Source organism: Pristiophorus japonicus, chromosome 12, assembly GCF_044704955.1.
Source record: "Pristiophorus japonicus isolate sPriJap1 chromosome 12, sPriJap1.hap1, whole genome shotgun sequence".
Classification (NCBI taxonomy): domain Eukaryota; kingdom Metazoa; phylum Chordata; class Chondrichthyes; family Pristiophoridae; genus Pristiophorus; species Pristiophorus japonicus.
In genome coordinates, this window is record NC_091988.1 from 81,228,551 (window position 1) to 82,315,930 (window position 1,087,380).

At 45.2% G+C, this 1,087,380-nt stretch overlaps 2 protein-coding genes across 3 annotated transcripts; one reads left to right on the forward strand and one right to left on the reverse strand.

The window, feature by feature from the left end:
* Positions 1-70,339: 70,339 nt before the first annotated feature.
* Positions 70,340-84,639, reverse strand: borcs6 (BLOC-1 related complex subunit 6). Of its 2 annotated transcripts, XM_070895718.1 has the most exons (5): positions 83,861-84,639; positions 80,029-80,183; positions 78,759-78,842; positions 71,897-71,979; positions 71,149-71,232 (listed from the first exon to the last, which is right to left on the reverse strand). In XM_070895718.1, the coding sequence occupies exons 1-4, from the start codon at positions 84,396-84,398 to the stop codon at positions 71,920-71,922; spliced, it is 837 nt and encodes a 278-aa protein (XP_070751819.1). In that variant the 5' UTR covers positions 84,399-84,639; the 3' UTR covers positions 71,149-71,232; positions 71,897-71,919. The 2 variants fall into 2 exon arrangements, with proteins under 2 accessions (XP_070751818.1, XP_070751819.1); XM_070895717.1 differs by lacking the exon at positions 71,897-71,979 and having other exon boundaries at positions 70,340-71,232; positions 83,861-84,638.
* Positions 84,640-197,565: 112,926 nt separating this feature from the next.
* LOC139276790 (protein bassoon-like) lies at positions 197,566-843,759 on the forward strand. The gene is made up of 13 exons (XM_070894795.1): positions 197,566-197,912; positions 265,156-266,052; positions 714,431-714,940; positions 745,105-745,582; positions 745,622-745,807; positions 745,859-752,460; positions 810,557-812,693; positions 813,106-814,115; positions 823,543-823,621; positions 829,323-829,421; positions 839,188-839,243; positions 841,886-841,992; positions 843,610-843,759. The coding sequence occupies exons 1-11, from the start codon at positions 197,607-197,609 to the stop codon at positions 839,226-839,228; spliced, it is 12,345 nt and encodes a 4,114-aa protein (XP_070750896.1). The 5' UTR covers positions 197,566-197,606; the 3' UTR covers positions 839,229-839,243; positions 841,886-841,992; positions 843,610-843,759.
* The last annotated feature ends 243,621 nt before the right edge of the window (positions 843,760-1,087,380 follow it).

The window sequence follows — 1,087,380 nt, forward strand, 5'->3', positions numbered from 1 at the left end:
ATTGCTGTTTGTGGGATCCTGCTGTGTGCAAATTAGCTGATGTGTTTCCTACATTACATCAGGGACTACAGTTCAAAGGTACTTAATTGGCTGTAAAGCACTTTGGGATGTCCAGAGCTATATAAGCGCTATATAAATGCAAGTTCTTTTTTTTCTTTCTATACAATAAGCACCTTGTCCACTTCAGCAGCCATCAAACTGTGGTTCGAGTGCTGGGCTGCATCTTTGCTTGCTTAGTTCATGCCTGCACCCGAGTTTCCTTTCACTTCATGTCTGTTTAATCGTAGCCCTCTCTTTCAACCTTGACAAAGCCTGCCAATGAGTTGAAATGTCTTCTGAGTCTTCACTGAGGGTGCAAGGAGTTTGTCCCCTATTTTGCCAATCCCCTTCAATTGTCCAAATCCCTTAAATTTCACCTGCACTGCAATTTTCCACACTACTGTTAGTGTACTCCTTGCACATGTCCAAACATCTGAAGGCATTCATAAATATGATAAATGAACTGACCACAGCAAATGGGGTGAAAGCAGCACACTTCATGTCATGTGACTGCAAGACATGTTTCAACCTTTGGGTGTAAACTTCACGAATATCTTCCCACTATGTATTGCACTTCAATCAATCTGTGCATTATCCTGCATGTAATATCTGTGTACTCTGTACTATCCTCCATGTATTATCCTCAGACTACTGACTGTGCATTATTCTTTGTGTAAACCCGCTCCAACTGAATGATTATTTCAAAAATAACATTCACTCAGACATCAGTTGCTGAATATATTGAATCATGCAATACTGTAGGAATCATGGCTAACCATTTTAATGAAACGTTTCACAGTTTATACATTAACGTTGTACAATGCAAATGTTAAAAGCAAAGAAAAACATTGTTTTTGCTTCCTCGAGACATTTATGAAATTTGATATAATGAGAAAAGTGTCTTGAATCTCATTTATCTGCAGTCAGCAGTGCCTTTACCCAGCACCTTAAAATCTAGCAGCCTGGTTACCTAGCAACCCATTTCTTATTTACATGCAGAGCAAATCCTTCTTCCTACAATGAGACCTCAAATTTGCTGCAAATTAAGTGTCTTTCTCACACCAACCCTTTTTGTGCATAATCATTTATAAATAGAGAAGTTGATTTGGAAAAAAAATATTCCCATTAGGAGATACGTATTGATGAGGGAAATCTTGTCTTTGGCTTGTGGGAAGCTCAGTATATTTGTACAATTAAATGAAGGTTCCCACTGGCATTGAAAACCTTTACATCAGAAGATACAATTTGTGTTAATATGAGGAAAATCAATTATGAGTGGTTTATAGCACATTCTGTAGTATTTGTACAGAGTACGATAAGCAACGCTTGTGAATTATAGGAACAATTGTGTCCTGATATCCCATTAATTATATATGTATCAACAGTAACAGTCCAAGAACATTCTGCAATCATTTGAAAACTGGAGCGTTACATAAAAGAACTGGGTGGTTCAGTGATGAGAGACTAGCCACTCAACCCCACGGGTTCAAATCCAGCCCAGACTAATAGGATGAAAATCTGCTCCGCTGGCTGTAAAGGTCCTGTGTGAAATGAGTTAAAGCAATGCAGTTCCCAGTGGGCATGACCCACAGCACAGAACGGCTTGTAATTTGGCAATAATTGGCAATTTTACTCAAGAGAGGCCACGGGCTGGCTGGGTGTGGAAAATGGAGTGTGTTATACTAATGCAATAGTGTAGCTTAATATTTACAAGGTTAAAATGAAAAGCATTCAATTCCCCAACACTGTCACCTTTGTGAACACAATCATGCACATTGAAAGAAAAGCCCAGGATATTACAGGTATACGAAAAAAGATGGTGCAGGAAAGGATATTAAGAATGACAAAATCAGCAATTTTCAATGCCTATGTAAGTTAGTGTTGTATATCCAACGGAAATTGTGTGAAAGTATTATACTGCTGTACTATTTAGCAAAATATTGTAACTATAGTTTTTTAGGTTTTATGTTCCCTCACTGTTATACCCCTTCTGGCCCTGGAAAAACTATCCCAATTCCCTCACATTGCATCTCTAACTCACAATTCTTCTCCTCTCACTCATTACCCGCACTAATATCTGTATCTCCCTCTATCTGTTCAATAACTGGCTTCCCTCTATCTTCAATGCCATAATCCCCAGCAGATCCCCAACAGTATTGCAACCCCACCACTGCCCCTGGTACAAAAGCCACTTCCGTGATCTCAAGTCCTTGGGCACGGATAAGACTTGGCATATGCTGTCTAATGCCTGGTCTGGTTTCATCACCTCAAGCAGTTCCACTCTGTCCCTCCCAAGCCAAAACCACCTTACTCCCAGAGCATCTTGGAAGCCAAAGACAGCCCCAAGCTTCTCCACTATTTCTAAAATTGTGAGAAGTTCAAAATAGCGGCATCCACTGTGCCACCTGTCCTTTTTTCTCCTCTGAACTCCAATTCCTCTAAGCTCCTCTTTCAATCCAGCCTCCTCCACACTGTGGTGTGTCCACTTTGTCCTTCCACATGAGCTCCTCACCATCCACTCTTCTGTTTCTGGCTCTATACACGCTGACATTGTCAACTTGCAGTTTGTTTAGATATTATTCTCACACATTTTAAATATATATTTCTCTTCTCTTTAAAAAGCCCATCTTTGAGCCTTCAGGCCTTGCAAACTACCACCTTTTCTCTCCAAGATCCTAGAACACGTTATTTCAATGCAACTATGTGCTTGTGACAAAAACGTTATTATTTTTGTTTGTCTAGTTTGCTTTGGTGGTTGTTCCTTTAAGTCATGATACATAAGCTGTTGAAAAACATCTTGAAATGCAGACTTTTGAGCTAAGTGTAACTTGTCATATTCCAAATTTTGTTGATTACAGATTGTGCAATTGGTTCGATTTGCACAAGAGTGACAGTTCCTTTTTAAATTTGACTGGTCCATTATTCAAAATCCAGGAAGCTTCAGTAACTTTTAGCTGGAATATAAAAAGAGCAGTACTGTCTGAAAAATGTAAAGAATCAATTTAAAATCTCTGAGAGAAGGAACGATGTTGAAATCTGTACTTAGAAAATGAGTAAATTAGGATAACTTGACAGGAGCGGAAAGCATGATGGGTAAATTAAGTTAGCCTAAGTGAATACACACAGCTTTCTGAACTCAACACAGATTTCTACTGACAGGAAGAGGCATCTTTGCGTATTCAGGCTGAGAGAGATCAGACAAGAAAGATCATCAAAAAAAGGGAGATCCTCTGAAGACACAAGTCCAGTCGCTAAAAATAATTACAAGGCAGTGATTTATTTTTTGTTGTCCCAGTTGCGTTACTGAAAGCTACCTAGATCTCAAGGCTAGGATAAATACTTACCAAGGTATGAGAAGTTAGCATTTGCCTAACAAAATGATCTAAGATACAAGATCTGAAATAATTTATAGAAAACGGGGTAGAAAAGACTCAAAAGCATAACAGTCCTAACCTCTCCCACTATTCGCTGTTCAAGACCCTATAAACAAGTTGCCAGTCAACTCGTACAACTAAGTCCAGCCTGGGCAAAGTCAGCTGTATGATTGAGCACCCAACTTGCTGTTCCTCCTCAGTCTCTTGCACCGCCTCACTTAAATGATCCACTTTCAAGGCCCCCAAGATCTCACTATTCCACTGTTACCTGTGTCACAGCAAATTGACTCCAAGATTCTTGACCTCATTTTCAAATCCCTGAATGGCCTCGCTTCGCCTCACTTGGGTCATTTCCTAAGCTGTACGGGGGCCTCAACAAAAAAAAGGTGTCATAGATAGAGCATATATCCCATCATTCAATAAATCAACATGTTAGTTCATCAACTTAATGCATGACTGAACCCCTTCCTACTTCATTTTGAAGGTATGGAGAATAAAATTAAATGCAATAGTTTTCTTGTTTGCGACAAGCACATTTTTTTGACTAGACATTAAATACTATTAAAGGGCTTATGCGAATCAATTTATTCTGGCTAAAGGTGTAGGAATCTTAAGGGATCATTATTATAACAAGTAAGAACTCACCCTGCAATGTCCAACAGGGGCTGATGTGATAGGTTCATTGGGCTCAAGTTTCGGCCTGAGATGCTCCTTTTTTGGAGCAACTAGTTTAGAATGGAGTATCTTAGAAATTGCAATTCTCGGCATTTAGTTTGCTCCAGTTCTAGTGAGTTAGAATAGTTTCATTTTAGAACAGATTTTTTTTTTCAAAAGGGGGCCTGTCCAGCCACTATCAAGAAAGACTGGATCAACTGGGCTTGTATTCACTGGAGTTCAGAAGAATGAGAGGGGACCTCATAAAAACATATAAAATTCTGATGGGGTTAGACAGGTTAGATGCAGGAAGAATGTTCCCAATGTTGGGGAAGTCCAGAACCAGGGGTCACAGTCTAAGGATAAGGGGTAAGCCATTTAGGACCGAGATGCGGAGGAACTTCTTCACCCAGAGAGTGGTGAACCTGTGGAATTCTCTACCACAGAAAGTTGTTGAGGCCAATTCACTAAATATATTCAAAAAGGAGTTAGATGAGGTCCTTACTGCTAGGGGGATCAAGGGGTATGGCGAGAAAGCAGGAATGGGGTACTGAAGTTGAATGTTCAGCCATGAACTCATTGAATGGCGGTGCAGGCTAGAAGGGCCGAATGGCCTACTCCTGCACCTATTTTCTATGTTTCTATGTTTCTACACCTGTTTTGCAAGTTTAGGCAGCGAAAAGTTACTCCAAACTAACTTAGAATGGAGTAAGTGTAGATTTTTATATGCTCAGAAAAACCTTGCCTGAACTTATAAATCAGGCGTAGGGAATGAGAGATGGGGGGGGGGAGGGAAGTTTACAAACATTAAACACTTTTACAAATAAAGAGCCATCATCAATAATAAATGATAAATAAATCAATAAATCAACCAATAAATTAATCACCAAAAAAAAAAAATCAATCAATAAATAAAAAATTAAGTTTCTACTCACCTACTGCAGCACTGGGAGCCCTCCAACAGCGTACTGGGACCCCCCAGTGTCTGTCTCACTCTCTCTGTCTCTGTCAGTGTCTCTCTATGTTTCTGACAGCGAGGGGTGAGAGGAGGGAAGGGCTGAACAGGAGGGGGTTGTGGCTGAACGGGAAGGCGGGGAGGCTGAACGGGAAGGAGGGGTAGGGAGGCTGAACGGGAAGGAGGGGTGGGGAGGCTGAACGGGAGGGATGGGGGGGGAGGCTGAACGGGAGGGAAGCCCGAGACCCGATCTTCAATGCCCGGGGAGCCCATTCGGCCAGGGCTAGGGATGGCGTTCTTCGGGCCCCTCCCACTCAGCTGCGAGGAGCAGAGGTCCCGACACCATTTTCAGCACCGAGAACTGGCTCCGCCCCCGACCCCTTGCTGCTGCGCCACACCGAGGCCGATGTCAACCTGAGGAGCTCGCAGAATCACCAGGTAAGCTTTCGATGCCCTTATGGAGGTGCACCGTTTTTAGAGGGCGGAAACTTGGGCGCATAATGTCTATATCTGCTCCAAAACAACAATGGGGTCTGCTTCCCCAAAGTCCACGTGCCAACAAAGAGGAACAAAAGAGAATGTAAAAAAGATGCTTGAAAAATATGCCATATATGCACATGCTAAAAAGTCTTAGTTAGAGAGTGACCTCCATTCATAGCCATTCAGTCTTGGACAATGGATTCCAATATTCACGAAAGTGAAAGGGTAACCACTGAATTATTTTCTAAAGATTTTTTTTTTTAAGGAATAATTTATAATACATTCTAACAATACATGGAAATGCCTTTTTTGGACCCACCCCTGTCCTGGAACTAATATATTGCAGTACTCAAGTTCTACTCCATACTTCCCCAGATAGTTACAAAATTAAAGTGCAGCTGAAACCTATTCATTTAAGTTCTTATTTAACAAATTGTTCCCATTAAAGTAAATCCCAGTCTAAATTACCAACGTAATCACTTCAAATTCAGGCAAGCCTCAAAAAGTTTTAGAATCCTGAATATATATCGTAGACTAAATTGTTAACTGCATATTGTTACCCTTCATGAGATTGGGTGGTGCAGTAGGTTGGCACACTGCTATTATATTTCTGGAGCCTGAGTGCCAATGCTGCCCAGAGGGGCGTCACCTATATTTGTCAGCTGTAAGAGTACAAAGTGAATCATGTTTGTGTAATCTCAGCCCAGTTCTTTGTAAGGGGGAACCTGCAGAACAAAATAAATTCAGAGCAGTTAACCTCACTCTTCACCACCCCCAAAGCTTTCTTCCCTTTTCTCTTCTCCTGCCTGAAGGAGGCCCTGGACTATGGTTCCATTGACTCCAGCGCCTCTCCATTCTTCATATGAGCTGAGATAATGGGTGTGGCAGGCTGTTTCACCATGGACAGGAGTATCACAGCTGAGCTTGATTCTGTGCTCACTTAACATCCAGATATTTTCCAGCAGGGCTTACTGGATAATGATCAGGGGCAGTAACTTTGGATAATCTTTCCCTGCAAAGCCCAAGGTGGTCCTCTGCTAGCATCAGCTAACCCAATAAAAACTTGCACCTCTCTTCTGTTGGGATCCATAACCACACATTCTGGTTTCATTACCCAGTTGGCTATCAGAGCAGAGGGCATTTATTCTGCAGTCTCATACAGAGAAGACAGACGTGCAGGAAACAAGACCTTTCCCCACAGTTTGTTACTTCCCCCCCCCAACCCCCAACCTGGACAGATTATCTTCTCTCATGTCTAATGCTGTCCCCCAGCCTGAACTTGGCCAGTTCTTTTATTCCCAAGTGTGACTGGTGTTCAACGTATAGTGGAAGACATACACAACAGTATATGCATTGTAGCTTTAAGAATTATATGCTGACCTGCCTGATGACCTTTCATCTGTAACATTTTACAGTTCTGATGAAGCAGGTTTTAAGCAAGTACAGAGGCAGGGAAAGGGCAGGGGGAGGTGGTGGGGGAGCGGTAGAATGGAGGAGAGAGGAGGAAAGAACAAAAGAATAGATCTGGAAGGCAGAAGTGATTAAATGACAAGAGGGATGATGGTGCAAGGCAAAAGGGGGCGATAATGGGACAAAGAAAGAAACAAACGATGGATCTGTAAATGGCAACAGCAAAATCATTACCAGCACCTGTATCTGAAAAAAATGGATGCGGTGCTTATGATCTGAAATTGTTGAACTCGATGTTGAGTCGGGAAAGTTGTAAAATGCCTAATCGAAAGATGAGGTGCTGTTCTGCAAGCTTCCGTTGAGCTTCATTGGAACAGTGTAAGAGGCCAAGGACAGAGAGATCAGAGTGTGAGTGAAGCAGAGAATTAAAATGACAGGCGACCTAAGCTTAGATCACACTTACAGACTGAATGGAGGTGTTCAGCAAACTGATCACCCAATCTGCCTTTGCTCTCCGCAATGTAGAGGAGATCCCATTGTGAGCAGAAAATACAGTATGCTAAGTTGAAAGAAGTATAAGTAAATTGCTGGAAGGGGTGTTTGGGATCTTGCCGGTGGGAAAGCAGGAGGTGAAACGGCAGTTGTTGCATCTCCTGTGCTTGCATGGAAAGGTGCCACGGGAAAGGGAACGGGTGTTTGGGTGATGGAAGAGTGGATGGAATGGTCCCATTGGAAAGTTTAAAGGGGAAGGGAGGGGAAGATATGTTTGGTGGTGGCATCGTGTTGGAGGTGGCGTAAATGGCGGATGATGATCCGTTGAATGTGGAGGCTGTGGCGGAGTAGAGGGTGAAGACAAGGGGAACCCTATCGTGGTTCTGGAAAAGAGGGGAAAGGGTGAGGGCAGAAGTATGGGAAATGGGGTGGACAGGGTCGAGGGCCCCGTCAACCACGGTGGAGGGGACTCCTCGATTGAGGAAAAAGGAAGACATGTCGGAAGCACTGGAAGTTGGCATTGTTAGAACAGATACAACGAAGACAGGGAAACTGGGAGAATGGAATAGAGTCCTTACAGGAGGCAGGGTGGGAGGACGTATAGTCCAGGTAGCTGTGGGAGTCAGTGGGCTTATAATGGATGTTTGTCAATAGCCCATCCCCAGAAATGGAGATAGAGTCAGAGAAACACCATGTGAAGGCGAGGGAAGGGTGGAAACATAAAATTAGTTGTGTTGCACCAATGGTTGTGTAACCCAAGACTATCTTGGACTAGGTTCACGCAAGAAGAATAGAGACTTAAGCAAGGGGCTGGAATACCATCTGTTGCTGTATCATTGACCTTTAACACAAGTTACCACTGTAAAGAGAAGAGCCAAAAGAATGTAACGCTTCTTCATACCAATCACATATAGGTCATAACTGGTAAGGATGACGGCTTTCCTTCCCTAAAGGACATCAGGGAACCAGTTGGGTTTTTACAACAAGTTACTGACACTAGCTTTTTATTCCAGATTTATTTAATTAACTGAATTTAAATTTCCCAGCTGCCGTGATGGAATTTGAACTCATGTTTCCGGATCATTAGGCCAGGCCTCTGGATTAATACTCCAATAGTTGTGCCTGAACCTGTTGGGGATGGGAAACCCAATATGTAGCCATCATTGTCTAGGCTTACAAATGAAGAATGAAGACTTGATTGAGGTACTGGTTGGTGGCCAGCAGCTGTGGAACTGTTTCTCAGAAAAGTCAATGCCTTTTAGTGAGGGGGGAGGGGAAGGAAGAGGGGGAGGGGGGTAAGAGAAAGCAAATGGAAAAAAATAATTGATTGACAGAATAAAATTTGGAAACAGGTTGAATGAATTCTTCAAGATAGCTCTGGCAGTCTGGTGAGATTAAGATAAAACCTGATCCCTGGATGCATCTGCCTCAGCAGCATTGCTGTTTCCCATCTTGAAGAGAAGCTTAAAAACTGTCACTTCTCTGCTTCAATCAACAGCTTGTCTTTCCCTTTCCCCAAGACTCCTGCTGGCTTTATTTCAGATCTCTTCTTTTCAAACAACACCCCTCCCTTGTCACAATTACTTCATGATCCTATCTATAGACACACATGGGCTAATATGAATTGATATCTAAACAAAAACCATTTAAGGTCATTAGTTAAATAAGGGGAACTGGAACGAGATCCATTACTTCTGGAACATTGAATTGGGACAAATTAGTTTCCCCATTCACTGTGCACCAAACTGGCTTACTCTTTCAGATACAGTACCAGCAATTGCCAATTATATCAACCAATAAACCTGTAAATTAACAAAAACGTTTCAAGGAACCTTAATAATTCAAATTAAAATGTTATTCCTGGTTGTCATGATGCACTTTAGTCCCTCTGGTGTCCACCGGTCTGGCTTAAAGGTGAAGTCTATATGGCAAATTTGTCACTAAATATTAAAGGAATTATTAGAGACACCAACTTCTTTCAGCTGCCCCTCGTTAGCCTGTTTCAGACTTCCGAACTGACCCCCGTCCGGACAGAATTCCTCATCGGCGCCAAACCCCAGAACCTCCCTCGGGGGCCGGCGCCTCACAACTTGAGCCGCCTCGGGGAAATCCCCTCCGTGCCTTTCAGTTCTGCGCGGAGGGGTTTCCTGTACGGGCTGCTCCTGCACACTCTCAACCTTGCCATCCTCGTCTGCCGTCTGGACACACCATGGCGTACCATCTTGCCGTCCGGAGGAGGCGGGGGTCCCCGATGGAGTGCACTCTACGCGGGAGAGTCCTCCCATTATTTATCAGGAACTTGGCCTGGAGGGTGGTGCATGGAGCAGTCCAGTGCAATAAATTTTTAAGCCGGTTCACAGGCTCCCAGGCCGCCTGCAATTTCTGCGGTCTGGAAGAGTCCGTGTTCCACGTTTTTATGGAGTGTGTGAGGTTGCAGCCCCTGTTCCAATATTTAAAGAGGCTGCTCCTCAATTTCTGATTGCACTTCAGTCCCACACTCCTGATCTTTGGGCACCCTGTGCGGAGGGGAGCAGGTAGGTCCGAAGGCCTCCTTGTAGGACTGCTCCTGGGCACGGCCAAGGGTGCCATCAGCCGGTCCAAGCAGCTAGAGGTCGAAGGGGTCGTTCAGCCCGACTGCCTGCCTCTCTTCCGCGCCTACATCCGGGCCAGAGTGTCCTTAGAGATGGAGCACGCGGTGTCCACCGGTATGCTCGTGGCCTTCCGCGAGAGCTGGGCGCCGGAGGGACTGGAGTGCATTATTATCCCCGGCAACCAAATTTTAATTTGATTTTATAGGTTTTGAAGTTTCATTTGTTTTAAATGCTGGTTTTAGTGTCCCCCTCCCCTTTTATAGGGGGCACTTGTAAAATTTATGATTTTAATGCCCCCCAAAAAAAATAAAAAATAAAAACACAAAACAAAAAAAAACCCCAAAAAAACATTAAAAAGGGCAGTGGAAAAGTGTCTGGAGTGTCCCCCAGATCGGGCGGCACTTGAACTAATGTTAATTTGTCTCCTTTAAAAGAGTTGTGTTTCAGACTTCCAAACTGACCCCCGTCCGGACGGAATTCCTCATCGGCGCCAAACCCCGGAACCTCCCTCGGGAGCCGACGCCTCACAACTTGAGCCGCCTCGGGGAAATCCCCTCCGTGCCTTTCAGTTCTGCGCGGAAGGGTTTCCTGTACGGGCTGCTCCTGCACACTCTCCACCTCGCCAGCCTCGTCTGCCGTCCGGACACGCCATGGCGTACCATCTTGCCGTCCGGAGCAGGCGGTGGTCCCCGATGGAGTGCACTCTACGCGGGAGTCCTCCCAGTATTTATCGGGGACTTGGCCTGGAGGGTGGTGCACGGAGCAGTCCCGTGCAATAAATTTTTAAGCCGGTTCACGGGCTCCCAGGCCGCCTGCAATTTCTGCGGTCTGGAAGAGTCCGTGTTCCACGTTTTTATGGAGTGTGCAAGGTTGCAGCCCCTGTTTCATTATTTAAAGGGGTTGCTCCTCAATTTCTGGCTGCACTTCAGTCCCACACTTCTGATCTTTGGGCACCCTATGTGGAGGGGAGCGGGTAGGTCCGAGGGCCTTCTCATAGGACTGCTCCTGGGCACGGCCAAGGGTGCCATCAGCCGGTCCAGGCAGCGGGCAGTCGAGGTGGTCGTTCAGCCCGACTGCCTGCCTCTCTTCCGTGCATACATCCGAGCCAGGGTGTCCTTGGAGATGGAGCACGCGGTGTCCACCGGTACGCTCGCGGCCTTCCGCGAGAGGTGGGCGCCGGATGGACTGGAGTGCATTATTACCCCCGGCAACCAAATTTTAATTTGATTTTATATGTTTTAAAGTTTAATTTGTTTTAACTGCCGGGTTTTAGTGTCCCCCTCTCCTTTTATAGGGGGCACTTGTAAAATGTATGATTTTAGTGCCCAAAAAACCCCACAAAAAACAAAAAAAAAAAAAAAAAAAAGGAAAAAAGGGCCTTGAAAAATGTTTGGAGTGTCCCCCAGATTGGAGGGCACTTGACTTAACTGTTTTATTTTTATCCAACCAAAAGAGTTGTGTTTCAGACTTCTGGTTAGATGCAGTCAGAATTTTGTGTGGCACTCTCCTTCATGCAGTAACAGCACCTTGTAACAATTAGGAATATATTTTAATGATGCTTTTATTTATTTTGCAACATCTTCCTTTTTCTCTCATTCATCTCCATTGGATCTTCTGTTTCTCTCCTCATCAGTTGCCCAACCGACAGAACACTTCTTAATTATACAAACCTGTTCAATCTTGCAGTTCTGGACTGCCTCACAGCTAGCACTGCTCTCAACTGTTCATTTCACATCACTTTATTTAGAATGTTACCCAGAATGTGCTGAATCGCAATCCAGTGTCTTAGCTGCCTGTCTGTTTTACAGCAGCATGAGATATGTCTTTGCAATCCATCTCCTGCTGCTTCCTAAAATTAATAAATACAAAGCTTTATTTTTAGCAGCACAATATGCTCCCATGCTTGAGGAGGTTGTGATAAATCATACAGGATTGCAGAGAGGGTGTTTGATGTGTTTCTGTAAGAATGGGCGAGCCTTAACCAATCAACCTATACATGACAGCAATATGTGTCAATGTTTCTACTGTCAAAATACATTACTGTAGTGTAAGTAACATAAGTCAAACAGTCATCAATCTGAAGTAACTCTGGGGCTGGGGATGGATAATTCACTAGTATGTCAACATTTTTTTTTTAACTTTCATCAACTTTCTCCCTCTTCCGTTCCTGTTGGGCGTATGTATACACCAGTTGGTAATAGACCCAAGTGGATATATGTGAGCCTAGATACCGAGCCCTACATTTTCCAATTGTCATTTGTTTTAAATGAATTAATCATTGGTTTTACCACTATCCTTAACAGCAGCATTAACATAATGCCGAGTGGAAAAATGAAGTTTGAGCATTACCAGAATTGAGAGATCATGATCACTGCTGATCCCAATCCTGTCACCCAACATTCACACACACTTTCCAGCAGAAAGTACTGAATAACAATCAGGAGCAAGAGCCCTGGCTGATTTGTTTCTCTCTGTCTGACCCAGGGGTATTGAGACGAGTTGCAATGCCTCTATTGCCACGTGACTAAAGTCAGCTAATTTGGGAATTGGATCTGGAACATATATGACTAAACTCCATACTTTCTTTACCAATTGAGCTGTTAGGAGAGCTTCAAATATACATTTATTATCCTTTGAGCAGTTCAACATCTCCTTTTACAGAAAGAAACGTTCACTGAATCGGAAGCACCAGCGGTACTGGCAGGACAAAAAGGAGAGAATGGAGGAACAGCGCGGACCTAATCGGAGGCACCAGCAGCAGCGGCATATTTTTTTAACACACAAGGAGTGACGTCACAGGACAGCAGGTAGATGATTTGTTGGTGAGTATTAAGGGTTTTTTCCCCCTCTAAATTGGGACAGAGGTTTTGTGAAGGAATTCTACCTTATAACTTCTTTAAAAATTCTACCTTGTAACTTCTTTAAAAAAAGGGCAGATTGAATTTGACAATCCTAGCCATAGAAGAATTCCAGCCTTCAAGGCCTGACCCTGAATAAGTTAATGTATTAATCTTTTAAAACAGGACGATTGTTGAAATAAGCAGTTACTTTGAATGGCCTAATCTGAATTGTTCATCATAAACAAATGGCAACTGCCCTCTTGGCTACAGATGACAACCCGAACAATGAATACATGGTTAGTTCAGTTGAATTAGCAAAAAGTCAATTACCTCACATAAACAAGACTAAGGTCCTAGTATCAGAAATACATTTTTCAATAACCTCGTAAGAATGACACAACATGAGCAAAACATCTCAAGTGTCCAGCGCAAAAACATAGAAACATAGAAACATAGAAAATAGGTGCAGGAGTAGGCCATTCGGCCCTTCTAGCCTGCACCGCCATTCAATGAGATCATGGCTGAACATTCAACTTCAGTACCCCATTCCTGCTTTCTCGCCATACCCCTTGATCCCCCTAGTAGTAAGGACCTCATCTAACTCCTTTTTGAATATATTTAGTGAATTGGCCTCAACAACTTTCTGTGGTAGAGAATTCCACAGGTTCACCACTCTCTGGGTGAAGAAGTTTCTCCGCATCTCGGTCCTAAATGGCTTACCCCTTATCCTTAGACTGTGACCCCTGGTTCTGGACTTCCCCAACATTGGGAACATTCTTCCTGCATCAAACCTGTCTAACCCCGTCAGAATTTTAAACGTTTCTATGAGATCCCCTCTCATTCTTCTGAACTCCAGTGAATACAAGCCCAGTTGATCCAGTCTTTCTTGATAGGTCAGTCCCGCCATCCCGGGAATCAGTCTGGTGAACCTTCGCTGCACTCCCTCAATAGCAAGAATGTTCTTCCTCAGGTTAGGAGACCAAAACTGTACACTATACTCCAGGTGTGGCCTCACCAATGCCCTGTACAACTGTAGCAACACCTCCCTGCCCCTGTACTCAAATCCCCTTGCTATGAAGGCCAACATGCCATCTGCTTTCTTAACCGCCTGCTGCACCTGCATGCCAACCTTCAATGACTGATGTACCATGACACCCAGGTCTCTTTGCACCTCCCCTTTTCCTAATCTGTCACCATTCAGATAATAGTCTGTCTCTCTGTTTTTACCACCAAAGTGGATAACCTCACATTTATCCACATTATACTTCATCTGCCATGCATTTGCCCACTCACCTAACCTACCCAAGTCGCTCTGCAGCCTCACAGCATTCTCCTCGCAGCTCACACTGCCACCCAACTTAGTGTCATCCGCAAATTTGGAGATACTACATTTAATCCCCTCATCTAAATCATTAATGTACAGTGTAAACAGCTGGGGCCCCAGCACAGAACCTTGCGGTACCCCACTAGTCACTGCCTGCCATTCTGAAAAGTACCCATTTACTCCTACTCTTTGCTTCCTGTCTGACAACCAGTTCTCAATCCATGTCAGCACACTACCCCCAATCCCATGTGCTCTAACTTTACACATCAATCTCTTGTGTGGGACCTTGTCGAAAGCCTTCTGAAAGTCCAAATATACCACATCAGCTGGTTCTCCCTTGTCCACTCTACTGGAAACATCCTCAAAAAATTCCAGAAGATTTCTCAAGCATGATTTCCCTTTCACAAATCCATGCTGACTTGGACCTATCATGTCACCTCTTTCCAAATGCACTGCTATGACATCCTTAATAATTGATTCCATCATTTTACCCACTACCGATGTCAGGCTGACCGGTCTATAATTCCCTGTTTTCTCTCTCCCTCCTTTTTTAAAAAGTGGGGTTACATTGGCTACCCTCCACTCTATAGGAACTGATCCAGAGTCAATGGAATGTTGGAAAATGACTGTCAATGCATCCACTATTTCCAAGGCCACCTCCTTAAGTACTCTGGGATGCAGTCCATCAGGCCCTGGGGATTTATCGGCCTTCAATCCCATCAATTTCCCCAACACAATTTCCCGGCTAATAAGGATTTCCCTCAGTTCCTCCTCCTTACTAGATCCCCCGACCCCTTTTATAACCGGAAGGTTGTTTGTGTCCTCCTTCGTGAATACCGAACCAAAGTACTTGTTCAATTGGTCCGCCATTTCTTTGTTCCCCGTTATGACTTCCCCTGATTCTGACTGCAGGGGACCTACGTTTGTCTTTACTAACCTTTTTCTCTTTACATATCTATAGAAAGTTTTGCAATCTGTCTTAATGTTCCCTGCAAGCTTCTTCTCATACTCTATTTTCCCTGCCCTAATCAAACCCTTTGTCCTCCTCTGCTGAGTTCTAAATTTCTCCCAGTCCCCAGGTTCGCTGCTATTTCTGGCCAATTTGTATGCCACTTCCTTGGCTTTAATACTATCCCCGATTTCCCTTGATAGCCATGGTTGAGCCACCTTCCCTTTTTTATTTTTATGCCAGACAGGAATGTACAATTGTTGTAGTTCATCCATGCGGTCTCTAAATGTCTGCCATTGCCCATCCACAGTCAACCCCTTAAGTATCATTCGCCAATCCATCCCAGCCAATTCACGCCTCATACCTTCAAAGTTAGCCTTCTTTAAGTTCTGGACCTGGTCTCTGAATTAACTGTTTTATTCTCCATCCTAAATCAGAATTTCACCATATTATGGTCACTCTTCCCCAAGGGGCCTCGCACAACGAGATTGCTAATTAATCCTCTCTCATTACAAGTCTAAGATGGCCTCCCCCCTAGTTGGTTCCTCGATATATTGGTCTAAAAAACCATCCCTTATGCACTCCAGGAAATCCTCCTCCACCATATTGCTTCCAGTTTGGTTAGCCCAATCTATGTGCATATTAAAGTCACCCATTATAACTGCTGCACCTTTATTGCATGCACCCCTAATTTCCTGTTTGATGCCCTCCCGAACATCACTACTACTGTTTGGAGGTCTGTACAAACAAATGACAAGCGCTATTTAAACATAATAGTTTACTCACAATAGCCATGTATTGATAGTAATGCAAGGCAGAAAGAAGATAACTGATGATGATTAACTTAAAGATCTAATGAAACAGGGCAGAAAATGGTATAATATTGAAAGCTTGAATAAGAAAGTTAGACTTGCTTCAATGAGTAAAGGCGTGTCTCGACTACAGAGTAAGGCAGAAGGCAGCATGCTTTTTGCTCTGTAGTCCCTTACTTCTCGGGGATTGAAGGTAACTGCTACCTTGATAATTGATAGATAGCCTGCTTAAACAATTTTAAGAATTGTAATACTGTAACGAAATTTAGATTTATAAGTAAGATTCTCTACTAGAAATAAGATTGTATTTTTCATCTCTTTCTTAGAATTGTTAATGTTGCGATTGACTGACTCACTAATTGTAAATTGCATATCGGTTCTTTGAATAAATCTCTATATATTTTTGAATAGTCTCACATAGTCTACTAATAACTCGCAAACCATGTCTCAAGTACACTCTTTTGATAAAGAGGTATATTACTGAGGAGAGACCCCCCCCGCCCCCCAGATCCTTATAACATCCGGGATAATTACAATCTGGCTAAAACTTACTAAAAAGTGCTATCTGGAGGACGGTTACATTCTCGGGTTATTCCTTTTAGGGAGAGATAGTCTGGGCCTTTAGACCCAGTTAGCATCTTTAGGATTTGGCTACCTCAACCTTAAGTTGATGAGTATGCCTGATCCGGGATAGCCCCAAGGGGCTAGGATTGGGAATATTTCCTTTCAGTTTAAACTTGGACCAGCAAACTATAACGTACTGTATTAAATGTATAGCTTAACTAGTTAAACTAATTAATATAACTATAAATAATTATTGAATAAAGACTTTAACTAATTAAATACATAAAATAAGGCTAGTGTAAGATATGGCAGAGCAGGTTGTATGTCTGGACTGCAGTATGTGGGAGTTTGTGGATGGCGACACTGTCCCGCGCGCAAACGTCTGCAGCAGATGTCTCCCATCTCGAATCTCTCCGGCTCAGAGTCATTGAGCTAGAGTGCGAGTTGGAGACACTTTAACACATAAGGGAGGGGGAGGAATTTCTCGACAGTTTTATCGAGAATACAGTCACACCCCAGAGGAAAGCACAAGTTTAGGAAAGAGAGGGTGTGACTTTTCGGGAGCCAGGTAGTGGGGATTTAGGAGAGGTTGAAAAGGAGGTCTTGCAGTAACTGGTTGGTCCTGTCCAACAGGACCAATGTACTCGCTACCAGTGAGGACAAGGAGAAAGCCACAATGCAGACCAAGGCTCAGAAAGCTGTCCGGGGGGAGGGGAGGTGGAAGTGGCAGTAATCCTCTGCAGCCATATATAGAATAGCTGGACTCACGGCGTGAACTAGTAAGACGGGGGAAGAGATCTACAACAAACGTAAGCAGCCTAAATATAAACAAAACAGGAAAAGAGAGCATAGGAAATAATAAAGTAAAGGAGGACATTGATGGTAAGGGAATAAATAGAGTTATAGAACAGGAGTCTAAAAAGATAGTTAAACATAAAGTGAGAAGAAATCCTATTAAATCAGTTAAACTGTCTTTAAAGCAATGCACACAGTGTCCGTAATAAATCAGGGGAGCAGGAGGCAAACATGCATTGTGAGGAACCAGACATAGTAGGGATTACTGAGACATGGCTGCAGAAAAATTAGGACTGGTAATTAAATATTGCAGGGTATAACATATTTAGAAAAGATGGAGAGGGAAAAAGGGGAGGTGGAGTAGCTGTACTTTATTAGGGATAACATAATGGCAGTAGAAAAAAGGGACGTAGTTATCAGCAAGATAAAAATAGAATCCAAATGGATAGAGATAATAAAGGATCAATCACACTAATAGGAGTAGTCTACAGACCACCTAATAGTGGAAGGGAAGTAGAGGAAGAAATATACTGACAAATTAGGGAAATGAGTAAAACTGTAATAATAATCATGGGGGATTTCAACTACCCCAATATTAATTGGACAGAACAGGTAATAAGAAAGACTTGGATTTGTATAGCGCCTTTCAAGACCATCAGATGTCTCAAAGCGCTTTACAGCCAATGAAGTACTTTTGGAGTGTCGTCACTATTGTGATGTGGGAAACACAGCAGCCAATTTGCGCACAAGCAAGCTCCCACAAACAGCAATGTGATAATGACCAGATAATCTGATTTTGTTATGTTGATTGAAGGATAAATATTGGCCAGGACATCAGGGATAAATCCCCTGCTCTTCTTCGAAATAGTGCCATGGGATCTTTTATCTCCACTTGAGAGAGCAGACGGGGCCTCAGAAAGATGGCACCTCCAACAATGCAGCGCTCCCTCAGCATTGCACTAGAGTGTCAGCTGAGATTTTTGTGCTCAAATCCCTGGAGTGGGACTTGAACCCACAACCTTCTGACTCAGAGCTGAGAGTGCTACCCACTGAACCACAGCTAACACCTGGTAGGTAAAGAGGATAAGGGAATGGAGTTTCTACAATGTGTGCAGGACTTCTTTCTAGCCCAAGATGTAAAAATACCAACAACCCAATATGTAAAAAGCCCAGCAAGGGAAGATTTGCTATTGGATCTAGTAATGGGGAACGAACCAGAGCAGATAAGAGAAGTAAATGTAGGTGAACATCTAGGCAATAGTGACCATAATATAATATGCTTTACGATGATAATAGAGAAGGACATAAGTATGATGAAAACCAGGTTAATAGATTGGAGAAAAGCTGATTTTAAGGGGTTGAGAATAGAACTTGGAAAATAAAATGGGCAACAATATTGGCAAACAACGATGTAGAACAACAATGGGAAACATTTAAAACTGTGTTCAACAGAGTGCAGGAAAAATATATTCCGCTAAAAGGAAAAAAACAAACTAAACACTAATGGGACTCCATGGATGAATAAAAATATAAGGGACTAATTGAGGTTAAGGAAAGAGGCAAATACTAAATACATAGACAGCAGGGGAGTGCATGATAAGGGAGACTATGAAGAGATTAGGAGACAAGTCAAAAATAATAAGGAAAGCAAAGAGGAACTATGAAATAAAATTATCAAGGAACATAAAACAAAATAGTAAAGTATTTTACAGGCACATCAATGAAAAAAGAAAGGTTGGGATGGGAATAAGGCCATTAAGAGATAGGCAAAATAATACCACAGGTCACAATAGGGAGATGGCAGAAATATTAAATAATTTTTTCGCTTCGGTATTTACCAGGCCGATAGAACAGGTGGACATGACATTGGATGATAAGATTAGTAATGAGATAAGTGCATTTTAAAATAAAAAAGGAATATATTAAATAAACTAATCAAACTCAAAATACATTAAATCCCTGGATTTCATCCATGCATTTTAAAAGAATCTAGGGAAGAGATAGCAGAGGCATTTCTACACATATTTATTAATTCGTTAGAAAAAGGTGTAGTGCCAGAGGACTGGCAGATAGCTAACATAATGCCTATATTTAAGAAGGGGGATAGAACAAGTCCAGGGAATTCTAGACCAGTCAGCTTAACATCAGTCATAGGAAAAATATGGAATCCCTACTAGAGGAGAGAATACAAAATCTAGAAATGAAAAATATAATAATGAATAGTCAGCATGGATTTCAAAAAGGAAAATCTTGCTTGACCAACCTTATTGAATTTTTTGAAGAGGTAACAGAGAGAGTAGACAATGGTAATTTATCTAGATTTTCAAAAGGCCTTCGATAAGGTATCCCATAATAGACTGATGAACGAGGTCAGAGAAAGCGGAGTCAAGGGAAAAGTAGCAGAATGGACAGCTAGCTGGCTTCAAGACAGAAAGCAGTGAGTGGGACTAAAGGGTAGCTAATCACAGTGGCAGAAGGTGGGTAGTGGTATTCCACAAGAATCAGAGCTGAGACCACTGCTGTTCATAATTTACATTAACAATTTAGATTTTGGAATCAAAAACACAATTTCAAAATGTGCGGAATACACCAAATTGGGAGGGAAAGTCAATACAGAGGAGGACTGCAACAAATTACAGGAGGACATTAATAAACGTAAAGAATGGGCAAATAATTGGCAAATGAAGTTCAACACCGATAAATGTGAGGTAGTACATTTTGGGAGGAAGAATAGGGAGGTCACTTATTACTTGGAAAGTGCGAGTCTAGGTGGGGTAAAGGAACAAAGGGATCTCGGAGTACAAATTCACCAATCAATAAAAATTGCGACACAGGCTAGCAAGGCCATAAAAAAGCAAACCAAGCACTAGGGTTTATTTCTAGAGATATAGAATTGAAACGTAGGGAAGTTATGCTAAACCTGTATCGAACCTTGGTTAGACCACACTTCGAGTACTGCGTGCAGTTCTGGTCGCCATGTTATAAAAAGCATATAGAGACACTGGAGAGGGTGCAGAGAAGATTTACAAGAATTATATCAGAAATGCGAGGGTATACATATCAGGAACAGATGAACAGACTGGATCTCTTTGCCCTTGAAAAAAGAAGTCTGAGGGTGACCTAATAGAGGTCTTTAAAATGATGAAAGGTTTTGATAGAGTGGATCCAGAGAGAATGTTTCCACTTGTGGGGAAGAGCATAACTAGAGGCCATCAATATAACATAGTCACCAAGAAATCCAATAGGGAATTCAAAATAATCTTCTTTACCCAAAGAGTGCTAAGAATGTGGAACTCGCTACCACAGAGAGTGGTTGAAGCGAATAGAATAGGTGCATTTAAGGGGAGGCTAGACAAGCATATGAGGGAGAAAGGAATAGAGGGTTACATTGATAGATTTAGATGAGGAAAGACTGGAGGAGGCTCGAGTGGAGCAAAAATGCGGGCATGGACTGGTTGGGCCGAATGGCCTGTTTCTGTGCCATATATCTTATGTAACTAAATGTTGCTGTTACCAGACACCGTTGCACAGGTTAAATGTTGATATTGATCTCAACAGTATATTTTTTCAAAACCTTCAACTCCAATACTGCAAAGTTCTCAATAGGTTTTAACTAACATTTGTATGACATTTATTTTTTTCTCCTTTATATCTCTCTTGTTTTCCTGTGGACACACACAGTCCTTGGCTGCAGGGGCATGCAAGTGGCCTGCTCTCAGATATACATGCCTGTATCTGACTACTGGAAGATTCTTAAGAGCCTCCTAGTGTAATGGCCTCCTCAATTTTTCTTGTCCTCTCTATGAGGAAGGGGCTGGCTTCGATTTGGCATTTCCCCACCATGGTACAATCTATGATAGTGAATTCATATTGTGATACATCATGGGTACATCCCTGCCACTCCATTCGAGAGAAAACTGTAAATAATATGCCATATCAGAGCCCATTACACAGAGGAACATATGCCCTCCATGGTCTCACCCCACCCTATCTCTGTAACTTCATCTGGCCCTACAACCCTCCGAGATCTCTGCACTCCTCCAATTCTAGCCTCTTGCACATTCCTGATTTTCATCACTCCACCATTGGCAGCTATGCTTTCAGCTGCCTAGGCCCTAAGTTCTGGAATTCCCTCCCTGAACCTCTCTGCCTCTTCAATCTCCTTTGAGATGGACCTTATAAAACCTACCTTTATGACTAAGCTTTTGTTCACCTGCCCTAATTTTGTCTGATAACAGACCCGTGGAACGTTTTACAATGTTAAAGATGCTACATCAATGCAAGTTATTGTTGGCTCGTGGTTTAATTTCTAACATTTCTTTAGTGGGTGTATTTGGATAAGTTTCCAATTTGTTTGCTCCTGGCTTTACCCCTGCAGCCAAGAGAGCAGGCACACAGCCGACTGTCACTGTTACCCATAGCTAACCACCAGGAGGCATGTCCCTTCTCCCAACAGTTCCCTCCCTCCTTGTTGGAAAACTCTGCAGCCTTTGTTGCCACCTCACTCCTCAGCATGACTCAGTTCAGGAATGGTGAAGATAGAAATTTTAACTTGTAGTCTGCCATGCTCTGTGGCATGAATGCTAATGCCTAATGCTCATAACTACTGCAGCAGACATAGCAAAAGTATTTTATGCTTTCTTTGCTGGCATCCTATCCCACACCAAGTGCCGCTTACCCATTACACCCACTACATTGGCTCCCAGTCCCCAGCACCTTAATTTAAAATTCTCATCCTTGTATTGAAATCCCTTCATGGTCTCACTCTTGCTCCACCCCCACAACACCCCTCCCCTCCATTTCTCTGACTGGCCTTTTGTACATTCCCTTTCTTTTCGCTTCCAACATTGGCGGCCGTGCCTTCAGTCATCTAGGCCCCACACCTTGGCATTCCTTTCCAAAATATCTCCACCACTTCACCTCCCCCTTTAGGGCCTTCTTAACGCCCACCTTTGACTATGCCCCTCCTAATGCCCTTCTTTGGTTCGGCATCCATTTTTAAATTATGTCTCTGAAGCGCTTTGGGATATTTTTCTTCATTCAGTTGCTCTATAAGTGTCAGTTGCAATCGTTATTTTTTCATGAGAGCCATAAACAATGCATGTTATATTAGAAGTTGTGGCATACAAAGTGTTTTTGGGGGTGGGGGGTTTGCTGATAAGTATGATAGAAAATGTGTTATGCTTGCATTTTTGCACCAAAGTAAATTATAGATCTTCTACATGGGGACAATTTCCAATACGCTCTTGGCTTACTAAGAAGAAGGAATTAATCTGTGAATGTGATTGTTCCTTTAACGCACTATGCCTCAGAGTAGTTTTCCCACACTGGGAGTTCCTCATCTCATCAATACCATTAAAAGGAATTGCTGAATGACTTGCAGAAGGTTTTGCTTGAGGAACAAGGAAAGTCAGATTGCGAATCACCTTAAACCATTCTTGCACATTTCCGTGTGTGCTCCGAGGTGCTGATTTAGGAGGAGCACCTGCTTCCCCAGTCACCATCAGCATAGGTGTCATGTATGTAGACCATGTATACTAACTGTATAGTCAAATAAGGTGTGCCACCAGAGGGCACTGCAGTGGGTCACCTGAGGGTCACTTGCATAGGTATGCAGGGCCCAGTATAAAAGGCTGCCCACCATGCTTGTGCCTCACTCTGGAGTTACAACAAATGGGACTATGGTCACAACAGCTCAAGTACAATACTAGACCTCGTGGAGTAATTTATAAGAGTATTAAAGACATGACAACTGGCGACGAGATTACAAACTTTCATGCAAAAATGACTAATGTTGGTGCATTAGAAAATTTCTCAGAGGGTGAAGATTGGGAAACCTTTATGGAGCGGCTCAACCAATATTTTGTAGCAAACGACCTGGTAGGTGATGATCCAGCCACGCTGGCAGATAAGCGCAGAACTATCCTGTTGACCAGTTGTGGACCCGCGGTCTACGGCCTCGTCAGGGACTTGCTTGCACGAGAGAAAACAACGACCAAGTCATACGAGGAGCTGAAAATGCTAATTCGGGACCAACTCAAACCAAAGGGGAGCATCCTCACGGCCAGGCATTGATTTCATACACACCGCCGTCCCGAGGGCCAGGAAGTCGCGAAGTACGCTGCTGACCTCGAGGCTGGCAGCACCGTGTGAATTCGACGCATCCCTCGCCGATGCGTTGCGGGACATCTTCGTAATTGGCATCGGTCATAAGGCCCTTTTTCCCAGAAAGAAGTGTATGGAGTATATACCTGCACCACAGATTGTCCTCCAGTGATAATGGAAGTCGAGATAAATGGCGTTCCAGTCTTCATGGAAGTGAACACGGGGGCGAGTCAGTTATTAATGAGCCAGGAAGCCTTTGAGAGGCTATGGAACAATCAAGCTGAACGACCCAAGCTGGTCCCGGTTCAGCAAAACTGCGCACCTACACCAAGGAACTGATATCAGTTGTTGGCAATGTGGATGTATGTGTATCCCATGATGGCACGGTGCACAATTTACCACTGTGGATTGTTTCAGGTGATGGACCAAAGCTACTTGGAAGAAGATGGATGGGGAAGATTCATTGGAACTGGGAAGACTTCATCCCTCCAGCAATCGATGTCCCCCGTGTTCAGAGGCAGAGCAAGCCCCCACCTTCGGTTGGACCAGGCACCTGAGAGCAGATCTGCGCAGTCCCCGAGGCACAGACCGCTCATCACGACTGTGTGGCGATGATCCAGCCAAGACGACCCGAATGCACCTTCCCGGTTTCAGTGGCAGGACTCCTGAGGAGGAAGATTGGATCCAAGGGCGCCTTCCCAGCTTCAGTAGCAGAATCCCTGGGAAAGAAGATCGCGGCAGTCGACATCATAGACAGGGAAAAGATGGCGTCCAAACCACTAGGTGCAGCGCTAATGGAGCAACGACACGTGGTTCCACACAAGGAAGACGATTAGATTAAAAGTAGTAAGGCCATTTTAAAGGAGGCCAGCAACCCGCCATTTTTGAATGAACTGCTTGAAATTGGTAGCCAATGTAAAAGTCCAGCTGTAACGAGCAAAATGTTGTTGAGCGCAGTCGGGTACAAATTGCAATCAGCCAATGTAGCGGGCGAACACCTAACGGTCGTATACAGGTCCAGCGGGCTACCCAATGCTGTAGCCTGCAAGCCCGGGGCCAGAACGATGTATCACAAAGTGTCCCCACAGCTGACAGAAGTAGACAAGCTGCAGAGTAAACGATCCCCGAAGAGCAGAGGCACCGGTAGCAACACCCTGCCTCAGATCGGTTTAATATTGCAGGCACCCGATGGCATGAACTGCCACGGGCCAGAAACAGTAAACTGTGCCTATACTCGCAGTCGGCTACCGTCGCCCACCAGCCGGGTGGAAAAGGCGCAGCCCACAAACCCACTCGCCACCACAGCAATGCCCAAGATCGAAGGGTCACCCGCAACGGCTCCTCCGAATGGGACCTGGACCAGCCAGGATCCCAAACTAGAGAGTGCTCACAATGGTGCCCTCAAGGAAAGTGAGTCAGCAGTCCCCTGCGAACTGCTAGACAAGACGAGGCAGTCCCACCGTCGCTTAGACGAAACGCTCACTCGGTCAGATCACTTCCCAGGGAGCAGCAGCGACACTGTGCAAACGAAAAGGACAGGGAGGTCACAGACACATCAGCTGTCTTTGGGCCTGCCCAACACTAGGAGTAACGGCAAGAGCCCTGAGCTCCGGCAACTCGAGCAAAATGAGCTCACCTCGCCCACAGACCCACTAGCATGGGGCACTGCGTTGTCACCAGACGACCCGGATCTCATCCGGCCATGCTGGAACTAGACTGTCCTTGTGTACCTGTACTGATATACCTGTACTAATCATGTAAATGAACCACTCAAAAAAAAATGCAACTGTAATCCACCCAACAAATGTACTAAGATGTAAATGTAAAACCCATGTGATGAACTTGAATGCAACTTGCATGTAACGGCCCATTAGCATGATCTCTGTGTGGGGGGGAGAATGGAGTAGTCATGGACTCACAACCAGAAACCACGGGGACCTTCATTGGCAACAAATCTCACTACCAACTCATCCAGGCTAGAAGCGACCCTCCAATGGTCAACCAGGAAGAGCAAAGCCCAGGTCACCGTCAATGAACGAGTCAATTTGCATTAAAGACTTGGGGGGAAGTGATGTCATGTATGTAGACCAAGTATACGAACTGTATAGTCACATAAGGTGTGCCACCAGAGGACACTGCAGTGGGTCACCTGAGGGTCACCTGCATAGGTGTGCAGGGCCCAGTATAAAAGGCTGCCCACCATGCTTGTGCCTCACTCTGGAGTGACAACAAATGGGACTAAGATCACAACAGCTCAAGTACAATACTAGACCTCGTGGAGTCATTTGTAAGATTATTAAAGACATAACAATAGGCAGTCCCTTGAAATCGAGGAGGAAGACTTGCGTCCACTCTAAAAGTGAGTTCTTAGATGACTGAACAGTCCAATACAGGAATTCCAGTCTCTGTCACAGGTGGGACTGACAGTCGTTGAAGGAAAGGGTGGGTGTGGAGCCTGGTTTGCCACACGTTCCTTCCACTGCCTGCGCTTGTTTTCTGCATGCTCTCGGCGACGACACTCAAGGTGCTCAGCGTCCAGTAGGATTACCTTTGTCCCTAATATGTCTCTATTTATCTGTAGAATAACGCCACAAGGCCTAGTGCTGTGCTTGAACTGCTGTGACCTTAGTCTCTTTATTGTAACCGCAGAGTGAGGCAGCAACATGGTGAACAGCCTTTCATACAGCTCCTGCCTGGGCTTCCCACAGTTGCACCCTCTAGTGGTACCAGTATAGTATATACAGAGTAAACATATATGACAAAATTCACCCCCCCCCCCCAAAGTCTTTGATGCGAGTTAGTTACAGGTTGAGGCGATCTGGAACTCTGCGCTCCCTGGTTGATCGTCTGAGTGTCACTTCTGGCATGGGTGAGTTGGTCGGGTCACTGCTTTCTTGCAGCGCTGTTGGTCTGACTGGACTGTTGGAGATGGTGGAATCATCTTCGTGGTTGACAGCTAGGTCTGTTGCTGATTGGGTGCGTGTAGGTGGATCGCTGAAGTTAAGGTTCACTCCTGGTAGTTCCTGGTTACCTGTAAATCGCAATTTGGTCTGGTCCAAATGCTTTCTGCACATTTGTCTGTTAAGCAGTTTGACAACAAACACTCTATTCCCCTCCTTGGTGAAAACAGTGCCAGTGACCCATTTTGGGACATGACCGTGATTCAGCACAAACATCGGATTGTTTACAGTGATGTCGCGTGATACAGCCGCGTGATCATGGTACATGTTTTGCTGATAACGCTTGGTTTCCACCTGATCGTTGAGGTCAGGGTGGACTAAGGAGAGCCTGGTTTTGAGTGCACATTTCATTAGTAACTCCGCAGGGGGGACCCCAGTAAGCGAGTGGGGTCGTGTCCTGTAATTGATCAGCACCCGGGATAGGCGGGTTTGTAAGGAGCCTTCCGTGATGCGTTTCAAGCTCTGCTTTATGGTTTGGACTGCCTGCTCTGCTTGGCTGTTGGATGCGGGCTTGAACGGGGCAGACCTGACCTGCTTGATGCCATTGCGTGTCATGAATTCATTGAATTCTGAGCTGGTGAAACATGGACCATTGTCGCTGACCAGAATGTCGGGCAAGCCATGGGTGGCGAACATGGCCCTGAGGCTTTCAATGGTGGCGGTGGACATGCTGGATGCCATTATTACACATTCGATCCACTACAATGAAGAACATTTTTCCTAAAAAGGTGCCGCATAATCTACGTGGATCCTGGACCATGGTTTTGAGGGCCAGGACCACGGTTTTGAGGGCCAGGACCACAGACTAAGTGGAGCCTCCCTGGGGGCATTGTTCAATTGTGAGCAAGTGTTACACTGACGCATGCACGACTCCAAGTCCGAGTCCATGCCAGGCCACCAGACGAGGGACATGGCGATAGCCTTCATCATGACCATGCCTGGGTGGGCACTGTGTAGTTGCGTATGAAGGTTGCCCTGCCTTTTTTGGCAGGACGATGCGGTTGCCCCATTAGAGGCAATCCGATTGGATGGACATTTCGGCTTTATGACGGTGAAACGGCTTTATCTCGTCTTGCATTTCTCTTGGGACTGCAGACCAGCCCCCATTGAGGACACAACTTTTTACAAGAGATAACACGGGGTCCTGGTTGGTCCAGGTCCTGATCTGGCGGGCCGTTACGGGTGAACCTTCACTTTCGAAGACGACCATGACCAGGCACAGGTCTGCGGGCTGCGCCATTTCCACCTCGGTGGTGGGCAACAGTAGTCGGCTGAGGGCATTGGCGCAGTTCTCAGTGCCTGGCCTGCGGCGGATTGTATAATTGTTGGCCGACAGTGTTAGTGCCCATCTTTGGATTCGCAACGAAGCATTGGTGTTTATGCCTTTGCTTTCTAAAAACAGTGAGATTAGGGGCTTGTGGTCGGTTTCTAATTCAAACCTGAGTCCGAACAAATACTGGTGCATTTTTTTTACCCCCATAGACACAGGCCAAAGCCTCCTTCCCGACTATACTGTAGGCTCTTTCGGCCTTGGATAGACTTCTAGATGCATATGCAACCGGTTGGAGTTTGCCCACGACATTTGCTTGCTGTAAAACACACCCGACACCGTACGATGACGCGTCACACTAGACGTTTGCCTGGGTCATACAATACAAGCAACTTGTTCGAACACAGCAAGTTTCTGCCCTGTTTTGAAGGCGGCCTCTTGATCTTGACCCCAAACCCAGTCATCTCCCTTGCGTAGCAACTTCTGCAACGGTTCGAGCAAGGTGCTCAACCCTGGAAGAAAGTTACCGAAATAGTTGAGAAGTCCCAGGAACGAGCGCAACTCCGTTACATTTCGTGGTTTGGGTGCATTCTTGATGGCCTCTGTCTTCAAGTCCATGGGCCTGATGCCGTCTGCCGCAATCTTCCTCCTCAGAAATTCTACCTCTGGTGCCAGGAAGACACACTTGAATCGTTTCAATCGGAGTCCGACGCTGTTTAGTCGACTTAAAACCTCTTGCAGGTTGTGCAGGTATTCGGTGGTGTCGCGACCAGTGATTAGGATGTCATCCTGAAATACAACGTTGCGTGGAACCGATTTCAACAGACTCACCTTTGGAAGATGGCTGCAGCCGAGCAGATCCTGAACGGGCACCTGTGATACAAAAACAGTCCCTTGTGTGTGTTAATGCACATTAATTTTTTCGACGACTCAGCCAGCTCCTGGGTCATGTAAGCGGAGGTTTGATCCAGCTTGGTGAACGCCTTTCCCCCTGCTAATGTCGCAAAGGGATCATCAGCTTTGGGTAGCGGGTACTGGTCCTGTAATGACACTCGGTTGATCGTTACCTTGTAGTCGCCGCAGATTCTGACCATTCTCTCTTAAGTACCGGAACAATCGGGCTGGCCCACTCGTTGAATTCGACTGGTAATTTGATTCCCTCACGTTGAAGTCTGTCCAATTCAATCTCCACTTTCTCCCTCATCATGTAAGGGACCGCCCGAGCCTTGTGATGAACAGGCCATGCTTCGGGGACCAAGTGGATCTGCACTTTGATGCCTGTGAAGTTGCCGATGCCTGGTTCAAATCGGGATAGGAACTTGCTCAGCACTTGAGCACAGGAAGCATCGTCCACTGAAGATAGTGTTTTGACATCTTCCCAGTTCCACCGAATCTTCCCCATCCAGCTTCTGCCAAGCAGCGTTGGCCCGTCGCCTGGTACAAACCACAGTGGCAATTCGTGTATCTCTCCATCATAGGATACCTTTACGTTCGCACTGCCAATAACTGGGATAAATTCCTTGGTGTAAGTGTGCAGCTTTGTCTGAATGGACTCAGCTTGGGTCTTTGTTCTTTGTTGCCCACAACCTCTCAAATGCCTTCTGGCTCATAAGTGACTGACTTACCTCCGTGTCCAACTCCATGGAAACAGGAATGCCATTTACCATGACTTTCATCATCATGGGGGACTTTTGGTAGTGAAGGTATGCACCCCATGTACTGCTTCCTCAGGCTGATCTACCACCAAGCTCATGGTCTACATGGCTGTAGTAATACCCGCCCTCCTGTATGGATCTGAGGCATGGACGATGTATAGAAGGCACCTCAAGTCGCTGGAGATATATCATCAACGATGTCTCCGCAAGATCCTGTAAATCACCTGGGAGGACAGGTGCACCAACATCAGTGTCCTCATCCAGACTAACATCCCCAGTATTGAAGCACTGACCACACTCGATCAGCTTCGCTGGGCAGGCCACATAGTTCGCATGCCAGATACGAGACTCCCTAAGCAAATGCTTTATGCGGAGCTCCTTCATGGTAAACGAGCCAAAGATGGGCAGTGGAAACGTTATAAGAATACCCTCAAAGCCTCCCTGGTAAAGTGCGACATCACCACTGACACCTGGGAGACCCTGGCCGAAAACCACCCGAGGTGGAGAAAGTGCATCCGGGAGGGCGTTGAGCTCTTCGAGTCTCAACGCAAAGAACGTGAAGAGGTCAAGCGCAGGCAGCGGAAGGAGCACACGGAAAACCAGTCCCACCCACCCCTTTCCTCGACGAATGTCTGTCCCATTTGTAACAGGGTCTGTGGCTCTCGTATCGGATTGGTCAGCCATCAAAGAACTCACTTTGGGAGTGGAAGCAAGTCTTTCTCGATTCCGAGGGACTGCCTATGGCGATAACTAAAAAAGTTTAAAATTTTTGCGATATGGCAAGCCATCCAATCTCTCTCACACTGACAGCCCCATCTCTCTCTCTCTCTCTCTCTCACACACACACTTACAGCAGGACAAGGGAAATTTGATCCACCGACTTTAATCTGGGCATGTGCCTCAGCTGAACCAAGTTGCATTCAGTCTTGCTCAGTCTTGCTTCAGTCTTGCTCCTGCCAGTGTTAAGTGCAACTCAGAGCCTATTGGTCTGAGGGGTCGAAATTTGGCTGATAACACTAGTGTTGGGTGTTAACTGGGAGTTAGGCAGTTGGGAGTGGTACTGGGTGCTGTTGACGCCTGAAATTCAGTTGTCATATTTTAAGGGCTTTAAAACGTTATATCCCACCGGCTAAAGCCATGGAAATCATAATGTTAGTTCGTGGGAAACACCTCCTTGGCGCCCTTCTCGCCACATTCATTTTTGCCACTTCACTTAATGGTTGGCGTCGTTGATACCTGAAAAAGTTGGACTGCACATGGCGGAGAAATTAATCCGGGGCATTATTTAAAGGGACTTGCAGCCAGGGCTCAGGTCTTGGTCAGTGCTGCATTTGATGCTCGCACAGAGAGTAGAGTGTTGGTGTCGTACTGCTGTTGATTCATCAGATTGATTATTAGTATCTCGGACACATTGGGTTCCATAACGGGAAAATGTGACATTTCCATTTTGCTGTGACCTGTGCCAAGTGATGAGGGTAGTGATCGCACACCACGTCATCCTGTGGCGCTGACTTGAAAGGCATCAGCTGCAGAGACAGCTTAGGCCAAATGTAGATCCTCCCCAGAAGAGGGGCCCCAGACGACAGAGCAGGAGGTCGTAAACACGCAGGGTTTACCGCGCGCATTACTCTTATCTTGAGATGTCCGAGGAGCAGTGTTTAAGAAGGCTACGGTTCCGCAAGAAAGTGGTGATGGAGCTTTGCAACCGTTTGCAGACATACCTGGCAGCTGACATCGGCACCAGGACCTTACTGTCAGCGGCAATGAAAGTGACCGTAACACTCCACTTCTGTGTTACTGGCTCCTTCCAGTCTCCTGTCGGCAATATGTGCAACATCTCGCAGTTTGCAGTACAGTGCTGCATTCGGCAGGTGACTGATGCTCTTTACGGCAAACAAATGGATTACGTCGTTCAACATGTCAAGAGAAGTCCAGGATGAGCGCACCCGTGGCTTTGCCAGGATAGCGGGCTTCCCCAGGGTTCAAGGACCTATTGATTGTATGCATGTGGCATTGAGGGCCCCGTCCCATAATGGAGAAATCTTTCGGAATCGCAAGGGACTCCACTCCCTCAATGTACAGCTGGTCTGTGATCACAGGCCAGCAATGCCCAATATCCTGGCAGCTGCCACAATGTCTTCATCCTACGGGAGACCACTGTGCCATGATTCTTCAAGCCACTGCATGAAGGCCGTGGCTGGCTCCTGGGTGACAAAGGATATGGTGTGGGCCCTGGCTGATGACACCCTCCGCAATCCCACCACCCCTGCTGAGCAGCGCTACAACACCAGCCATACCACAACCCGGGCCATTATCAAGCAACCTATCGGGTTCTGAAGCAGTGTTGACCACTCTGGAGGGGCATTCCAATACTCACCTGATAGAGTCTCTATGATCACCGCTGTCTGCTGCATGCTGCACAACCTGGTCATTATGAGGGGCCAGCCATTACCACCAGGGATGGATGATCCACCTCAGGAGGAGGACAACGGGAGGGGGAAGATGAGGAGCCTCAACCAAGGAGGAGGCAGCCTGATACTGCTGCAGCTAGAAGGGCTGCTCGTCAGAGACTCATCGCTCATCGATTACAATGAATGACTCTTGATATGCCGAATGGTCAGCTTACACATGTGGGCATCAACTCAACATATTGCTACACATCCTGCAGCCCTCCATCTTTAATAATCAGTGCATCATTGTGTGAACAATCCAAACTTGGTTTATTGCAAACATAAATCATGTGTGCTGAAAACAAGCACAAGACGACAACTTCATCCCCAGCACATCAACATATCCCTTCAAATATTCTCATAGACATCTAGGTGCAACTATCAACATCAGTTCATTTTGTAACAAGATAGCCATCTCTGGCGAGTGCCAAACAATTGTTGCATCGTTCATCCAAGTGCAACAATTTACCATAGTCAACAGAGATGGCTAGGTTGTTGCAATATCATCATCATCATCATAGGCAGTCTCTCGGAATTGAGGAAGACTTGCTTCCACTCCTGAAGTGAGTTCTTTGGTGGCTGAACAGTCCAATACGAGAACCACAGGCTCTGTCATAGGTGGGACAGATAGCCATTGAGGGACTGGTTGGCCGCACGCTCTTTCCGCTATCTGAGTGTTTGGTGGGTCATACAAGTGCAACTAGTTTTAAAAGCTCATATCTTCACAAGGTGAGCATATGTGGCCACCTTCCCACAGGTGTTAACTTTGTTCTAATGAGGGCATTGCCACCCTTCCCTTCTCCCGTCTCCCATGCTGACTGCTCCTCCTCAATGGGGCCTCAGGGCCAGCAGCAAGGCTGGTAGTCGGTTGCTAACTTGGATCCGCAGCCACACATGATGGCCAAGCAGGGTGTCCCTGGCCAGCTCAGGCCCTGGAATACCCGGCTGCAGACTGCATAACCTCAGCATGGGGGGGAAGCACTCTGCTGTGGATGGGCTGCAGAGTGCGGCAACTGCGAAGGCAGAATGATGTTGTCCTGAGAAACAAAATCATGTTTCAATTGGCCCAACAGGCTGATACATCCCCCAGGACAAACTATAATCATCTGCAGAAATCTGGTTGTGGTCAGATTCCAGCCCTGGTTCGGCGAGGTTAGGTCCCCGTTGAACTGATAGGGCCCCAGACTGGATGGCAGCGGTCAGTGTGTCCGTTAAATCTATTTGCCTCTTCATCAAGAGGGTCCACGACTGCATTACTCTTCTCTTCTTCTTAGACAGTCCCTAGGAGTTAAGGATGACTTGCTTCCATACCAATATGAGTTCTCGGGTATCATGAGGGTCCTGACGTTCCAGGTCCTGAACTTCATTTTAAAGGGTGGCAGATGCCTGTGCGTGATTTTTTTATACCAGACTCTGACTCTAGACACCATGCACTGTTGACATTTGAGTATTGGAGCCTACAATAGCATTGGTCTGGTGCTCACTGGCCACTGCAACATCAGCCATAGCCCGTGCCACCACGTCTGGGACCCCATGGTAACTATTTGCATCCAGCATCCTTTGGTATCCACCAATGATGGGCTCAGTGGGTTGCTGAGAGGCATGAGCAATAGTTGAGGGGGACTGCTCCATCCTCACAGCTAGTACATCGAGACTCTGGGGCACTCTTGCTATTGCACCCAGCAGATCGGGTGTGCAACTGTGGGGATTGTCCTGCGACAACCTCTAGGTCGGGCTCCTTGTCAGAGTGTCGCTGAGCATCACTCCGGCACGCATGCACCCTTCAGGCCCCGGGCTTCCCCTCCCCCATGGCGTTGCTGGAGGCCACTGGGTCCCAGAGCATCACCCATCTTCCGCCACCCCCACCACACTTTGGTCAACAGTGCTGCTGGCCCCGCTCTCAGACAGCGCAGCCTCCTGCATGAGGTCGAAGGAGGTGTCGTCCTCCTGCTCCTCCTCGTTCTCTTCGTTGTCGCCACTATCTGCACCCATGGAAGGCAACCAAGAAAGCCCTGGTGCATTTAGCTGATCATCTGAAAGCACAAACACAGAACAGCGGTTACCTGCCGGGTAGAGGGCCAGGAGCGGGAAAGACATTCGTGAGTGCCAGTCTCATGGAAATAGCTACACGTTGATGGTGTGAGGGCCATGTGTCCTGCAAGTCACTGCAAAGGAACGCAACATACCGTCATTGACCCGAGGGGGGTCGGCCGCACCCACCACCATCACAGCAACTTGGACGCCCATCAGGACAGCTATCTGTTCCTCCAGTGGAGTGAGCACTTGGAGGTTTGGCTCCCCTCCACCAGTCTTCATTTGCTCCCGCCGGTTGAGGACAAACTTCAACTGTAACTTTAAAGAGAAAGTCGGAGTTAGAGGCCTTCTATCAGTGTGTCCCAAGTGCATTACATACTTTAGTACATTTTACTCCATGACAATCTTCACAGTTCGATGTAAGTACCATTTGCTGCGTGGACTTGCTGTGGTAATGATGGGATTAGGGTGCCAGGACCTAACAGTAACGGGGAGGCTATTGTCTTCAAAATGCGTATGAAGACTGAGGAGTCAGCAACATGGGGCGGGGGCTGCAGAACCAAGTAGCAAGGTTAGCAGCCCATGCAGGCCCTTTCAGTGGGTGAGGCTGCAAATGGCCTCACCCACTTAGAGCATGGATTATGAAACACTACATTGAACAGAGAGTGCACATTGAGGTCAGATCATAGCATGTTGAAGTTTGAAATTAAAGATACTCACCCTCACTATCAGTATCAGGTCATTCCACTTTTTTCGGCATTGTATTGCTGTCCTTGGCACCGTGTCACTCGCAGACACTTGCTCTGCTATTTCCCTCCTTAGCATTCGGTACGTTTGGGGTTGGGGTCTCCTCCCAGCCTCTGTCCTCAGCACCTGCCAACGCCTCACCAGGGCATCAAGGAGTGCATCCAGTGCGGCGTCCATGAACCGATGGGCACGCTGACGAGCTGCTGCTGCAAGGTCTGCCATGCTCACCGTCTGAGTGAGTGCATAGGAAGCAAATAAATCCACAAGGGGTTGAGGCGCCCAATCAATGCCTCAATTAAATCTAGGTGGCACCATTTATGTCTAACACCCGGATGTTGAGCCCACGCTTAATGGCTCACTTGGCGCAGTGTAGCGCCTCCAGGTAAGTGTGCAACATCATGATTTTACGCTGCTATCAATTCTTTAGGTGTCAACACTGAATTTCGCGTTTGGGGGCTGCGCTGAAGCGAAGCGTTAAACAGTTATCTCATGCGGTGGCACCGCCTCAAAAATTGAGGTACCGAATTTCAACTCGAGTGTTTAAAAGTAACATTAGCAGAGGTCTGGTACTGCATCAATAGTGTGTCCTGTCAACCGAATTATCGTACTTTACTCAGGCAGCCTTACACTAAGCAGAGCAACAAGTAAAAAAGGCAAAAAGTTAATTGAGAAATTGAGTTACACCATCCCTCCTGTAGAAACTTAATGTTAGCTATGCTGAGGTATCTGATCTTAGTCAGTGCAGTTCTGAGTTCTAATTGGTTGAGTTCAAAGGCATGATCTGTAATCTTGCTCCCGATTGTTAACCAGTGTCCCTTGCTGGAATGTGTGTGCGTAAATGCTGGGCAAAACAAGATCCAGCATGGTTATGATCTCCCGCAGCTGATTCCTGCACAGTCACATGGTCTGCTGGCACCATTGCCATTCCACTGAGTCACTGCCTTTAGGTGAGGAGTAGTCAGAGTTGGAGAAGGAAAAACCCCACAGAAAATTAGGGCCACTTTCTCCCTAGAATGAATGTTTTGCAAACCATTTATCCTTTTTATACAAACACATGTGCTGCAGATCACACTGAAATACATTGGTGTGGGACTACCTTGTAGTAACAATAGCGGTTAAGTTGTGTGCCCCTTATCAAACAAAAGAAAGATCTGCCAGAGGCTTTTTCATGAAGATGGTGCCTCTTTAAATATGAATTGTTCCTATTTTTAAAGTTTATAAAATGTAATCCAGTATTTAACATTAATAGTACATTTAGGGTAGTAGTAAGTTTTCCCTCCGAGTAATCTATGGGGCAGTTACTGCTATCCTAATCTTTGGGAAATACAAAAGGCTTGTGTGCTTGAGATTAATGTCCATTTCTTTATTCTAATGACTCAGTGGAATGGCAAGGGTGCCAGCCTAGACAATGTTTGCTAGCAGACCACGTGACTGTGCAGGAACATCTTTCCCTCCCCACCCACCCCCACCCCCACCCTTCCTTTTAACAATGTGAGAATGTTGTTTCAGTTGGAAACTCGCTGTTAAATTTGAATTCATACTGTAGTACTGTAAGACTTACTTTTTTGTTCATTACAAATCTACCACACCTTTGCTTTGAACTCATCAGGTGAATGGACTTAATCACTGTTACCTGTGTCTATTGGAGATACAGATTGACAGGTGTGGTTCCTTGCTTTGTCTCCTGGGATTCAGTTGTTGCACAGATTAATCCTTGCTGCACACTCTCCATTTCTGACATCTCATCTCAGCTTTACACCAGTGATGTTTTACTGCTGTCATTACTGTGCCCCTCTTATAACCGTCTTATTAATCTGATGCCTAACAATCAGTCAGTAACATTATTGAGGGATGTTACTAGATTCCCAGCGGTGTTTTCAGAGGTTTTCCAGGGATACTGCTAAAGATTATCTACAGTTTTGTTGCTCCAGGAGGCAGGAGGTTCCAAATTTCTGAGAATTTGTCTGCAGTCTGCATTCAACAGCACCCTCAGCTGGTGCATAGTGACACATTGTCAATTCCCCCTCCCATCTTGGCTATTGTATTCCAGTTTCTGCACATCAATGGTGCTCTCTGCTGGTTTGTCGTGAGAATTCCAGGTTATATTAAAATAAGTGGCCTGTTATGCCCTACAGGCTGGTAATGTGGTATAAGTAAGATTCATGGGCTAGAAATTCAGTAGGTTAGTGCCTCCCATTAGCGCCTGGGAGGGGGTCGCTAACTGGGTGCTAAGGGGTTAGCGACCGAGCGCGGCGAATGCAGCGACACCCACAAACTTCACCACCGCTTAGTGCTGGCACTAACTCATAGTGCCTGGGCCTCTTGCACTTCGCAAATCGTGACGTCATAACATGCGCACCACGTTATCGCCTCGGTGTAAACTTGACTCTCGTCTCCTGCTGTATCGCCTCGCGCCGACAACGCCAGCAAGAGGAGACGTTGTGAACTTGGCTGGCCACTTGTGAGCGGTCATCTTCTTCTTTCGTATGGTAGTAACAAATCAAATATCAATATCTAAGTTGGATATCCAGGCTAAAGCTTCTGGTGTAACAGTGTGAATATCTTGTAGGCTGCTTGCAAATTTCCTCTGAGGGCAGTGCTGAATGACGTACTCCAGGGTCAGATTAGGAGCTCCACAGTCGCACAATGGAGATACTTTAACGCCCCAATTACACATATGGAGAAGGTGGTAGCATCTACCATGACCAGTTCTGAGGCGGTTGACGGTTGTCCACTGTTTGCGAAGGAGGTTTGATCCTTCAGGGAGCGGTAATTAAAGGGAATGGTTTTCAGCTAGCACTACCTTGATCTGGTGCCTGCGCAAAGTTTTTCATGTTTCACTGGTGCAAGATGTCCAAACCATCGACTTTGTGACAGTTGCGCAGGTCACCTTTCAAAACAGAGCTGCCGACAACTGGTGTGTGCAGCATCATTGGCCCTTCCCTTTTAAGTGAGGGAAGCAACCTTTCATGCCTTTACCACAGCGCTCAAAATTGCTTAGCGCTGTGCCGCTAATGCCCCATTCTCGGACTTTAGTGCCCCAAGAGAAGTGGTTAGCGCTTCATTTAGCGCCTTACTTCCCTCGCTGGAGGAGAGAATGATTAGCACCTGGCGCTAATGCACCAATTGGAGTACTACTGAATTTCTAGTCCATTAATGACTCGAAACACAACGTCCAATGACCACGTTAATACAATGTACTCTATTTAACAAGAATTCTAAAATGAGCAAGGTTTGCCTATACATAAAATGTTGCCCTTTCAAAAACATTCTTTTTCCCCATTATTGTGCACAGCTGCTCCCCCCCTCGGGATTATCTGCCCTTTCCTAACTCATTCCCAGTGTTGTTCTTGTTCTGCTCTCCCCGCCCCCACCAACTCCACCCCTGAGAGATGCCCAAGAACAGCACACTGCCACACAGCACTGAGGAACCACCATCTGGTCTTGACTTGGCATACACTCACCCTGACTTCAGATGATTGAACTCCTATACATCACGCCTGATTAATCATTGAGTTTTGTAGTATCCCCGTTTAAATGTGATCAGCCACTCTTATTTTAATCCAAGTATAGCCGCTGAGCTTTTATGTTGCTTAATGAAGAACAAAGCAGTCAAGATCACTGTCACATTCCGAACATCTGAGATTTGCTGTAGAACAATTGAATGCAGCAAATCTCTTGCCCCCAATCTCTTGTAGGAAACTGGTGACTCATGATGTGGTCTCCTCTACATGAGGAGACTAAACGAAAACTGAAGAAGAGCGCCTATGAGGACTCTAAGAATAATAATGAAAAAAAACTAAAGAAGAATATTAGAAAATAAGAAGAGAGTTTAAGCCTAGAGGGAGTATGAGGATTTTTTTTAAATCAAAAGGAACTGTAAAGTATGTTGCAAATGCATCAGTGAAAAGGGAATTGTAAAAGTGAAGTAGGATTGTGAAGAGGAAAGCAGTATCCAATTTTTAGATAATGATCAAAAAACGCAGAGGTATTCAATAAGTACCCAATATCTGTTTTTATTAAAGAGGATATTGGGAAGGAGATGAATCCTGACGTGGTTGACAGTGAGATGAGCAATATTATGAAGCACGAAAGGAAAAGTTTTAATAATTTTTAGCACCAGGACCAGACAAGATACATTCTAGGATCCTAAGAAAAATATGGGTGAAAATTGCAACGGCCCTAGAAATTAAAGCCCGTATTTTACGGTCAGTGGTGAACGAACAGCGCTTGCCGTTCATCACGCTTACAGCTGCCCACGGACCTTTTGTAGGATTTGAGCAGCAATTTACGGTATTTAGAGATCCTTTCCAGCGCAGCGCCCTCTTCAGGGAATCTATGGCGTGTGTAAGGAGTAAAGCAGCAGCAAGTTTAGTCAATCGGATTGACGAGTCCTCATTGAGACATGCAGGCCGCGATTTCCCCTACCGAGGCAGGAATGAGGTGGGCGACGTCGGTAGTGGGTTCTGAACCTGCTGCTGGCTCCAGCCCACTATGTAGAAGTGATTTTACGTTGATTGGGCTTGTTAAGCCTGCCCAGCGCGGTTCCCGGCAAATTAAAAGGAACCGGGTCTGATGACTACAATTGATGACGCGTCATTAACCGGTTTACTTAAAGGGACCATGTCCACATTGATTTTGACAGTTGTGCTGTCAGTGTTTTAGAATTAGTGTTATGTTGCAAACACTGACAAGCAATGCACAGAGGTGCAGGGCTGCACCCAGGCTCTCCCATGACATTCTCCATATGCAGGGAGGTTCTCTTCCCTTCCAATGGATGGAAGAGACCTCCCCAAGAGACCAATGCAGCCTGGTTGCACATTGCACAGGAGAGCACAAGCAGGGATGTCATCAGGAGAACCTGGCTGCAGTGGCGCAAACCTTTCAGTCAGGCAGAGTCAGCATGGATTAATGAAAGGAAAATCATGTTTGACAAATTTGCTGGAATTCTTTGAGGATGTAATGAACAGGGTGGATAAAGGGGAACCAGTGGATGTGGTGTATTTGGATTTCCAGAAGGCATTTGGCAAGGTGCCACTTAAAAGGTTATTGGACAAGATAAAAGTTCATGGGGTTGGGGGTAATATATTAGCATGGTTAGAGGATTGGCTAACTACAAAGAGTCGGGATAAATAGTTCATTCTCGGGTTGGCAATCAGTAACTAGTGGGGTGCCGCAGGGATCAGTGCTGGGACCCCAACTACTTACAACCTATATTAATGACTTGGAAGAAGGGACCGAATGTAACGTAGCCAAGTTTGCTGACGATAAAAAGATGGGAGGAAAAGCAATGTGTGAGGAGGACACACAAAATTTGCAAAAGAACATAGACAGGCTAAGTGAGTGGGCAAAAATTTGGCAGATGGAGTATAATATTGCAATGTGTGAGGTTATACACTTTGGCAGAAAAAAATCAAAGAGCAAATTATTATTTAAATGGAGAAAAATTGCAAAGTACAGCAGGACCTAGAGGTACTTGTGCATGAAACACAACAGGTTGTGTTATGTATTTAAACCCTTGTAACCTGTATGGCACCTGACCACCAGAGGGCCCACCTGTTGGAATCCAAAGGGATCCCAGCATCCCTTGGGAGCATGGTATATAAGCAGGTCACCCACAAGGTACCTGCACTCTGAAGTCTTATTAAAGGAGCTAAGGTCACACTTGCTCATTGTACACAGTTCTCAGTTTCATCCTTTATTATAAGTGTACCAATTGGCGACGAGGTAACGAACAACCGCGAAAATGCAAAGAACACTTGGTATCCTGGAGAAGTTCTCAGACAGGGACGATTGGGAGGCCTTCGTGAAGAGACTTGACCAATACTTCATGGCCAATGAGCTGGAAGGGGACGAGAATGCTACCAAATGAAGGGCGATCCTCCTAACTGTCTGTGGGGCAACAACCTATGGCCTCATGAAGAATCTCCCGGCTCTGGCAAAACCAACAGAGAAATTCTATGAAGAATTGTGTACACTGGTCCAGGAGCACCTAAATCCTAAGGAAAGCGTTTTGATGGCGAGATATCGGTTCTACAAGTGTCAACGATCATAGGGCCAGGAAGTGGCGAGCTATGTCGCCAAACTAAGGCGCCTCTCAGGACACTGTGAGTTTGAGGGATTCCTAGAACAAATGCTCAGAGACTTTTTTGTACTGGGCATTGGACATGAGACAATCCTTCACAAACTGTTGAATGTAGAAACTCCGAATCTAAGTAAAGCCATAACGATAGCTCAGGCATTTATGTCCACCAGCGACAACACCAAACAGATTTCGCAGAGTAAAGAAGTTTCGGCCAGTACTGTGCATAAAGTAATGTCGGTTTCGAGCAAAAATGTACATGGCAGAACATACATGCCAGCTGCTGCCCGACCTCCATTGACCCAGAGTCCGCTATCAATCGTTAATGCAAGGCAGTTAACACTTTGTTGGCATTGTGGAGGTGATCATCAGCCCCATCAATGCCGCTTCAAGCACTATGCGTGCAACGGTTGCAGAGAAATGGGACACCTTCAGCGAATGTGCAGGCGAGCTGCAAACCCTGCAAACCACCACGTTGCAGAGGAAGATCAATCCACTGTGGATCAGGCTGAATTGGAGACTCGTACCGAGGAGGCAGAAGTGTATGGGGTACACACATTCACTACGAAATGTCCACCAATAATGTTGAAAGTTGAACTGAACGGCATTCCAGCATCTATGGAATTGGACACGGGTGCAAGTCAGTCCATAATGAGTAACAAGGCCTTTAACAGGCTGTGGGGCAAAAAGGCACACTGGCCCAAGCTCAGTCCCATTCACACCAAACTAAGGACTTACACCAAGGAACTAATCCCTGTAATTGGCAGTGTAGAAGTCAAAGTCTCCTATGACAGAGCAGTACACGAACTCCCGCTGTGGATTGTGCCGGGGATGGCCCCACGTTGTTTAGCAGAAGCTGGCTGGGGAAAATCTGTTGGAACTGGGATGACATCCGAGCACTTTTGTCTGTTGATGACTCCTCATGTGCCCAGGTTCTGAGCAAGTTCCCATCGTTGTTAGAGCCAGGCATTGGAAGCTTCTTGGGGGTGAAAGTGCAGATCCATTTGGTTCCTGGTACATGACCCATCTACCACAAGGCACAGGCGGTAATGTACATGATGCGTGAAAAAGTGGAAGTGGAGCTGGACAGGCTGCAGCGAGAAGGCAACATCGCGCCGGTGGAATTCAACGACTGGGCTAGTCCGATTGTCCCGGTACTTAGAGGACAGCATGGTTAGAATTTGTGGGGACTCATCATCATAGGCAGCCCCTCGGAATCGAGGAAGACTTGCTTCCACTCCTGAAGTGAGTTCTTTGGGGGCTGAACAGTCCAATACGAGAGCCACAGACTCTGTTACAAGTGGAACAGGTAATCGTTGAGGGAAGGGATGGGTGGGACTGGTTTGCCGCACGCTCTTTCCGCTGTCTGCGCTTGATTTCTGCAGGCTCTCGGCGTTGAGACTCAAGGTGCTCAGCGCCCTCTCAGATGAACTTCCTCCACTTAGGACGGTCTTGGGCCAGGGACTCCCAGGGGTCAGTGGGGATGTTGCACTTTATCAGGGAGGCTTTGAGGGTGTCCTTGTAGCGTTTCCGCTGCCCACCTTTGGCTCGTTTGCCATGAAGGAGCTCAGAATAGAGCACTTGCTTCAGGAGTCTCGTGTCTGGTATGCGGTCTATGTGCCTGCCCAGCGGAGCTGATCGAGTGTGGTCAGTGCTTCAATACTGGAGATGTTAGCCTGAATGAGGACGCTGATGTTGGTGTGCCTGTCCTCCCAGGGGATTTGTAGGATCTTGCGGAGACATCGTTGGTGATATTCCTCCAGCAACTTGAGATGTCTACTGTACATGGTCCATGTCTCTGAGCCATACAGGACCATAAAGTAACGATTAACCATTTTTTGCTGCAGGACCAGTACCCGCTACCCAAGGCAGACGACCTATTTGCGACCCTGGCTGGAGGGAAGACGTTCACCAAGCTGGACCTGACCTCTGCCTACATGACGCAGGAGCTGGAGGAGTCTTTGAAAGGCCTTACCTGAATCAACACGCACAAAGATCTGTTCATCTATAACTGGTGCCCGTTCGGGATTTGGTCGACTGCGGCTATCTTCCAGCGGAACATGGCGAGCCTGCTAAAGTCGGTTCCTTGCACCATGGTTTTCCAGGACAGCATACTGGTTACAGGTCGGGACACCATTGAGCACTTGAAGAATCTGGAAGAGGTTCTTAATCGGTTGGATCGCGTGAAGCTCAGGTTCAAAGTGTGTTTTCCTGGCACAGGACGTCGAGTTTTTGGGAAGAAGAATTACAGCAGGCAGCATCAGACCCACCGACGCCAAGACGGAGGCCATTAAGAACGCACCGAGACCACAGAACGTGACGGAGCTGCTAGGACTCCTTAACTATTTCGGTAGTTTCCTACCTGGGTTAAGCACCCTGCTAGAACCCCTACATGTGTTACTGCGCAAGGGAGACGACTGTCTGTGGGGGAATTCACAATAGGCTGCCTTTAAGAAAGCCAGAAATCTGTTCTGTTCAAACAAGCTGCTTGTACTGTATAACCTTTTGTAAGATTCCAAATTTTGTGGAACCCCCCCCCCCCCAGTGTTTGAACTCACTGAAAAGGAAATTCGACTTGGGCCTATTAATCTGAAAGTTTGGGATACTAAAATGCATATGGAAGAAATCTACGAGTTTTAACCAAGTTTGGGATTTTAAAAGGCATGTTTGGGCCTGTGGGGAAAGCTGCAGAGACAGAGGGGCGGGTTCAACCTTTAGCTACAATATCCAAATTCTAAAGGTAATCAGTTTGTCTGGGGGAGCTGTTTAACCATAGTCAGGCTCCCAGAAAACATTAGTATTTAAACAATCAACCACGGAAGAAACATTATCCACCCCACCCACCCGACCCAATTATCACATACATATTCCAACACCTTTTTCAACATGCATAGAAATATCTGGCTCAGCCCAGACTTCCCGAAGATAAAGCAATGCTATCACAATGGACAAGAGTCCATCAGCTCATAAATAAGGGTAATCGCAATCCCAAGGTCTATCAACGCCAGATTAAAACATTTAATCAAGTTTCAGTTAGCTAACCCGCCAAAACTTATACAAAGAAGACCACTTAAAATCAATTGGGCAGCAAAACTCAAACAAAAGAAATGTTAGATTTGGCGCAAAGATTAAGCAGCCTCTCAGAGTATAATTGAGGGCTTATCGTACCAAGAGAACTACTTCTATTCTGACCATCACAGGAAGCACTAGTTCTGACCATCACAGGAAAACTTTTCTGACCAAGCACTTTGGAACATCAAGATCGAGAGCACACGGCGAGAAACCACAGGAAGAAACATCGCGACATCGGGGAAAAGAACGTCAAAAACCAATCAGTGGAACATCAATACCAACTGGTAGGCCTAGACTATCCAGCGGGTAAAAATTACCTAAAGAACTTAAAACCCTATTGCTAACAAAGGAAATTGGGTACTCACCATAGATAAATCCAAAACGCGTCTAACCGCATCAGCGGACTCAACCCAACTGGCTTCAATACGCAGCAGAGGTCTTCTACCACATCCGGGGTACGGCAAGGCAAACTGGCTATAACCAAGGAACCCAGAAACCGTGAAACAGCCCTAGCTGTCAGAGGAAGGATTTGTTGAGCATGAATCCCTGCAGCCCTAGAGTTTGACCTAGTTAGAGTGTAAGTGGGAGGTATTTCTATTGTGTTTATTACCAGTAATAAACTATTCCCCATTGTTTAGAACCTTTTTGTAAGATTTTACAGTTTTATTGGAGTGTATTTGTGTTATTTGCTTTCTTGAATAAAACCCATACCACCTTGCTGTACTTTATCACACCCTGATTAATAAATCCAAGCTCGAGAACCAGGGAGTGGAAGCGACTCGCAACGGCTCTGGTCAGGAAGGCAGGCTGACAGACCCACCACCCCCTACACCTTGTAAACGATTAGTGCTAGCTTGCGATGCGTCGTCATATGGGGTCGGGTGTATGTTACAATAGGCTAACGAATCGGGGATTTTGCAACCGGTCGCTTATGTGTCCAGGAGTTTGTCCAAGGTCGAAAAGGCATGCAGCATGATTGAAAAAGAGGCTCTGGCATGCGTTTACGGGGTGAAAAAAATGCATCAGTACTTATTTGACCTCAAGTTTGAGCTTGAAACTGACCACAAGCCGCTCATATCATTGTTCTCTGACAGCAAAGGGATTAATACCAATGCCTCTGCCCGCATCCAAATATGGGCGCTCACGCTGTCGGCATACAACTATGTTATCCACCACAGACCGTGCACAGAGAACTGCGCAGATGCTATCAGTCGGCTGCCATTGCCCACCACCGGGGTGGAAATGGAACAGCCAGCGGACTTGCTCATGGTCATGGAGGCATTCAAGAATGAGAAGTCTCCCGTTACGGCCTGCCAGATCAGGACCTGGACCAGCCAGAATCCTTTACTGTGTATGGGTAAAAAACTGTGCCCTCCATGGGAGCTGGTCCGGTGTCCCAGCGGGGATGCAGGAGTCAAATAAGTCATTCCACAGACGCAAAGACTAGTTATCCCTGCAGGCGGACTGTCTATTGTGGGGCAATCACGTGGTCTTGCCCAAGAAAGACAAGTTACGTTCATACGTGAACTGCACAGCACCCACCCAGCCATTGTAATGATGAAAGCCATAGTCAGAACCCATGTGTGGTGACCTGGCATCGACTCAGATTTAAAGTCATGCGTACGCCAGTGCAACATTTGCTTTCAACTGAGCAATGCACCCAGAGAGGCACCGCTAAGCTTGTGGTCGTGGCCCTCCAAACCGTGGTTGAGGATCCATGTGGACTATGCGGGCCCATTTCTAGGCAAAATGTTTTTGGTTGTCGTGGATGCTTACTCAAAATGGATTGAATGTGCAATAGAAACATAGAAACATAGAAAATAGGTGCAGGAGTAGGCCATTCAGCCCTTCTAGCCTGCACCGCCATTCAATGAGTTCATGGCTGAACATGAAACTTCAGTACCCCCTTCCTGCTTTCTCGCCATACCCCTTGATCCCCCGAGTAGTAAGGACTTCATCTAACTCCCTTTTGAATATATTTAGTGAATTGGCCTCAACTACTTTCTGTGGTAGAGAATTCCACAGGTTCACCACTCTCTGGGTGAAGAAGTTTCTCCTCATCTCGGTCCTAAATGGCTTACCCCTTATCCTTAGACTGTGACCCCGGTTCTGGACTTCCCCAACATTGGGAACATTCTTCCTGCATCTAACCTGTCTAAACCTGTCAGAATTTTAAACGTTTCTATGAGGTCCCTCTCATTCTTCTGAACTCCAGTGAATACAAGCCCAGTTGATCCAGTCTTTCTTGATAGGTCAGTCCCACCATCCCGGGAATCAGTCTGGTGAATCTTCGCTGCACTCCCTCAATAGCAAGAATGTCCTTCCTCAAGTTAGGAGAACAAAACTGTACACAATACTCCAGGTGTGGCCTCACCAAGGCCCTGTACAACTGTAGCAACACCTCCCTGCCCCTGTACTCAAATCCCCTCGCTATGAAGGCCAACATGCCATTTGCTTTCTTAACCGCCTGCTGCACCTGCATGCCAACCTTCAATGACTGATGTACCATGACACCCAGGTCTCGTTGCACCTTCCCTTTTCCTAATCTGTCACCATTCAGATAATAGTCTGTCTCTCTGTTTTACCACCAAAATGGATAACCTCACATTTATCCACATTGTACTTCATCTGCCATTCATTTGCCCACTCACCTAACCTATCCAAGTCACTCTGCAGCCTCATAGCATCCTCCTCGCAGCTCACACTGCCACCCAACTTAGTGTCATCCGCAGATTTGGAGATACTACATTTAATCCCCTCGTCTAAATCATTAATGTACAATGTAAACAGCTGGGGCCCCAGCACAGAACCTTGCGGTACCCCACTAGTCACTGCCTGCCATTCTGAATAGTACCCATTTACTCCTACTCTTTGCTTCCTGTCTGACAACCAGTTCTCAATCCACGTCAGCACACTACCCCCAATCCCATGTGCTTTAACTTTGCACATTAATCTCTTGTGTGGGACCTTGTCGAAAGCCTTCTGAAAGTCCAAATATACTACATCAACTGGTTCTCCTTTGTCCACTTTACTGGAAACATCCTCAAAAAATTCCAGAAGATTTGTCAAGCATGATTTCCCTTTCACAAATCCATGCTGACTTGGACCTATCATGTCACCATTTTCCAAATGCGCTGCTATGACATCCTTAATAATTGATTCCATCATTTTACCCACGACTGAGATCAGGCTGACCGGTCTATAATTCCCTGTTTTCTCTCTCCCTCCTTTTTTAAAAAGTGGGGTTACATTGGCTACCCTCCACTCGATAGGAACTGATCCAGAGTCAATGGAATGTTGGAAAATGACTGTCAATGCATCCGCTATTTCCAAGGCCACCTCATTAAGTACTCTGGGATGCAGTCCATCAGGCCCTGGGGATTTATCGGCCTTCAATCCCATCAATTTCCCCAACACAATTTCCCGACTAATAAAGATTTCCCTCAGTTCCTCCTCCTTACTAGACCCTCTGACCCCTTTTATATCTGGAAGGTTGTTTGTGTCCTCCTCAGTGAATACCAAACCAAAGTACTTGTTCAATTGGTCTGCCATTTCTTTGTTCCCCGTTATGACTTCCACTGATTCTGACTGCAGGGGACCTACGTTTGTCTTTACTAACCTTTTTCTCTTTACATACCTATAGAAACTTTTGTAATCCGCCTTAATGTTCCCTGCAAGCTTCTTCTCGTACTCCATTTTCCCTGCCCTAATCAAACCCTTTGTCCTCCTCTGCTGAGTTCTAAATTTCTCCCAGTCCCCGGGTTCGCTGCTATTTCTGGCCAATTTGTATGCCACTTCCTTGGCTTTAATACTATCCCTGATTTCCCTAGATAGCCACGGTTGAGCCACCTTCCCTTTTTTATTTTTACGCCAGACAGGAATGTACAATTGTTGTAATTCATCCATGCAGTCTCTAAATGTCTGCCATTGCCCATCCACAGTCAACCCCTTAAGTATCATTCGCCAATCTATCCTAGCCAATTCACGCCTCATACCTTCAAAGTTACCCTTCTTAAAGTTCTGGACCATGGTCTCTGAATTAACTGTTTCATTCTCCATCCTAATGCAGAATTCCACCATATTATGGTCACTCTTCCCCAAGGGGCCTCGCACAATGAGATTGCTAATTAATCCTCTCTCATTACACAACACCCAGTCTAAGATGGCCTCCCCCCTAGTTGGTTCCTCGACATATTGGTCTAGAAAACCATCCCTTATGCACTCCAGGAAATCCTCCTCCACCGTATTGCTTCCAGTTTAGCTAGCCCAATCCATGTGCATATTAAAGTCACCCATTATGTCTGTAAGCACGTCCACGGCCACTATTGAAAGCCTACGAGCCATGTTTGCCACGCACGGCTTGCCTGATGTCCTAGTCAGCGACAATGGGCCGTGCTTCACCAGTGCTGAATTCAAGGAATTCATGACCCGCAATGGGATCAAATACGTCACATCTGCCCCTTTCAAGTCCGCATCCAACAGCCAGGCAGAACGGGCAGTTCAGATCATCAAGCAAAGCTTGAAACGTGTGTCGGAAGGCTCCCTGTAGACCCGGCTGTCCCGAGTGCTGCTCAGCTACCGCACCAGACCCCACTCACTCACCGGGGTTCCCCCAACCGAGCTGCTCATGAAAAGGGCGCTAAAAACAAGGCTCTCTCTTATCCACCCTGATCTCCATGATCACGTGGAGGGCAAGCGGCATCAATAAAGTGTGTACCATGACTGCGCAAATTTATCACGTGATATTGAGATCAATGATCCTGTGTTTGTGCTCAAATATGGACACGGTCCCAAATGGCTCGCTGGCACGGTCACAGCCAAAGAGGGAAGTAGGGTGTTTCAGGTCAAATTGGCTAATGGACAAACGTACAGAAAACATTTGGACCAAATCAAATTGCGGCTCAACAACAGCTACGAACAACCCGAAGAAGACACCACCAACTTTGACCCTCCAACACATACACAAGTGACAACTGACATCATGGTCGACCACGAAACCGAACTCATCGTCCCCAGCAGGCCAGCAAGGCCGGCTGCCCAACAGCCCAGTGAGGAACTGACCAACTCACCCACACCAGCATTTGTACCGAGACGATTGACAAGGGAGCGAAAAGCCCCAGATCGTCTCACCTTGTAAATAAGTGCACTGTTGACTTCACGGGGGAGTGATATTATGTATTTAATCCCTTGTAACCTGTATGACACCTGATCACCAGAGGGCCCACCTGTTAGAGTCCCAAGGGATCCCAGCATCCCTTGGGAGCATGGTATATAAGCAGGCCACCTACTAGGTACCTGCAATCTGGAGTCTTATTAAAGGAGCTAAGGTCACACTTGCTCATTGTACACAGTACTCAGTTTCATCCTTTATTATGAGTGTACCAGGTTAGTATGCAGGTACAACAAGTGATCAGGAAGGCCAATGGAATCTTGGCCTTTATTGCAAAGGGAATGGAGTATAAAAGCAGGGAAGTCTTGCTACAGTTATATAGGGTATTGGTGAGGCCACACCTGGAATGCTGCGTACAATTTTTAGGTTTCCATATTTAAGAAAGTATATATGTGCTTTGGAGACAGTTCAGAGAAGGTTTACTAGGTTAATTGCAGAGATGAGGGGATTGACTTATGAGGAAAGGTTGAGTAGGTTGGGCCTCTACTCATAGGAGTTCAGAAGAATGAGAGGTGATCTTATCGAAACATATAAGATTATGAGGGGGCTTGACAAGGTGAATGCAGGGAGGATGTTTCCACTGATGGGGGAGATTAGAACTAGAGGGCATAATCTTAGAGTAAGGAGTCGCTCATTTAAAATTGAGATGAGGAGGAATTTCTTCTCTCAGAGGGTTGTAAATCTGTTGAATTCGCTGCCTCAGAGAGCTGTAGAAGCTGGAACATCGAATAAATTTAAGTTAGAGATAGACAGTTTCTTAACCGATAAGGGAATAAGAAGTTATGGGGAGCCGGCAGGCTAGTGGACCTGAGACCATGATCGGATCAGCCATGATCGTAATAAATGGTGGAGCAGGCTCGAGGGGCCGTATGGTCTACTCCTACTTCTTATATTCTTATGTTCTTATGTTATTTCAATGATCTCCGTAGATCACAAAACGTTACTGCAAAACCATAATCAACCTCATCCTGTTGTGCCACTCATCACATCCCCATCACTCTGCCTTCCTTATCCTGCTCCTGCACATGCTTACTCACACCAACTTACCTTGCACCTCCACCCATCCCTCTCTCTCTTTACATTATCACACCCCCATTTCACTAGCCACCCCTCACACTCACCCTCATCCTATTGCATGCATACCAACTAATAACACACACAAGGATAGGCACTTGGGTGTTCTCGCCAATGTTCAAGTAAAGTTTCTGTTAATGTGTTGTCAAACATTGAAATCTTTATTTTCAACACTTTACCTTCTTGGACAGATTTGTGTGCACCTTTGGAAGTGGTTTAGTGAGTTGCAGTGAATTGTGAAACATATGGTACCCCGCCCCCCCCTCCCCTCAGCAATGGTGATGAGTGTGAAAGGAATGGAATTGTAAGGCTGCTTTATGGTGTTGTTGTGGGATGATGCCAAGCTGGCGCATCATGTGGCAGCCAAGGTATACCGCATCAAGTGAAGGAAATCTAGCCATGGTGAGGCCATCCCTAGTGTCCCGGGCAGCAATGTGGTCAAGTGCTGATATCCTGTGTCCTGTGCAGCATCAGTTAATCGCAGAAAAGGTTGGTGTTGTAGTGGTGCTGCTGGTGATGGTGCTGACTGTGGTGAGATTCTGAGGAACAAGGTAAGATTTTTTCAAGGGCACTGATGCTGATGTAATAGATGGCAGGTGAACTTGAGATGACAGAAGCGATCTGTCAGTGGTGAGAGAGGTTGTTCCAATGAGGTGATACTGGATAGAGAGATTGCGCCAAAGACTTGCAACCTGCATAAAGGCCAATGTGACTTCCAAAAGCAGTAAGCAATAGGTTCTGATCTTGGAAAGTGAACAGCTGTGAGATGGGAGCTTTTATAGCATATTTGCAGCTGTCTGGTAAAAAAATGAATTCATGTTGACACAACTCCCGGTGTTCTGACCTGACATGATCTCCGAGCAGCGGGAACCTAGTGGGAAACCTGGAAAAATGGTAAGTTGAGCTCAACATTGTGTTTACTAGCCTCTTAACAAGGACTGAATCACCTAAATTGCCTCCCCCGCTGCTGCATGTCAGGTCTATTCAGCGTTGACAGACCCAACACCTGGTAAAGTAATGAGGAGGTGAGTTGACATCTGGGTCACAATCATTTTGAATTTGACAGCTGACCCACCTCCTATCCTGTCCCCTCAGCACCGGCAAAATTCCAGCCATGGAGTCTAAATCAGGAAGTATAAATTAGAATATTTAATTCAATGTAAAATCATATACAGTAAGCAAAATAAAGAGAGGGAAAGAAAGATGCGATTGAGAGATCAGAGACAGTAAAAAAATATATTTGATTAAATCTCCAAAAATAATAAAATTCTGAAGGAATGAGACTTCGCACTTGTAGAATTAAATTAATTAGATTAACCAGAGAGGTTGTTTGACAGTAATTAAGACTTAACATGCCATTAAAAAATCATTTACACTTGAATGCATCAACCCTAACTTTTTCTGACGTGTTTAATGGATAAATATAGCAATTTCACACCTTTCATGCGTTGAATGCCAAGTCTATCGGCGAGGTATCGGTGTAACAAAGCTTCTGGAGGAACATGGCAAATCAGACATTGATTTCCGTGTTTAAATGTGCATGTGTGGACGCTAGAAGTTGCTGTCCAATTTACTCCATAATAACGGTAAGCGCTGATAGCGTCACCATTATTTCTAACGCAAAATCCAGGCCAATATTTCAGGGCTGTATTGAGTGTGTCAGAGAATTAGAGATTAGCCACTTTTAAAAATGGAGATAGAGCTAATCTGGCCAGTTAGCTTAACATCTGTGGTAGGGAAAATGTTAAGAGTATTTAGTTAAGGATGAAATTATTGTGTATCTAAATTTAAATTAAAAAAAATATTTATAAGTAGCCAGCAGAGATTTCAAAAGAGACGACAATACTTGACAAACCTCATAATTCTTTGAGGTAACAGACATGGTAGATGGAAAAAATACAAGAAAGTCATGTTTATGGGATTTAGGAAAACCTTTGTTAAAGTGCCATTTAGGAGATTACGAGAGAAGATTCTTTTTAAAAATTTGTTCCAGGATGTGGGCGTCACTCGCAAGGCCAGCATTTATTGCCCATTCCTAATTGCCTTTGAGAAGCTGGTGGTGAGCTGCAGGCCATGTGGTGAAGTTACTTCAACAGTGCTGTTAGGGAGTTCCAGGCTTTTGACCCGACGACAATGAAGGAACGGCGATATACTTCCAAGTCAGATGGTATGTAAATTGGAGGGGAACTTGCAGGTGATGGTGCTTGCATGCGCCTGCTGCCCTTGTCCTTCTAGGTGGTAGAGATCGCGGGTTTGGGAGGTGCTGCCGAAAAAATCACAGTGCGCCGATGGTGGAGGGAATGAATGTTGAAGGTGGTGGATGGGGTGCCAATCAAGCGGGCTGCTTTATCCTGGAATGGTGTCGAGCTTCTCGAGTGTTGTTGGAGCTGCACTCATCCAGGCAAGTGGAGAGTATTCCATCACACTCCTGACTTGTGCCTTGTAGCTGGTGGAAAGACTTTGGGGAGTCATGAGGTGAGACATTCGCCACCACTACACCCAGCCTCTGACCCGATCTTGTTGCCACAGTATTTATATGGCTCATCCAGTTAACTTTCTGGTCAATGGTGACCCCCAGGATTGTGATAATGGGGGATTCGGTGATGGTAATACCATTGAATATCAATGGGAGGTGGTTAGATTCTCGCTTGTTGGAGATAGTCATTGCCTGGCACTTGTGTGGCGTGAATGTTACTTGCTACTTATCAGCCCCAGCCTGAATGTCGTGCTGCATGCAGGCATTGACTGCTTCATTTTTTGTTGCGAATGGAACTGAACACTGTGCAAGCACCAGCCAACATACTCACTTCTGATCTTATGATTGAGGGAAGGTCATTGATGAAGCAGCTGAAGATGGTTGAGCCTAGAAAACTGCCCTGAGGAACTCCTGCAGCGATGACACCTAGGGCTGAGATGATTGACCTCCAACAACCACCTTCCTTTGTGCTAGGTATGATTTCAGCCAGTGGAAAGTTTTATCCTGATTTCCATTGGCTTCAATTTTACTAGGGCTCCTTGATGGCTCCTTGATGTCATACTCAGTCAAATGCTGCCAGGATGTCAAGGGCAGTCACTCTCACCTCACCTCTGGAATTCAGTTATTTTTTCTATGCTTAGACCAAGGCTGTAATGAGGTCTGGAGCTGAGTAGTCCTGGCAGAATCCAAACTGAACATTGGTAAGTGTTGCTTGATGGCAGTTGACAACACCTTCCATCACTTTGCTGATGATTGAGAATAGACTGATGGTGGTGGGGGGTGGGGGGGTTGTAATTGACCGGATTGGATTTGTCCTGCTTTTTGTGGACAGGATATACCTGGACAGTTTTCCACATTTTCGGGTAGATGCCCATGTAGTAGCTGTACTGGAACAACTTGGCGAGAGGTGCGGATAGTTCTGGAGCACAAATTTTCAGCACGACAGCCAGGATACTGTCGGGGTCCACAGCCTTTGCTGTACCCAGTGCACTCAGCCATTTCTTGCTATCACATGGAGTGAATCAAATTGGCTGAAGACTGGCTTCTGTAAGAAGTCGGCAAAAACATCGACAGCAAAAGCATAAAGTTTCGGATATTGCTTTTAACTTTGCTGTTACCGCAAAAGGGCAGACAGCATGATGTAGGATAGGTCTAAACATGTCCCACAGGAATACACATCAGGTGGGCAGGAATGGATCAATGGCTGAAATGGCAGGAAGATGGTTGATGGGGGGCCCTTTGTCATGTAATGGGAACCCATCAGTGAGAGAACAAGATGATTGGTCGGTGCTCAAGACACAAAGGAAGCTTTTTGGCCACCCAGACTTATTGGAGCCTTGTCCCTAGGAACAGGACAGTTGACAAAGACACCGTCCGAAGAGATGGGTTTGTTTGCTCTTTCAGTTGTACTGCCTCAGGCAAAGGGCTAACTTTTGGCGTGAGAAGCAGCATTTTTTCAGGTATGAGGGGCAGTTTTGGGTGCCATCTCTCTCCTCTTCTATGCTTGCTTGCTTCGTTCAACACACTCAAAGATCGGGCACTCCATCTGGGATGGAGAGAAGAAACCACCATCTAAGAACTAAGAGAGCCTCACTATTTTGACTGGGAAGCTGACCTTGAGACTGGACTTGAATACCAGAGATTGGTACAGAACCAGAAGATATACCTCATCGGGAGAATCAGCAAGTAAGTCAGAGGGGTAATTGATGAGCATTTATCCCAGCCCACACATCTTTAAGACCACTGCATAGTGTGAAGGGGTGTCGTATCTCCCAACCAAGCCATAAGGGTTCAGTGGGGAGGTGCGTGCAGTTTTGGTTTCCATATTTACGAAAGGATATCGTTGCTTTGGAGGCATTTCAGAGAAGGTTCACGAGGTTGATTCCGGGGATGAGGGGGTTGACTTATGAGGAAAGGTTGAGTAGGTTGGGCCTCTACTCATTGGAATTGAGAAGAATAAGAGGTGATCTTATCGAAACGTATAAGATTATGAGGGGGCTTTACAAGGTGGATGAGAGAGGATGTTTCCACTGATGGGGGAGACTAGAACTAGAGGGCATGATTTTAGAATACGGGCCGCCCACTTAAAACAGAGATGAGGAGAAATTTCTTCTCTCAGAAGGTTGTTAATCTGTGGGATTTGCTGCCTCAGAGAGCTGTGAATGCTGGGACATTGAATAAATTTAAGACAGAAATAGAGTTTCTTAAACGATGAGGGGTAAAGGGTTATGGGGAGCGGGCAGGGAAGTGTAGCTCAGTCTATGATCAGATCAGCCATTATCTTATTAAATGGCGGAGCAGGCTCGAGGGGCCGTACGGCCTACTCCTGTTCCTATTTCTTACGTTTTCTGCACGGATCATAGGCGTACGCACATTCTGTTGGACAGATTTGGTGGTGCCCTATCGAACCAAGCAGGGATATTTTAGTCGTGGGTACTTCACGTTAGGGTCCTGTTCAGACGGGCCAGGGTTGTGTGTTGTACTGTGTTTGTTTTACACTACCAGGGTGTGTTTTAACTTGAATAAAAGCATTGCGACAGCTGAGACCTAAAGATTTGGCTATAACTGTGTATTTCTGTTCACTACTATAATTCCGGTGTCTAGAACTGTTGTAAGGGGGATAATTCGAAACCACCAAGGGTAAAACCACTTACACTTCTGTGATGGTGGGGAACTCAGAAGGATGCCAATATGGCTAAAGATGGTTGCACTTGTTTGCTGGACTCCGCTATCATTGAGAATGGAGATATTCATGAAGCCTCCTCCTCCCTTTACTTGTACACCACCATTCATGACTGGATGTGGTAGGACTGCAGAGCTTTGAGCTGATTTGTTGATTGTGGGATCACTTAGCTCTGTTTATCACATGCTGCTTCCACTGTTTTGCATGTATGTAGTCATGTGTTGCAGCTTCCCCAGGTTGGTACCTCATTTTTCAGTACGCCTGGTGCTGTTCCTGGCATGCTCTTCTTCAGAGAGAAGATACTATCGAAGTATGAAATTAGGGAGAGGATAGAAAACTGGATTAAAAATTCATTGGAAGGGACAAAAATGGAGTAAGAGTTAAGGGCAGTTTTTCACTGATTGAAAGTGGTAGACGTGTCTCACATGATTCAGTTCAGGGGGCTATTTCTGTTCACTGTATATATGATGGCTTAGATATAGGCATTTTGTTGCGGATGATACCAAATTAGCAGGGTTAGTTAATTCTTAAGATCAAATAAATTTGCAAAAGGAAATGATAAGATCAGGGATGGGTTAATAAGTGGCAGATGGATTTCAATTTCAGTGCAAGGTAAATATATTTTGGTTTTCACTTTGCAGTTCTCTTTAAACATTGATTTTACAAATCTCGGACAATAGCTGCCTTCCCATTTCCCTGCCCCTCTCTCTCCCATCCAACTTGCATTGCCGTTCTGTTAAATACAAACGCTATTACAGGTGAAGAAAGAGTAGGGCCTATTAGAGACCATAAAAGGTAATGTGTGTGTGGAGGCGGAAGACGTGGGTATGGTTCTTAATGAATATTTGCAACTGTTTTCTCAAAAGAGAGGGGCGATGCAGACATTGCAATCAGGGAGGAGTGTGAAATATTAGATGAAATAAACATAGTGAGAGAAGTAGTATTAAAGGATTTAGCAGCTTTGAAAAAGGATAAATCCCAAGGCCCGGATGAAATGTATCCCAGGCTGTTAAGAGAAGCAAAAAAAGAAATACCAGAGGCTCTGACCATCATTTTCCAATCCTTTCTGGCTACAGGTGTGATGACGGAGAACTGGTAATGTGGTATCTTTATTTAAAAAGGGAGCAAGGGATAGACTGATTAATTACAGGCCAGTCAGCCTAACCTCGGTGGTGGGAAAATTATTGGAAAAAAATTGAGGGAGGATAAATCTTCATTTAGAAAGACACAGATTAATCAAGGAAAGTCAGCATAGATTTGTTAAGAGAAGGTCATGTCTGACTAACTTGATTGAATTTTTTGAGGAGGTAGCAAGAAGGGTTGATGAGGGTAGTGCATTTGATGCAGTGTATATGGATTTTAGCAAGGGCTTTGATAAGGTCCCACATGGTAGACTGCTCACGAAAGTAAAAACCCTTGAAATCCGGGGCAAAGTAGCAAGTTGGATCCAAAATTGGCTCAGAGGCAGGAAACAAAGGGTAATGGATGATAGGTGCTTCTGTGACTGGAAGGCTATTTCCAGTGGGGTTCCGCAGGGCTTTTTGTGGTATATATCAATGATTTAGACTTGAATGTAGGAGGTATGATTAAGAAGTTTGTAGATGATACAAAAATTGGTTGTGTGGTTGATAATGAAGAAGAAAGCTGTAGACTACGGCAAGATATTAATGAATTGGTCAGGTGGACAGAACAGTGGCAAATGGAATTCAATCTGGAGAAGTGTGAGGTAATGCATTTGGGGAGGGCAAACAAGGCAAGGGAATACTCATTAAATGGTTGGACACTTGAAGTGTAGAGGAATAAAGGAACCTTGGAGTGCAGGTCCACAGATCCCTAAAGGTAGCAGGCCAGGTAGATAAGGTGGTTAAGAAGGCATACTTGGCTTTTTTAGCTGAGGCATAGAATACAAGAGCAAGGTGGTTATGCTTGAACTGTATAAAATACTAGTTAGGCCACAGCTAGAGTACTGCGTGCAGTTCTGGTCACCACAATACAGGATGATATGATTACACTAGAGGGTACTGAGGAGATTTATGAGGATGTTGCCTGGACAGGAGAGTTTTGGCTATGAGGAAAGATTGGATAGGCTGGGTTTGTTTTCTTTGAAACAGAGGCGGCTGATGAGACCTTATGGAGATGTATAAAATTATGAGGGGCCAAGATAGAGTGGATAGGGATATTTCTCTTAGCAGAGGAATCAACAACCAGGGGGCATAGATTTAAAGTAATTGGTAGGTTTAGAGGGGAAATTTCTTCACCCAGAGGGTGCTGGGGGGTCTGTAACTCACTGCCTGAAATGGTGGTAGAGGCAAAAACCCTCACCACATTTAAAAAGTACTTGAATGTGCACTTGAAGTGCCGTAACCTACAGGGCTGCAGACCAAGAGCTGGAAAGTTGGATTAAGCTGGATAGCTATTTGTTGGCCTGCACTGACATAATGGGCTGAAATAGCCTCCTTCTGCGCTGTAATTTTTTATGATTCTACGATTTCTTGTGCCTTTTTACTGTATAACTGCAATAATCTCTTTATATCGAGCACTTTAAAAAAAAAAACTTTTTGCAGCTTTTTCCTACAAAAGCCAAATACTGTGGATGCTGGAAATCAAATAAAAACAGAAAATGCTGGAAATACTCAGGTCAGGCATCATCTGTGGAAGTAGAAGCAGCGTTAACAGTCAGAACTGGAAAAAGTTAGAAAATGTAATAGATTTTTAGCAAGTGCACGGGCAGGGAAAGGAGGGAGGGGAGGAAAGAACAAAAGGGTAGGTCTGTGATAGGGTGGAAGGCAGGAGTAATTAAATGACAAATGGCATGATAGTACAAAGCAAAAGGAGATGGTAATGAGACAAGGAAGAAAAGACAAGTCTAAAAGAGGTGTAAATTTGAATAGCAGAATCACCTTGTGAAAAAATAGGGGCAGATATTATGGTCTGAAATTATTGAACTCAATGTGGAGCCTAGAAGGCTGTAAAGTGCCGAATCGAAAGATGAAGTGTTGTTCCTCGAGCTTGCGTTTAGCATCATTGGAACAATGCAAGAGACCGAGGACTGAGGGGTCAGAGTGAAAGTGGAGCAGAGAATTAAAGTAACAGGCGATCAGAAGCTCAGGGTCACGTTTACGGACTGAATGGAGGCGTTCTGCAAAGCGGTCACCCAATCTGCATTTGGTCTCCCCAATGTAGAGGAGACTGAATCGAGAGCAGTGAATACAGTATACTAAATTGCAAGAAGTAGAGTAAATCGCTATTTCACCTGGAAAGAATGTTTGGGGCCCTGGACAGTGGGAAGAGAGGAGGTAAAAGGACAGGTGTTGCATCTCCTGTGTGGGAAGCGGAGAGGGTGATTGAGGACTGGACCAAGGTATCGCAGAGAGCGGTGCCTTCTCAATGCTGAAAGCAGGGGAGGGGGAAGATGTGATTGGTGGTGAGATCATGCTGAAAGTGGTGGAAATGGTAGAGAATGATCTGTTGAATGTGGAGGCTGGTGTGGTAAGAGGTAAGGGCAAGGGGAACCCTATCATGGTCTGGGAGGGAGGGAGGGAGGGAAGGAATGAAAGCAGAAGTACAGGAAATGGGCCATGTCAATCACGGTAGAGGGGAATCCTCGGTTGAGTAAAAAGGACTGTTATGGAAGGAGGCATCATCAGCACAGATGCACCGGAGATGGAGAAACTGAGAGAATGGAATAAAGTCGTTTCAGAAAGCAGGATGGGAGGAAGTGTAGTTCACGTAGCTGTGGGCTTTTAGTGAATGTTGACTTTTCCCTATATGGATAGGCAACAAAAAAATGTAGATTCTGAAAAAACAGAAAATACTGAAAATACTCTGCCAGACAGCATCTGCGGACAGAATTAGACAAATTAACATTTCGGATTCAGGTTCCAATGAAGTTCCACGTAAGCTCTTGCAACAACACTGTATTTATGATGCATTTTGCAGTCTGCTAGCTTTAATATTGATTTTAATAACTTCAGAAAGAAAGACTTGATTTATACAGCACCTTTCATGACCACCAGACATCTCAAAGCGCTTTACAGCCAATAAAGTACTTTTGGAGTGTAATCACTATTCCAATGTAGGAAGCACGGCAGCCAATTTGCGCACAAGCAAGCTCCCACAAACAGCAATGTGATTATGAACAGATAATGTTTTTTTTATTGTGTTGATTGAGGCATAAATATTGGCTAGGATACCAGGGATAACTCCCCTGCTCTTCTTCGCAATAGTGCCATGGGATCATTTACATCCACTTGCGAGAGCAGACGGGGCCTCGGTTTAACATCTTATCCAAAAGAAAGCACCTCCCTCTCAGCACTGCACTGGAGTGCCAGCCTAGATTTTTTTTTTATGCTGAAGTCCCTGGAGTGGTAATTGAACTCAGAACCTTCTGACTCAAGAGGTGAGAGTGCTACCCACTGACCTACAGCTGACACCTAAAGTATAGCTCCCACTGTCTCTCGAGGTGGAAATGCTGACATTTCTGGGTAGGGGAGGGAAAGAGAATAGCTTGGAGAGTCTGACAGAACACCATGCTGACAAGATAGTCTGCATCCTTGCTGTCATTCTACTTTTTTCTTCTACAAAGGCACCTGGAACCTACCAGTTTTTTTGTCCTTACATTTCAACCTGCCTCATCCCAACTCCTTCAGCCTTTATCGTTGTCTTGTATGTCTTTTATTTATTTGATTTCTCTCATTATCCTTTCTATTGTTTTATGCTAACATAATTTCTGCCATTTAGCCACCCCTTGCTTTCCACAAGCACTTTACAGGTCATTCGGTTTATTTTCCCAGCTATTTTTTTTCCTCATTCCTTTTGTTCCATTCCTGTTAAAATACGGTTCATCTGTAATATCTTCTAATTTTGACAAAGAAATCACACCTGATGTGTTAATTTTGCTGCTCTCTCCAGATGCCACCTGACCTGCTGACTGTTCCCAGTATTTTCTGTTACTTTTCTTTGACTTTTACTTGTTCCACTATCCTTGCATTCTTTTATTCAGTCCTCATCTTCCAAATCGGACAACAGGTTGCTTTACAAAATGTTATCTTTGCTCTTTTCAGATGCTGACAGACTGGTTCATATTGCCAACATTTGTTTCTATTTTGAATTTCCATTTAAAAAACATCTCAACGTAGTTACATAGAAACATAGAAATTTACAGCGCAGAAGGCGGCCATTTCGGCCCATTGTGTCCGCGCCGGCAGACAAAGAGCCGCCCAGCCCTTGGTTAGCAGCCCTAAAGATTACATATAAACCTATGAACAATGACAGAAAGGCAAAGAGCATCCAGCCCAACCAGTCCGCCTCACACAACGGCGACACCCCTTATAGTGAAACATTCTACACACTGCCCCAACCGGAGCCATGTGATCTCCTGAGAGGCACAATAACCAGATAAAAACCCAGGCCAATTTAGGGAGAAAAAATCTGGGAAAATTCCTCTCCGATCGATCCACGCGATCAAAACTAGTCCAGGAGATCACCCTGGCTGTATTCTATTCCCTGCAGTACTTACCATTACATCTGCACCGTCCAACAAAAGGTCATCCAGTTTAATCCCAATTACCAGCTCTAGGTCCATAACCCTGCAGGTTGCTGCACTTCAAGTGCCCATCCAACCATCTCTTAAAAGTGGTGAGTGTTTCTGCATCCACCACTCTTCCAGGCAGCAAGTTCCAGATCCCCACAACCCTCTGCATAAAGTCGTCCCCCCCCTCCCCTCAAGTCCCCTCTAAACCTTCCACCAACCACTTTAAAACTATGCCCCCTGGTAATAGGCCCCTCCACCAATGGAAATAGACCCTTACTATCCACTATGTCCAGGCACCTCAATGTTTTGTACACCTCAATGAGGTCTCCTCTCAACCTCCTCTGTTCCAATGAGAACAAACCCAGCCTATCCAATCTATCCTCATAACGAAGATTCTCCATTCCAGGCAGCATCCTAGTAAATCTACTCTGCACCCTCTCTAATGCAATCACGTCCTTCCTATAATACGGCAACCAGAACTGCATGCATTACTCTAGCTGTGGCCTAACCAAAGTATTATACAATTTAAGCATAACCTCCCTGCTCTTAGATTCTATGCCTCGGCCAATAAAGGCAAGCATTCCATATGCCTTCTTAACCACCTTATCCTAGCTCTATATGGACTCCAAGAAGATATATCCACAAACCCCATTCAGTAACATGGTGCTGGTGGGCCTTGGCTTATATGGCAATCTGGGTATTGTGCGCATCGAAAGGTATGTGTGCTATGTTAAAGTCTGAAATCCCTCAAGGTAGAAAAATAAACTATTCCTCCACCACTTACTTCAAGCCATTCAGCTGGAGCACTGCTCCTCCCACCCTGTCCAGTAACTGGAACAAAGGCCCTATGCGACGGTCCTGCCTGGGCCTCATTAACAGCACTGTGGCCGTCTGAACAAAAAAGTGGTCACAATCTTAATTGTGTCTAAGAGCATAAAATTGATCAATGATCACCTGTGTGCTTTTTATATTATAGATAGGGTTGATGGATCAAGAGTTGATGAAAGCAAAAGGCTTGTTCTAGACAATGCAGGATAGTGTCAATCCAATTGCCCAGGAATCAAAGGCTGGGTTGCCTTGTTAATTTGGTTGTTGTCATTCACCAATGATGGTCTTGTGGCTAAACCGTAGGTTAAGCCAGTCTGTAACCAGTATTGGAGAAGATGGTGTGGCGAGGAAACCTGTTCTGGTGTGGGAGACAATAGGTCTGATCCCAGAAATGGAGAAAAGTACTTAAGTTATCTCTCAAATTGAAAGATCATCCAGAGCAGATTTTCTTAAAATGAGGCAGTATTGGAAATTGATTCTCCAATCCATGATAAGTCAATGCCTATGTGCAGATAAAAGCTGATCAAATGACAAATCTTACCTGGGTGATATGTGACAAAAATTAAGTATTTTTGTTTCGCTTTCATTAGGCACTCGTTCCTTAAAATTATAGTACAAAAGAATTTTTAAAGCAAATTACAGTTCAAACTCTTGTACTGTGCCTATCTTGATACAATGGTGCTTGTTTTGGTCAGACTTGAGGAATAATTAGAATTTTAATACTGCTGTGTTGATTGGTTCAGTTTATATTTGACCAATAGTTCCGTTTTCAATTTGAGTGGTCAATTATTCAAAACCCGAGAAATCCTGATAACTTTTCCAGTATATAAAAGTTGAAACTTGAAGGGAGAAACAAAATTGGTCTGAAACTGGCAATAGTTTAGATTAGTACAGGCTCCTACAGTAGAGAAATTTACTTACAAGGGCTTAGCTTTACTTAAAAGTTGCAGCCTTTGTATTGTTTTTCCATTCAAGTCAGGTGGAAGAAATTTCCCTGTAAATACATGACTACTATGACCATTACTCATTCACTGTCATCTTTTGTTAAATTAATTTACTTAAAGGGTTGACGGTGGATAGGCAATGGCAAGCATTTAAAGATCACATGGATGAACTTCAACAATTGTACATCAATGTCTGGAGTAAAAATAAAATGGGGAAGGTGGCTCAACCGTGGCTAACATGGCAAATTAAGGATATAGTGTTAAATCCAAGGAAGAGGCATATAAATTGGCCAGAAAAAACAGCAAACCTGAGGACTGGGAGAAATTTAGAATTCAGCAGAGGACAAAGGGTTTAATTAGGAGGGGGAAAATAAAGTATGAAAGGAAACTTGCTGGGAACATAAAAACTGACTGCAAAAGCTTCTTTAGATATGTGAAGAGAAAAAGATTAGTGAGGACAAACGTAGGTCCCTTGCATTCAGAATCAGGTGAATTTATAATGGGGAACAAAGAAATGGCAGACCAGTTAAAAAAATACTTTGGTTCTGTCTTCATGAAGGAAGACACAAATAACCTTCCAGAAATACTAGGGGACCAAGGGTCTAGTGAGAAGGTGGATCTGAAGGAAATCCTTATTAGTCGGGAAATTGTGTTAGGTAAATCCCCAGGGCCTGATAAGTACTCTGGGATGCAGACTATGGAAGTGGCCCTAGAAATAGTGGATGCATTAGAGATCATTTTCCAATAGTCTATCGACTCTGGATCAGTTCCTATGGACTGGAGGGTAGCTAATGTAACACCACTTTTAAAAAAAGGAGCGAGAGAGAAAACAGTGAATTATAGACCGGTTAGCCTGACATCAGTAGTGGGGAAAATGTTGGAATCAATTATTAAAGATGAAATAGCAGCGCATTTGGAAAGCAGTGACAGGATTGATCCAATCAGCATGGATTTATGAAAGGGAAATCATGCTCGACAAATCTTCTGGAATTTTTTGAGGATTTAACTAGTAGAGTGGACAAGGGAGAACCAGTGGATGTGGTGTATTGACAAGGTCCCACACAAGAGATTGGCGTGCAAAATTAAAGCACGATATTGGGGGTAATGTACTGACGTGGATAGAGAACTGGTTGGCAGGCAAGAAGCAAAGTCCGGATAAACGGGCCTTTTTCAGAGTGGTAGGCAGTGACTAGTGGGGTGTCGTAGGACTCAGTGCTGGGACCCCAGCTCTTTACAATATACATCAATGATTTAGATGAAGGAATTGTGTGTAATATCTCCAAGTTTGCAGATGACACTCAGCTGGGTGGCGGTGTGAGCTGTGAGGAGGACGCTAAGAGGCTGCAGGGTGGCTTAGACAGGTTAGGTGAGTGGGCAAATGCATGGCAGATGCCGTATACTGTGGATCAATGTGAGGTTATCCACTTTGGGGACAAAAACACGAAGGCAGATTATCTGAATGGCGGCAGATTAGGAAACGGGGAGGTGCAACGAGACCTGGGTGTCATGGTACATCAGTCATTGAAAGCTGGCATGCAGGTACAGTAGGCGATGAAGGCAGCAAATGTATGTTGGCCTTCATAGCTAGGGGATTTGAGTATAGGAGCAGAGAGGTCTTACTGCAGTTGTACAGGGCCTTGATGGAGCCTCACTTGGAATAGTGTGTTCAGTTTTGGTCTCCTAATCTGAGGAAGGACATTCTTGCTATTGAGGGAGTGCAGCGAAGAGTCACCAGACTGATTCCCGGGATGGCAGGACTGACATATGAGGAGAGACTGGATCTGTATTCACAGGAGTTTTGAAGGATGAGAGGGGATCTCATAGAAACATAAAATTCTGACGGGAGTGGACAGGTTAGATGCAGGAAGAATGTTCCCGATGTTGGGGAAGTCCAAAATCAAGGGACACAGTCTAAGGATAAGAAGGATAAGGAGTAAGCCATTTAGGACCGAGACGAGGAGAAACTTCTTCACTCAGAGTTGTTAACCTGTGGAATTCTCTACCGCAGAGAGTTGTTGATGCCAGTTCGTTGGATATATTCAAGAGGGAGTTAGATATGGCCCTTACGGCTAAAGGGATAAGGGGTATGAGAGAAAGCAGGAAAGGGGTAGTGAGGTGAATAATCAGCCATGATCTTATTGAATGGTGGTGCAGGCTTGAAGGGCCGAATGGCCTACTCCTGCATCTATTTTCTGTTTCATGGCTTAAATGTAAAACAAGGTCTGTAGTTGCAATGCTCCATTTACTCATCGAAGACAAGAGGTGTCCAGTAGTAAAAAATAATTACTGAACAGCTTTTTAAATTATCCCAGGTATGCTACTCAACCCGTACCTGGATTGCAAGGTTAGAGTAAGACACAAGGAGTTGAATTATGCAGTGATCCAAAATAGGAAAATAGACTCCAAAATGCAACTGTCTACAAAACAGACCTATTGATATCAAGAAAATTGAACTGAACATGAACAACTTGTATTTATATAGCACCTTAAATGTAGTGAAACGTCCCAAGGTGCTTCACAGGAGTATTGCAGGATAAAACGATTTGGCACCGAGCCACATAAGTAGAAATTAGCATAGGTGACCAAAAGCTTGGTCAGAGATAGATTTTAAGGAGAGTCTTGGAGGAGGAAAGAGAGGTAGAGAGGTTTAGGCAGGGAGTTCCAGAGCTTGGGGCCTAGTCAACAGAAGGCGTGGCCACCAATGGTTGAGCAATTATAATCAGGGATGCTCAAGAGAACAGAATTAAAAGGAGCGCAGACATCTCTGCGGGGTTGTGGGATTGGAGGAGATTAGAGATCAGGAGGGGCAAGGCCATGGAGCGATTTGAATACAAGGGTGAGAATTTTTTTTAAATCGAGGCACTGCTTAACCGGAAGCCAATGCAGCACAGGGATCATGGGTGAGCGGGACTTGGTGCTAATTAGGACACGGGCAGCCGAGTTTTGAATCACCTGTAGTACTAACTGCTCTCTGTATTAGCTTCTTGCATTTAGCCTCATGAATACCATGTAAATCAGGGTCCTATGATGTAATTTCGACACATCTCAACATACGAATTTCATCTGAGGACCCACCATCATGCAATGCATCCCTCCCAAGCAGTAACGCAGACATTGGCACCCTGGAGGCATAGTGAGTTAGAGTGGCCTGCATCTGGTGAAGCAGCACGTGAGCAGGAACTAATGACAGTGACAGCAAAAGAGACAACCCCTAGCTCTCCTGAACAGGTGATGCGGACCTCTGGGGCCCAGCCCTTAAAAAATTACGCAATGCACATGAGCGATTAAGGTATTGGTCCAGAAATTACAGTCAGAGGCTTCCAGTGGGCAGATGCCTCTGACCGCAATAATTTCTACGAAAGTACCTGGTGGTCCTGGAGGTTCGGAGACTTGTGGTCCTGGGACTCGATGCAAAGGCCAGCATAGGGGCTCACGTATCTCAGGGACTTGCGCGGTTTGTTCGGATCTCTGGGATCACGTGGGCCAGCCCAACCTATCAGAGTAGGGGGATCCCCATTCATACTTGAGAGTTCCATATGTACGGAGCTGCTACAAGTATGAATGGGAATACCCACCATAACACACACTGAAAATATATCTTAAAACACACATTACACACTTAAAATGAATTAAGATGCAATTTCATTTACTATTTTATACAAAATTATTTTAAAACTTTTTAAAATGTTTTAACAGGGCTAAAAATAAAACAGCTTAATGGACAGGGTGTTAGCATTTTATTTTTCTATCTTTTACAACTCTTACACTGGTATAAGAGTATGAAGGACATTCACTAGGCAGGGTTTGGACTATCCACCCGTGGATGCCCTTTTCCTTCGCATGTATGCGATCTGTCAAGAGATTTCACCTAAACCCAGAACTTGCGGGGACTCCATTGGCACATGCGCATTCCGTGGGAGCGCGATTTCTGGCCCATTGTAAAATTGTGATGAGGGAAGTGACGCAGGAGTGGCGATTGGTCTGATTGATGGAAGTGGGAAGGGACTGAAGGTGGTGCAGTGCGAGATGGGGAAGGGAGAAGCTGTGCTGACCTTTCCTGATCTCGTATATCTCTAGCGGCACTGTGTCCAGGTCCTCGGGGTGATGCTCCTGCTAACTTCCTGTCACCTCCAACCAGGCATTCCTGGTGACTTTGACTTCCTCTTGCCACTTTGAGATCATCACTTCCCACCTGCAAGCATCACCTCTAGGGAGGGGCCAGAAAACCTGGCGTCAACCATAACTCTCTTTGCAGTTTCTTCTAGAAGCAGAAAATGAATTGCGAAAGCCAAAAGCAAGGTTTACATTAGTGTGCATTCGCCTTTTAAAACGTGGCCCAGGATTCCCAATGGAAATAATGAGGTGGCCCGCTGCCGACGCGATCGGCCAATCTGCCCACTAATCAAATGTAAATGAGCTCGGGCTGTTAAAATTGTCTGAGCCATGCCAGCTTTCACACTTCCGGTTATTTCGAGCCTTCCAAACACCAATCCTGCCTATAGTTAAAATCGAAGCCTACAATGAAGTTGTCATCTATGCAAAAGGATTGAAGTGGCTGGTGGTAAATTAAAGAGACGGGGACCACAGAACACAACAGTGTGAACATGTCTTTCAAGCAATTATTTTTGTAGTTCACAAGAGGTCTAGAATCTTGTATTTTCTGTTGGCTGACAGAAGCTAGGACTCTTGAATTACCGGTAAAGTTGAGCTAAAGTTTCAGTGACACTCAAATTGCTGGTAAAGTCTTCAGCTTCACTGATCTTAAAAATTAGTCCTTCCAGATCAAACTGCCAAAGGGTTAGATTCAATGCGGCACAGTCCAAGGAACTTAGAACATCTATTTTCGCTTGTTCTTTAGCTTGGTAGCAAACATCAAGTATTTCAAATTCTGTACTGTCCAGTGATATTAGTGACAGGCTAACCTGCAAAGCACATACCTGCTTTGGAGAAATAGAATCATTCTGGGTTTGCTTTGCACAAAACAACCAATCCCTTGACCTGTAATTGCTATCTATACATTTAATTGGTTGACAGTGTGCCCATAGGCTGTCGGCTTTTCCTCATACAGCACGCGAGACGATAGCAAGCATTGTAGCAAAACTTTGAAAACACTGCCACCAACAGTTCTTACCGACTTAATTGAGTAGGTCGGTAATATATTACCTAAATGGTTCTACAGCAGGAGTTACAATATCCATTCTTTGAATACAAACTTAAATCTAGTCATCATCATCATAGGCAGTCCCTCGAAACGAGGATGACTTGCTCCCAAGCCAAAAAGGGATGAGTTCACAGGTGTTTCAATGATATTCCAGGTCCCGAACTACATCTTGAATGGTGGAAGATGCCTGTGCGTGGATTTAAAAAAAAAAAACATGTGGTGGCCGTTGCACCCCAGCCACCACATGGGCTTGACAGAGCTAGGTCTTGGTCCAGTGGCAAGGATTAACCAAGACGACTGGAGACCTGCTCTGCTGCACAGACCTAGTGCGCACTGGCCCCTCGCCTTTTCTGGGCTCTGAACTCTTGCCTCTCCTGGGCCCCGATCACATCCCTCTACAAACTCTTACTGCTCCTTCGTCCCGACCTCGCCGATCCTGCTGTACCTGCCCGCACTGTAGTCAGTATTGTACTTGGGAAAGTATTGTACTTGGGAAAGTACTTATTCATAGTCTATTTTTTAAATTAAAAAACCCAACTAAAATTAACATTTATACCACTCCATCAATCGATTATCCCACTCCTGCAATTAGTTAAGCCCCAGACAGGTCTTCTGTTTTCTCTACTAGAAGTGGAGTGATCTTTCAGATTTGTACATGGATCATAATGTCAACAATCTAGAAGCAGATTGAGTTTTTCCTCCTCTTTCAATTAATTTTATTCTTTGCTGTGGAAAAAATAGGCACATGACTACCTAAAAAGAAGTTGACTGCAAATCCTTACTCTATCAAATCAAAAAGAATGCAAAATATATTGAATTCATCTTCAATTTAACAGATCATCAAAACAAATAGTGAAAAGGCAAGACAGATCCATAATAAATTATTTTCTAATGTCAGGAAAACAAGCATCAGCTAGTCTACCTTTATCTACCAAAATGTTAACTGAATAGCTGCAGGAACCCATTGTTGTGTGTGATATAGTCAGGGATTCAAAATAATCATCTGGAATGCTCATAGCAAATATATTTCCAGTTCGATTTTTTAATTCTTTTCTAAATTACTTTCATCTGGTCTGCAACAAGAGGCTGGCTGATCAGAATGCAGGGCAGTCACAGTGAATGTTCTCTACTGCACAAAGGTCAAGATGAAAATGAGACCGATCAATCTGTTTAATTCTCCTTTGAGTGGGAATAACCTATTCCCTTGAAGGAGAGAGGGCTAGAAGGACAATAGACAACGGTCTGGAGTGTTATACAGTATTGAGGTTAGACTCCATGATTTCCTGTCTTGAGGTCAAAAACTTCTGCTTCCAATTTGAGCTGTTAATTACTCTGCAAATAGCAGAGGTCAAAACGTATCACTAAAATGGCACGTTAAAAAACAGGATCCCATCCTCCCTTATGATCCGTTTCAAGTTCCAATCGAGCACAATTCTGGAATCCCCATAAGTAAAACCACAGCCCTACAAACCAATTCAAAATTCTGACAACTCACCCAGTATTTTTCTCCAGTTAAGATTAATGTACGATATTGTACATTATTACAAGTATTTATAATTTAAAATATCTTATTTAGACACAGATGTGGACAATTGTCATCCCTTATGTGCTGAAGGAAACCTGGTTTACATACAGTATGCGGGAGTCACAGTACAACATTGTAAAGAGTAAAATGCTGCCTTTGCAAAACACCATGGACTTTCTTTATAAACCCGAAAGACTAGTGTATTTGTAAAGACATGCATGGAATGAAGGACATGTTTTGGTTAAAATTATCTTTCAAACTGACTGATTTTCAGAATTGACTTAAACCCAGTAAATTTGTGCGGATTTGGTGAAACATTTTAAAATTTGAACTGATCAATCTGAAAACAGAGCAAATACACAGATCACTACTGAGTCATGCATTTGCTCCATGCTGATCCTATTAGCTGATAACACCAGTCTTTTTTCCTGCAGGAAATAAACATCTTTTGGGTCCTATTTCGAAGCTCTAATAGTTTTTTTGAATAGACAATATAGCAATAATTACAACACAAAACACTCCTAGCAGCGGTTGCATTCCTGTAGTTTCCTTCTCTTCACATCAGTAACAATCAACAGGTTCAAAGAACATGGAAAGACGGATTGCATTTACACACCTTTCACAGCTTCAGGATGTTCCAAAGCATTTAACAGACAACAAATTATTTGAAGTACAGTCATTGTTGTTATAGGGGCAAACACAGTAGCCAATTAGATCAATGAACAGTTCATCTGGCCAGGATCCCAGGAAAATTCCCCGCTTTTCTTCAAATAAAGTGCCATTGGATCTTTTATATACACCTGACAGACAGACAGGGCCGCAGTTTAACATCTCATTCAAAGGACGGCGTTTCCAACAATGCAATACTTCCTTAGTACGGCACTGAAGTGTCATTCTATATTAGGTGCTCTCATCCTGAAGCAGGGCTTGAACTCACAATCTTCTAACTCTGGTAAGAGTGCTACTACTGAACCAAGCTGACACTCATGATGCACAGCATCATTCTGGTTTTATACTTCCAACTTGTGGTTTATGAGGTCTTTTCACACAGGTTGTATTAATTAGCGATGGCTTTTAAATTGGTTACCAGATCCAAAGAGAAGCCATATGGCTAATAGGACCAGTATGTACCCGAAAATTGTTTGATAGCAAAGCTACCAAGGCTTTAAATTTGACCACACTGGCTGTGTGGTCAAATCTAAATCTAGAGCAGAGTTTCAGCCTTAGCATAGATTCTAGACACTATATTTTCTTTTAATAAACAGGCAGTTACAAAACAAATTTCATGTAATTTCAATTTGAATCAAGCATGATTTATCTTTGCCTGGTACTGATTAACTACCATCTCCATATCCAAGTAGTTTTTGTAAATATTCTTGTAACTTCAACAAATAGGACTATGTTTCAAGGCAGTTACATGACTGAGTTTAAAAGCTTTCAGTGCAAGTCCTCATTACGTTACTGCTTTGTCACATACCGTTTGTCGTTTCTCCCTACAAATATAAGTGCATTTTATGATATTACATTTTCCCAGACTTTGTGCTTCCCAGTCAGTAGATAGACAGGTTAACGGCGATTTCCATTTGCACCGTTATTCAAGACCTGTTGTCCTGAAATGTGCTGCTCCTTCCAACTTTGACTCAGAAAATGTGGGTCGGTTAATCCAACTTGCTAGCTCAGTCAATCCAAAAACAGCAGGCCTTCACTTTGAAGAAGGAAAAAGGGTAATGAGTTATGTACTGCTTCCATGTAAATCTCCTTCTGCTTGGTCACAATGTAAACCTCAAGGTGCTTGTAAACAAATTTGCTAAGTCAACTGCATTGAGTTTTGTTCATCAGCATAACAATCAGGCTTTGAAGGATTTGCAGATGCCATTACCAGAGTCCCAAGTGCTGCTAATTGTGGGAATTCAATAGGCTTGTTTTTCTATGCATTTCTGTCTCCTTGCCCTCAGTGTTGGATTGTTCTTCTCGTACAGCAGTTCATGACATTCTACAAGTCAGCAAAAATATTTCAACAAAAAAAGCTCAATTATTATACCATATCAGCAGAGCCAGTTATTTGCAGAGTGTTTCAAACATTTCCAGAGTTCTTTTCACCTCACGTATCTGTTTAGACAGCACAAGAATGGGCTGCATAGATCTGTCCAGCTCTTCACAGCGGGCCATTAGGGTATACATGCCCTGAGAACAAAATCAAAATAGTGTTAGGCTAATGGTGATGAAAAATAATGCAAGAGCCTTCAATAATACAGATTACCTCCACGATTATAAATGGTCCTACTTAGCCCAAGGACCACTAACTATTGTTTACAGGATCATCATCATAGGCGGTCCCTCGAACGAGGATGACTTGCTTCCACGAGAGTTCACAGATGTTTCAATGAAAGACCCAATGTCCCAGTCCTGAACTCCAGTTGAGGGGGTGGAAGATGCCTGTGCGTGGATTTTTTTTAACGTGTGGTGACCGTTGCACATCAGCCACCACATGGACTTGACAGAGCTAGGCCTTTATCCAGTGGCAAGGATTAACCAGGACAACTGGAGACCTGCTCTGCTGCACGGTCCTAGTGCGCACACATATTGCAGTGTGGGCAGCTCCCTGCTGCCCCTGGGCCTTTGGCTCTTCTAGGCCCCGCACCCTCATTCGCCGCACCTCCGCCACGATGTTCCAGGGCCCAGTGCTCCAGCTCTATTTATAGCCCCAACCTGTGGTGGTGTTCTCACAGGTCGGGGCAGCACACGATGTTCCAGGGCCTGGCACTTCAGCTCTATTTATAGTGCATAAATGAATGCTTCACATCTCAAAATACATTGATATCTCTTTAAAAGGACGGGATCAACTTACATGGAAGCTTGCTGCATTATCTTCTAATTGTTTGTTACTCTAGCAAATGGCACCATCAGCCTTTTGCCAATAATGAATGCTCCCTAATATAACACAGGAAAACAACAATGCACACGATAAAAGGGATTTGACTGGCAAGAAGCATTCCGTTCAATGGAACGTAGAAACAACGCATCACTAAGTATTTTTTTTTTTTTACAGACTGAGCCGGATTAAATGTGTTTCATAATCGATAGGTGCCACCAGTAGTAGACATCCAGTCTTCCAATCACTGAAAGTGTTGTAACTCTATGAAGGAGGCAACTCTACACTTATTGGCCCAAGTTTCGGGCCGCGTCTTTCGCGCCACAAAGTGCGCCTAAAAAAAATTCTGTATTCTCCGGCTCTCGGCTGGTCCTCTTGAGCCGGGCGTAGCGCAGCACGAGCTGTAGGGGGCGGAGCTAGGTCCCTGCGCTGAAAACAGTGCCGGGACCTCTGCACATGCGCGCTACAGTGGGCGTGCATGTGCAGTAGCTCCAGGCGCCCAAAACTGTGTGGGAGGGGCCCGAAGCACGCAGCCCCTAGCCCTGGTCGAATGGCCTCACTGGAGCTGCGTGCGTAAGGCTGCCTCCCACGCCCAGCTCCTGCTTCCTCCCGACCCGACTCCCGCTTCCCCCCCCCCACCGAACCGAACCGACCTCCCTCCCACCACCCCCCCGACCCGACCCCCCCCGGACCGGACCCGACCCAACCTGACCTCCCTCCCCCCCGCCCCCGACACAAACCGACCGGCGCTTCCTCCCTACCCGAACCAACCCCGCCCTCCATCCTCCCTCCCACCCGGACCCGACCTGCGCCCCCCCCGACCCCACGCCACCTACCTGTAAATCTGATGCTGGGTACGGGCCCTGCCCGAAGTCTTGGGCCCGGCCCGTTCAGCCTCCCCCCCTCCCCCCCCTCTTCTCCTCTCTTCCCCCCCCCCCTTCTTCTCCTCTCTTCCCCCCCCCCTCTTCTCCTCTCTTCCCCCCCCCTCCTTCTCATCTCCTCTTTCCTCTCTCCCCCCACCCCCTTCCTTCTCCTCTCCCCACCTCCTCCTCCTCCTCTCCTCCCCACCTCCTCCTCCTCCCCCTCCTCCTCCTCCTCCTCCTCCCCACCTCAGAAACACAGACACTGACAGACAGAGTGAGAGACACACAGAGATAGAGACACTGACAGAAACACACTGGGGGGGGCATCCCAGCACGCTGTTGGAGGGCTCCCGGTGCTGCAGTCGGCAAGTAGAAAATGTTTTATTTATTGATTTAAAAAAAAAAATTATTTCTTATTAATTTTGATTGATTTATTGGTTGATTTATAGATGTTTTTATCATTTATTATTGATGATGGCTCTTTATTTGTAAAACTGAAGTGTTTAATGTTTGTAAACTTCCCTTTAAACCCCCCCCCCCCGCCCCCTATTCCCTACGCCTGATTTTCTCAAGTGTAGACAAGGTTTTTTCGAGCGTACAAAAATCTTCACTTACTCCATTCTAAGTTAGTTTGGAGTAAGTTTCACTGCCGAAACTTTGAAAACAGGCGTAAGTGGCCGGACACGCCCCCTTTTGAAATAAAAATTCTGTTCAAAAGTGAAACTGTTCTAACTGACTAGAACTGGAGCAAACTAAATGCCGAGAATTTGAATTTCTAAGATACTCTGTTCTACACCAGTTGCTCCAAAAAATCAGGAGCAACTGAGGCCGAAACTTGGGCCCATTGTGTCTCGAAACTGATGTTTCAAAGATCCCAACAGTAACTGACTGAGGCATAGAAAATGCAGGGCACCTTCCTCATCGCACTCTAATGTTAGTCAGTACCGAATGCGATGCTGGCAAAGTAAAAAGCAGAGGGCCTCACTCGGAGCTCGCACGTGTCTTTTAGCACTTCATTCTCGACAGTCAACATCTTTTATTTTGAGTGCTAGACTGTGACTTGGATGTTCTGTTTATAAAATCTGAGGCATTCAGTGGATGGTGGAGGGAATCCAGAGATAAACCATATTTTTGGCATCTTCAAACATTCACATACAATAAAGATATTTTAAAATATCTATTAAAAATGGAATGTTAATGGCAATATTCCGTGAGATATCTATAATAGAGGTAGGTGGCACTGAAATAGTTCATTTCAATTTATATATCATGTTATTCCCAATTACTGAAAGACATTGCAGCAAGATCTTTCATACAGTTAATAAGTAGATGCATTCTTTTTCTGGCTACTTTAATTCATAAGCATAGCCTCTTTTATAAATGTTTAGTGCTGAACAACATGCACCTTTTTAGGGAACTGTAAAAATTACAATTCTGGGAATTAGGGCTCTTGTGTCCCAGTGAACAGATTTGACATATTTTACCACTGTTAATTGTACTTCTACCCGATAAAAAAAGACTTAACATCCTTCCCCTTTTTACTTCCTCTATTTTATTGATGGCTTTGTTTCTCAAAATTTCTTCCGAATGTTTCTACTTAGTATTCAAATTTTCTCTTTGCTCAACTTTTACTGTTGCCATTCAACTCTTTTCTTACTTCCATACCAATTTTTAAAAAAAGAGTGCCACTGATACCATTATCAAACAATATTAAACTTCTCTGAACCAGCCACATAAATACTGTGGCTACAAGAGCAGGTCAGAGGCCGGGTATTCTGTGGCGAGTGACTCGCCACTTGATCAACGTTTCCTCCAAGCCACATAGCCACACAGATATTTGCTGGTCCCGCGCAGCCCAGGACCGGCTTTCCCCAATGCTAAGTTTTGCACATTTGCAAAACTGTGAATGAGCCACGCAGTCCCTTAAAGGGGCCGTTCAACCAAAATAGAAATTAAGGGGAACATTGCTCCTGACTCTCAAACCTTTCCACAATCTACATAGCACAAGTCAGTGCGATGGAATAGTTTCCACTTGCCTGGCTGAGTGCAGCTCCAATAACACTCAAAAAGGTCGACACCATCCAGGACAAAGCAGCCTGTTTGGCACCTCATCCACCACCTTAAACATTCACCATCTCCACCACTGGCGCACCATGGTTGCAGTGTGTACCATCTACAAGAAGCAGTGCAGAAACGCGCTAAGACTTCTTCGACAGCACTTTCCAAACTCGCAACCTCTCGTACCTAGAAGGACAAAGGCAGCAGGTGTATGGGACATCACCACCGCCACACACCAAACTGACTTGGAAATATATTGCCATTCCTTCATTGTTGCTGTGTCAAAATCCTGGAACTCCCTCCTTAACAGACTGTAGAAGTTTAAGAAAGTGGCACACCACCACCTTCGAGGACAATTAGGGATGGGCAGTAAATGCTTGTCTTGCTAGCGACGCCCACATTCCGTGAATGAATTAAAAAAAGAACCACACAATTTCTGGAATTACTACATTCATTTCACAATGTCACCCAAAATCTAGATATCAGTGTGTCACTATTTTTATTTTTCCCCTTCTTCCCCAATTCTGGGTTTAGCCAGCCGAGAGATTTGCTCTGAGCAAGGTGCTCCATTTCAGTTTCTCATCTGGCTAGCTCACTCTCTTAGACTGAAGGGTGGGGAGGAACTACTCGTCAGTTTTCAAGGTATTCCTTAAACTGCACTTTCTGATCCACTCCTGTAAAGTGAAACGTATTTTTTACTGCCACATTATTAATCTTCCTATAGAAGTTAACTTACCACGTAGTACTCTACCCCAACTAAATCAAACTACTGATGGGGGCTGAAGCAAGCCTCGGCTACGCTTACTCGTTTTCTTTATTTGTTCTTGGGATGTGGACAACACTGGTAAGGCAGTATTTATTGCCCATCACTAGTTGCCCCAAGGGCATTAACATTCAATCACATTGTGTAGAACTGTAAACCAGATCAACTAGCGGTGGTAGGTTTCTGTACATGAAGTACATTAGTGAACCAGTTGGAGTTAGAAACATAGAAAATAGGTGCAGGAGTAGGCCATTCGGCCCTTCGAGCCTGCATCACCATTCAATAAGATCATGGCTGATCATCACCTCAGTACCCCTTTCCTGCTTTCTCTCCATACCTCTTGATCCCTTTAGCCGTAAGGGCCATATCTAACTCCCTCTTGAATGAATCCAACGAACTGGCATCAACAACACTCTGCGGTAGAGAATTCCACAGGTTAACAACTCTCTGAGTGAAGAAGTTTCTCCTCATCTCAGTCCTAAATGGCTTACCCCTTATCCTTAGACTGTGTCCCCTGGTTCTGGACTTCCCCAACATCGGGAACATTCTTCCTGCATCTAACCTGTCCAGTCCCGTCAGTATTTTATATGTTTCTATGAGATCCCCTCTCATTCTTCTAAACTTCAGTGAATACAGACCCAATCGATCCAACCTCTCTTCATATGTCAGTCCTGCCATCCCGGGAATCAGTCTGGTGAACCTTCACTTCACTCCCCAGTAGCAAGAACGTTCTTCCTCAGATTAAGAGACCAAAACTGAACACAATATTCCAGGTGATGCCTCACTAATGCCTTGTACAACTGCAGTAAGACCTCCCTGCTCCTATACTCAAATCCCCTAGCTATGAAGGCCAACATGCCATTTGCCTTCTTCACCGCCTGCTTTACAATAATCTTGACAGCTTTCTTTGCCATTTTTTGGTGCTTGCCTATAATTTACCAGATTTATTGAATTCAGTTTTACAATTTGTCTGGGTTGCTAATACAGTATCATAACCACTAGGCCATCATATCCATAAAAGTTGGTTTAGAGTTTCCACATAAATTACATTAAATCTTCAGAAAAATGTTCCTCTGCTAAACAAGCACAACTATTATGATTTTAACAAACATACTGATGCCACCACTACAAAGAGGAATGCTGCTGTTCAAACAGTCATTGATCAGTCTCGAATATAAAAGTAGGAAAGTGCTTCAGAGCTATAAACGTGCCACATCATCTGAAATTAGCATCTCTCGTTGCAGTGGACTGGCATACTGTATACTGCTGGGCAACTGCTCTAAAACGAGAAGGCACCAACACACCCATCTCCACTTTGCCCAAGGCCAACTTCCCTTCTCTGTATTTCAAAACAAGCGCTCTACTTGGAGCTTTGACATGGCAAGCGAGCCCCAGGTGGGCAGAGGAAATGCTTCAAGAACACCCTCAAAGCCTCCTTGAAAAAGTGCAACATCCGCACCAACACCTGGGAATCCCTGGCCCAGGACCGCTCAAAGTGGAGGAAAAGCATCTGGGAAGGTGCCGAATACCTCGATTCTCTTCGCCAGGAGCAAGCTGAAGCCAAGCATAAACAGCAGAAAGAGCGCACGGCAATCCAAGTACCCCACCCACCCGTTCCTTCAACCACTGTCACCCCACCTGTGACAGAGACTGTAGGTCCCACATTGGACTCATCAGCCACCCGAGAACTCATTTTTAGTGTGGAAGCAAGTCATCCTCAACTCCGAGGGACTGCCCAAGAAGATTGGGCCACTAAAATAAAAGGGCCTAAACAAAATGAGAAAAAAAAATCAGCATTTCCATGGGCAAGTCCATTGTCTTATTTATGCTACTTGGCCTCTAAATGCCGCCACCCCCCCCCCCGCCCTCTCCAAAAAAAGATAAAACCTTCTTTCTTCTTTATCCTCTTATTCCTGAAATGGAAGGCACTGACCCCTATTCAGACACTCCATATTTATGCTGGGAGTAGCAAGACTCCCAATTTCACAGCAAAATGTTCTCCTACTATAAATGTGATATCAGTAACATATTATACTAATATCTAATGATAATAGCCAGAAAAAGCATCCAAGATATAGGATAAAATATAATTTTAAAACATGTACTATTATTGACAATTGCTACATTGAGTCCTGTAGTTTTGCAATATTACAGGCATTACATTTCCATCCAACCCACACATTTGTCTTCTCTCCAGAAGGCACTGATTCTGTGCTGAGGCGCGGTTCCAATAGCACTAATCGCCCTCCATCACCTTATCCAATTGATTACTATTTGTCAGAGTGGCTGCTTGAACTGAGGGCAAGGGCGAGGGAGGGAAGACATCACAGGCAAATATATTTCTGTCCTCACCCAATGTTTACAGATACTCTGAGCAAGACTTGTTGGATAGCAATGAAGAGCAGGAGCCTTCCTTGATTTCCCTTTCAACAGCCCAGTAACAACCTTGCAGCACTCCAGGTTATCATCTAACTCAACCAACAAGATGCAGCATGCCAGGCCAATGGTGAAGGAGTAAGCTCCTGCATTGTTAAATGCAATTTTAAAATGATTTGCACACTTCAAGCTGTGTTACACAAATCACAATTTTTTCTGAAATTCGTGCGTTACTTGTTCTTGTTAAGGATTAGACTGCCTACAAACATACTCGGACTGTTTTTGGCTAGCCAGTTAGGGGGTGTCTGAAGTGATGCTGATGGAGTCAAGCTTTCTGTCCCCATTTCAGATTGGCACACCTATTTTAGGGGTTTTGGATGCAAAACTGGATGAGACTAGGATTCAAATTCAGGTGTTAATTTAGCATTCAATAATCTATTATAGGAACTACAGGGATACTACAGGGATACCCAACATTTGTGCCCAACTTTTATACTGGCATGTCACACAGTCACTTATTTGCCAGGAGAACATAATAAAGTCAGTCTATAGCAATTATTACAACTGTAAAGCAAATGTTTAAAAAAGTAAAAAGGGAACGATTACAAAATTAGACTGGAATAAAGAAACTAACTTGAATATTAATATACATGTACAATAATATAAAGTTAAGATTCTGACTGCAGTTAAACAATTGTTAATCGGTACCAGAAAATAAAACTGTAATAGAATAATCAGTATAGAGCTAAACCATTAGCTATTGTTTTTGTTCCCTCACCTTTATACTCATATCCACCGACTCTCCGAGACTGTCTACTGAATCTCGATAAGTTTGAATGTAGCCCACACTTAGTGCTGTCATCTGGATTTTAAAAAAATCGTAAGTCAGTACTAGACATATCGTGGTGATCTCTTGCATTTAAATATTCGACTAACAATTGAGCTACACAGAGAAGTAAATTATTGAGTGGACTGGAATGGTTGACTACTTACTTTGAAGATGCAAAGCAGTACCCAATGCTAAGTGACAAAATTAGATCATACAATACTGTCATGTAGTTTCATGTGAACCCAGGCTTTGTACTAAATCGGGTTCATATCACTTTCACTGAGTAATTCAACGTGTGCACGTCGACATCAGGTGATCTGGATCCGGGCTTCAGATTAGACTGAATCTTTTAATGAAGTACTGCAGACTCATTTCAACATCTCAAGTGTATATATAAAGCAATATCTAAGTTTCATTTTGAAGATATTGTAACGGTCCAACAGTTTTCTCAAATTGTATTTTACAATCCATAAAACCGAATCCCAAATGCCACAGTAGGTCAATTTCCCACAGCTTCCCACCCATATCGCTTGGGAGGTTAACATTCAAATTGCAGAAGGTACACACTTGGGGAAAAATATAAATCAGGATATCATTGGGTAAGTTCATTGTGCATAGCATTAATTAGACTAGTTAGAATATTAGGTCCAGTTTTGGGAACCTTGCTTTCAGAAAGATATCAAGGACATGGAGAAAGTACAGAAGAGATTTACTAAGGTGATATCAGGGATGAGGTGCTTTAAGTAAGAGAAAAAAATGAGAGAAACTAGGGCTTGTTTTACTGAGATCTGATACAGATGCTCACAATTACAAGGGGTTTTGATAATGTTGTGGAAAACCTATTTCCAGTGGTCAGCAAGTTGGTCACTGGAGGGCATAGATTTATCATCTCCAAAAGAATAAATATGTTTAGAGAATTAGTTCTATTTACTTTACACAGAGCATTATTAAGACATGGAATGCCCTAACAGAAGAGGAATCCAAAATAGCTTTTAAAAATGGAAGTTGATTACTATCTCAAAATGAAAAATTTAAGAATATGGGGAAAGTGGACAACTCTTTCAAAGAGCCAGTGCATACATGAGCCAAATGGAATCCTTCCGTGCTGTAAAATTCCTTCAGTATTGAAAGTTATAAACATTCATCCAATGATTTCAGCATGATTAGAAATCAACCGTCATGGTTAAATCCAGATCATTAGGCACTAATTCATACGTACGTTCTGGATGGTAGCATTTAGGCTTTTCATCATCTGATCGACTTTCTGTGCCACCTCCTTTGCGTCTCTCTCCAGATCTAGCAGTACACCAGGATCTATTGGAGGAATGTCCGATCTTAACCTCTGCATACTTCTGGTTTTCACGCTGCTTCCAGCTGGAAAAGATAAAAGAAAACTGCTAAGTCTCCACTACCTGACTGAATTTCTTTTAAATGACCAGTTTGCCACAGCAACTGTAAAACAGTTTATTCACTTAATCAAGTTTGAATGGAACCTGTACTAACATTCGTAAGAGCAGATTTTGTGTAATAGAAACATAGAAAATAGGTGCAGGAATAGGCCATTCGGCCCTTCGAGCCTGTACCGCCATTCAATGAGCTCATGGCTGAACATGCAACTTCATACCCCATTCCTGCTTTCTCGCCATACCCCTTGATCCCCCTAGTAGTAAGGACTACATCTAACTCCTTTTTGAATATATTTAGTGAATTGGCCTCAACAACTTTCTGTGGTAGAGAATTCCACAGGTTCACCACTCTCTGGGTGAAGAAGTTTCTCCTCATCTTGGTCCTAAATGGTTTACCCCTTATCCTTAGACTGTGACCCCTGGTTCTGGACTTCCCCAACATTAAGAAGAACATTCTACTTACTATTAAACAGACTTAAAAAAAAGTCAAATATCTCACTTCCCAGAGACCTAAAATGCTCGGCTGCTTTGGTGAAATGGGGGCCATAATTTTAGACTCAACCTGGAGCGGCCCAAACCTAGTAAAACATGCTATTTGCGAAACAGAATATAACATATCTTTTCAAATATATACATCTTTCCTTGTATTGGTAAAAAATAAATACAATATGCATCTGGCTTTTGGGGTTTTCCAATTCAAACAATGTTACATCTGCAAGAAGTTAAAATGATTCCCATCATATATCTACCTGTATAATTGGCGAAGAACCAATAAAAGATTACATTAACTTCCCTGTCTGACCACATTTAAGAAACAATTCCCCTGTCCCAAATCAGAGCTCAATTGTTTCCTGTGTTTTTCTGCTCTCATCGTCACCTAGTTCCACCATTAGGAGCTCTTATTTACTTGGTCTTGCTCATTTCAGTCTATTTCCTGCCAGCCAGTTCCCACACTCATTTTTTTAAGGCAGTCCATTCCAGCCAAACCCACCCCCAACCACCACACTGCAAGTAACATCCCAATTCATGTCTGTGACGAATGCCATGAGTTGTGGTAGGGCTATTCACACTGCTTCAAAAATAGAAAACTGGGAGAATAACTGATAAAAGACTTACATAAATGGATTCTATTTAAAAAATGAGGACACAAGGGATGGATCTTAATGCTAACATTACCCACTGAACAGGTAACACATCAATGACTGAACATTACAAAAGAAAATCATGCAAGTTGGAAAGGACAGTACACGCTTGGCACTGAGCTTGCATTCTTCAAAACCCCCCTCCCCCAGTCTAAATGGCTGAGCAATTAAAATTATTCTGCTGGGTAGTAGTTATTTTTTCATGCACATTCATGCAATGTATACAACCTGGAGTACACCCAAGCGAACCCAATTAAACATTTAAAAAAAGTTAGATACTGAAAATAAGGTTCAGTTAATTAAGGCTATAGGGAAAGCTCAATTATCCACCACTATGGAGATGATTCTTACCTCTTCCAGATGATAGATAATTCAGTGTCATAATGCACACTATGAATTGATATTCTGCATTTCCAATTCACCTCAGCATTCTCCAGCAACACTTACCTCCATTACTTGAGTCAGCAAAATCAGCTGGTGCTGGAGCAGTTGATTTGCTGGCCCACAACTCCCCAAACACCTGACCAGGACTGCAACTACTGAAACTGCCAAGCAACAACATTCCCTCAATGCCAACCACTGACCCCCAGCTTGAGTTAAGTGCTAAAGACATTATACTGTTCCATTCAGTGGTCCTGCTGACATTCTCACAGCACTGATCTATGCAAACTTGCCTGCATTAAAATCAATACTGATACATGGTTGGGTCTCCAAATAAGCTGGATTTTCTCCTCTTGAGATACTGAAATTGCAGGCCTCCAAATTCAATTGGAAACAGGAAGAACAGAAATTGAGTGATGCACAGGGAGGTCATATACCTGTATCCCCATTTAAATACTCCTCCTCTGGAATGCTCTATGTAATAGAAAAAGGACCTTACAATAAACTCTACTATACCAGTGCGATATTCCTATTTTCCCACATTAGTTAACCTCATAGCTGTCTGATGCCCCATTTTATAATACACATGTTGCATCTGACAGCAAGACTGCTGAGTGAGGCAACACTGTAGTACCTGTATAAACAAATTACTGGTCACAACATTGAAGACACTTCTACCCACTTTCTCAGGATCGGAAGTTCTACGCACAGCTACAGTGGTCTCCCATTGTGCCAGAGCCCTATTTTAGGCCACAGGTGGTCTAACCCCTCACCCCATCTGTAAAGAGGTTCCAGTCTCAGCTAAAAGACAATTGGTATAAACGGCACATGGGAGAATTCCTCCTGCAGGAAAAAGTGCAACAATTCTAGCAGCAAGTGAAACTTTTCAAGGGGGGGGGGGGGAATTCTAATTACAGGAGTCAACTGAGCCAGTGGCATTGAAAAAAAATACATACCCGTCACAAAAGGCTGCTGCAAATTCCAGACTTTTGATATATTGGGGCTGAATTTGCGGTCCCTGTGGGCGCATACGCGCCCGTAGGGGCACCTCAAATTCCTCGACAGATCGTGCCTATTTGCCCAACTTCTGCCCAGCGAATGCCCGTGAAATTCTTACATCCGATAAAAGCTTTTATCAGTGCAAGACTTTTATAGGACAGAAAAAAAAAATGTTCAATAATTTAAACATTTAAAAACCTGTGAAATAAGGCAAGTTTACTTTTAGACCCTTTAAAATTTAAACTTAATTTCCAAAAAATAAAATTTGTTTTAAATAATGTAAATAATTAATTAAATTCAATTTTGATTAATTTTAAATATGTGACGTTTTTTTAAATTATTTTAAGTGTGTATTTTTTGGGGTATTCCCATTCATACTTATGGTGATTCCGTACATACGGAACTCACAATTATGAATGGGAATACCCCTACTTTGATTGGCTGTGCCGGCTCACGGGATCCCAGGGATGCTTGCGAAACGCCTGTGCCCTGCTATACGTGCCAGGACCACAAGTCGCCGAACCTCCCGGCGCACCAGGTAAGTTCATAGCTAGTTTTTTCCATGTCGAGGCTTCCGCATATGGGAAGCCTCCCACCACAATTTCTGCACCAATACAAGTGTAAGGAGCATAAAAAGACTTGCATTTATATAGCACCTTTCACAATCTTAAGTCGTTTCATGAGACTATACAGCCAATTTTAGAGGGGAGGGGGGAGTGCAGTCACTGGTAATGTGGGAAACACAGCAGCTACATTGCACACATCAAGCTTCCACAAACAGCAATGTGATAATGACCAGATGTTGGTTGACAGATAAATATTGGACCGAACTGGAGGGCAATCCTCTTAGGGGAAAAAAGTGCCATGGGATCTTTTACATCTCATCCTGACAGTGCAACGCTCCCTCAGTTACTGGGCCATCCTTGGTAAGCTCCTAATGTTGCCAAGCCAACTAGAACTGGCATACAGCTTGCAAACCCCATGAGTGCAGGCTGCTCGCCCCATGGGACGCTAACTTGCTGCTGCATCGTGCAAGTCCCTGGGCTGTTGTGCCAAAACAAAACCGGAGACATGCAACGCCCGGCGCAAGAGGCCGTGCGATGAGGAAGCTCCCGGTACTCACAGTCCTGCTCCAGACTCTGCCTCGAACTCATCTTGATCTTATGCTGCAGATTGTTCGCCACGTAGTGGGTGAGGTCGCCGTCGTGGCTGACCGTGCCCTCCAGCTCAAGTGCACTGGAAATGGTGGCCCTCCGCCCCTCCAGCTTGCCGTCCCGGCCTCGGAGGCCGCCCAGCACCTCGCTGATGCCGTCCAGGCTTTTGCTGTCCTGCAGGCGGCCGCACACCCGCTCGCGGGCTGCCGGGTTAACCGCCGGTCTGCTGCTGCCGCCCAAACTGGGCAGCTGCCGGGGTGCGGAGGGCGGCGCTGGCCCTTCGGCGCCGCTCTCCGAGGTGTCGGAAGACGGATTTCCAACCGTCGCTTCCACATCGGCCTCCGCCATGGCGGGGTGGGTGGAGCCGCTGGCTCCAGCCGCGCTCGCTCCGGCCCTTAGCAACCCAGCCGCGCCTCGCGCAGCATCCGTTGGCCGACGCACGCGCACTGACTCGCCCCGCGGCAGAGCGACCCCACGTGACCCCCGAACTGAAGCCGGTGCCGCCATTTTGAGTGCGGGCAGAGACGCGCTGAGCGAGTTTTGCCTTCCACTCTCTCTCTCGGTTCCCCCTCGCTTTCAGTTCTGAAAGAGCAGGAAACCATTCCACCGGCCGGCAACGAAGGAGAGATTGGGAAATAAAACCGCCGCCTGCGAGCGCGGGAGGCGCTCTCGGATGAGAAAGTTTGTCGAAGAGTAAAGTGAAAGGAGAAAGCCGCGAGCGCTACCTACCCTCCGCCATGGGCAGAGCCGCCAACTTGGATGTGAGCACAAACTCCCGGTCAGCCAATCAGATGGCTGGCTGCACAGCGGTTCCTCCCGCTTTCACAGGGAGGGGCGGGGGATCTTTCTTGCGGAGTGCAAACACACGACAGACCGGCTGACTATTTCCAGGAGGTTTTGTTTCCGTTTCACACAAATCTGTGTGTAACGGATCTTTCTGTGGTATTTGCTCTCCCAGGTTTGGAGGATACGCTGTTTCGTAGCAACAAGCTCTGTAATGCAGCCTGTTGGTGTTATCAGGGCCACTGATGAATGGTGACTCAGTCGGGTGAAATTGTGTGACATTTTTTTTTGTTGTATTGATAATATTCTGGGAATGTTAACTGTTTTGGGGGGTAAATTTTGTGAGCAACTGTATATTGCTGCGATAAAAACAAAAACATGCTGGGAATACTCAGCAGCATCTGTGGAGAGAGAAATCGAGTGTTTATTTTGTTGCGTACACTATTTACTTTGACTATTTTTAAAGCAGAGAACACACAACAAGGCACGGTTTTGCAGGCAGGTAGGCATGTAATGGGTTTGCGAGTCCTGGAGTGATGGTAGCAGCATAGGGGTGGTTCTGGGTTTGGCTGGGGTGGAGCTTGGTGTATGGAAGTACATTGTTGGGGGAGGAGAATGAAGGATGTGGGCTTTTATGAATGGACCCTTCCCTGAATTTTGGGTGAATAAGCATAAAATATAGTTTCGGAGTTGGTCTTTGGCAGCACTTGGGAATGGTGGTGCTGTGATTTTCCAGGATGGGAATGGGTCCTGGAGTGTGGGAGCATTGGGGATGGCGGTATTGGTGTGGTAGTAATGGGGTTACTGCAGATTGGCAGCATTGATGGGGGAGTACTCTGGGGTCAGGGAGTATTGGGCAGAGGATGCTGTGATCGGTCCGACTAAGCAATCTTCAGGTCTGTGGTACAAGTCGCTGGAGAAATACCACCAACAATGTCTTCGCAAGATCCTACAAATCCTTGGACAGATGCGCCAACATCCCTAGCATCGAAGCACTGACCACATTTGATCAGCTCCGCTGGGCAGGTCACATAGTTCGCATGCCAGACACAAGACTCCCAAAGCAAGCGCTCTATTCTGAACTCCTTCACGGCAAACGAGCCAAAGGTGGGCAGTGGAAACATTACAAGGACACCCTCAAAGCCTCCCTGATAAAGGGAAACACCCGGGAGACCTTGGCCAAAGACCGTCCTAAGTGGAGAAAGTGCATCCGGGAGGGCGCTGAGCACCTCGAATCTCGTCATCGAGAGCGTGCAGAAATCAAGCGCAGGAAGCGGAAAGAGCGTGCGGAAAACCAGTCCCACCCACCCCTTCCCTCAACGACTATCTGCCTCACCTGTGACACTGGCTCTCGTATTGGACTGTACAGCCACCTAAGAAATCATGTTAAGAGTGGAAGCAAGTCTTCCTCGACTCCGAGGGACTGCCTATGATGATGGTGGTACTGTATGAGGTTGTGGGTTTTGGCATGATTAAGAGGTCCTAGATTTGGGTATCATGGGTTTGCTTAGGGTTTTGCATTCAGTAGCACTGGGTTGGAGGTGCTGGACATTATCAACACTGTAGTGAGATTTTTAAAGAGTCCTGGAGTTTAGAAGTAAGACCATTGAAGATGACTCTGGTATGTGTGTTAGCAAGGGGCAAGGCATTTCCAGAGTATGCAGGGATGTCTAACATGCAGGCCCAAATGCACCCCTGAACCCTGTCAATTCAACACTTGAGGTCTTAGTTGCTGGCTTGTCCTGTTTTAATTTTGTGGGCCTGGAGGTTTGGAAAATGCTACTTCGAACACAAAATCTGCAACGGAACTTCCGCAATCTTTTAATATCAGAAATTGAGATATATTGAAAAATGACGGAACTTTGGGGCCAAAATTCATCACTCACTTCCCACTGCTGCCAACACTGCTCTTCTTGATCTGCTCAGTGCCACTTTCGAGGTGGCGGGCAGGAGGGGAGAGCCGCCGGCAACTGCCCGCTGACGTCAGCGGACGACGGAGTGGCACAACTGAACTCCCACCCGCCGAGCTCCCAGATTCCTGCGGGCGGGACTCGGCGGCAGAACGGGGGTGGACTGCGTGGAGGCTGGTCTGTCTCCGACGGTGAGTATGAAGATCCTAAAAAAAAAGTAAGTGAACATTTTTTTTTAATTTCCACGGCGACTTACCTGCATGGGGTCTTCTGGAGGTCCTCTGATAGTTTTAAAAAATTTTTATTGCTGCATTTTTTTTGTCCAGCTCTTCGACCCTCCGTGGGCCCGACTCCATCCTCGGCGACACTTGGGTGGCAAGTGCCTCTGCCACTGAGAATGAGACCTCCTGCCCATTGCTGCCTAGATTGGCAGCGTACGTCATCTATTTGCCCCTCTGACCCTCAAGGGACCTCGGCGGCACTTTGGCGGGTGGAGGCCTTGATGAAAATCGGCCTCTTTTGTGGCTTGTGATATGCAACTTTAAAGCCCACAAAGACAAAAGTTTGGACACGTGTATAAATATTTTCTATGATGTGTATTCAAATTTTTTTAATTCATTCTCTAGATGTGAAGGTTGCTAACAAGATTGTCCATCCCTACTTGCCCTGAGAAAGAAAGAAAGACTGCATGACCACCGGACGTCCCAAAGTGCTCCACAATGAAGCACTCCTTGAAGTGCAGTCACCACTGTGGGAAACATGGCAGCTAATTTGCGCACAGCAAGCTTCCACAAGTAGCAATGTGACAATGACCAGACAATCTGCCCCTGCCATGTTGATTGAAGGACAAACATTGGCCAGGACACCAGGGACAACTGCTCCGCTCGTTCTCAACAGCGCCATGGGAGAGCAGACAGGACCCTGGCTTAACGTCTCATCCGAAAGACAGCACCTCTGACAGTGCAGTGCTCCCTCAGCGTCAGCTCAGATTTATGTGCTCAAGTCCCTGGAGTGGGACTTGAACCTACCACCCTCTGACCCAGAGGCAAATGTGCTACCCACTGAGCCACAGCTGATGCTGTGAAGGATTGGATTGTTTGCCATGGGAACAATGGATCAGGATTTGTAAATAAGTCACCAGTAATCCACTCACAAAGAAAAGCAGTTTGCAATGCAGAAAAACTAAAAATTCCTGCCAGATAGATTGGACTCTCAAAGAAAATAGACGAGCCAATGGAATAGATAACCTCATTCATAAAAGTTGAAAAAAGAAATGGGAAATTTGGAATTTGTTACAACCTCAGAGACCGAATACAAGATCAGTTCTTTGCAAGACAATTTACAATTAGTCCATTTAGAAAACCAAAAAGCATTCAACATTCGGCTATTAAGAATATTTCAAGCTTCCAAGTCATGAAGAAGATAGAGCAAAATTCTCCGATGCTAAATATTTTAGTAACTTAGAAGTATGTACAGGTTTCCAGGAACTGGAACAGAACAAAAGAATTTATGTACTTTCAGTACTCTTTGTAGTACATACAGATTCTTAAAGCTTCCTTTGGTATTGCGCCAGACCTAAAAGTGCGTTGCAAAACCTTAGTGTCAATGCATCAATGAACGATACAATACTATGAGATTTGTCTGAATAAGATAAATTCAGAAAGGACTTGCACTTTACTAGAAGTGTCTATCTTAAAGAGACGGCCCCGAAAATCTGCGATTGAGTGCATTATTGCCGAGAAGACAGTAATTTTCGCCGCTGGCCCTGGTTGAATTTCTGAGTCAGGAAAAGGCTCCTCCAATATCCTGCATGTGGTGGGTGTCCATACTACTGGGGGTGATGTTGGCCTGCCGATAAGGCTTAAAATGCTGACCTCTCTCCGCCCCAATGTTGAAATTGTTGCCCCTTTGTAAAGGGGGCTGCTTTATTTTTTTTAATCTTTGGGGTTCAAGCTTCCGCAGGTGGTCCCCACATTCATCACTCCACCGACACTGCGCCAGACCCTAGAGGACCAGGAAAGTGGGAACTCCCAATGTTGAGTCCCCTCCCCCTCTTACGCTGATGGCCATGTTTGGGAAGGTGCTTGTTGCCAGACCTGCTGAGTATTTACAGCATTTTCTGTCTTCTCAGAGACCTTCCATTACTATCCGAGGACTTGCAAGTGTCCAGAAGCACTCCCTACACACTGTATTACAGCAAACCACTGCTGCAGTTTTTTAAAATCCGGTCCAAAAGCTTAAGAACATAAGAAATAGGAGCAGGAGTAGGCCATATGGCCCCTCGAGCTTGCTCCGCCATTTAATACGATCTTGGCTGATCCGATCATGGACTCAGGTCCACTTTCCTGTCCAGAACCCCTTATTCCTTTATCGGTTAAGAAACTGTCTATCTCTGTCTTAAATTTATTCAATGTTCCAGCTTCCATACCTCTCTGAGGCAGTGAATTCCACAGATTTACAGCCTTCTGAGAAGATAAATTTCTCCTCATATTTTTAAATGGGCGGCCCCTTATTCTAAGATTATGCCCCCTAGTTCTAGTCTCCCCTATCAGTGGAAACATCCTCTCTGTATCCACCTTGTCAAGCCCCCTCATAATCTTATATGTTTCGATAAGATCACCTCTCATTCTTCTGAATTTCAATAAGTAGAGGCCTAACCTACTCAATCTTTCCTCATAAGTTAACCCCCTCAACTCCGGAATCAACCTAGTGAACCTTCTTTGAACTGCCTCCAAAGAAAGTATATCCTTTCGTAAATATGGAAACCATTCGTAAATATGCACGCAGTATTCCAGGTGTGGCCTCACCAATACCCTGTATAACTGTAGCAAGACTTCCCTGCTTTTATACTCCATTCCCTTTGCAATAAAGGCCAAGTTTCCATTGGCCTTCCGATCACTTGCTGTACCTGCATACTAACCTTTGTGTTTCGTGCACAAGTACCTCCAGGTCCTGCTACAGCACTTTGCAATCTTTCTCCATTCAAATAATAATTTGCTCTTTGATGTTTTTTTGCCAAAGTGCATGACCTCACACTTTCCAACATTATACACCTTCTGCCAAATTTTTTCCCACACACTTAGCCTGTTTATGTCCTTTTGAAGAATTTTTGTGTCCTCGGCACCCCAATAGTTACTGGTTGCCAACCAGAGAATGAACCATTTATCCCGACTCTCTCTCTCTCTCTCTTAGTTAGCCAATCCCTCCATCCATGCTAATATATTACCCCAACCCCATGAACTTTTATCTTGTGCAGTAACCTTTTATGTGGTACCTTGTCAAATGCCTTCTGGAAGTCCAAATACACCACATCCACTGGTTCCCCTTTATCCACCCTGTTCGTTACATCCTCAAAGAATTCCAGCAAATTTATCCAACATGACTTCCCCTTCATAAATCCATGCTGACTGCCTGACTGAATTATACTTTTCCAAATGTCCTGCTACTGCTTCTTTAATAATGGACTCCAACATTTTCCCAACCACGGAAAGATGTGTGTGCCCTTTTAAGAGATGCTGACAGCGTCTCTTGAGAGTCTGCCGAACGCTGGGTTTACATGGTGAGCTTAGGACTCAGCGCTAAAGTTCAAGTTCGCTGAGGTTACGTTAAGTCGGCGTGGCATCACCTCTCCCTAATTTTAAATTTGCAGAGTCATCGCTCTTACCGGCAACGCTGCCAGACCTCGGAAAATGGCGGACGCCATGGGACCTGCCACCAGCTGGCAGAAGCAGCTGCCGTCCTCTCTTCGCTATATTTTGACAGTAACTTTATGTATATGTGTAAGACTTGCTACCAGGGGGCGCACCTGTGGGAGACCTAGGGGTCACCACACCCTGGGCAAGCAGGTATAAAAGGCAGTCTACCAGGCTGCCTCCTCTGGAGTTACAATAAAAAAAAACAAGGTCACAGCAGTTTGAGCTTAAGATGTACAGTCTTGTGGAGTTATTCTAAACATAACAATTGGCGACGAGTAACAGATCACGAAGTTTCACGCAGTTATGGCTGCTGTTGGTATTCTTGAGATTTGTTCGGGGTGATGATTGAAAAGCCTTCGGTGAGCGTCTTGACCAGTACTTCGTGGCCAACGAGCTGGAAAAGGAAGAAACCGTGGTCAAGCGCAGGGTGATTCTCCTCACTGTTTGTGGGTCCACAATATACGACCTCATTAAAATTCTGCTGGCACCGACGAAACCAATGGAGAAGATATATGAAGAGTTGTGCACGCTGGTTTGGGAACACCTCAAGCCGAAGGAGAGCATCTTGATCGCAAGGTATTGCATTTATACGCACCACCGCTCTGAGGGCCAGGACATGGCGAGCTATGTCGCCGACCTAAGACGCCTTACGGGACCGTGCGTATTTGCTGGATTTTTGGGGGAAGTGTTGTGGGACTTTTCCGTGCTTGGAATCAGCCACTAGGTCATTCTTCGCAAACTGCTGTCTGCCGAATCCCTAGATCTGAGCAAGGCCATCACGATAGCCCAGGCTTTTATGTCCACGAACGATAACACAAAACAGATATCATTGCAGCATCGGAACTCACCGGCAAGTACTGTGCATAAAATAATGCCTTCAGCAGGCAGAACTGTACATGGCAGGGCCTACACGCCCACAGAGGCCAGACCTAGGATAACTCTGAACCCGCCGTGGGGCGTGAATGCGAATCCATTCGCACCATGTTGGCGCTGCGGGGGTAATCATCGAGCCCATCAATGTTGATTCAAGCACTACGTGTGCAAGGGCTGTGGAACAATGGCGTACCTCCAGCGAATGTGCAGACGTGCTGCGACTCACCATGTGGCAGAGTCGCCAGAAGATGACCGATCCGGCGCGGATCACGCTGAACGAGTAAGAGAGTCAACTCAACCCGAGGCTGAAGAGGAAGTGTATGGGGTACACACCTTCACCACCAAAAGCCCTCCGATAATGTTAAAAGTCAAATTAAGTGGCATTCCAGTTTCCATAGAATTGCACACGGGGGCAAATCAGTCAATTATGAGCCAGAAGACTTTTGAGAAACTGTGGGGCAACAAGACACAAAGGCCAAAACTAAGCCCGATCCACACCAAGCTGCGCACTTACACCAAAGAGCTCATACCAATCATTGGCAGTGCGGCAGTGAAGGTATCATACAATGGAGCTGTGCATGATTTACCACTATACATTGTACCAGGCGATGGCCCAACGCTGTTCGGCAGAAGCTGGCTAGGAAAGATCAGATGGAACTGGAACGACATCAAAGTACTGTCTTCAGAGGATAACACCTCCTGCGCCCAAGTGCTAAACAAATTCCCGTCGTTATTCGAGCCAGGCATCGGCAACTTCACAGGCACCAAAGTGCAGATCCGTCTAGTCCCTGATGCATGACCCGTTCATCATAAGGCCCGAGCGGTTCCATACATGATGTGAGAGAAAGTCGAGATCGAGCTGGACAGACTTCAATGAGAGGGGATCATATCGGCAGTCGAGTTCAACAAGTGGGCCAATCCAATCGTGCCAGTGTTGAAGAGCAACGGGACGGTCAGAATCTGCGGGGACTACAAGATAACGATCAACCAGTACCAGTACCCACTAACCAAAGCAGATGACCTGTTTGCAACACTAGTAGGGGAGAAGTCATTCACCAAGCTGGATCTAACCTCTGCTTACATGACACAGGACCTGGCTGAACCTTCAAAAAATTGACATGCATCAACACGCACAGAGGACTGTTCATATACTACAGATGCCCCTTTGGGATTCACTCGGCAGCGGCCATCTTCCAGAGGAACATGGAGAGTCTGCTGAAATCGGTTCCGTGCACCATGGTGTTCCAAGACGACACCTTGATCACTGGCCGCAACACCACCGAACATTTGCACAACCTAGAAGAAGTTCTCAAGCGACCGGACAGAGTGGGACTCAGGCTGAAACACTCCAAGTGTGTTTTCCTGGCGTCACAGGTCGAATTTCTGGGGAGAAAGATTGCGGCGGACAGTATCAGACCCATGGACTCCAAGACGGAGGCCATCAAGAATGCACCCAGACCACAGAATGTGACGAAGCTGCGTTCATTCCTGGGACTCCTCAACTATTTTGGTAACTTTCTACAGGGGTTGAACACTTTGCTGGAACCATTGCATTTATTGCTACGCAAGGGTGACGACTGGGTTTGGGGCAAATCTCAAGAGACAGCCTTTAACAAGGCCAGAAACCTGCTATATTCTGACAAGTTACTTGTATTGTATGACCCATGTAAACATTTAGTACGAGCTTGTGATGCATCTTCGTATGAGGTCGGTTGTGTGTTACAGCAAGCCAATGGGTCAGGCAAACTGCAACCGATTGTATATGTGTCCAGAAGCTTATCTAAGGCTGAAAGAGCCGATAGTATGGTTGAGAAAGAAGCATTAGCATGCATATACGGGGTTAAGAAAATGCACCAATACCTATATGGGCTCCGATTCGAACTCGAAACCGACCATTTAATTGTTCTCAGAAAGCAAAGGTATTAACACAAATGCTTCGTCCTGCATCCAAAAATGGGCACTAACGTTATTTGCGTATTATGTAATCCACCACAGACCAGGCACTGAGAACTGCGCGGATGCCCTTAATCGGTTACCATTACTTACCACCGGGGTGGAAATGGCGCAACCCGCAGACGTGCTTCTTGTAATGGATGCTTTTGAGAGCGAGGGGTCACCCGTCACGGCTCGCTAGATCAGAACCTGGACTAGCCAGGTCCCGGTGCTATCACTAGTAAAAAGCTGCGTCCTCAATGGGAGCCGGTCGGCGGTCCCAGGGGAAATGCAAGACGGAATGAAGCTGTTCCACCGCGCAAGGACGAAATGTCCATCCATTCGGACTGCCTTCTATGGGGGAATCGTGTAATTTTGCCAAAAAAAGGCAGGGAAACGTTTATACACGACCTTCACAGAACCCACCCAGGCATAGTCATGATAAAGGCTATCGCCAGGTTGCACATTTGGTGACCTGGCATTGATTCGGAATTGGAGTCATGCGTACACCAATGTAACACTTGCTCACAGTTGAGCAACACACCAAGGGAGGCCCCACTGAGCCCGTGATCATGGCCCTCCAAACCGTGGTCAAGGGTCCACATAGATTTCGCTGGCCGCTTTCCAGGAAAGATGTTCTGAGTAACAGTGGGCGCTTACTCAAAATGGATTGAATGTATAATAATGTCACCATGTACGTCCACTGCCACCATTGAAAGCCTCCGGGCCATGTTCGTCACCCATGGTTTGCCCAACGTCCTTGTTAGTGACAATGGACCATGCTTCAGCTCGGAATTCAACGTGTCCTTGACCTGCAATGGCATCAAGCATGTCAGGTCTGCGCCGTTTAAGCCCGCATCCAATGGTCAAGCGGAACAGGCAGTCCAAACCATCAAACAGAGCTTGAAACGCGTGACAGACGGTTCCCTGCAGACCCGTTTATCTCGGATTCTGTTCAGCTACCGCACGCGACCCCACTCGCTTACCGGGGTTTCCCCTGCAAAATTGCTAATGAAGAGAGCATTCAAAACCAGGCTCTCCTTAGTCCACCCGGATCTCAATGATCATGTAGAAACCCGGCGTCACTGGCATAACGTACCATGATCGCGTGGCTGTATCACGTGACATTGAGGTCAATGACCCTGTATTTGTTCTTAATTATGGTCATGGTCCCAAATAGGTTGCTGGCGCTTTGTTAGCCAAGAAGGGGAATAGAGTGTAGTCAAACTTTTGAATGGACAAACATGCAGAAAGCACTTGGATCAAACCAAACTGCGGTTCACTGACTACCAAGAATAGTTTGAAAAGGACATTACCATCATTGATCCACCCAGACACACCCAACCAGCAATCGACCTCGCGGTCAACCACGAGGATGAACCCACCATGCCCGACAGTCCGATCAGACCAGTTACACCGCAGTGCAGTAATGATCCGACCGACTCACCCATGCCAGGACTTCAACTCGGGCGATTAACCCGGGAAAGCAGAGCCCCGGATCACCTCAACTTGTAAATAACTTGTACATAAGACTTTGGGGGGGAATGATGTTATGTATGTAAACACTACCAATGTTTAAGACTTGCCACTGGGGGGCGCACCTGTGGGAGACCCAAGGGTCACCTGCATACCCTGACCAAGCAGGTATAAACTCCTCACTCTGGAGTTACAATAAAGAGACCAAGGTCACAACAGTTTGAACTTAAGATGTACAGTATTGTGGAGTTATTTTATACGTAACAGTAACGGGTGGCATAAAGCCCCCAAATTTTTAGCCCATTGTTTGTCCATGGCAGTGCCACTGATCATCAACTGTAATAGTGAGCATTTATTATATGTTAATCATTTATTCTTTACTTTTTTTAAAAAACGCGCATTATATGATGATAAACTTTAATTGTGGTTATTCACATCCAAGAGTTAAAATCAAAACCTCTGTTGCCTCTATAAATAAATCACAATCAGAACTAATCGATTGTAATCCTGTGCTCTTATTGGGACCCAAACAAAATGCTTGTATTTGGTTGTCTTTGTACTTATCCTTATATCCTAATCTGTTTTGTCACAAGCTATTCACCCAGCTTCTTTGAAAGAAGTTATTTATCAGAAAACCAACTACTTCTGATGTGAGTCTGTTCTACATGTCTACTGCCCTATGAACAAAAAAGGGCGTTGTGTTCTACATCTTTACAAAGACTTGAAAAGGAAACACGACTCCTCAGTAGAATTGCCTAAAGCATTTAGCGCTCCCAGCAACCACCAGCTTCAAATTTTCAAACCTTCCTTGTTGGAGCTGTGTCAAGTTATGCCCGACAATACCTAATCTACAAAAAAGAAAATGTCCAAGTCAAAAAATTCTGCTTACCACCCTTCAGGAATAATGTTGAGGCCTTGGAGGGGGTGGTAAATGATACCACTGAGGAGGGACTTCAGTTATGTCGAGAGACTCGAGAAGCTGGGATTGTTCTCATGTGAGAAGAAAAGGTTAAATGGAGAGGTGTTCAAAATCATAAGAGGTTTTCATAGAATCATAGAAATTTACAGCACAGAAGAAGGCCATTTTGGCCTATCGTGTTCATGCTGGCCAACAAACAGTTTTCCAACCGAATTCCACTTTCCAGCTCTTGGTCCGTAGCCTTGCAGGTTACAGCACTTCAAGTGCATATCCAAGTATTTTTTAAATGTGAGGGTTTCTGCCTCTACCATCCTTTCAGACAGTGAGTTCCAGTCCCCCAGCACCCACTGAGTGAAGAAATTTCCCCTTTAAACCTCCTACCAATTACTTACTAATCAATTACTTTAACCAATTTTGATAGAGTAGATGGGAGAAACTGTTTCCACAGCAGGAGGGTTGGTAACCAGGGAACACACCTTTTAGATAATTGGAAAAAAGTCCAGGGGGGGAAATGAGAATTGTTTTTACGCGCCGAGTTGTTATGATCTGGAATGCACTGCTTGACTAGATGGTGGAAAGTGATTCACTAGTAACTTTCAAAAGGAAGTTGGATATATATTTGAAAAGGAAAATTTGCAGGGCTAATGGTTAAGGGTGGGACAAATTGGTCTTTCAAAGAGCGGCACACGTATGATGAGCCAAATGGCCTCCTCCTGTGCTATACGATTCTATGATTTTAAGTAGCAGTCACTTTGAGAACAGCTGAAATGGTTGTTCATTAGTAATTGTTTATTGCCCCAAGGGTCTGTTATAAATTATTCACAGCAGAATTATCCAGGGAACAATTTGTTTTTCAATCAGCCAGCAATTTTTTTTAAAGTACTGAGCTAATTTCTAGGCAGCATATGTGTAAAGTTTGTCTGGGGCAGTGGAAGGGTGTTCTGTTCTTGAGGAAGAAAAACCTTTTAGCTCCCTTTTAATTTTCTCCCAGAAAAACACAATTATGACAACACCCAAGTGAATATTTAACTTTTTTTTTAAACCGAGCAGTAACATATCCCTCTCAGCCTGCACAATGTTCCTTGCTCTCCATGCTTCCAGATTCACTTAGCCTCATTTTACTTGCCTTACCTGCATTCCTATAGAAAAATTCGAGTGCGTCTGATCCTTGAGATCCATGAGATCTTGCAAAGCTCATGAATATCTCATGAAGCTTTTTTGTTTATTTTTGTTTGTTGAAAATTTACATTCAGAAAACCAAAAAGTAAAAGGCTGAAAAGGAAGACTATTTCATCAATTGCTTGATGTTACAGTAAACCGGTTGGAGTTGTTCAGAGATGGCCATGGGAAAGATGTCAGTTTTCGTCCCATATGCTTTGAAGGTAGAGTGAAGGATGGTTTGCTCCTTACTGGAAGACCAAACCCTGCCTCAATACCAGAGGCTTCAGCTGCCTGGGACAGGATAGCCCAACAAATTGAGCTGTTTTCCAATGAGTTATTTCCATGACATCATAGTGCCAAGCAAAATCTAATTACTGAGGCATGCATTCAAACTCATCTTTCACATACTCATCTTGGCACCAATGTAATTGTCCATTGGTTGTATCCACTTGGAGTACAGTTATAAAGGTTCCGCACTGTTTGATCCTTTTACACTACCCATCTCCATTCTACTAAAGCTGCATAGCACATTAATATAAAGGTACAGACTTCTGTGCACAAATCTCGGGTAAAACAGGATGCATATTACTGGGTGAAATCTGGGCTGCACAGTAAGTACTGAATTTACAAGGATGCTTTTTCCACTGCTCATTCATAGACGAACATATGCATCAATATACAATGTTTATAGGACAAAGCTTCCCAAAACCATAAGAAAAGAACAAAAGGTAGCTCAGCCATAATTATGCAGCTGACCACCTACAAGGAAACGACACATGTGACCAGAGTGCATTGGATGCAGCTAGTTTGGGCTGGAGGTGGTACCACCCATCAAGTATCCTCCATTTGTTACGATCCTATTGTCACTGCCTTGCCCAATCCTCACAGCAGAGCCTACACATATCACTCACGCATATGGAGCAATTAAGTAAACTTGCCTGTCTTGCAAGCCATTGTCTGGGTATTACATTCTAAATATTACTCCTTTTCCTGTAGGACCTTCTGAAAATAAGCCCACCACCCTGCACCAAGAGTGTCTAAGCCACAACCATCAGAACAGTCATGCAGCTCCCCAGACTAATTTACCTTAACAATCACCCTTCATCCCACCAACCTCCAAATTCAACGAATCATCCTCTGCCATTTCCGCCACCTCCAGCGTGATCCCACCACCAAAGACATCTTCCCTTCCCTCCCCTTTCAGCATTCTGAAGGGACCGTTCCCTCTGCAACAGCCTGGTCCACTCCTCAATAATCTCCAACAGTCTGTCCCTTCCACACTGCATCTTCCCATGCAAGCGCAGGAGATGCAACACCTGCCCTTTTGCCTCCTCCCTACTGTCCAGGGCCCCAAACGCACTTTCCAGGTGAACCAGCGATTTACTTGTACTTCTTGCAATTTAGTATACTGTATTCACTGCTCACGATGCGGTCTCCTCTGCATTGGGGAAACCAAACGCAGATTGGTGACCACTTTGCAGAACACCTCTGTTCAGTCTGTAAGGGTGATCCTGAGCTTCTGGTCACCCGTCACTTTAATTTCCCGCTATACTCCAACTCTGATCTCTCCATTCTCGGCCTCTTACACTGTTCCAACGAAGCTCAACATAAGCTCGAGGAACAGCACCTTATCTTTTGATTAGGCACTTTACAGCCTTCTGGACTCAACATCGAGTTCAACAATTTCAGACCATAACCTCTGTTAATTTTTCAGGCGGCAGCTGTTTATGATTCTGCCATCCCCGTTTGCAACATTTAACCACCTCTGCCTTCCACCCAATCACAGACTGTCCCTTTTGTTCTTTCCTAAAAAATTTATTACTGATATTTCTTCATTACTTTCCTCTGCACCGAACAAATTCTCATCCTCAGTGATTTCAACCTCCATCTAAATTCATCATGCTTTCTCTCTCAGTTCACTAGTCTCCAACCCTCCCTTAATCTCTTCCTCCATGTAAACTCAACAACCCATACTCACAGTCACCCCCTTGACCTTGCCATCGCTTGTTGCCTCGCTACTCCCATCATGTCAATCACAGATAAGGCCATGTCTGACAACTTCCTTGCAAAGGCACGGTGGGGTAGGGCCACAGTCTAAAACCCTTCCGCCACGGAAAACCCGGGGGCAGAAATCAGCACCAAACTCCCTCGGGCTGTATTTGTATTTGTATTTGTAATTTACACTTTGTGTACATAGAGCACCAAACCTGTAAACATCAATGTAGTGCCATGTACAATGTAAGGTGTGTTATGAAATGCAAGTTTGAAAAGAAAAAATGTAAATGTACCATCACCCATTCCGGGCTCTGCATTGTAACACATGAAATGTAATTTGTGTAAATGTACCACAATGTACCCTGTTTATTGTACTGAATCGCAGTTGAACAGAAAAACGAGAAATGTAACGAACGAAACTGCCGTCGGCACCCAGATGTATTGTATGGGATTGCTGACCGCAGCGAAATGTAATGAAATGCCATTGAATGTACTGTACAGATTCTTTTTATGAATAAAGTATATTTTGAAAAAAAAACTTCCTTGTATCACTCTCCACTCACATTCCCCTTCCACCCCCACCCCCGACAACCCTACTCCTTCTGCCCCTGGAAAAAAAACTCGACTCTGACAACTGCACTTATGAACTACCAACTGTCCAGCCTTTGGTCTTCCATTCACCACATGACATTTCTGCAGCTACTGATATGCTCAATCACACTCTCACCACCACCATTGATGCCCTAGTCCCTGTTAAAACAATTACTCTCGCTCGCCTAGGCTGTTCCCCCTGGTACAGCCCTGATCTTTGCTTCCTTAAGTCCAAGGGATGTAGACTTGAACGGATATGGCTTAGCCTGGTTTAGCCATTCCCCACCAGATCTGGCTTTACCGCATAAAGCACTATAGGGTCCTGCTCTCGTCTGCCAAAATTGCTCATTATTCCAGAATCATTCTGGAATGTAAAGATAAACCCCGATTTCTATTCTCCAATGCAAACTGCCTTTTTAAACCCCTCTCCCCAGTCACCTCCCTGACCTCTGTCAATAAGCTCATGGACTTCTTTGTCTTTAAGATTGAGACTTAATCAGCTGCCTCTTCCCTTCTTTCCCTTAGCTCACCAGGCCAAACTTCCTCTGAGGATCCCTCCAGCCATAGCCCTGACCTCATATCTTTCTCCAACTTCTCTCCGATCTCCCCTCATGACCTTTCCGAGCTCATCCTGTCTATGAGACCCACTTCCTGCTCCCTTGACCCTATTCCCACCAAACTGCTGACCACCCAACTTCCTTTTCTGGTTTCCATGTTAGCTGATGTTAACAGTTCTTTCTTCTCCAGTACTGTCCCCCTCTCCCTTAAATCTGGTGTCATCACCCCTCCTCAAAAAACCAACCCTCGACCCCTCCATCCTTGAAAACAACCATCCCATCTCCTACCTCTCCTCTCCAAAGTCATTGAACTGTTGTCGCCTCCCAAATCTCTGCCCATCTTTCCCGCAATTCCATGTTTGAATCCTCCAATCCGGATTCCGTGCCTGCCACAGTACCGAAACGGCTCTCATCAAAGTCACAAAGGACATCCTTTCATCCTTTGTGACTGACAAAGGTAACCTGACCCTCCTCGTCCTTCTTGACTTGTCTGCAGCCTTTTACATGGTTGACCACTCTTTCCTTCTCAAAAGCCTCTCCACTTTCATCCAGCTGAGTGGGACTGCACTTGCCTGGTTCCATTCTTACCTATCTAACCGTAGCCAGAGCATCACCTGCAACGGCTTCTCTTCCCGCCCCCTCATCGTTTCCTCTGATGTCCCCCAAGGATCTATCGTTGGCCCCCTCCTATTTCTCATCTATATGTTGCCCCTTGGCACAGTGTCAGTTTCCACATGTACGCTGATGACACTCAGCTCTTCCTCAGTACCACTTCTCTCAACCCCTCCATGGTCTCTAAATTGTTAGACTGTTGTCCGACATCCAGTTCTAGATGAGCATAAATTTTCTCCAATAGAATATTGGGAGACCGAAGCCAATGTTTTCAGTCCCCACAACAAACTCCACTCCCTAGCCACTAACTCCATCCCTCTCCTCAACCTCAGAGTCTGAACCAGGCTGTTCACAACCTTGGTGCCACATTTTAACCTGAAATTAGCTTTTGACCACATTAAGACAGCCTATTTCCACCTCCGTAACATCGCCCATCTCTGCCCTTGCCTCAGCTTATCCGCTGTTGAAACCCTCATCCATGCATTTGTTACTCTAGATTTGACTATTCCAATGCACTCCTGGCTGGCCTCCCATATTCTACCCTACGTAAATAGAGGTGATCCAAAACTTGGTTACCCGTGTCCTAACTCGCACCAAGTCCTGTGCTCGCTGACCTACAATGGCTCCCGGTTAAGCAAGGCCTCGCTTTCAAAATTCTCATCCTTATTTTCAAATCCCTCCATGGCCTCACCCCTTCCTATCTCTGTAATCTCCTCCAGCCCCACAATCCCCCGAGATGTCTGCGTTCCTCAAATTCTGCACACTTGAGCATCCCTGATTATAATCGCTCAACCATTGGCGGCCGTGCCTTCTGCTGTCTAGGCCCCAAGCTCTGGAGCTCCCTGCCTAAACCTCTCTACCTCTCTTTCCTCCCTTTCCTCATTCAAGATGCTCCTTAAAACCTACATCTTTGACCAAGCTTTTGGTCACCTGTGCTAATTTCTACTTATGCGGCTTGATGCCAGATTGTTTTATCTCATAATACTCCTGTGAAACGCCTTGGGATGTTTCACTATGTTAAAGGTGCTACATAAATACAAGTTGTTGTTGTTCCTCCATTCCCCCTTTCCCTGCATCTGCACCTGGTTAAAATCTGTTACATCTCTAACTTTTCCAGTTCTGACAAAGGGTTACAGACCTGAAACATTAACTCTGTTTCTCTCTCCACGGATGCTGCATGGCCTGCTGAGTGTTTCCAGCATTTTCTGTTTTTCTTTCGGATTCCAGCATCCACAGTATTTTGTTATATTGCCTCTACAATTGTTTATCTCAATCGGGGAGCACTTTGTAACAATCTTTTAAGATAGAACAAACACACTTTATAAGGATACTAAAGAGTAGCAAGGGCATAGGTTTTGAAGACTATTGGGGATTGTGGGAAGACAGCAATAGGTTCATTTTAATACCTAGTTGCACATGCTGTGCTTTTTGGGGGTGCTGTTGAAAAAGTATTTAAAGATAGTGTAGGCAAGGCAGGCTTGGGTAAATCAGTCTGAGCGGATGGAATTTGTGCCATTATCATGCAGGTTGAAATGTGTGTGCTTTCATTGTTGACCCACTGTTACACAAAGCCAAAGGTTGCCCTTCACTGAAAATAATTGGCAATCAAGGAGTTTCATTGCACTCAGCCTGCCTGAACATCAGCTTGCTCAGTGAGGAGGCACAATAAGTTGTGTAGATGGGAGCTGGAAGTTACAAAGGGACATAGACAGATTAAGTGAGTGGACAAAAGGGCCAATGGAGATCAATGTGGAGTAGTAAGGAGCCAAGAAAGGCAAATCATATTTTTTAATTGCGAGAGACAAGGAACTGTGGAGGAGCAAAGCGATTTGGGTGTCCTTGTGCACATCACTAAAGCTAGTGCACAGATAAGAAAAGTAATCAAAAAAGCTAATGGAATGTTGGCCTTTAACTCAAGGGGCTTGAATACAAAGGGGAGGAAGTTATGCTTTAGTTGTATCGGTCAGACCCCATCTGCCTTGGTCAGACCCCATCTGGAATAATGTGTTTAGTTTTGGGCACCGCACCTCAGGAAGGATATACTGGTCCTGGAGGGGGTATGATGCAGATTTACTAGAATGATGCCAGGGCTTAAAGCATTAAATTATGAGGACATGTTCCATAAACCTAGCTTGTATTCACTTTAGTTTAGAAGGTTGAGATGTTTAAAATAATAAAAGGATTTGATAAAATAGCTATAGAGAAGCTATTTCCTCTGGTGGGGAAATCCTGAACAAAGGAGTATAATCTTAAAATTAGAGCTAGCCATTTCGGAGTGAAATCTGGAAGTACTTTTTCACAAAGGGTAGTGGAAATCCTGGAATTCCTGCCCCAACAGGCTGTATTTACTGGGTCAATTGAAATTTCAAGACTAAGGTTGTCATCTTTTTATTAGATAACAGTCAGGGATATGGATCAAATGCAGGTAAATGGAATTGAGGTACAGATTAACAGTGACTGATTGAATGGTGAAACAGGCTCCAGGGGCTAAATGACCTTCTCCGATTACTATGTTCCTTCTAAGTATTCAGCTTCCTCCTCCTCTTCCTCCTCCTGGGAGGCATTAGATCTCTGGTCATCCTCTGTCAATACTAACATTGATGGTGGCATGAGGCTCACTGTGGGTGTGTGCGGATTATCAATTGATGCTGTGAGCCAGGACAGTAAAACTTAGCTATGGTCTAAAAGCCAACCCTTTAATGTTCAGGGCACCTCTGGGAAATTATAATAATTTTTTTTAAATTATATTTCTCTGATTACTAAACACCTGCACAGTTATAGAGTGGAAACCATTCTTGTTCATGAAAACATTCTAATGTGGAGCTCTGATGGCCACCTCAGTCCTACCAATGACACCCTAAAGTTATAGAACCCCTCCTAACACAAAAAAAAATGTTGCCCCTTTCAAACTGTTGAGTCCTTTCCCCTTGGAAATTGATGAAGGCACTGCCCCTGGCAAACAAGATGCCTGTGATTTAATTGATGTCATTTTCAAACAGATGCACCTAATTTGTATGGACAAGTAGCTCACAGTTTAAAAATCCAATGTGCCTCTCACTTACATAATTTCCTTGTGCAAACAAAGTTTCCATAGGCCTACAGCGAGGCCCACTTTCTCGTGGTTAAAAACGGCATTGAACACTGGAAGAATTCAGGATTAAGTCTGTGTTTGAGGTCAGTTGGCAAATCTTCTGACCTTGAAATGTGTAACTATTGCATGTGACCTCACTTGATACTTTGAACCAGGGAAACAGTTTAGGCGAAGATGGTTGGAGAAGGACATGTGCTGCTTTTGATCTCTGTGTTTACTCATCACAGGCAGTGAAGGCATGAATTTCTTTTTCCATGTCAACTTTCTTCCAACTGCTCCTCCCCCAAAGGCATGACTCCTTGCTGGTCAACTATTTATGGCCACCAATTTCATAAGTGCCTATTATTCATGTGCAAGGCTTAGCAGTGTCCCACCCAATCAATTGCAGGAGGCATCGCAGCTGAGCCTGGTCCTGCCCTAACCCAGCATCGACACAAGCATTCTTTTAGCAGGAGTCGATGACAAACAATCAGGAGTGGGAATCCGGAAAGATTTTCCTCTATCTAATGCAGGATCCTGATACCAAGATGCTGAGGTGAAATGTGGTGTGTTCTGCTGCCCTAGTTGACATAAGCAAATTCAGTACAGCCTGGGGGTTAAACCTGGGGCAATCCTGACCTGTATAGCTCAGTTGCACTAAATTCACTGAGCCGTCAGGTAAATAAAAGCATAAATTTTCACAGGTGAAATATACTGTAGTATATACTCAGTTTATATCTACTTATGAAAAGTGGGATATATTTTTGTAGAATAGTCCTTCAACGGAAATGATTTATTCAAAGTTTTCAAAGTATTTTTCTGTTTGTTACAAGGATTATACAGCTTCTCAAAAGTTTTTTTCTTTTGAATAAAATTTGGCAAACCAACTGTTTTTCATTTATTGGCAGTATTGTGAATGGTTTATGTTTTATTGTATGGTGTTGATCATACTTTACTCATTGTGTGACAGCACCCTCTTTTGGCCACGGAGATAAGAGGATTCAGAAAGCTACTGTTTGCACCCCGCAACAATGTCATGATCATTAGCACGGTTGATTGCAACATCTAACAGTGAATCATAGAATGGTTACAGCACGGTTTCTGCAAGAGCACCTCAGCCAGTCCCACTCTCCCGCCTTTTCCTAGTAGCCCTGCAACTTTTTTTTCTTTTGAGATACTTAACCAACTCCCTTTTAGAAAGCCTTGATTAAGTCTGCCTCCACCATCCTTTCAGTCAGTGCATTCCAGATCCGAACCACTCGCTGTGTAAAAAAAGTTTTTCTTATGTCGCCTTTGGTTCTTTTGCCAATCACCTAAAATCTGTGTCCTCTGGTTCTCGACCCTTCTGCCAATGGGAACAGTTTATCTCGACTCTGTCAAGACCTCTCATGATTTTGAACACCTCTCTCAAATCTCCTCTCAATCTTCTTTGCTCGAAAGAGAACAACCCCAGCTTCTTCAGTCTATCCACACAACTGAAGTCCCTCATCTCTGGAATAATTCTTGTAAATCTTTTCTGCACCCTCTCTAAGGCCTTCACATCCTTCCTAAAGTGCAATGCACAGAATTTGACACAATACTCCAGTTGAAGCCGAACCAATGTTTTATAAAGATTCATCATAACTTCCTTGCTTTTGTACTTATCCCCCGTATTCTGAGACTATGCTCCCTAGCTTTAGTTTCCCCTCTGCATCCACCTTGTCAAGCCCCCTCATTATCTTGTATGTTTCTTCTGAACTCCAATGAGTATAGGCCCAACCTACTCAACCTATCTTCATAAGTCAACCCCCTCATCTCCGGAATCCTCTCTGAACAGCCTCCAATGCAATTATATCCTTCCTTAAATACGGAGACCAAAATTGTACGCAGTACTCTAGGTGTGGCCTCACCAAGACCCTGTATAGTTGGAGCAGGATTTCTGACTTTTATACCCCATCCCCCTTGCAATAAAGGCCAATATCCCATTTGTCTTCCTGATTACATGCTGTACCTGCATACTAACTTTTTGTGTTTTATGCACAAGGACCCCCAGGTCCCTCTGTACTGCAGCACTTTGCAATTTTTCTGCAATAACAATTTGCTTTTCTATTTTTTCTGCCAAAGTGGATAACCTCACATTTTCTGCCAAAATTTTGCCCATTCGCTTAGCCTGTCTATATCCCTTTGCAGATTTCTAGCATCCTCCTCACAATTTGCTCTCCCATCCATCTTTGTATCATCAGCAAACTTGGCAATATTACACTCAGTCCCTTCATCAAGTCATTAATATAGATTGTAAATAGTTGAGGCCCCAACACCGACCCCTGCGGCACCTCACTCGTTATTGTTTGCCAACCGGAAAATGACCCATTTATCCCGACTCTGTCTTCTGTTAGTTAGCCAATCCTCTATCCATGCTAATATATTACCCCCAACCCCGTGAACTTTTATCTTGTGCAGTAACCTTTTATGTGGCACCTTATCGAATGCCTTCTGGAAATCCAAATACACCACATCCACTGGTTCCTTCTTATCCACCCTGCTTATCCACCCTGTTTTAACTGCATTCTCAACCTGCCCTGCCACTTTCAACATTTTGTGCACATATAACCTTAGGCGTCTCTGTTCATACACCCCCTTTAGGATTGTACCCTCTAGTTTATATTTCCTCTCCTCATTCTACCAACATGTATGACTTCACACTTTTCTGCATTAAATTTCATCTGCCCTGTGTGCGCATTCCACCAGCCTGTCTATATCCTCTTGAAGTCTATCATTATCCTCTTCACTGTTCACTATACTTCCAACTTTTGTGTCATCTGCAAATTTTGAAATTGAGCCCTGTACATCCACATCCAATTCATTAATATATATCAAGAAAAGCAATGATTTTAGTACCGACCCCTGGGAAACATCACTGTATGCCTTCCTCCAGTCCAAAAAACAACAGTTCAACACTACTCTCTGTTTCCTGTCACGTAACCAATTTAGTATTAATGCTGTCACTGTCCCGTTTATTCCATGGGCTTCAACTTTGCTGACACGTCTATTATGTGGCTTTATCAAAAGCCTGTTGGAAGTCCATGTACACTTCATCAACCGCATTGCCCTCATCAACCCTCTCTGTTACCTCATCAAAAAACTCGATCAAGTTGGTTAAACACGATTTGCCTTTAACAAATCCGTGCTGGCTTTCTTTAATTAATCCACACTTGTCCAAGTGACTGGTAACTTTATCCCTGATTATTGTTTCTAAAAGCTTCCCCACTACTGACGTGAAACTCACTGACCTATAGTTTAGCTGTGCGCCCTTTTTTGAACAAGGGTGTAATATTTGAAATTCTCCAGTCTTCTGGCACTACCCCCGTTTCTAAGGAGGTTTGGAAGATCATGACCAGTATTTCTGCGATTTCTTCCTTCATTTCCCTCCACATCTTAGGATGCATCCCATCTAGTCCTGGCGACTTTTCTACTTTAGGTACGGCCAGCCTTTCTAGTACCTCCTCTATCAATTCTTATCCCATCCAGTATTTTCTCTACTTCCTCCTTTACTTTGTCAATGGCAGCATCTTCTTCCTTGGTGAAGACAAATGCACAGTACACATTTAATCCCTCAGCCATACCCTCTGCCTCCATGCATAGGTCTCCTTTGTGGTCCCTAATCGGCCCCACCCCTCCTCTTACTACTTGTTTACTATTTATTTATATGCTTATAGAAGTCTTTTGGATTATGTTAACTGCCATTCTATTCTCATACCCTCTCTTTGCCCCACTTATTTTTTTTTCACTTCTTCTCTGAACTTTCTATCTTTAGCCTGATTTTCAGATGTATTCTCAACCTGACATCTGTCATACGCCCCCTTTTTCTGCTTCATCTTATACTCTCTCATCTCTTTTGTCACTCAGGGAGCTGTAACTTTAATTGCTCTACCTTTCCCCCTAGTGGGAATGTACCTCGACTGTACCCAAACTACTCCTCTTTAAAGGTAGCACATTGTTCCACTACAGTTTTGCCTGCCAATCTTTGATTCCAATTTACCCAGGCCAGATCCACTCACATCCCAATGAAATTTGCACCCTGTCCTTTTCCATAGCTAATCGAAATCTTCTGATGTTATGATCAGTATATTCTCTAAATATTCAGCTACTGACACTTACTCCACTTGACCTACCTCATTCCTCAGAACCAGATCCAGCAATGCCTCCTTCCTTGTTGGGCCGGAAACATACTGATCAAGAAAGTTCTCCTGAACACACTTCAGAAATTCTTCCCTTCTCTGCCCTTTACACTATTATTATCACAGTCTATAATATGATAGCTAAACTCCCTCTTTATCACTACTCGATAGTTCTTGCATATCTCTGTAATTTCTCTGCAAATTTGCTCCTCCATATTTTTCCCACTAGTTAGTGGCCTAGAGAAAACATCTAGTAGTGTAATGGATCCTCTATTATTTCTTAACTCTAGCCATATAGACTCTGTCCTTGATCCCTCCAGGACATCCTCTCTCTGCAGCACTGTAACATTCTCCTTAACCAATACTGTCACACCACCTGCTATCTTTCCTTCCCTATCTTTCCTGAACACCCTATATCCAGGAATACTTAATACCCAATCCCCTTCCCTTTTTTGAGCCAGGTCTCCATTATTGCCACAACATCATAGTCCCATGTGGCTATTTGTGCCTGCAGCTCATCAACCCTGTTTACTGTGCTTCATGCATTCACATACACACACTGTAAACCTATCTTAGACCATCCTGTGTTATCTTTTAGTCTGACCCCACTAAATAGCTTTCGATTTCTTGCTTTAGTGCTATCCATCTCTCCCAATCCTTTGTGCCCTTTGTTTCTCCTTCTATATCCTGATGCCCATCCTTCTGACAATTTAGTTTAAACCCTCCCCAACAGCACAAGTAAACCTCCCCACGAGGATATTGAGACTGGTTCTGTAGAGGTGCAACCCGTCCGGCTTGTGCAGGTTCCATCTCTCCCAGAACTGGCCCTAATGCCCCAGGAATCTGAAGCCCACCCTCCTGCACCATCTCTCCAGCCATGCATTCATCTGCTCTATCCTTCTATTTCTATACTCACTCACATGTGGTACTGGGAGTATTCCAGAGATTACTACCTTTGAGGTCCTGCTTTTTAATCTCTTTCCTAGCTCCCTAAAATCTTCCTGCAGGACCTCATCCCTCTTTCTCTATGTCGTTGGTACCAATGTGGTCCATGACCTCTGGCTGTTCTCCCTCCCCTTCAGAATGTTATGCAGCTGTTCAATTACATCCATAACCCTGGCACCAGGGAGGCAGCATACTGTAAGAGGGTAAAAAGTATATTTAAAAATGAAATAAGGGTATGGTATGAAATTAGGTTAAAGGGCATAGCTCGTGCCTGTGTGCTTATCTTTAAAAACTGCAGAACAAGCTTAAAAATCCAGAACAAGGTTGAAACTGCACAGCAACACATTCTAGTAGACTGAGGTCAGCTCCGCATGAGCTGGAGAGAGGAAGATGCTGTGGAACAGCCCATTCATCAGCCTATCTGATGAGGGTTAACAAATCAATGTAGCTCCGCTGATAAGCTGCAGGCCAACCGGTGGTCATGGAAGGCTTTGCACGAGGGTCGCACACCTCGGAAGATGTATAACTGTGTGTAGAACCATTACTCGAGGAAGGTCCTTTCTTAGGCGGCTAAGACTGATGCTTCCCCTGCATATGCTTGAACAAAGATCGTAAAAGTGAATCCAAGGTTTTGTCTGTTTGATTCCGTGGTCATTATAAGGGCAGGTGTCGATTCCTTATTTCAGGAAATCCACCTTGAAGAAGAGAAGCCTTTTTACCCCAACAATACCATCCTGGAGTCATGTCTGTGGCCTCAGAAACTCCTGTCTGCTCCCCTAACTATCGAATCCCCAACCACGATTGCTTTCCATGTCTTCCACCTCCCCCTCTGTACAGCGGAGACATCCATGGTGCCATAGATTTGGCTCTGGCTGTACTCTCCAGAGGAACCATCACCCTCACCAGTACTCACAACAGAATATTGGTTGGAGAGCGAGATGCACTCAGGGAACACCTGCACTATCTGCCTGGTCCTCCTCTTCTGTCTGGCAGTCACCCATTCCCTCTTTGCCTGCGCACTCCTTAGCTGCGGGATGACCACCTCCTGAAATGTGCTATCCACGAAGCTCTAAGCCTCGCAGATGCACTGCAGTGAGGCCAGCTGCTGCCCAACCTCCGAAACCTGGCGTTCGGGTTCCTCCAGCTCCAGCATTGAAACTAAGGGAATTGAGAGGTCGAAGTTCCGTGTGAGATGGGGAATAGTGAAACTCAGATGACTGCAGATTCAAATGAAAATATTTCTGGAGGATTGGGAAGCGCAGGGAGGAGATGGGGTCATAATCACAATGGGGGGCACAAAAGGAAATGCTGGGTCAAAGCTAGTGGAAGAAGAGCTCAGCATCATTTCAAGTTAGAAATGTGTTGATGCAGGGGCTTGGAATGGAGCTGTCCCTTAATGGTAATAAATTGCTCTGAGTCCAATGTTGCAAAGGATAGTGAAAATCTGGGGGGAAAGTGTCTGAAGAGAAGTGGGATTAGAAAGAAAGATTGATCCAGAAGAAAGTGAAGGGGGAAATAACTCTGGGTCCACCGGGATTCAGAAGATGCTTCAGCTCCTGGTCCTTGTAATTGGAAAGAAAAATAAATTTGTTGAAACTGTTAAAACAAAAGATGATGTGAGCCTTGGGACTTGGTAGAAAGGGTGGGTTGCATAAAAGGGTGGGAGCAATATTTAGAGTAGCTTTGAATCTAATTTATTGGTGATCATGGCCTGAAAGGAGAAAGGTGAAAGTTCACCTGGAATCCATCAGGAATGAGTCAGAACCTGATCCAGGTGCTGAAAAAAGAAACATGGCAATCGCAATCAAGAAAGAAAGACTTATGACCGTGAACAGGACAAAAGAGGTAACATCACCAAGGCTGGCATTCCAACAAGAAAAAGTGGCAATGAGTCATCTAATAAAAAGAAACAAAAATTCAAATTATGGAAATATGAAATAAAATAGAAGATGCTGAAAATACACAGGAGGTCTCAGCATCTGAAGAGAGAAAAGAAAAGTTACCATTTTGGGGTATAAACCATTTGTTTGAACCTGTTGTTTCTTTTCAGATGTGTGTTTCCAGCATTTCTGTTTCTTGCTTGTATACTGCTCAGTGTTTCTGCATCAAAGAATGTTTCGTTTTGTACAGTCTCGATCTCAAAGTACATCAACAAAGAGATTTGTTACAGTTGAGACCAATAAATACTTTTCTGTGTCATGATCTTTAAGAGGACTTGCTTTTCATTGAAACATGAGTGTTGGGTGAGGGGTCGGTCTTATATTCTACATATGGGGAAGAATATCAAAATTTGTAAAGAATACACAAATAAGCAGGGTAAATTGTGTAGATATAAATTAAATTTTACGTGTGGTGATACATTTTAGGAGGGAGAATAATGACAGGACATACAGTTAAATGGTAAAACATAAAAAAGTAGAGGAGCAGAGAGACTTGGGGTTCAGATACATAAATCTTTAAAAGTGAGATGATAAGTTGATATAGCTCTGAAAAAAACATATTGGCAAAAATTTTGCGACAGAATTAACCGTGAGGCTACTCTTATTAAAGAGTAAATCAGACAGGAACTTCCAGCGTCCGCACATGCACAGTTAAATGGGGAAATCGGGAAGTTACAGTCCGAGTTGCCCTGCTCCTCCGAAAGCTTTGTTATAATAGTATCTCGCTGAGAGACTCAGACTTCAAATATATGGAAGGGCGTGAAGTTGGGGTATTCATGTGATATATACCCAATAAACATGCCAGAAAAAGTTAGGCAAGTCTTAGGTGAATTCTTAATGGAGTGTTAACATCTTAATTACTGCCAAACAACTTCTCTGGCACTGCATATTTAAATTTCTCATCTATATGCTGCCCCTCAGCGACACCATCCGAAAGCATAGGGTTAGTTTCCACATGTACACTGACGACACCAAGCGATATCTCACCACCACTTCTCTCAACCCCTCCAATGTCTCTAAATTGGCAGTCTGCTTGTGTGACATTCAATACTGGATGAGCACAAATTTCCTCCAACTAAATATTAGGAAGACTGAAGCCATTAATTGGTCCCAGCCACAAACTCTGTTCCTTAGCCACTGCCTCTCTAGTATCTGTCTGAGGCTGAACCAGACTGTTCGCAATCTTGGTACCATATTTGACCCTGAAATGAGCTTCTGACCACATATCCATGCTATAACTAAGACTGCCTATTTTCCCTTCCGTAACCGCTCAACTCCACCTCTGCCTCAGCTCATCTGCTGATGAAACCCTTATCCAAGCCTTTATTACTTCTAGATTGACTATTACAATGCATTCCTGGCTGGCCTCCCACATTCTACCCTATGTAAATTTGAAGTCATCCAAAGCTCTGCTGTCCATATCCTATCTCGAACCAAGTCCTGTTTACCCATCACCCCTGTGCGCGCAGACCTACATTGGCTCCTGGTTAAGCAACGCCTCGATTTTACATTTCTCATTTTTGTTTTCAAATCCCTCCATGGTCTCACCCCTCCCTATCTCGGTAATCTCCTGCAGCCCCACAACCCTCTGCAATATCTGCGCTCCTCCAATTCTGGCCTCTTGAGCATCCCTGATTTTAATTGCTCAAACATCGGTGGCCGTGCCATCTGCTGCGTCGGCCTAAGTTCTGGAACTCCCTCCCTAAATCTCTCCGCCTCTGTATCTCTCTTTCCTCCTTTAAGATAGAAACATAGAAATTTACAGTGCAGAAGGAGGCCATTCCGGCCCATCGTGTCCGCACCGGCTGACAAAGAGCCACACGGCCCTTGGTCAGCAGCCCTAAAGATTACACATAAACCTATGAACAATGACGGAAAGGCAACGAGCACCCAGCCCAACCAATCCACCTCACCACAACTGCGACACCCCTTATACTAAAACATTCTACACTCCACCCCAACTGGAGCCATGTGATCTCCTGGGAAAGGCAAAAACCAGATAAAAACCCAGGCCAATTTAGGGAGAAAAAATCTGGGAAAATTTCTCTCCGAACCATCCAGGCGATCAAAACTAGTCCAGGAGATCACCCTGGCCATATTCTATTCCCTGCAGTACTTACCATCATATCTGCTCCATCCAACAAAAGGTCATCCAGTCTAATTCCAATTACTAGCTCTAAGTCCGTAACCCTGCAGGTTATTGCACTTCCCATCCAACCATCTCTTAAAAGTGATGAGGGTTTCTGCATCCACTACTCTTCCATGCTCATTGAAATCCTACCTCTTTGACCAAGCTTTTCCTCATCTGCCGTAATTTTTTCTTATGTGGCTTGGTGTCAAATTTTTTGTCTCATAATACTCCTGTGAACCATCTTGGGACATTTCATTACATTAAAGGTGTTAAATACAAGTTGTTGTTGTTGCTCAACCATCGGTGGCCTTGCTTTCAGCTGACCAAGGATCTAAGCTCTGGAATTCCGTTCCTAAACCTCTCCACCTCTCCACCTCTTTTTCCTCCTTTAAGATACTCCTTAAAACCTATCTTTTTGACCAAGCTTTTGGTCATCTGTCCTAATATCTCCTGATATTGCTCAATGTCAAATTTTGTTTATAACGCTCCTCTGAAGTGCCTTTACTATGTCAAACACACTATATAAATACAAATGTTGTTTTACAAGTGTGGAGTCTCATTCCTTCAGATTTCAATTATTGTTGGAGAGTTTTTTAAATTCATCATGAAAAGGACAAAGGGAGAGGTTAGGAGATGTTTTTTAGGCAGAGGGTTGTTGGGATATGGGATGCTTTGACAGAAACGGTGATGGAAGAAGAATTCGTGATCACTTTTAAAAGGGAAATGAAAAAATTTTTGAAAAAGAAACATTTTAAATGTCAAGGGAATGTACAAAGTAGCTAGCTCCTTCAAAGACCTAGCGCAAGCATGGTTGGCTGACTAGCTTCTTTCTGTGCTGTAAAGTTTTCCGACTGCTGCCCACTGCCGCCGACATTCCTCTTGAAGTTGCGCCCAGTGCCACTTTCCATTTGGTGTGGAGCAGGCGGGAGTGGAGAACCGCTGGGAACCGCCCACTGACGTCAGCGGACAGCCGAGTGGCGCAATTGACCATATTGATGCGGGCGGACAGCTGGCTGGCAGCTGTTCTATCCCCCGACAGTGAGTATGAAGAGCTGAAAAAAAAGATTAGTTAAAATTTTTAACATTTTTACTTCACAGCGACTTACCTGGATGGGGTCCCCTGAAGGTGTTCCGATGGGATTTTTTTTTTTTAATGATTTTTCTTTTCAGGTCTTCGACCCTCCATGGGCCCGACTCCATCCTCGGCTGCACTTTGGTAGGCAAGTGCCTTTGCAGCCGAGATTGCGAGCTCCCACCGGCTGCCGCCCAGATTGGCAGCGTAAGTCCCTCTTTTGCCGCCCATCGCCGTTTCAAGGACCTTTTTGATGAAAACCCTGCTCAAAGTACTGTCGAGTACCTCAGCAGCCATCAGCGATCCTTTGGGCGGCATTTGGGCGGGCAGGGGCCTTCATCAATTTCGCCCCCTATAACCCTACAATAATTAAATATTTAGATGTGCTGGCTTGTTCATAAAATATACATCTTCAATGCTTATTCAGTGGAAGTGCAAACCAACTGAAGATGTCAAATCTTTTAAACAGTGGGCAGCATTTTTGTGGCACAACCAGTGGGCATGTTATGATTAACTCGCCTTCTGCTTTTAACTCTATCTCTTGTTTGTCTCTGCAACATTGAAACTCAGGCAAGGAGAGGGGTGAGTGAGTTATAGACAATGAGGTCATTCAGAAATGTTACCTGCTCTTCTTCAAATAGTGCCAATGGATCTTTTAGTCCTCGTGGAAGAGTGGTCGAGACCTCAGTTTAACATTTCATCCAAAAGGCGGCACTTCTGACAATGTAGTATTCCCTCAGTATTGCACTGAAATATCAGCCTAGATTATATGGTAGGATATCAATATGTTTTTACACTACTTTTGTTTTTGATAGAGACAAAACTGTACATCAGTCATTGAAGGTTGGCATGCAGGTACAGCAGGCGGTTAAGAAAGCAAATGGCATGTTGGCCTTCATAGCGAGGGGATTTGAGTACAGGGGCAGGGAGGTGTTGCTACAGTTGTACAGGGCCTTGGTGAGGCCACACCTGGAGTACTGTGTACAGTTTTGGTCTCCTAACTTGAGGAAGGACATTCTTGCTATTGAGGGAGTGCAGCGAAGATTCACCGGACTGATTCCCGGGATGGTGGGACTGACCTATCAAGAGAGATTGGATCAACTGGGCTTGTATTCGCTGGAGTTCAGAAGAGTGAGAGGGGACCTCATAGAAATGTTTAAAATTCTGACGGGTTTGGACAGGTTGGATGCAGGAAGAATGTTCCCAATGTTGGGGAAGTCCAGAACCAGGGGTCACAGTCTAAGGATAAGGGGTAAGCCATTTAGGACCGAGATGAGGAGAAACTTCTTCACCCAGAGAGTGGTGAACCTGTGGAATTCTCTACCACAGAAAGTAGTTGAGGCCAATTCACTAAATATATTCAAAAGGGAGTTAGATGAAGTCCTTACTACTCGGGGGATCAAGGGGTATGGCGAGAAAGCAGGAAGTGGGTACTGAAGTTTCATGTTCAGCCATGAACTCATTGAATGGCGGTGCAGGCTAGAAGGGCTGAATGGCCTGCTCCTGCACCTATTTTCTATTTTTCTATGTTTCTATGTGGGTAGGATTGTTTCAAATCGTGTTCTCAAAAAGCCTGTCTTTTTCTGTCATGTTCTCAAAAACTCTTCTCGACACTCCTCGATAAGCTTTTGAAACACAGGCTTTTCATCACAGCATATATCAAAGGGTTGTTTACAAAAGAGCATTTCTTGGGAGACCAATAACAGGAAGTAACAGTTTGGTGTGAAAGGGCATCTCTGTTCGGCAAACTATTAAAACAACTGAAACAAGCAAAATACTGCAGATGCTATAAATGTGAAAAATAAACAGAAAATGCTGGAAATGCTCAGCAGGTCAGGCAGCATCTGTGGAGCAGGAAACAGAGTTCACGTTCGGTTCAACTGGAACTGGAAGATGTTACAGATTTAGCAGGGTTTAAGCAAATACTGAGGCGGTGGGGGGGGTGGGGGTGGGGGGGTGGGGGGAGGGGGTGTAGGAAGGGGGAGGTAAGAACAGAAGGAACGGTCTGTGATATGGTGGAAGGCAGAAGTGTTTAAATGACAAAAGGGATGATGGAGCAAGACAAAACAAGAACAACAACTTGTATTTACGTAACACCTTTAACGTAGTAAAACTTCCCAATGCGTTTCACAGGAGAGTTACCAAACAAGATTTGACACCGAGCCACATAAGGAGATATTAGGGCAGATGACCAAAAGCTTGGCCAAAGAGGTAGGTTTTAAGGAGCGTCTTAAAGGAGAAAAGGGAGGTAGAGAGGGGAAGAGGTTTAGGGAGGGAGTTCCACAACTAAGGTTCTTGGCAGCTGAAGACACGGCCACCAATGGTGGAGTGATTAAAATTGGGGATGCTCAAGAGGCCAGAATTGGGGGAGTGGAGATATATCCGAGGGTTGTAGAGCTGGAGGAGATTACAGAGATAGGGAGAGGAGAGGCCATGGACGGATTTGAAAACAAGGATGAGAATTTTAAAATTGAGGTGTTGCTTAACCAGGAGCCAATGTAAGTCAGCGACCACAAGGATGATGGGTGAGTGGGATTTGGTGCAAGTTAGTTAAGCTTACGGAGGGTGGAAGATGGGAGGTAATGGGATATGTAAAGAAACAAAAGATGGGTCTAGAGGAGCTGTAAATGGCAACAGCCAAACCTTTACCAGCACATGCAGTCTGAAAAAATGGGAGCGGTGGTGTGACTCTTTCCTTCCCTTCCTCAACTTCTTTATCTCTATTTCTGGGGATAGGCTACCAACCAATAACTACTATAAGCCCACTGACTCTCACAACTACCTTTATTACACTTGCCCCCACCCATCTTCCTGTAAGTAATCTATTCCTTTCTCGCTGTTTTTCCCGCAATTCCATGTTTGAATCCCTCCAATCTGGATTCCGTGCTTGCCACAGTACCGAAACAGCTCTCATCAAAGTCACAAAGGACATCCTTTCATCCTTTGTGACTGACAAAGGTATCCTGTCCCTCATCATCCTTCTTGACTTGTCTGTAGCCTTTGACATGGTTGACCACTCTATCCTTCTCAAATACCTCTCCACTTTCGTCCAGCTGGGTGGGACTGCACTTGCCTGGTTCCATTCTTATCTATCTAACCATAGCCAGTGAATCACCTACAACAGCTTCTCTTCCCGCCCCCTCATCGTTACCTCTGGTGTCCCCCAAGGATCTATCCTTGGTCCCCTCCTATTTCTCATCTACATGATGCCCTTTGGCGACATCATCAGAAAACACAGCATCAGTTTCCACATGTAGGCTGATGACACCCAGTTCTACCTCAATACCACTTCTCGCCACTCCTTCACAGTCTATTCCTTTCTCACTGTATTTCCATCTTCACCGCATCTGTTCTAACGATGCCACGTGTGCCTCGTGTTTGTGGATTAAAAGCTCCTTTCAACTATGGGGGCAGGATGTGTCTATAGTAGAAAGATTAGACAGTGGTCAACACCATCTGTGGGCCAAAATTCCTCCTGCTAATAAATTTATTGGAAAAGTAGATATTTGTAAAAGGAGAGGCCCAGTATTGATCCTTGCACTGTATTGAGTTATCTAATCTTAGGTGGGGCACTACAAATCGTGTCAGGATTAATATATATGTATATATATATCTTTTTTCCTTCAACAGAACCTCCCAAACCCATGACCTCTACCACCTAGAAGGACAAGGGCAGCAGGCGCATGGTAACACCACCACCTCCAAGTTTCCCTCCAAATCACACACCACCCTGACGGAAATATATTGCCGTACCTTCATTGTTGGTAGGTCAACATTCTGGAATTCCCTACCTAACTGCGCTGTGGGAGCACCTTCATCACACAGACTGCAGCAGTTCAAGAAGGTGGCTCACCACCACCTTCTCGACGACAATTAGGGATGGTCAATAAATGCTATTTTTGCCAGCGATGCCCACATCCTATAAATGAATAAAGAAAAATCTTTATAAAATGCAAATTTACATTCTTGAGAACATAAATAAAAAAAGCAATGTTAATGATATAGAAAGGGGCTCTTGTGCAATTCCACAGTTTTTTCACAAATAATGGGCCATGCGCTCAGATCAGCCATTTTAAATAGGTAATCAGAGCCAGGCTCATTCTGGTCTGACAGGAAGTCAGTGTTTAAAGAGAAATTAGCTTATTTGGATCATATATGAAAGTGGGCTTCAACAGAATTGTTCAATGTTTGTGTTGTTTTGAAACCTTCATTAAAGATTTTGCCTCAGATTTTTGCCGGTAACATTTACCACTGCCAGAATCAAAGTTCTGTAGTTTTAGATAATTTTTGCATAATAAAACTGACACTGGGTTAAGACTAAATTTTGTGCCACATGTTGTCCTTTTTCCCTATAAGTCCCGAGGTCAAAGAATCAGGGGAGAGTGTAAAACAAACACTTGCTGAGTATTTCCAGCATTTTGTGTTTTTATTTCAGATTTCCAGCATCCGTAGTATTTTGCTTTTGTATATGTATCCAGCAAGTCGCTGATGGTATTGTTTGCCAGGATAAGTACTTTCCCCTTGAAAATGCAGTAAGAGGGTTCTGCAACTATTTCATACTGCAAGATTCCCTCAGGTCCAGTGCATTATTGCTGTGTACCCACGTAACCATCCAGGCTCCTGCACATAAGGTTCTATCTAACCATGCCGAATATGAACTACATAGGGTTCTTCTGCTCAATCAGTATACAGGTGGTCGGTCAGTAACTAGCAACATGGAGGTGAATGCCTACTTCCTAGGCAGTAATCATGATGCCTTCATCTTAAGACAATCCACCATGTCAGGGCAATTTGAAAGTGAAGGCAAATAGGAAAGAAGGCTACAGACTTCAGTTCAGGCTAAAGCAGCCACGAACAGCAACAAAACAAAGATGCATGTATTTGCAGCCACCAGATCATAATCAAACAAACTACCTGGATCTTGAAGTGGTGCTTCAGATGCCTGGACAAAGCAGGGTTCATCTTAAAATATAACCCCACATAGGGGTCTCCAAAATGATTGTGTTCTGTCCCTACTTTGTCATCCAGAAAGGCCAACAGTGGAGCAGGTGGAGGAGGGAGAGAAGGGTGGAGCAAGACACTGATGATTAGCCTGGACATATCACTTTTGAAACACTTACAGGTGCAAGAGCTGGATCCCAAACAAAGTGTCTATAAACCACACTAATCTCAAGATCTCAGTGAGGAGCTTTGCGTGAGAAGAGTAAGGTTCATCAAAGAGTTTATGGATGAACTCCATCATCTTCTGCATGAAAACTTGCAGCCAAGATCATCTGTATGAACAGCTCTGCTAGAGGCTGACAAAGCAACCATTGTACTTAATTTCTTTTGCCACCAGCTCCTTTCAAACAGCCATGGGGGACCGTTAAAACATAACCCAGGGTGCTGTCTGGGCATGCATTTGCTAGGTACAGATACAATTTTGCTGGAAGTTTGAAGAGCACGTACAGTGAGACTCAAGTGTTCACCTTTTTTCCCATTCTGTTTGAGAGTCAGTGAACATACATCATGTCAGGTAGGTTGCTTTGTTTCATCTTTCTAAATGGTAATGCACCAACTGTTCCACTTTGAAGTGGCAGCAATAAAGTGTTGTGCTGCTGTATGGCCATGCATGTGTAGCTTAGACAGAGCTGTTTTTGTAAGGCTTAGCATGCAGCCTCAACCTGCAGCCTCGGTCAAGATTTGACAGGGTGTGCACAAACTCTTTGTGGTATTTATAATTTGCCCATCTGCCTGAAATAATGAAATACAGTTTAGCCTTACCCTGAAGTATTCCTGAGACTATTAACTTTTTTTCCTCATCTACGTCCATATTCTATTTGGACGTAGATGTTTGGACATTTGTTTGGACATCTGACATTTTATTTGGAAGAGCATTTACTATTCATGCATCCTCTTGCTAACCAGAGAGTATCATTCTCCTGTGGAGAGGATGCCCTGAGGTCTGAAACAAAGCCGTCCTACTTTGCTACAGTTCTTCATTTCCAAAGCAACATTAAAAATAGAGATACTCTGAAAAATTATCCAATCAGTTCCCGTTTTCTGCTCAGCAACAATGAAGTAGCTGTTTAAATAACAATTGCAACATTTAAAACTTGCCCACCAATCGAAGCTGGGAGCTTGCTGAGCAAATAAAATGAAACCAAGCATGAGAAATCCCATGAGGTCAGCCCGGTGTGATGTCGGTGAGTACTAAACTCATTGTACTCCAGTGGCAATGCTGAAATAGTGGGGCTGACAAATTGGCCCTCAAATCTATGTTGGCTGTAAGAGTGCTTCCTGACATTAGAGAATGAGAGACTGCTTTTAAAATGGAAATAATAATTCCTTCCTTTGCTGTTTTGCTAAGTGCTGAAATAAATCCAACTGCGTGGAGAGGCTTTTGAGCTCACAGATTAATTTGTTCTTGTGCTTAAAATTGTCCATTTTGATCTTTCATTTACACAACTTAAAACAAACTCTAATTCAAAAAATTAAAAGGTTCAGTAACTCTCTTTATTGGATGATACACTGTGCATTTTAAAATTTTATTTCTGTTTGAGGCTTTAATTAAATGATTTAAAATAGTAGGTGTGTGCTGAATTAAATGAACGTTACAGGAAAACCACACAGTGGGAATTAAGCCCAGTCCTATTTAATTGCCAAGATGAAAGGCCACCAGCAGTGACAATTTACAAGTCATGCCTTTCAAATAGTGTGCGCACAACAATGGATAAGTGTTTTGTCAAAAAGTGTGAGTCTCAATCCAAAAAGTAAAACTAAACAGGCTTACTACTAGCATTTGGATTCACCTACAAACCACAGACTCGATGGTGTGGAGTTTTGGCTGCACCATTCCCAATAAATCAGGGTGAATGGGGGTGGGGGGAGGGCGATGATAATATTCAACTTTGCTGAGGGCACAGAATGGGCAGTAGTAGATCAGCTGTCTGTTATACCACCTCCCTCATTTTCCTTTCCACTGACTCCAAGTCAAATTGGGTGGGGTATATAAGGGGTGATCAATCTGTTAGCCTGTTTTACACACCCGCCAAAATTGAACTTCACCTCAAGAAGTTTAAATATGGGTGAAGATCACTAACATAAGAACATAAGAACATAAGAACATAAGAATTAGGAACAGGAGTAGGCCATCTAGCCCCTTGAGCCTGCTCCGCCATTCAACAAGATCATGGCTGATCTGGCCGTGGACTCAGCTCCACTTACCCGCCCACTCCCCGTAACCCTTAATTCCCTTATTGGTTAAAAATCTATCTATCTGTGACTTGAATACATTCAATGAGCTAGCCTCAACTGCTTCCTTGGGCAGAGAATTCCACAGATTCACAACCCTCTGGGAGAAGAAATTCCTTCTCAACTCGGTTTTAAATTGGCTCCCCCGTATTTTGAGGCTGTGCCCCCTAGTTCTAGTCTCCCCGACCAATGGAAACAATCTCTCTGCCTCTATCTTGTCTATCCCTTTCATTATTTAAAATGTTTCTATAAGATCACCCCTCATCCTTCTGAACTCCAACGAGTAAAGACCCAGAAGGTAACCCCCTCATCTCTGGAATCAGCCTAGTGAATCGTCTCTGTATCCCCTCCAAAGCCAGTATATCCTTCCTTAAGTAAGGTGACCAAAACTGCACGCAGTAGTCCAGGTGCGGCCTCACCAATACACTATACAGTTGCAGCAGGACCTCCCTGCTTTTGTACTCCATCCCTCTCGCAATGAAGGCCAACATTCCATTCGCCTTCCTGATTACCTGCTGCACCTGCAAACTAACTTTTTGGGATTCATGCACAAGGACCAATTGTGGAGCAGTAGAGGCGTGTCCTGCTCAGTAGGAACTGTGAGCAGTGAGGGAAGCAGCTACCAACCTGAGCTCCTGCCTGGGGAGCCCTGAGACCAGCCCAGGAACAGAAGGAAGGAAGGGGCTTCACCATCACTCTAACCAGAGGGAGAGGAGGAGAACAGAAAACTTTTACAACTTTATCATTCTGCAAAGAGTTGGAGAGAGGGGGAAAAACCACCAACAACATCCAGTGTGGAAGGAGGGAGACTCAACTACTCTACAGGTGGGTGTGGGTGCATTTCCCCAAACAGACTTTGTTGTATCGGTGGGGGGAGGAAAGAAGACCACTGAGGGCCGGAACATCGCGGGGGGTGTGTGTGTGTGTGGTAGTGTGTGTGGGGGCCTTGCTTACAACTAGGCCCCCCCCACAATTGGAACCCCCCCCACCCCCCACATTTGCCTAGCCTGGGATAGCTGGAGCTACCAGGCTGAGGATTGTTGTTTTTCTTAAAACTCCCAATTAAAGATCGTTGGGAGTGCCTGGTGGCTCCAGCTACCCCAGGTGAAGACATCTTCTCCCCCCACCTGAAGACCACCCCAAGGACTTTTGTGTTTTTGCCATCTGGGGAGTGCACCCACCCACAGCTGCGAGGGGAGACCTGCCCTCGCAGTCCCCCCCACCCCTTCCCACCCCCCTCTCTCTTTCTCTGCTACTCTGTTTCTCCCCTCTCTCTCTGAGGCCTCTTCCTTCCAAATTTGCAAAAAAAAACCAATTAAGACAACTGAGCAGAGGGAGCAAGGCCTCTCCCCAATTGTCAACGAGGGGAGAGGTACCTCGTTAAGAGCTCCTCTGCTCAGTTAATTTACGAGGCCAATTAAGACCTTTAAGGCCTGTGACTTTGGGGTGGGTGTAGCCCTTAAAGGGACCCCGTGATGGCGACCCCATCCACGCCGGTGGCAGGGCCAGCAAGGACGTATGCGCAGGTGGCAACCGCTTCCACGGCCCCTCCTGCGCCACCCGCTGCCCTGCCACCATTTAGATTAATTACTAGAAAACACGGGGTCAAGAGCTACACTCACCCCACAATGACCATCGAGGAGTGCGTGCGGGCGATGGCTGGGGTAGTCGGCCCCTCGGCCATTGTCGCAGCCTCCAAGATGTCTGGGAAGGCCGTGTTCTTCCTGGGGTCGGAGCGGGCGGTGTCCCTGGCCCTCGAAAGGGGGCTCACGGTGGGCGGGACGTTCCTGCCGGTGGATCCTCTCGAGGCCACCGCGCAGAGGGTCATCGTGTCGAACGTCCCGCCCTTTGTTCCCGCTGAGCTCCTCCTCCCTCACCTACAACAACTGGGGGAGGTAAGGTCGGGGATCAACCCCATACCGCTCGGCCTCAGGGAGAACAGCCTGCGCCACGTGTTCTCCTTCCGCCGCCAGCTCTTTGTCCGGCTGGCGCGGGAGGACACGACGGAGGGAGATTTTAATGTGGTGCACGAGGGGACTGCCTACCGCGTCTTCTGGACGTCGGACGGCGCGCGGTGCCATGCCTGCAGGGAGGTGGGGCACGTTCGCAAGAACTGCCCCGCCTCCAAGGCCGCCAAACCATCGAAGGCGGCCAAGGCTGGCGCCGCCGCCACCCCTCCCCCAAGTTGCGTCCGCGTGCCGGGAGCCGTAGGTGCGCGGGCATCGTCGGAGGCCTTTGTTTTCAGGGCCTCCGGCGGGGGGGAGGGAGAGCGTCCGAGCGGAAAGAAGGCGCGGAACAAGAAGAAACATCTAGAGGCGGGTCCCCTCAGTGCGCCAGAAGGATTGACCACCGCGCTCGGCCCAACCCAGCCACCGGCGAGCGCGGGGTGCCCCGAGCCCGTGCCCGAGCCCTTGACCAATACCGCAGAGGGGCCCGGGCGCGGGCAAGAAAAGGAAAAGGGGGGGGCGGAGCGGGAGGCCTCGGCAGACATGGAGGTCTCCCTGACTCCGCGCGCCCCCAGGAACAAAAAGAGGCACCGCCCCAATGACGCGGAGGGGGAACAACATCCCTCCGCGGAGGAGTCGGTGCCCGCCGCGTGTCCCGCGTCCCCCACCAGCGCCCCCAAATTGCGCTGCAGGCGCGAGGAGTCTTTCCCCGGGGAGGGTGAGACAGTTGAGGCTGCCCAGCCTCTGCCTCCCGGGGATGGAGTGGAAGATCTGCCTGTCGTGGGGGGCGTGGGGACCGCGGAGCAATGCGTAGCCGCCGGGCCGGGCGTCCCGGGGACTGAGGCGGGCGAGGCCGAAAAGGCCGAACCTGAGCCCGCCCAGCCAATACCCAACTTCCCCCGGGAGACGCTCGACCCGGCAGAAACACAATTTACTGTTTTTAATGAAACTGTAGATGCTGGGCCGGGGGGTGGCAGCGGGGAGGGGGAGGAACACCCACCCTCGCCCCTTACTTTGGAGCTGGAGCACTTGGAGGGCCTGGGGATTTCCTATGGCCGGGTCTCTCCTTGTTCTCCGGTTCCTGGGGCGGAGGGGGAACCCCTTCCGCTGTCATTTCCCGACCCGGCACCATTTTTAAAAGAGCCCAGTGGGGACTCCTCTGCCGACGATCCTGGGGGTGGGATCGGGGCAGTGCCAGGGCCGGTTGGAGCGGCCGGTTCATTTGCCGTACCTTGTGCGGTCGATGGGCCGGCTGCTGGCGGCCACCTCCCGGAGGAGGACGGGGACTCGGTGGGGGACGCGGGTGAAGACCTAGAGACCACCGCCAGGGAGGCGGTGGATCTGCTCGCGGCCGCCGCTGAGGCCCTCCTCGTTCCTGCAAAGGAACTCCGGGACTTTTTGGCCCAGAGCCGGGGTCGCCGCGACCAAGCCCGACTGGCCCTGGAAAAATGGTCCGAGCCGGAGCTGATCAAGGGGTCCGTCCGCGCCGCCGTTAAAACCTTGGCCGCGGGCGGGCCCTTGACAAAGGAGCAGCACCTTGAGCTGCGCGAGCTCGAGGGACTCCTCGCTGGGCTGCGGAGGGAGCGGAGTTCAACAAAAGACTTCGCTCCCTCCCCCACAATAGGTTAAGGTAGAGGTTGCACTATGCTTTTGCCATGAAGATAACCATAGCCAGCCTCAACATCAACGGCGGCAGAGGGGCACGCCGTAGATTTGACAATTTTTCGCTCCTGCGGGAGGGGAAATATGCGGTGTGCTTCCTGCAAGAAACCCACACCGTTCCGGGAGACGAAGCCACGTGGCTCCTGGAATGGCAAGGAGAGGTCCGCATGAGCCACCTCACCGCCATTTCAAGTGGGGTGGCCATCTTGCTGGGCCCGCATTTTCAGCCGGAGATCTTGGGGGTCGAGGAGCCCGTGCCAGGCCGCTTGCTGCACGTAACGGTTCGCCTGGGGGACGTGCCGCTCCATCTCGTGAACGTGTACGCCCCTCATCCCGGCCCGCAGCAGACGCGCTTCTTTGAAGAGGTGTCCGCTCTTCTTGGCTCCGTCGACGTCGGCGACTGCATTGTCCTCGGGGGGGATTTTAACTGCACCCTCGAGGCGAGGGACCGCTCCGGTGCCCCGCAGTGCATGACGGCGATGGAGAAGTTGAGGGACCTGGTCGGGTCCTTCGACTTGGTGGACGTCTGGCGAAATCTCCACCCCGACTCCAGCGCCTTTACTTGGGTGAGGCCTGGAGTTGGATGGTCTAGAGTCGACCGCCTTTACGTGTCTCGGGCGTACGTTTCCTGCGTCCCGGCGGCCTCCATGCGGCCGGTGCCGTGCTCGGACCACCACCTGGTGTGGGCGGAGCTCGCTTCGCTCCGCGCGAGGACGGGGTCCGCGTACTGGCACTTTAACAACCGGCTGCTGGAGGACGTGCGGTTCCAGGACTCGTTCCGTCGATTCTGGTCCGACTGGAGAAGGAAGCAGGGGGGCTTCCCCTCCTTGAGGCTATGGTGGGACGTGGGCAAGGCTCACGTCCGCGTCTTCTGTCAAGAGTACGCGAGGGGGTCGACCAAGAGGCGGGCGGCCAGAGTCGGGCGCCTAGAAAAAGAGGTGCTCGACCTGGAAGCCCGTCTCGGTCAAGTCGTCCAGGACCCGGCCCTGCGGACGGTGTACGAAGCGAAGAAGGCCGCGCTGAAGGACCTGCAGCTCGTCGGGTCCCGAGGCGCGTTCGTGAGGTCGCGGATCCGGTTCCTGCGGGATCTGGACCGCGGCTCCCCCTTCTTCTACTCGCTGGAAAAAAGGCAGAGTGTCCGTAAGCAGCTCTTGACGCTGCTGGCCGACGACGGCTCTCTCGTCTCGGATCCGGAGGGCGTCAACAACAGGGTCCGTGAATATTACGGGGCTCTGTTCTCTCCGGATCCGTCCAGCGAGGAAGCGCGTAGAGTTTTGTGGGAGGACCTGCCGAAGGTCGGCCCGGAGGGCGCCGAAAATCTGGAAGCTCCGCTAAGCCTGGCGGAGCTGACCGGTGCCCTCGCCCGGCTCTCGAGGGGAAAATCCCCGGGGCTGGACGGGCTGACCGTGGAGTTCCACAGGGCGTTCTGGGACGTCCTGGGGGGCGACTACGCGCGGGTCCTGGGGGAAAGTCTGGCGACCGGGGAGATGCCCCTCTCTTGGCGCAGGGCAGTCATCGTCCTGCTGCCTAAGAAGGGCGATCTCCGCCTCCTTAAGAACTGGCGCCCGGTCTCCCTCCTCAGCACGGACTACAAAATCTTCGCCAGGGCGATGTCTGCTCGCCTTGGTGCCGTGCTGGACCACATGATCCACCCCGACCAGTCATACACGGTCCCGGGCCGGACAATCCACGACAACATCCATCTGGTCCGGGACCTCATCCATTGCTCCCAGGAGGCTGGTCTGTCGGTCGCCTTCCTATCCCTCGACCAAGAGAAGGCGTTCGACAGGGTGGATCACGACTATCTGCTCGGAACTCTGCGCGCTTTCGGGTTCGGGACGCATTTCGTCGCCCGGATCCGACTTTTGTACGCCGCCGCGGAGTGTCTGATTAAGGTTAACGGGTCCTTGACGGCGCCCCTTCGCTTTAGGAGAGGGGTGCGCCAGGGATGCCCCATGTCCGGCCAGTTATACGCCGTTTGCGTGGAGCCTTTCCTGCGCCTCTTGCGGACGAGGTTGACGGGACTGGCTCTGCAAGGGCCGGGCGTGGAGGTCGTCCTCTCGGCTTACGCCGATGACGTGCTCCTCGCGGTAGAGGATCCCGCTGACCTGCGGAGGATGCGTGAGTGCCAGGAGATTTACTCGGCCGCGTCCTCCGCCAGGATCAACTGGGAGAAATGTTCCGGACTCCTGGTGGGTCAGTGGCGGGTGGACTCCCTGCCGGAGGAGCTCAGGCCTTTTGCCTGGAGCACGACCCATCTCCTCTATCTGGGAGTCTACCTTAGCCCCGACGAGGAAGCCTGGCCGGCGAACTGGCAGGAGCTGGAGGCCAAGGTCGCCGCTCGCCTAGGGCGCTGGACAGGACTGCTCCGAGTGCTGTCCTACAGGGGTCGAGCGCTAGTCATAAACCAGCTGGTGGCCGCAATGCTGTGGTACCGGCTGGTCACTTTGACCCCTCCCCCTGCGTTTGTCGCCAAGATACAGAAGAAGCTGGTGGACTTCTTCTGGAACAACAGGAAGCACTGGGTCTCTGTCGCGGTCTTGAGTCTCCCGCTTGAGGAGGGCGGTCAGTCGTTGGTGTGCGTCAGCGCCCAGCTCGCGACTTTCCGTCTTCAGACCCTGCAGAGATACCTTTACGTCGAGCCCCCTCCTAGGTGGTGTGCTCTGGCGAGGTATTTCTTCCGCCAGCAGCTCGACCTCAATTATGACACGCAGCTCCTGTTTGTGAACTTGGGGGGTGCCAGGACCGCCCTCCGGGAGCTGCCTGTCTTTTACAGGGAACTCATCAGGGTCTGGAACAAAGTCTCCACCAAGCGCAGCTCTCCGCCGGCTGGAGTGGCGGCCGTCCTGCAGGAACCGCTGCTCGGGAATCCGTACCTCCACGGCCGAGGCTTCATGTGGCGGTCGGAAGAGAGGGCTGTGGCTGGTGAGGTGACCAGGGTCAGGGACCTGCTCGATGGCGGAGGAGCGGGCTGGATGGCGCCAGTCACGCTGGCGCGGCGCCTAAATTCTGCCAACGTCCGCCGCGCGGCCGATGCCATCGAGTCGCTAAAAACAGCTCTGGGCCCTGACTCCGTTAGGTGTATCGAGGAGGCTCAAGCACGTGGGGAGATCCCGTCCGAACTGACCCCCGTCCGGACGGAATTCCTCATCGGCGCCAAACCCCGGAACCTCCCTCGGGGGCCGGCGCCTCACAACTTGAGCCGCCTCGGGGAAATCCCCTCCGTGCCTTTCAGTTCCGCGCGGAGGGGTTTCCTGTACGGGCTGCTCCTGCACACCCTCAACTTTGCCATCCTCGCCGGCCGTCCGGACACGCCATGGCGTACCATCTTGCCGTCCGGAGGAGGCGGGGGTCCCCGATGGAGGGCCCTCTACGCAGGGGTCCTCCCACTATTCATCGGGGACTTGGCCTGGAGGGTGGTGCACGGAGCAGTGCCGTGCAACAAATTTTTAAGCCGGTTCACGGACTCCCAGGCCGCCTGCAATTTCTGCGGTCTGGAGGAGTCCGTGTTCCATGTTTTTATGGAATGCACGAGGTTGCAGCCCCTGTTTTATTATTTGAAGGGGCTGCTCCTGAAATTCTGGCTGCACTTCAGTCCCACTCTCCTGATCTTTGGGCACCCTGTGCGGAGGGGAGCGGGTAGGTCCGAAGGCCTCCTCGTAGGACTGCTCCTGGGCACGGCCAAGGGTGCCATCAGCCGGTCCAGGCAGCGGGCGGTCGAGGGGGTCGTTCAACCTGACTGCCTGCCTCTCTTCCGCTCTTACATCCGGTCCAGGGTGTCCTTGGAGATGGAGCACGCGGTGTCCACCGGTACGCTCGCGGCCTTCCGCGAGAGGTGGGCACCGGAGGGACTGGAGTGCATCATCACGCCCGGCAACCAAATTTTAATTTGATTTTACGTTTTTAAGTTTAATTTGTTTTAATTGCCGGTGCTTTTAGTGTCCCCCTTCCCTTTTATAGGGGGCACTGGGGAAAATTGTGATTTTAGTGCCCAAAAAAAAAAAAAAAAAAAAAAAAAAAAAAAAAAAAAAAAAAAAAAAAAAAAAAAAAAACACAAAAAAAAACACAAAAAAAAGGGGGGGAAAAAAAAAAAAAGGGCCTTGTAAATGTCTGGAGTGTCACCCAGGTCGGGTGGCACCGTTTAATGTTTTATGTTTTCACAGATAAACTCAAAAGAGTTTCATGCACAAGGACCAATTGTGGAGCAGTAGAGGCGTGTCCTGCTCAGTAGGAACTGTGAGCAGTGAGGGAAGCAGCTACCAACCTGAGCTCCTGCCTGGGGAGCCCTGAGACCAGCCCAGGAACAGAAGGAAGGAAGGGGCTTCACCATCACTCTAACCAGAGGGAGAGGAGGAGAACAGAAAACTTTTACAACTTTATCATTCTGCAAAGAGTTGGAGAGAGGGGGAAAAACCACCAACAACATCCAGTGTGGAAGGAGGGAGACTCAACTACTCTACAGGTGGGTGTGGGTGCATTTCCCCAAACAGACTTTGTTGTATCGGTGGGGGGAGGAAAGAAGACCACTGAGGGCCGGAACATCGCGGGGGGTGTGTGTGTGTGTGGTAGTGTGTGTGGGGGCCTTGCTTACAACTAGGCCCCCCCCACAATTGGAACCCCCCCCACCCCCCACATTTGCCTAGCCTGGGATAGCTGGAGCTACCAGGCTGAGGATTGTTGTTTTTCTTAAAACTCCCAATTAAAGATCGTTGGGAGTGCCTGGTGGCTCCAGCTACCCCAGGTGAAGACATCTTCTCCCCCCACCTGAAGACCACCCCAAGGACTTTTGTGTTTTTGCCATCTGGGGAGTGCACCCACCCACAGCTGCGAGGGGAGACCTGCCCTCGCAGTCCCCCCCACCCCTTCCCACCCCCCTCTCTCTTTCTCTGCTACTCTGTTTCTCCCCTCTCTCTCTGAGGCCTCTTCCTTCCAAATTTGCAAAAAAAAACCAATTAAGACAACTGAGCAGAGGGAGCAAGGCCTCTCCCCAATTGTCAACGAGGGGAGAGGTACCTCGTTAAGAGCTCCTCTGCTCAGTTAATTTACGAGGCCAATTAAGACCTTTAAGGCCTGTGACTTTGGGGTGGGTGTAGCCCTTAAAGGGACCCCGTGATGGCGACCCCATCCACGCCGGTGGCAGGGCCAGCAAGGTCGTATGCGCAGGCGGTGTCCACATCCACGGCACCTCCTGCGCCAGCCGCTGCCCTGCCACCTTTCAGACTAATAACAAAAAAACACGGGGTCAAGAGCTACACTCACCCCACAATGAGCATCGAGGAGTGCGTGCGGGCAATGGCTGGGGTAGTCGGCCCCTCGGCCATTGTCGCAGCCTCCAAGATGTCTGGGAAGGCCGTGTTCTTCCTGGGGTCGGAGCGGGCGGTGTCCCTGGCCCTTGAAAAGGGGCTCACGGTGGGCGGGACGTTCCTGCCGGTGGACCCTCTCGAGGCCACCGCGCAGAGGGTCATCATTTCAAACGTCCCGCCCTTTGTTCCCGCTGAGCTCCTCCTCCCTCACCTACACCAACTGGGGGAGGTAAGGTCGGGGATCAACCCCATACCGCTCGGCCTCAGGGAGAACAGCCTGCGCCACGTGTTCTCCTTCCGCCGCCAGCTCTTTGTCCGGCTGGCGCGGGAGGAGACGACGGAGGGGAACTTTAATGTGGTGCACGAGGGGACTGCCTACCGCGTCTTCTGGACGTCGGACGGCGTGCGGTGCCATGCCTGTAGGGAGGTGGGGCATGTTCGTAAGAACTGCCCCGCCTCCAAGGCCGCCAAACCACCGAAGGCGGCCAAGGCTGGCGCCGCCGCCACCCCTCCCCCTAGTTGCGTCCGCGTGCCGGGAGCCATGGGTGCGCGGGCATCGTCGGAGGCCTTTGTTTTCAGGGCCTCCGGCGGGGGGGAGGGAGAGCGTTCGACCGGAAAGAAGGCGCGGAAGAAGGAGAAACATCTCGAGGCGGGTCCCCTCAGTGCGCCGGAAAGTCTGACCACCGCGCTCAGCCCAACCCAGTCACCGGCGAGCGCGGGGTGCCCCGAGCCCGTGCCCGGGCCCTTGAATACCACCACAGAGGGGCCCAGGCGCGGGCAAGAAAAGGAAAAGGGGGGGGCGGAGCGGGAGGCCTCGGCAGACATGGAGGTCTCCCTGACTCCGCGCGCCCCCAGGAACAAAAAGAGGCACCGCCCCAATGAGGCGGAGGGGGAACAACATCCCTCCGCGGAGGAGGCGGTGCCCGCCGCGTGTCCCGCGTCCCCCACCAGCGCCCCCAAATTGCGCTGCAGGCGCGAGGAGTCTTTCCCCGGGGAGGGTGAGACAGTTGAGGCTGCCCAGCCTCTGCCTCCCGGGGATGGAGTGGAAGATCTGCCTGTCGTGGGGGGCGTGGGAACCGCGGAGGAATGCGTAGCCGCCGGGCCGGGCGTCCCGGGGACTGAGGCGGGCGAGGCCGAAAAGGCCGAACCTGAGCCCGCCCAGCTATTATCCAACTTCCCCCGGGAGTCGCTCGACCCGGCAGAAAAACAATTAAATAATTATGACACTGTAGATGCTGGGCCGGGGGGTGGCAGCGGGGAGGGGGAGGAACACCCACCCTCGCCCCTTACTTTGGAGCTGGAGCACTTGGAGGGCCTGGGGATTTCCTATGGCCGGGTCTCTCCTTGTTCTCCGGTTCCTGGGGCGGAGGGGGAACCCCTTCCGCTGTCATTTCCCGACCCAGCACCATTTTTAAAAGAGCCCAGTGGGGACTCCTCTGCCGACGATCCTGGGGGTGGGATCGGGGCAGTGCCAGGGCCGGTTGGAGCGGCCGGTTCATTTGCCGTACCTTGTGCGGTCGATGGGCCGGCTGCTGGCGGCCACCTCCCGGAGGAGGACGGGGACTCGGTGGGGGACGCGGGTGAAGACCTAGAGACCACCGCCAGGGAGGCGGTGGATCTGCTCGCGGCCGCCGCTGAGGCCCTCCTCGTTCCTGCAAAGGAACTCCGGGACTTTTTGGCCCAGAGCCGGGGTCGCCGCGACCAAGCCCGACTGGCCCTGGAAAAATGGTCCGAGCCGGAGCTGATCAAGGGGTCCGTCCGCGCCGCCGTTAAAACCTTGGCCGCGGGCGGGCCCTTGACAAAGGAGCAGCACCTTGAGCTGCGCGAGCTCGAGGGACTCCTCGCTGGGCTGCGGAGGGAGCGGAGTTCAACAAAAGACTCCGCTCCCTCCCCCACAATAGGTTAAGGTAGAGGTTGCACTATGCTTTTGTCATGAAGATAACCATAGCCAGCCTCAACATCAACGGCGGCAGAGGGGCACGCCGTAGATTTGACAATTTTTCGCTCCTGCGGGAGGGGAAATATGCGGTGTGCTTCCTGCAAGAAACCCACACCGTTCCGGGAGACGAAGCCACGTGGCTCCTGGAATGGCAAGGAGAGGTCCGCATGAGCCACCTCACCGCCATTTCTAGTGGGGTGGCCATCTTGCTGGGCCCGCATTTTCAGCCGGAGATCTTGGGGGTCGAGGAGCCCGTGCCAGGCCGCTTGCTGCACGTAACGGTTCGCCTGGGGGACGTGCCGCTCCATCTCGTGAACGTGTACGCCCCTCATCCCGGCCCGCAGCAAACGCGCTTCTTTGAAGAGGTGTCCGCTCTTCTTGGCTCCGTCGACGTCGGCGACTGCATTGTCCTCGGGGGGGATTTTAACTGCACCCTCGAGGCGAGGGACCGCTCCGGTGCCCCGCAGTGCATGACGGCGATGGAGAAGTTGAGGGACCTGGTCGGGTCCTTCGACTTGGTGGACGTCTGGCGAAATCTCCACCCCGACTCCAGCGCCTTTACTTGGGTGAGGCCTGGAGTTGGATGGTCTAGAGTCGACCGCCTTTACGTGTCTCGGGCGTACGTTTCCTGCGTCCCGGCGGCCTCCATGCGGCCGGTGCCGTGTTCGGACCACCACCTGGTGTGGGCGGAGCTCGCTTCGCTCCGCGCGAGGACGGGGTCCGCGTACTGGCACTTTAACAACCGGCTGCTGGAGGACGTGCGGTTCCAGGACTCGTTCCGTCGATTCTGGTCCGACTGGAGAAGGAAGCAGGGGGGCTTCCCCTCCTTGAGGCTATGGTGGGACGTGGGCAAGGCTCACGTCCGCGTCTTCTGTCAAGAGTACGCGAGGGGGTCGACCAAGAGGCGGGCGGCCAGAGTCGGGCGCCTAGAAAAAGAGGTGCTCGACCTGGAAGCCCGTCTCGGTCAAGTCGTCCAGGGCCCGGCCCTGCGGACGGTGTACGAAGCGAAGAAGGCCGCGCTGAAGGACCTGCAGCTCGTCGGGTCCCGAGGCGCGTTCGTGAGGTCGCGGATCCGGTTCCTGCGGGATCTGGACCGCGGCTCCCCCTTCTTCTACTCGCTGGAAAAAAGGCAGAGTGTCCGTAAGCAGCTCTTGACGCTGCTGGCCGACGACGGCTCTCTCGTCTCGGATCCGGAGGGCGTCAACAACAGGGTCCGTGAATATTACGGGGCTCTGTTCTCTCCGGATCCGTCCAGCGAGGAAGCGCGTAGAGTTTTGTGGGAGGACCTGCCGAAGGTCAGCCCGGAGGGCGCCGAAAATCTGGAAGCTCCGCTAAGCCTGGCGGAGCTGACCGGTGCCCTCGCCCGGCTCTCGAGGGGAAAATCCCCGGGGCTGGACGGGCTGACCGTGGAGTTCCACAGGGCGTTCTGGGACGTCCTGGGGAGCGACTACGCGCGGGTCCTGGGGGAAAGTCTGGCGACCGGGGAGATGCCCCTCTCTTGGCGCAGGGCAGTCATCGTCCTGCTGCCTAAGAAGGGCGATCTCCGCCTCCTTAAGAACTGGCGCCCGGTCTCCCTCCTCAGCACGGACTACAAAATCTTCGCCAGGGCGATGTCTGCTCGCCTTGGTGCCGTGCTGGACCACATGATTCACCCCGACCAGTCATACACGGTCCCGGGCCGGACGATCCACGACAACATCCATCTGGTCCGGGACCTCATCCATTGCTCCCAGGAGGCTGGTCTGTCGGTCGCCTTCCTATCCCTCGACCAAGAGAAGGCGTTCGACAGGGTGGATCACGACTATCTGCTCGGAACTCTGCGCGCTTTCGGGTTCGGGACGCATTTCGTCGCCCGGATCCGACTTTTGTACGCCGCCGCGGAGTGTCTGATTAAGGTTAACGGGTCCTTGACGGCGCCCCTTCGCTTTAGGAGAGGGGTGCGCCAGGGATGCCCCATGTCCGGCCAGTTATACGCCGTTTGCGTGGAGCCTTTCCTGCGCCTCTTGCGGACGAGGTTGACGGGACTGGCTCTGCAAGGGCCGGGCGTGGAGGTCGTCCTCTCGGCTTACGCCGATGACGTGCTCCTCGCGGTAGAGGATCCCGCTGACCTGCGGAGGATGCGTGAGTGCCAGGAGATTTACTCGGCCGCGTCCTCCGCCAGGATCAACTGGGAGAAATGTTCCGGACTCCTGGTGGGTCAGTGGCGGGTGGACTCCCTGCCGGAGGAGCTCAGGCCTTTTGCCTGGAGCACGACCCATCTCCTCTATCTGGGAGTCTACCTTAGCCCCGACGAGGAAGCCTGGCCGGCGAACTGGCAGGAGCTGGAGGCCAAGGTCGCCGCTCGCCTAGGGCGCTGGACAGGACTGCTCCGAGTGCTGTCCTACAGGGGTCGAGCGCTAGTTATAAACCAGCTGGTGGCCGCAATGCTGTGGTACCGGCTGGTCACTTTGACCCCTCCCCCTGCGTTTGTCGCCAAGATACAGAAGAAGCTGGTGGACTTCTTCTGGAACAACAGGAAGCACTGGGTCTCTGTCGCGGTCTTGAGTCTCCCGCTTGAGGAGGGCGGTCAGTCGTTGGTGTGCGTCAGCGCCCAGCTCGCGACTTTCCGTCTTCAGACCCTGCAGAGATACCTTTACGTCGAGCCCCCTCCTAGGTGGTGTGCTCTGGCGAGGTATTTCTTCCGCCAGCAGCTCGACCTCAATTATGACACGCAGCTCCTGTTTGTGAACTTGGGGGGTGCCAGGACCGCCCTCCGGGAGCTGCCTGTCTTTTACAGGGAACTCATCAGGGTCTGGAACAAAGTCTCCACCAAGCGCAGCTCTCCGCCGGCTGGAGTGGCGGCCGTCCTGCAGGAACCGCTGCTCGGGAATCCGTACCTCCACGGCCGAGGCTTCATGTGGCGGTCGGAAGAGAGGGCTGTGGCTGGTGAGGTGACCAGGGTCAGGGACCTGCTCGATGGCGGAGGAGCGGGCTGGATGGCGCCAGTCACGCTGGCGCGGCGCCTAAATTCTGCCAACGTCCGCCGCGCGGCCGATGCCATCGAGTCGCTAAAAACAGCTCTGGGCCCTGACTCCGTTAGGTGTATCGAGGAGGCTCAAGCACGTGGGGAGATCCCGTCCGAACTGACCCCCGTCCGGACGGAATTCCTCATCGGCGCCAAACCCCGGAACCTCCCTCGGGGGCCGGCGCCTCACAACTTGAGCCGCCTCGGGGAAATCCCCTCCGTGCCTTTCAGTTCCGCGCGGAGGGGTTTCCTGTACGGGCTGCTCCTGCACACCCTCAACTTTGCCATCCTCGCCGGCCGTCCGGACACGCCATGGCGTACCATCTTGCCGTCCGGAGGAGGCGGGGGTCCCCGATGGAGGGCACTCTACGCAGGGGTCCTCCCACTATTCATCGGGGACTTGGCCTGGAGGGTGGTGCACGGAGCAGTGCCGTGCAACAAATTTTTAAGCCGGTTCACGGACTCCCAGGCCGCCTGCAATTTCTGCGGTCTGGAGGAGTCCGTGTTCCATGTTTTTATTGAATGCACAAGGTTGCAGCCCCTGTTCCACTATTTGAAGGGGCTGCTCCTGAAATTCTGGCTGCACTTCAGTCCCACTCTCCTGATCTTTGGGCACCCTGTGCGGAGGGGAGCGGGTAGGTCCGAGGGCCTCCTCGTAGGACTGCTCCTGGGCACGGCCAAGGGTGCCATCAGCCGGTCCAGGCAGCGGGCGGTCGAGGGGGTCGTTCAACCTGACTGCCTGCCTCTCTTCCGCTCTTACATCCGATCCAGGGTGTCCTTGGAGATGGAGCACGCGGTGTCCACCGGTACGCTCGCGGCCTTCCGCGAGAGGTGGGCACCGGAGGGACTGGAGTGCATCATCACGCCCGGCAACCAAATTTTAATTTGATTTTACGTTTTAAAGTTAATTTGTTTTAATTGCCGGTGCTTTTAGTGTCCCCTTCCCTTTTATAGGGGGCACTGGGGAAAAATTGTGATTTTAGTGCCCAAAAAAAAACAAAAAAAAAAAGAAAAAACAAAAAAAAAACACAAAAAAGGGGGGAAAAAAAAAAATGGGCCTTGTAAATGTCTGGAGTGTCACCCAGGTCGGGTGGCACAGTTTAATGTTTATGTTTTCGCAGGTAGACTCTAAAAGAGTTTCATGCACAAGGACCAATTGTGGAGCAGTAGAGGCGTGTCCTGCTCAGTAGGAACTGTGAGCAGTGAGGGAAGCAGCTACCAACCTGAGCTCCTGCCTGGGGAGCCCTGAGACCAGCCCAGGAACAGAAGGAAGGAAGGGGCTTCACCATCACTCTAACCAGAGGGAGAGGAGGAGAACAGAAAACTTTTTCATCAACTTTACCATTTCTGCAAGGAGTTGGAGAGAGGGGGAAAAACCACAACAACCATCCAGTGTGGAAGGAGGGAGACTCTACATTTCTACAGGTGGGTGTGGGTGCATTTCCCCAAACAGACTTTGTTGTATCGGTGGGGGGAGGAAAGAAGACCACTGAGGGCCGGAACATCGCGGGGGGTGTGTGTGTGTGTGTGTGGTAGTGTGCGTGGGGGCCGTGCTTACAACTGGGCCCCCCCCACAATTGGAACCCCCCCCACCCCCCACATTTGCCTAGCCTGGGATAGCTGGAGCTACCAGGCTGAAGATTGTCATCAATCACCCAATTAAAGATCGTTAGGAGTGCCTGGTGGCTCCAGCTACCCCAGGTGAAGACATCTTCTCCCCCCACCTGAAGACCACCCCAAAGACTTTTGTGTTTTGCCATCTGGGGAGTGCACCCACCCACAGCTGCGAGGGGAGACCTGCCCTCGCAGCCCCCCCCCCTTCCCACCCCCCTCTCTCTTTCTCCGTTACCCTCTGTTTCTCCCCTCTCTCTCTGAGAACCCTTTCCTTCCAAATTAATAAAAAAAACCCAATTAAGACAACTGAGCAGAGGGAGCAAGGCCTCTCCCCAATTGTCAACGAGGGGAGAGGTGCCTCGTTAAGGGCTCCTCTGCTCAGTTAACATAAGAGGCCATTAAAGACCATTAAGGCCTGTGACTTTGGGGTGGGTGTAGCCCTTAAAGGGACCCCGTGATGGCGACCCCATCCACGCCGGTGGCAGGGCCAGCAAGGACGTATGCGCAGGCGGTGTCCACATCCACGGCACCTCCTGCGCCACCCGCTGCCCTGCCACCATTCAGACTTATAACCAGGAAACACGGGGTCAGGAGCTACACTCACCCCACAATGAGCATTGAGGAGTGCGTGCGGGCGATGGCTGGGGTAGTCGGCCCCTCGGCCATTGTCGCAGCCTCCAAGATGTCTGGGAAGGCCGTGTTCTTCCTGGGGTCGGAGCGGGCGGTGTCCCTGGCCCTTGAAAAGGGGCTCACGGTGGGCGGGACGTTCCTGCCGGTGGACCCTCTCGAGGCCACCGCGCAGAGGGTCATCGTTTCAAACGTCCCGCCCTTTGTTTCCGCTGAGCTCCTCCTCCCTCACCTACAACAACTGGGGGAGGTAAGGTCAGGGATCAACCCCATACCGCTCGGCCTCAGGGAGAACAGCCTGCGCCACGTGTTCTCCTTCCGCCGCCAGCTCTTTGTCCGGCTGGCGCGGGAGGAGACGACGGAAGGTCATTTTAATGTGGTGCACGAGGGGACTGCCTACCGCGTCTTCTGGACGTCGGACGGCGTGCGGTGCCATGCCTGCAGGGAGGTGGGGCACGTTCGCAAGAACTGCCCCGCCTCCAAGGCCGCCAAACCACCGAAGGCGGCCAAGGCTGGCGCCGCCGCCACCCCTCCCCCTAGTTGCGTCCGCGTGCCGGGAGCCATGGGTGCGCGGGCATCGTCGGAGGCCTTTGTTTTCAGGGCCTCCGGCGGGGGGGAGGGAGAGCGTCCGACCGGAAAGAAGGCGCGGAGGAAGACAAAACATCAAGAGGCGGGTCCCCTCAGTGCGCCGGATAATTTGACCACCGCGCTCAGCCCAACCCCGTCACCGGCGAGCGCGGGGTGCCCCGAGCCCGTGCCCGAGCCCTTGAATACCACCACAGAGGGGCCCAGGCGCGGGCAAGAAAAGGAAAAGGGGGGGGCGGAGCGGGAGGCCTCGGCAGACATGGAGGTCTCCCTGACTCCGCGCGCCCCCAGGAACAAAAAGAGGCACCGCCCCAATGAGGCGGAGGGGGAACAACATCCCTCCGCGGAGGAGTCGGTGCCCGCCGCGTGTCCCGCGTCCCCCACCAGCGCCCCCAAATTGCGCTGCAGGCGCGAGGAGTCTTTCCCCGGGGAGGGTGAGACAGTTGAGGCTGCCCAGCCTCTGCCTCCCGGGGATGGAGTGGAAGATCTGCCTGTCGTGGGGGGCGTGGGGACCGCGGAGGAATGCGTAGCCGCCGGGCCGGGCGTCCCGGGGACTGAGGCGGGCGAGGCCGAAAAGGCCGAACCTGAGCCCGCCCAGCTATTACCCAACTTCCCCCGGGATTTGCTCGACCCGGCAGAGAATGAAACAAATAATTATGACACTGTAGATGCTGGGCCGGGGGGTGGCAGCGGGGAGGGGGAGGAACACCCACCCTCGCCCCTTACTTTGGAGCTGGAGCACTTGGAGGGCCTAGGGATTTCCTATGGCCGGGTCTCTCCTTGTTCTCCGGTTCCTGGGGCGGAGGGGGAACCCCTTCCGCTGTCATTTCCCGACCCAGCACCATTTTTAAAAGAGCCCAGTGGGGACTCCTCTGCCGACGATCCTGGGGGTGGGATCGGGGCAGTGCCAGGGCCGGTTGGAGCGGCCGGTTCATTTGCCGTACCTTGTGCGGTCGATGGGCCGGCTGCTGGCGGCCACCTCCCGGAGGAGGACGGGGACTCGGTGGGGGACGCGGGTGAAGACCTAGAGACCACCGCCAGTGAGGCGGTGGATCTGCTCGCGGCCGCCGCTGAGGCCCTCCTCGTTCCTGCAAAGGAACTCCGGGACTTTTTGGCCCAGAGCCGGGGTCGCCGCGACCAAGCCCGACTGGCCCTGGAAAAATGGTCCGAGCCGGAGCTGATCAAGGGGTCCGTCCGCGCCGCCGTTAAAACCTTGGCCGCGGGCGGGCCCTTGACAAAGGAGCAGCACCTTGAGCTGCGCGAGCTCGAGGGACTCCTCGCTGGGCTGCGGAGGGAGCGGAGTTCAACAAAAGACTCCGCTCCCTCCCCCACAATAGGTTAAGGTAGAGGTTGCACTATGCTTTTGCCATGAAGATAACCATAGCCAGCCTCAACATCAACGGCGGCAGAGGGGCACGCCGTAGATTTGACAATTTTTCGCTCCTGCGGGAGGGGAAATATGCGGTGTGCTTCCTGCAAGAAACCCACACCGTTCCGGGAGACGAAGCCACGTGGCTCCTGGAGTGGCAAGGAGAGGTCCGCATGAGCCACCTCACCGCCATTTCTAGTGGGGTGGCCATCTTGCTGGGCCCGCATTTTCAGCCGGAGATCTTGGGGGTCGAGGAGCCCGTGCCAGGCCGCTTGCTGCACGTAACGGTTCGCCTGGGGGACGTGCCGCTCCATCTCGTGAACGTGTACGCCCCTCATCCCGGCCCGCAGCAAACGCGCTTCTTTGAAGAGGTGTCCGCTCTTCTTGGCTCCGTCGACGTCGGCGACTGCATTGTCCTCGGGGGGGATTTTAACTGCACCCTCGAGGCGAGGGACCGCTCCGGTGCCCCGCAGTGCATGACGGCGATGGAGAAGTTGAGGGACCTGGTCGGGTCCTTCGACTTGGTGGACGTCTGGCGAAATCTCCACCCCGACTCCAGCGCCTTTACTTGGGTGAGGCCTGGAGTTGGATGGTCTAGGGTCGACCGCCTTTACGTGTCTCGGGCGTACGTTTCCTGCGTCCCGGCGGCCTCCATGCGGCCGGTGCCGTGTTCGGACCACCACCTGGTGTGGGCGGAGCTCGCTTCGCTCCGCGCGAGGACGGGGTCCGCGTACTGGCACTTTAACAACCGGCTGCTGGAGGACGTGCGGTTCCAGGACTCGTTCCGTCGATTCTGGTCCGACTGGAGAAGGAAGCAGGGGGGCTTCCCCTCCTTGAGGCTATGGTGGGACGTGGGCAAGGCTCACGTCCGCGTCTTCTGTCAAGAGTACGCGAGGGGGTCGACCAAGAGGCGGGCGGCCAGAGTCGGGCGCCTAGAAAAAGAGGTGCTCGACCTGGAAGCCCGTCTCGGTCAAGTCGTCCAGGACCCGGCCCTGCGGACGGTGTACGAAGCGAAGAAGGCCGCGCTGAAGGACCTGCAGCTCGTCGGGTCCCGAGGCGCGTTCGTGAGGTCGCGGATCCGGTTCCTGCGGGATCTGGACCGCGGCTCCCCCTTCTTCTACTCGCTGGAAAAAAGGCAGAGTGTCCGTAAGCAGCTCTTGACGCTGCTGGCCGACGACGGCTCTCTCGTCTCGGATCCGGAGGGCGTCAACAACAGGGTCCGTGAATATTACGGGGCTCTGTTCTCTCCGGATCCGTCCAGCGAGGAAGCGCGTAGAGTTTTGTGGGAGGACCTGCCGAAGGTCGGCCCGGAGGGCGCCGAAAATCTGGAAGCTCCGCTAAGCCTGGCGGAGCTGACCGGTGCCCTCGCCCGGCTCTCGAGGGGAAAATCCCCGGGGCTGGACGGGCTGACCGTGGAGTTCCACAGGGCGTTCTGGGACGTCCTGGGGAGCGACTACGCGCGGGTCCTGGGGGAAAGTCTGGCGACCGGGGAGATGCCCCTCTCTTGGCGCAGGGCAGTCATCGTCCTGCTGCCTAAGAAGGGCGATCTCCGCCTCCTTAAGAACTGGCGCCCGGTCTCCCTCCTCAGCACGGACTACAAAATCTTCGCCAGGGCGATGTCTGCTCGCCTTGGTGCCGTGCTGGACCACATGATCCACCCCGACCAGTCATACACGGTCCCGGGCCGGACAATCCACGACAACATCCATCTGGTCCGGGACCTCATCCATTGCTCCCAGGAGGCTGGTCTGTCGGTCGCCTTCCTATCCCTCGACCAAGAGAAGGCGTTCGACAGGGTGGATCACGACTATCTGCTCGGAACTCTGCGCGCTTTCGGGTTCGGGACGCATTTCGTCGCCCGGATCCGACTTTTGTACGCCGCCGCGGAGTGTCTGATTAAGGTTAACGGGTCCTTGACGGCGCCCCTTCGCTTTCGGAGAGGGGTGCGCCAGGGATGCCCCATGTCCGGCCAGTTATACGCCGTTTGCGTGGAGCCTTTCCTGCGCCTCTTGCGGACGAGGTTGACGGGACTGGCTCTGCAAGGGCCGGGCGTGGAGGTCGTCCTCTCGGCTTACGCCGATGACGTGCTCCTCGCGGTAGAGGATCCCGCTGACCTGCGGAGGATGCGTGAGTGCCAGGAGATTTACTCGGCCGCGTCCTCCGCCAGGATCAACTGGGAGAAATGTTCCGGACTCCTGGTGGGTCAGTGGCGGGTGGACTCCCTTCCGGAGGAGCTCAGGCCTTTTGCCTGGAGCACGACCCATCTCCTCTATCTGGGAGTCTACCTTAGCCCCGACGAGGAAGCCTGGCCGGCGAACTGGCAGGAGCTGGAGGCCAAGGTCGCCGCTCGCCTAGGGCGCTGGACAGGACTGCTCCGAGTGCTGTCCTACAGGGGTCGAGCGCTAGTCATAAACCAGCTGGTGGCCGCAATGCTGTGGTACCGGCTGGTCACTTTGACCCCTCCCCCTGCGTTTGTCGCCAAGATACAGAAGAAGCTGGTGGACTTCTTCTGGAACAACAGGAAGCACTGGGTCTCTGCCGCGGTCTTGAGTCTCCCGCTTGAGGAGGGCGGTCAGTCGTTGGTGTGCGTCAGCGCCCAGCTCGCGACTTTCCGTCTTCAGACCCTGCAGAGATACCTTTACGTCGAGCCCCCTCCTAGGTGGTGTGCTCTGGCGAGGTATTTCTTCCGCCAGCAGCTCGACCTCAATTATGACACGCAGCTCCTGTTTGTGAACTTGGGGGGTGCCAGGACCGCCCTCCGGGAGCTGCCTGTCTTTTACAGGGAACTCATCAGGGTCTGGAACAAAGTCTCCACCAAGCGCAGCTCTCCGCCGGCTGGAGTGGCAGCCGTCCTGCAGGAACCGCTGCTCGGGAATCCGTACCTCCACGGCCGAGGCTTCATGTGGCGGTCGGAAGAGAGGGCTGTGGCTGGTGAGGTGACCAGGGTCAGGGACCTGCTCGATGGCGGAGGAGCGGGCTGGATGGCGCCAGTCACGCTGGCGCGGCGCCTAAATTCTGCCAACGTCCGCCGCGCGGCCGATGCCATCGAGTCGCTAAAAACAGCTCTGGGCCCTGACTCCGTTAGGTGTATCGAGGAGGCTCAAGCACGTGGGGAGATCCCGTCCGAACTGACCCCCGTCCGGACGGAATTCCTCATCGGCGCCAAACCCCGGAACCTCCCTCGGGGGCCGGCGCCTCACAACTTGAGCCGCCTCGGGGAAATCCCCTCCGTGCCTTTCAGTTCCGCACGGAGGGGTTTCCTGTACGGGCTGCTCCTGCACACCCTCAACTTTGCCATCCTCGCCGGCCGTCCGGACACGCCATGGCGCACCATCTTGCCGTCCGGAGGAGGCGGGGGTCCCCGATGGAGGGCACTCTACGCAGGGGTCCTCCCACTATTCATCGGGGACTTGGCCTGGAGGGTGGTGCACGGAGCAGTGCCGTGCAACAAATTTTTAAGCCGGTTCACGGACTCCCAGGCCGCCTGCAATTTCTGCGGTCTGGAGGAGTCCGTGTTCCATGTTTTTATGGAATGCACGAGGTTGCAGCCCCTGTTTTATTATTTGAAGGGGCTGCTCCTGAAATTCTGGCTGCACTTCAGTCCCACTCTCCTGATCTTTGGGCACCCTGTGCGGAGGGGAGCGGGTAGGTCCGAAGGCCTCCTCGTAGGACTGCTCCTGGGCACGGCCAAGGGTGCCATCAGCCGGTCCAGGCAGCGGGCGGTCGAGGGGGTCGTTCAACCTGACTGCCTGCCTCTCTTCCGCTCTTACATCCGGTCCAGGGTGTCCTTGGAGATGGAGCACGCGGTGTCCACCGGTACGCTCGCGGCCTTCCGCGAGAGGTGGGCACCGGAGGGACTGGAGTGCATCATCACGCCCGGCAACCAAATTTTAATTTGATTTTACGTTTTAAAGTTTAATTTGTTTTAATTGCCGGTGCTTTTAGTGTCCCCCTTCCCTTTTATAGGGGGCACTGGGGAAAATTGTGATTTTAGTGCCCAAAAAAAAAAAACCAAAAAAAAAGAAAAACACAAAAAAAAAAAGGGGGGAGAAAAAAGGGCCTTGAAAATGTCTGGAGTGTCACCCAGGTCGGGTGGCACCGTTTATTGTTTTTATGTTTTCACAGGTGAACTCAAAAGAGTTTCATGCACAAGGACCAATTGTGGAGCAGTAGAGGCGTGTCCTGCTCAGTAGGAACTGTGAGCAGTGAGGGAAGCAGCTACCAACCTGAGCTCCTGCCTGGGGAGCCCTGAGACCAGCCCAGGAACAGAAGGAAGGAAGGGGCTTCACCATCACTCTAACCAGAGGGAGAGGAGGAGAACAGAAAACTTTTTCATCAACTTTACCATTTCTGCAAGGAGTTGGAGAGAGGGGGAAAAACCACAACAACCATCCAGTGTGGAAGGAGGGAGACTCTACTATCTCTACAGGTGGGTGTGGGTGCATTTCCCCAAACAGACTTTGTTGTATCGGTGGGGGGAGGAAAGAAGACCACTGAGGGCCGGAACATCGCGGGGGGTGTGTGTGTGTGTGTGTGGTAGTGTGCGTGGGGGCTGTGCTTACAACTGGGCCCCCCCCACAATTGGAACCCCCCCCACCCCCCCCACATTTGCCTAGCCTGGGATAGCTGGAGCTACCAGGCTGAAGAGTCATTAATCACCCTATTGAGGATCGTTGGGAGTGCCTGGTGGCTCCAGCTACCCCAGGTGAAGACATCTTCTCCCCCCACCTGAAGACCACCCCAAAGACTTTTGTGTTTTGCCATCTGGGGAGTGCACCCACCCACAGCTGCGAGGGGAGACCTGCCCTCGCAGCCCCCCCCCCTTCCCACCCCTCTCTCTCTTTCTCCGTTACCCTCTGTTTCTCCCCTCTCTCTCTGAGAACCCTTTCCTTCCAAATTAATAAAAAAAACCCAATTAAGACAACTGAGCAGAGGGAGCAAGGCCTCTCCCCAATTGTCAACGAGGGGAGAGGTGCCTCGTTAAGGGCTCCTCTGCTCAGTTAACATAAGAGGCCATTAAAGACCATTAAGGCCTGTGACTTTGGGGTGGGTGTAGCCCTTAAAGGGACCCCGTGATGGCGACCCCATCCACGCCGGTGGCAGGGCCAGCAAGGACGTATGCGCAGGCGGTGTCCACATCCACGGCACCTCCTGCGCCACCCGCTGCCCTGCCACCATTCAGACTTATAACCAGGAAACACGGGGTCAAGAGCTACACTCACCCCACAATGAGCATTGAGGAGTGCGTGCGGGCGATGGCTGGGGTAGTCGGCCCCTCGGCCATTGTCGCGGCCTCCAAGATGTCTGGGAAGGCCGTGTTCTTCCTGGGGTCGGAGCGGGCGGTGTCCTTGGCCCTTGAAAAGGGGCTCACGGTGGGCGGGACGTTCCTGCCGGTGGACCCTCTCGAGGCCACCGCGCAGAGGGTCATCGTTTCAAACGTCCCGCCCTTTGTTTCCGCTGAGCTCCTCCTCCCTCACCTACAACAACTGGGGGAGGTAAGGTCAGGGATCAACCCCATACCGCTCGGCCTCAGGGAGAACAGCCTGCGCCACGTGTTCTCCTTCCGCCGCCAGCTCTTTGTCCGGCTGGCGCGGGAGGAGACGACGGAAGGTCATTTTAATGTGGTGCACGAGGGAACTGCCTACCGCGTCTTCTGGACGTCGGACGGCGTGCGGTGCCATGCCTGCAGGGAGGTGGGGCACGTTCGCAAGAACTGCCCCGCCTCCAAGGCCGCCAAACCACCGAAGGCGGCCAAGGCTGGCGCCGCCGCCAACCCTCCCCCTAGTTGCGTCCGCGTGCCGGGAGCCATGGGTGCGCGGGCATCGTCGGAGGCCTTTGTTTTCAGGGCCTCCGGCGGGGGGGAGGGAGAGCGTCCGACCGGAAAGAGGGCGCGGAAGAAGACAAAACATCAAGAGGCGGGTCCCCTCAGTGCGCCGGATAATTTGACCACCGCGCTCAGCCCAACCCCGTCACCGGCGAGCGCGGGGTGCCCCGAGCCCGTGCCCGAGCCCTTGAACAACACCACAGAGGGGCCCGGGCGCGGGCAAGAAAAGGAAAAGGGGGGGGCGGAGCGGGAGGCCTCGGCAGACATGGAGGTCTCCCTGACTCCGCGCGCCCCCAGGAACAAAAAGAGGCACCGCCCCAATGACGCGGAGGGGGAACAACATCCCTCCGCGGAGGAGTCGGTGCCCGCCGCGTGTCCCGCGTCCCCCACCAGCGCCCCCAAATTGCGCTGCAGGCGCGAGGAGTCTTTCCCCGGGGAGGGTGAGACAGTTGAGGCTGCCCAGCCTCTGCCTCCCGGGGATGGAGTGGAAGATCTGCCTGTCGTGGGGGGCGTGGGGACCGCGGAGGAATGCGTAGCCGCCGGGCCGGGCGTCCCGGGGACTGAGGCGGGCGAGGCCGAAAAGGCCGAACCTGAGCCCGCCCAGCTATTATCCAACTTCCCCCGGGAGTCGCTCGACCCGGCAGAAAAACAATTAAATAATTATGACACTGTAGATGCTGGGCCGGGGGGTGGCAGCGGGGAGGGGGAGGAACACCCACCCTCGCCCCTTACTTTGGAGCTGGAGCACTTGGAGGGCCTGGGGATTTCCTATGGCCGGGTCTCTCCTTGTTCTCCGGTTCCTGGGGCGGAGGGGGAACCCCTTCCGCTGTCATTTCCCGACCCAGCACCATTTTTAAAAGAGCCCAGTGGGGACTCCTCTGCCGACGATCCTGGGGGTGGGATCGGGGCAGTGCCAGGGCCGGTTGGAGCGGCCGGTTCATTTGCCGTACCTTGTGCGGTCGATGGGCCGGCTGCTGGCGGCCACCTCCCGGAGGAGGACGGGGACTCGGTGGGGGACGCGGGTGAAGACCTAGAGACCACCGCCAGGGAGGCGGTGGATCTGCTCGCGGCCGCCGCTGAGGCCCTCCTCGTTCCTGCAAAGGAACTCCGGGACTTTTTGGCCCAGAGCCGGGGTCGCCGCGACCAAGCCCGACTGGCCCTGGAAAAATGGTCCGTCCGCGCCGCCGTTAAAACCTTGGCCGCGGGCGGGCCCTTGACAAAGGAGCAGCACCTTGAGCTGCGCGAGCTCGAGGGACTCCTCGCTGGGCTGCGGAGGGAGCGGAGTTCAACAAAAGACTCCGCTCCCTCCCCCACAATAGGTTAAGGTAGAGGTTGCACTATGCTTTTGTCATGAAGATAACCATAGCCAGCCTCAACATCAACGGCGGCAGAGGGGCACGCCGTAGATTTGACAATTTTTCGCTCCTGCGGGAGGGGAAATATGCGGTGTGCTTCCTGCAAGAAACCCACACCGTTCCGGGAGACGAAGCCACGTGGCTCCTGGAATGGCAAGGAGAGGTCCGCATGAGCCACCTCACCGCCATTTCTAGTGGGGTGGCCATCTTGCTGGGCCCGCATTTTCAGCCGGAGATCTTGGGGGTCGAGGAGCCCGTGCCAGGCCGCTTGCTGCACGTAACGGTTCGCCTGGGGGACGTGCCGCTCCATCTCGTGAACGTGTACGCCCCTCATCCCGGCCCGCAGCAAACGCGCTTCTTTGAAGAGGTGTCCGCTCTTCTTGGCTCCGTCGACGTCGGCGACTGCATTGTCCTCGGGGGGGATTTTAACTGCACCCTCGAGGCGAGGGACCGCTCCGGTGCCCCGCAGTGCATGACGGCGATGGAGAAGTTGAGGGACCTGGTCGGGTCCTTCGACTTGGTGGACGTCTGGCGAAATCTCCACCCCGACTCCAGCGCCTTTACTTGGGTGAGGCCTGGAGTTGGATGGTCTAGAGTCGACCGCCTTTACGTGTCTCGGGCGTACGTTTCCTGCGTCCCGGCGGCCTCCATGCGGCCGGTGCCGTGTTCGGACCACCACCTGGTGTGGGCGGAGCTCGCTTCGCTCCGCGCGAGGACGGGGTCCGCGTACTGGCACTTTAACAACCGGCTGCTGGAGGACGTGCGGTTCCAGGACTCGTTCCGTCGATTCTGGTCCGACTGGAGAAGGAAGCAGGGGGGCTTCCCCTCCTTGAGGCTATGGTGGGACGTGGGCAAGGCTCACGTCCGCGTCTTCTGTCAAGAGTACGCGAGGGGGTCGACCAAGAGGCGGGCGGCCAGAGTCGGGCGCCTAGAAAAAGAGGTGCTCGACCTGGAAGCCCGTCTCGGTCAAGTCGTCCAGGACCCGGCCCTGCGGACGGTGTACGAAGCGAAGAAGGCCGCGCTGAAGGACCTGCAGCTCGTCGGGTCCCGAGGCGCGTTCGTGAGGTCGCGGATCCGGTTCCTGCGGGATCTGGACCGCGGCTCCCCCTTCTTCTACTCGCTGGAAAAAAGGCAGAGTGTCCGTAAGCAGCTCTTGACGCTGCTGGCCGACGACGGCTCTCTCGTCTCGGATCCGGAGGGCGTCAACAACAGGGTCCGTGAATATTACGGGGCTCTGTTCTCTCCGGATCCGTCCAGCGAGGAAGCGCGTAGAGTTTTGTGGGAGGACCTGCCGAAGGTCAGCCCGGAGGGCGCCGAAAATCTGGAAGCTCCGCTAAGCCTGGCGGAGCTGACCGGTGCCCTCGCCCGGCTCTCGAGGGGAAAATCCCCGGGGCTGGACGGGCTGACCGTGGAGTTCCACAGGGCGTTCTGGGACGTCCTGGGGAGCGACTACGCGCGGGTCCTGGGGGAAAGTCTGGCGACCGGGGAGATGCCCCTCTCTTGGCGCAGGGCAGTCATCGTCCTGCTGCCTAAGAAGGGCGATCTCCGCCTCCTTAAGAACTGGCGCCCGGTCTCCCTCCTCAGCACGGACTACAAAATCTTCGCCAGGGCGATGTCTGCTCGCCTTGGTGCCGTGCTGGACCACATGATCCACCCCGACCAGTCATACACGGTCCCGGGCCGGACAATCCACGATAACATCCATCTGGTCCGGGACCTCATCCATTGTTCCCAGGAGGCTGGTCTGTCGGTCGCCTTCCTATCCCTCGACCAAGAGAAGGCGTTCGACAGGGTGGATCACGACTATCTGCTCGGAACTCTGCGCGCTTTCGGGTTCGGGACGCATTTCGTCGCCCGGATCCGACTTTTGTACGCCGCCGCGGAGTGTCTGATTAAGGTTAACGGGTCCTTGACGGCGCCCCTTCGCTTTAGGAGAGGGGTGCGCCAGGGATGCCCCATGTCCGGCCAGTTATACGCCGTTTGCGTGGAGCCTTTCCTGCGCCTCTTGCGGACGAGGTTGACAGGACTGGCTCTGCAAGGGCCGGGCGTGGAGGTCGTCCTCTCGGCTTACGCCGATGACGTGCTCCTCGCGGTAGAGGATCCCGCTGACCTGCGGAGGATGCGTGAGTGCCAGGAGATTTACTCGGCCGCGTCCTCCGCCAGGATCAACTGGGAGAAATGTTCCGGACTCCTGGTGGGTCAGTGGCGGGTGGACTCCCTGCCGGAGGAGCTCAGGCCTTTTGCCTGGAGCACGACCCATCTCCTCTATCTGGGAGTCTACCTTAGCCCCGACGAGGAAGCCTGGCCGGCGAACTGGCAGGAGCTGGAGGCCAAGGTCGCCGCTCGCCTAGGGCGCTGGACAGGACTGCTCCGAGTGCTGTCCTACAGGGGTCGAGCGCTAGTCATAAACCAGCTGGTGGCCGCAATGCTGTGGTACCGGCTGGTCACTTTGACCCCTCCCCCTGCGTTTGTCGCCAAGATACAGAAGAAGCTGGTGGACTTCTTCTGGAACAACAGGAAGCACTGGGTCTCTGTCGCGGTCTTGAGTCTCCCGCTTGAGGAGGGCGGTCAGTCGTTGGTGTGCGTCAGCGCCCAGCTCGCGACTTTCCGTCTTCAGACCCTGCAGAGATACCTTTACGTCGAGCCCCCTCCTAGGTGGTGTGCTCTGGCGAGGTATTTCTTCCGCCAGCAGCTCGACCTCAATTATGACACGCAGCTCCTGTTTGTGAACTTGGGGGGTGCCAGGACCGCCCTCCGGGAGCTGCCTGTCTTTTACAGGGAACTCATCAGGGTCTGGAACAAAGTCTCCACCAAGCGCAGCTCTCCGCCGGCTGGAGTGGCGGCCGTCCTGCAGGAGCCGCTGCTCGGGAATCCGTACCTCCACGGCCGAGGCTTCATGTGGCGGTCGGAAGAGAGGGCTGTGGCTGGTGAGGTGACCAGGGTCAGGGACCTGCTCGATGGCGGAGGAGCGGGCTGGATGGCGCCAGTCACGCTGGCGCGGCGCCTAAATTCTGCCAACGTCCGCCGCGCGGCCGATGCCATCGAGTCGCTAAAAACAGCTCTGGGCCCTGACTCCGTTAGGTGCATCGAGGAGGCTCAAGCACGTGGGGAGATCCCGTCCGAACTGACCCCCGTCCGGACGGAATTCCTCATCGGCGCCAAACCCCGGAACCTCCCTCGGGGGCCGGCGCCTCACAACTTGAGCCGCCTCGGGGAAATCCCCTCCGTGCCTTTCAGTTCCGCGCGGAGGGGTTTCCTGTACGGGCTGCTCATGCACACCCTCAACTTTGCCATCCTCGCCGGCCGTCCGGACACGCCATGGCGTACCATCTTGCCGTCCGGAGGAGGCGGGGGTCCCCGATGGAGGGCACTCTACGCGGGGGTCCTCCCACTATTCATCGGGGACTTGGCCTGGAGGGTGGTGCACGGAGCAGTGCCGTGCAACAAATTTTTAAGCCGGTTCACGGACTCCCAGGCCGCCTGCAATTTCTGCGGTCTGGAGGAGTCCGTGTTCCATGTTTTTATTGAGTGCACAAGGTTGCAGCCCCTGTTCCATTATTTGAAGGGGCTGCTCCTGAAATTCTGGCTGCACTTCAGTCCCACTCTCCTGATCTTTGGGCACCCTGTGCGGAGGGGAGCGGGTAGGTCCGAAGGCCTCCTCGTAGGACTGCTCCTGGGCACGGCCAAGGGTGCCATCAGCCGGTCCAGGCAGCGGGCGGTCGAGGGGGTCGTTCAACCTGACTGCCTGCCTCTCTTCCGCTCTTACATCCGGGCCAGGGTGTCCTTGGAGATGGAGCACGCGGTGTCCACCGGTACGCTCGCGGCCTTCCGCGAGAGGTGGGCACCGGAGGGACTGGAGTGCATCATCACGCCCGGCAACCAAATTTTAATTTGATTTTACGTTTTAAAGTTAATTTGTTTTAATTGCCGGTGCTTTTAGTGTCCCCTTCCCTTTTATAGGGGGCACTGGGGAAAAATTGTGATTTTAGTGCCCAAAAAAAAAACAAAAAAAAAAAGAAAAAACACAAAAAAAAAAACACAAAAAAGGGGGAAAAAAAAAATGGGCCTTGTAAATGTCTGGAGTGTCACCCAGGTCGGGTGGCACCGTTTAATGTTTTATGTTTTCACAGATAAACTCAAAAGAGTTTCATGCACAAGGACCAATTGTGGAGCAGTAGAGGCGTGTCCTGCTCAGTAGGAACTGTGAGCAGTGAGGGAAGCAGCTACCAACCTGAGCTCCTGCCTGGGGAGCCCTGAGACCAGCCCAGGAACAGAAGGAAGGAAGGGGCTTCACCATCACTCTAACCAGAGGGAGAGGAGGAGAACAGAAAACTTTTTCATCAACTTTACCATTTCTGCAAGGAGTTGGAGAGAGGGGGAAAAACCACAACAACCATCCAGTGTGGAAGGAGGGAGACTCTACTATCTCTACAGGTGGGTGTGGGTGCATTTCCCCAAACAGACTTTGTTGTATCGGTGGGGGGAGGAAAGAAGACCACTGAGGGCCGGAACATCGCGGGGGGTGTGTGTGTGTGTGTGTGGTAGTGTGCGTGGGGGCTGTGCTTACAACTGGGCCCCCCCCACAATTGGAACCCCCCCCACCCCCCCCACATTTGCCTAGCCTGGGATAGCTGGAGCTACCAGGCTGAAGAGTCATTAATCACCCTATTGAGGATCGTTGGGAGTGCCTGGTGGCTCCAGCTACCCCAGGTGAAGACATCTTCTCCCCCCACCTGAAGACCACCCCAAAGACTTTTGTGTTTTGCCATCTGGGGAGTGCACCCACCCACAGCTGCGAGGGGAGACCTGCCCTCGCAGCCCCCCCCCCCTTCCCACCCCTCTCTCTCTTTCTCCGTTACCCTCTGTTTCTCCCCTCTCTCTCTGAGAACCCTTTCCTTCCAAATTAATAAAAAAAACCCAATTAAGACAACTGAGCAGAGGGAGCAAGGCCTCTCCCCAATTGTCAACGAGGGGAGAGGTGCCTCGTTAAGGGCTCCTCTGCTCAGTTAACATAAGAGGCCATTAAAGACCATTAAGGCCTGTGACTTTGGGGTGGGTGTAGCCCTTAAAGGGACCCCGTGATGGCGACCCCATCCACGCCGGTGGCAGGGCCAGCAAGGACGTATGCGCAGGCGGTGTCCACATCCACGGCACCTCCTGCGCCACCCGCTGCCCTGCCACCATTCAGACTTATAACCAGGAAACACGGGGTCAAGAGCTACACTCACCCCACAATGAGCATTGAGGAGTGCGTGCGGGCGATGGCTGGGGTAGTCGGCCCCTCGGCCATTGTCGCGGCCTCCAAGATGTCTGGGAAGGCCGTGTTCTTCCTGGGGTCGGAGCGGGCGGTGTCCCTGGCCCTTGAAAAGGGGCTCACGGTGGGCGGGACGTTCCTGCCGGTGGACCCTCTCGAGGCCACCGCGCAGAGGGTCATCGTTTCAAACGTCCCGCCCTTTGTTTCCGCTGAGCTCCTCCTCCCTCACCTACAACAACTGGGGGAGGTAAGGTCAGGGATCAACCCCATACCGCTCGGCCTCAGGGAGAACAGCCTGCGCCACGTGTTCTCCTTCCGCCGCCAGCTCTTTGTCCGGCTGGCGCGGGAGGAGACGACGGAAGGTCATTTTAATGTGGTGCACGAGGGGACTGCCTACCGCGTCTTCTGGACGTCGGACGGCGTGCGGTGCCATGCCTGCAGGGAGGTGGGGCACGTTCGCAAGAACTGCCCCGCCTCCAAGGCCGCCAAACCACCGAAGGTGGCCAAGGCTGGCGCCGCCGCCAACCCTCCCCCTAGTTGCGTCCGCGTGCCGGGAGCCATGGGTGCGCGGGCATCGTCGGAGGCCTTTGTTTTCAGGGCCTCCGGCGGGGGGGAGGGAGAGCGTCCGACCGGAAAGAGGGCGCGGAAGAAGACAAAACATCAAGAGGCGGGTCCCCTCAGTGCGCCGGATAATTTGACCACCGCGCTCAGCCCAACCCCGTCACCGGCGAGCGCGGGGTGCCCCGAGCCCGTGCCCGAGCCCTTGAACAACACCACAGAGGGGCCCGGGCGCGGGCAAGAAAAGGAAAAGGGGGGGGCGGAGCGGGAGGCCTCGGCAGACATGGAGGTCTCCCTGACTCCGCGCGCCCCCAGGAACAAAAAGAGGCACCGCCCCAATGACGCGGAGGGGGAACAACATCCCTCCGCGGAGGAGTCGGTGCCCGCCGCGTGTCCCGCGTCCCCCACCAGCGCCCCCAAATTGCGCTGCAGGCGCGAGGAGTCTTTCCCCGGGGAGGGTGAGACAGTTGAGGCTGCCCAGCCTCTGCCTCCCGGGGATGGAGTGGAAGATCTGCCTGTCGTGGGGGGCGTGGGGACCGCGGAGGAATGCGTAGCCGCCGGGCCGGGCGTCCCGGGGACTGAGGCGGGCGAGGCCGAAAAGGCCGAACCTGAGCCCGCCCAGCTATTATCCAACTTCCCCCGGGAGTCGCTCGACCCGGCAGAAAAACAATTAAATAATTATGACACTGTAGATGCTGGGCCGGGGGGTGGCAGCGGGGAGGGGGAGGAACACCCACCCTCGCCCCTTACTTTGGAGCTGGAGCACTTGGAGGGCCTGGGGATTTCCTATGGCCGGGTCTCTCCTTGTTCTCCGGTTCCTGGGGCGGAGGGGGAACCCCTTCCGCTGTCATTTCCCGACCCAGCACCATTTTTAAAAGAGCCCAGTGGGGACTCCTCTGCCGACGATCCTGGGGGTGGGATCGGGGCAGTGCCAGGGCCGGTTGGAGCGGCCGGTTCATTTGCCGTACCTTGTGCGGTCGATGGGCCGGCTGCTGGCGGCCACCTCCCGGAGGAGGACGGGGACTCGGTGGGGGACGCGGGTGAAGACCTAGAGACCACCGCCAGGGAGGCGGTGGATCTGCTCGCGGCCGCCGCTGAGGCCCTCCTCGTTCCTGCAAAGGAACTCCGGGACTTTTTGGCCCAGAGCCGGGGTCGCCGCGACCAAGCCCGACTGGCCCTGGAAAAATGGTCCGAGCCGGAGCTGATCAAGGGGTCCGTCCGCGCCGCCGTTAAAACCTTGGCCGCGGGCGGGCCCTTGACAAAGGAGCAGCACCTTGAGCTGCGCGAGCTCGAGGGACTCCTCGCTGGGCTGCGGAGGGAGCGGAGTTCAACAAAAGACTCCGCTCCCTCCCCCACAATAGGTTAAGGTAGAGGTTGCACTATGCTTTTGTCATGAAGATAACCATAGCCAGCCTCAACATCAACGGCGGCAGAGGGGCACGCCGTAGATTTGACAATTTTTCGCTCCTGCGGGAGGGGAAATATGCGGTGTGCTTCCTGCAAGAAACCCACACCGTTCCGGGAGACGAAGCCACGTGGCTCCTGGAATGGCAAGGAGAGGTCCGCATGAGCCACCTCACCGCCATTTCTAGTGGGGTGGCCATCTTGCTGGGCCCGCATTTTCAGCCGGAGATCTTGGGGGTCGAGGAGCCCGTGCCAGGCCGCTTGCTGCACGTAACGGTTCGCCTGGGGGACGTGCCGCTCCATCTCGTGAACGTGTACGCCCCTCATCCCGGCCCGCAGCAAACGCGCTTCTTTGAAGAGGTGTCCGCTCTTCTTGGCTCCGTCGACGTCGGCGACTGCATTGTCCTCGGGGGGGATTTTAACTGCACCCTCGAGGCGAGGGACCGCTCCGGTGCCCCGCAGTGCATGACGGCGATGGAGAAGTTGAGGGACCTGGTCGGGTCCTTCGACTTGGTGGACGTCTGGCGAAATCTCCACCCCGACTCCAGCGCCTTTACTTGGGTGAGGCCTGGAGTTGGATGGTCTAGAGTCGACCGCCTTTACGTGTCTCGGGCGTACGTTTCCTGCGTCCCGGCGGCCTCCATGCGGCCGGTGCCGTGTTCGGACCACCACCTGGTGTGGGCGGAGCTCGCTTCGCTCCGCGCGAGGACGGGGTCCGCGTACTGGCACTTTAACAACCGGCTGCTGGAGGACGTGCGGTTCCAGGACTCGTTCCGTCGATTCTGGTCCGACTGGAGAAGGAAGCAGGGGGGCTTCCCCTCCTTGAGGCTATGGTGGGACGTGGGCAAGGCTCACGTCTGCGTCTTCTGTCAAGAGTACGCGAGGGGGTCGACCAAGAGGCGGGCGGCCAGAGTCGGGCGCCTAGAAAAAGAGGTGCTCGACCTGGAAGCCCGTCTCGGTCAAGTCGTCCAGGACCCGGCCCTGCGGACGGTGTACGAAGCGAAGAAGGCCGCGCTGAAGGACCTGCAGCTCGTCGGGTCCCGAGGCGCGTTCGTGAGGTCGCGGATCCGGTTCCTGCGGGATCTGGACCGCGGCTCCCCCTTCTTCTACTCGCTGGAAAAAAGGCAGAGTGTCCGTAAGCAGCTCTTGACGCTGCTGGCCGACGACGGCTCTCTCGTCTCGGATCCGGAGGGCGTCAACAACAGGGTCCGTGAATATTACGGGGCTCTGTTCTCTCCGGATCCGTCCAGCGAGGAAGCGCGTAGAGTTTTGTGGGAGGACCTGCCGAAGGTCAGCCCGGAGGGCGCCGAAAATCTGGAAGCTCCGCTAAGCCTGGCGGAGCTGACCGGTGCCCTCGCCCGGCTCTCGAGGGGAAAATCCCCGGGGCTGGACGGGCTGACCGTGGAGTTCCACAGGGCGTTCTGGGACGTCCTGGGGAGCGACTACGCGCGGGTCCTGGGGGAAAGTCTGGCGACCGGGGAGATGCCCCTCTCTTGGCGCAGGGCAGTCATCGTCCTGCTGCCTAAGAAGGGCGATCTCCGCCTCCTTAAGAACTGGCGCCCGGTCTCCCTCCTCAGCACGGACTACAAAATCTTCGCCAGGGCGATGTCTGCTCGCCTTGGTGCCGTGCTGGACCACATGATCCACCCCGACCAGTCATACACGGTCCCGGGCCGGACGATCCACGACAACATCCATCTGGTCCGGGACCTCATCCATTGCTCCCAGGAGGCTGGTCTGTCGGTCGCCTTCCTATCCCTCGACCAAGAGAAGGCGTTCGACAGGGTGGATCACGACTATCTGCTCGGAACTCTGCGCGCTTTCGGGTTCGGGACGCATTTCGTCGCCCGGATCCGACTTTTGTACGCCGCCGCGGAGTGTCTGATTAAGGTTAACGGGTCCTTGACGGCGCCCCTTCGCTTTAGGAGAGGGGTGCGCCAGGGATGCCCCATGTCCGGCCAGTTATACGCCGTTTGCGTGGAGCCTTTCCTGCGCCTCTTGCGGACGAGGTTGACGGGACTGGCTCTGCAAGGGCCGGGCGTGGAGGTCGTCCTCTCGGCTTACGCCGATGACGTGCTCCTCGCGGTAGAGGATCCCGCTGACCTGCGGAGGATGCGTGAGTGCCAGGAGATTTACTCGGCCGCGTCCTCCGCCAGGATCAACTGGGAGAAATGTTCCGGACTCCTGGTGGGTCAGTGGCGGGTGGACTCCCTGCCGGAGGAGCTCAGGCCTTTTGCCTGGAGCACGACCCATCTCCTCTATCTGGGAGTCTACCTTAGCCCCGACGAGGAAGCCTGGCCGGCGAACTGGCAGGAGCTGGAGGCCAAGGTCGCCGCTCGCCTAGGGCGCTGGACAGGACTGCTCCGAGTGCTGTCCTACAGGGGTCGAGCGCTAGTCATAAACCAGCTGGTGGCCGCAATGCTGTGGTACCGGCTGGTCACTTTGACCCCTCCCCCTGCGTTTGTCGCCAAGATACAGAAGAAGCTGGTGGACTTCTTCTGGAACAACAGGAAGCACTGGGTCTCTGTCGCGGTCTTGAGTCTCCCGCTTGAGGAGGGCGGTCAGTCGTTGGTGTGCGTCAGCGCCCAGCTCGCGACTTTCCGTCTTCAGACCCTGCAGAGATACCTTTACGTCGAGCCCCCTCCTAGGTGGTGTGCTCTGGCGAGGTATTTCTTCCGCCAGCAGCTCGACCTCAATTATGACACGCAGCTCCTGTTTGTGAACTTGGGGGGTGCCAGGACCGCCCTCCGGGAGCTGCCTGTCTTTTACAGGGAACTCATCAGGGTCTGGAACAAAGTCTCCACCAAGCGCAGCTCTCCGCCGGCTGGAGTGGCGGCCGTCCTGCAGGAACCGCTGCTCGGGAATCCGTACCTCCACGGCCGAGGCTTCATGTGGCGGTCGGAAGAGAGGGCTGTGGCTGGTGAGGTGACCAGGGTCAGGGACCTGCTCGATGGCGGAGGAGCGGGCTGGATGGCGCCAGTCACGCTGGCGCGGCGCCTAAATTCTGCCAACGTCCGCCGCGCGGCCGATGCCATCGAGTCGCTAAAAACAGCTCTGGGCCCTGACTCCGTTAGGTGTATCGAGGAGGCTCAAGCACGTGGGGAGATCCCGTCCGAACTGACCCCCGTCCGGACGGAATTCCTCATCGGCGCCAAACCCCGGAACCTCCCTCGGGGGCCGGCGCCTCACAACTTGAGCCGCCTCGGGGAAATCCCCTCCGTGCCTTTCAGTTCCGCGCGGAGGGGTTTCCTGTACGGGCTGCTCCTGCACACCCTCAACTTTGCCATCCTCGCCGGCCGTCCGGACACGCCATGGCGTACCATCTTGCCGTCCGGAGGAGGCGGGGGTCCCCGATGGAGGGCACTCTACGCAGGGGTCCTCCCACTATTCATCGGGGACTTGGCCTGGAGGGTGGTGCACGGAGCAGTGCCGTGCAACAAATTTTTAAGCCGGTTCACGGACTCCCAAGCCGCCTGCAATTTCTGCGGTCTGGAGGAGTCCGTGTTCCATGTTTTTATTGAATGCACAAGGTTGCAGCCCCTGTTCCACTATTTGAAGGGGCTGCTCCTGAAATTCTGGCTGCACTTCAGTCCCACTCTCCTGATCTTTGGGCACCCTGTGCGGAGGGGAGCGGGTAGGTCCGAGGGCCTCCTCGTAGGACTGCTCCTGGGCACGGCCAAGGGTGCCATCAGCCGGTCCAGGCAGCGGGCGGTCGAGGGGGTCGTTCAACCTGACTGCCTGCCTCTCTTCCGCTCTTACATCCGATCCAGGGTGTCCTTGGAGATGGAGCACGCGGTGTCCACCGGTACGCTCGCGGCCTTCCGCGAGAGGTGGGCACCGGAGGGACTGGAGTGCATCATCACGCCCGGCAACCAAATTTTAATTTGATTTTACGTTTTAAAGTTTAATTTGTTTTAATTGCCGGTGTTTTTAGTGTCCCCCTCTCCTTTTATAGGGGGCACTGGAAAAATTTGATTTTAGCGCCCCAAAAAAAAAAAACCAAAAACCAAAAAAAAAAAAGGGGCTTGAAAATGTCTGCTGTGTCACCCAGGTCGGGTGGCACAGTTTAATATTGTTTATGTTTTGCAGGTAGACTCCTAAAAGAGTTTCATGCACAAGGATGCCGGCGCCTCACAACTTGAGCCGCCTCGGGGAAATCCCCTCCGTGCCTTTCAGTTCCGCGCGGAGGGGTTTCCTGTACGGGCTGCTCCTGCACACCCTCAACTTTGCCATCCTCGCCGGCCGTCCGGACACGCCATGGCGTACCATCTTGCCGTCCGGAGGAGGCGGGGGTCCCCGATGGAGGGCACTCTACGCAGGGGTCCTCCCACTATTCATCGGGGACTTGGCCTGGAGGGTGGTGCACGGAGCAGTGCCGTGCAACAAATTTTTAAGCCGGTTCACAGACTCCCAGGCCGCCTGCAATTTCTGCGGTCTGGAGGAGTCCGTGTTCCATGTTTTTATTGAATGCACAAGGTTGCAGCCCCTGTTCCACTATTTGAAGGGGCTGCTCCTGAAATTCTGGCTGCACTTCAGTCCCACTCTCCTGATCTTTGGGCACCCTGTGCGGAGGGGAGCGGGTAGGTCCGAAGGCCTCCTCGTAGGACTGCTCCTGGGCACGGCCAAGGGTGCCATCAGCCGGTCCAGGCAGCGGGCGGTCGAGGGGGTCGTTCAACCTGACTGCCTGCCTCTCTTCCGCTCTTACATCCGGTCCAGGGTGTCCTTGGAGATGGAGCACGCGGTGTCCACCGGTACGCTCGCGGCCTTCCGCGAGAGGTGGGCACCGGAGGGACTGGAGTGCATCATCACGCCCGGCAACCAAATTTTAATTTGATTTTACGTTTTAAAGTTAATTTGTTTTAATTGCCGGTGCTTTTAGTGTCCCCTTCCCTTTTATAGGGGGCACTGGGGAAAAATTGTGATTTTAGTGCCCAAAAAAAAAAAGAAAAAAAAAAAGAAAAAAAAAGGGGGGGGGGGAAAAAAAGGGCCTTGTAAATGTCTGGAGTGTCACCCAGGTCGGGTGGCACCGTTTAATGTCTTTATGTTTTGCAGGTGAACTCCAAAAAGAAGAGATGGGAACCTCGTTACAATATTATAATTGACTGGGAGTGATGTAATTTAGACTCTTAAGGCTAAAATTTGCATTGCATTTCCGCCCAGTTTCTCGGCAGTATTGGTCAGTTTGGGCGAAAACCTGGTTGGTGAAAATTTGCATAAAGAGTTCCGCCAGTGGTTTCGAAATACCCCTGGGGAGCGGACCGCCAGCGTAGCCCTGCAAAAAACGGTAAGTTCATGGGTTTTTAATAATTATTGTTAAATTCTTTTACAGTGATTAAGTTGAAAAGGGTCCTGGAATGTTTTCTGATTTTTTATTTTATGTTTTTTGGAGGAAATATTTTTTGTGTTTTCCACCTCCTGGGCCCAAACCACAGCCTCAGTCTAAATTTTAGTAATTACCGCCCATTTTGTTTAAGAATCGCTCAATCAGGCCAAGATTACGTTTTCCACCGAGAATCAGGGTGTAAGGTCCATTTTTTTTGCTGGGTGGAATTATTTCCTTTTTTTGCCCGCGGTAATTTTAAAATCTTACCGCTATTTTGGGCGGCAATCCAGCGCTGGCGGATTTTTTGGAAATTCTAGCTCTAGTTCTCATCTTTTACTTTGGAAATACATTGGGAGTAAGATTTGCTGGGGTGTACAACAGATGACTGATCTGCCACCAGCAGTTTTGCACCCTCGCTAAAGCTGAACTTTTACCCTCACTTTTTCTTAATTTGGTCCATATAAATTACACATCCAGGGTTGCTAGGCTGTGGCTTTCCAGGAACAGGCAGCAAGTTAAGTTTATGCTTTTACGTTGTTTTTTTCAATTCTTTTTGCTAATTTTTAGTATTTTTTTTCTCTCGGCTCTAGGCTGAAAAGTACTTGTCCCACTGCTTTGTAACAATCAGCCTTGCTCTGAAATTCCAGGTAATTGTCATCTTGCAGGCAAGCACCAATGCTGCCCTGTGGGTCATGTGCTCTGGAATGGCAGCACTACATCCGCTTCATCAGCCATCAAACGGGGGCTCTTGAGTGTTATACCACTCCATGCCATGGCCCTGGTTTCCCATCTCCATGTTTACTGTGACAGCCACTTGGCTATCCGAACAGCCTTTGTAAAGACAGAAATATATATACGAAAGACTACCAATATTTTGAACCCATAAGAAGCCACTCACCTTTTGTCCCTACAAGTAGCCAATTACTTTTAAGTTGCCACATTGCATTAATTTTACTCAGCACTTCCGCCCCCCGCCCATTAGAAGCCCTTTTTGGGCTGCTTACAGCTGTTCCCTGTGCTCCTCATCCCTAATAACAGGCTCAATATTGGTTGGGAGCTCAACTGAATTATGGAAACAATTCTGACACCACAAAATCAGGTGGGGGTTGCCGTGGGTACTAATAAGACACCACTTTGGACTAACATCCAATTGGAAGATGGATTGAAAATCAATCCCTGTATTTTCACAGGCTCAAAATTTGAATTATTCTATCCCACAGGGCTCTGGATTGGTGTCAGGGACTGTATTCTATAGGATTCTGATCTCTTGATTCAGATTACGACTTGTATAATCCACAAAGCTCATAACTGATTGTAGAAACTGTATATGTTGCCACTGCTCAACCCTGTGGGCAGTATCCAGTTCGAGCCTCATCAGCAGCTACCATGCAAGCTCTCAGCATGCGTGCCTGGATGGGTATCCAAACTGTGACCCTAGGGCCACATGTGGCCCTCAACCTTAATTCAAGGAACTGAAGCCCAGATAACTCAATCCTATTTGTGCTTGTATTTCTTATTCACTGGTTTCCTCAGCTTGAATTTTGTAGACTCGGAAGTTTGAAAGGGCTGTTTAATGCCATTCGCTCATTGGTGGATTAATCAGAATAGTAAAATCTGTTAGTATCAGTAACTTGGGATATATGCATATTAATAGGAGCATGGATTTAAACTTTATTTGTGCCCCCTCACCAAGGCTGTATGATATTACACCCATGTGGCCCGCAAAGATAAAAGTGTCGGGATCCCTACTTTAAACTAATTGAGCATTTCCTGCTGATAATCATTCATAGGATTGCCAGTAGATGGCACTGCAGCATAGGATACACATTGTTCGGCTGCAAAGACTCACACGTTGCTATCAAATGCCTCAGCCTCAGCCTCATGTAATTGATAAATATGAAACCAATTGTTCTAACAGAGCTTATAGGTGCAGTAAAAAAAATATAAGAAACAACATCTCCTCTTGCAGGTTACATGTGAGAAAATAGAAATGTATTTATCTTTTAATTTCAAAAGTGATACTGCAGTGATCTCTCAGTTTTGGTAGTTCCTTCACTCACCTGCCTTCGGTTCAGGCTCTGTGACAGGTGTATTAATGAGTCTGCCATTGGCTGAGTCACATGCTGCTTAGGAAATGGGGTCAGATTTGAGATGGGTGGGAAAGTAATCTCTGCAGTTCTTTGAGCCCCAGCCGCCTGAACACACTGAAAATCACAGCCCTAGTGGTGTAACAGGAACATTGTTAAAATACGCATCTTTTTTAAACTGCTTTATTTTGGCAGAGACCTAGCAGTAGACTTTGCCGTTCCGCTTTCAAGACAATTCAATTGTGGGATATCTCTCCTTTAAACGAGGCAGCAGTAAATATGGGGAAGTCCATAGATCTGCAGTCTACTGGGTTCAAAGTTTTCAACTGGCTTGTCCAAAATCCTAAATGTTCTAAAGGACATTAAATTAGCGCATTATACTTAGTAGTGTTTCTCAGTTCTTCCTGAGTCCTGCATTTGATACTTTCCATCTGCTAGTCAGAGGCAGCTTGAAAGCAATATTTTATACAGAATTCCCTCTTAATTGGCACCATGAAGTTATTTTCCAAGTCACATTATGAACTGAGAGTACCACTCACAGTACTCTATCACCATCATGATCTCATTTAGACTTAAGTCAGGCTTTATTTAAAATTTGAACCAATATAATCCCCACCATGAAAATAATACGTTTTAGACATGTGGTTGAAATGTGGACCACTTTGAAATCCAGCTCTAACATGAACTATAACTGACATGGATTTGTGACATGACCTATAACAACTTGGAATGTACTGGGACTGGTGCCACACTGATCCTGACAGCAGTAAGGTAAGTATATATCCACTAAGGTTGAAAATAGATCCTTTCCATGCTATTCTCATTGTAAGAAGTCATTATTTTCTCATTGTACTCTAATAGATAGGGGTGACATCATAAAGCAGGAGAACGAAGCTCAAGAAGTTTTTCAATGTCATCTGAATCCCAAGATATGTTACAGTTTTCAAGTAGACTTCTAAATATTTGATGTTCCTCATGAGTGATAGAAAATAAGAACATTGACTTTCCAAAGGAATTTAGAAGTAAGAGTGATGAGGGATAAGTTTAAACATATTCAGAATCACACTACATAGTACTAATAACTAGGTGCCTCAAATTGAAGCAATTGTGGTACCACATGACACACATTGCAGTGATATGACATTTTGTTTCACTGCTGTGTATGATGTGTAGCACACAAGCTAGAATACATTACAAGGTCGTCCAACATTAAAAGCTTCAGATGAAACCTAAAACCTCAAGCAGTTTATTGTCTTCTGAAGTTCTCATTATATTATGATCTTGAACATGCTACAATGTGTGCTATTATTTATGATACATATAAACAGGTATTGGTGGGGGTAGCAGTACTTTGTTTTGAATCACTTGTTTTTCCACCATCAGGTGTCCTGATGGTGGTTGATTGATAACTAACTCATGAGGATTGAATCAGGTGATTTGCACAGATCAGCTATTATACCATGTGATTTGAACTGCAGTCATATCATATTTTAATTCATTGCGTGTTACAGGGAAATAGCCGACTCCACATATATATTACGGGAGAATAACGCATTTTTTTCCCCCAAGTGCAATAGGTTGAAATTATTTCCAAAGGAAAACAAATTGTTTTTAATCCAAGAAATCATTACAATCTATTGCTCTTACCAAACCACAATACTTAGTTTCTGCTGGTTTCAGCACAGATGCAACATGATTTCAGGAGCAAGAACAGGAGACTGCTTTTGTGTCATATAGGCTCTATTTCCCTACCCCTTAATTCCTCCCCATAATGAAGAAAATAATATTGCAGATCTGCAGAGTTCCAGCCAAAATCACAAAATTTAAACAATTTGTAAAAAAAGGGTCTGAAGTCTTTCATTGGTTCCAGGATTGTGGCATGGTGATATTCTGTAATATTGCTTGAACATGCTGTGCTGTAGAGTAGAGCTGGAATGTCTATACCTGTCACTTTCTTAAATGGCAAGTTGCTGACATCAGCTATGCCATCTGTTGAAGTGCTATAGGCGCATTGAAACACATCTCAAGAGTGAGAGATGGAAAATTTGTGAATGAATGACCCCAAAGTCCTGTCATGTCCCTCTCTGTGTGGGCTCATGTTTGCAAAAGCCCATAGATTAAGCAGTTGGTGACAAGTAAACCTGATATGTAGCATTGGACTTGAATGTTTAAAACATCAAGATGTCTGGCATATTGCAAGTTGTCCTGTGCAGGTCTTTCCAGCATACTGAAGTCAAATATCTGGTGAGCAAATTCTAAAAATGTGGGATGACATGTAGTGAACTAGGTTCCGTGTCTACTTTGATTGGGTTGTATAGAAGTAGGTAGTTGCTCCAGAATCTCTGCACTTCACCCTTTTGATTGAGTATGGTATGTGTCCATGCTATGATCAGGACACAGTGGAAATACATTCACACTTTTTATGGAGGAGATAGGCAGCACCTGTTTGGTGCCGAGTGGGTCCAAAATAAAATGCCTGCTCTGTAGTACACTTGGGAAATGATACCTGAACCAAGAGGTCGACAGTATTCCAGGGTATTGATGATTGGCAACCTGATTCATCTATGGCACCTGGAGGGGTATACCGTTTATTGGGGGCTGTCATTGGCACCACATAACTTTGCAAGCCAATTCCCTCATTTTTTAGCTGGACAAGCAGTGTAAATTGTATCCAGTGCTCTGTGTTGGTAAGATATGGAGTCTTAACTGGTTAAAGTTCAGTAGTACCCCATCACATACGCGAACGTCCTTAACATTGGAGCTTGCCAACCTGCATCTATGTTCACTGGATTAGGTGACTAGGATTAACACAAAAAAGGTTACTGCAGAAGATAAAGGTACGCGGAGTCAGAGGAAATGTATTAGCATGGATAGAGAATTGGCTAACTAACAGAAAGCAGAGAGTCGGGATAAATGGGTCCTTTTCAGGTTGGCAATCGGTGGTTAGTGGTGTGCCATAGGAATCGGTGCTGGGACCACAACTATTTACAATATACATAGATGACCTGGAAGAGGGAACAGAGTGTAGTGTAACAAAATTTGCAGATGACACAAAGATTAGTGGGAAAGTGGGTTGTGTAGAGGACACAGAGAGGCTGAAAAGAGATTTAGATAGGCTAAGTGAATGGGCTAAGGTTTGGCAGATGGAATACAATGTCGGAAAATGTGAGGTCATCCACCTTGGGGAAAAAAAGCAGTAAAAGGGAATATTATTTGAATGGGGAGAAATTACAACATGCAGCAGTGCAGAGGGACCTGGGGGTCCTTGTGCATGAAACTCTTTTAGAGTCTACCTGCAAAACATAAAACATGTATCCGTGCCACCCGACCTGGATGACACACCAGACATTTACAAGGCCCTTTTTTTCTTTTTTGTTTTTTTTTGTTTTTTGTTTTTTGTTTTGGTTTTTTTTTGGGCACTAAAATCAAATGTTTTCCTTTTTCCAGTGCCCCCTATAAAAGGAGAGGGGGACACTAAAAGCACCGGCAATTAAAACAAAATAAACTTTAAAACGTAAAATCAAATTAAAATTTGGTTGCCGGGCGTGATGATGCACTCCAGTCCCTCCGGTGCCCACCTCTCGCGGAAGGCCGCGAGCGTACCGGTGGACACCACGTGCTCCATCTCCAAGGACACCCTGGACCGGATGTAAGAGCGGAAGAGAGGCAGGCAGTCAGGTTGAACGACCCCCTCGACCGCCCGCTGCCTGGATCGGCTGATGGCACCCTTGGCCGTGCCCAGGAGCAGTCCTACGAGGAGGCCTTCGGACCTACCCGCTCCCCTCCGCACAGGGTGCCCAAAGATCAGGAGAGTGGGACTGAAGTGCAGCCAGAATTTCAGGAGCAGCCCCTTCAAATAATGGAACAGGGGCTGCAACCTCGTGCACTCAATAAAAACATGGAACACGGACTCCTCCAGACCGCAGAAATTGCAGGCGGCCTGGGAGTCCGTGAACCGGCTTAAAAATTTATTGCACGGCACTGCTCCGTGCACCACCCTCCAGGCCAAGTCCCCGATGAATAGTGGGAGGACCCCCCTGTAGAGTGCCCTCCATCGGGGACCCCCGCCTCCTCCGGACGGCAAGATGGTACGCCATGGCGTGTCCGGACGGCCGGCGAGGATGGCAAAGTTGAGAGTGTGCAGGAGCAGCCCGTACAGGAAACCCCTCCGCGCGGAACTGAAAGGCACGGAGGGGATTTCCCCGAGGCGGCTCAAGTTGTGAGGCGCCGGCCCCCGAGGGAGGTTCCGGGGTTTGGCGCCGATGAGGAACTCCGTCCGGACGGGGGTCAGTTCGGACGGGATCTCCCCACGTGCTTGAGCCTCCTCGATGCACCTAACGGAGTCAGGGCCCAGAGCTGTTTTTAGCGACTCGATGGCATCGGCCGCGTGGCGGACGTTGGCAGAGTTTAGGCGCCGCGCCAGCGTGTCTGGCGCCATCCAGCCCGCTCCTCCGCCATCGAGCAGGTCCCTGACCCTGGTCACCTCACCAGCCACAGCCCTCTCTTCCGACCGCCACATAAAACCTCGGTCGTGGAGGTACGGATTCCCGAGCAGCGGCTCCTGCAGGACGGCCGCCACTCCAGCCGGCGGAGAGCTGCGCTTGGTGGAGACTTTGTTCCAGACCCTGATGAGTTCCCTGTAAAAGACAGGCAGCTCCCGGAGGGTGGTCCTGGCACCCCCCAATCCTTGTGCATGAAACTCTTTTGAGTTTACCTGAAAATAAACATAAACATTAAAACCATGCCACCCGCCTGGGTGACACAGCAGACATTTTCAAGGCCCCTTTTTTTTTTCTTTTTTTTTTCTTTTTTTTTGGTTTTTTTTTGGGGCGCTAAAATCAAATTTTTCCAGTGCCCCCTATAAAAGGGGAGGGGGACACTAAAAGCACCGGCAATGAAAACAAATTAAACTTTAAAACGTAAAATCAAATTAAAATTTGGTTGCCGAGCGTGATGATGCACTCCAGTCCCTCCGGTGCCCACCTCTCGCGGAAGGCCGCGAGCGTACTGGTGGACACCGTGTGCTCCATCTCCAAGAACACCCTGGACCGGATGTAAGAGCGGAAGAGAGGCAGGCAGTCAGGTTGAACGACCCCCTCGACCGCCCGCTGCCTGGACCGGCTGATGGCACCCTTGGCCGTGCCCAGGAGCAGTCCTACGAGGAGGCCTTCGGACCTACCCGCTCCCCTCCGCACAGGGTGCCCAAAGATCAGGAGAGTGGGACTGAAGTGCAGCCAGAATTTCAGGAGCAGCCCCTTCAAATAATAAAACAGGGGCTGCAACCTTGTGCATTCCATAAAAACATGGAACACGGACTCTTCCAGACCGCAGAAATTGCAGGTGGCATGGGAGTCCGTGAACCGGCTTAAAAATTTGTTGCACGGCACTGCTCCGTGCACCACCCTCCAGGCCAAGTCCCCGATGAATAGTGGGAGGACCCCTGCGTAGAGTGCCCTCCATCGGGGACCCCTGCCTCCTCCGGACGGCAAGATGGTACGCCATGGCGTGTCCGGACGGCTGGCGAGGATGGCAAAGTTGAGAGTGTGCAGGAGCAGCCCGTACAGGAAACCCCTCCGCGCGGAACTGAAAGGCACGGAGGGGATTTCCCCGAGGCGGCTCAAGTTGTGAGGCGCCGGCCCCCGAGGGAGGTTCCGGGGTTTGGCGCCGATGAGGAACTCCGTCCGGACGGGGGTCAGTTCGGACGGGATCTCCCCACGTGCTTGAGCCTCCTCGATGCACCTAACGGAGTCAGGGCCCAGAGCTGTTTTTAGCGACTCGATGGCATCGGCCGCGTGGCGGACGTTGGCAGAGTTTAGGCGCCGCGCCAGCGTGTCTGGCGCCATCCAGCCCGCTCCTCCGCCATCGAGCAGGTCCCTGACCCTGGTCACCTCACCAGCCACAGCCCTCTCTTCCGACCGCCACATAAAACCTCAGTCGTGGAGGTACGGATTCCCGAGCAGCGGCTCCTGCAGGACGGCCGCCACTCCAGCCGGCGGAGAGCTGCGCTTGGTGGAGACTTTGTTCCAGACCCTGATGAGTTCCCTGTAAAAGACAGGCAGCTCCCGGAGGGCGGTCCTGGCACCCCCCAATCCTTGTGCATGAAACTCTTTTGAGTTTATCTGTGAAAACATAAAACATTAAACGGTGCCACCCGACCTGGGTGACACTCCAGACATTTACAAGGCCCTTTTTTTTTTTTCCCCCTTTTTTGTGTTTTTTTTTTTTTTTTTGTGTTTTTTCTTTTTTTTTTTGTTTTTTTTTTGGGCACTAAAATCACAATTTTTCCCCAGTGCCCCCTATAAAAGGGAAGGGGGACACTAAAAGCACCGGCAATTAAAACAAATTAAACTTAAAAACGTAAAATCAAATTAAAATTTGGTTGCCGGGCGTGATGATGCACTCCAGTCCCTCCGGTGCCCACCTCTCGCGGAAGGCCGCGAGCGTACCGGTGGACACCGCGTGCTCCATCTCCAAGGACACCCTGGACCGGATGTAAGAGCGGAAGAGAGGCAGGCAGTCAGGTTGAACGACCCCCTCGACCGCCCGCTGCCTGGACCGGCTGATGGCACCCTTGGCCGTGCCCAGGAGCAGTCCTACGAGGAGGCCTTCGGACCTACCCGCTCCCCTCCGCACAGGGTGCCCAAAGATCAGGAGAGTGGGACTGAAGTGCAGCCAGAATTTCAGGAGCAGCCCCTTCAAATAATGGAACAGGGGCTGCAACCTTGTGCACTCCATAAAAACATGGAACACGGACTCCTCCAGACCGCAGAAATTGCAGGCGGCCCGGGAGTCCGTGAACCGGCTTAAAAATTTGTTGCACGGCACTGCTCCGTGCACCACCCTCCAGGCCAAGTCCCCGATGAATAGTGGGAGGACCCCTGCGTAGAGTGCCCTCCATCGGGGACCCCCGCCTCCTCCGGACGGCAAGATGGTACGCCATGGCGTGTCCGGACGGCCGGCGAGGATGGCAAAGTTGAGGGTGTGCAGGAGCAGCCCGTACAGGAAACCCCTCCACGCGGAACTGAAAGGCACGGAGGGGATTTCCCCGAGGCGGCTCAAGTTGTGAGGCGCCGGCCCCCGAGGGAGGTTCCGGGGTTTGGCGCCGATGAGGAATTCCGTCCGGACGGGGGTCAGTTCGGACGGGATCTCCCCACGTGCTTGAGCCTCCTCGATGCACCTAACGGAGTCAGGGCCCAGAGCTGTTTTTAGCGACTCGATGGCATCGGCCGCGTGGCGGACGTTGGCAGAGTTTAGGCGCCGCGCCAGCGTGTCTGGCGCCATCCAGCCCGCTCCTCCGCCATCGAGCAGGTCCCTGACCCTGGTCACCTCACCAGCCACAGCCCTCTCTTCCGACCGCCACATGAAGCCTCGGCCGTGGAGGTACGGATTCCCGAGCAGCGGCTCCTGCAGGACGGCCGCCACTCCAGCCGGCGGAGAGCTGCGCTTGGTGGAGACTTTGTTCCAGACCCTGATGAGTTCCCTGTAAAAGACAGGCAGCTCCCGGAGGGCGGTCCTGGCACCCCCCAATCCTTGTGCATGAATCCCAAAAAGTTAGTTTGCAGGTGCAGCAGGTAATCAGGAAGGCAAATGGAATGTTGGCCTTCATTGCGAGAGGGATGGAGTACAAAAGCAGGGAGGTCCTGCTGCAACTGTGCAGAGTATTGGTGAGGCCGCACCTGGAGTACTGTATGCAGTTTTGGTCACCTTACTTAAGGAAGGATATACTAGCTTTGGAGAGGGTACAGAGACGATTCACTAGGCTGATTCCAGAGAAGAGGGGGTTACCTTATGATGATAGATTGAGTGGAGCTGAGTCCACGGCCAGATCAGCCATGATCTTGTTGAATGGCAGAGCAGGCTCGAGGAGCTAGATGGCCTACTCCTGTTCCTAATTCTTATGTTCTTATGTTCTAACTCCTATAGGAAAAGTATGCACATTCCATATTCAGTAAACAGAACTCTACTTATGTGGCCTTCTCTGATTTGGCTTGCAAGTTTTTAAGCAGTGCTACAGTCTGATTTTTTTAAATTGGTGGTTCAATAGAGATTAGCATTGGCCCCTTGCTGGAAGCAGGTTGTTCTCTCATCTGAGGAATGATGGATGGGATGGGATGAGAGAGGAGGAGATAAATGTGTTCAAAAAAAGACCAAAGCAAAAACATTTTTTTTGAATAGACATCTATCTTTTGCTGCTTTATTAATTAAAAAAAATGTTCAATTACTTTTATTACAGAATACCAGAATAGTGTAAAAAGATCAGAAACAAGTCTATTTTAAGTGCAGAATGAAATTTCCAAGAATAGAGTAAGGCTGATAATTCACAAGGGATGAAGTAGTGAGTCAGGTCTAACAAAATGCAATTAGAAATTATTTTCCATTATTTCACAGTGCATTCTTTTCTCGCAATTGTATCAGCCATTTTGTAATATATATTTTATTAAATAAATCATAATTTCTCTGTTTAAAGCACAACCTTTTTTGAAAAATTCTTTAAATAATGAAAATTGAAAAATAATGCAGTTTTGGTTTTATTTGGCTTTCTGTTTCCCAGTCACAAAATGTTATGTGAACTTAGCCAATAGGAGCAGAAATTACCAGCTTGTGGAAGTTTTAGGCTTGTAGGGTTTAAAAAATGGTGGAAATGTGAGGGAGGATGGGCCATATAAGGATATCATCAACTCTCTGAATGACTTGTAACCTCGAACACTCCTCTAGAAAGGTTCTACAATTGTTGGATCATGAAACATTTTTCCAATAATAATTTGAAATCTGCCCCTTTCCAACTTCCTCATCGTGATCTTATGTATTTCCTACAGCCAGAGGCAGATAGGCAATCAATGCCACTGTCCAAATGCTGCTAATAAGTGCATGAAAGTAGCGTGGATGCAGCTTTGCCTCTTCCCATGAGGAAGCACCTGGCCTTCGCTTGCCACCACTCAGTAGTATGGCTGAGAATAGGGGTTTGGTGGAATTGGGGAACCACCTGGCATCTCTCCACTCCCAATTGTTAGTGTTCCTATATGCTGTATCAGCAGACCGACAAACACTTTTAAACTGGGTTGTAGGGATACCTCTGAATATGTAATATAGGGCCTCATCTTTAGATTCAAAGTTGTTTGCATTTACTGATTTGGGTGCTTTACATTTGTTGTTTTTGATAGATTTTATTTTATTTTGATGGGCTATTGTAACCCCATTTAGCATCTGACTTAGTACAACCCAAAGGTATTAAAACCAGATAAGTGGATAAGGATGATCTTGCATCATGTCCATGCCTAGCTTCTGTGACAGCAGCAAGATATGGTTGAGTTCTTAATCTTCAACAATATTATGACCAAATGCTGGCATTTAAGACATACTTGCATATTTAGGCTAGTGGCATAGCCTCCAGGGTCTGCATCTCAGTGTTCTCTATCAATTGAACAACTCCGCATGGAATGTATGTGGTGAAGCTTTGCACGCCACTTCTATCTATGGAATTCTCTCTTACAGCACCTGAAATTCTATCCCCTGTCAGTGAAATCCAAATTCAGTACTCGCCACTGTTTACTGAACAATTATTTTGGGTGAAAATGTTAGGCTGTAGAAAACTTCTGGCTTGTTCATTGGCAACTTGGTGCAAATTATTCAGCCATTTCTGTGCCTCCACATCCACTACAGTGAATTTTGTTTGTCCTCTATCCTCATTACAGTTGTCTCTTTCTGAATCCTATTAAGCAATCTAATTTTCAAAATAAAAATTAATGTAACTTGTTGACAACATTAACATCCATTTATTTACAAAATAAAAAGAGTCATCAAGTTTAACTGTATTCCTTATCTTAGGAGTTTAGGGAATTTTGAAGAAATTAAGACAAACTAATATTTTGAGCTTGAAGAGTGAGACACTTTGTATCTTCTCTGTTCATACAATATATTGGGTGCTTACACACCTCAGATGTCTATTTTAACATTCCAATTTTGAGACAGGAGTTATTTCAGCAGCAACTCCTGGGGAAAACTCTGCAGCAGAACTTTATCTTATGTCAGGGAAGCTTTACAATTGAGAAGTTGGAGAGTACCCGGTACATTGCCTGTAAAAGCTCGAAACAACTAACAATGCTTGATTGAAAAATCCCTGTAATCCTCTGGGGCATCAAGGTACACAGTGCATTATCTTGGTACCAATCAGAAAGCTCTGAATTAGCAAGTTTTGGGTTCAAACTCCATTTGAGTGCAGTACTGAGGGAATGCTGCATTGTTGGAGATAATAGGCCAGATTTTGCTGCAAAAATAACAGTGAGGCTTACAGCGCTTGCTGTTATTTATGTGCAAATCAGATTTATTATCAAATATATTGAACAGTGTGGAGTTCCTGCAGTTACCTCTCAGATACGGACTAAATTCACCAGAAAAAGTTAGGGCTTATCCATTCCAGTGTAAGTACCCTTTTAATGGCATGGTAAGTCTTAATTACTGCCATACAACCTCTCTGGCACTGAAAATTAATGTTTACAAGTGTGGAGTCTCATTCCTTCAGATTTTAATTATTGTTGGAGATTTTTTAAAAAAAACAATTGTTTGGAACTTTTTCTTTCTATGTCTTTTATCTCTTTTAATCCAATCTTTATTTTGATTTCTTTACCTGATTTGGCATTTTATTCAATATTCTAATTTGCACTTCCTGAGCAGATTCTGTGCTACTTATTAATGATTCTTCAATCTGATTGGATAAGGAGATACACCCTGTTCACACAAGTCCAAGATGCCCTCTGGAGGGTGTTGTACTTTTTGGCTGGTTGGCTCTGGACAATTGCAAGTTTCACCAACGGTTAGTGCCGTTCGTTTTTCACTCAGAGCATAATCCGGCCCAACGTCTATTAAACTGAAGCCCTCTCTGTCACTCTTTTCAAAAGCAATGAGATATCTGAGTGTCCAACACCATCTTAAGAGCAGTGAGTTTCTTAAGTATTTTGTCAATCATATCTGTTGTATTCAAAAACAGATTAACTGATTATTCATCTAATTTTCTGTTTGCTATGTACACATCGGCTGCTTAAAATATGAATTTGATATGACGAGCTTTGAGACATACTCCGAAATGTGATAAGGTACCACATAAATTCTTTCTCAGCCATTTGCCAATGTACGCATCTATAAAGCTATTTCCAAACTTCACCTCCAAGACCGTTTAATAAAAGAACTGTGCTATTTTGGAAGAGAAATAGAAAAAAAGAATAGATCTTAAATGAATAGATCTTCGTGCTGCAAATAATTAGATGTGACACTTGCTGTACTCAAGGAATAGCAGTTTGTAAAAATGCAGGAATACTTCTTGCACAGGCAATCCAGTTCGAAACGGGATGGATGGTTATGAGAATAACTACATCTAAAAATAATTACATATTGCATGATGACACATGGAAGTTCCTGAGCTGCTGGAGCCATGGAAATGGCATGTTAATAAAGGGATGCATTATGACTCGTGTATTTGAGGTGTTCTGGAATTCTATTTGATTTATCGTTGGTAGGAGGCATTGAACCATCAGGGGAAATTAAGTGGATTGCGTGGAGTCTATGATAATCTATTCATTCACAAGAACCGGCGGAGAGAAGCTGATTCCTGCGCATGTGCACTGTTGTCCAGCGGTGGCAGGAGCGAGTTGCTGCGTTGTGCATGCTCAGTGCACCGGCGGCGGGCTGGTCCGCGGGAGGCGGCGGGTGGCGACGCAGGCGCGCTGGTCCGCGGTTGGCGGCGCAGGCGCGGTGCCGCCTCTCGGGAGCAGAGCAGAAGATGGTGTTGATGGCGGAGGGGGAGCTTCGCTGAGCGACAGCCTCGCCGACATGGGCAACGAGAACAGCCTGGAGACAGGCGAGCTGGGCCCGATCGCTGCACCGGGACCCGACGGCGCTGCGCAACCCTTGAAAACACCCGCGGCCCCCAACGGAGCACCCGGAGGACGAGCGTCGGCGGCAGCGGCAGCAGCACCCAGCAGGTTAGCTAGCGAGGCCGAGAAACGGTCGAGCCCGGAGAGGCGGGGGGGGGGCGGGAGAGCCCGGGAGGGGACAGTAACCAGGGCCCGGGGACACTGGCAGCCACGGCAACCCCCCCATAGCAACCGAGTCCCGGAAATCAGGTGCCGGCGCCACCATGGTGACCTGAGCTGGCGGAGGTGAGCAACCAGGCCCGGACTGTCAAGCAGCAAGCAGGGCAGCTGAGTACAACAGGGCAGGTTTGCAATCACACTCACAAATGCAACCAGATTTTTTTTTTAAATAGCTGGAAAAGTAAGCGAAGGATTGTGGTGAAGCGGGGGGGGGGGGGGGGGGTGAGACACTATGTTGCTGGTCCTCAAGTCATTTCGCGGACTTAAAATGCAACCCGGAAAGATTCTCCCCGATAGAAACGAAGACTTCCACCTCGGTGGATGCACAAGCACCTTTAGTGCCCATAAACCACACGCATCGTTAACAGTCATAGGCGACGAGCAAAGAGGGCATGCAATTGACCAGGCAGATGAATTCACAAACCGGGCTCCAGAACAACGTAAATCGTAGGGGCATCGGCTCATAATTTTTAAAATGCCAGCAATTCAGAGAGTGAGGGGATGGCAGCACTGTGATATGTGTTTTCAATGAAATGCAACAAGAAGCTGTTAGCTAGCAGGGAAGTCAAAGGGCGAGACGAGAGGTGCACGAATAGTAAACCAGGAAAGGGGATCCTAGAGCGGGCAGGCGCTGTAGTCTGTTGTAGGAAGGACAGATCAGCATTTGTTCTTGGTCGCCTCGTTAAGTGCTCGAGAAATGTGTGTTGGTTTGTAGTTTCCATCTGAGTTTGGCGGTCAGGATATATCTTGAACGAGTAACGGTTAAATTCAAAGTGATAGGGGCTGAAGAGAATGTATAGGAATGTTGTGTTGAGAGATATATTAGGATGAATTTAGAATGAATTTTGCATTTGCCTGAAGTAGACTGCGTTATTCCTACCAAAGGCGAGTGACAATCGTATCTTGAAGGTTCCTCTGGTCTTTTACATACTGGTGACGGAGCAATGAAAGTCCCACATAGTACAAGATTGCATGTTTAAAGACCAAAGAGGTAAAAGTACCTCTAAAATGTATCTATGGAACTAACGTACCAGGTTCTTGCTGAGCAGCAAGACTGCTGGCGAATTGGCGTCAGAAGTAGCTGTCCGTTCAGAACCGCACACCATCGATTAGGCAGTCGGCATAAAGAAAGACTTACATTTATATAGCGCCTTTCGCGACCACCGGACGTCTCAAAGCGCTTTACGGTGTAGTCACTTGGAATGTGGGAAATAGTTCACTTTTTGCTGCTCATTATCAAGCAATCGGAATCTGCAGATATTTCCGTATTCAAGTCATTCTTTTTAAAATTCAGATTTTGCATATTAAACAGCCATATCAATCAAATATTAGTTCTAGATGTTCTTGCTGTAAGATGGTTTTGTGCTAAAATTTATAAGGGGACTACAAATTAAGTCTACAGATTTGTGTTTGGCCGCTGCTATTAATATCAGAGAAGCGAAGCACAGTATCAGAGGGGAGGAGGGTGAGGGTGGGTGAATGAAGAATCGGTAAAGCGTATAATTTTCATTAACGGCTGTCTCTGCGTTACATATGCTGGGCTGCTTAATTGAATCAACGATGATCAGAAATAATTGCTAGCTTCACTGTTTAGCCGAATGCAGTCAGTCAGTACGTCTCTGCAGAATGCTTAGGTTGCTTTTGCCAACAATATTCGATAGTTAGAGTTGTTCCTTCTGATATATCTATTCCCGATTCACATTGTGTTCTATGATCAGTAATTGATGCTTTGTTTCTTTTTAATATATCGCGAATCGATATGTTTAAGAGCTCCGTGATAGCCCGCTATGATCGTTTGGTATAGTCCTTGTCAGCACTATTTCCCCAAGCAGCGTGTGGCCTGTATTCGGAACTGTCTCTTTCAATACTGCTCAATAATAGCACTTTGTTTCCCTGTATGGTGCTCAAGCGTGACACGCTTTGCTAATGGGAGCTGTCTATTTCAGAACCACGTGTGTGTATTTTAATCAACCAAAAACCTATGTATGTATAGCAGCACCGTTATCTGTTTCAGCACCACCTTTCCTGCATTAGAACAGTCCCTAGAAGCTGTACGTTTGAGAGTTTAGTGTTTGTGTTCGATGGGAGCTGTCCGTTTCAGTTTCTGTTCCGCGTTTATGATCGACCTCGACATTTGTCGAAGTCCGTACAGTCTCCGCGCTATGAGCATTGACGATGGGAGCTGTCCATTTCAGCACCATTTTCTGAATCTTTTCACAAGCAATTTTCGAAATTCGCTTTTTTTGCGATTTAGAATATTTAACAGCAAATATCGTACAATTTTTTTGAATAATTTAATAACGTTTGGATTTTATGGCGACACCAGTAACATTTAAAAATAAAACACTGAATCAAATAGAGAGTTTCAGACGTTTGAGTAGGTTAGACCAGGTTGACGAGCCCTAAATTAATGTGGGATATAGAAACATAGAAAATAGGTGCAGGAGTAGGCCATTTGGCTCTTCGAGCCTGCACCACCATTCAATAAGATCATGGCTGATCACTCACCTCAGTACCCCTTTCCTGCTTTCTCTCCATACCCCTTGATCCCTTTAGCCGTCAGGGCCATATCTAACTCCATCTTGAATACTTCTAATGAACTGGCATCAACAACTCTCTGCGGTAGAGAATTCCACAGGTTAACAACTCTCTGAGTGAAGAAGTTTCTCCTCACCTCGGTCTTAAATGGCTTACTCCTTATCCTTCTTCGACTGTGACCCCCTGGTTCTGGACTTCCCCAACATCGGGAACATTCTTCCTGCATCTAACCTGTCCAGTCCCATCAGAATTTTATATGTTTCTATGAGATCCCCTCTCATTCTTCTAAACTCCAGTGAATACAGGCCCAGTTGATCCAGTCTCTCCTCATATGTCAGTCCTGCCATCCCGAGAATCAGTCCGGTGAACCTTCGCTGCACTCCCTCAATAGCAAGAACGTCCTTCCTCAGATTAGGAGACCAAAACTGAACACAATATTCCAGTTGAGGCCTTACCAAAGCCCTGTACAACTGCATTAAGACCTCCCTGCTCCTATACGCAAATCCCCTAGCTATGAAGGCCAACATGCCATTTCCCGCCTTCACCACCTGCTGTACCTGCATGCCAACTTTCAATGACTGATGTACCATGACACCCAGGTCTCGTTGCACCTCCCCTTTTCCTAATCTGCCACCATTCAGATAATATTCTGCCTTCATGTTTTTGCCACCAAAGTGGATAACCTCACATTTATCCACATTATACCGCATCTGCCATGCATTTGCCCACTCACCTAACCTGTCCAAGTCACCCTGCAGCCTCTTAGCATCCTCCTCACAGCTCACATCGCCACCCAGCTTAGTGTCATCTGCAAACTTGGAGATATTACACTCAATTCCTTCATCTAAATCATTGATGTATATTGTAAATAGCTGGGGTCCCAGCACTGAGCCCTGCGGCACCCCACTAGTCACGGCCTGCCATTCTGAGAAGGACCCGTTTATCCCTACTCTCTGCTTCCTGTCTGTCAACCAGTTCTCTATCCACGTCAATACATTACCCCCAATACTATGTACTTTAATTTTGTACACCAATCTCTTGTGTGGGACCTTGTCAAAAGCCTTTTGAAAGTCCAAATACACCACATCCACTGGTTCTCCCTTGTCCAATCTACTAGTTACATCCTCAAAAAATTCTAGAAGATTTCAAGCATGATTTCCCTTTCATAAATCCGTGGTGACTTGGACTGATCCTGTCACTGCTTTCCAAATGCGCTGCTATTTCATCTTTAATAATTGATTTCAACATTTTCCCCACTACTGATGTCAGGCTAACCGGTCTATAGTTCCCCGTTTTCTCTCTTTTTTTTAAAAGTGGTGTAACATTAGCTACCCTCCAGTCCATAGGAACTAATCCAGAGTCGATGGGCCCAAGTTTCGAGATGCGCCTAGAATGGCACAGTCCCGACCTGGACACCCGTTTTTCGCGCCACAAAGTGCGCCTAAAAAAAACTTCCAGATTCTCCAGCTCCCTGCAGGTCCTCTGGCCCTCGGCGCAGCGCAGCACGAGCTGTAGGGGGCGGAGTCAGGTCCCTGCGCTGAAAACAGTGCCGGGACCTCTGCACATGTGCGCTACAGTGGGGGTGCATGTGCAGTAGCTCCAGGCGCCCAAAACTGTGTGGGAGGGGCCGAAGCACACAGACCCTAGCCCTGGCCGAATGGCCTCACTGGGGCTGCGTGAATAAGGCTCCTCCCACGGCCAGCTCCTGCTTCTCCCCGACTCGACTCCCGCTTCCCGCCCCCTGCCTCCGGACCCGACACCGACCCGACTCCCGCTTCCCCCCCCCCCCCCCCCTGCTCCTGGACTGGACCCGACACCGACCCGACTCCCGCTTCACCCCCGCCCCCGGACCGGACCCGACCCCCCGGACTGGACCTGACCGGACTCCCGCTTCCCCCTCCACCCCCCACCCCCCACCCCCAGACTGGACCCGACCTGAGCTCACTCCCCCTCCCGACCTGACCTCCCTCTCCCTCCCTCCCCCCGAACCGAACCGACCTCCCTCCCAACCCCCCCCCCCGACCCGCGCTCCCCCTGACCCGACCCAACGCCACCTACCTGTAAATCTGGTGCTGGGGACGGGTCCTGCCCAAAGTCTTGGGCCCTGCCCGAAGTCTCGGGCCCGGCCGGGCCCGGCCCGTTCAACCTCCCTCCCCCATCTCCTTTTCCCCCCCCCCATCTCCTTCCCCCCCCCCCCCCACCCCATCTCCTTTCTCCTTTCACCCACCACCCCATCTCCATCTCCACCCCCCACCCCATCTCCTTCACCCACCACCCCATCTCCTTTCCCCCCCCACCCCATCTCCTTTCCCCCCCACCCCATCCCCTTCCCCCCCCCCCCATCTCCTTCCCCCCCCATCCCATCTCCTTTCCCCCCCCACCCCATCTCCTTTTCCCCCCCCACCCCATCTCCTTTCCCCCCCCCCACCCCATCTCCTTTCCCCCCCCCACCCCATCTCCTTTCCCCCCCCCCACCCCATCTCCTTTTCCCCCCCCACCCCATCTCCTTTTCCCCCCCCACCCCATCTCCTTTTCCCCCCACCCCATCTCCTTTTCCCCCCACCCCATCTCCTTTTCCCCCCCACCCCATCTCCTTTTCCCCCCCACCCCATCTCCTTTTCCCCCCCACCCCATCTCCTTTTCCCCCCCACCCCATCTCCTTTTCCCCCCCACCCCATCTCCTTTTCCCCCCCACCCCATCTCCTTTTCCCCCCCACCCCATCTCCTTTCCCCCCCACCCCATCTCCTTTCCCCCCCACCCCATCTCCTTCCTTCCCCCCCACCCCATCTCCTTCCTTCCCCCCCACCCCATCTCCTTCCTTCCCCCCACCCCATCTCCTTCCTTCCCCCCCACCCCATCTCCTTCCTTCCCCCCCACCCCATCTCCTTCCTTCCCCCCCACCCCATCTCCTTCCTTCCCCCCCACCCCATCTCCTTCCTTCCCCCCCACCCCATCTCCTTCCTTCCCCCCCACCCCATCTCCTTCCTTCCCCCCCACCCCATCTCCTTCCTTCCCCCCCCACCCCATCTCCTTCCCCCCCACCCCATCTCCTTCCCCCCCACCCCATCTCCTTCCCCCCCCACCCCATCTCCTTCCCCCCCCACCCCATCTCCTTCCCCCCCACCCCATCTCCTTCCCCCCCACCCCATCTCCTTCCCCCCCCACCCCATCTCCTTCCCCCCCCACCCCATCTCCTTCCCCCCCCACCCCATCTCCTTCCCCCCCCACCCCATCTCCTTCCCCCCCCACCCCATTCTCCTTCCCCCTCACCCCATCTCCTTCCCCCCCACCCCATCTCCTTCCCCCCCACCCCATCTCCTTCCCCCCCACCCCATCTCCTCCCCCCTACCCCATCTCCTCCCCCCCCACCCCATCTCCTTCCCCCCCCACCCCATCTCCTTCCCCCCCCACCCCATCTCCTTCCCCCCCCACCCCATCTCCTTCCCCCCCCACCCCATCTCCTTCCCCCCCACCCCATCTCCTTCCCCCCCCACCCCATCTCCTTCCCCCCCCCACCCCATCTCCTTCCCCCCCACCCCATCTCCTTCCCCCCCCACCCCATCTCCTTCCCCCCCCACCCCATCTCCTCCCCCCCCACCCCATCTCCTTCCCCCCCCACCCCATCTCCTTCCCCCCACCCCATCTCCTTCCCCCCCCACCCCATCTCCTTCCCCCCCACCCCATCTCCTTCCCCCCCCACCCCATCTCCTTCCCCCCCCACCCCATCTCCTTCCCCCCCCACCCCATCTCCTTCCCCCCCCACCCCATCTCCTTCCCCCCCCACCCCATCTCCTTCCCCCCCCACCCCATCTCCTTCCCCCCCACCCCATCTCCTTCCCCCCCCACCCCATCTCCTTCCCCCCCCACCTCATCTCCTCCCCCCCCACCCCATCTCCTCCCCCCCCCACCCCATCTCCTCCCCCCCACCCCATCTCCTCCCCCCCCCACCCCATCTCCTCCCCCCCCCACCCCATCTCCTTCCCCCCCCCACCCCATCTCCTTCCCCCCCCACCCCATCTCCTTCCCCCCCCACCCCATCTCCTTCCCCCCCCACCCCATCTCCTTCCCCCCCCCACCCCATCTCCTTTCCCCCCCACCCCATCTCCTTTCCCCCCCACCCCATCTCCTTTCCCCCCCACCCCATCTTCTTTCCCCCACACCCGATCTCCTTTCCCCCCCACCCCATCTCCTTTCCCCCCCCATTTCCTTCCCCCCATCTCCTTACCTCACCTCCCCCTCCTCCCCTTCTCCTCCTCCCCCCCTTCTCCCCCTCCCCCTTCTCCCCCCCTCCCCCTTCTCCCCTTCTCCCCCTTCTCCCCTTCTCCCCCCTCCCCCTTCTCCCCCTCTCTCCCTCTACGCCCCCTCCTCCCCCTCCCCTCGCTGTCAGAAACACATACACTGACAGACAGAGAATGAGAGACACACACAGACAGACAGAGAGATAGAGACACTGACAGATTCACACTGGGGGGGCATCCCAGCACGCTGTTGGAGGGCTCTCGGTGCTGCAGTCGGTAAGTATAAAACGTTTTATTTATTGATTTAAAAAAAAAATTATTTCTTATTAATTTTTTTTGATTGATTTATTGGTTGATTTATTGTTGTTTTTATCATTTATTATTGATGATGGCTCTTTATTTGTAAAACTGAAGTGTTTAATGTTTGTAAACTTCCCTTTAAACCCCCCCCACCCATTCCCTACACCTGATTTGTAACCTACGCCTGATTTTCTAAAGTGTAGACAAGGTTTTTTCGAGCGTACAAAAATATTCACTTACTCCATTCTAAGTTAATTTGAAAACAGGCGTAAGTGGCCGGACACACCCCCTTTTTGAAAAAAAAATTCTGTTCCAAAGTGAAACTGTTCTAACTGAGTAGAACTGGAGCAAACTAAATGGCGAGAATTCCGATTTCTAAGATACTCCGTTCTACACCAGTTGCTCCAAAAAATCAGGAGCAAATCATGGCGAAACTTGGGGCCGATAAACTGTTGGAAAATGATCACCAATTCATCCACTATTTCTCGGGCCACTTCCTTAAGTACTCTGGGATGCAGACTATCAGGCCCTGGGGATTTATCGGCCTTCAATCCCATCAATTTCCCTAACACAATTTCCTGACTAAAAAGGACTAATTTTCTGACTAATTTACTGACTAATATGTAGAATAAAGTCAGTAATAATGGGTCCAAGTTTCCACAGGATAAAAAACGGGCGCCCCTCCGAGCTGGGCGCCCGTTTTTCGTGCCTAAAACGGCGCCAGAAAAAAACGCGCTATTCTCGAGCGCTTTGCAGCTCCTTGTCTGTTTGGCGCGGCGCCCGGGGGGGCGGAGCCTACACTCGCGCTGATTTTGTAAGTGGGAGGGGGCGGGTACTATTTAAATTAGTTTTTTTCCTGCTGGCAACGCTGCGCGTGCGCGTTGGAGCGTTCGCGCATGCTCAGTGTGAAAAAAACATTGGCACTCGGCCATTTTTGTAGTTCTTTGTAGCTGCTTAATTTTTGAAATTTTTTTAATAAAAGCACATTGCCATCAGCACTGAGGCTTCTTGCAGCCTTCTCACTATCTCCTTCCCCTCCCCACCCTCCACGGCAACAAACGGCGGTTTCCTCCCCCTCCCTCCCCTCCGCGGTGGCAACAAACCGCTGTCTCCTTCCCCTCCCTCCCCTCCGCGGCGGCAACAAACCGCTGTCTCCTTCCCCTCCCTCTCCTCCGCGGCGGCAACAAACCGCTGTCTCCTTCCCCTCCATCTCCTCCGCGGCGGCAACAAACCGCTGTCTCCTTCCCCTCCCTCCCCTCCGCGGCGGCAACAAACCACTGTCTCCTTCCCCTCCCTCCCCTCCACGGCAACAAACCCCTGTCTCCTTCCCCTCCCTCCCCTCCGCGGTGGCAAACGGCAATTTCCTTCCCCACCCCCAGCGGCAACGAACGATGGCTGAAGCACTTTCACACAGGTAGGAAGATGGTTTATTTAATCTTTTCTTTGCTTATAAATGTTTATTCAGGTTGGATTTATTTGTATAATATTTGTAGAAGTATAAATAAGGATTGATTGTAGAATTTAATGACTTCCCTTCCCCCCCCCCCCCCCCCCCACCCACCTTGTTCTGGACGCCTAATTTGTAACCTGCGCCTGATTTTTTAATGTGTAGAACAGGTTTTTTCAGTTCTACAAAAATCTTCACTTGCTCCATTCTACTTTAGTTTGGAGTACGTTTTCACTGTGGAAACTTTGAAATCAGGCGTCAGTGGCCGGACAAAGAAAAAATTCTGTTCCAAAGTAGAACTGTTCTACCTGACTAGAACTGCAGAAGAAAAAATGTGGAGAATTGCGATTTCTAAGATAGTCCGTTCTCCACCAGTTGCTCCTAAAAATCAGGCGCAAATCATGTGGAAACTTGGGCCCAATATATTTAAGTCAGTTTAACAGCCCGAGCATGACGTGACTGGATTCCTTTTGTCAATTATTTCTGCAATAATCACGAAAATTCTGAGATTTTGCTATGAGTGCCATTTTTAAAACACATTTTGATTATAACTTTATAGAATGGTCTTGAATTCTTGCATCTGACTCCTGCAACAAGAACATGCCAATCTGCATGTAAAAAGTAAGAATAGATGGGACGTGGCAGGAAGATAATTACATCAGGACTGTTATTTTTTGTATGCTTGAATTAGTGTATAATGGCAAATACATGTAGCTCTTATCGATGTTGTTTGTGACTCCTTGGTCATTGCAGCTACTTTTGACTTGTTGGAAGAATTTTCATGTTAGCTTGAGCCATTTATTAAATCACCATCCAAGAAATTTCCACCAGTGCAAATGGTGCAAAACTGGATCTGTTGATGCTTCAATGCAATTTGTAAAGGAACCTAAGTTCATGCAAGTGATAAGTAGATTTCAAATAATTTAAGAATTGTTCTGGGAAGAGGAGGCAGAGGGACACTGTGCTTATAGCAGCAGCTCGAGATACCCCTTTGGTTAACTAGATTCTAGTTACAGAATTTGGTGCTATTTCTTTCAGTCAAATCTGGTTTTAGATTTCAACATATCTAGAATGGCGACAGATTTCTTTCCTGTTTTATTAGGGTATGCATCACTTTGTGGCATATTCGTTTCAGATTTCTGTGCAAATGTGCAGCTTCACTGTTCAAGGAGGAACCGAAAAGTATAGCAGCACGGTCGTGCTGAAGACAGCAAGGAATCTGTCTTTTTTTATACAACACTAATTCATGCTTTTTTGAAAAGGATGAAATCTAACTCATAGTATATTGTTGACTTTCAGAATTTCTTTATTTTGTGCTGGATAAGGGAAGATAGATTGTAGCAGATGCTGAAATGTTATCCAACACATTACCACTTGGCAGCATTACACTTTACTGTACAAAGTCGGTAATTATACAAAATACGCACTATGTCCCTGCCAGTGGCTCAGTGGGTAGTAGCACACTCGCCTCTGAGTCAGAGATTGTGGGTTCAAGCCCCACTCAAGGGACTTAAGCGCACAAATCTAGGCTGACACTCCAGTGCAGTGCTGAGGGAGTGCTGCACTGTTGGAGGTGCTGTCTTTTGGATGAGACATTAAACCGAGGTCCCGTCTGCTCTCTCAGGTGGACATAAAAGATCCTCTGCCACTCTTTGGAAGAAGAGCAGGGGGGTTATTGCTGGTGTCCTGGCCAATATTTATCCCTCATTCAACATAGCAAAAATAGATTATCTGGTTGTTATCACATTGCTGTTTTGTGGGAGCTTGCTGTGCGCAAATTAACTGCCGCGTTTCCCACATTACAACAGTGACTACACTCCAAAAAAGTACTTAATTGGTTGTAAAGCGCTATGAGATGTCCAGTGGTCATGAAAAGCGCTTTATAATTGTGAGTCTTTTTAAATGTATTTTACTAAGTAATTGAGGAATTAAAGTGTACAATTTAGGTACAAAAATATTTAAAGGAACAAATTTATTGAAATAAAGTTCAGTGGACTTTTTCTACATTAATATTGTTGTATATTGTTTTTCCAATTTTCTCGCCTTTTGAGAGAGGGCGCTGTGCCTGGGTGTCAGGTGACATACACTGATGACCATCTGGTAATTCAGCCAAGCGATCATTCTTCATGTGTATCATAAGAACATAAGAAATAGGAGCAGGAGTAGGCACCTGGCCCCTCGAGCCTGCTCCACCATTTAATCAGATCATGGCTGATCTGATCATGGACTCAGCTCCGCTTCCCTGCCCTCTCCTCATAACTGATTTTTTCCCCATATCGCTCAAAAATCAGTCTATCTCTGCCTTAAATATATTCAATGACCCAGCCTCCACAGCTCTCTGGGGAAGAGAATTCCATAGATTTACAACCCTCTGAGAGAAGAAATTCCTCCTTGTCTCAGGTTTAAATGGGCTGCCCCTTATTCTGAGACTATGTCCCCTAGTTTTAGTTTCCCCTATGAGTGGAAATATCCTCCATGCATCCACCTTGTCGAGCCCCCTCATTATCTTATATGTTTCTATAAAATCACACCTCATTCTTCTGAACTCCAATGAGTATAGCTCCAACCTACTCAACCTATCTTCATAAGTCAACTCCCTCATCTCCGGAATCAACCTAATGAACCTTCTCTGAACAGCCTCCAATGCAAGTATATCCTTCTTTTAAATACGGAGACCAAAACTGTACGCCCTACTCCAGGTGTGGCCTTACCAGTACCCTGTACAGTTGTAGCAGGACTTCTCTGCTTTTATACTCTATCCCTCCTTGCAATAAAGGCCAACATTCCATTTGCCTTCCTGATTACTTGCTGTACCTGCATACTCACTTTTTGTGTTTCGTGCGCAAGGACCCCTGGGTCCCTCTGTACTGCAGCACTTTGCAATTTTCCTCCATTTGAATTATAATTTGCTTTTCTATTTTTTCTGCCAAAGTGGATAACCTCACATTTTCCCACATTATACTCCATTTGCCAAATTTTTGCCCACTCACTTAGCCTGTCTATATCCCTTTGCAGATTTTTTGTGTCCTCCTCAAAATTTGCTTTCCCATCCATTTTTGTATCATCAGCAAACTTGGCAACATTACACTCAGTCCTTTCATCTAAGTCATTAATATAGATTGTAAATAGTTGAGGTCCCAGCACCGATCCCTGCTGCGGCACCCCACACTAGTTGCTGTTTGCCAACTGGAAAATGACCCATTTATCCTGACTCTCTGTTTTCTGTTAGTTAGCTAATCCTTTATACATGCTAATATATTACCCTCAACCCCGTGAGCTTTTATCTTGTGCAGTAACCTTTTATGTGGCACCTTATCGAATGCCTTCTGGAAATCCAAATACACCACACCCACTGGTTTCCCCTCATCCACCCTGCTCATTACATCCTCAAAGAAATCTAGCAAATTTGTCAACAATGATTTCCCTTTCAGAAAACCATGCTGAATCTGCTCAGTTGAATTTCCTCATATCCCACTACTGCTTCCTTAATAATGGACTCCAGCATTTTCCCAACGACAGATGTTAGACTAACTGTCTATAGTTTCCTTCTTTTTGTCTGCCTCCTTTTTTAAATAGAGGCATTACATTTGCAGTTTTCCAATCCGCTGGGACCGCCCCAGAACCCAGGGAATTTTGGTAGATCACAACCAATGCATCCATTAACTCCGCAGCCACTTCTTTTAAGACCCTAGGATGTAAGCCATCAGGTGCAGGGAACTTGTCTGCCTTTAGTCCCATTATTTTACCGAGTACTACTTCTTTAGTGATAGTGATTGTATTAAGTTCCTCCCTCCCTATAGCCCCTTGATTATCCACTATTGGGATGTTTTTAGTGTCTTCTACCGTGAAGACTGATACAAAATATTTGTTCAACGTCCCTGCCATTTCCCTGTTCTCCATTATTAATTCCCCAGTCTCATCCTCTAGGGGATCAACATTTACTTTAGCCACTCTTTTCCTTTTTATGCACCTGTAGAAACTCTTACTATCTGTCTTTATATTTCGTGCTAGTTTACTCTCATAATCTATCTTCCCTCTCTATCATTTTTTAGTCATTCTTTGCTGGTTTTTAAAAGTTTCCCAATCGTCTAGTCTCCCACTAGTTTTGGCCACCTTGTATGCCTTTGTTTTAAATTTGATACCATCCCTTAGTTAGCCACGTATGATTATCCCTTCTCTTACAGTCTTTCCTTCTCATTGGGATATATTTTTGCTGCGAGTTATGAAATATCTCCTTAAATGTCTGCATCTGCTCATCAACTGTCCCATACTTTAATCTATTTTCACAGTCCACTTTAGCCAGCTCTGCCCTCATACCTTTGTAGTCTCCTTTATTTAAGCTTAGGATACTAGTTTGAGATCCAACTTTCTCACCCTCCAACTGAGTTTGGAATTCAACCATGTTATGGTCACTCATTCCCAGATGATCCTTTACTTGGAGATCATTTATTAATCCTGTCTCATTACACAGTACCAAATAGCCTGCTCCCTGGTTGGTTCCGCAACATTTGTTCAAGGAAACTATCCCAGATACACTCTATGAACTCTTCCTCAAGGCTAATCTGGCCAATTTGCTTTGTCCAATCAATATGAAGGTTAAAATCGCCCATGATTATTGCCGTTCCTTTTTTACAAGCCTCCATTATTTCTTGATTTATACTCCGTCCAACAGTGTAGCTACTGTTAGGGGCCTATAGACTACACCCACCATCGACTTTTCCCCCTTATTATTCCTTATCTCCACCCAAACTGATTCAACATCTTGATCTTCTGAGCCACTACCGTTTCTCACTAACGCACTGATCTCATCCTTTATTAACAGTGCTACCCCACCTCCTTTTCCTTTCTGTCTGTCCTTCCGAGTTGTCAAATTATTTGATTGTGGTGCATCTCACGGCTGAACCTTACACTATTATTGCCTGATAAACATATTCCAGGGATGGTCACTGGATAATCAGGCGCTGATTTTTTTTTCCCTCTCCTTTCTCTTCTTGCCCAGGAACAGTGAGAACACTTGTGTTCCTTCTTCTCTAGATAAGATTACCACATGTGATGAAACTGGGACTTTTCTGGTCTGTATCATTCAATACCATACCCACTCTCCCATTGATCCATATTTACATTTTTGGTATGAAACCATGTTTGCTTTGAATAAAAACAGAAAATGCTGGTACTCTCAGAGGGTGAGGCAGCATCTGTGGAGAGAAAAATAGATTTAACGTTTCAGGTCAATGACACTTCGTCAGAACTTTGAATGGCTATGCTGTTGGAATTAAAGTGATGTAATTTACACACATCTTTGGAAAATAACAAGTTCATATAAATATGCCCTTAATATTCTAGTCATGTCAGTTAGATGTAAATGTTCACAGCTGCTGCAGCAATTTCAACAGCATTTTTCTTTCCCAAACTATAAATGCACTTCAAAGCAAAAAAACACAAGATTCTACTTTGTAACTTGCTCCTAACACTTTAGTTTACAAGTCATATTCGGCCAAGTTACTTTTTTATTCTGCCGATGAAAGGTTTAGAACAATAGCAGAATAAGCATGGCACAATGGGAGTGTGGTTGCTGTTCAAGTCCTTTCCTAGATTTTATCATTATTCATGGATGCAATAGTGACTGGTTATGTTACTAGCAATCAAGTGTTACTCGTGATCTGTTCCCTGGAGTTATGGGACTAGTAATCCAACGTTTGGACTAATAATTCAGAGAACATGAGTTCAAATCCCAACATGGCAGTTTGTGAAATTGAATTCAGTTTTAAAAACCTAAAATAAATCTGGAGTAAAAAACTGGCACCAGAAACCGTGACAATGAAGCTATCTGATTGACGTAAAAACCCAACTGGTTCATTAATATCCATCAGGGAAAGAAATCTCCTGAGCTTACCCAGTCTGGACAACACCAGACTGGTGTCCCACACCAGTGTAGTTGACTCTTGGCTGACCTCTGAAATGGCCTAGTAAGCGACTCCATTTTATCAAACCGCTAATAATGGTGGTTTCGGCAATGACAAAAGCACACCCAGCCCAGTCGTCCCTGTAAACTCCTCATTGTTAAAATCTGGGGACTGGTGTCAAAGTTGGGAGGCTGGTCAAGCAAATAGCCAGACATGGTCATGCTTACAGAATCATGGCTATTAGCAAACATCCCACCAGAGTTAGGGGGCACAGTTGGGTGAGAGTAGCCCTGGGCAACGTTCCCACGTGATCATGTAGCTCTCTCCTCGTCTCACATAGCCTGGGACCAGCTTTTTCAATGTTAAGTTTCGTGCATGTGCAAAACTGAATGGGCCACGCAGCCCCTTAAAGGGACCATGCACCCCCAAAAATTAGGGCGAACATTGGCCCTGGGAATCCTAAACATTGATTCTTGACCAATGTTCCCTATTTGCTGTGCATCTGCGCAGCTCTCTGCAAGTCCCACGCAGCCGGTGATCAGGTTTTTGAATAGAAAAACTGCATGAGCGGAACTTGGCCGCGTGGGCCAGAATAAAATTAGAAAGTACATTGCTCCTGACCCCATGAAGTGTCAAGGCTTCAAGTCAAACAATGAAGTTTCCTGCTGATTACCGCCCTCCATCAGCTGATGAATCCGTGCTTCTGATGTTGAGCGCCACTTGGGGTGGCAAGAGCACTCAATATACTCTGGGAGGGGAATATTACTGTCTTGGACATATATCGCCATTGTGGCTGGGTCAAAATTCTGTAACTCATTACCTAACAGCATTGTGAGAGTACAATTATTGCGTGAACTGCAACAGTCCAAGAAGGTGGCTCACCACTGCCTTCTCAACGGCAACTAGGGATGGGAAATAAATGTTGACTGTGGCAGTGACGCTCATATTCCGGTAATTAATTAAAAAAAAAAATCTTCGCTGGTTTGCACAAACAGGTATTTTAATAATTTTACAATGTCAAAGGTTTCACATTCTTGATCCTGAGAAGCTGTTTATAAACACTACGGCCGTGAGTTTTAAGTGTATATTGCGTTCAGCGCAACTTGAATTTCTGTGCTCTTTTGCACTAGTTTTAAAATACCGCGCTATAAGCGGGCCCTGCGACAAAACTGGCCACATTCAAGGTTGAATTAATCACCATTGGGTAGTTCCGCTAATTGTGCTCGTTTGCAGGCCTTCGAAGAGACTCCAAAAATTAAGCTGGATCTTTTGGGCACAAGGACACTAATGGGTATATTTTAAATGTTTAAAATTTTTTTTAATGAAGGAACTGACTACAGTTCCCCAATCTAACTAGAAAATAGTTTTGTACATTTTTTAAAGTCATATTCAGTAATATAAAATTGAGTTACCAACAGATGGTGGTTTGACAGTGTGATTTAATACGCATAATTTTGTGATAAACCGATTCTCCAAGTTACCACTCTTAGATATATCAAGGAATAATTTTTTAAGGCAACATTTTTAAAATAACTTTAAAAAATGCTGTCCGATTGCGCTGGATCAAGGCAGATTTTGTGTTCGGCAATACGCAAGTGAATTTGAGCAGAAAATTGTGGGGGGGCGGGGTGGGTGGAAGGAAATAAACACACTTCTAAATGTGTGCAATTTGCGTTGGAATCATCAATTGCGGCCAAAGTGGAAACTCTAGCCCCATTAATTGCGTAAGATTTGTTCTTTTCATGTGGTTTGAATACAGTACAAGAAGGCAGTCAGCTAGATATTTCAGAGGAAATTGGAAATTGAGCTCACCATCCAGTTGGAAAATGTTCATTATCACAAATGATTTTTCACTATCTTCTGACATGAAAGCTTGGAAGATTGTAGATTGTTAGAAATGGGAAAAAAATGTAATGTCAATAATATGTTAGACATCATAGGCACCACACACCTAATATTTTATATGTTCCAAAAATTATATGCTGTTCCTAAAATACATCATCAAATTCTTTACACTTTATCTAAGCTTGCCTGATCCCTGCCTCAAACACCAACCAATATGAGTTTTGAAATTTTCTTAGGGTTCCTTCTACCAGCCTGTGAAGGTGGAGCAAGGAGAGAGGTCTAAAATGGAGACTTGTTGAGCGGGAGATTTGTATCCGAAATGGAGACTTGGTTGACATTCTTTTCTGTTATATTGGGCCAGGGATAGATTTTCTACACTGGTTGTTTTTAATCATTATGTATTTAGAGTTTTCACATGCTTATGACTTCTGCCATTGTATGTCTTTTGTTTAAAATTAGAAAGCCGGCAATGAGTTGAACAGTAAATCTGGAAGTCATGATTTTATGGTAACCCAAATTTTGAAGTACAAGCACAACATTGAAATATGCTCCATTAGTAAAAATATTTTTAAATCAATCATCAAAACTTTTAACACGTATGGCCTACACCTGCTATTTCTTATATAACACTAAAATGTAAAGCAGAAGTAAAGCTAATCTGCTGCTGAAACCCTCAGCCATGCCGTTGTTACCTTGACTCGACTATTCTGGTGCTTTACTGGCCGACCTGCCACCTTCCATGCTTTGTAAACTTGAGCTCATCAAAAACACTGCTGCCCATATCCTAACTCGCACCGTCCCGTGGACCTATCTTCCTGTGCTTGTTGACCTACATTGCCTCCAAGTCCCGAAACACCTCAATTCTCAACCTTGTGTTTAAATCCCTCCATGTCCTCACCCTTCCCTATCTCTGTAACTTCCTCTTGCCCTACAACCCTCCGAGATCTCTCCACTCCTCCAATTCTGGCCACTTGTGCATCCCCGATTTTCATCGTTTCACCATTGGCAGCCGTGCCTTCAGCTGCCTGGATCCTAAGCTCTGGAATTCCCTCACTAAATCTCTGTGCCTCTTTACTTCTCTCTTTTAAGTCGCTAATTAAAACCTACCTCTTGACCAAGCTTTTGGTCACCTGCCGTAACACTCTTTGTGGCTCGGTGTCAAATTTTATTAAGGCTCTTGTGAAGTGCCTTGGGGAGTTTTAACTATGTTAAATGCACTATATAGATGCAAGTTATTGTTGTTTGTAAAGATCGATGTTTGTGTATATTTATGAAGCGCATACTGGTTGAGTGGTTTGACTTATAATTGTTTATATTTTGAAAGAGATGCAATTTAAGATGGTTTAATTAGAGGCACAGTGATCTGCTCCCTGGAGTTAGCTATCTTTATTAATCATACTGTCTGCTTTATTATGAATAGAATCTGGGAAACTGTTCATTCTTAACTAACTTTAACCGTAACATGAGCTGCCATATTTGCTTGAAAATGGTTAAATAGAAGTTTACTAGTAATTTTGTAATTTGCAAGAAATTGAAACTACTTTCTCCAATTTTTGATTAAAGAAAAAACTTACTCCCCTTCCCAACCCCGCCCGAATCTAATCATGATTATCATTCTCTCTTTCACTCCTCTGATCTAAGTAATTGGGTGTATTCAGAATTGAGTTCTGCCTGTTATGTCTTTTTTATCTCAGTTAATTTTAATATTTCTTTGCTCCCCTCGCAGATTGGTAGGATATTCAACCACTCCCTCAATGTGCAGCTGGTGTGTGACCACCAGTGTAGAATCCTGGCAGTTGATGCCAGGTATCCAGGCAGCAGCAATGATTAATTAATTCTGTGCCAGACCAGTGTGCCCGCCCTCTTCACCGGGCCAAATCAGGATTGTGGATGACTGCTTGACTGTTGACTCCAATACGGAACCCCAGGACAGTGGTCGAGCATGCCTACAATCATGCTCATTCTGGCACCAGGTGCATCATCGAGCACTTGCATTGGGATCCTCAAACAGAGGTTTCATTGCCTGGACTCGTCTGGTGGCGCCTTGCAGTACTATCCTCAATGGGTCTCAATATTAGTGGTGATCTGCAGCATGCTGCACAACATGGCCCTCATGAGGGGCCAGTCGTGGAGGTCAAGTCAGCAGTACCACTTGATGAGGAGGAGGAGGCGGTTTTAAGAAGGCCAGGAAGCAGCTGGCTCGTTGTCTTCACATTAGCACAATACTGACTTTCTCCGTGGTGATCCTGCTGCAATCAAGAGACCCACATCGCTGCAAAGTGCTGTTTACAGCCGCTCCTTAGCGCAGGCCACCATTTTTTTTTGCTGAATTTGGATTGGGGGCCCGCTACAAAAATTTTGGCGGTGATGGTTTGAAAAAGTTGGGAGGTGCACCAGCTTTCTGGCGAACCTGAATTTCGGCCCCCATAAGTCATGTCCTTTTTCCTTGAAACCTAAATATAACCTCATTCTGGTGAAAAGATTAATATTTATTTTGTCATTCCTGTGAAAAGATGGTCAGAATAATTCTGTTTTTACAGTTTGAGGTGCAAGAGTCCTATTGAGTGTGATGTGGTGAGTTTGACTGGAATTGATGGTGGCTGTGCCATGTATTCTGATATAACAGACTGCCCGAGGAATGTGCTAATTGTACTATTTTTCTTAAATTAAGTAGATTAACTGCAAAGTTAATTAAATTAGCTGGATTGTGTTTGAAAAGTTGGTGTTTTTGAGAGCTGAGTGAGCCATCGTTAGTATTACATAAATTTATGCAAACAAAGCTTTTTGAGCTCTGAATGGCTGACAGATGCTCATGATGAGAAGGTAAGGAAGCGAGTTTGGATTGAAAAGGATCCAACACACTGTGGGCCAGACTTTTCTAGAACAGGAAAATAAGTGAGAATTAGATACATGTACATTAAATCTAGGGAACCATAGAAGTTAGGGGTATATTAATGGCATGATCTGGAGCTGGCCTAATGATTTGTTGCGGCATGTAAGGGAAATTATAGTCTTGCCTCTGTTGTAGGTAAATCTTTAGAGCCCATAATATGGGATGAAATTAGCAAATATTTCAAAAGACATGGGCTAATTGGGGACAGTCAGCATGGTCATGCTTGAGTAATTTTACATTTTTGAGAAATTCGCTGTGTATAAATATGTATATTTGTATTTTGTATCTGTTGTAAATTTTGCCTTTTGGAAGGCACTTGTTAAGGTACCAAATAAGTAGCTTTTTAATGAAAATTAAGGCACATGGAGTTGAAAGGAATATAACTATATGGATAAATGGGCAGCTGACAGGTAACAAAGAGTACTAATAGATAGAGGTTGGTGCGATATTGTTAGTGGCCTACCCCAAGTATTTCTGCTGTGACCTCTTGATTTCCATTTATATGAATGATTTGTACATAAGCATGAAGAATAATGGCCCGGAAATTCCGGCCTCGCTGGGTCCATACGAAGTGCGCACGGAACCGGCAAGGCCTCACAAAAGCCGGTTTTCGGGGCGCGATGCACATGCGCCGAAACCAGCTTTTCCAATCTGTCAAGATTTCTCCGTATCCCCGGGAGAAGGGCATCCGCGCGGGAGAGGTTGGGCATTTGCCCAGCTCATGCCCAGCGAATGTCCTTCAAACTTTTATGGGCTAGAATTTCCCCAAAGCCCGCCAGTGCCCGAATGCCGCCCAAAAAAACGCTAAGGCTGGGAAGATTATCGCCAGTGAAAACTTCCCGAAAAGAAAATCCGGCCAGCGAAAAATATGGGCCTTGCAACCCCAATCTGGGCGGAAAAGTACAATTTCGGCTAGATTGGGCGGTGCCTAAAGAAAATGGGACGAAAAATAAAAAAATCTATAAAAAATTTACACCGAGCCTGCAGTTTGGGCCGAACACCAAAAAAAGAATAAAAAATAATTTTTCAAAAAATCTAACTAAAAGATCCAAAAAACATTCCCAAGACACTTTAAAATTAAATCATCCCAATAGATTTTGAAAATAAATAGTAAAAAACCAATCACTTACCTTTTTCTTGCAGACCTACTTACCTACCGCCCAGCTCTGCTGTTTAAAATTTATTTTTTTATACTTGCCAATGGGTTCCTGCTCAGTCATGAATGTTGCATGCTGGTGGTTCGCACCCCAGCGGTACTTCGAAACCACCGGCGTGCCTCAGCTGGGGAATTTTTCTCCAACCTGGTTCTCGCCCAAAATAGCTAATACCACTGAGAAACCTGGAGGTGAAAGAGTGCAAATTCTATCCCTATGCCTGGTAAAAGCAGGTGCATAACTTACTTCTACCAGTGTAAGAGTTTCAAAACATATAAAAATTAAATTTAAACACTCATTTTTATGTTAAAAACCCTGTCCATTAAGGTAAGTTAATTTTAACACTATTAAAACAGATTTTAAAAAGTTCCCCAAAATATGTATTTTTTTCTAAAACATTTAATTACATTTAATTTCAATTTTAAATATATGAGGTCTTTTATTTATTTATTATGCTGTGTTTTGGTTTGTCTCATTGATAATGATGGGAATCCGTACAAACACAGCTCCCATTTTTATCAATGAGAATACTGCATTGGTGGTCCAGGCCCACGTGACTCCAGCTTATACATATGTACCTGAAAGGCATCTTTCTATGCGCTGTGCAACGAATCTAGGCCTCCGACCAGGATCTCCACGTTCCTCCGGGACCACCAGGTACTTTTGTAGATTTTTTACGGGTCGGATGCGTTCATACGAAGAAAGCCTCTGACCGCAATTTTCCCCCCAATATTGAAGTTTTTTGATGATCCCAAAGTAGGGTTCATGGCAAACTGATGAAGAATGCAGGAGCTTGCAGGAGAGCATAGCATATTTTGGTAAGATAGGTGGTAGCTGCGGTCAGTTTAATGCCAAAAAAACTGAAGTATGTTTTGGGAAGTATGGTTTGAAAGGAAGTATAATTTAAATGGCGAGGTAAATAACAGTAGTGTAATAGTTATTTTGGGTACAGCGATGGGGGAAAAAAAATAAGAAAAATTGATATTCTGGATTTTAAACATAGGAAAATTGAATATAAAAGCAAGGAAGTAATGTTTGAGAAAGTAGCAAATACTGTTTAGGCCACCAGTGGAGTTGGCACATGCTGCTTTGGAAAAGATGTTGGCGTGGAAGGGGCATAGCAATGATTTAGTAGAATGAGAGGTTATGGTTATTAATACAATCTAAAAGAGGTTTTCAAAAGTCAACAGTTTTGAGAAAGATTGCGCCAAAAATTGCAGTCGGAGGCTTCGCCCGAAATTTATTTTACAAAAGTACCTGGTGGTCCCGGAAGAACGAACACTTCAGGTCCCAGGCCCAGATGCGCAGCCCAGCGCAGAGCCCATGCATCCCAGAAGCTTAAGTGCTTCCGGGATCACGTGGGCCTGCACCACCAATCACAATATAGCATTCTCATTCATAGTAATGGGAGCTCTGAGCTCCCATTACTATCAATGAGAATACCCCTAAATACAGAAAATGCACACATAAATAAAAAGAACGCATCACTTTTTAAAAAAAGTAATAGAAATTCAATCTCAATGTTTTATAAAAAAAAAATTTTTTTTTTTGAAATATTAAAAAAAAAAGATGGTTTAATAATGTTAAATATAAATTTACCTCCCTGGGCAGGATTTTTAATATAAAAATAAGTAATAACATTTATTTTTTCTATCGTTTAGAACTCTTACGCTAGTGAAAGCAGGCCTTACCCCTGCTTTTACCAGGCATAAGAGTTTGAAGGACATTCGCTGGGCAAGAATTGGGCAAATAGCCGAAATTTTCACCCGCGAAGGCCCTTCTCCCGGGGAGTCGTGCGATCTGTCAAACCGCAAGTGCCGGGTTTAGGTGCATGCGCTTCGTGGCCTAAACCCGGAACTTGCGGGACCGCTTCGGGTGTGTATGCATCCGGAGAGGCTGCAATTTATGGCCCATTATTTCAGTTGACTGGAAAACAGCAACTTGGAGGCAGAGACCGAGGATTATCATGAGAAGGATGAAGAGAAATTAGAATAAATCTTTCTCGCATCGAAGGTAATTGAGACATAGAATGCTTTAGCACAGGCGCAGACTAATGTAAAATGGAACTGAATTGGTATTTGAAAAGTAAGAATATAAAAGGATATATATGGAGAAAGGACAGAGATGAAATTGGAGTATTCAGCTCCAGCTGAAGAATGAGCACCAGCATGGGTACAGTGGACTAAATTCCTCCTTCTGTACTGTAATTTTTATACTCGGCAGATGTATCAGAATATTATCCTTGTTTCAAATCCAGTTGGAAATACATACATACTAGTGGTCCTATGTGTTGCAATTATATAGACTGCATACCAAATACATTAAAAAAAAAATCACTTTCACATTCTGATATGAGACTATGGCCTGGTATATTCCATTGTGTAAAGTACATTGTCACTGTTGGCTTTTTACAGTGAACCATTCATGCAGTATTTCAAGAAAATGTTCAAATTGATGGCATACATTGGGATTTTTTTGTTCTTTCACAGCAGTGAATTTAATATGAGGAATGTATGCCTTTTGAATTAACCATTCCAAGGGAAGAGGAGGTGAGGAAGATGGTGTTAGCCTCTTAGACAACACCGATCAGATAGTTATGCAGTGATGTTGAAATCTTTGGAGCTGGTTTAAATATTTTTTTTCTTAATTGGAGAAAATATTAATTGGCACAGGGACCCTAAAGAAGCGGTGGGGGCGGGGGCGGGGTGAATAATGTGAATACAAATGAGAGAAATTACAATGTGAATACAAATGGTAGAAAATAGTTAGGTACTAAAGACTGAAAAACATTTCTGCACACTTGAAATATGTGCTTAACTTTAAAACTATACCATGTTTCATAATATGTTTTAAATCAAAATGTTAATGAGTTTTATTTCTGCATAATAACTGACAAAGCAGAGGTACATGGTTAACAGTTAAATAAAAGATGGACTGAAAACATTAAATGATCATTACAAATTGAGGTTTATTTTGAACTTTAAATAGAATTTGAGTTTTTTCAAATCAAAAATCCAAAGCTGGTGCGTATAATGTAGTCACCTGCTTTGGGGTTTTCTTCCTTTCCTTTTCCTGAGACAGTAATTTATGTTAAGTATTCAGTAAATGGTGATAAATATTGTGCTGTGTCTAAACAACCTTTCTTTGTGTGAGTTTACTTACCTTTATTTTCCATGATATTTGACAGTGGGAGCATCACAACTAAGGTCAGCCCTTTACTGATGCCATTTTTGATGGCCATTTAGAGATGCATGACCAAGATCCTGGAGATTCGTCAGATATATTCGCTCTTAGTCTGGGCAAAAATGCCAGGCTTTGGTGTGAGTTTCCATTTGACATCACCATAAAAATTCCAGCGGGAGTCACTGGTTAATAATTGCATGTGGGAATGTTAGCCAACTTTGCCACCTCCCTGCCCAGTGGTATTGTCTTAACTTCACAGCAGCCCTAGCTGAGAATGGCTAGCTAGTCACAGGCCAGGGATTGAAGTCAAGACTACCAAGATTTACATCCTTGATTGCCTAACATAAGCTCACAGTCCTGATGCTGATATTGGATTGAGGCCAAGAGCAAGACCAGGGACTTTGTTCCCACTGTGGGAAATCATATGGTGAATCTCCTGACTTGTGCTTCAGCTGACTGGCTCAAGAATGATATTTGCAGAGCAGGGTGTAAGCTACACATCCAAAAGAATCATAGAATGATACAACCCAGAGGGAGGCCAATCGGCCCATCGTGATTGTGTCGGCTCTTTAGTAGAACTATCCAACTAGTCCCTGTTTCCCAAAAAAGGGAAAGAAAATTAACAGTGGCCAAGGAGCAGTTACTACAGACAGATCCATATTTTCAGCCTTTGGTGAACTTCTGCATTTATGCCCCTGAAATCAAATATGGTCGATATCACTGAGATGAGGACATTTATAGAATAGTTTCTACATAGTCAATTTGCTTAATATAATTTTGGCCTTGAAATAGCTTATTTAATAGTACCTAGAGTATTGTACCATTCCTTTTTCCAAATTTCAATGGTAGAATTAAGTGAGTGAGTTTTTATTTTTCTTAAATGGAATCTCCTCAAAGTAAGTATGCAATAGAATACAATCATTTGATATTAATTCTTAAACTCAATTGTTTTCAAAAGTGCATATGTGCAACCTATATCGAGGATAGCCATTTTAAGTCACAAGAAAAATGCTCTTTATCCAAATAGAGAACAAGTTCAAAATGATTTTTTTCTTCTTACTGAGCTGCTTATTTTATAGTCTGAATGACAGTAGTAATTAAACTGAGACCTGTCTTCCATTTTATAGCGCAAGACCATACCAGAGTGATCATCTCGGTCAACCTGATGCAAAGATTGAGACCCTCCGACAGACAATTCCCAATAATGAAAGCGCAAGAAGAATGCAGAACCAAGGTCGCTCTACACAACAGAACTTGCAGCAAGAACAGAGGAGGACACTCCAAGTTGACACAAGTACAAAAAGAGCAGAAAGATCCCATTCTGCATCCCCAGATAGAGGCAGTGCTCCAACATCCCCTTATTCAGTACCACAGATAGCTCCACTGCCCAGCAGTACTCTATGTCCTATTTGTGCAACTACAGAGCTGAACTCTTCTCCAAAACAGCCAAACTTCAACACTTGTACTCGGTGTCGATCAGTAGTGTGCAAGCAGTGTGGATTTAACCCTAATCCTCACATTACAGAGGTGAGTTTTTATTCTTACTGAGCCTGTGTGAGTTTTACATGAAGATTTAATGTGCCACGTAAGCAATGTTGATGACAATACCTTCTTTATTAGAATAGATGTGAAATGGGTTATTTAAACCTCATTCATCTTAAACCACTTTCGGGCACAAACAGTGCTGGATGTCTTGTTACTTTTTCCCTAGATTTTTACAAAATGATCAAGTCACATGAAAACCCAACTCATATGCTTAGTTATATATATTTAGACTACTATGTTATTTAGACACAGAATTTAATATTATTAAAAATTGAACTGAGTAAATATTTGAAAAGGAAGAATGTAAAGGAATGCAGGGCAAAGCAAGAAAATGGGATGAAAGTAGATGGCTCAAGTTGAAGAGCTAGTTTAGGTGCAAAGGACTTTTTCTGTGCTGTCATTATATGATTCTACACTATATGCAAGAAAAATATTTGTCTTGTTTCTAGTAAGAAGTAATGATTTGATTTACTTGCCAATGAAAATCCTTGGGTCATTGTTAAAACAATTACTTCTGATTTAAAATGAACTGTCAAATGAGTAATGTGGAATAAATTAGCAGGATGCTTTGCATCAGGCTTGTTGAAGAAAGATTTATTAATGCAGTCAGATTAGATACATTATATCATTGAAATTCTTCTGGTAGGCATGTATCAATATTTCTCCCTCACCAAACACTGCCAAAAAAGTATGACTGATCATTTGTTCTATTGCTGTCTATAGGATTTTGGTGCATACCAAGAAGCTGTCATATTTACCTACATAACGGTGACTGCACTCAAAGTAACTCATGTGAAGTGCTTTGGTATGTTTCTGATGTCTGATAAGGCACTATATAAATGTAAGTTGTTTTCTTTACAGTCAAATGGAAAGACAACCTGCTCAATGTCTCTTACAGTGGCATCAGCCAGTAGGAAAGATGCAACATCCCCAAGATGCAGTAGCTCATTTTTGCATGCTACTCTTGCACAGTGACTTAGTCCATCTGAGACAAAAGATCTGGACTACGAACTCATGGCTTTATGGTTGGAATTTAATTGCTTATCTCATTGACATACCATGCACTGTGACACCAGTCTCCATCTTTTAATGGGAAAATTCAAAGATTTTGGTCTAGAAAAATGTGCACTTTTGCCAAAGGACCATTTGGAGCTATTGCCGATAGCCATTCTTTAGTTAATCCTGTAAATTTCAGATGCATTGGCAACCAAAATAGTGTAAATGCAGGGATATCAAGTTATGTCCAGCATCTGATCTAAAAAGCTCTCAATCTCCACAACTTTAGGTTTTTAAATTGAGTGCAGATAGTTTTTGAAAAATAGAAGCTCCAAATTCAAATCCTAATTTGTTTTCCCACATCCCTCACTCAGAAGTTGGTAGGATATGGTTACACAGGTCCTGAATACCTCTCTGCCACTTTGACCAAATGGTCATTAATAGGTGAGCTCAAATGTTAAGTGTCAACAGGCTAGCTGAGCTTGATGCCATCCTCACCTGACAATAAACATGCGCAAATCTTAAGTGGGGTGGGGGGTCACTGGATTGTGATGAAGAATGGAAACTCTGGCTGTGTTTAGCTATTAGCCTGGGTTACTGAGAATAATTTTAGTTCCCACCACAACTACAATTGAGATTAACTTACTGGATAAAGACTCAAGGATTAAATCTGAACCCTTCCTTGTCAGTATGAATTAATGCCACGTCGGATGGTGTCCTTAAACACTGAACAATTGGGTGAAGACTGGGTTAATTTCCGCCCCCGCCTTACCCCTTGTGTCTCAGCCTGTCTTCTTAGAATCATAGAATCTTACAACTATCGTGCCCGTGCAAACTCTTTGAAAGAGCTATCCAATTAGTTCCACTCCCCTGCTCTTTCCCCGTAGCATTGTAATTTTTTTCTCTTGCAAGTATTTATCCAATTCCATTTTGAAAGTTATGATTGAATCTGATTTCACTACCCTTTCAGGCAGAGTGCATTCCAGATCATAATCTTTCTTAAAGCTCTGGAACTGTAACTCTTTGACAGTGCAACTGATTTTAGACAAGTAGTACCATTGAGAATATTAGCCTACATTTCTAACAGCCCTGTATCTTTTTTTTCTGAAAAGAATAAACATCAGTAAAAAATTTAATAATGAGAATTGGTAAAAGACTTGAGCATCATTTGAAGAACTTAATGTGCAAAATTTACTATTCTGAAAGTGAAACCTGGCAGAGCAAACAGTTAATGGAGAAGTAAACTTTCCCATCTCAATAGCTAGATTCAGGGTAATGTATGTAAGAGTAATGTGACTGTCTTGATTGTGTTGCATGGCCTGAGGCTAAAGTTACTTTTGCTGCTGACAATCATGGTACTGAAAAAGATTAGCTCTTAACATGTAATTAAGATATCCTTATATTAGAATATGAAGGATAAGTGAAGGGATCAATGTCCTGAAGGCACATTCAGTTTGGGTTTCGCACAGTATATGCATGAGTGGTAATACCACACTATTTAGTAATTCATCCTCAGGCGATCATTTATCGACTCACCATCAGACTCTCACTTAACCCCTAGGTATTTTTTTAAATTAAAATAAAATTGAAGAACCTATTTTTATTTTGGCTCTAACCACTCACTATGGTGGTAGAATATTAAAAATTGAAGATTATGCACAGGAGAACAGTTGTGATCTTACATTTGGAAGCATTTAGTGTGACCTGAGTCAGCCTTTCGTGGATGACTTCAGTCTTCAGGGGACTTTATTGTGGTAACTGTATCAGTGCACTGCTGTTCTTTATCCATACCTAATTAGGAATAAACAACTGGCATTTGATGTAGTTTAAATAATATCATCCTCACAGCAGTATTGAAAGATAATTCAGGTCTTTCCTTTAAGAAATAATCCAGATTACACAGCCCCTATTTCTTTTCCTATGAAAAATAGGGTCGAGATATGTCCAACTGTGATGCTAACATGATATATATACAGCAAACAACCTGTGTGTTGACATCACAGATGTACACTTAATTTTTGTTAAGCGAACAATGGGAAGTTTCATTGCCCGCCCCCACTGCCCCCCACTTCTCAAATTAAGGATTTTTTTTTGATGATTGACCACAAAAAAAATCCGAATCTTTCGGTGGAATTCAATCAAAATTGATTTTACTGGGCCTATTCACGTGCTTCTTTCAGTTGTGCATGAGCCAGCGCTCACAGAACACTATCATTTTTAATCTGAAGCAAGATTAAAAGAAAAAATATATAACCAGTAAAAGATTCTAAATAAAAGCTTGAATTTTTTTTGTGGGAGATCTTCGATCCCCTTTCCCCAGCCCTGATTTGATTTTTAATTTTTAAAGAATTGAAAAGTTGAGCACAAAATATAAATACCATTTTCTCTTTACCTTGCTTTTGTATTTTAAGGATTAACAATTAAGGATGTATTTTCACCATGTAGACCATTGTACAAAACTCATCGGTAAGGCTGGCATGGTTCGTGTTTTGCAGCTGGCAAGCTTGGCAACCTACTAAACATCGTCCAGTATTATGGATTCTAAATAGCTGTACCGGCTTCATGAAATTAGTCATTCATATCAAAATGGCCCAAAACATGTTATTTACTTCATTATTTATCCATTTTCCATTTGTTTGTACCTCCATTTCCACAGTGGGGATTTTGACGATTATGTTGAGTGTTTTCTGGTAAGGGGGAGATGCTAAGAAATAATGCAGTAATGTGCTAACAGTGTTTTTAATATTCTCCATTTAAAACGTAGTCAGAATTAAATCTTGATGAATTGCTACCCTGGTTACCCAACAAAATTGGCTCTATCTAAGGCAGAGATCACCCAATTGAAAGACTATTCTTCCTGGGAATGGATTTTAAGAACATAAGTACATAATAAATAGGAGCAGGAGTGGGCTATACAGCTCCTCAAGCCTGCTCCACTAGTCAATAAGATCATGGCTGATATGATCTTGGCCTCAACTCCACTTTCCTGCCTGTTCCCCATAACTTTGACTCCCCTATAGTTCAAGAATCTGTCTATCTTGGCCTTGAATATATTCAATGACTCAGCTTCCACAGCTTTCTGGGGCAGAGAATTCCAAAGATTCACGACCCTTTGAGAAGAAATTCCTCCTCATCTCCATCTTAAATGGGCGACCCCTTATTCTGAAACTATGCCCCCTAGTTCTAGATTCCCCCACGAGGGATAACATCCTCTCAGCATCAACCCTGTCAAGCCTGCTCAGAATCTTCTAAGTTTCAATAAGATCACCTCTCATTCTTCTAAACTCCAATGAGTACAGGTCCAACCTGCTTAACCTTTCCTCATAAGACAACCTCTTCATCCCAGGAATCAACAGAGTGAACCTTCTCTGAACTGCCTCCAATGCAAGTATATCCCTCCTTAAATAAGGAGACCAAAACAGTACGCAGTACTCTAGGTGTGGTTAGATGTGCTGGCAACTGAGCTCCTGGCTCTCATAAATGTGATTTTTATGATTGGTGGATTTCCCTTGGCACTAGTAAGATACACAACCAGAATGAAGTTCACCTGTTCATCATGTTAGTAACTGCATGCACAAGATTTGCAGAAGTTCAGTTGCTTTGGTGTTGGTCAGTCTGCCCCACAGGATAAACTGTGCAGAACTGTTTTTATTGGAAATGTAAATCAAGATATTAAAAAAAGCAACTTCAAGCTTTTTCTGCAAATCAAATGGATACCAGAAAATGGGGGGCCTTCAAAGAGGAGATAGTTCAGGTATAGACCAGACACATTTCCATGAAGGGGAAATGAAGGGCATCCAAAATTTGAGTTCCCAAGATGACTAAAGCTACAGAGATTAAAATGAAACAGAAAAAGGAGGCATATGATAAATGTCAGGCTCATAATACAGTAGAAAACCAAGCAAAGTACAGAAGAAAACTGAAAAAGGAAATAACGGGAAAAATGAGTGTATGAGAATAGGTTAGTGGGTAAACATAAAAGGGAACCCCAAAATTTTTTATAAACATGTAAATAGTAAAAAAGTAGTCAAAGGAAGGGTGTGACTGATGAGAGACCAAAAAGGGGATCATCTTGTGGAGGCAGAGGGCATGGCTGACGTAATAAATAAGTACTTTGCATCTGTCCTCACGAATGAAGAGGATGTTGCCAATGTAATTGTAAAGGAGGAGGTAGTAAAGAAATTGGATAGAATAAAATAGATAAATAGGAGGTACTTAAAAGGTTACCAGTACGCAAAGTAGAAAAGTCACCTGGTCCTGATGGGATGCAGGTTGCTGAGGGGAAGTATGAGTGGAGATAGCGGAGGCTCTGGTCACAAACTTCCTATCCTCCTTTGATATGGGAGTTGTGCCAGAGGACTGAAGGATTGCAATTGTTAACCCCGTTCAAAAAAAGAGAGAGGGATGAACCCGACAACTACATGCCAGCCAGTCTAATGTCGGTAGTGTCGAAACTGTTCGAGACTTTCGTCCGGGACTAAATTAATTATCACTTGAAAAAATAAGGGTTAATAAATGACAGCCAGCACAGATTGGTTAAAGGCAATTAGTGTTTGACTAACTTGATTGAGTTATTTGATGCAATAAAGGAAAGGATTGATGAAGGTAGTGCAGTTGTTGTGAATATCGGCTTTCAGAAGACATTTGATAAAGTAGCATATAATAGACGTGAGCAGAATTAGAGCCCATGGAATTAAAGGGGTATGCATGGTGGATACAAAATTGGCTAAGGTACAGAAAGCAGAGTGTCGTGGTGAATGGTTGCAGGGAAGTATACAGCAATGTTCCTCATATTCGGACCACTGCTCTTTTTGATATGTCAATGACTTTGGTATAAAGCGCATCATTTCAATGTTTGCAGGTGGCATGAAACTTGGAAGTCTAGTAAACAATGAAGAAGATAGTAACAGACTTCAGGAGGACATAGACAGAGTGGTGAAATGGGCAAATACATGACAGATGAAATTTAATGCAGAGAACTGTGAAGTGATGCATTTTTGGAGAGGCAATATAAACTAAAAGGTACAATTTTAAATGTGGTGCAGGAACAGAGTAACCTGGGGGTGTATGTACACAAATCTTTGAACATTGGAAAGGCTGTTACAGATCCTTGGCTTCATAAGGAGAGGCATAGAGTATAAAAGCAAGGAAAATTATACTAAACCTTTATAAATCACCTGGTGCCAACTGGAGTATATTGTCCAATTCTGGGCAGCACATTTCAGAAAGGATGGAAAGGCCTTGGCGAGGTTGCAGAGGAGATTTCAGTACCTTAGCCAATTTTGTATCCACCATGCATACCCCTTTAATTCCATGGGCTCTAATTCTGCTCACTTCTATTATATGCTACTTTATCAAATGTCTTCTGAAAGTCGATATTCACAACAACTGCACTACCTTCATCAATCCTTTCCTTTATTGCATCAAATAACTCAATCAAGTTAGTCAAACACTAATTGCCTTTAACCAATCTGTGCTGGCTGTCATTTATTAACCCTTATTTTTTCAAGTGATAATTAATTTAGTCCCGGACGAAAGTCTCGAACAGTTTCGACACTACCGACATTAGACTGGCTGGCATGTAGTTGTCGGGTTTATCCCTCTCTCTTTTTTTGAATGGAGGTATTCAAAATCATGAAGGATTTTATTCAAGTAAATAAGGAGAAACTATTTTCACTGGTTGAAGGTTCTAAATTGGGGGAAGGCCAATTTTAGTAGGCTGAAAAGTGATTTGGCAAAAATGGACTGGAAACAGTTAACAGAAGGTAAATCGGTGCCAGAGCAGTGGGAGGCATTCAAGAGGGAGTTCAGGGTAAACATGTTCCCACAAAGAAAAAGGGTAGAACTGCCAAATTTAGAGCTCCTTGGATGATGAGGTGCATACAGGGTAAGATAAGGCAAAAAAGGGAAGCCTATATCAAATATCATGAGCTCATACTGTAGAAAGCCTAGAAGAGTGTAGAAAGTGCAGGGGTGAAATTAAAAAAGGAAATTAGGAAAGCAAAAAGAGGGCAGGAAAAAATACTGGCAAGTAGAATCAAAGAAAACCCAGCGATGTTTTACAATTACATAAAGAGCAAGAGGATAACAAAGGAAAGAGTAGGGCCTATTAGGGACCAGAATGGTGATCTATGTGTAGAGGCGAAGGATGTGGGTAATGTACCACATGAATACTTCGCAGCTGTCTTCACAAAAGGGGGGTTGATGCTGACATTGAAGTTCAGGAGGAAGATAGTGAAATATTAGATGGGATAAACATAGTAAGAGGGGAAGTACTAAGGGCTTTAGCATCCTTGAAATTAGATAAATCACCAGGACCGGGTGAAATATATCCGAGGCTATTAAAAGAAACAAGGGAGGAAATTGCAGAGATTCTAACCATTACTTTTCAATTCTCCCTGGCTACAGGAGTTGTGCCAGAAGATTGGAATCAGTTCTGAGGGACAGTATAAACCTCCATTTAGAAAACCTTTCATTCTGGATGGATTTATTCAGGGAAGGTCATGTCTGACTTGAAAACAGAAAATGCTGGAAATCTCAGCGGGTCAGGCAGCATCTGTGGAGAGAAAAAAAACAGTTAATGTTTCAGGTCAATAAACTGGCGAATGTTCGAAAAGAACAGATTCTTAACAAGCACTGAAAGGGGGAGGGGAAGAAAGAACAAAAGGGAAGGTCTGTGATGGGGTGGAAAGCAGGAGAGATTAGAGAGACAAAAGGGATGATGGGCCGAACTGAAATGGTAATGTCTAGATAGGGTGTGAATGGCAGAATAAAGACCAGCTACCATTGGAGACAGAGGGAAAAAAAAAGATCCCGGGGGTGGGGGGGGCGGGGGGGGGGTGGAGGGAGAGAGGGGGGAGAAAGGGAGCCAAAAATGGGCAGAGGTTATGTTCTGAAATTGTTGAACTCGATGTTGAGTCCAGAAGGCTGTAAAGTGCCTAAACGAAAGATGAGGTGCTGTTCCTCGAGCATGCGTTGAGCTTCATTGGAGGCCAAGGACAGAGATGTTAGAGTGGGAGTGGAGCGGGGAATTAAAGTGACAGGCGACCGGAAGCTCAGGGTCATGCTTACGGACTGAATGGAGGTGATCTGCAAAGTGATCACCCAATCTGCGTTTGGTCTCAGGCGTTTCTGACTTACTTGATTGAGTTCTTTGAGGAGGTAACAAGGAGGGTTGATGAGGGCAGTGTATTTGTTGTCGTTTACATGGCTTTTAGCAAGGCTTTTGACAAGGTCCACATGGTAGGCTGATCAGAAAAGGATAAGCCCATGGGATTCAAGGGAGGGTGGCAAATTGGATCCAAAATTGGCTCATCGGCAGGAAGCAAAGGATAATGGTTGAGGTGAGTTTTTGTGACTGAATGACTGTTTCCAGTGGGGTAGAGGAGACCACATCGTGAGCAGCGAATACAGTATACTAAATTGAGAGAAGTACAAGTAAATCACTGATTCACCTGGAAGGAGTATTTGGGTCCCTGGATATTGGGAAGGGAGGAGGTAAAAGGGCAAGTGTTGCATCTCCTGCGTTTGTACAGGAAGGTGCAGTGGGAAGGGAAGGGCTGCTGGGGGTGACTGCGGAATGGACCAGGGTGTCGCGGAGGGAGCGATCCCTTCGGAATGTTGGGAGGGGTGAGGAAGATCTGATTGGTGGTGGCGGAAATGGTGGAGGTTGATCCATTGAAAGTGGAGGCTGGCGGGGTGAAAGTTGAGGACAAGAGGAACCCTGTCATGGTTCCGAGAGGGCAGGGAAGGGGTGAGAGCAGAGGTGCGGGAAATAGAACGGACACGGTCGAGGGCCATGTTAACTACGGCGGAGGGGAATCTTTGGCTGAGGAAAAAGGAAGACCTGTCAGAGGCACTAGTGTGAAAGGTGGCATCGTTAGAGCAGATGCGACAGAGACGGAGAAACTTGGAGAATGGAATGGAGTCCTTACAGGATGTAAGGAAGTGTAGTCCAGGTAGCTGTGGGAGTCAGTGGACTTATGGTGGATATTAGGTGATGGCCTATCCCCAGAAATGGAGACGGAGAAGTCGAGGAAGGGAAGAGAAGAGTCGGAGATGGACCATGTGAAGGTGAGGGAATGATGGAAATTGGATGCAAAGTGAATAAAATTTTCTAGTTCAGGATGAGAGCAGGAAATGGCACTGATACAGTCATCAGTGTACCGGAAAAAGAGACGAGGGAGGGGACCCGAGTTGGACTGGAACAAAGAATGTTCCAATATCCCACGAAAAGGCAGGCATAGATAGGACCCATGCGGGTTCCCATAGCAACACCTTTAATTTGGAGAAAGTGAGTGGAGTTAAAGGAGAAGTTGTTCAATGTGAGAACAAGTTCAGCGAGGAGGAGGAGGAGGAGGGTGGTGGTGGTGGATAATGGGGATTGTTTGGTCCTCTGCGCGAGGAAGAAGTGGATGCCCTCAGGCGTTTCTGACTTACTTGATTGAGTTCTTTGAGGAGGTAACAAGGAGGGTTGATGAGGGCAGTGTATTTGTTGTCGTTTACATGGATTTTAGCAAGGCTTTTGACAAGGTCCACATGGTAGGCTGATCAGAAAAGGATAAGCCCATGGGATTCAAGGGAGGGTGGCAAATTGGATCCAAAATTGGCTCAGTGGCAGGAAGCAAAGGATAATGGTTGAGGTGAGTTTTTGTGACTGGAAGACTGTTTCCAGTGGGGTTCCACAGGGCTCAGTAATCAGTCCCTTGCTTTTTGTAGTATATATTAATGATTTAGACTTAAATGTAAGGGGCATGATAAAGACATTTGCAGATGATACAAAAATTGGCCATGTGGTTGACAGTGAGGAGGAAAGCTCTTGACTATAGGAAGATATTGATGAACTGGTCAGTTTGGCAGAAAAGTGGCAAATGGAATTCAATTCAGAAAAGTATGAGGTAATGCATTTGGGGAAGGGCAACAAGGCAAGGGAATACACAATAAATGGGAGGATACTGAGAGGTGTGGAGGAACAGAGGGACCTTGGCATTTATGTTCACAGATCCTTTAAAGGTAGTAGGACACATTGATAAGGTGGTTAAAAAGGCATACAGAATGCTTTCCTTTATTAGCTGAGACATAGAATACAAAAGCAGGAAAGTTATGCTAGAACTATATACAACACTAGTTTGGTCACAGCTTGAGTACTGCATGCATTTCTGGTCACCACATTTCAGTTTGATTGCACTGGAAAGGGTGCAGAGGAGATTTACGAGGCTGTTGCCAGGACTGGAAAACTTTAGCTATGAGGAAAGATTGGGTAGACTGGGGTTGTTTTCCTTGGAACAGAGGAAGGAGGCTGAGGGGAGATTTAATTGAGGTGTATAAAATTGAGAGGCCTAGATAGAGTGAATAGGAAAGACCTATTTCCCTTAGCAGAGGGGTCAACAACCAGGGAGCATAAATTTAAAGTAGTTGGTAGAAGGATTAGAGGGAAGATGAGGAAACATTTCTTCACCCAGAGGGTGCTAGGTGTCTGGAACTCGCTGCCTGAAAGGGTGGTAGAGGTAGAAACCTTCATCACTTTTAAAAAGTACTTGGATGCGCACTTAAAAAGCTGTAATCTACAGGGCTGCGGACCTAGTGCTGGAAGGTGGGATTAGGCTGGGTAGCTCTTTTTCGACCAGCACGGACATGATGGGCCAAATGGCCTCCTTCTGTGTCGTAATTTTTCAATGATTCTAAGGGTCAGTAGCCGGAGGTCACAGATTTAAGGTATTGGCTAACGAATTAGGCAAGATGAGGAGAATTCTTTTCACGCAGCGAGTTGTTATGATCTGGAATATACTAACTAAAAGGATGCTGGAAGCACATTCAATAATAACTTTCAAAAGGAAATTGGATAAATACTTTAAAAGGAAAACATTGCAGGACGATGTGGCAAGAGCAGGGGAATAGCATTAATTGGATAGCTCTTTCAAAGAGCTAGCACAGGCATGATGGGCCAAATGGCCTCCTATTCTGTATGTTTCTATGTAATATCAGATCTTCTCAACTTTATACTCATATTAGGACATTCTCACAGCTGAAGTAAACTGAGGATTTTTCTAAGTGTAATTATCGAATATATACAATGTACCATCTGAAAACTTCACACCTTTTGAAGTGACCAGGTTGTATCTTTTAGAAGTGCTAGCAAGAGGGCTCTTGCAGTAACCAGCATCATATATTACATTTTCCCCAAGCTGCACTGGTGACTGAACCATGTTGTCACTCAAATAGAATTAAACTGAACGACACGCAGTTCAGGTCATATGCTATCAGCTAAGATATATTAAATGCCTTTTAGCATTTACTGTGATTTGCAGCTCTAAATTCTTGTTACAATTGAAACACAAGTCTAGTAAATCATACTGGTGAGGATTTCCCTTGCCCACCAGTTCAGATGAGTCATTTGGAAGGTTCAAGCCTTGTTTCCTGAATTGCCAAATAAAAAGCATGATGCTATCCACAGAATCAGTAGGTCCATTTCTCAAATTATGAGTACATTGTGAATTAGGGGAGCGGAAGGAATGATAAAATGGAGACAGTGAAATAAATCTGAGGAAGTTGTACATTGCAAACAACTTGTTTGCAAATAATGAGTTGTCTGATGCTTTTTCAGAGGATTTTAAAAAATTGGAATGTTATCTCTTTCAACTACTGATACAAACATGTTTGTTTAACCTGTAAGACTGACTTTACCTTACTTTACTGTGCCAATTTTGAGGTGAGTGGCGTTATACAAGCCTCTTGCAGTCACTCTTCCGCATTTATTTTTCTGCTCAGTGCCTTTCTCCATCGGGCAGAGGTGGAACAGGCAATGGTTCTGAAGAGCCACAAAAAAGTGGATCTCTACTGTAGTAGAAATAAAGTATAACTGGTTACAATGCCAAGAGGATGTTCCAGCTGCACTTTTACAATATAAACCTCCTTTATTTGGTGATTTGTATTGCATACTTTATGTTGAGTTTTTTAGTGTATATTGGGCAATGTACTGAGGGCACATGTCTCTCAATAAATGCTGGTGGTTGCTTTGAGCATAGAAGACTTGGGTATTTGTCAGAGTGGCGGGGTAAGTGCAAGTTCAGCCTTACACAGACTAATGGATTACTGCCCAGGTATGTCCTGTCCACAAAAAGCAGAACAAATCCAATCAGGCCAAGTATCCCATCAGTATACTCTCAACCATTAGCAAAGTGATGGAAGGTGTCGTCAACAGTGCTATCAAGCGATTGGGAATTGGGGGAAAACTGGTTGTGGTGTGTTGGAGGTCAATCATCAAAGCCCCAGGACATCACTGCAGCAGTTCCTCAGGGCAGTGTCCTAAGCCCAACCATCTTCAGCTGCTTCATCAATGACCTTCCCTCCATTGGGCTCAATTTTCCCCAAAGCATTTTTTTGGCGTACTTGAAGAGTTACGCCCGATCTTTGGGGGCCCAAGTGCACTTAAAAAAAAGTGTAGTCAGCTTCCCTGTTGTATCTCTTTATTTTGGCCAAAAGGATCAGGCTGCCATGGTAACCAGGGACACAATGGGAGCTCAGGCTGCAAAGTGAAGCATAGAGCCACCTTAACACATTAAAAGAATTGAAAAACACGTAGCACCACCTTACCTCCAATTAATACATTCATTTTCACACACGCACACACACACACACACACACACACACACACACACACTTCCTGTGTGTAAACCGGGGACCGGCATGGAATCGGAAAGCCTTCCTATGTGTATGAACCGGACAGCCTTCGGGTGGGGTTGGAGGTAAGTTGCTGCTATGTGTTTTTCAATTCTTTCAATGTGTCCGGGCATTTGCTGCACCGCTTTCCTTACCTGCACTGATTTCCTTAACTCTAGGGAAGGTTTTTCAGGACAGGCCACATACGCTGGCCTAATCAGAACTGGAGTAACCCTCAGCTGGTCAAACTTCCCTAAATGGCCAGAAGTAGCGTCGGAGGCTGGTTACGCCCCCTTTGGCTTAAAAAAACACGGACTTAAAAAATTCGTAACTAACTGAGTTACGCTGGTGCAAATTGATTGGGGAAACTGGGGATTTTTAGGTTAGGCCAGAAAAAGCAGTCTGCTCCAAAAAAAACGGCGCAAATACTGGGGAAAATTGAGCCCATTATAAGGTCAGAAGTGGGGATGTTCACTGATGATTGTACAGTGTTCAGTGCCATTCACAACTCCTCAGATAATGGGCTCAATTTTCCCCAAGCCCGTTTTCTAGCGTTCTTACCCGAGTTGCGCTGCTTCAGTACGTCAGAAGATGCTCCCGAGGAAAATATTCCTACTTTCGCCGCTGTTTGGCCTCTTCTCTGCAGCCGCGCAGCGTGGCCAGTCGCCTCGGGGGTGGAGCCTGCGTTCTGCGCTGGAAAATGTGCCAGGAGTCTGCCCATGCGCGGTGGAAAAAAGTGATGGCCGCGCATGTGCAGTAGCGCTCCGAGTTGGCAATCGGCCATTTGTAACATATAAAATTCTGATTGGACTGGACAGGTTAGATACAGGAAGAATGTTCTCGATGTTGAGGAAGTCTAGAACCAAGGGACACAGTCTAAGGATAAGGGTTAAGCCATATAGGACTGAGATGAGGAGAAACTTCTTCACTCAGAGAGTTGTTAACCTGTGGAATTCCCTACCGCAGAGAGTTGTTGATGCCAGTTCATTGGATATATTCAAGAGGAAGTTAGATATGGCCCTTATGGCTAAAAGGATCAAGGGATATGGAGAGAAAGCAGGAAAGGGGTACTGAGGTGAATGATCAGTCATGATCTTATTGAATGGTAGTGCAGGCTCGAAGGGTCGAATGGCCTACTCCTGCACCTATTTTCTATGTTTCTATGTAATGTCCATGATTCTAAGGCCTTGTCTGATTACGAATATCCAAGTTCCGGGCATTCAATGTGAAGCAGTCAGCCTGATACTGGCTGTGTCCTTTGCTGCAGATATGAGGAACCCTTGCATGAAGTGCAGTCTTAAGGGCCGGTTCCACGTCACCTTTGAATGTGAACTGCCCTCTGTTTGCAGTGCGATAAGCCAGGATGGTCATACTGACCAGGGCTGCACTGAACAAACCTCAGCCATGCACCGAGTCTTATCCAGCCTGCCTCTGAGCTGAGGGCAGTCTCTCGGTGCTGGGCACGACACTGCTGCAGACGTGCAATGAAACCAGACTTCAAAAGCAACTAACAGTATTTTATTCTGAAGATTCTTAATTGGAGTTTTTAAGAATATGGCTGCGCTGTATCGAACAATGCCGATTCTGATCTTCTGGAGATCCAAATTGGTGCTGTTGCTTTTAATTGTGATCAGTCTGATGCTGCATGTCCTGATAGTCCTGATAGCCCTGCTGCCGACACTGAGTTCGCTCCCTCCTGCCCCTAGCCCAGCCCGAGTGGCCTCCCAGTGCGTTCTCCCACCCCTAGCCCAGGCCGAGTGGCCTCCCGGTGTGTCCTCCCACCCCTAGCCCAGGCCGAGTGGCCTCCCGCACCGGCTAGCCTCCTTCCCGGGCCGAGTGCAGAAAGGTAAATTGGAGTTTGATGCTGAAGGTAAGACTTCAATTTTTTATTTCTTATAGAATTTCGGTAATGATTATTTCTTGATTATTTTAATTGTGCGAAGAAAGGATGGTTTTGCAAGTCTGTTCACTCTGAGAAGTGGTGTTTCTATTGAATGGATTTTATTTTTCAAAGTCTCGTTAGTAGTTTTTGTTTGCAAATGCACTCTGCATTGATTTATTTAACATTGCTAAGGCTTGGTTGGTTCAGGTCCAGGTCCTCTCCGCTTTCCGCCCCTATCCCAGGCCGAATGGCCTCCGATGTACTTACCTGCACCAATTTCTTTAACTCTCTGCAAGGGTTTTCTCGAGTTGCCACATACGCTGGCCTAAGTAGAAATGGAGTAACTATTAGCTGACCAAAGTTGCCTAAATGTCCAGAACTGGTGTAGGTGGCTGCTAACGCCCCATTTGAGAAAAAAAAACTTATCTAAAAAAAAAGTAACTAAATCAGTTACGCTGGTGCAAATTGATTGGGGAAACTGGGGATTTTTAACTTAGGCCAGAAAAAGCGGCCTATTCCAAAAAAAAACGGAGCAAATACTGGGGAAAATTGAGCCCATAGAAGCAGTCCATGCCCGCATTCAACAAGACCTGGATGACATTCAGGTCTGGGCTGATAAGTGGCAAGTGACATTTGCACCACAAAAGCAGCGGGCAATGACTACCTCCAACAAGCGAGAGTCTAACTACCCCTCCTTGACATTCAACGGCATTACCATCGCCAAATTCCCCATCAACAACATCTTGGGGGTCACCATTGACCAGAAACTTAACTGCACGTCAGAGGCTGGGTAGTCTGCAGCGAGTGTGTCTCCTCCTGACTCTCCAAAGCCTTTCCACCAACTACAAGGCACAAGTCAGGAGTGTGATGGAATACTCTCCACTTGCCTGGATGAGTGCAGCTCCAACAACACTCAAGAAGCTTGACACCATCCAGGACAAAGCTGCCCACATGATTGGCACCCCATCCACCACCTTAAACATTCACTCCCTCCACCACTGGCATACTGTGGCTGCAGTGTGTATCATCTACAAGATGCACTGCAGCAACTTGCCAAGGCTTCTTCAGCAGCACCTCCTAAACCTGCAACCTGTACCACCTAGAAGGACAAGAGCAGCAGGCTTATGGGAAAACCACCACCTCCATGTTTCCCTCCAAGTCACACACCAGCCTGATTTGGAAGATAATCGCCATTCCTTCATCATCACGGGGTCAAAATCCTGGAACTCCCTCCCTAACAGCACTGTGGGAGTACCTTCACCACACGGACCACAGTGGCTCAAGAAGGCGGCTCACCACCATCTTCTCGAGGGCAATTAGGGATGGGCAATAAATACTGGCCTTGCCAATGACTCCCACATCCCATGAACGAATTAAAAAAAAAATAACTACTCCAGCAACTGTGGTTCAATATGTGAAGAGTTCCAGATGATGACACTGGAAGAGAGTTCATCATGAAAAAGTGGTATTTCCTGCAAACATTTTGGATTAATATAAACTGTTGATCACCAGCTTCTTTTTGACAGAACCTGCTTTAAACATTAGCAACTGTTATGCTGCTCAACCAGTTACCTTGTTAAAGACTGGCCGCCTAACCACAATTCTCTGTTGTAGATGCCAAGGTCTGCAGTCACTCTGTTTGCTGGATTGAATGCCTTTGGACTGTGCAGTCTCCGGGCTAGAGATGAGTGTTTGCTGCGATCAGCCAAAGAGGGCTATGATATTCATTCATTGGAAAGAATATTAACCTATTGAGTTTTCTTAAATTCCCACAACTTTTCCCAGAACAGGTTGATAGTTATGGACTTTTTTGCTTGGTGGATAATCTATTTGTCAAGTTTTTGATGTTAGCAGTTAAAGGAAAAATACAGCAATAATGAAAGTGTTTTCAATGCAAATTACACCCTCATTCAGCTTTTATCAGAAAGTGACTCCATAAGCAATGATGCTGATGGGCAACCCTTTCCATTCGGGAGGTTGATCAGGAGACATCTGAGCTGGGGTAATTTCAGTAGCTGCAGGGGAATCAACAACTGAATGCAACAGTAATTCAAACAGTAGGAACATTGGGCTCAATTTTCCCCAATTATCTGCGCCGTTTGTTTGGCGTGCACTGCTTTTTTGTTGTTGAGTAAATTCAAATCTCCCAAGTTTCCCCAAAGTTTCTGCGCTAGCGTAATTCACTTCGGTAGGATTTTTTTAGGCTACGATTTTTCTACCTCATTGGAGGGGTAACCTGCCACCTGTCAGCTGGCGAAGGTAGTGAGTGGTTGGGATATGCAGAGCAGGTTCTACAGGTGAGATTCCTGGTCAGTATTGAGTTAGCTGATCTCTGTTGGAGCTTGTGAATCAGGCGCTATAAATGGCCTATGTTCTCCCTCTGGGATAGAGAGTGTGAAAAACTCGTCAGAATTCTGACTCCTGTCTGCCATCTAGTACTCCCTGTTGGATGTTGTATGGACTTCCAGAAGGCATTTGACAAGGTGCTATATAAAAGGTTACTGCACAAGATAAAAGTTGACGGGGTTGGGGGTAATATATTAGCATGGATAGAGGATTGGCTAACTAACAGAGTCGGGATAAATGGTTTATTCTCTGGTTGGCAACCAGTAACTAGTGGGGTGCCACAGGGATCAGTGCTGGGACCCCAACTATTTACAATCTATACATTAACGACTTGGAAGAAGGGACTGAGTGTAATGTAGCCAAATTCGCTGATGATACAAAGATGAGAGGAAAAGCAATGTGTGAGGAGGACACAAAAAAATCTGCAAAAGGACACAGACAGGCTAAGTGAGTGGGCAAAAATTTGGCAGATGGAGTATAATGTCAGAAAGTGTGAGGTCATGCACTTTGGCAGAAAAAAAATCAAAGAGCAAGTTATTATTTAAATGGAGAAAAATTGCAAAGTACAGCAGGACCTGGGAGTATTTGTGCATGAAACACAAAAGGATAGTATGCAAGTGATTAAGAAGGCCAATGAAATCTTGCCCTTTATTGCAAAGGGGACGGAGTATAAAAGCAGGGAAGTCTTGCTACAGCTATATAAGGTATTGGTGAGGACATACCTGGAATACTGCATGCAGTTTTGGTTTCCATATTTACGAAAGGATATTCTTGCTTTGGAGGCAGTTTAGAGAAGGTTCACTAGGTTGATTCCGGGGATGAGGGGGTTGACTTACTGGAATTCAGAAGAATGAGAGGTGATCTTATCGAAACGTATAAGATTATGAGGGGGCTTGACAAGGTGGACGCAGAGAGGATGTTTCCACTGGTGGGGGAGACTAGAACCAAAGGGCATGATTTTAGAATAAGGGGCCACCCATTTAAAACAGAGATGAGGAGAAATTTCTTCTCTTAGAGGATTGTAAATCTGTGGAATTCGCTGCCTCAGCGAACTGTGGAAGCTGGGACATTGAATAAATTTAAGACAGAAAGACAGTTTCTTAAACAATAAGGGGATAAGGGGTTATGGGGAGCGTGTGGGGAAGTGGAGCTGAGTCCATGATCAGATCAGCCATGATCTTATTGAATGGCGGAGCAGGCTCGAGGGGCCGTATGGCCTACTCCTGTTCCTATTTCTTATCTTCTTATGTTCTTCAGATGAGGACTGTGGCTCAGCTTTGATGCCCCCCTAAGGCTGGATCATTTGTCTGCATTTGCTTTCCGGACTTAAGTATGATCAATTGTCACTTAGATAAGTTAATCTGAATGAATCCAAAACTGGAATCATCTTCTTCTTCTGTCAAGGAGCTAATGCCTTCAGAAGGTTGAGTGCAAGAAAATTAACATGAAAAGGGGAAAAAATTATAATGTACACAGTTTTGAGTTAAGATTTTTTTTATAATATTGAAATATTCTACTTAAGATTGTTATACATCTGCATCAGGAATACCGAACATGATGACTGTATATGAATAAATGAATGAAATCCCAGACTAAATATAAATATAAATACAATAGTATTTGCGAGTAACTTTTCCCATTGGATGCTGCATCATAATATCGTACTCCTTTAGAAGTTTGTTTTTGTCGTCACTTTTCCCTGAGGCAGGTTTTATATTTAGCTTTCTTTAGGCAACAGAAATACATTAATTTTAAATATTTTTTTAATGCAAGCATCACGTGCCTGGTCACAGATGCCATGAAGTCAAGATGTACTAATCAGCAAGTGCACAATTCATTTTTTGTGTGTCAGGGAGCAATGATGCTCTGTACAGAGTACTATTTTTTTTTAAAAAACAACTTTCTACAGTTTATTTTATAAAGTTAATGTTGATTGTCCGGTAAATATTTTCCCTTACTACTAACAAATACTTAAGATGGGTCCATTTTCAAAGTGAACCTTGCAAGTATCACAATTACTTAAGGTATATATTAATACTTCGACAAGAGTTTTAATGACTTGGAATGCATTTGATGCATTGAATTTCAGTATTAGCATCAAGAACGTTTTGCTTTTGGAGCCAGGTGTTTTCAGGTCATCCCGAGTATTGAATGTCCATAACAGCTTTAAAAACAACAACAACTTGTCTTTAGATAGCGCCTTTAACTGAGTAAAACGTCCCAAGGCGCTTCACAGGAGTATTATAAGGCGAAAGAAAATTTGACACCGAGCCTCATAAAGAGAAATTAGGGACAAGCGACCAAAAGCTTGGTCAAAGAGGTAGGTATTTAAGGAGTGTCTTAAAGGAGGAGAGCGAGGCGGAGAGGTTTAGGGCAGGAATTCCAGAGCTTTGGGTCCAGCTAACAGAAGGCACTGCCTCCAATGGTTGAGCGATTATAATCGGGGATGCTCGAGGGCTTAATTACAGGAGTGCAGGCGACTCGGGGGGCGGGGTTATGGGACTGGAGGAGGTTACAGGGATAGGGAGGGGTGAGGAAGCCACGGAGAGATTTCAAAACGAGGGTAATCGAGGCATTGCCTGACCGGGAGCCAATGTAGGTCAGCGAGCACAGGAGTGATGGGTGAGCGGGACTTGGTCCAAGTTAAAAATTAACTTCGATAGTTCCTCCTATTGTGAAAAAAAGCTGTTGGACACGATCAGTTAACAAATAATACTGCAACAAAATTTTGGATTGCAAAGCCACAGTCTAAATACGAAATAAATTGGAGCCCGCAGTTGGTAAAAGCACTGTGTAACTCAGCCATTTAGTGTAAGCCGTAGCTCAGTGATCCTGATTATTACGCAGTGTCTCTGACTGGAATGTTGTGTGTGTGTGTGTGTTAGGGGATGGCAGACCAAACGTGACTGTAGTACTTCTCTTCATGGTTGAGCTGCTTGCCAGCATTCCTCATCCAAGGTCACGTGTGAAGAATAATCACTTGGACAAGATACTGAATGCTAGAATAGTACGGCTCAGGGAGGCCATCCGGCCCGTCGAGTCTGCGTCAGCTCTTTCGAAGAGCAGTGCGGTTAGTCTAGTCCCACTCCCTCGCTCTTTTCCCATATCCCTGCAATTTTTCTCCTTCAAGAATTTATCAATTCCCTTTTGAAAGCTGCTATTGAATCTGCCTCCACCACCCTGTTAGGCGGCGCATTGCAGATCCTAACCATTTGTTGCGTATAAATATTTTTCCTTGTGTCGTCTCTGGATCTTTTGCAAATCACCTTCAATCTGTGACCTCTGGTTAGTGACCCTTCAGCTGTTGGAAACAGTTTCTCTTCATTTACTCTATGTAAACCCACCCATCAAGATTTTATACACCTCAATCAAATCGGCTCTTAGCCTCCTCTGCTCATTCAGTCAAGTCCCAGCAGGAATCAATGCCCTTTGGAAGAGGAACAGGGAAAAATTGACCCCAAGAAGATCATATTTCGGAAAAGTGAAGGCGATTACTACATGTTTATCTGTTGCATATTTAAAATAAAAGACACCCATTAATATTCAATCCACATACAAGAAAATAATTTGTACCAGAAATATCTTCCCTTCCAAAAAATCAAAACATACTCTGCAAACCCTACCAACATTTTCAGGAGTAAAAACAGAAAATGCTGGACATCTCAGCAGGTCAGGCAGCATCTGTGGAGAGAAACCAGAGTTAACGTTTCGGGTCGATGACCCTTCGTCAGAACTGGACAATATTCGAAAAGAACAGATTCTGAACAAGCACTAAAAGGGAGAGGGGAAGAAAGAACAAAAGGGAAGGTGCGTGATGGGGTGGAAGACAAGAGATTTTAGAGAGACAAAAGGGATGATGGCCCAAATTCAAATGGTAATGTTAGAAAAACATTAGTCAAGATAGGTTATGAATGGTGGGATTATGACCAACTGCTATTAGAGACAAGGAGAGAAAAATAAGAAAGAAACAGGCTTTGAGGGGGATGGGGGTGGGGGATGGGGGCGGCGGTCGGGGGGGGGGGGCGGGGAAAGGGAGCCAAAGATTGGCAGGCAATTACGCTTTGAAATTGTTGAACTCTATGTTGAATCCAGAAGGCTGTAAAGTACCTAAATGAAAGATGAGGTGCTGTTCCTTGAGCTTGCGTTGAGCTTCGTTGGAACTGTGTAGGAGACTAAGGATGGAGAGGTCAGAGTGGGAATGCAGTGGAGAATTTAAAGTGCCAGGCGACTGGAAGCTCCGGGTCACACTTGCGGACTGAATGGAGGTGCTCCGCAAAGCAGTCACCCAATCTATGCTTGGTCTCCCCAATGTAGAGGAGACCACATCGTGAGCAGTAAATACAGTATAATAAATTGAAAGAAGTACAAGTAATCGTTGTTTCAGGTATCACGTTAATACTAATGGGAATATGCGTCGTTGATGAATATAGGGTCACTTCAGAAAGGAACTTGTTCATTAATAGACTTCATTCCTGTAAAGTTTTTCTTCAAATCCTCTCCCTATTTCTCTCCTCTCCTGACAGTGGTGGCTAATGCTTGGAGTATAGCTCTCCCCACAGCAGCGACCCTCTAGATCCTCACACAAGTTTTTGTGTGGAAAAGAAAGACTTGCATTTATATAATGCCTTTCATGACCACTGGACGTCCCAAAGCACTTTACAGCTAATGAAGTACTTTTGGACCCGAGGCCAGCAGCAAGTTCGAGACACGAGGCCAGTATACCTGTGGTAACCAGCCACCAAAGCATGAGTGGCTGGAGAGAGAGCGGAAAAGTGCAGCAGAGCCTATGCATGGAGAGCAGTGAGCTGGAGCTGGAGCCGGGGTGCCCGGGGTACAGTGTCAGTATTCTATGGACAAATACACAAGCTGAAAAACAAGGAGAGAGGACCTGAGGGAGGAAGCGGGTTAGTCGGAATATGTGTGTTAGGCCCATGCAGCAGAGCCTGGCCTCCAATCGTCTTGGATCCCCTTGCCATTGGACCAAGACCTTACTCTGTCAAGTCTGTGTGGTAGCCACTCCATGTTAAAAGAATTCACGCACAGGCATCTTCCAGGCATCATCCACCCTTTAAAATGAAGTTTGGGACCCGGCCCGCATTGGTCTCAGTCACCTTAGAACTCATTTTAGTGTGGAAGCACGTCATCCCCGACTCCGGGGGATTGCCTAAGAAGAAGAAGTCACAAGGTTTACATTTTCCACTGCGCTGTCTAAATATTTCTAGCACCCCTTGGATAAACACGTGGCAGATCTGTAATGGCGTATAAAAGTCTTAGTGGCTAGCCATTTAGAAAGGGAAGAGTAATTTCATTTATCATGCTATTTGAATAGTTAGTAGCTATTTGAAAATGAGAGAATTTCAACTGCTCAGTTCTGGAAGAGATGTCATTTTTTCAGTGTAGTTTCTTCATGAATGCCTCTCAGATTGTCATATCCATTTTTAAATCACTGACTTTTAATATTTTTTGAAATAATAAAGTGGATACAGTCGTCAGTGTCATGTGGTTCTCAAAAAAAGGACAAACTTTATGATGTTAGTCTTGTGGAATGGAATATATTCACATTTTTAAATCAATCAGTATTGAGTACTCCTAGGTCAGGAGAAGGCTGTCTCCAGCACGAACCTTTTCCCACCAGTATCCTTAGGACCTTAGGACCCAAGTTAAGCTAATTAATGGTGCTTTTTCCCCCTGTGGTTAACTTGTATCATTTAGGATCCAGATTCATGTGTTCCAAGTTGTTTCATTTGAGAACCTTTTAGCTGCCAGAAGGAGATAACTTTGATACCCTGTGATACTCATAAAAGTATGTCATTTTGCTCATTGTTTTGAAAAATGCTGCACAGGACAATATAATAAAGGCGATTGCTTGAAAGCTAACATCTTCTGTGGTGTAAGTGGTCTTTTAAATGAATCATCTGGTAGATTTCCAAAGTAATATTCTGTTCAATGCATCTTTGTGTCAATTGCTGTAGCAAATGGAACTGGCATAATACACAAAATGACTCCACATAGAAACTAATCAATTTAGCTTCCTGGATGGCTCAATTTGTGACTAATGTGACTGAGCCACTCAGACCAGAGGCGGCCAAGTTTAATCCGTGGTGTCTACTGATTTACTGGATTTTTGGGGACTGGGGGAGGGTGGGGGCACACCAATTGTGTTCAATTGTTTGTTAGTAGCCTCAGCATCCCTGTGTTAAGGAGGTGGAAATCATTCCGAGCTTCTGATTGAGTTTCTGGTGGTAAACACTAAATAACAATGTGTGGATGTCTGAGGATGATTTAGTTGGGTAACATTGGGATCACATTGTCTAGATGCTTGAAGAATGGCCACGTTTGCAAGCTCCCACAAGCAAGATAAGTGCACTTATTTGGAATACCACTACTACTGGCAGATATAACTATGCAGTTATGATGAGGTACTCTTCTAATGCTGACGCACTGGTGTCTTTTTTTATGTTTTTTTGATAGGGTCCAAAACTACTGAAATATTGTAATCCTGATTCACTGCTCCCATCATTATTTGATTCTGCCTCATTGTTCCCAAGAATGTTTTCAGCTATGTTTGTAAATGTTCTCTATTGATTCTTCCAGGATCAGCAGAATGCGTAGCAGCTGAGAACTAGTGCCAGATAAACAAGTCACTTGTTTCAGGCACAAAACTGATTAAAATGACAGCCCCATTTGTTTAGTTGTATCTGATGCATAAAATCAAATGAACAAATTATTGTAGACGCCCATTGAATTGAATGGTGACTCGTGTCAGGAATGGCAGAAAAGTGTTCTGCCATAACTGACAAGTTTGACTTTTTTTAAACCAGTGTCAAGGGGGCCACTATAACAAATAGTGTGTATTCAAACCTTCACAGCCTTCAAAAGACATTCTGTATTACCAATTTACAGAATATTTGCAGACATGCATATAATGCCATATTCTAGCCAAAGATTTCCTATAGGAACATTGTTATTCTGGTGAAGTGTCTTACAAAACACTTGTATTTTATAAGAATGGCTGCATAATGCGACATCGCATAACTCGTCATTACAAGTAGCTTTAAATCAAAACTGCATTGTTAGCTTTTCACAACAGTTAGTCTAATGGCAGTACATCAGATTTATCACTATAGGCTGTTACGAGAATTAACTTCGGTTGGCCTACAGGTACTGGTAGTCCTCTCGTGCTGTGCCCAAGTGTCATGATCTTGAGCGTGACTAGTTATTTCACATGAAGGGCATCAAAATCAAAGGTGATTCTGTCCACACACACCTACTTCCAGCAGAGGTCACCGTAAGAGCAAGACTAACTTGCTTTCTTTGACACCCTCCCTCACTCCTTTTGTCATTACCTGGTTAAGAAATTATAATGCACCCGTTGTCTCACCTGAAGCCCACGAATCCGTAGCCTTTTAACCTGTATAACTCAATACTGTACCACATGGATACTTTTTATTGAATGATTCTGTTGGAATAAGGATATCAAATTGCGATCTAAGAGTTTCATCTGTAAGCTATTTAAAGTATGTAGGTATGTTATTGCAGTCTTCAAAAGATTAAATATGATGGGCTGAATTTCCTGGTCGTTTGCAACCGGGTTATTGCTGCGTTTTGACCTTCCGTGGCGAAAAATGGGGCGGGCAGCTGTTTTTCGTTCGGGCGCGATCCTCAGGTCGGTTTTTGTGGCAGCGCTTAGAAACACTGCCAGGTAGAGCTGCACTGGGTGTGCAGTGGCTCGCATTGTGACACTGGTGCAAGTTTCGTCAATCACCCGACCCGTACGTCGCGAAACGCGCTCCCCGATGACCGCCAGGGAAAACACAGCGGTGCAGCCCTGCCGGCGGCAGTGACTTGGATAAACTGTAAAAAAGGTAAATTAAAGTTTTAATTTTTTTATATTTTTGCAATGATTTGTGTGGAAAGGGTGTTGCCAATGTTTTTTGAAAGTTTTTGTGAATTTGTTTCTTTCCCCTCAAGGCCTTTCTTGGAGCACTCCCGGCCCCGCACTAAAGTGGCGAGGATCCCGTTTTTGCGCCGTAAAGGCCCAAATGATGAAAGTTGCTCTACAAAGCACAAACGTTAATCGGGTGGTAAATCTCCCGCCCCGCCTCTGTTTTTGACGCGAAAACGGCAAAGCTGAAAATGCAGCCATGTATGAATGTAGGTGCCCATTAGTAGCATTTCATAACAGTATAAGAGCATGTCTGGAGTGCAGGCCATCTTGTGATGGATCTGTAGTGTGAACCCAAACAATTATTCACAGCAGAGTCAGTGCATGTCTATTGCCAAGAAATGCAGCTATGCAACACAAATCTGTTGGAAATTGTGAAAACTAATTTGATTTGAACAGTTACCAAATTTGGTGCTGTGTACATGAACTGGGTAATTGAGTGAACTGTTTAGCCTGTACTTATGGTATCAATCTTATGATCTCACTGTCTGCTGATCATACAGTCCTTTCCACCAGTACATAATGGGTGCTTTTACACTATTGCAGTACCATCGACTCCCAATAAACAAGTCCTGCATAGTTGATAGCACTAACAAATTTAAACCTACTTATCTGTATTCAGTCAACTGTTGCAGTAATCCATTTTTTACTGTGTCTTCTGATCTGTTGCCTCCTAAATACTTGGAGCTGCTTAGCTGCCTTATAACTGCACCAAGCTGATTTAGCATTGCAACATGCTTTTTTCATAGAATTACATATAAATTACAATATAGATACAGGCTGTTTGGGCCATCCAGTTCCTTTTGGTGTTTTCTTCCATATGAGCAGTAGTCCTAATCCCACATGTCCGTTGTGTTCCCAAAACCTTTTATTCCCTTTTCCTTTAACTACCTATCTAACCTATTCTTAAATGTTGATTTGGTCTATGCTTCAATCACTAACTAGGGTACTGTATTCCATGACCTCTCAACCCTCTGGTTAAAAAAAAAATGTTCCTCCTGCTCTGCCATAAATCTCTTGCATTTAATCTTCTATCTATGCTCCCTCATTTTCACTCCCTCAATCACTGGACACAGTCTGCTTCTATTTACTCTGTCCCATCGCTACATAATTATAAAGACTCCTGTAAAGCTGAGCCTCAATCTCTTCTGTTCCAGTGAAAACAGCCGTAGTTTTTCAAGTCATTTGCATTTCTTCATACCAGGCAGCATCTTGTGAATTTACAATGTACATTCTTTATTGCTTCCACATCTTTCTTATGGGATGGAACCCAAAACTGCACACAGTACTACAACTGTGGTCTTGCTAAGGTATAGATCCACTATCACATCTTGACTTTTATATTGTGTACATCTTGCAGTAAAACTCAGTATTTTATTCGCTTTCCTTATGGCTTTCATCACTTATACTGTTTTCTTGTGAATGTGAACTCAATGTATAATACTTTTCTTGCCAAAATATACCACCTCCCACTTAGTGACATTGAATTCCCCATGCAGTTACCTTTGTTCCTCAGAAAAATGCACAATGCCTCCTAATTCAGTATTGTCTGCAAATGTGGACACTACTCCCTCTAGCCCTATATTCAAATTGTAATGCAATATTTTGTCATGATTTAAGTATGTAAAATGGGTTCTTGCCTGTTCTTGGCCCAAGTGCTGATCTTTCTCCAATTAAAGATTTTTTTTCAATTGCAAGAAGAATACACAGTTCAATGTCTGCATTCTTCTATTGTCCAGTTGAAAGATGCTGATTAAGTAGCACCGGCGCATCATTTTCCAAATTCTCCTCTTGCAGGATAGTCGAGGTAATACATTATGGGCCCAAATTTCCGCACTCTAAGAACGGCGCACCTCCATAAGAGGCGCAGATTTTCTGGGCGCTGAAAACTTAGCTTGTGATTCTGCAAGCGCCTCAGGACGTCTTCGTGCTCTGCGCAGCACAAGGGGTCGAGGAAGGAGCCAGGTCCCGACGCTGAAAACAGTGCCGGGACCTCTGCACATGCACGCGAGAGTGTGCGTGCATGTGCAGTAGCTCCTCTCCCCCAAGGCTGCGTGGGAGGGGCCCGAAGCACGCCGCCCCTAGCCCTGGCTGAATGGGCTCACCAGGCGAAGACTCGGGCCTCCCTCCCTCCTGTTCAGCTCCTGCTTCCCCCCCACACGTCCCCTCCCGCTCAGTTCCCACTCACCCCCCCCCCCCCCCAGCCGCGCCGGTTCAGCCGTTCTCCCTCCTTCCCCCCCCGTCCTCTCACCCAAACCCCACCCCCACCCCCAACGTCGTCGGCAGGGCTCGCCCGCCCGGCATCTTGCTGGGCGCGGCCCCGCCCGAAGTCTCCAGCGACCCTGCTTCCACTCGTCGGTGGGGCCCGTCCGCCCGGCATCTTGCTTGGGGGCGGGCACCGCCCGACGTCGTCAGCGGCCCAGCTTCCACTCGCCGATGGGGGCCTCCCCCTCCTCTCCCCCTCTTCTCCCCCTCCTTTCCCCCTCCTCTCCCTCCCCCCCTCCTCTCCCACCCCCTCCCCTCCCTCTTCCCCTCCTCTCCCACCCTATTACCCCCCCTCCTCTCCCCCTCTCCCCCCACCCCCATCTCTCGCTTCCTCCCCACTCCTCTCCCTCCCCCCCTCCTCTCACTCCCCCTCCTCTCACTCCCCCTCCTCTCACTCCCCCTCCTCTCACTCCCCCTCCTCTCACTCCCCCTCCTCTCACTCCCCCTCCTCTCACTCCCCCCTCCTTCTCTCCCCCCTCCTTCTCTCCACCCCTCCTTCTCTCCCCCCCCTCCTTCTCTCCCCCCCCTACTCTCCCCCCTCTTCCTAGTCTTCCCCCCCTGCTTCTCTCCCCCTCCTACTCTCCCCCCTCCTCCTAGTCTTCCCCCCCCTCCCCCTTCGGCTCTCCCCCTTCGTCTCTCTCTCTCCCCCCCTCGCCTCCCCCCCACCCCCTCCTCTCTCTCTACCCCCACTACTCGTCCCCCCCCCACTCGTCTCTCCTCCCCCCCTCGTCTTTCCCACCCCCCCCCTCGTCTCTGCCCTCTCTCGTCTCTCTCTCCCCCCCCTCGTCCTCCACCTTGTCTCTACCCCCCCTCTTGCCTCTCCCCCCTCGTCTCTCTCTCTCCCCCCCCCCACCCGTCTCTCCCACCCCGCCCCCTCGTCTCTCCCATCCTCCCTCATCTCCCCCCCCTCATCTCTCTCTCCCCCCACCCAATCTCTCCCACAGCCCCCCACTCTCGTCTCTGCCCCCCCCTGTCTCTGCCCCCCCCTGTCTCTGCCCCCCCCTGTCTCTGCCCCCCCCTGTCTCTGCCCCCCCCGTTTCTGCCCCCCCCGTCTTTGCCCCCCCCCGCCTCTGCCCCCCCCTGTCTCTGCCCCCCCCGTCTCTGCCCCCCCCCCGTCTCTGCCCTCCCCGTCTCTGCCCCCCCGTCTCTGCCCCCCCTCGTCTCTGCCCCCCCTCGTCTCTGCCCCCCCCCTCGTCTCTGCCCCCCACCCTCGTCTCTGCCCCCCCCTCGTCTCTGCCCCCCCCTCGTCTCTGCTCCCCCCTCGTCTCTGTTCACCTTCCCCTCGTCTCTGTCCACCGCCCCCCGTCTCTCTCCGTCCCCCCCCTCATCTCTCTCCGTCCCCCCCCTCGTCTGTGCCCCCCCTCGTCTCTGTTCACCTTCCCCTCGTCTCTGTCCACCCCCCCGTCTCTCTCCGTCCCCCCCTCGTCTCTCTCCGTTCCCCCTCGTCTCTCTCCGCCCCCCCTCGTCTCTCTCCCCCCCCCTTTCTCTCTCCGCCCCCCCTTTCTCTCTCCGCTCCCCCCCTCGTCTCTCACCGCCCCCCCTCGTCTCTCTCCACCCCCCCATCGTCTCTCTCCGCCCCCCCCGTCTCTCTCCCCCCCCCCCCCCCCCCGCCACCGTCCCTCTCTGCCCCCCACCCCTCGCTGTCAGAAACACAGAGACACACTGACAGAGGCAGAGAGAGAGAAACACTGACAGAGGCAGAGAGAGAGACACTTGGGGGAGGCGTCCCAGCATGTTGTTGGAGGGCTCCCGTTGCTGCAGTCGGTGAGTAGAAACGTAATTTTTTAATTAATTTTTAAAATTAGTTTAAAATTTTTTTTCATTGATTTATTGGTTGATTTATTTATCATTTATTATTGATAATGGCTCTTTATTTGTAAAAGTGAAGTGTTTAATGTTTGTAAACCCCCCCTCCCCCCCCATCTCTCGTTCCCTATGCTTGATTTGTAAGTGTAGGCAAGGTTTTTCTGAGCGTACAAAAAACTTCATTTTAAATTAGTTTGGAGTAAGTTTTCGCTGCCTAAACTTGCAAAACAGGTGTAAGTGGCTGGACACGCCCGCTTTTGGAAAAAAAAATCTGTTCGAAAATGAAACTGTTCTAACTCACTAGAACTGGAACAAACTAAATGCCGAAAATTGCAATTTCTAAGATGCTCCATTCTAAACTAGTTGCTCCAAAAAAATAGTAGCAACTCAGGCCGAAGCTTGAGCCCTGGGAGAGTGTTTCACAGCAATGGATTTTGGATTGCTTTCTCAAAACCCAGGATGAATATAAAAGTGTCTTTAATATTCATCAATTGAAAGGCCTAGCCAAGCAAGCAGTCTTGCAGAGACAGCAAAATCATCAAAGCATATAATAGAGGAAGTATTCTTGTCTTGACATAATAAGGTGATTAAGGGTATTTAGTTCTAGAATTTTGATTTAGGAGTCTAATATTTGAATAGAAGATAGAAGACATTGCTCTGTAAGCCATATTCTACTTCTTTGGGGATATTCCTATCAATTGGCTTGTGGTGTGTGGAAGCAGCTGGGTATGATTGGCTGGTTGGTAGGTAAAATGTGCTTTTGAATTCAAACTTTGGGTGTGATGTAGGATGATGGTCTTAGGAGTTAGGTATCACAATGTGAATTTTCTTTCTCTGCGTCTCTGCATTTTTTGTTAATGACACTCTATGAATTAAGTTATTGGCCCAGAAATTGCTGCTTCTCGGGTCCGTACGGAGTGTCTACGGACCCGGGAAGGCATTGCAAAAGCCGGTTTTCAGCGCACAATGCGCATGAGCTGAAAAACGGCTTTTCCGATCTGTCGAAATAAAGTAAATGAGTTGACGGCACAAATCATTACAAATGGGTATGATTTGGTGGCCATTACAGAAACATGGTTGCAGGGTGGCCAAGATTGGGAATTAAACATACAGGGGTATCTGACGATTCGGAAAGATAGACAAGAAGGGAAAGGAGGTGGGGTAGCTCTGTTAATAAAGGATGATATCAGGGCAGTTGTGAGAGACGATATTGGCTCTAATGAACAAAATGTTGAATCATTGTGGGTGGAGATTAGAGATAGTAAGGGGAAAAAGTCACTGGTGGGCGTAGTTTATAGGCCCCCAAATAATAACTTCACGGTGGGGCGGGCAATAATCAAGGGAATAATGGAGGCATGTGAAAAAGGAACAGCAGTAGGCATGGGGGATTTTAACCTACATATCGATTGGTCAACTCAAATTGCACGGGGTAGCCTGGAGGAGGAATTCATAGAATGCATACGGGATTTTTTCTTAGAACAGTATGTTACAGAACCTACAAGGGAGCAAGCTATCTTAGATCTGGTCCTGTGTAATGAGACAGGAAAAATAAACGATCTCCGAGTAAAAGACCTTCTCGGAATGAGTGATCACAGTATGGTTGAATTTGTAATACAGATTGAGGGTGAGGAAGTTGTGTCAGAAACAAGCGTACTGTGCTTAAACAAAGGGGACTACAGTGGGATGAGGGCAGAGTTGACTAAAGTAGACTGGAAACACAGACTAAACGGTGGCACAATTGAGGAACAGTGGAAGACTTTTAAGGAGCTCTTTCATTGTGCGCAACAAAAATATATTCCAGTGAAAAAGAAGGCATAACCAGCCGTGGATAACCAAGGAAATAAAGGAGAGTATCAAATCAAAGACCAATGCGTATAAGGTGGCCAAGGTTAGTGGGAAACTAGAAGATTGGGAAAATGTTAAACAACAGCAAAGAATGACTAAAAAAGCAATAAAGAAAGGAAAGAAAGATTACGAATGTAATCTTGCGCAAAACATAAAAACAGATAGTAAAAGCTTTCACAGATATATAAAACGGAAAAGAGTGACTAAAGTAAATGTTGGTCCCTTAGAAGATGAGAAGGGGGATTTAATAATGGGAAATGTGGAAATGGCTGAGACTTTAAACAATTATTTTGCTTCGGTCTTCACAGTGCAAGACACAAAAACCATGCCAAAAATTGCTGGTCATAGGAATGTGGGAGGGGAGGACCTTGAGACAATCACTATCACTAGGGGGGTAGTGCTGGACAGGCTATTGGGACTCAAGGTAGACAAGTCCCCTGGTCCTGATGAAATGCATCCCAGGGTATTAAAAGAGATGGCGGAAGTTATAGCAGATGCATTTGTTATAATCTACCAAAATTCTCTGGACTCTGGGGAGGTACCAGCGGATTGGAAAGCAGCTAATGTAACACCTCTGTTTAAAAAAGGGGGCAGACAAAAGGCAGGCAACTATAGGCCGGTTAGTTTAACATCTGTAATGGGGAAAATGCTTGAAACTATCATTAAGGAAGAAATAGCGGGACATCTAGATAGGAATAGTGCAATCAAGCAGACGCAACATGGATTCATGCAGGGGAAATCATGTTTAACTAATTTACTGGAATTCTTTGAGGATATAACGAGCATGGTGGATAGAGGTGCACCGATGGATGTGGTGTATTTAGATTTCCAATAGGCATTCGATAAGGTGCCACACAAAAAGGTTACTGCAGAAGATAGAGGTACGCGGAGTCAGAGGAAGTGTATTAGCATGGATAGAAAATTGGCTGGCAAACAGAAAGCAGAGAGTCGGGATAAATGGGTCCTTTTCGGGTTGGAAATCGGTGGTTCGTGGTGTGCCACAGGGATTGGTGCTGGGACCACAGCTGTTTACAATATACATAGATGACCTGGAAGAGGGGACAGAGTGTAGTGTAACAAAATTTGCAGATGGCACAACGATTAGCGGGAAAGCGGGTTGTGTAGAGGACACAGAGAGGTTGCAAAGAGATTTTGATAGGTTAAGCGAATGGGCTAAGGTTTGGCAGATGGAATACAATGTCGGAAAGTGTGAGGTCATCCAACTTGGGGGAAAAAAACAGTAAAAGGGAATATTATTTGAATGGGGAGAAATTACAACATGTTGAGGTGCAGAGGGACCTGGGGGTGCATGAACCCCAAAAAGTTAGTTTGCAGGTGCAGGAGGTAATCAGGAAGGCGAATGGAATGTTGGCCTTCATTGCGAGAGGGATGGAGTACAAAAGCAGGGAGGTCCTGCTGCAACTGTATAGGTATTGGTAAGGCTGCACCTGGAGTACTGCGTGCAGTTTTGGTCACCTTACTTAAGGAAGTATATACTGGCTTTGGAGGGGGTACAGAGACGATTCACTAGGCTGATTCTGGAGATGAGGCGGTTACCTTATGATGATAGATTGAGTAGACTGGGTCTTTACTCGTTGGAGTTCAGAAGGATGAGGGGTGATCTTATAGAAACATTTAAAATCATGAAAGGGATAGACAAGATAGAGGCAGAGAGGTTGTTTCCACTGGTCGGGGAGACTAGAACTAGGGGGCACAGCCTCAAAATACGGGGGAGCCAATTTAAAACCGAGTTGAGAAGGAATTTCTTCTCCCAAAGGGTTGTGAATCTGTGGAATTCTCTGCCTAAGGAAGCAGTTGAGGCTAGCTCATTGAATGTATTCAAGTCACAGATAGATAGATTTTTAATCAATAAGGGAATTAAGGGTTATGGGGAGAGGGCGGGTAAGTGGAGCTGAGTCCACGGCCAGAGCAGCCATGATCTTATTGAATGGCGGAGCAGGCTCGAGGGGCTAGATGGCCTACTCCTGTTCCTAATTCTTATGATTTTATGTTCTTATGTCAAGCTGGAGCTTGACAAATCGCACATATCTCAGGAGCGAGGACATTTGTATGGGCAAGATTGCAGTATTTAAACCTAACTTGCCCAGCAAAATGTTCTGAAAACTCTTGCGCTTGATAAAAGCAGGCGCATAGCCTACTTTTATAAGCATAAGAGTTTTAAAATACACAAAAACATTTTAAAATAAAATTATAAAAACACATTTTATTGTTAAAAACCTTCCCTACTACGGTAAGTTTATTTTAAACCATAATTAAAAAAACTTTTTTTTAAATCGTAAAAATATGTATTTTTTATAATTCGTTTATAACTTGAATTTAAATTAATGAAAATACTTGGTGTATTTTTTCTAATTTTTATTAGTGTTTTGGGTGTTTGGGGGGTGTTTCTCATTCATCATAATGGGAACTCCCAACCTACGTAGTTCCCATTATTATGAATGAGAACATACTTTACCTTGATTGGCTGCCCAGAGCCATGTGACTGCAGCTCCAGCCCTGTGCACGTCCTGATGTGCACACGCTGCGACGTGCAGTCAGTGGAGGCCTCAGGACCGGGAACTTGCATGGGCGTAGCGTGGAGGTGCTGGGCTGTGGAATCTTTTCAACTTTAAACTATGTGGTATCAAGTGTCACAGATCAGACCGCTGGACAGCAAACTTTTGTTTTACATAGCATATACGGCTCAGAAACAGGTCATTCGGTGCACCAGTCCATGACTCCTCCTGTCTTTCCTCCTCTATTCACTTCTTCCTCATAAGCTTATCTAGCCTCCCTTTAAATGCATCTATACTATTTGCCTCAACAACTCCATGTGGTAACGAGTTCCACATTCTCACCACCCGCTGGGTAAAGAAGTTTCTTCTGAATTCCCTATTTGATTTCTTGGTGACTATCGTGTATTGATGGCCTCTAGTTATGCTTTTCCACACAAGTGGGAGCACTCTCTCTGTATCTATTCTATCAAAACCTTTCATAATTTTAAAGTCCTCTATTAGGTTACCCCTCAGCATTTTTTCAAGCGAAGAGACCTAGCCTGTTCATCCGTTCCTGATAGGTATACCCTCTCATTTCTGGTATCATCCTTGTAAATCTTCTCTGCACCCTCTCCAGTGCCTCTATATGCTTTCTATAATATGGCAACCAGAATTGTATGCAGTACTCCAAGGTTTGATACCTTTAGCATAACTTCACTACTTTTCTATTTCTATCCCTCTAGAAATAACTCCTAGTGCTTGGTTAGCTTTTTTATGGCCTTGTTGCTACTTTTAGTGATTTGTGTATTTGTACTCCGAGATCCCTTTGCTCCTCTACCCCACCCAGACTCGCGCCCTCCAAGTAATAAGTGATCTCCCTATTCTTCCTACCAAAATGTAATACCTCACATTTATCTGTGTTGAAATTCATTTTCCAATTATATACCCATTCTGCAAGTTTAACAATGCCCTCATGTAATTTGTTGCATTGCAGACCTCCTCAGTATCGACTAATTTCCCTCCTCCTCAAATTTGAATGTCATCCGCGAATTCAGAATTATGTTTTTGATTCTAAATCGTTAATATAAATTGTGAACAACAGTGGTCCAGCATTGATGCTTGTGGAACATCACTACCCACCTTCTGCCAGTGTGAATAACTATCCTTTCTCCTGCTCTCTGCCTTGAAGGCAGCTAGCTTTCCAATCTGCTACTCATCCTCTGTTCACATTCCAGGCTGATTTGTGCATTAAAGATATGTGGTCTTCAACCTCCAGTGAATGTTTAGTATGTCATGTCTTTTATCTTCTGCTTCCTATTGATTTAGATTCTAAATTTTGTGCAAATTTATAATCAGTGATTCTCTTATATTTAGTCCTTCTGCTCTGCTAGCGAGCATAACTAGAGGAATGAGATTATATAGCAGTGATGACCATTGTGGTTATGCCGTATGTCACGTTTGTATCATATAACTAGTGACTTCATATCAATGTGTGTAATTTATATTAAAACACTACTCCACACAATTGTCAATGCATAATTAGTTATATTTCAGCGTTCTGATTTTCAAGTTCAACCTGATAATTAACCCTTGAAATATGAATTCCAAAATTGGGATTAAACCAGGTAAAAAGTGTTAGCATAATGTAGTTCTGGTTGTTTTTTCTGTTTGGCATTGGAGGGGGGTGGCGGTGAAGACTTTAATTTGTATATATCAATGGGCAACATTGATATAGAGCTTGCTATCAGTCTCTCTATTTGTGTAGATGGCTGAAGTAAGTTCCATAAAGGAGGAAGCACTGAAGATGCAATTAATGATGCACTAACTCCCTTTAGCATATTTTGTGAAGATTGTAAACATTTTATTATTGAAGTATTATAATTATTCCGTCTAAAGTTGTTTTGAGTAAATACAAGCTTTGTAATTCAGTGTGCAGATTTTATTTTTCGATGAAAAGAAACAACTTGCATTTATATAATACTTCTAATGTAAAATCCAAGGTGCTTCACAAATAGGTGTAAGGAAATGGACGCTGAGACAGGAAGGGAAAAAGCAAGCATTTGCTGCTGTTCAAGTACCACAGCAGAGATTTGAGCATATAATTTAGGGTGCCACATTCCTTGCACGACTGAAGGAATTCTGCACTGAGTGCCATCTTTCAGACAAGGTGTTAAATTAAGGCCCTTTCCATCTGCTTATGGCACAATTCAAAGAAGAGTAGAGGAGCACTCCTGGAATCCTGGTCAACATTACTCTCTCAACTAACACCACCAAAACAGATTATCTGGTCATCTATTTCCTTGCTTTAAACAGTTTGTCTACTACGCTTTGCTATATTACAATGATTACTAGACTTCAACGGTATTTCATTGGCTGTGAAGAGCATTTGGATATCCTGAGCACACGAATGGCACTATATAAATGCAAGTTCTTTATTTTCTTAATTTTACTAATGATCAGGGAATCGACATCTTGACCAAAAATATTGATCTTATCTATACCATTTTAACATTTGAGAAACCTTGATGAGGTTATCTCTTCTCTTTCTCCTCCCACCACTTATGGGGCCCAAGTTTCCACAAGAAAAAAAACGGGCGCCCCTCCGAGCTGGGCGCCCGTTTTTCACGCCTAAAACGGCGCCTAAAAAAATCCTCGGTATTCTCCACCGAATTACAGGTCCTGTGGCACTCGGCGCAGCCGGCATGAGCTGTGGGGGGGGCGGAGCCAGGTCCCTGCGCTGAAAACAGTGCCGGGACCTCTGCACATGCGCGCTACAGTCGGCACGCAAGTGCAGTAGCTCCAGGCGCCGAACTGTGTGGGAGGGGCCCGAAGCACGCAGCCCCTAGCCCTGGCCCAATGGCCTCACTGGGGCTGCGTGAATGAGGCTCCTCCCACGGCCAGCTCCTGCTCCCCGCCCGACCAGACCCGACACTCGCTCCCCCCGCCGACCAGACCCGACTCGACACCCGCTCCCCCTCCCCCCCGCCGACACCCGAGACCCGCTCCCGACCGAGACCCGACACCCGAGACCCGCTCCCCCGACCCGACACCCGCTCTCCCCCCCCCCCCCCCCGCCCCGCCCCGACACCCGAGACCCGCTCCCCCCCGCCCCGACCGAGACCCGAGACCCTCTTCCCCCCCCGACCCGAGGCCCGCTCCCCGCCCCGACCCGAGGCCCGCTCCCCCCCCCCCGACCCGACACCCGCTCCCCCCCCCCCCGCCCCGACCCGACACCCGCTCCCCCCCGACCCGACCCGACACCCGCTCCCCCCCCCCGCTCCTGTTCCCCGACCCCCCCCCTCTCTTCTCTCCCTCTCCCTCCCCTCTCTCCCTCCCCTCTCTCCCTCCCTCTCTTACTCAGCGGCACGAATAGCTGCAGAATTCTCCCTGGCTGAAGCACTTTCACACAGGTAGGAAGATGGTTTATTTAATCTTTTCTTGGCTTATAAATGTTTATTCAGGTTGGATTTATTTGTATAATATTTGTAGAAGTATAAATAAGGATTTATTGTCGAATTTAATGAGTTCCCTTCCCCCCCCACCTCGTTCTGGGCGCCTAATTTGTAACCTGCGCCTGATTTTTTTATGTGTAGAACAGGTTTTTTCAGTTCTACAAAAATCTTCACTGGCGCCATTCTACTTTAGTTTGGAGTACATTTTCACTGTGGAAACTTTCAAATCAGGCGTCAGTGGCCGGACACGCCCCCTTTTGAAGAAAAAATTCTGTTCTAAACTAGAACTGTTCTACCTAACTAGAACTGCAGAAAAAAAATGTGGAGAATTGCGATTTCTAAAATAGTCCGTTCTCCACCAGTTGCTCCTAAAAATCAGGCGCGAATCATGTGGAAACTTGGGCCCTTATAGACTGTAGAGCTTAACCTTTCATATTACAGTTGATCATTCTTGTTGCTTTTTCTGTACAATGCAGTGAGGAGACCAAAACTATAAATGGTACTTGGCGTATACCTTAGAATTAATTAGACCCCAATTTTCTTGGCTATACCTGTATATCCCAAAGTTCTATTTTTACTTTTACTTTCATTTTTACTGCTCCACATTGCCTTGACTGTGATAGCTACTACTCTACTGTTGCTCACAGACCTCTTTCAGCTACTCCTTCTGCTGAATCAGTACAGGTTAAACCTTCCTTATCCGGAACTCCCCTATCTGGAACTCCCTTATCCGGAACCATTCCCGACCACCAGGTGGCGCATGCGCAGAACTCTGACATGAACAAATTGAAGTCCGTCCTCGCTGCCGACTCCCGCAATCGATGGCCTGACCCCGCAATCCACTGCCCTCCTCATGATCTCTCTGCCGCACTCCCACCCCCAAGCCAACCAGTCCTGATACCTGTACAATCCAATTTAACGTGACCACCCCTCGTCAGGAAAAGTACCTTATCCGGAACAGGCCAGGTCCTGAGGGTTCTGGATAAGGGAGGTTCAACCTGTACCCATCATTACATACTTATGTTCACATTTATTTTTGTTTGAACTATTAAATCTGTGATGGATATTCTGGAATTGGAGTGCAGTTTTATGTTTAGCGCAGTCCAGCTACAGCATAAATGTGATGGTGGTTCACCTATTACTCCCAATACAAAGATTTACTGAAGCAGTGCCTCATGACTGACACGAAGTAAAAACATTGCACACTTTACTGATATTGAAAGTTACAGGACTTGCAATTATAGCATCTAATCATGAAAGATGTTGACTCATTCCATTTACCTGCTCTAGGAATATGTAGTAAACTCCAATTGTTGGTCCTGTCCTCTGCCTGCTTTTAACTCTAACCAGATTAATATCAACATTCAAATTTTCCTGAATATATGCATTTTACCCCTTTTATTGCTCCCCCCTCCCCCACCCCCGCCTCATGACGGGCAGCTAGGGGCTAGGGAGGTGAAAGACGTGTCCCCTATATGCCGTACACGCATCCGCCGCCTCCTTTTACGGTGGCAGATATTGGGCCATTCGAGTGCAGCGAAGTGGTACACTTAACGGCCCCAAGTTTCCACACGCGGCAAAACAGGCGCCCCTCCGAGCTGGGCGCCCGTTTTTCGCGCCGAAAACGGCGCCTGAAAAAAAACGCGCTATTCTCGAGCTTTGAAGCTCGATGTCTGCTTGGTGCGGCGCCCAGGGGACGGAGCCTACCACTCGCGCCGATTTTGTAAGTAGGAGGGGGCGGGTACAATTTAAATGAGTTTTTTTCGTGCCGGCAACCCTGCGCGTGCGCGTTGGAGCGTTCGCGCACGCGCAATGTGAAGGAAACTTTGGCATTCGGCAATTTTAAAAAGTGCTGCAGAAAAAGTGAAAATTTGTTTATTGAACCCTTGCAAAGGCTTGTATTTTAATTTTCTTGATATTTCTGTGTGTGAGGGTGAGGGAGTGCATTCTGTAATTAAAGATAGACTGTGATAAACGGGACACATGCACTTGTTTGAGACTATTCAAATTCTTTGTAGCTGTTCAATTTTTAAATTTTTTTAATAAAACCACATTGCCCTTCCATAATCAGCACTGAGGCTTCTTCCAGCTTTCTCCCCCTGCCATCGGTCGGGCCCGACGGCAAACGGCTGCCTCAAGTAATGAGGCTTCCTGCAGCCTTCTCTCTCCCTCCCCCCCCCCTGCCGTCGGGAACGGCTGCCTCAAGTAATGAGGCTTCCTGCAGCCTTCTCTCTCCCTCCCCCCCCCCTGCCGTCGGTCGGGCTCAACGGCAAACGGCTGCCTCAAGTAATGAGGCTTCCTGCAGCCTTCTCCCTGCCTCCCCCTCCCCCCCCCGCCTGCCGTCGGGAACGGCTGCCTCAAGTAATGAGGCTTCCTGCAGCCTTCTCCCTGCCTCCCCCCCCCCTGCCGTCGGGAACGGCTGCCTCAAGTAATGAGGCTTCCTGCAGCCTTCTCCCTGCCTCCCCCCCCTGCCGTCGGGAACGGCTGCCTCAAGTAATGAGGCTTCCTGCAGCCTTCTCCCTGCCTCCCCCCCCCCCCCCGCCGTCGGGAACGGCTGCCTCAAGTAATGAGGCTTCCTGCAGCCTTCTCCCTCCCTCCCCCCCCCCTGCCGTCGGTTGGGCTCGACGGCAAATGGCTGCCTCAAGTAATGAGGCTTCCTGCAGCCTTCTCCCTGCCTTCGGTCAGTCCCGACGGCAAACCGCTGCCTGAAAGGCCTGCCTGAAGCACTTTCACACAGGTAGGAACATGGTTTATTTCATCTTTTCTTTGCTTATAAATTTTTATTCAGGTTGGATTTATTTGTATAATATTTGTATAAGTATAACTAAGGATTTATTGTAGAATGTAATGACTTCCTCCCCCCCCTCCCCCCCCCCACCTCGTTCCCGACGCCTAATTTGTAACCTGCGCCTGATTTTTTAATGTGTGGACAAGGTTTTTTCAAGCCTACAAAAATCTTCACTTGCTCCATTCTAAGTTAGTTTGGAGTACGTTTTCACTGTGGAAACTTTCAAATCAGGCGTCAGTGGCCGGACACGCCCCCTTTTGAAAAAAAAATTCTGTTCAAAAGTGAAACTGTTCTACCTGACTAGAACTGCAGAAAACTTAAATGTGGAGAATTCCGATTTCTAAGATACTCCGTTCGCCACCAGTTGCTGCTAAAAATCAGGAGCAAATCATGTGGAAACTTGGGGCCAATGTATTTAAATCGAGCTCTCGCCGTGCAATTGGGAGCCTGATTTAAAATTCTCAATTGCACCATGTGTTTTCCAGGGGACTGGAAACCAGCAGTGAAATGGAGGCGGGAGCCGCTAGCTCCACAAAGGTCCCCGGCTGCAGCCTCCTGCCCCTCGTGTTCCCTCCCGACTGCTGGCCAGGCTGTCAGTTTGGTTTTTCGGCCTCCCCCGCACTCACCCCGCAAATATTGGGGTCATTGTGTCTTTCTTGGACAACCTGTGCCCCTATGTATTGAAATCACACTCATCATCTAGGTTGATCTATATTTCCATAATCCCATCAATCTATTTATCTGAAGCTACATATGCTTCCAATTTCAGCATTTTACTTCTGTTTGGTCAGTTGGTGTGTTGAGCAAGAGCAGAATTGCAAAATGAAAAATCATATGAATGAAGCAATCAATTTGTGCTGTTCTCGGGGCAATGGGTACTTGTCAAATTTCTATTGAACCAGAATGGACAATAAGTACAGTCTTTCAGTTTGAGTAAAGCAAGAACAAAAAGTAGCTCACACATTCAAGTGTGCTGTTCGGATACAGTAAGTGTTTCTTTTTGTCTAACCTATCAGATTTTTAATCTTTAGACTTCTTGTGTTTTATATGTCAAGCTTTTTAAAACCAATTTTGAACTCCAATCACTGCACTTCAAAAGTAATTTGTGTGAAGCACTTTTGGACTTTTCAATGCAGAAATGGTGCTATATAAGCACAAGAATTGTAACCTTGTTGCCAAATTAAAATTGGGTATGTTTCAAGGGGCATTTGCACTTTATTGGTGGATCTCCGGCATACTTCCTTCCTGGAGCTATCCGCTTAGGAATCTCAGCACTTTGTCATTGCATATTGATCTCTGACAAGTTCGTGCCGAAGTAGATGGAAACAATATCAACAGTTTTTGAGAAATGGAAGCTGGTTAAATATTTGTTGTAATACAAACTTTTACAGTGCAGATTTTTATATATTTTAAACTCTTGAGTTTTATGCTAATCATGTCGAGGATATTTATGCTGGGGAGTAGAACACTTTGCTTTTTCAGGCACTCTCAGTTAAGTTTTGAGGTGAAGCAGGTGCAGAATGAAGTTTACTTGACACTGTCCTGACTTCCAGTTCTCCAAACTCTCAAGACCCCCCCAACCCCACACATCGCCTATCCTTGTGGCTTCTGAGTGAGGGAGCCAACTTTTGTTGATAAATGACAGTTATTGCGGTGTAGGACCATTACCACAAGGAACTGTTTTAAGACTGTCTAATTAGGATCATTACAAACCACAAGAAAGATTTTAATCCAGCTCTCCAGCGGGTTTTGCTGACCCGCTGTGCTGCCCAGTCCCCTATATATTTTTAATTGATTGAAAGAGATGTGAGGTGGTATAACAGTTAGAACTATTAATGAAAGTGTGGCAGTTGGGATGCAAGTTTGATTGTCTCTATGCTGCTTAGTTACTGATGGTAGCTGTGATCCTATGAGAAGGCGAGGAAGGGAAAAATTGGATGGAGAGTTTTTGTTGGGATGCTTAGAGTCCTCCATGTATCTGGCTGAAGAATGAGATTAAATGCTGCAGGAAATGTGGAGAACATAACCGAGAGGAAAAATGAGGGGGGGGGCGGGGGCAGAGTCAGAGAAATTAAAGAAAGAACTTGCCTTTATATAGTGCCTTTCATGACCTCAGGACATCGCAAAGCATTTCACAGCCAGTGAAGTATTTTTAAATATAGTCGGCATTGTAATGTAGGCAAATATGGCAACTAATTTGCGCACAGCATGGTCCCTCAAACAGATAAACGACCAAATAATCCCATGCTCTTTCTCGAATAGTGCCATAGAATCTTTTATGTTCCCCGAGGACAGATAGGACATGTCTTTTGAATGAGATGTTAAATCAAACATCTCCCACAGTGCAGTACTCCCTTAGTAATGGACTTAGTGTCAGCCTAGATCAGGGATTGGCAATTATTTGGGCTGGAGGTCCACTTAACAAATATTGGTGACCTGTTGAGGGCAACACATATAAAATGAATTGTGTTAACAACAGCTATCATTAAAATTAGTTATGGCATTTATTGTATCAAGAATCCTTTATGTCCTTTCCATGTTTAATAAAAATAACAATTATTAACATGCTAACAAACATGATACAGATTTACCCAAAACTTATCTTAGCCATTGATATTATTATGCCATAATTAAAACTAATACTGGTTACTCGACAACTACTGTAAAATATTGTAAAAAAATAAAAAACTTTTTAAGCAGTTATAAACGTTCAGAAGATGGAATTTTTAACAATTATAGATAAGAAACAAATCATATACTAACAATCAAACATTAACTGTAAAACATTTAAATTTTATTTCAAAATATTGGGACAGAAATTCCTCTGGGGGTCTTCCTGCGGGCAATTGCCTCCTTGCTGGAGATTTTTTACGAATTTACCTGGTGGTCTAGGAGGCGCCCTGATTTCCGATGAGGAGGCCTTCTCCTCCCGTACTGCGAAACGCGCTCTCATCCAGAGGGTTCCGACTCAGAAGATGCAGTCACGTGTGACTGCTCAGCCAATCAGGTACGTATTTCACAGGTTCCCATTATTCGCACTGACTCGCGTATCTACGAGTTCTCAGTGCTATTAATGGGAACAAAACCAATCGCACAAAATAATAAAAAAATAAAAAACAGACCGCACGTATTTAAAATTAATTGAAATTAAAGTTATTATGTCTTATAAAAATAAAATATTTTCCCGATTTAAAAAAAAAACTTTAAAAAATTATGGTTAAAAATAAACTTACCGTTTGTGTATTTTAAAACACTTGTGCCTGTAAAAGTAGGCTATGCGCCTGCTTTTTCAGACGTAAGAATTTTGAGGACATTTGCTGGGCAAGATATGGGTAAATAGCCCAATCTTGCCCGTACAAATGTCCTCGCTCCCGATCTGTCATCCTCGCTCTTGATCTGGCTACGATCTGTCAAGCTCCAGCTGAAAACCCGCTTTTCCGATGCCTTCCTGGGTCCGTAGAAACGTCGGAATTTTCACGCCAATGTTTTTCCTATTTTTAAGTACTGTGTATAGAAGCGATTGTATAATAGCTTAAAATATAGCTGATGGTGGTCAGAGCCTGTTATCTTGAGCAAAGCCTCCCTCAGCAGCTGAGGACGCGCCCCACGGGTAGGGTGGTACCGTGGTGCCGGTCCTGGGCCTGTAATCCAGGCCTGCACTCGGTCCCTCCGCGGACAGGATCCCACCACAGCAACTGCGGAGATCAACTCAATAATTCAGTCAGTATGGGATGAGAAGCTGGGATCAGTAAATTTAAAAAAAAAAAAAATTTTTCCCCAATCAATGTGTGCCAGCGTAACTCAGTTACGATTTTTTTAGGTTCGTTTTTTTTGTGTCATGGGGGCGTAACCTGCCACCTGCACCAATTCTGGCCAGCTCCGATTTACTCCAGTTACGCGAAAAAGCAGCTTTGGCAAAAATTGAGCCCTTAATTTTGACATGCCCTGACTTACAGCCTCCAACAAATCTTTTCCTGTTGTCGCACCTTTCATTGAGTGCATTGATGCCAGTTCTTCTATGAGGTCAACATTTTTGGTGATCTCTTGAATGAAACTCAACAGCTGGGCTGTGTCTTTGACATCACAACAAGTGCCAATGCAAAATAGGATAAATTGTTTACCTCACTTTTCAACTGCAGGACCAAATTCTCAGAGATATCCTCGAGACATCTCAATAGCTCGCCTCGACAAGGAAATGTTCTCGAACTGCTTTTTCTTGTCTGGGCACAAAATTACGGCAGATTCAACCATACATTCCTTTATAAATTCTCCTACAGAAAACAGTTTACTGTTCTTGCCGATTTTGTGTTCAATCACGGGGCTTGTTCTCGTTATTCCATCCTGTGCTGATGGCTGCACCGTGAGGAGTCGAGCAGCTCTTGGCTGCTGCTTCCCAGAAGACCTGGACATAGACACTGACGCACTTCCTTGCCCACTCCAGACTGACTGCAATGGTAAAGAACCCGTTCACTGTCAATCTCCCAACTCCAGCCGAGACTCAGCGCAAATTTAAAAACTTTGGACCGGTCTTTCCAAGCGCTTGGACATCTCCCTCCTGGATGCCCTCCCTAGAAAATAATAAAATATGTAGATCCCAGGAGGAGATAGCACATGGGAGACTAATTCAGGCAAAACCAACTAGTGGGAGGCTGCAGATGAAGAAATAAAACTCGTGGACCCCTAGGGACTGCGGACCCCCATTTCCCATATATCCCACATATCCTGGCACATATCCCAGCAGCAGCCAATCAAGACAGCAGAAGCAAAAATCTTCATTATTGTTTTGCTGTCAAGTTCGATAAGCACCTGGTGGGCTGCATACGGCCCATGTATTGTATTTTGCCCTCCACTGACCTAGATTATGTGCTCAAATCTTAGGAACGGTCTTGAACCCATGACCTCCTGACACTTGGGCGGAAGTGCTGCCACTGAGCCAAGGCTGACACATAATGGAGCATTTCACACCCTCTGTGTTGACAATTTAATTTGTGTTCTGCTAATCTCAACACAGAAAGTAAGTAGAGGGAAGGGGAAAACAGTACAGAACCATGAGTTGGCATAAAGGGACATTAATCTTGGTTTTAGTGATATGGAGCTGTACTTCTAACCTCTTCTGGCTAAACCAACATCAAGCATATCAAACTGTCCATAATTTAGCAGCATTTTAAAATGAGATTATTTTAGTCCGGTCAAATGATAGTTAACTGGAAGCAGCAAAAAAACATGTTCCATTATACAGAGAAAATCCAGGAATTGATTCAAATGAAGTCATAAAGGGGCTGAAATTGCCCCCCCCCCCCACAGGAAACAGGGCACACCGTTTCTGTTGTTTTCACCGCCGCAGCGGATGAGGTGGCCTCTTGAGCGAAATTTCGCTCTTTGACCTCACAAAGGCCTTTGACGCTGTTAACCATGAGGGACTATGGAGCATCCTCCTCCGTTTTGGCTGCCCCCAAAAGTTTGTCGCCATCCTCCGCCTGCTCCACGACGACATTCAAGCTCTGATCCTGACCAATTGATCCACCACCGACCCAATCCATCTCCGCACTCGCGTCAAGCAGGACTGCATCATCGGCCCAATCCTCTTCTCGATCTTCCTCGTTGCAGTGCTCCATCTCTCGCTCAACAAGTTCCCCCCCACTGGCGTGGAACTAAACTATAGAACTAGTGAGAACCTGTTCAACCTTCATCGCCTCCAGGCTAGATCCAAGAATGTGCCATCTGTCATCGAACTCTGTCATCGAACTACAGTACGTGGACGACGCTTGCGTCTGCGTACATTCAGAGGCTGAACTCCAAGCCATCATCAACATCTTCACTGAGGCGTACGAAAGCACGGGCCTTACACTAAACATTTGTAAGACAAAGGTCCTCCACCAACCTGACCCCACCACACAGCACTGCCCCGCGGTCATCAAAATCCACGCCGAAGCCTTGGACAACTTGGACCACATTCCATACCTCGGGAGCCTACGATCAGCAAGGGCAGACATCGACGATGAGGTCCAACATCTCCTCCAGTGCACCAGCGCAGCCTTCGGTTGCCTGAGGAAGAGACTGTTCAAAGAACAGGACCTCAAATCTGGCACCAAGCTTATGGTCTACAGGGCTGTAGTGATACCCGCCCTCCTATATGGCTCAGAGACGTGGACCATATACAGTAGACACCTCAAATTACTGGAGAAATACCACCAACGGATCTGTTTCCGCGATCCTGCAAATCCCTTGGGTGGGTGGATAGATGCACCAACATCAGTGTTCTCGATCAGGCCAATATCCCCAGAATCGAAGCACTGACCATACTCGACCAGCTCTGCTGGGCGGGCCACATCGTCCGCATGCCCGACACAAGACTCCCAAAGCAAGTGCTCTACTTGGAACTCCTACACGGCAAGTGATTCCCAGGTGGGCAGAGGAAACGTTTCAAGGGCACCCTCAAAGCCTCCTTGATAAAGTGCAACATCCCCATCGACACCTGGGAATCCCTGGCCAAAGACCACCCTAAGTGGAGGAAAAACATCCGGGAGGGCGCTAAGCCCGAGTCTCGTCGCCGAGAGCATGCAGAAAACAAGCTCAGGCAGCGGAAGGAGCGTGCGGCAAACCAGACTCCCCACCCACCCTTTCCTCCAACGATTGTCTGTCCCACCTGTGACAGAGACTGTAATTCTCGTATTGGACTGTACAGTCAGCTGAGAACTCACTTTTAGAGAGGAAGTAAGTCTTCCTCGATTTCGAGTAACTGCCTATGATGATGATGGATGAGGTGGCCTCTTGAGTGAAATTCTGGTCTTTAGCTTTTTTTTTTAGGTGGTCCGGAAGTCGTTCATAATGGGGGCAGATATGCGGCGGCAAGCACACTAGAGGGGCAGAAGTTGGGGCGGGGTGTAGTGTCCGCCGCTGTCAATCATCAGCTTAGCGTAGATGACATCATCATGGCACCATGTAACCACGTCTCTCCCCTTCACTTAAAGGAGAGAACCTTTGTGATTTTTAAAGTTCAGTCTACTGGACCACCAGGGAGGGTATCGGCTGGGCCAGCGAGGGGGTGCCAGGTTGCCTGTTGGCGGCCCGACTGAACCCGGAAGCAAAATCGTCAGCCCAACATAACAGCCATCGGATTAAAAAAAAACATGGCGGTAGTGCTTCCTCCCCTTTTAATGGGAGCCGCACCACCATTTTATAAGGATCCAACTATTTGTACTAACTGGCCACCAATTTGTACTGATTGGCTCTCCATTATCACATGACCTGTTGCTGATTGGTCCCCTTGGAGGACAAGCCACATCCTGAAGTTTCTCTGGAATGTGTAAATGGAACCATCCAGCCTAAGATCTGGCTGACTTTGTAAATTGTAATATGATCCTTTCTGACTTAGAAGCCAGAGAGGATACATCTCGAACAACCCAGCAAAAGCCACCAAGTTCCAGCCGAAGTCCCCGGCGCAAGTGCATCCCTCCCCCAAACGAAGTCCCTTACCTCAGCCCCCAACGCAAGTGCTGCCTCACCCAGCCAAAGTCCATTACCCCAACCGAAGTCCCTCTCCCACGCGCAACCTTATCTCCACCACCGCTCCTGCCCCCCTGGCCATAGATGGGGCATTGTGTGCGGATTGTTAACCAGTTTATTGGGTATGAAGTGAATAGTGACAATGTTGTAACTTCTGGATTTCATCCACTCCAACGATGACACTTGTAACACATGCACCGAGCTTTCCGAGAATTAGGGTGTGGATGTAAAGGGGGTTGGAAGATCATGATCCGTCTTCCCTGAGTTCCCTCTCTCCCCTCCGATTCCCCCGACCCTTGTCTCTCTCTTCTCCCCCAACCCCGTCTCTCTCTGCCCCCCCCCCCACCCCAAGGCGCGCGCTCTCTCTCTCTCTCTCTCTCTCTCTCTCTCTCTCTCTCTCTCTCTCTCTCTCTCTCTCTCTCCTCTCCCCCCCCCCCCCCCCCTCAGCCCAGCACGGGGCTCGGCTTGCGTTCGGGGCACCCCACTTCCAGGATTGGGGGTGGGTGTGTGGAGTCGGGAGGACACATGCGCAGAATGCGCTTAGTACAAATAGATTCTTCGTTTTAGAAGGCCACAGCCTCTCTGGACCGCCTTAGAAAAGCAGCTTTTGGCACCCCCCCTTGGTGAGAGGAAGACAATCTTGGCGGAATTTCACCATTGGGGGGGAACATTGGCGGTGCGCACTCTGAGTCGCACTTAGGATGGATCGGGAGCAGTAAGGGGGGGAGCAGTTCACCACCGGGATACCGCAGGAGCAGAATTTTGATAATGGCGGCCATTACACAAAAAATCGGCGGCTATTTCATTCTGCAGTGTGGCTGCCGATTTCCAGTGATAACAGGCCTTAAGGAAAGGGGCAATTTCGGTCCTAAAGCCTTTTGACGCAGCATTCTGTATTGTCTCCATGTGACTTGTATATGACTCCTCCAACCTTGAAATGCAGTAAATTAATGGGAAACATATATCATAAGAATTAGAATTAGGAACAGGAGTAGACCATCTAGTCCCTCGAGCCTGCTCCGCCACTCAAGAAGATCATGGCTGATCTGGCCGTGGACTCAGCTCCACTTACCTGCCCGCTCCCCATAACCCTTAATTCCCTTATCAGTCTACAGATCAATACTTCTACCAGTAGGGGGTTACTGCATCAACATAATCCATGCCAGATGTTCCAGCCCTCTGCAATACTTTCAAACATGTACACTAGTGTCATGTAGAAATCCCGATGGAATCACAAACTGTTACTTCCTTGTCTAGCAAGAGATCCCTTCCTGCACTGTATTTGAGTTTTGGTATGGTTTTGTTGAGCTAGTCACAGAATGTTGCTTAACACCTTTAGATTCTGTTTGATTCTGACCTTTTAGATAATGTTACAAACATTATGATGTTCTTTCCTCTGAAGTTAAAAACCATTGGCATACCATGTTGAAAATTCTGGGGGCTGCCCATTGCAGGTAGAACAAGCAACTTTTACTGCTAAAGCCAACATTCTTGGATAATTCAGAACAAACTAGAGGTCTGACAACTGTCACAATTGAGTTTGGGTCACGAGGGACATGTGTAATGGAACATCCCAATTCTGGACAGGAAAAAAATTACGTTGCATTAGACCTTTCTTTTTCCCCTTCCTGAAGACATTTACTTCTGCTGTGTTAAGTTAATGGGTGTTTTCCAGTACTGTTCCAAGTGGCCGTTATTCGTGAATAAGCCAAGGCAACGCTTGTGGGCAAGCTACTCAACCATGGGAGTATTGCAGCTAAGCCCAATCCTGTTCACTTAATTTATAATTTGCAGTCAGCATTGGGAATCTCTGGTTGATTTTTCTGCTCCCTAAACCAAGGGTTGAGGTAAATTGTGCCCAACTATTACACAGGCTGAAATCTGTTAAATCCAGATAGATTAGGAATTAAACCATTGACGTTCTCGTAACCCCAGCGATTTAACCAGTCGAGTTCAAATCTGCTAAATATTTCTCTTCTGAGTTCTCAAGTGTTTTAGAGTAGTACTTCGGTAAAAATTTGGTGATGGAGTTCTCAATGTTGCAACCTGTCATATTTACTCATCAAAGCTTCTCTACGTCTACAAGGCTCAAGTCTCAGTGTGATAAAATACTCATCACTTCCTGGATGGTTACAGCCGCAACTATATTCAAGAAGCTTAAAACCATACAGGACAAAGCAGTGTGTTTGATCGGTGCCCCTCCCGCTGATCTCTGTATCCACCCTCACTACATCAGCGGTGTGGAGTATGGCTGCAGTATGTACAATCTACAGCATGCACTGTAGAAACTCACCATGGTTCCTTGGTTGACTTTCTTGTAATGATCGTAAATAGTTCCTTATATTGCTGAGATATTTGGGTAAGATTTTATTGCCTGCATTCTTTTGTTTTTATGTAATTGAACTGAGGAAGAAATCTTAATGCAATGCATTGTAAGGTATTACTTATTTAGTATTGCTCACTTAGGACCGAAAAATAAAAAAAGCAGCAAGCCCGCCAATGTTATTACTGGGGTTACTAACCACACTATACAGATTTGGTTGTGCTGGAGATATAATAAAACAAGATATTACTTTACATCTTCTGACATTTGTGTCTTCAGGTTACAAAACCTGACTTCTTGGTATGCAATTACAAACCCACTCTAATAGAATCTTCAATATCCAGTTATAAACATGTGAAGGAGTCACTTGTATAACTTTCTGGCAGTTGCTTGCAGCAACCTTCATCACCGCTGTCTGCAATATTGGTATTTATTGGGGCTGAATTCACGGCCCCTACTGGCGCGTATGAAGTGTGCATGTGCCCGTAGGGGCCCCGCAAGTTCTGGGTTTAGGCATGCATTGCGCATGCGCCTAAACTCGAAACTTGTGATCCTCTTGACAGATCGCACGCATTCAGAATAGCCCAACTTCTGCCCAGCAAATGCCTGTGAAATTCTTACCACTGATAAAAGCACGCCTGGCGTAAGGCCTGCTTTTATCAGTGTAAGACTTGTAAAGGACAGAAATATAATTTTTTTTCAATAATTTAAACATTTAAAAATCTGTGAAATAAAGTAAGTTTATTTTTAGACCTATTAAAATATGTAAATTTAATTTTCAATAAATTAAATTTTTGTTTTAAATAATTAATATCAATTTTGATTAACTTTAAATATGTGATGTCTTTTAAAAGTTTATTTTAAGTATTTGTGTATTTTTTTGGGTGTATACTTAGCGTGTATGAATGGGAATATCGTATATACGGAACTCACCACAAGTATGAATGGGAATACCCCTACTTTGATTGGTTGGGCCGACCCACATGATCCCAGGAAGGCTTGTAAAATGCCGATGTCCCTAGGATATGTGTGCCTTTATGCAGGTATACTCGTAGAGGCCCAGGACTGCAAGTCTCTGAATCTTACGGACCACCAGGTAAGTTCGTAGATTTTTTTCAGGTCGGAGGCATCCGCCCCAGGGAAGTCTCTGACTGCAATTTCTGCACCATAGTCTTTGAACTTGTTTAAAAAGGTTTAAGAAACTGATCTTGCATCTACACAAATTAACATTGACATTTTATGCTGGATTTTAATATGGTCAAAAGACTTGAGGTGGAGTCAAACTGTTAAACTGAAACTCAAGTGACTCAGGGACCTTGGGCTGGAAATTCGTGAAATACCGCTATCACCAGTTTTTCACCCAAAAAAACACTATGACTCCGTTATGATTTCGAGGCAGAAAATTCAGGAAAAAATGGGGAAAAAATCCACCCGGCAGGAAAAATCGGCATCGCACGAAGTCGCGAATTTTCTGCAACTTTTCTCCAAGGCCAATACCGCTGCTAGTTGGGCCTAGGGAGAGGGGAAACCACAAAAAATATTTTTGCAAAAAATAAAAAAATTGCAAAACATTCACAAGATCCTTTTCTAGCAAATCGCTGCAAAAGAATTTAAAAATAAACTTCAACTTACCTTTTTTGCACGTTTTCATACCTACCACCATTTCCAAGGGCTGCAATGCAGGTGTTCCTCACCGGTTTTTTTTGAGCCTATCTACGGGTGACCGCTGTTGCCAATATTGGGCAAAAGTGCTTTTTCCATGCCCATGATCCACTCCCCAGCAGTATTTTAGAATCGCCGACGGAAGACTTCAGGCAATTTCCCGCCGCACTGTTTTCTGCCCAAAACGGCAAAGTACCGCCGAAAAACCCGGCGGAAGGTTGCTGAATTTCCAGCCCTTAGTCTGAATGGGTAGATTATATTAGAGATCCAGAACACTCCGTTCCAACTGTTGTATAGATTATGGTTCAGTGAAATGATGGGTTGGTTATCCAGGCCAGGTCCAAGACCACCCCTGTTATATATGTATGCTTGTATTTACTCTGTACAGCCACCAGAGGGCACATCTCCTGGCGTCCCAAGGGATCCCATAAGCCCTTGGGAGCACAAGTATTTAAAGAGACTTCACAGGTCTGGAGATCTGCAATAAAAGACTAAAGTCACACTTTACTTTGAGCTCGGTGTTCAGTCTGACTCTTTCTCCATACACAACTGGCGATGAGATACAGATAGCGAACCCAAAGATGCAGAGAATAGTGGGCATCCTGGAGAAATTCTCTGAGGGAGATGATTGGGAAACTTTTGTGGAGTGACTCGACCAATACTTCGTGGCCAATGAGCTAGATGGGGAAGAGAGTGCTGCCAAACGAAGGGCGAACCTCCTCACCGTCTATGGGGCATCAACGTATGGCCTCATGAAAAATCTGCTCACTCCAGCGAAACCCACTGAGAAATCGTACGACGATTTGTGCACACTGGTCCGAGAGCATTTGAACCCGAAGGAAAGCGTTCTGATGGCGAGATATCGGATTTACACTGACAAAAGATCTGAAGGCTAGGAAGTGGCGAGTTATGTCGCCGAGCTAAAACGCCTTGCAGGATATTGCGAATTTGAAGGACATTTGGAGCACATGCTCAGAGACTTTTTCATACTTGTCATTGACCACGAAACCATACTTTGCAAACTTTTGACTGTAGAGACCCCAACCTTGAGTAAGCGATAGCCCAGGTGTTCATTGCCACCAGTGACAATACGAAGCAAATCTCTCAGCAGACAAGTGCTGCTACAAGTACTGTGAACAAAGTGATGTTTTCGAATCGTAACGTACAGGGCATGTCACACATACCTGCAGCTACACGTTCGCAGATGTCTCCGAATCCACCATGAAGGGTGATGAATGAAAGGCCATTAACACCTTGTTGGCGCTGCGGGGGTGATCATCGTTTCCTTTCATGCCGATTCAAGAATACGTTTGCAAGGGCTGTGGAACAATGGGACACCTCCAATGAGTGGGCAGGCGAGCTGCAAAGCCTGTTAAACCTGCAACCCACCATGTTGCAGAGGAGGACAGATCCATGGAGGATCATGATAAACTAGAGCTTCAGATCAAGGAGGCAGAGGTACATGGGGTGCACACATTCACCGCGAATTGTCTCCCGATAATGTTGAACTAAATGGACTCCCGGTGTCAATGGAGCTGGACACGGGCGCGAGCCAGTCCATCATGGGCAAAAAGACTTTCGAAAGGTTGTGGTGCAACAAGGCCTCAAGGCTAGTCTTAACTCCAGTTCTCACAAAACTAAGAACTTACATGAAAGAACTGATTCCTGTAATCGGCAGTGCGACCATAAAGGTCTCCTACGATGGAGCGCTGCACAAGCTACCACTCTGGGTGGTACCGGGCGATGGTCCCACGCTGCTCGGCAGGAGCTGGTTGGGAAAGATATGCTGGAACTGGAACGACGCCCGAGCACTATCACCCGCTGACGACACTTCGCGTGCTCAGGTCTTAAACAAATTTCCTTTGCTGTTCGAACCAGGGAAATTCCAAGGAGCAAAAGTGCAGATCCACCTAATTCCGGGGACGCGACCCATCCATCACAAGGCGAAAGCAGTACCGTACATGTTGAGAGAAAGGGTAGAGATCGAGCTAGACCGGCTGCAAAGAGAGGGCATCATTTCTCCGATTGAGTTCAACGAGTAGGCCAATCCTATCGTCCCAGTTCTCAAGGGAAATGGCACCTTCAGAATCTGTGACGATTACAAAGTAACTATCAATCATTTCTCCCTGCGATACCCACTACCCACTACCAAAGGCCGTCGACCTCTTTGCAACGCTGGCAGGAGGAAAGATGTTCACGAAGCTGGATCTGACTTCAGCCTACATGAAGCAGGAACTGGAGGAACATCGAAGGCCCTCACCTGCATCAACACGCACAAAGGTCTTTTTGTTTATAACAGATGCCCGTTTGGAATCCGATTTGGCAGCGGCGATATTCCAGAGAAACATGGAAAGCTTACTGAAGTTGGTGCCGCACACCGTGGTCTTCCAGGACGCCATCTTGGTCACAGGTTGGAACATAGTCGAGCATCTGCAGAACCTGGAGGAGGTTCTTAGTCGACTCAACCGCGTGGGGCTCAGGTTAAAACACTCGAAGTGCGTTTTCCTGGCGCCTGAAGTGGTGTTCCTGGGATGGAGGATTGTGGCGGATGGCATCAGGCTCACCAAAGCGAAGACGGAGGCAATCGAACGCACCGAGGCCACAGAACGTGACGGAGCCTGAACTACTTTGGTAACTTCCTACCGGGTCTCAACACAACGTTAGAACCACTGCATGTCTTACTACGTAAAGGGGACGAATGGGTTTGGGGCAAAAGCCAAGAAAATGCCTTTGTAAAAGCGAGAAAATTGTTATGCTCAAACAAATTGCTTGTGTTGTATGATCCATGTAAGCGTTTGATACTAGCATGTGATGTGTCGTCATATGGCGTCGGGTGTGTATTGCAGCAAGCTAATGATTTCAGGAAACTGCAACCGGTTGCTTATGCATCCAGGAGTCTGTCTAAGGCTGAGAGCGCCTACAGCATGATTGAGAAAGATGCGTTAGCATGTGTATATGGGGTAAAGAAAACGCATCAATACCTGTTTGGGCTAAAATTCGAATTGGAAACTGACCATACGCCACTTATATCCCTGTTCTCTGAGAGTAAAGGGATAAATACCACGCATCGGCCCACATCCAGAGATGGGCGCTCACGTTGTCCGCATACAACCATGCCATCCGCCACAGGCCAGGCACAGAAAACTGCGCCGATGCTACATAAGAACATAAGAATTAGGAACAGAAGTAGGCCATCTAGCCCCTCGAGCCTGCTCCGCCATTCAACAAGATCATGGCTGATCTGGCCGTGGACTCAGCTCCACTTACCCGCCCGCTCCCCATAACCCTTAATTCCCTTATTGGTTAAAAATCTATCTATCTGTGACTTGAATACATTCAATGAGCTAGCTTCAACTGCTTTCTTGGGCAGAGAATTCCACAGATTCACAACCTTCTGGGAGAAGAAATTCCTTCTCAACTCGGTTTTAAATTGGCTCCCCCGTATTTTGAGGCTGTGCCCCCTAGTTCTAGTCTCCCTCTCTGCCTCTATCTTGTCTATCCCTTTCATGATTTTAAATGTTTCTATAAGATCACCCCTCATCCTTCTGAACTCCAACGAGTAAAGACCCAGTCTACTCAATCTATCATCATAAGGTAACCGCCTCATCTCCGGAATCAGCCTTGTGAATCGTCTCTGTACCCCCTCCAAAGCCAGTATATACTTCCTTAAGTAAGGTGACCAAAACTGCACGCAGTACTCCAGGTGCGGCCTCACCAATACCCTATACAGTTGCAGCAGGACCTCCCTGCTTTTTTGTACTCCATCCCTCTCGCAATGAAGACCAACATTCCATTCGCCTTCCTGATTACCTGCTGCACCTGCAAACTAACTTTTTGGGATTCATGCACAAGGATTGGGGGGGTGCCAGGACCGCCCTCCGGGAGCTGCCTGTCTTTTACAGGGAACTCATCAGGGTCCGGAACAAAGTCTCCACCAAGCGCAGCTCTCCGCCGGCTGGAGTGGCGGCCGTCCTGCAGGAGCCGCTGCTCGGGAATCCGTACCTCCACGACCGAGGTTTTATGTGGCGGTCGGAAGAGAGGGCTGTGGCTGGTGAGGTGACCAGGGTCAGGGACCTGCTCTATGGCGGAGGAGCGGGCTGGATGGCGCCAGACACGCTGGCGTGGCGCCTAAACTCTGCCAACGTCCGCCACGCGGCCGATGCCATCGAGTCGCTAAAAACAGCTCTGGGCCCTGACTCCGTTAGGTGCATCGAGGAGGCTCAAGCACGTGGGGAGATCCCATCCGAACTGACCCCCGTCCGGACGGAATTCCTCATCGGCGCCAAACCCCGGAACCTCCCTCGGGGGCCGGCGCCTCACAACTTGAGCCGCCTCGGGGAAATCCCCTCCGTGCCTTTCAGTTCCGCGCGGAGGGGTTTCCTGTACGGGCTGCTCCTGCACACTCTCAACTTTGCCATCCTCGCCGGCCGTCCGGACACGCCGTGGCGTACCATCTTGCCGTCCGGAGGAGGCGGGGGTCCCCGATGGAGGGCACTCTACGCAGGGGTCCTCCCACTATTCATCGGGGACTTGGCCTGGAGGGTGGTGCACGGAGCAGTGCCGTGCAATAAATTTTTAAGCCGGTTCACGGACTCCCAGGCCGCCTGCAATTTCTGCGGTCTGGAGGAGTCCGTGTTCCATGTTTTTATTGAGTGCACGAGGTTGCAGCCCCTGTTGCATTATTTGAAGGGGCTGCTCCTGAAATTCTGGCTGCGCTTCAGTCCCACTCTCCTGATCTTTGGGCACCCTGTGCGGAGGGGAGCGGGTAGGTCCGAAGGCCTCCTCGTAGGACTGCTCCTGGGCACGGCCAAGGGTGCCATCAGCCGGTCCAGGCAGCGGGCGGTCGAGGGGGTCGTTCAACCTGACTGCCTGCCTCTCTTCCGCTCTTACATCCGGTCCAGGGTGTCCTTGGAGATGGAGCACGCGGTGTCCACCGGTACGCTCGCGGCCTTCCGCGAGAGGTGGGCACCGGAGGGACTGGAGTGCATCATCACGCCCGGCAACCAAATTTTAATTTGATTTTACGTTTTAAAGTTTAATTTGTTTTCATTGCCGGTGCTTTTAGTGTCCCCCTCCCCTTTTATAGGGGGCACTGGAAAAATTTGATTTTAGCGCCCCAAAAAAAACCAAAAAAAAAAGAAAAAAAAAGGGGCCTTGAAAATGTCTGCTGTGTCACCCAGGCGGGTGGCATGGTTTTAATGTTTATGTTTATTTTCAGGTAAACTCAAAAGAGTTTCATGCACAAGGACCCCCAGGTCCCTCTGCACCTCAGCATGTTGTAATTTCTCCCCATTCAAATAATATTCCCTTTTACTGTTTTTTTCCCCAAGGTGGATGACCTCACATTTTCCGACATTGTATTCCATCTGCCAAACCTTAGCCCATTCGCTTAACCTATCCAAATCTCTTTGCAGCTTTTCTGTGTCCTCTACACAACCCGCTTTCCCACTAATCTTTGTGTCATCTGCAAATTTTGTTACACTACACTCTCTCCCCTCTTCCAGGTCATCTATGTATATTGTAAACAGTTGTGGTCCCAGCACCGATCCCTGTGGCACACCACTAACCACCGATTTCCAACCCGGAAAGGACCCATTTATCCCGACTCTCTGCTTTCTGTTCGCCAGCCAATTCTCTATCCATGCTAATACATTTCCTCTGACTCCGCGTACCTCTATCTTCTGCAGTAACCTTTTGTGTGGCACCTTATCGAATGCCTTTTGGAAATCTAAATACACCACATCTATCGGTACACCTCTATCCACCATGCTCGTTATATCCTCAAAGAATTCCAGTAAATTAGTTAAACATGATTTCCCCTTCTTGAATCCATGCTGCGTCTGCTTGATTGCACTATTCTATCTAGATGTCCCGCTATTTCTTCCTTAATGATAGTTTCAAACATTTTCCCCACTACAGATGTTAAACTAACCTGCCTTTTGTCTGCCCCCCTTTTTTAAACAGAGGCGTTACATTAGCTGCTTTCCAATCCGCTGGTACCTCCCCAGAGTCCAGAGACTTTTGGTAGATTATAACAAATGCATCTGCTATAACTTCCGCCATCTCTTTTAATACCTTGGGATGCATTTCATCAGGACCAGGGGACTTGTCTACTTTGGGTCCCATTAGCCTGTCCAGCACTGCACCACAAGCGATAGTAATTGTCTCAAGGTCCTCCCTTCCCACATTCCTGTGACCAGCAATTTTTGGCATGGTTTTTGTCTCAGCCATTTCCACATTTCCCATTATTAAATCCCCCTTCTAATCTTCTAAGGGACCAACATTTACTTTAGTCACTCTTTTCCGTTTTATATATCTGTAAAAGCTTTTACTATCTGTTTTTATGTTTTGCGCAAGTTTACCTTCGTAATCTCTCTTTCCTTTCTTTATTGCTTTTTTAGTCATTCTTTGCTGTTGTTTAACATTTTCCCAATCTTCTAGTTTCCCACTAACCTTGGCCACCTTATACGCATTGGTCTTTAATTTGATACTCTCCTTTATTTCCTTGGTTATCCACGGCTGGTTATCCCTTCTCTTACCGCCCTTCTTTTTCACTGGAATATATTTTTGTTGCGCACTATGAAAGAGCTCCTTAAAATTCCTCCAATGTTCCTCAATTGTGCCACCGTTTAGTCTGTGTTTCCAGTCTATTTTAGCCAACTCTGCCCTCATCCCACTGTAGTCCCCTTTGTTTAAGCATAGTACGCTCGTTTCTGACACAACTTCCTCACCCTCAATCTGTATTACAAATTCAACCATACTGTGATCACTCATTCCGAGAGGATCTTTTACTCGGAGATCATTTATTTTTCCTGTCTCATTACACAGGACCAGATCTAAGATAGCTTGCTCCCTTGTAGGTTCTGTAACATACTGTTCTAAGAAACAATCCCGTATGCATTCTATGAATTCCTCCTCCAGGCTACCCCGTGCAATTTGATTTGACCAATCGATATGTAGGTTAAAATCCCCCATGACGACTGCCGTTCCTTTTTCACATGCCTCCATTATTCCCTTGATTATTGCCCGCCCCACCATGAAGTTATTATTTGGGGACCTATAAACTACGCCCACCAGTGACTTTTTCCCCTTACTATTTCTAATCTCCACCCACAATGATTCAACATTTTGTTCATTAGAGCCAATATCGTCTCTCACAACTGCCCTGATATCATCCTTTGTTAACAGAGCTACCCCACCTCCTTTCCCTTCTTGTCTATCTTTCCGAATCGTCAGATACCCCTGTATGTTTAATTCCCAGTCTTGGCCACCCTGCAACCATGTTTCTGTAATGGCCATCAAATCATACCCATTTGTAATGATTTGTGCCGTCAACTCATTTACTTTATTTCGAATGCTGCATGTGTTTTAGGTAGAGTGTTTTAATCCTAGTTTTTAAACCATGATTTTTAGTTTTGACCCCTCCTGCAGCCCCTTTATATTCAGTGGCCCTTTTTGTTTTTTGCCTTGGGTTTCTCTGCCCTCCACTTTTACTCATCTCCTTTCTGTCTTTTGCTTTTGTCTCCTTTTTGTTTCCCTCTGTCTCCCTGCATTGGTTCCCATTCCCCTGCCATATTAGTTTAACTCCTCCCCAACAGCACTCGCAAACAATCCCCCTAGGACATTGGTTCCGGTCCTGCCCAGGTGCAGACCGTCCGGTTTATACTGGTCCCACCTACCCAGAACCGGTTCCAATGCCCCAGGAATTTGAATCCCTCCCTACTGCACCACCGCTCAAGCCACATATTCATCTGAGCTATCCTGCGATTCCTACTCTGACTAGCACGTGGCACTGGTAGCAATCCTGAGATTACTACTTTTGAGGTCCTACGTTTTAATTTAGCTCCTAGCTCCTTAAATTCATCTCGTAGGTCCTCATCCCTTTTTTTACCTATATCGTTGGTACCAATGTGCACCACGACAACTGGCTGTTCACCCTCCCTTTTCAGAATGTCCTGCACCCGCTCCGAGACATCCTTGACCCTTGCACCAGGGAGGCAACATACCATCCTGGAGTCTCGGTTGCGGCCGCAAAAATGCCTATCTATTCCCCTTACAATCGAATCCCCTATTACTATCGCTCTCCCACTCTTTTTCCTGCCCTCCTGTGCAGCAGAGCCAGCCACAGTGCCATAAACTTGGCTGCTGCTGCCCTCCCCTGATGAGACATCCCCCTCAACAGTACTGAAAACGGTGTATCTGTTTTGCAGGGGGATGACCGCAGGGGACCCTTGCACTGCTCTTCCTGCTGGTCTTCCTTTCCCTAACTGGCTGTGGACCCTTCACCTGCGGTAAGACCAACTCGCTACACGTGCTACTCACGTCATTCTCAGCATTGTGAATGCTCCAGAGTGAATCCACCCTCAGCTCCAATTTCGCAACTTGGACCGTCAGGAGCTGGAGGCGGATACACTTCCCGCACATGTAGTCGTCAGGGACACCGGAAGTATCCCTGAGTTCCCACATGGTACAGGAGGAGCATATCGCGTGACCGAGCTCTCCTGCCATGACTTAACCCTTAGATTCACTTAAATTGGCAACAATGCTAAAGTTTACTCACTGTTATAGAAGAGAAAAAAAAACTACTCACCAATCACCAGCCAATCACTTACCCCCTTGGCTGTGACGTCACCTTCCTATTTTTTTCTACTTTTTTGCCTTCTCCCTGTAGCTGCACAAGCACGCCTCTCCGACCCCGGACTCACGCCTCAGTGACCACGAACTCCCGCTGTCTCTCGCGGCCTTTTGTAGGCCTCTCCAACCCTGGACTCACGACTCAGCGACCACGAACTCCCGCTGTCTCTCGCGGCCTTTTGTAGGCTTCTCCGACCCCGGACTCACGCCTCAGCGACCACGAACTCCCGCTGTCTCTCGCGGCCTTTTGTAGCCCTCTCCGACCCCGGACTCACGCCTCAGCGACCACGAACTCCCGTTGTCTCTCGCGGCCTTATGTAGGCCTCTCTGACCACGGACTCACGCCTCAGCGACCACGAACTCCTGCTGTCTCTCGCGGCCTTTTGTAGGCCTCTCCGACCCCGGACTCACGCCTCAGCGACCACGAACTCCCGCTGTCTCTTACGGCCTTTTGTAGGCCTCTCCAACCCCGGACTTACGCCTCAGCGACCACGAACTCCCGCTGTCCGTCGCGGCCTTTTGTAGGCCTCTCCAACCCCGGACTCACGCCTCAGCGACCACGAACTCCCGCTGTCTCTCGCGGCCTCTCAGTAGGCTGCCATTGCCTACCACGGGGGTGGAAATGGCACAGGCCTGCAGATCTAGCCATGGTTATGGAAGCATTTGAGAGTGAGCAATCACCCGTCACTGCCCGGCAGATCAAAACCTGGATAAGCCAGGACCCCTTATTATCTCTAGTCAAAAGCTGTGTGCTTCACGGGAGCTGGTTCAGTGTCCCAGTGGAAATGCAGGAAGAGATAATGCCGTTCCAGTGGCGCAAAGATGAAATGTCTATACAGGCAGACTGACTTCTGTGGGGCAATCGAGTAGTGGTCCCCTAGAAGGGCAGAGACACCTTCATCAATGACCTCCACAGTACCCACCCAGGCATCGTAATGATGAAAGGGATAGCCAGATCCACGTGTGGTGACCCGGTATCGATGCAGACTTAGAGTCCTGCGCTCACAGATGTAATACATGTTCGCAGTTAAGCAATGTACCCAGGGAGGCGCCGCTAAGTTTATGGTCTTGGCCCTCCAAACTGTTGTCTAGGGTAGACATCGACTATGCAGGCCCATTCTTGGGTAAAATGTTCCTTGTGGATTGAACGTGAGATAATGTCAGCTAGCACGTCCGCTGCTACTACTGAAAGCCTGCGGGCCATGTTTGCCACTCACGGCTTACCCGATGTCCTGGTGAGCGACAACGGGCCATGTTTTATCAGTGCTGAGTTCAAAGAATTCATGACCCGTAACGAGATCAAACATGTCACATCTGCCCTGTTTAAACCAGCGTCCAATGGTCAGGCAGAGAGAACAGTGCAAACCATCAAGCAAGGCTTGAAGAGGGTAACTGAAGGCTCACTGCAGACCCGCCTATCCCGAGTCCTCCTTAGCACGAGACCCCACTCACTCACTGGGATCCCACCTGCTGAACTGCTCATGAAAAGAGCACTTAAGTCAAGGCTCTCGTTAGTTCACCCTGATCTACATGAACAGGTAGAAAGCAGGCTGCTTCAACAAAGTGCATATCATGATAGCGCAAATGTATCACGTGAGATTGAAATCAATGATCCTGTATTTGTATTAAATTATGGACAAGGTCCCAAGTGGCTTCCCAGCACTGTCGTGGCCAAAGAGGGGAGCAGGGTGTTTCGGAACAAACTTTCAAATTGACTCATTCACCGGAAGCACTTGGCCCAAATCAACCTCAGATTCACGGACTATCCTGAGCAACCCAACTTGGACCCTAAATTTTTTGATCCCCCAACAAACACACCAGTGGCAACTGACACCACGGTTGACCATGAACCCATCATCCACAGCAGCCCAGCAGGGCCCAACACACCAGGCAGCCCAGCAAGGCCAACTGCTGCACAGCGAGGGCCCAACAAATGATTCAACAACACCAGCTTTCACACTGAGATGATTAACCAGGGCAAGAAGGGCCCCAGATCGACTCACGTTGTAAATAGTTACACTATTGACTTTACGCGGGAGTGTTGTTATATTTGTATGCTTGTATTTACTCTGTACAGCCACCAGAGGGCTCTTCCCTTGGAGTCCTAAGGGATCCCATAATTCCTTGGGAGCACAGGTATTTAAGGAGGCTTCACAGGTTGGAGAGGCACTCTGGAGACCTGCATTAAAAGACTAAAGTCACACTTGACTTTGAGCTCACAGTGTTCAGTCTGACTCTTTCGCCATACACAACAACCCCAACCTCTGTCGTCGAGCTACAGTACGTGGACAACGCCTGCGTCTGCGCGCGTTCAGAGGCTAAAATCCAGGACATGGTCAACCTATTGACTGAGGCGTACGAAAGCATGGTCCTTACACTAAACATCTGTCAGACAAAGATCCTCCCCCAGCCTGTCCTCACCGCACAGCACTGCCCCCAAGTCATCAAGATCCATGGCGCAGCCCTGGATAACATGGACCATTTCACATACTTCTGGAGCCATTTATCAACAAAAGCAGACATTGATGAGGAGATTCAACACCGCCTCCATTGCGCCAGTGCAGCCTTCGGTCGCTGGAGGAAAAGAGTGTTCGAAGACCAGGCCCTCAAATCTATCACCAAGCTCATGGTCTACAGGGCTGTAGTAATACCCGCCCTCCTGTATGGCTCAGAGACATGGACCATGTACAGTAGACACCTCAACTCGCTGGAGAAATACCCCCAATGATGCCTCTGCAAGATCCTACAAATCTCATGGGAGGACAGACGCACCAACATCAGTGTCCTCGTCCAGGCCAGCATTGAAGCACTGACCACACTTGATCAGCTCCGCTGGGCAGGCCACATAGTCCGCTTGCCAGACACGAGACTCCCAAAGCAAGCGCTCTACTCGGAACTCCTTCATGGCAAATGAGCCAAAGGTGGACACCCTCAAGCATCCCCACCGACAAGACTGCCCTAATTGGAGGAAGTGCATCCAGGAGGGCGCTGAGCGCCTTGAGTCTCATCGCCGATTGCATGTGGAAGAGACAGCACAGGCAGCAGAAAGAACATGCGGCAAACCTGTTCCACCCTCCCTTCCCCTCAACGGCTGTCTGTCCCACCTGTGGCAGGGACTGTGGCTCTTGTTTTGGACTGTTCAGACACCTAAGGACTCAGCCTAAGAGTGGCAGCAAGTCTTCCTCGATTCTGAGGGACTGCCTATGGGGTTGGTTATCACGGCAATTGTGACTACTTTAACACTTGGATTAGCTGCTGAAATTTTCTCTGTTGGAGAAATGTTTGCTTCAGAAGGTAAGGTGTTATATAAATGTAAGTTGTTGAATATAAAATAAATGTTCAGAGGTGTAAAGTAATCAAAAATAAAATGGCAGTCAAGACAAAAGACGAGGAGTGACCAAAAGGGTGGGAGTTAGTGAAGGTGTTAAAGGAGGAGAGGGTGCTCAAGAGGTAAATAGGTTTAGGAATCTTGTAGAGCACAAACTTGTTGCTGCATCTGCCTACATTTCAAAAGTACTTTGGCTGCGAAGTGCTTTGGGATATTCTGAATATGTGAAATACGCTATATAAATGCAAGTTCTTCCTTTCTTTAGAAAAGGGTCATTTTCGTGGCAGATAACCACTTTAAATTGAAATGGCACTGATGCTGGGAATTCTTTTTTGCCGACCTTTGTATATGATGACTGTATGCAAATCGAGTGTACTTGTCTAAGTTGTACCCTTAAACAAGACGATAGTAGTTAGTGTTGGACAAGCCTCACTAAAGTATGGCATAAAAACATAAAATGCTGGAAGTCTATCGGCACTTGAAGGAAAAAACGATGTAATCCCCTTAAGACTCTGTTACATTTCGTACTTTTCCAGTTCTGACGAAGGGTCACAGACCCGAAACGTTAACTCTGTTTCTCTCCACAAATGCTGCCTGACCTGCTCAGATTTCCAGCATTTTCTGTTTTTAATATTGATGCAGTCCATTGTTTTTTCTCTCTAGATTCTGATGCTGAGAGACCTGTTGTGTATTTGCAGTATTTTCTTTTTCTATTTCAGATTTCCAGCATTTGCCATCCTTTTCCTTTCTATTTGAAAAAGGAACAATGGGTTCACACTTCAGTTGGGGGCTTTCCATCAACCCAGGAGGCTTTGCACACAACGCTGTGGGTTCTAATCCTGTCGCAGAGCCAATAGGACTGCCTATGATAATGATGATGATAACAAGCAAACAAACTTCGCTCCCTAAATTACTTGCTGCAGCAATTTGGACTATAATTGCGATAATTTAGAACTGATTGATGTTGGCCATTTGCTGGTTGTTAAACAGACTCAAAGTATTTGCTCCTAAACATCTGTAAAAATAATTACAACAGGTCTCTAGCTTGTTCTTCTGTTATTTCATACTTGCATTTACATGGATCCTATCCTGATTTTTTACAGATTTCTTTTTAATTTTTGCATTTCAAAATGATTAGAGGCTAGAATGATCGTCGGTGTGGCATGACACAGTGCCTTAATAACAGCTGGCACCAAAATTGCTGGGTTGCTGATCGAAAAGATGTATAGGGGGAGAAATTCATAACGCCCCTCCATTTGAGGGTGGTAACTTTTGAAAGCCAGGAAACTTTGCGGCAGGCGCTAATGCCTTCTGGCTTTCAAAAAATTAGCTTTAGTGCTCCAGGAGGGCTAACTCAAGGATGCAGGCGGGGCGGAAACTTCCGCAGTGCCGCACACTGTACTGTGCAGTGCTGCCCCATTCAAAGGACCCTTCCCTCTCTCAAAGGGAAGGTCCATCGCTGCAGGGTCTGCAATTTAAAATGGCCCTACCAGGATAACCAAGGGAGTGACGAACTCGTATGATCGGCCCGGCACTCGAGCAGAGTGCCGGGCTGAACGATCGCGGGCAGGAACCTGCAAAGAAAACAGATTCAGCAATGATAGGTTTTTCTTTGGCCTCCTTGCCTTTAATCATCATCCTGTGGCCGGCCGCCTGATCCATGCCTCCTGCAGTTGCTGGTGTTTTTGCCTGGCGCTGCTGCAGGGGGCAAAAGTGAATTACGGGGCGATGCGCACGGCAATGAGGTCATGATCTACGAGCGCAGGAGGTCGGAGCATAACGCCATAGAGCCGCCGCTAAACTGCCGCTCAATATGGCGAGAGTCGATGTCAGTGCCGCGACCAGTCGTAAAGACATTTGCGCCCAGTTAGCGCACGCCCCCCGAGGGCACTAACGGAAGGAGCAAATGCATCCAATTTCTTCCCCAAATCTTTGTACCACAAAAGGCAAAAACATTCGGAGTTATAATAAATGGTGCGTTTTCTTTTTATGAACAAGGAGCCTCACAAAGCGAGAAGAAAATATAACTTTTAGGGAAATTCTGTGTCTTCTGGCAATGCTGGCTTTCAGCTATCCTTCCAGGTAAATATATGTTGGCTGATGCTCCAGTGCAGGAATTAATCTTTGGATGAAATGGTACACCGAAACACAGCTTGTTCAAGTTATCCAAATGGATGCTGAAGATACCGTTGTGTTATTTAAAGATGAGCAGGGAGTTCCCGTGTGATTGCCAACATTCCCCTCTCAACCAAACTGGTTGTTAATCTCATTGCTGCATGCTAAATTGTTATGTTTGCTTATCTAATGGTCAAACACTTCAAAGTAAGTTTGTATATAAAGCACTTGGAGGTGTTTCTGAAAGATGTGGAAATGGGCAAGTACTTCTTGTTTATAGTATGTAGAATTTTAAAAGTTGGTGTCAATGAATGCCTAATGAGATGTAAGCCTTGATATTTATGGGGTGGTGAGGAGGGAGCGGAACATGTGTCTGCGGCCAGAAATACTGGGAATGCAGAGGTCCTGCTGAATTTAATGGCAGGACCTCAATAGAATTGTTTTACTCCATTTCCCACCCAGTAGCTGGCCCGATTGAAGGCTGGCCGGGCAGGAAAGCCTGTGGTGGAAGGCTGCAGCCAGGGACCATTGAGAACGGTCCCCAGCAATCCTAGAAGATCGGTGGTTGGTTGGGTTGGGGGCGGGTGGGGGGCTCAAAGAGTTCAGCAGCGAGGAGGGAGGGAGAGTGAGATTGCGGAGAGGGGTGGTGGGAGAGATTGCGGCAGCAGGTTTGCTTGAGGGACTGGGGGGAAGCACTCCTGCTCCTCATGCCCCACATGCAGTGCTGAAAAAGTACTTAACTGCTGGATCTGGCAGCTCCTGCCTCCCTTCAGTTGCCCGGTTTCCTGAGTCCTGGGAAACCCAGACCGCAGCCATTAACTTCAAATGGCTCCGTAAATCTGAGGAATGCAGCCTCATTTAAATATTATCTTTGACCCGCCTCGCCAGGGTTACTCGGATGCCACCATAACCTGCCACTGTTAAACTGGGTGTAGGTGCATTTGTGGTGGGATCGGAAGTGATTTCACATTTTTATCAATTTTAAACTATACTCATGCCTTGTGCTGTAAACATCAATTTTCATCAAAACTGAGGGGTGAGGATAACTGAGGGAAAAGGAAGTCTATCCCTTTTTTTGCACAGCAATGTTATCACTGATTTTCAGATCAGATTTAACATAATAGATGACTCGTGAATCAAAGTCAAATAATGCTGTGTGTTATTTGTAGAGGTTGTGTATAAACTCTCCCTGTACTAGAAAATGGGTTTCGACGATACTTATCACTTTGGTTACTGGCAAGGCACGTTTCTTGGGCTGTGATTGAATCTAATGAAAGGACTGCTTTCAGAAAAAGTGTACTTATCAGTATCTCCATCCTCCTGCTAACCCCGCCCCCCGCCTCTCCCATTCAGAACCAGCAGTTAGAACTTTATATTGAAATGATCAGTGATGTATTGGTTGGCCCACTGGGTTGGAACCCTGTCTTTTCATTTCAGATCCACCACAATCTGATTGGGTGAACGACTGTTCTCTCTACTGGTTCGTGATTAAAATGAATTTAAAGCAATTCGATGACAGGTCATCAACCTGAAATGTTAACTCCGTTTCTCGCTCCACAGATGCTGCCTAACCTGCTAAGTGTTTCCAGCATTTTCTGTTTTTATTTCAGATTTCCAGCATCTGCAGTTTTTGCTTTTGTATTAAGCCAGTTCCTAATTCACTCAAGTGAACTGTGGAGTGCTAATTTAAAGTCTTGGAAAACAGAAATGTTACATTGCATGTTTGGATTAAAGGGCATTGCCTTCATGTACATTTTTGGAAAACATTTTTGTTTTAATGCATTAAGTGATAATATATAATTGCATTATTTGCGTATACAATCCTGACACAAATCTTCCAGGGAACTTCTTCCTCTAAAGACAAAAACTGGCTGAACAAATGTGTTTTTAATGAAGGCAATGCTTAATAGCTCAGTCTAAGGTGATACCTTGCGACTAATTTGTTATATCTAATTTGGAGGGGTAAGTGCCTGATGCTGACAGGTAGGCAAAAGTGAAGGACATGTTCCATTTTGTAGCACTTGCATCCCACATTTTGAGAACAAAAATTCAACAAAATGTTTAAGTAGATTAATACATTTTTATGATAACCAGTAACGTGATGTATTATGATTTGAGGTTGCAAAAAATGTTTAGCAACCTAATTTCAGATGGTGTAACAATACTTTTTCTTTTGTAGGTAGAAGAATGGTTGTGCTTAAACTGTCAAATGCAGAGAGCTCTGGGAATGGACATGACTACTGCACCACGCTCCAAAAGTCAGCAGCAGTTACACTCCCCATCAGACCAGCCCCAACCAGAACCACAAGCAAAACCGCAGCGACAGCCTCGAGTAGATCCTGTCCCTCAACAGGGCAGGACTACACCAGTAAAAAGGGAGCTTCCTAAAGTGCCATCTGGTGCACAAAATAAACCGGAGACCAAGATGCAACCCAGTCAACGTGAACAGCAGGGGGCAACAGCTAATCAATCTCAACCACAGCCTGTTGCCCAGCCACAGCCTGTTGCCCAGCCGAAGCCTGTTGCCCAATCTGAGGCAACCAGGCCTATGGGTCAGAGCCAGCAAACTAGGCCTTTTCCTGCAGAACAAAGGCGGACAATAGATGGTTCACCATCAAGAACACAAGCGGGGCCTTCTAGTATATCCCAAGAGCAGGAGGGCATTACTGGTAAACTCTTTGGGTTTGGAACTTCTCTTTTGAACCAGGCCACCAGCCTTATTTCCACTCAGCCAGAACAGACATCACAAAGCCAGCAATCACCTGCTAAAGGGTCCACAGCTAAACAGGCTTCAAAAATAGTTTTCAGTGATCAAAGCACAGAATTGAGCTCAAAATTGCAGGGTTCGACAGCAGGAATGCAAGTTAAAACTGGGGGTGTCTCTGCATGTATACAAGGAAAACCAGAGCCAGCCATTCAACAGAAAGAAGCCACCAAACCCAAAGTATTGTGCCCTCTATGTAAAACGGAACTGAATGTGGGATCAAGTCAGCCTCCCAACTTTAACAACTGCACTGAATGCAAAGTCCAAGTGTGCAACATGTGCGGTTTCAATCCAACTCCACATCTGGTAGAGGTAGGACTAATTCTAAGAGTTAGAAATATCATAACCTGTTGATCTATGTTATAAATCTCAACTGACTATGAATGAAACATTGACATTATAAATGTGCCCCAGATAGTTTTGGCCCTAAAACATTCTAGATTGTTGGCAATTTATGGAGTTAGAGATGACTTGATGAAGATAGACTTGTGATTTCAGACGCCCTGGTGATGAAGACCGCTAAAATTGAGATGGAGATAGATTTTAGATGTTTCTAAAGCTGAGCAAATTGAGTGCACACATGGGGGAAAGGGGTACGATAAAATAATTGGTGACCAAAAATGATACATTTATGCTTTTGATATATGATGTTTGGCAACCTGGCCACTTCTAAGAAATCTTGGCATTCAATATATTTATTGACCAGATGATCTGGATGTTGGTAGGACAACTACAGAGCTTTGGGTTGAGAGATTATATAAATACTCTTCAAAAGCTGTACATGTATGATATTAAACCACAGTGTGTATTTGTTAAAAATTTACGCATGGCTGTTAGTGAAAAGAGTAAGCGTTGGCTGGCTACCTGTATTTGCATTGTATATATTTTGTCCATATCCCTAAAAATACTCTGTGGTTGAAGGTTGAGTGTCTGTTCAAGGCTGACTAAGCTTACCCTGCTCAAAATTCCAGTTAACAGTAAAGCGCGATTGATATCATTGACTTACTGAAATAGAATCAGTTATAATTTGGAGCAGCATATTGGTTCATAAAGTAATCACAGAATCACCACAAGATCTAGTGTATGCACACTGGAACCTTAATTTCACACTCAAACATTGCACTTAAATCCCTTGTAAAATGTCTTTTTAAAAAAAATAAGGAAGCTCTTCTTCCACTTTCACCTCTAGCTGACAGCTCCTAACAAATGCACATTAATACTGAAAAGCATACATGTTTACAGGAGCTGTCTGTTCGGTGAATTCACTATTAAAGTCACAAATTCTATAAGTACCTTCTCACTAAGGAAGTAAGATAGAATAGTGGTAGATGATGGACAATTTATCCTGGCCAATTGCGGTCTTGAATTTCAATCAAGCTGTCCATGTTCAGTTGTCCAGAACAATTGTCTATTTACAATGTATAGCTTTTGGTACGATATCCATTGAAATACAAAACATAATATTTAGTGTGGTCACTTGTCATAACTGTGCATACTATCCTAGTTTTGATGTGATGGCCTGTTAAAATTGCATATGTTTTTGGGGTACTGTATTTTGAGATGTTTGTATGAATCATCTATTGAAATGTAGTCTGTAAGGAGATGATGGAACCAAAATAGTTTTATTAATTTTTTGGTCCTAGGGTTTTCCCCCCAAATAATAATGCATGGAAATATTGCAAAGTAATGATGAGCGTGATCATAGTTTCTGCTATATTTATTCTTGATATAATGATTCCTGAGAAATTGTATGATTGTGATTTCTGATGAAACCAGCCAGAATTATGTATTAAATATTGTAAATTCAAAGCAAAGATGGGAAATAAATGCATTGAAATCTGACTAAATGAACATATTGTGAGAATGTAAATTATCCTTGTGATCCTATTCCAACCATCACGAGCATTGCCACTAATGCAGACCTGGAGATGGTGGGAAAGGAGACAATGACTGGAACTGAATGATTAATGGCTATTTCAGACATTTAAAGATGTGTATGTGATTTGCCAGAATTTGTTCCTCTGACTCTAAGTAAGCATACTGAACATTAGGTGAAAACAAAATCAAAGTACAGTGGATGCTGGAGATCCTCTTGTGGTGAAGGTTATTTTTTTAAATTTGGGAACTGACAGTTATCCCCAGAATGCTTCTGCGCAGCTTCAGGAGTCACTCTGTTGGTGAAATAACTCATTACACTAACTGTTAAGGCTCAAGTCTTAAGGAGGGGAGAAAATTAATGAGGAAGAAAATGCATACCTTGCCAACTATTGCATCTCAAGAAGACTGCAACTACAAAGCTTCTTAACATGATTTAAAATAGAATGTGCGTTTGTTTTTGTAAATTGCAGTTAATTTCAAAAGCTTTCTCCACCTGGCCGAAGCAAGACAAATGATTTAAATACTGAAACTATACAGTGCTTTGGTCAGGCTGCACCTTGAGTATTGTGATGCACTTTGGTCACCAACACATAAAGGAAACATCCAACACATGGAGAGAAAAGTGACCATGAAGCTCGGCCCTTGAACTTGCTCACTTGCAAGGTAATTCATCAATCAGGCATTTAGATATGGATAGATATGCCAGTGGCCCATTCTGAGATGCGCAAGCAATGAAGCTGGGCACAAGGCATCAAGACCCAAGTGTCTGATGCAGCTAAACTTTCTCTGTCATTAGAGGATAGAGATTGTCAATCTCAGCAGCCAATACACAACAATTGAATCCACTAAATAGTTAATATATAACTCTGTAAAATCATAGATATGCAGAGAGAAAATAAATGGAGCAAAATAAAGACAACAAGGATTAAAACCAGGGGTAATCTGTGGTGAGAACCTTGCATTCCAGTGCCTGGCTGAGGATAAAGGGCACTCTTTTGGTATGTCAATCTGGTGCTCTGGTTGAAAATTGTTCGTGTTGCAATCTATAGTTAGATGACTAACTCAAAGAAAGGAGTACATTTTATGTGTCTAAACTAAATATGAACAGCATTTGCTCCATAAATATCAATAATTCAAATAAAATTAACAACTTCTTCATAAATGAGATGCTAGTCCTTGAAAATTTCCAATGGTATTCATCCTTAAGTAAGAGAGACAAGAAATGACATTTGTCAGGGATTCACAGTTCTTATGAGGGATCTGACCAATATGGGGAATGTCCTTCTAGATTGATAACAGGCTAACATGGTGCCCATTTTCAGAGAGCTATTAATCTAACATGAATGTCAGATGGGATTAGGGCTATGGGTGTTAAGATGGGGCCATTTATATAAACATGTTTGTATTGCTCATAGTTGGAAGTGTCTTGGTTTTCTTTTAAATGCTATATGTTGGTCTGTTACACAATATTAATTTATCCTGAATGTAATATATATAGCTCCACCTGTGGACTCCTGTGGCACTGCAGCCAATGCTGTTTATAATAAAGGGAACAGGTCACCTGACTCGGGTGAGGAGTTCCGGTATATTCTGCCATCGTAAGGCTGTCTGTGTTTCTGTGAGTTACTGAAAATATAACAATGGTGACAAAGATGGGTTTATCGGGGAAAAAAAAGCTGAGATTTTTGTTGGTGGAGGATTCAGCCAACCGACAGAGAGACTTTGAGAGCTTCTCTGTTTTGATACAGCTACAAATCCGAGATAAATTACAAGCACACTTGTTTAAACTGCCAGAGTCCAGATGGCTGTGCCTATGGGAATAATAGGGCATTTGGGGGCGTTTCAACGTGACCGTGAAAGTTTCAGAGCGTATGTGGAGCGGCTAGAAATGTTTTTCACTGCAAATAATATCATCGAAGTCCCCAATAATGAAAACCATAACCAGGTGGTGTTGGAATAACAAAGGGCTATTTTCTTAACTGAAGCAGGGCCCAAGGTGTATGAAACCTTAAAATTTGCTTGTGCCTGACAAGCCAAAGGACACAACTCTTAAGCAGCACTGCAGCCCTGAGCCCCTGGAAATTGGTGAAAGTTATCATTTCGGAATACAAGATCAGTTAACCGAAGAAAATATCAGTGAGTACATTGTAGCATTAAAAAAGCTATCCATTCACTGTAATTTCGGAAACTTTCAGGACCGAGCACTGCGTGACCGCTTTGTTTGTGGGATGAAAAATTATGTGATTAGAAGAAAGTTATTGACAATGCCTAACTTGACTTTTGATTTAGCTTGTCAGACAGCTATGTCAATGAACATGGCTGACCAATATTCCCGAAAATTTCATTCTATTTTCAGTCATCAGACAACCGAGGTGAATCACCTGCAGGTTAAAAGTAGAGGGAGTTGGGCCCCAAAGTTCCAGAAACTGGCAATGGCAGCAGACCATTGAAGTCCTGCTATCAGTGTCTGGGACAACACATTGCTCAAAGTTGTCCATATGTGAAGGCAGAGTGTTTCATCTGCAGGAAAACTGGGCATCTTGTGAAGGCATGCCGACTGAAAGGCAAACCAGCTTTCAAAGCTTGGAGTAGAAATCCCCAGAGACTACATAGCACGGAAGAAAAACAACAGGACAAGGAGATTTTGGAGCTAACCATCATCAGGAGCACGAGGTTAACTAACAGCGATTCGAAAAGTATCATAATCCACATAGATGTTGCAGGAACCAAGATACCCATGGAAATCGACACTGGTGCATCGTGAGTGTAGTACCGGAGTTGCTATACCTCAACAAATTGCGTGATTTCCCATTGGAGCAATCCAAGATAGAGCTGCAAGGCTACTTGGGAGAGAACATTCCTGTAATAGGTCGTATCACCGTACCGGTGAAATACAAGGATCAAGTTCAGACATTGCCTGTATTAGTAGTGGCAGGAGACAAGCCTGCCTTACGAGGAAGAAATTGGTTAGGATCACTGAAGCTGGATTGGAGTGAGATTTTTCGTGTTGAAATGAGATTTGCATCAAAGGATGTTGTCATCAAGAATTATCCGAAGGTGTTCTGCGAAACAGGCAGTCCGATCCAAGGCTTCAAGGCGAGTGTCAGGGTACAGAAGGACGCTAGATCTGTTTACTGCAAGCCACGTTCCATACCATAGGCACTCGAGGAGAAAGTTGAGCAAGAACTCAAAAGACTAGCGACTGAGAACATTATTTCTAAGATAGATCTATGTAATTGGGCTACACCCATTGTTGTTGTACCGAAGTCCGATGGTAAGGTAAGATTGTGTGATGATTATAAAGTAACCGTAAACCAGGTTCTAGAGGGTAATGTCCCCAATACATTGCCAAATATAGAAGATTGTTCACAACACTGACAGGTGGTCAGATCTTCTCAAAGTTGGATCTTACGAATGCCTACTTATAGCTTGAACTAGATGAGTCCAAGTCATGCTTGACTATAAATACTCATCTAGACCTATATCAATTTAATAGGCTACCATTTGGAGTGTCTTCCGCTCCTACCATATTCCAAGGGGTGATGAACCAGATTTTGCAAGGTATTGAAGGAGTAGTATGTTATTTCGATGACATACTAATTTCAGCACCAAATAGGCAAATTCAAACGGCTAGAGAAGCACAGAGTACGAGTGTCTGCTCGCAAGTGTGAGTTATTTCAAAACTCAGTGGAGTACTTAGGGTACAGAGTAGACAAAGATGGTTTACATCCAACCAAGGGAAAGCTGGATGCAATCAGAAATGCATCCACTCCCAAGAATGTCATTGAACTTTGATCATTTTTGGGTCTTTTGAACTATTATGGGAAGTTCCTACCAAATTTGGCTACAGTATTACATCCACTGAATGAACTGTTGAAAAAACAGGTCCATTGGAAGTGGTCAGAAGAATGCGATACAGCATTCAAGGAGTGTAAAAACAAATTGGTGGCGAGCACCATGTTAGTTCACTATGACGTATCTAAGGAGATCAAGCTAGCTTGTGATACCTCTCTGTATGGAATTGGGGCACGTATTACGTAGTAGGAAGGAGAGATCAATTGCTTTTCCCTCACGCACTCTCAATGCCAGTGAGAGTAATTATGCACAAATTGAAAGGGAAGGTTTGGCATTAATTTTTGTGGTCAAGAAATTCCACAAATAATTGTATAGATGTAGGTTTACCATCGTTACGGATCATAAGCCCCTGACAGCAATCCTCCATCCAAAGTCCCCAGTTCCAACATTAGCTACAGCCCGAATGCAGAGATGGGCTTTGATTTTGTTAGCATATACATATGATATTGAATACAGATGATCAGTTGATCACAGTAATGCTGATGCTCTGTCTAGATTGCTTTTCCCATCACAAGTTACACCCGATAGGGAAGAAGTGTTCTATTTTTCATACATTGATGAACTGCCAGTCACAGCTGAAGAGATTGGCAGAGCAACCAAACGTGACCCAGTTATGTCAAAGGTGTATGATTATATTGCAAATGGCTGGCCAAACCAAGTAACAGACAAAGATATTCATCCATTCTTCATTCGTAGGAATGAATTATCAGACGATAAAGATTGTATCATGAGGGGTGCAAGAGTGGTTATACCAAATAAATTCAGGTCCAAATTTTTAGGAGACCTGGGAATGTGCTTGACCAAGAGTTTTGCAGGCAGTTACTTAAGGTGGCCAGATCTTGATGATAAAGATATAGAGTACATCGTGAGTCAGTATACGGCATGTCAATCAGTAAGCAAGACCCCACCATCAGTACCATTACAGCCATGGAAATGGCCTCCCAGAGTGTGGCGATGGCTACATATTGATTTTGCTGAACCAGAAGGACAACAATTGTTCATTGTGATTGATAGCCATTCGAAGTGGGTCGAAGTGTTTCCAATGCGGAAAATAACAACAAGTAAAACATTAGACATTTTACGAAGATTATTTTCTTCATTTGGCCTCCCAGAAGAAATGGTTTCTGATAATGGACCACAATTTCGTTCAGAAGAACTTGTACAGTTCACGAGCAGAAATGGTGTGAAACATACCAAGGTTCCACCGTACCACCCTGCTTCAAATGGTGCAGCAGAGCACACTGTACACATTGTAAATCATGCCCTCATCAAACAGATGTTGGATCCAAATCCAAAGAAACGATAAATTGTCATTGGACCACAAATTGGCTAATTTCCTAATTGCATATCGTCGTAGTACTCACACAACTACTGGTAGAACACCAGCAGAGTTGCTTCTCAAATGACAGCCACGAACCAGATTCTCGTTGTTAAAACCAAACTTGGCTCAATCCGTAGAAGAGACACAATTAAGACAGAAAGAGAATCATGATAGAGGTAGAAGTATGAAATTAAATCCGAAGGTGAGAGTGAAGAACTATCACCATAAATGGTTAAAGTGGTTACGAGGAAGAGTGGTGAAGATATGTGGTCCTCGTACATATTTGGCCAAAATGTTTGATCATGGACAGGTTAGGTTTGTTCACATTGATATTTTACCTACAGATGTGAAAGTAGTTGAAGGTGGAATGATTCAATTATTTCTGACTCATCAGATAGTTTTGATACACCAGTAGCATATCCTACATCCAATGTACTGGAAACAAGTCCAAGAGAAAGTCAGAATTTAAGTCTGAGTCCGAGTCAGACAGACAAACAGTCTGAAGTTAGAGAGAGTTCAAAGGGAAATCAAGGGCATCCTTTGGAGGAAATCTTTCCTCAGGACCAGCCTCGAATGAATTTAAATTCGGCACCATGTTTGGAAGGTTCTGTTCAAGAGCGAAGGTATCCTCTTCGAAACAGAAAACAAGTGTTTAAGCTTGATTTGTAAATATGGCAAAATAAGTCCATATCTTTTGTTACGTATAATCACGCAAGTTATGTATGATGATTATTTTGTTACACTTCTCCCTCCTTAATGAAGAAGTAGTTATAATATATATATAGCTCCACCTGTGAACTCCTGTGGTGCTGTTGCTGTTCATAATAAAGGGAACAGGTCACCTGACTCGGGTGAGGAGTTCCAGTATATTCTGCCATCTTAAGGCAGTGTGCGTTACTGAGCATTGTATGAATAAATTCCAGGCCAATGTTTTTGTTAATCAAATATAAAGAGGACACAAGCTAATACTTCATTTAACGTTGACTCTCTTGCACGATACCCCATTATGCAATTGTTTCTAATTGTTTGTTTTCCTTGCTCTATCTCGCTCAGTAGCTGCGACTTTCAATCAGGGATGTATATCCCACACTTCACAATTCTGCGTTTCTCCCAATTTTCTTGTCTTTTATTGGCCTGGAGGTGACCATTTATTATGGGGTAGGCTTCCTCTGGTACCTTTCCCAATGTATTTATCCACTGAACCATTGTAATTTATGGTTGATCACCCAGTTGGCAAAGTTTTCAGCCTCCCTTATTATTAGAGCTTCTACTTCAATTAGGTGTAAGCTGCTGTCCCTAAAGCTACTTGATCTTATATCTATTAATTTTCAAATATCTTGCTGTACAGGAATCAATTTGTCATAAAACAATGGGTATTGATCTGGTTTATATTGATTATTTTACATACGTAAATATAGGCCCAGAAATTCCGGCCTCGCTGGGTCCGTACGAAGTGCGCATGCACCCGCCGTGGCCTCACAAAAGCCAGTTCTCGGCGCGCAATGCGTATATGCCGAGAACCGGCTTTTGTGATCTGTCATGATTTCTCCGTCCAGATCCTTCGCATCCCCTGGAGAAGGACATCGTGGGGTGAGATTGGGCTATTTGCCCAACTCTTGCCCAGCGAAAATCCTTCACACTTTTACTCCTGGTAAAAGCAGGCATATACTTTTACCAGTGTAACACTTTTAAAACATATAAAAATTAAATTTTATATTAAAAACCTTGTCCATTAAGGTAACGTTTATTTTTAACCCTATTAAAACACACACAAAAAATGTTTGCAATAAGCATATTCTTAAACATTTAATTACATTTAATTTCAATTACTTTTAAATATGTGAGGTGTTTTATTTATTTATTATGCTGTGATTTGGTGTTTTCGGAGCTTTTCACATTGATAATAATGGGAGCTCGTACAAACAGCGCTCCCGTTTTTATCCATGAGAATCCTGCATCGTGATTGGTGGTCCAGGCCCACATGACTCCAGCATGTACACGTGAAAGACATCTCCCCGTGCGTTGCACAATGCATCTAGGCTTCCGACCAGAGTCCTACGTTTCTCTGGGACAATCAGGTACTTTCGTACATTTTTATCAGGTCGAAGGCGTTCGTACGAAGGAAGTCTCCACTGCAATTTCTGGGCCATTGTTAATAAGCCTGAATTTATTTTTGCATTTTAAATATGATGGATGTGTTTTTTTTAAATTCCCTTTAGCAGTGAAAATGTTGTAAGTCTTGACAGTGAAACAGAATACATCTCATGAAATTTCTGTTGCATTGTTGCCATCACACACCTCAATCAACCTTTGTCACCTCCAGGCTTAATTATTCCAATATTTGACTAGCCAGGCTCCCATCCTCCATAAACTTCAGTGGATTCAAAGCTCTGTTGCCTGCATCCTATCCTGCACCAAGGCATGCTTGCCCATCACACACATCCTTGCTGCCCTACATTGGCTCTCGATTTCCCAATGTCTCAAATTAAAAATTTATATTGTTGTCCCTCCATGTTATCACGTCCCTCGTCTCTGTAACCTCCTCCAACACTACAACCCCCTACACTTTCTGTTCCATTGACTCCAGCCTCTTGCATAATCCCCCTTCTTTCTCCCTATCACTGGCAGCCATGCCTTCATCAGCCTAAGCCCCACATTCTGGAAATCCATCCATAAACCCATCCACCTATCCAGTAACCCTTTCCTGCTTTGAGGCACTCCTTAAAACCCACCTTTGATCAAGCTTTTGTTCACCCCTCCTGATCTCTCCTTTGGCTCAGACCATTTTCCTCATATATCTGTGAAGTACCTTGGGACATTTTTCTACATTAAAGCTGATAGATAAATGCAAGTTCTTATTGTAGTTTTAGTGGTAGTATTTATCAACATTGATGCTAGGCTCAGTGTATAATGGGTATACAACAGCAGGTCTTAAGGCAACAAACCTGTACATGGGCTCAATCTAACATCTTAGTCATACTTTGTCCATCCCAGCCTTACTGGTAGATTTGATGTCACAGCACTCTTGGGAGTAGTGTTGAAACTCTTTTAGAACCCAGTTCAAAATTCCACAGTGGTTAATGTTGTTTGCAACAATGCATAGAGGAAAATGTCAAATGGGCAGGAGAGAGAGCGAGCTACGAAAAAATATTACTTATGTCAATTATGGCAACAGCAGCATATTAAATCTAACCAGTGCTATTTGTGACCAGCCTAAAAATTAAGGCAGTAAGCTTGGTTTGCAAAAGAGGAAAAACAAATATTTTACAGGAGATTGTTGTGTCCTGTGTTCAGCTATATTTCTTTTTTACATCCCGAATACAATTCATTTCACCAACTTGAATGTACTAATAAAATGAGCATATGTTGAGAATCCTAAACTCTCATGGTTCCATTTCTACTTGTCCCTATGTAGACAGAACATTTCATGCAGCAACGTCGTGTCCTGCCCTTGCATGGTCAGTTTTTCTCTCTTTTCTGAGGCATTGGCTTAAATTAAGAACTGGGATTAAAAACAAAACTTAAAAACATAATTAATTAAATACATTAGTTATAGCAGGGTAGGCGATGTATTTCTGCTGCTGCATGTGGGAGCTGGTTGACCCCATTGAGATCCAGAGCAACCACATCTGCAGCTCGAGGAACTTCGGCTCCGTGTTGATGAGCTGGAGTCTGAGCTGTGGATACTGCCACATATAAAGGAGGGGGAGAGTTACCTGGATGCTGAGTTCCAGGAGACAGTCACAACCTTTTAAATTAATTTATTCACATTTGGTCCGTGGTCAGGGACTACAAGTGAGGAAGGTATGAGGACCCAGGATGTAGTGATGGAGGAGCCTCAGTCCTTGCTCTTGTCCAACAGGTTCGAGGCTCTTACTCCCTGTGAGAACGAGGGCAGGGACTGCAGGGAAGATGAGTAAACTGACCACAGCACCGTGGTACAGGGGGCCATTCAAGTTGGGGGAGTAAAAAGACATGTTATGGTGGTAGGGGACAGTATCATTAGTGGGATAAATACTGTTCTCTGCAGCCGAGAGCGTGAGTCCCAAAGGCAGTGCTGCCTGCCCGGTGCCAGGGTAAGGATATTTCCTCTGGGCTTGAGAGGAACTTGGAATGGGAGGGAGAAGATCCAGTTGTCATGGTCCAAATAAGTACCAACGACATAGATAGGACAAAGAAAGAGGTTCTGCTGAGAAAATATGAGCAGCGAGGGGCTAAATTAAAAAGCAGAACCACAAAGGTAATAATCTCTGGATTACTACTTGAGCCACGAGCAAATTTGCATAGGGTAAATAAGATCAGAGAGATGAACACATGGCTCAAAGACTGGTGTGGGAGAAATGGGTTTTGGCTCATGGGGCACTGGCACCAGTACTGGGATGGGGTAAGAGGGAGCTGCTCCATTGGAACGGGCTCCACTTAGACCGTGCTGGGACTAGGATCCTGGCAAATCGAATAACTAGGGCTGTAGAGAGGGCTTTTAACTAAATAATTGGGGTGGGGGGGGGAGGGATCAGGTGAGTGGAAATTTAAAATGTCAAAGATCAAGGAGAAGGCACTAGAGCAGGGTAGCAGTGGGGGAAATGATAACCAGAGTGTGACAGGAAGGGACAGAATGTATAAAAATAAGAGTATATCAGAAAGTGGGATCAAAGCAGGGAAAAACGGTTAAAAAAACATTTAAAAGCTCTTCATCTGAATTCACGCAGCATTCGTAACAAGATAGATGAGTTGGTGGCACACAAATAGATATGAATGGGTATGGTCTGATAGCGATTACAGAGACACGGTTGCTGGGAACTGAATATTCAGGGGTATTTGACAAGCTGGAAGGGTAGACAGAAAGGAAAAGGAGGTGGGGTAGCTCTGTTAATAAAGTATGAGATCAGTGCAGTAGTGAGGAATGATATTGGCTCAGAAGATCAAGATGTAGAATCAGTTTGGGTGGAGATAAGAAATAATAAAGGGAAGAAGTCACTGATTGGAGTAGTCTACAGGCCCCCAAACAGTAGCCACACTGTTGGACAGAGTATAAATCAAGAAATAATGGAGGCCTGTAAGAAAGGAACAGCAATAACCATGGGCAATTTTAATCTTCTTATTGATTGGACAAATCAAATTGGCCAAGGTAGCCTTGAGGAAGAGTTCATACAGTGTACCCGGGATGGTTTCCTTGAACAGTACGTTACGGAACCAACCAGGGTGCAGGCCATCTTAGATCTGGTACTATGTAATGAGACAGGATTAATAGATGATCTCCTTTAAAGGATCCTATCGGAAAGAGTGATCATAGCATGGTTGAATTCCTAATTCAGTTGGAGGGTAAGAAAGTTGGATCTCAAACCAGGGCCCTGATCTTAATTAAAGGAGATTACAAAGGTATGAAGACAGAGTTAGCTAAAGTGGACTGGGAGAATAGATTCAAGTGTAAGACGGTTGATAAGCAGTGGCAGACATTTAAGGAGATATTTCGTAACTCTCAACAGAAATATATTCCAGTGAGAAGGAAAGACCTTGAGAAAAGTGAAAACTATCCATTGCTAACTAAGGACATAAGGGATGGTATCAAATTGAAAACAATGGCATACAAAGAGGCCAAGATTAGTGGGAGGCCAGAGGATTGGGAAAATTTTAAAAACCAGCAAAGGACGACTAAAAGAATAATAGAGAGGGAAGATAGATTATGAAAGTAAACTAGCACAAAATATAAAAACAGATAGTAAGAGTTTCTACAGGTATATAAAAAGGAAGAGAGTAGCTAAAGAGTAGAGAATGAGACTGGGGAATTAATAATGGAAAATAGGGAAATGGCAGAGATTTTGAACAAATATTTTATATTGGTCTTTACGGTAGAAGACACTAAAAACATCCCAATAATCCATAAGCAAGGGACTATAGGGAGGGAGGCACTTAAAACAATCACTATCACTAAAGAAAAAGTACTCGGTAAAATAATGGGACTAAAGGTAGACAAGTCCCCTGGACCTGATGGCTTGCATCCTACGGTCTTAAAAGAAGTAGCTGCAGAGATAGTGGATGCATTGGTTGTAATCTACCAATAATCCCTGGATTCTGGTGAGGTCCCAGTGGATTGGAAAATCTCAAATGCAACGCCCTTATTTAAAAAAGGAGGCAGACAGAAAGCAGGCAACTATAGACCAGTTAGCCTAACATCTGTCATTGGGAAAATGCTGGAGTCCATTATTAAAAAGGCAGTAGCAAGACATTGGGAAAAGCGTAATACAGTCAAGCAGAGTCTGCATGGTTTTATGAAAGGAAAATCATGTTTGACAAACTTGCTGGCGTTCTTTGAGGATGTAATGAGCAGGGTGGAACTAGTGGACGTGGTGTATTTGGATTTCCAGAAGGCATTCGAAAAGGTGCCACATAAAAGGTTACTACACAAGATAAAAGTTCACAGGGTTGGGGATAATATATTAGCATGGATAGAGAATTGGCTAACGAATAGAAAACAGAGAGTCGGGATAAATGGATAATTTTCCGGATTGGTGCTGGGGCCTCAACAATTTACAATCTATATTAATCATTTGGATGAAGGGACCGAGTGTACTGTAAGCCAAGTTTGCTGATGAAACAAAGATGGGTGGGAAACCAAGTTGTGAGAAGGACTCAAAACATCTGCAAAGGGATGTCGACAGGCTAAGTGAGTGGGCAAACATTTGGCAGATGGAGTATAATGTGGGAAAGTGTGAGGTTATCCACGTTGGCAGAAAAAATAAAAAAACACTATTATTTAAATGGCGAGAAATTACAAAAAGCTGCAGTACAGAAGGACCTGGAGATCCTTGTGCATGAAACACAAAAAGTTAGTAAGCAGGTACAGCAAGTAAGCAGGAAAGCAAATGGAATGTTGACCTTTATTGCAAAGGGGATGTAGTATAAAAGCAGAGAAGTCCTGCTACAACTGTACAGGGTATTATTGATGAGGCCACACCTGGAGTACTGCGTACAATTTTGGTCTCCTTATTTAAGGAGGGATATACTTGCATTGGAGGCAGTTCAGAGAAGGTTCACTAGGTTGATTCCTGAGATGAAGAGGTTGACATGAATTAAGGTTGAGTAGGTTGGACCTATACTCATTGGAGTTTATGAGAATGAGAAGTGATCTTATTAAAACATACAAGATATTGAGGGGGCTTGACAGGGTTGATGCAGAGAGGATGTTTCCACTTGTGGGGGAATCTAGAACTAGGGGGCATAGTTTCAGAATAAAGGATCGCTCATTTAAAACCAAGATGAGAGGAATTTCTTCTCTGAGGGTTGTAAATCTGTGGAATTCTCTGCCCCAGAGAGCTGTGAAGGCTGGGTCATTGAATATATTTAAGGTGGAGATAGACAAATTTTTGAACGATAAGTGAGAGAAGGGTTATGGGAAGCGAGCAGGGAAATGGAGCTGAGCCCAAGATCAGATCAGCCATGATCTTATTGAATGGCGGAGCAGGCTCGAGGGGCCAATTGGCCTACTCCTCCTCCTATTTCTTATGTTCTTATGGCCCTAAGGTTTCATCTTCGATCGCCTCTTATTTTTCATTTGCATGCTTCATTTTGGCAACAGTATCAATCCAATATTTACCAATCTTCACTTTCTTCCTGCCCCAGCACATTGAATACAAAATTCTCATCCTCATTTACAAGTACTTCCATGATCTCAACCCACTCGATCTCTGAAACCCATGTCCCATCTCCCACATGCCACTGTTCTGTGTCTGGTCTTTGAATAGCTCCTCTCTTTTTGCTATACTATCAGTTGCAAAACTTTGAGCTATCGTAGTATGTCACTCGAAATCTGCTCAAAATCATACCTTCGATCACTTTCCTTAACCATCACCTTCCAGTCCCTGTTCAGGGTCTGTTATCAACTTGCTTCTTTTGTGATTATCCACTATGTTAAAGAAGCTAAAGGAGAGTAGGTTGTTTCCTGTCTAAACGTTGTATTGGAAATTGTGCAACTGAAAATTCATGTTAAGGAAATACTTCATCAAATCATGTTTAGCATTTTTGTAAAGATGATGCTGTTTCATCTTTCACTTAATTCCTGGTAAATGAAGCATTTTGTTTGTATGTTATTTAGAATCATAGAATGATACAGCACAGAAGCAGGCCATTTTCCCCACCATGCCTGTGTCAGCTCTTTGAAAGAGCTATCTAATTAGTCCCACTTCCTTGCCCTTTCCAAATCCCTGCAAATGTTTCCCCCTCAAGTATTTATCCATTCCCCTTCGGAAAGTTATTACTGAATCTGCTTCCACCACCTAGTACTCCGGATCATAACTCATTGCGTAAAATAAAAATTCTGCTAATCTCGCCTCTGGTTCTTTTGTCAATTACCTTAAATTTGAGTCCTCTGGTTACTGACCCTTCTGCCACTGGGATGAGTTTCTCCTTATTTACACTTCAAAACTTTTCATGATTTTGAATACTTCTATTAAATCTCCCCATAACTTTCTCTGCTCTAAGTAGAACAACTCCAGCTTCTCTAGTCTCTCTATGTAACTGAAGTCCTGCATCCCTGGTATCATTTGAGCAAATCCCCTCTGCTCCCACTCTAAGGCCTTGACATCCTTCCTGAAGTGCGATACCCAGAACTGTCTGCAATACTGTGCTGGGGCCTAACTAATGATGTATAAAGGATTAGCTTGACTTCCTTGCATTTGTACTCTATAAGACCAAGGATCCCGTCTGCCTTTTTAACAACCTTCTCAACTTGTCCTACCACCTTCAAAGATTTGTGTATGTACACTCCCAGGTCCCTCTGTTCCTGCAAATTCTTTAAAATTTTTATCATTTAGTTTATATTGTCTCTTAACATCATACTTTTCTGCGTTAAATTTAATCTGCCATGTGTCTGCCCATTTACCAGTCTATCTATGTCCTCCTGAAGTCTGTTGCTAACCTCCTCGCTGTTTATGAAAAAAATGACAGCCACACAATTCTAGTCTTAAATAGTATTTATTAAAGAATTTTATGTCAAATCATTGCTGCACAGAAAATAGTGCTAAATATGAAAAATAGTAAAATGTTGCGTTTTTATCTTAAATTCTCAGTTGGCAGATTTTGATTTATTTTTATTCCGAGAGCGAGTATCCAAGCTCCTTCTCCCATTCCCAGATATAAAGATAATGGGTCTAAATTTGTGGTCAGAGGCGAACCTCCGGAGTACGCCTCCAACACGTGAAGTATTTCCGAACTCCCCTCCTGGCTCCAAAGCTACGGAGACTTCAGGTTCTGGGCCTCCAGGCGTATGCCTGCGTAAGGGCCCATTGGATCCCAGGGACGGAGGCGGTTCGAAAGTATCCCTGGGATCACATGGGCCAGGTCTTAGAATGAGAAATGAAGATTCCATTTATGAACGGAATCCCCATAAACCCTAATGGAATTCCAAAATAATTAAACAATTTAGAGAACTGCAATAAAAATAAAAGTTCTCATTTCAAATTTATTTAAAAGTCCCTTCAATACAGCAAACACAATAAAAGTCTGATCTTTTTGAAAAATAATTATAAACATTTTAATCCGTGACAAAATTTGCATTAACTAATTTTAAGTGTTTGTGTATCAGTTTTTATTTGAACATTTTCAAGAGTTATATTAACCCTTATGCTGATGAAAGCAAGCCCTATGCTGTTTTCACCACCGTAAGAGTTTTGTGAGAAATTGCTTGGCAGTAGTTGGGCAAATAGCCCAACTCTGCGCCAGCGAAAGTGAATTTTTAGTCGGTTCGGTAGACCTGTCAAGGCAGGCCACATCGTTCGCATGCCAGACACGAGGCTCCCAAAGCAAGCGCTCTACTCGGAACTCCTTCACGGCAAGCGAGCCAAAGGTGGGCAGAAGAAACGTTACAAGGACACCCTCAAAGCCTCCCTGATAAAGTGCAACATCCCCACCGATGCCTGGGAGTCCCTGGCCAAAGACCGCCCTAAGTGGAGGAAGTGCATCCGGGAGGGCGATGAGCACCTCTAGTCTCATCGCCAAGAGCATGTAGAAATCAAGCACAGGCAGCAGAAAGAGCACGCAACAAACCAGTCCCACCCACCCCTTCCCTCAACGGCTATCTGTCCCACCTGTGACGGGGACTGTGGCTCTCGTATTGGACTGTTCAGCTACCTAAGGAGTCATTTTTAGAGTGGAAGCAAGCCTTCCTCAATTCCGAGGGACTGCCGATGATGATGATAATGACTTTGACATTACAAGTTCCGGGTTTTCGTGCATGCGTAGCACATGCGGAAACTCGGAACTTGCGGGGTCATTCGCCATCATCGGGATCGCAAATTCCGGCCTAATATAGAGAAGAGTCAGTATTGTTGTTGTTTGTCTGCGAATTGATCCAGAGATTGCTTAAACAGATGATAAGCAGCATGTTTTTCCTCTACTGATCTAGACATAACCCAACTAGCTATTGACTTGTATTTGTGTACATACTATACTGTTATCAAATGCGTCTGAAACCATTGGATTGAGATGATGTATCAACGCAGTTATCTTGCTGAGTCTCCACGACCCGATGCTCTTCTATAAAGTTATACTGTGTCTGGTAGCCGCACAGGGGGGTGCTGCCAGGTGCTTTCTCTGCAGGAGCTATCTGTATGAATTGCTACTTTTCTATGTGCAGTGCAGTGGATTAGAAATACCACCTGTTACTAAAAATGGCAAAGTTACAAAAGAAGAACAAAAAGATTGCTTTTAAAACCAAGCTAAATGACCTTTGAGAGTAGATATTTTGATCACACTTAACACCCATTCATGCAATTTACTTAATTAAAAAACTCATGCAGAAGGGAAAATGCATTGACATTTGTCAAGAAGCGTAGTTATTGCATGTAAAGTACTGTGATTTGAAATTTAACCCCATGCTTTTAGTGTAATTGCCAAATAGAAATTATTTGCCAAGATTTCCCACTACATGGTCACTCCCTGTTTAAAAAAAACTACATTTCCAGACATCTTGGCACAGAGCACTTGGATCAGTTTGTGTTGATCATCTGCCTCCAGATTATACTAGTATGTCTTATAAATATCATAGAATAGAAAATCTATAGAATGAGAGGCAGGCCTAGTGATAGTAGTGGTAACGTATGATTATTTCTGAAAAGAGATCCACAAATGGAGTAGGATTAATAATTAAAAGAAATTATACCCATACAGCTTGCATGAAGTGATTTTTTTTGTGTGTACAGTTTAAAACGATCCTATTTCCATTGGATCCGGTTGGATCAGTATACTAGAACACTTGAGGATAAATTTTCAGTCCCAATGTAGATGCAGTAGTATTGGATTCAATTGGGCATTGTGCTTTTTAGCTCTGAGAGAGACCAACCTTGCATGTGGATAGCATGGTCATCAGAATCCTGAGATTGTTTTGCAGGTTGTAATTTATTCCAGCTTCGTTTTGTATCATCATTGCAGGGCATGTTGTTCACTGACGAATGATTGTCAGGACTGCGGCATTTTCCATATCTGCCTTTTGAAGTCTTAGTCAGACAGACTAATAATAATGTTCATAATTAAGTTCTAAAGCTTTTGTATGCCTGGAAGTGTTGGTGATTAAAAGATGTATCAGATATGATTGTGAAATGTGTATGGCTTCAAAAGAACACAACATAAGAATTAGGTGAAGGAACAGGCCCATATGCCCCTCAAGCCTACTCCACTATTCAGTAAGATCATGGCTGATCTTTGACCTCAATTCCACTTTCCCGACTGATCTCCATCTCCCTTGATTCCCCTAAATTTCAAAAATCTATCTCCGCCTTGGATATACTCAATGATTCAGAATCCACAGCCCTTTGGGGTAGAGAATTCCTCTGAGTGAAGAAATTCCACCTCATCTCAGTCTTAAATGGCCGACTCCTTATCCTGAGACTATGCCCCCTAGTTCCAGACTACAGCCAGGGGAAATGACCTTTCAGCACCTACCCTGTCAATCCCCCTCAGAATCTTGTATGTTTTAATGAGATCACCTCTCATTCTTCCAGAGAGCATAGGCCCAGTTTATTCAATCTCTCCTCGTTGGACAACCCTCTCATCCCAGGAATCAATCTAGTGAACCTTCAGTGCGACCCTTGACATCTAAATGTATCCATTCCTCAGCTTTCGATGCTTCCTACATATGCCCTTTTGCTGCATTGTAATATTTAAATGTTTCAAACAATTTTTCTTCTTGATAAATCTGCATGTTAATTATATAACATCCCAATATTCTGTTACTCATTTCCATTTTAAACTGGGTGCTGTTTTCAGGAAAATATTTGACAAATCTTTCTTCGTAAATACATAATAGAGTAACATAAATTGTGTCAAAAAGCCTTGTTATAGCAGCTGTGCATGATGTTTTTGTGAAACAATGACACACTCTTCTGGTCTTCCTCCTTTCCTACAGTTTTTCATGAAGCCCACTGGTGATCAATTAGCAGCTGAATAAATATTCCCAGTTGGTATATAGATGACAAATAATGATAAAGCATCCAGCTAGAAAATATTTTACAAAGAAAATTGCCTCACTTCCCTTGAACAGTGCAGACGCTGGTAGCATACGGAACATAGAATAGTGCACTGTGCTGCAATTTACAGCTAAATGTGAAATTTTTGAGTACTTTGGCTATGTCCCTGGAAAGATGATTGATTTTAAAGGTTGTTAACAGTTTAGCTCAGAGTAGCATTAGTGAAGGTCTTGGACTTGGTTATGTATCTCTGCAATTGTTGTGTGAGCAGGGTTAAAAATAGTTTATCCTCCAAAATAATCAGTCAGTTGTGTACATCATGAATCAAGACTTTCCTTTTGTAAGGTGGCATGACTGAGATTAGAGAACTCGAGGAGCTTCTTTTAGATCATCCATCAATTAAAAAAAAAATAGTCCAAGAGAAAGTAGCGTTAGATACTTCTCTAGCCATAGTATTTTGAACAGCAAAAAAAATCAAACTTGGTACCCTTCTTTTTGGAAATACATAATTTCTCCAAATTTTGTTGGATTCCACCAGGAGGACTACGGTGACTCATGTCAAGCCCTGTACTTGAGGTAACTTTTGGAAAAGTTAACTGGTCCATAGGCTTGTGATATCAAGGCTGAATCCCAAATAAACGTAAAAAAATTCAGGCAGGATACTAATGGGAATACAATAACTGGTTTTGGTGTTCCTAGAAGGAAGAATCAAAGTCCATGTTTGCTTTCCATACCTATTAAGCATTTTTTTTCTCGTTTCATTATGCCCTCAGATGTAGTTGATTTTTAGAACCATGAAAGATCTTCCTCCTATCATTTTTTCAGTATTTGTTTGGATATCATTTGTTATTTTAAAACACTCAGAGGTTGAAACCGTTACTGAGAATATTAGCAGCTGCAAGACCTCCTATTAAACTAATTTTATAACTGCTGCATATATATCTGCTTGGACATCAGCTATTATTTAAAATGAATGCATGTCCTGTGGAGTTGCTCACAGATTTGTATGGATTGAGGTCCTACCTAAACATTGGCTTTTGTTAGAAATGTATGTATAGCTATCAGACCCGGACAGGATTAGGCTCAGCTATAATGCTCCACATAATGGAATAATTTGTAGACTCTTCATGCTCTGGCTCAAATGTTAATAATGGCCACTTAAGTGAAGTACTGGACTGCCACCAGCATCATTACAAGCATATGCTAACATGAATCACTGCCTGCATGAAGGTAAAGAGATAAAAGTGAGTTGAAATATCTGAAGTTGCTAATTATTAGAAATTGCAGGCAGTTTGAAAGAAAGATGTAAATAAATTCAAGAGAAAGCATTGCTCACACCAACAAATGGCTAACTTCTGTAAATAACATGGTGGGGGGGAGGGGCGGGGTTGGTTTGGTTGAGCAAAGCAATAAATGTGAAGTGCTGTGGAGATACTCTTTTGTCTGTGCTTTGATGTTGTCAACCAATGTTCGAAGCCACTAATTTTAGCTAGGGTTGCCAATTTCCCGGGATTGTCCTAGGGTCTCTAGGAATGAAAGATTAATTCTCCTGGACACTGCTGCAAGCAACCTAGAAGAAAAGTCATAGGGACATTAAAAATAATTGTGTGTTTTCATTTTCTTTGAACACTTTTGTTTAGTAGTTACAAAATCGGTTGGAGATGAGAAATCAACCTGCATAAAAATAAAGGAGAAACAATATTGTTGATGCTCCTCAGTCTGGAACACATTGTAATGTGGTGCTTTTAGATCCCTGAGCACAATGGGCCATTTGACAACATTTGTGCAAATAATCTGTATGCCGTGTATGGCTGTTCAACCTGTGCGCACTGCTGTTTTCATAATACCAGCTGGCTATTACACCAGAGCCACATTTTAATTCAACTAAAGTCTGCTACATCTTCAAATTAGGCTGATTTTAGCTCAGCAATGCAGTTAATCATATTTGTACCATTATCAACATCTATTATGTAAATTATATCCCATTCTTTACTTATATTCATTGGCTTCAGGTTAAGCAACGTGTCGATTTCAAAATTCTCATCCTTATTTTCAAATCCCTCCATGGCCTCGCTGCTCCCTATCTCTCTAATCTCCTCCAGTCCCACAATCCCCCTGAGACGTCTGCACTTTTCTAATTCTGCCCTCTTGAACATCCCTGATTAAAATCACTCAACCATCAGTGGTCATGCCTTCTGTTGCCTAGGCCCCAAGCTTTGGAACTCCCTGCCTAAACCTCTCTGCCGCTCTACATCTCTTTCCTCCTTCAAGACGCTCCTTAAACTCTACCTCTTTGACCAAGCGACCAAGCTTTTGGTCACCTGCGCTAATTTCTACTTATGCGGCTCAGCGCTAAATTTTTTATCTCATAGTACTCCTGTGAAGCACCTTGGAAGGTTTCACTATGTTAAAGGCGATATATAAATACAAGCTGTTGTTCATGTTTGCTTGCATTTTGTATCTGATTTTCTCCCGTTACCTCTTCGCTCCTGAAAGGAGCAATGCATTATTATAGTTGTCTTATAGTGTCTTATGTCACAAATGTTTCTTGCTCTGCACATGAAGTGCAGTAACCATTTTGTAACCAAACTGATTAACCATTCTGCACCAGCAACATTACACAAACTGCAATGAGATAAATGGACAATAAATCTGTTTTGGATGTGGTGGTTGAAAGAAGAGTCTTGTCCAGGATACTGGACGTACTCTATGCTTTATTGAATATTTTCATCGTATCTTTAACGTTCACTGGAACTGCAGTTGGGACCTTGGTTTAATATCTTATCTGAAGGATGGATTTATACCAATGATACAGATCTAGTATAGTATATAGTATAGTATACAGATCTACAGGAATGGTAGCCCACTCATATCTTGCCATATGGTCATACTTTGTGAATTAGTCTGGAAAGCAATGTCATAGCTCAATCTTGCTGTCATCTGGCATCCAGCTGTGAGTTTTTATTGCAGGGATCCCTGGTTAGCAATTGAGAGCAGCATGCGGGGTTAATTTAAAAACAAAATTCCTTTGTCTAATTTGTGGAATGGCAGGAAATTTTAGTGCCATTACTGCAGCACCTAGCTGAGATCAGCAAACTCTGCACAGATCAGGGACCTTCTTGATCTGTATGGCTCAATACTATACCATATGGTATATTTCCTCATGAAGCCCCTCTGCTGCTGAAATCCTTGCACATGCCTTTGAAATCTCTACACACTAATTATTTATTGCTCTCCTAGCTTGTCACCAATCTTTCTCCCTTCATACACTCTTGTTTGTACAAGATTGTACTGCATGTCACCTGTCTTGCACTAAATCCTGTTCACCATTCACCCCCGTGCTTGCCTACCCACATTGACTCACCATTGCACAATGCATTGAATTTAACATTTTCATCTTGATCTTTATATCCTTCCATGACCTCGCCCTGCTGGCCTCCTCAATCTCCTAAAAACACCGTTCCTCTGACCTCAATTTTCTGTGCTATTCCCCGTTCTGTTTGCCCCACAAATGGTGGAAGAGCTTCAGCTGCCTCTACTCTAATTTCTGGGAATCCTCTCAACCTTAACATCTCTTTCTCTACCTTTCAAAACCTTCTCTAACCCATCTCCCTGAGCAAGGGGAGAGCTAATCTCTTCCCTTGGTGCAGTGCCCCTTTCTTTGCTATTATTTGTGAAGCACCTTGGGAGATTTTTTTGTTAAAGGTGCAATATAAATGCAAGTTGTTAGCCACTTGGATGAATCCATTCTTCACCTTTCACAAAACAACTGTAAAAATGTTATAAAGTGGAACTAAATAATTAGAAAAATATACAGAACCAAAGTTCTAAGACTGTCCTGAATAAACTAAACATTGTGAAAAGATGATCTCATTAAACTTGGTTCAGGGTGAATGGCCACAGTTCTCAAAGGTTACATGCAGCACCAGTCTGTGTTTGAGACCCACATTCTCAAAGTTGAAGAAATGTATTTATATTGATAACAATTCTGATAAACCAAGGATCAATAAATGTAAACTACATTTTGACTGTATTGAGTTATTGCCAATAGCGTTGTGAATTGTAACCTGATGGTCAGGGAACAATGTTCTCTATGCCAACTTTGTGGTTTACATTCATTGCTGGTTTTGGGGAAATTCTTATCAGATCACCTGATTTGTTTTGTCTGCTCATTTTCTCAACATCCTTTTCTATAGTTTTCATACCATCACTAGTGGATGACAGAAATAGAGATCAGTTCTATCTCTGTTATAATTACATTTTCTAATTTTAACTTATCGAACCCACTTATTGCTGAAGTTGACCTCTGCAACAAGAATTTGACTATCTTCAGAATAGATGACTCTAAAGATTAAATATTTATATTATATTAATGTATACATGTATATGTGTGTAACATACCATAGAATCATAGAAATTTACAGCACGGAAAGAGGCCATCATGTTGGTGCCGGCTGACAAAGAACTATGCAGCCTAATCCCATTTTTCAGCTCTTGGTCCGTAGCCTTGTAGGTTACGGCACTTCAAGTGCACATCCAAGTACTTTTTAAAATGCTATGAGGGTTTCTGCCTCAACCATTCTTTGGGGTCAAGTTTCGGCTGCCCGCTAGAACGGCGCACATCGGAGAGGCCCGCCTAATTTATTGAACAAAATTGCGCCAAATACTTACCTCGCGATTCTCAGATAGCTGTAGACCCATTTCCGCCTCAGCGCTGCGCACAAGGAGCTGCTGGGGGCGGAGCTACAGCCCTGCGCCAAAAACAGTGCTGGCAGCTGCGCGCGTGCGCAGTAGCTGCCGGTGTCCCGTCTCCGGGGCGACGGCCTATCCCAGGCCGAAGGGACGTTTCCCCTATCCCCGGCCGAGTGGCCTGCGCACCTTACCTCGGCGGCGGGGCCCGCCCGGCCTCTCGCTGGGGGTGGGCCCCACCTGAAGAGTCGGCGGCGTCGGCAGCCCGGCATCGGCTGCTTGCGGACCCCGCCCGAAGTCCTCGGCGGGGCCCGGCTTCCTCATCGTAGGCGGGGCATGCCCGCCCTGCATCTCGCTGGGGCAGGCCCCGCTCGAAATCCTCAGCGGGGCCCGGCTTCTTCGCCGTCTTCTCTCTCCCCCCTCCTCTCTTCTCTCTCCCCACCCCCCCATCTTCTCTTCACCCCCCCATCTTCTTCTCCTCTTCTCCACCCCATCTTCTTCTCTTCACCGCCCCCCCCTATCGTCTTCTCTTCTCCCCCCTCCCCCATCGTCTTCTCTTTTCTCCCCCCCATCTTCTTCTCTTCTCCCCCCCCATCTTCTTCTCTTCTCCCCCCCCATCTTCTTCTCTTCTCCCCCCCCATCATCTTCTCTTCCCCCCCTCCCTCTTCTCCCTGGTGCTGCAGTAGGTGAGTAGAAATAATTTTTTATTTATCGAGTGATTTTTAAAATTTTTTATTTTTTTATTGGTTTATTGATTTATTTATCATTTATTTTGATGATGGCTCTTTATTTGTAAAAGTGAAGTGTCTAATGTTTGTAAACCCCCCCGCCCCATCTTTCGTTCCATACGCCTGATTTCCAAGTGTAGGCAAGGTTTTTCTGAGCATACAAAAATCTACACTTACTCCATTCTAAGTTAATTTGGAGTAAGTTTTCACTGCCTAAACTTGCAAAGTAGGCGTAAGTGGCCGGATACGCCCACTTTTGAAAAAAAAAATCTGTTCTAAAATGAAACTGTTCTAACACTAGAACTGGAGCAAACTGAAGGCCGTGAATTGCAATTTCTAAGATACTCCATTCTAAACTAGTTGCTCCAAAAAAATAGGAGCAACTCAGGCCGAAACTTGACCCCTTTCTTTCAGACGGAGTTTCAGACCCCCACCACCTTTTGAGTGAAAACAATTCTCCTCAAATCCCCTCTAAACCTCCAACCATTTATTTTAAATCTATGCCCCCTGATTATTGACACCTCTGCTAAGGGAAACAGGTCGTTCCTATCCACTCTATCTAGGCCCCTCATAATTTTATACACCTCAATCAGGTCTCTTCTCAGCCTCCTCTGTTCCAAAGAAAACAATCCCAGCCTATCCAATCTTTCCTAATAGCTAAAATTCTCCATTCCAGGCAATGTCCTCATAAATCTTCTCTGCACCCTCTCTAGTGTAGTCACATCTTTCCTGTAATGTGGTGACCAGAACTGCAAGCAGTACTCTAGCTGTGGACTAACTATTATTTTATACAGTTCAAGCATAATCTCCCTGCTCTTCTATTCTATGCCTCGGCTAATAAAGGCAAGTATCTTGTATGCCTCTTAACCACCTTAGCTACCTGTCCTGCCACCTTCAGGGATCTTGTGGATTTGCAGTCCAAGGTCCCTCTGTTCCTCTACACTTCGAGTGTCCTACCATTTATTGTGTATTCCCTTGCCTTGTGCCCAAGTGAGCAGCCAGGGAGCACGATGGAATCAAAGGCTTGTGAACGGCATTTCTGTTGGGAGCTTAATATGGTGGAATCAGTCTTGACAATGTTAAACTGAAGAAGGGAAGCAATTCTACACAAAATGCTTCCCCGCCCCCCCCTGCCCCCCAAGTTCTTTTAATATTAAAATATAACAACAAAGGACTCTGAATAAACAGATATTTTCCTTTAGCATTTAGTAATGAACTTGTGAATCTCCCATGATGTGGTTCATGATTTGGAGAACATGCAGTTTTATAGAGTAAGGGATAAAGTGAAATAAATGTTAACATGTTGAATGTTTCCTGGGAAATCTTGGCCAATCATGTTTTTTTAAAATTCATGAACCATACAATTATAAGAGACCAATATTAGATGCAAAATAGCTATTTTTTTCTTGTTGGCTATCAGGAGTCCTTTTTGCAATGTTTTATGCTGCTGGTAGAGACAACTTGAGGAAAAAGAGAGAAAACAGAAGGATAGATAATGGGGAAATTCAGTAAAAATACGTCCCCTGTAACTTTGAACACACTTTTAAAAAAAAAAGTGAAACTATGAAACTTCTATTCCTGACTACAATTCATTTTGGTGTATCTCAATGTTTAATATTGTCATTTTAATCCTGAACTCATATAGTGGTACTGTGTAAGGTAGTTGTTACAAATTCAGACCCTTTGCGAATTCAGAACATTTGTGCACCCTGCAGGACTTTCTGCCAGGAGCACAAATTCATAAAATCCACCATATATATGAATCTATCTGTTGCCTTTCTTAAAAAATTTTTTTTAAAAGCAAGTTAATAATAAGCCGACAAATTCTGACCCACTTATAAGATCATCCTCACTGTGAGGTCATCACCTGGCATGTCATGTGACAGCTTAAGATACAAACAAAACTTCACACTTGGGGCTGTGTGGTGTACTGTGCCTGCATTAAAACAGGAAATGCTGTCACAATCACTTTATAAAATAAAGGCCCTGAAATAGCGGTTGGCGGCGTAACTAAGGCGTATGCCGCCAACCTCCCAACGAAATCAACACTTACCTGGTGCGAGGCCCCAAATGAAAACTTGCTTTGAAATGCTGCACAGTTGTGCGCCCTGTAGTGGCCCATGGATCCCAGTGGCGCACCATGTACGTAAGTATATCTGGGATCCCGTGGTGCTCCTTTCAATCAGCTAATCAGGAAATCTTCGATGCTCAACATCAATCAAATTTTAAATTTAATGGTGTGAATATTTATTTGATAAATGCAATGCCTGGCTTTAAAAAGTAGAGGGAATAAAAAAAAGAAACACTTGCATTTATCTAGCGCCTTTCATGGCCATCGGACATCCCAAAGTGCTTTACAGCCAATTAAGTACTTTCTGATGTGTAGTCACTGTTGTAATGTAGGAATACTTTGAAGCAAGTCCAGTTATTTAATGGAAGACATTTCAAGATTTAAAAAAAATCGCATCCCTCAAACTGAGCCTTTACTGAGTACTTTACAAACTGAGGCTGCCTGGTAGGTTCTTTTACATGTTCTATTTTATTTAGGCCCTGAAATTTGCAAATTTCTCATCCTCCCCTCCCCTTACACTGTGCAAACAGGTTCCCGCTTTACACCGTCCAGAAAAAGCAGCCTGCCACCTTCAACATTCACTCCCTCTACCATCGATGCACTGTGGTTGCAGTGTGTATCATCTTCAAGATGCACTGCAAAACCTCACCAAGGCTTCTTCGACGGCAGCTCCCAAACGGGCGACCTCTATCACCTGGAAGGACAAGGACAGTAGGCACGTGGGAACACCAATCGCCCTCAAATTCCCCTCCAAGTTACACACCATCCTGACTTGGAAATACATCGACATTCCTTAATTGCCGTTGGGTCAAAATCTTGAAGTACTTCACTAACAGCACTATGGGAGTACCTTCACTACACGAACTGCAGCGTTTCAAGAAGGCGGCTCATCACCACCTACTCATGGGCAATTAGGGATGTGCAATAAATGCTGGCCTTGCCAACGACGCCTACATCCAAGGAACGAATGAAAAATGATCGATCGCAGCTTTCTTATCGAACCCAAAAAGTTGCAACTGGGACAACTGCCTGCTGTATTAAAGACTATGACATTGAAAGTTAGGACAACACTGAACATTCAGGCCAACAATGGGCTAAAAAAACTAATTTTCTTGGCATTGATGGAAATAACCAAATCAAAGGATGTAACTGCTGACTCAGGGAATGGCAAGTAATCTCATGGTAAGTCTGTGATACATATTTACCATTGAAGATTTTAACAAGTTGCGATCAATGGTCCAACCATGGATTGCAGCACATTTCTATGTAGTGCTAGTTATGGCAAACCTTTTTACAAAAGAAAACATACAATGCATGTTGAAGCCTGGAAGCCTGTCTTGCACTATGCTTTCCAAGCTTTGTAGAGTACCATATAACAAAGTGAAGGCGGTATTCTGTTTTCCATTACATCGTTTAGTAAGAAACTTGCACAAATAGGAGATAAAGAGGAGTCCCCCCCTCCCCGCCCAGGCACTCCACTGAAGAAGTTTTCCAAAGCTTATGAGATACTTTTCAATTTTTACCTGCTCTTGAAAGAAGCCAACTTGAGCACAACAATAATAGAAACAGTTGGCCAGAAAACCCTGTGACAAACTGGGGAGTGAATTCCAATACTTTTGCCCTGCACCAAAGAACATCAAGGGATTTTCATATCTCTGGGCGGGCTGCGTGGTGTACTGTGCACTGCCTGGATGGAACAGTGAAATACCAATATTGCAACTGGTGGGTCTGTTCATAAATGCACATAATTAGATACATAATTTGTGCAATGAGAAGGGGTTGATTAATAACCTTCTAGTAAAGGTGCTCTTGGGGAAGGGTGACCATAATATGATAGAATTTTACATTATGCTTGAAAAGGATTTAGTTAAATCTGAAACTAGGGTCTTAAATCTATACAAAGGACACTATGTAGATATGAGGGGAGAGTTGGCAAATATAGATTGGGAAACTACATAAAAAGATATGACGGTAGACATGCAATGGCAAGCATTTAAAGAACTAATACATAATTTACAACAAACATACATTCCTTTAAGACACAAAAACCCCACAGGAAAAGTGGTCCAACCGTGGCTAACAAGAGAAGTTAAAGATAGTATTCGATCAAAGGAAGAGGTGTATAATGTTGCCAAAAAGAGCAGTAAGCCGGAGGATTGGAAGGATTTTAGAATTCCACAAAGGAGGACCAAGGAATTAATAAAGAAAGGGAAACTAGAATATGAGAGTAAACTAGCAAGAGACATAAAAACAGACTAAAAGCTTCTATGGGTATGTAAAAAGGAAAAGATTAGCAAAAATAAGTGTGGGTCCCATACAGGCTGAGACAGGAGAAATTAAGGAAATGGCAGAGAAATTAAACAAATACTTTGTGTTTGTCTTCACGGAAGAAAACACGAAAACCCTCCTGGAAATAGTTGAGTACCAAGGGTCTAGCGAGAATGAGGAATTGAAAGAAATTAGTATTATTAGTAAAAAAAATAGTACTATAGAAATTAATAGGATTGAAAGCCCATAAATTCCCTGGACCTGATGGCCTACATCCTAGGGTTTTGAAAGAGGTGGTTATAGAGATAGTGGATGCATTGGTTGTCATCTTCCAAAATTCCATAGATTTCCGCAGATTGGAAGGTAGCTAATGTAGTCCCGCTATTTAAGAAAGGAGGGAGAGAGAAATCGGGGAACTACAGACCAGTTAGCCTGACATCAATAATAAGGAAAATGCTAGAATCTATGATTAAGGACGTGGTACTAGGGCACTTAGAAAATAATAATAGGATTGAGCAGAGTCAATGCGGATTTATGAAAGGGAAATCATGTTTGACAAATCTGTTGGAGTTTTTTGAGGTTGTAACTAGTCGAATAGATAAGGGAGGACCAATGGATGCGGTGTATTTGGATTTTCAGAAGTCATTCGATAAGGTGCCACACAATACATTATTGAACAAAATTAGGGTTCATGGGATTGGGGGTAATATACTAGCATGGATTGAGGATTGATTAATGGACAGAAAACAGGGAGTAGGAACAAACTGATCATTTTCAGGTTGGCAGGCTGTAACTAGTGGGATGTTGCAAGGATCGGTGCTTGGGCCCCAGCTGTTCACAATCTGTATCAATGATTTGGATGAAGGTACCAAATGTAATAAATCCAAATTTGCTGATGATACAAAGCTAGGTGGGAATATAAGTTGTGAGGAGGATGCAAAGAGACTTCAAGGGGATATAGACAGGCTAAGTGATTTGGCAAGAACATGGCAAATGGAATATAATGTGGAGAAATGGAAAAGCAGAGTATTTTTTAAATGGTGAGAGATTGGGAAATGTTGGTGTTCAAAGGAACCTGGGTGTCCTTGTACATGAATCACCGAAAGTTAACATGCAGGTACAGCAAGCAATTAAGAAAGCAAATGGAATGTTGGCCATTGTTACAAAAGGATTTGAGTATAAGAGGAAAGATGTCTTACTGCAATTATACAGGGCACTGGTGAGACCGTACCTGGAGTATTGTGTACAGTTTTGGTCTCCTTACCTAAGGAAGGATATACTTTCCATTGAGAGAGTGCAACAAAGGTTCACCATACTGATTCCTGGGATGGGGGGATTGTCCTGTGAGGAGAGATTGAGTAGACTAGGCCTATGTTCCCTAGAGTTTAGAAGAATGAGAGGTGATCTCATTGAAACATACAAAATTTAAGCAGGGCTTAACAAGGTAGATGCAGGGAGGATATTTTCCCTGGCTGGGGAGTCTAGAACCAGGGATTACAGTCTCAGAATAAGGGGTCGGACATTTAGGACTGAGATGAGGAGAAACTTTTTCACTCAGAAGGTGGTGAATCTTTGGAATTCTCGGCCCCAGAGGGCTGTGGAAACTCAGTCTTTGAGTATATTCATGACAGAGATAGATGGATTTTTGGATATTAAGGGAATCAAGGGATATGGAGATAGTGCAGGAAAATGGAGTTGAGGTAGAGATTAGCCATGATCTCATTGAATGGCGGAGCAGACTCGAGGAGCCGAATTGCATATTCCTCCTAGTTCTTATGTTCTTATCTGTGTTGCAGTGACCCAACCTACCAGCCTATTTTCCAAGAAGTGCCAAAATAAAAGTACTTTGCTGCTTCTAATTCCATTCTTTACAAATTAGGTTGTTAAATTCCTTCTGCTGCAGCTGAGAACATTTGACTGGGACTGCTAGCTGTGCTGAAGCACCTCATCAATATTATCCTTTTGTACATGGAATGTTAGAAGTATCTAATCTGTGCAGCATGCAACTACTATTTGTAGACACAGTGCAGAGAATATTTCCCCCAGGTAATACATACTGTGGCCAGTCACAGTTGCTGAGTGCTAGAGGGAGGAAAGGAAAGGGAATTGTGGAATTTATTATTAGTTTGCTCTGCCTACTGAGGCTAACAAGGAGAATACAGTGGTTAAATAATTAAAATCTACATGAGCAGTGTTTTTAGCTTGCCACATTTGGAGGCCAGCAGTACAAGTGAATGTACAGACATGGACAGGGAAGAGAGATATATGATTTTATAATGAGAGAGTGGCAGGATCTTTTGAAGCAATTCTTACCTTTTGGATTTTTCACTAATGTGCATCAGATTATATTTGACAGCATGGAGATTTGGCTGCAATCCATAAATGAATGATAAGCAACAAACTACTTTACAACTGTTGATGTTTTAACTGGAAAAACTGACAAAATATAAGCTTCCATCCCATAACTTTACAGCTGTTATTGGATGAGTGGTGCTTCGATGCACAATCTCATCATTGATTTGAAAGGGGGACAAGCATCAAAAGTTTGTACATCTTCCTTTATATCCATTTATGCTCTGAAGGGTTTTCAGAGGATTATAAAGAGCATCTGAAAGCCATAAAAGTTGGGTTAAATTACTGTAACCGTCAAGCCCCTTTTCGAAAAAGCGCTGATATTGGTGCAGTTCTGCTAAATCGCATGGCCTATGAGGGCTTTCTGACTATCATTTCAATAGTTTCTGCATAGATGCTATTGCCATAAATGTCCTGAGAAAATGTGGGGCTAAAAATGTGGGGCTAGCTTTCAAACAATCAATTGCGGCCAATGACTGAACAGCATGTGGTACAACAACAACAAGCACTTATTTCGTGCCTCTAATGTAGTAAAATGCCTTAAGGGGTTTCATAGGAGCATTGTCATTCCAAATTTTACACCGAGCCACATCATAGAATCATAGAAGTTTACAGCACGGAAAGAGGCCATTTAGGTTCATCATGCCCATACCGGCCAACAAGAGGCTATCCAGCCTAATCCCACTTTCCAGCTCTTGGTCCGTAGCCCTGCAGGTCACGGCGCTTCAAGTGCACATCCAAGAACTTTTTTAATGTGGTGAGGGTTTCTGCCTCTACTACCCTTTCAGGCAGAGAGTTCCAGACCCCCACAACCCTCTGCGTGAAGAAATTTCTCCTCAAATTCCCTCTAAACCTTCTACCAATTACTTTAAATCTATGCCCCCTGGTTGTTGACCCCTCTGATAAGGGAAATAGGCCCTATCTATCCATTATATCTAGGCCCCTCATAATTTATACACCTCAATGAGGTTTCCCCTCAGTCTCCTATGTTCCAAGGAAAACAAACCCAGCCTATCCAATCTGTCCTCATAGCTAAGATTCTCCACTCCTGGCAACATCCTCGTAAATCTCCTCTGCACCCTCTCTAGTGTAAGCACATCTTTCCTGTAATGCGGTGACCAGAATTGTATGCAGAGCTCCAGCTGTGGCCTAACCAGTATTTTATACAGTTCAAGCATACCCCCCCCTACTCTTGTATTCTTTGCCTCGGCTAATAAAGGCAAGCATTCCGTATGCCTTCTTAACCACCTTATCTACCTGGTCTGCTACCTTCAGGGATTTGTGGACATGCACTCCCAGGTCCCTTTGTTCCTCTACATTTCTCAGTGTCCTACCATTTAGTGTGCATTCCCTTTCCATGTTAGCCCTCCCCAAATGCATTACCTCACACTTTGCCAGATTAAATTCCATTTGCCACTGTTCTGACCAGTTGATTGATATCTTCCTGCAGTCCGCAGCTTTCTTCTTCATTATCAACCACACAGCCTATTTTTGTATCATCTGCAAGCTTCGTAATCATACCCCCTATATTCAAGTCTCATCATCATCATAGGCAGTCCATTGAAATGAGGATGACTTGCTTCCACGCCAAAAAGGGATGAGTTCACAGGTGTTTCAATGAAAGACCTAATATTCCAGATCCCGAACTACATCTTGAAGGTTGGAAGATGCCTGTGCGTGGATTTTTTTAACGTGTGGTGGCCGTTGCACACCCTGCCACATGGGCTTGACAGAGCTAGGTCTTGGTCCAGTGGCGAGATTACCCAAGTCAACTGGTGCATGGACCTCGTGCGCACACATATCGCAGTGTGGGCTGGCCCGCTTCTGGCCCCGAACTCGCACCTCTCCTGGGCCCCGATCACATCCCTCTACAATCTCTCGCCGCTCCTTCGCCCCGACTTCCCCATGCCTGCTGTACCTGCCCATGCTCCAATCACCGATCTAGACCTTGATGATGTCTCTCTTCACTGCCGTCGCCCTCCTGCACCATCTTGCACTGTACCTTGCAGTGGTACGCCGCCACTCTGTCCAGGGGCCGCCGCTCGCTGCTCCTTTTATGGCCCCGACCTGCCATGCTAGATCGTTGATGTATACCACAAAAAGCAAAGGACTAGAAGTGAGCCCAGCAGAACCTCACTGGAAACATCCTTCCAGTCACCTAAACTATTAGGACAGGTGACCAAAAACTTGGTCCAAGATGTAGGTTTTAAGAAGTGTCTTAAAGGAGGAGTGGAAATGTAAAGTAAACTCGGAATTTGGGCCTGGGTTAAAGGAAAGTGGGAAGATCAAGCTAGAAGAGTAGGGTGGGGATGGTGGGGTGCATTGATGCCTGGCTTGGTAGTGGTGTTGTAATTTGGTCTGAGATTTAGGGGTGTACACAAACTTGGCCTTGTATCACCGGCCAACTGGTCTTGTTGATGTCGAGCTTGATCAAGTTACAGCAGTAATCCTAGTGCTGGTGCACCTGTGAACTACTTCAACTCATGCAAAAGAGAGAGATACTGGAGCCACAGGCCCAAGTGGGAATTAGAAATGCAGTCTGAGGGTTTAGAGTTATGAGGTAGAAAAAAATGGGATCAAAGGTTAGGAGGGAACAGGATTGAGCCTGGGGCATATGGGAAACAGCACAGTGGTGCCTGATATCCGAAGCTATAGTTGGGTGGGAGCATAGGGCCCATGTTTCGGCCTCAGTTGCTCTTGATTTTTTGGAGCAACTGGTGTAGAACGGAGTATCTTAGAAATTCAAATTCTCAGCATTTAGTTTGCTCCAGTTCTAGTCAGTTAGAACAGCTTCACTTTGGAACAGAATTTTTTTTTCAAAAGGGGGCGTGTCCGGCCACTTATGCCTGTTTTCAAAGTTTCGGCAATGAAAACTCACTCCAAACTAACTTAGAATGGAGTAAGTGAAGATTTTTGTACGCCCGAAAAAACCTTGTCTACACTTGAGAAAATCAGGCGTAGGTTACAAATTAGGTGTAGGGAACGAGGGGGGGAAGGGAAGTCATTAAATTCTACAATCAATCCTTAGTTATACTTATACAAATATTATACAAATAAATCCAACCTGAATAAAAATTTATAAGCAAAGAAAAGATTAAATAAACCATGTTCCTACCTGTGTGAAACAACAGCAGCCTTTGAGCTGCTGTGCTTCAGGCAGGCCTTTCATGTTGGAGACCGGCAGGGGTGTGGCGTCAGTGTCACGACGGCAGCCCCAACAGCGGCAGCAAGCAGCCTTCGAGCTGAGCTGCTGTGCTTCAAGCAGGCCTTCATTCTGTTAGTGGCTGGCCAGCAGCCGAAGGATCAACACCGGAGGCACGCAGCTTTTCAAGGGGGTTGAGGCCATTCGGCCATGGGATAGGAGCGGCGTCAGTGGCTGGCCGGCAGCCGAAGGATCAACAGCAGACGCACGCAGCTTTTCAAGGGGATTGAGGCCATTCGGCCATGGGATAGGAGCGGCGTCTGTGGCTGGCCGGCAGCCGAGTCCTTTTAAAAATGGCCGAGTGCCAATGTTTGTTTGATACTGTGCGTGCGCGCCGCTCCAACGCGCACGCGCAGGGTTGCCGGCACCACGTTGGCTCATTTAAATTGGACCCGCCCCCCACTACTTACAGAATCGGTGCAAGTGTTTGGCTCCACCCCCGGCTGTGAAGAGCGCGCCACGCTAAGCTGAGATCGAGCTCCGAGGAGCCGGAAAATATCGAAGTTTTTTTCTAGTGCACTTTTAGGCGCGAAGAACAGGTGTCCAGCTCGGAGGTGCGCCGTTTTCGGCGCGGGCCGAAATTTGGGGCCATAGTATGGAGGCATTGTAGCTGGAATAGAGTCTGAGGTCTAAAGTTGGAGTAGAGAAAGGAGCCTTTCCAATATTCAACTAATGTTTAAGCGTCGAGGAGCATTTCTGGTGTCTGAGTCAGGGGCATGTAAGATGAATAGAGTATATTAATCCAAATTATTTCTATATTACATATATATAGATTACATAGGGTTACGGCACAGAAACAGGCCAAGCGACCCAACCAGTTCATGCCGTCGTTTATGCTCCACTCGAGTCTCTTCCTGTCTTTCCTCATCTAAATCTATTCACGTAACCCTCTAATCCTTTCTCCCTCATATGCATTTTAAGGGGAGGTTAGACAAGTATATGTACTATTCACTTCAACCACTACCTGTGGTAGCAAGTTCCATATTCTCACCACTCTTTGGGTAACGATATAGATAAAATAAGGGATGAGATCCTACAAGACGAATTTAAGGAGCTAGGAGCTAAATATAGGACCTCAAAAGTAGTAATCTCGGGATTGCTACCAGTGCCACGTGCTAGTCAGTAGGAATCGCAGGATAGCTCAGATGAATACGTGGCTTGAGCAGTGGTGCAGCAGGGAGGGATTCAAATTCCTGGCGCATTGGAACCGGTTCTGGGGGAGGTGGGACCAGTACAAACTGGACGGTCTACACCTGGGCAGGACGGGAACCAATGTCCTAGGGGGAGTGTTTGCTAGTGCTGTTGGAGAGGAGTTAAACTAATATGGCAGGGAGATGGGAACCAATGCAGGGAGACAGAGGGAAACAACATGGAGACAAAAGCAAAAGACAGAAAGGAGATGAGTAAAAGTGGAGGGCAGAGAAACCCAAGGCAAAAAACAAAAAGGGCCACTGTACAGCAAAATTCTAAAGGGTCAAAGTGTAATAAAAAGGTAAGCATGAAGGCTCGGTGCCTCAATGCAAGGAGTATTCGGAACCCAGGAGAGGGCTCTGAGATAGTTAGAGTGGGTGAGAGCTCAGATGAACAGGACCCCAAGAAAGAATGCAAAAGGCAGGAGGCAACAGAGCAGAGTAGCACTGGGGTAAGTGTAAACCACAAGGTGATAGGAAGGGACAATATCTATGAATATAAAGGGGCTGCAGGAGGGGTCAAAACTAAAAATCATGGTTTAAAAACTGGTATTAAAACACTCGACCTAAATGCACGCAGCATTCGAAATAAAGTAAATGAGTTGACGGCACAAATCATTACAAATGGGTATGATTTGGTGGCCATTACAGAAACGTGGTTGCAGGGTGGCCAAGACTGGGAATTAAACATACAGGGGTATCTGACAATTCGGAAAGATAGACAAGAGGGGAAAGGAGGTGGGGTAGCTCTGTTAATAAAGGATGATATCAGGGCAGTTGTGAGAGACGATATTGGCTCTAATGAACAAAATGTTGAATCATTGTGGGTGGAGATTAGAGACAGTAAGGGGAAAAAGTCACTGGTGGGCGTAGTTTATAGGCCCCCAAATAATAACTTCACGGTGGGGCGGGCAATAATTAAGGAAATAATGAAGGCATGTGAAAAAGGAACGGCAGTAATCATGGGGGATTTTAACCTACATATCGATTGGTCACATCAAATCGCACGGGGTAGCCTTGAGGAGGAATTCATAGAATGCATATGGGATTGTTTCTTAGAACAAGATGTTACAGAACCTACAAGGGAGCAAGCGATCTTAGATCTGGTCCTGTGTAATGAGACAGGAATAATAAACGATCTCCTAGTAAAAGATCCTCTCGGAATGAGTGATCACAGTATGGTTGAATTTGTAATACAGATTGAGGGTGAGGAAGTAGTGTCTCAAACAAGCGTACCATGCTTAAACAAAGGGGACTACAGTGGGATGAGGGCAGAGTTGGCTAAAGTAGACTGGAAACACAGACTAAACGGTGGCACAATTGAAGAACAGTGGAGGACTTTTAAGGAGCTCTTTCATAGTGCGTAACAAAAATATATTCCAGTGAAAAAGAAGGGCGGTAAGAGAAGGGATAACCAGCCGTGGATAACCAAGGAAATAAAGGAGCGTATCAAATTAAAAACCAATATAAGGCGTATAAGGTGGCCAAGGTTAGTGGGAAACTAGCAGATTGGGAAAATTTTAAACGACAGCAAAGAATGACTAAGAAAGCAATAAAGAAAGGAAAGATAGATTACGAAAGTAAACTTGTGCAAAACATGAAAACAGATAGTAAAAACTTTTACCGATATATAAAACGGAAAAGAGTGACTAAAGTAAATGTTGGTCCCTTTGAAGATGAGAAGGGGGATTTAATAATGGGAAATGTGGAAATGGCTGAGACCTTAAACAATTATTTTGCTTCGGTCATCACAGTGGAAGACACAAAAACCATGCCAAAAATTGCTGGTCACGGGAATGTGGGAAGGGAGGACCTTGAGATAATCACTATCACTAGAGGGGTAGTGCTGGACAGGCTAATGGGACTCAAAGTAGACAAGTCCCCTGGTCCTGATGAAATGCATCCTAGGGTATTAAGAGATGACGGAAGTTATAGCAGATGCATTGGTTATAATCTACTAAAATTCTCTGGACTCTGGGGAAGTACCAGCAGATTGGAAAGCAGCTAATGTAACGCCTCTGTTTAAAAAAGGGGACAGACAAAAGGCAGGTAACTATAGGCCGGTTAGTTTAACATCTGTAGTGGGGAAAATGCTTGAAGCTATCATTAAGGAAGAAGTAGCAGGACATCTAGATAGGAATAGTGCAATCAAGCAGACGCAACATGGATTCATGAAGGAGAAATCATGTTTAACTAATTTACTGGAATTCTTTGAGGATATAACGAGCATGGTGGATAGAGGTGTACCAATGGATGTGGTGTATTTAGATTTCCAAAAGGCATTCGATAAGGTGCCACACAAAAGGTTACTGCAGAAGATAAAGGTACGCGGAGTCAGAGGAAATGTATTAGCATGGATAGCGAATTGGCTGGCTAACAGAAAGCAGAGAGTCGGGATAAATGGGTCCTTTTCTGGTTGGAAATCGGTGGTTAGTGGTGTGCCACAGGGATCGGTGTTGGGACCACAACTGTTTACAATATACATAGATGACCTGGAAGAGGGGACAGAGTGTAGTGTAACAAAATTTGCAGATGACACAAAGATTAGTGGGAAAGCTGGTTGTGTAGAGGACACAGAGAGGCTGCAAAGAGATTTAGAGAGGTTAAGCGAATGGGCTAAGGTTTGGCAGATGGAATACAATGTCAGAAAATGTGAGGGCTTCCTCTTTGGGAAAAAAAAAGGGAATATTATTTGAATGGGGAGAAATTACAACATGCTGCGGTGCAGAGGGACCTGGGTGGTCCTTGTGCATGAATCACAAAAAGTTAGTTTGCAGGTGCAGCAGATAATCAGGAAGGCGAATGGAATGTTGGCCTTTATTGCGAGAGGGATGGAGTACAAAAGCAGGGAGGTCCTGCTGCAACTGTACAGGGTATTGGTGACCCCGCATCTGGAGTACTGCGAGCAGTTTTGGTCACCTTTCTTAAGGAAGGATATACTAGCTTTGGAGAGGGTACAGAGACGATTCACTAGGCTGATTCCGGAGATGAGGGGGTTACCTTATGATGATAGATTGAGTAGACTGGGTCTTTACTCGTTGGAGTTCAGAAGGATGAGGGGTAATCTTATAGAAACATTTAAAATAATGAAAGGGATAGACAAGATAGAGGCAGAGAGGTTGTTTCCACTGGTCGGGGAGACTAGAACTAGAGGGCACAGCCTCAAAATGCGGGGGAGCCAATTCAAAACCGAGTTGAAAAGGAATTTTTTCTCCCAAAGTGTTGTGAATCTGTGGAATTCTCTGCCCAAGGAAGCAGTTGAGGCTAGCTCATTGAATGTATTCAAATCACAGATAGATAGATTTTTAACCAATAAGGAAATTAAGGGTTACGGGGAGCAGGCGGGTAAGTGGAGCTGAGTCCACGGCCAGATAAGCCATGATCTTGTTGAATGGCGGAGCAGGCTCGAGGGGCTAGATGGCCTACTCCTGTTCCTAATTCTTATGTTCTTATGTAAAGAAGTTTCTTCTGAATTCCCTATTGGATTTATTGGTGACTGTCTTATAGTGATGGCCTCTAGTTATGCTCTTTCCCACAAATGGAAGCATTCTCTCTCTATCCACTCTATCAAAACCATTCCTAATTTTAAAGACCTCAAGAGAAAAGAGACCTGGCCTTTTCATCCGTTCCTGATATACATACCCTTGCATTTCTGGTATCATCCTTGTAAATCTTCTCTGCACCCTCTCCAGTGCCTATGTATCCCTTTTATAATATGGCGATCAGAACTGTACGCAATACTTTAAGTGTGGTCTAATCAAGGTTTGATACAGGTTTAGCATAACTTCGCTACTTTTCAATTCGATACCTCTAGAAATAAACCCTAGTGCTTGTTTTTTTTTTGTGGCCTTTCTAATCTGTGCCGCAACGTTTAATGATTTGTGTGTTTGTTCTCCAAGATCCCTTTGTTCCTCTACCTGACCTATATTCACACCCTCCAAGTAATAACTGACCTCCCTATTCTTCCTACCAAAATGTCCAACCTCACATTTATGTGCACTGAACTTAATTTTCCAATTATACGCCCTTTCTGCAAGTTTATTAATGTCCTCCTGTACTCCTGTAATTTGTTGCCGTCCTCCTCAGTATTGGCAATCATCCCCCTCTTTCCCCCCCCCCCCCCCCATCCCAATTTGGTATCTTCCGCGAATTCAGAAAGTATGTTTTTGATTCCAAAGTCTAAATCGTTAATTTGGTGTCATCTGCAAAGTTAGAAATTGTGTTTGATTCCAGAGATAAATTAACCTGCTGGATTTATTAGCATTGACAAAAAGTAGAATGGCAGTTATACAGCATATTTAATGTAGTAAAACATCCCACGGTGCTTCACCAGAACAATTATCAAATAGCTTGGTCAAAGAGGTAGGTTTTAAGGAGCATCTTAAAAGTAGAAAGGAGGAGAGGTTTAGGGAGGAATATGCAGTGGCACATTTTATCTGCATTCAGGCTTCAGTGAATGTGGCATTGATTTTTTCAGTCTTCTCATACCCTATTTCATTTGACAAGCATATTAGTAACATGTGAAAATCACTACTGAGAGATCATACACCAGCCACAACTTCAATTAAATACTTACCGTTACTGTATGGCGACAGCGAAGAATCCCTTGTCAAAGATGTGACCAAGTCAACAATTCAGCAACCTTAACTCATGTGTCCTTTTCATGAAATGGCATCTTACTATGACAGTGGTAAACATTCAATACCCCAGTTGATTAGCACTCTTCTGACTCATCTCCGTTCCAGTGTCCAGATTTGATTCTCTATTATCTTAAAGTTCTAAAGGATAGTAAAATCTTCAGCCTGACTCTCAAACCTGCTAACATTAATGCTTGCGCTTTCACTGTTGAGATACTTCAAACTGACCTGACACAGGGAAAGGATGAAGATATGAACTTGAATGAAAAGGAAGGTGGAGATCTGATCAAAAGTGCAGTAAAGTACAATGACTGTATGCTATTGCTCATCTGATGAGCATTGTCAAGAAGCATACTCCTGTCCTTGTTAGCTTAGAAGAGAGTGCGAGAATCATTGTAGCTGCCTTCTTTAGACGGCTTTTAAATCAGTGATTTTGGAAGTGTTATTCACAGATGCTCTTTTGGTATGTCTGCTTCATTGCTTCTTCCATTTTACAGTACCTTGCTGTAAAAGATTTGGAAAGGCTGTAATTGAAGCTTTTCCAGAATTAAGAAACCTCCATGATATTGTTGTGAGCAATGATTTCTGTGATGAGCAGTCCAACGATCGCATAGCAGTTCAGTTAAGCATATCCAAGATCCTAGAGCAGCTGCAAGAGAATTATGCAAATTCCATTCTTATCAATGTAGCATTTGCAACTGAATCTTTGAAACTGAACATAAAAAATGAATTATGGCATTTAATGTTCTTGGGAAATTAATCAGATTTGGAAATATGTAACTAAACTCTGTATTTATCAAACACATCTATTCAGCTTGTCAGTGATGAGAACAATGAGGTAATAAAGGTCTGCAAATTGCTGTTGGATTTGGTCCAACATTAGCATCAGAAAGCATATGCCAGATGTTTCAAGGGCTTTCGTTCGATGTGACCATACGAGATTATGAGACATAATTGAACAACATTTCCAAGCACGTTAGCTTGCCTGGCAGTTTCACTTCTACTTTACAAATGAGTAAACTGAGATTGAGAGAAAGTGTAGTCATGGGGGAGTGGGACTAACTGGATTGCTGTTTGAAAGAGCCGGCGCAGACTCACTGGGCCGAATGGCCTCCTTCTGTGCTGTCCCATTCTGTGATTCTATGATATGATTTACATGTTTTTCTCATGTAGAATGCACTGTCAGGTTATACCAGGTTGCTCTCTGCAGATCAGATTTATGAAGAGATTATTGCATTTCTATTAGATCATGTGCAAAGTGTCAGAATTAAAGGAGTCATGGCCAGATGATACCTCTACATGTATTGAGGATATTCAAAACAGAACCGTTGAAAGGGAGATTTGCTTACATTTTGTTTAGAAAGATTGTGCCTGAAGTAGAGAAATGCTAATATTGAAAATGGCCAAAAGGAAGGTAACATAAATATGGAAACAGACATCAATTGTACAGACAAAAAAAATGGCCCATATGGAATCCTGCATTTTTTTTGCCTTTTTGCATATCATTTCTCTGCAAAGAACATCTGTGCTCTATTATCAGCAAGCTGCAATATCATTTGCTGGAAAATGATTTTTTAATAAAGAAAAGACAAAGAACTATCTGCATTTATTTACAAATAGTATTTATTATACAAACCTTGATTATCTAATTCTTCACTGAGCTCACATTGAGGGAGACTGCACACTGGAACTTTTACAGGTGCACCAATAAGAACTTAAGAAATAGAAGCAGGAGTCGGCCATTCGGCCCCTCAAGCCTGTTCCGCCATTCAATAAGATCATGGCTGATCTTCTACCTCAACTTCACATTTCTGCACTATCCCCATATCCTTTGATTATCTTAATATTCAAAAATCTATCGATCTTTGTCTTGAATGTACTCAACGACTAAGAATTCCAAAGATTCACCATCCTCTGAGTGAAGAAATTTTTCCCCATCTCAATCCTAAATGGCCAACCCCTTATTCTGAGACTGTAACCCCTGGTTCTCGACTCCCCAGCCAGGGGAAACATCCTCCCTGCATCTACCCTGTCAAGGCCTGTTGTTAGAAATAGCCAAGTTACGGCTATCTCTGGTCACTTTAAATAACCAGGTTTGAGTGCAAGCCAATATGGTGGATATATTGTGTTTAATCAGAGTTTAAGACGGAATATAACACATTAGTTATACAGCCAAAACATACAACCGTGACAAGTAACTGATACCGATCCGATCAGACAGACAGTTGACACACGTGAGCAATTCTGTTTATTTCGTCTAGAGCCTCCTTCTCTCTCTCCCTCTCTTCCATCTGTGAGGACAAGCTTTTAGGTCACTTTAATTCTATTTTTAGGAGTGGGCCTGAACCAGAATATTGACCAGACCTTTTGACCTATAGAAGTTCCCCTAAAATCTCAATATCCAATGGGACTTTGAGTTCTTTGTCTTGATTCTCGAAACAAAGCCCACCCTAAAGATGTCTCATGATTTTGGCCACATGTCTTGTTGTTTATACTTTCCTAAAGATGCCTTCCTGTGGAATTCATTTCATCTCTCTCTCGCCCCTATTCTCTCGGGTATAATCAGTACAAGGCCTAGTCCTCTACCCTTTGAACAATGAGGCCCAAAGCAGAGCTTTCTCACTTCAACCGATTGTTACCTTCTTTATGACGTAGCAAACTGCCTTGTGTTTACGCTAACTTCTACCACAGAACTACACATGTTCTGTTAAGCTAACTTCAAATCCTACCTTAGCATTAAATATAAAATACATAAACATGGTTCAAGTCTTAACTTAAAAACAACAGATAATCGCTTAGCAATTGGGAGATTGTATATAGTACAAAGAAGCCATACCATTCACAGGAAACCAAGACATTAGCACTTCTAATCACCTATCTGGTCCGAGGAGACTTTTTGTCTGCAATTCGACATAACAATTTAAACACAGCATTCTTCGCATCACAGTTTTAATTGCATAACCATATACATTTTAGCCATCATTAGTTTCTAACAGTCCCACCTTGAGAGGGAGAAAGCTATTTCGACCTCTCATTTTCAATACACTACCAACCTTGCCAACTCTAAAGAGTATTGGTACGACGGTTCAATCGATGTGTCAAGCATCTCAAATATCATGACATTATAATTAGAACTATTAAGACCAGGCATTGAGCAATTATTAGGGCTGCTGATACCATTCATGCCCAGGGATGCTGACTAGCATTATGGGCTACTTCCTACCACTTGTGGTCCCCTAACTTGCTCATTGCTTTCTCAATTTTGGCATTGTCTTGCTGTATTTTAACCAAGTGTTTCTAGGAGGCGGTACTACTTTCAATAATAGACTTTAAGCTGAGAGACTGTGGTGGAATCGAATGTCCGAATTGTACCACTGCCTCTAGAGCCTCCTGCTGCATAGTAATAGTTACTCTGTCTATTCTATCCCATGCTGCAGTTCCTGCTGTGGCTCCTATTCCTGCCCATTCTCTTAACCCTTGCTTATTTATTGACCTACTCATACCATTTACACCTCCTACCACTGGTTTGTACCATTGTTCATCAATCAGGGGCCAAGATTCGTCACTTACTTTTCTCCCATTCCTTTCAACAAAATCCTTAACTATTTGCCTCACCAGATAACTGTAAAATAGCTCATGTGTGGTTGCACAGATCCTTTGGCATTTGGACTGCTGAAAGATTAAATATCACTGGGACAATCTCATATCCAACATCATTATACACGTTCTCATGGATGCGAGTTATTACTAAACCATTATCGGGATGTTCTGTTATTTCGAGACAGTTTCCTGTTACTTTTATTTACAGTGTTCTCTCTTTTTTGTGTTATTACAATTACACCTCGACTACTAACACACCATCCCGCACAACATCGTGGTTATTTCTCATATGATTTTCTTGCCACTTGGCTTTCCACTGGTATTTACCCTCATGTCTCAGCCAAAAAGACGGGCAATTCAAATCATATTTCTTAATGTCCCATTTTTCGCTTTTTACTTCATTAGGTATTCCCATTAGTCCAATTTTAACCAGTGCTGTGGATACCTTCCGGTACCATCCAGGGGCTTTGTCTTCCACTGTATCCCACTATGCTGCAGTGTAGTTGTACCTGAACTCCATTTCCTTCAGGAACCAAAAGGTGGTGCTTCCAAGTAGTAACCATCGGTGGACATACCACAATTCCTCGCATATAAATTTTACTTTGAATATTTCCTTCAAAACTTGACATGATATACCCTCGGCATTGGTTTGATCATAGTATTCCACCCAGTTTTGAGAGATTGGAGAGGTGTTCGAGTGTCTTAAGTATATGATGAACTCCAGCAGGAGAGTTCGATAATTGATATACCGTGTTACATGTTTCATTATCATTCTTAATTGATTCAGTAAGGTAAAATATGCAATATTTAGTCTTTCACAATTTTCAACTGATTGATATGGTACCATTTAGCCACCTTGGTCATCCCCTTTTTCCCAGGGAATTGCACCAGATGGACCGAAGGACTGGCCCTGTCAATAATCAGAAAGGGGCCATTCCACTTTGGTTTGAAGCAATGTTGCCTCGTCCCATAATTTAGTACCATTACAACATCTCCCATTTGATACTGAAATGGTTGAACTTTCTTTTCAAAGTATTTCTTTGCCTGTCTTTTTGATTTGCCCATTTGTGTAGCTAGAAACAAGTTAATTTGTTCTATGTTCTCTACCGCCATTTCAAGCCATGTTTGGTTGGCAATTCTCTGTACTATGAGTGTGGTTGAAGGGGTTAACAGATGGGCTGACATTCACATTCGTCGCCTGGTCATAGCCTGGTAGGACGAGATACCCGTTGAGCTATGTGGGATGGATCTAATAGCCACTAGACATATTGGCAACGTACTGGACCATTTGGTGGGGTGATCTGCACAAAATTTGTTCAACATAGATTTCCCCTTTCCCCCACTCCAGATTATTGTGGGTGATGGGAGATGTGAAATTTATGCGAGATACCCATTATCCATTGTAGTTTGGTAATTTGGGTGGTAAAGTGTGATGCTTGATCGCTATCAACTTGGATTGGCACTCCCCATCTGCAGATCACCTCACCTAATAAAAGTCGAGCCGGTCAATGCGGTGTTTATTTTACATGGGAAAGCCTCTATCCATTTAGTAAATTTGTTATCTATAACCAGACAATACCGCAAACTAGAAGGTCCTATAGGTAAGGGCCCTAACATTAACAGGTATGTCATGGGTAATTTGAATCACTGACAACAGGGCTGCAACTTCAGCATATTGAGCGGCTTGGGGAATGCCTTTATTCTTAAGTTCTCGGTCAGGCATAACTACTGCAAATCCTGTGATAGGATGATCCATCAATGTAGATGTCCTGGACATCCCTTAACAGAGTAGGAGAGACAGGGTGAGGGTCGAACTTCAGTGATGGAAGTGGGTATTCATGACTTCCCCCCCTCGGACAGTAGGAGCTGAGGTAGTTATTTCCAAATCTCTCTGAGTTAACAGAAGAGTCCAAAGACTGAGTCAAGCAGAGGAGACCAAAGTGTCTCCTGGTTTGAGTTGAAGATTCAAAGGAGTATGGGGGCTGTGGATGATTATTTTGGTCAATCCGGTAATGAACGTGAAGTGTTTAACCATGCAAAAAGTGGCGAGCAGATTTCGCTCACACACAGTGTAATTCGTCTCCATGCCAGTCAAAATGCGAGAGGTGTATGTAATTGGCATGCTTATCATGTACCTCTTAGCACAAAATGGCAGCAAGACTCTGATCTGTGGATCCGACCTCGAGGTGTAAAAGCTCGTCTCAGTCAGGACTTTTCAGGCATGTGACTTGCATAACAGCAATTTTAAGGAGGGACTCAGCCACGGTATGTTCGGCTGTCCAATCACGCGCCACAGAATCCTCTTCGCCCTAGGGGTTTGGCCAGCTCTGCAATATTCCACCAGACCCAAGAAGGAACGAAGTGCGGTTTGGATGCAGGCAATGGTAAACACTGAATCACATCAATCTTATGCTGGTCTGGACTAAGCCCCTTTGTTCCCACAGTAATCCCTAAAAATATCACTATGGTTGTAACAATCGTGCCTTCGATGGATTAGTTTTTAGTCCAGTCTTCAGAAGAAGGCCCAGTTACATCTCCATTAGTTCAATATGAGTCTGTTTGTCAGGTATAGCAAGCAAAAGGTCATTGACAAACTGTAGCAGACAATCGGATGTCGAGAAAAGTTTAAGTGCCTGAGCCATCCGTTTGTGAAATATAATCGGGCCGTTGTGAAATCTTGAGGTAAACATATCCATGCATAACTTTGATCTTCAAGGGTGAAGGCAAACTTATACTGATCCTCTGCCTGAACAGGAATACTCCAGAACCCATTTGAAATGTCAAAAGTGGAGAAGTAGCAGCTACCTAGTGGAATCTGGAGAGTGGGGGTCTCCCGAACAACAGGGGCACAAGCTGGGGTTACCGAATTAAGCTTACGATAATCAATTGTTGGACGCGAACTATCGTCTGGTTTCTTAACTGGCCTGGTTGGAGAATTAGTGCTAAAAGTGCCAGTGCGGATAACACCCTCCTTTAACAACGAATCAATAGTAGAACGAACATCAGGTTTTCTCAGCCGGAATGGAAATACTGCTTTACAGGAGAGGGAGGGTCCATTATTCTCCTCACCTCCTGACATTCTACCACAATCATGTTTGCACTTAGCAAAAACCTCCAAAAATTTATGAATTGGTTTATTCACCACAGGGTCTTCAGTCCAGGGAAGGCCGAAGCCATCAGGTTTTTTAATCACATATACCGAATGGGCATCCGAAGTAGGTGTCATTGGTCCCTCATTAAAGTGCCACCAAAGACAATTATTCGCATAGTCAAGGACAGCACGGTGTTTATGCAGTGTGTTGCTTCCGAGGATACCTTTTTGGTCATGGGTGGCCATATATACAGGAGAGGGGATATTAATGGAATTCCCATCAACGGACAAGACTATGGAGCTCAATCCCTGATTAACTAAATGAATAGAAGCAATAAAGCCGGAAAGGTTTAGGACAGTGCCAGAATGGGAAAAGGGAGCGGGGTCATGTAAAATAGTCATGGTGGAATCCATAAGCATAACGTCATCCGTCCTCTCTGTACCAGACAGGAGATGATGTGGTCACCGCAGCCTGTGACCATCACTGGGGCCGTGCATCTCTGCTACGGGAAACAGACAAAACATTTTGCCCTTTTGTCTGATCACTTTTCATGGCCTCAATTACTACCAAAAGGCTTTCTAGCTGCTGCTGCAGAGTTCAAATCAGGCCCATTTTCTTCACGGATCCAGGTTGGTAATGTGGGGAATTATTCGGACATCGACTATAGCGGCATTCACGCGCGTAATGTCCGGTCTTATAACAGTTATAACAATTAAGATGCGCCTATCTCCTGGCTGGGGAGGGGGTCTGTGGAATCAGAGGACCCTCTCCCGCCAACATTTTGGACTCTGTAGGGGTGAGAGATGATTTAACTCGGTCCCAAGCTCGAGTGCAAGAGCCCAACAGATCAGCCAATGGGGATCCCTGATGGACGGTAATACCAAGAATGTTCCTTACAAGAGAGCGTTGATGAATGTCAGTTTAAATCCCTCAGTTTCCCAAAACTCTTGACCATCACCATTTTCCTGGGACTGGTCGTTTAAATCATACAATTGATTTGCAAAGGCCATGGGGTGTTTGTTAGCCTCTTGATGGGGTTCCCCAGTCACGCGGGTGAAATTGACTGATTTCATGCCCCAGCGGGTACAAATTGCATCCATGACATTCCACCAACCCTTACTTTTATCATAGATTGCTCGTGGGAGAGACGCCTTGAGTTGCCGTGAGGTACTTGCCAACAGAATTTGGTTTAAGTCTTTCAACTCTAACTTGGGTGACAGCGACGGAAATCACCCCAATCACTTGTTAGGTTATTTGCCGCAATTCTTCAGCCAGTGCTTTGCACTCCAGCAGGGTCAAACTTCTACTGGTAGCACATATTTTCTCATGTGGAGGCAGGTTGTAGGCTATAGAGGAGGTATCATTGTCGAATTAATCATCCGAGGGTGTAGTGTCACCAAATTGAGTGGGAATAGTGACTATATTAACCAGCTTCGTTTCTACCGGGACAGTGGGTGTAGTGACTATATATTCTGCTTGGTTTCGACTGGGGCAGTTTATCCTGGATAGGGAGGGGGATGTGCAGAGAGTGAGGGACTATTTTAGCAGATGAGGTTATTATTGCACTGGACTTTTCTCATTAGATTCTCCAAATTAATAATGGGATTCCTGGCTTTAAGGCTACTGACGGCTACAGCTGCCGTTTGTATCCCCAGTTTTCCCTTCAATTCCATGATTTGTAATTCGCATTTAGTATGGCTGGCGCTCACCAGAGGGGATTTCTCGAGTAATTCCCCTGGTGTCCTCAAATTGTGAGATCAAGGATTCATTTTTAATTTCTAAAACCTTGTTATCCTCATAGACCTGATGGTGGCGTCTTGAAGCAAGTTGTGCTTTATCTGCCGAGGCTTGCTCTTGACGTAGAAGGGCACAGGCTGTGACGTGAACCTTTCAAGATGTGCATTACTCTCTTTCAGGAGTACAACTTTGCCTTCCAAACGAACGCCTCATAAGTGGGCAGTGTAGGCCAACCTATTTCCGGCTTCCATAACTTTACATTTCTTCGCATTTATCTGGGACGCTATCTCGCCCAAATCTCAGAATAATTCTTCTCGCTCTTCTCGTCACCCTGCACTATCTCGATTACTGCCTGGGGCCCCTAACTTATCCGAGAGACTGTTTGCAACTTTGTCTCTAAAAGACACAGCTACCATCCCGAAAGCAACGCCTAGTATCTTTATAAAGCAAAACTGTCCTCAACTCTTTTTGACCACAATAACCCTTTTGTACTCCTGCCTCAGCTTACCAATTTGTTAGAAATAGCCAAGTTACGGCTATCTCTGGTCACTTTAAATAATCAGGTTCGAGTGCAAACCAATATGGTGGATGTATTGTGTTTAATCAGAGTTTAAGATGGAATGTAACACATTAGTAATAAAGCAAAAACATACGACCATGACATGTAGCTGATAGTGATCCGGTCAGACAGACGGTTGACACACACGAGCAATTCTCTTCCTTTCATCTATAGCCTCCTTTTCTCTATTCCATCTGTGAGGACAAGCCTCTTCGCATCAGAGTTTTAATCACATAACCATATGCATTTTTAGGCATATTTAGTTTCTAACTGTAAAAATGTTGGATGTTTCAATGAGATCATCTCTCATTCTTCTAAAGTCTAGAGAATATAGGCCAAGTCTACTCAATCTCTCCTCATAGGACAATCCCCCCATCCCAGGAATCAGTCTGGCGAACCTTCGTTGCACTCCCTCTATGGCAAGTATATCCTTCCTTAGGTAAGGAGACCAAAACGGTACACAATACTCTAGGTGTGGTCTCACCAGGGCCCTATATAATTGCAGTAAGACATCTTTACTCTTGTGCACAAATCCTCTTGTAATAAAGGCCAATATACCAATTGCTTTCTTAATTGCTTGCTCTATCTGCATGTTAACTTTCAGTGATTCATGTGCAAGGACACGCAGGTCCGTCTGAACACCAACATTTCCCAATCTCTCACCGTTTAAAAAATATTCTGCTTTTCTATTTTTCCTACCAAAGTGGGTAACTTCACATTTCTCCACATTATATTCTATTTACCATGTTCTTGCCCACTCACTTAGCCTGTCTATATCCACTTGAAGTTTCTTTGCATCCTCCTCACAACTTACATTCTCACCTCGCTTTGTATCATCAGCAAACTTGGATATGTTACATTTGGTCCCCTCATCGAAATCATTGATATAGATTGTGAATAGCTGAGGCCCAAGCACCGATCCTCGCGGCATCCCATTAGTTATAGTCTGCCAATCCGAAAATGACCCGTTTGTTCCTACACTCTGTTTTCTGTCCATTATCCAATCCTCAATCCATGCTATTATATTGCCACCAATCCCATGAGCACTAATTTTGTTTAATAACCTCTTGTGTGGCACCTTTTCAAATGCCTTCTGGAAATCCAAATACATCACATCCACTGGTTCCCCTCTATCTATTCTGCTAGTTACAGCCTCAAAAAACTCTTAACCGATTTGTCAAACATGATTTCCCTTTCATAATTCCGTGTTGACTCTGCCCAATCTTATTATTATTTTCTAAGTGCCCTGTTACAGGTTGAGCATCAGAAATCGAGTTCCGGAATTCAGAATGATTCGGAAACCGGGCCTAGCTGTGGTGGGGTCGTTCGGAATCTGGAAAATGTTCTGAAATCCGGGTCCACCCCCGCCCCCCCCTCCCCCCCCCCCTCCCCCCTGCTCGGCCGCCTCGACTGACCCCCTCCCGCTCGGCCGCCCCGACTGACCCCCTCCCGCTCGGCCGCCCCGACTGACCCCCTCCCGCTCGGCCGCCCCGACTGACCCCCTCCCGCTCGGCCGCCCCGACTGACCCCCTCCCGCTCGGCCGCCCCGACTGACCCCCTCCCGCTCGGCCGCCCCGACTGACCCCCTCCCTCTCGGCCGCCCCGACTGACCCCTTCCCGCTCGGCCGCCCCGACTGACCCCCTCCCGCTCGGCCGCCCCGACTGACCTCCTCCTGCTCGGCCGCCGGCCCCTCTTACCTCGCCCCTCCCCCCCCACACCTTACCTCAATCTCCCCCCCCCCCCCCCTTTACCTTGGCCCGAATGATGTTCCAAAATCCGGAAGAGTTGAGGTTCCGATGTTTCCGGATTTTGGACGCTCTGCCGGTACCATGTCCTTAATAATAGATTCTAACATTTTCCTTACTTTTGATGTCAGGCTAACTGTAAAAAGTGGAAGTACTGGGGTTGGCCTAAATTAAGGCACAGTAGCTTAAATTGCTTAGAGTAAAAATAAAATCCACATTTTGTGCATTTTAAGGATAGACTACTGGCAGCAAATTGCCCCAGGCCCATGTGAGCAGTAGTACCACAGTAGATTGAGTTTTATCTAATTAAAACTCTTGTATCTGCACAACTTGACTTTACTCTTGTCAAGTTATTGTTGCATTTCTTGCTTAAACTTTTTTTTTCTATTATAAATTCCTGTAGCCACATTTATAATGGATGTTACAGGGTGACAAGTTTATGCAATCTGGCCATTGTGTTCCCAAAATTGAGCCAATATTCTTTCCAAAAATTCTTCCCATCTGCCTTTTTCTCCCCTCTAACTGAAACTTTGTGCAAAATAAGAGATTAACAACATTTTTTAAAAATCATAATAACATGATTAAATAGTTGTCATGCCATTTCATGTCTTCATTAAAGATTTGCTTCAAGTTTCAAAAGCCTGGGCTGAGAGTTTGATTATGACTCTGTTCGAATAATTAGGATTGTGTAGTCTTGAGCATGTTTAGTTCATCGAATAACCCAGGATGCATCAATGCTATTCAGTCAGTTGTGCTGTTGGGATATTTCTCTTAAATTTCCACCTCAGCAGCATTTTTGCAAATAACTTTGAAAAACAAGAGAACAAATTTCAGAAGCATTTTTCTGATAACACTAAACCGTGTGTTTGTTTAAGTGTGTGAGAGAGAGAGAGAGAGAGAGATAGAGAAATGACAGTTCTGATTACATACCTGTTGCAGCTTTTGTTTGTTCTTCTGTTTAATTGAGAGACTGGGGTCAAAGAGGAGGTGATGGAGAGACAGAGAGAATCTTTTTCATGTTAATGCTTGTTCAGTTTTCAAAAAAACACGAATGGAATTTTAAAGCCAGCTAATTATTGCACCTGTGCTTTGGTTTGAAAAGATAATCAGTAATGCATAGAATCATAATAGTACAACACAGAAAGAGGTAATTCGGCCCATCGAGTCTGCGTCTGATCTTTCAAAGAGCAAGCTGGTTAGTCCCACTTCCCGGCTCTTTCCCCACATCAAGTATTTATTTAATTCCCTTTTGAAGACGATTATTGAATCCATATCCACCACCCTATCCAAATCCTAACCATTCGTTGTGAAAAAACGTTTTTCCTCATGTCGACTCTGGTTCTTTTGCCAAGCACCTTAAATCTGTGCCCTCTGGTTATCAATCTTTCAACCATTGGAAACAGTTTATTTTTATTTACTCTATAATGATTTTAAACACCTTTATCAAATCTCCTTATGCTCTAAGTAGAACGACCCCAGCTTCTCCAGTCTATCTACGTAACTGTAATTCCTTATCCCTGGAACCATTCTAGACAATCTCTTCTGTAGCTTCTCCAAAGCCTTCGTGTCCTTCATAAAATTGGACACAATACTCCAGCTGGGGCTGAATTAGTGTTTTATGTAGGTTTAGCATAACACCCTGGCTTTTGTACTTTATACCTATATTTCTAAAGCCCATATGCTTTATTAACTGTCCTGCCACCTTCAGAGATTTGTGCACAAACACCCTCAGACCTCTCTGTTCTTGCACCCCCTTCAAAATGTTGCCTTTTAGCTGGACTTGTCTCTCTCTCTCTTCTTCCTACCAAAATGTACCACCTTGCACTTTTCTGTGTTGATTTCCATAAGCTCTTTGTCCATCTATTCCACCAGCCTGTTCATGTCCTCTTGAAGTCAGTGACCATCTTTCTCACTGTTTACCACACATCCAAGTTTCATGTCATCTGCAAATTTTAAAATTCTGCCCTGTACCCCCAAGTCCAAGTCATTAATGTATATTTAAAACAGCAGTGGTCCTAATACTGAACACTGGGGAACACGCCTGTAAACCTCCCTCCAGTCCAAAAAACAGCCATTCACCACAACTCTCTGTTTTGTATCCCAATGACAATTTTGCATCGGTGCTGCTCCTGCTCCTTTTATCCCATAGGCTTCAATTTTGCTAACAAGCTTATTGGGCTCAAGTTTCGGCCTGAGTTTTTTTTTGGAGCAACTAGTTTAGAATGGAGCATCTTAGAAATTGCATTTCTCGGCATTTAGTTTGCTCCAGTTCTAGTGAGTTAGAATAGTTTCATTGTCGAACAGATTTTTTTTTTCGAAAGGGGTCCTATCCAGCCACTTACGCCTGTTTTGCAAGTTTAGGCAGCGAAAACTTACTCCAAACTAACTTAGAATGGAGTAAGTGTAGATTTTTGTACGCTCAGAAAAACCTTGCCTGCACTTTACAAATTAGGCGTAGGGAACGAGAGATGAGGAAGGGAAGTTTACAAGCATTAAACACTTCACTTTTACAAATAAAGAACCATCATCAATAATAAATGATAAATAAATCAATAAATCAATCAAAAAAAAATTAAAAATTAAAATTTTTAAAAAAAAATCAATCAATAAATAAAAAATTAAGTTTCTACTCACCTACTGCAGCACCGGAGCCCTCCAACAGCGTGCTGGGACGGGGCCCCCGGGGGATGTCAGTCAGGCGGGCCCCGCCGCTGCCGACAACGCCACTTCGGGCGGGGCCCGCACCCAGCGATGATTGCCGCCGCCGAGGACTTCGGGCGGGCCCCGCCCCCAGCGAGATGCCGGGCGGGCGGGCCCCGCCGACAACACCGACGCCTGCATTGAGAAGATGGGCCGCCGCCGAGGACTTCGGGCGGGGCCCACCCCCAGCAAGATGCCGGGTGGATGGGCCCCATCGCCGACGCCCACACCGAGAAGCCGGGCTGCTGTGGAGGACTTCGGGCGGGGCCCGTCCCCAGCGAGATGCCGGGCGGGCCCTGCCGCCGCCGAGGTAAGAAGTGTCAGGCCACTCGGCCCGGGATAGGGTCGTTGCCCGGAGCCAGGACGCGCTGGGAGGACCAGGAGCTACTGCGCACGCACGCAGCTGCCGACACTGTTTTTGGCGCAGGGCTGTAGCTCTGTCCCCAGCAGCTCCTGCTGCGCCACACCGAGCTGAAAACGGGCCTACAGATATCGGAGAATCGCGAGGTAAGTATTCGGCGCAATTTCTGTTCTACAAATTAGGCGGGTATCTCCGATGTGCGGCGTTCTAGCGGGGGTCCGAAACTTGTGCCCATTATGTGGTACTTTATCAAATGACTTTTGAAAGTCCATTCACATATCAACTGCACCGTCCTTTCCACCTTCTGTTACCTCATCAAAAACTCAATTAAGATTTGACTAACTATGATTATATGATGACACCTTTTCGGGACTGCCAGACCCCACAAGAAAAAGACACACGTTCACATGCCAGAAATCTACTGGACCATTATTATCAACTTAAAACAAAGTTTCCAACCACTCTCATTGTATGAGCAACAGCATTGTTGGCAGAATTATTTTAAATTTATTCGCTGGATGGCATCGCTGGCTAGGCCAACATTTATTGCCCATCCCTAATTGCGCTTGAGTGGCTTGCTGGGCCATTTCAGAGGGCAGTTAAGAGTCAACGATATTGGTGTGGGTCTGGAGTCACATATAGATTAGACCGGGTAAGGACGGCAGGTTTACTTCCCTAAAGGACATTAGTGAACCAGATGTATTTTTACAACAATCCGGTAAGTTTCATGGGGCTAGAATTTGATCAAAATCTGCCACCGCCGGATTGCCGCCCCCAAAAACGCTAAGATTATTAAATTAAGGCCAGTGAAAAATTGATCAAAAAATGTAAAAAAATTCCGCCCAGTGGGAAAAATCGATCTTACACGTGGATTCGCAGCTGAAAATGTGATCCTGTTCAAATTGGGCAGTACTTACTCAAAATTTAGTCCGAAGTTGCAAGATGGGCCTAGGGAGGGGGGAAAACACAAAAAATATTTTTTCCAAAAGACAAAAATCGCAAAACATTCACAGGACCCTTTCATTTACCTTTTTTTGCTGATCAAAGGGCTGCTCCGGTTGGTTTGTTGTGCCGTTTTTTCCCCCATCAGCTATGGAACACCACTAACACCAAACTTGGGGAGTGGGGTGGGGGGGGGGGGGGGGGGGGGCGATTTTTTTTCAGCCTTCCATGCCGGCGGCGGTCCGTTCCCCAGTGGTATTTTAATACCACCGGCAGAACAGTTTGACAAAACTTGTACAAGGCGGTTTTCAAGCAAAAAAACAGGAATACTGCCGAGAAACCGGGCGGAAATGGTGATCAAATTCCAGGCCATGGTCATCATTACTGATATTTTTTGTTACAGATTTATTTAGTTAACTGAATTTAAATTCCCCAGCTCCCGTGGTTGGATTTGAACTCTCGTATCTAGATTATTAGTCCAGACCTCTGGATTGTTAGTCTAGTTACATAACCACTATGCTACCATACCGCTTATTATTATTTAGGTATGTTACACACGTAGAATATTGTCACCGAAAGAGACATACACACATAATAGCTTACATCTAAGACAGGTTGTAAATGTTAACATCTATGAGAGACAAAGAGAAAGCTAGGCTGTCTTTTCTCATTCTGATTTGAGTTCAAGCAAGTTGAATTTAGAAAACAAACAAACCATTTTTGAAGAAAACAGATAGAAGAGTTGTGTGAGGTTGGCCTCCAGCCTCTAATCATCAATCAATATTAGGGGAATAAAAGGAGGTGGGGGAGTGTGGGGTAAGAAGAAGAGGAGATAGTGGGAATGTGAAAGAATGCAATAGGAGCCAGAGGGTGGGGAGAATCTTGAGTGAATCGAGGACAGGATGCAAACGGAACTGCTGATGGCCACATTTTCTCCATGACCCCATCCCAAAAGCATCCTGCACATTTGGTGTCTCATTTCCCATGTCATACCATCCAAAAGAAATGTTTAAAAAAAAATAGAGAGAGATGCATAAAAGGACAGAGAAGCAAAAACAAATTGGGGAGAGAGAAACGAAAGAAACATAGCAAAACAAAAGCAGCAGACCGATAAAGAGGGAGATCATATTTTCTGAATTACTGTATCAGAATCATGTGTGATATTATGTACACTGTTCACCTACTAATGCAACCTTCAAATTATCCCTCATTTCTGAATTTCTGAAATATTACCTGAATGTTTTAATATGCATCAGTGGCATTATTGATAATTCTCTCATTATTTTACCTCTCCACTATATCTGTAAGGTTGTTGCACACTTCTGTTTTTTGTACTCCTTTTCTCTCTGGTTCTTTGTTTCTCTGTTAACATGTCATCCCATCCATCTCCTCTCCGCCTCTGTATGTTCCCATCATTTTGCATATCACGTGCAATCTTTACTGTTTTACTGCATTATAAAGGCTAGCATGCAACGGGATGAGAAACAAAATGAGATGGAAATTTTGTCAGGTTGGACAAAAACAGCACAGGGTCAGGTGATACTTTGAGAGATACTGTTGCACAACAACAACAACAACAACAAAACCAGGAATTTGGGAGTGGGAAGCACAAGCTGGAAGGGTGGGGTGGGGTTGTGGTAGAGCTGTTGTAATTTGGTCAGGGATTCAGCGATGCACACAAAACTTGGCCCTGTATCACAGATCACCTGGTCTTCTTGTTGATGTCGAGCTTGACCAAATTACAGCACTAACCCTAGTGATCGTGCATCTATGAGCTGCTGCAACACGTGCAGATGAGAGAGATACTGAAGTCATGGGCCCGAATGAGAATGGGAACTGCAATCTGAGATCTGGGATTCGAGGTAATTCGGTCGAAAAGAAACGAGATCCAAGGTTGGGAGGGAACAGAATTCAGCCTGAAGTCCAAGCTTTGATAGGAAGCAACACAGTTGTATCTGATGTCCTGAGCGATATGTGAGTGGGAGCATAATATAGAGGAATTGCAGCTGGAATAAAGCATGAGTGCAGTGGGGGCCTGAAGTTAGCGTGGGCTCAAATTGGCTACTTTACTTCCTACATTAAGATTACTACATTTCAAAAATATTTAATTGGCTGTAAAACACTTTTGGACACCCTGAGGTTGTGAAAGGTTCTATATAAATGCAAGTTCTTTCTTTCTCAGTTATGTCTTGGATGTTGAGTTGTTGACATCGTACTGCAGTGCTTTGTGCAAACCCTGACCAAATGCTCTGTCCTGTCTGAGCATATGCTACAGATCAATAGTTATTTGCATCCACTTCACACACAGACGGGTGCACAATAAGGTAGTAAATGCAGGAAATTTAAAACATTTAGGAAAATGGAGTCATTTAGTAGATTATGCTTTAGTATAAATTGATGACATTTAAAATGTATTAACATTTATTAAATGTACTGTGTGGAAATGTATTTTTATCTAAGCTGATACCAAACGGTATTTGTGTGCCTTTTGATTAAAATGGAGTCCTGGCCCTTCCAGAACTTTCTGCATTTTAGCAGCCAGCTTATTTTAAACAGCTAAACCTGCTGTTAGATGGCTGATGGTTATCAGACAGCTAGGAGACAAGTCATGCTGAGACAAGTAACCCCCCATGGTGCTCTCCTATTGTCTACACTACAGGAGTTCCATGTCACCCCACCCTTATCTTCTAGCCATTATCTCTTTCCTTTACCTCATCCATTTGAAGCAAACAGGTAAACTGACCAGGAAATGGGATAATCTGTATTCACAATACAAGACAGGTGATAGCCCATTACCTATGACTCATGGAGTAATGGCCGTTTGGCTTTCTGATAACCCTGACAAAAGGAAATATCTTGACACCATTTCAGGACCAGGATATAGTAATTAACTCTTTATCTGTATTCACTTTTTGTGAGACAGAGCAATACACAGGGAGAGGCCAGAACTTGGGTTTTACTGTATAAATATCTTGTGAAGCTGTACCATTGCGGAGGTTTCACTTGGCCCTTGACTGAGTGAAACCTACCCCTTGCGAGCAAGTAAATTAAAAGGGAAACTTCCATCGGAGCTGTAAGTGTCGGAGTCATTCTTTTCTGAGGTCGAGATTTCGACAACTGAAAGGTATATCAGTTGCAAGATTCATAGTTGAACGTGTAACTGTCTGCTCCCATGTCCAGATAATATTGGGTGTGGAACAATGTAGTGATTGCATCAAATGCTTTGCCTCTCGGAATGTCAGACAAGAAAAGCATCTGGTAAAAATCACTTTCCCTCCTCAGCCTATAAAAGCAAAACCAGAATAGTCTCCTGCAATAATGGAATTCAAGTAGCAGTTTTTGCATCGGGGTGTTGGTCAGACATGCCATATGCCCTCCTTGTGTACTTTCCCTGTGTGATACATTTAGATCTGATACTACTACTTTCGTATGATGAGAAAAGCTTATAATGGGATGTGTAGTTTGGCTATCCACTCGATGGCCTCCAGAGTGGAGAAATGAGGTGCCTCCTGCAACAGATATTAGTGGGCAAGTTGATGTGATGTGTTCCATGGTCTAGGACTCATGACCACAGTCGCACTTTGGGTTGTCCCTCATCTTCCACTTGTGGAGCAGGTAGCTGCAATATCCATGCCCTGTGCGGATTCGGTTGAGCACTGTCCACTATCTTCGAGGCCAGTCGGTGATGAGTGTTTTTTTTTTATGTTGCATGCGTCCCACTATTTTGCAATTCTGGATCGTGGGTTGATACCAGTTGCATGAATATTGGCTGCTGTTTCCTAGAATGGCCGGTGTGAATTTAAGTGCTTTCGAGGTGTGCTTTTCAAATCTTTATGAATGGGAAGGTCGATGTTGCTCATGATTTGTTCCATCTCACAGAGCACTGTGGCGTTGCAGCGAATAACAGGTGGAGCAATGTGGGAAAGCACCAGGAGCCACTCAGTTGGAGTGTACTCGAGTGTCCCTGATACAGTCCTCATGGCGGCATTTAGCTGCACATCCACGATCTTTGTGTGGCAGCTGCAGGACCATGAGGCAGAGTAGACTAGGACCAGTGTTACGGTGCAAAGTGTTCTGGCTGTACTTCCCCGTGATGTCCCATGAGTTTCCGGACCAGGTTCACCCTGGTTTTTACTTTTTGGCTGGTGTTGGTGAGATGAGGTCGATAGGTGAGAGTCCTGTCCAGGGTGATGCCCAGATATTTTGGGTGGGGTTCATGGGTAAGTCGCCTTCCGCAGAAGGAAACGTTGAGTTCATTCCCGGTGCGGTTGTTCAGATGGAACATCGACACAGCTATCTTCTCTAGATTGTGGCGGAGGCGCCAGGTCCGGAAATAGCATTACAGTGGTCCAAGTTGCTTGTGAGCATCCTACTTGCTTCCTCTAACGTTGATACCTGTGTCAGCAATGCTATGTCATTGGCACAGGTGAATGTCCGGGAATTGGTTCAGGACATGTCCACCGTATAGATGTTGAAAAAGGCCGGTGTGAGTACTGACCCTTGTGGCAGACCGTTGTTGAGCGGCGGTTTTCAGTTGGTCTGGTCGCCAGGGTAGATGTGGAACTTACAGTTGTTCAGTAGTGTTGATAAGCCTGGGAGTCTTGCGGCACAGGATGATTATTGAAAGCTTCAGTAGCAGGCCTTTGTGGCAGACAGTGTCGTATGCTGATTCTGTTTAGTCTAGATGTGATGTGCTAACATGATTGATTTGAGTTGTTAGTGGTAGTTTGGCATTGCTCCAAGAGCTGCATACACCTCACCCCAAAAGATTTCTGTTGCCCAAGTCGTGCAAGAAATGGCTGTCAATTGATGCTCATCGGTCTCGGATTTTCATGTGTCTGAGGAAGTTGTAACTATTCATTACTGCATTGTAGGATTTGTTCGCATGGCACTGAGAACATGAATATGATGCCCAAAAGGATAATAGCTCAGATTGCCACTTCAGCTGTGTCTCTTTCACTTTATCTCACCCTCTTCCATCCCTCTCCGTTGTCTCTCTCTCTCTGCCCTCTCTCTCTTGCTCTCTTTCTCTCTTCCCACCCCTCCCCCACTCTTACTCTCACCACATTCCCTTCCTGTCCCTCTCTCTTGCCCTATTCCCTTCCCCTATTCCCTTCCCCTCCCTCTCTCTCACCATCTACCTCTCACTCACTCATCCCTCTCATCCCCTTCACTATAAATCTTAACAGGCTTATTTGGAAAATGGAAGCATGTGGGATTAAAGGGACTGTGGTAACTTGGGTGAAAATTGGTTAAGGGATAGGAGGCAGAGAGTAGTGATGAACGGATGTTTTTCTAACTGGAGAGAAGTATGCAGTGGGGTCCAACAGGGATCGGTATTAAGACGATTGCTTGTCTTATTATATATAAATGACCTGGACTTGGGTTTAGGGAGTACAATTTAGAAGTTTGCGGCTGATACAAAACTTGGTAATGTAGTAAATAGTGAGCATGATAGTAGCAGACTTCAGGAGGGCATAGACAGACTGGTGAAATGGCAGATGCAATTTAATCCGACTAAGTGTGAAGTGATGCACTTTGGGAGAAACAACATGGAGGCAGTATAATTTAAATGGTGGTAAGAACAGAGGGACCTTGGGGTGCATATTCACAAATCTTTGCAGGTGGCAGGGCATGTTGATAAGGAGGTTACTTGGCTTTGTAAATAAAAAAAGAAGGCCGTAATTACAAATCTCTGGTTACAAATTGGTACTCCTTTTAAAGCAACAAAGTCTTTAAGAAGTGCATGTAATTCACTTCCCCAGTGACTTAGTGGTGCCTGGCCTTGCAGAGCAAGATATCCCAAGTTCAGTGTGTGTAATTTTATCTGAGGCCCTGTGGTTGGTCTCTGTTTCCCTCAGCTTAGGGAAGTAAAACTTCAGCCAGTTTTGTTTATTGTTCACTGACCAGTGAGCTCTGTTGGAAAATGCACATGTATGGATGGTTGGGTGAGGATGGGTTTGAGCTCCGCTGTGATTATCTCTTCTTTGCCACAAATTGACTAGTACGCCAACGCCCAAGGGGTAGGTGTAAAATGTTCAGCAAAGAAAAAAGATTTGAAGTGCTTTATGTAAAACATTGGGATTGGAACTGTACAATAATGTTAGGCTCAAGTGCTTTGATGTAGGCATAGCAACACAAGCCATGACACTGCATCGTGTGAGTGCAATCCTGATAAATACTTTTCTTCCTCTCCAGAGATAAAGTGTGCCTTTTTATTGCACTACAATACAAGTAATGTCAAATTGAACAGTTTGAATTGACTACCAAACAAAACAGTTACAGTTAAATCATGTTTGACAGGTACAGATCTATAACCCAAATAATGGCATTTTTCCCTCCCCATTCATTTCCTGAAGGTGCTCACTTTTGGTTGGGTATAATTCTTCTCTGCTATCTCATCCGTGTGCAATCTTCATGTAGGAACCTATAGAATCAGCAAACTATTTGACAGTGAAAGGCATCGCAGTTGGATGACCACAGATTTGCACTTTCAAGTAGAGTTCCTTGGACAGCAATCAGGAAAGGGACACCTTGCAGGGAGACTGCCAAACCTATTAGTATCTGAAAATAGGTATGTTTGCTACAGAGCTGATGACCATGGGGTTTGGTCCCTGGTAACCATGTACATTAATCATCACATGCTTATGTATTTAAAAGAAAATGGAGGGAATAATAGTCTCTTCTATTTTTCTGTTTCTCTGGTTCTAATGAGCCTTTCACCAATGGCAGCCATGAGGAGTAAATACACCTAATTTTGTTGGAGCCAAACACCTGAAGCTCTGGAGAAAAATGTTTTATGTTTGTATTTTTAAGGACTCTCTCACTCACAGATTGCTCATGCTCATGCAACGTGTGCTCAATTGACAACAAATGAAGTCAATTTATGCTTCTTCCGCAAAGGCGGTGCTGCCTACTGTTTCCTAAAGCTCCTGACATTTATACAATGTTCCCCAGATAAAACTTAAACTGCATTACCCAACAGTTTATAAGGGAAGAGGTGGACAGGAGTTAAGGGAACTTATTGGAGTTACTTTGCAGCAAAATGTTGCAGTAGTATGTAAGTCTGTATTTTGTTTTATTCCTAACTTAGTGGCAGCTTTTAAGACGATTACTATGATTGACCCCACCCTCCCATGTGCTACTAAACCAAAAGTCATCAGTTTTTAGATCTTAAATAATGCCTACCAGTTTCACCTGGAGAAACTCAGGTGATATAGCATGAAAGACTGTTAGTCTTACATAGCAGTCAAAACTTCTCAAGTTCAGCAGTGGACTTTTGGACTGCAGTGACTTTATACAGAAATGTAACAACAAATCTGCATCAGCAATGTCTCGGAGACTGGAAAGCCGACTTCCCCAAATGCTGTTTATCGTGCCAGTGAGCAGAATGTATTACTGAATATGTGGAAATCATCTAGTATTATAGTATACAAAATACTTGTCCTGACAATGGACATACACTCAAAAGCTTAATCTATTTTTGCACTTTTTAGGGGAGCCAATGTAAGTCCCATGGGCACGGAATGGCTTCAGACCCACAATGCTGGTTCTACGCTGCTCCCTAACACTTCCCAAAGACAGGATGTAGCAGTGTACAATACACCTATCCACGTATAAGCAGATGCAAATGAGATGAATATGTCCTTTGATGTGTTTCCTGTCATTTCATAAAATTATACAAAAGCAGGACATTTGGTCCATCGTCTTTGAAAGAGCTATAAAATTAAACCGACCCTCTCCGCATCTCCCTCCAAAACGGCCGTTCACTTGTGAACTAGGCCCTTGTCATCCACTAGCTTATCGTGGATGATTGCATCGACATCATGGCCCTGACGGAAACTTGATTGAGGGTTGATGACACCTTACCTTTAAGCAAAGTCTCCCCGCCTGGCTATATCTTCCACCACTTGTCCCGCCCAGACCACCGCGGTGGCAGTGTGGCTCTCATCACCAAATCATACCTTGATCTGTCCCCTACTCCTCTGGCACTTTCTCCTCCTTTGAACATCTCACTTTATTCCACCCCTCTCACCTCTCATTTAAAATTCTCGTTCTCTCCCACCCACCCAAGTACCATAGATATCTTCACTGCTTTCCTCCCTCAGCCTCTGCACCGAGTGACTTCTCATCCTTGGTGATTTCAACCCCCATCTCAATTCAGTATGCTCTCTCTCCTCTGAGTTCACTACCCTCCTATCCTCCCTTAATCTCTCCCTCCATGTGAACTCCCTAACCCATATTCATGGCCACCCCCTTGACCTTGCCATCTCTCATGGCCTCGCTATTCCTACCGTGCCAATTGTAGATAAAGGCCATCTCTGACCATTTCCTTGTATCGCTTTCCACCCACATCCCCCTTTTCCCACCCAACCCTCCTTCCTTCTGTGTCTGGAAAAAACGCTCTCCAAACTCTCTCACAACTGCACTTATCAATTCTAAACTGTCCAGCCTTTGGCCCTCCATTCACCATGACATTTATGCAGCCTCCGATCTGCTCAACCACACCCTCACCACCACCTTTGATGCCCTAGTCCCTATTAAAACCATTACTTTCTCTCACCCTGGCCATTTCCCCTGGTATGGCCCTCATCTTCACGCCCTCAAATCCAAGGGGCACAGACTTGATTGGATGTGGCGGACATCTGGTTTAGCCATTCACCGCCAGATCTGGCTGGACTACATAAAGCATTATCGGGTCTGATCTTGTCTGCCAAAACTGCTCACTATTCCAGGATCATTCTGGAATGCAAAGATAACCCTCCGCTACTATTCTCTACTGCTAACTGTTGTCTTAAACCCCTCTCCCCTGTCTCCACCACACTCACCTCCAACAACAAGTGTGAGGAGCTCATGGATTTCTTTGTCTCAAAGATTGAGACCATCTGATCAGCTGCCTCTGCCAGTTCCCTTCCTTCACCAAGCCAAACTTCCTCTAAGGTTCCCCTCTGCCCTAACCCTGAACTCTCATCTTCAGTTTCTCTCTGATCTCCCCTTTTAACCTCTCCACACTCATCTTGTCCATGAGACCCAGTTCCTACTCCCTTAATTCTATTCCCACTAAACTGCTGACCATCCAACTTCCTTTTCTGGCTCCCATGTTAGCTGACATTGTTAATGGTTCTCTCTCCTCAGGTATGGTCCCCCTCTCCTTCAAATCACCCCTCTCAAAAAAACAGCTCTTGACCCCACTGTGCTTGCAAGCTACTGCCCCATCTCTAACCTCCCTTTCCTCCCCAAAGTCCTTAAACGTGTTGTCGCCTCCCAAATCCGTGCTCATCTTTCCCACATCTCCACGTTTGAATCCCTTCAATCTGGTTTCCGCCCCTGCCACAATACCGAAACTGCTCTCATCAAAGTCACAAATGACATCCTTCATGACTGTGACAAAGATAAACTATCCCTTCTCGACCTGTCTGCAGCCTTTGACACTGTTGACCACTCCATCCTCCTCCAACGCCTCTCCATGGTCGTGCAACTGGGTGGGAATGCACTCGCCTTGTTCCATTCTTATCTATCTAATCATTGCCAGAAAATCACTTGCAATGGCTTCTCTACCCACTCCGGCCTCTGGTGTCGCCCAAGGATCTATCCTTGGCCCCCTCCTATTTCTCATCTATATGTTGCCCCTTGGCGACATCATCCGAAAACATGGCGTCAGTTTCCACATGTATGTTGATGACACCCAGCTCTAACTCACCGCCACTTCTCCCGACCCCTCCATGGTCTCTAAATTGTAAGACTGCTTGTCCGACATCTAGTACTGGATGAGTAGAAATTTTCTCCAGCTAAATATTGTGAAGACTGAAGCCATTATCTGCCACAAACTGTGTTTCCTAGCCACCGACTCCATCCCTTTCCCTAGCTTCTGTCTGAGGCTGAACCAGCCTGTTCATAGCCTAGGTGTCATATTTGACCCTGCAATGAGCTTCCGGCCACGTATCGCGGCATAACTAAAACCCCCTAATTGCACCTCCGTAACATTGCCTGTCTCTGCCCCTACCTCAGCTCATCAGCTGCTAAAACTCTCATCTATGCCTTTGTTACTTCTAGACTTGACTACTCCAACGCACTCCTGGCTGGCCTCCCACATTCTACCCTACATAAACGATAATATGTCCTTACTATACAGTATAAATGCACACGAGGCCCATACCTGAGAGAAGGTCACTCGGTGACCAGTAACCTTTATTTGCCAGCACTGAAATGATGAAGGTGGGTGGAGCTTCCCCTTTTATACCTGAAAGTCCAGGTTAGGAGTGTCTTCCACAAGTTCACCACCTAGTGGTCAATGTAATAAAGGTGCAGCAGTTATAATGGGTGACTTTAATATGCACATAGATTGGGCTAGCCAAACTGGAAGCAATACGGTGGAGGAGGATTTCCTGGAATGCATAAGGGATGGTTTTCTAGACCAATATGTCGAGGAACCAACTAGGGGGGAGGCCATCTTAGACTGGGTGTTGTGTAATGAGAGAGGATTAATTAGCAATCTCATTGTGCGAGGCCCCTTGGGGAAGAGTGACCATAATATGGTGGAATTCTGCATTAGGATGGAGAATGAAACAGTTAATTCAGAGACCATGGTCCAGAACTTAAAGAAGGGTAACTTTGAAGGTATGAGGCATGAATTGGCTAAGATAGATTGGCTAATGATACTTAAGGGGTTGACTGTGGATGGGCAATGGCAGACATTTAGAGAACGCATGGATGAATTACAACAATTGTACATTCCTGTCTGGCGTAAAAATAAAAAAGGGAAGGTGGCTCAACCGTGGCTATCTAGGGAAATCAGGGATAGTATTAAAGCCAAGGAAGTGGCATACAAATTGGCCAGAAATAGCAGCGAACCTGGGGACTGGGAGAAATTTAGAACTCAGCAGAGGAGGACAAAGGGTTTAATTAGGGTAGGGAAAATGGAGTACGAGAAGAAGCTTGCAGGGAACATTAAGGCGGATTGCAAAAGTTTCTATAGGTATGTAAAGAGAAAGAGGTTAGTAAAGACAAACGTAGGTCCCCTGCAGTCAGAATCAGGGGAAGTCATAACGGGGAACAAAGAAATGGCAGACCAATTGAACAAGTACTTTGGTTCAGTATTCACTAAGGAGGACACAAACAACCTTCCGGATATAAAAGTGGTCAGAGGGTCTATTAAGGAGGAGGAACTGAGGGAAATCTTTATTAGTCGGGAAATTGTGTTGGGGAAATTGATGGGATTGAAGGCCGATAAATCCCCAGGGCCTGATGGACTGCATCCCAGAGTACTTAAGGAGGTGGCCTTGGAAATAGCGGATGCATTGACAGTCATTTTCCAACATTCCATTGACTCTGGATCAGTTCCTATCGAGTGGAGGGTAGCCAATGTAACCCCACTTTTTAAAAAAGGAGGGAGAGAGAAAGCAGGGAATTATAGACCGGTCAGCCTGACCTCAGTAGTGGGTAAAATGATGGAATCAATTATTAAGGATGTCATAGCAGCGCATTTGGAAAATGGTGACATGATAGGTCCAAGTCAGCATGGATTTGTGAAAGGGAGATCATGCTTGACAAATCTTCTGGAATTTTTTGAGGATGTTTCCAATAAAGTGGACAAAGGAGTACCAGTTGATGTGGTATATTTGGACTTTCAGAAGGCTTTCGACAAGGTCCCACACAGGAGATTAATGTGCAAAGTTAAAGCACATGGGATTGGGGGTAGTGTGCTGACGTGGATTGAGAACTGGTTGTCAGACAGGAAACAAAGAGTAGGAGTAAATGGGTACTTTTCGGAATGGCAGGCAGTGACTAGTGGGGTACCGCAGGGTTCTGTGCTGGGGCCCCAGCTGTTTACATTGTACATTAATGATTTAGACGAGGGGATTAAATGTAGTATCTCCAAATTTGCGGATGACACTAAGTTGGGTGGCAGTGTGAGCTGCGAGGAGGATGCTATGAGGCTACAGAGTGACTTGGATAGGTTAGGTGAGTGGGCAAATGCGTGGCAGATGAAGTATAATGTGGATAAATGTGAGGTTATCCACTTTGGTGGTAAAAACAGAGAGACAGACTATTATCTGAATGGTGACAGATTAGGAAAAGGGAAGGTGCAACGAGACCTGGGTGTCATGGTACATCAGTCATTGAAGGTTGGCATGCAGGTACAGCAGGCGGTTAAGAAAGCAAATGGCATGTTGGCCTTCATAGCGAGGGGATTTGAGTACAGGGGCAGGGAGGTGTTGCTACAGTTGTACAGGGCCTTGGTGAGGCCACACCTGGAGTATTGTGTACAGTTTTGGTCTCCTAACTTGAGGAAGGACATACTTGCTATTGAGGGAGTGCAGCGAAGATTCACCAGACTGATTCCCGGGATGGTGGGACTGACCTATCAAGAAAGACTGGATCAACTGGGCTTGTATTCACTGGAGTTCAGAAGAGTGAGAGGGGACCTCATAGAAACGTTTAAAATTCTGACGGGTTTGGACAGGTTGGATGCAGGAAGAATGTTCCCAATGTTGGGGAAGTCCAGAACCAGGGGTCACAGTCTAAGGATAAGGGGTAAGCCATTTAGGACCGAGATAAGGAGAAACTTATTCACCCAGAGAGTGGTGAACCTGTGGAATTCTCTACCACAGGAAGTAGTTGAGGCCAATTCACTAAATATATTCAAAAGGGAGTTAGATGAAGTCCTTACTACTCGGGGGATCAAGGGGTATGGCGTGAAAGCAGGAAGTGGGTACTGAAGTTTCATGTTCAGCCATGAACTCGTTGAATGGCGGTGCAGGCTAGAAGGGCTGAATGGCCTGCTCCTGCACCTATTTTCTATGTTTCTATGTTTCTATGTTCTCGCGGTGTGCAACTTAGGTCAGTTTATACATGGTTTACAATGACAGTTAAATACATGATATCACCTCCCCCCCGCCCCCCGCCCCCCCCAAAGTCTTATTGGGATCACAGGTTAAGTCTCTCTGGTGGTTTACGCTCCCTTGTAGAGCGCCTGAGTTGGGGCTCCGGTTGTTGGGCGCTGGGCTGAGTGTCTGCTGTTTGCGACGCCTCAGGCCTGTCCGGACTGCCCACAGTGACTGGGCTCTCCTCCACTTGGTTCCGGTGTTCGGTCACCTGTGGAGGAATGAACTCTACATCGTGTTCTTCCTCTGCTTCTTCAATGGGGTTGCTGAACCTCCTTTTTGTTTGATCCACGTGTTTGCGACGGATTTGTCCATTGGTAAGTTTAACTACCAGAATCCTATTTCCCTTTTTGGCAATCACAGTGCCTGCGAGCCATTTAGGTCCTGCAGCATAGTTGAGGACAAAGACAGGATCATTGACATCAATACATCGTGCCCTCGCATTCCCGTCATGGTAGTCACATTGTGACTGGCGCCTGCTCTCAACAATTTCTTTCATGGTGGGGTGTATAAGGGATAACCTGGTTTTGAGCGTCCTTTTCATTAGCAGCTCTGCGGTTGGGACCCCTGTGAGCGAGTGTGGTCGGGATCTATTGGCCAACAAGAGGCGTGATAAGCGGCTTTGTAGGGAACCCCCTTGGATTCTAAGCATCCCCTGTTTGATTATCTGCACTGCTCGTTCCGCCTGGCGGTTTGAGGCCGGCTTGAACGGTGCCGTTCTGACATGGTTGATACCATTTCCTGCCGTAAAGTCCTGGAATTCAGTGCTTGTAAAGCACGGGCCCTTGTCGCTGACCAAAACATCCGGTAGACCATGAGTGGCGAATATTGCCTGTAGACTTTCTACCGTGGCAGAGGATGTGCTTGAATTGAGAATGTCACACTCGATCCATTTGGAGTAGGAGTCTACTACAACCAAAAACATTTTTCCCATGAAAGGACCTGCGTAGTCCACATGGATGCGTGACCATGGCTTGGCAGGCCAGGACCAGGGGCTAAGGGAGGCTTCCCTGGGCGCATTGCCCAGCTGAGCACACGTGTTGCACCTGCGAACACAAAGTTCCAGGTCTGCATCTATCCCTGGCCACCAAACGTGTGACCTGGCAATTGCCTTCATCACGACAATGCCCGGGTGCTCATTGTGGAGTTCTCTGATGAACATCTCTCTGCCCATCTGGGGCATGACTACTCGGTTTCCCCATAGTAGGCAATCGGCCTGAATCGAGAGTTCATCATTGCGCCTGTGAAATGGTTTGAATTCCTCAGGGCATGCCCCGTACGTGGCTGCCCAGTCCCCATTCACGACACATTTCTTGACTAAAGACAGTAGCGGGTCTCTATTTGACCAGACTTTGATCTGACGGGCTGTCACGGGTGAGCCTTCGCTTTCGAAAGCTTCAACAGCCATGACCATCTCAGCAGCATGCTCGGTTGCCCCTTGGTGGTGGCTAGTGGGAGCCTGCTGAGTGCATCAGCGCAGTTTTCAGTGCCCGGTCTGTGCCGAATTGTATAGTCATAGGCGGCTAACGTGAGTGCCCATCTCTGTATGCGGGCCGATGCATTTGCATTTATGGCCTTGTTGTCAGCCAAACAGGTACTGGTGCATTTTTTTTTTACAGCATATACACATGCAAGCGCTTCCTTTTCTACCATCCCGTAGTCCCGTTCTGCCTGGGACAGACTTCTGAAGGCATAAGCTACCGGCTGTAACTGACCCTTGGCATTAACATGCTGCAACACATACCCGACCCCATAGGACGACGCGTCACACGTTAAAACGAGTTTCTTACATGGGTCATATAGCGTTAACAGATTGTTGGAGCATAACAAATTTCGTGCTCTATCAAAAGTCCTTTCCTGGCTGCCCCCCCAGACCCATTCACGACCTTTGCGTAGGAGCACGTGTAGCGGCTCTAACAGTGTGCTCAATTTGGGAAGAAAGTTACCAAAATAGTTCAGGAGCCCCAGGAACGAACACAGCTCCGTCGTGTTACGGGGTCTGTGTGCTCTCTGGATTGCTTCTGTTTTAGACGCAGTCAGTCTGATCCCGTCTGCTGCTACCCTCATCCCCAGGAATTCTACCTCTGGAGCTAGTAAGATGCACTTTGCCTTTTTCAATCGCAGACCTACGCGGTCCAGTCTGTGTAGCACCTCCTCCAGGTTGCGGAGGTGTTCTTCAGTATCACAACCCGTGATGAGGATGTCGTCTTGAAAAGCCACTGTCCTTGGAATCGACTTGAGGAAGCTTTCCATATTTCGTTGAAAGATCGTGGCGGCCGAGCGAATCCCAAACGGACATCTGTTGTACAACCCCTTGTGTGTTGTGATGGTGGTCAGCTTCTTCGACTCATTCGCCAGCTCCAGGGTCAAGTAAGCTGAGGTCAGGTTCAATTTTGAAAAAAGTTTGCCACCATGTAGCGTCGCAAAGAGGTCCTCCGCTCTCTGTAGTGGGTACTGGCCTTGGAGTGACACCCAATTGATGATGGCCTTGTAATCACCACATATCCTGACCGAACCATCCGCCTTGAGCACCGGCACAATCGGGCTCGCCCAATCACTGAATTCGACTGGCGAGATGATGCCTTCCCTCAGCAGGCGGTCTTTTCCCGCATCACGTACGGTACCGCTCTGGCCTTGTGGTGTACTGACCTGGCATCCTGGTTTATGTGAATCACTATCTTGGTCCCCATGAAAGTGCCATTGCCAGGTTGAAATAGTGAGTCAAATTTGTCCAGGACCTGTGAGCATGATATTCGCTCCATCGAAGAAATTGCATTGACATCGCCCCATTTCCAGTTCATGACAGCCAGCCAACTCCTCCCCAGAAGTGAGGGACCGTCTCCCGGGACAATCCAGAGTGGCAACCTGTTCTCCGAATCTTTGTGGGTCACGACTACCGTGGCGCTGCTTAGCACCAGAATGATCTCCTTTGTATATGTCCGCAGCTGTGCATCAATTGGCAATAATTTTGGCCTCCTGGCCTTGGATGCCCACAACTTGTCGAACTGTTTGATGAGGGCATCGGGCACGCTGGGGTTTTCAGGAAACTGATTGAGACAAAAGACTTGGCCCTGGAAACTGCGGCTTTGATGGCCCAGGCATTTATCTCAGGGGAGGAAGAGACCAGAATGATGTTTGACAAAAATCTTGGTTTAAATGCAGCAAATGGACAGGGAGTCAACATTGTTCATGCGACACACAGTTCTCCAAGCAGACAAGGGCAATCGGACATGTCCGAGCATGTAGTCGAACCCAAAGGGGGAATTCAACAGAGACAATGGCTAGCTGAACGGCGATTCATGCCATCACAAGGGACAATGCGGCCAGTAATAGGGCCAACATCTCTGCAGCATCTCCGCTCTGCATGCATCTGGGAACTTACATAGGCTCGCCAGTCGCCGGAGGTCTGCCATGAAGTCTGGAACGCTTTGCCCTTCTCGCCATGAGCATGCAATAAGAAGGGCGGTAAGAGAAGGGATAACCAGCCGTGGATAACCAAGGAACTAAAGGAGAGTATCAAATTAAAAAACAATGTGTATAAGGTGGCCAAGGTTGGTGGGAAACTAGAAGATTGGGAAAATTTTAAACAACAGCAAAGAATGACTAAGAAAACAATAAAGAAAGGAAAGATAGATTACGAAGTTAAACTTGCGCAAAACATAAAAACAGATAGTAAAAGCTTTTACAGATACATAAAATGGAAAAGAGTGACGAAAGTAAATGTTGGTCCCTTAGAAGGTGAGAAGGGGGATTTAATAATGGGAAATGTGGAAATGGCTGAGACCTTAAATAATTATTTTGCTTCGGTCTTCACAGTGGAAAACACAAAAGCCATGCCAAAAATTGCTGGTCACAGGAATGTGGGAAGGGAGGACCTTGAGACAATCACCATCACTAGGGGGGTAGTGCTGGACAGGCTAATGGGACTCAAGGTAGACAAGTCTCCTGGTCCTGATGAAATGCATCCCAGAGTATTAAAAGAGATGGCGGAAGTTATAGCAGATGCATTAGTTATAATCTACCAAAATTCTCTGGACTCTGGGGAGGTACCAGCGGATTGGAAAGCAGCTAATGTAACGTCTCTGTTTTAAAAAAAAAAGGGGCAAACAAAAGGCAGGTAACTACAGGCCGGTTAGTTTAACATCTGTAGTGGGGAAAATGCTTGAAACTATCAATAAGGAAGAAATAGCGGGACATCTAGATAGGAATATTGCAATTAAGCAGACGCAACATGGATTCATGAAGAGGAAATCATGTTTAACTAATTTACTGGAATTCTTTGAGGATATAACGAGCATGGTGGATAGAGGTGTACCAATGGATGTGGTGAATTTAGATTTCCAAAAGGCATTCGATAAGGTGCCACACAAAAGATACTGCAGAAGATAAAGGTACGTGGAGTCAGAGGAAATGTATTAGCATGGATAGAGAATTGGCTGGATAACAGAAAGCAGAGAGTCGGGATAAATGGGTCCTTCTCGGTTTGGAAATCTGTGGTTAGTGGTGTGCCACAGAGATCGGTGCTGGGACCACAACTGTTTACAATATACATAGATGACCTGGAAGAGGGGACAGAGTGTAGTGTAACAAAATTTGCAGATGACACAAAGATTAGTGGGAAAGCGGGTTGTGTAGAGGACACAGAGAGGCTGCAAAGAGATTTAGATAGGTTAAGCGAATGGGCTAAGGTTTGGCAGATGGAATACAATGTCGGAAAGTGTGAGGTCATCCACCTTGGGAAAAAAAGCAGTAAAAGGGAATATTATTTGAATGGGGAGAAATTACAACATGCTGCGGTGCAGAGGGACCTGGGGGTCCTTGTGCATGAATCCCAAAAAGTTAGTTTGCAGGTGCAGCAGGTAATCAGGAAGGCGAATGTAATGTTGGCCTTCATTGCGAGAGGGATGGAGTACAAAAGCAGGGAGGTCCTGCTGCAACTGTATAGGGTATTGGTGAGGCCGCACCCGGAGTACTGCATGCAGTTTTGATCACCTTACTTAAGGAAGGATATACTGGCTTTGGAGGGCGTACAGAGGCGATTCACTAGGCTGATTCCGGAGATGAGGGGGTTATCTTATGATGATAGATTGAGTAGACTGGGTCTTTACTCGTTGGAGTTCAGAAGGATGAGGGGTGATCTTATAGAAACATTTTAAATAATGAAAGGGATAGACAAGATAGAGGCAGAGAGGTTGTTTCCATTGGTCGGGGAGACTAGAACTAGGGGGCACAGCCTCAAAATACGGGGGAGCCAATTTAAAACCGAGTTGAGAAGGAATTTCTTCTCCCAGAGGGTTGTGAATCTGTGGAATTCTCTGCCCAAGGAAGCAGTTGAGTCTAGCTCATTGAATGTATTCAAGTCACAGATAGATAGATTTTTAACCAATAAGGGAATTAAGGGTTACGGGGAGCGGGCGGGTAAGTGGAGCTGAGTCCACGGCCAGATCAGCCATGATCTTGTTGAATGGCGGAGCAGGCTCGTGTTCTTATGCTCGCCAGTTTAAAGTGTTCCCCGATCAACTTACTGAGCTCTTCAAAAGTCTTGTCCGATGGCTTCTCTGGCTGGCCCTTGTGTCTAGCTCCATTGATACTGGGATGCCATTGAGGAGCACTTTCATCATTATCGGTGGTGTCCTGGTATATGAACTGTATATGTGCTCCACATGAACTCGCTGAACTTCAGCTTCCAGCGATTTCCCCCAGTGTCCATTTGGCCTCGTAGGGCTTACATCATTCCCGTCCTCCTCGTACATCAACCTGGCTGCAGGCTTCCTGCACATACGCGCCAAGTGGCTGATACCTGCAAACTCTGGCTGGGTGTTTGCCTCCACACTTCCAACATGAGCCGTTGTTGGAAACAAAAGGTCCATTACCAGTCGATCGTCTGTGACTGTCTCTGTAACTGTCCTTAAGCGCACCATTAACAGGTGTTGTTGGCCCCATTGCTGGCCGCATTGTCCCTTGCAATGGCATGAATCGCCGTTCAGCTAGCCATTGTCTCTGTTGAATTCCCCCTTTGGGTTCGACTACATGCTCGGATATGTCCGATTGCCCTTGTCTGCTTGGAGAACTGTGTACTGCGTTAACAATGTTGACTCCCTGTCCATTTGCTGCACTTAAACCAAGATTTTTGTCAAACATCATTCTGGTCTCTTCCTCCCCTGAGATAAATGTCTGGGCCATCAAAGCCGCAGTTTCCAGGGCCAAGTCTTTGGTCTCAATCAGTTTCTTGAAAGTCCCAGCGTGCCCGATGCCCTCAATAAAAAAAGTCTCGCAGCAACTCCGCTCTGCATGCATCTGGGAACTTACATAGGCTCGCCAGTCGGCGGAGTTCTGCCATGAAGTCTGGAACGCTTTGCTCTTCTCACTGCGGTGCGTGTAAAACCGGTGTTTCGCCATGTGCATGCTGCTCGCCGGTTTAAAGTGTTCCCCAATCAACTTACTGAGCTCTTCAAAAGTCTTGTCCGATGGCTTCTCTGTCGCTAGAAGGTCCTTCATCAGGGAGTACGTCCTGGATCCACAAACCGTTCGGAGATGAGCCCTGCGTTTGTTGGTCGAATCCTGTCCCAGCCATTCCTTAGTGACGATACTTTGCTGAATTCTCTCAATAAAATCGTCCCAATCATCACCAACACAGTACCTCTCATCTGTCCTGCTAGTGGCCATGCTCGCGTGGTTTAAATCCCAGTTTCTCGTCACCAATAATATGTCCTTACTATACAGTATAAATGCACATGAGGCCCATACTTGGGAGAAGGTCACTCTGTGACCAGTAATCTTTATTTGCCAGCACTGAAGTGGTGAAGGTGGGTGGAGCTTTCCCTTTTATACCTGAAAGTCCAGATTAGGAGTGTCTTCCACAAGTTCACCACCTAGTGGTCAATGTTCTCACGGTGCACAACTTAGGTCAGTTTATACATGGGTTACAATGACAGTTAAATACATGACAAACGAGGTCATCCAAAACTCGGCAGCCCGTGTCCTAACTCTCACCAAGTCTCGCTCACCCATCACCCCTGTGTTAACTGACCTTCATTGACTCCCGGTTAAGCAACGCCTCAATTTCAAAATTCTCATCCTTATTTATAAATCCCTCCATGGCCTTGCCCTCCCTATTTCTGTAATCTCCTTCAGCCTCACCACCCGCCGAGATGTCTGCGCACCTCAAATTCTGCCTTCTTGAGCATCCCTGATTATAACTGCTCAACCATTGTTGGCCGTGCCTTCAGTTGCCTGGGCCCCAAGCTCTGGAACTCACTCCTTAAACCTCTCCACCTCTCTACCTCTCTTTACTCCTTTAAGATGCGCCTTAAAACCTACCTCTTTGTCCAAACTTTTGGTCATCTGCTTCATATGTGGCTCAGTGTCAAATTTATTTGTTTTGGCTTATAACACTCTAGTGAAGTGCCTTGGGATATTTTACTACTTTAAAGGTGCTATATAAATACAAGTTGTTGTTGTAGTCCCACTCCCTTGCCCTTTTGACATATCCCTGGAATTTTTTTCCCTTTCCAGTATTTATCCAATACACTTGAAAGTTATTATTGAATCTACATCCATCACCGTATCGGGCAGGGCATTCCAGATCATAACGATTCGCTGCATAAAAATTTTTCTCCTCATCCTGCCTCTGGTTCTTTTGCCAGTGACCTTAAATCTTTATCCTCTGGTTACCGACCCTTGCTACTGGAAACAGTTTATCCTTACTTATTCTATCAAAACCATTCATAATTTTGAACATGTATCAAATCTCCTCTTAACCTTCTCTAAGGAGAACAACCCCAGAATCGCCAGTCTCTCCACATAACTGAAGTATTTCATCCTGGTACCATTCTAGTAAATTTCGTCTGCACTCTTGTTAATGCCTTGACATCCTTCCTAAAGTGTGGTGCCCAGAATTGGCCACAATACTCCAGCTAAAGCATTTGCAACCATCTTCAGCCAGAAGTGCCGAGTGGATGATCCATCTCTGCCTACTCCTGAGATCTCCACCATCATAGGAGCCCGTCTTCAGCCAATTCGACATCAATAGTGCACTGGATCCAGAAAAGACAATGGGCCCCAACAACATCCCGACTGTAGTGCTGAAAACTTGTACTGCAGAACTAACTTCACTTTTAGCCAAGCTAGTCCAGTACGCCTACACCACTGGCATCTACCTGACAAATTGGAAAATTGGGCAGGTATGTCCTATCCACAAAAAGCAGCACAAATCCATTCCAGCCAAATACCGCCCCATCAACCTACTCTCAATCATCAGCAAAGTGATGGAAGGGGTTGTTGAACATGCTATCAAGCGACACTTAGTCACCAATAACTTGTTAACAGATGCTCAGTTTGGGTTCCGCTGGGACCACTCGGCTCCATGACCTCATTTCAGCCTTGGTTCAAACATGGACAAAAGAGCTGAATTCCAGATGTGAGGTGAGAGTGTCTGCCCTTGACATCAAATGTGGCTTCTAGTCAGTGGGAATCGGCAAAAACTCTCCACTGGCTAGAGTCATACCTAGCACAAAGGAAGATGGTTGCGGTGGTTGGAAGTCAGTCAACCTCAGGACATTGCTGCAGGAGTTCCCCAGGACAGTGTCTTCGGCCCAACCATCTTCAGCTGCTTCATCAATGATCCTTCCTTCATCATAAGGTCAGACGTGGGGATGTTCACTGATGATTGCAGTGTTCAGTTTCATTCGCAACTCCTCAGATAATGAAGCAGTCTGTGCTCGCATGCAGCAAGACCCAGACAACATTCAGGCTTGGGCTGATAAGTGGCAAGTAACATTCGTGCCATACAAGTGCCAGCCAATTACCATCTCCAACAAGAGAGTGTCTAGCCACCTCCTTTGACATTCAGTGGCATTACCATCATCAATTTCCCCATCATCCATTGGGTTGCTGTCAGTTGCATCCTAATGGTCTATCAAGAATACCAGCAGCATCAGAGTGGATTGCCCATTCCTCTTTCATTAATGCAGGAGTTGTGGTCAGTGAAAGGGGAAAATTGGTGTGAAAAGAACTTCACTCTCACGATCTCCCTGTGTCATACAGCAGATGGGTTGAGGATGGAAACTTTTTCTATACCCAACCTGGGATGATTTGTTCTGCATTTCCCCCCTTCTTTTAAGGAGATGCCTAATTTCTACTTCGCATCTCTCCTTGAAGCTGTGGCCATGAGCGAGATTTGGAATTCACTGGGGGAATAATAGATTTGGAACTGCATGCATATGTACCTTGCTGCTGTGAATTCAGTATCAAAATATTTTATGTTTTGGATTTTAATGTTACTATTTTAACTCATCATTTTGAGATTTATAGTCTGTTTTGTTCAGAAACATGGTGGAATGGGAATTACAGGCTTTTTTCAACTGAATTCAGCTCTAGCCAGACATGTGGGTGAAAGTCTCCTCTCTGCTGGCTATAAAGGGGCCAAGTTTTGGCCTGAGTTGCTCCTGTTTTTTTGGAGCAACTGGTTTAGAATGGAGTATCTTAGAAATTGCAATTCTCGGCATTTAGTTTGCTCCAGTTCTAGTCAGTTAGAACAGTTTCAGTTTGGAACAGTTTTTTTTTCAAAAGGGGGCGTGTCCGTCCACTTCCGCCCGTTTTGAAAGTTTAGGCAGTGAAAACTTACTCCAAACTAACTTAGAATGGAGTAAGTGTAGATTTTTGTACGCTCAGAAAAACTTTGCCTACACTTAGAAAATCAGACGTAGGTTACAAATCAGGTGTAGGGAACGGGGGGGAAGGGAAGTTTACAAACATTAAACACTTCAGTTTTACAAATAAAGAGCCATCATCAATAATAAATGATAAATACATCAATTTAAAAAAATTAATAAAAATTAAAAAAAAATTAAAATATCAATAAATAAAAAAAATGCTACTCACCAACTGAGAGGTGGGGGGGGGGCGGAGAGGGGAGGGAGGGAGGAGGGAGGGAGGGAGATGGGGAGAAGAGAGGGAGGGAGGAGGGGGAGAGAGGGGAGGGGGAAGAAGAGAGAGGGGGGGAGAGGGAGGGAGGGAGGGGGGGAGAGGAGGGGGGAGAAGGGGGGGGGAGGGGGAGAGAGGGGAGGGGGGGAGAGGGGGGGGGAGGGGGAGAGAGGGGAGGGGGGGAGAGAGGGGGGAGGAGGGGGAGGGGGAGAGAGGGGAGGGAGGGGGAGTGGGGAGAGAGGGGAGGGAGGGGGAGTGGGGAGAGAGGGGAGGGAGGGGGAGTGGGGAGAGAGGGGAGGGAGGAGGGGAGGGGGGGAGAGAGGGGGGAGGAGGGGAAGGGGGAGAGAGGGGAGAGGGGAGGGAGGGGGAGGGGGAGGGAGGAGGAGAGGGGAGGGAGGGGAGGGGGAGAGAGGAGAAGGAGGGAGGGGGGAGAGGGAGGGAGGGGGGACAGGAGAGGGAGAGTAGAAGGGGAGAGGGATGAGGGAGGGAGGGGAGAGACAGGAGGGAGGAGGAGGGGGAGAGGAGAGGGAAGGAGGGGGAGAGGAGAGGGAGGGGAGGGAGGGAGGGGAGGAAGGGGGGAGAGGGGAGAGGGGAGAGGAGAGGGAGGGGAGGGAGGAGAGGAGAGGGAGGGAGGGGAGGGAGGGGGAGTTAAAGGTAGGTGGCTGGGGGATGCCGGCGCTGCCGGGTGGGTTGTCGGAGCGGGAGCGGGAGCTGGGGGAGGGGACCGTTGGGGAGCGGAGCGGGAGCTGCGGCGGGGGCTGTTGGGGAGCGGAGCGGGAGCTGCAGCGGGGGCGGGGGGTTCGGAGTGGGGGGTGCGGGGGGCAGCGGAGCGGGAGCTGGTGCTTTACCTGACCTGGCTTTGCTTGATGGGACAGTGCACAGGGAGTTTTGCTCTGCATCTGGCCCATGCTGTATCTCATGATGCTTAATACTGACTCTGCAATAAGTAAAAAAGCTGCTTGTCACATTCTCGTGTCTAACCATTGTGGTATCACTTGGCTTGCTATATCTTCATGGAAATTGCTTACTTCTCTTTCCCTCTTCCATACTTCTATTACTAAATAAATAGAGATGTTAGTACCCCCTGGTAAGCAAACCAAAATATACTGGTGCTATAAACTTAATCCTTTATGTTGAGGTCAATTTATTTTCCATTCTGAAGGCATAATCCTGCTTGTTCAGACTGATCCTGAAGTAAAAGTTGGTTCTTGTCAACTCTACATATAGAGAGACGACATGATAGAGGTGGTATTTGGGCTAGTATTTAAATATTAATACTTTAAGCTTTGAATTGCTATAGGTTTCTGTTTGTTTGTTGAAAAGTATGACTAGTAGTTGATGTGAGTGCAGATGACTGTACCAGTAAATTTTTAAAAACATTTGTTGGTATCCTGTTGGACTATTTTATCTTTGTTTAAATTTGAAGATGCTTTATCAATAGAAAGTTTTGTTGTGGAGTACAAGATGTTGCATGTGAACATAATTTGGGCTGGATTTTTGGGTCGTTTGCGACCCGGTTTTCGCCGGGTTTTGACCCGCTGCAGTGAAAAATGGGGCGGTGAGGTCTTTGCTTCCGGGCGCGATCCTCCGTTTGGGTTTTGCGGTGGCGCTTAGAAGCATCGCCGAGGACAGCTGCACTGGGTGTGCAACGGCTCTCCTTGTAACACCGGCAGAAGTTTCGACTTGCACCTGACCTGTATGCCCCGAAACGCGCCCCGCGATAACGGCCAGCCCTGCTGGTGGCAGTGAGGTGGATAAACTGCAAAAAAGGTAAGTTCCAGTTTTTATTCTTTTATTTTTTTTGTAGCGATTTGTGTTGTAAGGGTGTTGACAATGTTTTTAAATGTTTTTGTAATTTTTTTCCCCCACCTCCCAAGGTCCCTCTTGGAGCGCTCCCGACCCTGCACTTTATTTGGCGAGGCTCCCATTTTTGCGCCGCAAAAGTTGTACAACACCTCCCTTTGCGCTGTGCCCCTGGTGCCAAATGACAAAAATTACGCCACACAGCACGAATGTTCCTCGGGCGGTAAATTCCCCGCCCTGACAACGGCAAAGCTGAAAATCCAACCATTGTTACATGGGAGAGGGTGTTGGCAACAAGGTTTATTGTAATTACTCCCCCTCACTCGTTTTTCTGATTCTTGCTGGGTACAGTTCTGTGGGCACCAGAACCCAGAGTACCATACCAAATTGGCCATTCTTAGGGCTCAATCTTCCCGGGTCATTTGTGGCTTTTTTTGGCGTGCGCCGTTTTTTTTTGCGTAGGTATTTAAATCAAAGTTTACCCCAGGAATCTGCAACTGAGTTAATTATGATTTTTTTTACGTTATGGTTTTTTGACGTCATCATCATCATCATAGGCAGTCCCTCGAAATAGAGGAAGATGTGCTTCCACTCCTAAAGTGAGTTCTTTGGTGGCTGAGCAGTCCAACACGGGAGCCACAGACCCTGTCACAGGTGGGACAGATATTCGTCGCGGGAAGGGAGGAGGTGGCACTGATTTACCACACGCTCCTTCCGCTGCCTGCGCCTGATCTCTTCACGCTCACAGCATTGAGATTCGAAGAGCTCAACGCCCTCTTGGATGCACTTTCACCACCTAGGGCGGTCTTCGGACAAGGTCTCCCAGGCGTCAGTGGTGATGTCACATTTCACCAGGGAGGCTTTGAGGTTGTCCTTGTACCGTTTCCACTGCCCACCTTTGGCTCATTTGCCATGAAGGAGCTCCGCATATAGCAGTTGTTTAGGGAGTCTCGTGTCTGTCATGCGAACTGAGTGGCCTGCTCAACGAAGCTGATCTAGCCTGGTCAGTGCTTCAATGCTGGGAATGTTAGCCTGGGCGGGGACACTGATGTTGGTGCGTCTGTCCTCCCAGGGGATTGGCAGGATCTTGCGGAGACATAGTTGGTGATGTATCTCCAGCGACTTGATGTGTCTTCTGTAAGTCGTCCATGTCTCTGACTCATATAAGAGGGCGGGAATTATTACAGCCCTGTAGACCATGAGCTTGGTGGTAGGTTTGAGGGCCTGGTCTTCAAACACTCTTTTCTTCAGGCGGCCGAAGGCTGCATTGGCGCACTGGAGGCGATGTTGAATCTCCGCATCAACGTCATAGTTCTCTCATGTCTGCGCCAGTTTTGATGATTTTTCAGCTGGGCCCCAAAAAATTTCTACCAGGTCGGCATATCTGGCCACTCCTGAAAAACCTTCTAGTGAGTTAGCAGAAAGCAGCGCACATTGAGAAATCGGTGCTGAAAGACGCCATTGTTTTTCATCAAAGTTTTTGGAGGGAGTCAAGAACATTTTAAATATCCATAATAAAGATGACTTTTTAATCTTTCAATGGAGTACATGGCAGTTTCATGGAATTCTGAAATTTTCATTGTTTTTTTTATTCACATGCCACCACCGAACGTCTTCAAACAGGGCTGGAGGGTCACAGCGTCGGCCGGCAGAATCGGCCCCGCGCCCAGACACGGGTTTGGGCTCGGCTGCAAAATAAGCCCGGGCTCATTTACTGCCTAGTGCAGTTTTCCTGCCATTTTGAGATTGTTGCAAACGTAAAATTTAACCATGGGGGCAATACTGACAATGTGCGAGCCTTCTGCATCATGGTTCTACAGAGGAGACAAATGATTCAACGTCATTGCATGAGGAACCTCAGAGCCCATAGGGTGCTGGGCAGGAGTCCTTACCCACCTCTGGTATATTGAAACAGGTGTTCGTACCTGCACCTGAGTGATGCAGACTGTGTCAGAAGGCTGCGTTTCCGCAAAGAAGTTGTAACTGAGATCTGTGAGTTGGTGAAAGCAGACCTGAAACCTAGAAGCATTAGGAGGACTGCTTTATCAGTTGAAGTGAAGGTTACAGCTGCACTTTCATTCTGTTGCCTCTGGATCATTTCAAGCTACAACTGGGGATGTGCGTACCATTTCTCAACAACGCATGTCTGCATTCGGCAGGTAACAGCTGCAGTATATGCCCGGAAGAATGACTACATTAAGATCCCCACGACCGCCCAGGCAATACGTGACAGGGCTCTGAACTTTTCCAAGATTGCTGGCTTCCCAAAGGTACAGGGCTGCATTGATTCTACCCACATCGCCTTGCGAGCACCTTTGGAGGATTCCGAGGTGTACAGGAACAGAAAAAGCTTCTGCTCCATTAATGTACACCTCGTGTGTGAAGACATGCATTGCATCTTGTCAGTCGATGCAAGATACCCTGGGAGCACCCATGAAGCATTCATCCTACACAAGAGCGTTATATCGGCCATGTTTGAGCAGCAGCCAGAAGGGACGAGCTAGCTACTGGGAGACAAAGGGTATGGCATAGCCACCTGGCTCATGACACCCCCTACGCGTAACCCGGACGGAAGCTGACCGGGAATAGAACATGCCGCACATTGCAACGCGCAGCATCATTGAGGCCAAGTTTCCCCAGGAGTTGTTCCTATTTTTTTGGAGTATCTTAAAAATCGCAATTCTCCACATTTAGTTTGCTCCAGTTTCTGTGAATTAGTTCAGTTTCTTTTTAGTTCAGTTTTTTTTTCAAAAGGGGGCGTTACCAGCCACTTACACCTGTTTTGGCCATTTAAGCAAGTTTAGACAGCGAAAAGTTATTTCAAACTAACTTAGGCCAGCATGTGTGTCCACTTTTGTACACTCAGAAAAACCTTGCGGAGACTTAAGAACTGAGCGCAGGTAGCCAGAGATGGGCGGGGGAGGGGGGGGTGGAGTTAGAAGATTTTCCAAAGCATTAAACACATTCACAACATTAAAGAAGCATAAATACATTTAAAGCACTAAGTACTAAACAAAGCAGTATATTTAAAGCACCAAGACTTACAAAGCACAAAAAGTAATAAGCAATTAATTAACAAATTAAAAAATAGAAGGAACCCTGCACCTAAAGCAACAAGACTTACAAAGCACAAAACAAAGCACAAAAAGTAATAAGCAATTATTTAACAAATAAAAAAATAGAAGGAATCCTGCACCTAAAGCACCAAGACCAAAGTAATAAGCAATCAATCAATCAATAATAAATAAAAAATAGAAGTCCTACCTTTATGTGAAGGAAAGGCAGTGGGCTGCCGATGAGGGAGAGGGAGAGGAGGGGGTGTGGTGGCATAGAGGGGAGGAGGGGGCAGGTAGAGGGGAGGAGGGGGGGAAAGGGAGGAGGGCGGAAAGAGATGGGGGGGAAAGAGAAATGGGGGAGGAGAGGAAGTGAGGGAGGAGGAGAGGAGGGGAGGGAGGAGGAGGAGGGAGGAGCAGAAGGGGGGAGGGAGAAGGAGGGAGGGGAGGGGAGAGAGGAGAGAGGAGGAGGAGGGGAGGGGGAGAGAGGAGGAGGGAGGGGGAAGGGGGGAGAGGATGGGCAGAGAGAAGAGGAGGGAGGGGGGAAGGGGGGAGTGGATGGGGAGAGAGAAGAGGAGGGAAGGGGGAGAAGTGGGGGGAGAGAGGAGGGGAGGAGGATGGAGGAGGAGTGGGAGGAGAGAGGAGGAAGGGGGGGGAGGAGAGAGGAGGAAGGGGGGGGAGAGGAGGAGGAGGAGGAGGAGGAGGGGGGCGGGAGGAGCAACGTTAAACAGACGAGCCTGCCCAGGTCCCATCCTACTCATGTCTTGACCTTTGGCAAGTTAATGGAAGGTGCCTGGCAATGTGGAACAGTATCCATTATAACTCACCGCTTTCAGAAGAGTAGCAAGAGGAGAAAATCAGAAGGATATATGCTCGCCACCTTATTGAAAGAGCTATTTTCCCCAACACTATTAAGACATGAACAACAAGAATATCCAAGTCTTTACCCATCTTTCCTGTTTGATGACTTATCGCGCTAGATTAATTGAAAACGGTAATAAATACAACACCGAGGGGCCAAGTTCCCTCGCAGGTCATGGCGGGGAGCCCATTCGGCCAGGGCTAAGGGCGGCGTTCTTCAGGCCCCTTGCACACAGCCTGCAGCACACGCACACAGAATCTGGGGGCGAGGAGCTACTGCACATGTGTGCACACTCTAACGCGCATGTGCAGAGGTCTTGGCATTGTTTACAGCTCTGGGACCTGGCTCTGCCCCCTGCTGGTTCTGCTGCACTCCGCCGAGTCCGAAGGAGGCCTGATGAGCGTGGAGAATACCACGGTAAGGATTAGGCGTGCTTTTTGTTCCAGAAAGTCGGCGGACCTCACCGAGGTGCGCCGTTCTAAGGGTCGGTGGAAACTTGGCCTCATAGAGAAGACCATTGGCATCTTGAAACAGCGTTTCCATGCTTGGAACATTCCAGAGGCTACTTGCTATACTCCCCTAAGATTGTCGGTCAGTTCACTGTTGTGTGCTGCATGCTGCCTAACTTAGCCATCATGAGGCAGCAGCAGCTGGTAGGAGAAGACCCACCTGCGGTGAGAGTGGCTGATGATAATGATAAGGAAGATGCAGATGACGAGTATGAGGACGAGGAAGCCATGCAAGTACCTGAACCCGGAGCATGACAGCAGAGGAGGACGGGCCATCGTGTCCCTTTAACGATTACTCGAGCCTTGCGCCAGCAGCTCACCCTGAATGCTTTTCTGCCTGAAGGTTCAGCGACAACTATTCCACGTGGACCATGTTTACTGTTTGGACCTGTTCCATAATGTTGTGTTGTGTTAATCAAACAAATGATGGAAATGATTCTTGTTTACTTCAAAAATTGTGTTAATAATCGAACAAATAATGGAAATCATTCAGTTTTAATGTAAAATATATTTTATTCAAAAGTTTCACAAACAGTTCTTTGTAAACTTAACTTTAAAGTTTGATATAAGAATAATGTTATTAAAGTTTTCAGTTATGATCACTTACAAACTCTAAGATCACTTAAAAACTTTAAGATAACTTACTAACTTTTAAACTTGTAAATTTACATAACTTACAAAAAACTTTTAATTTGAGAACAACAGTTACAACAGTAACAATAATAATAACAGCAGCAAAGAAAGGCTGCACCAATCTCTCCTTCACCTTATTCTAAGACCGCCAGCCGCTCTTGTTGTTGGCGACTCCACCACCCCTGCCCGCAGGCGGTGACGCAGTGTTTCTGGGGTTGGTGCCAAGCTTATTCTTTCTAACATCTCGGGTAGTGCGCACCTGTTGGGGGGGGGGGGTGGGTGGAGGGCGACAGGTGACAAGATGGAGGGCAAAGGCAGCAAGGTGGCGGGCCCAGGCGGTAATGTGGAGGGCCCGGCTTGGGGCTCTTCAGAGGCTGGTGTGGGGATTGGAGTGGGAGTGGAAGTTGATTCTGTCAATGAGCGTGGGGTCTGGGCATGTTCCCTTATTGCAGCAGCTAACTCCAACATGCCGTCCCTCATGTGCCCTGACAGTGTCACAATGACCTGCAACATTCCCTCCCTGATGTTGAGCAAAAGTGTCTCAACTACTTGCAGCATTCCCTCCCTCATGTTCACTGATGGTGTTTGCACCATCTCTGACATTCCCTCCATGATGTTCACTGACACTGCATCAGATACCTGTGACATTCCCTCCCTCATGGTCATTGACATGGTTTCAGCTGACTGAAATATTCCCTCACTTATGTCCCGGACATCGTTTCCATTTCTCGTGAGATTGCTGTTACTTCTCCCGACAGTCCCGCTACCTCATCACCGACCCCACTGATGGTGTCCAGGAGTGATCGCGTAAGGTCAATGCCTAATGCCTCCCCACTTATTGCCATCATCTGAAGCACATCTGTTAGATCCTGCACCTCAGGAGAGCGCGGTCGAGCTCTCCTTCACCTCCTCCCTACGGGTGTGGCTCGCACCCCACCACTGGGACCCGCAGCCTCAGAAGGTGGGCCCCTGTGTGTGAATCGATGCACCCCAACACTGGGACCCGCAGCCTCGGAAGGTGAGGCCCTGGGTGTGCCTCGCTGCAGCCTACCACTGGGACCCGCAGCCTCAGAAGGTGGGGCCCTGGGTGTGACTCGCTGCACCACACCACTGCAACCCGCAGCCTTGGACAGTAGGCAACCATAGAATGTCCCCCAACACTGAAACTAGTCACGGAAGGGGCTGGTTCCTCAATTGGCGGCACCTGCACCTCCTCCAAAGACAGTAAAACAGTGGGGGCTTCATCCATCTCCATCCCCTCCGCCTCCCCCTCACCCCCATGCTCTTTGTCTGGAGGGTGGGATTGGAAGATGTTGTCCTTTTCAGGCTCGTCCGGGTCTGAATCTTCTTCTGCATTGTCAGGGTTGGTCTCAAGTTCTACAAAATATAACAGAACAGACAAATAGTTAGCAGCAGAGGAGGGGGCAGGGTGGGTGGCATGAGTATGCTCACACAGCACAGGCAGCAGGCTGATTTGAAAGACCACAATGAATGATAGCACATTGCATCAACTGAAGTGTAGCTGACAGAGACATCCCCAGGAACCAAAGCATTGGCTAGCCCGCGCAGTACTTAAAATTTAGGAAAGCCAGACTGTGAAATTTGCAGGACTTACCCTCTCCCTTGAGTGTGGGCCCAGCTTGTGCAGTGATGGTTGCTTTTCTCCAGGCAGGACCCATCAAAGCAGCAACCCTCTTTTCCAAGGGTGTCAGTGGGTGCAGATTTGCCGTGCCTCCTCCTGTTAAGAGTTCTTTCCCTTTTGTTATGTACCATCTTCCTCTGCAAAGATGAAAATGCAACTTTTTAGAGAGGGTGTCTTTCTGCTGGGTGGGACATATACAGTTGGTCACATTTACAATTGCAATTCCATTGAAAATATTACTTGCACTAACTACATGACCAAGGTCCTGCCACTTCTTTTTGCACTGGCCTCTAGATCTCATGGTGGTCACCATTGCACAGTAATCTTCTGCAACTTGGTTCTAGCGTTTCTTCATTTCTTTGGGTGGAACTTTTATGTGACCTCTGCTGGTGTCCAGCTCCTGCCATCTGTTCTCAATCACAGTAACTAGTGCCTCCACTTCATCCTATAAGAAATCCTTGGTCCTTGCACCGCGTTGCATCTTGTATTACAGCTTCGATTTTTCCAATGCTCTCACACAGCACTCAACGTTCTCATATGCACAACTGGTGCTTTAAAATTGGCCGATTGCAGACCCGGAGCTATACTGTGCATGTGCAGAAGGTGCGGCATTGTTTTTTCGGCACAGACAGTAGGTTCCAGCCCCCGAGGCGACTGGTCAGGCTGTGCAGCGCCAAATTTGAAAAATACAGCGGGGAAGCTTTGAACAAATATTTCTGGCCTAGAAAAATGGGCGTAACTGTGGCATTATGCTAAAAACTGGGCTTGGGCAAAATTGAGCCCTTAATTTGTGAATTTAAGAAGGTCATGGAATGCATTGCAGCTGAGCCAGATCTTATCCTCATCTGACATCCACACACACAAATATTCCACAAACTGTCAATGAATAGCAGTCAAGAGCTGGAATCCTAGCAGGCATTTTTCCTCTTCCCTATCCCAGTGACACTGAGGCCAATTGTAGTGCCTCAACTGGTGGTGTTTGCTAGCTCAGCAAAAATTTTGGTTTGAACCTGGGATTTCTAATCTGTATGGCTCAGTGTTGGTGTCCAAGCTTTTTGTCTTTAATAACCGTAGAAGTTTGTATAGTTAGGGGTATCATTCAGAACCTGTCTAACAAAGTTGAATCCACGTGCCCATAATTTGCATATCTCTCAAGTTGTGGATACCAACAGATTTTGGTGTTCTGATTTTGGATTTATTCACCAATGATAAAATTATCATCTTTATCAGTACAGCGCTATATAACAGCATCCAGAGAATTTGTGATTTAATAAAGCACATTTACACCAATTTTTTTTTTTGCGTGTGTTGTGGATGACGGAAGAGTTTGTGAATGAGATGGGGAAGAAATCTTTAAGCTTCTGCCTTATAATATACAATAAGAGGAACTGTATTTCTCGCAGTGCTGAGATAATTTTATTGTGCAAAGCAGATTGAGCTTTGTTTCATGGCTGATTTCAGTTGGCTGTCCTGGGGAAATCCTCACGTGCTGCAGTCCATATATATCAGATTTACCAGTTAATCCAGGCTTTAAAACATCAACACACAGTTGTCCCAGCTGTCAGCCCAAGCGTGTGTTCTATCCTGTGCTCTCTTGCATAAGTCTCTCATTTTGCCTTAATGCAACCTTGGAAACCAAATATCTTTGAAGTTTTAAGAGATTGCTGAATGCTCACAGCAAAGTATAAACTGGATGATGTACAATTGTAACATTTGTAAGTTAATAACTATATATAAATGAAATCAGGCATATGGAAGAGAAATACATTATTAAATATGAAAGATAATGCTTGGAGTGCGTGTGCACCACAAACATTTATTACACACTCTTGTTCGTTGTTTCCTCTCCCCTCCACTCAAAAAGAATGAATAAATTCTGTTTGAGGGTTGAGTGCCAAAAACGTTACGGTGTTTCAACTGAAAAAGTAATGTTCATGTGTTACGCAGTATATATAATGGCAACCAATATTATTTTGTAGATGCAAAATACACCCACAGTTAGGCATCAACTGAGTTCTGAAATATCCTTTTGCCATTTTAAAAGTTGGTGCTTTTTTAAAGTAATCTTTAGATTTGAATAGACTTGAAAAGAATTTGAACTATGCACTAGAGTGTAAAACATTTCTGAATGTCCAGTATTCTTTGGATATACTGAAGTGTAATTAGGCACAGACAATAATGGATGTGTGGGAGTACAGTGGGTTGTAATTTAAGACAAGCAGATTGATTCAAGGATGAGATTGTAGGTTCGGTCCTTCAATGCAGACCTCAATTATAGATTGCTGTATGCCAAGAAGTTCACTACTGTGATTTGATTTTATAATATTTCAACATTCTAGCTAAATTAGTTTTTTTAAATGTTGTTTACCCGTTCCCCTCTCTTTTATATCCTTAGGTTTGAAGTAATAGAGTCCAAGGTACCAGCTAAAATATTAATGCAGCTGCATTCAAATTTCTTCCTTTTTTTTAGATTCCCTCCATGTCATGCACCTGTTCTTGGATGCAAGAATAAGTAATCAACCTCCCCCCCCCCGCCCCCGCCACCAACCCCCCTTCATAAAGGTAATTACAAAGGTATGAAGGCAGAATTGGTTAAAGTGGACTGGGAAAATATATTAAAGGGCAAGACTGTAGAAAAGCAGTGGCAGACATTTAAGGAGATATTTCATAATTCTCAGCAAAAATATGAACTTCTTGGCATACAGCAATCTATAATTGAGGTCTGCATTGAAGGACCGAACCTACAATCTCAGTGAGAAAGAAAGACTCTGAAGAGAAGGATGAACTATCCATGGCTAACTAAGGAAGTAAAGGATGGTATTGTTGTGTATGGAGAAAGAGTCAGACTGAACACTGTGAGCTCAAAATAAAGTATGACCGTAGTCTTTTATTGCAGGTCTCCAGAGTGCCTCTCCAACCTGTGAAGCCTCCTTAAATACCTGTGCTCCCAAGGGATTATGAGATCTCTTGGGACTCCAGGGGATGAGCCCGCTGGTGGCTGTACAGAGTAAATACAAGTATACATATACAACAACACTCCCCCCGCCAAGGTGAGTCGATCTGGGGCCCTTCTTGCCCTGGTTGATCATCTCGGTGTGAAAGCTGGTGTTGTTGAATCATTTGTTGGGCCCTCGCTGGGCTGCTGTGCAGCTGGCCTTGCTGAGCTGCCTGGTGTGTTTCGCCTTGCTAGGCTGCTGTGGATGATGGGTTCTGCTTCGTGGTCAACTGTGGTGCCGGTTGCCACTGGTGTGTATGTTGGGGGATCAAAAAAGGTAGAGTCCAAGGTGGATTGCTCAGGATAGTCCGTGAATCTGAGTTTGATTTGGTCCAAGTGTTTCCGGTGAATGAGTCCATTTGAAAGTTTGACCCGAAACACCCTGCTCCCCTCTTTGGCCACGACAGTGCCAGGGAACCACTTGGGACCTTGTCCATAATTTAATACAAATACAGGATCATTGATTTCAATCTCGCGTGACACATTTGCCTATAATGGTATGCACTTTGTTGAAGCCGCCTGCTCTCTACCTGTTCATATAGATCAGGGTGAACTAACGAAAGCCTTGTCTTAAGTGCTCTTTTCATGAGCAGTTCAACAGGTGGTATCCCAGTGAGTGAGTGGGGTCTCGTGTGGTAGCTAAGCAGGACTCGAGATAGGCGAGTCTGCAGTGAGCCTTCAGTTACCCTCTTCAAGCCTTGCTTGATCGTTTGCACTGCTCTCTCTGCCTCACCATTGGACGCTGGTTTAAACGGGGCAGATCTGACATGTTTGATCCCATTTCGGATCAAGAATTCTTTGAACTCAGCACTGGTAAAACATGGCCCGTTGTCGCTCACCAGGACATCTGGCAAACATGGCCCGCAGGCCTTCAGTAGTGGCAGCGGACGTGCTAGCCGACATTATCTCACATTCAATCCACTTGGAGTCGGCGTCGACAACCACAAGGAATATTTTACCCAAGAACGGGCCTGCATAGTCGACGTGTACCCGAGACCACAGTTTGGAGGGCCAAGACCATAAACTTAGCGGTGCCTCCCTGGGTACATTGCTTAACTGCGAGCATGTATTACATCTGTGAATGCAAGACTCTTAAGTCCACATCGATACCGGGCCACCACATGTGGGATCTGGCTGTCGCTTTCATCATTACAATGCCTGGGTGGGTACTCTGGAGGTCATTGATGAAGGTATCTCTGCTCTTCTTGGGGACCACTACCCAATTGTCCCACAGAAGGTAGTCTGCCTGAATAGACATTTCATCTTTGTGCCACTGGAACAGCTTTATCTCTTTCTGCATTTTCACTGGGACACTGAGCACACAGCTTTTGATTGGAGATAATAAGGGGTCCTGGCTTGTCCAGGTTTTGATCTGCCGGGCAGTGACGGGTGATTGCTTACTCTCAAATGCTTCCATAACTATGGCTAGATCTTCGGGCTGCGCCATTTCCACCCCCGTGGTGGGTAATGGTAGCCCACTGAGAGCATCGGCGCAGTTTTCTGTGCCTGGCCTGTGGCAGATGGCGTAGATGTATGCGGACAATGTGAGCGCCCATCTCTGGATGCGGGCCGATGCGTTGGTATTTATCTGTTTATTCATGGAGAACAGGAATATAAGTGGCTTATGGTCAGTTTCCAATTCGAATTTTAGCCCAAACAGGTATTGGTGCATTTGCTTTACCCCATAGACACACGCTAACTCTTCTTTCTCAATCATGCTGTATGCTCTCTCAGCTTTAGACAGACTCCTGGATGCATAAGCAACCGGTTGCAGTTTCCCGAAATCATTAGCTTGTTGCAATACACCCCTGACGCCATATGACGTCGCATCACATGCGAGTACCAAACGCTTACATGGATCATACAACATAAGCAATTTGTTTGAGCATAACAATTTTCTCACTTTTACAAAGGCAATTTCTTGACTTTTGCCCCAAACCCATTCGTCCCCTTTTCATAGTAAGACATGCAATGGTTCTAACAGTGTGCTGAGACACGTTAAGAAGTTACCAAAGTAGTTCAAGAGTCCCAGAAACGACCTCAGCTCCGTCACGTTCTGTGGCCTCGGTGTGTTCTCGATTGCCTCCATCTTCGCGTTGGTGGGCCTGATGCCATCCACCGCAATCCTCCTTCCCAGGAACTCCACTTCAGGCGCCAGGAAAACACACTTCGAGCGTTTTAACCTGAGCCACATGCGGTTTAGTCGACTTAGAACCTCCTCCAGGTTCTGCAGATGCTCGACTGTGTTCTGACCTGTGACCAAGATGTCATCCTGGAAGAACACGGTGTGCAGGACCAACTTCAGTAAGCTTTCCATGTTTCTCTGGAATATCGCCGCCGCCGATCGGATTCCAAACGGACATCTGTTATAAACAAAAAGGCCTTTGTGCGTGTTCATGCAGGTGAGGGCCTTCGATGATTCCTCCAGTTCCTGCGTCATGTAGACTGAAGTCAGATCCAGCTTCGTGAACGTCTTTCCTCCCGCCAGCGTTGCAAAGAGGTCGTCGGTCTTTGGTAGTGGGTATTGGTCCTGCAGGGAGAAACGATTGATAGTTACTTTGTAATCACCACAGATTCTGACGGTGCCGTCTCCCTTGAGGACTGGGATGATCGGACTGGCCCACTCGTTGAACTTGATCAGGGAAATTATGCCATCTCTTTGCAGCCGGTCTAGCTCGATCTCTACCCTTTCATCATGCACGGTACTGCTCTCGTCTTGTGATGCATGGGTCGCGCCCCAGAATTAGGTGGATCTGCACTTTTGCTCCTTTGAATTTCCCGATGCCTGGTTTGAACAGAAAAGGAAATTTGTTTAAGACCTGGGCACACGAAGTGTCATCAGCAGGCGATAGCGTTCGGACATCGTCCCAGTTCCAGCGTATCTTTCCCAGCCAGCTCCTGCCGAGCAGCATAGAAACATAGAAACATAGAAAATAGGTGCAGGAGTAGGCCATTCGGCCCTTCTAGCCTGCACCGCCATTCAATGAGTTCATGGCTGAACATGCAACTTCAGTACCCCATTCCTGCTTTCTCACCATACCCCTTGATTCCCCTAGTAGTAAGGACTTCATCTAACTCCTTTTTGAATATATTTAGTGAATTGGCCTCAACAACTTTCTGTGGTAGAGAATTCCACAGGTTCACCACTCTCTGGGTGAAGAAATTCCTCCTCATCTCAGTCCTAAATGGCTTCCCCCTTATCCTTAGACTGTGTCCCCTGGTTCTGGACTTCCCCAACATTGGGAACATTCTTCCTGCATCTAACCTGTCTAACCCCGTCATGGGCCCATCGCCCAGTACCACCTAGAGTAGTAGCTTGTGCACCGCTTCATCGTAGGAGACCTTTATGGTAGCACTGCCGATTACAGGAATCAGTTCTTTCGTGTAAGTTCTTAGTTTTGTGCGGACTGGAGTTAAGACTGGCCTTGAGGTCTTGTTGCACCTCAATCTTTCGAAAGTCTTTTTGCCCATGATGGACTGGCTCGCGCCCGTGTCCAGCTCCATTGACACCGGGAGTCCATTTATTTCAACATTCAGCATTATTGGGGGACAATTCGTGGTGAATGTGTACACCCCATGTACCTCTGCCTCCTCGATCTGAGGCTCTGGTTCATCGTGATCCTCCGTGGATCTGTCCTCCTCTGCAACGTGGTGGTTTGCAGGTTTAACAGGCTTTGTAGCTCGCCTTCACACTCATTGGAGGTGTCCCATTGTTCCACAGCCCTTGCAAACGTATTCTTTGAATCGGCATGAATGGAAACGATGATCATCCCCGTAGCGCCAACAAGGTGTTAATGGCCTTGCATTCATCACCCTTGATGGTGGACTCTGAAACATCTGCGGACGTGTAGCTGCAGGTATGTGTGACCTGCCCTGTACGTTACGATTCGAAAACAACATCACTTTGTTCACAGTACTTGTAGCAGCACTTGTGGCCAATGCCAAGTACGAAAAGTCTCTGAGCATGTGCTCTAAATGTCCTTCAGATTCGCAATGTCCTGCAAGACGTCTTAGCTCGGCGACATAACTCGCCACTTCCTGGCCTTCAGACCTTTTGTAGGTGTAGAACCTGTACCTCGCCATCAGAACGCTTTCCTTTGGGTTGAAACGCGCTCAGACCAGTGTGCACAAATCGTCGTACGATTTTTCCATGGGTTTCGCTGGAGTGAGCAGATTCTTTGAAGCCATAAGTTGGTGCCCCACAGATGGTGAGGAGGATCGCCCTTCGTTTGGCAGTGCTCCCTTCCCCATCTAGCTCGTTGGCCACGAAGTATTGGTCGAGTCGCTCCACAAAAGTTTCCCAATCATTTCCTTCGAGAATTTCTCCAGGATGCCCACTGTTCTCTGCATCTTTGGGTTCGCTATCTGTATCTCGTCGCCAGTTGTTGTGTATGGAGAAAGAGTCAGACTGAGCACTGGTAGCTCAAAGTAAAGTGTGACTGTAGTCTTTTATTGCAGGTCTCCAGAGTGCCTCTCCAACTTGTGAAGCCTCCTTAAATACCTGTGGATTATGGGATCCCTTGGAACTCCATGGGATGAGCCCACTGGTGGCTGTACAGAGTAAATACAAGTATACACATATAACAGGTATCAAATTGAAAATAAAGGCATATGATGTTGCGAAGAATAGTGGAAGCCAGAGGATTGGGAAATGTTTAGAAACCAGCAAAGGACGACTAAAAAAAATGATAAAAAGAGAGAAGATAGCATATGAGATTAAACTAGCAAAAAATATAAAAACAGACAGTAAGAGGTTCCACAGGTATATAAAAAGGAAGCGAGTAGCTAACGTAAACATTGGTCTCGTAGTGGATGAGACTGCGGAATTAATGAGAAACAGGGAAATGGCGGAGACTTTGAACAAATATTTTGTATCAGTCTTCACGATAGAAGACACTAAAAGCATCCAAATAATTAATAATCAAGGGACTATTGGGTGGGGGGTGGGGAGGAAAACTTAAAACAATCACTGTCACTAGAGATAAAGTACTGGGTAAACTAATGGGACTAAAGGTGGACATGTTGGCCCTGGACCTGATGGCCTGCATCCTAGGGTCTTAAAAGAAGTGGCTGCAGAGATAGTGGATGCATCGGTTGTAATCTACCAAAATTCCCTGGATTCTGGAGAGATCCCAGCGGACTTGAAAACCACAAAGGTAATGCCCCTATTTAAAAAAAGAGGGAGACAGAAAGCAAGAAACTATTGACCAGTTAGCCTGTGGAAAAGCATAATTCAACTAAACAGAGTCGGCAAGGTTTTATGAAAGGGAAATTATGTTTGACAAATTTGCTGGAATTCTTTGAGGATGTAACGAGCAAGGTGGATAAAGGGAAACCAGTAGATGTCGTGTATTTGGATTTCCAGAAAGCATTCGATAAGGTGCCACATAAAAGGTTACTGCACAAGATAAGAGCTCATGTGGTTAGGGGTAATATGTTAGCGTGGATAGAGGATTGGTTAACTAACAAAAAACAGAGATAAATGGGTCATTTTCAGGTTGGTAAACTGTAACTAATGGGGTGCCACAGGGATCAATGCTGGGGCCTCAACTATTTACAATTTATATTAATAACTTGGATGAAGGGACCGCGTGTAATGTAGTCAAATTTGCTGATGATACAAAGATAGGTGGGGCAACAATTTGTGGGGAGGAAACAATGAATCTGCAAAGGGATATAGATAGACTAAATGAGTGGGCAAACATTTGGCAGATGGAGCATAATGTGGGAAAATGTGAGGTAGGAAAAATAAAAAAGAAAATTATTATTTAAATGGGGAGAGATTACAAAATACTGCTGTATAGCGGGATCTAGGGGTCCTTGTACATGAAACACAAAAAATAAGCATGCAAGTACAGCATGTAATTAGGAAGGCAAATGGAATGTTGGCCTTTATTGCAAAGGGGATGGAGTATAAAAGTAGGGAAGTCCTGCTACAACTGTACAGGGAGTTGGTAAGGCCACAACTAGAGTACTGTGTACAGTTTTGGTCTCCTTATTTAAGGAAGGACATACTTGCATTAGAGGCAGTTCAGAGAAGGTTCATGAGGTTAATTCCTGAGATGAAGGGGTTGTCATATGAAGAAAGGTTGAGCAGGTTGGGCCTATACTCATTGGAGTTTAGAAGACTGAGAGGTGATCTTATTGAAACGTATAAGATTCTGAGGGGGCTTGATAGGGTAGATGCAGAGAGGATATTCCCCCTCGTTGGGGAATCTAGAACTAGGGGGCATAATTTCAGAATAAGGGGTCGCCCATTTAAAACCCAAATGAGGAGGAATTTCTTCTCTGAGGATCATGAATCTTTGGAATTCTCTATCCCGGAGAGCTATGGAGGCTGGGTCATTGAATATATTTAAGGTGAAGATAAGACAGATTTTTGAACAATAAGGGAGTCGAGGGTTATGGTGAATGGGCGGGGAAGTGGAGTTGAGGCCAGGATCAGATCAGTCATGATCTTATTGAATGGCGGAACAGATGCGAGGGGACAAATGGCCTTCTCCTGCTCCTATTTCTTATATACTTATGTTCTTATATACATTCTCACTCTTCCCCCTCTCTCTTTCTCTGCTAGTGCATTAATAGATGTCAAATACACTTTGAAACTCCCTCAAGCTTTCTACCCTGTCTCTGGTAGAAAACATTCAAACCTCTCTCAACAGTCAATTCAAGATCATCAACTGTGAAATAGGAATAGAAAATGCATTACTGATGGAGTTCCTCAGGAAGCCAGATGGCCCAACCATCTTTAGATGCTTCATGAATGACCTTGGCTCCATCACAAGTTCAGGAGTGAGGCTGGTCGATGATAATTCCACAGTGTTCAGCTCCATTAGCAACTCTGATAATGAAGCAACCCATGCCAGCCCAGAGCAAGACCGAGATAACTTTGGGGCTTGGACGGACACGTGGCATGTAATATTTGCGCCACATATGTACCAATAAATGACCATCTTGAACAGGAGAAAGTACAGTTAATCTTCCCTTGACCTTCAACAGTACCACCATCACTTAGTTGACCAATATCAATATCTTGCGGGAGGGTGGGGGGAGGGGCGGGGGGGGGGTGGTGTTTACCATTGATCAGAAGCTGAACTGGTCCAGCCATATCAACACGATGGCTATAAGAATAGGGCAGAAACTGGGTACTTTGATGAGTGGCTCATCCCCAGACTCCTGAAAGGTTGTCTGCCATCTGCAAATCTCAAGTCTGGAGTATAATGACACATTCACCACTTGCCTGGATGGGTGCTACAGCACAAACACTAGGGAAGCTTGACATCATCCAAGACAGAGTGGGTTGCTTGAATCCTGCTCCTGCCATTTGATTCAATATCTATCCCCTCAATCACTGACACAGTGTGGCTGCAGTTTGATCTACAGGATGCATTGTAGCTGGTCACCAAGGTCACTTAGACAGCACCTACCTCCCCTCTGACCTCCATAGCTGAGAAAAACAAGAACAGCAATATCATGGGAATGGTCCGCTTCATCAAACACCATCATGACTTGGACGTATATCGCCGTTCCTTCATCACCCTGGGCCAATATTCTGGGATTCCCTATCTAACACAATTGTGGGAGCACCATCATCACAAAGACTGCAACAATTCAAGGATCTTCTTGGATGGGCAATAAATGTGGCATTGCCAATGTCGCCAACATCCTGAGAACAAATAAAATATAGAATGTAGGTACTGCTTAAGTGACAGATCAACAAGAAATCTACTGATAAACTAGTAATGACTATGTAAAAAAGTTAGGACAAGGAGAGCTCAATTTAGGTTTTAGGGGATCCACAATTCAGATTTTGTAACTCAGAGCTTGTAGGGAGAGTGTAGAAATAATCTATTTTGGACCTCGTGGAATTTTGGTATGCTCCCAACTAAACTGACAGGGAATTAAACACATTCCTCCCACTAAATAGGCAGTAAACAAAATCCCATCCTTTCCCACGTCCACCAAAACTGAACAACTGATGCATCTGTTCTTCCCCCTGATCCCAGGGTTTGTCACCTGTCAGTATTTTGGCTGAACAGTCATTTTTTTTTTAATAGGCTGTTTGTCTTTTGAGTGTGTGGCACAATTTTCATCCAGTTTTCCAGGCCATATGCAGTCTTCGCTGTTTGAAATCCTGTGCATGTGAGGGAGTTGATTTTGTAGCAGGTGATTCCCCAACCAATTGTTCAATTTACAGCCAGCCCCCTGAAACCTCTACAGTTGTCCAACTCTGCAGCAGCTATTTCCAACCAGGTTATTATGCTGGTCTTCTCCTTGTCTATAAAGAGCTCTCTTCTATATTTAACCTAGTGATATCCCCCAAGAGCAAAATTATCAGGCCTAGGAGGAGCAAGTCAGCTACCTAGACAATCATGTTAATTATATGTTTAAATTGATTATTCATTTGACTTTGTTAAATGTATTATGAAAATTCAGTTGCCACCATTGCAAACATGGACATAGAACTGAGTGGATAGTTTATATTATCGATTATATATTTATTTATTTTCAGTTAGGTAGTGTAGATGAACAAAGGGACCTTGGAGTGCTTGTCCACAGATCCCTGAAAGTAGCAGGCCAGGTGGATAAGTTGGTTAGGGAGGCATACGGAATGCTTGTCTTTATTGGCCAGGGCATAGAATATAAGAGCAGGGAGGTTATGCTTAAATTGTATAATATTTTGGTTAGGCCACAGCTGGAGTACTGCGTGCAGTTCTGATCGCCGTATTATAGGAAGGACGTGATTGCACTAGAGAGGGTGCAGAGGAGATTTACTAGGATGGAGAATCTTAGTTATGAAGATGATTGGATAGGCTAGGTTTGTTCTCATTGGAACGGAGGAGGTTGAGAGGCGACCTCGTTGAGGTGTACAAAATATTGAGGGGCCTGGACATAGTGGATAGTAAGGATCTATTTCCATTGGTGGAGGGATCTATTACAAGGGGGCATATCTTTAAGGTGGTTGGTGGAAGGTTTAGAGGGGATTTGAGGGGGGGGTTGTGGGGATCTGGAACTCGCTGCCTGGAAGAGTGGTGGATGCAGAAACCCTCACCACTCTGAAGAGATCGTTGGATGGGCACTTGAAGTGCAGTAACCTGCAGGGTTAAGGAACTTGAGCTGGTAATTGGGATTAGACTGGATGACCTTTGGTTGGATGGCGCAGATATAATGGTAAGTACTGCAGGGAATAGAATACGGCCAGGGTGATCTCCTGCACTAATTTCGATCGTCTGGATGTGTCAGAGAGGAATTTTCCCAGATTTTTTCTCCCTAAATTGGCCTGGGTTTTTATCTGGTTTTTGCCTCTCCCAGGAGATCACATGGCTCCAGTTGGGGAGGAATGTAGAATGTTACAGTATAAGCAGTGTCGCAGTTGTGTGAAGCGGACTGGTTGGGCTGGGTGCTCTTTCCGTCATTGTTCATAGGTTTATATGTAGCCTTTAGGGCTGCTGACCAAGGGCCGTGCGGCTCTTTGTCGGCCTGCGCGGACATGATAGGCCGAAATGACCTCCTGCGCTGTAAATTTCTATGTTTCTATAAAGAATCTTGCCCCAATGGAAGAGTCATAGCATGTAAAATTAGCAGTTTGTGAATTAGTTTGCCACATAAAAAGTTACTGCACAAGCTAAAAGTTCACTGGGTTGGGGTAATACATTAGCATGGATAGAGGGTTGGCTAACTAGAAAACAAAGAGTCGGGATAAATGGTTCATTCTTGAGTTGGCAATCAGTAACTAGTGGGGTGCCGCAGGGATCAGGAACCCCAACTATTTACAGTCTATATTAATGACTTGGAAGAAGGGCCCGAGTGTAACATAGCCAAGTTTGCTGATGATACAAAGATGGGAGGAAAAGCATTGTGTGAGGAGGACACAAAAAATCTGCAAAAGGACATACAGGCCAAGTGAGTGGGCAAACATTTGGCAGATGGAGTATAATGTTGGAAAGTGTGAGGTTATGCACTTTGACAGAAAAAAAAATCAAAGAGCAAGTTATTATTAAAATGGGAGAAAAATTACAAAGTGCTGCAATACAGTGGGACCTGGGGGTACTTGTGCATGAAACATAAAAGGTTAGTATGCATGATACAGCAAGTGATCAGGAAGGCCAATGGAATCTTGGCCTTCCTTGCTTTTAAACTCCATCCACTTTGCAATAAAGTCTTGCTACAGTTAAACAGGGTATTGGTGAGGCCACACCTGGAATATTGCATGCAGTTTTGGTTTCCATATTTAAGAAAGGATATACTTGCTTTGGAGGCAGTTCAGAGAAGGTTCACTAGGTTGATTCTGGAGACTTATAAGAAAAGGTTGAGTAGGTTGGGCCTCTACTCATTGGAATTCAGAAGAATGAGAGGTGATCTTATCGAAACGTATATGATTATGAGGGGGCTTGACAAGGTGGATGCAGAGAGGATGTTTCCACTGATAGGGGAGACTAGAACTAGGGGACATAATAGAATAAGGGGCTGCCCATTTAAAACTGAGATGAGGAGATATTTCTTCTTTGCGGGTTGTAAATCTGTGGAATTTGCTGCCTCAGAGTGCTGTGGAGGCTGGGACATTGAATGGATTTAAGACAGAGATAGACAGTTTCTTAACTAATGGAGGAATAAGGAGTTATGGTGAGTGGGCAGGGAAGTGGACCTGAGCCCATGATTGGATCAGCCATGATATTAAATGGCTGAGCAGGCTCGAGGGGCTGTATGGCCGACTCCTGCTCCTATTTCTTATGTTCTTCTGTTTATTTTGAGTGAAATCATAGAGCCTTGATCAGAGAACCTCTCAGTCAAAAGATATACAACTGCAAGTACTTATTTTCCTTTTGCTTCACTTGCCTTGCTGTGGCAATCCTCCAAGAAAGAGAGATCTTAGCAAGGTCCTGCAAACAACAATGAAATAAATAACGAGTTAATCTGTTTTGGTGGTGCTGGTTGATGCACAAATGTTGGCCACACCATTGAGAATGCTCCTGTGATTTCAAATATTACCTTGAATTATTTTTTTACAGCCACCTGAGTAGATAAAGGTTTAACATCTCATCTGATGGACAATACTTCCAACAATGCAGCACTTCTTTAGTATGCACTGAAGGGTTAGGCTAGATTATGTACTTAAATCCCTGGAATGAGGTTTGAACCAATGATCTTCTGTCTTAAGGCAAATGTTCTGCCATTGAGCCAAACTGACACTAGCTGCCAAAGTTGCTGCTGTTATATTTCTTTTGCTTTCACCCACTGTAAAGTGAGTTGTTTTATAGTGTTCTCTTGTTTTCTTTCTTTAGAGAGTGAAAAGAAGATTACTACAGGTACTTGTATTTATGTAGTGCTTCTCATGCAGGAGATGATGGAGAGCATTTTATAGAAATAAAGAGAATTATCAGGCAGTCCTGCTGCTGTTATAGGGATGCTTATGGGTCCCATTAAGTCTAGTTTGTGGATGCATCAATGTTCCTTGATGCCTGGGGATGAAATTACATAGCAGCTATTGTCTGGGATGGTTCAATTTGACTGAGTTTACACAAAATATGGAGCTATAAGTGTGTGGGCAAACATCTGGCAAATAGAGTATAACGTGGGAAAGTATGAGGTTATCCACTTTGACAGGAAAAATAAAAAAGCAAATGATTACTTAAATGGAGAGAGATTACAAAATGCTGCAGTACAGAAGGACCTGGGGTCCTTGTGCATCAAACACAAAAAGTTAGTATGCAGGTACAGCAAGTAATCAGGAAGGCAAATGGAATGTTGCAAGGGGGATGGAGTATAAAAGTAGGGAAGTGCTGCTATAACTGTACAGGATATTGATGAGACTACACCTAGAGTACTTTAAGGAAGAATATACTTGCATTGGAGGCAGTTCAGAGATGGTTCACTGGGTTGATTCCTGAGATGAAGGGGCTGAATTATGAAGAAAGGTTGGGTCTATACTCATTGGAGTTTAGAAGAATGAGATGTGATCTTCTTGAAACATACAAGATACTGAGGGGGCTCGACAAGGTAGATACAGAGAGGATGTTTCCACTCCTGGGGGAATCGATAATTAGGGGGCATAGTTTCAGAATAAGGGGTAGCCCATTTAGAACTGAGATGAAGAGGAATTTCTTCTCTGAGGGTCGTAAATCTGTGGAATTTTCTGCCCCAGAGAGCTGTGGAGGCTGGGTCATTAAATATATTTAAGGTGGAGATGGACAGAATTTTGAACGATAAGGGAGTGGGCAGGGAAGTGGAGCTGACCAGCCATGTTCTTATTAAATGGCGGAGCAGACACGAGAGCTAAATGGCCTACTCCTGCTCCTATTTCTTATGTTTTATGTTCTCTGCAGCCTAATACCAAAGAAAACTAAATTATCACCGTATCAGAACTTAAGTTTGTTTGAGTTAATGTGAACTTTCCCAATCTAAGTTAAATTCTGCACATTTTTAATAGGAAGGTTCTTTGGGTTTTTTGGTTGGATATCCTTTAGTTACTAGGAAGGTAGAATGACTTTCACTCTGTTTTTGTTTTGAGGGGCGGAAGGAAAGGGAGGAACTAAGCTTTTCAGTTGGTTAAAACAAACCCAGATTTGACTCTCTTATTCATCCCAAATGGGATCTGCAATATATCATTCACCCAAATATTTGTATGGACTGGAGAAATTTTGAGACATTTTTTGAGTGAAATGATTGAGGATAAGAAATGATGTCACTGTTGAGTTCCTGACAGCTATTCTTAGACATCAATCACTGGCTCTGATCTCCTGAACTGCCATGATCCATTTCTATAACCTCCTATCAGACAATCCTGTACTAAGTATTACATTAAATCTTTTTAAAGGGTATTAGGAATCTGTTGCCTCCAAACACGTAAGCATGCAATTTGTAACAATCCATGAACGTAAGGATCTTTCCTTATTTTTTAAATTTTGTTTTAGGCCCCTTGGGCTAGTTACCACTTGTTGTGAAAGGGCAGGCAGGTACAAGGCCTCTGATTGTGCTAATTCTTAACCAGTGTGGTTCCTCTTCTGCAGCGCGAAGTAGTTATCCAGTACAGTAGCATGGTGATTATATTACTGGGCTAGTAATCCAGAGGTCTGGAATAATAATCCAGAGACGTGAGTTCAAATTCCACCATGGCGTAATTCAAGAAATCTGGAATAAAAAGCTAGTATTGGTAATGGTGACCATGAAACTATCAGATTATAGTAAAAACCGAACTGGTTCACTAATACAAGGAAACGTGCTGTCTTTACCTGATCTGGCTTATATGTGACTCCAAACCTACTGCAATGTGGTTGATTTTTAATGGCTCAGCTCAGCAAACCAATCCGTTGGATCAAACTGCTACAAAAAATTACAAGAAGAATAAAACCGGATGGGCCACTCGGCATCAACCTAGGCATCGGATTCGGACACAACAAAGGCCGCTCGGTTAGTAGTGTTGCTAGTCGACCTTGCAAAGTCCTTCTCACTTTGGAGACTGGTGCCAAAATTGGGAGAGCTGTCCTACAGACTAGTCAAGCAACTATATCCAGTCATACTCGCAGAATCATACCTATCAGCCAACGTCCCAGACTCCTCCATCACTGTCCCTGGGTATTTCCTGTCTCACCAGCAGGACAGACTCACTAGAGGTGGTGGGACAGTGTATACCACCAAACCTAGGCAAGGAAACCTCCTACTAAGAACATAAGAATTAAGAACAGGAGTAGGCTATTTGGCCCATTGAGCCTGTGCCGCCATTCAATAAGATCATGGCTGATCTTCTACCTCAACTGCACTATCCCCATTTCCCTTTACACCCTTAATATTCAAAAATCTATCGATCTCTGTCTTGAATATACTCAACGACTGAACATCCACAGTCCTCGATTGTAGAGAATTCCAAAGATTCACCACCCTCTGAGTGAAGAAATTTCTCCTCATTTCTGTCCTAAATGGCTGACCCCTTATTCTGAAACTGTGACCCCTGGTTCTAGACTCCCCAGCCATTGGAAACATCCTCCATGCATCTAGCCTGTGAAGCCCTGTAAGAATTTTGTAAGTTTCAATGCGTTCACCCCTCATTCTTCTAAACTCTAGAGAATATAGGTCTAGTCTACTCAATCTCTCCTCATAGGACAATCCCTCCCCGCCCCCCCTCCCCCCCCCCCCCCCACAGCCCCAATCCCAGGAATCTGTCTGGTGAACCTTTGTTGCACTCCCTCTATGGTAAGTATATCCTTCCTTAGGTAAGGAACCCAAAACTGTACACAATACTCCAGGTGTGATCTCACTGGGGCTCTATATAATTGTAGTAAGGCTCTATATAATTGTAGTAAGACATCTTTACTCTTATACTCAAATTCTCTTGTAATAAAGGCCAATATTCCATTTGCTTTCTTAATTGCTTGCTCTCCCTGCTTATTAACTTTCAGTGATTCATGTACAAGGACATCCAGATCCCTCTGAACACCAACATTTCCCAATCTCTCACCATTTAAAAAATACTCTGCTTTTCTTTTTTTCCTACCAAAGTGGATAACTTCACATTTCTCCACATTATGTTCCATTTGCCATGTTCTTGCCCACTCACTGTCTATATCCCCTTGAAGCCTCTTTGCATCCTCCTCACAACTTACATTCCCACCTAGCTTTGTATCATCAGCAAACTTGGATATATTACATTTGGTCCCCTCATCCAAATCATTGATATAGATTGTGACTAGCTGAGGCTCAAGCACTGATCCTTGCGGTACCCCACTAGTTACAGTCTGTCGACCCGAAAATGACCCATTTATTCCTACTCTCTGTTTTCTGTCCGTTAACCAACCCTCAATCCATGCTTGTATATTACCCCCAATCCCATGAGCCCTAATTTTGTTTCAGAACCTTTTGTTTGGTACCTTATCAAATGCCTTCTGAAAATCCAAATACATTTACATCCACTGGTTTCCCCTTATCTATTCTGCTAGGTACAACTTCAAAAAACTCGAACAGATTTGTCGAACAGGATTTTGCTTTCATAAATCCATGTTTCTGCCCAATCCTATTATTATTTTCGAAGTGCCCTGTTACCACGTCCTTAATAATAGATTCCAGCATTTTCCCATCTACTGATGTCAGGCTAACTGATCTGTAGTTCCCTGTTTTCTCTCTCCCTCCTTTCTTAAATAGTGGGGTTACATTTGCTAACTTCCAATCTGCGGGAACCGTTCTAGAATCTGTGGAATTTTGGAAGATGACAACCAATACATAGACTATCTCTTTAGCCACCTCTTTCAAAACCCAAGCATGTAGGCCATCACGCCCAGGATGGACTTTCAGATCCATTAATTTCTCGAGTACTATTTTTTTACTTATACTAATTTCTTTCAGTTCCTCAGTCTTGCTACACTCTTGGTTCTCAACTGTTTCCAGAAAGTTTTTTGCGTCTTCTCTTGTGAAAACAGGCACAAAGTATTTGTTTAATTTCTCTGCGATTTCCTTATTCTCTATTATAATTTCTCCTGTCAGCCTGTAAGGGACTCGCATTTACTTTCGTTAATCTTTTCCTTTTTACTTATCTATAGAAGCTTTTACAGTCTGTTTTTATATCTCTTGCTAGATTACTCTCATATTCTGTTTTCCCTTTCTTTATCAATATCTTGGCCCTCCTTTCCTGAATTCTAAAACTCTTAATCCTCAGGCTTACTGCTCTTTTTGGCAACATTATAAGTCTCTTCCTTTGATCTATTGCTATCTTTAACTTTTCTTGTTAGCCATGGTTGAACCACTTTTCCTATGGGGTTTTTGTGCCTTAAAGAAATGTATATTTGTTGTAAATTATGTCTTAATTCTCTTAAATGTTAGCCATTGCTCGTCTACCGTCATACCTTTTAATGCAGTTCCCCAAACTACCTTAACCAAATCGCCCCTCATACCTATGTAGTTTGCTTTGTTTAGATTCAAGACCCTAGTTTCAGATTTAACTAAATCACTTTCAAACTTAATATAAAATTCTATCATATTGTCATATTAAGGGCTCCTTTACAACAAGGTTATTAATGAACCCTTTCTCATTGCACAATATGAGATCCAAAACAGCCTGTTCCCTATTTGGTTCCTCATACTGATCTAGAAAACTAACTTGTATACATTCCATGAATTTGTCCTGCACATTATTACTGCAAATTTGGTTTGCACAGTCTATATCTAGATTAAAGTCCTCCATGATTACTGTATTACCCTTGTCACATGCACCTCTGATTTCCTGATGTAGACTGTGCCCTACATTAGCACTACTGTTTGAGGGCCTATAAACAACTGCCATCAATGTTTTCTGCTCTTTGCTGTTTCTTAGCTCTGCCCAAATTAATTCTACTTCTTGATTTTCGGAGCTAAGATCCTTTCTCTCTGCTGTCTTTATCCTATCCTTTATATCAGGGCTACCCCTCCTCCTTTTCCATTTTACCTATCGCTTCTAAAAGTTAAGTATCCTGGAATATTTAGTTCCCAACCGTGGTCACTTAGCAACCACGTCTCCGAAATGGCTATTAGATCAAACCAATTTCTATCTGCACTATTGATTCATCTATTTTGTTGCGAATGCTTCGCGTATTCAGATAAAGCCTTTAGCTTTGACGTTTTTTTTCTCTGATTTCCCTTAGTCACTGATGCCCTATTACCTTTGTTACTCTCTCTATCCCTCCCTGACCCACTCTGCTTATTTTTACCCCAAACTCTGCTCTGCTCCTAGAGCCTTGACATTTCTCTTGCTGCTTTTAAATTTACTCTTTCCTGAATGCTTCCACCGCCCCCCACCCTTCATTAGTTTAAAACCCTGTCTACTGCCTCAGTTATTCGATTCGCCAGGACACTGGTTCTAGCCCAGTTTAAGTGGAGCCCATCCCAACGGAACAGCTCTCTTTCCCCAGCACTGGTGCCAATGCCACACGAAGCAAAACCCCAGCCTCCCACACCACTCTTTGAGCCATGCATCTAACCTTCTAATCTGCTTATACCTATGCCAATTGGCGTGTGGCACAGGTAACAATCCAGAGATTATTACCTTTTGAGGTTCTGATTTTTAATTTGGACCCAACTCCTCAAACACTCTCAGCAGAACCTCATTTCTAGTTCTACCGATGTCATTGGTTTCTACATGGACCAAGACAACTGGATCCTCCTCTTTCCACTCCAAGTTCTTCTCCAGCCGCGAGAAGATGACTTTAACCCTGGCACCAGGCAGGCAACACAACCTTTGGAACTCCCGGTCACGGCTGCAGAGAATAGTATCTATCCCTCTGACTATACTGTCCCCTACCACAACTATATTCCCTTTTACTCCTCCCACTCGAATGGCCTCCTGCACCATGGTGCGTGGTTAGCTTGCTCATCCATCCTGTAGGATGTTCCCTCATCCACACAGGCAGCAAGAACCTGATACCTGTTGGATAACGACAACTTCCGAGGCTCCTCCAGCACTGCACCTGGGGTCCCCTTATCTGCCTGTGTTGCAGTCACACCCTCCTATCCCTGACCACTAACCAGACCTGTACCACAACCTAACCTAAAGGCTGTGACAGCCTCCTGAATCAATATGCCCAGGTAACTCTTCCCCCTCCCTGATGTCCTGCAATGTCTACACCTCAGATTCCTGCTCAGCAACTCTGAGCTGAAGTTCTTTCTCCAATTTCTCTCTGATCTCCCCTCCTGACCTCTCCACACTCATCTTGTCCATAAGATCCACTTCCTGCTCCCTTGACCCTATTCCTACTAAACTGACCACCCAACTTCCTTTTCTGACTCCCATGCTAGCTGACATTGTTAATGGTTCTCTCTCCTCGCATACGGTCCCTCTCTCCTTCAAATCTGCCGTCATCACCCCTCCTCAGAAAACCAACCCTTGACCACACTGTGCTTGCAAGCTACTGCCTCATCTCCAACCTCCCTTTCCTCTCCTTGAACATGTTGTCGCCTCCCAAATCTTTTCCATAACTCCATGTTTGAATCTCTTACATCTGGTTTCCGCCCCTGCCACAGTACAAATGACATCCTCTGTGACAAAGGTTAAGTATCCCTCCTCGTCTTTCTCAACCTGTCTGCAGCCTTTGACGTGGTTGATCACTCCATCCTCCTCCAACGCTTCTTCACCATCGTCCAGCTGCGTGGGACTGCACTCGCCTGTTTCCATTCTTATATATCTAATTGTAACCAGAAAATCACCTGCAATGGCTTCTCTATCCATTCCCGCATCGTTGCCTCAGGTGTCCCCCAAGGATCTATCCTTGGCCCCCTCCTATTTCTCATCTATATGCTGCCCCGTGGTGACATCATCCAAAAACATGGTGTCAGTTTCCATATGTATGCTGACGACACCCAGTTCTACCTCACCACCACTTCTCCCAACTCCTCCACGGTCTCTAAATTGTCAGACTGCTTGTCCGACATCCAGTACTGGATGAGAAGAAATTTTTTCCAGTTAAATATTGGGAAGACCGAAGCCATTGTCTTTGGTCCCCGTCACAAACTGCGTTTCCTAGTCACCGACTCCATCCCTCTCCCTAGCTTCTGTCTGAGGCTGAACCAGAGTGTTCGTAACCTTGCTGTCATATTTGACCCTGAAATGTGCTTCCGGCCACATATCCACGGCATAACTAAAACTGCCTATTACCACCTCCGCAACATTACCTGTCTCCACCCCTGCCTCAGCTCATCTGCTGCTGTAACCCTCATCCATGCCTTTGTTACCGCAAGACTTATCTACTCCAATGCACTTATGGCTGGCCTCCCACATTCTATCCTATGCAATCCAAACCTTGAGGTAATCCAAAACTCAACAGCCCATGTCCTAACTCACCAAGTCTCGCTCACCCATTGCCCCTGTGTTCGCTGACCAACATTGGCTCCTGGTTAAGCAATGCCTCGATTTTACAATTCTCATCCTTGTTTTCAAATTCCTACATGGCCTCGCCCCTCCCTATCTCTTTAATCGCTTCCAGTCCCACAACCCACCCTGATATCTGCGCTGCTCAAATTCTGCCCTCTTGAGCATTGCTGATTATAACTGCTCAACCATTGGTGGCCGTGCCTTCAGCTGCCTGGGCTCTAAGCTCTGGAACTCCCTCCCTAAACTTCTCTGACTCTCTACTTCTCTTTCTTCCTTCAGGACACTCCTTAAAACCTACCTCTTTGACCAAGCTTTTGGTCATCTGCTGTCATTTTTTATTATCTGGTTTGGTGTCAAAACATTTTTTTTTGCCTTATAATACTCCTGTGAAGTGCCTTGGGATGTTTCACTACGTTAAAGACACAATATAAATACAAGTTGTTGTTGAAGTTCCTCAAGATGCAGGTGTGCACCATCTGCAAGATAACTCACCAAGGCTTCTTCGACAGCATCTCCCAAAGCCGTGACCCCTACCACCTAGAAGAACAAGGTTAGAAGGTGCATGGGAACACCACCACCCCCAAGTTCCCCTCCAAGTTATGCACCATCCTGACTTGGAAATATATCATGGTTCCTTAATCATCGTTGGGTCAAAATCTAGGAACTCCTCACCTAAGAGCAGTGAGAGTACCTTCACCAAATAGACTGCAGTAGTTCAAGAAGGTGGCTCATCACCACCTTCTTGAGGACAGTTAAGGGAGAGCAATAAATGCTGGCCTTGCCAGCAATGCGTACATCCTGCGAATGAGTTAGTTTTTTTTTAAGTGCTTGAAGTCACTCAGCACCTTCTGATGACAGTACTGCAGATATCAGCAACTTGTCTAGTATGCGTCATGGCCATAAACTCATCTGTTGTATCTGTGTACCGTTGCAGAAACTGTTCAAATATCTGCTGTGAAAATGACAGGGGACTCACTTGACTGTTACAGTTTAATACACTCCTCTGCCTCCCAATCATGCGTTCATCTGAATGTAAGACCTCTGGCTTGCATAGATGCAAATGTCAAAAATACATGTGCCGTAATCCTGATTGTCCCTGGATTGGTATAACTAAGAATTGCTAGAAACTCCGAGCTAAAATGATCTAACTGTGTTCGTTAAAAATGTTGACTTTGTTGAGGTTGCTAACATGATTTTTTTTTAGCATGCATTTGTTTGAAATGGTGTTTACATCCTTATTCACTGAAGTAAGCTTCCAGTTCCTGTTGTTAAAGTGCAGTTCTATTGATAAAAATGATTTCTCAATTGAATTCACCAATCTGTACTGAGTTGAAGTCCTGGCATGGGTGAGTTGGTCGGATCATTGCTGCACGGCCGCGCGGCTGGTCTGATCGGACTGATGGGCTCGGTGGGTTCATCCACGTGGTTGACAGCGAGGTCGATTGTGTTAGTGGGTCGCTGGGGGCTAGGTTCTTTCACAGTGGTTCCTGGTTATCTGTAGTTCGCAGTTTGGTCTGTTCAAATGCTTTCTGCGTTTGCCCATTACATGGTTTCACAACAAACACTCCATTTTCATCACAAACACTCCATTCCCCTTTTTGGCTGATACAGTGCTAGCAGCCCATCTGGGGCCCTGAACATGGTCTACATCATTTATTCTGATATCGCGTGGAGGAGCCGTGCGATCATTGTACATTCTGTGCTGTTAGCATATGGAAGGCTCGGTTCTGAGTGATTCTGTCCGGTGACTGCGTAACACCTGGGATAGCCGGGTCTGCAGGGAGTCTACCGTGACACGTGTGGTGCTTGGCTTTATGATTTGGGCTGCCCGCGCCGGACTATCATCGCTGACCCTAAGGTCTGGCAAAAGCTCAGGATGGCCGATATGGCCTTGAGACTTTCAGTAGTGGCGGGAGACCGCGTGGTCCCCGTGGATCCTGGGCCATGGTATGGAGGCCCCGGACACAGACTGTGTGTAGCCTCCCTGCTTTTCTTTGCAATGTTGCAGGGTTGCCCCATAGGGGCCAATCTGATGGGATGAGCATTTTGTCTTTGTGATAAGCTGCAACATCCCGTCTAGCGGTTCGCCGTTAGCAGGCGGTAACGTGGGATCCTGGCTAGTCCAGGTCCTAAACTGGGGGGCCGTTACGGTTGACCCCTCGCTTTCTAGCACTTCCATGGTAACGAGCCGGTCTGCGGGCTGCGCCGTTTCCATCCCGGGTGGGCAACGGTGGCCAACTGAGAGCATTAGCGCCGTTCTTAGTGCCAGGCCCATGGCAGATCATGTTACAGTGCACAAACAATGTTAGACATATTCGAAACAAAGCATTGATAATAGTGCCTCTGCTCTCCCAAAACTGAGAGATTGGCAGCTTGTCTGACTCGAGCAAATATTGGGACACTCTTTGGCTCGTCTCTTTTGTCCCGTGAACACAAGTTACTGCCTTGGTTAACTTATTACATGTACAACCGGTTAGGGCTCGCTCGCTACTTTGGCTTGCTGCACCACACGCCCGACCCATGTGATAACACATCATTTCCTACAAATACTTTGTTGGATACATATACAACTGGTTGGGGTTTGCCCACTACTTTGGCTTGGTGTACAACACGCACAACCCCGTGAGATAACACATCACTTGCTACAAGTACTTTGTCAGATCAACATATGACCGGTTGGAACTCGCCCACTACTTTGGCTTGTTGTAAGGTGCACCCGACCCCATCTGATAATACATCGTTGGCCGCGAAAGAGCGCTCACATAGGTTACATGGTGCAAACAGCTTATTGGAACGTAATGGGTTCCTGGCCTTCTCAGCGGCTGTCCCTTTACCTTTTCCCCAAGTCTTCCTTGCTGGGCAACATATGCCTCTATTTCGTTGCGGCAACATCTCGTGGTCTGGACGCACTCTCGTCCCTTGGTCTGGACGCTCTTTCGTTCAGTGGTCTGGACGCACTCTCGTCCGTGTCCGTGATGCCGACTGCCACGATCTTTCTCCCCAGAGATTTTGCCTCTGGCGTCAGGAAGACGCAGTCGGATCGTTTCGGCCGGAGTCCCACTCTGCTTGGTCGACCTGGAGCCTCTTCCATCGTCGCGAAGGGGTCGTCGGCTTTGGGTGGTGGGTACCGCGCCTGTACCGCTGCTCGGTTGATCTTTACCTCCTCATGGTTGTGATGAGCGGCCTGTGCCTCGGGGATCTGCAAATGGATCTGCACTTCGATGCCTGGTTCAGCTGAAGGTAGGGGCTTGCTCAGCCTATGAGCAAGGGAGATGTCGTTCACCGGAGAAGGTACACAGAGGTCTTCCCAGTTCCATCAAATCTTCCCCATCCACCTTCTGCCAAGCAGCGTTGGCACATCACAGTTCACAGTGGTAAATCGTGCATGCTCCCTCATGGGATACTCTTATGTCCGCACTGCCAATAACTGGTATCAGTTCATTGGTGTAGATGCGCAGCTTTGCCTGAATCGGGATCAGTTTGGGTCGTTGTACTCTGTCGCCTCACAGTCTCTCGAATGCCTTGTGGCTCATTATTGATTGACTCACCACCGCACCCTCCCCACCCCACCCCGCTTGACCAGGTGACCCTTAGGTCTCCCACACGTGTGCCCCCTGATGGCAAGTCTTACATGTTGGTGAGGTTTACATACATACATAACATGTACCACAGCCCAGAAGGGTATGTTTGAAAAAGATGGATTATCTTTATTGACATATGCTACACATTAAATGTAGTTGAGTCACAATACGTCCTTTGGTTTTGTCGACCATGGCCTAGATATTCGAGGACTCCTACATTTGGGCGTGTGCAAGGGATCAATCCTTGTGCCTGAACAGTGATAAAAAGATAGAAAGACTTAGATTTATATAGTGCCTTTCATGACCACTGGACATCTCAAAGCGCTTTATAGCCAATTAAATACTTTTTTTTTGAAGTGCAGTCGCTGTTGTAATGTGGGAAACGCCGCAGCCAATTTGCACACAGCAAGCTTCCACAAACAGCAATATGATAATGACCAGATAATCTGTTTTGTTATGTTGATTGAGGGATAAATACTGGCCTGGACACCGGTGATAACTCCCCTGCTCCTCTTCACAATAGTGCCATGGGATCTTTTACTTTCAGCTGAGAGAGCAGACAGGGTCTCGGTTTAACATCTCATCCGAAAGATGGCATCTCCGACAGTGCAACATTCCCTCAGCACTGCGCTGGAGTGTCAGCCTAGATTTATGTGCTCGAGTCCCTGGAGTGGGACTTAGACTCACAATCTTCTGAATCAAATGCGAGTGTGCTACCCACTGAGCCACAGCTAAGTGAGCACCTGATATTGGGCTTCGGGCTTCATTATCATCAAGGCGTTGTGCAGCAGCCACCCAATAGGCATACCAAGGCAGTTTGCTGGCAATAAGGAATGGGAGATCAGATAAGTGGTTAAAGAGGAGCGGGGTTGAGAAGATGAGTGATCAGGTAGGCAGACAGCTGTGGCTGGTAGGGAGGGGACCGGCAGCTATGGGGGGGTGGGGGAGGAGCGTGGAGGGGTGACAGCAGCCTGTGTGATTTGAATGTAAGGTTGGGGGGTGCACTCTTGCATCACCCATCTCCACATTCAGGTATGTATAATTTAAAGGCTTACCTTGTTGGTTGCAGCCTAACAGATGGCTCCTTTAAGGCTACCTCTGCGCAAACCAGTCTTGCAGTGGGAGCCTCAAAATAGGCATTGGAACCTTATTTGCATATATAAAAAGTGTCTAACGCCGATTTTTAATTGGTCTTTACCGATATGGCGAGCTGTGCACATCCGACCCATAATGAGCATGATCTGTCTGCCATGTTTGAGACTTAGGAGGCTGTTTAACGCCCAAATTTCCAGGCCCATATACTTATACTCCTTTACAAATATCTTAATGTTTCAATGCAAGCAGTAAAAGGTAAAAGTTACATAAAACATTGATGAAATATTTTTATTTCCTATTCACTGTGCTATGTGTTAAGCACTAGAAATGGAAAAAGTAGCTGTCAGAATACAGACTGGAATTTATTACAAGGTAGTAACCTATTAAAGAACTGAGATGATATCAAATGTAGGAGAGAATTTTTAGTGCTTGTTGATAACTTCCAAACTCCCAAGATATGACATGCTTAAAACGCCTCTGCTGTATTATTTTACATAACGTAAAGAGGAGTTTCAGATGGTTAATTATTTTATTCCCAAGTGGATTTTGCTGGATTGGGTGTGTGGACAGTGGCAGATGACTAACTTCTACAATTGAACGGCATAATCTAAACCAAGGCAGTACCATATTTCATTTCACGGCATGTTACAAAGGAATATCATGTCCCGCATCCTCAAGCAGGTACTGGTAAAGATGAATCCTGATAACACATAACTAGTTGGCCATGATATCTCAGGATTGCATCAGGATGTCTGTAAACTGCAGATAAAAAAAATCAATTGGCAAATTGTACCACAGCCTGTGTAATCATTCACTTAGCACTTCAGTGAGACTATAAATGACAATGTACTTTAAAACAAATTGTACAGAGAATCAGTTAAACTTCTAGATTGTGCTGCAGTCTCAGACAGATTTAGTGGTAGATTGACAAATGTTTGGTATGCTGAACAATAAAATGGGATCATTGTAATCTTTTTACTTTTGAATTCAGATTCTTGCCACGAGATTGAATGGAAAGAGGTTTAGTCCATTGCAGTTCTATGCTTGGATGTGCATTTTTGTTATAAATGTTACTCTATTATATATGGTAGAGTGCTGAATAATAGAATCATGTTTATCTACAGTCAACTTGTAATTTACTCTCAAACTGTTGAATTGTGATGTACATTTCAGCCATGAATTACCAGTTTGCAATGGTGAAATAGGTTATTAGCTTTGCAACTATTAATTACAAGCTATCAGCTGCATAATATTTTTCAATTACATGTTGCAATTAAGCAATTACAAAAAATAATTTATAGTTTACACAGGAGCCTATGACAGCAGCGAGAATGTGAAGATGTGATTTTAAAATACTTGTTTTAATGGAGCAGCTTTTAATATTGATGAATTACATTGATAATGTAAGTTGCTATCATAACATCATTTGAGTACACATTTCTGGTGCAGTGCCAGGGGAGTACCAAGACACAGGCAAATTTGATTTTTCCTTTTAGGTGTCCTCTCTTAAACCCATTGCTTAAAGAAAATGTTTTCACGGGGTGGGTGGGGGAAGAGTTTAAGGAAATAGTGGCGCTGAGCTAATCTCACAATTTTCAAGCAGCTGTGGTATTGGATAACTATAAACAAGTTATCCACACGTGATCACAATTACTATCTGGTTCCCGGAAAGAAAGAAGCAATTTGCATTTATATAGCACCTTTTATTTCTTCAGGACATCTCAAAGTGTTTCACAGCCAATGAATTGTTTTGAAATGCAGCCATTGTTATGTAGGCAAAGGAAGTAAAATATAGGAAAATAAGGATATAATTCTGTCCTTCATTGAATAACAGAGTAGCAAACATCAAAACAATATCCATTGTCCCTCACTTTAATGCATCTCCGCACAAAACAGTGCAGTTATCCAACTGTTGCCAGCTGATCAATTATTATCTCCTACTAAAGGATGTCAATGTAATTCTGCATCATAAAGTGATTTTGAGTGAGGATAGCCAATGCCACTCAGTATCATATGCTGCTAAGAGGTGCATGAAAGAGAGCTGGGGTGGCTCTTGCAATTTATTTTTCCACTGTGGGAAATGTCTAGCCTTGGTTTGGCAATTCTGCATAACAACACAGATGAGAAACCGAGACCCACCACTCCACGGCACAATGTATTGGTGTGCCAGCGCATTGAGTTATGATTAGGGCTAGTATCATCTGTTTTTAGATTGAGTTTTGTTTTAAATTTGACGGTTGAAGTTTTGTAGAATGAGAAACACAGTGTGTGGACAATCTGTACATGTGAAGAATTGGCCACAATGGTCAGATGGTAAAAATGAATCTTCTAACTAATTGATCTCTGTCATTGCACATAGGGAGTTAAGGTCAAGTGTAGTTTTCAGGGGAACCTGAGCAGAGTTTGAGTACAGGCATAATTGGATCATATAAATATAAGGACAGAATGTGACTTCAAATTACATGATATTTTGATTTTATATTAGTATTTATTGTTGTATATCAAAAATAAAGCAATTTGGGAAGCAAAAAAGTAGAGTTGGGTTGGTATGTCATAGTTTCTCTATACTACACAGTGAGGAGCTAGGAGGCGTAAAGCTGAATCACTACAGTGCCATTACTGGCAGGGGAGTGTGATTAAAAAAATAACTTGCATTTGTATATTCAGGTCATGGGTTCAAGCCCCACTCCAGAGACTTGAGCACTCCAGTGCAGTACTTGCACCACCACAGGACGTCTCAAAATGCTTCTTAGCCAGTAAAGTACTTTTACAGTTTAGTCACTGTTGTATTGTAGTAAAATGTGGCAGCCTATTTGCGCACAAGATTCCACAAATAGAAGTTTTAGATAAATGTGGAGATAATCTATTTTAGTGATGTTGATTGAGGGATAAATGTTGGCTGGGACATTGGAAGAACTCCCATGCTCTTCTTTGAAAAGTACCCATGGAATCTTTTATGTTCACCTGAGAGTACAGATGGAGTCTTGGTTTAATGTATCATCTGAAAGACACCACCTTCAACAATTCAGCACTCTCTCAGCACTGCAATGAAGTGCTCAAGTCCCTGGAGTGCGGCTTGAACCCATGACCTTCTGACTCGTACACAAGATTGCTACCACTGAATCAAAACTGTCACCTGTTTGACGAGTTTACTGCTCGACAAGTTTACCTAGGTAGCTTCCATTATAAATGTGGAAATTGGAAGTTAATGCAGACGTAAGCTTTTTAGTATACCATAGATATTTAATTACACTATTATTTAAAAATGACATAATATAGGACTTTCAATGGATTACATATGGATGCCCTGATTTGATTATTCCCCTGCCTTCTAACCCTGCTTCACCTGAAGACTGTTCTTGATGTCCTGTGTACAAATCACAGGAGATCAGCTAGTGATATTGTAAATGTCTGATTAACTTTTTCCATCTGTAATCCATACCACGGTTATATTTTCGGAATTGTTGGGATATGGTTCACCATTCCCCACAAAGAATGATTTGTTGGTTAGTGGGGCTGAGGGAAAAGTATGAGGGGTGGGGAGGAGAGAAGACATGCAGAGCAAAGAGCAGGGGCTATGGGCTCAATTTTTCCCAGTGATTTGCGGCATTTTTTTTGGAGCAGGCCGCTTTTTTTGGCCTAAGTTTTAAAAAAAAAACACAGTTTCCTGATCAATTTTCACCAGTGTAACTCAGTTAGTTACAATTTTTTTGGGTACTTATTTTTCAGCCAAAGGGGGCATAACCTGCCACCCGTGCCAATTCTAGCCATTTAGGGAAGTTTGACCAGCTGAGAGTTACTCCAGTTCTTCTTAGGCCAGCGTATGTAGCCTCTGCAGAAAAACCTTCTGGAGAGTTAAGGAAATCGGCGCAGGTAAGGACATCGACACAGGTAAGTGCAGCTGATGCCCGGACAGCAGCAGCAGGAGAGGTAAAAGAGAGGGGGGGGGAAGCCTTTCGGGTATAGTTAGGTGCGGGGACTGGGAGGGAGGAGGCCATTCGGCTTGGGATAGGGGCGGAGGAGCAGACCGGGAGGCCACTCGGCTAGGGCAAGGGGCGGGGGAACAGACCGGAAGGCCACTCGGCCAGGTTGGAGGAGCAGGACCGGAACCAGCTAAGGGCGGGCAGTGGAGCGGACCAGAAAGCTCTTCGGCCAGGGCTAGGGATGGGGGAGCAAACCGGCAAGCCACTTGGTTGGGGTGGTGGGGGGGGGAGCGGAGCAGCAGGTCACTTGGTTGGGGGAGGGGGGAGCGGACTGACAGGTCACTTGGTTGGGGGAGCGGAACGGCAGGTCACTTGGTTGGGGGAGGGGGGAGCGGACCGGCAGGTCACTTGGTTGGGGGAGGGAGGAGGGGACCAGCAGGTCACTTGGTTGGGGGAGCAGATCAGCAAGTCACTCGGCCAGGGCTGGGGTGGGGGGAGCATACCGGGAGGCCCTTCGGCCTGGGATAGGGGCGGGGATCAGCACTGGCATCAGGAAGGGGGGGTGGGGAGGTACTTTAGTAATTGGAGGTAAGTTGCTGCAATATATTTTAATGTGTTATGAGCTGGCTGTATGTTTCACTCTGCAGCCTCTGCCATATTGTGTCCCTGGTTACCGTGGCAACCTGATCTTTTTGGCGCAGATCAAGGCTCCACCCCAAAATAAAAGGTCAGATTAGGCTGCACCAAAATGAAGAAATCAAATGGGGAAACCTAGAAAAAATTTTTTTGGTGTTCTTGGGGCCCCAAAAAGACGGGTGTAATTGTGTAACTCAAGTATGCCAAAAAAAAAAGCTTTGGGGATAATTGAGCCCAATGTGTGGATAGATACCTTGGGCTAGAAATTCAGCAGGTTTGCGCTCGTTTAGTGCCAAGGCGAAGCTGAAAAAGTAATTTTTTTTTTGGCACTAAATGAGTCGCACAAATTTTAGCGCCCAAGGTGGAAAATTGGGCATCGGTTTTGCGCCGGAGCTAAAAATTATTGTCGGCCCGTTTTTTTGACATCAATCAATGTACAACGCTGTGCTATTGCCAGGGGCGGAAAATTTGCCGAATTCACCAAATATACAAATATTTTGTATTAGTCCTTACGGTAGAGGACACTAACAATATCCCAACAGTGGATAGTCAAGGGGCTATAGGGGCGGAGGAACTTAACACAATCACAATCACTAAGGAGGTGGTACTCAGTAAGATAATGGGACTAACGGCAGATAAATCCCCTGGACCTGATGGCTTGCGTCCTAAGGTCTTAAGAGAAGTAGCGGCAGGGATAGTGGATGCATTGGTTGTAATTTACCAAAATTCCCTGGATTCTGGGGAGGTCCCAGCAGATTGGAAAACTGCAAATGTAATGCCCCTATTTAAAAAAGGAGGCAGACAAAAAGCAGGAAACTATAGACCAGTTAGTCTAACATCTGTGGTTGGGAAAATGTTGGAGTCCATTATTAAAGAAGCAGTAGCATTTGGAAAAACAAACTTCGGTCAGGCAGAGTCAGCATGAATTTAGGGAAGTCATGTTTGACAAATTTGCTGGAATTCTTTGAGGATGTAATGAACAGGGTGGATTAAGGGGAACCAGTGGATATGGTGTATTTGGACTGCCAGAAGGCATTTGACAAGGTGCCACATAAAAGATTACTGCACAAGATAAAAGTTCATGAGGTTGGGGGTAATATATTAGCATGGATAGAGGATTGGCTAACAGAAAACAGAGAGTCGGGATAAATGGTTAATTCTCGGGTTGGCAATCTGTAACTAGTGGGGGCTGCCACAGGGATCGTTGTTGGGGCTTCAACTATTTACAATCTATATTAATGACTTAGATGAAGGGACCAAGTGTAATGTAGCCAAGTTTGCTGATGATACAAAGATGGGAGGAAAAGCAATGTGTGAGGAGGACACACAAAATCTGCAAAAGGACATAGACAGGCTAAGTGAGTGGGCAAAAATTTGGCAGATGGAGTATAATGGAAAGTGTGAGGTTATGCACTTTGGCAGAAAAAAAATCAAAGAGCAAGTTATTATTTAAATGGAGAAAAATTGCAAAGTGCTGCAGCACAGTGGGACCTGGGGGTACTTCTGCATGAAACACAAAAGGTTAGTATGCAGGTACAGCAAGTGATCAGGAAGACCAATGGATTCTTGGCCTTTATTGCAAAGGGGATGGAGTATAAAAGCAGTGAAGTCTTGCTATAGTTATACAGGGTATTAGTGAGGCCACACCTGGAATACTGCGTACAGTTTTGGTTTCCATATTTATGAAAGGATATATTTGCTTTGGAGGCAGTTCAGAGAAGGTTCACTAGGTTGATTCAGAAGATGAGGGGGTTAACTTATGAGGAATGGTTGAGTAGGTTAGGCCCCATTGAAATTCAGAAGAATGAGAGGTGATCTTATTGAAACGTATATGATTATGAGGGGGCTTGAAAAAGTGGATGCAGAGAGGATGTTTCCACTGATAGAAGTAGGGGGCATAATCTTAGAATAAGGGGCCGCCCATTTAAAACTGAGATGAGAAGGAATTTCTTCTCTCAGAAGGTTGTAAATCTGTGGAAATCGCTGCCTCAGAGAGCTGTGGAAGCCGGGACATTGAATAAATTTAAGACTGATGGAAACAGTTTCTTAAACGATAAGGGATTAAGGGGTTATGGGGAGCGGGCGCTGAGTCCATGATCAGATCAGCCATGATATTATTAAATGGCGGTGCAGGCTCGAGGGGCCATATGGCCTACTCCTGCTCTTATTTCTTATGTTCTTATGTATTAAATGGTGGAGCAGGCCGAGAGGTCATATGGCTTACTCACTCCTGCTCCTATTTTTTATGTTCTTATGTTCTTATGTTCTTATTTTTATCGCTGGCCCAAAAACGCGCTCGAAAATATCAAGTCTTTACCAGGTCGGATCCAGGGAGCACTTGCCATCTTGAAAAACGAAGCTGAAATTTATTGCATAAATGGAGTTGGAGGGAAGGCTGTGTTATATACAGTGAACTTTATGTTAGTTCATAGTTCGTTTTTAAGGACATTTAAAAGAATGGGGGCTATAATGGCCCCAAGTTTCCACATGATTTGCTCCTGATTTTTAGGAGCAACTGGTGTAGAACGGAGTATCTTAGAAATCGGAATTCTCGTCATTTAGTTTGCTCCAGTTCTAGTCAGTTAGAACAGTTTCACTTTGGAACAGAATTTTTTTTTCAAAAGGGGGCGCGTCCGGCCACTTACGCCTGTTTTCAAAGTTCCGTCAGTGAAAACTTACTCCAAACTAACTAAGAATGGAGTAAGTGAAGATTTTTGTACGCTCGAAAAATCCTTGTCTACACTTTAGAAAATCAGGCGTAGGTTACAAATCAGGCGTAGGGAATGGGGGGGGGGGGGTTTACAAACATTAAACACTTTAGTTTTACAAATAAAGAGCCATCATCAGTAATAAATGATAAATACATCAATAAATCAACCAATAAATCAATCTAAAAAAATTAATAAGAAATAATTTTTTTTTAAATCAATAAATAAAACATTTTCTACTTACCGACTGCAGCATCGGGAGCCCTCCAACAGCGTGCTGGGATGCCCTCCCCCCACCCCCCCCAGTGTGTCTCTGTCAGTGTCTCTATCTCTCTGTCTGTCTGTGTGTGTCTCTCAATCTCTGTCTGTCAGTGTCTGTGTTTCTGACAGCGAGGGGAGGGGGAGGAGGGGGGGTAGAGGGAGAGAGGGAGGGATGGGGGAGAAGGGGGGAGGGTGGTGAGAGGGGGTGAGAAGGGGATAAAGGGGAGATGGGGGGGAAGGAGATTGGAGGGGGGGGAAGGAGATTGGAGGGGGGGGAAGGAGATTGGCGGGGGGGAAGGAGATTGGCGGGGGGGGAGGAGATTGGGGGGGGAGGAGATTGGGGGGGGGAAGGAGATTGGTTGGGGGGGGGAAGGAGATTGGGGGGGGCGGGGGGAAGGAGAAGGGGGAGGGAGGCTGAATGGGCCGGGCCCGAGACTTCGGTAGTTGGTAGTTGGTGTCGGGTCGGGTCGGGGGGAGCACGGGTCGGGGGGGTGGTGGGAGGGAGGTCGGTTCGGTTCGGTTCGGGGAGGGAGAGGGAGGTCAGGTCGGATCCGGGTGGGGGTGGTGGTGGGGGGGAGCGGGAGTCGGATCGGTGTCGGGTCCGGTTGGGGCGGGGGGGGAGCGGGAGTCGGGTCGGGTCCGGGCGGGGGGGGAGTGGGAAAGCGGGAGGTGTCGGGTCCGGTCCGGGGGCTGGGGGAAACGGGAGTCAGGTCGGTGTCGGGTCCGGTCCGGAAGCGGGAGTCGAGTCGGGTCGGGAGGAAGCAGGAGCTGGCCGTGGGAGGAGCCTTATGCACGCAGCCCCAGTGAGGCCATTCAGCCAGGGCTAGGGGCTGTGTGCTTCGGCCCCTCCCACACAGATCGGCGCCTGGAGCTACTGCACTTGCGCGCCCACTGTAGCGTGCATGTGCAGAGGTCCCGGCACTGTTTTCAGCGCAGGGACCTGGCTCCGTCCCCTACAGCTCGTGCTGTGCTGCGCCGAGGGCCAGAGGACCTGCAGGGAGGTGGAGAATCTGGAGGTTTTTTTAGGTGCACTTTGTGGCGCGAAAAACGGGCGTCCAGGTTGGGACTGCGCCGTTCTAGGCGCGGCTCGAAACTTGGGCCCATTATCTCTGCCATTATTCCTGGCTGCTTTTTCTATGCGACATCGATCTAGAAATAGTAGATGCATTGTTGGTAATTTTCCAATATTCCATGGACTCTGGTTCAGTTCCTATGGATTGGAGGGTAGCTAATGTAACGCCACTTTTTAAAAAAGGACGGGGAGAGAAAACAGGAAATTATAGACGTGTTAGCCTGACCTCGGTGGTGGGGAAAATGCTGGAATCAATTATTAAAGATGTAATAACAGGGCATTTGGAAAGCATTGACAGGATCGATACAACTGCAGTAAGACCTCCCTGCTCCTATACTCAAATTCCCTCGCTATGAAGGCCAGCATGCCATTTCCTTTCTTTACTGCCTGCTGTACCTGCATGCTTACCTTCAATGACTGATGTACCATGATATCCAGGTCTCATTGCACTTTCCCTTTACGAATCTGTCACCATTCAGATAATAATCTGCCTTCCTGTTTTTGCCACCAACGTGGATAACCTCACATTTATCGACATTATACTGCATCTGCCATGCATTTGCCCATTCACCTAACCTGTCCAAGTCCCCCTGCAGCCTCTTGGCATCCTCTTCGCAGTTCGCACTGCCTCCCAGCTTAGTGTCATCTGCAAACTTGGAGATATTACATTCAATTCCTTTGTCTAAATCATTATTGTATATTGTAAATAGCTGGGGACCTAGCATTGAACCCTGCGACACTCATCGATTATACCAAGAGGGACCATCAACAATATAGGAAAAAGTTCCATGACCATTGCAGGGTCGTCAGAGTAAGTAATATTTTTAATTATTCACTCGTTCAAAACTTAAATTGTAAATGTGACATGTTGGTATAGGTAGGCTTAGTGTTATACCTTATTTGCCATGAATGATCATTACACATTAGTAAGAGTGCTTTTTGACATCTTAAAAGATGTTTTTGCACTTTGATGTCTTCCTCATGAACCACGTGCAACTACCAGCACCATTAAACAGAGAACTGTATTAAATGCAAAGAGTATGGCATAAGTGCTTTGATGGCTATGTGTGTGTGCGCCACAAGAACAGAAGGGCCCTCTGGTAACTATTCCAGTTGTCATCTTTGCTGAGGAAGTTGTTGCATAACCGCAGCGACGCACAGGCGGTGGTCCACCCCAGACACTGCTGTTAACGGACCTGCAGGAGTGCGTGGCAGCTCTGATTGGTGCCTCAGGGAGGTCAACTACCCATTGGCGGGGGTGGGGGGAGCAGGGGGGCTGCTGATCCCCTGTTTGAAACTGAGGGTAAGTCCTGAAAAATCCCCGGGCTGCGTTGTATTGTCTGCAGACTGTAGTTGGGGCAATGTGATGCAGTGTCAGCGGGCTAGGTTTGGGGCAATGTCATGCAGTGTCTGTGGGCTAGGGTTGAGGCAATGTCATGCAGTGTCTGTGGGCTAAGGTTGCAGCAATGTCAGCAGTGTCTGTGGGATACATATAATGCACTAGCGCCGGTGCCGGAATGCTTGCGGGAAAAGCACCAAAAACCTCCAGGAGCTGTTGGCTGAGCGGGATGCTCTCCCTGGACAGACCGGCTTTGCCGACTCGCCCTCCGGAGAGACGGCATATGGGACTCAACCCTGGGAGTACGTAGGTGCACTAGGACCCGAGGCCTCGGATTGGCCAAAGCCCGATAATGTGTCTTCCTGGTCACAACTACTGGCCGTAGCTAAAAGAGGTGCTGATTGCATCGACCCACCCTGTCATGTATTCAACTGTCATAGTAACCCATGTATAAACTGACCTAAGTTGTACACCGTGAGAACATTGACCACTAGATGGTGAACTTGTGGGAGACCCAGGAGCTGGCGAGTGAGTCGAAGAAGCTGACCACCATCACGACACATACGGGGTTGTTTGAGTACAACAGATGTCCGTTCGTTATTCGCTCGGCCACCGCGATCTTTCAACGAAATATGGAAAGCCTCCTCAAGTCGATTCCAAGGACGGTGGTTTTTCAAGACGACATTCTCATCGTGGGTTGCGATACTGAAGAACACCTCCACAACCTGGAGGAGGTGCTACGCAGACTGGACCGGGTAGGGCTGCGACTGAAAAAGGCGAGTGCGTCTTCCTAGCTCCAGAGGTAGAATTCCTGTGGCTGAGGGTAGCAGCAGACGGGATCAGACCTACTGCGTCCAAAATGGAAACGATCCAGAGAGCACCCAGACCCCGTAACACAACGGAGCTGCGTTCATTCCAGGGGCTCCTGAACTATTTTGGTAACTTTCTTCCCAAATTGAGGACGCTGTTAGAGCCACTACACGTGCTCCTACGCAAAGGTCGCGATTGGGTCTGGGGGGACAGCCAGGAAAGGGCTTTTGATAGAGTACGCAATTTGTTATGCTCCAACAATCTGTTAACGCTATATGACCCATGTAAGAAACTTGTTTTAACGTGCGATGCGTCATCCTATGGGGTCGGGTGTGTGTTGCAGCATGTGAATGTCAATGGTCAGTTACAGCCGGTAGCTTATACCTCCAGAAGTCTGTCCCAGGCAGAAAGGGGATACGGGATGGTAGAAAAGGAAGCGCTTGCATGTGTATATGCAGTAAAAAAAAAATGCACCAGTACCTGTTTGGCAGGAAATTTGAGCTGGAGACAGATCACAAACCCCTAATGTCCCTTTTGGCCGACAACAAGGCCATACAGAGATGGGCACTCATGCTAGCCGCGTATGACTATACAATTCGGCACAGACCGGGCACTGAAAACTGCGCCGATGCACTCAGAGGGGCTCCCACTAGCCACCACCGAGGGGGCAACCGAGCATGCTGCTGAGATGGTCATGGCTGTTGAAGCTTTCGAAAGCGAAGGCTCACCCGTGACAGCCCGTCAGATCAAAGTCTGGACAAATAGAGACCCGCTACTGTCTTTAGTCAATAAGTGTGTCCTGAATGGGGATTGGGCAGCCATGTACGGGGCATGCCCTGAGGAATTTAAACCATTTCACAGGCGCAAGGATGAACTCTCGAATCAGGCCAATTGCCTCCTATGGGGAAACCGCATAATCATGCCCCAGATGGGCAGAGAGGTGTTCATCAGAGAACTCCACAATGAGCACCCGGGCATTGTCATGATGAAGGCAATTGCCAGGTCACACGTTTGGTGGCCAGGGATAGATGCAGACCTGGAACTTTGTGTTCGCAGGTACAACACGTGTGCCCAGTTGGGCAATGCGCCCAGGGAAGCCCCCCATAGCCCCTCATCCTGGCCCGCCAAGCCATGGTCACGCATCCATGTGGACTACGCAGGTCCTTTCATGGGAAAAATGTTTTTGGTTGTAGTAGATGCCTACTTCAAATGGATCGAGTGTGACATTCTTAATTCAAGCACATCCTCTGCCACAGTAGAAAGTCTACAGGCAATGTTCGCCGTCCATGGTCTACCGGACTTCTTGGTCAGCGACAATGGCACGTGCTTTACAAGCATTGAATTCCAGGACTTCATGGCAGGAAATGGTATCAACCATGTCAGAACGGCACCGTTCAAGCCAGCCTCAAAAGGGACGAGCAGTGCAGATAATCAAACAGGGGATGCTCAGAATCCAAGGGGGTTCCCTACAAAGCCGCTTATCACGCCTCTTGGCCAATAGATCCCAACCACACTCACTCACAGGGGTTCCACCCTCAGAGCTGCTAATGAAAAGGAAGCTCAAAACCAGGGTTATCCCTTATATACTCCACCATGAAAGAAATTGTTGAGAGTAGGCGCCAGTCATAATGTGACTACCATGACAGGAATGCGAGGGCGCGATGTATTAATGTCAATGACCCTGTTTATGTCCTCAACTACGCTGCAGGGCCCAAATGGCTCGCAGGCACTGTGATTGCCAAAGAAGGGAATAGGATTCTGGTAGTTAAACTTACCAATGGACAAATCTGCCGCAAACATGTGGATCAAACAAAAAGGAGGTTCAGCAACCCGATAGAAGAAGCAGAGGAAGAACACGATGTAGAGTTCACTCCACCACAGGTGACCGAACACCGGAACTAAGTGGAGGAGAGCCCAGTCACTGTAGGCAGTCCAGACAGGCCTGAGGCACCGCAAACAGCAGACACTCAGGCCAGCGCCCAACAACCGAGGCCCAACTCAGGCGCTCTACAAGGGAGCGTAAACCACCAGAGAGAATTAACCTGTGATCCCTATAAGAATTTGCGGGGGAGGTGATGTCATGTATTCAACTGTCATTGTAACCCATGTATAAACTGACCTAAGTTGTACACTGTGAGAACATTGACCACTAGGTGGTGAACTTGTGGGAGACACTCCTAACCTGGACTTTCAGGTATAAAAGGGGAAGCTCCACCCACCTTCATCACTTCAGTGCTGGCTAATAACAGTTACTGGTCACCGAGTGACCTTCTTTCAAGTATGGGCCTCATGAGCATTTATAAGAACATAAGAATTAGGAACAGGAGTAGGCCATCTAGCCCCTCGAGCCTGCTCCGCCACCCAACAAGATCATGGCTGATCTGGCCGTGGACTCAACTCCACTTACCCGCCTGCTCCCCATAACCCTTAATTCCCTTATTGGTTAAAAATCTATCTATCTGTGATTTGAATACATTCAATGAGCTAGCCTCAACTGCTTCCTTGGGCAGAGAATTCCACAGATTCACAACCCTCTGGGAGAAGAAATTCCGTCTCAACTCGGTTTTAAATTGGCTCCCCCGTATTTTGAGGCTGTGCCCCCTAGTTCTAGTCTCCCCGACCAGTGGAAACAACCTCTCTGCCTCTATCTTGTCTATCCCTTTCATTATTTTAAATGTTTCTCTAAGATCACCCCTCATCCTTCTGAACTCCAATGAGTAAAGATCCAGTCTACTCAATCTATCATCATAAGGTAACCCCCTCATCTCCGGAATCAGCCCCGTGAATCGTCTCTGTACCCCCTCCAAAGCTAGTATATCCTTCCTTAAGTAAGGTGACCAAAACTGCACGCAGTACTCCAGGTGCGGCCTCACCAATACCCTATACAGTTGCAGCAGGACCTCCCTGCTTTTGTACTCCATCCCTCTCGCAATGAAGGCTAACATTCCATTCGCCTTCCTGATTACCTGCTGCACCTGCAAACTAACTTTTTGGGATTCATGCACAAGGACCCCCCGGTCCCTCTGCACCGCAGCATGTTGTAATTTCTCCCCATTCAAATAATATTCCCTCTTACTGTTTTTTTTTTCCAAGGTGGATGACCTCACATTTTCCGACATTGTATTCCATCTGCCAAACCTTAGCCCTTTCGCTTAACCTATCTAAATCTCTTTGCAGCCTCTCTGTGTCCTCTACACAACCCGCTTTCCCACTAATCTTTGTGTCATCTGCTAATTTTGTTACACTACACTCTGTCCCCTCTTCCAGGTCATCTATGTATATTGTAAACAGTTGTGGTCCCAGCACTGATCCCTGTGGCACAACACTAACCACCGATTGCCAACCCGAAAAGGACCCATTTATCCCGACTCTCTGCTTTCTGTTAGTTAGCCAATTCTCTATCCATGCTAATACATTTCCTCTGACTCCGCGTACCTTTATCTTCTGCAGTAACCTTTTGTGTGGCACCTTATCGAATGTCTTTTGGAAATTTAAATACACCACATCCATCGGTACACCTCTATCCACCATGCTTGTTATATCCTCAAAGAATTCCAGTAAATTAGTTAAACATGATTTCCCCTTCATGAATCCATGTTGCATCTGCTTGATTGCACTATTCCTATCTAGATGTCCCGCTATTTCTTCCTTAATGATGGCGTCAAGCATTTTCCCCACTACAGATGTTAAACTAACCGGCCTATAGTTACCTGCCTTTTGTCTGCCCCCTTTTTTAAACAGAGGCGTTACATTAGCTGCTTTCCAATCCGATAGACATATTACTGTATAGTAAGCACTGCCTCCTCTCCCAGAAATGCTTCCTGAGTTTCCTCCTCCCATGGAGGTTCCTTGTCCTTGGTGTCTTCGTGGTCCCCCTCCTGAACCCCCACACGATGGGCTGAGGTGGAGGCTTCCATTGGCGGATTTGGCGCCTCCTCATCTGGAAATAGAAAACAATAGATGAGTGGTTAGCAGCAGGAGAGGGGACAGGGTCACATGAGGAAGGTCACATAACACAGGTTCATTTGAAGGACTGGCACTACTGCATTATATGTAGCCCACAGACACCGCTGACATTGCTGCAACCTTAGCCCACAGACTCTGCATGACATTGCCCCAACCCTAGCCCACAGTCACTGCATGACATTGCCCCAAATCTAGCCCGCAGACACTGCATCACATTGCCCCAACCCCAGTCCGCAGACAATACAACGCAGCCCAGGGATTTTGCATGACTTACCCTCAGTTTCAAGCAGGGGATCAGCACCCCCTCCATGGGTAGTGGTGCCTCGGGGAGGTCAAATCAGAGCTGCCACGCACTCTTCCAGGTTCGTTAACGGCAGTGTCCGGGGTGGAGCACTGCTGCTGCGGTTATGCGACAACTTCCTCTGCAAAGATGACAATTGGAATGGTTACTAGAGAGCCCTTCTGCCCTTGTGGCACACACACATAGCCATCAAAGCACTTATACCATACTGTGTGCATTTAATACAGTTCTCTGTTTAATGGCGTTGGTAGTTGCACGAAGTTCATGAGGAAGACATCAAAGTGCAGAAACACCTTTTAAGATGTCAAAAAGCAATCTTATTAATGTGTAATGATCATTCATGGCAAATAAGGTGCAACACTAAGCCTACCTATACCAACATGTCACGTTTACAATTTAAGTATTGAACGAGTGAATGATTAAAAATATTACTTACTCTGACGACCATGCAATGATCATTGAATATTTTCCTACATTGTTGATGGTCCCTCTTGGTATAATCGACTGAGGAAACCACCTCAGCCACGCTGGCCCACAGATGCCTTCGCACAGCTGGGAGGGGTTTACCAGCACTCCTATTAAATTTTCCCCATCTGGTTTGCAAAACTGCAATCAGGGCCTCGTTTGCGTAGCGGCAGGGATTGTGGATGCATTGGTTGTAATTTACTAAAATTCCCTGGATTCTGGGGAGGTCCCAGCAGATTGGAAAATTGCAAATGTAATATCCCTATTCAAAAAAGGAGGCAGATAAAAAGCAAGAAACTATAGACCAGTTAGCCTAACATCTGTGTTTGGGAAAATGTTGGAGTCTATTATTAAAGAAGCAGTAACAGGACATTTGGAAAAGCAAAATTTGGTCTGGCAAAGTCAGCATGGATTTATGAAGGAGAAGTCATGTTTGACAAATTTGCTGGAATTCTTTGAGAATGTAACGAACAGGGTGGATAAAGGGGAACCAGTAGATGTGGTGTATTTGGACTTCCAGAAGGCATTTGACAAAAGGTTACTGCACAAGATAAAAGTTCACGGGGTTGGGGGTAATATATTAGCATGGATAGAAGATTGGCTGACAAACAGAAAACAGAGATTAGGGATAAATGGTTCATTCTCTGGTTGGCAATCAGTGGGGTGCCGCAGGGATCAGTGCTGGGACCCCAACTATTTACAATCTATATTAACAACTTGAAAGAGAGGACTGAGTGTAACGTAGCCAATTTGCTGACGATACAAAGATGGGAGGAAGGGTAGAAAACATAGAAAATAGGTGCAGGAGTAGGCCCTTCGCACCTGCACCACCATTCAATATGATCATGGCTGATCATTACCTCAGTACCCCTTTCCTGCTTTCTCTCCATACCCCTTGATCCCTTTAGCTGTAAGGGCCATATCTAAGGGTAATATGTGAGGAGGACATAAAGAGGCTGCAGGAGGACATAGACAGGCTAAGTGAGTGGAGCAAGAATTTGGCAGATGGAGTATAATGTTGGGAGTCATGGGAAGAAGAAAAAAATCAGAGAAAAAAAAATCGTAAAAAAAAGGAAATTCACGCAAGCGCAGAAGGTCTGTTTTTTTTAAAAATTGCAAATTTCGGCTTCGGCGCACAAATTCACTCGTGCAAGGCCAGATTTAGCGCTATCGCTAGCGCTGGTCACCTTTTGGTGAATTTTGCGGCGTCCAGCGATAACACTACCCTAATGGTAAAAAAAATAACTCCATGATTATCGTCCAAAAACAGGCAAAATCGCTCATACCTGAATTTCTAGCGTGTACTTGTGTGCTTCCCAGTGGCTAGTTTCACATCAGTATTGGCAATGTTCAGGGAGCCATTCACGTGGTGACCTGACCTCCTCAGCTGTGTGGTGAGTGATAATCTGTAAGGATGAAGTGTTAATGGATGACTTCAGCAAAGGGCAAGTTTCCTGTCCGTCATTGCATATGGCTGGCTCGGATGGATTGTAAATCATTCCTTAGTAACTTTTGGTTTTGAGTGGATTTGCATTGAAGGGATCTCTCTGGCTGTTATGATGTGTGTACCCGTCTCTTTTCACATACCGCACAGAGTTACCAATGGATTTTTGTTGGAAAACAATGTTGGAAGAGAAACAGATTGGAATAAATACTTGACATTCATAGGGTTCATCCAAAATGTTACCTTTCCCCTTTCATAGATAGAAAAAAAATTATAACAATAGTTATTTATATATAATACGGTAGATGTTTGAAGGAAATTAGCTATCCTAAAGTTTTTATGACTATTTAGAATCTCCCTTTTTATAGAACACGTTTAAGTGGATATAATTCCATCATGGCTGCAAATTTTCAGATACATACCGGGTCCACTTGGGGGACCCGAGATGTAACCTATGTCTCAGAATATTTCAGGTTGCTAGGCTAGTAATTTCCGCTATTCCATAATCAACGTCTTTGCTTTCCTTTTCCTGCATGCCAGAAATAACCCAATTCTCCATCCCACTGCTAATCCTACCTGTATAACCACTAGTACGTGAGAAACTATACGAATCCATGGATGACTATCGACATTCGCTCCCCAATTCCATACATGTTTCCATCACTGAGTGTCCTTTAGGGTTTCTTCGATGTCCTTCGAATACTTTATGGTATCTTCCAAAATCTCCTGATAGTGTCCTTTTACTTTCTCAATGTCCTTTTATTTTCTCAATGTCCTTTTTCAAATGCGTCAAATGTTCTTCAAGACGGGGAATGCTCTGCCAACTGGGTATCTCGAATTGTTTCATTTTATCATTCTATTCCGGGTTGTTCAAAGTAATGTTCTTTATGCGTCCCTCCTATGGGGTGTGCGCACACTATCACATCATCCAAATATTGCGTGCAGCCATCGTTGTGCACCCCTTGGAATGGGCCACTTAGTTTCACCGCATAGGGATGCATATCGCGGAATAAATCCCGGGATTGACCTTGTATCGGGCATTAATTTAGGGGATTCTTTTTAGCTTTCGCCTGTCTGCGGTTTATGTGTACATGCCATCTCAGCCATTGCAGCTAGTTTGCAGGTTGCATTGTTAACCCCTTAATTCCTGAAGGACGCAATGTCCCACTTCAGTCAAATTCCCCGATGATGAAAACTGTAACCGGGTGGTTTTAGAAAGAAAACGGACTGGATGTATGAAACCCTGAAAAATTTGCTTGTTCATGTCAAGCCATAGGACATGCCACTGTCAGAGATTCAGCACTGCTGTCCTGAGCCTCTGGAAATTTCTGAAAGTTATCGTTTTGGACTACGAGATCAATTACATGACGAGAGTATCAGTGAGTACATCATAGCTTTAAAAAGCTATCCATTCACTGTCATTTCAGAAACTTTCAGGAACGAGTATTGCGTGACCGCTTTGTTTGTGGGATGAAAAATGAAGAAATCAGAAGAAAATTGTTGACAACCCCAAATTGACTTTTGATTGGAATGACATTTTTCGTGAGGAAACGAGATTTGCATCGAAAGATGACATAATCGAGCTGTATCCGAAGATGTTCCGTGAAACAGGCAGTCCGATCCAAGACTTCAAGGCGAGTTTCAGAGTGCAGAAGAACGCAAGACCGGTTTATTACAAACCACGTTCCGTACCATACGCACTCGAGAAGAAAGTTGAACAAGAACTCAAAAGACGAAAAATTGTGAACTTTATCTCTTAGGTAGATTTAAGTAATGTTGATCACAGTAATGCTGATGCTATGTCCAGGTTGCCATCCCCATCGCAAGTTACACCCAATAGGGGAGAAGCGTTCTATTTATCATATATTGATGAACTGCCAGTCACAGCTGAAGACCAAATGTGACCCAGTTATGTCAAAGGTGTATGATTACATAGCAAATGGCTGACCAAACCAGGTATCAGAGAAAGATATTCATCCATACTTTGTTCATAGTAATGAATTATCAGTGGATAAAGATTGTATCATGTGGGGTGCCAGAGTAGTTATCCCAAATAAGTTCAGTTCCAAATTGTTAGAAGATCTTCATAACCAGAACCTGGGAAAGTACTTGACCAAGAGTTTTGCACGCAATTACTTATGGTGGCCAGGTTTAGATAAAGATATAGAGTACATCGTTAGTCAGTATACAACATGTCAACTGGTAAGCAAGAAACCACCATCATGGAAATGGCCTCCCAGGGTGTGGCAAATGTTACATATTCTGCTGAGCGGGAAGGACAACAATTGTTCAGTGTGATTGATAGTCATTCGAAGTGGGTAGAGGTGCTTCCGATGCAGAAAATAGTAGGCAATTTGCAAAGATTGTTTTCTTCATATGGCCTCCCAGAAGAAATTGGGGCTTGGTGAGGCCCCGCAAAAGCCGGGTTTCGGCAAGCAACGCGCATGCGCCAGAAACTGGCTTTTCCGATCTGTCAAGTTTTGGTTTGACAGATCGAACGCATCCCCGCAGCCAGGACATTCATGCAGGCGAGAATGTCCTTAAAACTTTTGCGCCTGGTAAAAGCATTCTAATATTGATTGGGACAAATATAGTGTGAAGGGTATAGAGGGTGTGCAATTCCTAAAATGCATTCAAGAGAACTTTTTTAGTCAGTATGTAACAAGCCCAACACAGGAGGGGGCGGTTTTGGATTTAATTTTGGGGAATGAAGCTGGGCAGGTGGAAGGGATATCAGTGGGAGACCAGTTGATTTAGATTTGAATGTAGAGAGTATGATTAAGATGTTTCCAGATGACACTAAAATTGGCTGTGTGGTTAATAATGAAGAGGAAAGTCATGGACGGCAGGAGGATATCAATCTACTGGTCAGGTGGACAGAACAGCGGCAAATGGAATTTAATTTGGAGAAGTATGAATAATGCACTTGGGGAGGGCTAATAAGGAAAGGGCTACTTAGAAGTGTAGATGAATAAAGGGACCTTGGAGTGCTTGTCCACAGACCCCTGAAAGTAGCAGGTCAGGTGGATAAGGTGGTTAAGAAGGCATACGGAATGCTTCCCTTTATTGGCCGAGGCATAGAATGCAAGAGCAGGGATGTTATGCTTAAATTGTCTAATACATTGGTTAGGCTACAGCTGGAATACTGCGTGCCGTTCTGGTCGCCATATTATAGGAAGTGATTGAACTGGAGAGGGTGCAGAGGAGATTTACTAGGATGCTGCAGGACTGACATATCAAGAAAGACAGGATAGACAAGGCTTATATTCACTGGAATTTAGAAGAACGAGAGGGGATCTCATAGAAACATATAAAATTCTGACGGGATTGGACAGGTTAGATGCAGGAAGAATGTTCCCGATGTTGGGGATGTCCAGAACCACGGGTCACAGTCTAAGGATACGGGGTAAGCCATTTAGGACCGAGATAAGGAGAAACTTCTTCACTCAGAGAATTGTGAACTTGTGGAATTTTCTACCACAGAAAGTTGTTGAGGCCAGTTCGTTAGATATATTCAAAAGGGAGTTAGATATGGCCCTTACGGCTAAAGGGATCAAGGGGTATGGAGAGAAAGCAGGAATGGGGTACTGAAGTTGCATGATCAGCCATGATCTTATTGAATGGTGGTGCAGGCTTGAAGGGCCGAATGGCCTGCTCCTGCACCTACTTTCTATGTTTCTATGTCTATGTTTCTAGATAATTAACTGTTGCATTACAATTGCTGATCTATATTTTCTGATCAGCATTATTTTAAAGCCATTGACATAATGCTAATGTGAAAATCTAGGCTAGTCTCTGCTTCTGTTACAATCCACAACACTTTTGAACATTTTCCAGCATTACATTCGTATACGTTTTTAAAACTTGCAGAATCTTCTGATTTAGCTGAAAGATGCCACTTTGAGGCAATTGTCGAGAGAATTGCAATTCATGTGACATGACCAAAGTGACCAATTCAACTAAGTGGATCAGTTTCAAAGATGTCATTCAACTAAACAGACATGTCTTAGAAGTTACAGATGACAAATCCACATGCAATTATTTTGTTCCTACGCTAAATTATTTTCTTCTTTCCATTTTTCTCCAAATATTTAAATCACTCGGCAGGAGGCATCTTTCTGGTAACCACCCTCAAGGCCTCAAAGAGGCTCATCACCCAAGGACTTCGACAGATCTTTAGAATCAACACGTCCTGGTCCTGAGCTGATACAAAGACACTGAATTAGTTGCATCTCTGTGTGTTCTTCACTTTCTCACTCACTCACTCTCACACGTGTGCGCAAGCAGATTAACCCTCTCATTTGATTAACTGTTACAGTTCCCACTCCTGATCACTATTAAGTGATCTCTCATGGGAAGTGCTTGTGTGAACATTGAGTAAGAACACAGTAGAGCTTAATTTAATATCTTCCATATTTAAATAACCAGCCAGCACTCGTCTTGAACATGAACATCTGGGAACTATACCTTAGCAAGTATGTTACCTTCTCTGTTTCCACTCTGCAGAAAATACTTAATACTAATAGTGTAGCACGCCATTAAAGTTGAAAATAAGGTAAATCAGTCAGTCATGATAAGTTGATGACAGGTTTGTTTTAAAAACTTTAAGTTTGCAGGGGGAGGATAAGATTGAGGGAGGTGAGAGGCTGTACTTTTTTGATGTCCTGGGAAGAAATTAATTAGACGGCAGTGAAACAAGTCTTGGTTTCAACATGGGCGATGTAGGAAGGAGAAACAGCATTTGGAATGGCTTGAATCTTTAAGCTCTGTCAGTTTGAGCTGTGATTTGATCTGTCTGCAAAAGAAGCTCAACAATTTCAGTAGTCAGCGGTGGGGGGTGGGGGCGAGGGGGGGGGAGGAGAGGAATATAATCTGCACCATAGGCAACTTAAACCCTTAGAGACTCTTCTACTCCCACGCTTTGACGGTAGCAGATTGCAGCATAAGCACATAATGAAAGGTGTTCACTGCTGGGTGCAGATAATTATTTTATTTTTATTTATATCTATATTTATAAATAGGAAGTATTTATTTTCATTTTGGCACCAATGACCAATCATCTTTGTGGAAGACTATTGTCCTTTGGTATCACAGGAAAGATAATTAACTGTTAAAAGTATTCATGTGAAAATGCTAATAAATACTGGCGTACTTACTTTTGCAAAACATTTAAATGTATTTTTCAGGGTAAAATGTAGATCCAGTAATTTACTACTTGTGATGATATGAAGTACAAACTTTAAATCACAAATTTAAATGCATTTGAAAATGCTTTTCATCTTTTGCTTTTGGGATACATTTGGGTATTTTTTTTTCAAATTGCAGCTATCAACAGCAGTCAGTATTGTACATTTTTATTCAGCAATTGCACATACACGAGAAATACCAATGATAATAAGTATGAATATTGACATGCATTTTAAAATACAAGAATATCTCAAATGACATTGCAAAGAGTAGTAGTGTGTCTGTTATTTATGTAAACCTGTAATTACCATGTCTAACCACCAGAGGGCTCATCCCCTGGAGTCCCAAGGGATCCCACAATCCCTTGGGAGCACCTGTATGTAAGGAGGCCTCACAGGCTGGAGAGGCACTCTGAAATCTGTAATAAAGGACTACGGTCACACCTTACTTTGAGCTTGCAGTATCTAGTCTGCCTCTTTATCCAAGACATAACAACTGGCAACGAGATACAGATAACGAATCCCAGTGCAACAATGCAGAGAACTGTGGGCATCCTGGAGAAATTTTCAGAGGGAGATGATTGGGAAACCTTTGTGGAGCGACGTGACCAATACTTCGTGGCCAACAAGCTGGAAGGAGAAGCGAATGCTGCCAAATGAAGGGCGATCCTCCTCACCGTTTGTGGGGCATCAACGTATGGCCTCATGAAAAACCTGCTCACTCCAGCAAAACCCACAGACAAGTCGTACAATGAGTTGTGCACACTGGTCCGGGAGCATCTAAACCTGAAGGAAAGCGTTCTGATGGCAAGGTATTGGTTCTATACGTACAAGAGGTCTGAAGGTCAGGAAGTGGCGAGCTACGTCGCCGAGCTAAGGTGCCTTGCAGGACATTGCGAATTTGAAGAACATTTGGAGCATATGCTCAGGAACTTCTTTGTACTTGACATTGGCCATGAAGTAATACTTCGCAAACTTTTGACTGTAGAGACCGCAACCTTGAGTAAAGCCATAGCAATAGCCCAGGCGTTTATATCTCCACCAGTGACAATAACAAACAAGTTTCCCAGCGCACTAACGCTGCTGCAAGTACTGTGAACAAAGTAATGTTGTTTTCAAATCGAAATGTACATGGCAGGACTTACACACCTGTAGCTGCACGTCCGCAGATGACTGAGTCCGCCATCAAGGGTGGTGAATACAAGGCCATTAACACCTTGTTGGCACTGCGGGGGTGATCATCGATTCCATTCATGCCATTTCAAAGAATATGTTTGCAAGGGCTGTGGAACAATGGGACACCTCCAACTCATGTGCAGGCAAGCTGCAAACCCTGCTAATCTTGCAAACCACCATGTAGCAGAGGAGGACAGATCCACGGTAGATCATGACGAATCAGAGTCTCAGACCGAGGAGGCAGAGGTATATGGGGTGCACACATTTACCACAAAGTGACCCCGGATAATGCCTAAGGTTGAATTACATGGACTCCCGGTATCCATGGAGCTGAACACAGGCGCAAGCCAGTCCATAATGAGTAAAAAGACTTTCGCTAAGTTGTGGTGCAACAAGGCTTCATTCGTACCAAACTCCGAACATACACAAAGGAACTGATCCCCGTAATTGGCAGGGCTACCGTAAAGGTCTCCTATGATGGAGCGGTGCACGATTTACCACTCTGGGTAGTACCGGGCAATGGCCCCACGCTGTTCGGCAGGAGCTGACTGGGAAAGATACGCTGGAACTGGGACAATGTCCGAGCGCTTTCGTCTATCGACAACACCTCATATGCCCAGGTCCTATGCAAGTTCCCCTCGCTGTTCGAACCAGGCATCGGGAAGTTCCAAGGAGAAAAAGTGCAGATCCATTTGATTCCGGGGGCGCGACCCATCCATCACAAGGCGAGAGCGGTACCTTACATAATGAGAGAGAGGGTGGAGATCGAGCTGGACAGGCTGCAACGAGAGGGCATCATTTCGCCGATCGAATTCAATGAGTGGGCCAGTCTGATCATTCCAGTCCTCAAGGGAGACAGCACCTTCAGAATCTGTGGTGATTACAAAGTAACTATTAATCGTTTCTCACTGCAGGATCAATACCCACTACCAAAGGCAGACGACCTATTTGTGACGCTGGCGGGAGGGAAAATGTTCACGAAGCTGGACTTGACCTCGGCCTACATGACGCAGCAGCTGAAGGAATCTTCGAAAGGCCTCACCTGCATCAACACGCACAAAGGTCTTTTCGTTTACAGCAGATGCCCGTTTGGGATTGGCGGCGATATTCCAGAGGAACATGGAAAGCTTGCTGAAGTCGGTCTCGCGAATCGTGGTCTTTCAAGACAACATCTTGGTCACAGGTCGCGACATCGTCAAGCACCTGTCGAACTTGGAGGAGGATCTTAGTCGGCTTAATCGTGTGGGGCTCAGGCTAAAACGGTCGAAGTGCGTTTTCCTGGTGCCTGAAGTGGGGTTCCTGGGGAGAAGAATCGCTGCAGATGGCATCAGGCCCACCGATTCAAAGACTGAGGCAATCAAGAACGCACCGAGACCACAGAATGTGACGGAGCTGCGGTCGTTTCTAGGACTCCTGAACTATTTTGGTAACTTTTTACTGGGTCTTAGCACAGTGTTAGAACCCCTGCACTTGTTACTGCATAAGGGAGATGAATGGGTATGGGGTAAAAGCCAAGAAAATGCCTTTGAGAAAGCTAGGAAGCTGTTCTGTTCAAACAAATTGCTTGTGTTGTACGATCCATGTAAATGTTTGGTACTAGCATGTGATGTGTCGTCATACGGTGTCGGGTGTGTATTGCAACAAGCTAATGAATTTGGGAAATTGCAACCGGTTGCTTATGCATCCAGAAGTCTGTCTAAAGCCGAGAGGGCTTACAGTATGATCGAAAAAGAAGTGTTAGCATGTGTTTACAGGGTAAAGAAAATGCATCAATATCTGTTCAGGCTCAAATTTGAATTGGAAACTGACCATAAGCCGCTTATATCCCTCTTTTCTGAAAATAAGGGGATAAATATGAATGCATCGGCCCACATCCAGAGATGGGCGCTCACGTTGTCCGCATACAACTACGCCATCCGCCACAAGCCAGGCAGAGAAAACTGCCGATGCTCTCAGTAGGCTACAATTGCCCACCACCGGGGTGGAAATGGCACAGCCTGCAGATTTAGTTATGGTAATGGAAGCATTCGAGAGTGAGCAATCACCTGTTACCGCCCGGCAGATTAGAACCTGGACGAGCCAGGACCTCATACTGTCCTTAGTAAAAAAACTATGTGCTCCACGGGAGTTGGTCTAGTGTCCCGTTAGAGATGCAGGAAGAAATAAAGCTGTACCAGCAGCGCAAAGATAAAATGTCTATACAGGCAGACTGCCTCCTATGGGACAATTGGGTAGTTGTGCCAAAAAAGGTCAGGGACACTTTCATAAGTGATCTCCACGGTACCCACCCAGGCATTGTAATGATGAAAGCGATAGCCAGATCCCACGTGTTGTGGCCCGGTATTGATGTAGACTTAGAGTCCTGTGTGCACAAATGTAATACATGTTCCCAGTTAAGCAATGCATCCAGGGAGGCGCCACTAAATTTATGGTCTTGGTCCTCCAAATCGTGGTCTAGGGTGCATGTCGACTATGCAGGCCCATTCTTGGGAAAAATGTTTTTAGTGTTTGTAGATGCGTACTCCAAATGGATTGAATGTGTGATAATGTTGGCAAGCACATCCGCTGCCACCATTGAAAGCCTATGGGCCATGTTTGCCACGCACGGCCTGACTGATGTCCTTGTAAGTGACGAAGGGCCGTGCTTTACCAATGCCAAATTCAAGGAATTCATGACCTGCAATGGGGTCAAACATGTCACAGCTGCCCCGTTTAAACCAGCGTCCAACAGCCAAGCAGAACGAGCAGTTCAAACAATCAAGCAGAGCTTGAAAAGGGTAACTGAAGGCTCACTGCAGACTCGCTTATCCCGAATCCTGCTTAGTTACCGCATAAGACCCCACTCGCTCACCGGGGTCCCTCCCGCGGAACTGCTCATGAGAAGGGCTCTTGTTAGTCCACCCTGATCTACATGAACAGGTAGAGAGCAGGCGGCTTCAACAGAATACATATCATGATCGCGCACATTTGTCACGTGAAATTGAAGTAAATGATCCTGTATTTGTGTTGAACTATGGACAAGGTCCCAAGTGGCTTGCTGGCACTGTTTTGGCCAAAGAGGGGAGTAGGGTGTTTGTGGTCCAGCTCGCAAATGGACTCACTTGCAGAAAACATTTAGACCAAACCAAACTCAGATTTACGGACTATCTGGAACAACGCACAATAGACTCTACCTTTTTTGACGCTCCAACACACACACAAGTGGCAACCAACCTAGCGGTTGACCACGAAGCAGAATCCATTACCCGCAGCAGCCCAGCAAGGTTACCACCCCCAGCAGTCCAGCAGGGTCAGCTACGCAGCAGCCCAGCGAAGGCCCAACAAACGACTCACCAATACCAGCATTTGCACCGAGACGATCAACCAGGGAAAGGAAGGCCCCAGATCGACTCACATTGTAAATAGTTACACTATTGACTTTGGCGGTGGTGGGGGGGCAGGGGGGAGGGAGGGGAGAGTGTTGTTATGTATGTAAACCTGTAATTACCATGTCTAACCACCAGAGGACTTATCCCCTGGAGTCCCAAGTGATCCCACAATCCCACAATCCCTTGGGAGCACCTATGGATAAGAAGGCCTCACAGGCTGGAGAGGCACTCTGAGATTTGTAATAAAGGACTATGGTCACACTTACTTTGAGCTTGCAGTATCTAGTCTGACTCTTTATCCAAGACATAACAGTGTCTTCCATTGTTCTCCAATAGATTAAGTTCACCTCCAGCAGAATTTAAAATATCTCCATATTGAAGTGAACCCACTCCCTCATTGCAACTTGCTCAACTGTTTTGTCAATTGGCAGTTACACCATCTGCTAATTGACAGTTGCCGAGTGGGAGCATTTGCCAAGTCAACAGGTGTGTATTGTCTTATTGGTGAAAAGTTGCCATGTGATCTTGGATGGCAATTGACTAAGTAGACATGATTGGAGAGAACTAAATTTTTCTGAACATTGCTATTTATTGCAATTATTGAGCTTTGGTGTCGTATTTACAGGGAACGGAGAGAAAGAAAGGTCACCAAAACCCGTGATTGGATTTAGTATTCCTGCCTCTTAATGCTGCAGACTTTCATCCCAATTATTAAATTCCCCTATATATTTGAGTTTCTAGGTGTGCCAACTAGGATGTATAGATCAGATTTAAACCATGCATTATAGAAATACACCTGACCCCTAACTAAGAAAGTGAATAAATTGCTAAACTAATGTGGCGAGTGTAGTGTCTCTGTACCTTACTACAAACTCACACAAGGCATATATATATATATCAGACACGGTCACTCTGTGACCTTCACCCTTTATTTCCAGGACCAAGGAGTGCTGACCCTGGGTGGGACCTCCCCTTTTATACCTGGAAACCCAGGTAAGGAGTGTCTCCCGCAAGTTCACCCCCTGTGGTCAGGGTGTGCATTTCTAGGGTACAAGTACAGTGTACATGAGTTACAGTTACGTGTCTATGTCATTGCAATATGGTTAAAAACATGACATCACCTCCCCCCTTAAGTCTTTTTGTTTCAGAGGTTAAGGCTGTCAGGTGGTCGACGCTCTCTCGTGGAGCACCGCAGTTGTGGCTCTGGTGGCTGATCCTCGGCACGCGTCTCTGTCACTTGAGGTGATTCCGGGCTGGCCACAGGGACTGTGCATGCTGAGAACTGTCTTTGTTGCTCATTCACTGGCATTGGTTTGGGTGCCATCTCATGCTCTTCTCCAGATTCCTCCGTGTCTGTGCTGAACCTTTTCTTTACTTGGTCCAAGTGTTTGCGGCATATCTGCCCATTGTTTAGTCGGACCACCATGACTCTATTTCCTTCTTTGCCAGTTACGGTGCCCTCAAGCCACTTGGGTCCCAAAGCATGGTTAAGAACAAATACCAGGTCATCTATTTCTATACACCTCCCCCTTGAGTTTCGATCATGGAGCTCGGTTTGGGACTGGCGCTTGCCCTCAACAATGTCTGCCAGGGCTGGGTGAATGAGGGACAGCCACGTCTTGAGCATGCGTTTCATGAGGAGTTCCGCTGGCGGGACTCCCGTGAGCGAGTGCGGGCGGGACCTGTAGGCCAGCAGGAGGCGCGATAGGCGGTACTGAAGGGAGGGTCCTTGGATGCGTAGCATGCCCTGCTTTATGACTTGGACCGCCCGTTCCGCCTGGCCATTGGAAGCCGGCTTGAACGGCGCTGTCCGGACATACTTGATACCATTGCCCGACATAAACTCCTGGAATTCATGGCTGGTGAAACACGGGCCATTGTCGCTGACCAGGATGTCCGACAAGCCATGGGTCGCGAAAACTGTATGCAGACTCTCCACGGTGATGGATGTCGTGCATGAGTTCAATATGATGCACTCGATCCACTTCGAGTATGCATCGACAACGATCAGGAACATTTTCCCCATGAACAGGCCCGCATAGTCTACGTGAATACATAACCATGGTCTGGTGGGCCAGGGCCGCGAGCTGAGTGGGGCCTCCCTGAGGGCATTGCCCAACTGGGCACACGTGCACCTGCGAACCCAGTGTTCCAGGTCTGAGTCAATCCCCGGCCACCATACATGTGACTGGGCAATTGCCTTCATTAACATGATGCCAGGGTGCTCGCTGTGGAGTTCCCTGATGAACGCTTCCCTTCCTTCTGGGGCATGACTACCCGGCTGCCCCATAGCAGGCAGTCGGCTTGGATGGAGAGCTCATCCATCCGTCTCTGAAACGGTCTGACTTCCTCGGGGCACGGGTGTGCGGGTGCCCAATCCCCAGTCAGGACACATTTCTTTATCATGGACAGGAGGGGGTCCCTGTTGGTCCAGAGTTTGATCTGGCGGGCTGTGATGGGGGAGCCCGCAGTGTCAATAGCCTCAACGGCCATGACCATCTCGGCGCTCTGCTCCGACGCCCCCCTCGGTGGTGGCTAGTGGGAGCCTGCTGAGCGCGTCAGCGCAATTTTTGGTGACTGGCCGGTACCGTATGGTGTAGTCATATGCAGCCAGTGTGAGGGCCCAGCACTGTATGCGAGTTGACGCATTGGTGTTGACAGCCTTGCTGTCGGACAACAAGGATGTTAACAGCTTGTGGTTCGTCTCTAGCTCGAACGATCTACCAAAAAGGTACTGGTGCATCTTTTTCACATCGTAAACACACACGATTGCTTCCTTCTCGGCCATGCCGTATCCACGCTCTGCCTGGGAGACTGACCTGGAGGCATAAGCCCCCGGTTGGAGTCGGCCGTCGATACCCTGCTGCAACACACACCCAACCCCGTAGGATGACGCATCGCATGTTAAGACCAGTTTTTTACAGGGGTCATACAAAGTCAACAGTTTGTTGGAACACAGCAGGTTCCTCGCCTTATTGAAAGTCCATTCTTGACAGTCCCCCCAAAACCATTCACAAGCGTGTGTAATGGCTCCAACAATGTGCTTAAGTTCGGCAGAAAGTTCCCAAAATAGTTCAAAAGTCCCAGGAATGATCGTAACTCCGACTTGTTGCCGGGCCTGGGCACCCGGCGGATTGCTTCCGTTTTTGATTCAGTGGGCCGGATCCCGTCTGTGGCAACCCTCCTGCCCAAAAACTCGACCTCTGGGGCCAAAAACACACACTTGGCCTTTTTCAAGCCGCAAGCCTACCCGATCCAATCGGCGTAGCACCTCCTCCAGGTGTGGAAGTGTTCTTCGGTGTCTCATGTCATGAGAATGAGAATGTCATCTTGGAATACGATCGTTCCAGGGATGGATTTGAGCAAGCTTTCCATGTTTCTCTGAAAGATGGCTGCTGCCAAACGAATGCCAAACGGACACCTATTGTAGACAAATAATCACTTGTGCGTCATGATGGTGATCAGAAGCTTGGATTCTTCAGCCAGTTCCTGAGTCATGTAGGCCGAAGTGAGGTCCAACTTCGTGAACAGCTTGCCACCTGCCAGTGTGGCAAAAAGGTCCTCCGCTCTCAGAAGCGGGTATTGGTCTTGCAGCGATTCTCGGTTGATGGTGGCTTTGTAATCGCCACAAATCCTAATCGAGCCATCTGCTTTGAGGACGGTAACGATGGGACTTGCCCAGTCGCTGAATTCAACGGCCGAAATTATGCCCTCTCTGAGCAGCCTGTCCAGTTCACATTCAATTTTTTCACACATCACATGCTTTGTGGTACACTGGTCTGGCATCCAGAGTGATGCGTATCACTACTTTAGTGCCCTTGAACGTTCCGACACCAGGTTGAAACAGTGACCCAAATTTTGAGCATGAACTTCGCTCCACGGATGAAATGGCGTGCACATCTCCCCATTTCCAATTCATCTCAGCTAGCCAACTCTTCCCCAAAAGCGCGGGGCCATTTCCCGGAACGATCCAGAGTGACAGCTGGTTCTGTAATCCATTATGTGTTACCACCAAGTTTGCACTGCCCAGCACTGGGATGATTTCTTTGGTATACGTCCGTAGCTCCGTCTCAATGCGTTCCAGTTTGGGCCTGCTAGCTCTGTGTGGCCATAGTCTCTCAAATTGTTGGGTGCTCATGAGTGACTGGCTAGCTCCCGTATCCAGCTCCGGAATGCCATTCAGTAAGACTTTCATTATCATGGGTGGCGTTTTAGTGTATGAGCTGTGGACGTCAGCCACATGAACCTGCTGAACTTCAGCATCTATGGCTTTACCCCAGGCCTCATCCTGCATTGCAGACCCCTCGTCTAGTTCCTCTGTCTCGCAGATTAGCCTCGCTACTGCCTTTTTTCACATCTTGGCTAAGTGTCCACTGACATTACAAATCCTACAGATATATTGCTGGAACCTGCAGCTTTTCGCAGTGTGTCTACCCCCGCACCTCCAGCATGAGCTGAGATTGAGATTGCTGTTAACAAAAGGACTATTACCAGGCATTCCTCTCTGATTGCCCATTTGGCAGTTTCTAAGCACTCTGATGGTGGGTGTTAATGGTCCCATCGCGGGACACATTGTTCTTCGAGATGGCGTGAATTGCCGATCCCCTTTCCATTGTCCTTGTTGCGGGCCCACCCTAGAGCCTGTTGCTGCCTGGGCGGTTTCGAAATGCCCTTGCCTGCCTGCGGGGTCCCGAGCCGCGTTCACCATGTTAACTCCCTGGTCCGTCGACACGTTTGGACCAGGGCTGCGCGCGTAAATTAGCTTGGTCTCCTCTTCCCCTGCCACAAAGGTCTGAGCTATCAACGCCGCCTCTTCTAAAGTCAAGTCCTTAGTCTTTATGAGCTTCCTGAAAATGCCGGCATGATTAATGCCCTCGATGAAAAAGTCCCTTAACCTCTCCCCCCTGCAGGCATCGGAGAACTTAAAGACTGGCCAAGCGCCGCAGTTCCGCCACGAAGTCCGAGACGTTTTGTCCCTCCCGACGCTGGTGAGAGTAGAACTGGTGCCGGGCCATGTGTACGCTACTCGCCGGCTTGAGATACATAGAAACATAGAAAATAGGTTCAGGAGTAGGCCATTCGGCCCTTTGAACCTGCACCGCCATTCAATAAGATGATGGCTGATCATTCCTTCAGTATCCCTTTCCTGCTTTCTCTCCATATCCCTTAATCCCCTTAACTGTAAGGGCCATATCTAACTCCCTTTTGAATATATCCAATGAACTGGCATCAACAACTCTCTGCGGCAGGGAATTCCACTGGTCAACAACTTTGAGTGAAGAAGTTTCTCCTCATCTCAGTCCTAAATGGCCTACCCCTTATCCTAAGACTATGTCCCCTGGTTCTGGACTTCTCCAACATCAAGAACATTCTTCCCGCATCTAACCTGTCCAGTCCCGTCAGAATCTTATATGTTTTTATGAGATCCCCCCTCATCCTTCCAAATGCCAGTGAATAAAGGCCCAGTTGATCCAGTCTCTCCTCATATGACAGCCCAGCCATCCCTGGAATCAGTCTGGTGAACCTTCGCTGCACTCCCTCAATAACAAGAACGTTCTTCCTCCAACTAGGAGACCAAAACTGAACACAGCATTCCAGGTGAGGCCTCACTAAGGCCCTGTACAACTGCAGTAAGACCTCCCTGCTCCTATATTCAAATCACCTAGCTGTGAAGGCCAACATACCATTTGCCTTCTTTACTGCCTGTGTGCCCACTTTCAGTGACTGATGAACCATGACATCCAGGTCTCGTTGCACCCCCCCCCCTTTCCAGTCTGCCGCCATTCAGATAATACTCTGCCTTCATGTCTTTGCCCCCAAAATGGATAACCTCACACCCATCCACATTATACTGCATCTGCCATGTATTCGCAATCTCACCTAACCTGTCCAAGTCACCCCGCAGCCCCCCAACAACCTCCTCACAGATCACATCACCACCCAGTCCAGTGTCATCCGCAAACCTGGAGATACTACACTCTATTCCTTCATCCAAATCGTTAATGCATATTGTAAAGAACTGGGGTCCCAGCACTGAGCCCCGCGGCACCCCACCAGTAACTGCCTGCCATTCTGAAAAGGACCCGTTTATCACGACTCTCAGCTTCCTGTCTGCCAACCAGCTCTCCATCCACGTCAGTACATTACCCCTAGTACCATGCGCTTTGATTTTGTACACCAATCTCCTGTGCAGGACCCTGTCAAAAGCCTTTTGAAAGTCCAAATACACCGCATTCACTGGTTCTCCCTTGTCCACTCGACTAGTTACATCCTCAAAAAATTCCAGAAGATTCGTTAAGCATGACCTCCCTTTCATAAATCCATGCTGACTTGGTCCGATCCTGTTACTGCTTTCCAAATGGGCTGCCATTTCATTCTTAATGATTGATTCCAACATTTTCCCCACTACTGATGTCAAGCTAACCGGTCTATAATTACCCGCTTTCTCTCTCCCTCCTTTTTTAAAAAGTGACGTTACATTAGCTACCCTCCAGTCCATAGGAACTGATCCAGGGTCGATAGATTGTTGGAAAATGATCACCAACGCATCCACTATTTCTAGGGCCACTTCCTTAAGTACTCTGGGATGCAGACTATCAGGCCCTGGGGATTTATCGGCCTTTAATCCCATCAATCTCCCCAACACAATTTTCCACCCAATAAGGATATTCTTCAGTTCCTCATTCTCACCAGACCCACTGTCCCCCAGTACACTCAGAAGGCCATTTGTATCTTCCTCTGTGAAGACAGAACTGAAGTATTGGTTCAATTGGTCTGCCATTTCTTTATTCCCCATTATAAACTCACCTGAATCTGACTGCAAGGGACCTACGTTTGTCTTCACCAATCCTTTTCTCTTCACATATTTATAGAAGCTCCTGCAGTCAGTTTTTATGTTCACTGCAAGCTTCCTCTCGTATTCTACCCTCCCACTCCCAATCAAACCCCTAGTCCTCCTCTGCTGAACTCCAAATTTCTCCCTGTACTCAGGTCAATCTACACGCCTCTTCCTTAGTTTCAACACTATCCTCAACTTCCCCCGTTAGCCATGGCCGAGCCACCTTCCTAGTCCCACCCCTGCTCCAGACAGGGATGCACAATTGCTGAAGCCCATCCATGCGACCCCCAAATGTCTGCCATTGCCTATCCACCATCAACCCTCCGGGCATCCTCTACCAGTCTATTCTAGCCAACTCACACCCCATACCGTCGAAGTCACCCCTCCCCAAGTTCAGGATCCTAGTCTCCGAATCAACCCCGTCACTCTCCATCTTAACAAGAAATTCTACCATATTATGGTCACTTTTCCCCAAAGGGCCTCGCACAACAAGATTGATAATTAGTCCCTTCTCACCCAGTCTAGGATGGCCAGCTCCCTGGTTGGCTCCTCGACACATTGGTCCAGAAAACCATCCCTAGTACACTCCAGGAAATCCTCCTCCACTGCACCACCACCAGTTAGGCCAGCCCAATCTACATGTAGATTAAAGTCGCCTATGATCACCGCTGCACCCCCATTGCACACATCTCCTACCTCCTGTTTGATGCTGTCCCCAACCTCACTACCACTATTTGGTAGTCCATACACAACCCCCACCAGCATCCTCTTTCCCTTGGAATTCCGCAGCTCCACCCATACCGATTCCACATCATCCAGGCTAATGTCCTTCCTTACAATTGCATTGATTTCCTCTTTAACCAACAACGCCACCCCGCCTCCTCTTCCTCTCTGTCTATCCCTCCTAAATGCTGAGTACCCTTGGATGTTGAGCTCCCAGCCCTGGTCACCCTGGAGCCATGTCTCTGTGATGCCAATCATACCGTATCCGTTAATCGCTATCTGCACAGTCAATTCATCCAATTCATTCCGAATACGCCTCGCATTAAGGCACAGAGCTCCCAGGCTTGTCTTTTTAACACACTTTGCCCCTTTTGAATCTTGCTGTAATGTGGCCCTTTTTGCTTTTTGCCCTGGGTTTCGCTGCCCTCCACCCTTACCATTCTCCTTTCTATCTTTTGCTTCTGCCCCCCCTTCTATTTCTCTCTGTCTCCCTGCATAGGTTCCCATCCCCTGCCATATTAGTTTAACTCCTCCCCAACAGCACTAGCAAACACTCCCCCTAGGACATTGGTTCCGATCCTGCCCAGATGCAGACCATCCGGTTTGTACTGGTCCCACCTCCCCCAGAACCGGTTCCAATGTCCCAGGAATTTGAATCCTTCCCTTCTGCACCATTTCTCAAGCCACGTATTCATCTGAGCTATCCTGCGATTCCCACTCCGACTAGCACGTGGCACTGGTAGCAATCCTGAGATTACTACTTTTAAGGTCCTACTTTTTAATTTAACTCCTAGCTTCCTAAATTTGTCTCATAAGACCTCATCCCGTTTTTTACCTATTTTATCAGATGCTCACTGATCAGCTGGCTGAGCTCTTCAAAGGACTTGTCCGCCGGCTTTTGGGGTGCGAGCAGTTCTTTCATCAGCGTATACGTCTGTGGTCCGCAACTGGTCAGTAGATATGCCCTCCGCTTGTCAGCCGCTGTCTCGTCAATCCTTTGTGACAAAGCTCTGCTGGAGTCTTTCCTTGAAGTCGTCCCAGTCCTCACCCACACAGTAACGTTCCTCTGTGCCACCGGTGGCCATCCTCGTGGTTCGGTGATTCCCGTTTCTCATCGCCAAATGTTGTGTCTCTGCACCTTACTACAAGCTCACATGAGGCATACATATAATCAGACACGGTCACTCTGTGACCTTCACCTTTTATTTCCAGGACCAAGGAGTGCTGACCCTGGGTGGGACCTTCCCTTTTATACCTGGAAACCCAGGTGATGAGTGTCTCCCGCAAGTTCACCCCCTGTGGTCAGGGTGTGCATTTCTACGGTACAGGTATAGTGTACATGAGTTACAGTTACATGACTATGTCATTGCAAGATGGTTAAATACATGACAGCGAGATCATCATTTCAAGCAACGTTTTCATATCCGGGTTCAGTTTTCTGTCTGAGTTCTATTGTGGTAAGTTCTGACAATAAGGAAGTGGGCTTTGTGCTTACTTATTTTCCATAGTTGCTAACATAGAAATGACATCACAGGAGAGTTTTGTTTTTCCAAAATGACTTGGAAACCCATTCTTCTCCCCCCACCACCAATGTATAAACAACTATATTGCAATGCATAACATTGTTGATTGTCTTTTTTTTTACCTTTGCTTTTATAAAAGTAAAGACCCCATGACCTAATTGCAGCTGTTGGCAGTACTGTCAGACTGAAGCTTTGGTTTATAACTTCATTCTCAACAACAACAACAGCATCATAGGCAGTCCCACGGAATCGAGGAAGACTTGCTTCCATTCTTAAAATGAGTCCTTAGGTGGCTGAACAGTCCAATACGAGAACCACAGTCCCTGTCACAGGTGGGACAGATAGTTGTTGAGGGAAAGGTTTGCCACACGCTCTTTCCGCTGCCCGCACTTGATTTCTGCATGCTCTCGGCGATGAGACTCGAGGCGCTCCCGGATGCACTTCCTCCACTTAGGGCGGTCTTTGGCCAGGGACTCCCAGGTGTCAGTGGGGATGTTGCACTTTTTCAGGGAGGCTTTGAGGGTGTCCCTGTAATGTCTCCTTTGGCTCGTTTGCCGTAAAGGAGTTCCAAGTAGAGCGCTTGCTTTGGGAGTCTCATGTGTGGCTCCTCACACTGTACCAACAACAACAACAACAACAACTTTTATTTATATAGCGCCTTTAACGTAGTAAAACATTCAAAGGTGCTTTACAGGAGTATTATGAGAGGAAAGAAATTGAGACCGAACCACATAAGGAGAAATTAGTGCAGGTGACCAAACACTTAGTCAAAGAGGTAGGTTTCAAGGAGCGTCTTGAAGGAGGAAAGAGAGGCGGAGAGGTTTAGGCAGTGAATTCCAGAGCTCAGGACCGAGGCAAAAGAAAGCACGGCCACCAATGGTTGAGTGATTATTACCAGGGCTGCTCAAGAGGGCAGAATTAGAGGAGTGCAGATATCTCAGGGGATGGAGGCAATTACAGAGATAGTGAGGAGCAAGGCCATGGGGGAGTTTTGAAAACAAGGATGAGAATTTTGAAATCGAGGCGATGCTTAACTGGGAGCCAGTTTAGGTCAGCGAGCACAGGGGTAATGGGTGAGTGGGACTTGGTGCGAGTTAGGACACAGGCAGCCGAGTTTTGGATCACTTCTAGTTTACGTAGGGTAGAATGTGGAAGGCCAGCCAGGAGTGTGTGGAATAGTCAAGTCTAGAGATAACAAAGGCATGAATTGTTGTGTATGCATGCCTCTTTACTGTGTGATGTCTGTAACACTGTTATGCAACACTGAATCTACCCTTACACTGTACACACCTTGCCTGTACACCAGAGGCTGCTGCTGCTGGAGACCTAAGGGTTACCTGCACACTGCAGGTAACCCAGTATAAAAAGGAACACACAGATTGTTGTCCTCACTCAGGAGCTGCAAATAAAGGACTACGGGTCTACACAGTTCAAGTATCATACCCTGCCTCGTGGAGTCATTACTAAAGGTGCCTACATACGCTACATGGATAAGGGCTTCAGCAATGGATGAGCTGAGGCAAGGGTGGAGACGGGCGAAGTTACAGTGATCAAAATAGGCAGTCTTAGATCTGCTGCGGATATGTGATCGAAAGTTCATTTCCAGGTCAAATATGACACCAAGGTTGCGAACAGTCTGGCTCAGCCTCAGTCAGAAGTTGGGGAGAGGAATGGAGTCAGTGGCTAGGGAACAGAGTTTGTGGCGGAGACCAAAAACAATGGCTTCGGTTTTCCCAATATTGGAGAAAATATATGCTCATCGAGAAGTGGATGTTGGACAAGCAGTCTGACAATTTAGAGACCGAGGAGGGATCGAGAGAAGTGGTGAACTAGAGCTGGGTGTCATCAGTGTACATGTGGAAACTGACACTCTGTTTCCGGATGATGTCGCCAAGGGGCAACATGTAGATGAGAAATAGGAGGGGGCCAAGGATAGATCCTTGCTGGGGGACATCAGAGGTAACGATGCAGGGGCGGGAAGAGAAGCCATTGCAGGTGATTCTCTGTTTACGATTAGATATACAAGAATGGAACCAGGCGAGCAGTCCCACCCAGCTGGACGACAGTGGAGAGGCGTTGAAGGATAGAGTAGTCAACTGTCTCAAAGGCTGCAGACAAGTCAAGAAGGACGAGGAGGGATAGTTTGCCTTTGTCACAGTCACAAATTATGCCATTTGTGACTTTGATGAGAACCGTTTTGGTACTGTGGCAGGCACTGAAACCGGAATGGAGGGATTCAAACATGGAATTGTGGGAAAGATAGGCACATATTTGGGAGGTGACAACACATTCAAGGACTCTGGAGTGGAAAGAGAGGTTGGAGATGGGGTGTTAGTTTGTGAGGACAGAGGGGTGGAGTATTTGTTTTTTTGAGGAGAGGGGCGATGACGGCAGATTTGAGGGAAGGGGGGACAGTACCTGAGGAGCGAAAACCTCATCAATTGCTAAAGTACAATCTTTTACTTCAACTGCATAAGATCTGATGCTCTTACCCATACAATGCTATTATAGAGAACCAATGAAAAGTATATGTTGGCCTTGCTCCTTCACCTTTGTTATTCCTTTCAATGTGAAACTGTATTTGATTTAGAATTAGTAGTGTAATAAACTTCTGGAAGCACTAAGTTTAGAGTTCAACAGCCTGGTTAGACATTCCATGGTTTTTCAATTCCACCTCCTCACCTCATTCAGTTCCTGATGATTGGTGTGTATCTAGTGACTGACGTATGGAAAATGGCACTCAGAATTTTCAAGGCTTTAAGTATAGAATGGAATTCAAAGCTAAAAAGAAATTAGTGCACTATTGACTTTCCACAGTGTAATGTATGCTCACAGGTTTGTAGAGTTGGGAGTACTAACAGGTTCAGGTCGAGGGGATCATTCAGCCCGACTGCTACTTCTCTTCCGTAGCTACGTTCGAGCTAGGGTGTCCCTGGAGATGGAGCACACAGTTTCCACCGATACGCTCACGGACTTCCAAGAGAGGTGGGCACCAGGGGGACTGGAGTGCATCACCCCAGGCAAACAAATTTTAATTTGATTTAAGGTTCTGTAAACATTTATTTGGAAATTTGTGGGTTCTAGTGCCCTTGCCAAAAGAGGGCACTTGATGTAATGTTCTTCTTAAAATACTTGTAGAGTTAGGAGTGTCTGAGCCAGTCACGTGATGTTCACAAGACTCACTAAAACCCCAGCCAGTTGGGTTTAGGGGATCCACGATGAGGCAGGTGGCTGTAAGCCTGGTAGATGAACTGGTAATGTGTGGTGTGATTGTTAAACCTTTTGCTAATAAACCAACCAGTTCTTAATAGTGTTGCTATAAATTCTTAAGCAAAAACCCTTGAAGCAAATACAGTACACATGGTGAGGAATGCTCTGCAGCACTGACACTATCCTGTTCTTTATCCTTTGCTGTTTCTACAATCTATTGCTTTGCTACTGTAACTCTTTGCAGGATAGTTTGTAAGTACTGCTGCAGTGTGTTAATGCAAATTTGCCTACTCGCGCAGTGTGGTGTTTATTTGTTTCTGCTGGTATATTACCAAAGTCGATAACATTACTTTATGACGTCCTATAAATTATTTTCCTTTTGTACGAGCATCTTATAGGTTCAGGAAGTATCCAATTGCTGCAGTATTTAAGGATTTTGGAAGGTAGGTCAGAGAGCTCTCGCTCTCAAAGTTGCTATTAACCAAGCTTCATATGACTTCCGCTCTGTAGTCATCTCCAGTCGTCTTGGTTAATCCTAGCCACTGGACCAAGACCTAGCTCTGCCAAGCCCGTGTGGTGGCTGGTGTGCAATGTCCACCTTCGTTAAAAAAATCCATGCAAAGGCATCTTCCACCCTTCAGGATGTAGTTCGAGACCTGGAATATTAGGTCCTTCATTGAAACACCTGTGGACTCATCCCTTTTTGGCGTGAAAGCAAGTCATCCTCGAAACGAGGAACCGCCTACGACGATGATGATGATATGACTTCTGCTCTGTTGTATTATTCAATATCTCCATTCTATTCTCCCAATTGTTAGGTACCGATTTAGTTCAGCAAAGTGTGTTATTGTGCCAGCAACAGCCTCTTCCTCCACTGCTACTGCAATGCATGTAGATTCAGAAAAGTGCTCTGTATTTTGACAATATTGCATTGTCCAAGAACTACTAAAATTTGACATTGTGTTACACTAGCTGAGGCAAATTTTAAAGCCAATTCTTATGTTTAAGTGGCACTGTCCAGACCTTTGTTCATGGTTTAAAGAGCCTGTCTGCAAAAAAAAATTCTCACTACTTCACTGTACCTTTTTAAAAATAAAACATATTCAAAAGTATCTGAAGCCAATCAATTCCTGATGATCATTTTAACGATAAAAAATCTTAACAATCACCGAAGATTTTAAAATTAGAATTCCTTTATATTGTAAATTGCAACAAATGACCACACAAGGGCATTTTTTTCAACTTGTGAAATCACTTTCTATTGTGAAATAGATCAATAACTTCCAAACACCATTTTATTTTTTTAATACTGCAAATAAATTGCCATCAAATGTAATCTTGTCTATCCAGTCGTAGCCAGAGAATCACTAGCAATGGCTTCTCTTCCCGTTCCCGTATCATTATTTCCGTTGTTCCCCAAAGATCTATACTTGGCCCCCTCCTATTTCTCATCGGTGACATCATCCAAAAACACAACGTCAGTTTCCACATGTACATTGACGACACTCAGCTCTACCTCACTACCACTTCTCTCGACCCCTCCACATTGTCTAAATTGTCACGCTTCTTGTCCAACATCTGGTATTGGATGAGTAGAAATTTCATCCAATGAAATACTGTGAAGACCGAAGCCATTGCCTTTGGTCCACGCCACAAACTTCGGCCCTTAGCCACCGACTCCATCCCTCTCCCTAGCAACTGTCTGAGGCTGAACCAGACTGTTCACAACCTTGGTGTCGTATTTGACCCTGAGATGAGCTTCTGACAACATATCCGCGCCATCACTACGACAGCCTATTTCCACCTTCGTAACACCGCCTGACTCCACCCCTGCCTCAAATCATCTGCAGAAACTCTCATCCATGCTATGTTACCTCCAGACTAGACTATTCCAGTGCAGTCTTGACTGGTCTCCTATCTTCCACTTTTCATAAACTTAAGCTCATCCAAACTGCTCATATCCTAACTTGCCCCAAGTCCCGTTCACCCATCACCCCTGTGCTCATTGACTTACATTAGCTCCTGGTTAAGCAACGCCTTGATTTTAAAATTCTCATCCTTGTTTTCAAATCCTTTGATGGCCTTGCCCCTCCTTATCTCACCCCTCCCTATCTCCAGCCCTACAACCCTCCGAGATATCTGCGCTCCTCTAATTCTGGCCTCTTGCGCATTCCTGATTTTAATCGTTTCACCTACATTACAACAGTGACTACTCTTTAAAAAGTACTTAATTGGCTGTAAAGCGCTTTGAAACGTACGGTGGTTGTGAAATGTGCAATATAAATGCAAGTCTTCTTTCTTTCATCTCTTTGGCCATCTGCCCCAATATCCCCTATGTGGCTCGGTGTCAAATTTTGTTCCCCCTCCTGTGAAGCACCTTGAGACATTTTACTACGTTAAAGATCCGATATAAATGCAAGTTATTGTTGTAATCGCCAGCTGCTTTGATTTTGGACGGTAGATCGGAGAGCTCTGGTTGAACATTCCTACAAATGAACAGGCACAGTAGACAGGTGAGCCCAAATGCAGTTGTATCTCCTGTCTGGATCCTTGGTCATGTTGTCACCTTGTGATGCAGTGTTGGCCAAATCTTTTTCGATTAAATTACAAGCAAATGTTGCACTAGCACAAGTTAACCTATGAATTATTTTTTTGCAAGAAAGGAAATACAAAAAGAAGTTAAATCAGAGAAGTGAAATAGCAGCATGGTGTTTAATTTTTTTACTGGTACATTAAACTGAACGTTTTTGAATCAACCACATCAAATCCTGACTTTTAAAAAAAAAAAAAGAATCCTTTACACATGCATTTTATGTAAACACACCTTTTTATGCTCACTAAATTTTGTCTCACCACTGTGACCTGCCATACGTTTTGTATGAGTGAAGTAGAGAACTGGCCAACAGCTGTTTGTATTTAACATAGACTATAGAGAGCTCTGAGCATAAATCTGCCAATCAATCCAGCTTCAAAGACACAATGGAGCATATGCAACATGGCAGATTATGATTGAATAATGTTTCACACCTTATTTAGGTCTTTCATACCAAGTTAATGCCTTGATGAGGAATAATTGATTTAGTCCTGGGAATAGTATGTGACTGAATTACAAATCAAAACACCTGGCCTTTCCTTCAGAGTTTATTTTTTGATGGCCAAGCCATTAAGGATAACTGTGTCTGGTAGCTTGCATTCTGTAACACTTGGTCCACTTCTCAACCACCCCCAACACCCTCTCCTCTTCCTACGGCACCCTCCCATGCAAGTGTAGGAGGTGCAACACCTGCCCTTGTACCTCCTCCCTTCCCACTGCGCAGGGCCCCAAACACTTCTTTCAGGTTAAACAGCGATTTACTTGTAATTCTTGCAATTTAGTATACTGTATTCGCTGCTCACGATGCGGTGGTCTGGGAATTGGTTAGACCAAACGCAGATTGGGTAACCGCTTTGCGGAACACCTCCGTTCAGTCCATAAGCGTGACCCCGAACTTCCGGTCGCCTGTCACTTTAATTCTCTGCTCCATTCTCACTGTGACCTTTCTGTTCCAACGAAGCTCAATGTAAGGTTGAGGAACAGCACCTCATCTTTCAATTAGGCACTTTACAGCTTTCTGGACTCAACATTGAGTTCAACAATTTCAGACCATAACCTCTTCCCCTATTTTTTTCAGATGGCAACTGTTAATGATTCTGTCATTTTCATTTACACCTCGTCTACTCATATTTTGTTTCTTTTCCTGTCTTATTACCATTTCTTTTTGCTCTGTACAATCATACCTTTTGTCATTTAATCATCCTGCCTTCCATCCAGTTCTTTCCTCCCCTCCCCCCTTTCCCTGCCCTGCACTTGAATAGAATCATAAATGGTTAAAGCACAGAAGAAGGCCATTCGGCCCGTCGAGCCCATGCCGGCTCTCTGCAAGAGCTTCTCAGCTAGTCCCACTCTACCACCCTTTCCCCATAGCTCCGAATTATTTTTTCTTTCAGGTACTTACACAATTCCCTTTTGAAAGCCGTGATTGAGTCTGCCTCCACCACGCTTTCTGGCAGTGCATTCCAGATCCTAACAGTTCGCTGTGTAAAAAAAGTTTTTTCTTATGTCGCCTTTAGTTATTTTGCCAATCACTTTAAATCTGTGTCTCCTGGTTCTCGACCCTTCTGCCAATGGGAACAGTTTCTCTCTATCTACTCTGTTCAGACACCTCATGATTTTGAACACCTCAACAAATCTCCTCTCAATCTTCTCCACCCCTGCTTCTCCAGTCTATCCACGTAACTCATCCCTGGAATCATTCTCATAAATCTTTTCTGCACCCTCTCTAAGGCCTTCATATCCTTTCTAAAGTGCAGTGCCCAGAATTGGTCACCATGGGGCCGATTTTGATCAAGGCCCCCGCTCGTCCAAGTGCGACCGATGGCCGGCAAGGTCTTGGATGGTACTTTGGACGGGATATTCATCGCCGAGGTCCCTTGAAGGATGGTGGACGGCAAATAGACGATGTACGCCGGCAATCTGGGCGGCAATGGGTGGGAGGTTTCATTTGCAGCAGCAGAGGCACATGCCGCCGAGGATGGAGTCGGGCCCACGAAGGGTCGAAGACCTGAAAAAGAAAATCATCAGTAAAAAATTAAGAAACTATCGGAAGACCTTCAGGGGATCCCATCCAGGTAAGTCGCTGTGGAAAAAATATATAAAATGTTCACTAACCTTTTTTTCAGGTTCTTCATACTTACCATCGGGGACAGACCAGCCTCCACGCAGTGGTCCACCCCCGTTCTGGCATCGACTCCCACCCGCATCTATATGGGAGTTCAGCGGACGGGAGTTCAGTTGTGCCACTCGGCCGTCCAGTGACGTTAGCGGGCAGTTCCCAGCGGCTCTCCCATCCCGCTCACTCCAGGCCACCTCGAAAGTGGCACAGGGCGGATCTGCAAGAGCAATGTCGGCAGCAGTGGGCAGTGAGTTGATGAATTTCAGCCCCCAGACTCTAGTTGAGGCCGAACCAGTGTTTTATACAGGTTCACCATAATTTCCACGCTTTTGTGCTTTATACCTCTTCATTAAGCCCAGAATCCCGTAAGCTTTTTCAACCTGCCCTGCCACCTTCAACGATTTGTGCACATACCCCCCCTTAGTCTCCTTGTTCATGCACCCCCTTTAGGTTTGTACCCTTTAGTTTATATTTCCTCTCCTCTTTCTTTCTACCAAAATGTAACACTTTACACTTTTCTGTGTTAAATTTAATCTGCCACATGTCTGCCCATTCCACCAGCCTGCCTATGTCTTCCAGAAGTCTACCACTATCCTCCTCACTGTTCACTATACTGCCAAGTTTTGTGTCATCTGCAAATTTTGAAATTGTGACCTGATCATGTCCGTATCCAGTGGCGAGGTCGATGCCGAATGGTGCGTCTGGTTTTATTCTTATTGTTTTTTGTAAGGGGATAAAATACGGTCACTAAAGTGGAAGTAGATAGACAGATAGATCGTCACTAAAGTGGATACTGAAGGTAGTGAATTGATCTGACATATGGTCCAGATTTGTAGGGCTTATCAGTATTAGGAGGTTCTGAGGAATCGGGAGTTCCTCTACCTTACAGTAGGGATTGTAATATATCATAAATTGACCGATTTTATGTAAAACTTGATTATGTATGTAAAGCACATTTATAACGCTTGCTTGGATGGGTTTTAAGAAGGGGAAGCAGCAAAGCTTGCTGTGTAGCAAAGCTTGATGGTTAATGAACCATCTGTTGTGTTAACCTTAATACAGACTGATGGAAACTTACATTCAGTACAGAATAACATCCACCAAAGACAGTGGAGAGTCAACAGTCTAGAAACATAGATTGTAGCAACATCTGAAGGGCTGTTTGGGAACAAGATAGCAAACCCTGGGAAACAGTGTTAATCAACACATCATGAGGAACTGAGGCACAGTTGACACCACTGCACCACACATTCCATAAGACTGACATGTGATGGAAGATGGAAAGGTTGGGGGAACCACTCAGAGTCAGTCTGATAAGGGTCAACAATGTAACTTCACTGCTATCAGTAGGCCAATCGGTGGTTTTGTAGGAGTGTCGCACAACTCGGAAACTGTATAACTGTAGATGTAAAACCTCTGTTCTTAGAAGGTTCATCCGTGAACACTTCCCCTGCATGCTTGAATAAAAACCGGTTGAACCGAGGTTTCGTCTGAGTGATTCCGTGGTTGCATTAACAAGCGGGTGTCGATTCCTTATATCAGGGAGTCCACCTTGAAGAAGAGAAGTCTTTTTACCCCAACATTTTTCATAGCTTTTTTTTTTTACAACCGAGTGTAATTAAGAGTCAACCACATTGCTGGAGTCACATATTAGGCCAGACCAGATAAGGACGTCAGATTTCCTTCCCTAAAGGACACTAGTGAACCAAATGGGTTTTTTATAACAATCTGATGGTCATGGTCACCATTACTGACACTAGCTTTTTAATTCCAGATTGATTTAATTAACTGAATTCAAATTCCCCAGCTGCCATGGTGGGATTTGAATTTGTGTTTCTGGATCATTAGTCCAGGCCTCTGGATTATTAACTCAGTAACATAACCCTATGGTACCATTCCCACTGCTTAAAATCTGTTACATCTCTAACTTTTTCCAGTTCTAACAAAAGGTCATCAACCTGAAACGTTAACTCTTTTTCTCTCTCCGCAGATGCTACCTGACCTGTTGTATTATCAACATTTTCTGTTTTTATTTTGTAATCTCTGACACTTGTTTGGAACCTACAAAATACTCGGTGTGAATTTAAGACGTGTAGATTTGATGAGGAATTTAAATCTGCCATATTTAAATCATTATAAGAACCTCTGGGTAATTAGTTCCTGGGTAAAACATTCCCTTTACCATTTGTGGCAATGACTTTATTTAAACTGAGGGGTACTTGTTGAATGAAAGTTATGGGGTGGCCAGCTGGTGGAGTGTGCCATGTTTGAAGGGTAGTTCTTGTGCAGTAATTTGTGTGGAATCCATAACATTTTATGTTCTTTCATTCTCCTGCCAGATTAATTATTTGTTGTAATGTTTTTCCCTAGGCCTGCTTTTGATTTTTTTTCAAACTATTGAACTGTAAGGGTTATGTGGGTATTTCTTACTTCATTATAAATCTAGTTGTAGCCAGAGAATCACCACCAATCACTTCTCTTCCCGCTCCCACACCGTTACTTCTGGTGTCCCCCAAAGATCTATACTTAACCCCCTCCTATTTCTCATCTATATGCTGCCACTCGCCCACATCATCCAAAAACATAGCATCAGTTTCCAAATGTACACTGACTACACTCAGCTCTACCTCAATACCACTTCTTTCAGTCCCTCCATGGTCTCTAAATTGTCACGTTGCTTATCCCACGTCCAGTATTAGATGAGCAGAAATTTCCGCTAACTAAATATTGGCAAGACCGAAGCCATTGCCTTCTGTCCACACCACAAACTCCATTCCCTAGCCACCGACTCCATCCCTCTCCTTGGCAACTATCTGAGGCGGAACCAGACTGGTCACAACCTTTGTGTCATATTTGACCCCGATATGAGCTTTCGACCACGTATCTGCGCCATCATTAAGTCTGTCTATTTTCACCTTCATAACATCGCCCGACTCTGCCCATGCATTAGCTCATCTGCTGCTGAAACCCTCATCTATGCCTTTGTTACCTCTAGACTTGACTATTGCAACGCACTCCTGGCCGGCCTCCCACTTTCTACCCTCTGTAAGCTCGAGGTCATCCAAAACTCTGCTGCCCATGTCCTAACTCATACAAAAGCCCTTTCACTCATCACCCTTCTGCTCGCTGACCTACATTTGTTCCCAGTTAAGCAATATCAAAATTCTCATCCTTGTTTTCAAATCCCTTTTTGGCCTCACCCCTCCCGATCTCTAATCTCCTCCAGCCCTACGAGCTTCCAAGATATCTGCGCTGCTCCAATTCTGTCCTTTTGAGCATCCTCATTGTTAATCGCTCCACCATTGGCTGCCATGCCAGGGCCCTAAGCTCTGGAATTCGCTCCCTAAACCTCTGCCTCTCTGCCCTATTTCCTCCTTTAAGATGCTCCTTAAAACCTGCCTTCATCTGCACTAATATCTCCTATGTGGCTTGGTGTCAAATTTTGTTTGATAATACTCCTGTAGAGTGCCTAGGAATGTGGGTGCTATATGAGGAAGGACATTCTTGCTATTGAGGGAGTGCAGCGAAGGTTCACCAGACTGATTCCCGGGATGGCGGGACTGACCTATCAAGAAAGATTGGATCAATTGGGCTTGTATTCACTGGAGTTCAGAAGAATGAGAGGGGACCTCATAGAAACGTTTAAAATTCTGACGGGTTTAGACAGGTTAGATGCAGAAAGAATGTTCCCAATGTTGGGGAAGTCCAGAACCAGGGGTCACAGTCTGAGGATAAGGGGTAAGCCATTTAGGACCGAGATGAGGAGAAACTTCTTCACCCAGAGAGTGGTGAACCTGTGGAATTCTCTACCACAGAAAGTAGTTGAGGCCAATTCACTAAATATATTCAAAAGGGAGTTAGATGAAGTCCTTACTACTCGGGGGATCAAGGGTTATGGCGAGAAAGCAGGAAGGGGGTACTGAAGTTTCATGTTCAGCCATGAACTCATTGAATGGCGGTGCAGGCTAGAAGGGCTGAATGGCCTGCTCCTGCACCTATTTTCTATGTTTCTATGTTTCTAATACAAGTTGTTGTTGCCGGTGTTGGTTGGTTGTTTGTTGTTGTACATTCTTCTGTCAATAACTCTCTTTACTTGCTTGGAGCTTTAAAAACAACAATTTACTTTGAATCTCTGCGATCCATTTATTAGTTGATCTCAGGAAACCATGAATTACATGAAAACTCTTAAATTTCCTTTTGACATTGATATGCAAGGTTTAAGGTCAACCCTTGAATTAACTTTCTGGATTATACCAAATAAAACAAGATAGATTAAAAAGAGGTGATAATGATACCTACACTCATGCTGAGTCAGTGTTGTTTATCATCATATGCTATTCCTTGTGTTGATTAAGTGAGGTTATTGTATATGATGAAACCAATTGGCTATGAACTTCTAGAATATCGGAAATGCAAACCAAAGAACATGATAAAATCAAATAGATTGCTGATTCAGCAGGGAGCAGATGGAAACAAGCTTGTCACCATGGGAAGGGAAAATGATCCTCTGCATGGCACTAAATAGAAGGTGAGATGGTTTAGTTCATATCATTATTCTTAATATTTATTATAACACCACTAAAACAATTTGGGCCGAAAATTCCGGCCTCACCTGGTCTGTACGAAGTGCGCACAGACCTGGAAAGGCCTTCCAACACCGTTTTTTGGGGTGTGATGTGCATGCGCTGAAAACTGGCTTTTCCGATCTGTCGAGATTTCTCTTGACAGGTCCTCTGCATCCCCGGGAGAAGGACATCCGCGCAAGAGAGATTGGGCTATTTGCCCAGCGACTGTCTTTCAAACTTTTACACCAGGTTAAAGCAGGTGCGTAGCTTACTTTTACCAGCGTAAGAGTTTTAAAACATATAAAAATTAACTTTAAGCAATCATTTTTATACTAAAAACCCTGTCCATTAAGGTAAGTTTATTTTTAACACTATTAAAACACGTTAAAAAAAAATTCCAAAAACTATTTTATTTTTCTAAAACATTTAATTACATTTAATTTCAATTAATTTTAACTATCTGAGGTGTTTTATATATTCATTATGCTGTGTTTGGTGTTTTAGGGTTTTTTCTTATTGATTGTACGAGTTCCCATTACTAACAGAGTTCCCATTTTTATCAATGAGAATACTGCATAGTGATTGGTCCAGACCCACTTGAATCCAGCATGTACGTACCTCAAATTCATCTCCTCATGCGTTGCGCAGCGAATCTAGGTCTCCAACCGGGATCTTGTGTTCCTCCAGGACCGCCAGGTACTTTTGTAGATTTTTTTCGGGTTGGGGGCGTTTGTACAAAGGACACCTCCGACCGCAATTTTCTCCCCACTGTCTGGCCATTGATCTCATTGCTGTATGTCGGACATTGTGTGCAAATTGGCTGCCGCGTGTCCTACATTGCAACAGTGATTACACTTCAAGGTACTTCATTGGCTGTAAAGGGTTTGGGACGTCTTGAGGTCTTGAAAGGTGCTATGTAAACACAAGTTCTTTTTTTCTTTTGTTCTTAATAAGACGGCCTTTTTGAAAGATAATTTCCCTTCTCATACCTAAATGTCCCCTGCTCCAAAATTAATTTCTAGATGATACTCAACAGCAACTCAGGAATGACTGCCTACTTCTAGTATTCCCTGTAGGAAAGCCCTTTGCCTCCGCTCTGTGACAATCCATAATGAAATGGGTGAAAATGGGAACACAGCATATGGGAGACTGGGAACAAACGAATGTTCCATTGGAATGTGGCACAGTTTGATATTGCTGCTACTTTCCTCTTTGTGTTTGTATATCAGAATGGAGGTTCTGCACAACTGTACTTGAAATCCCTTATTGCAATAGATTTAACAGAATAGGCTCTGTTAGATCTTGAATGCTTTGCTCACTAATAGGGATATGCGGATGGAGCGCACTAAAAAAAATTGAGTTTTTTCTATTTGTGAGATAGTTAAGGAAGAGGAATCTGCCTCATTAGAAATACCTAAACTCTCGAGTTGTGGATAATTGTTAAGGCTCCTTAGCTGTTGACTCTCTATTCACTGTTTACAGTATGTAAGGTATGGAAGTTAAACACAGCACAAGCAATGACCTTGGATAATTGCACAACTCTGTTAGTAACTGCCTCTCTGCAGTTTATTTACTATATATCAATGGCAGTTTGAGGGCTGTATTTCAGTGCAATGAGTACAAATTAAAACATATAATAGCTGCTGGAGGCTTATCAAGAGATGAAAAACAATTCATCAGAAATTAACATGGATTCTGCCTCTTGTGTTTTAAAAAAAAAAGCCTTTTAATTCTTCCAATAATTAATAAGACTAGCAGCTTAAAATTGTTTGGATTTTGCTACCCTAAAAAGACTGACTATTGACTATTCACAGAGGCGTACGAAAGCATGCGCCTTACACTAAACATCCGTTAGACAAAGGTCCTTCACCAGCCTGACCCTGCCACACAGCACTACCCCCCAGTCATCAAGATCCACGGTGCGGCCCTGGACAACGTGGACCACTTTCCATACCTCGGGAGCCAATTATCAACAAGGGCAGACATCGATGACGAGATTCAACACCGCCTCCAGTGCGCCAGCGCAGCCTTCGGCCGCCTGAGGAAAAGAGTGTTTGAAGATCAGGCCCTCAAATCTGGCACCAAGCTTATGGTCTACAGGGCTGCAGTGATACCCACCCTCCTGTATGGCTCAGAGACGTGGACCATATACAGTAGACACCTCAAATTGCTGGAGAAATATTACCACTGATGTCTCTGCAAGATCCTGCAAATCCCCTGGGAGGACAGACGTACCAACATTAGCATCCTCGACCAGGCCATCATCCCCAGCATCGAAGCACTGACCACACTCGACCAGCTCCGCTGGGCGGGCCACATTGTTCGCATGCCTGACACAAGACTCCCAAAGCAAGCACTCTACTCGGAACTCTACATGGCAAGCGAGCCCAAGGTGGGCAGAGGAAACGTTTCAAGGACACCCTCAAAGCCTCCTTGATAAAATGTAACATCCCCACCGACACCTGGGAGTTCCTGGCCAAAGACCGCCCTAAGTGGAGGAAGTGCATCCGGGAGGGCGCTGAGCACCTCAAGTCTCATCGCTGAGAGTATGCAGAAACCAAGCGCAGGCAACGGAAGGAGCATGCGGCAAACCAGTCCCACCCACCCTTTCCTTCAATGACTGTCTGTCCCACCTGTGACAGAGACTGTAATTCCCATATTGGATTGTTCAATCACCCAATAATTCAATTTTAGAGTGGAAGCAAGTCTTCCTCGATTTTGAGGGACTGTCTATGATGATGACCTCAATACTTTATTAATGTTCCTCAGTGCTATTAATAACATGCATTTTATGTGAAGCTGGGATAGATCACAGACAAAAGGAATTTAATTTATCTGCTTGACTCAGTTGGTAACATTCTTAACTCCAAGTCAGAAGTTGTTAGAACTGCTGTCCTGTGGTGAGATATTAAACCTGGTGTTCTTGCCACTCAACCCATACCACTAAAACAGATTAAATGGTGTTAAAATGATGTCTCGTCTACCCTCTTGTAAAAGATCCATGCCACTATTTGAAGAAGAGCAGGGGAGTTCTCCCAGATTCCTGGCCAATATTTATCCCTCAACCAACATCACTAAAGAAAAAATAAATTATCTGGTCATGTATCTCATTGCTCTTTGTGGGATGTTGCTGTGCAAAAATTGCCTGCCGAATTTCCTACATTACAACAGTGACTACACCAAAACAAATACTCCCTTGGCTGTAAAGCGCTTTGGGACGTCCTGAGGTAGTGAGAGGTGATATATAAATGCAATTCCTTTCCTTTATAACATCTTATTATTAAATTGCATTTTCTCCCAGTTAGGTCCAAACCAAATCAGATAACATATTCTAATCATAGGGACAATCAGATGACCTGTCCTCAATTCTTACATTATAACACTCCAAAAATACTTCATTGGCTGTAAAGTGCTTTGAGTCGTCCGGTGGTCATGAAAGGCGATACATAAATGCAAGTCTTTCTTTAGCAACATGATGGTCAATTTACTCTTGGATATGAAATTGTTAGGCTTACTCATGCCAAGGCTGGCTAGTGGGGTCATTGGAAGTATTCTGATTGTTAAAGCAGAATAAAAGGGTGTTATATGTTGAATATAATACACGTTATACCTGATCTAGCAGTGCGACACATTTCAGGATTATTTGACCATCTTTCCACAGAAAGGATTTGGATAAAGATTAACTTTTAATATTTTTTTAAAACAACATTTATTATTGTAGCTTTAAAGAAAAAGAGGTCTGAAACTATAAGCTGTTAAGATGATAAGCTAGTCTTGATGCCTTTCCTCATAAAATGTAAATTAATAAGCAATTCAGCGGCATTTCCATAATTGATGAACACCTCACACCCATTGTATTCAAAGGCTCTTGAACTCTGTTCACAATCAGAAAGTCAGAAAATAAAGCAGAATGTTAGACATCGAATTGGAACAGAAGCAGCAGCTGAAGTAGTAAGGCTCTAGAAAAGACAGGTACAACAAGTCAAGAGCAGAGGAGTTATTCTGTTCAAGTTAAGTAAAACAAGCCACTGAAGTGGGGTTTTGTAGTTTTTTTTCATTATTTTTATATAACTACGTGAAAATAAATTTTACTGTTTGAATTAAGTTGAATCGAGTCTTGCTTCATCTCTATCTGCCTTCAGAGAGATTGAAAAAATGCATGTGCAAAATACTGTTTCGGTCATGAGGTGATTCATTATTACGCCCCCAGCTCATGCCACAGTACAAGTAGATCTAGAGGCCAATTTTCCACATTGTGATTTTTGGCACAGTTGTAGAAGTACGTCCAATTTTTTTTTAAGTGGCCTACTGCACCAAAAAAAAGTTGCAAGTTTCGCCGGAATAAACTTTCATTTTGGAGCGGTGCACATAGACTTAAACTCTGTGGATGGAGCTTAAGGTCTGCACCAAAAAACTGAGGTTGCCAGAGTAACGAGGGACACACTGAAGGGCTGAGGTTGCAAAGTGAAACATACAAGATGCAGCAAGACATAAGCAATTGTAGAGACCTGGGCCAGTCCTATCCCGGGCTGAAAGCACCCCCCCCCTACTGCCGCCGCTCCTACCCTGGCCAAAAGGCCCCCCAGTGCGCTCCTATCCCGGGCCGAATGGCCCCCTGCCCCCAGGTGCTGCTCCTATCTTGGGCCGAATGACCACTTGCCCCAGGTGCTGCTCCTATCCCGGGCCGAATGGCCCCCTACCCCAGGTGCTGCTCCTATCCCAGGCCGAATGGCCCCCTGCCCCAGGTGCTGCTCCTATCCCGGGCCGAATGGCCCCCTACCCCAGGTGCTGCTCCCATCCCGGGCCGAACGGCCCCCTGCCCCAGGTGCTGCTCCTATCCCGGGCCGAATGGCCCCCTGCCCCAGGTGCTGCTCCTATCCCAGGCCAAATGGCCTCCTACCCCAGGTGCTGTTCCTATCCCAGACCGAAACTAGTTTGGTCCAAAAAAAACAGCGGCCGCCAAAAAAAACGATGCGGAACAGTGGCGAAAATTGAGCCCATAGGACATGTGAATCAACTCCCATTAAAAACACATAGAAACTCAGACTGCTCGCAGGAGTGACGGACATCACTGAACCCAATGAGGTATCGAAAGCAGACAGGAATTTTTAACAGACTCATTGATCCTAATGCTGAGTGTATAGAGAGAAAAAAAGTGTTCCACTCCTAACATTGCCATTCCTTACATTCCTCATAAGTACAAAATTTCACGAAGATAAATTGAAATTTATAAATCTATGGAGGAAGTCACTTGAAAATGCGAGCTAACAATAGATGTATGTGCTTGATTCATGGCATAATGGCCTTTAAGGGACAAAAGTAAAGAAGTATTTGTGACATAACACATCCTTTGACCCTCAAACAATATCTCTACTCTGTTTTGATATTAATGGAGGAGCTGTGCTCAAATGACATTCAATTCTTAAAGGGCTCAATTGATGCAGCTGTAACAAAAGCATCATAAAATCTGTAAAAAGAAATCCAGTAACGGCTGTGCAAGAGAGCTGCTTAACCAAAAACTCAGCAGTGGCAAATTAAGCAGTTAATTAATTATCCTGTGTTACTTGATCTGTTCACTCAGGTTCTGTTCTGCAGAAAACGGTCGTAATTCTGAGATATGAAATGTGTATCTAGTCTTCACTTCAAAAGTTGTATCACTCCTCAGTCAATTTGATCCTGATGGTTTACATCAATTTGCGGACTGATGAACTCAGGGATAGAACGGACTTCTTTTTGCTAAATATAGTTTCCTACATTGCACAGTTTCATCAACCTTCACATGCTAGATGATCCTGTTTTATATGTTTCTGGTTTTTTAAATATTAAATCAATCCGTGATAGGTTTTGAAAATATTTTTTAAAAGTTCAGACTTTATTTTTGTCCATAAATAGGAGAGTACTTTGAACAAAATGTATACTAGTTTTAACACACAAAAATTATGCATGTCCTGAATTTATCAGTTTGAAACCCAGCAACTAAAGATGCATTTAAACCAAAAATGATACAACCATTTGATGAGGTTAGGAGTGGGAAGGGTGCAAAATGGCAGTGGATGTAGTCTTTTACTTCCAATAATTCAAAATTTGAAGCCTGACTGATTCAATTTTGGCAGAATGTTCACCTTTACCCCATTCAAAGTAAAGGTTCTTTTACATTGTAAGTGCTCAGCCAATAGCAACCACTTGAGTCTCTTAGTGCCACTTGAAAATTTAAAAGGTCTAATTTTGTTTCAGGAGTCCCACTAATGATCAATCTGTGAAACTAGGATGAATATGTTGGAGTGATCGACAGTCCTGAAAGTCAACAGCTACTGGTCTATTGCAATATTTGATTACGATAATGAATATCTGGCTCCTGTGAGCATCTCTTTTGCACAAAAGTCCCATACTCTTGGCCATCTACATCCTTTTCAATGCTCTCTCACCTTGTCTACTCCCTCATTGCCTCCAAGAACTTCCACAAAGCACCTCTCTTTGTATGTATCTTCACCTTCCCACACTAACTCTTTCCTCTTCATTTATCGTAGTCATCAGCAACTTGCATTTATATAGCACCTTTATCATAGTAAAATGTGTCTCGGCACATCACAGAAGTAATTATCAAACAAAATTTGACACCGAGCCACAAAGAGATATTAAGAATTGTGGCCAAAAGATAAGCACTTTGAGAAGTCTTTCTGTATGTGGGGAGTACTTTTCTATGTTATATATTTTGTTCTTTGTTATATATACTTCTAGCTGGTGTACCCAATTTTCATTTGAACTGCTGTTAAATGTGCAACAAGTGCTCCGACATATCCCTAACTCTACCATTACCATCCAAGCTAGGGGACCAACCCTGGTTCAGTGAGGAGTGCAGAAGATCATGCCAGGAGCAACACCATGCGTACCTAAAAATGAGGTGCCAATCTGCGGAAGCTGCAACACAGGACTACATGCATGCTAAACAGCAAAAGCAGCATGCGATAGACAGAGCTAAGCAATCCCACAATCAATGGATCAAATCAAAGCTCTGCAGTCCTGCCACATCCAGTCATGAATGGTGGTGGACCATTAAACAACTAACAGGAGGAGGAGGCTCCATGAATCATCATAGGCTCCATGAATCATCATATTCCTCGAAATAGAGGAAGACTTGTTTCCACTCTAAAAGTGAGTTCTCAAATGACTGTACAGTCCAATGCGGGAATTACAGTCTCTGTCACAGGTGGGACAGACAGTCGTTGAAGGAAAGGGTGGGTGGCAAGTTTGGTTTGCCACACGCTCCTTCTGCTGCCTCCACTTGTTTTCGCCATGCTCTCGGATATGAGACTTGAGGTGCTCAGCGCCCTCCCGGATGCTGTTCCTCCACTTAGGGCGGTCTTTGGCCAGGGATTCCCAGGTGTTGGTGGGGATGTTGCACTTTATCAAGGAGGCTTTGAGGGTGTCCTTGAAACGTTTCCTCTGCCCACCTGGGGATCGCCTGCCGTATAGGAGTTCCGAGTAGAGTGCTTGCTTTGGGAGTTTTGTGTTGGGCATGCGGACAATGCGGCCCGCCCAACGGAGTTGATCGAGTTTGGTCAGTGCTTCGATGCTGGGAATGTTGGCCTGATCGAGAACACTGATGGTGCTCCATGAATATCCCCATCCTCAATGATGGCGGAACACAGCACGTGAGTGCAAAAGACAAGATTGAACCATTTGCAACCATCTTCAGCCAGAAGTGCCGAGTGGATGATCCATCTTGGCGTCCCCTTGAGGTCCCCACCCTTACAAAAGTCAGTCTTCAGCCAATTCGATTCACTCCATGTGATATCAAGAAATGGCTGACTACACTGGATACTGCAAAGGCCATGACAACATCCCGGTTGTCGTGCTGAAGACTTGTGCTCCAGAACTAGCCGCACCTCTAGCCAAGCTATTCCAGTACAGCTACAACACTGGCATCTATCCGACAATGTGGAAAACTGCCCAGGTATGTCCTGTCCACAAAAAGCAGGACAAATCCAATTCGTCCAATTACCGCCCCATCAGTCTACTCTCAATCATCAGCAAAGTGATGGAAGGTGTCATGGATAGTGCTGTCAAGCAGTACTTACTCACCAATAAACTGTGCACTGATGTCCAGTTTGGGTTCCGCCAGGACCACTCGGCTCCAGACCTCATTACAGCCTTGATTCAAACATGGACAAAAGAGTTGAATTCCAGAGGTGAGGTGAGAGTGACTGCCCTTGGCATCCAGGCGGCATTTGATCGAATGTGGCATGAAGGAGCCCTCGTAGAATTGAATTCAATTGGAATCAAGGGGAAAACTCTCCACTAGCAGGAGTCATACCTAGCACAAAGGAAGATGGTTATGGTGGTTGGAGGCTGCAGGAGTTCCTCAGGGCAGTGACTAGGCCCAACCGTGTTCAGCTGCTTCATCAATGACCTTCCCTCCATCATAAGGTCAGATGGGGATTTTCGCTCGCTATTGGCGAGTGTCTCATCTCCTGACTCCCCAAAGCCTTTCCACCATCTGCAAGGCACAGTGTTCAGTGCCACTTGCAACTCCTTAGATAATAGAGCAGTCCATGCCCGTATGCAACAAGACCTGAATGACATTCAGGCTTTGGCTGATAAGTGGCAAGTAACATGCCACACAAGTGCCAGGCAATGACTATCTCCAACTAGCGAGAGTCTAACCACTGGCCCCTTGACATTCAACGACACTAACGTCGCCAAATCCCCCACCATCAACATCCCAGGGATCACCATTGACTAGAAACTTAACTGGACCAGCGATATAAATACTGTGGCAACAAGAGCAGGTCAGAAGCTGGGTATTGGTGAGTGTCTCAACTTCTCATCAAAGCCTTTCCACCATCTACAAGGCACAAGTCAGGAGTGTGATGGAATACTCTTCACTTGCCTGGATGCGTGCATCTCCAACATCACTCAGGAAGCTCGACACTATCCAGGACAAAGCAGCCCGCTTGATTGGCACCATCCACCAACTTAAACATTCACTCCCTCTATCATCGGCATACTGTGGCTGCAGTGTGTACCATCTAAAAGATGCACTGCAGTTAAGGCTGCTTCAGCAGCACCTCCCAAACCCGCGACTTCTACCACCTAGTCAGAAAAGGGCAGCAGGCGCACGGGAACATCTCCATGTTCCCCTCCAAGTCACACACCATCCTGACTTGCAAGTATATCACCGTTCGTTTATCGTGGCTGGGTCAAAGTCCTGGAGCTCCCTCCCTAACAGTTCTGTGGGAGTACCTTCACCACACGGATTGCAGCGGTTCAAGAAGCTGGGTCACGACCATATTCTCAAATTCAATTAGGGATGGGCAATAAATGCTGGCCTTGCCAGCGATGTCCACATCTCATGAACAAATAAAAAAACTGCATAATTTTGCACCTTGCAAAAGCTCAAAAAATTGTTTTCAATACAAATAGGATGTAGTTTATTTTATGGAATCAGGCGAATATGGACAGTCAGATAAAGACTTCAAGCTATAATGAGATTGGACAATGAAAGTCTATTCTGAGATCATATTGTACAGTAGAAAACCATAGACTGAGCAGTCGCGAGTACACTAAATCATCCTATTTGTGAGCTGAAAACTATTGGACCAAGGAGAACAAGAAAAATCCGGCTGCAACCGGTACAGGCTGATCACTACAGAATTTGCAAAGCTTGGCTGAATCTCTGGTAAAATTGGGCTATAATGGAGAAAATTAGACGACATGTTTAATTAAATTTGATCCAGGAACAAATGGTACTAGTGCAGCAACTGGGTTGTAGATTGTAATAATGGAACAAAGAGTGTTGTCATTATCCATTATACAGATGGATGCAGTGCTGTGGTAAACAATGTTAGAAGCACTGGAATTCACATGGACCTGCATTGTGTTTGATGCATCAGTCGATTTAAAGTTTAAAAAAAAATGCTTTTATCAAATCTGTAAAAACGTAAATACATATCCCATCCTCAGTATGCAATCTATGCGGTATTGCCTTCAGTGCAGGTCATGCATAAAATTTAGGAAATAATTTTTTGCATAAATTTGGATTACTGATTAATAATGGTGAGCAAAGTAATTGCTTCATCTATACACACTTGTGTATCTGCTTGTTGTGATGCCTCAAAAGTAGCAACCATTTAAAACAAAATTGAGAAGAGTGCAACAACATTTGCTTCGTGACAGATTTGATTATAAAATGAATTTGCCCGTCACCTTTTCGAGGGAAGATTTCCTTCCAAATAAGCATTGTTGATATGCTAAGATGGGTGGTGAGCCATGTTATAATGTGAAATGCCTGCTGCAGAGATAAGCTGTCAGTTTTTCACAGTGCAGCCTATAGGTCCTTCATCTCAGGTCAGAATCCTGATCAGATCAATCCCAATGATTTATTGAATAGAGTAAAAGAAAAGATGAGATATATCAAGAAGTAACTGGAGGGAAAAAATGTTCAAAAGATAGGGGGACCAAAATTGGCCCTTTTAGCGACAGCTGCCAAAGCCTCCAGGAGGAGCTAACGGGGCACAAAACAGATTTATTCCGGGCGCGGTGAGAAAATCGGCCAGCATGGAATTGGGCAGTGGTTTTGCACAGGTGCCCCGCTTGGCGGGCGGCGACGATAACGTCATCGCCGTGCATATCGCCCCATATCATTCCAGAAGTGAAATTGCCCGCGCAACCTACCTTAGCACCTGCCGATGACAACGACAGCTTGAGCTGTCAAGTCGTAATCGGGAACAGTGCTATTTAAAGGCGCCATCGTGCAACTTTCTTTTTGTCAGCCATTACTTATGTTCCCAGCAAGCTTCCTCTCATACTCTATTTTCCCCCTCCTAATTAAACCCTTTGTCCTCTGATGAATTTTAAATTTCTCCCAGTCCTCAGGTTTGCTGCTTTTCCTGGCCAATTTATATGCCTCTTCCTTGGATTTAACACTATCCCTAATTTCCCTTGTTAGCCACGGTTGAGCTACCTTCCCCGTTTTATTTTTACTCCAGACAGGGAGTTCATCCATGTGATCTTTAAATGGAGAAGCTCAGGGAGAAGGACATTCAGCAGCTCAGGGAGAAGGACATTCAGCAGCACAGGGAGAATCACATCCAGCAGCTTGGAGAAGCACATCAAGACGTTACCAGAGGAAGAAGGCGCCACAGGGATTGCAAAAGAAGGCCTTACTCCTCCAGAGTATTCCGTCAGCAGTTCTCCTACATCAATTTCACTGAAGAGCAGTGTGTGCTAAGGCTGTATTTCAAGAAGGATGTGGTCGCAGAGCTCTGCTATTTGCTGCAACGAGACCTCGAACCTCACACCAGGGTGAGGATGGCTCTCTCAGTGCCAGTCAAGGTCACCATCGCTCTCAATTTCTACGCTAATGGATATTTTCAGGGAGCAACAGGAGACATCTCCAACATCTCCAACATCTCCCAGCTTGGCGTCCATGGCTCCATCTGCGAGGTCACAGATACTCCGTGCAGCAGGAGGAAATACAATATCTTCCCCGTGAGCAGAGAGAAGCAGCACGAGCATGCATGTGGCTTTGCCAGGATAGCGGGCTTCTCCATGGTGCAGGGTACCATTGATTGCACCCATGTCTCATCAGAGCTCATTTCCATTGATTTCCATCCCACTTCCCAATTCCTGTAGATGTCCCTATCACCACATCAATTTTCCCTTCCACTGAAATGAGAGACAATAGCAAACATTAAACATTCCTATCACAATTATGAAACAACAATAAAATGTTTAACTGTGTATTTAATTGTCACCCTTGTGCGTTTCCTTAAAGCACCTTTTTCGACGACCTATTCTACAACTTCTCTGCAGTGTCTCCCCTGTGGCTGCAGCATGGCTGGTGGATGGCTGCAGTGTGTCAGGGCCAGAGACTACAGATGGCATTGCAGGACCCCCTCGACCAGCTCTGGGCCTGGAAGGTCTAGCTGTAGACTGCACCAATTCAGGCTGGGCGACGGCAGTCTGGGTTGACTGGCTGACAGGCATGGACAATGGCAGAGTGGCAGTGGTGGGATCAGGAATGCTGTCATCCTGAGAGAGGATAGCAGGTTCCTGCTCCACTGACCCAGTGCCACTCCTCCGGGACAGCTCCTCAGCATCCCTACCAATCTGCAGGAGCACAGATTGCTGGGCTGCTGCGACACTGTGTGATCCCCGGCAGCAGTTAGGGCTTGTGTGGCAAGACATTGCGTGGCATCAAGCTGAGACTGCATGAGAGCAGTCCGAATATCCGTGCGAGCAACCACTGACTTTATTGCAGCACTAAGATGTTGCGTTGCTTCCGCCTGTGCTGTAGTGGAAGCTGCCACATCGCACATGACGTGCATCATGTGTTCTGGATCCGCACAGTGTATCTGGGAGTCCACTATCGTCTGCACACTGACAATAGTGAGTTCCATGGTGTGCACAGAGCTCTGTACAATGTGGGAAGTGGACTCCTCCATGCTCCTTACCGCTTGCGACAGGCTCTCGGGCACCCTTGCCATTGCACCTATCATGTTGGAGTGTCATGTTTGTGTGCACGCCTCCCCATCGAGGTTCTCATTTGAGTCCTGTGCAGCCGAACTCGCTTGCAAACTCGCCCTTCGGGGAGACGGCTCCCGAGCTTCCCTTTCCCCTTGACCCTGCTGCAGCCCGCTAGGTCCCAGTACATACCCGTGCCCTAAACTAAACTCTAATGACCAGTATCTGAGCTGGTGCCTGGAGCTGAGAGAAGCAGTGATACAGTGCTTGGCTCCTCCTCCTCCTCCTCTTCCTCCACTCCCTCCTCATCCTCCTCCCCTTTTCCCTCGTGACTGGGTTGCGGGGGGCTCAGGCACAGGCTGCTCACCTGCTGGCTCATTATCTGAAACATAAATGGCGTAAGAGTTGCATTAAGGTGAGGGCAGGGGGTCAGGAATGGAGCAAGGGATGCAGACAGAATGAGGTGAAAAGTGATAAGGCCTTCAGTTTTAACGGGAAAGTGGGATGAGAAGAGGGGACAACGATACCAGTGCTGCCCCCAGCGGGCTGAATGTCTCCGGTGGCCACTTGGTCCACCACTCGCTCCTCCAGATTGGAAAGCTGGCACAGTTCAGCTTCCCCCCCCCCCCCCCCCCCCCGCCCCGAGTATGCTGCTGCTGCATCCTGTTGTGTGCCATCGTGGCCTGCAAAAAAAAAGTAAGCTGTGTTTGTAAGAGTCCAGTTATGTATGTGAAAGATATGTCTGCCATGGTTAAATAGCTGTGAATGTAGGCAAGGCGTGATTGTGAGTAGGTGCAGATGATTGACCTGCTGAGTTAAATACTGGTTTGCAGAGTTAGCACAGACATAGGCTGGTATGTAAGAGTTGTGGAAATATGTACTCACTTTGACGTCCCAAGTCAGGTTGTTGAATTTATAGCGGTTCTATCCACGACCGTGCTGCCCGACACCTGCGCAGCTACCTCTGCCCACATGGCCCTAAAGACCTATGGAGTTGGCTTTCTCGCAGATGGAGGGAATAGTACCTCCCTCCTTCCCTCAATTGCCCCCACCAATGTCTCCAATGCCAGGTCACTGAACCAAGTAGCTCTTGCATAAGGTCTTTCAGCAGCCATCGCACACCTTCCTTGCAGCTCAGTCAACTGAAGAAATGATGAGAATGACCAGGTGCTGCCTGAATTGACATCCCCTTTAAGAACCAGAATGAACAGCAGCCTCATTATCAGTGAATGAAAATCAGCTGAAATTGGGTGCAGCCCCAGTAATAGCAGCACCCCACTGAGACCATTCGCGCCTCTACCATCTAGAAGGAAAAGGGCAGCAAGCGCATGGGAGCACCATCACCTGCAAATTACACACCATCCTCATGGAAAAATATCGTCGTTCCTTCAATCGTCGCTGGGTCAAAATCCTGGAACTCCCTCTCCAACAGCACTGTAGGAGTTCCTTCACCACAAGGACTGCAGTGGTCCTTGCCGACCTCTGGGCCTCCCACTGCCAAGTGCATTACTCCCCTGCGCCCCGCTGATTTCGAATTCGGCTCCAAACTGTGTTTCAGACGTCTGCCCGCTCACAGCCCTCATCTGGTTAGGTAAGTGATTGGCTGGTTGATTGATAAATATATCTCTTTCTCTTTTATAACAGCTATGTCTAATTAATGGGAAGGCAGGGCAGCTCAGTCCTGTGGAGTGCATGTCCTGCGGTATGTGGGAAGTCCTGGACGCTTCGCACAGCCTAGACAAACGTGTGTAGGAGGTGTTTCCAGCTTCAACTACTCGGGCTCCGCGTTTTGGAGCTTGAGCAGCGGCTGGATCACTACGGTGCATCCGCGAGGCTGAGAGCTATGTGGATAGTACGTTTCAGGGTAAACAGCCAGAGGTTGTGGTCCATATCGGGACCAATGACATAGGTAGAAAGAAGGATGAGGTCCTGCAGGCACAATTTAGGGAGCTAGGAGAAAAATTAAAGGGTAGGACCTCAAAGGTAGTACGTATTAATGAGTACTAGAATAGAAGGATAGAGAGGATGAACGCTTGGCTGGAGAGTTGGTGCAGGAGGGAGGGCTTTAAATTCCTGAGGTATTGGGACCACTCTGGGGGAGATGGGACCTGTACAAACCAAACGGGTTGCACCTCAACAGCGCCGGGACCAATATCCTCGCGGGGAGTTTTGCTAGTGCTGTTGGGTAGAGTTTAAACTAGCTTGGCAGGGGGATGGGAACCTGAGAACAAATTCAAAAGGGAAAGAAGTAAAGCTTAAATTGGAAAGCAAGAATGTTAAAAGTGAATCTAAGACAGAGAGAACTAGGGTTAGTAACTAGTAATCAAGGAGGTCTTCCTGTGCTAAATGGTATATACTTCAATGCAAGGTGTGTAACGAATAAGGTGGATGCACAGGTAGACACTTGGGAGTATGACATGATAGCCATTACACAAACATGGCTGAAAGAGGGGCAGGTTTGGCAGATCAATATTCCTGGGTACAGGAGTTTTAGACAGGACAGAGAGGGGGTAAAAGGGGTTGGGGGTGGGTTCACGGTAAAGAAATTATTACAGCTGTGAGGAGGGATGATATGTTCGAGGGATCATCAAATGAGGCCATATGGGTTGAACTGACAAATAAAAAAGGGGCGATCACACTGCTGGGTGTGTATTAAAGACTCCCAAACAGTGGGAGGGAGATAGAAGAGAAAATATGTAGGCACACTTCTATGAAGTCCAAAAACCATAGGGCAGTAATAGTAGGGGATTTCAACTACCCCAATATTAACTGGGATAAAATTAGTGTGAAGGGTATAGAGGGTGTGCGGAATTCCTAAAATGCACTCGAGAACTTTTTTAGTCAGTATGTAACAAGCCCAACACGGGATGGGGCAGTCTGGTTTTCGTTTTGGGGAATGAAGTTCGGCAGGTGGAAGGGGTATCAGTGGGAGAGCACTTGGATGCCAGTGAACATAATTCAGTCAGATTCAAGGTAGTTATGGATAAGGACAAGGATAGACCAGGAATAAAAGTCCCAAATTGGGGAAAAGCTAACTTTGCTAAGTTGAGAAGTGATTTGGCCACAGTGGACTGGGGAAACTTGAAGGTAAATCAGTGTCGGAACAGTGGGAGACATTCAAGGAGGAGATCCGGAGGGCTCAGGCCAAACATGTACCAAATAAATCTCGAGCCCACTCGATGTCTAAGGACTCACAGGGGAGGATAAAAAAAAAGGAAGCTTATATCATATACTGACGGCTAAATACTGTAGAGTCTCTGGAGGAATATAGAAAGTTCAGAGGTGAAATTAAAAAGGGTATTAGGAATGCTAAAAGAGAGCATGAAAAATTCTTGGCAAGCAAAATCAAGGAAAACCCAAAGATGTTCTATAAATATAATTAAGAGCAAGAGGATAACTAAAGAAAGGATAGGGCCTATTAGAGACTTTGAGGGTAATCTGTGCGTGGAGGCGGAAGATGTTGGTATGGTTCTTAATGAATACTTTGCATCTGTTTTCACAAAGGAAAGGGGCAATGCAGCTACTGCTATCGAGGAGGAGTGTGAAATTCTGGATGAAATAAACATAGTGAGAGATGTGGTATAAAGGGGTTTAGCAGCTTTGAAAGTGAATAAGACCTCAGGCTGTTGAGCGAAGCAAAAGAGTAAATAGCAAAGGCCTTGACCATCATTTTCCAGTCCTCTTGGGATTCAGGCAGGTAACCAGGAGGGTCAATGAGGGTAATGCGTACGATGTAGTGATCACTTGCTGTACCTGCATACTATCCTTTTGTGTTTCATGCACTGCGGCACTTTGCAATCTTTCTCCAATTAAATAATAACTTGCTCTTTGATTTTTTTCTGCCGAAGTGCATGACATTATACTCCATCTGCCAAATTTTTGCCCACTCACTTAGCCTGTCTATGTTCTTTTGCAGATTTTTTGTGTCCTCCTCACACATTGCTTTTTTTCCCATCTTTGTATCGTCAGCAAACCTGGCTACGTTACACTCAGTCCCTTCTTCCAAGTCGTTAATGTAGATTGTAAACAGTTGGGGTCCCAGCACTGATCCCTGCGGCACCCCACTAGTTACTGGTTTCCACCAGAGAATGAACCATTTATCCCGACTCTCTGTTCTCTGTTAGTTAGCCAATCCACTATCCATGCTAATATATTACCCCCAACCCCGTGAACTTTTATCATGTGCAGTAACCTTTTATGTGGCACCTTGTCAAATGCCTTCTGGAAGTCCAAATACACCACATCCACTGGTTCCCCTTTCTCCACCCTGTTCGTTACACCCTCAAAGAACTCCAGCAAATTTGTCAAACATAACTTCCCCTTCATAAATCCATGCTGACTCTGCCTGACCAAATTTTGCTTTTCCAAATTTCCTGCTACTGTTTCTTTAATAATGGACTCCAACATTTTCCCAACCACAGATGTTAGGCTAACTGGTCTATAATTTCCTGCTTTTTGTCTGCCTCCTTTTTTAAATAGGGGTGTTACATTTGCAGTCTTCAAGCAGAGGATTGTGGGAGTCTGAAACTCACTGCCTGGAAAGGTAGTAGAGGCAGAAACCACCACCACGTTTAAAAGGTGCTTGGATGGGAACTTTAAGTGCCGTAACCTGCAGGGTTACGGATCTAGAGCTGGTACGTGGAATTAGACTGGATAACCTCTTGTTGACTGACGCAGATACAATGGTAAGTACTTCAGGGAATCTAATACGGCCAGAGTGGTCTCCTGGACTAATTTTGATCGTCTGGATATGTCGGAGAGGAATTTTCCCAGATTTTTTTCCCCAGTTAACCTGGGTTTTTATCTGTTTTTTTGCCTCTCCCAGGGGATCACATGGCTCCGGGTGGGGTGTAGTGTAAAATGTTGTGATACATGGGGTATCACGGTTGTGTGGGACAGACTGATTGGGCCGAATGCTCTTTACCTGTCTGCCATTGTTCATTCTTCATTAGTTTATATGTAACCTTCAGGGCTGTTGACCGAGGGCCGTGTGGCTCTTTGGCGGCCGGCGCAGACGTCATGGGTTGAAATGGCCTCCTTCTGCGCTGTAAATTTCTGTTTCCAAGGTGGCTCACCACCAGCTTTTCAAGGGAAAATAGGGATGGGCAATAAATGCTGGTATTGTCAGCGACGCCCACATCCTGCAACAAATAAAAATAATTTTTTTTTAAATAAGTACCGCCGCGCTGCATTTCTGAGGGAAAATTGCCCAATTTCACACAATTTTGCAGGCCATCTTGCTGGATGCTAAATGGTCAATTTTTAAAAACTTTGCGCCCCAAAAGCGGCACTACTGAATTTCAGCCCCAGGGTCTGGTAACCAGCCATCATCATAGTACTCAGCAGTGTCTGAGAGGTGGAGTTGGTACAGACCCAAGTAGTCCATCCTAGCTATACTACTTGCTCACTTCTTTCTGTACCATTTTGACTGCATTTTAAAGCTTTAATAAGTCAGATAAATGATCATCCTTTTGCCTATGGCCATTAATTCCAGTCCTGCAAAATCAAACCTGATTGTTACGTTTGAACGTTCTTTGGCCAATTTTCCTCAGGATCTAGGCATAAGTTATTTTAAAATGTGTTTTGAGTTAAAGCTTTAAAGAGGTTAGTTTCTCAAGAGAGCCTTATGTTGGGTTGTGAATCCAAAGTCAAATGAAAGGTGATTAATATGCTAAATGGGAAGTTGATTATCCCAGAAACTGATCAATAAGCAACCTGTTGGTTGCATATAGTGACACCACTATTCCTAGCCAGAATGGCGATGATTGAGTAATTCCCATGTCAATCATGCCTGGAGCCCGCACTGCTGTAAGTGACTAGGATTGATTTTATGGTAAGTACCTATGTTCCACTCACTGCACTTTGCTGGAGAAATTGCCTGGCTTTTATCGGGAGAAGTTGCTGCAGCCTCAGTCATGAGTTCTCTTTGCTGCAGTTGGTAGAGACTCTTTTTGAATAGACTCTAAATAGGGTTTGTTTGCTTTTGCTGTTTTCTGGGTAAATAGACTTTGTTTGCTGTAAAATAAACTGACTGCTGTAAGTCCTGCCATAAGTCACACCCCACCTCCAACTCATTGGTTGTCACAGTGGTGTCAGCAGGCACTCTGCAGCTTGTTAGTTTGTCTGGATATTCAGAAAAGAACCTTGCACTTATGTTGATAAACCTTTTGAACTCTGCGTGTCTGTGAGACTGGGTTTTAAAATCAGAACACAGACAACAAAAAGGTTGTGTGGTTCTTCGAAATAGTACTCCAGAAGCAGTCAAGCAACAACAACATGAACAACAACTTGTATTTATATAGCGCCTGTAACGTAGTGAAACGTCCCAAGGCGCTTTGCAGGAGTATTATGCGATAAAAATTTGACACCGAAATTAGCGCAGGTGATGTATGTTTTAAGGAGCATCTTGAAGGAGGAAAGAGAGACAGAGAGGTTTAAGCAGGGAGTTCCAGAGCTTGGGGGCCTAGGCAACAGAAGGCACGGCCACCAAAGGTTGAGCGATTATAATCAGGGATGCTCATGTGCGCAGAATTAGAGGAGTTCAGATACTCGGGGGTGGGGCTGGAGGAGATTACAGAGATGGGGAGGGGCGAGGCCATGGAGAGATTTGACAATAAGGATGAGAATTTTGAAATCGAAGCATTGCTTAACCGGAAGCTAATGCAGGTCAGTAAGCACAGGGGTGATGGGACTTGGTGCGAGTTAAGACATGGACAGCCGAGTTTTGGATCACCTCTAGTTTACGTAGGGTAGAATGTGGGAGGCCAGCCAGGAATGCGTTGGAATAGTCAAATCTAGAGCTAATGAAGGCATGGATGAGGGCTTCAGCAGCGGATGAGCTGAGGCAAGGGCAGAGACGGGCAATGTTACAGAGGTCGAACTTAGGCGGTCTTAGTAATGCTGCGGATATGTGGTCGAAAGTTCACTTCAGGGTAGATATGACACCAAGGTTGCGAAGTCTGGTTCAGCTTCAGACAGGAGTTGGAGACAGGGATGGAGTCGGTGGCTAGGGAACGGAGTTTGTGGCGGGGACCGAAAACAATGGCTTCGGGCTTCCCAATATTCAATTGGAGAACATTTCTGCTCATCCAGAACTGGATGTTGGAGAAGCAGTCTGACAATTTAGAAACCATAGAGGGGTCGAGGGAAATGATAATGAGGTAGAGCTGGGTGACATTAGCATACATGTGGAAACTGACGCTGTGTTTCCGGATGATGTCTCCAAGGGGCAACATGTAGATGAGCAGTGTAGTGCTGCAGGAAGGTTGAAAAGGCCAGGACGCAGAGGGAGAGAAGATTTGTCATGTGCAAAGAGATTATTCTGTTTAAGTTAAATAAATTGACCCACTGGAGTAGTATTGCATTGTGGGTTCTTTATTTTGTATTATTACACCAGTAGAAGTTGTACTGATTGAACGAAGCAACTCTGATCATATCCATTGTTCTCTGGAATAGTGTTTTACAATTTTAAACAAACGCCTCATCGAGTGTTAACTTGGTCTGCCTTTGGAAAGACTAAAGGGGTATACTGCATAAGACACTGCAATCAGTCCAGGTCACAAGGCATTTTCATGATTACTCTTCTGGGTCCTGCTACTGTACAAATAGGTATAAGGCAGTGGGTGTCAACTCCCACAAAACTAAGGTCCTCAAATTGTTTACAAGAATGACTGACACCACTGAATCAAGAAAGTATCTATGGTAGACCCAAATTCAAGAATTATGGTCTTCTTTGTTTGAAAATTGTTGAAGGTACCAAAGTAAATGAGTTTGGACAGTGATCCAATTTATAGCCAACTACACCATAAAACGTGTCCTTATTCAATATTATTTAATTGACATTGATTTGTCAATCTTATTCCGAAGAAATCATAAATTCAAATGGTGTTGGAAGTCAAAATGTTGTGGCGTGCTGTTTCCTCAGGGGGTGCAAGTTAAACTTACATTTTCGCGAGTAATTTGTCTTAATTTCAATGTAGCAGCCTATTCCTATTGACAAATTATTGCGTCATACAACCCAGAGTGTGCATTTCCCTGCCGAATATCGAGGTAAATTGTAGCAGGTCCAGGGATAGAATAGAAAACCCTTAAGACTGTATTTCAGCTACTGGCTATATCATCTGCACACTCCTTGATTTCAGTCGGCATTGGAATAAACACTCCACTAGACTTGCACAGGGTGTTAAGTAATAAATGGATGACTATAGATTCATGGTAGTTGCAAATGTAAACATATAAAATTCTTATAGGGCTTGACAGGGTAGATGCAGGGAGGATCTTTTCCCTGACTGGGGAGTCTCAAACTCACAGTCTCAGAATAAGGGGTCGGCCATTTAGGACTGAGATAGAAACATAGAAAGTAGGTGCAGGAGTAGGCCATTTGGCCCTTTGAGCCTGCATCGCCATTCAATATGATCATGGCTGATCATGCAACTTCAGTACCCCATTCCTGCTTTCTCTCCATACCCCTTAATCCCTTTAGCCGTAAGAGCCAGATCTAACTCCCTTTTGAATATATCTAATGAACTGGCCTCAACAACTTTCTGTGGTAGAGAATTCCACAGGTTCACAATTCTCTGAGTGAAGAAGTTTCTCCTCATCTCGGTCCTAAATGGCTTATCCCTTATCTTTAGACTGTGACCCGTGGTTCTGGACTTCCCCAACATCGGGAACATTCTTCCTGCATCTAATCTGTCCAATCCCGTCAGAATTTTATGTTTCTATGAGATTCCCTCTCATTCTTCTAAATTCCAGTGAATATAAGCCTAGTCGATCCAGTCTTTCTTCATATATTAGTCCTGCCATCCCGGGAATCAGTCTGGTGAACCTTCGCTGCACTCCCTCAATAGCAAGAATGTCCTTCCTTAGATTAGGAGACCAAAACTGCACAGAATACTCAAGGTGTGGTCTCATCAAGGCCCTGTACAACTGCAGTAATATCTCCCTGCTCCTATACTCAAATCCCCTTGCTACGAAGGTCAACATGCCATTTGCTTTATTTACTGCCTGCTGTACCTGCATGCCTACCTTCAATGACTGATGTACCATGACACCCAGGTCTCGTTACACCTCCCCTTTTACTAATCTGTCACCATTCAGATAATCTGCCTTCCTGTTTTTGCCACCAAAGTGGATAACCTCACACTTATCCACATTATACTGCATCTGCCATGCATTTGCCCATTCACCTAACCTGTCCAAGTCACCCTGTAGCCTCCTAGCATCCTTCTCGCAGCTCGCACTGCCACCCAGCTTAGTATCATCTGCAAACTTGGAGATATTACATTCAATTCCTTCGTCTAAATCATTAATGTATATTGTAAATAGCTGAGGTCCCAGCACTGAACCCTGCGGCACCCCACTCGTCACTGCCTGCCATTCAGAAAAGGACCCGTTTATTCCCATTCTTTGCTTCCTATCTGCCAACCAGTTCTCTATCCACGTCAATACCATGTGCCTTAATTTTGCACACTAATCTCTTGTGTGGGATCTTGTCAAAAGCCGTTTGAAAGTCAAAATACACCACATCCACTGGTTCTCCCTTATCCACTCTACGAGTTACATCCTCAAAAAACTCTAGAAGATTTGTCAAGCAGGATTTCCCTTTCATAAATCCATGCTGACTTGGATCGCTCCTGTCACTGCTTTCCAAATGCGCTGCTATTACATCTTTACTAATTGATTCCTACATTTTCCCCACCACTGATGTCAGGCTAACCAGTCTATAATTCCCTGTTTTCTCTCTTCCTCCTTTTTTAAAAAGTGGGTTACATTAGCTACCCTCCAATCCATAGGAACAGAACCAGAGTCCATGGAATGTTGGAAAATGACCACCAATCTACTATTTCTAGGACCACTTCCTTAAGTACTCTGAGATGCAAACTATCAGGCCCTGGGGATTTATTGGCTGTCAGTCCCTTCAATTTCCCTAACACCATTTCCTGACAAATAAGGATTTCCCTCCGTTCCCCCTTCCCGCTAGACCCTCGGTCCCCTAGTATTTTCAGGAGGCTATTCGTGTCTTCCTTAGTGAAGACAGAACCAAAATATTTGTTCAGTTGGTCTGCCATTTCCTTGTTCCCCATTATGAATTCCCCAAATTCTGACTGCAAGGGACCTACATTAGTCTTCACTAATCTTTTTCTCTTCACATATCTGTAGAAGCTTTTGCAGTCAGTTTTTATGTTCCCTGCAAGCTTACTCTCATACTCTATTTTCTCCCTCCTAATTAAACCCTTAGTCCTCCTCTGCTGAATTCTAAATTTCTCCCAGTCTTCAGGTTTGCTGCTTTTTCTGGACAATTTATATACCTCTTCCTTGGATTTAACACTTGCCCTAATTTCCCTTGTTAGCCATGGTTGAACCACCTTCCCTTTTTTATTCTTACGGCACACAGGGATGTACAATTGTTGTAGTTCATCCATATGATATTTAAATGTCTGCCATTGCCTATCCACCGTCAACCCTTTAAGTATCATTCTCCAGTCTATACTAGCCAATTCACCGTCGAAGTTTCCTTTCTTTAAGTTCAGGGCCCTTGTCTCTGAATTAACTGTGTCACTCTCCATCTTAATGAAGAATTCTACCATATTACGGTCACTCTTCCTCAAGGGGCCCCGCACGACCAGATTGCTAATTAATTCTCTCTCGTTACACAAGACCCAGTCTAGGATGGCCTGCTCTCTAGTTGATTCCTCGACATATTTGTCCAGAAAACCATCCCTTATACACTCCAGGAAATCCTCCTCCACAGTATTGCTACCAGTTTGGTTCGCCCAATCAATATGCAGATTAAAAAGTCACCCATGATAACTGCTGTACCCTTATTGCACACATCCCTAATTTCCTGTTTGATGCCATCCCCAACCTCCCTACGACTGTTTGGTGGTCTGTACACAACTCCCACTAACGTTTTCTGCCCTTTGGTGTTTCGCAGCTCTACCCATATAGATTCCACATCATCCATGCTAATGTCCTTCCTTACTATTGCGTTAAGCTCCTCTTTAACCACCTACCCCACCTCCTTTTCCTTCCTGTCTGTCCTTCCTGAATATTGAATACCCCTGGATGTTGAGTTCCCAGCCTTGGTTACCTTGGAGCCATGTCTCCGTAATCCCAGTTACATCATATCCGTTAACAGCTATCTGCGCAGTCAATTCAACCACCTTATTACGAATGCTCCTCGCATTGAGTCTCAGAGCATTCAGGCTTGTTTTTTTAATACTTTTTGTCCTTTTAGAATTATGTTGTAATGTGTCCCTTTTTGATTTTTGCCCTTGATTTCTCTGCCCTCCACTCTTGCTTTTCTCCTTCCTACCTTTTGCTTCTGCCCCCTTTTTACTTCCTTCTGCCTTCCTGCGTAGATTCCCATCACCCTGCCTTTTTAGTTTAAACCCTCCCCAACAGCAATAACAAACACTCAGCCTAGGACATCGGTTCCGGTCCTGCCCAGGTGCATACCGTCCGGTTTGTACTGGTCCCACCTCTCCCAGAAGCGGTTCCAATGTCCCAGGAATTTTAATCCCACCCGCTTGTACTATTCCTCAAGCCATGTATTCATCTGAGCTGTCCTGCAATTCCTACTCTGACTAGCACGTGGCACTGGTAGCAATCCTGAGATTACTACCTTTTGAGGTCCTACTTTTTCATTTAACTCCTAGCTCCCTAAATTCAGCTTGTAGGACGTCATCCTGTTTTTTGCCTATATCGTTGGTACCTATATGCACCACGACAGCTGGCTGTTCCCCCTCGCCCTCCAGAATGTGCTGTAGCCGCTCCGAGACATCCTTGACCCTTGCACCAGGGAGGCAACATACCATCCTGGAGTCTCGTTTGCAGCCGCAGAAACGCCTGTCTATTCCCCTTACAATAGAATCCCCTATCACTATAGCTCTCCCACTCTTTTTCCTGCCTTCCTGTGCAGCAGAGCCACCCATGGTGCCATAGACTTTGCTGATGCTGCCTTCCCTTGATGAGTCATCTCCCCCAACAGTACCCAAGGTGGTGTATCTGTTTTGGAGGGAGATGACCGCAGAGTACCCCTGCATTACCTTACTTCCACTGCTCTGCCTGATGGTCACCCATTTCCTATCTGCCTGTATAACCTTTACCTGCGGTGTGACCAACTCACTAAATGTGCTATTCACAGCATCCTCAGCATCGCGGATGCTCCAGAGTGAATCCATGCGCAGCTCCAGTACCGCAGTGCCGACTGTCAGGAGCTGCAGCTGGATACACTTCCTGCACATGTAGTTGTCAGGGACACTGGAAGCCTCCCTGACTTCCCACATAGCACAGGAGGAGCATGACACGGGTCTGGGCTCTCCTGCCATGACTTACCCCTTAAATTAACCTAATTGGTAACAACGCCAAAGGTTAACTACTGATCAGAAAAGAAAAAGAAAAAGATTAAATACTCACCAATCCACCAGCCAATCATTTACCCTCTTGGCTGTGACGTCACACTTCGATTTATTTTTACTTCTTTGTTTACCTTCTGCCCCTGCACCAGCTGGCCTCCTTCGACTTGGTCACCTTGAAATCACGTCTCTGTAATGGATGCTTTCCTGTGTTGTCACTTTTTACTTTCCTCCCCTTACAGGTCTGTTTGCGCTCTCCCAGTTAGCTCAGAGGGTGGTGAATCTTTAGAATTCTCTACCCCAGAGGACTGTGGAAGCTCAAGTTGTTGAGCATATTCAAGACGGAGATTGATAGATTTTTGAATATTAAGGGAATCAAGGGATATGGGGATAGTACAAGAAAGTGGAGTTGAGGTAGAAGATCAGCCATGATCTTATTGAATTGCGGAGCAGGCTCGAGGGGCCAAATGGCCTACTCCTGCTCCTAATTCTTATGTTCTTATGAGCTTATCTGTCCTCTGAAGATGGAAAATAAACTGCATTAAACTTCAATGTGAACTGGACCTCATTTGAGGCCCCTAACGTAACCTAGTTTGCAGCTCATCTACCATGGAGTCTCTCTGGTGTATCTACCATTCTCTGGCTTCAGATGGAAAATTTGGCTCAGTGTTAGCACTCTCGCTAGAACGTCGTGGGTTGTTATTTAATACAATAATGAATGTCCAGGTTGAGTTAAATGCAGGACATTCATTGCTCTATTAAAAATTTGCATGCAAAAGTAAAACATTACATATTTAATTTTTAAATTATTATTTGCAATTTACTGTTAACATGGTTTAACTAAAACATTCAAGATTCACATGCAATGCAGGAGCTTCATTGCTCTGTTAAAAATTTGCATGCATCAGTAAAATATAAAATATAAGCAGTAAAACATAAAATATAAAATGCAACTTACTCTTGCTGCAGTCACCAAGCTATTCCAGCGTTTTCTGCACAAACCACTCCTCGCCTCATGGGATACCGAGGAGGCCACCGCAACGATCTTCCCCTATATTCTCCTATAAACATGGGTTGGGTGCTTTCCGTGTGCACCCAAGTAAAATCGGCCGTTCCGGGAATGGACTTCACCAGTGCTTCATTGGCCTCGTCACCGAAAGGCTTCGCCGTTTTCCTCTCAGATTTAGCAGACATTTTGAATATTATATTCGATAATATAAGATTTCAATTCAAATTTAGATTCACTAAATTATTTTACTGCTTTGCAAAATCACAAATCTCTTTCTCCTCTCTCTCTCTCCCTACCCCACCTTGTGCCTTCTGAGCATGTGAGATGACCCCTGACCTCCCAAAATGCAGTAAAACCAGTCGGCCGAAAAACAAAATCTCACACATGCACAAAAGGCCGTTGCTAGGGAAGCTTTTTGACTTCCTCTTTCGGTGGGCAAACGCGACTTCGCCGAAAATAAGATCGCCCATTCCACATCGCCAGCCTAAGGCCGAGTGGAAAATCGCACAAAAAAAAATGGGCCTTGTACCAGCGATCAGCAAGGCTGAGACGGCCCACATCGCTGGAACAAGGCCCATTTTTGGGGGCCTTAGCCACCTAGTGGAAATTCTAGCCCCAACTATTGCTTGAAAGCTGGCTGGTTTAAATGCTTGGATTGCAAGACAAAATTTATCAATTTTAAAAAAGTATATATTTTAACGAGATTTATTTTAAAATAAAGGCTTTCAAACAATATGTGGGTTGTCCTATTTTTTTTAATTCACAGGATGTGGGGCATCACTGGCAAGATCAGTATTTTTGCCCATCCCTAGTTTCCCCTTAGAAGGAGCCGACTTCTTGAAGCGCTACAGTCGCTGTGGTGAAGGTACTCCCACAGTGTTACTGGGTAGGGAGTTCCAGGATTTTGATCCAACGACGACGAAGGAATGCAATACATTTCCAAGTCAGGATGGTGTGTGACTTCGAGGGGAACTTGGAAATGATGGTGTTCCAAGCGCCTGCTGCCCCTGTCCTTCTAGATGGTAGAGGTTGGGGGAAGGTGGTTAGACTTTCTCTTGTTGAAGATGGTCATTGCCTGGCACTTGTGTAGCACGAATCGGGTTTGCCACTTATCAGCCCAAGCCTGAATGTTGTCTAGGTTTGCTGCCTGCGGGCATGGACTGCTTCATTATCTGAGGAGTTTTGAATGCAGGCAGTGCAGGCAGAGTTTAGGGAGCTAGGAGAGAGATTAAAAAGCAGGATCTCAAAGGGATAATAATCTTCGGATTACTCCCAGTGCCACGAGCTCGTGAGTACAGAAATAGGAAGATAGAGCGTATGAATACGTGGCTGGAGGGATGGTGCAGGCGGGAGGGCGTAGTATATAGGCCCCCTAACAGTAGCAACTCTGTTGGTCGGAGCACAAACCAGGAAATAGTGGGGGCGTGTAAAAAGGGAACAGCAATAATCATGTGTGATTTTAACCTCCATATTGATTGTACAAATCAAATTGGTCAGGGTAGCCTTGAGGAAGAGTTCATAGAGTGCATAAGGGACGGGTTCCTTGAGCAGTATGTAACGGAACCAACCAGGAGGCAGGCTATCCTAGATCTGGTCCTGTGCAATGAGACAGGATTAATAAACAATCTCCTAGTAAAGGATCCCCTTGGAATGAGTGATCATAGCATGATTGAGTTTCAAATTCAGATGCAGGGTGAGATAGTTGGATCTCTAACCAGCGTACTAAGCTTAAATAAAGGAGACTATGAAGGTATGAGGGCAGAGTTGGCTAAAGTGGACTGGGAAAACAGATTGAAGTGTGGAACAATGGTATACATTTAAAGAGATAATTCACAACTCTCAAGAAAAATATATTCCAGTAAGGAGGAAAGGGTGCAAGAGAAAAGAAAGCCACCTGTGGCTAAATAAAGAAATAAAGGACGGTATCCGATTAAAAACATGCAAAGTAGCCAAAACTAGTGGGAGGACAGAAGATTGGAAAGTTTTTAAAAGCCAGCAAAGAATGACTAAAAAAATGATTAAGAAAGGAAAGATAGACAATTAAGGTAAACTAGCACAAAATATAAAAACAGATAGTAAGAGTTTCTATCGGCATATAAAAAGAAAAAGAGTGGCTAAAGTAAATGTTGGTCCCTTAGAGGACATGACCGGGGAATTAGTAATGGGGAACATGGAGATGGCAAACTCTAAACAAGTATTTTGTATCAATTTTTACGGTAGAGGACACTACCAATATTCCAACAATGGGTAGTCAAGGGGCTATAGGGAGGGAGGAACTTAGCACAATCACAATCACTAAGGAGGCGGTGCTCAGTAAGATAATGGGACTAAACACACATAAATCCCCTGGACCTGATGGCTTGCATCCGAGGGTCTTAAGAGAAATAATGGCAGGGATTGTGAATGCATTGGTTGTAATTTACCAAAATTCACTGGATTCTGGGGAGGTCCCAGCAGATTGGAAAACTGAAAATGTAATGCCCCTATTCAAAAAAGGAGGCAGACAAAAAGCAGGAAACTATAGACCAGTTAGCCTAACATCTGTGGTTGGGAAAATGTTGGAGTCCATTATTAAAGAAGCAGTAGCAGGACATTTAGAACAGCAAAATTTAGTCAGGCAGAGTCAGCATGGATTTATGAAGGGGAAGTCATGTTTGACAAATTTGCTGGAATTCTTTGAGGATGTAACGAACAGGGTGGATAAAGGGGAACCAGTGGATGTGGTGTATTTGGACTTCCAGAAGGCATTTGACAAGGTGCCACACAAAAAGTTACTGCACAAGATAAAAGTTCACGGGGTTGGGGGTAATATATTAGCATGGATAGAAGATTGGCTGACAAACAGAAAACAGAGAGTCGGGATAAATGGTTAATTCTCGGGTTGGCAATCAGTAACTAATCGGGTGCCGCAGGGATCAGTGCTGGGACCCCAACTATTTACAATCTATATTAACGACTTGGAAGAGGGGACTGAGTGTAACGTAGCCAAGTTTGCTGACGATACAAAGATGGGAGGAAGGGCAATGTGTGAGGAGGACATAAAGAGGCTGCAGGAGGACATAGACAGGCTAAGTGAGTGGGCAAAAATTTGGCAGATGGATTATAATGTTGGAAAGTGTGAGGTCATGCACTTTGGCAGAAAAAAAATCTAAGAGCAAGTTATTATTTAAATGGAGAAAGATTGCAAAGTGCTGCAGTACAGCTGGACCTGGGGGTACTTGTGCATGAAACACAAAAGGATAGTATGCAGGTACAGCAAGTGATCAGGAAGGCCAATGGACTCTTGGCCTTTATTGCAAAGGGGATGGAGTATAAAAGCATCTTGTTACAACTGTACAGGGTATTGGTGAGGCCACACCTGGAATACTGCGTGCAGTTTTGGTTTTCATATTTACGAAATGATGTACTTGCTTTGGAGGCAATTCAGAGAAGGTTCACTTGGTTGATCCCGGGGATGAGGGGGTTGACTTATGAGGAAAGGTTGAGTAGGTTGGGCTTCTACTCATTGGAATTCAGAAGAATGAGAGGTGATCTTAAAGAAACGTATAAGATTATGAGGGGGCTTGACAAGGTGAATGCAGAGAGGATATTTCCACTGATGGGGGAATCTTGAACTAGTGGCCATAGTTTAAGAATAAGTGGTCGTCCATTTAAAACTGAGATGAGGAGGAAATCTGTGGAATTCTCTGCCCCAGAAAGCTGTGGAGGGTGGGTCATTGAATATATTTAAGGTGAAGATAGACAGATTTTTGAGCGATAAGGGAGTAAGGGTTATGGGGACGGGGCAAGGAAGTGGAGCTGAGCCCCAGATCATATCAGCCATGATCTTATTAAATGGCGGAGCAGGCTCGATGGGCCAAATGGCCTACTTCTGCTCCTATTTCTTATGTTCTTAGGAGGAGGCCAAGATGGATCATCCATTCGGCACTTCTGGCTGAAGATGGTTGAAAATGCTTCAGCCTTGTCTTTTGCACTCACATATTGGGCTCTGCCATCATTGAGATTGGTGATGTTAATGGAGCCTCCTCCTTCAGTTGGTTGTTTAATTGTCCACCACCATTCATGACTGGGTGTGGCAGGACTGCAGAGCTTGGATATGATCTGTTGGTTGTGGGATTGCTTGGCTCTCTCTATAGTATGCTGCTTCCGTTGTTTAGCATGCATTTAGTCCTGTGCTGCAGCTTCCGCAGGTTGGCACCTCAGTTTTAGGTATGCCTGTTGCTGTTCTTGGCATGTTCTTCTACACCCCTCATTGAACCAGTGTTGATCCCCTTGCTTGATGGCAATGGAAGAGAGATGGCTATTCCGGGTCATGAGGTTGCACATTGTGGTGCAATACAATTCCGCTACTGCTGCTGGCCCACGGCACCTCATGGATGCCCAGTTTTGGACTGCTAGATCTGTTCTGAATTTATCCCATTTAGCATAGTGGTCGTGCCACACAACATGGTGGAGGGTGTCCTTTCTGTGAAGACAGGACTTCGTCTCCGCAAGGACTTTACATGGTCACTTCTACCAATACTGTCATGGACAGATGCATCTGCGACAGGTAGATTGGTGAGGAGGATGTCAAGTTGTTTTTAGCCTTCGTGTTGATTGTCTCATCACATGCTACCAGTCTGGCAGCTATGTGCTTCAGGACTTGGCCAGCTCAGTCAGTACTGGGGCCAGTGAATATTTTGAAATATTCCACCCAGAGCATTTTCTGAATGTTGTAGGGCGTGGGTTTTCTGAACTCTGATCTTGGCTGTACTATCCATGTCAAGCTCTTGGTGAAGGATTGGTGCTTTCCAACAGGAGGGAACTAATATAAGCCCCTTTGATACCACAGGCTGAAAAGTCTCTCAGTCTCATGAATTTATACTTGTTGCTGTGGCAAATTGGCCATGTTGTATACACACCACAATCATGACATTATTAACAGATGAGACCATGACGCTCAAAATGCAATATCAGAAAAGAAAGAACTTTCCTTAATTTAGCACTTTCATGACATCAGGATGTTTTAAAGTGCTTTACAGCCAATTATGTACTTTAGAAGTTTAGTCACTGTTGTAATGTTGGAAGCACAGCAGTCAATTTTCACACAGCAAAGTTCTGCAAACAACAATCATTGTTCTATTTGTTGGTTGAGAGATAAATATTGGCTAGGGCACCAGAAGAATTCCCCAGCTCATCTTTGAATAATGTCATGGAATCTTTTCGGTCAACCTGAGAAGACAGACTGGGCCTCAGTTTCACACCTCATCTCTCTGATAGTACAGCACTCTCTCACTACTGCACTGGGGTGTCAGCCTGGATTTTGCGCTCAAGTCTAGTTTGAACTAACAACCTTCAAACAGAGGCATGAGCGCTAAATCTGAATCAAGGCTGATAAGCAAATGGTTTTGTAAAAACAGGAAAGTTATTTTAATGGCTACTGAACCAGCACTTGAAATGAGTTATATTGTGTTATCATGACGATGGTGTGCACATGAAGGGGGAGAAATCAGTGACTTCTGGGGACATCAGGTAAATATTTAGTTCAGCTATGATGCTCATCATGGTCAAATAGCCGCCACTCAATGGGGTCAGGGGCAGACCACAATGTCATATTTTCAGGGCCGCTGTGCTTGGTTCCCTAGCCAACAATCCATCTCTTCCCTCAATGAAATCCCTTGAAATTGCCAGTGGCAAAATCAGGGAAATCAACACTAAAAACTCATCCAGCTCCTCGCTATCATTATTCACTTTCTTCAGTCATGATTCTATTTTCTTTCTTGTTCTGTGGGTCTAGTTTTGGTCTTTGGGAGCAAGTGAGGAGACACTTAAACTACTTAATGGTCATTTTTATGTATTACTGCAGAGGGGCATATTATATAATCCATATTAGCTAATACATGCTTCACTCTACAGATATTGAAAACATATCTGAAAACAAACTAATGATGTTTTCCCCTCTTTAAATCATGCATTTTTTTATACAGTAAAAAAAATAAATATATAAACTCTGCACAGCTTTAATTTCCAATATTAGATTTGGGTAAAAAGTACAACTGAAAAATACTTACCGAATAGACTACTAGAATGGTGTTGTTTACCCTGAGAATTTCAAAAATACACTTATCTTTTCTACCACATGTTCTCTTCAACATGTGAATATTGGCACCAACAAGTATTTCTCTTCACTTTCTGAAGTAAAACTGGTTACTGTATTCATTTTTGTACCATCACCCTTTAAGAGTTAACACACATTCTGATACAAGAGGAATTTTTCCACATCTTTGTAAGTGAATACATTTCTGCATATGTTTGAAAAAATAACGATTAAAAGGGTATCGTCTTCATAAAGTGTTTAAACTGCTTAAAAAGACATGGCATTGGCAATTGAATGTGACAGCAATATGAAAAGTTATGCATATCTCTTCCTTTCCCTCCCAAAGCAAAAACAAAATGGGCAAACATTTTTTCATGTAGACAGTTCATCTTTAACTGACACACAGGGCTAGAACCTCCACTTTTTTTGCATGCTTAATGCCCACTTAACGCCCATTTTACCGCTGAAATGACGTATACCAGATATTGCCCATTTAGCCACAAAATGGAAACTGACGGGTATTTCTCAGAAACTTATTGCCGAGCGTTACTTTCCCCATGTGAACGTCGGGAAAAAATAATACCGCCCGCCTACTTTTTTTGGGCGGAATCATCAGATTGGTCGAAATCAATGCCCATGTCGCCCAGCGTCAATTTCCACACTGATTTAACACCGAGATTCAATAATACCGCCCGCCCACTTATTTTTGTCATAAAGAGCATATTTATCAAAACTAGCGGCCATGAGATCGCCCAGCATCACTTTCACCACCTCACGCACACATTGCCCACATTATCGCTCACCAAAAAAAACACCCAGAAAAACTAATCACAGCGTTATGGACGCCATATTCTTCATCACATGTCGCATCCTTTAAAAGGCTACTGTGCTTCAACCTTGGGGGAGTTCGAATGTACTCTGGAGGTCATTGGAGTTGATGTGAACATCTCTACAAACATCTTGACCATACTGTGATCGATTGGAATTGAATAGGTGTCTTCGCGGGACATTAATTGTTTGTGACCAATCGGTGGAAAACAGAGAGCTACTGCAGTGGGGCCTGTCCTTTCTCACCCTCTCTTGGTGACCAATTACATGCAGCAGACTCGAGATCGCCGAAGGTACGCTCCACAGCATTATGTGCCCAATGTAAGACATGCCAGACTGATGAGGAGGACCAAACGTAACCGCCCCCCCCCCCCCCCCCCCGCGCCCCGCAAGTACAGGGCGAAGCATTCTTACTTGTCCGGCACCACCTACCTTTGTGGAAGCGCAGTCTCCGAAGAGGTTATCACTGAGGTATGCCAGCTGATATGGGGAGATCTGCAGCCTGCCAGCACCTTCAGTACTGCACTGTCCGTTGAGGTCAAAGTCATCGCGGCACTGTCATTCTATGCCTCGGGTTCTTTTCAGATCACAGCTGGCGACATTTGCGGACTTTCTCAGCATGTCACACATTGCTGCATTAGATAGGTCACTGAAGCCCTGTACGCACATAGGAGGAACTTGATTAGCTTCCCTATGACCAGGGAGGCACTGAGTGAGAGGGCTCTAGCATTCTCCAGAATTGCAAACTTCCCCAAGGTGCAGGGAGCAATAGACTGTACGCACAGCGCGATGCGGGCAACTTTTCACGATGTTGAGGTTTTCAGGAACCGCAAGGGATTCCACTCCCTGAATGTCCAACTGGTTGTCGACTACCAGCAGATTATACTGGCAGTAATGCTCAATTTCCGGACAGCATTCATGATGCTCACATCCTGCGTGAGAGCACTGTTAAACAAGTCAGATACAATCAGCTACAAGGTCCATGGTGGATACTTGGGGTCAAAGGATATGGCCTCGTCACCTGGCTAATGACCCCGCTACGTGACACCCACACCGAAGCCGAGAGGCGATACAACGAGAGCCACAGAGAAACTCGCAATATTGCAGAGAAAACCATTGGAGTGCTGAAGCAGCGCTTTAGATGCCTGGACCACTCGGGAGGTGAGCTCCAATATCACCCTGAGCAGGTAGCTCAATTCATGGTGGTGTGCTGTATGCTGCACAACTTGGCTATGAGGAGGGGACAAGAATTGCCTGATGAGTCTGACAGTCCACAGCACCGGAGAGAGGAAGAGGAGGATGAGGAGGCGGACGCTGACATCGGTCCAGACAATCAGGCTGACGCCGAAGCCATGCCCCCGCCCCCCTGTAGACCGCATGAAAGGGCCCGTGGTGGCATGATAGCTGCAAGAGCCTTTCGTCAGGAGCTCATCAATGATCGCTTTGCCGGAAAGAACGTTGGTGTTATTTACAAGGCTGACACACGCTGGGTGTGCAGGTGATACATCAATGGTGGGCATCACAATGGTGACAGTTAAACTTTAAGTTGATTAAAGTTAAGTGTCAGTATACCCTTTGATAAGGAATCACCAGCGTGTAACGGTGCAGCTATCTGAGCCAATGCGCGTCAAGGTTTTGTTAAATAAAAAACATTTTAAACCGAACATTTGTCTGAAATCATAAGTATTTCTGTAAAAACCAACCCTACATCCCCCCACCCCCGCTTCTCCTCCCCAACTCTACCCCTTCCCCTTCCCCTTCCCCTCCTGACTCCAAGCCGCCTGGCTGAGGAGCGGGGGGGTGGGGGGGTGACGGCCGAACCGCTGCTTGAATGGATATGGGAGAGGACGATTCCGAGGTGGGAACGTGCTCCGAGCCAGAAGCATGATGTTGCTGCTGGCTCTCGTGTGGTTGGCAATGGGGTTGCGGCACCTTGGGGTGCAATGCTGCGCTCCGGGACCACTGTGAGCCCTCTGCCACCAGTGTTCCTGGCTACCAGCTCCAGGGCCTCACCATCCCTTCCATGTTATATCTTATTTGTTGGACAAAAACTCGGTGCCAACTATGTTCTTGGTGGTTAGTGGGTTTTTTGCTGCTGGTGAATCTCCCTTGTGCCTCCCACAACAGCCAAACAAATACACACCACAGCCACACAATCCTTCAGTCGCTCTGAGCTCCCTCTCTCTCCTCTTCTGCGCATGTCATGTTGACCCTTGACGTCCTGAATCGCGGGATTTGAGCGTTGCCATGCCGTTGCTCAGGGCGGCGACACTTTATGGCAAAAGATTTTAAAAATTTAACACTACCGCCCATTTCATATCGCTCGCGGTTATGCCCATTTTTAAAAATGGAGACTAGGTGCTTTGAGAATTGGCGAGAAGCCGGCGATCTGAAAACCCTTTTTTACCACCCATTTTTGGGCGATAAGCACAAACGTGGAAAATCTAGCCCAGAGACTTCTCTGTCTTCACAAAAACCAGTGATGTATGATCTGGCATTTACCAAGTAGTCATTCAATAAGACAACAAGCTTTCCATCTGTTTTAACAGGATACAAAGGGAAGTGTCAAAAGCTTGGAAAACTGATGAAAAGCAGATAATATACACAGCTGTGTACTGTATCTACTAAGGCTAGCTACAGCATAATAACATGTTAAATTGATCTCCAGGTCAATTATGTTTTGAAATGCAGTGTTACATAATTTGTTAATCCATTTTTCCCAATTTACATATTTACATTGCCCCCAATCATTTCTTCAGAAAACTGAATTATGTAACCACTGCTGATATTTAACACCCCTTGAGCATATTTGGGACAAGATGTCAAGTAAACTGAACTGATTGTTCTTATTTGTTTAAATAAAATTTGCATTTATAAAATGCCGATTACATTTAAAAGGTCTCAAAAGTGCTTCACATGAATGTCCTTCCAATTAAGTTTAATCTGTCCTTTGGTGATTTTGATTGAAGGAGGAGTATTGGTCAGGGTTCTGGGAGAACATCTAGCTCTTCTTTGAAAAATACCATAGGATCTTTAATGTCCACGAGGAAATTTCATAGGATTTTTAATGTCCACTGGGACAGGGAAACGTATCATCTGATCTGAAGGACAGCACCTCCAACAATACTGGATGCTTCTTTTGAAGTACAGATATATTCACAAGTATTAATTAAACTATATACCAATATTTATTTAGTACATTTGGCTGACCTCATAAATTAATAATTTTTATAAAATGGTTTCCCCCAGTTTTCTTTCTACACATCCTGAAGATAATGGGGCTGAAATTCAGTGCAGCTCGAAAGCTGGTGGTGTTGAGCCCTTTTTACCCCGATTAGCGTTGCAAAGTTTGCGGTGGCCATTGGATCCAAATTCAGCTTTTTGACCACAAAAAAGTGTTCCCGTCTTACTCGGCCTTCAAACTTGAAAGTTTGCAGTCTTAATTGGGGCATTATTCCCACGAGAAATTCACCCTTAGGGTGTTGTGGCAGCTGCCATTGCAGCACAGGTGCGAGGGAACGAGTGTTTCGGTGCTGCTTTGGAGAGGATGGCCGCGGCTCTGTAAGAGTCGACAGAGCGTCTAAGTGCTGTCATATCTGGTGGCTTTCAGACCGTGGTTGCTCACATGCAGTCTCAGCTGGATGCCCCCCGAGACCTCAGTGTTGCTAATCGCGGCTGTGTTCACCACGAGCCACGGGGGGACCTTCCAGTGTGGCACCACAGCACCGACCTGAGTCCCCTCAGATTGCTGGTGATGGTATTGTGCCACCTCTGGTGAGTTATTCAGGCTCCTCGGGCCAGGATACGGATGATGCGCTCCCTCCGGCTTGTAGCATTCCTGGCCCCAGACTTGTCACTCCGCCAGTGCCTCCATACTTGGCCTCGCCCGAGCCAAGTCAGACTGAACCACCCCAGGAGGGTGTTGCCCAGTCTCCAGCTGGCCTTTCCAGGCTCAAAGTTGCTCGAGGGTGTCAGGACACCTGCAGCTTCCACACAGGGAACACAACAGCCTTCTCAGACCCATGAAGCAGCCACAGGGGAGACATTGAGGCAAAGTCGCAGGGTAAGATCATCATAGGCAGCCCCTCGAAGTTGAGGATGACTTGCTTCTACTCTAAGAGTGAGTTCTCAGGTAGCTGAACAGTTCAATGCGAGACCTACAGTCTCTGTCACAGGTGGGGCAGACAGCGGTTGAAGGAAAGAGTGGGTGGGGAGCCTGGGTTGCCGCACGCTGCGTCCGCTGTCTGTGCTTGGTTTCTGCATGCTCCTGGCGGCGAGACTCGAGGTGTTCAGCACCCTCCCAGATGCTCTTCCTCCACTTTGAGTGGTCTTGGGCCAGGGATTCCCAGGTGTCGGTGGGGATGTTGCATTTTATCAAGGAGGCTTTGAGGGTGTCCTTGAAGCGTTTCCTCTGCCCACCTGGGGCTTGCTTGCCATGTCGAGGTTCCGAGAAGAGCGCTTGCTTTGGGAGTCTCATGTCAGGCATGCGGATGATGTGGCCCGCCCAGTGGAGCTGATCGAGCGTAGTCAGTGCTTTGATGCTGGAGATGTTGGCCTGGGCAAGAACACTGAAGTTAGTGCGTCTGTCCTCCCAATGGATTTGCAGGATCTTGCGGAGGGAGCATTGGTGGTACATCTCCAGTGCTTTGAGGTGTCTGCTGCTAATAGTCCATGTCTCTGAGCCATATAGGAAGGTGGGTATCACAATGCCCTGTAGACCATAAGGTTGGTGCCAGATTTGAGGTCCTGGTCTTCAAAAACTCTCTTCCTCAGATGACCAAAGGCTGCGCTGGCACATTGAAGGTGGTGTTGGGCATCATCATTGATGTCTGCCCTTGCTGACAGTAGGCTCCTGAGGTATGGAAAATGGTCCATGTTGTCCAAGGCCTCACCATAGATTTTGATAACCAGGGGACAGTGCTATGTGGCAGGGTCGGGTTGGTGGAGGCATTTTGTCTTACGGATGTTTAGTGTAAGGTGTTGAAGATGGTTTGGAGTTTGGCCTCCGAGTGTGCGCAGGCGCAAGCGTAGTTCGATGGCAGAGGATGGGACGATCTTGGATCTAGCCTGGAGGCGGCAGGGGTGGAACAAATTCCAATTTGTTTCCGCTCGGACCGCTGGATTGAGATTTCAGTTCTCTCTCTGTGAGTCTCAGGATCTCTCTCTTTCTCTCGTTTTTTTTTCTCCTTTTCTCTTTCTCTATTCCTATTTCTCTCTCTCCCAATCAAATTTTCTCATTCTATTTCTCATTCCCTTTTCTCACCTATCTTTTTCTCCTTTCTCTTGCTCCCTTCCCCCTCTCTCTCACCATCTCTCCCTCTCACCGTCTCTCCCTCTGTCGCTCCCTCTCTCTCGCTCTCTCTCGCTCTCTCTCTCTCTCTCTCTCGCTCCCTCTCTCTCTCTCGCTCCCTCTCTCTCACCCTCTCTCTCTCTCACCCTCTCTCTCTTTCGCACTCTCTCTTTCCCTTTCCCTCTCCCTCTCTCCCTCTCTCCCTCCCCTTACGTGCGGATTTTCTGCTGAACATCCTCAGGTTTGGATCTTATCTACTTGTCTCTCTCCGCTCCCACAGCTCCAAAATCTTTCCCACTCTGCACCGACCTTAAAAGCTGGCGGGGGTACCGTCAGCTGAAGTGCCGGCTTTTTCACACTGAAAATGGGTCCGGGGGCGGAGTGGCAGCGGTGAGCACTTTTAGCGCATCACTACTGCTGCTAGTCCCACACCACCACACCACCATGAGAGTCGTCGGTAACCCACACCGCTGCAAGACCTCCCGGCCGAATCTATGTCAGGGCAACCAGTTGAGTTCGATTTTGACGAATGGCCGCTGCAAACGGACAGTACCGGTACTTCCTGAGACCGTGAATTTCGGGCGAATGATTTTTCTGATGTGTTCTATGGGCATCATCTGCTACCTTGCCTACGTAACCATTCATGCTTTCCTTCTCCCCTCCTCGCCTGAAGACCCTAATTTTGGTGAGATGCAGTTTAATGGACACCAGTTGCTCTTCAGTCACCCTCTTATTCGACATATGTAAATATAAAAACTATGTTGGAGACCACACATAAATTAGATCCTATCTATTGTACAATTCCACAAGGGCCATTGAGTAAAAGCCAGATTCCACTAGGTAAAAGCCAGATTCAAAGCTAATTGCAGCCCCCCCCCCCACTCCGCCCCCGGCCCGGAGAAGCATGTTGCCAAGGGTTAGTGTACGTTCAGGCGGAGAGTAAAGAACTTGGAATTAGTAGTCTTACAATCATTTAAAAAGCACTCAAATATTTCTTCATTCCCAGAACCTTGAAATAAATGAGCAAATGTCAGTCGAGCCTATCTCTACAAATTTGTTTTTCCCAATTGCAGATAAATTGTTTTTTTATCCTATCTTCCATGGCACTATCTGTAAGCCATATGTTGGCTTATCAATACACACACTATTGCACCATTGCTGCCTCAGTAATCCTCTTCACTTTTCATTTTAATATGCATGTTCAAACGGGTAAACAGGTCTACTGAGAAAAGCAACAGCAGCAATGCACAAGACTCCAAATAGATTACAATCTGTTGATTTGTTAATTTCACAAATAACTAGGCTCCCATCCCAAATGTTAATCTAAACAGCACCTTTCCAATACAGTGCTGCAGGGTTGAGAAGCAAGTGCTTCAGTGCTCAAGTAATTTAAGCTACAGCTGAAGTTCTAATGTCAATATTTACTGCTGCCCCTTCATATGCATTTTTAAACTGTATTTAAATGTTAGAATGTATTGTATTTGCTACTTTCTGCAAGCCACCTCTCATTAATGGGCCAAAATTTCCCCAGGAGTTGCTCTGTTTTTTTTGGAGCAACTTGATTTTTCTGGAGTATCTTTTTAGTTGCAATTCTGGCCATTTAATTTGAACCAGTGTAAGTGAGTTAGTTAGGTTTTTTTTTATTTACTTTTTTTTTCAAAAGGGGGCATTACTAGCCACTTATGCCTGTTTTGGCCATTTAAGCAAGTTTAGCTAGCTAAAAGTTACTCCAAACTTACTTAGGCCAGTGTAAGTGGGCACTCTTGTACGTTGAGAAAAACCTTGCGGTGATTTAAGAAATCAGCGCAGGCAGCCAGAGATTGGGAGGGTGGGGGGAGCGGGGAAGGGGACCTTGCAAAGCACTAAACAACTAGAAGCATAAATACATTTAAAAGCACCAAGCACTAAACAAAGCAGTACATTTGCACAAAAAGTAATAAGCAATTAATTAACAAATAAAAATTAGAAGGAACCCTGCACCTAAAGCACCAAGACCAAAGTAATAAGCAATCAATCAATCAGTAAATAACAAATAAAAAATAGAAGTCCTACCTTAGGGAACGCAGTGGGCCGTCGATAAGGGAGCCCGTTTGGCCAGGGCTAGGGACGGCGTGCTTCGGGCCCCTCCCACACAGCCTGCAGCGCGCACTCACAGATTCGGCCTGCCAGGAGCTACTGCACATGTGTGCAGACTCTAGCGCGCATGTGCAGAGGTCCCGGCACTGTTTTCAGCGCCAGGACCTGGCTCCGCCCCCAATCCACTGGGCCACGCTACGCCACCACCGAGGAGAGGCTGGGGAGCAGCCAGAATCGAGAGGAAGATTTTTGGCGCGCTTGGAGGCGGACAAAAGCTGCACACCTCGGGTGAGGGCGCCAGAAAAAGGGGTTGGAGAAATTTGAGCCCTTAAATTCAGAACCTAGTTCAATCTATCACAGGCAAGTAAATCAACTTTGCAGTTATTTCTTGCTGCTAAAAGTATAATTTGGTGTATGATGGTGTATTTTGCTACTGATATGGTTAATATGTAAAAATATGCAGTGCCTAAACTGTCAGGCTGTGCTGACAGACTATAAAGTTTTAAAAATAATTTATTGATGTAATTAATTGAATATTGCATTGTTGAAGGATAATACTTAGGGCGATGGTAATCTTATGGATTCTGATCAATATACATAATTTAGAATGAGCTGACATTTCACTGACTTGAGCAATGAGTGTGTACATTTGTTGCAGCCATTCAGATCGAGTTGCTTTAAAGACAGCTGAAATTAGAATAATAAACTTAGTTTTTTAAATTTGTTCTGGGGTAGTGGTCGTCACTGGCAAGGCCAGCATTCATTGCCCATCCCTAATTGTCCTTGAGAAGTTGGTGGTGAGCCGCCTTCTTGAACCATTGCAGTCTGTGATGTGAATACTCCCACAGTGCTGTTCGGGAGGGAATTCCAGAATTTTGACCCAGCGACGATGAAGAAACAGATATATTTCCAAGTCTGGATAGTGTGTAATTTGGAAGGAAACTTGTAGGTGATGGTGTACCCATGCGCCTACTGACAATTGTGGCGGAGATCAGGAAATCAGCAAATTAACAGGGTGGAAGGTCGTAGGTTTCAGCGCACGGCCACCTTCTAGATGGTACCTGGTTTGGGAGGTGCTGCCGAGGAAGCCTTGGTGAGTACCTGCAGTGCATTTTGTAGATGATACATACTGCAGCCATGGTGCACCGGTGGTGGAGGGAGTGAATGTTTAAGATGGTGAATGGGGTACCGATCAAGCAGGCTGCTTTGTCCTGGATAATGTTGAGCTTCTTAAGTGTTGCTGGAGCTGCACTCATCCAGGTAAGTGGAGAGTATTCCATCACACTCCTGACTTATGCCTTGCAGATGGTGGAATGGCTTTGGGGAATCATGAGGTGAGTCACTCGTGCAGAATATGAAGCCTCTGACCTGCTCTTGTAGCCACAGCATTTATTTGGCTGTTCCAGTTACATTTCTGATCAGTGGTGAGGGATTCGATGATCGTAATGCCAGTGTATGTCAAGGGGCGGGAGTTAGACTTTCCCTTGTTGCAGATAGTTACAAAACCACATTGGAACGCCAAGACGAAATGGCAGAAAACAGCATGGCGTGTGCTGAAACCTGCGACCTTCCACCCTGTTAATTTGCTGATTTCCTCTCCGCCACAATTGTCACACCAGAGATGCCAAGCAGATGCTGGCGGATATGCACATGTGTTTAGATCCACAGTTGTGTGGCAGGAAATTTACACGTGAATTGAGCTTTTTGTGGTCTTGAAAATTTTAAATGTTCATCTTTCTCCTAACTTAGTTTTGCATGTCTGAAGTAGTATGCTTATGAATTTGTGCATGTTTTAACACTTCCATATTTGCCAGCATGTAGCTCACCATTCTCTGATAATTACATTGGTGGTAAATGGAGGGAAACCAATATATAGATAGGAGTAGTGAGTACCTGATCTCAATCTTGCTGTTCCGGGTAGGCACTAAAAGAAATAATTAATTATGCAGCATCTTTCTTGACCTCAGGATGTCCCAAAGCATTTTACAGCCAATTAAGTACTTTATATCGTTATAATGTTCCATAAACAGCAGTGATATACTGTCCAGATATTCTGTTTTTTTGAAATGATGTTGGTTGAGGGATTAACGTCAGCCAGGACACCAGGAAGAACTCTTGAATAGTACCATGGGAACTTTAATGTCCATCAGAGAGGGCAGATGCGTCTTGATTTAATGGGGCCGAAATTAAGTGCAGCCAGAAAGCTGGAATTGTTAAGGCCTTATCTCCCCGATTAGCGCCGCAAAGTTTTTGTATCTAAGTTCAGCTCTTTGACCACAAAAAAGCGTTTCAGTCTTATTAGCCCTGCAAAGCTGAAATGTGCAGTCTTAATTAGGGTGTTATTCCCACTGGAAATTCACCCTTAGGTTGATGTGGCAGCTGCCATTGCAGCACAGGCGCGAGAGAACGAGTGTATCGGTGCTGCTTTGGAGAGGATGGCCGCAGCTCTGCAGGATTCGACGGAGCGTCTAAGTGCTGTCATATCTGCTGACTTTCAGACTGCGGCTGCTCGCATGCAGTTTCAACTGAATGCCCTTCCGAGACCTCGGTGTTGCTTTTGTGGCTGGGTCCATCCTGGGCCACGGGGGGCCTTCTGGTGTGGCGCCACAGCACTGACCTGAGCCCCCTCAGATTGCTGGTGGTGGTATTATGCCGCCGCTGGCGAGTTACTCGGGCTCCTCGGGCCAGGATACGGATGATGCACCCCCTCCGGCTCGCAGCATTCCTGACCCTAGACCTGTCACTCCGCCAGTGCCTCCATGCATGGTCTCGCCCGAGCCAAGTCAGAATGAACTGTCCCAGGAGGGTGTTGACCAATCTCCAGCCGGCCCTTCCAGGCCCAAAGCTGTTCGAGGGCTTGTAAGCAGTTTTGATTCTAGCTCAATTGCTAGACGGACAGTTTGAATCGCCCCCGCCTTATACCCCAAGTTCTATACCCGGGGGTTATTATTTAGAGTGTAAATGGAATAAGTTACGGACAGGAATGCTTCGGTGAAAAATCGTACTTATATTTACTTGGTCTAACATACACTGGCTAAAAAATGTGCTACTAAACAAAATCACTGTCTCTATGGAGAATAAGATCCAGGTTACAAACAACATACATATAGTACAGAACTGAGGACCTGTAACATGCAGTAATTCCTTTGTTGCTATAGTGGATTCTAACTCCACCCCGTCCAACGAATTACCCAGTCGCATAAGCCCCTTCGTCTGGCTTAACCAAATGAAGCTTCCTCCCCTGAACAGCCCCGAAAAAGCTTCATTTCAGAGAAAAACCCTGAGCCCTTGGACCTCACCCAGGCCACCTCTGGTTACTGGCTTGGGACACTCGCGACCATGCTCAGCACCACACACAGTTGGTCTTGATTGCTCAGCTCAGCTATGGGAAGTCGCTGCGTGGAGGCCGTACCCTGTGACGGGTATGCGGTTCTCAGTCTCAGCGGCTTCTTCTGAGGAACTGTGGCTTCCTCCTCTGGTACTACTACTTGTTACGTCGATCTTGGTGGAGCGAGAGTGAGAGTGAGTGAGAGAATGGTGGAAAAGAGTCTCTCTTTATAGGAGTATTGCTACCCCTATCTTTCCCGCCAATCTTTAAAATCCATTTGTTTCTAAGCACTCCGGTGCTTAGTCAGTGATGGGCCATCATCAGACCCATGTGTATTCCGTGATTGGACTAATGGCCCTGAGTCTGGGACATATCTCGGTCTTTATGTTGGGAAAAAACTGGCTCCTTTTCGACTGGCCAAGCAAGTGGGTTCATTATTCTGCTTCTCTTAAATGGAGGTGAGAAGTGCTTTTGCACATTAGAGTGGCTTTCTAATCTGGTTACTGGCTTCAAGTTAACGAGTGCCTCAGATTCCTGAGCCCCTTTGTCAATGACCCCCTTCCTTTTGCTAGGACTGATGGGTGAACCCATACATCCTGGATTTTGACACAGTCAACCGCCATTAACAAACCAGCTTTTTCATGTTTCCTCACAGGGAAAATACCCTCAATAAAAACCCATGAAGCACATGAGATATTTTCGACTGAGTCCATTCTTTAAACAGAGACTTTGCGATCTCTTCAGTCACCCGTTTGATGCTTTTTCTTTCCATAAAGCATCACTCGACGAGAGAGCAAAGGCCAAAGTTTCTCACAAGTAAAGCTGTTCCCCTGATTTTATGTTTTAAAACCTCGGAACTGTACCCCTTACTGCGTGTCACAGTTCCCTTCTACAGAGTCAAAACATCAACGAAAACAGCTTCTTCACACATTCAAACGGCTTGGACTAATCCACAAGACGTTACCAAAAAGTCACCACGCACATCACACATTAGGAAGAGCAGTGGAAGAAAGGTAGTGCAGGGTTCCCCTGCGGTCATCCCCCTCCAAACAGATATACTGCCTTGGGTGCTGTTGCGGGGGGGGATAACTCATCAGGGGAGGGCAGCAGCAGCCAAGTTCATGGCACCACAGGTGGCTCTGCTGCACAGGAGGGCAGGAAGAAGAGTGGGAGAGCTATAGTGGTAGGGGATTCTATTGTAAGGGGAATAGATAGACGGTTCTGTGGCCGCAATCGAGACTCCAGGATGGTATGTTGCCTCCATGGTGCAAGGGTCAAGGATGTCTCGGAACGGCTGCAGGACATTTTGGAGAGGGAGGGTGACCAGCCAGTTGTCGTGGTTTATGTAGGTACCAATGATATAGATAAAAAACGGGATGAGGTCCTAAAAGCTGAATTTAGGGAGCTAGGAGTTAAATTAAAAAGTAGGACCTCAAAGGTAGTAATCTCAGGATTGCTACCAGTGCCACATGCTAGTCAGAGCAGGAATTGCAGGATAGCTAAGATGAATACGTGGCTTGAGGAATGGTACAAGAGGGAGGGATTCAAATTCCTGGGACATTGGAGCCGGTTCTGGGGGAGGTGGGACCAGTACAAACCGGACAGTCTGCACTTGGGCAGGACCGGAACCAATGTCCTAGGGGGAGTGTTTGTTAGTGCTGTTGGGGAGGGGTTAAACTAATATGACAGCGGGATGGGAACCTATGCAGGGAGACAGAGGGAAGTAGAATGGGGGTAGAAGCACAAAATAGAAAAAAGAAAAGTTAAGTGGAGGGCAGAGAAACCCAAGGCAAAAATCAAAAAGGGCCACATTACAGCAAAATTCTAAAGGGGCAAAGTGTGTTAAAAAGACAAGCCTGAAGGCTCTGCGCCTCAATGCGAGGAGTATTCGTAATAAGGTGGACGAATTAACTGCGCAGGCAGCTATTAACGAATATGATATAATTGGGATTACGGAGACATGGCTCCAGGTTGACCAAGGCTGGGAACTCAACATCCAGGGGTATTCAACATTCAGGAAGGATAGACAGAAAGGAAAAGGAGGTGGGGTAGCGTTGCTGGTTAAAGAGGAAATTAACGCAATAGTAAGGAAGGACATTAGCTTGGATGATGTGGAATCAATATGGGTAGAGCTGCGGTATACCAAAGGGCAGAAAACACTAATGGGAGTTGTGTACAGACCACCAAACAGTAGTAGTGAGGTTGGGGACCGCATCAAACCAGAAATTAGGGATGCATGCAATAAGGATACAACAGTTATCATGGGCGACTTTAATCTACATATAGATTGGGCTAACCAAACTGGTAGCAATACGGTGGAGGAGGATTTCCTGGAGTGTATTAGGGATGGTTTTCTAGACCAATATGTTGAGGAACCAACTAGAGGGCTGGCCATCCTAGACTGGATGATGCGTAATGAGAAAGGACTAATTAGCAATCTTGTTGTGCGAGGCCCCTTGGAAAAGAGTGACCATAATATGGTAGAATTCTTTATTAAGATGGAGAGTGACACAGAGACTAGGGTCCTGAACTTAAGGAAAAGTAACTTTGATGTATGAGACGTGAATTGGCTAGAATAGACTGGCAAATGATACTTAAAGGGTTGACGGTAGATAGGCAATGGCAAACATTTAAGGATCACATGGATGAACTTCAACAATTGTACATCCCGGTTTGGAGTAAAAATAAAACGGGGAAGTTGGCTCAACCGTGGCTAACAAGGGAAATTAAGGATAGTGTTTAATCCAAGGAAGAGGCATATAAATTGGCCAGAAAAAGCAGCAAACCTGAGGACTGGGAGAAATTTAGAATTCAGCAGAGGAGGACAAAGGGTTTAATTAGGAGGGGGAAAATAGAGTATGAGAGGAAGCTTGCTGGGAACATAAAAACTGACTGCAAAAGCTTCTATAGCTATGTGAAGAGAAAAAGATTAGTGAAGACAAATGTAGGTCCCTTGCAGTCAGAATCAGGTGAATTTATACTGGGGAACAAAGAAATGGCAGACCAATTGAACAAATACTTTGGTTCTGTCTTCACAAAGGAAGACACAAATAACCTTCCGGAAATACTAGGGGACCGAGGGTCTAGGGAGAAGGAGGAACTGAAGGACATCAATGATTTAGATGAAGGAATTGAGTGTAATATCTACAAGTTTGCAGATGACACTAAGCTGGGTGGCGTTAGGTGAATGGGCAAATGTGTGACAGATGCAGTATAATGTGGATAAATGTGAGGAAAAGGGGAGGTGCAACGAGACCTGGTGTCATGGTACATCAATCATTGAATGTTGGCATGCAGGTGCAGCAGTCAGTGAAGAAGGCAAATGGCATGTTGGCCTTCATAGCGAGGGGATTTAAGTATAGGAGTAGGGAGGTCTTGCTGCAGCAGTACAGGGCCTTGGTGAGGCCTCACCTGGCATATTGTCTTCAGTTTTGGTCTCCTAATCTGAGGAAGGACGTTCTTGCTATTGAGGGAGTGCAGCGAAGGTTCAACAGACTGATGCCCGGGTTGGCAGGACTGACATATGAGGAGAGATTGGATCGACTGGGCCTGTATTCACTGAAGTTTGGAAGAATGAGAGGGTTATCTCATAGAAACATATAAAATTCTGACGGGACTGGAGAGGTTAGATGCAGGAAGAATGTTCCCGATGTTGGCGAAGTCCAGAACCAAGGGTCACAGTCTAAGGATAAGGGGTAAGCCATTGAGGACCGAGATGAGGAGAAACTTCTTCACTCAGAGTTGTTAACCTGTGGAATTCTCTGCCGCAGAGAGTTGTTGATGCCAGTTCATTGGATATATTCAAGGGGGAGTTAGATATGGCCCTTACAGCTAAAGGAATCAAAGGGTATGGAGAGAAAGCAGACAAGGGGCACGGAGGTGATGATAAGCCATGATCTTATTGAATGGTGGTGCAGGTTCGAAGGGTCGAATGGCCTACTCCTGCACCTATTTTCTATGTTTCTATGTACAGCATTAACAGGTGGTAACACATTACAAAAATCAGAACAGCGCACATCGCACAATACAGAGTGTAAAACTATAACCAGAATATAATACACTTGCTTACAGAACTTTGGTACATTACAAGTTTTAGCAAGGAGGAAACCATCATCAACATAAATCAATTACACCTCTCTGGGTCGATCTAACACCCCTTGCCACCGCGCTCAGAGCATCTGGCTCCGTCAGCTGCAGCTGGTGTAAAACAAGTAGCTTCCAAGCAACATTTGTATGATAACTAACGCATGGGAACAGATGCGGATCCAGGGAGAAATCTCTATACTCAGACCGATGTCCCACAACGGTGGCGAGACAATCCCCTTGATGATCTCCCCCACTTCTTCTGTCTTTTGCTCTAAAGTGTAAAAATGTTTCTGGGAGAACTCAACGGTCTTTATTAACTCAGTGAGATGTTCCGGCAGAAAAGGAATCGGGTACCTGAAATGCTCCACATAGTCCTGGAGATGCGTGAAGGTGTTGTTCACAGTGAGGTGAATGGTCGAGGGTTTGGGGATGGGAGTAATTCGCTCTTGTGCCACTTGAACCTCAGCCTTGGGTTTGAAACAAAAACTGTTGTCACTCACTGGACACCACATGTCCTGGCAGTATTGGTAGCGGAGCGCACTCGTGGTGACACATTATGTCCCACTCCCCACGTATGCTACCTGTGGAGGTACATGATCTGGTGCCGTCACTTCCGTGGTGCAATTGATAGGTTCCGCGTCTGCAGAAGCAAACCCACATTCTGATCGAGCAAAAGCATTCAAGTGCTGGGGACACAGTATTACGTGTGCACCCTGGCTCTGGCATCCAGAGAGGTCAGTGCCTGTCATAGCATGCTCCCACTTTATGACATACGGCGGGATCGCTTTAAAACGAACATGCACTCCTCCACAAATGACACCGATATTCTCAACCTTGTATACTGGTGCTGGCCGGGATGACCCGCCTATTACCGGCACCCTCACTACAATTCCCATCACTGTATGGTTGGACCGCCCGCAATCTACAGAGACAGGGTAGGCTTCAGAGGCTAAACGAAGCTGGCACGGGCTCAGCGAATTGCTATACGGGTGCAGCGTGGCGAGATGCTTGTTGCTTAACCATGAAGGGTCGCAACCTTGCCTCAGGTCTTCCAGGTTACTGCGGCCCTCGCCCAGCAACCATGCTCCATACAATACACACACCTCATTGCGTGCAGCCTGCTCTAAGGCGTTCCTGTCCTCCCGTATCAAATCATTAACAGTTTTAGTGTGCCTCTCCAACTCCGCAATGACCTCCTTTAAATGAACGGTCATTGCCTGGTCTTCATGAAGCTCTGAACCCACCACTGTATTCTCTTCCCCTAGAATCTTACACAGTTGGCTCTTTAACCCAGTGATCTGCATCTGGAGTTGTACATCATCCATATTATTAACAATATCCGTTCCTGTACTGAACGCTGTGGCTACATCGTTCCTGGTCCCTCTTCTCTGCCTCCCAGACCCCACACTGTTCCCAACATTCAGAGCATAAAGCTGTTCTTTATCTACACTTGCATCGTCCAGTTCATAAAATTCCTGAAACATCACTTTTAACAGAGCTTCATAAAGCTTCTCTGTCTTCGGGCACCACACAGGCAGATGGACTTCAGTCAGGTTCAGGATCACGGATGCCACAGAGTGGTGCACGTTCTGAAACAAAACTTTGTCAGTAGGGATTAACACCAACCCATTCCCTGGACCCCTGGTGGTGGTGGGACACCTGTCTACAGTCATCTGTACCGTCGGGGCTCTGGGCGGGGGCTTCCTGGTGTATGAGATGAGCTCTGTGGCATTGATGGTGTTCGGGGGATTTGGGATCGCACAGGAGTCCACACTCTAATCCCACCCCGGCGTCCTGCCATCGCCTGCTAAACGCAATCGACACACCCGTTGGGCAGATCTTTTCCGACCCCCACATACACACGCAAATCCCTTCCTCGGATTCCCACCACTTATCCCAACACACATTCACTCCTCCCTGAGAACCCGTGATCGTCTGGTACGTGTCATTACTTAGTCTTTCCCAGTCAGCTGTCCAGTCCCTTGTGTCCGCACTCAGTTTCCTGAGCCATCACCACTTTTCCAGTGGAATGTGTCCCCTACAGCTAAGGCACACCTGTTTACCCTCCGCTACCCTAACCCAGGAGGTGGTAACCCCTATTCTCGGGCATGGGATGGACGTTTCATCATAGGTGAACTTGTCATGGCTGGAATACTGAGTGGAATTCGACTCTAGCCATCCCGGCCATCTTCCCTCATAGAGATAGACGCTCGCCCCATCCTTCGAGCCACCTCCGGTGGTCACGGTCGGTCTGTCTCCGCCGGTGCAGCCAAAGAGAACCAATCCCTCGGTGTCGCCCCTGCGACTCGTGCTGGCTTCAATCATGACGATCAGGATTACTATGGCTGACTTCATCTTGTTCTTAGGCGTTCCCTGAAAACACACAGAATGCAACGTTGTCCAAGGGATGATGCCTCACCTTTCCAGATGCAGCTACACATGATTACCTTTGGGAACCAGAATATATGTAAATCACAAACTCTGCAGACAAGCTAAGGCAAAAGATAAGAGAGAAAGAAGTTATGTACAGTGCCGTCTCCGGATGGCCACACTAGGCCTCCTCGACCCTGGTCCTTTTACGACCCCGGTTTCCTTCGTTCACTGGTGTGTAAGGAGGCGTCCATGGCGCCTTGGGCTGTGGTATCCTTGCACTCCTTCTCACTCCTGCCCCATAGGTGGAACGGCTGGTCCCTCTATGGGCTCCTCACAGTCCCAGATTATAGGCTGGAGACCTACACTTGTAACACAGCTCACCACTCCCTGATGTTTCCTCCTCTTATTAGCTCTTTTCCCAGGGTTGAAAAGCTTGCACTGATAGATATGGAACCACTTAGTGCATCTGGGCTTTTTGACCGCATATACCATCGGACTTGCTTATCCACATTACTGTACGGTCCCATGTATAGCGGTTCAAAAGTCCCTACCCTGGCGAAGTTTCTGACCGTTACTTGATCTCCGACCTTCCACTCATGGTGTTTCTGAGGCTCAAGCAATAAACGATTTCTACGATGTTGCTTCCCCATGTTACTGGTGGCCTGCCAATGGATCTGTTTGAGATGCTCAAACAGATTCTTAACAAACCTTTCCCAGTTCATCCTCTCAACTGACCTTCCGGTGCCAGTACATGGCTGGACATTCTCGTGACCCTGCCAGTCACGAGCTCATGTGGGGAATACCCAGTGCTTCTAGACGGGCTGGCTCGGACCCCCATCAGAACTAAAGGCAAGACCTCCACCCATTTTCTCGGTGAGTTTCCCGTCTCCTTCCGTAACCTTTCCCTGATGGTCCTATTCACCACAATCCCCGACGACTGCGGGTTGTGGGCGACGTGCCATTTACCCTCTACACCTAGCATCTTCAGAGTCGCCTGCATGACTGCCCCTGTGAAGTGACTCCCCTGATCGGACTCCACATACTGTGGTGGCCCCCTACCTAGAGAACACTTCTCTCACTAGAATCCTTGCCATCCCCAAAGCTGTGGCTGTTCGGCATGGGAAGGCTTCTACCCATTTAGAGAACACATCTACCAGGACCAGGCAGTACTTGTAATCCCCCTGCACGGTGGGCAGCGGTCCGATATTATCGACCTATATGGACTGCCATGGTCCCTCCACTCTCCTAGTATGTCCCATGGATACCTTCCTTTTCTGGGGGTCAGGGTTGTTTGCAGCACACACCAAGCAATCCGAGCAGAAGTCGTGGACATCCTCCCTCAGTTGCAGCCACCACCCTGTTTCACCCAGTGCCAGGTGGTCTCCGGTCCGGGGTGCTCTGCTCCTGGACCCTCGTAGGCCAACTGAAGGAATTATCTCCGGTGCTGCTGCGGAACTACCCACTATTCCCCTCTGAAAACTATCTCTTCCTTTACCGTAATACCTGTCACCCCGTATGGACCCTCTACCTTAACTCCCTTAGCCAACGTCTCCAGAACATTCTTTAGTGTCTGGACCATCTTTAGGTCTGTGGCCAATGCTACCCCTGCACTCCCTTGTGTCCCACCTCTGTCTCTGATCGCTGCGACCGGACTTGACCCATATGGATCCCAAAACATGCCCGTTCAAGCACCTTCTTTGACCAGTACATCTGCCTGCTGATTGCCTTCCGCACGGGGTTCTGTCTTAGAATGGGCTTTGACTTTGTGGATTTAGAAATCCCCCTGGGTTCCTGTCAATGTTATGATTTGTCGCAACAATGGCATGGTTGCTAGGGGTTTCCCATCTGCAGATGTGAACCTGCGACGAGACCAAATGGCTAAATATTCTGTACACGAATTGTAAGTGAACATGCTGTCCGAGCAAATCGTGTAGAAACATAGAAACAAAAAAATTAGGTGCCGGAGCAGGCCATTCAGCCCTTCAAGCCTGCACCACCATTCAATTAGATCATGGCTGATCATTCAACTTCAGTACCCCTTTTCTGCTTTCTCTCTCGGGTGTAGGGAACGCTTCGGGGTGGGTAACCACATACACCACCGCCGACAGTTCAGCATGCTGGGAGCTTAATGGCCTTGGCAATGCCTGCCTTTGGGTCAAAAATCCCGCATCCAGTGAGTCGCTCCCCTGCCACCACTGTACTGGACCTATCTACATAGATCTCATGGCCCGTGGGATGGATCCCAGCCCGAAACCCTATGTCTACATCCCATACTCCTTCAACAGAACATGTGTGAGCCACTCCTGGGTAGATCTGCAGCGAGCTTGGACTCAGGGGCCTTTCACACTCAAATTCATCTGAGAGAGCAATAAAGTCCAGCGAGCAATGCGTGCACTGCTCACCGTGCCATCCTTTATCCTCCCATCCAGAAGCATCTGAGTGGGCGTATAATGGGTTACGAGAGTTATCAGGGACACTCCCGTGAAGATGTGTGATCTCTTCACGGCCCAATGTGTGGCGAGCAGGTGCCTCTCACAATTGGAGTACCCCCTCTCTACATCTGTGAGGATTCTTGATGAGTATACCACAGGCCTCGGCTTGCCATGCCGCTCCTGGAGCAGCACTGTGCTCAAGTTGTCCCCTGTGGCAGCTACCTCGAAAAAGAACTCCTCTCCCCCATCAATCGTTCCTAAAGCCGGTGCGGTCTGCAGATCTCTCTTCAGTCAACTAAAAACTGCCATGCAGTCCTCATCCCACTCCCAGCCCACTCCCTTGTGGAGGAGACGGAGAAGAGGTCGTATACGGAACCACAAAGTCACTCTGCAGTGGTCCTTGCTCTTAACCGCCATCGTATTTCTGCTGCCGGACAGGGCACATTGGTCCTGGTCCAGGCACTTTGGACAGTGGTCAAGTGTCCTTCCCTGCCCCACAGTCCTCCTTATCTTCCTCATCTACCCGGGCCATTCCCGGAACTACCAAGTCAACCAGCCCTTTGGCCTTAGATAGAGCATCGGTCAAATTCCGGATCTGCTCCTGACAAGGACCATGATTACTCGTATCAAACCCTGCAGTGTTGGCGACTCTGTATGCCACCTTAATATCCTTCAGCTGCTCTTCCAGCACCTTTCCCTCCCGTGACAAGCGAGCGTTCTCCTGGTGATAAGTATGCTGGTGGTTACAGGTCATATCTTATTACAGTCATGTATAGCATGTTAGGATACAGTTATATATAATAATGTACGATACATGACATCACCCTCCCCCAAGGTCTTATTGTCTTTATAGGTTCAGTCTCTCAGGTGGTCTACACTCTCGCGTGGAGCGTCTGAGTTGTGGTTCAGTTGTTTGCCTTGGTGTCTGTTTTTCTTTGGGTGTGGTTGCTTGTATCTCACCTGGGCTGTCTGTTTCGATTGGTATGATTGTTGTTGACTCGCCTGGGCTGTCTATTGGGATTGCCCTTTCCTCAGATTGTTCCCTCTGTCTGTCCACCAGGTGTGGTGCTAGTTCCACATTGTAGTCTGCCTCTGGTTCCGCAGTGTTGTTGGTAAATCTGCTTTTGACTTGGTCTACATGCCTCCGGCAGGTTTTGCCATTGTCCATTTGTACTACCAATAGCCTGTTTCCTTCCTTGCCCATTACTGTCCCTGCAAGCCACTTGGGACCCCTGCCATAGTTTAGTACAAACACTTTGTCCCCTATCTCATTCCATCTCCCCCTCGAATTTCTGTCATGGTACTCAGTCAGCTTACGGCGCTTTGCCTCAACGATTTCATGCATGTCTGGGAATTTTTTAAAATTATATATTTAAAATTAATTAAAATGTGATTTAATTAAATATTTTAAACAAAAATTTAACTTAAAACATAATATAGCCTGTAGTTTTTTTTTAAACAGGGCAAAAAATAAACTTACCTTAATGGACAGGGTTTTAAATGCATTAATGAGTGATAACATTTTATTTTTCTATTTTTTTAAACTCTAACGCTGGCAAACGCTTGCTTTTACCAGGCGTAAGAATTTCAAGGACATTTGCTGGGCAGAAATTACGCAAAAAGCCCAAATCTCCGCTCGCGAAGGCCCTTTTCTTTCGGATTCATACAATCTGTTGAGAGGATTCTTGACAGATCGCAAGTTCCGGCTTTCAGCACATTTGTTAAAGGCAAATCATGTTTAACTAACTTGATTGAATTTTTTGATGAAGTAAAAGAGAGGATTAACGAGGGCAATGTGGTTGATGTGGTGTACAGGGACTTCCAAAAGACATTTGATAAAGTGCCACATAATAGGCTTGCCAGCAAAGTTGAAACCAATGGAATAAAAGGGACAGTGGCAGCATTGGATATGAAATTGGCTCAGTGGCAGGAAACTGATAGTGGTGAACGGTTGTTTTTCAGACTGGAGGAAGGTATACAGTGGTGTTCCCCAGGGGTCGGTACTAGGATCACTGCTTTTCTTGATGTATATTAATGACTTAGACTTGGGTGTAGAGGGCACAATTAAAACATTTGCAGGTGACACAAAACTTGGAAGTATAGTGAACATTGAGGAGGATAGTAATAGACAGGCTGGTGGAATGGGCGGACACGTAGCAGATGAAATTTAACGCAGAAAAGTGCAAAGTGATACATTTTGGTAGGAAGAATGAGGAGAGGCAATATAAACTAAAGGGTACAATTCTAAAGGCGGTGCATGAATAGAGAGACCTGAGGGTACATGTTCACAAATTGTTGAAGGTGGCAGGGCAGGTTGAGAAAGCGATTGTTTTTAAAAAAGCATACGGGATCTTGGGCTTCATAAATGGAGGTATAGAGGACAAAAGCAAGGAAGTTATGACGAACCTTTATAAAACACTGGTGCGGCCACAACTGGGGTATTGTGTCCAATTCTGGGCACTTTAGGAAGGATGTGAAGGCCTTAGAGAAGGTGCAGAAAAGATTTAAAAGAATCTTTTACAAGAATGGTTCCAGAGATGAGGAACTTCAGTTACATGGATAGATTGGAGAAGTTGGGGTTATTCTCTTTAGAGCAGAGAAGGCTGAGAGGAGATTTCATAGAGATGCTCAAAATCATGAGGAGTAAGACAGAGTAGATAGAGAGATACTGTTCCCATTGGCGAAAGGGTCGAGAAGCAGAGGACACAGATTTAAGGTGATTGACAGAAAAACCAAAGGCGACAGGAGGAAATCCTTTTTTACGCAGCGAGTGGTTAGGATCTGGAATGCACTGTCTGAAAGGGTGGTGGGGCAGATTCAATCGTGGCTTTCAAAAGGGAATTGGATAAGTACCTGAAGGAAACAAATTTGCAGGGCTATGGTAAAAGGGTGGGGGAGTGGGATTAGCTGAAATGCTCTTGCAGAGAGCCGGCACGGGCTTGATAGGCCGAATGGCCTCCTTTTGTGTGTATTGATTCTATGATTCTATGATTTATATATTTTTGAAAAAGCAGGTCAGCTGCTTGCAGTTGGTTACCATCAGCGAACAGGCTGCAGCATAGATTGAGTGACTCAGTACAGAGTCACAGGCAACCTTCCCTCTTGGCTGCGAGGTCGCTTTTCCAATGTATAATTTCACACATGCGCGCAACTTTGAATGGGCTGCGCAGCCTATTAAAGGGACCATGCACCCAAATTTTAAATTAGGATGAGCATTGGTCACAAGCTAGTATTGCAATAGTTAATAAGACAAAGCCCATAATGCTTAACACATTACTCTGAGCTTCTTCCTCTTAGCACTCTATGAAGATAATCACATTTTATTAGAACAGCAACGTTGGGATATAATTGCTGTACTTTGTCATATTATCAGGAGATACTGTGGGATTAATTTTTAATTCCACCTATACATGAGATATGGCTTATTTTAATATATTGGTACACTAAAAAGCATGAGTTATCTGTTCTATATAATCTGAAGCTATCAAAAAGTAATATATGGTTTGCTCATTAAAAAATGCAGGAGAAAATTATTTCACTAATGATTGTCATAAAGCATGATTCTTATGCATGAGTACGAAAAGAGAGGTTCTAGCGTATTTGAAAAACAAATTCACTCTTGAAAACAGCAAACAGTTGAAATGAAGATCAACTCTGAATATTAATGTGCACAACTAAAAATAGGGACTTACAGTTCTGCTTTGTTTGAGTGCACATGATTTGCCCATTGCAGTAGTTAACTTGTGTTTGCCTTTTTAAAAAAAAATGGCTAGGCAAAGTAGCCAATGAATCACTCACTCCTGTGAGCTTGCTCATCCATCACTTCTTTCATCACCTGCAATAATAGCTCTCTCTCTGCCTTTTAACACCATTCATAAATGTCAATATGGATTAGTATCCCATGATAAGACACAAAAATTGACAACAGAGTGTTGACAGAGAGCAAATACATGTTATGAAGGTTATTTGTGTGTTTTAAATTTTATACTCATCAAAATGAAGAATGTGTGCTGTAGATTAAAACGCTCTTCCATCTTTGTCACTCAGATCAGGTATAACATACTGCATGCAGATTAAAGCTACCTTCAGTATGCCCTAATCTTGGAAGACTGTTGCTTACTGCACCAGTGTGAATTTTTTATTTGCAACATCACCCATAGTTGTGGAAAGTGAGATTGCCAATATCCACTTGGAACTGCATCAAGATTGACCAAATATATCGCTGCGAAGTTGGTATGTTCTTGTGTGAGATTGTGGCCATGCTTACGGGCCGGGGGTGTGGGGTGGGGGTGGGAGGGGTGTGGGGGGGCGGGGAGTGGCGGAAAGTGGATTGAAAAGAAAGCAAATTAAAGAATACTTCGCAGGTGGACTTAGAATCATAGGGCTCAATTTTCCCCGGTCATTTGCGCCATTTCTTTGGTGCGCAATGTTTTTTCTGGTGTATTTATTTTTTTCCAAGTTTCCGCCTACGATCTGCGCTGGCGTAACTGACTTAGTTATGATTTTACGAGGCCCGTTTTATTTGCATTCCCTCATGTCTGCGCCAGATTTTTAAATTTTTTGCAGTTTGGCCAACATTTTTTCCTCCAGGTCGGTGTATCTGACCACTTCCGAAAAGCTTTCTGGGCAGTTATGAAAACCAGCACACATTCACAAATCTGCGCTGAAAGACGCCATTGTTTTTAAATCGAAGATTTTGGAGGGAGTCAAGTCAATAAAGTTCAACTTTTTTTTACCTGTCAACGTAGAAATATAAATTTGTTGGATTTCAGAAGTTTTCTCATTTTTTTACTCACTCACACGCCACCACTGAACGTCTTGAAGCAGGGCTGGAGGATTGTAGTTTTGGCTGGCAGAATTGGCCTCGCGCCCGGACACAGCAGCTCGGGGCTTGGCTACAAAACAAGCTGTGGTGGGGGGGGGGGGGGACGGGCGGGCGGAGGGAGGGAGGAGAGAGAGAGAGAGAGCAAGCGAGGTGTCGATCGGAAGGCTTCGAGCTAGGGGAGCGAGGTGTCGATCGGAAGACTTCAAGCCCGGGGAGCAAGGTGCCTTCTGTATTAAAGGCTGCAATGAGTGTGGCGGAGGGGGAGGGGGAAGGGAGATAGAGAAAGGGAGAGGAGAAGTGATCAGAACATAAAAAATAGGAGCAGGAGTAGGTCATTTGGCCCCTCGAGCCTGCTCCGCCATTCAATAAGATCATGGCTAATCTGATCATGGACTCAGCTCCACTTCCCTGCCTGCTTCCCATAACCCTTTACTCCTTTATCACTCAAAAATCTGTCGATCTCTGCCTTAAATATATTCAATAACACAGCCTCCACTGCTCTCTGAGGCAGCGAATTTCATAGATTTACAACCCTCTGAGAGAAGAAATTTCTCCTCATCTCAGTTTTAAATGGGTGGCCCCTTATTCTGAGACTATGTCCCCTAGTTTTAGTTTCCCCTATGAGTGGAAATATCCTCTCTGCATCCACCTTGTCGAGCCCCCTCATTATCTTATAAATTTCAATAAGATCACCTTTCATTCTTCTGAACTCCAATGTCAACCGATCTTCATAAGTTAACCCCCTCATCTCCGGAATCAACTGAGTGAACCTTTTCTGAACAGCCTCCAATGCAAGTATATCCTTCCTTAAATACGGAGACCAAAATTGTACGCAGTACTCTAGGTGTGGCCTCACCAATACTCTGTACAGTTGTAGCAGGACTTCTCTGCTTTTATACTCTATCCCCCTTGCAATAAAGGCAAACATTCCATTTGCTTTCCTGATTAATTGCTGTACCTGCACACTAACTTTTTGTGTTTCATGCACAAGGACTCTCAGGTCCCTCTGTATTGTAGCACTTTGCAATTTTTCAAAGCACTTTTGCAATGTCACAAGACTCCAATTAGTTCAGGGAGGTGGGGGGGAAAGAGGAGAAGTCACAAGACCTTTGGGTGTGGTCTATCCATACAGATTTTGGGGAGAGAGAGAACTGCGAACCTGTCCTGCCTGCCTGCTTTCCTGCCGTTTTGAGCTTCTTTCAAAGGTTAAATTTAAGTGAGAGGGCAATACTGACAATGCCATACCTTGTGCGAGCCTTCTGCATTAGGGTGCTACATAGGAAACAATTGATTCGACTTCATCGCATCAGGAACATCAGAGCCCGTAGAGTGAAGGGCAGGAGGCTTTACCCACCTCGGGGATATTGAGACAGGCATTCGTACCTCCACCTGAGTGATGCAGACTGTGTCAGAAGGCTGCGTTTCCGCAAAGAAATTGTAAGTGAGATCTGTGAGTTGGTCAAAGTAGACCTGCAACCTAGAAGCATCAGGAGGACTGCTTTGTCAGTTGAAGTGAAGGTTACAGCTGCACTTTCATTCTATGCCTCCGGATCGTTTCAAGCTACAACTATTCCACATGGACATGATTATTGTTTGGAGCTGTTATGTAATGCTGTGTTGTGTTAATGGAACATGATTCAGTTTTACAATGTACTCAACTTTAATAAAATTATTCTTGTATCAAACTTTACTTTAAAATCACTCTTTAAGATCACTTTAAACTTTAAGATCACTTATAAACTTGTAAATTTACATAACTTACAAAAACTTTTAATTTGAGAACAGTTACAACAGTAACAACAGCAACAGCAGCAAAGAAAGGCTGCAGCCATCTCCCTTTCCCCTTATTCTAAGACTGTCCGCTGCGCTTGGTCTTGGGCACTCCCACCACCGCTGCTCGCAGGCGGTGGTGGGAGTGTTTCTGGGCTTGGTACCAAGCTTATTCTTTCTAAGATGTCTGGTAGTGCTCACTTGTTTGGGAGGTGGGGGGGTGCGCATCAGCATCAGGCGGAAAGTTGGAGGGCCCAGGCGGAAAGTTGGGGGGCCCAGGTGGAAAGTTGGGAGGCCCAGGCGGAAAGTTGGAGGGCCGCTTTTGGGCTCTTCAAAGACTGGTGTGGGGATTGGAGTGGGAGTGACAGTTGATTCTGTCAATGGATGGGGGGGGTCTGGGCGTGGTCCCTTTATTGCAGCAGCTAACTCTAACATGCCGTCCCTCAAGCACCCTGACAGTGTCTCAACGACCTGCAACATTCCCTCCCTCATGTTGAGCAAAACTGTCTGAACTATCTCTGACATTCCCTCCTTCATGGCCACTATTCCCTCACTGATGGTCCCGGATATCGTTCCCATTTCTCGTGTCATTGCTGTTACTTTTCCCGACAGTCCTGCTACCTCATCACTCACTCCACTGATGCCGTCCAAGAGTGATCGGGTAAGGTCAATGCTCTCCGCACTCAATGACATAATCTGAACCACATCTGTTAGATCCTGCACCTTAGAAGATCGCGGTCGAGCTGTCCTTCCCCTCCTCTCCACGGGTGCATTGCTGCACCCCACCACTGGGACCCGCAGCCTCGGAAGATGGGGCCCTGGGTGTGCCTCACTGCACCCCACTACTGGGACCCGCAACCTTGGAAGGTGTGAAACCATGGAATGTCCCACCAATACTCAAACCACTAGTCACGGAAGGAGCAGTCACCTCCATGAGCACCACCTTCTCCACTGAGTACCACAGTGGGAGCTTCATCCAGCTCCATCTCCTCCCCCTCATCCCCATGTTGGTCTGGAGGGTTGGATTGGAAGATGTTCTCCTCTTCAGGTTCGTCCGCATCTGAATCATCTTCTGCATCGTCAGGGTTGGCCTCAAGTTCTGCAAAATGTAACAGAACAGTCAAATGTTTAGCAGCAGAGGAGGGGGCAGGGTAGGTGGCATGAGTAGGCTCACACATCGCAGACCAGGTAGCAGGCTGATTTAAAGGATCACGATGAATTTGCAGGACTTATCCTCTCCCTCGAGTGTGGGTCCAGCTTGTGCAGTACTGATTGCTTTTTTCCAGCCAGGACCCATCAAAGCAACGACCCTCTCTTCCAAAGGTCAATGGCTGTAGATTTGCCGAGCCTCCTCCTGTTCGAGTTCTTTCCCTTTTATTATGTGACACCTTCCTCTGATATGAAAACCTAACTTTTTACAGAGAGTGTCTTTCTGCTGGGTGGGACATTTACAGATAGTCACATTTACAATGCAACTGCATTGAATAAATGAAAATATTACTTACACTTAACTACTTGACCAAGATCCTGGCACTTCTTTTTACACTGGCCTCCAGATCTCGTGGTGGTTACCATTGCACAGTAATCTTCTGCAACTTGGTTTCAGTGTTTCTTCATTTCTTTGGGTGGAACTTTTATGTGACCTCTGCTGGTGTCCAGTTCCTGCCATCAGCTCTCAATCACAGTAACCAGTACCTCCACTTCTTCCTGTAAGAAATTCTTGGTCCTTGCACTGCATTACATCTTGTATTGCTGCAGCTGCAATTTTTCCAATGCTCTCGCACAGCACTCAATGTTCACACACACACAACTGGCTCTTTAAAAATGACCGATTGCCAAATCCGAGCTGTACTGAGCATGCACGTCCATTGCAACGACGTAAAAAACTTAACTTTTTTTTCCCGCACATCCGCAGAAGGTGCAGCATCGTTTTCCGGTGCAGACTGCAGGCTCCACCCCCCGAGACAACTGGACACACTGCGCGGTGCCAAATACGACTTATACATCGGGGAAACTTTGGCAAATTATTTCTGGCGCGTTACTCGCCTAGAAAAATGGGTGTAACTCTGGCAATACATCAGAAAACGTGCTTGGGGAAAATTGAGCCTATAGAATCATAGAAATTTACAGCACAGAAGGAGACCATTCCGCCCATCGTGTCTGTGCCGGCCAACAAAGAGCTATCCAGCCTAATCCCACTTTCCAGATCTTGGTCAGTAGCCTTGTAGGTTACGGCGCTTCAAGTGCACTTCCAAGAACTTTTTAAATGCTAAACTTGGACTTGGATCCAACTCCCAGAGGCGACTGGAAATTCTGCTAATCAGCTGCACAATCCAGTAGTCCCTTCAGCATCTAACATGTGTTGTACTAGTTGGAAATAAAAGTGAGTAAAAATGTAGCTCGGATCATGAATGACTTTTCATTTTTCTGAAAATGAATGCATCATCGAACTATGACTATGAGAATTAACTGATCCATGAATATTGTGCAGCATAAATCTATGCATCATAGCACTGGATAAAATATATACTTTTTCCTTTCACAGTGCATCAGATTGCACTTCTATTGACGTCAATAGCGTAAATTAGATTTAACCCCTGCACCAGTCACCTCTTCATTTTGTAAATGGATCTTGTAGCCAGCATGTTATAATTTTATAGACAGGACTAATAAAATAGCTGAAAATTAGCAATATTTATTAGTGTATATTCCTGTGACTGACTAGCAGGAGGTACAATTCAACCAAGGCCAATTGATGTTTTCCGTTCCCTTCCCCTTCCTACCTATCCCCAAGGTGGAATAATGCTGCATTCCTACACTGTGTTCAATTGAGGGACTGACATGTTGGGAAGAAAGAGCCAGTTTAGTACATTATTGAAACAGTCTGCATCTTGTTACAACGTGCAGGATCCTTGACTCCCAATGATAACATTATATTCAGGAGTGGGTTATTTCTGTTGACCAAGTTCCCTTGCTTGGAGATGTGTTGCAACTAGCTAAATATCGCTGCACTTTGTAACTTGATATCAATCTTTTCCTCTGTGTCCCCTGTATGCCCAATAGGAATATATCTGGAGCTTCAATTCTGTTTTGAGTTAATTTTAATTCTGCACCATGAAGCAGAAAAATAGCCATATGCAGCATGCAGTATTCATTTGGATCTGTTTTTTTTTTAAAGTGAGGCCATCTGTTTTTTGAGCAGACTAATAGAAATCAGTAAACAAAAGTCCAAACTTCAAGGTTGGTCTTGTAATTTTAGTCGAGTTTTTGATAAAATGTTTTTAGTTGTATTGCGGCATTCCCATGTTTGCAAAGCACTCACAGCCTTGCAATGAAGCTCCTGGCTACTGTCAAGGAGAGGAGCAGCAGAATTTTAGATATGCAATAATCAATAGCCAGAGGCATTTCAACTAAATCTTCAGCATCTAACTAAAGACTCCAGCATAAGGAGATAGCATTTGCATTGAAAAAAAATCTTTCATACACCAGTTGAACATGAGGCTATGTCACCCTTGGCCTTGCCCTCGGATCAGTTTTTGCTTGGCAAAAACTGCCAACCCGACAGTTTGGATTTGTATAACTTAGGCTCCAAGTTAAATAAAGCAATTTGAACAGTACAGGTACATGAATGATAGGCTAAGTCTATGACCTGGCCATGTAACTCACATTTCCGCCCCCTTCCCAAACTGCCCTCCAGTGTGTCAGGAATGTGGCAGACACAAGGCTACGGAATTCCTGCTGAGGCATTGAAGTATGGCGGAGAGGCACTGCTGGCACGAATACACGACCTCATCTCTCTCATCTGGAGGGAGGAAAGCATGACTGGGCTCTCAGAGATAGAAACATAGAAACATAGAAAATAGGTGCAGGAGTAGGCCATTCGGCCCTTCAATGAGTTCATGGCTGAACATGCAACTTCAGTACCCTATTCCTGCTTTCTCGCCATACCCCTTGATCCCCTTAGTAGTAAGGACTACATCTAACTCCTTTTTGAATATATTTAATGAATTGGCCTCAACAACTTTCTGTGGTAGAGAATTCCACAGGTTCACCACTCTCTGGGTGAAGAAGTTTCTCCTCATCTCGGTCCTAAATGGCTTACCCCTTATCCTTAGACTGTGACCCCTGGTTCTGGACTTCCCCAACATTGTGAACATTCTTCCTGCATCTAACCTGTCTAAACCCATCAGAATTTTAAACGTTTCTATAAGATCCCCTCTCATTCTTCTGAACTCCAGTGAATACAAGCCCCGTTGATTCAGTCTTTCTTGATAGGTCAGTCCCGCCATCCCGGGAATCAGTCTGGTGAACCTTCGCTGCACTCCCTCAATAACAAGAATGTCCTTCCTCAGGTTAGGAGACCAAAACTGTACACAATACTCCAGGTGTGGCTTCACCAAGGCCCTGTACAACTGTAGCAACACCTCCCTGCCCCTGTACTCAAATTCCCTCGCTATGAAGGCCAACATGCCATTTGCTTTCTTAACCGCCTGCTGTACCTGCATGCCAACCTTCAATGACTGATGTACCATGACACCCAGGTCTCGTTGCACCTCCTCTTTTCCTAATCTGTCACCATTCAGATAATAGTCTGTTTCTCTGTTTTTACCACCAAAGTGGACAACCTCATATTTTTCCACATTATACTTCATCTGCCATGCATTTGCCCACTCACCTAACCTATCCAAGTCGCTCTGCAGCCTCATAGCATCCTCCTCGCAGCTCACACTGCCACCTAACTTAGTGTCATCCGCAAATTTGGAGATACTACATTTAATCCCCTTGTCTAAATCATTAATATACAGTGTAAACAGCTGAGGCCCCAGCACAGAACCTTGCGGTACCCCACTAGTCACCGCCTGCCATTCTGAAAAGTACCCATTTACTCCTACTCTTTGCTTCCTGTCTGACAACCATTTCTCAATCCATGTCAGCACACTACCCCCGATCCCATGTGCTTTAACTTTTCACATTAATCTCTTGTGTGGAACCTTGTCGAAAGCCTTCTGAAAGTCCAAATATACCACATCAACTGGTTCTCCCTTGTCCACTCCACTGGAAACATCCTCAAAAAATTCCAGAAGATTTGTCAAGCATGATTTCCCTTTCACAAATCCATGCTGACTTGGACCTATCATGTCACCTCTTTCCAAATGCGCTGCTATGACATCCTTAATAATTGATTCCATCATCTTACCCACTACTGATGTCAGGCTGACCGGTCTATAATTCCCTGTTTTCTCTCTCCCTCCTTTTCTAAAAAGTGGGGTTACATTGGCTACCCTCCACTCAATAGGAACTGATCCAGAGTCAATGGAATGTTGGAAAATGACTGTCAATGCATCCACTATTTCCAAGGCCACCTCCTTAAGTACTCTGGGATGCAGTCCATTAGGCCCTGGAGATTTATCGGCCTTTAATCCCATCAATTTCCCCAACACAATTTCCCGACTAATAAGGATTTCCCTCAGTTCCTCCTCCTTACTAGACCCTCTGACCCTTATATCCGGAATGTTGTTTGTGTCCTCCTTAGTGAATACCGAACCAAAGTACTTGTTCAATTGGTCCGCCATATCTTTGTTCCCCGTTATGACTTCCCCTGATTCTGACTGCAGGGGACCTACATTTGTCTTTACTAACCTTTTTCTCTTTACATATCTATAGAAACTTTTGCAATCCATCTTAATGTTCCCTGCAAGCTTCTTCTCGTACTCCATTTTCCTTGCCCTAATCAAACCCTTTGTCCTCCTCTGCTGAGTTCTAAATTTCTCCCAGTCTCTGGGTTCACTGCTATTTCTGGCCAATTTGTATGTCACTTCCTTGGCTTTAATACTATCCCTGATTTCCCTTGATAGCCACGGTTGAGCCACCTTCGATTTTTTATTTTTATGCCAGACAGGAATGTACAATTGTTGTAGTTCATCCATGCGGTCTCTAAATGTCTGCCATTGCCCAAGGACAAGTCTGACTGCGGCAATACAGAGGAATCTCCCTGCTATCAGCCACTGGGAAAGTCGTCGCTAGAGTCTTCCTCAACCGTCTTCTTCCCGTGGGCGAGTAGCTCCTCCCGGAGTCACAGTGCGGATTTTGTTCCCTACAACGGACACAACGGACATGATTTTTGTAGCGCGACAGCTACAGGAAAAATGCAGGGAACAGCGCCAGCCCTTATACATGGCTTTCTTCCACTTTACAAAGGCTTTGACACTGTCAACTGCGAGGGTCTATGGAGTGTCCTCCTCTGTTTCGGATGTCCCCAAAAGTTCGTCACCATCCTCCGCCTGCTCAACGATGACATGCAGGCCGTGATCCTTACCAACGGATCCATCACAGATCCAATCCATGTCTGGACCAGGGTCAAACAGGGCTGCGTCATCGCCCCACTCCTCTTCTCAATCTTTCTCGCCGCCATGCTCCACCTCACAGTCAACAAGCTCCCTGCTGGAGTGTAACTAAACTACAGAACTAGTGGGAACCTGTCCAACCTGCGCTGTCTCCAGGCCAGATCCAAGACCGCCCCAACCTCTGTCGTTGAGCTACAGTATGCGGATGACGCCTGCATATGCGCACATATAGAGGCTGCACTCCAGGACATAGTCGACGTATTTACTGAGGCATACAAAAGCATGGGCCTTACGCTAAACATCCGTAAGACAAAGGTCCTCCACCAGCCTGTCCTCACCGCACAGCACTGCCCCCCCAGTCATCAAGATCCACGGCGAGGCCCTGGACACCATGGACCACTTCCCATATCTCGGGAGCCTTCTATCAACAAGAGCAGGCATCGACGACGAGATCCAACATCGCCTCCAGTGCGCCAGTGCAGCCTTCAGCCACCTGAGGAAAAGAGTGTTTGAAGACCAGGCCCTCAAAACTGCCACCAAGCTCATGGTCTACAGGGCTGTAGTAATACCTGCCCTCCTGTATGGCTCAGAGATATGGACCATGTACAGTAGACACCTCAAGTTGCTGGAGAAATATCACCAACGATGTCTCCGCAAGAGCCTACAAATCCCCTGGGAGGACAGGTGCACCAATATCAGCGTCCTCATTTAGGCTAACACCCCCAGCATTGAAGCACTGACCACACTTGACCGCATGCCAGACACGAGACTCCCAAAGCAAGTGCTCTACTCGGAGCTCCCTCACGGCAAACGAGCTAAAGGTGGGCAGCGGAAATGCTACAAGGACACCCTCAAAGCCTCCCTGATAAAGTGCGACATCCCCACTGACACCTGGGAGTCCCTGGCCCAAGACCGCCCTAAGTGGAGGAAGTGCACCTGAGAGGGCGATAAGCACCTCGAGTCGCAACGTCGGGAGCATGCAGAAATCAAGCGTAGGTAGCGGAAAGAGCATGCGGCAAACCAGTCCCACCCACCCCTTTCCTCAACGACTATCTGTCCCATCTGTGACAGAGTCTGTGGCTCTCGTATTGGACTGTTCAGACACCAAAGAACTCCCTTCAGGAGTGGAAGCAAGCCTTCCTCGATTCTGAGGGACTACCTATGAATGAATGACAAGGCCCCATAATCTCTCTCCCTCCAACAGCAAACATAGCAAAAATCAAAAAAGCAAAAGCCCTGGTTTGACACAAACGTGCAAGTTATTGTTTTATTTAAACGGTTGATTCTTCCAATTTTAATTTGGGACATACTTGTGGTTTTCCACCTTCGTTTAAATTTCAGTTAGGATCCATTGTGATTCTTAACGGAGGGCACTGTGACTAAAAATTACAAGTTTAGCTAATTTATAAGCTTGAAACCTCACTTGAAATAGGTTTATAGTCAAAGGGGCTTATGCACAAAGGGACTCGGAATTTCACAGACATATAGATATGCAGAACAATATTTATCAAAAAAACTTAATCAGTTCAAACATTTGAAATTTTGTATGACTAACTAGGCAAACATGCGAGGGTTGGGAACTGTTCAGGCCTTATTGGGCAGCATATTGTGGGAAGCAAGTTGTACCAAACTACACTGCAGCTGTTTTTCATTTTTTTTGTGCTCATCAAAGTTGGCAATGTTAACACTAAGATACGGAACACACCCTTTTTAATCACACGTTGCACTTAACATTCTCAGTTAAGTGCAACATGGGTTTGATAGAGAACCAACATTACTAAAAACAGATTGTATGGTCATTTTCACATTACTGTTTGTGGGACCTTGCTGTACGCGTTGCGTTCAAGAGTGCATGCCTCCCCCAGCCAAAGTGCCTTACCCCAGCGCAAATGCATCCTTCTCCCCGCCCCTCCCCCCACCCCAACCCCACCCTACCATAGATGGGGGCAGGCATTTTGTACGGATTGTTAACAGGTTTATTGGGTATGAAGTGAATAGTGACGGTGTCGTGACTTCTGGATATCATCCACTCCAACGATGTCCCTTGTAGGGTGTTGGAAGAACGTGATCCGTCTTTCCCCCACCTGTGTCTCTTACCCCCTCCCCACCCCCACCCATGTCTGTTTCTCTCTCACTCTCCCCCCCAGCCTCTCTCACTCTCCCCCCAGCCTCTCTCACTCTCTCCCCAGCCTCTATTCTCCCCCCCGCCTCTCACTCCCTCCCCCCCCCGGCCCCAGCCTCTCACTCCCCCCCCCCCTCACCCCCAGCCTCTCACTCCCCCCACCTCACCCCCAGCCTCTCACTCCCCCCCCCCAGCCTCTCACTCCCCCCCCCCCCCAGCCTCTCACTCCCCCCCCCCAGCCTCTCACTCCCCCCCCCCCAGCCTCTCACCCACCCCCCGCCCCAGCCTCTCACTCCCCCCCCAGCCTCTCACTCCCCCCCCCAGCCTCTCACTCCCCCCCCCCAGCCTCTCACTCCCCCCCCAGCCTCTCACTCCCCCCCCCAGCCTCTCACTCCCCCCCCCAGCCTCTCACTCCCCCCCACACCCTAGCCTCTCACTTACCCCCCCCCCAGCCTCTCACTCCCCCCCCAGCCTCTCACTTTCCCCCGCCTCTCACTCGCCCCCTCCAGCCTCTCACTCGCCCCCCCAGCCTCTCACTCACCCCCCCCAGCCTCTCACTCCCTCCCCCCCAGCCTCTCACTCCCCCCCCAGCCTCTCACTCACCCCCCCCAGCCTCTCACTCCTCCCCCCCCCAGCCTCTCACTCCCCCCCCCCACCCTAGCCTCTCACTTCCCCCCCCCAAGCCTCTCACTTCCCCCCCCCCCAGCCTCTCACTCCCCCCCCCCCACCTCTCACTCCCCCCCTCAGCCTCTCACTCCCCCCCCCCCCCAGCCTCTCACTCCCCCCCCCAGCCTCTCACTCCCCCCCCCTCAAGCTTCTCACTTCCCCGCCCCCCCCAGCCTCTCACTCACCCCCCCCCCAGCCTCTCACTCCCCCCGCCCCCCAGCCTCTCTTGCTCACTGCCGCAGGACCGCTGCTCTCGGCCCCAGGATCACCACTCTCAGCCACACACCTGCCGGGGGGGAAGAGAGTCGGGGCCTCAGGTCTTGCTTCTCAGCACCACATAGAGGGAATGATTTGGGCCAGGAGGGAGAGGCGGAGCTTGAAGGGGCGGGGCTTGCCGCATGTCTGTCAAAAAAGTGCAGAACAGGCGGTGGGGGGGGGGGGGGGGGGGCTGGACAGACAGCTGTCTGTCAAAAAAAGTGCAGTACAAATAGATACATTAATACTTAAAGGAACATGAGCATTTGCTTCCAATACTCAAATTTGAGATGTTTCTCAGTATCCAAATTTTTAGGCCTGCCCTATCAATAAATTTGCAATTACCTGTGCTAATATGGGTGACTTTGGCAAATATGACATGGAAATGTCATGGACATTCATTTTTTTTGACAGTTTGTCTTTTTGCTCAGTTCTGTCTTCTATTATTACGCCTACTTCTACTATTTCACTTTATAATAGCCATTAATTTTACATATAGTTCCTGTGTTGTTTCATTTCTACCTAATGGCTACCTCTATGATCAGCCTCATCTAGGATTAATTTCCCTCCATCCCATACCTAGTTTAAGTTACATGTTTTGGGTGGGATACTAAACCAAGGCCCTGTGTTTCAGGTGGATGTTAAAGATCCCGTTGAACTATCTGAAAAAGAACATGACGTTTTTGTGAAGTACTGGCCAGCATTCCTTCTACACTCCAACCCTAACAAATTAGCTGCTCATTATTATTGCGATTTGTGAAATATTGCTGGCACGGAATGGCTCCAGTGTGTGACATGTATAACACTGCACTTCTAAGTAAATCACTATGTGAAGTGCTTTGAGGCATTTTGTTGTTGTGATATTTCAGGGAGCTTACAGCACACACAGCCTTAAGATGGCAGAATCTTCCAGAAGTCACCAGTCAGGTGATCTGGTCCCTTTATTATAAACAGCACTGGCTGCAGTGCAACAGGAGTCCACAGAGTGGACACTTCTCCCTCCTGAATGAAGAAGTAATTATAACAAACAGTCATCATACATAACTTGCATGGTTATACATAACAAAAGATATGGACTTATTTTGCCATATTTACAAATCAAGCTTAAACACTTGTTTTCTGTTTCGAAGAGGATACTTTTGCTCTCGAACAGAACCTTCCAAACATGGTGCCGAATTTAAACTCATTCGAGGCTGATCCTGAGGAAAGGTTTCCTCCAAGGGATGTCCTTGATTTCCATTTGAAATCTCTCTAACTTCAGGCTGTTTGTCTGACTGACTCGGACTCAGACTTAAATTCTGACTTTCTCTTGGACTTGTTTCCAGTACATTGGATATAGGATATGCTACTGGTGTATCAAAACGATCTGATGAGTCAGAAATAATTGAATCATTCCACCTTCAACTACTTCCATGTCTGTAGGTAAAATATGATCAATATGAACAAACCTAACCTGTCCATGATCAAACATCTTGACCAAATATGTGCGAGGACCACATATCTTCACCACTCTTCCTCGTAACCACTTCAACCATTTATGGTGATGGTTCTTCACTCTCAGCTTTTGATTTAATTTCACACTTCTCTCTTTTACTTTACCTCTATCATGATTCTCTTTCTGTCTTAATTGTATCTCCTCTACGGACTGTGCCAAGTTTGGTTTTAACAACGAGAATCTGGTTCGTGGCTGTCGTTTGAGAAACAACTCTGCTGGTGTTCTACCAGTAGTTGTGTGGGGAGTATTACGATACGTAATTGGGAAATTAGCCAATTTGTGGTCCAATGACAACTGTCGTATCTTTGGATTTGGATCCAACATCTGTTTGATGAGTGCACATTTTACAATTTGTACAGTGCGCTCTGCTGCACCATTTGAAGCAGGGTGGCACGGTGGAACCTTGGTATGTTACACACCATTTTTGCTCGTGAACTGTGCAAATTCTTCTGAACGAAATTGTGGTCCATTATCAGAAACTATTTCTTCCGGGAGGCCAAATGAAGAAAATAATCTTCGTAAAATGTCTAATGTTTTACTTGTTGTTATTTTCCACATTGGAAACACCTCGACCCACTTCAGATGGCTATCAATCACAATGAACAATTGTTGTCCTTCTAGCTCAGCAAAATCCCACACCCTGGGAGGCCATTTCCATGGCTGTAATGCTACAGATGGTGGGTTCTTGTTTACCGATTGACATGTTGTACACTGACTGACGATGTACTCTATATCTTTATCAAGACCTGGCCACCATAATTAACTGCGTGCAAAACTCTTGGTCAGGCACATTCCCAGATGCTGGTCATGGAGGTCTCCTAATAATTTGGACCTGAATTTATTTGGTATATTGGTATAACCACTTGCACCCCATATGGTACAATCTTTATCGACTTATAATTCATTCCTACGAATGAAGAATGGATGAATATCTTTGTCTATTACCAGGTTTGGCCATCCATTTGCAATATAATCATACACCTTTGACATAACTGGGTCATAAAAACATAGAAACATGGAAAATAGGTGCAGGAGTAGACCATTCGGCCCTTCGAGCCTGCACCGCCATTCAATGAGTTCATGGCTGAACATGCAACTTCAGTACCCCATTCCTGCTTTCTCGCCATACCCCTTGATCCCTCTAGTAGTAAGGACTACATCTAACTCCTTTTTGAATACATTTAGTGAATTGGCCTCAACAACTCTCTGTGGCAGAGAACTCCACAGGTTCACCACTCTCTGAGCGAAGAAGTCTCTCCTCATCTCGGTCCTAAATGGCCTACCCCCTATCCCTAGACTGTGACCCCTGGTTCTGTACTTCCCCAACATTAATAAGAACATAAGAACAAAAGAATTAGGAACAGGAATAGGTCATCTAGCCCCTCGAGCCTGCTCCGCCACCCAACAAGATCATGGCCAATCTGGCCGTGGACTCAGCTCCACTTACCCGCCCGCTCCCCATAACCCTTAATTCCCCTATTGGTCAAAAATCTATCTATCTGTGATTCGAACATATTCAATGAGCCAGCCTCAACTGCTTCCCTGGGCAGAGAATTCCACAGATCCACAACCCTCCGGGAGAAGAAACTCCCTCTCAACTCGGTCCCAAATTGACTCCCCCGTATTTTGAGGCTGTGCCCCCTAGTTCCAGCCTCCCCGACCAGTGGAAACAACCTCCCTGCCTCCACCCTGTCCATCCCCCTCATTATTCTAAATGTTTCTATAAGATCACCCCTCATCCTTCCGAACTCCAACGAGTAAAGACCCAGTCTACTCAATCTATCATCATAAGGTAACCCCCTCATCTCCGGAATCAGCCTAGTGAATCGTCTCCATACCCCCTCCAAAGCTAGTACATCCTTCCTTAAGTAAGGTGACCAAAACTGCACACAGCACTCCAGGTACGGCCCCACCAATACCCTGTACAGTCGCAGCAAAACCTGCACTCCATCCCTCCTGCACTCCATCCCTCTCGCAACGAAGGCCAACACTCCATTCGCCCTCCCGATTACCCGCTGCACCCGCAAACCAACTCTTTGGGATTCATGTACAAGGACCCCCAGGTCCCTCTGCACCGCAGCATGTTGTAATTTCTCCCCATTCAAACAACATTCCCTTTCACCGTCTTTTCTTCCAAGGTGGATGACCTCACACTCTCCGACACCGTACTCCATCTGGCAAACCTCAGCCCATTCGCCTAACCTATCTAAATCTCTCTGTGTCCTCAACACAACCCGCCCTCCCACCAATCTTTGCGTCATCTGCAAACTCTGCTACACCACACTCTGTCCCCTCCTCCAGGTCATCTATGTATATTGTAAACAGTTGTGGTCCCAGCACCGATCCCTGTGGCACACCACTAACCACCGATTTCCAACCCGAAAAGGACCCATTCATCCCGACTCTCTGCCCCCTGCCAGCCATCCAATTCTCTATCCATGCCAACACACCTCCTCGACTCCGTGTACCTCCATCTTCGGCAGTAACCTTCCGTGTGGCACCCCATCAAATGTCCCCCGGAAATCCAAATACACCACATCCATCGGTACACCTTTATCCACCATGCTCTTTACATCCTCAAAGAATTCCAGTAAATTAGTTAAACATGATTTCCCCTTCATGAATCCATGTTGCGTCTGCTTGATTGCACTATTCTTATCGAGATGTCCCGCTATTTCTTCCCTAACGATAGCTTTCCCCACTACAGATGTTAAATTAACCGGCCTATAGTTACCTGCCTTTTGTCTGTCCCCTTTTTTAAACAGAGGCGTTACATTAGCTGCTTTCCAATCCGCTGGTACCTCCCCAGAGTCCAGAGAATTTTGGTAGATTATAACGAATGCATCTGCTCTAACTTCCGCCATCTCTTTTAATACCCTGGGATGCATTTCATCAGAACCAGGGGACTTGTCTACCTTGAGTCCCATTAGCCTGTCCAGCACTACCTCCCTAGTGATAGTGATTGTCTCAAGGTCCTCCCTTCCCACATTCCCGTGACCAGCAATTTTTGGCGTGGTTTTTGTGTCTTCCACTGTGAAGACCGAAGCAAAATAATTGTTTACGGTCTCAGCCATTTCCACATTTCCCATTGTTAAATTCCCCTTCTCATCTTCTAAGGGACCAACATTTACTTCAGTCACTCTTTTCCGTTTTATATATCGGTGAAGGCTTTTACTGTCTGTTTTTATGTTTTGCGCAAGTCTACTTTCGTAATCTATCTTTCCTTTCTTTATTGCTTTCTTAGTCATTCTTTGCTGTTGTTTAAAATTTTCCCAATCTTCTAGTTTCCCACTAACCTTGGCCACCTTATATGCATTGGATTTTAATTTCACACTCTCCTTTATTTCCTTGGTTATCCACGGCTGGTTATCCCTTCACTTACCGCTCTTCTTTTTCAGTGGAATATATTTTTGTTGAGCACTATAAAAGAGCTCCTTAAAAGTCCTCCACTGTTCCTCAATTGGGCCACCGATTAGTCTGTGTTCCCAATCTACTTTAGCTAACTCTGCCCTCATCCCACTGTAGTCCCCTTTGTTTAAGCATAGTACGCTCGTTTGAGACACTACTTCCTCACCTTCAATCTGTATTACAAATTCAACCATACTGTGATCACTCATTCTGAGAGGATCTTTTATTAGGACATCGTTTATTAATCCTGTCTCATTACACAGGACCAGATCTAAGATAGCTTGCTCCCTTGTAGGTTCTGTAACATACTGTTCTAAGAAACAATCCCGTATGCATTCTATGAATTCCTCCTCAAGGCTACCCCGTGTGATTTGATTTGACCAATTGATATGTAGGTTAAAATCCCCCATGATTACTGCCGTTCCTTTTTTACATGCCTCCATTATTCCCCTGATTATTGTCCGCCCCACTGTGAAGTTATTATTTGGGGGCCTATAAACTATGCCCCTTACTATCTCTAATCTCCACCCACAATGATTCAACATTTTGTTCATTAGAGCCAATATCGTCTCTCACAACTGCCCTGATATCATCCTTTATTAACAGAGCTACCCCACCTCCCTTCCCCTTTTGTCTATCTTTCCAAATTGTCAGATACCCCTGTATGTTTAATTCCCAGTCTTGGCCACCCTGCAACCACGTTTCAGTCATGGCCACCAAATCATACCCATTTGCAATGATTTGTGCCGTCAACTCATTTACTTTGTTTCGAATGCTGCGTGCGTTTAGGTAAAGTGTTTTAATACTAGTTTTTAATCCATGATTTTTAGTTTTGACCCCTCCTGCAGCCCCTTTATATTCATACATATTTTCCCTTCCTATCACCTTGTGGTTTACACTTACCCCAGTGCTATTCTGCTCTGTTGCCTCCTGCCTTTTGAATTCTTTCTTGGGGTTTTGTTCATCTGAGCTCTCGCCCACCCTAACTAGCTCAGAGCCCTCTCCTGGGTTCCTATCCCCCTGCCAAGCTAGTTTACAGCGCTCCCAACCGTACTGTCAAAACCACCTGCGAGAACATTGGTCCTGTCTCTGTTGAGGTGTAACCTGTCCGACTTGTACAGGTCCCACCTACCCCAGAAGTGGTCCCAATTGTTCAGGAAATCAAAGCCCTCCCTCCTACACCAACAGGAGAGTGGAGAGCACCAGTTCCAACTGTCACAGGAGAGAGAGTGGAGAGCACCAGTTCCAACTGTCACATGACGGGAGAGTGGAGAGCACCAGTTCCAACTGTCGCATGACGGGAGAGTGGAGAGCACCAGTTCCAACTGTCACATGACGGGAGAGTGGAGAGCACGAGTTCCAACTGTCGCAGGAGAGAGAGTGGAGAGCACCAGTTCCAACTGTCGCAGGAGAGAGAGTGATGTTTGGTTGCTCTACCAATCTCTTCAGCTGTGACTGGCAATTCATGAATGTATGAAAAATAGAACACTTCTTCCCTATCTGGTGTAACTTGTGATGGGGAAGGCAATCTAGACATTGCATCAGCATTACTGTGATCAGCTGATTGTCTGTATTCAATATCATATGTATATGCTGACAAAATCAAAGCCCATCTCGGCATTCGGGCTGCAACTAATGTTGGAACTGGGGACTTTGGGTGGAGGATTGCTGTCAGGAGCTTATGATCCGAACGATGGTAAACTTACGACCATACAAGTATTTGTGGAACTTCTTGACCCCAAAAATTAATGCCAAAGCTTCCCTTTCGATTTACGCACAATTACTCTCACTGGCACTGAGATTGCGTGAAGGAAAAACAATTGGTCTCTCCTCCCCACTACTTAATACATGAGAGATCACTGCCCCAACTCCATACGGAGAGGCATCACATGCTAGCTTGATCTCCTTAGATACGTCATTGTGAACTAACATAGTGCACTCTACCAATTTGCTTTCACATTCCATGAATGCTGTATCGCATTCTTCTGACCACTTCCAGTGGATCTGTTTTTCAATAGTTCATTCAGTGGATGTAATACTGTAGCCAAATTTGGTAGGAACTTCCCATGATAGTTCAAAAGACCCAAAAATGATCGATGTTCAGTGACATTCTTGGGAGTGGGTGCATTTCTGATTGCATCCAGCTTTCCCTTGGTTGGATGTAAACCATCTTTGTCTACTCTGTACCCTAAGTACTCCACTGAGTTTTGAAATAACTCACACTTGCAAGCAGACACTCGAATTCTGTGCTTCTCTAGCCATTTGAGGGCTTTATTCAATATGTTATTATGAATTTGCCTATTTGGTGCGAAATTAGTATGTCATCTAAATAACATACTACCCCTTCAATACCTTGCAAAATCTGGTTCATCACCCCTTGGAATATGGCAGGGGCGGAAGATACTTCAAACAGTAGCCTATTAAATTGATAGGCCTAGATAAGTATTTATAGTCAAGCATGACTTGGACTCCTCATCTAGTTCAAGCTGTAAGTAGGCATTCGTAAGATCCTACTTTGAGAAGATCTGACCACCTATCAGTGTTGTGAACAAATCTTCTACATTTGGCAATGTATTGGGGACATTACCCTCTAGAACCTGGTTTACGGTTACTTTATAATCACCATACAATCTTCCCTTACCATTGGACTTAGGTACAACGACAATGGGTGTAGCCCAATTACATCGATCTATCTTAGAAATAATGTTCTCAGCCTCTAGTCTTTTGAGTTCTAGCTCTGCTTTCTCCTTGAGTGCATATGGTATGGAACGTGGCTTGCAGTAAACCAATCTAGCGTCCTTCTGTACCCTGACATTCGCCTTGAAGCCTTGGATCGGAACTGCCTGTTTCACAGACCACCTTTGGATAATTCTTGATGACATCATCCTTTAATGCAAATCTCGTTTCAACACGAAACATCCCACTCCGATCCAGCTTCAGTGATCCCAACCAATTTCTTTCTAGTAAGGCAGGCTTGTCTCCTGCCACTATTATTGAAATTGATCCTTGTATTTCACCGGTACGATGATACGACCTACCACAGGAATGTTCTCACCTGAGTAGCCTCGCAGCTCTATCTTGGATTTCTCCAATGGGAAATCCCGCAATTTGTCGAGTTATAGCTACTCCGGTACTACACTCACGGATGCACCAATGTCAATTTCCATGGCTATCTTGATTCCTGCAACATCTATGTGGATTATGATACTTTTCGAATCGCTGTTAGTTAACTTCGTGCTCCTGATGATGTTTAGCTCTAACATCTTCTCGTTCTGTTGTTTTTCTTCTGTGCTATGTAGTCTCTGGGGATTTCTACTCATAGCTTTGAAAGCCGGTTTACCCTTTAATCGGCATGGCTTCGCAAGATGCCCAGTTTTCCTGCAGATGAAACACTCTGCCTTCACATATGGACAACTTTGAGCAATGTGTTGTCCCAGGCACCGATAGCAGGACTTCAATGCTCTGTTACCATTGCCAATTTCTGAGACTTTGGGGCCCAACCGCCTTTTACTTTTAACCTGCAGGCGATTCATCTCGGTTGTCTGATGACTGAAAATAGTATGAAATTCTCGGGAATATTGGTCGGCCATGTTCATTGACATAGCTGTCTGACAAGCTAAATCAAAAGTCAAGTTAGGCATTGTAAATAACTTTCTTCTAATCGCATCATTTTTCATCCCACAAGCAAAGCAGTCACGTAATGCTCGGTCCTGAGAGTTTCCGAAATTACAGTGAATTATAGCTTTTTTAATGCTACAATGTACTCACTGATATTTTCTTCAGTTAAAAACTGATCTCGTATTCTGAAACGATAACTTTCAGCCATTTCCAAGGGCATGGGGCTGTAGTGCTGTTCTAACTCTGCTTAAGAGTTGTGTACTTTGGCTTGTCAGGCACAAACACATTTTTCAGGGTTTCATACACCTCGGGACCTGCTTCAGTTAAGAAAATAGCCCTTTGTCGTTCCAACACCACCCAGTTATGGTTTTCATAATCGGGGACTTCGATGATATTTGTGGTGAAAAACATTTCTAGTCACTCTACATATGCTTTGAAACTTTCACGGTCGTGTTGGAATTCCCCCAAACGCCCTATTATCCCCATAGGCTCGGCCATCTGGACTCTGGCAGTTCAAACAAGTGTGCTTGTAATTTACCTCGGATTTGTAGCTGTTAATCAAAACAGAGAAGCTCTCAATCTCTCTGACGGCTGGCTGAATCCTCCACCAACAAAAATTGCAGGGTTTTTTTTATCCGCTTAATATCTTCACTGCCATTGTGATATTTCAGGGAACACGTAGCCTTAAGATGGCAGAATCTTCCAGAAGTCACCAATCAGGTGACCTGGTCCCTTTATTATAAACAGCACTGGTTGCAGTGCTACAGGAATCCACAGTGTGGCGCTACAGACATTAAGTTATGATATGGGACAAGGTAAGTTAAAGTTTTAATATCATGGAAAAGGAAAAAATTAGGACAGTGGGAGAATAAAAAGTTATATAAAACATTTTCTGATCATTTCAGTTCACTTCCACTCATTCATATGATAATGATCTGTGCGTGTTGTCCATCTAGCTGGTCGGATAGCACATTATATTTGTGTAACGTGCAGGATGTGTGTATTTTAGCAATCCCCTTATGTTTAGTCATCTCTCTTTAATTTTAATGACACTAATCTATGTGACATACAACAATTACTCTTCTTCATAATTTTAAATACCATCCCATGTAAAACTGTTCACTCATGAATAAATAATGCAATTCCACTGCAGTATCAGGATTTAAGAACTTGGGCAGGGGGAGAAGGACATGAACCCAGGCAGTGGGGCAGCAGTGGGGAAAGTAGGTCAGGAACCTGGGCAGGGGCAGAAGGTCAGGAAGCCAGGGTGGGTGAGAGGTGGTCAGGAACTTGGGCCGGGTGCAGGAAGGGTGGTATTGGGGGAGCAGGTCAGGTACTTGGCGGGGGAGAAGACCAGGAACTTGGGCGGCAGCAGGTCAGGAACTTGAGTGGGGGGGTGGGGTGGAGTAGGTCAGGAACTTGGGTGGGGAGAATAAGGTCAGGAACTTGGGTGGCGGGGGAGAAGATCAGGAACTTGGGCGGCAGCAGGTCAGGAACTTGAATGGGGGGGTGGGGTGCAGTAGGTCATGAACTTGGGTGGAGGGGGAGGAGGTCAGGAACTTGAGCGGTGGGGGGGCAGGAACTTGTTTGGGGAGGTGGGTGAAGGTCTTAACTATATGCTGCAGAAATCTTGCTGTGAGAATATTGAAGATTAAAAGGCTCAGAATAATGTACTGTGCATTAATATGATACCAGCATTGTGGTACCAGCAGCCAAGTATAGAGCAGTTGCTGGTACTGTACTGGAACTATAATTGATTACAAGTCTGAAATGCACTGCTCAGAGTATTGTGTCTGTAAGCACTCTGGTAATGACTCCACAAGGTAAAGTATTGCACTTGAACTGTTGTCCCCTTAGTCCATTTTTTTGCAGCTCCTGAATGAGGGTACAGTAAGGTGAGCTCCCTTTTATACTTGGTTACCTGCGGTGTGCAGGTGACCTCTAGGTCTCCACCAGTTGATGGTACAGGTATATTGTATACAGTGTGAAGATACATTCAATGGTCTTATGTAATTGTACATTAAGTGTACAGGGTATATACATACAAAACATCACTCCCCCCTAAGTCTTGTGCCACTGGCCTTTGCACTGTGTGCTCTGGCCCTCGACTTGAGTGCCCAAAGCCCTTGCACTTTGACTGTGCTTGGAAATGGCTCTCTCCCAGTGGACCTCCAAGTCCTTATTGCCACGACATTGGGAAATGTTCAGCAGTGGATGGTTGGAGGTTGCAGTGGGGTTTGAATGGGTTCTGGGTGTGCTCCATGTGTGTCCATAGCTACATGCATCCATTCCCCCCCCCCTCCCCCCATACATAGACCATGTGTATGGCTCGACATCTGCATTTGCATACATGTACAGAGAATGAAAAAAAAATAGGATTGGTTACATCACTGGGTTTTGCAGAAGTGGAACAAGTACATATGACAGGTAAGGTACATACATGGTATTACAGTCTTGCCCCTGGGGTGTAGGTGCAGGCAGGTGAGGACACTAGTTCCAGAGAAACCGGATTGTATCCAGGTTGTCTGATGGCGGCGCTGCGCCCCCTGCTAGCTGGGTGGGCTTGGATCGCTCCCCTGGCTGAGTCTCAGGGCCTTTGCCATTGCCTAGTGGTGGGCAGAGCCACAGGAATGTGTGGGCTCCCTGTCCTCCTTTGAGGGCTGCAGGGTCTCCTTGCTGCCCTTCAGCGGTAGTGGGAGCCTGGTCATCCCAGGTCGCGTCGGGAGGGCTGGAGGGTGCTGGCCTCTTGCTCCCAGTCCTGGCCCTGGTGGCCAGAGAGGTAGGGCCGATCTGGGGCAAGGTGCCAGTAGTGGTGCCTGTGCCGTCTGCTGATCATTGGCCCTGCAGTGGGTATGCTCCCACTGTGTGTGCCCACACTCCCTGGGGCATCACATTGGTCCTGGAGGTGCAGGCTACATAATCGGGTAGCCCGCTGGATCTGGGTGCTTCCCACGGGAGGCTGCCCTTGGTTTTGTTGGCGGACATGTTGAACCCGGCATCATACATTATTCCATCATTTACATTCATGATACATTGGCTCCGATCGCAATCACCTGATTCGATATTGTTGGTTGTCTTCACAAAGTCACATTTGTCAATTACATCTTTTCCCTCAATTACATCTTTTCCCCGTATTCTACCGGCATCGCTATTCAAAGGTACATTTAGATACTTGCACTTGTTAATCACATCTCTTACATTAGTATCACCGGCATCGCTGGACAAAGAGTGGAACTGTCCCTTTAATTGTTCTGTGTTGCCGGTCTCCTTTAAGAGGGCCTCGCTGCTCGGCATCACGTGTTGCTCCCTCAACGCTGCCCCTCGTGGTCTGGTCGAGGCCATCTTGATTTCAGGCGCTTCACCTTGTGGTGCAGGCGCCATCTTTTCTCTCTCCACGAGGTAGGCTGCGGTGATCTTTCTCTCCCCAGGTTCTGCCACTGAAGCCAGGAATTTACCTTCTGCGTCGATCTTCTTCCTTTGGAGTCCTGCCACAGGAGCCTGGAAGGTGAGGTCTGGTTGGATCATCTCGCCGTTGGGTAGTGAGGTCTGTGTCGTCGCCGCGCAGTCGAGTTGGACGGTAGGATCTTTAGGTGCTCTGATGGATCCATATTTGGGGCCGCATAGGATGTTGATCGCCAGGGCCTGGAGGCTTTCCCAGCTCCAACAGATTTGGATTTGTTTCATCCATCTTCTTTCGAGCAGCATTGGACCATCACCAGCAATGATCCACAAAGGTAGCTTGTGCATCGCTCCGCCGTAGGACACCTGGACATCCACGCTGCCAATGACTGGGATGGTGTCTTTTGTGTAAGTGAGCAGCTTCACCTGGATTTGGAGCATTTTAGGTTGTTCGATAGGATTCTCCCAGAGTTTCTTGAAGGCCTCCTGGTTCATCAGTGATTGGCTCGCCCCTGTGTCGACCTCCATCGAGACGGGAACACCTTTGATTTCGACTTCTATTTTCAACGGGGAACTCTCGGTGGAGCAGGTAAACATACCGTATATCTCTTCCTAGGGCTGAGCTGCCTCCTGGACTTTTTCTTCATCTTCATCAGTGCTGGAGCCCGGGTGATCAGCCAACTCTTCAGCGACTCGGTGAGCAAAATTTCTTTTACACATTCACTGCAGATGGCCTTTAGTATTACAGCCTTTGCAAATATAGTCTCTGTATCGGCACTGGTGGGCTCTGTGATTTCCTCCACAGCGCCAACATGGGGCAGGCCGGTTGGCCCCATGCGGCGGACTCAAGGTTGCAGGACTCGGGGTCGCAGCCTTGCCTCTGAAAGGTGCCATTCGGTTCACGGTGCTTGCCGGATTAGAGTCCTGGGGGTGAGTCATCATCCTCTTGGAATCACAGGCCGAGGCCATGAATGCCTGGCTGACGTTAATTGCCTTCTGCAGGGTGACCTTGGTGTCTGCAGAGAGCAGCCTGTGGAGGAGGCCTTCGTGGCCGACTCCAACAACAAAGATGTTCCTCAGTGCTTCGGTGAGGCGGTCGCCAAAATCACACGGTGCAGCCAATTGTCTCAGGTCTGCAGCATATTTTGTGATTTCTTGGCCTTTGGGCCACCGGTGGGTGTAGAACCAGTGTCTGGCTGCGATCGTGCTCTCTTTAGGCTTGAGCTGTTCCTGTATTATCATTACAAGCTCCGCGAATGTTTTGGTTGTCGTCTTCTCTGGGGCTAGCAAGTCCCTGACAAGGCCATAAATGGTGGGCCAATAACTGCTGAGCAGGATAGCTCTGCGCTTATCAGCCAGCGAGGTCGGTGTGTCTCCAGTCAGGTCGTTCGCGATGAAGTAGTGTTTTAGCCTTTCCACAAAGGCCTCCCAATCTTCTCCGTCGGCGAATTGTTGAAAGTTGCCAAGCTTAGCCATTTTTCGCGTGGAAAAGGGCAGTCTGAGAGGCGGGAGTTCGTGGCGTTGGTGAGGCCTATAAAGGCCCAGGTGCGTGGAGAGGCGGCGGCAGTCCAAGAGGCGGGAGTTCGTGGCATTGGTGAGGCCTATAAAGGCCCAGGTGCATGGAGAGGCGGTGGCAGTCCGAGAGGCGTGAGCGTGTGGCGTTGGTGAGGCCTTAAAGGCCCAGGTGCGTGGAGAGGCGGCGGGAGTGCGTGGCGTTGGTGAGGCCTATAAAGGCCCAGCTTGTGCAACTGCAGCGGGGAGAAAAGGCAAAAAAAGGTGATGTCACAGCCAAGGGTGTAAGTGATTGGTTGGTGATTGGTGAGTAGCTTTTCTTTTTCTTTTTTATATCAGTAAGTAACCTGTTAACATTGTTGTTGCCAATTTAAGTGTATCTAAGGGTTAAGTCATGGCAGGAGAGCTCGGTCACATGATTTGCTCCTCCTGCACCATGTGGGAACTCAGGGACACTTCCGGTGTCCCTGACGACTACGTATGCGGGAAGTGTATCCGCCTCCAGTTCCTGAATTGGAGCTGAGGGTGGATTCACTCTGGAGCATCCACAATGCTGAGAATGATGTGAGTAGCACGTGTAGCGAGTTGGTCTTACCGCAGGTGAAGGGTCCAGAGCCAGCTAGGGAATGGAAGACCAGCAGGAAGAGCAGTGCAAGGAAGGTAGTGCAGGGGTCCCCTTCGGTCATCCCCCTGCAAAACAGATACACTGCTTTGAGTACTGTTGAGGGGGATGACTCATCAGGGGAGGGCAGCAGCAGCCAAGTTCATGGCACCGTGGTTGGCTCTGTTGCACAGGAGGGCAGGAAAAAGAGTGGGAGAGTGATAGTGATAGGAGATTCAATTGTAAGGGGAATAGATAGGCGTTTCTGCGGCCGCAACCGAGACTCCAGGATGGTATGTTGCCTCCCTGGTGCAAGGGTCAAGTATGTCTCGGAGCAGGTGCAGGACATTCTAAAAAGGGAAGGAGAACAGCCAGTTGTCGTGGTGCACATTGATACCAACGACATAGGTAAAAAAAAGGGATGAGGTCCTACGAGACGAATTTAAGGAGCTAGGAGCTAAATTAAAAAGTAGGTCCTCAAAAGTAGTAATCTCGGGATTGCTACCAGTGCCACGTGCTAGTCAGAGTAGGAATCGCAGGATAGCTCAGTAGAATACGTGGCTTGAGCAGTGGTGCAGCAGGGAGGGATTCAAATTCCTGGGGCATTGGAACAGGTTCTGGGGGAGGTGGGACGAGTACAAACCGGACGGTCTGCACCTGGGCAGGACCGGAACCAATGTCCTAGGGGGAGTGTTTGCTAGTGCTGTTGGGGAGGAGTTAAACTAATATGGCAGATGAATGGGAACCAATGCAGGGAGACAGAGGGAAACAAAAAGGAGACAAAAGCAAAAGACAGAAAGGAGATGAGTAAAAGTGGAGGGCAGAGAAACCCAAGGCAAAAAACAAAAAGGACCACTGAATATAAAGGGGCTGCAGGAGGGGTCAAAACTAAAAATCATGGTTTAAAAACTAGGATTAAAACACTCCACCTAAATGCACGCAGCATTCGAAATAAAGTAAATGAGTTGACGGCACAAATCATTACAAATGGGTATGATTTGGTGGCCATTACAGAAACATGGTTGCAGGGTGGCCAAGCCTGGGAATTAAACATACAGGGGTATCTGACGATTCGGAAAGATAGACAAGAAGGGAAAGGAGGTGGGGTAGCTCCGTTAATAAAGGATGATATCAGGGCAGTTGTGAGAGACGATATTGGCTCTAATGAACAAAATGTTGAATTATTGTGGGTGGAGATTAGAGATAGTAAGGGGAAAAAGTCACTGGTGGGCGTAGTTTATAGGCCCCCCAAATAAAAACTTCACGGTGGGACGGGCAATAATCAATGGAATAATGGAGGCATGTGAAAAAGGAAAGGCAGTAGTCATGGGGGATTTTAACCCACATATCGATTGGTCAACTCAAATCGCACGTGGTAGCCTGGAGGAGGAATTCATAGAATGCATGCGGGATTGTTTCTTTGAACAGTATGTAACAGAACCTACAAGGCAGCAAGCTATCTTAGATCTGGTCCTGTGTAATGGGACAGGAAAAATAAACGATGTCCGAGTAAAAGATCTTCTCGGAATGAGTGATCACAGTATGGTTGAATTTGTAATACAGATTGAGGGTGAGGAAGTTGTCAGAAACGAGCGTACTATGCTTAAACAAAGGGGACTACAGTGGGATGAGGGCAGAGTTGGCTAAAGTAGACTGGGAACACAGACTAAACGGTGGCACAATTGAGGAACAGTGGAGGACTTTTAAGGAGCTCTTTCATAGTGCGCAACAAAAATATCTTCCAGTGAAAAAGAAGGGCAGTAAGAGAAGGGATAACCAGCCGTGGATAACCAAGGAAATAAAAGAGAGTATCAAATCAAAGACCAAAGCGTATAAGGTGGCCAAGGTTAGTGGGAAACTAGAGGATTGGGAGAATTTTAAACAACAGCAAAGAATGACTAAAAAAGCAATAAAGAAAGGAAAGATAGATTACGAAGGTAAACTTGCGCAAAACATAAAAACAGATAGTAAAAGCTTTTACAGATATATAAAACGGAAAAGAGTGACTAAAGTAAATGTTGGTCCCTTAGAAGATGAGAAGGGGGATTTAATAATGGGAAATGTGGAAATGGCTGAGACCTTAAACAATTATTTTGCTTCGGTTTTCACAGTGGAAGACACAAAAACCATGCCAAAAATTGCTGGTCACAGGAATGTGGGAAGAGAGGACCTTGAGACAATCACTATCACTAGGGGGGTAGTGCTGGACAGGCTAATGGGACTCAAGGTAGACAAGTCCCCTGGTCCTGATGAAATGCATCCCAGGGTATTAAAAGAGCTGGCGGAAGTTATAGCAGATGCATTCGTTATAATCTACCAAAATTCTCTGGACTCTGGGGAGGTACCAGCGGATTGGAAAGCAGTTAATGTAACACCTCTGTTTAAAAAAAGGGGTCAGACAAAAGGCAGGTAACTATAGGCCGGTTGGTTTAACATCTGTAGTGGGGAAAATGCTTGAAACTATCATTAAGGAAGAAATAGCGGGACATCTAGATAGGAATAGTGCAATCAAGCAGACGCAGCATGGATTCATGAAGGGGAAATTATGTTTAACTAATTTACTGGAATTCTTTGAGGATATAACGAGCATGGTGGATAGAGGTGTACAGATGGATGTTGTGTATTTAGATTTCCAAAAGGCATTCGATAAGGTACCACACAAAAGATTACTGCAAAAGATAGAGGTACGCGGAGTCAGAGGAAATCTATTAGCATGGATAGAGAATTGGCTGGCGAACAGAAAGCAGAGAGTCGGGATAAATGGGTCCTTTTTGGGTTGGAAATCGATGGTTAGTGGTGTGCCACAGGGATCGGTGCTGGGACCACAACTGTTTACAATATACATAGATGACCTGGAAGAGAGGACAGAGTGTAGTGTAACAAAATTTGCAGATGACACAAAGATTAGTGGGAAAGCGGGTTGTGTAGAGGACACAGAGAGGCTGCAAAGAGATTTGGATAGGTTAAGCGAAAGGGCTAAGGTTTGGCAGATGGAATACAATGTTGGAAAGTGTGAGGTCATCCACCTTGGGAAAAAAAACAGTAAAAGGGAATATTATTTGAATGGGGAGAAATTACAACATGCTGAGGTGCAGAGGGACCTGGGGTTCCTTGTGCATGAAACTCTTTTGGATTCCTTGTGCATGAATCCCAAAAAGTTAGTTTGCAGGTGCAGCAGATAATCAGGAAGGTGAATGGAATGTTGGCCTTCATTGCGAGAGGGATGGAGTACAAAAGCAGGGAGGTCCTGCTGCAACTGTATAGGGTATTGGTAAGGCCGCACCTGGAGTACTGCGTGCAGTTTTGGTCACCTTACTTTAGGAGGGATATACTGGCTTTGGAGGAGGGACAGAGACGATTCACTAGGCTGATTCCGGAGATGAGGGGGTTACCTTATGATGATAGATTGAGTAGATTGGGTCTTTACTCGTTGGAGTTCAGAAGGATGAGGGGTGATCTTATAGAAACATTTAAAATCATGAAAGGGATAGACAAGATAAAGGCAGAGAGGTTGTTTCCACTGGTCGGGGAGACTAGAACTAGGGGACACAGCCTCAAAATACGGGGGAACCAATTTAAAACCGAGTTGAGAAGGAATTTCTTCTCCCAGAGGGTTGTGAATCTGTGGAATTCTCTGCCAAGGAAGCAGTTGAGGCTAGCTCATTGAATGTATTCAAGTCACAGATAGATAGATTTTTAACCAATAAGGGAATTAAGGGTTATGGGGAGCGGGCGGGTAAGTGGAGCTGAGTCCACGGCCAGATCAGCCATGATCTTATTGAATGGCGGAGCAGGCTCGAGGGGCTAGATGGCCTACTCCTGTTCCTAATTCTTATGTTCTTATGTAAATTCGTATTCTTGTCGCCAGTTATTGTGTCTGTCAGCCCTCTAGTAATGACTCCACAAGGTAAAGTATTGCACTTGAACTGTTGTGACCTTAGTCCATTTATTGCAGCTCCTGAATGAGGGTACAGTAAGGTGAGCTCCCTTTTATACTTGGTTACCTGCGGTCTGCAGGTGACCTCTAGGTCTCCACCAGTTGCACCCTTAGTACAGGCATATTGTATACAGTGTGAAGATTCATTCAATGGTCTTATGTAATTGTACATTAAGTGTATAGGGTATATACATACACAACACAGAGGATATAGGATACCGCCATCCTTGACATGTACAAATCCTGTTGAATCATCATTTGGCTTTGTTCTTTGATATATTGGTAATGTTTGTCATCTTGGAATTTGTGCAATGTCACTGATTATTGGAATCTGTTCAGAATTCACTCATAAAATTATTTAATTCAAGACTTATTCTAAACTTCCAATCTTCAACAGCAAAATATTCAAAGATAGGGTGGTGCCTCCTGCTATTAAAACTGGAAGTGTGATTACCATTAAGTATCTGTTTGGCGTTTGTGTATCTGGAAAATCCTGGGAAGATTGCAATCCATTTTATGACTTTTGTAAGTAATCTCTGAAAACCTGCTTTCTTGTACATAGTGTATATACTCAGCACTCTTATTACAAGCTGACTTAGAAATGCTTCTTAATAGAGATTTATATTAATAGGGTAGGAGAGTTGGTCATATTTGCACACCGGGTGAATGGCAAGATCCTGATTATGATGTTTTCACAAATTTGGCTATTTCATGGCATTCAGTCACATGGCAATAGGTCTGCAGCATCATGTAAGCCCATTCAAAAAAATGTAAAAAGTACATATACTTCTAATTATTTTATTTCTCACACTCTATCAACACAAGCAGCCCAAATAAAAACATAATAGTTTGCTGATGAGTTCTGTCCATCATTCAGCAACAAGATGTTGCACCTGTGGAGCAAAGATTTAATGGTATGAACGTGCAAGAAACTATTTTCTAAATCCAAAAGATTTGCATCAGATTTTTTTCTTTTGAGTTTAGTCAAATTTCCATATTGCAGATTGCCACATTGTTGACATCGTAAAAATCGTGGATTTCAGGTTGCTTTAATAGTCCTTCTGTTCTGCAAAGAGAAAATCTGCTAACAGCTACTTTGCCAGTTCTTTTGAGGTTGTGATAAAGATCTTTTGAGTGTAAGTATGTAGGATTGGAGAGGCTACTGACTGAGGTCCTGGCCTTGATCAAGCTAAGTTTGGCTCAATGCCACGCCTAACTGTGAGGAAGATGTGAAACAAAAGTAATAAAACAACTGCAGAAACAGAACACACAATTCTCATGTGGAAACTGAAAATGCATTTTTCCCCCATTATGCATGCACTCACATTATGAAGAGATGCATATACAACTCCCTCTCCTTTTTTCCCTCAGCCCAAACTCAAAACAGCACTTGTTACTGCCATTTTCTATTTTCTCCACCAGCCATCTTGCGACTTTTCTGACAGAGACTGCCAATTTTGGTGCAAAATTAGGGTTTTTCTGCACTACACACTGGGAATTATTGAGACTGTCATAATTCATCGCCTACTGGGCTCTTGCAGACATCAGGAGTGTCAGAATGTGATGTCCCAGAAGTTAAAAAAAAACTGTGGAATAAAACACTGCATTGCCCAGTTCTCTCAAATTTCTCTTTAGTTTAGTATTTTGTATTGCACTTTGTTGTGCAAGTAGGGGTTCTGTTATGATTCTGACATTTAGTTTAGTCTATATTGTAATAATTATAATCCTGTAATTGAATTAGGTTAGTGTTTCAGAATCTTAAAACTGTTGTTTAGTTTTAATAGGTTTGGAGATGACAAAGTAGAACACTGAGGTACAGGATATGATCAACTGGTGACAGGGAATCAAATATATAAATGGCCATCTTCTATTATAGTGATACACCACTTTGGGACTGACTTTGAGACAAATGTTCTCCTTACACGTTCGAACCTGATTTATTAATGCATTTTAGGGATTGATATGTTTGGGGAAGTGACTAATTGATGGTCTCATATAAGACGGCTCAACAACAACAACTTGCATTTACAATCGCACCTTTAACATAATAAAACATTGCAAGGCACTTCACAGGAATACTATCAAACAATACTGACATCAAGCCAAAGAATGGGATATTAGGACAGGTGACTAAAAAGTTGGTCAAAGTGGTACCTTTTATGGAGCATCTTATAGGAGGCTTAAAAGAGGAGAGGTTAGGGAGGGAATTCCAGATCTTGTGTCCTAGATGGCTAAAGGCACAGCCACCAATGAAGGGGTGAAGAAAATGGGGGTTGCACAGGAGGCCAAACATAGCCTTTCTCTTTTTTGGGAAGGTGAACAGCATTTTCATAACTTTTGTCAGAAAGACTGTATTTATAGTGCCTTATCATGTCTTGGGTTGTCCATAAGTGCTTCACGTTCAATTAATTATTTTTGAAGTGTGGTTACTGTTGTCACATAGGCAAAGAATGCATTTGGTGCAATTTATGTCATGTGTCATGCAGACAAACCAAGGTTTGCCAGATCTTTTGTAAAGATAATGAGGTAGAAATTCACCCACGCGGAAACCTGGCACACCTATCGTTTTCTACGTGTTTTTACCGTTGAGTCAGATGAGGCGGACTCTTGATCCATTTTCAGCTCTTTAGCAATTATTTTAGAGCGGACCCAAACTCGGTCATAATGGGGGCGGAAATGTGGCAGTAAGTACTCTAGAGGGGCAGAAGTGGGGGCGGGACGGAGTCTCCGTCACTGTTGGTCAGCGGCAGAGCAGTGCTGACGTCAGTGCATGTGTGTGTCACAACGTCTCTCCTCTCATTTAAAGGGGAGAGAAGCGGCGATTATTTAGGCTCGGCCACTGGGCCACCAGGGAGGGTTTCGGCCGGACCAGTGCCCTGGCATCCAAGAGAGGGTGCCAGGCTGCCTGTTGGCGGCCCGGCTGAACCTGGGGCCATAATTGTCCAGCCGATCGGGAAGTCGGCCAGCAAAACTAAAATGGCGCCCGCAGCAGTGTGCTCTCCCCTTGAAGGGCCGCCATGCTGTTGGGGGCACTGCACGGCGGATCTATGATTTTTCAAGCTAAATTTCGTGGGGGGTGCCATGGAGGTGCGGGAGAGCGGTGGTGCGCACTTTGATGACATGCTTCGGACGGTTGACTGCAGTGGGGCGATAGTGGGGACCACCACAAAATTCCCCGAGGTGCATTTCGATTGTGGCGGCCATTGAACTGGAAGTCGGCGGCCGCTCGATTCCACCACCTGGCCACTACTTTCTGGCAGTAAATGGCCTTTTTGGGAGGCTGAATTTTGACCCCAATGCCTCTTTTAAGATGTTGACTGGATAGATAACATTTAAGACATTCCTTGTCTGCTTTTAAATATTGTTTTATAATAGATTAACTTGATAGAGCAGGAACAAAAAAAACAACAGCCTGACTCGCTAGTTTTGGATTTTGTAGGTCCACCTTTGTGACCAGAATCTCAATGTGATTACCTCATTTGAAATTCCACATCTAACTACTAACATCAGGACATTTGCCAGTAGCTATGTTGCTTTTTCCATGACAGTTTGGATATGCATATGCAAGGTGATATGCAGAAAGCTCAGACTTGCATGCACGAACTGTGCACTACTGAAATGTGATATTTGTTATAAACATAGAAATATCTTCACAATGCAAATAAAAACTCAATCGACGTCGCTTCTCAGCTCCTATCCATACACCACATAACGAGCAGTCTTAGTGAAGACTGTGGGCCCCCTCGATCTCCAGCACAGATCAACTGCAAGCAAGACTTCAAGTGCCCACAAACTTCCCAAATGCCATTAAATTTGAAGCAGTTCTGATCAGAGGCGCAGTTAACAGGCTGTGAAATAACACCCTGCCAACTGTTAATTCCAAATCCCCAAAAAACAGTAGTCGTCAGACCAAGTTTAATTGAAAGTGTTCAGATCTGATAGACCTTCTGCAAGTTTTCTTAATTAGCTGCACAAAGCCTATGATTTGATGTGCAAATTACTGGTGACAGGTTGTTATTTTCTGCATGGAATTTGATCGTTTCTCGTTCTCAGTTATTTCTTTCAACACAGTATGCTGTCAGGGATATTATATTGCAAGTCATTTTCATATGAATTGGAATATGAGATAACTGTAATTTTAAGCATTTGAAATGTGAGTGCTGACAGAAATGAAAGATTTTCCCCCTCCTATTCAAATTGTGGCGTTTTTAGAAAAAAATACATAAAATGTACACGGAAATGATTATGATGTATTGAAGGTAGATAGCTGGATGATCTTATATGTGTCATTTACAACACGTCTTAGATTTGAGCATGGTGCAATGATGAGAGGAATCCTGAACAGGACTTCAAATCTCAGCTTTTGAATTCCGATTCCTTCTCCATCCAATGTCCCTTCATTGTGATCAGGTTCAAAAGAAGTATTCTGTTCACAGAACATGTTGATGCACCACAGGCTTGCAATTGTCATTCTCCACACCATTCTTAGCTATACCAGTGGTCAGAGGTATATATTGGAAGTTGAGTAGTTCCAAAAAGGGACAGAAAAGAAAATTAACTCGAATGGAGTAGTGAGTCTTTCTGGGCCAGCTTTAGTGCCCACCTCCAGTACAGTGATATGGGACCCAAAGCTAGTAATCATTCTGCATTCTGAATACAGAATGGTGCGTGGCACTGAGGGACTTCAAACTTGATAGTGCTTTTCCCTTGACGGCACAATCATGTTGGGCTATCATTCTGCAGTTAGTTCAAGAGCAGTTATTCTGTGACAACTTTTACAACATCAAATAGATTGCTTGGACTTTCAATAGATTTTTTTTTAAACTGTAAAACTTGTCCACGAACTATGGTTTTGTAATGGTGCTTATTGTGAATAGATGTTTATATAACTGGTATGACTTAGATTCTTCTAAACAAAACGTGTCTGTCTATTGTCCACTTTTCTTCCTTTTGCAATCATTTAAAAATACAAAAAGGTTTTAAATACATAAAACTTCCTTGTAATCCTATTACTAGCTTCATAATACTAAGCATGTGTGCTGTAGAGATACAACAGTCAACAAATTTCCTCTCCTTGCTTCTCACATTCTATAAAAGTCTCAATAAATGGAAATGCAGCAGGGTGGCACATTTAATTATCAGAACAAATGTATCATTGGTTATCCAGTGTCAGGATTGAACTATTTTTGCCTCTGCTCACAGTGGAAATAAATTCGACTTTGCTAACTTACAAAAGAGACTTTTACACCTCATTGTGTCACTAATTATATTTAAATGCTGGTTAAAATTCTCTTCTTGTTTTGGTAAATCTTGACATTCTGAGGACTGCAGCAAACTCTCAGTAGGAAAATGAAAAGCATGGTTTTCGTTTTCCAGTATTTGGGCATCGTCTTCGGTGATATTTATGAAGGCCGATCTAACGTTTTAAAAAAAAGCTTGAGTGAATACACCGCCTGCAATGCTGCTGAACACAGGCGAGGAAGGTGTTTGACCCTTGGTATGTACTAATCTCGGAGGTAGGGGTGCTATAATCGTCCATGGTGCTCTCGGCTAGAATGGGAGAAAACCATCCATGGTTTCTGTTTTGCATCGCTACCTAGCAATCTCTAGTGGAAAATGTGTGTATATGGATGTTCAGTAAAGACCAGTTGGGCTTGGTTGAGATTCCTCCCCCATCCCACCCATGGTCTATTAGCCTGCTGACCCTGAATATCTAGCCTCAGACATGAAGAATAGGTGCTTGGGTAGGCAATGAAAAGCTGCTGGTGCCTATGTAACAGAACCTAGTATACGTGCCTGTCATCAAGAGAGGTGGAGAAGAAACTTGAGGAAAATATATATTTTTTTTAATTGTAAAGTTGAGGGGTAATATTCCTGGCTTTATTACCCAAAATAGTGAAAATTCAGATGGTATGCACATGAAAAATGGACACGAATCCTTTTTCCCTTCCATTCTGCATCTGAAATCACTACAACAGAATTTTCTGAATGCCTTTTTCAGGTGGTTGCAACTGACTGCCTGAAAACGGTGCAGCAGTTGAGATTGCCCATAAGTGATTATCACAGACCTGTGCATTCCGATTCATCATCATAATAGGCAGTCCCTCGGAATCGAGGAAGACTTGCTTCCACTCTTAAAATGAGTCCTTAGGTGGCTGAACAGTTCAATACGAGAACCACAGTCCCTGTCACAGTGGGACAGATAGTCGTTGAGGGAAAGGGTGGGTTGGACAGGTTTGCTGCATGCTCTTTCCGCTGCCTGCACTTGATTTCTGCATGCTCTTGGCGATGAAACTCGAGGTGCTCAGCACCCTCCCGGATGCACTTCCTCCACTTAGGGCGGTCTTTGGCCAAGGACTCCCAGGTGTCATTGGGGATGTTGCACTTTTTCAGGGAGGCTTTGAGAGTGTCCCTGTAACGTTTCCTCTGCCCACCTTTGGCTCGTTTGCCAAGAAGAGTTCCGAGTGGAGTGCTTGCTTTGGGAGCCTCGTGTCTGGCATGCAAACGATGTGGCCTGCCCAGCGGAGCTGATCAAGTGTCATCATCATCATAGGCAGTCCCTCGGAATCGAAGAAGACTTGCTTCCACTCCTGAAGTGAGTTCTTTGGTGGCTGAACAGTCCAATACGAGAGCCAGACTGTCACAGGTGGAACAGATAGTCGTTGAGGGGAGGGGTGGGTAAGACTGATTTGCCGCACGCTCTTTCCGCTGCCTGCGCTTGATTTCTGCATGCTCTCGGCGTTGAGACTCGAGGTGGTCAGCGCCCTCTCGGATGCACTTCCTCCACTTAGGGAGGTCTTTGGCCAGGGACTCCCAGGTGTCAGTGGGGATGTCGCACTTTATCAGGGAGGCTTTGATGGTTTCCTTGTAGCGTTTCCGCTGCCCACGTTTGGCTCATTTGCCCTCCCCTCACACACTGCCCTCCCCTCACACACTGCCCTCCCCTCCCCTCACACACTGCCCTCCCCTCCCCTCACACACTGCCCTCCCCTCACGCACTGCCCTCCCCTCCCCTCACGCACTGCCCTCCCCTCACGCACTGCCCCCCCCTCCCCTCACGCACTGCCCCCCCCTCCCCTCACGCACTGCCCCCCCCTCCCCCCATCGCGTGGTCAGTGCTTCAGTGCTGGGGATGTTGGCCTGGTCGAGGATGCTAATGTTGGTGCGTCTGTCCTCCCAGGGGATTTGTAGAATCTTGCGGGGGCATCGTTGATGGTATTTCTCCAGCGACTTGAGGTGTCTACAGTACATGGTCCATGTCTCTGAGCCATACAGGAGGGCGGGTATTACTACAGCTCTGAGCTTGGCGGCAGTTTTGAGGGCCTGGTCTTCAAACACACTTTTCCTCAGGTGTTGAATCTCGTTGTCAATGTTTGCTCTTGTTGATAAGAGGCTCCCGAGGTATGGGAAATGGTCCACATTGTCTAGGACCGCGCTATGGATCTTGATGACTTGGGAGCAGTGCTATGCGGTGAGGACAGGCTGGTGGAGGACCTTTGTCTTACGGATGTTTAGCGTAAGGCCCATGCTTTCATACGCCTCAGTAAATATGTCGACTATGTCCTGGAGTTCAACCTCTGTCTGTGCGCAGACGCAGGCATCATCCGCGTACTGTAGAGGTTGGGGTGGTCTTGAACCTGGCGTGGAGATGGCGAAGGTTGAACAGGTTCCCACTAGTTCTGTAGTTTAGTTCCACTCCAGCAGGGAGCTTGTTGACTTGTGAGGTCGCAGTCGCCTTCGCAGTGCACTCCGATTACCTGCTGTAGCACGGCTGAAGTTCAGGACAAACAGCTCCCAGAAAATCCTGGCATAATAGCAAGAGCTGTTGTTTCAGTGCTATCTGCCTTGAGGCTGCTATCAACAAAGATCTTTATTTTTGGCTATTAGAATAAAAACTGATTTTGCTGTTTCTGTACTGTTGCAGAATGCTGACGGCCATGTTCAATAATGTACCACCTCCCCAGGGAACTATTCTTCACATATATTATAAACAGAAAACATTGGCAGGCTAAACTACCATGTGAGTCATCACAGCTGAGTCCAATTCTATTGTCATTCAATATTCATTGGCACATATTCCAACAGGGATCACTGCTTCGTAAAGAAGGCTGATTCTTTTTCGCTTCACCCTTTCTTGCTCAATTGCTGAGACCAGCAATCTAGCTCAAACTCAGAATCATAACTGTTTTAAGAGACCTTGTAAAAGTGATGTTGTGGTCAGTAGGGCCTGGGTTGCTACATCCAAATTTAAATTCAAGAGGCCTGTTCTGTGGGAGTTTCAGTAGTTAAGACTGCCTTTAATATTATCATATTTGCAAACACTTGAAACAGAAATTAATTTTAAATGGATTAAGTGGCTTTGTAATCGCATTCCACAACTCTCAGCAGGCTCTGAGCTGCTGTAAGCTTCCTCATAAACTTCAAGGTGGCTGTCACGGTAGCACTTTAGTGTTAAAAAATGCTTCAAAGTTTTTTTTAATGCTTATCAGGTGAAAGATGTTTGTGCCAGTGAATGAGACCTTCCATTTTAGCCAACTGCTGTAAGCATCAAATATTCTTGGATATAGTACAGCCAGCTTCAAAATCAAGCTCCTTCTATTCTGTCTCAACAATGACCCTGATTTGCAGTCAGCGGCAAAGCAAAGGTGCTCGCCACTGTCCTCAGAAAAAGCTGCCCACAGAGATCTCGCGATCACTACGCTTAATTTTAAATTTGCTGGTTTCAGCCCAGACTAGTATGATCCCATGGACAATAAGACCTGATTCAAACATCTACTTGCCATTAGACAAAAAAATGGAACTTTTTCTTCCAGTAATAGATTATCTGAAGTGACTGAAAGAAAAAAAAATTAAAATATTAATTCTTAAATAGCAAATAGTTTGAAATAGAATTGTGGAAATGTACCTTCTTTTACAGATGAAAACTGCATATAGATTCCAAATTACAGAGAAGTGAACCAAATATTCTTCTATTTCTCTATTGTTTATGGAGGATTGTTGGGTATAACTGCAGTTCAATTTGCAAGGCTGGGTCCCACTGCACTTTCAGGGAATTATTTATTTTGACATAGGCTTGTATTACAGGGCTGTTATTAAGTTGTCATATATTACTAGTTTCCTAGGTTGGCATGTATGATGGAAACATTTTATGTAATTGGTATTACTGTTTAGTGGATACTCACCACAAAAACAATTAAAGTCCAAAGCCTAGCTCAATTACACTTTGTTGTATTCCATGCGTGTTCTTTTTTCCCAATGCATCGACCTTAGAACTCAATGGTCATTTGGGAAACGAGGATTTAACGTGTTGCCGCAATGCAGTTTCTTCGATAAGATATAGTTGTACCTGTACTATTTTGTCAGGAATGAAAGAGAAATACTTAGCAACAGAAAATATGCAGTATATTTACACTCAATATATACATCAGAAAAAAATTGGTTTCATTGTGCCTTTTGAGGCAGTTAAACCAAGCATTGCATCTGTTATCACATAATTCTGGATCTGGTAAGTCTGAAATAGGAAGCTTTAGCAACGGGCAGATGCTGGAAAACCAGCATTTATCAAACAGAGCGTAGATGGTTATTGACAAGTGATTTTCCAACGGGAGTTACTGGGACCGAAATTCAGGGTCCCGATATGGCCCGTTGCCGCCAGAATGTGGCGGCCAGGCGGCGAAATCCAATGGCCGCCGATTTCTGGTCTATTGGCCGCCGCCAGCCAAATTCAGCAGGAGTTTTTTCTGGCGGTCCCCACTTCCGCCCCGCTGCCAAGCGGCCGTAAGTGCATCACCAGTGTGTGCACCACCGGGACCCCCACCTTCGTCGAAATTCAGGCCCAAAAATCGAATACCCGCCGAGCGGTGCCTCTGACAGCATTCTCTGTTGGTGCACCATGTATTCTCTCTGTGAGCCCTTGCTGCGTGGCGGCCATTATAGATGAGGGCCCACTGCCACAGCCGCCATTTTATTTTTTTTGCCAGCCGACTTTCATGTCGGCCGGTCTATTGTGCCCCCGGGTTCAGCTGGGCTGCCAACAGGCAGCCTGACACCTCCTCTTGGCCCAACCGAAACCCTTCCTGGTGGCCCAGTGGCCGAACCGCAATAATTGCCGATTCGCTCCCCCTTAAAGGAGGGGTGATACGTGGTGACGCAAAATCGCAATGGACCTCACCACTGCTCCGCTGCTGAGTGACAGCGGCAGAGAATCCGTCCTGCCTCCACTTCCGCCCCTCACCAGCACTTATCGTCACATTTCCAACCCCATTATGACCGACTTCCTGGCTTCAAAAAAAAGGACAAAGAGCTGAATATTGATCAAGAGTCTACCCGGAGGTGAAAACACTTAATAAAATGGTTTCTGGCGGGCCTGAATTTCGGCCTCAGTGTTTTTCTGATTGTGACCACTGAAGGCATCATAGCACACTTTTATGAAGTTGTCAAGCTACATCTTGACAATCAAGTATTGTTTGCCAGATCTTTCTTTGCAAAATTATATTCCAGAGGAACAAGTTTCATAATCTAAGCAGTCATTGTAAGGTTCCAGACAGTCTCCAATTAGAGTAATTTAACTGAAAGAGTTCTCAGCTATACTATCATGTTTCTAGCTGAAACATATTAGTCACACCCCAGTTGTCAAAGGACCGCTGCGATCCTGACGGTACTTTGGATGGGAATTTCATTAAACAGTCCTGGAATGACTGCCTGGCGGCAAAAAAACGATTTACGCCATGAATCTGGGCGGCAGCGGGCGAGAGCTCCCAATCGTGGCGGCAAATGCAATCGTCGGCAAAGTACCGCCGAGTATTGAATCGGGCCCAGGGAGAGGGGAACACATAACAATAAAAATTTACACAAAAAAAACCTACTGGAAAACCTTCAGGGGACCCCATCCACCTGAATCGCTGTCAAAAAAAAAAGAAAAGTTTACTATCCTTTTTTTGCAAGTCTTCATACTTATCGTTGAGGTTAGACCTGCCTCCACACAGCGGTCCTTCCCCCTGCTGCCGCTGACTCCCGCCTGGAGCATACTGGCAGCTCGGTGGGCGGGAGGACACTTGCGTGTATTGTGCGCAAGCGGAAGTCAGCGACCGTTCCCAGTGGACTTCCCTCCCCGCCAGCGGGAGGCCTCCTCGAAGCTGGCACCAAGGGGAGACCGCCCAGAAAACTCGGCGGCAGTTGGCGGCAGCGGGCGATGATTCCACCAGGTTCGGGGCCTCTGTGCTTCGCATTGTCTTATGGAGTTGTGGTTAAAAATACGTATTCCTATAAAATAGGAAGGACATGTGAATTCTGGCAAAACTTGTTTACCTGATGTACTATCAATAAGGTTCACACTGTGTACATAGATGCTGGCACCAGTAGAGGGTGCAACTGTTGGAGATTGGGGGTTTCCTGCCCTGATGGCAGGGTCCTGTATAAAGGGCTGCACAGCATGCTTGCACAGCACTCTGGAGTTTGAAATAAAGGACCAAGGTCACTACAGTTCAAGTACAACATATTGCCTTGTGGAGTCATTCGTAAGTATACTATAGACATAACAGATTAGAAGGTGTGATTTCCATTTCTGTGGTGGTACAGACAAATCCATTCCCTTAATACAATTGCAAGAGATACTGAATTTTTTGTATCATGTTGAAAGTCCATCCACAGCTCATTGAAAGTAGAAAACAGTAGAAATGGAAATCACACCTTCTAACCTGTTACGTCTATAGTGTACTTATAAATGACTCCACGGGTATATCAGGTAAACAAGTCTCCATCTTATACAATCTCACAGTGACTACACATAGAGTCCATCCATAGTCAGCATATACAACATGACCTTTTGGAGTTGTAGTCGACACTGGTCATTTCATGAAGCTCCACTGCCAGAATACAGTCTCAGTAGAAGTGAGCACTGATAATTATAGGACTGCAACACTTGTTCATATTTTCTGAGGCCTATGATGTGCACATGGTGCATACGTGGCCGTAAATGCTCTGCAAATTACAGGTTTATGCATGCGTGAAAAACTGGAACTTGCGATCTGTCACCCGCTCGCGGGATTCAGTCCCATAATCTCCATTTCCAAGCAGGCCAGGTAGATAAGGTAGTTAAGAGGGCATGCCTTTATTAGCCGAGGCATAGAATACAAGAGTAGAGAGGTTACGCTTGAACTGTATAAAACACCAGTTAGACCACTGCTAGAGTACTGCGTGCAGTTCTGGTTACCACATTACAGGAAAGATGTGATTGCACTCGAGAGGGTACAGAGGAGATTTACGAAGATGTTGCCTGGACTGGAGAATTTTAGCTACGTGGAAAGATTGGCTCGGCTGGGTTTGTTTTCTTTGAAACAGAGGAGGCTGAGGGGAGACCTTATTGAGTGTATAAAATTATAAGGGGCCTAGATAGAGTGGATAGAAAGGTCCTATTTCCCTTAGCGGAGCGATCAACAACCAGGGAGCATAGAGCTAAAGTAATTGGTAAGAGGTGTAGAGAGAATTTGAGGGGACATTTTTTCACCTAGGGGACTGGAACTCACTGCCTGAAAGGTTAGTAGAGGCAGAAACCCTCACCACATTTAAAAAGTATTTGGATGTGCACTTGAAGTGCTGTAACCTACACGGCTACGATCCAAGGGCTGGAAAGTGGGATTAACTGGATAGAAACATAGAAATTAGGTGCAGAAGTAGGTCATTCGGCCCTTCGAGCCTGCACCGCCATTCAATGAGTTCATGGCTGAACATGCAACTTCAGTACCCCATTCCTGCTTTCTTGCCATAACCCTTGATCCCCCTAGTAGTAAGGACTACATCTAACTCCTTTTTGAATATATTGAGTGAATTGGCCTCAACAACTTTCTGTGGTAGAGAATTCCACAGGTTCACCACTCTCTGGGTGAAGAAGTTTCTCCTCATCTCGGTCCTAAATGGCTTACCCCTTATCCTTAGACTGTGACCCCTGGTTCTGGACTTCCCCAACATTGGGAACATTCTACCCTGTCTAAACCCGTCAGAATTTTAAACGTCTCTCTGAGATCCCCTCTCATTCTTCTGAACTCCAGTGAATACAAGCCCAGTTGATCCAGTCGTTCTTGATATGTCAGTCCCGCCATCCCGGGAATCAGTCTAGTGAACCTTCGCTGCACTCCCTTAATAGCAAGAACGTCCTTCCTCAAGTTAGGAGACCATAAGTGTACACAATACTCCAGGTGTGGCCTCACGAAGGCCCTGTACAACTGTAGTAACACCTCCCTGCCCCTGTACTGAAATCCCCTCGCTATGAAGGCTAACATGCCATTTGCTTTCTTAACCGACTGCTGTACCTGCATGCCAACCTTCTGAAAGTCCAAATACACCACATCAACTGGTTCTCCCTTGTCCACTCCACTGGAAACATCCTCAAAAAATTCCAGAAGATTTGTCAAGCATGATTTCCCTTTCACAAATCCATGCTGACTTGGACCTATCATGTCACCTCTTTCCAAATGCGCTGCTATGACATCCTTAATAATTGATTCCATCATTTTACCCACTACCGATGTCAGGCTGACCGGTCTATAATTCCCTGTTTTCATTCTCCCTCCTTTTTTAAAAAGTGGGGTTACATTGGCTACCCTCCACTCGATAGGAACTGATCCAGAGTCAATGGAATGTTGGAAAATGACTGTCAATGCATCTGCTATTTCCAAGGCCACCTCCTTAAGTACTCTGGGATGCAGTCCATCAGGCCCTGGGGATTTATCGGCCTTCAATCCCATCAATTTCCCCAACACAATTTCCCGACTAATAAGGATTTCCCTCAGTTCCTCCTTCTTACTAGACCCTCTGACCCTTTTTATATCCGGAAGGTTGTTTGTGTCCTCCTCAGTGAATACCGAACCTAAGTACTTGTTCAATTGGTCTGCCATTTCTTTGTTCCCAGTTATGACTACCCCTGATTCTGACTGCAGGGCTCCCACATTTGTCTTTACTAACCTTTTTCTCTTTACATATCTATAGAAGCTTTTGCAGTCCATTTTAATGTTCCCTGCAAGCTTCCTCTCGTACTCTATTTTCTCTGCCCTAATCAAACCCTTTGTCCTCTGCTGGCTTCTAAATTTCTCCCAGTCCCTGGTTAGCTGTTATTTCTGGCCAATTTGTGTGCCACTTCCTTGGCTTTAATACTATCCCTGATTTCCCTTGATAGCCACGGTTGAGCCACCTTCCCTTTTTTATTTTTACGCCAGACAGGGAAGTACAATTGTTGTAGTTCATCCATGCGGTCTCTAAATGTCTGCCATTGCCCATCCACTGTCAACCCCTTAAGCATCATTCGCCAATCTATCCTAGCCAATTCACGCCTCATACCTTCAAAGTTACCCTTCTTTAAGTTCTGGACCATGGTCTCTGAATTAACTGTTTCATTCTCCATCCTAATGTAGAATTCCACCATATTATGGTCACTCTTCCCCAAGGGGCCTCGCACAACGAGATTGCTAATTAATCCTCTCTCATTACACAACACCCAGTCTAAGATGGTCTCCCCCCGAGTTGGTTCCTCGACATAGTGGTCTAGAAAACCATCCCTTATGCACTCCAGGAAATCCTCCTCCACCGTATTGTTTCCAGTTTGGTTAGCCCAATCTATATGCATATTAAAGTCACCCATGATAACTGCTGCACCTTTATTGCATGCACCCCTAATTTCCTGTTTGATGCCCCCCCCAACATCACTACTACTGTTTGGAGGTCTGGACACAACTCCCACTAGCATTTTCTGCCCTTTGGTATTCCGTAGCACCACCCATACCAATTCCACACCATCCAAGCTAATGTCTTTCCTTACAATTGCATTAATTTCCTCTTTAACCAGCAATGCCACTCCGCCTCCTTTTCCTTTCTGTCTATCCTTCCTAAATGTTGAATACCCTTGGATGTTGAGTTCCCAGCCTTGGTCACTCTGGAGCCATGTCTCCGTGATGCCAACCACATCGTATCTGTTAACTGCTATCTGCACAGGTAGTTGGTCACCTTATTCCGAATACTCCTCGCATTGAGGCACAGAGCCTTCAGGCTTGTCTTTTTAATACACTTAGACCCTTTAGAATTTTGCTGCAAAGTGGCCCTTTTTGTTTTTTGCCTTGGGTTTCTCTGCCCTCCACTTTTACTCATCTCCTTTCTGTCGTTTGCTTCTTCTCCATTTTGTTTCCCTCTGTCTCCCTGCATTGGTTCCCATCCCTCTGCCATATTAGTTTAACACCTCCCCAACAGCACTAGCAAACACTCCTCCTTGGACATTGGTTCCGGTCCTGCCTAGGTGCAGACCGTCTGGTTTGTACTGGTCCCACCTCCCCCAGAACCGGTTCCAATGCGCCAGGAATTTGAATCCCTCCCTGCTGCACCACTGCTCAAGCCACGTATTCATCTGAGCTATCCTGCGATTCCTACTCTGACTAGTACGTGGCACTGGTAGCAATCCCGAGATTACTACTTTTGAGGTCTTACTTTTTAATTTAGCTCCTAGCTCCTTAAATTTGTCTCGTAGGACCTCATCCCGTTTTTTACCTATATCGTTGGTACCAATGTGCACCACGACAGCTGGCTGTTCACCCTCCCTTTTCAGAATGTCCTGCACCCGCTCCGAGACATCCATGACCCTTGCACCAGGGAGGCAACATACCATCCTGGAGTCTCGGTTGCGGCCGCAGAATTGCCTATCTATTCCCCTTACAATTGAATCCCCTATCACTATCGGTCTCCCACTCTTTTTCCTGCCGGCTCTTTGTCGGCCGGCGCGGATGCAATGTGCCGAAATGGCCCCTTCCGTGCTATTAATTTCTATGATTGTATGATTCTCTGGCACATGCGCCTTCAAAAAATGGTCATGCTGCTGAGATATACAGATAATCGCATACCACAATGCATTTTGTGATTAGTGTTTTGTCCACATTTTTTCGTTAAGCAGCATTAATTACATTACACAACACAAATAAAATAAAAGACTGAGAGTTTTACAAACCTCATTCAAATGCTCAAATTAAGTTAAATATTTCGTGAAACGGAGCAGATTAAATATACAAGAATGACCTTCTTTTGACAACTTTTAACAAACCAGAAATGTCTTTACTTGTTTTACGAGAAGTATTATGAACTTTAATTAGGGCTCATGAGATTGGGGGCATTATAGCAGCATGGATTGAGGATTGGTTAATGGACAGAAAACAGAGAGTAGGAATAAACGGGTAATTTTAAGGTTGGCAGGCTGTAACTAGTGGGGTAACGCAAGGATCGGTGCTTGGGCTTCAGCTATTCACATTATATATATCAATGATTTGGATGAGGGAATCAAATGTAATATATCCAAGTTTGCTGATGATGCAAAGCTAGGTGGCACTGTAAGTTGTGGGGAGGATGCAAAGTGGCTTCAAGGGAATATAGACAAGCTAAGTGAGTGGGCAAGAACATGGTAAATGGAATATAATGTGGAGAAATGTGAAGTTATCTACTTTGGTAGGAAAAATAGAAAAGCAGAATATTTTTTAAATGGTGAGAGATTGGGAAATGTTGGTGTTTAGAGGGACCTGGGTGTCCTTGTACACGAATCACTGAAAGTTAACATGCAGGTACAACAAGCAATTAAGAGAGCAAATATGTTGTCCTTTATTACAAGAGGATTTGAGTATAAGAGTAAAGCCATCTTACTGCAATTATATCATCATCATCACAGGCAGTCCCTCGGAATTGAGGAAGACTTGCTTCCACTCCTGAAGTGAGTTCTTTGGTGGCTGAACAGTCCAATACGAGAGCCACAGTCCCTGTCACAGGTAGGACAGATAGTCGTTGAGGGAAGGGGTGGGTGGGACTGGTTTGCCGCACGCTCTTTCCGCTGCCTGCACTTGATTTCTGCATACTCTCGGCATTGAGACTCGTGGTGCTCAGCGCCCTCTCGGATGCACTTCCTCCGCTTAGGGCGGTCTTGGGCCAGGGACTCCCAGGTGTCAGTGGAGATGTAGCACTTTAGCAGGGAGGCTTTGAGAGTATCCTTGTAGCATTTCCACTGCCCATCTTTGGCTCGTTTGCCGTGAAGGAGCTCCGAGTAGAGCACTTGCTTTGGGAGTCTCGTGTCTATCTCGAGTCTCGCAATTATATAGGGCCCTGGTGAAACCACACCTGGAGTATTTTGTACAGTTTTGGTCTCCTGACCTAAGGAAGAATATACTTGCCATAGCGAGATTGCAACAAAAGTTCACCAGACTGATTCCTGGGATGGGGGAGCTTGTCCTTTGAGGAGAGATTAAGTAGACTCGGCCTATATTCTCTAGAATTTAGAAGAATGAGAGGTGATCTCATTGAAACATACAAAATTCTTACAGTGCTTGACAGGGTAGATGCAGGGAAGATGTTTACCCTGGCTGGGGAGTCTAGAACCACAGTCTCAGAATAAGGGGTCGGCCATTTCGGACTGAGATGAGGAGACATTTATTCATTCAGAGGGTTGTGAATCTTTGGACTACTCTATCCCAGAAGGCTGTGGAAGCTCAGTTGTTGAGCATATTCAAGAAAGAGATCGATTAATTTTGGATATTAAGGGAATCAAGGGATATGGGGATAGTGCAGGCAAGTGAAGTTTAGGTAGAATATCAGCCATGATCTCATTGAATGGCAGAGCCGGCTCGAGGGCCAAATGACCTAGTCCTGCTCCTATTGCTTATGTTCTTATTGGAATGTGACTGTAGGCTGGAGTGATTATGCTGTACTTATTTATAAGTTCAATTAATATTTGTTTATCAGTGGCTAATTCAGTTATAAAGAAATATAATTTTAAAAATTCTAAGCAGGCAGTACAAAATCTTAAAGGTTATGCTAGGAAATGCAGTTATCACTGCAAATGTCCAGTATATATTTTCAATAGACAATGGCCCTGAAATCGCGATCGGAGGCTTCCTGCGGGTGTTCGCATGGAAACAAGAGAAAAAATGCGCACTTACCTTTAGCTCGGGCGCTCACCAGCGATTGCAGTTTTAGGCCGAAGAGGCAGCGCATCGGAGTGTGTGGACGTCTGAACGGACGTAGAGCTGGAGCTAGAGTCACGTGGTCCTGGATACCCTATCAAGGTAAAGTATTTTCTCATTCATAATAATAGGAACTTGGTAAGTAGAAGTTCTCATTATGCTGAATGAGAACCTCCCCCCCCCCCCCACCCCCGCAAACACCTAAACACAAATAAAAAAATACAAGAACACCCGACATATTTAAATGAAAGTTAATGGGCCCAAGTTTCCACATGATAAAAAACGGGCGCCCCTCCGAGCTGGGCGCCCGTTTTTCATGCCTAAAACGGCACCGGAAAAAAAATGAGCGATTCTGGAGCGTTCTGCAGCTCCTTGTCTGCTTGGCGCGGCGCCCAGGGGGGCGGAGCCTACACTCGTGCCGATTTTGTAAGTGGGAGGGGGTGGGTACTATTTAAATTAGTTTTTTTCCTGCCGGCAACACTGCACGTGCGCGTTGGAGCGTTCGCGCACGCTCAGTGTGAAAAAAACATTGACACTCGGCCATTTTTGTAGTTCTTTGTAGCTGTTTAGTTTTTGAACATTTTTTAATAAAAGTACATTGCCATCAGCACAGAGGCTTCTTGTAGCAGTGAGAAGGGTGCAGGAAGCCTCAGAAAGTTGAGACAGCCGTTTCCCAATGACCTCCCCCTGTGGCCGTCGGGAAATGGCTCCTCAATTTCTGAGGCTTCCTGCAGCTTTCTCTCTTTCTCGCCAGCCGTCTGGAACGGCTCCATTCCCTTCCCCCCTACCCCGCGTTCGGTCGGCTCCCTCCCTCCCGCATTCGGTCGGCTTCCTCCCTCCCCCCCCCGCCCCCGCGTTCGGTAGGCTCCCTCCCTCCCGCGTTCGGTCGGCTCCCTCCCTCCCGCCCGCGTTCGGTTGGCTCCCTTCCCTCCCACCCCGGCGTTCGGTCGACTCCCTTCCCTTCCCTTCCCTTCCCCCCCCGCCCCCCCCCCCCCCCCGCGTTCGGTAGGCTCCCTCCCTCCCGCCCGCCCGCATTCGGTCGGCTCCCTCCCCCGCGTTCGGTCGGCTCCCTCCCGCCCACCCGCGTTCGGTCGGCTCTCTCCCTCCCGCGTTCGTCGGCTCCCTTCCCTCCCCCCCCTCCCGCGTTCGTCGGCTCCCTTCCCTCCTCCCCCCCCCCCCCCCCCGCGATCGTCGGCTCCCTTCCCTTCCCCCGCCCGCGTTCGGTCGGCTCCCTCCTCCCCCCCGCCCCGCCCGCGTTCGGTCTGCTCCCTCGTTTTGTGAGGCTTGCTGCACCATTCTTCCTGGCTGAAGCACTTTCACACAGGTAGGAAGATGGTTTATTTAATCTTTTCTTTGCTTATAAATGTTTATTCAGGTTGGATTTATTTGTATAAGCATAAATAAGGATTTATTGTAGAATTTAATGAATTCCCTTCCCCCCCCCCCCTCCCCCCCACCTCGTTCTGGACGCCTGATTTGTAACCTGCGCCTGATTTTTTAATGTGTAGAACAGGTTTTTTCAGTTCTACAAAAATCTTCACTTGCTCCATTCTACTTTAGTTTGAAGTACGTTTTCACTGTGGAAACTTTCAAATCAGGCGTCAGTGGCCGGACACGCCCCCTTTTGAAGAAAAAATTCTGTTCCAAAGTAGAACTGTTCTACCTGACTAGAACTGCAGAAAAAAAAATGTGGAGAATTGCAAGTTCTAAGATCGTCCGTTCTTCACCAGTTGCTCCTAAAAATCAGGCGCAAATCATGTGGAAACTTGGGCCCAATGTGTTACAAAAAACATATTTTTCCGATTTTTTTTTTAAGTTTTGTAATTATGGTTTAAAATAAACTTACCTTAGTGGGCAGAGTTTTTAACAGAGTATTTTTAAATTTTATTTTTATATGTTTTTATATGTTTTAAAACTCTTACGCTGGTAAAAGTAGGCTATGCGCCTGCTTTTACCAGGCGCAAGAGTTTTAAGGACATTTGTTGGACAAGAGATGGGCAAATAGTGCAATCTTGCCCATGCGAATATCCTTGCTGGCCAGATGTGTGCGACCTGTTAAGCCAGAACTTTGACAGATTGGATTCGCCGGTTCTCGGCGCATGCGCATGCGTGCCGAAAACCGGCTTTTGCGAATCCTTCCCAGATCCATTCACACTCCGTATGGACCCAGGGAGGCCAGAATTTCAGGGCCATTGATAGTTAGTAAAGTTTTGTAAATTGGGATATGTTTGGTGAGATTTTTGAGTATTAGAGATAAAAGGGGAGAAGGGAAATTCAAATTTGAGACAAATCTGAGTGATTTATTTTGTTTTGGTGCAATTTATAGGATTATATTCTGTATTACTTATATCCCACAGAAAACCAAGATTGGAGGTAATTTTTAATGAATCAGGTTAGATTCTAGCTGAAATGTTAGAGACAAAGCAAGTAAAGAATAAAGATATAGCAAACTTGCAAACGGAATAGTTTCTACACAATCTTAAAATCTAGTTCCATACACTGCAGATTTTCCAAAAGGGATCCTCGTATTCTCAGAGGTTTGTGTCATCATCCAATTTTTGTCCATCTCTATTTATTTTTGATAGTATATTATTTGTGTTGCTGTACACCAATAATAGCATTGTTTCCCTTTGGATAGTTGATGTATTAAGCCTGAAATTCCGATGTCCTGGGTCCGTACGAAGTTTCTACGGACCCGGGAAGGCATGTGCTGAAAACCGGCTTTTCCAATCTGTCAAGTTTCTGGTTTGATGGATCTCGCGCATATCGGGAGCGAGGACATTTGCAGTGCAAGATTTGCGATATTTACGCATATCTTGCCCAGCAAATGTCCTCAAAAATCTTGCGCCTGAAAAAGCAGGCGTATAGCCTACTTTTACAGGCGCAAGTGTTTAATAATATACATAAACATTAAAATTAAATTAAATAAACACATATGAAAACATATTTTATTGTTAAAACCCTCCCCACTACAGTAAGTTTATTTTAAGGCATAATTAAAAAAAACTTTTAAAAAGTCGGGAAAATTTTTTTTTATACGAACTTTAATTTAAATGAATCTTAAATATGTAGTGTATTTTTCTATTTTTTATTAGTGTTTTGTGTGTTTGGGGGATTTCTCATTTATAATAATGGGAACTCCAACTTACGGAGTTCCCATTATTATGAATGAGAAAATACAGTACCTTGATTGGCTGCCCAGAGCCATGTGACACCAGCTCCAGCCTACGGACGTCCCAACGTGTACGCGCTCTGATGCTCAGTGAGTGAAGGGCTCAGGATCAGAAGTTCGAGCAGGCGCAACACCTTCAGGTAAGTGCGCATTTTTTTTCCTTTTTTCAGTAGTTTGCCTACGGGAAGACTTCGATCAGAATTTCTGGGCCATTATTTCAGAAATTAGGAAATAGGATCCATGGGGGTGTGCCAGTACTTGCAAAAGCATCCCCACAACAGAAAATATGGAAACTACTGCAAGACAAAATTGTCATGGGTTGGCAAAAAGCTGCTGTAATGGCAGAAAAAAAATAAACTGTTCAGATATTTATCCGGTTTCCCCTTTTTCCCATGGTGGATTTACACCGAAACACTATACTGGGGAAAATGTTGTCAGTCGAGCCTCCAATGATCCATACTTTCAACAGGTGGTTATTTACCATGGCCAAGCCCGACTGACTGACTAACTGGCTGCATTATCTGAGTTCAGTAGCAAATCTTCATTGTACCTATATTGCTTGAGCTGGATTTTAATTTATAATTTTGTAATGCTGGATTCAGTATTTTTTCTCAACAATAATGCCAGCAGCATGAAAGTTTGTGCAGATTTTTTATTGGAATTTGAAGTATTAATTAGTGTAATAATGTCATTTTGTACAATCGCAAACATATACTATTGTAAGCAGATCACTCCCTGGAAGACCCCGAGGGTCCAGTTGTCATTCCATTTTATTCACAGAGTATGGGGCTCAGCTAAGGCAGATGTGTGGAAGCATCCTACTTTCGCCTTAGTGTAGGTTATCACTTTGGTGTCGTAACCTTGATTAACAGCTTGGGAGGCCGATCTTCCTAAATCTCATAAACTTAGGGAGAAATTTTTCTCTGTCTCTCTCTAACACCTGTATTCTTGTAAATGGTGTTTTAAAGGTCTGAGCAAGATTAGTAAGAGAAGGGAACCCATGTTTAGCAAGCTCGTAAGTTATATCTTGATTATTTTTCATACTGGAGTGCAAGAAAATTGGTTGTTCTTGCTGTGAAAATTGTATACTGTTCTATAATGTATTTCATGTAAAATAAACCAGTTGCAGGATCTCATCTCCGTGAAGTGCTATCTTAGTCTTCCTTTAATAATTAGAGAAGAATTCACGTGGTGATGTGACACATTTCAGTAGCTTGTATATGGAGTAATGGTTCTCGTTTTATGATCCCTGGGTCATATTATCATTTAGCTAAAAATTGCGCAGAAAAAGGAGCACTTCAAGATTGTAGAGTACATGAGATCCTCTTATTGGAGTGACCAGTGACCTTGAACCCAAAATGATGTATAGTTCAAAATTCTGAACACTGTGACACTGCTAGATATCCTTCTATGGCCCCACCATGATCATCAGCTCCCCTGGGTTGTGCAAAACAGCCTCATCTACAAATAACACTGTTAATTATGATGCTTTTAAATTTAATGGCTTAAACTATATAAAATACAGAAAAAATGAAAACATTTTAGTTTGATTTTTTTCCTGCTGTAATCTCAGTCTTTAGCTTGGTTGCCATGTGACACAGATTGTCACAGTGCACTCCGGGTATTGTAGTTACACAGGAGAAGGAATAAAACTCCAAATTTCATGATGGAATGTCTTTCACACACACGTACAGTTTTTCAACAGGAGCTGGAAATCTCCAATCCAGTTGGAGGATTCTTTTCTGCCCAGTTGTCATGTGATGTGCAAATGTGGTGGACTCAGAGTATTGCAGATGCACATATGTAAGTAGAAACCTACAATTGCCATGATCCTTCTCTCTCATAGATACAAAATTTATCAACAGGGGCTGGAAATCTGTATCACCAAATATCTAGCTATGTAGAAAATTCCTGTTTCCACTCAAAGTTAATGGAGAGTTAACTAAATGAGCTATTGGAAAATGTAGACAGTTCCACCTCTGATATCAAAAATAGTTACAATACCAAAGCCTAGAAATCCGTTTCCTACAAACAAAGCAATCAAACAAGAGTGACATGTCCAGCCAATGCTGAATGACTATTATTCAAATTAGAAACCAGTAAAGGTAAGAAGGAAAAAACTGCAGATGCTAGAAATCTGAAAACCCACAGATGATGCTGGGAATATATAGCATGTCCCTCAACATCTGGAAAGAGAAAAGATAGTTTAACATTGTACGAGTAGGTCGTCCAACAGGAAGGTTGTACTGTACAAGCAAACCTCCAACACAGAGCTAACAGCAGATGTGCTTGTTGCAGGACCAGATGCTCCACAACAATTTACATTAATGACCTGTATGTTATCTCACTTATTGGACTGCTCCCAGGGTGATTATAGCCCAGTGATGACAAAGATGAGCTGCGTTGAGTTTCTAAGGTGAAGTTTAACACAAGGAAAGTCAAAAGCGGACTTTTTAGAAAACTACATTTCTGTGAAATTTCAATTCTAAAATTGGTACTTATGTATTTTTTAAATAAAAACTTGCTTCACAGATGGTTCAATGGATAAATGCATTGCATTAGGTGGTACTCAACCATGTGGACCAGATTCTGGTTCTGTGCTCTGTTCTGTACTAAGTTGATCCCAGCCAGTATTCCTGCTCCTGTTTACTATTCAGTGGCCCCACGTCTGAACTGAAGATTGCTGTCCAGTGAAGACAGGATTTGGGTCTCATGGCCATGCCCCCATAGTCAAATAGTCTTCTAAAATGAATTTTAACTTCGGGCGATCTTGAATTAGCCGTCCATTATACACCACACCAGATTTGAAGTCAATGGAAGGGAAAATTGGACAGGCCATAAATAATATGCGGTCAATTCTATATAGCCCATTTTACACCATCGCCCAAAGTTAAAATGACATTATTGTCTAGGTTCACATGAAGAATGGCAACTAAGGTGAGGTTTTGGTGGCTTGTGTAACTGTACCCAACATGGCTCACCACCTTTATTAGAGGTGGCAAGAAGAAATAAAAATAAGTGACCTACTTTGACTTGCTAAAGAGCATATATTAGAAAAATAAATGAATAGAAGGCAGGCTGAGTTGTATTACAGATGCTTAACGTATCCTCGGAAGTGCAGTGCACTATACTGATTCAGAACTGACATGGCTGTAATGCGGTATCAGGCTGATAGCTGAGTGCCATCTAAATCCAGATGAGGTAACCAGTGAATTGCTCCAGAAAATTGTGCCAGCTCAATATATTATTTACACGTAAAATAATGAATAATGATGGACAGATTGGTTTATTTACAGATGCCATTGTAACCTGGATATTTGTGCATTTTACTATATAGTAAAGGAAAAATGTACTTGTTTTATTTACAAAGTATTTAAATTTTATATATTTAAAAAATATGAAGAATAATAGATCTCTGTGTGACCACATGCCTACAATACACCAATGTTGTATTACTTTAAAATACTTAGAAATTAGATCATTTCTCACTGACTAAAATCGAATCTATAACAGAGTTGTTATGTTTCAAACAGATGGCAGGTTCCAACGATAGCACTCCAATAGAAGTCGCGCAATACAGATATAGAATTTGATTCACACTTGTAGTGCTGTAGTATTATGTGACTTGGTACCAATTTGACTCATGTCGCAGGGTTATTGTACGTTGTGACTTGCATTGCAATGATACTTACCGCGTGACTCACAATGGACTAATCATTTATTTTCTGTGTATCCCACGGAAATGGCATACCCTATGCATCTCATAAGACAATGTTATAAAAACTGTCATTCAAGTAAGCAAATGATTTGTATAAGATTGGCAGTTAACTTTGCAGTAGCATTTTATATTTCAGTGCAGAATGACACCTGCCTACAATTCCGATCATTTTTTAATGATTGACAGCAAGACTGGCTCTTCAAAAGAGTATGCCAGGATTTGCTGTTTAAGTCCTTCTGCTCCAATGCTGCCATTTTTATAGAAGGATTGACAACTAAAATCCCCTCTTACAAGCAGTTAAATAATTAATTTCTTTCCTTGTATCAAAACAACATAAAGAACAAATTTTGGAATTTTATCTGACGTAACGTTAGCAGGTACTCAATATAAGTTACTATATTGATGCAGTTGTTTAGTTTGAAAATACAGGATGTATGTTTGGCATGTGAACCTTTAATATTGTTTTTTTTTATATACTGTGTAATGTATTCTACATGGCATAGGAGCAAATTCCTTTCAGTTAATGATCTCAAAAACAAAACTAGAAAGAATGGCAACTTCCAGAAGGACAATAACAGTATTCAAATTTAGAGGGTGGTTCTGAATAAAAGTTCTAAATTTAAACATTATTAATCTGTGCGGAACCTTTCAATAATACCAAATACTGTACCAAAGGTATTGGATAATGAAAGCTCCTCAATAATTTAATCTTTTCTTCAGTTTTCCCTGGATTTGCCTGGATATGCCATTTCCTTACTATGATTACTTGAGCAATTGTTTTCCAATTGTTTTTCTACTTGATTACTTTCCCAGATGGTGGCAATTCACTGTTGAAGAGAATATTTCATAAAGTCTGCTGTAAAGAAGAAAACCTTATTCACATAGTTCAGCTTGCACTGCAGAAGGAGCAATCCATTTAAAACACATATATATATATTCACAGTAGGTGAGTCAACACATTCTGTTTCAAAATGCATTAGAACACCCCATGTCAACCTCCTGTCGATGTGTTTTTCCATTTAAAAAGTGTCCACATTGACCTGCAGTGCCTGTTATTCCTGTAGTTGGAGCTATGATAGGATTTTCCGTATAAAGTGTCCTTGTGACCCAATATAATGTGATAGAAGAACTGCATACAGGTATGTATCTTTAAGCAAAATAGGGAAAATAAAAGTGGGAAAAAATAGGAACCAGTGAAACGTAGAAGGTAGCAGGAGCAATAAAAACTGAAAATAATTGGGATTGGTAAAAAGTCGAGACCAGTAAAAATGCTTAAAAAACTGGAGCATAGAAATGTCTATATATCACAACTTGTAAAAGAAACTAAAAAGCGAGATTCTTAGAAATTGTAATAAACAGGTAGTATCAAAGGTTGGGATAAATTAGAAGGATCAAAATCTTAAAACGTTGGGAGCAGTGAAACTCAGGTTGAAAAATCAGAAAACTCGGGAGTACTTCAAATGCACAAAATTCTAACCTTAATGAAAGTTTTGAAAAAAACTGATCCCCGAGATCATTTTTCCTCTCCCGTGACCCCTCCCTCGTCTGATGTAGTTTCCTGGATTTTGTCACCCTGCTCATTCCACTGCACCTCCCTTTGTGCCCTGCCTATCCTTCACTGCTGAAGTAGTTTCCTCACTTCAACCTCTATTGAGTTAATTTTTCCCTCTCTTGCCCCTTCCACAATCTGCCACTTCACCCTGCCTTCTCTTTTCTCTCTCCCCCTCCGATTGTTCCTTCTTTCTTCTCCACTACACCTTCTCACTCCCTTCACCCTCCTCTCTGCCCCTCACATTTCCCCTCATCCTGTTCCTGTCCCTCCCTCCTCCGTCCCCTCCCTTCTCACTTTCTCTCTTGAACTCCCCACCCACTTCCTCCACCTCGGTCCAGTTTATCCTCTGGCTCCAACACTGCTCACAGAATCCTAGAAATTTACAGTACGGAAGGGGGTCATTTTGGCCCATCGTGTCTGCGCCAGCCGACAAAGAGCTATCCAGCCTAATCCCACTTTCCAGCTCTTGGTCCACAGCCCTGTAAGTTACGGAACTTCATGTGCACATCCAAGTACTTTTTCAATGTGGTGCGGATTTCTGCTTCTACCACCCTTTCAGGCAGTGAGTTCCAGACCCTCATCACCCTCTGGGTGAAGAAACTTCCCCTCATATCTCCTCTAAACCTCCTACCAATTACTTTAAATCTATGCCCCCTGGTTGTTGACCCCTCCCCAAAGGGAAATAGGTCCTTCCTATCCACTCTATCTAAGCCCCTCATTATTTTATACACATCAATAAGGTCTTCCCTTAGCCTCCTCTGTCCCAAACAAAACAAATCTAGCCTATCCAATCTTTCCTCATAGCTAAAATTCTCCAATTCAAGCAACATCCTCGTAAATCTCCTCTGTACCCTCTCTAGTGCAAGCACATCTTTCCTGTAATGTGGTGACCAGAACCGCACGCAGTGGCCTAACTAGTGTTTTATACAGTTCAAGCATAATCTCTCTGCTCTTGTATAGAAAAGCAAATTATCATTTAAATGGAGAAAAATTGCAAAGTGCTTTAGTACAGAGGGACCTGGGGGTTCTTGTTCATGAAACACAAAAAGTTAGTATGCAAGTACAAGTAATCAGGAAGGCAAATGGAATGTTGGCCTTTATTCCAAGGGGATAGAGTATAAAAGCAGAGAAGTCCTGCTACAAATGTACAGCGTATAGATGAGGCCGGGAGGTGGGGTGGGGGGAGCGGAGGTCCGGTCCGGTCCGGGGAGCGGGAGTCAAGTCGGGTCGGGTCCGGTTGGGTGGGAGATGAGCCTTATCCACGCAGCCCCAATGAGGCCATTCGGCCAGGGCTAGGGGCTGCGTGCTTCGGGCCCTTCCCACAGTTTTGGGCGCCTGGAGCTACTGCACATGTGCGCCCACTGTAGCGCACATGTGCAGAGGTCCCGGCACTGTTTTCAACGCAGGGACCTGGCTCCGCCCCCCCCACAGCTCATGCTGTGTCGCGCCCAGCTCCAGAGGACCTGCAGGGAGCCGGAGAATAGGTGAGTTTTTTTTAGGCGCACTTTGTGGCGCGAAAAACGGGCGTCCAGGTCCGGGCTGCACCATTTTAGGCGCGGCCTGAAACTGGGGCTCTATATTTCCACTTATGGAGGAAACTAAAACTAGGGGGTATAATCTCAGAATAAGGGGCCGCCGATTTAAAACTGAGATGAGGAAGAATTTCTTCTCTGAGAGTTGTAAATCTGTGGAATTCTCTGCCCCAGAGAGCTGTGGAGGCTGTGTCATTGAATATATTTAAAGCGGAGATAGACAGATTTTTGAGCGATGAGGGAATAAAGGGTTATGGGGAGCTGGCAGGGAAGTGGAACTGAGTCTCTTTGTTCCTTTATAAGAAGATAAGAACATAAGAAATAGGAGCAGGAGTAGGCCATATGACCCCTCGAGCCTGCTCCGCCATTTAATAGGATCATGGCTGATCCGATCATGGATTCAGGTCCACTTCCCTGCCTGATCCCCATAACCCCTTATTCCCTTATCGGTTAAGAAACTGTTTATCTCTTGTCTTAAATTTATTCAATGTCCCAGCTTCCACAGCTCTCTGAGACAGCAAATTCCACATATTTACTACCCTCTGAGAGAAGAAATTCCTCCTCATCTCAGTTTTAAATGGGCGGACCCTTATTCTAAGTCCCTAGTTCTAGTCTCCTGTATCAGTGGAAACATCCTCTCTGCATCCACCTTGTCAAGCCCCCTCATAATCTTATATGTTTCGATAAGATCATCTCTCATTCTTCTGAATTCCAATGAGTAGAGGCCCAACCTACTCAACCTTTCCTCATTAGTCAACACCCTCATGTCCGGAATCAACCGAGTGAACCTTCTCTGAACTGCCTCCAAAGCAAGTATATCCTTTTGTAAATATGGAAACCAAAACTGTCATGTATCTCACATTACTGTATATAACTGTATCTTACCATGCTATACATGACTGTAACTGGATATGACCTGTAACAATAAGCATACCTTACCACCAGGGGTACACTTGCAGGAGACACTCCATACCTGTCCTACTGAGGTATATAAAAGGAGATCTCAGGCAAGTGCAGCACTGGAGAGCTGGAATTAAAGGTGCAGGTCCTGAGTGACCTTGACTTCAGCATGTTTCTCCTGTAAGTTAGTGCATTAGAGTCAGGACTTAACAGTGGCGACGAGTTACGGGATCACAGAATCCACAGAATGGCTACCAACAGCTCAAATGAGAAATACAATGCTGGAGACAATTGGGATGACTTTATAAAAAAGCTCCAGCAAAGCTTTGTGACCAAAGACTGGCTGGGCGACGATAAGGCAGACAAGAGAAGAGCCCATCTCTTGACCAGCTGTGGCTCGAAAACATACGCTTTAATGAAAGACCTGCTGGCACCCGAGAAACCAGCAAGCGAGTCGATTGAGGAGTTGAGCACACTGGTGAGAGACCACCTGAAGCCAGCAAGCAGCCTACACATAGCCAGACACAGGTTCTACAACTACAGACGCTGTGTGGGCCAAAGCATACCCGACTTCGTGGCGGAACTTCGGAGGCCGGCTAGTTCATGTGAGTTCCCTGATGAACTAAGGAGAGAAGTACTGAGAGACTTTTTTATTGAAGGAATAGGCCACGTAGGCATATTCCGAAAGCTTATAGAGACTAAAGACTTGACTCTAGAGGCAGCAGCACTGGTCGCACAGACGTTCTTGGCAGGCGAAGAAGAAACGAGGCTGATCTATACTTCGGGTACGACAACCAACGAGGCATCGGAACAAGGAGTTCACATTGTGAAACAAACTTCTACCCCCACACACAGACAAAGGCAGGAGAGCAGGCCTTCAACAGCAGACAGTGGCGCCAGAAGCCATCAAAATCAAGGGCCACATGAATGGCCGATCACACTTCATCAACCCACAATGCGAGCAATGAACAACAGATTGAGAGAAGCTCAAAGGAGATCAGCCAGACGCAGCTCATCCTTCGGAAACAATGGAAACGGTCTGTGTTGGAGATGTGGGGGAAGGCACTCAACCAGGGTGTGTCAATTTCAGCATGCCATTTGCAGAAGCTGCAACGACACAGGGCATCTGGCTCGCATGTGCAGAAAAACAGCAGCTCGGCTGGTATACGAATCGGAAGGGTCGGAAAGCGGACCAGAAGACAATTGGAACAGTGCACGGGACGCCTAGGTACAGCGGGTTAACACGATCAATTTTCACTGTTCTTACACCAAGACGCCTCCAATTATGATGAGGGTTCTACTCAACGGGTTACCCGTCAACATGAAACTGGTCATGGGGGCCAGTCAATCCCTCATGAGCGTTCAACAATTTGAACAGCTGTGGCCGCACAAAAGCAACAGACCAAAACTCACAAAGATCGACACCAAACTAAGGAACTATACTAAAGAAATCGTCCCAGTCCTTGGCAGCGCCATGCTCTCGGTCACACACAAAGGGATGGTGCACCGACTTTCCCTGTGGATTGTCCCCGGGGATCTCCCAGTCCTGTTGGGGAGAAACTGGCTAGCAGAACTTAATTGGAAATGGGATGATGTTCACACCATGTCGTCAGAGGAATGGACCTCCTGCTCAACAGTTCTAAGTCATTTTGAACATCTCTTTCAGCCAGGTGTGGGCACCTTCAAAGGGGCTAAAGTTAGAATCTACATGACACAGAATGCCAGACCGGTCCATCACAAGGCTAGAGCTGTGCCTTATGCGATGAGGAAAAAGATTAAAAACGAACTGGACCGGCTTCTGCGGGAAGGCATAATTTCTCCCGTGGAATTCAGCAACTGGGCAAGCCCCGTCGTACCCGTCATGAAGCCTGATGGATCCATGCAAATCACTGGGGATTACAAGTCTACCATAAACAGAGTCTCCTTACAGGACCAATACCCGCTGCCCAGAGTGGAGGACCTATTTGCTACTTGGCTGGAGGAAAACTTTTCTCGAAACTTGATCTCACATCTGTGTATATGACGCAAGAACTGACCGAGTCTAAGTTACTCACCACCATCAACACACATCGAGGCCTTTTTGTGTACAATCGATGCCCATTCGGCATCAGGTCGGCAGCTGCTATATTCCAGCGCAACATGGAGAGTCTGCTCAAGTCCATCCCGGGGACGGTTGTGTTTCAAGATGACATACTCATCACGGGCAGGGACACAGACTCTCATCTCCGCAATCTTGAGGAAGTACTAAGTCGATTGGATCGGTTAGGCCTAAAAGTTAAGAAATCCAAGTGTCTGTTTCTCGCGCCTGAGGTTGAATTTTTGGGCAGCAGGATTGCCGCTGATGGAATCCGCCCAACCGAATCCAAAACCGAAGCGATTTGCCTGGCACCCAGACCCCGGAATGTCTCAGAACTGCGTGGCTTTCTCGGGCTACTCAATTACTTTGGGAACTTTATGCAGAACTTGAGCACACTTCTGGAGCCTCTCCACGTGCTACTCAGAAAGGGGTGCGATTGGTTTTGGGGGGACGCCCACGAACGCGCCTTCAATAAGGCACGCAACCTTCTATGTTCCAAGAGTGTTTTAGCCTTTTTTGACCCAGGTAAAAAGTTAGTCCTTACATGTGATGCGTCAGCGTACGGGGTCGGGTGCATTTTACAGCACGTCAATGATGCGAGTAAATTGCAGCCCATTGCTAATGCCTCCAGGTCACTTTCGCGGCGGAGCGCGGGTACTATATGGTTGAGAAGGAGGCGCTCGCGTGCGTGTACGGTGTCAAAAATATGCACCAATACCTTTTCGGGGCCAAGTTTGCGTTAGAAACCGACCACAAACCCCTCACATCCCTACTATCCGAGTGCAAGGCAATCAACGCCAACGCCTCAGCGCGCATTCAGCGTGGGCACTCATGCTGGCGGCTTACGACTATACGATCAAGCACAGACAACTGTGCCGACGTGCTTAGCAGGCTACCCCTGGCGACCACAGAAGGGTCCGACGAACAGGACTGTGAGATGGTCATGGCAATCAATGCCTTTGAATCCACAGGTTCACCCATGATGGCTCGCCAAATCAGAGCCTGGACGACCAGTGACCCCACGTTATCTCTAGTTAAAAGATGTGTTTTAACCGATGACTGGGCAGAGGCTCGCGATGCCTGCCCCGAGGAGGTCAAACCCTTCCATAGGCGCATGCATGAACTCTCACTACAGGCAGAATGCCTGATGTGGGGCAGCCAAGTAGTTACGCCCTTACGAGGCAGGGAGGCGTTTGTCCGGGAGCTCCATCGCGAGCACCCGGGGATCGTCCTTATGAAGGCCATAGCCAGATCTCATGTCTGGTGGCCTGGTATTGATGCGGACTTGGAGCTCTGCATCCGTCGGTGCACCATTTGTGCCCAATTCAGTCATGCCCCCAGGGAGGCCCCCCTAAGTCCCTGGCCCTGGCCCACCAAACCGTGGTCGCGGGTGCATGTAGATTATGCGGGCCCATTCATGGGCAACATGTTCCTCGTAGTCGTTGATGCATTTTCAATATGGATCAAATGCACCATTTTAAACTCGAGCACCACCTCCACCACTGTGGAGAGCCTTAGAACCATGTTTGCAACGCATGGCATTCCTGACATATTGGTCAGTGATAATGGTCCGTGCTTCACCAGCGCAGAATTTCACGATTTTATAGTTGACCACGGTATAAATCATGTTAAGACGGCACCTTTCAAGCCGGCCTCCAATGGCCAGACGGAGCAAGCAGTGCAGATCATTAAACAAGGCATGCTCAGAATCCAAGGTCCCACGCTGCAGAGCCGCCTGTCGCGACTGCTGCTGGCATACAGATCTTGTCCGCATTCGTTGACTGGGGTTCCCCCCGCGCAACTATTGATGAAACGAACCTTAAAGATCAGGCTCTCGTTAATCCTCCCAGACATGCATGAAATTGTTGAGGCTAAGCGTCAAAAGCTAACTGAGTACCATGACCAAAATTTGAGGGGGAGGTGGAATGAGATAGGGGACAAAGTGTTTGTTCTAAACTATGGCTGGGGTCCCAAATGGCTTGCAGGGACAGTAACAGACAAAGAGGGAAACAGGTCACTGGTTGTACAAATGGACAATGGCCAAACCTGCCGGAGGCATGTAGACCAAGTAAAAAGTAGATTCACTGATAACACTGAAGAACCAGAGGCAGACTACAATGTGGAACTCACACCACATCAGGTGGACAGACAGGTGGAACAACCTGAGGAAAGGGCAGTCTCAACAGACAGCCCAGGCGAGATACCAGCAATCACACCGAACGAAAAACAGGCACCAAGGCAAACAACTGAACCACAACTAAGACGCTCCATGCGAGAGCGCAGACCACATAAGAGACTGAATCTATAAAGGCAATAAGACCTTGGGGAGGGTGATGTCATGTATCTCACATTACTGTATATAACTGTATCTTACCATGCTATACATGACTGTAACTGGATATGACCTGTAACAATAAGAATACCTTACCACCAGGGGTACACTTGCAGGAGACACTCCATACTTGTCCCACTGAGGTATGTAAAAGGAGGTCTCAGGCAAGTGCAGCACTGGAGAGCTGGAATTAAAGGTGCAGGTCCTGAGTGATCTTGACTTCAGCATGTGTCTCGTGTAAATCAGTACATTAGAGTCAGGACTTAACAAAAACTGTACACAGTATTCTAGGTGTGACCTCACCAATACCCTGTATAACTGTAGCAAGACTTTCCTGCTATTATACTCCATCCCCTTTGCAATAAAGGCCAAGATTTCATTGGCCTTCCTGATCACTTGCTGTACCTGCATACTAACCTTTTGTATTTCATGCAGAAGTACCCCCAGGTCCTGCTGTACTGCAGCACTTTGCAATTTTTATCCATTTTAATAATGGCCCTGAAATTCCGGTAACACCATTCCCGCGGGCAATCGCGTACAATAAAGAAAAAAAATGCGCACTTATCTTTCTCTCCTGCGTCCTCTTGAACTTCCGATTCTAGAACATAAGAATTAGGAACAGGAGTAGGCCATCTAGCCCCTCGAGCCTGCTCCGCCATTTAAAAAGATTCTGTGATGAAGATTCCCAGGCAGTGTATGACGTCACGCCGCCTGGTTGCGCAGCGCGCGCAAAGTCTGTGGCTTCTTTCGGAGTCTGTCCCCGCCCACAGGAACTGTCAAAAGGAGCTCATTTACATAGGCCACACCCCCGATTTCTTTTTTTTTTACCTTCAGTGCTGAGCTGGTTTAGAGATCACTACAAGGCTTTGAAAGGTGAGATTTTTCAATGATTTTTCAATCTTTTAGAATAGTTTAAAGATTGTCTAATTTATTTTAAACATTTTAACAGTTTTAAAAGTTAATTAAAGCAATATAAAGACTTTAAAAATGTCTTGCATTTCTGAACAGGTCGTGGTTGTGCAGTGTGTAATAACATGACCAGCAAATAAAAACTGCATGTACAAATGAAAGGAGGAGAAAATATTTATAAGATTGATGGCCACAAAATTTCTGGTTTGGGGGAGGGTGTAAGTTGGCGGGGACAGGAATTGTTGGCTGGACCGATGTATTACAGAACACCCTGAAGAAGCAATTGCCTTCCTAGTGCAGCAGCATACAAATGACAGAATTAGGATGGGATGACAGCACTTGTCCTAAATTCCAAAACTCCTGCCCTCCCATCCGTTCTCGAGAAGCTGAGCCTTTATATAAAAGGTGCAGTTTGTCGGAACCCATTCACCAAGGTGGAAGTAAGTGGTTGAAAGTACGCTGTTCAACTGAGATTGTTTGTGGAAACATTTGGCCATATTTTGGGATTCCCTACAATTGCTGGAAAGCCTTTGCATTATTATTCTCAAGAAGCCATCCTCTCCATTCTGCATTACCCTTGGAAAGCATTCTCTCTCAACACAATTGCTGAGCTAGGTACGGAGTGTCTGACTTTAAAGTCGATCATAGACATCACGGTACCTCAAATGTTATAAAAGTTAGAAGATTTGAATCTCTCATTACTTTGAAAGGAAGCTGCTTATTTCCATTTCCTGCTGTTTATTTAGTTGTGTTAAGCTTTTACTCTACAGAACTCCTCAGCATCGACTGCTGCTTATGCTGAAGGCTATTGAGCTGTTTGAAGCAAAGTTTCAGGTAGGTGCACACAGATGCAGGCTGTACGCCTGCTTTACCTTGTGCAGAACTTTCGTGCCCTATGCCTGGGCAGAAGATCTCTAAATGTCGGAATTTTGCGCGAGAACGCATCGCACGGGCAAGATCTGTCAAGCTCCAGCTGTGCGCTGAAAACCAGCTTTTCCGATGTCTTATCGGGTCCGTAGAAACTTTGTTCAGATCCGGGACATCGGAATTTCAGGGCCATTAACTTGCTCTTTGATTTTTTTCTGCCAAAGTACATGACCTCACACTTTCCAACATTATACTCCATCTGCCAAATTTTTGCCCACTCACTTAGCCTGTCTATGTCCTTTTGCAGTTTTTTTGTGTCCTCACACATTGCTTTTCCTCCCATTTTTGTATCGTCAGCAAACTTGGCTACGTTACATTCGGTCCCTTCATCAAAGTCGTTAATATAGATTGTAAATAGCTGGGGTCCCAGCACTGATCCCTGCGGCATCCCACTAGTTACTGATTACCAACTAGAGAATGAACCATTTATCCCGACTCTCTGTTTTCTGTTAATTAGCCAATCCCCTATCCATGTTAATATATTACCCCCAACCCCGTGAATATCTTGTGCCGTAACCTTTTATGTGGCACCTTGTCAAATGCCTTCTGGAAGTCCAAGTACATCCCTGTCTGGCGTAAAAATAAAAAAGGGAAGGTGGCTCAACCATGGCTATCAAGGGAAATCAGGGATTGTATTAAAGCCAAGGAAGTGGCGTACAAAGTGGCCAGAAGTAGCAGCGAACCCAGGGACTGGGAAAAATTTAGAACTCGGCAGAGGAGGACAAAGGGTTTGATTAGGGCAGGGAAAATAGAGTACGAGAGGAAGCTTGCAGGGAACATTAAGATGGACTGCAAAAGCTTCGACAGATATGTAAAGAGGTTAGTAAAGACAAACGTAGGTCCCCTGCAGTCAGAATCGGGGAAAGTCATAACGGGTAACAAAGAAATGGCAGACCAATTGAACAAGTACTTTGGTTCGATATTCACTAAGGAGGACACAAACAACCTTCCGGATATAAAAGGGGCCAGAGGGTCTAGTAAGAAGGAGGAACTGAGGGAAATCCTTATTAGTCGGGAAATTGTGTTGGGGAAATTGATGTGATTGAAGGCCGATAAATCCCCAGGGCCTGATGGACTGCATCCCAGAGTACTTAAGGAGGTGGCCTTGGAAATAGCGGATGCATTGACAGTCATTTTCCAACATACTATAGACTCTGGATCTGTTCCTATGGAGTGGAGGGTAGCCAATGTAACCCCACTTTTTAAAAAAGGAGGGAGAGAGAAAACAGGGAATTATAGACCGGTCAGCCTGACATCGGTAGTGGGTAAAATGATGGAATCAATTATTAAGGATATCATAGCAGCGCATTTGCAAAGAGGTGACATGATAGGTCCAAGTCAGCATGGATTTGTGAAAGGGAAATCATGCTTGACAAATCTTTTGGAATTTTTTGAGGATGTTTCCAGTAGAGTGGACAAGGGAGAACCAGTTGATGTGGTGTATTTGGACTTTCAGAAGGCTTTCGACAAGATTCCACACAAGAAATTAATTTGCAAAGTTAAAGCACATGGGATTGGGGGTAGTGTGCTGACGTGGATTGAGAACTGGTTGGCAGACAGGAAGCAAAGAGTAGGAGTAAATGGGTACTTTTCAGAATGGCAGGCAATGACGAGTGGGGTACCGCAAGGTTCTGTGCTGGGGCCCCAACTGTTTACATTGTACATTAATGATTTAGACGAGGGGATTAAATGTAGTATCTCCAAATTTGCGGATGACACTAAGTTAGGTGGCAGTGTGAGCTGCGAGGAGGATGCTATGAGGCTGCAGTGTGACTTGGATAGGTTAGGTGAGTGGGCAAATGTGTGGCAGATGAAGTATAATGTGGATAAATGTGAGGTTATCCACTTTGGTGGTAAAAACAGAGAGGCAGACTATTATCTGAATGGTGACAGATTAGGAAAAGGGGAGGTGCAACGAGACCTGGTACATCAGTCATTGAAGGTTGGCATACAGGCGGTTAAGAAAGCAAATGGCATGTTGGCCTTCATAGCGAGGGGATTTGAGTACTGGGGCAGGGAGGTGTTACTGCAGTTGTACAGGGCCTTGGTGAGGCCACACCTGGAGTATTGTGTACAGTTTTGGTCTCCTAACTTGAGGAAGGACATTCTTGCTATTGAGGGAGTGAAGCGAAGGTTCACCAGACTGATTCCCGGGATGGCGGGACTGACATATCAAGAAAGACTGGATTAACTGGGCTTGTATTCAATGGAATTCAGAAGACTGAGAGGAGATCTCATAGAAACATTTAAAATTCTGACGGGTTTAGACAGGTTAGATGCAGGAAGAATGTTCCCAATGTTGGGGAAGTCCAGAACCAGGGGTCACAGTCTAAGGATAAGGGGTAAGCCATTTAGGACCGAGATGAGGAGAAACTTCTTCACCCAGAGAGTGGTGAACCTGTGGAATTCTCTACCACAGGATGTTGTTGAGGCCAATTCACTAAATATATTCAAAAAGGAGTTAGATGTAGTCCTTACTACTAGGGGGATCAAGCGGTATGGCGAGAAAGCAGGAATGGGGTACTGAAGTTGCATGTTCAGCCATGAGCTCATTGAATGGCGGTGCAGGCTCGAAGGGCCGAATGGCCTACTCCTGCACCTATTTTCTATGTTTCTGCATCCACTGGTTCCCCTTTATCCACCCTGTTCGTTACAGCCTGAAAGAATTTCAGCAAATTTGACAAACATGACTTCCCCTTCATAAATCCATGTTGACTCTGCCTGACTAAATTATGCTTTTCCAAATATCCTACTATTGCTTCTTTGCTAATGGACTTCAACATTTTCCCAACCACAGATGTTAGGCTAAGTGGTCTATAGTTTCCTGCTTTTTGTCTGCCTCAGTGTCCTACTATTTAATGTGTATTCCCTTGTCTTGTTAGCCCTCCCCAAATGCAATACCTCACATTTCCCCAGATTGAATTCCATTTGCCACTGTTCTGCGCATCTGACCAGTTCATTGATATCTTCCTGCAGTTTACAGCTTTCTTCTTCTTTATCAACCACGCAGCCGATTTTAGTATCATCTGCAAACTTCTTAATCATACCACCTTCATTCAAGTCTAAATGATTGATATATACCACAAAAAGCATGTGACCTGGTGCTGAGCCCTGTGGAACCCCATTGGAACCAGCTTCCAGTCACAAAAACATCCATCAACCATTACCCTTTGCTTCCTGCCTCTGAGCCAATTTTGGATCCAACTTGCCATTTTGCCCTGGATGCCATGGGCTTTTACCTTCGTGACCAGTATGCCATGTGGGACCTGATCAAAAGCCTTGCTAAAATCCATATTCACTTGCCTCATCGACCCTCCTTGTTACCTCCTCAAAAAATTCAATCAAGTTAGTCAGACATGACATTCCCTTAACAAATCCATGCTGACTGTCCTTGATTAATCCCTGTCTTTCTAAATGAAGATTTATCCTGTCCCGCAGAATTTGTTCCAATAATTTTCCCACCTCCGAAGTTAGGCTGACTGGCCTGTAATTACTCGGTCTATCCCTTTCTCCCTTATTAAACAAAGGTACAACAATAGCAATCCTCCAGTCCTCTGGCACCACACCTGTAGCCAGAGAGGATTGGAAAATTATGGTCAGAGCCTCTGCTATTTCGTCTTTTGCTTCTCTTAACAGCCTGGGATACATTTTATCCGGGCCTGAGGATTTATCCACTTTCAAAGCTGCTCAGGCCTTTAATACTTCCTCCCTCACTCATCATCATAGTCCCTCGAAATCGGGGAAGACTTGCTTCCACTCTAAGTGTGAGTTCTCAGGTGACTGAACAGTCCAATACAGGAATTACAGTCTCTGTCACAAGTGGGAAGCCAGTCGTTGGAGGAAAGGGTGGGTGGGGAGTCTGGTTTCCCGCAAGCTCTTTCCACTGTCTGCGCTTGTTTTCTGCATGCACTTGGCGATGAGATTCGAGGTGCTCAGCGCCCTCTTGGATGCTCTTCCTCTACTTAGGGCGGTCTTTGGCCAGGGACTCCCTTTGGCAAGGTGTCGCTGCAGATGTTGCATTTTATCAAGGTGGCTTTGAGGGTGTCCTTGGAACATTTCCTCTGCCCACCTGGGACTCGCTTGCCGTGTAAGGGTTCCGAGTAGAGCATTTGCTTTGGGAGTCTTGTGTCGGGCTTGTGAACTAGTGGCCCGCCCAATGGAGCTGGTCGAGTGTGGTCAGTGCTTCGATGCTGGGCATGTTGGCCTGATCGAGAACACTAACGTTTGAGCGTCTATCCTCCCAGAGGATTTGTAGGATTTTGCCGAGACATCGTTGGTGGTGAGGTGTCTACTGTATATGGTACAGGAGGGCCGGTATCACCTGTAGACCATAAGTTTGGTGCCAGATTTGAGGGCCTCATCTTCGAACACTCTCTTCCTCAGGTAACCGAAGGCTGCACTGGCACACTGGAGGCGGTATTGAACCTCGTCGTCGATGTCTGCTTTTGCTGATAATAGGCTCCCAAGGTATGGAAAGTGGTCCACATTTTCCACAAGGCCGCACCGTGGATCTTGATCACTGGGGGCAGTGCTGTGTGGCGGGGTCAGGTTGCTGGAGAAGCTTTGTCTTACGGATGTTTAGTGTAAGGCCTATGCTTTCGTACGCCTCGGTGAAGATGTTGATGATGGCTTGCAGTTCAGCCTCTGAATGTGCGCAGACACAAGTGTTGTCCGCGTACCGTAGTTCGACGACAGAGGATGGGATGATCTTGGATCTAACCTGGAGGCGATGAAGGTTGAATAGGTTCCCACTGATTCTATAGTTTAGTTCCACTCCAGCAGGAGCTTGTTGAGTGTGAGGTGGAGCATTGCAGTGAGGAAGATCGAGAAGAGGGTTGGCGCGATGACGCAACCCTGCATGACGCTGGTTTGGACATGGATTGGGTCTGTGGTGTATCCGTTGGTCAGGATCATGGCTTGCATGTCGTCATAGAGCAGGCGGAGGATGGCGACAAACTTTTTGGGGAACCGAAATGGAGGAGGACATTCCATAGTGTCAAAGGCCTTTGAGAAGTCAAAGAAGGCCATGTACAAGGGTTGGGACTGTTTCCTTCATTTCTCATGCAGTTGTCGCGCTGTAAAGATCATGTCCGTTGTACCCTGCAGTGGACGGAATCCGTACTGTGACTCCAGGAGGAGCTCCTCAGCCACAGGGAGAAGATGGTTGCGGAGGATTCTAGTGATAACTTTCCCAGTGGCCGACAACAGGGAGATTCCGCTGTAGCTGCCGCAGTCGGACTTGTCCCCTTTTTTTAAAGATTGTCACGGTTACTGCATCTCTGAGATCTCCCGGCATGTTCTCCTCCTTCCAGATGAGAGAGATGAGGTCATGCATTCGTGCCAATAGTGCTTTTCCGCCATACTTTAGTTTCTCAGCGGGGATTCCATCTGCTCCCGATGCTTTGTTTTTGAGCTGACGGATGGCTTTTTCTACCTCGTGCAGGGCTGGGGGTTTGCTGAGATAGTGGCGGGTAGCATGCTGTGGGATGGAGTCGAGGACACTCGTGTCGAAGGCAGTCTCATTTAATTAGATCTTCGAAGTCCTTCTTCCAGCAGGTCCTGACTGCCTCGGTGTCCTTGATGAGTGTCTCCCCGTTCTTGGCCAGCGGTGAGATGGGGCCTTGGGTGCTTGGGTCGTATGTGGACGACTGCGGTGACGAATCCTCGCACATCATGGCTGTCAGCCAACTGCTGAATCTCCTGTGCTTTCTCCACCCACCATCTATTCTTGAGGTTGCGGGTTTTTTATTGGACCTCGGCCTTATGCTGCTTTGCTGCTCCCGAGTTGGGTTGTTTTAGGTTCAGAAATGCCCTGCGCTTGCGATTTATTAGCTCTTGGATCTCCTGGTCATTCTCATCAAATCAGTCCTGGTGGTTCCTGGTTGAGTGACCGAGCGTGTCTTTGCAGGCACTGGTTATGGTGGCCTGGAGGGCAGACCAAACACTGTGGGCACTCTGATCTCAGGGTCATCAAGGGTCGTCAGATTAACAGTGAGGTGCTGGCTGTATAGGGCTCTCTTAGCTGGGTCTTTAAGTGCCCCGGCGTTGATTTTTCTGCGGCACTGCTTCTGTTGCCGTCGTCGTTTTGGGGCTGTATTGATGTTGATGATGTAACAGATTAGGCGGAGGTCCGTCCAGCAGTCTTCAGCTCCTGTCATGACGCGGATGATGCGCATGTCCTTGCGATCCCTTGCTCCAATGATGACGTAGTTGAGCAGGTGCAAATGCTTGGAGCGAGGGTGCTGCCACGATGCCTTGCACTTGTTCCTCTGACGGAACAAGATGTTGGTGATGACAAGGTCATGTTCTATGCATTTTGTCAGAAGCAGGCTACCACTGGAGTTGGTTTTCCCTACCCCCTCTCTGCCGATCACGCCTCCCCAGAGATCTGTGTCCTTACCGACTTTGGCATTGAAATTGCTGAGAAGGATTAGTTTGTCATCCGTAGAGACGCGGGACAGGGATTGTTCGAGGCTTGAGTAAATTCCCTCTTTGGCCTCATCTTGTTGTATCGAGTGTTGAGACTGGCGCACTGGTACCAGGATAGCATGAGCTGGAGAGTCATGAGACGTTCACTAATCCCGCAGCAGGAGTCCTCTGAGGCGGTTGACCAGCTTGTTCTTGATGGCGAAACCGGCTCCGTGGAGGTGACGTTCTTCCTCTGGTTTGTCTTTCCAGAAGAAGGTGTAACCTCCATCTTGTTCTTTGAGCTGGCCTTCCCCTGCCCGCCAGGTCTCGCTTAGGGCGGTGATGTCGACATCGAAGCTTCTAAGTTCCCGGGCAACAATGGCGGTGCGGTGTTCCGGTGTGTCGCTGTTGGAGTTGTCCATGAGTGTCCTGATGTTCCAGGTCCCGAATTTCATTTTGAAGGGTGGAAGATACTTGTGCGTCAGTACTTTTAGCGTGGGGTGACTGTTGCATACCGGCTACCGCACGGGCTTAGCAGAGCAAGGTCTTGGTCCAGTGGCAAAGGGGTCCAAGACGACTGGAGACCAGGCTCTGCTATATGACCCGAGTTGACTACGACGGGATGCGAGCCATAAGCTTGGCGCTGAGCAGCGCACTTCGGTGAGGTGGTGGTGGTCACTATGTTTATTTTATCTAATATTTCACACTCCTCCTCCTTGGAGATTGCAATATCTGCAGTGCCACTCTCTTTTGTGGAAACAGATGCTTGGCCAGAATAAACCATTTGGTCTTGTCTACCTGTGTCCCAAGCCACAGGAGACTAACTAGTATTTACGTTTCTTTTACAGATTTATACTAACAGACACACAAACCTATTTGCCTCTTGCTGGGCACTTTACCAAGTAAGAACAGCCGTTAAACCGGTGACAGTTCAATATCAATATGGTCAATTAGCACATCATTGAACTATGGAAGCACCATCAGTCACGGAGCTAAGCCTGGGGACTCTGCTGCTTATAGGCTATGGCTTGACGCCAGTGCATTTTTTATCTTGTTTCTAAAATATAGACATCTCCCAATGGAGAAGTTGAATGAAAAGTAAATATATGGTTATATGGTTTTAAGTCTGAGGATGCATTGTAATTCTGTGCTCTGTCGCACTCTGGAAGGAAAGCAGAAAAATTACTGCAAAAAGATGCAAGATAAAGCAACAGCATTTCAAAATGAAGCTGGGACTGTGCAAACTTTCTTCTATATAATAAAATGTTGTGTACAGTATGTCAGACACTAAATCTGTAGCGTGGACATTAAATCTGTTTGTGGTAGAAAAGGTCAAGTGTCACGCTTTTCTTATTCATATATTCATAGAAATTACAGAACTCCATTTGTCTTTTTTGTTGCCTTTTCTACTTGTAGCTCCAACTTTGAAGGTCTTTGTCCATTCCCAGATGTCTCTGTTTCTCCACTCTGTTAAAAATGTTATAGTAACCGAGTAATCAGTGTAAGGTTTGGTCCCTTGCACAAAGAGACGAGAGGATGTTTTATTCCAAAGTATACAGCTATGTTTAAGATGTTCCAAATATAAGTAATGAAGATGTTAATATATAAGGGTACAATTATAACATACCAAATAAGACGTTGAGATACAACCTTGTGAAGCTTAACATTGACGCGGTTCCGATATGCACTCTCGAAGGTCCTTGTCCAGTCTCGCTCCAAGAACATTCTAACATATACGATTTACATCTCGACATATATATGTTTTAATCACCCATTCTTTCTGTCTCAGGCTATGCTTACCCCTGCACATTTCCACAAGAAGGCAGAAACAGACAACTAATGGTTTCTATGAACCTATAAATGTGAGATAAGAATGGAGACAGGGTGTCTCATTACTTGGACACATCGAGGATGCGCTATTATAACAAGCTTTAACCAATCTTTAGCTGAAGGTTAACAATATTCAGAGAAAGCCTGAAAACTGCTTTTCTTACATACCCATCTGTTGAGCTTGCAGGCTGCATCCCTGGAGGCTCACATTTCCACCCCATTCTTTAATTCAAGGCTCGGTAACTCAATGCATTCATTTGTATATTCAGCTTTTTATACATTGAGGATACTATATGAAGCATTATGATCACAATCTCCATAGTATTATGAATATTGACTGGGATCAGAACTGAGCTTGCAATCACAGTAAGCAAAGTCCGATGTCATTACACAAAAACAACGACTTCCCACATAGCCTTGTCTTGCTCGTCTCGATTTCTGTTTTTGAACATTAATAATACAATTAGGGGAGTGCTCATCTAGGTTGAAACCACAAGCCAGGACACTGTTCTGGGTGACATCACACCAGCACATCCACATGCCCTTGATTGCAGTACAGCAAACTAAATCTGGTACCACCCAGGGTTAACCATTCTTTGCCAATGCCTTTGGATAGTTAACCAATTCCTTATGAATGCTGTCACCACTGTCTGTCTCCCTTCCTGTGCTTCTGAAAATGTATTATTCACATTACTTGAGCCATTATTGGAACCTCTCAAGGTCTGTGCAGCACAGAACTCCCTTTATCTTGACATGCCCAAGGTCTACATATTTCAACGCATTCTCATCGTCGTCCTTATCGTGTCTGAAAAATGCTCGAAACCGCTGATTTAAGCAGGTTTCAGCATCACCTCGCTCAACTTGTCCTTCTGTATTCTGGGTAAGTTTTAACTTGGCCATTTCATGATCCTTAGCTACTATCCTACGATTTCCTAGCTATCATCTTTATAAGCGTCTGCTGTTTGTGCATTAAGATGCCTAACCTAACGTGAGTTGTTTATATGTTAAAATCATTTAATCTAAACGTAAGTTTTATATGCTGAAGGAACATGTTCTTGACCCCTTGTCCTTTAATCAGAGCAGATTTTCTGTGAGAGTCTAATAATTAATCGTTGTACCAATTAGAATTATGAGGACAATTAGCTGGGCTATGTTAAAACCCATTGATATTATTCTAGCCCATGGATGCTGACCTGTGATGTAAACTGTCTCCCACCATGCATGATTCCCAAGTGTAGATGTCCCCTTTTTAATGTCAGCATTACAATGTTTCATATGTATGTCAGTCTTTCAATATTGGGGTTTTTAAACTACAGAATAATTCAAGAAAATTGTTTCCTTTACTACTTTTCAGTTTTAATTTGCAACAGTCCCTTGTTACCCCGCATGGCCTCATCTTGTTCGCATCACATAACTTTCTCGAGCTATTTGCTCTTTTAGTCTAAATTTCACTTTTCTAATATTACACATTGTGATACAGATAAAGAAAATCATCATACCTTGTACAGAAAGCTACAGTGTACCATGACAAGAAATCTTGGACTTAAAATATTTTCCAGCTCTCCTTTTACTCTCATCAATCTTGTGGAAAGTTATTGCTAAGTATTAGTTCTCTCTAGCCCTTAGTTGACCCAATTTCATTGTTAGCTCAAAGGAAATCAGCCCTGAAGTTTGGAAATCCAAATTCTATGTCCCTATTTACTTTAAATTCAATTTCTCTCATAGGTACAAGTGTGTTTAACTCTATCCTGATTGTTTAATTAATCAGTAAGTTTCTCTCTGGAGCATGTGTCAATGTCTTTATTAAAAAGTTTTCTCACTCCCTTGAGCTACTTTAACCATTTCATTGAGTGGTATTGTCAGTGAGCATGTCTGAGATCTGTTCTTCAATGCACCTTCATGCATTTCTCCACATTGCCTCACATTTGCACACACACTGGTCTGAAGATCATACCACATGTGACATCAGACCATGGAATCCTAGAAATTTACAGCACGGAAGGAGGCCATTTCAGCCCATCATGTTGGAATCCATTATTAAAGAAGCAGTAGCAGGACATTTGGAAAAGCAAAATTCGGTCAGGCAAAGATAGCATGGATTTATGAAGGGGAAATCATGTTTGATAAATTTGTTGGAGTTCTTTGAGGATGTACCGAACAGGGTGGATAAAGGGGAACCAGTGGATGTGTATTTGGACTTCCAGAAGGCATTTGACAAGGTGCCACATAAAAGGTTACTGCACAAGATAAAAGTTCTAGTGGGGTGCCGCAGGGATCAGTGCTGGGACCCCAACTATTTACAACCTATATTAACGACTTGGAAGAAGGGACTGAGGGTAACGTAGCCAAGTTTTCTGACGATATAAAGATGGGAGGAAAAGCAATGTGTGAGGAGGACACAAAAAATCTGCAAAAGGACATAGACAGGTTAAGTGAGTGGGCAAAAACTTGGCAGATGGAGTATAATGTTGGAAAGTGTGAGGCCATGTACTTTGGCAGAAAAAGTCAAATAGCAAGTTATTATTTAAATGGAGAAAGATTGCAAAGTGCCACAGTACTGCGGGATCTGGGGGTACTTGTGCATGAAACACAAAAGGATAGTATACAGGTACAGCAAGTGATCAGGGAGTTCAATGTTATCTTGACCTTTATTGCAAAGGGGATGGAGTATAAAAGTAGGGAAGTCTTATTACAGCTATCAAAGTTATTGGTGAGGCCACACCTGGAATACTGCGTGCAGTTTTGGTTTCCATATTTACGAAAGGATATACTTGCTTTGGAGGCAGTTCAGAGAAGGTTCACTAGGTTGATTCCGGGGATGAGGAAGTTGACTTATGAGGAAAGGTTGAGTAGGTTGGGCCTCTTTTCATTAGAATTCAGAAGAAATGAGAGGTGATCTTATCGAAATGCATAAAATTATGAGAGGGCTTAACAAGGTGGATGCAGAGAGGATGTTTCCACTGATGGGGGAGACTAGAACAAGAGGGCATGATCTTAGAATAAGGAGACGCCCATTTAAACCAGAGATGAGGAGGAATTTCTTCTCTGAGAATTGTAAATCTGCGGAATTCGCTGCCTCAGAGAGCTGTGGAAGCTGGGACATTGAATAAATTTAAGACAGAAATACAGTTTCTTAAACGATAAGGGGATAACGGGTTATGGGGAGCTGTGGGGGGGGAGGGAGGGGGGGGCGGGGGAAGTGGAGCTGAGTCTATGATCAGATCAGCCATGATCTTATTGAATGGCGGAGCAGGCCCGAGGGGCCGTATGGCCTGCTCCTTTTCCTTTTCCTCTTTCTTATGTTCTTATATCCGCACCGGTAAACAAAGAGCTATCTAGCCGAATCCACTTTCCAGCTCTTGGTCCATAGCCCTGTAGATTACGTATGGCATGTCAAGTGCACATCTAAGTACTTTTTAAATATGGTGAGGATTTCTGCCTCTACCACCCTTTCAGGCAGTAAGTTCCAGACCCCCACCACCCTCTGGGTGATGAAATTTCCCCTCAAATTCCCTATAAACCTTTTACCAATTACTTTAAATCTATGCTCCCTGGTTATGATCTCATAATTTTATACACCTTAATAAGGTCTCCTCTCAGCCTGCTCTGTTCCAAAGAAAATAAACACAGCCTATCCAATCTTTCCTCATAGCTATTATTCTCCAGTCCAAGCATCATCCCCGTAAATCTCCTCTGTACCCTCTCTAGTGCAAGCCATTCCTGTGCTTTCAGGTTATCTTATCAAAAGGTGGGGGTGGAGGTGTGGGTAGTGTCTGGAGGTCTTTGCTTATCACCCCCTGCATGGTTCTGATATCTCGGGTAGTGGCCAGGCTATCAAATGCATTTTTCTTCTTATTCAGTATATTCAGGACACAAAGCGAAAGCTATTAACTGTTCTTAACTACATTTTCCTGACTTTCACTAGATTGAACATAGATACCAGATTGATACCTTTTGGTGAATCATGCCCAGGTGATTTATGTTATTTTGCCTTTTGATTTATGTTACTCATGGGTGCACTCGTACATCTTTCCCTGACCCTTTGGTTCAATTCCTGAAGTTCACTCATAATTACCGAAGGCAATGATCTTCGAACCCATTTGGTCGTGTACTTTTTCTATTTCTATCTTACAATCTTCAATCACTTTCTCTCATAAATTTTAAAGTCCCAAATTGGAGAAAAGCTAACTTTGCTGAGTTGAGAAGTGATTTGGCCACAGTGGACTGGAAACAACTACTTGTAGATAAATCAGTTGGAAGGCATTCAAGGAGGAGATCCGGAGGACTCGGGCCAAACATGTACCCTTAAAGAAAAAAGGTGGGAATAACAATTCTAGAGACCCCTGGATGTCTAGGGACTTGCAGGGGAGGATAAAGAAAAAAAAGGAAGCGAATGTCATTTATGGACAGCTACATACTGTAGAATCTCTGGAGGAGTATAGAAAGTTCAGAGGTAAAATAAAAAAGGATATTAGGAATGCTAAGAGAGAGCATGAAAAAATCTTGGCAAGTAAAATTAAAGAAAACCCAAAGATGTTCTTTAAATATATTAAGAGTAACTTTACTGTCCAATTCAATATTATCATTAATCCTTTAGACTAAACGTTCCCAACTTGTTCCAAATTATTGACACGTTTTTGTTTATTTTACTTAACCTCCTCTTTGACCTTTTTTCCCCCCCAAATACCCTGCTATATTGTGCTCAAGTCCATTTTATCAATTTAAAATTATCCCAAATCCAAATAGCTGTATTGCTGAACTGACAGAACTTGTCAATGTTCAATTTTATCTCCCCCTAAAGACTTTCTTCCTTGATGCATAGCATTGGGCAGGAACCATCTAGACTGCACTTTATTTTTAAAAATATAATTTGATTATCCCCTTAAACTTCAAGTAAATTTTCCTTTCTCAACTGCTTGAAGAAGCAACACGAATCAATTTATCTCATCAATTCTAATTTCAGAAACAAATGATACCATAGCCACCTGTTTAAAAGAATAAACAGAACATCCATAGTGGTTCTTGTGAGCCCAGTGGGTTAATTGCTAATATGCATTTGTCAATTCCTGATTTCTTTCTGTCACTGTGGAAAAATATCCACTCAAATTAGGAAACTTAAAATTTAATAATAAATTAAAAACAACTGTCTGTGGCTGGGGTTGACTTCTTTGCAGTAAAATGAATATTGTCAGACTCGTGCAGCTTGCGTCATGCAGCTTTCATGTAAATTTAAAAGAACTTTGTCAATTGAGAAAGAACCAAACTCCATTTTGCATTTTTTTTAAATGTCTTTGTACCATTAAAGCTTGCACATTGATTCTAATATAATTAAATTCTGGATTAATTTTAAACATATTCTTGTCAGGGAATTTCAGTTTGTTCATTTCATTTTAAAAGGAGTAGGTTGTGCCTGGCCTTTTATCTACATATGTTTCAGATTAAACTCTACTTGATAAAGTATTTAGCATTTATATAAGAGGTGTCAAAAATGTTATTGACTCTTAGATAGTTTAACTAGAAGATATCTCCAGATTGTTATCGCAGAGATTAGAAACATAGAAACATAGAAAATAGGTGCAGGAGTAGGCCATTCGGCCCTTCGAGCCTGCACTGCCATTCAACAAGATCATGGCTGATCACCCACCCCAGCAGCCCGCTTCCATACCCCCCGACCCCCCCAGCCGCAAGGACCACATCCAACTCCCTCCCGAACACATCCAATGAACTGGCATCAATAACTCTCCACGGCAGGGAACCCCACAGGCCAACAATTCCCCGAGTGAAGAAGTCTCTCCCCATCCCGGCCTCAAACAGCACACCCCCCACATGCTCCGGACCCACCCAACACCAGGAACACTCCCCCCGCACCCAATCCGCCCCGTCCCGTCAGAATTCTTCCCAAATGCCGAACACCTCCGGATGTCCAGCCCCAGCCGGAGCCATGCCCCCGTGACGCCAACCACACCACATCCACCAACCGCCATCTGCGCAGTCAACCCGTCCACCCCACTCCGAACACTCCCTGCACCGAGGCACAGAGCCCCCAGGCCCGCCCCTCCAACACACTTCGCCCACTCCCCCAGACCTCCGCTCCAATGTGGCCCCTCCCGTCCCCCGCACTGGGTTTCTCCGCTCCTCACTTCCACCATTCTCCCCTCCATCCCCGCATCCGTCTCCCCTCCACTTCCCTCTGCCTCACCCCACAAATCCCATCTTGGGGGCGGTAACCTTCTGGGGCCGGGCATTTTAGCCCCCAGCGTGTAAGTCCTGCTCCCGCCGAATTGGCCTTACCACCCCAAATTGCAGTGGACCTATTTTTACCTAACCGCGGTCAATCACAAGATCGAAAGGTGCTCTCAGTTTGCTGACGGCTATCACATTCCAGTACCACCAAGATGATTAAACAACATTCTCCGATCACTCAACACGCATCAATTACACTCAACATTCAGTTTTTTTCGTTATAATTTCATGTCCGGAACTAGAGATTTTCATATAATTTACAATAACTAGAATTTCACTGTGGCCACAATAAAAGTCTGTTTTTCACAATTTAATAGGTTAGTTAACCTTAAGAACTCCAATTTAATTCAGCAATATCTTAAACTTTTCACAATAAAGAACAGTTAAAATTATCTTAGCAGTTGCCTACATAAACCCAGTAAATAACATCATCATTCTTTTTGTTCTTTCTTCAGGCGCCTTTCCAAATGACTAAAAATATACTGAATATAACTGAAGAAAACGTTAGTCTTCACAGCTAAATAAATCTTTAAGCTTTTTGGACAAAGGGAAATAAAGGGCGGAGCCACAGTAGTGGTACGAAAACATTCACATAGGTTTTTTAAAGAGACAGTACGCTGAAAACAATATAACTTCTGTAGAACAGTAGAAAAGGGACAGGATCTCCCCCCTTCTCCTTCTTTATTCCATCATAGACTAATTTATCTTTTTTTACTTAAAACAGTTTTCAATTTCTGATGTTTGCTACTTAACCCCATTCTGTACTGTGTCAAAGTCGAAAGCTCACAGTCTGTGAAGCCTGTTACCTCCTGCACAATTTTTAACACGCTTCTCTTTTGGTATATGGGACGGCTATAATGATATAAAGTAAAGGGGAAATAGCACTTAGCGTGACAAGACCCCTGTTGGCTCGCCTCTTGTCTCCTTTTCATGATATCAGCCATTGTTTTAGTGGCTGCCATCAATTCATTTGTCTTAACCTTCGCTTTTGCTACCTTATATTTAAGTTCTTCTAACCCTACCTATCTTTGAGTAGCCTCGTGTTTTGCTTGCTACCTGCATTTGCACATATGCCACTGATCCCTGCAGCATGTCTGTATTCTTGCTACACTCTTGCAACACTCCTTCTCCTCTGTGCTTTATCCTTCAGCATTTTATTCTCAGCCAGAACTGACCTCCAATTGATCTATTAATCTTCCCACCTCATGAAGACAGGTTTTTTTCTTACTAATAAAGCACAAGTTGCTAGTTTCTCATGTATATACTTTATTGTTTTATCCATCAGAGTTCTTACTGGTTTTGCTCCCATTTGCCCGCAACAACCTTGTCTATGGATAAACATTTATTAGTTGTAAAATCGTGAGTCTGTACGAGGATATAATCTTTCACCAGGTTTATAAAAATACAACGCCAAAATCTTGAATTAATTTGAGGATATAATCTCTCTCCATGTTAAACAATCCACCAAAATCGTAAGTTTGGATGATGGTATAGGCCTGGAAATTCTGGCACCCCGGATCCGTACCGAGTGTCTACGGACCCGGGAAGGCATCACAAAAGCCTGTTTTCAGCACACATTGCACATGGGCTGAAAGCCAGCTCTTTCGATCTGTCAAGCTGGAGCCGTATATTGGGAGCGAGGACATTTGCAAGGGCAAGATTGCGGTATTTACCCATATCTTGCCCAGCAAATATCCTCAAAATTCTTGCACCTGATGAAAGCAGGCACATAGCCTACTTTTACAGGCGTAAGAGTTTAAAAGCATACAAAAATATAATAAAATTATATTTAAAAAACATTTTATTTTTAAAAACCCTGCCCACTACTTTAAATTTATTTTAAACCATAATTTAAAAAACTTTTTAAAAACTCCGAATTTTTTTTTCTGGAAGATATTTATTAACTTTAATTTCAATTAATTTTAATTGTGTGAGGTGTGTTTTTAATTTTTTATTTGGTGTTATTGTGTTTGTTTTTTCCCCCTCAATTAATAACAATGAGAACTCGATATACAGAGTTCCCATTGCTATTAATTGAGAATACTTTACCTGATTGGTTGAGCAGTCCCATGTGACTGCATCTTCTGCGTTTGAACCTGGAGGACGGGAGCGCGATTCACAGCGCGGGAAGGGAAGGCCTCCCCAATGGAATCTCACGCTCCTCCGGGACCGCCAGGTACTTGCATAGAAATTTTTCAGGTCGGAAGCATCTGCCCACGGGAAGCCTCCGACTGCAATTTCAGGCCCTAATTTCTCGCCATGTTAAACAACTCCTGGACTATTGCACAGGTCTCTTGCAACCCAAGACTCGTAATCCCAATTTTGCGCATCAACAGGTACAACAACCTTAACCCATACTTTGTACAAAACTCATTGGAGCGCCAAATGTGAAAAATCTGTGTAAAGTTTGGTCTCTTGCCCAAAAGGGTGTTTTGTTCCAAAGTATAAAGGTTTTACTAAGAAGTTACAATAAAAGTAGTAAAGCTGTTAAAATTCAAGGGTACAATTATAACATACTAAATAAGACATTGAGATACAACCTGGCAAATCTTAACATCGACAAGGTTCTGAGGTGCACTCTTGAAGGTCCTTGTGATGCATCTTGATGGGGTTGAGTCGTGCTTCGAGAATATTCTCACATTTACAATTTATGTCTCAACTTATATATGTTTTAATCACCCATTCTCTCTGCCTCAGGCTATGTTTACACATTCCACAAAAAAAGCAAAAACAGGCAACTCACGGTTTCTCAGGCCATGAACCTATAAACATGAGATAAGAATGGAGACCAGGTCATTATTGGACATATCAACGATGCACTATTATAACAAGATTTAAGCAATCTTTAGCTGAAGTTTAACAGTATTCAGTAGAAAGCCTGTATGCTGCTTTTCTTTCTTTGCTGTTATTTTTCCCAAAATGTACCTGCATTGAACTGCATCAGCTATCTATCCGCCCACTTAACTAGCCTTTCTGTGTCTTGTTGCAGTCTCTTGCATTTTTCCTCAGTTTGCTGGGCCCCTAATTTGCTACTAATAACATTTATCAATATCATTCCTCTTGAGGGGGTCCAAGTTATTTCTATAAATGGAAAACAAATTAGGTCCCAGCACAGTAGGCTCACATCCCATCAATCTGAAAAATATCTATTTATTTCTACTCCGCTTTCTGTTCTCCAGCCAATCCTCTATCCATGCAGCTACATTCCCTTTGATACCATATGCTTCAATCATGCTAACAAGTCATTTGTGTTGCAACATATCAGATGCCTTCTGGCAATCTAGCAACCACTGCATTTCCTTTATCTACACATTCCAATTTCCTCTCAAAATGCAGTTAAATTAATCAAGCATGATCTGCCCTTTATAGATCTATGCTGACTGTCCTTATGCCTATCTAAGTGCTAACTTATTCCTATATTGTAGACACTAGACATTTACCCACAACTGAGGTAACACTAACTGGCCTATCATTTCCTGGCTTATCCTGTTCCCCTTTTGTGAACTGGAGTGTAATATTTGTCACTGAATGCTTTGACACAACTAGTTTCCAAATTATGGTCCATGCCACCCTTATTTCCTCCCAGCCTCCATCAGTATCCTGGGATGTATACCATCAGAATCTTATCACTTTCTGCTTTTAGCCCCATTAACATTTTTAAATATAGTTCCTTTTGGTGGGGGAACCAGAACAAGAGGGCATAATCTTAAAATTAGAGCTGGGTCATGTCTGAGTGAAATGCAGACCCACTTTTTTTCATGTAGGATAATAGAAATGGAACTATTTCCCCTCAAGGCTGTGGATGCTGGGTCAATTGAAATTTTCAAAACTGACATGAATATATTTTTGTTAGGTAAGGGTATCAAGGGATATAGAATAAAGGGCAGGTAAACGGAGTTGAGGTACAGATGAGCCATGATCTCATTGAATTGCAGAAAAGGCTCGAGGGGCTGAATGGCCTACTTCTGTTCCTATGTTTCTATGAGCAAATACATACTTCTAACCTATGCTGCGGGCACGTTTCTTTCGCACAGAAAAGTGAAAGTATAAAAGAAAAATACAAGCTCTCCTAAAGACTCATTAGGTGCCAAACTCCCCAGCATAACAAATCAGGAAAATATTCAGGAATGAGATCAGATAAAGCAAACTTTGTGGACAAGAGTGCGTATTTTTTTTAACTTTGAAATATTGTGCACAATGATTGCTATTGAAAGTCTAACACAAATCACAGCAATATCATCTAGAATGATTTAAATGGTAATGTCTGCCTATTTTTCTTCAAGAAAGAGTGAGCCGGAAGAATGAGAAAAAGTCCATTAAGCAGAAAGATACAGAGAGAATGAGGAGAATGGAAGACAGAAAGAGGGAGGCCAACAGTTAGTGTGGCTAATAGCCAGAGGGAGAATTATATGGAGAAATGATGATGTCACATTGCAATGATGCCTTTCAATATGATTTACACCAAGGGTGTCCAGCCTTTTGCATCAGTGGACCACCATGAATGCGCAGTCCATGTACTATTAAATTGCTTACAACCCAGGAAAAATCAACCCAGGAACTATCAATCAGTTGTGCTTTTTGGAGTCCATGCCATTTCCATCAGATAATGAAATTAATGGAAAAAGCAACAAGAGTAGGATCTTGTAGGGCCGTAGTAATGTAGAAACACATCTCTTTGGCAGTGTCGAATGATTTGCAGTGATATAGCCAGCCAAAAACACTGACTGAGAGGGAGACATAGCTGATGCCACTACTGCCTTCAACTCCAAGCTCCTCACTGTACCACAAAATGTCTCTAGCCAGCAAACAACTTCAAAATACCCACTCAACAACACTTTTCTTCCACCCTTCAAGATTTACTTCGGGACCTGCAATCTTAGGTCCTTCATTGAAACACCTGTGAACTTTTTGATGTGGAAGCAAGTCATCCTCGATTCGAGGGACTGCCTATGATGATGATCTATTCTGGAATGTTGAGTTATCTATTGGAACCATTCTTACTCCCTCATTTCTATCAACACATACCTGATCACTTCCCATGTAAAATAGTTAATGATTTTTGATAAAACAGGTTGTGGTCTCTTGCAATATGAAATAGCATGAAACAGTTTGTATTCTTCGTAAAATTGGCATATTGTAAACTGCTGAAGTTATAGCTTGCTAGTTGTGATGGGCCATGTTCAGAGAGGCATTGATTTAGTTCTTCAATTGCCCTGGAACCCTGTCCCTCACCCTATGTCGCAATCCTGAAGGTCCCGAATGGCAAATTCCTAAGTCTGAGGTTACACCTTTTGTTGCAATCAATTCTTGGGAAATTAAGGATTAGCTAAGGTAAAAATGTCAAAAGTCATGAAAAGTCAAACGTATTTTGCGGCATTTCTCTCACTTTCTCACCCTTCCCCTTTCCTTTCTCTTTTCACTTATATTTCTCTCTCCCTGAACCCTTCACTTCTGTTTCTTGTTTTTTTTTTAAATTTCTTTCTCCAACATTTCTGTGTTTCTCTCTGCTTCCTCCACTTTTCCTCCCTTACTTCCTTGCTTTTCTCTGGCCGCCTTTTTCTCTCCAATTTTTCCTTTTCTTTTCTTATTTTTCCATTTTAATCATGTTTACCCGATTCTCTCTGCAACCATGGTGGGAAAACACAGTAGCAACATCAATGGTTACCATTTCCAGAGTTTTGTGGGGAGGAATGCTGGAAATCCTGAAGGGAGCAGTGAAGGGGATCCGAGTTCAGTGAGCCTCGGGATTAACAGGCTTTGGCTCAACATGGACTCCTTTTGTTCCCTGCACAGTGCCAGATAAGTCAGATGACGGCTATTAATTAAGTATTCTCTGAAAAACACAGTTGTACAAACAACTGACATGTTCATGGTAATAAATTGATATTGTCCTTTCTCTCTTTGTGTCTGAATTGTGTTTTCCACTTTCAGCAGGACACCTGCCTCCCTGCACAACACTGTGGGTCTTAATTTGTGGCAGAATTGTTGAACTTTCTCCCAACACATATGACTTGTGCCAAAAAAGCCAGCATCCATAGAAAGACTGCGCCTCCCATGAACTTAAATCTAACTTTATGCATACGGCTAATGTATGTAGAATCCCTCAGACTAACTATCCTTTTACTGCTGGTTTATACTGAATAGTTTGTTTTATCCATCGTATACTTCTGATCCCTCTGATCGGGAGGGGGGGGGGGGTGGCAAACACCATGCTGATGGATGAGTCCTTTAACTGATATAAATATGGGCATTTGATACTGTGGACCTTTCACTACTGCAATTTGGAGCTCACTACTTAAAACTTGAATTTCAAATAAGCAGTTATTTTAGGCTTTTTTTGCCCAGCTTTTAATTTTGAGATTAAACTGCCTTCTCAGTCCCAAAGGGACAGCCATTATAGCAATACCATTAACTTTTTCATAGTAACAAACTTACATACATTATCTGAGGAATGAATCAAACAATCTTGTCCTAGTAAGGGTTTACCTTTAAGTAATATTATAAACAAAAGTCAACCATTCCGTTTTGAAGCTAGCATCCATATCACAGACAGTATCTGCTTTTGCTTCATCTACTGGCTCACAAGACAAAAGGACAAAAGAAGACTTAACAAACAGCTTCCATTTTAAAAATCCCAGTGCCCTGAAAATAGATATTTTACAACTAGAAACAGGATGGATCCCCATTTCCATCGCAAGAATCACCGTTGTACGCAGGAAGTGTGGCTCAGTCTCGTGTACTCCCACTGAGAGACTGATACCAACCGCGCCCCCCCCCCCCCCCAAACATTTAGTTGTGCTATTGGGTTTTTACAGAGCACTTTTCATCAATATTACAGGTACTTGCTACACTCATATAGGTGTTTGAAACAGTGGGAGTTTGATCAGATCAGTAGTGGAGCAGATTCCTTTGACTGAAATGTTGCTCTTTAGACCCAATCAAATTGCGAATTAGGCTAGCCACCATGTATGACCCAAATTTATGAAAAGGTGTGAAAAGAAAGAGTCAAAAAACTATATTTATATATAGATTTTCTTTACACTTGTTCTTGGGATATGGTTGAGACTGACAAGGCTTTCTTTGGTGCCCTGAGGGCCTTTAAGTGTGGACTCAAGTCATGTGTAGGCCAGATTAGTTAGGGGTGGCAGGTTCCTTTCTTTGAAGGACATCAATAAATCGGTTGGCTTTGACGGTAATCTGGTAGCTAGCCTACAAATTTATGGAATTAAACTTCCCAACCAACCATGGTGGGATTTGAATTCATGACCTTTTGATTATTGGATTATACCATGGCACCCAACTGCAGATCACATTGTAGATCAGGCTGCTCACCCATATTTATATCATTACATGATGGGGAGAGAAATGTCAAACATTTTCTTGAAGATAAGTGCCCCTTTAAAAGAATACATTTAAATATATTAAAACAGATTAGAAATTCTGTCAAATGGGGAGCAATGTTTCCCAATGGCATTTAAAAAAATATATCAGCGTAGCATTCGTAGGACATTGAGCTTTATCAATTGCTGGGCACCGGGGCATTGTATAATGAGAATTCCCATGTGTCTGCAAGACCACAGTTGTAAATACCACATATTTACAATTTCTATTTGTTTGTTCTATCAATCTTTTGGTATCAATCTTTTAGTTGTCACTGGAATAAACATGTAATTCTTATGTGGGTTTCTGCAAATTTATATCAGATTACTTTTCTGTGCCCCAGGCTATTTTTTTATTTCCTTTTTATAAAACTATTTGCAATTTTTTTTCATGGTTTCCTGATCTATTTTTGAAGCTACAAGGGTTAAGGGAGGACTGAAAATTGCAGTCTTAAATTATTTTCTTTAAAAATGTTGATTTGTTATGCTGGTGGGGATAAAATTGAACATTTAAAGCAGTGAAAAAGAAAAAAAACTACTGGTTGTTCAGGTGAAGAAGTGAAAGTGACATTGTGGCTCCTGAATTGTTGCACCGAACTTTTGGGCTCATTTTTTATTAACATCTAGGGCTGTCATATCATTCATACTGTGATCCATTACTCAATACACTACTGTGAGGATTCGTGAACGTGATCTTAGCAATGGAATGCATGTGGGGAAGGCAACCTCTGGACTTAACTTAAGGTGGCAGTTGGAGAGAACATAAGAACATAAGAATTAGGAACAGGAGTAGGCCATCTAGCCCCTCGAGCCTGCTCCGCCATTCAACAAGATCATGGCTGATCTGGCCGTGGACTCAGCTCCACTTACCCGCCCGCTCCCCATAACCCTTAATTCCCTGATTGGTTAAAAATCTATCTATCTGTGATTTGAATACATTCAATGAGCTAGCCTCAACTGCTTCCTTGGGCAGAGAATTCCACAGATTCACAACCCTCTGCAAGAAGAAATTCCTTCTCAACTCGGTTTTAAATTGGCTCCCCCGTATTTTGAGGCTGTGCCCCCTAGTTCTAGTCTCCCCGACCAGTGGAAACAACCTCTCTGCCTCTACCTTGTCTATCCCTTTCATTATTTTAAATGTTTCCATAAGAGCACCCCTCATCCTTCTGAACTCCAACGAGTAAAGACCCAGTCTACTCAATCTATCATCATAAGGTAACCCCCTCATCTCTGGAATCAGCCTAGTGAATCATCTCTGTACCCCCTCCAAAGCTTCCTTAAGTGAGGTGATCAAAACTGCACGCAGTACTCCAGGTGCGGCCTCACCAATACCCTGTACAGTTGCAGCAGGACCTCCCTGCTTTTGTACTCCATCCCTATCGCAATGAAGGCCAACATTCCATTCGCCTTCCTGATTACCTGCTGCACCTGCAAACTAACTTTTTGGGATTCATGCACAAGGACCCCCAGGTCCCTCTGCACCACAGCATGTTGTAATTTCTCCCCATTCAAATAATATTCCCTTTAACTGTTTTTTTTTCCAAGGTGGATGACCTCACATTTTCTGACATTGTATTCCATCTACCAAACCTTAGCCCATTCGCTTAACCTATCTAAATCTCTTTGCAGCCTCTCTGTGTCCTCTACACAACCTGCTTTCCCACTAATCTTTGCTTCATCTGCAAATTTTGTTACACTATACTCCGTCCCCTCTTCCAGGTCACCTATGTATATTGTAAACAGTTGTGGTCCCAGCACCGATCCCTGTGGCACACCACTAACCACCGATTTCCAACCCGAAAAGGACCCATTTATCCCGACTCTCTGCTTTCTGTTAGCCAGCCAATTCTCGATCCATGCTAATACATTTCCTCTGACTCCGCGTACCTTTATCTTCTGCAGTAACCTTTTGTGTGGCACCTTATCGAATGTCTTTTGAAAATCTAAATACACCACATCCATCGGTATACCTCTATCCACCGTGCTCGTTATATCCTCAAAGAATTCCAGTAAATTAGTTAAACATGATTTCCCCTTAATGAATCCATGTTGCGTCTGCTTGATTGCACTATTCCTATCTAGATGTCCCGCTATTTCTTCCTTAATGATAGCTTCAAGCATTTTCCCCACTACAGTTGTTAAACCAACTGGCCTATAGTTACTTGCCTTTTGTCTGCCCCCTTTTTTAAACAGAGGCGTTACATTAGCTGCTTTCCAATCCGCTAGTATCTCCCCAGAGTCCAGAGAATTTTGGTAGATTATAACGAATGCATCTGCTATAACTTCCGCCATCTCTTTTTTAATACCCTGGGATGCATTTCATCAGGACCAGGGGACTTGTCTACCTTGAGTCCCATTAGCCTGTCCAGCACTACCCCCCTCGTGATGGTGATTGTCTCAAGGTCCTCCCTTCCCACATTCCCGTGACCAGCAATTTTTGGCATGGTTTTTGTATCTTCCACTGTGAAGTCCGAAGCAAAATAATTGTTTACGGTCTCAGCCATTTCCACATTTCCCATTATTAAATCCCCCTTCTCATCTTCTAAGGGACCAACATTTACTTTAGTCACTCTCTTCCGTTTTATATATCGGTAAAAGCTTTTACTATCTGTTTTTATGTTTTGCGCAAGTTTACTTTCGTATCTATCTTTCCTTTCTTTATCGCTTTCTTAATCATTCTTTGCTGTCGTTTAAAATTTTCCCAATCTGCTAGTTTCCCACTAACCTTGGCCACCTTATACGCATTGGTTTTTAATTTGATACTCTCCTTTATTTCCTTGGTTATCCACGGCTGGTTATCCCTTCTCTTGTTGATCTTGTTGAATGGCGGAGCAGGATCGAGGGGCTAGATGGCCTACTCCTGTTCCTAATTCTTATGTTCTTATGTTCTTACCGCCCTTCTTTTTCACTGGAATATATTTTTGTTGAGCACTATGAAAGAGCTCCTTAAAAGTCCTCCACTGTTCCTCAATTGATAGAGGTTGATAGAGTCAAGGTCGGGGGGACATAGCATACTTCTTCACATGAAGCTGAAGAATGATAGAATAGGACCATTGGTTGTAGATACTTTGGTCAGATTGACCAGAGCATTTATTAATAGGGCACCTGACATAACTGGAAAAGATCTGTACAATGGTGTTCCACAAAGTCAGTTGTCTCATGTGATGTGCGACCAGTATTTGTTCAAAGTTAGTTAAAACCTTATTCTATTCCACTTTATATTGTGACAGTTTTGGTCTTTCATAAAGAATCTGGTTTTGGTTTATTAAAGGACCATCAATTGGTATTGCATTTTATGCAAATTATTTCAAAATTGTGCCAAGATATGCTCAGAGTAAAATAAGGGACCTACTGGTTAGATATGAATGAGGGAGCAACGACTTAAGATTTTAAATAATGGGACAGACTGCCATCGAGTGAAGTGAATGTGAACTTGGTTGAAACATCCAACAGGGAAACAGCAAGATAGCTATGGTGTATGTGTGGCCTGATTACTTCAGCCAGTCTGGTTTATTTTGAAACTCTAACAAGGTTATAGAAGTACAGCCATGTATGCAACACATTAAGTGATCTGTACACAGTGATCTGCTGAGTTTCAGAGAAGGTTACCCAATCATGTGCAACCAATTCAAGATGATAGTCATAATTCAAACTTATTTTTCCAGATCAGTAGATCCCCTGCTCTGCAGCCTGATCTAGAGCATAGTTGCACCGCTTCTCCCTACATTCCTACTGCTATTTAAGTATTTAGAGTCACGGCTCTGTTGGATTCAGGTGGACTATGATGAGATTTTCAGCTGCATTTATGTCTCAATGTAAAGATCCTAAAATAGCAAGGGTGTAATAGTAGTCCTCTGTACGAGTCCAAAGTGCCTTTTCAATAATTTCCCCAGCACATCCCTGTGAACCTGTTGGAATGGAGTCATTAGCCAACTTGGATATTATCTGAGCATGAGGGGAGGTTTAATTGACATTTCAAATTAAGCTTGCAAACTTACTTTGTTATTTAGCACTTTAAATCTATGGGCCCAAATTTGCCCAGGAGTTGCGCTGTTTCTTTTCTGGAGTATCTTAAAAATCCTCATTCTGCACATTTAATTTGCGCCAGTGTAAGTGAGTTAATTAGGATTTTTTTTTGTTTCATTTTTTTTCCCAAAAGGGGGCGTTACCAGCCACCTACGCCTGTTTTGGCTATTTAAGCCATTTTGGACAGCTAATAGTTGCTCCAAACTAACTTAGGCCAGCATATGTGGCCACTTGTGGCCGTACAGAAAACCCTGAGAGTTAAGAAATCAGCGCAGGTAGCCAGAGATGGGGGGAGCGCAGAGGACCTTGCAAAGCATTAAACACCTTCACAACAACATTCAAGAAGCATAAATACCACCAATAATAAATAAAAAATGAATACAAAATAAAACTTAAGTCCGACCTTCATAACTAGGCCTGGGAAGACAGCGGGCCGGTCAGTGCGAGAGGCCGCTTGGCCGGGGATACGGGCGGGAGAACTCACAGGTAGGAGAACTCAGAGAACGCACTGGTCGTCAGGAGAACACAGAGAATCCACCAGCAGGAGAACGCACATTCAAGTCCTTCGGCCAGGGCTAGGGATGGGAGAACGCACTGGCAGGCAGGAGAACTCAGAGAACGCACTGGCAGGAGAAGGCACAGTCAAGCCCTTTGGCCAGGGCTAGGGGTGGGAGAACACACCGGCAGGAGAACACGCCGGAAGCCCATTCCAGCCGCGGCCGCACCAGACAATGAGAAATGGCCGATCGAAGTTTTCTACCCGCGGGCTGGCTGGCTGCTCTACTTTTAACTGGCCGGCCAAGCTGGCTTCCGAAGAAAGGCACTCGGCTTGCCGCCCCCCTGCCCCACTTCCATCCAGCAACAATGACTGCCCGGCATCGGGTCCCACGCTGCAGAGGAGCTACTGCACATGCGCGATACCTCCAGTTGCATGCGTTGAGCTGCCGGCACTCTTTTGAGTGCAGAACCTTAGCTCCGCCCCCCCACTGTAATTGCCATGCCGCGCCAAGCACAAGGACAGTCGACAGAGCGGGGAGAATACAGCGATATCTTTTCGGCGCTGTTTTGAGAATAGAAAGTCGGTGCACCTCACGTAAGTGCGCCGAAAAAAACGGAGAGCTTAATTTGGGCCCTATATTACAAAAGACAGATATAAAGAACTTTTAATTTGTTTACACAGATGAATTAATTTAATTAATATTGATTTTAAATAAATTAATGTGAAGGGATTCATTCTGTATTAACCATTGTTAATACAGGACTGGAACTGATGTCCTGGGGGTAACATTTGCTAATGCAGTTCGGGAGTGTTTAAACTAATATGGCAGGGGGATGGGAACCTATGCAGCGAGACAGGGCGAAGTAATAGGGAGTCAGAAACAGATGGTAGAAAGGTAAAAAGCAATAGTGGAAGGCCGAGTAAACAAAGGCAAGAAACAAAAAGGGCCACGCTACATCATAATTCTAACAGGACAAAGGGTGTTAAAAAAACAAGCCTGAAGGCTTTGTGTCTTAATGCAAGGAGTATCCGTAATAAGGTGGATGAATTAACTGTGCAAATAGATGTTAATAGATATGATGTGATTGGGATTACAGAGACGTGGCTCCAGGATGATCAGGGCTGGGAACTCAACATCCAAGGGTATTCAACATTCAGGAAGGATAGAATAAAAGGAAAAGGAGGTGGGGTAGCATTGCTGGTTAAAGAGGAGATTAATGCAATAGTTAGGAAGGACATTAGCTTGGATGATGTGGAATCTATATGGGTAGAGCTGCAGAACACCAAAGGGCAAAAAACATTAGTGGGAGTTGTGTACAGACCTCCAAACAGTAGAAGTGATGTTGGGGAGGGCATCAAACAGGAAATTAGGGGTGCATGCAATAAAGGTGCAGCAGTTATCATGGGTGACTTTAATATGCATATAGATTGGGCTAACCAAACTGGAAGCAATACGGTGGAGGAGGATTTCCTGGAGTGCATAAGGGATGGTTTTCTAGACCAATATGTCGAGGAACCAACTAGGGGGGAGGCCATCTTAGACTGAGTGTTGTGTAACGAGAGAGGATTAATTAGCAATCTCGTTGTGCGAGGCCCCTTGGGGAAGAGTGACCATAATATGGTGGAATTCTACATTAGGATGGAGAATGAAACAGTTAATTCAGAGACCATGGTCCAGAACTTAAAGAAGGGTAACTTTGAAGGTATGAGGCGTGAATTGGCTAGGATAGATTGGCGAATGAGACTTAAGGGGTTGACAGTGGATGGGCAATGGCTGACATTCAGAGACCGCATGGATGAACTACAACAATTGTACATCCCTGTCTGGCATAAAAATAAAAAAGGGAAGATGGCTCAACTGTGGCTATCAAGGGAAATCAGGGATAGTATTAAAGCCAAGGAAGTGTCATACAAATTGGCCAGAAATAGCAGCGAACCCGGGGACTGGGAGATATTTAGAACTCAGCAGAGGAGGACAAAGGCTTTGATTAGGGCAGGGAAAATAGAGTACGAGAGGAAGCTTGCAGGGAACGTTAAGACGGACTGCAAACGCTTCCATAGATATGTAAAGGGAAAATTGTTAGTAAAGACAAACGTAGGTCCCCTGCAGTCAGAATCAGGGGAAGTCATAACGGGGAGCAAAGAAATGGCAGATCAATTGAACAAGTATTTTGGTTCGGTATTCACTGAGGAGGACACAAACAACCTTCCGGATATAAAAGGGGTCAGAGGGTCTAGTACGAAGGAGGAACTGAGGGAAATCCTTATTAGTCGGGAAATTGTGTTGGGGAAATTGATAGGATTGAAGGCCGATAAATCCCCAGTGACTGATGGACTGCATCCCAGAGTACTTAAGGAGGTGGCCTTGGAAATAGCGGATGCATTGACAGTCATTTTCCAACATTCCATTGACTCTGGATCAGTTCCTATCGAGTGGAGGGTAGCCAATGTAACCCCACTTTTTAAAAAAGGAGGGAGAATGAAAACAGGGAATTATAGACCGGTCAGCCTGACATCGGTAGTGGGTAAAATGATGGAATCAATTATTCAGGATGTCATAGCAGCGCATTTGGAAAGAGGTGACATGATCGGTCCAAGTTAGCATGGATTTGTGAAAGGGAAATCATGCTTGACAAATCTTCTGGAATTTTTTGAGGATGTTTCCAGTAGAGTGGACAAGGGAGAATCAGTTGATGTGGTGTATTTGGACTTTCAGAAGGCTTTCGACAAGGTCCCACACAAGAGATTAATGTGCAAAGTTAAAGCACATGGGATTGGGGGTAGTGTGCTGACGTGGATTGAGAACTGGTTGTCAGACAGAAAGCAAAGAGTAGGAGTAAATGGGTACTTTTCAGAATGGCAGGCAGTGACTAGTGCGGTACCGCAAGGTTCTGTGCTGGGGCCCCAGCTGTTTACATTGTACATTAATGATTTAGACAAGGGGATTAAATGTAGTATCTCCAAATTTGCGGATGACACTAAGTGGGGTGGCAGTGTGAGCTGCGAGGAGGATGCTATGAGGCTGCAGAGTGACTTGGATAGGTTAGGTGAGTGGGCAAATGCATGGCAGATGAAATATAATGTGGATAAATGTGAGGTTATCCACTTTGGTGATAAAAACAGAGAGACAGACTATTATCTGAATGGTGACAGATTAGGAAAAGGGGAGGTGCAACGAGACCTGGGTGTCATGGTACATCAGTCATTGAAGGTTGGCATGCAGGTACAGCAGGCGGTTAAGAGAGCAAATGGCATGTTGGCCTTCATAGCGAGGGGATTTGAGTACAGGGGCAGGGAGGTGTTACTACAGTTGTACAGGGCCTTGGTGAGGCCACACCTGGAGTATTGTGTACAGTTTTGGTCTCCTAACTTGAGGAAGGACATTCTTGCTATTGAGGGAGTGCAGCGAAGGTTCACCAGACTGATTCCCAGGATGGCAGGACTGACATATCAAGAAAGACTGGATCAACTGGGCTTGTATTCACTGGAGTTCAGAAGAATGAGAGGGGATCTCATAAAAACATTTAAAATTCTGATGGGTTTAGACAGGTTAGATGCAGGAAAAATATTCCCAATATTGGGGAAGTCCAGAACCAGGGGTCACAGTCTAAGGATAAGGGGTAAGCCATTTGGGACCGAATTGAGGAGAAACTTCTTCATCCAGAGAGTGGTGAACCTGTGGAATTCTCGACCACAGAAAGTTGTTGAGGCCAATTCATTAAATATATTCAAAAAGGAGTTAGATGTCGTCCTTACTACTCGGGGGATCAAGGGGTATGGCGAGAAAGCAGGAATGGGGTACTGAAGTTGCATGTTCAGCCATGGACTCATTGAATGGCGGTGCAGGCTCGAAGGACCGAATGGCCTACTCCTGCACTTATTTTCTATGTTTCTATGTACCATTAATATTGTAGTACAAGAATTCTGAAAATACATCTGATTGTACAAATGGCCATCGGGAACTGTTGGCCAGCCTATTGACATTTCACTTTTGAATCCAATTGCTCCTGACGGGTTGAAAGTCTGCTGTCTGTGAGGTTCTCGGTGAAATGCCTTTGAGCAGTCACTACTTAGTTCCTTGTTTGGTGTAGCTCCACCATAAAAAACAGCTCATAATTCAGTGTCAACTAACTAGAAAATAAGAAATACTACTTTTGTATGATGGGAAAAGCTTATAATGGGATGTCTAGTTTGGCTATCCAGTTGATGGCCTCGTGAGAGGCCAAGTGGAGAAATCTTGTGGGCATGTTGATGTGATGTGTTCCATGGTCTGGGACTCATAGCCACTGCCACACTTTGGTTCATCCCTAATCTTCCACTTATCAGATTTGATTGAGTGCTGTCCATTGTCTTCCAGGGAGGTCGAAGGTCGGGATCCCTGCTGTTGGGTCAGCAATGTAGTGTTGGTTCTTCATGTTGCATGCATCCTGCAATTCTGTCCATTTGGATAGTGGCTTGATACCAGCTGCATGAATATTAGCTGCTGTAGCCTTGAATGGCCGATGCAATTCTAGACTTTCCACTGATGATCGGCGAGCTATCACCCATCTATCGCTCAAATAGGCAGGCTATCGCCCATCTTAGCTTAAAAGTGGAAAGTTGGGCCGAAACATCGTCCATTACTCGCCGGCCCAACTTTCGGCACAGGTGAATCTATTATCGCCGAGGTGATCGCCCACTGCAACTTTCACCACATCGCCCACACATCACCGGGCTGATTGCTCGCCGAGAAGATCGCTGGAGAAAAGCAGCTCTCGACTGGCACTATTCAGCAGAACTCGGGATGACGGATGCTATTTTGAATGTTGGAAGAACTGAGAGGGGCTGCTTCAACAAGGAGTTTATGAGGAGAATTAAATTGTGAGTGATTGTAAGGGCCTTATTGACTCTTGGCAATCATCTAATCACATTTCTATGTGTTGAGGACGCATTTAGGGCATTTATAGCAATTTTTGGTGATGGGGTCTGTAATTTCTCTACCAGTATTGGTCACTAATCATATGCTGCAGACTGAAGATGGGAGAAGATATATTGAAGAGCATTTTGTGCCCAATCAAAGAGATGGCAGACTGCTGCGGAGGAGGAGACCTTACACACGACGCACTTGCAGGGAAAAGCGATCATACCTGAAATTGTCTGATAACACGTGCCTTAGGAGGCTGTGCTTCCGAAAGGAGGTCATTGCTGAGATATGCCAGCTCATCAAGGGAGATCTGTAGCCTACCAGCACCATCAGAACCGCACTGCCCATTGAGGTAAAGGTTACTGCGGCACTTTCCTTCTTCGCATCGGGCTCCTTTCAGGCCTCAGCTGCTGACATTTGCAGTATCTCTTAGCACGCCACACATTGCTCCATTCGACAGGTGACTAAAGCTGTTTACGCTCGCAGGATGGACTTTATAAGCCTCCTTATGACCAGGGAGGCACAGACTAGGAGGGCTTTGGGTTTCTCGCGAATATGAAACTTCCCCAAGGTGCAGGAAGCAATAGACTGTACACACATCGCCCTGAGAGCAGCTTTACAAGATGCGGAGGTGTTTCGGAACCGAAAGGAATTCCATTCCCTGAATATGCAGTTCGTTGTCGAGCACAACCAAATAACTAATACTAATTTTTCAGGCAGCATCCATAATGCGCACATCTTGTGTGAGAGCACTGTCTCCTGACCTGTTTAAGAGTCAGCCACAAGGTCACGGTTGGATGCTGGAGGATAAAGGATATGGCCTTGCCAACTGGCTCATGACCCGCCCCCCCCGCCCCCCCACCTGCGTAATCCCCAGACGGAAGACGAGAAGCGCTACAATGAAAGCCATATAGCTACACGCAATATCGTCGAAAAGACAATTGGAGTTCTGCAGGAGTGCTTCAGAACCACTCAGGAGGCAACCTACAATACCACCTGACCAGGTCACTGAATTTATTGTGGTGTGCTGCATGTTTCATACCTAGCTATAAGGAGAGGACAACAATTGCCAGATGGGACTGTTGGTCCACCTCAGGAGAGAGGGGAGGTGGAAGAGGAGGAGGAGGATGATGAGGACCTCTGGGAGGACAATCAGCCTGGCGATGAACCCATGCCCCTGCTTACCCTCCCCTCCCCACCCCTCCCCCTCACGCAAGACAGAAAAAGCCCCGTGGGAGTTAGGCAGCTGGAAAACTCTTGCGTCAGCAGCTCATAAATGGACGCTTTGCATGAACTTACATTGGTGACAGTTACAGTTACAGAAATACAACAGTTGCAGTTGAGTTACGTTTCATCCTTGCCTGGCCTGGCCCTTGTTGTCCAGCAATTGTATTCGTGTTTTACCTTACCGTACGTTATTAGAAGACACTGCACAACAATTGTAAAATTCAATAACATTTTTAAATAATTTAACAATGTAGAATTTATGCACCCACCCCTCCGCCCCCAACCTTCTTTGGAAAAAAAAACGTGCGCAGAAAGGTCATTGCTCGAGACACTAGCCTTCCACATCGCTGAGGCCCATTTCACATTGCTGAGCTATCGGTACCCCCCAAAAAAGCCGAAAGTAGCAATCAGAAAAATGGGCGATCTTCCAGCGATCCTGGGCGATAGCCAGCTAAGTGGAAAATCTAGCCCGAAGCGTTTTCATGGAAGGTTTTTCAAGTCTTCGTGAATGGGAATATCAATGTTGCTCATGATTTTTTCCACCTCACAGAGCACGGTGTTGTCACGGTGAATGGCAGGCGGGGCAATGTGGGATAGTACCGGGAGCCACTCAGTTGGAATGGACTTTAGAATCCCTGACACTGTCCTCATGGCAGCATTTAGCTGCATGTCCATGATATTTGTATGGTGGCTGCAGGACCATGATGCAGAGCAGTATTTTGCAGCAGAGTAGACCAGGGCCACTGTTGCGGTGCAAAATGTTCTGGCTGTGCTTCCCCCATGTTCCAACGAGTTTCCGGACCAGGTTCATCCTGGTTTTTACCTTTTGGCTGGTATTGATGAGATGAGACCAATAGGTGAAAGTCTTGTCCAGCGTGATGCCCAGGTATTTTGGGAGAGGTTCATGGGAAAGTCACATTCCGCAGAAGGAAATGATGGGTTCTTTCCCGGCGATTATGTCGTTCAGATGGAACATTGACATAGCTGTCTTCTCTGGATTGGGATAGAAACACCAGTTCCGGAAATAGCATTTCAGTAGATCCAGGTTGCTTGTGAGCGTCCTACTTCCTTCCTCTAGCGTTGATGCCTGCGCCAGCAGTGCTGTCATTGGCATAAGTGAACATCTGGGATTTGGTGCAGGGTATGTCGGCCATATAAATATTGCAAAAAGGCCGGTGCGAGCACTGACCCCTGTGGCAGACCATTGTTGAGCATCTGAGTTCAGCTGGTCTTGTCACCAAGATAAATGCAGAACGTTTAAGGGTGTTGATAAGCCGAAGGTCTTGCAGCATTTGATGCTTATTGAAAGCTTCCGTAGAAGACCTTTGCGCCAGATAGTGTAGTATGTCGATGACAAGTCTATGAAGGCAACTCTAGTCAGCAGCTGTTCTGGACCCCTGCCTCAATGCTGGAAGTGAGTGCAAAGTCCTGGTCAGAGCAGCTTCTTCCTCCTCTAAAGCCCACCTTTTTTGTGAGGCTGGCTTCTAAAGCCAGGTTAACGATGAGCCGTTCGACCACCTTGTAGAACGTAGTCAGAAGGGTGATGGGGTTGGTACCTTCTGGGACCGTTGGCTGGTTTTCCTGGCTTTAGGATGGCAATGATTTTGGAATGGAGCCAGACTTCTGGGATTATCCCAGCATCAAAGATATTGGAGGCAAGCCACATCCGTCCATTTGGGCCCTGGCGCTTAAGAAATTGTGGGTGGATGCCATCGATTCTGGCAGCCTTTCCAGACTCGATGGCTGTCAGTACTGTGTCCACCTCTATGGTGGTGAATGCTGACGAAAAGGTGGTATGCGGAGTGGCTTTTTGCCGCGAGAATTTAAGCAGTTTTTTCACTCTGCGTTTCTTCTCAGTGGTAGTCGTTGTCTTTGAATTGGTTATGAAGCAGGCGACAATGGCATTAGCACTGACCTTTGCCACCTCATGAGGGCAGTGAGGTGGTGCTAAGCCAGCGGAGAATGTTCCAGGGTTACCTGCTGGAGTGTGGGAAATCCAGGTTTACTGTGATTTCTCTGCCATCATCCAGGGGATCCATTAGTGCTGTTGCTGTTTCCAGGTCTTGAGTGACATTGCGCTCTGCCAGCAGTCTCTTGCTCTCCTGGGACCAGCATAGCACATATTATTTCCTGTAGCCGCACGGGAAGCTTCTTGCGGCCCCTACTTTCAGCAGTCAAGCAAAACGGTCTTAGTTGTTGGGGGACAGCAGTATTCTCTGGATCGCGTCCTCGACAATGCTTGTGAAGGTGGGTCATGAAGCCTTATGGAAGTTCCATCTTGGTTTCAGGACTGAGGCAGCTTTCGGCACCTCAATCCCTATGAGTACAATTCTGTGATGGTGTTATGAGCAGGGAAGTTCTTCAGAATTTTCCGTGAACAAGTGAACAGCCATCCTTTGCTGTTACAAGTCATGAAAATGAGAAATGTAAATATCACACAGGTGCAAGGGGGCTGTTTTTTTGAAGTTAGAGTTGATGTACATTGACTCGGAATTTGCAGTTGCAATTTCTGGCATCCGCACATGCGCAGTTAAATGTGGAAATTTGATTGACTGTAATGCTTTGCAGTGTTGGTGATCCTCACAATCATGGGTCACACATGGGCCTAATCTGTGCACTTTCTGGCAATATTTCAACTCGGGAGAGCACTCGCTTCAGTGCCAGCTTGCCTTTTCATTTGAGAAACTTGGACCATTAGTAAAACATTAATGTAGCTGTTATTTTGAGAGTCATTCAGCTTATGTCTTCAAGCCACTGCAAATCACAACCTATTGTGTCTAATCCTTCACACTGAAGTTATTTCCATTACTATATTCATACATGAAGCTTCATATTTTAAATCACTGACAACATTTGCACCTTTGATCTGTCAAGGAACTAAGTAAGCAGAGTTTTAAGATAATTCGAGTGGCCACTGTAAGCATAACTGCAATTGTCTTTGCGTGCTTATTATCTCAGAGAACCTGCCTGTATGTCTGCAATCCCCTACTCTCATTGCAGTTTCCATTGCAGTTTATTTTTGAAATGAGTGAATTATTTGTGCTGCTAAGTTCTCCAACAAGGACTTAGAGAAATGTCATTTATTAAGAAAAAAAAAAAATATATAAATATTTGGTTGGTTTGCCTGAAACTTAATAGATTTTTTAAAAAGCCAGAATTGGTTTGGTGGAAGATACTAAGGAAATTCCACCCACAATTAATAACATTGAAAGCAGCAATCAGAGAAGTTACATTTTCAGTGGTACAGTAGATTATGATGTAGAATGTAATTTGAGCATTAATAGTTCAGAATTTTTTTTGCAATGCCTGTGTTGATGATTCTTAACTTGTAGGCCTTGCGCTTGGCAGCAATTTCGTAATAAGCTTAACTGTTTCACCGATGCCAAATACTGGGAAGAATGCTTTTACAAAACAAAAGCTTTTCCTGGGCACCAGACTTTGTGATTATAGGATGTCAATTTTCAGGTTGTTGCTGGCTGCGTGAGATACATATTCTGGTGTCAGCTGTGGCTCAGTGGGTACCACACTCACCTCTGAGTCAGAAGGTTGTGGGTTCAAGTTCTTGAACACACAAATCTAGACTGACACTCCAGTGCAGTGCTAAGGGAGCGTTGTACCTCTGTCTTTCGGATGAGACGTTAAATCGAGGCCCCGTCTGCCCTCTCAGGTGGCCGTAAAAGATCCCATGGCACTGTTTCGAAGAAGAGCAGGGGAGTTCTCCCCAGTGTCCTGGCCAATAGTTATCCCTCATAACAAAACATGACAAAAACAGATCATCTGGTCATTATCACATTTCTGTTTGTGGGAGTTTGTTGTGCGCCAATTGGCTGCCGCGTTTCCCACATTACAACAAGTACTTAATTGGCTGAAAAATGCTTTGAGACGTCCGGTAGTCGTGAAAGGCACTATATAAATTTAAGTCTTTCTTTCTTTGGTATCCATTGGTATTAAAACCTCACTAAACCCAATATAAAAGCAGCATAAATCTTGAAGCCTTGAACTGCCAGAAGTCACAGTCTAAATGGCATGTTCCTTTAGAAATGATCCTGTATGTTTACTCAATACTTTTTGAAAATTTTGCCCACATATATATCATCGTGGTTTCTACATTGCCTGTATGAATTTGCATACTTCATTTGGCAGCTGAGCTGCTTAATTACTTGCTTTGGAGTTTTAATACAAATCTACAGAAGTTTCCAATAGCACAAGTGGAGAGAGAGCATTCAGACTGATCTGGCGAGAAGTCATCTCTTGAGGTGGGTGTCCATACGATCTCATTTATATCACAGCCCTGCCTCTGGGTGGCTGTGTTGTAATATAAACTGCAGCATGACAGTTGTTTAGACACAGTCTACACACCTACCTGTGATCAACCATTCACTTGGCTGGAGTCACAGAGTCTGCAGTGTTCACAGTTTCTGCTGGTCTCAGGAGTTCTAAATCTCCAAATGCTTGATATCCACCTCTACATTTCAGCAGTTGCTGTCACAGGCAGCAATCAGATGTCATTGAATATAATGTTCTTTGTTTCTCTGTGAGGCAACTAGTTGCACTACATTTACCTGAATAATGAGGGCACATTTAGAAGAATATAATGGAACTGTGTGGACAGTGTAGTTACATAGGGTTCAATATTCCCCGGTCATTTGCGCCGTTTTTTGGGCGTGTGCCGTATTTATTTTTTTCCAAGTTTCCCTCTGCGATCTGTGCTGGCGTAACTGACTTAGTTACGATTTTTCTAGGCCAGTTTTTTTTTACGTCGTAGGGGGCGCCGGTTTTTTCAATTGTTCGCAGTTTGGCCAACATTTTTTTCTCTTAGGTCGGCATATCTGGCCACTCCCGAAAAATCTTCTGGTAAGTTAAGAAAACCAGCGCACATTCACAAATCTGCGCTAAAAGACGCCATTGTTTTTAAATCGAAGATTTTGGAGGGAGTCAAGAACACTGTCAAAATCAATAATAAAGTTCAACTTTTTTTTTAAACCTGCCAACATAGAAGTGTAAATTTGTTGGATTTCAGAAGTTTTCTCTTTTTTTTTACTCATTCGCACATCACCAGCAAACGTCTTGAAGCAGGGCTGGAGGGTCGTAGGTTTGGCCGGCAGAATCGGCCTTGCGCCTGGACACAGTGGCTCGGGGCTCGGCTACAAAACAAGCCTTGGCGAGGGGGCGGAAGAGGAGAGAGAGGTGCTGATCAGAAGGCTTGGATCCTGGGAAGGGGGAGTGGGAGGGAGAGAGAGCAGTCACAATACTCCAATTATTAGAGGCTGCGGGGGGGGGCGGGGGGCGGGTGGAGAGAGAGAGGTGCCGATCGGAAGGCTTGGAGCCCGGGGAGGGGTAGGGAGAGAGAGAAGTCATAAGACTCAAGGGGGGGGGGGGGTAGAAGAGAGAGGAGAAGTCACAAGACCTTTGTGTGTGGTCCATCCATATAGACCTGGAGAGCTTCTTTCAAAGGTTAAATTTAACTATGGGGGCAATACTGACAATGCCATACCTTGTGCGAGACTTCTGCATCATGGTGCTACTTCGAAGATAATTGATTCGACTTCATCACATCAGGAACATCAGAGCTCGTAGGGTGCTGGGCAGGAGGCCTTACCCACATTGGGTATACCTGCACCTGAGTGATGCAGACTGTGTCAGAAGGCTGCGTTTCCGCAAATAAGTTGTAAGTGAGATCTGTGAGTTGGTCAAAACAGACCTGCAACTTAGAAGCATCAGGAGGACTGCTTTGTCAGTTGAAGTGAAGGTTACAGCTGCACTTTCATAACCCGGACGGAAGCTGACGTTCAATACAACATGTCGCACATTGCGACGCACAGCATCATTGAGAGAACCATTAGCATATTGAAACAGTGTTTCCGATGCCTGGACCATTCCGGAGGCTACTTGCTGTACTCCCCTGAGATTGTCGGTCAGTTCACTATTATGTGCTGTATGCTGCATAACTTAGCCATCATGAGGCAGCACCTGGTCGTGGAAGACCGACCTGCGGTGAGACTGGCTGATGATAACATAAGAACATAAGAAATAGGAACAGGAGTAGGCCATACGGCCCCTCGAGCCTGCTCTGCCATTCAATAAGATCATGGCTGATCTCATCATGGACTCAGCTCCACTTCCCCGCCCGCTCCCCATAATCCCTTATCCCCTTATCGTTTAAGAAATTGTCTATTTCTGTCTTAAATTTATTCAATGTCCCAGCTTCCACAGCTCTCTGAGGCAGCAAATTCCACAGATTTATAACCTTCTGAGAAGAAATCTCTCATCTGTTTTAAATGGGCGGCCCCCTTATTCTAAGATCACGCCCTCTAGTTCTAGTCTCCCCCATCAGTGGAAACATCCTCCCTGCATCCACCTTGTCAAGCCCCCTCATAATCTTATGCGTTTCGATAAGATCACCTCTCATTCTTCTGAATTTCAGTGAGTAGAGGCCAAACCTACTCAACCTATCCTCATGTCAACACCCTCATCTCCGGAATCAACCTAGTGAACCTTCTCTGAAGTGCCTCCAAAGAAAGTATATCCTTTCGTAAATATGGAAACCAAAACTGTTTGCAGTATTCCAGGTGTGGCCTCACCAATAGCCTGTAGCAAGACTTCCCTGCTTTTATACTCCATCCCCTTTGCAATAAAGGCCAAGATTCCATTGGCCTTCCTGATCACTTGCTGTACCTGCATACTAACCTTTTGTGTTTCATGCACAAGTACCCCCAGGTCCCGCTGTACTGCAGCATTTTGCGATTTGTCTCCATTTAAATAATAACTTGCTCTTTGATTTTTTTGTGCCAAAGTGCATGACCGCACACTTTCCAACATTATACTCCATCTGCCAAATTTTTGACCACTCACTTAGTGTCTATGTCCTTTTGCAGATTTTTTGTGTCCTCCTCACACATTGCTTTTCCTCTCATGTATAGCTTTAGCAAGACTTCCCTGCTTTTATACTCCATGATAATGATGTGGAAGATGCAGGTGACGAGCAGGAGGAGGAGGAGGAGGAGGAGGACGAAGATGAGGAAGCCATACAAATGCCCGAGGCCGAAGCACACCGACGGAGGAGGACGGGCCATCGTGCTCCTTTAACAGTTGCTTGAGCAGCTCATCCGTGAACGCTTTACTGATGCCTGAGGGCTCAGCGACAACAATTCCACATGGACATGTTTACTGTTTGGAGCTGTTCCGCAATGTTGTGTTGTGTTAATGGAACATAATTCAGTTTTAATGTAAAATATATTTTATTCAAAAGTTTACACTATTTAACTTTACTTTAATATCACTCTTTAAGATCCCTTAAAAACTTTAAGATCACTTATAAATTTGTAAATTTACATAATTTACAAAAAACTATTAATTTGAGAACAGTTTCAACAGTAACAATAATAATAACAAAAACAGCAGCAAAGAAAGGCTGCACCATCTCTCCTCCCTCTTATTCTAAGACCGTCCGCTGCGCTTGGTCTGGGACACTCCACCTCCCCTACCCGCAAGCGGTGGCACAGTGTTTCTGGTTATTCTTTCTAACATCTCGGGTACTGCGCACCTCTTGAGGGTGGGGGGGGTGTCAGCGTCAGGCAGAAAATTGAAGGGCCCGGCTTTGGGCTCTTCAGAAACTGGTATGGGGTTTGGAGAGGGAGTGACAGTTGACTCTGTCAATGGACACGGGGTCTGGGCGTATTCCCTATTATAGCAACTAACTCCAACATGCCGTCCCTCATGCGCCGTGAAAGTGTCTCAACGACTTGCAACATTCCCTCCCTCATGGTCAGTGACTTGGTTTGCACTACTCTGGCATTCCCTCAAGGACACTATTCCCTCACTGATGGTCCCGGATATCGTTCCCATTTCTTATGTGACTGCTGTTACTTGCCCCGACAGTCCTGCTACCTAATCACTCATCCCTCTGATGGCGTCCAGGAGTGATCGGGTATGGTCAATGCTCTCCGCACTCAATGACATCATCTGAACCACATCTGTTAGATCCTGCACCTCAGGAGAGCGCAGTCGATCTCTCCTTCCCTTCCTCCCCACGGGTATGGCTTGAACCCCAACACTGGGCCCTGCAGCCTGGGATGGTGGGGCCCTGGGTGTGCCTCACCGCACCACACCACTGAGACCCGCAACCTCTGAAGGTGGGGCCCTGGGTGCGCCTCGCTGCACCACACCACTGGGACCTGCAACTGTGAAACCATGGAATGTCCCACCAACACTCAACATGGAAGGGGCTGTCGCCTCCATGAATTTGCAGGGAGTGTGGGCCCAGCTTGTGCAGTACTAATTTCTTTTATTCCAGGCAGGACCCATCTAAGCAGTGACCCTGTCTTCCAAATGTGTCAGTGGGTGCAGATTTGCTGGGCCTCCTCCTGTTCGAGTTCTTTCCCTTTTATAATGTGCCACCTTCCTCTGGAAAGATGAAAATGCAACTTTTTAGAGAGGGTGTCTTTCTGCTGGGTGGGACATATACAACTGGTCACATTTACAATTGCAATTCCATTGAATAAATGAAAATATTACTTACACTAACTACTTGAGCAAGGTCCTGCCATTTCTTTTTCGACTGGCCTGTAGATCTCATAGTGGTCACCACTGCGCAGTAATCTTCTGCAACTTGATTCTATTGTTTCTTCATTTCTTTGGGTGGAATCTTTATGTGACCTCTGCTGGTGTCCAGCTCCTGCCATCTGTTCTCAATCACAGTAACTAGTGCCTCCACTTCTTCCTGTAAGAAATTCTTGGTCCTCGAACTACGTTGCATCTTGTATTGCTCCAGCTATGATTTTTCCAATGCACTCCTTCTCACACACACAACTGGCTCTTTAAAAATGGCCGATTGCTAAATCCGAGCTGTACTGAGTATGCGCGTCCATTGGAACGTCAAAAATGTAACTTTTTTTCCGCGCATGCGCAGAAGTTGCAGCTTCGATTTTTGGCGCAGACAGCAGGCTCCCCCCCACCGAGGCGCCAAATTCGAATTATACATTGGGGAAACTTTGGCAAAATATTTCTGCCGCATTTCTGGCCGAGAAAAACGGGCATAACTCTGGCAATACACCAGAAAACGGGCTTGGGGAAAATTGAACCCTTAATATTATTTACAGCACAGAAACAGGCCATTCAGCCCAACAGGTATTAATGCTCCACAGGAGCCACCTCCCACCTTACTACTTCTCACCATATCAAAATAGTTGGAAGTGAAAGAAATATACAGATCAGTAACTGCAAGGTTGTCGACGCCTTGTGTTTTTTTGGCATTGACCATTACTGGGATGAATGCCAGGACAGTAACCTGAACTGTATACCACCTGCAGCCAATGGAGCATTTCATTCATCTGGTGATGATCAGTGATTTAATTAGAAAATTTATCAATTTCAGTTCTAATACAGAGCTGTAACTATATTGGTGAATTTAAGAGAGCAGGTAGAGAGATGCAAAACCCAGTGTACCTTTTGTTTTGTGATGGTATGTCATTTAAGGCTCGTGCTTTTTAAAAATGCTGTTTTTCTCACTTTGCTGGTCTCCGCCCCTGAGCCACACAGTGGTGAACTATCCTAGGCATTCTCGCTGTGCCCAACACATCTGCCATCAGCTCTCCCAAAGCAGCAATGTACCCTAATACAAAGACAAAATGCTTGCCCCATTACCACTCTCTTTTTCCTTGCACCCTCATCCCTTTTGTCATTTAATGACTCCTGCCTTCCACACAGACCTTCCGTTTTGTTCTTTCCTCTCCTCCCCTCCCTGTGCCCCTGTACTTGCTTAAAACTTGTTACATCTATAACACTTTCCAGTTCTGATGAAAGGTCACCGACCTGAAACATTAACTTTGTTTCTCTCTCCACAGATGCTGCCTGTGCTGCTGAGTATTTACAGCATTTTCTATTTATATTTCAGCAATCTACAATGCCCTAGTCCCCTTTCTCAGCACAGATCTCCGACCATCATCTCGGGAAACAAACATTTCTAATCTCCCTCCGTCCATCTCTCCACTGCTCATGCCACCCCATCCTCCCGCAACTCTCCTTTGCCCTTGCATCCCCCTCTGAACATCTTTGCAGGTCCCCAATGGCCCATTTATTCCATCCATCCATTAAAATTTCTGCTTCCTTGTGAATGAAGCCCTCATCTTTCATGAACTCATTCTAGATAAGTATTCTTAGCCTGCCTAAAATTTGTCTCAGAGGCAGAAGTCCTTCACCTCTTTTTGAGCATTTCACTCTCTACCACCACTTCCTGTTTTTATCATCTGCCATATCCTAAGACCCCTAGCAATTTCCTTGCCCAAATCCTCTCGTCCTTGGCCTTTGTACCGAGTGGCATCTCACTCTTGGTGATTTGAATCTTCACCTGAATTTCCTAAGTCTCCTCCCCTCCAATTTCTCTGCACTCCTATCCTCACTCAACCTCATCCTGCACAACAACTCTCCCATCCACCCACACCCCAGCCGCTCTGCAATCTTGCGATCTCTAAGGTTCCTATCATTGATAAGACCATCTAAGATAAATTGATTTTTTTTTCCTCAATAGTTACAGTTCCCAGCCTCCATGTAACCCCTCACACTAAGCACTGGAGAAAAAAATATTTCCATATCCCTCTTCAATGCCCTCTCAAATGCCCAACTTCTTCTCTGTCCCTTCATTCGCTACTGCTGTAAACCTATTTAATAGCTCCCTTTCCTGATTGCACATTGGTACCAACGACATAGGTAAAAAAAGGGATGAGGTCCTACGAAAAGAATTTAAGGAGCTAGGAGCTAAATTAAAAAGTAGGACCTCAAAAGTAGTAATCTCGGGATTGCTACCAGTGCCACGTGCTAGTCAGAGTAGGAATCGCAGGATAGCGCAGATGAATACATGGCTTGAGCAGTGGTGCAGCAGGGAGGGATTCAAATTCTTGGGGCATTGGAACCGGTTCTGGGGGAGGTGGGACCAGTACAAACCGGACGGTCTGCACCTGGGCAGGACCGGAACCAATGTCCTAGGGGGAGTGTTTGCTAGTGCTGTTGGGGAGGAGTTAAACTAATATTGCAGGGGGATGGGAACCTATGCAGGGAGACAGAGGGAGACAAAAATGAGGCAAAAGCAAAAGACAGAAAGGAGATGAGGAAAAGTGGAGGGCAGAGAAACCCAAGGCAAAGAACAAAAAGGGCCACTGTACAGCAAAATTCTAGAAGGACAGAGGGTGTTAAAAAAGCAAGCCTGAAGGCTTTGTGTCTTAATGCAAGGAGTATCCGCAATAAGGTGGATGAATTAACTGTGCAAATAGATGTTAACAAATATGATGTGATTGGGATTACGGAGACGTGGCTCCAGGATGATCAGGGCTGGGAACTCAACATCCAGGGGTATTCAACATTCAGGAAGGATAGAATAAAAGGAAAAGGAGGTGGGGTAGCATTGCTGGTTAAAGAGGAGATTAATGCAATAGTTAGGAAAGACATTAGCTTGGATGATGTGGAATCTATATGGGTAGAGCTGCAGAACACTAAAGGGCAAAAATCGTTAGTGGAAGTTGTGTACAGACCTCCAAACAGTAGTAGTGATGTTGGGGAGGGCATCAAACAGGAAATTAGGAGTGCATGCAATAAAGGTGCAGCAGTTATAATGGGTGACTTTAATATGCACATACATTGGGCTAGCCAAACTGGAAGCAATACGGTGGAGGAGGATTTCCTGGAGTGCATAAGGGATGGTTTTCTAGACCAATATGTCGAGGAACCAACTAGGGGGGAGGCCAGCTTAGACTGGATGTTGTGTAATGAGAGAGGATTAATTAGCAATCTCATTGTGCGAGGCCCCTTGGGGAAGAGTGACCATAATATGGTGGAATTCTGCATTAGGATGGAGAATGAAACAGTTAATTCAGAGACCATGGTCCAGAACTTAAAGAAGGGTAACTTTGAAGGTATGAGGCATGAATTGGCTAAGATAGATTGGCTAATGATACTTAAGGGGTTGACAGTGGATGGGCAATGGCAGACATTTAGAGACCGCATGGATGAATTACAACAATTGTACATTCCTGTCTGGCGTAAAAATAAAAAAGGGAAGGTGGCTCAACCGTGGCTATCTAGGGAAATCAGGGATAGTATTAAAGCCAAGGAAATGGCATACAAATTGGCCAGAAATAGCAGCGAACCTGGGGACTGGGAGAAATTTAGAACTCAGCAGAGGAGGACAAAGGGTTTGATTAGGGCAGGGAAAATGGAGTACGAGAAGAAGCTTGCAGGGAACATTAAGGCGGATTGCAAAAGTTTCTATAGGTATGTAAAGAGAAAAAGGTTAGTAAAGACAAATGTAGGTCCCCTGCAGTCAGAATCAGGGGAAGTCATAACGGGGAACAAAGAAATGGCAGACCAATTGAACAAGTACTTTGGTTCAGTATTCACTAAGGAGGACACAAACAACCTTCCGGATATAAAAGGGGTCAGAGGGTCTAGTAAGGAGGAGGAACTGAGGGAAATCTTTATTAGTCTGGAAATTGTGTTGGGGAAATTGATGGGATTGAAGGCCGATAAATCCCCAGGGCCTGATTGACTGCATCCCAGAGTACTTAAGGAGGTGGCCTTGGAAATAGCGGATGCATTGACAGTCATTTTCCAACATTCCATTGACTCTGGATCAGTTCCTATCGAGTGGAGGGTAGCCAATGTAACCCCACTTTTTAAAAAAGGAGGGAGAGAGAAAGCAGGGAATTATAGACCGGTCAGCCTGACCTCAGTAGTGGGTAAAATGATGGAATCAATTATTAAGGATGTCATAGCAGCGCATTTGGAAAATGGTGACATGATAGGTCCAAGTCAGCATGGATTTGTGAAAGGGAGATCATGCTTGACAAATCTTCTGGAATTTTTTGAGGATGTTTCCAATAAAGTGGACAAAGGAGTACCAGTTGATGTGGTATATTTGGACTTTCAGAAGGCTTTCGACAAGATCCCACACAGGAGATTAATGTGCAAAGTTAAAGCACATGGGATTGGGGGTAGTGTGCTGACGTGGATTGAGAACTGGTTGTCAGACAGGAAGCAAAGAGTAGGAGTAAATGGGTACTTTTCGGAATGGCAGGCAGTGACTAGTGGGGTACCGCAGGGTTCTGTGCTGGGGCCCCAGCTGTTTACATTGTACATTAATGATTTAGACGAGGGGATTAAATGTAGTATCTCCAAATTTGCGGATGACACTAAGTTGGGTGGCAGTGTGAGCTGCGAGGAGGATGCTATGAGGCTGCAGAGTGACTTGGATAGGTTAGGTGAATGGGCAAATGCATGGCAGATGAAGTATAATGTGGATAAATGTGAGGTTATCCACTTTGGTGGTAAAAACAGAGAGACAGACTATTATCTGAATGGTGACAGATTAGGAAAAGGGAAGGTGCAACGAGACCTGGGTGTCATGGTACATCAGTCATTGAAGGTTGGCATGCAGGTACAGCAGATGGTTAAGAAAGCAAATGGCATGTTGGCCTTCATAGCAAGGGGATTTGAGTACAGGGACAGGGAGGTGTTGCTACAGTTGTACAGGGCCTTGGTGAGGCCACACCTGGAGTATTGTGTACAGTTTTGGTCTCCTAACTTGAGGAAGGACATTCTTGCTATTGAGGGAGTGCAGCGAAGATTCACCAGACTGATTCCCGGGATGGTGGGACTGACCTATCAAGAAAGACTGGATCAACTGGGCTTGTATTCACTGGAGTTCAGAAGAGTGAGAGGGGACCTCATAGAAACGTTTAAAATTCTGACGGGTTTGGGCAGGTTGGATGCAGGAAGAATGTTCCCAATGTTGGGGAAGTCCAGAACCAGGGGTCACAGTCTAAGGATAAGGGGTAAGCCATTTAGGACCGAGATGAGGAGAAACTTCTTCACCCAGAGAGTGGTGAACCTGTGGAATTCTCTACCACAGAAAGTAGTTGAGGCCAATTCACTAAATATATTCAAAAGGGAGTTAGATGAAGTCCTTACTACTCGGGGGATCAAGGGGTATGGCGTGAAAGCAGGAAGGGGGTACTGAAGTTTCATTTTCAGCCATGAACTCATTGAATGGCGGTGCAGGCTAGAAGGGCTGAATGGCCTGCTCCTGCACCTATTTTCTATGTTTCTATGTTTTTCTAATGCCCTCATTCCCTCCAAGTCTCTTACCATTTCACATCACCACCATTCCCCGTGGTACAGTTCCCATTCGCATGCCCTTAAGGGGCAGGGAAGTGTTGCTACTGCTACTTAAGTGCATCTGGTATGTGACTCGCGTGTTTGTTCACTGCTAGATCTAGCTGTATCATCTTAACGAATACTGAGTGGCCCTTCTTACTGCTGAATTCTTTCATTACTCCAGGATTATCAGGCAGGGGAACAAGCCCAGACTTTGACAAAAATGCCTCTTCTGGTCCCACTCATCTGGTCCCCATCCTCCCATTCAATATCATATGTGAGAAGCTCATGGATTAATTTTACATTCTTCTGCCTATATCTGACCCCCATACACCTGCCATCATAGGATTCTAGCTTGTTCATGAGGGCCACTTCATCACCACACAACTACCTCCTTCTATTCGAATGCTCACTGACAGTCATGTTTATGGCCACCTTTCCTTGGCCTCTGTCCTTCCACCTTTTAAAACTGCCATCATTCTTCTGTCCTTGTAAAGCCCACCCTAAACCTTTCTGATAGCTACTAAGACTTTTTGTGCTGGATTTTCGTTTGGAGGCTTCTTGGGAGCTAAGGGCGGCGGGGCGGTACATTTTGCTCCGGGAAATGGTTTGCGTCCGCATCCACAAAATTCAGCAGCTGGGCTGTGAGTGTGGAGCGGAGTGCTAAGGAAGGTGCTCTCTTGGGGCGCTAGGCCGGGTGAGCAACTGAAAATCCATTGCTGAAGAGCAGGCTTCAGAGCGGCCAAAGAGAGGCCTCCCTGCAACGAAAAAAATCGGTACACAAAACATTCTCAATATATTACTGACATGAAATAAAGATAAATCGCAAAAAGAAAATAACAAAAAACAGTCACACTTCCCTTGTGCAGTCATTCCTTCCCTCACCGCCGCCGGAACAGCTCAGACCGCCCGCTTTCCCAGGTGGTCCCACTACGGGGCACTACTGGTGTCGAAACCGGGGACATTGCATACCCGTGAGATGCTCCCGGGCCGCCACAAAACTGGCACCAAATGCTGGGCGCTAACAGAGGCGGAATCAAAACGAAAATCCAACCCTAATTTCTTTTTGAAAAACTAAAATGTTAAGGTATTCCTCTGTGGCATAAGATAATGAAGTACTATATGTCATGTATCTTACATTATTATATATAACTGTATCCTAACATGCTATACATGACTGTAATAAGATATGACCTGTGACCACCAGCATACCTTACCACCAGGGGTGCACTTGCAAGAGACAGGTATATAAGGACAGGTCTCAGGCAAATGCAGCATTCCAGAGCTGTGAAATAAAGGTGCAGGTCCAGAGTGACCTTGACTTCACTATATGCCTCATGTGAATCTGTACTGAGGGGACAGGACCTTCCAGTGGCGACAAGTTACGGGATTACAGAATCCACAGAATGGCGAACAACGGATCAGATGAAAAGTACAATGCGGGAGACAATTGGGAGGACTTTATAGAAAGGCTCCAGCAAAGCTTTGTAACCAAAGACTGGTTAAGCGACGATAAGGCAGACAAGAGAAGAGCCCATCTCTTGACCAGCTGTGGCTCGAAAACATACGCTTTAATGAAGGATCTTTTGGCACCCGAGAAACCAGCAAGCAAGTCGTTTGGAGAATTGAGCACACTGGTAAGAGACCACCTGAAGCCAGCGAGCAGCCTACACATGGCCAGACACAGATTCCACAACTACAGACGCTGTGTGGGTCAGAGCATACCCGACTTCATGGCGGAACTTCGGAGGTTGGCTAGTTTATGTGAGTTCTCTGATGAACTGAGGAGAGAAATGCTGAGAGACTTTTTCATTGAAGGAATAGGCCACGCAGGCATATTCCGAAAACTCATAAAGACCAAGAACCTGACCTTAGAGGCAGCAGCAGTGGTTGCACAGACATTCTTGGTAGAGGAAGAAGAAACGAGGTTAATTTACAATGCAGGTGCAACAACTAACGAAATATCGGAACAAGAAGTTCACAGCACTAAACAATCTGCTACCCCCACACACAGGGAGAACAGGCTCTCAACAGCAGGCAGAAGCCATCAAGGGCCACAGGAATGGCCGTTCACACCTCATCAACCCACAATGCGAGCAATCAACTACAAACTGAGAGAAGCTCAAGAGAGATCAGCCAGACGCAGTTCATTCTTTGGAAACACTTTGAACAATGGAACAGGTCTGTGCTGGAGGTGTGGGGGTGGGCACTCGTCAAGGGGATGTCGATTTCAGCAGGCTGTTTGCAGAAATTGTGAATATACAGGGCATTTGGCCCGCATGTGCAAAAAAATGGCAGCTCGGCTGGTATACGAATCGGAAAGCGGACCAGAAGATGGTGGGGACAGTACTCAGGACACCGTTGTACAGCGGGTCAACACGATCAATGGCTGCTGCTCCTACAACAGGACGCCTCCTATAATGATGAGGGTCCTACTCAACGGGATATCTGTCAACATGGAGCTGGATACGGGAGCGAGTCAATCTCTCATGGGCGCTCAACAATTTGAACAACTGTGGCCGCATAAAAGAGTCAGACCAAAACTCACAAGGGTCGACACCAAACTAAGGACCGAGACCAAAGAAATCGTAACAGTCCTCGGCAGTGCCATGCTCTCTGTCACACACAAAGGGACAGTGAACCGACTTCCCCTGTGGATTGTCCCCAGAGACCCCCCAGCACTGCTAGGGAGAAGCTGGCTGGCAAAACTAAACTGGAAATGGGATGATGTCCATGCCATGTCATTAGAGGAACGGACCTCCTGCTCAACAGTTATAAAGCGATTTGAACATCTCTTTCAGCCAGGTGTGGGCACTTTCAAAGGGGCCAAAGTCAAAATCTACATCACACAGGATGCTAGACCGGTCCATCACAAGGCCAGAGCTGTAACCTATGTGATGAGGGAAAAGATTGAACATGAACTAGACAGGCTTCTACGGGAAGGCATTATATCACCTGTGGAATTTAGTGACTGGGCAAGTCCCATCGTCCCAGTCATGAAGCCTGATGGATCCGTACGAATCTGTGGGGACGACAAATCTACCATAAACAGAGTCTCCCTACAGGACCAGTACCCGCTGCCCAGAGCGGAGGACTTATTTGCCACATTGGCTGGAGGTAAACTTTTCTCAAAATTAGACCTCACATCTGCGTATATGATGCAAGAATTGACCGAGGAATCCAAGCTACTCACCACCATCAACACACATCGAGGCCTTTTCATGTACAATCGATGCCCATTCGGTATCAGGTCAGCAGCTGCCATATTCCAGTGCAACATGGAGAGTCTGCTCAAGTCCATCCCGGGGACGGTTGTATTTCAAGATGACATACTTATCACGGGCAGGGACACCGACTCCTATCTCCGTAATTTGGAGGAAGTACTAAAGCGGTTGGATCGGGTAGGCCTACGAGTCAAGAAATCTAAGTGCCTGTTTCTTGCGCCCGAGGTTGAATTTTTGGGCAGAAGGATTGCCGCTGATGGAATCCGCCCAACAGAGTCCAAAACAAAAGCAATTCGCCTGGCACCCAGGCCCCGGAATGTCTCAGAACTGCGCGCCTTTCTCGGGCTACTCAATTACTTTGGGAACTTTATGCAGAACTTAAGCACGCTGCTGGAGCCTCTCCACGTGCTACTCAGGAAGGGGTGCGATTGGTTTTGGGGGGACGCCCAGGAACGCGCCTTCAATAAGGCACGCAACCTTCTGTGTTCCAACAGTGTCTTGACTTTCTTTGACCCAGGTAAAAAGCTAGTTCTCACATGCGATGCGTCAGCGTATGGGGTCGGGTGCGTTTTGCAACATGTCAATAGTGCGGGCAAATTACAACCCATAGCTTATGCCTCCAGGTCACTTTCGCGGGCAGAGCGTGGGTACGGAATGGTAGAGAAGGAGGCGCTCGCATGCGTGTACGGTGTCAAAAAGATGCACCGATATCTTTTCGGGGCCAAGTTCGCGTTAGAAACCGACCACAAGCCCCTAACGTCCCTCCTATCCGAGAGCAAGGCAATAAACGCCAACGCCTCGGCGCGAATTCAATGTGGGCACTCATGCTGGCGTCCTACGACGATACCATAAGGCACAGACCAGGCACAGACAACTGTGCTGACGCGCTCAGCAGGCTACCCCTGGCGACCACGGAAGGGTCTGACGAACAGGACTGTGAGATAGTCATGGCAATCAATGCCTTTGAGTCCACAGGTTCTCCCATGACGGCTCGCCAAATCAGAGCCTGGACGACCAGCGATCCTACGTTATCCTTAGTAAAAAGATGTGTCCTAACCGGTGACTGGGCAGAGGCTTGCGATGCTTGCCCCGAGGAATTAAAACCCTTTCACAGGCGCATGCATGAGCTATCACTACAAACAGACTGCCTGATGTGGGGCAGCCAAGTCGTCATGCCTCTGCAAGGCAGAGAGGCATTTGTCCGGGAGCTCCACCGCGAGCACCCGGGGATCGTTCTCATGAAGGCCATAGCCAGATCCCACGTCTGGTGACCTGGTATTGACGCGGACTTGGAGCTCTGCGTACGATGGTGCACCATTTGTGCCCAACTCAGCAATGCCCCCAGGGAGGCTCCACTGAGCCCCTGGCCCTGGCCTACCAAACCGTGGTCACGGGTGCACGTAGACTATGCGGGCCCATTCATGGGCAAAATGTTCCTCGTAGTTGTAGATGCATTTTCAAAGTGGATCGAATGCACCATTTTAAACTCGAGCACAACCGCCAACACTGTGGAGAGCCTCGCAACCATGTTTGCAACGCACGGATTCCCTGACATATTGGTGAGTGACAATGGTCCGTGCTTCACCAGCACAGAATTTCAAGACTTTATAATTGACCACGGCATAAATCACGTCAAGACGACACCGTTCAAGCCAGCCTCCAACGGCCAGGCGGAGAGAGCAGTGCAAATCATTAAACAAGGCATGCTTAAAATCCACGGTCCCACGCTGCAGGGTCGCCTGTCGCGACTGCTGCTGGCATACAGATCTCGTCCGCACTCACTGACTGGGATCCCCCCCACGCAACTGTTGATGAAAAGGACTTTAAAAACAAGGCTCTCATTAATCCTCCCAGACATGCACAAAATCGTTGAGGCAAAGCGCCGTAAGCTGACTGAGTACCATGACAGAAATTCGAGGGGGAGATGGAATGAGATAGGGGACAAAGAGTTTGTACTAAACTATGGCAGGGGTCCCAAGTGGCTTGCAGGGACAGTAACGGGCAAGGAAGGAAACAGGCTACTGGTAGTAGAAATGGACAATGGCCAAACCTGCCGGAGGCATGCAGACCAAGCCAAAAGCAGATTTACCAACAACACTGCGGAACCAGAGACAGACTGCAATGTGGAACTCACACCACACCTGGTGGACAGACAGAGGGAACAACCTGAGGAAAGGGCAATCCCAACAGACAGCCCAGGCGAATCAACAACAATCACACCAATCTAAACAGAGATACCAGCAACCACATCCAAAGAAAAACAGACACCAAGGCAAACAACTGAACCACAACTAAGACGCTCCACGTGAGAGCATAGACCACCTGAGAGACTGAACCTATAAAGACAATAAGACCTTGGGGGAGGGTGAAGTCATGTATCTTACATTATTATATATAACTGTATCCTAACATGCTATACATGACTGTAGTAAGATATGACCTGTAACCACCAGCATACCTTACCACCAGGGGTGCACTTGCAAGAGACAGGTATATAAGGACAGGTCTCAGGCAAGTGCAGCATTCCAGAGCTGTGAAATAAAGGTGCAGGTCCAGAGTAACCTTGACTTCACTATATGTCTCGTGTGAATCTGTACTGAGGGGACAGGACTTTACACCATAGCTATACAGAATTTTCTTGTGTTCAGTGATTTCTATAGGAGCACGCAGAGTGCCTACAGCAGTTCCATTCGCCGTTGTTTCAAACCCAGTACAAGATGCATTCAGCTCCAACACAAAGGTGAACGGCACTGGGAACCCAGGCATGATGAGATCTCCATCTACAGTATAGCGTGCTTCCTTCTAGAAATTTTTAATATAAATATATATATTTAAATGCTCTTGTAATGATTTTAAAAAGTTAGTGTTAAAAATGTTCTCGCTTGATTTTAAATTAAGGTATCGATTTTGAACCATAGCTTTTGAATCTGTAGTGCTTGGACAAGGTGGCATTAGAACAGAGGTGAATGCTGGCAATGGCAAGCACAGGCAGTGTAATGATTCAAGTGAGCCAACCTAGGTCAAACTATTCTTGACCTGATTTGATCTACTATGAGATAATTGGGGGATGAGCAGAACAAATGGATTATAATCCTGATATGCACGTAACTCCTCCAGTGCTGAGCCCCTGATACAGTCAGAGCTGTTTAACTGTCCAAATGCTGGGAAATGTATCATTGCAAAGCTTAAATTGAAGAATCAGACTGACAGCAGTGAGTCTCTGGGATTTATAATAATTCTAGTCGCATTAGATCAGACATTGTTCTGGTTCAGTCACTCAATAATGCGACTGCTTATCAGAATAAGAGCTGCAAAGTTTTGGTAAATACAACTGCTTAATTGGAATAAGCTGCTTGTGAAGTTTTTATCTTATCTTATCTGTTCATATATCATCGTGGACATATAATAAAATATAGCACATAAAACAGGACTTTTGTATATTTGCCCAGTAACTTGTGATGAATATAATAGAATACAATAATTTCCAAAATAGAAAAAAAATGATTGAATAAATATTTCCATTATTTACTAAATGTACCTTTTGTGGCATTTCCTTCCGAATATTGATGACAGAAAGAATGTATTGAAATCTGTGAAATAATGATCTGACCTTTCTTGACAAGATTTTTTTTGCTGTATATTATTTCAGTGATGCTAGCTCAGTCTTCCTTGTTTTGTCTTTACAAGGCCCTGGTTGTGAGATGTCTCTGGGCTGACCAGCATTACAGTAAATGAGCACAGGAAAGATACAATAATTCAGAAATGGTTATTGTACACCATGTCCCTAAAACATGTTAAATTAACAGGATGGGGGAGGAGTACAGTCAGAGTTACATAAGGAGCATTAGCCGCTTGACTTGCCATGGTATTGTCACAGCACTGCAGGGCTAAATTCATATTTTTCTCTCCAAAAGAATTACATTTACTGCTGTTCCAGATGTTGCCAGTGAAGTGGTCTTTCAAAAACTATTCTTGGAAATGCAGGGAAGATGAAAACAGGTGTATTTTGAAAGATGTCCTGAAATAACTTCAATCATTCTTGAGTAAAGATTTGCTTGAGTACTACAGAATGAGCAGCTCTGCATTGTACAGTACAAGTAAAAATTAAATGTGATGTCAAATGATGTATAAAAGGGTTTGTGAATTAAGATCTTTTTGACAACTATCTTTGTCCTTTTTTCACAGGAGAACAAGGCCATTGTTTTGCTTAACTCGTTCTCAAAAGCTTACTGTAAACTAAATAGATTAATTTTGAGCTTTAAAAAAAATGTAGAAGTGCTGTCTTGATGATTCAATGGCTAAATGTAACACACACTGTGCTGATGAGCTATCCCTGCATGTGAAAGTCTCATGCCTGACACTTAGTCTGTGCTATTATCTAATCTCAGTCAGGGTTGCAGTGCGCTGGATTAATTGGCTTCAAAGTCCCTTGGCTAGAAAAGAAGACAATTCAGCCAGGATTTTCACTTCTGATTACTATCCAGATTTGTGGACATGCCAAGTGTGGGCATGATCCAGCTTGGCTTAGTCAGACTCGCATATGAAGACTGGTCACTTGGGCAAGGTACTGAAAGTCTTCCACCTTCCATTAAATTGTACCCAATCATGCGTCATCAGCTTCAGGAAACAGGAAGAACATTTTTGAATAAAAAATATAGGTGAAGCATTATTGCCTTGTATTCTTCTACTCCTCTAAAAATGTTTTGGTAACAGTCCCTAATTCTTTTAAGGAATGCAACTTTTTTGGGAGGGGAGTTGATGAGCTTTACATTGCCACTGTTATTGGTAGAAACCACTTCGGCCATTCATATTAAACAACGCTCAATGTAGTCGCAATTAGGTTTTCTGACTAAGTCTTCTCTCTCCACTCCCCCCCACCCACCCCCACTCCATTCACACTGTTCTTCATTAATAAATAATCTTCTCTGAAGTAACAATGTATTGGCATGGGTATCAAATGCACGGTATTTATACTGCTTAAATGTCAGTATTTACAGTAGCTGACTGTTTGTAATTCAATTGAAATCCATGTCCAAATTACCAGGCACTTTCAGGACTGTTTTCTACATGGTGTGATTTCATGGTCAGAGGGTCTAGTAAGGAGGAGGAACTGAGGGAAATCCTTATTAGTCGGGAAATTGTGTTGGGGAAATTGATGGGATTGAAGGCCGATAAATCCCCAGGGCCTGATGGACTGCATCCCAGAGTACTTAAGGAGGTGGTCTTGGAAATAACGGATGCATTGACAGTCATTTTCCAACATTCCATTGACTCTGGATCAGTTCCTATGGAGTGGAGGGTAGCCAATGTAACCCCACTTTTTAAAAAAGGAGGGAGAGAGAAAACAGGGAATTATAGACCGATCAGCCTGACATCGGTAGTGGGTAAAATGATGTAATCAATTATTAAGGATGTCACAGCAGTGCATTTGGAAAGAGGTGACATGATAGGTCCAAGTCAGCATGGATTTGTGAAAGGGAAATCATGCTTGACAAATCTTCTGGAATTTTCTGAGGATGTTTCCAGTAGAGTGGACAAGGGAGAACCAGTTGATGTGGTATATTTGGACTTTCAGAAGGCTTTCGACAAGGTCCCACACAAGAGATTAATGTGCAAAGTTAAAGCACATGGGATTGGGGGTAGTGTGCTGACATGGATTGAGAACTGGTTGTCAGACAGGAAGCAAAGAGTAGGAGTAAATGGGTACTTTTCAGAATGGCAGGCAGTGACTAGTGGGGTACCGCAAGGTTCTGTGCTGGGGCCCCAGCTGTTTACACTGTACATTAATGATTTAGACGAGGGGATTAAATGTAGTATCTCCAAATTTGCGGATGACACTAAGTTGGGTGGCAGTGTGAGCTGCGAGGAGGATGCTATGAGGCTGCAGAGTGACTTGGATAGGTTAGGTGAGTGGACAAATGCATGGCAGATGAAGTATAATGTGGATAAATGTGAGGTTATCCACTTTGGTGGTAAAAACAGAGAGACAGACTATTATCTGAATGGTGACAGATTAGGAAAAGGGGAGATGCAACGAGACCTGGGCGTCATGGTACATCAGTCATTGAAGGTTGGCATGCAGGTACAGCAGGCGGTTAAGAAAGCAAATGGCATGTTGGCCTTCATAGCGAGGGGATTTGAGTACAGGGGCAGGGAGGTGTTGCTACAGTTGTACAGGGCCTTGGTGAGGCCACACCTGGAGTATTGTGTACAGTTTTGGTCTCCTAACTTGAGGAAGGACATTCTTGCTATTGAGGGAGTGCAGCGAAGGTTCACCAGACTGATTCCCGGGATGGCGGGACTGACCTATCAAGAAAGACTGGATCAACTGGGCTTGTATTCACTGGAGTTCAGAAGAATGAGAGGGGACCTCATAGAAACGTTTAAAATTCTGATGGGTTTAGACAGGTTAGATGCAGGAAGAATGTTCCCAATGTTGGGGAAGTCCAGAACCAGGGGTCACAGTCTGAGGATAAGGGGTAAGCCATTTAGGACCGAGATGAGGAGAAACTTCTTCACCCAGAGAGTGGTGAACCTGTGGAATTCTCTACCACAGAAAGTTGTTGAGGCCAATTCACTAAATATATTCAAAAAAGAGTTAGATGAAGTCCTTACTACTAGGGGGATCAAGGGGTATGGCGAGAAAGCAGGAATGGGGTACTGAAGTTGCATGTTCAGCCATGAACTCATTGAATGGCGGTGCAGGCTAGAAGGGCCGAATGGCCTACTCCTGCACCTATTTTCTATGTTTCTATGTTTTCATCCAATTTTTCTTCCCCTCCTGAGTATGATGACACCTGTGCAGTTATGGTTCCATGAGTGATAGTGATGCCCAGCTTGCCATCTTCATGTCTGGGGAGTGTCATGTTATTTATGAACAGAGGACAGTAAATTCAATCCACATCACATTCTTACCTAATGTCCCCACCTGCTCACAATCATTCGCTTAGAATCATAGAATGGTTGCAGCATAGAAGAAGACCTATCGAGCCCGTGCCAGCTCTCTGCAAGATCATTTCAGCTAGTCCCACAATCCCCGCCCTTTCCCCGTAGCCATGCAAATTTCTCTCCTTCAGGTACTTATCTAACTATAATCATCCAAAGTTCTCTCGATTGAGGAACTGTTCCTTTAGATTGGCAAATTGCACATGTCACTCTGTCATGGAGTGGAGGCAGCGTGAGCCTGGAGTAGCTGAGGGAGATTTATGAATAAGCGTCTCCCTGACAACGGAGGCAGCATGAGCCTGGAGTAGCTGGAGGGAGATTTATAGATAAGCATCTCCCTGACAGTGGAGACAACACGAACCTGGAGCAGCTGGAGGGAGATTTATAGTTAAGCGTCTCCCTGACAACAGAGGCAGTACAAACCTGAAACAGCTGGGGGGAGATTTATAGATAAGCGTCTCCCTGACAATGGAGGCAGCGCAAGCCTGGAACTATTACAGGTCCTGTCAAAGGGGACAAAATGAGAAATAAAAAGTAATGACATTATGACATCACAATGATGGAGGGCGGTGATTGGTCCAATAAACAGGCAATGAATTTTAAAGACAGCTAACAACAGATTTAATTTATTTCAAATGTTGATTTTCTAATTTTAACTTAATTTATGGTTATTGTATATATTTAATTTTATTTAGTATAATCAATCTTGATTTATTGATTCTACTATTGTAGAATCCTTATTGTATTTACCATGTAAATTGAATTTCTCTTTTTTTCTTGCTTGTATCTATTCGCGTGCACATTTTGGCTGCCGCTTCAGACCTGAGCCATTGACTTTTTAAACTTCCTTTTCCCGTTTCTTTTTCTCTCTTTCCCTCCCTGGTCAATATCTAATTTCGACATGCCACCTCTCATATATCGTCTCTCATACACTCTGTCCTTCAAAATCCTTATGCATGGAATTCATTACTCTTCAACCTTCCTACTCTCTTGCTGCCATCGCAGGCTTGACTCCCTTTTAGACAAGCCTGCAGCTTCCCTCTGTGCCTCTCTTGACTTTCTCTAAAGGGCCCACCGTGGCATTCGTCACTGTCTTCACACAAACAGCAACCCCAACTGTCCCATCCTAATCTCTCACTGACCTTGCCGCTCAGCTTGCCCTGGGAAGGCTAACCTTGCAAATCTCCTCCTTGTACAACTCATTCCTCTAATTAGTGACCTTGTGTATTCTGGTAGTAGATCAGTCATCACGGATGTTCTCAAAACCTCCTTACAAAATGTCTGTTCACTTTCAAACAAGGCCCTTGTTATGTATTGATGTGTGTGTCGTCCTGGTACCTTAAGTGTAGAATAAGTACAATGGTACACCACAGAGGGCGTTGTGGTGGGAGACCTGAAAGTACCTGCAAGAGGCAGTATAAAAGGCTGACCAGCACACCTGAGAGTCACTCTGGAACTGTTCAATAAAGGACGAAGGTCACAGCAGTTAGATTTACACCAGACTGTGTGGAGTCAGTTATTTGTGTGCTGCATACACCACATTGGCGACAAAGAAGCAGATGAACTCCACGCAACCATGGCTACTCTGGGCTCGCTTAAGGATTTTACCGTGGGCAATGATCCGGAAAGGCTCGAGTACTACTTCACAGCAAATGACCTGACGGAGGACACGGACACAATGAGAGATAAGCGTACGGCGATATTGCTTTCCAGTTGTGGAGATGAGGTTTACTGTCTCTTCAGGGATTTGCTGGCACCCGAGAGCGCCAGGGACAAGTCATATGAGGAGTTGATCGCACTCATTCGTGACCTGTTGGAACCGAAGGAGAGCGTCCTTACGGCCGGATACAAATTTTACCATCACTGCAGACCCGAGGACCAGGATGTCACCAAATACGCTGCAGACTTCAGGAGACTCGCGGCACCGTGTGATTTTGGCACACACCTTGATGAGGCATTGCGGGTCATTTTCGTTATGGGGATTGGCCACGAGGGCCTCCTTCACAAGCTGCTAGCCACGGAACCCACAGTCACCCTGACAAAGGCCATCACCATCAGCCGGGCATATATGACCTCGACTTTCAGCACCAAGCAAATGATCCACACAGTCTCGAACCCGGCAGGCACTGTCCACAGGATAGCGCCCGCCATGGACAAAACTGCAGAACATGGCTCTGCCCGGGGCAGAGAGCACAGAACTCGGGGTCCTAGAACTCAGAGTCTGCTGAGGGGGGCCAATCAAGCAGCACCATGCTGGCACTGCGGAGGAAGCCATGGGGCTCACCGGTGCAGGTTTGCGGAGTACACGTGCAATACCTGCCACCTGAAAGGCCACCTTCAGCGTATGTGTAAAAGAAATCGGACTCACCATGTGGCTGAGGAGATGGGGGATGATCCACTGTTCAGCGAGGAGCAGGCAGAAGAAGATGAGGTGTTGGGACTGTATACATGTACCGACGATTCGCCCCCAGTGATAATGGAAGTAAAAATCAACGGAGTCCCTGTGAGTATGGAAGTGGACACGGGCTCGGGTCCGTCGTTGATGAGTCAGAGAACTTTTGATAAACTGTGGATTAACCCAGCTGCATGACCCAAGCTGGTCCCGGTCACGGCGAAGCTGCGTACCTACACTAAGGAACTGATACCTGTTCTTGGCAGAGCGAAGGTGCAGGTATCGCACGGGGACGAGACGCACGGTTTTCCTTTGTGGGTCGTTGCAGGCGATGGGCCGACGCTCCTCAGCCAGAGGTGGATGGGGACGGTCCGTGGGAGCTGGGAAGACTTCATCACTCCACAGGCTGCTGCTCCCCGGGGTGCTGCCATGCCCCGGGTTCCCAGAGAGCAGCGCCGACCGAGCTGGAGCTGCAGCCTCAATCCACCCACAGGCAAGCCCCAACCCTGGACCTCACACAGAGATCCTGCAGCCTCAGTTCCCACAGGCAAGCAGCCCTGCAGAGGAGGGCCTAGTGGGGGGGGGGGGGGCGGGGGGAGGTGAGCCGGCGGGGTGCAAGGGATCCAGGATGGCCGGCGGATCAGAGGGGCCCACGCAGAGGGAGAGTCAGGCGGCGGCCACGACGGCCGTAGAGGAGGCTGCTACGGAGGCCGCAGAGGTGGCGGCACATGCGGCGGCTGGAGAGGCCATGATGGTCGCAGGGGAGGCAGCTACGGTGGCCGCCGGAGAAGCGATGACGACGGCAAGTCAGGTGGCAACGGAGGGGAGCGGAGGCTGTGGCGGCGAAGGGCATCCGGAGCAGCGGAGAGCAAGATGGCGGCGGCCTCGTGTCCAGAGCAGCAGAGCATCAAAGATGGCAGCGCCCAAGGAATCCTGCTGCATCAAAGATGGCGCCTTAAAAAGGAAATGCACCCGGGAGTCTTAAAAGGGCCTTACCACGTGGTGGTCCCCACAAAGTGACTTCTGTAAGGCAAGAGTGAGTCTAAAATGATTTATGTTAATGTGAGATGATGGATTTATAACAAGAATTAATATTTTAATGCTGAATGGTCACTGTGTATGTATAAAATAATGGATATGAAGTACAATTAATGATAAGAGCTAATAAGGAAATCAGGGATCTGTTACCAGTTAATAACTACTTAATGTAACTGCTCAGTGTACCCGCAACCCGTTGACGCAACATCTGTACCAGATAACATGTACGATACAAACGCACTGTCTATGCATACCTGCCTTCTGGACAAACAAGGTCGAGATCCCTGGCAATGGCTTCGGGACTGGGGAGGGGGGGAAGTGAGATGTTATGTTTCGATGTGTGTATCGGTCTGCGTCCTGGGGGAAGTGAGATGTTATGTATTGATGTGTGATGCGTTATTATTAAATGTATAATAAGCACAATTGTACACCACAGAGGGCGCTGTGGTGGGAGACCTGAAAGTACCTGCAAGAGGCAGTATAAAAGGCTGACCACCACACCTGAGAGTCACTCTGGAGCTGTTCAATAAAGGACGAAGGTCACAGCAGTTAGATTAACACCAGACCGTTTGGAGTCATTGATTTGTATGCTACATACACCACAGCCCTTGCCATCCATGACCTTATGGATGAATGCATTGACATCATGGCACTAATGGAAACTTGGCTGAAGGATAATGACACACTTCCTTTAATCGAAGTCTCCCCTCCCCACTATACCTTCTATCACTTGCCCCGCTCAGAACGTCGTGGTGGGGGTATAGCTCTCATCACTAAATCATACTTTATTCTGTCCCCTTACTCCTCCGGCACTTTCTCATTTTTTGAACATCTCGCCTTATTCCACCTCTCTAACCTCTCATTCAAAATTCTCGTTCTCTACTGCCCACCCAAACATGATAAAAACTTTATTATGGATATATCCTAACTGCTTTCCTCCCTCAGCCTTTGCACCAAACAACTTCTCATCCTCGGTGATTTCAATCTCCATCTCAACTCATCTTGTTCTCTCTCCTCTGAATTCACTACCCTCCTGTCCTCCCTTAACCTCTCCCTCCATGTAAATTCCTCAATCCATACTCACGGCCACTCCCTTGACCTTGCAATCTTTCGTGGCCTTGCTATTCCAACCGTATCAATTAAAGATTAAGCCATCTCTGACCATTTCCTTGTATTGCTCTCGACCCACATTCCCCTTCCCCAATGCAAACCTAATTCCTTCTGCATCCGCCTCTGGAAAAACAACTCTCCAAATTCTATTAAAACTGCACTTATCAACTCGAAACTGTCGAACTATTGGCCCTCTTTTAACAATGACATTTCTTCAGCTACCGATCTGCTCAATCACACTCTCACCACCACCTTTGATGCCTTAGTCCCTATTAAAATGATTACTCTCTCCCATCCTTACTGTTCCCCCTGGTACAGCCCTCATCTTCGCTCCCTCAAGTCAAAAGGGTGGACATCTGGTTGAGCCATTCACCACCAGATCTGGCTCGAACACATAAAACACTATCGGTTCTTATTCTTGTCTACAAAAACTGCTCACTATTCCAGGATCATTCTGGATTGCAAAAATAACCCCCAGCTACTATTCTCTACTGCTATAACTGTCTCCTTAAACCCCTCTCCCTTGTGTACACCCACTTCCAACAACAAGTGTGAGGAGCCCATGGACTTCTTTGTATCAAAGATGGAGACCATCCAATCAGCTGCCTCTGCGAGTTCCCTTCCTTCACCTAGCCCACAGGGCCAAACTTCATCTGACACTCCCACTTGCCCTAGCCCTAAACTCTCTTTTTTCTCGTTTCTCTTTGATCTCCCCTCTTAATCTCTCCAAACTCATCTTATCCATGAGACCCCTTCCTGCTCTCTTGACCCTATTCCCACTAAACTGCTGACCACCCAATTTCCTTTTCTGGCTCCCATGTTAACCGACATTGTTAAGGATTCTCTGTCCTCAGGTACTGTTCCCCTCTCCTTCAAATCTGCTCTCATCATCCCTCTCAAAAAACCAACCCTTGACCCCACTTTGCCACCTAGCTGTCGCCCCATCTCCAACCTCCCGTTCCTGTCCAAAGTACTTGAATGTGTTGTTGACTCCCAAATCCGTGATCATCTTTCCATGAATTCAATGTTTGAATCCCTTCAATCTGGCTTTTGCCCTTGCCACAGTACCGAAACTGCTCTCATCAAAGTCACAAATAACATCCTTTGTAACTGTGACAAAGATAAACTATCCCTCCTCGTCCTTCTGGACCTGTCTGCAGCCTTTGACACAGTTGACTACTCCATCCTCCTCTAATGCCTCTACACCAATGTCCAGCTAGGTGGAACTGCACTTGCCTAGTTCCATTCTTATCTATCTAATCGTAGGCAGAAAATCTGCAGCAATGACTTCTCTTCCCATTCCTGCATCGTTACCTCTGGGGTCCGCCAAGAATCTGTCCTTGGTACCCTCTTATTTCTCATCTATATGCTGCCCCTTGGTGATATGATCCGAAAACACAGAGTCAGTTTCACATGTACACAGACGACACCCAGCTCTACCACTCCATAACTTCTGTCGACCCTTGTTTGGTATCTAAATTGTCAGATTGCTTGTCCGACATCCAGTACTGGATGAGCAGAAATTTTCTCCAATTAAATATTGGGAAGACCTTTGGTCCCCGCCACAAACTGCATTCCCCAACCACTGACTCCATCCCTCTCCTTAGCATTAATCTGAGGGTGAACAAGACTGTTCACAACCTAGGTGTCATATTTGACCCTGAAATGAGTTTCCAGCCACATATCCATGGCATAACTAAAACCGCCTTTTTCCACCTCCGTAACATTGCCTGCCTCTGCCCCTGCCTCAGCTCTTCTGCTGCTGAAACCCTCATTCATGACTTGACTACTCCAACTCACTCCTGGCCAGCCTTCCACATTCCACACTAGGTAAACTTGAAGTCATCCAAAACTCAGCAGCCCGTGTACTAACCCATACCAAGTCAAGATCACCCATCACCCATGTGCTTTCTGACCTACATTGGCTCCCAGTTAAACAACACTTCAATTTCAAAATTCGCATCCTTATTTACAAATCACTCCATGGATTTGCCTCTCCTTATGTCATCTTTTTCAGCCTCATAATCTCACAAGATGTCTGTGCTCCTCAAATTCTGGCCTCTTGAACATTCCTCATTATAACTGTTCAACCATTGGTGGACGTGCCTTAGCTGCCTGGGCCCAAAAGCTCTGGAACTCCCTCCCTAAACTTCTGTGCCTCTCTACCTCTCTTTCCTCCTTTAAGACGCTCCTTAAAATCTACCTCTTTAAACAAGCTTTTGATCATCTGCCTTAATTTCTTCTGTGGCTCGGTGTCAAATTTATTTCTTTGTCTGTAACACTATTGTGAAGCGCCTTGTGATGTTTTACTATGTTAAAGACGTTATATAAATAAAAGTTATTATTATTATTTAAGAATGGCAAGAGAGGGAGACCAGGGAATTATAGATCAGTTAGCTGAACATCTGTTGTCAGGAAATTGCTAGAGTCTACAATTAAGGATAGGGTGATAACACCTCGCAAATTTTCAGTTGATTTTCAGGAATCGCAGGATAGCTCAGATGAATACGTGGCTTGAGGAGTGGTGCAGAAGGGAGGGATTCAAATTCCTGGGACATTGGAACCGGTTCTGGGTGAGGTGGGACCAGTACAAAACCGGATGGTCTGCATCTGGGCAGGACCGGAGCCAATATCCTAGGGGGAGTGTTTGCTAGTGCTATTGGGGAGGAGTTAAACTAATATGGCAGGGGGATGGGAACCTATGCAGGGAGACAGAGGGAAATAAAAAGGAGGCAGAAGCAAAATAAAAAAAGGAGAATAGTAAAAGTGGAGGGCAGAGAAACCCAAGGCAAAAAACAAAAAGGGCCACATTACAGCAAAATTCTAAAGGAGCAAAGTGTGTTAAAAAAACAAGCCTGAAGGCTCTGTGCCTCAATGCGAGGAGTATTCGGAATAAGGTGGATGAATTAGCTGCGCAGATAGCAGTTAACAGATACGATGTGATTGGCATCACGGAGATATGGCTCCAGGGGGACCAAGGCTGGGAACTCAACATCCAAGGATATTCAGCATTTAGGAAGGATAGACAGAAAGGAAAAGGAGACAGGGTGGCGTTGCTGGTTAAAGATGAAATCAATGCAATTGTAAGGAAGGACATTAGCCTGGAAGATGTGGAATCAGTATGGGTGGAGCTGCGGAATTCCAAAGGGCAGAAAACGCTAGTGGGTGTTGTGTATAGACCACCAAATAGTAATCGTGAGGTTGGGGACAGCATCAAACAAGAAATAAGGGATGTGTGCAATAAAGGTACAGCAGTAATTATGGGCGACTTTAATCTACATATTGATTGAGCTAACCTAACTGGTAGCAATGCAGTGGAGGAGGATTTCCTGGAGTGTATTAGGGATGGTTTTCTAGACCAATATGTCGAGGAACCAACCAGGAAGCTGGTCATCCTAGACTGGGTGATGTGTAATGAGAAGGGACTAATTAGCAATCTTGTTGTGCGAGGCCCCTTGGGGAAAAGTGACCATAACATGGTAGAATTCCTTATTAAGATGGAGAGTGACAAAGTTAATTCGGAAACTAGGGTCCTGAACTTAAGGAAAGGTAACTTCGACGGTATGAGGCGTGAATTGGCTAGAATAGACTGGCAAACGATACTAAAAGGGTTGACGGTGGATAAGCAATGGCAAACATTTAAAGATCACATGGATGAACTTCAACAAATGTACATCCCTGTCTGGAGTAAAAATAAAACTGGGAAGGTGGCTCAACCATGGCTAACAAAGGAAATTAAGGATAGTGTTAAAGCCAAGGAAAAGTCATATAAATTGGCTAGAAAAAGCAACAAACCTGAGGACTGGGAGTAATTTAGAATTCAACAGAGGAGGACTAAGGGTTTAATTAAGAGGGGGGAAATAGAGTACAAAAGGAAGCTTGCAGGGAATATAAAAACTGACTGCAAAAGCTTCTATAAATATGTGAAGAGAAAAAGATTAGTAAAGACAAACGTCGGTCCCTTGCAGTCGGATTCAGGTGAAATTATAATGGGGAACAAAGAAATGGCAGACCTGGTTGGCAGACAGGAAGCAGAGAGTCGGCACTTCCTTGAGCACTCTGGGATGCAGACTATCAGGCCCTGGGATTTATCGGCCTTCAATCCCATCAATTTCCCGAACACAATTTCCCGCCTAATAAGGATATCCTTCAGTTCCTCCTTCTCACTAGACCCACTGTCCCCTCGTACCTTCGGAAGGTTATTTGTATCTTCCTTGTATCTTCCTTTTCAGAATAGGGAACTGGTTGGCAGACAGGAAGCAGAGAGTCGGGATAAACGGGTCCTTTTCAGAATGGAAGTCCAAATATACCACATCCACTGGTTCTCCCTTGTCCACTCTGCTCGTTACATCCTCAAAAAGTTCCAGAAGATTCGTCAAGCATGATTTCCCTTTCATAAATCCATGCTGACTTGATCCGATCCTGTCACCACTTTCCAAATGCACTGCTATTTTGTCCTTCATGATCGATTCCAATATTTTCCCCACGACTGATGTCAAGCTAACCAGTCTATAATTACCCGTTTTCTCTCTCCCTCCTTTTTTAAAAAGTGGTGTTACATTAGCTACCCTCCAGTCCATGGGAACTGATCAAGAGTCGATAGACTGTTGGAAAATGATCACCAATGCATCCACTATTTCTAGAGCCACTTCCTTGAGCACTCTGGGATGCAGACTATCAGGCCCCTGGGATTTATCGGCCTTCAATCCCATCAATTTCCCTAACACAATTTCCCGCCTAATAAGGATATCCTTCAGTTCCTCCTTCTCACTAGACCCACTGTCCCCTAGTACCTTCAGAAGGTTATTTGTATCTTCCTTGTATCTCCCTTTTCAGAATAGGGAACTGGTTGGCAGACAGGAAGCAGAGAGTCGGGATAAACGGGTCCTTTTCAGAATGGCAGGCAGTGACTAGTGGAGTGCCGCAGGGCTCAGTGCTGGGACCCCAGCTCTTTACAATATACATTAACGATTTGGATGAAGGAATAGAGTGTAATATCTCCAAGTTTTAGATGACACTAAACTGGGTGACGGAGTGAACTGTGAGGAGGACGCTAATAGGCAGCAGGGTGACTTGGACCAGTTAGGTGAGTGGGCAAATGCATGGCAGATGCAGTATAATGTGGATAAATGTGAGGTTATCCATTTTGGGGGCAAAAACACGAAGGCAGAATATTATCTGAATGGCGGAAGACTAGGAAAAGGGGAGGTGCAACGAGACCTGGGTGTCATGGTTTATCAGTCACTGAAAGTGGGCACGCAGGTACAGCAGGCGGTAAAGGCGGCAAATGGTATGTTGGCCTTCATAGCTAGGGGATTTGAATATAGAAGCAAGGAGGTCTTACTGCAGTTGTACAGGGCCTTAGTGAGGCCTCATCTGGAATATTGTGTTCAGTTTTGGTCTCCTAGTCTGAGGAAGGACGTTCTTGCTATTGAGGGAGTGCAGCGAAGGTTCACCAGACTGATTCCCGGGATGGCTGGACTGTCATATGAGGAGTGACTGGATCAACTGGGCGTTTATACACTGGAGTTTAGAAGGATGAGAGGGGATCTCATAGAAACATATAAGATTCTGATGGGACTGGACAGGTTAGATGCGGGAAGAATGTTCCCGATGTTGGGGAAGTCCAGAACCAGGGGACATAGTCTTAGGATAAGGGTTAGGCCATTTAGGACTGAGATGAGGAGAAACTTCTTCACTCAGAGAGTTGTTAACCTGTGGAATTCCCTGCCGCAGAGAGTTGTTGATGCCAGTTCACTAGATATATTCAAGAGGGAGTTAGATATGGCTCTTATGGTTAAGGGGATCAAGGGGTATGGAGAGAAAGCAGGAAAGGGGTACTGAAGGAATGATCAGCCAAGATCTTATTGAATGGCGGTGCAGGCTCGAAGGGCCGAATGGCCTACTGCTGCACCTATTTTTCTATGGTTCTATGATTAGAGAGAGCCAGCATGGATTTATGAAAGGTAGGTCATATCTGACAAACCTGATTGATTTTTTTGAGGAGGTGACTAAAGTCATGGACAGGGGAATGCATATGAAAGATATTTATATGGGGCTGGATTTTCGGCCCCCTTGCACCTCTGGTTGCGCCCTGGAAGGGCGGTAAAGAGTGTTTCCAGGCATAACAGCAGGGGTCCAGCATTTACTGTCCAGTTGGCAAAGTCAGCTACGAGTTTGCGGCGGTGCAAAATCTTACCGAGTCGGCCTTTAGTTTCACTGAAATCATGACGCCCCTTATGTGGATTCTCAATTAAAAATATATATTTCTGTTCCCCCTAAACCTATACAATAGTGGAAAATATCAATCTAGACAACATAGACACTGGAGAATGTTAGCATTCAACCACCTTGCACTGGTTCACAACAACGTGTCAACACGTTTTGAGCAAACGCGGTACTCTTGATGGTAGAATGTACAGAACAGACTTTATTGAGATACAGCACAATGATCGGCCTAACTCTATAGTGAGTAGCTTTTCGGTTTCTGTATCTTTCGAGTTCTCCGAAGATCTATTGAAAATCATGCTCCTTTATAGACCATATATTGCCTACATCAAAGGTGCATGTCATTGATAAGACCTTATAATGTATGTATTCCCAAATCCTTTGAAGACAGTCTATTCATGGAAACAATGCAATTGTTTACTCCATAACTACTTCCCCTTAGATAAGGCTTCCTGACTTAACTGTTCCCAACCTCTTTGAAGAAGCAGCTTTATCAACTGTTACCTTTCTATACTATAGCTATTGGATATCTCTACCTATGTGTATTACCCGCGCTCCTGACGTCATTATTGTCATTTATAAGCACTGTCATTTATAAGTCATTACTGTCATTTATAAGCACTTTTCATATCAAAAGACAAGCTATGCATTCTTCTCACGATACGTCAAAGCCACCCTGTTTATATTGGACAGTCTATTTCTCCATGATACAAAATAGTTTGACTGTTAATCCTTTTAACTCTTCACAATGTCCAACAGAGAAAAAAACAAATATGGCATAATTCTGAAAAGCTCATTGAGGTTATGGAGTGGCAGGGAACTAGTTGTTCACTGTGGAATGAATGTAGACATGGGAGAACAGGTTAGTAACTTGGACATTAGTCCAACTGAGACTTTTCAAAAGAAAACCATCCTGCAAATTGGAGGTATAAAAACAGAAAATGCTAGAAATACTCAAGAAGTCAGGCAGTATCTGTGGAGAAAGAAACAAAGTTAACGGTTCAAGTCGATGACATTTCAGCAGAACTGGAAAAAGTAAGATGGAGAATTAAAATGACAAGCAACCAGAAGCCCGGGGTCACATTTGTGGACTATATGGAGGTGTTCCGCAAAGCTGTCGCCCAATCTGTGTTAGGTCTCCCCAGTGTAGAGGAGACCACATCGTGAGCAACAAACACAGAAGACTAAATTGAAATACGTGCACGTAAATCGCTGTTTCATCTGGAAGGAGTGCATGGGGCCGTAGGAAGAGAGAAGGTAAAGGGCGGGTATTGCATTTCCTGCGTTTGCACGAGAAGGTGCCGTGGGAAGGAGTGGAGGTGTTGGCGGGCGATTGAAGAGTGGACCAGGGTGTCGCAGAGGGAACAGTTCCTTCGGAATGCTGAAAGAGGGGAGGGGTAGATGTGTTTGGTGGTGGCATCACCCTGGAGCTGGTGGAATTGGCAGAGGATGATCCATTGAATGTGGAGGCTGGTGTGGTGCAAGGTGAGGACAAGGAGAACCTATCATGTATGTATGCTTGGGTTTACTAGCCATCAGGTGGCGCCACTGTCGGAGGTCATTGGGCTATGCGGTCCAGGTATAAAAGGCCAGCCATCTTGTAATGTAATCACTTTGAATCCTAATAAAGTAGAACCAGGCTTGTACCTGTTCGGAGTTTACAATATTCTATTGAGTTAATGCATACACAAAATTTGGCGACGAGGTAGCAAGAACCTTTGCATGCAAAAATGAGCAGAATTGGAATTCTGGAGTGATTCGTGGAGGGAGAAGATTGGGCAGACTTTGTAGCCTGCTTGAACCAGTACTTCGTGGCCAACAAAATAGAGAAAGAGGCAGACACAGTTCGGCGCTGGGCAGTCCTCCTCACGGTTTGCGGTCCGAAAATCTATTGACTCAAAGAATCTCCTCTCACCCTTAAGTCCAACCACCAAAAATTATGAAACATTGTGTGCTCTGGTACGTGACCATCTCAAACCAGATGAAGGCATCATCATCTCAAGATATCGATTCTATACGCACGTTGGTTCTGACGGACAGGATGTATCGGAATTCGTTGCCGACCTAAGACATCTAGCTGGACTGTGTAAGTTCGAAACTGCGTTGACAGACATGCTGCGGGACTTCTTTGTAATCGGCATCAACCACGAGGTGATCCTCCGTTAGCTACTGGCGGCGGAGACGCTGGATTTGAGCAAGGCCATCACGATCGCCCAATTATGCACGACGACAGACAAAAGTTTAAAGCAGATATCATTGAAAAATCGGACCTCGGCAAGTACTGTAAACAAGATAGTATCATCGATGGGCAGAGCTGCATATGATAGGGCCTAACCGATTGTGTACGCGAAACCTGTGGCTGCTCAAAATCCGCCATCGGGAATGAATTCGATATCACCGTGGGGGAGATCATCGGTATCATCAGTGTCAGTTTAAACAGTATATTTGTAAAGGCTGTTCGAGAGTGGAGCTTCTCCAGCGCATGTGTCTGCAATTGAGCAAACGTGCTGCGACACCCCACGTGGAGGATGATGACCAGTATAGCGCGGATCTGGATATGCAATCCGAGATACCAGAGGCGGAAGTGTATGGACTGTATTCATTCCTAACAAAGAGCCAATCAATAATGATTAATGTAAAACTTAATGGTGTGCCGGTATCGATGGAATTGGACACGGGTGCGAGTCAATCAATAATGAGCCAGAGGACATTCGACAGGCTGTGGGATACTAAGGCTGTGAGGCCTAAGCTGAGTCCAGTCAATGCCAAGTTGCGTACATACACTAAAGAACTCATAACGGTGATTGGCAGTGCAGTAATCAAGGTGTTGTATGATGGTGCGGTTCACGATTTACCATTATGGATTGTTCCAGGCAATGGTCCAATGCTGTCGGCAGGAACTAGTTAGAAAAAATCAAATGGAACTGGAACGAGATCAAAACGTTGTCGTTGGAGGAGGATACTCCATGTGCTGAAGTGCTGAGCAAGTTCCCCTCGCTGTTTGAACCAGGCATCGGCAATTTCATGGGTGCAGATCCACGTGGACTTGATGCAAGACCTGTCCATCATAAAGCTCGGGCAGTTCCGTACATGATTAGGGAGAAGGTCGAAATCGAAATGGACAGACTCCAGCATGAAGGGATCATATCACCGGTCGAATTTGACGAATGGGCCAGCCCCATTGTTCCCGTGTTGAAAAGTGATGGCGCTGTCAGGATTTGTGGAGTTTCGAAACAGGATCAATACCCGTTACCGAAGGCTGATGACCTGTTTGCAATGCTAGCCGGGGGGAAGTCATTCACAAAACTGGATCTGACGTCGGCCTACATGTCAACAGTCGAAGAAACCATCAACACTCAAAGGACTATTTATCTACAACAGGTGCCCTTTTGGAATTTGCTCGGCTGCTGCCATATTTCAGAGGAACATGGAGAGTCTACTGAAGTCCATCCCCAGAACCGTTGCGTTCCAAGATGACATACTGGTCACAGGTCATGACTCCGCCGAACATCTGAACAATCTGGAAGAGGTTCTACATCGTCTGGACAAAGTGGGACTCGGACTGAAACGCTCGAAGTGCGTCTTCATGGCACTGGAAGTCAAATTCCTGGGAAGGAAAATTGCTGCTGACGGTATCAGGCCTACAGACTCGAAAACCAAGGTCATCAAAAATGCACCCAAGCTTCAGAATGTGACGGAGCTGGTTCTTGGTCTACTCAACTACTTCGGTAATTTCTTACCTAGATTGAGCACTTTATTCGAGCCACTGCACATGCTGCTATGAAAAGGCAACAACTAGGTTTGGGGTGTGTCTCAAATTAGAGCTTTTGAGAAAGCTACTAATCTGCTTTGCTGTAACAAGCTGCTGGTACATTATGATCCGTGTAAGCGTCTAGTATTGGCCTGTGATGCTTCGTCATATGGAGTTGGTTGCGTGCTCCAACAAGCTAATGAGTCTGGCAAATTACAACCTGTTGCATATGCTTCAAAAAGCTTGTCAAAGGCGGAAAGAGCCCACAGCATGGTAGAGAAAGAAGCACTAGCCTGTGTGTATGGGGTTAAAAAGATGTATCAGTACCCCTGTTTGGTTTTCGGTTTGAACTGGAAGCCACTCATTTCATTGTTTTCAGAAAACAACGGTATCAATACCAATGCACCATCCCACAACCAGAGGTGGGTGCTGACATTATCTGCCTATGATTATGTCATTCGCCATAGACCTGGCACTGAGAATTGTGCCAATGCTTTGAACTGTCTGCCATTGCCCACACCGAGGTGGAAATGCCACAACCGGCAGACCTACTGTTAGTCATGGATGCCTTTGCAAGTGAAAGAACCCCTGTCACGGCCCAACAAATTAAGACGTGGATCAGCCAGGACCCGATATTATCGGTTGTGAAACGTTGTATCCTTAGTGGTGATTGGTCTGTCATACCCAAGCGAATGTTTGAGGAGACTAAACCTTACATCCATCGTACAGACGAACTATCCATTCAATCAGATTGTATACTGTGGGGTAATCTTGATGTTATGCCCAAGAAAGGCAGAGAGAAATTTGTGCATGATCTACATAGCATGCATCCCGGTATTGTCATGATGAAAGCCATTGCCAGGTCTCATGTATGGTGGCCTGGAATTGACTCTGATCTGGAATATGTGTGCATCAGTGCAACACTTGCATGCAGCTTAGTAAAGCACCAGTGGAATCGCCGTTGAGTCTGTGGTCGTGGCCGTCTAAACCATGGTCCAGGATCCACATTGACTTTGCAGGTCCGTTCCTGGGAAAGATGTTCTTAGTTGTGGAGGATGCTTATTCCAAGTGGATGGAGTGTATAATCATGTCATCAGCACATCCACAGCTACCATTGAGAGCCTTCGTGTCATGTTTGCTATGCATGGTCTGCCTGACATCGTTGTAAGCGACAATGGATCTTGCTTCACCAGTATGGAATTTCAAGAGTTCATGAAACTCAATGGTATCAAACATGTGAGGTCAACACCATTCAAACCCGCATCCAATGGACAAGCAGAGGGTTCGGTCCAAACCATCAAGCAGAGTATGAAACGTGTAACTCAAGGTTCACTGCAAACTCGCTTGTCACGCATATTACTTAGTTATAGGACAAGACCCCATACGCTTACCGGAGTCTCCCCTGCTGAACTATTGATGAATAGAGGTCTCAAGACTAGGCTCTCTCTTGTCCACCCTGACTTGAATAATCGTGTCGAATACAGACGTCAAAATCAGCAAGGGTATCATGATCGTGCTACTGTGTCACGTGACATTTCTATCAATGATCCTGTGTATGTACTGAATTATGGTCAAGGTCCCAAATGGATCACCGGTACTGTTACGGCCAAGGAGGGTAACAGAGTGTTTATCATTAAGCTCAAGAATGGGCAGTCATGCAGGAAACATGTCAATCAGATAAAGCTGCGGCACACTGATGAACCGGAACAGTCTGAGGAAGACCCAATCAGTGACCAACCAACCTACCCTCAGTCATCAAAGGACTCCGCTGTCATCAATGAATCTGGACTTTCAATCACTGACATAGTCAATGAATCTCGATTTTCAATCCCTGACATGGTCATCGCCATCAGATTGGCTACCCAGCCCCTAGTCATAACAGACTCACAACGCTCACCCAAGGCTGGAGTTGAACTGAGACATTCAACTCGGGAGCGGAAAGTCCTGGACTGTCTCAATTTGTAAAAAGACTGTTACTAATATTTTAAAGGGGGATATTGTCATGTATGTATGCTTGGGTTTACTAGCCACCAGGTGGCGCCACTGTCGGAAGTCATTGAGCTGTGCGCACTTGTAATGTAATCACTTTGGGCCCTAATAAAGTGGAGCCGGGTTTGTACCTGTTCGGAGTTTACAGTATTCAGCCTATTGAGTTATTACATGCACAACAGAACCCTGTTGTGGTTTTGGGAGGAAGGGGAAGGGGTAAGAGCAGAAATGTGGGAAATGGGATGGACACGATCGATGGCCCGGTCAACCGCGTTGGATGAGAATTCTCAGTTGAGGAAAAAGGAAGAAATACTGGAAGCACTGGTATGTAAGGTGACCATCGTCAGAACAGACGCGACAGAGAATGGAATAGAGTCCTTACAGGAAACAGTATGGGTGGAAGTGTATTCAAGGTAATTGTGGGAATCAGTTGGCTTATAGTGTATATTGGTCAATAGCCTATCCCCAGAAATGGAGATAGAGGAAGGAAAGGGAAGAGTGGGAGATTGACCATGTGAGGACGAGGGAAGAATGGAAATTGGAAGCAAACTTGATGTAATTCACGTGGGGGCCAACTGTAGACTATTGCAAATGGAGGGGATGGATAATAATTTGGGTATCGGCTTCATGTCCGTTCAAAGGGCCAATGTTGGGAAGGTTGGACCTCTCAGTAATATGGTGAAAGACTTGAGTGTATACTGGACTTGGGTCAAATGATGTTAGGGAGAAAATATTGAGTGTGAATATGTGATCATCTGTTAATAACATAATGGCATAACAAATACCAATATATTTTAAGGTTAGCTCATATAAAAATCAATTTGCATAAATGAGGCAGAAATGTTTCATTACCATTTTCTTACGCTATAGGATCACAAAGCTAAAAACGAGACTCTTGGTGATTTATGCATGTGGTGAATATATTTGAAATTGTACAAGGCTTTTATAAAAATAAAGTATAACCATATATATTTGTGAGAGCAATAAATAAAATTCGGAATATCAAAGGATACAATCTATAGAGGAAGATCTGCTGACGTTTAGTTGGTAGTAAAATAAAATATGCCAGAAACAAAATGTGATGATGTAAATTACATCAAAATTATTGGGCTGCACATGTGATGTGAAGAAAATGATGCTTGGTTCTTCTGCCTTTTCTATTTCCCTAAACAAACACAGTTTCTTAATTTTTTAAAGAGGTGCAGGCTGTCTTTAAGTAGTGCAAGCTACTTGCGTTATCTGGCCTCCTGCGGGTGCGTGCAGCCAGTGAATAGCGCAGTTGGTGATGGCAGTTCGCAGCAATCATGTAACACAGCAGGCAGCACGACTTTATCATGCTGCCGGCAACGCAATGAATGGGTTTTTGTTAATCACGTACCACAATCCCCATGCCCGTTTTCGGGGGTTAGCCTTGATGTTTGGCACTTAAAAAAAGCAGGCGAGAAGTTGCTGTAGTCTGTGATGGAAGTCTTTGATACAACCTTATCACTCTTGATAATCCTGAGCTTCAATTGTCCAAAAATGCCAATCTTTTGAGCTGTTCTTCAACCAATCACAGACCAAATTTTACAATGAAGGTGATGTCTCAGTAATAGACAGTGAGACTATAGTTGCCCAGAAAACAGGTAGTGAAGTCTTTGACCCTGAAATTCACGGTCCCGGGAAGGACCATTACTGCCTGTTTGCGGCAGCCATTTGTCAAAATCGAATGGCCGCCGTTTTGGGCTCAACTGGCGCCTTGACATAGATTTGGCCTGGGAGGTTTTTCAGCGTTGTGGGCCACCACCGCGATCGACTGACTCTCGTGGTGATTTGGAGCTTGCAGCAGTCGTGACTCTGTAAAAGAGCGTACCGCTGCTGCTCCACCTCCTGACCCATTTGTGTCCCCTCCACCTTTTTGGGCCAGTGCACAGTGGCAGGGATTTCGGAGATGGTTTAGCCTGACAACAGCAGCTGAGTCAGCAACAGAGAAGTCCAGTAAGATATGTTCTGGGGGAGATCAGTGAGCTCTGGACGGGGCGAGATCCTGGAGCCAGATTCATATTGCTCAGCAACAAGTCCAGGAGCCTTTTCAATGGACTGGAGAAGTTCAGCACAGAATCTGCCCTCAAGGGGCGAGGGAAAGAGAGAGGGAGAGGGAAAGAGAATGAGAGAGGGTGAGACGGAAAGAGCAAGGGAGAGAGAGGGATGAGAGCAAAAGAAAAAGGAGAAAGAGATAGAAGTGAGGAAAGGGAATGAGAATCAGAAAGAAGAAATTTGATTGGGAGAGAGAAATAGAGAAATAGGAAGAGAAAAGGGGGGAAAAAAACTAAAGAGAGAGAGAGAGAAATAGAGATCCTGAGATTCACAGAGTGAAAACTAAAATCTCAATCCAGTGGTTCAGACTGGAAACGTTGCTCCAGCTCAGCATTCCGCATGGTAACAAATGGGAATCTGTTCAACCTCTGCCGCCTCCAGGCTAGTTCCAAGGTTTCCCCATGTCTGTCATCGAACTACAGTATGTAGACGATGTTTGCGTCTGCGCACACTCGGAGGCCAAACTCCAAGCCATTGTCAACACCTTCACCGAGGCATACGAGAGCATGGGCCTTACCATAAACATCCATAAGACAAAGGTCTTCTACCAATCTGACACTGCCACACAGCACTGCCCCCCAGTTATCAAAATCCACGGTGATGCCTTGGACAACATGGACCATTTTCCATTCCTCGGGAGCCTACTGTCAGCAAGGGCAGACATCGATGACGAGGTCCAACACCGCCTTCAGTGTGCCAGTGCAGCCTTCGGTCGCCTGAGGAAGTGAGTATTTGAAGATCAGGACCTCAAATCTGGCACCTAGCTTATGGTCTTCAGGGCTGTAGTGGTGCCCATCCTCTATATGGCTCAGAGACGTAGACTATATACAGTAGACGCATCAATGCACTGGAGAGTACCACCACACTGCCTCCGCAAGATCCTGCAAATCCATTGGGAGGACATACAGACCAATGTCCGTGTTCTCGCCAGGCCAACATCCCCAACATTGAAGCACTGAGCACGCTTGATAAGCTCCGCTGGGCGGGCAACATCATCCGCGTGCCCGACACGAGACTCCCAAAACAAGCGCTCATCTCGGAGCGAGTAAGCGAGCCCCAGGTGGGAAGAGGAAATGCTTCAAGGACTCCCTCAAAGCCTCCTTGATAAAATGCAACATTCCCACTGGCACCTGGGAATCCCTGGCCCAAGACCGCCCAAAGTGAAAAAAGAGCATCCGGGAGGGTGCTTAACACGTCGAGTCTCAACGCCGAGAGCAACCTGAAACCAAGCACAGATAGTGGAAGGAGCGTGAGTCAACCCAGGCTCCCCACCCACCCTTTCCTTCAACCACTGTTTGCCCCATCTGTGACAGAGACTGAAGGTCCCGCATTGGACACTTCAGTCACCTGAGAATTCACTTTTAGATTGGAAGCAAGTCATCCTCAACTACGAGGGACTGTCTATGATGATGATGATGCTTACCTCACATTATACAGCAGCCCAGATACAGGTGCGAAAAATAAAGATATAATAATATAACTCCAAACAACGACCAGTACAATAAACAATGCAGAAAAATAACATATAAACATTAGTTACTACCCTTGTGCATTTCCTTATAACCCCTCTTACACGTGCCTAACCTGTGACTTCACCTCAGTGTCTCCCCTGTGGCTGACTCATAGGTCTGGGAAGGCTGCTGTCTTCCCTTTGTGGAAACTGCAGATGTCACCTCAAGCAGCTTTGGGCCTGGAAGGGCTGGCTGGAGACTGGTCAACACCCTCCTGGGAGGGTTCAGTCTGACTTGGCTCGGGCGAGGCCATGCGTGGAGGCACTGGAGGAGTGACAGGTCCGGGACCAGGAATGCTGCGATCCGGAGGGAGCACATCATCCATATACTGACCCAAGGAGCCTGGATAACTCACCAGGGGCGGCACAATACCAGCACCACCAATCTGAGGGAGCTCAGGTCGGTGCTGTGGCTCCACACTGGAAGGTCCACCGTGGCCCATAAGAACATAAGAAATAGGAGCAGGAGTAGGCCACCTGGCCCCTTGAGCCTGCTCTGCCTTTTAACAAGATCATGGCTGATCTGATCATGGACTCAGCTCCACTTCCCTGCCCGCTCTCCATAACCCTTCATTCCCTTATCGCTCAAAAATCTCTCTATCTCCGCCTTAAATATATTCAATGACCCAGCCTCTACAGCCCTCTGGAGCAGAGAAATCCATAGATTTACAAGCCTCTGAGAGAAGAAATTCCTCCTCATCTCAGTTTTAAATGGACGGCCCCTTATTCTGACACTATGTCCCCTAGTTTTAGTTTCACCTATGAGTGGAAAATCCTCTCTGCATCCACCTTGTCGAGCCCCCTCATTAATCTTATATGTTTCGATAAGATCACCTCTCATTCTTCTGAACTCCAATGTGTATAGGCCCAACCTACTCAACCTATCTTCATAAATGAACCCCCTCATCTCTGGAATCAACCTAGTGAACCTTCTCTGAACAGCCTCCAAGGCCCGTGGTGGACCCAGCCACGAAAGCAACACTGAGGTCTCGGGGGGGCATCCAGCTGAGACTGCATGCGAGCAGCCACAGTCTGAAAGCCACCAGATATGACAGCACTTAGACGCTTCGTCGACTCTTACAGAGCCGCGGCCATCCTCTCCAAAGCAGCACCGATACGCTCGTTCCCTCGCACCTGTGTTGCAATGGCAGCTGCCACATCACCCTCAGGGTAAGTTTCCCATGGGAATAACGCCCCAATTAAGACTGCAAACTTTTAGCTTTGAAGGGCTAATAAGACTGGAACACATTTTCGTGGTCAAAAAACTGAATGGCCGCCGCAAACATTGCGGCGCTAATCAGGGAAAAAAAGCCTTAATACCACCAGCTTTCTGGCAGCACTGAATTTTGGCCCCTTTGGTTATAAACAAAAAAGTTATATTATAAGTGTGAAGCTAAAATAAGAATGAACAAGTACAGAATGTGGACATAGGTCCAATAAATTGGGGGAAGAGAATAAAACTGGATGAACAAAAGCCAAGTGTTTAAAATTAGTTGGTTTCTCATGATGTTGCTTATTGACACTATTCTTCCAAAGAATGGAACGGAATACGCCTCACTAGCTGACATCTAGGACCAGGCTTGCCCAGAAATTGAGTCCCAGGTTAGTCAAGGAGCCCAGGGCTTGACTCGCACAGGCCTTCAAATTAGAACTTAAACTTTTAAATGTTTAGTTACTTCAACTTAATTAAACTTTTAGTTCCAACTTTTAAATGGTTAGAGTAATTTCAACTTGCTTTAATTTGGTGTCAAGGGGTGATGGCTGCCATCTTTGTTCTCATGTGTGTTTCTTGGATCTGATAGGTCTCTGCTAACCACATGACAGTATCAACCTTGTGGACAATAAAGGCCCATCAAAAAGGAAAGGGATATTCTATAATGCTAAATCCAGGCATTACTACAAGAAAAAAATATATTTGGATGGATTTTTTTCCAAATGATTATTTTAGTTATGTAGATTAAATATTAAAATAATAAAGCCGCTCCTCACATCTGAGTAGGTTTATTACTGTAATACAATTTATTTCAATGTCAAAATGTCTGGTGAAGGAATCCTGTAATTCTGGCAGTATAAGATCAATATATTTCTAGTACTTTCTTCATGGCATAAGAGGAAGTCATCCGTGCAGGCAGAAAATAAGGTTCAAGAGCATGATTGAATGTGCACAGATTAAGTAACTGTTTTATGCACTCTCTAGTTTTAACGTACTGGTAGGCAGTTGAATCAATACATGTTGCATGAACTTGTTTTGTCTTCAGTAATAGATCACATTTTCTTAATGTTTCTTCTGAAAAGATCAGGTTTATAATTAGCCACTGTTTAATTAAATCTTGCAGTCCCAAATATTGGAGTAATTCACCATCAGCCCTCACAAATTGTTGGTAGTAATTTTTACAGGCTCCTGAACTTTTCCCAAAAATCATTCTATTGTTGTCTTCTCTAATGCATCATTAAAAACCAATTTCCTAGAGGATGAAAAATATTATGATACTATTAGTTTACAGTATAATTGATCCCAGGGAGTGAGTTACAAACCATCAATTCTATTGAATGCTTCTGATAAAACTGAGGATTAAGTTCAATCTACAGTTGTCAACCAAACCTCCATGTTGCTTCCATTAGCTCCCTCTTTGGTATTTATTGCATAATATCTAATGTGTCTGCTATATATTAAACTTATTGAAATGAACAGTTCGCAGAGATCGATAGCCTTTTTGTTCCAGGTGCTGATTGGAAGTGATCAACAACATTAAAATCCATTACTGTCCAGGTACTTATGATCTAATAGAGGTTTTTTAAACTATGAATGGTTTTGATAGAGTAGACACAGAGAAAATATTTCCACTTATGGGGAAGAGCAAAACCAGAGGCCATAAATATAAGAAAGTCACCTAGAAATTAAATAGGGAATTCAGAAGAAACTTCATCAGAGGGTGATGAGAATGTGGAACTCACTACCATAGGAAGTGGTTGCAGCGAATAGTACTGATGCATTTAAGAGGCGGTTAGATAAGCATATGGAGGGAGAAGGGAATAAAGGGTTATGTTAATAAAGTTAGATGAGGAAAGACGGGAGGAGACTCAAGAGGAGCATAAACGTCGGCATAGACTGGTTGGGCCGAATGGCCTGTTTCTGTGCCGTATATCCTATGTAATCTATCCTAATCAACATCCAGGACCAAAAAGATTGGTTTCTTGAAGTAACATTGCTCAGTGATCGGCCTGCTGCTACAGCTAAGTGACTCTTCATTTAGTTCCAAACCTGATGAGATGGGTCCCCACTGGGCATCCAAGCCATTGATTTACATTGATTAACTCAAATTATGCTTTTATTTTAGAGTATTGTAGAGTGTTAGTGATATTTTTGAGTTCAAATTCTGTGATTATGCGCATAGAATCATACAAATTTACAGCACGGAAGGAGGCCATTTCGGCCCTTCGTGTCCGCGCCAGCCGACCAAGAGCTATCCAGCTTAATCCCATTTTTCAGCTCTTGGCCCATAGCCCTGTAGGTTACAGCACTTTAAGTGCACATCCAAGTATTTTTTAAATGTGGTGAGGGTCTCTGCCTCTACCACCGTTTCAGGCAGTGAGTTCCAGACCCCCACTACCCTCCGGGTGAAGAAATTTCCCCTCATATCTCCTCTAAACCTCCCCCCCAATTACTTTAAATCTATGTCCCCTGGTTGTTGACCCCTCTGCCAAGGGAAGAGGGTCCTTCCTATCCACTCTATCCAGGCCCCTCATAATTTTATACACCTGAATCAGGTCTCTCCTCAGCCTCCTCTGTTCCAAAGAAAACAGACCCAACATCTCCAATCTTTCCTCATAGCCAAAATGCTCCAGTCCAGGCAACATTCTTGTAAATCTCCTCTGCCAGCTTTCCAGTGCAATCAAATCTTTCATGTAATGTGGTGACCAGAAATGCACACAGTACTCCAGCTGCGGCCTAACCAGTGTTTTATACAGTTCAAGCATAACCTCTTTGCCCTTGTATTCCATGCCTTAACTAATAAAAGGAAGTATTCCATATGCCTTCTTAACCATCTTATCTACCTGGCCTGCTACCTTTAGGGATCTGTGGACCTGCACCCCAAGGTCTCTTTGTTCCTCTACACTTTTCAGTGTCGTACCATTTAATGTGCATGTTTGTATAGAAACTGCAAAACAGTGGCCTTGTTTATTATTAAGATTGTATTTAATTGTATGTAGTAATTTTAACTGTTGCATTTGAATATGGTTTTGGGGGGCACCTGGAATGGTTGCTAGGGTAGTGATGGACCTTCCTGCACCCTTTCTCACAAAGAGACGATCACTCGGAGATTATTTCCAATATCAGCAGAGGGATGTTGGATGGTCACAATCTCTGCCAGCTGACCTTTAACAACAACAACAACAACAAGTCTTTATATAGCGCCTTTATCATAGTGAAACATCCCCAAGGCGCTTCATAGGAGTATTATGAGATAAAATTTGACACCAAGCTGCATAAGTAGAAATTAGCACAGGTGACCACAAGCTTGGTCAAAGAGGTATGCTTTGAGGAGCATTTTGAAGGAGGAAAGAGAGATGGAGAGGCAGAGAGGTTTAGCAGGGAGTTCCAGAGCTTGGGGCCTAGGCAACAGAAGTCAGGGTCACTAATGGTTGAGGGATTATAATCAGGAATGCTCAAGCGGGCGGAATTAGAGGAGCGCATTCATCTTGGAGGGGGTTGTGGGACTGGAGGAAATTACAGAGATCGGGAGGGGCGAGGCCATGGACGGATTTGAAAATAAGGATGAGAAATTTGAAATCAAGGCGTTGCTTAACCGGAAGCCAATGTAGGTCTGCGAGCACAGGGTTGATGGGTGATAGGTTTAACAGAGAGGGGAGAAGAGCTACAGAGCTGTGAAAGGGCTTCTTTTAGAGTTTTGAACAGAACTATCCTGTGATGCACTTCACATAGGAATTGCATATCACAGATTCTCAGCAACTCTTCTGACAAAAATACTGTACTTTGAATCTGCAGCTAACCATAGCAGGAAATAATTTACAATGTAGAGTGAGCCTGTGATTCATATGTAGGTAATTACAAAAACACATGAAAGGTCATCATAACTTGCAAATTTGAATCAGTTGCATACAAGTGACCTATCTTCTTGAATTTAAAAAAAAATTTTGTTCATGTTGGACCATGTTACTAGATTAAAAGTTTCAAAAAAAAGTCAAATAAATTTCAAGATAATTAACAATACCCACATTAAGAACCATCTTTAGACATTGCCATTATTACTGTTTAGTTTACTCAATCGTCACAACATGTTTGGGTCAAGTGGTTCAATCGTTCTTGTCATGTATGTACATGCTGCTTGTAGCCACCAGATGGTGTCATTGTTGGAGGCCACGGAACAGCATGCACATGGTGCTGCTCCGGTATAAAAGGCCAGCCATTTTGTGAGCCAGGCACTTTGGGCCGTAATAAAGCAGAGCCAAGGTCGTACCTTGTTCAGTTAAACAGTACTCAGTTTGTACCTTTATTGCATACATAACAGTTCTTCTCATTGTTTATTTAAAATTGGAAACTAATGTGACCGGTTAAGGCCTCTAGTGCCGGATATCACCAAGATTGAAAGGGGTAAGGGAAGACTAGGTAAATCAGGACGCAATTTTTGAGCTGATGCTAATCTTGCGTTTTAAAACCTTGAAAATTGTAACAGGAAGAGAAGACTGAGGGAGAGAGAGCGCGGGGGGGAGGAGAGAGAGAGACGGGTGGAGGGGAGAGAGGGGGGGGGAGGAGAGAGAGGGGAGGGGGGAAAAGAGAGCGGGGGGTGGGGGGAGACCTCCAAAGTTTTGAACCCCTGGAAAAGAATGAAATAGACTGGGAGACAATTCGATGAGACTTGATTTCAATACAGTGAGGATTGTAGGGAGGAGGAAGAACATATAGGACAGTATATTTGGAGTTTAGAAGGAACCAGAAAGGTCAGGTTGCATAGACTAGCCTTGTATTCATTCCCTTAAGTACAGAAGATTAAGGGGTGATCGAATTGAGGTGTTTAAGATGATTAAAGTATTTGATAGGGTAGATAGGGAGAAACAGTTTCTTCTGGTGGGGAGCCTAGAACGAGAGGGAATAACATTAAAATTTGAGCTAGGCCCTACAGGGGTGATGTCAGGAAGCACATCTTCACATAAAGGGTAATAGAATTCTGCAACTTTCTGCCCCAAAAAACTGTTGAGGTTAGGTCAATTGAAAAATTCAAAACTAAGAGATATATTTTTGTTAGGTAAGGATATTGAGGGATATGGAGCAAAGGTGGGCAAATGGAGTTGAGGCACAGATCAACCAAGATCTTGCTGATTGGCAGAACAGGCTTGAGGGGTTGAAGATGGTTCTTAACGTGGGTACTGTTAATTATCAGAAGGGGCCTACTTCTGTTCCTATGTTATTTTTATGGAGCACTCTATTTTAGTAATATTGGTAAAATAGAAAGAACCAAGAAAGATTGCAATGCAGAAAGAGAGGCAGAGCTTGGAGGCTAGATTTGAGATACTAGATTTAGATATTAGACACTAAACTTCAAAAGGATAAGGCATGCCAATCATTAATGTGTTTTAACAAACCATTGTCTGAAGCTTCTTCTGACTTTTAATCCGCATTCGCAGCATGTAGCTGTCATAAAAATCTAATCTTTCGAGAACCGATTAACTTAAAAGCACATTTTAATATGTTTTATTTTAATATAAATGTTAGTATAAATTGCACCACACCCCCTCCCCATTCCATATAGAATAGTTGAAGATCCTGAAACACGAAAGTGCCGTACCAACTTTTAAAGTGTTATTGACTTGGCAGCACTTGTCTGTATGAAAGAGACTGAGAACAGGTGTAAGTCATTGGCCAGGACTTTGCTATCAGCGATAAAGGAATGGCGCTCACCTTTCACCCCGCTGATAGCTGCCAACAGCGATTTCGCAGGTTTCTCAATATAGATTTTCTCTAATCCAATGTCCGCTTCAATGCGGCACTGTCTACAAGGAATCTGTGGCGTCTGAGAGCTGGGAAAAAACAGCGAGGCTTTCAGATGAAAGAATCCTCACTGAGACACACAGAGTCTAAACCAGGAAGTAAAAAAAGATTGTGCAACGCAGATTAAGAAAGAGAGATAAAAGAGACCGACAGAAAAAGTTTAAAAAACTAATCATGCTAATTTTTTTAAATCTCCCGACAGTAATTAACTTCTGAAGGAATGAAACTCCAAACTTGTTAAATTTAATTTTCAGGACCAGAGAGCTTGGCTGGCAGTAATTATCACTTATCACACCGTTAAAAATGCACTTAATTCTGAATGCTCTCAAATCCACCAGCCCTAACCTTTTCTGCTGCCTTTAGTGGAGAACTAGTGGGCAAGTACCCTAAATTCATGCCATTACAGTGATTTCAGTGCAGAGTCTGTCGGCGAAGACTGCAACAGCGCAGCCTGTGGAGAAGCAAGGTATCTCTGGCAGAAACCGATGAATTTCCATGTTTAACGCGCATGTGCATACTCCAGAAGTTGCTGTCAAATTTTCTCTGTTATACTGTTGAGCGTTGTTAGCCTCAACATTATTGCTAACACAAAATCCAGGCCAATATTACATACTCGGGCAGATAGGAAACTACAGTTGTTTTAATACCACAAATTAATTTATAGATCTCATTTATTCATGATAACATATTTGCTGTTGGTTGATCTGCAAAGATTGAAGTAATTGCCTTGTAATTCTGCAAGTTTTCTGATGTTTTATTTTGACATAGCGTGCTTTTTGTAGACATTCGAAGTAAGGTTTCTTTGTGTCTTAAAAAAATTCTCGACTACCATTGCTGTGTTCTGCAAAGGTGCCGCATGCAAAATTAAAAATGGGAAATTACCAACACTACTGACTCATTTGTCTGTTCTCTGCGAGTATTATTTAATGTATCATTGATAGCTACTCGAGAAACCTTTTTCAATAATGAATTGTTGGATATTCAAATAGGTCATCGAGAAGAGGCCAATTTATCACAGAATGTGACTGTTCTATAGGCTTGCCAGTCCGGTATACATTTGAATTCATAGTACCTCCCTGATTTTATCGAAATAGGTTATTTTCCATAAAGAGGGGAGTGGTATTTTTCACAAGTTGTTCCATGGCCCATCAGAGTAAATCCCTACCTAACAGTATTCGTTCTCCATTTATAAATTCAGCTGCAGTCTCTTCATTTCCTTACATTTTGCTCAGCAGTGGCCAGCAAGCTCAGATCCTTTGCTGCATTCAAGTTGCATATTGGTTTTCTTTAGTATTTCTGCAATATCAACTGCAGGAAATGGAAGAGCCACACTGGTGCAGTGGAGAGTGCTTCTGTGAGTTTAGGTTTAAGGCATATTGTTGGAACATAGTAGAGGGAGACTTACTCTGTGGCTGATTGTATTATATCTGACCTCAAAATGTTTGATGCGGACACTGGGTCCAAAATATGGATAAACATTCCATTCCCCAAAACTAAAGTCGTAGAAACATAGAAAATAGGTGCAGGAGTAGGCCATTCGGCCCTTCGTGCCTGCACCGCCATTCAATATGATCATGACTGATCATGCACTTCAATACCCCATTCCTGCTTTCTCTCCATACCCCTTGATCCCGTTAGCCATAAGGGCCCTATCTAACTCCCTTTTCAATATATCTAACGAACTGGCCTCAACAACTTTCTGTGGTAGAAAATTCCAAATGCTCACAACTCTGAATGAAGAAGTTTCTCCTCATCTCAGTCCTAAATGGCTTACCCCTTATCCTTAAACTGTGACCCCTGGTTCTGGACTTCCCCAACATCGGGAACATTCTTCCTGCAACTAACCTTTCCAATCCCATCAGAATTTTATGTTTCTATGAGATCCCCTCTCATTCTTCTAAATTCCAATGAATATAGTCGATCCAGTCTTCCTTTATATGTCAGTCCTGTCATCCCGGGCATTAGTCTGGTGAACCTTCGCTGCACTCCCTCAATAGCAAGAATGTCCTTCCTCAGATTAGGAGACCAAAACTGTACACAATATTCAAGGTGTGGCCTCACCAAGGCCCTGTACAACTGTAGTAAGACCTCCCTGCTCCTATACTCAAATCCTCTCGCTATGAAGGCCAACATGCCATTTGCCTTCTTCACTGCCTGCTGTACCTGTATGCCAACTTTCAATGACTGATGTACCATGACACCCAGGTCTCGTTGCACCTTGCCTTTTCCTAATCTGTCACCATTCAGATAATCTGCCTTCCTGTTTTTGCCACCAAAGTGGATAACCTCACATTTATCTACATTATACCGCATCTGCCATGTATTTGTCCACGCACCTAACCTGTCCAAATCACCCTACAGCCTCTTGGCATCCTCCTCACAGCTCACGCTGCCACCCAGCTTAGTGTCATCTGCAAACTTGGAGATATTACGTTCAATTCCTTCGTCTAAATCAGTAATGTATATTGTAAAGAGCTGGGGGCCCAGCACTGAACCTTGCGGTACCGCACTAGTCACTGCCTGCCATTCTGAAAAGGACCCGTTTATTTCTATTCTTTGCTTCCTGTCTGCCAACCAGTTCTCTATCCACATCAATACATTACCCCCAATACCATGTGCTTTAATTTTGCACACTAACCTCTTGTGTGGGACCTTGTCAAAAGCCTTTTGAAAGTCTAAATACACCACATCCACTGGCCCCCCCCCCCTTGTCTACTCTACTAGTTACATCCTCAAAAAATTCTAGAAGATTTGTCAAGCATGATTTCCCTTTCATAAATCCATGCTGACTTGGACCGATCCTGTCACTGCTATCCAAATGCATTGCTATTATATCTTTAATAATTGATTCCAACATTTTCCCCGCCGATGTCAGGCTGACCGGTCTATAATTCCCTGTTTTCTCTCTCCCTCCGGTTTGAAAAAGTGGGGTTACATTAGCTACCCTCCAGTCCATAGGAACTGATCCAGAGTCTATAGAATGTTGGAAAATGACCACCAATGCATCCACTATTTCTAGGGCCACTTCCTTAAGTACTCTGGGATGCAGACTATCAGGCCCTGGGGATTTATCGACCTTCAATCCCATCAATTTTCCTAACACAATTTGTTGACTAATAAGAATTTCCTTTAGTTCCTCCTTCTCGTTAGACCGTCGGTCCCCTAGGTTGTTCTGCAAAGTTATTTGTGTCTTCCTTAGTGAACACAGAACCAAAGTATTTGTTCAGTTGGTCTGCCATTTCTTTGTTCCCCATTATAAATTCACCTGATTCTGACTGTAAGGGACCTACATTTGTCTTCACTAATCATTTTCTCTTCACGTATCTATAGAAGTTTTTATGTTCCCTGCAAGCTTACTCTCATATTCTATTTTCCCCCTCCTAATTAAACCCTTTGTCCTCCTCTGCTGAATTCTAAATTTCTCCCAGACCTCAGGTTTGCTGCTTTTGTTGGCCAATTTATATGCCTCTTCCTTGGATTCAACACTATCCCTAATTTCCCTTGTAAGCCATGGTTGAGCCACCTTCTCCGTTTTATTTTTACGTCAGACAGGGATGTACAATTGTTGAAGTTTATCCATGTGATATTTAAATGTCTGCCATTGCCTATCCGCCGTCAACCCTTTAAGTATCATTTGCCAATCTATCCTAGCCAAATCACACCTCATACCATCGAAGTTACCTTTCCTTAAGTTCAGAACTCTAGTCTCTGAATTAACTGTGTCACTATCCATCTTAATAAAGAATTCTACCATATACTCTTCCCCAAGGGGCCTCGCACAACAAGATTGCTAATTAATCCTCTCTCATTACACAACACCCAGTCTTGGATGGCCAGCTCTCTAGTTGGTTCCTCGACATATTGGTCGAGAAAACCATCCCTTATACACGCCAGGAAATCCTCCTCCACCATATTGCTACCAGTTTGTTTAGCACAATCTATATGTAGATTAAAGTCACCCATGATGACTGCTATACCTTTATTGCACGCATCCTTAATTTCCTGTTTGATGCCATCCCCAACCTCATTGTGACTGTTTGGTGGTCTGTATACAACTCCCACTAGCGTTTTCTGCCCTTTGGTGTTCCGCAGCTCTTCCCATACAGATTTCACCTCATCCACGCTAATGTCCTTCCGTACTATTGCGTTAATCTCCTCTTTAATCAGCAATGTTACCCCACCTCCTTTTCCTTTCAGTCTATCTTTCCTGAATATTGAATACCCTTGGATGTTGAGTTCCCAGCCTTGGTCACCCTGGAGCCATGTCTCCGTAATCCCAATTACATCATATCCGTTAACAGCTTTCTGCGCAGTTAGTTCATCCACCTTAATACGAATGTCATTACCTTCCATACAAACATTTCTTTTCCTGCCCTTTTTTTTTTAAAAGGTGTTCATAAGGTGGTGAAATCCCAAGTTTGGCACTCCTGAACTAATTGTGTTCTTTGGAATCACTTAAGACCCAGATAGTCCTTAGCAAAGCTGCTTATTTTAATACTGGTTGTTAGTGGCAATGAAAGTTCTAATCAATTTGTTTATGTGCTGCAGGTGAATCCTTGTTTTACAGATTGATAATCGGCCAATTTCGTTCATCACAGCATGGAATAATAATGCTGCAAAGTTGATTTTTTTTCCTCCAGTTTTTATATCCAGCACTATTGCCACAGGGTAGTCAACCATATACACTGTAATTTGTATACTATTTTCTCTCCTCGGGCCTGCAAATCAGTGATTGCAGTGCTAGATCTGACTGCAACATCTGATTTCCTACCTCTAAAGACCTTGCCTGACTCTTAACCGATATTTTGCTTTGCTTTGTGTTGCGTGCTGTTGAAAACAATTCCTCATCGAAGGATAGTTTTCCCAATCGAGAATCCCCATCCACAGCATTATACAGAGTTTCTGCTCCCATGACACCAGATAATTGCTGGAGCTGGACTGGCAATGAGCAGTACATGAAGGAGAGAGTGTGCCTCTAAAGGAGAAAAAATTATTCGGGGGCAGAGGGAAGATGACCTCAATAAAGAGGTGAAGGGTGACTATTGCGGTATATTTTGAGGAAGTGATGGGCAAGTTGGCCTATTGAATATGGATCAACCTAAATGTAATTTTTCCAAGCTTTTTAATCTTAAAAAAAAATCAATTGTGAAGTTTTTTTTAATTGAGCAGAATATACCATTTTTAGTGTGAAGTCCAGAAATTTCTGGAGTATCTTGCTCCCAAAACCCTTTACAAATGCACTTTCTAATGTATACATGATGGTTGGCAACAGCATTTGGAATTCTAAGGCTGCCTACACTTCTGACTATTCCTCAGTTGCAGCTCCAGTTCCCTTGCTCTGATGAGCTGAATTACAAAGCACTTCCTATTCCACATCGAGTATGCCACTCAACACCAGCCTGACAAAGAACACATTCTACTACAGAGTTGTAACATTCCCAGTATTTGCAGTATTTTGACATGAAATTGATAAATAATATCATGAGCTGTGGGAGAACTGGGTAGTGTACACTGTTTTTCCACCTCTAGGATCTGGACTTGAATCCGCCCACCCCAGGCGAACAGGATGAAAGTCTCCTTTCTCTGACAGCTATATAGCATAGCATGAAATTCTGAAGTAATTGGCACAAAAGATCCCACACGGCGAAGCCACAAGTATGACTGATAGAGAAAATGGAAGTATCATGCTGGTGAAGTAAGGAGTGCTCTTCTGAGGCTGGGACATTGCAGAAAGAGCTCAGTGCTGACACTGGATACAGAAATGGGTCAAGCATTGTGTTTACCAGCAGAAACCTCTCACACCTTCATCAACACAGCTAATCACACAAATAAAACCTGCAGAGTGCTGATCTATACCAGGGCTGCAACTAGTAGCATTGACTAAACTTATCGATACCACCGTGTTAAAATGAAACTTTGTTCTTCATCTAAGGCAGCCTGCTTGTAAAGTACAAACAAGTTCGCCTGAGGTCCAATACACAATGAATCACACATCAATAACTACGTTAAAAACATGTCAACACCATTGTTCTCGGTTCTTGTGTACATGTTCAGTTGAAGTATTTTGACCACAGTCTTCTCTTTTCCTTTTAACTTAAGCTTAACAACTAGCTCTGCTGTTTTGATGAAAGTTTATAGACTTCAGATAGGGTGTGATATTCAGAGTGTCACGCAGTATGTAGAGAATAGACAGTTGTAATAATAAACGCTGTGACGTTTGACCTAATGACTCTTGAGAGCTAACCCAGTGATATCAGTCCGGCTCACAAGTTGCTCTATCTAGCACCATTGTTGTTAATGATGCACTGTGTCTTTTTGCCATACATTTTGAAGAGAAATTTAGTAATAAGTATTTTCTTGAAGTATTTTTGAAAACAGTGAAGATACTTTTATAAGATTCTATAAAGTTATTGGCTATCCTGCAGTTAAGTTGCATGCTCAGTGTCGGCTATGGCTCAGTGGGTAGCACGTTCGCCTCAGAGTCAGAAGGTTGTGGGTTCAAGCCCCACTCCAGGGACTTGAACACATAAATCTAGGCTGACACTCCAGTGCAGTACGGAGGGAGCGCTGCACTGTCGAAGGTGCCGTCTTTTGGATGAGATGTTAAACCGAGACCCCCGTCTGCTCCCTCAGGTTGACGAAACGATCCCATGGCACTATTTTGAAGAAAATCAAAATGAGAATTATTCCCGGTGTCCTGGCCAATATTTATCCATCAATAACTAATAATAATAACTTTTATTTATATAGCGCCTTTAATGTAGTAAAACGTCCCAAGGCGCTTCACGGCAGTGTTACAAGACAAAACAGATAAATTTGACACCGAGCTACAAAAGAAGAATTTAAGGCAGATGACCAAAAGCTTGTTTAAAGAGGTAGGTTTTAAGGTGCGTCTTAAAGGAGGAAAGAGAGTTAGAGAGGCGATGAGGTTTAGGGAGGAAGTTCCAGAGCTTGGGGCCCAAACAGCTGAAGGCATAGCCACCGATAACAAAACAGATTATCTGGTCATTGTCACATTGTTGTGGGAGCTTGACGTGCGCAAATTGGCTACCGTGTTTCCCACATTACAATGGTGACTACACGCCAAAAGGAATTTATTGGCTGAAAAGCGCTTTGAGACATTCAGTGGTCGTGAAAGGCGCTATATAAATCCAAGTCTTTTTTTTCCAATATGCCCCCATCATCACTCCTGCTAAATAAATGTATAAACCGGCAGTAAATTCTTGCTGTATTTTAGTTAACCGTAGGAGGACTTCAGTTTTTTTGAATCCTTTACAAATACCAAAAGTAATGAATGTCTGGCAGTGCACACACACAATGAGATAAAATGGTTCCTCTAACTACCTTAACCAGTATCAGTTGTATTCCCTTCTACTACTGTCTCCTCATTACTCCTCATCAGTATCTTTGCCAGTCAAGTGCGACTTCTTCCCACTCGCATGGGAAGCCATTTTCTCTTTCTCAGGGTACTGCTACTTCTCTGACAATGTAACTGAAGCCCCGGATTTTGCATACGCCATCGTAATCTGTGTAAAAGGCCCAGAAGTTGCACCGACCCAAAAATCACTTTCGCTGGCACAGAGTTGGCCTATTTGCTCAATTACTGCCCAGGAAATGCCCATGAAACCCTTATATCTGGTAAAAGCAGGAACAGGACCAGTTTTCACCAGCATAAGGGTTAATATAAATCTTAAATTAAACATTTAAAAATAAAAAGTCATGCACAAACATTTAAAATTAGTTTGTAAATTTTGACAGAGATTAAATTTTTTAAATTATTTTTTCAAAAAATGTAATGCTTCATTGTAGGGACTTTTATTTAAATTGGAAAATGGGAACATTTATTTTTATTCCAGTTGTATAAATTATTTAGTTATTTGGGGATTCCTTATATGCTTATGGGGATTCTGTTCGTAAATGGAATCCATAAGCATATGAAGAATGCTCCTTTTTTAATTGAAGGACCTGGCCATGTCTTCGAAGCCCGGGAGCCTGAAGGTAGGCGCAGATTTTTTTTTATCGGGTCGGAGGCGTACTCCGGAGGTACACCTTTGACTACAAATTCTGGCCCAATATCATTCCTTAGGTCAACATTACCCTGCCCAGTGCTGCCCTCTCCACTGCTACCAACATTCTTTTTGAAGTCACTGATGAAGATGAAAGAGCAGGCAGGGTTGGGTGATGGACAGTAGATTCAGATAGCTACCCTTACAGCATGGGTTTGTGCTTTAGGGGTAAAGAAATGTGCCACTATTAGGGCCAGGGGAAACTTAATCAGTGGAGGGGGGAGATTGGGGAAGAAAGGGTGTAGGATGGCAACGGATGGCCAGGGATATAGTTGTTCAGCAGAGGAGCTCCCGGGGGCCATCTTGCCTTGAGCACAAGACTTTGCTCCCACACTGGCTGTGGACGGCCCAACTACTCCTCGACTACAGAGTTGACCTGACCCCTTCGGCCCTGGCCCACTCAACTGCGGAGGTGAAGACAGCTGGAGGAATCATGGCGGACACATGGTGCATGTAACGGTGGCGGCCACCCGAGAAACAAAGATGGAGCGGGTGGAGCTAAAAAATGTGAATGGGACCCCAGTGTTTGCCCTCAGCTGGGGACTAATCCCTGGGAGTGAAGCATTGCCCAAGTCCCTCACCTGCCACATCTCGAATTTCCCACCATCTAGGCCCATACAGCAGAGCCTGGTCTCCAGTCATCTTGGACCCCCTTGCCACTGGACCAAGACCTTGCTCTGCTAAGCCCGTGTGATCGCCGGTGTGCAACTGCCACCCCACATTAAAAGAACTCACGCACAGGCATCTTCCACCCTTCAAAATGAAGTTCAGGACCTGGAATGTCAGAACCCTCATGGGCAATCCCAACAGCGACAGACCGGAAGGTCACACTGCTATCGTTGCGCGGGAACTCAGACGCTTCGATGTTGACATCGCCGCCCTAAGTGAGACCCGACGGGCAGGGGAAGGCAAGCTCAAAGAACAAGGTGGCGGTTACCCCTTCTTCTGGAAAGGCAAACCAGAAGACGAACGCACCTCCATAGAGTTGGCTTCGCCATCAAGAATGAGCTGATGGGCCATCTTAGAGACTTCTCCTGCAGGATAAGCGAACGTCTCATGACTCTCCGGCTCACGCTATCCCGGAACCAGTGCGCCACAGTCATCAGCGAATATGCCCCAACACTCGACGCAACAGATGAGACCAAAGAGGAATTCTACTCCAGCCTCGAACAATCCCTGTCCCGAGTCCCCACGGATGACAAACGGATCCTCCTTGGCGACTTCAACGCCAGAGTCGGTAAGAACACAGATCTCTGTGGGGATTGTTGATCGGCAGAGAGAGGGTAGGGAAAACCAACTCCAGCGGTACCCAGCTCCTGACAAAATGCCTAGAACATGACCTTGTCATCACCAACACCTTGTTTCGTCAGAGGGACAAGTACAAGGCATCGTGGCAACACCTTTGCTCCAAGCACTGGCATCTGCTCAACTACGGCATTGTCCGAGCGAGGAACCGCAAGGATGTGCACATCACCCGCGCCATGACAAGAGCCAACGACTGTTAGACGGACCACCACCTAATCTGCCCCGTTATTATCAACATAGCCCCAAAACAGCGACGGAAACAGAAACAGTGCTGCAGGAAAATCAAGGCTGGGGCACTTAAAGATCCAGTTAAGTAAGTCCTATACAGCCAGCACCTCACTACCAACCTGGCGACCCTCGATGACCCCGAGATGCAGAGTGCCCACTGAGCCTGGTCTGTCCTCAAGGCCTCCATAACCAACGCCTAGGAAGAGACGCTTGGTCACTTAACCAGGAAATGTCAAGACTGGTTTGATGAGAACGACCAGGAGATCCAGGAGCTAATAAGCCGCAAGCGCAAGGCTTTCCTGAACTTAAAGCAACAACCCAATTTGGGAGCAGCAAAGCAGCTCTACAGGTGGCTGAAGGCCGATGTCCAACAAAAAAACGGTGACCTAAAGAATAGATGGTGGTTGGAGAAAGCACAAGAGATCTAGCAGCTGACCAATAACCATGACATGCGAGGATTCTTCAGTGCAGTCAAGACCACCAATGGCCCAAGTACCCAAGGCCCCACCCCACTGCTGGCTAAGAACGGAGAGGCACCCATTAAGGACACCGAGGCAGTCAGTGCCCGCTGGAAGGAGCACTTTGAAGATCTCCTTAACCGAGACTGCCTTTGACTCGAGTGTCCTCGACTCCATCCTGCAGCATGCTACCCGCCACCATCTCAGCAAAACCCCAGCCCTGCATGAGGTAGAAAAGGCCACCTGTCAGCTCAAGAATAACAAGGTAACAGGAGCAGATGGAATCCCCGCCGAGGCATTAAAGTATGGCAGTGAAGCACTATTGGCACAAATGCATCACCTCATCTATCTTATCTGGAAGAAGGTGAGCATGGCAGGAGATCTCAGAGATGCTGTAATCGTGAACACCTTCAAAAAAGGGGACAAGTCCGACTGCAGCAACTACAGAGGAATCTCCCTGCTGTCGGCCACTGGGAAAGTCATCGCAAGAATCCTCCTCAATTGTCTTCTCCCGATGGCTGAAGAGCTCCTCCCAGAGTCACAATGTGGATTCTGTCCACTAAGGGGTATAACGGATATGATCTTCATCGCGCGACAACTACAAGAGAAATGCAGGGAACAGCATCAACCCTTGAACATGGTCTTCTTTGACCTCACAAAGGCCTTTGACACTGTCAACCATGAGGGGACTATGGAGCGTCCTCCTCCATTTTGGCTGCCCGCAAAAGTTTGTCAGCATCCTCCGCCTGCTCCACGATGACATGCAAGCTGTGATCCAAACCAACGGATCCACCACAGACCCAATCCATGTCCAGACTGGGGTCAAGCAGGGCTGCGTCATCACACCAATGTTCTTCTCGATCTTTCTTGCTGAAATGCTTCATTTCACTCTCAACAAGCTCCCCGCTGGAGTGGAACTAAACTATAGAAAATGGGAACCTGTTCAACCTTCGCTGCCTCCAGGCTAGATCCAAGGTTGTCCCATCCTCTGTCATCGAACTACAGTACGCAGACGACGCTTGTGTCTGTGCACACTCAGAGGCTGAACTTCAAGCCACCGTCAACACCTTCACCGAGGCATACGAAAGCATGGCCCTTACACTAAACATCTGTAAGACAAAGGTCCTCCACCAACCTGACCCCGCCACACAATACTGCCACCCCTCCCGGTCATCAAAATCCACGGCGTGGCCTTAGACAACGTGGATCATTTTCCATACCTCAGGAGCCTACTATCAGCAAGGGCAGACATCGATGACGATGTCCAACCCCGCTCCAGTGTGCCAGCGCAGCCTTTGGTCTCATGAGGAAGAGATTATTTGAAGACCAGGACCTCAAATCTGGCACCAAACTTATGGTCTACTGGGCAGTAGTGATAGCCGCTCTTGCATATGGCTCAGAGACGTGGACTATATACAGCAGACATCTCAAAGCGCTGGAGAAGTACCACCAGCGCTACCACCACAAGATCCTGCAAATCCACTGAGAGGACAGACGCACCAACGTCAATGTTCTCGCTCAGTCCAACATCCCCAGCATTGAAGCACTGACAACACTTGACCAGCTCCGTTGGGCGGGTCACATCATCTGCATGCCCGACATGGGACTCCCTAAGTAAATGCTCTACTCAGAGCTCAGACACGGCAAGTGAGCCCCATGTGGGCAGAGGAAACATTTCAAGAACACCCTCAAAGCCTCCTTGATAAAGTGCAACATCCCCATCAGAACCTGGTAATCTCTGGCCCAAGACCGCCCAAAGTGGAGGAAGAGCATCCGGGAGGGCGCTGAGCACCTCGAGTCTCGGAGCCATGAGCATGCAGAAATCAAGCGCAGGCAGCGGAAGGAGCGTCTGGCAAACTAGGCTTCCCACCCAGCCTTTCCTTCAACCACTAACTGCCCCACCTGTGACAGAGACTGTTATTCCTGCATTGGACTGTACAGCCACCTAAGAACTCACTTTTAGAGTGGAAGCAAGTCTTCCTCGATTTCGATGGATTGCCTATGAATGAATGAATTTTGAAGTCACATTTAACCAATCGAATGCTGCTAATGTCCTTCCTCAGGTTACCACTGTTCTCCCTGAAACTTTCATAGAATGGATACAGCACGGAACAAGGCCATTCAGCCTGTCGAGCCCTTGACGGCTCTCTGCAAGAGCACCTCAGTTAGTCTCACTCCATTGCCCTATACCCGTAGCCCTGCAAATATTTTTCTTTCAGGTACTTACCCAACTCCCTTTTGAAAGCACGTGATTGAGTCTGCCTCCACCACCCTTTCAGGCCGTGCATTCCAGATCCTAACCACTGCGCTGCGTGAGAAGGTTTTTTCTTATGTTGCCTTTGGTTCTTTTGCCAATCATCTAGTCCTCGACCCTTCTACCAATAGGTACAGTTTCTCTCTATCTACTCTGTCAATATCCCTCATGATTTTGAACACCTCTATCAAATCTCCTTTCAATCTTCTTTGCTCTGAGGAGAACAAACCAGCTTCTCCAGACTATCCATGCAACTGAAGTCCCTCATCCCTGGAATAATTCTCGTAAATCTTTTCTGCACCCTCTCTAAGGCCTTCACATCCTTCCTAAAGTGCGGTACACAGAATTGGACAGGATACTCCAGTTGAGGCCTCTCTCTGTTACCTCATCAAAAAACTTGATCAAGTTGGTTAAACACAATTTGCTTTTAACAAATCCATGCTGGCTTTCCTTAATTAATCCATACTTGTCCAAGTGACTGTCAATTTTGTCCTTGATTATTGTTTCTAAAAGCTTCCTCAGTAGTTGCTGGGTTTGTCTTTATACCTTTTTTTGAACAAGAGTGTAACATTTGCAATTCTCCAGTCCTCTGGCACCATCCTATTTCTAAGGAGGATTGGAAGATTATGGCCAATACCTCTGCAGTTTCTTCTTTCATTTTCCTCAGTGTCCTAGGATGCATCCCAACCAGTCCTGGTGACTTATCTACTTTTAGTACAACCAGCCTTTCTAATACCTCGTCTTTATCAATTTTTTATCCCATCCAGTATCTCCTCTACCTCCTGCTTCACTATGTCTGTGGCAGCATCTTCCTTGGTGAAGACAGATGCAAAGTACTCATTTAGTACCTCGGCCATACCCTCTGCTTCCATTTGTAGGTCTGCTTTTTGGTCCCTAATCCACCCCACCCATCTTCTTTTATATGCCTATAGAAGACTTTTGGATGACCTTTTATGTTAGCTGCCATTCTATTCTCAGACCCTCTCTTTGCCACTCTTATTTTCTTTTTCATTTATCCTCTGAACTTTCTATATTTATCCTGATTGTCAGATGTATTTCCTATCTAACATCTGTCATACATGCTCTTTTTCTGCTTCATCTTATGCTCTATCTCTTTCGTCATCCAGGGAGCTCTGACTTTAGTTGCCCTATCTTTCCCCCTATTTGGAATGTAACTCGACTGTACCTGAATTATTCCTCTTTAAAATGCAGCCTATTGTTCCACTACAGTTTTGCCTGCCAATCCTTGATTCCAATTTACCCGGGCCAAATCCATTCTCATCCCACTGAAATTGACCTTCCTCAAATTAAGTATTTTAACTCTAGGTTGCTCCCTGTCCTTTTCCATAGCAAATATGAACCTTATGATACTATGATCACTGTTCCCTAACTGTTCACCGACTGACACTTGCTCCACTTGACCTACCTCATTCCCCAGAACCAGATCCAGCAATGCCTCCTCCCTCGTTGGGCCAGAAACATACTGATCAAAACCTTTCTTTTTCCTTCCTCATGTTATGGTACCCACCTGAGGTCACCATTATGATGTTGATGGCCACAAATTTGACTCTTCAGAATGTAAGTCCATGTCCACCAAAAGAATACTGTGCAAGATGTTTATAATCTAGCAGTTGTCATTATTCATGAAGATAACTGGTGCAGCTCAGGAATCATTATAAAAGTCTTGAATATGTCATGTCCATGGTCCATCAATAATGATACAAAAATACTAAGGAAGATGTTTTGCTTCACTGACTTGTAGTTAATTTCTATTGTAACATATTATAAGTGGCTTGAAGCAAGTGTTCAACAAATTTGTTATGCAGTAAAATATAATATTGGGCTAGAAATTCATTTTTTGGTGACAGTGGTATTTTTTCGCAAAAAATACTGCTTTCACTCCACTATCAAAAAGAAGGCCTAAAATTTGGGCTTCAATTTGCACAGCTGTAAAAATCAGCGTTGCACGAGGATTTGTGGCACAAACCGCGAATTTTCTGCAACCTTTCTCTGAGACCGATACCACTGTGAGAGAGGCCTTGGGAGGGCAGAAAACACAAAATAAATTGCAATAAACAAAAAAAATCACAAAACATTCAGAAGACACTTAACTTTTTCGTCCTAACAACAGGTGCGCTGTGAGCCAAATTTTTGGCAAAAGCGCTATTTCGAGTCATACACACCAGCGGTTCTCTTCCCAGCGGTACTTAGTCGGTGCAAAGACGGTGAAATACAAGATTGGTGAATTTTTAGCCCCTTGTGTATAGTATGCTTGTGTTTGTGGCAAATCTCTAACCCCTATAATACCAGTGTTAACGATATGATTCCACCTCAGAAATATCAGCATTTCTATGCTATGTAGGAACATTGATGTTAGATGCTCTTTTGTGTCTTAAAGTTTAAACAATATCATGTAAAAAAGCCTAGGTGAGAATCACATTGTTTACATTACACAAAGCAATATCACAACTAATGGTAACTGCCAAATTCTTCATTTGACTGTCCAAATAGCAGACTTTCATCCCAGTACTTTTGCTTGGACTCAAAAATTTCAATTTATTTGCAACATACTTTTAATCTCTCAATCTTAATTGGCCTTCTCTCTTTTACACAACTTTTAAGTGTTAAGAAATGTCATAAATTTTTGATAAAAATAATTTCCATGGCCGTTTGTCAGGAATCCAGTGATCAATGCTAGCAGATCACTGTAAAGCATCAAGTGCCAAATATCCCCTAACAAAATTTAATTGGCCATCTGTGGCCTGGACTATCAGGATAATCATTCGCCTCCCATTTACCCCCAGCAAGATAATATTTTTTCCACTCTTGACAAATACAAGATCTAAAAATAAACCAGTCTTGTGTATTGGGAAGACATTGGACACTGTTCCTATCATGAGATTGAATATTTGAAAATCCCAGCGAGAACGCTAATCACTATCATGATAAGCTCGATACAAAGTTAGCTAGTTCTGTGCTGCTGTCCAGCGTATCTCTGATTTTGTGTTTCTCATTACGTGAAAATAAGGTTTCCTTGCAGTTAAGTTATAAAGTGGGGTTAATATCATCAATGAGACATATCTGTGTGGATCTCTCTTTTCATTCTTTCTCTTAATCTCTTATTCTCTCTGACACATGCAGTGGTTGCAAACACACGGTTGGTACTTATTTGGACTCCTAGGATTTAGCTAAATAGAAATGACGAGATATCATTCACTGTAATCCTAAATCCAGGGGACAAGTGATTTAAAGGCATAAGCTTCCCGTGGCTGCCTTCATGGTGAAATAGGGTATGAAAATAAGTTTGATTTCTGCTTTGCGTGACTAATCCAGATGAGTGTGTTACATAAAATGGCATATTAAAAATGTTTTTTCTAGGTTTCTAGTAAAACTAGCTTGAGGCCCTTTTGAATGTAAAGCTGCATAAGACATATGCTGCAGCCTCTAACTTGAGTTCCCTGCATGTTTCCAATGTTGGGGAAGTCCAGAACCAGGGGACACAGTCTAAGGATAAGGGGTAAGCCATTTAGGACTGAGATGAGGAAAAACTTCTTCACTCAGAGAGTTGTTAACCTGTGGAATTCCCCACCGCAGAGAGTTGTTGATGCCAGTTCATTGGATATATTCAAGAGGGAGTTAGATATGACCCTTACGGCTAAAGGGATCAAGGGGTATGGAGAGAAAGCAAGAAAGGGGTACTGAGGCGAAGGATCAACCTTGATCTTATTGAATGGTGGTGCAGGCTCAAAGGGCCAAATGGCCTACTCCTGCACCTATTTTCTATGTTTCTATATGTTTTTCTTGCTGCTCCAGTTTATATTTTCAATCTTGCTAAGTTTCTAAATAAGCACTGATCAGATGTTCGAGGCTTAGGAAGTGGAGAACAGTTTTATACAGCACAACAATCCGAAGTTCAAGAAACCAGGTAACCGAGGAAGATTTTATACAATATACTGAACAGCTGTAGAGAAAAAATAATTCACAGAAAGGGAGTCAAAGACAGAATTAAGGATACCGGGAGAGAGTAATGGCAGGGGCTGGGGGTTGGGGGCGGGGGGCAGGGGAAGTGGATAAGACAGAAAATGGGAAAGTAATTGACATGCAGAAAAAGTCACAGGTGGGAAGGGGAAAATAACTGAAAAGCACAGGAAGAAAGGGAAAATAGCAGACACTGGGAAGAGGAAGAGAAAGAGGAAAGGGAACACAGGAGGTGAAAAACATGGGGCTCAAGTTTTGGCTCGAGTTGCTCCTATTTTTTTGGAGCAACTAGTTTAGAATGGAGTATCTTAGAAATTGCAATTCTCGGCATATAGTTCGCTCCAATTCCAATGAGTTAGAATAGTTTCGTTTTAGAACATTTTTTTTTGAAAAGGTGGGCCTTTTTTGCAAGTTTAGGCAGTGAAAACTTACTCCAAACTAACTTAGAATGGAGTAAGTGTAGATTTTTGTACACTCAGAAAAACCTTGCCTACACTTTATAAATTAGGCGTAGGGAATGAGAGATGTGGGTGGGGGGGTGGGGGGAAGGGAAGTTTACAAGCATTAAACACTTCACTTTTACAAATAAAGAGCCATCAGCAATAATAAATGATAAATAAATCAATAACGCAATCAAAAAAAAATTTAAAAATAATTAAAAAATCAATCAGTAAATAAAAAAATTAAGTTTCTACTCACCTACTGCAGCACCGGGAGCCCTCCAACGGAGTGCTGGGACAGGGCCCCCCCCAGGAGATGCCGGTCGGGTGGGCCCGCCGCCGGCCACTACTTTGGGCGGGGCCCACCGCCGACCCCGTGGACTTCGGGCGGGGCCCGCCCCCAGCAGACGACGGACCGCCGCCCAGGACTTCGGGTGGGCCCCGCTGCCGACGCCGAGGACTTTGGGCTGGGCCTGCTCCCAGGAGATGCCAGGCAGGCCGCCGCAGAAGAGGTAAGTACTGTCAGGCCACTCGGCCCGGGATGGGGCCGACGTCCCTTCGGCCAGGGATAGGGTCGTCGCCTGGAGACAGGACACGCTGGGAGGGCCAGGAGCTACTGCGCATGCGCGCAGCCTCCACTGCGCATGCACGCAGCTGTCGGCACTGTTTTTGGCGCAGGGCACTGAGCTGGAAACGGCCCTACAAATATCGGAGAATCGAGAGGTAATTATTTGGCACTTTTTCAGTTCTACAAATTAGGCGAGCCTCTCCGATGTGTGCCGTTCTAGCGGGGGTCCGAAACTTGAGCCCATTGAAACAGAGACAGGAACAAACACAGCAACAGAGTAATAGAGCCATAGGATAATAGACTACAATCACCTGTCTTTACTAGAGGAAACCCTGCTTTATACTTGTGTCTACTTATTTGTTAAAATTGAGCCCCAGGGAGAGAGTTAACAGAAAACAATGGGCCCAAGTTTCCACATGATTTGCGCCTGATTTTTAGGAGCAACTGGTGGAGAACGGACTATCTTAGAAATCGCAATTCTCCACATTTTTTTTTCTGCAGTTCTAGTCAGGTAGAACAGTTCTACTTTGGAACAGAATTTTTTCTTCAAAAGGGGGCTTGTCCGGCCACTGACGCCTGATTTGAAAGTTTCCACAGTGAAAACGTACTCCAAACTAAAGTAGAATGGAGCAAGTGAAGATTTTTGTAGAACTAAAAAAACCTGTTCTACACATTAAAAAATCAGGCACAGGTTACAAATTAGGCGTCCAGAACGAGGTGGGGGAGTGGGGGGAAGGGAAGTCATTAAATTCTCTAATAAATCCTTATTTATACTTCTACAAATATTATACAAATAAATCCAACCTGAATAAACATTTATAAGTAAAGAAAAGATTAAATAAACCATCTTCCTACCTGTGTGAAAGTGCTTCAGGCAGGCCTTTCAGGACCGAAGGCTGAACGGGCTGGCCCGAGACCTCGGGCAGGGCCCGTCCCCAGCACCAGATTTACAGGTAGGTGGCGTTGGGTTGTGTCGGGTCGGGGAGGGGAGGTTCGGTTCGGGTCGGGGGGGGGGGGGAGGGAGAGAGAGGGAGAGAGGGGGGGGAGAGAGGGGGGGGAGGGAGGGAGGGGGAGGGAGAGAGAGAGAGAGGGGGAGAGAGAGGGAGGGGGGGAGGGAGAGGGAGGGAGGGAGGGGGGGGGAAGGTCAGGTCGGATCCAGTCCAGGAGCGGGAGTCGGGTCGGGTCGGGTCGGGGGGGGCGGGAGCGCGGGTCGGGTTGGGTCCAGTCGGGGGGGCGGGGAGCGGGAACAGGAGCGCGGGTCGGGTTGGGTCCAGTCGGGGTGGCGGGGAGCGGGAACAGGAGCTCGGGTCGTGTCGGGTCGGGTCCAGTCGAGGGGGGGGGTGCCGAGCGGGAACAGGAGCGCGGGTCAGGTCCAGGCGGGGAGCGGGGGGTCGGGTCAGTCGGGGAGGGGGGGGGGGTGGAGCGGGTGTCGGGTCTGGTCCAGAGGTGGGGGGAGCGGGTGTCGGGGTCTGGTCCGGAGGCGGGGGGGGAGTGGGTGTCGGGTCTGGTCGGTGGGGGGGGGCGGGGGAGCAGGAGCTGGCCGTGGGAGGAGCCTTATTCACGCAGCCCCAGTGAGGCCATTCAGCCAGGGCTAGGGGATGCGTGCTTCGGGCCCCTCCCACACAGTTCGGTGCCTGGAGCTACTGCACTTGCGTGCCCACTGTAGCGTGCATGTGCAGAGGTCCCGGCACTGTTTTCAGCGCAGGGACCTGGCTCCGCCTCCCCACAGCTCGTGCTGGCTGCACCGAGGGCCAGAGGACCTGCAGGTAGGTGGAGAATACCGAGGATTATTTTAGGCGCACTTTGTGGCGCGAAAAACAGGCGCCCAGGTTGGGACTGCGCCGTTCTAGACGCGTGTGGAAACTTGGGCCCAATGTTTCTAGAATTGAGGTGTCCCATCTAGATCTTGATAATATTGTTGAATGCTACATGGTTTGCTGAATCTCTGATCATATCTCTCCACTTAAGTGAATATAATTGGGACCTCATCCTTATGTTTGTTATGTCCAAAGACGAGATACATCAATAAATAGAGTAGGATATGTGCCAAGGTGCACCACTTTAGATATACCATGCTGAATTTTCCAGAATTCTATTCCCCACATCCTTTAAATAAATAACAGCACTTTATTTGAGTGCTTGGGTTTGCTGTACTCTGGGAAAGGCGTGTTTGACAAAGAGCAGCTCTTGCAGGGAGACCCTCCCTTCAAACCTCCTGAGCCAGCCCTGGTTACAAGGAATTCACTGATATGATCGACAATTTCAAACTTATGACAGAACAATCAGATTTATCAACCCTCTAATTTGAAGAAGTTAGACATCTTTGAGATCTCTGAGCAACATTGAAAACACACAAAATTGATGTTCTTAGCATTCGTTAAACAAATAGAAATGTAATTTAATTAGTGTTACACTCTTTCTCCTCACTCACCCGCCCCCCCCCCCCCCCCTCGACTGGGACTGTCTCATACTAGGATACGGTTCCATGAATGATAGAAACTGAAGTGCCCATTTTTCATATGTGAGCCGAGACAGTGAGTGTTAGCAGGATGTTGATGGGGGAAGAATTGTGCTCCGTATGGAGTCCCCGCATTAAGGAGAACTGGTGTATAGAGAGAAAATTAGTGCGAACATTTAATGGAAGAAAAAAAGCTACAAGGTGGTTGAAATTCCCATCAACACTGTTTTTAATGTGTTGCTTGATGTAGTTGTGTCAAATTCCTACACATGCCATTCTTAAAAAAAAATCATTAGCCTGCTTAAAACAAATGGATTATTGACTGCACCAGGCTGCTCTGTCTGCTATTTTAACAAACACATTTCAACCCTTAATAATTGAGTGTCTTTCTAAGAGAAATATATGCGTAAAGGGGAGAACCTTGTCAGGGACATGTTTCCCTGATGTTTAAAATGTGCTGTTCTATTCAAGAGTTGTCAAACCATTGCAATTTCAGAAAAGTTGCTGCAATTCCTCTCTAACAAATACCGCCTGGAAAATGGCATTGAAAAATCTATAAATCTGTTGCCTTCATTTAAAATTGTACATAATGCTTGGAGTAAAGAAAGGGCCCTTTTATGCATTCTAATCCATTGTCTATCTAATGTAATGTCTGATAAAAAGAGACAACTCTCTGAATTTCCAGTGATGAATGGTATAAAGAAAAGCAAAGACTACAGCTTGATTGCGGGTATCTTGGAATGAATTAGAAAATCGTCGTCTTGGCATTTCGAATTCAGTGGTGAAGTTCTGAGGAAAATTAGTAATTGTGGTGAGAGAAAAAAAAACTAGCAATTGCACTGAAAAATTGATGAATGTACAGCCTTAATTTAAAAAGTGATTGTTACCTTAAATGCTGCATTCCACAAACTAATACACATTTGTCTGAAAAACTTGACTCAAAATTAATCACCAGTTACTTTATGTTCACAACATAATAAGGTTTAAGATAAAGATAGTGAAGGACATAAGTAAGACAAAGATCAAAACAATAAATTGGAAAAAAGCTGATTTTAAGGGGATGAGAATGAAACCAGGGAAAATAAACTGGAAAAATTTACTGACAAAGAAATAAAACAGTAGTCGGAAACATTGATCGGTAGAGTCCAGGAGAAATCTATCCCACTAAAAAGCAGGAAAAATAGAAAAGCAGAGTAGTTTTTAAATGGTGAGAGATTGGGAAATGTTGGTGTTCAGCGAGACCTGGGTGTCCTTGTACACGAATCACTGAAAGTTAACATGCAGGTACAGCAAGCAATTAAGAAAGCAAATGGTATGTTGCCCTTTATTAGAAGAGGATTTGAGTACAAGTAAAGATGTCTTACTGCAATTATATAGGGCACTGGTGAGACTGCACCTGGAGTATTGTGTACAGTTTTGGTCTCCTTACCTAAGTACGATTATACTTGCCATTGAGGGAGTGCAACGAAAGTTCACCAGACTGATTCCTATGAAGGGGGGATTGTCCTATGATGAGCCATTGAGTGCACTAGACTTTATTCTCTAGACTTTAGAAGAATGAGAGGTGATCTCATTGAAACATACAAAATTCTTGCAGGGCTTGACAGGGAGCATGTTTCCTCTGGCTGGGAAGTCTAGAACCAGGGGTCACAGTCTCAGAATAAGGGATCAGCCATTTAGGACTGAAATGAGGAGAAACTTCTTCACTCAGAGGGTGGTGAATCTTTGGACTATTCTAGGGCTGTAGAGGCTGAGTGTTTGAGTATATTCAAGACAGAGATAGTTAGATTTTTGGGGATATTAAGGGAATCAAGGGAAATGGGGATAGTGCAGGAGTTGAGGGAAAAGATCAACCATGATCTCATTGAATGGCGGAGCAGGCTCAAGGGGCCGAATGGTCTACTCCTGCTCCTAATTCTTATGTTATGTTCTTAGGAACAAAGTAGCCAGTAATGACACATCACGTTTGAATCATCATCATCATCATAGGCAGTCCCTCGAAAATCGAGGAAGACTTCCACTCCAAAAATGAGTTCTTAGGTGACTGAACAGTCCAATACGGGTATTACAGTCTCTGTCACAGGTGGGACAGACAGTCGTTGAAGGAAAGGGTGGTTGGGACTGGTTTGCCGCATGCTCCTTCCGCTGCCTGCATGCTCTCGGCGATGAGACTCGAGGTGCTCAGCGCCCTCCCAGATGCACTTCTTCCACCTAGGAAAGAAACATAGAAAATAGGTCAGGAGTAGGCCATTTGGCCCTTCGAGCCTGCACCACCATTCAATATGATCATGGCTGATCATTCACCTCAGTACCCCTTTCCCGTGTTCTCTCCATACCCCTTGATCCCTTTAGCCGTAAGGGCTATATCTAACTCCCTCTTGAATATATCCAATGAACTGGCATCAACGACTCTCTGCGGTAGGGAATTCCACAGGTTAACAACTCTCTGAGTGAAGAAGTTCCTCCTCATCTCAGTCCTAAATGGCCTATCCCTTATTCTAAGACTGTGTCCCCTGGTTCTGGTCTTCCCCAACATCGGGAACATTCTTCTCGCATCTAACCTGTCCCGTCCCGTCAGAATCTTATACGTTTCTATGAGATCCCCTCTCATCCTTCTAAACTCCAGTGTATAAAGGCCCAGTTGATCCAGTCTCTCCTCATATGTCAGTCCAGCCATCCCTGGAATCAGTCTGGTGAACCTTCGCTGCACTCCCTCAATAGCAAGAACATCCTTCCTCAGATTAGGAGACCAAAACTGAACACAATATTCCAGGTGAGGCCTCACCAAGGCCCTGTACAACTGCAGTAAGACCTCCCTGCTCCTGTACTCAAATCCCCTAGCTATGAAGGCCAACATGCCATTTGCCTTCTTCACCGCCTGCTGCACTTGCATGCCAACTTTCAATGACTGATGAACCATGACACCCAGATCTTGTTGCACCTCCCCTTTTCCTAATCTGCCACCATTCAGACAATACTCTGCCCTCGTGTTTCTGCCACAAAGTGGATAACCTCACATTTATCCATATTATACTGCATCTGCCATGCGTTTGTCCACTCACCCAACCTGTCCAAATCACCCTGCAGCCTCTTAACATCCCCCTCACAGCTCACACCACCACCCAGTTTAGTGTCATCTGCAAACTTGAAGATATTACACTCAATTCCTTCATCCAAATCATTAATGTATAATGTAAAGAGCTGGGGTCCCAGCACTGAGCCCTGTGGCACTCCACTAGTCATTGCCTCCCATTCCGAAAAGGACCCATTTATCCCGACTCTGCTTCCTGTCTGCCAACCAATTCTCTATCTACGCCAGTACATTACCCCCAATACCATGTGCTTTGATTTTGCACACCAATCTCTTATGTGGGACCTTGTCAAATGCCTTTTGAAAGTCCAAATACACCACATCCACTGGTTCTCCCTTGTCCACTCTACTAGTTACATCCTCAAAAAATACATTTAAAATATAAAGAGGGGAGAAAAAAGGTGGCTCACCACCACCTTCTCAAGGGCAATTAGGAATGGGCAATAAATGTTCACATCCCAGAACAAAAAAAAATAGGAGACTCCTGACTGAGGTGAGAGCATGAGGATGCAGGAGACAAGTAGCAGAATGGGTAGCAAGCTGGTTACAGAATAGAAAACAGAGTAGGGATTAAAGGTACTCAGATTGGCAAATGGTAGGAAACTGGCGTTCCACAAGGATCAGTGCTAGAACCACTGCTGTTCACCATTTACATAAACAATTTGGACTCGGGAATCAAAAGTACAATTTTTAATTTTGCGGATCACACCAAATTGTGGGTGTAGTTAATGCAGAGGAGGACTGTGGCAAAATACAAGATGACATTAATAAACTTGCAGAATGGGTGTTTAATTGGCAAACTAACTTCTATATAGATAAGTGTGAGCTAATGAATTTTGGTAGGAAGAATAAGGAGGCCACATACTCCTTGAAAAAAAAGTGTCTAAATGGGGTAGAAGAGCAAAGGGATTTGGGGGTACACAGATCACAACACAAAGCAACGCAGGTTAATAAGGCCATTTTAAAAAAAGCAAACAAAGCACTGGGGTTCACTGCTGGAGGGATAGAATTGAAAAGCAGAGAATTTATGTTAAACTTATAGAACCCTGATTTGACTACACTACGTACTACGAATGTTCTGGTCTTCATATTATAAAAAGGATATAGAGGCACTGGAGAAGGTGCAAAAAAGATTATTAGAATGATACCAGAACTGAGAGTTTATATTTATCAGGAAACATTGAACAGGCTGGAACTTAAAAAAGACTGAAGGGTGACCTGATAGAGATCTCTAAGTTTATGAAAGAATTTGGTAGGGTAGACGTAGAGATAATGTTTCCACTTGCAGGTAAAACCAGAACTTGATGCCATAATTATAAGATAGTCACTCATAACCCATTAGTGAATTCAGGAGAAACTTCTTTACCCAGAGAGTGGTTATAATGTGGAACTCGCAACAACAGGGAGTAGTTGAGGCAAATAGCATAGATGCATTGAAGGGGAAGCTAGATAAACATATGAGGGAGAAAAGAAGAATATGTTGATGGTGTTAGATGAGGCTCGTATGAGCATAAACACAGTCATGGACCTGTTGGACCAAATGGCCTGTTTCTGTGCTGTTAATACTCTGTACTTAAGAGCAGTGAATCGATTCACCGAAAAAGATAAAATTTTTCCTCTCCCTTGTCACAACTGTTCTATTCCATTCTATTATTTTGCAGTGTTTTTTTTTCTCTGTGGTTCTTAAGTTTTTATTTCAGAATTTGCCATGACAGGAGGTGGGGTAGTCAGTAAGAATAAGCAGTATAAGAATATGGAGCGTGTACTACCTGGCCAGCGCACGATGGTTTTTAGGTCAGTTCTACCTGGAGGCTTAAGATGGACTGCATTTGTCTTTTTTGCTAGTGCTTTGGATAAGTAACCATAGAAAAATCTGATGGAGGGGTATGACAGATATTATGGGATGTGATATTTCCCAAACACTGGGACTGGGCAGATGAACCACAGAGATCTTTTCTGGTCCTGTACATTCTGATGCCCTTATGTTAATCTAGTTATTTGTGTAAATACAGCAAAATGGCTGTTGACTGCGAAAGATCAGCCTAAGTATGGACCAGTTATAAAGTGTAACTCCGAGTACTTGAATAAGTAAGGAAGCCAGGGCTTATGACCAAAAAAAGTCAATATGTCCTTCTGTGAAGAGAAAAGGCCATTTTATCTATCTATCAAATCTATTTCTTAAAGATGACCGTTTCCTTTGTTCTCCGCAGTATATAGCAACCATTTTGCTGCATTTTACACAGGCTTCTGCTATATCACAGTTGTCCTGAAAATCCTCAGACAATTTATGTTTAGAGTGACAGTCATTGAGCTTTTTAATCAGCTAATGGACAGAAATTTCCATGTAGAATCAATTTTGTTTTATAATTGAATTTCTCTTCCACAATGAAATCACAGTTTTAAGCAAAAAAGATATAAAATATTTATTATAGATGGTGCAGCTTTATCATATTTGGCTGTGTTGCTTCCCCTCCCCCCCCCCCCCTTCTTGGGGGTGTTGGCTCATGCTGGGGTACAATTCCTCTTGCTATGGCAGCCCATAAGCATGCAACAGTTGATTTAGTATCAATAAGCTACTTGGTCAGGAGGTATTCACAACTGAGAGCAATCTTGTCCTCACTTGAGGTCCACACAAACCCAGGTAGACTTTTCTTTTTCCTCTCCTCCCTAGCCAGGGACACTGACAACACCACTACTTCAACTGTGATGAGCTAACGTCACCTCATGCTAAGGATCTAACGTGGGGGCGACATCATCTGTATAACACAATATCACTGAACTGGGTTGGGAGATTGCAATGAATTCCTCTTTTGAAGAATATAGATGCATTTTGAGCGAGATAAGCAGTTAATCTTTCAGAGACACCAGTGTGAAATAATAATTGGATTACATTCTGATTTGAAAAATCTTCAGTTCACTAGTATATTTGAAAATATTCTACATTTAATCATTTTACAAGATGGCACGACTGTGTGAATAAATGCTGTATTCAATGTGCTTCATTGGAGACCTGCGGAACCAGTTATGCTTCATTGGCATCACATTCAGTAGCTAATCCATATATTGCTTTGATTAATTAAAACAACTTAACAAAAAATACATTTCAGTGCTTTGTTGAATGGGGGTCTGAGCAGATCAGATGAGGCAGAAATGTACATTCGGTTGTACTGTCTTAATTCTGTAGGGCTTGATAACCAGCTGAATAGTTGATCCTCAAGTGAGTGTCAGTTATGTGTAGCACACTGGTCTCTGAGTCAGAAGGTTGTGGGTTCATGGTCCCACTCCAGGGACTTCAGCACATAAATCTAGGCTGACACTGGTGCCATCTTTCGGATGAGACCCTGTCCGCGCTCTCAAGTGGACATAAAAGGTCCCATGGCACTATTTCAAAGAAGAGCAGGGGAGTTATCCCTGGTGTCCTGACCAATATTTATCCCTCAATCAACATAACAAAAATAGATTACCTGGTCAATATCATATTGCTGTTTGTGGGAGCTTGCGGTGCGCAAATTGGCTGTCGCATTTCCCACATTGCAACAGTGACTACACTCCAAAAGTACTTCATTGGTTGTAAAGCACTTTGAGACGACCAGTGGTTGTGAAAGGTGCTATATAAATGTAAGTCTTTCTTTTTTCATAAGATTAGAATTATGAAGCATGTTGGTGTAGTAATTGCTTTTCTACTTTTAATGTGATCAGTTTGGTATTTTTATAAAATATTGCACTGGTGTATGAGTAGCTGCTTTATATTTAGAGAATCTCTATCTGGAAGGGATGGCTGCGTCGAGAAGATTGGGTCACACTCTGTTCTTTTGCTACTGCGACATGAGTTTGAATACAGCTTGGCTTATAAATGTTTATTCAGGTTGGATTTATTTGTATAATATTTTTAGAAGTATAAATAAGGATTTATTAGAGAATTTAATGCGTTCCCTTCCCCCCCCCACCTCGTTCTGGACGCCTAATTTGTAACCTGCGCCTGATTTTTTAATGTGTAGAACAGGTTTTTTCAGTTCTACAAAAATCTTCACTGGCTCCATTCTACTTTAGTTTGGAGTACATTTTCACTGTGGAAACTTTCAAATCAGGCGTCAGTGGCCGGACACGCCCCCTTTTGAAGAAAAAATTCTGTTCTAAACTAGAACTGTTCTACCTGACTAGAACTGCAGAAAAAAAAATGTGGAGAATTGCGATTTCTAAAATAGTCCGTTCTCCACCAGTTGCTCCTAAAAATCAGGCGCAAATCATGTGGAAACTTGGGCCCATAGAGAGGTGTCTAAGGCATTTTATGTTGCACATTTATCCTCTGTGCTCAGTGTTGGCTTTCCACTTAGTTTGAGCTGTGCAAAAAACTGCAGTAAGACCAAAACAGGTTATTAACCCAGGCATGTGTCTGTCTGCAGGGAATTCACTCTTGCTTGGTAAATATGATGTAAGGATGCAAAGGTTAGTATCACATATTGTTATTATTACGCCTCTAGTATGCTGCAGACCAAGTGCCCAGGGTTCTGGAGTTCCAGTGTAGGGTATTAAGGATACATATGGTTTGATTTCAGAGAGAAAAACTTTAATTTTATAAATGTCCTGATATAGAAACATAGAAATTTACAGCGCAGAAGGAGGCTATTTCGGCTCACCGTGTTCGCGCCGGCCAACAAAGAGCCACACGGCCCTTGGTCAGCAGCCCTAAAGGTTACATATAAACCTATGAACAATGATGGAAATGCAAAGAGTACCCAGCCCAACCAGTCCGACTCGCACAACTGCGACACTCCTCATACTGAAACATTCTACACTTCACCCCAACCGGAGCCATGTGATCTCCTGGGAGAGGCAAAAACCAGATAAAAACCCAAGCCAATTTAGGGAGAAAAAAATCTGGGAAAGTTCCTTTCCGACCCTCCAGGCGATCAAAACTAGTCCAGGAGATCACCCTGGCCCTATTCTATTCCCTGCAGTACTTACCATTATATCTGCGCCGTACAACAAAAGGTCATCCAGTCTAATCCCAATTACCAGCTCTAGGTCCGTAACCCTGCAGGTTACTGCACTTCAAGTGCTCATCCAACCATCTCTTAAAAGTGCTGAGGGTTTCTACATCCACCACTCGTCCAGGTAGTGAGTTCTAGATCCCCACAACCCTCTGCGTAAAGAAGCCACCCCTCAAATCCCCTCTAAACATTCCACCAACCACCTTAAAACTATGGCCCCTCATAATAGACCCCTCCACCAATGGAAATAGACCCTTACTATCCACTATGTCCAGGTCCCTAAATATTTTGTACACCTCAATGAGGTCTTCTCTCAACCTCCTCTGTTCCAATGAGAACAAACCCAGCCTATCCAATCTGTCCTCATAACTAAGATTCTCCATTCCAGGCAGCATCCTAGTAAATCTCCTCTGCACCCTCTCTAGTGCAATCACGTCCTTCCTATAATACGGCGACCAGAACTGCACGCAGTACTCCAGCTGTGGCCTAATCAAAGTATTATACAATTTAAGCATAACCTCCCTGCTCTTATCTTCTATGCCTCGGCCAATAAAGGCAAGCATTCCGTATACCTTCTTAAACACCTTATCCACCTGGCCTGCTACTTTCAGGGAGCTGTGGACAAGCACTCCAAGGTCCCTTTGTTCATCTACACTATTAAGTGGCCTACTGCTTAATGTGTATACCTTTCCTTATTAGCCCTCCCAAAGTGTATAACCTCACAGTTCTCTAAATTAAATTCCATTTGCCACTGCTCTGCCCACCTGACCAGTAGATTGATAACTTCCTGCAAGCCATGACTTTCCTCTTCATTATCAACTACACAGCCAATTTTAGTGTCGTCTGCAAACTTCTTAATCATACTCCCTATATTCAAATCTAAATCGTTGATATATACACAAAAAGCAAGGGACCCAGTACTGAGCCCTGCAGAACCCCACTGGAAACATCCTTCCAGTCACAAAAACATCCATCAATCATTACCCCTTTGCTTCCTACCTCCAAGCCAATTTTGAATCTAACTTGCCACTTTGCCCTGTATCCCTACTCTCAAGCAGGGTTTCATGAGGCATAGATCAGACCCACTCCAATTAGTATGCAAATCAGGTAAATTGAAATTACTTCCTGTGCGACTGTTGTTTGCAAATAACCATCCAATTCTCTGCTTTATATTCCCAAATCAAGCAATGTGGGAATATTAAGGGGAACGCTGATAATAGAGGATAGCAGTGTGTACAATAATGCACAGCATTCACTGCTCTGATAAAGGTCTTTTACTAATTGTCCTCCCCATTTGTTACAGAATATCCATCCAGAATTTCACTGCAGTTTCACATTCCTAAAATGTGAAATTATAGCCTAGAAATTACTATTGGAAGTCATAGTGGACGAATGCTAGCAGTCTTTGAATGTCGCTCCTCTGTCTACTATTTTAGCTTAATTAAAATAAACGGGGTTTGGAAGCATTAAAATAGCAAACAAAGAAATATTACATAATGTAGTCAGTGATCAGTCGTTAATATCATCAACCAAGATAACTATAGACCATTTATTCTATTGTTAGTTGTGTGTAAGCTCTTCGGCTGTGATTTTCTGCCCTTTCCCTGCTCTCTGGATTATTTTTAGCAAGACAGGGGAGGAACTGGGTCAGGGATGTGCTCAGTTGTGCCTACAACTTGTTTTACATTTTGATTTTTTTACCAGAAATTATGAATGACTCATAGTATTGCCCATTATAATGATATTCAAATATCGAAAATACATAATGTGAATTTTGTGTAATTTGTGCCACTGCAACACTGGACACCAGAATGGTCCCATTCTGCCATTATTTGTAAAATATTTATTTAATATCCTTGTCATTCCTCCATCTTCCACAAATACATTCCATTTCATTTCTGAGAGGTCCCATCATCAGGATTCCACCAGAAAAAGGCTGGGAAAAATAATTCTAGAGCCCTTGGATGTCTAAGGACTTACAGGGGAGGATTAAGAAAAAAAGGGACGCTTATATCATATATCATAAATACTATAGAATCTTGAGAGGAATATAGAAAGTTAAGAGGCAAAATTGAAAAGGATATTAGGAATGCTGAAAGAGAGCACGAAAAATTCTTGGCCAGTAAAATTAAGGAAAACCCTAAGTAGTTCTTTAAATATATTAAGAGTAAGAGGGTAACTAAAGAAAGGGTAGGGCCTATTAGAGACCATGAGGGCAATCTTTGTGTGGAGGCAGAAGATGTTGGTAGGGTTCTTAATGAATACTTTCCATCTGTTTTCACAAAGGAAAGGGTCAATGCAGATACTGCTATCGAGGAAGAGTGTGATATTCTGGATGAAATAAATATAGTGAGAGAGGAAGTATTAAGGGGTTTGAAAGTAGATAAGTCCCCAGGCCCGGATGAAATGCATCCCAGGCTGTTGAGTGAAGTAAAAGAGGAAATAGCAGAGGCCTTGACCATCATTTTCCAGTCCTCTTTGGATCTAGGCCTGGTGCCGGAGGATTGGAGGACTGCTAATGTAGTACTCTTCTTTAAGAAGGGAGAAAGGGATAGGCTGAGTAATTACAGGCCTGTCAGCCTAACCTCAGTGGTGCGAAAATTATTGGAAAAAATCCTGAAAGACAGGATAAATCTGCATTTGGAAAGACAAGGATTAATTAGGGACAGTCAGCACGGATTTGTTTAGGGAAGATCATGACTGACTAACCTGATTGAATTTTTTGAGGAGGTAAGCAAGAGGGTCGATGATGGTAGTGCGTACTATGTAGCATATATGGACTTTAACAAAGCTTTTGATAAGGTCCCACATGGTAGACTGGTCATGAAGATTAAAGCCCATGGGATACATGGCAAAGTGTCAAGTTGGATCCAAAATTGGCTTGGAGGTAGGAAGCAAAGGGTAATGACTGATGGATGTTTTTGTGACTGGAAGGATGTTTCCAATGGGGTTCCACAGGGCTCAGTTCTGGGACCCTTGCTTTTTGTGGTATATATCAACGATTTAGATTTGAATATTGGGAGTATGATTAAGAAGTTTGCAGACATTAAAATTGGCTGTGTGGTTAATAATGAAGAGGAAAGACATGGGCTGCAGGAGGCTATCAATCTACTGATCAGGTGGGCAGAGCAGTGGCAAATGGAATTTAATTCAGAGAAGTGTGAAGTGATGCACTTTGGGAGTGCTAATAAGGAAAGGTACACATTAAGCGGTAGGCCACTTAATAGTGTAGATGACAAAGGGACCTTGGAGTGCTTGTCCACAGCTCCCTGAAAGTAACAGGCCAGGTGGATAAGGCAGTTAAGGCATACAGAATGCTTGCCTTTATTGGTCAAGGCATAGAATATAAGAGCAGGGATCTTATGCTTAAATTGTATAATACTTTGGTTAGGCCACAGCTGGAGGATTGCGTGCAGTTCTGGTCGCCGTATTATAGGAAGGACGCAATTGCACTAGAGAGGGTGCAGAGGAGATTTACTAGGATGCTGCCTGGAATGGAGAATCTTATGAGGACAGATTGGATAGGCTGGGTTTGTTCTCATTGGAACAGAGGAGGTTGAGAGGAGACCTCATTGAGGTGTACAAAATATTGAGGGGTCTGGACATAGTGGATAGTAAGGGAATATTTCCATTGGTGGAGGGGTCTATTACGAGGGGGCATAGTTTTAAGGTGGTTGGTGGAATGTTTAGAGGGGATTTGAGGGAGGGCTTCTTTCCGCAGAGGGTTGTAGGGATCTGGAATTCGCTGCCTGGAAGAGTGGTGGATGCAGAAATCCTCACCACTTTTAAGAGATAGTTGGATGGGCACTTGAAGTGCAGCAACCTGCAGGGTTACGGACCTAAAGCTGGTAATTGGGATTAGACTGGATGACCTTTTGTTGTTTGTTGGACGGAGCAGATATAATGGTAAGTACTGCAGGGAATAGAATACAGCCAGGGTGATCTCCTGGTCTAGTTTCGATTGCCTGGATGGGTCGGAGAGGAATTTTCCCAGATTTTTTCACCCTAAATTGGCCTGGATTTTTATCTGTTTTTTTGCCTCTCCCAGGAGATCGCATGGCTCCGGTTGGGGTTTTAGTATAAGGGGTGTCGCAGTTGTGTGAGGCGGATAGGTAGGGATGGGTGCTCTTTGCCTTTCCATCATTATTCACAGGTTTATATGTAACCTTTAGGGCTGCTGACCAAGGATCGTGTGGCTCTTTGTCAGCCAGAGCGGGCACGATGGGCCGGAATGGCCTCCTTCTGCGCTGTAAATTTCTATGTTTCTATTTCTTTGATTATCCCATACTGTTTCCTTTTATATTATCTACCAGCCCAACCTTTTTTCACATTTTCTTTTAGTCTTTCTAATTTCTCCTTTCATCACCCCACTACATTTTCAGTATTTCCCATGATTTTCTTAAGTATTGGTGAGGAGACACTAAGTAAATTTGCATCAAGGTTGAATTAAAACTCTTATTTATTTTTAAATAGAAGCTTTCAAAAGATTCACAGCAAACATGAATTCTTTGCTAAGTGCTCTGAATCCTGTGCTGCTGTATTGTTGTATTGTAGAGCATTGGATTTTGTAACATTGAAGTTTCTAACTTCTACAGTGAGGTATTGTTTTGCCTTTAGACTGCATTCTGGCATGTCTGACTCATGCTGTCATGATAATGCTTATATAACTTTGCAAAACATGAGTGTATGTCAATATAAACGTTCTTTCTAATCCAAGGTTTGTACAGCATAGTTAGAAAGCACAGGGTCATCCCAGTAATGGCATCCTTGCTGTAATACACTGGCGGGAGAGGCAGAGGCATTCCCTTTGAGGGGAATAAGTTAGTTAGCATTTGATAGATCTTTATATAAATTTGGAAACTTTCCATTTTTCACAAAATTGTGTGTAAATAGAGCAGCTGTTTCCCTTCGAAAAACGAATAACCCCAGCTTGGACAATTCAAGTTGGGTCAATGTGTGTACACCAACAACTTGCATTTGGATAGCGCCTTTAACATAGTAAAACCTCCCAAGGTTTCACAGGAGTGTTAGCAAACAAAATTTAACGCTGAGCCACAAAAGGGGACATTAGGATAGGTCATAGAGGCGGGGTTTAAGGAGAGTCTCAAAGGAGGAGAGAGAGGTAGAGAGACCGAGAGGTTTCAGGAGGAAATTCCTGATTTTGACCAAAACCCCAAGACCTTTTGCTTGGTTGATATTCCTATTTTCCTGCATGAAACTGGTTAAAGTTTGGTTCAACTACTGCTTTTATGCTCTTCCTCCCTCTACTTTTCTACTTTCTTTTGGCCTCAGGACACACACTGCCACTGTGTAGGCAAGTGGAGAGTCAAACTACTCTGTGTTCCTGTTGCATCTCCTGGTGATCACTAGAAGAACAGTGGCATTGAAAAAGAAAAGAAAGGCATTTATATAGCGCCTTTCATGACCATCAAACGTCTCAAAGCACTTAGCAGCCAATGAAGTACTTTGAGTGCAGTCACTGTTGGAATGTAAAAATTGAGGACAGGTCATCTGATTGTCCCCATGATTAGAATACTTTGTCTGATCTGTTTTGGACCTAACTGTGGGAGAAAATACAATTTAATAATAAATTCAACTATGCAAATTCCTCCAAGTGTAGTGAGCTGTATTATTGGTAGTTATTGCTTTGATACTACTGCAGGAGAGAAAACAACTTTGGTCTCACCAACAAAAACATATAGTGCCGTTCATGACCTCAGGAAGTCCAAAGCGTTTCACAGCTAATGGAGTGATTTTTGCACTTATTACGTAGGGAAAAGTGACAGCCAATTTGTGCACAGCAAGATCTCAAACAGCAATGAGAAATATCCAGATAATCTGTATTTGGTGGTGTTGGTCAAGGGATAAATGTTGGCATGGGCATATTTCTTCCAATAGCACAGTTGGATCTATTACGTCCAGATGGAGCATCGGTGTAACGTCTCACCCGAAAGAGACTTCTGACAATGCAGCAGTCGTTCAGTACTACACTGAAGTCAACCTAGATTTTGTGCTCAAGCCTCTGAAAGTGACTTGAACTCACAACCTACTCACTCAGGCGAGAATGATACCGACTGAACCAAGTGTGTAATGTAGATGGACTGCCTTACAAATAGGTCACTCAATTCCCACTGCAGTTATTTGCTGCTGGAAAAAACAACTCTGTCTTGCTGAGTTGACCCAAATATCCCATGAGAGTAAAATCAAAGACATATGTCCAATAGACTTTCAAGCCCCACATAATCTAGGTTGAGACTCCAGTGCATTGTCGAAAATACCATCTTCCAGATGAGATGTTAAACCAAAGCCCCATCTGCCCTCTCAGGAAGTAAAAGATCCCATGACACTATATTGAGAGCAGGAAAGTAATCCCCGGCATCCTGGTCAATAGTTATCCCTCAACCAATATCACTAAACAAAAACAGATTATCTGGTTATTATCCCATTTTTACTGTGGAAGCTTGCTGTGTGCAAATTAGCTGCCATGTTTCCTGCATTACAACAAACTATACCTAAAAAAAAAAAAGTACTTTGAATGTAAAATGCTTTGGGATGTCCTGAGGTTGTGAAAGGTGCTATATAAATGCAAGTCCTTCTTTTCCCTTTAGACAACGACATTCCAATTTTCCATCTCACAAAGGGTTAAAAATATCCATAAAAGAAACTGTCCATATAATTAAAGGTTGATGCATTGTTATTTTGTCATGAAGTGTCACTGACCTCTTCATTTCACTCCCTTGATTCCAAAGTGGGGATCTGGACATGGGCATCTCAATTGTCTCCTTGTTTCATAAACCTAGGTTTCACAAGACATTTTGTTACAGGAAAATATTGAAGCAAGTGCAGATCAGCTCTGGACAGTACAAAGTGATTTATGGCGTTTTTTTGGTGCGTGCCGCTTTTTTTGGGCCTAAATTTAAAATTCCAAGTTTACCCAAAGATTGTGCACCAGCATAACTCAGTTAGTTACGATTTTTTTATGTTTGTTTCTTTTTGCGTCATGGGGGCGTAACCTGATGTCTGTGCCAGTTTTTCAGATTTTTGTAAGTTTGGCCAACTCCTAGGGCGGCGTATGTGACCATTCCCAAAAAACCTTTTGGGTACTTAAGAAAAACCAGCGCACATCAAAAAATCAGCGCAGAAAGATGCCTTTGTTCTTAGGCGAAGTTTTGGAGGGAATCAAGAACACATAAATATGCATCATCAAGCTTAAATTTTTCCAATTGAAAATGCAAAAAATAGAAGTTTCATGCAATTCTTTAAGCTTGGATTTTTTTTAAAGTGCTACGCCACCACCGAACGTCTCCAAACCGGGCTCGATAGTCGGAGCGGCAGCCGTCAGAATCGGTCCCTCGTCCGGACACGGGCTCGGCTTGAAAAGATGCCCAGGGTGGGGGTGGGGGTGGGGATGGGGCAGGTGGAAGCCGAATTGGAGGCATGGAGAAGCCTTACACTATTCAGCAAGCTGCATCAAATGAAGCCCGGGGGGGTGGGGAGGATGTGGAAGCTGAACTGAAGGGATGAGAACCCTTACACTATGCCACTATGCAGAAAGCAGCATCAAATGAAGCCCAGGAGGTGGGGGGGGGGGTGGGGGGTGGGGGGGGGGGCGGTGTTTCCCAATCTAAGCAAGCCCATTGCGCATGCTCAGACCTGGGTGTGGTCCATACTAGGGCATCGACCTTGGGAAGAGAGACAACAAAGAAGCTTGTCCTGCCTGCCGTTTTGAGCTTCTTGCAAAGGTACAATTTAATCATGGGGGTAATACTGACAATGCCATAACTCATGCAAGCCTTCTGCATGATTGTGCTGCAGAGGTGACAATTGATTCGACGTCATCACAAGAGGAACCTCAGAGCACATAGGATGTAGGGCAGGTGGCCTTACCCACGTCGGGTATATCGAGACAGGTGTTCATACCTGCACCTGAGTGATGCAGACTGTGGCAGAAGGCTACGTTTCCGCAAAGAAGTTGTAACCGAGATCTGTGAGTGAGTAAAAGTAGACCTGCAACCTAGAAGCATCAGGAGGACTGCTTTGTCAGTTGAAGTGAAGATTACAGCTGCACTTTCATTCTATAAATCTGGATCGTTCCAGGCCACAACTGGGGATGTGCGCCATTTCTCAACATGCATTCGGCAGGTGACTGCTGCACTATATGCCTGAAGGAATGACTACATAAAGTTCCCTATGACTGCCCAGGTAATGCGTGAAAGGGCTGTGGGCTTCTCCAGGACTTCTGGCTTCCCAAAGGTACAGGGCTGCAATGATTGTACCCATATTGCCTTCCGAGCATCTTTGGAGGATTCCGAGATGTACAGAAACAGAAAAGGCTTCTGACGACATGCATCGCATCATGTCAGTTGATGCAAGATACCCTGGGAGCACCCATGATGTGTTCACCCTATGAGAAAGTGCTATATCTGCCATGTTTCAGCAGAAGCCAGAAACGCAGAGCTGGCTACTGGGAGACAAAGGGTACGGCCACACCACCTGGCTCATGACGCCACTACGCGTAACCCAGAAGCTGACCGGGAATACAACATGTCGCACACTGCGACGCGCAGCATAATAGAGAGGAGCATTGGCATCTTGAAACAGTGTTTCCGATGCCTGGACTATTCCGGAGGCTAGGTGGAATACTCCCCTGAGATTGTCGGTCGGTTCACTGTTGTGTGCTGCATGCTGCATAACTTAGCCATCATGAGGCAGCAGCAGCAGCTGATAGTAGAAAACCCACCTGAGATGAGAGTAGCTGATGATGAAGAGGAAGATGATGATGATGAGGAGGAGGAGGAGGAAGCCATGCAACTACCTGAACCCGGAGCACACTGGCAGAGGAGGGCAGGCCGTCGTGCCCCTTTAACGATTGCTCGAGCCTTGTACCAGCAGCTCATCCATGAACACTTTGCTGCCTGAAGGCTCAGCGGCAACTGTTCCAAATGGACCATGTTTACTCTTTGGACCTGTTCTGTAATGTGTTGTGTTAATGGAATAAATAATGGAAATGATGATTCTTTACTTCAAAAAGTTGTGTTAATAATGGAAGAAATAATGGAAATGATTCAGTTATTTAAAATGTATTTTATTCAAAAGTTTAACAAACATTTATTTGTACTTAACTTTAATAAAAATATTATTGTATCAAACTTTAAGGTTTTCAGTTATGATCACGTACAAACTTTAAGACTAAGAAAGAGGTTCTGCTGAGAGTATTTGAACAGCTAGGGACTAAATTGAAAAGCAGAACCACAAAGGTAATCATCTCTGCATTTTTACCTGAGCCATGAGCAAATTGGCGTAGGGTCAGTAGAATCAGGGAGATGAATGCGTGGCTCAGAGGTTGGTGTGGGAAAGTACCTGTAAGGGGAAAATGGGAAGGCTTCTCCTCCCACGAGCGGGCCCCCTGATATAGAGGGTCAACGCTCGCCCCAACCCGCGTAACAGCCCCAGGAGTTAGCAGGCAGAGACGGATGGCAAGGTATAACGATCTTTTATTACGAACGTCCGCGAACACCTCTTATCACAGCTGCCTGTGAATGGAGATGCTCCCCGAACAGCACAATCATACAACTTTTATACATTTCAAAAACCCCTCCGTTCCCTGGTAAGACCTCCCTAGATCTCTAATTGGACTAGCTTATCAGTGCTACTTCTCTAATTGGACTACCTTATTAGTGCTACTTTGGATTGACAGGCCAAGACCCTCGTGACCACCTTAGGCCGTGACTAGAATGACTTTATTAGGTCAGAATTTGTTGATTCTCCTTGGTGCCCATGAGTCCGCCTTGAGCCTCTTCGCAAGGTCTTATCAATGTCTGTTTAGGTTCTCACATCGTATCCTGTCGGAATATTATTGAATTAATAACTTCTGGAGCCTTGGTACAAGGCCAAAGAGAGGCCTTTTACTTCCTTATGGGTCGGTGCAGGAACCAGCACTTTAACCCTTGTCCCGCTGGTACCCCTAATGCCAAATTTCTCATACAATTCCCCCCTTTTGGCCCTTGGCTATACGCCAAGCTGGCCATATTTCCCGATAACTATCTCCCTGTAGGCAAGTTCCAGATAGGTCCGTTCACCTGGGTGGCCATCTCCCAAGCTTCGGGACCTCTTGAGACCTTTCCCGCAGAGTTATATAAGGTAATACCTTCCTGTAGGACTGCTTAAATTTTCATCCCTTATGACCTTAATCATAGTGCGTGCCCTGACGTATCGTTTGACCTGTTTAATTCGTGCACATGTTAATCCCATCATGACCATCAGAACCAGGCCCTGTATTACTACAAGTACATGTGATATAATTCTTATCCATGGATGGATCTGAATATTAAGTCCAATGTTCCACAGCTTTGAGTACCAGAGCTGATCAGCCAGCATCGCGTTAGTGTCACTCTGTAGGTTGTCTACTTCTTCCATCAGCTGGATATACTGTCGTCTTTGATTCTGGATTCCTTGCACCAAACGTAATTGTTCCTCATTTAATTCCGGTACCTTGCGGTTCCCATACCGCCTCCTTGTACTCCTCTCGGAGGGTATCCGTGACCGTTCCGTGGATGATTTCCATTGTCTCAGGATGTATGTGGTATCCATTTATGTCTATTTTTCCCATGGGCCTGAAACAGAAGTTAGGGTTGGTGATGACACAGGGGGTGACTCCTCCCCTGGTCTTAATCGTCGGGTTGGCTGCTCCTGTGCTCACGCACCAAATCTCCATTCCCTTGTGGAGCAGCAATTGTTTCGGAATCATGTTCGAGAGGAGTGATACTCAGCATGCATCCGTTTGTTTAGTGGAATCTGCAATCATCATTCGTCATTCGTGGCGTACCTCGACATAAAATCCCGTGATTATTTTTATAGCAATCAGTTATGTCAATGCCTTTCGTACTAATTTAATTTTAATCACCCGTCTGGCAGGCTGATGGTAACGCAACCGAGTTTGGTTTCTTACTTCACCGATATTATCGATCTGGTATAAGGGGTCTCCCTTTGTTACATAATACTGTGGTATGGACAACACAAATCCGATCATCTTCATCCGCCCAGTAAAACAGCTGAATTTTGGCACCCATGCGTGACTATTCCTTTGTACCTCGCACGTGTCATTCATTTTTTTATCGAGAGTCCAATTGTTAAGTATGTTGTTCGGGATCCAATCTGGTATGTCCCCATTCTGAGTTGCTCCAAGTTATGTTGTACTTCACTTAATCCAGGCCCCATACCCGGAGCAAACTATCTCAGCTTGTAATCGTTTACTTATGTCGTTCCCCATTGCGTGGATCAAATTTGTCTTGGCATGCTTCTGTAATGTATGGGCCACTTGTCACAGTTCCCCTTCGCGCCATATCCCAACAGCGCTTGGAGGACTTGGTTATCCATGTCCCTCCCCAGTAAACCACTCAAGACTACGCCATTAAATTGTTAATCCGGTCGTATATTGCATACAGGTCTATGGAATTCATCGTCGTAACCCCTGCCGCATAACCCGTGCCTAGTGTTTCCATTATTCCCCTTTTTGTTCGACCTTGTCCTGTTCCCTTTCTGACATTAAATCTCAGGGTAGTGGATTCCGGGCCTTCGAGGATCCGTTATGCCAGGTTCTGGTATAGATTTATAATTTCATTCCCACATAAGCTAAGAAGAATGATATCCATTAGATTTAGGTTAAGTAGTTGCTGACGCACCCCAATTATATCCTTTCTTTAGATTCTTTTATTACTCGCCCCCCTTTGGCTCCAGTCTTTATGGACGGGCTTATGGGGGGACTTGCGTGGTTGTGCTGGGAAGAGTTGTTGTCCCCAGGATGGTTGTCGGGGCAGTGGTAGGGCTTCCCAGGCTCCCTTTGGGCGTGTTTGGTGTCCCAGCCGGACCTTTATTGTCATCTTTCCTCCACACTCCATCCACCCCCCTTTTTAGGTTGTATTCCTTCTTGTTTGCGCTGCACATGATCAGTACCGGCTTCTCCGTGTTGTTACCGTGTCACGCTTCGGGACATCCACCTTATATTCCAGAGACCTCCCTTGGTCTTCATTTTATCCCACTGGCCAGTTTCCCTAAACATCCTGGGGTCCCATCCCCTTTTTGCTCCGTTCTGTTCCCACCCTTCTGTTTCTTGCTGGGTGGGTTTGGCTGCTTGTTTTGTACCTTCGTCCGCCCAGGCATGAGCTTCTAGAACTGAAATTCCATCCAGTTGGATTTCTGCGCCCTTCCCCTTTTGGTCCTATGAACTTGCGCCTGTCCTCGGAATCTACAGGCGCCCATGGCATCGGCAGCCTGCTGCATTACAACCTTACTTAATACACTATACATAGCCATGCATTAAAATAAGTTCTGTCCTTGCTCCATTCCTTGGCTGCTGGGATGCATATTTCGGCAGTTAAATTAAACAAAGCTACTTCATGTAGTTGTGTCTTTCCTGCGTGTGCTATATCTCTTGTAGTCCCTCTGTATTATCCAGTGCTTGCGTGGGCCTTAAGGTTCCCAGTATCCTGAGTCTCCAGAGTTGAAGTAGCCGCTGCGGTCCCATCTCGGTGAGTGTTTTATCTGCAAATTTTAAACAGACAGCCTGGTCATCACCAGGTGTTAGGTTCTGGTCTACTCATCTTTTATCCATGCATGTTGCGGTCACTCTGTGAAATTGGAGGTAAGGGTTAGGTTGGGTTTGTGGACTACACTTACCCACCGTGGGCTCTATTGCCATAGGTGATGGTGCTATGGCTGCGCACTGCACTATCCGTCTGGTCCCATTTAAAAAAAAATCTCTTCCAACTTATTTATCTTAGCTTTTAACTCTTGAATTTGTTTTGTTTGAGTATCTTTCTTTTATTTGTATCAGGCGAGTATTATTACATAGGGTAGTTCTGTTTTATTTTTATTCTGACTATCCCACCATTTCCTCTATCTGTCAGGTGAGTCTTTTTTATTCTATTAAGAAATCCAAATTAATAATGTCCAGTATAAAACAGCTGTCAATGGAAAGGGTTAACTCCACTACAGGGTTGTAAGAAGGCCTGATGTCATTACGTGACTTCGCGTAATCATCCGAAAAATTATTTTTTAAGTCTTTGTGCCTTCAAAACTTGCTTAGAAATTAGGAATCCGTTAAAACAGCAGAAATCATTAGTAAAGCTGTCATAATAAAAGTCTTCTCATCAGGAAAGACAGCATTTTAGATTAAACTCTAATTTTTTCTTAACTTCTAATTCAAGTACATGCCAAAGATTTTTTTTTAATTGATTTAAAACGAGGCCACACATTTTTAATAGCTATTTTGTTTATTGAAATCCAATTTTCACACACGCTGTATACATTCCAACATTTCGGGTTTTTTTACGTTCCCGTTCACTGGGCAAATCTTGTGTTTTATTTCTCTCTCAGCACAAAACCTAAACTTCTGTGCCAGTTCCATTTTCTATAAGAATTTTTAAATTTAGTAACGTTCTCTAATTCCCAGTTTTTTCTTTCTGTGCTGAGTTCGCATAGCTTAGATCTTTTCTCCTCATTATTTTCAAAACCCTCCTGCTTGTTTAGACTGTTCGGCACTTTTCTTGATAAACAACGTCCATTTTGGAAATCTTTCAAACTGCAGTGAAACTTTCTCGTAATTTAAAATCATTATCAATGGAGAGTGTCTTTTACCTCTTCAAATTCTTTTTTTTTCAATTAAACCAATACCTTTTTCACAGCCGATATCAACTAGTATTTAGTAAGTTATGTCTTTATCCATCGCAAACAACCCTTTTTTTTCCCAGCACTTAAGATCATCTTTCTTCAAATTAGGTTTTGTATTTTACACGGAGGGCTCGTGACTCCGTAAATTTGTTAATTTAAAATCATCAGACAATCGAAGACACTTTTTCTTTCAAATTCGTTCAATTTGTTTACTTTCAAAGTTGCATCTTTATCTTTTTCTTTTCTCCAGAACTAGAATGGAGTCTAGCACGTAGGCTTTGAGGGCTGCTTTTCGTTATCTCAAATTCCAGTTTCAAGGTCGTTACAATGTATTTTTTCTAAACTGCTAAAGCTTGCCATTTTAAAATTTTTTCAAAGTACCTTTTACACCTTCGCAGATAGCTCACCACTCGCCCAGGAGTTTGACCTGATCCCTGAAGGTATTTCTAGAGTATTTCCAAACCTTAGTTGTTTTTCTCTTTTTTTTTTAAAGAGATCAGATTTAATTTAATATTTATTTTTAGTTTGAATCCATCTCAGTATTTTGCTGTGCCTTTTCTTAATATCTCAAAATCCCAATTCAAATTTTGTAATTTCAATCTTTATTTAAAACTTTTTTTTACTGAGCTAGAAGCTTTCGCGTCAAGGTTTTACACAAAGGAAAATGGGAGCGTACTTCCCCAGCCCGCAGCCGCGAGAGTTCCTCACAGGGCTTTTTTAAAAGGCATTCTTTATCTAATTCCTAGACTAAATTTATGTCTTTCAACCCAATGTAATCAATGATTGCGTGTTTTCTGTCGACAAGTAAGTGAGCGTGTCAAATAAATTCTTTTTTTTAACCACAGGGACCATGTATTTTTTATCTTTTGCTCAACAAACCTATCGTTTGTGCATTTCCTAGCTCCATATCTTATCATCCCAATAAATCCACACCTGCGTTTCTAACTTAAAATGTCTTAAAACTTCCCACATACAGGACAACACTACAAAGGGTTAAAAAAAACTTTCACTCTGTTTGGAAAAGTGGGTGGAGCTGCACTATTTTTCCAAATAGGCTTTCAGAAACATGAAAAATTCATTCCACAGTCAAAATAAATCACACAAGGACTCTCATTCAACGACAGACATTCACAAAAGTCTCTCTTCATTCAACAAAGCTTATTAATTGTTTGGCCGGCTCTATTTTTGGATCCATATGTCACTTAAGATAGTCACTATCAGCTTTTTTATGGCATTACGTAGTTACGCAAGTTACAATTGATGATTGGTTTTATTCGCCTTTTTAATAGCCGTGTTACCCATCTTCTTCGGGGCTATCTTGGGCACTCCCTTTAATTCGTGTTAGGTATGCAGGACGTTATTTATATCTATATGTCTTCCCTTGGCGCCGTACACTCGTACTGCCACGCTTTGGGTCAATATATCCCGTCACTGCAGGGACGTCGTCTCCATGTCCTCACTCTCTCGTCCCTGCACCGTGCGCTCGTTCCGCTTCGGATCAATAGACCTTCCCCTATATCTTCCCTTGCATCGTACCCTCGCACTGTCGTGCTACCTCCACGCGCGTGTTTTAGGATGCACCTTTTGACCCCCTTCCACCCCTAGATCGTCCCTGTCCTCCGTCTCCGTCCCTCCTGGACCTGCTACAAATGGTTCTTTGTACAGGTGTCCTTCCCTTGCGGTTTACAATGCCACAGCTCTAACTTGAAGGTGGTAAATTAAAACATACTCACCCCAACAGCTGGGTCATTGTTCCGTTCAGGAAGTCCGTACCCTGCTCGCAGCGCCAAATGTAAGGGGAAAATGGGAAGGCTTCTCCTCCCACGAGCGGGCCCCCTGATATAGAGGGTCAACGCTCGCCCCAACCCGCGTAACAGCCCCAGGAGTTAGCAGGCAGAGACGGATGGCAAGGTATAACGATCTTTTATTACGAACGTCTGGGAACACCTCTTATCACAGCCGCCTATGAGTAGAGATGCTCCCCGAACAGCACAATCAGACAACTTTTATACATTTCAAAAACCCCTCCGTTCCCTGGTAAGATCTCCCTAGATCTCTAATTGGACTAGCTTATCAGTGCTACTTCTCTAATTGGACTATCTTATTAGTGCTACTTTGGATTGACAGGCCAAGACCCTCGTGACCACCTTAGGCTGTGACTAGAATGACTTCATTCGGTCAGAATTTGTTGATTCTCCTTGGTGCCCGTGAGTCTGCCTCGAGCCTCTTCGCAAGGTCTTATCAATGTCTGTTTAGGTTCTCGCGTCATATCTTGTCAGAATATTATTGAATTAATAACTTCTGGAGCCTTGGTACAAGGCCGAAGAGAGGCCTTTTACCTCCTTATGGGTCGGTGCAGGAACCAGCACTTTAATCCTTGTCCCGCTGGTACCCCTAATGCCAAATTTCTCTTACAGTACCCTTGCTGGATGGATGCAGGAAGAATGTTCCCAATGTTGGGGAAGTCCAGAACCAGGGGTCACAGTCTAAGGATAAGGGGTAAGCCATTTAGGACCGAGATAAGGAGAAACTTCTTCACCCAGAGAGTGGTGAACCTGTGGAATTCTCTACCACAGGAAGTAGTTGAGGCCAATTCACTAAATATATTCAAAAGGGAGTTAGATGAAGTCCTTACTACTCGGGGGATCAAGGGGTATGGCGTGAAAGCAGGAAGTGGGTACTGAAGTTTCATGTTCAGCCATGAACTCATTGAATGGCGGTGCAGGCTAGAAGGGCTGAATGGCCTCTCCTGCACCTATTTTCTATGTTTCTATGTTTCTATGCTACATGCATCTCTAATTTCCTGTTTGATGCCTTCCCCTACACTATCACTACTGTTTGGAGGCCTATAGACAACTCCCATCAATGTTTTCTGCCCCTTGGTGCTCCTTAGCTCCACCCAGACTGATTCTGCATCTTGATTTTCTGAGCCAATATTCTTTCTCACTATTGCTCTGATTTCATCCTTAACTAACAACTCCACACCATCCCCTCTTCCTTTTTGCCTGTCCTTCCTAAACATCGAATATCCTTGGCTATTGCACAGTAATCTTTTGCAAATTGGTTCCAGCATTTCTTCATTTCTTTTGGTGAGACTTTTATGTGACCTCTGCTGGTGTCCAGCTTATGCCATCTGGTCTCAATCATAGTAACTCGTGCCTCCACTTCATCCTGTGAGAAATTATTGGTCCTTAAGCCACGTTGCATCTCGTATTGCAGCTCCAATTTTTCCAATGAGAATTAAAGTCCTCACACACAACTGGCTCTTTAAAAATGGCCAAATGCGACCGGGAGCTGTACTGGGCATGCACGCCCATAGCAATCACGTCAAAAACTCCCTTTTTTTCACGCATGCGCAGAAGGGGAGTCTTCGTTTTTTTTGGTGCAGATATTAGGCTCTAACCCCCGAAGCTACAGGACAGGCCGCACGGCGCCAATTAAAAAAAATAGAACCGGGAAACTTGCTGCTTATTTTTTTGGAGTAGTTGGGGCCAAAAGAAAAGGGCGTAACTCTGGCAATACGCCAAAAAATGGTAATGGGGAAAATTGAGCCCATAGATTTTCATACAATTTGAGCTGTATAAATGTGAGTATTTAGATTGGTTACACTGGGAACCTAAACCAGAAACGGTCCATTTTTAACAGCAAGGGGAACACACTCTATATTGGCTTTTATTATTGGTGTTGATAAAATCAATCAAGAAAAACCTGAATGCTGTACCATCTATCTTAAGCATCAGCTACAGTTTGCAATCTCTCGGATCCCTACAATTCACAGATCGATACACTCGCATTAAAAAAAACACTGCAGAATTGCACGTTTCTTCTTAATTTGTAAACCGACTCAGTCACATATTGTTTTCAAACAATGTGTGCAACCTCGACGTATTTTTTTTTTTACTTGTTGCTTTCAAAGTAACCTGATGTATATTTTATGAATATATTTATTCTGTGTGTACAAATCCTTCAGACAATGTTAACCCTGTCAGCCTTGGCTTAGTGGTAGCATTCTCACCTTTTGAATCAGAATGTCATCGGTTTCAAGCGTATGAGCATGTAATCCAGGCTGACACTCCAGTGCAGTACTGAGGGAGTGCTGCACTGTTGGAGGTACTGTCTTTTGGATGAAACATTAAACTGAGGCCCCACCCACCCTCTCAGGTGGATGTAAAAGCTCCTATGGCACTATTGGTAGAAGAGCAGGGGAGTTCTTCGGCATCCAGGCTAATATTTATCCCGCAACCATCATCAGTAAAAGCAGATGATCTGGTCATATGTCCCATTACTGTTTGTGGGACCCTGCTGTGTGCAATTGGCTGTGGTTTTACTTTACATTAAAACAGTGACTACGCTTTCAAAATACTTCATTGGCTCTAAATTATTTTGGGACATACTGAGGTTTGAAGAACTTTGTACAAGTGCAAGTTCTTTCTTTTTCACACAAGAGAGACATATAAATATAAAGTATGAGAAATTATAGGTTGAATATCAGCTATTTAGACGAGTCTGTGGGAGCAAATAAATTATTCTGCTATTAGCCTTTTTTATAATGTGTTGCTAATGGTAAAAGCACCATACCAGATACCGCATAATAAATATTCTAGCAAAATATTGCCAATAATTTACCCATTGCTCTGTTTCTTCCTGTTGTATGCTATAGTATCTGTTAAAGTCCTATCTCACCACTCTTCCTCTTGTTGACTACCATGAACATTTATTTTTATTTTTAATATGTACTGTCCGGGTCTGTCTTTTCCTCAATAAACTTGCAGTGGTTATGTCGCAGCCATAAATCCTTCAGTGTCTGTCATATGAGGGGTGATTTTGCGATCTGTCACTCCCAGGGAAATAGCAGGTGAGCAACTTTGAATTTCCTGTCCATTAATTTGAAGAAATGGAAAAGTCACAGCTGTGCTCCTTGTGACGGTCGATCCCCATTGGGACTGCCGGATCACAGATTCACCCCTATTGTCTCATCACTTTTCAACCGTGGTGGTTCTTTGGCCCTGCACCTTTTTAAAAATATATATATATAAAGTATTGCATATTAATGATTTCAGTACTTGCCAGCCAACATTCACCATATCTCATTCAGTAAAAGCACTTAAGAACTCTTCAGCATAAAAAAGATAGATATTGTGGGACCAATGTTGGGTCTATCATTGGAAGGTTCAGATGACTGGTATAAATGCTCAAGATTGACTCTAGTTTGCACCATCATTTTACACACTCCATAGACCACAACTTTCCTGTGATCACTCCAAGGTATCCATTATTTAATACAGAATAACCTGAACCCATAAATTAGAGACCAGCCTGCAGCTCACTCCTGAATTCCAGATCAGGAAGTATCCTTTTCATTCTATTTAATATTCGGCAGTTGTTACCACAGTAAGGGGCAGATAGGAATGTCTGGCTTTAAGACCAGAAACTGCTGTTTGTTAACAACTATTTGTGATTTTTAGGAGCACTCGGCTGGTGCTGTGAATTTTTGAAATGGGTTAAATTTACAACAACAACTTGCATTTATATAGTTCATTTAACATAGAAACACATGTCAGGGCCCTTATAACCAAATAGTTAGCAACAGGTTTTCCACTGACATGAATGGAAGTGTGCTATTTGCACTCATTTTCTGAGGTTTGCTAATTATTATTATGCATAGTTCCAGCTGCAGACTTGCACATGTGCAGGTATCATAGTGGTGGGAATGGAAAGTTGTGGGGTGAAATTAAAAGGGAAGTGTACATTTAAAGGGGAGTATCACAGTAGGGTGGCCAAAATTCTGAAAGCCATTTGAAAGGCTCAAAGGGCATCAGTAACCATCAGCAGCCATTGCCTAGGCTGAAGTGGCAGGGTACTAAACAGTGACAAATGAAGGAGAAGAAAATCCAGAGTACACGGATGAGCCTGCAAGCAAGTGGTGCAGCAGGCCAGAACCAGACCTCTGTTTAACAGCTGCCAAAGTAGAGGCATTGCTCAAAGATGTGGTTGTGAGGAGGGTTGCTTTGTGTTCCATTTGATGGCACCATCCCTATAGCTCAACACTGCAGGATGCCTGCAAGGCGATGGAGCCTAGTTTCAAACCACCACTATCTGTTACCATTAGTGGATGTTCTAGTCCTTTTCTGTATGGTAGCCACGATCCTTCCAGCACATGTTGCAGTCGTGTGTCTGGTTTTCTGATGACTCAGACCCTGTGAAGACAGTTTCCATGGTGTTGTCATGTGGGTGTGGCAAGGGCTGTAGATAGGACCAATGACCCCTTGATCAGCCAGGCATGCATTGTCACTACAAGTATGGGTGCGTCCAGGAAAGCATCTAGCATTATGGTCAATTGGGCATTAGCATAATATAATGGTACCATCCAGGATCTGCTGTGTTAGCTTATTTTGGGAAGAGGAGTGCCATCACGCATTAATCGTTTGCCAAAGCCAAATATTTTCACCACAACTGCAGATCAGAGTATGCCAGTACTAGCGGGTAGACACAGAGCATCTCTCATGCTGGCCAATCTGCATGGTATCCCTACATTGGTCCCTTTCTTCCAAATGTGCCAGATAGTGGGAATCCCACTGGAAAACCCATTCAAACAATAATGGTTTGATGGGGGATTCATTAATTTGCAACCTTTTGCTCTAAGGTTCATGAGAACCTAAGTACTTAAAGAAAGAAAAAGAAAGAAATATGGGTAAGAACTGATTGAAAAATACTTACCTTAACTTTACTGGGGCCTTTATACTTACCATGACCTGATAACCATTGACAATCATTGAACCCATGCAGCAGAATTCTGCTATTTGGCATCCAGATATTCCCAGCCCCAAGTTCATGTTCAAATGAAGTTCCTATTTAAGGCAATCACTTCTAACAGTGTCTCAGTCCCCTAATTGCACATATCATAAAATGGTTGGCGATCCAGATCTTCACCCATTTTTGCAATCAAAATTCCACAATGTAATAATTGATGTATAAAATACATTCTCATATTGTGACGTAGAGCAGATCTTAACCATGATGCCATTCTAAAGAGAGTTAATTTATCAGGTAAAGAGGAACACAAGTTTTTTTCTGTCACCTGACTTTATTTTCTGCCAGTCATGTTCATGGTTTCAACCCAAGGGTGTATTGAGTTGATATACGATGTAATAAAATGTAATTCTGCAAAAAAACAAAGTCTGAAGTAGATGAAAGTCTTGAATGAAAAAAGATTAAGTGTCGCCTAAAGGAAATTGCAGAGAATCTTGGAACATTTCAGTCTTCAAAGCAGACAGATGCAATTTTCCACTTCTCTTATTGCATGTATTAGTTGTACAATGAAAGTTACATTATGGGAGCTGGAACAATCCAATCGGCCTTGGGCTTAATTTTCAAAGTTCTTTCTTTGTCCGTGCCAGGTGTTAAAACAGCATGCATTGCTAGAGCATGTGATTTGTTACCCTGTGATCCACTCAGGAATTTTCACTACTTACAGGTCTTTTATGCAAATTTGCAGTACTTTGGTAGCACGTGTCATCGCACCAAAACGCTTCTCGATCTTCCTTGCTGCAATGCTCCATCTCACCCTCAATAAGCTCCCCGCTGGAGTGGAGCTAATCTACAGAACAAACGAGAAATTGTTCAACCTCCATCACCTCCAGTCCAGATCTCTTCCTTGGTCGTTCCATCCTCTGTCACTGAATTACAGTATGCAGACGATGCTTGCGTTTGTGCACATTCAGAGGTCAAACTCCAAACCACTGTCAACACACCAAAGCATACGAGAGTATGGGCCTTACATTAAACATCCGTAAGGCAAAGGTTCTCTACAACCTGCTCCCACCACAGAGTACTGTCCCTTGATTATCAAGAACCATGACGAGGCCTTGGACAACGTGGACCACTTTCCATACCTTAGGAGCCTACTGTCAACACCGCATTCAGTGTGCCAGTGCAGCCTTTGGTCGCTTGAGGAAGTGAGTATTTGATGAGCAGGATCTTAAACCCGGCACCAAGCTCATGGTCTACAGAGCAGTAGTGATCCCCGCCCTCCTATATGCTTCAGAAACATGGACTATGTACAGCAGTCACCTCAAAGCACTGGGGAAGTACCACCAACGCTGCCTCTGCAAACCCATTGGCAGGATAGGCACACCAACGTCAGCATTCTCGCTCAGGCCAACCTCCTCAGCATCGAAGCATTGACCATGCTCGATCAGCTCCGATGGACAAGCCACATCATTCGCATGCAGATGACACTAAGCTGGGTGGCAGTGTGAGCTGTGAGGAGGATACTAAGAGGCTGCAGGGTGACTTGGACAGGTTAGGTGAGTGGGCAAATACATGGCAGATGCGGTATAATGTGGATAAATGTGAGGTTATCCACTTTGGTGGTAAAAGCAGGAAGGCTGATTATTATCTGAATGGTGACAGATTGGTAAAGGGGGAGGTGAAACGAGACCTGGGTGTCATGGTACATCAGTCATTAAAAGTCGGCATACAGGTACAACAGGCGATGAAGAAGGCAAATGGCATGTTGGCCTTCATAGCGAGAGGATTCAGGTATAGGAGCAGGGAGGTCTTACTACAGTTGTACAGGGCCTTGGTAAGGCCACACCTTGAATATTGTGTGCAGTTTTGGTCTCCTAATCTGAGGAAGGACATTCTTACTATTGAGAGAGTGCAGCGAAGGTTCACCAAACTGATTCCCGGGATAACAGGACTGACATATGAAGAAAGTCTGATCAACTAGGCTTGTATTCAATGGAATTTAGAAGAATGAGAGAGGATCTCATAAAAACATAAAATTCTGACATGATTGGACAGGTTAGATGCAGGAAGAATGTTCCCGATGTTGGGGAAGTCCAGAACCAGGGGTCACAGTCTAAGGGTAAGGGGTAAGCCATTTAGGACCGAGATGAGGAGAAACTTCTTTACTCAGAGTTGTGGGCATGTGGAATTCTCTAGCACAGAAAGTTGTTGGGGCCAGTTTGTTAGATATATTCAAAAGGGAGTTAGATGTGGCCCTAATGGCTAAAGGGGTCAAGGGGTATGGAGAGAAAGCAGGAATGGGGTACTGAAATGCATGATCAGCCATGATCATATTGAATGGTGGTGCAGACTGGAAGGGCCGAATGGCCTACTCCTGCACCTATTTTATATGTTTCTATGCCCGATACTAGACTCCCAAAACAAGCGCTCTACTCAGAGCTCTGACATGGCAAGCGAGTCCCAGGTGGGCAGAGGAAACGCTTCGAGGACACCCTCAAAGCCTCCTTGAAAAAGTGCAACATCCCCACTGACACCTGGGAATCCCTGGCCCAAGACTGCTCAAAGTGGAGCACTCGGAAGCCAAGCGCAAACAGCAGAAGGAGCGCACGAAAATCCAAACAGCCCACCTACCTGCCCCTTCAACCACCACCTGCCTCACCTGTGACAGAGATTGTAGATCCCGCATTGGTCTCCTCAGTCACCTGAGAACAAGTGCAAGTCATTCTCGACTCCGAGGGATTGCCCAAGAAAAAGACTATCATGTATGCAACCTTCATGTAACAACACTGCAATACTGTATATACTTGAAAAATGCACACCTTGACCACAGGGGTGAACTTGTGGGAGACACTCCTCACCTGGTCATCCAGGTATATAAAGGGAGGTCCCACGCAGGGTCTTCATTTCTTGGTCCTATGAATAAAGATGCAGGTCACAGAGTGACTTTGTCCATAGAATGTGCCTTGTGTGGATTTGTGGTATTGTGTAAGGACTTTACAGTGGCGACGAGAAACGGGAATCAACGACCCACGAGAATGGCCACCGGTAGCACAGCGGAACGGTACTGTGTTGGTGAGGACTGGGACGATTTCATTGAAAGGCTCCAGCAGAGCTTTGTCATGAAGGACTGGCTGGGAGATGCAGCGGCCGACAAGCGAAGGGCTCATCGACTGACCAGCTGTTGATCTAAGACTTACACGCTCATGAAAGACCTGCTAGCACCCGAAAAGCCGGTGGACGAAACCTTTGAAGAGCTCAGCAAGCTAATCAGTGAGCACCTCAAACTGACGAGCAGCATACACATGGCCCGACACAGATTTTATACCCACTGACGTCAGGAAGGACAGAGCATACCGGACTTCGTTGCGGACCTCCGGCGCTGGCCAGCCTCTGTAAGTTCACAGATGCCTGCAGAGGGGAGATGCTAAGGGATTTCTTTATTGAGGGCATCGGCCATGCCGGGATTTTCAGAAAGTTAATCGAGACCAAAGATTTGACCTTTGAAGCGGCGGCGTTGCTGGCTCAGACTTTTATGGCGGGGGAGGAGGAAACCAAGATAATATACGCGCGCAACTCTGACTCCAACGTGGCGATGGATCAGGGGGTCAATATCATAAACGCGACTCAGAGCCCAGCAGGCAGGCAAGGGCAGTTCGACACACCCCAGAACAGGTTTTTAACACAGACAATGGCAGGCTGAACGGACATTTACGCCATCCCAGTGGACAATGCGTTCTGGGATGGGGCCATTGACACCCACTAACAGGGTGCTCAAGAGCAGTCAAAAGGACAATCAGCAAGGAATGCCTGGTAACTTTTGTTCACAACAATGGGAATCTCAGTTCATGCTGGAGGTGTGGGGGCAGACATGCTGCTAGGACTTGCAGGTTTCAACAGTTCGCCTGCAGAAATTATAACCTCACTGGCCATTTAGCCAGAATGTGCAGGAAGCCTGCGACCAGGCTAATGGTCCAGAAGAGGGGTCTGCGAGGCAGGATGACGCGTGGGGCAAATCAATAGACACTGAAGTTCAGCGGGTTCATGTGGCAAACATTCACAGCTCATATACCAAAACGCCACCGATGATGATGAAGGTCCTATTAAACGGCATCCCAGTACGCATGGAGCTGGACACGGGGGCCAGCCAGTCACTCATGAGCGTTCAACAATTTGAAAAGCTATGGCCACTCAAAGCTAGCAGACCCAAACTAGAACGCATTGAGACTCAATTATGGACGTACACCAAAGAAATCACTCCAGTGCTAGGCAGTGCAATGTTGGCTGTCACACACAATGGATCAGTGAACCGGCTGCCGCTCTGGATTGTCCCGGGCAATGGTCCCGCACTGTTGGGGAGGAGCTGGCTAGCTGAGATGAACTGGAAATGGGGGGGATGTGCACACAGTGTCATCTGTGGAGTGAAGGTCATGCTCACAGGTCCTACAGCAATTTGAGTCGCTATTCCAACCTGGCGTTGGGACGTTCAAAGGTATCAAAGTAGTGATTTGCATCACCCCGGACGCCAGACCAGTGCACCACAAAGCCAGATCTGTGCCGTATGTGATGCGGGAGAAAATTGAAAGCAAATTGGACCGTTTGCTAAGAGAGGACATCATCTCGCCCGTTGAATTCAGCGACTGGGTGAGCCTCATTGTTCCCGTCCTAAAAGCGGATGGCTCAGTCAGGATCTGTGGCGACTACAAGGCCACTATCAACCGGGTGTCACTACAAGACCAATACCCGCTCCCGAGAGCGGAGGATCTTTTTGCCACGCTGGCAGGCGGCAAGCTGTTCACCAAGTTGGACCTCACTTCAGCCTACATGACCCAAGAACTGGCCGACGAATCCAAACTACTGACCACAATCACCACGCACAAGGGACTGTTCGTTTACAACAGATGCCCACTTGGCATTCGATCAGCGGCCACGATCTTTCAAAGAAACATGGAAAGCCTGCTCAAATCCATTCCTGGAACGATTGTATTCCAGGACAACATCCTCATCACGGGTTGGGACACCGAGGAATACCTCCACAACCTGGAAGAGGTGCTACGCCAACTGGACCGGGTAGGCCTGCAACTCAAGAAGCCTAAGTGTGTGTTTTTGGCTCCCGAAGTCAAGTTTCTGGGCAGGAGGGTTGCTGCAGACGGGATTCGGCCTACCGAATCCAAACCAGATGCGATTCGACGAGCGCCCTGGCCCGGCAGCACATCGGAGTTGCGTTCATTTCTGGGACTCTTGAACTATTTTGGGAACTTTCTGCTGAACTTAAGCACATTGTTGGTGTCGCTACACGTGCTCCTGCGTAAGGGTTGCGATTGGTTTTGGGGGGACTGTCAAGAACTGGCTTTCAATCGGGTGCGTAACCTACTCTGTTCAAATAAGTTATTGACCCTGTACGACCCCTGTAAGAAATTGGTTTTGATGCATCGTCCTATGGGGTTGGGTGCGTGTTGCAGCAGTGCAATGCTGAGGGGCAACTCCAACCTGTGGCTTATGCCTCCAGGTCACGCTCTCAAGCAGAACGTGGATATGGGATGGTTGAGAAGGAAGCACTCGCATGTGTCTATGGGGTGAAAAAAATGCACCAGTACCTTTTTGGCAGGAGGTTCAAATTAGAAACGGACCACAAGCCGTTAACATCCCTGTTGTCAGACAGCAAGGCTGTCAATGCCAATGCATCAGCTCACATACAGCGATGGGCTCTCACGCTGGCTGCCTATGACTACTCCATCCGGCACCGGCCCGGCACTGAAAATTGCGCTGACGCGCTCAGCAGGCTTCCACTGGCCATCACTGAGGGGGCAGCGGAGCAAAGCGTTGAGATGGTCATGGACGTTGATGCCTTTGACAGCACAGGCTTCCCCATCACAGCCCGCCAGATCAAAATCTGGACCAACAGAGATCCCCTCCTATCTTTGATTAAGAAATGTGTCCTGACTGGAGATTGGGCGCCCGCACATGGAGCATGCCCTGAGGAGGTCAGACCATTTCACAGGCGGATGGATGAGCTTTCCATCCAAGCCGACTGCCTACTATGGGGCAGCCGGGTAGTCATGCCCCAGAGGGGCAGGGAAGCTTTCATCAGGGAACTCCACAGCGAGCACCCAGGCATCGTGCTGATGAAGGCCATTGCCCGGTCTCACGTTTGGTGGCCGGGAATTGATTCAGACCTGGAACACTGTATTCGCAGATGCACGATGTGTGCCCAGCTAGTTAATGCCCCCAGGGAGGTCCCGCTCAGCCCGTGGTCCTGGCCCACCAGGCCATGTTACACATTCACGTGGACTACGCGGGCCTGATGGGGAAAATGTTTCTCATTGTAGTTGATGCGTACTCGAAATGGATCGAGTGCATCAATTTGATTCGTGCACGACATCCACCACTGTGGAGAGTCTATGTGCGGTCTTTGCGACCCACGGTTTGCCGGACATCCTTGTTAGCGATAATGGCCCATGTTTCACTAGCTACGACTTCCGGGAGTTCATGTCGGGTAATGGCATCAACCATGTCAGGACAGCACCGTTCAAGCCAGCCTCCAATGGCCAGGCGGAACGTGCGGTCCAAATCATAAAACAAGGCATGCTCAGGATTCAAGGTCCCTCCCTTCAATGTTGCCTATCGTGCCTCCTGCTGGCCTATAGGTCCCGACCGCAATCGCTCATGGGAGTCCCGCCCACGGATCTCCTTATGAAACGTACACTTAAAACTCGGCTGTCCCTCATTCATCCTGTCTTGTCCGACATTGTTGAAGGCAAACGCTAGTCCCAAAATGAGTACCATGACCGAAATTCAAGGGGGAGATGTATAGCAATTGGTGACCCCGTATTTGTTCTCAATCACACTTTGTGGCCCAAATGGCTTGAAGGTACTGTAATAGACAAAGAGGGGTATAGGGTCAGCGTGGTTAAACTTAACAATGGGCAGATTGCCGCAAGCATCTGGACCAAGTAAAAAAAAGGTTCAGCATGGACTCTGAGGAACCTGCGGAAGATCATGAGATGGTATTCACACCACCACCGGTGAACGAGCAACAAGAACAATCAGCAGCATGCACACTCCCTGCGGTCAGCCTGAACAGGCCGGAATCACCACAGGGGACAGACACGCAGGCCAAGGCTCAACAGCCAGAGCCCCAACTGCGGCACTCCACGAGGGAGCGCAGACCACCCGAAAGACTTAACCTGTGATCCCAATAAGACGTTGTGGAGGAGGGGGGGAGGTGATGTCATGTATGCAACCTTCATGTAACAACACTACAATACTGTATATACTTGAGAAATGCACACCTTGACCACAGGGGGTGAACTTGTGGGAGACACTCCTCACCTGGTCATCCAGGTATATAAAGGGAGGTCCCACGCAGGGCCTTCACTTCTTGGTCCTGTGAATAAAGGTGCAGGTCACAGAGTGACCTTGTCTATAGAATGTGCCTCGTGTGGATTTGTGGTATTGTGTAAGGACTTTACAAAGACGACGACGACGGGGGAAGTGTAAAAATGTGTTCTGGGTTGCAACATCGTGCCAGGTCCCTTTATCTTCTCATCGCAGTGGTCTACTCTAACTTGTTCCTGCCAGAACCTCAGAATTGTACTTCCCCCCCACTCTTTTTCCTCTCTGAACCATTTTCAGTCTTTTAAAATCTAGGGGGGTTGTTTTAACCTCACCCGCCCGGAGGGAAACTGATGCGATCAGATCAGCCATCTGCTTTACACCATGCCCAACTTTACATTCCACTGAAGTCAACTTCCTGATTTACCTTGACTTTTCTTTCACTCTTTCCAGCCTTGATGATGCCCTGCAGTAAGGGCTTGGGTCCATCACCTAGTATATTTTAATTTAAAAAGTGGCATGTATTGTATACTTTAGACTAATGTCACATTGTATGCATGCAGATACTGAGGTAAATTTCATGTTTACTTGTGCCCTTTTACTTTTGGAGCTTGGGTTCCAGTCCAGCCTAGACTGGACAAAAATTGTTCCTCTCTGTAAGGGCACCAAGTAAAATGAACTTTGGCAGTCTTAATCCAGTTCTGAGTGGATGCGAGGCCACAGCACAAAACTGTACCTAGTTTGGCATCAATTAGCATAAAATTAGCTATCTTTTAGCTGTTATGGAAAGTAGAAAAATGAATTTGTACAGTAGGGTTGCACTTTTGAGGTTGGTGCTGAGACTCATTGGTGGGGAAGTGTAAAGGGAGCAGAAATCTGCATCTTGGAATGCTTGCTGCTGACATGAAGTGACAGTGTTGGAGAATGTGTTCTTTCTACTATCCACTACTGATACCACTCACTTTGGGTGCAAAATTAATTTATTTAATTTAAATTGAAATGGGAAATTCCAGAACATCAGATAAGAGAATTGTGTTAGATTGCATGCGGTTCTCATTACTGGCCTTGATATGTTCAGAAGACCAATCATAAACTAAGTTTTATTCTTGCTCAGTGGTGAATTCTTGCTATGTTCTAATTGGAAAATGATACTGACACCAGCGAGGGACAGGAAGCAGACACAGATCAGGAGATCAGTATCTACTCTCATTGGTGATTGTAACCTTCGAGGTTACAATTCTTGAAGGGAACCCAATGATCACAGAACAATTCTCCGAGTAATAGGGACATCTAGCTATATTTTCTACCGTCTTTAAAAGGGCTAGATAATTTGTCATTGCTGTTTTGTAGGTATTTAATGATAAATGTATTTTACACTTTTTTGGGGGGATAGAATTTTGAAGATTCATTGTCTTTTCCTGTATCTTACTATGTTTGCTATTATAAACTCCCCTGGTGGCTCATCTAGGTGTAACTAGGTCACTCGGAAGAACACTAGACTCAGTCTCTGGTTTGTGCAGAGTTCACTAACCTCAGCTAAGCTGGCAGTAAGGGATTATAATTAGCCTCCGTGCCCTAAACTAGGAAGGGGGAAAAAGTCAACCAGAGTTCTCATTCCATATTGTTACCCAGTAACTCCTGCTGAAAGATGTGTGCATGGATGTTGGCGAGGATAGAATTGGACTCGGTTGTGATGCACCTTGTGGTAGAATAGCCTGCTGGCACAACTCTCTAGGCTTGTATATGAAGAATCGTCAAAGTATCAGAAAGTATTTGCTCCTTCACCAGTGGAGAAAGGGAGAAAATTGGCAGATAAAGGAAGTACCTGTAACAGAATATTTGACGAAATAAATTTCCTACTGTTGCTTCTAGAGACCATTCTCTCCCCAGCCTAGCCTCAATCGCAAAACTCTGCATAATTCCAACTAATTCCACAGAGTTTATCTGAGGATTGATTCCTGAAAATTACATACTGGTTTCACACAGACTTTGATCTGAAAATAACATTTCTAAAATTCAGAAAATGAATTGTTCTTGGATGGAATGATGGCATCTTGAAGCAGCTTTGGTTCAGACTAACATTTCAATATCCTTGCAACTTGCACTGACTGATCTGCTGAGTTGTAGTTCATAATTAAATTTCTGTTTATCAATTCGGCATTTAGCATTTCACACATCCTTCAGCTGGATGTCAAATTATCTAATGCTGTTTACAGCATGTTAGACACTTACGCCTATTTAATTTTCTGTTGAAGGGGGAATGTTGCTAATGAATTAGCGCAATATTTCAGTGGAGCACATCAGCACCCAGTTCACGGTTAGCTAAAAAAGGTTTCCCTGGTCATTGGGAGTGACTGAGGAGAAATATCACTTTCTGATCTTTGTTCCCAGCCTTCCTGCAGCAGGGACAATGAGTACCTAGTTGCTGCTTAGTAATGTGTAATTTGGTGTGTTGCTGCCAAGCAGATTGCTATTATTCATGGTTGACATACCTCTTTTGTTCTTGGTATTGTGCCCCCTTGTAAGCTGCTAAAAATAACTGCCTAATGCTTCCCAAATATATAGCAGGTCAATGTAATATACCTCTGATACTGAAATGTTTCAATCAAGGATAAAACAATAAGGACTACAAAAAAAATCCTCAAAGTCTTAAGATTCCTAGTTGGATCCCTGGTTTACGTGGAGTTAGCTGATTTCATAAGTGATGGAACTACAATCAGCCTTGGCATTTCCCCATCTGTGGAGGGTAAAAAAACACTCCAACTCCCACTGTTAGCCAAAGATTCCATCTGAAAAATGTGAGCATTAGGATTTGCCTAATGTGATGCTCTCCACAATCAAATACCTCACCTGCGGTGTTCATCTCGACTCACATTAAAAAATAGGCATCGGGGTAATGCAATAGATGTCTGCTGGTACCCAGTATCACATCACTGTTTTCAAGCAAGGTGGAGGGAAAAAAAAGGCATCTACACAGTTCCATTATGCAATATAGAGTTGGTGATCAGATGGTGAATTTTCAGGCTGCAGACACATGGATATATTTTCCATGTCTTCAGCTCGTTGTCGTACTTACCAAGTAAATACTTCTTGTCAACTTTTATTGGCAGAACTACACCACTGCTGCACACCGTGCATTAAAATGTTGCCAAATTTGTGCAGTATAAATTATGATTTTCACCATAGGCATTGTAAGCTTAACATTTACACGCGAGTTGTTGATGGAAATATGTCTATGTGTACTTCTTACACACTTAAAGCAGGCTTGCATAACCACTTCCCAATATTCTGTGAAGGTATATTGACTTCAAACTTAGATAATCCTTTGCATAAAGAACTGATTTGGAATAACTTTTCGCCCCACCCCTCCCTAGACTGGGTTCTTTCTTTTTTGATAAATGGCCAATGAGCCCGATCTGTTTTCAGACACTAATATTTTTACGTTGGGGAAATGGATTATAGTGCCTTTATAGCACATTTCAGCTGGAATTCACTGTAGCATAATGAGGTAGGTCACTGGGCATGAACAACCATGTTTGCATACGTGGCAAGATCCTGTTCTAAGCTGTGTCAGAAATGATAGTGAGCAGAAACCAGAAAGTGCCAAACCATTAAGGAGGGAAAATCTTATGTACCATTTAACATCTGATTTTGAGCTACTTTGTGACGACCTGCAATTAAGTTTCCTGCCTGTCCATTATTGCTGAGCTAACAGTTGTTGGAGTTTCAAAAAGAAAGTGGAGAAAGTACAATAACATTTGGTGGGTTTTGCTTGGTCTCTTAGTATTGTAGAGACCATTCAACGGGCCCAAGTTTCCACATGATTCGCGCCTGATTTTTAGGAGCAACTGGTGGAGAACGGACTATTTTAGAAATCGCAATTCTCCACATTTTTTTTTCTGCAGTTCTAGTCAGGTAGAACAGTTCTAGTTTAGAACAGAATTTTTTTCTTCAAAAGGGGGTGTGTCCGGCCACTGACACCTGATTTGAAAGTTTCCACAGTGAAAATGTACTCCAAACTAAAGTAGAATGGAGCCAGTGAAGATTTTTGTAGAACTGAAAAAACCTGTTCTACACATTAAAAAATCAGGCGCAGGTTACAAATTAGGCGTCCAGAACGAGGTGGGGGGGGAGGGAACTCATTAAATTCGACAATAAATCCTTATTTATACTTCTAAAAATATTATACAAATAAATCCAACCTGAATAAACATTTATAAGCCAAGAAAAGATTAAATAAACCATCTTCCTACCTGTGTGAAAGTGCTTCAACCAGGGAGAATTCTGCAGCCGTTCGTGCCGCTGAGCGGGAGGGGGAGAGAGAGAGAGAGGGGAGGTTGGGGAGGGAGAGAGAGAGAGAGAGAGGGGGGGGGGGGGGGAGAGGGGGTGGGGAGGGAGGGAGGGAAAGAGGGGGGGGAGGGAGGGAGTGAGGGGGAGAGAGAGAGGGGAGTGGGGGAGAGAGAGGGGGGAGAGGGGGGGAGGGAGAGTCGGGGGGGGGGAGGGAGAGCGAGAGAGGGGAGGGAGGGAGAGCCGGGGGGGAGGGAGAGAGAGAGAGGGGAGGGAGGTAGAGCCGGTGGGGAGAGGGGAGGGAGGGAGAGCCGGGGGTGGGGGAAAGCGGGGGAGGGGGGGGAGAGAGGGGGGGGGGAGGGGGGGGAGAGAGAGAGGAGGGGGGGAGAGAGAGGGGGAAGAGAGGGGGGGGGGAAGAGAGGGGGGGGGAAGAGAGGGGGGGGGGAAGAGAGGGGGGGGGGGAAGAGAGGGGGGGGCGGGTTGGGGAACAGGAGCGCGGGGCGGGTCGGGTCAGTCGGGGGGGGGAGCGGGTGTCGGGGCGGGGGGGGAAGCGGGTGTCGGGTTGGGGCGGGGGGGGTGGAGCGGGTGTCGGGTCGAGTCTGGTCGGCGGGGGGGCGCGCGGGTCGGGTTGGGTCTGGTCGGCACGGGGGGGGGGCGCGGGGGTTGGGTCTGGTCGGCGCGGGGGGGGGGCGCGGGTGTCGGGTCGGGTCGGGTCTGGTCGGTGGGGGGGGGGGGCGCGGGTGTCTGGTCGGCGGGGGGGTGGGGGGGAGCGGGTGTCGGATCGGGTCTGGTCCGTGGGGGGGGGGGGCGGGAGCGGGTGTCGGGTCGGGGAGGGGGGGGGAGCGGGTGTCGGGTCGGGGAGGGGGGGGGGGGGAGCGGGTGTCGGGTCGAGTCTGGTCGGCGAGGGTGGGGAGCGAGTGTCGGGTCTGGTCGGGGGAGGAGCCTCATTGACGCACCACCAGTGAGGCCATTGGGCCAGGGCTAGGGGCTGCGTGCTTCGGGCCCCTCCCACACAGTTCGGCGCCTGGAGCTACTGCACTTGCGTGCCGACTGTAGCGCGCATGTGCAGAGGTCCCGGCACTGTTTTCAGCGCAGGGACCTGGCTGCGCCCCCCCCACAGCTCGTGCTGACTGCGCCGAGGGCCAGAGGACCTGTAAGTAAGTGGAGAATACCGAGGATTTTTTTAGGCGCCGTTTTCGGTGCGAAAAACGGGCGTCCAGCTCGGAGGGGCGCCCGTTTTCTTTCTTGTGGAAACTTGGGCCCAACAATACTAAGTAATTGTTCACTTCAATAGCAAAACTCCATCCAACTGAATTGAGATCTGACCATTTCATCTAAATTCTAAAATGTTCGCCTTTTAGCCGCTTATTTTGCAACCATTGAGATCACACTAGTGGAAAATATGCTATGTGCAAACAGACATTTAAATAAAGGGAAGTGAACCTCCAAAGGATTAAATAAAGATTTATCTGTTCTTCATTAGTTTAGAAATCAACAGAATTGCAGCAGTCTGGGGCCAAGATCAATCTGACCACAGAAGGCAGGTTGCTGAATATGAATTATAGGAATTTTCATGCATGACAGTGCTCTGCAGCAATGTATAATATTTAGATGTTACATTGGTTGAATATCGGTATGTATGTATTAAATGAGGATATTAAGGTGATACTTCTTTCACATCATCAAAATTTAAAAAATGATATTGGCATTAGAATTTCCTGGTAATCATCACCACATTATTCGTCAATAAACTTTCAATTAGAAGGTTGGAATTGTTAATCCTGCATTATGAACATCATTACACATTGACAGTATGATGCACATTAACTCAGCATCTGCACTGGAAGCTGCTGCCAACATTGATACACATCAAAACTAGAACTGACCCTGAAGCATTTGCAACATGTATTGTAAAAATACCTCAGTAGGGAATTCAAGTCAGTCACCCAATGAAAGGTTTGGATGACCCTCAGCTTCTTTTCCCCACTTCCAACTGTCTCCCCTGCCCCTCCACAAGGTGCCAACCTTGGCTCAGCTCAGTGATAACACTCTCGCCTCTGAATAGGTTGTGGGTTCAAGTCCCACGCTAGAGACTTGAGCACATAATCCAAGCTGACCTCCAGTGCAGTACTGAGGGAGTGCTGCACTGTCTTTCAGATGGGATGTTAAACTGAAGCCCCAACTGCCCTCTCAGATGGATGTAAAAGATCCCACGGGATTATTTGAAGAGCAGGGGGTTCTCCCAGTGCCTTGGCCAATAATTATCCCTCAAACAACAACATTTATCTCATTGCTATTTATGGGAGCTTGCTGTGAGCAAAATTTGCTGCTGCCTTTCCTACATTGTAACAGTGACTACACTTCAACAGTATTTCATTGGCTGTAAGGCACTTTGGAATGTTCCAAGGTCATAAAAGGCATTATATAAATGCAAGTCTTTCTTGGTTTCTCAACTCTAACAACAAGTGAGGGAAGCTCATGGACTACTTTATGAAGATTGAGATCATCTGTTCAGTTGCCTCTTTTACATACTCCCCCTTCCAGTTGCCCAGCAAACCAAATTTTCCCCTGAATGATTGTCTTTCTCCAGTTTTGGTCATCTGTCCTGCTAGCTCCTCCTTTGGCTTGGTGTCAATTTTTTCTTTTTATTGATAACTCTCATTAAGCGCCTTGGGTTGTTTTGCTATGTTAAAGGCACTATATAAATAAAGTTGTTGTTTCTGACCCATCTCCCTCATGCCTTCTGAGCTCATCTTATCTTGCTCCCACTAAAGGGAACATGCATGCTAGCTGAGATAGTAAATGGTTTCATTTCCTCAGGTACCATCCCCTCCTGAATAAACCCACCCTCAAGCCCTGTGTTCTTGCAAACTACCACCCCATCCTCAACCTCCCTTTTCTCTCCATGTTTTGTCTCCCAGCTCCATGTTTCAGTCTCTCCAATCAGGTTTTCATTCCTGCCACAGCACAGAAATGGCTTGAACCAAAGTCACAAATGACATCCATTGTGACCACAATGTAGTATCCCTCATCATCCTCCTTGACCTCTCAAGAGCCTTGGACATGGTCGACTACACTACTCTCCTCCAGTGACTCTCTTCAGTTCTCCAGCTCAGTGCAGCCCACGATTGGTGTCACACTTAGCTATCCAATCATAGCCAGAGCATCTTCAGCAATGGAATTTCTTGCCTACACAATTACTTCCGGAGTCCCTCAAGGATATATTCTTGGTCCCCTCCTCCTCTTCATCCACAAGCTATCACTTGGTGGCATCATCCAAAGACAAGTATTGTCTGACAGTCTTGATAAGCTGTCATTTCTTCCAGTTAAACTTTGGGAAGATCCTGCCACAAACTCCATACCCTTGCCAATGAGTCCATTCGCCTCCTCAGCCACTGTTGTATTGAACCAGATTGTTCACAACCTTGGCAACACATTTTACCCAAAACTGAGCTTCTGACCCCATGTCCTCTCCCTTCACAAAGACTACCTATTTTCAAATCCATAACATTGCCCATTTGCTGCTGAAAACCTTACCCTTGCCTTGGTCACCTCCGATGCTCGCCTGGCTGATTTCCCATTTGCCACCCTCCATAAACTTCAGCTCAGCTAAAACTCTACTGCCTGTATCCTATCCCGCACCATCCCACTCACCCATCACTCCAATCCTTGATGACTTACATTGGTTCCTGGTCCGCTCTTCCAACATCCATCTACAATTCTCATCCTCGTGTGTAAATCTATTCACGGCCTTTCGCCTTCCTATCTTTGCAACCTCCTCCAGTCCTACACCTGCCCCCTAAAATCTTCATTCCTCCAACTTTGGTCTCTTGTACATTCTCCCCTTCTCCCATTATTAGCAGCTGTGCCTTCAGCTGTGTAGGTGTCTAATCCCTCCTTAAACTTTTCTGCCTCTCCACCTCTTTCCTTTAAAGCCCTTCTTAAAACCCATCTTTGACCAAGCTTTTAGTAACCTCTAATATTTCCTTCTTTGGCTCAGCATCCATTTTTGTCTAATTATACTTCTGAGAGTGCCATGATGGATATTTCTCTGCATTAAAAAAGGTGTTATACATAAATGTGATTATATAGGCCATGGTTTTCATGAGCTGCAAGGCCCACCCATTTGCTGCCCAAAGGACCGCCGATGGCCGCTGAGAGACTGGCGGTACTTTACCTAAAAAATTCCTCTAAAAGAGGTGGCGTTACTGACAGGCGGCAAAATAACGGCTTACGTCGTCAATCTGGGTGGCAGCAGGCGGGAGCTCTCGATCTCGGCGACAAATGAGCTTGCCTCCCAAGTGCCGTCGAGGATGGAGTTGAGCCCAGGGAGGGGGTAACTCTGAAAAGTAAAAAACATGACCAAAAAATAACCCACCGGAACACCTTCAGGGGACCCCATTCAGGTAAGTTGCTGTAAAAAAAAATGTCAAAGATATTCACTAACCTTTTCTTTTAGGTCTTCATACCTACCACGCAGCGGTCCTTCTCCCTGCTGCCGCTCACTCCCGGCTGCACCAATCTGGCATCTCGGCGGGTGGAAGTCGGCGGTGCTCCACTCCCGCCCGCTCCAGTCCAAGTGGAAAGTGGGAGAGAGAGGAAAATGGCAGCAAAACTCGGCGGCAGCAGTGGGCGAAAAGGCCACCAATATCGGGGCCATAGAGAATAATGGATACCAGAGAGTCAATTACATGCAGCATTCTAAACTCATGGATCGCATGACTGTTAAACTACTTGAGATTTTATCCCAGTTTATGGTATTATCTACTCCTTGTTTAGAGTGCAGCTTTCAACACTACTGGGTAACTTGTGCATATAAAATCACCTGAGCCTCTTACAGCTTTTAACTTGCTAAGGGTACTCATTGTTATCCTGAATGGCAAATCTTAGTGTCATGTATTCAACTGTCATTGTAATCCATGTATAAACTGACCGAAGTTGTACACCGTGAGAACATTGACCACGAGGTGGTGAACTTGTGGGAGACACTCCTAACCTGGACTTTCAGGTATTAAAAGGGGAAGCTCCACCCATCTTCTCCACTTCAGTGCTGGCTAATAAAGGTTACTGGTCACAGAGTGACCTTCTCTCTAGTATGGGCCTCGTGTGCATTTGTACTGTATGGTAAGGACATATCACTTAGAGGGTGAGAAAAAAAAATTTACCTGGGATTTGAAACACAGTGTGAGAGATCAGAAACCATAAGCATGAAACTGAAATGTCCTAAAAAGTCAATTGATTTGTAAACTGCAGTGCAGCGTTGTTGTGCATCCAAGTTAGCTGCTCCTTGATCCCAATCCATGGAAAGAACCAACGTGTTCGTTATGTGGGAAGTGCTACAGAATCCAATATAGAATGAAGTTTGAGTTCAGCAAGAGGTTTAAGTTCAAATCAAGACTGAAATTCCCAACCCATGGTGACACACAATGAGTGTAACAGGTTATCTCTTTCAGTCTCTACACACGCTCTCTGCTCCATCGTTTTGAGATACAGTGGAAAAATATCTCTTCAGGAATACGTGTCACAGTATTTGAATTAGAAGTCCTGTTACTAGACTGGTGCCATGTAATTTAACATTCCAGAATACCAGTGTCCTTGAGCCAGCTCCTGGTATTTATGCTGCTAAATTTTACATAGAATTTACAACACAGAAACAGGCTATTTTGCCCAACTGACCTCTGCAGGGCCTCCGACCAACCTACTTCATCTCACCCATTCAGCATATCTTTTTATTCCTTTCTCCCTCATGCACTTATCTAGCTTTCTCTTAAATAAATCTAGGGATGATTATAGTCAACTGAAAGCTATGATCATGAATGAATCTTATCCTCGATTTAGACCTCTTATCCCAGTGGCAGACTTGCTAGCCCACATATTTCACAAGCCCCAGGGAACATTTGCTATTCGAGACAGTTGGTTTATCATTGTCACCCGTGCAAAAGGTGCACATATAGGGCCCAAACTTGGTCAAAGCCAAGGCCCGCCCAAGTGCCACCCAAAGGACCACTGAGAGACCTGGCGGTACTTTGTCAGGGAGATTCCTCTAAAAGATCTGCTGGTACCACCCGGTGGCAAAAAAAACGACTTACGCCGTGAATCTGGACTGCAGCGGGCAGCAGCTCCCAATCTCGGCGGAAATGCGATCCTCGCCAAAAGTGCCACTGAGGATTGAGTCGGACCCAGGGAGGGGGGGTGGGGAACAGATAAAAAAATTTTAAAAATCAATGGAAAACCTTCAGGGGACCCCCATCCACATAAATTGTTGGAAAAATAAATAAATAAAAGACGTTCACTAACCTTTTTTTGCAGGTCTTCTTACTTACCGTCGGGGTTAGACCTGCCTCCACACAGGCGGTCCTTCCCCCCGCTGCCGCCGACTCCCGCCCGGAGGTATCTGCCAGCTTGGCGAGTGGGAGATCACTGATGCAACTTACGCGCTAACGGCCATCAGTGGGCGGTTCCCAGCAGTACTCCCCTCCCGCCGACGGTAGAGCTAGAGGAATCTATCACCAAAGGGAGACCACTGAAAAAACTCGGCGGCAGTGGGCGATAACGCCTCCAATTATAGGCCCATAGTCACTGTCTGAAGCTGGATTTGGCAGAAGATGCCACAACTATGAAATTCACCAAGATTCTTGATCACTGTCCTCACTAACGACTCAAGCCAAGTAGCGTGAGACCAGAGTGGGAGCGGCAGCCTTTAAACAGCGTGAGAGGGAGAGCCCAGCGCCCCACCAAGCAGTGTGAGAGGGAGAGGGAGGGACACACCAAGTAGTGTGAGAGGGAGGGCCCAGGGACACACCAAACTGTGGGAGAGGGAGAGGGGGAGGCCGGGGACACACCAAACAGTGTGAGAGGGGGAGCCCGGGGAGACACCAAACAGTGTGAGAGGGAGAGGGGGAGCCCGGGGACACACCAAACAGTGTGAGAGGGAGAGGGAGGGTACAGGGACACATCAAACTGTGTGAGAGGGAGAGGGGGAGGCCAGGGACACACCAAACAGTGTGAGAGGGGGAGCCCGGGGACACACCAAACAGTGTGAGAGGGAGAGGGAGGGCCCAGGAACACACCAAACTGTGTGAGAGGGAGAGGGGGAGGCCGGGGACACACCAAACAGTGTGAGAGGGGGAGCCCGGGGAGACACCAAACAGTGTGAGAGGGAGAGGGGGAGCCCGGGGACACACCAAACAGTGTGAGAGGGAGAGGGGGAGCCCGGGGACACACCAAACAGTGTGAGAGGGAGAGGGGGATCCCGGGGACACACCAAACAGTGTGAGAGGGAGAGGGGGAGCCCGGGGACACACCAAACAGTGTGAGAGGGAGAGGGGGAGCCCGGGGAGACACCAAACAGTGTGAGAGTGAGAGGGAGAGCCCGGGGACACACCAAACAGTGTGAGAGTGAGAGGGAGAGCCCGGGGACACACCAAACAATGTGAGAATGAGAGGGAGAGCCCGGGGACACACCAAACAGCATCAACTGACCTGAAGACAAGAAGGAAAAAGAACCAAAATCAAAGTGTGACGTCACAGGAAAGAAGAGAAGTGATTGGTTGATGAGTTTTTCTCTCTTTTCTGGGGCATTGGTTTGAATTAAGAGCTGGGATTAAAACCAAAACTTAAAAACTTAATTAACTAAATACATTAGAGATCGCAGGGCAGGCGATGTGTTTCTGCTGCTGCATGTGGGAGCTGGTTGACCCCATTGCAGTCCCCGTCGACCACACCTGCAGCATGTGCCTGCAGCTCGAGGAACTTCGGCTCCGTATTGATAAGCTGGGGTCCGAGCTGCAGACATTGCCACACATCAGGGAGGGGGAGAGTTACCTGGATGCTGTGTTCCAGGAGGCAGTCACACCCCTTACATTAATTAATTCCAAATTTGGTCCGTGGTCAGGGACAGGAGGGTGTGACTAGGAATGATGCAGGTATGGGGACTCAGGAGACAGTGATGGAAGAGCCTCAGCCCTTGCTCTTGTCCAACAAGTTCGAGGCTCTTACTCCCTGTGTGCACAAGAAAAGGGACTGCAGAGAGGATGAGCAAACTGACGACAGCACCGTGGTACAGGGGGCCATTCAAGTCGCGGGAGTAAAAAGAAACAACGTAATGGTAGGGGACAGTATCATTAGGGGGTAGATAAGGTTCTCTGCAGCTGAGAGCATGAGTGCCAGGGTTAAGGACGTCTCCTCTGGGCTGGAAAGGAACTTGCAGTGGGAGGGGGAAGATCCAGTTGTCATGGTCCATGTGGATACCAACGACATAGGTAGGACAAAGAAAGAGGTTCTGCTGAGGGAGTATGAGCGGCAAGGGGCAAATTAAAAAGCAGAACCACAAAGATAATAATCTCTGGATTACTACCTGAGCCACGAGCAAATTTGCATAGGGTAAATATGATCAGAGAGTTAAACATGTGGCTCAAAGACTGGTGTGGGAGAAATAGGTTTTGGTTCATAGGGCACTGGCACCAGTACTGGGGAAAGAGGGAGCTGTTCCGTTGTGACCGACTCCACTTAGACCATGCTGGGACTAGGGTCCTGGTGAATCGAATAACTAGGGCTAAAGAGAGGGCTTCAAACTAATTGATGCGGGGGAGGATTCAGGTGAGCGAAAATTTTAAAACTCAAAGAATAAGGAGAAGGCAATAGAGCAGGGTAGCACTGGGGGAAATGAAAACCAGAATGTGACAGGAATGGACATAATGTATAAACATAAAATGAATCAGAAAGTGGGGTCAAAGCAGGAAAAAATGGTAAAAAAAAAAACAAATTTAAAAACTTTTTATCTGAATACACATAGTATTCGTAACAAAATAGATGAGTTGACTGCACAAATAGATATAAATGGTATGATCTCATATCCATTACAGAGACGTGGTTGCAAGGCGACCAAGGCTGGGAACTAAATATTCAGGGGTATTTGGCAATTCGGAAGGACAGACAGAAAGGAAAAGGAGGTGGGGTAGCTTTGTTAATAAAGGATGAGATCAGTGCGTTAGTGAGAAACAATATTGACTCAGAAGATCAAGATGTTTAAACAGTTTGGGTGGAGATAAGGAATAAGATGGGGAAAAAGTCGCTGGTGGGCGTAGTCTATAGGCCCCCTAACAGCAGCTACATTGTTGGATGGAGTATAAATCAAGAAATAATGGAGGCTTGGAAAAAAGGAACGGCAATAATCATGGGCGATTTTAACCTTCATATTAAATGGACAAAGCAAATTGGCCTGGGTAGCCTTGAGGAAGAGTTCATAGAATGTATCTGGGATAGTTTCCTTGAACAGTACGTTGCGGAACCAACCAGGGAGTAGGTACTCTGTAATGAGACAGGATTACTAAACGATCTCCGAGTAAAGGATCCTAGAGGAATGAGTAACTATAACATGGTTGAATTTCAAATTCAGTTGGAGGGTGAGAAAGTTGGATCTCTAAGCTTAAATAAAGGAGAGTACAAAGGTTTGAAGGCAGAGTTGGCTAAAGTGGACTGGAAAACTAGATTAAAGAGTGGGACGGTTGATGAGCAGTGGCAGACACTTAATTCATTTCCTAACTCTCAACAAAAACATATCCCAATGAGAAGGAAAGGCTGTAAGAGAAGGGATAACCATCCGTGGTTAACGAGGGAAATAAGGGATGGTATCAAATTGAAAACAAGGGCATGCAATGTGGCCAAGACTAGTGGGAGGCCAGAGGATTGGAAATCTTTTAAAAGCCAGAAAAGAATGACGAATAAAATAATAAAGAGAGGGAAGGTAGATTATGAAATAAACTAGCACGAAATATAAAAACAGATAGTAAGAGTTTCTACAGGTATATAAAAAGGAAAAGAGTGGTTAAAGTAAATGTTGGTCCCCTAGAGGATGAGACTCGGGAATTAATGATGGGGAACAGGGAAATGGCAGAGACTTTGAACAAATATTTTGTATCGGGCTTCACGGTAGAAGACACAAAAAAAACCCAATAGGGGATAATCAAGGGGCTATATGAGAGGGAGGTAATACAATCACTATCACTAAAGAAGTAGTACTCGGTAAATAATGGGATTAAAAGCAGACAAGTCCCCTGGACCTGATGGCTTTCATCCTAAGGCCCTAAAAGAAGTGGCTGCAGAGATAGTGGATGCATTGGTTGTAATCTACCAAAATTTCCTCGATTCTGGGGAGGTCCCAGCGGATTGGAAAACCACAAATGTAACGCCCCTATTTAAAAAAGGAAGCAGACAGAAAGCAGGAAACTATAGACCGGTTAGTCTAACATCTCGTTGGGAAACTGCTGGAGTCCATTATTAAGGAAACAGTAGCAGGACATTTGGAAAAGCATAATTCAATCAAGCAGAGTCAGCATGGAAAGCGGGTTGTGTAGAGGACACAGAGAGGCTGCAAAGAGATTTAGATAGGTTAAGCGAATGGGCTAAGGTTTGGCAGATGGAATACAATGTCAGAAAATGTGAGGTCATCCACCTTGGAAAAAAAAACAGTAAAAGGGAATATTATTTGAATGGGGAGAAATTACAACATGCTGTGGTGCAGAGGGACCTGGGGGTCCTTGTGCATGAAACTCTTTTAGAGCAGAGGGACCTGGGGGTCCTTGTGCATGAATCCCAAAAAGTTAGTTTGCAGGTGCAGCAGGTAATCAGGAAGGCGAATGGAATGTTGGCCTTCATTGCGAGAGGGATGGAGTACAAAAGCAGGGAGGTCCTGCTGCAACTGTACAGGGTATTGGTGAGGCCGCACCTGGAGTACTGCATGCAGTTTTGGTCACCTTACTTAAGGAAGGATATACTAGCTTTGGAGGGGGTACAGAGACGATTCACTAGGCTGATTCCGGAGATGAGGGGGTTACCTTATGATGATAGATTGAGTAGACTGGGTCTTTACTCATTGGAGTTCAGAAGGATGAGGGGTGATCTTATAGAAACATTTAAAATAATGAAAGGGATAGACAAGATAGAGGCAGAGAGGTTGTTTCCACTGGTCGGGGAGACTAGAACTAGGGGGCACAGCCTCAAAATACGGGGAGCCAATTTAAAACCGAGTTGAGAAGGAATTTCTTCTCCCAGAGGGTTGTGAATCTGTGGAATCCTCTGCCCAAGGAAGCAGTTGAGGCTAGCTTATTGAATGTATTCAAGTCACGGATAGATAGATTTTTAACCAATAAGGGAATGAAGGGTTACGGGGAGCGGGCGGGTAAGTGGAGCTGAGTCCACGGCCAGATCAGCCATGATCATGTTGAATGGCGGAGCAGGCTTGAGGTTCCTAATTCTTATGTTCTTATGTTCTTATGAAAGGGAATTCATGTTTGACAAATTTGCTCGAGATCATTAAGGATGTAACGAGCAGGGTGGATAAGAGGGAACCAATGGATGTGGTGTATTTGGATTTCCAGAAGGCATTCGATTAGGTGCCAATAAAAGGTTACTACACAAAATGAAATTTCACGGGGTGGGTGGTAATACATTAGCATGGATTGAGGATTGGCTAACTAACGACAAACAGAGTCAGGATAAACGGGTCATTTTCCGGTTGGCAAACAGTAACTAGTGGGGTGCCGCAGGGATCAGTGCTGGAGTCTCAACTATTTGCAATCTATATTAATGACTTGGATGAAGGGATCAAGTGTAATGTAGTCAAGTTTGCTGATGATACAAAGATGGCTGGGAAAGCAAATTGTGAGAAGGACACAAAAAATCTGCAAAGGGATATAGACAGGCTAAGTGGGTGGGCAAAAAATTGACAGATGGAGTATAATGTAGGAAAATGTGATGTTATCCACTTCGGCAGGAAAAGTAGAAAAGCAAATTATAATTTACTTGGAGAAAAATTGCAAAGTGCTTCAGTACAGAGGGACCTGGGGGTTCTTGTGCATGAGGCAAAAAAGGGAGTATGCAGGTACAGCAAGTAATCAAGGAGGCAAATGGAATGATGGCCTTTATTGCAAGGGGAATAGAGTATAAAAGCAGAGAAGTCCTGCTACAATTGTGCAGGGTATTGGTGAGACCCCGCCTGGAATACTGCGTGCAGTTTTAGTCTCCGTATTTAAGGAAGGATATACTTGCATTAGAGGCTGTTCAGAGAAGGTTCACCAGGTTGATTCCGGAAATGAGTGAGTTGACTTAGGTTAAGATAGGTTAAGTTGGTTGGGACTATACCCATTGGAGTTCAGAAGAATGAGAGGTGATCTTATTGAAACATATAAGATAATGAGAGGGCTCGACAAGTTGGATGCAGGTAGGATATTTCCACTCAAAGGGGAAATTAAAACTAGGGGGCATAGTCTCAGAATAAGGGGCCGCCCATTTAAAACTGAGATGAGGAGGAATTTCTTCTCTCAGAGGGTTGTAAATCTGTGGAATTCTCTGCCCCAAAGAGCTGTGGAAACTGGGTCACTGAATATATTTAAGGCGGAGATGGACAGATTTTTAAGTAATAAGGGAATAAAGGGTTACAGGAAGTGGAACTGAGTCCATGATCAGATCAGCCATGATCTTATTAAATGGCGGAGCAGGCTCGAGGGGTCAAATGGCCTATTCCTGCTCCTATTTCTTATGTTCTTAAAGGATTGGGTGGCAAGGGTGACTTTTGTTGCTGTAATGGTTATGTTGCTGATTTAGGCACAGTGCTTCTCAAAACCTGATTGATTACAGAATCAAGATTATTTTATCCTTTCCTTTTGTTTCCTCTTTTGTTTGTCAAAATTGTCAAGACAACCAGTGTTGCCTTTTTTTTAAACATGAGGTGTGAAACATTGTTCATTGCATTTAGATGATTCGTTATAAGGCAACCAGTTTTCATTTCTGTTTAATCTTCAAAGGTAATCAAAATGTTTATGAAAAAACATACTAACATACCTTTCATTGATTGAAGCTCAGTGCTGCCACTGGCTACAGTTCTCTCATTTGTAATGAGTCACCATGCACTTCATATTTCATTAAATTTGCACTGTAATTTTTTGCAGCCTGTGATAGCGCATGAAAAAAGATGCACATATGGCAAGCTTACAGTTATGCTATAATTTGCCCAGTTCTCCAATTGTGTTCTACATTTCAACAGGAACTATCTTGAGTCACTGCAGTGGATAGTTGTCTGTATTGGATGATATCTTTAGAGAAGAGTCACTTTAACAGCTACATTGAAGTGTTCAATGATTCTGTAGACATGCAAGTTGCAAGATTATATAATTTCAGGATCCTCAGATAAGTTATGGCACTAACTTTGTATTGGTAAATAGTTAAATCACAATTGAACTGGAGGTACTGATGTATGTTCCTTTCGGAGTTGTAATGGATATGATACAGCGGATATAAAAGTGAATGTTTCAAGTTAGGGAAGACTTTATAATTTGTGGTGGTTTTCCTTGATGTGAGGCTATAGAATGCACTACCAGAGTTAGTGATTGAAGCAGAGACCATGTTGGATTGAATGGTGGAGCAGGCTTGCCTTCTAGGTAATCGAAACTACTCCAGGGGATCACTCTGGACCCAAATTTTCTGTAGTACCTACCTTCTGCAAGAGGTGATCTCCGCCCCAGCCAGAAACATGTCCAGCTTTTGCTTGAAGGAATTCAGCAAATCAGCATCCACTCCCACTGCACGAGATGGCAGCCTGTTAGAGGTCCACTATACAGAGAAGAATCACCTTGACATCTAACCTAGATCGAGCCTTGTCTGCAATTTATGCCCCTGGTCCTCCTTAACCTATTCAATTGAAAAACTCAATTGAAATACAATCTATTCCCTTCATTATCTTATAAACATCAATCATCTCTATGCTTCTGTAAAGTGTTGAGTCCCAACTCTTTTAGCCTATCTTGATAACCAAGATGCTTTAAACTGGGAATTAGTCTAGTGGCCCTCATCTGTACCCTTTTCAAAGTCTATCACTTACCATGTGAGGAGACCAAATTTGGACTCTGTGCGGCCTGACTAAGGTCTTGTACAAGGACAAAATTGTATGCCTTCTCATATTCAGTTGTCCTATGGATACACCCAAACACCCTGTTTGCTCATGTACCTTTGAGGATGTGGAATGCCCAAATCTTTCCATTTCCACCTTTAATGTTCTTCCGTGTAGGGTATATGAATGTTCAGCATTAGCCCTGCCCACATGTATAACACTGCACATCCATTTTCCAGTCAGGAGCCCAATCCCCCGAAACATTAAGATCTGCCTGGAGCATCATCTACAGTCTAATACTTGCAGATCTTGGTATCATCTGCAAATCATGCCCCCAGCACCTACATCCAGCACTGATCCCTGCAGGACACCTGGTGACCGGTCTCAAACAGATCCACTTACAACGACTTTTTGCCTACATTCTGCTAGTCAGTTCAATATATTACTGCTAATACCAGAGACTTCAAATCTTAGAAGCCTTGTGTGGCACCTTATCAAAAGCTTTTTGGAGGTCTCAGTCGACAATGTCTACTGGACTTCCCTAATACACCAACTTTGTAACTTCAAAAAATACAATTACATTTGTAAGATATGACCTCCTTAATGAAGCCATGTTGGACAAGCAGTCTGACAATTTCGAGACCGTGGAAGATGGATGGGGGGCACAGTTGAGAGAAGTGGTGGTGAGGTATAGCTAGGTGTCATCAGTGTGCATGTGGAAACTGACTTTTCGGATGTATAGGAGAAATAGAAGGGGTCCAAAATAGAAGTGTTTGTTAACATCTTATTTGTCTTTGTACATAACCAGACAGCCGCCATGGCTTTTTATTACCACATTTCCTTTTGACTACATTTGTTTTCCATATTTTAATCTGGTTAAAAAACTTTCCATTTGTATTCTACATTGGTCTCATCATTGCCCAGCAGGGATAGCCAATTTACCCATTCCAAATCATCTGTAATTTTAGTGAAGTTTGCTCTTCTGAAATCCGGTAAGAGTTGCAGATTCTCAGTAACTTTAGTTTTACTGGCCAATTGAACCGTATAATGTTGTGGTCACTGTTGGCTAGAGTTTCTCTTACATGAAAGCTGCTAAGAGGTCGCGCTCACTACTAAACACTAGATCCAAATTATGATTATCCCCATTTCATTAATATGTTGAGTCAGGAAGCAGTCTTATATATTTGACACATTTTTCAGCTATACTTCCCAGAAGTTAAAGCCATTGTGCCACTGCATTTCAGGAAAATTAAAAATCACCCATTGTGGCATTTTATATTAAGAGGTCCCAATCCATTTGCTGCCCATAAATCAATTGGTGGTCGCTATGCTGTGGTTGATCACTTTAATCCCTCCAGTTTGTCGCCAAGATTCAGAGGAAGCTCAATCATGACTTAGGCACGAAAGGAAGCATTGGGTCTCTGCTGCTGTTGAGTCTCCCACTGAATGAGGGCGGTCAGGCACGTGTGCGTACCCAGGTTGCGACTTTGGCTTCGGGCCATGCAGAGATACCTGTACGTCGAGGATCCTCATGGAGGGTGTTTGCTGGTGATGTATTTCTTCTGCCAGTGGCACAATCTCAATTATGACACGCAGCTCCAGTTTGTAAAATTGGATGGGGGCGGGGGGTAAACCATGCCTCCTTGTGGGAGCTGCTGGTCTTTTACCAGGATCTGAAACATGTCACCTCCAGCTGGAGTTCTCCCCTGTCAGGAGCTCCCTATCCTCCGGGAGCCGCTGCTTCGGAATCCGCACTTCCATGACCACAGGCTCTGGCTGGCAAGGTGACCAAAGTCAGGTACTTACTGGATGGTGGAGCAGCAGGCTAGATGTCACCAGAGGAACTGGCACAGCACATGTCCTGGCAAGGTGACCGGCTCACGGCCAAAGCCAGCAAGATGCTAAAAGGGGTACTTGGCCCCAACTCCACGAGGTGGGTCGAGGAGGCTTAAGCAAGTGGGGTGATCCCATCTGAACAGATACCCATTCAGACAGAATATCTCATTGCTGCCACATCTCAAAACCTCCCTCAGGAGCTGGTGCCTCATAAACCTCCCTCAGGAGCCGGCGCCTCACAAACTGGAGCAATGTCTCGGAAATCCTTTCTGTGTCACTTCATTCTGCAAGGAGGGGTTTCCTGTAAGAGCAACCATTGCACACTTTCCACTTATCCCCATCTACTGTCCAGGCATGCCCTGGCATGCAATCTTGCCATCTGGAGGAGCAGGCAACCCCAAATGGAGGGCTCTCCACATGTGAATCTTCCCTTTATCTATGGGGACTTGGCATGGAAGGTCACAATCCTCTTGGTCTGATTACACTTAACTCATGATGTTAATGTTAGATTGTTAAAATAGAATATTGTCCTTTAAGTGTATAATACAAACCGGAACAAAATTAACAGTCACTTGGACAGGTGTAGATTAATTAAAGAAAGCCAGCATGGATTTATTTAAGGCAAATTAAATAACTTGATTGAGTTTTTTGCTGTGGTAACAGAGAGGGTTGATGAGGGCAGTGCGGTTGATGTGGTGTACATGGACTTTCAAAAGGTGTTTGATAAACTGCCACATAATAGGCTTACCAGCAAAGTTGAAGCCCATGGAATACAAGGGACAGTGGCAGCATAAATACGAAATTGGTTAAGTGATAGGAAACGGAGAGTAGTAGTGAATGGTTGTTTATTGGACTGGAGGAAAGTACACAGTGGGGTCAGTACAAGTACCACTGCTTTTCTTGATATATAGTAATGACTTAGACTTGGGTATACAGGACACAATTTCAAAATTTGCAGTTGACATAAAACTTGGAAGTATTGTGAGCAGTGAGGAGGATGGTGATAGACGTCAAGAGGACATAGACCAGCAAGTGGAATGGGCAGACATGTGGCAGATGAAATTTAAGTGCAAAGTGATACATTTTGGTAGGAAGAACGAGGTGAGGCAATATAAACTAAAGGGACAATTCTAAAGGACGTGCATGAACAGAGAGACCGGGGGTATATGTGTATAAATCATTGAAGGTGGCAGGGCAGGTTGATAAAGCAGTTAAAAAAGCATACGAGATCCTCGGCTTCATAAATAGAGGCATAGAGTACAAAAGCAAGGAAGTTATGATGAACCTTTATAAAACACTGGTTCGGCTTCAACTGGAGTATTGGGCCCAAGTTTCCGCCCTCTGGAAAAACAGCGCACCTCCATAAGGTGCGCCGACTTTCTGGAATAAAAAGGGCGCCGAAAAACGTACCTTGTGATTCTCCGGTCTCCTCAGGATGTCTTCGTGCTCAGCGTGGCGCAGCACAAGGGGTCGGGGGCGGAGCCAGGTCCCGGCGCTGAAAACAGGGCCGGGACCTCTGCACATGTGCGCTAGAGTATGCGTGCAGTAGTTCCTCGCCCCGAGGCTGCGTGGGAGGGGCCTGATCCTAGCCCTGGCCGAATGGGCTCCCCGGGCGAAGATCGGGACTCGGGCCTCCATCCCATTCAGCTCCCCCCGCCTCCCTCCCTCGCGTTCAGCTCCCTCCCCTCCCTCCCCCCTCCTCGCCACCCCCCTCCCCCCCACCTCCACTTCGGCGGCAGGGCCCGCCCCCCCGGCATCTCGCTCGGGCCAGGCACCGCCCGAAGTGTCGGCGACGCCGGCTCGGCCCGTTCAGCCTCTACCCACCCCTCCCTCCCGTTCAGCTTCTCCCCCCTCCTCTACCCCCCCCCCCCCCTCCATGTCCCCGGCGGGGCCCGCCCTCCCAGCATCTCGCTAGGGATGGGCCCCACCTGAAATGTCGTCGTTGCCGGCCAGGCCCATTCAGCCTCTCCCCCCCCCGCTCCCCGTCCTGTTCACTCTTCCCCCCCCTCCCTCCCTCCCTCTTCTCCCCCCACTCCCTCCCCGTCCTCGGCAGGGCCTGCCCACCCGACATCTCGCTGGGGGTGGGCCCCGCCCGAAGTGTCGGCGGCGGCGGCCCGGCCCATTCAGCCTCTCCCTCTCTCCCCCCCTTCTCTCTTCCCCCCTCCTCTCTCCCTCTCCTCCTCTCACCCCTCCCTCCCCCCTCCTCTCCCCCCTCCCTCCCCCCTCCTCTCCCCCTCCCTCCACCCTCCCTCTCCCCTCCTCTCTCCCCCTCCTCCCACCTCCTCTCCCCCCTCCTCTCCTCCCCCTCTCCTCCCCCATCCTCTCCCCCCTCCTCTCCTCCACTCCCCCCTCCCTTCTACTTCCCCTTCTCCCCCTCCCCTTCCATCCCCCCTCTCTCCCCCCACCCCTCGCTGTCAGAAACACAGACACTGACAGAGACAGAGAGAGACACTGATAGAGACAAAGGGAGACACACCCCCCCATCTCTCGTTCCCTATGCCTGATTTATAAGTGATCATACAAAAATCTACACTTACTCCATTCTAAGTTAGTTTGAAGTAAGTTTTTGCTGCCTAAACTTGCAAAACAGGCGTAAGTGGCTGGACACGCCCCCTTTTGGAAAAAAAAATCTGTACTAAAATGAAACTATTCTAACTCACTAGAACTGGAGCAAAAAAAATGACGAGAATTGCAATTTCTAAAATGCTCCATTCTAAACTAGTTGCTCCAAAAAAATAGGAGCAACTCAGGCCGAAACTTGAGCCCATTATGTCTAATTCTGGGAACCGCACGTTAGGAAGGATGTGAAGGCCTTAGAGATTTACAGGAATGGTTCCAGGGATGAGGGACCTCAGTTACGTGGATAGACTGGAGAAGCTGGGTTTGTTCTCCTTAGCGCAGAGAAGGTTGAGAGGAGATTTGATAGAGGTGTTCATAATCATGAGGATCTAGACAGAGTAGATAGAAGGAAACTGATCCCATTGGCGGAAGGGTCGAAAACCAGAGGACACGGATTTAAGATGATTAGCAGAAGAACCAAAGGCGACATGAGGAAAAACCTTTTTTATGAGGCGAGTGGTTAGGATCATGAATGGACTGCCTGAAAGGGTGGTGGAGGCAGATTCAATCATGGCTTTCAAAGGGAATTGGGCATGTACCTGAAGGAAAACATTTGCAGGGCTACAGAGAAAGGGCGGGGGAGTGGGACTAGCTGAAGTGCTCTTGCAGAGAGCCGGCACAGGCTTGACAGGCCAAATGGCCTCATTCTGTGCTGTAACCAATCTATGTTTCTATATGGTTGTCCAAAACAGCCACCGCTCTCAGAATCAGAAAGTTGAGCTTGTGGCATAACAAGAAAAGACAACTTCCATCTAATCCCAAGTATCTCAAACTCGCCAGCACAATACCCAATTGTATAATTCTAGTTATAGCATCACTTGATCATGGAATAATCTCTATATATTGTATAATTCACTTTTGTTTTTAATATTTGAACTGGAATATCAAAAAAGTACATTTACATACATTATGAACTATGTACTTGTGGACAAAGTACATTAGTAGATCTGGTTTTCTTGGCATGACAGTGCTTGCATTTCGAGGTTTAAGTAGCTTGTTTGGTCTTGGTTTCTGTGGGTTAATAGACGTGTAGATTAGGGAGGACATCTCCTGGACTGCTTTGCAAGTTGGCTAGATGTGGGGCATGACCAAAATATGTGTAAGGGTATGCACCCTTTCCAGCAGTCATCAGGTATGAAGGGATGAAAGTGATAGAGTTTGTATGTGATGTGGTACATGCCATTTACAATGTTGAGCTGGCCATTCTGCTGAAGGTGGTGGTGTATAGGATCTGACTTTATACCTCTTGTCGGTTCTCTTCCCTTAATAGTTGGCCGCGAACTCACTCCCAGGCGTCCTTCAGTCTGTCTGTCCTGCCTTTTGTTATGGAGATGAGAATTGTACAGAAGGTGGATATAAGTTCCCAGAAGCCTGTTGGGGAGTGAAGGTAAAGTTTGAAGGAGGATTGCAGACTTCAGCATGAGCCAACATATTGGAGGGTTCTGGAGGAAGTGCTGAAGGTAGTGTTATTGGTCATAATGGGGGAGGTGAAATTTATCAACTAACTGGTAGAATGCCATAACCTGACCCTCATGGAGGACCCTTTCTCGTGCAAGGCTCTGAACCCACCTGAAATGAATCTTCCTGCAAGCACCCCATTGCACAAGGTTAGGGAAACTGTCTGTTAGACCCAGTGAGATCTTCGGAGAGGCACAGACCTGTCTCTAGGCTGATAGTTTTGCAGCAAAAATGGGGTGTTTGTTGTGTGGACAGATTCATTGCAGTGAAAACTGACATTCTACTAGTCTGTTCCTAGAGTGTATGCATGATTAGTTCTGCAGGGTGGAAAGAAAGGTCCTGGCTTCTATTCCCAGACTTTTTCTGGGAGGCTAGAGACCAGCCATAATTATTTGGGTCTGGGTTACCCAGAAGTGCCATCTGAAATTTAAGAGGCTGAGTCCCCCGTCCCCCCCCCCCCACCCCCCATCTCTTATTTTGGGAGTTTGAGAAGTATTTGTGTCTTCATTTCCCACCTAGAGGAACTTGGAGATGCGACTGTCCTGGTCACTCAATTGTTGGACTGGCACCTTGACGAGTAGCATCTGCAGTAGGTAGAGGAGGCGCATCAGAATTGTATTGACCCTACCCACGAGTGTCATGCACAGATTATTCCTCCTGATTCGTTTTGCATATATGGTTGGAGTGGGAGACATTGTGGGTGGAGCTCCTTTTCTCCAGGGTGGCAAAATTTCTGTGCCAAGTACACAAAAGTATCTAAAAGGGGAGATTTGAGCATCCCTGTCTGGTCCTGTGGTGAATTGGGAATATATGAGAGATGATGGCATTGATCTGGGGTGTCACTGTAGGATTGTAAATAAGTCACTCTTCCAGGTACATTTGTCAGTTTTACTAACAAAAAAACCCCAGTTGTTAGCCACACCAATGCTGCGTTGTCACTCATTTAAAAAAAAAGACCCTTAAATCAATACACTTGAGTGTATTTTAATATGCTTCTTGTGTGACATTCTTTTAATCCATCATCTCAAACACCTCCCAGCACTTGTGACAGACAAGCAACTACCAGTTCCATACCTCAAAAGGCTCTCCCCTGGTAAAGCCTACATTTAGAAGGAGGTGATTGGTAATTGTGAGTCACACTTCAAATGGACAAAGTACAAAAATTTCAGCTATACTTTACTGAAATCCCAGTGACAACACTGCAGTGAGTGTCACTTCCTACAATTAGGGAACATTAAAAAGATGCGAGAAATGAGAGAAATAAAAGATATATCCAAGACCCAGAAGATGTGCTACTCTGTAACCATTCACACATCCTTGGGTTATAACAGCAACAATAATAACAACTTGTATTTATACAGCTCCTTTAGCAAAACGTCTCAAAGCGCTTCACAGGAATGATTATCAACAAAATTTGGCGCCAAGCCACATAAGGAGATATTAGGACAGGGAAAGAGGTAGATTTTAAGGAGTGTCTTAAAGGAGGAAAGAGAGGCGGCGAGATTTAGGGAGAGAATTCCAGAGCTTAGGGCCTTGGCACGGCCGCCAGTGGTGGAGCGATTAAAGTAGGGGATGCACAAAAGGCCAGAATTGGAGGAATGCAGAGATCTCTGAGAGTTGTAGGGCTGGAGGAGATTACAGAGATAGGGAGGGGCAAGGCCACAGGTAACAGAGGAAGGGGCAGAGATTAAGCTTTTGTCTTTTTTACTCTCGGTCGAAAAAAGACAGGTTTTGGATCTGGAACAGTGAGAGAGGCAGAACGGTATCTCTCTAAAGTTAACACCAATCAATTCAGCGATACAGACTTGTAAAGTGAAGCTAGACCCATATCAAGAGCAAAGTTTGTGTAATGTATTATTTTTTATGTTGTGAGGAACAATAGGAAGTACGTAGATCTTGCTGTGAAAATGGTAATCGGTTTAGTCGTTGCTTTTCAAGTAAAATATACCAATGATTTAGAGTTGGTCTCATCTAACTAGAGTACATATTAGTCCGCCTTGCAGAGGATAGAACAAACGTGTGGGTCATGTGCAAGATCACAGCATCCAGTTCAGGTAATGAGAGTCTTAGTGTGACCTGGGGTCAATAACAATATCCTGTCACTAACTATTGGGCACTGATGCAAGAACCGCTTATGGGAATAACCGGTGACATTAAACCTCAGAGAATATCTAGTGTAGACCTGCAAATAGTCACAAGTTCATTATGTGGATACCATAAAATTTATAGTTTTTGCAAAAGTACAGATTTGTATTGCACCAGTTAACACCGTCCTTTGTATTTGTTTTTCTTGCTCGTATAGAAAAATGAATGGCTTTGCCTGAATTGTCAGACCCAACGATTAATGTCTGGAGGTTTGGGAGATGCACCACTTCATGTCCCACCATCAGCATCAAAGCAGCAACCAACAATGTCGCCACACCATCAAGGGCAAATGGGTGCAAGTGTGCAACAAAAGAAAGGGGTTAGCCAACAGCAGCAAGCTGGCCCTGTCCAGCAACAAAAGATCCCTTTAACACCAGGTCAACAATTCTCTCAACAAAAAGAACCACAGACCCCTAAACCAGGACAGCCTACACCAACAAAACAACAAGGTCCATCGGTTGGGGATAAGCTGCACCCTCAGCAAAAACATGCTGGGAAAATCGAGACCCAACAGCTGCCCCAGATTGCAACCCAACACAGATCACAGTCAGAGAGAGAGATGCCAAAACCTGCACCATCAAAAGTGATCAGCACAGTCAAGAAAGTGGACCCTTCTTCAAAGGAGATCTCCCAAGCAGCTGAACTACAGAAAGCAAAAATGCAAGAGGTTAGTTGCTTAGACGCATGTAACGACCAAGACTAAAAATTATTTAAACTTAAGTTGAATTATTTTGTGACTGTGGAAATGTCATCTGTCAAGAATGAATCATGTAAGTTCTAAGGTCAGAGAAATATACATTTTGGGGTTCAAAGGAGGAAAAAATTGTAGAACATTTCCTTCTTTATGACTACGTCAGCTCCCTTCAAAGCCAAATTTGAGGAGCTCATAGATTTTTTTTGTCTCCGATATTGAGATAATACAGGTGATGCCTCAGTCTCCTTATAGAAACATACAGCACAGAAGGAACCCATTCAGCCCATCGTGCCTGTGCTGGCTCTTAGAAAGAGCTATCGAATTAGTCCAACTCCCCTGCTCTTTCCCCATAGCCTTGCAAAATGTTCCTTTTCAAGTAGATATCCAACTCCTTTTGAAAGTTACTATTGAATCTATCTGTCAGGCAGTATATTCCAGATCATCGTAACTCATAAGAACATAAGAAATAGGAACAGGAGTAGGCCATACGGCCCCTCGAGCCTGCTCCGTCATTCAATAAGATCATGGCTGATCTGATCATGGACTCAGCTCCACTTCCCTGCCCGCTCCCCATAACCCCTTATCCCCTTATCGCTCAAGAAACTGTCTATTTCTGTCTTAAATTTATTCAATGTCCCAGCTTCCACAGCTCTCCGAGGCAGCAAATTCCATAGATTTACAACCCTCTGAGAGAAGAAATTCTTCTTCATCTCTGTTTTAAATGGGCGGCCCCTTATTCTAAGATCATGCCCTCTAGTTCTAGTCTCCCCCCATCAGTGGAAACATCCTCTCTGTATCCACCTTGTCAAGCCCCCTCATAATCTTATACATTTCGATAAGATCACCTCTCATTCTTCTGAACTCCACCTTTCCTCATAAGTCAACCCCCTCATTCCCGGAATCAACCTAGTGAACCTTCTCTGAACTGCCTCCAAAGCAAGTATATCCTTTCATAAATATGGAAACCAAAACTGCACGCAGTATTCCAGGTGTGGCCTCACCAATACCCTGTATGACTGTAGCAAGACTTCCCTGCTTTTATACTCCATCCCCTTTGCAATAAAGGCCAAGATACAATTGGCCTTCCTGTTCACTGCATAAAAAAAGTTATTTTCATCTCCCCTCTGGTTCTTTTGCTAATTATCTTAAATCTGTACCCTCTGGTGACTGACCCTCCTGCCAGTGAAAACAGTTTCTCTTTATTTACTCAATCAAAACTTTTCGTAATTTTGTACACCTCTATTAAATCTCCCCTTAATTGTTTCTGCTTTTCTAGTCTCTCCACATAACTGACATCCATAATCTCTGTTACTGGGGAACAAAGAAATGGCAGACCAATTGAACAAGTACTTTGGTTCAGTATTCACTAAGGAGGACACAAACAACCTTCCGGATATAAAAGGGGTCAGAGGGTCTAGTAGGGAGGAGGAACTGAGGGAAATCTTTATTAGTTGGGAAATTGTGTTGGGGAAATTGATGGGATTGAAGGCCGATAAATCCCCAGGGCCTGATGGACTGCATCCCAGAGTACTTAAGGAGATGGCCTTGGAAATAGCGGATGCATTGACAGTCATTTTCCAACATTCCATTGACTCTGGATCAGTTCCTATCGAGTGGAGGGTAGCCAATGTAACCCCACTTTTTAAAAAAGGAGGGAGAGAGAAAACAGGGAATTATAGACCGGTCAGCCTGACCTCAGTAGTGGGTAAAATGATGGAATCAATTATTAAGGATGTCATAGCAGCGCATTTGGAAAATGGTGACATGATAGGTCCAAGTCAGCATGGATTTGTGAAGGGGAAATCATGCTTGACAAATCTTCTGGAATTTTTTGAGGATGTTTCCAGTAAAGTGGACAAAGGAGAACCAGTTGATGTGGTATATTTGGACTTTCAGAAGGCTTTCGACAAGGTCCCACACAAGAGATTAATGTGCAAAGTTAAAGCACATGGGATTGGGGGTAGTGTGCTGACGTGGATTGAGAACTGGTTGTCAGACAGGAAGCAAAGAGTAGGAGTAAATGGGTACTTTTCAGAATGGCAGGCAGTGACTAGTGGGGTACCGCAAGGTTCTGTGCTGGTGCCCCAGCTGTTTACATTGTACATTAATGATTTAGACGAGGGGATTAAATGTAGTATCTCCAAATTTGCGGATGACACTAAGTTGGGTGGCAGTGTGAGCTGCGAGGAGGATGCTATGAGGCTGCAGAGTGACTTGGATAGGTTAGGTGAGTGGGCAAATGCATGGCAGATGAAGTATAATGTGGATAAATGTGAGGTTATCCACTTTGGTGGTAAAAACAGAGAGACAGACTATTATCTGAATGGTGACAGATTAGGAAAAGGGAAGGTGCAACGCGACCTGGGTGTCATGGTACATCAGTCATTGAAGGTTGGCATGCAGGTACAGCAGGCGGTTAAGAAAGCAAATGGCATGTTGGCCTTCATAGCGAGGGGATTTGAGTACAGAGGCAGGGAGGTGTTGCTACAGTTGTACAGGGCCTTGGTGAGGCCACACCTGGAGTATTGTGTACAATTTTGGTCTCCTAACTTGAGGAAGGACATTCTTGCTATTGAGGGAGTGCAGCAAAGATTCACCAGACTGAATCCCGGGATGGTGGGACTGACCTATCAAGAAAGACTGGATCAACTGGGCTTGTATTCACTGGAGTTCAGAAGAATGAGAGGGGACCTCATAGAAACGTTTAAAATTCTGACGGGTTTAGACAGGTTAGATGCAGGAAGAATGTTCCCAATGTTGGGGAGGTCCAGAACCAGGGGTCACAGTCTAAGGATAAGGGGTAAGCCATTTAGAACCGAGATGAGGAGAGACTTCTTCACCCAGAGAGTGGTGAACCTGTGGAATTCTCTGCCACAGAAAGTGGTTGGGGCCAATTCACTAAATATATTCAAAAGGGAGTTAGATGAAGTCCTTACTACTCGGGGGATCAAGGGGTATGGCGAGAAAGCAGGAAGGGGTACTGAAGTTTCATGTTCAGCCATGAACTCATTGAATGGCGGTGCAGGCTAGAAGGGCTGAATGGCCTGCTCCTGCACCTATTTTCTATGTTTCTATGTTTCTATGTTCGAGCAAATTTCCTATACACCCTCTCCAAGGCTTTGATATCCTTCTTAAAGTGTGTTATCTAGAATTGGACACAGTACTCCAGCTGACGCCTAACCAGTACCTTGTACCCAATTGCCAGCCACTTCCTTCATCTAAACCACTCCTACATCTCACTCTCAACCACATATCACACTGTAACTACTCCCCATCTCCCACAAGCCTGCAATAAGCTCAGCGTTTTGACGAGACCCATTTCCTGTTAACAGCTCCCTTTGCGAGTTCTTCAAAACTGCTGGCAACATCCCTATCCTCAGAAAGTCCATGCTCGTCCCCTCTATCTCCTCCAAATACCACTCCATCTTTAACTTCTCTTTTCTTTCTGTATACTCTTGAAGATATCATTGCCACCTAACCTCCATGCTTACGGTGCTAACATACATTGTTATCGCTCCTTGTCCTCTGTCAGGTCCAACATGATCAACCACTCCACAAGCCAGAAAGTTCAGCAGCTTAACAAACAAGTCTGAAACCATCCTATTGAGCCCCAACTCCATTCTGTCCCTGGCTGCTTGCTCAGGCTGAAACCAGTGGTGCTCAACCTCATGTAGTGTTCAATCCAAAGCTAAAGTTCAAACTTCAAATCCTATCCAGTTACGTCCCACTCTTCAACATCGTACCTTACTCCCATGGCCAATTAAATCCTTATTCATGCTTTTGTCACTTCCAGATCTGACTTTCTATCCTGTAGTAAGTCCATCTGTCCATCAGCCTTGTGCTTACTGACAGAGTTGTTGGACAATGTGTTGAATTCAAAATTGTAATTCTTTTTTACAAATCCTTCTATGCTCTCATCCCACCCTATCTCTGCAATTTCATGCAGCTTTATTTTCTTGCATGTACCCACCAATTTTCTGAGTTTGCATTTTCACTTGATGTAAGCTTTTTAATTATTCTTTTTAAGAACATAAGAACATAAGAATTAGGAACAGGAGTAGGCCATCTAGCCCCTCGAGCCTGCTCCGCCACTCAACAAGATCATGACTGATCTGGCCGTGGACTCAGCTCCACTTACCCGCCCGCTCCCCATAACCCTTAATTCCCTTATTGGTTAAAAATCTATCTATCTATGATTTGAATACATTCAATGAGCTAGCCTCAACTGCTTCCCTGGGCAGAGAATTCCACAGATTCACAACCCTCTGGGAGAAGAAATTCCTTCTCAACTCGGTTTTAAATTGGCTCCCCCATATTTTGAGGCTGTGCCCCCTAGTTCTAGTCTCCCCGACCAGTGGAAACAACCTCTCTGCCTCTATCTTGTCCATCCCTTTCATTATTTTAAATGTTTCTTTAACATCACCCCTCATCCTTCTGAACTCCAACAAGTAAAGACCCAGTCTACTCAATCTATCATCATAAGGTAACCAACCCCCTCATCTCCGGAATCAGCCTAGTGAATCGTCTCTGTACCCCCTCCAAAGCTAGTATATCCTTCCTTAAGTAAGGTGACTAAAACTGCACGCAGTACTCCAGGTGCGGCCTCACCAATACCCTGTACAGTTGCAGCAGGACCTCCCTGCTTTTGTACTCCATCCCTCTCGCAATGAAGGCCAACATTCCATTCGCCTTCCTGATTACCTGCTGCACCTGCAAACTAACTTTTTGGCATTCATGTGAGCGGCGGTGGTTCAGGGACAGAAATCTCGTCCGCCATGGTGACGCCCCGTGTTCGGTTCCCGGCCGTTGTGCAGCTCCAAGCTAACTTTTCAAAAAGAGTTTCATGCACAAGGACCCCCAGGTCCCTCTGCACCGCAGCATGTTGTAATTTCTCCCCATTCAAATAATATTCCCTTTTACTGTTTTTATTTCCAAGGTGGATGACCGCACATTTTCCGACATTGTATTCCATCTGCCAAACCTTAGCACATTCGCTTAACCTATCTAAATCTCTCTGCAGCCTCTCTGTGTCCTCTATGCAACCCGCTTTCCCACTAATCTTTGTGTCATCTGCAAATTTTGTTGCACTACACTTTGTCCTCTCTTCCAGGTCATCTATGTATATTGTAAATAGTTGTGGTCCCAGCACCGGCCCCTGTGGCACACCATTAATCACCGATTTCCAACCCGAAAAGGACCCATTTATTCCGACTCTCTGCTTTCTGTTAGCCAGCCAATTCTCTATCCATGCTAATATATTTCCTCTGACTCCGCGTACCTTTATCTTCTGCAGTAACCTTTTGTGTGGCACCTTATCGAATGCCTTTTGGAAATCTAAAAACACCACATCCATCGGTACACCTCTATCCACCATGATCGTTATATCCTCAAAGAATTCCAGTAAATTAGTTAAACATGATTTCCCCTTCATGAATCCATGTTGCGTCTGCTTGATTGCATTATTCCTATCCAGATGTCCCGCTATTTCGTCCTTAATGATAGCTTCAAGCATTTTCCCCACTACAGATGTTAAATTAACCGGCCTATAGTTATCTGCCTTTTGTCTGCCCCCTTTTTTAAACAGAGGCGTTACATTAGCTGCTTTCCAATCCGCTGGTACCTCCCCAGGTTCCAGAGAATTTTGGTAGATTATAACGAATGCATCTGCTATAACTTCCGCCATCTCTTTTAATACCCTGGGATGCATTTCATCAGGACCAGGGGACTTGTCTACCTTGAGATCCATTAGCCTGTCCAGCACTACCTCCCTAGTGATAGTGATTGTTTCAAGGTCCTCCCTTCCCACATTCCCGTGACCAGCAATTTTTGGCATGGTTTTTGTGTCTTCCACTGTGAAGACCGAAGCAAAATAATTGTTTAAGGTCTCAGCCATTTCCACATTTCCCGTTATTAAATTCCCCTTCTCATCTTCTAAGGGACCAACATTTACTTTAGTCACTCTTTTCCGTTTTATATATCGGTAAAAGCTTTTACTATCTGTTTTTATGTTTTGCGCAAGTTTACTTTCGTAATCTATCTTTCCTTTCTTTATTGCTTTCTTAGTCATTCTTTGCTGTCGTTTAAAATTTTCCCAATCTTCTAGTTTCCCACTAACCTTGGCCATCTTATACGCATTGGTTTTTAATTTGATACTCTCCTTTATTTCCTTGGTTATCCACGGCTGGTTATCCCTTCTCTTACAGCCCTTCTTTTTCACTGGAATATATTTTTGTTGAGCACTGTGAAAGAGCTCCTTAAAAGTCCTCCACTGTTCCTCAATTGTGCCGCCGTTTAGTCTGTGACTTTGGGTGACTTTTTTGCCCATCAAGATGAGTGACAAAAACAATAGGGAATGGGCTACTTTTTCTTTCTGGACATCTAATGCCGGTATCAAGCTCTCCCAGGACAAGTATAACCAGAGAGATTAATCTTAAATTAAGTTCTCTCAACTTTGTCCCTAAAGGTGGCTTAATTCCTCTGCACCACTGTGACATTTTATTTCACACATCAGCCATCTTTGAGGCCTCTGTAAATGCAAGTGTCAGTTTGGTGTAAATTGGTACCATGCTCTAGACAGCTTGGTACTTTGAACTCATACTCACTAGAAATGGGTTGAGACTGTCTAAAACGAATTTCACTGAGGAAACTTTAACAGAAAAAGGTAACTTTCATAACATCAGCTTGTACTACATTCAAACCAATTTACTAGAAGTGAAAATACAATACAATGCAATTTAAATTATTATGTAGAGTACTTTCAGTTCACACTTTCTGTTGCAATTTGCACTCAAACCTCATTTATTATTCTTATGGTTGAGATGGTCTTTTCCAGATTCATTAACGAATGACCTAATCTTGAAACTAACATAGAAACGCAAGACACTCTTTATCCTCTCTCCCTTCAATTAACCTGAGCAAACTATTTATCTGATATATATAAAAAAGTGGTAATTGATCTCAGCATTCTAATGGTATTGCCCAGTCAGTGAACATTATGTTATGCCACCTAATGTTACATGACCAGCAATTGAACTCAAGCTCTTTATATCAATTTGAACCACAGTACTTACTTAACATTCACCACAGGGTGGCATTGTAGTCGTGCATTTCCTGGAGAGCAGCAGACATCTTGCTGAATGAAAATAAGTTGTACTTACCTTGAGGCCCACAGAAATTTTTGTTTTTCTGATCCCACCTCTCCCCTGCTCCTGTTGTACTGTGTCGTGGGTGTGGCTCCTGGGGCTCTCTCCACTCCACTCACTAGCCAATCTGTTTCGTGACCGTATTGCTGCAGCTGCTGTACTTCTGCTCCAACAGTATTTGTTACCAGTCGTTCTGACTGCTGGCCATTCTTTGTTCCCGTCACTCTGTCACTCACTGGTCTACCTAATCGTCCGTTTCCCACCTCACCAGTCCACCTCTGATCCTGCCTTCCAACTTCTGATCCCACAACATATCTTGAACCCTGTTCTGTTTAGTTGTGTTTCTTGATTTTTTTTTTAGATTTTTATCCTCCATTTGACTATGTCGTTGCCTGTGCTCCATGATGATTTATCGTGAGTAACAGGCCTCCCATTTGGGGTCCCACTCTGCCTGGTTACCGCATGGTCTTTCGTCTTATTGCCATCATCTTCATACATCACTATCCCCCACCCCACCCATCCACCACTCGTATCCTGCGCTTCCCACACCCTTTAGAAACATAGAAACATAGAAAATAGGTGCAGGAGTGGGCCATTCGGCCCTTCGAGCCTGCACCACCATTCAATGAGTTCATGGCTGAACATGCAACTTTAGTACCCCATTCCTGCTTTCTCGCCATACCCCTTGATCCCCCTAGTAGTAAGGACTACATCTAATTCCTTTTTGAATATATTTAGTGAATTGGCCTCAACAACTTTCTGTGGTAGAGAATTCCACAGGTTCACCACTCTCTGGGTGAAGAAGTTTCTCCTCATCTCGGTCCTAAATGGCTTACCCCTTATCCTTAGACTGTGACCCCTGGTTCTGGACTTCCCCAACATTGGGAACATTCTTCCTGCATCTAACCTGTCTAAACCCGTCAGAATTTTAAACGTTTCTATGAGGTCCCCTCTCATTCTTCTGAACTCCAGTGAATACAAGCCCAGTTGATCCAGTCTTTCTTGATAGGTCAGTCCCACCATCCCGGGATTCAGTCTGGTGAACCTTCGCTGCACTCCCTCAATAGCAAGAATGTCCTTCCTCAAGTTAGGAGACCAAAACTGTACACAATACTCCAGGTGTGGCCTCACCAAGGCCCTGTACAACTGTAGTAATACCTCTCTGCCCCTGTACTCAAATCCCCTCGCTATGAAGGCCAACATGCCATTTGCTTTCTTAACCGCCTGCTGTACCTGCATGCCAACCTTCAATGACTGATGTACCATGACACCCAGGTCTCGTTGCACCTTCCCTTTTCCTAATCTGTCACCATTCAGATAATAGTCTGTCTCTCTGTTTTTACCACCAAAGTGGATAATCTCACATTTATCCACATTATACTTCATCTGCCATGCATTTGCCCACTCACATAACCTATCCAAGTCACTCTGCAGCCTCATAGCATCCTCCTCGCAGCTCACACTGCCACCCAACTTAGTGTCATCCGCAAATTTGGAGATACTACATTTAATCCCCTCGTCTAAATCATTAATGTACAATGTAAACAGCTTTACTCAGACCTTCATCAATTGTGGGCCAAGACTGCCTCTCGCCCCTGTCGATCTCTGGGCCATTGTAAGACTGGTGTGGTTATTATATTTCGTATTGGATCAATTTTAGCTCCTGCTGCTTCCTGCCTCTAACATTTACATGTTAAATGTATCCACAACTACCCTGTTGTGTTTCTAGGTAATCCTTTTTCCTGTGACACCTGCCATGTTTTTTTGCCTGTAACATTTTCCTATCAATGTGACAAGTCAATGATGTTGGAATAGATTAAAAGAACTGCTTTCAGTCTACATGCAGTTGCAGGCTCTGGCCACAGGGAAATTCTGTGGGCCATTTTATTCATCTTTTCAGCTCCAACTCTCCACCATGTTGGATTTCTACTATGCAAGGTGAGTAAGCAGGTAAGTAGTTTGAATTTTCATTTCACCATGGGTCACATTAATATAGTGAATAATTGGGACCCCAGCACAGATTCTTGTGGGATGCCACGAGTCACTTCCTTCCAATTTGAGTACATATGAGGAGAGATTACATAACCTAGGCTTGTATTCCATGGAATATAGAAGGTTAAGGGGTGACTTGATTGTGATTTTTAGGATTTTCAAAGGATTTGATAGGGTAGATAGGGAGAACATTTTCTGCTGGTGGTGGAGTTGAGGACAATAACTTTAAAATCAGAGCCAGGCCATTCAGGAGAAGTTCTTCATGCAAAGGGTGGTAGAAGTGTGGAAAACTCTCCCACAAAAAACAGTAGTTGCTGGCTCAATCAATAATTTAAAATCTGAGATCGATAATTTTTTTGCTAGCCAAGGGTATTGAGTGATATGGAGCCATGATGGGTGAATGCAGTCAAGATCCAGATCAGCCATAATCTCATTGAATGGTGCAACAGGCTCAAAGGGCTGACTGGGCTACTCCTGTTCCTATGTTTTTATAAGATATAATCTTAGTGGCTGGCAACCTGACGCCACTGTTTATCCCTGTACCAGCTCCTGAATAACTTTCCGCAGGTCTGGCATTCATTATAGCTGTTTCCTCACCCCACTGGCTCTGTCTACCATATAACCATAACGGAGAGGAGATTAAAAATTGAAATTGACTTTCCTTACTTTAAAATGTTTTTTTCAGGAATGGAACATTGACTATTTTTCTCTCCCTCTAATCTCCCCTGCTCTAGCCCGTGCAATCGCGTCACCCCCTTATTCCGCTCCACTTTAATTCCTCCCTGTTCCCATTCGCCCCATTGATCCTCCTCTTCTCCCAGAATACCTGGTTTAACCTTAACAAGCTAGGCGATTTGTTCTTCACTAGTTCTTTTCTACAGAATGTTACCAGGGCTCCATGGGTTAGATTATGAAAGATTACATAAACAACAACAACAACCTGTATTTATACGGCGATGTAATGTATTTGCTTCGTGGGTCTTTTGTTTAAGAATTCATAGCAGCACATTGCTATTAAGAACTAGTTGGGGTTTATTAGCAAAAGTTTAATAATCACACTACACATTACCAGTTCATCCACCAGGCTCACAACCACCTGCTTCATTGTGGATCCCCTGAACCCAACTGGCTGGGGTTTTACTGAGTCTTGTGAACATCAGTGACTAGCTAAGCCACTCACAACTCAACACCTCCTATCTTTCCTTCCCTATCTTTCCTGAATACCTTATAACCAGGAATATTTAACAGCCGATCCGGCTCTTTTTTATTGCCACAACATCATATTCCCATGTGGCTATTTGTGCCTGCAGCTCACTTACCTTGTTTACTACGCTTTGTGCATTCACCGACATACACTGCAAACCCATCTTAGACCATCTGGTATTCTCCCTTAGTTTAGTCCCACCTAATACGTTACTATTTCTTACTTTAGTGCTCTCTGCCTCTCCCAATCCTTTGAACACTTTATTTCCCCTTTCTAATGCTACATCTTAGAGCATCCCCCTGCCAAATTAGTTTAAACCCTCCCCAACAGCACTAGCAAACCTCCTCGCAAGGATATTGGTTCTGGCCCTGTTGAGGTGAAACCCATCCGGCTGTACAAGTCCCACCTCCCCCGGAACCAGTCCCAATGCCCCAGGAATCTGAAGCCCTCCCTTCAGCACCATCTCTCCAGCCATGAATTCATCTGCTCTATCCTTATCCTCTAATCCAGAGATTACTACCTTTCAGGTCCTGCTTTTTAATCTCCTTCCTAGCTCCTTAAAATCTGCCTGCAGAACCTCATCCCTCTGTCTACCTATGCCATTGGTACACACAACCTCTGGCTGTTCACTTTACCCCATCAGAATATTCTGTAGCAGCTCTGAGACATCCTTAACCCTGGCACCAGGGAGGCAACATACCATCCTGGAGTCACATCTGCGGCCGCAGAAACGCCTGTCTCCTCCCCTAACTATCGAATCCCCCACCACTATTGCTCTCCCACTCTTCTTCCTCGCAACCCCTATACAGCTGAGCCACCCATGGTGCCGTGGCTGTAATTCCCAGGGGAACCATCGCCCTCATCAGTATTCAGAACAGAATACTAATTGGAGAGCGAGATGCACTCAGGGGACTCCTGCACTACCAGGTGTGGGGTGACCACCTCCTGAAACGTACTATCCACAAAGCTCTCAGCCTCACGAATGGACCGCCGTGGCTCCAGCTGCTACTCACGCTCCAAAACCTGGAGCTTGAGCTCTTCCAGCTGATGACACTTCCTGCAAACGTGGTTGCCCAAGACATGGGAAGCGTCCTGAAGTTCCCACATGGCACAGGATGCGCACTCCGTGGAACTGATCTGCCCTGCCATGCCTCTATTTAATAGACTAAGAACTAACTTAGAAGAAATCAACTTAAACTTAAAAACTCACCAGCTACTCACCAGTTAGCCACTTCCCTTGTGTTGACGTCACTTTAAGTTTTTTTCTATGACCTCACTCTTTCAAATGCTACCTGTTTTGAGTTGCTCCTTTATCCCAAGTCCTGTCACGCTCAGCTTCGCTGCCTCTGCTCTTGGACCTGTCGCGCTCCTTTATCCCAGCTGTCCCATATCAGAAATTCTGTTTAAAGGTTATATACAAATTGCAAATAAGGCTCCAGAGCTACTTACAACTGCAATAAATTCCATTACAAATGCTGCAGTGGGACCTGATCAGTTTCTTTTTGTGCGTAACTGTTTGTTGTAATAAGGTTTTCTTGTATTAACTTATTTGTAAGGAGGTTAATGAAGGAACACTGCAAGATTTAGCAACAGAATGTTTTTACTGTGTTATTGCCAGCACAGTTAAGCAATTTTCAAACTTTTCTGTATTTCTATGGAAATATTGACACACTGCTGATATTGATTCAATCACGGGGAAATCTTCAAATACAATGTGGCCAAGACTAGTGGGAGGCCAGAAGATTGGGAAACTTTTTAAAGACAGCAAAGAACGACAGAGGGAAGATAGATTATGAAAGTAAACGAGCACGAAATATAAAAACAGGTAATAAGAGTTTCTACAGGTACATAAAAAGGAAAAGAGTGGCTAAAGTAAATGTTCGTCCCCTAGAGGATGAGACTGGGGAATTAATAATGGAGAACAGGGAAATGGCATAGACGTTGAACAAATATTTTTTATCGGTCTTCATGGTAGAAGATACTAAAAACATCCCAATAGTGGATAATCAAGGGGCTATAGGGAGGGAGGAACTTAATACAATCACTATCACTAAAGAAGTAGTACTTGGTAAAATAATGGGGCTAAAGGTGGACAAGTTCCCTGGCCCTGATGGCTTACATCCTAGAGTCTTAAAAGAAGTGGCTGCAGAGATAGTGGATGCATTGGTTGTATTCTACCAAATTCCCTGGATTCTGGGGCAGTCCCAGCGAATTGGAAAACCGCAATTGTAAGCCTCTATTTAAAAAAGGAGGCAGACAAAAACGAGGAAACTATAGACCAGTTAGCCTAACATCTGTCATTGGGAAAATGCTGGAGTTTATTATTAAGGAAGCAGTAGCGGAACATTTAGAAAAGCATAATTCAATCAAAGTAGAGTCAGCATGGTTTCATGTTTTAACAAATTTGCTGGAGTTCTTTGAGGATGTAACGAGCAGGATGGATAAAGGGGAACCAGTGGATGTGGTGTATTTGGATTTCCAGAAGGCTTTCGATAACGTGCCACATAAAAGGTTACTGCACAAGATAAATGTTCACGGTTGGGGGTAATATATTAGCATTGATAGAGGATTGGCTATCTAACAGAAACAGAGAGTAGGGATAAATGGGTAATTTTCCGGTTAGCAAACAGTGACGAGTGGGGTGCCGCAGGGATTGGCGCTTGGGCCTCAACTATTTACAATCTGTATTAATGGCTTGGATGAAGGGACTGAGTGTAATATAGCCAATTTTACTGATGATACAAAGATGGGTGGGAAAGGATACACAAAATCTGCAAAGGGACATAGGCAGGCGAAGTGAATGGGCAAAAATTTGGTAGATGGAGTGTAACGTGGGAAAATGACAGCAAAAGTAGAAACGCAAATTATAATTTAAATGGAGAAAAAGTTGCAAAGTGCTGCAGTACAGAGAGACCTGGGGGTCCTTATGCATGAAACACAAAAAGTTAGTATCAGGTACAACAAGTAATCAGGAAGGCAAATAGAATGTTGTTTTTTATTGCAAGGGGGATGGAGCATAGAAAATAGGTGCAGGAGTAGGCCATTCGGCCCTTTGAGCCTGCACCGCCATTCAATGAGTTCATGGCTGACCATGCAACTTCAGTACGCCATTCCTGCTTTCTCGCCATACCCCTTGATCCCCCTAGTATTAAGGACTACATCCAACTCCTTTTTGAACATATTTAGTGAATTGGTAGAGAATTCCACAGGTTCACCACTCTCTGGGAGAAGAAGTCTCTCCTCATCTCGGTCTTAAATGGCTTACCCCTTATCCTTAGACTGTGACACCTGGTTCTGGACTTCCCCAACATTAATAAGAACATGAGAACATAAGAATTAGGAACAGGAGTAGGCCATCTAGCCCCTCGAGCCTGCTTCGACATTCAACAAGATCATGGCTGATCTGGCCGTGGACTCAGCTCCACTTACCCGCCCGTTCCCCATAACCCTTAATTCCTTTATTGGTTAAAAATCTATCTATCTGTGATTTGAATATATTCAATGAGCTAGCCTCAACTGCTTCCTTGGGCAGAGAATTCCACAGATTCACAACCCTCTGGGAGAAGAAATTCCTTCTCAACTCGGTTTTAAATTGGCTGCCCCGTATTTTGAGGCTGTGCCCCCTAGTTCTAGTCTCCCCGACCAGTGGATACAACCTCTCTGCCTCTATCCTGTCTATCCCTTTCATTATTTTAAATGTTTCTATAAGATCACCCCTCATCCTTCTGAACTCCAACGAATAAAGACCCAGTCTACTCAATCTATCATCATAAGGTAACCCCCTCATCTCCAGAATCAGCCTAGTGAATCGTCTCTGTACCCCCTCCAAGGCTAGTATATCCTTCCTTAAGTAAGGTGACCAAAACTGCACGCAGTACTCTAGGTGCGGCCTAACCAATACCCTGTACAGTTGCAGCAGGACCTCCTTGCTTTTGTACTCCATCCCTCTCGCAATGAAAGCCAACATTCCATTCGCCTTCCTGATTACCTGATACACCTGCAAACTAACTTTTTGGGATTCATGCACAAGGACCCCCAGGTCCCTCTGAACCGCAGCATGTTGTAATTTCTCCACATTCAAATAATATTCCCTTTTACTGTTTTTTTTCCAAGGTGGATGACCTCACATTTTCCGACATTGTATACCATCTGCCAAACCTTAGCCCATTCGCTTAACCTATCTAAAAGGCATTACATTAGCTGCTTTCCAATCCGATGGTACCTCCCCAGAGTCCAGAGAATTTTGGTAGATTATAACAAATACATCTGCTATAACTTCCGCCATCTCTTTTAATACCCTGCGATGCATTTCATCAGGACCAGGGGACTTGTCTACCTTGAGTCCCATTAGCCTGTCCAGCACTACCTCCCTAGTAATAGTGATTGTCTCAAGGTCCTCCCTTCCCACATTCCCGTGACCAGCAATTTTTGGCATGGTTTTTGTGTCTTCCACTGTGAAGACCGAAGCAAAATAATTGTTTAAGGTCTCAGCCATTTCCACATTTCCCATTATTAAATCCCCCTTCTCATCTTCTAAGGGACCAACATTTACTTTAGTCACTCTTTTTCGTTTTATATATTGGTAAAAGCTTTTACTACCTGTTTTTATGTTTTGCGCAAGTTTACTTTCGTAATCTATCTTTCCTTTCTTTATTGCTTTCTTAATCATTCTTTGCTGTCGTTTAAAATTTTCCCAATCTTCTAGTTTCCCACTAACCTTGGCCACCTTATACGCATTGGTTTTTAATTTGATACTCTCCTTTATTTCCTTGGTTATCCATGGCTGGTTATCCCTTCTCTTACCGCCCTTTTTCATTGCAATATATTTTTGTTGAGCACTATGAAAGAGCTCCTTAAAAGTCCTCCACTGTTCGTCAGTTGTGCCACCGTTTAGTCTGTGTTCCCAGTCCACTTTAGCCAATTCTGCCCTCATCCTACTGTAGTCCCCTTTGCTTAAGCATAGTACGCTCGTTTGAGACACGACTTCCTCACCCTCAATCTGTATTACAATTTCAATCATACTGTGATCACTCATTCCGAGAGGATCGTTTACTAGGAGATAGTTTATTATTCCTGTCTCATTACACAGGACCAGATCTAAGATAGCTTGCTCCCTTGTAGGTTCTGTAACATACTGTTCAAAGAAACAATCCCGTATGCATTCTATGAATTCCTCCTCAAGGCTACCCCGTGCGACTTGATTTGACCAATCGATATGTAGGTTAAAATCCCCCATGATTACTGCCGTTCCTTTTTCACATGCCTCCATTATTCCCCTGATTATTGTCCGCCCCACCGTGAAGTTATTATTTGGGGCATATAAACTACGCCCACCAGTAACTTTTTCCCCTTACTATCCCTAATCTCCACCCACAGTGATTCAACATTTTGTTCATTAGAGCAAATATCGTCTCTCACAACTGCCCTGATATTATCCTTCATTAACAGAGCTACCCCACCTCCATTCCCCTCTTGTCTATCTTTCCGAATTGTCAGATACCCCTGTATGTTTAATTCCCAGTCTTGGCCACCCTGCAATCACGTTTCAGTAATGGCCACCAAATCATACCCATTTGCAATGATTTGTGCCGTCAACTCATTTACTTTGTTTCGAATGCTGCGTGCGTTTAGGTAAAGTGTTTTAATACTAGTTTTTAAACCATGATTTTTAGTTTTGACCCCTCCTGCAGCCCCTTTATATTCATATATATTGTCCCTTCCTATCACCTTGTGGTTTGCACTTACCCCAGTGCTACTCTGCTCTGTTGCCTCCTGCCTTTTGCATTCTTTCTTGGGGTTCTGTTCATCTGAGCTCTCACCCACCCTAACTAGCTCAGAGCCCTCTCCTGGGTTCCCATCCCCCTGCTAAGCTAGTTTAAAGCCCTCCCAACTGTACTATCAAAACCACCCATGAGAACATTGGTCCTGTCTCTGTTGAGGTGTAACCTGTCCGACTTGTACAGGTCCCACCTACCCCAGAAGCGGTCCCAATTGTTCAGGAAACTAAAGCCCTCCCTCCTACACCAACAGAAGAGTGTAGAGCACCAGTTCCAACTGTCACAGGACGGGAGAGTGGAGAGCACCAATTCAAACTCTCACGGGACAGAGAGTGGAGAGCACCAGTTCCAACTGTCAAATGAGAGAGAGTGGAGAGCACCAGTTCCAACATAAAAGCAGAGAGGTCCTGCTACAACTGTGCATGGTATTGGTGAGGCCACATCTAGATTACTGCGTACAGTTTTGGCTCTGTATTTAAGGAGGGATATACTTGCATTGGAGGCTGTTCAGAGAAGGTTCACTAGGTTGATTCCGGAGATGAGGGGTTGACTTCTGAAAATAGGTTGAGTAGATTGGGACTATACACATTGGAATTCAGAAGAATGAGAGATAATCTTATCGAAATATATAAGATAATAAGGAGGCTCGACAAGGTGGGAGCAGAGAGGATATTTACACTCGTAGGGGAAACTAAAACTAGGGGACATAGTCTCAGAATAAGGGGCCGGTCATTTAAAACTGAGATGAGGAGAAATTTCTTCTTTCAGAGGGTTGTAAATCTATGGAATTCTCTGCCCAGAGAGCTGTGGAGGCTGGGTCATTGAATATATTTAAGGCAGAGATAGACAGATTCTTGAGCGATAAGGGAATAAAGGTTCATGGGGAGCGGGCAGGGAAGTGGAGCTGAGTCCATGATCAGATCAGCCATGAAATTAAATGGCGGAGCAGGTTCGAGGGGCCAGGTGGCCTACTCCTGCTCCTATTTCTTATGCTCATATGTTCTTAAATATTGATACAATCCCATGGAACCTTCTGCAAATATTGATACAATCTCAGGGATTCCCTCCAAATATATATGCGCTGCCAGTCTTAACTTCTGAAAGGCCATTTCCATAGGTCCAAAAGGGATATCACTGCAGAAATATTTTATCCAGCAACATAAGTAGCATGTCAACAGGTCAACAAATAAAGAAAAATACAGAATTTTTAAGACACTACTCGCAGTGGATAGCATGCTTGGCCATAGATGAGCAGAAATCTGCTGATCTCATGTATCCCTTGCAATCTTGTTGCGCGAGGCCCCCTGGGGAAGAGTGACCATAATATGGTAGTATTCTTTATTAAGATGGAGAGTGACAGTGTTAGTTCAGAGACTAGGGTCCTGATCTTAAGGAAAGGTAACTCTGATGGCATGAGACATGAATTGGCTAGGATAGACTGGCAAATGATACTTAAAGGGTTGACAGTGGCTAGGCAATGGCAGACATTTATCGATCACATGGATGAACTTCAACAATTGTACATCCCTGTCTGGAGTAAAAATAAAACGGGGAAGGTAGCTCAACCATAGCTAACAAGGGAAATTAGGGATAGTGTTAAATCCAAGGACGGGCATTTAAATTGGCCAGAAAATGCAGCAAACCTGAGGACTGGAAGAAATTTAGAATTCGGCAGAGGAGGACAAAGGGTCTAATTAGGAGGGGAAAATAGAGTATGAGAGGAAGCTTGCAGGGAACATAAAAACTGACTGCAAAAGCTTCTATAGATATGTGAAGAGAAAAAGATTAGTGAAGACCAACGTAGGTCCTTTGCAATCAGAATCAGGTGAATTTATAATGGGGAACAAAGAAATGGCAAACCAACTGAACAAATAATTTGGATCTGTCTTCACTAAGGAAGACACAAACAACCTTCCGGAAATACTAGGGTTTCGAGGGTCTAGTGAGAAGGAGGAACTGAAGGAAATCCTTATTCGTCAGGAAATTGTGTTAGGGAAATTGATGGGATTGAAGGCTGATAAATTCCCCAGAGCCTGATAGGCTGCATCCCAGGGTACTTAAGGAAGTGGCCCTAGAAATAGTGGTTGCATTGGTCATCATTTTCCAACATTCTATTGACTCTGGAACAGTTCCTATGGACTGGAAGGTAGCTAATGTAACCCCACTTTTAAAAAAAGGAGGGAGAGAGAAACCAGGGAATTATGGATCGGTTAGCCTGACATTGGTGGTGGGGAAAATGTTGGAATCAATTATTAAAGATGAAATAGCAGTGCATTTGGAAAGTAGTGACAGGATTGGTCCAAGTCAGTATGGATTTATGAAAGGAAAATTATGCTTGACAAATCTTCTAGAATTTTTTGAGGATGTAACTAGTAGAGTGGACAAGGGAGAACCAATGGATGTGGTGTATTTGGACTTTCAAAAGGCTTTTGACAAGGTCCCACACAAGAGATTAGTGTGCAAAATGAAAGCACATGTTATTGGAGGTAAGGTATTGACGTGGATAGAAAACTGGTTGGCAGACAGGAAGCAGAGATCGGAATAAACTGGTCCTTTTCAGAATGGTAGGCAGTGACCAGTGGGGTGCCGCAGGGTTCAGTGCTGGGACCCCAGCTATTTACAATATACAGTAATGATTTAGATGAAGGAATTGAATGTAATATCTCCAAGCTTGCAGATGACACTAAGCTGGGTGGCGATGTGAGCTGTGAGGAGGATGCTAAGAGGCTGCAGGGTGACTTGGACAGGTTACGTAAGTGGGCAAATGCATGGCAGATGCAGTATAATATGGATACATGTGAGGTTATCACTTTGATGGCAAAAACAGGAAGACAGAATATTATCTGAATGGTGACAGATTAGGAAAAGGGGAGGTGCAACGAGACCTGAGTGTCATGGTACATCAATCATTGAAGGTTGGCATGCAGGTACAGCAGGCGGTGAAGAAGGCAAATGGCATGTTGACCTTTATAGCTAGAGGATTTGATTATTGGAGCAGGGAGGTCTTACTGCAGTTGTACAGAGCCTTGGTAAGGCCACACCTAGAATATTGTGTTCAGTTTTGGTCTCCTAATCTGAGGAAGGACGTTTTTGCTATTGAGGGAGTACAGTGAAGGTTCACTAGACTGATTCCTGGGATGGCAGGACTGACATATGAGGAGAGACTGGATCAACTGGGCTTGTATCCACTGGCGTTTAGAAGAATGAGAGGGGATCTCATAGAAACATATAACATTCTGAGTGGATTTCTGACAGGTTAGAGACACGAAGAATGTTCCCATTGCTGGGGAGTTCCAGAACCAGGGGTCACAGTCTAAGAATAAGGGGTAAGCCATTTAGGACCGAGATGAGGAGAAACTTCTACACTCAGAGAGTGGTTAACCTGTGGAATTCTCTACCGCAGAAAGTTGCTGAGGCCAGTTCATTAGATATATTCAAAAGGGAGTTAGATATGGCCCTTATGGCCAAAGGGATCAAGGGGTATAGAGAGAAAGCAGAAAAGGGGTACTGAAGTTGAATGATCAGCCATGATCTTATTGAATGGTGGTGCAGGCTCGAAGGACCGAATGGCCTGCTCCTGCATCTAATTTCTATGTTTCTATCCCACTTGGAAAACCTTTCGGTATAAATTAATAGTGATTTCAACCTGATGACTTTTAGCAATACATCCTGCTCCTTGGTTTGCCTGCACCAACTGGCAACCCTAGGGCTTATTATAGTGTGGGTATTTAATCATAATAAAGCAATTAGTCAAGTAATTAATTAATCACCCTCCATCACAAACAAGTACACCAACAACTTGCATTGATATTGCACCTTTAACTTAGAAAAATGTGCCAAAACACTTTGCAGAGGCATAATCTTGACAAAAATAGACATCGAGCCAAAGTAGGAAATATTAGCAGGGACAACAAAACGCTTAGGAAAAGATGTCGGTGTGGAAATTTGGTCTTCTGTCACTCCTCTTTGCGCCCTGGAGGGGCGGCAATGGCGGCGGAAAACAGTTGCGCCCGGGCGGCTATTCAGTGCCGATATCAATAGGGCGCCAATGAGCAACACCCCTGGTTACGACACCGGCTCGATTTTTGGATCTTGCCCGACCTGTAGCGCTCCGTAGAGCGCCCTGCTGGGAAAGCCTGTGAAATCAGGCGCTCCAAGCGGTAGCGGCCGCAGTCAGGTAAGTATGTTCTGCAATTTATGTTGTGGTGGCCTGAGCTATGCAATGGGAATGTTTTTGGTGGGTTTTTGCAGGGTTTTTTTTGCCCCAGGCCTCTGTTATGACGCTCCAAGGCTGGCTGTGTAGCTCGGGATTTTCCCTTGCTCAGCCGGCCTAGCGTCCTAAAAGAGGCATACAATGCCTCCCTTAGCACCCCGCTCCAAACTCCGGGCCCATCTGATGAATTTTGTGGTGGCAGATCCAAACCATTTGCCGGCACAAAATTTACCGCTCCACCTGGGACACCGCCCCAACTGAGGTGTTACTGAATTTCCACCCCTACAGATTTTAAGGATGCTCTTAAGGAGAGGAAGGTGGAGAGACAGAGGTGTTTGTGAAGAGAAACTTAATTGGAGAGATTGAAACATGCAGAAAAAATGGGCACTTACAAGTTAACTTATCTTTTCCTGGGCTGCGACAACTTGGGGTATAAAAATGAAGCTAATATTCCACCTATTGTTTTTCAAAAGAGCTAAAAATATTTCCCATGCACAGCAAAACAAACTATTATACCTTTACACCTAAAAGCTGGCACAGCACTGAAGTGGCCCTAACCAAAGTTACAAATGACATCTTCTGTGACTGTGACCATGGTGCACTATCCTTTCTCGTCCTCCTTGACCTCTCTACAACATCTCTCCCCCGTAGTTGAACTCAGTGAGACAGCCCTCGCTTGGTTCCACTTTTAGCTTCCAATCGCAGCCAAAACATATCCAGCAATGGCTTCTCTTCCTGCTCTCGCATCGTTGCCTCTGGAGACTCGCAAGGATCTATCTTTGGTCTGCTCCTTTTCCTCATCCAAATGCTGTCCTTTGGTGACACCATCTTAACACCATGAGTAACTTTAACTTGTAAACTAAAGACACCTAGTTCTACGCCTTCACCCTTGACCCCTTCACTGTCTTTGTGCTGTCAGACTGCATGTCCAATATTCAATTTTGGCAATTTCCTCCAGTTAAACATTGGAAAGACCAAAGCCATCGTCTTTGACCTCCATGTCATTGATACCATTTCCTTTCTCAAACACTATCTCATGCTGAACCAGACTGTTCGCAACCTTGGCATTCTATTTGATCTCGAGTTGAGGTTTTGTATCCTTTCTATCACAAGACTGCCTACTTGCATCTTCATAATATCTCCTACCTCAGCCCATCCACTGCTGAACGTGTCTTCTATCCCTTTGTGACCTCCAGACTCAACTATTGCAATGCTCTCCTTGCTGGGCGCCCATTCTACATCCTCCATAAACTCTGCTCATACAAAAAGCTGCCGTATCCCATTCCACATCAAATCTTGCTCACCTATCACTCCGGTCCTTGTTGACCTACATCAGCTCCCAGTCCAGCAAGATTTCCAATTCAAAATTCTGATCCCTGTGTTTAAATCCATTCATAACCTTGCTCCTTCCTATCTTTGTAACCATCCTGCAGCCTCCTCACAACTCTGCGTTCCTCTAACACTGGATATGCCTCGTGCGTATCCCCAACCTCCTTCAATACTCCATTGGTGGCACTGCCTTCAGCGGTTTAGGCCCCACCTCTCTTTATTTAAGATGCTCCTTAAAATCCACCTCTTTGCCTCTAACATCTCCTCCTTTAGCCAGGTGTCTGTTTCGGTTTGATTACACTTCTGTGAAGTGCCTTTGGAAGTTTTCCCACATTAAAGGCATTATATAAATAAAATAACAGGGTCCTTATAGAAGTTAACATATATTAAGCTATGTACAAAAGCTAAATCCGAAGGATTACTTCAAGGTAAACCTATACCACTGCAGTATTCCATATGTGTGAATATATATCTTCTACATATATTATTAAATAAGTCTTGCAAATGGCACATACTTCCTATTGTCACAATTTTGTTGTCAACATTTATATTGGAACATCTTATCAAAAGTTTATAGTGGGGAAAAAGCTATTAAAGTTTATAATGGTAAACAGTTTATCCAGAGTGATTATTTGCACTAGTTATTCAAGCGTCCTTCTGCGTCTGCTCGCCCTGGACTCTGCCCCCGATAACTACACATGCGCAGACTCCTCAAACCCGACACCGGAAGTGGGGCCTGTAATGTGAGCTGCAGTGCCGCATGTGTCTAGCTTTTGGATGATCTTCAGGAGTTTTTCCTAGAATATCATGATTATCTACATGGACATTTTCGCAGCCTTCTGTGGGAAAGAAAACATCAGAGGTGGTAGAGAGAGAGAGATTGAGGGGGGGAGAGAGAGAGACTGACTGGTGGTGGGGGGGCGGGAGAGAGGTAGAGACTGGGGAGAGACTGGGGGTGGGGGGGGAGAGAGAGAGGCTGGAGGGAGGGAGATAGAGAGAGAGAGTGGGGGGTGGGGAAGAGTGAGAGAGACTGGAGGGAGAGTGAGAGAGGCTGGGGGGGCGGAGAGTGAGAGAGACTGGGGGGGGGGGAAGTGAGAGAGACTGGGGGGGAGAGTGAGAGAGACTGGGGGGAGAGTGAGAGAGACTGGGGGGAGAGTGAGAGAGACTGGGGGAGAGTGAAAGAGACTGGGGGGAGAATGAGAGACTGTGGGGAGAGAAAGAGAGTGGAGCAGAGAGAGAGAGAGACAGATGGGGGAGAGTGACAGAGACTGGGGTAGAGAGAGGAGATACGGGAGAGGGGATCGGAGGGGAGAGAGGGAACTCAGGGAAGGTGGATCAAGTACTTCCAACCCCACCCCTTTTTCACCGATACCTGATTTCACGGAAAGCTCGATGCTTTGAAGTGGATGAAATCCGGAAGTAATGACACTGTCACTATTCAACTCACACCCAATAGACCTATTAACAATCTGTGACCCACAAACTATGCCCCATCTATGATGGGCGGGGTGGGGAGGTGGTAAGGTCAGGAACTTGGGCTGGGGATTTCAGGAACTTGGCTGGGGGCGTCAGGAACTTAGGCTGGGACGGTCAGGAACTTGGGCTGGGAGGAGTGCAGGAACTTGGGCTGGGATGGGATAGGAACTTGGGCTGGGGGTGCATGAACTTGGACTGCGGGGGTCAGGAACTTGGGCTGAGGGGGGCAGGAACTTGGGCTGGGGGGGTTAGGAACTTGGACTGGGGGGGCAGGAATTTGGGCTGGGGGACATGAACTTGGGCTGGGATGGGGCAGGAATTTGGGCTGGGATGGGTTAGCTCTATCCTGTCTGGAGTCAGCAGTCAGAATGGCTTGAATTACACTTTGCAAAGTCACCCACAACTTGGGTGGGCGGTTCTAATTACACATTCCAAAGAAACTGCGGGGTGTGTCTTATCCTCCAAGGGGACCAATCAGCAATCCGGTCATGTGATCATGGGGAGCCAATCAGAGCATTTTTCTAGTGCAAATAAGCACGTCCCAGTTTATCTAACTGACGCTATAGTTGGTGTCATTGTGCCGCTAGTTGCTCAGGTCCTCCTGCCTTTTTGTTCTTCACCCAATTTTCACTTTTGTGCAGGTAATTTTTGCGGTCAAATTAGTATCTTTAGTGCAACAGTACTTGTTTAGACTATTATCATCTTCTTTGGGCTAGACTGTCGGCACATATTCACCCATTTAGTGCCCATATAAGTGTCAAGATGCTGTTTATCGCCTATATTTGATGATAAATGGAAACTAGCGCCCAATTATCGCCCATTTATTGCCAGAGCAACTTTTGGCATACAGGAATGAGCTGAATCGCCCGGCCTATTTTTTAAATATAAAATTTGACGTCATCACTTGTGCAAGGCCCAGAATACTGTTTATAATGGAAACTAGTGCCCAAATATCGCCCAGAATATTGCCAAGCACTACTTTCGGCATTTCACCCATATTGCGCCCAAGTGATCACTCGCCCAAAAAGACGCTCAAGAAAAGCTGCATTCACCTGACCTTTACCCAGCAGTATGGAAGCCATTTTGTAAATCGGAGGAGATTTTATAAAAGGCTGTTTGAAGTGGATGGGAGCATTGAAATAATTCTTGAGTTATTTTAAGGGCATTTTAGAATCTTGCCAATTATCTAATCACATTGTGGTCAATTTTGAGTTTATATTGTATTTGTTGAGGACAATTTAAGAATATTTGAAAACAGATTAGGTCATTTATAGTGATGGGGCCTGTAATTTGTCAACCAGTATTGATGACTACTCACATGCTGCAGAATAGAGATGGAAAAGGTTCATTGAAGAGCATTCCCAATCAAAGAGGTGGCAGACTGCCGAGGAGGAGGAGATCTTACACCCAACGCATTTACAGGGATAAGCGATCATACCTGGGCTTGTCCGATAACACGTGCGTTTGAAGGCTGTGCTTCCTAAAGGAGGTTATTAGTGAGATATGCCAGCTAATTAAGGGAGATCTGCAGCCCATCAGGACTGCACTGCCCGTTGAGGTTAAGGTTACTACGACACTTTCCTTCTATGCATCGAGCTCCTTTCAGGCTTTAGCTGGCGACATTTGCTGCATCTCTCAGCACGCCACACATTGCTGCATTCGACAGGTGAGTGAAGCCCTTTACGCACGCTGGATAGACTTTATAAACTTCCCTATGAATAGGGAGACACAGAGTGGGAGGGCTTTGGGGTTCTCGAGAATAGCAAACTTCCCCAAGATGCAGGGAGCAATAGACTGTACGCACATTGCCCTGCGAGCACCTTTACAGGATGCAGAAGTGTTTCGGAACTGAAAGGAATTTCATTCCCTGAATGTGCAGCTCGTTGTTGACCACAAGCAAATAATCATGGGAGTAAATGCAAATTTTCCATGCAGTATCCATGATGCGCACATCTTGCGTGAGAGTGCTGTCTTTGACCTGTTTAAGAGCCAGCCACAAGGTCACGGTTGAATGCTGGGGGATAGAGGATATGGCCTTGCCAGCTGGCTCATGACCCTGCTGCGTAAGCCCCAGACAGAAGCCGAGAAGTGCTACAACAAAAGCCATATAGCCATGCGCAATATCGTCAAAAAGACAATTGGAGTGCTGAAGCAGAGCTTCAGATGCTTGGACTACTCAGGAGGCAGCCTACAATACCACGCTGAGCAGGTCGCTGAGTTCATTGTGGTGTGCTACATGTTGTATAACCTAACTATCAGGAGAGGACAACAATTGCCAGATGAGACTGCCGGTCCCCCTCAGGAGAGAGGGGAGGAGGATGAGGAGGAGGAGGATGAGGACCTCGGGGAGGACAAGCAGCCTGGCGACGAACCCATGCCCCCACCATGCCGCCCCCCCCCCCCCCACCCCAACACTGGAAAAGCCCCGTGGTAGTAACGCAGCTGCAAGACTGTTGCGTCAGCAGCTCATAATGAACGCTTTGCATGAAGTTACGTTGGTGACAATTACAGTTGCATTACGTTTTATCCTTGCCTGGCCTGGCTTAGCCATTGTTTGCAACCCTTGTATTGATGTTTAACCTTACGTTATTAGAAGACACTGCACAACAATTGTAAAGTTCAATAAAAAATGTGAATTTAACAATTGATGTAAAAAAATGTATAAATAAATTATAACACCTATCTCCCCCCACCCCCCGCCAACCCACCCCCAACAGTCAACATAATTTTTCACCCAACAATAAATTTTAAATAACGATAACACTACAAAAACACCCTCCCACCACCCCCAACGTTCAAGAAATTTTTAATAACAATAAGAACAGGCAACAATATAAATTAAAATAGATTAGCCCCCCTCCCAACCTGCGGCCACACTTCCCTCCTCTACTTTTACCCCCTCCCCTCATCATAACCCCCACTTTCCCACTTACGCACTAGTAATGGGACCAAGTTGTCTTGCAGTAGAGCACCTCAAGGGCTGCTGCTGTGTGGTTAGGGGAGTGGGAGTGGGGGGGTGGATGGGGGGTGACGTTTGCAGATTCAATTCAGGGGGCCCAGGAGAAGTAATTTCTGAAAAAACATCTTCCGAGTCAGAAGCAACTGCTTCCTCTTGACTTGCATCTGTTGACGTTGTTGGCGGTACGGCAATTTGGGATGCAGTGCCGTATCCCGAAATCATCGCCTGCAGGATTGCATCGACGGAGTCGGCTGTTCGCCGCATTGCCGCAACCATCTGCCCCATGTCCTCTGAGATTCTAGCAGATAGTGTGGTGATATTGCCGGTCAACCTACCAAGCGCTTAGAGGAGCTCTCGACCAATGGCGACACTTGCCCTCAACAGAGACACCATGTCCTTGTTCACATCTGCCCGTTGCTGTGCGTGCCTACCTCGCCGACCCAACCTCCGCAGGGTCAGTGTGGGCACTGGCCGACTCGGAGTGCCTGGCTGCAAGCCGCTTGGCCCCGCTACTTCATCGGTTGAGGATGACGTGGTCTCAGGTACTGCAGACCACTATTGAGGCTCATCATTCTCCTCAGTTGTATCTTCTTTCCCTGTGATCAGCACGCCCTGCAACAATTGGGGTGATGCTCCAGGGGCCTCCCGTTGCGCCTGGGGAACTGGAAAATATAATTGAGGTTAGTAGAAGAGAAGGGGAGACATATATACGAGTAGCAACACTACTGCAATAAATGTGAACGAGAGACTTTACATATAATTAACATGAGAGTACAGAATTTGCATGCGTAACATTACATCATTCATATATTAGAATCAAATGGCATTAAATTACTTTAAATTACCACTGGTTTACACATTACTCACGTGGCACAACAATGGGATCTGCACCACCACGGGTGACAGAACGATTATGCGCCCCTCCAAGGGCTGAGGCATTCTCCTCCAGGTCGGTTAATTGAAAAACATCTGCAGGCCCGCCTCCAGTCCGCCTTTGCTCCGCCCGATTCTTAGATATCTTCTTCTGTAAACGTGACAAGAGCATGGCGTAAGCTAATTGCCTAGGGAAGATAGATATTGTAATCCACAATTAGTCATCGCACATTCTATTCATCGTTAACATTATATGCTAATACGGTTTGTATGTAATTGATGTATGGTTATAACATTTAATAAGATTGTGGTTAGGAACTAATGCGTGACACCCAACACCCTCGTGTACAATCCCTAGAAAAGGCCCCATCCACGGGCCGTGTCATTCGCCGCCTGAGGGGAGGGAGCCGGGTTATTGCAATCGATGGAGGTCCCCGAGGGGGGATAATCAGAACCACTGGTGAGCTCGGCAATGACCGGATCATGAGGGAAGGGGACACCGTGTCCCTGGCTGTGCTCGGAGACCTCCGTGTGGCTGGAGCTAATGTCTCAAGTGTCCCAGGGCGGACAGTGAGCCAGGGTAGCTCTCCCCAGTCCAGGCTGGGTCACTGTGTGACTGACAGCAGCCGGAGAGCAAAGCTGAGTGGCCCCCTCAGTGCTCAGTTGTGCCCCATCCACCAACCTAATCAAAAAGGAGACGGTGCCCAAGTTAAAGAGTTGCTCACATCACACAAGCAGTGATATAATTTAATAATTCTCCTAAACTATAGTAATTGAAATGCCGAGTGTTTGTGGTCTGTCTGCTTCCAGTCATTCCTTTGGCCCCAATTTTCAATCAAAACGTTTAAATAATAATACTGTCGATTCAGTTTAAGGCATCTCAGCAAGATTCCAAATGCACATTTGCACGGAATGGTTCCTGGGACACCTGCCCTCCCAGGGTTAGAGTCCTGGGGGCGCAGGTTCTGACCCCAATCCAATCTTAACAGGGATGCTACCCAAGATTACTCATCTTAATTACAATCAGGCAGATTTACATTCTAATTAATGAGTCAGTGCATCATTACAATTATTAATTTAATACTTACTCTTGCAGATGCCACCAGACTTTTCCAGCGCTTGCGGCACTGTTTTGGCTCTCTCACGTCGTGGGCTGCCGAAGTTACCACTTTGGCGATGTCCACCCATATTGGCTGGTATATCTGGGTGGGAGATTTCCCACGCCCACCCCGGGTTAATTGGCCCCACCGAGTCTCCACCTCATGGACCAGAGCTTCGTTGGCTTCATCAGAAAAGGCTTTCGCTCTCCTCGCTGCAACCTCCACAACATCACTCTCTCCTGACTCCTCATGTTCCATCTCCATTGCCTCAACACAACCTTCCTTCTCTCTCTCCATCCCTGATGACTCCTAACTTCCCGAATCGTGGGAAAAGTTAATTGAAAAAAAAACGCGCATGCGCAGAACGGCCGTTGCTATGGATGTCGGCCTTCCATGACTGAATACATCGCTATTGCCCATTTCACATCGCTAAGGCTATCGCCCAAGTTAAAAAGGCGAAACTAGCGGCGATTCTCAAAAATAAAACAACCACTAATGCTGGAAATCTCGCCCATTTTTGGGTGATAGCAATAATAATGGAAAGTCTCGCCCTTTGTCTCTAGAATCAACGTCCTCCCTCCCTTTATCCCTCCCTTCTCTCTCCCCCTCTCTCTCACTCTCCCTTCCTCTCTCCCCTCCCACCCCCCTTCCTCTCTTCCTCTCCCTCCCACCCTCTCCCTCCCTCTCCCTCCATCTCTCTCACTCTCCCTCCCCCTTTCATCCTACCCTCTCCCTCCATCTCTCTCTACCTCCCTCCCCCTCTCCCCCTCCCTCCCTCTCCCACTCTCTTTCTCTCTCTCACCTGGCACTCCCGCCACGCGTTCTGCTCCGCAACGCCCGGGGAAGCCCCACCCCCCCGACCCTCGCCCATTGGCAACGCCGCATCCACTGCCGCCTCTTCAAGCACACCAATCATCAATCACATTTTAAAAATTTGCGCCATCACTCTGGTTGCGAGGCCAGGCAGGCCCTGATTGCCCATTGGTCAGTGCAACTGTCATTCAGTCACATGCTTCCAGCCCCCGGCCCCGCCCCCGTCTCAGGACAGACAACGGTCAGACAAAAACTGACTATTATTATTATAGATTTAATTTCTTTAAATTTTACGGTCTCTTCCTCAGCCTCCTGACCCTTCTCCTGTGCAAGCTCCCCAAGCTGCCCATTACTTGTGTCCCTACCTCTGTATTCCACTGGGCCTCCAGATTCGAGAGAGTGATATCAGAGCTATGACTGAGATGGAAAGAATGGAGAGATTGGACTAACAGATTAGAAAAGATACAGACTATGAGGAGAGAAAGAGCAGGACCGAGAGAAAGAGCATGATATCAGAAAGGGGCAAATCAAGGGACAGTCAGAGTTAGAGATTAGAGAATAGAAAAAAAGAGAGGGAACAGAGAGCAAGACATATTTCAGCAGAATGAGAGATACAAAGGTAGGGGCAAGCAGAGGATTCTCTGAGCAACACCGTGAAAGATCTACTAGTATATCTGTATATATGTATGCAAGAAACTAAACTTACTGCAGTATGTGTTGGGATTTTTACAGCATAGAAACATGTACTTATCTGTAAGTATTTCAGTAAGCGAACATCATTTGTGTGACTTCCTGAGACTCTGAAGTTTGACAACATGCTTGCGCTATGAGAGGCACTAACAATGTGCTCTTTGAACCTCAGACAAGACCTATATTCTAAACAAAATGCTTTTCAACTTAATGTGCTACCTATATGATTAACTTGCAATTGAAAAGCTAGATTTGATTTTTGACTCAAAACTTATTGTTTAGTAATGTTTTGCACAGCATTGATGCTGTATTTCCCATTGTTTATATAAATCTTAATTTTTTTCATGTGAACTAATTAGTTTTTTATTTGTCTGTGATTTTAATTCCAACAGCTTGCTGACTGATTTCCTTTCTAATTTGTGTTATAAACAGTAGGCACAGAAACAATCTGGCACTGAAAAGCCTTGGAGACTTTGTCTGGTGGTATGATAGAATGAATTGTGAAAGTACATGTGTAGTTATTAATTGTTTTAACCATTTGTTAACAATAAATTTCTTGTTGTTTTCAGGAATTGAGTAAAAGTTATCCTCAAGAACTGTCCCGCAGCCCACAAAGTTTAAGCGATACAGGCTACTCGTCTGATGGCATATCTAGCTCACAGAGTGAGATTACAACTTTGCTGCACCAAGAGGGACAAAAGCTAAATGAGTCTGGCCTACTGCAACACAGTCCGATGAGCCCTTCAGAGTTTACCAAGTTGGAGAGCACTGTTCGGCCATTGCTGGAATCCCAAAGTGTTCAAGATCAGGCTAAAAGGGGAAGGACTGTTCAGGATTCAAGTGAAGAACAAAGACAGCGGCATAGGCCACGATCGCTTTCAATTACACCAGAGTCTTACAGTTCAGATGAAGAGCTTGAAGATATACAAGAGGAGGATGAAGATACTTTTGAATGGGAGAACCAAAGGGAGCGAAGAGAAAGCCTAGAGTCATTGGATGAATTTGGCAGGAAACTGCGGCATGACTACATTGAAGACAGTAGTGAAAGTGCACTATCACCTTCCCATGCAAAGCAGCCAAATACAGGTGCAGAGTTAACAGATGAAGAATTTATGCGAAGGCAACTCTTGGAAATGAGTGCAGAAGAGGATAACATCTCTGTGGAAGGTGAGGACTTGCACAGTCGTACTAAACGCATTAGTATGAAGAAGAGTCAAAAACGTAACTCAGAGTCCAACAAACAAAGTCCTTCAAAACGGCATCTGGATCATAGTACAAGCAGCAACTATGAAGATACTACATTGGAAAATTATGGACAGGAAGAAAGCCAATCATGGCAAGAACAGAAGGAGCACGATGGTACATACACAGAATCCATAAATCATGTAGAAGAGGACTCAGTGGGAGAGCCAGTTGGGCTGCGACGCTTCAAGACTATTGACTTGAACACCACAAATACTTATACCAACAGAGGTGCCGAAGTTAGTAGTGAAACAGATCTCAATATTGACAGAGAACCTGAACTTGAGATGGAAAGTTTGACAGGGTCACCAGATGAAAAATCAAAGGGTGAATACTCATCTACATTGCCAGCCTCAACACCTACTTTTTCATCCGGCACCTCGCCAACTTCTGTCTCTTCATTGGAAGAAGACAGTGACAGTAGTCCAAGTCGAAGACACAGACTTGAAGAAGTTAAGCAGCAGAGAAAGGCAAGACATCGTTCACATGGTCCTCTGTTGCCAACTATTGAGGACTCTTCTGAGGAAGAGGAGCTGCGAGAAGAAGAAGAGCTTCTTCGAGAACAGGAGAAGATGCGTGAAGTTGAACAGCACCGTATTCGAAGCACGGCAAGAAAAGCAAAAAGGGACAAAGAAGAGTTAAGGGCGCAGAGAAGACGTGAACGATCCAAAACACCACCAAGCAACCTTTCTCCCATTGAGGATGCTTCTCCCACAGAGGAGTTACGTCAAGCTGCAGAAATGGAAGAACTCCATCGCTCATCCTGCTCTGAGTATTCACCGACTATAGATTCTGAAGCTGAAGGTTTTGAAATTACAACTTGCAGATTGTACAAGTCAGGTAGTGAGTACAACCTCCCATCATTTATGTCCTTGTATTCTCCAACTGAAAAATCAACTAATTCTTCAGTAAATCAAAAACCATTGAAGAGTGCAGAAGAAGCATATGAGGAAATGATGAGAAAAGCTGAAATGCTAAAGACACAGCAGCCAACACAGAACATGACTTATCAGCCAGATGATTGCATGCAGAGTAATTACAAATACCAATCTTCAGATGACTACAGTTACTCAAACAGTGAGATAGCATTATCCAAGACAAGCTTACAAAGTGAGCTGCAGAAATCAGAAGCATATGAGGACACGTTGAAGACTACTGCACACATTCCCAAATTGTCCCATTCCCCATCACTTGACCTCCGCCTGCAGCAACAAAACATCCAATTACAAAATCTTGAGCGAACTTTTCAGGAAAAGAAGCTTCTCGATGCACAAAGTGCTTATACTGAACTAGCGAGGCAAACTGATGCACTTCTTACACCTGGAACAAGCCCCACCCAGTTGGCTGCACCAGTATCTTTTATTTCATCTAACACCAATAGAGGCATCCCTGATGTTAGGGTAACCCAATATTTCACTAGAGATATGCAGGACCAAAGCCAGGCTGCAACACCTATTGGAACAAATGTTAACACTTCACATATTGCTACAGCCTCTTATACAACATACAACAAAAGATCAGCTGTGACTGTGGCCACTGCAATAGTAGATCAGTCCTCTACTTCTGGAAGATCTACTCCTATAGATCGAAGTATAGGATACACTCAAGCAAGACCATCAGATCCTGGACTATCAACACCATATAGCTCTCAAAATAATATCTCTGGAAGTAAGAAATTAATTGAATCATATGGGTCATCAAACCCTGATGGGATATCCACACAAACAGCTGGGAGCTTTTTCAAAAGTTCCAGCCCTGAGGAGCCTCTTTCCCCATCTCCTTCACAGAGAGCAGTATCCAGAACAAACATGTCAACAAGTCCTATGTCTGGTAGTAAATCCACTACAGAATTTTCAACACAGACTTCTAATACCAGAGTTATCTCGCCTTCCAATGTGACCATGCCCTCATCAACCTCCACAGTGATGGCTCAAGGTACTCAGACTTCAATCAGATCACCTCGCCTCACCAGGCAAGTATCTTCTCCTGACTCCACATTCATGGTCATTACTCTGGCATCAAATGTTTCATCCTTGGCCCAGCCTTTGACTGTCAATTCATCTACATCACCAAACTCTTCACCAACTCGGTTGAATCGACAACAAACCTTGCATGGTTGGACTCAGGCAATGACTGCTTCATCACAACAGCAGATGCAGCTGCAGTCCATGTACACTAAGGCTTCATCGCAGACTGATAGAGTATCAATGATTCAACTAACACAGAGAGGCGAGATAGCTTCAACAATTGTCACAACTTCTTCTGTGCTTGGTCAAGATGTAGTTCCTTTAGAAAATAACTCTTTAAACAAAGCATCATTGATATACCAGAATTCAAATGTAAACTCAGTGGAAGTGTCAAGGACATGCAGCTCTGTAGTAGATCTCCGAACAGTTACTAAATCACCTCCTGTCATCATAACGGATCATGGAATGGATTTGACATCTTTAGCTACAGAAAGTAGAAAATATTCACTTGAATCAGACCAGATTCCTTGTCGTCAGTCCACTACTGTGCAACCATTAATCATGAATCTTAATGTGCAGGAACATCCACACATAAACACAACTGCTGCTACGACTATGGGCGTAACAATAACATCATCCATGCTAATGTCCCAGGCCAAAGTACCAAAGATATATGGAGATCCTTTCCAGAATCGTATGGACCTTGGTCATGGCACAGCAACAGCAATCTGTCTCACGCAAACTAAACAGCATGAATCAATAGTCCAACCCCCTACTGCAACAGAAAGTGGAAACAATATTGATATGGCAGCTGTCATAACAAAATCAAATACTAGTCAAATGCAACCACATTTTGCTAGATTTAACTTAGCTAACCAAATGGCTCCAGTGCGTAAGGTAGACATTTTAGTGAATCAGAGCAACATCAATAATGCCATTAGTGTTAGTGCCCTTCCTAGGTCAGTACCTCAAGACAGTGGCTTTATCGCCTCACAGGTACACAGAGAAGCATCATTGGAATTAAAGCCATCTGTTCCTCCAGCAAACATACTTGGAGTGAAAGCACACAATATGATGGTGCAACTAGACAACACAACGGCTGGTACTGTCACAAAGCTGATTAAACAAGATCCTCCTTCAAATGCTTTGGATTTGACAGGAGCAAAACCAGAAAGGGCTGTTTGTTGTGATGTTGTGTATAAATTTCCTTTTGCTGGTAGCTGCACAGGGTCATTTAATCCAGGCTCCCAAGTCCCAGATCAAGCAATGACTGAACCACAGCACACCGACAGGAATAGTGCTCACCAGTACTATGACAACAGAACTCAGGAACCTGTGGCTACTTATAAGGATGGTCCTAATTTGTATGACGAGGACAAAATATATCCTCAGGTATTTTCTGGGCGACTGCATTCATCTATGTCAGACTCCAATCTGCTAGAAGCTAGTATTAATTACAATCTAATGAAGAACGAACCTCTTTATCACCCACCTGGAGGAGATGCAGCTGTAGATCTGAGTACAATGAAACATTCTTACAGTTTATCTTTTAATCAGGGGAGGGATTGGGGACTTGGAATGCAATATGGCTCCTTCACTGATCTCAGACAACAGTCAGATATCTTCAGCCAACCCACACCAATAAGAAGGTACAGTTCAATGTCTAATATTCACTCTGATTATGCATACTCTATGCGAGAGGATCTGTCAAAGTTTCAGGAGGCCAGTTTGGCCCACTATAGTGCGACCACCGCTCGAGAAATCAGCAGGATGTGTGCAGCTCTAAATTCCATGGATCATTATGGAAACCGATACACAAATAGTTCAGATTCCCTGCAATATGGACCAACTGGGCCAAATGCACACTGTAGTGGACTTGTAAGAAACAGTATAATGTCAAACCAACAAGGACTTACTCCAATAAAACAAGATATGATGTATAATCCAACATTATCTGACTCTCGACGTCGTATTGCAGCACATGGCTTTGGCAATATGCCACATGCTGTACGCATGAGAGCTATAAGGCACATGTATCCTCCAACTGCTTCTGTGAGAGCACCTGATGGCATGATTTACTCAACAATCAATACCCCAATTGCTTCCACTCTGCCTATTACAACACAGCCCTCTTCTATCTTGCGTCCAATGTTGAGAGGTGTTTACAGGCCCTATTTGCCTGGTAATGTCACAGCTGTGCCATTGGCCAGGTTGACCAGACTTCCTCTAGTTGCACCAAGGATGCCTGCTACAGCTCCTCGGCAGTACCGTTATCTGCCTCCAAACAGATTTACAGCTGTTCCTACAGCTTCTGCAGGGGAAACACCTATATATCTAGGAAAGCCTGGTGCTGCACCCGTAAGTAACATTAGAACTGCAGGTATGAATGCAACTCAGCTTGTACCAAGTCAGAACGTACAGAGGCTGGAGCAAAGTGGTATTGCTCAACAAAATGCTTCAGCTCCTGTGGTCCAGAAATTCATCCCTGAGGCTAATCAGCCGAAACAACAGCCAGATATTGGAATCATGCAGCAGCAGCAGCAACTCCAACAGCAACTTCAGCAACACCAGCAATTACAGCAACAACTCCAGCAACAATTACAGCTTCAGCAGCAACTACAGCAGCAGCAACTACAGCAACAGCAGCAGCAGCAGCAACTACAGCAACACCAGCAGCAGCAGCAACAACTACAAAAGCAGCAAGAACAACAGCAGCGGCAGCAGCAAGTACAACAACAGCAGCAGCAAGTACCACAGCAGCAGCAGCAGCACGTACAGCAGCAGCAACTTGAACAACAGCAGCAGAAACTTGAACAGCAGCGGCAACTTGAACAGCAGCAGAAACTTGAACAGCAGCGGCAACTTGAACAGCAGCGGCAACTTGAACAGCAGCAGAAACTTGAACAGCAGCGGCAACTTGAACAGCAGCAGAAACTTGAACAGCAGCGGCAACTTGAACAGCAGCAACAACTTGAACAGCAGCAGAAACTTGAACAGCAGAAAGAGCAGCAGTTACAAAAGCAACTGCAGAAACTGCTGCAACTGCAGCAACAGCAACAAGAGGCCCAACAGAGTGATGCTGCAAGATCTGGTGCCAGTAGAAGAAAGCAGGAAGAAAAAGAGGAAGAGCATCAGCGAAAGCAACAGCAAGATCATATTCTGCTTATTGAGCGGGAACGCGTGGAGCTGGAGAAGCTGAGGCATCAGCGTCTACAGGAAGAATTGGAGCGCCAGCGCCTAGAGCTACAGCGCCATCGGGAGAGTGAGCAAATCATAGTGCAGCGTGAGCTTCAGGAACTGCAGACCATCAAACAGCAGGTTTTACACCAGCAACAGGAGGAGAGGCAGGCCCAGCTTGTGTTACAGCGAGAGCAGTTGGCACAGCAAAGGCTGCAACTGGAACAGATTCAACAGCTGCAACAGCAACTGCACCAGCAGCTGGAAGAGCAGAAAGTCAGAAATACTGTAACTTTCCCTGCAGCTTGTGATCCTTCAGGTAGGATCAATCAACACACTATGTCAGAGATGGCTATTGAGATGCAAAGAACTATAGCTCAAAATGGGCAATACTGGCCTGTGAACCAGCCATACATAGAAGGTGCCCCTGTTGCCACAACTGGCCAAGAAACGTATTTATCCCCACATCACAGAGGATTTATAGAACCACCTCATCGATCTACATCTGAACTGTCTCTTCGAACAGATGAACACTGGGAAAATAGGGGCATTAAGAAGCGAAACTCAATGCCTAGACTGAGGGATGCTTATGAGGGAGATGATACAGCATTGCGTGATCAATATGTGGTTAAGAAAATAGCAGACTGTAGTGTACAGACTGATGATGAGGAAGGTGAAGAATGCTACTACATGTCTCGTCGGAGAAGAACTAAGCGGAGTGTGGATTGCAGTGTACAAACCGATGATGAAGACAATGAAGAATTGGAGCAGCCTACTCGTAGGCGCCGCACCAGATTCTCAAAGCATTCAGATTCAAGCACAGAACACAAACGGGAAACGCCAAAGGGGACCTCCAGTATTGCCATACAAACAGTCAGTGATTGCTCTGTACAAACGGATCCAAATGAGCTAGGGCCAGCATCACCTGCCATCCATATCACACCTGACCCACGAGTGGAAATTGTAAGATACATATCTGCTTCTGAGAAGACCCACAAAGGAGAGAGTCTTGCTTGCCAGACAGAACCAGAAGCACAGTCACAGGGCATTGTTGTTCCTCAGTTTGCAATTCCAACCACCATTAATCCCTACACCACTAACATACAGATTGTAACATCTGGCCCACTGGATCAAACTAATACCAGACAGCAGGGAATTATGATCGTCCCAAAGTTTGAGAAAAAGAAACCAGATCCATTGGAAATAGGATATCAATGTCACCTTCCACCGGAACCTTTGCCTCAAATGATTCGCCAGCCTCCTAAGTCTCCACAGGTTTTATACTCTCCTGTCTCACCGCTCTCCCCACACCGGCTTTTAGATTCATCTTTCACTTCATGTGAGAAGTTAAACAAAGCCCACGTTACTCCACAAAAACATTTCACCACCGAGTCACCTAAACGGCAGCAAGGTCTGCCTCGGCCAATCAAAGTGATGCAACGCTCCATGTCTGACCCTAAGCCTGTCAGCCCGACCTCAGAGGATGCTGGAAAACCTAGATTTTTTGTTCATCATCAACAGGGTCTGCATAGCAGTCAGGTATGAAAGAGCAAGAATTGAGGTAGTACAAAAAGTCTGGGTTTGGAGGTACGGAAATCCAACCTTGCTAAACATTTTTAACCAACAGAAAATGTGCATATTGTATCTGACCTGGTGTCTTTCTGATCAGGATATTGAGTATGCCTGGAGTATACCTTTTGGCTTTGTAGGCCACTAAGGAATGCATCGGGGTGGGGGGTGGGTGGTGGGTGGGTGGTACATAAGAGCCTGGAATTTACAGTAAGTGATTTTTTTCATTTGCACTCTTTGCATGCTTATATCAAAATCCTTTATGTTATTTTAATGGAAGTGTTGATCTGTGGTAAATGAGTTAATGTCTCTGTTAAAATAGCAGAGAGAGAAATTTGATGCAAACACAGAGTCTGTTTGATATTGGATAATGTCACCCGCAGTAACTGCCAGGCTATAAAGTATAAATTATTGTTCTCATTAATTTGGATAGGTCTCAAGCTGTTAATACTAACAGGTCTTGTATTAAGATTAGGCACAACATTGAGACCTGCCTTTTCCAAACCTCTAGGCCTGTAAAATTTAAACAGGAGAAACCAAAGAGTAAGAAATATAAGGTTGAATAGAAACTGGGTTTCCAGTGCTTAGAAGGCCAGAAAGTCATGGCTTGCAGGCCACAATTTGCACACACCAGGAATATGCCATTGGCTTTCTAAGTTCAACAATTGTTGAATTATAGAAAGACCAGTGTTTCATATTAAAGCACCATTGCAGAATGGTATTCACTTAACTTGATTGGTTATTTCTGAATGATATCACAAGGGAATTGTTAATAGTTACCACATTGCTGTTTGTGGGAGTTGCTTGTGTGGAAATTGGCTGCCGTGTTTCCCACATTACAACAGTGACTACATTGTACATTCATTGGCTGTAAAGCGCTTTGAGACGTCTGGTGGTCGTGAAAGGTACTATATAAATGCAAGTCTTTCTTTCTTTAGTTGTGGAGTCAAATACTAACATGAATAATAACTAATAGCAATTCCACTGCTTTTCGTGGCTATTTTTTTCAAAAATATTGTAAGAAATGATTGTAAGATCTAAGTAATGGTTTGACTCCTGCTATCAATGTATGACCAGAATGCAAGATTTAATTGTGGTTCTGGATTTATGAAAGACCCCAGTTGACTCTTGAGATCAGAGTAGGAGTTGAAAATGCAACAGTTCCACCAGGAGTTGATGTCTATTCATTTATTTTTCTTTGTTTCCTGATGATAAAGGAGTTTGTTTTTTGTTGTCTTTTCTGTCTTTTAAACTGCAGTGGCAGTTTTATGGGTTGGTAGATGGGTGCTCCACTCTGCTGTGCTGCAGAGTAGATTGGGATGGGATTGTGTCTATGCCTGTCCATACAACGAGTTCTTGATATTAGCTATGCTGGCAGAAGACATTACTGAGTGAAGGCCAGGTATTTCTCACCAGTTTGAAGCAGGCAAAATCACTGGTAAGTCTATCTCAACTATTATAATGAATTTCCCCGTGGCCAACATTGGCCTTTTTGCTTTCTAGGTCGGGGAGTGACATACGATCCCCAATTCATACTGAACAGGTGCATTGAATTTATGCAGTAGAGGTAATGGCTATTTTCTTGACAAAATTATCACATTTCAAAGTGTTACTGATCTACAGTAAGTTATGAGCCCATATCTTGCAATGTTGATGAATGCCATCCATCTGCTAACAGCTTTGTGTTTTAAGCTACTCTAACATTGTCTAATTTTTCACTTTAATGTCGCAAATGTGCTGTGAATCCATTTTAATCCAGTACTTTTGACCTAGTACACCACAATAAACAGAGAAATTCCAATCATTAACCCATTTTGAATTCTGCTGGCTGTAAGAGAGCTATATTCTTCAAATGCATGGCAAAATGTTCTTTATATATAGATGTTGCTTGCTTTCTTTGCTTAAAGAGAAAGCCTCCACTCGTTGAAAACCTATCTATCTTGCTATATGCAGTGTTCTTCATAATGTTTCGGTGTGACACACAACCATTCCCTCGATAATTACAGTCACTTATTAGGCATTTCAGTTAATATTCATACCAAAGCTTTGTTACTGCGCACCCTCTTGGAATTATTAGCTCCTCCCAAATCAGGAATTGCACAGAATGGACATCAGGGAAAGGAACTTGATCGAGGGACTGAAATCAAGGTAAGCGACATGGACCAAAAGGAGGTAAGAAAAGAGAAATAGAGTAGAAAAATACAAATCCCTATAATATAGAGGAAGATAAGAGGGAAAAAAGAAAATTAAGGCTAGATGAAGATAGAGATAATACATTGAAATACATATAGCATACGTTGAACATATTAGTGACGCCAGGTGGTGATTGTGCCTTTCCTGGTAATTAATGCCAGATTATCACTCGATAAATTTATAGTGATCACATTACAACTGTGACTCTATCAGTATAAATGCTACCAGACATCAACTGCCTGGAGTGTTACAAAGTATTATAGCACAGAAACAGGCCATTCGTCCAACAGGTCCATGCCAGTGTTTATGCTCCACACGAACCTCTTCACACCCCTCTTCATCTAACCCCATCAATATATCCTTCTGATGCTTTCTCTCTCATGCGCTTATCTAGCTTCCCCTTGAATGCATCTATGCTATTTGCCTCAACTATTCCCTATAGTAGTGAATTCCACATTCCAACCACTCTTTGGGTAAAGAGGTTTGTCCTGAATTCCTTATTGGATTTATTAGTGAGTATCTTATATTTATGGCCCCAGTTCTGGCCTCTCCTGAAAGTGGAAGCATCTTCTCTATGTTTGACCTATTGAAGCTTTCTATAATCTACAAGACCTCTATCAGTTCACCCTCGGTCTTCCCTTTTCTAGAGAAAAGAGCCCAAGCCTGTTCAATCTGTCCTGATAGTTCTGGTATCATTCTAGTACATCCTTTTTGCACCTTCTCCAGTGCCTCTGTATCCTTTTTATAATGCGGCTACCAGAATTTTACACACTACTCCAAGTGTGGTCTAACCAACCTTCTATACAAGTTTAACATAACTTCCCTGCTTTTCAATTGTATCCTTCTAGAAATTAACCCAAGTGATTTGTTTGCTTTTTTTATGGCCTTGTTAAACTTGGTCGCTACTTTTAGTGATTTGTGTATCTGTACACCCAGATCCCTCTGTTCCTCTACCCCATTTAGACATTTATTTTCCAAGGAGAATGCGGCCTCCTTATTCTTCATACCAAAATATATTAGCTCAGACTTATCTATATTAAAGACCTTTTTCCAATTACACACCCATTCTGCAAGTTTATTAATGTCTTCCTGTATTTTACCGCAGTCCTCCTCTGTATCAACTACAGCTCCCAATTTGGTGTCATCAGCAAATTTTGAAATTGTACTTCCGATTCCCGCGTCTAAATCGTTTATGTAAATGGTGAACAATGGTGGTCCCAGCATTGATCCTTGTGGAACACAACTTCCTACCATTTGCCAATCTGAATAACTACCTTTGACCCCAACTCTCTATTTTCTGTTTTTTTAGCCAGCTTGATAACCATTCTGCTACTTGTTCCCTGATTCCACCTTAGCCATGAGGCTACTATGCTTTACCTTAGCGAAGGCTTTTGGAAATCCAAATATATTCCATCTGCTACATTGCCCTATCTATCCTATCTGTTACTTCAAATAATTCAATAAAGTTGGTCAAGAATGACCTTCCCTTTTGAAATCTGTGCTGACTACTCTTTATTTATATTTTCAGTTTTTAGATGTTTTTTTCTGTTACATCTTTGATTAAGAATTCCATTATCTTTCCTATCACTGACATTAAGCTAATTGGTATATCATTCCCTGGGCTTATTCTATCTCCCCTTTTATATATTGGAATCACATTACCTGTCTTCCAGTCCTCTGGCACTATTCCCTTTTCTAATGAATTTTAATATATATATATATATATAAAATAGTGCCCTTGCTATCTCTTTCCTAACTTCTTTTAATATGCGTGGATGAAATCCATCTGGATCAGGGGTTTTAGCCTCTCATAATTTGATTTGTTCATTAATTATCTTTCTACTTAAATGTCTTTATATCCTTTCTGATCTCTTCTTCAAATGTCATGCCCACCATATTCGTTTCCCTGGTAAATACCAAGGCAAAGTAATTATTTAATATTTCTACCATTTCACTGTCATGACCTGTGAGTTTATCATATGTATCCTTTAGTGGTCCTATCCTTTTCCTGATTTTTCTTTTGTTATTTATGTGTCTATAGAATTCTTTAGTATTCCTTTAACAATTTAATTTTGTAGTTTTTTCTTGCCTTCCTAATTGTTTTTTGACTTCTTTCCTAACCATTTTGTACTTCCTTGTTCATCCTCTCTTTTGTTGTTTATGTACTTAATGTTGTGTATGGAGAAAGAGTCAGGCGGAACACTGTGAGCTCAAAGTAAAGTGTGACCTTAGTCTTTTATTGCAGATCTCCAGAGTGCCTCTCCAACCTGTGAAGCCTTCTTAAATACCTGTGCTCCTAAGGGATTATGAGATCCATTGGGACTCCGGGGAATGTGCCCTCTGGTGGCTGTACAGAGTAAATACAAGTCCACATATATAACAACATTCCCTCCCCAAAGTCAATAGTGTAACTATTTACAGTGTGAGTCGATCTGGGGCCCTTCTTGCCCTGGTTGATCGTCTCGGTGTGAAAGCTGGTGTTGTTGAATCATTTGTTGGGCCTTCGCTGGGCTGCTATGCAGCTGGCCTTGCTGGGCTGCCTGATGTGTTGGGCCCTGCTGGGCTGCTGTAGATGATGGGTTCTGCTTCGTGGTCAACCGTGGTGTCAGTTGCCACTGGTGTGTGTATTGCGGGATCGAAAAAGGTAGCGTCCAAGGTGGGTTGCTCAGGGTAGTCCGTGAATCTGAGTTTGATTTGGTCGACGTGTTTCCGGTGAATGAGTACATTTTAATGTTTGACCCGAAACACCCTGCTCCCCTCTTTGGCCACGACAGTGCCGGGAAGCCACTTGGGACCTTGTCCATAATTTAATACAAATACAGGATCATTGACTTCAATCTCGCGTGACACATTTGCGCTATCATGGTATGCACTTTGTTGAAGCCGCCTGCTCTCTACCTGTTCATGTAGATCAGGGTGAACTAATGAGAGCCTTGTCTTAAGTGCTCTTTTCATGAGCAGTTCAGCAGGTGGGATCCCAGTGAGTGAGTGTGGTCTCGTGCGGTAGCTAAGCAGGACTCGGTATAGGCGAGTCTGCAGTGAACCTTCAGTTACCCTCTTCAAGCCTTGCTTGATCGTTTGCACTACTCGCTCTGCCTCACCATTGGACGCTGGTTTAAACAGGGCCGATGTGACATGTTTGATCCCGTTATGGGTCATGAATTCTTTGAACTCAGCACTGGCAAAACATGGCCCGTTGTTGCTCACCAGGACATCGGGTAAGCCGTGTGTGGCAAACATGGCCCGCAGGCTTTCAGTGGTGGCAGTGGATGTGCTAGCTGACATTATCTCACATTCAATCCACTTGGAGTACGTGTCTACAACCACAAGGAAAATTTTACCCAAGAACGGGCCTGCATAGTCGACGTGTACCCTAGACCACGATTTGGAGGGCCAAAACCATAAACTTAGCGGCGCCTCCCTGGGTACATTACTTAACTGCGAGCATGTATTACATCTGTGAGCGCAGGACTCTAAGTCCGCATCGATACCGGGCCACCACACGTGGGATCTGGCTATCGCTTTCATCATTACGATGCCTGGGTGGGTACTGTGGAGGTCATTGATGAAGGTATCTCTGCCCTTCTTGGGGACCACTTGCCCCACAGAAGGCAGTCTGCCTGTATAGACATTTCATCTTTGCGCCACTGGAACGGCTTTATCTCTTTCTGCATTTCCACTGGACAGTGGACCAGCTCTCGTGAAGCACACAGCTTTTGACTAGAGATAATGGCCCCAAATTTCCACATGATTTGCTCCTGATTTTTAGGAGCAACTGGTGGAGAACGGAGTATCTTAGAAATCGGAATTCTCCACATTTAAGTTTTCTGCAGTTCTAGTCAGGTAGAACAGTTTCACTTTTGAACAGAATTTTTTTTTCAAAAGGGGGCGTGTCCAGCCACTGACGCCTGATTTGAAAGTTTCCACAGTGAAAACGTACTCCAAACTAACTTAGAATGGAGCAAGTGAAGATTTTTGTCGGCTTGAAAAAGCCTTGTCTACACATTAAAAAATCAGGCGCAGGTTACAAATTAGGCGTCGGGAACGAGGTGGGGGGGAGGTGGGGAAGGGAAGTCATTAAATTCTACAATAAATCCTTAGTTATACTTATACAAATATTATACAAATAAATCCAACCTGAATAAAAATTTATAAAAATTTATGTTCCTACCTGTGTGAAAGTGCTTCAGGCAGGCCTTTCAGGCAGCGGTTTGCCGTCGGGACCGACCAACGGCAGGGGGAGGGAGGGAGAAAGCTGCAGGAAGCCTCATTATTTGAGGCAGCCGTTTGCCGTCGGGCCCGACGGACGGCAGAGGGAGAAAGCTGCAAGAAGCCTCAGTGCTGATCATGGAAGGGCAATGTGGTTTTATTAAAAAATGTTAAAAATTGAACAACTACAAAGAATTTGAATAGTCTCAAACAAGTGCATGTGTCCCGTTTATCACAGTCTATCTTTAATTACAGAATGCACTCCCTCACCCTCACACACAGAAATATCAAGAAAATTAAAATGCAAGCCTTTGCAAGGGTTCAATAAACAAATTTTCACTTTTTCTGCAGCACTTTTTAAACTGGCCGAGTGCCAATGTTTACTTCAGACTGCGCGTGCGCGAACGCTCCAACGCGCACACGCAGGGTTGCCGGCACGAAAAAAACTCATTTAAATTGTACCCGCCCCCTCCTACTTACAAAATCGGCGCGAGTGGTAGGCTTCGCCCCCTGTGCGCCGCGCCAAGCAGACATCGAGCTGCAAAGCGCTCGAGAATAGCGCGGTTTTTTTCAGGCATCGTTTTCGGCGCAAAAAACAGCTCGGAGGGGCGCCTGTTTTGCCGTGTGTGGAAACTTGGGGCCAATAAGTGGTTCTGGCTTGTCCAGGTTTTGATCTGCCAGGCAGTGACGGGTGATTGCTCACTCTCAAATGCTTCCATAACCATGGCTAGATCTGTGGGCTGCTCCATTTCCACCCCTGTGGTGGGCAATGGCAGCCTACTGAGAGCATCGGTGCAGCTTTCTGTGTCTGTCCTGTGGCGGATGGCGTAGTTGTATGCGGACAACGTGAGCGCCCATCTCTAGATGCGGGCCGATGCATTGGTATTTATCCCTTTACTCTCGGAGAACAGGGATATAAGTGGCTTATGGTCAGTTTCCACTTCGAATTTTAGCCCAAACAGGTATTGATGCATTTTCTTTACTCCATAGACACATGCTAACGCTTTTTCAATCATGCTGTAGGCTCTCTAGGCCTTAGACAGACTCCTAGATGCATAGGCAACCGGTTGCAGTTTCCCGAAATCGTTAGCTTGTTGCAATACGCTCCCGACGCGATATGATGACGCATCACATGCTAGTACCAAACGCTTACATAGATCATACAACACAAGCAATTTGTTCGAGCATAACAATTTTCTTGCTTTTACAAAGGCATTTTCTTGGCTTTTACCCCAAACCCATTCGTCCCCTTTACGTAGTAAGACATGTAGTGGTTCTAGCAGGGTGCTGAGACCCAGTAAGAAGTTACCAAAGTAGTTCAAGAGTCCCAGAAACGACCGTAGCTCCGTCACGTTCTGTGGCCTCAGTGCGTTTTTGATTGCCTCCATCTTCGTATTGGTGGGCCTGATGCCATCCACCTCAATCCTCCTTCACAGGAACTCCACTTCAGGCGCCAGGAAAACGCACTTCGAGCGTTTTAACCTGAGCCCCACGCGGTTGAGTCGACTATGAACCTTCTCCAGGTTCTGCAGGTGCTCGACTGTGTTCTGACCTGTGACCAAGATGTCGTCCTGGAAGACCGCAGTATGCGGGACCGACTTCAGTAAACTTTACATGTTTCTCTGGAATATTGCAGCCGCTGATCGGATTCCAAACGGACATCTGTTATAAACAAAAAGACCCTTGTCTGTGTTGACACAGGTGAGGGCCTTCGATGATTCCTCCATTTCCTGTGTCATATAGGCTGAAGTCAGATACAGCTTCGTGAATGTCCTCCCGCCAACATTGCAAAGAGGTCGTCGGCTTTTGGTAGTGGGTATTCGTCCTGCAGGGAGAAATGATTGATAGTTACTTTGTAACCGCCACAGATTCTGACGGTGCAGTCTCCCTTGAGGACTGGGACAATAGGACTGGCCCACTCGCTGAACTCGGATCGGTGAAATGATGCCCTCTCGTTGCAGCCGGTCTAGCTCGATCTCTACCCTTTCTCTCATCATGTACGGTACTGCTCTCGCCTTGTGATGGATGGGTCGTGCCCCCGGAATTAGGTGGATTTGCACTTTTGCTCCTTGAAATTTCTCGATGCCTGGTTCGAACAGCGAAGGAAATTTGTTTAAGACCTGGGCACATGAAGTGTCATCAGCGGGGGATAGCGCTCGGACGTCGTCCCAGTTCCAGCGTATCTTTCCCAGCCAGCTCCTGCCAAGCAGCATGGGACCATCGCCCGGTACCACTCTGAGTGGTAGCTTGTGCACCGTCCATCGTAGGAGACCTTTACGGTGGCACTGCCGATTACAGGAATCAGTTCTTTAGTGTAAGTTCTTAGTCTCGTGCGAACTGGAGTTAAGACTGGCCTTGAGGCCATGTTGCACCACAACCTTTCGAAAGTCTTTTTGCCCACGATGGACTGGCTCGCGCCCGTGTCCAGATCCATTGACACTGGGAGTCCATTCAGTTCAACATTCAGCATTATCGGGGGACAATTCATGGTGAATGTGTGCACCCCATGTACCTCTGCCTCTATGTGAGGCTCTGGTTCATAGTGATCCTCCGTGGATCTGTCCTCCTCTGCAACGTGGTGGTTTGCAGGTTTAACAGGCTTAGCAGCTCGCCTGCACACTTGGAGATGTCCCATTGTTCCACAGCCCTTGCAAACGTATTCTTTGAATCGGCATGAATGGCAAAAAATGATCACCCCCGCAGCGCCAACAAGGTGTTAATGGCCTTGCATTCATCACCCTTGATGGTGAACTCTGAGACATCTGCGGACGTGTAGCTGCAGGTATGTGTGATCTGCTCTCTACGTTACGATTCAAAAACAACATCACTTTGTTCACAGTACTTGTAGCAGCACTTGTGTGCTGAGAGATTTGCTTAGTATTGTCACTGGTGGCAATGAACGCCTGGGCTATCGCTATGGCCTTTCTCAAGGTTGGGGTCTGTACAGTCAAAAGCTTGCGAAGTATAGTTTTGTGGCCAATGCCAAGTACAAAAAAGTCTCTGAGCATGTGCTCCAAATGTCCTCCAAATTCGCAATGTCCTGCAAGGCGTCACAGCTTGGCCACATAACTCGCCACTTCCTGGCCTTCAGACCTTTTGTAGGTGTAGAACCGGTCCCTCGCCATCAGAACGCTTTCCTTCGGTTCAAGTGCTCTCGGACCAGTGTGCACAAACCATTGTACGATTTCTCCGTGGATTTCACTGGAGTGAACAGATTCTTCATGAGGCCATACGTTGGTGCCCCACAGATGGTGAGGAGGATCGCTCTACATTTGGCAGTGCTCTCTTCCCCATCTAGCTCGTTGGCCACGAAGTATTGGTCAAGTCGCTCCACAAAAGTTTGTCAATCATCTCCCTCCAAAAATTTCTCCAGGATGCCCACTGTTCTCTGCATCTTTGGGTTCGCTATCTGTATCTTGTCGCCAGTTGTTGTGTATGGAGAAAGAGTCAGACTGAACACTGTGAGCTCAAAGTAAAGTGTGACCTTAGTCTTTTATTGCAGGTCTCCAGATTGCCTCTCCAACCTGTGAAGCCTTCTTAAATACCTGTGCTCCCAAGGGATTACGGGATCCCTTGGGACTCCAGGGGTTGAGCCCTCTGTTGGATGTACAGCGTAAATACAAGTCCACATATATATACACCTTTTTCTTTAGTTTCAATTTTACCCTCATTTATTTATTCATTATGGTGTGTCATAACTGGCTAGTTTGTTCTTGCTTCTTAGTGGGATATATTTCTCCGAGCCTCTATTGATTGCCATTTTAAATGTTATCCACTGCTGTTCTAAACAGTCAGTAAGTTTTTTCCAGTTTATTTTCTCTCGTTCCATTCTCATCCCCATAAAGTTAGCTTTTTTCCAATTTATTAGTTTGATCTTTGTCTTACTTATGTCCATCTCAACCCTTATCTTAAACCTTATTATGTTGTGATTGCTATTGCCCAGATGTCCCCTACATTTACTTCACTTATTTGTTCTGGTTCATTTCCCTAGATCCAGCAGTTTTCTCTCTTGTTGTGTTTTTTATATACTGGGTAAGGCAAAAGTCTTGCAGACATTGTAAAAACTCCATTCCCTGTACACCTTTTGCTGCCTCTTCTTGCCAGTTGGACAGATGTGGCTTGCCAAACTCGCCTCTGACATCTAATCCCAGAAGTTTGGTGCCATTCCAAAGTAGTTGCCAACCTAATGCCGGGAAAACCAGCCAACGATCCGAAAAACTACCGTCCCATTGCCCTTCTGTCTATGGTCTACAAGGTGGTCAGACGGCTTGTCCTTAACCGGATAAACGCAGCTTTAGAAGTCACCCTTCTACATGAGCCGGGCGCTTCAGAGAGGGAAGAAACTGCTCTGACCAGGCCCTTGCACTCACTACCAACATTGAGGCAGGGTTCCAGAGGAGCTGGTGACTGGAACTGCCTTCATAGACTTGTCATCAGCATACGACACTGTCTCGTGCAACGGTCTGCTACTGAAGCTTTCAGTACTCATCCAAACGAAATAGCAACTTGCCAGTTTATTTGGGGATCGTTAAAATCTCCTAGGCTTATTATTCTAAGGGCTAGATTTTCCCAAAAATCCACCAGCGCCGGATTGCCGCCCAAAATACCACTAAGATTTTCAAATTACCGCCAGCGAAAAATTCCATTAAAAAAAGAAAAAAATCTGCCCGGCAAAAAAAAATGGACCTTACACCCTGATTCTCGGCGGAAAATGGAATCTTGGGCTGATTGGGTTGTTCTTAAAAAAATGGGCAGTAATTACTCAAATTTACACCAAGGCTGCGGGTTGGGCCTAGGAGGAGAAAAACACAAAAAAATGTTTCAAAAAACATAAAATAATCAATCAGAAAGTATTCTCAGAACCATTTTCACCTTAATCACTAAGAATTTTAAAATAATTATTAAAAATCCATTAATTTATCTTTTTTAGCGGGGCTACTTACCAACTGTCCAGCACTGCCCAGCTCCCGCTGCTTCTCGTGGGCGTTTTTTTTCCAACTTACCTACGGGTCACCGCTGAGACAAAAATTGAGCGATGGTAATCTATGCACACGTCGCCGGTCCGCTCCCCAGCGGTATTTCGAAACCGCTGGCGGAACTCATGGACATTTTCGCCAACCAGGTTTTCGGCCAAAACAACCAATACCGCCGAGAAACCAGGCAGCGATGCAGTGGAAATTCTAGCCCTATGTCCTTTACCAATTTCACATATTTGCTTACATATTTTTTCCCCTACTTCCTTTCCACTATTAGGTAGTCTGTAGTATACCCCTGTTCGCGTAATAGGTCCATTTTTTTATTTCAATCCATATGCATTCTGTTTCTTACCTTCTGTTAGTTACTCCCTTCTTCCTTCTCTATTCTTTCTGATTGTGTCATAACCTGCAATATTTAGAATATTTAGTTGCCAATCCTGTTCTTTATGTCGCCATATTTCAGTTATTCCTACTGGGTCCTCGCTATGGATTATTGCCTCCAGTTCCCCCATTTTATTTTGGATGCAGTAAACATTTCTGTACAGGCAGTGTAGTTGTTCCTTTTACTTCATTTTTAACAGTCCTTTTATACTTCTGTTTTATATTCTGTTGTATTTGTTCCCGAACAATTTGTTACCCTTGTTCCTTACCTTAGTTTGACGTTTACTCTCATCTCTTAATTCTTTTTTTGTCAGAGTTATGTCATTTTCAGCAGATGCCTTCCCCCTTCTTACTCGTTTAAAGCCCTACGAACAGCTGGATTTATCCTTTCCGCTTGGACACTGGTCCCCCTCCGGTTCAAGTGTTGTAATGCTCAGTAGATGGATAAAAAGGATGAAAACTGCTTCTTTTCTTTTATTTATAATATAAATATCTGTATCTTTTATTTATAATAATAATCTCATTAGGTACAACTTGTAAATGGTTTGCGTTTTATTCTGCAAGTTATAATGTCACCTAATCCCTCTTTTTGAGATTACTGCCTTTCAAACATGGCTGGGGCATTCATTGATTTTTCCATGTACTTCTAAAGTAATGAAATGGGCTACTTCACAAATCTACTGTGTAACATTCAGTCTCACAGCAAATCAGTTTTATTGCATTGAGGCATGAGGCAACTATACGCCCTACGTCCCCTTCATTGATGTTGGTATGCGCTTGCTCTCCGAGATCTAAAAACTAATCTCTCATAGTTGATTGCATCCTTTCACCAAAATCTGGAGACCTGACTGTAGAGTGGTTTTTGGAGTCAACTAAAAGATAGATAAAGCCACAGGCAGAATGCTTTGAATAGATGTCCATATGTATCTAAATCAGTTCTTTACCAAAGATTCAGTGGTAGCCATTACATCGCGGGTTGTTTCCTCCATCGTATAGAGCAGTGCAGCCATCCGGTTGTCCAGTAAATCTTCGATCCTCCACAACCTCTCATCCATCAGCTGGTGCACCTTCTGGTGTTGCTTCAGTCCTTGCCCTTTGATTGGGCCCTCTGGCAACCTGATCCATCCTTGGCAACAGAGCCCCTTTTGATGCAACTGACCATGCATTGGCCAATCCACTTGACTTCTATCTCTTGAGTACCAGGTGGATTGTAATTTGGTGCTTACTTATGTTGGTGTAAGTGTCTCAGTTTTCATGCCAGTGGCTGCAGCTGGGGTGCTTTCTGTTTGAGGATGGCATTGCTGTGTATCCTGTAGATGGTTGCTGAATTCCAGATGTTCCTAGTTTATCAGAATAAGAAGTGTGAAGCTCATTCAGATTCTACTGTTCACTCCTCTCCTTCCCAAAGAGAACAGCACCGCCATCTTGGTTTCCGTCAAATTAGGATGCTGAACTGCACCATTAAGGTGCCTTGAGACTGAGCTTGCTTGTGGTTGATCTCGTCCCATCTTAAAAATATTTTCACACATAGCACAGTCCTTCTAGTTACAGAGATTGCATTCAGTCCCAAAGTAGCCCCAGCCAGGCTGTCCTCCCATGTGAATGCTGGGAAGCTGAGCATTAATTTCAAATAGGACAGCCCTCCTAGTCAATACCTTGTCTATTACTTCATCTACTGTGGATGTTGTTTCCTATTTACATAAGAACATAAGAATTAGGAACAGGAATAGGCCATCTAGCCCCTCGAGCCTGCTCCGCCATTCAACAAGATCATGGCTGATCTGGCCGTGGACTCAGCTCCACTTACCCGCCCGCTCCCCATAACCCTCAATTCCCTTATTGGTTAAAAATCTATCTATCTGTGATTTGAATGCATTCAATGAGCTAGCCTCAACTGCTTCCTTGGGCAGAGAATTCCACAGATTCACAACCCTCTGGGAGAAGAAAATCCTTCTCAACTCGGTTTTAAATTGGCTCCCCCGTATTTTGAGGCTGTGCCCCCTAGTTCTAGTCTCCCCGACCAGTGGAAACAACCTCTCTGCCTCTATCTTGTCTATCCCTTTCATTATTTTAAATGTTTCCATAAGATCACCCCTCATCCTTCTGAACTCCAACAAGTAAAGATCCAGTCTACTCAATCTATCATCATAAGGTAATCCCCTCATCTCTGGAATCAGCCTAGTGAATGGTCTCTCTACTCCCTCCAAAGCTAGTATATCCTTCCTTAAGTAAGGTGACCAAAACTGCACGCAGTACTCCAGATGCGGCCTCACCGATACCCTGTACAGTTGCAGCAGGACCTCCCTGCTTTTGTACTCCATCCCTCTCGCAATGAAGGCCAACATTCTATTCGCCTTCCTGATTACCTGCTGCACCTGCAAACTAACTTTTTGGGATTCATGCACAAGGACCCCCAGGTCCCTCTGCACCGCAGCATGTTGTAATTTCTCCACATTCAAATAATATTCCCTTTTACTGTTTTTTTTTCCAAGGTGGATGACCTCACATTTTCCAACATTGTATTCCATCTGCCAAACCTTAACCCATTCACTTAACCTATCTAAATCTCTTTGCAGCCTCTCTGTGTCCTCTACACAACCCGCTTTCCCACTAATCTTTGTGTCATCTGCAAATTTTGTTACACTACACTCTGTCCCCTCTTCCAGGTCATCTATGTATATTGTAAACAGTTGTGGTCCCAGCACCAATCCCTGTGGCACACCACTAACCACCGATTTCCAACCTGAAAAGGACCCATTTATCCCGACTCTCTGCTTTCTGTTAGCCAGCCAATTCTCGATCCATGCTAATACATTTCCTCGTACCTTTATCTTCTGCAGTAACCTTTTGTTTGGCACCTTATCGAATGCCTTTTGGAAATCTAAATACACCACATCCATCGGTACACCTCTATCCACCATGCTCGTTATATCCTCAAAGAATTCCAGTAAATTAGTTAAACATGATTTCCCCTTCATGAATCCATGTTGCGTCTGCTTGATTGCACTATTCCTATCTAGATGTCCCGCTATTTCTTCCTTAATGATAGCTTCAAGCATTTTCCCCACTACAAATGTTAAACTAACCGGCCTATAGTTACCTGCCTTTTGTCTGCCCCCATTTTTAAACAGAGGCGTTACATTAGCTGCTTTCCAATCCGCTGGTACCTCCCCAGAGTCCAGAGAATTTTGGTAGATTATAACGAATGCATCTGCTCTAAAATCCGCCATCTCTTTTAATACCCTGGGATGTATTTCATCAGGACCAGGAGACTTGTCTGCCTTCAGTCCCATTATCCTGTCCAGCACTACCCCCTTAGTGATAGTGATTGTCTCAAGGTCCTCCCTTCCCACATTCCCGTGACCAGCAATTTTTGGCATGGATTTTGTGTCTTCCATTGTGAAGACCGAAGCAAAATAATTGTTTAAGGTCTCAGCCATTTCCACATTTCCCATTATTAAATCCCCCTTCTCATCTTCTAAGGGACCAACATTTACTTCAATCACTCTTTTCCGTTTTATATATCGGTAAAAGCTTTTACTATCTGTTTTTATGTTTTGCGCAAGTTTACTTTCGTAATCTATCTTTCCTTTCTTTATTGCTTTCTTAGTCATTCTTTGCTGTCGTTTAAAATGTTCCCAATCTTCTAGTTTCCCACTAAGCTTGGCCACCTTATACGCATTGGTTTTTAATTTGATACTCTCCTTTATTTCCTTGTTTATCCACGGCTGGTTATCCCTTCTCTTACTGCCCTTTTTCACTGGAATATATTTTTGTTGAGCACTATGAAAGAGCTCCTTAAAAGTCCTCCAGTGTTCCTCAATTGTGCCACCGTTTAGTCTGTGTTCCCAGTCTACTTTAGCCAACTCTGCCCTCATCCCATTGTAGTCCCCTTTGTTTAAGCATAGTATGCTCGTTTGAGACACTACTTCCTCACCCTCAATCTGTATTACAAATTCAACCATACTGTGATCACTCATTCCGAGAGGATCTTTTACTAGGAGATCGTTTATTATTCCTGTCTCATTACACAGGACCAGATCTAAGATAGCTTGCTCCCTTGTAGGTTCTGTAACATACTGTTCTAAGAAACAATCCCGTATGCATTCTATGAATTCCTCCTCAAGGCTACCCCGTGCGATTTGATTTGACCAATCGATATGTAGGTTAAAATCCCCCATGATTACTGCCGTTCCTTTTTCACATGCCTCCATTATTCCCTTGATTATTGTCCGCCCCATCGTGAAGTTATTATTTGGGGGCCTATAAACTACATCCACCAGTGACTTTTTCCCCTTACTATCTCTAATCCCCACCCACAATGATTCAACATTTTGTTCATTAGAGCCAATATCGTCTCTCACAACTGCCCTGATATCATCCTTTGTTAACAGAGCTACCCCACCTCCTTTCCCTTCTTGTCTATCTTTCCAAATTGTCAGATACTCCTTCTTTGTGTAAATCTAATGAATATTCCAAAGCAATTGCCCATAAGCTTCTTCTCAGCAGTATAAACACAGACCCAGGCATCTAATCAGGACAAGACTCAGAGTCCCAGCCTATTCGACCCTACAAAGTCCTCCTCATTAACATCTGGTGCCCAAGTTGGGAGAGCTGGCCCAAACACTAGTTAAGCAATGGCCTAACATAGTCACAGAGGTAAAGTCATAAATATATATATAAGCCAACATACCAGACCCCTTCATCACCATCTCTGGGTATGTCCTGTCTCATCAGCAGGAGTCTTTCTTTCCTTTTCCGCTTTACTCTTTCTCTTTCCTCTTCTAGTTTGTTCTGTTCTTTTCTGTTTTGTTTTCTCTCTGTATCTGCTTCTCTTTCCTCTTCCTCATTTTTACTTGTCTTATGATTACTTTTTATTAAGGTGGGAAGAATGCAGGGCCCTAAACCTGAAAGACATCTGATGTGACCAGAGCTGGAGCAGCAGGAGGAGTGGGATGGACTGGGCTAGGACTAGTGCAGCAGTGATGAAGGGTTGGATCAAACATGCAGATATGGCTGTGCTAAATAGAGGGACATTCTATGATGGACTAAAACTGCATGCCAATCGGAAAGAACCCAGGCAGCCCCCTTCCTCCAGTACCAGCATAGTACAAATTCTGTTTGACTATTTTGAAGAGAATTCACCATATTACAAATTTGTATATTGTAGTTACAAATTCATACATAATGTAAATTTGTGACCGAATGCCTACCTCAATGTATGATAGAGAGTAAAAGAATAATGAGCAGTCAACTGAATTTACCATACAGCTAAGAAATCAATCAGTTTTATATATATATATATATATATCTCATTCATAGCTCTTAAAGATATGACCTGGTACAGCAGCCATCAGAAATCTCAATTGACCTCAGCTCTCTGGATTAAGGAGGTTAAAAAAATCAAGCAGCGTCTCCAGTCCTGTTGCTATCCATCTATCCCTGCTGGGAAATGTGTGCGTGTGGTGGATAAAGATTTGGATTGAGTTTGGCTTTGATGCTCCTTGTAGTGGAATAGCCTGAAAATACTGAACATTTGGGTTACACATAAAGAGCAGTCATTTGGGCAAAGTACCAGGCATTTTTTTCTATCTTTGACATTTTCTTGTTCTTATAATTTCATATTAAGTTTATCTTTTAATGCGAAGTGCTAAAAGAGATTCTGAATGCTATGATTTGGTGCAAATTCACACCCAAAAAATACGCAGTGACTTCCAAATCCTAATAATGCAATTGGGTTCAAGTGCAGGCCAGAATTTTCTTGCATATAGGAAGAGAGGAAACATCACAGGAAATTCTCCAAGTCACACTCATGCAGGTGCAAACGTTCAGTAACAAAGTTGTGTTGACAGTGGCCTAGAAGGAGAATTTTATATGGTTTGCGCCACACATTATTAGTGCCACAAGATGGCGGTAAAATGCCATTAACAGGTGCAATGAGAGCACATCATATTGGGATTGCCGGTAATACTGCTGGTAAATTCAATCACCAGGGACATCGCCATCATGGAGATCATGACGCCAGTGAATGCAATGCTCACTGGACGTCCGATCTCCCAACTTTGTTATAGCTACTTACCTTAATGGCAGCGCAGAACAAAAACAGGGAGAACTGACATCTATCAGCAGGAAACAGGCTGCAGCAGTGATATTTAAAGGTACCGTCCTCAATCAACTGCAACTAACATGGTTATGCAGTTTCAATGCCTGTTTGCTACTTCCTGCAACCGAAACAGCTTTCTTTATTTATTTCAAGCTTTTCTGGTGACAGGGAGTGTTGATTCAAGTGCAGGTCACTCATTATTTGCTCACAACACTTCCTCACAGTCATGGGGGCTGCTGGATTACCTCAGGAGGATGAAGAGGACGAGGAGGGGGACAAGAAGGAGGAACAGGAAGGAGAGTGGAGGCAGTAAGACAATTGGCCTCTGGACGGACTGTCCTTGACTGGCTCATCAGACTCCGATTCGCATGAATGAAACCCCAGATCCCCGTAGCTCGCCACATCCCCATCAGGCAATCCCTGTCTCACACCATATCACAGCGTCCTCCTGGCCACAAAGGTGAAATGAGAGAGATCACAAAATATTCCAAACACACTTAATAAATGTATCTAAACATATCACACATATCACATGAATTCTAATAACTAATGACCCTTGTGCCTGCCATGGTTGAATAGCCATTATCGTGTGCATGGAGTGAGATGTGGGTGTGAGTAATGCTAGGTAGAAATTGTTGGTGGGTGAGTGCTGGGGGTGGTGCATAGAGCAGTGTGTGAAGCTGTGGTACAGATGGTGGTATGTAGCATTTATTGAAGCCTTCACTCACCCTGACTACCCCTGTGAGCTCATTAAAATTCCTCTTGCATTGTGTGTGATTCCTGGGGAGCACAGTGCTGCCCGTGACATGGTGTGCCACCTCCCTCCATATAGTCTGGTAGACTTGAGGCGAGGTACTACTGCCAGTTGCGAGGTTCAGGACTGCTCACCTTCTCTCCACCGCTAAAATCAATGTCTCCAAAGCTTCTTCGAAAAACCTCTGGGCTCTCTCCCTGGGGTGAAGATTTGCCATCAGGGTTTGTAAATATGTGCTCTTTCCCCTTGTCCTCCTTCTTATGGTTGTTGACTCAGCTGCATGCCCAACAATGCTGAAAATGATGTGCTGCAACATCAATGAACCTCCCCTTTAAGTAGTGAAAAAAGCTACTTGTAGCAATCGTTACCTGCATTTAGACTGCCTCCGATATTGGTCCATCTTTTCAGTATAATGCCAGTGTAAAGCTTGAGCTTTTAGACTCGAAGCATGACTGCAATCATTTTAATGAGAAGTGAGGACAAATTTTGCTTGCAGACTAGCTGATTGGTTTTCAACTGGTGCTACTTAACTATTATTCGTCTAAACATTGCCCATTTCTTGGCTATAATGAATTTCTAGCCCTAATATGTCTGTACTGTCAACCTGGAGAGCCCCAAAATATCAAAACAACTTTTATTGTAACCTAGAAGAAGAATCTATTCTGGAAGATACTGCAATGTTGACGTACAACTTTAGGACAACTGAGCTGAGTGCAGTAATAGGAACTGTAATATAAATTTCCACCAATATTAATAATAAATTAGATGGCTATGCAAGTCATTTTGCTTCATGTTTTTGAGCTGCAGTTTTTAACCGTAGCAGTGAGTCCACTTGTAATTATACATAAGAACATAAGAATATAAGAACTAGGAACAGGAGTAGGCCATACGGCTCCTCCAGCCTGCTCCGCCATTTAATACGATCTTGGCTGATCCAATCACGGACTCAGGTCCATTCCCCTGTCCGCGCCCCATAACCCCTCATTCCCTTATCGGTTAAGAAACTGTCTAGCTCTGTCTTAAATTTATTCAATGTCCCAGCTTCCGCAGCTCTCTGAGGCAGTGAATTCCACAGATTTACACTCTCTGAGAAAATAAATTTCTCCTCATCTCAGTTTTAAATGGGTAGCCCCTTATTCTAAGATTTTTCCCCCTAGTTCTAGTCTCCCCCATCAGTGGAAATTATATTGTATTTTATGTGGGCGTTACCAATTGCAAAATTATTGCAAGCCTATGGCATCAATTTTGAGAATTTTGTTTTTGTGTTTTTCTCATTTTCACCTCTCCTGAGGATGCTAGGGTGCAATTTTACATCCACCAGTACCTCACTAGCTTGGGAACATTGAGGTCAATTGTATTAACTTCACTGCACCACCTAAGAACACAAGAAAGTCTAGAATGTGAAAACGTCTTTCGGCCCATCAAATCTGCTCCATCCAGAGCCCATGTATGATCTCGTGGACTTCTCCATTTCTCCCCACCACCACTTGTTGATCTCCTCATTTAAGGAGCACTTTGTAGCATCTTTATAGTGTAAATGCTGGAGAAAAACTTGGAGTGGGAGGGGGAGAATCCAGTTGTCATGGTCCATGTAGGAACCAATGACATAGGTAGAACTAAGAATGAGGTTCTGCTGAGGGAGTTTGAGGAGCTAGGGTCTAAATCAATAAGCAGAACCTCAAGGGTCATAATCTCTGGATTACTACCTGAACCATGTGAAAATTGGCATAGGGTCAAACAAATCAGAGAGTTAAATGTGTGGCTCAAAGAAGAATGGGTTTCAATTCATGGGGCACTGGCACCAGTACTGGGGAAAGAGAGAGCTGTTTTGTTGGGACGGGCTCCACTTAAACCGGTCTGGGACCAGTGTCCTGGCAAATTGAATAACTAGGGCTGTAGATAGGGTTTTAAACTAAAAAATGGGGTGTAGGGGTCAGGTGAAGGGAAATGTAGATATCTAAAGAGAAAGGTCAATGTAATAGAGCAATGTAGCAATTTGGGTAAAAATAAGCAGAGTGTGACAGGAAGGGACAGAGAGTTTAATGGTAGCAGTGCTGCAGAGAATAAGGTCAAAGCAGGGAATAATGGTAAAAAAAATTAAAGGCTCTTTATCTGAATGCATTCATAACAAGATAGACGCGTTAGTGGCACAAATAGAGATAAATGGATTTGATCCAATAGCCATTACAGAAACGTGGTTGCCAGGTGACCAAGGTTGGGAACTAAATGTTCCAGGGTAGTTGATGTTTTGAAAAGACAGGCAGAAGGGTAACGGAGCGAGGGTAGCCCTAATAATAAAGGCAGTAGAGAGAGAGGATCTTGGCTCGGAAGATCAGGAAATAGAATCAGTATGGGTGGAGATCAGGAATAACAAGGGGCAGAAAACCCTGTGGGAGTAGTATATAGGTCCCCTAGCACTACCTATACCATTGGACAGAATATTAATCGAGAAATAGTTGGAGTTTATAACAAAGGTAATGCAATAATTGTGGGGGACTTTAATCTTCATATAGACTGGACAAATCAAATTGACAAAGGTAGACTTGAGGACGTGTTCATGAAATGCATTCGGTACAGTTTCCTAGAACAATACATCATGGAACCAATCAAGGAGCAGGCTATTTTAGATCTTGTATTGTGTAATGAGACAGGGATAATTAGCAATTTCATAATAAATGATCCTCTGGGGCAGAATAATGATAATGCGATAGAATTTCTCATTATGTTTGAGAGTGACTTGCCTAAGTCCGAATCTAGAGTCTTAAGCTTAATTAAAGCTAATTACAGAGGTATGAAGGGCGTTTGGTTAAGGTAGATTGGAAAAATAGATTAAAAGTAGATAAGCAGTGGCGAGCATTTAAAGAAATATTTCATAATTCTCAACAAAAATACATTCCATTGAGAAACAAAAACTCCGCAGCAAAAGTGATCCATCCGTGGCTAACTAAAGAAGTTAAGGATAGCATTAGATTGAGTGAAGATGCTTATAATGTTGTGAAGAATAGTAGTAAGCCTGAGGATTGGGAGAGTTTCAGAAACCAGCAAAGGATGACCAAAAAATTGATAAAAAGGGAAAAAAAGGACTATGAGAGAAAACTAGCAAGAAATAAAAAAACAGATTGTAAGAGCTTCTACAAGTATATAAAAAGGAAGAGAATAGTAAATACAAACATTGGCCCCTGAGAGGCTGAGGCAGGAGAAATTATTATGGGGAATAAGGAAATGGCAGAAACGTTAAACAAATATTTTGTATCTGTTTTCACAGTAGAAGATGCAAAAAGCATACCTAAAATGGTGGGAACCAAGGGTCTAATGAGGGTGAAGAACTTAATGTAATTAATATAAGTAGAGAAAAAGTACGAGAGAAACTAATGGGACTAAAAGCCGACAAATCCCCTGGTCCTGATGGCCTACATCCTAGGGTTCTAAAAGAGGTAGCTGCAGAGATAGTGGATGCATTGGTTTTAATCTTTCAAAATTCCCTAGATTCTAAAACGGTCCCAGCAGATTGGAAGGTAGCAAATGTAACACCGCTATTCAAGAAAGGAGGGAGAGAGAAAACAGGGAACTACAGCCCAGTTAGCCTGACATCAGTCATCAGGAAAATGCTGGAATCCATTGTTAAGGAAGTGGTAGCAGGGCATTTAGAAAATCATAACATTATTAGGCAGAGTCAACATGGGAAATCGTGTTTGACAAATTTATTAGAGGATGTAAATAGCAGGGTAGATAAAGGGAAACCAGTGGATGTAATATATTTGGATTTCTAAAAGGCATTCGATAAGGTGCCACATAAAAGGTTATTCCACAAGATAAGGGCTCATGAGATTGGAAGTAATGTATTAGCATGGATAGAAGATTGGTTAACGGACAGAAAACAGAGAATAGGGATAAACAGATCTTTTTCAGATTGGCAGGCTGTAACTAGTGGGGCGCCGCAAAGATCAATGCTGGGGCCTCAGCTATTTACATCTATATTAATCGATTAATAGATAAAGGGACCGAGTGTAATATATCCAAGGCGGGACAGTTAGCTGTGAGAACACAAAGCATCTGCAAAGGGATATAGATAGACTAAGTGAGTGGGCAGTAAGATGGCAGATGGAGTAGAATGTAAAGAAATGTGAGATTCACTTTGGTCAGAAGAATAGAAAAACAGAACATTTTTTAAATAGTGAAAACCTTTTAAATGTTGGTGTTCAGAGAGATTTGGGTGTCCTTGTGCAAGAAACACAGAAAGCTAGCATGCAGGTATAGCAAGCAATAAGGAAGGCACATGGCATGTTGTCCTTTATTGCAAGGAGGTTGGAGTATAAGAGTAAGGAAGTCTTGCTGCAATTGTACAGGGCCTTGGTGGGACCATACCTGGAGTACTGTGCACAGTTTTGGTCTCCTTATCTAAGGAAGTATATACTTGCCTTGGAGGAGGTGCAACAGAGGTTCACTAGATTGGCTCCTGGCATGAGAGTGCTGGCTTATGATGAGAGATTGTGTAAAATAGGCCTATACTCTCTGGAGTTTAGAAGAATGAGAAGTGATCTCATTGAAACATACACAATTCTGAAGGAAATTGACAGGGTAGATGCTGAGAGGTTGTTTCCCCTGGCTGGAGTGTCTAGAACTAGGGGGCACAGTCTCAGGATAAGGGGTAGGCCATTTAAGACAAAGATGAAGAGGAATTTCTTCACTCAGAAGGTTGTGAATCTGTGGAATTATCTGCCTCAGAGGGCTGTGGATGCTGAGTCTCTGAATATATTCAAGGCTGAGATAGATAGATTTTTGAGGTCATGGGGAATCAAGGGATATGGAGATCAGGCGGGAAAGTGGAGTTGAGGTCGATGATCAGCCATAATCTTATTAAATGGCAGAGCTGGCTTAAGGGGCCTTACGACCTACTCCTACTCCTATTTCTTATGTTCTTATGCAGGCTCACTCCAGAAGTAGGGTCTGGCACTACACATGAAGCAAAAGGAGAAGAGGCAGGCTTACTGCTTCATTTTGAAATCTGTCCAAGCCTTAACACCGAGCTTACTCTCAAGTTTAGCATCAATGCAAAGTCAAAATCACTAATCTTGTAGTGTGAGTGTACTATGGGGCCAAAATTCCCCTATTCTGCACCTGCCGTTAGCACCTCCGGGGGGTGCTAATGGGGTGTGAAACTGTTTTTGCCCGGGGTGGGGGAAGGGGGGTGGCGCTACCAGCTTCCGCAAAATTGCGTGTAAGTTAGCGGAGGCGCCCTCGCTGGTAACGCCCCGGGCTGCTGCTCCTCTGGCGATGATGTAATCGATAAGTCAGGAGGCTCGCTGCAGAATACCCAGCCTCTGACCAGCTCTTGCAGCCACAGTATTTATGTGCCGGGTCCAGCTAAGTTTCTGGTCAATGGTGACACCCAAGATGTTGATGGTGGGGGATTTGACGATAATAATATCATCGAATGTCAAGGGGAGGTGGTTAGACACTCTCATTGCCTGGTACTTGTGTGGCTCAATTGTTACTTCCCACCAAGGTTCCCTTTAAGCTGCATGGCCCCTTAGCACTCTGCAGCTCCCATGCGGCCGGCTCACCAGTTTTTAAATAGAAAAAACCGCGCGCATGGGCCATGGAGCCCCTTAAAGGGGCCACGCACCGGAGAAAAATTAATGGGAACATTGCTTGCCACTTATCAGCCCAAGCCTGAATGTTGTCCAGGTCTTGCTGCATGCGAGCTTAGGACAATGCTCTGATGAACTCCTGCAGTGATGTCCTGGGGCTGAGATGATTGACCTCCAACAACTACGACCATCTTCCTTTGTGCTAGGTATGACTCCAGCCAGTGGAGAGTTTTCCCCTTGATTCCCATTGGCTTCAATTTTACTGTAGCTCCTTGATGCCACACTTGGTCAAATACTGCCTTGATGTCAAGGGCAGTCACTCTCACCTCATCTCTGGAATTCAGCTCTTTGATCCATGTTTGGACCAAAGCTTTAATGAGGTCTGGAGCCAAGTGATCCTGGCGGAACCCAACCTGAGCATCGGTGAGCAGTTTATTGATGAGTAAGTACCCCTTGACCCTTCCATCAATTTGCTAGTGATTGCGATTAGGCTAATAGGGCGGTAATTGGCATGATTAGATTTGCCCTCCTTTTTGAGGATAGGACATACCTAGGCAATTTTCCACTTTGTCAGGTTCTGGCTGTACTGGAACAGTATGGCTAAAGGCACAATTAATTCTGGAGCACAGGTCCTCAGCACTACAGCCGGGATGTAGTCGGGACCCACAGCCTTTGCTGTATCCAGTGCACTCAGCTGTTTCTTGTTGTCATGTAGAGTGAAACAAAGTGGCTGAAGACTGACTTCTATGGTGTTGGGGACCTCAGGAGGAGACCAAGATGGATCATCCAATCGGCACTTCTGGCTGAAGATGGTTGCAAATGCTTCAGCCTTGTCTTTTTCACTCACGTACTGGATTCCACCATCATTGAGGATGGAGATGTTCATGGGGCCACTTCCTCCCATTAGTTGTTTAATTATCCACTACCATTCATGATTGGATGTGGTAGGACTGCAGAGTTTTGATCTGATCTGTTGGTTTTGGGATTGCTTGGCTCTGTTATAGCATGCTGCTTCCACTGTTTAGAGTGCATGTAGTCTTGTGTTGTAGCTTCCCCAGGTTTACACCTCATTTTTAGGTAGGCCTGATGCTGCTATTGGCATGCTCTGCTACACTTCTCATTGAACCAGGGTTGGTCCTCTGGCTTGATGGTAATGGTAGAATGAGAAATATGCCAGGTCATGAGGTTACAGATTGTGGTGGAATAGAATTCTGCTGCTGCTAATGGCCTAATGCACCTCATGGATACCCAGTTCTGAGCTGCAAGATCTGTTCCATTTAGCACGGTGGTAGTGCCACACAACACTATGGAGGGTATCCTCACTGTGAAGACTGGACTTTGTCTCCACAATAACTGTGTGGCGGTCGCCCCTACCAATACTGACTGCAACAGGTAGATTAATGAGGATGAGGCTAAGTAGGATTTTACCTAGTGTTGCTTCTCTTAGCACCTGCCACAAGCCCAGGCTGGGAGCTATGTCCTTCAGGACTCAGCCAGCTTGGTCAGTAGGGGTGCTATGGAGCCCCCCTTGGTAATGGACATTGAAGTCCCCCACCCAGAGTACATTCTGTGCCCTCACTGCCCCCAGTGCTTCTTCCAACTGCTGTTCGACATGGAGGAGTACTGATTCATCAGTTGAGGGTGGTAAGGGAGGGCGGTAGGTGATAATCAGAAGGAGGTGATTGACCTGATGCCATGAGACTTCATGGGGTCCGGAGTCAATGTTGAGGACTCCCAGGGCCACTCTCTCCTGGTTGTCATCACCTCTGGTGGGTCTGTCCTGCCAGTCAGACAGGACATACTCAGGGCTGCTGATGAAGGAATCTGGGGCATTGGCTGAAAGATATGACTCTGTGAGTATGACTATATCAGACTATTGCTTGACTAGTCTGTGTGACAGATATCCCAATTTTGGCACAAGTCCCCAGATGTTAGTGAGAAGGACTAGGCTGGATGTGCCTTTGTTGTTTCTGAATCCGATGCCTAGGTCGCTGCCGGGTGGTCCGTCCACTTTTATTCTTATACTTTGTCGTAAGGGTTTGGTACAACTGAGGGGCTTGCTAGGCCATTTCAGAAGGAAGTTAAGAGTGAACCACATTGCTGTGGGTCTGGAGTCACACATAGGACAGACCGGTTGAGGACAGCAGATTTCCCTCTCTAAATGGCATTAGTCAGCCAGTGGGCCAAAATTGTCCCTCTCCTTAAGGCCTGTTACCACTGCAAATCAGCGGTCACGCTGCGGAATGGAGTGACCGCTGACTTTTCATGAAATGGCCGCTGATAGTCCAATTGCCCTCCCGAGTTTTTCCGGCCATGCCCCGATCTCCCCCGCCCCCCCCCCCCACTTACCGCTCCGCTGCTGCCAATCTGTGGTAAGCGCGTCATCACCGTGCGCACCACCGATCTACCCCTCCGAAGGTGACATTCCCCTCAGAAAATCTTCGGCCCGCCCAGCGATGCCATAACCTGCTTTTTCCCAGTGGTCCAGTGAGGCTGTGGTCTTCTGCAACGGCGGTGTGATTTCGCTTAAAAGGGAGGATGCACTGCCGCCATGTTTTCTTTTTTGTTGGCCGACTGCCATGTCTGCTCAACAATTATGCCTCCGGGTTCGGCCGGGCTGCCAACAGGCAGCCTGGCATCCTCTCTTGGGTGCCACGCTGCTTGCTTGGCCGAAGCCCTCCCTAGTGGTCCAGTCCGCCGAAGTTTTTAAATCGTGAAGGCTCTCCCCTTTAAGTGAAGGAGAGGAGTTTAGTGATGCGGCGCCATGATGACATCATCACATAGAAACATAGAAAATAGGTGCAGGAGTAGGCCATTCGGCCCTTCGAGCCTGCACCACCATTCAATGAGATCATGGCTGATCATTCACCTCAGTACCCCTTTCCTGCTTTCTCTCCATACCCCTTGATCCCTTTAGCTGTAAGGGTCATATCTAACCCCCTCTTGAATATATCCAATGAACTGGCATCAACAACTCTCTGCGGTAGGGAATTCCACAGGTTAACAACTCTCTGAGTGAAGAAATTTCTCTTCATCTCAGTACTAAATGGCTTACCCCTTATCCTTAGACTGTGGTCATGGCGGTCACTCCACACCGCCCCCAACTTCTGCCCCTCATGTATTGTCACCGACAGGTATCCGCCCCTCAAGTGTTGTCACCACCCCCATTAAGAGCGACTTCCGGACCCAAGTAAAAAGAAACAACAAAGAGCAGAATTTCGCTCAAGAGGCAACCTGAACAGCTGCGGTAAAAAAACATTCAAATGGGGTGTGTGCGCTCTATTTCGGGCGGGGGACAATTTCGGCCCCCAGATGTTTTTTTTACAACAATCCGATAATTACATGGTCACCATTACTGGTGCTAGTTTTGTACTCCAGATTTATTTAATTAACAGAAATGAAATTCCCCAGCTGCCATGGTAGGATTTGAACTCTTGATACCGGATCATTTGTCCAGGCCCTTGGATACCAGTCCAGTAACATATCCACTATGCTACCATTTTTATAGCGCAGACATTGTTAGCTTGGCTATTTCATTTTTAGTTATTGCTAAGACTGTAGCAATTTCAGAAGCAGAAGGTTTTGGGTTCAAGCCAAATTGCAGGATTTGACCATATAATCTAGGTTGGCACTTCAGTGCAGTATTGAGCTGCTGTTGTGGTTCTTCATGTGGAAATGAAAGATCACATGACGCTCTTCAAAAACAGCCTTGCAGGTGTCCTGGCCAACATTACTTCATCAACCAATATCCCCCCAAAACAAATCATCTCCTGTGTGTAAACAGCACAATGTAATTGGTCCTATGGCCGGAATTTTCCCGTTGCTGTGCATGCAGGTTTGGAGGTTGGTCGGCTGTAAAAATAGTGAAAATAGGCAGAGCCTCAGGAACCCACCGTCATCCCGCCTCCTCGCGCCTTTAACTCGGACGCGTTTGCCAATGCACTACAGACCCAATCGGGGGAGGCGGGCAACCTAATTAAACTCATTAAATGCTTGTTATTAGAACCTTACCAGACATTTTAACTGCAGCTTCAGAATTTAACGGCATGAGCACGGGAAGCACGCAGCTCGGGAAACTCGCCTGTGAAGGGGAAGTAGAGGTTCAGTGGCCATTGTGCAAGGGCAATAATTGACAGTTGGGAATACCAGATAAATACACACAGCTTAAACCTCATTGGTTGCCTAAGGGAAAGGCTGTTGATGACTCCATTTTGTAAACACAGATTTAGGTTTCTGGAGTTTGCAGGTCATTTCTGCAACCTTGGACGCCACTCTCACCACATTGGTACGCGGTATTAGAAGGTATTATCTCTTCGATCGCTACTTCATCTGCCAACTACTACATCAGCATGAGTGCCGCTTAGACTGTCTCACCTTGGTCCTCCGAATCAGACCAAGATGAGAACCACCACCAACAACACCAGCCACAACATCAGCCTTCTCCTCAATGATCTAATGCTCCACAGGAGAGAGGCGGCACCACAGGGCTGCAGCGCGCTGAAGGCGATACCCCCAAGACAGGATATACTGGCAGAGGATGAGCTTCCTCAACCTGACTGAGCAGCAGTGCTTCAGGAGGCTCAGGCTATCGCGCCAGGTCATCGCAGACATTTGTCGCTTTCTGGAACAAGGCTTGCTGCCCAGAAGTCCTGGTGGACACTCCTTGTCAGTGGCTGTCAAAGCCGCCACCACCTTCAACTTCTTCACCTCAGGCTCCATCCAGGGATCTGCAGCAGACATTTATGGCATGTCGCAGTCGGCCGCCCACAGATGCTTCTCATAGGTCACCGATGCCATGTTTCACAAGTCAGGCAATTATATCAACTTTGCCACTGATGAAGCCAGTGTCACTGAGCGAGTGCTGGGCTTTGTGGCTAACTTCCTACAGGTGCAGGGTGTCATCGACTGCACATATGTGGCCATTCAGGCACCCCATCATCACCCAAGGAGGTTTGTGACCTGCAAGGGCTTCCACTCTCAATGTGCATCTCGTCTGCAAGCATAAAAGTATGATTATGCATGTGTGCGCCAGGTTCCCTGACAGCTTTTATGACTCTTTCGTGCTGCGCCAGTCAACTCTCCCTCAGCTCGTCGCATCTCCAAACACACTTACCGGCTGGCTGTTTGGAGACAAGGGCTATCAACTGAAGACGTGGCTTATGACACCCCTGAGGAGGCCAAGTACTGAGATGGAGGAACGTTATAATGAGAACCACATATCACCAGATGTGTCATAGAGCAAGCAATAAGCATGCTGAAGATGTGCTTTAGATGCCTTGACAAGTCTGGAAGAGCCCTTCAGTACACACCAGCCAGAGTCTCCAGAATCATTGTGGCCGAAATTGATCAAAGACAAGTTCTGCCCATTTACCATCGAAAATACCGCTAAGATCCTGACAGTACTTTGGGCAGAGGTTTGGTCAAAAAAGAAGGAAAAAAGCGTCTGGCAGCAAAAATGACCATTACATGCCGATTCTGGGCGGTAGAAGGCGGTAGGTGGAATTCTGGGCGGCGAATGCAATCCTGGAGAAAGTAACGCTGAGGCTGGAGTCGAGCCCAGGGAGGGAGGAATGAACAAAAAAAAATGTTCAAAAAATAAAAAACAAAACATCACAAAACCTTCAGAGGTTCCTTTCACACAAAATCGCTGCAAAAGAAATAAAGAAAAAAAATCTCACTTACCTTTTCTTGCAGGTCTTCATACCTACCGTCCAGGTAAGACCTGCTTCCACATGTAGTTCTTGTCTCCTGCAGGTGCTGAGGACCGCTCAGATGAATCTTGAGTGGGAGTGGGCGGGAGGACTTTTTTCGGTGTTGCACGCCAGTGGATGCTCCACAGCTGTCTTTCCAAACCGCCAGCTTGAGGGCCTTACCAATTTCCCACAGAGAGGAGAGCACTGACAAAACGGGGAAACTGCCAAGGGCAGCCAGTGGTAGGACCATCAATTTCGGACCCCTTGTCTGCTGCAATCTGCACAACATAGTGCAGCAGCAAGGATTGGAGCTGGAGGAGGAGCATAGCGCACAGCACACAGCCTCTTTAGAGGAGTAGGAGGAAGTGGACAAGCAGATGGAAGACGAGGAGGAGGAGGAAGCTGAAATGCAGATGCCACCAGCAGCGGTGCACATTGCTTGCCAAGAGGCCCTGGATGGCCTCATGGTCAGATCTACTTAACTTGCTCCAATGCAGCCACATGCCTGCCACATGCTGTACTAACGTACCCCCGCATCAACACCTTAAAGAATCCCTACAATGACCAAGCCATTGCTCTCACCCAAAGGCCCAATGTTCGAGGTTAAATTATATGTCACCATTCACTCAGTGACAAAGCCACGTTCAAGGTTTGAGGCAAAAATGGACAAGACCTGAAAGTTGTGCAAAGAAAAACATTTGTGTCAAATCAAATCAACAGACACTTAGCACTAATATTTGTTGATACATCCATGTGCTTACCCTTGTGCACCTACTTTTGTGTTATTTTTCATTTGCGAGTGTTTCTATGAGGTGCAACCCTTGTGGCTTCAGCAGAGATAGTTGCAGTCTGCTCACTTCCCTGATGCGACTGCGTAGATACTTTTGGCAGAAGTCCTCTGGATTTTGGAGCCTGTGATGGCCCCGTCAACGTCTGCTTCTCCTGCAACTGCAGGGGCAAACTCGGCTATCGGGATCCGATGAAACACTTGTGGCACTGACTGAGGGAGAGGCAACGGTGGAGAAGTGGAAGCACTTTGAGAAGAGCCCTCACTTCCATGTCTCCTCTCACCACCATCCCTCTCATGGGCTACTCGTATTTCCCTGCTAGCAAGGAGCTGGCGAGGTGCTTGCTGCGCGGCAGTGGGGCGATGAACGCACAAGTCTACGTTTACATCCCTCCTTGAGAGGAGGACTATGAGTGCCTGCCATCTGTTGTCCACAGCTAGCATGTAATCATATGAGTGGCACACTTGCTGCTCCATCCTTTCCATGGAAGAGTACATTATCACCATTGCCTGCAACATGGTGGTGCTCATGTTAGTGATGGACTCCTCCATTCTCTGAACATTTGCAGGCATTGCGGCTACAAAAGATGCCAGGGCCTCATGCATTTGTTGCTGCCCCTCCAACATCACCCTCTTTCTGAATGGCCTCCGAGGCTCAGCATCTGTGTGCAGCTGAGCAGAGCTTGGAGCATCCTGCGCCCTCCGGCGAGAAGTCTCTACTGCTGTCCCTGCCAACACCATCTGCTGTTGCTCACTTGTGAATTGTGAGACTCTATGGCACAAAGGACCATCGAGATGTGCGTATCTTTGCTGGTGCTGGGTGTGCTTGGGTCTGGAGATGCTGCTCCATCAGAGGCTGGAGGTTCTTCTGAGGAGTCATCCTCCTCCTCTGGCTAGACAGTGATGGGGGGCAGTTGATGGGCCTGTAGAAAGCAAAGAGATGAATTAGATGTGTTATAATAAGAACGTTAACATTCTTGCTCAAGATGCACATGATGACACTTCACTGGCTGCTGAATCAGTTACCATATGGGTGACTGTTGTATGCCATGTGGCTTTATGAGATTCTGCCACCAGGTTTCTGGGAGGTTCCCCCTCTCTCTGTCTCCCACCGCCAGTGTCTCTTGAGCTCCTGAAATTTCCAGATCTGCCTCCCCTGCTGCTGTGAGGTGTGCAATCACTGGAGGGCCACCTCCAGTTCTCTCCCTCTCCCTGCTGTTGTAGGCTCTCTTTTCCTGCAAGGAGGGAAAGAAGATAAGTTTGAGTGAGAGTGATTGAGTGAGTGTAAGGAATAGGTAGGTATACCCGTAGAGGGTGATTATGAGGGAGTGGCGAGCCAGTGCCATATGGCCTCCTTCTGTGGTGGTGTTACTTGCTATGGTTGCATTAGGATGAGTGTGAGGGGTGGTTAATCAGATGGGGATGTGAGTATGTATATAGAGAGAGCGGGATGGGTGGACAAGCAAGGTCTGTTGGTGTGAGGAATGAAGTGCAGGAGTAGGCTTGGGAAGGCAGAGTGATGGGGATGTATTGGCAGGCTGTCAGGCACATCAGGATAAGGGTGAGTGTGGCATAGCACTCGCGTTTCCTGACCTCATGAGATCATTGATGTGCTTGCTGCACTGTATCTAGGTCGTCCTGACCACATCTCTGTAGCTGACCTCAGCAATATCCAGCCAGGCTCTCTTTGTTGCTTGTGGAGGTCTCCTTTGTCTGTCAGCAGGGAAGAGGACCTCCCTGCATGCTCTGACAGCCTCCACAAGAATATGCAAGGGAGAATCTGAGAACTGGAGTGCAGCCCACGTTTTTTTGGCTATCCATGTTGCAAAAGTTGTATCTCTCCTGTGGCCTTTCCACAGTGAAAACATTGTGCTTCGGACCCGCTACGCTGCCCGCTCGCACCCAACCTGACACGAAGAAGTAAATTCCGGCTAATGTGTTTGGAATGTTTCTGAAAGCAGTAATAATGTTCCATTTAAATGCAAGCTTTTTTTCTCCTCTTTCGCTGGAGATTTCATTTTAGCAAATTGATAGTTTTCTTCCCTATCCTTTCTTTAATTCTGAGATAATTAATCTTAATGATCTACTTGCAGTATTTTTCACATGGTTTCCCTTGTGCTCGATCAATCCATGTTGACTGGTCTAATCACATATTCATATCATGTGAAGTTGATTGACTGCACAAGGAAAAAATGGATTCTAACAAGAGGGTCCTTAAAGAAGACATCTTTTCTAGACTTAAAAATGAAATAGAGTCGTTTATAGTTTTTATGTTTAACACTGAAACGATGAACATATAAAAATTGTATTTTCTATGTGATGTCATGTATCTCACATTACTGTACATAACTGTATCTTACCATGCTATACATGACTGTAACGAGATGACCTGTAACCACAAGCTTACCTTATCACCAGGGGTGCACTTGCAGGAGACACTGGATACCTGTTCCATACAGGTATATAAAGACAGGTCTCAGGCAAGTGAGGCATTCGAGAGCTGTGTAATAAAGGTGCAGGTCCTGAGTGACCTTGACTTCAGTATGTGCCACGTGTGAATCTGTACTGCAGGAACAGGACTTTACACTATTTACCTCTGACTATGTGCCCATTTGATTTGTTGCTTTTCTTTATTTGTCTACCTAATGCATCAACTTTTTTGCCTATGGTTGAATAGTATCAGGAATATTAATTTTATTGAAGGTATTAATTACTTTACATGCCTGAATCATCAAAATGGATGATCATAGACATATTTATTACATTTCCTTAAAATGGAAGCTATTGTTTGAGGCCCTGTTGACATCGTGACAGATAGGTGATTATAAGAACATAAGAACATAAGAAATAGGAGTAGGCCATACGGCCCCTCGAGCCTGCACCACCATTTAATACAATCATGGCTTTCCGATCATGGACTCAGATCCACTTCCCTGCCTGCTCCCCATAACCCCTTATTCCCTTATCGGTTAAGAAACTGTCTATCTCTGTCTTAAATTTATTCAATGTCCCAGCTTCCACAGCTCTCTGAGGCAGCGAATTCCACAGATTTACAATCCTCTGAGAGAAGAAATTCCTCCTCATCTCAGTTTTAAATGGGTGGCCCCTTATTCTATTATGCCCCCTAATTCTAGTCTCCCCTATCAGTGGAAACATCCGCTCTGCATCCACCTTGTCAAGCCCCCTCAAAATCTTATACGTTTCGATAAGATCACCTCTCATTCTTCTGAATTCCAAGGAGTAGAGGCCCAACTTACTCAACCTTTCCTCATAAATCAACCCCCCCCCCCATCTCCGGAATCAACTGAGTGAACCTTCTCTGAGCTGCCTCCAAAGCAAGTATATCCTTTCTTAAATATGGAAACCAAAACTGTACGCAGTGTTCCAGGTGTGGCCTCACCAATATCCTGTATAACTGTAGCAAGACTTCCCTGCTTTTATACTCCATCCCCTTTGCAATAAAGGCCAAGATTCCATTGGCCTTCCTGATCACTTGCTGTACCTGCATACTAACCTTTTGTGTTTCATGGCATTAGGACCCCCAGGTCCCGCTGTACTGCAGTACTTTACAATTTTTCTCTATTCAAATAATAATTTGCTCTTCGATTTTTTTTCTGCCAAAGTGCATAACCTGACACTTTCCAACATTATACTCCACCTGCCAAATTTTTGCCCACTCACTGAGCCTGTCCATGTCTTTTTGCAGGTTTTTGTGTCCTCCTCACATATTGCTTTTCCTCCCATCTTTGTATCGTCAGCAAATGTTACACTCAGTCCCTTCATCCAAAGTCGTTAATATAGATTGTAAATAGTTGGGGTCCCAACACTGATCCCTGTAGTTACTGATTGCCAACCCGAGAATGAACTATTTATCCTGACTTTCTGTTTTCTGTTAGTTAACCAATCCTCTATCCATGCTAATATATTACCCCCAACCCCGTGAACTTTTATCTTGTGCAGTAACCTTTTATGTGGCAGACGTCAAATGCCTTCTGGAAGTCCAAATACACCATATCCAATGGTTTCCCTTTATCCACCCTGTTCATTACATCCTCAAAGAATTCCAGCAAATTTGTCAAACATGACTTCCCCTTCATAAATCCATGCTGACTCTGCCTGACTGAACTATGTTTTTCCAAATGTCCTGATACTGTTTCTTTAATAATGGTCTCCAACATTGTCCCAACCACAGATGTTAGATTAACTGATCTATAGTTTCCTGTTTTTTTATCTGCCTTGTTTTTTAAATAGGGGTGTTACATTTGCTAGTAAGGCCTCTTTGAGTCTCTTTATTGAAAAAGTGCCTTTATCTTCTGTAACCAAAGAAATGTGGAAAACCATGAAACCTAACGCTCTTCCTCGTCCATCCCCACATATTTTGATGGCAAAATTGGATGAAGATCAAACAGTAATATTGAATAAATAGAGTAAGTCAAATTCTAACTTTTATTATAGAATTGGATAAATAATGAATGATGTGTGCGCACGGCAGTACCCAGAACTTTGGTATGAGTGAAACAAAGCAATTCGACTGTTCATTGTATTCTACACGTCACCTTGGTTTTGTTGGCAGTATTGTTGTCTCTGAGTCATATGTGATTCAAGCACCTGAGCATATAATCTAGGCTGTTCTCTTAAGTGAAGTACTGAGGGACTGTTACATTATTTGAAATGCTGATCTTCAAATAAAATGTTAAACCGAGGCTCCATCTGTCTGTTTAGGTCGATGTAAAAGACAGTGTGGCACTAGTCGATATTCCTCCCACAACCACAAACAACAATAACAACAACTTGCATTGATATAACGCCTTTAATGTAGTAGAAACATCCCAAAGCCCTTCACAGGAGTATTATGAGATAAAAAATTTGACACCGAGCGACATAAATAGAAATTAACACAGGTGGTCAAAGAGGTAGGTTTTAAGGAGCACCTTTACGGAGGAAAAAGAGGAAGCGAGGCAGAGAGGTTTAGGCAGGGAGTTCCAGAGCTTGGGGCCTAAGCAACAGAAGGCACGGCCACCAATGGTTGGAGCAATTATAATCAGGGATGCTCAAGAGGGCAGAATTAGAGGAGCGCAGACATCTCGGGGGGCGGGGTGGTGGGTGTGGGAGGTGGTTATGGGGCTGGAGGAGATTACAGAGATAAAGAGGGGAGAGGCCATGGAGGGATTGGAAAATAAGGATGAGAATTTTGAAATCGAGGCTTTGCTTAACCTGAAGCCAATGTAGGTCAGCGAGCACGGGGTGATGGGTGAGCGGGACTTGGTAAAGTTAGGACACGGGCAGCCGAATTTTGGATCACCTCTAGTTTACGTAGGATAGAATGTGGGAGGCCAGACAGGAGTGCATAGGAATAGTCAAGTCTAGATAAAACAAAGGCATGAATGAGGGCTTCAGCAGTGGATGAGCTGATACAAGGGCGGAGACAGATAATGTTACGGAGGTGGAAATAGGCGGTCTTAGTTATGCTGCAAATATGTGGTCGAAAGCACATTTCAGGGTCAAATATGACACCAAGGTTGACAAACAGATTAATTAGCTATTCATCTCATTTGCTGTATGTGGGATCTTGCCGTGTGTAGACTGGTTGCTACATTTGCCGATATAACTACACTGTAAAAACAATTCATTTATTGTAAAGTGCTGAGTGGTTGAGGACATAAGGTGTAACGTCATACAGATTTTTTTCAATATTTGCTTTGTTTCAAGTTTTGAGAGTTTGATTTATTATGCCTGTAGTTTTTTTAATTGCAGCCTTTTCCCCAATTTTCTTTCATTTCTCAGACTACTGGTTTTTGCTGGGGTAAAGTTCCACAAGAACTGGCAGTCCCGCAATATCTCATCTAAATGGATATGTCTCGTGTGAGCCTAGACAGATTGTGCTGGTGGACTATTTAACACTGAGGCCATCATAGCCTGACCTGATCCTGTCCTCACCTGACATCCAGCAAGAATTTACTAGATGGTGATCACGCTGATCTTTTTTACCCTTACTTGCCCCGGAACACTGAAACCAGTTGTAGCAACCCTACCATCACCTTGGCTGAGATCAGCAATCAAACTAAAGCTCCAACCCGAGAGCTTGCTTATCTGTAGATCTTAGCAACACACCAACTGAAGCATTGAGAGAGTCCCTCTTTAAATGAAAACACTAATTATAGAATCGGACACCTGAGCACAAGGATGTCACACAAGTATTTGTCATCAACTGAAAATGGCAGTGATCAATTATTATTTCTGGTACCCCAGGCCAGGAATGTTTTTTGTAAAATGCCACAGAAACTATTGGAACTCATCAAGTAAGAACATCATTATTGTACTGCAACATTTGGGTAGCATTATGTATTCTAGTTTTCAATAGGGTAGAATATATTGGAACAATACAGAGAAGATTAGCATGGTCTCTGGCAACGTGTCCTTGTAAAATGATCCCTCCTGGAATTATCACGATAGAATGGAGAAATCTTGAGCACTCTATGAAGATGGTCTTGGTATTTCTGGGCCTTCAAAAATAGACTTCCACTGTGGGCACCATATCAATGAGGCCTTGACACGCTCACACCATGAGTTCCAGTGTTCGAAGTTATGGCTGCCTGATATCCTTTTGATCCTATGCAGAAAGTAGTTTGAGAAATGAGTGCAACTTTAGATTATTTCATTTGTAGTCACTTTGAAAATGTTTCTTTGTAATAACCTATTGGCACATGAATGCTTGATAAAAATTATTTATAATCTATCAAGGTTATTGCATAAAGGTTGCTTTGATAAGTACACTGGAATACGGTTTCTCAAGGCTTGTGCTAATTTAGGGGAGTAGAGAAAGACCTCGATTTAACGTTTTGCATTATCAGGTATTGTTTAACATTTTATTTGAATTTGGACCTGGGAGCTACATTGTACATTAATTGATCGAATCTGAGCAAGGCTTGATAAATGAGTAATTTTAGTTTGAGATTACAATGAAATGAACTGGTATGAGGATATGATTACATCTTTTTTCATACAAATTAAATTGTGTTTTAACTTTAAATCAAAATACTGCAAACGCTGGAAATCTTAAATAAAAACAGAAAATGCTGGAAATACTCAGCAGTCAGGCAGCATCTGTGGAGAGAGAAACAGAAATAACATTTCAAGTCCATCAGAACACACAAACTATCATTGATCTGAAGCATTGGGCAATTTTAACCTAATTTGCCCGTTAGAAGACTGACAGGATCGGGTGCAGCGCTGGTTTTACACCCTGCCTGTTGGTTGGCACTGAACTCCCATTCTGAGCAAATTGCTTTAAGAACACTCAGGACATGGGATTGAAGCCTTTAGTGTGTTAAATGTGTTTGGGGCAAACTTAACCAGTTTGTTAAGAGTCTGGGCTCCTTCAGACGGTGTTGCTGAGGATTAGTTTCATACACATTTTATTGCCTTCTTGTAATGTTGACTGCTGACATGCAGTCTTTTTTGCAAGGACGATACCAGAACTGAGAGGGAATAACTATCAGAAAAGATTGAACAAGCTGCGGCTCTTTTCTCTAGAAAAGAGAAGGCTGAGCGGTGACCGATAGAGCTCTTTATTATCAATGAGGGGTTTGATAGTAGATGTAGAGAAGATGTTTCCTCTTGTAAGGAATCCAAAACTTGATAGCATAGATACATTTAAAGGGAAGCTTGAAAAATACATAGGGGAGAAAGGAATAGAAGGATATGCTGATAGGGTGAGATTGAAGTATGGTGGGCGGAGGCTCGTGTGGAGCATAAACACTGGCAACGACCAGTTGGGCTGAATGGTCTGTTTCTATGCTGTAAATTCTACGTAATAAACTTCTATGTAACTTCACTTTTCTCATTCAATGAAAGGAAAGATAGCATTCTAATTGTTACCCCAGGTGTTTTACCCAGAATAAATTAAAACTTCATTACACCATTCTAGTTCATGAATTTTTAATTTAATGCTTAAGTGGCGAGCCAAGCAGAATTTAAAAAACAAACTCCACAATATGTGAAAGATAATCTTGTATCATATGTATATGTTGCTTGAAAGAATGCTATTCATATCCAGTTGAGCAGAAAATGCACTGGTTCTTGTCAGCCGTCAACATATTCAGACAGGAGCTGTCAAAAATTGAAGGAAACTTGAAGCCCAACAAGAACTTGAACACAGGCTCCACCACTTACAGCGCCCACGCTTATGGCATGCAACATTCTATGCCGGGCAATTAACAATAACCATTTTCCATCACCATAGAAGACGACTATTTTGGGCAGATTTAGCTGTTCAGTCAGCTCTTCACACCTTATTAAAGTGTGATTGTCTTAATTACTTATTTCTCTATACTTCCCACTTTAAAAGCTCTGCAAAGCAAACTTTTTGTTCTTCTGTTTCAGAGTACATATGCCTATGTTTAGCTCTGGACTTTCAAACACCTTTGAAGAGGTAGCGCAAACCTAAAATTGATATTTAACAGCTTAAATGCAGAGCTCTTATAATTATATAATTTCGGTGCCATTTCCTGCAAAACAAACTGTATCAACCTTTTCCATTGAAAATAAATAATTTCTTCCACTACCATGCTAGTCTTGGTTGTGAGGGGGCAGACAGCCAAGCCTATTGGTGCAGTTTGATCATCGTACATAGTGCTGCTACAGCTCGTTCACCCACCAGAAGGCAAGCTTGGGGACTGCAGGAGCTCTACTGGGTCACCCTTCTCCTTTCTGGAGAAAAGTGCCCAGCCTGTTTAGTCTTTCTTGATAGTTATAATCTCTCAATTTTGGTATCATCATTGTAAATCGTTTTTGCACCTTCTCCAGTGCCTCAATATCCAATTTGTAATTTGGAGACAAGAATTGTTCACAGTACTCTAAAGTGTGGTGTAACCAAGGTTTTATATAAGTTTAACATAACTTCACTGTTTTTCAATTCTATTCCTTTGGAAATGCTTCGTTTGCATTTTTATGGCTTTGTTAACCTACTTTTAATGATTTGTGAATCTGTACCTCAAGATCACTTTGCTCCTCTACCCCATTTAGAATCTTATTTTCAAATGAGTATGTGGCCTCCTCGTAAAATGTACCACCTCATACTTACCTATATTGAAGTTCATTTGCAATTACGTGCCCATTCTGCTTACGTCTTATATTTTGTTTCAGTTTTCCTTGGTCTTAACCATAACACCGCCGCCCCTGCCATCTGCAAATTTTGAAATTGTACCTCTGATTCATGACTCCAAATCGTTTCTGTAAACCATAGTCCCAGCACTGATCCCTGTGGAATACCACCTTCTGCCAGTCTGAGTAACTACCTTTGATCTCATTGGTCCAACTTAAAGTCAGAGGGCTAGAAATTCTTGTGTTGAGCACCCATGAAATGAAAATAAAATGGCAGCCGCTGCTCTTTCGCCAGCTGGTGCTGGGTCCCCCAGCAGCTACCATATTGATCTCCCCCTTTGTGCTGCAGGTATCTGGCAGCACCCTGGGGAAAAAAATGACTGCGTGGTGACGTCAGCTGGTGTGCAACACCGACTTAACGTAGCCAACGTGAACTTCGATCCTAACGCTGAATTCAGCACTTGGTTAACCTAGCATGCAACAGGCTGACTGTGGCGATGTCTGCAGCTCTTAAAGGGACACACAATCATTCAGGTAAGTTTGAGTTTAAAGGGTTGGATTGTTTTTTTTTATTTTATTGAATTGCTGGCTTGCTGCAATAGATGTGAAAAGTTTTTTTAAATGTTTGCTGCTACTGGATGCCTACAATGACTCGGATGGTAAATGAAGGCCTTTGCGAAGATGGAACATGCTGTGAATACCCAGCAGGTCACGCTGGAGAGAAAAACAGAATTCACATCTCAGGTCAACATGCTGCCTGACCAACTGAGTATTTCCAGCGTTTTATGCTGTCATTCACACTTACAGCATCCGCTTGCAGAGGAAAGAGGAAGATGCAGAACAGAAGGAAGCCGAAGAGGAGGAATCAGATGGAAGAATGCATCCCAGACAGCCCCTTTGTGCCCGGGATATCCGGGATCGACTCATCCGCCTGCGGTCCCACTGGCTGGGCAGGCTGCCTCTTCTTGTTCACCCACTCGCTGGGCAGGCTGCATTTTTTAGGTGTGTGAAATGAGGAAGGCACAAGGGTCGTGTTGTACTATAGGGGTGGCGGAAAAGTAAGAGGTGCATGCCAGAACGAGAATAACGTATGAGCATACCCTCATCTTGTATCCTTGCAGCTCTGCCGCGGGCCAAGGTCTCAACCATGTCCCTGCCAAGAATGGCCTGCACCATCTCCTTCAAGGGGGTGAGGTGAGGCTCGGAATGGAGATGTGCCTTGTCATTGGTGCAGATTGATGAGGGTCATGCATTGAGCAGTGTGTGAGGCTAGTAGTGCAGTTGGTAGGAGATGGTTTTTGAAGACGCATTCACTGACCTTGACCAAAGATCTGTGGTCATGAAACTTCTTTGAGCACTGGAGCCAGGTGGTGGGGGTGACACTGCTGGCAGTGATGGCCTTAGTGATGTACTCCCACATTGTTTTTTCTGGTGGGCCTCCTGGCCCCTGTGAGTAGAGGGCCACTCTTGCAGTGTTGACTCCCTGCACAAATCTGGAGTGCTCCGTGTGAGACCTCGGTGCCCTTTTCCTGGCTTGCTGAGCCAGTTGTGTTAGTGCTGAGGCAGTTTTCCCATTTGTTGGTGTTAGGAAGGTAATTCAGCTTTCTACTGAATATTCATATTTGGAACTTCTTTTAAATATTGAATTTTTTTTGAAAGGCAGAAATGGCTGAAAAAATGTATTTTGTATTTTATTTTGTATTGCTTCAATATGCATGACCCCATTAAATCTCAGACCTCTTCATTACCCACAATTCCTTGCATGCTCCACAACTTTGCTCACAGAGGCTGTGGGAAGCTGCAATGCCGCACCTGGACAGGAACTTCCTCCCAGATCCCTCCAGCAATGCCACCAGGATGATATTGCACAGAAGGTGAGCACTGCGCTACCTATCTCTATGTCCCCCCCCCAAACCAATTTCACTTGGTTAGCATTGCGGCCATTTCCAGCGACTATTAACTACAGTTGCTGGTGACATGGCAACTTTGCTGGCGAACACAAATTTTTCCCCCTAGCCCTTTCATGTTATTTAATAATGTTGTTCCTTTAAGGGGAATCACTTGATGTATCCCCGGGATAGTAAGCTTTGTCTATCTTAAAATGGTACCCTTTCATGTTATACATGTGTTTACTGTTACCTATTCCAATATGCATTATACTGTGCTTTTGTCCACAATAATATCCTTCTTCCATATTTCAGCCCGTCTATATAAATTTCTCAAGATACTCAACCTTGTTTCTGTTCTCATGGCTTTGTCTAATCAGCTGATTTAATATAGATACATTGTTCCGTACCATTCAATAATGTTGTTAACAGCAGGGTCCATAGAACAGATCCCTGTGTAACACACTAGTTATTATACTCAAGACAGACCATTTTCCATATATCACCAATCTCTTCTTTCATTGCTAAACTAATTCTCAATCCATCTGGACAATTTGTTATCTATTCCACAAAACTTCCACATCGCTGTACAAATCAATGGCATATGTAATTACTTCATGTTGATTAAGCATATTTGTTAAGAAATTATGGGGATCCCTAAGGATATTACATTTGGAGTTAATATCCTTGAACAGTACTTTCTAATGATGGGCTTTAGAAAAAGATTTAGATCATTAGAGTAAAATCATCAAATACAGTTAAACCCTGATAAATACAGGAAGTATTCTGCTTGAATCAAGATTTCAGTGAAAAGTAAGGAAAGATAATCAGCTTGTGAATCTTGCACTACAGGACATGGAATAAATTAAGCCTGCTAGCACTCAGAGTATCAAAACATTGAAGAAAAACAAATGATTAGTTTGCTAAAATGTCTCACTGGTTAAAGCCAAATTTGTCAGGAATCATTTGCACTCATTACATTGAGTATTAAAAGTTCTGTAATAAGCTTTGCATCATAGGGGCTGACAACTCTCCAGTACCTCAGCCAAGTGGCCACTTTCCCTGTATCTAGACAGTGAATGTGATCAGGGTTATTCGACTGTAGGAGACATCACAACTGAGTTGGGTCATGCCTTCCACTAAGATTCACACATGCACGCTTTCTGTTTATTTACACGTTCTGCCCCAGCCTCCTCTTCCTTGCACATGGCCACTGAGGCCTTATTACTGAATCTGGTCTCAGTAATAACTTAATAGAACGAGATAGAATTTTTAATCTTCCTGGTCTGTATAACTCAGTTCCACATTATTTAACCATTGTGAGTGCCTTTATATGATGGGAGTGATTGGAAAGGAATAAGGCCATTGGATTGTAAGCCTGGATTTGGTTACTGTCAGTAGTACTTAAAAAAGGAGGGAGAGAGAAAACAGGGAATTATAGACTGGTCAGCCTGACCTCAGTAGTGGGTAAAATGATGGAATCAATTATTAAGGATGTCATAGCAGCGCATTTGGAAAATGGTGACATGATAGGTCCAAGTCAGCATGGATTTGTGAAAGGGAAATCATGCTTGACAAATCTTCTGGAATTTTTTGAGGATGTTTCCAGTAAAGTGGACAAAGGAGAACCAGTTGATGTGGTATATTTGGACTTTCAGAAGGCTTTCGACAAGGTCCCACACAAGAGATTAATGTGCAAAGTTAAAGCAGATGAGATTGGGGGTAGTGTGCTGACGTGGATTGAGAACTGGTTGTCAGACAGGAAGCAAAGAGTAAATGGGTACTTTTCAGAATGGCAGGCAGTGACTAGTAGGGTACCGCAAGGTTCTGTGCTGGGGCCCCAGCTGTTTACATTGTACATTAATGATTTAGACGAGGGGATTAAATGTAGTAGCTCCAAATTTGCGGATGACACTAAGTTAGGTGGCAGTGTGAGCTGCGAGGAGGATGCTATGAGGCTGGATAGGTTAGGTGAGTGGGCAAATGAATGGCAGATGAAGTATAATGTGGATAAATGTGAGGTTATCCACTTTGGTGGTAAAAACAGAGAGACAGACTATTATCTGAATGGTGACAGATTAGGAAAAGGGAAGGTGCAACAAGACCTGGGTGTCATGGTACATCAGTCATTGAAGGTTGGCATGCAGGTACAGCAGGCGGTTAAGAAAGCAAATGGCATGTTGGCCTTCATAGCGAGGGGATTTGAGTACAGGGGCAGGGAGGTGTTGCTACAGTTGTACAGGGCCTTGGTGAGGCCACACCTGGAGTATTGTGTACAGTTTTGGTCTCCTAACTTGAAGAAGGATATTCTTGCTATTGAGGGAGTGCAGCGAAGATTCACCAGACTGATTCCCGGGATGGTGGGACTGACCTATCAAGAAAGACTGGATCAACTGGGCTTGTATTCACTGGAGTTCAGAAGAATGAGAGGGAACCTCATAGAAACGTTTAAAATTCTGACGGGTTTAGACAGGTTAGATGCAGGAAGAATGTTCCCAATGTTGGGGAAGTCCAGAACCAGGGGTCACAGTCTAAGGATAAGGGGTAAGCCATTTAGGACCGAGATGAGGAGAAACTTCTTCACCCAGAGAGTGGTGAACCTGTGGAATTCTCTACCACAGAAAGTAGTTGAGGCCAATTCACTAAATATATTCAAAAGGGAGTTAGATGAAGTCCTTACTACTCGGGGGATCAAGGGGTATGGCGAGAAAGCAGGAAGGGGGTACTGAAGTTTCATGTTCAGCCATGAACTCATTGAATGGCGGTGCAGGCTAGAAGGGCTGAATGGCCTGCTCCTGAACCTATTTTCTATGTTTCTATGTACCATTATTTGCTTTTTTTAAAAACAATTTAAATTTTTCCACTTTACTTCTTATGAGAGCTGCCATTATGTGAGCTATTCCTTACTCCATAATCAGTGATCAACTGCTAGAAAGATGGGGAGAAAGCCTGCAGTGATCCCTATTTATTGCAATGGAAATAGGGATACTTTACAAGAGCAATGTATTAACATCAGACCATAATGAGGTTTGTACATTTTATCTGTCTCTTTGGGCACAAAATTCGGATCCGTAGCGCCCATTTTTTGGGCGCTGCGAGTGCCCATAGCAGTCAAAAGTAACATCCATACGCACAAACACTTGGTGAGCATATCGCACTGGATGGCATAGTGATGAGGGTGTTAGAATGCGCGTGCATAGTGAGTGTTCACATGAAGTATGCAGAGCAGGCAGATCATGACCTCAATTAGCGTGGAACACTGATTTGGTGCCAACGGTGCCATTTTGAAGCGCAACACACCCCTCTCTTAAGCTCGAACTGCTGAACCTGAGTTCAGCAAAAGGAAGGACCCCCACGCCCCCTCCCCCCTTCCCATCAGTGCTATTTAAAGGGATCATCAACTACTTACAGGTTAGTTTCTGGTTGATTTCTTCTGACTGTTGGTATGATTCTACAAGTGGTTTGGTGCTTTCTATAGTTGTTTCAAGTTGCAAAAGTCTACAGGCAATGGTGTGGCACGTGCTGAAGGACTTTTTCCTGTCTTCAAGGCTTGTGCACAAACTGACAATGGCGATAAACTTTTATGTGTCACGCTCATTCCTGGCTGGAGGTGGAGATAGTTGCAACATCTCACAGTTTATGTAAGGGCAATCACTGAGATTCTCTTGTTCAAGAGAGCTGACTACATTTCATTGCCTCTTGCTGGAGAGCAGCAGGCGGAAGAAGAACGCAGCTTCGCTAGGATTGCAGGCTTCCACATCGCTTTGCGGGCATCGCACATCAACTCTGCCATGTATCGGAATTGAAAGGGATTCCACTCCCTCAACGTCCAGCTGGTGTGCGATCATATACAGCATATCATGTAGGTCAGTGACCGTTAACCTGGCAGCAGTCATGATGTCTTCATTCTATGGCAGTCTGATGTGCCAGCTGCATTTGAGCCACCACGTCAAATCTAACAGTGGCTACTGGACGACCAGGGCTATCTGCTGACGACATGGTTCATGACTCCGGTGCGCAACATATGCACACGTGGGCAGCATGCATACAATGAAAGCCATGCTGCCACAGAAAATGTGATAGAGCAGACCATTGGCAATGCAGAAACAACACTTCCACTGCCTGGACTGCTCTGGAAGAGTCTTGCAGTACTTGGCAGAGCGGGTATCAAGATTCATGGTGGTCTGCACATGCTGCACAACCTCACCATCATGAGGGCACAGCTCTTGCCACCAGCCATATGCCGAGCAGCTGAGGAGGAAGCAATCGAGACAGTCCCTTTCTGCCTGGGTCTGAAGAACTTATCTGAGTGAGATACTAGTAAATGAAACCCCACTTCCCCATTCACCAACTGTCCCACACATTACCTTCCCTCTGTTGTATATCAGTAAAGCATGCAATCCCAACATCCCTTGGGAGCACTGTATATAAGCCGGCCCCTAAGGCCTGTTCCTCATTCTGGAGTGTCTTAATAAAGACTGAGGTCACTGTTCCTTTAACCTCCCTGTGTGCAGTCTCATCTGTGTTAGGAACACAATACCCTCTGTCACTGACCACCACAGTGTCCACTTGGCCACAATGCAAAAATAAAAGCCACGACAAAATAAAAATTCCAAATCAATGGTTCTCAAAACTTTTTTAGTTGAAGGACACCTCTTTAAATCGATTCGTAATTACGGATCCCCCAGCTAAATTATTAAACGATATAATACTCATAATATGAAAGTGCTGCATGTAAAGAGTGTTTTAATGATGCTTTTAAGAAAACGTATTTACTTACAGATATCTGTGGGATAGGTGTGCCAGCTTCTCACTGTAGAGTCTGTTTATCCTTGATGTGATGTTTGACAATTTATTTAAAGCTGCGGCTACTGTTCACTTTCCTACTTGTTACATTAATTTTAAGTACTGTCCGAAAAACTACTGCTCATCTACAAGCAAGAAGTACATTCTTACACCATCTGCAGCTTGTAAACCAGAAAAGCTTGTGGGATGAGGGGTAAGTGGGACGTGAGAAGGAGGATTAGATATGAGGATACCGTCATCATCTGTGGTTTCATCCCCACCACTGACCATGGCCTCAGCAATGGCCATTCCAATAAAGGCCAGCACTGTCTCCCCCATGAGGCTAATGTCATGCAGGCACATTTGTCCCCCGCTGGTTAGCTCCTACTGCTTCCGGTTTTGCATCACCTTGTCCTGCAAGAGAGAGGGAAGTGTGTTCATGAGTGTCGTGCAGTCTGTTTGTCTGATGTGGCAGTCATGGTTGCATAGTTGGCTGTCTGTGTAAGCTGTGAGATGTGGTTGTGAGGCTTGCAGCAGTGCTAAGTGTGTGAGGGTGCGGTGAAGCTATGAATGTTAGTTATGAGTCCTGATTGTTGTTAGGTGAATGATGGGGTATCATTCATTGAGCAGTTGCTGAGTCTAGTGGTGAAATTGGTAGGATATGGTATTTGAAGATGCATTCACTGACCTTGACCACTTGTGTGAAGTCACTGAATTTCTTGTGATATTCTGGCATTGACCGCCATGACTATCTGCTCCCAGTGGCTTCTGAGTGTGTGTCTGGAGGGCCGACTGGTGCACTGTTGATACATCACATCTTTCTTCCTTTTCATCTCTTCCACCAAGACCGCCAGTGCAGAGTCAGAAAACCTTGGAGCCCGCTCTCTCCCATGTTGTGCCATTATTGAGTGTTTCCCATGTCAGAATCAGTTGTAGAACAACTTCCACCACTTGCTCCAGCCACAATGTAACTCCCCTTTAAGAAGTGCAGGCTGGCTTTAAGTATTGCAGGCTAGCTTTAACTGATATTAGCCTCTCATGATTTTGGGCCCCCTGCTGTTGAGTGCAGCCAATCAATGGCGTGGTTAGCATTGGCTGCATGCTTAAATAATTGAAATGATCAGGCAGCACGAAGTTGGCATGCTGCCTGCATCACATTGAACAGGCGTGGGTTGATCGCGCATCACGATCATCGCGCCTGTTTTTTGGGGTTATTGAATTTAGCCCCCTTCATCTCTATGTATATATTCTGTTATGTGCCTGCTTTCTTTGCTAATCCTTATACTGGACATGGTAGCCATAATACAGTGATCCATTAAATGTTACCATTATCTGAACAAAAGGTCTTTATGGCTCATATTATTTTGGTTCTAACTACAGAGTAGAAATTAATGTTCAATGTTACCATTTCCTTTTATTTATATTCCCAAAAGGTATTTTTTGTGATTATGTATTACTCCATAACTGTATTGTTGGTAAAATACCTGCATTAATTATACACACATCGTTGAATGTTCTCAATTAGTATACATGTGTGAGCCTTGAAAAAATATCAACATAACATAGCAAAGTTAGCTGCCCAATGGTGCAATACATTGATATATTTGTATAGAGTAAAAGGATGCAGTTTTTCTCTCCCGGATATGACAAGACAAGTTGTTGATCTCAAATCAATTGCAGATGAGGCACTTGCATAAAGGGAAGGAGAAAAAGGTATGGGAACTGTCCAGATTCCTCATGGGTGGTTGAGGAGCGCAGTCAGCACAGCCTCGTCTGCTCATCCTTTCATTTAGGGAATGGCACATTGCATAGAAGGAGGAAATAAAACAAGCAGATTTAGGAGAGAAAAACTGCATGCTCTTACTCCATACAAATACATCAATGTATTGCACTATTGGGCAGCTAACTTTGCTTTGTTATGTTGACACTTTTTCAAAGCTCACATATATATACTGATTGTAAACATTCAACAATGTGTGAATGTGTATAGAAACATAGAAACATAGAAAATAGGTGCAGGAGCAGGCCATTCAGCCCTTCTAGCCTGCACCGCCATTCAATGAGTTCATGGCTGAACATGAAACTTCAGTACCCACTTCCTGCTTTCACGCCATACCCCTTGATCCCCCGAGTAGTAAGGACTTCATCTAACTCCCTTTTGAATATATTTAGTGAATTGGCCTCAACTACTTCCTGTGGTAGAGAATTCCACAGGTTCACCACTCTCTGGGTGAAGAAGTTTCTCCTTATCTCGGTCCTAAATGGCTTACCCCTTATCCTTAGACTGTGACCCCTGGTTCTGGACTTCCCCAACATTGGGAACATTCTTCCTGCATCCAACCTGTCCAAACCCGTCAGAATTTTAAACGTTTCTATGAGGTCCCCTCTCACTCTTCTGAACTCCAGTGAATACAAGCCCAGTTGCTCCAGTCTTTCTTGATAGGTCAGTCCCACCATCCCGGGAATCAGTCTGGTGAATCTTCGCTGCACTCCCTCAATAGCAAGTATGTCCTTCCTCAAGTTAGGAGACCAAAACTGTACACAATACTCCAGGTGTGGCCTCACCAAGGCCCTGTACAACTGTAGCAACACCTCCCTGCCCCTGTACTCAAATCCCCTCGCTATGAAGGCCAACATGCCATTTGCTTTCTGAACCGTCTGCTGTACCTGCATGCCAACCTTCAATGACTGATGTACCATGACACCCAGGTCTCGTTGCACCTTCCCTTTTCCTAATCTGTCACCATTCAGATAATAGTCTGTCTCTCTGTTTTTACCACCAAAGTGGATAACCTCACATTTATCCACATTATACTTCATCTGCCACGCATTTGCCCACTCACCTAACCTATCCAAGTCACTCTGTAGCCTCATAGCATCCTCCTCGCAGCTCACACTGCCACCCAACTTAGTGTCATCCGCAAATTTGGAGATACTACATTTAATCCCCTCGTCTAAATCATTAATGTACAATGTAAACAGCTGGGGCCCCAGCACAGAACCCTGCGGTACCCCACTAGTCACTGCCTGCCATTCCGAAAAGTACCCATTTACTCCTACTCTTTGCTTCCTGTCTGACAACCAGTTTTCAATCCACGTCAGCACACTACCCCCAATCCCATGTGCTTTAACTTTGCACATTAATCTCCTGTGTGGGACCTTGTCGAAAGCTTTCTGAAAGTCCAAATATACCACATCAACTGGTACTCCTTTGTCCACTTTATTGGAAACATCCTCAAAAAATTCCAGAAGATTTGTCAAGCATGATTTCCCTTTCACAAATCCATGCTGACTTGGACCTATCATGTCACCATTTTCCAAATGCGCTGCTATGACATCCTTAATAATTGATTCCATCATTTTACCCACTACTGAGGTCAGGCTGACCGGTCTATAATTCCCTGCTTTCTCTCTCCCTCCTTTTTTAAAAAGTGGGGTTACATTGGCTACCCTCCACTCGATAGGAACTGATCCAGAGTCAATGGAATGTTGGAAAATGACTGTCAATGCATCCGCTATTTCCAAGGCCACCTCCTTAAGTACTCTGGGATGCAGTCCATCAGGCCCTGGGGATTTATCGGCCTTCAATCCCATCAATTTCCCCAACACAATTTCCCGACTAATAAAGATTTCCCTCAGTTCCTCCTCCTTAATAGACCCTCTGACCACTTTTATATCCGGAAGGTTGTTTGTGTCCTCCTTAGTGAATACTGAACCAAAGTACTTGTTCAATTGGTCTGCCATTTCTTTGTTCCCCGTTATGACTTCCCCTGATTCTGACTGCAGGGGACCTACGTTTGTCTTTACTAACCTTTTTCTCTTTACATACCTATAGAAACTTTTGCAATCCGCCTTAATGTTCCCTGCAAGCTTCTTCTCGTACTCCATTTTCCCTGCCCTAATCAAACCCTTTGTCCTCCTCTGCTGAGTTCTAAATTTCTCCCAGTCCCCAGGTTCGCTGCTATTTCTGGCCAATTTGTATGCCATTTCGTTGGCTTTAATACTATCCCTGATTTCCCTAGATAGCCACGGTTGAGCCACCTTCCCTTTTTTATTTTTACGCCAGACAGGAATGTACAATTGTTGTAATTTATCCATGCGGTCTCTAAATGTCTGCCATTGCCTATCCACAGTCAACCCCTTAAGTATCATTAGCCAATCTATCTTAGCCAATTCATGCCTCATACCTTCAAAGTTAGCCTTCTTTAAGTTCTGGACCATGGTCTCTGAATTAACTGTTTCATTCTCCATCCTAATGCAGAATTCCACCATATTATGGTCACTCTTCCCCAAGGGGCCTCGCACAATGAGATTGCTAATTAATCCTCTCTCATTACACAACACCCAGTATAATTCATGCTGGTATTTTACCAACAATACAGTTATGGAAAAATCCTTACTAAAAGTGAAAGGAGGAGAAGGAATAGATTTAAAGAGTAAAGTCCAATCAAAATGGTATTCTTGGCCTTAGGGGATTTTCATTTTGCAACCCTCAAGTCTGACATTTTAATCAAAAAGCAAAGCTGTCACTATTCATATTGACTTAACCATTGCACATAATATTTTATACTACAGCAAGATTACCAAAATATATTTGCCGTACAAATTCTTTGCGTTCTTTGCTATATTTTGGTTTGCCCAACAATTTGAAGTGTGCGTTGTGAGGTTCTTCTATTTGTCCATGGAGGTATTTACATGAGGCAAGTTATTGGCCTTTGTGTTGACCAACTACTTGTCCGACAGCTAGTATTGGATCTAAACATTGGGAAAACCAAAGCCATATTCTTTGGATCCTGCTCATATCTCCGGCTGAACCATTGTAGTCCCCCTCTCCAGCGATTTGAGGTGTCTACTGTATATGGTCCACGTCTCTGAGCCATACAGGAGGGTGGGTATCACTACAGCCCTGTAGACCACGAGCTTGGTGGCAGATTTGAGGACCTGATCTTCGAACACTCTTTTCCTCAGGCGGCCGAAGACTGCGCTGGCGCACTGGAGTCTCGTCGTCGATGTCTGCCGTTGCTGATAATAGGCTCCCGAGGTATGGAAAGTGGTTCACGTTGTCCAGGGCCGCGCCGTAGATCTTGATGACTGGGGGTTAGTGCTGTGTGGCGGGGTCAGGTTGGTGGAGGACTTTTGTCTTACAGATGTTTAGTGTAAGGCCCATGCTTTCATATGCCTCAGTGAAGATGTTGACTATGACTTTGAGTTGAGTCTCTGAATGTGCGCAGACACAAGCGTCGTCCGCGTACTGTAGCTCGACGACAGAGGTTGGGATGGTCTTGGATCTGGCTTGGAGATGACGAAGGTTGAACAGGTTCCCACTGGTTCTGTAATTTAGTTCCTCTCCAGCGGGGAGCTTCTTTAGTGTGAGTTGGAGCATTACAGCGAGGAAGATTGAGAAGAGGGTTGATGTGATTACGCAGCCCTGCTTGACCCCGGTCCGGATGTGGTTTGGGTCTGTGATGGATCCGTTGGTCAGGATCACCGCTTACATGTCGTCATGGATCAGGCGGAGGATGGTGACGAACTTTTGGGGGCAGCCGAAATGGTGGAGGATAGTCCCTTGCAGTGTCAAAGGCCTTTGTAAGGTCAAAGAAGGCCATGTACAAGGGTTGGTGCTGTTCCCTGCATTTTTCTTGCAGCTGTCGCGCCTGTATGTTCAGGAGCTATGTAAATACAAGTTGTTGTCTAAAATGAAGAGACTGCAGTAAAATTGACAGCAGCATTGTGAACACTAAGATATATACAGAGCAATGTAGCTTAAAGAAAATAAAAAATAAAAAGAACACCTGAGCTTAGAGAAATGCCTTTACCACAGGAAAGAAAGGGCACCATTTTCCATCCATATAGGAATGTGCTGTGATCATGGCTTTCCATTGCAAATTGAGAAAGGTAACTTTTTCCACTGCACGGGACCACCAAATGGTTCTCGTAATTAATGAGGTGAACAAACCAAAAATCGGAAAGGATTCAAGGGATGTTAAAAAATCTAGTAATCTTCATTTCAGATATTTTGTAAGTCCATCTAAAATTCATTAGAATTTGTCTATGTAATCCTGTTGAGGGACCAATAAACACCTTGCTCTAGAATGAGACTTGTTATATAATTTCATTACTGATAGTCATTGAAAAGATGTCAAAATAAAATGTTATAATGAGGGGATGCATTACAGAGAGGTGTTTATGTCATTTTTCTCAGTGAGAGAGCCATAAACAGCATGTTTTTTAGTGAAGGCACATTACAGAAAAGCATTCTATATTAATGACAGAGTCATAAATAATTGGAAAATAACCACTTTACAGTGAGGATATGTTAGATGCTTTATATCATTTCTATATCAGTGAGGGAGCCATAAACCTATATTAGTGTTTCGGTGAGAGAGATATTACAGAAAGTATCTTTATTATTGTTTCACTACTAGAGAGCAACAAACTATATTCTGCTGGAAAGTACTATAGTGAGGAAATACCTGTACTTATTTTAACTTAGATAAAAGCAATAATGTTGCCGAACAATATCTACAAGATATGGTAGCATAGACTATAAAATCCAGGAAACAAAATTGCAGCATTTTGTTTTACTTGTTTTCAAGAGTTTAATTCGCTGGCATTTGAGCGATTTAAAACAAAAATTTAAGTACTTATTTGATGGCCGAGTGGATAAAGTCAACCGCCGGTGTAGCATTAAAAGCCATATAAAAAAGAAGGTCCAAGTTCAATTGCCAGTTTGTTCTGAATTGGTTGGTAACAGACTTTAGGGGGGCATAGATAGACTGGTGAAGTGGGCAGACATGGCAGCTGAAATTTAGCACAGAGAAGTGTAAAGTGATACATTTTTATTAGGAAGAATGAGGAGAGGCAATATAAACTAAATGGTACAATGTAACAGAGAGACCTTGGGTATGCGTACCTAAATCTTTGAAGGTGGCAGAACAAATTGAGAAGTTTGTAAAAAAAAAGCATCTGGGATCTTTGGCTTTATTAATAGAGGTATAAAGTACAAAAGAAAGGAAGTTATGCTAAACCTTTATAAACACTAGTTAGGCCTCAGTTGGAATATTGAGTTCAGTTCTGGGCACCACATTTTAGGAAGGATGTCAAGGCCTTGAAGAAAGTGCAGAAAAGTTTTACTGGAATGATACCAGGGATGAGGGACTTCAGTTATGTGGAGAGACTGGAAACACTGGCGTGGTTGTTCTTAGAACAGAGAAGGTTAAGAGGGGATTTGATAGGGATGTTCAAAACCATGGTAGGTTTTGAGAGAATATATAAGGAGAAACTGTTTCCAGTGGCAGGAGGGTCAGTAACTAGAGGACACAGATTTAAGGTGATTGTCAAAAGAACCAGAGGCAATATGAAGAAACATTCTTTTACACAACAAGTTGTTGTGATCTGGAATGCACTGCCTGAAAGGGTGGTGGAAGCAGATTCAATAGTCCCATTCAAATGAGAATTTGATAAATATTTGGAGGGGAAAAAAATACAGGGCTATAGAGAAAGAGCAGGGGAGTGGGACAAATTGGATAGCTCTTTCAAAAAGCCGGCACAGGCATGAGGGGCCGAATCGCCTCCTTCTATGCTATATAATTCTATGATTCTGTCTTAGCCAGGACAGGAGATGGGATATAAATAATCTCATTACCCCTGGGCTAGCAATGGGAAAAATTTAGTCAGAGTTTCTACGCGTGATTGCATTCTGTTGCAAAATGTAATTTTTTAGTCAAATAACTACTGCTATACAATGTTCCCTCTAATTCTTTTTCGTGCATGGTCCCTTTAACTGGCTGCACGGCTCATTTGAATTTTCGTGCATGTGCAGTTTCTTCTATGTAAAAGCCAATGAGCAGCCTGCGTGGGACTCCCAGACCACTGCATAGCCGCGCAGCTTAGCAGGAACGTTGCCGCTACACTATCACTTGTTTGAAGGGCTCATACATGAGGAATGGTTACATGGTTGAGATACTGGAGAACCACAGTTACTCATGAAACTCTGCTTGCCTGATGAATCAATGCCTTCAAAATAGGAGAAAGGAAAAGCACAAAACAAAGTTGTATAACACTTCATCAGGTGTTCGCCATGACATGTGGATGAAGCATCTCAAGTATTCTTGACGTGATATATGAGCATCTTAACTGTTCTTTATGTAGGAGAGAGAGAGAGAGAGTTCCACACTTCTGCCACCCTTTATATGAAGAAGTGTTTCCTAACTTCTCTCCTTAATGGCCTGCCTCTGATTTTAAGGTTATGTTCTCTTGTCCAAGACTCCCCCACCAATAGAAAAAGTTTCTCTCTACCTACCCTATCAATTCCTTTCAAAATCCTAAGAACCTCAATCAAACCACTCCTTAACCTTCTATATTCCAGGGAGTTCAAGCCGAGTTTACATAATCTCTCCTCATAATCTGACCCTGGTCTCTGGTCAATTTGTGCTGCAATCCTTCCAAGGCCAATGTATCCTTTCTAAGGTGCAATGCCCAGAACTATACACAGTACTCCAGATGTGGTCTAATGAGGGCTTTGTATAGCTGTAGCAAAAATTCCTCCCCTTTATATTCTAGCCCTCTAGATATAAAGACTAACATTCCAGTAGCCTTTTTGATTATTTTTTTGTACCTCACTACTACATTTTAGTGATCTGTGTACGTGGACCCCTAAATCTCTTTGGACCTCCACTGTTGCTAGCTTTTCACTATTTTAAAAATACTCGGAGCTATCATCGCTTGGTCCAAAATGGATGACCTCGCACTTGCCTTTGTTGAAATCCATCCACTAGTTTTGCTCACTCACTAAATCTGTCAGTGTCTCTTCGTAATTTTATGCTCCTGACTACACTACTGACTATGCCACCAATCTTTGTCATCAGCAAACTTGGATATATGGCTCTTTATTGTGTTATCTAAGTCATTAATAAATAAAATAAATAGTTGAGGTCCCAGCACATGTCCTTGTGGGATGCCACTAATCACTTCCTTCCAATTCGAGTATATACCCATGTAAGAGGGATAATCGGAGCAGGCGACATGCTATGGCACGCACAGTAGTTAATGCAATGAGGGACAGAAATTCGAACAGTCCAGCAGAAAGGACTTACCTTATATAGCCCTGGAAGGAAAGTCACAGGAGGTCCTGAAGTTTGGGAAATGGCCACCCAGACAGACGGACATACCTGAGACTCACCCATAGGGAAGTAGTTTTCAGGGAATATGGCCTACTTGGCATATAGCCAAGGGCCAAAGGGGAGAATTGTAAGAGGGAAAATTTGGCATTAGGGGAATATACGAAATGTTTTCAGTTAGTTATCCAGAAAAGTGGTATGGCTGAAATCCTATTTCCAGTACTCAATAAACCTCACTGTGTTTCAAAGGTTTATTAGCACATTGGAATGTTATCTTATCTCTCTTGCTTGACCAGCTGGAGTTTTCCATTGTCACTTTTGACCCCTTGCCCTGTTTACCTGCTCATCTGGGTTTCCTGTGCTGGGGTCTCCTGTAATTAATCGTTCTGTTTTTTCCTTTACACACCCTTATAAAATGGACCACTACAAAGGCCGAGGTTAGCTCGTTTAAATTCCAAGGTGAGGTCCAGTCCTAACCATGTAATTATAACAAAGTTCAATAGCCCCAATAATCAGAAGGCCGCCAGGTCAGCATATTCTAACAAGTGAGGTCACTCTAGGAAGGCCAGAACCTGGTCTGTCAATCCAAGATATTACTAATAAGGTAACCAATCAGGAGTTGTGGGAGGTTGTATTGGGAAAGCAAATGGTCTTTTGAACATTGTATAAAGGATGGCTGATTTTGCTGTTCAGTGAGCATTTCCATTCATAGGCGGCTGTGTTGAGAAATTGCTCCCGGACAGTTCGTGATTAAAAGATCATTGAACCTTGCCTTCCATCTACGTCGATTAACTTCGAGGATTGCTACACGGATTGGGAAGAGTGTCGACCCCTTATATCAAGTGGTCCACTCTTGGAAAGAAAAGCCTTTCTGCTATCCCCCTACACCCATTATCCCTAATCTCTTGTCTTCTACCACTTGACCAATCTACTAACCAGATCAATAATTCACCTTCAATTCCATTAACTTTAATTTTAGCTAACAGTCTCTTATGTGAAATCTTATCGAATGCCTTCTGGAAATTCATATAAACTGCATCCATAGGCATTTCCCTGTCTATTACTTATTCAGAAAATTAAATTAGGTTTATTAGACATGACCTGCCCCTTACAAATCCATGTTGGCTCGCTCTAATCAGTTCAAATTTCTCTAAGTGCTCAGTCACTCTGTCCTTAATTATAGATTCCAGTATCTTTCCCTCAACAGATATTGGACAAACAGGTGTATCATTTCCTGGTTTCTCTCTCTCACCTTTCTTAAATAATGGAGTTACATTTGTAATTTTCCAATCTAAAGGGACAGTTCTGAATCGAGAGCTTTGGAAAATTATGGCTAAAGCATCTGTAATTTCTTCACCTACTTCCTTTAAAGTCCTGGGGTGGAAACCATCAGGGCCTGGGAATTTGTCAGTCTTTAATGCCATTATATTTTCTTATATTGTTTTCTTGCTTCCGTTTAGTGAGTTCCAGTCCTGGATTCATTATTAGTTCCCATGTGATATGGCTGAGGCATCTCGGCTAGTCATGTGACATAGATGAAGCATCTCAGGTGTTCTTTGCCTAGTGGATGAATATCTTGGCTGTTATCCATGCAGTGTGGATGAAGCATCACAAGTGTTCTCCCTGTCAGATACAAAAAAACCAAGAATATACACAAATATGCACTGCATCAGTTCAAATAATACTAGGGAGACTTGACAATGAAAACATTGCTAGCTGCAATAATTAAACATTGAGTAATGAGAATAGTTGCAAAACCATTGAAGTGAGTAGAACTGTGTTTTATCTTACAATAAATACATAAACAGGTTATTTGAATAAAATATCCAACATTAATGATCTTACCCAAATAAGTGAGATTTGACTGATTTGAAAGTCAAAATTGGGTATTGGAGTTGAAACCCTGTCCCCAGTTTTGAACAAAAAAAACTTGCAGATAACAGCCTTGTATTGCAATCTCAGTTCTGAAAGGCCATGGAATTGAGTACATGGATAGTAGATATGCCATCAGCCAACAGATGGTATTGCATACTGATTAATTTGTTTCTAGTGTGCTCCAAGATAGTGTAAAATAGTGTACAATGTTATCTAATTAGTTGAATCTTGAACATGTCTTATATAAAGAAGGGAGTACTACTTGGTTTTTCTTTTAATTTTACTTTACAGATTGTTACCAAATGAATAGATTGTTGTGGGAAGTCCAACAATTTATTTCCATGATAATGTTAATGTATTTTTTGTTATTACCGAAACTTTCATTCAGTGCTCTCTCTTACAGCTGTAGATGGGTTTTACTATATATTGGGGGATTAATAGCCCAACTGGAGCAGTTTGCTGCATACTTAGTTATGCTAATTCTATGAAACAATTCCCCTGGTTTTGGGATGATTTGTTTTTTTGTGCGAAAATAATTAATTCATGACAGACATCAAAAGGAAATGATATATTTCACAGAGGTAACATAAAATCTTCAATTTTGTTTTTCAGATTGGACATTTGCAGCAGAGCACTATGAAGAAAGTGAAGAGAACCCTGCCCAGTCCACCACCCGAAGAAATAATACATGGTAGTGCACCACTTCATCCACAGTTGTTTGGGACCTCGCTGCCTCGTAAACGGGGACCCCTACCTGACCAGATCACTCGTGATAAACTCCTTAAGGACATCAGCCATGAACTGGAGAAAGTAGAGCAAGAATCGAATAAACTCCAGAAGAAACAGGCAGAGCTTGATGAGGAAGAAAAGGAAATTGATGCAAAGCTGCGTTACATAGAACTGGGAATCAATCGTAGAAAGGAAACCTTTGTCAAAGAACCAACAAAGCGAGATGTGGGCTATGTACGGGGCCTGGGAGAAGACAGGGACTATATGTCAGACAGTGAAGTCAATAACATCCGCATATCTTCGTACAACAGCAACAATGTCTTAGCTAGGCCACACACTGCTCCAGTTAATCAGTATTCTGAATTCTCATTGGCACAGCATCCAACCACATCATCACATTATCCTCCATCACAGGCCACTCCTCAAGGTTTGACAAACTACCAACATGCAGGTTATCAGCCACCCCAATACACAGCTCCCAACACTTACCAGTCACAAAACAATTTTCAGTCTCATCCCACCTTGCATTCCCAAAACACTTATCAGCCACATGCATATCCCCAGAACACAAACTACCAGACTGACAACAGTTTACAGAATGTAACTGGATTCCAGCCACCTAATCAATACCATGCCCCTACTACCTATCCAAATCAGGCTTCCTTCCAGTCTGCTCAGTATCAGCAACAGGCAAACATCCTGACACAACACCAGAAACCAAGGCAAACATCGTTAGCAGATCTTGAACAGAAAATACCCACCAATTATGAAGTAATTGGTAATCCAAATGTAATTATTTCTGCAACTCCAACTGAGAAGGTATACACAACCACAGCAATGAGTAACAACTATGATCAGTACAAGAATGCAGAGATGAGAGTTGCTGATAGAGGAAATGCAATAGAAAGTCCTTCAACTAACTATACAGCAGACTCCCTGTATGCAAACCTAGAGCACAATATTTCTCGTAATTATGTTATGATTGACGATATCAGTGAATTGACCAAAGAGACTTCCTCAGCAACAGAAAGCCAGAAAGTAGAACAGCCCCCTCAGCATAGTAGTGCAAGGCATACAAAAGAAAAGAATGATTTTACAGAGACAACCACTTCCAATAGAAGCCATGCTTACAATAAAGCTGGTGATGAATCAGAGGAAGACATGTATGACCTACAGGTATCAGACCATCGAGGGAAGAATGGATACCAAAGGAATTCAGATAGCCATGGCAGAATATCAAATAGTTCAAGTGGATCCTCATATTACTATGCAGATAACAATCACAAACATTCCTCCCGCACAGACAAGCACAACTATTCTTATGGGTCTCAAAAGCATTCATCAAAGCAATTGGCTCCTGCTGTAGTATCCGCCAAGCGCAGCAAACACAGAAAGCAAAACATAGAACAGAAAATCTCCAAGTTTTCACCTATAGAAGAAGCCAAAGATGTGGAGTCTGATTTTGCTTCATATACTGTCACAACTTCAGCTGCAGGAAACAATGTAATCCTTAGGGCACAGAAGCTTCAGGATGAGATAACATACGGTCTCAAGAAGAACATTTATGACCAACAGAGATATTCTGGTCATAGTAGTAGAGAATTCGTGGAAGATTCAGAGAGAGGGTACAGCAATGGCAACAGATCAAGGTCTTCCTCAATGTATGGAATGGAAAAATCAGGGAAAGAAGTAGCCAGTCCAAGAAGTAAATCTTATGAAAGAGACAGCATGGAGAGGTCTCAAAGGATGGGAATGAGCCATAGTCGAGGGCGTGCTCCAATGAGGGCCCAAGCATCCGAAGAGGAAGGCCCATTGAGTCCTGTGGGAAACCAGATGAATGTGGCGCGATCCTCTAGAGAGCCACTCCCACCAAATGTTGTAGACAGCAGATCACAATTTGGCTCCAGCCACTCTCTGCCTGATGTTCAGGATGTGAAAGAGACATCACGTAGCCATACTTACAAAGAGGATGAGGGTTATATAATGGATGATATGCACTGTGCTGTGTCTGACAGTGAAGGTAAAGAATATCACTGGTGATCTCATCAACTTAACACACAGATCATTTACAAAGCATGCTCAGTGCAGAGTTTTCAACAGAAAAACATTTTTTCAACAATGTAAATATGTGCATGTATAAAACAGACTTAATTCTTACAAGGTTAAAGCCTAATTGATTGGCATGTGCCTTTATCCCTTTGTATGTGCTCTTTTTTAACGTTTTAAGCATGCTGCACAGCTCATTGTTTCTGTTGGTGGTATGTTTGTTCGGTAATTTGTTTTGTTGGTTTATTTTGTGTGGCATAAAACTAATCCTGGAACTCCCTGCATGTGGCAAGCTGCCTGCATTGAACCTTTGCATGGCTACAGTCTTGGAACCACAGGCACAAGAGGAGAACAGGGTGACTGTAATGTGTTTTTGGTTTTTGAAGCCTATCACTTGGGCCAAGAGGAGACAGACTGGTTCGAAAAGCCAAGGGAGCGTTCCAGACATTACGGTGGACAGTCTTCATCACAGAGACGCAGTCACCGAAGCCACCCGCGCCATGACTATAACGAGCCGCCAGATGATTCATGGCAACCGGCAGAGCGTTCACAGTCACGATACTCCTCAAAGGAGCATCAAAAGCAGTCTGCATATCAGTACGGAGAGCTTGCCCGACACGCATCGCGCCATGCAGCTGAGGAGCCTTCGCGGAAGTCATCAAGACAGCATCCGAAAGAACAGCTTCGCCAAGAATCCCGGCAATATTCTCAGCAGCCTTCGCAGAAAAGAAGCCAACATACAGAGCAGAGATCCCAACGAGATCCTCACTTGGGTTCTGCCGAATGGACCCAGCCTCGATCATCTTCTGGGCATCATCTGGACGCGGAGCTACCGCGATCACAGAAGCACTCACAGCAGCAACAACAATTGTCAGCTAGAAAACAATCGGAACAACCGCCACCTCAGCAACAAATTCGGCCGCAACACAATCAGCCACCACCATCACGGCAAAATCATTCGCAGCAGCAAGTTCGGCAGTCACCATCGCAGCAAGCGCGGCAGCCACAACCGCAGCAAGTGCAACTACCATCGCAAGTGCAGCAACAGGCACCACCACTGCAGCAGCAGCAACCACGCCAACCTCAACCGCAGCAGCAACAGGCACGGCAACCACAGCAGCAACAAGCGCGGCCAACCCAACAGCAACAACCACGGCCAACCCCGCAGCAACAACAACTGCAGCAACAGCAACAACAACTGCAGCAACCGCAACAGCAACAACAACTGCAGCAACCGCAACAGCAACAACAACTGCAGCAACCGCAACAGCAACAACAACTGCAGCAACCGCAACAGCAACAACAACCACGGCAACAGACTCTTCAGCAACCAGCAGGGCAACAACAGCCCCAGCCCCAGACACAACAGCCACAAACAAGGCCTACCACCACCATGGTAATTTTTATTCATGGTTACTATCTAATTATTAGGGTTAGGAATATTGAAGGTATTTCAATGGTGTATCGCAAGATGCAACTTTTTTTTTGCTTTTTCTTAATTTTGACCCACTCTTTCCTAAAGGTGATAGCTCATGTTGCATATGATTCCACAGGTGACCTCTCTCCTTTACTTCCTCAAAGTTATTATTCCTAATGTGTAATCCCAGACATTGAGTGTTGCCAGGTTATTCTACCATAGAGGCATCACATCAAGCCCAATCTTGTCTTGTGCCCATATCGACTGACAAGGGCCACTGGATTGGGATCAGGGACAGGAACAATTCCTGGCCTTTCATCTTTCGGGCTGAGGGACACAGCCTAATTGCAGTACTGTCACTGCTGCCCCAGCCAATATCAGCCAGTTCAAACCAGGCGTCAAGTATGTCCTTCCAGTTTGAATGGCTTCTAGATATAAGATGTTAACAACTTTTAAATTTAAAAAAAGGTTTAAAAATGTTACAATTTTATCTGAATAATCTAAAATATAAACTTAGTTCTGCTCTCCTAACTTCAATCTAAGCTTTGTTTTAAGATAAAACTTTTATTATTCCCTTCCTTTTTCTTTTTTGGAGCTATTTCCTGAACACAACATTTCTTACATTTCCCTATTACTATTAATTAAAATGCTGGTTCGTTGTAATTGCTTTCCGGTTGTCAAAAAGTAGAATTTAACTCATTGGTAAGTGACATTTTCCAGACCATCTGTGGTTAGAAATTATGATTGGGACTGAGTTGGGTCTGTACAGGCTAACATTGAAACAGACTGAGTTATAGTGCAGGCACTAATTTGATTGACTGTTTTGTCTGTGCTAGACTGAGACAATCATGTCGATGTATGTTGCCCTGGAGTTTTAATGTAGTGAGGGGCAGTTCCCCATCGCACTTAGACTGTGAGTTTGTTTTAGTAACATCTAACTTTCATGAGCTACCTGGAGCTTAAAGCATGAATTTATTTATATAGAGTAATGTAAGAATGTATACATATAAAAACAATTGTTTAAATAAACCAGTTATGAGCATTTGCTTTACAGTAGAGCTGTGCTGTACCAAAGGCCCTCAATGTTCCCATGGCTCCTTGCCTACCCATTATCCAGGGCCCTTAATGATTTCCTTATCCAGGTGCATCAAGTACTTAAATTTTCAGCCTACCTCTCAGTAACAGGATGTTGCTGTCACAGTCTTCAACTTTCATGACTACATCGTCATCGGCCATCCACTCGGCAACAAGAGCAAGAAAGAGATATGTTAAATTAAGAGTAGTGTACAAGGAATAGGAAGCACAAATTACAAAAGGTTACTTATGAATATTGCACCTGAGTCCACTTGACTGGAAACACAGCAGGCGGCAAATAGAAAGAAAGTACAGTAAACATGCTTTGAAGGATGTGCTCACCGTGAGAAAGCTGTGCAGAATGTGAAGTTGGAAAATACATTCTTCATGTGCTTTACACAGAAGCAGGAAAGAGCTCACCTATTAGTGGTCCTTTGTTACGGGCAACAGTGCTAAAGCATGATAAAGCATTAATTAGTAGTTCAGAATTCACAGTCAGCTCAGAATGATTATCACACTGTAAAATTATCCATGGAGAGAAGCTATTTAACTCCTTCAGGTTAACAAAAGGTTAAGGTGATAATCAAACCGGAAGACCCATCCTCAGAACAAGTCTACAACTACAACAAGATAGAACTATTCTCCAAGGTGCCATACAACAAGATACTTCCAGCGAATGTTGGCCATAATTGGTACACGCACATCTATTGGGATTCAACAATGCCAGTGGGATGTATAAGCTATCATTAATAATCAGGCATCAATATGCCCCGAACTTTCATGAACCTGAACTTCAACTCCTTTTGCATTCACTACAAAGCCCATTTTGAGCATCAGATTGTTCTTAGTTTGCCACACATCTAATACATAATTTCGGGCTGCAGAAACTCCCTGGCAATGACATCATCATAACACACCATGCAGATAAGTCTCATCATAGAAAGGCAATTAGGGATATCTTTCCTCGCCTCCCTAATGTGACTACACTGATACATCCTTGGATCAGGAGAATATTAAGAGATGAAAATACAAGCTACTGTCATTACTCTTCTTGGTGTTGGAACATGAAATCAGTCTGATTAGGGAAATATAAGTATATCAATATGTAGCGTACTATCTACTCCATTCCATTAGTAAAGATAGAGTTCCTTGCCTCACTCGCAGCCAAAATTTAAAGCAGGTATAGCTCAATATCCCGGCTAACATCACTGCTAATGAGTTTAAGGCTGTAAACTCATGCCTGGCAGAGACAGAGGTTGATGACACGGTGTTGACCAATACCGCCAACTCCATCCAACATCTTGAGCTTCTAGCAGGGCAGTGAATTTGGAGAAGGTGACGATATTACACAACATGTGCAGAGGACCCTACAGATGTTCTCAAAGATAGGAAGATGTCCTTTATCCTTTGCTGTATTTGAACCCATATTGCAATAAACACAACAGCAAGGTGAATCTATACACCTGTAGCCTTCTGTTTATCGAAAGTTAGTGTGGTATGGCAATTTCAAAACAGGATTATGTTATCTGACTTTTCATCTTATCAAACATTTACTAAAATTGATATTTGTTTAAAATAAATATTTGTTATGAATAATTGTATAACATCAAAATGTTTTGGAAACACTTCCTAATTCTTAATAAAACTGACAAAACAATCAGAAACACAGATAACAAACACATTTCTGCCACTACTGAACTCTGGTCCATTGAGTAGGTCTGGGTGGGATTTACACGAGTAGGGCATGGTCCTACTATACAACCAACGGGTCTTGGAATCCCAGCCACTTAAGCATATAAGAAATCATGGACGAAAAGAAAGAGGCCTGCCAATCCATCAAGCTTATTTCTTCCTGCGTTCTGCCTGTAATGGACCTATCCCAACTTATTTAGTTTTCTGACGAAAGATTCTGCAAAGTTTTTCCCTGCCTCCTCCCAAGGTAAATCAAGTAAAACTCTGAAATACCTACATGTTCATTCTACATTATAAATCTTTGGGATCACATATGTTTACAGCAGTTTTGGAAACAAATTGAATTTAATATTTCCTATCTATACTTATCCTTATAACTATTCATCCTTTCCCATCTAGGTACTCATCAAGCTCTTTTTAGAACTGTTAATTGGCACAGTATTTACTATTCATTTAACCATTCAGTTAGGTTGAAGGTGCCTCTGGTAGTTGGGTTATGGTCAGTGGGTGTTGATCAGAGAGTCTAGACTTGATATTCCAACCCACTCCTGGCCGGCTTCCCATTTTCCACTCTCTATAAACTTAAGCTCATCCAAAACTCTGCTGCCCAAATCGTAACTCGCACCAAGTCCCGTTCACCATCACCCCTGAGCTCGCTGACCTACATTGGCTCCCGGTTGACCAATGTGACGATTTAAAAATTTTCATCCTTGTTTTCAAATCCGTCTATGGCCTTGCCCCTCCCTATCTCTGTAACCTCTTCCAGCCCTACAACCCTCCGAGATATCTGCGCTCTTCCAATTTTAATCGCTCCACCAGTGGCGGGCGTGCCTTCAGCTGCCGAGGCCCTAAGCTCTGGAATTCCTTCCCTAAACCTCTCCGCTTCTCTGCCTCTCTTTCCTTTTTTAAGACACTCCTTAAAACCTACCATTTGACCAAGCTTTGCCCTAATATCTCCTTATATGGCTTGGTGTCAAATTTTGTTTGATAACGCACCTATAAAGCACCTTGGGATGTTTTATTATATTAAAGGCATTATATAAATGCATGTTGTGGTTGCCTGTAAGAGTTGGGTTAGGAATGCCCCTTTACTCAGGAATTGTCTTGGTTGAGAAGTCTCCAACAGTTAAGTTGAGACCTGGAGTTGAATTGGGGATCGGGAATATCAGGGATAGGAAGAATGCCACTGCGATTTATGTGGCTCAGGGAATACCATTGAGAATTGCATTGGAATCAGGAAATGCTATTGAGAATTGGATGGTATCAAGGAATACCACTGAGCAGTAAATCAGAGATGGACAATGCCACTGGGAAATGAGCTGGGGCTAAAAGGGTTAAATTATGAGGAAAAGTTGCATAGACTAGGCTTGTATTCCCTTGAGTATAGAAGATTAAGGGGTGACCTAATTGAGGTATTTAAGATGATTGAAGGATTTGAAAGGGTAGATAGAGAGAAACAAATTGCTCTGGTAGGGGATCCCAGAATAAGGGGCCATAACCTTAAAATTAGAGCTAGGCCATTCAGGGGTGATGTTAAGCAGCACTTCTTCACGCAAAGAGTAGTGGAAATCTAGAACTCTGTCCCCCAAAAATTGTGAATGATTTGTCAATTGAAATTTTCAAACTGCGATTTTTGTTAGGTAAGGATATGAATGGTCATGGAACCAGGGCGGGTAAATGGAGTTAAGATGCAGATCAGCCGTAATCTAATTGAATAGGAGAACAGGCTTGCTCCTGTTCCTGTGAGCTGTGGAGAGGAGCTGGCTCTGGGAGTTGGGTCAGGGAATGACACTGGGAGCTGGATTGGTGTCAGAGAATCCCATTGGGACTTGGATCGGAGTGTGGAATGTGACTTGGGCATTGGTGGAATTGGTCAATGCTACTGGGATTGGGTGGAGTCAGGAAATACTATTGTGGAACTTGATTGGGGATTAGGAAAATTATCAAAGCTATACAGTTGGACAATCGTAAACATCACCATTTTTATAATTCATAAGGTGCTTTTGTGACATAACAGGTGTCGAAAAATATTATTAGAGGGCTGCCTATCTTGATTAAGTAAAGCCAGCTCTAAATATATGAGGTGAAGAAAATGCCAATAATTACGGCATTACCAACTCCATCCCTCTCTCTGGTCACTGAGACTAAACAGGACCATTTGCAACCTTGGCATCCCTGAAAAGTGTTTCTGACCATATATTCGCTCCATCATCAAGACCACCAATTTCCACCTCCGTAACATAGCCAGCCTCACCTTGCGTCAGCTCATCTGCTGCTGAAACCCTCATCCATGCCTTTGTTACCTCTAGATTTGACTATTCCAATGCTCTCCTGGCTGGCCTCCCAGCTTCCACCCTCCATAAATGCCAACTCATCTAAAATTCTGCACCCTGTATCCTGACACGCGCCAAGTCCTATTCACCTATCACCCATGTGCTCGCTGACCTGCATTGGTTCCTGGTCCGGCAACACTACAATTTTTAAATTCTTATCCTTATTTTCAAATCCTTCCATGGCCTCGCCCCTCCCTATCTCTATAATCTTTTCCAATCCTACAACCCTCCTAGATGTCTGCGCTTTTCCAATTCTGGCTTCTTGCGCATCCCCGATTTTAATCGTTCCACCATTGGCGGCCATGCCTTCAGCTAGTGAGGCTCTAAGCTCTGGAATTTCCTCCTTTCCACCTCTCTGTCCTCCTTCAAGATGCTCTTTAAAACCTACCCCTTTGACCAAGCTTTTGGTTACCTTTCCTAATATCTCAATATGTGGCTCGGTGTCACATTTTGTTTTAAAGCACTATGAAGTACCTTGGGACATTTTGCTACATTAAAAGTACATATAAATACAAGTTGTTGTTCCTACAAATGTAGAAGAATGGATAACCCATTCTCTGTAGAAAGAAAATATCTCCCAGTGGTAGCCAGGTTTGACTAAATATTCGCAGAGCCTGTAACATGATAGTAAATGGAGACATTCAGCATCAGAAAAAGCCTGGAATCTCTACCTCCTAAAATTTGCAGACTGAGTCTAAGTCACTGCGGGATTCAGTCTCTGTCTGCACTTAAGCACATCTGTGTCAGCAGGGCTCCTACCAATTCTTTAAATATTAATACACCAAACTGATAAACTTCTTTTTCAACATGCGTCTCAACGTAACTCATTTTATGAATGTTTTACAGAGCAATAAATGTGAGTCATGCATTGCATCGCTTGAGTGTGCACACAACATGTGCTACTGTATCACTAGGTCCATGCAGCAGAGCAAGTCTCCAGTCATCCTGGTTAACGCTTGCCACTGGACCAAGACCTAGCTCTGTCAAGCCCGTGTGGTGGCTGGTATGCAATGGCCCCCCACATTAAAAAAATCCACGCACAGGCATCTTCCACCCCTTCGATTGGAGTTCAGGACTGGAACATCAGGTCCTTCATTGAAACATCTATGAACTTGTGTGGAAGCAAGTCATCCTCGTTCGAGGGACCACCTATGATGATAATGAGTGTGTACAATGGTGTTGTACTACATGACTCACACTACACTGACCACTGTAGTACAACACCATTGTACTAAATGAAATGATACCAAATTACTTTTGTGCAAGTCGCATGGAAAAAATAACACTTTCATGTGAGCCATTAGTGCAGTGTACCTTAGTTACAAATCATGCGGTAGAAATGCAAGAGCCTGATGTTTGCATTTGAACCGTTGCTACAGTACTGAACGGTTACGTACTCTCATTCCTACTTTGTAAAATAAAATAGCATTTTACATTACATTACAGAGAGCTAAATAGGTGATTTCAGAGCGGTGATGCATCAGAGGCATTCAAGTGGTGTTCTTCTGGCTTTTGAAATTTGCCACAAGGCAGTGGCACATCAAAGAGTTCTTTGAACCCTTTAATGTATAAGTGCCTTGTAATAAACTCCAGCCTATACATGATCCTGCAATTGTTCTGCAAAGCTAAGCAATAATTTCACTGCCTAGTAAACTGAAAAGTAAAATCAATAAATGCTCATGACTGAGCAATCACTTAGCAGATTGCATTCATGTAAAGTGTTATTGGATTATTTTAAAGAGCACCTGAAATTCTTAGAATAATAATTCTGCCATGCAGAATACATAGAATAAAAGAAAAACTGCCGAGCGAACTAATCAGCAATTCAAAACGACGAGATAGATTAACTTTTTAGGTGTGACTCTTCACCAGGTCATTTTTCTCACCAGACCTGCACCAACCAAGATTATCTTCAAAGGATCCATGCAATCCTGGATAGGAAAACTGAACAGAAAATCAAAGCCCACTAGCTCTTAACTGGTCCCACACTGCCCCACTGTGATTCAGCACAATTTCAAATCAATCACCTTCAGAACTGGCTACATTCCATTGGCAGCTAATCCCATTCTAGGTTATCACTTACCATTTTCTCTGACATCACAAGTTGAACTCACACCACTCAATAACCATCATTCAGGTTCAATGACATTGGTATGCAGGCATCCCCAACCAGTGCTGACTGCAGAAGTACACTCATTTAGTGCCCTATCAGTGTAATTGGTGTGAGCTGGCTGCATCTTTTCACCAGCCAGTTTCTGTCCTTATAAAATAAATCCCCTCAATTCACCATGAGAAATGCCAAGGGAGTCTGCTATCTGCTAGTTAGCTCATTAAAACTATAGGATTTTATTTTATTGATTCATTAAGATTGCAAAGGGATTAATGGTGCAGTGATTTCAGACATTCCCAGTATAACTTATACATCTAGATTAGAATGTTGCTAAATTCCTTTCCGATACGAGATGATAAAACAGAATTCCGATAATTTATCACAATTGTGCTCGAGTCCTCTTGCTTTGACAGGTGAGAGAAAGGTGCCTGGTACAGACATTGGAGGGTGAGAGAAATTTAAGGGAGAAATTCCCCCGTTGTGTGCTTTTTGGGCGGGGGGGGACAGTGTGGCGAGCCTGTTTTTGGGGGGAGGGGGGGGCGGCAGTTGGTGCACTACCGGCTGCCACAGAATTGTGCAGGAGTTAGCGGAGGCGTGAACATGGTGGCATAGCACCCCAGGACGCCGCACCTCTGGCGATGACATCATCGCCGTGTGCGGCGACCCCTTTCCATCCCACGGCGAGCTCTTTCCGCCTTGCAGTGGAAATTGGCCAGCGCCCGGCGAGGCTACCATGGGCAATGTCAGCGCCAGTTTTGCGGGTTGCAAACCGAGACAACTTCTGCTCCCGGGGCGGAAGTTAAAGGAGAGGTGCATTGCATTGAGCGCCGCCATTATTTTTCTAAAGCCAACTCACCAGTTGGCCTGCGCCCCATTGACGTCGCATAGTCCAGGCCGTGATCGTGCAGCTCGGCATTCCGTCTTGGTGCCAGGCTGCGGCCACGGCACCACCCAGCTCTGGTGGCCCAGTGGAGGCCATCAAAGGGTTCGCAACGTCCCTCCCCTTTAATGGAAGGGGAGGGGGTGTTGAAACGCGTCAATGTAGAGCTGCTGATCCAGCCCGTGTAGTGCCCCAGATACGGCCCCAACAGGAAGTGGAGTGCGTGACATTGCACTCCACTTCCTGTGAGGGACAGCCACACGAATTTCGCAGCTGGGGCGGGACATCCTGTGCTGGGCGCAGGAAGCGCTGGGCACAGGAAGGCCCGCCCCGATATGATTATTGCCCCCAAACGGGGCGCACGGCAATTTCGGCCGCTTATTTTTTTACCCACAAAGTGCTGGGTTTTTGTACAGACTCCCAGTAAAAACAGCTAAATGGTATGTTGCTTAACTCCTTTAAGAAGAGCTAGATAAATAAAAAGATCATGATATATTTAATGAAGCATGATCATTCCTGGGCTAATGGGACTATGGAAAGTAACTTGAATAATGGAGGTGTCAGTGGAGTATTTTGCTTAACTGTGTTTGGGGACCAGGCAGAAATATTACAGAACATTCACCTGATTAAATAAATTGCATAAGACATGTTGAGCGTGGTCTGTGAAAGAAATTGACTTTTATGTTGTGCTTTCTTATCATGTAGGTACAGTGGGGACTGTTCTTTCAAGAGTGGTATTGAGGTACATTGGGGAGTTCCAAGCTGCATCTGTCCTGTGTTATACTATATACTACTATGGTGCCCTAAGATGAAAATGTTCTCCAGCAACATTATTTCTCATCTCGTGAAATGTAGGAAAAAGAACAGAATTACAAATTCTGTATAGCTTGAGTTCTAGACAAGTGTCAGCCTTGGCTCAATAGTAGCACTCTCACCTCTGTGTCACAAGGTGGTGGGTTCAAGTGCCACTCCAGAGACTTGAGAACATAATCTAGGCTGACACTCTAGAGCAATACTGAAGTGTTCTGCACTGTTGGAGGTGTTGTCTTTCAAATGTGACGTTAAAAGTCTGCCCTCTCAGGTGGATGTAAACGGTCCCCAGTGTCCTGTCCAATATTTATTCCACAACCAACATCACCAAAACAGATTGTCTGGTCATTAACTCATGACAATTTTGGGGATCTTGCTATGCATACATTGGCTATAAAGCACTTTGAGACCCCCTGAGGTAGTAAAAGGCACTCAAGAATTGCAAGTTCTTCTTTCTTTCATAAAAAATGTTTTCTAATGCTCATTTATTTCCCTTTCCATTATTAGGCAAAGTCAGACCAAACGACCGCTGGAAAGCCTGCAGTAAAACAAGCAACCGCACCACAGCAAGCTGCTAATGTAGCAGGTATGTTTACCTGCACTAGGACCTCCGTCAAAACACCAATTCTGGTCAGAAGAAAGAGTATTCAGATATAGTTCAAAAGTGGTATTGTCTTCATTAGAGGGGAGGAGGGAGTGTAATAGTTGGATCTGGTAAACTGTGATCAGTAATCAAGAATAAACAATATAGGGCCAGATTTTGGGGGGGTCTTGCTGCGTGCCCCGTTAGTTAGACTTTGAATTGTACATTTAGGTTTTTAAAAAATTTGCCCATAAAGTTGCTGGAAGTGGAAGCTGATAACGGCTCAACGAGGGCATCAGGGTATCTGGGACCTTGGTGAACAATGGGACAAACAATGTATCTTCGTAAGCAATGAGATTAAATTACTAAGAAACAGGAAGGACTGAGAAGAGCGTAGATTAGAATGGGTGAATTAAATGTCAAATCAGGTACAGAAAGAGAAATAAAGAGAGGGTAATAAAGATTGGATTAAGAGAGAGAAAGTAAGAGAAAGGTAAAAAGTAAGAATAAAATTAATTTAAAATTCAACATTTTTGAAATCTCCAAAACCAATTCACTACCCGAAGGAATGAGAGTCCACATTTATAATTGTTTACTTTCTGTACAAGAGGTGTTGATTGGCAGTCATTAACAATTATCATGCCATTAAAAAGGCACTTCTGCTGTTAATTACAAAACTTAACTTTCTGTGGCGAGTTTAATGTGCAATTGATGTGCAAACCCAGCAACTTTGTGAAAATCACAGGGAGGTTAGGTGCAAGATACCATGGAGCGACGCAAATCAGCCAGCAACTTGTGGCAATTAGCAATTCACGGGATATCTCTTCGTCGCTACCAGTTGCTGGCTGATTTGCACATTAATAACAGCGTGCTTCGTTCAGACACCTTATTTTTTCAGCAAAATCTTGATTGGATTGATGTCTAGAGGATGGAGGATACAGATGGATCCAAAAGAAGGGGCAAGAACACAGGGCCTGAAAAACATTTAACAGGGTGAGGGCTGCTTGGGATTTCCCATTGAATATGCTCTTGAGGGAGGGGGTACAGGTTGCCGGGGGAGAATAGCAAACAAGGGCTGGATTTTCGGTTGTCTAATGCCTCAGTTATCGGCCAGAGGCGGCATTAATGGGGGCATAAGAGGTTACCGATCAGGAGCACAGCGTTTAGCTCCCCGACCGAAAATTCATTAGAGGCTCACCGGAGACACAAACCAGTAGCACCTGGCTGCTGACAATCACTCTGATCATGACATATTCCTGGTGCAACGCCCATGCTTGCGTCCCGGTCGGAAAATTAGGTGCGGCCGCCTCATTTAGCAGCCACCAAGAACAACATCTGGAAAAACAGTCGGTACAGGCTTTCAGAGTCATTAACCGGTGGCTACTTAAAAGGATGAGGAAGCGGTTCCCTCGGAGGTCACAGTTAGTGCAACGTTTACACAGAGCACAGTGCGTGAGCCTCCCAGTTTGCAGCAGCAGACAGACATAGCAGTACAGGTTGCAAATAAGCGATTTTGAAAACTTTAATGGGTGCATTACTACTAGGCCTACAAGAAGTAATGTTGAAAGTTGCAGATGATACCAAATAAGAGGTATAGTTAATTCATTAGAAGACCAACGGAAGCTATAAAAGGTTATTGATAAGGTGGGGGAACATGCTAAAAACTGACATATAGTATTCAATGCCAGTAAGTGTGAGATGATAGATTTTGGTTTTTAAAGAAACAGCAGTAATTATACTCTGAATTGAAGTAGGTGCGGTGCTGTGAAAAAGCAGAGGGATTAAAGGCAGGACATTAAAATCAGCACCTCAGATTGATGAGGCTGTAAAAATAGCTAATGAAATTCTAGGTTTTATCTCAAGAGCTTTAAAATATAAAAGCCAAGAGGTAATGATGAACCTACATAACACCTTAATAGGACCTGAGTTAGAATGCTGTGTAAGTATTGGACTCCACGCTATAGGAAGGATATTGAGGCTTATAAGAGGATACAGCACAAATTCACTAGGATGCCACCTGTATGAGGAAATACAAGTTCAAAGAAAGACTTGAAAAATTAGGTATTTTTTCATTAGAATAATGCAGATTATGAGACAATATGATAGAAGTGTTTACATTTATGAAAGTATGGGGCATACTGGTTAGAAGCAGACTGTTTCCAGTATTTGAGGAGTCAAGAATGAAGAGCCATGTGCATCGCTATCTAGGTTCATTTCAAATTACTCTATGCAGCTGATTCTTTATCCATTATTTCAGGGAATCCCAGGGATCTGCTCTTTCCCTTCCTTCTTCACATTAGTGATGTCCTCTATTCATGATCCAGCCTTATCCATTCTTTTGCTGACAAACTTACTCTGCATTCATCAATTTCCTTCAGATCACCCATCCTCAGATCACCCAGTTTTCAGTAATCTAGCACTGCAATGGCCAAATCACTACAGCTCCTTTGACTCCTTTGCACATGACACGAGAAAAGGCTTGGCTTTTGATCGGTGATCCCTTGCTCCAATCTTCTCCATTGCAATCTTATTTGCCTCTATCTTATCAGTACTGCAATGGTCAATGCTCCTCTGAACTTCCCTCTCTTGATCCATCTAAGTTACAAATATGCCATCCTACATACTCTTCTTCCTACATTCTGCTACTCTATTGCATTTTTTTCCCATGACATCTGTGTGGATTACATCAGTCTTTCCATCTTCCTACAATCTTCAGGTTTTTTGAATCCCAAGCTTGACATTCCCTAATTATTATTTCCTAATTGACTATGAGCTGGATTTTGTGGGGTGCCAGCGGGCAAGGTCGGTGGTGGGTCGGGTAGGAAAGTGTTATTTTCCCCAGCAGATTGTAACCCTGCTGTGAACCCGCCACCATGCGTCTTTATCAAATGTCGGGTCTGTCAGCGCTGAGCAGACCCAACACGCAGCGGCGGGAGAGCCAATTAAAATCGTTAGTGGCCTGTTTACAGCCACTTAACAATGGTTTCTTCCCAGCTTTTTGAAGTTGACAGTCGCCCAGCAGTTTCCTGCTGTGCCGAGACCTCGTCTGTGAAGCTGAGGTGGGACGTCAGTGGCCATTGAATCAGCTGATGAGTTGACAGCTTCAAATGTCAAGTCAAAGCTCCCAGCTGATTGAGAAATGTTCCCTTAATCACTAGCTTCTCTAAACTGCATTTCTACTACAGATTCAGAATGCTGCAAGTCTTTACACAAGTCTCCATCCAATCTGACCTCATTACCTCTCTCACCAATGACAGATCGCTTCTGTCATCTCTACTTCACCTGCCATCTATTCCATCAGCATGGGTGTCCTTGAAACTCTCTCACCTGGGTCCTCAGAATCCCACCACGATCAGCCCTAACAATAACACCAACAACAACCTTACTCTTCTCCACAATCAACTGATTCTGCACAGGACAGAAGGCATCAGCACCCGAGCACATGGCTGCCCGGGAGGCCAGGAATGGCCTCACATGGCCAGATTTACTTTACTTGACTCTGCAAACCTTGGCTGCCGAATGATGTGCCAGGTTGGCACCACCCCACACCAATACCACCCTATAATGCCCATGCCATTCCTTTCACATTCATCACCATTGCGGGAGCTACTATTATGTTTCACCATTCACTGCAACACACTAAGCCACTTCCAAAGGTGCACACAAATCTGTCCAAGAATGCAAAGTGTTGAAAATAAAGGTTTCAATGTCTGACACTATATTATCAGAAACTTTACATGAGCATTGCATAAAATACCCAAGTGCCTACCCTTGTGTGTTGTTAGTTTGTATGATTGCACTAGGATGAAGGTGAATGTGAAGGGTGGATAGTGAGATGGAGATGTGATAATGTAGATACAAAGGGATGGGTGGAAGTACAAGGTAAGTTGCTGTGAGTAAGGATGTGCAGGAGTAGGGTAGGGAAGGCAGAGTGATGGGGATGTGGTGAGAGGCACAGCAGGATGAGGTTGAGTGTGGCTTTGTATTTTCATTTTGTGATCATTGAAACATTTGTGGCACTGCACCCAGATCGTCCTGACCACTTCCCTGTTTCTGTCCACCTCTGTAATGTGCAACCGGGTTGTATTAATCTCCAAGGTAGGTCTCATCCGCCCATGGAAAGGGAAGAGGACCTCCCGGCGTGTTCTGACTCCCTCCATAAGCCCGGGTGCAGCCCTGCACCTCTGTGTGGTGCTTGTCAATGTTTGCTAGCAGCTCAGTGCTGTAGAACACTGACAGCACAAATATGAAAAGAAAGTTGGCCATGGTCCCTTTAAGGAAACTGGCTGAAGACGCGTCATCAAATGACGTCATCAGACCACTTCCTCTAATTGGCCGGGAAACATGCTGGACGGGCTTAACATCTGGGAGTATGTCACATTAAAGGAGGAAAAACAATACAGAATGAGAAAAGGCCATTCATGTCGTAAAGCCTCTTCCCTTCATGGGCCATTGGCCCTATTACGAACTCTGCAAACAGACCCCAAATAAGGGAATATATTGCCATTAAGGCTGTGAAGCAAATTCCTAGTAAGAGATTCCTGGGGAGACTTTGGGTTGGGCGGCAAACCGATACGATATTGGCGGTGTGTCTGCGGCGCCCACCCAACGTGGCAATGAGGTTCAGGCATCATTAACATTTTTTTGGCCAGCTATGGCTGACATTGGGCACTTCGATTCATCTCATCAGTCTGTTCAGGAGGAAAATCCTGCTAAAGCGAGAGTGGAGTTAGATCTGGGGTGATTTGAATTTATTACAGCTTCGTCATGCACTCTTCGTCATCTGTAGAGGAGTTAACAATTGCATTTATGAAGTTTTGCAAGCTACTATAGGTTAAAAATAAAATTAACCTACCTGTGTTGGATAGATTAGTCAACTGGTGGTTGTCCCACATACTGGAATGATTGTGCTTATTTGCCCATTCACAGTCATTTGTTTAGCGCTACAGCATTTCAAGATGAAGTGTATTTGGCTTCAGCAATGATGCAAACACTGACTGGAAATCATAGGGTACTAGAACGGTGTAACTCCGAGAGGAGCTGCCAAACTTCCTGCCCGGGATTCTCCGATTTTCATGCCTGGGCTTCATTATCATCTCACTGGTAGCTGTCTGCATCAGACGGATGTCACGAGGCAGCTGGCCAGCTGTTTGCAGGCGAAAATCAGATGGTGCAGGTACTTGGCTAACTCTCCAGGGGGACTTTTACAGGGTTGCAAGGTGCGGCTGGGGCGGAGCCCGGAGCGGTAGAAACTTTTCTTGTGGCACCTGGAGGAGCACACCATGGCACTCACTCCAGCCTGTAGGTCATTAAAATTGAGCAATGGGATCTCAATTAGCGTGTGACTCAGGTGAACACCTCAATTGCCCGCCATTAAAATCACTATAGAGCATAATCAGAGTGGGAAAAAGAGATGCCCGATTTTAACTCTCATTTAGCCCCGTTTCTCCTGAGGAGAGGGAGTTAAAAATCTCCTCTAATACTTCAGCCCTCTCAGTAGCGAGTCCTTTTCCATTTCCCACTTACTCTCCATGTTTTTCAATGTGTCTCCCAACATGCATTTCTTGTTGGACAAATTGTGCTCAATGTCTTGCTATGACAAATGATCTAGCAATAAATAAATGAATGATTTTAAAACAATATTAAAAAACTGTTATATGAGAATTGTAAATGTTTATTTTCTCTCTCTTTTCTCTAACTGTAGGTTCAAAACCAGGTGAAGAAAAGGAGGGGGATATTGGAGCTTTTGTTTCCAAAATGTTGCCAGGAGGAGCTGCTGAGCAGGCTGGGAAACTGACTGAAGGTAAAAAAAAAAATGGTGTAAGAAAGGGTCAATAAAACACTAAAATAATTCGAAGCTTCAGTAGGTTCAAATCCTGAAGAAGGTCCCAGGCTTGATTTCTGTCAGAAAACCCAATTATTTTTCACTACTCTCAAGAAATCTCCCATTTGCTATTATCTTATTTTCTCTCCTTTCAAGTTAACTTTTCAACTTACAAGAAACTTACCTCTAATAGTAATAACTTAGTAAATCTCTCTGCATTTCTGGTTCGGCTACTTTTACGTTTCTTTAACTTTTTCTTCTGCTTATCAAGGTAACATAGAAACATAGAAACATAGAAAATAGGTGCAGGAGTAGGCCATTCGGCCCTTCTAGCCTGCACCGCCATTCAATGAGTTCATGGCTGAACATGCAACTTCAGTACCCTTAGTGCTGTGGCATGGAACACTTTCCATTTCAGGCACCCAGTCGCAGTATCAAGCACTCCCAGGTTAGGTAAAATGTAGTTTGATGCAGGGTAAAGCTATGTTGACTCTGCCTCCTAATAGCACCCGGTACTGCAACCATTGTGAAAATTTGCATCTCCAACACCAGCCAATCTGAGTGAGATTGACAATGTTAGAGTGAATTATTGCCAAATTGGGGTTGATTCAATGATTTGCACAGCGAGAGAGAACTTGAAGGACCAGGATTGTTGCATAGTCTGTTGAGTTAGTAGATCTTAGCTGAAGTAGTGGTTAGGATACCTTAGTAAAATATTATTGCAATGTAATCAATTTAGATTAAAGGTGAGTGGAAATTATTCATCGGCACAAGGAACTCCATCAGCATGCACACAGAAGGGATTGCTACGATATATAAGTTCAAAATACTGTGTTTGACGGAAAGGGTTTGTTGGCACAACTGAGCTACAACATGCAGTCATTGCTCATCTGAAAGTCAGTTCTGACAATTGATATCTCATGGTGTTAAAGTGGATGTGTGGGGCCTCATAAGAAATCGTGGAATGAGAAAAGGCCAACTGATTCATTGAGTCAGCTCCTTCCACAGACCATATCCAACCTCAATACAAAAGCAAAATATTGTGGATGCTGTAAATCTGAAATAAGAACAGAAAATGCTGGAAATACTCAGCACCCCTGGCAGCATCTGTGGAGAGAAAAACAGAGTTAACATTTCAGGTCTATAATCTTTCATCAGAACTGGAAAAAGTTAGAGATGAAACAGGTTGTAAGCAAGTACAGAGGCAGGGAAAGGGGGCGAAGGGATGGAAATAACAAAAGGGAACGTCTGTGATAGGATGGAAGGCAGGAAGATTGGCCCCAAGTTTTCACATGATTTGCTCCTGATTTTTAGGAGCAACTGGTGTAGAACGGAGTATCTTAGAAATCGGAATTCTCCACATTTAGTTTGCTCCAGTTCTAGTCAGTTAGAACAGTTTCACTTTGGAACAGAATTTTTTTTTCAAAAGGGGGCGTGAGTGAAAACTTACTCCAAACTAACTTAGAATGGAGTAAGTGAAGATTTTTGTACACTCGAAAAAACCTTGTCTACACTTTAGAAAATCAGGCGTAGGTTACAAATTAGGCGTAGGGAACGAGGTGGGGGGGGAGGGGGGGAAGGGAAGTCATTAAATTCTACAATCAATCCTTAGTTATACTTATACAAATATTATACAAATAAATCAAACCTGAATAAAAATTTATAAGCAAAGAAAAGATTAAATAAACCATGTTCCTACCTGTGTGAAATAGCATCAGCCTTCGAGCTGCTGTGCTTCAGGCAGGCCTTCCATGTTGGAGACAGACAGGGGTGTGGCGTCAGTGTCTCGACGGCAGCAGCAGCAAGCTTCGAGCTGAGCTGCAGTGCTTGAGGCAGGTCTTCATTCTCTTCGTGGCTGGCCGCGAAGAAGCAACACCGGACGGACCCGAGGCCATTCGGCCATGAGATATCAGCGGCGTCAGTGGCTGGCCGGCAGCCGAAGAATCAACACCTGACACACGCAGCTCTTTATGGTGCTTGAGGCCATTCAGCCACACTTTAGGGGCGGCGTCAGTGGCTCGACGGCAGCCGAAGATACAGCAGCAGCCTTCGAGCTGTGAGGGGGACTGAGGCCATTTGGACAGGGAGAGGCAGCCACATCGACAGTTTTATATTTAAATTTGCAGAATGGGTGCTGCATTGTCAACACCACGTATTATGCAATGGTTTGCCATCAATTCACTGCATAGGAGAGAATTGATTAGAGCTCACCGCACAGTAACGTCGTAGCCCGTAGGTTGATGGGCAGGAGACCTTACCCACGTTGACAATATTGAACCAGGCGCTCGTACCTGGACATGAGCGAGGCTGATTGTGTGAAAAGGCTGCGTTTTCGCAGAGAAGTTGTCACTGAGATCTGTGATATGGTGAGAGCAGATTTGCAGCCCAGAAGCAGAAGGACAACTGCCTTGTCTGTTGAAGTGAAGGTAACAGCTGCACTTTCTTTCTATGCCTCGGGATCGTTTCAGGCTACAACTGGAGATGTGTGTGCCATCTCTCAACGTGCAATACATGCCTGCGTTTACGGCTGCACTTTATGCGCGAAGGAATGACATCATCAATTTCCCAATGACCGCACAAGCGATCCATGAGAGGGCTGTGGGCTTCTTCATGATTTCCGGCTTTCCAAAGGTACAGGGCTGCATTGATTGTACCCACATAGCCTTGCGAGCACCTGTGGAGGAATCTGAGCAGTACCGAAATAGGAAAGGTTTCCACTCTATCAATGTGCAGCTCGTGTGTGACGACAAGCTGCGCATCATGTCAGTCGATGGGAGATACCCTGGCAGCACCCACGATGCGTTCATCCTACGTGACAGTGTTCTATCTGACATGTTTGAGCAGCAGCCAGAAGGGCAGAGCTGGCTACTGGGAGACAAAGGGTACGGCCTGACCACCTGGCTCATGACGCCCCTACGCATGACACGGACAGAAGCTGACCGTCAATACAACATGGCGCACATTGCGACGCGCAGCATCATTGAAAGGACCATTGGCATATTGAAACAGCGATTCCGATGCCTGGACCATTCTGGAGGACAGTTGCTATACTCTCCTCAGATTGTCGGTCACTTCACTGTTGTGTGCTGCATGCTTCATAACTTAGCCATCATGAGGCAGCAGGAGCTGGCAGTGGAACCCGAAGACCGACGTGAGGGTCCAGTGCATGATGATAGTATTACGGAAGACCAGGATGTGGATGATAACGACAATCAGGAAAGCATGCAAGTGCCTGATGCCGAAGCACGAGGTCGGAGGAGGGCCGTCCATCGTGCCCCTTTAACGATTGCTCGAGACTTGCGGCAGCAGCTCATCCGTGAACGCTTCAACTACTGATGCCTGAGGGCTCTGCGACCACTTTTGCATATGGACATGTTTATTCTTTGCAGTTGTTCCTACGTTGTGTTGTGTTTATGGAACATGAAACAGTTTTAATGAAAAAATATTTTATTGAAAAGTTAATGTCACTCTAATAAAATATTTGTTGTATCAAACTCTACTTTTTAATATGACTCTTGAAGATCACTTAAAAACTTTAAGATCACTTATAAACTTGTAAAGTTACAAAACTTACAAAACAGTTTCATTGTGAAAAATCTTACACTCTGAAGAACACTTAAACTTCAGGATCACTTTTTAGGTGCAAAATTAAATAAGATACAAAAAAATGTGAGAGCATTTACACTATAAGATCACTTAAAAACCATAAGATCCCTTATAAGTTGTAAAGTTACAAAACTTACAAAACAATTTCAATTTGAAAAACGCTACTACAGCTACATCAAGAACAAGAACAAAAGCAGCAAAGAAAGGCTGCAACCATGTCTCATCCATATCTCAGTGAATGTTCACTTCCTCATGGGGGTGTCATTTGATTGGCTGGGCTGTGTGTCCTTATTGCAGCAGCTACCTCAACCAGGCCCATCCTGACGGCCTGTGCCGACACTTGAATGCCCTCCCTGATGGCCTGTGCCGTCATTTGCATGCCCTCCCTGACGGCCTGTGCCGTCGATTGCACTCCCTCGGACATTCCCTCCCTAAGTTCCCGTGTCATTACTGCTATTTCTCCCATCAGGACCGTCAACTCTTCACCTACTGCATTGACGCCACCGATGAGTGATCGGGTAAGCTCATTGGTCTCCATACCCAATGCCACAACCTGAGTCGCATCTGTTGCACGCTGCATCTCAGGAGAGCGTGTCTCCAATCTCCTTCTCCTCTGCCTGGGTCTGCCTTGTGGCACCACTACACTGGGAGGCGCAGGCTGGGACTGTGGGACGCTCTGTGTTCCAGACGGCTGAACTGGAGTGAGAGGCTCGGGCTGGAATGGTGGGATGCTCTGTGTTGCAGACGGCAGAACTAGAGGGAGAGGCTCGGGCTGGAACGGTGGGATGCTCTGTGTTGCAGACGGCAGTACAAGAGAGAGAGGCTCGGGCTAGGATGGTGGGGCGCTCGGTGTTCCAGACGACAGTACTCGAGTGCGAGCCGTGGGCTGGGATGTTGGACGAATGGGTGTAAACTGCTCCATGATATCAGCAGCAACACTGGGATCCGAAGCGTCGGAATCAAAACCATAGTAGGTGGAACCAGAACCTATACGAGAGGGAGGCGCAGGCTCGGACGGTAGTGCACTGACTGTAGAATGCTGCATTATACCAGCAGCACCACTGGGACCCGCAACATCGGAAGCAAAACCGTGGAAGGTGGAACCAAGACCTATGCTAGGGGTTGAAACTCTGATGCCCCTTGATGGGGGCTCATAAACATTAAATTGGAAGCTCTCCCCTGCAGACATTTCAGTCATCACTGCCAACATCCAGTCTGGATCGTCCGCAGCTGGTTGTACTGGTTCTTGTTCTGTACCCTCAGGATCCTCAGGGTTGGCAGCAGCAGCATCGCCATCATCATCATCATCATCATCATCAGCATGTTCTGCAGAATACATCAGAACAGTCAAATGCTTAACAGCAAGGGAGGGGGCCGGGTGGGTGGCATGAGTACTCTCACACATAGCAGGCCAGGCAGCAGGTTGATTTAAAGGGCCATGATGCATTTTCAGGACTTACCCTCTTCCTCGCGTGCGGGCCCAGCTTGTGCTGTACCGATTGCTTTTCTCCATGTACGACTCATCATAGCAGCTACCCTTTGTTCCAAGGGTGTCAGTGGATGCAGATTGGGCACGTCTCCTCCTGTCCGAGTTGCCTCCCTTTTGTTGTGGGCCAATTTCTTCTGCAAAGAGTAAAATATAACTTTTTACAGAGTGTGTCAGTCTGCAAGGTGGGACATACAGATAGCCAGGTTACAATTACGATTAAATTAAAAATGGGAAATATTACTTACACTAACTACTTGACCAAGGTCATGCCAGTTCTTTTTACACTGACTTCCAGATCTCATGGTATGCACCACTGCGCAGTAATCTTCTGCAACTTGGTTCCAGCGTTTCTTCATTTCTTTTGGTGGCACTTTTATGCGACCTCAGTTGCTGGTATCTAGCTCCTGCCATCTCTGCTCAATTACGTTGACTAATATCGCCACTTCCTCATGCAAGAAATTCTTTGTTCTTGGTGGACATTGATCCATTGCAAAGTTGAATTGGCACTCTTATTTCTCCAAACACACAGTCCTTAATTTGCATGCACCAATGTAGCACCGGTTCTGCAAGTTTAGCAGTGAAAAGCTGAACTCACTGATTTCAGCAGGTGATTTATTCAGCAGTGCTGCTAAAAGCACTCCCTCACACACAGAAATATCAAAAAAAATTAAATTACAAGCCTTTGCAGGGGTCCAAGAAACAAATCTTCACTTTTTCTGCAGTATTTTTAAAAATGGCCAAGTGCCAATGTATGTGTGAAACTGCGCGTGCGCGCACGCTCCAACGCACACGCGCAGGGTTGCCGGCACCACGAAGGCTAATTTAAATTGTACCCGCCCCCTGCTACTTAGAAAATTGGCGCGAGTGTTAGGCTCTGCCCCCTGCTGCGAAGAGCGCGCCGCGCCAAGCAGACATCGAGCTCCAAGGAGCTCGAGAATATCGGACTTTTTTTTAGGCGCAGTTTTCGGCGCGAAAAACAGGCGCCCAGCTCGGAGGTGTGCCGTTTTCGCCGTGGGACAAAACTTGGGGCCATTAAATGATAAAAGGGATGATGGTTCAAGGCAAAAAGGGATTTAATGGAACAAGTAAAGAAACAACAATAAAAAACAGAAAATTATGGAAATACTCAGCAGGTCAGGCAGCATCTGTAGAGAGAAAGGTTTGCCTGACCTGCTGAGTATTTCCAGCATTTTCTGTTTTAATTTCAGATTTCCAGCATCTGCAGTATTTTATTTTTGTAAAGAAACAAAGGATAGTTCTAGAGAAGGTGTAAATGACAGTAGCAGATGGACTTTACCTCACCTATTTAATCCAATGAGGGACTGTCTTGTCTAAGTACTCTCTGATCCCTGACAGAAATTAAGTGAAAATCCAGAATATATGTCCATTCCCCACATCTGCACTACTCTTCCCTGGTTGGATCCCCTGCACAGGCAACATTTCCTCCCCCCTCTCTTCCAGCCTTAACAGCAGAGGGACCACTGAGCTCCATTAGATAATCTCATGCTATACTTAAATAATAGTCTTCATTTTTTAATAAATCATAGAATCATATAATGGTTACAGCACAGAAGGAGGCCATTTGGCCCGTCGAGCCCATGCCGGCTCTCTGCAAGAGCACTTCAGCTAGTCCCACTTTCCCACTTCAGGTACTTATCCAATTCCCTTTTGTAAGCCACAATTGAATCTACGTCCACCACCCTCTCAGACAGTGCATTCCAGATAAAGGAGTTAATTGAATCAATATTAATAGCTTTTGCTGGGGAGGGCATCTGTCTTCTCCATATCTAATACAATAGAAAATTTGTAACTCATTAGATGAGTCCCTGATTAGAGTCTTGATAGAAATCCCGGCTGTCCTGAGCCCATTTGATGGCAACGCCTTCCTCTCATTCTCATTTTCCCTCCATATACATAGTCCAAGTAGCACACTCAGTTTAATATGATCTTTTACCATTAGAGGCAGCCATTAGGGTCTACAACAGATTTCTTTACAGCTAAATAAGCATTAGGTTTCTGAATAAACAATAGGAGCTATTTTATTGACTTGTTTTTCATACAAAGGACATCTGTGGTCCAGCAATTAGAGTTCCACTCAATGTCAACATTTTTGATTTCAACCTTTGTTAAAATGGTTAGAAATACAGCAGCTTTCAAAGATACATCCCATCATTGGTAACTTTCTGAACTCAATCTAGTGGAATTCCTAATATTTTTTCTCACAATTTATATAGAGGACGAGTTCCAAATGAAGACTCAGGAGAGCCACCTTAGTTTTATAAATTAGTTGGGAGCAGTCAAAACACATCAGGACAAGGGTTAGTTAGGCTGGAAATTCGGTTGAAGATTTTTTAAGGCGATAATATCCGGCGGTGGATAAATTTAGCGCCGGGAGATGGTTTGCGTTGGCAGCGAACAAATTCAGTGGTTGCGCCCTGACAGTGGAGTGGAGCGCTAATGGAAGAGTTCCACGCTTATCTTAGGGTGCTAGGCTGGGTGAGCAACTGAATATCCATTGCTAAACAGCCGGCTTCGTAGCATCCTAAAAGAGGCCTCCCTGCAAGAAAAAAAAAAATCAGAATAAAAAACACAAAAACATTCCCTGTACATTGCTCACCTCAAATGAAGGTAAATCGCAAAAAAATGAAAAATAAAATCAATCACACTTACCTTATTCAGTCATTCCTTCCCTTACTGCCGCTGGGACAGCTCTGCAAGCCAGCTTTCTCTGATGGAGTCACTACAGTGCAACGCAAAACAAATTTTGAATGTATGTCAATACCGGCAATGTTGTACACCAGCGCGCGCTCCCGGGTGATACTCCTCTGCGCGGCCGGTACCGGCACACTGAAATTGATGAGCGGCACAAATTCCGGCATTCGCGGCTCCCAATCCTTTACCGCCCCTGTTGTGACCCTTGCGAGGGGCAGTATCCCACAAAATTTGTAGCTCGATGACTTTCCTCCAAAAACTAAATTGGCCTTTCGCAAAGAACAATGAAGAGAATGGTGTTGGTCTCCCAATAACCCAAGTCTTTTTTTATCTGCATACAGTTCAAACTGCTTGGGTACAATCTAAAATATTTAAACTATTCAGTTGCATCAGGTGTAATTGTTAAATTCCTTGTCACTCTGTTTACTATTTCACGAGTACATTTGATTTTTATCTCTACGTTGAGGTCTGTTACCTGTATGTGTATCAGTGTCCAATTCAAAAGATATCTGATTACAGCACAGGAACAAAAAAGCCATGGCTTTATTTTTGTATGCTACAAAGTTAGCTGTTGAGAATGAGTGGGGTTCCCTCTAACATTTCAAATAGAGTTATACATGATTGGTTAGTGACCAGAGAGGTGACTTCAACTACTTGCTGTGTATGTTCTCATCCATCCTTACAACTTCAAAGGAGTTTTGGGAGGCTGCTTCCAATAAATGGAAGAAGGGAGGAATTGTTGAAACAGCCTGCCGTCCTTTGTACTGCTGGAGGAAACTACTCGTGGATAAAGAAAATTGTTACTGAAATAGCTTTACTGGATTTCTACTATCTTCTGGAAATATTGTCTCTGACGATAAAATTGCACAAAGACATCAAGATATAAACAAGTCATGAAATTAACCTAGAAATTAGTCAAAAATGTCAACTTGCCTAGATGAGCAAATGTGGAATTCTTATCAAAAGATTCTTATCTAAGTGGCACAAGTTCAGATCCAGGCAGGCCTGTGGGTGAATGCATTAGTTATAAGGGGCGGATGGGAAATGAATGTCAATCGGGATGGATGCTCAGCACAAAACAATCTCTACTTTATGAATAAATTGTCAATCTCAATCTGCAAGGCTACACAGATAGCTACCAGTAGAGTTAGATTTGTTCCTACAAGATGGGGCTAACGCACATTATTGCGGCAGAAGGAGTTTTACTTTTGCCAGTGATATTGAAAACCAGAATGGGAAAGTGTTCCACATCCCAGCACTTGTATCCCTTGCTTTGCAAAGCACAAAATTGTAGCAAAATGAAAGCTAAACAACTTTGCCTGTCAGACCTGATGTATCTTTATCAGAAACTGATGCAAACCCTGGAGTTGTGCCAAGTTTTCCTCTACTGTTTGCTTTGACTTAGCATTTTCAGTGGTATACATTTCAGCTTGGATCCCAGAGTTGCAGAGACACACAATATAGATTAAATTGATAAATCTCAGTCCAGGCTAAGAATCTTAGTTATTGATTATAACACTAGAAATTTCATAAGATGTGGATCCTTTGCATGATATGTTCACTACATGATACGTTATGAGTGCATATGTGCCTGATTCTAAAAATATGGATGTGTCTGTGATACTCAGAGTAAGAGGAATATTTTTGGTTTAAAGGCAACTGCTAATTTCTTCCACTTTCCAAATTATTAGCGCATTGTTTCATTTATTAATTGCTAATCATAATGCTCTTTCCAGCTTAGAACTCACATCAAATGCTGCATGATCTTCTCTTTTGATAGAAGTGGCACAGGGGGTAATTACACAGTCAGAGTGCACTGAAATGTCTAATTATTATGTTGGACTTCTTCCAGTTTTAATACTGACTGTTCATCATCTACTGTATGTTATAGTTGAATGAGTAGAAATCTGAAGGTCTTGTTTTTCCATCTTTGTGCAGGCATTGCTTCTTTTGGCCGTAAATTAACTTCGTTTTGGTGATTGTGCTGCTGTAAGGTAGGTGTAATGTGTCTGATGCATGGAGATGAATGGTTCAGAGAAAGTTTCCTGTTGTCTTATATCGAATTCTATTTTTAAGCTTTACAGTGCAATTATTTTTAGCATTGTAGCCTGCCATTTACAGGGTGAGCATTGTAAAATAATAAATCTCAAGTTATATCTCTGATTTTATTCCCTTCATGCTATTCTCCTGAATGCAGCGATTCCTGCTGAGATGGACTTACATGAGGCATCAATCGCCCTTCAGTACCTCTCTTAATGTATCTGCTTTACATTAATGACCTGGATTCAGAAACCACTAAGTTGGCCAGATTCACAGATGCCACTGCATTATTTGGGGTGAAAGGAGGGAGAGTGCAATAGACTCTAAGGAGACTGTCAAGGGACTAAACAATATTTGTAAGTGGGCAGAACAATGGCAGATGAGATTAAATAGAGTTAAAAGCAAGATTTTATACAGTGCACTCTTAATTGTTAGAATTAGACAGGAAAAAGACTGAAAGCAGTCTGGGAATTATAGCAGATTCTATGCTGACCATGGCCAATCATTTCAATAATTAACAATGCAATTAGAATTCTGAGCTACATTTCCAAATCAGGAGAGCTTAAGTCTGCCCCCCTCATAGTGCAGCTATATACTGCATTTAGTTCTGGTCAGCTCAAGCAAAAGGGAAACATCAAAGTCCTGGAAGTGATGCAGAAAACAGTGATGCAGTTGATTTCTCGTGTCAGAGGAACTGAGTTGTGAGGAAAGGGTTGAAAACCATGGGCTCTTCAGTCATGAAAGGAGCTGAATTAAAGAGAGGTTTACTGATACTAAATGAAATAGAAAATGTTAATTCTTTCAAGTTAAACCGTGACTGCAGGACAAGGGGACATAGGCACAGGCTGGGAAAAGAGTTCACTGAATGATTAATAGCTGGAATGGTCCTCTGGGTAGGATAATGTTACCACAAAATAGAATTAGATGAGCTGAATGGCCTCCCTCACCTGTACTTCTCTTAAAAATGCCACTGTTCGCAACTGTTTTGTTTCAAAAATTCACTGGTAGTAACACAAAGAAGTAGACAATGATTTCAGGGAGAGATATGTTTGTTAATTATTTTTCTCTCTGGAATAGAAACATAGAAAATAAGATCGTGTTCTTGAATTTTAAATGAAAAAATATTATAATTTGCTAGCTATGCCCTGGTAGAATTACAATCTCTGCAATTCTGTTACAGACTTGATCTTACCTGTAGCAAGAATAGTGCCAAAAACATGCCTTAACTACACTAGCCCTGAATTTTCATGGCCTTTCCGGCCACTTCTGGTTTAAGTCCGATGGAAATGTGTTGGAAGTTTCCGGAGAGGGGTTCTTTTTGAGGTGAAACTTCTGTCCACCCAACCACGACCCTTATGCCAGAAGAGGCATGACCAGGGGAAAGAATTCCCAGCCAAGGATTTTTCTCAGTCACGGACTGGGTTACATGGGGACATTCTGGTTTTATAGCGGCATATGTGGGGATTATGTGGAGTCCAGGTCTGGGCCCTGGCATGGATCCCGGAAGACAAAATCCAATACTGTCTTCAGAACTTTCTGCTGGGGCTAGAGCTGCCAAAACAGACACAAGCAACTGTCTAGATTGATATTAACTGTCCATAGTGACGCAGGCAACTGCGAGTAATATTTAAATAGGGAAATCTCCCCCATCCGCAGACTCTTCAGCAGGATCAGCAACAGAGGCTGCTAAGGAGGGGAGCGGATTCCTACACATATATCTGGAGCAAAGGCCCGTGGATTTTCAAGCTCATTTACATTTTGGGGTTTTTACTCTAGATATTTTTGTCTAGGTCAGCATGTCAGACCACTCCCATAGACAAGCTCTTCCTTTAACCAGCCCAATATTTAGATCCTTGTAATCTTCCTCAACTTCGCACAAACACTTTAGAAGACCATGGCTTAGGCTATGAACTGGCAAACAGATTTATTAACCAGTAAAACGGATAAATGAACGGAAGCAATTGAAACACTTTGGAGCTGAAATTCAGGGTCCAGATAAGGCCCGTTACCGCCATTTTGCTGCTGTCATGCGTCGGAATCGAGTGGGCACCACGTTGCAGTCGATTGGCCGCCACGACCCAAATTCACCTCAGGGATTTTTCGGCCTGTCCCCACTTCCGCCCCGCTGTTGCCGACCACTGCGAGCGTGTTATTAAAGCATGCACTGTCGCTCTCCCGCACCTACATCCCAATCTGCGTGAAATTTACCTGCCAAAGTCTTTCATCCGCCGTGCGGTGCCCCTGACAGCTTTTTATGCTGGGGCACCGCGTGTGTGCGTCACGGCAGTGCGGCGGCCGACTTCCCGATCGGCCAGACAATTATTGCCCCGGGTTTGAACCCTCCATGGCCGAACCTACAAAATTGCTGTTTCTCTCCCCTTTAAATGAGCGGAGAGACGTGGTGACGCACACGAGCACTGACGTCACCACCGCTCTGCCGCTAACTTACAGCTACGTTTTTGTCACAGATCTCTGAAAATGCAGTGTCTTGGAACAGTAATCGTTTTACTGCCTTTAAGTGTCAGTAGTCTCAGAAAGTTGCTAACAAATTTCTAATGGTTGTTCTAGCTTTGAGTGTCCTCTGGTTGGTTTATAGGAAACTTGGTGTGGGAGTGGAGAGAGGTGTGATATACTGGAAAAACCTATGAAGAATCAGAATACATTCAACAAGAAACATGAGAGCATGGGACTCTGTGTAAATCGGTGAGTAGCTGGAACCATGTAAGCAAGGTGTTTTACCTTTCTGATGGCACTGCCGGATTCATGAACAAATAATTATGGTGCACAAGATCAGCATGTTACTAACAGGACTGCCAAGATTGACTAAATCTACAGACATTCAGTCAACTGTTATCATAAAGTGATTTTGTATTTTTAATTTTCCAAAGAATTAGCATTCAAATTCTGGATGTTAAAGAGTTCAGATATGTCACAAGTTGTGACTCATTCTGAAGTGACCACAGGAGTTTGACTGCTGTGACTATCACCAGCAATTGTAATGATGAAGAGTCATTTAGCACTGCAATGTGAAGGATGTACTGGCTGTGTTGTAAGATTTCTAAATCTCCAGCATTAAATTTGACAGTGAGACAATTCTTCTAAAACAATTGGAGCAGTTTATTAAAAAACACACACACATATGCTCATCCACCTTAGTTACAACAGATACAATGAGGTTATAATAAAGAGTGATATACATTACTTCCCTTTGGCTGGCTGTTTCAGGAGAGAGACAGAAAAGTCTTTGGCTGAGTTCTTTATACCTCTCAAATCCATTGTCCCTCTGAAAGCCTCACGATTGGACCTTGGTTCCAGGGCAGTTCCTTATTGGCTCACTTCACACATGTGGCTGTCTGGCCTGGCTCAGCCATCTCTTGATTAGATTAAATGCCTTTCCAATACATAAAACCCATGCGGCAGCTCTGTGGGCTTCCATTTTGTTTCTTTTGAAACTCAGCCCACGCTGGCAAATTGCGGGCTTTCATTTTTTTTCAACACAAACAGGCCTTTCTGTACAACCTACACTTTTAACATTTATACATGCACAGAATCAATTTTAATCATTAATAAACACTTTTATTCTTAGTGTTCTGTGATAACAATTTTTAATGACATCCTATATTGATCTTCAGTGATAGTTAATAAAATATGCATGTGAAGATATTGACCCATATTTTGCAACCCCTATGGGTGCATACGTGATGCATGTGTGAAAACCTGGAACTTGTGATCTATCAAGTATCTTCTTGATGTTCCATTAAGTACACCATGCCTACATACTTTGCCACTTCTATATTAACTGCAGTGAATTTGCACCAGAGTTTTTAAGACCTCCTCAGACTCAGAAGTACAACTTAATTAATTTTCTCTACAATGTCACATTCCAAAGAATCTGAAGTCTTGTTTCAGCCAGTCTGAAGTCACGATGCTACTGTTTACTATGAAGCCACATGGAGTGCACTTCCTGTCAATCACATCACCACAGCGGTCTATGAGCTAGAAAGACTCAACCCAAAGGCTTTCCATGTTATCAATTAAATTGATAATTGTAAAAAAAAAGGCAAATAAGCATCTATATTCATTCTGTATAGAATGGGGAAGATATTTGACAAACACCACTCCCTCTGAATTTTCCCTCCCCTTTAAGTGTACATCCATTTGTGAGGCTATGCTTGGAATATTGTGCCCATTTTTGGTCACCATATTTAGAAAAATATTCAGAGGAATTAAAAAGTTCAAAGATGGGAACAAGGATGGAATATATGGTAATTCAGTGACCATGAAGCAGAGACTAAGGTGGTTAATCTGTTCTCTTTTTAGAAAAGGAATAGGAAGAAAGAAAATGGACAAATTCTTGCTTTAGTGAGGAGTAGATAGAAAAGGAGCCAAGTGGATCTTTCCTATGACGGAGCAGACTGGATAGACTCAATGGGATTTCCTTTTTTATGTTCTTAAGAGCACACAGCCATTGAGGATGTTCGAGAATGCTGTGCAATTACAATTATGTAATTTTATGTAATTACTTTTAATCTTTTACTATTATTTTTCAAAAACTGAAAGTATGTAATCCTGGAACAATTACTTGCCCCATAATGTTGCATGGCAAGCATCTCTACTGCTAATCAGCCAGGATAAAAATTGTTCACAGGTTGGGTTAGCAGCCCATTGGTTATAATCAAAGAGCCTGAATCCAAATTCCAACCTCAAATGCCATTCTAATTCAAAAGTATCCAATGGGCAATTTTATAGTCTTTGTTGAATCTGGTCGGTAGGGCATTGTCTGATGGGGAGGCATCCAACAGTAGCTTTCTATCCATCACTGCAGCTTTGTAAAGCATTGAGTTAGCCACTGCAGAAAATCTTACCTTAACTTTATTCAGGAATTAGTCAGAATGGAGTATTCTAATGTTGATGTAACCACCACAGTTGATTAATTACCCACATTTATTAAATTGGGTCAGAAATAGATCATTAGCTCTACCAAAGTTCATCAGTCTGGTCTGATTTTCTGCATTTTAATGTAATTCCCTATACAGTGTATAGGTGGAGGTTCAATGTCTTTTATTATGAGTGGAATGGCTTTTCATCTCTCTGGAGGGTACTTATAAAATTAAATTTCTTTTTGGAATGTATTTTTCTCCAGCTCACTGTAATGCAGTTTGCACCTCCCAGATTAGGTGGACCAACAAACCATGTCAGTCGCATCTGTCTCTGCCACACACGCTGCCTAGAAAATGAAATCAGGCTGCCGAGTCTGCCCACGTTCAAAATGACAGCCCCACTAGGGTATCAGGAATACTGTCCTTGAAATTAACTTGGAAAAAAAAATCCCCTCCCCACTTCTGTTTTCTCTCTTTAACCCTTCTCTACCAAAGGCAGTGATTCATACTTAGCTGCAGTCTGTAGTGTTTCACCCAAATATGGTATCAGCCTGGGCATGAAGAGATAGGTTTCCTTCACTAAGCTAGTATCGCAGTCTTGCCTTAGCAGCTACACGTGCAAGAGAGTTCCTAAATTGAGGTTAGCAGCAGGATCCTGGTTAATTTCCCCCCATCCAACCTAGGGTCACTGCAGCCAATTGTACCATCTCTACCACTGCCACCCCACCAGTGCCCTGGCTAAGATCAGTTAAGCAGCTGGATCAAGACCATTATGGCTCGTCACCTGGTGCAGTAATCCACAGCTTCATCAAAGAAATAAAACACTTTAAAATCACAAATGGTTGGGAGGACCTCAGTGCCGATAAAAGCATTTTATAATTTATTTTTGGAGAATGAGACATTTTCCTTATCTCTTGGCTGTCGCTGTGCTTTGTACAGTTCCCGGTTTACAGGGGACGAAACAGCATACCTGCAGCTTCTGCAAATGGCTTCTGGATCCAGCCACTAACAAGTGAAATTTCCCTTTCTTATGCATGTGGAATCAACTGGCCTTCTTCCACTACATTGGGGATCTCAGTGTTGTGTAGCAGGTCTCAAGTGTTCCTTTAAACCTTTAATAAAGCGAGGCTGCATTTACACAGATAAAGCTTAGTTCAATGCTGTATTTAAATATAGTTTAAATGTGGTGCTAACAAATTAGAGATTCCTGCAACACAAAAAAAAAGTTTTATTTGAGTTTCATTCAACTAGAAACAGATCTGAAAAGTGAAACAAAAAGTGTTGTATAGATTTAAACACATAATCTCGGCCGACATTACACTGCAATATTGAAGGAGATCTCTGTGCTCCTCCAATTCTGGCCTCTGTGCAACCCCAATTTTCATCACCTCACTATTGGTGGTTGTGCCTTCAGCTACCTTTGACCTAAGCTCTAGAATTCCCTGCCTAAAACTCTCTGCCTCTCTATCTCTCTCTCCTCCTTTAAGGTGCTCCTTAAAACCTACCTATTTGACCAAGTATTTGTCACCTGTCTTAATTGGCTCAGTGTCACAATTTCTTTGATAACATTCATGTGAAGCACCTTGGGCCGATTACTACATTAAAGGGGCTATATAAATGCAAGTTGTTGTTACATTGTCAAGAGATGCTACATTTAGATGAGATGTTAAACCCAGACCCTATCTACCTGCTCGTGGGCATAAAAGATCCCACGGCATAATTTTGAAGACCAGGGATTCTCCTGCTGTCTTGGTCTCCAATCCTCTCTCAACCAATACCACCAGAAACATAACTGGTCGTTTGTTCATTTGTTGCTTCTGAGTCCTTAATTTGTGCAAATCGGGTTCCTCATTTGCCTATACTTCAAATGTATTTGATTTGCAATAAGACGCTTTGGTTTGATCTGATGCACAGTTACACTGATATATAAATGCAACTTCTTTTATCTTATGCAGAGGTTTGCTTAATGTTTATGCCAATGTGAGAGAATTTGCTTCCTGAAGCTTTAATTTATTCTGCAACTTGACACATGAGCAACAATCTACTGAGATGATGGGTGTTTGGTTTGAATATTAAGCATGTGAATGGAGTTTAACCTTAATAGAAGAACATTAACACATTAATCCCTTATGAATAATGCTGCAGACTCTGCTTATATGGGAGAACATGATTTGCTGAGCCAACACTGCAGTGTTTCAATTTTCAAAGAAATCAATTGATAAATCGGACTTTCTTTTTTAAAGCTAAACTATGTTTTATAGAGGTTTTGCCACCCTGGCAAAACAACTTCCAAGAAATCTTTACACATTTGAGAAGGGCATGTAGTTGAGGACACAATAACACCATTGTACTATGAGCCATCCGGTGCTACAATTTTATATAATCTCCTCTGCCTTTATCTACAATCATATCTTTTAATCGAGTTTCCCAAACTAGCTTAGGTAACTCACCTCCTATACCTACGTAGTTTATTTTGTTCAGGTATAAGAACCTAGTTTCGTACTTAACTAAATCACTCTCAAACTCAGTATAACATTCTATCATATTATGATCACTGCACCCCAGACTCCTTTACCACAGGTTATTAATTAACCCTGTCTTTTTGCACAACACTAGATCTAAAATAGCCTGTTCCCTTGTTGGTTTCTCCACATACTCATCTAGAAAACTATTTTGAATGCATTCTATGAATGCGTCCTCTGCACCATTACTGTAAATTTTGTTTGCCCAGTCTATATGAAGATTAAAGTCCACTATGAGTACTGTATTACCCTTGTTACATGCACCTCTAATTTCCTGATTTATACTGTGCCTGACACATTTATTATTTTTAGGGGGCCTTTAAGCTATTCCCACCAGTGCTTTCTGCCCCTTGTTGTTTCTTAGCTCCACCAAAAGTGATTCTACATCTTGTTTTTCTGACCTAACATCCTTTCTAGTGACTGTATTTATCCCAGCATTTATTATTAGGGCAACCCCCTTCCTTTTTCATTCAGCCTATCACTTCTAAAAGTCAAGTATCCTGGAAAATTTAGTTCCCAACCTTAGTAATGCTGCAGCCACGTCTCCATAATGGTTAATAAATCAAACCATTTATCTCTAATTGTGCTATTCATCTATTTTGTTGTGAATGAATCGCACATTCAGATCTAGTGCATTTAGCTTTAACATTTTTGTATTTTTCCCTGATGCCACCTTAATCACTAATGCCCTATTATTTGTGTTAAGTTCTCTGTCCCGTCCTGACCCACACTACCTATTTTTACCCAAAGCACTACTCTGCTCTACAAACTTGACATTTCTCTTACTGCTTTTGTATTGACCCTTTCCTGAATCCTCCCAACACCCCCCCGCCTCCACCCCCTCTTCATTAGTCTCAGAATATGGGGTTGGCCATTTAGGACTGAGATGAAGAGAAGTTTCTTCACTCAAAGGGTTGTGAATCTTTGGAATTCACTACCTCAGAGGGCTGTGAATGCTCAGTCATTGGGCATATTCAAGACAAAGATTGATAGATTTTTGGATACTAAGGGAATTAAGGGATATGGGGATAGTGCAGAAAGGTGGAGTTGAGGTAAAAGATTAGCCATGATCTTATTGAGTGATGGACCAAACTTCAATGGCCGAATGGCCAACTCCTGCTCCTATTTCTTATATTCTTATGTTCATGTGCCTCTTTGCTTCCTTTGGTAGCTCCATCCTCTGCTAAAGTCTCTTTTGTATAGTCTAACTTAGGACACTGCTCTCAACTGGTTCCACTAAAATCAACGCAGACACAACACTACAATTAATGGCTCCTCATCCTCTGCTCATAGTCATTTTTGGTGCATCCCAGGAATCTTTTCTTGGCCTGCTCTTCATCACTACCGACCATGACAATGGGCCCAAGTTTCCACACGCGCCTAGAACGGCGCAGTCCCGACCTGGACGCCCGTTTTTCGCGCCACAAAGTGCGCCTAAAAAAATCCTCGGTATTCTCCACCTACTTGCAGGTCCTCTGGCTCTCAGCGCAGCCAGCACGAGCTGTGGGGTGGGTGGAGCCAGGTCCCTGCGCTGAAAACAGTGCCGGGACCTCTGCACATGCGCTACAGAGGGCACGCAAGTGCAGTAGCTCCAGGCACCGGACTGTGTGGGAGGGGCCCGAAGCATGCAGCCCCTAGCCCTGGCTGAATGGCCTCACAGGGGCTGCGTGAATAAGGCTCCTCCCACGGCCAGCTCCTGCTCCCCCCGCCCCTGACCAGACCCGACACCCGCTCACCGCCCCCCCCTGCCTCCGGACCAGACCCGACACCCGCTCCCCGCCCCCCCTGCCTCCGGACCAGACCCGACACCCGCTCCCCCCCCCTGCCTCCGGACCAGACCCGACACCCGCTCCCCGCCCCCCCTGCCTCCGGACCAGACCCGACACCCGCTCCCCCCCCCCCGCCTCCGGACGAGACCAGACCCGACACCCGCTCCCTGCCCCCCCCCCGCCTCCGGACCAGACCCGACACCCGCTCCCCGCCCTTCCCCCGCCTCCGGACCAGACCCGATACCCGCGCACCCCCCCCCCCCCCGACTGACCCGACCCGCGCTCCCGCCCCCTGACCCGACCCCCCCCCCCCCACTGGACCCGACCCGACTCCCGCTCTGGATCCGACCTGACCTCCCCCCTCCTCCCTCTCTCTCCTTTCCCCCCCCCCCCCCCGACCCGACCCGACGCAACCCAACCCAACGCCACCTTCCTGTAAATCTGGTGCTGGGGACGGGCCGGCAGCCTTCGGTCCCGAAAGGCCTGCCTGAAGCACTTTCACACAGGTAGGAAGATGGTTTATTTAATCTTTTCTTTGCTTATAAATGTTTATTTAGGTTGGATTTATTTGTATAATATTTGTATAAGTATAAATAAGGATTTATTATAGAATTTAATGACTTCCCTTCCCCCCCCCCACCTCGTTCTGGACGCCTAATTTGTAACCTGCGCCTGATTTTTTAATGTGTAGAACAGGTTTTTTCAGTTCTACAAAAATCTTCACTTGATCCATTCTACTTTAGTTTGGAGTACGTTTTCACTGTGGAAACTTTCAAATCAGGCGTCAGTGGCCGGACACGCCCCCTTTTGAAGAAAAAATTCTGTTCCAAAGTAGAACTGTTCTACCTGACTAGAACTGCAGAAAAAAAAATGTGGAGAATTGCGATTTCTAAGATAGTCCGTTCTCCACCAGTTGCTCCTAAAAATCAGGCGCAAATCATGTGGAAACTTGGGCCCAATATCTGGAGGCATCAGGGTCATCTTCCACATTTATAGTGATGACACCTAGCTCTTTCTTGCTGTTGCCTCCATTAATTAAATTAGATTGCCTCATTCATAGGTTGCCTGGTTTGATAGAAGATTAGGATGAGCCAAAACTTCTGTAACTGAATGTTCAAGGCTCCACCTGAACCAGGCTGGGACCAGGATCCAGCGGAAAGGATAAATAGGGTGGTCACGAGGATTTTAAATTAGTAAATGGAAGGCTCAGGTGGAAAAAGTAGTATAAATAATAGTTCTTAAGCAAACGAAAGGGGAGAGATTAGAGGACTCGTCAGAAATGGTGCTTTAGGCACTACAGGTAAAGGGAAAACTAAAAGATGTAAAGTCATTAAACCAGGAGAGAAAATAGGAAATGTGTAAGTAAAACATTAGAGCAGAAGGACAGGATAGGATGTGCGGCCTAAATAAGCATTCTTTTTACAAACGTACAAAGTATATGGAACAAATTGAATGAATTGCAGGTGCAAATTCAACTTGGAGGTTATGACATGGTAGCCATTACTGAGACATGGCTGAAAGATGATCAGGACTGGAAATTAAATATACCAGGTCATAAGGTTTACAGGGAAGATAGCAAAAATGTTAGAGGGAGAGGAGTAGCCTAGCGATTAAGGATGAAATCACTTCAATGCTGAGAGGATATACTGAAGGTAATCAGACAGTGGAGACTTTATGACTAGAATTAAGAAATAGAAAAGGATTTAAGACTAGTGAGAGTTGTGTATAGGCCCCCTGGTAGCAGCTGTAAAGTGGTAGAATGCATAAATCAAAGATTAGGCAAGTATGAAGTAAAGGCAGAATGGTTTTAACTTTCATATAGATTGGGATAAGCAGACTAGCTTACGTCAGAAAGGAAGTGAATTTCTTGAGTGTGTTCAGGATAGGTTTCTGCAATAATATGTCCTAGAACCAACAAGGGTCAGACCATATTAGATTTAGTAATGAGTAATGGGCCAGATTTAGTTAACAGCCTAACAATGTATGAACATTTATCCAATAGCGATCATAATATGATCGAGTTCAACGCAGTGTTTGAAAGAGAGACAAACAAAATAGCTGCTAAAATTCTAGATTTAGGTAAGGCTGAATTCAATGTGATGGGACAGAGACTGCCCACAGTAAACTGGGTAAATCTGCTCATGGGTAATCAGTGGGAGGTGTTCCAAAAATAATTTAATGTGATACGGAGCCTGTTTATACCCCTAAGGGGCAAGAACTATACTGGCAATAAAAAAACAGCCAAGAATGACTAAAGAGGTAAGAGACAACATAAAACGAAAAGAAAAGGCAAACAAAAATGCAAAAGCTAGCACAGATCCTGGCGACTGACAGTGATACATAAAACAACAAAAGATGGCGAAACAGATAGCAAGAGCTGCAATAAGGAGTATGAAAAAAAACTTGCAAGGGATATCAAAATCAACAAGAGGGTGGTCAGGAACAATGTGGGGCCCTTGAAAACTGATGATGGTGATACAGGTATTTTAAATGAAAATAAAGAAGTGGCAAAGATGTTGAATAACTACTTTGGATCAGTATTTACAGTAGAGGAAGAAGATAGCTTGCCGGACATCCCAAGGAAACTAATATTGAATCAGGTAATTCAATATTATCAGCAAAATTAATGTAAGCAAAATAACAGTAATGAAGAAAATAATGGCACTAAAGAGTGACAAATCCCTAGTGCCAGATGGTTTATATCCCAGGGTTGGTGGGTAATTGTGGCGGAGGTCCAGCGAATGTTTGGTGCTGAGGTGCAGCAGGAGATCATGGCGGAGGTATGGCGAGTGTTTGTGGCGGAGGAGCGGCGAGAGGTTGTGGCGGAGGTGCGGCAAATGAAGGTACGGGGCCCAGAAGAGCCGAGGGCCCAGGGGCAGCACGGGCCAGCCCACACTGCATATGTGTGTGCACTAGGTCCGTGCAGCAGAGTAGGTCTCTAGTCGTCCTGGTTAACCATTGCTACTGGATAAAGGCCTAACTCTCTCAAGCCCGTGTGGTGGCTGATGTGCAACAGTCACCAACGTTAAAATCTACGCACAGGCATCTTCCACCCCTTCAATTGGAGTTCAGGACTGGAATATTGGGTCCTTCATTGAAACATCTGTGAACTCATGTGGAAGCAAGTCATCCTCGTTCGAGGGGCCACCTATGATCCCAGGGTTTTAAAGGAAGTAAGTTAGAACATTGTAGATGCCCTAACTATAATCTTCCAAAGTTCTTTCGATTCAGGAACCATTCCTTCAGATTGGAAAATTACGCATGTCACTTTGCTATTTAAGAAAGTTGAGAGAGGGAACCCAGGGAATTATAGACCAGTTAACCTAACATCTGTTGTCGAGAAATTACTAAAGTCTATAAGGATAGAATGACTGAGCATCTTGAAAATTTTCAGCTGATCAGAGAGTGACAGCATGGATTTGTAAAGGGTAGGTCATGCCTGACAAAACTGATTTAACTTTTTGAAGAGGTGACTAAAGTAGTGGACAGGGAAATGTCTATGGATGTTATTTATTTGGACTTCCAGAAGGCATTTGATAAATATTATTGGAGCCTCAACTATTCACCATATTAACAACTTAGATAATGGGATAGAAAGCCACATATCCAAGTTTGCTGATGATACAAAGATAGGCGACATTGTACATAAATGGAAACATAAAATTACAAAAGAGATATTAATAGATTAAGAAAATGGGCAAAACTGGCAAATGGATTTCAATATAGGCAAATGTGAGGTCATCCACTTTGGACCTAAAAAGGATAGAACAGAGTACTTTCTAAATGGTGAAAAGCTATAGATAGTGGAGATCCAAAGAGACTTGGGGGAGGGGGCGTCCAAGTACATACATCATTAAAAGGTCATGGACAGGTATAGAAAATAATCAAAAACCCCAAAGGAATGTTGGCCTTTATATCTAGAGGGCTAAAATACAAGGGGGTAGAAGTTAAGTTACAGCTATACAAAGCCCTGGTGAGACCACATTTGGAGCACTGTGAGTAGTTCTAGGCACCACACCTTAAGAAGGATATATCAGTCTTGGAGGGAGTGCAGCATAGATTTACCAGAATGATACCTGGACTCCAAGGGTTAAATTATGAGAAGAGATTCCACAAACTAGGGTTGTATTCCCTGGAATTTGGAAGGTTAAGAGGTGATTTGATGGAAGTTTTCAAGATATTAAGGGGAACTGATAGAGCAGATAAAAATAAACTATTTCTGCTGGTTGGGGAACTAGGGCTAGGGGGCATAGTCTAAAAATTAGAGATAAGCATTTAAGGAGTGAAGTTAGGAAACTACACGCAAAGAGTGGTAGAAATTTGGAACTCTCGTCCGCAAACGGTAATCGATGCTAGGTCAATTGTTAATTTTAAATCTGAGATTAATAGATTTTTGTTAACCAAAGTTATTCAGGGATATGGGAATAAAGGCTCACATATCAGCCATGATCTCATAATGATAATGACTTTTATTTATATAGCGCCTTTAATGTAGTAAAACGTCCCAAGGCGCTTCACAGCAGTGTTACAAGACAAAACAGATAAATTTGACACTGAGACACAAAAGAAAAAATTAGGGCAGATGACCAAAAGCTTGTTTAAAGAGGTACGTTTTAAGGAGCATCTTAAAGGAAGAAAGAGAGGTAGAATGGCGGAAAGGTTTAGGAAGGAAGTTCCAGAGCTTATGGCCCAAACAGCTGAAGGAACAGCCACCGATGGCTGAATATTTATAATGAGGAATGTTCAAGAGGGCAGAATTTGAGGAGCGCAGACATCTTGTAGGGTTGTAAGGCTGAAAAAGATTACAGAGATAGGAAGGGGCAAGGCCATGGAGTGATGTGTAAACAAGCATGAGAATTTTGAAATGGAAGTTGTTTAACCATGAGCCAATGTTGGTCAGAAAGCACAGGGATGGGTGATCGTGACTTGGGGCAAATTAGGACACGGGCTGCTAAGTTTTGGATGACCTCAAGTTTACGTAGTGTAGAATGTGAGAGGTCAGCTAGGAGTGAGTTGGAGTAGTCAAGTCTAGAGGTAACAAAGGCATGAATGAGGGTTTCAGCAGCAGAAGAGCTGAGGCGGGGCGCAGGCGGTCAATGTTACGGAGGTGGAAAAAGGTGATTTTATGCCGTGGATATGTGGCTGGAAACTAATTTCAGGGTCAAATATGACACCTAGGTTGCGAGCAGTCTTGTTCACCCTCAGATTGATGCTAGGGAGAGGGATGGAGTCAGTGGTTAGGGAACGCAGTTTGTGGTGGGGACCAAAGATAATGGCTTCGTTCTTCCCAATATTTAATTGGAGAAAATTTCTGCTCATCCTGTACTGGATATCGGGCAAGCAATCTGACAATTTAGATACCAAGCAGGGGTCGAGGGAAGTGGTGGAGAGATAGAGCTGGATATCGTCAGCGTACATATGGAAATTGACTCTGTGCTTCGGACGATATCGCCAAGGGGAAGCATATAGATGAGAAATAAGAGGGGGCCAAGGACAGATCCTTGGGGGACACCATAGGTACCGATGTAGGAGTGGGAAGAGAAGGCATTGCAGGAGATTTTCTGGCTATGATTAGATAGATAAGAATGGAACCAGGCAAGTGTATTCCCACCCAGCTGGACGATGGTGGAGAGGCATTGAAGGATGAAGTGATCAGCTGTGTCAAAGGCTGCAGACAGGTCCAGAAGGACGAGGAGGGATAGTTTATCTTTGTCACATTCACAAAGGATGTTGTTTGTGACTTTAATGAGAACCCTTTCGGTACTGTGGCAGGGGCAAAAATCAGATTGAAGGGATTCAAACATTGAATTCATGGAAAGATGGTCACGGATTTGGGAGGCGACAACACGTTCAAGTACTTTGGACAGAAAAGGGAGGTTGGAAATGGGGCGATAGGTAGCAAGTAAAGTGGGGTCAAGGATTGGTTTTTGAGGAGAGGGGTGATGACAGCAGATTTGAAGGAGAGGGGAACAGTAGCTGAGGAGAGAGAACTGTTAACAATGTTGGCTAACATGGGAGCCAAAAAAGGAAGTTGGGTGGTCAGCAGATTAGTGGGAATAGTCAAGGGAGCAGGAAGTGGGTCTCATGGACAAGATGAACTTGGAGAGATCAAGAAGGGAGATCAAAGAGAAACTAGAGAAAGATGTGAGTTTAGGGCTAGGGCAGGTGGGAGCCTCAGATGAAGTTTGGCCCTGTGGGCTAGCTGAAGGAAGGGAACTCGCAGACGCAACTGATTGGATGGTCTCAATCTTTGAGACAAAGAAGTCCATGAGCTGGAGATGAGTGTGTTGGAGACAGGGGAGAGGGGTTTAAGGAGACAGTTAGCAGTAAAGAATAGTAGCCAGGGGTTATTTTTGCAATCCAATATGATCCTGGAATAGTGAGCAGTTTTTGTAGACAAGAGTAGGAACCGATAATGTTTTATGTGTTCGAGCCAGATTTGGCGAAGAATGGCTCAACCAGTTGTCTGCCACATCCGTTCAAGTCTGTGCCCTTTTGACTTGAGGGAGCGAAGATGAGGGCTGTACCAGGGGGAACGGTAAGGGTGGGAGAGAGTAATCATTTTAATAGGGACTGGGGCATCAAAGGTGGTGGTGGTGAGGGGTGATTGAGCAGATCGGTGGCAGAAATTTAATTGTTAAAAAAGGGCCAAAGGTTGGACAGTTTTGAGTTGATAAGTGCAGTTTTAAGAGAGTTTGGAGAGAGTTTTTTCCAGGAGCGGATGCAAAAGGAAGAAGTTTTGGATTGGGTGAGGATGATTTAGGTCGAGAGGGATACAAGGAAATGGTCAGAGATGGCTTTATCTTTAATTGACATGATTGGAATAGCAAGGCCATGAGAGATTGCAAGGTCAAGGGGGTGGCCATGAGTATGGGTTGAGGAATTTACATGGAGGGAGAGATTAAGGGAGGACAGGAGGGTAATGAACTCAGAGGAGAGAGAGCATGATGAATTAAGATGGAGGTTGAAGTCACCAAGGATGAGAAGTCGCTAAGTGAGTGGGCAATAAGGTGGCAGATAGAGTATAATGTGGGGAAATGTGAGTTTACTCACTCTGGTAGGAAGAATAGGAAAACAGAATTTAGGTGTCCGAGTACAAGAAACACAGGCCCAGAATTTGGGCTACTTACCGCCACCCGTTAGCACTGGAATCCTAGCGAAAAATGCCGGCCACCACTCTTTAACGCTCTTCTCTGACATGTGACTTGGTGGCCGCCATTTTTGTGAAAGCCTTAGCAGTCCTGGCCCTGGTGATGCAAATGGTGAGAAAGTGATGTATGTCGACTTAATGTCGCACTCTGCCAACTTCGACCTTATCGCTGAGTTTAGCGCTGGGTCCTAAGTTCACTGTGAAAAGCGAGTGCGCAGCAGACTAACAGAGATGCTGTCAACGCTTCTTAAAGGGGCACACGTATCTTTCAGATAAATTTTGAATTTAAGCTTTTGGACTGGAGTTTTTTTTTATTTTATTGAAGTAGTGACTTGGTGCAATACATGTTAAAAAATGTTTAAGTGTGCAGGGAGTACTGCTGGATGCTTGCAAAGGCTTCTGAAAAGACAGAAAATGCTGGAAATACTCAGCAGGTCGGGCAGCATCTGTGGAGCAAGAAATAATTCATGTCTCAGGTGGAGATACTGCCTGACCTGCTGAGCATTTCCAACATTTTCTGCTTTTATTTCAGATTTACAGCATCCACATTCAGAGGAAAGAGGAAGACGCAGAAAAGGAAGATGTAGAAGAGGAGGAAGCAGAAGGAAGATGAAACCCAGACAGTCTCTTTCTGGCCAGGATATCCAGGATGGAATCATCTGCCTGCGGTACCAATGACCACAGCCCCAATTCCCCATTCAACATTTGTCCCACACCTTACCTTCCTTCTGTTACTGACCATCACACCGTCCACTTCACCACAATGATGAAATAAAAGCCATCATAAAGCAAAATTTCCAATACAACTTTATACATCTATCCATCCAATAACAACTTGTATTCATATGGCGCCTTTAACATAGTAAAAGGTGCTTCGCATAAGTATTATAAGGTAAAACAAATTTGACACCGAGCCACATAAGGAGAATTTAGAGCAAGTGACCAAAAACTTGGTCAAAGAGGTAGGTTTTAAGGAGCATCTTAAAGGAGGAAAGAGAGGCGGAGAGGTTTAGGCAGGGAATTCCAGAGTCTAGGGCCTAGGCAACAAAATGACACGGCCACCAATGGTTGAGTGATTATAATTAGGAATGCTCAGGAGGGCAGAAGTAGAGGAGCGCAGATATCTCAGGAGGGGATGGGGCTGGAGGAGATTCCAGAGATAGGAAGGAGTGAGGGCATGGAATGATTTGAAAACAAGGATGTGAATTTTGAAATTGAGGCGTTGCTTAACCGGGAGCCAATGTAGGTCAGTGAGCACAGGGGTGATGGGTGAGTGGGACTTGGTGCGAATTAGGACACGGGCAGCCGAGTTTTAGATCACCTCAAGTTTACGTAGGGTAGAGTATGGGAGGCCAGCCAGGAGTGCATTGGAATAGTCAAGTCTAGAAGTAACAAAGATATGGATGAGGGTTTCAGCAACGGATGAGCTGAGGCAAGGCTGCAGACGGGTAATATTACTGAGGTGGATAGGCGATCTTGGTTAGGTCCAATTTTACATCAACTCAATTCCCTTAGTCTTGGCGGTCTTGTGTGTGCCTTTGCCTATCCTACTGCCAATGCTGCCCCAGTGACTGCAACATGTCTGGTTGAAGGCTGCTGACTTTCAGTGAGGGACACAGCAAATAGTCTTGCTGGTCAATCTTGAGGGTCTTGCTGGTCGCTCTTGAGCTCGTGGCTGGGAGTGTTAAATTGAGTGACAGTGTTTCTTGACCTTCTATCACCACCATCCACCGCCATTCCCCCTCCCCAGGTGATCAGGATCCCCCATCCTTCTTTCTGAAGGGCCTCCTGACCCTTGTGGGTAGAGGACCTCTCTTGCAGTGATAACCCCCCCACCACACAAAGCTCATGTGCTGCGTATGAGACCCTGGACGTTCGTTCCCTGGTTTGCTGAGACATTTGTGTTAGTGCTGAAAGCAATTCAGCTTTAAAGAAAGAAAGACTTACATTTATATAGCATGTTTCACAGGTGCCAGATGTTCCAAAGCGCTTTAAAGCCAATTAAATTATTTTTGAAGTGTAGTGACTATTGTAATATAGAAATGCGGCAACCAATTAAACTGTTTTAATGATGTTGTTGATTGAGGGACAAATATTGGCCAGGACATCGGGGAATAACTCCCCTGCTCTTCTGTACCATGGGATCTTTTATGTCCACCTGATGTCCCATCCTAAAGACAGCACACCTTTGACAGTGCAGCACTACCTCAGTCGTGTCAGCCTAGATTTTTGTGCTCAAGTTTCCAAGTGGGACTTGAACCCATAACCTTCAGACTCCAGAGGTGAGATTGCTGCCCGCTGAGTCACTGGCTGACACCTGAGAACTGAAGACTCCGATTTGGGAATGTTTTTTAATGTTTTTTTTGCAGAAGACAATTGAGCTGTAAGGGCTTCAAACTGCCTATATTTACATGTTTTTTTTTCATTTCAGAAGGCAGTTCCCCTGTAAGGGACCAAACTGCCTTCTGAAATGACAGCCTTGCTTTAAGAGAAGGCTGTTCTTGCTGCAATGATGCAACAGCTATGCTACATTGGGGCTTCCTGCTGGGACTATTGTCACCAAAACGGTGTTGGACAGTAGGTTTAATGCTGGACTAATGTTAATTAACCACCAGTGCCAATTTATCGGTTCTGCGAGCGCCATCATTTTCGGTGGCCATTAACACCAGCAGGTTTTTACCGATATTGAATTTCTAGGCCACAGATAGTTAGCATGCAGGCACAGCAAGCAATTAGGAAGCCAAATGGCATGTTGACCTTTATTGCAAAGGGTTTGGAGTACAAGAGTGAGGAAGTCTTGCTACAATTGTACAGGGCTTTGGTGAGACCACACCTGGAGTACTGTGGACAGTTTTGGTCTGCTTATCTAAGGAAGGATATGTTTGCCTTAGAGGTGGTGCAACAAAGGTTCACTAGAACAGCAAAATTCTAAAGGGGCAAAGTGTGTTAGAAACACAAGCCTGAAGGCTATGAGCCTCAATACGAGGAGTATTCGGAATAAGGTGGATGAATTAACTGCGCAGATAGCAGTTAACGGGTATGATGTAATTGTCATCACGGAGACATGGCTCCAGGGTGACCAAGGCTGGGAACTCAACATCCAGGGGTATTCAACATTTAGGAAGGATAGACAGAAAGGAAAAGGAGGCAGGGTGGCATTGCTGGTTAAAGAGGAAATTAATGCAATAGTAAGAAAGGACATTAGCTTGGATGATGTGGAATCGGTATGGGTGGAGCTACGGAATACCAAGGGGCAGAAAACGCTAGTGGGAGTTGTGTATAGACCACCAAACAGTAGTAGTAAGGTTGAGGACAGCATCAAAGAAGAAATTAGGGATGCATGCAATAAAGGTACAACAGTTATCATGGGTGACTTTAATCTACATATTAATTGGGCTAACCAAACTCGTAGCAATGCGGTGGAGGAGGATTTCCTGGCGCATATTAGGGATGGTTTTCTAGACCAATATGTCGAGGAACCAACCAGGGAGCTGGCCATCCTAGACTGACTGATGTGTAATGAGAAAGGACTAATTAGCAATCTTGTTGTGCGTGACTCCTTGGGGAAGAGTGACCATAACATGGTAGAATTCTTTATTAGGTTGGAGAGTGACACAGTTAATTCAGAAACTAGGGTCCTGAACGTAAGGAAAGGTAACTTTGATGGTTTGAGGCGTGAATTGGCTAAAATAGTCTGGCAAATGATACTTAAAGGGTTGACGGTAGATAGACAATGGCAAACATTTAAAGATCACACGGGTGAACTTCAGCAATTGTACATCCCTGTCTGGAGTAAAAATAAAACGGGGAAGGTGGCTCAACCATGGCTAACAAGAGAAATTAAGGATAGTGTTAAATCCATGGAAGAGGCATATAAATTGACCAGAAAAAGCAGCAAACCTGAGGACTGGGAGAAATTTAGAATTCAGCAGGTGAGGACAAAGGGTTTAATTAAGAGGGGGAAAATAGAGTACGAGAAGAAGCTTGCCGGGAACATAAAAACTGACTGCCAAAGCTTCTAAAGATATGTGAAGAGAAAAAGATTAGTGAAGACGAACGTAGGTCCCTTGGAGTCAGATTCAGGTGAATTTACAATGGGGAACAAAGAAATGGCAGACCAATTGAACAAATACTTTGGTTCTGTCTTCACGAAGGAAGACACAAATAACCTTCCGGAAGCACTAGGGGACCGAGGGTCTAGTGAGAAGGAGGAACTGAAGGATATCCTTATTAGGCGGGAAATTGTGTTAGGGAAATTGATGGGATTGAAGGCCGATAAATCCCCGGGGCCTGATAGTCTGCATCCCAGAGTACTTAAGGAAGTGGCCCTAGAAATAGTGGATGCATTGGTGATCATTTTCCAACAGTCTATCGACTCTTGATCAGTTCCTATGGACTGGAGGGTAGCTAATGTAACACCACTTTTTAAAAAGGGAGGGAGAGAGAAAGCGGGTAATTATAGACCGGTTAGCCTGACATCAGTGGTGGGGAAAATGTTGGAATCAATTATTAAGGATGAAATAGCAGTGCATTTGGAAAGCAGTGACAGGATTGGTCCAAGTCAGCATGGATTTATGAAGGGGAAATCATGCTTGACAAATCTTCTGGAATTTTTTGAGGATGTAACTAGTAGAGCGGACAATGGAGAACCAGTGGATGTGGTGTATTTGGACTTTCAAAAGGCTTTTGACAAGGTCCCACAAAATCAAAGCACATGGTATTGGGGGTAATATACTGACGTGGATAGAGAATTGGTTGGCAGACAGGAAGCAGAGAGTCGGGATAAACGGGTCCTTTTCAGAATGACAGGCAGTGACTAGTGGAGTGCCGCAGGGCTCAGTGATGGGACCCCAGCTCTTTACAATATACATCAATGATTTGGATGAAGGAATTGAGTGTAATATCTCCAAGTTTGCAGATGACACTAAACTGGGTGGCAGTGTGAGCTGTGAGGGGGACGCTAAGAGGCTGCAGGGTGACTTGGATAGGTTAGGTGAGTGGGCAAATGCGTGGCAGATGCAGTATAATGTGGATAAATGTGAGGTTATCAACTTTGGGGGCAAAAACGTGAAGACAGAATATTATCTGAATGGCGGCAGATTAGGAAAGGGGAGGTGCAACGAGACCTGGGTGTCATGGTTCATCAGTCATTGAAAGTTGGCATACAGGTACAACAGGCGGTGAAGAAGGCAAATGGTATGTTGGCCTTCATAGCGAGGGGATTTGAGTATAGGAGAAGGGAGGTCTTGTTGCAGTTGTACAGGGCCTTGGTACTCATCTGGAATATTGTGTTCAGTTTTGGTCTCCTAATCTGAGGAAGGACGTTCTTGCTATTGAAGGAGTGCAGCGAAGGTTCACCAGACTGATTCCCGGGATGGCTGGACTGACATATAAGGAGAGACTGGATCAACTGGGCCTTTATACATTGGAGTTTAGAAGGATGAGAGGGGAATCTCATAGAAACATATAAGATTCTGACAGGACTGGACAGGTTAGATGCGGGTAGATTGTTCCCGATGTTGGGGAAGTCCAGAACCAGGGGACACAGTCTTAGGATAAGGGGTAGGCCATTTAGGACTGAGATGAGGAGAAACTTCTTCACACAGAGAGTTGTTAACCTGCGGAATTCTCAGCTGCAGAGAGTTGTTGATGCCAGTTCATTGGATATATTCAAGAGGGAGTTAGATATGACCCATATGGCTAAAGGGATCAAGGGGTATGGAGAGAAAGCAGGAAAGGGGTACTGAGGGAATGAGCAGCCATGATCTTATTGAATGGTGGTGCAGGCTCGAAGGACCGAATGGCTTACTCCTGCACCTATTTTCTATGTTTTTATGATTCCTGAGATGAGAGGGTTGTCCTTTGAGGAGAGATTGAGTAGAATGGGCCTATACTCTCTGGAGCTTAGAAGAATGAGAGGTGATCTCATTGAAACATATGAGATTCTGAGGCGGAATAAATGCTGAGAGATTTTTCCTCCTGCTGGTCAGCCTAAAACTAGGGAGTATAGTCTCAGGATAAGGACTCAGCATTTTAAAACTGAGATGAGGAGGAATTTCTTCACTCAGAAGGTTGTGAATCTGTGGAATTCTCAGCCCTACAGGGCTGTGAATACTCATTGGTCGAGTATATTCAAGGCTGAGATAGATAGATTTTTGGACTATAGAGGAATCAAGGGATATGGAGGTCAGGCGGGTAAGTGAAGTTGAGGTAGAAGATCATGCATGATCTTATTAAATGGCGGAGCAGGCTCGAGGGGCTGTATAGACTACTGCTCCTAATTCTTATGGTCTTATGAACGGTGGAACAGGCTCAATTGGCTAAATGGCCTACTCCTGTTCCTATCTTCTATGTTCCACAACTGTCACCCAGCAGCATCACCAAGCCTCTGGCCTTAAGTTCATCAACCTCCATGACTGCCATCTAAGATCAGTCAGAAAGTATGGAATCTTGACATCCTGCTGGCCCTGAGTTCACCTTCCTATCTTACATTTTCTCTATTACCAAAACCATTTATCCCATCTCTGTAGCAGTTAGTCCCTCTGCCACTGCACCTGTCCCATCTCACTGCTTCTGCTGATGAAGCCCTTGTCCATGCCCTCATTATCCTAAGGCTTAACTTCTCGAAATTCCTTCCCATTTCAATCCTCTGCAAGCGTCAGCCTGTGTCTTAACCCCACACAGTAAGTTCCACTCTCTCATCACAATTGCTCTCAGCTCCATTGCCATCCATGCCCTGGAGTGTTGAATTTCAAAATTCTTGTACTTGTATCAAATTTATCCTCTCCAACACTGGAGATGTCCTCCTGCCTTATGTTCCTACATGTCCTATGCTCCCCAAACCAGAGCTCTCTTTATTCCTCGACCCTCACTCCCTCCACTGCACCATCAGTGCCTGCTCATAATACCACTATGCTCTAGAATTCTTTACCCAATTCCCTCCATTATGGTATTTTCCATTTTGCTTTCAAGAACTTTCTCAAAATCTTTCTCTTTGGGCATATCTTCAGTTGCCCAGCCTCGCCTCTCCATTCACTCCCTTTTACCTGAGCTAGCTTTCACGGTATCCTTTCCTCTTTCTTGTATAATACATTGAGATATCTTCCTGCAAATGAAGAGTACAATATAAATGCAAGTGGTTGCTGCTGTTGTAACCTGCAGGTGGAGTGTACTTTAATTTGTTGCCTGATCGATATTCAATCAGACAAACTGAATTAAAACATAAATCAGGTACTAGATCACATAAAATCGTTTTCTTTTCACACAGACTACTGGAGATATTACCATGACAGACAATCAGCACTATTTCAACACAAACATATATTATGTTTAGTTGGAGTTGCACAGGGCTGCTTTATTGTTCTTTTCCCCCAGGGCAGATGCCACATCAATAGTAACAGACATCAGCATCCCAAAAACAAAAGATGATTTCAGCTGTGATATTGGATTATATTTCACTGCATGATATGAGAAATGCACCAAATTAACATATCCATCAAGTGAGAATGGATGTGTTTACTGTAGTTAATAAGAACTGCCCTTGATATTTAAGCAAGGTCTTTGTAGAAATGAATGGGGACAGAGAAACTTGTACAGAGAAACTTTAACATGAGCTGTGCCCTCTGGTGATGTAGTGTGCCAAAATATTGCATTCTAGAGTGGTAGATTTGTGGCTGAAATTCCCTCGGGAATTTAACTGGGGTTTGATGGAAAGTTCACAGTGAAGGATAGACACTGCCCCTTAGGGAGGAAGAAAAGGGGAAATAAGATATGAATCACTGCAGGCTACACTTGCTCTTCTTCTTAGGCAGTTCCCCGGAGTCAAGGATGACTTGCTTCCACACTAATATGAGTTCTAAGGTGACTGATGAGACCAATGCAAGATCTACAATCTCTGTCACAGGTGGGGCAGGAGGTGGTTGAAGGGTGGGTGGGTGGGGTGCTTGGTTTCTTTTAGGCTCCTTCCGCTGTTTGCGCTTGGCTTTTGCATGCTCCCGCTGAAGAGATTCGATGTGTTCGCGCCTTCTCGGATGATTCTCCTCCTCTTTGAGCGGTCTTGGGCCAGGGATTCACAAGAGTCGGTGGGGATGTTAGATTCTTTCAAGGAGGCTTTGAGGGTGTCCTTGAAGCATTTTCTCTGCCCTCCTGGGACTCGCTTGCCCTGACGGAGCGCGGAGTAGAGTACTTGTTTCGAGAGTCTAGTATCGGGCATGCGGACAATGTGGGCTGTCCATCAGAGCTGATCCAGCGTAGTCAATGTTCCGATGCTGGTTAGATGCAGGAAGAATGTTCCCGATGTTAGGGAAGTCCGGAACCAGGGGACATAGTCTAAGGATAAGGGGTAAGCCATTTAGGACTGAGATGGGGAGAAACTTCTTCACTCAGAGAGTTGTTAACCTGTGGAATTCCCTACTGCAGAGAGTTGTTGATGCCAGTTCATTGGATATATTCAAGAGGGAGTTAGATATGGCCCTTACGGTTAAAGAGATCAAGGGATATGGAGAGAAAGCCGAAAGGGGTACTGAGGTGAATGATCAGTCATGATCATATTGAATGTTGGTGCAGGCTCGAAGGGCCGAATGGCCTACTCCAGCACTTATTTTCTATGTTTCTATGATGTTGGCCTGAGAGAGAACACTGACATTGGTGTGCCTATCCTGCCAATGGATTTGCAGGATTTTGCGGAGGAGTGTTGGTGACACTTCTCCAGTGCTTTGAGGTGCCTACTGTACATAGTCTATGTCACTGAAGCATATAGGAGGGCGGGTATCACTACTGCTCTGTAGACCATGAGCTTGGTGCCGGGTTTGAGATCCTGGTCTTCGAACACTCTTTTCCTCAGGCTGCACTGACACACTGAAGGCCGTGTTGGACTTTGTCATCGATGTCTGTCCTTGCTTGACAGTTCGCTCCCAAGGTATGGAAAGTGTTCCACATTGTCCAAAGTCTCATCATGGATCTTGATAATCGGGGGGGCAGTTCTGTGTGGGGGGGCAGGTTCGTAGAGAACCTTTGTCTTACGGATGTTTAATGTAAGACCCAGACTCGTACGCTTCGGTGAAGGTGTCAACGATGGTTTGGGGTTCGGCCTCCGAGTGTGCGCAAACGTGAAGGTCGTCTGCATACTGTAGTTCAATGACAGAGGTTGGAACAACCTTGGATCTGGACTGAAGGCGACAGAGTTTGAACAGTTTCCCTTTTGTCCTGTAGATTAACTCCACTCCAGCGGGGAGCTTGTTAAAGGTGAAACGAAGCATTGCAGCAAAAAAGATTGAGAAGAGCATTGGTATAATGAGACAGCCTTGCTTGACCCCATTCTGCACTTGCATTGGGTTTGTGGTGGATCCGTTAGTAAGGATCACAGCTCTGTACATGGCCTTCTTTGACCTCACAAAGGCCTTTGACTCTGTCAACCGTGAGGGATTATGGAGTGTCCTTCTCAAATTCGTCAGTCCTCAAAAGTTTGTCACCATCCTCCACCTGCTTCACGATGACATGCATTTGCTAACAAAGAGACAAAGACCAATTCCTGCATTGCCTCCCTGACCACTCACCTAGGAAAAGCATTTTACTACAGAGGAACTAAACATAAGGGTTATAATTGATGTATATTTAAAGGAGAGTGTGCTATAGTCTGGCATAGTTGGTGGCAGAATGATTCTGGTGCAACTAATCAGCCAAAAATCAAATAACTAAACATTATTAGCATTCCTGCTGCTCTGTCAGGTCATCTATTATAATGCAATGTGGCTGAAGCTGAGAGAACTGCACTCTCACCCACCTGCAGTTGGGCTCAGTTTCTTTAGCGGCAAGAGGTTCACAGATGAATGTGCTGACTACTATTACGTCTGTCACTGTGCTTAGCTGTGAGTCAGCATGGCGGGAGGTCGGGCTGGCTGGGTTGTGTCTGTGCAATCTCAATCAAGCTAATATTCTAAATAATGTTGAAAAGTGGAAATAGAGGTTTCCAAGGAACTACAAATGCTTTTGTCACTTGCTTGATACATGTGTGCATTGTAGACTGCCAGATGTGTCCGATGTTTCCTGGGATGGCTTGGGAGGATCCAATAGGGATGAAAGCTTTGTGCTGTTGTATCTTTCCCTTCTACTGGAAGAACCATCCCTGATCCAAATGATGCCTGCTGATCGCCAAGAGCGGGTGCCAGGCCCGCGGCCTTAATTGTCGGCCCGACTTGACAGCTGGCCGACAAAAAGAAATCACATGGCGTCGCCGCCAGCACCACCTTCCCTTTAAGGGCGGCCGCGCTGCCAAGCCACAGAAAAAGCACCGACAGAAAAAGCGGTCAGTGGCATCAACCAGCAGCGGCGCTGCTCCTGCAGGGTAATTTTGGAAAGGGGCAATTTTGGAAAGGATTTGTTGCTGGCTGGTAAGGGGTCGGTGCATGCACGAAGTGGCTGGAAAATGGGCGGAGCAGTCCCCTACCCCGCTCTAAAAGTGGAGGAGGGCAATGTTCAAAATGTCGGCCCCTCCACGGCAACTCGGTAGCCAGTCCGCACCAACCCATGGCTGCTGCCTTAAGAAAGGGGAAATTTCGGCCCCATCATTCTTTCTCCTGCTCTAATGTTTCTCCTAGGTGCAACTTAAGCACCAGTAACATGAGAAATAGTTGGCTGTTCCATTTCTCATGGGACTGAGATGGCTCTCCTCTCATAGCAGTTTGCTCTTCAGAGGAAGTCACTGCTGCCTGCATCTCTGAGCAGCCTGGTGTCACCTCCTATGTGCCACTTGCTTGAAACACAGGGGTAAGGCCAGATGCCTGGCACATGCAGCTTTGTGCAGGTCACCTCAAGCTGTCACCATTCCACTGGGTCTTGGATCCGTGCCCAGCTGATCTGGGGGCTGGCTGATCTAATGGCTGCAATCATATCCTGAATCCTGCAAAATCCATTGAATCCTGCAAAAAGGAAAAGACTTCTCAGATATTGCCACAAATGAGGACTGTTATTTATGCTAGACCGAGGGCCAATATTTATACAAACAAATTAAAAAATTATGCAATTTTTTAAAAAAGCACAAAATATAACCATAAAATTGCTTATTTCATATTAGAAATACTTGCAAGAAGTTTCCCCAGTATAGGCCAGCCGACTGGAGCCTCAGGCTTGGCTGTTAAATTTCACCTGGGCCTTTAGAAGATTTCCATTTTTATCTCTAATTGACCCGAACGTTTAATTATTCGTCACATAAAATCCTTTATTACGTACCCTGTCAATCTTCTTACATTATCCTCTTTGCCTTTCTAGCCTCCCTTTTTTCTCCCTCTAAATTTTCCATACACTTAGTTTTTTTTTGTACTGTTAGTTCTACCTTTATTATATACATTTGAATTCTCATTTTGATTTCTCACCCAAGGAATTCCAGCTTTTCCTGCACACATTTACTTGTTGGAGTATGTCTATTTTATAATCTAGACATTTTGGAATTAAAACCGGCCTTTGGTGGTATCGCAAAACGGACAATAACGAATCGGCAGCCAGTTTTACATCCGGTCCGATTTTTCTATTCCAGATAAATTGTGCGGTGTGCAAAATGGGCTGCCAATTTCCGAATGCCCATTTTGCTCTACTGCCGAAGTCGATTTTCATCCCCCTTATGTTAAGAAGTTTCCCATTGTTTGCCACAGATAAACCTCTAGCCATCAAATAAAGACAGGGGGCTAGAACTTCATTATAGCCAAGGAATGGTTAGTATTAGGACAAAAGATGGTGAATTATCGCAAGACATAAATGCTCTAGCCTGCACACAATGTGTCCTCACTGCTCAATACAATGATTGGAGTCTTAAATCAAGTCTAAAATCCCAAGCTCATTAGTGTTACACTTAAAGGCTGGACCAATATCGGGTGCAGTCTACTCGCAACTCATGATTGCCACAGGCTTTTTTCACTACTTAAAGGGGAGGTTTATTGAAGCTACAGCACCTCACTCTCAGCATTGCTGGCTGTGCAGCTGCCTCAACAACCATAAGAAGAAGAAGAAGAAGAAGAAGAACAAGAAGAAAGAGCACTTACTTACAAATCCTTATGGCAGATTATCACCCCAGGGAGAGAGCCTGCAGGTTTTCCCATGAAGCTTTTGGTTTTAGCACTGGAGAGAAGGTGGGAAGTCCTGTACCCACCAACTGGCAGGAGACCCTCACCACGTTTTTTAATGTATTCCTTCATGGATGTGAGCGTAGCTGGCAAGGCCAGCATTTATTGCCCATCCCTAATAGCCATGAGAAGGTAGTGGTGAGTCGCCTTCGATGAGGATACTGCATACGATGTAGTGTATATGGACTTTAGCAAAGCTTTTGATAAGGTCCCACATGGTAGACTGCTCATAAAGGTTAAAGCCCATGGGATCCAGGGCAAAGTGGCAAGTTGGATCCAAAATTGGTTTAGCGGTAGGAAGCAAAGGGTAATGGTTGATGAATGTTTTTGTGACCGGAAGGATGTTTCCAGTGGGGTTCCGCAGGGCTCAGTACTGGGTCCCTTGCTTTTTGTGGTCTATATTAATGATCTAGATTTGAATGTAGGGCGTATGATTAAAAAGTTTGTAGATGACACTAAAATTGGCTGTGTGGTTGTTAATAAAGAGGAAAGTTATGGACTACAGGAGGATATCAATCTACTGGTCAGGTGGGCAGAACAGTGGCAAATGGAATTTAATTCAGAGTGTTGTGAGGTAATGCACTTGGGGAGGGCTAATAAGGAAAGGGTATAAACATTAAACGGTAGGCCACTTAGAAGTGTAGATGAACAAAGGGACCTTGGAGTGCTTGTCCACAGATCCCTGAAAGTAGCAGGCCAGGTGGATAAGGTGGTTAAGAAGGCATACGGAATGCTTGCCTTTATTGGTCAAGGCATAGAAAATAAGAGCAGGGAGGTTACGCTTGAATTGTATAATAGTCTGTTTAGACCACAGCTGGAATACTGCGTGCAGTTCTGGTCGGCATATTATAGGAAGGACGTGATTGTACTAGAGAAGGTGCAGAGGAGATTTACTAGGAAGCTGCCTGGAATGGAGAATCTTAGCTATGAGGACAGATTGGATAGGCTGGGTTTGTTCTCATTGGAACAGAGGAGGCTGAGGGGAGACCTCATTGAGGTGTATAAAATTTTGAGGGGCCTGGATATAGTGGATAGCAACACCTATTTCCCTTGGTGGAGGGGTCAATTATGAGGGGGTTTTAAGGTGGTTGGTGGAAGGTTCAGAGGGGATTTGAAGGGAAGCTTCTTCACGCAGAGGGTTGTGGGGGTCTGGAACTCACTGCCTGGAAGTGTGGTGGATGCAGAAACGCTCACCACATTTAAAAGGTGCTTGGATGGGCACTTGAAGTGCCGTAACCTGCAGGGTTACGGACCTAGAGCTGGTAAGTGGGATTAGACTGGATAACCTTTTGTTGGCTTGCACAAATATAATGGTATGTACTGCAGGGAATAGAATACGGCTAGGGTGATCTCCTGGACTAGTTTTGATCACCTGGATGGGTCGGAGAGGCATTTTCCCAGATTTTTTTCCCCGCTTAGTCTGGGTTTTTGTCTTTTTTTGCCTCTGCAAGGAAATCGCATGGCTCCGGTTGGGGTGGAGTGTAGAGTGTTGCGGTGCAAGAGGTGTCGCAGTTGTGTGGGACGGACTGCTCTTTATCTTCCCGCCATTGTTCATTGTTCATAGGATTATATGTAACCTTCAGGGCTGCTGACTGAGGGCCGTGTGGCTCTTTGTCGGCCGGCACATACGTCATGGGCCAAAATAACCTCCTCCTGTGCTGTAGATTTCTATGTTTCTATGTACCTTGAAGATGATGGAAAGGCTTTGGTGAGTCATGAGGTGGGACACTCGCCGCAGAATACGCAGCCTCTGACCTGTTCTTGTGGCCACATTATTTAGGTGGCTGTTCCAGTTATGTTTCCTATCAACGGTGACACCCCAGGATGTTGATGGCGGGGTATTCGGCAATGGTAATGCCGTTGAATGTAGTGGTTACACTCTCGCTTGTTGGTGATAGCAATTGTCTGGCACTTGTGTGGTGCAAATGTTACTTGCCACTTATCAGCCCAAGCCTGAATGTCATCCAGATATTGCTGCATGCAGGCATGGACTGCTTCATTATCTGAGGAGTTGCGACTGGAACTGAACACTGCAATCATCAGCAAACATCCCCACTTGTGACCCAAAGATGGAGTGAAGGTCCTTGATGAAGCAGCTGAAGATGGTTGGGCCTAGGACACTGCCCTGAGGAACTCCTGAACAATGTCCTGGAGCTGTGATGATTGATCTCCAACAACTACAACCAACTTGCTTTGTGCTCAGTATGACTCCAGCCAGTGGAGAGTTTTGCCCCTGATTCCGATTGACTTCAGTTTTACTAGGGCTCCTTGATGCCACACTTGGTCAAATGCTGCCTTGATGTCAAGGGCAGTCACTCTCAGCTCTTTTGTCCATGTTTGGACCAAGGCTGTAATGAGGTCGGGAGCCAAGTGGTCCTGGCAGAACCCAAACTGAGCATCGGTGAGTGGGTTATTGGTGAGTAAATGCCATTTGATAGCACTGTCAACAGCACCTTCCATCACTTTGTTGATGATTGAGAGTAGACTGATGGGGTGATAATTGGACGGATTGGATTTGTCCTGCTTTTTTGGACAGGACATACCTGTGCAGTTTTCCTCATTGTCGGATAGGTGCCAGTGTTGTAGCTGTACTGGAACAGCTTGGTTAGAGGCTCGGCTTGTTCTGGAGCAAAAATCTTCAGCTTGGCAGCCGGGATATTGCCGGGGTCCATGGCCTTTGCTGTATCCAGTGCGCTCAGCCATTTCTTGATATCATGTGGAGTGATCGAATTGGCTGAAGACTGGCTTCTGTGATGGTGGGGACCTCAGGAGAAGGCCAATATGGGTCATCCACTTGGCACTTCTGGCTGAAGATGGTTGCAAATGCTTCAGCCTTGACTTTTGCACTCAAGTTCTGGGCTCTGCCATCATCGAGGATGGGGATATTCATGGAGCTTCCTCCTCTCCTTAGTTGTTTAATGGTCCACCAGCATTCACGACTGGATGTGGCAGGATTGCAGAACTTTGATCTGATCCGTTGGTTGTGGGATTGCTTAGCCCTGTCTAGCATGCTGCTTCCACTGTGTAGTCCTGTGTTGCAGCTTCCCCAGGTTAGCACCTCTTTTTTAGGTACGCTTGGTGCTGCTCCTGGCGTGCTCTTCTACACTCCTTATTGAATCAGGGTTTGTCCCCTGGCTTGATGGTACTGGTAGAGAGAGGGACATGCCAGGTCATGAGGTTATGGTTTGTGGTGCAGCTACTAAATCTGTTCTGAATCTATCCCATTTAGCATGGTGGTAGTCCCACACAACACGATAGAGGGTGTCCTCAGTGTGAAGACGGGATTTCGTCTCTGCAATGACTGTGCGGTGGTCACTGCTACCAGTGCTGTCATGGACAGATAGATGCATGTGCAACAGATATATTGGTGAGGATGAGGTCAAGTAGATTTTTCCCTGTTAGTTCTCTCACCACCAGCTGCAGGCGTAGTCTTGTCAGCTATGTCCTTCAGGACTCGGCCAGCTTGGTCAGCAGTGGTGCTATCGAGGTGATGGAAGATCCCCACCCAGAGTACATTCTGTGCCCTTGCTACTCTTAGTGCTTTTTCCAAGTGATGTTCAACATGGAGGAGTACTGATTCATCAGCTGAGGGAGGGCAGTAGGTGGTAATCAATAGGAGGTTTCCTTGCCCATGCTTGACCTGAAGCCATGTGACTTCATGGGGTCCAGCGTCAATGTTGAGGACTCCCAGGGTCACTCCCTCCCTCCCGTATACCACTGTGCCGCCTTCCCTGGTGGGACAGGACATACCCAGGTATGGTGATGGGAGGAGTCTGGGACATTGGCTGAAAGGTATGATTCTGTGAGTATGACTATGCTTGACTAGTCTGTGGGACAGCTCTCCCAATTTTGGCACAAGTCCTCAGATGTTCGTGAGGAGGACTTTGCAGAGTTGACTGGGCTTGGTGTGCCATTGTCGTGTGGGTAGCCGGTGCCAAGGTCGATGCCGGGTGGTCCAGCCGGTTTTATTATTCTTATTGGTTTTTGTAGCGGTTTGTTACAACTGAGAGGCCATTTAAGAGTCAACCACATTGATGTGGGTTTGGAGTCACATATAGGCCAGACCAGGTAAGGACAGCAGATTTCCTTCACTAAAGGACATTAGTGAATCAGATGGGTTTTTATTCCAATCTGATAGTATCATGGTTACCATTACTGATTCTAGCTTTTTATTCCAGATTTATTTAATTAACTGAATTTAAATTCCCCAGTTGCCTTGGTAGGATTTAAACTCAGATCTTTGGATCATTAGTCCAGGCCTCTGGATTACTAGTCCAGTAGCATAACCACTATGCTACCGTTCCCCTAAAGTCTGCCACACTATGTGGATGGAGGTGACACACCACATCACGGACCGCCTGTCCGGAAGCCCAATTTTCCGGTTGCCTCCTCCCTCCCTCCTGTTATTCATCTTCTTCCTCCTCATCTTCTTGCTCCTCATCCTCCTCGTCCTCGTCTTCCTCCTTCTGTGCACCTGTTCCCATCTTTCTCATTGCCTACGTTCCCTCCGTCGTAAATCCTGGAGAGAGAGGTGGCATGCCTGTACAGCCCCTATTAATCTTAACAAATGTTGCAGTTTGAATTTTTGAAGAATAAATGTAGCAACTTTGTACTTGCCACAAGACTCCTGATACAAAAGAATGTTGAAATTACTCAATGAAACTGTTGCAGTAACTAAAATTAATAAAAAGCCACTGAAATTGCACTAACCTGACAGGTGCGAGTGATTACTGATGATCCCTTAAAATAATGTCCCTGCAGCCGGCTTCCTGTTGCTGCATGCCAGCTCTACCTGTCAGTGTTTACTTCAGGCAATGAGGTAAGTGGCTAAAAGCAATTTGGGAATTTGGACTTTAAGTAAGCGTTGCACACTCACTGACATCAAGATCTCCCTGATGTTGAGGTCCCCGGCGATCCGGCAGTGCTATGGGGGTAAACCGATTTGATGTGCGGTGATGGATCCGACTCGCCTTGTCGGTTCTGGTCTCAATGCTGCATTAGCACCATCTACTAATCAGTAGATGGTGCTAAGAGGACAAATTTTTCCTCCCAGGGTTTTTCTACTGATAATATAGAAACATAGAAAATAGGTGCAGGAGTAGGCCATTCGGCCCTTTTAGCCTGCACCGCCATTCAATGAGTTCATGGCTGAACATGCAACTTCAGTACCCCATTCCTGCTTTCTCGCCATACCCCTTAATCCCCCTAGTAGTAAGGACTTCATCTAACTCCTTTTTGAATATATTTAGTGAATTGGCCTCAACAACTTTCTGGGGTAGAGAATTCCACAGGTTCACCACTCTCTGGGTGAAGAAGTTTCTCCTCATCTCGGTCCTAAATGGCTTACCCCTTATCCTTAGACTGTGACCCCTGGTTCTGGACTTCCCCAACATTGGGAACATTCTTCCTGCATCTAACCTGTCTAAACCCATCAGGATTTTAAATGTTTCTATGAGGTCCCCTCTCATTCTTCTGAACTCCAGTGACTACAAGCCCAGTTGATCCAGTCTTTCTTGATAGGTCAGTCCCGCCATCCTGGGAATCAGTCTGGTGAACCTTCGCTGCACTCCCTCAATAGCAAGAATGTCCTTCCTCAGGTTAGGAGACCAAAACTGTACACAATACTCCAGGTGTGGCCTCACCAAGGCCCTGTACAACTGTAGCAACACCTCCCTGCCCCTGTACTCAAATCCCCTCGCTATGAAGGCCAACATGCCATTTGCTTTCTTAACCGCCTGCTGTACCTGCATGCCAACCTTCAATGACTGATGTACCATGACACCCAGAGTATTGGACTGAAAGAGGATTGGACTGAAATTCAGTAACGTCTGTTTGGGGGCGGTAACCAAGGCGCAGAAATTAGGGTTACCTCCCCAAGAAGAAGTGGAGAGCAATGTCAGCGCTCCACTTCCTCTTGGGGGTGGGACTGGGGCGCTAACCGCGGGAATTTAACAATGCTACATGGAGTGCCGCTTAGTATTGGCGGGAATACAGGGCCCAACCCTTTTAAGGAGAGGGCACGCTGCAAACTCTGCAGTGGGGCGAGGGGCCACCACCGGGAAACGGGGTGCCGTGGCAGTAGCACAGCACAGAAGCGGAGTGCCAGGCTGCAACATCGTGGCATCGGCCATGGTAAAAAAATTGCGTGCCACACCGCTCCTTAAATTTTCGCCCCACAAGCGGTGTATGGCTCGGTTCGCAACCCACGGCGGCTTCACGGGGAGCTAACAAAGTTTCACTCCCCGATGAAAAGGGGTCACTGCGGATGGCGATGACAACCGCCGCCGCAGCGGCCCAGGGTGCTAGCGGTAGGAAAGGGGCATTGCCAGTTTACGTCCCCGCAAAATCCCGTGGAATTTCATGGGTAGCGGTAGCGGCCCCAGGCGAGAAATGGTTTGCGCAATGGGAGGTGCAAACAACGTGAATTTCTGAATCTTAATCCATACAGATAAACACATTTATAGCCATTCCCCATGTGCAATGAGTATTGCAGCTCTTGCCTAGTGTAATAATGAAGCAATTTTCCTTTGGAACACATGCCAGAAACCCTCCTGTTCTTGAAAGCTAACATGTTCAACTCAGGCTAAGCTCTTTCATGATGGTTAATGGAATACTTGAAAACAGAGTCAAATATTGCTGCTCTAAGCTTAGCCTCTTGTGCAGTGAATATTAGAAACTGAAAGCTAATTGTGCTGAAGGTGATGCCGTGAGGATGATGCATGGAGCTGCTTCAATATGATGACATGCTGTATATATACTAGTATACTTTTAGTATATATATGTTAATGGGAACATTTGCTGGAGCGCTGATTCTTGGCGTATGTACCACAATGTTTACTTGAAAGGATGAATTGCACAAAGCAAATTGTTCACCATTGGTACGTTCCTATTAAAGTGCAATTTCAGTGCCATAATCAATTGAGATTATTTAAAATGTACAGGAGAATTTGAAGGAACACAGACCACAATGACTGCTTCTCCCAAAAGATAACACACAGGTTGCACTGTCCTGGATCTTCCAAACTTAACCTCCGGATGGAATTAAGTAATCATACTTAAAGTTTCTTAGAGGATGTGCAGTGATGTCACCCTACTTGGGGGAACTCTGGACCCTGTCAGGGATTTGTGCTTAAAAGCATTCTCACAGAGACCACAAAAGAGATGGCACAGCTTCCCCATACCTTGCCTCTCAGGAAAGTGACTAGAAGCCATGAAATACTCTCTCCAAATTCTGAGCTGTGTCCTCCTACATGCCTCCTTGTTTAAGGCCACCATGTTCATGCCCTCCTATCAGATACCCACCTGCATGCCATGTTATCCCAGTTCCATGCCCATCATTCCCCAAATTCCTTGTTCTAATCCCTCTAGTCTAGCTTCCACCTTTGTCACAATACTGAGACTGCCTTGAATATGTCACAAATGCCATCCTTTGTGACTGGTGCACTATGTCACCTTGTTGTTCTTAAACTTTCCACAGCATTTGACATTGTTGATTGACCATGATGTCCTGCTCCACCACTTGTTCTTCATTGCCCAACTCCATTGGACTCACTTGAAAGATTCCTCTCTGACATCAAATTAGGTTGAATCATAACGCGAGCTGATCATTGGGAAAACCAAAGCGATCATCCTCAGTGCTCGGCACAAGCTCAATTCCTCATCACTGATTCCGTTAGCCTCCCCGTAATTTGGCTGTATCTCCTTGCAGGCCTGCTGCAATGCTGATCTAGGTGGATGGTACCTTGGAGTGACACAGATAGAAGCCTATCATGCAGCGGCATCTCAACTTCAGCCATTAAACAAGTGATCAGGTACTCGATCACTTGTCTACATGCTCATGCCATGGATTTCCTTTCCCTTTTTGGTCTGCCATTTCTTAATCTCCTTATCTTTATGTCTTGTCAGAGGCTTCTGGTAGGTTACAGTGCCTTTTAAGGTTTTCCAGAGGCTGTCAACATATTTTCCCCCTTTTTGTAGCACTCCTCTCAATTGTTTCAAGTCCTGACACATACATTTCTTAATTGATACATCTGACATGATGCTGTAAATAATTGTACAAATGAGCTTACATAGGAGAATTGAGTGTTATTTATCGTAACCTTTTAGGTGGGATTAAAATAAGTTCGAAACCATGTAGAACTGATCGATCTGTCAATGAAAATCGGCACCTTTACCTTTGAGCTATCAGGATTTGAGACAGCTTAATGATGAAGATGCTATCTTGGTATCTTTGTTGCTGTGGTTTTGAATTATAAATGATGCTTGGCATTGTATTCCGTTATACGTGACTGAGCAACTGATAACCAACTCGCTGCAGGGCGTCTTCCAATAGTGAGACTCAAAATGGCATTTGTCATGAAAAGGAACTTGTCAATTCTAGTTCACACAAAGACAAAGCTGGCAAACAGTAGGAGGATATGGGAAATATTTTCAATACTTCTTAAAAATAAATCGTTATTTCTTTTCTCCTACAACAACTATAATGTACATTATATAGTACCTTTAATGTAGTAAAATGTCCCAAGGCACTTCAAAGGAGCATAATTAGACAAAAAATTGCAAGAGTGAGACATTAGGACAAGTGGCCAAAAGCTTTCCCAAACAGCTAGTTATTAAAGGGTGTCTTAAAGAAGGAGAGCGAGGTGTAGAGGCTTAGGGGGGAATTGTAGAGCTTAAGGCCTAGATAACTGAAGGCACACCTATCAGTGTTGGGGCGAAAAAGTCAGGATGCACAAAAAGCCAGAATTGGAGGAATATAGAGAGCTCGGAGAATTGTATGGCTGGAGGAGGTTGCAGACATAGAGAGGGGCGAGGCCTTGGAGGGATTTGAACACAACGATAAGAATTGAAAATTTGAGGTGCTGGATCGGGAGCCAGTGTAGGTCAGTGAGCACAGGGGTAATGGGTGACTGGGACTTGGTGCGAGTTAAGATATAGGCAGCAGAGTTTTGGGTGATCTGAAGTTATTGTTGGATGGAAGATGGGAGGCTGGCCAGGAGTGCATTGGAATATTGAGTCTGGAGGTATCAAAAGCACGGAATGTAGGTGTCAGCAGCAGATGGACTGAGGCAGGAGCGGAGATGGGCGACATTAGAGAGGTGGAAGTAGGCAATCTTTGTGATGTGGTTGGAAACTCAGCTGAGGGACAAATAGTCTGGTCCAGCCTGAGACAGTGGCCAGGAAGGGAGATGGAATCGGTGGCTAGGGAACGGAGTTTGTGTAGGCAGGCCAAAGACAATGGGCTGGATTTTCAAGAGAAAGGAGTGTTGAGAGTGGAGGACTCTGAGGCAGCCAGGAAACTTGGGAAGCGGGGTCCTTTAACGGCGGGTCCTGATTTGCCTGTGATGCCTCGGTTTTCTGCCCACAGCCAGCCAGCCTCTTCATCTAGGCCTACAGCAATAGGTTGCACAGAGATGGGAGGGAGGAAGGGATCAGGTGAGGCCAGTGCCGGCCTCCAGAGGATGGAGGACGTCAATGAAAGATCGCTGACCTCGTGAGATTAGGGACAGACATCATGGGACCGAGGGGAGGAAGTGGAGAGAAGATTGGGGCTATCGAGGGATCTGGGGAGGGGGTCGATGAAAGATTGCTTCGGAGCCGGCCACCAGAGGGTCGTGGTCGGCCTCGGGATGATTGTGGGGGGAGAACACTTAGGGGCCGACCACTTGAGGATCATGGTTGGCCTCAAGATGATCGTGGTAGGGTTCAGGAACGTGATTGGAGGCCTCGTAGGAGGGTCTCCGATTGCGGGGGGTGAGTTATGTAAGGACTCTGGATCCCGGAGCTAAATGTAAAGGCACTTACCTCCTGGATGCAGTAGCCCTGCCTTGCTGTAACTGTCAGGTTTTACGAAGTGTGTAAAACACATGCAGTTAAAAATAAATGGAGGTTGGCTGCCCGCCACCATCCTGCATCCCATTCCGCCTCCATTAAGACCGCAAGTGCGTAGGTTGATGTAGGTTCAAGTCGGGAATCTGATTTTTAACAACTTAACTACCCCCACGCTCCAAATCCACCTGTTTTTTTTTTAGCCAACCCACACCAGGAAGTGAGAAGACTTTTTTTTAACCTCCATTTTGTTTTCCCATTGCCTCTGGTCTTCCCAATGCCTCGCTATTCTTTTTATATTTATGGAGACCATAACTGTGCACAGTACTCCAAGTGTGGTCTAACCAAGGTTCAATACAAATTTAACCTTGCAAGATCTGGAAGCACTGGCTGGGGAGGGGAAAATAAGTCTTGTAGGAGTGGAAGAGCAGTATTTGCATATGGAGCACTGAAGGAAATCTTAGCATGTTGCAGCACTGGGAATGCGGTGCATTAGAGAGAGAGGGGCTGGGTGTGGCAACAGAGGGATTACAGTGGCAGAATTGCAGAGAGAGATGCTGGGTGCAGGAGGGTACTGGAAGGGGTTTCACATGGGGAGCACTGTTCCCCTTGGATACAGTGCCCATCACATTGCCCCCTCCATTTTGTAAATTATCTCATCTCTTCTCTTTAGTCAAAATATTTTCTTGCTTGCATTTTTATTCATGTTTAAAAGCATTGGGTAGGAGATCAAAGTTCAAAAAAATGTGTATTAAATTGCAGTGATTGACATCCTCATAAATGCAAGCGGCAAACCTTGCATTATTGTACCAGTAAGTCTCCCGGCCTCTCTGTGCATCATAAGATGCTACAATTAGGAGCAGATCTGAAGCTAAAAACAGCATTCTTCCTTGGCTGCAGGGGCCAGGTGTTTTATTCTGATAGTGGAAGCTTTGGCTCTGGAACAGATTGGATGTGAGTGGGATGAAATAAAAATAATTAATTCAAAGGACTGCTTGCAAAATCTGGAGACATCCTGTACGTGCCATCCACTTACATTCACTATATGCACAAGCCATGTTTTGTCAAAGCAATGGTAAGTGGTGGGCTAAAAGGGGGCATTTCTTCTGCATGCACTCCAACACTGCCGGTGTCACATCACAGGATCTCTCTCTTAAAAAGTTTAGAAGGTATAGTGAGGGAAGATTACAAATAACTTAAAACATCACAACATTGCTGGACCCCATTAGTAGTTTCATGTGACAAGGATATTTATAGTACTGGACTACCAACCCAGAGGTCGCAAGTTGTGAAATTGGATTATAAATTGGGTAATTTATATGCTAGCACTGGAAAATGATCATAAAATCTGTCAAATTGTTGTAAAAACCCAACTAGTTCATTAATGTCGTTCAGGAAAGGGTAACTGCCACCCCTACCTGTCCTGGCCTATGTGTGGCTTGAGTCCCAAACTATATGGTTGACTCATAATGTCCACAGGGCAATTAAAGATGCAGTAAATATTGCATTGCCAGTGTTGCCTGCAATTTTGCTTCAAAACTGGCCACTAGAAAGTGTGCAAAAGCTGGCAGGGTGATTCTTAGTCTGGTCTTTATTTTCCTTCCTGTAGAAAGTCCTTACTTCCCCTTCCAGCAACTTAGTAGAGATTGCCAAATCAAATCTTACCCTTTTAGTTCTCAATTGCCTATCGAAGGGTTCAAGCATAATGTGATTAGCAGCAGGACATTGTAAAGTTGTTTCACTAATTAGAGTGGAATGGCATCTTCAAAAATCAAGTCAGATCACAAATTCATGCTTCAGGGACTGAGTGGCACAGTGAGTTAGCAAGCTGACTTTTCACATCTGGGACCTGAGTTCTAATCCAGCTCATTATCATAGGCGGTCCCTTGAAACGAGGATGACTTGCTTCCATGCCAAAAAATGGACGAGTTCACGGATGTTTCAATGAAGGACCTGAACTACGTCCTGAAGGGTGGAAGATGCCTGTGCATGCATTTTTTAATGTGGGGTGGCCGTTGCACACCAGCCATCACACAGGCTTGACAGAGCTAGATCTTGGTCCATTGGCAAGGTCTGATGGGGTCCCCTCTCTTCTGGTTAAGTATTTTGGCAGTTCACAGTTCAGCTTCTACTTTTTGTGGAAACACATTATAAGACTGGCACTTCATTGTAAATTTCACGCAGACAAGCCACTAAGCTGTCTGGTGTGTGAAATGGAAAATATCACATTCATATAGTGGAGGATTATTTTTCTGCATTGGGACAGAGTAAAGGAAGCTTCACTCTGCATCTAGCCCACCCGAGAGGGGACTTGGCAAGGCTTGCTGGAACACTACCGGCCCAATTTTCCCCAACTCCTTTTTTCGGCACGCTTACCTTAAATGCGCCGACTTTGCGCGCTTGAAATGGCGGCGAACAAAAGTGGCCCCGTCCTGCCCGCTCTGTCGAGTCTCCGGTGTCCCAGCGTGGCGTAGATAGTGAAGTGGGGGGCGGAGCAACAGCCCAGCGCAGAAAGCACTGCCAGCAGCTGCGCGCATGCGCAGTGAAGTCTGCGCACATGCTCCTCGTCCTCCCAGCATGTCCTGCGGGCTGTGAGCAGGACCCGATGCTCGCAGCCCCTATCCCCAACTGAAGGGACACCCTGATGTTCGCCGCACCCCATCCCTGGCCAAGTAGCCTCCCGCACCGGCTGGCTGGCCTGCTGACTTCCCGGGCCGAGGTAGGACTTCAGTTTTATTTTTTATTTATTGATGGTTGTGCTTTGTTTAATGAGGAGAGTTTTGATTGCGGGGGGAGGGGGGGGAGCGGAGAGGAGGAGAGTTTTGGGGGGTGGGAGGGGAGAAAGAGTGTTTTGATGGGGGTGGGGGGACCTTAAAAAAAAAACTTGATTCTGTCATAAAGGTAGGACTTCTATTTTTTATTTGTTATTGATTGATTGCTTATTACTTTTTGTGGTTTGTTCAGTGCTTTGTAAGTCTTGGTGCAGGTCCTCTCAGCTTCCTTCTATTTTTTTTATTTGTAATTAATTGCTTATTACTTTTTGGCCTTTGTTTAGTGCTTTGTAAGTCTTGGTGCAGGTCCTTTCAGCTTGCTTGTATTTTTTATTTTTTATTGAATGCTTATTTTTGTGCTTTGTTTAGTGCTTTATAAGTGTTGGTGCTTTAAATGTACTAACCTGCGCCGAATTCTTAACTGCCCGCAATGTTTTTCAGAGCTGGCCACATACGCTGACCTAAGTCGATTTGGAGTAAGTTTTAGCTGGCCAAAGTGGCATAAATGGCCAAAACTGGCGTAATTGTCTGGGAACGCCCCCTTTTGACGAAAAAAAATCATACCTAACTGACTTACTCTGGAGCAAATTTTTGGGGAAAATAAAATTTTTTAACTTACGCCAGAAAAAACAACTTACTCCAAAAAAATTGATGCAAGTCTTGGCCAAAATTGGGCCCTACAGAAGGAAATTTTATTTTTCCCTCGCGAGCTCCCCTGGCATATTGTAGATGGGTATGCTTCCACAATCACCAGCAACCCTCTGATACCTCATTCAGGCGCCCATTTTTCATAGACAATGAATGTCTATTTAAGCAGGAGGAGTATCACATCTGAAACCAATCATATGCTCAACCATACACGCACACTGCACTTCCAGTGAAGGTCATGATAGGAACCTTGTCTCAGTTACCACTCTTGCCTCTGAATCAAAAGATGTGCGTAAAGCCCCACTCCAGAAACTTGAGCACAAACTCTAGGCTGGCACTTCAGTGCAGTCATCATCATAGGCAGTCCTTTGGAATCAAGGAAGACTTGCTTCCACTCTAAAAATGAGTCCTTAGGTGGCTGAACAGTCCAATACAAGAACCACAGTCCCAGATAGTCGTTGAGGGAAGGGTGGGTGGGACTGGTTTGCCGCACGCTCTTTCCGCTGTCTGAGCTTGGCTTCTGCATGCTCTCCGTGATGAGACTCAAGGTGCTCAGCGCCCTCTCGGATGCACTTCCTCCACTTAGGGCGGTCTTTGGCCAGGGTCTCCCAGGTATCGGTTGGGATGTTGCCCTTTATCTGGGAGGCTTTGAGGGTATCCTTGTAACGTTTCCTCTGCCCACCTTTGGCTCACTTACTGTGAAGGAGTTCCGAGTAGAGGGCTTGCATTGGGAGCCTCGTGTCTGGCATGCGAACGATGTGGCCTGCCCAGCGGAGCTGATCAAGTGTGGTCAGTGCTTCAATGCTGGGGATGTTGGCCTGGTCGAGGACGCTGACGTTGGTGCGTCTGTCCTCCCAGGGGATTTGTAGGATATTGCGGAGACATAGTTGGTGATATATCTCCAGCAACTTGAGGTGTCTACTGTACATGGTCCATGTCTCTGAGCCATACAGGAGGGCGGGTATTACTACAGCCCTGTAGACCATGAGCTTGGTGGTGGATTTGAGGGCCTGGTCTTCGAACACTCTTTTCCTCAGGCGGCTGAAGGCTGCACTGGAGGCGGTGTTGAATCCCGTCGTCATTGGTTGCTCTTATTGATAAGAGGCTCCTGAGGTATGGGAAATGGCCGCACCATGGATCTTCAGGACGGGGGTGGGGGGGAGTGCTGTGCGGCGAGGACAGGCTGGTGGAGGACCTTTGTTTTATGGTTGTTTAACATGAGGCCTATGCTTTCAAAAGCCTCAGTAAATACGTTGACTATGACTTGGAGTTCAGCCTGTGTATGTGCGCGTCTGTAGCTCGACGATAGACGTTGGGGTGATCTTGGACCTGGCCTGGAGTCGACGAAGTTTGAACAGGTTCCCACTGGTTCTGTAGTTTAGTTCCACTCCAGCGGGGAGTTTGTTGACTGTGAGGTACTCAGTGCAGTACTGAGGGAATGGTGTACTGTTGGAGGTGCCGTCTTACGGATGAGACGTTAAAGAGAAGCCCCGTCTGCCCTCTTAGTAAAAGATCCCATGGCACTGTTTGAAGAATAGCAGGAAGACCACTCTCTCCTGAACAACATTTATTGCTCAACCAACACCTAAAATAGATGATTTATTGCTGTTTGTGGAAGCTTGCTGTGTGAAAATCGGCTGCTGCATTTCCTGCATTATAACAGTGACTATACTTCAAAAGTACTTCATAGGTTGTAAAGTGTTTTGGGACACTTGAGGTCATGAAAGGTGCAATATAAATACTAGTTCTTTCTTTCTTTCTCTGCTCCCTTGCTATACTGGAGACTGCAAGGTCAATTATAAGATCACACTTCTGTCCTGGATTGAATCTGGAAGCTTTCTGCTCTGTAGGTCTAAGAACCACACTAGGGTGCAAATATTGCCAACTGAACCATCAGTGGATTGTAATGGGAATTTAATTCTTCACCCAACCTATACCAAATCTGACCTGGGAGTGCTTCTTGTCTGAAATTGTGAGGTTCCTTGTGTTAATATTCCCACACCTTGATGGGTAGAAAGAATTCAAATTGTTTGAGTGTTATTGGTGGAACCAGTTTGGTAATGTGTCTCTATCTTTTCCAAGCAGAAAAGAGGAAGAGGCAAAATTGGGACCTGAATGGCAACAGGATACTAAATATGCACATCACATGGAGAGACTGTTTTGATTCAACTCTGGCAGGAGGTAAGTACAAACGGACAGCGATTCTATCATATTTAATTGATCCTGAGCACTTTCGGAACTTATTTTAATAATCTTGTTTATTTCAGGATAGAGGCATTTGCATAAAAATACAAGGTCAGTGTTAGTGTCAGTGTCAGTGTACCGAATGGCTATTTCAAAGCTTCCATTGAACTCTTCTCGGAGAGATGAAAATACGACAGCATCCTGGGGGGAAAACCCTATTCTTGCCTGTTGTTATCCCAGTATCTACTGCCAAACAGTTTATCTCACCCCAGTCGCGGTTGATTTATGCCAGTCTTCATTATCTGTATGCAGTTCCTTAAAATTGAGGGCATGCTAATTATAATACAATAAATTGCACCGTTTTAAAGAGTGCGAAGCAGTTACAATGAATTATTAAGATTTTGGATTTTTTTCAGTTTTATTTTTGGAATGCTTTTTTTAAAAGTGACTGGTGCTAGCTTGGAGGAGTTACTGTGCCCAACATTGTGAGAGCTGGATTAACCTCAGTAGAAAGACAGTCATTAATACAGGATGTGTGTAGAAAGAGTCACAGAGCCCGACCCCATAAAAAAGTTAGATTAACATCAATAGATATAGGGGCTGATTTCCCTATGCTTTGTGCCCAGGGAACACATAGGGGAAGAAATTGGAGTTGTTTGCGCCTTCTGTTAGTGGCCCCAGGAATGCACCTACAACAGGTAGTAATGGGATGATTTCCTTCAGGGAGGCAGAGTCACTCTGAGCGAAATTTATGAATCTTCCAGTGGTCAGTTTCAGAGGAGGAAAATGAGAAGAAGGTAGCTGGGTTGATGTGTGCAGCAAAAAAGAAAACACTTATTAAAAGAAGGTGTCTCCCATGTGGTGATGAACTGAGCCATACAAAAGAAAGAAATACTTGCATTTATATATCGCCTTTCACAACCATATAATTTCCTGGTGTCGGGTGTGCCAAAACATAAAGAGGTCAAAATTGCTCCATTCTATAAGAGCTGTGACTATCTCAAAGAGGCGGACACGGGTCGGTAAGCACTCACTGCCTAGACGGCGTGGAGTCGCCGACATTTCATAAATTGCCCTCCATTTTTTTCCCAGCCGTGTTGGTCACCGCGCCGCCCGTGTTGCCGCCCCGTCGAGCACGCACCAACCCCCCCCACTAATTGGCGGCGACTCCTTTCTGCCCCGCATGGAAATTGTTCCACGGGAAATTGGCTCACAGGAGCAGATTGGGCACCACTCGGTGCCCCAGCAGCTTTCCCCTGCATGAAGGTGTGTGTGGCTGGGCGGCGTGTACGCCCTTAAAAGGGCGGGTGCTCTGCCGCAGCTGCCATTTTATTTTAATTGTCGGCAGACTCACAGGTCGGCCCGACAATGGCACCCACGAGTTCGGCCGGGCCTCCAACTTGGGTACCGGGCCACCGGCCTGGACGAAACCTTCCCTCCTTCCCTGGTGGTCCAGTGGGCCAAACTAAACTAACTGCAGAGTATGCAAAGGGGAGGGACGTTGTGACGCGTGAGCACGACGCTGATGACATCGTCCGCCATCCACCCCGCTCCACGCTGACTTCCACCCTGAACACCGCCCGGAAGAAAAAAAATTTAAAGAGCTGATCAGTGAGTGCGCCCACTTTCGGTTGGCGGGCAATTTTGGCCCCAAAAAGTCCCAGAGAGTAGGCATGCAGGTATCTCAGCAATAACAAATCATTTTCACAGAACACTTGCCCTAGTCACCACTCTTTCTCCTCTGTTAGCTCTTTCAGCTGCCTATGCTTTGTCCTTCTTCCAGTCAGGACTTCCCAAGGATTTATCATGTCACTTGGCCTCAGCTTCAACCTGATGCTGAGTTGGACAAAGCCTCCGAGTAATGGCCACTATCCTGGAGTATTCAGACCACAAGCTGAATGCCCAAACTGCACCTTTGTGGATTCTATCCAACTTACTAATTTTTGAGGGAAGTGAATAAGTACCTCAGAGGAGAAAAAACTCCAAATTTCCTCCTATTCCCCAATGTAAACTAACAAAACCATACAACATTAGTCTAACATTGCAATTTATGCCATTTAAACATAAATAGTTCAATTCACAGATGATATTTCCACAACTCCAGCAGTGCAGGAATTACAGTATTGTGTTCTGAGGAGCATATGATCATGTACATCTATATTTAGTCTTTGAAACTTCAATCCCATTCTTCTCACAAGACTTGGAACTTGCAGTTGCTGATGTCAATCTGCAAGGAGCTGAAGCAGCACGTTGTGAATTTCTGACCTCCATAAATACAATCTGACATTGTAGAAAAAGAAAACTGAAAAATAATAGATGGAAATTTTAAAGCTGTTGCATCTTCCTGGTGTTCAGATAACATGTATAAACTGTTCAAGCTTCAATCTCATGTGTCTCATATGGCCTCTTGTTTTGCTGCATAGAACTGATGTCTGCCTGTATGTCCCAGGACAGACTATAACATCTAGGGGTCTAATTATTTGTACCATTTTCCTATCATACTCTCTAACCTACACATTTTCTTGAGTGATTTATGTACTAAGATGCTGAACTTTTGTACTGATTTGATACAACACTGTACATCGTCTGAATTATTTATTTTCTCAGTGCTTTGAAAGGGGAGGGAGTACATTATACTGAATTTTTCATAAAGTTTTAAGCTGTAGTTTGTGACCCTGACCTTTCCATTAGACAGTCCTTTTTCATGTATGCCTCATCCAGTCACAGATCTGAGATAACTGAGACAGTGCTGTTTGTAGGCAAAGCTTTGTGGTTGGTTCAATTTTATGTATATTTGCATTAGCAATCCATATAGAACGACAATGCATTTCATTTCTTTGTAATGCCATTCTTGTTTTTGAAAACAAACTATAAACCTCACAACCACTATTCTCTTTTAATGCAACACTAATGCACTGCGAGAGAATCGCCTGAACCTGCATTATCCTTTTAATAAGTAAAACAGCAAATTCTGCAATCAGCAGGTCTATTGGCATCTGAAAATAAAAAATGTTAATGCTTCAGGGAGAAATCCTTCATTAGAACTATTTACAGTGCCTCTTGCTAACTGGCTGTTGGGCAATGCACAAAGCAAAAATGCAAATGACTCTCTCTCTGATTACTATCCCTCATTGTAGGTAAATACATGGCCTCTGCTCTAAACTTACTCCCAATGGTATGGATGACTCCCCTTTGGGGAATTGTGGGTGTGAACATGCATCTTTTAACGCTTCCATATGACTCGTTGGAGCTCCAATGCACAGTGCCACCATGTTGTCATATTGTGCAACTTCCTTAAGTAACTTTAGCCATGAACAGTGCATGTTACATCGTAGAGTGTTAAAATGAATCAGTGCCTGTTAGAAACCAAGCCAATTTTAGTTTAATATCATAGAATCATAGAAATTTAGAACGTCAGATGTTTGAAAAAAATTCTGTATTCCACAGGATACATTTTAAGTGATTTTACACTTATCTTAAGACGTAATTAAATTAGATTTTTTTATATTAGCACTCGGCAGAAGTGTAATTGCATTATTGAATTGTCATTGCTGGATTAGATGGCTAATAGGAATTTCAAGAGGGACTACTTAGAGAAATGAAAATTTTTTTTAACAGCTTATTTGCTCCCCATGGAAACCTACTTCGAGATTACAGGCTCAAACAAAGCACAGTCTTTCCTAGATAACTTGTTTTCCTCTCCTACTACTCATTAACACTGAGGCCTGAAAAGGAATTACTATCCTTTGGGCACAGAAATTGACCACTTCTTGCCAGCTAACGCGATTTACCATCGTATCTGGATTTAGCAGACCTGCAGATCTGTCGGGTCTCGCATGAGGAAGGCAGCATTGCTTATTAAGGATCTTCAAATGAGCATATTGATGCCGCACCCCAAAAAAACAAGGACCTAACCTTGCTGTCTCTGTATCTGTAAACAAACAAAGATGTTTTAACAATAGGGGCATTGATATTAATGGGGGGGGGGGGGTCAGGGGTCGGGGGGGGAAGATAGCGTGGCAGAGGAGCCCGGTAGTGGGCGATACACTTGAACGGGTCGGGGATGCGGATTTTAATCGGCCGGGCCTCATTTAAATAAAGTTTCCCGGAGTCCTGCCTGACACCCAGCCAGATTCATACTTAACCTGGCAGATGGGAGTGGGAGGTCTCAGCCGGGGAATCATGGGAACATCTGAGTAGGCGGATAGGACATTGACAATGAACCTATCCATTTAATGTTCAGGAATTAGACACGTGTAAGGAAACACCCACCTGCCAATATCTATGTCATATGGTTCCAGCAGGTCTTGTGCCATCATTTTCACATAACATTTTATTATTTCTGTCTATACTGTTCCAAAGACAGTAGCCTTATCCCTAACCAAATATTTACAGACTTCCTCAAAGGTCTGTTTACAGTCTGTGGGACAGTAACCTTCCTGCTGTTTCTCACTTTCCTATCCCCGAAGCCTTCAGTGCAGACAAGTTTTTTTTTTCTATAATTTCCATTGCTGGTTATGTTGAATGTGATGTGCCACAGTGGGTTGCATGATGAAAATCTAGAAATAGATCATTTTAGCAGGTTCCAGATGAACATAGCTAATTTGGTACCCGTCTGTTGATCTTTTGCGTTTCATCATGCCCTTGAGCAGACAGGTTTGTCCAGATCAATGGGCCATTTCCTGAGAGAGGTGAGAGATAGGATTGGGTGCTACCAACATATTATTTACAGTTAGACTGCTCCATCCTGAGATGTGACAGGGCAGCAGAAACCATATCAGAAATCTATATGAGACTGTAAAAGGAGCTAGATATTCCTCAGGAATAGAAAACATTTGAAGATTTTTCCTTGTGCTACATATATACATGCAGGCCAAGTTCTAAGAACTTGCCATCTAGATTGCAGTTCAAGGATAACTACGGTAAATTGTTAACTCTTTGATTCAAAAAAAATCCTAATTGTTTTAAGCGTCTAGCTGATGTGAAAAACCTTTACTCTGGCATATAGGTGTGTTCAGTGATTGGCCAATAATCAACTCTTATGAACAAATTTTCTGCCTGCTGCTTTTCACCAATCAAAAATGCCATTGCCTGGCCTCAAACTACTCAATCAAATGGATTCACTTCCCCCAGGAGTCATTCATCAATTCTTGTGGGCCTATGTTGAAATGATTTACAGAATTTATCTAATGGTGCTCAGAGGCACTTGCCTTGACATTAAGAGAAAGCTCTTGCTCAACTTCTTCGCACATATTAGAATTAAGAGACTAATGCAAAAGTACTCTGACTGCAAGAGGTCAGTGCCCTTGCGTGCCCTTATAAAATTATAGAATAACACATACCAACTGTCAGTAGTGGTCTAGGTACAGCTGTGAATTATACTGGAGTCTGTAAAGACCTATTCAATCAGATAGCTATTTAACCACTTGACCTCCAATAAAATACACATAAAAGAATGTTGCCCCACCTTTTAAGACTCACAGTCCTTCTGAAAAAACCCTCTCCAGTTACTGATTTATCTCCATCTCCTCAAATGTGTCATCACAAAGCTCCGTGCTCACGTCTCCCTCTTCGAATTTTTTTTGCACCCTGCTGAAAGCTTTGAGACTGCCCTGCTTAAAGTTTCCAATGACATCGTTTGTGACTGGGACCAAGGTAAGCTATCCTTCAACACAGTTGACCACGTCATCCTCCTCCAACATCTGTCCACTGTGGTCCAGCTCTGTGGAGCTACCCTGTCTGGGTTCCACTCCACCAGCTTGAATGAAGCTAGCACATCAATAATAGATTCTCCTCCTTCCCTGTGATTCCATCTTTGGCTCTCCATCTTTTCCTCATTTACATGCAGCTATATGCCAATATCATTTGTAGGCATGGGTCAGCTTTTACATTTATGCTAACAATACCCAGCTCTAACTGTCTGCCATCGCTTTGCTGTCCATCTGCCTAGCCAATACCAAGTAAAGATGTACTTTATTTTTTACTCTCCTGAAAGCAACTGCTTCACTGTGATACAGTTCCATGGATCATCATCGCTTTCTGGTGCCTTGCCCAAGTAACCATTCTTGACGGAGTACCCGGAGACTATCGACATCACAAAGAAGCATGATCCTATCTTTACCCAACATTCCGATACACATGCCCGCTTTTCCAGTAGGGGTTGCTGCATCGTGATCAAGAGTCAGAACTCGACTTGATTTCTCCTTTGGTAATTGCAGTGTCAACTAGCTTAGCATAGGCGAAGGGTCATTGACCTGAAACGTTAAATCTGCTTTCTCTCCACAGATGCTGCTGACCTGCTGAGATTTCCAGTATTTCCGTTTTTATTCCAGATTCCAGCATCCGCAGTATTTTGCTTCTGTAGTTTAGCACAGACATGTAATCACAACTGGCAACTTCCTGGTATACATAGCTCAAAGATGATTTATATTCCTCTGGGCTATCTGAATAACAAAAGATGCATTTTCATAAAAAATTTAACTATTCCTGAGGTAAAAATAGACTCAACGCAAGAGACATCCAAAATAGTAACAGCAGTGTAATCTCTTAATTTTGACAACAGCGGTGTTTAAAGCAGTTCCAAAGATAAATCACAACTATGAAACTGTCGACCTCCTTAACAAAAAAGGTTTTTTTGTAACTTTTAATTATTCAAATTGAGATAATCTTCAGTCGTGTAAAGCAGCAGTTCTCAACCAGGTGCCTGTGGCTCCCTAGGGGTCTGTGAGAAGATTTCAAGGGGTCCGCCAAAGTCACTAACAGCTGAGCAAGAACAAGCCCGCAGAGAAGCTCCTTGGCCAGGTGGAACCTCTCTGGCCCAGGTTGTTCTTGCTGTAAACAACAACTTGTATTTATATAGCACCTTTAACGTAGTGAAATGTCCCAACGCGCTTCACATGAGTATTGTGAGACTAAAAATTCAACGCCAATCCACATAAGGAGAAAGTAGGGCAGGTGACCAAAAGCTTGGTCAAAGAGGTAGGTTTTAAGGAACGACTTGAAGGAGGAAAGAGAGGTAGAGAGGCGGAGAGGTTTAGGCAGGGAATTCCAGAGCTTAGGGTCTAGGCAACAGAAGGCACAGCCACCAATGATTGAGCGATTATAATCAGGGATGCTCAAGAGGGCAGCACTAGAGGAGTGCCGACATCTCAGGGGTCGGGGAGGGGGGGTTGTGGGCTGGAGGAGATTACACAGATAGGGAGGGGCGAGGCCATGGAGGAATTTGAAAACAAGGATGAGAATTTTGAAATTGCGGCGTTACTTAACTGGGAGCAAATGTAGGTCAGCGAGCACAGAGGTGATGGGTGAGCGGGACTTGGTGCGAAAGAGGACATGGGCAGCCGAGTTTTGGATCACCTCTAGTTTACGTAGGGTAAAACGTGGGAGGCCAGCCAGGAGTGCATTGGAATAGTCAAGTCTAGAGGTAACAAAGGCGTGGATGAGGGCTTCAACAGTGGATGAGCTGATGCAAAGGCAGAGACGAGCGATGTTATGGAGGTGGAAATAAGCAGTCTTAGTTATGAGCGGATATGTGGTCGAAAGCAAATTTAAGAGTCAAATATGACATCCAAGGTTATGAATTATCTGGCTCAGTGTCAGGCAGAAGTTGGGCAGAGAGATGGAGTCAGTGGCTAGGAAACGGAGTTTGTGGTTGGGACCGAAAACAATGGCTTAATTGGAGAAAATTTCTGCTCATCTAGAACTGGATGTTGGACAAGCAGTCTGACAATTTAGAGACCAAGGAGGGGTCGAGACAAATTGTAGTGAGGTAGAGCCGAGTGTCATCGGCGTACATGTGGAAACTGATGCTGTGTTTTTGGATGATGTCGCCAACGGGCAACCTGTGGATGAGAAATAGGAGGGGGCCAAGGATAGATCCTTGGGGGACATCAGAGGTAACGATGCGGGGGTGGGAAGAGAAGCCGTTGCAGGTGATACTCTGGCTACGATTAGATACAGGGTAGCCTCGAGGAAGAGAACATAGAGTACATAGAGTGCATAAGGGATGGGTTCCTTGAGCAGAATGTAACGGAACCAACTAGGGGGCAAGCTGTCTTAGATCCGGTCCTGTGTAATGAGACAGGATTAATAAACAATCTCCTCGTAAAGGATCCCCTTGGAACGAGTGACCATAGCATGGTTGAATTTCAAATTCAGATGGAAGGCGAAAAAATTGGATCTCAAACCAGCGCATTAAGTATAAATAAAGGAGACTACAAAGGTATGAGGGCAAAGTTGGCTAAAGTGGACTGGGAAAATAGATTAAAGTGTGGACGGTTGATGAACAGTGGCATACATTTAAGGAGATATTTCATAACTCTTAAGAAAAATATATTCCAGTGAGGAGGAAAAAGTGTAAAAGAAAAGACAGCCATCTGTGGCTAACTAAAAAAATAAAGGATGGTATCTAATTAAAAACAAAGGCATACAAAGTGGCCAAAACTAGTGGGAGACAGAAGATTAGGAAGCTTTTAAAAACCAGCAAAGAATGACTAAAAAAAATGATTAAGAAAGGGAAGGTAGACTATGAAAGTAAACCAGCATGAAATATAAAAACAGATAGCAAAAGTTTCTACAGGTATATAAGAAGGAAAAGAGTGGCTAAAGTAAATGTTGGTCCCTTGGAGGACAAGATTGGGGAATTAGTGATGGGGAACATGGAGATTGCAGAAACTCTGAACAAATATTTTGAACCAGTCTTTATGGTACAGGACACTAAAAATATCCCAACAGTGGATAGTCAAGGTGCTATAGGGGGAGGAACTTAACACAATCACAATCACTAAGGAGGTGGTATTCAGTAAGATAATGGGACTAAAGGCGGATAAATCCCCTGGACCTGATGGCTTGCATCCTAGGGTTTTAAGGGAAGTAGCGGCAGGGATAGTGGATGCATTGGTTGTAATTTACCAAAATTCCCTGGATTCTGAGGAGGTCCCAGCAGATTGGAAAACTGCAAATGTAACGCCCTTATGTAAAAAAGGAGGCAGGCAAAAAGCAGGAAACTATAGACCAGTTAGCCTGACATCTGTGGTTGGGAAAATGTTGGAGTCCATTATTAAGAAGCAGTAGCAGGACATTTGGAAAAGCATAATTCAGTCAGGCAGAGTCAGCATGGATTTATGAAGGGGAAGTTCTGTTTGACAAATTTGCTGGAATTCTTTGAGGATGTAACGAACAGGGTGGATAAAGGGGAACCAGTGGATGTGGTGTATTTGGACTTCCAGAAAGTATTGACAAAGTGCCACATAAAAGGTTACTGCACGGGGTTGGGGGTAATATATTAGCATGGATAGAGGATTGGCTAACTAACAGAAAACAGAGAGTCGGGATAAATGGTTAATTCTCAGGTTGGCAATCAGTAACTAGTGAGGTGCCGCAGGGATCAGTGCTGGGACCTCAACTATATTAACGACTTGGATGAAGGGACCGAGTGTAACGTAATCAAGTTTGCTGATGATACAAAGATGAGAGGAAAAGCAATGTGTGAGGAGGACACAAAAAACTTGCAAAAAGACATAGACAGGCTAAGTGAGTGGGCAAAAATTTGGCAGATGGAGTATAATGTTGGAAAGTGTCAGGTTATGCACTTTGGCAGAAAAAAAAATCGAAGAGCAAGTTATCATTTAAATGGAGAAAAATTGCAAAGTACTGCAGTATAGCGGGATCTGGTACATGAAACACAAAAGGTTAGTATGCAGGAACAGCAAGTAATCAGGAAGGCCAATATAATCTTGGCCTTTATTGCAAAGGGGATGGAGTATAAAAACAGGAAAGTCTGGCTAAAGTTATACAGGTTATTTGGTGAGGCCACACCTAGAATACTGTGTACAGTTTTGGTTTCCATATTTAAGAAAGGATATACTTGCTTTGGAGGCAGTTCAGTGAAGGTTCACTAGGTTGATTCCAGAGATGAGGGTGTTGACTTATGAGGAAACGTTGAGTGGAATGGACCTCTACTCATTGGAATTCAGAAGAATGAGAGGTGATCTTATCAAAACATATGTTATGAGGGGGCTTGACAAGGTGGATGCAGAGAGGAAGTTTCCACTGATAGGGGAGACTAGAACTAGGGAGCATAATCCTAGAATAAGGGGCCGCCCATTTAAAACTGAGATGAGGAGGAATTTCTTCTCTCAGAGGGTTGTAAATCTGTGGAATTCGCTGCCTCAGAGAGCTGTGGAAGCTGGGACACTGAATAAATTTAAGACAGAGATAGACAGTTTCTTAACCGATAAGGGGATAAGGGGTTATGGGGAACGGGCAGAGAAGTGGACCCAAGTCCATGATCGGATCAGCCATGATCGTATTAAATGGCAGCGCAGGCCGCAAGGCCTACTCCTGCTCCTACTTCTTATGTTCTAATAAGAATGGAACCAGATGAGTGCAGTCCCACTCAGCTGGATGACGGTGGAGAGGCATTGGAGAAGGTTATAGTGGTCAACCATGTTAAAGGCTGCAGACAAGTTAAGAAGGACGAGGAGGGATAGATTGCCGTTGTTATGGTCACAAAGATGTCATTTGTGACTTTGATGAGACGCATTTCGGTACTGTGGCAGGCATGGAAACCGGATTGGCGGGATTCAAACATGGAATTGCGAGAAAGATGGGCACGGATTTGGGAGGTTGAAGCTGGGACGGTAGTTTGCAAGGATGGAGGGGTCAAGGGTTTTTTTTTGAGGAAAGTGGTGACGACAGCAGTTTTGAGGGAGAGGGAGATAGTACCTGAGGAGAGAGAACCATTAACAATATCAGATAACATGAAAGGAAGTTGGGTGGTCAGCAGTTTGTTGGAAATAGGGTCAAGGGAGCAGGAATTGGGTCTCATGGCAGAATGAGCTCGGAAAGGTCATGAGGGGACATCGGAAACTGGAGAAAGATGTGAGGTCAGGGCTCAGGATCCTTGGAGGAAGTTTGGCCTGGTGGGCTAGGGAAAGAAGGGAAAAGGCAGAGGCGGCCGAACGGATGGTCTCAATCTTAGAGACAAAGAAGTCCATGAGCTCTTCACATTTATTGTCGGAGGTGAGGGTGAGACTGGGGAGAGGGGTTTAAAAAGACGATTAGCAGTGGAGAATAGAAGCATTCCAGAATGATTCTGTAATAGTGAGTAATTCTTGCAGACGAGAGCAGGACCCGATAATGCTTTATGTGGTCCAGCCAGATCAGGCGGTAAATGGCTAAACCAGTTGTCCACCATATCCGTTTGAGAATATCTAATGAAAATTCTGCAAAATAGCACTACATCAAATATTTTGACAGTAATTGTATGCACGAGCCACATGAAAAGGTAATAACAGTGATCCAAAGAATAAAAAATAATTTTTGTAATGGACAAAAAAAACAATATTGACTCCTCCAGTTTGGCTACAACAGTAGAATTAGCCAAATGCTTGCCATTCAGAGCAAATAGACCAGAACCACAGTCGTTAATCACCGATGAAAGACATTTGTTGGCAGACATTGTGCTTCAGTCAGGATAGGTGTTCTTTTAAGGATCACAACTGACCAAGGGACACTGAGTTGAAGCACCAATGTGTGGCACATCAGAGTGGTGTGCAGGCCCAAGCCCCTCATGCTGCAAAGTTCCTGTTCTTAGCCATGTTTTTCCATCTCGACTATTAAATCCCCCAGTATATCCTGGTCTTTAATAAAAGCTTCCCATAAGAAAGGCGAGAAAGTCAATGGATTGCTATCACAAACTGCTAAGAGGCGGCTCAGAGCAACTTTGTTAGATGCTTGGGAGTAGGTTTCTTGACTATCTTTTGGGGTGTAATTGGTATATAACACAGATAAAGCAAAGGAGAAAAAGAGAGAATTTTTATCTTCTAATTCAAAAAACTGATCCTTTCTCCAGATGGCCCAGTTGTTAAAGAAAAACCCAGTGTCCCTCTTGCATTTTCTCCTTTCCTCTCCTGAATGTAGTAACTTGTGCTGGGATTTTCTTCCAGGAGTGCTGCCAGCCCTCTCATTCCTCATCCCATTGTGTTAAGTTGTTGGGAGGTTATCACAATCGTTTCATAGAATTATAAAACTTTACAGCACAGAAGGAGGCCATTTGGCCCATCGTGCCCGTGCTGGATGAAAATGCGCTATCCAGCCTAATCCCACTTTCCAGCTCTTTGTCCATAGCCTTGCAAGTTAGATTATGTCAAGTGCATATCCAAGTACATTATAAATACGATAAATATTTCTGCCTCTGCCATCCTTTCAAGCAGTGAATTCCAGACTCCCACCACCATCTGGGTGAAAAAAGTTCTCAACTCCCTTCTAATCCTTCTACGAATTACTTTAAATCTATGCCCCTTGGTTATTGACCTATTTGCCAGAGGAAATAGGTCCTTCCAATCCATTCTATCTCGGCCCCTCATAATTTTATACACCTCAATCTCCCCTCAGCCTCCTCTGTTCCAAAGAAAACAACTCAGCCTATCCAATCTTTCCTCATAGATAAACTTCTCCAGTCCTGGCAACAGGCTCGTAAATCTCCTCTGTACCCACTTCCTGTAATATGGTGACCAGAACTGGGCACAGTACTCTAGCTGTGGCCTAACTACAGTCCAAGCATAACCTTCCTGCTCTTATATTCTGTGCCTCGGCTAATAAAGGAAAGTATCCCGTATGCCTTCTTAACCACCGTATCTACTTGTCCTGCTACCTTCAGGAATCTGCAGACATGCACTCTTTGTTCCTCTACACTTCTTAGTATCCTACCGTTTATTGTTTATTCCCATGCCTTGTTAGCCCTCCCTAAATGCATTCTCATATTTCTCCGGAAAATTGATTCCACTTGCCACTTTTCTGCCCGCCTGATCAGTCCATTGATATCTTCCTGCAGTCTACAGCTTCCTTTATATCAACCAGATGGCTAATTTTTGTATCAACTGCAAACTTCTAAATCATGCCCCCTACAATAAAGTCTAAATCATTGATATGTACCACCAAAATCACTGGACCTAGTACTGAGCTCTGCGGAATCCCACTGGAAACAACCTTCCAGTCCAAAAACACCCGTTGATCATTACCTTTTGCTTCCTGCCACTGAGCCAATTTTGGATCCAACTTGCCACTTTCCCTTGGATCCCATGGGCTTTTACTGTTCTGACCAGCCTGCCATGAGTGGCCTTGTCAAAAGCCTTGCTAAAATCCATGTAGACTACATCAAACACTCTACCCTTATCAACCCTCCTTGTTACCACCTCAAAAAATTGAATCAAGTTAGTCAGACACGATCTTCACTTAACAAATCCATGGCAACTGTCCTTGATTAATCCGTGCCTTTCTAATGACAATTAATACTCTCCCTCAGATTTTTTTCCAATAATTTGCCCACCACTGAGGTTAGGCTGACTGGCTTGTAATTACTCAGTCTATCTCTTTCTCCCTTTTTAAACAACGGTATAATGTTAGCAGTCTTCCAATCCTCCTGCACCACACTTATAACCAGAGAGGATTGGAAAATGAAGGTTCGAGCCGCCGCTATTTCCTCCCTTCCTTCTCTTAACATTTCATCCGGGCCTGGGGAAAGATTTATCTACTTTCAAAGATGCTAAACCCCTTAATACTTCCACACTCACTATGTTTATCTCATCTAATATTTCACACTCCTCCTCCTTAACAACAATGTCTGCATCGTCTCTCTTGTGAAGTATTTATTCAGAACCTCATACCCAAGCACCTCCACACACAGTTACCTTTTTGCTCTCTATTTGGTCCTGCTGTATCTTTAGTTATCCTCTTGCTCGTTATGTATTTATAAAACATTTTTGGGGTTTCCTTAATTTTACTTGCAAATATTTTTTCATGTCCTCTCTTTGCTTTTCGAATTTCCTTTTTAATTTCACCCCTGCATTTTCTGTACTCCACTGGGCTTTCTACATATTTATCTCAGTAGTATCTGACATAAGCTTCCATTTTTTGCCTTATCCTACCCTATATGCCTCTTGACATCCAGGAGGCTCTAGATTTTGGAGTCACACCCTTTTTTTTAGTGGGAACATATTTGCTCTGAACTTTCACTGTCTCCTCCTTGAATGCCTTCCACTTCTCTGACACTGATTTATTTTCAAGTAGCTTTTTCCAGTCCACTTTTGCTAAATCACATCTCAGCTTAGGAAAATTGGCCTTTCTCCAATCGAGAACTTTTATTCCTGGTCTATCTTTGTTCTTTTCCATAACTACGCTAAATCTAACTGAATTATGATCACTACCACCAAAATGCTTTCCCACTGATACCTCTTCCACCTGCCCAGCTTCATTCCCTCAGTCCAGAGCCACCCCCTCTCTTATTGGGCTTGTTACATACTGACTTTAAAAAGTTCTAAATGCATTTTAAGAATTTTTCACCCTCTATACCTTTTGTTGTGTATCTGTAAAGCATGCACTCCCATGTTCCACCACCAGGGAGCGCATCCCTTGAAGTCCCAAGGGATCCCAACATCTCTTGGGAGCACTGTATATAAGCCGACCCCTAAGGCCTGTTCTCACTCTGGAGTGTCTTAATAAAGACTGAGGTCACTGTTACTTTAACCTCCCTGTGTGCAGTCTCATCTGTGTTAGGAACACAATAACTGGCGATGAGTATACGAATCCAACGCAAAGATGCAGCAAACTGTGGGCATCCTGGAGAAGTTCTCTGGGAAGCCTATGTCGAACAGCTAGACCAGTACTTTGTAGCCAACGAGCTGCACGGAGAAGGAAGCGCTGCAAAAAGGAGAGCGGTCCTCCTCACGTTCTGCGGGGCACCGACCTACAGCCTCATGAAGAATCTTCTGGCTCTGGTGAAACCCAAAGATAAGTCATATGAGGAGCTGTGTACACTGGTTTGGGAGCATCTTAACCCGAGGGAGAGCGCGCTGATGGCGAGGTATCGGTTCTACACGTGCCAGCGGTCTGAAGGTCAGGAAGTGGCGAGCTACGTCGCCGAGCTAAGGCGACTTGCAGGACAATGTGAGTTTGATGGCTACCTGGAGCAGATGCTCAGAGATTTTTTTGTACTGGGCATTGACCACGAGACCATCCTACGAAAACTGTAAACACCGACCCTTAGTAAGGCCAGTGCGATAGCAAAATTATAAAAGGAAAAAGGGTGTTATAAAAACAAGCCTGAAGGCTTTGTGTCTTAATGCAAGGAGTATCCGTAATAAGGTGGATGAATTAACTGTGCAAATAGATGTTAACAAATATGATGTGATTGGGATTACGGAGCCGTGGCTCCAAGATGATCAGGGCTGGGAACTCAACATCCAGGGGTATTCAACATTCAGGAAGGATAGAATAAAAGGAAAAGGAGGTGGGGTAGCATTGCTGGTTAAAGAAGAGGTTAATGCAATAGTTAGAATGGACATTAGCTTGGATGATGTGGAATCTATATGGGTAGAACTGCAGAACACCAAAGGGAAAAAAACGTTAGTGGGAGTTGTGTACAGACCTCCAAACAGTAGTAGTAATGTTGGGGAGGACATCAAACAGGAAATTAGGGGTGCATGCAATAAGGGTGCAGCAGTTATAATGGGTGACTTTAATATGCACATAGATTGGGCTAACCAAACTGGAAGCAATACGGAGGAGGAGGATTTCCTGGAGTGCATAAGGGATGGTTTTCTAGACCAATATGTCGAGGAACCAACTAGAGGGGAGGCCATCTTAGACTGGGTGTTGTGTAATGAGAGAGGATTAATTAGCAATACCGTTGTGCGAGGCCCCTTGGGGAAGAGTGACCATAATATGGTGGAATTCTGCATTAGGATGGAGAATGAAACAGTTAATTCAGAGACCATGGTCCAGAACTTAAAGAAGGGTAACTTTGAAGGTATGAGGCATGAATTAGCTAGGATTGATTGGCGAATGATACTTAAGAGGTTGACTGTGGATGGGCAATGGCAGACATTTAGAGACCGCATGGCTGAACTACAACAATTGTACATTCCGGTCTGTCGTAAAAATAAAAAAGGGAAGGTGGATCAACCGTGGCTATCAAGGGAAATCAGGGATAGTATTAAAGCCAAGGAAGTGGCATACAAATTGGCCAGAAATAGCAGTGAACCTGGAGACTGGGAGAAATTTAGAACTCAGCAGAGGAGGACAAAGGGTTTGATTAGGGCAGGGAAAATGGAGTACGAGAAGAAGCTTGCAGGGAACATTAAGACCGATTGCAAAAGTTTCTATAGATATGTAAAGAGAAAAAGATTAGTAAAGACAAACGTAGATCCCCTGCAGTCAGAATCAGGGGAAGTCATAACGGGGAGCAAAGAAAAGGCGGACCAATTGAACCAGTACTTTGGTTCGGTATTCACTAAGGAGGACACTAACAACCTTCCGGATATAAGAGGGGTCAGAGGGTCTAGTAAGGAGGAGGAACTGAGGGAAATCCTTATTAGTCGGGAAATTAATGGGATTGAAGGCCGATAAATCCCCAGGGCCTGATGGACTGCATCCCAGAGTACTTAAGGAGGTGGCCTTGGAAATAGCGGATGCATTGACAGTCATTTTCCAACATTCCATTGACTCTGGATCAGTTCCTATTGAGTGGAGGGTAGCCAATGTAACCCCACTTTTTAAAAAAGGAGGGAGAGAGAAAACAGGGAATTATAGACCGGTAAGCCTGACATCGGTAGTGGGTAAGATGATGGAATCAATTATTAAGGATGTCATAGCAGCGCATTTGGAAAGAGGTGACATGATAGGTCCAAGTCAACATGGATTTGTGAAAGGGAAATCATGCTTGACAAATCTTCTAGAATTTTTTGAGGATGTTTCCAGTGGAGTGGACAAGGGAGAACCAGTTGATGTGGTATATTTGGACTTTCAGAAGGCTTTCGACAAGGTCCCACACAAAAGATTAATGTGCAAAGTTAAAGCACATGGGATTGGGGGTAGTGTGCTGACATGGATTGAGAACTGATTGTCAGACTGGAAGCAAAGAGTAGGAGTAAATGGGTACTTTTCAGAATGGCAGGCGGTGACTAGTGGGGTACCGCAAGGTTCTGTGCTGGGGCAACAGCTGTTTACACTGTACATTAATGATTTAGACGAGGGGATTAAATGTAGTATCTCCAAATTTGCGGATGATACTAAGTTAGGTGGCAGTGTGAGCTGCGAGGAGGATGCTATGAGGCTGCAGAGCGACTTGGATAGGTTAGGTGAGTGGGCAAATGCATGGCAGATGAAGTATAATGTGGATAAATGTGAGGTTATCCACTTTGGTGGTAAAAACAGAGAGACAGACTATTATCTGAATGGTGACAGATTAGGAAAAGGGGAGGTGCAACGAAACCTGGGTGTCATGGTACATCAGTCATTGAAGGTTGGCATGCAGGTACAGCAGGCGGTTAAGAAAGCAAATGGCATGTTGGCCTTCATAGCGAGGGGATTTGAGTACAGTGGCAGGGAGGTGTTGCTACAGTTGTACAGGGCCTTGGTGAGGCCACACCTGGAGTATTGTGTACAGTTTTGGTCTCCTAACTTGAGGAAGGACATTCTTGCTATTGAGGGAGTGCAGCGAAGGTTCACCAGACTGATTCCCGGGATGGTGGGACTGACCTATCAAGAAAGACTGGATCAACTGGGCTTGTATTCACTGGAGTTCAGAAGAATGGGAGGGGACCTCATAGAAACGTTTAAAATTCTGATGGGTTTAGACAGGTTAGATGCAGGAAGAATGTTCCCAATGTTGGGGAAGTCCAGAGCCAGGGGTCACAGTCTAAGGATAAGGGGTAAGCCATTTAGGACCGAGATGAGGAGGAACTTCTTCACCCAGAGAGTGGTGAACCTGTGGAATTCTCTACCACAGAAAGTTGTTGAGGCCAATTCACTAAATATATTCAAAAAAGAGTTAGATGTAGTCCTTACTACTAAGGGGATCAAGGGGTATGGTGAAAAAGCAGGAATGGGGTACTGAAGTTGCATGCTCAGCCATGAACTCATTGAATGGCGGTGCAGGCTAGAAGGGCCGAATGGCCTACTCCTGCACCTATTTTCTATGTTTCTATGTCCACCAGTGATAACACCAAACAAATATCTCAGCACACAAGTGCTAGCAATGTTCATAAACTAACTGGAACTGTGTTTGCGAGCAGAAATGTACAGGGCAGAAACCACGAGTCTGCAACTGCCAGCAGGCCTCAGGTGACCTCGATGACTCAGAGTCCGCAACAAAGGATGAATGCAAGGCAATTCACACCTTGTTGGCGTTGTGGAGGCTTCCATTCAGCCTATTCATGCCGCTTCAAAGGGTATGTTTGCAAGAGCTGTGGAACAATAGGGCACCTCCAACGAGCTTGCAGACGAGCTGTAAGATCTGCAAAACCTGCTAACCACCACGTGGCAGAGGAAGATCGGTCCATGGTGGATCAAAGCAATTTCGAGCCTCAGAGGGAGGAGGCAGATGCTGAAGTACATGGGGTGCACACATTTTCGACGAAATGTCCACCTATAATGCTAAATGTAAAATTGAATGGCTTACCCGTAGCCATGGAACTGGACACTGGCGCTAGCCAATCCATCATGAGTAAAAAGATGTTTGAGAGACTGTGGTGCAGCAAGACACTCCAGAGTGAGGAACAGGCCTTAGGGGCCGACTTATATACAGTGCTCCCAAGGGATGCTGGGATCCCTTAGGACTTCAGGGGATGCGCTCCCTGGTGGCGGAACATGGGAGTGCATGCTTTACAGATATACAACACCTTTTACAATGTTTCTATCCCAGTTAATATTAGGGTAGTTGAAATCCCCTACTATTATAGCCCTATTGTTGTTGCATTTCTCAGCAATTTGCCTACATATTTGCTCTTCTATCTCCCTCTGATTATTTGGGGGTTTATAGTACGCTCCCAACAGTGTGATTGCCTCTTTTTTGTTCTTCAGTTCAACTCGTATAGCCTCATTTGATGATCCTTCTAACATATTATCCCTCCTTACAGCTGTAATTGTTTCTTTAACCAATAGTGCAACCTCCCCCCTTTTCATCCACCTATCTTGTCTGAAAATTTGTAACCAGCAAAGTTGAGCTGCCATTCATGCACTTCTTTCAGCCATGCTTCAGCTATGATGTCATACTTCCACGTGTCTATCTGTGCCCTCAGCTCATCTGTCTTGTTCACTGGACTCCTTGCATTGAAGTATACCATTAAGCACTGCCAAACCCTCTATTTCATAGCCTTTGTTTCCTCTGCCTACCAAACTCACTTCCTAATTTACTCCTTCCATTTCCAACTTTGCTTCTCTCCTTTTGAATCTACACTCAGTTTCCCATCCCCTTGCCAAACTAGTTTAAACTCTTCTCAATAGCACTAGCAAACCTCCCTGCGAGAATATTGGGCCTGGCCCTGTTGAGGTGCAACCTATTCAGCTTGTAAAGGTCCCACCTCCCCCAATGCCTCAAGAATCTAAAGATCATCTCTCTAGCCACTCATTCATCTGCTCCATCCTCCTATTTCAGTACTCAGTAGCATCGGGAGTAATCCAAAGATTAATACCTTTTGAGGTTCTGCTTATTAATCTTTCCAAGCTCCAAAAATCTGCCTGCAGGATTTCATCCCTCTTTCTACCTTTGTCACTGGTACCAATATGGACCACGACCTCCAGTTGTTCACCCTCCTCTCTCAGAATGTCTTGCAGCCACTCAGTGACATCATTGACTCTGGCACAATTGCCCAGTTTCCAAATCCTTACACTTCTAAATCATGGGGAACTCTGGTGGGCTCATACAGGTGTGACACCAACCTGAGCAGTTTGTGCTGGTGATGTTGCTGTGCTCCTGCCATATTAAGTGTGGTATGGGTGACAAGTGATCTTCAATTGCAAAGCTAGAACGATCAGGTGGCATTGTTGTGTTGTGTTGTTTGTTTGTTTGTAAAGTTCAATACAAATCACAAATACTACATCAAGTTTGAGGTGGGGTTCTGACTGGTTAGTAACATTTGTTTTGCCATTTCAATCATTTACAAACAAAAATCTTAGTCAGCAATATTTAAGCAGATAGGAGTTTGAATTTCTATGAGATGGCAATCCAAATTGATATAACCTAGAAATTTCAGGGCAGATTTTCCATGTTGGGAAATTTGTGCACCTTTAGCCCATGATTTCCCATTCGTAATCGATGGAAAATCATTGGGCGGGAGCAACTGAAATTATTTTTTGTTTTTGTGTCAATCAACCAGTTTGCATTATTAAATGGAATTTTAGCCACTTAGTGTATAATCTCTAGGTTGAAGAATTGTAAAAGTAAACTTTGATCTGTACATATTTACATATGGTTGCATATGGTGCACCATGTAAATGAGTACATCACATCATTGCAGTACCATTTACAAAAAGGAGCATAAGAAAGAAAATATGGAATAATGGCCCTGAAATTTCGACCTCCCCGGGTCCGTACACATTCCATACGGACCCGGGAAGGCATTGGAAAAGCCAGTTTTCGGCGCGCAATGCGCATGCGCTGAAAACTGGCTTTTCTGATTTGTCAAGTTTCTGGCTTGACAGATGGCCGCATCTCAGGGAGAAGGACATTCCCACGGCAGAGATTGGGCTATTTGCCCATCTCTTGCCCTGTGAATGTCCTTAAAACTCTTGCGCCTGGTAAAAGCAGCTGCATAGCTTACTTTTACCAGCGTAAGTGTTTAAAAATATATTAAAATAAAATTTAAAAATACATATGTTAAAAATCCTGCCCACTCAGGTAATTTAATTTTAAACGATAATTAAAACTTTTTTTTTTAAATCGGCAAATTTTTTTTTCAAAAACATTTCTATCAACTTTATTTGAGTGTGCTCATTCATAGTAATAGGAGTTTCAGAAATTCCTCATGAAACTCCTATTACTACGAATGAGAAAATACTTTACCGTGATTGGGTGTCCAGGCCCTACGGACTCCTACGGATGTCCCAACGTGAACGTGCTCCGTTGCGCAAGAAGAGGAGGCCTCAGGACCGGGATCTCTGGTAAGCATTCAACCAAAAGGTAAGTGCACATCTTTTCTCTTATTTTTAGTCAAATGCCCGTGGGAAAAAGAAACTCGGATTTCAGGGCCAATAAGTCCATTCCATCTAACGTGCAGTTTGGGCTGTCACAGAATGCACCTAATGTAATTAATCTCCAGAAAGAGGTTAATACCCAGGGGTAAAACTCCAGGACGTGAACATTCTCTGTTGCTTCCTAAGATAATTTAGCAGAACTCCAGGACATCAATATAACATTACAGCTGGCATCATTCAATATAGACAACATATTATCCTATAGTTCTAACAGGTGCAGAGAATATAAAAGGACAGGGCTCTCAACAAAGTTGCATGGTCCCACTAACACGTGACCATCCATTATCAGTATTTAACCCAGATCTTTAGCAGATATTCGTCCAACTTTTCTTTTTAAATTAGTCAATAAGTGTGGCATTATTATTTTTTTTTAAACTGGATATCTATCACACTTGCACAATCCTTCTAATCCAGTTTATGAAAGGCATCCCTCCTCAGGACCAAACGTCAAGTTCAGAGTGCTGAATGGATGAGGATCCTATTAATAATATAGCAGAAGAGAGAGAATAATACACTCTTGGGACTCAAAATCTTGTAGAACTAATGGAAAATGGCAATGCAGGCAACACATCCTATGGTTTCTGACAGGTGTAGAGAATGTAAAGGCTCAGGGCTCTCTTTAGCAAAGGTCATACAAACTGACAGCAAAAATATTGATCCTGAAGTAAAATGCATCTCCCATTGCACTTCCATCAGAGACCAAAGGATCAGTGCCTTTCTTGTACTGTCTGAACATATCAGCAGTTTCTCATTTCATCCCCATGAAGAATTAAACACAAGAAACTACCTTCAAACCCATTATCACTGAATGAAGCATTTGTTTGATCTTGACTATTTCTTGTAACTTTGGTTACATTTTTCAAATTGCAGCAACAGACTAACAGCGAGCTTCCAAAGAAAGTTGATACATTCAGCATAATGATTGCTGATTTTTTTTATTTTGAAAGAGAATTATTTTACTGATTGGAGGAGCACTGCAATCATCTAATGATAATGAGACTTTCAGTGGGATAATAGAACCAGAAGCAGCCTTCAGATCAGAGTGACTTTTCTTTTAAATTGGCGCCTAATTGCAGGGTTACTAGCAGACAAAGCATTCCTTATTTTTCAGACCAGATTAACAGCAGTGATTTATAAATTGGCAGTGAGATGCAAAGGTTTCACCATGCAAAATAAATGCACACATTAAAATGTAATCTGTTTCATTTACTATTGTTGTTCAAATAATCTATTTTACAAAGAAATCCTATCATCAATTTACACTAGCTTCAAAATGTCTCCCATGTCTGCTGGCTGGATCTCCAGTGGAATGAGCATGGAGCAGTTTCCACTTGATGTTAAGTCCCAGCACAAATGTCGATAATTCATTATCAGAAATCAGTACTGCATTTGTAGTCTCGTACAGAGCAATATTAAAGGATAGCTTATGTAGGAAATGTAAATGCCTTTTATTGCACTAACTAGGGGCTGCTTTTCTGAGTTTGGAATTAAAACGCGTTGTTATAAACGCACTGCTTAGCATGCTAGCCTGAGGCATATAGATCAACACAGTCCTGGGCTTGATGTTTGCTCACCAAGACGTTGGCTTCAGGAAAATGCTTGTGTCAGCCCTCTGTGCTCTTGAGTCACTGCAGCAGAATCTCAGCACTCTGCATCAACTGAAAAGCCTGCACTGTGGTGAAGCTTCATAAAATCCTTCTCCTCCCCATGGAGCCTTCTTTCCGCTAGTGTCATTACTCGGAACTTGTTGTGGTTGGTTTCTGATGAACCTTGTTGTTACACTACCTAAAATACAAAAAATATCTGACAGCCTCTGTGAGTTGCTATGCAACAGAATACATAGAAAGTGACACAGATGCTGCCTGCTCTTATTTTCTAAAAACAGTTTATGCAGTGCAGTTTTCAGCAATTTGAAATCTGTCTCGCATCAATAATTATCATTGGAAGTTGGTCAAAATCCAACCTAGAGAGACCAGACAAAAGTCTCTGATATTTGTTAAAGTTTGTAAATGAAGTAAGCTGGATGTCCATCACATTGGACACTCTCAAACCAGTTGTCAGTGGATTTAAACCAATGATATGAAAATGCTTTCAAATGAGAGACTAATGAAGAAGTTGCAGGTTTATATTAGAGATTTTACCAAGTAAGTGATGGTTGGATCATATAGGTGACTTATACCGATTGGATTATCTTTCAAAAATACCTATTTTATTTAATTTTCTTCCCTTTTACTTTGGAATCCCATAGTGCCATAAACATGACCCTGCAGTTCTCAAGCCTCTACCAATGCCACAGTAATGTTATCCAGGGTAACTCACTATTGTTTTCTCCCAATGAGAAGTGCATGACCTCGGTTGTTATCAGGAGAAGTTTAGGTCAACCAAAATGGGCCATGTCTATTGAAGTAAATGACAATTTAACAGAATCATACAGTATAAAAGTAGGCCATTCGATCCATTGTGCCTGTGTCGGCTCTTTGAAAGAGCTATCAAATTAGTCCCACTCCCCTGAACTTTCCCCATAGCACCGCAATTTCTTCCTATCAAGTATTTATCCAATTCCCTTTTGAAAGCTACTATTGAATCTGCTTCCACCAGCCTTTCAGTCAGTGCATTTCAGAACATAACGCAGTGTAAAAAAAAGTCTCCCCATCTTGCCTCTAGTTCTTTTGCCAATTACCTTAAATCGGTGTCCTCTGGATACCGAATCTGCTGCCAATGGAAACAATTTCTCCTTATTTACTTTATCAAACCTTCTATAATTTTGAACACATTTATTAAATCTCCTCTTAACCTTCTCTGCTCCAAGGAGAAAAATCCAAGCTTCTCCAGTCTTTCCGCATAACTGAGGTCCCTCATCCCTGGTACCATTCTAGCAAATCTCCTCTTCTCCCTCTCCAAGGCTGTTAAAATTACCTATGCTCCTATCTATCTCCAAAGCCCTGTGCCATCAAGCTGCATCTCTTCCACGCCTGCAGTTTTTTAATATAAAAAGCATTCTTTACCACTATCTCTCCGGTGGAATTTTTATATAAGTGCCAATTTTTCGAGGCTCTCCCACACGGAAACTTCCAACTTGGATGACATTACACCCACTAGCATTCACCTTTCCAATATAAACTGAGCTCTTGTGAGCCCTGGAATTAGGTGTGTCTTTAATTCCATTTGTCTCGATGCATTATTTGTTTTGCTGCATTCTGTTGCCTGACATTTTTACAGTTTTGGAGGGATTTCCTCCCGATGCTTTCATTCATTATTCTTGGTTGATGCTATCTTATAAATTACACCATGCAAGTGGTGAGGATGGATATTCCTTTGGGGGTTCTGAAAATGCCCCATGATTTATGTGATTGACCAACAACTGCACGTGCAATGACATCTGAATTGTTTTGTCCACACCCATTACTACCCCACATCCCATATTTAAAGATGCCTTCATATGTATATATATTGTAGGAAATCTGTCTTTCTTTACTCTGATTCACAAGATTGACTACCACATCTGCCGCAGGACAACCTACAGACAGTATCTTGAACAGGGACAGCTTTTCTCAGAGAAGGAAAGATTACCACAACATGAAACTTCAATGTCACTGTATGCATCCAGCTTACCACAGGGACATCTGCCTTTCAGGCGTCTGCAGTGCGCACAAATATCAAACAAATAGAAAATCCTATGCTTGCAAGGAGCAACATCTTCATAATTTTTCTCGTGGAAAGGAGGCATCACCTGGACAGTTGTACAGATTTTATTAGGTGATAAGAGTTCTCTCATGCACAGGTCATTGTACATGTCACCCTTGTGTGCATCAGTGCCCATTTGTCCCGCAACTCCATGTTTCAATCCTTCCAATCGGGCTACTGTCCCTGCCACATTACCGAACAGTTCTCATCAAAGTCACAAATTACATCCTTTGTAGCTGTGACAAAGGTAAGCTATCACTCCTCATCCTTTTTGACTTGTCTGCAACCTTTGACACGGTTGACCACTCCGTCCTTCAATGCCTCTCCACCATCATCCAGCTGGGTGGGAATGCTCTTAACTAGTTCTATTCTTACTTATCGAACCGTAATCACCTGCAATGGCTTCTCTTCCCGCTCCCTCATTTATACTTCTGGTGTCCCCAAGGATCTATCCTTGGGCCCCTCCTATTTCTCATCTACATGCTTCCCCTTGCCAACATCATCCAAAAACACAGCATCAGTTTCCACATGTACGGTGATGACATCCAGCTCTACCTCACCACCTCTTCTCTCAACCCCTCCACGGGTTCTAAATTGTCAGACTGCTTGTGCGATCTCTAGTTATGGATAAGCAGAAATGTTCTCCAATTAAATATTGGGAAGACCAAAGCAATTGTTTTCAGTCCCTACTACAAACTCCATTCCCTAGTCACTGACTTCATCCCTCTCCCTGACATCTGTCTGAGGCTGAGCCACACTGCTCGCAACCTTGGTGCCATATTTGACCCTAAAATGAGCTTCCAACCACATATCTGCCGCATAACTAAGATCTCCTATTTACATTTCCGTAATATCGCCTGTCTCCGCCCTTTTCTCAGCTCATCCACTGCTGAAACCCTCATCCGTGCCTTTATTACCTCTAGACTTGACTATTCCAATGCACTCCTGGCTGGCCTCCCACATTCTACCCTACATTAACTAGAGGTGATCCAAAACTCAGCTGCCCATGTCCTAACTCGCGCCAAATCCCATTCACCCATCTCCCCAGTATTCACTGACCTAAATTGGCTCCCGGTTAAGCAACGCCTTGACTTCAAAATCTCATCCTTGTTTTCAAATCCCTCCATGGCCTTGCCCCTCCCAATCTCTAATCTCCTCCAGTCCCACAACCCTGAGATATCTGCGCTCCTCTAATTCTGCCTTCTTGAACAACCCTGATTATAATCGCTCCACCATTGGTGGCCGTGCCTTCTGTTGCCTACGCCCTAAGCTCTGGAATTCCCTGCCTAAACCTTTCTGCGTCTCTTTCCTCCTTTGAGACACTACTTAAAACCTACCTCTTTGACCAAGCTTTTGGTCACCTGCTCTAATTTCTCCTTATGTGGCTCGGTGTCAGTTTTTTTAATCTTATAATACTCCTGTGAAGCGCCTTGGAACTATTTACTATGTTAAAGGTGCTATACAAATACAAGTTGCTGTTGTTGTTCCTATTCAACCCCAAGAAAACATTTGAACTTAATTACTGTTCAGTTGGTATCAGATCACAGAAACATCATTCATATCAGTGGCTGTTATTCAGAAAACAGCCATGATGGGTTCATTGTGCAGAAATCTATATTGCCCGCATGGTTTCAAGTAGAAGAAACACTGAATGGCTCTTGAAGAACAAAGTTATCCTCTGGACCCATGGCTATTGATCCCACTGAGAAATCTCCTGAAAGCAGAGGATGCCGTAACTGTCATCTACACCTTTAAGAAAAGTCATCTGTACAGCTTTGACACATTGAAAAATTGAGTGCAAAATAATAACATTGTGTGCAATGCTTCAAATGGCAGCTCCCAGATACCGTTCCCAAATTAGCTTTGTGTCATGGTCGATGGACCCCACAAGAAATATGAGCAAAATTGAGGAGTACAGTTACCTTCACATTCCTCCTAACACAAGCAAATGTCTTTATTTGCAGCCAGGTACAAATTACCTAGGTAACTGTATTGACTCAGTTGGTGACTTCCCTTCATGCAGCTTCTAGCTATGTTTTTACTGATCAGTGGCCTTAAGCCCTAAATAAGACTGCCCTCCTTTGATGTAAAATTTCCAGCACATCAAAAGTAATACTGCTGCCCACATGTCTCCACTGTACCATCATGAATACTTAATCAACGTTTCTGTTACTACCCACTGCAGTTTTCCCTTTAATGGCAAACTACAGCAATTTGGCAGCTATCTCACTGAGCTTTCCATTCAAATATCAGTAATGTATTCAAACAAGGGGATGAACACCCATTGGAAAATTCCATGTGACCTGCTTTTGATGCTATGACACAAGCAACCCTGCTTCATAGGCCTGCTAAACACTATTTTTGCCATTAAAATAAAATTGGGACTATAGTGAAAAATATGTGGAAGAGCCAGTTAGACAGTCAAAATGAAAGTTTTGCAGTGAGTGTACCTGTTACATCAGAATAACTCCACAAGACTGTATACTGTAAGCTCAAACTGTTGTGACCTTGGTCTCTTTAATATAACTCCAGAGTGAGGAAGCAGCATGGTAGACTGCCTTTTATACCTGCTTGCCTGGGGTACGCAGGTGACCTTTGGGTCTCCAACAGGTGCGCCCCCTGGCACACGAGTAAAGTTTGCATACATAACATCACTCCCCGCCAAAATCTTAGATACAAGTTATTTACAAGTTGAGGCCGATCCAGGGCTCTACGTTCCTAGGTTGATCGCCTGAGTTGAAGTCCTGGCATGGGTGAGTTGGTCGGATCATTGTTGCACTGCAGGGCGGTTGGTCTGATCGGACTGTCGGGCTTGGTGGGTTTATCCTTGTGGTTGACAGTGTGGTCGGTTGCTGGTTGGGTGTGTGTTGGTGGATCAATGATGGTAATGTCCTCTTCAAACTGTTCTTGGTTGTCAGTGAATCGCAGTTTGGTCTGATCCAAATGCTTTCTGCACGCTTGCCCATTCAAAAGTTTGACAATAAACACTCTATTCCCCTCCTTGGCTAAAATAGTGCCAACAACCCATTTGGGACCATGACCATAATCAAGAACAAACACAGGGTCATTAACCTCAATGTCACGCGATACAGCCGCGCGATCGTGGTACACATTATGCCGGTGACGCCGGGTTTCTACATGATCATTGAGATCCGGGTGGACTAAGGAGAGCCTGGCTTTGAGTGCTCTCTTCATTAACAATTCTGCAGGGGGAGCACCAGTAAGCGAGTGGGGTCGTGTCCGGTAGCTGAGCATGACTCCAATTCTGAGTCAATGCCGGGCCACCAAAAGTGCAACCTGGCAACAGCCTTCATCAAGACTATGCCTGGGTGGGTACTGTGTAGGTCGCGTATAAACGTTTCCCTGCCTTTTTTTGGCAAAACCACACGATTCCCCCAGAGGAGACAATCCGAATGGATGGACATTTCATCCTTGCGTCGGTGGAACGGCTTAATTTCGTCTTGCATTTCCCCGGGAACAGTCGACCAGCTCCCATTAAGGACGCAGTTTTTTTACTAGTGATAGCACAGGGTCCTGGCATGTCCAGGTCCTGATCTGGTGAGCCATGACGGGTGACCCCTCGCTCTCAAAAATATCCATTACAAGAAGCAAGTCTGCGGGTTGTGCCATTTCCACCCCGGTGGTGGGCAATGGTAGCCGACTGAAGGCATCAGCACAGATCTCAGTGCTTGGTCTGTGGCATACTCCATAGTCATACGGGATAATGTTCATGCCCATCTTTTGGATGCGGAACGAAGCATTGGTGTTAATACCTTTGCTTTCTGAGAACAGCAAAATGAGCGGTTTGTGGTCGGTTTTGAGCTCGAACCAGAGTCCAAATAGGTATTGGTGCATTTTCTTAATCCTGTATACACATGCTAATGCTTCTTTCTCAACCATACTGTAGGCTCTTTCAGCCTTAGATAAACTTCTGGACACATATGCAACCAGTTGCAGTTTGCCTGACACATTGGCTTGCTGTAACACACAACCGACCCTGTACGAAGATGCATCACAAGCTAGTACTAAACGTTTACACAGGTCATACAATACAAGTAACTTGTTAGAACATAGCAGGTTTCTGGCTGTCTCTTGAGATTTACCCCAAACCCAGTTGTCACCCTTGCGTAGCAATAAATGCAACGGTTCCAACAAAGTGCTCAACCCCAGTAGAAAGTTACCAAAATAGTTGCGGAATCCCAGGAACGAACGCAGCTGTCACATTCTGTGGTCTGGGTGCATTCTTGATCATCTCCGTCTTGGAGTCCGTGGGTCTGATGACGTCCGCCACAATCTTTCTCCCCAAGAATTTGACCTCTGGCGCCAGGAAAACACACTTGGAGCGTTTCAGCCTGAGTCCCACTCTGTCCAGTCTCTTTAGAACCTCTTTCAGGTTGAGCAAGTGTTCGATGGTGCTGCGACCAGTGATCAGGATGTCGTCTTGAAACACCACGGTGCGTGGAACCGATTTCAGCAGACTCTCCATGTTCCTCTGGAAGATGGCTGCAGCCGAGCAAATCCTAAAAAGGCATCTGTGGTATATGAACAGTACTTTGTGCGTGTTGATGCACTTCAATTTTTTCGAAGGTTCAGCCAGCTCCTGTGTCATGTAAGCAGAGGTCAGATCCAGCTTGGGGAACGACTTCCCTCCTGCTAGCGTTGCGAACAGGTCATCTGCTTTTGGGTAGTGGGTACTGGTCCTGTAACGAGACTTGGTTGATCGTTACCTTGTAGTCCTCGCATATTCTGACCGTCCCATCGCTTTTCAACATCGGAACAATTGGACTGGCCCACTCGCTGAACTCGACTGGCGATATGATTCCCTCTCGTTGAAGTCTGTCCAGCTCGATCTCGACTTTCTCTCGCATATATGGATGATATTGTGATGAACGGGCCGTGCATCAGGGACTAGATGGATTTGCACTTTGGCGCCTGTGAAGTTGCTGGTGCCTGGCTCAAATAACGACGGGAATTTGTTTAACACTTGGGCGCACGAGGCGTCACCCACCGAAGACAGTGCTTTGATGTCGTCCCAGTTCCATCGGATCTTTCCTATCCAGCTTCTGCCGAACAGCGTTGAGCCATTGCCTGGTACAATCCATTGTGATAAATCATGCACAGTTCCATCGTACGATACCTTCACTGTCAATGACTGGTATGAGCTCTTTGGTGTAAGTGCGCAGCTTTGTGTGAACCAGCCTTAGTTTTGGCCTTTGTGCCTTGTTGCCCCACAGTTTCTCAAAAGCCTTCTGGCTCATAATTGACTGACTCGCCTCCGTGTCCAATTCCATGGAAACTAGAATGCCGTTTAATTTGACTTTCAACATTAGTGGAGGGATTTTGGTGGTGAAGATGTGCACCCCATACACTGCCTCTTCAGCCTCGGGTTGAGTTGCCTCTCTTACTTGCTCAGCATGATCCATGCCGGATTGGTCATCTTCTGCCGACTCTGCCACGTGGTGAGTCGCAGCACGTTTGCACATTCGCTGGAGGTGCCCCATTTTTCCACAGCCCTTGCACACGTAGTGCTTGAATCGACATTGATGGGCTCTATTATTGCTCCTGCAGCGCCAACATTGTGTTAAAGGATTCGCATTCACTCCCCACAGCGGACTCTGAGTCATTCTAGGTCTGGCCTCTGCAGGCGTGTAGGCCCTGCCATGTACAGTTCTGCCTGCTGAAGGCGTTATTTTATGCACAGTACTTTCCGGTGAGCTTCGATGCTGCAACGATATCTGTTTAGTGTTATCGTTCGTGGACATGAAAGCCTGGGCTATCGTGATGGCCTTGCTCAGATCTGGGGATTCGGCAGACAGCATTTTGCGAAGAATGATCTCGTGGCCGATTCCAAGCACGAAAAAGTCCTGCAGCATTTCCCCCAAAAATCCAACAAATTCATACGGTCCCGCAAGGTGTCTTTGGTCGGCGACATAGCTCGCCACGTTCTGGCCCTCGGTGCGATGGTGCGTGTAAAAGCGATACCTGCCCATTAAGATGCTCTCCTTTGGCTTGAGGTGTTCCCGAAGCAGCGTGCACAACTCTGCATATGTCTTATCCATTAGTTTCGTCGGTGCTAGCAGATTTTTGATGAGGCCATATATCGTCGACCCACAAAAGGTGAGCAGAATCTCTCTGCACTTGACCGCGGTATCCTCCATATCCAGCTCGTTGGCCATGAAGTACTGGTCAAGACACTCAATGAAGGCTTCCCAATCATCACCCTCAACAAATCTCTCAAGAATATCAATGGCAGCCATAACTGCGTGAAAGTTCGTGATCTGTTACACGTCGCCAATTGTTATGTTCAGAATAACTCCACAAGACTGTATACTGTAAGCTCAAACTGTTGTGACCTTGGTCTCTTTAATGTAGCTCCAGAGTGAGGAAGCAGAATGGTAGACTGCCATCTATACCTGCTTGCCCGGGGTATGCAGGTGACCCTTGGGTCTCCAACAGGTACGCACCCTGGTGGCAAGTCTTATACACCAGTAAAGTTTACATACATAACAGTACCAAAGATTAACAGTGCTGTGATAACCAATCTCAGCAATATATAACTTCATCACACTTTAATTTAGCCATCTCAGTCAGGCTATGATGCAGGCACTTTGAGACAGAAACTTAGATTTTCCACTGCCTGCTGTAGCAGTGTGATTTTGGAGGCAATAGCCAAGAAAGGCTAGGACATCAGCCCCTTTAGAAGCCCACCCTCTTTGCGTCCCATCAGTGTTTCCACGGGAATGGGGACCAGCGGCATTACGAAGCACTTACTTCAAACATGCACCTACCTGGCATTGACTATGGGGTACTCTGTGCTATCTTCACAAGGTTTGGGTCATCAGAAATTCGGGTGCACAGCTGTGCCATCTTCTGCAACAACTCCTGCAATTGGAACATCCAATGACCGTAATATTCAGCTGCTGCCCAAAAATTAGCTCCATCTCCCTGCACATTTTGTTGCAGTCCAGACCTGTAGGGATGATGCTATACAGAGGCACAGAAGGAAACTCTCTCTGCATCCACTTCATTGCAGCACCACCTCCATTTCAGCAGCCATCAAACAGGGAATTCGATGCGGTCCTGTTCCATCTGATTTATATGCGCACTATAAGCTTTGTTTCGCTTCAGTTTTGCTTGTCAACTCTTCATGCCTCCTCTTCAACTTTGGCAAAAGCTGTTTATGGGTTCAGATACCTTCTGAGCCGTTAGAAAGGTTTTCATAATTCTTGTCAGTTCATTCTGATACTCCCCTTTAATTGTCTCTTTGAATTTTGCATGCATGTCATTTTTGATTCCCACCATTGGTGTGCTGGCTGCACCAATTCAAATCTATGCAATTGAACTCACCTTGGAAAATTTGGTGCAAACAGCAAACCTCCTTTCAAATCTGCCTAAAATCCACCACCAGACATTTGGATATAAACTGTGCTCATATCCAAAATCCAGTCCATAATCATGCTGATTTATTAAGTGCTACTGTTTACAAATCGTGGTTCAGAGGATTCTAGATGATGCTGTGGATTTTCACAGCTGGTAGCTGGGTTTGAATCCAACACAGATTGATAGAATGCAAAGTCTCCTTCCTTTGCTCCCGAAACAGCCCTGTGTGAAATAGCTGTAGGGCAATCTTAATATAGACCCTAGTTGATGTGAATCTACAATACAATCGAACTTGGCGCTAAATTTAGTCTTCTTCGGAAAGGCCTTAGGGAAATGGCATATTCACACCAGTGCAGTAGAGATTTCCTTCTGAACTTAGGATTATGGTACATTGGTTGGGGCAAAGGAAAGAGCTTTGTACCCAAGATAGGAGCTGAGGCCAGTGTCAAAATGGAAAAATATTCCATTCCCCAGTGTTGACATCCCTCATTTTAATGAATATCTTCAAAAAGTTTAATAGGAAATCAAGGTTTAGATTAATTACCACTTTAATGGAATATGTCCTTATTGCTGTTGTCTTGTATAAATTTGCGGCTGTAACATCAAAAGAAAAAACATTTCATTCCTCAGGGGGCTTGTAATTTGTATTCACTCCTACGATATGGCAATTCTGATCCAAGTGTAACATTTTTTGATAAACTATTTTTGTGTTGAGGTGCAAAATATTCAGATATATATTTCACAGCTGTCACTTGCCATTGTGTTGCAGCACTTTGCAGGAAGTGAGAAAGCTTAAACCTTTTCAAAAGAAAATGATTTGGATGTTCAGCAATGGCTTAGCCCAGTCTAACCATGCAGTTATTAAAAAGTAGGTGAGTGAGCTGTCAGTTAGTCAGGGAGAGGGAATTATGAGCAGCATAATGTCTAAAAGTTATAAATCAGACAAAGAAGTGAGCAGGCTTGCATCAGTCAAGGTATAGCGCTAACAACCTATCAATGTCTAACATCAGTGGCTGGTATTAATAGGAACAAGCTGTGTTGCGCTGCAGTGCATCATTGTCCATTTCCTCAGCCATTGTTCCAGACTTGTAGATAGCAGTTATCTTAGCCGCATTTATTTCAAAGCCTGCTTGACAAGCAGAAATTAAGATAAATGATAAGTGCATAGATTTTTTTCCTCACTTCTTTTGGCTTAAGTTGATAAACATTCAGGGCTGGAAATTCATCATATTATTGCCCACTTATCGCCCAGAAATGCAAATTTGATCCAAAAAAAATCAATTACTGTCCACATCCCCACCGGTGGTAGATTCATCAGATATTTACCACCGGCGGTAGTCCACACTGCTTACCCATCGGAGAAGGCCCCAAAAATGAAAATTTGATCACTAAGATCCATTTACTGCCCGCCCTAAATATCGTCCTGAAAAGTAAGGTCTTACCTGATCTTAGCTGATCTTAAGTGAACAGTATGGACCCTTCTCATGAACAAGTTCCTCCGATCTACTTGGAATTACACACTCTCAGCCCTTCCAAAACAATCCAATTGAGATCAATAATTTTATTTTACCAATCTCCAGCCCACTCCTCCAGCTCCTTATGGTCCGGAGCTCCACACTCACTCCTCCCTTATCTGTGGTCAAATAGCCTGCTGACACTTACAGCTAATGTTTACTTGTAATTAATGACAACTTGGATGAGATACTGGAAAGCAAATAATGCCCATGGAATCAATTGCAGCAAGAAGTCAAGAGCTTTAAGAAAGAAGTAAATTGACGAGAGGAGAAAATGAATGGTACTATTTACTGGTGGGAGGGCGTGTGGGGAGTGGGTTCACGTTGATCGTACTTGGTCACTGCTGGTAATATTTACTGGGACTGGGGGGAGGGGATGTGTGCATGGGTTCACATTGATCGTACTTGGTCATTTCATAGCAACCTAGTTACAAATCCAAAACAGCCATTTAAATTCTGGCAGAATTATCTTCAGCTGTTTCAGTAATTGACACTGTTTCTGACTCACACTCCTTGAATTCTCAGCATTTCTCTCCTTTCCTTTCCTTTCCTTCTCCCTAAATTCCAATGTTCTTGCTGTTTTTCTTCTGCCGCTTCTTCCAAGTTCATTAAACTCCTGCTGAAGTCATGTCACCAACTGATTGATTAGCCCAACCGGCCGATATCGCCTGCTTAAATTGAGACACAGGAAAGGCTGAGATGATGAAAAGGGCAAACACAGAGCAAAGCAGATTAGGCAACAAGAGAGCAAGACCAAAGAACACCAGTGCAGCTCTGTAAACTTTTTATGCTCAGATGTAGACAAAATGTATGATATCCGATCTAGTTCATTCTTCAGAGTAACCAATACCTCTTTCCAAGATTCCATTTGCACAATACTATAAAGAATTATTGTCAAGCTAATGTATTTATTGATGTTCCAAGTTTGTTGTCTTAAACGATACTAGGCTATAGGTGCATGCTCGTAACTCTCAGTGAAGTGTATTCCTAGTTTGTCTAAATATTTAATCAATCCAGGTCATTCTGTCAACCTAGACCATGTCAAAAGTGTGGAGGAGGTGTGAATTTGATCTGATTGGGGATGTAAATGGAATTGGCTTTTGGAAATGAAAACGCGACCATATATTTCTTCAACATCTGTTGTTCATAATGGGTTTAAAAATGTCTGAACAAGAATTGGTTTAGAGTGTAACAGATGCGCAAAGACAATAGGGTTAGACCTTTTTCTTTTTGGTCCAAAGCTGAGCCCAAAATCCAAAGAACTGCAGCAATAGTTCTATGCATTCCTCCTCAGAGGAGGGTACCTTGCTTCCTTCATGTTCTTTCATAAATAGCTGGGGTATTCAGCAAACACGCTGGGCATATACTAATGGCCGTGTACTCTGCACGCATAGTGCATACAAATCATAAAGGGCAAGTAACTGGTGTGACAGTGGAGCTCTTCTGAATAAGCATACTCTGGCACGCTGTGCCACTGTTTTAGTTGGTTTCAACCTCCGCTCCTTGGGAAAATTGGCTTATATTTATACTGGGAGTGTTACATGACATGGTTGTTCACTAACACTCACTGTGAAAGGGTGGAATAAATCTTCTACTCTTTAGCATGCATCAAATTGTTGGCAGTGGAATTATTCTATGCTTCAGTCCCATCATTATCGTGGAAACTTCAATTATATGTTAATATGAACTTTGTTCTAATTTCAAGAACATCATATGCTCAGTGAATGCAGATGAATTATCATTCTGCCACTTTCATGATTTCAATTATTGGACCAAAGTTTCATAGTTCAAGGCATTACCTTCTTGCATCACTCATCAAAAAAAAATTGCGCATGTTTAGAACTCGGCCTCCGATCTTTGCTGCGTCTAATGGCCTGCACCGCCCACCGACGCTTGCTATACGCTGCTTCCGCCACATTTCCATAAAAGTCGCGCTGGAGGATCGCAGCAGGCGGTGTAAAACCACGGACCGCCCGACTACCGCCGAGAAACGGGCACCAGCGGGACATCATCAATTTCGGCCCCTGGCGGTTTTGATGGTTTTTCATTTTATTTACTGTTTCGTGTGGATCCCCCATATCTGTTCTTCCAATTAATTTTTATTTGCTCCTCAGGCCGTGCACTGTTTATCAGCGAAGAAAAAAGACCAGTGATCTATTCCCAGGCCTCTGTCAGCACCAATCTAGAGCTGGCTACGGGGAAAAGTGCGAGAGGAGCCTGCATGGATCAGTCTCCAATATGCAGCCAATTTTCCAGTGATTGCTAGGCTAGATGGCGCTTTAATTTTTAATCCTCCCTTGCAGCTGCCTCGCAATCCTGCATATCAGGAATGCACAGCATAAGAAATAGGAGCAGGAGTAGGCCATTCGGCCCCTCAAGCCTGCTCTGCCATTCAATAAGATCATGGCTGATCTTCTACCTCAACTCTACTTTCCTGCACTGTTCCCATATTCCTGGATTCCTTTAATATCCAAAAATCTATCGATCTGTGTCTTGAATATACTCAACGCCTGAGCCTCCACAGCCCTCTGGAATAGAGAATTCCAAAGATTTACAACCCTCTGAATGAAGAAATTTCTCCTCATCTCAATCCTAAATGGCCGACCCCTTATTCTGAGACTATGACCCTTATTCTAGACTCCCCAGCCAAGGGAAACAGCCTCCCTGCATCTACCCTGTCAAGCCCTGTAAGAATTTTGTATGTTTCAATGTGATTACCTCTCATTCTTCTAAACTCAAGAGAATATAGGATTAGTCTACTCAATCTCTCCTCATAGGACAATCAGTCATCCCAGGAATCAGTCTGGTGAACCTTCATTGCACTCCCTCTATGGCAAGTATATCCTTCCTTAGGTAAGGAGACCAAAACTGTACACAATACTCCAGGTGTGGTCTCACCAGGGCCCTATATAATTGCAGTAAGACATCTTTACTCTTATATTCAAATCCTCTTGTAATAAAGGCCAACATACCATTTGCTTTTTTAATTGCTTGCTATACCTGCATGTTAACTTTCAGTGATTTGTGTACAAGGACACCCAGGTCCCTCTGAACACCAACATTTCCCAATCTCTCACCATTTAAAAAATACTCTGCTTTTCTATTTTTCCTACCAAAGTGGATAACTTCATATTTCTCCACATTATATTCCATTTGCCATCTTCTTGCCCACTCACTTAGGATGTCTATATCCCCTTGAAGCCTCTTTGCATCCTCCTCACAACTTATGTTCCATCTAGCTTTGTATCATCAGCAAGCGTGGATATATTACATTTGGTACCCTCATCCAAATCATTGATATAGATTGTGAATAGTTGAGACCCAAGCACTCATCCTTGAGGTACCCCAATAGTTACAGTCTTTCAACCCGAAAATGGCCCGTTTATTCTGACTCTCTGGGCTAGATTAGCCGGCTTTGATGATTTTGGGACGATAATGGTGGCAGGGCAGTAAAGTTTGTGCCCGGGAACAGTTTGCACTCAGTAACTAACATTGGGTAGCTGGACCTTGAGTCAAGGGGCACAGCGCTAAGGGAGGCGTTACACACATCTCGAGCGCTAGCGTGGGAAACTCCCAAGCTAAAGAGCCGGGCCAGGAGCACACTGAGAGACTCCTGATGGGGGGAAAACTAATAAAAAAAGCCACAAAAACATTCCCAAAACATTGCGAACGCCACCACAACACAAATCACAAAACAAAACTAAAAGAAAAAACAATCACACTTCCTTAGGAGTCCATTAATTACTTCTCTGCTGTTGGTATCGTTGGACTACCTAATTTCCCAGGCTTTCATTGCAGTGCGCACTTTGGGGGGGTATGGGTCAGGCAAGAATCAAAACTCGTGCCAATGTCGCAACCAGGGGCGTTGCACATTGGTACAGCTCTTCTGGGCAGTGCTGCTCCACACCGCCGCAAAACTGGACCTGAGGATTGCTGCAAGGCACTGGAGTTTGACCGCCCAGCCAGACCACCTCACCACCGCCACTGCCGCTGCTCCCGGAGTGGAGAGGAGCTGAAAATCCACCCCAAATTTGTTTTCTGTTTTGTTAACCAAATTTTGTTAACCAATCCTTAATCCATGCTAGTATATTCCCATGAGCCCTAATTTTGTTTAATAATCTCTTGTGTGGCACCTTATCGAATGCCTTTTGAAAATCCAAATACACCACATCCACTGGTTCCCCCTTATCTATTCCGCTAGTGACAACCTCAAAAAACCCGAACAGATTTGTCAATCATGATTTCCCTTTCATTAATCCGTGTTGACTCTGCATAATCCTATTATTATTTTCTAAGTGCCTTGTTCCCACGTCCTTAATAATGGATTCGAGCATTTTCCCCACTACTGATATCAGGCTAACTGGTTTGTAGTTCTGTATTTTCTCTCTCCTGCCTTTCTTAAAAGCGGTTTTACATTTGCTACCTTCCAATCCGCGGGAACCGTTCTAGAATCTATGGAATTTTGGAAGATGACAACCGATGCATTCGCTATCTCTATAGCCATGTCTTTCAAAACCCTAGGATGTAGTCCATCAAGTCCAGGGGATTTATTGTCTTTCAGTCTCATTAATTTCAGCAATACAATTTTTTTACTAATATCTTTCATTTCCGCATTCTTGTCAGTTTCTTGATTCTCCACTATTTTTGGGAGTTTTTTTGCATCTTCTTTCATGAAGACAGACACAAAAGCATCTTACCAGCCCTGTGAGTGTGGGTTTGGAGGCGGGCCCGCTGTCAAATGGCTGTGATAGAAAGCGGGGCGGGATATCACTCTGGATCTGCCTCCTTGTCAGTTTCCAAAGTGTCGGGTCTGGCTGCGGTTCACAGACCCAACACTAAGCTGCGGGCCAGCCAATTAACATCATTAAGAGGTACTTTAAAAGGTATTTTAAAATAATTTTACCAGCTACTTACCATTTTTCCGAACTTTTTCAGGAGCTTCCCATCGCTCGAGCTTCACGTCAGGTAAGTGTCAGGTTCTCAATGATTCTCCAGTGCTTTGACTAATTGACAGCTGTTCACTTTCCAATCTCAGAAGATTAAGCCTTCAGGATTTGGAAGACACTTTTGAGCTGTATGCAGTTTGTAAGTGTTTGCAGTGAACTCTATACACTGTCACCTCCTTGGAGCAACCTCTCACACCACTGACAGATTGCTTCTGTCATCTCAACTTCAGTTGTCATCTATACCAACAGCATCGGTGATCTTGAAAAAAATCTCACCTTAGACATCAGAATCCCACCACGATCAGTCCCAGCACCACTAAACATACCAGCATCACCACCAAACTTCTCCACAATCACCTGATGTTGCACAGGACACAGGGCATCAGCATCCGACCACATTGCTGCCAGAGATGGCCTCACCATGGCCACATTTGCTTCACTTGATGCTGTACAACCTGGATGCCACATGATGTGCCAGGTTGGTACCACCCCACATCATAAAGTATCCCCGCAATGCCCAAGCTATTCCTTTCACACTCATCACCATTACGGGGGGTACTCTTATGTCTCACCATTCACTACAACTCACTGAACCACTTCACACAAATCTGTCCAAGAACGCAAAGTGCTCAGAATAAAGATTTCAATGTTTGACAATACTTCAGCAGAAACTCTACATGAACATTGGCTAAAAGACCCAAGTGCCTGCCCTTGCATGTTAGTTGGTATGATGGGACAAGGATAAGCGTGAGTGTGAGGTGTGGCTAGTGAGATGGCGATGCGATAATGTAGATAGAGAGAGAGGGATGTTATTAAAACATACAAGATTCTGAGGGGACTTGACAGGGTAGATGCAGAGACGAAGTTTCACCTGGTGGGGGAATCTAGAACTGGGGGGCATAGTTTCAGAATAAGGGTATTCCCATTTAAAACAGAAATGAGGAGGAATTTCTTCTCAGAGAAGAGAAGAATGGGTGGAAGTGCAAGGTAAGTTGTTGTGAGTAAGGATGTGCAGGAGTGGGGTAGGGAAGAGTGATAGGGATGTGATTAGTGGCACAGCAGGATGAAGTTGAGTGTGGCTTTGTAGTAACGTTTCGTGATCTACTGAGATCATCGAAAGGTTTACGCCACTGCAGCTAGCTCCTCCAGACAACATCCCTGCTGGTGCCCTCTTGTACAACCAGGCAATGTTGGTGTCCTGGGGAGGTCTCTTCCAGCCATTGGAAGGAAATTGAACCTCCCTGCGTGCTGTGACTCCCCAGAGAAGAAATTCCTCCTCATTTCTGTTTTAAATGGGAGACCGCTTATTCTGAAACCATGCCCCCTAGTTCTAGATTCCCCCATGAGGGGAAACGTTCTCTCTGCATCTACCCTATCAAGCTCCCTCAGAATCTTGCTTGTTTCAATAAGATCACTGCTCATTCTTCTAAACTCCAATGAGTATAGGCCCAACCTTTCTTCATAAGACAATCCCTTCATCTCAGGAATCAGCCTAGTGAATCTTCTCTGAACTGCCTTCAATGCAAATATATCCCACCTTAAATAAGGAGACCAAAACTGTACGCAGTACTTCAGATGTGGTCTCACCAACATCCTGTACAGTTGTAGCAGGACTTCTCTACTTTTGTACTCCATCCCCCTTGCAATAAAGGACAACATTCCATTTACCTTCCTAATTACTTGCTGTATCTGCAAGCTAACTTTTTGTGTTTCATGTACCTCAACATTTTGTAATCTCTCCCCATTTATATAATAATTTATTTTTTATTTTTCCTACCAAAGTTGATAACCTCACATTTTCCCACATTATACTCCATCTGCCAAATGTTTGCCCACTCACTTAGCCTATCTGAATCCCTTTCCACCCTCCTCACAACTTGCTTTCCCACCCATCTTTGTATCATCAGCAAATTTGGCTGCATTACACTCAGTCCCTTAATATAGATTGTAAATAGTTGAGGCCCCAGCACTGATCCCTGTTGCACCCTACTAGTTTCCATTTGCCAATTGGAAAATGACCCATTTATCCCGACTCTCTGTTTTCTGTTAGTTAGCCAATCTTCTAACCCTCAACCCCGTGAACTTTTATCTTGTGCAGTAACCTTTTATGTGGCACCTTATCGAATGCCTTCTGGAAATCCAAATACACCACATCCACTGGTTCTCCCTTATCCACTTGCTTGTTACATCCTCAAAGAACTCCAGCAAATTTGTCAAACATGATTTCCCTTTCATAAAACTGACTCTGCTTGATTGTATTATGCTTTTCCAAATATCCTGCTACTGCTTCCTTAATAATGGACTCCAGCATTTTCCCAACGATAGATGTTAGGCTAACTGGTCTATAGTTTCCTGCTTTCTGTCTGCCTCTTTTTTTTAAAAATAGGGCCACTCCTCTTCCTTTTCTCCACCAGGGGGATCAAGGGGTATGACAAGAAAGCAGGAAGGGGGTACTGAAGTTGCATGTTCAGCCATGAACTCATTGAATGGCGGTGCAGGCTAGAAGGGCCGAATGGCCTACTCCTGCACCTATTTTCTATGTTTCTATGTTTTCCATTTTGCCTATCTCTTTTAAAAGTTAAGTATCCTGGGATATTTTGTTCGCAATTTTGATCACTTTGCAACCACATCTCCATAATAGCTATTAGAACAAACCTATTCATTTCTATCTGCGCTATCAATTCTTCTATTTTGTTGCGAATGCTTCGCGCATTCAGATATAGTGCCTTTAACTTAGACTTTTTTCTATTTTTCCCAGATGTCACCTTCATCACTGATGCCCTATTACCTCTGTTAATCTCTCTGTCCCTTCCTGACCCACTCTGCTTATTTTTACCCAAAACACTGCTCTGCTCTAGAGCCTTGACATTTCTCTTGCTGCTTTTAAATTTACTCTTTCCTGAATCCTCCCACCCTTCATTAGTTTAAAGTCCTGTCTATTGTTCTAGTTATTCAATTCGCAAGGACACTAGTTCCAGCCCTGTTTAAGTGGAGCCCATCCCAACGGAACAGCTACCTCTTTCCCCAGTACTGGTGCCAGTACCCCACGAAGGAAAACCCAAGGCCACTTCAGGGAGCCGCACGAGCTGCGACAGTGGCGAAGGATGACGTCATCAAGGTCCAGGTCGGTGACATGGGCAGATACAGCAGGAGCAGCGAGGTCGGGGTGAAGGAGCGGCGAGAGATTGTAGAGGGACGTGAGTTCGGGGCCAGGGGCCCAGGGGCAGCATGGGCCAGCCCACAATGCGATATGTGTGCACGAGGTCCATGCAGCAGAGCAGGTCTCCAGTTGTCTTGGTTAATCCTTGCCACTGGAACAAGACCTAGCTCTGTCAAGCCCGTGTAGTGGCTGGTGTGCAATGGTCACCACACTTCAAAAAAATCCACGCACTGGCATCTTCCACCCTTCAGGATGTAGTTCAGGACCTGCAATTTTAGATCCTTCATTGGAACACCTGTGAACTTATTCTTTTTTGGCATGGAAGCAAGTTATCCTTGTTTCGAGGGACTGCCTATGATGATGATGACTCTTTGAGCCATGCATTTAACCTTCTAATCTGCTTATCCCCATGCCAATTGGCGCATGGCTCAGGTAACAATCCAAAGATTATTACCTTTGAGGTTCTGCTTTTTAAATTTAACCACAACTCCTCAAACTCTGTCAGTAGAACCTCATTCCTAGTTCTACCTATGTCGTTGGTTCCTACATGGACCATGACAACTGGATCCTCCCCTTCCCACTTCAAGTTCTTCTCCAGCTGCGAGATGATGTCTTTAACCCTGGCACCAGGCAGGCAACATAACCTTCGGAACTCCCGATCGTGGCTGCAGAGAACAGTATCCTTCTGACTATATTGTCCCTCCCACAACTACATTCCCTTTCTCTCCCCCCACTTGAACGACCTCCTGTACCATGGTCAACTTGCTCATCCATCCTGCAGGCTTTTCCCTCATCCACACAGGCAACAAGTACCTCATACTTGTTGGATAAGGACAAATGCCGAGGCTCCTCCAGGACTGCACCTGGGGTCCCCTTACCTGCCTGAACTGCAGTCACACCCTCCTGTTCCTAACCACTAACCAGACTTGTACTACTACCTAGCCTAAGGGGTGTGACTGCCTCCTGGATCAAAGTGTCCAGGTAACTCTCCCCCTCCCTGATGCCCCACAATGTCTGCTTCTCAGACTCCAGCTCAACAACTCTGAGCTGAAGTTCCTCAAGATGCAGGCACTTACTGCAAATGTGGTTGTCCGGGATCACAATGCTCTCCACAAACTCCCACATGCTGCAGTTGTGGCACATCTCCTGCACTGCCATCCCTATGTGACCTTGATCTATTTTATTACATGTAATTAAATTTGTAGTGAAGTAGCATAGTTTACAGTTTAGTTTCTTGACTATTTACATGGTCTAGATTAAGTTATGAGTAATTAAATTAAATATTTACCTGTAACACATAGCACTACAAGTAATGTAGGCAAAAAACAGAATCTTCTTCCCCCTCTTCTCCAAATTCATACTCTTTTCAAATTCCCAAATAAAACACTCTGTTTCAGTGCATCTGTGCAGTGCAGAACTGTTTACTTTTATATTGTGGGAGCCTCACCCAAGTTACAAGTGATGACTCAGCTTCCCTGCTCCTAGTGATTAGCATTCCAAGCATTCAGCATTGTTAAGGTGCAGCTGGACAGGAAACGCATCACACATGTTTCCATGATTTGTGTCAAATTACTGTCATGTCCACTCATATGTCGGAGAACGTATTCTACATCCAAGGTCATTTCCAGTGAGAAATTGCAGTGTAGCATTTGCTGACAGGAGTCTTCAGAATGGCTCCATGTCCAGTCTTCCTGCCTGTCTAAGTTGCACAAGTTGACTGGCAGAATGAAGAGTAAAGTTAGCCACAATGTTTTTCACAGATCTCTTGATCTGGCACTTGTTTCTTCCTTCACTGCCTTGTAAATGTGGTGAGCCTTTTCAGCATGTCAGCTGGCTTATGTCAGGAAGCACGGGATCAGCTCAGTATCAGATTCTTTTAAATTCAATAACATAAAATAATTTGTACACGTGCACTACTCAAAAGAAAAGAAGGTAGAAAGACTTGTATTTATACAGTGCCTTTCACGACCTCTAGACGACCCAAAATGCTTTATGGTCAAAGAAGTACTTTGGAAGTGTAGTCACTTATAATGTAGGAATGGTCAAAGTACCGTGAAACAGGGAGAGGGGCTTCTATTTCAGAACTGTGTGTGGAGGCTGGAGAAACCTGGGCCTCAACCTAAAGTCAAGGTAAAAGCATCTTTCACTCTCAATTGGAGAAACAACTGCACCTATTCAGCGATCACCCACCAGTGATATGAGTGAGGTTGGAAACACACTGTACGTCAAATCGAGGGCATTGACCTAACTCCTACTGCTCTGTATGATTAGAGAGCAGGAACAAAGGCCAGTTAGCATCTCCAGCTGGTCTGTCATTCTGGCTTTGTTTCAGTGCCCCCCGATTGGTATTTTTCATCATTTTCCTACCCTTGTATTCCTCCACATGTAATGGGATTAGGAATTAAACTAGTTTCAGGAGTCACTATTGATTCAATATCTCAGGAGAAAGTCAGTAATTTTAGCTCATGGCTTCTTCACTTTATAATGTTATCTGGTCTTTCTGTCCCAGCTTTGCAGTAAACCCACCCTGCATGGATCTTATTGATTCAGTGCATTCATCTAAAACCTTGGATTATGGCCTACATAACCTTTTTCCAGTAAGTATAGATTTAGCTTCTTCAATGGTTTAAAACATGGCAGCATCTTTGTTGGCTTTACCTGAATCTCCTAAGTACTTGAACCACAATTAGACATAATACTCTACCTGTGAGGTCACTGGTGTTTAGATTTCCTTGGATCTACTTAAAATGCTTTTATACTGCAACCGACTGCAGATGTGCAGGCCTCGCTCTTTCCCCTGCACTCCTGTAGTGTAAATAACAGGAGCTTTCAGGAAATGACAGCATAGCAATGTGGGTAAAATTGTGCCATTCGGATTAGATCACCCACTGGTAAAGGGAGCCAGTCCTGCATGTTTGCCTTCTAGAACTCTGTGGGCCCAAGTTTCAGGCCGCGCCTAGGACGGCGCAGCCCCAACCTGGACGCCCGTTTTTCACGCCCGAAAGTGCGCCTAAAAAATACCTGCAGATTCTCCAGCTCCCTGCAAGTCCTTTGGAGCTCGGCGCAGCGCAGCACGAGCTGTGGGGGAGCAGAGCCAGGACCCTGCGCTGAAATCAGTGGCGGGATCTCTGCACTGGCGCGCAACAGAGGGCGCGCATGTGCAGTAGCTCCAGGCGCTCGAAACTATGTAGGAGGGGCCCGAAGCACGCAGCCCCTAGCCCTGGCCGAATGGACTCACTGGGGCTGCGAGGATCAGGCTGCACCTCCATCGTCCAGCTCCTGCTCTGGCTCCAGCTGGCTCTCTCAACGCCCCCCCCCCCACCAGCTCCCGCTCCGATGACCCCTCCCCGCTTCCCCCCCCTCCGACTCCGACCCCCAGCTCCGGCTTCCCCCGGCTACCTACCTTTAACTCCGGTCCGCTCCGCTCCCTCTTCCTTCGGTGGGGCCCGCCTGCCCGCCGTCTTGCTGGGGGTGGGCCCCGCCCGAAGTCTTGGGCCCGGCTTCTTCACGTCCGCCGGACCCGTTCAGCCTCCTCCCTCTCCTCTCCTCTCTCCCTCCCTCTCCCGCCCCCTCCTTCTCCTCTCCCCCTCCCTCTCCCGCCCCCTCCTTCTCCTCTCCCCACCCCTCCCTCTCCTCTCCCCACCCCTCCCTCTCCTCCTCTCCCCCTCCCTCTCTCCTCTCCCTCCCTCTCCTCCTTTCCCTCTCTCCCTCTCCTCTCCCTCCCTCTCTCCCTCTCCCGCCCCCTCCTTCTCCTCTCCCCCTCCCTCTCCCGCCCCCTCCTTCTCCTCTCCCGCCCCCTCCTTCTCCTCTCCCCACCCCTCCCTCTCCTCTCCCCTCCCTCTCCTCCCCTCCCCTCCCTCCCTCTCCTTCCCTCCCTCTCCTCCCCTCTCCTCTCCTCTCCCCCTCCCTCTCCCTCCTTCCCTCTCCCTCCCCTCCCCCTCCCCTCCCTCACTCTCCTCTCCTCCCCCTCACTCTCCTCCCCTCCCTCACTCTCCTCTCCTCCCTCTCCTCTCCTTTCCCCCCCTCCCTCTCCTCTCCCCCCCTCCCTCTCCTCTCCCCCCTCCCTCTCCTCTCCCACCCCTCTTCTCCCCCTCCCCTCTCTCCCTCTCCTCCCCCTCCCCTCTCTCCCTCTCCTCCCCCTCCCCTCCCTCTCCACTCCCCTCCCTCTCCACTCCCCTCGCTGTCAGAAACACAGACACTGATAGACAGAGAGAGACACACACTGGGGGGGACCCGTCCCAGCACGCTGTTGGAGGGCTCCCGGTGCTGCAGTCGGTGAGTAGAAAATGTTTTATTTATTGATTTTTTAATTTTTTTAAATTTATTAATTTTTTTGATTGATTTATTGGTTGATTTATTGATGTATTTATCATTTATTATTGATGATGGCTCTTTATTTGTAAAACTGAAGTGTTTAATGTTTGTAAACTTCCCTTTCCCCCCCGCTCCCCCACCCCCCATCCCCCATCCCCATTCCCTACGCCTGATTTTCTAAGTGTAGGCAAGGTTTTTCTGAGCGTACAAAAATCTACACTCACTCCATTCTAAGTTAGTTTGGAGTAAGTTTTCACTGCCTAAACTTTCAAAACGGGCGTAAGTGGCTGGACAAAAAAATATGTTCCAAACTGAAATTGTTCTAACTGTCTAGAACTGGAGCAAACTAAATGCCGAGAATTGCAATTTCTAAGATACTCGATTCTAAACCAGTTGCTCCAAAAAAACAGGAGCAACTCAGGCCGAAACTTGGCCCCTATATGAGTGCCCATTAGCTCTGTAGAGGCCAGACCCAATACTGAATGTAAAAGCGCAAAGCAGAACGCGGAGGTCATTTTACAGAACTAGAATAGAATGGAAAAGCACCTTTTAAGAAAACCTCAGTATTCTGTTTATCCTTGCCACTGTTGCCAACATTGTGACAATGTTTGGTCAACTATTACACACAGATCCTTCTCATGACTCACCTTATGGGATACGGTAATGTAGTGGTTGTGTTACTGGACTAGTACTTCAGAGGCCTGGACTAATAATCCAGTGAACCCGAGTTCAAATCCCATGCCAGTTTGATCATTTGAATTCAGTTTAAAGAAAGCTGGATATAAAAAGCTGGTATTAGTAAAAGTGACCGTGAATCTGTCCGATTGTCACAAAACTGGCAGTTGGTTCTTAACTGCCCTTTGAAGTGACATAGCAAGCCACTCAGTCAGAGTGGGCAATAAATGCCAGCAATGCCCATGTCCCTAGAATAAATAAATGTAAAAAAAGATATATAGCCTTAATTCTGTAGGGTCTAAATATCAGATAACTAAACTTTAGCGATTTAAATTTCGTACAAAAGATATGAAATGCGACCAAAGAACGAACCATGTGGAATCAATATCCCTTAATTAATAAAAACAAACTGCCCACAGAATGTTTTGAAATATAACTTGTTAACGCTATAGTGTTTAGGAGCTATGTGCCATTCACATGGTTGTTCGTTCAATACCAACACAGGCTATCCAACTATCAAACAGCAATTCCTAAGGTTAGGGGAGAAATTACACATATAGAAGTGGTCATCAACAGATATGGGTGAGAATCACAGGATTAGGTGTGAGTGAATTGGTTCCTTTTAAGCCTACAGCTACCCAACTTTAGTAGGAGTCTGATGTAGGATTGCAATGTCCCACAATCATGCAATGTGCCGGTAATGTCCACCATTTCTCGAGTTAGAGAGCAAGAGATTGCTTTGGATGCAAGGCTAGCCAGCATTCATTGTAATGGTGAACCCTTTATTAAAAATATAGGCCCTATATAATTGCCTCCTGCTTTATCTTGTCTGCACATACAGAAAACATGTGAAATGGCTTGCATATCCTATCCTGGGAGTCTCTGATGACAGAAAGAGAAATAGGATAATAGAGCACTTACGGTATAGAGAAAATAAAGAGAAAGATATGAAAAAGAGGATAAGAATGACAAAGAAAAAACTGCATTCATTTCACATGGCCTTCTCCTATGGTCCATGTGATATACACAGGTTTACTGCTTAGCCATGGTTTTCTTGCACGGCAGCACCTCAGATATACAGTCTGTGACTGAAAGTCCAATGTGAACAGCACTGATTAATGAACAAAATATGAGAGTAGAATAATGAGCTGTGGCTGGAGTTCGGGATATGCTGGTTTAATCAAGTGACTTGTTGGACTGGATTGAAGAGCAGCTTCCATTAAGACTGGCAGAGTGTAATGGAACTGTCAGTAGCTCCCTCAGAAAATATGGCAAGATTCACCTTTATGTTTTATAGATAGTCTGATCTAACAAGAGTATACTTAACCCTTAATTTACAGCAGTTACCTTTTATTTCAATATAGAGAGAAATATTTTCACAGGCTATCCTTTAACAAAAGATTCTCAAAATACAGTTGAGATAGCACACAGAGTTAGCACATTGCCTTTTGACTTCTCAGTTTAATTCTCATGGGTTTAATTACAACCCATACTAATGGGATAAAGGGTTCAATGGAAAGCAAGTTCGGCCAGTCTCAACAAAGTTCTGAGTGAAAGTGGATTTGTAGTGCAATACTGCCCCCTTTCATCACAAATGGACAGCCTATTATTTGTCCTTGCTCAGATCGCCCATAAAGAGGGCATGTGTGGGGAACAGAGATTTCACATATGTAAATGGAGAAGTATTCTTCCTTAAATGAAGTTTATAGCTCAACTATCTAGGCAAATAGGTGCATGATTCATCCTCTCAATTCTCAAAACATAGCTAAATTAGCAGGTGCAATCTTGACTGCTTTATAGACACTATAAATTCTGTTCTGGTGAAAGCAAAAAATAGACCGCGAGTCCTGTTACCGCTTTCCAGCTTAGTCCCTCAGTTATTTACAGTATAGCTGTGAAGGACTACAGTACAGTCATTTGTACCACAATCGAGGTGTTTTTTCCATGCACAGCAGCTGATGTGGGAACTGCTTTCAAAATCATTATTTTTTCTTCAACAGTATTCTCACCTCGCCTCTTCTTCTGTCGAGAAGGCATTACCTCCTTGCTGGGATATGATTCCATAGTTTTCTGTATGGTTTTGCCCTCCAGTACCTGCCCCAATTGTGAATCTCGACAGGCTATTCCGCAGCGAGTGATATCAATACAGAGCCTCATCCTGATCCTGGCCTTACAAGTGCACTTCCAACAACAACAACTTGCACTTACAACTGGTTCGTGATCAATAGCAATAGATTTTCCCTCCCTAATCTGCACACTGATGCTCGTTTTCTGCTGCCTAACCCACAGAGACTGAGCCCAAGTGTAGTGCTCAAACCACTGCCCCAGCTGAGTTCAGCTAACTTAAGAAATTGAATTTGAGATGTCATTGCATAGAATTACAAAGAAATTACAGCACAAAAACCGGCCATAAGGCCCAACTTTTCTATGCAGGTGTTTATGCTCCATACGAACCTCCTCCCAACCTACTTCACATAACCCTATCACTATATCCTCTATTCCTTTCTCGCTCATGTATTTATCCAGTTTCCCCTTAAATGCATCTAGGCTATTCACTTCAACCACTCCATATGGTAGCAAGTTCCACATTCTAACCATTCCGTGGGTAAAGAAGCTTCTCCTGAATTTCTTATTGGATTTATTACTGACTGTCTTATATTTATGGCCTCTGGTTTTGAACTCCACCACAAGTAGAAACATCTTCTCTGCGCCTACCCTATCAATGTTGTTCATTAGCTAACCGCTCAGAGGCATTGGAGCATGAATCATTATTTTGACATCCATTTTTGATTCACCCAATTCAACACTCTTGGAGCAAACAAAGTGCTTGTGATTGGTACAGCAATGGTTGCAGTGTGAATATGAGACAGGCAGGCTGTGGGTAGCTGTGCTCTCTGGCTGCCACTTTATAGCTGGCAAAACTGCCAAGAGGTATGAACGGGTCTTTTTACCAGCAGGAGGGCGAAACCGTAAGCAGTTGTGCATTATAAATGAGGTATGAAACATATTGTTGAATTAGAGTAGAATCAGCTCTACTTTGCAACTGAGAGTATGTGATACTGTCACTGACCTCCAGGTTAAGTAAAGGCTCTATTTCCCAGCACTGACGAGAAACCAATTTTTTTTTACATTTACATGAAGAAAAATGCAATCAATTGAGAATTCTTTCGAGCATAAATAATTCAGTGAAACTCCGTGCAGGTGATAGGGCACTCAGGAGGCATTGAGACATGTTGCTTCAAATAGCATTCTTTCACACTGCTGAGAGAACTACATCAATCAATAGACTCACATTTTTCTTTCTATTTAAAAAAGAAAGTCATCAAAATTATTCACACATTACAGATGAGTTTTTAGTTTCTTTCTGGTGTACAAAGTTACTATCTGAGCATCCTCAGTATGAGGTACAAAGCACACTGTTCTGTGCATACTACAGCATCCCTGTGAGCATATTCCAAGCTTGATGTAGTTCTTGAACCCTGCAAGAGCTGATGTAAGTACTTGTGCATCACAATAAGTAATGCAGAAAGATGACATTCGTCGCAATTTTTTTGAAGGTGAATTAAAGGAGGCTGTTGCTATGAGAAGATTTACTTTCAGTCAAAATCACGAGCTTCTCACCTCAGAAATCAAATGCATTTAACACCTCCTTCCTGAAAGGAGACGCTGTTATTTGTGATCTGCTGCAGGCTGGCCAAGTTGGGTGTCTTGCCAGAAAAGAGTTGCTTGATGAACTTGCACATCTCTGGCCAGCAGCCTTCGAGTTGAGCAAAGATTTAGTATCTTTCCAGCTCCTAGATGCCCATCCTGGAAGTCAAAGCCAAGCTAGCAGTAAAGACTGCTACTGGACTGCTGGTTGTGCATAATTGGTTCATGAATTTGTGGGTCTGCTGCACCTGAATTGGCCCTCAGGGTTATACAATCAGCTGCATATAGTGCCACAGCAACAGTGCACTGTTTAAATGGATTCTGTTTGCTGTTTGCTGAGTAAATAGACTTTGCTGTAACATTTATTGTTTGCTGCCAGTCCTGCCGGTAAGTCCCGCCCCTCCTCCATCTCACTGGCTGACACAGTGGTGTCAATACCCACTTTGCATTCTATAACGCTGGCTTCTATTGAAATTCACTTCTATAGCAGAGACGTGGACTCCCTTGTAACCCACATCAATAGAGTGTCTCAGAAGGCGAGGGGGTCTATCTGAGGCTTGAAATACCCAGCCAAATAATGAAGTTATTTACTGAAAGATAATGTTTGATGTGCTTGCAAACAATTATTTTGAGAGGTGGAGTAATATTTTGTATGGAAAGTATTCTCCCCAGCATTTCCTTCACCTTAAAGGATTTCTTAGTATTTTCCATTTTCTGTCAGAATGGACAGCACTGAAACGTACAGACCCATACAATCACATGGTAACACCAGTGTTATCAGTAGTCAGGGCCTATGCACCGGAACAATAGAAAGGATTGTTATGGTTCTAAAATGGACTTTTCCTACCTGAATGAAGTTATTAAAAATGGACTGTCCAGCCTGTAAGGGTTTTTGATACTAGTCCCCCGTTACACACAGTTCTTTGACTTCAGGATTTATAAGAATGAAATACACATGGCACAGGGTTTTGCCTCAACCTTAGATTTGTTCGTTTATTGAATGTACACACAATTACTCCCACAGTATAAATCCCTACGATTTATATCGGAATAACAAAACCCAGAATACAAACCCCTACACAAGGGTAATTTGCATCGACTATTACATACAAAATACACACAATTACCTCCCCAGTATAAATCCCTACGATTTATATCACAATAACAAAACCCAAAATACAAACCGCTACACAAGGGTAATTTGCATCGACACAATATAACAGTTAAATCTGTCTGCGATTCGACTGTTGCATATAAAATTACTCAGACTAAATCACAAAAACCCTTCTATGATTTGACTGAGACATACAATCACCCAATCATCGGTTGTTTCCTGATGTTGATTGGACCGTAGTTACCAGCTTGTGTCCTTCTTGTCAACTGTCCAAAACACACTGCTCTTCTCTCTTCGAAAAATTCTTCTTTATACAAAATCCAACTTGCAATATCTTGAAACAGATTTCCTGTTGACCTTATGTGAATGGTAGCAGTTTGTTCCTGTGCTGTAATTGAATGTGTCAATGTCCCCAGCAGCAACACTCTTGATGCTAATTGGCCCTCATTTAGGGTCATTGTCCATGATTACCTTGACCACAGCCTGTCTGTATGATAAGGTCTTTCTGACAATGCAACCTTCCCTGATAACAAATCTGGCTCCACAGTTGATGAATGTGTGAATGTCCCTCTTCCTTCTTGACAGGGACCATCATCATAGGCAGTCCCTCGAAATCGAGGAAGACTTGCTTCCATTCTAAAAGTGAGTTCTCAGGTGATTGTATAGACCAATACGGGAATTACAGTCTCTGTCACAGGTGGGACAGACAGTCATTGAAGGAAATGGTGGGTGAGGAGTCTAGTTTGCCGCACGTTCCTTCCGCTGCCTGCGCTTGTTTTCTGCATGCTCTCGGCGACGAGACTCGAGCCCTCCCAGATGCTCTTCCTCCACTTAGGGCAGTCTTTGGCCAGGGATTCCCAGGTGTCGGTGGGGATGATGCACTTTATCAAGGAGGCTTTCAGGGTGTCCTTGAAACATTTCCTCTGCCCGCCTGGGGCTCGCTTGCTGTGTACGAGTTCTGGGTAGAGCTCTTGGTTTGGGAGTCTTGTGTCGGGCATGCAGACAATGCGGCCCGTCCCATGGAGCTGGTCGAGTGTGGTCAGTGCTTCGAAGCTGGGGATGATTGCCTGATCGCGAACACTGATGTTGGTGCATCTATCCTCCCGGGGATTTGCAGGATTTTGCAGAGACATCATTGGTGGTATTTCTCCAGCGATTTGAGATGTCTGCTGTATATGGTCCACGTCTCTGAACCATACAGGAGGGCGGATATCATTACAGCCCTGTAGACAATAAGCTTGGTGCCAGATTTGAAGGCCTGATCTTCGAACACTCTCTTCTTCCTCAGGCCACCAAAGTGCGCTGGGACCAGTGAAGATGTGAATGTCCCTCTTCTGGTGCTATTGTCTATGTTGATTCCACTCCCTAGCCCAGAGAGGAGCATGATCAGCTCTCCTGTTGTGTAGTACAATGCAAAACCTTCTTTGGTAACAGATCTGGCTCCACAGTTGAGGAATGTGTGAATGTCCTCTCTTTCTTCCCTTCCTTGGTAACCGATAACTGGCTCTGAAGTTGATGAATGTGTGAATGTCCTTCTTCTTCTTCACAGGGATCAGTGAAGGTGTGAATGTCCCTCTTCTGGTGCTATTGTCTGTGCTAATTAAATTGAATGGCAGGAGTTTCTCAATGAGTCAGTTTCGCTGCACTCTTTGAATTAAACCCTTACTGTAAATCCACCCTCTGGGTGTTTGTACTGAGGTTTGGGTTTTATTATTTCAGATTTCAATTTTTACCACTGGGGGGAGGAACAGATCCTAAAAGCCACAAAAGAATAGGTGGCAAATCTGTGATCATTGGAAAGTTGGTGTAGCATAATCAGTGAGTTGAACGAGAGCTAGATTAACATCAGTAGAGATACGATCTTTAACATAGGTGCATTCATTGAACTCAATAACATGAGGGAGCTGGATTAACATTAATAGAGATACAAACCTAGAAATGATTATTGCTGATATTAGTGATCAAGTACTTAACATATTCGGATGATACTCCTTTCTCCATTATTTCAATCTCAAAAGGAACAGAGGAAGGCCATACAAACACAGTCTGTTAATATCAGCACCTGTAACTGACATAGGATGATGACTAGATGCAGGTGTGTGACAGTCCATGGACACTGGATTAATATCGGTAAAGATACAGCCATCAACACGATACTTCAGTTTCAACTGCGTATTTTATAACCTATTATGAGCGGCAAAGGAAGTCACATCTGCTTAAAATATGATTAGTATTTTCCAATATGAAAGACTTGACTTAACACTTTAATTGGTTCAGATTTGATGAAATCTACTAAGTACAAATTTGGCCTCAAATCAGCTATGTATGGAAAGCTCCACCCCGCTCACTGGGGGAGGGGCAGGTCAGTTGATGATTCATTTGGTCTATTTTGTTGTGGTCTGTGAAGTCATTTTAAAACCTTGATTACACTTCCACCTTATGCTATACACTGACCCTAGAACTTCCTGTTAAGACATCGCAAAATAATTACTGCACTTTTACACTTACTGAAATTTATGATGTGGACATCATCATACACCAGTAATGTGGAACTGCGTCAGCAGTCACTTTCTGTAACCACAACTGCTGTCAGCCCAGAAAACTGACCCAAAACCAAATTAAAGCCACCCTATAAAATTAAAACCATATGCTGAAAAACATGTCTTGTGGGGAATCTAATCTTAGGGTTTAAGTGACAGTTGTAAACTGACCAAGCTCCACTCTTGTGGTGTATGATACTATTTGAATCTGTTAAACACATTACATCCTTGTTCCAGCAATCCTTTATACTCTCAACTGATAGTTGTGAAGAGCGCAGATTACTATGTTCCAAATGGGTTTTATACATTGTTTAAAAGTCACATAACATATTACCAGTTGATCTCAAAATAAGAATCAATGCTCAGTATATTAGATCATTACCAATTTTCTTTTATTAACTGGAGGATTCTGAGAAATTCCAGCGTCCATTCATTTAAGGCCCAGGTCAGCCACGTAATAAGGTTCAGTGCGCTGGGTGCGTTAATGCTGCAGACTGCTGAGGGGATATCCAATCGGCTTAGTGACTTGAGAAGGGAAAAGATGTATTTATGGGCCCACAAATCAGACTGCGCCTGTACTGATAATCAGTGGGCATTCTACAAATGGAAACGTCAGCAATAGCGAACAGACACACATGCTCCAGTTTATCTTGATCAGTCCATCATGAGGAGTAATCTGGGAAGTTCTTGTGAAGGGAGAAAAGGAATTGGCACAACAGCGAGTATGTGTCTATGAGTGTACCAGTGAATTCACTGAGTCTCAATTAGGCTGCTTCATATAATCAGATTGTATGGGTACTTGGTAGACAGGTTTTCGGAGAGGCTACATAGTTACCAAAAACAATTAATCTCATGCCATCTACAATAGCTACTATCCACTGCTAAATGTTGCTTTTTAGATTGTTAATTACCTTTTGTTGTGTTTGTGGAAATAATGCTAATTTAAAACATTTAGGGCTAAACGGGGCGCTAATTTTTGAAATCTGGAAAAATTAGCGCCAGACGCTAATGATTCTGAGCTTCCACTAAATTAGCTGTTAGCGCTCCAGGAAAGAACCGGAGCGCTAAATCAAGTGCTAAGGATCTCAGTAGGGTGCTATAGGGGTGCTACCAGCAGAGCGATAATGAATTTCAGGTGCAATGCAGGCGGGAATGATCCTTCACACTGGCTCCTTCCAGCCCTTAAAGGGGAGGTTGCATCATTGTGCAGATCCTCATTATCAACATTGAGCTATGAAGGTGACCTGCAACCAATTCAGTCCCCTGATCATCATGGCTGATCCCACTCCCAGGGAGAGCTCGTCATTTCTCGGACGAGGCATTGGTCGTGGGAGTGGAGCGAAAGAGGGCAGTGCTGTTCCTGGACGCTAGAAGGAGGCCATTGTCCCAGGTCTTCAGGGCAATGTGGAGGAAGTGATCCAGGATTTCTCGGCCGGTAGTGTGGTCGCCTGTTGCCTGGCAGTGCTGGAAGAAATTGAACGACCTCACTCAGGTGATTAAGGTCATTACGTGCTTCAACAGGTCCTACATACCAGCATCTGTACCTCAGTCTGTACACACGGCACAAACCACCACATCCCCACCATGCATCTGCATGTACTCAAACTCTCATCCACATGTCACGCCTTGCCTGCAATTACAACTATTCAACTATGGCACGCATATCTCCCAAACACATAGTTACACACTAACCCACACACATTTATTTCTCTTGCAGGCCAAGATGGTCCACAATAGGAGGGAGCAGCAAAGAACAGGTGGGGGTGATGCGTAGCTCCAGCAGCGTTCAGACCTTGAGAAGCAAGTGTTGCGACTCATTAGTCAGCAGGTGGTGAGCACCGTGGGCATTGGCAATGCCGACTTCATTGGGGGCAACAAGTGTATCTTCATCCTCTCCTTCTCTCATCCCACTTCCCCCTCACACCACAAGCCTTTCTCACTTTCCCACTCCTGATAATGTCTGCATTCCTTGCTCCATTCCTGCCCTCACTTCAATGTGAGTCTTATGCCTTTATGCATTCAGATAATCACCAACCAGATGACCAGCCTATACCTGAGCCTCCCACTGGGAGTGAAGAAGGAGAAGAGGAAGAGGAGCAAAGCACTGCATCTCTCATCTGCAGGCACCACCTCAGATACTGGCGCTACACGATCTTTAAAAGCAAGTTTAGTAGAGGGGTCTGTACTTGGTGAGGCACCAGGGACACGTGGGCTGCAGCAATGTCAGGAGGAAAGGGTATTGCGAGTGCAAGCTCCCCAGAGGGCAAGTTCGGGCGTGAGTTCTGCTGCACAGGACTCAGATGGGGACCTTGATGGGGAGGCGTCCTAAATGGGTCATGGGCATGCACTTGGTGCAATGGCAAGGGTGCCCAAGCTCTCGGCAATGGTAAGGAACATGGAGGAGTCCACCTCCAACATTGCACAGACCATGCGCACACCATGAATCCCATAATTTCCACTCTGCAGAGGATAGTGGATTCCCAGAGAGATCGTGCAGATCCACATTTCATGATACCTGTCATGGTCGATGTGGCAGTTTCCATTGCAGCACAGGCAGAAGCAACGCAACGTCTTAGTGCTGTAATGCAGTCAATGATTGCTGATCTTCCTAATGCCTGCCCCCCACCAAGCCTCGGGCCATCGACCATCAATGGCGCTACTTAGCGCCGAGCTTGCGGCCAACACCTCGCCGTAGGCAATTAGGCTCATACAGCAGTGCCTGGTCTCCAGTCGTCTTGGACCCCCTTGCCACTGGACCAAGACCTTGCTCAGCTAAGCCTGTGTGGTTGCCTGTGTGCAGCAGCCACCCCACGTTAAAAGAACTCACGCACAGGCATCTTCCACTTCGTTAATATGAAGTTCGGGACCTGGAACGTCAGGACCCTCATGGGCAATTCCAACAGCAACAGGTTGGAACGCCACACTGCCATAGCTGCCCGGGCACTTAGACGTTTTGACATTGACATCGCCGCCCTAAGTGAGACCCAGTGGGCAGGGGAAGGCCAGCTCAAGGAACATGGTGGAGGTTACACCTTTTTCCCTGGAAAGGAAAACCAGAGGAAGAACTCCGCCTTCATGGAGTCGGCTTCGCCGTCAAAAATGAACTGGTCGACCCCGTGAGGTTAACGAGCGCCTCATGACTCTTCACCTTACCCTATCCCGGAACCAATGCACTACAGTTATCAGTGCATACAGCCCAACAATCGATGCAACGGATGAGGCTAAAGAGGGTTTTTTTTCCAACCTCAAGACATCCCTGTCCTGCGTCCCCACGGGCGACAAATTGATCCTCCTGGATGACTTTAATGCCAGAGTCGGCAAAGACACAGCCCTCTGGGGAGGCGTGATTGGCAGAGATGGGGTAAGGAAAGCCAACTCCAGCAGTACCCTACTCCTGACAAAATGTCTAGAACATGAACTCCTTATCACCAACACCCTGTTCCGCCAGAGGGACAAATACAAGGCATCATGGCAACACCCTCGCTTCAAACATTGTCACCTGCTCGACTATGTCATTGTCCGAGCCAGGGATCGCAAGGATGTGCACATCATCCGCGCCATGACAGGAGCTGACGACTGCTGGACGGACCATCGCTTAATCCAATCCATCATCGATATTAACATAGCCCCAAAGCAGAGGGGACAGCAGAAGTAGTGCCGCAAAAGAGTTTTAAATTGCCAGCACCTCACAGCTAATCTGGCGTGCCTTGATGACCCTGAGATGCTGAATGCCCACAGCGCTTGGTCTGCCCTCCAGGCCTCTATAACCAGTGCCGGTGAAGAGACACTTGGTTACTCAACCAGAAAACACCAGGACTGGTTTGATGAAAATGATCAGGAGATCCAAGAACTAATAGATTGTAAGCGCAGAGCATTTCTGAGCCTCAAGCAACAACCCAACTCGGGAGCTGCAAAGCAACGTAACAGACTGAGGTCCAACAAAAAACCCGGGACCTAAAGAACAGGTGGTGGATGGAGAAAGCACAGGAGATACAACAACTGGCCAACAGCCACGATATGAGAGGATTCTTCATTGTAGTCAAGGTCACCTACGGTTCAAACTCCCAAGGCCTCAACCTACTCCTGGCCAAGAATGGGAAAACACTCATCAAGGACACCGAGGCTGTCAGGGCCCACTGGAAGGAGCACTTTGAAGATCTCAATCGAGACTCTGCCTTTGATTTGAGTGTTCTCAACTCCATCCCGCAGCATGCGACCCGCCACCATCTCAGTGAAACCCCAGCGTTGCACGAGGTAGGTAAAAGCATAAAACAGCTCAAGAATAACAAGGCTACGGGTGCGGATGGAATTCCTGCTGAGGCGCTAAAGTATGGCGGAGAGGCGCTGTTGGCGCGGATGTATGACCTCACCTCTCTCATTTGGAGGGAGGAGAGCATACCGGGAGAGCTCAGAGATGCAGTGATCGTGACCATCTTTAAAAAGGGGGACAAGTCCTACTGCGGTAACTACAGGGGAATCTCCCTGCTAACAGCCACTGTGAAGGTTGTTGTTAGAGTTTTCCTCAACTGTCTTCTTCCTATGGCCGAGGAGCTCCTCCTGGATTCACAATGCGGATTTCGTCCCCTACGTGGCACCACGGACGTGATCTTTGCAGCGTGACAGCTGGAGTGTATTAGTTTTCTAGACCATGTCGAAGAACCAACTAGGGAGCTGGCCATCCTGGACTGGGTGATGTGTAATGAGAGAGGATTGATTGGCAATCTTGTTGTGTGAGGCTCCTTGGGGAAGAGTGACCATAACATGGTAAAGTTCTTTATTAAGATGGAGAGTGACACGGTTAATTCAGAAACTAGGGTCCTGAACTTAAGGAAAGGTAACTTCGATGGTTTGAGGCGTGAATTGACTAGAATCGATTGGCAAATGATACTTACAGGATTGACGGTGGATAGGCAATGGCAACATTTAAAGATCACATGGGTGAACTTCAGCAATTGTACATCCCTGTGTGGAGTAAAAATAAAACGGGGAAGATGGCTCAACCGTGGCTAACAAGGGAAATCAAGGATAGTGTTAAATCCAAGGAAGAGACATATAAATTGGCCAGAAAAAGCAACAAACCTGAGGACTGGGAGAAATTTAGAATTCAGCAGAGGAGGACAAAGAGTTTAATTAAGAGGGGGAAAATAAAGTAAAATAAAGGGGGAGAAGAAGCTTGCCAGGAACTTCGGCCCCAAGTTTCCACATGATTTGCTCCTGATTTTTAGGAACAACTGGTGTAGAACGGAGTATCTTAGAAATCGGAATTCTCGACATTTAGTTTGCTCCAGTTCTAGTCAGGTAGAACAGTTTCACTTTGGAACAGAATTTTTTTTTCCAAAAGGGGGCGCGTCCGGCCACTTACACCTGATTTCAAAGTTTCGTGAGTGAAAACTTACTCCAAACTAACTTAGAATGGAGTAAGTGAAGATTTTTGTACGCTCGAAAAAACCTTGTCTACACTTTAGAAAATCAGGCATAGGTTACAAATTAGGCGTAGGGAACGAGGTGGGGGGGGGAGGGGGGGGGAAAGGGAAGTCATTAAATTATACAATCAATCCTTAGTTATACTTATACAAATATTATACAAATAAATCCAACCGGAATAAAAATTTATAAGCAAAGAAAAGATTAAATAAACCATGTTCCTACCTGTGTGAAAGTGCTTCAGGCAGGCCTTTCATGTTGGAGACAGGCAGCGGTGTGGCGTCAGTGTCTCGACGGCAGCGGCAGCAAGCTTCGAGCTGAGCTGCAGTGCTTGAGGCAGGCCTTCATTCTCTTCGTGGCTGGCCGCGAAGAAGCAGTACCGGACGGACCCGAGGCCATTCGGCCATGAGATATCAGCGGCGTCAGTGGCTGGCCGGCAGCCGAAGAATCAGCGGACCGATGTGAGGCCATTCGGCCATGAGATAGCAGCGGCGTCAGTGGCTGGCCGGTAGCCGAAGCATCAACGCAGGACACACGCAGCTCATTAAGGTTCTTGAGGCCATTCGGCCACGCTTTAGGGGCGGCATCAGTGGCTGGCCGGCAGCCAAAGAATCAGCAGCGGATGGACGTGAGGCTATTCGGCCATAGGATATCAGCGGCGTCAGTGGCTGGCCGGCAGCCGAAGATACAGCAGCAGCCTTCGAGCTGTGAGGGGGACCGAGGCCATTTGGACAGGGAGAGGCAGCCACATCGACAGTTTTATATTTAAATTTGCAGAATGGGTGCTGCATTGTCAACACCATGTATTATTGCAAAGTTGAATTGGCACTCTTATTTCTCCAAACACACAGTTCTTAATTTGCATGCACCAATGCAGCACCGGTTCTGCAAGTTTAGCAGTGAAAAGCTGAACTCACTGATTTCAGCAGGTGATTTATTCAGCAGTGCTGCTAAAAGCACTGCCTCACACACAGAAATATCAAAAAAAATTAAATTACAAGTCTTTGCAGGGGTCCAAGAAACAAATCTTCACTTTTTCTGCAGTATTTTTAAAAATGGCCGAGTGCCAATGTTTGTGTGAGACTGCGCGTGCGCGCACGCTCCAACGCACACGTGCAGGGTTGCCGGCACTACGAAGGCTAAATTAAATTGTATCCGCCCCCTGCTGCTTAGAAAATCGGCGCGAATGTAAGGCTCCGCCCCCTGCTGCGAAGAGCGCGCCACGCCAAGCAGACATCGAGCTCCAAGGAGCTCGAGAATATCGGATTTTTTTTTAGGCGCAGTTTTCGGCGCGAAAAACAGGCGCCCAGCTCGGAAGTGTGCCGTTTTCGCCGCGGGACGAAACTTGGGGCCATAAAAACTGATTGCAAAAGCTTCGATAGATATGTGAAGAGAAAAAGATTAGTGAAGACAAATGTAAGTCCCTTGCAGTCGGATTCAGGTGAATTTATAATGGGGAACAAAGAAATGGCATACCATCTGAACAAATACTTTGGTTCTGTCTTCACGAAGGAAGACACAAATAACCTTCTGGAAGTATTAGGGGACCGAGGGTATAGTGAGAAGGAGGAACTGAAGGATATCCTTATTAGGCGGAAAATTGTATAAGGGAAATTGATGGGATTGAAGGCCGATAAATCCTCGGGGCCTGATAGTCTGCATCCCAGAGTACTTAAGGAAGTGGCCCTAGAAATAGTGGATGCATTGGTGATCATTTTCCAACAGTCTATCGATTCTGGATCAGTTCCTATGGACTGGAGGGTAGCTAATGTAACACCACTTTTTAAAAAGGCAGGGAGAGAGAAAGCGGGTAATTATAGACCGGTTAGCCTGACATCAGTAGTGGGGAAAATGTTGGAATCAATTATTAAGGTTGAAATTGCAGCGCATTTGGAAAGCAGTGACAGGATTGGTCCAAGTCAGCATGGATTTATGAAGAGGAAATCATGTTTGACAAATTATTTGGAATTTTTTGAGGATGTAACTAGTAGAGTGGACAAGGGAGAATCAGTGGATGTGGTGTATTTGGACTTTCAAAAGGCTTTTGACAAATCAAAGCACATGGTATTGGGGGTAATGTACTGACGTGGATAGAGAACTGGTTGGCAGACAGGAAGCAGAGAGTTGGGATAAACGGGTCCTTTTCAAAATGGCCGGCAGTGACTAGTGGAGTTCCGCAGGGCTCAGTGCTGGGACCCCAGCTTTTTACAATATACATCAATGATTTGGATGAAGGAATTGAGAGTAATATCTCAAAGTTTGCAGATGACACTAAACTGGGTGGTGGTGTGAGCTGTGAGGGGGATGCTAGGAGGCTGCAGGGTGACTTGGACAGGTTAGGTGAGTGGGCAAATACATGGCAGATGCAGTATAATGTGGATAAATGTGAGGTTATCCACTTTGGGGAAAAAACACGAAGACAGATTATCTGAATGGCGGCAGATTAGGAAAAGGGGAGGTGCAACGAGACCAGGATGTCATGGTTCATCAGTCATTCAAAGTTGGCATACAGGTTAAAGTTGGCACACAGGTACAGCAGGCGGTAAAGAAGGCAAATAATATGTTGGCCTTCATAGCTAGGGAATTTGAGTATAGGAGCAGGGAGGTCTTATTGCAGTTGTACAGGGCATTGGTGAGGCCTCACCTGGAATATTGTGTTCAGTTTTGGTGTCCTAATCTGAGGAAGACATTTTTGCTATTGAGGGAGTGCAGCGAAGGTTCACCAGATTGATTCCCGGGATGGCAGGACTGACATATGAGGAGAGACTGGATCAACTGGGCCTTTATACATTGGAGTTTAGAAGGATGAGAGGGGGTCACATAGAAACATATAAGATTCTGACAGGACTGCTCAGGTGAGATGCGGGTAGAATGTTCCCGATGTTGGGGAAGTCCAGAACCAGGGGACGCAGTCTTAGGATAAGGGGTAGGCCATTTAGGACTGAGATGAGGAGAAACTTCTTCACTCAGAGAGTTGTTAACCTGTGGAATTCCCTACTGAAGAGAGTTGTTGATGCTAGTTCATTGGATATATTCAAGAGGGAGTTAGATATGGCCCTTATGGCTAAAGGGATCAAGGGGTATGGAGAGAAATCAGGAAAGGGGTACTGAGGGAATGATCAGCCATGAGCTTATTGAATGGCGGTGCAGGCTCGAAGGGCCGAATGGCCTACTCCTGCACCTATTTTCTATGTTTCTATGTTTCTATCCCAAACATTGAAGCACTGACCACACTCGATCAGCTTCGCTGCGCAGGCCACATAGTTCGTATGCCAGACACGAGACTCCCTAAGCAGTTGCTCTATGCGGAACTCCTTCACGGCAAATGAGCCAAACATGGGCAATGAAAACGTTACAAGGACACACCCTCAAAGCCTCCCTGGTAAAGTGCGACATCACCACTGACACTTGGGAGACCCTGGCCGAAGACCGTACTAGGTGGAGAAAGTGCATCCGGGAGGGCATTGAGCTCTTCGAATCTCAACGTCAAGCGCAGGCAGTGGAAGGAGCATGCGCCAAATCAGTCCCAACCCCCCCTTCCCCCGACGAATGTCTGTCCCACCTGTGGCAGGTGTCTGTGGCTCTCGTATTGTACTGTTCAGCCACCAAAGAACTCACTTTGTGCAAGGCCCCTTGGGGAAGAGTGACCATAATATGGTAGGATTCTTTAAGATGGAGAGTGACACAGTTAATTCAGAGACTCGGGTCCTGAACTTAAAGAAAGGTAACTTCGATGGTATGAGACATGAATTGACTAGGATAGACTGGCGAATGATACCTAAAGGGTTGACGGTGGACAGGCAATGGCAGACATTTAAAGATCACATGGATGAACTTCAACAATTGTACATCCCTGTCTGGCGTAAAAGTAAAAAGGGGAACGTGGCTCAACTGTGGCTAAGAAGGGAAATTAGGGATAGTGTTAAATCCAAGGAAGAGGCATATAAATTGGCCAGAAAAAGCAGCAAATTGGAGGACTGGGAAAAATTTAGAATTCAGCAGAGGAGGACAAGGCTTTACTTAGGAGGGGGAAAATAGAGTATGAGAGTGAGCTTGCAGGGAACATAAAAACTGACTGCAAAAGCTTCTATAGATATGTGAAGAGAAAACAATTAGTGAAGACAAATGTAGGTCCCTTGCAGTCAGAATCAGGTAAATTTATAATAGGAAACAAAGAAATGGCAGACCAATTGAACAAATACTTTGGTTCTGTCTTCACTGAGGAAGACACAAATAACCTTCCGGAAAGGAGGAACTGAAGGAAATCCTTATTAGTCAGGAAATTGTGTTAGGGAAATTGATGGGATTGAAGGCCGATAAATCCCCAGGGCCTGATAGTCTGCATCCCAGAGTACTTAAGGAAGTGACCATGGAAATAGTGGACGCATTGGTGGTCATTTTCCAACATTCTATAGACTCTGGATCAGTTCCTATGGATTGGAGGGTAGCTAATGTAACCCCACTTTTAAAAAAAGTAGGGAGAGAGTAAACAGGGAATTATAGACCGGTCAGCCTGACATCGGTAGTGGGAATCAATTATTAAAGATGTAATAGCAGCGCATTTGGAAAGCAGTGACAGGATCGGTCCAAGTCAGCATGGATTTATGAAAGGGAAATCATGCTTGACAAATCTTCCAGAATCTTTTGAGGATGTAACTAGTAGAGTGGACAGGGGAGAACCAGTGAATGTTGTATATTTGGACTTTCAAAAGGCTTTTGACAAGGTCCCACACAAGAGATTGGTGTGCAAAATCAAAGCACATGGTATTCGGGTAATATATTGATATGGATAGAGAACTGGTTGACAGACAGGAAGCAAAGAGCAGAAATAAACGGGTCCTTTTCAGACTGGCAGGCAGTGACTAGTGGGGTACCGCAGGGTTCAGTGCTGGGCCCCCAGCTATTTACAATATACATATGGACAAAGGAATCAAATGTAATATCTCCAAGTTTGCAGATGACACTAAGCTGGGTGACAGTGTGAGCTGTGAGGAGGATGCCAAGAGGCTGTAGGGTGACTTGGACAGGTTAGGTGAGTAGGCAAATGCATGGCTGATGCAATATAATTTAGATAAACCTGAGGTTATCCACTTTGGTGGCAAAAACAGGGAGGCGGAATATTATCTGAATGGCGACAGATTAGGAAAAGGGGAGGTGCAGCGATACCTGGGTGTCATGGTACATCAGTCATTGAAAGTTGGCATGCAGGTACAGCAGGCGGCGAAGAAGGCAAATGGCATGTTGGCCTTCATAGCGAGAGGATTTGAGTATAGGGAGGTCTTACTGCAGTTGTACAGGGCCTTGGTGAGGCCACACCTTGAATATTGTGTACAGTTTTTATCTCCTAATCTGAGGAAGAACATTTTTGCTATTGAGGGAGTGCAGCGAAGGTTTACCAGAATGATTCCCGGGATGGCAGGACTGACATATGAAGAAAGACTGGATCGACTAGGCTTATATTCACTGGAATTTAGAAGAATGATAGGGGATCTCATAGAAACATAGAAAATTCTGACGAGATTGGACAGGTTAGATGCAGGAAGAATGTTCCCGATGAAGTCCAGAACCAGGGGTCACAGTCTAAGGATAGGAGTAAGCCATATAGGACCGAGATAAGGAGAAATTTCTTCACTCAGAGAGTTGTGAGCATGTGGAATTCTCTACCACAGAAAGTTGTTGAGGCCAGTTCGTTAGATTTATTCAAAAGGGAGTTAGATGTGGCCCTTACGGCTAAAGGGATCAAGGGGTATGGAGAGAAAGCAGGAATGGGGTACTGAAGTTGCATGATCAGCCATGATCATATTGAATGGTAGTGCAGGCTCGAAGGGCCGAATGGCCTACTCCTGCACCTATTTTCTATGTTTCTATGTTTAGGAGTGGAAGCAAGTCTTCCTCGATTCTGAGGGACTGCCTAAGATGATGATGGTTGGTGGCATCGAGTCTCAGACTGCTCTCATGCTGTCTCTGCTGGATGTCACTCAAGCTCTGACATGCTGCCATCACCACTGGGTCCACCACAGTCCACCGGGGATCTCATTGTCGCAGCAGGCTACCAATCTGTGGTGTGGCAGATTGGTTGGGATACTCCCCTAGGGAGTGGCAGTGAGTCAATGAATTTCCAACTGCTGCACTCTCTCAGGATGACAGCATACCTGATCCCAACACTGCCACTCCGCCATTGCACTTGTTGCTGCCTGTCATCCAGCCAGCCCAGACTACCACCGCCCATTCTGAGGTGGCGCAGTGTACAGCCGGGCCTTCCAAGTCCCGAGCTGGTTGAGGGCGTCCTGTTAGGTCATCTGTAGTCTCTGGCACTGACACTCAACAGCCTTCCTCCAGCCCTGCTGCAGCCACTGGGGAGACACTAAGTAGGAGCAGTAGATTAGGAAAAGGCACTGTAAAGAGGGGAAGTAAGGGTTTGCATAAGGCGGATTAGTTAATATTATTGTTGTTGTATATATGTGGTTACTGAATTTGGATAAATTTATTATTGGAATGTTGCAGATTTGGTGCTGTGTCTCATTTCAGCTTTTGGGTGTGGTATGGAATGAGAAATTGATAGAATGATGGAGACGCGCTGAGCAACCAGGAAGTGGCCTCGAATTCATTGGAACCAAAGTCTGATGAGGCGGTCACAGACTGCCCTTCAATAAGGCCGATTGAGCAGCTGCCTCCTCCGTCGTTGCTGTTCGTGCTCCTGTTCCTCCTCATCCTAGTCCTCATTTCCCTCTTCCGCCTCCTGAGGTGGTGTGGCTATGCCTGGTGGCAATGGCTGCGCCCTCAGGATGGCAAGTTATTCAGCATGCAGCAGACGGCGACGAAAAGGGACACCCGCTTAGCCGAGTACTGGAGGATTTCTCCCGAGCGGTCAAAGCAGCGGAACCATTGCTTCAGCACTCCGATGGTCTGCTCAATGATGTTCCTGGTGGCAGCATGCTGTCATTATATGAGTGCTGGGTACAAATGTTGCGGTTGCGGAGGGGAATCATGAGCCAGGTGGAGAGCGGATAGCCCTTGTCTCCAAGCAGCCAGCCGCGAGCTTGATGTGGTGGCTCGAACAGAGCTGGCACATGTGTCTGACGTAGGATGAAGGCACCATGGCTGCTGCCAAGATAGCAGGCATTGACCGTGAGGATTCGCTGTGTGTAGTCACACACCAACTGCACATTAAGTGGTAGCCTTTGCGGTTACGGAATACCTCAGGATTGTGATGCGGTGCCCACAAAGCAACATGGGTGCAGTCAGTGACACCCTGTGCCATGGGGAAGCCCGCTATCCTGGCAAAATCACATGCACACTCATGCTGCTCTCTCTGGGCATGGCGAAGGAAATGTACTCCCTTCTCCTTCTGTAGAGAGCATCTGTCACCTCGCAGATGCAGCAGTGGACGGCGAACTGCGATATGTTAGATATGTCTTCTGTTGCAAACTGGAATAATCCGCTGGCATAGAAATTGAGGGCGATGGCAACCTTGACTGCCACTGAAAGAACATGCTGGTTTGAGGCTGGAGGTCCGGTTGCAGAAGGTGACAAAGCTCTTGTGACCACATCCTTGGTGAAGTGGAGCCTTCTTAGACAATGTTCCTCAGTGAAATTGGTGTAGAACTGCTGCCGGAACGCCCTGGGAGGGTAAGGCCTCCTGTTGAGAGCCCTGTTGGCCCTCCTCCCTCTGGCCACATTTTGCAATCTTTCTCACTGCCTCCGCAGCCTCCGACGTTGATGCTGGCTGGTGAGGTCCAGTGCCAGCACAGCCCCCATTAACATATGCAAATGTTGCACTTTTAAATCTCACCTAAATGAAAGTGAATAATTTCTCTGAGGCAGAAGAGTCCTGAAAGTGAAAAACGCTGAAATCGCTCAAAATGCCTCTTTGCCTATGTCAAACTGACATGGCAGCATTCTTTACCGACTAAAAAGAAACTGGATGTAGATGCCTTTAAATACCGCTCCTCCAGCAGCCATCCGACAACATACCGCCTCTTCTACCTGCCATTGTTAACGGCAGGCACTCAGGCAGGGGGTGAGATGGAATTTCTGATCCGAGGATATAACAGGGTGCTGCGCACTGGATGATGTCACGATCACTGGGGCACTAGGGACCGAGGCACTAAGCGGCAGGGAATTTCGCTGGTGTCGCTCAATTTGGGCCCCGTTATCACTCCCCGGAGGTGCAAAGGAGTGAATAACAGAAAATACCTAGAGTGTTTTGCCAAAGGGTTTTGGATTGCTGCACCAAGACAACAATGCTCACAGCAGGAGGAATCATGTGGTAAACCTGAGGGATTTGGCAGTGTTCAGCAGCCATTTTAAACCTATGCCAATGAGCATTACATTGGAAGTTCACTGTGGTATCTGTATAATATTTGAGTTGTGTGCATTCTGTTGTAACCGAAGTGGTGTATCAGTATATTTTATAGTCCATTTTAAACTTGCTAAAGTACAACATGTCCCTTATATGGAATTATTAGGAGACTATTATTATTTTATTTACTCACCATACATCAGAAAAATTATTTTCTCTTATCTTGACTTCAATGCCCCTTGCCCTTCGACTGGTGTCCTGGAGTTCTTCGTCAGCTGCCTTCCGGACCAGGGAGAATTTCACAAGTCTATTCCCTTAATGGCACTGTTGCCTGTGGATATTGCTCACCCCCCACAGGACATTAAAGGAAAGTATCTTTTTGAAAGAAAGGTGTTTGGCAACCTTTCTCCTGCTTATCCGTGTGGGAGAAAGCCATCTGTTACATTTGTCACACTGATGTTGCGTGCAAGGAGTTCAATGATGCTTTTCAACACAATCTCTGATATCACTTTCTGGGTTTTGTTTTGTCAATTTTCTCTCCTCTCCGCTCCTGAAACCTGGCACAGGAATACAGTTCCATGGGTAACAGCAGCCTGCCAGCACCTCACCCAAGTTCCCATTATTCATATGTATGCCTAGACAGTGAAAATTAGTTGCTCATTCAACCATGGAGGGCATCACAGCTGAGCCTGATTCTGAGAGAGCAAAGCCATCGTCATCCAATTTTTTAAATAATACATATAACAATATGCAATGCCAGTTGATATTATTTAGCTTTGGTTCCTCTTTTTTTTAAGTTGGAGGCTGGTGCCACAGAAGGTATCGGGATCCAAAGTGTTCTATCGTTGCATGATTACTGAAGGACAAACAATTATCACAAAGTAATCAATACATTTTTATCAAGTGATAATATGTAGTTTATTAGCAGAGAATATCCATCAGTAGTCATGAATAACAACGTGGATAGCTGCATTATGGATTGGAGTGACTACTGGCCTTTCATTGTTGGGATGTCTACTAGCTGTAAGAACTCCAGAGGAATTAATTTGGACAGTCTCAATAGAGGCCTAGGGCACAAAACAGCCTTTAGCACCATGTAAGCATTGTCTCTCAGAGAGATGATAGGATGGCCAATGTTAGAAATAAAACAATTGTCACACTGATGCAATAGGGTTGTTCACCTGAGGTTTGGCAGAGCAGAGAGTCCTTTATTCGACATCTAACCTGGAATTGCTTGATGCAGATGCTGGGTACCGAAATAATGACATCTTTCACCTTGATGAGCACAAAATAAATCACAGTGCTTGTTATCTGGTGTAACTGTAAGTAGTGTAATAATGTTTGTGAAATTAAGTGATTATTTGAATAATATAACAATTTGCATTTATATAATGCCCTCAGTGTAGAAAAATGTCCCAAGTCATTTCACCGTTGTCATCAGAATTGGATGCCAAGACAAATAAGGAAATATTAGGAGGGGTTGGTTTTAAGGAGGTTTGTAAAGAAGGAGAGGCACAGCGGCTTAGGATAGGATTTACAATGCTGAGAAGGCTGAAGACACAGCTGCCAATGGTGAGGTGAAGCAGGGAAGGATGAACAAAAGGCCAGAGTCAGAGAATAGTTTGGAGAGAGTCAGGGGCAAGGCCATGATGGGATTTAAACACCAGACTGATCATTTTAAATTGAAGCCCTTGGAGGACAGGGATGTTGGATGAGTGTCACCTGGTGCAGAGTTTTGGATGAGCTGAAGTTTAGAGAACATGAAGAATGGGAAGCTGGCTAGGAGAGCATCCAAGTGAAAATGATAGGAGTTAAAAGCATACATTTAAAATGATATAGTACCATATCACATTTTTGCAACAACAACAATTTATATAGTGCCTTTAATGTAGGAAAACTTCCCAAGATGCTTCACAGAAGCGTAATCAGACAGAAATTGATACCAACCCAAAGAAGGATATATTAGGAGCGACTAAAAGCTGAGTCAAAAAGATAGAATTTAAAGAGAATCGTAAAGGAGGACAGAGATGGAGAGGCTTAGGGAGGGAATTCCATAGTTTGGGGCCTAGACAGCGTAAGGCACAGCTGCCAGTGGTGGGGCGAAGGGAATTTGGAATTCGTAAGAGGCCAAAATTGGAGGAATGCAGAGTTCTTGCAGATTTGTAGGGCTGGAGGAAATTGCAGAGATAGGGAGTGGTGAAGCCATCAAGGGATTTGAATACAACAATGAGAATTTAAAATTGGAGTTGTTGAGGGACGTGGAGCCAATGTAAGTCAGCACGCACAGTGGTAATGGGCGAGGGGGTCTTGGTGTGGGTTAGGATCTTTGCAGCAGAGTTTTAGATGGGCTGAAGTTTATCGAAGGTCAAAGAAGGGAGTTCAGCCAGAAGAGCATTGGAATAGTCAAGTCTGGAGGTGACAAAAACATGGATGAGAGTTTTGGCAACAGGTGGACAGAGGCAGGGTCGGAGACTGGCGATGTCACGGAGGTAGAAGTTGGCGGTCTTTGTGATGCAGAGGTGTGTCAGCTCTGGCTCAGTTGGTAGCATCCTCACCTCTGAGACAGAAGGTTGTGGGTTCAAGTCCTATTCCAGAAACTTAATCACAAAAATCTAGGCTGACACTCCAATGCAGTACTGAGGGACTGCTGCACTGTCTGAGGTGCTGTCTTTTGGATAGGACGTTAAACGAGGCCCCGTCTGCTCTCTCAGATGGATGTAAAAGATCCCATGGCACTATTTCGAAGAAGAACAGGGGAGTTATCCCCGGTGTCCTGGCCAATATTTACCCTTCAATCAACATCACTAAAAAAAACAGATGATGTGGTCATTATCATATTGCTGTTTGTGGGAGCTTGCTGTGCACAAATTGGATGCTGCGTTTCGTACATTACAACAGTGACTACACTTTTAAAAAAAAATACTTAATTGGCTGTAAAGCGTTTGAGACATCCGGTGATTATGAAAGGCACTATATAAATGCAAGTCTTTCTATGGGGTCAGACGTTCAATTCTGGGTCAAATAGGTTGCTCATGTTGTGAACAGATGGCTTCAACTTGAGATAGTGGCCAAGTAGATGGATGGGATTGGAGGCATGAGTACGCAGTTTGTGGCAGGGGCTGAAGACAATGGCTTTGGTCTTTCCAGTGTTTAACTGGAAGAAACCGCAGCTCATCCAGGACTAGATATCAGACAAATAGTCTGACAACACAGAGGCAGTGGAGAGGTCGAGAAAGATGGTTGAGAGGTGGAGCTGGGTGTTGTCAGCGTACATGCAGTAACTGAGACCATGTCTTTGGATGATGTTGCCAAGGGGCAGCATATGGATGAGGAAATGGAGGGAGGCAAGAATAAATCGTTGGGGGACTCTAGAGGCAATACTGTAGGGGCAAGAAGAGAAACTATTGCTGGGGATGCTCTGGCTATGATTGGATATATAAAAGTGGAACCAAGCGAGGGCACTCTCACTCAGCTGGACAATAAAAGAGGCATTGGAGGAGGATGGTGTGGTTGACGAAAAGGTTGAGAAGGATGAGGAGCGATAGAGCACCATGGTCACAGTAACAGAGGGTGTCATTTATGACTTTGATTAGAGCTATTTCAGGGTCATAAACTTGATTGGAGAGATTCAAACAAGGAGTTGTGAGAAAGATGGGCATGGATTTGGGAGGCAACAACACACTCAAATACTTTGGAGGAGTAAGGGAGATTGGAGATGGGACGATAGCTTGCAAGTACAAAGGGGTCGGGGTGTTTCTTTTGAGGAGGAGGATGGATGCTAGCAGACATTTTCAAAGTGAGGGGAGCAGTATGGTGTGATACTGAGCCATAGAAACATAGAAACATAGAAAATAGGTGCAGGAGCAGGCCATTCAGCCCTTCTAGCCTGCACCGCCATTCAATGAGTTCATGGCTGAACATGAAACTTCAGTACCCCCTTCCTGCTTTCTCGCCATAACCCTTGATCCCCCGAGTAGTAAGGACTTCATCTAACTCCCTTTTGAATATATTTAGTGAATTGGCCTCAACTACTTTCTGTGGTAGAGAATTCCACAGGTTCACCACTCTCTGGGTGAAGAAGTTTCTCCTCATCTCGGTCCTAAATGGCTTACCCCTTATCCTCAGACTGTGACCCCTGGTTCTGGACTTCCCCAACATTGGGAACATTCTTTCTGCATCTAACCTGTCTAAACCCGTCAGAATTTTAAACGTTTCTATGAGGTCCCCTCTCATTCTTCTGAACTCCAGTGAATACAAGCCCAATTGATCCAATCTTTCTTGATAGGTCAGTCCCGCCATCCCGGGAATCAGTCTGGTGAACCTTCGCTGCACTCCCTCAATAGCAAGAATGTCCTTCCTCAAGTTAGGAGACCAAAACTGTACACAATACTCCAGGTGTGGCCTCACCAAGGCCCTGTACAACTGTAGCAACACCTCCCTGCCCCTGTATTCAAATCCCCTCGCTATGAAGGCCAACATGCCATTTGCTTTCTTAACCGCCTGCTGTACCTGCATGCCAACCTTCAATGACTGATGTACCATGACACCCAGGTCTCGTTGCACCTTCCCTTTTCCTAATCTGTCACCATTCAGATAATAGTCTGTCTCTCTGTTTTTACCACCAAAGTGGATAACCTCACATTTATCCACATTATACTTCATCTGCCATGCATTTGCCCACTCACCTAACCTATCCAAGTCACTCTGCAGCCTAATAGCATCCTCCTCGCAGCTCACACTGCCACCCAACTTAGTATCATCCGCAAATTTGGAGATACTGCATTTAATCCCCTCGTCTAAATCATTAATGTACAATGTAAACAGCTGGGGCCCCAGCACAGAACCTTGCGGCACTCCACTAGTCACTGCCTGCCATTCTGAAAAGTACCCGTTTACTCCTACTCTTTGCTTCCTGTCTGACAACCAGTTCTCAATCCACGTCAGCACACTACCCCCAATCCCATGTGCTTTAACTTTGCACATTAATCTCTTGTGTGGGACCTTGTCGAAAGCCTTCTGAAAGTCCAAATATACCACATCAACTGGTTCTCCTTTGTCCACTTTACTGGAAACATCCTCAAAAAATTCCAGAAGATTTGTCAAGCATGATTTCCCTTTCACAAATCCATGCTGACTTGGACCTATCATGTCACCATTTTCCAGATGCACTGCTATGACATCCTTAATAATTGATTCCATCATTTTACCCACTACTGAGGTCAGGCCGTAAAGATTAGGAAGGTTCCAGCTTCAAACGGCAAGTTAATTTATCTTGACCAAGGTGGAGGTATGGGCTTCAGTTTCCCATGATCTGGGCAAGGAAGATCAGGCAGAATTTTTCCATTCCTATTCAGTTGCTCCTGCTAGCACAGTGACAACACCTTGCACCTGTTTCTCGTGGAAAACTGCCCAAGGCACTTTACAGAGAGGGGAGAGAAAATTAATAAAATAGGTACCTTGTATTGTGCCGAAAATTGCGGTCAGAGGCTATCTTCGGTTGAACGCCTCCTTCGGATGAACGTCTCCGACCCTAAAAAAAAATGACGAAAATACGTGGTGACCCCAGAGGAACATAGGATTCCGGTCGGAGGCCTTCATTCGCTGTGCATCGTACAGGAACATGTCTTCCAGATACGTACGCATATGCTGGAATCATGTTGGCCTGGACCACCAATCACTATCTAGAATTCTCATTGATAATAATGAGAGCTGTTTGTACGGACTCCGATTACTATCAATAATACACCCCTAAAACAAGAAAGACAACACAATAAATAAAAAAAACACCACATATTTAAAATTAATTGAAATTGAATGTGATAAAATGTTTTAGAAAAAATTTGTTTTAATAAAGCAGATGATTTCCCTGCTCCCCCACCTCTATAATTGACGATCCCTGGAATCGCCAGGAGAGGGGCAGCAGTGGTTAACCCATTATTTCTTTGATTGAAGGGAGAGGGTTTATTAGTGGTCACTTCTCCTTCTATAATGGTCCCAAACAGTTACCACTTGAACGTTTCAGTCCAGTACAAGGCCTTCAATTAAATATGTTTTGACATCTGGGCAGTTCTGCTCTGTTTACCTGGTTAGCCACCTCTTCATTGCACTGAAGAGGAGGAGGGACATGGGTCAGGGTCACAGTGGCTCCCGGGTGGCAGTCAGAAATCCTACCCCAACCTTCTCTGGCAGCAAATGGGCACGAAAGGAAATCTAGGCTAAAAGCTCGACCACCAATGGTTGGATGAATGGAGGGCGAGATGCACAAAAGGCCAGTCGAAGGACCGAATTTAAGGCTGGAGGTAGTTGCAGGTGGTGCAAGGAAGTGGAGGAATTTGAAGACAAGGATAAGAATTTAAAATTCAGTGTGATGGAGGACAAGTACCCAGTGTAGGTCAATGTGAAAGGGGGTAACTGGGTGAGCGGGACTTAATGCCGGACATGATATGTGCAGCTGTGTTTTGGAGGGTTTAGGTTAAGAGAAGGACATTGGAGAAATTGACTTTAGGGGTAGATAAGAGTTTTCAGTGATGGTGGGGCTGAAGTTGAAACGGAGATGGGCAATGTTCCAGAGCAGTTAGTACCCTTGTTGAGAGATTTTAGAAACTTGCACTGCAGAGCACTGGCTAGGGTCTGAAAATATAATGTGACAGCCTACATAGCAAAATTGAATGAGAAATGTTGATTGAACAATTTATAATTGTCTTAACAGAGAAACATGACAACATGTAAACAGAAAGTTAGGTTTCTGGACAGGAAGTTATGCCCTCTGCATTTTTGAAAATAATAAATGAATTGTGTTAAAAAGCCAGTAGTAGACCTTTACATTGCTACCACTCTACTTGATCTGTTTCCAGATTGGGAGCCATTTTATTAAGGATGTACTTATTTGTACTGCAAAAATGGCCACCATGCTCTACCCTTTGTCTACAATTGATCACCTTGGAGAATGAGCCACACCCTAAAGTTTCACAGGAATGTGTAACTGGAGCTGCTCATCCCAAGATCTCACTGACTTTGCAAATTGTAACTCGATCCACTTTGACTTCCTGAAGTGACAGAGGACAGAGCGCCCCAAAGACAGCAAGGGCCAGCCAGTGCCTTGCCCCAGTCCAAGTGTATGCCTCCCCCAGCCAAAGTGCCTTACCTCAGTCCAATTGCATGCCTCCCCCAGTCAAAGTGCATGCCTCCCCCAGCCAAAGTGCCTTACCCCAATCCAAGTGCATGCCTCCCCCAGCCAAAGTTCCTTACCTCTGTCCAATTGCATGCCTCCCCCAGCTAAAGTGCCTTACCCCAACGCAAGTGCATCCTTCCCCCCACCCCAACATAGATGGGGCAGGCATTGTGTACGGGTTATTAACAGGTTATTGGGTATGAAGTGAATAGTGACAGTGTAGTGACTTATGGATATCATCCACTCCAACGATGTCCATTGTAGGGGATTGGAATAACGTGATCCATCTTCGGAGTTCTCTCCCCTCTTTGATCCCCCACCCGTGTCTCTCCCCCACCCCCGCACCTCTTTCTCACTCAGCCTCTTTCATTCTTCCCCCACAGCCTCTCTCTCTCCAGTCTCTTTCTCCCTCTTGTCCCCAGGCACGCTGCTTCTCTGCCGCCGCTCTTGGCATCACCCCCCCACCCCGACCACTCTCGGCCCCACGATGCCACTCTCCAACAGTCAGGGCCGGGGCCTGAGCAGATAAAGAGAGTCGGATCCTCAGATTCTGCTTCTCGGCACCACGGAAAGGAATGATTCAGGCCAGGGCGGGATGGGACGGGGGGGTGGAGCTTGACAGGGCGGGGCTTGACAGACGCATGTCTGTCACAATAAGTGCCAAAAAAGTGCACTGCACACTGTTTTATTAACTCTGTCCATATCGATATTTTCCTGGGGGGAGGGGCAGGCAGATTTTCATGTACACTGTAAACCCATTTATAAATAACACATTTAGATTTTTTTGAAAATTGCACACAAAGGAAATCCTTCCCAAGTGTTAGCAATTAGGATACTGGAAAAGCTTTAGTTCTTGCCATCGTACCTGTGCTTTTTCTAGCCTTTTCAAAGACTCCATTAGTCAGCTCCAGCATAAAGAAATATCATACTCTCTGCCGCAAAGCTAGGTAATGACAGTTGTTTTAATAGCCTTTTTGTAGAACTCCAATTGCTTTTCACTTGATTCGTTCTCCAGTAAAAGTAGAATATTTAACAGAAGTCTTTCCACATTGTTGAGTTGATACAATTGTGGTCGGAAGCTTCCCGTGGGTGGATGCCTCAGACCGAAATTTATTTTACAAAAGTACCTGGTGGTCCCGGAGGAACGAACACTTGTACTCCGACGCCTAGATGCTCAGCGCAGAGGCCCACATCCCAGGAGCGTAAATCACGTGGGCCTGGACCATCAATCAAAATGTAGCATTTTTATTCATAGTAACGGGAGCTCCACACTCCCATTACTATCAATGAGTATACCCTTAAAAACAAAAAAAACACACATAAATTAAAAAAAAACACCACTTTTTTAAAAGGAATAGAAATTTAATTAAATTTAATGTTTTCTCAAAAATTTATTTTTTTGAAATTTAAAAAAAAATGTTTTAATAGCATTAAACATAAACGTATCTTCATAGGCAGGGTTTTTTTAATATAAAAATAAGTAATAACATTTATTTTTTCTATCTTTTAAAACTCTTACTCTGGTAAAAGCAGGCCTTATGACTGCTTTTACCAGGCGTAAGAGTTTTCAGGACATTCGTTGGGCAAGAGTTGAGCAAATAGCCCAAATCTCCACCCACGATGGCCCTTCTCCCAGGGAGGCCCAGATTGTAAGTACTAGGTTTAGGCTCATGCGCTTTGGGCGCCTAAACCTGGAATTTGCGGGGTCACTTTGGGAATGTGCTCACCCAGAGAGGCTGCAATTTACTGCCCGATATATATGGTATGTGCATATTGTTAACTGAACACTAGATGGCCCGTTGGTGGGAGTAAGCACATTGTAGCAATTACATTCACTTGCGTCTCCCTTTTATTGATTTTGTTAGTACTACAACAATTCGAGTGTTTATTCAAACATAACACCGGAGGCTCCATTTAATTGGTTCATTAATTGTCTGCTTTTAACTGGCAAGTGTTCCATCTGCTCTGGCCTCATATCTTTATGCAGAGCACTGATGGTAGATTGACCGCCCCCAACAGCCTAGGCCTTTTTTTAAACTGGTTCCTTTTGGTGAGCCCTGACAGTTCTTCTATCTTCCATCAGTCAGTGTATATGTGTATTCTTCGTCTGAGCAGCTCAGAGCCAATTAATACAAATGTAAATTCAATTTGGAACAGTGAATGTTCAAATATACACCAGAATGTTACAACTTAGGTTTGAATCTGCAGTTTTCCTAACTGGCGAAGTCAGTTTTCCGATCTCAGGCTGTAAACATCAGGAAAGTAAGGAGGAGTTCAGCGGTGCCACATGGGAGCCAGTTGGTTTTTCACAAATGGCAAGACAACTCAAAGAAAAACAATCCTGATTAAATTTCTCAACTTCCCAAACTCCCACTTCTTCCCAACTCCTCAACCTCCTCCCCCTTCTTCCCAATTCCCACATCCACAGTCTTACACATCTTCTAACAGTTGGCTCAAGTACTGCATTGGTAGAGGCCAGGGAATGGTGCATGGCTGGGGAGGACAAAGAAAGTCAGGGGAAAAATGATTTAAAATTGGTACTACTGAAGATTAAAAACGAATAAAGCTTTATGAATAATGAAAATAACACTTTAAATGTTTTTCTGAATGGTTTTCTGTCCATTCACCACAAACACAGCAATGAAGGGTACCTTTTACTTCGCAATAGGCCTATGACATCATTAGCAACAGGAAAGGGCCCGTGATGACATCATGAGCTCAGCAGCAGTTTGAGGCAGCAACAGATGGATCTACTTGGTCACAGATGGTGAAGTACTGTGTGCCATCACAGCAGCTCCAACTGTTGTTATAGAAACTGAGAATTTGGCACACCGTCAGAAAGACTGGAATGTGAGCATCAGTGGACTAAGGATGACTGTGCTTACACTGTCTCACTCTATTGACCTCGCATAAGCCTGCATCTTGCTCCCTTTGTTTTTACAGCAGAAAGTTCTGAAAACATTTCTCTCCCAGTTCATTTAGCAGTCCTTTGTGTATGGTGGGAATGTTTATAAGCAATCAGTCATATCTGAACTACTCACTGTGCACCTTTCTAATGAATCCACCTCCTCCATCTCACAAACATTTCTGCTCTTTGATTTACCTGGTGTTGTGCTGGGGTTTATTAATGCCCTAAATTTAAAGAATTAATGTGTTAATCTCATCAGGACTGCAGAACATCTTCAGTATTGAAGGCCAGACAGCAACAGGAAGCCATGAGTCTGTGTGAGGGCAGAGAATGAATAACCTTACTGTCCTTACCCAGCACTGCAGGAAAAATTTACCCGGTATCTGACAGCTCTGCCAAGGTAAGCTCACCATAATCACTTGCCTTTACAAATGTAGAACATTGTGTCGAAGGTTGCAGAGGACAAATCTGAACAGCCAGAGAAGTCTGAAGACACAGAAAATAATTCTTACACATGGTAGAATACAATTAAAAAGAATAGTCAAAGCTTTTGGATTTGTGCCCATTATTAGGTTGTAGTCTCAAGATTGTCTATTATATGCTCTAAAAATTATTATAAGTTTGCTTAATTTTGTAGTAATTTTCTCATAAGAATTAAAACTATAATAAGACTACAATTCTTTTCTTTATTTGGCAATCATTGTCTAAACAATCATTTTTTGTGTGAAGAAATGCCCTGTGATTTTCTTGATTTCCTTGATTCATGTTACATGATAGAGTGAAAGGGATAGAAAAGAAACAAACTTAGCAATATGCTACAACAATCCCATTGTGCAACAGTCTGAGACTGCTCATAGAAGTGAGTATCCAGTCATGCAGAAAAAAATCCTTTTAAATAATCAAATTTGTTAATCACAATGATTTTTCCAATTGTTATGGGAGTTGTCTTGGAATCTTATTGGTCAGTTGTGGTCATGTGGCCTTTGAAATGTTCGTGATTTTTTCCAGAAATCTCATTTGCCAGTAGTGTTTATGAATTTTCAGATGATAGTGTTGCTCCTAAGCAATCTCGCTGGGCAATAGTAATTAGGTGAGTTTCAATTCACTAAATATATTCAAAAAGGAGTTAGATGAAGTCCTTACTATTAGGGGGATCAAGGGGTATGGCGAGAAAGCAGGAATGGGGTACTGAAGTTGCATGTTCAGCCACGAACTCATTGAATGGCAGTGCAGGCTAGAAGGACCGAATGGCCTACTCCTGCACCTATTTTCTATGTTTCTATGTTTCTATTTTTGCCATCTCCGAGCAATCTCATTGACTAATTATACACATGGATCAATGCCAATAAAGGTAGCCCAGGTGGAGACAGGAATTCAGTGCGTTTAAATTTATTCAGCAATTGTTCATTGGTCTTTGGTAATCAAATAACTTTCTCATTGATTTTGATACTGCTGTGAGAGTCTGTGGGAACAGTTTTAGTGAAAAATCACATCTGTGATGGGAACTGCTGGTCTTTCATCAATGGTAATTATGTGACTGTTACAATGACAAAGTCACAGCATTTAGCTGTTTCAACTGATTTTTCTTCGGATACAAAAGAATACTTTCAAACAAGTATATGGAGTATAAATTAAGAGGGGAGTTTACATTTTCTTCCCATTTATAATAAAACTAATAGAGATAAGTAGTGCAGGAAAGCAAGTAAGCAATAGTAGGAAATATATAACATTTGTATGTTGGTGTGAGGAAGAAGCAAAGGGATGGGAAGAGCAATGCAGTAGAATTAACTTTGGATTACTGTAACAAAGAGCTAACAAAGCCATGATGGACTGAATGGCTTCTTTCTGTGCTTTAAACTTCTATGATACATTCCTAGCTTATGTTGGTCCTTCCAACATAAGCAGCAACAAATGACTTCAGTTGCACACTTCTGAGCTAGAGTAGGGCCATTGTTGATTCCAAGTCGATTATTTGAAGCAAGGGGCAGTGTCTCCATGAAAAGAGTGTTCAGCAAACTTTGTTTGGGAAAAGAGAAAACCCACATGGCATTTGATATTTGATATCATCATGTACAGTGCTGTGTTTCAATGTGATGTATTTTTATATGGTACATTTATGAACAAATGAGAAAAAGATCGGAAAAGTCATACTCAGTTGTTGCTCAGAGGGATCTGCATATAGTCTCCAGGTCAGTGGTTGGATTGAAGCCAGAAGCTGTGCATATGTATAACTATCACCACGCTGGATCCTGCATTCAAAAGCAACATGGATGTATCATTACAAAGCAGAGAAAGTTATTTGGGTGATGGTGGAACTGGTATTTGAGAGTAAGAAAGGGTGAATTTGTCTTGGCAGGGTCAGCGTTCCTTTGCCTGGTATCCCTAATACGAATGGCGTACAACTCCAGCATATCTCTTGAATCTACACAACCAAAAGTAGCCAGAATTACTTTTTATATCATGTATGCTGATAACATGCAGACACTGCAGACCATATTGGGCAAATATAACATCAAACTGACAAACTTTTACATCTGCTCAACCTTATGATTTCAGTTCTAAACACACACAAACAATTCTCAGTTAACTTGCATGTTTAACATTTTGAAGAACGTATGGCTTCATTAATGCAAAGATTTATTCAAATGACAGGGGCTTTAAGAAGAAGGTTCACCTTGAATGTATCTTTCACTGACAGGTAGTAATTTTTCTTATAATTGCAGATGCTGTTTTCAATCACCTTCCTGCTCAAAATATCACATTTGCAGGTTATAACTCTTCCTTGTAAAAGCAATAAAAGTTTTCTTTCTCTTTCTTTCCTACTTCCTATATTCTATCTTTCGCCCTCTCTATCTTTCCTCTGTCTCTTTCCCCGCTTCCTCCCCTCACATCTTTCCTTTTTTTTCTTTCTCCAACTGCCAAAAATCCTAAAATTAAAAAATATGTTCTGAAACAAAGCTGGTGATTTTCATCTGATGGAATTGGGCTGTGTAGCGTAGGTGCAGCCATCTTGAGGAAAGGAGGAGAAAGTACTTAAAATATTCCGTTTGATTTAGAAAATGTGAAGCTGTTTCTGACTGTGTTAATAAGATACAGCAAAATCATAGTTTAGAAGTCTCCTGATCTGTCCAGACGATCCCAGATTACTTGTGCCACTTATGCAGCTCCCGATTTCCAATGTTGCAGGCAAATCTGACTGTATTGCTCCAATGCCCTGTAGCATCAAAAGTTAGAATTGGCACAGGTGATCCAAAACCTTCCCAGATGATGTGTGGAAAAGGGTCTTGTGCGTGATGGTATTGGTTGTGGTAGTAAATGCATGGTGCAAGCAGGAAATAGTGACAAAACAGCACAATTAATTTGTTTTGTGCGCATATGGTATAAAGAAAGGAGAGATGCACCTTCTGTCTGCTGGTCCTGTGTAAGTTGTTTGGCCAGTCCAAGCCAGTTCCCAGTGGTCATGGGCTCACAGCATAAAACTTGCATTGATTTGGCAATCTCCCTCACAGAGGCCACATAATGGAGGGTGTGGGGGATGGGAAAATGTTACACTGGTGCAGTTGTAGTACCTGCTTTGAGTTTGGGGCTCAGGCATATTGTTGGTACAGAATAGAGGGAGCTCAACTCTTCATTTTCAACTGTGCTACACCAGACCTGTCAGTGCGCGATGTGGACAGTGAATAACAAAAGTGGAAAGTGTTCCATTCTACTTTAGTAACATCCCTCACCTTAATGAGCACAAAGTTCATGTAAACAGGAGAGCTCTAAATTGTTGCTTTATGCAATTTGTCCCCTTGATTGCTCGCACAGGGACCACTACCATAGGTAGACAACAAGCACTGGCCCTTCCACATGGGCCAAGAGGGAAACTGCGAGGAAGAGTCAGCATAGGCCACTCTCACATGGTCCCTAAAAGCTGGTTAAAGTGTGGCATCAGTGGTAGCCTAAGGGAAAGTCCAGCCTGCAGTGGAGAAAGGTGCGTGGTATGCGAGAAACCAACCAAATCAAAATAGTGTGGTATAAAATTGAAAACAGCTGCTACAGGCTTTACTGATGTCAGCCAAATATAGATTAGGTTTCAGAAGGAGGTTAATAGAGCACTATCAGCAGTGGGTGGAAATCTAGATATTGTGTCTGGCTGGAAAATGCTAGAGCATAATTCCCACACGTGACTGGAGCAATTATTCAGCTGCCACACTTATTTCACTTCCATATTACTGGAACCCATTACTGGGGAGGTCCCAGCAGATTGGAAGACTGGAAATGTAATGCCCCTATTCAAAAAAGGAGGAAACTATAAACCAGTTAGCCTAACATCTGTGGTTGGGAAAATGTTAGAGTCCATTATTAAAGAAGCAGTAGCAGGACATTTGGAAAAGCAAAATTTGGTCAGGCAAAGTCAGCATGGCTATATGAAGGAGAAGTCATGTTTGACAAATTTGCTGGAATTCTTTGAGGATGTAACAAACAGGGTGGATAAAGGGGAACCAGTGGATGTGGTGTATTTGGACTTCCAGAAGGCATTTGACAAGGTACCACACAAGGTTACTGCACAAGATAAAGGTTCACGGGGTTGGGGGTAATATATTAGCATGGATAGAAGATTGGCTGACAAACAGAAAACAGAGAGTTGGGATAAATGGTTCATACTCTGGTTGGCAATCAGTAATGAGTGGGGTGCCGCAGGGACCAGTGCTGGGACCCCAACTATTTACAATCTATATTAACGACTTTGAAGAGGGGACTGAGTGTAACGTAGCCAAGTTTGCTGACGATACAAAGATGGGAGGAAGGGCAATGTGTGAGGAGGACATAAAGCGGCTGCAGGAGGACATAGACATGCTATGTGAGTGGGCAAGAATTTTGCAGATGGAGTATAATGTTGGAAAGAGTGAGGTCATGCACTTCGTCAGAAAAAAAAATCAAAGAGCAAGGTATTATTTAAATGGAGAAAGATTACAAAGTGTCGCAGTACAGCAGCACCTGGGGGTACTTGTACATGAAACACAGGGGGATGGTATGCAAGTACAGCAAGTGATCAGGAAGGCCAATGGTATCTTGGCCTTTATTGCAAAGGGGATGGAGTATAAAAGCAGGCAAGTCTTGTTACAGCTGTATAGGGTTTTGGTGAGGCCACACCTGGAATACTGCATGCAGTTTTGGTTTCTATATTTACGGAAGGATATACTTGATGTGGAGACAGTTCAGAGAATGTTCACTAGGTTGATCCCGGGGATGAGGGGGTTGACTTATGACGAAAGGTTGAGTAGATTGGGCTTTTACTCATTGGAATTCAGAAGAATGAGAGGTGATCTTATAGAAACGCGTTAGATTATGAGAGGGCTTGACAAGGTGGACGCAGAGACAATGTTTCCACTGGTGGGGGAAACGAGAACTAGAGGGCATGATCTTAGAATAAGGGGCTGCCCATTTAAAACTGAGATGAGGAGAAATTTCTTCTCTCAGAGGGTTGTGAATCTGTGGAATTCGCTGCCTCAGAGAGCTGTGGAAGCTGGGACATTAAATAAATTTAAGATAGAAATAGACAGTTTTTAAACGATAAGGGGTTATGGGGAGTGGGCAGGGAAGTGGAGCTGAGTCCATGAACAGATCAGCCATGATCTTATTGAATGGCGGAGCAGGCTCGAGGGGCCTTATGGCCTTCTCCTGCTGCTATTTCTTATGTTCTTATTACACAGCTTGTCCTGAATTTATTTCAGGAGTTTAAACTCTTACTTTATGTCTACTAGTGAAACATAGAATTATAGAAAATAGGTGTTGGATTAGGCTATTTGGCCCTTCGAACCTGCACCACCATTCGATAAGATCATGGCTGATCATTCCCTCAGTACCCCTTTCCTGCTTTCTCTCCATATCCCTTGATCCCTTTAGCCGTAAGGGCCATATCTAACTCCGGCTTGAATACATCCAATGAACTGGCATCAACAACTCTCTGCGGCTGGGAATTCCACAGGTTAACAACTCTCTGAGTGAAGAAGTTTCTCCTCATCTCAGTCCTAAATGGCCTATCCCTTATCCTAAGACTATGTCCCCTGGTTCTGGACTTTCTCAACATTGGGAACAATCTACCCGCATCTAACCTGTCCCGTCCCATCAGAATCTTGTATGTTTCTATGAGATCCCCTCTCATCCTTCTAAACTTCAATGTATAAAGGCCCAGTTGATCCAGTCTCTCCTCATATGTCAGTCCAGCCATCCCGGGAATCAATCTGGTGAACCTTCGCTGCACTCCCTCAATAGCAAGAATGTCCTTCCTCAGATTAGGAGACCAAAATTGAACATAATATTCCAGGTGAGGCCTCACCAAGGCCCTGTAGAACTGCAGTAAGACCTCCCTGCTCCTATACTCAAATCCCGTAGCTATGAAGGCCAACATACCATTTGCCTTCTTCACCGCCTGCTGCACCTGTATGCCAACTTTCAATGTCTCATGAACCATGGCACCCAGGTCTCATTGCACCTCCCCTTCTCCTAATCTGCCACCATTCAGATAATATTCTGTCTTTGCGTTTTTGCCCCAAGTGGATAACCTCACATTTATCCACATTATACTGCATCTGCCATACATTTGCCCACTCACCTAACCTGTCTAAGTCATCCTGCAGCCTCTTAGCATCCCCCTCACAGCTCACACCGCCACCCAATTTAGTGTCACCTGCAAACTTAGAGATATTACACTCAATTCCTTCATCCAAATCATTGATTTATATTGTAAAGAGCTGAGGTCCCAGCACTGAGCCCTGCGGCACTCCACTAGTCACTGCCTGCCATTCTGAAAAGGACCCGTTTATCCCGACTCTCTGCTTCCTGCCTGCCAACCAGTTCTTTATCCACGTCAGTATATTACTCCCAATACCATGTGCTTTGATTTTGCGCACCAATCTCTTGTGTGGGACTTTGTCAAAAGCCTTTTGAAAGTCCAAATACATCCACTGGTTCTCCCTTGTCCACTCCACTAGTTACAATCTTCAAAAAATTCCAGAAGATTTGTCAAGCATGATTTCCCCTTCATAATTCCATGCTGACTTGGACCGAACCTGTCACTGCATTCCAAATGCTCTGCTATTTCATCCTTAATAATTGATTCCAACATTTTCCCCACCACTGATGTCAGGCGAACCGGTCTATAATTACCCGCTTTCTCTCTCCCTCCCTTTTTAAAAAGTGGTGTTACATTAGCTATCCTCCAGTCCATAGGAACTGATCCAGAGTCGATAGACTGTTGGAAAATGATCACCAATGCATCCACTATTTCTAGGGCCACTTCCTTAAGTACTCCGGGATGCAGACTATCAGGCCCCGGGGATTTATCAGCCTTCAATCTCATCAATTTCCCTAACACAATTTCCCGCCTAATAAGGATACCCTTCAGTTCCTCCTTCTCACTAGACCCTTGATCCCTTAGTACTTTCGGAAGGTTATTTGTGTCTTCCTTCGTGAACACAGACCAAAGTATTTGTTCAATTGGTCTGCCATTTCTTTGTTCCCCATTATAAATTCACCTGAATCCAACTGCAAGGGACCTATGTTTGTCTTCACTAATCTTTTTCTCTTCACATATCTATAGAAGCTTTTGCAGTCAGTTTTTATGTTCCCAGCAAGCTTCTTCTCGTACTCTATTTTCCCCTTCTTAATTAAACCCTTAGTCCTCCTCTGCTGAATTCTAAATTTCTCCCAGTCCTCAGGTTTGTTGCTTTTTCTGGCCAATTTATATGCCTCTTCCTTGGATTTAACACTATCCTTAATTTCCCTTGTTAGCCACGGTTGAGCCACCTTCCCCGTTTTATTTTTACTCCAAGGATGTACAATTCCTGAAGTTCATCCATGTGATCTTTAAGTGTTTGTCATTGCCTATCCACCGTCAACCCTTTAAGTATTATTTGCCAGTCTACTCTAGCCAATTCACGCCTCAAACCATCGAAGTTACCTTTGGGAAATGTGGAAATGGCTGAGACCTTAAACAATTATTTTGCTTCGGTCTTCACAGTGGAAGACACAAAAACCATGCCAAAAATTGCTGGTCACGGGAATGTGGGAAGGGAGGACCTTGAGATAATCACTATCACTAGGGGGGTAGTGTTGGACAGGCTAATGGGTCTCAAGGTAGACAAGTCTCCTGGTCCTGATGAAATGCATCCCAGGGTATTAAAAGAGATGGCGGAAGTTATAGCAGATGCATTCGCTATAATCTACCAAAATTCTCTGGACTCTGGGGAGGTACCAGCGGATTGGAAAGCAGCTAATGTAACGCCTCTGTTTAAAAAAGGGGGCAGACAAAAGGCAGGTAACTATAGGCCGGTTAGTTTAACATCTGCAGTGGGGAAAATGCTTGAAGCTATCATTAAGGAAGAAATAGCGGGATATCTAGATAGGAATAGTGCAATCAAGCAGATGCAACATGGATTCATGAAGGGGAAATCATGTTTAACTAATTTACTGGAATTCTTTGAGGATGTAACGACCATGGTGGATAGAGGTGTACCGATGGATGTGTATTTAGATTTCCGAAAGGCATTCGATAAGGTGCCACACAAAAGGTTACTGCTGAAGATAAAGGTACGCGGAGTCAGAGGAAATGTATTAGCATGGATAGAGAATTGGCTGGCTAATAGAAAGCAGAGAGTCGGGATAAATGGGTCCTTTTCGGGTTGGAAATCTGTGGTTAGTGGTGTGCCACAGGGATCGGTGCTGGGACCACAACTGTTTACAATATACATAGATGACCTGGAAGAGGGGACAGAGTGTAATCTGCAAAATTTGCAGATGGCACAAAGATTAGTGGGAAGCGGGTTGTGTAGAGGACACAGAGAGGCTGCAAAGAGATTTAGATAGGTTAAGCGAATGGGCTGAGGTTTGGCAGATGGAATGCAATGTCGGAAAATGTGAGGTCATCCACCTTGGGAAAAAAAAACAGTAAAAGGGAATATTATTTGAATGGGGAGAAATTACAACATGCTGCGGTGCAGAGTGACCTGGGGGTCCTTGTGCATGAACTCTTTTGGGAGCAAACAAAAAACATTAAACCTGCCCCCCGATCTGGGGGAAACACCAAACATTTACAAGGCCCTTTTATTTTTTTTGTGGTTTTTTGTGGGGGGTTTTTTTGGGCACAAAATCGTATTTTTTCTCAAAGTGCCCCCTATAAAAGGGGAGGGGGACACTAACAGCACCGGCAATTAAAACAAATTAACTTAAAAACATAAAATCAAATTAAAATTTGGTTGCCAGGCTCCTTGTGCATGAAACTCTTTTGAGTTCCTTGTGCATGAATCCCAAAAAGTTAGTTTGCAGGTGCAGCAGGTAATCAGGAAGGCAAATGGAATGTTGGCCTTCATTGCGAGAGGGATGGAGTACAAAAGCAGGGAGGTCCTGCTGCAACTGTATAGTGTATTGGTGAGGCTGCACCTGGAGTACTGCTTGCAGTTTTGGTCACCTTACTTAAGGAAGGGTATACTAGCTTTGGAGGAGGTACAGAGACGATTCACTAGGCTGATTCCGGAGATGAGGAGGTTACCTTATGATGATAGATTGAGTAGACTGGGTCTTTACTCGTTGGAGTTCAGAAGGATGAGGGGTGATCTTATAGAAACATTTAAAATAATGAAAGAGATAGAGAAGATAGAGGCAGAGAGGTTGTTTCCACTGGTCGTGGAGATTAGAACTAGGGGGCACAGCCTCAAAATATGGGGGAGCCAATTTAAAACCGAGTTGAGAAGGAATTTCTTCTCCCAGAGGGTTGTGAATCTGTGGAATTCTCTGCCCAAGGAAGCAGTTGAGGCTAGCTGATTGAATGTATTCAAATCACAGATAGATAGATTTTTAACCAATAAGGGAATTAAGGGTTGTGGGGAGCGGGCGGGTAAGTGGAGCTGAGTCCACGGCCAGATCAGCCATGATCTTGTTGAATGGCGGAGCAGGCTCGAGGCCTACTCCTGTTCCTAATTCTTATGTTCTTATGTACCTTTGCTTAAGTTCAGGACCCTAGTTTCTGAATTAACTGTGTCACTCTCCATCCTAATAAAGAATTCTACCATGTTATGGTTACTCTTCCCCAAGGGGTCTCGCACAACAAGATTGCTAATTAATCTTTTGTCATTGCACATCACCCAGTGTAGGATGGCCAGCTCCCTGGTTGGTTCCTCGACATATTGGTCTAGAAAACCATCCCTAATACACTCCAGGAAATCCTCCTCCACCGCATTGCTACCAGTTTGGTTAGCCCTATCAACATGTAGATTAAAGTCACCCATGATAACTGCTGTACCTTTATTGCATGCATCACTTATTTTTTGTTTGATGCAGTCCCCAACCTTACTACTACTGTTTGGTGGTCTGTACACAACTCCCACTAGTGTTTTCGGCCCCTTGATATTCCGCAGCTCCACCCATACCGATTCCACATAATCCAAACTTATGTCCTTATTATTGCATTAATTTCCTCTTTAACCAGCAATGCCACCCCACCTCCTTTTCCTTTCTATCTCTCCTTCCTAAATGTTGAATACCCCTGGATGTTGAGTTCCCAGCCTTGGTCACCCTGGAGCCATGTCTCCGTGATGCCAATTACATCATACCCGTTAACTGCAATCTGCGCAGTTAATTTGTCCACCTTATTCCGAATACTCTTCGCATTGAGGCACACAGCCTTCAGGCTTGTCTTTCTAACACACTTTGCCCCTTTAGAATTTTGCTGTAATGTGGCCCTTTTTGCTTTTTGCCTTAGGTTTCTCTGCCCTCTGCTTTTACTTTTCTTTTTTCTATCTTTTGCTTCTGCCCCCATTCTACTTCCCTCTGTCTCCCTGCATAGGTTCCCATCCCCGTGAATATAGATTCTTTACCTTGTGTAAGGTTGTATAAACTATATTTATTAATTTAAATACTTGACCTCCCACAAAAATGAGGAAGGTTAATTGAATATTAGTAAGGTTTTCTGGAGGTCTTCAACATTTCAGTACTGGGATAAGCTGACTATTGCAGCTCCAGAAACATGCACTACTGAACAAATGGCATCATACTACAATGCTTAACTAGATATTGTTGAAGCAGAGTCCATATGTACTTTCAAAAGAGAATTAGATGTTGGCTCGAGTGTTAAAATGTACGGGGAATCATAAGAGAATTATTTTAGACAAGATGGCTGGTGGAAAAAAAGCACCAGTGCAGACCTGATGTGCCAAATGGTCTGTTTTGTGTTGTAACCTTCTATGATTCTGTGTGTGCTGGGAAGTTTCTATGCTATAATTAAATAACTCCTTGTATCGTACATATGGAATGCACATCGCTATGCTGGTAACTTCTGCAGTGGACCACATTCCAGTTATATGGCCTGCTTTAATTTCCTTTTCACGTTGTCATTATTATAACAATCAGTTTTTTTAAGCTTGAGATTGCTTAAGTCTGCACTCAGCTCACTGTATAAAAAGTGAGCTAGAGGACACGTGAAAAACAGACAGTATATGGGAAAAGATTGAAGTGGAGAAGTTTGGGCAGGACAGCACCACAGTATATTGGTATGTCACACTGTTGGGTCACAATGATGCAGTATATGGCCACATTTCAACACCAGAACAGTTCACCATCTGAACGAATTGTGAGAGACAGGGGCTCAAGTTGAGGATATGCTTACTGACAGGATGGGAAGGTCAAGTCAGGAAGCTCTCTTGCACCTATAGAGGTATCAGCTGCAACACGGCATTTGAACTCTTGCCTCAGAAGAGGACCGCTGTCTCCATCCTGGGGGCATTTTAATTTTCCACAGATCATCCTGTAGAGTTTGGGTGAGATTGCCAGTTTAATGCTGAATCGTAGATTATTAGTTTTTCCTGTTGATTAATGCCCACTACAAACTGGATTGACGTGACCCGTACTAATTTTACCAAGATCAACTGACAGGCCAGGCTTTCATCCTATTAGTCTAGACTGGATTCAAACTTAAGGTCACTATTGGTGAATTCTGTAAATTTTTACTTTTCAATATTCAATGTTGATTTGTTTTACTTAGGCAAATATTTATAATTGTACCATAAGAAATTTTGCCATGGATTTTCATATTTTTGACCATTTTACCAGAAGCACAATATATAATTTTCACCAATTACTTCACAACCAGTGGCCAACAACTCGGCTGTTGCCTTCATGGAGTCATACAATGGTTATAGCACTGAAGAATGCCATTCAGCCCATCAAGCCCATGCCAGCTCTCTGCAAGAGCACTTCAGCCAGTCCCAATCCCCCACCCTTTCCCAGTAGCCCTGCAAATATTTTTCCTTCAGGTACTTATCCACTTTCCTTTTGAAAGCCATGATTGAATCTGCACCCATCACCCTCTCAGGCAATGCATTCCAGATCCTAACCACTCTCTGCGTAAACAATGTTTTCCCTCATGTCGCCTTTGGTTCGTCTGCCAATCATCTTAAATCTGTGTCCTCTGGTTCTCGACTCTTCCGCCAATGGGAACAGTTTCTTTCTATCTATTCTCTCTATGCCCCCTCATGATTGTGAACACCTCTATCAAATCTATTCTCAACCTTCTCTGCTCCAAGGAAGCAGCCCCAGCTTTTCTAGTCTATCCACGTAACTGAAGTCCCTCATCCCTGGAACCATTCCCGTAAATCTTTTCTGCACCCACTCTAAGGCCTTCACATCCTTCCTAATGTGCGGTTCCCAGAATTGGACACAATACTCCAGTTGAGGCCGAACCAGTGTCTTATAAAGGTTCATCATAACTTCCTTGCTTTTGTAACTCTATGCCTCTATCTATGAAGCCCAGGATCCGATATGCTTTTGTAACTGCTTTCTCAACCTGCCCTGCCACCTTCAACAATTTGTGCACATATAGCCCCAGGTCTCTCTGTTCATTCACTCCCTTTAGGTTGTACCCTTTAGTTTATATTACCTCTCCTCGTTCTTACTACCAAAAGGTATCACTTTGCACTTTTCTGCGTTAAATTTCATCAGCCAAGTGTCCGCCCATTTCACCAGCTTCTTGAAGTCTACCACTATCCTCCTCACTGTTCACTATACATCCAAGTTTTGTGTCATCTGCAAGTTTTGAACATCTGTGCTGAGCGCAGGAAGTCCCACCTCACCTTGGTTTCTGCCCCTAAAGGGGACGTTACCGAATTTCGATCCTTCTATCTCTTTCGTCATTCAGGAAGCTTGGACTTTGGTTGCCCTACCTTTCCCCTTCATGGGGATGAACCTTGACTGTACCTGAACCATTTCCTCTTTAAAGGCAGCCCATTGTTTTATTACAGTTTTGCCTGCCAATCTTTGATTCCTATTTACCCGGGCCAGATCTGTTCATTATCCACTAAACTTGGCCTTCCTCCAATTAAATGCTTTTACTCTAGATTGCTCTCTGTCCTTATCTACAGCTAATCTAAACCTTATGATACTATGATCACTGTTCCCTAAATGTTCCTCTGCTGACACTTGCTCCACTTGACCCACCTCTTTCCCAGAACTAGATCCAGCAATGCCTCCTTCCTCGTTGGGTCGGAAAGGTATTGATCAAGAAAGTTCTCCTGAACATACTTTGGAAATTCTTCCCTGTTTATGATAGTTGAAGTCCCCCTTTCTTACTACTCTATAGTTCTTTGATCTCTGTAATTTCCCTGCCAATTTGCTCCTCTATATCCTTCCCACTAATTGGCAGCCTGTCAAGTACACCTAGTAGTGTAATGGCACCTCTATTATCTCTTAACTCGAACCAAATAGATTCTGTCCTTGACCCCTCCAGGGCATCCTCTCACCTCAGCACTGTAACATTCTCCTTAACCAGTACTGCCACCTCACCTCCTTTATTTCCTTCTCTATCTTTCCTTATAGCCAGGAATATTTATTACCCAATCCTGACCTATTTTGAGCCAGGTCTCTGTTATCACCACAACATCATATTCCCATGTGACTATTTGCGCCCGCAGCTCACCAACCTTATTTACCATGCTTCGTGCGTTTACACACATGCACTGTAAACCTCTTAGACCTTTTTGTATTCTCTTAGTCTGACCACACCTAATACCTTACTATTTGTTACTCTCGTGCTGTCTCTCCCAATCCTTTGTACACTTTGTTTCTCCCTTCTAATGCTATATCTTGGTGCCCTGCCAAATTAGTTTAAACTCTCCCCAACAGCACGAGCACCCCCACCCCCCCAACAAGGATATTGGTCCTGGCTCTGTTGAGGTGCAACCCATCCAGCCCACATCTCCCAGAACTGGACCCAATGTCCCAGGAATCTAAAGCCCACCCTCCTGCGCCATCTTTCCAGCCATGCATTCATCTGCTCTCTCCTCCTATTTGTATACGCTTTAGCTCGTGGCTCTGAGAGTAATCCAGAGATTACTACCTTTGAGGTCCTGCTTTTTAATTCCTAGCTCCCTAAAATCTGCCTGCACGACCTCATCCCTCTTTCTACCTATGTCGTTGATACCAATATGGATCACGATCTCTGGCGGTTCCCCCTTCTCCCTCAAAATGTTCTGTCTTGCGCTTTATTCAGCTTTCTGTCTCTTATTCTAGCATAAAGCCACATGTTCTTACACTGGAGCCTCTACTTGACCATTCCTTTGATTTTCTAAATCAGCACTTTCCTTCTTTCTTAAAATTAGGAAGGGTTAAAGCATCCTTGTCTTGATCCTTCACAATCCAGATCTCTGGATCAAAAAGTTCACCTGTAGATTTGAACACCAGAGCCTCAAAGTTGACTAGTACCATGTTCTTCAATTAGCCAGTAGTAGTCAGCCAGTGAGGCAGTGGCTCAGTTGGTAGCACGCTTGCCTCTAAGTCAGAAGGTTGTGCGTTCAAGACCCACTCCAGAGACTGGAACACAAAAATCTAGGCTGACACTCCAGTTCAGTACTGAGAGGGTCTTTCTGACGACATGTTAAACCGAGGCCCTGTCTACTCTCTCAGGTGGATGTAAAAGATCCCATGATACTATTTTGAAGAAGCAGGGGAATTATCCCTGGTGTCCTGGCCAATATATATCCCGCAATCAACATAACAAAAAAACAGATTATCTGGTGATTTGTCACATTACTGTTGTGTGCAAATTGGCTACCGCTTTTCCTACATGACAATAGTGACTACACTTCAAAAGTACTGCATTGGCTTTGGACATCTGGTGGTCGTAAAAGACGCTATATAAATGCCTGTCTTTCTTTCTCTCTATCTCCTGTTCTAGCATAGAGACAACTGGCTCATACACTGCAGTCATATTGTCCTCTGATACCATAGCACGATTGACATTATAGTAGGAGCAAGACAGCATTCTATTTTTCAGAATCAAAGTAATTCTGATGCAGAAACATTGGATAGTGAGGTTTTAATGAACTGGTTAAGATCGAAAGCAATCTTAGTAGGTAACAATTACAAATGTGAGGGTGAAAGCAAAGTGCTGGCAATCAGCTGTGATACAACCCTACAATATACAGATGTTGTGAAAAGAAATTATTTGCAACAACATATCTTGGAAAATTCCTCTCCAACCCTCGCTAATGTCGATACTAGTCTAGGAGACCACATTAACGATGACTTGGTACATATCTCTTGCAAGATGTGATCGCTGCCTCAGCTGGGGACCAGTCCAGCTCTCTTTCGAAGTACCACACTCAGCCAATGAAATAACTCTCTTTATTTTAATTATTATTTTGTTAAGTGCTTCAATATTACAATGAAGAAATCTGACAATGATATGCCTGGAGTATAGCCAGTCACACGACACATTAACTGTGTTGATAATTTATTCAATTCAAGATCAAGGCCAAATAACAACAGTTGCATTGCATTATTAATCATCTGTTAAATGTATCAATGTATAAAGAGCCCTAGGACAACAAATTGCATCACATAATAGACAATTTATTTTCGTCTGACAGCTCAGTCACTATTGGGCACAGAATTAATGGGCCAGATTTTGCTGATTTGGCATCTCGCGGTGTGCCTCATTAGTTAGACTTCTTCATGCACAGTTAGGTTTTTAAAAATTTTTGCCCACAAAATTTCTGGAAGTGCGAGCTGATAATGGTGGAGTGAGAGCAGCAGGGCACCTGGGATTTGGATAACAATGGGACAAACAGTGTAGCACATTCATAAATTAGAAATAAAGAGAGGCAGGACTGAGAAGGAAGGTAAATTAGAGAGCGTGAATTCAATGTCAAATCATGTACAGAGAGATAAATAAAGAGAGGGAAAGAAAGATTAGAGTAAGAGAGAGACAAAAAAGAGGCGGAAAGGAAAAGTAAGAAAAAAATATAAATATTTTATGTTTTTAAATCTCCTAAAACAATTCACAACCTGAAGGAATGAGACTCCACAATTATAATGGTTTCATCATCATCATAGGCAGTCCTTCCGAGTTGAGGATGACTTGCTTCCACTCCCAAAGTGAGCGCTCAGGTGACTGAAGAGTCCAATGCGGAACCTACAGTGTCTGTCACAGGTGGAGCAGACAGCGGTTGAAGGAAAGGGTGGGTGGGGAGCCTGGGTTGACACACACTCCTTCAGCTGTCTACGCTTGGTTTCTGCTTGTTCTCGGCGATGGGACTCGAGGTGCTCAGTGCCCTCCTGGATGCTCTTCCTCCACTTTGGGCGGTCATGGGCCAGTGATTCTCAGGTGTCAGTAGGGATGTTGCACTTTATCAAGGAGGCTTTGAGGATGTTCTTGAAGCGTTTCCTCTGCCCACCTGGGGTTCGCTTGCTGTGTCGAAGCTCCACGTAGAGTGTTTGCTTTGGGACAGGCATGCGGACGATGTGGCCCGCCCAGCGGAGCTGATCGAGCTTGATCAATGCTTCGATGCTGGGGATGTTGCCCTGAGCGAGAACACTGACATTGGTACATTTCTCCTGCCAATGGATTTGCAGGATCTCGCGGTCGCTGGTGGTACCTCTCCAACATTTTGAGATGTCTGTTGTATATAGTCCACATCTCTGAGCCTTATATAAGAACATAAGAACATAAGAATTAGGAACAGAAGTAGGCCATCTAGCCCCTCGAGCCTGCTCCGCCATTCAACAAGACCATGGCCGTGGACTCTGCTCCACTTACCCGCCCGCTCCCCATAACCCTTAATTCCCTTATTGGTTAAAAATCTATCTATCTGTGATTTGAATACATTCAATGAGCTAGCCTCAACTGCTTCCTTGGGCTGATCTGGCCGTGGACTCAGCTCCACTTACCCGCCCGCTCCCCATAACCCTTAATTCCCTTATTGGTTAAAAATCTATCTATCTGTGATTTGAATACATTCAATGAGCTAGCCTCAACTGCTTCCTTGGGCAGAGAATTCCACAGATTCACAACCCTCTGGGAGAAGAAATTCCTTCTCAACTTAGTTTTAAATTGGCTCCCCCGTATTTTGAGGCTGTGCCCCCTAGTTCTAGTCTCCCTGACCAGTGGAAACAACCTCTCTGCCTCTATCTTGTCTATCCCTTTCATTATTTTAAATGTTTCGATAAGATCACCTCTCATCCTTCTGAACTCCAACGAGTAAAGACCCAGTCTACTCAATCTATCATCATAAGGTAACCCCCTCATCTCCGGAATCAGCCCAGTGAATCGTCTCTGTACCCCCTCCAAAGCTAGTATATCCTTCCTTAAGTAAGGTGACCAAAACTGCACGCAGTACTCCAGGTGCGTCCTCACCAATACCCTGTACAGTTGCAGCAGGACCTCCCTGCTTTTGTACTCCATCCCTCTCGCAATGAAGGCCAACATTCCATTCGCCTTCCTGATTACCTGCTGCACCTGCAAACTAACTTTTTGGGATTCATGCACAAGGACCCCCAGGTCCCTCTGCACCGCAGCATGTTGTAATTTCTCCCCATTCAAATAATATTCCCTTTTACTTTTTTTTTTCCAAGGTGGATGACCTCACATTTTCCAACATTGTATTCCATCTGCCAAACCTTAGCCCATTCGCTTAACCTATCTAAATCTCTTTGCAGACTCTCTGTGTCCTCTACACAACTCGCTTTTCAACTAATCTTTGTGTCATCTGCAAATTTTGTTACACTACACTCTGTCCCCTCTTCCAGGTCATCTATGTATATTGTAAACAGTTGTGGTCCCAGCACCGATCCCTGTGGCACACCACTAACCACCGATTTCCAACCCGAAAAGGACCTATTTATCCCGACTCTCTGCTTTCTATTAGCTAGCCAATTCTCTATCCATGCTAATACATTTCCTCTGACTCCGCGTACCTTTATCTTCAGCAGTAACCTTTTGTGTGGCACCTTATCGAATGCCTTTTGGAAATCTAAATACACCACATCCATCGGTACACCTCTATCCACCATGCTCGTTATATCCTCAAAGAATTCCAGTAAATTAGTTAAACATGATTTCCCGTTCATGAATCCATGTTGCGTCTGCTTGATTGCACTATTCCTATCTAGATGTCCCGCTATTTCTTCCTTAATGATAGCTTCAAGCATTTTCCCCACTACAGATGTTAAACTAACCGGCCTATAGTTACCTGCCTTTTGTCTGCCCCCCTTTTTAAACAGAGGCGTTACATTAGCTGCTTTCCAATCCGCTGGTACCTCCCCAGAGTCCAGAGAATTTTGGTAGATTATAACGAATGCATCTGCTATAACTTCTGCCATCTCTTTTAATACCCTAGGATGCATTTCATCAGGACCAGGGGACTTGTCTACCTTGAGTCCCATTAGCCTGTCCAGCACTACCCCCCTAGTGATAGTGATTATCTCAAGGTCCTCCCTTCCCACATTCCTGTGACCAGCAATTTTTGGCATGGTTTTTGTGTGAAGACCGAAGCAAAATAATTGTTTAAGGTCTCAGCCATTTCTACATTTCCCATTATTAAATCCCCCTTATAAGAGGGCGGGTATCACTACTGCCCTGTAGACCATAAACTTGGTGCCAGATTTGAGATCCTGGTCTTCAAACACTCTCTTCCTCAGGCGACCGAAGGCTGCGCTGGCACACTGAAGGTGGTGTTGGACCTCTTGCTGACAGTAGGCTCCCGAGGTATGGAAAATGGCCCACGTTATCCAAGGCCCTGTTGTGGATTTTGATAATCGTGGGGCAGTGCTGTGTGGTGGAGTCAGGTTGGTAGAGGACCTTTGTCTTACAGATGGTTAGCGTAAGGCCCATGCTCTCGTATGCCTCGGTGAAGATGTTGACGATGGTTTGGAGTTCAGCCTCCGAGTGTGCGCACACACAAGTGTCGTCTGTCTACTGTAGTTCAGTGACAGAGGATGGGACAAACTTGGATCTGGTCTGGAGGCGGCGGAGGTTGCACAGATTCCCATTTGTTCTATAATGGTTTACTTTCTGAGCAAAAGAGGTTAATTGGATAAATATTTGAAAAGGTAAAAATTGCTGGTCTATGGGGAAAGAGCAGGGGAGGGGACTTATTGGATAACTCTTTCAAAGAGCCGGCACAGGCACGATGGGCCAAATGGCGGCCTCCTGTTCTGTATCATTGTATGATTGACAATCATTAACAATTATCACATTGTTAAATGGGTCCTTATACTGATAATTACTAGACTTATCTTTCTGTTGCGTGTTTAATGGGAAATGAATGTGTAAATGCAGCAACTTCATGAAAATCACTGAACGGTTAAGCGCGAGATGTTTTTTTCGCAAAGCTAATGACAGAGCAGTGCAAAACAGCCAACAACTTGGTGCCAATTTGCAATTTACAGGGTGTTCCTTTCTCGCTACAAGTTGCTGACCGATTTGCACATTAATAACGATGTGCGTCATTCAGACGCCATTATTGTTTCAGCAAAATGTGGTCCGATATCTAAATACCACAAAATAACGACCATTCCTTATGGGATGCTCGTATTTATTTTGATGACTGTTTTGATGAACAACTCGATTCTAGTATGATCTTAACCTACCTCTGGCTTACTCGTTTAATCCTCACACTTTTCTCTCTCTTTGGCCTTCCACACTGTTCCAACCAAGCTCAATGCAAACTTCAGGGTCAGTAACCTGGATAGCCTGCAGTCCTCTGGCCTGAACATTGGCCCAGATTTTGAAGTCAGCAGTAATGGAACGGTGCTTGCCATTCATCTCGCTGACAGCTGCCCACAAAGTTTTTACAAGCTTTAGAGCGGAGAGTTGCTCTAATTCGGTGTTTGATTTAGCGCTGCACCCTCTACAGAGGATCTGTGGCATCTGTGAGCATGAAAGCAACAGCGAGGCTCTTCAACCAATCAGATTGAAGAATCCCCACTGAGACATGCAGAGTCTAAAGCAGGAAGTATAAAACAGAAAATATAAATTAGATTTAAATCATGTACAGAAACAAAATAATGATTGAGAAAGATAGATGGAATAAAGAGACAGAGGAAAAAAGTTAAAATATACACATGTTTTAAAATCTCCAACACTAATTTCTGAAGGAATGAGACTCCACACTTGTAAAGTTAAATTTTCAGGGCCAGAGAGGTTGTTTGGCAGTAATTAACAATTATCATGCCGTTAAAAATTCATTTACTCCTGAATGCACCAGCCCTAACTTTTTCTGGTGTATTTAGTAGGAAACTAGTGGGCAAGCACTCCAAGTTCACGCCATTGCAAGTCTTTCAATACTATCGAGTTTATCGGCAGGGCTTGCTACAGCACACCATGTGGAGGAGCAGGATATCTCTGACAGCAACTTCCGATTTCCGTGCTTTAAGGCACATGTGCAGGCACTGGAAATTGCTGTCCAATCTACTCCATAATAAGAGTGAGCCGTTAGCCTCACCGTTATGATTTATAGAAAATCCAGGCCAATAACTTCAAACTTCAGCTAGACGCCCCATTTTCTTTGAAGCGGGCAAGGTCTCTTGCCTCCCCTCCCTTTGCGAGTTGTCTTTCATGGAAACTTCAGAAGAACACAGTTCTGCCATCGGGTCTATGCCTGGTATATTAATCTGTCCATTCTCATTTCAAGTGTTGGCCAACTGTGTGTGTTTGATATTTTCTGTTTTTATTTCACACTTTCTACATTTACAGTTCTGCCTTTTATATGTATGTGTATCTGCAAGCCTTTTTGTGCCTGATTTAGCTGCTTTTGTGGCTTCTCATTGCATCACTGACAAAATCTTTACCCACCATCTATCACGTTTTCATTTCTTTACAGCTTTTCACAAAAATGTCTTGTAGGCCATTTATCCCATTAATTTTGCTTTGTTTTGTTCAACCCTATTAAAGGGCTCACACATCTTTCAGTTTCCATTTCTGCTAAAAGAACTAAAGCTGAAACGTTCACTTATAGAAAGAAAGAACTTGCATTTCTATAGCACCTTTCACATCCTCAGGATGTCCCAAAGCAATTCATAGATAATTAATTATTTTTTAAATGCATTCATTACCATAGTGATATTCAAATCTGGAATTGAGAACTCGCTGCTGAACATATCTTTATACAGAGACAGCTTGACAATTCTTTACATTTTTCTTTCTATAGAAAGAAAAATGTAATTATATTTTATTATAAAGGAAATAGCTCAAAAGCACAATAACAGTAAATGCAATGAATCTAAACCAGCATGTGTTATGCAAGGTAGGTCATGCCTAATAAATTCATTGGATCAGTTTGAAGAGGTAATTGAATAAATACATAAATGAATGGATGCAATATATATTTGGGCTTTCTGAAGCCATTTGATACGATGCCTCAGAAGGTACTGATGGATGGCTGTACAGTTTGGATCAAAGAGAAAGTTGTAGTTTGGATTATACATTGAATAGGTAATATGCAAGACACCCAAGGCTACTGCCACCCTTGGGGCTAGAACCTCCACTTTTGAGCTTATCGGCGTGGGCAGTAAAAAAGGGTTTTCAGATCGCCGGCTTCGCGCCCATTCTCAAAACACCTAGTTTACATTATTGAAAACGGGCGTTACCGTGAGCGATATCAAATGGGCGGTAGCGTTAAATTTTTTTGACCTGCCGTAAAGTGTGGCCATCCTTAGCAACGGCTGCTTTGGGAGGAAGGAGGGAGACTTTAGAGTTTCACAGCAAGTAGGCAAACAAAAAGTAGCTAATACCAGCCACATATTTGACTGAATTTGCCCTATAATGGAGGGAGAGGAGGAGGCATCACAGCACGCTGTGGAGACTGATGCTGGAGAGAGCAGTGAGGTGGAAGAGGAGCACATTGGAGGCCGCAAAAGAGCGAGGAGGTTCTCGGACGAGGCAAATGCCTCCCTCTTGCAGGAGGTCGAGTCACGCTGGGGTGATTTGACACAGGGAAGGTGTGGGAAGCCCAGCCCAAAGGCCTACCAGAGGATATTGACCGAGGTAGCAAAGGTAGTCTCGTCGGCGACCAACGAGGTGCATGAGGGCAGCCAATGCCGCAAATGATGGAATGACCTTGTGAGATACGCAAGAGTAAGTATTACATTGATTTACATGTACTTATGTATTTATATAATTTTATTTGTAACAGTCATGAGTGACAGCAGGTGTGAGGTCTTGCATTTTTACCGGGAATGTTTTACTCAAAGCCTGCGGTCACGGTGTACGTCTTTAGGTAAAGAATGATAATAATCATATTAATCATGATTACATCGGTCGCTTATGTGTTATATCAGTCTTTGTGACAGTACCTAGCAATGATATTACGCAATGATCTCATGCTATGTTGCCCTGCCACCTTTTACAGAAGAAGCTATCGACGATGAGGTCCGTGCAGAGGTGAACGGGTGGGGGCCACCAGTCCCCAGTGACATCATAGAGATGGAGGAGCGAGTGCTAGCACTTGTGAGGAAGCACCCCCGGACAGGCACGGGTGCATCTGCAGACCCTGAAGTGATGCTACGTGAGTAAAGCTTACACCATTGCGCGATGTAAAGTAATAGATGCCACACCAACTCATATCCGAACAATCATATATGATAGATGATCTCTAAAAGTGTCATAGAAATAATGCTGGTCGAATGAAAATCATTGCAATGCACAATGTGTTGATGGTCATGAAATGTGATGTCTGTGATGATTTTGAGAGCGGTGGTGCTTTTGTCGTACATATGCTGTATGTAGCGCTGGACTCACCTTGTCACCCGAGCACCCACTTCTCCTTTAATAACCTCAATTGTGTCTTGCAGCTCAGCCAGCAGTGCGGCCCCAGGCAATGACACAGAGGCCAGAAGATGGGGGCGTGGGGCAGGAGTCGACGGACGATCCTACATCTGGTGCTGAGGAGCTCCGATTGTCGCCCGTCAATCCGCTGGGTCTGTTCTCGATGGATGAGAGCGCGGACTTCAAAGAACCTACATCTCCACGTTCCAGAACCCATTCCATCCCAAGGCCATCTAGTGGTCCTCCGGTCATTCCTGCCTCCACTTTGGAGGTGCTGGCCCGAGGCACCTCTCCACAGGGCACCACATTTGTCCCCAGGACAGCGCCGACCTCGCAGAGGCCTTGTGGATGCGGCAGGTCTGTTCCACGAGCGCGACATGATGGCGGAGACATGATACAGGAGGACTGTAGACATTGGTGACCAGCTCATCGAAGCATTGGAGGGCATATCCCGACAGCTGGCTACCATGACCGAGTACATTCTGCACATGGCGGAGTCCCTGGATGCAATAGCCAGGAACACTGCTACCACAGGCCTCCCAGTGGTCCCCGAGCACGGCACTCCACCCCTAGGTTCCGCACCACCACTGCAAATGACAGATGAGAGCAAGGACCAAGTACCTGCTTCTGCATCAGAGAATGTTGCCTCCTCGGCACCCCCTGCTCCTGTACCCGTCCAACGACCGCATCTGCCTTCATCCCCCCACAATGAGGCAATGCCTGAGGAGCTCCTCGGCCAGGTGCCGTGGAGTGAGGAGGGGAAGGGGTAGAGGTGGGGAGAAGAAGGAGAGGGGGGAAGGAAAGTGAGGTGCATGTGCGCAGGTGATGGCTGTGTTATATCTCTATCTGGGTGTATGCAATTTGTTACAATGTCTGGGGGCTGGGGACCATGCTCCTGCTTTGCCTTTGTATTCTGTGTTGCTGGACATGTTGAACATGTGATTTATGTCAATGGTGGGAAAAGTGGGATGTGGGTGGGGGTTAGGTGTTATTGGCTGTGATACTTACGATTTCAGACCAATGTTGTTATTGAACATAACCCTGTTGTGCATTCTCTCAGATAGCTGGACCGTAACACACTGGTGATTCCTTACCATGAAAGGTTAAATACAACTTAACATCAATCATCGTAAACTTTAACTGGCACCAAGGTGATGGGCACCATTGATGTCTGAGCTGCACACACACAGCAGTGTATCAGCGTTGTCACTCACATCAGCGCGCTTTCAGACAAATCTTTCCGATATCAGCTTCTCACGTAAGAGTAGGATTTAACAAATGCCAGCCACATTGCTGGCATTTGTTCCGGTTAGTTCCACTTTTTGTGGGTGGTTTTTTGAGCAAGCGATATTGTCGGCGATATGTGTGCAAGGTGATGAAATTGAAGATAGGCGATCTCCATGGCCGCTAGTTTGGGTGAATATGCTCTTTACGATAAAAAACAGTGGGCGGGCGTTAATATTGAATCTCGGCATTAATTCCGTGCGGAAAGTAATGCTGGACGATATTATGGGTGTTGAATTCGCCCATTCTGCTGATTTTGCCCCAAAAAAGTCGGCGGGCGGTGATATTTTCTCTCGGTGTTAAGAACATTGGGAAAATAACGCTCAGCGATAAGTCTCCTAAAAAAGCCTGTCTGTTTCCATTTTGTGCCAGAATGGGCAATATATGTGCGTTATATGTCATTTCAGTGATAACATGAGCGTTAAGTGGGCGTTCAGCATGCAAAAAAAGTGAAGGTTCTAACCCTTGGAATTCTACCCTAGCATGAGTCAGGGGTTTCAAGAGAAAAAGTAGGGCATGGAACAACAACTGTAGTTGAGAGAACAGACTAGTACTCTGCTCCACACGGTCTCCATTTATGGCATTCTGTGGTGAGTAAACATTTTCTCTGTCTCCCTGTGGGGAAGCAGCTGCTCTCCACTCAACACTTCCTGACAACAACGGAGCTAAGACCAGTGACTCAGTGGAATGGATAATGACCTTTCCTATGTGTGACGATAAACTGTGAGCAGTCAGCAGGTTAACTAAGAGTGTGTGCATAAGTACGCGTATGTATGGGAGTGGGGTATGTGTCACAGCTTTTCTCATAGATATGCACTATGTGGCAGAAAGGGGGAGAGCATCACTGAATAATGATTCTGTCCCCATTCTAGGACCATCAAGGCCAATTTTTGCAATCTCCAGTTGAGATAGGCTAACTCAGCGCAGACCAGGGCTAAAATCTCAGACCTCCTAGTCCATATCCAATGGTGCAAGCCTTTTTGATGAGCCCAGAATAACAGTTATAGTTGGGTAGCAGAATCACACAGCAATTTATCCATGAACCCCCTCTGTTCATTATATTTACTTATGATGATGGAAGCTATTGGGGAAAAACTCCTGACTTGCAGAAAGGCATTAAAAAAACAGTAAATGCAGAGCAGAGGATAAAGGGAAAATTCTCAGGTTACAGGCCAAAGGCACAGTCAAAGAGAAGAGATGGAAGGATTTGTTTTTGATTGTGATTGCAGACCAAAGTTAACCATCATCTCATTATCTGACAATGATTGGCAAGGCAAGCTGAATGTTAAATGCAGTCATATGTATAATGCATTTTGTCCCATTTTGAGAACATAGAGAGGCTGGAAAATATTTGAAAGGAGGGTGACAAGAATGCTTCAGATATTAAATTACTAAGCTTATGAAAGGGGGGTCAAGGAGGGTTGGGTAATGTAATTGTTGACAAACTATTTAATTTGGAGTGTAGAACTAGGGGAGCCAAATGCAAAATTAATAAGCACCGCACAAGAGTAGACATGTAAAGAAACTTTTAATTTTAATGGAATGGATTCCCAACAAAAATAGTTTTATATAACGAATCTCTGGTTAAATGTACAATAAAACTGGTTCTAAATAAGCAACTTCTCAGCGGTGGATGGTGTTTATCCTCCTGTACTAAGACCCAAAGAATGAAATCTGCAAGATGTTAGCGAATATTATGAAGGAGTGGATGACTGGGAAATTTCTGCTAGAATGAATATAATCTAACGTGGCATTCATTTTTAAAATAAGTTAGAAAATACCTATTAATGAGCACAATAATGGAATTGATTATTATGAGGATTTCATATTTGATGACAACCTAGTCAATAGCTGTCAACATGGATTCAGAAGGAAAAGATACTGCCTGAACCCTACTTGCCTTTTTTGAAGAAATGACACTCCAACTGGACCGTGGACAGCCTTACAACATGGTGTAATAAGACATAAGAACCTAAGAAATAGGAGCAGGAATAGGCCAACTGGCTCCTCGAGCCTGCTCTACCATTCAATAAGATCATGGCTGATCTGATCATGGACTCAGCTCCACTTCCCTGCCCAGTCCCCATCACCCTTTACTCCATTATCGCTCAAAAATCTGTCTACGTCTTAAATATATTCAATGACATCCAAAAAGCCTTTCACAAAGTTCCACATGAAAGGCTGCTGCTTAAGTTAAAGCAATGGAAATTAAAGGTAAATTCTTATAAGGCAAATATATATTCTTACTGCATATATAGGGCCCTGGTTAGACCACACCTGGAGTACTGTGTACAGTTTTGGTCTGCTTACCTAAGGAAGGATATACTTGCCAACGAGGGTTCACCGGACTGATACCTGGGTTGGGGGGATTGACCTATGAGGAGAGATTGAATGTAGGCTGATATTCTCTAGAGTTTAGAAGAATGAGAGGTGATCTCATTGAAACTTACAAAATTCTTACAGGGCATGACATGGTAGATGCAGGGAGGATAGTTCCCCTGACTAGGGAGTCTAGGACCAGGGGGTCACAGTCTCAGAATAAGGGGTTGGCCATTTAGGACTGAGATGAGGAGAAATGTCTTCACTCAGAGGGTGGTGAATCTTTGGAATTCTCTAACCCAGAGGGCTGTGGAGGCTCAGCCGTTGAGTATATTCAAGGCAGAGATCAAAAGATTTTTGGATATTAAGAGAATCAAGGGATATGGGGACAGTGCAGGAAAGTGGAGTTGAGGTAGAAGATCAGCCATGATCTCATTAAATGGCGGAGCAGGCTCGAGGGGCTAAATGGCCTACTCCTGCTGCTATTTCTTATGTTCTTATGTAAAGCCTGCCAATGGTTGAGAAATTGATTGAAGGGGGAGAATATCCTCTTTGTTTCAATGACCAAGCTAAACATAGTACTCAAGATATGGACTGATTAGAGTGCTGTACTATTTTAACATTACATAATCCGACTTGCTTTGCTATCTAATTCAGAATTCTATTTGTTATGTTAATCTCTGCTCTGTGATGCCTGGTACCTCAGATCCCTTGTTGATGGACTAAATTTGGAGAACTTGTTAGGGAGTAATGTTGGAAGGATGTGGGATGCTGGGTGGTGTGCCCCAAGGATCAGTACTGGCACTCCTACAGTTGTTAATCTACATTAATGTCTTGGATTTGGAAGCTCAATACAAACTGGTCAAATTCACAGAAAATACCTAACTAGAGGAGGCATTGGAATCTGAAGATGCAGCCATAGAATATGTAAATGGTCTGATAGGTGGCAATTGAAACACAATACAGATAAGTATAAAGTATTGCACATTTTTTTTAAAAATGGAAGACTTACATACTCAATTAATCATGTAGAATTCGCAAACAATGAAATATCAAAGACGTGAGGATTCAGTTACTGCAGAGCAACAATGAACAAAGCAAATAAATTGCTGAATTATGTGACCAAAACAGCAGTGTACAAGTCAGAGGATGCAATGCTAAAACAATACAACACTCTAACCAGATCACAACTTGCATACTGTGCCTAGTTTGGGTTACCAAATCACAAAAGGGTCATTGTAGCCTTATCATCATCATCATAGGCAGTCCCTCGGAATCGAGGAAGACTTGCTTCCACTCTTAAAAATGAGTCCTTAGGTGGCTGAACAGTCCAATATGAGAACCACAGTCCCTGTCACAGAGGCAATGCAAAGAGCCACGTAGCTGACTTCCAGCATTAGTGAACTGAGTTATGAGGAAAGACTAAAAAGACTTGTGACTATTCAATCTCAAAAATAACTGATTAATTGTGATCTCAAAGAAGTATTTAAAATAGTAAACTAGATAGAAAAGGTACATCTGGAAATAGTACTTAGAGCAGAATCATGGCATTAGGGTGAGAGGACACAGTTCAAACCAGGAAAGGGCAAATTTAGGATTGATATTGGGAGATTCTTCGCACAAAGGCTGACAAACACATAGAATGGATTTCAGGGTAAGCTGGTATCACATAGAATGTACAGCACAGAAACAAGCCATTCAGCCCAACTGGTCTAAGCCTGTGTTTATGCTCCACACGAGCTTCTTTCCGCCCCTTTTATATCTCATCCTAACAGCATAGCCTTCTATTTCTTTCTCCCTCGTGTACTTAGCTTCCCCTTAAATGCGTCTATGCTATTCACCTCAACTACTCCTTGTTTCAGCGAGTTCCACATTCTAGCCACTCTCTGAGTAAATAAGTTTCATCTGAATTCCCTATTAAATTTTGTAGTGACTAGTTTTGGATTCCCCACATGTGGTAACATCATCTGTAGATCTATGCTATCAAACCCTTTCATAATCTTAAAGATTTCTATCAGGGTCACCCCTCAGCTTTTGTTTTTTTTAAAGAAAAGAGCCCCAGCTTGGTCAATCTTTCCTGATGGGTATAACCTCTCAATTCTGGTATCAACCAGTAGGTGCAAAATGCCCGGAATTTCCTAGGAAACAGAAGCTGTGAAGGGAGCACAGAGTAAAGAAAAAAAAAGTTGGATCGATACAGCACCTTATCGTGCTTCTCAGCACTTCACATACAGTTAATTATTTTGAAGTCACTGTTATGTAAGCAATTGGGGCAGCAGAGTCTCACAAACAGCAATGAGCTGAATGACCAGTTAATCTGTTTTTTTTCATGTTAGTTGAAGGAGTGATGTTGACTGTGTGGGACAACTGCCTACTCTTTTTCAAGTAGTGTGATGGAATCTTTAGCATCCTCCTCAGCGTGCTGATGAGCATCTTTAACAGTACAACACTCCTTCAGTACTTTACTGAAATGTAATCTTCGATTATGTGCTCACTTTGAACTTCCAACTTTTTGATTCAGATGGGAATGTTACCTACTGAGCCAAGCTTTCTGTACGAATGAACTTGATTGGGCTGTCTCTTTCTATGTTGTCATCGTGTGAAAATTATAAGGATAAGTATAGATAGAAATAATCAAATGCTCCAGGGAACACACTAGTTCCTGTGTTTCTGGCACTAAGAAACTGTCTTCTGTCAAAAGCACCCAGCCAAAGTTGAATAATGGAGATGGGGGAGTCAATAAATATTCTGGAGTTTCATTTGGTTTCCTCTAGGGAATAGGAATATGTTTTGCAGACCTTTCCCTCAGGAGATTAAATGGATAGGATAGAGTCCACATTTGAGTATACTGTGTATGATCTGTGAAAAGAGTGAACTAGATGGGCTATAAGGTTTCATACTTTCTTTAGTTCTTAAAAAAATAATTGGTTCTTGAGAGACACTATTCATGTTTCTAAAGATATTTAAGTCTAGCAATGACAAGATAACTAGGGTATATGATTAGTTAGAAACATCAAGCTAAGTCAAACTTTAGGACCAACTCATTTATATTTGGAGTGTTCATAGAATGGTTACAGCACAGAAGGTTGACCCATCGAGCCCGTGCCGGCTCTCTGCAAGAGCACTTCAGCTAGTCCCATTCCCCTGCCCTTTCTCCAAAGCCCTGCCATTTTTTTTCTTTCAGTACTTATCCAACTCCCTTTTGAAATTGAATCTGCTTTCAATAGCCTTTCAGGCAGTGCATTTCAGATCATACTACTCGCTGTGTAAAGAACGTTTTTCTTCATGTTGCCTTTGGTTCTTCTACCAATTACCTTAATTGTTTGTCCTCTGGTTCTTCGCCCTTCTGCCAATGGGAACAGTTTCTCTCTATCTACTCTGCCCAGACCCCTCATTATTTTGAAGACCTCTATCAAATCTCCTCTCAACCTTCTCTGCTCTAAGGAGAACAACCCCAATCTCTCCAGTCTACCATGTAACTGAAGTCCCTCATTCCTTGAACCATTCTTGTAAATCTTTTCTGTGCCCTCTCTAAGGCCTTCATATCCTTCCTAAAGTGCAGTGCCCAGAACTGATCACAGTACTGAGCTGAGGCTGAACCAGTCTTTTATAAAAGTTCATCATAACTTTCTTGCTCTTGCACTCTATGCCACTATTTATGAAGCCCAGGATACCGTATGTTTTTTTTAACCGCTTTCTCAACCTGCCCTACTACCTTCAACGATTTGTGCACATATACCCCCAAGCACCCACTTTAGAATTGTACCTTTTAGTTTATATTGCCTCTCTTTGGTCTTGCTACCAAAAAATTTCTGCATGAAGTTTCATCTGCCACGTGTCCGCCCATTCCACCAGCCTTTTTATGTCCTCTTGGAGTCTATCATTATCTTCCCCAGTTGTTCACTATACTTCAAGTTTTGTGTCAAGTTTTGCAATTGTGCCCTGTACACCCAAGTCTAAGTCATTAATATATATCAAGAAAAGCAGTGCTGGCCACTGGAGAACACCACTGTATACCTGCCTCCAGTCCAAATACACTGATTTGATCACCCAATGATCAAAGACTCAATCATTCCCTGTTCAATATGGTTTGCACAAATCCTAAACATGAGCCGAATAGACTTTTCTTATTCACATCTTCCAATGTTTTAAATACAAATGGCCTCCTCGTACCAAGAATGTAGCACCACTGAAACGTGGAACATATTTCTTGTTAAGCATATATTGATTTTATATAAGTTTTGTTCTTAAGTAGAGTAACCTTTTGACATTTATTTAAGGAATTCAACCTACTCACAATAAATTAGAAACATAGAAAATAGGTGCAGGAGTAGGCCATTCGGCCCTTCTAGCCTGCACCGCCATTCAATGAGTTCATGGCTGAACATGCAACTTCAGTACCCCCTTCCTGCTTTCTCGCCATACCCCTTGATCCCCCTAGTAGTAAGGACTTCATCTAACTCCCTTTTGAATATATTTAGTGAATTGGCCTCAACAACTTTCTGTGGTAGAGAATTCAATTCTCTCCTCTAGCTTAGTTATGATTATCTCGTCTCAGAGTTAATGTTTCCCACCCACATGCTTTACATACCTCCTCTCTTTTTTTTGAATCCTCTCAGCCACTTAGATTTGTCAACCTAATTGTTTTTTCATATTTCCTTTATATTTCTGCAACCCACCCCTCTGCATTGTTTCTCTGCCCTACATCTGCCGTGATTGCTTTTTCTTCCTAGTTCTGTTTAATTTTTCTTTGTAGGCAGTTTTATATCTTAGCCTGAATTAACTTCCTTTCCTCACTTTGTCTGGCAGACTGGGTGTGATAACATGATAATTAGCAGAGTCCATTGTGCACTGAAGCTTGTGAACAGTCAATTTCATTGAAGCAAATCTGCAGTATTTTAAATGAGATTCTAAGGATGTAATGGTTCTCATCAAAACTTGTAAATATTGCTATGTAACATTAGGGAGATTCTTTTGGAAATCTGTGTTTAAAGTTGAGGAATTTAGTTTGGTTTGATGATTCATTGGGCACTGATTCAGTATTCAAAGGCTGAATGCAGTTCTGGTCTATGCTCACCAGGGAGGGTGAGAATTAATCACTGTTCTATGCAGAAATAGCTGCTCTTAGCCAAAATAACAGAAGGGGCCCGGCAGTTGTTCGATATAGTTTTTGAGAATTTGGAAAGTGCAAAAACGAGTCAGGAGATTTATTGAAGGGGTATTCAGATAGGACAATTTATTTTTCAAACATTATATAAATTATGAGAAATACTTTCAGAACTAGTTGAGTTGGAGGCTTTCTTAAAATAATTCATATCAGACACTTTTTATTCCTCCTGTTCTGAAGGTGATGACTTCTTGCTGGGATATGGTTACACAGGCGCCAGGCATCCGCTGGTACCTCACCCATGTCACCATTCTTCATGTGCAAGCCTACAGAGAGTTGGCAGGTTAGTTAATCATTGGTGGTGGCACAGCTGAGCATAATCTTATCCTCACCCAATGTTTACACGTGCATTCCTTGCTGAAGTTGCAGATAGTTGTTGGGATTTGGGACTCTGCCATTTCTCTCCTTCCATAGCCCAGCGATACTCAGGCCAATTTTAATTTCCCCTTTTTTGACCCAGCTGCAATCTCCAGTTTACCATAGACAGGGGATCAAAGGGCCTTCCAGGTCTGTGCGGCTCCAGAACTCACTGTCTTCATCAGCAGAGGTTAATATCAGGAAATGTACTAAAAGGAGAATGAGATGTGAAAATGACTTTTTTTTCAAACTTTGATTATAAATTAAGGGAAATAGTTTCAAAATGAATTGATTTGGAAGCCTTAACTAATTCACTTCAAGTCCTAAAACATTCACAAACCCAAAGAATGTTGCTTCCCTCTTATCCAGTGGAAGGGTCTATTTAACATTGTCATAAGTCCAATAAACATTGCAAAAGAAATCAGACGTCGCCTCACATCAGCAGCTAGTAAACAGTCCATTGAGCAGGGGAGTGAGTAGGATTAATCACATTAGATGAGTGTTGTGGAGCCGCACATGAAAGATCTTTTATAGAGAAAAGAATTGTTTATTAAAACCTGATCAATCAAGGGAGATCCGGCTTCATCGGTACCGTTACTGAGTGCTCTCAACGCCGATCTCATGGGACAAGCTACGCAGTTACATTCTTATACAGTTCAGATACAGTCAAAATGGTGGAACTACATGGGGAAGTGTTCCATTGGTTAATACAGGTTACATCAATTTCATTGCGTCGTACAGTTACATTAATTTTATTGGTTACAGTAATTTCTAATGATTCCATTGGTACATTCAGTTCTGGTGATTGTTGCTAGCGAAAAGCCCCCTACAGGTTATGTGTTACATTTGTGGGAATGTCTTTCCAGGCTAATTCTCAGACTAAGGTCCTTGGCAGACATATGGCTACTCTCTGCTTAAAAGAGGCATTGTCCCTGTTATCTCATGTGGCTGGAACATCGTGGCCTCCTCTCATTATTTCTGTGAACTGTCTACATAAATCTTGTGGGTGTTCTTATCTCCTATGAGAATTTCTCTGAGCTTAGTGTTTCTGCCTAATTCAGCTATTCTACCATGAACGCATTTTAAACCTTACTCTCAGTCTTTCTTTCTTTGTATTTTAGTTACACCGAATTACTTTACCCCTAATTAAGATTTTTCACTCTTACAATCCCCCATTTGATCAGGTGGTAACCCCAATACCCACCATGAACAACAATGTTCCTTTCCCTGCCTTTTCCTGTCTTTATTTGTGTGTCTCCCACCTCGGTTTCATTGATCAGGCAATAGGATTGAGACACTCACGACTCATATCAGGTATTCATGCCGTCTTTGTGTTTGATTACCCCTCTTTGGATCTAGCAAAGGCTTTCTGCGTTCTTGGTTACGGGCCTTGGCCAACTTCTTCGCTCTGCGTCTCTTGTATCTGCCTGCACATTCTCCCTGAAGCATCAGCACCACTATCAGCTGCACTAGGACTAGGAAATGGGACATGGGATAAAATTCTAATCCCTATCTTGTAACTTTACTCGGGTATGCCTCGCCTGTCTTTGCACTTGTTACATAACCTCACCAACCAACTCAAGGCTATTCCTATCTGTACTGCCACTAGGGTATGTGAAATGAACCTTATCCACGGATATATAATCTCAAGTATCAAGGCGAGTTTTTCAGGTTATCCATTATTTCACTGTCCAGTTCTTTTGCCTTTATCCTTTAGCTCACAATATATTTTAATGTTATTTCTTAATAGTCCTTTGAGTCCAGTTAAATCTTCAAGTAACAGGGGATTTGGTGGTGCTTGCTCTTCCATGTAATCATCAATATCTTGCTTAATCTCATCACTTATATTTAAATGTCATTATCTTCCTGGCGTGTATATACACATGCGTGCTCTTCCCACTGCCACCGACACTCTGGGAGTAAAGCAAAAGTTAGGCATTGTAATGTTACAAGTCAAGCATCTGTAATCGTAAGTTCCCAGGCTAGTTATCACACAATATTCTCCTCGCCCTTGATAGGCGTAGGGTTCTGTTTGGGCAGGGCTTATTGCAATGGCACATCCTTCCGTAGTATTGTCAAACCCGCAGCTATCCTTGCTCCCGTCTCCCACTGGGTGAGGGCATATAGTTAGGCTTCCATCTCTCCGGCACTTGGATAAAGATATTCCCCTTATATTTCCATTCTTTTTGATCTCATACTGTCCATCAGGTAATGGTGGACATACTCTTCCCCTCGTATTATCCCTATGTTTTCAACTTCATAGAAGATACGGGTATGAGCCTTGGTTTGTTACGGGGATCACTAGTATTATCCCTACCATAGGGGTTTGTTTCCCCTTACATCCTCCTGTAACCGCATACACCCTAGTCATTCCTTTCAGGGTGCAGGCGTCTAATGGTCCAGTGTGCTGTGCCATTTCTTTCAACTGGGTGCTATTTATTCAATCTGGAACTCGTCTGGTTTGTATCTGCAGCTCAAATTATGTAAAATAGTCACTGCTGTGGGTTGACCCTGCTTGCAGATCTCCTGGTCAAAGGAGATGCCAAAGTTTAACGTATGATCAGTGTAAGTGTGACCAACTGTCACAGGACGAGAGAGTGGAGAGCACCAGTTCAAACTGTCACATGTCGGAGAATGGAAAGCACCAGTTCCAACTGTCACATGTCAGAGAGTGGAGAGCACCAGTTCAAACTGTTACAGGACGGGAGAATGGAGAGCACCAGTTCCAACTGTTACAGGACGGGAGAGTGGAGAGCACCAGTTCCAACTGTTACAGGACGGGAGAATGGAGAGCACCAGTTCAAACTGTCACAGGAGAGAGAGTGGAGAGCACCAGTTCAAACTGTCACAGGAGCATCCAGTCGTGCCCCGGTAACTGCCCCCAAAGGAAGTGGAGTGTGGGAAATTGCACTCTGCGTCCATTGAGGGGTGGTAAGGCCAATTCTGCGGCAGGAGCAGGACTTCCACGCTGGGGGCTAAAATTCCCTGCCCCAGAAGGTTACCGTCCCCAAGATGGGAGCCTGTGCGGGGAGGCAGAGGGAAGATGAGGGGAGACGGGGGCGGGGATGGAGGGGAGAGTGGTGGAGATGGGGGGGGGGGGCGGAGAAACCCAGGGCGGGGGACAGGAGGGGCCACATTGCAGCGAAGGTCTGGGGGGGTGGGCGAAGTGTGTTGGAGGGGCAGGCCTGGGGGCTCTGTGCCTCGGTGCGGGGAGTGTTCAGAGTGGGGTGGACGGGTTGACTGTGCAGATGGCGGTTGGTGGATGTGGTGTGGTTGGCGGATGTGGTGTGGTTGGCGTCGCGGGGGCGTGGCTCCGGGGTGGCCGGGGCTGGGGGCTCGACATCCGGGGGTGTTCGGCATTTGGGAAGGATTCTGACGGGACGGGGCGAGTTGTGTGCGGGGGGAGTGTTCCCGGTGTTGGGTGGGTCCGGAGCTGGTGGGGGGCACACTCTTGGGATGGGGGGTGGGCTGTTTGGGGCTGGGATTGGGAGAGACTTCTTCACTCGGGGAATTGTTGGCCTGTAAGGTTCCCTGCCGCGGAGAGTTGTTGATGCCAGTTCATTGGATGTGTTCAGGAGGGAGTTGGATGTGGTCCTTGTGGCTGGGGGGGTCGGGGGGGGGGGGGTGCTGGGGTGGGTGATCAGCCATGATCTTGTTGAATGGCGGTGCAGGCTCGAAGGACCGAATGGCCTCTATGTTTCTATGTTTCTATCTGGTCCATATTGTGTCTCACCTGACCGATCATCCATCTCCCATAGGCATGACATGTGTCTCTTTTCCTGTCCTCGGCATCGTCCTCTCATTCCTGCTTATTTAGCTCTTTGATTGTTCGTGCATGGCCTTCCAATACAAATATACCCTCCAGCAGTATTTTGGATGTTTTAGATCCTAACTCTGAAGATTCTATCCCTATCCTGGCCTATTTCCTCATTAATACCTCCATCGTTCCCCTCAAACTATCTACTCCTGCTTGGATTGCCTGTACATCTAGTGCATCTACGAGAGAGGTCCCTGTACTTATTCCAGTTAATACATCATTCCCTCTAGATCTCCTGTGTCTTCCTCCTTTGTGTCTCAGCTGCTTGTGATACTCCCTTGCTCCTGATGTGTTACTTGCTTTTCTCAGGATTGTGTCTAGCAATCGTGTGTACAACACTTTGGTTTTGCGGCTAAACTTTTCTGGCAAATATAGGGCTATTAAATTTATGCTCACAGGTAACATTTCATGCTGCACATTGTCAAATAACAACATTCCCTCCGATCGTCACCAACCCGCCGGGTGGGCCTTCCGTAAGCGGGGGCCAAGTAATTGGTGATAGTGTTGTTGGTCCTGGGGTCGTGACTATTCATCATCACTGCTGGACCTGAACACTTTCTCTCTTCCTGACATATGACCCATTCTATTGCTCTTAATGAGGACGGCTCTAAGACCGTGTCCCTCTCTGGGCCCAGACAATGTACTATTGCTCTTGTTCCAGGTTTAACTACCACACGCTTTCCAAAGGTTAATTCCCCTGGTTTACAATATTCAGGTAACATTTTGTTACCCACTTATCTTGTGGCTTCAAGATAAACGCTCCTGACACTCGGATGCCACCCCCTAGGGGCTGCTTTACATACTTATTGTACCCTCCGGTGTGGGTATATGCTTCTGGGCTTCCTAGGGACAGCCTTGTAGCTTGTCCTTGTAGATTCGTAAGGGCAGTGGCGATCACATTTATATACATTCTGTTGATAAAACACATTCTGGATATTCCAGGTTATTAGTTAGAGTCTTACCATTTCTATTTCAACCGGATTGTTTGCACCGTTTCTCCGGGCATGTGCCCTTTTCCAGATCTATTTTATTATAGCCAGTACCCCAAATATTGCAGATATCCATCCTAATCCTCTAAAATGTCCATCTGTCATACCTATATATTCTTTCAGCTGGGACCAGTGCTTCCGTTGACCCCTACCTTTCATATTCATGCAAGCACACGTATCGCCACTAATTAATACCTCATATGGTCTGCTCCACCTAGGTGCGAACCCTGGTTTCTCTGCCACTTCCTTAACCATTACCTTCGCCCCCCCACCTCGGGAATTATAACCGAGGCGGTTATCTCACCGCCTTCGTCCTCCTCCTTCTGCCTTTCTCGGACCTCCTGTCGCATACCTTTCAACTGTTCACTCAATTCCCTCACATGCTTCCTGATTCTATCTCGTAATGGTCCTAATAAAGAAACCACCCGGAGTCATGGGTAGGCTATGGTGCGAGAAACTTTATTGCAAGCATGCAGGGGACAGAACTCTGCGTGCTCTGGTTACAGAATAATATTACACTGCTTGTTTGGGATGTACATGCCTGCTTTTTATGAAGCTTCTTTTCTTGTGCAGTCAGCACTGCAAAACCATTATGGAAATGCACTTCAAAGAAAGAACAAAAATAGCACTGGGTCTGTCCCAGGCTCTAGTTCAAAAAATGCCAAATCTCCATTCTTATCTCAAACAATTTGTAGCTGTATTCTGGATTGTAAGCTAGGGCTGATTCTTGCCCTGTTGCTGTGATTGTTGTAACACACACAATTTGCAGAACCTCATGACCAGTTCTGCCACTGCAAGCCAACAATATGTGTATCTGCCGACAATAAGTTGGTATAAAAAAAATAACTGCTGGTTCTAATTCATAATGTTACTTTTATATTATGCGAAGTGATTAAAATCGACAAATGCACAGTCCGAACACATGATCTTGTACTTCACCATTTGGCAAGATGAGAGCTCAGCCTGTCGGAACGATCATTCTGTAAATCCTATTTATTAAGTACAGTGCTCTGAATTATTCAAAGTCTCGTGTCACACTATATGACAAGCATGCAATTATTGCCAGGTTGAATGCAAAGAGTTTATATTTCAGTATTATAAGATGCAGGGGACAGATCTTTAGCAAAGACTCTCTCAGATCGAACAATATATGTCTGTGACTGACAGCTGCTCAACCATTGGCTCTGTCCATGTGACAGGCTAATGTCTATGCCCATGTCTTTTCCATAACTAGAACAGAGTCTAGCATGTAGGCTTTGAAAACTGCTTTCCTTATCTCAAATGTTCCAGTTTCAATGCCATTACATCTCACTTTCTGTGGTTCTTCAACCACCGTATCTGAAGTCACAAGTTCAACTTTTGTCCTTTGTTCTAAACTGCTAAAGCCTGTAGTTTTAACATTTCAATTTTTCCAAAGTCCCTTTTACACTTTCGCAGATAGCTCCCCACTTGCCCAGGAGTTTGACCTGATCTGAAGGTATTTCTAGATTGTTTCCAAACCTTTTAGTTTCATTTCTTTTTTAAGAGATCAGATTTAACTTTTTATTTTAAATGTATCTCATTTTATTATGCCTTTTCTTAACCATCTTGAAATCTTCACAACAAAATTAACTCTTCACTGTTCCCGTCCTAATTTCTGCTTCCCTTTTGTAGTATTTGTATTTATTGTTGAATTACAAAATGTCAAATATGGTAATAGTGTTTTTTTAATATCGGACTTCTCATTTATGCTTATAGTGATTCACAGATCACATAACACAAAGTACTTGTTTAATAATTATGTGCCTAACTTCTGTTTTAGAAGCTGAACATCAAAAACTCTAATCTTTTGCTCTGTAACTTCAATTTTATGATACAGTATCTCATAAATTACATCTTTTTAAGCTTCAGTTTCTGACGCAGTATGTGTATTTTCCAAACCCAAGATTTTCCAATACCACCAAAATGTTTATCAAGGAGAATCACCTGAAATATCTCAAATTCCCAATTCAAATATTGTACTGCCAATCTTTTATCTAAAACTCTTTTTACTGAGCTAGAAGCTTTCACGTCAAGGTTTTACACAAAGGAAAATGGGAGCATACTTCCCCAGCTCGCAGCCTCGAGAGACCCACGCAGGCTTTTTTTTAAAAAGGCATTCAACTTCCCTTCTCCGTTCTTTATCTCATTCCTAGACTAAATTTATTGTCTTTCAACCCAATGTAATCAATGATTAAGTGTTTTCTTTTGACAAGTAAGTGAGCGTGCCAAAAAATTTTTAAAAAACAAACGGGACTGCGCATTTTTTATAGCTCCGTAACTTATCATCCGAATAAATCCGCACCTACGTTTCTAAGTTAAAATGTAATTCAATTCTAGGTTCACACTTAAAACTTACCACATACAGGACAACACTACAAAGGGTTAAAAAAAACTTACACTCCGTCTGAAAAAATGGGTGGAGCTAAAACAAACAGACAGCACCACCATTTTTTCAAACAGGCTTTCAGACACATGAAAAAATCATTAATTCCCACCTCAAATATTCCGCAGTCAAAAATCACACAAGCACTTTCATTCAAAGACATACATTCACAAAAGTCTCTTCATTCAACAAAGCTTATTAATTGTTTGGCCGGCTCTATTTTTGGATCCATACGTCACTTAAGATAGTCACTATCAGGTATTTTTATGGTCGTCTGAAAAATATCCCAGCCCCCTCATAAGGGAGCAGTGTCCAGCATATCTTTACACACCATACTCAGCTTTTGGTACGTCTACCCCTATATCGGTTTCACTGTATTCTCAGATACTGACCATCTTCCCACTTGTATCATCTAACCCCGGTGTCTACAGTCTCACCAACTTTATATCGATTTAAACTGTATTCTAGATACTGACTGTCCCTCTAACCGGTTTCCGCTACCCCTAGAGCCTGTAATCCCATCGACACCCTTATCGATTTATCTGTATTCTAGATACTGATGGTTCCTCTACCCGGTTCCCCTTGAACTTAGAGGCCACATCCACATCGATGCCTTCTGATAGTGTCTATCGTGACTTCCCAATTCCCCCAAGTCTTTTACACCATAACAGACCTTTCACAGATTCAAGTAATCTGGGCAACAGACACGTCTCATAACGGCTCACATCGGATTATGAGTGGTAGTTGAAGATACTCACTCGTGATGGATTCGTATATGTTCGTCGATAGGTTACCCATTGTAATCCTGTTCATGAAGCCATAACATTGTGGAGTATTAAAAATATAACACTCACACGAAAGGTCTTTTATGGAGAAAAGAGTTGTTTATTAAAACCTGATTAATCAAGGGAGATCCGGCCTCATCAGTACCGTTACTGAGTGCTCTCAACGCCGATCTCATGGGACAAGCTACACAGTTACATTCTTATACAGTTCAGATACAGTCAAAATGGTGGAACTACGCGGGGAAGTGTTCCATTGGTTAATACAGGTTATAGCAATTTCATTGGGTGGTACAGTTACATTAATTTTATTGGTTACAGTAATTTCTAATGATTCCATTGGTACATTCAGTTCTGGCGACTGTCGCTAGGGAAAAGCCCCCTACAGGTTATGTGTTACATTTCTGGGAGCGTCTTCCCAGGTTAATTCTCAGACTAATGTCCTTGGCAGACATATGGCTACCCTCTGCTTAAAAGAGGCATTGTTCCTATTATCTCATGTGGCTGGAACATCATAGCCTCCTCTCATTATTTCTGTGAACTGTCTACATAAATCATGTGGGTGTTCTTATCTCCTAAGAGAATTTCTCTGAGCTTAGTGTTTCTGCCTAATTCAGCTTTTCTACCATGAACACATTTTAAACCTTACTCTCATTCTTTCTTATTTGTTTTTCGCTCTTACAATTGCTTCCCTCTTATCCCGTGGAAGGGTCTGTTTAACAATGTCATAAGTCCAATAAACATTGCAAAAGAAATCAGACGTCGCCTCACATCAACATCTAGTAAACAGTCCATTGAGCAGGGGAGTGAGTAGGATTAATCACATTAGATGAGTAATTGTATTTTCTTCCTCATTTTGTTATGTTCCATACACCAAAGGATGAAAGTCCATGGGGCTGAATTTTTGACTTTGCTCATTTCGGGGTGGTAATAACGCCTGGAAACAGTTTGCGCCTCAGTCAGCAAAATTGGGCAGCTGGGCCCTGAGTGTGGGGCGGAGCGCTAAGGGAGGCGTTGTACACCTTTCTTAGGGCACAAGGCTGGCTGAGCATGCGAAAATCCTGACCTAAACAGCTGGCCTCTGAGCGCTCTAAGAGAGGCCTGGGAAAGAAAAAAAACCTGAAGAAACCCCACCAAAAACATTCCCAATAAGTAACTCATGCCACCACAACATAAATTGCAAAAAAAAAAACAATCACACTTACCTGAGGTGGACATTACTTATCACACTGTAGCCACTATAGGTCAGACCGCGCATTTTCACAGGCAGTCCCAGCACGGCGGTCGACAGAGTGCTACAGATCGGGCTGGAGCCAGAAATCGAGCCAGTGTCGCAACCAGGGACGTTGCACACTGGCTCGCCTCTTCAGGGCAGTGATACTCCGAAACCGGCCTTGAAAACCCCTGTGGGGCACTGGAAGCTGGCCACCCGCCCGGAAGAGCTTACCGCCGTCATTGCCGGTCCTCCGGGGTGAAAACAGAGGCAGGAACAAGCAGAAAATTCAGCCCTAAGATTGATTGGTTCTGGGAAACCACATACTATGCACACACATGCTGTTGTAGATAGATGGCGCCACCACATGTGGCCTCATGCTCTCATTGATTCGACCACCAGATTCTGGACTATAATGGAAGTACAGTTTTCCCCAGCTCAAGATTGTAGTTTCTGTTCCTGATTTTGGATTGATTGCTAAAATTGAGAGTATTTACTCTTTCTAAAGAGTTGCTTAGTTTTACAAATACCTTAGAGAGTCAGTGTGTGCTGTTCTCAAAACTGGTCCGTCCATCGATTTGTTTTCTTTTTCAAGTTTCTTGATAATTTAGGATATCTGTTCTAGTCATTGCAGATTCATAGACCCCCTCTAAGGAGAAAAGTTTAGGAAGTACATCCAAACCTAGTACTCTTTCCTAGCAACATATTTGGAAGTCAAGAATCACTTTTTGACTACCCTAGCCAGGCCATTAAGATCTTGGCAGACTTTATAAAAGTCTTCCTTCTGACCAGGAACCTCCACATCAACCTATAAATGAAGAACAGAATTCTTCTGAGGGGGTGAAGAAAAGGATGAAAATAGCACTGAACTGGCTGAAGGAGTACAGGCTTTTAATGTGCTGCTGGCTCAAAACTTCAATATCATGCCTCCAGATCTTGCATAAAGCACTCTATCAATATTTATGTGGTTTTATGATGGCCACTTTCCTCCCAACTAGGGTCTGGGCTGATTCATCTAAACAATATCAAACTGAAAAGTAGAACGACATATATAGCATCCATTGAGATCTGGTGGAGCCTTTGTATAGTATGCTGGCTGCAGTTTCAGTAGTTATAATTTAGGTTCTCTTCAGGCAAGGTGAATTCACCCACAGAAAGGTAACTCCAAACAACCCCCCTTACCCGACTGCAACTTCAAACCTATGGATATGCTTAATTGGTGAATTTATTAGCAAGGGTCTAATCAAGCTCAGATAGCGTGTCTCCAGACCCATCTGACAGCAGCTGTTGACCAAATGGACACAAAATGCCAGACAACCACAAAAGTAGGCCATGGTACTAACAGAATCAAAAGTTGGAGCCAACAGTTCTTGCCCTGTTGTCCAGAGCAAGATCCACAACTTCTGGCATTCTGTTTTGCAGGTTACCATGGTTACACTTGGTATAACTCCTACGGCAGCTCCCACAGCAGTCATTTAAACTATCCTTTGATGGGGAAGGTATTTTTGAAGGACGTGACACATGCACAAAATAGTGCCAACCTAAGTGAGCAAGCGTGGGATCTTTTAAAAAGCAGCTGCAGGATTTACATACAACGGTCATGATGGCTATGAAAGAAAGAAAAGAAAGATTTGCATTCATATAGCACCTTTCATGACCTCAGGATGTCCCAAATGTTCACACTCAATGAAGTACTTTTGGAGTGTAGTCACTATTGTAAGAAATGCAGCAGCCAATTAGAACACAGCAAACTCCCACAAACAGCAATGTGAAAATAACCAGATAATTTGTTTTTAGTGATGTTGATTGAACGATAACTATTGGCCAGGACACCGGGGATAACTCCCCTGCTCTTCTTTGAAATAGTGTCATTGGATCTTTTACATCCATCTGAGAGAGAAGACGGGGCTTCCTTTAACGTCTCATCCAAAAGGCAACATCTCCCTTAGTACTGCATTAGAGTGACAAGCTAGATTTTTGTGCTCAAGTCTCTCGAGTGGTACTTGAACCAACAATCTTCCGACTCAGAGGGGAGAGTGCTACTGATTGAGCCATGGCTGACACTATAGGGTTGGAATTTCCGGTTTCTCCGTTTTTGGGTGAAAACGTAAGCGATATGTAAAAATTACTGTTTTCACTGTGTTAGCGATTTAAGGCCTAACTTTCGGCAATCGGTGTCTGCATCGCAAAGTGAGGTGTTGCACAATTATTCGGGGCGCAAAAACGCGATCCTCGCCTACTTTAGTGCGGGGCCAGGAGCACTGCGAGAGAAGCCTTGGGAGGGGAAAAAAACATTCAAAAAACATTACCAAGACCCTTACTTAACAAATCGCTGCAAAAAAAAAATTTAACTTTCCTTTCTTCAGGTTTTCCAGCTTACCGCTGCTGGTAGGGTAGGTTTTACCTGGCGGTCTTCGGGGCGAGACGTACGGGTCAGCGGGTGAGTGCCGAAACTCGGACGGTAATGCAATCCGAGTTGTTACACATGTCTAGAGCAGCTCTCCCTGGCGGTGCTTCCAAGCCACCGAGGATTGCGACTGGGTTTTCACCGCGGCGGTTCAAAACGCGACGAAAACCCGGTTGCAAACCACCCGAAAATCCAACCGTTAAAGCAGGAATCTCTTTCAAAGTCCCCTTGCTCAAAAGACAAGATACTGCAAAGCACAACTCTGCAAATTTTTTGCTGGGATTCTGAAAATTCTGTGCAAAATGTCCCTTTGTTTTAGAGCAACTCTTAAGGTTCCAATTGAAAGCCATCTGTACATTACTGCCTAGATTTAACTGCAGTAAATGCCTCGGGCAGACTGGCCCTGACAGCTGCTGTTCTGGCTCCTCTGCAGGAGCCTCTCCCTTCTTGAAATGTGCTATTTCAGCACGCTCCTACTAAGTTTAAAGAATATATTACTGAAGTAGAGAGATAGATTACCTATCTTGTAAAGTCGTCTTTGTTCTTCAAATGAAATCATCCAACCAGCACAACTGCATTCATCTACTCCTGCATGATGGGGGGGGTGGGGGGGGGGGAAGATTAGAGGGCAATAGTTGGTCAATTTCAATTTAGCTATGGTGCAAGTCAAGGGGTTGTTAATGGTGGAGACAGTGTGAAATACCATCATCATGATAGCATCCTTATTGCAAGGTAGATAAGTCATTCTCCCAGTACCAATGAAGCAAGGCTTTAGAAAGAAAGAACTTGCATTTTAGGACCTCCGGACATCCCACAGTGTCAATGAAGTACTTTTGATGTTGTAATGTAGGGAAACACGGCTGCCAATATGTGCACAGCAAGCACAATAGCAATTAAACAAATGACCTTTAATGGGCCTTCGCCATCTCTTCTGGTGGTGCAACAGTGTCCCCATGCAGCACAATCAGGATTCTGCTGTTTGCACTGGTGGGCTCCCTCAGGATGGCTGAAAGGCTGCTGTGCATGTATAATGAGCCCATCCCAGGGAAATGGGTTAAGGCCAAGGCAGCAGGAAGTATCTGCTAAAACTCCAGCTTAAAAAGGGGATTTCCCTTCCTTAATACAATTAACCTCCTTCATCTCGCTCCCTCCATCCTCATCTCTAGCATAGGGAGCTCCTAACAGTACTGCTTATCTATGGCTGTGGAATGCTGCACATGGACCCAAAAGCAGAGGTCAGATGGAAATAAATCATATTAAAAATGCCACATTGGAAGATTGAGACCATCAATCCTCGTGCTTTTTACTGGTCTTTCTCTAATAAAGAAATCACCCCTTCAGCAAAGTATTCTCAGACAAAGCCAACTCCAAGCAAAAGTTGAGAAGGCCAAGAAGATTCCAATGGCTCACTCAGAAGGGACTGATTTTACAACTGGAGCCTCTCTTTCAATCCCCCAACCACACACACAACCACATAGCAGTCTGCACCGTCACTTTATCATGATCAGACATGTGGACTGCACTTTTAAAAATTAAACCAAAGATTTACTGCAAAAGAGAAGAGAAGAAAATGCAAGTTTTCTCATTAAATCTGCCAAAATTTATAGTTCCAGAAGTACTTAGCTTTACCCACTCCAGCAACAGATTTTGTGATGGGAAGGCAGTTGAATTTAAGTGCCACTTCTCAAATTAAATACAGTCACTTAGTGTGCTGATTCTGTGATTAGGTCAAGTTGCAGTCTGAACTTGCTTGAGTTATAAATGGACTGCTGCACTGAAGGAAATATTGTCTATGACTAAAGGCTTGTAGTGGTGTATGCTGTCAGCTGCTTCTGATATGCTGCACTGATTTCTGATCTACATTTTTTTTTAAGCAATCAGCTTATGTCTGTTGTCCTGATTTTTTGATGCTTTACACTTCCAACAAACTCCCAACATCTGAAGAGCTAATTCAGTATTGGAGAGAAGGTTGGGGCCTTGCCAAATCATAACTGGGTAGGTTGGGGAGAGTGAATGTGAGTGAATAAACTGGAGTTGTGAGTGGTTGATGGCAGTTGAGGGGGGAAGGGAGAGATGATACCATGGTTGACTAGCCTGCCAACAGTCACTGTCAGGACACGCTTATAAAGAATGGCCACTTGAGCGAGGTATCTGACGGTGGTCCGTACCTCGCTCAAGTGGCAATAGTGCAGCAAGAGCCAGTGTGTTCATCAGGGGGGAGAAGAGGGGGGGAGGAGGAAGTTATACAAATAGAGTTAGAATCAGCCATAGACCAGTGGAACATTTCCTTACAGGGTATCTGTTAAAGGATTTCCAGCTTTGAGTAGCTATATTTAGCCACCTTTGGAAGGCCAAAAGCCTGCCCTGTTGGTTGCTTTCAAGCCCAATGCAATGTTGATGCCTGTTAATATTATCGTGTTCCCAATCATTGTTATTACACAGGATGTTTGTTTTAAAACCTCATAAATGAATTGATAAGAACAGATCACTACAGCCTTAAATTATTAATATTCTGGGAGTAAACTTATGGAACATAAACATTGTTGCATTTCTATAACTTGGCCAACAATCTGTGGGCTTAAGAAAACATTTGCGTTCATCCTCTTAGAGGAAGGGGCAGGCTAACATGAGAACAAAAATAGGAAGCACCACAAGATCACAAGATAGATATGGATGAGGAAAGTCCTTAGCTCATATATTCAGAAAGAATCTAGAGAACTCCCTTCTCATCACAGCATTAGGCTGTTCTTTAAATAATTCCAGGGTATTTGTCTCTATTCTAATATCCTGGATTCCATTCTATGCATTGATCACATTCATCAGTTTTTGTGAATAAAAACATCGGTCCTATTATTTGACTTACACCAATTTATATCTCTGTCTCTTTGCTTTACAGTCACAATTTAATTTGAAGTCATGTCATGAATTTACCTTTTCTATACTATTTACTAACTCACATACTTCTATGAGGTCCCTTCTCAATCTAAATTTAAGGATAAAAGCCCAAGTTTCTTCAATCTTTCCTCATAATTCAGTTCCTTAAGTCAGAGTTAAATCTCGTGGCTCTTTTCTGCTCCACATTCAGAGCCTAAATCTTCCTCATGGCTTAGTAACCATGCCTGAGCAGATCACTGCACAGTTTTAGCATTACTTTGTCCAGAATTTAACTGCTTTTTGGTGAGGGAAGTTTGCAGACTGGAAGGTGGTTGTACATTTCTAGCTCCAGGCCAGGAGAAAAGAAAACACGATTACTGCCTGTATTTCTCTTTTAATGCTTTGAAATGTGATGTATAATGTTTGGCAAACATATGTAGATAGGTGTGTATCTGGTGAACCTGATTTCATTGAAGACAGTGAAGCTTATGGGGAGCGGGCAGGGAAGTGGAGCTGAGTCCATGATCAGACCAGCCATGATCTTATTGAATGGCGGAGCAGGCTCGAGGGGCCAAATGGCCGACTCCTGCTCCTATTTCTTATGTTTTTTGAAACAATTCTCAGTAACTGGTGACATTTATGCCCTCTGTCTGTGCTGTGGTTTTAGAGGTGGTGAATGCCATCTATATAAAAAGCGGCAGTGTCTAAAAGTTATATACAATAATAGTAATCCATCAAAATCTGATCAGATCTTCTATATTTTGTGTCAATCTGCAGCCTTCCTGATCGCCCATTTAAAGACACTTTTGATAACAAGATACAGTGTCAGTTGTGGCTCAGTGGGGAGCACTCTCGCCTCTGAGTCAGAAGGTTGTGGGTTCAAGTCCCACGCCAGAGACTTGAGCACAAAATCTAGGCTGACACTCCAGTGTAGTACCGAGGGGTGAGAAGAAGGGGGTGAGAAAAAAATATCAGTAGTCAGTGTTAATTTCTGATATGTAGAGCTACAAGGGAAAGGTGGGGCAGTGGAACTAGCTGAGGTACTCTTGCAGAGAGCCGGCATGGGCTCGACGGGCCGAATGGCCTTCTTCCGTGCTGAAACCATTGTATGATTCTATGGGGCCGATTTTCAGCACCTCGCCGTCCGCTTCCGCCGACTGCTGACCACTCCCGCCAACATTCCTCCTGAAGATCCACCCAGTGCCACTTTTGTGCTGGCCTGGAGCGAGTGGGAGAGGAGAGCTGCCGGGAACTGTCCGCTGATGTCAGTGGACAGCCATGTGGCTCAACTGAACTTCCATCCACCGAGCTCCCAGATTCCTGTCGGCGGCAGAATGGGGGTGGACCGCTGGCTGGAGGTGGGTCTGTCCCCGATGGTATGAAGATCCTGAAAAAAAGGTAAGTGAACATTTTAATACTTTTTTTTAAAAACAGCGACGTACCTGTATGAGGTCTCCTGAAGGTCTTCGGATACTTTTTTTTATTTTTTGCTAGTTTTTTTCAGCTCTTCAACCCTCCGTGGGCCCGACTCCATCCTCAGCGGCACTTGGGCAGCAAGCGCCTCTGCTGCTGAGAATGCGACCTCCTGCCCACTGCCACCCAGATTGGTGGTGTACGACTTCCATTTGCCGCCCGCTGACCTTCGAGGGACCTTCTTCCTGAATATCCTGCCCAAAGTACCCTCCGGTACCTCGGCGGCCATCGGCAGCACTTGGGCGGGCGGAGGCCTTGCTGAAAATCAGCTCCTATAATTCTAAGAGCCGGGAACACACCTAATGACATTATGAATGAGTACCAGAAGCTGACTGAAACAAGAACACCACAGTTGATCAGTATTATCTACCACTCATCAACACTAGGTGACCAAACAGCTGTCCATGCTGCTAAAATAAAGGGTAGATTAATGCCTTGAGGCCATTAGTATCACCTTTTTAACAGATAGCTTATTCAGATTTATTGAATTGCCTTTTTTAGTGGTTCTGTCGTTTTTCATTAATTGAAAGTCCCACAGCAAAAACTTGGTGCTGTTGTTGGATGTTTGAACTTCATCAGGTGAAAACCACAGGTGCTTCCTCTCCTCACGGTGAACTAGAAATAACACTGACCTCAGCGAGCATGTATTATATTAAGATTTATAAATGCTGCTCAGTATAGAGCTTGTTAGCAAGCGTCGCTGTTGTTCTCCCTTACATCATCTGCCAGTGTGAAAACTGTTCATCAGGATAGGAGCTGAGTGGGTGAAGGTGCTGACTTGATAATGACTCAGTTTGGCTCCTTGCGACATTGATCCCACCCACTCGCCACATTACCAAAGTGAAAATCTCAGCTGTTGGAGGCTATGAGAAATAAGCACAGTGATCATGTCACTGACAGGTGCTGGGATAAAACAGACAAAGAAAGAAACTCTCTTCCTGCAAGTTTAGAGTCTGAATTAATTGAAGAAGTGATTCATTCCCATGCAAACAAATTTTCAGCAATCATCTTAACTAAAAAGGATACGAAAATTGGTTTCTTTATCACAAAGGTCATATAGATTAAATCAAAGCAGTGCTGTAAAAGGCCCCCAGTGCTATAACCTACACATTCTTTGTAATAAAGCAACCCATATAATCTCATCCCTCCCAGATGCCTCAATGGGATAGGCTATGACCTTACACAGACCAAGAAGGTCCCATGTTTGATTGCTAGACAGTGCTGAGTCTACTGATCTCAGGCAGGGAAACTGTGAGAATCCTGCAGTTGGCCTCAGTGGCCCTGGCAGGATGGGGAAACATCACTTTGGACTCTAGCTCCTGATCACGATCCAATGACTTCTGCTGGGAAGTGCTGGGATGGACAGAATGAAGCTCAATTGTAATGTGCCACCACTTCCCACCCTCTGCTCACTGCTGAATAGCCCACTGACAGACATTAATGGAACCATACCCCAGCATGAGCCACTGCCTTCAGGATAAGAGAGAAAACTGGGGTGGTATAGCACACATTCTGTATGGCTATTAGAAATAGCTGATTAACATAAGAACATAAGAAATAGGAGCAGGAGTAAGCCATTTGGCCCCTCGAACCTGCTCCGACATTTAATAAGATCATGGCTGATCTGATCATGTACTCAGCTCTACTTCCCCGCCCGCTCCCCATAACCCTTTATTCCCTTATCACTCAAAAATCTGTCTATCTCCGCCTTAAATATATTTAATGACCAAGCCTCATCTGCTCTCTGGGGCAGAGAATTCCACAGATTTACAACCCTCTGAGAAGAAATTCATCCTCATCTCAGTTTTAAATGGGTGACCCCTTATTCTGAGACTATGCCCCCTAGTTCTAGATTCCCCCATGAGTGGAAACATCCTCTCTGTATCTACCTTGTTGAGCCCCCTCAGTATCTTATATGTTTCAATAAGATCACCTCTCATTCTTCTAAACTCCAATGAGTATAGGCCCAACCTACTCAACCTATCTTCATAAGTCAATCCCCTCATCTCTGAAATCAACCAAGTGAACCTTCTCTGAACAGCCTCCAATGCAAGTATATCCTTCCTCAAATATGGTGACCAAAACTGTATGCAGTGATCCAGGTGTGGCCTCACCAATACCCTGTACCATTGTAGCAAGACTTCCCTGCTTTTATACTCTATCCCCCTTGCAATAAAGGCCAACATTCCATTTGCCTTCCTGATTACTTGATGTACCTGCATTCTAACTTTTTGTATTTCATGCACAAGGATCCCCTGGTCCCTCTGTACTGCATTAAGATAAGAATGTTACTGTATGTATAAGAGCATTAAATGAAAGAGATTGTCAACAAATTGCATGGAACATAACATAATGGTAGCCAAAGCAATAGTTAGCAAACTACAAGGAATACTTGTTATGAGCAGTTAATTAAGGCAGGCATAACATTGGGTCCACCAGCGCTGAAGATACCAGCACTGATTCTGCAAGCTGCACATTGAGACCAGGAAAAATATTTCATGTATTAATTTATTTATTTGTTAACATTACAAAGATTGTTACGATTGTGCTAATGCATTGGACTGCGTCACATTTTTGCAACCCAACATTTTGATCGCGGTTTTGTTTTAGGTGCAACAAATGATTTTCCTTAAAAGGGCATTGACATCCTAAAAATGTGCTCAGCAACTTTTTTTTACTTGTTTCAAATAGTACAATGTGATGACATAAATTAGGTTAAAATGTATAATCTTGTCACTTTCAAATGGCGTAATTGTGTGAAAAGCAGCCTAAAGGTTTGCCAAAGATTCTCTCAAGAAGCCAGCGTCTCTTTCGATCTGGGCCTCTCCGAGGGATTATTACCTTGATGATAGCTTATTATGAGCCTGCTGCCTTAATTGGATTTGCCTGCTGACTGGCTTTGAATATCATTGCTCAAATGAGGTAGATGAGGGTAATTCAGACAACATAAATAAAAATGCATTGTTGCATGAAGCAGACATGTAGCCCTGTTTATTTTGAAACTGTTCTTTTGAAATTAGCCCTCCTCTAGTTGAGTATTTACATAGTTAGGGAGCAAAATTCCCCTGTTCTGCGCCTCCCGTTAGCACTAATGGGACACAAAACTGTTTCTGCCAGGGGGGGTGGGGGCGCTACTGGCTCCCGCAAGATTACACGGGAGTTAGTGGAGGCGCCAATACGGTGGTGCCACGCGCCCGCCGGTAGCGCCCCAGGCCACTGCGCTTCCGGCGATGACATCATTGTCGTGTGCGCTGAACCTTTTTCGCCCCGGGACGGCCCCTTTTCGCCCGTGCCAGAACTTGGCCAGTGCCCTATGAGGCTGCCATGGACGATGCCCGCATCAGCCTCACGGGTCAGAAATCGGGCCAGTCACCCATCGCGGGGTGAACCTTAAAGGGAAGGTGCGCTGCAGGCCGCCATCTTTTATTTTTCCCTCTTACGGGTCGGGCCGTTCACTGCTGCTTTCGCGGGGTCCGGGCCGCAATCGTGCAACCTGCAACTCCATCTCGGTGCCGGGCTGAGGCTACGGCACCGCTTAGCCCTGGTGGCCCAGTGGAGGCCTTCAAATAGCCTGCAGGGCTCGCAGCATCATTTCCCTTTAAACCGAGGCCCCGTCTGCCCTCTCAGGTGGATATAAAAAATCCCATGGCACTATTTCGAAGAGCAGGGGCATTATCCCTGGTGTTCTGGCCAATATTTATTCCTCATTATCACATTGCTGTTTGTGGGAGCTTGCTGTGTGCAAGTTGGCTGCTGTGTTTCCCATATTACAACAATGACTACACTCCAAAAGTACTTCATTGGCTGTAAAGTGCATTGAGATGTTCGGTGGTCATGAAAGGCGCTATATAATTGCAATTCTTTCTTTCTTTAACGGAAGGGGAGGAGCATTGAAACACGGCAACTCCAGGCAGAGAGGCCATGTAGCGTTCCTGAACCCGCCTATGTCGTGCTTCTGAACTCGCCCCAAAATAAGGGATGGTAACCGAAATTTCGCAGCCGGCCGGGACCTCTGTGCCTGGCGCAGAAAGTCCCGCCTCGCCTTGGTTACCACTCCCAAACGGGGCGTAACCAAATTTTGACCCCATCATTTTTCCTTAGCTTTTTCTATATCTTCTCTGAACCTAATGATATTATGATCACTGTTTCCCAAATGCTCTCCCACTAAAACATGCTGCCACCCCGCTCCCCCCATACTAAAATATGTTCCACCTGCCCCACTTCATTCCCCAGATCTCACCATCATCATCATCATCATCATTGATTGACTCGCCCCCGTGTCCAATTCCATGGAAATTGGAATGCCGTTTAATTTGACTTTCAACATTATCGGAGGGCTTTTGGTGGTGAAGGTGTGTACCCCATACACTTCCTCTTCAGCCTCGGGTCGAGTTGTCTCTCTTACTCGTTCAGCGTGATCCGCGCCGGATCGGTCATCTTCTGCCGACTCTGCCACGTGGTGAGTCGCAGTACGCTTGTACATTCGCTGGAGGTGCCCCATTGTTCCACAGCCCTTGCACACGTAGTGCTTGAATCGACATTGATGAGCTCTATGATTGCCACTGCAGCGCCAACATGGTGTTAATGGATTCGCATTCACTCCCCACAGCGGCCTCTTGAGTCATCCTAGGTCTGGCCTCTGCAGGTGTGTAGGCCCTGCCACGTACAGTTCCCCAGAACTAGATCCTTACTACTACTTTCCTCGCCGGGCTGCAAACATACTGATCAAGAAAATTCTCTTGTACATATTTCAGGAATTCCTCCCCCTCATTGCACTACACTGTTATTTTCCTAGTATATATTAGGATAATTGAAGCCCCCCTTATCATACTCTAATGCTCTTGCATCTTACTACAATTTCCCTGCAAATTACTCCTCTATCTCCTTCCCACTATTTGGTGGCCCAAGCATTAAAAACCCTCTATTGTTCCTTAAATGTAACCAAATAGATAATTTCTTTGAATTCTGAAGTACATCATCCCTTTCTAGTGCTGTAATCAGTACTACCACACCCTCTTTTTTCATTCACTATCTTTCTTGAATACATTGTAGCGAGGAATATTAAATGCTCATTCCTTCCCTTGTTTGATCCAGGTCTCCATTATTGCCACTATATCATAATCTCATGTGACGACTTGTGCATTTAGCTCACCAACCTTATCTACCACACTCTGTGCATTTATGCACATGCACTATAAACCCATCTTAGTCTGCTTTGCCTTTCCCCCCCATCTGATGACTCCTAGTTCAGAACTGTTCTTTATTCTAATGCTGTTTGTCTCTCCGAGACCTCTGTGCACCTTGTATCTCTTCTGTAATGTTTTATCCTAGTCCCCCCCACCTCGCCAAATTAGTTTAAACCCTCCCCCACTGAACAAGTTAACCTCCATGCAAGTACATTGGTCTTAGCCCCGTTGAGGTGCAATTAGTACAATTGCAGTTGTTCTTTCAAGGGCAGGTTAATGGCTAAGGGACAGAGTAGAGCGAACTTAAGTTTGCATGTAGTATGTGCTGCACCTGACCTTGGGTGTGTTTGGTGCTACCAATAATTGTGAAAGTATTCGACCCCTGAGCACTGACCTCACTGTAATGAGTGTAAAAATCAGTTTGAAAGTAAAAGAATTAGTAATATTTCCCATCAGCTGGAGAAAAATAAACCACCAACACTTGCGTCGACTGTAGGAAACAATTACTCAGCGGATTCTTTGCTCCTTCCTCTGCAGCAACATGGTATATTTTCCTTACAAAACATGTTACTAAAGTGATTGGCATTTGTGTGGATTGTATTGACTCAAAAAATTTTGGGGGTATTCTCATTAGCACCTTGATAATTAATTTTCTCAATGTTATTACCTAAGTTTGACAGGAGCAGCTTGCTGCTAATTAAAGCCCTGTTTTTATCCTTTTTATATATTTTCGAGAAGTGTTGCTACATGAGTATTATTAATATATTGCCTCCAGCTGTTGTCATATCCGACAAGAACAATCATGCTAAATGTTGTCGGTTCAGTGTATGGACTTGCTGGGGGCAGCAGTAGCAGGAATATCACCTAGCTGATTGAATGAGTGCTGACCTTGCTGTAATTGTAAAAGTCTCAGTGTGAATAATACTTCCAGTTGAGAGCTCACTGTTTGGGGAATGTGGGACCTGGTGGTGCCACAGGATTTCAAGTCCTGCAGTATCATTTTAAAGGGAAAATCATTTTGTGACAGGCCAATTGGATGAAGCTTTGCAGATGAATTGTAGAAGAGAAAATGTTATGTTCCATGTAAGCTGTGCCAAAAGGTGCAGCTTCAGTAGTTGATTGAGCAAGTGTGCCAGAGAAGGGCACCACTCTCTGGCACTTGGCAATATTGGCCACACAAATGGGCAACACACAATGCATGGCAGGAGGTGATGATGCAGTTTAGTCGTGAATCAAACACTCTGAGGATCTGGAAGCAGGTCAGGAAGACATTTCAAGACCCTAGCAAGTTAGCCAAGGTACGATTACCCACTATGATATATTAATTAGCTGTCCAAAGTACACGGGGCACATACGTTTCCTTCCACTCACACTATCTTGTACGACATTATGCATATCCATAATGTAGCAGGATAAACTTTGCACCAGCAATGTTCCTTCAGACACATCTTCAAATGGTTCACCAAAGCAAATCTTCCATCCCAATGCATGCTAATGTTAACACAGCCACTGTGAGCTGCACCATGACACTTGTGTATGCCCTCGTTGCAGTTTTAACTTCTCACTTCAGCTTCTCAATTTGCGGGAGGAAGCTACATGTACAGAAGGGAGCAGGCCCTAATTGGAGTGTCCCCTACCTTTAGGTCAGATGGTGATTTTGAGAAAGTCCCCCTCAATGGTTGCATTAGCATTAGTAATGATGAAATCCTAAGGCCATCTTTGATCACTTCCTTGTATCACTCTCCACCCACAACCCCCTTCCCCCTTACAAGCCTACTTCCTTCTGTGACCGCCCTGGAAAAAACTCCCAATTCACTTACAACTACACTTTCACAATCCCAACTGCCTAGTCTTTGGCCCTCCATTCACCACAGCATTTCTGCAGCTACCAATCTACTTAACCACACCCTTGCCTCCACTTTTGATGCCCTGGTCCCCATTAAAGCCATTACTCTTTCTCATCCTGGTCGTTCCCCTCCACTCCCTTAAGTCCAAGGAATGCAGACTTGAATGGATACGGCAGCCAGCAGATTTGACTGGACCACATAAAGCACTATCAGATCCTGATCTCGTCTGCCAAAACAGCTCACGATTCCAGGATCATCCTGGAATACAAAGATAACCCCGGCTTCTTTTCTCTACTGTAGTCTTCTTAAACCCCCCTCCCCGTCTCCTCCACTCTCACCTCCAGCAGCAAGTGCAAGGAGCTCATGGACTTCTTTGTCACCAAGATTGAGACCATCCGTTCAGCTGCCTCTGCTGTTTCCCTCCCTTCCCCAAACCCACCGGGCTAAACCTCCTCTAAGATTCCCTCCTGCCCTAGCCCTGAACTCACATATTTCTCTAGTTTCTCCCCTATCTCCCCTCATGCTCACTCTGAGTTCATCTTGTTCATGAGACCCACCTCTTGCTCCCTTGACCCTGTATCCCACTAAACTGCTGACAACCCAACTTCCTTTCCTGCCCCATGTTAGCTGACATTGATAACGGTTCTGTCTCCTCAGGTACTGTCTCCCTTTCCTTCAAATCTGCAATCATCACCGCTCTCCTAAAATAAAACAACCTTTGACTCCTCCATCCTTGTAAACTACCACCCCTTCCAACCTCCCTTTCCTCTCCAAAGTCTTTAAATGTGCAGTCGCCTCCCAAATTCATGCCTATCTTTCTCGGAACTCCATGTTTGAATTTCTCCAACCAGGTTTCCGCCCCTGCCGCAGTACTGAAACAGCCGTTATCAAAGTCACAAATTACATCCTATGTAACTGTGACAGTGGTAAAGTATCACTCCTCATCTTACTCGACCGGTCTGCAGCCTTATGACAAGGTTCACCACAGCATCCTCTTCCAATGCCCCTCCACCGTCGTCCAGCTGGGTGGAACTGTACTTGCTTGATTCCATCCTTTTCTATCCAGTCGTAGCCAGGGAATCAACTACAATGGCTTCTCTTCCTGCTCCCGCACCGTTGCCTCTGGTGTCCCCCAAGGATTTATCCTTGGCCCCCTCCTATTTCTCATCTACATGCTGCCCTCAGTGACATCACCCAAAAACACAGCATCAGTTTCCATGTGTACGCTGACGACACCCAGCTCTGCCTTATCACCACCTCTCTCGACCCCTCCACTGCCTCGAAATTGTCACACTGCTTGTCCAACATCCATTGCTGAATGAGCAAAAATTTCCTCCAACTAATTGAAGCCATTGTCTTCGGTTCCCACCACAAATTACATCCCTTTCCCTAGCTGTCTGAGGCTGAACCAGGCTGTTCACAACCTTGGTTAACCCCAAAAAGAACTTCTGACCACATATTCACGCCATCACTAACGTCGTCTATTTCCACCTCCGTAACATTGCCTGACTCTGCCCCTGCCTCAGCTCATTTACTGCTGAAACCCTCATCCATGCCTTTATTACCTCTAGACTTAATTATTCCAACGCACTCCTGGCCGGCCTCCCATCTTCCACCCTCCGTAAACTTGAAGTCATCCCAAAACTCTGCTGCCCATGTCCTAACTCGCACCAAATCCCGTTCACCCATCACCCTTTGATCACTGATCTACATTGGCTTCCAGTTAAACACCTCAATTTTAAAATTCTCATCCTTGTTTTCAAACCCCCCATGGCCTCTCCCCTCCCTATCTCTATACCCTCCTCCAGCCTTACAACCCTCCGAGATATCTGCGCTCCTCCAATTCTGGCCTCTTGTGTATCCCTGATTTGGCGGCCGTGCCTTTGGCTGCCAAGGCCCTATGGAATTCCCTCCCTAAACCTCTCCGCCTCACTACCTCTCTTTCTTCCTTTAAGATGCTCCTAAAAGCCTTCCTCTCTGCCTCAATAGCTCTCTATTGTGACTCGGTGTCAAATTTTCTTTGATAACATTCCTATGAAGCGCTTTGGGATATTTTACTACGTTAAAGGCGCTTTATAAATACAAGTTGTTGTTAAAATCAGAGACTTCCTCCTACCTTAAGCTGAGTGCTTCTTTCCCAAATACATCCTTCTCGCACTACTCATTCACTTGCTCAGTACCAACAAAACAAACTCAAGTACAGGACCATGTACAGGTACTTATTATGCTGCAAGCTATAATTCAAGGTTTGCTTTGATAACAAATTGTTATCTGTAAACTGTGAAGTTAATGTGTGAGAGCATGTAACAAAGAGGCTGATTAACATTTATTTCCTCTCCTCATGCTGTTGGTTAGTGCTGGGGCTAACTGGAGACTAGGAACCTGAACCACAGTCCAATGGCCAGCACCTCAGCATTCGTCTTACCCATTCCTATCTTTGCTAACACTAAAGCATCGGCTCCGGGAATTTCGTTGGTGAGTTTGAGGAGGGTTCACTCAGTGATGCACAAAGAACTATTGAACAAGCTGTCAAAAAACCTTGCCTGAGTTTGTCCTTGTGTTGAACTGAGGGAACAGGACCTCATGGCTCCTGCTTTTAAATGAACACATCTTGTTCGGCCAGTCATTTGGAGACTCAGCCAGAAAACATGCAGTAGCTGATGCCATTAGCGGAGGAGCTAACTACCTGTCTTTACGCAGTTTTGATGTACGAATTTGCAAAAATTCTGAGCACTATGGAGAGTGTAGCAATTCCACAGGCACCTGCAGTGAAGCTCCCATCATTGCATCTTTGGTGAAGGTTCAGACTGCTGCTACAGGGTCCTTGAACTCCTGGATGAAGTGGGCTCTCTCTCTTTCAGTTTCCAAATTCTTGGAGATCACGTTAAGAGAACATGTGAACCTATGAACCGATGACTGAAGACAGGAAAAGACCATTTGCTCCATCAACCCCATCACGTCCAGATCTGGTAGATTCCCATGTGCAGCATTCACCTCCCACTCCAGGTTACACAATCTCCTGGAAGAGCCAAAAAAGAGAAAATCCGATGTATCTTGATAAAATTCTGGGAAAGTCCTCTCTGATCATGGAGGCAATCAAGCAAGATCTAGGAGACTGCAGTAACATATCAAAAATCTTAGATACCCCTCATCTATCTTCTATCATCATCATAGGCAGTCCCTCGGAATTGAGGAAGACTTGCTTCCACTCCTGAAGTGAGTTTTTTGGTGGCTGAACAGTCCAATACGAGAGCCACAGACTCTGTCACAGGTGAGACAGATAGTCGTTGAGGGAAGGGATGGGTGGGACTAGTTTGCCACAAACACTTTTTGCTGTCTGCGCTTGATTTCTGCAAGCTCTCGGCATTGATACTCGAGGTGCCCAGCGCCCTCTCAGATGCACTTCCTCCACTTAGGGCGGTCTTCGGCCAGGGACTCTCAGGTGTCAGTGGGGATGTTGCACTTTATCAGGGAGGCTTTGAAGATGTCCTTGAAGCATTTCTGCTGCCCACCTTTGGCTCGTTTGCCGTGAAGGAGCTCCGAGTAGAGCACTTGCTTTGGGAGTCTCGTGTTTGGCATGCGGACTTTGTGGCCTGCCCAGCGGAGCTGATCGAGTGTGGTCAGTGCTTCAATGCTGGTGATGTTAGCCTGAATGAGGACACTGATGTTGGTACGCCTGTCCTCCCAGGGGATTTGTAGGATCTTGCGGAGACATCATTGGTGATATTTCTCCAGCAACTTGAGGTGTCAATTTACATGGTCCATGTCTCTGAGTCATACAGGAGGGCAGGTATTACTACAGCCCTGTAGACCATGAGCTTGGTGGCAGTTTTGAGGGCCTGATCCTCAAACACTCTTTTCCTCAGGCGGCCGAAGGCTGCACTGGCGCACTGGAGGCGATGTTAGAGCTCGTCGTTGATGCCTGCTCTTGTTGATAGGAGGCTCCCCAGATATAGCTTGAAATGTCCTCCACTCTCAGGAACTCACCCAGCTTCCTTCTGAAGGACTGCAGTGAACCCACACTTACCATGAACATTGTTAAACTGTTCCAGAGAGACTTTGTGAAAATACATATTTCCCCACATCTTTGCTTTGTGCAATTTATACTCATGCCCCCTTGTTATTCTGCAAACACCTAGCTCAAATAACTTATCCAGCTGGACAGAATCTATTCCCTTCATCATTTAAAAAAATCATATCTCCTCTAGTCTACATTTCCCTAATGAAAGATGTACCAATTTCTTGAGCCTATTCTGATAGTTCAGAGCCTGGGTATCATTCTGGTTACTCTTCCCCCGGGCCTGAATATACTCAGCCATGTAAGGGTATCAAAATTGTACCCAGTACTCAAAATATAGTCATGCCAAGGCTGACTGTTTTTATGTAGGCAAATACAGGCCATTTTGTGTACAGCAATGAGATGAATGACCAGATATTTTGTTTAACAACTTGCCTTCATACATTGCCTTTAACTTAAAAATGTTCCAAGGCATTTTACAAATGAGATGAGGAAATGGATGGTAAGCCAGGAATGGAGAAATTAGGAGGGATGGCCGAGAGCTTGGCCAAAAAGACATGTAAAGAGAGGTAGAAGGTCTAGGAAGAAATTCCAAAGAATAGGGGCAAGGCAACATAGAAAATAGGTGCAGGAGTAGGCCATTCGGCCCTTCGAGCCCGCACCACCATTCAATAAGATCATGGCTGATCATTCCCTCAGTACCCCTTTCCTGCTTTCTCAACATACCCCGTGATCCCTTTAGCCATAAGGGCCATAGCTAACACCCTCTTGAATATATCCAATGAACTGGCATGAACAACTCTCTGCGATAGGGAATTCCACAGGTTAACAACTCTCTGGAGTGAAGAAGTTTCTCCTCATCTCAGTCCTAAATGGCCTAACCCTTATCCTAAGAGTGTGTCCCCTAGTTCTGGACTTTCCCAACATCGCGAACATTCTTCTCGCATCTAACCTGTCCAGTCCCATCAGAATCTTATATGTTTCTATGAGATCCCCTCTCATCCTTCTAAACTCCAGTGTATAAAGGCCCAGTTGATCCAGTCTCTCCTCATATGTCAGTCCAGCCATCCCGGGAATCAGTCTGGTGAATCTTCGTTGCACTCCCTCAATAGCAAGAACGTCCTTCCTCAGATTAGGAGACTAAAACTGAACACAATATTCCAGGTGAGGCCTCACCAAGGTCTGTACAAGTGTAGTAAGACCTCCCTGCTCCTATACTCAAATCCCCTAGCTGTGAAGGCCAACATATCATTTGCCTTCTTCACCGCCTGCTGTACCTGCATGCCAACTTTCAATGACTGATGAACCGTGACACCCAGGTCTCGTTGCACCTCCCATTTTCCTAATCTGCCACCATTCAGATAGTATTCTGCCTTCGTGTTTTTGCCCCCAAAGTGGATAACCTCACATTTATCCACATTATTCTGCATCTGCCATGCATTTGCCCACTCACCTAACCTGTCTAAGTCACCCTGCAACCTCTTAACATCCTCCTCACAGCTTACACTGCCACCCAGTTTAGTGTCATCTGCAAACTTGGAGATATTTCACTCAATTCCTTCATCTAAATCATTAATGTATATTGTAAAGAGCTGGGGTCTTTACAACTGAGCCCTGCAGCACCCCACTAGTCACTGCCTGCCATTCTGAAAAGGACCCGTTTATCCCGACTCTCTGCTTCCTGTCTGCCAACCAGTTCTCTATCCACGTCAGTACATTACCCCCAATACCGTGTGCTTTGATTTTGCACACCAATCTCTCGTGTGTGACCTTGTCAAAAGCCTTTTGAAAGTCTAAATACACCACATCCACTGGTTCTCCCTTGTCCACTCTACTAGTCACATCCTCAAAAAATTCCAGAAGATTTGTCCCTTTCATTAATCCATGCTGACTTGGACCGATCCTGTCACTGCTTTCCAAATGTGTTGCTATTTCATCTTTAATAATTGATTCCAACGTTTTCCCCACTACTGATGTCAGGCTAACCGGTCTATAATTACCCATTTTCTCTCTCCTTTTTAAAAAGTTGTGTTACATTAGCTACCCTCCAGTCCATAGGAACTGATCCAGAGTCGATAGACTGTTGGAAAATGATCACCAATGCATCCACTATTTCTATGGCCACTTCCTTAAGTACTCTGAGATGCAGATTATAAGGCCCCGGGGATTTATCGGCTTTCAATCCCATCAATTTCCTCAACACAATTTCCTGCCTTATAAGGCTATCCTTCAGTTCCTCCTTCTCACTAGACCCTCGGTACCCTAGTACTTCTGGAAGGTTATTTGTATCTTCCTTCGTGAAGACAGAAGCAATGTATTTTTTCAACTGGTTTGCCATTTCTTTGTTCCCCATTATAAATTCACCTGAATCTGAATGCAAGGGACCTACATTTGTGTTCACTAATCTTTTTCTCTTCACATATCTATCGAAGCTTTTGCAGTCAGTTTTTATGTTCCCGGCAAGCTTCCTCTCATACCCTATTTTCCCCCTCCTAATTAAACCCTTTGTCCTCCTCTGCTGAATTCTACATTTCTCCCAGTCCTCAGGTTTGCTGCTTTTTCTGGCCAATTTATATGCCTCTTCCTTGGATTTAACACGATCCTTAATTTCACTTGTTAGCCACAGTTGAGCCACCTTCCCCATTTTATTTTTACTCCAGACAAGGATGTACAATTGTTGAAGTTCATCCATGTGATCTTTAAATGTTTGCCATTGCCTATCCACCGTCAACCCTTTAAGTATCATTTGCCAGTCTATTCTAGCCAATTCACGCCTCAAACCATCGAAGTTACCTTTCCTTAAGTTCAGGACTCTAGTCTCTGAATCAATTGTGCCACTCTCCATCTTAATAAAGAATTCTACCATATTATGGTCACTCTTCCCCAAGTAGCCTCGCACAACAAGATTGCTAATTAGTCCTTTCTCATTACACATCACCCAGTCTAGGATGGCCAGCCCTCTAATTGGTTCCTCGACATATTGGTTTAGAAAACCATCCCTAATACATTCCAGGAAATCTTCCTCCACCGTATTGCTACCAGTTTGGTTAGCCCAATCTATATGTAGATTAAAGTCGCCCATGATAACTGCTGTAACTTTATTGCACGCGTCCCTAATTTCTTGTTTGATGCTGTCCCAACCTCACTACTACTGTTTGGTGGTCTGTACACAACTCCCACTAGCGTTTTCTGCCCTTTGGTATTCCACAGCTCCACCCATACAGATTCCACATCATCCAAGCTAATGTCCTTCCTTACTATTGCGTTAATTTCCTCTTTAACCAGCAACGCTTCCCTACCTCCTTTTCCTTTCTGTCTATCCTTCCTGAATGTTGAATACGCCTGGATGTTGAATTCCCAACCTTGATCACCCTGGAGCCATGTCTCCGTGATGCCAATTATATCATATTCACTAATTGCTGCCTGTGCAGTTAATTCGTCCACTTTATTATGAATACTCCTCGCATTGAGGCAGAGCCTTCAGGCTTGCCTTTTTAACACACTTTGCTCTTTTGGAATTTTGCTGTAATGTGGCCCTTTTTGATTTTTGCCTTGGGTTTCTCTGCCCTCTACTTTTACTTTTAATTTTTCTATCTTTTGCTTCTGCCCCCATTCTACTTCCCTCTGTCTCCCTGCATAGGTTCCCATCCCCCTGCCATATTAGTTTAACTGCTCCCCAACAACACACGCAAACACTCCCCCTAGGACATTGGTTCTGGTCCTGCCCAGGTGCAAACCGTCCTGTTTGTACTGGTCCCACCTCCCCCAGAACCGATTCCAATGTCCCAGGAATTTGAATCCCTCCCTCTTGCACCACTCCTCAAGCCACGTATTCATCTGAGCTATCCTGCAATTCCTATTCTGACTAGCACGTGGCACTGGTAGCATTCATTTCAAGTTAACAGATGCAGAAGTTCTAGAGCATTTTCACTCTCACTGACGAGTTTGGGTAAAATACTGGGAAAATAAATCTCCCTTAAATTGTGGTGATAGCAGGAGCCAGATTATGAAATCACGATTAGCCAGAAAATGCAGCGAGGTAGAAGACTCGCAGGTACAAAAGACCAATCTATAAAAATAACAGGTGAGCTCTGTAACAGTGATACATCAATTCAGCATTAGTACTGTTGTCGAGTACGACAATCAGTTTACTCGCAATGAAACTGCTTAATTCATGACACTTGGGACCTTCACATCTGGTGAATAGAGGAAACTTTCATCCCATCAGTATGGGTTGGATTGAACCTTCATAAGTAAAAAAGAAGTGTACCAGCTCATTGTGTAACACAGTGCGCTCCCTAATTTATTAATGGCTCTTCTCATTCTTATAGATTGATCGTAATAAGATAGCCAGTAAGTTATGTTACACAAAGTAGTTTCTTTTCATTTGGACGTTGATCTTGTCTCTAGTGTGCTGTGAAATTGGAAGCTATTTGGGTTGTGTAGCTTAAATAGATATAATCAAACACAATCCACCCCATTTGTCACTTAGAGCCTAATACAAATATCCTTTCATCCTGATTAATAGTTCACAAAGATTGTGCTTCTGAGCCATCCAGATAGGAAAGTCGGAATTTCAGTTCCTGGGCAGTGCTGAATTAACTAATTTCCTGCAGGTACCCAATGGGGCACAACTGTGGTCACAATGCCCACAGGCAAGAGACAGACTAAAACAAGATAGTAATGTAGGCATGGGTTGTAAATGTCAGATTGATGATCCTACTTTTGGAATCAGGAAAAGAAAATCACGAGTTTTAACTTGTGCGTTTTACATATGTGGAGAAGCAATATAAAAGAAATGGTACAATTTTAACGGTGATGCAGAATCAGAGAGAATCTAGGGGTGTACGTACACAAATATTTGAAGGTGGCAGGACAAGTTGAAACAGCTGTTAAAAAGGCATGCAGGATCCTTGGCTTTATAAACAGAGGCATGAAGTACAAAAACAAGTTATGCTAATCCTTCATAAATCATTGGTTAGGCACCTGCAGGAGTATTGTGTCCAATTCTGGGCACCACACTTTAGGAAGGATGTCCAGGCTTGGAGAGGGAGCAGAGGAGATTTACTAGAATGCTACCAGGGATGCAGTTACATGGAGAGACTAGAGAAGCGGAGGTTGTTCTCTTTCGAGCAGAGAAGGTTAAGGGGAGATTTAATAGAAGTGTTCAAAATCATGAAAGGTTTTGAATAAGTAAATAACGAGAAACTGTATCCACTGGCAGAAGGGTCGGTAACTGAAGGACACAGATTTAAGGCAATTGGCAAAGAACCAGAGGCGAGATTAGGCAGCATATTGTTATGATCTGGAATGCACTGCTGGAAAGGGTGCTGGAAGCAGATTCAGTAGTAACTTTCAAAAGGGAATTGAATAAATACTTGAAGGGAGAAAATTTGCATGGCTTTGGGGAAAGAGCAGGGGGGGATGGGACTAATTGGATAGCTCTTGCAAGGAGCCAGCACAGGCATGATGGGCCGAATGGCCTACTTTGCTCTGTCATTCTATGATTCTATGATATGGTTAGTTCTGGAAATGGGCTTCGTGGGGACGGGTGTGCAAAGAGCTTCTTCCAGTTGCCTATTTTTCCTATGTTCTTAATGGGTTACAGTAATGGCCTAGAGTAGACCATATTGTTCCTGAGGCATTAGCTGAGTGCTTTTGAATATATTGTCACTTCAGTGATATTCAGTGCCAAGAGTTTGCTGTTGCAGTCTCAATTCTAGAGAGTAATGGTATGATTTAAGTACTCCCCTTTACTATTAAAACATGGGCACTTTTACCTCCAATTTTTCTTCACTCCTTTCCTAAAAGGTATCGGCTCTTGTTTTGGGTATCATGCAAATGGCTATTTATTAAGTGGGAGACTATGCAATGAGTCCTGGCAAGTGTTTCAACCATGAGTTTCATCACAATTGTACCTGGTTCTGCCCCTGTGCAACATCCACACAGGAAAAGACCAAAGGGAATAACTGTGGTTGGGTCCCAGTTAGAATATTACATGCATATCTGAACACCCCAACATAGGAAGAATATTGTAGTCATGGAAAGGGGATAGTGAGGAATTATTAGAATTATATTAGAATGAGTTTTCTGCCCTTTGGTATTCCGCAGCTCTACCCATACAGATTCCACATCATCCAAGCTAATGTCCTTCCTTACTATTGCGTTAATTTCCTCTTTAACCAGCAACGCTACCCCACCTCCTTTTCCTTTCTGTCTATCCTTCCTGAATGTTGAATACCCCTGGATGTTGAGTTCCCAGCCTTGATCACCCTGGAGCCATGTCTCTGTAATCCCAATTATATCATTATCGTTAATAGCTGCCTGCGCAGTTAATTCATCCACCTTATTATGAATACTCCTCGCATTGAGGCACAGAGCCTTCAGGCTTGTCTTTTTAACACTCTTTGTCCCTTTAGAATTTTGCTGTAATGTGGCCCTTTTTGGTTTTTGCCTTGGATTTCTCTGCCCTCCACTTTTACTATTCTCCTTTCTATCTTTTGCTTCTGCCCCAATTTTATTTCCCTCTGTCTCCCTGCATAGGTTCCCATCCCTCTGCCATATTAGTTCAACCCCTCCCCAACACCACAAGCAAACACTCCCCCTCGGACATTGGTTCCAGTCCTGCCCAGATGCAGACCGTCCGGTTTGTACTGGTCCCACCTCCCCCAGAACCGGTTCCAATGTCCCAGGAATTTGAATCCCTCCCTCTTGTACCACTCTTCAAGCCACGTATTCATCTGAGCTATCCTGTGATTCCTACTCTGACAGCACGTGGCACTGGTAGCAATCCTGAGATTACTACCTTTGAGGTCCTACTTTTTAATTTAACTCCTAGCTCCATAAGTTCAGCTTGTAGGACCTCATCCCTCTTTTTACCTACATCGTTGGTACCTATATGCACCACGACAATTGGCTGTTCATCCTCCCCCTTCAGAATGCCCTGCAGCCGTTCCGACACATCCTCGACCCTTGCACCAGGGAGGCAACATACCATCCTGGAGTTTCGGTTGCGACCGCAGAAACGCCTATCTATCCCCCTTACAATAGAATCCCCTATCACTATAACTCTTCCACTCTTTTTTCTGCCCTCCTGTGCAGCAGAGCCACCCACGGTGCCATGAACTTGGCTGCTGCTGCCTTGCCCCTGGTGAGCCATCTCCCCCAACAATATCCAAAGCGGTTTATCTGTTTTGGAGGGAGATGACCGCAGGGGACTCCTGCACTACCTTCCTACTCCTGCTCTGCCTGATGGTCACCCATCCCCTATCTGCCTTTGTAACCTTTACCTGCGGTGTGACCAACTCACTGAACGTACTATCCATGACATCCTCAGCATCGTGCATGCTCCAGAGTGAATCCATCCGCAGCTCCAGTGCCGTCTAACAGATTTAACAGGAGCTGCAGCTGGATACACCTCCTGCACACATAGTCGTCAGGGACACTGGAAGCGTCCCTGATTTCCTACATGGCACAGGAGGAGCATGACACGGATCTCGGCTATCCTGCCATGACTTAACCCTTAAGGTAACCTAATTTGGCAACAATGCCAAAGGGCTCTTACTGACAAGATAAGGAAAAAAGAAAAACTACTCACCAATCAACCAGCCAATCACTTACCCTCTTGCTGTGATATCACACTTTGCTTTCTTTTCCTCCCAGGTCGGGGAGTCAGCACTGATGGGGAAAACAAGACAAAGCAACACCTCCTGCTCCCACTTACCAAACTCTTACCTTTGCACTCTGACTTGCCGTTGCTTTTGATGGGCTGAATGGCCTCGTGCTGTAACTTCTATCATTCTGTGAATGTGAAAAAGAGTCATATGTACCTTGGAGTAAAAGTTTCAGCCATTACTAATTCTTAAGGGGTTAAATAACAAGAAACGTGACAGCACATCAATAGTAAGACCACCAAATTAAGTAATGCTTTGAATAACCACGAGGCACAGCATTTTCTAAATAAGTGAACAAATAAAAATTTTGCTCTTTCAATGTACAGCTTTAATATTGATGCAATTGAATTAATCAGTGTGACAGCCTTTGTGGTGGTGCAGTAACCTGCACTTTCTAACAAGTAACAAAAGGTTCTTCATATACTTCCAAATTTCTCACTATAGATTATTTCTCTTCCTTATTTCCAGTTTAATTTCTCTATTTTGGGGACTGATTGTTTAGCTTACATTTATTTTTCTAAACCTTTACTTAGCCTATATGCATTTAGGATTATTGGGCTCAATTTTCCCCAGTGATTTGCACCATTTTTTTTTGGAGTAGACCGCTTTTTTTGGCCTAAGTTGAAAAAAAAGTTTCCCCAATCAATTTGCACCAGCGTAACTCATGATTTTTTTAGATCAAGTTTTTTTTCATCCAAAGAGGACGTAACCAGCCACCTACGCCAATTCTGGCCATTTAGGGAAGTTTGGCCAGCTGAGAGTTACTCCAGTTCTGCTTAGGTCAGCGTATGTGGCCTCTCCAGAAAAACTTTCCGGAGAGTTGAGGAAATCGGTGCAGGTATGGAAATCGGCGCATCAGATGCCTGGACGCACTAAATGAATTGAGAAATACATAGCAACTTACCTCCAACCCCGCCCAAAGGGCTTACTGGTCCGCTCCCATTCTCCCAGTCCGGTCCCATTCTCCTGGTACCCGGTTCTCTCACACACACACAAAAGGGGACCTAGAATGGGACCGGACCGGGAGAATGGGGACCAAGAATGGGACCGGACCGGCAAGCTCTTCGGGCAGAGTTGGAGGTAAGTTGCTGCTGTGTATTTTTCAATTCTTTTAATGTGTTGGGAGCTGGCTATATGCTTCACTTTGCAGCCTCAGCTCACACTGTGTCCCTGGTTACCATGGCAGCCCGATCTTTTTGGCGCAGATCAAGACTCCACCCCCAAAACTAAAGGTCGGGTTACGCCACACCAAAATGAAGAAATGCAACAGGGAAACTTAGAATATATTTTTTTGTCGTACTTAGGCTCCAAATACTCTTCAAGTATGCCAAAAAATGCTTCTGGGGAAAATTGAGTCCATAGTTTTAAGAGCTTTCTTACCCCAAGATTTCTATCAGTAATGCATCCCACTTAATTTCCTTTAGCTCATCCCTCACTCCAGTGAAGTTTGCTGTCTTCAATTCACATATTTCTGTCCTGGTCTCACTTGCTAGATGATCTTTAATTAATGGTCACTCGTCTGCAGAGATTCCATGATTTCTGCATTATTATCATCATGAGTATTTGCAAGAACCAAGTCTCCCCTAATGTGGTTCATGAGACATTGTGAGAAGGAAGCAGTCTTGTGTCATATTTGCCATTTTAAATTAGGTCATCATACATCTCAATTTATTCTGAGTTGACTGCATTAACATATGCACGTATCTCACTTATTTAATTGTTGATTTATGGTATTCAAAATGATTTCTTATTAAAATGTTTTTTTTTTCTTTAGAATTTTTTGGATGTCCCATAATGGAAATTGTAAGGCAAAGCTCGTCAGTGTCTGTCTATGCAATGTGAAGAGGAAACCGCATCCAAAGGGGAACGCTGTAACTTGCTAAGAGTTTACACAAAGGCTGGCTGTGCCGTACCCGTAAGCATGTTGCAGGTTGGCTGAAGAATCGGAAGTGTTGCACAGCGTTTCAGGATATCTGATGTCTTTGGTTCTCAGGATACATTTACACATGGGCACACAAAGACATTTTGGAAGCCAAATTTTGTCCAAGTTCAAATCTTCTGTTAGTTTGGTGGAATTTTAAAAGTGAAGCCTTTAAGGGTCTTGGGAACCTCCAGTTATTGGCTATCACTTGACAATATCCAGTGATGATTTGGGGATGCCTTCTGCCTAATGACGAATATTTGGAATTATTTTACCTCCAAACGATGTTTGCAGATTTTGGAATTCCGTATGCCTGGGTTTGTTCAATGCCCTCTTACCTTGAACCCTGAAGGGAAAGACTGGAGCATGCACAGAGTCCAGTTTCTCTCACTCAAGCTTTTGATCTTCATAGGTTTTTTCTGTATTCATAGACCAGAATTTCCTGTGGTGAACTTATTACCTTTTTTAGGGCTGGGAGCAAAAGCTCCATTTTCCCCAAACATTCCACTGTCTTTTGTTCAGTTTCCAGCTGATTCTTTGAGATGGGCAGGTGCGACTCTTGTGTGCAGAGTGCTGTGGGCCTCGAGGCGTTCTAGAGAGTGATGGCAGTACTCAGCCCCTTACCCAGGACCTAGCACTGTTCAATGATTGTGAAACACAAACACTGGTCACAAGGACCAAAAGTGTTAAAAGTAACCACATAACTGATGACACCTGGATTAGCAATGTGGCCATGCAACCATCACAAGTTATTCCATTCCTTTAATTTGCTGTGAGTGTATTCCACATAATGTTTTCTCATTAACGTGCTTGCCTGGTATTTTTCTGTGTGCTATTTTGAAACCGCCTTAATCATTCCAATTTTCTATTGTATACCTCAAACAGACTTTTTTTTCTTTTGTACACAACCTGCATTTTTCCTTATCACTACGCAGTACTGGATTTGTATTGGGTAGAAAAGGAGGGATGGTACTATTAGAAGCAATAGGTCAGTGGTAGGCTGACAAGAGCACAACTGTGGAGGAGAAAGCTTGTCTCTGCCCTGTATCTATGGTAATGTGCAATTTGTTTGGGCTTCCACTCATCAGAATAGGATGAAGGAAAACAATTACCAATTCAGATTTTCTATGCAATGATAAGAAAACTGTGTTAATATTTAATACTGAATTTAATGTTATATATATGGCGTAAATTAAGATTATGCTATTGATATCGAGAAGCAATGTTTGTAACTGTAACTCATTAATTGGTGTAACCTGTCAAGTGGGGTGTTGTTGAACCTTTGACGGGATCCGTTGCCAAAGGCATAGCCATGTTAAAGCAGTGGGTTTGTAGTGTGCGTGTCTTCGTCTGCAGGTTAGAGCATGACTTGCTGATTCAGTGCTTGCCTTCCATTTAGTTTGGTATTGCAGTTGTTAGTGTTGCTCATATTAAATTTACTGTATGCACTCTCTATTGGCAAGCCAGAACCCAGGAAGTTCCAGCTGTACTCGGGGGACCCAACTTATCATGCATAGGATTTCCCAGTCCTGGAGCAGGACATTTCTGTTTAAAATGGATACAGCACCTGACCAGACTCCCAACATTCGACTCTGTCAGCTCTTCTTGCTCTATTGGTAATGGAATGACAGTACCTACCTTAATAATTCTCAAACGCAGAAGCGCTTCAGCATTTTTCCATTATATAAACTAAAGTCAAATGAAATACACAGATACATTTACCAGAGAAAGTTGGAGTGAGGTTTAATATGACCTGAGGATTGTAGGTTGGAGAATATTAATTTATAGCTTACCATTGGGCTTTGGATGGTCAGACATAGTTTTTAATTTCAAAGCCTTGAAGGTCAAACCATCCAAAGTTTTCTCAACCCCTTGCTCTTGACAGTACTTTGGATTTGATGTCTAGGATTGTTCAGTTTCAGTTAGGTTTCTCTTTCCAATTTTTGTGATCCTTTTCCTTTCCCTCTTTGAAATATCATTCCTGTTATCATCAACTTTCATCTGGAACAAAGTGGAATTACAAACTCTATTCAAACTTCCAAAACCGATATCAGCAAATCAGCTATCAGCAGCTGGAGTCCTTCCAACTTTAAAATACAGATCTATCTTCAGTCACCCTCCTAAAGTTCGGATGCCTCTGCCACCCGCTAATTCATAATGAATGAACTGCATCACACTTGACATATGCCTTGGAATATTAGCCTGATGTTCTACTCCTTCACTTGCAGAAACCTAGAAAGGAATTTGAATAAAGTGGGGCTGTTTATTGAAGTTGACTAATTGACTCCTTCCCAAGGTCGAAAAGTCAATTATTGGAGCTATGAATATCCCTATTTTTAAACAGACTCTTAGAGATGCCATTCTTTCTAGGTGGCTGGCTGGTTTTGTTGGCTACTGCTCCCTCCCCAACCTTGTGCAGTTTTAATCATGTTATCGGCCAAGTATCTGCACCTTCCATATGTTGTGATGTCAACATGTATGTATGTTTGTATGTGCAAATGTATGTAACTGCATGAATAATCAACTCTGGAAAAATAATTGGTTTCAACTTACATTGCTATTCTTGACTAACCCTGTATTTGGTGAGAGCCCCAGGACAAAATGTCTTCAGGGTGGCATTAACATTTTGGGAGATGCAATAGCATTTCTATATCAAAGTATCAACATAAAAAGATATTTTTCAGTTTAATTGGCAATATATAAATATCAAATTAAGGAATATGCCATAGTGTAAAATACTCAAATTTTACTTCAGAATATCCAGCATTAAAAATGTACATAAAATTATTTGCAATTCTATATGAGAGACGGTGTATATTTTGAAAGCTATAAAAGAGATTTACTACTCAAGGAGTTTGATGGATTTAGGTTTAAGGTGTTTTTCGGGGTTGTGCAATCAAAGATTACTTCCTCTCTGTGTGGTATTTGTGAATGAAGAACACAAATACAGCCTGTAACAGAATATTACTACCCACTGGAGATAGTGTTATCCTGCATCCCACCACAAAGACCCATAATTACTTCTCGAGCAAAGTGGAAGAGTGAATTGCATTCAACCACCTTCTTGAAATTCCCAGAAGGCCCAAGGCTTTTGTAATAAGAATTTTGCAGCCATTGCATTCAAAAGAAAATCTCAAATCTAATTTGTCATGATATTACATATTTGAGAAGCTCTTTGCACAAAGTGAAAAGTTGGTAAGAGAACTCTATACCTTCAACATTGGGAACCTAATACCGTTTTTAAAAAGGATTGCCAATTCCCTTTCCAATACAGTGGTAAATTAAGATCTCAATTAATTCTAATCTCACAAGGTCCGTAGAGATGCATTTAATAGTCTATTAGTCAAGGCCGAGCTGAATCCATTTTCATTGACTGGGCTAACATTGTAGGCATGCTGCTTCTCAGACTTGGCTGTCAAAATGTTCCTGATATTTTACAAAAGTGCATCTGGTGCTCTAATGCTGAACTACTGGATTGCTGCCACTAGAGAACATCTGAGAGCTATGTGAATAACAGAATAGCCATCAAGTGGTAAAAGCTAGTGCAACAGCATTGCAATTTACTCTGCAGGTCCCATGGACTTTACACAGCTAGTCTCAACAGCCCCTGGACCTCAGCCATGGAATGATCCACTCCTGCAACTGAAACTGCAAAGTAAGAGCATACACAATCAACATCTAATGGTTAGAACAGAATTAAAATGTAATTATTTTTTAAAAAGCTACATATATATATAATGGTACTTTAAGCACACATAACAGAATTCAAAATATAAACTGAAATAGGTACAGGTTAAGAAAATATTTTATTCAATGGGTATTATTTGAAATGGGACATTTTTTTGAACATTCATTTTCTTGTGATTTCAAGCATATCTCTGAGGTTCATTACTATAATGTACAATAACAAAGTGTGCATTGTTTTGATAGGAAACTGTAGACTGGGCACAGTGGGAATGAAATGCATATAACAGCTGTTGATAAAGTGTCCCTTTAACAGGTAAAACTTAATACAATACAGGCCACACTACACCAATCACAGTATCTAATCACATTAAATTGCCACAGAAGCCATGTAAAGCTTGACCAATCTCAGACAACCGTCTCGCAGTCACTAGCGTGTTATGGTGATAGTTACTATCTCATCTCACAACTCATCTGTTATCTTCATTTGCTAATGAACCACATTCTCGAGGAGAGACTTCACACTGCAACCTTAAAGAAAGTGAATTTTAGAGATGGGGATTGAATGTTATTTAGAACCTATTGAGGTCAATATTGTGCATTACATTCAATAATTATATTTAAGAGTCTTCTCCTGGTAACTAAGCAGGTTACGGTAGTGAATAGCTGGAGTCCTGGACTACGGAGTAAGCTGATCTTGGTTAGGGCAGTAGTAAAGATTGCACAATAAGCCTTGGTGTCCTGGGCTATAAGAGAATAATTGCCCAAGGTTCTCACTCCTGATCACTCACTGTAAAGTGAACGTCTGTGGACTGGATCAGATTCAGAGCTATGATTACACCCCACCCACCCACACACTTTTTAATTCAACAATCTGATAACCCACTAGCACACTCTGTCTAGGCTTATGCATGAAGACTGATCACTTCGGCGAAGTACGAGAGTAACTGATGCCCATGGAATTATACTCCAGCAAGGGGTCAATGCCTTCAGGAGAGATGGGGAGGGCAGAAAGTTGGTAGAAAAGAAAGGAAATGAAAAAAAATTGTTCCTGTTCACAATGTAAATTATAAAGATAAGCCTATTTTTGGTGTCCAGACCTCAATGTTCCAATTATGGTTTCCTAGAATATGAAATAATATTTGATGGAATAATTGTTTCTCATGAACTTAAAAGATTGTCAGTTCACTAAGTCTCCCTTATTCTATTTTGACCCTACACCTTCCATTTTGACCTTACTCCTGCACCATTTAGCCGGGAGCAGGCAAGTCTCTCCCACAGCTCCAGTGCCTGCATTGCTTGACCCATAGGGGCTCGTAAGTACACCCAGACAGATGGGAAAGGTATACTACAGATCATTGCTGTCTAGGTGGGATTACCTAGTTTCCTTGCCCCACCCCCACTTATTATCTTTATCCTCTTAGCTTTGTTTGCCGATCCAATCCCTGTGTTAACCCTGTTCTCTTTATATGATGAACCTTTCGTAGGTGCAGCCTCCACTTTATTCAAGTTTGATCATTTTTAATGCAGTTGATTGAGCTGCTAAAGATGATATTTGTTTCTCTCATGTAAATAATTGTACAGTGTGTAAATCTCGTCAGATTATTTAAACAGCCACTGGGTGTGTGTTTCACATACCAGCAATCCTGCCAACTCGTGCTTGTTTAAAAAAAAATTAAAAAGGCAAAAAAACATTGTGTTTGTGGCTGGCTCGTATAGATCGTTGAGAAACTGTATTCAGTTGTTATCCGTGTAGAGTTTTTACATGTTGTGTATGAAAATGAGGTGACTTCCTAAAGTAAACCTGACTTCCATGTATTTGGAAAGAGGAGTGTAAAACTCACTGTTATAAGTGCAATGAATAATTCATGTATGAACATTGTAAATGTGTGTATGCTGCACTGTATACTGTGATGGCTGTAGTATTGAATATAACATGATATTGTATAATGTGATTGTGTAAAATATGTCCAACCAAATCATTTCCATGGGAAACCAATAAAGACCTTGAAGTAAAAAAAATCATCCAAGTGGTACTCTAATCAAAACAGAATGTCAGTTGAAAGATGCACACCCAAAGCATCATAACCTGTCTTTTCTCTTTACAGATGATCGACCTGCTGTATACTTCTGTATTTTCTGTTTTTATTGGGGTTTTTAAGTTTTGCTAATAAGTTCTTAATGAGAACATAAGAAACGTGGAACAAGAAACGTAATTTTCTTCCACAGACAGTGTACCATCTGATCTATAAGGACTATCTAACCCATTTCATCTCCCAAGGAAAGGTTCCATAAAGCTTCTCTGCAGCCTCAACAGTAAATCAAGCAAAACTCCAGAGTATCTATTTAGCCTTACATTTTGTATTATACATTGCTCACCAGTTATATTCCTTTAGTATGACTTTTCCACAATCCCAATAGCTATCTATGTTTCATCAAGAATTCAATTATCTACTTGGGCTAGAAATTCGCCGACTTTGCGACCGGGTTTTTGCCGCGATTCGATCCTCCGCGGCGAAAACCCAGTTGGCGGGATCTTCGGGGTACCTTTGTGAGACGGCGCTTCCATGTATCGCCGAGGAGCGCCATCGTGCAACACCTGAAATCACGTTTGTGGTCAAAATTTGGCTCTCTCCGCACCCAAATTCTGGGCCCAGAATACCAACAGGGAAAAACCTACCAGCAGCGGTAAGTATGAAGACCTGCAAAAAAGATAAGTTAAAGTTTTTATTTTTTAATTCTTTTTCAGCAATTTAGTAGGTGAGGGTTTTGTGAATTTTTTTTGTTTTTTGCAATTTCCCCCCCCCCACCGCTATTGGCCTCGAACTAAAGTTGCCGAAATTTGCGATTTGCGCTGCGAATCCTTGTGTAACGCAGATTTTTACAGCTGCGCAAATTAAGGGCCGAATATCGGGCCTGAAAACGGTAACGAAGCGATAACGGTAATTTTGGCGGAAAAGTACCGTTTTAAAACCGAATTTCTAGCCTAAAGTATAGAAGTTGCCTCTATGGGTTGTACAGTTCAAATACCTCTAACCACTGTTTGTTTGCTGTAAATCTCATTGTCAAGTCCTACATTATTTGTATCCTATCAGCTAGGTTAAGCTGTAGGTTTGACAGTAAATAGGATTGGAACAATCTAGTAATGCATGAGCCAAGAATTAGTCTTGGTTTATTTGTCAAGAGGTTGGCAGTCATATAAAATAATGAACAATGCCCATTAATATTGTGTTGCTCTTGCATAGATGTATTCGGCATTATATCTGCAATTGCTGTAGTTGGGTAAGTGCCAAGGATCTGAAATAATGGCACATTGACCACTTTCCATTAACAATATTTGATTGAGCTTTATCCCTCCTGTCACACTGTAGGTGGCAGTCACCATCCAGTAAACAAGAGGCCAAGATGGTGAGCGTTGGCAGTTAGCAAGGGTCACTTAATGCCCGACAGTTTGTTTACAATGGCAGTAAGTGGGGAAAGCAAAAATGAGGCTTGGGGGAGGGAGCACAGATTACAATTGGGCAGCAGCTAGATGTAGCTGTAATACATCGTGGGCTGCCCAGACCTGTGTGAGAACACCACCGCAGGTCGGAGCTACAAATAGAGCTGGAGCGCCAGGCCCTGGAACATCGTGGGCGAAGGTGCGGCGAATGAGGGTATGGGGCCCAGAAGAGCCAAGGACCCAGGGGCAGCACGGGATTGCCCATACTGCGATATGTGTGCGCACTAGGTCCGTGCAGCAGAACAGGTCTCCAGTCGTCCTGGTTCAACCCTTGCCACTGGACCAAGACCTAGCTCTGTCAAGCCCATGTGGTGGTTGATGTGCAACGGTCACCAACGTTAAAAAAATCCATGCACAGGCATCTTCCACCCCTTCAATTGGAGTTCAGGACTGGAACATCAGGTCCTTCATTGAAACATCTGTGAACTCTTGTGAAAACAAGTCATCCTCGTTCGAGGGACCGCCTATGATGATGAATAGATTTTAGGGCTAAATTACTTCAACTTCAGCGACCCACAGAATGAGGGAACCCCTAAACACAAGTTTGTCTGGGTTCAGGAGACTAGCAGACAACATGAGCAGCAATCAGTGTAAAAAGAGTTTCTCACTACAAGATAATTAGTAGCTAAGGAAATGCAGAAGTTCAGAAAATACACACTTATCACTTGACACCACAGAATAGGTGATTAGTGTCCTAATTTCCTGTGGGAGAGGAGGGAATTAAAATTGATTTGGTTGCTTGTTTGACAAATGATCAGGTTTCATTTTATGTGAACAGTGTCATTAATTAAAAGCATTACTACTAAAAAGAGTTTAAAATGAACCATGTTGTTATGAATGCAGTACTCCAGATGGAGTCTGACCAAGACTCTACAACGGATATCTTAACTGCCTTCATTTTGTATTCCAACCCCTTTGAGATAAAGGCCAACATTCTATTAGCCTTTTTGATTACTTTTTGTATCTGTATCCTAGCTTTTAATGCTTTCAGCTCCATAGTCCCTAAACTCTGGAACTCCCTCTCTAAACCTCTCCGCCTCTCTACCTCTTTTAAGATGCTCCTTAAAACCTACCTCTTTGATCAAGCTTTTGGTCATCTGCCGTGATTTCTTGCGTGGCTCGGTGTCAAATTTTTCGTCTTATAACACTCCTATGGAGCGGCTTGGAATGTTTTACTATGATAAAGGCGCTATATAAATACACACTTGTTGTTCATTTGTGTATCTGGACACCCAAATCCCTTTACTCCTCCACCGTTTCTAGTCTCTCACCATTTAGAAAATATTCCGATTCGTCTTTCATGGATTCATTGCATTGCTGTTGATAAGGCCTGGCATAGGAACATAAGAACAGGAGTAGGCCATTCAGCCCCTCAAGGCTGTTCCAGCATTCAATGAGATCTTAACTCCATTTACCTGCCTTGGTCCATAGCTCTTAATACCCTTGACTAGCAAAGACCTATCGACCTCAGATCTAAAATTAATTGAGCTAGCAACTACTGCTTTTGTGGGAGACTGTTCCACATTTCTACTGCCCTTTGTGTGAAGAAGTGTTTCCTAACTACTGTCCTTAATGATCTATGTACATGGACCCCTAATTCTCTTTGTATCTCCATTTTTCCTAACTATCCTTTTTTGGGTCCAAGGTGCATTACCTCGCACCTACATGTGTTGAAATCCAGTAGCCACATAAGAACATAAGAATTAGGAGCAGGAGTTGGCTATTCGGCCCCTCGAGCCTGCTCCACCATTCAATGACATCATGGCTGATCTTGTATCTCAATTCCACTTTCCTGCGCTATCCCCATATCCCTTGATTCCCTTAATATCCCAACATTTATTGATCTCTGTCTTGAATATACTCAAAGACTGAGCTTCCACAGCCCTCTGGAGTAGAGAAGTCCAGAGATTCACCACTCTCTGAGTGAAGAAGTTTCTCCTCATCTCAGTCCTAAATGGCCGACCCCTTATTCTGAGACTGTGACCCCCTGGTTCTAGACTCCTCAGCCATAGGAAACAATCTCCCTGCATCTACCCTGTCAAGCCCTGTAAGAATTTTGTATGTTTCAATGAGATCACCTCTCATTCTTCTAAACTCTTGAGAATATAGGCCTAGTCTACTCAATCTGTCCTTATAGGACAATTCCCCCATCCCAGGAATCAGTCTGATGAACGCTCATTACACTCCCTCAATGGCAAGTATATCCTTCCCTAGGTAAAGAGACCAAAACTGTATAAAATACTCCAGCAACAATCTCACCAGGACCCTATATAATTGCAGTAAGATGTCTTGAGGTCAAAATTGCCCCTTCCCTTAAGGCCTGTTACCACCACAAATCGGCGGCCATGCTGCGGAGTGCAATGGCCACCGGTTTTTCGTGTAATGGCCGCCATTTTTTAAATTCCTGTCCTGTGGTATCCTGGCGGTGAACCGTTCCCCCCCACCACTCAGCTGCTGCAAACCCATCCTAAGTGCGTCATAAGAGCGTGCACCGCCGTTGTTCCCCACCGGTGGTCAAATTCCGCCAACAGACAACCTTGCAGCCCCTCTTGCGTGCCAGGTCGCTGGCCCAGCTGAAACCCTCCCTGGTGGCCCAGTGGACTGAACTTAAACAATTGCGCAGGCTCTCCCCTTTAAGTGAAGGGCAGAGCTGTGGTGACGTGGCGCCGTCTTCAGAGCCATGCTGATGACTGACAGCGGCAGGCACTCTGTTTGCCCCCAACTTCTGTCCCTCTAGAGTGCGAACCTCCGTTCACTGCTGTATATCTGCCCCCATTGTGACCAACTTCCAGTCCGCCGGGAAAAAGAAGCCAAAAAGCGGAATTTCACTCAAGAGGGCACCACATCCACCACGCCGGTAAAAACAAGAGAAACAGGATAGGTGCGCCCCATTTCCAGCGATGGGCAATTTTGGCCCCAATTTACTCTTATACTCAAATCCTCTTGTAATAAAGGCCAACATACCATTTGCTTTCTTAATTGCTTGCTGTACCTGCAAGGTAACTTTCAGTGATTCGTGTACAAGGACACCCACGTCCCTCTGAACACCAGGGGGTGAAATTAAGGCCTCCTTAAGGCCTGTTACCAAATCGGCGGCCATGCTGCGGAGTGGAGTGGCCGTTGACCTTTTGTGGAATGGCCACTGCTAGCCCAATTGCCCTCCCGAGTTTTCCCGGCAGTACCCCGATCCCCCCTACCGCTCCGCTAATGCCGATTGGTGGTAAGCGCGTCATCACAGTGCGCACCGCCGATCTAACCCCCCGTCGACAACATTCCCCTCTGAAAATCTTCGGCCCACCCGGCGGTAACTAAATAAGCTTTTTCCCAGTGACCCAGTGGGGCTGAGGCCTTCTGCAATGGCGGTGCGGCTTCCCTTAAAGGAGAGGGCTCAGTGCCGTTGCCGCCATGTTTTTTTTGTCTGCTGACTGCCAAGTCGGCCCGACAAATATGCCCCCTTGTTCTGCCGGGCTGCCAATAGGCAGCCTGGCACCCCCTCTGGGCCAGGCTGCTGGCCCGACCGGAACCCTCCCTGGTGGCCCAGTGGCCTGAACTTTAAAAATCGCGGAGACTCTCCCCTTTAAGTGAAGGGGAGAGCCATGGTGACGTGGCGTCGTGATGATGTCATCATGGCAGTAACTCAGCTCTGTCCCCAACTTCCGCCCCTCACCGCCGCATCTTTGTCCTCAGGAGTAGTCACCGCCTCCATTAGGACCGACTTCCGGATCAAAACAAAAAAAGGACAAAGCCGATCGTCACGCAAGAGTCGACCTGAACCGCAGCTGAGGTAAAAACCATCAAAACAGTCTATAGTTTCCTACTTTTATACTCCATGGACAGTGGTGTACATTTAAAGAGATAACTCACAACTCTCAAGAAAAATATATTCCAGTAAGGAGGAAAGAGTGCAAGAGAAAAGATAGGCATCCGTGGCTAAATAAAGAAATAAAGGACGGTATCCGATTTAAAAACAAGGGCATGCAAAGTGGTCAAAACTAGTGGGAGGACAGAAGATTGGGAAGCTTTTAAAAGCCAGCAAAGAATGACTAAAAAAATGATTAAGAAAGGAAAGATAGACAATGAAGGTAAACTAGCATAAAATATAAAAACAGATAGTAAGAGTTTCTATAGGTACATAAAAAGAAAAAGTAAATGTTGGTCCCTTAGAGGAAGAGACCGGGGAATTAGTAATGGGGAACATGGAGATGGCAGAAACTCTAAACAAGTATTTTGTATCAGTTTTTACGGTAGAGGACACTAACAATATTCCAACAGTGGATAGTCAAGGGACTATAAGGGGGGAGGAACTTAACACAATCACATTCACTAAGGAGGCGGTGCTCAGTAAGATAATGAGACTAAAGGCAGATACGTCTCCTGGACCTGATGGCTTGCATCCTAGAGTCTTTAAAGATATAGCGGCAGGGATTGTGGATGTATTGGTTGTAATTTACCAAAATTCCTTGGATTCTGGGGAGGTCCCACAGATTGGAAAACTGCAAATGTAACGCCCCTATTCAAAAAAAGAGGCAGACGAAAAGCAGGAAACTATAGACAGTTAGCCTAACATCTGTGGTTGGGAAAATGTTGGAGTCCATTATTAAAGAAGCAGTAACAGGACATTTGGAAAAGCAAAATTTAGTCAGGCAAAGTCAGCACGGATTTATGAAGGGGAAGTCATGTTTGACAAATTTGCTGGAATTCTTTGAGCATGTAACGAACAAGGTGAATAAAAGGGAACCAGTGGATGTTGTGTATTTGGACTTCCAGAAGGCATTTGACAAGGTGCCACATAAAAGGTTACTGCACAAGATAAAAGTACACAGGGTTGGGGGTAATATATTAGCATGGATAGAAGATTGCCTGACAAACAGAAAACAGAGAGTCGGGATAAATGGTTCATTCTCTGGTTGGCAATCAGTAACGAGTGGGGTGCCGCAGGGATCAGTGCTGGGACCTCACTATTTTCAATCTATATTAACGACTTTGAAGAGGGGACTGAGTGTAACGTAGCCAAGTTTGCTGACGATACAAAGATGGGAGAAAGAGCAATGTGTGAGGAGGACATAAAGAGGCTGCAGGAAGACATAGGCAGACTAATTGAGTGGGCAAGAATTTGGCAGGTGGAGTATAATGTTGGAAAGTGGGAGGTCATGTACTTTTGCAGAAAAAAATCAAAGAGCAAGTTATTATTTAAATGGAGAAAGATTGCAAAGTGCTGCAGTACAGTGGGACCTGGGGTTAATTGTGCATGAAACACAAAAGGATAGTATGCAGTGACAGCAATTGATCAGGAAGGCCAATGGAATCTTGGCCTTTATTGCAAAGGGAATGGAGTATAAAAACAGGGAAATCTTGTTACAGCTGTACAGGGTATTGGTGAGACCACACCTGGAATACTGCGTGCAGCTTTGGTTTACATATTTACAAAAGGATATACTTGCTTTGGAGGCAGTTCAGAGAAGGTTCACGAGGTTGATCCCGGGGTTGAGGGGGTTGACTTATGAGGAAAGGTTGAGTAGGTTGGGCCTCTACTCATTGGAATTCAGAAGAATTAGAGGTGATCTTATAAAAACCTATAAGATTATGAGGGGGCTTGACAAGGTGGATGCAGAGAGGATGTTTGCACTGGTGGGGGAGATTAGAACTAGAGGGCATGATCTTAGAATAAGGGGCTGCCCAGTTGGAACTGAGATGAGGAGAAATTTCTTCTCTCAGAGGGTTGTGAATCTGTGGAATTCACTGCCTCAGTGAGCTGTGGAAGCTGGGACATTAAATAAGTTTAAGACCGAAATAGACAGTTTATTGAACGATGGGGAGTTGAGGGGTTATGGGGAGCGGGCAGGGAAGTGGACCTGAGTCCATGATCAGATCAGCCATGATCTTATTGAACAGAGGAGCAGTTTCGAGGGGCCTTATGGCCTACTCCTGCTCCTTTTTCTTATGTTCCTCCTTTCTGACTCCGTGCTTTCTTAAATAGGGGTGTTACAATTGCGGTTTTCCAGTCTGCTGGGACCTCTCCAGAATCCAGGGAATTTTGGTAGATTACAAGCAATGCATCCACTATCTCTGCAGCCACTTCTTTTAAGACCCGAGGATGCAGACAAAGAAACATAGAAAATAGGTACAGGGGTAGGCCATTCGGCCCTTCGAGTCTGCACCACCATTCAATAAGATCATGGCTGATCATCCACCTCAGTACCCCTTTCCTGCTTTCTCTCCATACACCTTGATCCCTTTAGCCGTAAAGGACCATATCTAACTCCCTCTTGAATATATCCAATGAACTGGCATCAACAACTCTCTGCGGTAGGGAATTCCACAGGTTAACAACTCTGAGTGAAGAAATTTCTCCTCATCTCAGTCCTAAATGGCTTACCCCTTACCCCTTATCCATAGGCTGTGACCCCTGGTTCTGAACTTCCTCAACATCGGGAACATTCTTCCTGCATCTAACCTGCCCGGTCCCGTCAGAATCTTATATGTTTCTATGAGATCCCCTCTCATCCTTCTAAACTCCAGTGAATAAAGGCCCAGTCGATCCAGTCTCTCCTCATGTCAGGCCTGATTCCCGAAAATCAGTCTGGTGAACTTTTGCTGCACTCCCTCAATAGCAAGAGCGCCCTTCCTCAGATTAGGAGACCAAAACTGAACACAATATTCCAGGTGAGGCCTCACCAAGGCCCTGTACAACTGCAGTAAGACCTCCCTGATCCTATACTCAAATCCTTTAGCTATGAAGGCCAACATACCATTTGCCTTCTTCACCGCCTGCTGTACTTGCATGCCAACTTTCAATGACTGATGTACCATGACATCCAGGTCTCATTGCACCGCTCCTTTTCCTAATCTTCCGCCATTCAGATAATATTCTGCCTTTGTGTTTTTGCCCCCAAAGTGGATAACCTCACATTTATCCACATTATACTGCATCTGCCATGCATTTGCCCATTCACCTAACCTGTCCAAGTCACTCTGCAGCCTCTTAGCGTCCTCCTCACAGCCACCCAGTTTAGTGTCATCTGCAAACTTGGAGATATCACACTCAATTTCTTCATCCAAATCCTTAATGTATATTGTAAATAGCTGGGGTCCGAGCACTGAGCCCTACGGCACCCCACTAGTCACTGCCTGCCATTCTGAAAAGGACCCGTTTATCCCGACTCTCTGCTTCCTGTCTGCCAACCAGCTCTCTAACCACGTCAGTACATTACCCCCAATATCATGCGCTTTAATTTTTCACACCAATCTCTTGTGTGGAATCTTGTCAAAAGCCTTTTGAACGTCCAAATATACCACATCCACTGGTTCTCCCTTGTCCACTCTGCTAGTTACATCCTCAAAAAATTCTACAAGATTTGTCAAGCACGATTTCCCTTTCATAAATCCATGCTGACTTGGACTAATTCTGTCACTGCTTTCCAAATGCGCTGTTATTTCATCTTTAATAATTGATTCCAACATTTTCCCCACTACTGATGTCAGGCTAACTGATCTATAATTAACCGTTTTCTCTCTCTCCTTTTTTAAAAAGTTGTGTTACATTAGCTACCCTCCAGTCCATAGGAACTGATCCAGAGTCGTTAGACTGTTGGAAATGATCACCAATGAATTCTCTATTTCTAGGGCCACTTTCCTAAGTACTCTGGGATGCAGACTATCAGGCCCCTGGGATTTATCAGCCTTCAATCCCATCAATTTCCCTAACACAATTTCCCACCTAATAAGGATATCCTTCAGTTCCTCCTCCTCACTAGACCCTCGGTCCCCTAGTACATCCAGAAGGTTATTTGTGTCTTCCTTCGTGAAGGTAAGTATTTGTTCAACTGGTCTGCCATTTTTTTGTTCCCCATTATAAATTCACCTGAATCTGACTACAAGGGACCTACGTTCGTCTTCACTAATCTTTTTCTCTTCACATTTCTATAGAAGCTTTTGCAGTCAGGTTTTATGTTCCCGGCAAGCTTCCTCTCATACTCTATTTCCCCCTCCTAATTAAACCCTTTCTCCTCCTCTGCTGAATTCTAAATTTCTCCTAGTCCTCAGGTTTGCTGCTTTTTTTCTGGCCAATTTATATGCCTCTTCCTTGGATTTAACACTATCCTTAATTTCCCTTGTTAGCCACGGTTGAGCCACCTTTCCCGTTTTATTTTTACTCTAGACAGGGATGTACAATTGTTGAAGTTCATCCATGTGATCTTTAAATGTTTGCCATTGCCTATCTACCGTCAACCCTTTAAGTATCATTTGCCAGTCTATTTTAGCCAATTCATGTCTCATACCTTTCCTTAAGTTCAGGATCCTAGTCTCTGAATTAACTGTGTCACTCTCCATCTTAATGAAGAATTCCACCATATTATGTTCACTCTTCCCCAAGGGGCCTCGCACAACAAGTTTGCCAATTAATCCACTCTCATTACACAAGACCCAGTCTAGAATGGCCAGCCCTCTAGTTGGTTCCTCGACATATTGGTCCAGAAAACCATCCCTAATACACTCCAGGAAATCTTCCTCCACTGTATTGCTACCAGTTTGGTTAGCCAAATCTATATGTAGATTAAAGTCGCCCATGATAACTGCTGTACCTTTATTGCACGCATCCCTAATTTCTTGTTTGATGCTGTCCCCAACCTCACTACTACTGTTTGGTGGTCTGTACACAACTCCCACTAGTGTTTTCTACGCATTGGTATTCCGCAGCTTCACCCATACAGACTCCACTTCATCCAAGCTAATGTCCTTCCTTACCATCAGGTCCAGGGGACTTGTCCACCTTTGGTCCCACTTTATCTCTAGTGATAGTGATTGTTTTAAGTCCCTCCCCTCCCTCCCACCACTAGCTCCTTGATTATCAGTTATTGGGATGTTTTTAGTGTCTTCTACCGTAAAGACCAATACAAAATATTTGTTCAAAGACTCTGCCATTTCCCTGTTAGCAATTATTAATTCCCCAGTCTCATCCTCTAAGGGACTATGTTAGCTACTCGCTTCCTTTTTATATACCTGTAGAAGCTCTTACTATCTGTTTTTATAGTTCTTACTAGTTTGCTCTCATATGCTATCTTCTTTTCCTTTATCATTTTTTTGTCATCCTTTGCTGGTTTCTAAAAATTTCCCAATCTTTGCAATATTGTATGGCTTTGTTTTCAATTTGATATGATCTTTTACTTCCTTAGTTAGTCACGGATGGTTCATCCTTCTCTTAGAGTCTTTCTTTCTCACTCAAATATATGTTTGCTGAGAGTTATGAAATAAATCCTTAAATGTTTGGCACTGCTTTTCTACCGTCTCACCCTTTAAGCTATTTTCCCAGTCCACTTTAACCAACTCTGCCTTCATACCTTTGTAATTACTTTTATTTAAGTTCAGGACACTAGTTTGGGACCTAACTTTCTCACCCTCAAACTGAATTTGAAATTCTACCATGCTATGATCACTCTTCACTATGCGATCATTAATTAATCCAGAGTCGTTACACATTTTCAGATCTAAAATAGCCTGCTCCCTGGTTGGTTCCACAATGTATTGTTCCAATAAACCATCCCGCATATACTTTATGAATTCTTCCTCAAGGCTGCCTTTGCCAATTTGATTTGTTGAATCAATATGAAGATTAAAATCGCCCATGATTATTACCGTACCTTTCTTCCAAGCCGCCATTATTTCTTGATTTTTGCTCTGTCCTACAGTGTGGCTACTGTTTAGGGGCCTGTAGACCACTCCACCAGTGACTTCTTTCCTTATTATTTCTTATCTCTACTCAAACTGATTCTACATCTTGATCCTCTGAACCAATATCATTTCTCACTACTGCACTGATCTCATCCCTTATTAACAGAGCTACCTTTTCCCTTCTGCCTATCCTTACGAAATGGCAGATACCCCTGAATATTCAGGTCCCAGCCTTGGTCACCTTGCAACCACGTCTCTGTAATGGCAATCAGATCATACCCATTTATTTCTATTTGTGCCGTCAACTCATCAATTTTGTTCCGAATGCTTCGTACATTCAGATAAAGAGCTCTTAATTTTGTCTTACGTGTATACGCTCTGTTCCTTCCCGTCACACTCTGGTTATCATTACCCATATCGCTACCCTGCACTTTTGCCTTCTCATTTCCCTTTGACTTTTTAAATTTCCACTCACCGGATCCCTCTCCCCCTCCCCCATTATTTAGTTTAAAACCCGATCTACAATCCTAGTTATTCAATTCACCAGGACACTGGCCCCAGCCTGGTTCAAATGAAGTCCGTCCCGGCGGAACAGCTCCCTCCTATCCCCGTACTAGTGCCAGTGCCCCGTGAATTAAAACCCATTCCTCCCACACCAATCGTTGAGCCACGCGTTCATTTCTCTGATCCTATTTACCCTCTGCAAATTTGCTCGTGGTTCAGGTAGTAATCCAGAGATTATTACCTTTGTGGTTCTGCTTTTTTATTTAGACCCTAGCTGCTCATAATCCCTCAGCAGAACCTCTTTGTTTGTCCTACCTATGTCATTGGTATCTACATGGACCACAATAACTGGACCTTTCCCCTCCCTCTCCAGCCCAGAGGAGATGTCCTTAACCCTGGCACCGGGCAGACAACATAGCCTTCAGAACTCACGCTCTCGGCTGCGGAGAACAGTATCTATCCCCCTGTTATGTATGCAATAAAGGTACAAACTGAGTACTGTTTAACTGAACAAGGTACATCATTGGCTCTGCTTTATTACTGTACAAAGTGCCTGACTCACAAAATGGCTGGCCTTTTATACCAGAGCAGCACCATGAGTGTGCTGCTCCGTGGCCTCCAACAATGACACCATCTGGTGGCTACAAACAGCATGTACATACATGACAATATCCTCCTCTGAGATCTTATCACAGGCTTTCACAGGTTGAGACGGTCTGGTGCTTTACACTCCCAGGTTGACTGTCTCAGTTTGATTCCAGTCTTGGGTGAATGTGCGGAGTCTGTTGTGACTGGTGGCCGGATGGCTGACTTGTTGGGGCTGGCAGTGGCCATGTCAGGAATGGCAAATCCATTTTTATTGAACAAGTCTGTGATGGAAATTCCAGGTTCACTGATGACCCTTGAGTCCACTGAAGACTGCTGGTAGGTTGGTTGGTCGTCGACTGTTTCTTCGTCCGACTGCTCTGGCTCGTCTGTATGCCTCAGCTTTGTTTGATCCATGTGTTTCCTGCAAGTTTGCCCATTCTTGAGATTAATAACAAATACTCTGTTGCCCTCCTTGGCCATGACTGTACCAGCGACCCATTTGGGACCCTGACCATAATTCAACACATATGCAGGATCATTAGCAGAAATCTCGCATGACACAGTTGCGCGATCGTGGTACCCTTGTTGACTCTGTCTTCTGTATTCAACATGATTACTTAAATCCGAGTGTACAAGAGATAACTTGGTCGTGAGACTTCTTTTCATCAGGAGTTCAGCAGGCGAGACCCCTGTGAGTGTGTGGGGTCGTGTCCTGTAACTCCGCAGTATGCAGGACAAGCGGCTCTGCAGTGACCCTTGGGTTACTCTCATGCTTTGCTTGATAATTTGTACTGCACATTTTGCTTGCCCATTGGATGCAGGATTGAACTGTGCTGACCTTACATGTTTTATGCCGTTAAATTTTACAAACTCCTGAAACTCCTGACTGGTGAAGCACGACCCATTGTTGCTCACCACTAGGTCAGGCAGACCATGTGTCGCAAACATGACATTGAGATTCTCTATGGTTGCCATAGACGTACTGGATGACATGATTATGCATTCTATCCACTTCAAATAAGCATCCACCACCGCTAAAAACATCTTGCCCAGGAAGTGACCTGCAAAATCTACATGGATTCTGGACCAAGGTTTGGATGGCCATGACCACAGACTCAGCGGCGATTCCGCTGGTGCTTTGCTGAGCTGCATGCAGGTGTTGCACTGATGCATGCATGCTTCCAGCTTAGAATCAATTCCTAGCCACCATACATGGGACCTGGCGATGGCCTTCATCATCACTATACCAGGATGTGTTCTGTGTAACTCACGCACAAACTTCTCTCTCCCTTTCTTAGGCATTACAACTCGATTGCCCCAAAATATGCAATCTGCTTGAATAGACAGTTCTTCCTTGCGACGAATGTACGGTTTGGCCTCCTTGCACATTTGCTTAGGTATAGCAGACCAATCCCCTTTGAGGATGCAACCCTTTACCACCAATAATATCGGGTCCTGGCTGGTTGAGCCGTGACAGGGGTACCTTCACTCTCAAAAGCATCCATGATTAACATTAAATCTGCCGGTTGTAGTGTTTCCACCTCCGGTGTGGGCAATGGCAACCGGCTCAAAGCATCGGCACAATTCTCTGTGCCAGGTCTGTGGCGAATGATATAATCATAGGCAGATAATGTCAATGCCCACCTTTGGATGCAGGATGAAGCGTTGGTATTGATACCTTTGCTCTCAGAAAACAACGAAATGAGCGGCTTGTGATCGGTTTCAAACCTCAGATCGAACAGGTATTGATGCATCTTTTTAACACCGTAGTCACACGCTAAAGCTTCTTTTTCTACTATACTGTAGACTCTTTCTGCTTTCAACAAACTTTTGGATGCATACGCGACAGGTTGAAGTTTCCCCAACTCATTGGCTTGTTGTAACACACAACCATTTCCATATGACGATGCGTCACAGGCCAAAACTAAACGTTTATATGGATCATAATGTACCAGCAGCTTGTTCGAGCAAAGCAGTTTGGTGGCTTTCTCGAAAGCTCTGTCTTGCAATGCGCCCCACACACAGTTGTCGCCTTTTCTCAATAGCGTGTGCAGTGGTTCAAGTAAGCTGCTCAATTTAGGTAGGAAGTTACCAAAGTAGTTGAGTAGACCCAGGAATGAACGCAGCTCTGTCACGTTCTGTGGCTTGGGTGCATTCTTGATGGCTTTGGATTTCACATCAGTAGGTCTGATGCCATTGGCGGCGATTTTCCGATTTTCCTCCCAAGCAATTCGACCTCCGGTGCCACGAAGAAGCACTTCGAGCGTTTAAGTCTGTGTTTTACTCTGTCCAAACACAGTAGAACCTCTTCCAGGTTGTTCAGATGTTCCAGTAGTCAGGATGTCATCTTGGAACATGACGGTTCTGGGAACGGACTTCAGTAGACTTTCCATATTCCTCTGGAATATTGCTGCAGCTGAGCGAATTCCAAACGGGCACCTGTGGTAAAATAACAATCCTTTGTGCGTGTTAATGCACGTAAGTCCCTGCGTCATATAGGTCGACGTCAAGTTCAGTTTTGTGAACGACTTCCCTCCGGCTAGCATCGCAAACAAGTCACCAGCCTTCGGTAATGGGTACTGATCTTCTTTCGAAACCCTGTTGATCGTAGATTTGTAGTCTCCACAGATTCTGACTGTGCTATCACTTTTCAGCACAGGAACAATGGGGCTGGCCCATTCATTAAATTCGACCGGTGATATGATTCCCCTCATGCTGGAGTCTGTCCAGTTCAATTTCAACCTTCTCCCTCATCATATGTGGCACTGCCCGAGCTTTATGATGGACGGGTCTTGCATCTGAGTCCACGTGGATCTGTACCTTGGCTCCCGTGAAGTTGCCGATACCCGGTTCGAACAGCGAGGAGAACTTGCTCAATACTTGGGCACATTTATCTTCCTCTGACGACAATGCCTTTATGTTGTTCCAGTCGCATCTGATTTTCTCCAGCCCAGCTCCTGCCGAGCAACATTGGGCCATTGCCAGGAACAATCCACAGCGGTAACTCGTGAACTGCATTGTTATACAACACATTAATTTGTGCATTGCCAATCATGTTTATCAGATCTTTGAGGTATGTGCGCAGCTTAACGTTAACAGGGCTCAGCCTAGGCCTCACAGTCTTAGTATCCCACAGCTTTTTAAATGCCCTCTCGTTCTTGATCGATTGACTCGCCAGTGTCCAGTTCCATCGATACCGGCATCCTGTTAAACTTCACGTTAATCAAAATTGGTTTACTCTCAGTGATGAAAGAGTACAGTCCACACACTTCCTCCTCTGGCATCTCGGATTGCGTATCCGGATCCACGCTACTCTGACTCTCATCCTCCACATGGTGTGTCGCGGCTCACTTGCTCATCTGCAGACACTTGCGTTGGAGATGCCCCACTCTCAGACAGCCTTTGCAACTATATTGCTTAAATCGGCACTGCTGGTGCCAATGATTTCCCCCACAACGCCAACACGGAGAAGTCGGATACATTCCCGATGGCGGACTTTGGGCAGCCACAGGTTTGGCGAACGCAGCCAGATAGGCCCTGCCATGTGCCGCTCTGCCGAACGACGAATCAATTGCATTTACAGTACTTGCCGAGGTTCAGTTCTTCACGGATATTTGCCTTAAACTCCTGTCCGTTGTCATACATGATTGAGCGATCTGGATGGCCCTTTTTAAATCCAACTCCTCCACTGTCAGAAGTTTGCGCAGGATCACCTCGTGGTTGATACTGATAACAAAGAAGTCCTGCAGTATGTCTGCCAACATCGTCCCGAACTTGCACGGTCCCGCTGGACATCTCAAGCCGGCAACGAATTTCGCTGCGCTCTGGCCCTCCGATCAAATGTGTGTATAAAACCTGTATCTCGAGATGATGCTGTCTGGCTTGAGGAGCTCCCATACCAATGTACACAACTCCTCGTACGTTGGATCACTAGGCTTAAGTAGATTCTTTATCAGACCATAGATCTTTGAACCGCTTGTGCACCACTCCATCGTAGGAGACCTTTACGGTAGCACTGCCGATTACAGGAATCAGTTCTTTTGTGTAAATTCTTAGTTTCGTACGAACAGGAGTTAAGACTGGCCTTAAGGCCTTGTTGCTCCACAACCTTTCGAAAGTCTTTTTGCTTTCATGATGGACTGGCTCGTGCCCGTGTCCAGCTCCATTGACACCGGGAGTCCATTTAGTTCAACATTCAGCATTATCGGGGGACACTTTGTGGTGAATGTGTGCACCCAATGTACCTCTGCCTCCTCGGTCTGAGGCTCTGGTTCATTGTGATCCTTCGTGGATCTGTCTTCCTCTGCAACATGGTGGTTTGCAGGATTAACAGCTCGCCTGCACATACGTTGCAGGTGTCCAATTGTTCCACAGCCCTTGCAAACGTACCCTTTGAAGCTGCATGAAACGATGATAACCCCCGCAGCACCAACAAGGTGTTAATGGCCTTGCATTCATCACCCTTGATGGTGGACTGTGAGACATCTGCGGACATGCAGCTGTAGGCATGTGTGACCTGCCCTATACGTTGCAATTTGTAAACAACATCACTTTGTTCACAGTTCTTGTAGCAGCACTTGTGTGCTGAGAGATTTGCTAAGTATTGTCACTGGTGGCAATGAACACCTGGGCTATCACTATGGCCTTACTCAAGATTGGGGTCTCTACAGTCAAAAGTTTGCGAAGTATGGTTTCATGGCCAATGCCAAGTATGAAAAAGTTTCTGAGCATGTGCTCCAAATGTCCTTCAAATTGGCAATGTCCTGCAAGGCATCCGAGCTCGGCGACATAACTCGCCACTTCTTAGCCTTCAGACCTCTTGTAGGTGTAGAACTGGTACCTCGCCATCAGAACGCTTTCCTTCGGGTTCAAATGCTCCCGGACCAGTGTACACAAATCATCGGATGATTTCTCCGTGGGTTTCGCTGGAGTGAGCAGATTTCTCATGAGGCCATATGTCAGTGCTCCACAGACGGTGAGGAGAATCGCCCTTCGTTTGGCAGCGTTCTCTTCTCCATCCAGCTCATTGGCTACGAAGTATTGGTCGAGTTGCTCTACAAAGATTTCCCAATCATCTCCCACCGAGAATTTCACCAGGATGCCCACTGTTCTCTGCATCTTTGGGTTCGATATCTGTATCTCGTCGTCAGTTGTTATGCATGGAGGAAGAGTCAGACTGAACACTGTGAGCTGAAAGTAAGGTGTGACCTTAGTCTTTTATTGCAGGTCTCCAGAGTGCCTCTCCAACCTGTGAGACCTCCTTAAATACCTGTGCTCCCAAGGGATTATGGGATTTTACATATATAATTTTACTTGTATAACACTATCCATTTGTGTTTCATGCACAAGTACCCCCGGATCCCACTGTACTGTGGCACTTTGCAAGTTTTCTCCATTTAAATAATAATTTGTTCTTTGATTTTTTTCTGCCAAAGTGCATGACCTCACACTTTCCAACATTATGCTCCATCTGCCAAATTTACTTAGCCTGTATGCCCTTTTACAGATTTTGTGTGTCCTCCTCACACATTGCTTTTCCTCCCATCTTTGTATCATCAGCAAACTTGGCTACGTTACACTCGGTCTCTTCTTCCAAGTCATTAATATAGATTGTAAATAGTTTGGGTCCCAGCACTGATCTCTGCGGCACCCCACTAGTTACTGGTTGCCAACCCGAGAATGAACCATTTATCCCGACTCTGTTTTCTGTTAGTTATCCAATCTTCTATCCATGCTAATATATTAACCCCAACCCCGTGAACTTTTATTTTATACAGTAACCTTTTATGTGGCACCTTGTCAAATGCCTTCTGGAAGTCCAAATACACCACATCCATTGGTTCTCCTTTATCCACCCTGTTAGTTACATCCTCAAAAAACTCCAGCAAATTTGTCAAACATGACTTCTCCTTCATAAATCCGCGCTGACTCTGCCTGACCAAATTTTGCTTACCCAAATGTCCTGCTACTGCTTTTTTAATAATGGGCTACAACATTTTCCCAAGATGTCAGGCTAACTGGTCTATAGTTTCCTGCATTTTGTCTGCCTCTTTTTTTTTTAAAAATAGGGGCGTTACATTTGCAGTTTTCCAATCTGCTGGGACGTCCCCAGAATCCAGGGAATTTTGGTAAATTACAACCAATGCATCCACAATCCCTGCCTTTTTTTTTAAAAAGAGCCTAGGATGCCCTCAAGCCGAAGGAGAGCATTTTAATGGCCACGTATCGCTCCTACACGCACTATCACTCCGAGGGCCAGGACGTGGCGAGTTATGTCGCCGACCTGAGAGGCCTTGCGGGAACTTGCGAATTTGCTGGATTTTTGGGGGAAATGCTGCGGGACTTTTTGTGCTTGACATCGGCCACGAGGTCATTCTTCACAAGCTGCTGTCCGCCGAATCCCTAGACCTGAGCAAGACCATCACAATAGCCCAGGCACTCATATCCATGAGCGATAATACCAGCCAAATATCTTCCCAGCATCGAAGCTCACCTGCAAGTACTGTGCATAAAATAACATTGCTAGCAGGCAGAACTGCATATGGCAGGGCCTACACGTCTGCAGCTGCAAGACCTAGGATGACTCAGAGTCCGCCATCGGGCGTGAATGCAAATCCATTAACACGATGTTGGCGCTGCCGGGGTAATCATCGAACCCATCAATGTCGATTCAAGCACTATGTGTGCAAAGGCTGCGAAACAATGGGGCACCTCCAGCGAATATGCAAGAGTGCTGCAACTCACCACATGGCAGAGTCGGCAGAGGATGAGCGATCCGGCGCGGATCACGCAGAACAAACAAGAGAGGCAACTCAACCCGAGGAAGAAGTGTATGGGTACACACCTTCACCACCAAAAGCCTCCTATTATGCTGAAAGTCAAATTGAATGGTATTCCAGTATCAATGGAGTTGGACACGGGGGCGAATCAGTCAATTATGAGCCAGAAGGCTTTTGAGAAACTGTGGGGCAACAAGGCACAAAGGCCCAAACTGAGCCCGTTTCAGACAAAGCTGCGCACCTACACCAAAGGGCCCACACCAGTCATTGGCAGTGTGGCAGTTAAGGTATCGTACGATGGAACTGTGTATGATTTATCACTGTGGATTGGACCAGGTGATGGCCCATCACTATTCGGCAGAAGCTGGCTGGGAAAGATTCGATGGAACTGGGATGACATCAAAGCACTATCTTCAGTGGCCAATGCCTCGTGCGTCCAAGTGCTGAGCAAGTATCCGTCGCTATTTGAACCTGGCATCGGCAATTTCACAGGCGCCAAGGTGCAGATCCATCTAGTCCCGATGCAAGAAACATTCGCCACAAGGCTCGAGCGGTTCCATGTATGAGGAAGAAAGTCAAGATCGAACTAGACAAACTTCAACGAGAGGGAATCATATCGTCAGTTCAACGAGTGGGCCAGTCCAATTGTTCCGGTGTTGAAAAGCGATGGCACGGTCAGAATAGAAACATAGAAACATAGAAAATAGGTGCAAGAGTAGGCCATTCGACCCTTCGAGCCTGCACACCATTCGATAAGATCATGGCTGATCATTCCCTCAGTACCCCTTTCCTGCTTTCTCTCCATACCCCTTGATCCCCTTAGCCGTAAGGGCCACATCTAACTCCCACTTGAATATATCCACTGAACTGGCATCAATAACTCTCTGCGGTAGGGAATTCCACAGGTTAACAACTCTCTGAGTGAAGAAGTTTCTCCTCATCTCAATGGCCTACCCCTCATCCTAAGAGTGTGTCCCCTGGTTCTGGACTTCCCCACCATCGGGAACAATCTACCTGCATCTAACCTGTCCCGTCCCGTCAGAATCTTGTATGTTTCTATGAGATCCCGTCTCATTCTTCTAAACTCCAATGTATAAAGGCCCAGTTGATCCAGTCTCTCCTCATATGTCAGTCCAGCCATCCCAGGAATCAGTCTGGTGAACCTTCGCTGCACTCCCTCAATAGCAAGAATGACCTTCCTCAGGTTAGGAGACCAAAACTGAACACAATATTCCAGGTGAGGCCTCACCAAGGCCCTGTACAACTGCAGTAAGACCTCCCTGCTCTTATACTCAAATCCCCTTGCTATGAAGGCCAACATACCATTTGCCTTCTTTACCACCTGCTGTAGAATCTATGGAGACTACAAGGTAACGATCAACAGAGTCTCTTTACAGGACCAGTACCCGCTACCCAAGGTGGATGACCTGTTCGCAACGTTAGCAGGGGGGGAAGTTGTTCACCAAGTTGGACCTAACCTCCGTCTACATGACACAGGAGCTGGCTGAATCTTCGAAAAGATTGACACGCATCAACACGCACAAAGGACTGTTTACATACCACAGGTGTCCTTTTGGGATTCGCTCGGCAGCTGCCATCTTCCAGAGGAACATGGAGAGTCTGCTGAAATCGGTTCCGCGCACCGTTGTGTTTCAAGACGACATCCTGATCACCGGTCGTGACACCACCGAACACCTGCACAACCTGGAAGAGGTTCTAAGTTGACGAGACAGAGTGGGACTCAGGCTGAAAAGCTCCAAGTGTGTTTTTCTGGTGCCAGAGATCGAATTTTTGGGGAGAAAGATTGCGGCTGACGGCATCAGACCCAAGGACTCAAAGACAGATGTCATCAAGAATGCACCCAGACCACAGAATGTGACGGAGCTGCGTTCGTTCCTGGGAATCCTCTACTATTTTGGTAACTTTCTACCTGGGTTAAGCACTTTGCTGGAATCGTTGCACATGTTGCTATGTAAGGGTGATGACTGGGTTTGGGGTAAATCTCAAGAGACAGCCTTTGAGAAGGCCAGAAACCTACTTTGTTCCAATAAGTTACTTGTTCTGTATGAGGACCGTGTAAACGATTAGTGCTAGCTTGCGTTGCATCTTCGTACGGGGTCGGCTGTGTGTTACAGCAAACCAATGTATCGGGCAAACTTCAACTGGTTGCATATGCATCTAGAAGTCTGTCTGAGGCTGAAAGAGCCTCCAGTATGGTTGAGAAAGAGGTGTTAGCATATGTATATGGGGTTAAGAAAATACACCAATACCTATTTGGACTTCAATTTGAGCTTGAAACCGATCAACAAACTGCTCATTTCGCTGTTTTCAGAATGCAAAGATATAAACACCAATGCTGCGTCCTGGACATAGTCATAGGCGGACAATGTTAGTCCCGCATCCAAAGATGGGCACTAACATTGTCTGCCTATGACTATGTTATCCGCCACAGACCAGGCACGGAGAACTGTGCGAATGCCCTCTGGCTGATGCTCAGCTACCATTGCCCACTACTGGGGTGGAAATGGTGCAGCCCGCAAACTTGCTTCTGGTCATGAATGCTTTTGAGAGCGAGGGGTCACCCATTACTGCTCGCAGATCAGGACCTGGACCTGGACCAGCCAGGATCCTGTGCTATCACGTGTAAAAAGTTGCATCATCAATGGGAGCTGGTCGGCTGTTCCCGGAGAAATGCAAGATGAAATTAAGCTGTTTCACCGATGCAACAATGAAATGTCCATCCAGTCAGATTGTCTCTTATGGAGTAATCATGTGGTTTTGCCAAAAAAAAGGCAGGGAAACATTTATACGCGACCTACACCAATATCCACCCAGGCATAGTCATGATGAAGGCTATAGCCAGGTCGCATGTTTGGTAGCCCGGCATTGACTCAGACTTAGAGTCATGCGTACACCAGTGCAATACGTGCTCACAACTGAGCAATGCACCAAAGGAGGCTCCACTGAGTCTGTGGTCATGGCCCTCCAAACCGTGGTCCAGGATCCACGTAGATTTTGCTGGCCCCTTTCTCAGAAAGATGTTTTTAGTTGTAGTGGATGCTTAGTCTAAATGGATTACGCATTCAATCATGTCATCCAGCACATCCACTGCCACCATTGAAAGCCTCCGGCCATGGCTTGCCCGACGTCCTTGTCAGTGACAATGGACTGTGTTTCACCAGTACCCGACGTCCTTGTCAGTGACAATGGACTGTGCTTCACCAGCTCGGAATTCAATGAGTTTATGACCCGCAATGGTATCAAGCATGCCAGGTCTGCCCCGTTTAAGCCCGCATCCAACAGTCAAGCGGAACGAGCAGTCCAAACTATCAAGCAGAGCTTGAAACGCGTGACGGAAGGCTCCTTGCAGACCTGCTTATCTCGGATTCTGCTCAGTTACCAGACGCGATCCCACTCGCTCACTGGGGTTCCCCCTGCAGAATTGTTAATGAAGGGAGCACTCAAAACCAGGATCTAAATGATCATGTGTGTTGTGTATGCATGTCTGTTTACTGTGTGATGTCTATAACACTGTTATGCCACATTGAATGTAACCTTATACTATGCACACCTCACCGGTACAGAGGGTGCTGCTGCTGGAGACCTAGGGGTTGCCTGCACACGGCAGGTAACCCAATATAAAAGGGAACTCACAGCTTATTGTCGTCACTCAGGAGCTGCAATTAAAGGATTACAGGTCTACACAGTTTAAGTATCTTACCCTGCCTCATGGAGTCATTACTAAAGGTGCCTACATACACTACAACTGGCGACAGGAATACGAGGTCACAAACTACACGCTCAAATTGTCTAACCTCAGCAACTTTCAGCAATTTACAGAGGGGGAAGATTGGGAAGCTTTTGTGGAAAGATTGGAACACTTCTTTATAGCCAACGACCTGGACGGGGACACACCGGCTACACTACCGAACAAACGCAGGGCCATCCTGCTTAGCAGTTGTGGCCCACCATCTATGGTCTCGTCAGGGACTTACTATCCCCAGAGAAGACAACCACCAAGAGCTATGAGCAACTTGTAACAATCATACAGGAACAACTAAAACCGAAAGAAAGCATCCTCACAGCCAAGCACCGGTTCGACACTTACCGGCAACCTGAGGACCAAGAAATTGCCAAGTATGCTGCACACTTAAGAAGACTAGCTGCATCGTGTGATTTTGGTGACCACCTTAATGAAGCACTAAGGGACATATTTGTCATCGGAATCGGCCACGAAGGCCTCCTACACAAATTGCTCTCGGCTGACATCACGGTCACCCTGCAGAAAACAATTCAAGTGAGCCAGGCCTACATGGTTTTGTCCCGGCGACTCCAGGCGAATACTGACCCAGGACACTAAACCGGCGAGCGCAGAGCACCGCATGGATACTTCTAAAGGCAGAAATGCTGCCCCGAGTCCGCCACATGGGGCAAACCGGATGGCCCCGTGCTGGCGCTGTGGAGGAAACCATAGGGCCCACCAGCGCCGCTACAAAGACTATGCATGCAAAGGCTGCAAAGAGAAAGGGCACCTTCAGAGAATATGCAGAAAAGACTGTACTCACCGCATCTCTGATGAGTTGGCTGATCACCGGGGCTCCGACACAGATGAAGATTAAGCTGCTCAAACCCTGGAAGAAGAGTATGGAATCTTTACCTGCTCCACCGGAAGTTCTCAGTGGATGATGGAAGTGGACATCGATGGGGTCCCAGTCTCCATGGAGATCGATACAGGGGCGAGCCAGTCTGTGATGAGCCAAATGATCTTTGAAAAAATTTGGATGAATCCTGCCACTCGACCAAAACTGTCTCCTGTCCAGGCAAAGCTGCTCACCTATACCAAAGGTAAAATCCAAATAATTGGCAGTGTAGATGTCCAGGTCTCCCAGGGAGGCGTGTTGAACAAACTCCCCCTGTGGATTGTAGCCGGCGACGGTCCCACGCTGCTGGGCCGGAATTGGATGGACCGGGTCCACATCAGGCGAAGTGGCCCTGTGGAAGAAAAGACCACCACAGCCCTCCTGCAGGAAAGCCAGGAAATGGCTGCAGCACCAGCAGCACAAGGAGAAACACTTGTAATCAAAATGGCCACCACCATGCCACCAGTGAGCATGGAGGAGCATCACATGACATCGAGTGGCCAATCGGATTTGAAGGCTCCCTTAAAGGAGACCGGTAACCAAAGAAATTTAAAGGGGAGGTTTCAACTATTTGAGTACACGGACGTTAAAGCTAAAGATGCAATTAAAGGGTGCAAGTATGAAAATGTATGCAATGTAACAATAAATTGTGATGCTAGTTTAACTAATGTGACTAATGATATGAATGCAGGTGTCAGTAAGTTTAAGAACAAGTTTATTATGCTTAACAGTAATGATAGAGATTGTGAAATGCCTAATGTAACCATGTCTGTTGAAACCAGGACACCCAAAAGTGATGCAAATGCTAGAATGCATAATACAGGCTCGACTATGTGTGATCAGAGCCAAGGTGTCATGTATACCAAAGGACATTGGGTCCTACAGGGACCATGCTGATGCCAATGGAATCCCCCTGTGGGAGACCCCCAGGTCCAGCAGGCTACCTGACCATGCAGCCTGGACCTTTGGAACAAATGTGATCCCATTTGCAGGACACACACACAGGCAGTGGGAGTAGACCCACTACAGGGACAGTGGTCAATGGGCAGCCCAGCCACCACCAATGGCAACCTGCACCAGACCAGCCCTACAGCCCCTGGCCACCAGGGCCAACACCAGGAGCATGAGGCCAACACCCTCCAGCTTCCCTGGCAAACCCTGGGATGACCTGACCCTCATCCCAATTGGTGGACAAGGATCCCACCCAGTCTTATGGCCCTGCCCACCACCCTACAACGACCCACATCACAGTGTATACACACCACCCACTGCTGCCATGGCTACCTTCCCGAGGGATCCCACAACAGTGACACCCACTTGGTTTGTGTGTGAGGGAGGGGAAACGTACGAGGCCAGCCTCAAGCACAGGGGTCACACCTGGCAACCACACAACCCTCACTACAACCTCCCATAGCCCACCACTGATCACCTCCCCTGGCTATGACAATAAGGATATGAAAAATGCTCAGAAGGGAGTATTGTTGTGTATGCATGCCTGTTTACTGTGTGATGTCTGTAACACTGTTATACCACATTGAATGTACCCTTATACTGTACACACCTCATCAGTTCACCAGAGGGTGCTGCTGCTGGAGACCTAGGGGTTGCCTGCACATGGCAGGTAACCCAGTATAAAAGGGAACTCACAGCTTGTTGTCGTCACTCAGGAGCTGCAATTAAAGGACTATAGGTCTACACAGTTTAAGTATCATACCCTGCCTCGTGGAGTCATGACTAAAGGTGCCTACATACACTACAATGTGGAAACCCGGCATCAACAGCAAAACATATACCACTATTGTGTGACTGTATCACGTGACATTGATGTTAACAATCCTGTGTTTGTCCTGAATTACGGTCGTGGTCCTAAATGGATTGCTGGCACTGTCTTGGCCAAGGAGGGGAATACAGTATTTATAGTCAAACTATTGAATGGATAAACGTGCAGAAAGCATTTGGATCAGACCAAACTGCGGTTCACCGACAACCAGGAACAACCTGAAGAGGACAAACCCACCATTCCCAGCAGTCCTGTCAGACCAGCCGTGCCGCAGTGCAGCAATGATCCAACCAACTCACCCATGCCAGAGTTTGAACTCAGTTGATCAACCAGGGAGTGTAGGGCTCCGGATCGTCTCAACTTGTAAATAATTTGTATCAAAGACTTTGGGGGGTGGGGGAGGGTGTGCGGAGTGATGTTATGTATGTAAACATTGTAACTGTGTAAGACTTGCCACCAGAGGGCGCAACTGTTGGAGGCCCAAGGGTCATCTGCACACCTCGTGCAAGGAAGTATAAAAGGTTGTCTGCCATGCTGCTTAGGCACTCTGGAGTTGTATTAAAGAGACTAAGGTCACATCAGTTTTTGCTCACAGTACTCAATCTTGTGGAGTTCTTCCATACTTAACAGGTACAACCTTGGCTCTGCTTTATTATGGCCCAAAGTGCCTGACTCACAAAATGGCTGGCCTTTTATACCAGAGCAGCACCATGTGTGTGCTGCTCAATGGCCTCCAACAATGACACCATCAGGTGGCTACAAACAGCATGTACATACATGACACCCCCTACCACTACCATGTTTCTTTTTACTCGCCCAACTTGAATGGCCCCCTGTAGCACAGTGCTATGCTCGGTTTGCTCATCCTCCCTGCAGTCCTTGCTCTCGTCCACACAGGGAGTAAGAGCCTCGAACCTGTTGTACAAGAGCAAGGGCTGAGGCTCCTCAATCACTCCCCATACCTGTCTCACTTGTAGTCACAACCTCCTGTCCCAGACCACGGACCAAATTTGAATGATATAACTTAAGGGTTGTGACTCTATGCTGGAACACAGCGTCCAGGTAACTCTCCCCCTCCCTGATGTGTCGCAGTGTTTGAAGCTCGGACTCCAGCTCATCAACGCGGAGTGGAAGTTACTCGAGCAGCCAACACTTACTGTAGATGTGGTTGCCGTGGATCTCAATGGTGTCCACCAGCTCCCACATGTTGCAGCAGTATTACATTTGAATATATTTTAATTAATTAATTAAGTTTTGAAGTTACTAATGTTTAATTTTTAATCCCGGCTCTTAATTTAAACCAATGCTCAAGAAAAAGAGAGAAATACTGACCAACCAACCACTTCCCTGTTTTCCTGTGACGTCACACCGATTACTTTTTACTTCACTCACTCACTCACAGGTCGGTTGGTGCTGTTTGGGCTCCGACCGCTCCTCCCACGGGGGTCTGCTGCTCTCACACTGTCTGCGCTGGCTCCCCTTATCATCATCATAGGCAGTCCCTCGGAATCGAGGAAGACTTGCTTCCACTCTAAAAATGAGTCCTTAGGTGGCTGAACAATCCAATACGAGATCCAGAGTCCCTGTCACAGGTGGGACAGATAATTGTTGAGGGAAAGGGAGGGTGGGACTGGTTTACCGCACACTCTTTCCGTTACCTGCACTTGATTTCTGCATGCTCTCGGCGATGAGACTCGAAGTGCTCAGCGCCCTCCCGGATGTACTTCCTCCACTTAGGGCGGTCTTTGGCCAGGCACTCCCAGGTATCGGTGGGGATGTTGCACTTTATCAGGGAGGCTTTGAGGGTGTCCTTGTAACGTTTTCTCTGCCCACCTTTGGCTCGTTTGCCGTGAAGGAGTTCCGAGTAGAGCGCTTGCTTTGGGAGTCTCGTATCTGGCATGTGAACAATGTGCTAATCAATTGTGCTGGGGGTGTTGGCCTGGTCGAGGACGCTAACATTGGTGTATCTGTCCTCCCAAGGGATTTGTAGGATCTTGCGGAGACATCGTTGGTAGTATTTTTCCAGCGACTTGAGGTGTCTACTGTACGTGGTCCATGTCTCTGAGCCATACAGAAGGGCGGGTATTTCTACAGCCTTGTAGACCATGAGCTTTGTGGCAGTTTTGACGGCCTGGTCTTCGAACACACTTTTCCTCAGGCGGCCGAAGGCGCCTGGAGGTGCATTGGAGGCAGTGTTAAATCTCGCCGTCAATGTCTGCTCTTGTTGATAAGAGGCTCCCGAGGTATGGGAAATGGTCCAGGTTGTCCAGGGCTGCGCCGTGGATCTTGATGACTGGGGGGCAGTGCTGTACAGCGGGGACAGGTTGATGGAGGACCTTTGTCTTACGGATATTTAGTGTAAGGCCCATGCTTTCGTACGCCTCAATGAAGGTGTTGACGATGGCTTGGAGTTCAGCCTCTGTATGTGCGCAGATGCAGACATTGTCCGCGTACTGCAGCTCGATGACAGAGGTTGGGTGGTCTTGGATCTGGCCTGGAGACGATGACGGTTGAACAGGTTCCCATTGGTTCTGTAGTTTAGTTCCACCCCAGCAGGGAGTTGTTGACTGTGTGCTGGAGCATGGCAGCGAGGAAGATCGAGAAAAGGGTTGGTGCAATGACACAGTCCTGTTTGACCCCGGTCCGCTGGCTCTGCTGCTATTTCTGGTTAGGCCTGTTTAAGATGTTGGTTAGAGGGTTAAGAGGTGCTTGTTAAAGGTGCTGATTTTATCTGCCTTAGTGGTGTTACAGCTAATAGTACCACAGTATTTCACCTTGAGATTAGGGGGTTAACTGTCCGGTCGGGCATTCCCAGAGAGGAGTGTTGCTCACAGGAAGGGTTGATTGGGAAATCGCAGGCCCACATCCTTTTATTTTCCAACCACATAAATTGATGGATGGAAAATCAGGTTTGTAGTTTTCCAACCAGCACTCCCTGTGAATGTTACCAGTATCGCACGCATCTGATCAGCCCTCAAGTCCATTTCAAATGGGTTATCGACTTCATCAAAAAGCAAGGAGAGACAAATGTTAACCAATTGATTGCAAATCATGCACAGACAAATGCCTACCCTTTGGGCTAAAATGCTTCGATTTAAAATTCTCATCCCTGTTTTCATAACCCCCGCGGCCTCTGTTAGCGGATTTCCTGTGATAACTGTCGCAACAAAGGGTTGTTAGTCCAGAGACACCAGCTACACTCAAATTCAGGCCCGAGTGGTTTTAAATGTACAAGCTTTAATATGCATTGACTAATAATATTAGGTTTTATAATACTGTTCTGCAGTATTACATTATCTTTCCACGAAGCCTCGTTCAAGTTGATCAGATTTCTAATCTTTCGTGGATGGGCTTCCGACTACACCCAAGATAGTCTCACCTTTAAGAAAAACATGTCCCATTCTTAAACTATTCGGCTATCTTGGGCTGCATCTACGCACAACACATGTTTTGGTGGATGTTTGCTGAGGCCACGTAATTAGGTGATTAACCCATTTCTAATCCCCGATTTTCACCGTCCACTATTGGAGCCGTGCCTTCAGCTGCCTATGCCCTAAGCTCTGGAATTCCCTCCCTAAACCTCGCTGCTCGTCTTTCTACCTCATTCTCGCCTTTAAGATGCCTCAGAAAATAAACCTCTTTGAAGTTTTTGGTCACCTGTCCAAATATCTCCTTATGTGCCTCGGTGTCAGATTTTGTTTGATAACGTTCCTGTGAAGTACCTTGGGATATTTTACTATGTTAAAGGCGCTATATAAATGCAAGTTGTTGCTGTTCGTTGAATGATTTTACAAACCACTCAAGTTTTAGTCTAGTTGCTCATATTGTATTTGTCATGTATCTTACATTATTATATATAACTGTATCCCAACGTGCTATACATGACTGTAATAAGATTTGACCTGTGACCACCAGCATACCTTACCACCAGGGGTGCACTTGCAAGAGACAGGTAGATAAGGGCAGGTCTCAGGCAAGTGCAGCATTCGAGAGCTGTGAAATAAAGGTGCAGGTCCAGAGTGATCTTGACTTCACTACATGCTTCGTGTGAATCTGTACTGAGGGGACAGGACTTTACAGTGGCGACGGCTTACGGGATTACAGAATCCACAGAATGGCGAACAACGGATCAGATGAAAAGTACAATGCGGGAGACAATTGGGAGGACTTTATAGAAAGGCTCCAGCAAAGCTTTGTAACCAAAGACTGGTTCGGCGACGATAAGGCAGACAAGAGAAGAGCCCAACTCTTGACCAGCTGTGGCTCGAAAATATACGCTTTAATGAAGGATCTGTTGGCACCCGAGAAACCAGCAAGCAAGTCGTTTGAAGAATTGAGCACACTGGTAAGAGACCACCTGAAGCCAGCGAGCAGCCAACACATGGCCAGACACAGGTTCTACAACTACAGACGCTGCATGGGCCAGAGCATACCCGACTTCGTGGCGGAACTTCGGAGGTTGGCTAGTTCATGTGAGTTCTCCGATGAACTGAGGAGAGAAATGCTGAGAGACTTTTTCATTGAAGGAATAGGCCATGCAGGTATATTCCGAAAGCTCATAGAGACCAAGAACCTGACCTTAGAGGCAGCAGCACTGGTTGCACAGACATTCTTGGTGGGGGAAGAAGAAACGAGGTTGATTTACAATGCAGGTACGACAACCAACGAAATATTGGAACAAGAAGATCACAGCACTAAACAAGCTGCTACCCCCACACACAGACAAAACCAGCAGAACAAGCAGAACAGGCTCTCGACACCAAGCAGTGGCAACAGAACCCATCAAGGGCCACAGGAACAGCCGTTCACACCTCATCAACCCACAATGCGAGCAATCAACTACAAACTGAGAGAAGCTCAAGAGAGATCAGCCAGATGCAGCTCATTCTTTGGAAACTCTTTGAACAATGGAACAGGTCTGTGCTGGAGGTGTGGGGGTGGGCACTCATCAACGGGATGTCGATTTCAGCAGGCTGTTTGCAGAAATTGTGAATATACAGGGCATTTGACCCGCATGTGCAAAAAAACGGCAGCTCGGCTGGTATACGAATCAGATGGGTCGGAAAGCGGACCAGAAGACGGTGGAGACAGTACCCGGGACACCGGTGTACAGCGGGTCAACACGATCAATGGCCGCTGCTCCTATGACAGGACGCCTCCTATAATGATGAGGGTCCTACTCAATGGGATATCTGTCAACATGGAGCTGGATACGGGAGCGAGTCAATTTCTCATGGGCGCTCAACAATTTGAACAACTGTGGCCGCATAAAAGAGACAGACCAAAACTCACAAGGGTCGACACCAAAGTAAGGACCTATAGCAAAGAAATCGTACCAGTCCTCGGCAGCGCCATGCTCTCTGTCACACACAAAGGGACAGTGAACCGACTTCCCCTGTGGATTGTCCCCGGAGACCTCCCAGCACCGCTGGGGAGAAGCTGGCTGGCAAAACTAAACTGGAAATGGGATGATGTCATTGGGTTGAAAGTCAAAATCTACATCACAGAGGATGCTAGACCGGTCCATCATAAGGCCAGAGCTGTACCCTATGTGATGAGGGAAAAGATTTAACACGAACTAGACAGGCTTCTGCGGGAAGGCATTATATCACCTGTGCCATGTCATTAGAGGAACGGACCTCCTGCTCAACAGTTATAAAGCGATTTGAACATCTCTTTCAGCCAGGTGTGGGCACTTTCAAAGGGGCCAAAGTCAAAATCTACATCACACAGGATGCTAGACCGGTCCATCACAAGGCCAGAGCTGTACCCTATGTGATGAGGGAAAAGATTTAACACGAACTAGACAGGCTTCTGCTGGAAGGCATTATATCACCTGTGGAATTTAGCGACTGGGCAAGTCCCATCGTCCCAGTCATGAAGCCTGATGGATCCGTACGAATCTGTGTGGACTACAAATCTACCATCAACAGAGTCTCTCTACAGGACCAGTACCCGCTGTCCAGAGTGGAGGACTTATTTGCCCCATTGGCTGGAGGTAACCTTTTCTCAAAATTAGACCTCACATCTGCGTATATGACGCAAGAATTGACCGAGGAATCCAAGCTACTCACCACCATCAAGGCCTTTTCATGTACAATCGATGCCCATTCGGCATCAGGTCGGCAGCTGCCATATTCCAGCGCAACATGGAGAGTCTGCTCAAGTCCATCCCGGGAACGGCTGTATTTCAAGATGACATACTTATTACGGGCAGGAACACCGACTCCCATCTCCGTAATTTGGAGGAAGTACTAAAGCGGTTGGATCGGGGAGGCCTACCAGTCAAGAAATCCAAGTGCCTGTTTCTCGCACCCGAGGTTGAATTTTTGGGCAGAAGGATTGCCGCTGATGGAATCCGCCCAACAGAGTCCAAAACAGAAGCAATTCGTCTGGCACCCAGGCCCCGGAATGTCTCAGAACTGCGCGCCTTTCTCGGGCTACTCAATTACTTTGGGAACTTTATGCAGAACTTAAGCACTTCCATGTGCTACTCAGGAAGGGGTGTGATTGGTTTTGGGGAGATGCCCAGGAACGCGCCTTCAATAAGGCACGCCACCTTCTGTGTTCCAACAGCGTTTTGACTTTCTTTGACCCAGGTAAAAAGCTAGTTCTCACATGCGATGCGTCAGCGTATGGGGTCAGGTGCGTTTTGCAACATGTCAATAGTGCGGGCAAATTACAACCCATAGCTTATGCCTCCAGGTCACTTTCGCGGGCGGAGCGTGGGTACGGAATGGTAGAGAAGGAGGCGCTCGCATGCGTGTACGGTGTCAAAAAGATGCACCAATACCTTTTCGGGGCCAAGTTCGCGTTAGAAACCGACCACAAGCCCCTCACGTCCCTCCTATCCGAGAGCAAGGCAATAAACGCCAACGCCTCGGCGCGAATTCAACGCTGGGCACTCATGCTGGCGTCCTACGACTATACCATAAGGCACAGACCAGGCACAGACAACTGTGCCGACGCGCTCAGCAGGCTACCCCTGGCGACCACGGAAGGGTCTGACGAACAGGACTGTGAGATAGTCATGGCAATCAATGCCTTTGAGTCCACAGGTTCGCCCATGATGGCTCGTCAAATCAGAGCCTGGACGGCCAGCGACCCCACGTTATCCTTAGTAAAAAGATGTGTCCTAACCGGTGACTGGGCAAAGGCTCGCGATGCCTGCCCCGAGGAATTAAAACCCTTTCACAGGCGCATGCATGAGCTATCACTACAAGCAGACTGCCTGATGTGGGGCAGCCGAGTAGTCATGCCTCTGCGAGGCAGAGAGGCATTTGTCCGGGAGCTCCACCGCGAGCACCTGGGGATCGTTCTCATGAAGGCCATAGCCAGATCCCACGTCTGGTGGCCTGGTATTGACGCGGACTTGGAACTCTGTGTCCGAAGGTGCACCATTTGTGCCCAACTCAGCAATGCCCCCAGGGAGGCTCCACTGAGCCCCTGGCCCTGGCCTACCAAACCGTGGTCGCGGGTGCACGTAGACTATGCGGGCCCATTCATGGGCAAAATATTCCTCGTAGTTGTAGATACATTTTCAAAGTGGATCGAATGCACCATTTTAAACTCGAGCACAACCTCCACCACTGTGGAGAGCCTCGCAACTATGTTTGCAACGCACGGAATCCCTGACATATTAGTCAGTGACAATGGTCCGTGCTTCACCAGTGCAGAATTCCAAGACTTTATAATTGACCATGGCATAAATCACGTCAAGACAGCACTGTTCAAGCCGGCCTCCAACGGCCAGGCGGAGAGAGCAGTGCAAATCATTAAACAAGGCATGCTTAAAATCCAAGGTCCCACACTGCAGGGTCGCCTGTCGCGACTGCTGTTGGCATACAGATCTCGTCCGCACTCACTGACTGGCATCAATCAACTGTTGATGAAAAGGACTTTAAAAACAAGGCTTTCATTAATCCTACCAGACATGCACAAAATCGTTGAGGCAAAGCGCCGTAAGCTGACTGAGTACCATGACAGAAATTCGAGGGGGAGATGGAATGAGATAGGGGCAAAGTGTTTGTACTAAACTATGGCAGGGGTCCCAAATGGCTTGCAGGGACAGTAACGGGCAAGGAAGGAAACAGGCTACTGTTAGTACAAATGGACAATGGCAAAACCTGCCGGAGGCATGTAGACCAAGTCAAAAGCAGATTTACCAACAACACTGCGGAACCAGAGGCAGACTACAATGTGGAACTCGCACCACACCTGGTGGACAGACAGAGGGAACAACCTGAGGAAAGGGCAACCCCAACAGACAGCCCAGGCGAGTCAACAACAATCGCATCAATTGAAACAGACAGCCCAGGCGAGATACCAGCAACCACACCCAAAGAAAAACAGACACCAAGGCAAACAACTGAACCACAACTCAGATGCTCCACGCGAGAGCGTAGACCACCTGAGAGACTGAACTTATAAAGACAATAAGACCTTGGGGGAGGGTGATGTCATGTATCTTACATTATTATATATAACTGTATCCCAACATGCTATACATGACTGTAATAAGATATGACCTGTAACCACCAGCATACCTTACCACCGGGGGGTGCACTTGCAAGAGACAGGTATATAAGCACAGGTCTCAGGCAAGTGCAGCATTCGAGAACTGTGACATAAAGGTGCAGGTCCAGAATGACCTTGACTTCACTACATGCCTCATGTGAATCTGTACTGAGGGGACAGGACTTTACAGTATTCATCTTGAGCTTCTTGACACATGGAACATAAAGCCACCTCTCATTTTTTCTCTTTAGAAATAGTCACCATGAAAACTGTGATGTTCAATTATGCGTATTATGAAATATACAAAAAAAACATACAAATTGCTGCTTGCCAACTAAGGTTTTCCTTTGCAACTTTCAGTAAAGTAGCTCCACAATGGAGGGAGGGGAACAGATAGAAAGAAATAGAGTACAAGTCAGCTGTGGCTCAGTTGGTAGCTCTTTCAGTCAGCAGGCTGTGGGTTCGAGTCCCACTCCAGGGACTTGAGCACAAAAAATCTAGGCTGACACTGTCGGAGGTGCCATCTTTCGGATGAGACGATAAACCGATATCGCCCCCAACATCAACGATCTCCCTGCACAGGTATCTCTCCCCACAGCAATGATCCCCCCCCCCCCACCCCCACCCCCACATACCTGCACATCGCTCTCAGGCCGGCAGTCTCTGTGGATTCTCGCCGGTGCCTCTCAGGGGGACTGAGCTTCGCAGCAGCATTCCCGAGTGAAAAGGACTCACCGCTGGTTGCACTCCGCTCCACCCGCTACACTCCGCTCGGCATACAGCCGAGAAAAAAATGACGAAAATCGCGTACACTCCGCCCCAGCAGTACCCGGAGGTATGAAACGACACACCACCGGCATACCGCCGAAAAATGGGCGGACCATCGGTTTTGACCAATTTCGGCCCCTAGGTGTAGTGAGGTACCCAGTTGTACATGGCTTTTTGTGGGATGGGGGACATTCTCTTAAAGCTGGAGGACAGTTTGGCAGTTTGGCCTAATTTCTTCCAATTACTAATACAACCTCTAAAATGCCAGTGATAAAGTAACATTCGTCCTTAATTAGTAACATAGAAAATAGGTGCCGATGTAGGTCATTCAGCCCTTCGAGCTTGCACCACCATACAATATGATCATGGTTGATCATGCAACTTCAGTACCCCATTCCTGCTTTCTCTCCATACCCCTTGATCCCTTTAGCTGTAAGGGCCATATCTAACTAACCTTTTGAATTTATCTAATGAACTGGCCTCAACAACTTTCTGTGGTAGAGAATTCCACAGGTTCACAATTCTCTGAATGAAGAAGTTTCTCCTCATCTCAGTCATAAATGGCTTACCCCTTATCCTTGGACTGTAACCCCTGATTCTGGACTTCCCCAACATCGGGAACATTCTTCCTGCATCTAACCTGTTAAATCCTATCAGAATGTTATCTGTTTCTATGAGATCTCCTCTCATTCTTTTAAATTCCAGTGAATATAAGCCTAGTCGATCCAGTCTTTCTTCCCATGTCAGTCCTACCATCCCGGGACTCAGTCTGCACTCCCTCAATGGCAAGAATTCCTCAGATTAGGAGACCAAAACTGCACAGACTACTCAAGGTGTGGTCTCACCAAGGCCCTGTACAACTGCAGCAAGACATACCTGCTCCTATACTCAAATCCCCTCGCTATGAAGGCCAACATGCCATTTGCCTTCTTCATCGCCTGCTGTACCTGTATGCCAACTTTCAATGACTGATGTACCACGATACCCAGGTCTCGTTGCATCTCCCCTTTTCCTAATCAGTCACCATTCAGGTAATATTCCACCTCCAAAGTGGATAACCTCACATTTATCTACATTATACTGCATCTGCCATGCATTTGCCCACTCACCTAACCTGTCCAAGTCAAGCCTCTTGGTATCCTCCTCACAGTTCACACTGCCACCCAGCTTAGTGTCATCTGCAAACTTGGAGATATTACACTCAATTCCTTCGTCCAAATCATTAATGTATATTGTAAATAGCTGGGGTCCCAGCACTGAACCTTGCGGTACCCCACTAGTCGCTGCCTGCCATTCTGAAAAGGACCCGTTTATTCCTACTCTTTGCTTCCTGTCTGCCAACCAGTTCTCTATCCACATCAATACATTACCCCCAATACCATGTGCTTTAATTTTGCACACTAGTTTCTTGTGTGGGACCTTGTCAAAAGCCTTTTGAAAGTCCAAATACACCACATCCACTGGTTCTCCCTTGTCCACTCTATTAGTTACATCCTCAAAAAATTCCAGAAGATTTGTCAAGCATGATTTCCCTTTCATAAATCCTTGCTGTGTGCATATTAACTGTCACCAACATTATAACAGTGTCTTCACTTCAAAAGTACTTTATTGGCAGTGAAGCACTTTTGGATGTCCTGAAGATATGAAAGGTGCTATATAAACTCTAATTATTTTTTTCATATACATATGGGTACAGTGATTAATTTCATAATCCATTCAGTCCCAGAATGGCCTCATTGAGTTCTCTGAAAGTAAAACACTATTATTGCCTCCGTGCTTGCTTAAATCTGTATTTCTGTGACACATTGGCACCATAACTATAAATATATTTAAAATCTGGCAGTATAGAAACAAGCTGAGGAAGTGAGAGTCTGTTACAGCTCATTAAGTGTAAGGTTGCATGTGGGCACTGATAACAATTATGTTCTTGTTAATATTTACAGTGCTAAATTGTCAGGGCACAGGGACTTTAAATAAGACATAGTGACCCATAATTTGCTGTCAAGATAATGGTGAGGCTAATGGTGCTCCCTTTTATTTATGCGCAATTGCTACAGCAACTTCAGGAAAGGGGCAGATGCATGGTTAAAAGTGGAAATACAAAAGTTGGTGTCTGAGATACACCGCTCCGTCATAAGCTTTGCAGAAATGACATCTGGCTAACCATTGAAATGCATTGAACGGCGTGAAGTTGTTGTATTTGCATGATAGATATGAACTAAACTCAGCACAGAAAATTAAGGTTTGTCCATTTCAGTCTAAGTCCTCTTTTAACAACATGATAAGTGTGAATGATGACCAGTCAATATCTCTGGTTCTGAAAATTAACTATTACAAGTGTGGAGTCTCATTCCTTCAGATTTTAATTGTTGTTGGGGATTTAAAAAATAAAATATAAAATGTTATTTTTTTACTTTTACTTTTCCTTTCAGTATCTTTTTCCCTCTCTCAATCCAATCTTTCTTTCCCTCTGTGAATGTCAACTGGGGCTCAGTGGGTAGTACACTCGCCTCTGAGTCAGAAGGTTGTGGGTTTAAGTCCCACTCCAGGAACTTGAGCACATAAATCTAGGCTGACACTTCAGTGCAGTGCTGAGGGAGCACTGCATTGTCAGAGGTGCCGTCTTTCGGATGAGGTGTTAAACCGAGGCCCTGTCCTCTCAGGTGGGCGTAAAAGATCCCACTATTTCGAAGAAGAGCAGGGGAGTTTCCCCCAGTGCCCTGGCCAATATTTGTCCCTCAATCAACATAACAAAAACAGATTATCTGGTCATTATCACATTGCTGCTTGTGGGAGTTTGCTGTGCGCAAGTTGGCTGCCGCGTTTCCCACATTACAACAGTACTTCATTAGCTGTAAAGGGCTTTGAGACGTCCGTTGTTTGTGAAAGGCACGATATAAATGCAATCCTTTCATTTTTTCCTCTTTCTGTACCTGATTTGGCATCGCATTCACCTTCTCCAATTTCCACTTCCTTCTCAGTTTTGTGCTGTTGATTTCACAATTCTTCAATCGGATTGGTTATGATTATGTTTTCTCTGTTCACTCAGGTCCCCGCTACCGTTCCCCATCACTGTGATGTTACCAGCTTGCACTTTCAGCAATTTGCCATTCAAAAATTTTTAGAACCTAAATGTGTAAGGGGAGGTCTAACTAGCGTCAGAACAGTGAAAATCACTCCTTCAGCAAATTATGGTGGGGGTTTCTGTGCTGGCTCCTGCACCACTTGTCGCAAGAGGGGAAAGATCAGCCATGATCTTGATCTGGTGGCCCTACTGGAAGTGTATAGTCCTTAGTTGAGGACATGGCTGGGCTTGGTTGTGATGCTATCATCATAGTTGAATCCTGTCTCACCTCACACATGAAAAATGACCACTGGGGTGAGGTAATTAAGGGCCATTCATATCCATGGAATCATACTCCAGCATTCTATAAAGGGAATTTGTAAAAGTAGCACTTTTTGAAGTCGACGAAACCAAATCATTTATTTTTCCCTCTTCAGATTCCTTTACGCCCCTCTCCCAGCCTGAAAGGGTTAGACTGCAGCCAACTGACAGTCACCTCCATTTCTCTCACTCCTCCAACAACAAGTGCAAAGGGCTCATGGACTTTTTTGTCACTAAGATTGAAGCTGCCTCTGCTGCTTCCATTCCTTCTCCTAACCCACCAAGTCAAACTTCCCCTGAGCTTCACCCCTAACTGAACTCACATATTTCTCTATTTCCCCTCATGCCCTCTTTGAGCTCTTCGTGTCTATGAGACCCACCTCCTGTTCACTTGACCCAATTTCCACCAGACTGCTAACCGGACAACTCCCCTTCTTGGCTCCCACATAAGCTGATATTGTTAATGGTTCCCTCTCCTCAGGTACTGTCCCCCTTTCCTTCAGATATGCCATCAGCAACCCCTCACCAAAAAAAACACACTTAACCCCCCTTGCAAACTACCACCCCATCTCCAACCTCTCTTTCCTCTCCAAAGTCCTTGAATGTGTTGTCGCCTCACAAATCCGTGCCCATCTTTCCTGCATCCCTCCAATCAGGTTTCCCCCCTTGCCACAGAACTGAAGCGGCCCTTATCAAAATCACAAATGACATTCTATATAACTGTGACCATAGTAAGTTATCACTCCTCATCCTTCTCAACCTGTCTGCAGCTTTCGACACAGTTGACTCCTCCAACACCTCTCCTCCATCATCTAGATGGGTGGGACTGCCCTCACCTGCTTCCATTCTTATCTATCCAATTGTTGCCGGAGATTTGTCATGGTGCTTATGTGACATCAAGTCCTGGTTGAGCAGAAATTTCCTCCAACTAAATATTGGGAAAACCAAAGCCATTGTCTTCGGTCCCCGCTAGAAACCACGTTCCCAAGTTATCGGCTCCATCCCTCTCCTTGGTTACTGTCTGAGGCTGAACCAGACCATTCACAACCTTGGTGTCTTATTTGACCATGAGAAATGCTTCTGACCACAAAGCAGCTCCATTACCAAGATTGTCCATTTCCACCTCTGTAACATCACCTGATTCTGCCCCTGTCTCAGCTCATCTGCTGCTGAAACCCTCATCCATGCCTTTGTTAGCTCTAGATTTGACTATTCCAATGCATCCCTGGCCAGTCTCATATCTTCTACCCTCCATAAGCTAGAGCTCATCTGAAACTCTACTGCCCATGTGCTAACAAGCATCAAGTTCCATTCACCCATCACCCCTGTGCTCACTGACCTACATTGGCTCCCCGTCCGGTAACGCCTTGATTTAAAAATTCTCAACCTTGTTTTCAAATCCCTTCATGACCTCAGCCCTCTCTACCTCTGTGGCCTCCTCCAGGCCGACATCCCTCTGAGATCTTTGCATTCCTCCAATTCTGGAGTGTTGCGCATCTCCAATTTTAATCACTCCACCGTTGACGACCATTCTGTCAGCTGCCTGGGCCCTAAGTTCTGGAATTCCCTCTCTACCTCTCTACCTTTCTCTCCTCCTTTAAGACGCACCTTAAAATCTCTCTCTTTGACCAAGTTTTGGGCTACCTATCCCAACATCTCACATGGCTCAATGTCAACACTCCTGTGAAGTGCCTTAGGATGTTTTACGACGTTAAAAGCGCTGTGTAAATGCAAGTTGTTGTTACTGCTCTGAGGTACACAAGAAGAGCCCAGTTAACTCCCTTCCAATAATCCATTCCTGTAAGGGAGTGTCTGTACTCTGCTTATCACCTGAGAGATTAAAAACTCAATGGACGAGGAATCTGCAGATACTAACCTCCATCCTATGAAGCAGTGATGTGTCAGGTCAAGATAGCAATACAATTCACCATTGCAGTGCACTTGACTTTCAATTTACTTTTGGAGCAAACCCATAAACTAACAATCTTGTTATTGTCTATAGTAGATGTGCTACCCAAATCTTCAGTTGTTGGTCTTGTAACACAAATATTCAACTACCTCTTCCCTCAAACTTAGGAGTGTAACTCAAATTTTCATTTTTGCTGAATTCAATTTGCTGTTCTGTCATTAGAAAGCATCTGTTGAGTTTATGTCAAAATTCTTAGTATATCCTTGAGGCCTGTGCACCAGCTGTTCATAAGTTACTGAGTGACAGTATCTCTCTAATCAGTAAGCAGAATGAATTAGTCCCCACAGAGACAGCCTGAAAACTCACCAAGCAGCTTCATTACTCTCTGGAGAGTTTAGTGCTGTTCAGTAAGCAAATTCATTACACACTGGAGGTATCTATATGTTCAGAAAGTACACTTGTGTTTCATCAGCTAAGGCTTGTGCCTGAATTGAGTTTGCCTTACTCATTGATAATGAGCTTTAAACTCCGAATTTGCTGCTCTTGCACTATTCAGAAGTAAATTGTGGGTTTCTAAAAATTACTGGAAGTTACAAAAACCACAGGAATACGCACAACTCTGCTTATTTTATTCTCTTCATCAGCTGCAAACTGCAACCAGGAGGCAATTATGCACCTGGAATAGCTCCAGGAAAGCAAAGCTAGATGTTTACTAAACATTACAGAGTGGGGACGGTCTTATATTGACCAGTAAAGGTGACACTGGGTTTTCCCAGTATCACCAGCCGGAACACAGCTTTACAAGTGCCCCCTCTTAAGGAGGCACCACTAATATGATTTAGACATAAAGTCCTAGAAATTGGCCTCCAGAGCGCTTCCTGTTATCGCCTCCGGGGGCGATAACGGGGCACTAACCAGGTATTGACCAGGCCTGGCGATAACATCGACTCCGGCCATATTCGGCAGGAGTTTTGCGGCGGCGGTACAGCGTTGCGCCCCGATCTCCTTCGCCCGGCGATCTTGACACCATCGCTGTGCGCATTGCCCCGGTAGCGCTCCGGACCTGAACTTGCATTCCGCCCCCTGCAGCATTGCCGGGCGAAAACACCGGCAGCTGCAGGATGCGTTCATCGGGAGATCGGGCCCTTCGGGGGCGATGAATAAAGGTGAGATGGCCGAGGTAAGTAAAAAAGAATGACCTGCTTTTTTTCAGGTTTGTTGTTGCTTTTCTTTGGCCGCGATCGATCAGCCCAGCACTCTACCTCAGTGCATCGGACTGATCGGGTGGGATCGCGGCTGCTGTCGGGGAGAAGATAAGTTTTAATTTTGCAGAGCCTGCAGCAATGGCCCTTCCCTTTAAGGGAAGGAAGGAACATTTCAATATGGCAGCGCTGCATGGCCTAGTGTGCAGCGCTGCTCCACTCACCACCCCATCTCGACTCTTGCGCTCCAGGGAGGAAGTGGAGTGCGAAATCTGGAGCTACCACCACATTTTTTTTTAAATAGAAAAAGATTAGCACTTGGGCTAATTTTTTCTACTTTTAAAAGTTAGGGCCCCAACTGGAGCGCTCCCGAATTTCTCCCCTTGTCTAATTCATTGGTACTATGGGCTAGAAATTGTGGCCCGCCATTCGGGGTGATAACTTTTGAAGGAGCACAAAAGTATCGGCAGGCGAAAAATATTTTTTGCTCCCAGGAACTTCCACTGTAGCGCTCCAAGAGGGAAGTAGAGTGCTACATCAAGTGTTTTCACTTCCCTTACTGCGCTAAAATGAGAGAGAGAGAGAGAGAAAGAGACAGTAGCGGCAGAGCGCTGAGCAATGTTCAGTACTGCGCTGCCGTCTGTACAGGCTCCTTCCCTCGCTTAAAGGGAAGGGCCAATGATGAGTGAATGAATCTTCAGGCTCTGTCTGTTGAGTTACGGCACCTACGCTATGTGCACAGCAGCCTCAAGCACTGTAAGAGAGAGCAGGGCTCAGGAATCTCAGGGGCACAAGAAATCAGGAGACACCAGACTGGGGAGAGAAATAAATTTTGCCCTACCTCAACACCACTGTCTTTAAATATCGCTCCCCAAGCGGCCAGCCGAGTTGACAACGCCTCTTGCAGCTGCCGTTGTTGACGTCTGGTGATGCTGCAGGGAGCGGGAGTGAATATTACATCTGGGACGCGAACGGGGCGCTGCGCACAGGATGACCTCATGATCTATGAGGTGCAAGAGAGCGAGGCAGTAGCTGATAGCTCCAGCCCAAAACCGCCAGGGAAGTTCGGTGAATTCGCCTTGCTCAGTCAGTGACCCCTTACCGCTCCCCCGCAGGCGCTAACAGGAGGCACAAACCAGCTGAATTTCTCCCCCTATAATTCTAAATCATTATATTGTTGTTTGTGTCAATTAAATACGTCATGCCCTGCGATGCCCACCAGTCATGGAAGGCCTCAAGCATACTCCGAATGTTCCCTCTTCAAGGACACCTGGGCACAGACAAGACTGAAAGATCCTCCCCCATGGGCTACATTCATCCTGGACCTGTGAATGGCTGTTTCAGCCAGGCCCAGGAGTAGACCCTTGCCTCGGTTCCCGCCCACCAAACGGGCGGTATGCAATTTTGGCCCCGCGGAGTCATAAATATAGGCTGGTCAGTCAGAAATCTAACAAGGAAATCAGGAGAAAAGTCTTTATCCAAAGAGTGATAGAAACGTGGAACTTGCTACCACATGGAGAAGTTGGGGCGATTAGCACAAATGCATTTCAGGGGAAGCTAGATAAGTACATGATGACTGAATGAATAGAAGGTTATGCTGATAGGGTTAGAAGTAGGATGGGAGGAGACGCATATGAAGAATAAACGCCGCCATAGAGCAGTTGGGCCGAATGTCCTGTTTCTGTGCTATAAATTCTATGTAATGCAAAATAATTTTTGATGCCATTGCTCCTTGCAATGCTCTTCACCCCAAATCACCAATGCTGTACATAAGAACATAAGAATTAGGAACAGGAGTAGGCCATCTAGCCCCTCGAGCCTGTTCCGCCATTCAACAAGATCATGGCTGATCTGGCCGTAGACTCAGCTCCACTTACCCGCCCGCTCCCCATAACCCTTAATTCCCTTATTGGTTAAAAATCTATCTATCTGTGATTTGAATACATTCAATGAGCTAGCCTCAACTACTTCCTTGGACAAAGAATTCCACAGATTTACAACCCTCCGGGAGAAGAAATTCCTTCTCAACTCGGTTTTAAATTGGCTCCCCAGTATTTTGAGGCTGTGCCCCCTAGTTCTAGTCTCCCCGACCAGTGGAAACAACCTCTCTGCCTCTATCTTGTCTATCCCTTTCATTATTTTAAATGTTTCTATAAGATCACCCCTCATCATTCTGAACTCCAACGAGTAAAGACCCAGTCTACTCAATCTATCATCATAAGGTAACCCCCTCATCTCCGGAATCAGCCTAATGAATTGTCTCTGTCCCCCCTCCAAAGCTAGTATATCCTTCCTTAAGTAAGGTGACCAAAACTGCACGCAGTACTCCAGGTGCGTCCTCACCAATACCCTGTACAGTTGCAGCAGGACCTCCCTGCTTTTGTACTCCATCCCTCTCGCAATGAAGGCCAACATTCCATTCGCCTTCCTGATTACCTGCTGCACCTGCAAACTAACTTTTTGGGATTCATGCACAAGGACCCCCAGGTCCCTCTGTACCGCAGCATGTTGTAATTTCTCCCCATTCAAATAATATTCCCTTTTACTGTTTTTTTTTCCCCAAGGTGGATGACCTCACATTTTCCAACGTTGTATTCCATTGGATGACCTCACATTTTCCGACATTGTATTCCATGTGTAAGGAAGGATGCCCTGATAAAGAGTCTTCCATTGTGTCCGCCGCTTCTGCCGGACAGGATGATGGAATGGCAGGGCATCTCCAAACGGAGGACGAGGGCGAGGAAGTGGAGAGGGAGCAGATGCAGTCCATACAGGAAATCCCTCCAAGCAGCGTGGAACGGCACAGGTAGAATTTCTGAGAGACGCCGGATCCTGAGGCAGGTTTTCTTTGAACCTTTTGTTAGTTTTCTTACGTTGGCTTGCATGTTATTCTTCCACAGATTGGATCTCGTTGAAGAGCAAAGTAATGTAGTGTGCCCCCTGATCTGACCAGGGTGTCTAAGACACTGCTTCAAGGTGCCAATGGTTTTCTCAATAACAACTTGCATTTACATAGTGCCTTTAAACTAGTAAAACATCCCACAGTGCTTCACAGGAGCATTAGGAAATAACATTTGACAGTGAGCCATATAAACAGATATTAGGGCAGAGCTTGGTCAAAGAGGTAGGTTTTTAAGGAGTGTCTTAAAGGAGGAAAGAGAAGCAGAGAGGTTTAAGGAGGGGCTTAGGGCCTTAGCAGCTGAATGCTGGTTGAGCGATTCAAATCAGGGATGTGTAAGAGGTCAGAATTGGAGGAATGCAGAGATCTCAGAGGGTTGTAAGACTGGAGGAGATTACAGAGAAAGAGAGGGGTGACGCCACGGAGGGATTTGAAAACAAAGATGAGAATTTTAAAATCGAGGTGTTGCTTAACCAAGAGCCAATGTAGGTCAGCAAGCACATGGGCAATGGGTGAGTGGAACTTGGTGTGAGTTATGGTACAGGCAGCAGAGTTTTGGATGAGCTCAAGTTTATGGAGGAGGAAGATGGGAGTAACAATTCTGGTGGTTACATGGGCCTTGTTGTATCGCCACGAGGGTGTTACCTGCCAGGCTCGAAGAAGGTACCTGTAATCTCCCAGGAGTCATCCTTGCTCTGTACTTTCCCTTTAAAATAAGGATGGCACAGATGATTGGCACATAAAAATGCATTATGGGAGCTGCCAAGAGCTTTGCATCGACCTACGTGAATCTGTTCTGGTGGTTGCACACCAGCTGCATTTTGAGGGAGAAGAACCACTTTCTTGGTCGTACAGCTCAGTGTGAAGGATCGGGACATGAATAGCTGTACGAGTACAATCAGTCATCCCTTCTATCTAAGAAAAGTCAGCAGTACGATTTAAGTCAGTGGAGAATGTTAAGAAAAGGTTAGCCTTTTAAAGTAAAGCATCAATCATGTCCTTAATGCACCTCTGGGCAGCAAACTGGATGATAGATAAGAACACAAAGAGATGCAGAATGAGAAAAAGCCATACGGCCTATTAAGGCATCTATTCCAGAGATCACGTACATAGTACAAAAAAGAGACACATTAACTTCCATGTAATTACCTTTAAATTAAGGAAGTTGGGTCAGTGATCACAAAACTTGAATGCTGGAAATCTGAGTGCTAGAAACTGACAGCAAATCTGTCAGAAACTGAAAGAAAAGGCAGGTTCATGTCCGAGTTCTGCCTGTTTTTCTGGAATCCGATGCGGTGAATTTCCAACATTCTCTGTTTCAATGAAAGAATTTTGGTATGTGTATAGGGGCTGTTGGAGGAAGGAGAGTTTGTGCTATAGTTACACTCAGGAAATATCAGATTGTGTTAGAAGTTCACGGAATAGTTATCCTGATACAGTAGTATTTGGGTAATCAAAGCTCGGTCATCAAAATTCACGGCTTGGCCTTGGAACAACGTGGACCATTTTCCACACCTCGGGAGTCTACAGTCAGCAAGGCAGACATCGATGACGGGGACCAACACTGCCTCCAGTGTGCCAGCACAGCCTTCAGTCACCTGAGGAAGAGAGTGTTTGAAGACAAGGATCTCAAATCTGGCATCAAGTTTATGGTCTACAGGGCAGTAGTGATACCCACCCTCCAATATGGCTCAGAGACGTGGACCAGTGGACCATATACAGTAGACACCTCAAAGCGCTGGGGAAGTACCACCAGCGCTGCCTCCGTAAGACCCTGCAAATTCACTGGGAGGATAGACACACCAACGTCAGTGTTCTCTCTCAGGCCAACATCCAAGCACTGACCACACTCAACCAGCTCCGTTGGGCGGGCCACATTGTCTGCATGCTTGACACGAGACTACCTAAGCAAGCGCTCTACTCTGAACTCTTACATGGCAAGCAAGCCCCAGGTGGGCAGAGGAAATGCTTAAAGGACACCCTCAAAGCCTCCTTGATAAAGTGTAACATCCCCACTGGCACCTGGGAATCCCTGGCCCAAGACCGCCCAAAGTGGAAAAAGAGCATCTGGGAGGGCGCTGAGCATCTCGAGTCTCATTGCCGAGAGCACACAGAAATCAAGCGCAGACAGTGGCAGGAGCTTGTGCGGCAAACCAGGCTCCCTACCCACCATTTCCTTCAACCACTGTCTGCCCACTTTAATCCCCACTTTGGACTGTACAGTCACCTGAGAACTCACTTTTAGAGTGGACTGCGTATGATGATGAGCTTTTGGGGTGCAAGTCTGCGACTACAGAGCCATCATGCAGTCAGCAGGTTGCAAGCACAGTGTACGTATGATTACTTTAGTGTAGAAGTTGCTCTGGGAGTCAAAACAGTAGAGAAATGATTCTGAGACTGAATTAAATTGGATAACAATTTAATGCAGACAACAAAAGGGTAGAAAATATATTGTTCTGCTCCTGCTCTCCCACATTATACTGTACTGACTGCTCCTGCTCTCCTACATTATGGATGCATTTATTTAATACCTAAATCTCTGATCGGGCCCTTGATAACAAGTCCTGACTGGTGATTGGTCCCCTTAGAGGATAAGATGGACATGTTTATTTGTAAAACATAAACCTCTGACTCGGTCCCCTTGATCACAAAACCCGATTACTGATTTGCCCTCCAAAGGGACCATACACACCCAGCAGTTTCTCTGGAATGTGTAATTAGAACTGCCCTGCCTACGTAAACAGTGACTTTGCAAAATGTAATTCAAGCCATTCTGACTGCCGACTCCAGACAGAATAGAGCTCACTTGGAACAGACAGGGTTAAGACCTCTCATTCCCAAGGAGGTTCCTGCCCCCACCCCACAAGTGCCTGACCTTCTCTTCCCCCTCCCCGCCCCCCATGTTGCTGACCTTCTCCCCCTGCACAAGTTCACAAGTTCCTCCCCATGGATTCATGACCTCCCCAACAAGTTCCTGACCTTACTCACCTCCCCTGCCCCCTCACCTCCTGCGTGCCTAGATAGGGCATTGTTTGTGGGTTGCAGATTATTTACAGGTTTATTGGGTATGCAGTGTCGTGACTTCCGGATATCATCCAGTCTTACCATCTGGACCACGTTCTCACTCCCAACCCCTCCACCCCCTTTAGAACTGGTACTCTCCGTACTCTTTACCACCCCTACCAAGTTCCTGACCTCCTCTCTCCATGCCCTACAATTGCCCCGATCTCCCCCTCTCTCTCTTTCCCTCTGTCTCCCGCTCTCCGACCCCCCCTTGCTTTCTTTCTCCCCTTTCGATCCAGGCATCTACGGGGACCTTGATCCACGGAGCTGAACAAAGTGTGAGTTCACACTGCGCACTGCACTGCGCATGTGTGGCCAGACCTCGGTGCCAGCGCACATGGGCAGCAAGGGATGGGGTGCGCACGCGCAAAAATGTTGGGTCCGACCGGGCGCATGCACAGGACATGAAAATGTTTGTGCAGATAATCACCGCTACATTATACTTCACCGTACTGACTGCTCCTGCCCTCCCTGTCTTGAATACACCTGTTTTCTCCCAACAATTCCAAGATATCCAGATCTTGGCTCAGGGCGGAGTTGGATTCAGGTCAGTTCACAAATGAGAGTTTGGTTAAATCAGGATTTGTGATTTGGCTGAATTTACATACATATACAATTCCTTTTCTTTAACTAAACAAGCTATAAGATTAGCCGTTCCTTTCTTTTATGGAATGAGGATCAGATTCATCAAGAGCCAGTGCTCAATGAAGAAATGTTTACCACTTTCCCTGACTACACTTGCCCCCCTGTGGCAGATTCATGTTCCTGCATAACAGGCTTCACTTTATTACCTGGTCCGCCCAATGGAAACTGACAGAGGGAATCTGGAATTTAAAAAAAAATACATGACTGTGCATTAACATTATTATTTCATCACCTTTCTTTTACATATCAAATTTCCTCAGTTGTTCTGCACATGCAGGAATGATCATGGATGTGGCATTTTTATAATTTGGCCATTTAAAGTTCTGTTTTAATATTCATACAGCATATTTTGTCACTTATAAACCAGATAGGTGCACCTCATCTGTTCTAGCCGAAGTTAGCATGGCCTATGGGTGCTCATTAACCCAATTCATAGAATCATACAGCACAGAAGGAAGCCATTTGGCCCATCGTCCCTGCACCTGTGTCGGTTCTTTGGTAGAGCTATCCAATTAGTCCCACTCCCCTGCTTTTTCCCCCTAGCTTTGTAATTTTTTGCTTTTCCCAATTGTGCCCAATGACATCAAATCTGTGATCACACTACATCTTCAATCCATTCAGAAAGTTTGAGGTATTATGGTATGCATAAGCTAAAATCATTACATTTATTTAAACAGAACTGCAGAAATCAGCTTAAGACAAATGATGGGTGCAAAAGATGATCATATTCTTTGATGACAAATTTAGCTTCAATATTTCAGTACTTCTCTCATGGGATGTGTTGTGAGGACTACTTTACTGAAGATCACATTTCAGGTTTAAGCTTAATTTCTCTTTGAAAGTTTTTTAAGTATAATTTTACAATCTTTGTTAATACAAAATTTAAACAGGAAAAACTGTTTGGCATGTCTTTGAACATCGCCTTCTCTGTAGCCTTGGCACCCAAAACCAGGGCCGACAGTCAATCTTTATATGTCTGCCAAACAGATGATCCCCTCCATCAATCACAAGTGATTATTTCCTAAATATACAATAGTTGCTGGCCACTTTATGCATACCTTAATACCTCAAACTGTTGAATTTGATTAAACCCCAGTCCAAAGGATAAGGTAGGTAATCTGATCAGTGCCTATCCACCATTTTACAATTAAGAAAACAAATCCATTTTAATGTTTGTTACAACAGAATTTAATACAACACACAGGCCTAACGGAACAAAAAAATGCTATTTTAATCAGGCAACAATACTTAGAGCTGCGTATAGTTACAGGATATGAAGACTTTAAGGCCAAAATCAGTTACCTGGGTGAGTAGGGTTGGATATGGTATTGGACTGGATAACATTGAGACACTGCTCTTTATTTGCTCCATCAGAAATTCCAGCAGATTTCACGGCATGCGCAATACAGTGCTCTGCAAATGAGCAAAATATGTCATATGACTTGGGTCCCTCCATTTGTGCCCTAGCAATGCGGGGGTAAGATGCCTGTGTGTTGCTAAGAGCCCAGGGAAGTAAGATTTACAGTTTAATAAGCTGATTGTTTTCAGAGAACTGGCCTCCATTGAAAAGGGCATTTTTGAATTTTCATGTTGTCTTGAGCCAGTGATGCAGCTCCACTTACAGAGCAGCCAGGCCCTGCCGCTGAACCTATGCTCCTGGTGGAGTCAGGGACCCAGTTGTACCACTCCGGATGCAGGCACCCACCTTCAATATGCAAATGCCCGACCCCAGCATTTGGGGTGGGAGAAATTCTGCCTCCCACCACAGATCTGTCCCAGATGCCTTCCAGTGGAATTTCCGAGTTCTGTCTGTGTCCTGCCCAGGTCTTTACTTTCAGGCCACGATGACAGCATTTAAAGGGGATCAATTCATTTTGTACAAATAACCTACCTGTTTGTGTCCGCATTTGTGTCTGTTGTTTATAGGAAAAAGACCTGAAGGCCCGCCTCAGATTAAGGCAGCGTGCAGGAAGATCGCTCAACCAGCCAGAGAGTAAATTTGTTGCAAGTGTCTCGGGTAATCTCCTTAGCCGTGCGATGATGGCTTGCTCCTGTCTGTAGGTAAAGTTTGAGGGACTGGTGCTTTCCCCAGACGATAATTATCCCAGGACGCTTTGTCTGCAGTTGATTGCCTCATTTCAGTTTGAGTGGATCGGATAGATTGGGAACATTGTAAGGGATTGGGGGCACGCTTGATGGGCCAACTGATGTTTTCTCACTCCATACTTTAACTGCCACAATTTCACCTCTATGAGATTATTTGGTAGAAGTGTTTACAATTAAAGCTAAATGGTCAATGAGTCAGTAATTGTGAAGGGCATAAATTTATGATATCCAAATTAGTAGAATCTTTTTTTCTTGCATACAGAGCATTGTTAGCTACATGAATGGACCAAGCAGAAACAGCATTGAAAGCAGAATCTATAACTTTTAAAAGAGAAATGAATAAATATTTTAAAACGATAAATTTAAAAGGATATGGAAAAGGGCACAGAAACAGGACTAAGAGGACAGCTCTTTCAGAGATGTGACACAAGCACTCCTTCAGTGCTGTAAAATCGTATGTCTTGGATGAATATGCCAAGCTTATTGAACATTCCTTGCTTTTTTCCTCCTTTGGGAACACTCCTTATACAAATCCCTGCTGACACTTGCCATAAATTGGCATCGATTTCTGCTTTGAAAAATTAATAGGTTGACCATTTCTGAAAATTTACATTGCTACTGATTTGTGCAACACCAAATCCCTGCTATTCCGCTTTTAACTTCATAACACTCCCAAGACTCATTGTGAAGCTTTTATGAAAATATTTGCTAAATGAAGGGACATATCTACATATTATGTAAACTTGAAAATTCTCTTCAGTCTTCCATCTCTGATCAGACCCACAGTGAACTCACACTTAATGCAATATCATATTTCATTAATATCAAACTTACTTTTGAGGTTGGGATCAATGCAGTGTTGAAAATTTGAAGTGGAATAGCAGGAATTTGGTGTTTCAGGATTGGTCAACCTGTTAATGTTTCATAGCATAAGTTGTATGGCAACTGTCAGCAGGGGTTTGTAAAAGGAGTGTTCCCCAGAAGAATGACGAATGTTGGGATCTAAGTCTTGTCATTGCAGCAGAGTGGAAGTTGCTTTAGTGTACATTTCATCCATGCTACATGTGACCTGTGATGAACCTCTGGGTTGGACTGTTACTCTACATGTAAGCCTGTACTGTACTATGCTTGGAAATACTAGGGGTAGAGTTTCCGCCTTGACAATCGGCAATCTGGGCGCAAATTTTGCTTCAAATTGCACTGGTTTTCTGAAGTGAAGTTTTGGTTCAAATTTCCACTCAAACTTATTTGCATAATCACAAAAGTAAAATCTTCCGTGAACCAGTGCAATCGGCCAGCGTAATAAATCGTAATTGTTTCTTTTCTTTGCATTAAAAAATAATTTATATATTTAAGATTTGGTAACGTGATGCAGTTTTTATCAATACACCTGATAATGGGATTATCACAAAATAGAAGCATTTTTAAATAGTCCTGTGAGTAACCGGATTTTAAATCACTGAAAATGACTTAAAAACCATACAGATCCATTTATTAATTCCATTGGTGTACACTTGTCAGTTTCTTAGTAAATTAAATATTTTTTAATATTTAAAAACTTTTAAAACGTGCCTACTAGTACCTTTGTGCCTAAAACAAAACATTAATTTAAGGAGCCTCCTATGGGCGAAGTGGAAATTCGGCATGCCCATTATTTCCAACTGGGTGCATGGCCAGTTTGTGGGTGGGGCCAACTTCCAGCATAATATTTTTTAAACCAGCGTTACCTGAATTATCCCTGATGGAATTTTAAGCACAAATTACTCGATCTTTTACGCTGGTTTGGCAGATTATTGGCAAATTGCAGACTAATGGAAACTCTAGGCCTAGATGTTGACAATGAGTGCCAAATAATTTCTTTCTAAAACTTCCCAGCTGAGTCGCCTTTCGGTTCACATGGAGCTGCTCTTTGTTGCAAGGTCTTGAGCCCCTGCTTTAGGCCGTCTTGGCACTTTCTTCTGACCC

What these genes read in the sequence shown, in the direction of transcription:
- borcs6 (XM_070895717.1), bottom strand. Translation starts at nt 84,398, where the DNA reads ATGGCGGCACCGGCTTCAGTTCGGGGGTCACGTGGGGTCGCTCTGCCG. An exon ending in GCAGAGTCTGGAGCAGGACT is followed by an intron (nt 80,184 to 83,860) that starts GTGAGTACCGGG and finishes TATCTTTTCCAG; the next exon opens with CTGGAAGCAGCGTGAAAACC. An exon ending in TAAATGCTACCATCCAGAAC is followed by an intron (nt 78,843 to 80,028) that starts GTACGTATGAAT and finishes TTTAAAATCCAG; the next exon opens with ATGACAGCACTAAGTGTGGG.
- LOC139276790 (XM_070894795.1), top strand. Translation starts at nt 197,607, where the DNA reads ATGCAGAACCAAGGTCGCTCTACACAACAGAACTTGCAGCAAGAACAG. An exon ending in CATTGAAGACAGTAGTGAAA is followed by an intron (nt 745,583 to 745,621) that starts GTGCACTATCAC and finishes AGCCAAATACAG; the next exon opens with GTGCAGAGTTAACAGATGAA. An exon ending in TGCTGTGTCTGACAGTGAAG is followed by an intron (nt 812,694 to 813,105) that starts GTAAAGAATATC and finishes TGGTTTTTGAAG; the next exon opens with CCTATCACTTGGGCCAAGAG.